The sequence below is a fragment of the Accipiter gentilis genome, chromosome 34, assembly GCF_929443795.1.
Source record: "Accipiter gentilis chromosome 34, bAccGen1.1, whole genome shotgun sequence".
NCBI classification, from domain to species: Eukaryota; Metazoa; Chordata; class Aves; order Accipitriformes; family Accipitridae; genus Astur; species Astur gentilis.
Window position 1 is genome coordinate 6,205,418 of NC_064913.1, and position 1,040,231 is coordinate 7,245,648.

Sequence of the window (1,040,231 nt, forward strand, 5' to 3'; positions counted from 1 at the left end):
CTTTGTATTTTCCCTGCCTAGGCTTCAGGGCTGACATTCACTCTCTAATTGCATCATCCTACTGCAGGCTCATGTTCAGCTAATTATCTACCAAGACCCTGACTTCTTTTCATGTTGCATCATTTTGAAATACTTTGTCCAATCCTATCTGTATAAACTATGCTCTTTGTTCCTTAGATGTATGATTGCAAACTTATCTGTATTAAAACAGGATATTCAAATCAGCCCACCCTACCAAAGGATTCAGATCGTTCTCTACAATCAGCACCTAATTTACCGCTCCACCAGCTTCCCTGACCTCCAAAAGCTGCTAACCATCAGCTTACTTTGTCTTTCAGTTTGTAGGTAAAGGTAGTAAGCAATGTTTTGTCAAGAACAGACCCCTGTTGAATCCTGCTAGGACCCTCCATGAAGATTAGTTTTACAGCTACATTATTGGGTCACTTATGTCATGGGTATATTTGTATTGCAGTTAACACAGGTACGAGTATCGGAATGTCATACAAAACCATATGTGTATAATATTATAGGAAATATATGATGAGTTACATGGCTTCTCCACCACTGTAGGTCTCCAAGGATGGATTAGATTAGTTTCTGTTGAAAATTACATATGTAGAGCTGATCTTGCACAGAAAGGGGAATAGCCTAGATGACTTTAGCGATCTCAGTGCAGCTTTCCTATAATTCAGTGCTGCAGCCTTTGCACATTATCCAGCTGCCGTTACTTAAGGGAAAAGATATGAAATTTAATTGTCAAACTCATTCTGTGTCTACTGTCTCAGCATATCTACCTGTTAGCCTTCATCTGGAGACCTGCCTGGTGAATGCCCAGGTTCCCAGGACAGGAACGGGAATGGGAACGGGATAGTGCAGCCTCTGAAAGGAAAATGGTTTTGGCAAAGTACTTGAGACGTTGCTCTTGCTTACAAGAACTCATTTTTTATGCTATCATTAAATAGCCACTGTGTTTCTCAGCAGGCACTACTTTTTCTTGATAACTGAATAATGTCACGCAAATTAAATGCTACCACTAAGTTTGGCAGTGCAAGAGCTACAGATGCACTATCATGGGAGAAACGTATTGCCAGGTAATAATACTAGCAGCAGAAAATAGAATCTGTCATGAAAGATAAATTAAGTAAGACCCGGGCCATGTGACCTTGCCTTTCTACACTAAATTGCATTTACTGGTCTTTGTTCAATTGCAACCTTAAACAAACATTGATAAATAGCAATGAGTGAGCACACTGAATGAAGTAAAGTCCTGGGTTTAGTAACAAATTTCATAAATGAAATAATATTTTGCATTTGTCACTGTATTTACTTGTTTTGCAAGCAGTTTTCATTAAATCAGATCACATAATTTAGGAAACTAAAATGCATCTTGACAATTCAATGCCAAAGCTGAAAGAAAAGGCACCTGGCAACTGCTGTGTAACAAAGAAAGCATTTACATGTGATGCATAACCAGCACTAATGATTTTATCATGCCATAAATGGATGGCTCTGAAAGAACAAAGGAGCAGACAAAATACATATTACCTGTATGACCAAACCCCAAGGACTTAGCAAAGTCATTTGAACTAGTGAACTCTGGTTTAGCGCTGATAATTCAATGCCCCTTAAATATGTGCAGCTAATCCCGTGTTCTGCACTCTACAAGTGCAATGAAAAGACATATGCAGACTGAAAAAAAGACTCTTCAGTGCAACTGTTGATGCAGGGTAGCTGTTCTATCATGTAGGCTATATACTTTAAAAAGATATGGCTTCTGTACAGCAGTCCCTGAGCTACCAGAAATAATTGGGTGGCCGAATGAATAATTTAGCTCCATCATTACCACACTCTTCCTATAACTATAATGATCTTTAGTGTAGCCTGTCCCTGCTTATCCGGGTCAAGCTAATGGCACTGTATTGGATGAGTGATACTGAGTCTTCATTGTGGCTGGGGAAAGTCACGCTGGAGGCAAAATCTTACATCTTAACTGAACTAACATTACAGAGCAAATGTATTTTTCATCTAGAGGAAATAAGAAATCTAAAAGCTACGTAAGAAAACTTTATTGTCTTGTCAGTCATTGCTGTGATTAATCTCATTATTACTTAATGTCTTTGTATTCCTGTTTTTGTAGTGCAAATGTGTCTCAAATACTTTATATATAGTTTTCTTGTAAAAACAAATTATCTTTCCAAGTGTAAATTATACTGCTTGATTGAGAGCTGGTTAATACCTTGTTTTGGACTATCAGCCTATTTAACAAACTACATCCACACACAGTAAATTTCACCTCTATCTTAAGGGTCTCTGATATTAAAGAACACATTTAGTCTTACTGTGTGTTCCAAGTAAGTGATATTCTTTAATTTCTGTCCTGAATATAGTGTTAAGCATGTGAAGTGCTTCCCTAATTTAGACTATAGTGCCTGCAACTCATTCTTCCAAAACCAGCTCTCTTTAGAGGATAAGATGGTCAACTAACTGCTGCAAGATTCAGCTGAACGTTGTTTGTAGAGACTATGCAGAATATTACACTCAAGAATAATAATTTAATTGCATGCTTAGACACAGCATTCAGCAGGATGCCATATTGCCTGTTGTAATGTTCTCTGAAGTTGAATAAGACCTTCAGACTATGAGGGGACACCTCCTCCTTTTCTGGAGTGAAGCAGCTGCTAGCAATAAAACCTTAGTGCCTATTTGTAGCTGCAGAAAAATAGAGAGGTTTCTTCACCTAGAGGAAGATAGATAAGCTATAGCATATGGTACAGGGCATACTGGAAGAAATCTGCTGTACTGGAAAAATATCAGTATCATTTAGGTGTTAACCATCCCTTGCTGTATATCGGAATCAGGTAACTTTTGCAATTAGTCATAACATTATCTTAGGAGGTGTGAAGATATTGGTGGGTTTTCTGAACTATGGAGTAATCAAAATATAAAATATAGGACTGAAATTCAGTTTGAACCTTAGAACAAATATCCATGCTTTAAAGGCCATTTTATACTGAAACTCTCTGCCTAATGATCAGGGATATACTGTGATGAGTGGAAATTACACCTATATCCACAGAAAGCTCCGTGCTTGCTCAAAAAGGCCGAGTGCCATTCTTGTCCTTCCTCTGGGGGAGCACGATAAAGAGAAAAAGGGGTTTCTGGGTTTTTTTGCCTGTTCACATTCACAAAAAATCCCCTTGCTGCTGATTCTCTCCCCCCGGTTTTGTTAGCAGACCTGCTGAATATCAAACCACAGCTGGTCAGGAAGTTTCCAACTAACAAGGCTGCCCTTTGAAGCCAAAATGATGCACCAGAGAATATCAGAGTAAATAAACTCTGGACATACCACAAGCAGAGGATATTTTTGGCCTTGTTTCCTGCCAGCTTACCAGGCAGCTGCTTCAGAACCGGAATTACAAAAGTCCGCAGCTCTGGTGAAGTTTTGTTCAGGACTTACAGCATGAAGCTTCTTGCTGCAGGGCCAAGGATGCTCGTTGCAGGGTTTCAGCTCCCCTGGCAGCCCTGAACGCTCCTGCTGCAACCGGAGCGCGTAGGGTCTCCTGGCATCCCTCTGATGCCGGGGAAACACCCACGCTACCATCAACTCCAAAGGAGGATCACCTCCTAAAGATGAAGACATACTAAAAACTGTTAGGATGTAAGGCAGGCGCAAGGAACAAAGCAGATAGTTGCCCTGATCCGGTCCAGACGATACGAGCAAAACCGCTTACGCTTTCTGGAATGAAAGCATGGAGCATTTCTTTCTAGTGGAACTTTTTAGATATGCGTTTACAGAAATTATTCCAAACACACACAGGCACGCACAGAGAGGAATTTCCTCTAAAGGTCATTTCTATATGAAACCAGCATTTTGTTGTTAATGCAAGTTCCTTAACAGTTCATTTAGGCCACAGTGGCAACGTTAGCTGCAGAGAGGGGTTGGATTTGCTTTGCTGAGGCAGACATTGCAGCTTCTCTGGGAACTGCCATTCCCAAAGCAGGGAAGGCACCTGCTCAGACAACTCCAAGCACTTGGGTTTTAGCCTTTTTTTCTCTCTCTCTCGGATTCTTTTTTTAGATAAGAAAATAGCTCCTGGCACCACCACAGGTCTTTTCTCTGCCTCCGTGTTTTGCCCTCTCCCCTCTCTGCCCTTCTGTCATTTAGGACATCCCTTTTTCCTCTTTGCCTTTCTTGTACATGTTCCTCTTCCCACTGCTGTTCCCATTGACCCTTGGTTTGGGTCCCCTCCTCTCCCTGGCACGTTGCACTTGTCCATCTCCTCTCTCACCCCCCAGAAGGCCGCTTGCTGCTCAGAGCGTGCAAGGACAGCATCATGTCCCTTCCCGGCGCTGGACGCCGAGCATGTGCTCTCACAGCTGAGCAGTTGTGCGGCGAGAGCGATCCAGCCACCGACATCCCCTCGCGGTCGCTGGCTGTTCTGCCAGCACCGTGGTAAGACCCAGGGCAGCAGCAGAAGAGGACAGCCGGCTCCGGGAAGAAGCCCCGTACCTTACCCTTGGCAATATGGTTGCAGTTAAATAGTTGAATGAGTTGCAAGGTGATGGCTCCTCGGTGCTCCTGTCCATTTCTGTATGCCACCCTCTCTGCTGACCGAGAAGTATCAAGTTAAAAAACAACCTTTCGCTGTTTTTTAGTACTCTGCCAAAACAAAGGAGTTCATATTTTGTAGCCCAGAGGAAGACGCTGTGGGACACATGCAGTCAGCTAGGATATAGGAAAGTGGGTGCAGAGGCTCCAAAACTCTTCTTCAGCTCTCAGACTGAGTATTTTCAAAGGAGGTTTATTCTCTTTATTGCTTGCCAGAGGAAAAGAAAGGCATGCGCTGCCACTTCTGTGACCAAGAAAGGTGAATTTTCACTGTAAAAAAAAAAAAAGTGGGATTTTGATTCAGTTTCAGAAAGTACAAGCAGCAACATCTCATCTTGAAAGTGAACCAAAGTCTCATTGGCAATTTGGAAGAAAATTAGAAATAGTCATGTTACTATAGTGATATTTGTTAAGTAGTCATTAGCTCTGGGCAAACACAGAAAACATTTTTCCATCGCTGTCACTGCAGTTACAATAATCAGATAATATTATTTAGTACTTGCTTAGTGCTTCTGAAGCATCATCTCAGAGTACTTTACAAAGGTCAGGATGAGCATTATTGGTAAGGAATGAATGGGGGAAAAAAATCTCATTAATGGCAGCGGGGTGCAGATGGCAATACAGCACAGCTTCATGCATAGACCTGTATCTCAAGAAGCTGCTAATGAAGAAAGCCCTAGAATTGATTGACATTCCTATTATCTATCATCCCTTATTTAGGAGGGGGATGTATATAATATGTAGCTTCAGAGCATTTTTTGAACTGTTATCATGTAAGACACTGCTTAAAATAACTGAAAAAAATAAGATGCTAGGAAAACCCTTTAGACCCACATAATTGCTCCTAGAAAATATGAAACATTTTGTTGTCTGTGAGAACATATGCAATCATATGTTCACATATGGAGAAAGAGAGGGGGAAAAAAAATCATTGGATTTGGGGATTTTAGAAAAGCGGATTTCACGGGGCCGTTGATGTTACCCAAGTGATGAAGGAGCCTGAATTCCATTTCCATAATGACTTAAGACTACTTGAGTAGACTTCATATTATCCCTTGATAGTCTTTAATTTTATGGTAGTTTGTGACAGTTTTCCTCAAAATCTCTATGCTTAGGGTTAAAAGTGACAAGGGTAAGCATTTCAGCTTAGAGTCCCAGCAGTATTTATGTCTCTGAATTCCAAATTTCAGCTCTCCCAGTTAGCTGCTCTTGGAGGCCTCCGTGGCTTGGTAGAGCAGGGATTTCCTGTGTGCCTTTGGGAAGCAGAGAAGATTAATCACCTCATATATTGTGATCTAATGTTATGTCTGCAAATGAGATTTCCAGGCAACTGCTAGACATATGTTTTTGGATCCTGTATTTTTAGATTAATAACAGTAATCTTAGATATAACTCATTTACAGACTAGTCTAGTCCAGCCAAAAGACTCCGTTTTATCAGGACACGGTTAGGCAGACGTTCTGGCAGCAGCAGCTTCTGTAACTCTTTTAAACACGCTCAGCCTACCTTTTCTCAGGAGGTGGCAGCAGAAGCATTCCTGAGATGGCTGCAATAAGTTCCACTTACTTTGAGGGGCATGAGGTGCAAAGCAATAGTTGGGTGGGAAACAACTCCTCCTTCCCCCTGAAAAATCCTCCCTGCAGCCACACCGAGTGTTACGCTTAGAAATACAGACCTGTAGGTGTTTCTTGCTATGTGAGTGATGGTTGAAGTGGAACAGCTGAAGAAATATTAGAGTTAGCTAGACCTTACCCGAACCTTTCATAGGAAACCCCAAAAAAAGTGTTTCCTTTTGAGTCAACCGAACAAAGGCGCTTTAAGCGATGCTGTGGCAGGGCAGCACCATTGCACGTCACTGCTACCAACTTGCCTACAAATGTCCCTTCTGTAGACGCAGCAGAGGGCTGAAGAAGAAAGGTGAGAGCCGGCTGACAGTGTTTGTGCTGGGTGGTAAGCAGGATTTCACTTTGCCATGGGAGATGCAGGGGAGGTGAGGGAGCAAAGAGCAGAGGGGCAATAATAGGGCAGAAGCAGGCAGGGAGTAGAGAAGGCTATCTTATGTTTTAAACTATATGTTTTTCTGGCACTATATTGAGAGCACCTGAGCACTTATGTATAATGATAAACACCTGTTAGAAAGACATGGACCTGTTGGAGCGAGTCCAGAGGATGGCTACAAAGATGATCAGGGGGCTGAGCACCTCTCCTATGAGGACAGGCTGAGAGCGTTGGGGTTGTTCAGCCTGGAGAGGAGAAGGCTCCGGGGAGACCTTAGAGCAGCCTGCCAGTACCTAAAGGGGGCTACAGGAAAGATGGGGAGGGACTTTTTACAAGGGCATGTAGTGATAGGACAAGGGGTAATGGCTTTAAACTGAAAGAGGGTAGATTTAAATTAGATATTAGGAAGAAATTCTTTACTGTGAGGGCGGTGAGACACTGGAAGAGGTTGCCCAGAAAGGTTGTGGCTGCCCCATCCCTGGCAGTGTTCAAGGCCAGGCTGGATGGGGCTTGGAGCAACCTGGTCTAGTGGAAGGTGTCCCTGCCCATGGCAGGAGGTGGGAACTAGATGGTCTTTAAGGTCCCTTCCAGCCCAAACCAGTCTATCATTCTATGATTCCATATTATGTCCTGGTTGCACTGTAATCCTTCCCCCATGAGGAAGAGCAGGGGCAGAAGAACATTTTGTTTTCTGAAGGCGTTTTCATTTGTCTTGCTTTAAATACATGTGCTGCTGTGAGACCGAAGGGGTCGGGGTGGATCTTTGGCAGCAGCAGGTGAGGAGCTCCATCACACTGTGAGGCTCCCACGGGAGATTGCGTGGGCAGGACCCACCCTGCTCACAGAGGTCCTGGACACCAAATGCACACGGATGTCGAGGACTGTCTTTCTCTCAGATATACAGAGTGGTTCGGTTACTAGATCTTGGACACAGCTTCTCGAGCAGATTATATCCATGTGTTTAGCTTTCTTCTAACTGCTATGGAAAGCCTATATGGGGCTCAGAGAGGGTTTTGCTACGTATGCAGCATCCTGGCTTGCTGACAAAGGTAGCTGTCGTACTCCACGTTACCTGGGGTTTTCTAGGGCTTCATGCTCAGATATATCACAGGGCCTTTGTCCAGCTGACAGGTGACAAAAGCAAGAATAACCACCGCCCTGCTCTTACCCTCCACTCTTCTTGCCAATTGTAATTTGTGTTCCATTTCAGCCTGCCAATCACTTGATCACATCCAAGTATGAGATGGTACTGGGGCAATGATATAATTACCTGTGACAAAAGATGATCTATATGTGTCGTTTACATATGGTTGCACATGAGTCCAGACCATCAGCTTATTGTTCTTGGAGAGGAAAAAAAACCAACAAAAGGGTCTCTGATCACAAAAAAACCAACCAAACAAAGAAAAACACTAAACAGGAAAGACAATAATGCTGTGCTTTTTTCCTACTCAGTTCATCTACCTCGGTAGGAATCCCACCTAGTGAAACAAGTTTTTCTACACAAAGATGATAACTTGTCTTGGATCCATAGCCAGTCTCTCCCATCCATTTCTGCTGTCTTGAGTAGGCTGTAGGTTGACCAGAGCCAAGAGCGGTGCCCAGATACTGAGCAACCTTTGGGGCTACTTGAGTGCATCAGCCAGGATTAGATATTTAACGCAAGTTGTTGTCATTGTGTCCTCTTACCCATCCAAGAAGGCTAGCACATCCCAAGGGTGGCTACACAGCCCTCTTCTGACTAATGCTTACAGAGAGCAGAAAGGGGCAGGTTTTGTGTAAGCCCCAGCAGGAAACCTGTAGATTTTAAGTACACCTGTGACCTTACAGGAAAAAAAAAAGTAGGGGGGAGGAGACAGGAACTGCAGATAAACCACACCTGCTACCACACCTGCTTCAATTGTGGAGAAACTTGAACAGTGTCTGAGTTACTCATCCACGTGCTTGGGATGCCAAGTAGTTGAATAAGGAAGAAAAAGTGTGTTCCTTCGGAGAAGGGCTTCTCCCTTTCTTCCCAGTGTTCCTAAAAGAGACAGCTTCTTGGAAGGTCAAGGTAGGTGACTTTTGAGGGTATAACATAAATCTGTTTTCTAAAATGATATATTTTACCCCTGTTTAGAGCAAGCATGTCAAGGGCTAGACTTGACACCATGATGTTTATGTGACAGCTGAAGAACTATCATTTAAGAAGGCCAGAGACAGGACTCTGATAGCATTTATCTGTACGGCAGAGGGAACAGGAGAGCCTACAGCAGCAGAGGTAGTGTGTGGGAGCAGCGGTGCTTGTCTAAAAACCGGGGAGTGTTTCTGTATGGCCTTTCCCATCACACCCTTCTGATTTCAGGTGGTTAATGGTGTGGAGAAGCGAGTGGCCTCTGCTTTGTTGTTTCCAGGTGGCACAGCTGGAACCTGTCTGGATCTAGTTCTCTCAGGGCAGCTGAGAAACAGAGGTTATTAGTAGTAGAGGAAGGGTTTTGGGAGGATAGTTTAGAGAAGTCTGAAGTATTTGCTATTACAGAGCTGCTTTCAATTGTCAGGATATTTTTCATTCTCCTCTGTCTTTAGAAGTAAAAACTGAGCAAGAGAACAAAATTTTCATGTGTCCTCTTCCCACCTAAACTGGTAAATTGTAGGATGAGGAAGCTGGGTAGGATCAAAATGAGGGTGGTGAAACACTGGAAGAGCTTGCCAAGAGATGTCATGGGATTTCCATTCTTGGAGATGTTCAAAACTTGAAAGGATGTGACCGCAAGCAACCTGCTCCAACTGCTAAGTTAGACCTGCTTTGGGCAAGGGGTCAGATGATGTAACCTTCAGAAGTCAATGCCAACCTTAGTTATTCTGTGATTCTAGAAAAGAAGGATCAGAAGAGAAACCGAGGAACCAAGTCTGGCTCTGTAAAAAGTGCCTTTAGTTTAGTAAAATGAAACACTGTGGTTAGGTGCAGCAAACTGAAATTCCGCTCTAAAGAGAACAAGTGGGAGCAGCAACAACTCCTGTGTATGCTGCTTTTCAGTATCTCTTCACTACAGTCCAGTAAGAAGAAATCCCAGATAATTTTCCCATCTTCTGAACAAAAGCATCTGCTCTTTGCTGTAATCCACCATCTGCAGCTCAGGCGTGCTCTATTTCTTTACCAAATTTTCAGCTTTAATGCAACACGTACTGATTGCTCCCCATGGTCAAAGCTGTTGATACTCCTTGATTATTTAAAGGTGTGTGAGATGGATGAGTGAACCTCTAATGGAAATGTTCAACATTTACAGTTAAATTTACTGACTGATAGACAAAACCCTGGCAGCTTTATAGACTCATGTGCTCTAGTAACATTCTGCATCTAGGAGGGGCAGCATCAAGGAGCATCACTATTTATTATGATTATTAATGACTTGGAAACAGGTTGAACTTTGAGATGTCAATAGTTGCAGGTAATAGCATTACTTGGATTGCAATGTCTGGAGGTGATCCCCTCCAGACTATGGAGGTGATAAAATCTTCAGAGGGTTTAAAAAAAAAAATTAAAAAAAAAAAAAAAGAAAGAAAGAAAGGGCACATAATGGCAAATGAAAAATGCATTAGCAAATGTAAGTAATTCAGCTTTTAATAAGCACATGGAATTATTTATACACTTGCTAGGTTCTCAATTAATTGTAAACACTTGGCCATCTGTGAAAAACCTCTGCGTACTTCACAGTGGTGATTCAAAAGGCATGTGGATTGTTGAGAGGTCTGAAGAATGGAATTGAAAATAAGACTCGGGATATTATATGAATAGATACTTTGCATTCAGCTGGTATGATGATGTTCCCAATTCAAGAAAAGTAGTGGAAGAAGAAATGATTAACAGCTTGTGACTGGAGGTGAGATAGCCAGGGAATTCTCAGAGAAGGAAAGATCAGTAAAAAGGACATAGGCGTATCATAAGCCATGAACAATAATAGAGAACAAAAAATTAACACTTTTAATTTCCTGTTTCTGTGCTACAAGTGGGGAAGAAGGAGGACAACCAGTGAATCAAGTTATCAGTTAACAACCTGATGCTGTTGATTGATAGGCAAGCTTCATTACACCAACACGACTGGGAAAAGGATCTCAGCCACGAGTGTCCAAGGGTCAGGATAAAGAAACAACAACGTGTCTGAAAAAAGGAGCTTCCCAGTTGCAGTAGGCCCATGTACAGTGATTATGATGTGAACTGCTGAATCCCCATGGTCACAGTCCCCACACCACGAACACCAGCACCAGACATTTAGCTGAGTATTGGCCTCTATGTCCTTTTACTGGTTCTGACTGAAAATGACTGGCATACCCATGGCAAGAAAGGGCAAAGCTAGAAATGGAAACTGTGGGTTTTACTGTTATTCTGGAAAGCTATATAAGCATGGCAAAGCGCAGCTCTTATCCAGCCCTGGGATGCTGCCTGGCATATTAAGGAAGGCAAAGCCTGCGTTCATCTCCGTCTGCTGCTCCTGGACCACGTGCCCTGTGGGAGAACTGGTGCCCCAGTGGAGATGGAGATGGTCTCCTCCCCTCTTCATCCCTGCCATACAGCTCACCAGAAGATAGATGGCTAAAGATGATCAAATCTCCTCTTGCTGTGACATGAGACTTTTGTGGCATGGTTTGATTTAAAGGGAAAAAAAATTTAAAAGCGAGTCCAACACTGATAACACAAAGGCAGCCAGGACTCGCACCACCTGTTTTCCCCTGGTGCTTTTGTGTAGTGCTTGACTGAGTAGACTTTGGCAGCAGAAATGCACGTTCCTTGACACAGCAGGTGGTTTTAGCCACAGTCTTCAACTTTGCTTAGCTGTTGTCACAGAAAATCAGATTTGCTATGACTTTCTGCATGTAATATTACAGCAGTTCGCCTTAATTAGACACAGAAACTAACTTTGGAATCCCTGTTGTCCTTCTGGATAGCAAGATCAGCCAAAAGTCTTGTGTCCGTGCTAAGTATTTGAGAGTTTATTCTGTTAGTTTGTTTAGTGTGGGCATGAAGACGTGCTGCAAGCAGTACTGACTGCTTGCTGACTCTGGCTTGTTACAAGTTTCACAGATAAGGGATAATGACAAAATTGTGGTGGGCCTTTACTTGTGCTCATGACTTTAAAGAACAATTATCAGTCACTGGACCTATTTAGGCATTCTGCCCACTCTGCAGAAGAGCTTTCACTTCTCAAAAGTCTCTTTCTCAAGCATGTACTGAAACTGTGACTACGCCATCTCTTATCTTGCTCATTGAATAAATTCCCAGAATCTTTTTCAAGAACTGTTTTTTTTACTCCTTTAAACAACCTCATGGTTCCTCTCTGACCCACTTCTGGTTTACAAGCCTCCATCATGAAGTCTGATCTTTGGAAATGGACAATCTATTCTAGGCAGTGGCTTAAATGCCATCGTCTAAATCCATACAATTTAGCTTGGTCGGTATTACCTTGTGTGTGCAACTCTTCTTCATACATTTTTAAACATGTCACTGCTCATCTGAGGCTGAGGTCCTATAGAAGGGTCTGGAGTTATTCAGTTTGTCCCATTTATTTCTTTTAAAGTTAAAAAAATTTCTCAAGTAGTCTAAGCTTGCTAAGAATTGCTGTGACCAGTGTTCACACAACTCTTTCAAAAAAATCTTGCATACAGGAATTCCGTTTTGTAAATTGCTCCTATTGAATCCCTGCTGTTTAACAAAATCCTAAATTACTCCAGGAGAGAAAGTATTTCTATCATCATATGACATAATTATGCTTTTTGTCATCTTTTCCTACTGCAGATAAATGTACTTCTATGTTCTGCCTTGTATCTATGATTATTGACAGTACTATCATTTCTGTTAATTCTTAGATATTTTTTTTTGTTGTTCGCACTCTGCTTTACGAACTTACAATTAACTCAGACTTTCCTGCAATGGGCTGCTTCTCCCTTTGCCTTCCTTCTCAGTGTTCCTCCATCCCTCCCTTCTGATTCATATCAGTCAAAACATCAGAAAGGTCTTATCTTGTGAATATGTCTATAATATACATACCAGAAGACAAATATTTCTGATTTATATATAGACATAGACGTATGTATACACACAGACACATAAATAATGGTTTTATATGAATTTTATTTGCATATTTTATGACTTTGTCTCTTAACCAATTCTGTTCTGCCACTGTTGTTTTCATCTAAGTAGAGGGGTTACAGTTTTTGGTGTTGATTTTAAGTTTCCAGGCATGTTCACATAGTTCTGTCAAATTACTTTTTCCGAATGATTCATTTCCTCTACTTTGTTTTCAGTTTCAAGAACACTGAATTCATTATCAATAATACTTTTATTTCTCATTCTGTTTGCACAAAGCCAACAAAAAAAGTCGTGATTACATCTGTACTGTGTGATCACATCCACATGATCACATAGATCACAGCGAGGCCCTTTCTGTGATGCCAACGCATCACATGTTATTGCTAGTTTCTGGCTCTGTGATCCAAATCCTAATTATCTGTCAAAATGAGGCCTATTACAAAGTTCCTTTGTGTTGGACAAACACATCTGACTCGAGACATGAACATACGCAGATCGGTTAGTACCTGCCATGTCATGCAGAACAAAAGCCCTCGTGATAATGCAGTACTCCCTCATGACTCTAAGTTATCAGTAGATGTGTAAGATGGTGCATATCCTGTTCTCTAGTCTGTTTTGTTATGATCAGAAGTGAACACCAATTACAGCTCTAAATCTTGGAATAGTTGATACCTCAGAATCCAAGACATTGTGTTTCCCAGATATGAGACCAGTAATTTTTGACCCTGTCAAACTTCTGCCCTTCAGCCCACTTAATTTGCCTCAGATTGGATCTACCCAACAGCCCTAACGTGCTGGCCATGCAAATGTTCCCACGATATCTCAGTAATACTTGCTAGGTGAAATGTATGTCCTTTAATGAGCAATTCTGATTCCTTTTGTTCATAAATCAGGTCCCTGATATTGCTCTGTAGGCATTTAGAGATACTTTTTATTTTCTCCTCGTGCTTTGATGTCTTGATTAATTCTGTTCACAAACCTTATTTTGGCCCCCAGTTCCTCTTTTCATCTTTTCCCTTTTTTGTTAAATACCTTTCAATTTGTTCAGCTGGGCTGCCTCCTCAAAGTTTTCATTACATTAACATAGATTCCAGTCAAATCATACAACCCCTTTACCTTGTGGAACGTTAACCAAATGCAGTAGCAGAAGAGAGACCATCAGTCCTGTAACAATTACCTAGGCAAAAACCAAGCAGAGAAAAAAAACAACCAACCAACAACAACAAAAAAACCCAACAGTCTCTCTCTTCAGGAGATAGTGAAAGACAAATGAATTCCAGGAGGCCACCTGCCTGTGCTCCTCCTTCAGCCCACTTCTGAGTTTCTCTAAAACAGTCTATAGACCATGAAGATGCTATAGTGCAGCATCATTAGGCCGCTGTCTTCGGTGTATCTTCATTACTGATTTCACAAGCCTATTGAATCTCAAAATACAGTAGAGGCTACACTATAATGTAGAGGTACCCAGCCAGCCTTAAATGAACTCGCTTGATATTGCAGTCTGCAATGGCCCTAGCCCTAGCAGTGTAACTTACTGGAGAAAGAGGAGACAATTAGCTTGCTTTGATTTCTTTGTTGCTTGCTTTCCTGTTGCCAAGACTCAAGCAAGCCTGACCTTTTTTTTTTTTTTTTTTCCTTCTTCTTTTTTTGTATCAGTTCTGAAAACCAGTTCTGATACTGCAATACCTCACTGAAGACCTGCCAGTAGCTGTACTTACTTAGAGAGTGGCACCTTGTGTGTCTGCCTCAGGGAGACAGCACACCATCTGCTGTCTCCTTGTCCTTTACAGGATGTTCTCTCAATTCCATTTGGGGGAGAAGGCATCACACCAAACTACATTCCGCTCTGCAAACTTGTTTGAAACATTGCATCCCTGAACCAGAAATTAATCCAAACTATTATTTGAAATCTTTGTTTTAACCGAACACTGTCAAAGTGACTATTCTTTCTGGAATCCTGATTGATTTTTGGAAAGTCTATTGAACTTGACCTTGAAACTTAAAAAAAGCCAATGAAACCAAAAAAAAAAAATCCCCAAACCAAAACCATAAATATTCTATCACAGCCATGTTCAAACCAGGCTGAAATGTTTTGGACAAGGCTGTCTGACTTGTTTGGATAGATGGGGCTCTCTTTTATGGGTGTATTTGGTTTTCTTATAGCTGAGAATTGTGTGGATGTGTCGTACTTCCCCATTTCTTTACAGTAGCTTTCCTTCCTTCTTGGCCAACTGGCACCTACGATATCAGCTGCAGTTATCATGTCAATGACCTAATGATCTAATATGTGAAATTCTTCTATTTTCCTCTTTGTTGACCAAAGCGCAACCATTCTTCTCTACCTCCCTATCCTGGTCTTCTCATTGCCATTGGTTATGTGTAACAAATCTCTCCCTCCCATTCCTCTGTGGCCAGCTCTCTCTCCTTGGAAACTTTGTCTTATCTTAAGCTATATCTTATCTCTACTTTTCAGTCTAATTTATTAGTCTTCTGGACAGCCATCATTTTGCATTTTTATGTACAGGAAGTTTCTCCTGGGTTGTGGTAGGAAAAAACCCGCAGCTCATCTGTTATCAGAAATAACCACTGTGGTTGATGATTTCTGAACTCCCTAGTAAATCTAGCTGCTAACCACATTTTTAAAGGAAATATTTGAAAAGATATAATAAAACTGCACACTTTTGCATATAAATCAAGGACCCACCTGGTGTTATGAAGAATCACCTCCTTTGGTTGTTCTGTTTTTATAATTCATCAGATGCAGTATCTAAAATTAGCCAGTGGCCACATGTAGAGGAAAAAATACTGGGTTAGATAATATCATTGAATTGTAGTGTAAGGAAATTTCTAAGAAGTGCTGTGTGAAATTCCATAAGCTTGACAAGTCATTATACCCCAAAATATTTTGAAGGGGTTTCCAAATGAGTTGAAGAGCAAGCATGTATTACGACTGATATTTTTTCAGTCTCCCTGTCTACAACAGTAACAAGTAATGGTAACTGTGGAAAACATTTTAATGATATAGACAGCTGGATAGAAGTCATCAGCTAATTTCATGTTGTCATAAATGTTTTTACATTATCTCTACTTTACATCAGTTTATTAATTCCAAGTTTTAATAGAATAATAAGCAGATGAAAGAGAAAAGACTTCTTAATAAGTATATATTTGATAGGATAAGAATAAATCCTTGAAGACAAGAAAAAAACATTGTAAAGATATTTATGTAAGAATGTAACACAGTTAAGCATTCAAATCAGTAGAACTACAGGAAGAATAAGGTGAGGTAAGTAAATAGCAGCCAGGATTTAAACTCCATGTTGCACCTCTTTATATTGCAAAAGCATGATAGCACTGATGTGGAACAGGACTGCCCAGGCTTACTATCTCTGAGGATCCACCACTCATAAAATTTTAATAACCTTTATAACATGTAGCTTTTCAGAAAGAAAGAGCCTGGCTGTAGAATTACAAACAGTCTTTGTGGAGTAAAGGCTAAAAATGCAGAATAACATCTGGACTAAGATGAGCTAGGAGAAAATACACGTGCTCACTCCAGAATTAATCAGGAGAGACTGTAAAAATCCTGGCTTTCAATATATATTAATTGGGTGAGGAGAGGCCGTTGGGTTTTGGTTCATGACACTCTTCACAAAACCTGATTCCTGCCAGGACCCCATCTGAAGTACAGAGGTGTTGCTATTAAAGCCATAGTCCTATTTTAGTACTCCAAACCAGCTTCTGCTTCAATTATTCATATGTATTCCATATAAATTGTACTTGAAGGACTTGGAGTCTTGAAAACAGAAGCTCTTCAGGATAATTTCTTAGCTCTGCTCTTCATGATATATATATATGTATATTCGTAGTTCTTTAGGGTAATATTTTAGCCCAGTCCTTTGTGATACATACATCTGCATAGCTTTAATTCAGAAGTCGGATATTAGAAAACCAGTCATAGCCGTGAGGACAGTGATGAGGAAAAGGTGCTTTTTGACAGAGAGAGAGAGTTCCCTAGGCCGAGTGGAGGTAACGCAGGAGACAACGTTGAAGGGGAAGACGGAGGAAAAGAACCAGAAGAATCAAGTCAGAAAGAAGCAGGGACACTGGTGAGGAAATTGGGAAGGACAAAGCAGCTGATAAGCACAGATCTTCACCAAAGACGGGAGCAATCAAATGCCAGGGGAAATGTGGTCCCACCAAGAACACGCCTGCCAGCAGTGAAGCTGGAAGGGAAAGGAGGAACGAAGCTGGTGTCTGGGAGGACGGCCTTTGCCGGAGGCTCACGACTGAATAAGACTGTTGGCAGACAGCAAGTCTGCGTCGGTGCTAGAAAAGGTCAGCCAAGTGGTAAACCCTTGGGTTTGGTACCAATTCTTTGCCTTTCTAAGAGGGCCTGCCCCTCTCTTTATGTCCTGCAGCTTTCAGCATCCTGAAGCTATATGTACTGCTCTTCATATAAAAGCATTATGTAAAAACCATATTTTTTTTTTCCCTGTGCAGTCTCCTACAGCGTGCCAGGTGGCATGGAAGGCAGAACAGTTGCACAAAATGCCCTTTTTATATCGGGCAGCATTTAAATCGTGCTGTTCGTTGAGCGTGGCCCCGTTCCCACTGAAGTCAGTGGGTGCTATTGAGCAAAGCTACCACGATGAGATTAGGCCTTATGCTTTTGAGGCACTGCCCCGTTATAGTCCACACCTCAAATAGCATCTTTCCTCTAACAAACAAGCAGGGATGGATGGGAGCAAGCTGCTTCCCTGGCTGTTTCCTGCAGCACTATTTTATACCCACCTTCTGCCCACCCATCTGTTCAATCCCTGTTACGAAAACTGAAAACATTCCTGCTTTTTAAATGGGTGAAAAATGCCTCAAAAGAGGAATAGGTTCTGTGCGATCTCCATGAAATGACTGCCACGCGTTTCCCAATTAAATGAGTCAAACCCAGGAAATTAGGAATATTTTTATTTGTTCAAGGATATGGTCTTTTCTGAGCATTTGGTGGAAGTGGCATATTTTGTCAAGGATTTATGAAAAAGCCAGCGATCAGCTCTGGTGTCACTCAGTCTACATTTACAGACTGCTAGGCTAATCTTGAAGTATTTAGTGAAGCAAAGCTGCTGGCTGATGCTTCTGGGAGCCTTTGCCTGTAGAGTGAGCTGCAGAGCTCAAACATGAGTTCGCAGAGCAGCCACAAGTTTGGGGAAGCCACCAGCCCTGGGGAGCACTTCCCAGCCAAGCTCCATGCGATGGCACCATTAGTCATAGGGTAGCTCTGGCCCTCCACAGACCTGGCTTTAGCCACTGGTAAAGCTTTGGAATTTGTGACCAGGTCCTGGCTCACAGCTGCCTTGAGGGTGGCAGGCTGGTCTTCTCTTCACTTGGGAAACAAGAAGGAGGCAGAGCTCAACGGGGTCAATGAATGAGGGACAGACAGGGAGAGCTGCTGCCATGGAGGACCCTTCCCGGACTCCTGGGCCCCTGTAGAGGCAAGTCCCAGCGGGGAGAGGTTGGGCTTGGTGACCCGAGGTGAAGTTTGCTTTGCTGCGTTATCAGGGGCTGCCTTCCTTAAGAGGGGAACCACTCCTTGCAATGACTGGGGCCAGTGCCGTAGAAAGGCATCTTCAGAAAAGTCAGTAGATGACGGCAAGGATCCCCTCCCAGTGAGACTGTGGTCCTTCTGTAAGCTGAGAAAGGCTTTCGGGTCAGAAAGCAGGAAAGGGATTTTCTACAGCAGCCAGATAAGGAGGTCCATTAGGAAGCTCCTCGAAATGATGGGGTAGGGCTACTTGGTGTTGTGCCACGGTTTGGAGAGGCGTATGGAGTCGGAAAAGACTCAGCAATACTCCTCGAGCAGGGAGGGAATTTACTTGCTTTCAATTCAGTCATAAGGATCACCTTTAAATAATCCAGACTGCTAACTTGGAGTCTTACTGCTGGCTTTGCAAGTAGCTGGGGAATAATATTTGCAACAACTGCAAAGAGAAAACTGTAGCAGGAACTAGGTCTGGCTATGCATGGGGAGTGGCTCATTGTGTTGGCCCCTAATTTTTGCTCTTCTGGTAATTAAATCAGATTATTCATCAGCTGTTCAGGAAGGGGAAAAAAAAAGGTAGGCTGAAGACCCTCCCTGTGACAAGAGGGGACACTGCTGCTGGGGCCACCTTGGCTCGTAGACAGATGAAGGTCGGTGGAGACAAAGAAGTGCTTGTGTGAAAACTGACCCAGCTGGAAAACAGCCTCTAGAAATCGCGTAGTTCAGAGCTGTATTTGCCTTATTATAAAAGTAGCCAATTTCAAGAAACATCTATCTCATATGGCATCTTTATAGAGTGATCTAGTCTTAGATGGGGACCTGCTACTAGTCACAACTGTTCATTTTCATTTAAGAAAAAAAGAAAAAAGATACTTGTTGTTTGCCAGAGTGGGCTTGTGCTGAACTTCATCTTTTCCTGACTTTTTGTAGGCCAAGGCAGCTCAGCACACTGGCTGTTTTTCATGCCATGACTAATGCCAGCTAGTTTCACTGAAATCAAGGTTTATGAAAGAGTCTCTTCAAATGTTCCTGTTTGAAGCTTATGGCTTAGGCTCTTATCTGAGGAAAAGGAGTCATACACAACACAGAAATGAATTTTAGCTTGAATTACTGAATGCGGATTCAGATTCCAATAAAAACTAAGTCACTGGGATTTGTGATATTTTTAAATATGAGTTTCAAATCAAACTGCTTTCCTTCTGCTGATGATCTTTTCCACACAGAGAGCATCTTGCTGTATTAAAGAAGAGGCTTATCAGCAAAAAATATGTTGCAACAAAGACTTAGTCTTTTCCACTAGGCTTGTCTCCAATTAGAAAAATAAATATTAGAAATTGCTGAGCAGCTGCATTGAGCAGGAAAAGATTTAGGCAAGTTTCTAGCTGAGAGAATATTGTCTCCTGTAAAATTTGGGGTGGAAGAAGGTTGAATACTGCCTCTGGTACAAATGGTGCTAATATTCATCTTAAAAGATTAATCCAACAACAATTACTCTCATTTTGTGCCATTTATAGACTACAAGTCCCACTCTGCAGTGCTTCACAGTGCTGCAGGGCAGAAGGCAGCTTGCAAGATGTGAAGTTGAACATTGGGAGCTGTAGTCTGTGCACAGTGCAGCTCCATATTAAAGGTTATTACGAACGACCTGTTTTCTGCAGGCAGACTGCAATATTTCTGACAGTTTCTAACCTTCAGTTTGCCTAATATTACAGTCTTCTGATGCTTAGTTAAAAAGGAACACTCTTCTGCAATTTGAGCAGAAAGTATTTCACAAAAACAGGTGAAATAATCGAGTGTTTCTTAGGTGATGTGAGAACTTATTTTTATAAAATTAATTTCTCATCAGGGAAGCAAAAAGAGATGGAATAAGACAGACTACTCTTAAATTCTGTGTAAGGAGCTTGTGGAATACATGGCTCAGTCAAATGTATTTATTATTTTCTAAACTCATATACCCTTGCAATTGTGTCTGAGCCTACAGAAAGTATAGCTGGCCCCAAGGTGCTCCAAATACTAGAACAGAGGAAAAAAAAGAGTGGGGATTTGGGGGATCGGAGCCTGCTTTGCTGTTTCTGATTCGTATTTGGCCCCTGAAGTCGGGGTGTCCTCGGTACGCCCGTGCCGGGAGGTTGGGCTGGTGCGTGCCAGCCGGAGCGGGACCCTGGCTCCCCGGTGCTGCCCCTGCTCTCCCCACACCAGCGGGAAGAAGTAAAAACTACTTCTTATATCCGAGTCCCACATGGCTCGTGTAATCTCTGGATATTGGAGCTCAGCAGTCATTACAGACCCGTTTCGGGAGTTTCGGTCCCAGGCTCTGGGGTGCATTATGGGCTAAATGAGATCTTGCGCTCTGTGGCTAAGACTGTAATTGCCATTGTCAGCACTGTAGGGCTGCAGCTACCATCCGTCTCCGGTAGATATAAATATATGTGCAGAAGGTAGTAAAGAAAGTCTTAATGTGCAAAGAGGGAAAAAAAAAAAAAAAAAAGCTGGAAGTCTTTAAAGAAAGAAGATGTGTATTAAGACAGAAGTTCCCGACTCCCACAGCAAATAACAGGTTTTCAAGAGGGTTTTCTTTTCTCCTGTGTTGGCAGCCACTTCGTTAGATAATTGCTGTGTTCCAGCCAAATGATACTGCTGCACAGTTTCTGGAGAATGTCTGGTGCTTATTAGGGCAGGGAGATTGTCCATTTTATAAGGGTCACAGACAAAATAATAGGAAATTTTCAGCATTCTGTCTTTACTGCTGTGCATGCTATTGGGAGTTAGAAATTTGTTTTCCTGAGATGTCTTTTTTCTAGTATCTAGCACAAGCAGTTGTGCTAGAGATGTACTTACCTTCTTCTGGAAGAGAAGGGTTCATTAATTTGTGTTTGTTATTAAGATGGGATTTCTCTATTAAGAATGCAGGGAAGGGAAGAAGTAGAGAAGTAGTTTTCTTCTAGACTTGGGGACTATGCAAGCAAGTAAGGAACTAAAGTGGTTTTTCTTCTTCTCTTTGGTCTGCTGCTACTTATAATTGCGATGGAGGAGTACGGTCTACCGTCTTCCCCCAGACTCTCTGAGTGGTTTTATAGGAAGCATGTAGTGTGGAGGAGGACAGGCCATACGGTGTGTTTGCCAAGTTGAGACATGAAATTAAAAAACAAAAAAACTTGCAGCTCTTCCTTTGCAACAGCAAATAACTCCTCGACACAGTGGAGAGGGGCAGTCCAGTATCTCTTGTAAGACTATTTTAATCAGCTGGTCCAAATGCCAGAGTAAATCTCTACCAGTTTGCCAACAAGCTTGTCTAAATGCAAGCAGTGCTTAGTCTGCTGAGCAGAACAATTTAGAAGACCACAGAGTGAGGCAAAATTGTCACTTTTTGCAGTTATGACAGAGTCTGGTACTGTAACTTGGTACCCTGACAGGATGGTGAGGGTGCCAGGTCTTACTGGGCTCCTGATCCATCCCTGAAAGTGCATTAGGGCAGCACTGCCTTCACCGCAGCAAAGCGCTGGGACCACAGTCTGGATTCAGCTGGTCAGGCTATACCTGAGGTTTTTGTCCTCTTGACTCAAGGTCAAATCCCGAGTCCTCATATAATGCATACCAGCTTGATCTTCCCTGGTCTGGTTACATAAGGTCGCCTGAGAACCCTTTTTATAAAATGACATGTGGTAGATCACAGTCAGTGGCTTCTTAGCGTAGTTTGTAGACTAAAGAGTTAGGGATTTAGTAGGGCAAAGGATCTCACCTTTGTCTTTGAGTATATTTTTCTGAAAATGGAAGGCACTTGCTTCATCCTAATGTAGAAAACCAGCCAAAGTAACTTTCTTTCAATGATAGGTCATAAAAGTTCTGATATCTAACATTAAGCTAGCTACTGTTGGCTCATTTTATAGAAACAGGTTTTTCTAGAGAGCGATTCATCTCATCCAAAGAAAGACATCTAATGTAGGTCAAATGAATCGCTCTTTGGAACATCTATTTTTCTTCCTTGACTGGCAAGGGAGCTTGGGATGAGTAACTCAGGTGCCTGAAAGTGAAATATCTAAGCCAGGAGGAGACAAATCTCACTTGGAACAGTGAGCCAGAGAAAGCTCCATGGCAAGGAATTGTGATAAACCTCACCAGGAGACAGACCTCGCCAGTGTAAATGCTCAGTGTCTATACAATTAATATTTGTTTTATGGTATTATTTGAGACGCTAGTAACTCCTTAATACTAAGTTCCTGTCTCTCTGGCTTTAGGGTGCCTGTATATCTTCTCTCCGCATCCTTGGATTATGTCTTCCTTTCCTGTCTAACAATTATTGGTTTTCCCTCTCCCTTGTTCTTCCTTCATTAGGTTTCTCCCGACCAACTCTTTCCCTTGACCTCTTTTGCAGACAAGGAGCGAGAGGAACCCTATAGGTGTCTAATGCAGAACTTCATGAGCTCACAGTTCATCCCATGCTGAAGAGCTTTAAGGAGTTGTAGTTGCACGAAGGAGGATCTGAGGGTTGTCCTTGGCATTGCCAGCAGTGCTCCTGCATGAAAGACTGGCTTCTTTCATTCCTTGTCTGACTTCGGGTTTCGTACCCTATTTTTCTGTCAAAGGGAACTCTGCCAGCTTCCCGCTTCCGCAGCTGGAAGCGGCTGCCTTGGGAAATGGGCAAAGCCCGCTCTGAACTGGGGAGAAGCCAAGCCTGTTCAGCGGGGACTGCTGCAGGCACGTGGTTTTCAGGCCAGGGACTCTTTAAGCAAGCCACTGCTCAGGGGCAGGTATTTCTCTTTTACTATAACAGCCTCTTTGGAAGAGTGTTAGTGGAACTGTTTATAATTTCACTTGCAAGTTGACTGTACCTACTGGAATGCCCATTCCATATGGATAACGGGTTCTGCACATTCATGGCACAGACCCCGGGAACATCTTCCTCAAGGTCATCCCTCTTATTTTTCAAGTAATCTCTTCTAATAACCTGAGTGACTAATGGTATTCTAGTTGATATTCTTTGTCTTAACCTATTTGTCACCCCTACCAGAGTCCCATATTTGGAACAAACCAGAAAGCAGCATTTTCCCCCTAGAACAGCAGGAAAAAAGTGAACGAGAGACAAAAGGTCTTATTATGTTCCCTACATTTGTAGAAGTGTTCTGTATAAGTCCTTCGAGAGATTAAATGGATAATAGTTGTATTAAGTTTTAATTGATGCTGCCTCCTAAGAGATAATGCAGTCGTGACAGAGCCAGATCCTTCTGGTGTGTAAATTGCAATGATTTCGTTGACCACCACTGAGCTTCACGAACTCACACAGCCTGAGTATCGGGTCTATGAGGTCTCACTGAATCTTCAGAGTTCACTGTAAATGGATCCTGCTGTATTTAACACTGGCATTAACGAGCTCCAAGTCATTTGTTGTAGTGGGAGCAACCTTTTTATCATTTTCAACTTTTGCTTTCTCTGTTATTCCCTAGTCCGTTAGTTTATTTTTTTCTTGTCTTTGTCTTTGTTCAGTGGCATTAATTTTGCTTATTAGTAAAACTTGTACTGGAAGATGTTGAAATAGAGGGAAGCATCTCATGCATAACAAAATTTTATTATTTGCTACAAATGAAAAACAGTCTCTTATTGCTTATTTGCACCACATTAGCTCTTACAACCTTAACTAGGTCAGGGCCCCACTGTACTGGAGGGATATGCCATAAAAGAGAGTCCCTGAAGCGAAGGACCTAAAACTGTAGAGATAAGAAACAGCAAATGAAGGAAACAAAAGAACAGGGAGGACATGAAAAGGTCTAGATAGGCATGAAAAACAGACGCTAATTTCTATCTGCACAATTCCTGGGTGTATTAAGCTGATCAGTAGTAATGATAGCACCTCTGTTATTTGCCTTTCTAGTAAGGCTAGGCTGAACAGAATTTAAATTTCAGAGCGCTGCATATTAGTTATGTTTTTATTACCCACTTGCCTTTTTTTCCTGGTTTTTGAATGCTTTAACACAGAGCTTGTATTAATGAAAGCTTTTGGCTGAATGGGATTGTTTGGCCAGGACAGACTGGACTTAAAAGATCAGCGTCTTTCACAGCATCAAGGAAGTCAAGGCCAATTGCTTGGATAATGACCTGCAGAGGAAAGTCCTCCCACCGTTATGGTACGCAAGTCGATCATTTGCCCTTCTGACAGGCATTAATGAATCAACAGCAGCCAGTCTAAAGCCATCATAACCTCAAAGGCACTTTCCATGACTGGTATGTCACTAAAATAGAGTTGCTCCTTCTGCCATGAGATACATAGTGCTCCATGGTTTTAGCGAATGCAGGTAGCATACCTTTAAAAACAGTATAATAATGAAGTGATAGGGAGGACACCACATTTGGCAGATTGTTTAATTTCATAAAGCTTACTGGGGGACAGGGCAGAATTAGACTGTACATAATTAACCTCGGTTTAACATTTAGGAAGATTTGTGCAGAATCTCTTCTCATTTTCACTGATGACACCTGCTACCTCCATTATTTATTTCAATAACCGACATACATACTTCACATATAGTCATCCTTCCCGCCACCCATCTTCCTCATCATTAACCTCACAGACTTCTACTCTGCATGTTTCTAGTAGAAAAATTATTGAGGTCCTGGGCTTAAGACGTTACTATCTAGTCCAGCAATGTTCCGAAAGAAATAAGATAACAAGCAAGTATAAGAATTAGCATCGCAAATCCTCTTTGCTATTATCTATTTGATGAACCAGAAGGTCGCAAAGAAAATGTGGTACCTAGTATATATGAGAACACCGAGATCAAAGTAGTTTTAAGGTGACAAAGAAGCATGAGTGAACTAACTTTATCTCCATGATTTTGCAACTCAGCTAGCAGCCACGACCAACATGATCTTGCTGCTGTACTCTGTGACGTTTTCAGAAGTCCACACTGCCCTTCTTCCTTACAATGTTACCCCAGTCTGGTTTGCAGATAGATTACCTTCTTACACCAACACATTCAAAACTGAACTGTGTTTCAGGGGACAATATGCTGGCAATAAACTAGCTCTTTTATTTGCAAAATATGGTTCTGCAGAATCTTTGTGTCTTTTCTATCATTTCAGCTTTTTAACATGTCTGTATATAAATGCCTATGGCTCTCATCAGTACCTTTGGTAGCTGGCAGTTCTTTATGGAATTTGTATTTGCCAGGATGTATCATCTACTGATGTAGTGCTTCAGAGGAAAGGTAGGTTTCTTGGCTGAAGAGCAAGCATCTTAATTTGTAGTTTTGACACAGCTGGAGATGCATAGCAGCAAGAAAGTGAAGGAAGGATGTTGTTTGTGCATAAATAACTGAATCACCCAGACAGATATCTTCATAACTGGAGTTTGCTGCAAGACCAAATTTTTATTGGTTTTTTTTTTTTCCTTTGTCTATAAATCAATACTTATTGTATCTGATTCTGCAGAATTCAGTAGTCACACATTTCCAGCTTGAAAAAGCTCCAGAAACCAAACTGATTCCTTTTCTGAGCTTTACAGAAGAAGGTTTGTTTCCTTCTTAGATATTTTTAGGAATGTAAGGTCATACATACTTCTTGACTGAAATTAATTGTCCTGCTTCAAGATATGTGAAGTGTTCACTTCTAGAAATTTAGTATGACTATACAGCTGTATGTTTAAGCATTTGAAAATGTGACTTTTTTCTCTAGCAATAGGCCAATATTCCATTTACATTGAGTAACTCTTCTTTCCTCTGAGGTTTCTTCAGTTGCTAAGGATATCTAGAAATATCAGCAAATTCCTACCTAATGAATGTGTTTTGAAATATCATACCACAGGAAAGAGATAAATAAAAAATAAACCCCCATGCAACCCTAAAATCAAATGGTCAGATCTTGAGTTTCCTTAGAGTGGATACATTTTTCTTCTTAAAGGAAGGAAAAATTTGCTGTCTTCTGGGAATTGTGGTACCTCTTCCCCTCACATTTGATCTAGGTCTAGTACCTTACAGCAGTAAGTCCTAATCCACGTGCAAAACGGGAAGAGGAAGGAAGTCTGTTTGGGCACAGACTTGGTGAAATATGCTAAGAAAAGTCTTGTGGATAAAGAATTACTTTGATTACTCTGAGATTTCCAAAGTCATTCCAATTCCATTCCCAGTTTCAACTATAAAGGAGTTGGGAAAATCTTTTATAGTTCTTGTACTCTTGCAGGCAGTCTAAAATACCCGTAGGAGGATCAAATCTCTATTTCAGAAGTAATTCACCAAGATAGATACTTTTCCATTTATTTAGTTATTTTCCAGGTCATTCAAATGTGCAACATCAGTATTATCAAATCTGTGTGGACATAAAAGCTTTGAATTCATACTTGGATGGTAACTATAGGCATTAACGTGCCATGTTATTTGGCTGCAACAGTGGGATTATACCAAAAATCACTGGTAGAGTGATGTTAGGGCAGACTTTACTACTGGAAGAATTGGGAATAGAGTAGTTAGTGGATGCTTTCAATAATGATAATAATAAAAAATCATCCCCTCAAAAGTTCTGTGCTACTTTCTTCAGTGTCAGTGTGTTTCTCAGATAGCTTGTGGATGACTGTTTCAAAGGGTGCTTTCTGTATGGAAAAATAGACCAATTTGTCTACTAAACCTTTTGTGCAGCAATTCTCCTTCCATTTAGATGCTATAAATTCTGAAATTGTTCACAGGAGTCTACACAGTGCCGATTCATCAGACATTTGTGAGATAGGCAATGCACATACTTAGAAATATCCTGGGCTGCATGTTAGTCTAGCAACTGGTGAGTTGTACTGGTTCTGCTTCCAAAATACACAGTTGGGCACAGAAGGGTTTGATCAACAAGCAAGTGAAGATGACATACGCTTATCAAAAGGCAAACATCATTTGGTGTCGTCAGAGCAAATTCCATCTTGGTTAGATTTTCTCTTTTCTTTCTGATTCTGGCCTTTTATCAGCCCATCACAGCGTGAAAATAATGCCTCTGGTCTTTCAGGCTTTATTATTTAGCAAAGGCTTAAGAGGAAATTAGAAGCTGGCCTCATGTTTGGAGAATGATCAAGACAGGACTTACTTCATTCTCACCTAGTTAAGGCCTCTTTGAGAGCATTTTGTCTCAGTATTCAGGAGATTTACATCAGTCAATATACAGACAAATGAAAGAGCAGGAGATTTCAATAACTTTTCCGTGACCTTCAAAAACAGATGGGTTCTTCTGCAAGGCTTTAGAATATCCAGTTGTCCCCATGAAGTCAGATGAAGGCTCAAGGACAACCAAAGGTTGTGTCTTAGCACAACCACAGGTATATGTGTTGAGACTAAGCCACTGTTGTCTCAGTGATACAAACATTAAAGCCCATATGAAAGAAAAAAAACTGTATTAAAAAGAAAAAAAGTTGAGATAGACTTCTGGACTGATGAAATGATAAACTTTGTCTACAGACAACTGAATTCTTAACTATTGATTTTTGCAGGGACAAAAATTTCCAGAGATTATGTTTCCTTTAGATAGTTACAAGCATATACCTGCCTTTCAGCCCTTTGTGAAAGAAGGCTTGTGAGCTATAAGGCAGCTTCCCTAGGGAGAGACCGGCTTCTCTCTCTCCAGGACCTCTGCGTAATACAGGTATTTGTCTTCCTCTGGGGAGAGAATACCATCACTCCGGTAGAAGTGAAGTCAAACAAATGACACAGCCTTGGCATTTTAAAACGTGAGTAATGCTCATGGCAAAGGTTGCCACATTTGGGCTGTTACTAACATTTCCTGAGGCAATAACCCTACTGGATATGGGAAATTTTCTACAAGTATGTTCTCCCCCTTTCATTGTAAAACAAGCAGTGAATGAGATGCTGTGTACTGGAATTGTAGGAACTGTGCTGTTAAATCATAAAAATCTTAAATCTTACTTTAGGCGGGGAACAGGGTGCAGTCGTGTGCTGCTGGAGAGCTGAACTGGTGGTGGATGAGGCTGCTGGTGGGTCCTAGGAGCTGGACCTGTAGGAGCTCTGCCTTAAGGTTTTGTTCCGAAGTGTGCGGGTCTTGGCTGTGCTTTGCTGGACCCTCTTCTGTAATGGCAATTTTAAAGTCACATCAGGGATGAATAAACAAGTAGTCCTAACAGCGTGAAGTCTTGCCATTACTTTACTTAATGAGGGAGTCTGCATGTGAAGTACCTGCTTGTGTCTAACCAGTAAATCTTTTTTTCCTTCTCCTTGGAGGGAAGCTCAGCTCTGGAGCAGGGGAAGCAATGCAAGTTGTGGCATCCAACCCCTATTTGCTTCCTCTTCTCTTTTTTCTTTTTTTCCTTTTTTGTCTCTTTTTCTCTTTTTTTTTCTTTAGGCCAAGGAACGGCTAAATGGCACGTACCTTAAACACAGCGCATTTATAGAACAGTGACCTTAAGAGCTTTAAATGACTACATTGTTTAATGTGAAGGAAAAGAATACCACAGATCAGTGGAAATGTCAGCAGTATTTTTAATGAATCAAGTTTGTTTTAATCGATATCCAAGTCTTCTTTCCGTTGCCCTGAGATTGTCGTGCTTTGCAAAGAGATAATAGTAAATGTCATGCTCTGAAAAAGCAGTGGCTTTGTTGCTATAAATCAATGGAAGCATTGTTCTACTAGATGTGACACGTGAATGACAGAAATGCCGTCTTTCCAAGAAATCACTATTTCCATACCCCATTTAGAAAGGGGTTCTGGGGATTATGGCGTAGAGCCTCAGCACTCTGCTCTCAGACGGACTCCGCAACAACCGAGAGAAACGTGGGAAAACCCATGCAGGACACCAGAGACTCAATCTGAGCGGAGAACTACCTGAACCACTCCAGCAGACACACAGTTCTTTCTGTTGGTAGCTCTGTACTGTCAGTTTTGCAGTCCAGTGGAGAGTTTAGCTCACATGAGAGCTGAGAAATAAGCTCGCTGCTTTTCTACATTGAGGTGAAATCTGAAACTGCAGAGCCATACCACAGGGTTTTCCTGCGTAGGCAGCTGAAGCTTATCTCTAAGGGAAAGTCTCTTTGCCTTTTCAGGTTTTCATTTCCTCCCCCCCCCAGCCTTTACAAGAATGGCTATAACTTGTTTGTTTTGTTTTATAGGTCATTCTGTCGTGTTTTTCTGGGGTATAGTTAGGAATAAGAGCCTCTAAATTTAATAGCCAAGCATACAGATGTCCGGCTTCATAAACTCAGTCCAGCACCAGCCCTGCCAGTGAAGTGAGAGAGAGAAGTGGCCTGTCACCTAGTTCAACACAACATCCAGTGACAAGAATTCATTACTTTAATGCCCAAAGCAGGCAAAATTATGCTAAGGTATAAACTAAAATATATTACATTTATTCTAGACCTTGACACTCAGGGAATTTTGATTTTACATTTACTTTCTCAACCTTAACTTTATACCTTTGCAATTTAGGCAGTAGTGTGGAATTTGAACAGGCAGCACGTGTCTAGGTTTGTGCTCCAGAAGCTTTATCAGCTTTATGAGCCCTCGGAACGAGCTCCTCTCAATTTCATAACCATGTCCTTTGATTAAAGCCCTACAGGCGTGTTGCTGTGTACCACCGGACTGTTCAGGAGGTAGCAAACCAGTTGCTGCTGGCCGCCTCTCTCTGCTCCTGCTAGTGGTAACAGCTCTTCTTCCATCTTCTCCTTGTGCTTAGGACACTGCCCCAGCAGAATTACCCCTTACATACCTCTCTCTTGCCTGAGGCCTTTCTGAGAGCCCTTTACCTCACGTCTCACTGCCATGTATTTGTGAAACCCGCATCGCCTCTGCTTGGCAACTTGACTCTTTGCCCCTGAATTTACACCAGTGCTATTCATGCCAAAAAAAAAAAAAAAAAAAAAAAAAAATCCCATCAGGAGTCAAAACTTACAGACAGATGGAAAAGCTCAGAGCACAGTAATGCAAAATAGCGTCTGTATGCACCAGACTGCTGCTATTCCTTAGGAAACAGGCCAGCTGTTTGGACTTCTTGACAGCTTCTTCTAATTTCTCTGCCTGTGCCTGTATTTATCTGCGATGGTCTGTACTGACACCAGTACCAAAAGCCCTGGCGTAAGGAGGACGCTGGGACTGAGAGAGGTCACCTGCGAGTCAGCTTCTTGTCTGTGCTGTACCAAGTTCTGTAATGTTAGCTTTTAAATTTAGATCTATTGGAACAGAATTTTCTGTCATCTTTTTTTATCTTTTGAAGATAGCTTCTGTTTCACTGCAGCAGAAGGATAATAGGGACCCCAGGCGATGCAGCTCTTGCTGACCTATTGCTTTAAGTAGGACTGGCATCAGTTCTGGGATGGGATGGGAAAACATTCCTCTAAAATTCTGCTGAAAACACCCATGCTCCACCACAGACTGCATGTTTTGCATCCTTGTTTGCTAGCAGGCAGATATGACTGACACAGTTGGTACCTACCAAAAGAAAACGTTGTAAATGTGGTTTTCTGATTTGTAAGTATTGTAATAAATAGGATGAGTTTGGGAGCTCATTACGTGGATGAATTTATAAGATTCTAGGCAGGAAAAAAAGCAGAATCATATGACTACATTGCAAGACTGAAAAGCTTAATTCCTACATTTTGTACAGAGGTCGCAGAATTTGAAGAGACAAAACTTCAATAGTTTGAATCTCACTGGAAAATGTACAGAATCTCCTGATTGAATGAGTGGAGCTTTTTTATTTGGATTACGAATATTATAATATATTATTACAGCATTACGAAGGCTAAGAGGCACCTTTGATCTATGACCCTACCAAACTGTAGGCCAAATCCTGACCTCTCCTCCTGCCTTGCTTCGGATGTCCTGATTGAACAAGCACTCTGGGGTGGTACCTAAGGCTTGGTTCTTTGGGGGATGGGGGTGAAGCATTCCTGTTCATAGACCTAAGAGTCTTCGTAACCCCGAACTGGCTTATAGACACCTTTTCCTGCCAGCTCCATCACTTGGGAGAGCCAGGCTTATGCTGTCATACTTCAGTTCAGATGTGGCTGGATTCTGCTATATTCTTGGAGACCTGTTGTTCTGATGCATACTAATGCCATGTGTCCAGGGGAATTGCTAATAAAGTATTTAAAACTTCCTTGATTAGCTTGTTCCAGTGGTGAGAGCAAAACCATGTTTATGGTAGAATAAGCATGACTGGCCTGCATTTTACGCTGTAAGTAGAGTATAAATAGCACCTTTTATGTCTGTAAGTTTTTCTGGTGGACCCATACATAGCCTCTGACAAATGACTGAAATGAAGGTTTTTATGAAAGGCTATGTCTAATATTTTTTTAATGTATATTAGTGTAAATTATATATGCTACATAATAGAAATCTGTTTTGTCCTTGTACGCTTGCAAAGAACCGTTAGACTACTGAAGTAAGAAAAAACAAATCACTAGCACTCCATGAAAGGATAAACACGCTGAGGTGCTCTCTGTGATGCAATTCCTTTTGGATGTGTTAGATGTTTTCCTGCATGCATTTGCTCTGAGCGTGCCCTCTGAATAGCTTTTTCTGTCAGCAAGTCCCATCATGTTTATAGGAAGCTCTATTAAGGGTTCTGGGAAAGCTAAGAAATGTATTTGCCTCAAGCATAATGCAAGGGGACTTGTTAAAGCAAAGTAATTCCCTTCCTGCTACAGTATGCAAAACTGGACCACAAGACTACAATTGCATTAACATCCTGAAACAAAATAGTTGACCGAGGAAGAGAAAATGCAGCTTTTTGAACACTAGTAAACCGGCAAATTTAATGAAAGATAGGAGGGGCAGGTAACATTCACAGTCAGCGTGGTAGGAAGGGAGCTACTTTCCTCAGGCAGTTGTATACTCGTCTACGTCAGTGCCTTGCTATCCAGCCCAAGATGATCAGTTCAGACTCAGATCAGGCAAAACAGTGATTTGCTAGATATTAAGCACTATATAAAAAGGAGTTTTCTGGGATGCTTTCCAGCTGACCACCAGGAGCTAAATGAGGTTTCTAGAGGAGACAGGCTGCTGTTGCCAGCCCACAGGGAAGGCTGGCAAAGCCTTATCAGTAGCCTTGCCTCAGTTTCCCCCCATCTAAGAAACCATGCTGGCCCATTCTGCAATCAGCAGCTTTCGTAGTTTGTCCTAATCATTCGTGACCGAGTCTTGCGCTCTTCACGTAGCTGCAGAGGCTCCCTACCTCCTTCCACAACTTCTTGCAACTCTGCTTCATACAAGCTTCAGAGGATTATTCACAAAGCAGCTCTGTGTTAAGAGAAGGGAAGGAATATGCTGAAATAAAGTAGAGTCTGGCTTAAAAAGACGTAAAAATCGCCCCTCAAAAAAAAAAAACCCTCCCCACTTTTAAGCATATTTGTGTGCTTGTAAACTTGCAGATACATACCAGGTCTCAAGAAAGCAGGGTAGGAAAGTCAGAATACCCACAGAGGTGGGGTTAGCATTGCATCTGGCTTCGAGATATGGATTCTACTGATTGACAGGGCAATCGCTGACATTTGGATTGTGATGGCTGAACAAAGCGGGCTGCAGAAGAAGCATTTTGCCTACACACCAATGTGGATACAGCTCCTGGCAACTGTTGTAAGGTGAAACTGAGACAGTGGAACAGTTTAACGTTGTCAGTACTGCTTAAAGCTGTTGAAAGAGTCGGCTTTTGCTACTGCTTGGTTTCTTTTATACCATTGGATTGTGATTGTGTCACTGGGTGTGTTCACAAGAATGCAAGATGCAATCATACAGCAGATGGTGGTAAAATAAAGGACCCTTTACATGGAGCAGATATAGTAAACTGTAAAAAAATGTATACAAAATAAACTGTAAAACCATATGCAGAGATATTTAGGAACATAGTCATATTTAAATCATCCAAATTCCATCAAATAATACTTGAGCTTAGCCCTTGACATAAGCCAGAAAATGCTTTTGAGGCAAGCTTCTAGTTTGCTCTCACAACAATGTCATTATTTATCACCCCTGTCTTACCCTGTGTGTCTCGGATGCCGTAGGCTCCGTATACGGGTCAATTAAATGTGCCCAGGAACATTCATGGAGATGAAGTGAGCCTGCTGCCTGTGGGGCTGTTCCCTGGGGCGTACAACATCCAAGCCAGGCTTGGGAATGGCTGCAGGTAGTGCTAATTGTTACAGGCCAAAACAGCGCAAGGAAGAATGGTAACAGTCTATTAACGTAACCAACTGATATTCCCAAATATTTGGATTTACTAGTATACCTTCAGCTGCGTTTTACTCTGAGGCTTAACTTTGCTTTTCACACATCGTAAATATATTTTATAATCTTTAGCAGAGGCAGTTGGATGCCATCTAGTATATGAAAACACCGCTCACTTCTTCACGTTAATTCAGCAATTCACCTCAAATTTAGAGATAATGTCTTGAATTTGCCAAACTCATTATCATGTTTATTACCTTTTCAGTTATATGTCATGTTTAATGATAGAAAAAATTAAGAACCAAATGTTTTCTTCTCCACTACTCGTCTTCAATATAGAAAAATCTGTGTTGCCTGAGGAAGAGCTTGTCTGTCCCTTTTCTGATAGAGAGATTGAGGCTTATGTGTACACAAATATACCTGTTTCACTCTGCTTAGAAAACCACTAAGCTATTTACAATAATCACAAGTAGGAGTTTGAAGTAAGACCAAAGGGGATAAAATCAGCCAGTTAATCCTGTTAGCTGATGCTGTGACACCAGATCATGATGTACTTGCTCAAGTTCATTATCCCACTGATGGTACCCTGACAGAGAATCTCATATTCATTTTCCTCTTTGGCAAATGGCTAATCACAAAAATTTGTTTTATGGCATACGGACTGCGTTGTTGTGGTGCCTCTCAAAATGGTGGTATGATTCTACATGCTGCATGGGGGGCAGGGAAAGCAAAGAAAAACTACGATTTTGTTATAGGGGACACCAGTAGAGCGGACCTGCTCGTGTCAGAGCTAGCTGGCTTCCGTGCTCCCAGCGGTGCTCCAGTGACCGCCTGCCCTCGGAGACCTCGCAGGGACCTTTGCTGTGCTTCAGCCTGGGTGTCAGCACTGCTGATGGTAATCCTCTGCGAAGCTGAGGATGTATTTGCTTGTATTGATCAAGAATAAAGCTCCTATGCTCTTATTATACATAAATATATTTTAAGAGCTCAATCAGAAGTGCAAAGTTGCACCAAAACTGTGATTTTGGAGAGTCTATCTGTCCATCTGCTTGCCAGAGGTGTTGTCATCTCTGATTTACTGTACCTGGGGCTTAGAGGACTGAATCTGGGCAACAACAAGGAATTCAGTAAGACCCACACCTCCTTCCCCTCTGCTATACCGTGAAAGTTAGGAAGAAAAAAAATCCCCACCAAAATAATAAAACCAAGCACTTTCACAGCATGAGGATATCCTGATACAACCATAAACCCATCCCTTTCCAAGCATAATTGCTACCTTAAATAAGTGTTCTATACTAAATGTGGTACACTTAGTACGACAGCATTCAGGAAGGGAAAGGGTTATATGTGCTGGAGATCTATCATATTTCCATCGGTCACAGAACCATCATTCCATATGAACAGAGCCTGATCTCTGGTGTAGATTTACAGAATTTTATAGCACTATGGTACACGTTAATTAAATATCCAGTACAGTATTTGTACTCAAAAAAACCACTAATTTTGTGGGGAGGAGAACCTACTATATTTCTGATATTTCACCCTTCATAAGAGTGCCTTTTGAAAGAATTAAAAAGCCCCATCTCCCCGAAAATGAAATACACTGAAAAGCAGCAGGGTGTTTTCCAAGTAACCTAAATACTACAGCAATATAATCAAATTTCTAAAACACATGATCCATAATGATGGGCAACAACTGTTTCATGCTGTCATGGCAACAGGAAATCTTAGGGTTGCAAATCCATAATTTAAAAAGATTATCTAGAGAGTGCAGAGGGGTTTTATACTGCAGCTGCAGTCATAGTATACACAATATACAGTTGTTGGTTACTTCACAACCTGTATATATCTTTTTTTTTTAAGTTTGTCCTCTTTTTCATGGTTTTTTTAAGCCTCATTCATGCACGTGATGTTCTTTTCTTTAAGGATTTTTTTGTCTTTCATTTCACCATGAAGTTTTTCTTACTCTGATTTCATGCTAATTTACAATATGCTTTTATGAGATGTCTGGGGGTTTGGCCACCTATTTATTTCATAATAGCAAATTCAGCTCTTCTTTTAAGAAGTATGTTGTTTTGTGTCAAGACTATTTTTTGGATTTAATGTTGTCACTGAATATTATCTTAGAATTATGTGTATCTAGACATCGTTCCCTTGAGTGTAATATCCTTTACCCCAAGCACTGCTGAGTGCTGTATAGCTATGGGTGGGTTTCTTTTTTCTTTTAGCCCCAAAGCTTGGTAAGAAGTAAGCAATGAATAACAAGAAGTAACAAGGAGTAGAAAGGTTTTCATGTTTTTTCTCCAACAGTCACCGCTGTGATTTCAGGAGGTTGACTTTTCCAGTGTTTGCCTTTATTTAATGTTGAATAGCCATAGCATCAGCCATACAATAGGTGGATTGTAACATATAAAAATACAGTTGCCTTTTACTGCGACCAGTGACAAAATTCCGATAATGTTCTGGGGAAGCCAAGATTTTAAAGTATAAGGATGTTCTGTTCTCAGCAAAGGAGGCATGAACAAATTATGTAATGTTCTCTCTTGATCTAAGATGCAAGATTGCTTTGCTAGTCACATGGAAGAGAATGTCTCCCCATCCTAAATTTATCCTTAGATAGCAATCATGGAGGAGGAACATTGTCTGAGTAGCTCTGTCCTGTTAACACATTTCATAAGACTGAAGGGAACTCCTGGATACATGCCATCACCAGAAATTGTGTCATAAAGTTAATAAAGCTTTATCTGAAAGCTGCGCAAGTTGTTTGCATCTTCATTAGTCATACTGAAAGGCCATTCCTGTAAATATTCCTCTAACTTCCAGCCTAAACTGAGTCATAGCACATATCCATTTGTTCTTGTGTTAGTGTTGTTCTTCAGCTTTAATAGGCCTTCTCTCTTCCTGCTGTCACCCTCTAATGTACTTAGAGAGAAAAATCGTATCTTCTCTCAACCTCCATGTTGAGAGCTGAGCTCCTAGACTTTAGAGCCTACCTTCTCTTCATTGATCTAGTGGCTCTTTTCTGCATTTCTTCCCATTTGAATTCAGCTGTCCTGAACAAGGGGGAAGGCAGATCAATGCATCTCACAGGGTAACCGGTGCCCAATTGGGTCCACATGACAGAACTTGCATAAAATCCATAGCTCTAGATCCACTCTGTTCCCAAATATGCTTTTGTTGTATGCATCACAAAGTGGAATTAACTTCTTATGTGGTTATATCTTCACTGCCTCTTAGGACTTTGTTTCTTACATTATAGTGTCACTATGTGTAGAAATAAAAGCAAATAAATATTACCAAGAACAAAATTCCTGATACTTGTCAACAGAAGCTGTGGTCCCATTTTAGTCAATAGGTACTAATGAGCAAATCCTTATAGAGTCTATGCAGTGCGTCATATGAGGTGTCAATAATACGAAATGTTCAGTCCCCTTGAAATGCAGTATGGCATAGTATAGACATTAAGCTGAAAGTTAGGTTTGTTGGATGACTATTCTGATGTGGCTGGCTGAAAAATAAACCTCTAAATACTTCTGGACTATAGGTCATTCAAAATATGAATAGAATTCATATTCTATTCATATTTTGGCTCTGTTCAAACTGGACCTGAAGAGCTCATATCTCACAGAATCATGGCATCTCAGAGAACTGTGTATATTATGAAATACTGATTTTGCATTTTATAAAGCTAAGACTGAGTTAGAAGGCTATAGCTGGGTTTGCAAACCTAGAAGTCTTAGCAATGACTCACAGTAAAACTCTGAAATAATAAATATTGCCATAAGATCATTACTGACTAGAGGATAGATAGGGCTTTATCTTTTTAAGTTCTTATCTAGAATAGCACATACAGAATACAGAATAGACACAAGCCTGAGTTTATCTTACACGTATTATTTCCCAGTGCTGTGAAAAGTTATAAATCATCTCTTGAGACTTCAGGGCTTTTCCAGAGCAAGCTGAGATTTGCATTAGGGCATACCTCCTGAGGCTTTGCTCCCTTAGCGTAGTTCAGTCGTAAGATCCACACAGAGTCACAGACTCATCTGGGCTGAAAAGGATGCTGGAGGTCTCTTAGCCAAACTTTCTGGGTGAAGTGGGGTCAGCACTGAATTCAGAGCAGGATGCCTAGGGCTTTTTCCACAACCCCCAGGGAAACTTATTCCAATGCTTAGTTTTCCTTTTTGAGATTTTTATTTTCCTATATTTCAAGTCAGAAACTCCCATTTTAATTTATGACCACTGTTGTCATTCTGTCATCGTGCACCTCCATAAAGTGTTCGGTACCGTCTTCCTGGTAACCACCTCTTAGGTACCGGGGGGTACTATCGGGCCCCCCACAGCCATCTTTTCTCCGGCCTGAACAAGCCCACTTTCTTCAGCTGCCCCTTCACAGGACAAGTCCTCCAGTCCCCAACCACCCTGGTACCCCTGATGATTAGATGAAAAGATTGGTTAAAAATTGCTTTACTTCTGCATGGGAACTACAGAGTGACTGTGTGATCTTGATTGCTGAGGAACTTGGTATTGCCTAGTGGTTAAAAATACTGATGTGTCCTGAATGCCAAACTGATGCTGGGATGAAGGGGATTTCACTTTGGAGCCCACATTGACTTCAGTGGACTGAACAACACTGGCAAATTAGTTAAGAAAAAAAAGTGGTCCATTGGTAACTCACTTCTGAGTCCTGTTTAGGAAAAAAACCCACACGTGCAGCAGTGCCTAAGATGCTTGTCTCTGGCTAAGCATCCTACCTGTCACAGGGGATGCCTGGCCAGTCCCCTCTCTCTGAAAGCCTTGTGCAAGCTCTAAGAGCAACTGGACCAAGGATCCCGGCACCGGACCAAGAGCCCAGCTCTGGATCTCACTCCCTGAAGGAAAACAGGGGACTTCTTTATAATGGGTGTTGGTAATGCTGGTGCTGACGTCAGGTTTGAGTTTCCCCTTTGCCTGTCCTTTCTTCCTGCTCAGCGTTTCGAGGCTGCGTGAACTCAGCTGCTTGTCTCTTCTCTTTCTTCAAAGCCCTGCTCCTGTGGCTGCTCAGTTCTGTGCACGGAAAAAAAAAAAAAGCTTTGAAATCGATGCTGTGTGACCACAGCATTCAAGTAATGACTATTTAAAAAGAAGATATGTGAGCACTGGAGAAAAGGAGGAGAGGGTGGGCTGAGGGAAATGCTCATCTGTTTAAAATGTCAAGGCTTAAAATACTGCTCCCCAGGGATTTCAGGGAGCTTTGAGCCCAGCCAGGAGCTGCCTGCTTGTCCCGCTTCAGGCATTTTGTCTTCAGAGAACTGTGGCCTGTTTAGAGTAGGGACATTTTGCCTATCGTTCCGGTTTTGCATGCTCCTTAACGCTGCTTGTTTTGAAATTCTGATTTATTTCTTTTAAATCATGAAAAGATTAATACACTAGTATACACTCCTGAGTGTATATTTGTCAAGTTGAACCTAAACTTACACAGTCTCTTGAAGGCATGAGGTGTTTACGTATCTGACGGGTACACATAGACATTAAGCCATTGAATAACTGTATTCCCACTGGCTACAGCACAGCCTTGATGCTCCCTCCACCCCCTCGCCCCCCCAATTTACTGATGAATGCATTGTGTATTATTCCTTATGGTTTGTAATGTTCATATTACTGCAATTTAATTAAAACAATTAATATTCATGTAGTAATAAATGGTAGCAGCGATTTTGTGCACAAAATGGTTTTGAAAGTCCCCTATGTGCATACAAATGGTTTCATTTAAATAGATATTATAATTAACATCTTTCTTATAACATAAATCAGGAAATGCTTACAGAGCTCTGTGTTGTGTAGCACTTTTGAAAGACAAAGCTCCCAGCATCTGCAAACGTGCAAAGAAACAAGGGTGAGGGGAAGAACAATACAGCCACTGTACTGTTTTCTACCATTTAATCTTCCAAGGTACATATAATCATATAATAAAAAGCAAGACACAGGATCAAACGAAAGGAAGGTAAAGACGGGAAACTGAAAGACAGAAATCACACTGCTGTGACAAAAAAGATTAAACTGAAATTACCGTGAGGAGGTGCTGAGTTCGAATCCTCTCACTTGTCACCATTTCATTGCATTATTTTTAGTGGGAAGCTCAATATGAAGCCTTTGCTGGATGACAAAAGTCACTGTCGTCCTGCAGATCTATAATTCTAAGCTATCAGGTGTGGAAAAACAACTGACATGAACAAGGACGTCCTGTCACTGCGTCAAGGTGGGAGAGCACTTCAATTAGTGCTGTGCCCTGGCTTCCCCATAAATTTCTTGTTGGCAACATCAGAATTATTCTCAGCTAACTAAAGCTCTGTCTATGTTGCTTTGTTGTTTGAGAGCACTCTTCTGCATTGGAAATATTAGGAAGTAGTGCTGGGACCTGGGAGGAAGGGGTGAACCTTTTTCTGGAGCTTTCCCTCCCGCTTGCTTTTATTAACAAGGCTTTCTGTTGATCTGATTTCTCGTCTGAGCAAAGGCAGTCTGCGGAGAGGATTCTCTTTGCTTTGTGCTGGTTTCCACTAGAGTAAAAGGACTCTGTTCCATGTGTGGGAAGGATTTATTATTTTTTTTAACACCCCTCAAGATGGCCTTTCCAATTGTCACCTGTTCTCTTTCTTTCCTCCTTCTTCCCTCCCTGCCCATTTGCTTATTTCCCCACCTCTCACACATTACACCTAGACTTTCAGAGAGAGCTGTATGGGACCCCCCCCACCCCATATGTCTGCACTGTTTCTCCAGGAATATTTAGGCACCATACCAAATAAAGAAGGAATACCTGCTTTTTTTCTAAGTAGATATTTCAGCTATATCAGAATAATTCCTGAAAGGTCAGAGCTGAAGGTACATACTTAGTAAATACTGTTATACTGCATGGATCTAGAAGAGATCCCTTTTTCCTAGGAATCTGAAACACCTCTACCCTCCCCAAATCCTGACCATCCCCAGCTGCTTGTCCATAGTAGCAGAGCAGCTCAGACATAGGGAATTTTCTCTTACTGTTGTGTACATTCTTCTATGGCCAGAGGCTGCAGAGGACTGGGATAGAGAAATTCTCTTCCTCCCATGGTGGAACCCATACTGGGGTTGTGCTACTCTTCAACCAAGCGTGGAAATTTTAAGATTTGAGATAAAAGCAATTAAAATCCAATCTAATCTGCAGCCTAACAGTGAGGATGTTCATATTGGAACAGGCTAGGATTCTGCTCCTTCCTCCCTGGCCTTTATCTAAGACAAAACGGATATGTTTGTTAGCTAGAAGACAGAAGCCCTGACTACCTCACAGCGTCTGTGTCATTTGAGAAGAGGTAGCAATTATATCTGAGTTTTCTGTAACTGAGCAAACCAAGGTAGACTGATAGTGATATGCTCAGAATTTTACATAAAGTTAGCTACTCATCAGTCTGAGAGATGGAATTTCAAGAAGCTGATATTTTGCTGAAAGGGTCATTGCGTTGAAAATGGCTGTATCCTTATTCAGGTTCATTATTATTATTATTTAGACTGAAAACCTGTTTTCCTGCTTGGGAAGTGGATATTTACAAATTATGCAACAAGAAAATAGTCCGTGTTCCTTGCAGACTGTAGGTGATCCCTTCCTGCAGATAAGGGATTGTAGAAGAGATACCTCCATAACAGTACATAGATTAAACAAAAAGGCATCTAAATAAATTTTGTCTTATTACACAATATATCTGATACACTAGTTATTCATCTTTCAGGGAGGTTTATTTACTTAGGGTCTGGTTTGGAGTTATTACTGTTATTTTCTGTTTAACTTGTTGTCTACTGGTTCTACGCCTTGTTAAGAAACAGTTCTTGCCTTGTAAAAAACTTTCCGGTTTTCAAGCTAGTACCCTTGTACAATGACAAAGGTATTGTCAGGCCTGGGGATTACGAGGGCAGTACTTTAGAGAGTTGGAGTACAGGCACAGAAGCAGAGACATTATGGAAGAATGCTGTGGTAGACAGAAGAAACCTTTGGAGTTAGCACAGAAAGGATGTTGGATGGGATTCTTTTCCCAAGAAGCCTCTCATCGGGAAGCCTGTGTGTTTTTAACGCTTGAACTGTTGTGAAGCAATTTGTAGGTTGTGGTTCTTCCCTCAAGGCAAGGCTTATGTTTAAACCATCAGTGTGATATTATGAATAGATTTCATTTAGAAGGAAGGCCAAATAAAAACATCATGTCTGTTTCTTTCAGGAAATTCTGATGCATCTCTTCATTTATATCTTGTCTCATCAGGAAATTTATTGGCCCAAGGAGAACTGCCAAGGTTTCATTTGGGTGAATTCTTCATTTTTTTCTTCAGTAAAATGGCTTAGCAAAAACTAGTAAATTGCTACCTAATTTTGTTTCTTTAGCCCTCTGCAGTTTGCAGTTTTCAGTTATATTTCTGGAAAGTGTTACTTCAGGGTAGCAATAGATTCCTGTCGAGGTTGTGATTCAGGTTTAACTTGAAGCACATTGCTGCTTCAGTACCGAAGGGACCTCCATTAATGATCTTGTAACTGTCTAAAAGGAGTTTGGCAAGAGAAAGCAAGCAATTTCTACGATCACCATACAAAAGTGTTGCTGAGGATGCCCTGGAAAACCGTTTTGGCTGTATACCAAATCATTAGTCATCTGCATGACTGCTCGGACTTCTGTACCCCAGTAAACTGTACCATCTACCTCAAAGCAGTTGCTTGATTTTTGTCCACTCTAGCAGAGAAATACGTCACTAAATCTGCAAATCTGCTGTATACAAATCAAAGTGGAGGAGCGCATAGCCCTGTGATAAGGGAATCAGACAGCTAATGGGCAGCTTATTTGAAACACTTCTCTTGCAGACTGGATGCAAGAGACAAATTAAAAATTAAGCCGAACACATTGGCTTAATTTTTAAGAATTTAGAGCAGCACAGGAAGGTAAAACCCAACCAAAAGCGTCTGAGCGAAAAAGAGGGATGAGCACTTCAGCACCGTCCTTGGAGAGGACAGTCAATGGTACTATTTGAGAAGACATTAACCAAAGAGGAGGAAACAGGCTACACAGCTATAACACCTACAGACAAAATCAATTAGATGCTCTCCACAGATCAGATAAGCCAAGTTTATCCCATTAGCCCTCTTTTTATGTAGTAGTAGCAGTGAGTGCCCTAGCAGTGAGAATAAAGGTTAACATTTCCATAAAGGTATAGCACTGAACTTCTTCCTCCCCAGAAAAAGGGGCTTAATGTGGCCTGGTGCAATCTTGTTACCCTCTGAGACCCAGTATAATTTATTCTAGGTGCTTGTCTCAGCTACAGCAATCAACTTTGTGGTACCTATGGCCCAACGCGCTGCTCAGGGCGGTTGCAGCAGTGCCTGCTCTTTGTCCTAGCAAGTCCCTTGAAGTGGTCCCCTCACTCCCTTCCCCACCACTAGTCTCAAGGGCAAATTTACCAGGGACTTGGAGGCTGAGGGACTCCTCCAGCTCCCACCGGCATCAACAGTTTCTTAAACCCCTTCTTCACTCACCAACTATGTAATGTTGTCTACTACACCAGGTCCACTGACGTTTTCCTCTACGGTCTGCTTATCAACCCTTCAGGAGTTCTTTCCTGGCTCTCGGGCTTTCTTCCAGCCACTTTCTGCTGCATGAAGGAAGGGCTGAAAAGGGGAAGGCCAGCCGGTGTTTTGTGTAAAACCTAGCCATCTCATCTGCTGTTCTGTTCTGCGTCTTGCAGTGCTTCTGTTTTAAAGTCTTTCTCTTTTCTGCCTGCCTTTCACACTCGGTAAGTAGCACCGGGTTTTGAGTTTGCCTGTTCTTAAATATTGTTTTGTGTAGGAGTCCTTTAGTTCCCTGAAGATCACGATGACTATGTCATGCTTCTCTCAAGAAAGGGTGGAAAGCTCCATTAATATTTCCTGATTTTCTTAATTACAGGATTTTCCATTTGCTCGAGACTCGGTTTTATTTATTGATGACAGATAACAACTGTTGCATCGGTGGTTCCACTGATATATTGGCAAAAATGGTCTAGTGAACATTGAGATTAGAATACATTTAGCAGGTAATAACAAAAGTTGTTGAAGCACTTAAACTAAGCACTATGAAAGCAATATAGACATTATGGATAAAGTGATTGTTTTCCTTGTTATGATATTTTGTTAGGCTCTATACTCTTCATTCTCTAATATGCCTCCTAGGATTTGATGGAGCTTGTTCAAAGCCTCATCTTACATAGTTACCAGCTTTTTGCATCAAGCAGCATAAATAGATTCTCAACATAGTTTAAAATAGTTTAAAAGGGTATTGCAGTTATATATAATGTGCTATATAATGCAAACAATTACTTGAATGTGCAGAACAAGATAAGACAATTGGCTTTCTCAAGACAATTAGAGACATTGACTGGATTTCAGTGGTACTTAAGCATATAATTTTTGTTTGAAATCAACAATGCTCTATTAGTCCTTGAGGGACTCTACACTTATAGAGGAGCTAAAAAACCCATTTATTTTAGAGGGTAGAGAATATATCAATTTGCAGTGTCTCTCAGAGGTTTGCACGTTATGCCCAGGTGTGTCTGCTGCCTCGCTAAGGAAAGTCTCCATATTGTCCTAGGACTGCTGTTATGTGAAGAGAAGGTTGCATGAAACTGCCTGGGCATATCAGAAGATTTCTCCTACAGCTGCTTTCCTACAACAGGTGTTTCATACTTGAAAACTAGCAACAAAGCAGGGGATGAGGGAGGGCATCTAGAAATGGGTTAATGTCTTGTGTGTGTGTGTGTGTGTGTGTGTGTGTTTGCACAAGGTAATAGCTGTGTCAGTAGAGTTAAGTATAAACTACTTAAGGCAAACGCCTGCCTGGTTTTCTCCTAGTAATATGGGACACCAGTCCCTCTGAGCAGTAAGAGCAAGTAAGACTTTTTTTGTTACCATAAGGTTCCCTGTGGCATCCCATGCCGTGATTCATAAAGGGAAAGGGAGGGACAAAGGGGGACCTTGATTCTTATTTATCACTTATCCAGGGACAATGATCCCTACAACAATGCAATGATTCCACACATCTTGAAAGTAAATTCTATCCCTTCTTCATCAAACGATGTAATTTATCTCCCCTTGGAACACTGTGTTACTATCCAGGAAATACTAAGCAAATAAAACCATTGGATCTTTCATAGACGCTCTTTAGATCTCTATCTTTGGTGTCACATATACCAATTGTAAGCTTTAGCAAAAGAAAAGATAAGAGAGATAGGTGACTATTAGCATGACATTTGCATTTTAATTAGTGTCCTTTCATGTTCCTATTATTGTAATTTAGAAAATAACTTACAGGTGATAATTAAAGAAAATGTTTTTATTCAATCTTTATCTAGGACTCTAGAAAAAAATCAAAGGGATTTTTATATCAAAAAGTGAACTAGAAGGAATCTTTCATATTGAGTTTATTCTCCTCTCATCACTGCCTTGTTCAATTCCATTCGTTAAACAATAACTCTTAAGCTCTGTCTTAAACACTAGTTAAAATTCTGACCTCTTTTTTTCTTATTATAAAGCTACTTCACTCCTGTGATGGTTAGAAACCTTTTTTCATTTCCAGCCTAAATATATTCGTGACTGCTTTATACTCATTTATTTTAGTGCCAGTACTGCCTTTGAGTTTAAAAAGTTCTTGTGTCTCTGCATTTATTCTTTCTTCCTCCTCCCTATGTATTAATAGATAGGAGTCTTATCCACCCTCATCCTTCATATAGTTTAGCCTAACAAGCCAAGTTCTGCTAGTCTCTTCCAATAGCTCAAGGTTTTGATGCCTCTGCCAGTCTAGGAACAGTGTACTGCATCTGCTCGATCTGCACCATTTCCATTGTGAGTGAGGTATCTTGAACATACAGAAATAAAAATGTCTGTCTTGCAGATGAGGTCCTGCTAGGAAAATGTATGTGAAGCATACAGAAAAGTGAAAATGTACAACATAACTCTGTCCTGCTGGTTTTTCACCACGGTATCTTCTGCAATGGGTGTCTGTGTCTGTGTAAATTACAGGTTATCATTTTCCGACCTCATTGTGAAAGATTTATTGTAATAGGGAGTTTTTCTCTGTCCATTGTTATCTATTCATTTCATCACAATTTTAATATCATTGGTTCTTCACTTCATAAATACAGAACATAAATACAGAACCAGCAGTGAGTGCTACCAAGGCCAAAACTCTTGTTCTTTGGTTCTAGAGATGCTGGAGCACTCCTTGAGGACCAGCACACCGTTTTGTTGATGTGAGATCTTGGGTCATGTTTGTCTTTTTTGCCTTGTTTGCAACTTATCATTGCAGAACGATTGATTCAGGTACTTTGTTTCTACCTCAGATCTGATGCTTTCACTTCCATGCCCTCCAGATCTCCCTCTAGGAGTCTGTAACAGTTTCTCCTACGAAAAAACCTGCCTCGGTACAGGCTGCTTACTATCATTCCCTGAAGCTGTCATGACAAACAAAAATCTGTTTTGTCTACGTTATTCTTTCTTTTACCTCATGTGTCATTACATCATTAATGCAGGTTATATGAGCACCTGCACCTCAATTTCTTTATTTACTAGAGAGAGTGCATTATTTAGCATACGTCTTTCTCTTCCACCAGGTTTTATTTATCTCTGCAACGTCAAGTTTTACATTCCAAATCAGCGGCTAGAGTTGCTCCTTGCAATAGTATCCTAGGAGCCCTCCCAGACCCAGTTTCCTTGAAGGATTAGATGTAGCAGTTTAATTTACACCACTGTCTATCTGGCTACTGCTCTCACCCATATGGGTACCTTCTGCTCTTTTCAGCAGGTTTCTGTTCTTCTCTCATTAGAAGCCTGAATCAAAACCCAGAACTCCTCCTTTCCTAGCTGAAGGGAGTGATAACAACAGTGACATAAAATGAGAACTAGATACAAGCACAGATGGAAATTTTCTGTTAGAATAACAATTGCGATTAATCTTCATTTCAAAATTTGTGTCCCTCTGTCCCCTGTCATTTCCCCCACCCCGTGACAAAGTCACCAGGAGGTTGCTACAGCTCCATGCTACTGTTTTACTGTTTTACGCCTTTAAACTATGGTAATAAAAAGGGTGATCAATAACTCAGTTACAGAAGAGTTTGGAGGGGAGGAGAGGGTTTGCCTGCTTGCGAGCCAGACAGCTCATCTCATGCAATGAGGCTGAACAACTTCTGTTTGATGATCGTCACGGTTGGGTGAAGTGGAGCAGGGAGGGAATAAATGTCTTTCCAATTAGATTGCAAAACTACAAGGGAAAATGCTGCCTTGAATTTTTAACCAACCACAGACCTGGTTAACTAGAATTACGTCTTTATTTAATTTGATAGCTACTTTTCTAATTTAGGCTTAAATTATTGCAGTCCAGCCCTTTTCAAGAGGGGTCTGTTCAGAGGCTGGTTTTGCCTGCCCAGCCCTCGATGAAGACCACTAAGGGCAGCTTTACCCACCCTCTCTGCCTCTCCCAGCCCTCGGCGAGCGCAGTTATCTCCGCGCAGGCTCCGAGGGAGCCTCTGGCAACGTCAGAAGTCAGTTCATGGCATCCGAGGCCACCTAAGCCCGAGATGCTCTCAGGAACCTGGGGTGTCAGATGCTTCAACGGGGGCAAATTCAGAGTCAGGACAGACTGCACCTCATCCTGAGAGGCAAGCGGAGGGGGCCCTCAAAGGCCAGGGTAGACGTAACCACTGAATTTTAATGGAAAGGCTGCCTTACTGGGTTACGGATCAGCAGCCCAAAGGCTTTACAGGAGTTCTGTTTGCTTTAGAGAAGTCTAAAAATGCACTTGAATTCATTGTTGAACTAGGACCTCTCAGATTCAGACAATAAAACTGAATAAGCAGAATACGAGGTGAATCTTATATGAACTTTGCTTCCAACTAAAATGCTTCTATCCTATTTCTCAGATGGTAGCAGTCAGTTAATTTGCCTCTGTTGCTGTTCTATCAGATGAATTACAAATGTGTTTGCTTTTCTCGGTAACTTTGGGTTATGCTGGATACATCACGTTCGCTTTTGATTGAGCAAAGCGGATGCCATGTTGCCAGTCATTCTGTTTACACGAAGCTTTTCATCATCAAAATTTATACTGTGCTCTCGATTGGCAATGGTTTACAGGAGCGATACGTGGAAATACATGATAGAGGTCAGGCATTTCTTCAGAGTGGCAGCGAAACCCTTTCCTTAGAAGCTGAGGTGAAATTGTGACTGCGCTGATTTACACCATTTAACAAGCTGGCCCTCCACTATTAGCCCAGGGGGACAATAAATCTCTTTGGAATAGCTGTAATTCAGCAGCAATGTTCCTATCTTCCTGCTGCTACCCTCCAAAGGAGAGTGATTGACTTCTATTTGTTGTGGTTTCTCCGTCAGGGAAAAAAACCCCAACAGGTAAATGGGGCTGCCTCTGCCATCAGGGAGAGGTGTCAGGACCAGCGTAATGGAACGATGGAGAACCTGTTATGACACTCCCGGGGACCTGGAGGAAATCAGTTCAGCTCCAACCACTGGAGAGAGATTTAGGGTAAAAGACTCAATTTGCCCCACACAACTTAGGCTTCAGAATAATAAAGCTGTCCTTTCCGAGTCCCTAGCTGATTGTAGGGGACAGGAGAAATGAGGTGTCACTGATCCTCTTGCTGCTTTCGCTGGCCATTTGCAGGGCACAGATCTCTTTGTGAAGACCTCCCGTAGGCAGCTCTGTCGCAGGTGAGTCCGTCTGCGGTGACGGTCGGGCTCTGCAGTGGTACCCACGTCAAGAGGTGGAGTTGTACGCTTCAGGGTCTGGAGAAGGCCAGGTTTTAGAAAGAAAGCATCCTTCCAGTTTCAGGGTAAAAGTCTCTAAATGCCCTGTTTAGTTGGGTTAGGGCTTAAATTTTTTTAAATGGGACCGGTCTGCTTACTTAATCAACAAAAAAGAGGAGGCCAATCCAGTGGGGGACTAAATGCTTTTTCTGAGACTCCATTTGCTTCAAGTTTCAGCTTTGCTGTAGCCAGAACAATTAGCACTAGATTTGGTAATGGGACCATGAATTTTATTCCTCCTTTCTTCCACTGCTTTTGTAAACTTCACCGTCTAAGGAAGGCTTAATCCTTAGCTTATGATTTGCAGCCTTGTGTGCTGGATTATTTTTTGTTGCTGTTGTTTGGGCAAAATGCCACGATGCAACAGAAAATTACTAGGACACTTTTACAAACAGTAATTATAGCATGGGCATCTGCGAGATCCCTCGCTGTTCAGAGCGGCTGGGATGAACTGTCCTGGCTGTGCACCAGGGATGATGGGCGTCCCTGCGTGCAGGGTCTGTGCCCTGCCTCCTGCCTTGCCTCACCTTCACCAGAAAGCTGTCTTTAAGAGGTATCCCGTTTGGACTTATTTCTGCTGGTCCAGCCACAAAACGATTGAGCCGCTGGGAGCAGGAGGTGGAGGGATGATGTGCGTAGGAGCAGGGCTGAACTCTGCCGAGACGGCATCCGGCTCGTGGAAAAAGGCATTTTAACAAAGCTAGGCCAGTTCTTTCCTGCAGGCTCCCACCGTGGAGCAAGTTCATGACCCTTGTTCTTTCTCAAGCAGACATATTTTCAATTAAAGCTGCCTCTTTAACAAAAAAGGGTATATATTAGAAAGGGCAGGCTGGGGCATGCGATGGCTCCTCCAGGCTCCACACCTGCAGTGTGACTAGAGGAATGGCCTCTGGCGAGGCTGCGTATGAGAAAGGGAAAAAAGTTTCTCTTGCTGCCTTTCAAGATAAGGCAAAGGTGGAGAATTTTTTTTCCTCTGTGAATTGGGTTTTTTTCTCTATATAACTATCCCCTGTTACAGTTCAGGCAGCATTAGTGTGTACATTATAAACCCGGTTGTGTGAAACATCCCATCTGTTTTATATGGTATCTTAAGAGAAAATAACATACAATTTATAAATGCGTGGATGAGAAAACTTTTCTTTGGGGGAAAAAAAACCCCAACCCAACCCAAACCAAAACAAACAAACAAAAAAATCCCCACAAAACCAAAGAAGCTGTAACATTTCCTTCCACCTGGTGTCCCACTGATACCAGCTGCATGTCCCCTACTGACCAGGTTACTGGGTCACCACTGTCCTGGCCTCATCAGCTCTTGAGTCTTGCTTGCTCTGAATACTCTGCAGGGCTGGCTCCTTTCACGGCCCCACTGTCATACTTCCTTAGGTAGATCTGAGGGTAATCCTCAATAAATCTTTTCTAAGAAAGCACTTGCAAATGAGTTTCCTTGTTTCTCAGGAACCACCCCTCCGTTCCATATTTTGAATAAGTCCAATATTACTCAGACCACTGACCTCTCTGAATTCTTTAAAGACCTGCCAAGGTGGAAGTAAATAGATGCATAGACTCATCCTCTTTGCTCTCAGTAACTAGTACAAATATGCAGATCTTGGCACAACAGTAAATGACAAAAGAGCAGCTGTAGAGGGTCAGGCCAAAGGCCCATCAAACCCCACATTCCGACCCTGACAGTTGCCAGATGCTGATACTTCTGTAGAGACTCTGCTGCTCTCCACCCTCCATCCTTTTCCTCACCACTCTTGGGACAGAGCTAAAGTCCGGCTACCTTCCTCTCTCACTTCTCCTTCAGGTGGCTCCTTCTCTGGAGGCTCTTTTGCTGCTCCGTGATACTTTCTGCTTCTCTTTATGAAGGTCCTTTACTGCAGTTGTGTAAATTTGGCAGTGCTTTAAACCTAGCTCCTGTGACAGTTCTTTACGGGTGCAGCTGTTTATAGCTGTGACTTGGTTTCACTACTTCCACTGAGAGTTTTGAGCCTATCCCACAACCGTTCGGCTTTCTCAGGAAGGGTACGCCATGAGCCGGCCACTCCATTTAACTCTGCAGAAGCACCCTGCACATACCCCTTTTATATTTTCCCAATAAAGGATTCAATATTGTGTGTAACGCAGGTGAAACACTGCACCCCACCTGTGCTTTGCCACCTTCACTGGTCCCTCATTTTCAGAGCAAAGGCAACTCCCAGCAAGAAGATGTCGCTTCAGAGATCCTGGGAAACACTGTGTCTTACAACACGCCGTCTGCCAAGGCTGGGACTCAGATGCAAAAGGAGCAGAGTGTGTGGAGGGTGAACAGAACTAGTAGCTTACAAATGCTTTGGCCCACAAGTCAAAACAGAAGTTTTCTGAAACAAAATGCGTAAATTTTCTTTCAAATAGATAGCTTCCTCCGGCTGTGATTTTTGAGAGTCCCGCAATATCCTGTAATATGGAGCAAAGAAGACAAGAGAACAGATTCTCTGCTATAAAACGATAGGAAGTAGACATCTAACAAATCCTTGAGACATAACTTATTTTTTTATAGCTGTTATAAGGAAGCAACAGTTGTATGGGCTATGAATAACACAACCCCTGGTGCCCCCGGAGTTTGTTCCTGGTCTCCTGCAGGAAATGCCCTTCCACCCTGCGAAACTGCAGCGTCTCAAGAGCTGTGCTGTCACCGACTGTCTGCAAGCTTTTATTCCAGTTAAAGGGCCAGAATGTTGTCAAATGAAAATGAATGCTGTCACAAGCAAATTTAATGTCTGTGTTTACAGCAAGCAGTTCTTCCAGTGCTGATTAGGCCATGGCTTCATCTGTCTCTGGTTGGTCACTCCACCATATTTTGTGGAAGGCCTGTGTAATTTAAAGGAAAACCTAGATTTTAAAGCAAGCTCTTAATTCCTCCTTCCCCAGCTTTTTCTTTGTCTATTCCTTTTGATTCCCTGCTTCCCACAAAGCAGAGAACATGAGGCTGTTTTATTTTACTGAATAGGTAGTTGATGCATCCACTTTAAAATGATCTAAGGTGGTTTGGTTGTAGGGGTTTTTTTTTATTTATTTCTTCTCCTCAGCTGTTAAAATCCTTCAAACACATTGGCTTGTAGTCCATCCTGAAGTGATTCCAGTGTGGAGCTTTCACAATAAGTTGTACTTACTGGGTTAAAACAATAACTGAACTTAAAAGTGTCAATGGAAAAAAAAAAAAAAAAAAATCTCTTTCTGTTCTGGTTCCCCTCAGTAGATAATGATGGTTAGACTGGTTTTAAAGTATGAATATAAACCCCAGACATAATTCAGCCATTTCCATAGGTGCTACTGCAGTAGCAAAATAACTTCAGCAGACAGGAAGGAATTGGCTTAGAGGGATGTAACAGGACACAAGAAAACTAAAAACTGTAAGGATTTGTATGCCCATGTTCTTAGGTTTTTGCTTAATGTAGAACAGGTGATATTGAACTATGTACCCATGCACCTGTATTTTATTTTGTAAATCCACTAATGCTAATTGTTCTCGTGCACAGCACTGTTTTCTTTGTGAAGCTCTTCACAGCAGCTCCTAACTCCCAGTTCTGTGCTTTAATAACAATACCATCTGGCTGAGGTTTTCAGACTTGCCTCTGGGGGTTGAAAGCCCATTTTTCCATTATAATTAATGAGATTTGGGTGTCCAGAACCCCTGGGCAGCTTTGAATACATCACCTGCATCTTCTCGGGTTCGTAAGTGCTTTGAGACTTTCAGAAGAAAAAGCCATTAAGCTGACCTGAGATGATAGGATGTTATGCAGTCTTAATGCTCGACACTAGTTTCTGTGTAAGGCGGCCAAAGCTTGCTTTACTGTACCTGAAAAGGAATGTTGCTGGCTTGGTTAAGAATGAACAAACCTCCTGAGGACCTTATTAAGTACATTTAATTTTTATTCCTAAAATGGTTGACTAGAAGGCCAGAATTGTCTTTTTTCTTGTTCGGTATAAATGCAACATCTTTAATGTCTTACATTAGAGCAAAATTTGCTACTCATAAAAGTACAGAAAATTCTGGCAGCCATCCGTAGCAGCAGTTATCTGTGGTATGACAAATATGCAATGATTTGCTTCAAGATGCTATGGACCAGGGGTGGCCAGCCTTAACGTGAGGTTCCCAAATCTTCACATGATCCCAATCAACCCAACCCCTTCCATATTTACAGAAGAAATGAGAAAAGAGGGCAGGCAGCTGCTCCCAGTCATCTTGCAGGCTGGATTTCTGCTGCGAGGGCAGACCTTAGCTGGCCCTCCTGTGTCTTATCTCCCGGCAGCTGAGGGTTTGGAGGCTTCCACAGCTGGAACAGCTGGACCCAGCTGTGCTGGGGAGTCACACTTGGATTGCACATGGCTCAAGAGCCACCCTCTGGTCACTTTGTTCTTAAGCAAACTGCTGAATAGCTCAAGAGCAGAAACGCTGCACCAAAGCATTTCTATCCTGCGGGGCGGTAACGCCTGTCTGATGGCAGATGTATTTCATGAACATCTGCACAAGAGGGTCTTCAGCATTTATTATGAAGCTTTGCTCCATGAAAATTGTGTAAAAATGGAGGTTTGTAAGACAGAATTAAAAATGCTTTCTATCTACTGCAGGAGAATCCTTTCAGCAGAGGTAGGCTATATGGGCTCACTAAAATAGTAAATGATATAAAAAGAAAGTGGCTTCATGCAGAGGACAGTCATTTGCAGTTAAATGGCAAATAAAAAATAAGTAGTGAGTCAGTTCAAATAATATTATTTGGGGTAATCCATTTGGGTGTGCTTATATAATCTATTTATATAAGAATCTACATTAAAATCTCTGCACTCAGTCTTAAAAGTCTTGTTTAGTTTTACACTGTTTTGGACTTATAAGAAAGGTTCCTTCTGTATGATTTACACAAAAAAAAAAAAAAGGGTTTGTTCTTTCAGAAAACTTCTGGGCTACCAGAATTTTTATGCAATAATCTTCTGGACTTAAATATGCTACCTCATATGTGACTGAATGATTAGATTTGTAAACTGCATATGGGAGGATGTGGTTTCATGCTCAGTGTAAGCGGATACATGTCTTGTACCACCTCTTAAAATAGCAATTTTAACTGCAGGATCTCAGTTCTCCCTTGTGCCCGTGTTATTAGGGAGCCGATATGGCTGAAGCCTAACCTGCATTTGGGAAGATAAAAAAAAACCACCACCAACAACAACAAAAAACCCACAAAGTTTTCAGCAAGGTCAATTTGCTTTGCTGAGCCAACACAGTGAAAGGATGGAAGCACAAGGGTAAGGGCAGAGCGGGAATGGGAATCACGTTTCTGGCCTCCGTCTGGTCTCAGGTCGGTTTTACACTCCTTGTGCCATCGCACTCTTGTGTCGGTACGAACACGCCTATGCAGGAAACATACAGGTGATTTAGGACATCAGAAGCAGCTGGCTACATGCCAGCGTATCATAATTGTTGATAAATCACATTGCTGACTCTTGGGTTTGGGTATTTTGCGTGGGTTTGAGGTTGTGGGGTAGTTTTTTAGACTGCTAATTCCATATTCTACACGGACTTTAAGCTAAATCAAAGCAATAATTAGCTATGTAAGTACGCGCAGCAATTTCTCTATTAGTGAAAGAGAAGGAAATCCTGACAGACCTAGATGAGAGGGAAGAAAGGACAGCAGTTTTCCCAGGAATAAGACACATGTTTCAGAATAAATACTGTGTGTAAAGCATAGGGCAGTATGCTCAGTAAGATGTCAAAAGATATGTGTATGGTAATGTCTGCATTATTATTTGTAACAAATTTCGAAGACTGCAGACTGGCCTCTGGAACAGTTTATTAGCTGGGCTCAGCAAATCACTTCTGCCCTTGTTTACTGGTATAAGTGAGCAAAAAGGGAATAATACTGTAATTCAAGGAATTACAGGGAATTCATTACTGAGTGTTTGCACCATGTAGCCAGTTGTTAAGTGATATAAACATTAAAATGGCAAGACCCCACTTATGCTTCTGGAAGGGTAGAACCTTTGTATTAAAGTGAAAAATAATATTACCCAATTTGAGAGCAATAATCCAATAGGGGATTGTTGATTCATGTATACCATAAGAAAATCATTGTGAGCTACTGCAGGCTTCTATTTATTTTTCCATGTTTCCACCATCACCGCCCCCCCCCCAACAGGGTAGCTGAACTGTGACTGAAATAACTGAAATACTGGTTTTCCATCCCCCAGATGGCAGTGCTGTCTTCCAAGATAATAACACTCAGTAGCTCTGGGAGAGAAATGCGTGCCGGTCTCTGGCTGCCTTATGTGCCATGTTTCTTTGTTTCAGGGGAAATATGCTACAAATTCTCACGTAACAAGACTAGGGTAATCAGGACGGGCTTGCTGGTCCAAGTCTGACGCAGCAGCCGTCTTCCGTTAGAGGCACCAACCAGATCACAGCCCATTCATAAGAAAGGACGTCTGCGAATGAGAGTTGGAATTTCTACTGAACTTTACTTTAAACGCGCAGTTTCTAATATCTTCCAGGTGGACTAGAGAAGAAATAAGTGAGATGGCCAAACTGGCTCTTAAAGGAGCTGCAAAAGAAGACCAAGAGTGCTAATCTTGGTCCGCCAGCCTTTGGCATTGGGCCTAATCCTGCTTCCATTTTCCTTACCAGCACAACCCTTGCGGCTCTCAGCAGGTTGGGCGCTGAGCGGCGATGTAGGTACTTCATTAGGCTCTTAAATCTCACACTGGGGCGAGACACCCCCTCGATCCCCCTGTGCCTTACTCTTCTCATTTACATGGTCCCTTCAGATACCTGAGCAAGAACCGAGCTCCGTTATCCCACCCTGGGCTGCCCCCGCCGAGGCAGAATAATACACCTTTAGTGGGCAATCTTTAATGCTAATGAATTAATCCTAGACAGAAAATAACGGAATAAAAGAAACCTGGAGCGTGAGGATGGCTCTGCCAGCTCCAGTGGCACACTGAAGAGGGAACAAGGAGCTCTCAGCCCCTCGAGAGGACCCGGGAGAGTCAGCCCAGTTGTCATGGAAAGTGAAGGATTTTAGCGGTTGAAAATCCAACTGAACGGTCTAGCGTGTTCCCTTGTGTTTTGGAAATGATGAGAAAGGTCCTTCCAGGTTGGGAGGGTATGAACTTTTTCAAGGATCTTCACTCCCATTGCAGCTTTTTTTCTGTGGCTGGCAGGCAAGAAGCAGAAAAGGGACTTTGTGACAGTGTTTGCATCTTGTTCCTTTCCTTCCCTGGAAATATTTGCGTGTGTTGAGCCCTCTCCAGAAATTTCTGCTACTTCTTGAAGATCCAAAATCACAGGTGGCAGAAGAATGCTCTTAAAGATAATCCCCTGAGCCTCTCCCCTGCCCCCCCCCAGTTTTGTGGTTTACAATTCAGCCAGGAGATGCTTTTTTCCACCTTTCCTCTCCACATGGTGACAGAGCCGGTGCGGAAAGGATAAATGCGAGCAGAGCTGGGATGTGCGTTGCCCTTCCCCTGCCAAGCACGGGGGGTGTGAGGGCCCACGGCAGAGGAGGACACGGGGGCTCCCCGGGTCATGGGTGGGCAGGGAGGAAGGTGGGCAGGGGAGCAGGAACCGTCGCGAGCGTCTGCGGCAAAGCCTTCATCCCCAGTCTCGTCTGGAGGAGGTGCTGCTCTTTAATTGGAGCAGGCGGTAAATATAACCTGCCCTTCCTAGTTAATAGGATAAGAGAAATGCAGATTTAGTCCGGAGAAGCTACTGTGTTGCTAATGGTGCTTGGGTCACAGCTTCCATCCTAAAGCCCTCCTTTATCCTCTTCTATTCCTTCTGCTTTTCTACCTGAAGAAAAAAAATAAAAAATAAAAAATCCCTTTTTCAGGATGTTTATTCTCCCTTTTCAGGTTTCTCTAATTCCCCGTCTCCTCACTCCAAATACCTGTCATGTCCAGACTCATGATATCCCGTCCCTTACCTTCACGACCACCTCTTCCACTGACCTCAGCGATTACTAACCCACCCTACCTAAAATGAAGAGTTATCAAACATAAATTGTGCATTCTCAGCTCTGCCACAGCTAGAATTTCTCTTCTCTTCTCTGCTAGCTGTAGAGAAGCTTGTGGAAAAATCTGAAAAACTTAAAACTAAAAAACTCAAAATCAAACACATAAGCAATATTTATTTTTTTTCCTAGTGGGAGCATTCAGCCCTCTAGCCTACTGACAAGTCCAGGACCTCCTTATCAGTTCAACACACACATAGTCCAACAAATAAACTTATTTGTAAATAAAAAGCAATAGAGATGGTATTTGAAAGAGAGGGGAAGAAGCTGTCCTTCAAAATGGGGTCTGGATTTTATACTGTTTTCTCAATCAAAAGCCCTTTCCTTCTCAAACACATTAGCGAAGATGAAAAAGACAGTTTGGTTTAAAAGCCGTATTATCAAAACCCTAAAATATCTTCTTATTTTTTTTTCCCGTAAATCTGCATATACAGAGAAGAGGGAGGAGGAACTCAGACATCTCAGCCATTTAAAGACACATCTGCTCATCCCCAGAATTTGATTTCAGCTGTCACCAACTCACCTGAAATGATTATATGGGAAACGAAGCTTATCAACTCCAGTTTCCCATTTCCAGTGATTACAGCACTTTGCAATTCTGATATTTTTTTCCTGCAGAATATGGCAGGCTGAAATATAATCTTGGTGTATTTTTTAAATAAACAGATTGCTCAGTTCAAAAGAAAACCAACACAAAATAAAATAAAAAAAAAAAAATCTGCTGTTTCAGAATAAAGAGTCTTCCACCTTTTAGAATAAGTTTGCTGACAAACTGATGATTTTTGCATGACTAGAACATATTTTTCATTTAGAAGTGAAATATATAAAGTTTACTGAAAACGGAGATATTTTATCTGAAATTAAAAAACCCAGAACAACCTTTTTCCCTCTAAATAGAAGAGAAAGTTTGTAACTGTTTTTTATTATCTCCTCTATATGTGTACTGAAAAATTATGTTTGACACAACTTGGAAATCAAATCTCTCTCTTATTACCAATGTATTAAATTGGAAGGCAGTAGCAAAACTTGTTGCTATGGTTGGATTAAATCACCCTGACATGAATATTACACATCCATCATTATTAATAGAGAATGTAAAAAAAAAAAATAATAAAAAAAAAAAACAAAACCAAAACCCAACAGTTTGCTATCTTCTACTCAAAACTGAGGTGGTACAACACCTTCTGGGATAGTTGCAGGGCACATATAGATAAAGGGATATGGTTAAAGATTTCTCCTTTTGTAGGAAAATGCATGTATTTCTCTGCCTCTGTGGAAAAAAGGCAGGAGTAACATTAGAGAGTCTAAGAAAAAGAAGTAGTTAGAAGAAAACTAAAGACTAAGTTTTTCAGGAGTGAGGACTAAATAAAAATGGGCTGTGAACTTCCTCATGCCCAAGTTTTATTCTTATTTTGGCATGGGAACCTTAGTCGGAAGTACAGAGGTTGCATAGGAGAGATGTCTGTCTCGGGTCTTCATTCGAACCAAAACCCTCTGTCTAACTGCTTGGGTCACAAAGGGCAGCCGTGTGCTACAGCTTAGCCAGCAGAACTTGGTTAAATGCCTGTCTCCTGACAAATCAGTATTTTTGAAAACAGAGGTGACTCAGAGACACGTGAGGCAGGAAGGCTGTGCACCTCAACAGCTGGCAGCTGCTTCACTCTCCAAATCCTCCCAGCGAAGGTAAACTTATAAGGAGCATTTCTTTTGATTCAGTGGCATGTATTGTAAATATGCGTACTGTTAGGACGAAGGGCGATAGCAGATGTCCCTCATCCCATTTTCCTGGTTTGAGTAAGTGGGAATTTGTGGCAGGTCCTCTCCCATAGCTGGGAATAACTGGGAGCCCCCCCCCCTGCTCCTGGTTTTGTCTTTCTGCCATCGACTACTATGCAGCTGGAGGATAAGGTTTATTCCAGCCATTTTAACTGCAGTGATCTTCAAGACTGCTAATAAACACGAACCACTGCAGTAGCACTTTGTGTTTCAGAAAGATCTCGCTCTGCCTTGCACAGTGACAGATTTTATTTTCTTTACTCATGTGAAAAATGTCTGATTCAGCCAGTGAGCAACTGCAGTGATTTTGCCGGGCGAGCTGGAGGGGGCCAGCCCTCAGCACTCGCAAGGACGAACCAGCCTCCCCCCCCCCCCCCCCCCCCGTGATCCCTACCAGGGAGCAGAATTGCACTTGGATCCAGCCAGATATTTTCAATTCCCATTAATTTTCATTTTTTATTTATTTATGCACAATTACTATCCAGAAAATTCAACCTGGACTAGATTCTGACATTTTGAAGGCCTAATTACTAGTCTAACAGGGAAGCCTACATTAATTGTCAGTAAGATAGTGTGACCATTATCAAAGTAACTGCTGGCAACATACCCAAATGCCTGTTATCAGCAAGGGAGAAAGTCTGCCAAGTTCATGCTAAAGAGAGTTTTTACTCAGAGTCAGTTTTTGACTCTGGAAGTTCAATTAAAATGCAGAGGGTATTTCCAAAAAGAAATATTATGAAGGGATACTGAAAAGTAAGGTGAAGCAGGGAGAATGAGAAAGAAAAAGCTGCATAGGAAATTTTTCCCTGGATGCATAATTTGGTTGGTAGAGAACACAGAAGAGGAGAAGTTGTCTTTTCTTTTGATGCACTGGAGACTGGAGACAGGTTGTTGGGAGTGGTACAGGAGTACTCCTACTGCTTCTAAAATTTCTCAGGGGCTTGATTAGTGTAACTTGCTCAGGTTTAAAGAGACCGACTCATTTGTGGGAAGGAAAGAATATTTCCATAGGGCAGATATTTGAGACCTGTTTTGTTTCTATTTTTCCTGCCCAATTTCATGGGGCATTACCATAGATGGTCCAGGAATTTAGCTTCACAAATTTCTTCCTATTGCAGAGACCCTTGATCTCTTCTGCTCTGTTTCTGTGACTCACTGTAATAATGTGCTTTTACTGTTTAACAGTACACTGAGGGTACCCAGGGGTATTTGGTATAAATGTTTAAGTAGTCCCATAGACCTTTCTGAACTAAATTTTTATTGTGTTTACCTATGTCAGTGAGGGAGATTAAACCTGTTGGAGGAAAGAACCACTTAATGGCACCTAACGCCATCACACATAGAAAAGTTTGCCATGAAATCACATGCCAGCTTATAGCCTGCTCCCTGCGGAGCACTGGATGTGCCCTCAGGCAGAACTCCCACCCCCAGGGCTTTGTGTCATACAACCACAGTAAGAATTTATCTCATTTTTTTAAGTTCTAGATGAAAGTAAATAGGCTTAACCAGTCCCCATCCAATGCACTTACTTCATTAAGAGTTAATGTTCAACCATTATTTCTCGGAGTGATCTAGTCCAAAGGGAAAGAACCCCAGGATAACTCGAAAGATGATCACAGTTTGGTACTGACTACCAAATTTTCTGTTGGGCTATGAATTACATGATAGCTGCTCCTCAGAAATGAACTAATAAGCCACCACTAAACAATATGGAAAAGTAAAATATGTAGATTGTGCTGGTAAGTAATCAGGTAGCTCATTTCTGTTATCTTTGCAACGCTTCTGTCTGGAGTAGGTGCTGGAGGGATCTCTGCGGCACTGGATATTTCCACTCGCTGAGGCCAGCTCGGTTGTTTGAAGACGCTTACTCCACTGGGAAATTTCTTTTGATGTACACTCTGTGATGCTGTATCCCATTCTGGTAAGAAGATCTTAGGATAGACTTGGTAGGAGATAGTAAAAATACTTTCCAGAGGAAGTGGTAAAACTTCTTTTTAGAAACCCATGCTTTTTGCCCATCTTGGGAAAGTTTTTAAAATATAGACAGCATTTAGCAAATCCAATCGAAAAAACAATTTATAGTTCAGCTTCATGAGAGCAGCTGCAACGGGATGGAAGTGCTGAGCTTGGCTTAAAGGTATTGACCGTGCAAGATGACAGTATTGATGTTGAATTGAAGTGCTTTTTCTCGGGATTTTCTGTGTGGGAATCTATATGACCCTAGCTTTGAAACTCTAGTCACACCACCAGGAATTCCTCAGTAACCACCCTTTTTTTCTTATAGAAACAAGATCATCTCATCCTCTTAGTATTTTGCCTGTAACGAAGGATCTAATTGTCTTTTTCCTCATTATTCAGAGTCTTGCCTGTTAAAAACTCAAGAGCTAGTAGAACTCCATTCTGTTTCCTTAAGTGTTACAGCTTGAGTTTCCCAAAGGTAGCTTTAACTTTCTTGATTGCCTTCCCTGCTGTACAATCTGACACTGAAGTATGATTGCAACTATCTGTTGACCCACTTCTGTGCTCCTAATCTGAAAAATAATCCTAATTTAATTTATAAAAGAATGTTTACTAATTTTTCTTGGCACTGGAGATTTGGATTGAGTTAAGGTTTTTCTGGTGTTGAAATTCACAGTATTTTTTCAGCTATACTTTGTAATACGTTCCTTCATTTTCCCATAATGACTCAGTTAAATACAAACAGTTTATTGTGGCAAAGTGAAAGCACAGTTTCTAGAACATTTTCTTTTTCTGTGTCTGCTGGGGCAGCTTTGTTAATGCTCATCACGGGCCCATACCAAACCCTAACAAAGTAAAAGGAAACATTCCCCCTGGAGGAATCTGACTTTGCATCAGGCCCCCAAATAACATCAAACTCCATTCTGGGTTTAAACAGCTTCTCCTTCCCCAACCGTCCCACATCTTTGCAATGCATTGAGGGAAGGAGAAAAGCTAACACTTGTGTAATATTCTTTGCTCATTTAAAAGCAATGCTTTTAGAAGGAAATAAATATGATATTGTGTACCCACTTATAATAGCCACGGGTAAAATTATGCTGCGGTGGTTATTGTTCTTTATATATAATACCAATTGAAAAAGAAATGAAATTTGAATTAATGGACCCATTTGTACAAACATGACTGTTAATATTAATATGCAGGGTAAGTCAGTTAGCAAGAGCAGAAATAAATTAGTGGGTCTCTCGAACACAGTATTTCACTGGAGACTAACTGCACAGATGCTGAAAATACAATCCTGTAGTTAAACCAGTGTGCGGGGAGATTTCTCTTAGACTTCAGGGGAAATCTCGAAGTGCAGATTCCCCACAGTACGCCCTGATTGTCCAAAAGTCTACAGGCACTGCCAGGAGATTATTAGTGTTTACTGAGAAAAAGCACTCTGCGAAGGAAGGAGCGGGTGGAAGTAACAACCTTCCCCATTTTCTTCCACAGCTGCCAGGCTCACGTTGCAGCTGCAGGATATTTTGATGGATTTTTCAGTTGAAACTACAGCCACGGGGAGTTTGTTTTTTTGTAGGCTCAGGCAGAATTGTTAAAACCCGGTTCTTGAACTCTGCCTGTCTGGGTAGCACTCAGGCTGACTTCCACGTGCCTCTGCTGTGAGGGCAGACATTGCAAGCAGAAAGACTGCAGGTACATTTATTGCCCTCAGAAGTGCAAGTCTGCAGGACGAAACCCTGTCCCTAGCTAAGAGGTAAAGCTTTGGAGAGCTTGCCTGGAATCTTGTTAGCAGATTACAAGTTTTGCTACAGATTATTCATGTTTCTAAACTATTCCTCTAATGACATTCAACTCATAATCTTTCATTATGATGCTGAAAGCCACACTTTTGTGCATCACATCCAAATTTCTCTGAATTATCAATTATTTTCCAGGAAATGTGCTTTTTGGGAAAAGGAAAGCCACCGACCATAAGTACATGTCCTTGTTTGTAATCTCCTTCATTATCTCTGATTCTTTCCAAAAGAAGTACGGTAGTTCTGTTGGCTCATTTCAGAGCCAATTTTAAATTACCTTACTGAGACAAAGCTGTCAATCTCTTAACCTGAAGAAATTTTGCAGATCAATCAAAAGCTCTCTTTTCATAATAAGGAAGGGCAACTTTTCCCAAAATCAAAGAATCCGCTTGGAAATGGGTTTTCTTTGTTTCTCTGAAACTTTCTTTCATTTTATCCATTCATCAAGCTTTTCAAATGTAACAGTGGAATAACAAAGAAAAAAAAAAACAGGACAACCACTAAAATGTTATATTCTGCATCTGAATGATAAGAATCCCATTAAAACTCAACATTAAAGCATTGTTTGCTGGAAGAAAAAATGATCGTGGCTTTGATAAAGAAAAACAAAAACAACCTTGGCTTTTCCAGCTTTAATCAAGTAATTTGTGACCCAGTAAGAGCTCTGTACTGCTGAGTTATTTTCGGAGCATTTATCACAGGTGTTTCACATGTGTTCAGCACATCCTGATTCTAATCCTCTTAATACGCTTAACAATAGTAGGGCAGCTTTTGAGAACAAGCAAACTGGCTCTCCTGGTTATTTTGGACTGTGTTCTTACACAAGCATCATTTTGGGGGGATTTGAATCCCTTTTCCAGCACTCATTTAATCTAAAAACCAACTCCATCTGTGTAGGGGGGCTTCTTATACTGCATCACTAAGCAGAACAATTCCTGCTGTATGAAGACAAAGACATTCATGGACAAATCTGAGACTATTCGTTCAGTGTTCAGTGTGCTGGACACCAACCATTTGAAAGAACTTTCCTCTTCTGGGTGTCCACCATTTGGGGTCTTCTCGTCCAGTTGACTGGCACCCAGGTCGTATTGTGGGCTTAAATCATGACGCCTTGCAAACAGGAACAGGAATAACCCAGAGTTCTCTAATTAGCCTCATTAATTCATTACTTGTGAGAGCTCCTAGCTTCACTGGTCCTATGATACATTACAGCAAACGCGAGGGCATGCAAGAGAGCAATGTCCATGAGATGATCTTCAGATCCAGCAGCAAATATTTCTGTTTAAGTATTTAATATTTTTTTTTAAGTACTCCAGATCATTTTTCTTTGAACGATTATGCTTTTACTGTGTGATAAATAAGACTCTGCCTGAAGATACCAGAGGGCATGTGGCACCAGAATAATATCTCTGCAACATATTTCGAGTGGTGATAACACCATTTCTAGCTCACCATATGGCTCAGTGCAGATGTCCTAGCATTAAAATGACCTTCTTCATTACATAAAGGTCACAGATGCAGAATTTAACATTTTGTAACCCTTGGCAGGGGTACAGGCTATGCAGGGAGTACACCTGTTGCCTTGCCCGCAGTTCAGAACACTGTCACCCAATAATTGACTGAAATACAGGGACCGAAATTTAGCTTGTACTGCTGTTGCTAACATCAGTTATCAAACGTAGATGTTATTAAACAGCTCAGTGTGCTGAGATTAACAAATAAAAATGCTAACATACTAGAATCAATTTCTAAATAGGTTTTACTTCGGTAGCCCTAGTAACAAGAAGAATCACATCCTTCTTTTCTGAATCTCTGTCAATGGTAGTTTTCTCTCTTTAAAAGAAAAAGTAGAAAGCAGGTTAAGGCAATGATCAGGGGATTCTGTACATAAAATAGTTAAATTTTACTCCACTGAAAAAAGACTTCTTCTGCATCTTAATGTGGATGGACTGCCCAGCTTTAACCCCTTCCCGCTGCCTTGTCCTGCAGAAGCTGCTCTGGTACTGAAGGGCTGAGGTGGGTTTCCCTGTCCTTCTCCCCAGACTTTGCACTGTCTTCTGTTTCTCTGGCAGAAAAACCTTGGGGTGTTCCTTGATGGGTTTCTTCTGCTGTACTGCGCTGCTTCAGTCAGGTAGCATGTTAAACAAGAAGGAGCACCTGGCCTCCTGATTTAATCAGGACTGTGAAGGTCAATAAAGGGCAGAGATAACCACTGAAACACACTTCTTCTTTCATAGGAATGTTCAACAGTATTGTCTTTTGCTGGTTATCACTAGAAAAAGATGTAGTCTACATGCAGCTCTGAAGAATTTCTATATAGGATGTTTTAAACAGCATATTCTAAAGTTAGAATAGAACAGAACAGAACTATTTCAGTTGGAAGGGACCTACAATGACCATCCAGTCCAACTGCCTGACCACTTTAGGACTGACCAACAGATAAAGCATGCTATTAAGGGCATTGGCCAAATGCTTCTTAAACACTGACAGGCTTGGGGCATCAACCACCTCTCTAGGAAGCCTGTTCCAGGGTTTGACCACCCTCTCGGTAAAGAAATGTTTCCTGAGTTGTGCTTGACATCGTTCATTCCAGCTGACGATCCAAAAGTACTTTCACACAGCCACTGCAAATTCAGTAGTCCTTTTGGAGGGATTTCACCAGTACATTCAGGAACATCTCAAAATCACGTTCCCTCAGCCAGTCTCAGAGCACCCTATCACACATACTCTTTCTGCCTGCTGTGTGCATCTTCCTTAGCAGTGAGCTTTCATGAAAGCTACTGATTCTGTTTGTTTAGAATATAACCACAACATGCTCCCTGACAACCTAACTGAACTGGGATCACCTGATGTGGGAGCACTTCATTAAAAAGGGATACCAACCAGTGATCTGGGATGTGACCTTTCTTTTTATTTTTAATAAAAAAATCCTAAGGCATATGAAAAGTTGACCAAAAAAACCAAAGCAAACCAAACCAAAACCCAGACTGTATTTTATTCCCATACGTAAAGGGACAAAAAGAAGTGAAAAGACACAGAAGGTAAGGTACATGAAGCTCAGTGAGATTGGCACAGCATTATGAAGCATCTAATTTCAGCTGCCAAAAGGGCTCATATTGATTTTTTTTTTTTTTTTCATTCTCTGTGTGTGCTTTTATAGAGATTCAAAATAGAGTCTCCATTTTGCTCTTACAAAAAACACGTTTCTTGGAGGGCAATGTGGGAGAGCGAAAAGAATAGTTCTTTCTGCTTGGAAAAAATAGCAGCCTACTTAGCACTTACCAGAGGATTATATACCCTAATGTTCTGAGAGGCGCCTGTTCAGGTACATAGAGGTGAGCTGGATGCCTTAGGAATATTTAGAACAGTGATTTAAATCCATGCAGGCTGCGGTGTGTTCTCCCATTTGTGCATTGTGAGAGAGAGAGAGATCCAGATTCCAGACATCCCTTTTGGAGCTATAAAACTTAAACTAAGGGCAAAGAACACAGAACAATTCAGAAATACCTCAATTTGTAGATCGTAATTGAAGTTATTGAAAAGGTTGTTACATGAAAATACTCTTTCTTCAGGGCTGCCCCAGCCTCTACAGTCTGACTCCTTGATGTTCAGATAGGGAATATGGAAAAACTCCAGTCATGGTCCAGGTCTGAGTGGTTGAAAAATCAACTTTTTATACAGCCAATCATTTCTGACAGTCAAGAAAATTCTACATCTTTGCAGGATCACCAGAAGACTTCTTAGCAGCACAAATACCTGAATTTGTTCCTTTTTTTAGAGAGTTGTTATCCTTCAGTAAAAGATGCAAAAGGTCTAAGGGGTCCATAACGCTTCTTAACAAATACATTTTACTGCAGCGTGAGGAGAGGAGAGAGCTCACCTTTCCTTACTTTTCCCTAGTTGGTTGTTTTGGCGAGGCTTTCACCAGAGCCCCTCCAAACCTAGGTCTCCACAAAGCCTTTCTAGCAGCTGGAGAAGTGTCCAGCTTTCTGCAGTCACGCACCTGTGTGTTTGCAGTTCTTCCCTACACTGTGGCTCGGAGCTTTAAAATGGCCAGAGGCCACAGCAGATGTACGACTTGCACTGGAACCCTGACGCAGGAGACTTGTTCCATTGCTTTTTAGGACAACAGTTAAAAAAAAAAAAAATAAAAAAAAATCTGTTAGAATTCCAGCAGAGGAAAAGTAAAAATATTGTAAGGAGTCTGAATCTATTGCTGCAAATGTTAGCTGCCTCTCTCTGTTTGGCACTGTAACAGACCAAAATTTGAGCCATCCAAATGACATTTTTAGAGATGGGGGAAGGGAGGGAGGACAACAAAAAAATTTCATGACTCAAACATCTTTCCTTTTTCCCCCCACGTTATCTGGCAGAATTAAAAACCCAGCAGGAAATTAAACATATACACCTGACAAAGAACTGCTTAGAAGATGTGATGTGTGATTATAGATGACTCATTCTCATTCTGGAAGACTGGTCTCCTTTAAAGATTCTAGCAAGCTCTGTTCTCTTTATTTATTTTTTTTTTTTCCAAAAGGCATTTTCCAACTCTTTTTTCTAAATATGATTTATAGTTATTGTTTATTGCATACAAAATAGGAAATGTAACAAGCTTCTTTTAATGTTGATTTCTAGCTAGTCAAATTATTATGAATTTATATGCCAGGTTAACAAATGAAAATATTTTAGCACCCTGTTTTCCCAGCCCATGGAAAGAATTCCTTCCTAGGTGCCTGTGAACTGTATTTTTAAACTAGTGTGGAGCTAGCTGGATGCTCTACCAAAAAAAAAAGCAATGTAATAATAACATTGCAGCAATGCAATAATACTTAACACTTACATGGCACCTCTTACATAAAAGTCTGCAGTGCCTTCACAATGACCGAAATATTTATTTTTCATAACACCCCTAAGATGCGGAGAACAGGTATGTAATGAGTAGTTGGTAAAGGACGGAAACACCAGAGGTGATTACCTCTGGTGTAGAGGACAACCACTTCTTAAAGTCTTCATCAATAATAAACAGTTTAAATAGTAACTTGGTTTCTACCGCTGAAACTCTCTGGGGATTTGAGTTTTTGGCATGTTGTTCCTGAGCTGGAATTTGTCCAAGATATCCAGGTTAAGAGGTAAACTGTGGCTTTCAGAAAAATCGCTATGAGTGTTAAATGATCAAAAAGAGTTCACATCCCAACAGTGGGTCCCATCAAAGGATTAGACCTGCATCATCAGGGTGCTCTTTAATAAACCCCAGTTGGAGTATTGGCTCAGTACAGACTTAAAAGGAAGACTGCAGTCTAGTGAATCACCAGTACTGTTCAGTGCAGACTGAGTGCAATGTCACTTAACTTGAAGGATTTGACATGATGAGAACACAAAGTGGTGAGATGTACAGCCTACAACCATCGAGAACTTGTGCTTTCGGAAAACGCATTTGAAATATTTACAAGGACTATATTCAACTCCCACCTATACCAGGCTATCATTATCACTGAAAGAGGTGCACCTATAGGACTAAGAAGGCCCTGCACGCTGCACTGTGTGATCCCGTTATTAACAGCCTATAACATTTAACAACGTGAATGGTTCAGAATAGTGTTTTTCCTGCTCAGGTGCATCATTTATTTGTTTGTGAAAGTTTAAGGTGTTTCCAGAACTGAGGTTACTAAGAAAAGAATGCTTTTCCCATGTTAAAAAGGTAAAATACTCGCAGCTGTTTGACTAAGAAACTATTTTTTCCAAGCCTTGGAGCTGGAAATTGTAACTTCACAGGGTATTGTATTGTTTTGAAGGAGAGATTGTCTTGCTATTTTTGTAAAAATCAATTACAGCTGGCCCAAAGTCCACGTGTTTATGTTCAGTAGTAACTTACAAATCTGGTAGCAAAATTCTCACATGTTCCTGACCTGTTCCTGCCAATAGCCTGGACTCGACACCCTATCTCCTTGTCCAAGGAACATCTCTCATCTACTGGCCCCTGAAAAGCTCTAAGGTATGCTAGAAAACATCTTTTTTCTCTTCAGTGGGAAGAGGTTGGACCAAAACACAGAGGGTGAGGAACTAGGGGTAGGAGACGTGTAGAGGAGAAGACAAAGCAGAGGACGATGTTGAGCGCTAGAACCAGGAACAATTAATTTGAAACAGAACATCTGGAAGGGAATGAAAACAAGAGAGTGGGAAGTTACTTGAAGGGAAGAGGCATTAAGGAGAAAAAAATGAGCAAGCTTCCATTCAGTGGGAAGAGAGAATGGGAGGCATCTTTAGGAGTGATGACAGAGGTAGGCACTGGAGAGAAAGAAAGAATGGAGGTGGGCAAGGTTCAAGAACTGGGGAGATGAATATAAGTATAACGGAACAGATAAAGGAGAGACCATTTCTGTATCCCATGTCCATGAGACTGAAAAAGGGCTAAGTAACAAGCTGTGAACTCTCCCAGGAAACTCTGTTTTCCCAACTTCCTTAAATGACAGCTCTTGATACAGCTCAGTAGAAATTCACCCCTTGGTTTTTAAGGGTTTTTTCTCCCCCTCAAACTTGCATAAGTAAAACTTTGTTAAAAGCTTGGTAAGACAGCTAAGCTATGAACTCAGATTTTAGGAAATGACAGAATTAACACTGACTATTTCTGTTAGCTTTTGCCTGGTTTGGGGTTGGGAGGGTTTTTGGTGTTGCAGTGAACGGCTTTTATTAAATCTAGGTAGCTTTTTGGGGGGAGAGAAGGAAATATATAGCTATTTAGAAAAACAAAACAAAACAAAACAAAACAAAACAAAACAGAAAAAAAACCACCCAGAAGCTGAAATAGAAAGAGCAGAGGAGGGGGAGAGCAATCAGAATGGGTGCAAGATTTTGGGACCTTTTCTGAACCATATTGTTGTTCATAATTGAGGCCAGGCCAGTAAAGACTGAAAGTGATAGTCATCTGCTGGCCTACGAAAAGCTATAAGTTTTGCTAGAAAGCAAAGCTTATTTTTCTTACTGACAGGAAACAGCACTCTGAAATGAAGCTGTATGGGTACGGAATATCACCTTGTTTTGCCAAAGGACAGCTGGGACATTGTGAATTCCATATGATGAGAGCAGAAGCATAGACACCACATGTAGTTTTGGCAAGCGAGGCACACCTTCGAGGGGAAAAATGATGTTGATTTCCAGTGACCCTTTTCTGGAAGGCTCCAGACCACTTCCCTGGCTCTCCATATTAGAGCTGGACCCGACACCACTGTAGGATAACTACAAACCCCGTGCATGCACTACTCAGAACTTACTGAAGTAGGGGCCTTGGTTTAATTCTTTTACCAAATAAAAGGCATAAACTAGTTTGCTTTCCTAAAGCCTTTCTTAAACTTGCAGTAGCTTTGCTTGCAGACAACTGAGATTTACAGATGTGTAAAAAACCAATATCTGACAGCAAACTCCTCCCTCTTGTACCATCACCCATTGCTGGGATGCCTTTCAGCATCCTTAGGGATCATGTGTCTTTCCAGTCCTTCACTTGCTCAGCTCAGCTCTCTGATGTGTTTGGTGATTCGTCTCTTTTTGTTCTTCTTGAAGAGCCTGTCTCTTTGATGACAGTCTTTGATGTTCCTGTTTCAGATTCAGAGATACTGCCTTTTTCTACCATAAAAAAGAAAGTTTTAAAGCAAACCAAAGGTCATAGTAATAAATAGAGTTCATAAAATCAAACAAAATTAATTAAGATTGCATAGACAGATTCCTCACAGTCCCTAGTGCAGTGGAAAATCACTGATAGTTTAGGGATTTTTCTGTGTGTTTTTTGAATGTAGGGTTGAGATTTTTTTTTGGCTACTACTATATGTTTACACAGTTTAGCTAAAATTTAAATTATTGCAGTTTCTATGAATCATTTCAGATGGTATTCACTGCTTTATTACAGTCATTATGACCATAGTTTATTCGCTGACTGATGTAACTTACCTTATTGAAAGACATAATTACTGCTGTCGAGAGTACTAGTTTAGAGGGAGGAGAGGTCTCCTAATAATGTCCCCCAACTTTTTTCTCCTTAGGAAATCCTCCAAATCATTTCTCTCTGGTGCCTGGAGGATTTACCCAAACTCTGCACTGGCACAATAGTGACAAAATGAATGCTGATCATAAGAAGGCACCCCCAGAACATGTCATTTCTTTTATTGGGCAGATACTGTCAGTTATGGACAAGAAAAAGTCTTCTCCTTCTAAATTTTCAGCCGTGACAGTAGTTTCAGCTGTGGGAAGTTACAGTGCTCAGGGTTGACACTGGGCTTTGTGCAGAGCAGTGTGTCATTCACCGCCTTGGCTGCTGGGCTTATTCCCCCTCCGTTGTTCTTAAATGGTGTCATCTATTGTCCCTCTTGAATTTTAAAGCAATGAAAGATGCCATTAAATAATAGACTCCTTGACTTTCTTGAGTTTGAATGATCAGAAAATTCATTCCCCAGTAGGGATTTTTAAACCGTAATGAAGCATTAAAAAACCTAGCTGCATGTCGAGGAACCTGCCAGATTTTCCTAAGCTCTTTCAGCTATAAGGTAGGAAAGGGCAAGAGAGTCCAGCTGTTAATGGAAGTAGTAGAGGAGAGCTAGAGCATTGCTCAATAGAACTATCTGGGCTCCACACAGGCCAGCAAGCTGGAAACAAGAAAACAAAATGCATACTTGGAGAAGACTATACATTCATTATGTCACTGTAGATGTTTTCCACAGAAAGCACCAAATTAAGATTTCAACATTCTGATCAGTATTACGACATTTTAGAGAATGAGCTAGGGGAGGATGCTGGTGCAATTTCCAGAACAATATGGTTGTCTATAGAAAGTTTATGGTTAGAGTGACTAACAGTAAATTTGGGCTTGTACTTTCTATAGCAAAGAAAACCCAGCTCTTCCAAAAGTAGAAATTTTATCCCTGAGAAGTCTGACACAATTGTGTGGGGTGTTGAGAACATATTAGCTATTAGCCGTACTTCTATTCAGAGCCTCACTCTATAAATGATATTGCAACAGCTTTGTTCAGGAGAAAAGAGAGTGAAGCTTCATAATTCCTACTGTAGGATTCACTGAAGAGAGAGAGACTTAACGATCAAGCCTCAGCTTGCCTTTTGCTTGGGGAAATGAAGTATCCATTTAAGCCAAATGCTTTGAGGGATGTGAATGCTAAAGTTCAGACTAGTTCTCTAATATGGATTGCAGTATGTATAAACAACTGTGATATTCACCCTCATGAGACTGTTATCCCAGCGATGCCTCTGCTTGCCATCCTTCAGTATCTTTGAGGATTCAGGCTGCAATTCCAACCACGGAGGCTCTGAGACAAGACCTGTACCTTCCCCGGCGCAACAAGATTGTAAGAGTTGTCTGAGGCCTTCTAGATCATCAGGGTAGATAAAGGGGACCACGGAGATTCTACGGAGTACAGGGAATAAACCTCTTTACCCGTTCACCAGGTAAAGCAGGAGATAGGGAAGGTGGGAAATGGGGTTAACTGAGATCTGAGGAAGTGTCAAGGGCATATGGTGGAAAAGGCAGAGATGGACATGTGCCTGTTCCTCTACCTGGGCCTTGACCGGTGATGAGGAGTGCGGCTACCACCACCCACAGCCCTGCGCCACCGCCCATGGGGTGAGCCCAAACCAGCGGCCCTTGGAAAGTGGCTTTAGATGAGCCATAATCCCAAACTCCCAGCTGGTAACAGTCAGTTGCGTACAGCTTCTTCTACCGGTGTCAATAGTCGAGACAAATGCTCTCTGCGACATGACGCGGGCATATAAATGAACAAAGAAGGTGGTCTTGGGGAGCCACCTGGAGATGGAGACAGCAGGCTAGAGATGGAGCTGGGGAGAGAGGGCTGGGAGAGGAAAGAGGGAAAGAGACAGGCGGACTGGGCTGATGCCTGTGGCTTCCCAAACGCCTCACCTCTCCCTCTTGCCTTTACTGCTTGCACACGCAGCATGACAGACTCTCTAGTTAAACTGTCAGTGCTATTTTCCTCTAACTTTTTCATGCTTTACTTTGCAGCCTGAATAGGTACTTTTACAATGGTCTCTGCAACACCGAGAGAAATTGTGTGAGACAAGCTGCAAAGGCCCTGGGTGAACACCCACAGGCATGCAGGCAGTTAATTTCCTAGTTATCTCAGATGCGGGTTTAAAGAGTGAGAATAATAAAGCAGAATGGGTGAAGGCTCATCAAATAAAAGAAAAGCAAACAAATCCGTAAGTAGAGCTTCCTGGCAGCTTAGAAATACAGCTTTTAAGGTGGTACAATAATTAAAGCATATTTTCTCCTTGACTGTATTTATGTTATTTTTGTGCCAAATTCTGCAATTTTTCTGGCATTAATACAAAAAGGGAACACCTGCTTTGAATGCAAAAACCCTGTAAATTCTTATCTTAAAAAAAAACCTTCTGAGAGTAAGGCGTTTTTCTATCATGTCTTGTCTCCCTTTATCAGTTTACAACCTGAATCAGGAAAGGATTTTTTAGCAATGTTATGTTTAAATTTTACAGTATTTTCCTCCCATTTCCTTTTTTTGTTGTTGTTGGGTTTGTTTTTTGTTTGTTTGGTGGGGTTTTTTGTTTTTTCTCAGGGGCTTTTAGAACTTGAAAGTAGGAAATCCTTAGGTAGGGATATATTTTATTCTTGGCCAATGAAGTTGCATTCAGTTTTGGCTGAAGTGAGAATTATTTAAAATAACTAATTGCCTTCAGTAATGTGTGTTGATTGGGAAGATTCTGCAGTGTGTTAAAATTAATGAATGTCTAGAAATCTTTTGCAGAGGCTGGCTCACTAGCTTGATCAGAGTCTCTAGCACCAGCTGCATCACCAACGCCTGGGTGCTTCTTGCAGAAGTGACTATTATGGAAGGGATTATGAGAGAAATAAACTTACTGTGTCTTCACATCTCTCTGGACTCAAAACGCCACTATCATCTCATCTTGTCTGGGTTACCCCTTGCATTCCCTCATGTTCTGGTGGGTGCAGAAAAATGTAGAGAGCTCTCTGGAGTTACAGTCTCACTCTTGTGGTGAGACGATGGTGAAAGTCATCACGGGGAGGTTTTCACGTTCCTCACTTCTTCTCCATGTATGGGCGTTAAGTGTAGGAGAAGCCCCAAATAACTATTTGTTGGACTTGATTCTTCCGCACCATCCCTTGGAGCAACAGCCTTCTCCTTTATCAGCTGCTTATGAGCAAGTATGCTGCGAGATGTCTGTTCTGGAGGTGTGTAGCTCAAACTCTCCTGATAGGAAATGCTGGGTTCATTGTAGAAAGGTATTCCATACTTAAGTTGAAAGGCCAAACTTCTGAAATACAGGATGTTCCAGTAATTAGGCTGTCTGTGTAATCTTAACTTGCATACAAATTTGCATGGACAGCTACAGTTCATAACGCTTTCACCACAGGAGCCAGGTCTTGGTAATATATATATTCTGCATGCAAAGGAGACAGAGCTAAGGATTCCCAGACAACCATGGAAAAGGTATTTTCCAAGCTATTAATCTTCAAATTCTGTGGAGCAGCCAGAATTCATGGTGTAGATTCAGAAATCCCTAGTCAGTGTAGAGTAATGGAAGGCAAACATAAAACTGCTCATCACAGAAGGTTTTCAAAAAGACCTTTGGAGGTCATTTAGTCCAACTTGTCCCCCAAAAAGGCAGGACTGTTGCCAGCACTGGGTCAGGTCAGCAGTGGCTTTGTGTAACTGTGTCTTGAAACCCTCCAAAGATGGAGATTTCAGAGTTTACCTGCAGAGCTAGACACAGGGCTACACTGCAGTTTTTCCACCTCATGAAAAGTTTTTCCTAATGACCACCATGCATATCCAACCTAGAGTCCATCACTATTCTTCTTTTCAGCAGGATTGCTACTCATCCTTCAATCATGTGTTTGCTTACACTGTCCCAAGAGCAGAAGTTGGCTTTTCTCCTTGTTGGACATCATGAGTTTTCTGTTGGCCCAGTTCTCAAGTTCATAAAACTCCCTGTGGATTCAAGTTCTGCCATTCATTGTGCAAGTGTCTCCCTCTAATTTGCATTATCACTGATAAATTTGTAGGTAGCACATCCTAGGTCATCACCTAGGTCATTGATTAAGACATCAAACAATACAAGCAAGATTTCAGCCCTTGGCATACTCTGCTCATTGCCGGCCACAAAGCAGATGCTGAACTACTCATTGCCACTCTTTGAACCCAGAGGTACAGGCAATTTTCAGACAGTCTAACCCTCATTTTTTCCAGTCCACAATTCCTCAGCTGCCAAATGAAAATGCTGTGGGGTATGGAGTCAAAAGCTTTCGTAAAGCTGAGGTATATCACATCCACTGGTCTCCCCTTGCCATTTTGTTGTAGGAGGCACTCAGGTTTGCTGAACATCATTTGTCCCTGGTAAATCCACGCTGATTACAACTTTAAAGTTTTTTGTTCTTCACTTGTTTGGGAATGCAGCCCAAAAAGACAGGCTGTGTGATCTTTCCAGGGACTGAGGTGAGGCTGGCTGGCCTATAAGTCCCTGGACCCTTCCTCTTGGCTTCTTTAGAGATGGCACCCAGTGCCACTATGCAAACCACCCAGAGAAAGCAGGTGGGAGCCAGGGAAATGTGTGTTTTCTCCCTGAAGGGCAGGGTATCCTGGAACGGGTTTGCCCTGACAGAAGGGTCTGAGTCTGGGAAAGCGTCATGGCCCTGGCAACATCCAGCGAGCTCGTGCTGGTCCTTGAAAATCTGGAGGAGATAGTGTAAATCTCATGCCAGGTCATGCCCATATGTGCACAGGTATTTATCCCAGCTGACTGTGTCATTTGTGTGCAGTCATGCTCGCCTTAGGCTTCTCACTCAGACATCTGAATTAACAGGACAGGTCACTATATAAATAATAATTCACCCAGTAAATAATCCAGAACTCACAGTTCAGCAAATCAGCATTTTAGCTCAACTTCAGTGTTTTGCCCTCTTGGGGAAATACTGGTTATAAAGGAATCTGACTCAGTCCCCTGAGTTAAGGAATCACTGCCTTGGGCAGTGTGACTTGTCCTATTGAGTTCAACTGGAAATTTATTTTGTTGCATAAAGCAGCAAAATATGATTCATATACTGATAATACTCAGCTGCATGTTTGCAATTTGAGTGCTTAATGAATTTCAGTTCAAGAAATTAATTGCCAGTTTAGCCTGAACAGGTTTCAGAGATCCTTGGAAATAAGAAAGAACACAATTGAGTTCCCTCGTCTGTGTGGAGCAGCTCATGACCTCTGCAGCTAAGGCCGTCTTAAGAAAAAATGTTTTGTCTATTTAGAACAGCAATCACCAAGCCAGCAAAGCCGTTCTGCAGGTGAGGTCACACGCTAAGGATGCTTTTGCTAATTATTGCTGGGCATTAATGCAAAGAAGATAATTCAAATTTCAGCCAAAGCAATCGACTCTCTACTTAGAACCGGTCACAGAGCCGTACAGTTTTGAAACTGCAAGAGCCTTTTAAAAGAGTTTTTAGGAAAATATTTGGAGATTGTTTTGTTGAGAGGTAGTTGTATTTGGAAGCGCCTCAGCGGTTGCGGTGTTTAGTTTTGCAGCTAGTACTCTCTGAAAAACTTCTGGCCCACCAGAGGCTTCCTGCAGCGCAGGCACTGAACTGCTCATCCTTGATCCTTTGGCTTCAGTGGATATTCTGCGGGGAATATCCACGCAGAGAGCAGGCTGGGTTGTGAAAAAGCTACATTTCAAGCCTGCGAACGTTGACAGAACAAACACAAGAATCCCCCCCAGATTTAGTTGTTTCTAAACAGCAACCTTAAGAACTTCCTTCTGTCTTTTGGACAATATTGCTACAAGGGATAACAAACACGAAATGCTAATAGAGATTTTTTAGAAAGTGTCACCAAAAGGCCAAATGAAAGCAGTGGGGGAAGCATTGCGCGGCTTTGTACATCCCAAGTTTGTAACTCTGGATCGTGTTAAGAGAAGTTCAGGAAGAAATCCATCCTAGCATGGATGCCACCGGAACGGTGTTAATTGAGGGCATGGATCATGAAAAATATTGCCAGCTCTGTCACTTGTTACAAGTTGTTGATTTATATGGGAAATGAGAACTACAAAGGTGTGTTTGCGGATAAGCATTCATGTTTCTCTCTTGGTGTAAAGGGCTGAGAACAGAGGTGAAGAGCCAAGGAGTGAGAAGAATACAAAAGATACCCACACATCTAGTGAATATTATCTTGTTCAGTAAGTGACATGCTAATTTCCTCTTTGAGCATTACATACTGTGCCCCTGCTAAAGTTTATTATCAAGTAAATTAAACTGAAACTTGCAACCTCTGGCATATCAGTCAGTCCAGGGAATAAATGCATTTCATTATTTATTTAAAAAAAAAACAACAACAAAAAAACAGAATGGAAATTTGACTTTATTTTCAAAGAAATAGTCAAGTGGAGTGATGTATGCTGTCTATGCTGTATTTTAGGTGCTTTATCGTGTCTCTACATGAGGTTGCTTAGAAGTTGAACCAAATTAGCAAAAAGATAATAAAAAATTCCGATTTCTTAAAAGCTTCTCACTTTCATTGTACATGAACTGGCTCTTTAAATAAAGTGAAGTGGTGGATGCAGGAGGAATTATGTTAACTTTGCCCCTTGTCTCTGGGCTACTCCTGAAGATAAAGTTCTGCTTTACTTACTGTGCTAATTTCAAAGGCATACAGCAATGTGTTCCCAAAACCGTGATCTAAGCCTTTAGCTTTTATGTATGAGACTTCAGTAGAGAGTAAGAAAGTATGCATCTCCAATTCTAAAAGAAAATGGTTTGGTCACTGAGAGCTCATGGTCTTTCTGCAGTAGAGTTTCATATATGTCCTATAGTTAGAAAACTAAAAGACCTAGACAAGAGTTTTCAAACCGGCAATTATAGTCGTTCCCTTTTCTGCAGTCTGGCTGCAAGTCATGTGCTGTTGTCTGGGTAATTTATATCTATATTTCTCAGACTTCCTCCAGTAATTACATTTTTACGAATTTATTTGGATTTCATTGGAGGTAGGTAGGGTAACGTGTACTAGGGAAGGCAGTAAAGTGTTTGGCATAGAGGAGATGCCAGTTACCTACTTGTTGTGATATTCAGTCTCCCTTATCCTGTATAAATCTGTCATCAGCAGATTATAATGAATTTGATTCCCTAAAATCTGTAAAGACTCAGTAATTCCTTAAAATCAAATTGTTTTGCAGACTCTCAGAATGTTTCCTTTCTGCTCAATAGGCTATGCAAGAGAATTTCTCTCCAAAATGAATTTAAATAGTCCTTGAAAATACAACACTGAACAATTAAGCCTGTGTCAGGAAGTGGGTTTGGGTTTTGAGGTGGGGGGGGTCAAAAATATAATAATTCATGAGAAATAAAGAAATTGCTCGCTGCTTCCATTGCTGAAGCCACTGATGGCTCTGTGTGGGTGTTCTTTATTGTGGTTATGCAAAAGAAATCACGAGTCACAGGCGAGTGCAGGAAGGCAGTTATTGTAGGCACTGCCGCCAAACCAGGGAATGGCAGAGTGCTGCAGGCGGGGGGGAGAGCAGCAGCTCCCTGACGTTTTGGTTCCTCGCTTTTCCTGCAGTCTTGCATTTGACATGTCATTTAAATGGTGAAGAGAACGGCTGCAAATTATAAAGAGGAGCTGGGACTGAACTAGGAGAAAATAAATAAAATAAGATGGATTAGGTAAAATGAAGAAACAGAAACCGAGGGGCATGCTGATAATAAGAGAATTATAGGGATATTTGATTAGGGACCAGTTTAGAACAACCCCTAAACCTGGTGTATGACTTGCCCACCTGTAGCAGCTGTGATGAAGGATAATGTTTTCCCACCTCCTTTTCATTCAAGTGTGACAAACAGGATCAGCAGCAAAGCTGTCTTTGGAACAAGTTTCTCATTCCACTAATCCATCAGCGTTATCTCCTGAGCTGCTTGCCCCTCCTGTGAGCCTGCAGCAGACGTAGTTACGTTGCAAAAAAGCACAGAAATCACTTTGCAAGTCATTTCTATCAGTACCATCAGCTCACTTAAGAAATACAGCCCTGACCACTTGCACTGAGTCTGAGGCCGCGTCTCCCTCCATCCTAACTCACGGGCAGTGAGGTATCAGCAATGACAGGTGTCAACACAAGACAGACAAAAATTGCCAAAACCCCAGGACGAATTAAAAAAAATGAGCAGGCAGCTGGATGCTATCAAAATAAAAGGCAATAGGGTTAACACAGGAAACGGGAGCACATGAATTTTGTGGTCATAGAGATGTGGGGGGGGGGGTGGAAATCAGTGACCAAGGAAGTAATTAGTATGGTCCCTGCTGTTGAATGAATATAGAAAATAAATAAATAAACAAACAGGAGGTTGGACAGCGCTACAACTTTGATGAGGCATTTAACTAATGCAAATGCGGCTATCCTAGGAAGTGCGAAGATCCCGGGCATTACGAAAGGATGTGGCTGTGTCGGTCCTGTGTTTCCCAGCTAATACACCAAGGAACTGTTCTGTCCTTCAACCCGAGTTTACTGCAACATTTCTGACCTTGCTATGGAATAAAAGGTAATGATTACAGTGTGGCTGGGTTGCTCGGTTCCAGGCCTGGGTACCAGGGATCCAGAAATCTAACAGAAGCAATGACATTGATTCATTACGGTACCTTAAAGAAATCAGTCATTTTCTGGATGCTGGTTTTTATCTCTGCTTGTTGTGAGGATTCATCAACAGTTATGTTTATGTCTGCGCAAATCATCTGATAGCATTGACTGGGAATGGTGATGCTACCTGTTATTACTAATAAATATGAAGGTGTCATTTTTTTTTGTCATTGCAAGAAATACAAGTTCCCTTGGATAGAATTATATCAGGTTTTGTTTTCAACCTCTTCATGGGCTTTTCATTTATTACAAAAGCTGCACTGGCAGATCTATATAACAAAAGTTTAGTTAAGAAATAGAGAAGGAAAAACCCCAACTTTTGGTGCAAACATGATTTGAATACAGCGCTGTGGCAAATAATCCCAAGACTAAGCTCTTCCCTCTGCGCTGCTTGTGGCTAGCTCCTGCTCCAGGCAGTAACTAATAGCTTGCAGTTTGGCCTTGACTTTCTGGGATAGTGGAACAGTGCTTAAAGCACATTTGAAGTAGAAGGAAGAGGCATTAAGACATTGATGCATATCCCTGAATCTCAGGTAAAAAATGCCAGCCTGTGTCTGTGGAACACATTAAAGTAGCTTCAGGGCTGCTGTCGCTCATGCTGTCTGCCTGCTCCAAAAGTGCCATTAGGGCTGTTGGGGAGAAGATGAATGGAGTGACTCTTCAGCAATTTCTGGTGGCTTAGCGTTGGAGTGGAGACGTGGCATAGGAGTAAGCGTGGCTGTTTTATGCCACGGTGACAATTTGGTTACTTATTAAGCTGGTAAAAACTGGAAACAGAGGCTTGTCATCTGGCTGTCAGGGTTTGAATGTGCTCACTGGGTTTTAATTTAACAAAAGGGCCAGTGTCCACAAACTTTCACAATTTGAATATTCCCGAAAAACAAAGCGCCTGCTTTTCCCTTATCCTTCAATGAAATGACAGCATGGCTGCCAAATTTAACTCTCTTTTGTGATGAAATAATTGCCGCCAACATTCAGTCTGTCACTGTAATCTTCAGATTTGTTAATCAATGCCCCTCGGGGCAGTTAGGTGAGGGGCTGGCGGTCAGAGTCTGAATTCTTTCCACAACGCTTTGTTCAGAGGGGGACTCATGGAGATAAACCTGTGTCCTGGGTAATATTCTCCAAGAGCAACATGCAGTTCAAAATACATTAGTCTTACCATTTTCTGACAGCACTTTTCTTTATGAAATTATCCTCCTAATTGCTGCCAAAAGCAGAGGTCTGCTATTAACAGAAGGCTGGTGCAGAGCCCAGAAGGCAGGGTACTCTGCACGCTTTGGGCAGCCTCACTTTCTATTCTGCAATGTTTCCTTTAATCCTCCATGCCTGTGCAAAGCCAGGTTTTCTCTTTTACTGCAAATGGAATGTATATACACCATTTTGAGATAAATATGTGCTAGAAAAATTGAAACACTTTAATGCCCACATCCACCAGACTAATTTTTATGGCATGGCAATGTTTGACAGATAGAAAAGTTGGGGGTTTTGTTAAGAACTTGAGAAAGGAAAGGAAATAAGCTTACAATAAACCTTGTCTCTGAAACTGCAGGCTGCTCGTGAGACTGACAACACAGAAAGTGCTCTATGCTGAAAGACTGTAAATTCTGGGAAAACAGGTATGTGAAACTCAGTACGGAAGGAATAGAGGCAAAACTAATGCAGTGTTTCAGGCTATTTTTTCAGTCCATAAATGTTCCCATTTATGTTCTCATTTATGTAGGTGGCGATCTCCTATAGCTTTCACAAATTGACGCACAACATATTGCTATGCAGATGGGACAAATAACCACGGTAAGTAGCAACAGAAGTGAATAAGCCTTAAACATCACAGGGCAAAGAATATTTCCTCCGCCCTTGCATATACCTGGGCACTACATATATATATATACACACACATGCTGTTAGCAAAGATAATCATGTGATAACCCCCAGCCCTATATGACAATTTTTATAGCTATGCGATTTCTGTATGCAAGTTTTGCCACACAGCTTGCACTATGACTTGTTTCTACATCTCCTTAGGCTGTGTTTCCATCTTTCCAAATGTGTAGTAGCAGGTAGAGTCCCAGTCTGCCAGGTTTTTCTTTTTCTTTTCTCTCTCTGTGAATTAACATTCCAGGCAAGTGTCTTTGTCACAAAGAGAAAATGGAAGGAAAGGTAACCTGCCTGTGGGGAAGTCCAATTCTATTCTCATGGTTAAAAAGAAAAAAAGAAGTTTTTTACTTTTCCTTACTATTTCTCAACCATATTTAAAAAGCAGAGTGATAATCCATCCGTGATGAATTGCAATGTGTCTCTGTTCCCAGATTTATAAATAGGAATTTGTAATGGAAATGTTGCTATAAAGTATAGTTATCTCAGACACATGGTCCTAATCAACAATGCATTAATTAGCAGTACTGAAAAATACATCAGAAGAGATATCTTTATTTTTTCACAAGATTTTACTCTTGATGTCCCTGAAGTCACTCAACAGCATCAGCAGCAAAGCGGACATTAACCCAAATTTCACGGACGTGTGATCCATAGCGGCTATTTTTTTCTGAAAAATAATGAATTAAGTATTACATAAGCCATTCGTTTTCAGGGAAGGGGGGTTGTTTCTCATTAAAAAGGGCTTAAAAATCTCATATTTCCTTCTTGAGAATGTAATCCTAAAGCTATTAGTTGCTAGAAAGAGTGGGGCATGGAGGCCAAACGTGCCTGGTGAGCAGCTCTGTACAGACCACATCCGAAGCATCTATCCTCTCCGGGGAGCTGCTGTGCTGTCTGAACAGTACCCTTCTGCTTGAAAGGTTGGGTTTTGACATAATAAATGGGGCTCATTTTTGCAGCCACCATCTTTCAGTCTCCAGAGTTAACAACAAGCCCTTCCAGGCATATTTGTAGGAAAGCAGGGCATTCAGAGCCAGGCTTTGTTCATTTGAAAATGAAATGAATTAGGCAATGTGCTCTAGATGTTTGTCCCAAAGGCTAGTATTATTGCTATTTAACCAATGGCTGTCATTTACTGAAATACCAAACCACATATTTAATTTTAATGTTACTGTCACATCTGAATTGATAAGTTAGGTATGTAAATTTGATTTCAAATGAGAAATTAAATGGCTAATCAGCTGATCATTACATTCATAGTATGTCATTAGCATTTTAGGTCTTACATTATTATTTTTCTTTGACTACTGCGTAGTTTTACTCTCACAGCTTGTTATTTAACCCAATTGCTATTTTTCTTGTTAAATTTAATTAAAACTTGTGAAAAAAACATATACAAGGGAAACAACCAAAATTGCTATTTTAAAATAGCCTGGTGTATTCCTTACAGAGGTAGAAAAATGCTAGATAAACATGTCCGTGGATGTAAGATATCACACATACTGCCTTCTGCACATGGTTCATTCTATTCAAGTAGAACTTTCATATCTGCCATCGTTGTGTGCTAAATTTACATGAATGGGGTAAAGCAAATCAAAAATCATGACCTGATTTTTACTTTTCCAGTGTTTGCGCTTTGGATTGGTTTCCATTTTTTTGAGTGTTCATCATACTCCCATGCTACTGCCTGGTCTGTTAAAAAGATAAGAGGTTACTCCTGCAGCATATTAGGGGAGGATTTTTCTTATACCCAGTTCTCTGGTTTGATCTTCAAGTTTCAGTCTTCAGATGATTGCTCTTTGTGGGAGGCATTAACAGATTGTTGGGTTTTTTTTTTCCCTTTAACATTTTTTCTATTAGATGAGTTTGGTAGAATGCTGAGAAGAATGTTTAAGGCTCTAATAAACCAATAACTTCTCTTTTTTCAAGAAGGAGATCAGCATAGATGAAGTTTGGACAGAATATACATTATCAGAACTATCTTTTTGCTTAGAAACTCCAGCAGTTCCTGGCTTGGAGTCGGATTTGGCATTTAATGAGGAGTAACTTCTTTATACGTGAAAACCCCCACACACTTGATAAGTCAATGTAGGCAGCTCACACGTCTTGAAATTCCAGCATATAAATGCCCTGAAAGTGTCATTTTCTCTGAATGTGGAGCGGAGCAAGATTTCTTCCTGCCATTGCAGCTCTGGGCTGCTGTGATTGTGCATGGTCTACACACCCACGCTGGATGGGTTGCGTGTTTCTCCAAGTTCTCCTCCTGCCCCTTGATCCGGCGGTTTGCAAGACGAAGCTCACCAGTTCAGATGCGCAGGTGGCAAGGCAGAGCTGAGGCAGAGACATGGGAAAGGTGGGTGGCAAACGGAGTGAAGAACTTGCTTAGACTGTGAGTTGCACTGGGGAGCAAGATCGGGAGTTTGGCGTGGATCTCCTGCAGAGACACTTAAGTGTCTTTGGGCAAGACCAGGAACCCCTAAGAGCGGTCGGTGTTCTTGGTCTTCCGAGCAGCTTGGAGGGTGATCTAGGAACTGGTGAAACTGGAAAAAAGGAGAAATAGGTCTGAAAAGAAGCTTCAGTGCCAGCGGGAGAGCAGCAGCTGCTCAGGCAGCGAGAGTGGGGAGCGAGGCTGAAGGAGATAACTGGAACAGACACAGAGTTTGGGAGACAACTGGAAACCTAGGGTGGAAGAAAAGGAAAATACAGTCGAGCTACCAGAAAGGGAAAATGAGACTAGTTAACAAGACAACTGGATGAGGGAGAAGCAGATGTGGCAGTGGGCAGCAGTGCAGAAGAGTAGAGGAGGGTTAGCTATGCAAAAGGACCAGGAGTAGGATGAGAAATTAGAGCACTTCTGGGACTAGTGAAGTGAGCAGATGTGTCTTAGGAGCAACCAGGCAAAGGGCAGAGGCAGGCTGAGGATGATGGGCACGCTGAATGGAGCTCGGAGCAGGTGGGGAACAAAGCATCGAAGTCTTTTCCCGTTAAAGCACGCTCTTCTATAGAGCCTGGCGCTGGACACGAGATCCCAGGCCCTCTTGCTGTATTATTGGTTCCAGTGATGGCCAGGTGTACCTGTGTTCGCAGCGTATGCTACCCATGCCAGTTTGCTGTATTTAGACTGGGTAATAGTAAGGATGTGGCGGTATGATCTCCTTTAGGTGTGATTGCACCTAATCAGAGACCCAGGAAGGGCCCGATTCACGCTAAGACCTCTGACACCAGACATGCATTAGGGTTAAATTAATGCACACATGTTACAACATATTACAGTGCATAAATACGCTATGGTGGTGTTCCACACCGATAGCTGGTTGATACACACTGCTTTCGCTATCTGTCAGAGACAGTTCCTGTTCTCAGGCCAAAAATGGTCATATCTCCATCAGAAGCCAAAAGTTTGGTCCCGTTCTGATCCAGATGAAAGCTCTCACATACCCAGTTGGGATCGTTAGAGAAACTTGATTCCAAGAAAACCGGGAGCAGCAACACAAAGACACGCGCAAAAATAAATTGCTTACAATAAAGCATTAACAGAGTGTTGTGCAGTAGGTCTAAATGTGGTGGGACAGGCTACTGTCAACCTCAGCATTGTATTGAACTTTGCCTCTTTTCCACACCTTTAGTGGGGGACTTGAATGGGGGACCTCACACTTAGTCCCCAGATACCTGTGTCTGTGCCAGTAATTTTCCTACTCTAGCTAAGTCTCGTAAGACTTGACAGCGCTGAATAACTACCTATCTATCTTACAACTAAATGTTGTCAAGATTCACAAATTGCCATTCTTTTGCCTGTCTTTTTTGATTAGATATCTGTTTCAGAGCCTACCTATTAGATTAAGCCTTGCGCAACGCAGGGTGCCACTGCCAAAGGCACCGCCACCAGTATTTTTCCAGAATTCCAGTCTCTAGAACATGCATTTAGGTTTGGGAAACTTGGCTTAAATTATTTAACCAATCACTGTACTATAATGACTTTAACAAATGGCGTTCCTTGGCTGAAAAAGCTCAGTGGTTTCTGCTGAATTTGCTCCCTTCTGAGTAAAAGAGTTAAACCATTCACCTGAAGGAGGATCAGAACTCAGCTCCCTTTGTTTCACACCCATTACCCGTAAGTGCATGTCCATGAATGCCCATCTGTTAAGTCTGAAGCTTTTTCTGTTCCTCAAGTTCGGCAAATGTGTATTTATTTTATCCAATGGGAAATAGGTTCCACTGAGGGTTTGTGAATCAGCAAGTCTGTGAATCTTGCTCTTAGATATTGCACAGGGAGCATGAGGCTGTAGAAGCCTGTAAATGGAGTGGGGCTAGTCTGTGGAGCCTGGGGTGTTGGTCTATCCAGCATTAAACCAGCACTTTGCACTGATTCTCATTGCTTTCATCCCTTGGTTTCTAGAGCCTGACCTGGGACATGGGCTTTGATTTCCAGGAGTACTACAGACAATTCACTGTAACTGATGCAGTAGCAGCTACACTTGGGGTGGATACGGTAGTGCCTAAGTCCGAGTATTTTGAACATTTAGGCTCTGGGGGTTCAGACTGAGCACCCAAATATTAGCAGGGCTCCCCGCCTGGGCTCTTTGGCTGTCAGATGGAATTAACACCTCTCCTGGCAGCTCCCAAGGTTGCCCTGAGCATAGTGTGTGTGAAACATCCAAATGGTATTGTGAAGAGCACCAGAGAAAAGCCTTTAAGGAGATTAATCTTCAGAAGAGTTTGCTTTATGTGTAGTGCCTGAATCCAAAGCCTGAAAAATAAGGAGAAGGCAAAACAGTCACAGTCAACTCATTAAATGAGCTCTGTCCATTCTGAATGAGGCAGGGTCAGGTAGGAAAAAAAAAAAAAAAAAAAAGAATATATAATTGTTTAACTGGAGAATATAACATCATCATGTAGATGTGCATAAGGTTGAGTACTCTAGCATTAATTTCTACATTTCTAAAATTTGGAGTGTTATACTCCATGACCTTTTAATGTAGTTTTGTATGTAATTTTTTATATATGACTTTTAAAATCTGACAGATGGCAAGCTTTTGCAATCATTACCCCTTTATTTCCTCAGAATGAGACCTAGTATATTGTAGAATAAATTCCTAAGGGAAATGTTGGTTGTTTCAGTGGTTGTGCAAGTTAAAACTGTAGTGTACAATATACTGTAAAGGACAATTCTACAGTGATAAGTCAGAGGACTATATGACTTCATAGAGCTTTTTCTATTTGTGCTTTGTGTGGTTCTGGGAAGGGGAGTTAGCTTGTCTCTGTATTATCCTGCTGCTCTGCCTCAGGGACAGACTGGACTTGGGCAGGATAAATTAATTTTCATTTGGACTGTGTCTCTCTCCCTTTCTCCTGGCATCACATTTGAAGTTCCTGTGTTGTGTGATCAAAAGACATGCGATGCAGAGAGTCAGTCAGCTCTGCTACCATCAGCGTGACTTTGTACAACACAGACGGTACTAGGGATTATGGAGATACTATCTGACTAGTAAAGAGAAGAAAAGCATCCAGTCTTTAATAAAATGGTTGTATCAGTGGGAGTGGAGGAACATTTGATCAGTGTAGACAAGGTAACACTTAGTAAAAAGCTTAAGGATTAACTTTAAAGCTCTAGCTGATGTGGAGAAAGGAAAATGTTTATCTTCTGAAATCAAATGCATTTCCCTCCCAGGGCACTGAAGGTTGCCATACAGTAAAATCTTCATTTGGCTAATATGCATTGCCTTACTCTAGAAATACTGCCCTAAAACAGGTCAGCCAGAAGAATCAGGCTTCCCAAAATTTGTCCCTGCCTATTCATTGTCTTTGGAGCTAAGCAATGAAATTGAGAGCATCTGTTATATGATTGGACTTTCTCCCTTCTCCTTCCTTCCCTTCCCACTCCTATTCTCTCTTTCTCTCTCTGTGTCTTTCTCCCTCTTCAGGTACAATCCTGCCCTTCGGTTCCAGTCTCTAGCAGCTCCCTGGACCCTTTTTTCCCTTACACACCCAGGTTTCGGTCCAGCTGGCAATACTGCTGGCACGTGAACGACTCTCAGTCCTCCTGATGTGCCTGGAGTTGCCCGAAGGAAGAAAGTGTTGCTGTCTGAACGGGGTAAGTAGCAAGGGATAATCTTGGCAAATATAATTGCTACTAGCATTGTGAAATTTGACATGATTTCTTCGATTACCTGTTCCAGAAATAATGTATTTCCGAACTGCAGCGATGTGTGTAATGCCTACTACTGTTTGCAAAACACTTATCATTCTGATGTTGTTTTCAGGTGCTTGTAGCTTTATTTAAGCATTCAAATTTCATTCTTCAACTTTGTCGGAAAACTGCCCTACCCAATATTTTTTCCCCCAAAGGTAAAAATGGAACAAAATTGAATTATGTAAGTTTTAACAACATATCACTTCCAACACCTGATGGGTTTTCATTGTCATCCCAGTTAAACATTCTGGCTAAGTGATAAATTCCTCCCATGCCACAGAAAATTATTTATTTTCCCCTTTATAATTCTGTCAGGAAAAGGTTTATTTTGCATAATAAAATAGAGACGCTCTTCAATGTCAGCCTGTACAGTACTGTTGTTGCAGCCTTTCTATGAGCTGATAGACTTTCTGAAAAGGATGCTTACTCCAGAGCTGTCTGGTGTTTTACAGGGGGTGAGGAGAGAAGAAGTTCCTAGGGAGAAAGTGAAATTTGATAACTTATTTTTAATGTAATGGCCATAGACTGTTTACTCTTGTCCTATTCCCTATTGAAAAAGAAATACCCTGCATACAGTTAGGACTAGGTACTTAGCTAATGACAGCTAAAGAGTTTCACAATGTCTTCTGCTGATGATCATCCAGAAGGATTCGGTACTGTGGGAAAAAGAGTGTTCAAGGACTTGTTCAGCAAAGCTGGAGCTGGAAATTTGATAGCTTTTATTTAATTTAATGTGCATAGTCTATTTATTCTTGTCCTTTTCTCTGTTAAAGAAGAAATATCCTAGATGCAGTTAGGACTAGGTGTCAACTACTCTAGCTGATGACAGATCATGGGTCTAATTGTCCTAACCACATCTCCACTGCTGTGTTCTGTCCTCTTATGACAGTGTAAAACTTGTCTACACAAAGGTGGTTTTAAGAAGATGAAGCTAACGTGCAATAATATCTTTTGCTATTCTAGAAGGTTCCCACAGTCTTCACCAAAAGCTGATTTATGGGATTTCACTGTTCCTTCGTCCCAAGGCACACAGATGTCTATCCTTTACCTCCACACGCCTCTCTGCCATGTGGATGAATACATACATCTGCTCTGTCTTGTCTTCTTCAGCTTCCTGAAGCTGGAAGGGAGGAGAGGAAAAAGTTTCCCCCGATCGCACCAGCAGAAAATGTGTTTACAAAAGGTGATACCATGCAGTTCTGCAGGCCTCAACACTGTTTGGTAATGGTTTTGTAAAATCATGTTTTTCAGGGAATTCGGCCAACAGCCAGCTCTGAGAACTCATTTTGAAATTGTCTATTGTGTGGCCTTGAACTGCTCACTTCTTGTTTTCAGTCTAGAAGAAACATTTCTATAAACCCTCTGCATACTTAGTTTAGTATTTCAGCTAAAAATAAGAGTAACATTTTCTGCCTAATAAAGAAATTTATGCAAGAGAGAAACACGCTTCTGCAATTGTTCCAAAACTGTATTCTATTTGGCAATCTGGTTCAGGCTTTGCTCTGTACCAAGTTATTTTGGAGGCTACCTGGTCTAACAAAACCAGAGGCTGTCACTTGGTTCTTAAATGCTGCGCAGTTGTTTAACAAGCTCTGCCCTTGGCCAAGGGAAGAAGAAGCTTCTCCCACACAACGTAACATGAAATGAAGTTGAAAAATGATCTGCCACTTGTGTGAGTGGGACAAATTTATGAGAGCTTTGTCATGGTCAGCAGGGAAGATTAATGGAAGCTGGGACTTGAGTCAATCAGTGTTGAAACAAACCAAACCAATTAATTAAATGGAAACACTTAGCAGAGCCTGTATCAATAAATACAGATGAATATTGATGCAGATCTGTAAGATTTGAGGGGGGGGGGGAATGAAACAATGTAGAGAATAGAAAATGTTTAAAGGGGAAGAGTTTCACTATGTTTCTGCTGCTGATCGTCCAGAAGGATTTGGCACTGAAGGGAAAACTGCGCTAGGACTTATACAGAAAAGCTGGAGCTGTGTTATTTTTCTGTCATAGATCTGCTCTGTAGCTCTCTCACAGTTTTCAGCTGTAGTCTTCAGATATATTTTGCTCTTTTTGTTTTTGTATTGTTTATGTTATTTACTCATATTATAGAATACCCATGAATTTATTATGTTTCATTATATGACTAAGGCAAAGTCCATGATTTGGAATTAAAAAATGTACAGCCCCAAAACACCATGGGATAGTTAATATATACAGAAATTGCATTTTCACCAGGTCAGTTATTCAAATGGTAGCAGTTCCTTATAATTGTGTACAGTAAGACCATCTTTGTGACCAGGGAAGTTTCTCTAGAGCAGCTCACCTTCCCAATTTCTCCAGAGTGCCTTCTCCAGAGAAGAGGAGGTTATTGATGATGTTAGGAGTCTTAGGACTGCAATTAGGCAGGTCTTAAGAGATGTTTAGGATTAACTAATGGTGTAGATGTATGTTTTATGAGCAGAAAAAAAATACCAGGCAGTGTTTGGGGGGGGGTCTGACTGAGACCATAAGGAATACAGTGGTGAAATACAAATAGAGAGGATTACTAAGTGGTATACAAAGATCTTAAAATTCTTACGTCAAAAAAAGTGGTACTCAAAACCAAATTGTAGAGTCTGGTGTGGGGTAAGAAAGAGTATCTTATTCAAATTACAGAGTTTGCAGAACTTGGGAAAAAATTAACTGATAATAAAAATCATGGGGTATTTTTTCTCTTTCAAATGGCTGAAAAGGGGAATACATATTCAGACAAAGAAATTGAATCATTTGTGTCTTTCTCCCCCACTTCCTGGCCACAGCATTAGTAACTGAGACATATACACACAAAAAAAATTCTGAAAAAAATATTAAATTGTCTGAATAACTTGATTTCTGCATGGCAATCAGTTATCTTTGAGGTGCAGCCTTCCTTCATAAAGGAACACTGCTGGGAGGGCTATATACAAGGTTCCTAGTATAGAATCCAAATCGAATTAAAGTGTTCTTCTGAGCCAGGATCTGTCCTGAAAGACAGAAGAAACAGAATAGAATAACATCATGCAGTTAAATTCATCTTGCTGTATCTCAGCTCCAGGATGTTGGTGGATGGTACGTCCTCAGAGAGGTTCATCTCACTGCTAAGGGGAATTGTTAGCTGAGTGAGAGCAGCCAGAAAAAAAACCCAAACCAACCACCACAAGCAACAACAACACAACAACAATTGCTGCTTCTTATTCCAGACTGAGCTGGAAAGGATCAAAATTGACTCTCTGGGCCTGATGCAGTTGCTAATAAAATTCTATATTCTAGAACTAACACAATTGGGAGCAGGTTCAAATTTCATTTATCTTTTTTATTTTTAAGAGGCCCCTTTTTATTGCTTTATAATGACACGAACATCAAAAATGCTCAATATTTTTAGAAGTTAAGTAGGAAAATAAGCTTCCTTGCTGCCTTTCCTACTTTCCCAGCAGGGCAATGGAGCTGCTGCATGTAAGTAAGAACACAGTTTTGACCAGCATTGTCAAAAATGAGGGGGAAACATCCATAGCTTAGCAAAGAAATGGGTTAAAAAATTCCAATCTAGTATGGTGGCAACAAGAAAACTGAATATGCCAAAAAGATTGCTACAAATGCAGCCACGCTGTCTGTCAAATTTTCATCCTCTATTTCATCCTTAGGACTCTTCAGTCAACTACTGTAGTCCAACAACACCACAAAAATGGGACATACTGATGCTTTTGGTTTCAGATACCCTATAGTTTTCAGGCTTGGTAAGTTTTATCAAATCAACCATTTTGGTAGGTTTATATATATGTACATAAGCCTGTTGTGAAAAGTCACAGTGCAGAGGTGTGCTGGTATCAAGTTCTTTATACCATTCTTGCTGTGCTTCACAGAGCTGACGTGACACAATATTGGCATGAACACTTGTATAACTGCATCTTCGCTAGGGGAATACTGACATTTCAACTTTTCTGACATATTTAAAACAGGCAAAATATTCTTTAAATGGACAAGACAGTAAAAAAATCTCTTTTTACTCTCTCTCCTTTGCCACATTAGGGTTTTTTTGTTTAACTTGCGTGAGTAGCCATCTGTGTGAATGGTCACCTTGAAAGGAGAAAAAGGATAGAAAGATCACCTATGCAACCTCTGAGACTAGGGAATGGTACAGCAGAAGCCCCTTCTCAGCCACCCTCAGTCCTGTGCCTTCCCTGCCGTCTCATACTTCCCATCAGAGAAGAGCCCACTTAAAATAAAAGGCTCTAATAATCTCTTGAGAGTTTTCCCACGGGTTGCATCCCTGTGTAAGAATAGGAGGACTTTATAGGTAATACTTTATGCTTTATAACAGATTAAGAATGGATGGGAATCTCAACGGTTTCTTGTGAATTTACCCCCTCCGCCAAAGCCTCATTTGTCTATACAGAGAATTGCTCAGAAAGTGAAAGTGAACTAGTGAGAGTATGACTGCAAAATGCTATAGTTTTTCTTTACTAATTCCCCACTGTAGATTAATATAAACTCTGTAAATCTTAGTGCATTATTAGAGTGTCTAGATGGTGAAGGGTGGCTTGTAGCAAGTGAGACTCGTCAGCATTATCAGTTTCTTTGCATACTGAATTGTTTGCTTTAAAGGAAGAAGAAGAGAAAATCCCATGTTATCCCTACCTGAGAGCATAGAACTAGTGAGGATGTTTTTTCTGCTGCAGCTGAAAAGAACTTCTGCCTGGGTGCTGTTGGGAATAACGGAGTTTTGGCTGCTCACCATGGTGTGTCTCCACTTGAGACGCCGGGCTGGGATTTTCACCAAGTTTATTATTAGAACGTCTGTCTTCCCTACATCTCAAACAAAAGCTAAGCCAAACCAGTGAGAACCTGCATAACTCACGGACACATTAATAGTCAAGAATTTTTCATTTTAGAGCAGTGGTAAGTATGCCACTCACCACCTGAAACATATTTTTAAATGTTTTGTGTTTGCTCACAGACAACTGGGCTGACAAAGTAAGGTTCTTACTAGTTAAGCTTTGTAACAGCTCAAGCATGCGATCAGGATGGGAGAGGAGTTTCTTCAAAGAGCCAGTGTCCTGATCCCCAGTCCCATGTCCTGCAGAAGAGAGCTACCGCAGTGGCTTCCTACAGCAAGTGACACTAAATGATGCTTCTGTTGATTACCATATAAAATGGGAGAGTGTTTTATGCTCCTATGCAGAAACACTTTGCTAGAGTGTTCAGCATAATTAGTTAAAAACATAGTACTTTATCTTTAGCAGAACATAGCTGATTAATTTTCTAGGTTAGAAGACACAGGTGTGTGAGGATAAAAGCCTTGTTTGTTTGAATAAACAGAAATTGTCTCATAGCTTTGCAAATCATTTCCTTTAAAGTAATCTAGGTAAATGAAGACAGAAATACCTGTTCGGTATTTATTCATTGAAAAGCAGAGAGGTTTCTGTTATGTTTTGTTTTTGAAACAATGTTAAAAGCTGTCCTAGTTTAACTCTATTGAGCCTAATGAATTGTCACTGGAGATGAATTTGGTCCTGCTATCTCTGTTTTCACCTGCCAGGAAAAAAATGTTTTTCATCTGACTTTACATATTAATCACTCAGAGGCAAGGAGACAAGTCCTGGAACAACTCTGTCTTCTTTATATGGACTTTCTAATTCAGTTTGTTTTCTAATGAGGTGAGAAGGAAGTCAAGATCACTCCATTCTTGTAACGGCTTTGAGTCAGCTCCACAGATTTCATCACGTTTACCCCCAAACTCAAGAATTAATTAATCATTGCCTGAGAAGGGGCATAACTTGAAAAGTGTATTTGGAGAACGGAAAAAGTAAAAACACTGGACATTTTGTTAGCTGACTCGTGTACAAAACGTTGCTTTGGAAGAAGCCGAGCTAACGTTCGGACACCTTGAACACTCTAACCTTCAGATTGGTGGGAAACGTGCCGCATTCGTGCTCTGCCTAGACCGGCAAGGTACACCTCCGCCCGCACCGAGCGAGCGGTCCCGCGGTGTCTGGGCGAAGTCCCGGGGTCCCTGCGCCGGCAGCAGGCGCGGAGGGCTCCGGAGGGAAGGCTGTGCCTCCTCCTGCCTCCCCTCCCACCGCACCTCTGGCCACTTGCACCCGGATTAGGGGGAAATGGGTCGTATTTAAAAAGCCGCCGTCTTCCGTCTGTAGCTACCCGGATTTTCTTTGCCTTAGATTTTCTTTGGAAAATATGTAACTTTCACAGTCTCGTGGCTTCCAAATTCAATGCCGATAGCATGCGGCTCCTGGAGAGCTTTAATTTAAAACTAATTCTGCCAGGCATCCTATCTTGGAAATTGGCTTAAAGAGATCGTTCTTAATCAGTAGAACTTTTCTCATTAAACAAAACTTGTCTCTATCAGATGCATTGACTTGAAGATCTAGTTGAAATTACTTGTTGTTTTGGTTTGTTCCAAAACCACCACAGTATGTAATGTAGATTCGAAGATGCTGCGATTTCAAGAGTGACGTATTTCAGTGACTGATTTCTCTTTAAAAACAAAGGTTGGTTTCTCTTCCCTCACCGCAATGGAATTATTGGTGGGCGAGTGTGAATGAGTCGTGAGCTGAATACATCAGGGCCACTTGAGTCAAGTTAAAGTCCTTCAAACCTCAGTTTGTAATTAAAAATGAGAGTATAGGCACGGTTCTTCAACCCTGATTAGAAGTCACTTAAAATAATTACAGAAGCAATGAATGCAATTCGAATTATTCTCACCCTGCTAGGCTGCAGCTAATCCTAGTTGGTAAGCAGAAATCTCCATAAAATATTCTTGAAAGTGATAATGTAAAATTTCAGATTATGTGTTTAAAAAAAATCATTACTCAGATAGATATACAAAAGTAGCCCGGAGTATACAGAGCCAAATCTCAGCAGCATGTTAACAGCCATACAATGTATACCATTATGTATTATGTTCGCTATTATACTAATACTACATTGTATTTAATAATTTATATATTACTTTGATAAATCAGCTATATTTTGGCGTAACTGCTCTGACTTCATTATCATTCATGAAGTTCACTTGCAAAACACCCATGTGATTTCATTAGTGAGTTTATTTGGACCCTCATCTCCTTAGATCTTAACCTGCATTTTTCCTCATGTATGTAATTATTTCCTCCTTTTATTCCTTATGTTTTGATTTCTGTTTTTGTGAGGCTCTGACTGAGAATCACAGATGTTCGGTAATGAGGTTAGAAATATCTGCCTGTGCTCGCTGTAAAGTTTGGGGATTTGTTTTTAAAGACTCCTTGCATTCCCCCAAAATCTTCTGAACAGCGATACACACATTATGGAGTACAGTTGTCTCAAGGCTGCCTTCCATAAAGTATTGACCATTAGTGCACTATCTGTTCTACCGCATCATTCACATGATTCATCAAGAGCCGGGAAGGAACAGTTTGCTTTTTCTGGCTAGTACACAATCATCCTTAATGTATTTTCTGAGATTTAAATTCAATGCCGAGTATTGCAAGGATTTCAGACAATGCAATACCATTAAAAGCTTTTGTACTGCCAGTGTCTTCATCAAGAGCTATAGTTTAAGCCATATGTATCTTACAGCTTCCTATTAAGATTTTTTTTTGTTTATTCCCACCCCTTCTTGCTTAGAATCCACTTTGCCTTGGGAATAGCTTTGCAGCTTTGTCCTGTTCTTGTCACTGTGTAGGTGGGCAGAGCAGTACTGCAACCATATTTTGCTTTCATAGTAAACCAGTTTTCACTTCTTCTCCAAGTCTGTGAGCTATTCATGATTTGCAATGGAAAAAAAAAATAATTAAGTAACCCTTTCTCTTCCTGTCAATAGAAATGAAAGCAGCAACTTGTATTTATGTTCCTACTGATTTTTTTTTTTTTTTTTTTTTTACTAAATTTAGGTAGGACAGGATGAGAGGAGTGCTTCTTCTGGAAAGCTCTAAAGAGTTACATCCATCTCTAGTGGAGGTTCATGCTCCTTTCCAGGAGGACTATGTCCGTCCAGTGGGTCCACATGCACCCCCGTTCGTCCCAGCTGTTGCTTGTTGTGGTTTGTGCTGGTTTTGCTTCACGTTGCAGCAGACTAGCAAGGCTTGGGCAGCACTGTGTTCAGAGTTCCTTAAACATGTGGAAGGATTTGAAAATATGTGGATTTTGCTGACCCAAGAACCAAACTGACCCTGAGAAATCTGCAGTCTAAGGATGTCAGAGCACAGTTTTGCATCGTCCTCTTTGGGGCGTATGCCAGTCCACTGAGGGTGACTGCAAAAGGCTGTGGCCAGGACACTGGTGGCACTCCTGGTGGCGTGAGAAGGAGCCTTTCGGGTCACATCAGTTACCTCTGGAGAGCTGTAGGTCACTCCAGTGAAGGAGCACACAAGAAGAAACTGTTAATACTTTACTTTGGGCTTGTTTAAGGTTAGATAGGTTTATTACCATTTTTGTAATGAAATCAAAGTGAAAGGGACAGAAAAAAATGCCCATTTCAAGACATTCAAGGCTTGGGGAAGAGTGGCTGGAAAGCTGCCTGGCAGAAAAGGACCTGGGGGTGCTGGTCAACAGCCGGCTGAATGTGAGCCAGCAGTGTGCCCAGGTGGCCAAGAAGGCCAACGGCATCCTGGCCTGTGTCAGAACTAGTGTGGCCAGCAGGAGCAGGGCAGTGATCGTAGCCCTGTACTCCGCACTGGCGAGGCTGCACCTTGAGTCCTGTGTTCAGTTTTGGGCCCCTCACTACAAGAAGGACATTGAAGTGCTGGAGCGTGACCAGAGAAGGGCAACGGAGCTGGTGAAGGGTCTGGAGCACAAGTCTGATGAGAGCGGCTGAGGGACCTGGGGTTGTTTAACCTGGAGAAAAGGAGGCCGAGGGGAGACCTTATCGCTCTCTACAACTACCTGAAAGGAGGTTGTAGTGAGGTGGGTGCTGGTCTCTTCTATCAGGTGGCTGGAGATAGGATGAGAGGAAATGGCCTCAAGCTGTGGCAGGGGAGGCTTAGGTTGGATATTAGGAAAAATTTCTTTACTGAAAGGGTTGTCAGGTATTGGAACAGGCTGCCCAGGGAAGTGATTGAGTCACCATCCCTGGAGGTATTCAAAAAGTGCGTAGGCAAGGCACTTCAGGACGTGATTTAGTGGGCATGGTTGATGGTTGGACTTGATGATCTTGAATGTCTTTTCCAACCTAAATGATTCTATAATTCTATGATTTCACATATGCTAGTTTGTATTCACGTCTCTGGTTGACCTCAATAGAGAAAAATGTACTGCAAATTGCCTTGACTGAATCAGGTAAGGTTACTTTTTAGATGTACTAAGTAGAAATATGTGTTTAGTGGTAGACAATGCTAGCTTTATGTTTATGGATCTTTATATCACTTAAGTGCTTCTCCTGTCCTTGAAAATATATGTGCTCGAAAGTTCTTTGTAAACCATGTCATAAAAGGAAGCGGTCAAACAGGAGAGGTATGCCGGTGCTGAAGCTCTTAACAATATTTATCTTATCTTTAATAAAACAGATTTATTTTACAGTTAATATCTAACTTTTTTTTTCTTTTGAGATGACTGAAAAAATAGTGATGTGGAAAGATAACCTACTTCGATTTATGACTTTCTTTTTTAAATAAGGTAGATATATTCTAGTATTCTGTGAATGTGTCAGAATATTTTGAACACTTGTGTTGCTTGCTATCTTAGTTTGAAAATCTTGGGACAAAATGTCTATTTTCCTTTGCTGTCTGAGGCTGTCTACTTCTAGGAATTGATGCTGAGGTCCCATAAGGGCTGTTTCATAACAAACTTATATTTACTTAGTCAATGAATTTCTGATGCATGATATAATTGAAAGTATTTTCATTCTTGATTTGTTACAGAAACAAGCTTTGAATGAATTAGTTAAAGACTGATAATAAGCACACATAAAAATGTGCTGCATTCAGATGAAATATTGAGATTGAATTGTGAGCTTGATTTTTTCTTTCCCTTAACTTAATGGGTTTAGTAAGTACTAAGGGGATCCATCATAGAGCACAACACCTCAATTTAATAGGCATACAGCATAAGATCAGCTTTGGAAAACTGTCATTCTTGTATTGCATCTTTGCCAAAACATTGCTATTGAATTTTAGAAACACTAATTTAGAGTTTTAAATGGAGGATGACAGGAATATATCAGAGAAATGCTGGGATTTTTGTTGATGATGCTTTTATATAAGATCTATTATAGCAGAGAGTCACAGACTCTCGAACACCACTTTTCTTGCTGAGTCAGCTTTTAAACTAAAGCCCATGGTGCCGGCCGCGCTATGCAACTCCCAGCAGAGCAATAACAAGACGCAGGGGAAAAAAATCCCCGCTCTACTCTGTCCAGCTGCTCCTTCCGACCTCTCAGTTAGTGACTCACATCAGATGCTCCCGGCTGATCCATCTCTCTAAATACTTCCTTCCAAGCGTCTCCACAAATACATCATTTTCTGCAAAAGGCTTCAGACTTATTGCCTCCACTGTAGCATCCTAACACCAAGTCACACCTTTCCCTCCCCACGAATGGGACATGACTGGGTAGCTTCAGTTGTTGCTGCCAGCCGGGAGGACACCATCGGAGTGCGGCCGGCGCGTCCCCCCGCAAAACGCACCCAACGTCTGCACAAACCCTCGCCTCCGGTCTGGGAACGGGGACGGTGATACAGTGAGACGTGTGGTACAAGGAGACACGTAATCCCTTCTGATAGCTACTGCCACGGGGGAATTTATTCTTTCTAACAGAAGCTGCTGCCGCTTTCCAAGGCACTTCTGGAGCTTTTCCCACGGCCACGGGAAAGTAGAGCTGCTCCGCTGAGCTGCTCGGGTATGAACCAACCCAACCCACGGCTGAGGCCACCTCAGCAGCCACAACCGGTTGTTTCTGAGGTCCTTCTTTTGGGGCAGGTGAGAATATGACCCGCTCGTGTCAGGCTGGAGCAGCAAAGAGAGCTCCGGCTGTCCCCTTGGGGTGTCTGGCCTCGGGTCTGGTGCTGCTTCTTGGGTCTTCGTCTCTGTCCCCTCATCCTTTTTTCCACCCTGCGCCCTCCAAAGGACCTTGCACAAGTGTTGTTTTTTGGGGTTTTGGGTTGGTTTTTTTTGTGTGAGGTCTGTGTAGGTACATTTCTAGGAATGTTTCTCTCTCCATTTTTGAGTCCTGAGACCCTAATCCATGCCCATGTCATTTCATTACTGACTTATTTTAAAATATGGTCTGTACTTGTTGGCAGAAATGTAAGTTTTCATCCACAGCAAAGGGGTAACAAATTTTGTGTGTTGTGTACTACCAGCAGAGATCACAAGATATGAACAGTAGTGCTTCACAATTAAAGATGTTTTCGTAGTGCAGCCCTCATGACATTACATGCTCTAATAGACGAAAGCTATAAATAAATAAAAAATTACTGAGCAGTTGAAAAATCCTATTCACTATGCACAAAGTTAACATTTAAAATATGCTCAGATGTCTATGAAAATTAATGAAATGTCAGTTTGAGAGCTGGAAACGTATTGTTAGATTATATTTTAATATGAACAGGTGAAGATGAAGTACATTCCATGTAGTGAAATAAATAGAAAAGTCTGCAGCACTTACTTGCCAAGCATACTTGCAAATAATTGTATTTTAGTTGAAGGGGTACAGTATTTAGGCTAACTGAAAATTAATACCATGTTTAGCAGGATGCAGTGGAAAATGGATATACTGCTTCACCTGGGAGATGCATTCTTATTTCCATATGAGCCAGAATTATGAGGAATTACTGTCAGAGATTTCAGCACCTTCTGTTAGGTACAGCCTGATGATAAAGTGTGCTAATGGAAATCAAACAGTATGAGGAGAAAGTAGCTGTAATCTTCATGCCCATTAACAGCTCTATAATCAGTGACATTAACTGTAATAGCATTTGGCCAGGACAGAGTTTAAGCCATTGGTGGGCGGATGGAGGGAAGGGGAGTTAAATCACATTTTCTTTCAAAAATTGTATGTATGTGATTTGTGCTTTGTCTTCCATGCCTACTCTCCCACTAAAAAGAAATCTCAGCCTTTTTTCTTTTTTTTTTCTATTGGCCAGTTTCAATCACATTTGGCAGAAAACTAAAAGTCTCAGGGCTAATTAACTTTGTCAAGTCTTATGCAGCCATGACACCTTTGCAGTAGCCCCAGTAAAGAAAAGGCTGGTGTTAACTCACCAAGCAATGGCGAATTTGCACTGGAGAAATGTCTTCTAAATGTCCTCCGCATGCTTTGGCGTGTCTTGTACCTTCTAACACACCAAAGACAATCAACCACAGGACATTGACTTGTAGGAAGCCAGACCATTGGTTTTGTGGTTGCTGACCTAGTTTTTTAGTTCACAGGGGATGTTACTCAAAAATTTAATCCTAAACTATCAATAGAATGTTGCATTTTCAGTATATCTTGTAAAATGGCTGACTGCTGATTTTATTTTTAAGTTAACATTATAATCTTAAGTGCCTCTGGTTGAACAATATGCACTTTTGTCCCTTCCTAACAAAGGAAAGCAAGTTGCCACCTATTTCTTTTCTATCTGAAGCCGTAATGCTGGTTATGTGGTCATAATTCCATCTCAAATACTGATATACAGAACTATTTCCATGAAATTCAGCATCAGGCGTGGCAGAGAAAGAAATGAGGAAGAATGTGAGATGTTAAGCAAAATTGTTGCTAAGTAGGGTGGCTCCTTAACAGTCTCCAAAAGCTGGTAGATGAACTTTGAAGGTTGTGTAAGCTTCAGCAGGCAGAAGCTATGCTTCAGCAAACCTGAGACTAAGTGACGATAAAGTTAAATGCATATTGCCCGCTTCTGTAAAAAGAGCAGTGGGGGAAAAAAACCCTCAAAATCATGCTTGCCTAAGGAATTAGGAAAAAAGGTGACTTGTGGGTGGATGAAATTTAAGCATCATATAAATAAGCTAAGTGTTCTGAGGCAACTTGAATCTCTTCAAGAAACGGAATTGACACAGAGGAATCAACGATTATAGCAAAGCTTATAGACATTCTTCTGGAATAAGTAATGAAAAAAGATCATTTCCAACTTGGCAATTGAATGTTATATGCAGTCTTAAAGACAACAAGGGAACAGCAATGCTATATCTCATTTATAAGGTATTGTGGCCTTGTGATATATGTTTATTTTTAGGGAATTTCTGCCTGAGTGCTCAGGTACTTTAATGTCAATTACCTGAATGGAATTTTCTCTTTTATGTCTTACAGAAATTGCTCCACAATGATACTTAAATATATTTATTTAAGGCAATAATATAGGTAAAAATGGAATGATGTTCAAGATATATTAAATATTACACAGATTTTAATAATGCATTTAACAACATATGAACCTTATTTGCTATAAAGTATAAGAAAATCTTCAGATACAGCATGCAGGATTCTTGACATTATTAGGCAATCATAGCTGTAAATTAACTTTCTTTCCTTCTCAGCATTCTTTTCAAGAAGCACTTTTCAAGAGATGCTGCTTTGATATTTATTTAAGCAGTTAGAAAATAAAGCCTCAGGTTGTGGAAACATATGCATGTCAGTAGCTTATGCTTCAAACTGACAACCGGTGCGTCTTTTCAACAAGCCTCAGATGGTTTGTAGTTAGCTGGCCACATTAAAGATTTAAACTCTCGGGGTTAGCGTTTGCCCTTTTCAAGGGAAGGTAGTTTGCTACATCTCGCTCTCCTGCAGACTCTCAGTGCATCCTTTCTCCTGACAAATGGAGCTGATGCCGTACTAAGGTTTCAGCCCCGCTGTCCATCACGTTGCTTTCTCATAAACAGGAGCAATTTACCCAGTGACCAGAAGCCGTACACTGTTCAGCTTTGTCAAAAGGAAGGTATGACAGTCAAAAGCATTTCAGTGGCTGGAGAAGTGTACGCTACCCTTGGCCATGCGAATTCACGGACCTTCTTTCCTTGCATGCTTTTTTAGTAAGTTGAGTACAATTCCAACCTTGTTGCTGCTGTGGGACCACAAGACTATTCCTATCGTGTTTAGCTGACAGCTCTCTGTTAGCAATTCACTTACAGTTTCTGTTAGTTAGTTAGCATCTTTCTTTCAAGTCTACACTTCTGGAAAGCCTGAGGCATAGGCCTAAGGCAAAATAACCGTGTTAGTATGGCTGAAAGTGAGCATCTCCCAAGTGAAGATAGTTTCCCTTCCCTTCCTTTTTGTCATCTTTAAATTTTGTTCTTTTGCCCAGTGTAAAACCAAATAGGTAAACTGAGGCACATAACTATTTGGGGGGAAAAAAACTCTTTTGCATTGTTTATTCTATTCTTGGATTTTGTTTCTTCCTTTAAATCTTCCTTAAGAGGCTTTCAAAAATCCGGTTAGCTTGACTCAGTTTGAAATATAAATAGCAAGCAGATCACTGTCCCAAATATCATGTGTGTGACTCTCTTTAGCACTTAAACAGCATCCGGTAAGTGCCTGGCACATGCACAGAGAAACGAGTCTCTGCAGACTAAAGCTGATTTAAACTCACGTCATGAGACTGACGTGTCAGTAATTGCCAGTTTACACACTGAAACTCCTGGCTGACCTAAGAGCTCTTAACTGGTAGTGAAGGAGGAAAATTAGTGATAAATTGTCATGGAGTTTTACTGTAGATCATGAATATTTTTACCATATTGCAAGTTAACTCCTTAATGGATCCTGCAGTAACACGTTCTTCTGGCTGTACACAAAGATCAGTATTTCCCTGGAGGAGAGGTCTGTATCGCTGTTAAGGCAGCCTTGTTATCTACCAGACCTTTTATGTAAAGATTTTTAAGCAGCAGAAAACAGAGTAATTTAATTCCTCTGGGTTTAGCACACTTCACCCTTGTTTCTGTGCTATGACTTGTCCTAACTTACCAAAAATACTATCTGGAGGATAACCTGTGGACTCTCACCTCACTTATGCCTCTGCATGGTTCAAGACGAGGTCACCACCTGCCTTGGAAGTATAAATCCTGGCCTGAAAACATGCAGGTTCAACCTATATATGTCAGCATCTTGTTCTTCTATGCAGATATATGAAAAGCTTATATGTAGGACTGATAGGATTCAGGAGGTATTTTTATCAAAAATCAGTGGCTGGAAATATCACTGTCAAATTTTACTACCAGGTACAATTTCCACCAACTTTATATTTTAGCAAGAGATATAAATTAACAAAAATCTATAGCGATGTTTTCCAACAGTGCCCTAGACTGCTTTATTTAATGATTAAATTATAATGCATGATCTATACAATAAAATCACATTCAGAAAAAGTTTTACATTGTTTTATATGTTTGAGTAGGAGCATATATTTTTGTATTGTGCTTCCAAGGAAAACCACCTGTCTTTAAGTCCAGGTTTTGAACTTGTAAATCATTAGTATGGTTTGATTCTTGACTCAGTGATTAAACTTCAGAATAAAGAAGGAAAAAAAATTACGTGTTTCAAAAGAGGTAGTTGTTTATGAATCTCCGTATCTCTCTTAGAACCGGTATTGCACAAGAGTCATTGGTTTTGTGGCAAGCATTGTTTTTCCATTCCCTTGTAATATACGCAAGCCACATTCAACTGCCTGAAACAGTTTGCAAGAGTCAAGTTTGAGTTTTGTCCTCAGCTGTCCGGAATAAACAGAATGAAGATCCAGCACTGCAGGCAGGGTGAGACGGGACCTGTAGGCACGACGTTCAGAAACTGGCAGTTGTTCACTTTTCCAATAGCTTAGTCCAGTTAGCTCTTCATTTTGCAGTATAGCAGATACATTTACTCTCAATTTTCTGATGGTCACACTAAAGGACTTGCATGAAGATTTATTATGTTGGTAAAAAAATGTGACTTTTTTCCAAAATAGATCCAGTGGTGAAACAAAAGCTGACTTCTTCATTTTCTTTCATTGTGTCACATTTTGTCCTCAGAGTTCTGAAGCTGCTTTTTATGTAGCATTTTATCTCTCTTGAAAGATGTTATCTTTAAGTGTGCCTTATCATTCCAGTGCCTATAGGTTTAGCAAGAGGCGTAAAGAAGACATAGTGCATCAACACCTTTGAGTTTTAGAAGTATAGTCTGCTACAGCTCACTTGGGAAAATGAAGAAAGTGTACTATCTACTAGAAGCCATTTCGATTATGGAACTTTATTAACAGTGTTCTTTCTTCTGATCATGATCCACTGCATCATGAACATAGTTTTTTATCAGTATTAATGTTTGTTGCAAGCAGGTGAGACAAGAAAATATATAAATAATGAGGCATAAAGTAGGATTAAATGGAATCACTCCTCAAGGATTATCACAGAGCCTTGTATCTCACAGAGCCTTATATCATCATATCATGTGGAAACAGCTTCTCTTTTATGAGATTTTTTTAAAATTCCTAACCTTTGCCCTCCCTCATTTCTACAGACATATTTTGCTTGATGTTAGTAGGAATGCTTAAACCACTCTGCATTTAGCCTTACCAGGCATTTCAACTTCATACAATGTTTAAATATAATTTAACTATTAACATGTACACCACTGTTTAAGTAATATTTTCCATTTTCTTGACCATCCACGTAAACTAGTAAAGCTTTTTTAACATGATACAGTCATTTTTTGGTTATTGCACTGATGTCTATTACAGGGTTTTTTAGTAGCAAGTTGTTGCAGTTTGTCCTGCATATACAAGACTAGAAATTCAAGAAGATACTTAGAAGATCATCTGAAAGAAGTGTTAAGTATCAAATATTTGTCAATGCATATATCATTTTTGATGACAGAATTTTGGGGCAAGATGAATGATTCTTCCATTGTTTTATTGGTCTCTAAGCGGAAGAATACCAAGCCCATTTATATGTGTGTGCTTGCGACACTAAAAACCAGTTGTGATTCCTATGGAAGTGTTGAGATACAGCTGAGAAACTGAGCTGGTTGAGCAGAGGCCAGTGAGGTAACCATCTGCCCAGCATGGTAGAGAACTCTCAAACTGCAAAGATGATGTAAATCTTAGTTTATTCTAGACCGATTGTGGCTTAATTCTACATACAACACAAGTGCTGTATGCAATACGGCATAATGCTTTGTCTGTGTACTCAATTGTCTAATATCCATTTAGCTGATATTTGGAAAATTAGTCTGTACTTCTCCAAGCCATGTCAGTATTCTGAGTTCAAAGTGCTCCTTCCTGATGGAAGGTTCATGATCCTTGAAGATACATCCATCCGTCCAAAGTTAAGATCAGCTGCATATAGTATGTAATTTCTAAAAATCTCCAATGCTGACAGCCCCTAAGCAATCTCTTTCATTGCTTACCTCTTCCTATAGGTAGTTTCCACCACCCCCACCCCAGCCTAAGGCCTTGCTTCACACTTAGGAGATTTTTTTTTCCTACTACATCTTCTCAGAGCAGTACAAAAGGACAAGGTATGAGGACCTCCTAGATCGACGTGTTCAACAATTCTAATCACAGCTATTAGCATTAGGAAGCCTCCACCAGTTCAGGCTCTGCACAGCTAGAATAAACAATGACAATTACAGTGTCAGTGTTTTCTAAATAGGCACTTTTGCAGAAAATGGTTTTTCTTTTATTTAATAAAAGTGCGCTTGAATGTAATTTTGTTCTTTTAAGTAAACTGTTCTCTAAAAGAGATACAATTACAAAACCACAACTCAATCTGTAAAGAGGCAATGTTCAACAGCTTCCAAGAAGTAGACCCTAGATTATCTTTTGGGTTCTTCAAAGCACGCTTTCAAGTGACACTGCTTAATAACAACTGAGAGTTGCATTCTTTGTACATAAATTTAGTCCTTTAAGAGTTGCTTCGGTGCAGCATGAGATAGTCATCTCGTCTTCCTTTGTTGTCAGCAGAAAAAAGTAGATGGAGTGAATTGCTTTGTGGCTGCTCCTGTCTCTCCACTGACTATAGATAAAACCTAGACAACGATCTCTGACTGGCCCGTACGTTTTTTATCTTTCACTAAAGGAAGTTTTGTAAGATCAATCCTATTTCTCAAGTTACCAGCCTCTGGTGAATCTTGAGAGGATTCCAGCTGTTCCTCCAATCCCTACAAAACTCCAGAGCCTCTCCAGCTGATTTGTTTCTTTATTGAAAGAAGACCTATGTCAAATCCTGTTGTGTTCATACCCGCTTCTCTCTCCTTGTCCCTACTCAGCTCATATGACTCTTTACTCAAGGTCTACACAACTCACTGCCAAATCAATGACAAGTGTCTCTCCAATTTCACAAGGCTCTGAAGTAAGCCTTCTGCTTGCACTGTGACCCTATAGGATTTTCCCAGTCTTCCCTCCTTTCTAGCCAACGCTCTAAACTTGATGATCAGCTTCTGGTTCAAACAGCTGTCAAATGCCCTGCTGGGCACTAACTGCTGCTAATTTTGCATTGCATACATAATGAAGCCTGGCGCACGTGCCCGACGGCACGTGAGATTCAAACTCAGCTTTCTAAAGTATACTAAATGAAGCGAGACATTCACTGTAAATTCAGTTTCTTTTCTTTGATTGCAGAGTAGATAGAGCTTAAAGCCATCACAAATCCTTCCTGTTTATCTTTTTGGTGCACGCTCGGTTTCTCCCATATTCCATTAACAATAAGAGCAGCTGAGCGTGTTACCGTTGCTCACAAACACGCTCTCTGCGCCAAAATACTTTTTTACCCTCGTATCGGCATTTTTGTTAATGGGACCGTAGGAGAGCGTGGGGAGAAGCAGCACCGCGAGGCAGAGGCTCTGCCTTCGCTAGCAAGAGCCGATCCGGGGTCTGGTACAACAAGTGCGGAGAATCGCCTGCAACAACTTCTCGCTCGCTGTGCTGCCTGCTGGTTTAGCTCCTCGAGAGCCCAGATCTGTTTTGTGCGATGGCTCTGCCCGTCATTTCTCAGGAGGCTACAACAGGGAGCTGTCGCCTCCCTGGTGAAGCTCCCGGTCGCTCCGCCGTGGAGCCGGTGCCAATGTTTCCCGAATGAGCCTGGGCTGCTATTCCAACGCTCCTCTCTGCTGCCTTCGTGACAGATGGTGCGCAGCTCTGCAGCGGCCACAGCTGAAAGTAACTCGTGGAGGTGTGATTCCACTGTAAAGATTTTCCAGCGCTGCCGCTCAGAAAAACTCCAGTGACAGGAAGTAACAGTTTCAAATTCTATTATGTACATAAAAGCATTTATTCACCCCTCATTGCACACAGGGCTGGAGGGTACCACTGCGCTTATTAGTTGCAATTTGCATTACCCGAGTATCATGAAGTTCTGCTGCACCAAGACTAACCCCTTGCATCCTGATTGCCAAGCTGGTATGAGGAATTTTTCAATGGATTTGACCGGTTCGGGTGCTGGGGGGGGGGGGGGGGTGAAGGGGCTCTTTAACAGTCGTGGGCATTGGAACCACACGTGTCTGAGAAGCTGCTTAGTCAGCACGTGGGCTCTTCCCCCAGGGCCACCGCACATTGCCAACCTTCCACACAAAGCGGTTGCAGCGAAGAAAAGGCCAAGAGCAGTGCTGCTGGGTGGGCGACCCTGGGGGCAACACCCCACGGGCACGCTCACCCGGCCCTCGCACCGCTCACGCCTGGCTCACAGCCGACTGGGGGCACGTGCGTGAGCATCGCGTGGAAAAAAGTGGAAGAGCTTTGTCTGATATTCAGTGTGCAGAAAGCTCAGATTTTAGGCACTCTTAAGAGAAGCCAAGCTGGTGTAGTCCAGAGATGAAAATTATTATCTGAGTTCTTGGGAGACATAAAGAAAACTCTGTAGGGGAGCAGCCCGCTAACTGAAGCAGAAGAAATTTTGGTTTCAATAGGCTACCTATTCCCCAAGAAAGCTAAGACCGCAGATACTTTTACTGGGGCCCTATGAAGGGGGAAGATTTTTTTTAGCACACACTTCTTTCAAAATAACACAAAAATATAATTTTTGGAGAAAAAATTAATGTGCATCTTACATCAGTCACCTTACAGTCATACTGCCATTAGAAAGTTTTGTCTACAGAGGCACATTTTTGCCTCTTTGGATACTGTAAACCTTCAGGCTCCTCAGTAACAGGGGCCATACTGACAGTTACCTGTACAGATACGCTACAAGAACGTAGGCTAGTGATCTATGGCATTTGCACTAGAGCATCCCTACAGCTGAAGGCAATGTTGAATTTTTGGTTAAGAGGGTTATAAATCAGCTCGGGTTCTCCTCCTTCCCCTCCCCGGGCTCTACCTGGCCTCACTTCTCCCCTGGTTTTCTTCACCGCTATGATTTCTCAGTCTGAGGCAGTATGATTGCTTGTTGTCAACGAGCGTACTTTATAAGGTGTCTGCCTCTAAATTGCTTTCAAGCTGGTAAGTCTTTCTAATAAGCTGCGAGACAGTGCTCTGCATTTTTAATGTTTATATTATTTTTCTCCAGAACTAAAACCCTTGCCAATATTTTTTTTTTCTTGTTTAAATCTTTTTACCCCTCAATCAGCTGGAAGAGAGAGAGGACTTAGGCTACAGGTGCACAATTCTGAGCACAGCTGTCTCTCCTGCCTGTTCATGAAGGCTTGTCATAGAAAACAAAACCACGGCCAACCTAGCTACTAACAGAAAAATATGTATTCACTGATTATTATTTTTGTTTGGGGTTTATTCCTCTGTAAAATAAAAATGCAGATGTAGAGCTCTACATACTGTTTGTTGCCAGTGGTGCCCTGTAGGTCTCGTCACAGAAAATTTAAAAAAATAGATATTTGCTAATTTCTCATTATAAAAAATAAAAAAAATAAAAAGATTAAAACAAGGCATCAAAGTGACAGTCCCTTCATAAGTCTGGCAACAACAGGGGAAAATAACTTCACAGCCTGATGTTGCTGCAGTTTGGCAGCCAAATGGGTTTGTGTAGGCTGTTCTTGGCAGCAGTTTTCATTAGCTTAGGGCCTCCTCTCCGGAAAGAGAGAATCGAGCTGTCAGACACGGACGTCCAGTCTGTGCAAGCAGGGCTCACTCGTCCGCTGTCCTGCTGAGCAGCCCTCCTGGGCTGCTCCCATCTGCCCGCCTCTAAGTGCCATTCCCTTATCATTATGACATCCCCTTTAGAACTTTTAAGGATATTACCTAGCAAATACCTTCATTTCTGTCTAATTCCTTTATGTCTAATTTCCCGTCTCACAAAGGGGTATAATTTGCTATTTTCCCCCTTTCGGGCTACGCAGATCTCTGAAGCGAGCGCTCCCTTTCCTGTAAGTCCTTATATATGAGCCAGTAACAAGTTTCTGTGGAGGCTTTGGATAAAATATTTTGCGGTCTTAAATTTTAGCTCGTTGTATCCTCAAGCAAAGAGAGAAAATTCTTACCTTACTTAAATATTTGGGCTTTAATTTCTATGTTTGCTTGAAGCTAAATTTCCTATTATATTATAGGAAGCATTAAAAATCATGGCAGGACTTCTCAGCAAGGAGAACTGAGTCACATTCCTGTATACTTCAAATAAATGCCACTGCCACTGCAACCTGCTGTTTGGACTTGGGCATTGTTTGAATTATTATTCATAATTATGTTTTCGTATAGTAAGCTCAATAAATAAAACTAATCTAGGATCAATGTAATGTTCACTGAGTATCTTTGGTAGATCCCTCAAAATAGAGAGCACTTGCAGAAAAAGAAATTACCATTACCGATCAGATTATTGTTATCCTTCTGGAGCATCTGGTCCCATGACTGTTCCCTGACTGAATAAGATCAGAAGGATTTAGCTCTTCTTCTTTCTGACTGCTTGAATAGAAGTATGAAATCATGAATTCTTCCTAGACTAATAGCATAGAAGGAATTCATCATGTCCTCATGGCAATAGGATTCTTTTCAAGTAATGGCAACTACTAGAAAACACTTCAAAACTTCATTTAGAAAACATTTTAATGTTTAGAAACATTTTAAAACCTCTTTTGTTGCTCCTGTACTGAATTATTTGAGCAAACACTTCATATACGACAAAGTTTTGAAAATTATACCTTTCCAGAATTCTGGAGATGAATCTGGAGAAGAATCTCTCAGGATCCAGAAAGGCTCCTAGTTAAATCATGCATAGGGAATAGTGTGTAGCTCTACTGTCTCCCTATTAGAAAACTTTTCTGAGTATCTCTGTACTAAGCGGAAATTTTTCAGTGTGGATAACGTTTGGGCTGGAAAAACAGACTTTTGGACATGAAGGGATAAACTTTCAGTGACATTTGCTCTATGTTACTACCATATGTCCCAAGGATGTGATTTTTTTCTTCTGTGGTGCAAACTTCCAATATGCAGAGTCCAACTCTCTACACAAGAGTTTGAGGGCTCTCCAGAAAATAAGAACAAACTTCTTATTTTCTAGTCAGTCCTTCCCGAGAGGGGACCTTTATTCAGCCAATGGCAGACAGAATCACTACCATATCTTGACCATGCTCATTACTTACAGCAATGTATTAAAGACAATAACTACAGCAAAAACTTAGGTGCTAGAAGTTCATTTGTGTGAGCGAGAAATTGCACCCATTGTGCAGCTAGGTAGGTGTACCTTGGCAGTTCTTTATTTTTCTTGGGTTGTGGTGGTTTTTTTGAAGGATGGAGCTCATTGATTGGTTAGGTCGGAGTGCATTTTTTTGTAGCTGTATCTACGCCTCGTTGTGGCAGACCCAGATTAGTACAGACCAGTATTTTGAGCGAGACAGCTGAGGAGTTTTTCCTGGTGTTGTCCTAAATCTTTCTTTTGTAGCTATGAACTCAGTGAAATCTCATTATATCAAGGTTAAGACCAGCCAAACAAAACCCACCTATCTCCATCTCCTCTGTCTGCATTATTCAAATAGCAGTGGAATTCTGTTTCCATTTACTTACTCTTTGGCTTAACTGCTATGTATTTAGCCCACCTAATATTTCCATAAGTCTGTCTTGCGAGTGAATTATCACTTGTGTTTTGCTACTCTGGATTTCCTCCAATCTGTCACTGTCTCCCTGTAATGAGATGTCCAGAGCTGCTGCAAGTGTAGTTGTATTTATTGTCCTACATAGATGAAATATCCTCTGCAGATTGAATGCTATTAAAAAAGCTATGGACTTTATGCTGCCAAACTGCATTGCAAAAGCATTTCTTGATTGCTTCAACACTACAACCAGGTCTCTTTCCGTGTGTTCAAGGGTGAGATACTAACTTTGATTTATTTATTTTTTAATTAATTGAAATAACTGAAGAAGCCTAACCTTTTCACTTCCATACAAGTGTGAGACAGCTAAGTTGATTAGGCACCTCCCTTTTACTTGGCGTAGGTTAAGTAAGACGTGCCCTGCGTGAAATAGTTTGTAAAAAGTAATTGTTACAGCCTAAGTGACATGAAAGTGCAATGAAAAGAAGGTACACACGATTCTGTGAAAGAAAGACAGTTCCGTCCATGCTCACATCTTCTGAGACGTATATAAATGACAAATGCAACTCCTTCTTGATTGACTCATTATGTAGAAGAAGGCAGAACTAATGCATAGCTAACTCGTATATTAGGCATGCCCTGCATAAGGCAAGCGGAGGCATCTCTGTGACTTTTAAAAGTGCACACTAAGAGATGTGAAGGAGTGGCGGTCAAAAATTGCAGTCACAAATGTTGTTTTTCTCTCAGAGAATATAGCATCTTTAAAATTCAGCAGTTCCCTTGATGTCTGTCAATGTGTCTGTTTGTTTTGGGGAAGAAAAAGATGAAATGCTGCTTTTTGGTAAGGTCAAAACCTTTCCTTTTCAAGCATACCTGCAACGTTTTGCTTGTTTCAAGATTCACATCCTTACTTTACAAGAACAAAAAAATGTAGATCCCTATGCTTTAAAATAGAAAGTATGTTCAGATTTATCTTTTAGCTTAATAGACTAATGAAAAGAAAACTATATAGGTTTGTCAAAACTGCATAGTTTAGTTGATGGTGTTGTCCCTATAACTCAAAAAAAAAAAAAAAAAGGCATTAGAAACTTTTTATTTCTCTTTACCATTAGAACATCATTTTTATGGGACAGAAATTGCCATGTTGAATCAGATACTGAGCTAGCTTTGAAACACTGAATGTAGTGTGCAAGGTCAACATAGCAAAAGGCTAGGTTAGATCATGCACAGATGCAAGGACACAATCCCAGATACCAGTATGAGTATACAAGCTGGGCTCAGCTGTTTTATTTCAAACACCAGTTCAAATAAGTCAGCTTAATGGAGACATATTTTATAGTAACTCTATTCCAAATCACCCTCTTTTATTGGAATCTTCCTGCAGAGCTAGTAGCATAAGTAAAATCAAAGCTTCACTGAAGAGTGAAGCTCTGCCTATGACTTTACCCTATGTCTCTGTCAGTACCTTGTACAAGAGCAAATGCGTCAGCAACCTCCTGTTCTCTGTGGGAAGGTTCTAATACAGGAGATTTCAAGAATTTTCCTCTAAGGAGGTTCATTTTCGTCTAATGAGAACATATGGTTTTGGCAGCACCAATCTTTAAGAAATGCAGTCAGCCTCTTTTTTTTAATTTTTTCTCCTTTGGAAAGTATCAGCATAAGTACTGAGCTCACTTACCAGTAAATCACCAAGTAGAATGAAGTATTCCAAATGTAATCATAACTATCCTCACTTGAAAAAGGCTTGGACTGATGTGAATCATAACTGCACTTCATAACAAAGATAATATTGTGTAAATGTTCCCATCCAGAAGCAATGAGTCATGCTACAATGACCGTCACTTAATCATTCTGACTAAACGGAGGATCAACATTTGCAACTGAACGTGTTAACTTTGGAAATCTTTTGGAGAGAGAGGAATATGGCAAAGTATAAAAACTTATAAAAGCTACCACTGTATTTTAATTCATATAACCTAACAGCTACTAGTTTTGCTTGTAAAATAGATGGTCAGTGAGGTGTGAAAGGTAGTTATGATTTTAATGAACATGCTTCCGAAAAAGTAGAGTGGGGAACACTTTTTTCAGTATCAGGAGGAATAATCCACTTGACCCTTTAACATGCAGTCTATGTGCCTTTTACAGGAGATGAATGTAATGATAAATGCCTAGTATAGTCGAGCATAAAAACAGCATAGGCGGTCACAAATGGGGGATTTTGCTTTTCTCCTTGATGTAACTGGTTTTCTATACTTTAACTGTTGATAAAAACCTATTATGGAGTGGCAGTTTGCTATCAAATGGCCCTTTAAAGGACTGGTTTATAACCCCATAGATAATGACCTTGGATTCCTCTTGGTCTGGTACAGATTTAATAGCTTTCCTTTACAAACTCCTTAACAAAATAAAGCTTTTCGAAAATAAAATCAAGTTTAAAAGTAAAACTCTTAAACGCTACTTTTTTTTCCATACTGCCAAACATGAGCCAGCAATGTGCCCTTGATGGAAAGGCGGTTAGTGGTGTCCTGGGCTGCATTAGGAGGAGCGTTGCCAGTGGGTCGAGGGAGATGATCCTTCTCCTCTACTCCGCACTGGTGAAGCTGCACCTGGAGTGCTGTGTCCAGTGCTGGGCTCCCCAGTACAAGTGAGACATGGACATACTGTAGAGTCCAGTGCATCACCACAAAGATGATTAATGGACTGGGACTGGAACATCTCTCATATGAGGAAAATCTGAGAGACCCCGGACTGTTCCGGCTGGAGGAGAAGAGGCTCAGGGGGATTTTGTCAATGTATGCAAATACCTGAAGGGAGGGTGTGCAGAAGATGGAGCCAGGCTCTTTTCAGTGGTGCCCAGTGTCAAGACAAGAGGCAATGGGCACAAACTGAAACACAGGAGGTTCCCTCTGAACATCAGGAAACACTTTTTTAATGTGAGGGTGACCAAGCACTGGCGCAGGTTTCCCAGAGAGGTTGTAGAGTCCCCATCCTCGGAGATATTCAAAGGCCATCTGGACATGGTCTTGGCAAAGGGCTCTTGGTGACCCTGCTTGAGCAGGGATGTTGGACCAGATCTCCTCCAGAGGTCCTTCAAACCTCAACTAGTCTGCGCTTCTGTGATCTCCTATAATTGAGTATCCCAGTATTGACGAAGATCAGAAATGCTAGCATTTGAGTAAAACAAGAAGTGCTGAACTCCATTCTGAATTTATATTGGATCTCTACTAAGCTTCATAAAGGGTATCTTTGCTCTGACTTTTTTCTGGACCCTGCTTTTCCTGTTCATCTGGCACAACTTCTGCCCGTACACCACTTTCAAGCCTCTGGCTTAACCCATGCATTCCTTTCCCCTTCCACTTTGGAGATGTTCTGCATAACCATTTCTAATTTATTCTCCTCCTCCAAGTTCTTGTACTGACACGACATCCATCTGGTGCTGTTGTGCTGATATCATCATGTCTCCCGCTGAACAATATTTTCTTGTTTCTTTGTAGTATCCTGCCTGCACCCATCCTTTGAAGCAGGGAACATCTGGGGTTTACACACTGATTAACCTAGAATGGAGACTCCAGGGCTCTCAGGTAATACAAGTAGGTGATGAGGATAGCAATATGATGTGAGACTCCAGCCTAGCATATTGATTTCACCTACATAGGAATATCAAGTTTTGGAATAAAATCTGATGCGTCAAAACCAGTTTTAAAACTGTTACAAAGGATTTCCTTGGAACCAGGACATCATCTTTGCTTTCCTAGCTAATCCAAAATTGACACTTTGAATAATTTCATGTTCAGCTAGTACTGTAAGTTATACCTACTGGATCCAGTTAAAGAATATTTTCTATAGGGAAGTGAAGCACATAAATATTTTCGTAGATTAGGAAAGGTTTGTAAACATATAAATGATATACCAACTGGAGCACAGAAAGCCTGGAGGCTTTTGTCTTTTTCTTTTTTTTTCTGAAGGAAAAGAAAAAAGAACAAAGACTTTGTTATTACACAGAGATGCCATCAAAACCATTCTAAAGAATTGCAGCCCTTCTATCCTTGAGCAAAATAAGGTGGAATGCAACCAGTAAAAGAATCAAAGTTAAAAACATCAAGAAAGTAATCAGGCTTTTTAAGAACAAAGGGGGTCATGTGCTTTTGGAGAAGCACAGTTCTAAATGCTGAGGTTACAACATACTCTTAATCATTATTTTTCTCGCTGATGTCGGTGGGCCTTTCTTACTCATGATGTAACAAACTTTAGATCCCTAGTGAAAGAAAATGAAAGAACTAGGATGATGGTAAAGGTGAACTTGGAAAAAAAAGATCACAGTTGTATAAATCCTCTCCTTTAGTGTTAATTCAGCCAAACAGTAGGTATTATCTTTTTAGAGACAGTTTAAGCACAGCATGGTGCATTCGCTTTCTAGAAGGAGGACTAGATCATTGTCTGTGTAGTAGGACTTTAACAGGCAGGTTGGAAACTCGCTTTCTTAACTTCAATCTTAGCGAGGCCCTCTATTCAAACTTCACATTTGCACAACCACTCGCTATCAGGGAAAAATGAGTAGAGGAGAGCAGAGGGTTCATAAATGGTGTTGAAGAGCCGGCACCGCTGCTGGTTGCTACTTTTACACTGCACAAGGAAACGGGTGCTGGTTATGTCCTCTCATCGAATCCCTTCTGCTCCAGGTCACGGCCAGGTCCTGCAGCCGGCACACTCGCACGCGTTCCACCAGCACGTTGGAAAAACGTTGGCAATGTGCCCTGCTGGGGGTGGGCTCCCCAGCACGCGGAAAAGCCAGGACTCCTTTTGGAAAAACACCAGGCTGGAAACCAGTCCCCTTCTCTTCTCCACTGCAACAGGCACGGGACGTACTCGGGTAGCCCAGCTGGATGGAAGGAGCGCGCTGGCTCCCCGTCAGAGTTGGTCCAGCCTGCTGTGGGTGCAAGGGTGGAAGGTCTGCCTCGGAGGAGTGGCTGCTGACGGCGGAGGGAGTCTGCCTCGAAGGTGGGTAAGAGCTTTTGACGTTAACAGTGGGGCAGGCATCGGACGGGTCCTGCAGGTGCCGTGGGGCAGAGTCTCCCGCAGGTGGGGAGACCTGAGCGTCTCCCACCCCTCCTGGCGGACCGAGTCCTGGCTGAGAGCAAGAGAGCCAGAGGCAGCCTGCGAGGAGAGCGGGAACACCATCAGTAACTGTGATAGCAAGGTTAGACGATGGCGACTGGCACCCAAAGCGAAGGGAAAATAGGTGCAAACCAGCCCAGTCAAATGAGCGTCATTCCATGTTCCCTGCCCTCTCTGACGTGGTGGCTGTGGTTGTAGCTGCCACCTCCAACGTGTTTTCCTTCATGTACAAGATCAGTAACAGTAAATTCAAACATCTCTATAGGCAGGAAAAAAATTGAGAGTGATAAGTCAGCAAGACAGGTGATATTTTCTGAAAGTAATATAGTGTTCTGCTTTATTTACAGCTGGTCATAATAGCAAAAGAGCAGCATGTAAATCTTGAAAAGGGAGTCAAAGGTGGAAAGATGACTGCAGGAGAAAATACATGCCAAAAGAAAGGAGACCATTGGAGGCTTTGTAATTATTTTTAGTTTATTTATCTATCTATATACTAGATATATCATTAATTAAAATGGTACAATGAGTGCGATGGTAGATCTTTTGTTCTGCAGTTGAGTTGTGAGGAAATGGAAAGTCTGAATCTTTTTGGTGTAGACAAGCTGTAGCAAAATTTAAGTGAAAAAAAAAGCATTCTGCAGAAAAGAGTCAGTATGGATCACAAAGTTCAGTGGATCATGACCTAAATTCAAACTAATTTTAAGTGTTTGTATCGCTGCCTTTGCTCTGGATCTCTGATGAATATAAGCTGGGTTGTACAATAGAGATGGAAATCCCCCTTAAAAGTCAATCACACTCTTCAGTACATAAGTTACATATTGAAAATAGATTTAATAAAATGTCCATGAACACATCCTATCTCTCCTTCACCTAATCACAGAAACAATGACTCATTTTTATTACACAGAAGATATTGATACATCAATAAACTATCACTTCTGGTTGTTCATTCTGGTTCTTAATCCAATTAATTTCTTTTTTTAAAAAAAAAGTTATACATCCTATTCATGGTTACCGTGGCGAATAAAAGAACACAGTGTAACCTCAGCTCTGACTCTATTAATATGAAATTATCAGTTTGGTTATGTTTCAGCTATTTTACCAACAGTAACCATCGCAAATGAAAAAGAAGAGAACCAGTATGTTTATATCACCATGATGTGCTATTTACTGCTGAATGCTATAGTAGCCATGTGATTTCTTAGCATTTATTAGGACATTCTGTCACTATCATAGAGAGTTAATAACCAAAAAATGCAAAAAACCTATGTGTATTCAGAACACTCTCATCCCCTGTGTTAATATATTTTTTCTAACCCTGTTTGTACCACGCCTTTGCTCTGCCAAGACACTGCCTTGCTGCAAAAGAATTGTTTCACTGACAAGTGGATCCAAACTTTTCAGCCTTCACAGTGCTCAAAAACTGCTATTACTTGAAATGAGAGGATCCCTCCCATTTATATCGTATCAAGGAAGTTTGTCAAGTTGTGTCAGGTGACTTGTCTCTGAATTTCCCCTGTCTTTTAATGACCAAATAGCTGCTGATGGGCGCTTATAATTCTGAGCTACAGCTGCAGGTGAACATTTAGACACTAAACAGAATACTTATAGGCAAAGACATTTCTTGGTTTTAGTCTTGAAAAATGTACATTTACATTCCATCAGGTTAATTCAGAATTTGCTGAAGTGATTGTCTTCTGCTTTTGCAAATCCATTTTTAAGAGGATAGGTTTGGAAAGTTTGGAAATACAAGCAATTAAATGAGTAAAGGAAATTAAACTCTTGCAAAGAGGAAATGGAAAAGCTTATCAAGTACCTGTCAATTTCTGAATAACGGACTCTTTTATGAACAGCCATGAAGAAGTTACAAACAACTGAAAGAGTCACTGATAGCTGTTTATATTTATATAGAGAACTATGGGGAATGTAATAGTACTGAGTATACTCTGAACTGGTTCTTTTCAATCTGCAACCTGATGCATATTCCAGGACTTCCTACTCCAAGAAGCAACTTATCCATAGGGAAAACAGAATATCCTTCACAATGTGAAGTTGTAGTCATGGTGGATCGTGGTTTCCTCCCTTTCCCTTTTAGATAGGAATACCCTTCAGAAAGCAGTTAGGTAGGGCTGATGTGATTTCACACGGGAAAGTATTTCACATGAGTGGCAAGATAACCATTCCTACTGCTAGGACTCATGAAGTGAGATCAAAGGACTCAGAGGATCTCTTGCATTCTGCTTTGAATATACATATTTCTTATCTGTTTTTAATTTACAATTTTGGTAATTTAAAAGAAGAGTTTGGGTCAAGTAATATTTCTCTTTATCCTTCCCTTATGAGGAAAAGAAGTGGCTACCCTAACATTATTTCTACATCTCTGGCTTTGTTTTTAACATCATGTTATTTTTACATTTTTAATATCATATTCTTTTTAAATTCACTTGAATACAAATACGTCTTCTGACCTTCACAGCTTTTAGATGACAAAATCACTTTACATTTTCTGTATGTGACAGAATTAAACCTCATCCTCTTAAGCAGCAGGAGTGAAAGTGTTCAAAGCAAAAAGAGTTGAATCTTGCTAAAAATGAAAATAGATTGTATAATGTGTTGCAAAATTGCATGATTTTCTAAGTCATTGTGGGCCTCCTTAACATTTTATACAGGCAGACAGACAGGGTAGAAAGTCAGGGGATGAGTGGAAGGATTCAGTAAAATACAAAAGGGAAATTGTTTAGATGTAAATAAGTGTGTTCACAAGAAAAGAGGAGACATGTCACATCAGACAGTTCTTTATTTCTTAATAGACTTTGGAGTAATGTCTTCTTTCCTAAAGAAGCACCAAAAAATCAGATTTTTTTTTAAATGGCTTAGCAGTAATTTGTGAGAAGTATTGCACACAACTCCACTTGTTTGGGGGATAAAATGTGTGACTCTAAGTTAATTGATATGCGTGAGTGTCCATAGTATTCTACTAACTTGACTGGACATTAGATGAAGTCCAGAAGGTAGACAGTATTCATAAAAACTAAAATAACAATCTGAAAACTTCCAGCTCTGGACAAGAAAAGAAAGAAAAAAAAAAAAAAAAAAAAAAAAAGGTGGGGAAAAGCCCATGTGCTTAATTAATTCCCACATACATAAGTAAAGGTCAGTTTGAGGGCACATTAAAAATCTTCCTGAAACTCTTTTCCATCCCAGTACTCATATGTTGGTAGAATGAGCAGTCTGATTTGCTTCTCCCAGGTTAAACAAAACAAATAAATCAAAACAAAACAAACCACCAAAATCCCAGGTGAAGAAGAAAAAATCTCCAAACCAGTGAAAGTCAAGCAGGAAAAATTTAATTGTTGCTTCTTGCTCCAGATTGCCCTTGCAGTATCAGCAGCTTCAAAACATTTCTGTAGTATTGTGCGAGCAGCTTTCATATGAAATTAGTGGTAGAAAGCATTTGTGAAAACTACTGCATAACTGAATTTCTGCTACTGCATGGGTTACAAAATCAAATATGCATAACCTTCTGTCATCCTAAGGTGAAATAAACCTAAGAAGTGCTCTAATAGTCTCAGTTCTTGACCAATCTTTAAAATCAAAGGCAATGTTTGCACTTAAATATAAACAAGGGCAAGCCATACAGGAATGCCTAAAACTACTTTGGTGTTTCTCAGCTTTGGGATTTTGACTCAAATATTACTAGGACTTTAACTGCTGACAATTAGGTCTTTTTTAATGTAAAGTAAAAATCCCAGTCCTACATAGTTCGTCTTAGTTTATGAATTGACTATTGCCTTTGTAGCCTTAATCAGTAAATGTTACCAATCTTTTTGCTATAGCGCTTGCAGGAGTTAAAATTGAAGGGTAGCTAAACACATTGTTTTACACCACTTTATTTGTGTTTCCGTATGCTTCATATGCTTCCATACAGCTTCACAGCATTCATCTATTTCCCGTCTCCTTATCTGAAAAGCAGAAGGATCAAAAATACCAATACATTCCAGACATACAAATCATTATTACTGGCTTTGTCTGGCAGTCTTAAAATGGTAACATTCAGGTGCATACAAATCATCTATTGCTTGTACAGAGAAGTAAACTCTTGCCAAACAAGATTTTTGAAGCTTTTTTCAGAACCAAGCCTTCACGAAGTTTCACTAGACCTTTTGGCATGAGTGCTGGATTGTGTAATGCCTGCTGGACACTGGGAAGTCCCAGTTCTCCCTCTGATATAATACAGAAAATTGCTTTCTCCACACACAGAAATTAAAAGAGCTATTTAAAATGTAAGTTTTATCAGTTAAAAGGAAACAGCCCAAATGACTTAAAATGTATCACACCTAGTAACAATTAGAAAAACTGATTCAAACAACAGAGAATTGGTAGAGTGCACATACAGCTGAATTCTACCATTAGCCTTCAGTGCTGTGGTTTTTATTTCATGGCACCAAAGAAACCTCAAAGCCAAAGCAAAAAAACATATTAGTCTTGAGCTAGGGGAAACTCTTTGCTGAATATAAGAGAGGTTACTGAAAAATATCTCACAACTTACATGGTCTGTAGACATCCAAAATTTTTTGAGAATTATCTGATGGCTAGTGCTAACTCCATCTGATAGTGCTTGGAGTTGACAGAAAGGAGAGATATTAAAAAAAATCAAAACATGTTTATGCTTATATTAATTATAGGCTGCTTTCTCTCGGAGACAGGAGTAAGTTAGAAAACTGAGTTCAAATAGGAACATTTTTCCTCCAAAGAATGACACCTATTTGACATTGGGGGAAAAAAACCCTCCAGTCTGAGTCCTTACCTTACTGAGATGCTGGCTGTCAGATTCATTCATTCTTCAATCATGGGTTTATATGGAATACTGCTATCTATAAATTGACTAGGTATTTGAAAGCACCCGAATCTTCTAAATCTATCTAGCTTCCTTGGGAGTCCAATAATTTCACACTTAGGCAAGAAAATATGTGATATTTTTTCCTCTCTCGGAATTTAAATTTACATAAGGCCAAAGAACACTTTTAAAACGATCCTTCTTCTGGGTTCATCCTTCTCATTTCCCCCTCGCTGTGGGCTGAGGCATTCAGTCCTGCCTTCTCGAAACTGAAACTAAGTGTCTTGTATTGACTGAATTAAAGGCTCTGTAAAGGTACAGGGGGAAATCTACTGAGATTTAGAATGTTTGTTGTGAATATTATTTCAGAAATTACAGCATATCCCAGGCTGGAAGAAAAGATCATTATTTGGGAGTGTCTTTACAGCAAAGCAAAATGAAACAAAAACCAGCTTATTGCCTTCTCTCTTCTCCCTTTCCCCCTGCAAACACAAGAAGTTCGACGAGGAAATATCAGCACAGAGAATAGAAAGAAGATTTCTTTATGTAGGTATATTGACAGGTCTCACTCTATTCCCCCTCTTCGTGTCTTGTTATCAAATCAGCCACGCTTGGAAAGCATTTTAGATTGTCTCTTGATGCAGGGACCTTCAAAATGTTTCAACTTCAGGTTTATTTGAGAAGAGCGTGCTGGAATCAGACCTGTATCTCTCTCTGTTCTTTAGTTAAGCAGAGTCTGTCTTCCCACCTTCACAAATGAAAAAGTTCTGGTTTGACCCAGAAGGCTCAAGGTGTTTAATGCTTTAATTTTACATTGCAACACCATCCTGAAATCCTGCACAGGTTTGGGGCACACATCTCTGAAGTGATGTACTAAGAGCACTGTCATTCTTTCATTTTTTTTTTTTTTTTTTTTTTTTTCAAAACAAAACCCAAACAAGATCAATTTAGAAAACAGAATGTCTCTGATTTTTGAAAGAAATACATATGTCTAAGCAGTATTTTTGATTTATTTTGTTCAAATACTTTTTGGAGAGCTCTCAGAGTGAAAGAAAGGCAAAGTCTGCTGAAATTAGCATGGGTGTATTTAGCTCAGCTTTATCTCTGGACTGGCAGCTAACTGCCTGTCAAAAGGTTTTAAGTAAAGTTCTTGATTGGAGGTCAGTCCTCAGTGGATAAATCACAGAAACAGCCAGAGATAAGGCACATGATTGGCTATTCTCCTGCTGAGAAGAGACTGCATTAAGGTAGACTAATGAATACTGAATCATTTTCTCACCCTCAGGGTGGACGCCCCTGTCAGGGCTGAGTCACTGTGAAAGCAGTATGCTGAAGTGATTTAAAATGCAGCAGCCTTTAGTGCTGGTGACAGATGGATATAACTTGGGTATCATACATACTCATTTTTAGGCCTTCACAAGCCATGAGTACAAATATACAAGAAAACGAAAGATAAACTGTGATACAAGTCTCCTGGTCGTGCATACTTCAGGAAAGTGTAAAGTGGAGACCTTTTCATAGCCATTTTAAATGACCGGGGGGGACTGTCTTCTAGGGTAGTCAAAGGTGGATATTTTATTCCAAAGTTTCTTCGTTGCTTTTCTTTTTTTTCCAGAAGACTGCAGAACTTCCTGGAATAAGCAGTGTGTTACCTCTGCATAATGAAACTGCATCTTTTACATTTTCTGCTGAAAATTTGTTCTGATGTGATCGTCAGTTTACCTAGTCAGCTGGAGGTGTTACAGCATCAGAACTGCAGATACGAAAAGCTTGAGGTACATTTTTATTTTGTCAGTTGCATTTTAAATAGAAATACGTGGTCTTGTTTGAGAGAGAAAAGATAAAAGGGTAACTTTAGAAGGAAAGGATTGATTACACAAATGCTATTCAAGTCTGGGTGAGAAATTATGCAATGGTTTCCAACTCAGTTGAAAGATATGTCTTGTGGGCTTGACTCTGCCCTGGATTATGATTTCTGTTTGTATAATCCTGGCATTTGGCATCAGCAGCTGCTCACAAGCCTTATGAGCAGAGGCGCGTGATGAGCTCCCAGGGGCCTCCCGTGACGGTCGGTGACCAGCTTGGGACCAGCCCAGGAGAAGTGCTAGTTCATACTGCTGCCAGCAGGACTTCCATGAAGGTCCAACTGCTTGCCATCAAAAGTTGCCTCCTCCTGAGCCTTCAAAAAGAGATGTGACTTTGCGCAACCCTGCGATCCCTCTGTGGTGAACCCTCATTAGTCGAGAAGTGCAAAAAATGCTGTCTGGGCGCAGTGCAGCCACAGAACATATCCTATAAGGAATGCTATTAATAAAAAAAAAAAGGGGTAATGAAACTTCATAACGTACATGCGTGAATTCTTCTAGCTACTCAGTCAAACCGTATTCTATGGAAACCTAAATTGGAAAGCTGCTTGGGAAAGGAATCACGTGCCAAAGGGTGGCTATGAATAGTCACTAGCAGAATAGCTTTATGAAAACAATATCTCTAATGCTTGCATGCTGTTCTATGTCATTTAAAGCATTGCTGTTCATTGTAGAAAATGGGACTTTTAAGCTGACCTTCTGTTTTACCTTTGGGGAAGCTAATGCAAGGGGGAAACTGGTTGGTTGGTTTTTAATATGGTATGTGCCACAAATGAGAATGTCAGGAAGGTCAGAAATTTCATCTCATCCAAATCTATTAGTGTTAATGTTCTTTTCATTATGATTTCATGAGGATTAATTAACGGAATCTGTGAATAATATGCTGCACATATTTGATATGCAAAACCAAATCAACTGTACAATTTATGTTTCCTTACAGCTGGAGCTTCACATGGTGACAATCAGGAGTATAGACTACATGCGTTAGTCTCCACCAGCTGTCTGTGACCAGCAGCTCGCCTTCCAGAGCCATGAGGTGCCCTGGATGACAGTGAAGCCCGGTGCCAGCGGCCAGCCCTGCTGGAGTCAGAGCTTCTGCAGCGGACAGCCAGCCCAGAAAGCAAGAGCTGCATTTTCTTACAAGCTCAGGAGGTTCGACGCGTGCTTAGATTATGCTGGTATAAATGTGTCTCGACTATTGGTATAAATGTGTCTCGACTATTGCATTTAGAAATAGTTTGGGGTAGATTTATGGCATGTCCAATATTTGTTTTCAACGACTTGTCCAGTGGTCACTCTGAGCACCCTATAAATTGCCTTACTGGCATGATTCATCAGTACGTAGACACAGTAGATACAGGAGTGAGCTGCTTATAATTCTCAGAAAAGCGCTTATGTTCAGCAGAAAGAAATTTCTCTTGATAGCAATGGTAGTGTCCAATGAACCCCTCTCTACATAAATATCTGATGTTTTACAGAAGCTATTTTTTAAGTCTTTTTTTTTTCTTTTTCTATTTTCTATTTTTTCTATTTTGTTGGCAGATCACAGGATAAAGATTTGAGGTCCTTTGTACCTTTTTTAAGACATGACAAACCATCTTTATGGGCAACAAGATCTTGATGTATTGTTGTATTTTGAGGAACAGAACCAAATTAGTGCAAATCTGTTTTCTGATTTCACTGGGCTTAGCACTGGTGCCTGGATATTTACATCTTAATTTCTTCCACTCAGATGTGGGATTTAGTTTGAGTGTTTGTGAAAGCTACCCATCTGACAGTCCTGCAGACCAAAGCCTTCCATTTAGTCACCCGTTAAGTACAAAGTTCAAGTTTCCCTTCCAATTAAAGTGCCTCTGCCCATGCTGGCCAGACCACCTCGAGGGAGGAATAATTTAGATTCCAACCACACACCTTCCCCTGCCTTGCTCTTGCGAATGCCAGCAAGAAGCCGATTCATGCCAGCTGTTGCATATTTCTAATGGGCACACTTGTCTATAGGGAATAAAGTGATCAGATAACTTCTAGAAGATAACAATTTCAGGTTACTACCAGTCTGGGCTGGATTCAAACTGATACCCCAGAAGGAAATTACTCTCTCCCATTACCAGTCCAGATACACTTTGGAGTTTCTGTGGGGCTCTAAGAAGTATCTTAATGGAAGTGGATCTATTTTTAAAATATATCCGTTAACAATTAAGTGGATTATCCAAATTTCAGGCTGTATTAACTGGACTGAGATGTGGTTTATACTTAATAGGTAAGGGAAGTAGCTCATATTATAAATGCAGTACATGTATATTGTACCTGGTGCACATTTATCGAAACAGTGTCAGGTTTTGAAACAGCTTACATTAACTCTGCATCTGTGCTGTGAATCCAGAAAGAAGTTGAGGTTTGCTCGGCTAAATCCTTTTTCATGGTGTTGGCAGCTGAGAGGGAGTTTGTCACTGATATGCTTACTTCCCCCCCCCCCCCCCCCCCCCCCCCCCGTTTCATATTTCTGGAAAGGACATAAATGAGAATAGATTGATTCTAAAGTAACAGAAGGAGCAACGCAGAGACAATAATGATGAGCATGTTCCAGTTGGATGGATTATGGGAGAAGTCCAAAACCTCCAGGTTCTCATTTTCCCACAAGACAGCCAATACTGACACTTTAATATATAGGCATGGATGTGTCAGAGGGGGAGCAAGGAGGCATTTTTTTCCTATCTGTTGTTGCAGCTCAATGGCTTTGGTACCGCACACGCTACTGGCACCGTGCTGCAGCAGCTGAATGAAGAGCCTCACTGTTTCGGGGAGAAGGTAGAGAGGGATCTGGTGTATTCCCTGGAAGTTGTGTTGAGCCTCCCATCTATGCTGCTGCCACTGGTTTCGGATGGAAAGGAGCTTTGGTAGGACTTCAGCATGCTGTATGGGGCACACTTGGTCCTTGGTGTGTGACCCACAGAGGGGGCTGAGCCTCACCAGCTTTTGTTACAGAGGCATATGTTTCTGAATTGGACTACTGATTTCTCTGGTGGAACAAGAGACCTTATCCTATTGAATCTGAACCGTGAACCTGGAAAAGAACTCACGGTCAATGAGACAGAAAAGCAAAATGCCTGTATGCCTTTCCCTGCTCCAGTCTCCTACCTTCCTCAGCTGTTTGGGGTGGGTTTTATTTGCTTCTTGTGGTGTGTTTTGAAAGGACTGGTCAAAATCCTCCAATTTTTACTTTGGTGATTTTTTTTTTTCTTCCACATCTTGTTCCTTTTCTGTCATTTCGCCTGTCTAAAATAACCAGCCTTAAGCCCTTGAAAAAATAAATTCCAGCTCCTCTTGACAAACAGCCCCCTGTTCTGCTTTGCCAGGTGACTGATTGATTAGTTACCGGTACCCTTGGCCAGGCTGACTCTTCTGCAGAGCTGCCAGTTACTTCATCCAGTGGTGCTTCCACGTGAATGAGTGATCACCAGGGACTCGCAGCCTTCTCCTGAGCCCTGTATCACTTTCTACTTCTACATAGATGAAGATACCCAGATAGACAAAACCTTCAATCAATTTACTGTTTGGAGTCTGACACACACAATGAGAGCCTGCAGTATTAAAGAGAACTCACAAGAGTTGAAACGGATTTCTCAGATCATTACAGGACTAGTTATTTGCACTTGGCTAGCACATACCAAGTTGTTCTTATATCCAAGTCTCTCAGCTGGAATCCATCTATTTTCTTCTCATGTTAAGACCTCTGGGTTTATTATAGTGGTATTTTAGCCTACTAGTAGACAGAAAGCAGTATGAGACACATTCATCACACGCAGGAGGGAAATTCTGTACATTGTAAGGATGATGCCAGCTTTTTTCTTCCTAACAGGCAGGAAGAACTAGACTCACCAATTCCCTGGTCTGCGGTGATTTTCTGAGAATTTTGAATTTTAAACTTCAAACTTTAGACTAACAGCTCAGGTCAAAAAACTGACTAATTCCCAGCTGTATCCCAAGAGTGGTCTTTGATATGTGGGAGGGAAATTTTCACTGTGGAAATCTTTTTTCCTCTGTTTCGTTAGGTAGTTGCACTCTGGGCTAGACAGAGAAAAAACAGGGCCTTTTGCTCCTTGCCCTTTCCTGGGAGGTGCATTGGGAAGTTCAGGCAACTATTTAAATCAAGTGAATTTTGCTTGAAAGCCTAGTCCCAGATGAGTTGCTCCCACACAAGAAGGGAAAAGAGACAAGAAATAAAAAGAACCTGGCTCTGAAGAATTTCTAGTCCCTACCCCACTTCCATAGACAGAGTTTGCCAGGAGGGCAACATACAAGATGAAGCCCAGACAAGAACTCAGCTATATCTTGTGCCAGGGACTGTACCTCTGAGCGGTGCTTTGACACTCTTTCCATTTATCTTTCCTTTTTTAACCTGGAAGAACCCTACAGATCAAGGCAAATATCTTAGACGGAGAAACAGACCAATCTGTAGCATGCAGATCCACAGGAAATATCCCAGAAAACATTATGAGGTTATGTTTAGGATATTTGCACTAGACTAGACAACCTGTTAATAGACTAAGAGGGTGTTGTTTGGGGCAGGCATTTCCAAACATGCTTAGAAGATTGAGAAGCTTTGGGTGGTCATCCTAAATCATTTCGTGGACTATTACATCCCATTGACCAGCTTAGCATTTCTGGCTTCTGTCACAGTGCCATTTATATCCACTTACATCCACCGTGACCCACAAAGCAGGTGGCGACTCACTAAAAAAAATCAGCGGGCAGTATGGGACCCTTTGGTTTATGATTTATACATTTCCAGCTCAGCTTCTAATTTTGCGAAAGAAGGCTTCTCAGCATGCATCTGTAAGAGATTATTCATGTATGCCTCTCAAAAATAACTGTTCATAGTTTTCCTTGTTTGTCAGGAATTCTCCTTTTATTCTCAGCAAGGAGCCTTCTGTTACGTGGATGATGTGCAGATGGTCATTCTTTCACCTTTAGACCCTATGGTGGACAGAGTTGGTAAGCGGTGGTCTTCTCAACCTGCAAAGCACTCTGCCAAAGGCATTCATTTCTTGAAAGAAATTAATAACACAGTGACTCTATTTACATAAATGTTTTACTTAGTTTTACTGTCCCCAACCGTCTCAGGGTTACAACAGAGAAACCTAATGGAAAATGAAAGCTGCGCAGAGTCATTAGAAAAGCGAGCTTAAATCTTGATTCCTGCCAGACATATGCAACCGAAGGTCAGGTACTGCAATTTTTAATTTTACAACTATAAACACTGAGTTTGGAAAAGGATAACTCATTTATTTTTCTTTTGTTAAATCATGGATACATATATTCATGACACTAAACCACTTGCATTATTAAAGCATTTGAATGAACTTGAATAAATTGCTAACCTGAAAAGGCTATAATTATTTTTGCCCGGGCATGAATAAATAACTTTTTTTGCAGAATCTGTAAGCTTAGATGGTCCATTTGCCCTTGTGTACTTATAAACTCATATACCAGTTGAGTCACCTGGATCAAAGCCATGTATTAATAAGACATAGAAGAAACAAAGTATATTTGCTGTCTGCTTTCTCAACAGGAACTACAAAAATAATCGTAATGGATTTTACTTCTTTGGAAAAAAAAAAAAAAAAAAAAAAGCTGACCCTTCATTTGCTTGGACATACCAAAATGGTTGTTAACCATCTTCAGTGACCTTTCTCTTAGCTGTCAGTTGGTTTGTGACACATGAAGCTGAGTAATCAGCTGACTATGGTAAAAACCAAAGCCATGTACCTGATGCAGTCTGGTTTTGAACCAGGTGGTATTTGTGATATATGTGGATTTGTTATGAAAGCTTCAGCATTTTTAATATTTTTGTCTTTCTGTCTAGACATTGAAAAATTGTTCAAGCTTGTTTCTTCACAGGAAATGTATATTTCATTTTTTAATTTACAGAGCTGGATTTAATACCATTCTTGTTTCCTATTTTCCTATAAACTTTTCTTTTCCCTGGTAGCTTTGGGAATTCCAAATATCTCCAGTGTTAAACATTTCCCTTAGAATGAGTAGTAGCAGACTAACATTTGAAGGAACTGACATGAAAAAAGTCTGACTTTCATCTGAGATGGTGTCTTTGTTGCTGAAACAGAGAGAGACAAGAAACATCAGTTGAAACATGGGAAATTATGGTTAGATGCTAGGAACAAAAAATTCATAGCAAGGGTGATCAAACACTGGAACAGCTGGTCCAGAGATGTTACATGATCTCCACCCTTGGAGATATTCAGAACTCAACAGCGCATGGCCCTGAGTATGTTGATGTAAGTTGTCCCTGCTTTTGGAGCGGTAGCAGGAGCTGAACCAGGTGACCTCTAGAAGTCCCTTCCAACTTGAGTTACTCTATAATTCAGAGCCTGCCATATGAAAGATGACAGCAAAGTATTGTCTACGATCATTGTTGGTTCTCAGATTTTAGATTCAAAAAACAATTATCTTTGCTGTGATATAGATTGTCTTGAATTCTATAGCAAAAAGATTCTGAATATTCACGCCATCACTTCTATGTCACAGGCCTACAACCATGTGTTCCTTGCAAAACTGTTCTTCATTGAGCAGGTTCTTTTTCTAGCAGGAACAATTCTGACTAAGTTTGTGAGTTTTGTCTTGGTGGAATATTTGGATTAGATTGCATTTGTAAACAGAATAGAGAGGTGAAATATTCGCCCTTAAGTTTCTTCTGAATGCTTAATCAGAAGTATATTTCATATAAAATGTATGAAATTCAATTACTGTTAGTTACTGTTAACTAATTTGAAAATTAGGGGGGCTTTGGAAATTAAAGCAATGGTAACGGATGACTGTTCATGCCTTCCTGTGACACACAGTGAAAGAATCGAAAGTGGTCTGGGGGAGTTCAGATGTGCTTACATCTTATGCAGCTGGTGGGTGATGCCTACTGCAGGCAATAGTGAAAATGCCTCAGAAATTGAACAAGCAAGCATAGATAAAAATCTCATTTGAAGCATACGTTCTTTTCTTTTTATGTTTTTTCCTTCTCTGCTGTCTTTTAAAGTTGTTGTGCTTAGCATGTTGGAAACATTCAATTTGGTTTTACCTTACTTGGATAAGGAAATCATTAAGGATGGTACGGGATGGAGGAATGAGAAACATACCCATCAATATTTAGCTGCTCTCCCAGTTTTACTTGGTTAACAAAGTTCCCTTTAGAACAGGCAGAATGAAGAAAAAGCATGAACTCTGTGTGACTGTATTGGCAAAGAGTTGTTTTTGCTATAATCTGCCTTCCTCTCCAACCATATATTCTATTAAGCAAAAAGTTATAGATAAGACAGTAACTGGAGGCCTCCTGATCCATGGTTTAATGGTACTAAAGATAAAGACTTCCCACCTTCCCACACATTGTTTAAAAGAAGACATGGAGTTTCGGGAGCTTCTGAGAAAAGAAGAAAATAAAAGAATTTCAGGTTCTGAGCAGCAGCACCACACATACTGTTACTAGTTTAACCAGTTTCAGGAATGCCTACAGAGAATGGATTAGTAGACCAAATCTACATGATAACCAATGACTGCTGTCATTCTTTCATGAGAGTCAGCACTATCACAGACAAATCAAAGAGAACTAGACCTAATGCGTGGAAATCCTTCACAGGAAGAAGAAATCCAGCTTGCTAGGACTGTCGTATTTCCAATAGGCAAAAGTGGTGGAGTGGAAAGGACAGGACATGGTAGTTCTGTGCAGTGGCAAGCTATGATTCTTGTCTCCCATTTATGCTTGCTGAGATCTTTCCCATTCAGGGATGAGATGCAGGAGCCTGCTATAGCAAAGACACTTGTCCCCACCTTATCCATACAGCATAACATGGAAGAAAAAGAGAATTTTAGGCAGCCTGGATCATCAGAAAACCATGCCTTTCCTGGGGGCAAGCCAATAATCTGTGAGTTACCCCTGCATCCAGATTTGACTGTTAGTGAGAAAGAGATGACGTGGCAGAATAACATTTTCTACACTACTTATCACATAAATCAAATTCTGTCCAATGATTATCTAAACCAATGACTAACTAACATTGGCCATCACAACAATCGGTTGATTGGAGAAGAGTAGCATTGTACTATGCCTTATTGTCTCCAACTTCTTGCCTTCCTCCTTTCTTTTGTAACCGGACTGCTACTTCTCAGCTCTTTCCCATGGTGCAAACAAAGAGTAGGATTTGCTTGTTAGCTCAGACTTGCACTTCTTTCATCTGACATGTGCCTTATCAGTGAGATCTGTCACAGTGGCTGGGAAGGACCAAACTAATGAAAAATTAAAAAATAAGGATATAGGTATTATAATTTGTCTTGGATAGCTGTAGTTCTTCCACCAGGTGAGTGTGCTGCAATGCCACTGAAAGCATGTAAAGATGATGCAGCATAAAGATGATTTGCTCCTACATGTCTGAGAACTTCCAAGTCTTCTCTGGTCATCTTCCAATCTTTTTAACTCCGTCTGGAAGGTGCTGGAAATGTTGGAAGATGCTGAAGATCAGGACCTGGCCATTTCCACTCATATTTCTTCTTAGCAACGGAAAGACTATGCAAAAGTATCACTGTGATGTGACGATGCAAAATGAGGCACAGAGCAAGTATCCCACATATCACAACAGTGCCAGTATATAACCCATTACTAGTCTAGTTTGAAAACAACTCCTGACTTTTTCCTATTGTAGACTTAACAGAGTTCCTAATTTAAGAAATTTGACTTAAATTATGCTGGTAATAGAAGCTATTTTATTTAGGGACAAAATCAAGAGATGAGCTAGCAGGCTCCTGCAGCTCCTGGGCTAACATCTCTGGTTCTGTCTGCAGTTTTGATAGCAAGCTAAAATACCGACTGCAGTGGATCTGTGAACCTTGTTATTCAAAAGTGAATATGAATACATTTTCCAGTTTCGTTACCTTTTAGTTTTTTAAAATTTTGTATATGCTCAAGGTTAAGTTTACTCTATACTGTTTAATACTAGCAATAGTTTACTGTTTGTAATTTATAAAAAAATGCAATTCCTTGTTTATTTTTTCTGACTCTCATCTATCTTCCGGCTGAGCTCCCGCGTTTCTTGCTTTTCATTATATGACTCAGTCTTCCAAAGGCAATTGTTCCACTAGGAAGATAAGGTGAAAAGGCAACTGAAATAATACAATGTGTCATCAAAATAAAATGGGGTACAATTTTAGTTTATTGTTACTGAGGGAATTCCATTTCAGTATCTTCCCCTCTGTGCCCAAAAGTAAGATAAACTAGTGAGCATTGATACTTCTGGTGAGAAATTTTCAGTTATATAACATACTGGCATATACGTGTTGTTTATCCAAGACAAAAGCAAAATTTACTCCCTATAGACAAAAGACCATTAGCCTTAAAACTTTCATTACTTTTAGATTCATGATATCCTGAAGATAAAAACTTGTATTCTTTACCAAGAAAAAAAGCCTTGAATCTCTAGCAAAAGATGCACAGCTTCCTCACAGTGCTGAAATTTAAAAAATTGCCTCAAGGCTTTAATATGCTTTTGGTCCCGCTACGTAGCACTCAGTGTATTTCTGAAAGCTTTGTAATGGTCAATTAACTTGGTTGATAAACTTAGAAAATACCAGCGTTTTGTGGAAGTGGCACTCAGTAGTAGCTACTTCCATTACTACAGCTCTATTCTGCACACCTGCCCGAGACCACAGCCAGGGTTTGAGGGGCTGTTCCTTTGGACTGTAAAGTTACAGGGCAGATTAGCAGTCTTTCTGCCAAGAACTCAATACCTGAGCTGAGATAAGCTGAATTAGTAACTGTAAGAAGTCATGGGAAACAGAAGAAGAGCGCGAGGCAAACCAAGGCGATTTCTTCTATCAACTCTTTGACAACTTCTCAGACTTTCCACAAAATGACTACAAAGCCAAAAGATAAAAGCAAATTAATAGGACTCAAGTCCAGAAAGTATACTGTGCTTTCTGCAATAAGAAACGTTTTTTCAAGACTCAGTAATGGCTCCCCAGTTTTCTGGAGTCAAGCAGCAACAATTCCTCACTTTCTGGGTTTTTTTTTACTGATTATTGTTTAAACTAGGAGTTTTATAGAAACACAAACTGATGGGAAAACATAATTTCATGAAACACTACTCACTGGATGGAGAGCTGGATCTTGAAAGACTTAACAGATGTTGCATCAGATGAGAATGGAGAGAAAGAATTTTTGTCTAAGCAAAATAATCAAAAGGCAAAATAAAAATTATGTAGCAATCAGAGAAAAAATACTTTATTGGTCATTATTTTCACAGAGGCCATTTCAGTCAATCACCATAAAGCTTTTTCAGTACTGAATGCTATGTTGGCAGGTTAAAGCACTGCAAACCCTGGATAAATCCCTATGCAGGTCTAACTTCCATGCTCATTACGCACTTAAGTGTCATGACAGAGATAAGACATGGGCCCAGTTCTGTTACATTCAGATCAGCATAAATTTGGAATAGTTCAGTTGAAGGCAAAGAAGTTATTTTAAATTGATACCAAAGTAATTCAGAGCAAGCCCTGATTCATAATGGGAGGGTCAGATAATGTCATGTATTGAATACAGACATAAATGCAGGGCTGCAATGAGCAGTGAATAAAAATAAGTATTTAATAGATTGGTTAACTAACAATTAATTAGATTTGTTTAATGTTCTATCCGTTGATAAATAACATTTGCCTTGACAGCAACTGTACTCCTTGGCGTCTTGCTCTGTGCTGCTGTGATAATTATTATTTCAAAGCAAAGGTCAGTCTCTGTCCCTCATTCAAGAGATACCGTCCACCATATGGGTTGTAGATTTTTATCTAAAGCGTACCAAAGTCCATTGGAAAAACTCCTGTGGCGTTCAGTGGGCTTTAGATCAGTTTCTGAACAGGTCAGGGTTCTCGTGGAAAATAATAGTGTGAGACCTTGTAATTATGTCTGAATATATAATGCCTGTGCATAGGAGGTATATTTGAAGGAATCACAAAATCTCAGAGAGGCTCAAGTTGGAAGAGACCTCTGGAGATCAACTAGTCCAACCCCCCTGCTCAGAGAAGGGTCAATTAGAGCATGTTTCCCTAGGGCCATGCTGGAACATAACTCTAACTTTATTTCTTTAGTTTTAAATGACTGACTTTCCCAATTTAATGCTCTCTTACATAAAACTCTGTACTACATTTTAGTCTGTGATTATGGGATCATTTGCCAATCGTTTGTGGCCTCTTACCAAGAGAGTGGAATCCTGTTGTGCATTTTACATTTAGTATTATAATTTTTTTTCACTGAACAGGGCATCAGGATTTGGAGTTTTAATGCAATCTTGGAAATTATTGTAATGTGCTAAACTAATTTTGACCTTTTTAAGGTTCTATGTTTTGATTGCAAAGCACTCCACTTCTTTAACATGATTCAGTGAGACTGCAATCAATGGATAAAAGAATTAAACAGAACTAATGTAAAATGGATATCTTTTGGAAGGGTAGGTAGATACCTTCAAAAATTGTCAACAGACCTACTGGAAATGTAGCGCTCTGAGCTGCCTTGCTGTCAGACGTCACTGTTGAGCCTCAGCAAATGTGGGACACTAAGTACTCACGTAGGTTTCTACACAGATAATGCTCAATTCTTGTCCCACCAATTTTAATGGAGTTGTTCCCACAAATTGTTTTGTCCTTAAGCATTTGCAAAACTGCTCCACTGAATCTTTTCACCATTTCCCTGGATGTTTATTAGTTGGCATCCTTCAACATCCATGTTCTTGTGAATCTGCTTATTTTTTTAGGGAGCTGTGTGGCAATTAGCTGAGAATAAGACCAATTATAAGCGATTGACTGATGTTGCCTGCATGTACCTGATACTGATTGTCGAGGAGAGTTACATTTTAATTAAAATTACAGCTTTTCTTAGTACATATTACTAGTTGAATCTGAATTAGAGTAGCCTTCATGCTGTTACTTCTTCTGGCCACTGCAAAGCCAGAAATACATGAAGCATGGGGCTGGAAAGAGAGCAAATCTCCAGGGTTACTGCCATTTAATGAGGGTGTTTTCCCTGGATCAGGGAAATGGGGGGTACAAATCAAACTAGGATTTTAAAGTCAGTCCTAATCTTAATCCTCATCTCCCATTTCCTTATAAAGAGTTAGAATGATATTTGTTCCATAGTGGTATTTTCTTTCTTCTATTCCTTTATTCTGATGAGGTCCCAAATTTGAGCACATTGTCAATTTTCACAAACTTTGAAGTGACTGCAATGTTTTCTATGAGTAAAGTATATTCTCATACGCTAGAATTAAAAATTCATATTACTTTTTTGGTGTCTATTACGTATTTTATTGAATTAAAAATTAATGTATGTTTTCAAAAAGTAAAATCTGATTTAAATTCTAAGGACCAGAACATATCAGTCTGAACCGTGTAAAATGAAAAACTATCTACATTTTAGAAAGAGAGCTCATGAAACTGTTTTCCAGTTCCAGGTGATTTGGGTCTTGTACATTACTGAAACATTTCTGAATCTCTTAGATTACTGAAATTCTTGTAGTAGGAAGAACAAATACACCAGCAAAGAACAGTGACTGACAGTGACCTGAAAGCAGTGAGGGACAAAGTCTGTCTGATCTTATTTGAAATGGTATTTCAGACTTCATAGCTTACACTGAGAAGGCTCTGTTATCAATCAGTGATCTCGTTAGCAATCTCAGTGGGCAGACTAATTAATGATGATGCTTTGCATAGATTTGGGGGATGAGTAGGAAATAGATATAACATAATTAAACTATTGTAAAGTCTCAGTTTTGAACTATTACTTCTAAAAAAGTTGGCGGATGTGCGAGTTTAATCAAAGCTAATAAATATGCATGGATTTACCTTGCATCAGTTAATTTTTGGAGCACAATCCCAAATACAGCGCTCTGTTGGATGCTGCTTTTGGATGTACGTGCTGTGAATTAAGCGGTGAGCAGCATTTCCTACAGCCTTTAACTTACAGGGCAGGATGGGAACAAACTTGCCTAGCTAGGATTTCCCAGTCTGTATTTCTCTGGGTGCCACCACAGTGGTTTCAGCCCTCCGCATCCATGCAAGTGTGAAATACAAAGCTGTAGGCCATCCCCTCGACGGGGACACGGGGGTAGGAATACGTCCTACTGCTGTCAGGAGGATCAGAATGACTCGGGGTGTTGTTGCTTAGAAGTAATTTGTCAGCGAGTCAATATTCGTACCTTAGCAGACACAATGGTATGTTTAGCTGACTTGCTCTGACTGTTTGTTTTCAAGTTTTCACATGTGGTATGTTGGGCTGCAGGATTAAACTAATTATACTGAGTAGAAGATTACAAAATGCCTTGCATGTTTCAAAAGCATATAGGCTTTGCAGATTGCACATCCACAAAATGGAAGCTATATCCGTTTCTAGGAAAAATAATGTGCATTTAAAAGAAATATTATCTCCAAACATGTAAATTAAAATAGCACCTGCCCAAGGTGCAGCAAGGAGGGCAGCATAGACCGCGTCGGTGTTCCTGTTCCAAATCACTGGCTTCGGGGGCTTCATTATATTATGCCAAACATTGAGTTTATGAGTGTGATGGTATCTTGCCTGATGGCATAGGGATAATTAACTGAGGGTTTTTTTAAGGGAGAAGAGTAAGGAGAAAATGAAAAAGGAAAAAAAGAATTAAAAGATTAAGCTCCTTAGCGAGGGAGGCACTGTTAACTGGCCAATATCCCTACCTGGCTCCTTCTAAGCTAGAGAGGTTTAATCTTTGCAGTCCTAAGGCTAGGATCAAGGATTCTGAACCACTGACCTAGAAAACACCAAGGAAGCTGAAGCAGTAGTTTGCAATTGCTTAAAGGGAATCTCAGGCTTACAAACAGCCAGAAAGCGCTGCAAGAAGGCCACTCTCTTATCCCCTGAGTCCCTGGGGTGAATGAAACTCATCAAAGCTTGCAAAGGAGGATGAAAATTCAGGCAAAAGATGATAAAGCTGGCCTGTAGCTCCTGCATGAGCAAATAATACGTGTTTTTATCTAAATAGATGGGAAAGTCACAAATTGTGTCCACCAAAGAACACAATAGAGGTAACACTAAAAGTCACTTATGGTAGTAACCATAGTGCCTACCTTTTTGATTAACCCAGTGCCTTTTGAAGTTCGAAGATGAATATAGTAGCTAGTTCTTTCACAGGCACTTGATTGTTCTAGCCGCTCTGCAATCTAGTCCCTTTAAGCTTTTCCATTATGTTGTGTGGACTGTATTTTGTGCAGCAGAGCTCTCAGACAAAAATACTGGCTTCAGAGCAATTCATGGATGAGGCAAGTGGTACACACGGCCGAAATGTGCTTATAAAAATCTGCCCGTATTTCACCACAAATTTGGGACATACTGTGCCCAAACAGTTTTCCAACCTGTAGTCAGTCTTAGAAATGTTAGCTATATTGGACAAAGGGATTATGATACAACTCCAATAAATTCCACGTGCCTCCGATGTTTTATAATGATTTTTATCAAGTAATCTGGAGCTGTAGGCAGCCCATCAAGAAACCAACAATGTGACAAGCCTAGAGGTGACTCCAGAGCTGCCAGAGGAACCTACCAAGGAGCCAGATGTCACCAGGAATGTTTCTGTCACTACTTAGCTGCTGGGTCCCGTGGCTGCCACAACGAAGAGGAGGCATGGGATAATATACTCTCTTACTTCTCTGAGGCTAGCAGCCTTCACATCAGTCATTTGAAGTAAATATTTCTATGTCTTTGCAATATTTCCCAAGCTAAACACGTATATGTGTGTAAGGGAGTGAAGCTTCTAGAGTTTAAAAAATAAAATTATTGTTTATTATTGACGCTACTGCTGTATGTTCTTATCTTTCCGTGTCATAGTTTGAAAGTGGAAGTGTTCAAGGCCAGGCTGGATGGGGCTTTGAGCAACCTGATCTAGAGGAACAGGAGGCTGGAACTAGATGATCTTTAAGGTCCCTTCCAAGCCAAACCATTCTATCATTCTATGATTCTATGAAATGAAACTTTCTAGTTTGGATATGTTCAGATCTCATGGCTTAGTAACTCTCTGGTTGTCCCTGAGGATGAAATAAGTAGACCTTGGAGCCTTTGTGGAGTTAAGGCTCTCCTACAACTTTTTGGCACTCAGAAACGTCCAAAATCACAGTGTTGGTGTCCAAAGAAGGTCTGCTTCATTCACTGTCTGCGTTTTAATCAGTTACAAGGCAACACAAGCAAATTCTGGAAGACATTGAACTCTTTTTGATCAATGATGCTTCATTCCCACACAGTAATATTCATTCCTTGGCCAGTAATATTCTGTTTATCCTTGTATTTTTAATGGTTACCCTTCAGTCTGGTACTGTAGATAGGTGTAACTCAAATTTCATTCACCTGGAAAGCAGGCCAGTCCTAAACACTAGTTCAGAGAAAGGCCTAGGCTGATATATTGATATACTGCTTAATCTCTGGGGCTTGTCTTTCGACCTCAGAAAGCTTTTGTGCTTCTGATGCATGGCATGGGTTAGACTCAGTGGATGGTGCAACAGAGATTTCTACACTATCAGTTAAACACACGCCTGAGCACATTCTGAACCTGAGATATTTTTCTACCTCCCCACATGGTTTCCTTCAGAGGTCCAGTTCAGGATCGGGCTGAGGGCTGCCATGCTCTGTAAGGTGAGAAGCCAGGGGTACTGGGTGAGGTGGCGCAGCTTCTGAGCGGGACTAGGCTGCTTGCTAGATAAAAAGAGCTTCTCAGGACATAATGAGTCCTTTCTGTCTCCATCTCTCTCACTAACGTGCTGTTCTGTTGCTCCATATGTAGTTTAACACTCTGAGAGATATGTAAATAAATGTCTTCAAAAGTGGACACTCAATTTTCTCTCTTCTGCCACTTGAAATATTATTATGGTGTGGTTTTCCTCCTCGCCACATGCAGGTTTTGCCTAATCATAGTCCAATATTTACCATGCAAGATGCACTTTGTACTTCCTCAACTACGGATTTAGCTAAAGCTAACGAAGAAACTGCAAACACTAAGTCAACTGTATTTCACTAAACTGCCAAACAGAACAGAAGCAACCTTTTCGTTACTGTTACTTGCACTTCTGTGCAGTAAATGAGAAGTGGGTTTGGCCATTTTGTTTTGGTTTTATACCTACAGCACAAAAGGAAAGGGTAAGATTAGAGAGAAGTTGGGACAAATAGAATATTTGTGGGCCTGAGTTTTTATTTCTAATCTATTGACAGATCCTGCCCATTTGAATTGAGTGTCTTACAACCCACCCAGTGGAAGATGGCCTGTTATTAGGAACCACCCTATGGTACTAGATCACCAGTCTCTGGCTTCCCGAGTCCCTAGCTAGAAACAGAAAATGAGATATTTCCAAAAGGCAAATGGGCTCTTAGATTGGGCTCTTAGATTCCCAGGTCATGAAGACCAAGTGGATTAAAACTAGGCCTTTGAGCTTAGGTTGATTACAGAAAATGACCAAGCCCTTGGGATGCCCCAGGAACTCTCCCTTCCCCTTCAGGGAGAGAATACCTCCTTCCCAGCATGGATCTGTAAATTTGTCTTGTTTCTTTGAGGGATTTCTACTTTCAGTATTTTCATCAAGAAGGAAATGAGGGAGTGACCAGCAAAGGTGCAGGCCAGTGGTGTGAATATGCAAAGAAAATGAGACCGAAATTAGCATTTCATGTAGGACTACAAGGAGTTCTCATATTAGATGAGAGCCTGTCCAGCATCCCTGGGCACTTCACAGCTCACCTGAAACATCGCTCTCCTCTTGTCTTTCAGATCTGCGTGGTGATTTTTAAAAAGCTGGTACATTGGTAACTTTTGTTGTGAAAAATTATAGTTTGTCACTTGTGAACACAAGTTGCTGGAGAAACAAACCCAGGTCATCAGTCTTCTCCTTTCCTACACCTTTCCTCTAAACCCCTTTTTTCCATCACTGGGATCCAGTCACTTGTCTTGATCAGTGCTGGAGTCTGAGAAAATGCACTCCACTCTATTCCTGAGGCTGTTTCATGTTTCTCTGCTTCAAATGCAAGTTACCAGTCCTGTGGGTTTTTTCTCTTTCTGCTGCCTACCGCCACTAAAATACAAAGTGACTAAATTTGAAAGGCCATGATGCTTAAAAGGTGAGGAAAAAATTTTTAGTGGCCAGAGAGCTGTTTTTTCTACCTCTACAGCATCTGCTGTCAGCCTTTAAGGTTTTCAGTACTGTGGTTATCAGGGACTGAGGCATCAGCATCTGTAGCTCCTTTCCTCCCTCTTTCTGTTCTCTGTTGAAGAAAACATGGAGATTTATTTATGCTGGCTTAGCAAGAATATCCTTTCAAATTTAAAGGAAAGAAATCCAAGATCCGTGTGAGCTTTAGCTGAGAGGTAACACAGAATAGAATATGGCCTTAATATTTTTTCTTTCAAAGTAAACACAGATATTTTCAAATAAAGGAATAAAGCCAGTAATTCTGACTCATCTTTTTTCTTAAACGGATGTAATTTCAGTTGGCCTCATATGGAGGGAAAGAATAAGGGAAAATAAGTGGGATAAACATAGATGCAGCAACAGAAATTCATAATTTCATTTACCATAAATATTCCTTATCAAGTTTTTCATGTTCTTTGTTTCAAGGTTCATGTGGCCATATTTCATATTTCACGTCCCTCATTTCAATGATTTTGGAGTCTTTTTTTTTTTTTCCTTAGAGATGCTATCACTTTTCTATATGCTATTAAACATATGTTGTTTAATACTTACTAGAATATTTTTGGACCAGCTAAGCATCAGTCAAATCCTTTTATCACAAAAGTCTATTCGGGAAAGATCACCTTATTCTAAGGTTACTAAAATGAAAGCAAGGGCCCTTGCACATCAGACTCTTTTTTTCCAGAAGATTTCCATTTTCTTCTCCAGACCTGCCACTTTACTTGCTAGTTGTATTATGAAAAGCTGTGCTTATAGCAGACCTATTGTAGAATGAAAAGAGAAAATGCTTTGCTACAAGGCAGTAGCTAATTCACTATTCTTCAGGGACTGATATTCATCTATCCTTCAATAAAAGCTAATGGTTAAATAGACCCAATGCACTCAGCTAATCTAGGAAGAAGCTGATGGCTGGGGGTTGGGATTCAAAGTTCGTGCTGAAGTGCTATTCCTGAAGACAAAGATATTCTTACATTTGCCTTAGAAAAAGATGACAATGCTACAAAAAAAATATCAGACGGCTTTCATTCTCGAATACATGGTTTTATGAAAAAGTACCTACTGCATCTGAAAAAGTTATATTTTATTAATTTTTAAACATGCATTACTTTTATAAATTTTTCTTTTTAAGGGATGTGAATATTTAAACAAAGGGATTACATTTTAAATAACCTTCTGTCTAGTCTTTTGCTACTTGAATTCCAACACCCTTAAGAAGATACATTGATTTTTTTTACATGAAAAGCAATTTTTGCAAAGCACTCCCAGAAGGAGGGGAGATGACACCACCATGTTTCCCTCTGTATAACTACCATTCCAGTTAAAGGTACTGCTGTGCTGTGCATATCAACCAGTCCAGTGCAAGATGGAAAGCTCACCTGAGAAATCAAAAACAAAAACCAAAAGCTCACAACCAACACAACAGACTCCACAAGGGCAGAGCATATTTTCATAAGCAAGGTTATAACTTAAAATACACTATATAGCAAATCGCATGGCTTCTGGACAGTTGCTGCAGCTGCGTATGAGTGCAGATATGTCACTGATTCTTTTAATAGATAACCTAAAAGTATTTTGTCTGTGCTGCAGGACATTTAGCTTAGCCACACTGTGAATAAGCCTGAAAACAAAATGACCTGAATATATAGATGTATTATTTAACTGCAGGACTTTTGGTCACAGGAGGTCTAATTCTGGTCCCCCCCAAAACAGTGGGAAAGCTCTCCCTGACTTCACCAGAAACAGGATGGAATAGTAATTGGGAGCGCAGCTGAAACTGGTGGCTTGCGTCCTTATTTTGGTACCCTCTCATTGTGCAGGTGACAAAACTGCATATACTGTAACAAAACCTCTGCACACTAGCTGATCGCTGGCAGATCAGCTGTGTTTCCTCAGAAACACGGGCCAAGATGGGATACGTGCCTTCTGAGGGGGCTTGAAGATTTGTGTCTTCCCACAAACTCAATACTGCCAATATTTTCTCTCTTCCTGCATCTTTCTCCTCATTTATCAGTTAGAGAAATATACGTACGTATGCATATTTTTTATTTCACAGGATTTTGTGCACTTTTTCAGTGCTGATACGTTGATCCCTCTTCTAAGGGATATTTGCTGATAAGGCGTCATCCCTCTATCTGAGACCAGACTGTATCCCTCCCGGTCCAGTGCTGTGACAGCAGCTCTTCTTTCCCTCCAGCATGCATCAGCGGGGAAGTCTGGGGGCAAATACAGTCTTGCAATAATCTGAAAAGCATCTGTTTGCCTCAGAAAGCTGAGGAAAGGGGAAACCCTGTGAACTGCATATTGGCACCAAGTGGATTGAGCTGTTCATGGGTTTAGGGACGGGATACAGGCACTCACTTAACAGATCTCCCATATAATTTTTGTACAGGTCTCTCAGTGCTTGTTACTGTAGAATTGGTACCGTAGTAGTTCAGCAGCGCAAAGTACTGTGGAGTCCAAGTAGTTAGTGTTGGGAGACATACCTGAGAGAATGCATCAAACTGATGGAAGCATTAGAGATGGTTAAAGGACAGCAATTTTAATGAGCTGTCCAACAGCTTTCAGGTTATAAAGTGGCAGCTGCATCATATATGAAAACAGAACTGTGTTTTGTTATCTGAGCTAAATTTGCTATATATTGCTGCTTTCATCTCAAAGGTATCTCAACACCTCTTTATAATAGGGTCAAGGTCTGTTAACACAATAATTTGGGAGATATTTATTTTACATTCCCAGTTAAATAGGAAAGGCACATATTTTACACTCAAAAGTAGGTCAAACATAGTTTTGGACAATCTAAAACTGGTCCAGAAAAAAATTTTCCCATTATATATTTGTAATACGGTAGGCTAGTTTTTGTTCATAGCTAGTGAAGTTTGATAAAATTAGCCTTGGCTGAGCAGGTCCCAAAGAGCCGGGTACCTCGGGGATTAAGGGCTACCACGACAGGCGCTCACTAGCCAGTGTCGTCCCGTTACACTACTGCCTGCAGTATGGATGAGACCTGGCTGCTTCTATTGCCATCTCTTGAAAAATAAGTCAGAGCAGGTAGAGTAAGAGTCAGAGTGGTGGTCGTGGCACCTGGACCCTGTCAGTGCCGGCTGTGTAAGATGTGGACTTATTCTTCGACTGCATTTACATTCTCGATGCTCTCAGCTCTGGCAGGATGATAAATCAGGAAATTAAGATTGTGAATTCATTACATCCCCGTCCCTCGTACTGCCAGTGCAGGCACACTGACACACGTTTCTAACCCTATCATTGAAAAGCTCATTCACTTCTTTCTTTCTCATTGCACACTACTTTTCAATTAGCTGTTGAGTACACGATAATCTTCCATTCGGTTGCAGCTTTCTTAGGGAGTGTTGTTCCGACAAAGACCGTAGTAGGAGGTACTGGTGCACCCAGCATGGGCAATATGGAGAACCTAGCTTTCTGCTTCAACCTGCTAAAAAAGACTTGTCTTTCAATCTTTCCAAGAAGACAGTTTTCAAAGTTGTTAGAATCGAAAGATCTTCCCCTTCTGTTTGTTAACATTCAGCAAGTCAATTCCTTTGAATCTGCTTGTGAGACAGACTTGTTTGAAGAGTAATCACCGAGGGCTGTGATTGATCTGTATCACACAGTTAGCAATTTATGAGTACGTGCCATTTCATTTTCTCAGGGTGTCATTTTTTTGCTAAATTTAAGTGACGCTGAAGAATTAAAATATTTGGAGGGTTCTCTGACTTGTATCTTCTCAATCAATTATACTGAGTGATTACAAGTGGAAAGGCCTGGGCCATTCAAATGTACTGTTTTCCACCAAGGAAACACTACAAAATGCAGATGAGGCATTTGATATAAGACAAAGGGGTCACAGTCGTCATGAAAAACAGAACCAAGAGTACAAAACAGTCAACATATGAGGAGGATACATGGTGGAAAAACTATTTCTCTCCATAAATACATATTACATTTCTTTTTGCCTCTTCTGTTTTTGTAGAAACTGCCTCCTCTGCTTTTTAAATGTCATCCATATTTATCAGACTGCATGGTTCTTGACATTTAGGAATATTTTTTCATCAAACTGTAACTGAAGCTTTGACAAAGGGTACTAATTATCAGGGGACTGGATTTTTTTTCTATTTCCCCCCCCCCCCCCCCCTTTTTAAGGAGTAGCAGGCTATAGAGAAAGTGTGAATTATCAGCTACTTCTAATGTTCCTGTAGCAGTGTCTCTTTCCTTATTGTTGCAGCATAGTTAGAAATAAGAAATTAAATGTTTGCTGAAGCATGTACAAAATACAGTAGGAGTTGAATATCTGGATTTTAAATGACAGAGAAGTCATTGGGTTACTTAATCAAGTAAAAGGAGTTACCACCTGTTAGAGCTACATACAATCCCTATTGAAGGAAATTTTATGAATATTTTAAAATGTAAATGCTGATCACTCACCATTGATGATTTCATTGGCTATGGGATGCATAGCCTGTATAATGTCACAATACGGGGACTAAAAAATTACAGCATGAAAATTTGAGAAAACGCTCTGTTACTAAACAGAATGCTGCATTTTTTTAAAAAGTCCATGTACACTGTGGTGTTTATCAACAAAAGTTGTTCATGTTGGAAATAATCCATTTTCTTGTCCTTATTGGCAGTAAGGACATATTGGACCCTGATCAGAAATAAAATGATTGTTTTTCACAAATCCCTTTCATGATCCTCCAAATGAAGCCTAATGTAAGTGTATAGATATACATCTGAAATCTATTATTCATCCATTTTCAGTTGCCTAGCAATGGCACAACTGCAAAGGAAAGAACAGTATGTGGTGTGTAATACATTTTTTTTTTAATTGTTATCAATACACTCCTGTCCATATAGTTCTTCATTATGATCTTGCCTGCCATCACATATAAATGATTTGATTTCCTTGACTTGTCAGACCCAAGCCACTTAGCTTGAAGTGAGATTTTTAACTAAGGAAGAAATACAAGATATTCCCATTACAAAATCAATTTTAATTCAGTTACAATATCAAAGTCTGCTTTGAATACATGCTCCATGAATTCAGCTGTGCTAATAGCAATGCTTGGGTCAGACTATCTGAACCAATTTTATAAAAATTCAAGGCTAAACACAACTTTTATGTCTGACTCAGCCTTTTTTTAATGTCATTAATTGCAAATTGACAGACTGTCTTTACCTGCTGTTCATCTAACCATAGTTTCTAAGTAAAGAATGAGCCCAGTCCTACTAAACCCTCAGGGGAGACCAGTGCCAAGTAGTTACCTGTGACAGCAGAAAAGAAATATAGACCTAGGTATTCCTAAGACTCAGCACTTTCTATACAGTGAGCTTTACTTCTTGTCACTCCTTTTTATCCTACACATAATCCTTATTAATGTTTTCATGTTACAGTTTTTAAATCATCATATATTTATGAAATAGAAAGGAAAGGAAATAAGTCTAGCACTGTCCCTGTGAAGAATGTAAAACAGACCACCCCAGCCTGGCTCTGCATATGAATTTACAACTTCTTTTTTCCTCCCTGAGAAACAATGCATCATCATGCTGACCTAAAGCAAATAAACAAAAACCAGAAACAAAACTTTCCTCTCCTCCTTTTTTTTCATAGGCTACTGAAAACTAAAACATTCTTGGCTATAGCATCTCTCTATATTATAGACTGTTGTCTCCAAAAAGCACTGAAGCATTGATTTATGTCACACAGCTCCACATAAATTTGGTGCTCTTTTCCTCTTCTTGGTTTATACCCCTCAGCATCAAGTCATAGGAACTCTCCGGACTTCAGTGGATCAAGCTGAAACAAAATCCTTAAAGGATGCAGAGGGACGCAGTAGTTTGAAGGACATGCTTCTGCTGGGCTCTGTCCTTTCCAGGTTGTGGGTATAAAGCACTGCAGGATGTATGGCAAAATAAATCATGGTTCAGTACAGAATGAATAGCTCACCAATACGGCACTTTGCCATTTTCCCCATGGGGTGCTGGTAAGGATGATCTGGTCCTTCTTCCCTCACAGAAAATGTCATCATCCCTCTTGAAGGTTTCTAGTAACTAAGAAATTGCCCTTTCTCCTTTTAACAATTTTAGTACTCCAGTATATAGCTGTTAGAAATATTTTCATGACAGTCATAATATTTAAGGAACTACTGAAGTTTTGCACTCTTGTATCAAGTCCTGAAGACGTGCAAATTTCAACAGGATTTGGCTCGCTTGTGTTGTGCATATGTGTAAAGGTAGATAATTCATTAGCAGACCAAAATGGAAGTGAGACTGTTGAAGTTAGAAAGATAAAGGGGTTTACCTGCTTGCCTGTACGGAGGACAGTTCTTGAAGGTTTCAAGAGGAAAGTTCTCAGTGTATCCTGTTCCACAGGCTCTCTCCACCTGTGTTTGGGTTTCCAGTCTCTTTCAGTGCTGGGCAGAGAGGCTTTTTTCTCCATGGCTTATGTGGTTGTTAAAAGTTCACTACTTCAGTAGGACCCTATTTCATTCAGAACAGGTGTTAAAGGTAAAATATTGCCTGTGAGCTGAGGAATAATCAGCTATTTATCCTGGTTATGAGAAATCTATATTGTTCTTATTCTGTGGTAGGAGTCCCACATAAGGTCAATTTACCTGACCTGGCATAAATGCCGTAGCCACCACGTGTGCCAGCTAAGACAGGCATCCCTTTCGGTTTCTGCATTCACCTACTTTTGAATATTTTTGTCCGGCAGACAGTGCACAGAAATTTCATGATGGAGGATAAACAGCCTTAAGCAAATACCACATTTGAAGGATGGTGTAAATAGGAGAAAAGAGAGAAGTAAGTAGGATTAAAAAGTAGCAGACCCCCTGAGAGAAATTATTGCCTGGCAATTTAGAGTCATTTCCATTTTTAAGTAGTCCTTGTGAGGAAGAGCAAGAATCACTTTCAGTCTAGCACGTGAACATTGAACTAATGGAGAAATGGCAAACTTTGCAGTAGCTTTGGCAGAGACCCAATTATTTTTTCCAGAGAGACCTTTTTCTGCTCCATATCTAAACTACATTTGTCTTAGAACTCCTTGAGTCTATTTTAAGGTAAACTAAGATCTCATTTAGCCTTGTGATATTTTCAAGCTTCACCAAGAAGCAGTGACAGTATGAAGAGATCAAAATCATTACACTCTAGCGAACAACAGCTCTGGGGAAAAGGACTTGGGTAAATAGATGCATGACATTAAAGCCAGTGCTTTAGTAACGCATGTACCTCTGGCACTTTGGCCTACGTGTCACTTTAGAGTGCCCCTAAATCTCCTACACGAAGCACCCGAGTATGCCCAAGGAAGGTGCGGAGGGGCTGAGGGAATCATCTGCTGTAAACGGGCTGTCTGGGAAAAGCCAGGGGCGATCTATGTCCCTGTGCCTCTGAGGAACCTCCTCGAGAGTCGGCCGCTTGCTCCCGCACTGCAGGCAACTCGGCCCAGGCCTCCTCCAGTACCCTGACTGCAATCCCAAGGCATATGTCTGTAGCTATATATATCTGCGTCTTTCGCTTCGAAGTGTCTGAAAAGAAGTGGCCCACAGAGCGGAGTATTTATAGGCCGACAGCGGGCGTTCATGTTGCGTGCTCTGAGGCCTGCCATGAGGTTGAGGGAAGGACAGTACTTGACGGGGCAAGGTTTGGGGTAGTTTGCAGATCTCTGGAGGGTGAAGGTGCCACATCTGGCAGAACGTCATCCTCGCTGCCTTTGAGGAATAAGGCCGGTAACAAGCTGTCGGAGCCACATTCAGCCTTCGTCTCGTGGATTCACTCCAAGGAGATCCCAGGAGGCCGGAGGACCCCTTCTTCAGCAATGTGGATGATCGGGACCCAGCAGCAAACCGGGAGCCTAGGTTACATGACAGCGTAAATATATTCCAAAATGGGTCACACAACTCGCTGAAGGCGCCCTCCTACTGGTTGAACAGAAAGGTCTCTAAATTTTTTACCTCTGAAATTGAGTGGGTCTTCCATGCTTTGGGGTGATACACATAGTAATACTATGCTTCCATTATAGGCACAGATTGTAGACTTAGGGAAAATAAGGATAAGCTTGAAAAATTTATTTGAGGGCTTTATTCCTATGGAATTCTGCTAGAAAAAAAATCTGTGACCGGAGTAGCATGCTCATAGTCACACAGGAGTCGGTGGCAGAGGAGGGGAAGAATATGTGACTTATGAATGCCAAGATAATATCCCTACCACTTGGCTAACAGCTGTAAAAGCTATAACAGAACCTGGTCACTAATATAGGCGCCCCAGAATGGAGTTGCAGCACCTATTTAGTCAAACGAGTCAATCATCAGCTCATTTCTCTCCTTCTTCTGAACCCTTTAGGTTAATAATTTTGTTTAATAAAACTGCTGTGTCTCTTCTTACTTGTAGGACGTGGAAATTGCTTATATTTTTAGAGGCATCAGTTTTTAAAGAACACGGAAAAATTAAAAGGACCTTGTAATTTTTACATGTGAAAGACAGCTTGAGAATTTGGATTTTATTTGGAAATTATATTTTAAAACTTGATTTAATCCAGGCAATGACAATGCACAAGCTGTTTAGTGTGGGGCCAATGCATGGCCAAGCAGTAGTTTTGTGAAGTTTGGCACAAAAGGAGGTAAAAAGCAGCTTTTCTGGAGATTGCCAGCATCTCCAAGTCCATTTTAAAACATAACGAAATAGCTTCTTGTTCTATTCCTACTCTTTCAGTTAAAAGGAAAACCGTTTTTTTTGCATACAATGGGAGCTACTGTACCTATTTTGATCACAATGGATGGGAATGTAGGGCAGTCTTAGTGTTGCAGTCAGTGGATGTAAAATCATGTTTCTGTGGCAGGACTACACCACACACAAAAAACAGGGCAGGGATGCCCAACCCAGCACAAGCTGAGCTGCTCAGTTTAGCCTGGCAATGCATGTTTATTGAGCCGGTAAGAAGCTACAGCAGATCTAGAGAAGGGCAACTAAAATGATTAAAGAGATGGAGCAGGTGCCTACATAAAGAGATGAAAAAGGCTATAACTTCTGAGTTTGGAGAGGAAAAACTGAAGGGTTTTATGGTGAAAACATGTGGGTGCTGCTGAGTAAGATGAATGCAGACTACCATTCAACACACCCTGCAGTACGAGAACTAGATGGTATTCAGTGAAACTAGCAGAAAATCAGTAGAAGCATATAGCATCATCAGGTTCGTGAAGGGATTCAATAAATTAATGGTCAAAAATCCATAAACAGATACTAAAGGGGGATAGTCATGATGTATCCTCTAGCAACATCTATCCAGTGGTTGTGAATGCTGGGAGACAACCAAGAGAAATGGCCAGGGTTGCATGCTCTTCCTAAATAACTTTTCCCAGTGCCAGAAAGAATAGAGGGCTAGAGGGACCACCGGTCTGATGCACTGAGTGTTTCTTACGTTCATACTGCTGGACATACATGCTCTGGTGTAGCTGAAGTGTACCTAAAATGTTCTGTCATGTGGTACAGACATATGGGTTTTTATCTAGCAACAGAAAGTGCAACTGTGAACTAGATTTAAAAGATGTTTGTAAGGGAGCTCTGTGTACCAGCTAAAGAGCAGAATTAAAGCACTGACATTTTACAGAGTGCAAGCCAAAATATAGCTTGATGGACCTCCCCACTGTCTAGGTAAGCCTCAATTGACCTGGCTTCAAAGAGACTGGCCATTCACAATAAGCCATGGTAAGATTGATTTTTGCCCTAAGGAAACTAAACCCAAACTGTAAATTGATCTTGTCTTTATACATACAAAGGGCACATTGCCGATTCCACTGGTTGCTATCTGCTGAATCACTGCCATGTGTAAATCTTGAGGTAAAAATTGCAATAGAGCTTTCTAGTGCCACTGCTGCTGCCTATGTGTGACTGTGAGCAAGACACTTGCATTTTAAGGGTGCATCTTCAGGAGCTCTGGATCTGGCTCCATTAGTATGGGATTATTTAACTCTTCTGTAATTTTATTGGGAATTGTGGCTATTCTGTAATACCATAAATGAAGCAATACTTTCTAAGATTGATCTAAGTGGCAATGCTGAGAGTTTAGACCATAACTTTTTCTATTCCTCACTTTCTCCTATCTCTAAAATGGAGACTCCATGGCTTGCAGAACTTCTAATGTTATTAATGTTTGTACAGTGCTCAGACAAAAGACACCATACAAAGATAAGAACTTATTGCTTTAATAAAACTTCAAGGACTTGCTTTTTTTTTTTTTTTTATTTGACCTTTGAAAGGGGTGAAACCTGAACTTCCTACTGTTCCTAAATATCATTTCAGGTCTTATGATTTAAAACCTTTTATCTCTTTGCTTTAGTGTTAGTCACCATTAATGGCCAAAGCAAATACATCCTATCTGATGCTTTGAAATTGAGAATTAGACAGTTTAAAAATAGTAATAGCTAGGAAATAGCCATACTTTAGCATTAACATTATTGGACCACAAGCTTAACATAACTGGATTTTAAAATAGTAATTCCAGTGAACTGCTATGGTATTTAGTAATTCAAGAGCAACATTTTCCTACCTTGCCATTTCTTGTGCTCACCCTCTCTCTTCTCGAGTAACCAGGAGAATCATGCCACAAAAGCAATGTAGTTAGGTAGGAAGCCTTGGATATGGAGGTAGGTGTATGCAGTACCTGTACACTCTCATAGCTCAACAAAGACACAGCAGTTCCCAAATGAGAAAGTATCATTCCAGAAGACACAGTTCTAATAAAATACGGTGTATTCTGTGGGCTGCAGCTTCAGTAGATGCAATTATTAATAACTGCAACCTGTTCAATTTTTAGAATACTACGGTGCTTGAAGATAAGTGGTTATCTGGCAGTGCAGAAGTTTGGTTCTCAATCAGGAGTTAGATAAGCAGAATGTTTAAGCCTGTCAGATCTCTTTTAAAAAGTAACGGGGTGATGACAGAAGGAACTTTTCTTTTGGGTTGCAAAGAGACTAGCACAAACAGTTCTGATACCACAAGACAACTTCAATAAAGTTAGGTACATCAGCATGACCATTTTTAATAGACTGTTTAACATGACCATTTTTAATATGAGTAAAATGTGGATTTCAGGAGTGTAATGCTGGCTGTGTAAATCTTTAATGGTCTGTAAAATCATATTCAGCCATATAAAATATGTTTAAATTTGTATACAGAGAACTAAATTTGGAAAATGTTTACATAATATATTTAAAGAACCACTTTTTTGACAGCAAAACGTGGATATTATTTTTAGAAGAACTGATGGGTCTTATTATATTGCCCATTGTAGGAAAAATGCAAGGTGACATTGTCTTTTGAAAGAATCTTTAACATAAAGGATACTCTTCAAACTTATAGTCAATATACAGGAGAAGTTGTTTCTTCAGGAGACTTCACCTGCATAAAAGTCACTGTATCTTGCCATTAGAACTCACTGACAAATGTGTTTAATTTATGTTCAGTGTAATTGAACTACTCTGTCATTCCTTCCTGTTTGGACAGTTATGGCCACTTAGGAGTTTTACATCACTTTTAACCTTGGATGATACTGATTTTTCCTTTAGATCGTCCCTGGACAAAGAAACTATAACGTGGTTGTGCTCTCAGCAGTTTGTCTTTAGTGCCTTTCTTCTTCTTGGTTCATTTATCTATTTCCCAGTGTTTGTTGAATATAAGCTCCTTTAATCAAGGAAATAGAAAATCTCCATGCTCTTAATGACACCTCCTTTTAATTTTTTAAATATCTTTAAATTTCCCTATCATTTTTTCCATTCTGACATCTTCATTTGTCAGTGCTAACTAGCACATCATATTTGCCCATATAGTCTCATATTTGGCCTCTATCTTTTCATATCCATTGAGAATACAAATGCATCATACAGCTTCCATTCATTACCGTATATCACCTCTCTTATATGTAAGCTTTTAGGCTTTTCCAGTTATTGGCATCTTAGGGTGTTCTTTTTCCTACAGACTGGTGACATCTTTCTGAAGGAGGAAAACATATATGAGGAATACAGTCCTGGATGGACAACCTCAGGCATCACCCTAATGAGGCTCAGGGAGTAACTAAAGGTGCTGAGCTCTCATCAGGTCTTAAAGGGGTGAGATAATAATAAACCAGACTAGACCTTACAGAAGGGAGAAAACTTCAGTGGTTTCAGAGATATGTGTATGTACGTAAATATTCAGTTTTATGTGCTCTTCCAGCCTGACCGAATTTTTGAGAATTATCTGTAATACAGATGTAATACTTATATCTGAAAGCAATTTGACTCATATTTTGTACAATTTGAAAGAAGAAATGAAGAGGCCAGATGTCCAAGGAGGAAGTACTTCCTATCAAAGGGATTTCCCCATTTCTTGCTCCAATTCCATACAAAAGAAACTATAGAATGTTTCTGAACTTCTGCTGCTTAACAAAAAAAAAAAAAAAAAAAAAACAAGCCAAAAAATCAATTAAGAGATATTTTAATGAAAGGACTGACCATAAACAGGAATTTTTGTGTTAATAGGGTTTTTTTTAACATTCAGCTAGCAGAAAAGAAAAAAGAAAAAGAGGAAAAGAAAAAGACAAAAAGAAAGAGAAAAAAGAAAAAAATAAAAGAAAAAGAAAAAGAAAAGGAAGAAAAGAAAGGGGAAAGGGGGGAGGAAGGAAAGCCACTTAAAGAGGAAGAAGCTTTTGTGATGAAAATAAAATTGCTAGCTATTGTTTGGCAGACACAGCCTGGGGAAGATGACTACTCACTAGCATTCTAACGCTGCTGTTTAGTCATTTGTCCAGGACTGCTCATTAGCATTCCCAAGCATGCATCAATTTGAAAATGTCTTTCTTTTAACTCATCAATATGGAAGCCCCATAGCGCACTTTATTTGCGTAATAGGTTCCTTCAAGATGTTCAAAATCAGTTGTGGCTCTTCTGGTTATATTCAAGTGACATCCACTCAAAGAAAAAAAAAAAGTTTCTTTTTGCTAAATAATAAAAGCAGAAAGTGCAAAGAAATAATGTGTTCTGGACTGATTGCTTTAAGCAGTGACAAGAAACACGTGGCATTCTCAGACGATACATAGAGCAGTACTGTCACCTTAAGAGCACAACATCCTTGTTCTTATTTAATCTGATACCCAGATTCACCAGATATCCCCAAGAGAAGCACACCTGTATAAAACATTATTTTGCTTGCTAAGAATATGTTTTTAAATGCTCAGTAAGTTTATCAGCTAAACACACAATCAGTCCAGAGGCTGATGAGTCCAGTTTTATTCAGAGCACAAAAATTTTCCTCCGCATTACTCATTTTATTGATTTTGGGGTTTTTTTTCTGCTCTACCAGGAGCTGTAAAAAGCCCCCTTCCTTCTCCCACTCCCCTAGTAAACATTACCAGTGTAAAAGAATAGTGCTTTGGGAGGAGAAAATTCAATATATGTTTTGATACACCTATATTTGTACCTCACTTGCTCTGTTGTGTTGTGTTCAGATGCTATATGTTTTCTTTCATCTTGCATCATATGCTTCTCAGGAGAGACTGGATACCTATTTACCAGCAAGTCAGAGAGTTTCTTATAAGAGGATAAATCTCCTCCCTTTGGTATGAGAATTGATAACAACCCAACAGTTAGCAGGTTTCCAGAGCATATCTCATCATGTGTTCTGAGAAAAAACAGTTTGTGCCTGTGAAATTTAACAAAATTGTAAAGCATTGGCTAAAACAGTAAGTATGAGGGTTCTGTAGCAGGTAAACGGGAACTGTAATCAGCAGGGGCATAAGCTGTACTTGATAAGGCACAGTCACAGCATATTACTGCCTCATTTGCCTTCACTCAACTGGTTAAAGGCATTTTTTATAGCACAGCAGAATTTGTCCCCTTCCATCCCAGATTCCTGTAAAACAGAGCGGCAATATTTATGTACCTTCCAGGGCTGCAGCAAGGATTCACTAATTAGGTATAGATTGGTTTTCAAACGAGGTGACTCAACCACTTCGCTATCTCTCCACGCCTGCCCTGGCAGGGTCAGGACCTCGGGATCCTCCTTCCCCAGATTCTCTCTTCAGGGCTTCGGTGAAACGGTGAAGCAGGACATTCAGAGAATTTGCTTTGCTGTATGCTGCAAAGTAATTCAGGTGAATTACTAGATTATTTAGCAATAGTATAACAATAGAGAAAAGCAGGGAACATGCTTAGAGCTGGCGTCATAGCTGTCTATAGAACACACATTGCATGAGGCCAAAGATCTGAAAAGGTCTACAGATAAGAGGAGCCTCCTTGTAGCTTTCTCAGAGTTCAGGATGTGCTTTTCATCCAACCCTGCACTTCCATGCTGTCGTCTAGCCTCCTGGAGCATTCTCTTGACTCCTTCTGATGCATATTGCAACAGCTTTTCAAGGGGAATGTGTAGCTACACAGAAGACCCCCTATACATGTAAAGCGTAAGAAGAAGGAAAAAAAGGACTGTGGAACCTCCATCACTTGGAAGTCAGCAAAGGGAATCTCAGCAAGGGAACCCATTGCGGGCAAGTTTAAAATGCATGGTCCGAGCCATTTCCAGCAAATTTGTTCTTATGTATCTCAATGATTCATTGCAAAGTAAGTTTAATTGAACATAGGGTAATACTTTCCTGTCTTAGAGAGGGGGAAAACCCAGTTATTTCCACACTTCAGCCATATGCAAAGCTATTTCTTCGCAAAGGTTGACACAAGAGGAAATAATTCCTACAGTTTCAGAATTGCACATTTGTACCGTTGTGAATCATTCCTGCCTTTAACATTTGACAGCATGTAAAGTAGATGGACTGTTTTTTGCTCATATTCACTACATATCTGCTTCCTCCTGACAATACAATTTTGGCTTCATAATAAATCCATGCTGCAAATCATCTTAAGAATTCTTGTCCCATAATTCACCCAAAGCTTTTTGACCTTGTTAACTGTGGATTTCAGAGCAGGTGTTTGAAATAAATGTCAGTCTCGCTGATGCGGCCTTCTTGTTTTCTCCCAAGAAGATAGCTTAATATGTTTAGGCCTCTGGAAGTGACAATCCTTCACAAATTTCAAGAGCCATCATTAATTTATTTTAATAATGAAAAGCGAAACAATGTGTGACAACTTTTGTCCTGTATGCTAATGAAGCTCCCAGATCTGTAATGAAACATGGTTAAGTATGAAAGGAGGAACCAGAAGAAAACTACGTTACTAGTAATTTGGTATCTGTTAGCTTGTCATTGCTGAGGTTGGTCTTAAAAAACCCCAGTGTACTGACCTCGTAACAATGAAGGGAAGTTATGCTTTTTACTTCATTGCTGCCAAACTTTAAAAAATGCAGTGTGTACCTAGAAAAGTTACTTCATCGAAGTCCTGCTTTTGTCCTGCTGAAGTCAATAGGCAAATTGCTATTATCAATAAGAGCAAGAAGGTGCTATAGTAAAGGCTTCATAGCAATTGGACTTAAATGACAATAGATAAGGGGTCAAATATGAACTCAGTCCTTTCGATTATTTTCTTTCCTGTATGCATTAGCAGAACAAAATATTACAGGGGCAGATATTTTTCTTATTTCTACATCCTTTTTTCTTTGATGAAATAGAGGATGTAAGGAGAAAAGCTGCAGTCTTGGAAGGACTTGTAGGTACCTGGTACCTTCAGTACTGAAATGTCCTACAAGCATCATCAGCTATACTGTCCTACCTGTAGGCCACACTTGCAGAACAGTCACAACCATAAAAGAATGCTGTGTACGATTTTGCTGATGATAAATAAGATTGTAAGCACTAGGGACACCTGCAGAAGGATAGTGCTAAACAAATTTTTTTAAAAAAAATCCAACTATATAATCATGATACAAACCTGTTGACTGCATCAGAAACCTCTATAAAAAATCCGTAAGGTTGTGGCTGCCTATTGTAGGGTGTAAGATGATGGATAAAAAAAGTCATGTTTTTAGGAGCTTGTGGGTGGCTTTGATATACAGTGAATGCTGGAAGCGGTACACCTGAAGTAAAGGAAGCAAGATGTCGTCACTTTGTGCTGTATGAGAACTGCCAAGAACCCTCTTTGGTCTTCTCACACTCATACCAACCTCTGGACATGATGCTAAGCAGAACATCTGAGATATCAGTGGTTTTTCTGAAGGATTTAAGCAATTCTCAATGAGTTAATATGTGCCAAGGTGTCTCGCTCCTTTTTGGAAGCAATTTCATGCGATTCTAAGCTGTGTCACTTTTTAAGTGAAAGTGATTCATGATGCATTGAAATGGAAATCTGAAATAAATTGTTTCTGAATTTAATGCTCATGAGAGCAAATGACCTTAAGCGAGGCATGATGCAAACAGGAGCAAGGCCGAGCAAACTGTCCCGGTAAGTTCTGGCTATCATCCCTCTCCTTGAAAAACAAACTTCTATAGAGTTAGCCTTAGGTTTCTCTTGAATGAATCCAGACTATCTGCATTTGCCCAGGCTACACAGAAAAGAGTTATACTCAGTCTTTATGTTCAGTCTCTTTAATCAGCTTAAACCTGTTTTTTTTCCTGTTAGATTTGCGTCAGTGAATTCAGAGGCACTGAGTTAACAGAATTGATTTTAAAACAGATTTCAATTAAACCATGTAATTTATGACTTTAGAAGAGGCCTACTTGGCTCTATACGTAAAGGCAGGCACAGTAAGTGCACTGACACACAGCTTTTTTTTTTTCAGACATATGACAGGCATCTTAAACATCTAACGTGAAGGTGCGAACACTCGCTCAGCTTTTCTGACAGTAACTTTCCAGAGATAGAGCTGCAGTAGCACCATTTGATCCCATATAATTCTTGAAGTTCACTTTACCCTTTCATGGTGGTTTGGGGTAGGTTTGTGGTGCTTGAATGGACTCTTCCCTCATGGCACAGAGAACTGTGATTCTGTATCCCAGGTCCTGTATAAGAGCAGGCATGTTCTGTCTGATCCAGGCAGGATCGCTCGGATGGTCACAAGGAAATAAAAGATTATGATGGTGGTTCAGCATTTCAGATTCTTCCTTGGAGCTTACAGTGTAGCTTTATTTTATTTGGAATTACACAGTGTTTGTATGTGGCTCTTTTCTTTGAATTTGCTGCTACACTGAGCATGGAGAAACACAAGTTTCCTCCTGTGTAAAATAAATGGTGACAACCTGTAATTTTCTTCTTTGCAGCCCTTGCTATAATTTCCTTCCTTTCAAGCAATAGAGTAGTCATTTTGATAAAACCTTCTCCATTAGTCTTGTCACTATCTTGTTACTTGCGTGCAACTGTTGTATGACTGAACATCCTAATTGTTTGGAGAGGTACAGTTCACAGGTGGTTTGTACACAAAGTAAATATTTCCCACGAACATGTTATGGAAATAATCCACTGAAGCACTTCAGTTTCAGTGATCAAAAATAATATCCCCGCTGAAAATGTACTCAGCGTTCAATTCAAACATTACTACACACTTGGATTCCTTTCGGCAAATGAAGCCTTCTTTCCTAATTAACAGTGCTAACAAGAATATATATAGTTTTGTTTCACATATTACTGTTTCTATTATACTGGTAAAACATGACCTCCTTCTCAGGGATAACTATGGCTTCAGGACAGGCTATTTCAGTTACGAAGCTGGAAGAAGTGAAGAATGAACATCTTCGGGCGGGCAGCTGCAGTATCAGCAGCACTGGCCCAGGACGGTCAGCCATGGGGACAGAGCGGAGAAACCAGAGGTGGAGACAAGGAGCTGGAGAAGGTATTCTGGCCAAGCGTGGGAGCTTTCCTGGAGACCAAGTGATGCCAGGAAAGGATCTCCAGAGTTTAGCTTGGGACCCACCTGGAACCTTAGTCCTTTCTTCCCTACTTCACGAAACCACACTTTACCTTTAAAAATAAGCCCAAGCTTTCTGCTCCCTTCAAGTCTCCAGATGCTTTGACCCCCTCACCAGGCTTGTTTGTACCCCTCCCCACCCCCTGCTTTAGCTCTGTGCTCTCTCTGATGCTTTTGGCCAGCAAACTACAATTACTGCTGGTTTACAGAGGTATCTTAAAGGTATTGCCTCTCCTGGTCCCAGCCGCCAAATCAGGAGGCAGCAGGTTCGAATTTTAGCAGGTTTTACAGAGGACAACTCTGCTATTTTGAACACTGAGTTGAACTAGGCAGGGGGTTTTTTGTTGCTATGGTGTTTTTCCATCATTCCCCCTTATCCTGTCTCTGGTGCCTCCCTCTCTTCTTGTCTTCCTTTTTCTTAGCATCTTCACCTTTCCTCGTTTTTATCAAACCACTTGGTATCATTTAACCACACTTGTCATTCCTAACAGGCTGCTATACAGCATCATATCTTCATGATGTAACAGTGGGACACTGCAGTGGCCAATAAAAATACACTGGAGTAAATGACCCTTGTTGAGATAATATTCCTTTGCTGTCAAGAGAAGCAGGCAAGCACTATTGCTTCCTTCATGCGAAAGGATAGGAGTCTTCAGCCTAAAGAAAATGGATTGATAGAAGGAAATTGGGCTGATTTATTCTTGCTTAGTCAGAGGCTGTCTTGCTTTCAGTCCTCCTGCAATAACAAAACAGCCTTACAAATTGGAAGGGTGCACAACAAATTTTTCTAACCAGAAAAGCAACTCATTTGGTTTAAAAACATGTGACAATACTTTAAATACTCAAGAAAAACGTCAAGTAATTTCCCCAAGTTGTTTACTAATTTTAAAAAGAATTATATGGATAGTTACTAATTATGCCCTTTGAAAAATGTGAGCTTTTATTTTTTCTTCTTGAAATTCCAATGGCACCTGAAACAATTTTTTTCCCCTCTTTGTTTACTGGAACCTATGTGATTCAAGTGCACTGCAGATAAATTTTCTCCCTGGACTTCTATTCTAGCCCTGGTGTGGAAGGGTACAAAAATATTTAATTTCATGCTGCTGCTACATGATCATTAGCTAGCTTGGGCAACCCCATAATTATCAGTGGGGGATGTTAATTCAGAGCCCTACAGGCATTTCCCAGAGCATTAAGGTTCTTTTCAAAATATGGCTGGGACTTCAGTGTACTGAGAGCATATCTTCAAGACTGCATACCACTAAAGTTTTTCTCTTAAAAGTCCACATCTAATTAAAGAGTACTGGTTGTTAGAGAAATGCATATAGTCACTGTTGCTTTTAACAATAAAGCACGGCAGGTCACATTTGGGGACAGGAAGGGGGAGACATCTCTAGCCTTCAAAGAGATAAGGGAAAAAAATTGTTCTACACAGTGTTCACTTAGATGAACTCTGAAAAGAAACAGAAATGAAACTGGAAATTGTTAAATGCAAAACCAGTCAATAGCAAGATAATGGCAGAAGTCAGTGAAAAAAGATTGATTTTTGTCCGTCCCTCATGCTGAGACTTAAATTTACAATTTGCTAACATAGCGATTAGACAACAGGTGGAATCCAACAAGTATGATTCACACTAAAGCAGTGTTTTGATGGAAAAACACTATATAATTTAGATTATGGTGTAAACATCCAGTCTTTCTGCATGAATCCACCCATGGATCCAGCCACAACAGAAATTATGACTGCAAATAAAGAACAACTCTGTCCCAGCCATAATCAGTCCCTTAGAAAACACAAAATCCCCTCCCTTCTCATATCCCAATTTGAAATGCTATGAACTATATCAAATTGAGAACAGAGGTGGTAATCCTCAAAGTTCAATTACAGAGTTCCCACTTCAGTAGTCTTGCTGGAACAATAAAGTAGCTTGAATGCAAGCTTCTTCATTAAAGTCAAGCTTGCCTCATCCTGAGATATCTTTGACTGCTAATAGTTCTCTCACTGAAAAATGCGTGAGGGCTCTGCTTAGAAATCACCAAGCTTATGATCAGCAGCCACACATTTTGAGACCAATAATTTGTTGTTTTCAAATTACTTACTTTATTGCATTAGGGGCTATAAATAAATGTGGTCGCATTTGCTAGACAGATTATAAATGAGATGAAACTACAGCTGTGCCCGTCTCTTCTCTAGCAACCAACAGACAGCTCCGCCTTCCCCCCAAAATACTCTACTTCTCTCAAACTGACCATAATCACAAGAAGCAAAATCCATTATACCAGCAAGCTCCAGCTGGCAGCCTGGGGGCTGGATGCAATGTCAGTGCGGAGATGACCACCTCTTGTTCTGGTTCGTCACTGGAGTAAAAGCAAGCTGAAATTTTTCGAACGATCAAGAAAACCTTTGCAAAGCAACATCGGGGAATGCAATTGTTGATTAAAATTTCTTCCCGGTGTAAAATTCATCCTGGGGAAACCTATGCATTTAGCAAAAGCTAACCACAAAAGCTTAAAAGTGATTATTCTTTTATGTTATCCGAAGATTGAACTAAATTTAAAACCTGGAACACAAAGCATTCCCGTAGCTTCATTTGGAAGACTTTGCTTCTTGTTCGTGATTCACAGGGGAATTAGTATTTCTTATTGGCTGTGTACTATGTGCAAGTGAGAGCTTTGAAAAACAGTAATAAGCCATTTTCTTCTGGCACACCCTGAAGTTTATAAGTAGGGATCATACCAGGACTCTTTGCGAATTTTAATCCAGTTTGCATCCTATAAAAATAGCAGTACTTCATCCCTTACGAGCCTTTGCTGTATTATACTGCTCGTATAGACTGAGCTGTTGAGGCGAGTGTTTAAGGAGAACCATTTAGTGCAGCTGGAAAGGGAAATGTGTTTTCTCTGAATTGAGAACATGAACAACTTGAAGACAGAAGAATATAGTCAGAAAAGGCAAAGAACTGAGAGTGGCTAAGACAATTACAAATATTCGCTCCCCAAAGAGACTGCAAAATCCGGAAGTATCTTTACATATCATTATTTTCACATTATTGTGGTATTTACTATTAAAGGAGCTCATTTCTCCTATGAACTGTGAACAGAAATTACTTTGCCTGCCACTGAAAAGACATATTTAGTTGAAAGCATTGTCCACCTGATAATTTTTAAGACAGAAGAAGGTTGTATAACTAATAATAAAAATGTGAGAAAATTTAACTTTGACAGCACAGCTGCTGATGCTGATTAATATTAAGGGAAGCTACGTTTATAAATGAGTGAAAAATAAATACTTACAGCTGATGCTCAGCTCATATACCGAATATACAGCAAAGCATGCTTTAGAGAACATGTTATATAATATATTTGTTACATGATATTCAAAATTATAAAGCTTCTCAGTCATTTTTCTTTATAAGTTGATGGACCTCAGGAGGCAGATACCTCCTTGAATATACAGAAATCTTGGGTGAGTCCTCAGAAGAGAGTTCCTTCTCCACCTGGCACCTGGAAAGGTCTTTCTGCCATTAGAACTTTAGAACTAGCATGTGTGTTTCCCTGTGCAACTATGTGTTCTCCAAGGGTGCCATAAACCAGAAAAGAGATGAATGCTTGCAGTGAACCAGTGTTAATTACACATTTTCACAATCTGCTTCTTATGACATGCTCTTCTACAGTCATTGGTACTTATGCCGTCATGCAGTCAGTGACATAACAAATTAATGGCAAAGTAATGAGTTAATGAGAACTTCTAGTTAAAGAAGCACTAGGATAAAGCAGCCCAGTCAGTGGAGGGCCACCGCGATAGTCAGGGGGCTGGAGCACATGATGTACAAGGGGAGGTTGAGGGAGCTGGGTCTGTTCAGCCTGGAGAAGGCGGCTGTGGTAAGACAGTAAGACTGCACACAACTACCTAATGGGAGGGGGTAGATAAGACCGAGGCAGACATTTTTTGGAGCTACACGATGGAAGGGAGAGAAGGAATGCATACAAATTGCAGCAAGTGAAATTGTGGTTAGATATAAGGAAAAAACTTTCCACAGTAAGAGCAGTCCAATGCTGAGAAACTGCCCACAGAGACTATAGAATCTGCATCCTTGGAGATGTTCAAACTCAGCTGGGACAAGGGCCAGATTAACCTAATTTAATTTTAAAGTTGGCCTTCTTTGACTGCGACATTGGACAAGACAGCCTCCAGAAGTCCTTTCCACCCTAAACTATTTTACAGTTGTATGACTCCATAAATTCCTCACGGGTTGAAACCTGAGAAGACGTGAGATGCAAATATTTTTGTCTGAAGAATATTGCATCCCAAGAGATTCAATGGTACAGGTATACGTGGTTCGTAAGTGTATGATGTTCAGTCTTCAAACTGTATCTTCAAATTCTAAAGCATGTTGACTTTATCATATTCATTTCTATTTCAAATGTGCTGGAAAAAACCACTTTCCTTGTGGAAACAGACTTGAACATACAGCAAAAAGTTGTTAAATATTGAATCATTTATAGCCAAGTAACAAACTGCAATAAATTTCAGTTGTACATGCACAAGAATTTTATGAACTGAGCTAGAAAAACAAAAGATGTATTGAATTGCATTGAAATTGATAATTAGAGTTTCCAACAACAACAAAAAACTTTGGACAATCGTATTACAGTAGAAATACACAGCTGAGAGAAAGCTGCATAATATGCTAACTGAAATGTTATTTTTCCTAAAATTTCTCTTAAACTAAAATACTTTTTCATTCTTCTCATGCAACTGATCTGTGACTACTAAAAAACAGCCACTCAGGTTTGACATCACTGCCGTCACTCTTTTACCAGAGCTGTTTAATACATTATGGTACCTCTTAACTCTGAGTAAATGACGAATATACATACCTGCCAGGAAATCTAGTCTAAAAGCAAAATAGGACCATCAAATGCCAATGAATAGTGGTAATGTGCTCTCCTGCGTAATATAGTTCAGAGCTGCAGTAGCTCAAAATGAATTCCTTGGGTCAGCCCAAGGACTGAAAATAAAACATTTTAATTTATGAATACCCAAATATTTTATTTCAATTGTAAATATTTTTTAGTCTTTTTCAGTTACTGGGCATTCAGTCTTGGTATAAGATACATCCGAAAACTATACACAGTAATATTCAGGATTTTAGGCTGTAACAGAAGCAGTCACTCTGATGATCAGCACTTGGTCAAACAAACAACATTTATATCCTGGACAAGAAAAATTGCAGATCAGCATCCCAGTTGAGAACAAGCAATCTCCTACACTGAAATCATGTAAGTAAAGTGCAGGAGGACTGCTTCCCTCTAAACCCCAAATCTCTATCCCAAAATAAAGGTATTTTTGAGGGTTTCTTTTCTGTAACTGCCATCTAAAAAAAATTGAAAGTAACATAATAATGAGTCCATTTCTATGGAAATGGTCTTGTTATTATTTAATCAGGCCAGCATCTAAGTGATTCATGAACTGCAGGTTGAAATTCAATAAGCAGTTCATGAATCTCTGAGTTGAGAAAATTTGAAGGAAAGAAAAAGGAGAAAAAATCCCTTCCCCAAAGGACTTAGTAAACACTCTGTCAATGACGAATGCTACCTAATTTACTTTAAAGCAGTTAAAAGCTACTCAGTACCTTAGCTTATTCAGCGTTCACTTATAGAAAGAGCTGGGCACCAGTGATGCATTATGCTAAGCACTGTATAAATCCATAGCAAAAGGAGAGATAACTAGTAGCTTAGAGAAATTAACTGCACAAAGCAGTTGTGAAGGGAGTTAATTGAAATTTGGGAGTATTCTAAAAAAGCCAGAAATTTTCTTCCACAAAAAGACAGGGATCAATGCATCGGAATAAAGATGCCTCATGCTCCAGGAGCCTTTATATTCATGCCAAAGATGTTTATTTTGGTCATCCTTAAGTTCCTGACCCCAAGGCCAGGAAAAGTGCCCTTTATTGCTTTCCTTGCGAGACGTCCGTCAGGTTGTGTAGTTAGATAGGCATTCACACGTGTGCACACACACACACAAACATATGCTCGTGTGTGCATTATGGCCACTTGCATAGCATTTGAGATTCCGCATTCACCTTAAAAATACCTTGTAGTCACGATTCTAAGAAAAAGACTATTATTCTAACGTTTCCTCAGGGTGATCTTAGTAAGACTATTAAACAGTTGTAATTAGCTGGAGCTTAAAATAAGCAAATGGAGGAAGAAAATTTGCACTGCAGTTTAGTTCAACGTGCAGAATGAGCTCAGACAGCTGCAGCATCTTGATTTGTAGACGAGTGATACTGATTTCCCAGGGAAAAAAAATGCTGTGCCCACCTTTCTTCACTGCCTTTTATTGCCTATTCTCCCACCCAGTCAAGTAAAATGGAAAAGGAAGATGGATGAAGAGGGTAGGTGGAAAGAATGCTGCTGGAGCAAATGGTGCAGCTCAAATTCTCCTCATTTTCTATCCCTGCCTTTTGATTGGAGATGTGCATGGCTTTTTTTAAATAAAAAAAGTCATCTTTTTAGAGTACCTGATTGCTTTGCTCTTAAGTTACATCAATTTTTTTTCTTCCTGCTTTCACCTACCTTTCTTATATCAAACATAAATGTGATTCCATCACTTTATCAGGCACAGAGAGCTCCTAGTGATACTTTACCAAGACAAAAACCCCTATAAAAGCCAAAACACATTTTCCATATTATTATTGTAACCTCAATAACAGCAAAAGTACAATATTGTTAGACAAAATTTCAAGACAAATGAGATTTTTTTCCAGATCATTCTATAACTATTCTTGCTGCAGGGGCATGGGAAACTTTGGAACATGTGTTTTGCTGAATAAGGATGCTAACAGTGCTGCTAGTACTGATGTGATTCTAAAAGGTGGTGACAGTGTTGCTAGTGAATAAAAAATAGACAGGATAAAAGAAGCCATGTAACAGGGCCTTGTATAAAATGAAAAATAAATATCATGTGGAAAATCATTGGGTTTCCTTCAGTTTCTTCCTTCTTTAAGATAAAATCATGCTGACAAATGACAGAAGTCAGCAAATGCTCACTGTATACTTGTGGTTTAATAGAAGATAGAGATGATCCGATGTGATCTTCCCCCATTTTGTAAAATCATTGAGTTCCCTTACTGATCATCAGTATATGTAAGTGCATTAGCTACTAATAATTAGAAGCACTTCCAAGGCTCTTTTTTATATCTCCAAGGCCCTGTAGCTGGTCATTGACTGGGAGGCCGATAAGAGGCCAGTATAGAATATAGTCTGCAGCCATCACCATGGGGAATAGCAGCATTATTCTAAGTGAAGGTGGGTATTACGGGTATCTTCTGCTGTGGGTCAGAGAGAATCACAAACCAGCTGGGAAACAGAGAGAGGAAAATTCAGGGAGGCCATGAGAACGGCCCATCTAGAAAGGCCCAGGACTGGAAATGTGAAGGATCTCAAAGGAAGCTCTGACTCAACTCTTTGGTCTGAAGGTGCGAGTAAATGGGAATTAATGTCGAGCAAAACATGAAGAACTGGAGAGAATTTTTCTTCTACCAAGAATGTCTTTACTGCAGAAAGCAAAGGTCAGACATCTTCATGGCTGGACTGAGAACTGCACTTAGAGACAGAGCGCTAACCAGGTAAAGATTCTGATTTTTGTGAGTGGACCTGTGTGCCTGTTTTACAGTTCCACTGAATTCATTGGTCTGAACTGAAGGATCAGAACTGAAATTTGACAAAATAAAAAAAAAAAGAAAAGAGGTATAGCAGGAAAACTAGCAAATTCAATAAATCATTTCAGTAGTACTTATCTTACTAGTCTGAGATTATTAGCAACATGACCACCATGGTAGAAGGTAGCAAATTAGAAAGAAGGACTGACTGGGGCTCAAGAGATGGGAAGCTCTGCCTGAGCACTGTTGGCTGAGAGTTCATGTAGTAACAGGGGAAACAAGATGTGCACGAGCGGTGCTGTTCAGAACCTTAAAAGTGATGATGGAATGAATGTCAATCACTTACACGAAAAGCTATAACCCATTTTCCTTATCATATTCACACACAAAAAAAGTGGAAACTTCATATTTTGCAATCTCCATGTCCAACCTTATTATACAGGGACTGTCACACTGAATAAATCAGAACTGTTTAAAACCCTGTAGGCTGTTCGCACAACTCAAGGCCACCTGTTCTTGGTTCTGGTGCCTTTCTGTGACTTGCTGCAAACACAGCATTCCCAAGGTCAGCAGCTGTAAGACTCGGTGGCACGGCTGCCCTCAGTTACATGCAGTCGTAGTCAGATTACATTACTGCTCACACAGTGGCCTTGCAGGCCCTCAATGAATAAATGTTCCCTGCAGATAGCAGCTCTACATTCCGGGACGCTGCATTTATAAAGCAGTCACTTACTCCACGCTTACTTCTGTGTATGAATATATAATCAAGGAGAGAAAGAAGAACAGCGATGCAGTTTAAAAGCTACAGTAAGAGAATCTGTGCCACGGGCAGCAGCAAGGCAGCCTTTCCATCGAGGTTTCCGAAGGCTTCACTGTAATCTTACAACCTAGCGGAGAGATGGAGCATGTCTGTTAAATGCACTGCCCATAAGTAGGGCAGAATCCACTTAGCCCTTAGCAAGTGAATTCCTATCCCTGAAATAACTCTGCAGCAAAGGTAAGACTTTTAGGCCATGTTTTCACTGAGGAGCTGACACGAGAGAGCGCTCACACCACTGACTACACCTCCAGCAGAACACAACGACTGCGCAATGATTTCCTGAAGTGCAACCAACTCATGTTAAACACCCCATCGTGCTTAAGGAAAATGTTTTTATATGCAATTCTACTCGGACCTGAGTTCACTCCTAAACTAACTCTCAACCTGGAGCAAAAAAGAAGCAAGGACCAAGCCTACACTAACCCTTCTGTTTGCAGATCATCGGATTTCACTCGTTTGTGCTGGCTGGTATAACGTGAGCTGAATATGGACTCCACCAACTCTTTGTGCTGCTCCCAAGACAGAGGGCACCAGCTAGAAGATCCTGGTATTATATGCAAGATCCCTTCTTACTTTCGTGATGAGCAGCTGAGCTCATACCTCACCTGAAACAGCCAGCTGAAACTCTCTGCACAGATAAGTCCGAAGCCATCAAAAAGAGATCTCATAGGTGTGCTAAATGAAGCGGCCTTTTCCAGCTGAACAGTTTAGCATCTAGGAGACCTAAAGAGGATGGTTCTATTAGTTAAAGAGTTATAACATGTAAAGTTTGGTAATGTGGAAGTAAAAAAACAGGGAGTACATTTATACCTAGCCTAAGAATTCCACAGTAAATGTTAAATATTAAGTACTGTTGGCATATGCTCCATCAATGCCCTTATTGCCTCGCCAAAACACCTAACCAATCTTTTTCTTGTTCAGCCTGATCTGGTATGAGCGCTGGGTCCCAGTGCATATGTTACGGGCTTTACTGGCACTGCAAAGCTGGCAAACGGATCCACTCAGATTCATAAGCACTATCTTTCTGACTCCAGAGCATCTGTATACTGTGGGCAGACTGTTCAAAGAACATGTAAACTACTTATGCATCCAAACGGGAAGCAAGATCCATGCCAGTTTAGCATGTGGTTTGTGAAATGCAAATTAAAATAAAAGGTTGAAGACGGGCTCCTGGTTCTGAAGCATCCTGGTGAATGCAAAGATATCTGAAAGGGACGTCTGTCATGAGATCCAAACGCTGCCATTATAGCAATCATTTCATCTAGTCCCGAAGGGTGCATAGAGCTCAGTCTTCCTGGGAAGGTCTTTTTAGATCCTTGCTAGTCTACTCCTCATCGGTTTGGCTTTTTTTATCACCAGAAAATTTTAACCTATTGCTGGTGCCACTCATTTATGAAGTTATCAGAGAAAATCAGACCTTTAGGAATACTGCTAATAAACTTCCTCCAGCCTACTGCTGTTCTTCATCACTACTCATGCCTATCTGCCTTGGATAGACCTTTTTATTTATTCACTTTTAGTTTACCTTCCGATGGCTGGCCTCTCCGACTTCACTGACAGTTTTACATTAGACTCAGTTATCCAGTGCTTCACATATTACTGTAGTTAAGATCTCCTGTGTTGAATTCATCTAGAAAATGCATTATCAGACTACTCTGGCAAAATCTACTTTTGGTCATTTCTTGTCATATTTCACTACTTTTCTCTTACCCCCAATGTCTTTAATGAGCTTTCCTTCACCATTTGCTCTAGTATCTTATATGCAGACAAAATAGCAGTTTGCACTTGCCTGAATCGCATTTATTCCCTATTGAAAATATCACTACTACTTTTTCTGTTCTCCAACCATATAGTAACAGTTCTTACTGAAAAGATTTGTTAAAAATACACACTATCGAATTTGTAAGCTCGTATGGCATTTCTATCAAAAATGGTGGAAAATATCTATACCCATTTTCTTTGCACTACCCTCTAGCTTTGCCCTGCTAGTTTATATCACAGCCCTGTTTTGAAAAGTAAAAAATTCTTTGTGCTACCAAAGGCATCATGCCAAAGCTCTTATTTTCTTCCTACTGTTTGGAACCCTGGGTATTTCTGTTCTCCTTTTACTTGTATTGCTGGAGAACCTTTTATCATTTTAATATATTTCTCAAATCCTTTCTCGTCCCTGCACTTTTTGACCTCCTAAACAAGTATTTCTTTGCTAATCAGTCCTTATTCCTTTCTGAATATGCTTTCTGCTTGTTCTGAAGTGCACTTCGTGAAGCAGTCAGCCAGCCAGCAGATCTATAGCCTGCAGGTTTTTTAACCCCTGTGTTGTTTGGAATATAAATTCTAGACAGTTTTACATCCATTGACTGGAAGGAATTTAAACCTTCCTTCACATGTGAGTCCTGGTCCCCTCTGCCTGATTGTTAATACTGAGTGATTTTTTCACTTTAACAAAGTTGGTCCAAGTTTGTCCTTTTGAAAAAGAATGCATTTTTTAGTAAAATTTTCTTTCTCTTTCCATGCATTTTTTTCATCTATAAATACAAAACGAATCATGTATTTATCATACAACCCCAGAGTATTTTCCACGGCCAGCTTTTCTATGACAGCCTTGTGCTTACCAGTGCCAGCTCTCAAAACACCTCCTCTTGATTCACGGACAGCTTGACCAACAAATTTAAGGAATATTTAATAAGCGACCACCTTTGTTCTGAAAGATTTGGCATTGCGAATCATTGGCTTCCAGGTAGGTCAGCAGCATGCTTTAATGCTGAGGGGAACCATGAAGTAAGAGGAATGACTCAGCTGTCAGATTTAGGAACTCCTCTATTTTCTAGGCCATTTGCTGGAGCTTTTTATTTCTAATAGTGTACCACAGATCAGGCATTTTGTTGTCAGAAACAGAATGCATAAGGTGGTGTTTTTTTCCATTTGCACTGATTTCAATGCTGAAAATTAGTGGTTTGAAAGCTTTATAACCATTTCAGCTTTTCAACACCCAAAATGGAATCTTTCCCCTCTTTGTGAGAGCCATAAATTTAATTAAAATTCATTAATTTATTTTTTATTATTATTTGTGACTTGGCTGGATAAAATCTTTCTAAAATACTGTTGAAATTCTTAATTTGATAAAAGCACCCTGTTAGTTACAAATGGCTCAAAGTAGTGATTTAGAACATTGACAAAAACTTTATACTTTGTTTGTGTTTGCAAACTTTTATGAGAATATCACAAATCTACAAAATTTCAATTAACCTTAGTTCATATACCTGCACCCACGAGTTTGTTTCTAAAGCCATGAATACGCATGGTAAACAAGGGGCAAGGAAACACCAAATATTTCCTCAGAGGTCAGTTTCAATTAAAAATAAAATGAGCTCCTCAGATGGCCATCTCCGAGAATCTTAGTGAGACAAATTTAAAATATCTTTTAACTCTTTGATGATGTTTAACTCTTCAGTGATGTTTAACTTCACTAGCTGGTACTCATTAAAACGTTATCTACCTACTCTTCCCTCTATAAACCAGGATGCATAGGTAAGTTATGAACTAATTGTTTATAGTATGAGTTAATTTTACAGAAATGAAACCAATTTTCTTTCCCTACTGAAAAAAGGCCTCTATAAACTGCGTGTAAAAGGCTACTGAGGTCTGGTTCTTCACTGCTTTCCTTGGTGTAGCTGTTCAAACCAGGTCTAAAGCATGAAAGCAGCATGATAACATTTAGTACTCCCTTCACATTCTCTGTGTGCAGCTGATCTCCCAAGATGCAAGGATTTGGATAATTTGAGTTGTAGGAGATAGGGATGAGTTAAAAAGGTATCTTTTTCTCTGAGGAGAGTGAACATAAGGGAGAGCCTGTAAGTTAAAAACCAAAGACTTCTTTACAGAGATTGGTGGTCGATAGCTGCCAAATAGTATCATACATATTTCACATGCATTTTTGGCAACTGGGTTGTAACTAACTCTATAAAGCAAAATGAAAATGAAAATGGAAAGTTAAAAAAAAAATCTTTATCGAACATCAGATAATCTGCTGCTTGAAGGAAAGGTCTATTAATGTGAGCATCAACCCTGCTTTCTCCCTGCTCTTTGCATCAGGAAGAAATCCCAGCCGGTGTCAGGCTACCTGTGATCGATCTACCATCGCAGTCCTCCTCCCGTTCCCTTACGACCATGCCTGTTGTGCAGTACTGGAGCTGAAGGTAATCAGTTTAGCACATGAATAAGATTTGATTATTTTTGTTTTACATAGGCTATAAACCTGTCCAATCTATTTTAAAAATCCTTTCAGTGTTCAATTCGCTTAGCTTTCACTGAATTGAATTCCCTGCCTGAAATATATTAAGCAACTGGGGTTAGAACAGGGGAGTCATTTTTATTTCTTCACTTTTAAACGCAAAGCTTTCTTACTTTCTTGGAATAATTCTTCATTAGAAATACGAGGATTTTGGTACAGAGTTTCCCCTCAGCGTTGTCCCTGAGATTTTTAATCACGTATCAACCTAATATTCCTTCAGTGGCTTGTGTATGATATTGTCCGTTGCAGTTCGGTCATGGTCTCTTGCTGGCTGGCACTGGTGGGCGGGTTACAGGCAGCAGCTGCTGGTTTGGCAGCCAGTTCTGTTCAAGGAGACGGTAACTGTAGGGCAATGCACGCCCAATAAAACAAGCTAAAATCATCAGGGGATCCCTAAACAAGAGCCTGCTATATTGAAAAAGAGGCAGTCTCTAAATAAACTCTAAAAGGTTTCTAGCAGCCAGGATGCAAGTGGAAGCTGTCTTCCTCTGGAAGTTTACATAATCATTTAATTTAATCCTTCCTGCGGTGTTTCCCAGCCACTGCTTCAGTTCTTTGATCATAATATGCTAGGACAAATGTCAGGAAATATGAGTCTACAAAGTGATGTAAATCTTGTTCCCTATTGGAGATGTGACTATGAGCATTATCTTCATGATATTTTCTTTCTCATGTATTTATTTCTGCTCTGGTTTTTTCCAGTCTGTGATGACAGAGAAAAGCAATCGCTTTCAAGCTAAAAAAAAAAAATAATTATCTAGTATTCTGACCCTGCTTAAGAGAGCACTTTAGCTTGCATTTCAAGGTGAGGAAATGCCATACTAGCCTGGATGTTATCTGTAAGGTATGTCCTAGTGTGGTATTTGTAATAAGTCATGGCTTTTGGCTTTCATATTGTTTTGCACTTGCTTCAGCTCCATGTGTGATGAGACCTACTTGTATGTTTCTGTCTCATAGCAGTCAAACAATATCAGTCAAATATGGCCATTTCTTGCCTTTCAGTAGCTTTATGGCCTTATAGGATTTATGAATTAGACTGAATGAAAAAAAAAAAGTCTTGAAAGTGATACACTTATGTCAACAAATACACAGAAATTAGCATCAAATAAAACCTGGACATAAAGACTTTTTTTTGGTCTTTAAACTTTGCTAATTAATTTAAAAATAAAAATAAGAAGGGGAAAGAAACTAAGAAGCATTCTATCACTGTGATAGCATTCATTTTGTATCCATTTGGCATTTCATGTGATTACATAGCACAGTTGAGGCCATTACACTAAAGGGAAAATAATGGTGGAATGTAGAAGACAGTAAACCAAAGAAGAAAATGTTTTGATACTGCTAATATTTTGGTGTCTATTAGGCAAGGAGTTTTTCGTTTGTCAGTGAACTCCTAGCTTGCTTTTAATTAATGTTGCATTACTCTTTTTAATAACAGCCTCTATTTAAGATATTGTTAATAACAACATCTATTTAAGACATTAAGCCTGTAGCATTAATTTAATGGAAGCATTCCAACAGCATCTATTATATGTTCCCAGTTAAATTAGCATGATGGTCTTTTAATGGACATTTTAATAGACGTTATTAACCAGAATATTATAAAATTAAAACGGAACTCAATGGGTTGAGTTCCTGTTGTAATATTCTGTGAAGTCACTGATTCTGAAAAATAACAGCCTATATATTTTTTAATTTAATTCAACAGCATTTGGCAAGAGCCAAAACATGAACATGCATTTATATGGCAGGAGTAAAGACAAATATTTACTGAATTAAGATGTGGCTGATCTAAAAGCTATCTTACATTTTGATCCTCTGGGTCAAATTCTTTAAGAAGAGGTTCTTTATAAACATTTGTGTACCAACAGCCATGGCCATGCTTTTTCTTCCCCACTGATGCATATGATGTGTTGAATTTCCTGAAATCAGCCCTGAAAATAATTGGGAGCCCATTTCTTCACAGAAAGAAACATTCTTTTTATAAACTACCGTTTCCCATATTTTTCAAAAAACTCATTTTCTCCTGTTAGTTTGTGAAACTACACAGTTGGTGTGCATAGTAAGTCTTCATTCCAGCTGGGCTACTTCTACACCAGATTCAAACCGCAAAGTATTGTAAAACTCAACAGATCGCAGATCTGCCTATTAAGCTCTTAATTTTGGTCAGCAAACTTAATACACAGGCAGCAGAATTTTAACTTTCTCCTTCTTGATTTTCCACTTGTGAACCACATTCCAGAAAGTACGTATTTTATCCATGGAAAACATTATTGTTCTCATCAATGAAGGCTGTTGGTCATCATGTCGTTTCACACAACAGACAAAGCTGGCAGACCTAATATGAATTTCCCATTGGACTTGTTTGAGAGTATGAATCCAACCTTCACTGAAGAAGGACTAAGCAAATCCCTTCCCATCTCCCAGAAAGACTTGTCAGAAAGTGCAAATGGAAATCTCTACTTTTCACATAGCTCTCTTGCTACCTGCCTATATTCATGTGGCACTTCGTGGTAAGGTCATGCCCATATGTGAACAAACAGCGTTTGCAGGTTGATCTGTGCGCTTTTAGAAAATATATGCAATAAGTAAATGAGCAACAAAATGATGAAGTTATAGCCTGGAAGTGACAAAGCAAACATAGACATCGAGAAGACAAAGGGTTTTGTTGTGCTTTTTAAACAGTCAACCTTTTAAAGGTATGTCTTAAACCAATGTGCCTAAAATAATTCTTTGATAAGTGGGAGGAACATTTTGCCTATAATAGTGAACTTTACACTACACTGCATTCTCTAATGTTGTGCAGAGAAGCTTTTGTTGAAAGAACCTGCCGGGAGGTTCTTTCATAAAAGAAGATGCTTTTATTTATAATCTCCAGAATTCCCAAAATGCAACAGGGTACAAACACACTTGAAAGCAGACTTCATAATAATATGGGAAAAAGATGCAAATGCCCGCTGTGCTGAGCTGGTTTGATTATACCGTAAAGCCCTTAAAAACTGGGTTTAACATGTCTTTTGGGAGATAAAGGAAAGTTAAAATAAGCCTTAATAGGCCTATATGAGATAGGAAGAAGCTGGTTACCACACGTGTCAGTTTGCCTGGGCTCTTTATTTTAGTTTGGATGAAAATAGCTCACCCCTGTAAATCCAGGGAGAGAATGAAGTAAACACAAGAGTTCAATATTTCAAATAGATGACGAACTTCTAAATTTCCATTTACCAGCCTCTCCCCTTAAGAAAAGAAAAACTGCTGCGGGCAAGTTCTGCTGCCCCTGTTATCTGGGGAGAAGTCCCTCCTCCGTTTTCCAGCCCTGGACCTGGGAAGGGAAGGCAGGGCTGTGCTTAGGGTCGGCATCACGGGGGAGTGGGGAGCCTGCACCTCCTCGGTTCCCTCTCCATGTTTTCTGGCTCCATCTCTGGGACCAGACAGAGCATCTCTGCAGTGCCAGGGTGAGTGATGGCCCACAGCTTCACAGAAGTGCCAGCTGGAGTATAAAAATCCTGTTTAGCAAGGCTTTTGATGTTATTCACTTACTAGAAAGGAATGGGTCTAGTGAGACTAGATGATCGTCAACCAAGGGCTTGGAACTAGATGATCTTTAAGGTCCCTTCCAACCCAAACCATTCTAGGATTCCATGAAACTGTGAGTCTGTTCCTGGAACTGCCACACGGCGTGGGACAGGCAGAGGAGCATGGCGGGGCTGGGTACCAGTGCCTCCTCCGCACAGCACGGAAGACGCTGAATCCTTCCCGTTCAAGATTTGTTTAAATGAAAAGTGTTTGTTGGATATGGGATGCTGACTTCTTGGCTTGCTGAGCCGGATGCTTGCCTGAAATGCAGATGACCCAGATCCAATTTTCAGTTCCAATTCCAGTTCCAAATTGGATGGAACAGGGACTTGAACTTGCAGCCTCAATTCCCAAGCGAGCGCCCCTAACTTAAAACCTAGTAGCTAGAAGAGCTCCCGGGATTTTTTAATTTTAGTTTTGTTACAGGGATTCCAAATTGGAGCCCATAATTGCTTTCAGCTGTAGTTTCATTGAAACAAATACATTCCTATAGAATTTGATTTAAAACAGATCGGCATTTTCTGCCAACATCAATGAATCAAGAATATTTTGGGGAGCTACACTAAAGAAAGATGATTTAAAAGAAGACAAATAGGAAGGTTAAAAGAAGAGAATGGCAGGGGATCAGAGAAAAAGGTAGGTAAGCCAAAATAAAGTCCTATTTGGAAGGGTAACAAAAACTTGTCTTCCCTTTTAAAAATATCTCCAAAGCATTCCTGGTTGGATGTCTGTCCTGCTTACAGTTACAAGGCCAACAGACTTTCTGCTCACCAGTGAGCACCAGATCAGAGAAAGAGCTGTTTATTAATTCACTGAGTTATCAAAGTCAGTTTTGAATCCAGAAAGCTGCATTTATAGCTGGAAAACCATCAGAGCCCTGTTTAGGATCAAGACTCTTAATGCCTATTGTAGCCCACAAAGCTTTCTCTTCTGCCTTTTTCTTCACCTTTTTCCTTTTACACTTTCTGAAGTAAAGTTTATTTATGTAAGTGCCCTTTTGTTTTCTATACTGCCCTCAGGCAGAGCAGGATTCTTTTTTATTGCACTGACATTGCTTTGTCCAGAAGTTTTAAAATTATTCATCAAGGAGACAAACCTCCTGCTTTGTTCCTTTGAGCAGATGTGCTGATGCGTTTGTTTTCCTCAGAAAAACAGATTTAATATCTTGAGCAAATCACCTGATCTGAGAGAAGGAATCTGCATTCCAGTAGTCTCCAAGCTAAAGAGGCTAAATTTGTTAACCATGACGTTAGAGCCAAGAAGGTCAATACCGAAAGGTATTAGAGCTTTTTTCATCTCTCCCACTTTATTCAGATACAAAATAGTTCAAATGTCTAATCTTGCCTGTCTTGCAGCTCTGAGATTCATGGGTTTGGTGTCAAACTGGCTTCTTGTAAAGTCTGCAGTACTGGAGCCATGTCCCACTTCAACTGCAAATAGTGACATGATCTAAGTGACCCTTGTAGAACAAGCGTGAGGGATCCTTCTATCCCTAGGAGGTGGGCAGGGTCCAGTTCAACTCCCAGATAACTTGGGGCAAAGTGAAACGATTGCACAGGAACCACAAAGGCCAAGAGGTTAAGAACTGTTATGCATATATGCAAACCCAAGGATATGAAAACACCTATGGTCTTGTCAATTGTTTTTTACAGATCCTGTGCACACTCCTTAGGAGTGTACGGATTCTAGATGATGATAACGCAAATAGTTAGAGGCATAGGAACAGGTCATTGAACCGGTGAAAAAAATCTTAAACCAGGAAAATCTCTGGAGTTCTAAACCACCAGAAAGCAGACACATTTACTGAGATGTTACAGGAAAGGTATAGAAGAAAATCTTACGTGAAAGCAGTTGACAGAAACACAAAAATGGGCCTTCTGCTGTCAACTGAGTTGAAAAATTTATCTTTTCGTATAAAGCAATCCCACCAGTTCAGCATATGCCAGAATGTGCGGCATGTTCGTGCCAAACTACTGAATTACACAAAGAAGCTGCTGCACCTAAGCAAATCCAGTGCATGTTCGTGAGATGATGATGCTGCCACAGAGGACAAGGTGTCCCCTGGGAAGGCCTCCTGGGAAATTTCCAGAATATACATAGTCATCCTGATGATTATTAGATGAAATCCTCTTAGTTGATTTTCGGCAGGAATTCAGTCTGATGTACCTGTTCTGTACTATTAGTTTTACCTGTACAGGAAAGTATTTTGGCAAGAGCGAAACAGTTTTCTGACTGTTCAGGGAAGATGCTACTGTTGCTAGTATTTTCCAGTAGTCCCTCTGTTTGTTTAGAAGCTGCTGTAGCTTTTGCTAAGGATGAGAGAATACTGGTTGTTCAGTGTTTACCTTACGTTAATGAATATGATGGCAGGATAAAGGTATTCTGTGTCTTTGGAGTAGCCATATAAGGTCAAATGACCTTTTGTTCCATCTTTTCTTTCCTTTCTAATAATTACTTGTTAATAGTTCAGTCAGTAAATGTAAATTCCTGTGTATTGGCATTGTGACTGGATTGCAGAGGATTTGAGGATCTTTAGTATTGCCAACTGCAACTATTCAAACAAAAGATATCAAACCCTAAATCCCAAAAGATTGGCTTGAAAATGAAATAAATAAAAAAATACACAAATTTCTGGATTATACTTGCTCCTGTCTTATTTGACTGTTTTTTTTCAAGCTTTACTGCATAATGTTTTTAAGCTAGCCACAAATGTAAAACAAGTAAAAAATAAATCTGAAATGTTCATGAAATCCTGAGGCTCAGAGGGGAGCTGGAAAGAGTGCTCAGTGTCAAGAGAAATGGAGTCAACTGAAGCAGAATTTTTATTTCCATTCAGTGTTTTACTATGGGAAAATTGCAATACCAACGCATACCATTTTTTAAAAAAACTGTGCATTTGAAATGTAACAGATAAATGAAATGTGGTATATTAATTTTCCTTTGGAATGCAGTTTAAACTGCATGACTCATGTCATGTTGCATCATTCCACATAACTTCTTTACAAAACAACTTGTTTTCTGCAGTGATAGTAGGCATATTTTGGGGGACAGTCATCATTAAACTGGCTTGCGAATTTTGACTGTGAAAAACAGAGCATGTGAATTCTCTAAGTATATATCTAATTATCTAAATCCCAGCTACCTTACACTGATTCTGCTGTTTCTTCTTCTGATTTGAAGGAGAAGGATCTGCTTTAAAAGATAAGCAGACTGACTTTCAAACCACAAGCTATGAATTATTAAAAAACAAAAATGGTAGAAGACTGAAATCACGGTGGAATCGGAGAGAGGGATATGCAGAACAAACATCAGAAACATATGGATGCCAATGCAAAACAGTTATGCTAAACATGTTCTAGTGATATATGATGACTGGCATTTTCATAACGGAAGACATCTGAGAGTTAGTATATGAGCAGGATGTTAGGTGGTTCTAGCCCAACCCAGGAGCTACTGATAGCTGCTGGTAGAGGCTTCATGAAAATCGGTTTTTAAGACTGAACCTTTTCTGATTGTATTCGTGTTCTATCTGTTATGGCAGATACTGTTCGAGGAGGGCACAGCCCTGATGTGAATGTGATCTCCAAGCCTCTTACCCAAGGCACTGGGTGATGGAGTGGGGTTAGGCTTACTCTCCCGAGCCCTGCCTGCACCCTCCAAACCCAACCTCGACAAAACTGTGCCAGTCGGGGCATCCTGGCACAGACACAGCTAGAGCATGGAAACCCGAACCTAAGTGTCTTCAGTGCCCTCCGCCACCTCCCGACCATCTTGTATTTCCAGTACAGTTCCGCTGGGAATCTGCCATTTTCAGATCCGCTACCTTTCTTCAATTAATTAGAGACTGAGCAGCAATAAGAGCACTGTGGATCTCTGTTCTTAGGTAAATTTGACCCTGTGTAAAACTGTGGCTCTGTTTCCCACTGCATGATGACCTTTCTCTAAGCACACATCTCTGTTTGGAACACAGGTTCCAGCTCTTCCTTAGTTTTAACAGCAAATTGGTTCTGCCAAGATAACAGCCAACCTGAATCCTTGAGATGTGAAAACAAGTGAAACCATTTTTAGAAACATAGAGCTTTTTGCTGCTACAAGCAGTGGTTTTGTGCCTATCTACCTTTGAGCTTCTTTGGATTTTAAGAAAAAGCAGTCAATTTGCTTTAAAGAAAATTATAATAATACAGATGCAAAATTTATTATATTTTTAATATAAGCATTGGTCTAAAGGTGAATGATGCGTTAACAGGTATCTGTCAAGGGGATACCAAAAATTATAAAGGCAATTTCTAGAAAGGTACCTGAGATTCAGCAGTCTCTGAGTAGCCATATAGGCTGATATTAAACAAGGCTGCTAGAATAGGATGTTCAAGTGAAGGACCAGTATTCTTGGGGTCAATGCCATCGAGTGAATATATAAAGAACCAGAAGCCAATTAAGGCATTTAACTAAAAGGTTTGAATTTGAGAAGTTAGGATAGTCAAAGATCAAACTAGCTTCACACTCCCAAATCAGTTCTAATTAGAGAAGGGTAGGCTCTATTAAATGCGCCTTGAGACTGTTAAAATGTCCAAACGGAAAACAATAAGGACATGTCCCAAAACTGTCAGTCATCTTGTAATCAATGCATTTTTCAGTTTAGTAATGGAAAATCTAGGCTAAATAATGCAATGTGTATAGAGTGATTCACATACAGGAAGTCTAGTTCAAATGCAATTTAAATATTACTTGTGGCGTTAGGGAAGGAAAATGGAAGAACTTTAGAGAACTGGGAGTAAAATGATACAGTTAAATACAAGCAACATATGGAAATGAAATATAAAAAGTACCCAAACCAAACAAAAACTCTGTACTCCCACAGCCAAACATATCTCTTACATTATGAAGAACAAAGGCCAGAAAATATCTGAATTACCTTCATTTAAATGATAATATCCCCATTTACATACCAATTAAAAATAGATACAGGTTCAGTTATGAAGAACTGGAAAGAGAGCTAGTCATAAGCATCCACAGACTTCAGATTACCTGGGTTCTTTCACCAAGAGCTCCATTTTACAAATTCTAAGTCACAGAAGTCCCAGATTCCTGTGATATCTGTGGAGAGATCTTGGTACACCATTATCAGCAGTTGCATGTCAGTGCAATTGATTACATGATTTAAATCAGAATGTACTTCTGGAAACCATCCCAGAAGTTTACATTAGTGGATTCTCACTCTTCTACTTTAGGACTACACCATTATACAATGCATTAGAGGCTGAAGGCACAGAGCAAAGAAAAGGTTTAATTACAGTTCCTGTGTGGAACATTATAAATACTATGGCAAGGATAAAGAAGTCAAGATAAGAAACCAAAAATGAAGAAAAAATACTGATGAGAAAATCACCTTAGAAATGACATCCTGAGGCAGAGGATATTGATGATGAATAGTAATAATACTGGATCTCAGATAGTGCCGATGGTTCCAGCAACAGCTGCAGAGATTATGTTTATCATTATATCACTTCTCTGTGGCTTATTAGGAGAATTCTACTTCAGCCAACTCTCCAACTCTGGCTAAAGCGGTATGATCTGAAGGCAAAGATTACTCTGCTCTACTTTCTGTCACAAAAGAATGCATTTGATATATTTTTTAACTAGAAAAACAAACATACACAATTTTCTGGAGGAAAAGTAGTATAGAAGGAACTGTTATTGAAATTGTATCAAAAACGTAGTTGTACAAAGTGAAAGACTCTTGCAGATTTTAAGGTTGCTTCAGGGTGTTCCAGCAACCCCCTAAAGTTAAAAAGAATGATATTGGAAAGAGCCTTTTTCTTTTTTTTTCCAGACAGCACAAACCCCAATTCCAAAACAAACTTTAAACCCACCCCATGTTCTCCATGCCAAGAGGAGAGTCTCTTCATTGCTATACTAGCTTTACTAGTAGCTTTACTACTGCTGTACTAGCCTTATTATTTAATTTACTTTATACTATACTGCTACAGTATACTTTATACTGTACTATTACTGCTATACTATCTTTGCTACTTTATTTACTATTTTATTTTACTTTATACATGATTTCTGTTTTATTTTACAAAATATATTAATTTAATTTACTTTTATATTAATTTACTATTTTATTTTTACTACTGCTATACTAGCTTTACTACTCTATATTAGCTTTACTACTACTATACTAGCTTTCCTACTGCTGTAGTAGAGGTAAGCATATCACACAGCATAGACAGCATAACACTTCATTGTGGAAAATATAGGTAACATCCTCCCATCTCAGTATGAATCTGTGCATGACAGCTTGAAAAGGAGGTTTCCAATGTGTGATGAGAAGGTAGAAAGAGCAAGCAAGGCAAAGGTGCTGAGATATCTGTTCCAAGGTTGGATTATATGAATGAACATGAAAAGCCTAAGTATAAAACTAGAACTACATCAAGAGTTGTATATATACATATATATATATATATATACACACACACTATATATATATTTTTTTTCAGAGGTGATTCATGGACTACACCAAGAGTTGCACATATATACTATATATACTTTGAAAAGGTGATTCATAGACTAAGTCTGTCCCGTCTCTGGGAGCAGCACCTTGCGGCACACTGAAGTTTCCATCCAAGGTGCGCGCGCCAGCTGCACCCACGTTGCTGCAATCTGTGCAATGCATCAAGGAGGCACATTCTGTCCCACATTGTTTTCCCCTCACTACAAAATCTTGACAGTTATAGATCATTATAGACCATTATTTTGCATTTATTGACGACATTCAATATCTGTTTCAAACCCGCGCTGTAATTGTCCCAAACACAGGGGTGCTCTCTGCTTCCCAAAGCCCTCAGTGCATCACAGGCTCTCTGAATCCGCCCTGCAGACATCCTGCCTTTCCGTGGCCATTCATTTCCACCGTCTCCACCAGGAGAACCAGGACGGAATCTGTTAAGCAAGTCCTAACCTCCTACCGGGGCAGACTGGGTCACAGCTACATCTGAGCACAGTCTACCCTTTGCTGTCCGGCAACTTTGAACAAATGAAATTAATTCCAGCTAGTGGAACAACATCCCTTTCCAGGTGTGGAACAGCTGAAAGCAGATGTTCAGGACGACGGTGAATTTCAGGACAAGAATCATCACATTTGCCTAGCGTTTGGCATACTCCTCTGAAGCTCCTGATCTAAGAAGGAAGCCATTACCCCTTCAAGCTTAGTCATTCTTGATCACTAGTTTGAGCTAGGAGAATCTTCTGTCAAGATCATAGAGATGCACACAGACCTCATGTATATCATCCACGACTGAATCGTTTCAGAGGAATCCCTATACTCCTCCAGCGCCAGGCATTGCACAGCTTCCCCAACTTTCCAGAGCCATAAATGGTGTTCCAGCTGACCACCACCCTAGGAGATACAGCTCTGTAACAGAAGGGATGGTTGTGGCCCCTCAAGAGGTTGGCTCGTAGCCTCCTGCCACCGATTTCATGAAGCAGGTGTGGGAAGCTGCCCCGTTTTTGGCTGGTTCTGATCAAGGAGGGGCATGCACATGCACAGCCTTTCGGTTCTTCAATTTTTAGCTGTGACTCTGAATCATGAACACGAATCATGCAACACGTGTCGTTGCAGCAAAGGCGGCCAACTACATCCTTGGCTGGATCAGCAAGAGAAAAGCCAGGAGGTCAAGGGAAGAAATCTTTCCCTTCTATCCAGTACTTGTAAGACCACATCTGGAGCGCTACATCAGTTGTGGGCACTGCAGTACAAGAAAGACACTGACACCCTGGGGTGAGGCCAGTGGAGGGCCACCTGGATGGTTATGGAACCTTCATCCTTCAGCACACTCAGAACTTGACTGAACAAAGCCCTAAGGAACCTGTTCTATCTGGGTCTGCCTTGAGACTGTGGTTGCAGCAGATGACCCCTACAGGTCTCTCCAAACCAAAGTTACTTTATAAATCCATGACTACATGTCATTAGCAGCAAACCTCCATGACGACAAAATTTAGCACCTGGATGCATCAAATCTTTCTTTTCACATAGCTCTCTAACCAGCACCAGAAATAGGAACAGAACCTCGAATGCATCCGCTGTATATTACAAAGACAGCTCTTTGTAGTATGGCAGTGAGGTCCTTCCATAAGGGTACCTAGGTTGCTGGGATCCTTTTGGAGGACTATAAGCTGGCCAGACATAGTACGATAGCACCCATGGCGAAGAGAGCCAAAACATGCCAAAAGCATCAGCTAGTCTCTGTACTCATGCTATGAGAAGCCTTTTCTCGGACAGCCCCTGAATGCATTCACCAACATATAGGCAGTACAGAAACTCAGTGGACTATGAGTCAGTGGCAAAAACGGGGAGTGCAAAATCCCCAACGATAATGAAATACCCACAATACATTTGGTCAGAACATTTTTCGTGTTCTGACCCTCACCAGAGGGTCGGCGTGGTTTTTTAGGGCAGGTCTGTTGACAACAGCGTGGGGCTGCCCAGCTCCAGACACAGGTGAATCTATTGCCATCGTGACTCCCATAATCTATCGCAGCTCAGCCTACGGAGTAGAGTCTGTCACAGTAAACGAGACATTAGATTGTAATTAAACTGGCAATTAACCTGTAAATAACTTCAGCAAATAACCTTTTTTTCCGCAACGAAAACTGTCAAGGTTTTTTTTACAAGAAGTGACTGCAGGAAAAATCAAACAAGTTCTATTTAAATTAGAGTACAAGGGAAGGCAAACTAATATAAATCTTTTGGAAAAAGTCAACCGTGGACATTTTTATGAGCCCCTGTAAGACAAAAAATGGCATGACCAGTTTCCTTAAAAAAAAATCAATTTGGTCAGAGATAAAGCTTAATAACTTTCAGAGGGAAAGCCAGACTGAAGAGTTAGTTAATAAAAAACCTTAGCATTGAACAGGCCTTTTTAAACTTAGGAGGAATGACTGTTGCTCTAATAAATCCCTGAGGTTATTCTGCAGGTACCTGCGTATTTATGAAGGAATAATGATGATAATGCCTTTCTGTGATTATGGTGGGGAAAGTGTGGGTCAGATTCCAGCTGAAGGAAGAAAGTTAAGGCATGAAGGAGTCCACTGTAAGTCTCTGAATAACTTAATCTAGGCTCTCATCTTTAGAAAGAACATTTTAATTTAGAGTTCCAACATCAAAGACCATATGAAATCACCATTTCTTTGAAAATCCACACTTAAGGACAAGAAGACACTGGCCCAAATCCTTAAACTAATTAGTACCAAACACTCCTCTGGGCTGAACTTGTCCCTAGGATCAAATTACTGAGCTTAACCTAGCAAGCTCTTAGTCTGATTTCAGTGTGGGTAAGGATGAGCTTCTAGTGATGAGAATCTTTATGCTTTATTATCTCCATCCTAAATTGCTTTTTAGTCTGTTTTTATTCTTTTCATTTTCCACTTTTTAGTTCTGTCCATTAAATAATGTTCCTGACTAGCTACCTCTGTTCACATACAAACAAGAATTAAAAACAAACCAACAATTTAGTGATTTTTCCATTCCTCAGCAGGGAACAATCTGTTATGGTACTTCATCATCAGTCACAATTCTGACTGCAGACTTTACCTCCATCCCTAAGAGAAAAGGACCAATCCTGATTCTTGCAGAAACAGGTCTAATGTCAAGGCTGAAAAGGACGACTGTGATTGTCCAGATCATTTCTCACTTAGGACTGGCAATGTTATCACAAAATATATTCCCAGATGAACGGGAAGGACAGAGAAGAAGGAAGGTAAGAGGACTGGCATCTGAAGAGGTCAAAAGCAAAAAACTAGGAAGGTGATAGGGGATTCTCATTCACAGATTTATGAGCAGCTGGGGAAGATGAACTTGCTCCAGGCTAAGTAAAAACTATTGAGTAAGGAAGAAACTACGTCCCCAGTGTGCAACTGGAGTCTCTGTTCCCTTAAAACTTCATATTTAAACTCAGGACTTGAATTAAAATTCTGCATTGCTACATTAACTTCTTTGGGTCTCTAAAATAGCTTGATTTATAGAAGATAGCAGTCACGGGACCTGTGCTTTTAAGACAGCAGATCTTACTACAGATTTATACCTGTGTAACTGTGAGGAGAATTAGGTTTACTGGGTAGGATTTATTTCTTCTACGCCTAAGTTTTTAAAAAACAAGAAAGGCCTTTTTTACATTAACATATTGTCATGAGTAAAAATTCAGCTTTGACTTGGATAAATATCTATCAAGGTTTGCAGAAGAGACACTACCATTGACCTTATCATCTTAACAACACTGTTACAGTCAGAAAGCTCTATTCCCTTCTTATACTCATGTAATCTGAAGGCTATGGCATATGCTATAGAAAAAGCAATATGGGGAACAAAACAAGCCTTTTAGTTTGCAAACAAAATGGTGCTGCTGACAGACAGAATTGCCAGAGGTAACTAGTTCACTGTATTGCATGCTGGCTAAAACATAGCTGTGAAGAAATCGAAATTAAAAATTCTTTTCTCCTAATTACATTAATGATATATAATTTCTAGTTCATTTAGCCATGTGTTTTGCAAGCTTTTAAGCCCAACAGTAGTCTAAACATCAGAATTGTACAGTGACTGCATTTCTGTAACAGAAGTAAATACATTTTAAAAAAAAGGACAGAAAATATTATGAAATGGTGACAACTGCAAAAAAAAAAAATCCTGACACTTTTATGGTTTGGCATTTTAAATATAAACAGTACAGTAATTTCACTGTGCCTTTGGATGAGGTGATGGTGTGAGCTAAATGCAAACAAACTCCCTTGAGAATTATTTATCAGACTACTGGTGTTCAAAAGTATCTTCTGAAATTTAAAATACATTAACTAGTTTTTTACCCTAGTAACTCTATCCCATTTTTTCTTGACGCAGATGTTCCTGGCCTACTCCGCATAGTTAGATGGTAGAACTTGCCATGCTTCATGGCTGGGCTGGCTTTCTGGGGGATCCTTGGTATACGTCTGCTGCATGGTGAAGGTTTTGTGGAGATCTCAAATTAGAGACATGACATTCAGGAAGCCTTGAAGCCATAAGGTTTTACCTACATTTCAGGGCTATATTCTGATAGGTGTATTATTCACCCTCATTCCACTCTACGGTTGGTGTAAATACAAGCACGTTTTGCACTTAATAGGCAATTCACTGGAGTCTCTCCAACCAGACTTATCCCCATTTTGTATCGGAGACAACGGAATGTCCCCTCTTAGGCACATTGTGACAATCATGCGTGTCCATTTGAAAAGACCTTGCTTAAGTTTCAACCCTCTCCTCAGAGGTAACACTGCCTGCCGTTACACAGCTCTTCTTCACGCTTTGTGAAGGTCAGCTCCACAAAATTAAACTAGAAATCCCACGACCCGTTCTTTTTATTACACAGTCATCCATATGATGCATATGCTCACCAGTGATAAGAAATTTTACACGGGGGAAGCCATAATGTCTACCACCATAAGGTAAGATTGGAGATTGATAACATCTGGGCACTCGGGAAGCTAACAGTTCAGTCGTTTGTCATTTTATATAGTAGATTCTGCCTGAAAAGAAAAGCAGGACTTCAGTCCAGTTCGTCCTGCCCGCACCGAAAATGCATTATTTCTGGAGTACCACCCTGAGCACCACTTTGGCGAAAACTGATTTTCAAAGCGGGGAGGAGGATTAGGGAGGCAGTGCTGTCAACCCAAAAGAGGATCCCTGAACTAGGGGCACCATCTACAGGGGAACAGACTGACACTGACTCAGATCTGTCCTTGCATTACAGCTGACATCTGTGCAAAGCCTACGCAGGTTGGTTCGACCACACTTGAACACTCCCTCGTAAAAGAGTATTTCCTATTTCATTTTCATTTATGCTGCCACAGTGTCCAGGAGCCCTGGGCACAGAGCAGGAGCTCTCTGCGTCAGCGGCTGCACAAATGCAGATTGAGAGACCACCTCTGCCTAAACAACTCAGAAGCAGCAGCAGATGTGTACGGATCAAACACAAGAAAACAATGAAATCAAATGACACATTGAGACAAACATCAGTCAGCGGACTAACAAGTTCTTTGATTTTGCCCTTTGATTTTTAGCTAGAATTAAAACCAAAACAAAAGCCCAACACTTGTTCTCCACTCCCTCTATCCAACTCACAATCTCACACATTGCTCCAAAAAATCACCTTCAAAGGCTTACTACATATGATGCTTTTGTTAGTTGTGTACAGCTGAATAGTTACTCCAGTACGTATTCATTTTACTGAAGGTTAATTCTCACTTTTGGGACTTAGCTCTCTCACTTTGCTTTCATGTTTTTCATGTTCTCCTGACGCAGGCTTGGCTTCCTGACTCCGAAAGAACGTGCCTTCTAAATACATCATCATCACATGGTATATACTGTGAAAACTTCACTGAAATCAAGGGTGGGATGACAGTGCCCTAAAATGGGATTCTGAGTTTTTAATTTTCAGCTGTACATACCAGCCCTTGGATTCCTAGTCAACTGGGGGAAAAAAAAACTAATCGAGAGCGGGTGTTTCATTTGCTAAAAGAAGTTTCAGAAACGTGTGCTTGAACTCATGCAGTCAGAACTTCATTTCTCCCATCCTCCTAAGCAAAAGCCAATTCCTTTATCTTCAGGCAAACAAACTACTCTCAAAATGAAAAACTTGATAGAAAGAAAAGACCAAAACAGAGGAAAAATGGGAATAAAACAACATGACAATGAAGAACAAAGTAGAGGATTCTTTCTGTTAAAAATAGGTACCTGTGATCTTGTGCAACGCAAGGTCAGTGAATAATTTCATCATGAGAGCCACAGTTCAATCCCTGTTCGAATACAGTTCTAAAGTCTGCCTGGTGAGTAAATGAACATGCCACCAGTGTCATTGACTCATTCACCTGCCGCCGATTTGCCCTCATGATGTGCCTGACTTCCCCTCTTGATACTTCTAATTGGGGCGGTTGTGATATTTGGCCACACAAAGGCTGACGTACAAAAGAAAACCGATGGCAGCTTGGGCCCCAAGCCAGGGCCTTGATTGCTGTTTTTGATGTGCTACAAATGCTGTTGCTCCTGAATTTGCTCAGTTCAGTGACTGTCATTCTCGTATCTGCTCTTTATATGCCATAAAACTTGCCAGGACGGGCCTGAGAATATTTTGGTTTCATTGGCTTTGGCCCAGGCTTTCTCCTTCTTTATGGAGCAAGCAGGAGTCTTTTACTTTCAAAACCTAGTTTTTATGGCTCATATTTGCTTTCTAATCTTGAAGGTTTTACCTTGAAGTCATAGTATACAGAGAGTAAGAAAAAAAAATGGCATGGACAAACATTGCACCATTTCTGGTCTTGCTTTTTTACGCAGATTCTTCCAAGATGCTCCTCTAACTCTGGCTCAAAGTCTAAATTAAAAACAAGGGATATGAAGGACATAACAGCGTCTAGTTCTTCGTTTGTACTTAGTAAGATTCCTGATGGAACTTCTGAATGGTAAAGACTATTTAAAATTCTCTTTTGATACAGTACTGCACATTAAAAAACCCCCAAACAAAATAGGTCTTGGGTTTAGAACATCATTCCTTCTGGCTTTGCATGTTCCTTCTTTTTTTCTCATGATAGGTTACCTTCTTCTTCCCTGAACACAACTGCGGAAGACATAACAACAACAATAATAATAATAATAATAAATAGAATGATTTGTGTTTTGTGAGTTTAGTGGCTAGCGTTTGGCTAACACTCCAAGCATTCATCAAAGGGCTCCTGGGCTCTTCTAGAACATCGTTGTCCATTCAGGACACATATGGCATCCCTTAAGTTTCACAGCTTCCTTTGGTTTCATCAACATCATGACTGGACAGTAACTACCCGTTTCCTTGAGGATGCACTAGTGAAATAAAACTTGCTCACAGGACTGGAGACCTCTTTCTGTCTCAGCAAGCCTTTAGGCCCAAAAGGAACTGAAGGAAGTACGTGTGCTAGTAGGAATGCAACTTTTGCAGCAATTTCTCCATTGCAAACTACCAAGCTCAGAAAAGATGAGGTGAAATCTCTCCCACCACCCTCCCAGCCCCTACCACACCTGCCCTTTTCTTTTACTTATTTTTTTTAATCTAGCAGAATAATCACGTACGGACTACCACAGTCAGAGAGTGAGAAAGCGATGGTGTACGCTTCAGGGCTACTGGCAGACAGCGTTTCTGTTCCTTACTGTCTGTAGGCTAAGAGAGGGCCATTGGGCTTAAATGATGTTTCTTGTCTTTGCTCAGACGCTAGGACAGGGTATGATGTGTCATGCCTTGCAAATGCCAGACTCCCACAGACTTCTGGCTGTGTGGCTGTTAGGAACACAGCACCACGTCCCCATAATTATTAGCACTGAAATGTGTGGGGTTTTTAACTGACCAGATAAATGATCCTAGAGAAAACAGTCCTTGATCTCTATCGTGCCGGGAGAGAGAAAACAGCTGTATTTTTAAATCACACAGGGGAATCTGGGCACAGGTGATCACTTTTGCATATGCAGTTTAAATTATGGCGGCTCCTCCTTTCTGTAGCTCAGCAAGAGCCGGTATTCGCCTTCCTCTTCCCTTTATCCCTCTCACGACCTAACGCGGCCATAGAAGAAAAACTCATATTGTGACTTACAGACCTAAGAACTGACGCGATCAGAAAATGTGTATTTGAATTGAACTGAACTGGAAAAGGGCTGTGATTTTGAGAGGCAAATCCCACCACAAAAGTATGGGTGGGGAATGGCAGGACGACGTTCCGTTCAAGGCGCAGTCACTTCTGGGGGGTGCCTGGGAGCTTCTTGACTTTCTCGGTTACCTGCTAACGACGGCGTAGGGGCTCCTCTCTTTGCCAGCATTTGCTATTTATCATATAAAGACGTAATTTAGATAACTTTCACTCTCGTGTACTAAGTGAAACCAACTAAATGGTCGTGGAACACATAACTATTTCAAGTTTTCTTGCGACATCTGTAATTCAGCAGGATCCTGTAATACCGTGCATCAAGCCTGGGGTAGAACCTGTCTGTTCGGTACCCTGCGACCAATTAAAGGGAAACTCTTACGTAAGTACCACACGATTGTTTGTACAGTTTTGCAGATAAAATACTGTTTTCCTCCTGTGCCTTCGAGGGTATAGATGCCACAATAATATATGCTGAGGAACAAAGAACTTTAGTCCGTCGTGTTTTTAAAAGCTAAGCTTACATCTGAATCTATTTCCATTTCCCTCTGGAACCTGAGCAGCTTTTTATGTTATATTAAACATTAGACAAATAGGGTAGATCTAATTAAAAGTTGAAGAAATGTGCTTCCCTTAATTGAATTTGTTACAGTTACATTTTGCAGACCAATGTTAATCAAAGCTCCCGTTCGGAGTGGATGGATCGAGGGAATTAAGTTAACCCTTGCGCGTCCTTGCCTGAACACGCGATACGCTCTGCTCTCCCCTAAGCCGCGGACGCCTGTTACGACTCACCGCTCAGTCGCGACTGCCCGGGGCCGGGCTGCCCGAGGGCCCGCCGCAGCGGGAGGGCCGCGCACCGCAGGTTCGCTAAAAGTACCGAGTACCGGGGAAGGGGGAGACGGGGGGGGGGGGGGAAACGGCAGCGCCTGGCGGGGGTCGCCGCCGCTTCCCGACGGCCCGGGGCACCCCGGACACCCGACGGCCGCTGCGTCCGTGGGCACAGCGCCTCGTGCCAGCCCTGGCCGCCATGCGCGGGGATGCCCTCCTCCTCCTCACCCTCCTCTTCCTCACCCTCCTCTTCCTCACCCTCCTCCTCCTCCCACCACCACAGTCTGCCACACCGCCCGGCCCGGCCCGGCCCGGCCCCGCCCCGCCCCGCCCCGCCCGACGGGGCGGACAGGGACCGCGCGGCCGCGGGATGGGCGAGGCCGGAGCGGCGGTTCCACCCATGCTGGGAGCCGGACGATTGGCTTAGAGGAACCCGTCTCCCCGCCCCCCAGCCAATGAGGGCGGCGGGCCGGGGGTGATGGGCTGCCTCTCACGGGAGGGATTCCTAGAGACGCTGCAGTGTGGCGGCGCTCCCGGCGCCGCGCAGCCCCCGTGCCGCCTCCGCCTCCCCTCGCCGTGCCCTGCCCTGCCCGCCGCCGAAACTTAACGCCCCGGCGTGCCGCTCAGCCCCGCCGAGGGCAGGGCGTTGGGGCAGCCCGCTCGCTTGCTTGCTTGCTTGCCTGCCTGCCTGCCGGGCGCGGGGGCGGTCCGCCGCTCTCCCCGCCGTTACACCGCAGCTTCGCCCCGGGAGGGGCCCGGCCGCGTGTGGTGCCGCCGCGGGAAGAGGCTGAAGGACGAACCGGCTGCGCCCGCCCCGGTTGCCAGGTAAAGGCAGCGCTCCGGGGCCGCCGGGCGGTGTCGCCTCGGGCGGGGGCGGGCGGGCTGTGTGTGTGTGGTGTGCGTGTGTGTGTGTGTGAGGCGGAGGGGGGGGTGCACACATGCTCCGGGGGCGGCCGCCGCCTGCTCGGCGGCTCCCCCCGCAGCTGCCGGGGGGCGGGGGCCCGCCCCCGGGGCGCTCCCGGTGGGGAGGGGAGGGGGGGAGGCGGTTACTGGGGAGGGAGGGGGGGGGGGGCGCCGCCTCAGACAAAGGGGGCGCCCCCCCGGCTGCGGGAGCGGGGCGCCGTCCGCCCGCCCGCCCGCCTTCCCGCCCTCTTCTTCCCTCCCCGGAGCCGGCGCTGAGGCGACCGCCGGCGCTGAGGCGACCGCCGCCGCGCCAACTTGTTTCCCCGGGTTTCACCTGCCCTGCTGCCCCCCGACCTCGGCCGGGGGGGTGGGGGGGGGGGAGGGTGTCTGTCCCGACGGCCGGGGTCGGTGGGACACGCCGGTATGGCTCCCCCCGGCCCTCCCCTCCTGCCCGCAGGGCAGCAGCGCATCGTTGGTGTATGAATTTCCACAGAGCCTTTTCCTCCATTGCTTCGAAAGGCTGTCGAGCGAACGTGTCTTCTTTCCACGCAATTTCATTTTGCGTCCTCGGACGTTGTTGCCTTCATCTTCTTGAAGACCGCTCGCCTCGCTTGGGGTTGGGGTGCGTTGGGGTCCGGTTCGTAGGCGCACACGGTACGGATGGGGCGTCAGCGCTCTGCTTAAAAGTTAATTTCGCCTATCGAACTCTGCTAGGTAGGGAGTAGTAAGAAAGTGGCAAAGAATGTTAACATTTCTTTTGTTTCCAGTCTTCTGAAATAAAGATATCAAACGACTACCAGCTTCTGGTAGTCAGTATAGTAAGTAAATTAAGTGTAGTCATTGGAATGAGCCTTTATGGCACTTTCCACAATCTGTAATTCAATCATCTCCAATACAAGCTGCTTTTTGCTATTATTCATCAGACCCAGCTGAGTGGTTTCTGTCAGATGGGAAGTGGTAGAGAGAAATCTCTAGGTAAATGTAACTGGAAAGCTTTCCAAGTGGAGTCCTAAATGAGCACAGAAAAGCACTTGGCCACAATCTTGAGACAGATGTTAGCATCCAAATAAATCATTTCTTTTGATTGTCCCGGGGATGTCAAGTCTTATTTTCCTTATTTAATAGCCATTTGCAGGTGAAGAAGAGGGAGCTCTGGGTTTATTACCTCGTAAACTCCATGCGAAATGCTGTAGTGCAATAATATTTCACTGTCTCTGAAATAATATTTTCTGTACAAAGGTCACTAGAGTAATCTTAGATGCACATACATGTTGTAGACCACAAGTAGACTACTAATCAGCAATGGCGATATCGATCCTCCGAGCGGCTATGCAGCGTGCCATCCGTGTTGTGCGTTAATCTGTTAGGCGCTGTTTAAACTGCTTCGTTGTCGGAGAGAGTTACTTCATCCTATGAAACGGAGGACGACAGTTGTAGACCCGAGAGGAGACTCCTTTCCCTGGTGGGTCAACATCTAGAGTTACCGATGAGCAATTGTTTTAGGAGTGACCCTGAAAAGCAGAGGGGGAGCTTCTGGGTACAAGGACAAGTAGGCAGCAAACTAATTTGCTTTGCAAGGATATGAAATGACATCTCCTGCCATGCTTAAATAAACCTGCTCAGGAAAAGTGTAAGGAGATTCCACGTGTGTCTAAAATAGTATTTTCTTGTCTGTCTTGGCAACAAATGACCTGATTTTTATGTCTTGAGTCAAATATGTATCTTTTTTTTTCTTCCAAGCTTTTTGGAATTGTAGTTCTATTAGTAGTGTCTGTGGGGAATATACTTTAATGTGGTCTATTACTTGGCTTGTGGTATAGTTGCTTAAAATTTGCATGCATGCAATTCATAAATTGAAACTATATAGCTTAAAAACATAGTGTAGGCAGCTTGAGTGAGAAGAGATAATTTAAAAAAGAACCACAGGGCAGAAGATAATGACATACTGTAGGAAATAATCATACCCCTGCACTTGCAAAAGCATGAAATGTTCCAGTGTAGCCATTTCATACAAGCCCAATTTTCCTTCACATTAAGATTGCCTAAGTGAGCCTTATTAATGTTTGATGCAAAAGATGCTAAATCCATTTTAAGGATTGATACTGGAATTTAAAGAGGTAGCTCACAGTCTAACAGTGCAGTTCTAACACTTTCCCAGAATAAATGTGAAAAATAATCATTTACCACATGTGTCATAGCAGCACAAGTGGGATATAGCCTTCTCTGTAACAGACAGGCAAGAAGCCCTTTAAAACCATAGATACAAAACAGTGTTTGATTTAACAATCTGAAATGTTCTCTTACTTTAATCATAACTTAAATCAGATATAAGAGCCCACAATATGTTCAGTGTTGGTTAGCATGGTAGTTGAGAAGGTGTGAGATAAGGGAAGGTTCTGTTTGTCAGAAGCCTAGAGAGGGTGGGTGGGGGGGAAAATCTATACTTTTCCAGCTAGCATAGAGAGACCGGAAACATAAAATCAATTTTTATGGTCTTTTGGCAGGGTTGGCTGTAATAAGTAAAAAGAAGGAGCAGCTTAGGGTCTTGGCAGAAGTTTTTAAGCCACTCAGCCGTACAGAACTCGGTTAATTGATGTTTCCTCGCATGAAGATGAAGCTCTTATTTAGTATATCGCAGTCCTTATTCTTGCCCATTCAGCAGTCTGATTACAATTTTAAAAATACTTATGTGTGAATGTGTGTGGTTTTATATTTATGTACACATTTAAACACACAGATAAATTCTTGCTGGGAACCGCGTTCTGAATAAAGGGTGCGCGCAACCTCGTATTACCTGCTGTGGAGGAGACATCAAAGTTTGCAGTACAATTGAAAAGGACAAGAAAATGTTTCTGCATATCCAGAAGGAAAGCATGGAGGAATTATTACGCATGGATACCATGATCTCCTTCCCTCTGTTGGTGATGCCTATATAAATATGCAGTTTCACAAAGAGAAATACTTCATCGTTTGATTTACTTTGATTCTCTATAGAATGTTTGTTTTAAACATTACTCGGTATCTAGGAAGAAGCTTAATTAGAAATACACATAAGGGAGGCTTGTTAGCCAACTATGAATTTGTATTTATTGCTGACATTTACTAAAGATACTTGAGGTTAAAATAAAAGCATTTGCCAGACTAAATAAACAAAGCATTATGTTAACAAATATTTTCAGGATTGTTATGTACAAATGTCATCTTTGCTAGAGTAGGCTTTGCTACTTCCTAATACACCTCTAACAGGGGGGATTAGGAAATGCTGGTATTATACTGTTAACATCTTTTTACAGAAATATCAGATACCAAAGCAGAATGCATTAGGAGGGGGACAACTGACAAGGGCTCTTCATGATTTCTTCTGGTGAGAGGATAAGAGCAGGCTACAGGCAATCTCTTTCAGGGACTACAAGGAGTAGCAAAGTGATTTGTACAAGCAGCGCGTGGAAAAAGTTGGCTGGTTTAAATAAAAAAAAAAAAAGAAATATTTTGTTTCCTGAGGCATGTAATGACCAAAAGCTAGATAGGAGCCATAACAAAAAAGTCTCCTTAAGTATTACTTCTGATAAAAGTCTAATCAGAATGTTTTTGAGGCTGGCTTTTCTTCTCTATTGTTTTTTTTTCCCCAGTGACTTAATGAGTAACACTTCATGGATCTTCCGTTTGCTGTAAATGCTTATAAGAGAGTTGATTACTTTTCTTAACCTGTTTTCTTATCGCTACTAGTCTGGAGGTATTTCCCCGGAACAGCAGGCACTGAATGCTTCTCCTTCTCCATCCTAGAGGGAGTGATGTTGTCATCTTTTTAAGTTCTCAGAGGTTTGCTAACTCAGGATGCCGCTTCTCTTTTCTAGCCATCCCTAAAGATGCTGGGAGAAATATGTTGGAACACAAAATAAATCTAGAATGTCTGCTGTGTGGCACTCTTTGGTCTTCAGTCTTCTTCTAAATGGAAGACCATACAAATTTTAAAAAGTGTCACCAGGAACTATCCAAACAAACTATTTATTATTCATCAACTCAGAATAATTTTATTAATATAATATTTCAGGTATATAGAATTTTATTTAGAAGTAGCTAAAACCAGTTTGGTTACTTTAAGGATGCTGTCTAAGTTTCCTGGGCATTATTCAGGATTTATGGTAGTAGCCAAATGTACTGTAGTAGTTTTAATAATGTAGCCATGGTTGTAGTGACTAGGTAGTACAGCGCCTCAAGTACATGAGGATACGTGCCTCAAAGCTGCGCAGTGATGATTTAATGAAGTTGATTAAAAACCCATTTATGGGTTCTGTTTTGTACCTTTATCTTAGGGGTATTGTTTTCCTACGTGTGGGTGAAAATCAGTGGAGCAGTTGCAATATGGGAAAGCTGGCAACCGTTATCCAGCTTGGCTCAGAGACAAGATTGCCTGCAAACTCCCTCGTCTTCATGTGTTTGAATAACCATGTAGATATGGCAGTTGAAAATAATTGGAGTGCTTTTGTAGAAGGAAATAAACCACTCGTCAAGGAACCTTTATCTAGTTCAGGACCCTGTCTCTAACAGTAATACTTTTTCTAGAAAATGTGTACACATCATTGAAAGGTGGGCATTAGACCTCACTCTTCTTATTTAGAACACTTAGTATGTAGTTTTAATTAACTCTTTTACTTCTTTCCAAAGCTATGGAGAGTATTTCTTTATAATAATCTATTTCTTTTTGATTTCTATGATCAAATCTTAGAGTTAGGAGGAATTCTTAGAAGAATGTGACAATTACCATTACAGTGGGTTTTTTTGTTTTTTTAAATTTTATTTTAAAGGCTAAATGTGGTAACTTAAGGAAAGATTAGTGGCATGGTGTTCTGACAGAAGACACAATCTATTGGCAAATAGTTGAGGGTTAAAGATTGACAGTGTAATACATCCCAAGCAAAATAGCTCTGAAAGTGGTGGGTTTTTTTTTAATTAAAAAAAGAACTGTTTCTGTTTCTTGTTGAAACTGTAAGCTTTGTGTTTTGACTTCAGTAAGTCATTTGATTTAGCTTAGGGTGATGTTCTGACTGAAAGAAGTAGTACTGTAGAAGGGCATCATTGTCCATGTGAACAGACTAAAATTTTTTTATTTAATGGATTGCAGAAGAGATAGCGTATGGGGAATCGCCATCTCCATTATTCCAACTCTGTTCATTACCTTTAACAGTGATCTGGAATAAAATACAAAATCCATATTCATGAGAATATTTATTAAAATTGGCACAAAAAAAATCAGAAGTAAAGTTGGAAAAAGTGTTATTATAGACTGATTTCATTTGGTTTCTCATCCTACTACATCTGAATTGGTGTTTTAGCAAAGTGAACTGTAATAATTTTGCCTACTTCCAGTAGAAAAAAAATTGTGATTTCCCCTTGAAGAGTGGCTCTGAGAAAAGACTTGGGGATTACATCGAGGGAACATCATCTGTCATTGTTTCAAAGAGCAGAGAAGCCATATGCAGCTGTAAACACTGAAGTGCTGAGAGTAGGAAAGGTGCCCAACTTCAAAAAGGATGCTGGATGACTAAAATTAGTCTAGAGAAGGGACCCAAGAGTTGCTTCATTTGAGATATGCCAAATCTGCTTCTTGAGACTCCTAAAAGCTTATCATTCCCTTTGGAAAGCTGTGTATGCCAAGAGCTTTCTTGATTCCCACACAATGAAAATACTGGTATTAAATTGTGCTCTAGTACGTAAAAGTTCACGCTGCAGCCTGGTCAGGCATGCAAGCTACATGAGCTCATATGGGAAATAAGGTATCAATTTTTTTGTCTATCAGAGTAGCAAGTGTATGGGCCAGCTTATTGAGGAGATGGCACCTTTCTACTTGAAGTCTCTGGATCAGCATTTCCTTTCAGCTGAAGCAGGTACAACATCTAGTTTTGATGTAGAAACTCCTGGATTTCTGATTTGTGTTAATCCATGAGAACGGAGTAGATAATCAGCTGTCCTTCTGGCCTTAAAATCACCAACCCCTTGAACTTGCTGCCATTAACTCCTATAGTGTCTCTTGGATTAAACCATATTTTTTGTAAAAGGTGTTGTGATGTTATTTGTGTAGTGTGAAGAGGTTCTGTCTGAACTTCTCTTAAGCTGCCCTTGTATGTTATAATCCTATTTTGTCCCACCTTACTGACAAGAAATTCCTGCTTGTTTATCTAACTGGTGTTAATCTTTGAGACCTGATTTAAAGCCCATAAAAACTGATAACTGTTCCTTCCATTTATTTTGTTCCTCCGATGTGCCCTAAAACTATAAATTGTGCTTATTAATATGAATTCTGTTTAAGAAGAGATTGCCTGTTACTCTTTCAGATGTGGGAGGATCAATATCATGTGCCCCATCAGTCTGGCCTGGGCTTGTGTAAATAGGCCTTAATTAGTTTGCAGGTGCCCATCAGTCAGGTACTGTGTTCTGCCAAACCCCTTCTGGAGCTGGCCTGGCAGGTGGCAATGGTTGCACCTAGCATCTGAGCCGGGGAACCCTGTCCTGAACCTGCTTTGCACCAGGATAAACTTGCTTTGGTGAGAATCTTCCGTGTCCTCTTTCCGTGTGTCGAGCCGTGGATGGTTAATTGGCGGTGTCTCTTATGAGAGGGATACAGCTCTGCTGAAGTGGCAAGTAAGAGTTGTCTTTGAGAGTGTCCTCCCACTGAATTGCTAAAGAGATGCCCTTGAGTAGTGCAGGCAAGGGTGGAAGGCAAACACGTCTTTGACAGTAAGTAGAGAGAGAGTAGAGAGATGGTTGAATTGCAGGATTTCTGGACCCTGAAATTAAAGTTTACCTCTCTGCTAACAGCCCAAGTGTTTAATTAAAGATGTATCTGTTAAACTGTTGCATTTGATAACTGTATCTGGGACACTAACATTTCCTCAGGAAAAGTCTGACAGTAGATGCCTTTTTATCTTTTCTGTAGTTTTAATTTCATCGTAGTTTTTCATATACTAATAACAAGAAGTTGTCTTGCACTTGCTCTTCAGATTCAGCTTGCTTGCTTGCAGCTTTGTTAGCTTACTCAGCTGCTAGTTAGAGCAGAGAAGCATGAGGATATATCCATGTGACCTTGACAGAGGTCAGTTGCTTCTTCATGATATGCTGTAGCTGTACAAGGCCTTTGCTACTCTTCTCTTGTATATTTGTTTTATTTTTGTAAATCCTACATAATAGGATTGAAAGGTTTGTTTTCTGTATTAATGTGTATTTAGCACTCTTTTAGCTTGCTGAGAAAATGCTAAAAGTGAAAACTTCAAGTAAAATCATCTGGGACAAACCCACCTGAAATCACGTGCCATAGCTCTTCCTTGCATTTGTCATTTTCAAAAATATATGTCCACTTTTAATAATGACATAGACCTACTTTAATATTTGATATGCAAATATTAGCTTTACAAATCGTACACTGGCTAATAATTGTGAGCTGTTTACTCTAGAATAAATTATTCTTTATAAATATTGATGGAAGTTCTGTGTTGTTATAGGTATGCAAGTCATAAAACCTGCTATGAAAATCAGTATTTTAGAAGAAGAATCATAGTAATAAATATTTTATCTCAATATCAAGGAACTAGAACTCAGACTTCTGAACTGAGTACCGTTTATCCATGTAGTGTCAATTAGCTTCTAAAGCAACAGCTGGCCAAATGTCCATTAAAGGTGACAAACCAGTCTTCTGCAGGCATAGTAGAGACTGTCTACACTGTTACTGAAGGGTTCAAATGTATCCCTAAAGCCAAAACCTTTTTCTGCCTTTCCAGATAGCTCTTTGATATCTGTACCCATCAACAGGATTCCAAAATGTACGCGTTGCATATAGGTGAAAGGAAAAATAATTGGCACAATTTCAATGGAACTTGTCAATACTATGCTAGTTACAGTTTTTTTCTGAATTTCCTTTTAGTATTAACATGAAAGTAGGAGCATTTAATTTGCTTTGGGTTGAATTTTGGCTCTTAGAATGGCTCTGCTCTTCAGCTACTTTTAAAACAATTTACGAGTTCAATGGTGTTAACTGATTTCACAGAATAAAGATAAATTATTTGCTGAAAGGGGTTATCACCTGCATTGCCTTAGTCTGTGGTGTTATTGCCTTCTCCCACTCAGTTCTGTGACCTTTTTTGTGATGAAGAAAAGTAATCTCTTCTGGGGAGGTGAAAACCCAACCTCTTAGCATAGTTGGCAGTGTTGGCTTTGTTGTTTTAATAGGTGAATGTGTTAAGTTTGAAAGGATGAACACAAGGGTGGACAGAAGGTCATAGGTAGGTGTAGTGAATACTGAGCCTAGTTGAAGGTAAACTCAGATTGTTAAAAAATTATTCAAGGTTTTTTCTTCCATTAGGCCAAATATTGGCAATTTCATGGGTCCTGTTGGGATAAATGTATTGATGATTCTGAATAGCTCAAGAGTTGTGCTGATAAGGTAATACAAGAATTTATCTTTAAACTGTGAAAAATACTAGTTCAGCCTGTCGTGCTTCCAGCCATAGTGCTGGTAAGATACTTAAAGGTAGTTGCTTCAATCAGGCTTAGAGATAATTGTATTGAATGAATTCTAAGTACGAAGTCTGAGGTGTATTGTAAATAACGTAGAACTGTGCTTAGTGTTCATCTCATGCTGTAGTACTTGTAAAAAAAGAGTAGGGGAATGTACTGAAACTTTCCCACTCTTAAAGACCATCAGCAAGTTTATTGATTGTGATTCATCAAGTTTATTGTAATTTATAGCTGTTGCCCCATTATTACGGGATGTATGAGTTTTCTGTATGTTTGTGAAATTGTAGTAGGACTGGGAGGAACTAAAGGTAAAGGGCTTAGCAGTGACGTGTGCAAGTGGAGGGGCTGTATGTTGCTCAGTGACAGTCAAAAATTCTGTCTGTGTTGGTGCAGAGATAAAGATGATGACCTATATAACACTGCATAGCAGAGATTGAACCAATGTTAGCTGGTTAGTTGCAGCAAGTTAGTCTCCAGGACTAACGTGCAATAAGCATATTCACCATAGTGGCCAGTATCCTTGCAAATGTAGATACAGTCACAACATGTACAATAGCTATTGGTTTTAAAAGTATAAATACATGGGTTTTTTCCTAGATAAGGCACACAGAGTGAGCCTGGACCAGACGTGTGCTGAAATTTTGTTTTCTGTTACAAAGCAACTGCTTCAGGCCACGTTGTTTTTTCCATTGGACTTTGCCTACTATTGTATATCCAATTCAGGCTCACTTAGACCGGAATTTTTGTTAATATATTTCTCAGTGAATCATATTTCCTTTTATTAGATGAGCTGAATTAGATCCCAGAAATTTAGATTTATTTTTTTTTCCTTCAAAGCACCTATAGATGACTTGGAAGGCTACATAAAAAGTCATTTATTGTCACCGTCACTTAGAATAGCTAGTTAGACTTTTAAACCTATTTTGTTTTTCTAGGCTGCTTGCTTGCCTGGACACATGGGAAAAATCAAAAGCAGTATTTTATTTTTTTGGTGAACATCCTAATGTGTGATGGGCAAGTTTCTAATTTTTTTTTTTATGGAATAAAGGAAAAGATACTGGGCAGGGTGGGGTGTCTGTGATGGCTCACCTCTCCACATCCTCCATTAACATGGTGAATTCCAAATGTGGGTTGTAACTGGTGACAGCTGCTTCATCAAGAGCTACTTCATGTTTGTCAAAAGCAGTGTTTGCTCTGCAGTCTCTTTAGAACAGGGCCTGACATATCTTGTAATGTGTTTATACTGTACCTAACATAATAGGATCCAGATCTTTGACTGGGGATGTGGACTGTTGTGCAAAACAAATAATAATTAGCCCAAATGTTGAAAAAGTGCCATTATTTTATGCCCCCAGAGATCAATAAACAATTCATTGCTGTAACCATATCAACCTTCTCCTTCAAAGGGATTTTAATTGTATCATGGAAACTTCATACTTGAAAATGTGAATGCTTGTCTGTTAGGGACTCTGCTAGATATAAGTGTATTTTGCTGGTCATTAAGGCTGTACTGGTCATACTAGGGGATTTGGACACTCAGTTTAGAGCTCTAATTAGAAACTATGCTGAGTTACTCTTTACAACCTCTTTACCTTCATCCTGGTACAACTTAGGAATTTATCAGTTTTAAATAGAGAAAGAGTTTCCAGTTTCCCAGTAATCTGATTTGCCACTTTCCAGTTGAAAACTGGGTAAACTGTTTGGCTTGCTACTGAAGAAAGCTATTTTATGCATAATGCCATGCTCACAACTGGGATTTGAATGATTTACAGGTGGGATGTACAAAGGGGCTAGATTTTAGCCTGATGTAGACAGGAGGGAATTTATCTGGCATAAAGGAGATAAACTAGTTCCAGCTCCAGCACTACTTAAGCGACTAGCTACTTCATGCCAGAAAGCAATGTCTAAAGGTCTCTACGATAGAGTAATTAGCAAAGTTCTGCTACATCAGCTTCCCCAGTACAGGAGCCAGTTTATCTGTCTGGAGGTTGATGTAATTATTGGAGATTTCTGCTCCCCCTTTCAATGAGAAGTTGATACAGGAGAACATCTAGTCCTACTCTGATACATGGTAGCATAAATGGGCAAAACAAATTGAAAGCCGAAACTGTAATTGCCCAGGTAGCCTGTCTTGAAGGTAGACCTGCAGATTTCAGGTGAAGATTTTAGGATTAGCTTTTTGTGAAGTGTGCAAATCTGTACACATCAGGTGGTCATTTATATTATGTAGGACCCAATCAAAGTAGTGTCCTATTGTTGTGGTGAAACATAGAGCCCATATGACAGGGGGATGGGATCAATGGCAGGGGGAGGTTAAGGATGGGATTCATCTCATTTAACTTTAAATGCCCTCAGAAGGTGATTCATTTGACCTACCTTAGGCATCTGTCTTGGTGTGAGACTGACTGCTCTCTGGAGGTATCTGTTCCTTTCCAGTGACTGTAAAAATCACTGGGATCACTAGGTGAGACTCAATCAGTCTAATTTTAGACACCTGGCATGGGACACCAAGTAATGTGCCTAAGGCCTTTCTGGGGACCCTGTGGCTAAGGCTGAAAACTGAACCCAGGTTTTCAGAATCCAAATTAACAGTGCTAATTACAATACTGTCTTTTCTATGAAGAGGAGAATTAGATCTATGTCTAGAACTAGTGTGTGGTGACTGATTAAAATTGCTTTTAACAGTTGCAAATAAAAAAAAGTAATTGGTCCAAAGGGGGGTAGTGGTATATTTGGAAGTACCCAGTTAAGATCCAGCTCAAATTATTTTACTGTATTTGATTCATGGGACTATGTCAACCTCAGTAGTGCAGTAACTGTGCAAGAGTCTAGGTTTAAAAAGAGTATTTGGAGATAAATGTTTTGCTGTATAGAATAGCAAATTTGTCTGTCTGCAGAATCTGTGCAGTGCTGTTGGGAAGGAATAAACGTTATATCCTAAAGTACAGTTCTTAATAGTAATGAAAACTTTACTATCAGCTCCACAGAAAGATGGACATCTTGTCAGTAAAACTGTAGATAAAGGTCTGTTGTATTGGGGGTGACAATATTGTATTCGTGGTTATGGGCAGTTCATTGAAGTCAGTCCTGTCCAGTCTGTGCTGATGAAAGTGGGCTTGCACAAAAGCAGACACCTTACATTACTGTGAATCACAACAGTTAAGAGGTACAGTGTTTTCTGCAATGTGAATACTAAAGCTGTTACGGAGAGTGCTATGGGCTTTGCCAGGCTTTGGATCTTGCCTGAAGTGTACAGGGAACCAAGGAGGTCTGCACAAATGGTAGTGATGGAAATAGTCGTGCTTGGCAAAGGACAGGAAGGCTTGTTGTATTGCCTCTCCTCTGGTCAGCAAAGCTCTTGGAGGAGAGAAGAAAAGCAGCAGCTCAGGTGTTGCTAGAGTGTGTGTTTTCCCCCTCTGGACTGCAGTGAGTTTTGCACCTGAGCAGGCACAGTGCTTTTGGGGGTTAGCTTGGTTCTTCCTTGCCTCCCTGCACATGCCTGCACCTTCTTCCACCTTAATGTACTTTAAGGCTATAGTTTTGGTGTGGTTTGTGACTGAGATGAAATCCTGTTTTCTGAGCTGTAGTGCAGAAACTGTTTAAATAGCTTTGTGTAATTTGTACATAGAAATCCGCTCACATGATCCTGGTAATATGTGACCTCCTTAAATTCACGGCATCACATCTCTACATGGGAATACACTGTGATGTTAAAGCTTCAGGGTGTAAAATATATTTTTCAATGAAGTGCTGTGGAAAAAAAACAGGGAAAAATTATGCTATATTAAGATAAAACAGAAGCTGGTAGTGTGGAGAATAAAATAGGATGTATATTTTAAGCTGATGCAATTTCTCCCTCTAAAAACTGGGAAATGGCTATTTGTTTCACAGTACTGTGTATAGTAGGAACTATATCTTCAGGTTAGTTGTAAAGTAAAGTTAAATTAGAATGGTCTAGAAATAATTTTTCAGAATACTGGATTTTTCTATCACAGTAAAATGGTCGTCTTGATACCTTTGGTCAGGAGAATTTCTCATTTGTTTCTAGCCTCCTTTGAGTCAGCAGCTAAACATGTTTTTATACCTAAATGAACCTTTATAAGCTAGACATCAACTATATATAAATGCAGAACAGTACATCTAAAATCTGTCACACTGTCGGAGTGCAACTGTTTTCTCTACAAATATGGAAATTGTCACTTATCTGCATTCTCTCCCTGCCCTACTTTCCCCCCCATATGTTGATATTCACCCATGTGAAAGAGGCCAATTATACTTTGGCCGTTGTATAAATAATGCAGAGGTTGTCAGTAGCAGAGGAAAATTTATGTTAGAAAACTGAGGGAGTGAATAAGGAAATAAAAGCACCTTCTAAAGAGGGCAGTGATCTCTGTTTCTATATCACTTCATGTTAAAAAAAGGTATTAAAAAAAAAGCTTTTTAGCAGTTATAATTCTTCATCTGAGGACTCGCTTTAATAATAAAATCCCAGGTCAATCGTCCATCAGACTATTTTCCCTTTTGATTTTCCCCAGGCCCTCCTGGGAGCAGGCACTGGGTCTTTCCCCTTGGCCGGGAGAGGTTCTGCGCTGGAGGGATGCCCTGGGATCGTGGCAGGGCTCAAAGGAAGCGTGCATCTCTTCCCTCTGGCTTTATGGAGAACATTTGGGAAAAACAATGCAATCTGGAGTCAGACTACCTTGAAAGTAAATTAATTGGGCTCAGTAAAGGTGGACTGGTGAACTTCAGAGCAGCTGGGGTTGGCTCTGGGTAGCTGTTGTCAGAGCGAGGGCCCGGGCGCTTGCTGGGGCACAGGCTGACTTGGAGTTGCAGGGAAGTTGGCCAAGCGAAGTAGCACCTTGTTAGTGCGGCTTATCGATGGCCACCTCTTCGGGGAGGTGGTCAAAATGTGATCCCAGATGATGTACAGAATTTGTTTTAACTTCGTCTCCCTCATCCAGCTGCTGTTTCTCTTGAGTATTATTCTGAGAGAGAGAGGATGCCGTGGCCTTGAATTTGATTGTATATAGCAAGCCCTCGGAGGGTCTTGCTGACCGGACAGCAGTCTTCAGCAAAACTTGCTAGGCTGCATGTCAGCTGGGTCTGCGATGCCTCTGACTAGGGCATCAACAGCAGATGAACGATGCACTCGCCCTTGCCTTTCATCACTGACTCTGTTTTCCAGTGGTGATGCTCTTATGTAGCTGTTAAACAGGATACTTACAGAAGGAGGTAAAGAAAAGCCTGCATCCTTGGTGAGGCTTAAAACAGGAGTCATAAGGAGATGAGTGAGTATCTCCTATGCTTCTGACTGGGGAGCTGAAATTTTCCTTGTTATCTTTACTTTTTCATGATTGAGCTGTTTGTTTCCAGATGGCTCCCATGCTCATGAGGATGGGGACACGCATGGCCCAATCTGTTCAGCTGCAGGCCTCTCATCAAACACAGCCCAAGGTGCTGGGCACGCTGGCCTGTTCAGAGCAGTTTGGCGCCCCATCCTGTAGCAATTACTCTACTGCTTTCATTTCCAGATACGAAGGCTTTGAAACAGCATCCTTTTGTAGGAAAAAGAGATTTCAAGGTTCAGAAACTGCAATGCAAAACTGCAGCCACCTATCACCTTTCTAATGAAACTGAATTTATCAGTGTTTCTAAATGTGTCCACAGTAGCAAAACATTTTGAACATTTTTGTTCCAGGAGTTGGTTTCGGTAAACTATTTTTTTTCCATTCTGCAATAGCAGAGTTCTTAGTGTAGCATTGGGTATGTCAGGTGTAATATGTAAATAGTTATGATTTTTTTTCCACTTCTGTCGGAACTCCTCACCAGAGAAGAGAGATGGTATGTAAAAATACAAAGTCAGCGCCATGTGTTTAAGGCTAGTGTCACTCTTGGAGAGACCTTGAACAACACTTGATCTTTTTTTTTTTTTTTTTTGGAACACCCAAGTATGATTCTTGGATTGCTTTTACCTATGGCTGTGTTAGGATTTGAACTGACTAGACCTTTTTCCCATACTTTTCTTCCCTTACACATTCCCTTTTTTCCCATACCTTTTTAAAAACTGAGGGGAGAAGGATGGGATATATAATTAAACACAGGTATCTGCAAAAAGCTCCGGTTAGAAGGTAAATAGCATGCAACATACTGGAAAGGCTAAAGAGGTGTCACATATATAATAAAAAAACCCCCATCGTTAATACAGTAGACAAGATGATTGGGTATCACCCTATTGACCCTATGTTTATCACTGATTCAGTGTGTTAATCAACTGTTCTTCAGTGATTAAAATCTGGATTTCTGGGTGCTCCGTTTCCATTCTCCTGGGAAGTATGGCAAGTATGGCAGTACTGGGTGGGTAAACCTTGAAGTCCCTGTGCTAAGGCACTCATCCTATATAGTGCTCTGTGCATATGAGTCTCTGAGCATCTGGAAATACCTCTGAAGTTAAAGTAATCTGTACAAGTGAAATTGTATTTAAAAAGAAACAACAAACTAACAAACTTCTGAAATAAAAGCATGAGAGGCTGCTATCAAATGGCTACTGTGTGTAGACTTACTTTTGCTGGGAGGAGATCTTGGGAAACCTTTCACCATATCAGATTGTTTTTTAAGAGAAACATGGCATATCTCAGCTGAGAATCTCTTCAGAGAACACATTATTGATATGTCTGCTTGTGAAGGTATACCAGAGAGATTAAGAGAAGTCTATGAAATATTTCAAATAGCTTATAAAAAGGGAATAACTTTCTGTTTTGTTTTTCCAATAACTTTCAAACTCGTGTTACAGTTTAAGAGACACTTACTGTTCCATTCTAAGCAATACTGTTGAACCCTAGCACGCTTCATTATAGTTTATTAGGAAATGGGTAGTCTTCTGAAACCTTAGCCACCTGGTCATTATTGCAGCAAGATTTTGTCTCGAGTTCTGTGTGGTTTAAATTTTCTGAAATTTGTTTAGAAACTTTCACTTGGAAATCAAAGCTGTTTCTACCTCTGCTGTATTACAGTAGTGTTTAAAAATAACTGTAAGTGTGTAAGTTCAGATGGCTATCACATCAAATAGCTGCAAAAGGATGTAGGAGTCCCATATGGAAAACATTATCATTGGTCACATGACTGAAACACTTCAGAGAATGCCGAATTTTTTTTTGGACCCATTAATACGGAATACTAGTAAAATAAAGCATTTAGAAATAAATTTGTTGCTTAAGTAGCTTTAGTTTCTGTTCAACAGCAGAAAACCAGTCATTACTCATATCACTTGGTGACATTGAACACTAGACATAGCAGTCTTTGTCAAAATGAGAAGTCATTTTTAATTCTGCACGTTGTAAAAAAGAATATAACCCTCTAAATCGTTCTTGTCCATACTTGTGATGAACAGCATTATACAAACTAGAGTTCATTAAAACTTCAAAATTCCAATTATGCAAGTAATTGGGCCTAAAGATTACTATCCTTATTGTGGAGCGGAATGTCTTAATGCTTTCTGTTGACAACTGAAGAAAAACTAAGTGTGCTGAAAGTATAAGTAGTTCATACTTTAAAAATGTCGATAGGTGTTTTTTTTTCCCTGCCCCCCCCCCCTTTTTTTTTTTTATTTTGACTTTCTGAGCCGATTTCATTGGCACTTCTGTAGATATAGGCAATTGGTAGGGCTGCAGGGGGGACAGGTTTAAGCTGCAGGAGAAACTTGCAGTAATACAGAAACCTGACACAAAATAATATCTCCACTTTTTACATGGAAACTTTTCACTACTGTTTCAGTTTTCAGTAGATTATGTTTTTGGAAGAAAAAAATCAATTATGCTGACAATAGCAATAATGACGTTGCATGTAAGGCCTTCAAAGTTTACTTTCCACAAAGACTAGAAGAAAAAACTGCACAGGAGTTCCCTTCCATGGTAGAAGATAGTGACATATTATTCCATTCAATTTTAGGTTGTGCTTCATTGCTTTTGAAATAGATCTACTTGGGACATATGCCCAAACTCAAGATGTGGTCAATGTGCTACTACGATTATTTCGTCATTGAAGAGCTCTTTTTGCCAGAGAAAGAATTATCTAAGGCAGATGCTACTGTGACAAACAGCTTGATACTCACTTCAATAGATGCTGAAAAGTTTAATATGGTAAGAATTGTAACAGTGTCAAGATCATAAATGCTTAACAATCTTGTCCATCTTAAGCATATATGGAATATTTGACAGAAGATCTCCCCAAGTTTTTGGGGTGAAGGGCAAAACTGAATAGCTAAATTACTGTTTATGCAGGTCAGGATTTGTAAATGACTGGTTCTATCAGCAGTGCCCAGCTTGAAGCACATTTGGAAGTGCCTTGTTTTCAGCATGTGCTGGGCATGCATCCTGCTAAAATCAGGCTTTATCCACGCTTGACCCGAAGGCAAGTTTTATTCATGTGTTAGAGGAACTATGAGATAGGGACACTTTGAGCACAGACTGGTAGGACTATAGAGAAAGTTGCCTGATCCTGTGTTATAGGTCTGTCTTCCCCATCCAGGATGTCCTGGGTACTGGTCCTATGCATCTCATATCTCATTGAGAGAGCATAACTGTACTGTGTAACGTGTGATTAATAGGTAAAACACACTTTGTTAGAGCAGTACAATGGCTTTTAGGAGTTCTTTCAGGTTGGCACCAAGCTCTTCATCTTCTCAGTACCCACTGAGTAGATGCATATGGAAGTATTACTATAAATTTTGGTATGTCCTCAGTGTCACCTGACTTAACCATCTTAAAGATAGCTGGCTAGTCCAAGCTGTGAAGGGTGACTTTCTGTCATTAAAAAACAGAGAAGAAGGGATTCTTCATTGTCCCCATTTTAGATAGCCATTTTAGGATGAGGAATCATCCTTTAATGCTGGAATTCTTTCACTGTTGCCTACAGTGGGGGCCAAACTAGCTACCATTGGTCTAGAAGGATGTGATGTCTGCAACAAAGATTCATTAATTCCCACCATTTTAGGGGGGAAAAAGCTAAATGGAATTTTTAAAATGCTCATTTAGGTAAACACTTTTCAAGAATTTTTCTAATACTCTATCTGAGAAAACAAGTAGAGGGTATCGACTTCTGTTAAGCAAGAAGTGTTACTTGGGGTAATTTTTCTGATAAAAGGCTTTGTGGAGAGTAGTACTGAAAGTGTAAATGGGTAGAGAAATGAAAGCAATAAGGTACTTTTACCTAATTTATGTTTTGATGCTGGGTTTTTATCATATGAATATTGCTTTTTTTTATGCCTCTTGCACTTTAGGTATAGCATCTGAAAGCATGATACTGCTTATATGGCTTAGAATATTGAATAAGGAAGCAGTCAAAATAATCAGTTTTAATCAGTACTAGTTGTACTATGACCATTCTACTGTATCTGATATTTTTTCTAATCTGATCAATCTTCCTGTCTTGTTTGTTTTACTTTGCTTTGTCTAATCATAGCTTGGAAACTTCTTTATGCACAGCAGTCTACAAAGTGGACTAAGCATGTTTCCACTCACTATCACAGAACACTATTGAATAAAGATGAAAACCATGTCCATAATACTTATTTTGTGATCAGGATGCATATGTCTTGTGTCCATGTAACTTTGTCTGTATTCTTACTTGTAGCTGATACGAACTTCAGTTAGTATTCAGGTGCAGATTCTGTCATATATGACATTTCGGTTCTGCAAACCTGAATGAATTTTGAAGTCTCCTAAGGAACAAATAAAATACAACCTGCATGGTGACATAAAATGTCGCTAAGAGGTTTCCGTTGAGTACCTTTCAGTGCCCTGCTGTTTACATGATCACTTAATGGGATCCAGAGAGACCAGCCATTAAGCACTTTTTCTTAAGCATTTTTTCTTAAGGTCTTGGAAGCAGCATACCTACTGGTGCACCAAAACAGATTTCTGAAAATTGTATAAAATCTCAGCAGAATTCTCTTGCTCACGCTTCTCTTTCTCTGACTGCATATATGGTACTGTGAATCTCACATATTTAAATAATAATGTTACTACTTTAGCTGAGTTGAATGTGCACACATGACTTTATAGATTGATGTACAGTATACATTGGCATTGCACAATTTGCATGTGTCTGCCAATAATAATGCTTTTAGCCTGGCATGGTTCGTTTTTTTGGTTTTTTTTTTGTTTTGGGTTTGTTTTTCGTTTTTTTTGGTTTTTTTTTTTCTGTCCCTGGGCATGTCTTTGCTATTCTTAGGAGACTGTGTCTTCCCTCCTATTCTCTGTCATTCTATATTTGTGGGAGAGAACTCAGAGATGCTAAGTGAGTGTCATTTAGCCCATATACTTCAGGAATGTCCTTGAAGTATTGTCTTGGGTAGCCACACTTTAAAGCATTATGTGTGCCAACAGCCTTTCCAGTTCATCAGAGCTGAGCCTTTGATGATGAAGTTTTTATGGCTGTACAGACTTGAAGGTGAGTATAGAAATATGTATATGTAAATATGTGTGCAAATACTGGCTATTTTGTATCTTTAAGGATAGTGTGAAGATGTGTAATTGTTCTGTTCAAACTACCTGTATTAGCTGTCCATCAGTTAAATTAGAACAAAAAGGCTAGAATAACTAATGCTTTAGAGCTGCTAAATTAATTTTTATGCAAATGTTCTTTTAAGAAAAGAACAATAAAATGACATGTAAAGAAGCAACTACAAACCCTACAGATTGGTGCATGACACTGGCATTAGTCATCAAAAAAACCTGAAGATGCCTATGAAGAGTTATCTCCTGTCACTTGCTAATTCTTTCCCAAACAGGGATTGCCAAGCTCTTTTCCCCATCAACAAGCGCTGAAACCTTGTTTTGAAAATTCTGCTGGTCGAGCTTTCAGGGAGGAGGGTCAGATCTCAGGTGTGAGATTACCATAAAATTCCAAGAAATAACTATGCAACAAACTTTCATTCCTCACATGTTCCCTAAACAAAGATAAGTCCCTAGGCTTTTGTTTCTAGTGGTAGCAAGCATGCTTCAGAAAATAGTTCCCAAGATTTAAGTGATAACTTAGTCTTCCACTATTACTGGAAGTTACTGCCTCATAAGAATCGAAGAAAACATTAAAAAAACCCCACAAACAGACAAACAGCTTTTTTCTTCTTCTTTTTTTGACCTGCCTCTGACAGGACCCTGGTCCCTAACAACATAGCGATGCTAGTAAAGGACATTGATTTTAAGCAATCAAATAGTAAAATGTTTGAACAATTGATGGCTGGGGTGGTGGTTGGTGGTTTAATCTTGTGCTTGGGTTAGTTAGTCCTGTGTCCTCAAAGAATCTTAAACACTCTGATGCTGAAAAATCATAATTATCTTGCCATTAGGCACTTGTCACCTAACATGGAATTTAGAAACTTAGCATGGGAACTTCAACTCCATATACAATGAGTTGGGCATCTCAGAACAGATTTTCCAAAGGCTGGAATGGTAATTCTCAATGCTGCAAAATGCTGTAAAGACACTTCTGTCTTGGTGCTACCACCTGGCTCCTATCTTTGGACTGCCTGCAGGTGTCCTCGATGACTTGGGTTTCAGTAGCCTTGAGTCCTCTTCTGGAAATAAGTGCGCATGTATCATTTCCATGGAGATACCTTTGTCTGCTTTCCTTAAGGAATAAAAAGATAGTAGTGAATATTCCTCATGCAGTGATCTGTTCCTTCAAATGAGTCCTCTCCCAGAAGGAGTTCAGAATGAAGCTATTTGGCCTTCCAGCCTTGTTCTTAGGATTGGTTTTTTATTTTTCATGTTTTTAAGACCCTGGATAAAATACTTAAGTGGTCACTATTTCTTTGGTTATTAATTAAGATGGGAGATAGTCAGATGAGGAAGAGGAATCTGTGTTTTTGGATTAAAAATATTGCCTACAGGTGAGCACTGCAGATGCTCAAAGCCTACCCTTAGCATACCCTCAGGAGATAGACAGGTAAACGAATGCTTCATGTAGGTGTCCCAAGAGGGTAGGAATGCCAGAAGACAAACGTTGGTAAACAGAAGCAGTTTTGATATACTCAGAAACTTTGATATGTATAGACCTTAACTGAAAGATGTAGATGCCAAACACTTTGGTAAGGAGATCGTGAATTGATGACAGATCAGGAACACAATTCCCAAAGTGGTCATATGCAACATTAGAAATTCTCTGTGGCCTTAAGGATATTTTAATGAAGAAACCAAAGGACATTAGTCTAGCAGAGCAAGCAAGCAAAAAAGATCTGTTGTGCATGTCTGTTCCTGTAAAGAATAGATCTCAGTAGAAGTTAAGTGTCTCAGACTTGGCAGTTCCAGCATGTAGACCAAAGAAGAGAGCTGTCAGAAACTTATTGAAGAAGCCTGAAGTAAATTGAACTGGGATTTAAGATGAACTTTTGGAACTGCAATGTGAATAAGAAAGGATTGAGTTAAATATATTCCCTGTCTTCTCTTCAGAAAGAAGTGCATTACAGGTCTGCATTTATTTCAATAAAGCTTGGAAGCTTTAGCCAATATAAGTCTATCAAATGGTATGCAAAAAACCAAGTGGTTAAAACTGTGGAAAATCATAATTTAGCAGTCAGTAGTTCTGGTGACATATGTTGTTTCTTGTCGTGTTGCTCATAATTTGAGATGTTAGATATCTAGCTTTGCTGTCTTGTTTTTATGATCTACTTAAACCCTACAGATTTAATGAATCTCTCTAGACCATGCACTAGAAAGAAGCCTTTTTTAATGTGCCTGAGACTTATGTAATATGAAAGAAGTTGAAAAATTGTTTAGATCAGTCAGATTAGAATGTAAGTTCACAAATTTAACTTTACAAAAGCAGAATATATTATTGGTGTACAACTATTACTTTCTAAAAGGTTCAGTTTAACAAATATGTGATTTCAACTTCCTCAATTTCTTGCTATTATGAATTTGCTCTGTGCAGCTTCTTTCCAGGAAAATTTCACAAAATCAGGTGAATATAGGGAATAGAGTTAGTGTGGGTATTTCAGGGAGTTAACATTGGCTAAATGCTGTAGTAGGAAGGGAAACTAAAAATGGTGGTAGGACACAAACCTGAAACACTCTAAGAGGGAGGAATGAAGATACTTAAGTATCTTATTAGTTCACAGCACTGTTTAAAAGGATGTTACAGTTTTCAAGTTGAGTAAAAACCAGTATTACATGTGAAGAGATAAATAAAGGACCCACAAACCCGAGGAGCACAAGTTTAAAGTACAGGTATTCCAGAGTGGTGTCTGAACCAGCACTGAGGCTGCTCACGACTATGGGACACGTGGGCCTTGAACGGGATGCAACGGGTGTGCTACGTATGTGATGGGTGAGGAAATCGGCATGTGATACCTGACAGCCAGGAGCGCAGCGTTCCCTATGGGTACCTACCAGTCAGCAGGGGTGTAAAAGCTGCAGTGCTGTAAGCCTTATTATGCAGCAATGTAGGTGAAGTGATAAAGTTAATACTGAAACAGTTTTTTGTTTGGTTTTTTTTCCCTGTGTGAATACCTATCTCCATTATGAAAGATCCTGATACAGCCTTAAATTATGGGTTACTTTTGTGATGTGGGGAAAAATAATAAAGAGATCTGAAACTTTAAAATTTTATGTTTATCTTTGGGAAGAACAGTTTTAACTGACTAACCCAAACAGAATTAGTAGTTTTACTGGGACTTTGAGGAGTAGTTTAAACAAGTTTAGAAAATTGATAACACTCTCTTATGACAAGTATAGAAATATACCTATGTTCGTGGCACTTTTTAATCCTTGATCAATAATGATGTATTCCTCATTGTTTCCAGAAGTTAGTTGTGTGTAGGAGCATGTGTTGAACACCATGGGGAAACTTGAGCTGATTTTTCATGAGTTCCTTAACTACTTTAAGAATATTTATCATGGATATTCAAAAATCATGAATTGGACCTAAAATATGAAACTGGCAGAAAATTTTGTTTTACAAATTACTCTAAATGTTTATCTGCTTTTTTATTTGGGGACTAGAAACCCTATTACATGGTGAAAAGTTATGAAGTCACGATTCATGGAGTTGAAGTGTTTCAGAGGAAAAAGACCCCCAACTAAGTATTATAATTACCATGCTGTGGTTTGAACATGAAACATAAGTAGAATAGGATCATTTGGAAATGTTGGAATAGAGCTATACTATATGCTTTTGCTGATCCAAAATCTGAGTGTAAGGAATAAAAACAAATTGATTTTTCAGACTAGCCAGCTGCTATTCCTGCCCGCTACCACTACTCTAGTGGCATATAACTCAGAGGTATATGACCAGAATATGTCACATGAGAGTTTCGGCTAAACCGAGTTCAACTAATAGGAGTCACTGTGTATGCTGTTCACTCCCACAATTGCATATTGATCTGTTTGTGATTCTAATGCTCAGTAATGACTTCATGCTTCTGTCATTGCCACCTGTACCCTGGCAAACTTCAGTGTTGCATCTGGGCACATAAAAAAGGCTGCTACCTGATTTCTTTTTCTTGATGTGATAAGTTCAAATTGAATATCAACTCCTAAAAGCTGAATATATTACTAGTGGTAATTATTTAAGTAAAATCTGTATCCAGTTGTTCTGGTGGGGTTGTGTGTAAAACTGACACTGGGCTGTAGCTACTTCTCAGCGTTTATTGATTCAGAAGCCTTTGCTGTGATCTGTCAATGAATAAAAGTTGAAATAGTTATTGTAATGTGAATAAATTCATTAAAATAATTTAGTGTTAGTAATAATTTGGAAGCATCTCTAATGAACGTGTCCAGCAACGGTTCCTTCTCTCCGTGAACTCAATGGCAAAGCAACGAGAACATGCCTAGAGTCTGGGAGCTATGTCCTGCCAAAATAGGGACAAAATCTGTCTTCATATGTTAGTTATCTCGGGATCTGATGGTAACTTGTCACAACAGTTCTTCTTGACTGGTGAGCCCTGGGTATGGAAACTGCATATCCTACTTCTGCTGAGCTTGTGCTTTCCCTGCAGCCACCTGGCCGGTGTGCAGAAGGACCTGCTCCCCCTTGTTCATCTTCAGCTGATGGCACCAACCCGGAGGCAAATGCCATTCCTGGAGATGGGAAGTTGTAGGGAAGAGGTGGAATGCCTGGTAAAAGGTGTTACAACTTGGAGGCTGCCAATGTTAGGGCCTGAGTTGGGGAAATAGGAAGGAAAATGGGAATGGATCTGGGAGTGAGTGATGGAAAGGAAGGGATGGAGGCACTCATTTGCTTCATTTACTACACAGTTTCCTATTACTGCAGCAAATGAAGCTGGAATTCTACTGACAGTTTCCTTCACTATATAACCCAAATTAATCCCCAGAGCATCCTGTGTGCTAAATGAAGCAGGATCCTGTGGAGAAAAATAGTAGAGCCTTTAAAAAAACCAAACCCTAAAGACTGTGTTACATTAGGGGCCTGAATTAACTTTGCACTAGCAATCTCACTTAGGGCTTTTCTTAACTTCAGAGTATTTATCTTGGCAACCATAGCATTATTTTGATCTAAGTTTGGGGGACAAGAGGCTTGTGATAAATACAGACAAATTATATGCACAACGGGAGTATGCAGGAAACATTCAACCTGCTATATTCCCATGGAAGTACAGTTCTTCCTGACCTCATTGTGTCAATGAGTTGAGGAGACAATTTGCCTACTACTTAATCAATTTTACTTTCAAAATACTATGAAAAGAAAAGGCTCACAGACAGTAGTCTAGGAAAGGGATTTCTTGAAGGGAACTGTGGAAGGGAGATACTTGGAAAATAGCTGTTACAGTTACTGTGAATGGTAATGATTTATAAATCCTAGTGTACCTCTTCAGTGGTTTGATTCTGTATTATGTAAATAGCTATTGATTCCAGGTGTGTTGACCCACCTAGCAGTCTGAAAGTGAGTGTTCTTTGTGAATTATTTAATAGTTAGATTACAGATTTTAATCATAAAAGGGACTGAAGCATTTTCTTAGAACACTTTTTGGATCTGGAGCTTTGTTTGCAGGTCTCTTCACGCAACCTGGGACTGTAACAAATAGGTGCGCATGAAGAAAACTGTTTCTCTCTGCAGCCTTTTCTGCCCACATCTTTAGGGTTGCCAGAAATCCTATCTGTCAGCTAAAATGATGTTAAAGTTCTACACTGCTCTAATCCGAATATGACAGAGAATAGGATTAGCGGAAGCTGTTCAAATGTGATAAAATAAATGAATAAAAATGAGTTGAAGAAGAAAGCATGATATTAGTGGGACATGACCCAATTATATATGTAAAAATATACTCAACAAAATAGGTCAGAAATACTTGACTAGATGCATTTACATATTGTTTTGAATATGGAGTCTCTGTGTAGCCATAATAGTATTATATAAGATTTTTATATCTCTGCGTATTTATCTATAATGAATTACCATAAATATATGTAATTGAAGTGAGATACTGCAGTCTGAGTCTTTTCTAGAATATGAAACTATGTAAACCAGTACGTCAAGTTCTTGAATTGATGCAGTCTTCATTTTGCTGCTTCTTTCTCTTCAACAACTCTGACAATAACATTTCAGTAGGTGATTTATATAAATTGAGAAAATAAATCTGTTAGTCTTGAAAGATCTGGGGTGCAACCAAAAGAAAAATGAAGTTAATTCTTCCAATAATGAATTTCCCCAGAACCAAGCTTTAATAGTGCTTCCAGATTAATAACACAATCTAAAAGGTAGGCATGGCTTCCTAAACAGTAGCTGAATGTAACTCTTAACTCTCAAATTATATTGTGAATTTTTTTAAACTGAAAAAATGTTAAATTAATCTGCTAATTTAAAGAGGCAACAGGCACAGCTTACAATTTGAATTTCTTTTCCAGTTCTCCTGGCAATATTAAGATACATTACACTCTGCTGCTCTCTTTCTCTAATAATAATAAAGAAGATATCTGACGTGGACTGAAAAAGAGAAATTATGTTTAGATCAGATGTAACTATTTATTTTTGGTTCCCTTACTTTCTCATCATTTGAATGACCCATCTCTGTATGTTGATTAGAAGAGTCTAATTTTTATACTCTTAAAATACCTTGAAATATTTTTAGGTAACCAAAACTACTAACTTTAATTGAAGAACACGGTAAATTAGAAATTTATAGGGCATTTGCAGGGATTTGTTTTAAAATCTGGGCTTATTTTCTTTGTTCTATAAATAAAAGTAGTCTGAAGATCAGTGTCTTTAAAATAGCCGTTGAACTTAAAGTCAGAATTGGTTGAACAAGCAAGTGACCTTTTAGTGTGTTATGAAGCTAGTTGAAAGTGGTGTTTAAATCCTGCTTTATCTTTCTTTAGCTAAAGAAAGCTCACAATTAGAAGCTGGGTTAACTCTTTCCTCAAGAAAGGAGAGAGGAAACAAGACAGCAATGAACACAAGAGAACAGCAGAAGGGAGAAGGAAATTTATTCTGTCAATCTGCTAAAAACTGAGCAACATGGATTGCTTTTATAGATAAGACTTCTTATAATGCAAGGAGTCTTTAAATTATTAGTACTAGTAAATTCCTGTTTCCTGTATTAAAATTTCTTTTTGAAACATTCAAAAGAAGAATATACTTACTGTTTTATAGATGACTATTTAGAATAACTAGCTACACCTAAGTAAGCTGACATATTTTAAACAAGTTTTTTATAGCTTCATTCTCACTTGGTGTCATTGGAAATACTTCACCAATCTGTGGAAATTTATAGGAATTCATTCTTATCTGCATTTCCTGTGGATATTAATAATGATTGCTCTCTTTCTGGTGTGAATTTAGCCAACTGTAAATAATTACAGTAGGCAAAGGTCATTTGGTTTGACTGAATAGACATCACACCAGCTGTGTAAAATGTATGTTTTAGAAGTAACTTCCCCTAGTTGTACCAGGATTGCTATATACTTGTCCAGTGGCAAGATTTGTCTCCCCATATGTAATATGCTGTATAGTATATTACAGTCTTCTTGTGATGTGGTATCTGGAAGGAGACATCCCCCACCAGAGTAGGAGGAGTGCTAACCTACAGTAGCTCAGCTTGGACTGCCGTCAAACCTTCCTCCTCCCTTTCTCCCCTGACTTAGTGGTCCTGCCCACTCTTATGCTGTTTCTTGCTCTTGTATGACCAGATGGTAAGTCAGCTCAAGGAACTGAGCCAACAGAAAGTGGATCCAGGAGAGGAAAAATAGTAATTATTTTGGCTGGCTCAAATCACTGGACTTGCTCATAATGTGCTCATTTGACCGTGAGTGCCAGTGCAAAGGAAGAGGCATGACTGCATGGCCAAGGGCAGGGAGAAGAGCAGGAGCCTGGAAGTCTTCGTTGAGATGCTGCTTTGGCACTGTACAATAAGTAGTAACTTTGTAGGCGAGTTGAGGGGCTAACAGGGGTCATGATTGATTGTCCTTGTTATGTGGTTGTGGAGGGGAGACAATTGTTTCTCCTTGTTGCAAATCTACATTTAACCGTTTCTAATAGAGCAGAATACACTTAGTCTCTTACTGCTAAATCCTGTCTGTTAAAAGGGTTGATTTGGCACTTATCTTGAAGGAAGTACCTCACATTACATCTGGGATATCATGCTTTCCCAGTTCGGCATTCCCGAATGTCTTCCCCGCATTACTGCATCTGTAAAAGATCTTGACTTTTTTTTTTTGATAGTCATTCTTCCCAGTGCAATACATAGGGAGGCTAATAACTTATAAATGGCTGCATCAGTACATTCATGCATAGAAGTAAAACAAATCTAGTATTCCATTCTGTAATGTATCCTGACTACGTTATCGATCCAGGCATTAGTGTAGGGCACTAGGCAACTCAGCACTAGCTGGTGCAACTCAGCACTAGCTGGTGCAACTCAGCACTAGCTGGTGCAACTCAGCACTAGCTGGTGCAAAATGCTAATTTCAGGGGAGTTTCAGATTGTATGCCTTGATATAGTTCCTTGTAACCCCAAATACACACTCAAAGGTGGAAGAAAACATGAAGATCTTGCCTGTACACTGCCAAATGTCACTTCATAAAAATGCTGATTTCAGAAGCCCATAATGAGTGTGCTCATGCAGTATAAGTGGCCAAAGTCACTTCTGTCCACTGATCTTTCATTTGCTTCAGTAGGTAGCAGCTGAGAACTGGGGTTCTTGGCTTTGGACCAGTGTACAACAGAAGAAACAGGATGGATAAATAAATAGCTTTTTATCAACAAATTTCCAGTTTCCAGTCTTTGTTCTCAGAAGAAACTTGTATGGGCCATTCACTTATATCTATATATCTATTTTTTTTTTTACCTTGTGCAAATATTAGATGTTTACTCTGCTGGGAATATCAACAACTTCTACTGACCTTCTTGTCAGAAGCTCTACTGTGTCCATGTTTTAGTTGGACTTGCGATCTGGCTCATGAGTAATCGGTAGTGGAGAGGCTTAAAATCAGTGGGAGTTGTGTTTCTAAAAAACATTTGCATCGGAGCCTTGGAGTTTAGCAGTTAATACTTTTTTTATCATTGCATTCGTACTGCATGTGCCCCTTACCAGTACGATCAAGACTTCCTTTTCAGTTGGACCTCTGTGTTTTGTTGTTTTATTGTTTGGGGTGTTGGAAAAATTGCATTTCCCGCGATACTAATGAATAACCCCATCTTTCTGGGACTTGGCATTAGAGAGAAGAAACAAGGTAACTGAGAAGCAGAGGGCACAGAAAGTAGACCTGAGCAGGGATCCATGGGAATGAGTAATCCTAAATTACTTTGGAAGGCTGCTTTTTGCCTTGGACAGGGGGAATCTAGAAATTAATTTTCTTTAGGTTTAACGTGATGACATTAAAAAGTCATTACTTTGAAACTACTGAACTGCATCATCATACCTGCTGTTGCTTCACCTGGGGAAAACTGTAATTTAGAGATCTCTTGTCACAGATATCTCAAAATAACGGAGTATTCTTTATAATAATGCTCTGAACTTACAGCTTTATTTGAGTTTTATTACATCTGAGAGCCTGACAAACACTGAAGGCTAATGCCGCAACTTGAAGGCGTGATCTCTTCACTCCATCCAAGTCATGAGACGTCAGCTTGTGCAAGAGTCAGATCCAGTGGTGTATCTTGGTTCCGCACTCAAATGCAGAAGTCTCTCGCTACTTATTTAATCTTAGTTTAACTGGCTTTTTGAAGGCTGTCTGCTGAATTCCTTGCAGGGTTGGGAACGGACGCCACATCTGAGTCCAGTTTCAAAGACCGTTCCACTTAGGCTTATCTTGGGGTTGAAGCATTTAACAAATACAGTGACATAAGCCTTGCAAATACCTATCAGAGCAAGCAAGTACTTTTATCCCTGGTTTAACCGATGGCTAATCTCAGAATATGTCCTTGTTTCCTCTTTATTTGTACCACAGACGGCTTTGCCAGTGTTGAGTAACTCCTGTCTGGTAAGACTGAGGATGGGGTTCACATCTTCAGCTGCTGTTCTTCTGAAGCTAAAGTTTAAGTAACTGTGGAATAACTTCTCTCCTGTGTTCAGCTGTCTAACACCTATACTGAAATTAAAGTGAGATGCTTCACTATTCAACAAATTTAAAAACAAACAAACAAAAAAACCTAACCCAAACTACTGAATAAAAACTACTGTAGTTTTTCTGCAGTGATTTTTATATATATTTTTTTAGATCTTCTTGTAACTTTTAAAACCTGACAGACCTGAAGAAAGTATCTATGTCTTAAAATATTGTCTCCCAGTACAGTAATTTATTAAGCTAAGCTGTAGCCTATTGCATCTAGGCAAGCACCTTGTCCTTCCTAAAATAAACTTTGATAACGTTACCTATCAAAAGCCCCAACAGAGCTACTGGCTGCCTGCAGTGAAAGAGCTAGGTCTAATAAAATAGTTATAACAAAAATAACAGGAAAATAGGAAAAGGAGCATCTCTTCTAAGGGCCATTTGAGGTATGCCACAGTCTTGCTTATTTCTGTTACGTGCTTTTTTTGTGTTGTTTTAATAAAGCTGGCGGTACTGATTTAGGCTGAAAGAGCCGGAAAGAGGGGAAAGCAGGAATGTGCCTTGAGTGTGTGTGTGGTGTGGGTTTTTTTGGGTTTTGTTTTTCTTTTGTGTGTTAAACGCCCATCCTCAAGTATTTTGATGCTGAGTGTTTTTTCTATGGAGGAAATACAGAAACTTGGAGGGGTGGGGGGAAAAAAAAAAAAAAAAAAGGTAATTGGGCTTTGAGAAGCTAAAAAGCAACTGTGTGATGTTATGTAGGCCAGGGCATGAGAGATGGTTGAAAACTGCCTGTGGTTTTGCTTTGTCTGTATAGCTTTTGGTGTTTTGCTGTTATTATAGTGCCTTTTATCTCATAGACCATTTGACTGAGTGCTTGCATTGAGAGTGGTTCTTAATGGAAGACAGTGAACGTTTATCTTGCTCTGTTTGGACAGCAAGTCTCAGAAAACGGATGAGAACAATACACTGGTGGCAGTGATCAATTTAAGACTTAGGATCCTTCCTTATTTTTTTATTTTTGGAGAACAAGAAGTGTTGACATTATTGAAGTTTTCCTCCCATAGACAAGGGAGGAAACAGGCACTGTAAATCCAAGCTGAAGCGTGGGCTGTGCTTGTGCAAGAACTCAGTGTTTTGTGCAGCAGTGAAATGACCGTGAGGTGTGGGTCAGGACGGACACCTCCTCATCATACCGACTGACCTGTTGGTGAGTGCCTCTGTGTGAAGCTGCTTCATCTTCACCTTGAGGGTGAAATGTGGAGAGCCAGCAGAAAATTGTCATCCAAGTACTGCATAAATGCTATTCCAAGGATTTATGCCTTGAGCTTAGTGATATATTTAAAATGCTTTTTTTATTTCACTAATGTTTTAAAATTGATGATAGGTTTTTAAGAACAGGCTAGTATGCAGAAATTACTAAAACTAAAACCTTGTTCCCTGTCTATAGCCTATTAGTCCTTTTACTCACTTTTGCAGCAGTACCAGGCTGACAGACTACACTTTAAAATTTGGAAGTATACATGGGATTTGGAAACAGCATAATTCTTTCATATACTGTTCTTTATACCATTCCTCTCTTCATTATGTCATTTCTATCTTTTCATCAGTAAAATGAGGTTGTTAAAGCATTGTTAATAATGATGTTGTTAATGCTGCTTGTTAAAACATTTTGTTCCGCTCACAAGGAGCCAAAGCGAGTTGTAGGATGAGATAGTAACTAGAAACATCTAATTATCATTGATACTTATGTTTTCTGTCACAAGGAAGATGGAGATCAAGCCAAAATATAATACTACCTTCTCTGCTTCTGAAGTCCTAGGAGGTCTGGTTCCACTGAAGAGATGGATAGTGTTATACGTGGTATCAATTATTAGCTCTTTTAACACGTAAAACTTGACTGAAAGCTCATTTGTGGACACTGATAGTTGGTTTCAGATAGTGGATTTTAGCTCAAGGAATAATGATTAAAATCTTAATAGGCCAGTGTTTTTATTGACGTGGCCTGCTAGTGGCATTTACTCGCAGCGACTGTAACATTTTATGCAAAGTGTTGTTTAAGTGTGAGTCTATTTGTGATTTGAAATACAAAGAATTAGCACCGTAGCTGCTGATGTCTGTAGCTCCGCTGGAAACTTTTGGGACTTTTTATAAACAGGGGAAATTGCTCAAATTTGGATCAAAGAGAAGAGGGTTCTTTAACAACAAAGGTTAAAAGGAAAAGCAGCTTTCCTCAAAAGCCAACTTCTCTTTGAATGAAGAAAATACTAGAGTGTCATATTGCCATTACCGTACAAATAGGGAATGGTTGAGCCCCGGAGCAGGTACCAGAAACCATAGCTCTGACAGAAGGAAAATGGTAGACAGACCCTAGTCTTCAGACAGCCGTGACCAGGCTCAACGTGGCTGCTATCCTTTGCAATGCTGCTGCCCCCTTCAATGTGAAAATCGTTAAAATACGCCGACTACTGTTTGAAATACAAGACAGCTTGCAAAGAGATTGTCAGTACTGTATCTAAGACTGTAGTTTCAGTCTCTCAGGTTTACAGTGCAGCCTTGAAGAACAAAGGAATGGGTATAGTTTATTAGTTCATAAATCCTCATTTGAGGCTGCATGGGCTTTTGAACTACACTTGAGACTGTTCTATTTATTTTAAGTTCATTTATTTCCATCACATCCACCTTTCATCCAAACATCCTCTGACAACTTTATTTCAGCTAAGACTGCATATTGTAATTTGGGCTGCTGGCTTGCTGATGAATGTTTGGATTTATAAAATAATACTTTTATCCAGATCTAATTTCAGCCCATTTAAAGTCTATGTCTCAAGAAAACTCAACATCTTCTTTCCAATCAGTAAATCTGTCACTTGTGTTGATCTGACTTATCCTGCAGAAATCTTAGCTTTCTTTGTAGGGAAGAAAAATAAGTATATATATAATTTTGTGTGTTTAGACATAAAATATGTATAAAATAACAGTAAAAGCCCTTAAATGCCAAGTGGAAAGTTTTTGTGTTGTAGCAGTTGAGATAGAGTTTAACTCCATCTTGAAGTCATACAAGGCATAGCAGTTCTGGGATATGTTTGAAGCACATTGCATATCGTGCCCATGAATGGAAAAAGAAAAATATGTCATGACATGGTCTCCTCTCAGGTAGTCTCTGAGATAGTAATGTGAGTGGTAAGAAGGGAGGGAACTGTGAAATTTTATAAAAAAGCACTTTTAAATTAAAATTGTCTATCAGCAAGGTCTTGATGATCACTCAAGCTTTGATTTAACAAAGAGCAACTTCCAATTGAAATACTTTGTAATTACACATTTTTATGGAAGACTGATTTATCTGAGGAAAAGGATAAAATTTTTTATGGCAACTTAAATTAGCTTTTCTTAGCTAAATTTGAGTTCTTTGACATGATTTACAGAGTCGGCTAAAATAACTGTGTAACTTACTGGTTAAGTATTATATCAACATTTAGGAAACATAAGTGTGAGCTTTGGTACAAAACTTATATGCTGCTACTGCTAGGTTTTAGTAAGGTAATTAAAATGATCAAAATAGGAATTAATTTAGGCCATGTGTAAAATCATCAAAAGTATATGCTTGTTTCTTTAGAAAAAGTAACACATGGAGTGTTACTTTATTTGTCAGCGTCTTCACAGAGCTTTTTCTCTTTACCCAGGATAGCTGACATGTTTTAGGATTCATCATCTTTTATAATTTTAATTTTCTATTTGAAATGTTGCATATTTTACAAAGTTGCTGATCAGAATAACTTTTTGACAATATTGATTCATCTTGGTTTCAATTCTAGGTAGGAGTTTGAAAATGGCAACCAATTTGTTTAAATTAAAAAACAAACAAACAAAAACAACAAAGAAAACAAAACCCAAAACCCAAACCAAAAACCCAAACAAAAAAAACCCCAAACCCAAAGAAGACCCTTGAAAATCACAGGGACCAGCAGGATATTAATATCTGTGGATGATTAGCAATCAACTTGGAGAAGTAACAAATGCATCACAGAGCTCATTAATGGGATGGGGGGGAGAAAGCCCTGCAACAAAACACTTGATATGCACACCCCACAATGCTACCCAAAATGTGTTGGGATATAAACACCTTTTCTAATCTTTCTGCCCAAGGCTTATGTTCGTTTGGAAAGTGTAATAAAGTAGTAGAATAATTAAAACTTACAGTACAAAAGATGGAGCAACGTGGGATTCTAGATTAGTTCCAGTTGTTCCAATTTCAACATCAATAACCTGAAATAGTATCTAACTGTTCTGAAGATGAAGTATACCCCCTGAAAATAATAACAGAATTATCCAACCAGAAAGACATTAAGCTAGAGATAATTCTGGTTGCTATGTTTCACAAGGGTTCAGAATGCTAATGCTTTGGTTTGTAATAGGATGCCGGAGCAGGTATAGTGATGCTGAGGGGGCTGTTAAGCTGCTTGCATGTGCAGTCACGTTTTTTTCCTTGTTAGACAAAAACTTTTATTCGTGTATTTATACTACTCAAGAAATGCATTTTAAAGCAATTATGCCATCTACAGAATTGTTTGTAATTATGAAGTGCATTAACAGTTCTGATCTGATTAGTAATTTTTAATCATAAGCAAAGAAGAAAACACAGATGTATTGTAAATTAATTGAACTCCATACTCTGGGTTGTGTTCAAATGTATGCAAAGAGACAGTCAGTATGGCCTAAACCAGTTGATCAGATATGTGAGAGCACATTGGTTTGCCCAGGTTTTAAATGACCCAGGCATATAAGGATGGCTCTCAATTAACCATCCCTCCATGCTGCTTTGTTATTGTCCAGTCTTCCACCTTGTATGGTCAGTGCTGAAATAACCTCCTTCGGTGCAGCCTGAATGTGTACGAGCATGTTTCTTGCTTTGGTGGGTTTGCTGTTTTTCTAATAAAAGCTCAAACTGCCTTAAAAAAACCCCAAACCAAAACAAACCCCAAACAACAAAACCCCAAACCAAACCCCAAATCTCATCTTGTCTGGTTGACACACCCAGTTTGAGTCATCTTGGTCTCTACTGCACTTGGTTTCTCCCCCTTTGGGGTAAGGCTGCCTTCTCTGAGCTGGGGGCTTTTTGATACGTTGGTGGAGATGGTGGACTTGGCCAAAAAGTGTACAGAGAGAATAATTTTATTTACTTTTTGTTAAAATAACCACTTTTCTTTGTTTTCTTGCTTCCTCATACATTTCCTTAATCATCACCCATGCACTGGGAGGGAGCTATAAGTAAAAGATGGTATATTGGCTATCTATTTTAATACTTAGCTATAGTACTGCTAAATATTTAGCTTTATTTTACATTTATGCTTTTTCTTAGGAAGCATTTGAAGACAGAATTTACCCTAATCCAATGCATGTAATTTTTCTGACAGAGAATGACTTGGTAATGTCATCACATTAATAAACAGTGATCAAAACCAGCCATTAGAATTCACATATCTAATGAAGATATATTTGTTTTATTTCTCTGATTATTTTAATGAATTTTGTGCTGCTTTCTGAACTGACAGTAAGTATCTATTTGGCTATTACTAAATACCATTCTAGAAGTTAAGTGATGTTAAGATCTAGTCAAGGCAATAATTAAAAAGAAGTATTTTTGCCCAGAATGAGGCTTTTGGGATGATATCTTTGGGATATCATTCTTCTATTACAGTTCTAAGATTTCCTTTGCCACAGTCTGGAAGATTATCAATGAATTTGACTTGCTGTTTGGGTGACGTTAAAGAGATCTTCTCTCTCCTAAAAAAACCGTCGTTTTCTCCTAGAAGCATTGCTGTGTTTGATAAATCTTTCACTCCCAGGGACTGTCAGGTGCTGTGTTACGGTGCTGGTATGGTTTCACCTGCTTTCACATTGCTCTGACTAGGTAAACTGCTGTTCTCAAGCAGCACTTCTGTAGTCACAGACAGTCTAAATCAAATGCTCAGCCACTCTTGAGATCCAGCCACATAATTGTGTGGGTAAAGAAGAATGTGTCTCTCCTCCTGACAGCTCCCCTGTGTTCACTTGCACTGCTGTTTCACAGTTGTAAAATAACATAGTGAAGGCTTCATCTAATCCCTTATGCAGACAGTGACATTCACCAAATTCAGCACAAGTAGGGAAACAGAATCCAGGTCTTGACCAAAAGAAGTGTCACAATGCTTATAGGTAAGAAAATGCCAAAATTCTGAACAAATTTTGGTCGCAATCTATCCATATGATGTGTTTTGAAATATCAAAGGGCAAATTTGGTAACTGCTTCCTCAGATCGTCCCCTTGACTAAGTTTAGACAAAAGGGAGTATGAATGGTCAGTAGTATGAAAATGCCTCAATACCCGTGTCCTTAATTTTCCTACTATGAAATAAGCGTAGTAATAATCTCAGATGTGTAGTTTTGATTGGGCATAAAAATGGAAGAAAGGATGTTTCCTTCTTAAACTGATGTATTAAGGTGTAACTCGAATCTTCTTTTCCCCTCAGTCTTTTATATAAACACTATTTCCTCAGCACTTCGTGTAGTGCTTTTCAGGTTCAAAGCCCTTTGCACGAATTATTTTAATGAGTTTTCACATCTCCTCTGAGAGACGTAAGTAAATATCATTATCCTCATTTTTACAGACAGGGACTCTCAGCTGGAGTGGTTAAGTAACTTGCCCAAGGCCACAAGGGGGAATATTGTCATAGCTAGTCCTGGAAACTCAAGAGCTGTTACATCCTCAGTCCTTTACTTTGTTTGTTAGGTGGCAACTTGAGTTGTTAATGGTTATTCCTGTGTTAGAGGAATAACGTTCTGTCATTTTTACCTCTTGGGCCTTCGCAGTAGTTTAAGCAAGGAAGAAATCAGATTTTCTTTACTCAGATTATAGTTTAGTAACACAGTCTTCTTCAACAGAAATGTCAAGTTACTTTCCTGCTATGTCTGTAATTAAGTAGACAAGGTGGCAGGCAATGCCCGTTACAGTTTTTCCATGGGATACTGCCCAGTTCAGGTCACGTTGGTCCCTTGGTCTAGTGGAAGGTGTCCCTGCCCGTGGCAGGGGGGTTGGAACTAGATGATCTTTAAGGTCCCTTCCAACCCAAACCATTCTATGATTCTATGTTATGCCTGCAGCTCTGGTTTATGTGAGATGCAGAAAATGCAACCTATGGAGATTTTTCCAAGCAGTGTGTGTGTTGGACCTCAGAAAAATGCAAATACTGTGTGCGCTTCTGTAGAGAACTTTTCTTACGTAAGGAAGATACAGAAGCAGGGATCTGTGATTTTGTACTTAAGTAATTCAAAATACCACACTGCTTTTGTTATTGTGGCTTGGAGGCTCTTGTATTGCATGTTCTGTCTCTTGGTCTCATCCTCAACTAGAGGATGTTAAAGGAACTGAATTTGCTGATTTGAATCCTCTGTTTCTTGAACTTTAAGAGAAGGTTAGTCACAGTGTAAAGAATTCAAGGGACTCGGAAGACTAGTCAATATTGTATTTTTGAAAGGATAACAGGTGGAGAAGAATGGGAAGGAACCTTGATACTTTAGAAATGTATTGCATGTGTCTAACAGCTATACCATAAAAACATGGAAATATAGCAAAGAGCTATCTTGCGTATATAATGTTACTACAACAGTAGTAACCCTTATTCTCAGCAGAGAGCCACTTGCTGTTAGACTGTGTGAACATCAGCAGCGTGTTGCAGTGCTGGATGCTGAGGCTTGAGTTACCATTAAATGGGGAGGTGGGTGAACACTCGCAGGTGTCCAGTCAGACAAAGAAGTGATGGAGGGTAAATGGGAAGGGGAAGCCCTTTTAAGGAAGCCTCTCTGAGCAGCAGTTGTAATGATTAGGACAAGAGCTCCAACTTAGCAGAGAGCTCACACCCTCTCTTCTCTGAACAGACAGACCTTTGCTAACTGAAGCTTGAATTACTGTGAGATTTTTTTCTGTCATCTTTTCCTTGTTTCACAAGAAGAGATGCTGAACTTGAGCTATTTACCTGCACGGAGGCACTTGCTTCTTTCTGAGATTCCTCAGATGTTGTGAGGTTTCTCCATGGGGCTGCTGGGTGCTATGCAAGGGCTATTAGAAATGTGCACCCCGCTGCAGCGCTTGGGGGGCTTCTGGGAGATGCTGGGGGGCTTCTGGGAGATGCTGTGTGTACCCAAGGGTATGCCAGCTGGCACCACGTGCCTCTCCGGGACCTCTCTTCTGTGTTTTCCAAGTCCTGTAAAACACCCAACAGGTTATAAACCTCTTTCTCAGTCACCTTGCACAGACATTTACACCGGAATGGAAAGATGAAAAAGTGGAAGGAGCCCAGGCAAGACAGTGACATAACATGCTTTATAAATCCAAGTGAAGGAAAAAATACTGAGTGTTTTGCCAGACGTTCTGGAAGCGATGTGCTCAGCATATGTGTGGCAAGAGAGATTTGATCAACTACCAACGGGGTGGCAAAATTAGTCATCGGTGGAAGGGTTAGGTAATTTTTCATGATAATGATTACACTAACTAGAGTCTTTACGGATAGCTAGTATGTAAAGCTTGAAAAATTAAATTGTCATTGGCTAGCATGCTATCCCCCCTTCTTTCCAAAGACACATACTCCTTTTATATTGACCTATGGATTATTTTGCCTGTAAATTCAAATAAAATTTGTCCAGGAAGAATCAAATCACATATAATTGCTCATAATAATGTGTTATCAAAAGCGTCTTCTCCTGAACAGTGTCTTACTCTTTCGTTTTAAAAGATAGGCATTTATTTAACTATGATTTGCAAGGGTCTTATTCTATTACCTATACTGAAAACTTTGATCCTTTTCATTTTTTTCACAGTATGAATACAATTAATGAGTAAAGATTATCTTAAACTATTTGTGGGACCCAACAGTAAACAGTCTCTCTATCATTGGATTTTACCAGTTACAGGAATTACCTATACAAATTAATTATTAAAATTTCCCCATTTCCCAACCCGAAGTCCCCCAGGTTTTGTTGCTTCTAAAACATCATCTGGAAATTTTGTTAGTAAAATTTTAATGATACATAATTAATTTCTGTAAGTATGAACTAAGGATATCTTTCACTTTCCTTTGCCATAGTGGCTATCATAGCTTTCTATGTGAGATCACTGCAAGCAGTCAGAGACTTCAATTTACTTTTTTCTTTTGCAAACTCTATTTGGCAGTATTTAGATGGTGAATATGCCTCAGTTAGCAAAAGGCTGAAGATTTGTGTGTTAGTGGTGAAGAGGTCAGAGTGATTTCATGTTTTCTGACTTCTGACCCTCCTTTTCTGGCTCCATGTCGTCACTGGCAGCAGAACCAGTGTTGTCAGCCTCGTGTGTCCTGCAGTCATGATACTTTAACTGCTCAAAATCTGTGAAGCTAATTTTGTTTAAATTTTGAAATTTTAAATCTGGCTACCTGTGTTAGTCCTAGCTGAGCAAAAAAACTCAATACTGATTATATCAAGATCAGGAGTCCTTGGTAACGGATCCACAGGTTAGATCAGAGCAAGAGATAAGCTAAGATGTCAGATACCTGCAACAGGAGCAAAAACTGGAATCAAAGGAAGGACCAGGGCGATGAACTCATTCTGCTGCTCAGAGGTCTTCATGTGGCTCCCTGCTGACTCCTTGGGGTAGGGCCACTTCTTGCAGGAGAAGTCACAGCTATGACACCTGATTCGCCCCAAACAGAAATGATTTATTTTTGTCCATGTGTGACAGGGTCTTTTAAAAGTCATGATATCAGAAGAAATTATTGCAGGATTGCAGAAGATAACAATTTCCATGCAAAACCAATTTCTGCGCTACTGCACAAAATTCTGAACAAATGCTTAGAAACAAAATATGTTTTCAAGTGTTGTTCTTTCTAAAGCAAATAGTATCGTAGGACAAATAACCAGGGAGGGTAACAGGACAACAATAGCGTTGCTGTTTTCAGTACTGTATTCACTTCTCACTGAAGCATTACATTCATGTGATGTTCAGCACTGCAGTTATCTAAAGACTCCTCAGGAAGTCTTATTTAAATCTGTGATGTTGCTTTGTTTTGCTAGCTTGAGTAATAGCAAAAATCTGGCTTTGAAGTTTAATAGATGGTAAGTTACACAAAGAGTAATTTTAATCAGTTTTTAGTGATTAGGTATTCTTGTCATGCTAAATGATTGCATCCTTCCAGGTGACGTTTTCTTGGATGGTAATACTTGAACAAAAGGTAAAGTAAACTAACCTGACTCTCTAGTTACTGGAATCTTTGTCCCTTTTATTAAGCTCACTTGGTTTTAGTGTGACTGTTACTGTTCATCTCAGATTAGGTGCAGGAAGACATATTCCTTCTATTGCCTTACTTCAGAGGTAAAAATATCCCAAAATCTATTTATATGCATATACAAGAATGATGGACCAGGCAGTCACTTCTTAGACCTTAAGGACCAATCCAAATATTTGTATAGATGGTTTGAATCTTTCCCTTGTTTTTAATGAGATGGATCAAACTTCAAATGAATCATTTCTGAGAGAAGAACAAAACAACTGAAAAAGGCAGATATTATGCAATATATACTAAACTTAAAAAAATGAATCATATAGCAACAAAAGTGGGAGCTATGATTACAAGCTTTGGCATGGAAATTGCTGTTGGCAGGAAGAGTCCAATTACTTGAACTGCTCTAATACATAAGCATAAATCTTCTTTTCCCCTTTTTGTAATAGGATGGGGAAGTGAGGTTTCAACTTGGAGCTAGAGCATAAGTAATCTTTTAAGTAATCCCCTTCAGTTTTCTTAGATAAAAACTTAATTTAGTGTGCATTATGGATAAAGCCTTACCTGCTACAGGAATGATATCCTATGTTAATATTGAATGATAATTACACTACTGATGACTTTAAAGAGTTTACCATTTGAGATAGCCCTGGCTGGTAAAACTACATCTTGTAACATGTGCTAAATTAAGGTTTTATATGCATAGGGAAAGGGAGAGACAGTTTTTGCAGTGCTTTCTTTTATAGCCTTTTGCTTCAACATAACAATCTTAATTTTTACATGACAGTGCATTTTGTTTAATGTGAAATGCACAAGTTTAAATTCAGCTTCATTTATGTAGCTAAATGCTGATAAGCAATTTTGAAAACCTGGTTATATGATATATCTGTAAGCTGAACTCAATGTCTCCTATTAAAATGAGCAAGTATTTTTTTTTTTCTTTGCAAGTAAAATTTGGGGGGTTTTAGCAGAAAAGGACAACGTGGAACAGCAGACCACTTTATTTGAATATAAGTGAAAATACAGTCTTCAAACAGCTGGGCTCTAGACTTAAAGTACAGTTCACCTTTTACTGTGGTAAGTAAGCTAGGTACCGTTTTGCAGAATAGGGATACAAGCCTATGTTGATCTTGGGTGGTTCTTCTCACAGTTTAGCATGCATATATACAGGATAAAATTACAGAGAAGATTAATGTTAAAGCTGTGAAGTCAAGCACTAAAACGTAGGCAGTGCTGACCATAATGTTGCCCAGGCAACTTTATTTCAATTGTCTTCATATGTTTCCCCATGTCACACAGGAATGGAAAAAACAAATTTTTGTTTGTTGATCTCCAAATATTATTCTCAGTCTTCTTGAAGTCCTCAGTATTGTTCACTGCCCATCTCATTGTCCAGCTGAGATGGAGGACTGAAAGCTGAATATATAATTAAAAGACCCACAAGAAGGCTAAATTAAGGTTGTACCTTGCTCTATATGGTACCAGTAAAATGCAAAACATTGACATGCATATTGGAGGAAATGGCTGTAGAGTTCATGTTGTCATTAGTTTTATGCCAGCTTTCTCTAGCAAGAATAACAGGTCAGATTTAGGATCAGCCACAGCTAGCAATTTTTAACAGCTTCAGCCTGACCAAATTTGCATGTATTTTCATGGGTCAGTGCTTTTGACTCCTTTCCTGTATCCCCTCCTATTTTAAATAAAACAAGTGGACTGGAAAGAGTGTGGTGAAGGTGGAGAAGGGAGGTGAGAGAATGCTAGCACTTAGAAAATTGCATATTTATTCCTCAGCTTAGTTTTTTGAAAACCAGTATTTCAATCTAAAAGCCTGTCATGTCTTTCCCACCCTCTCCCCTGAAGACTGGCAGAGTAGGAGATGAAACATAGATTATTTTAGCCCCATTGTTCAGTCTGCCAAAGCTATAAGCAACTAAACAATGACTGTCTAATTAAAAAACATGAGTTAAGTATAATGTGGGTGTTATAAGCTCTGTATTATCAATGATAAAATAAGATTAACTACATTTTAATATGATTAATTAACTAGATAAGAGTTGAAGGACCTATTTCTTCTAAGAATGAATGTCAAAAGGAGAACACTATAGATCCATTTAAGCCAATACTAAAATAATATTGCTTAAGGAGAAAAAAGGAAATTAAATGCCATGTATGGTTATTTTGGAAGAAGTCATAGAAAATTGTTTATATGACCTTACAAGCCATTTAATAATCAACGAGACTAGAGAACAGTAAATGTGTTTATTGATCGAACATTAGTAATTTAGTTTCAATGTACCATGTTTAGGGTCTGATTCATTGTGCACTAAAGTGGAAACTTTTCAATAACATGTATGGAACCATCTGTAATAGTTGAGGAATACTTAATTTTGGTGTAGCCATTGCAGTGTTATTTCTTAAAGGAATAGATTAGTTTAACTCCATTGTGTATCTTGTTCAGATGAAAAAGGGAGAATGGTTTTAGATAGCTGGTTCTTAGTCAGATGCAGCTGAATTTTATGACACCAGATTAGCAAAACAGCAAATGCTGAAAACTTGTGAAGAGGCAGTGCCAGGACCATTAACACTGACAAGTCCTATTTTCTTGTTTCTGGCCAATCTGCAAATCTAACCTGACAAAGAAAGGCATAAATCATACTTGAAGGTCCAGAGCAGTTCTGCCAGGTTTAAAAAGTATGCATGAGGCAAAAAGAGAAGAGCAGGGAACATTGGCAAGTGTTGAAGAAGGCAGGCCTTACTCTGGCATCTTAATGGGATGGAGAATGCACAGTTGAATGAAAATAAAGAAATACACAGTTTAAAAAAAACAACACCAAAACCCAAATAAACCAGACATTCTCTATGGATTTGCTGTTGGTTTTAAGTAAAACTGTTTTTCCAGAGGAATGCTGTTGGTGATGATTTGAGAGCCAGGCTCTCAAAAAAGAGACTAGCTGAACCTTTGGCTCCCTCTTACAGCGGTGGAAATACAGAGGTCACTTTGCCTAGATTATTTCTAAATTTGGAAAGCTGTGAAATTTCCTACTAAAACACTAGTCCAAAACCACTAAGTTTATCTGACACCCCCCTGAAACCCACAACCCAAACCAGTCAGAAAACACTGGTGGGAGCAGCAGTGCAGGTCGTCCTACCATTGTGATAAGCCCCTAGAGTCTCAGGAGCTTGGACCAGCCTTGAAATTATTATGTCCAGCTAGGCAAAATTAAGCTAACTTAATTGAATTTAGACCATAACATCTAATCACAAGGTATCTGAACTTTGGAAAAGCTGGTCTCCAGGTAAGAAATTAAGACTTTAGTATGTTTCAGTGGCATATAGAGCAGATGAAATTGGTCGTGGTCTGTAGCTGGTGCTTCAAAGAGCTGTTCTCAAACTATTTCTAGACAACACAATCCACCTGACTATGAAATGCAATAGCAGCTGTGATTTCTAATAATAATACTTTTTTCTATACACTAGAACACATTTGTGTTGACATTTAAGTATTGCTCAGATAAGATGTTTCACAGCTTGAGGGAGAGGAAATTTTTTTCTTCCTCAGCATATCATGATTCGGTTTTGAGTGACTAACTTCAACAGTAGGGAAGGGGAAAGGAGTGAGCAGCAGCAGAAGGGTCGCTGAAGGATCTCCATTCCAGTACAGCCTTCCCGCTGGTGTGCCATTTTCTGTTTGAGTTCTGCAGCTGCTCTGTTCTTTCTTAATAATTAGCCCCAGTGCCCCATCAGGATCCCTTTCTGTGAGAACTCTTCCCACCATCCTACCTTTTTGATGAAAGGCTGGTGCCAGCGGTCAGAGCACTTTACCCAGATACTGGATGCCATTGCCAAGAGAGGCTGGTGACTCCAGGCAAGGAGAGAAAATGGTGTAAGACCTCAATAAATCTGCCCACCACAGCACCGCTGGCTGTCTCCGTCTGGCACAGTGCTCCTCCCTGTCTCTGGGCTCCAGAAGGTGTTTGGAAGGTCCAAATTGTGGCCGGTGACCTTTCTGCACCCATGTGACCTTGCAGAAATACTTATTCAGAAGTACTCACCATAAAATCTGTTGTTAGGCTTTTTCCCTGTCTCTTTTGTTTATGGTCAACACATGCCACAAAATTTTGACTCTGTAATTGATAGTGTTTGCCAATATCTGATTTCCTCAATGTATCCAATGGAATATAGTGCTTTTATGTCCTTCGATAAAGAGATTTTTAACCTGGGCATAATACATTTCACTCTGAGAATGCAGTATTAAAATAGCCTCACTTACTAGCTGGGGCGTTTTAGGCTGACATCAAATATGATCAATAGGCTGTACGCACCGGCAGGATGGTGCCCCTCTGAACTGCTGCTCAAGGAAGGAACAGCAGCAAAATGAGTTCATGTCATTTCTCGTACAGCTCGGAGTGGGTTACATAGACTGATCGTTACTGTGAGTTACCGCATTTTTAAGCCCTTTTTAAAGTTGCGGTAACAGCTCATAGTGGCATCTGGAACTCCTCTTGGTTTCCTCGGTGCAGTCATATGAAATCTGTAGAGATTAACCCGTAGCACCATTCTGTTATGTCCATTGAACTTGATCTGGGTTTTTTCCAAGCTAGCACTTAGTGTTGTGGGAACATCCCCAGGGCAGTGTCTGTTCGAGTTATTAGTGAAATTACATCTTTTTTTTTTTTTTTTAAACTGAGAGGATGTTTTTCAAATCTATAGCAAGCAGGAAGGACAAGGAATACTTGTTAGTCCCTTGTGTGTGTGGTCAGAAAGTTTTTGTCTCCTCCTTGTGACAAAAGCCTCACAAAAGCTGGTGAAAGAAATTGGTATCACTGAGGCCTCACTCAGCTGAACTAATGGTAGTCTGAGATCTGATTAACTCGCACAGCATTTGTCAGTGACATAATTTACACCAAGGCTACACTTTCTGGAGAGCCCTCAGCAACCGTCTTTTCACACGTGCAGAGTAAATAACTGTTTTGCTTTTTTTTATGTTGTGTTTGTTTGTTGTGCATGCGTCCTGTGGACTCTTACGTGGTGTAATATAAAATACTGTGACACAAATCTCGAATCTGTCACGGAGAGATTCAGTTAATCCAGACCTCCCTCCCCTCGCTACAGCACAGCTACGGTGTTGTGCCTTCCCAGCTGAACGGCACAGGTTTTCGCGGAAGGATGTGCGTGCTTTTCCGTGAGCGATTTCTGGAAAAAGCGGCTAGGTCGAGTTAGTGCGATGAAAGCTATATTGACTTTTTTATTTAAATATCCCACTTCTGTCTCAAGTATTTTCATTGTCTTGTAACTCTTCACCTCCCTAGCAGGCAGTGACAGTAACACATCGCAGTTGTCAGCCTATTTGTTTTCAAATATGTTCAAGTATATATGTATAGGTCTGAATTAAGATGTCTTATAAAGCTTTGAGGATTTGACAGTTTAATGTTGAGAGTAATGAGTAGACAGTCTCAGGAAACTTGAGTGAGTTTTGGAAAATAGCAGCTCTGCTGTTCTTACAGATGGATTCACCAAAGTTATTTAGTAAATTGATGCAAAATTTTGAGGAACAACATGGCAAAGTGCATAGGTGAGATCTGTATTTCTAATCTTCTACCATCTTCTCTCATTTGGAAGAAGCCATGAAGTTTTTTCTTTTTTTACTGTTTGAAAGTGTGGAATAAACAGGTGAAGCCTAACAGTATGATATTTGTCTGTATTAGATCCCCCCCCCCCCCCCCCCCCCCCATTTTTTATTTTGCTAATCTCCCTGATTTTATGATTCATTGTCAGCCCCCTTTGATTTAGATACCTACATGAATAGTTTACTTAAAAAAAAAAATTTAAAAGCATTTCAGAACTTTAGAATTATATATACACTATCAATGTATGGGGAGGCCATTTTATAAATGCTAAATTTGCAATTGTCCTTTTTTTCAGTTGGCAAATAAAACCTGGAATGGTAAGAGCTTTGGGGAAAGAAAACAACTATTTTTTTACCATGAGCTGGAAAAAAACCCACAATAATTTCCCAATTAAAAAACATTTTGTGTAAAATTGGGTAAAACTGAGCCTCTGCCACCTTTGCAAAGCAAACCCTCTTATCATGTTTTTCTTCCTCTGTATTGCAAAATATTTTTCTCTTATCTCTGGTTGTCAACATCATCTGTATGATGAATTTAAAACTTTGCCGAAGTTGTCACATGTGACTCTTGTTCAAACTTTATATCCAGTATTTTCTTTACGGGAAAGCTGTAGGAGGTCGAGTCCAGGCCTGAGGAGATAAACTTTCTGTGACCCTTGTTTCCAGCTGGAACAGGCAAAGACCTTACGATACCTGGGTGAGAGGTCTAAATGACTTATACCAAGCTAATTCTTAAGTATGTTGCGGGGCAGAAAATCCTTTGAATCTTGTTTGGAAATCTTGAATTCTCCAAGCCGTGACAAGGAACAGACTTGAGCTCTTTGCCCTAGTCCACGTTGTACTGTGGAAAGAACTAGGAGGAGTAATAGGACAAAGAGGGCCACGGCTTAAGGATTGTTTCCAGGTAGTTGGCGTGAGTTTGTAAGAGTTAAACGGGGAGGTAAGGCTACCGTGTGTTCTAACGCGCCCTGTTGTGTCTAGGTAAGACAGCACATATGGCCTTCTCTCAGGAGCTGTGGGAACAGTGGGAGAGCGTAGGTGCCATATGTTCTGCTATACCTAGTCGCTTGCAGGAAGTTAAGGACGATGTGGCAGCTTTAACTTATAATTTCCTTTTATTGGTGTGTGTCTCAACTCTAATGTCCTCATTTGCATAAGTTAAAATAACTATGTAAATTATAGCTTTGAAACTGACATATGGTATTTTATGTGCACATCTATCCTCTAATGTATACTTAAGGAATACAACACTTTGACTAATAGAGCCCAAATGCTGCACTAGAGACATGTTGCCTGCTTCTAGCGTTCCTACATTTTATGCCTGAAAGAAAGAAAGAAAGAAAAAAACCTCCTTTTATTCCAGGACAGTTACATTATGTAGGAGGCTGTTGAGTCTATCTGGAATTCAAACTGAACACAGTATAACATAAACAGTATGTCACTCTACTGAGACTAATGGGTCTGTATAAATGTATGTCACACATGAGACTAATGGTTTTAAGAAGTCTAATTATTTAGATTTTTTCAAAGCCCAGGTGAAACTAAAATTTCCAGTGCCTGAACTTTTGAGGCGGTTATTGATGTAAAATAATTATTTCGGCGCTCTTAACAAATCCTTAGTTAGTCATCTTTTTTTCACACTTATGAAATTACAGTAGAAACCAGTACTAATTTCTGCTATAATGCTGCATACAGTTTCTACTGTGCAAAGACAAACCGTAGTAAGGTGGATTCCATGATTTTTAGTTGATGCAACTGCCTTTATTCTTTTTAAAATGGCAATTTACTATATTTAGGGTCTACAGGACAGTTTGTGCTTATTAAATGGGATGTATTAACATCATCCAGTTGCCTTTTGGTTTTTGTTACGTGCAACCAATAGCATGAATAGCTTACAAATAGGAAGCAAATACATACAACAGTTATATTCTGATGTTATAGCATTTAATGTTTTTGCACGTATTGCGCTATTATTCGGTTTGCTATTTCATCTTCTAACAGTGCAGCTTCTGAGTAACTTCTTCTGCAATCAGAGGAATGATGCAGAGGACTCTTAGAGCTGACACTGTTGCTGGGGTCACAGTTCACAAAGTCTTGGTCTGCGTTGCTACTGCTGATCCAGTGTAGGCTGTGACACTCTTCAAGCTGCATCCCTTTACTATGCTATCCAGTCACTTGCAAAACCATAAAAGGTTTTTGGTGGGACCCTGCAGGACATACAGAAGTTAGCGTGTGGAAAATTCCCTTGGGACTTTCACAGGTGTGGCATGCTGCATTGCCAGGGAGCTCTGCAGTGTATCACCATTACTGCACCAACAGTTCTTCTGGACCAAATGGATACCGATTCTCCACATACCCTTCGCAGCATGTATGTGGGCATGGTGCTTATCCTTTGGCTACTTGTGGACTAGGAGCTGGACATCTGGGTGTGAAATGCTTGTAAGGTGTCTATAAAATATTTATAAAAGATACAAAAGAAGAAATGAAAGGTAGCTGATGCTAGGTCTGTTCGTTAACTAAAATTATATTGGAAAGCTCCCTCTCCTTCTCTCCCCTCCTTCTCCCACTGCCCCCTTCATCCAGTAGACTTTCTGTGTATTTCTGAGGTTCTTAGCTGGCCAGGAATTTGGTATTTCTGTAACCCCTGATTGCATCCATCTTTCTGATTAATTTCCTTCTTGAAATCCTTCAGGAGATCAATACAGATTGATATTTTCTCCTAAAGCTTGTCTTTCTCTTTAATCAGTATATTTCTTAACTACAATAAAGATCCTTCTGTTCCTTCAGAGGCATAAATGTCTGTTTGTTAGACACAGCGTTACTTTCTGTATTGATTAAACGGTTAACAATTCATCAACAGAATGAGAGATAATAGTCTCCCCGTATCTCCTCTTGAAGACTGAGGGCAGGATTCCAGACACTTCATTGCAAGCAACAGGAGATGTTTCTGTTCATCTTCTCTGCTTTCTCTTTCTTCCCTGTTCCCAGTGCCTAACTTGGGATGGGCATGGTACTGACCAAGAACTGGTTCAGTCTGCTTAATTAGTAAGTTTACTTAATGCAGTAATAAATGCATGTGGTTTCTCATTGAGAGAGGGTGTGATGATAATTAAGTGCTTTGGGGTGACACTGCATTTAGAATGACTGACACCCTACATCTTCATTCGCAGGATACCAGGGCAGTGGGATAAAGGCAAATAAAGGAGCAAGTGAAATATTCTGTGTTCTTCCTTATATTAGCTGTAATGTTGTTTGCTAAGCAGGTCCAGAATTTGCTGCTTGAAAATCTAGAGTGGAAGAAATGCCTACTTGTGACTTCTATGAATGAACAGTGCCACTTTGCCCATGGCTGATGTGCTGTTAAATTCCATCACAGTCCCAGTAACAGGGAAGGATATGCAACAACCAGTAAGTCAAAGAAAGGCCCTATTAAAGCGTTGCACTTAAATCTGCTTGTAAGATAAGAATTTTGTTTTCAAGTAACTATGGTTATTTAATTTGGTAAATGTAGCTGTATTTTTCTTCATCTACATAAAAAAGCTTTAAATATACTTCGAATTTCCCAGAATATGGGTGGCAATACAGTATTTATATGTGATATTTAATCTGACCTGTATTTGTTGTAGCAGACTGCCCACTTTCTATAATATACTTCGACTATATTGTAAGAAGGGGACTAGGAAAAGAGGGGTTGGATGGTAAGTTTTACAAGAAAAGTATTGATGTGTTGCCTCATGTCAGCAAGGCAACTTGTGAGCATAGACATCGAGCATCACAACAGTAGCATTTTCTTCAATTTCATACTATTTTAGCTGAAAATAAAGATTGACCTAGCCTTGTTTTATTTTCCAAAGTCTGTCAAGTAATAACATGAATATATTTGCTGAAAAAACGAATGTGAATTCAGGTAGCCCCCAAGGATCTTCAGCTGGGTTTTTTGTTTTGTTTTAAAAAGATGATGGCAGTCTCGTATTTTTAATTTAAGTGGAAGTGAGATGTCTTAGCTGATATAAGAACTTTTATACCTAGAAATTGCAATAAACTAGAATTCTTCCTAGAGGCTACTGTCAATTGTGTTTTAAGTAAGAATCCATATTTGAGTGTTTAAAATCCAGACTATAGCCATAGTATTGAGTCAATCATAAATGATTGTTGTTCTGTTACATCTTTAGGTATCGTAACATGATTCATCATGTATATTCAATGTGTATGTAACTTTCAGATGTTATATGATAAAAGAACACTTGGTGCTTGTTTTGATCTAGTTTTATGATCTGTTAGTGTACCAGCCTGGTACTCGGGAGACTTGAGTTACAGTCCCAGTGGCCTCTGGTGACCCTGAGCAAATTATTCACCATCTCCATCTGGGCTCTTGGGAAAGTGGTGCTGTTCTCCCTGGTACAATACTTTGAGTTTGACTGATAAGTGCCACTGGAGGGTGAGTTGCTGCTACTTACGAGCCAACACACATGTTCCTGCCTTTTAGGATTAGCAGGTAGCGTAGCAAAGGGGTTACCTCAAAAATATACCTGTTCAGATTTTTATTCTATTTTGACTTCAACATTGCAGAGTCAGCGACATGACACTGGCATTAAGATGGATGAACAAAGATTAGTAGGTTAAGCCTGTACTCGTCTAAATTACGATCAAAGTGGTGCATTGCTCTGTATTATGCATCATCTAGGTCATGCCTTCTCTCTTCTTGCCCACCATCGTTAAATGAGCATTTACTTTCCTTGTTGCATTAGTAAGAGGGAGGTAGCAAAAAGGCTCAGATTCACTTTATTCACAGTAATAACAATATTCCTTTGATGAGGACTGAATGATCCCTTGCCAGTTAGGAGAGGAAACATAGAGAAGTTTCCTCACCCTACCTCGATGGGCACAGTCTGTTGTACTGTCATTGCCCATGAGCAGGAATGGCAGCTGCTGGGTAGATGTATAAGTAGTACAGAAATGTGGATTCATGCATTCCTCCACGTCCCTGACGTACTTGAGCAACTTCCCTGGAATGTAAGTAGCGGGGCTGTTGACGAGCCAATGCTTTTTCATCCTTCTGATGCTGTGGTTATCCACATTGGTTCCTTGCGTGGTATATGATGTACCTGGGCAGATGTTACCTAGGTCATAGCTACTACCCTGCAGTGTAGCCTGTTCTTTGTTAATTTTGGTATTTTTTACAGCTATGTTTAAAATGAGCAGAACACACTTTGATTAGGAACACGCTTGATTAGCTCTGCCCATTATGGAGCAATCAAATGCTTTTAATTACTTCCATGACTATATGTTTGTTTGATAATATTCTTTCAAACTGAGGCTTTTAATTGCTTCTTTAGTGGTTCATTTCTCTAGAAATGTCAGTTGCAAGAATCTCTCCGCTTCCTAATCTCCTTGTGCTTGTATATAAATTTCTGAAGTGTGACTTCGCTATCTATGACTTGTATGTATGCCGAAGTCAGTATTTTTTTCATAGCACCAGCTTCTCCTATTATCTTTCCTTGACAATGATTATGGAAGTACACACTGTAAAAACCATCTGTGTGACTGCAGCTAGCTTCTTTGTATCAGCTGTCCATTGAAGGTCCCTTGTCCAGCATATGCTGCTGCCAAAGCTCTGTCTCGTGATTTTTTCCTTTCTGTTGTCCAGGGAAAACTCCCCTATGGAGCAACCCTCCTTTCTACTTTGGAAGCCAATGACGGGCTTGTAAACATGACAGTCCTTGTGAGTATTGCTAGGAAAAACCCCCCCAACCCAACATCATCTCCCAAAAAGTCCTACAATTTATCAGATGGTGTGAGACTGTGACCTCAGCTTCCTATTATTCCTGCCTTGGGGTCAACACAAAAGGTGCCACCAGGAAATGAGAACCTGACTGGCTGATTCCCACTGGTTTTTCACAGTGCTCGGTCAAGATCACTTGTCATGTCACCATTTCGAAGGGACTGAGAACACAAATTCACCCAGTCAAGAACTGCACAAAAGAGATCAAACTTCTCCAGTTTTTTTAAGCAGTCTTTCAGCGAGACAAGTGTCTAATGATGCACAATTGCTCCAGGTCTTGGAGTTAGATACCTCAGAAAGGGAAATTAGAATCACTCTGTGTCCAGGGTAGGTGTATCTTGAATGCTCAGCCAGTTTTGTGTAGTAAGTAGTATTAAATATAAAAGCCTCCCTGCTTTTTAGGAGAAATGTACTGAAAATATGTGTTTCTTTTTTTTCAGATTTTATTTTTTTACACAACAGTCTAGTCTACTTGGGATAGACTCCCATTTTTTAACACAGGTACACTCTCTCTATATGCATAACTGTGCATCTTAAATAGCTGGGCATGAGCTAGATTGACGTCTCTATCCTGGGTGCACTGTTGGTGTTCACCTTTCTGAGAAGAGGTCCAAGATCTGCTATGTCCTTGCTATGTATTTGAGCATGGCCAGTAAGATTCAGCCATGTTCTGTTTCTCCCAGTAACAGCAGAGAAGTATTCCCATTCTCTCTGGTTTCCCTGCAGCGTACCTGTACAACATTTATACTTAATGAGAGCGTGTTTTACTCTGATTATTTTTTTTTAAGCAATAAAATGTGCTTTTGTGTATTCTTGTAGATACTTGACTAAGAACTTAAATGAAAGATGGAAAAACCTATTTACAAGATCTCAAATATTAGTGCAAAGTCTTTCAGGCTTCACCTTAATCCCCTTTCAGGTTTGACCTATCAAGACTTAATGAAATGTGCACTGTTTGGAATTACTCTAACACATTTGCAGTTTCCATTATTCTCTGTAGATGCAGAAAGTTTCTACTGGAATTTCTCTTCGTGCTTGTTTTAGTCTACTGATGGAGTGACAAATAATACTTAATTTCTTTAAAATAGGAGTATAACTACCGGTGTTTGCCTAAAATGGATCCAGATTAGTTGTTAGAGTTTATTTTAAGTCATTCAGTCTCATCTGGGACTAATTCTGACCATGATACAGGAAAATTTCTGCTGTCAGTTGGTTGCACACTGATCCCATTTTGGATGTAACAGCACAAATGCCAGGAGAAGGACCATTAAGTGTTCCTTCCGCTACCATCAGGGATATACAGAAAACCAACCATAGCTAATGTTAAAGGGGCAGGGGGAAATGAACACTTCATTCCTATAGTGATACACACCGTATAAAAATTCCGAATGGAAGGATACAGGCAAGACACGCAACAGCTACAAAATTCAATTAATACAAGTGTTAAAAGGAAATCTGAGATAGCTAATACATTCATTTTCTACATCTGTTGAAGGCACTCAAGCTATTTTAGAAACTGAAGAGTTTGAGGTGCCAGATTGAATTATAGAAGTATAAAGTACCAAAAAATATTATCTTGGCAGTATCTCTCTCCTTTGCAAGGCGTAACACCAGTATAGGTTAGTAATTCAATAAAAAAAAAATCATAGCTGCGTGGTTTAAGTATCCAGTCTCAGTCACAAAAAGCATATGTAATTTGTGCATAATCTATAGGGTATCATCGTACTGTTGTGCTTAACAATATTCCCTGAAAAGTGTGATTAGTTCCAGAATACTTAGGGGTTTTTTTTATTGTCATTTTTTACCAAGAGCTTCAGTTAGCTGTAATAGTGGTAGTAGCGTAAGAAATATGTGTAGAGATGATGTCAAACATGAGTGCTGGAAAAAGAAGGGAGTAAAAAAGTAAAGCAGCAAGAAATATCTCTGTGTGGTGGAAGGATGGAAAGAGAAAAGAGGGAGAAAACAAGGATGGTTAAGGAGGATGGGTGGGATACTGTTGAGGATCAGCTCACTGTTAAAGCAAAAGAGAGCAGTCAATTTCTTCTAGATTGGACAAAAATGGAATGCAAAACTGCCCTGAAAAACACTACTAAGCAGACAGCAAAGCTTTTTTTTGGGGGGGGGGGGGGGAGGGAGAACACTGCTTTTTACAAATTTCTCAGATAAAATAGAATTTTTTTTGAATTTGCAGAACTTTTCTACTTCGATTTTTGCAGTTAAACGTGACGTGTTTTGATAGAAGGTAAGAATAGTGAATGTATTTTGTTTATGAAAATTTATTGGCACGGAGGAAATAAAGACAAAATAGTGCCTCTCGTGGCCGTAAGTAAGGACTTTCAGTGCTCTTGGAGCTAATTGAGTGTAAGCTCACTGACGCAAGGAGACTTGATGGCTTCCTTGAGACTGAGAGACACGGAGCGAGTATTAATGGTGGATAAGCGCTCTCCGAACTGTGCCTTGCCTAGGCTGCATCGGTGATGGAGCTGGGAGAGGGAGGAAAAAGGCAGGTAAAATGCTGGCAGCAGCAAAACTGGCAATGAACACAAGGTATTAAATCATTACTGGGACTTGGAATATGATTAGGGAAAGTTAATGGAAAACTAAGCCACTGTGCCAAATGACTGTTGCTGGGTTAAAGGAGGCTAATTTGCAACACCGTAATGAAATTAGGCTTGCTGCCTTCGTGTCTGACACTGAACAGCGTTACAAAAAAAAAACCCACACCAAAACCCAAACCAAAGCTGTATGTGTTGTGCATTTGTGGACCCTCAACTTCTCTGCTGGATTTGAAAGCTGGAATGGTGCTGCCAAGGTTGAGTAACAGTGATTTCTGATGGGCTTTGGAAAGTAACTGGTGACAGACAGGTCTGTAAGATGGACACTGAGCCCATCAGCCAAGGAGCTCTCTTATGGTGGAGGGATTATAAAGACATTTTCTTGTCTGTCCCCTACCTTTTAAACAGAAATAATTCCCAAGGGATATCAACGCTTTTAGCAAAATTCGAAGGGGTGGACATTTCACAGCCTTCTTATGGAGTCTGTTTAGGCTTAGACAGTAATTAGCTGACCATTAGAAAGTTTGTCCTAATGGGAGGTCTAAATCTGCCTGGCTGTTATTTAAGCCCACAGCTGGATGTTCTGTCTGGAGTGAAGGGGGAAGACGTTTTCTCTTTCTCCTTTTTGCAGGAAATGGTGTAATCTTATTGCACCTAAGTCTCTTGTTCTTTAAACTAAGTGCTCCTTATCAATAAGATTTTTTGAAATATCTTGGGGACAGAGGGGGTGTTGTGTTTTGGGGTGGGGTTTTTGCTATCATCTGGAAACAGTGGGTGGATTCAACTTAACTTTTGGATGTCTACAGTTACAACCATCTGACTGTGATCTAGCATCTATTTTTATAGTCAGAGGAGAGAAACAGTCACTTCTAAAGTCAGTTGCTCTTAACGTAAAGCAGATACCTGAACTAAGCTGAAAGAACCAACCTCTGAATTTTACTCCTTTCTGACTTTAAAGGGAGCCTGAAGTGCAAATGTTGACATTGTTCGTTTGTTGATTCCCTGCTCTTTACCACCCTTCAGTCCTGGTTACAAAACTCCCGAGGAGTATTTTAGCTCTTTTTTTTTTATAGCATTCATTAAATGAATAATATTTTATATTGATTTTCCACTTTATATAATACTCTTCACAGAAATAGCAGAAGTGGCAAAAGCCATCCTTTTCAACATGGGTCACTGGACTGTGAAGAATGTAGTATTAATACAGAATATAGTTTGTTGAAATACAATTAGTTTTTGAATTCGTCATATGTTTGTGTGTCTGTTAAGACTTGCTGTAACTAAAATTAGGTAATGGTCAGTGTATATAATTTTGTCTTATTACTGAGCTTGACCTAGTAGATAATCTTCCTCAGATTTAAAGCTGCTGCTCTTAACTATAATTTCCCCATCGTAAATAATAATGAAATGGCCAGTGTTTGAAACAGTGTAAATATTTCATTAAACTTGAGTGATTATTTCAGGGGAGTAACAGAGGTACTTGTTGAAGTAGAATAACTCTTTTGCAGCTTCCCCAAAAGGCAAATCCCTTGACCCAATGCACAGTTTCTCTAACAAGTGAGTAATGTTTGTCTAAAACATTTCATCTTGTTAGTATATGCGGATGCTCCTGGCTGGTGCTGTGTCAGGTGAGTTGTTTGCCTGCTGGGTTATACGGCAAATGGGCGTGAGTCTCTACGCGGAGACAGATTCAAGCTAACCAGATTTTGGGATGGGAGTTACAGTTCGGCTAATGTTTGGTTATTGTTGCATCTTTCATTAAGAAAGTTCAGAAAGCAGGTGTGAGTTTTGCATGGCACTGTGCTTTTTCAGAGAAATGTGGGTGAGATTTGCATGGTATGAGACATACAGAACATGTTTTTTCAGTCTCTGTGCAAAATGGGTATCGGAGCAAGAATGACAGCCAGACCAGACTACAGCTCAACAGGAACAGTGCGAGAAACTCGGTAAACTTCACGCAACTCCGTAATTTATCATACTTTTCAGCCTTTTCCAGGGAGGCTTTTTAGTTCTAACTGTGTCTTTACCCTACAGGCTATTGCCTAGGCAACATTCCTACTCAGAATTTAGCACAAAAGATTACTTTGTGTCACAAGCATACCCTTTGCCTAATTTTATTTATATTCTCACTCAAATAGAATGTATTTTAGACTTTACGTATATCTCTCACACCGAAGGTGGCATAGTATCATGTGCTATAGGGGGCTGATTCTCTCCTTCATTATATCAGCTCGCATAAACAGAAAAAATTGTGATTTTGGTCTCATACAGAGCCACTTAAGGCTTTCTAGTATGTACATGCAAATGGTATTTCCTGCCTAAAGATGAAGGGCTGGCCTGCACCCTCGTGCTGACAAGGGACAGGAGGGTGGGGAGGAAGGAGGAGAGCGGCGAACATCTGGCGAGGGTCCCTTCCAGCTGCCGGGGAGGTGGGAGGAGGGAGCTGCTCCATCTGTCCCCCCATGCCTTCCCACTTCATCACCTGAGGCCTCCCAGGGGAGGCAGGATGGCTTTCCAGGCAGAGGAAGCATTTTCCGACCAGGGTCGGCTCTCGGAGCACTGGCGTGGTGGGTTGCCTCCCGTAAGGGGGGCTGTTACCAGTAAGAAAGGCCATTACCAGTAAGAAGGGTTGGCCGAGCAAGGCCATCCTGGCTCTGCCTAAGGATGCCGGAGGAGACTGTCAGCTGGAACGTCGAGTGCGCCGTGCTAGCCATGCGCAATTACAGCCTTCTCACGTGTAATTACTCTAGAAATAGATATTTAAGTACAGGTTTGCTATACATAATGTAATGCTAAATGCTAGCAATTAGCATAACTGCTTTCTATTTGTGATATCTGGGGATACAGAATTGTATAGGTGACTGATTTTTTTTGTTTGTTTGTTTTCCTGGGTACAAAATATTCCTTTTAACATTCTCAAGTCTGTCTTGTCTCAGTGAAACAGGTTATTTTAATTTATAATACACTGCAATTATCAATAGCAGCAATTATGTAGGTAACACTAAGTTTACTTCATTAAATTAAAAATGCATGTGGATTCAAGTCCTACAGTGAATTTCTATTGTGATTTAACCCGACATTTCACTATTCAGTATCTTGCTTTCTACTTATGTATATTTAATATATATATAATTTTGACGATTACTGCTATCAAATAAACTGAATTAGGAAAAGACTACGTACTGTTCAAATAACTTTGCTTGATGACTAGGTTAAAACCTGCAGAAAATACAGTGGAAATGCTTAAATTATCATTAAAATCTGTGTAATTTCTGTTTTACTTATTGTTTTACACATTAGTACAAACTAAAGCCATTATTAGGTAATTTCTTGGGCAATTTTCACAGTGGCAACGTGGTTATCTATCTTTTATTCTAGAGACACTTCACTGTAAACCATACTTTATAAAAAGCTTCTTTATAAATAAAACCAGAAGTATTAATTTTAAGCCCAGTTGAAGTACTAAGCAAAAGAGTCAGAAGGTATCCAAGTAAATAGTATCTCTCCAGTAAAAAATTGCTATTCACATGAACACTGTTCTCATCTTCCACATTAGTTTTTTCAAATGGAGGATTATATGTCTTCCTTGGGAATTGAATAGCTGTATGAATGTTTCATTTCTTGAGTAGTAGAGGTTTGGAGCAAGATACCTCAAATTAACCCATATGGCCGCATCTTGTTCTGTCACGGAGCTCTGCCGATGCAAGGGGTCTTCACTGGAGCAAGGCACAAAAAGGCAAGTTTCTTTCTTGGGAAGGAGCAAGCTATTTTATTTGAAAAACCCTGGGAATACTTCTTAAAGTATTGAACCTTCCTTTGAAGTCTTGTAGGGTCTTGTATTTTAGCATGCTCAGCTGGTGGTACTTTAAAGCAGCAGCACACCAACAACTTCCATTTAGAACCTACCTTTATATCCATCTCTGTTTGAGCACTTTCATCTAATCCTAATTCTCCCCCCCCCCCTCTTTTTTTAAAAACAAAATTTAAAATACTGAGGAAATCAGATTTAATAGATACTGCTTATTTAAAAACTGTTGAAGTGTGTTAAGTTATAATGAGATGAAGGAGTATCAACCTAGATGTTCCATTTTAATTTTGAATTGTCATGTTTTTCTGTCCATTCCTTAATAAGCCTGTACCTTTTGACTCATGGTTTAGAAAACACTATTTTTGCTTACCTTGGTGGATATATGTGTCTTAGGTATTACATATAATTTTGTTAAATACATTCAGTTACGGAATGTTTCGATGCTTATATTAGCATGAAAATCACAAAATACTAAAGTAACCTCTGCTGCAAAAGACATAGACTATTTTAAAAAATAAATGTATTTCATTTTTTTTAAAGCAACCTCTATGTCTCTGGATTATACTCTTACTAAAGTAAAATCTTTGGAAAACGTTGTGGGTTTTCATCAGGTTAACACCTGTATTAAAGAAAATGCTGATAGGAATTCAGTTGCTCGTGCCATAGGGCGAGAGTCATCCCGGAGAAGAAGCGTTTGGGGTGCAGGGAGGCCTCAGTGTGCATTGGCAGCCACTTCTGGGTAGTGCCTCTAACTGCATTTGCCCAGGGAGCTGCACGTTTGCAACAGCCAGGGAACAGCTGCTCTCTTTGTGTGCTTTTGCAGCTCCCTTAACAAATGGCTGATTAGAAATTGAGCAAAAAAAAGGGTATTCAGCACAAAACAGGAAGGTGTCTTGCGCTTCTGAAGTGCGCACATGATGTGGTGAGAGGAAGAGGAGATGCAATAGGAAGAAACGTCGTCTCCCTAAAGAGATGTGGCTTTTCAGAGCCGTGGAAAATCAGTTGCTTGTGTCATGGAAAGTCAGGCACTGCAACCCATCAGCAGCTTTTTCTTTCTTTTTTGTGGGGGTGGGGATCAAATCAAGATCTGTAATTGCATGGCTGAGACAATGTTTTAGGGCCCACAGCTGTGAATTGCTATAATTAATACAAGTGTTCCTTACAAATGTTAAATTCCTTCTGTTATGTGAAGATGCTCTTCGAGAGGAGCACCGGTAGTTCAACTTGGAGGTTTCTTGTGAGTTGCAGTGTAAACAACGCACATCAAATTAATTACGAGAGAGCTAACCTTGATCTTGTGGGTTGTTTCCAGCCTTTGTCCTAGGTACTCATAGTGTTCAGCTAAATTTCAGGGAAGCCACGGTGGCAGATGCCTCCGGTTGGTGGTGAACAGCAACCAGTTTGCATTTACAGGGAATAGGAGCTGATGGGGTCAGTGGAACAGCTGCTTTTGGCATAGGGCTTCTCCCCATTAATCCACCCGGGCAACTGATTGATATGTCGTTTGGCAAGAGGAATAGCAGAAGATACATCCTGGTTGAACAGAGAGGTGTGAAGAAAAGCACCCTTGCTTATAAATACTAGGAACCGCTCTCATACATTATCTGGTAACCTCACACCATCACCTTTTCCTGTCAATCTCCCGTGGAAATGGCAACAATACTTGCCTTATCATGGAGATGCTGTGATGACTGCATTAAAAAGACAATTTAGAGTTGTTTATAAATCTTTGGTGACCCTCAGGCCACAGGCCTGCAATTAATGGAAGAGATTTTTTTTCTTTGAAAACTGTTTTAATTATTGGTACTTCTGCTGTCATGCATAATCAATGGGGCCCCATTTGTGTTTCAGCTGGAGCTGCCTCTTGAGGGGCAAGTAAACAGCACCTTTTATTATATGGAATAAATTGTTGGCACCCGATGCTAATTCTGAATTAGCATTATTTAAAAATCCCTGGTGCTGTAATCCTGACTGCGACTGCTCAGACTACTCTTGTGGCACAAAAGATGTTGTAAGAAAGCAGAGCAAGTGTGGAGGAGGGTTTTGCAGCCCCTCTCTCCTGGCACCCCTTCTGCATAGGTGAAGTCCTTCCTCAAAAGCCAGACCTCAGTAGGAACATAGTCCAGGCTGTTTACAATGAGAGAAAACCTCAATTCAAACAGCTGTCAGGGAGCAGGTATTAATCATGCCAATATTCAGCAAGCCATGTCCGAGAGCTTTCTTGTTCCTTTGAGCTTAATATGGATAAAGCCAGTAGAGAAAGAGAAATTGGAAAAGGTGGCTTCACTGATAAGAAAACCTACCATAAACTTTGAATTAGTGACAGTGTATACCAGATTTGCCTCTGGAGTGTTTCATTAGTATTGTGTACTGCCTTTGCTGCATGCTAGCTTTCTGCTGACATGTCACCTGAGATAACAACATCATCTATTTAATGGGCCTGGGAAAGAAACAAATTACTTTCCCAGTGTCCCAAGAAAAATGTGGATGCTCAACACATGAGTGTTTCCACGCTCACTGGAAATTGTTCTACTTTTATGATTTACATGTTTTTCTTAGTAAATAAAAACTATTATCTTTTCCTTTTTCCCCCAAATCATATGACAGCTTGGATCAGGGAGATAAATCTCATTCAGGAGGTGAAGCAATGTACAATAACATTATGGGACCAGCTGTTCTCTCTGTGTAGTTTGCTACGTAGACTGCTTTTGCAGAGCCCCACAAAGACAAAACGAATTAGCTGATTAGGAAGTGCCAGAAATAAGAGAACACTTCAGTAACAACAGAGGTAAATGTAGTTCTCCACTCGTTTTGCTCAGCAATACCAATCTAAGCATTTCTAGGGAAATCACTGAGCAGTATATTGTGCCTAAGATTATGTTTATCCAACACCTTTTTTTTTTTTAAGCTTATTTAAGAGATCTTGATGAAACTGCAATACTAAACAAGTACAAATTTTGCAGATGAAATGGCAGATTTTAATAAATGGAACAGCTGAGCATTGATCAAAGTTAATACTCAAGAGCTACATAAAAGAAGGCAAGGTCTAAAACTGAACATTTTAATAGTTTTAGAGTAACATGAGATAGTTATTTTCTTTCAAGTAATATCTCATTTAAATGTAAATTTGGGGTTCAGTTATCAAAGTCATTTTTTAATCATTCTACATTTCTAGGGATCCAGGATCAAAGTCATATATTGCATTTGCAAGCCAGCTATTCAAGATGGCTGGTGGTGAGAGTGAATTACCTTGAAGGTAGCGTTCAGAACAAATACTAAAAAAATGAATGAATGGAAAGTGGATTCTGGAGGGCTCCGTGTTTTAAAAATACAATCTGTACTTTCCAGCTCGCTCTTGAAAGCTATAATTTATCAGGTTCTGTCTAGACTGATGCAGAAAAGCCCAAGGGCGGGAGAAAAATTGGGAGTGATGGTAGGTTTTGCACTTAGATGGTGCAAAAGCACAGCAGCACATCCCGTGACACCACTTATGTCAATGGGCATGGAGCAGACCATATCTTGGGCAGGAGAAATGAAGCCAACTGAATGTAAACAGAAACATTTACAGCTCTGCCTTTGCAGGCAGCGCGGTGACCGCAGCGTAGCTGTCAGTTAATACATGTTCTTGAACCTTGCTACAGCAGAATGTCTTTCATTAAACTCGGCACACTCATCCTATATGAAGCTCTTCAGGATGGATGTCTCTGAAAGCCAAGTCCAAATGGTTTTTGCAAGTTTTGTGATAAAAGAGGGCGAACAACATTTTATTCAGAGCAGCTTGAGTTGAAGGCACTGAGCTGTATTCTTTTATCCCTTAACACACATAAATCCTGTGTAACTTCACTGCAGTCAGGAAGTATTGGAAAATAACTGTCATACTAAAAATAGACGCACAAGTTTGAACACCTGTTTGTTGCAAGGCAGTATTGGAGACAGTATACTTGTGTATAGTCAACCAGATAATTATTTTTTGAATGAAGTTGTTTGTATGTAGTTGTTTATTCTTTCTTTTGTATTTGTGTACAAATAGTGGATCTCTGATGTTGCTATTAATGTTGCCTTTCCTCATTTACATTATGCTAGGGTCAAAACAAGCTCTACCTATCACTACTGGTAATGGTATATTTTCTCACCATCTATTTGGTTTGTGATATAGGTGATCTATTATGGATTTATTTAAAATAAAGTTTAAATAACTTATAAATAAAAGAAGCAACTATCGCAATAGGCAGCTGAATCTAAGGCGTGGGCTTGTTCTGGGAAGTGTACAGTTGACTTAAAAGAACGATGTCTAGTGATAGTATGTGAATTTGCAAACTAATTTTGGGAGCCGTTTACAGCCCTCTCAGGTGCCTGGAGCTGTGAGCAGCATGAGCTGGTAAAGACTCCAACAATATGGAAATGCAAACTGTACAGGATGGGAAAGTCCACTTCTGTACCGGCCCAGACGCTGAGCTGGGGACGATTAGCCAGGGTGCTGTTCAATCAACAGCTGTATTAGTAACTTAGCTTTGAAAACACCTTTTCAAGCATCTCCTACAATGGCTTTCTCAGCCAGTTCTTGGCTCTTCACTTGGTCCAATAAAAAATCCTGACCTTATCATAAAAGAAAGGGCTGCCAAGGTCTTACTGACACTTATTCCTCCTTGCTCCTCAGTCATTTCTGTTCAGACAAATGAAAAGGTTACTGCTCTTTAAATATCCCTTCGTAAGGGTCTATGATAATTGAACTGTCTAAATTCATGTATCTAGTTAGATTAGACTCTTTCTTTACAAAAAGTAAATACTTGACTTTTGTCAGTTCTTACTTCCTTAGGAATAAATTGCACGTGTGAGCCTGTTCTGGAAAGTGGCTGTTAATGAAAGAGCGGCACAGATATGCAGTGGTGTTACAAAAGCTCTTTTTCCCCTCTATTCATTCAGGCTGCATCAGCTAAGTGCATCTTTTATACTATGTCTGAATAGTTATGTAAAAAAAAACAAAGCAAAATTATTATGCCTGCAAAATTATTAAGTTTCTAAACAAGTAGAGGTGTATATATATTGAGAAGAGGATAAGTTATAGATTCGTGATCTGAGAAATTGAATTCTTCATGGCTGGTGCTGGATAGTCTTTTTCATATGTACTTCGCTTTACTTAAGGCAGAGTTGGTATTCAAGTATATGAAAATGTCACTTAACAGTTCAGTAATAAAATGTAGTTGAAGTGGAAAGATCACAAATGTCTCAGGGGCACGCAGTAGTGAATTCCCGAAAAAGTTAAATACGTTGTTTTAATTAGTACGTTTAGTCTATAGAAAAACAGTGTATGATTCTGTAAACACGTACAGCTACTCCTGAAAAATGCTAGTTGCTGTTTAAGGAACTTTGGAAGTGTAAGATGGGTAGGGATTTCTTCGGTTGCCAGCTCCAGCTCCTTACTGTTTCAAGTAGCACTTCATACTGGTCCACCTCATGAGCTTGTAGAGCACGGTGCAGCTAGCTGTTAGTCTAGCGAGCGGATGGGAGCTGCATCCATTTCTTCTGCTCCAAGGCTGTTCCAGGTTCTCATTGTTCTAATGTTTAGACTTTTTTTATTTTTTAATTTACAGCCTAACTTTATTCATGGCCATCTTATATTCATTCTTGTGCCAGCTGTGGCCCCTAGACTGAATAATTTTTTTTTTTTTCCTCCTTCACTGTTCAGTTCCCTGGCATATTTTCTCGCAGCTTGCATTTCACCAGACCAGATATACTTAAGAACTTTTTGTCTCTTTTTGTCAGATAGCTTTTCCATTTCTCTGATCATGTTGGCACCTCTTTTCTGCACCTCTTCCAATTTAAGCTTATCATTCTTTAACATGAATGAACAGGATTCTATTGCGTATTAGAGATGCCGATGATTAGATTTCCCCCACATCTTGTACAATAGCATCAGTATTTCCTTCTCTGAAAAATCTTGTTTGATGCAGCTTAGAGTTGCTTTGTCCATATAATGCTAACAACTCGTACTTAAATCCTATGACTGATCCTTTTCCACCTCAGTCATCTTCAACTGATGAACTTTTGGCTTATAGAAGAAATGTTTTTATTAGTCCTTAGGGGGATGGCCTTGCCTTATGCATGATAGATTTTCATTTTGTTTATACTTTTTGTGTTCTCAAGGTTATAAAATTCTTTGCATATGGCTATCCTAATGTTCCTCAGTATCAGTTATCTCCCCCAAAATGAATTATCATAAGATTTCACCAGTGTAGTACTGATACTTTGGCCAAGGTCATTATGAAAATAACAAGATTTCTCCCAAGACTGATCATTGAGGAACTCCCTTAATAGCTTCCCTCTAGCCTGAAACTTTTCAACATTAAGCACTTTCATTTTCCCTTCAGTTAGTTTCTTATTGACCTAATATTTCTGATATTAATCCTAATTTTCTGTAGACTGAGTAATGATTTCCCATGTGGCACCATATGAAAAATGCTTTTCTGAACCTCAGATATGTGAGGTCTCTCACATTCCCAATGTCTTATAAACCCAGAAGTTCAAAGAAAGCTATTGCATTGATGTGGTGTGATCTACCTTCTCATCCTCCCTTGACCTGCATGTCTTTATACTTTCTCTGAAAACTTCCTCTAAAACCATAGGCATTATTGAAAAGTGTATTGAAATCAGGCTTACTGACCATCTGTTGCTCAGATTGCTTTCTCCTCTCCTTTTTTTGCTGCTCTTTGCTGTTCTACTCTTTCCTATGCCTATAGGACAAGATACCAGTCTTGCTACGTATGAAATACCCTGTTCCTGTTCTTTCAGAATTTGGGCTGGAGGCTGTCCTGTCACCCTCAGCTTAATCTTCTTGAGCTTTTCTTCTGAGTTGTATAATTAACATAACTGATAATGGCTAATTTTTACTCCTGTTATCCATCTTCATTCCTGCATTCCATATTTTCAGCATAATCTTAAATTCTGTCCCATCTTTACTCTATTGTGATACCTCATTTTTCTTGTTTGTATTTTATTCATATAAGTGAAAAATCTTTTACTATTTGTACTTAAGTACAGATTTTTTTATCTTCACTTTTTATCATCATCTACTTCAAACACCATGGGAACAAGAGTAGTGTATTTATTGCTAATTCCACCCTGTGTGTATATATGTGTGTATATGAAGAACAAATATTTTGGACTAATAAATAACATTTAAATCAAACGGCAGGACCCTCTAGATTTTTGTCTTAATATCCATACACAAAACTTTGAAGTAACTTTTTACTTATAATACACTTTATATAGACAGGGTTAGGCAGATATTCAAAGGAGCAACATAATTTATTTGCTCGGTTTTTAACCTAGCCTAACCTGTGCAAATAAAATGAAAGAATAGCTTTAAAACTTCATCTATATTAAAAGATACCACTGGCTTCTCTTTTGTGTGTTAAGTCAAGTTAGTGTTGAGATTAAGGGGAGTTTAGGGAGACTGGGAGGAGGAAATGGAAAATGCCAGTCAGATGGTGATTGGGAGACTGTTTCCCAAAGACCGGTCGAATGTCTGAAATTAGTAAGGAAGAAATTAAGCACTCCGGAATGAAAACTTAAAAGTTGAATACAGAGAGCAGAAGTGAATGCAAGAGGAGAAGAGAGGAAAAGAAAAGAGCGATGAGGAAGGCCATCACCAGGCAGGCACAGACAGTGCCAAGGAAGTGAGAGCCAGGCAGGTCATGGGGCTTACGTATTTCAGTGGGCGAGAACTTAGTTCTCTGCGACGGGAAGAGAGGTGACTGAAATTTTCCACTTGAAGCAATGTGAAAAGACAAGGAAAGAAAAGGAAGAGGAAAAAGATTTTGAGCCTGGAAGACACAGATGTGTGTTCGCTGGAGGCAACCACAGCTTCAGTGATACAGTGAAATAGAAGACTAATATAAAGTAATACAGTGTACTAATACATTGTAATAATTTGTTCAACTGAGAGCAGAAAGTGTCAGTGTATGATTCGGGCCATGTTTGGGTTAAGTAAAAAAGGTTGAAAGGAAAAAAAATAAGTGAGAGATCAAAGTTTAATTTTTATTTAGTTTTTTTATTTGTTTACCCACTAAAAATGTTAGGGTAACTTCCGCTAACTTTCTTGATCTCCTTTGTACAATGGGATTATTAGTGGGGGTCTTTTTTGCCTTTTGGAAGGAGTACAGTATTTTTCAAGCTTATGAATAATTCAGGTACACCATAATGTGTTGCATTACTTGCCAGATGCTGGGTCACTAATGTAATTCAGCTTGCTGTTTCAAAAAAGACTAGTTTAATTCTGACAGAATTCAGTACTAAGAAAAATTCCAGCTCCTTTTGCATGGATTTTGATAATAGATGCTGTAATCATAGTGCTAGAACTCTTCCGTATATTAATTTAGTAGTACAGAGCAAAGCTCAGAACTGCTTATCTCAAGAGATCATAGGGTTTCTTTTGAGGTTTCCTTTATTATTTTTTTTAATGACTTATTTTCTATTAATTATTTAATGGTATGTAAAGCAACATGGTCTTGATCTATTTGCAACCCGGTGTCAGAACTGAGATATTGATGATACCAATAACAATATACCAAACTCTGGGGATCAGTGTTGTTTAATTACATCTGCCTGGCCAAGAAAGGGATCATGAAAGTGTCATGTGTCATTTGGGTTGCTGAGGGCTTGTGTGCATGAGTGTGTGTTTGTGCGTGCATTTGCCAAATTTCTGTTGAGTAACATCTAATAGAAGAGGGCAGGATACGGGCATATGTTTTGGAGCAGTGGTGGCCAAGCTTTCACAAAGCTCTGCTGGCTCCTCGTTGTGGCTGGAAATCTGGTGTAACTTAGAACAGTCCTTAACTTGCTCAGGACTGCAATCCATCGCTGTGCCTCTTCATCCCCATGGAAGTGCCAGCTCATTCCTCCAAGCAAAAGGGAAGGAGCTGTGATAGACGTACAGCTACGGGGCAGTTACTGAGATGAGACACTTCCATGCCTTCTTGAGTGGTAGAAAAGAGTTCAGTAAGTTTTAATGAAACTGGGAGCCTAATCTTACAGATGGTGCCAAACGTCCTATGTTTTGGGAAATAAATGGATGAAAACTTTAAAACAGAAGCTTAACTCATGTGCTTTGTTGGAGCACCTGGTGAAGCTCCCACCAACTTCTACTACGGGACTGCTCTAATACCTAGTCAAGAAATGTAGATCCATCATGTGTGGTGTTCAGTGTACGTAATGATAAAGACACCACCGGCACAGGAGTGCGGTTTAAGACAAGAGTCAGCAGATGGATATAACAGTGAAAGGGTGTACAAGTCCCAGAAAGTAGATTTTAAAGAATGGATAACTATTAGGTCAGTTTTGATCATAGCCAGAGTTAAACCACTCATTTCTGCAGCCTTTGTGCTTAATAGGGTTTAGGCAGGTTAGTAGTGCTACTGACTGCTTTAATAAGTGCTATTCTCTGCAGACACTATGGGCTGAGGCTCTAAAACTAGAGACAGGATCCACTGTTTTGCTTTTTGAAATTTTAGTGGCCTCTGAGCTATTGGGAGGACTCAGGAGATGTGGCTCCCAAGGGAACTTATGGGTCTACATGGGACTCTTACGCAAATCTGTTCTCTCATAAATCCATGGAGATACTGGATTTAGGTGAAAGGGAAGAAGATGCTCAGCTGACTAGATTTTCAACTGTATCAGTAGCTAAATCAGTGCTAAGGAATTATATAGATATTTAAGTGATTTAAAGGAATAGGATAAAAATACTCTGTTATCTCAATGGCATGCTAGTTTAATGAGCAATATTAAGAATGGTTATAAAGAAACAGCATCTAACGAAATAAATTCTCTTCACACAGCTTTAACAATGTAATTAAAACATAAATGCTATTTATGGAAAAAACGGTTGTTAAAAAACAATTACAATAGCTTGTTTGATTATGTTCTTTCATTGAAAGACAATAAAGGCTGGTATTTAATTTTCCTACTTTCAACTAAAACACTATTGAACTTTCATAGATGGTCATTTTGCTCTTTTTCTTCTACTATCTATATATTTCACCTTTAAACCAAAAGCTTTTTTTTTTTTTTTTGAAATAAATGGGTCCTTTTTAATTACTGTCAGCAGTTTGTTAGTCGGAGTAAAGCTTACTCTAGTTTCAGTCACAGCTCCACGGAAGCTTCCAGTATTACCTGCTGCAAAAAGCTTTTGTGGCAGCACACTGCCCTCTTCTCCAGCACAGCTCGTTGGACATCCATGTCCTCTGCCACGTAAATGAAGGTGGAACATCCTGCCCCAAGATGTTCGATTCTTGTAATATTAGTTCTGTTCTGAGCATGGGTTTCCAAGAGTACACAAACCCATGGAGAAATAGTGATGGATATAAGTATATTCAAGACGACAGATGGACCTTAAGTTATAAATTCTTATTTTCATGAGTTGAATGGTATATATTAGAATAGCCGTAACAGAAGGTTCGATATTTTCAAACGGATACATTTAAAAATAAGCTCTGCACAAACATGACATTGTGACTAGATAATATGTCACTGCTACGCTGTTTTGTTTGTTTGTTTTTCTACTGCCTCAGTAATTACTGTGGTGAGATGATCTCCTTATTTACTGGCATTCTGTAGGATCACACCAGTAATTCACCTAAAATGACTGTCTACAGTCTTACAGGGTCTTACTTCTGAGGTTGTTTGAATGCTAATGTAGGTCATAATTAATCAATAGTGATTGTGGAAAACATAAAGCATTTATATGATCTTCATAACTGACACGTAAATTCTCCACAAGAGACGGCCTGAAATAGTAGCAGAGCTTGGCCTCGCATCTCTTTGTTCTAGGCTCATCCCATTTGATGTGCTAGCATGCATGCCTTAAAATAGCCTCTGAGGTGAGTTGTTCGGATGTGTCATTTGAACTGAATATAGTTTTGCATGCTCCTGTAGTGTAAAAAAGAATAGAACACCAAAAGCAATTCTAAGTGGCACAGAGCAAAAATTGAAATATTACTCTTTTCTGCTAATCTTCCAGAAACAGAATTTTAATGTATCAATGAATATTATTTCTTGAAATACCATTTTGAGGAGTTAATTAGGAAAAAGCTGTATGTGCTTATTGAAAGACTCATGTTTTGCTTCCTTTCCAGGTATGATAGTCTTTTTCTTAAGCTTCTCCCAAGGTTAAGAATGAGTGCATTTTTTTCTCAGCTGTTCTTTATGTTTTGTCTTTACACCTTCATTCAGATAGTAGTTTATAGCTTACACTCTCTGTTCTAACGTTCTTACTGAACTGTCTTTGCTGGATAGTGATTATAGTAGTTTTTCCAGCAGAAATGGGACTTCTACTTATATGTGGCAATTTCCAATAGTAACTGGGTACTATGTCCTGACTCTTCAATGCCAATATGTCAGTAGCATGCTTAAACTCTTTGGTTTATTGCTATAATGTTTTTCTTTCTTTTGACTGCATATTTGCACAGTTCCCAACACACTGAGACTCTGATCTTCACTGAACCTTGGGATTCCGCTGAAAGAGGAATGAGTATTAATTACCTGGGGAAAATGTGGCAGAGAAGGATCTGGGATCCCGTAAATACACATAAGATGAAGTAACCAATTCCTTCCTCACTCTCCTCCTTCTCCCCAAAATCAACCCACCGGCAATTAGAGGAATGGTTAAAAAAGATTCATTTAGGTCCTTAATTCCTTAAATGAACATGCAAAATCAGGTGGTTAGCAAGTTCATTAGTGTCGTTTTATGTCAGCAATGACATAAATCTACAATACTGTGACTACAAAAGATGATCTTCTACATGGTTCATTTGTAACTCTTAATTAAGAATGAGCCAAATCCTGAAATCACATGAAGATGAGGGAAAAACTTGGTACTTCATAAACATTATATAGTAATATATTGCATAAAGGTAGTATTCTAAAACTGTATATATGCCAGGAAGAGTAACCTTGCAATTACAGAACCTGGTGATTCTGGTGATTCTGCTGATTCTGTTACCTGAGATGTTACTTTTGCCAAAATATAGAGCTAATAGATTTTTTTAATACTCTGATTTTAAGGTTTTCTATATTGCTTTGGATGTTACATTTTGTTGGTTACCTTTTGGAAAAAGAGATTTCTGATTGACATTCTTTAGGATATTGTTAAGAAGTATTTGGAGGTGACCAAAGGTAAAGGGAAACACGTAGTAGGTTTTACTGAAGTGACTAAGCATAATAGGTGGCTGACTCCCATGAAGGTCCATGGAAATAAGGTGCTTACTCATTTACATGCTTTTATAAAGTCCATTAGGTGCTTTTGTGCATCTTTAGGCATCTAAATACCTCATGCACTGCTCTAAACAAAGAAGTGCATGCACCAGCAACATTTACAGTGATGGAAGTCAGGTATGCTTTGACTCAAATCAGTCGTCTCTGTTCATTTATGCCTCAGTTTGAAAATATTCTAGCTGTAATCTGTTTGGTTGCCAGCTGACCAAAAAAAAATTCAACTGAAAAATTGCATTTCAAGAGGACTAATAAATGTATTTTGAAGATGGGGAGACAAAAAGTAAAATTACTTCCATATGACACAAAGCTATTAGAGGTCTGATAAATCTGGATTAGTTTCATCTATAACAATGGCTGATATTAAATCCTTAGCCAAAAAATAGATAATTGGAATCACACAATACACAGCTTTTCAGTTTGGCATCAAGTTCATAATACAATAAAACTTACCATTTGTAAGCTTGTCTGGTTTTCCGAAAAAGACCGAGAACAATCTGATCTGTCCTGATACATCAGACAATATGGTGCAGGTGGTTTAAAAACAAAACAGTTAATCAAGCAAAATTTTACTTAAACTACCTGATGATTCATCATCCAGTCTATGCACACTGTCAATTGTGCCTCTCCGAGCAATTATTTATAGAATATTTAAATAGCCTGGACAGCATGTGCAACTGCTGAGAATGCTATTGTATTATGAATTACTTCTTCAATTTGTTTCAGTTCAATATAGACTGACAACATTGCAGTGAGTCAGCCTTCTGTTTTCTTGAATGCAATGCAATATACGATTTATACTGGAAATTAAGTTTTGCCTCAAATATTATTTTGGCCACGTTATAATATTCCTGAAGTAAACTTTGAAATGGTATGAAAATCAGAATTATTTATTTAGTCCACTTTCCACTTTGTATTATCACAAAATTTAGAAGTTGTATTTATATCAATAAGGGCCACCATTAAGCTCTTACCTGCATGACTCCCATTCAAGCACAAATGTTCAGAAACACCAACAGAGAATATGACACAGTAGTTCCTTACTGGGCTGGATGCTAGTTGGATTTTTTAGAGAAATTGAAGAAATGTATAGAGTAGAAGGAACCTGAGAGATGTCAAATACACCAAGAATGAGATTGTCAAGAACTGGACAAGCTTTGACAGGCTGTAAATTAAGGGAAAGGAATTGGAGAAAGCAGAAAGACAAAAAAAAAAAAAACAAAAGAGGGAGAAGGTTGGTGATACAGTTATGGACATGAGGTGTTTATAGAGCTTATACCACCCTGGAGCAGAGACAGTTAAGTAATTTTTCTTGTGCTGGAATTTGGAGAGAGGAACATCAAGGGGATGGAAATGAGACTGGTGGCAGTGGAGGTTACATCTAGTTTGAGGACCGTGACCTCAATAACCACATCTAGACTGCATGACTAGTGCTTTCGGGGATCCCGGTTGCCTGTTCATCAGTGTGCCTGCAAACGAGGGTGGAAATGATAGGAGAAGGAAAACGGGGAGAGTGTGCAGCTAGATCTCCTCCTGGCAAACCGAGACATGAACTGTGACGCTTATCTGTATCGGGTCTGCCTGGGACAGAACGAACTCTCTTCTTCACAACTCGTATGGTGCTGATTTGGGGTAGTGACTAAGACGGTGTTGATGACACACCAGTGTTTTAGCTGTTGCTGAACAGTGCTCGTACAGCATCAAGGCCTTCTCTTACGCTGACCCCAGCAAGTAGGCTGGGGGTGGGCAAGCGGCTGGGAGGGGACACAGCCAGGACAGCTGACCCAAATCGACCGCAGGGGTATTCTGTACCTTATAATGCCATATGCCCCGCAATAAAAACTGGGGGGTAGTCTTTCCAAAGTAGTTGTCGCTTGGAGGCTGCGTGAGCCTTGGGCTGGTGGTGGGAGGTAGGGAGTGATTGCCTTCGCTTCACTTGTGTATGCTTTCTCCCTTTATCTCAACCCATGAATTTTTCTTGATTTTGTGCTTCAAATTCTCTCCTCCCTGCAGGGAAGTGGAGTGAGTGGCTGGTAGGTGCTTAGTTTTTAGCCAGGGTCGGCCCACCACATATCTGAAACTTGAGAGTCCTTCTGAGTCCCACTGTTTAGAGATAGGCAAAAAGTTGCCAGCTAGAAATGAAGTGGTGATGTTGGTTTATCTGTAGCTAAAATAAAAATCTTTGATTGAAAATTTGAAAACAAAGAAAGTAATATTGATACAAATGTTGTCTAATAAACTGATTATGTCAATGGCCATTTGGGGTTTTTTTGAAGTTTTTGTGGCACTGTGTTATTACTTCTCTGATAAGATCTTCTGCATCAATATTCTGTTGGAGGTTCTCAGAAAACACTTGCTTTTATGACACATTACTTCACACCTTTTAAGTCTGATCACCTAATATTGACAAACCTCCTCAGGACATCCTTAGAAAACTAAGGAGACTTTTCATGTGTTTTTAACGGATTTTTTTTGAGTGGTATTGTTGAAGTAACGGCTTGAAGGCTTATGGAGTCATTGGTCATGATATTTTGCTTATCACATGGGCACTATATCAATGAGTATGAACTTACTTTTGGTACTCAACTAATCAAGGAATAGTAACTTTGTATCTGGTTATTTTCTTCACTTTCTATTTTGAGTCTTGAGAAAAATAAAAGTATCTACAATAAGGTCATGGTGTCTTTCAGAATGTCTAGTTAAGGTGAACACTAAAACACTATAAAAATGCATTTCACCTACACGCACACAGAGGCAATACAGACTAGTTTCCTCTCCTGTTAGGTGTTTTATAGTCATTTCCTTATGGTTAAGAAAGTGGTACTTCAAAGACAAATGAAAAGAATTAAAAATGGTGTCTTTACCACATCCTGGCTAGTCTGGAATTATAAATTGGATATTAATACATTAATGTTAATTAATCTATATGCATGTAATGTATGTGAAAGTTAAAAATAGAAGATGCAGATTGAAAAAAATATGTGGGCCTTTCACTCTTTCCTCTGCCAAGGCAGAATTAACTGTGCTGTTATTTGTTTGTCTGAACTTATTTTAAAATCTCATGTGTGTTGAAATTTATATAATTCCTGTTGAAAACCTGGTTTCACTGTTTTAAGTTGGTTGTGTTGTTCCCATGTTTTCCTGTTTCCAAATAAGTGCAACTGTAAAAACTAGTGATCTAAGCTGTGTTGCCCGATTGGGCAATAGGAACTCCAAGCTTAAAATGCAAAGCACTCCCACTCTTAAACGACTCTTTATTGTAACTTACTGTGAATTGACTGCTTTATGTGTGCACCTATTCGTTGCTTGAGTGTAGAGCTTTAGAATAAGTTCTGACAAGGAAGCTTCCTGGATAGTGGATGAAAAAGAAGTGATGATGAACTTTTCGTTCGTTCTAAATGTGAACACCAATTTTCAAGGGAGCTAATTAAAATCTTTATCTGATCCCTAGCTGTGAGAGAGCTCTGCCTGGATGCACGCGATATGTTCATGCCTTTTGAGATTTCTAATGTGATTGTTTTTTTTCTTTTTTCCTGGTTTTATGGCCACAGCATTTTTTTTTATGTTCGCAAGTCTTTGCCAAAGGAAATGGCAACCTTCCCTTTAAATTTTGCAGTTGGGAAGCAATGCTTTGCGAGTGGATTTTTTTTTTTTCTTTCCTTTGTGTATGTGATAAGAATGGTAACTCAACTCATCAAAGCTGTTTGTAGGGGAAAACGCTTCTTTCCAACCTAATTGGCTAATAAACTGTTTTGAAGAGAGTCCAACCTGAGATAACATACAGGATCTCAGTAAACTGTGAGCTCCTGTTGCCAAAGCTTTGTGAAGATCGTTTTGTCATCTTAAAAAGGATATGCTGAGTTTTCTAGGTACAGAGTGGCACGTTGTACATCAGCTGGATGTTGGCAAAGAACATTAAACTCTTAATTTGGCATTACAATTTGTCAGCTGGTCACATCAATTGACTTTAATAATTACTAATTGAGCAAATGCACACATCTGGAAGACAATCTCAAAAAATTACCCTTTCTTTGTCAGCTTGTTAGTTTTATGTGTTTGGGTTATTTTCACTTGTAGCATGGAAAAAAAAAAAAGTTTAGTTTCCCTCTGCAGTAAGTTCTATACCATCAGATTGATCTTGTGTTTGATGTCTTTCATAAATTGAAGGTCACTCTCATAGTTTAAGCTTGAAATTGTGCCTTAGTAGCAAGTAAATGAGTTGATCAGTATGGAATTGGGTTGGTAAGAGAGGTCAGAATGAGAGTTTGAGGATAGGACTTGGCACAATATAAGGAAATCATATAAAATTGATGTGTTCACTCTGTAGTGAACTATTGATTCTTACTTTTTATTGCATGCTTCAGCGTTCATGTGGAGGAAAAAAGTTTACAGCGAAGTAAGATATCTGTCACAGTCTGCTTTTGCTATAGGAGAAAAATTAATGATCCGAGATGTAGCTAAAGCAAAAAAATGTTACTAAGTTACACTTCACCTAAGTGAAGTGGATGTAGGAGGGTCATAGTTATATATAATTTTTCACAAAGACCAGTAAGATAAGAGTGGTATTAGAAATAGGGGTTTTAGCTTCTGTCCATTAAGTGACAAGACCAAGAGTGATACTTTTGCCAGTGCAAACTAAAGTGTGTATTTGCATATATTTATTGCTTGCTGCTTTTGATTAGGAAGTAGAGAAAGGGACCAGAATTTCCTTCCTTAAATGTGTGTAACTTTAATAGATGAACGGAAATTTCAGTTCAAATTCTCCTGGGGAAAAATATCCCCAAAGGGAAAGTGAAAAAATACCCTACTGAGACCAGAGAGACTAGAAAATACATATGAACTTGAGTAGTGACATGTGAGGACAGGCAAATCTTCTTGAAGGGTTACAACTCAAAGATGTTGGCCATATGTCACCAAAGTCAGTTTTTTAATAAATATCTAGCTACGTGCTACCTTATGGATACCTAAAAAAATACACAGGGAAAGAACAAATTTGTCTCCATTGCAATTACAAGATTAGATGGTTATAAGTCTCTGTGTTCACATGACTCTGTACTGCAGTCACTTTATGTTCTGCACTTGCTTTTCCAGGTAAGATGAAGCGTAGTTCCTCCTAGTTTTTAGACCATCCTGTTGGATTCTGTGTTTACATTTCTCTGCCTTATACTAGCATATGGTATGTAAGGATAGAAAATTGATCTAAAATTTATTATTATTACCTTTTTCTTTCACCATTCTGAGTAACAGGAAACCTAGGCATGTTGAAATGGTCTTGCAGATTTTAATCCCAAAGTGCTTACAGAATAACTGTTGGGAAGGTTCAAATACATTTCGCTTGTAGTATATGTGAAACTTTCCCATACATGTTTTTTGAATTATGTATTTTTCTAGATGACTAGGTACTTGTACTCTAGGTGCAGTTGCACTACTACTAATGTAACGATGATCATGGACATACTAAGTTTAAGCCATACAAATTTGTTCAGTAGAAATGGACTCACATGCAATACTAAGGATCAGTGGGTGCTGCAGGTATGTCATGTTTTTTGACTAATTCCTGGGCTACAAAGGCATCTGTTTCCTTGCCTTTGCTTAGGCAAAAGTATAGGTCAAATTCAGAGCATCTCTGGTTAGAATGGAAGAATGGCCCCAAGAATTCAGACCAGGGATTCTTACAGCCTGGGACCGACAGAGTCGAGCGTCCTGTCTCCCACAAGCCCTAGCAGATTTCCAGAGAAGACAGGAATTGAGTGAGAATATATCACACATTTCTCAAAAGTTCTCAACCTCTGACTGGTTTCAGCTCAAGGGATTTCCTAAACCTGGTGTGGTTTCTCTAACTCTCAGTGAATCTCTCTTCCAGGTTCTTGTTCAGTTTCCCCATGCAACTTCTTAAAAATTCTCTTGTACCCCCTAATGCTTTTCTGGAAGTTTCATAGATCTTCCGCCTTTTGGACAAAGAACCACCTTCTTTTGTTTATTTTGCACTTTGCTTCTACCAGCTTCCTTTACGGTTGCTAGTTCTCCTATATACAACAATATACCAAACCTAAAATGATATAGAAGTACAGTTTGAGCCCTCTGATTTGATACAAATTATTGCAGAAGATTACAGAAACTCAGCTTTACAACTGAATTTATTTACAAACAGCTTTACAGAAGGAGAATACAATTTTTACAGCAGTAACAAGATAAGAATTGTCAGTTGATACTTTTTCTCACAAAACTCTATTGCATACTTGGTCTGTATGGGCATTGTATGATAAAATGCACTGAGATCAATAACCCCACGTTTTTGTTAGTATGGTTATAGGTACACTTATTTAACACAAGTTATGTTAGAAAGCTACAAGAATAGTGGTATAAGCTGGATTTGGGGGATAGTTTGAGTAGTGGCCAAGGTTTAAAATGGGCAGTCAGAGGGAGACCTGATACAAGTATTATAGGCTGGAATGATGTCTGTGTATTGCAGTTTTCATTTAAGGTAATTTATCGTGTAACAAACATTTTATGACATTTCTTGACTTAAGGCTGACTGGAAGTTCTTGCTGGTCTACAGATGCCGGGTTTTTAGAGACTCCTGTAGTTGTTACAGAGTGGAGATAACTTTAATATGCTTCAAAATGAAAGGATTGTTTTTTTGTTTAGTATGGGAGATAAAAATACAGTCAGAAGTCAGTGAAAAAGTAGTAAAGCAATATCCTTACTGTCTTCCAGAACTAAAAGAAGTATTGTGTTTTGGTGGTTTTTGTTCTTTTTTTGCTGAATAGTGATGCTCCACGAAATTATTCAGTATCTTTCTGTGATTCTAAAAATTCTGAACTTTAAAAAAGGGAAACCAATGCACATAGTGTAGAGATACATTCTGAAAACTAGCTGAAGGGGTCAAAGAATGTCTGAATCTTGGACCTCTACTGTTTGTGTTGGTAATAAAAATATTCTGCACTACTGAATTGCACTGTGAGCACTAAGTAATAGGAGTATGTAATAGTCAAAGATGTGGTAGGTGGGTTACAGCTGTAGCATTAGCATCAACAGTAGACTAGACTATTATACTTACAAACAGGTGCAGATAAATTAATTAAAGTTTTCTAACACTTGTTAGAATTACTTTGTTGACAAGATGTCCTTATATTGCAATCACAGGTAGTGTCTCTGCATTCTTTCAGAAACATAAAAGAAAGTTTTCCAGTGAAAAAAAAATATCTTAGCTGTCAGAAAATACACATTCGAAGGCATTTTATCCCAATCATTTGTGGTAGAGAAGGCAGCAGGATGACATTGTAAAATTGCTTAGATTGATACTTTTTCTTTCTGGATCTGCTTGTTCTTTATAACACAACTGTGGGCAATCCCCTTAAGTTTGCAGATGTAAATAGCCACTGTGAGTATGTGTTGTATGCAGAGCAGAATTATACCTTCAGCCAAGAAATACCTCTCGAGGAGAAGCTGCCTGGTAAACCCCTCATTTTAGCTCAAATTATAGAAATGAACAGCTAATCTTTCCTATGGACACAATTTTATTATTTTTTTTTTTTCCCAGAAAGCAATGAGAACAAACTGATTTTATCTTCATCTTACTGTGTTTCTGGTAGCATCCTTCATAAGTTGGTCATTGACCTTTCTTGGTAAGAAAACCTTTTCCTATCATCTTTTAATACCTGCTGCCTTCTTTCTCTCTGTCCTTCTGTGTTTTCGCCCAAGTGTTCATACTGCTGGGGAGGTCTCTGAGAACCAGACTCTTGGTAGAGAAAGACTAGTTAATTAAAAATATACCACTAGATTAAGTATCTTTTTATGTAATTAAAACATCAAGAGAGACAATGCAAAATGAAACATACACACACACACACACACCATTTTGTTTGCATTTTGCATCTCTATGGAAGACACATAAAGGTTTTCCACAGACACTATCAGTATTCTGGCAAGCTCTCACTTGTGATCCACAAACCATCAAAGTGCTGACAGATGCAGTGTTATACAGAAATGCAAAGATGATATTTGTGTTTCTGTATGTATCCTGCAAAACCCCAAAACACTCAGATCTTTCCTTGCTACTCTGTTCCAGCACGCTCAAGCCATCTGCTTGTTTTTTTTCCTGCTGCATTTGGTCTCGTTAGTCATGTTCACATGCATTTCAGGCTGCTTAATTTCATTACGCAAAGTATCATGCACTGTTCGTCCAATAAGTGAGAGAGGTTCATTGTGCTCCCCAAGGGACTTGTAAAAAGAAGTTTTAAATCTCTAAGAAAACCTGAAAATTCTTGTTGAAACATGGATCACGTTTCACTGTTACCTTTATTAACATACTAAAACTTACTTTATTGATTGAGTTATCCATCTTTTCCTGACTCCCAAAGGCTAACTGCTGCCTCCTTGGAAATATTTGCTTCTAACTAGGATTTTTTTAACACAATTAAGCTCTCGACACAAAACTAAGTGTCATAGTTGAAAGTTTCCTGCCTACTAGTTTTTCTGCCTACTAGTGAGTTTGCCAGTTCTGAACAGAATGTGCTTGTGGCCATCCCTGTGAATATCTACGAGAATCAGCAAAATCATAAGCCTTTTTAAAAGCATCAGAATTCACAGAGGAAAGAGAGATCTGTTAATGCCAAAGATGTAAAATCCCCATTTGAGGTCACTGCTGAGTGTGCTCAAGCTTCTCAAAACTCATAAGGTAGACTGTAATAAACTCGCGGCATTCCCATGGAGTGACTCAGTGTTCTCATGTTGCAAGACAAAAATGATAAAAAAAGAGTTTCTGTGATGTCTGTTGATAACTCCTCTGTGTGATGGGAAGGAACCAGCCCCAGCAATGAGAGCTGGGACACTGTCAGGACCCCAGTGGACAGAAGGGTGACAGTATGGGAGAAAAAAGGCCAGCGTTGGGCTGAGGAGGGAGTGACCGAGGCTTGATGGGCAAAGGCAATGGATTAACAGTCAACCTGGAGAGTGGGAAGGGACATAAAAATTGGACAAGGAGTGGGAAGCTGGGACTGACCAGACAAAGAGTGAGAATTGGCAGGGAGCTCTAGGGAGGACAGATTTAATAAGGAATTGCATATCCGGGCAGCAGATGTAGAGCTGCCAGCACAACTGCCATTAGCATCAGCCAGTAATCCTAGCTGGAGAGAATTGGGAATGGTTGAGAAATGAGCCAGGAAGGCAGGAAAATGGAATTCAGTGGAAACTGTGCTTGGGTGTATAGGAACACGCAGTATATACTACATGCTTTAATGAAAAAAAAGAGGGGGGAAAAATGAGGATCAATTATTGGGTGTAAAAAAATCAGTGGGTTTCTTTATCTTGAAAATGTCACCATGAAAATCATAATTTTATTTTAAGAATGTACTCTGTATGGTACATAAATTATAGAGCATTCACAGAATAGGGGGCTGGGCCCTTTAATTTCCTTTAAAAAAGCCAACCTAGACACTGGATAAGCATGGCTCCCCACAAAAAATATGTGACTTGGAGTCTGTCATAAAGCCTCAGAAAGAGGCTTGATATCGCAGTGATGTTCTTTTATTAATGTTGTGGTTTGCATCTAATGAGTTTAATTTTACTTTGTTGTTTTGATAAATAAATATATTCTATCCAGACAGCCACAAGGTACAAAATAATTGTTGACTGTGAAAGCCGGAACATTTTTAACCAGCTTTTCCTGATGTTTATTTCATTAAAACCCTAGGTCCTGGAGTCATTTAAAGGATTTAGCCTTTCTTTTCTTTTCTGATGGAAAAGGCATATTGTGTGGTGGTGTAAATTCTTGTTGCCTTATGACTTTGGTGACTGTAAATTCAATGCAATGCTCCTTGCTGATATGAGCTTTATTCCCTAAAAAATTAGAAGGCAAATTATAGGTATCCACATTTACAGAAAATTCCATCGCTTTTACTGTTGTAGTTATCAATATTGATTTCTTAGTACTCTAGTGAAAAATGAGAGCTTCCAAACTATTTAAAATACTTTTAATGAACTTTTGAATTATGCAATGCCTTTGTTGTTTAAAAAAATAATCTTTATTTCTAAGACTTTTTGCTGGTTTTGCTGGCCGGCAAAATGAAATAATGGTATTTCTTTACTAAGGAAAATAATCAAAAGTGCTACGTGCAAGATATGGGGACTGAGAACAGCTTTTATGGTGTATGACTAAGGTATTGGGCAAGGATTCAAGACATTTAAGGCTGAGAAGGTTCCTTAAACCAGACTCCTTGTGTGACATTCAGCATATTGTTTAATTTTGTGTACCTCAGCTTCCATCTGTACAAAAAATATGTTGATACAGCTTTACTCCTATCCTTTGCGTGTCTCGGGGATTTGATTTATAAAAATCTTAAAGATCTCTAACACTCTTGTTCAAACAACTTCCAGCACAGTAAGCATGCAGTCTTCACTGGAGCTTATAGTTATAGCTGTGGGGAAAAAGTGACATGAATTCTCTTAATTTACCAGAATAGGAGACTCTATAGAAGTATAATAGAAGAGCTGAGAAGTTAAAAAAAAAATAAAATAAAAAATCTATAGTATAATCTGAATAGTTCTATGAAGTTGTTCGAGTCTAAAGATTTAATTATGTCACTTTTTCTCCTTAACGCAAACTGTTCTGAAATTGTCTGGTTGTTTATAGAAGTTAAAAAATGTGCAAGTATAAATCCATGGGTTTTTTTGTATCAGATGAGTTCACTGAGCATGCTAAGTTAAGGAATCTTATGGGATACGACAGTAGGAAAACATGATATGTGTGAGATGGCTCCAGTTCACTGTACTTCGCTCACTGATGAGATCTACAGAAATATGTAATATTGGAGCACACTAAGAAAACAGTCCAAATGAGTCCATGGTGAAGAAAACTTGTTCATGTATTGTTTGTCCATGTATCTTAACAATCTGATTAACTACCATCATAATCAACTTCTAACAATCAGCAGGTGAAGGGCACTGAACAAACCAAGTATAATTAAAGCAGTTTTTAAGCAGCATTTGTTTGTGGGCAAAGATGGAAAATACAGCTGCATAGGTACTGTCAAGTGTTTACATGCAATGTCTTTCTCTTAAAGGGAGAAAAGGGATTTTTTCTGAGCTCTGAAGAAACTACAAACCGATTGATAAAGCCTTCATTCAAGATTTCCCTGTGAAAAGAAAACTGCGTTGATGCCAATCATATAAGGTATTTTAAACAAACATGGATTCTGTTATATTCCATACCCTGTTAAATGCTTTAATGCGTGGTCCTTTCCAAGAAATAAAATGGAGGTAGTAAATAATGTAAACAAATAGCTTTTTCTGATGTAAAGTCTATTAGTGAACATGCAATTTTGTGGTAATACATCATATTTCATACTGACATTAAAAGTGGAAAAAACCCCAGTTTATATGCATTTGTTGGCTGTTCCGATAGTAGTTGTGTTCCCTGCCTTCTCTCACCATCAACTTGCGTTTTATCAAATCCTAAGCTGTCATGGTTCATCATCCATAGATGATCTTGAGCATCCTTGCATCATAAAAAAATATGTTGTGGCATCTGCCATTGTGCACCACTGTACAGATCACTTCTGAGCAAGGTTTGTCTTTGATTTATACATTCAGTAGTGTGTGTTCTTATATTTTTGCCTGTGAATATCTTAAGCAATGGAAGCTGCATATACTAAGTTACTGTGATTTTTCAGGTTGTAGATGTAATGTTTGCTGTGGCTTTTCTGCTAATGAGTTCCATTTGAGATAATGCTTGTATGCCTTAATCTCTACCAGGCAGTCACATTGCTTCTGTAGTCATTTCATAAACTCCTGTACCAGTGATGTAGACAGCACATTGAAATTAGGAGCTGTGATTATAGTATCAGTGTTGCATTCTAGATCCTATATTTTGACTTTTCTGATTTTAAGAGCCAGAAATGAAATTTATGTCACAACTGTTAACAGAGAACAATAATATCCAGATATAAATATATTTACTAAGGAGGTCTTTATTTCCTGTAAGCTAATTATATTGGTAAGAGACTACTATTCTTTTTTGAAAGACAATTAGTAAAAATGCACAGTGCTTATGGATATTAGTAAATAAAAGTCCTCTTCATACCTCTAATTTACATCTCTGTTTAACTATTGTTGCAAGGGGAAAAGGAACATATATTATTAGGGTTGTTCTAAGGTCATTTCACTGCTATTCTGGTTTGGTGATTAAAACATTTGAAAATTAATTTATTGTACTGCTACTGTTACTGCTTCATCTGAAAATATTTGTTTCAGCAATCAACAGTGAAAATTTATTACTACCCATTTTAGCTTGCTTTCAGTACTTCTTGATGACTATTTGAAATTAATCAAAGCAGCTGTTTTGGGGAAATTGCATGGATACTTTTCTGAATATGTTAAATCTAAGTAGCATAGCTTGCTACAGCCTAGATAGGCTGCCTTCACCCAGTCGCTTTGATGTTTTCTCCAGGGATAAGGAGAATAAGAGAAACAATCTTGTTCACTTAAGATTCTTTATAATTGCTAGGCTTCATGCAATTTCAGTGCAACATTACGCTAAAACCACTACTTTTAATAGAGGAAAAGAGTTTCTGTATAGTCTGAAGATATTTACAGGATGGCTGTTTGCATGTCACTGTTCCTGTACCAATTAATTGTTTAAACTTGCAAGGGCTTCAAGGCTTCATTTGGTTTAGAGCTTTTTCTGTTTGTGCAGATGGTTTTGCAGAGAGCTTTTGGAAGTGGAGATCATTCACAGGTCAAATGAGAAGCAACAACATATAAAGACAATGAAATGTCAGGGCACTTTTCAATGAAACATCACAAAACAAGTGAAGAGCCATGTGAAAATTCAAAACAATATGTCCTCAAAGCAAATTGTCCCCAAAGAAAATAACTCTCCTGGAAAGAATAATACTATTTGTTTGTATTGTAGAGCAGATTGTTGTAAGACTAACTCTCAATGTGTGACTTTAGCAGTGGCTGTCATTTTGCCAAAAGCCTACCTTTTATTTTCAGTGATAAAACACAGTATAGCTCTGTGCTGTATGTGGAAAAAGGGGGGAGAGAGAGATTGAAAAAATATTTTATTTTCTAATTCCCCTGCATCTGTTCCTGTTCCACCAAAACTTGCAAATGAATTTTGATTGAAGTAGCAGTGTGTTCATCACAGTGATAAAATCAATTTCCATTTCTGTTCACTATCATGCATGTCTCAGTTACAGACAGTTTCTTCTGAGAATATGAAATATTGTCTATGAATGTGTCTGGGAGTAAGTCACCAATGCTATAACTCAAACTAATTTAAATGAAGGCAAATGTTTTTGGATCTGAAAGTTGAATTTCCATTTGAACAATAGCTTCAAGGACTTGCATGCACATTTGACTGTCTTGCGCCGTGAGGTGGATTGCTACTAAAGAGATTATCCACATATACCCATGAGCTACAATAAGGTTCACAGGAATGTGAGGTAATGTCTGTGAGGTAAATATGAAGTGAAAAAGCAAATTAAAGCAAAAATAGAGTAAGAATGAATCCGTCAGAATTTAAAAAAATCTACACTGGGAACTTAAGGATACAACAAAACCTGAGGATCTGATGCACAAATCTGAACTAGAAGTGCTTCTTAATCTGTCACCCAAGTCATAAAATTTGTTTGGTAGGTCAGTGCTGTTGACGTCTATATAATACGTTACACACTGGGTTAAAGGGTATGCTGTAATTAACAGAGTCAGTAGGAAATATCTTCTGAGACTTTTTGAGTATTAGGAAGTGCTTACTCAAACACAATTGCAGATGGTTAAGTGTTACAAGGAGTCTTCCTATCTAAAAAATCCATTAAATTGGTAAAAATACTCCTTTAAGTGTTTTAAATGCAATTTATCTTGAATACTACCTTCCATTTAGAAATATTTATGGTGTGTTGATTTTAGTGTTATTTTTTGCTTGTATTTGATGATAGTAACAAGGACGAGAAAGGAGTTCTCGTATTACAGGAACTATTACTTCCACTGTAGTTGCTTTGGACGTTCTAGAAATGCAGAGCGGTGCTCAGGTCAGCACTGAGGGAATCTCCACAGAGCACAGAGGAAAGCTATAAATAGTACAGGTCCAGAATCAGGAGGCCCCAGACTAACCAGTCTCAGTGGTCTGACCCCATTTAATTCAAGAAACCATGCCAGCTGACAGCAAAACTCTCATGAGTTCTTTCACCTTTTCTTGCCTTATCAGTATTTTGTTTCTAGCCCATTTATGAAAACAAGAAGAAATCCTGGAATCCCCATTTCATTCTCATGCTTGTAAAACTCCATTAACTGTGATGGAGCATGTAGGACTACAGATAAATTCCATTTCAGTCAGTGAGTTTGGCTGGTGGAGAAAACCAGTGATTAATTTTAGGGCTTATACTCAGCGTTCCTCAGTAAAAGAAAGTATCTTACAAACCAATGTTAAATATCTCCCCATAAGGTAAAGGTTGTTACCTATGTGTTCTCTAAATTGGTTGAGAAAAATTATGCTTTCTGAACTTCTTCCAGTTTTGTTTTGTTTTTTTTTGTCTTTTAAATAACTTTAGTATGTTTCTATATTCTCTGGTCAGCAAAGTCCTACCTCCTGGAAAGACGTTCACATATTATCACGGGACTGTTCAAGAATCAAGGACTAAGGCGTTGTTGCAATGAACACCAAAATTACAGGTGAACAGTTTTGTCACAGTTTGCAGACTTGTCTCAGAGCAAAGGTTGATAGACTGTAAACCTGTCTCTGAAAATGTAAATTTTTGCAGGATTTCTTTTTTTTTTCCTTCCTGTATTTTTTGACCTCCTTTGTTCTGAACTGACACTTCACTTCATTCCTCTTTTGGGCACCAACATTCCACTGATAAATTAAAATCCCTAGGCTGTAGATGGGTAGATCTTGCCTTCTTTAATCATTTCCATCTTAAAGGTAAACCATTAAGCAACAGTGAAAATTGAATTTTACATAGATCTGTGGTACATGCATCCATTAAAAAATAGGGAGAACAATAAATGCAAAAATTACTTTAATTTGTTGAAATTTATTAAACTGTGTATAACCTCCTTTAAACTCCATTAAACTGTGTATAAGCTGAAAGTAACTTCATCTATCTTATACTGGCAACATAGGCTGCAATGAGATTTCTGGGGTTTTTGTGATTGAGGATGAATGAGACATAACAAATGCTTTTTTGGGGCAAATATAATTTCACAAAGTAATACAGTCAAGTGCAGGTCTTACTCTCTCTATAAGAAAGATAATAAAATTGCTGGTGCAAAAAAGGCTTCTTTCTTCCCACAGTGCTGCATTTATTGTGTTACAGTCTAAACCAGCAGCAATTATACATAAGCTGTTAACCAAAATGAGAACAATCAAACAGTCAGCTCACTGAGCCAGAGGTGGTACTTGGAGGCCTTGCTGTTTTCTCCCAGTCAATCTCAGCATCAGTGATGGTCAGAAAATAGATGCTCATTCTCCTGCATATGTTTATGTGGTGGGGGGGACATGACTTTTCTTTCCTTTTTGGCAGGCAAAAAAGAAACTAAAACCACTTTGGAAAAAACTAGATTTACAGGGAAAATATGCACCTACAAGTACACAACATACCTGGGAAGAGTATTGTGGTTTTTAACTGGCTGGGTAAAAGGCCCACCAGATTTACTACAGGATGAAGCCAAGAAGCTGGCAAAATTCAAAACACTTTTGAATTTATATGGCAGTGAGAATTGTAACAGTAAATTCTTGCAAGATTTTAGTGGGAAGAAAAAAACCCCACATGCAGAGCAAAATAAATGGACAAGTGGGTAGGATATTCTTTCATGGAATGAAATACGTTCCAGATAACTACTGCAGGAAGTCACGCATATTTTTTAAAAATAATTGATGTTCTCATTTGTCAGAAAGAGGATACAAGATTAGGTAGACCATAAATGTAGTTTGGTTTAGAAAGTCCTCTGGTGCTATCACAGGTCTGGTCAGGTGATGTAGAAAAAAAATTGTGACAAATTGGCTCAAAAAAACCCCAACAGGGTATTTCTGACCATCTTTACATCAGAATAAATCAGGATGGACATTTTAAGAAACACCACTGTAAATTTAGGGGAAGAGATGTGATCCAAGTCTAATAAAGATAGTTATTTTCTGAGGTACATTGGAATCATGAGCCTGAAACAGTCCAGTGGTGTAGTTTCCTGAGAACATAAACCCACATTTTTTCTCGAAGTGATGATCTTATGCTCCCTTTATGTTCCAGCACTAAAAGTTAACGGAGAAGTTTTCAGCCAGATAAGCCTTATTGCTGCCACACAAGGAACAGTGCAGTGATGTGCATGGGGGAAGTAGGGCAGGATCTCTTCTCTTCTGGCAGCAGCGAAGCCTTAAATCAGTTTAAGCAGCTTCTGAAACCACTCAGAACTTTGAGCCTTCACAGAAGGTGGCTGGGGGCAGTGGGTGCTGACACCACCATTTGCTTTCCATGTAGCAAGTACACTATTATTAAGTGTACTTAGCATTGTAATGAGGAATGAACTTAGTCACTTTTGTGTAATTGGACCACCCAAATTAGTAGGCCCCCCACCCAGCTGCTCTCTCACTCCCCCTGCTCAACAGCACAGGGGAAGAAACAGGGCTCAACTTCTCTCCTTCATTCCCAGCTCCTGTGCCTCCCTGCACTGAGCAGCGCAGAGGGGTGAGGGATGAGGGTTGTGGTCAGTTCATAACAGTGGTCCTCTGTCATTCCCTTCTCCTCACACTTTTCCCCTTCTCCAGCGTGGGCTCTCCATGGGCTGCAGCTCTTTCAGGGCATACCCACCTGCAAGTGGCATGGGGTCCTCCACAGGCTGCAGGGGATAACCTGCGTCACCACGGTCTCCTTCATGGGTTGCAAGGAAATCTCTGCTCCAGCCCCTGGAGCACCTGTTCCCACAGTGGAAGTGGGCATGGTGGTGTTGGGTTGACGGTTGGACTTGATGATCTAAAAGGTCTTTTCCAACCTAAACGATTCTATGATTCCCCCTCCTTCTTCTCTCACCCTGGTGCTTACGGGACTGTTTCTCAAACTTTTTTCCCTCACGGCTCACTGCTGGGCAGTGTTTTTGCCCCATCTTAAATAGTTTCCCAGAGGTGCCGCCATCTTGTGCGCGGGGCTCAGCCATCTTGTCTCAGTGGCTCAACCGTGCCCTGCGGGGGATCGGTTGGAGCTGGCTGGAACCGGCTGTGTCCGGCACGGGGCAGCCCCTGCTGCTCCTCACAGAAGCCCCTGCAGCTCCCTCATCGCCAACACCTGGGCACCTGTGTCCCACACACCAAGTTGCCTCTCAAACAGTTAAGCAGCCAGTGAAAGCTAAGGTCATTTCCTCAGGATAGTCTTGAAAACTTGAGGGTTTTTCTCCTAACCTGATCCCTCAGGCACCTGTTTTCCAGTAGCAGACCAATACTGATTGCACGAGAGCTCTTCCTTATAAATGCCTCTGTAAGTATAAACAGAAAAAATCCCATTATGTATTTTAAGGATTTTTTTTTTTTTTTCAGTGGGGCCGTGTTTATGGTAGATACAAAGATGTTTCCTATGTTATGTTTTTGTATTTATCCGTTACTGATATTAAGTACGGCTGAAAATTTGTGCTAGAAATGCAAACTAGTAGGGGAGGTGGTTTGCCACACTACAATTCGGAGCCCATCTGTCGTGCATCGCAGCAAGTTCATTGTGCAGATTGTGGTGTGGTAGAATTTTGCCTGTAAGCTTTCATACATGGCATTAAGAAAAAAAGTAAAATTACTTTCCTTCTTCTAAAATAGTAAAAAATATTTGCCTTCCGTATCACTTCAAATCCAAAATTTTTATGTCCTGGATGTGTAAAACATGGAAAAGAGAGAAATGGGTGCCAGAGAACAGGTAAGCCCGGGACTCTGGCAGGCTCTCATTTGGCGGGTGGGAGGTAGACGGCCAGGTCTCCAGTTTGAGTCAGGCAGATCTGCTGTATCCCTTCTGGTGCCCCCCTCTGCTTTTGGGGCTGCCTGTTCTCTGGACCATTGGTTAGGACACTCTGCTGAGATAAATTAATCCTCTGCTGTTCTCCCACTATTTCTTTTGTAAACTGGGTGAATACCAATTCCTGCGGTGTTATTTATAACTTCTGTCTCTCAGTGTCAGAAAGGTGGTGGCCCAGCCAGAGTGATACATTGTCCTTTATAGCATGACAAACTGGTTGGAACTTTTGGCACAAACAACTGGTTTATTTTGTTCTCACATTAAAAAAAGATGTGATATGAAACCTTGTATATTTTTAAAATACAAATTCTTATCTGTGTCTGACAGATCTCATCACTATGAGAGGTCCAAAATTTGTAGTTCTCTCTAAAATTTAATTATCTGGCACTTTCTAACAGCAGCTTGTCTACCACTGACATGTAGAATTTCATTTTGTTCAAACATCTTTTGTGTGTATGTCTCCTTGATATTGATAACAGTGGCTCATGGTAATGCTTATCTCCTTTTGATTCTGAAAATGTAATAAAGAAGGAAAATACAAAGTAATAGCTACATGCATTAGTTAGGCAGACATCCATCAAGTCTTTGCATCAGACTTAGCTTTTCAGATATCTTAAGAAACAGAGATCATAAAAGCAGCTTTAGCATGGCAAACATGCCCACAAAACCAAATAAATCATTGTCCAAACAAGGAATGAACCAAGACGGATCTTTCTTGTTCACTCCTGAGTTTCTTTGTTCCCTTTTCCAGCTAGTTTTCTGAACAAATTGTTAATTACTAATTGCCATGATTGTCTCTCTTCATAGCTACCATAATTGGACTCTTCAAAGTATGTGGGGCTTGGGTCCATTTCCCCTAATTCTGGGGGATGTGGTGGGGATAGGAAGTCAATGCAAAGAGGGAAAATAGTCTTAATAATCTGTTGTTTACAGATAAGAGTAGTAAGCTGGAAAAAAGTGTAGAATTGCAAACATGTAGAACTTGATGTCATCTGTAAAAGAAATCTGTCATTAAAGAACTAGGGATATAAATACAAGCAACTGTAAACATAACTCTTGCTTTGTAGGTTCCAATTTAAATGACTGAAAATACTGGATATTTATATGTAGAGCATGTTTATATACATGACTTTGGTCTGTACTTGTGGATAATGGACAATAAGTACATCCTGGTGTACTTACATCTACATATTGGGGTAAGATGTAAGTATATCATGGAACAATAGGAAATTTTGATGTTTTTTTATGTTCCAATATATGCAGAATTTTATTTGTACAATGTTTGTTTGTGAGACACAATATTTTTTTTTTTTTAACATCTATTTCTTGATTTTACAGTGCTGTATGTGCACAATGATCCTGTTATGGGGTTTGACTTTGTAACTCTTGGTCTGTACAGCTGGATTCAGTGCTGACTGAAGATTGCATGGAGAAACCTGTATGTTTCATTGGCAGGGTATCTGATTTGATGATAACAGTGGCAATCTGCTTTATATTGTGGGAAAACCAAAAGTATTTTTGGCTTTTTGATAGGCTGTCAATAGGCTTTGATAGAAGCAGTAAACAAGTTTAAGCTATGCTGTGTACCACAGAAGAGTCTGCACGGTGTGGCCTGCTTCTCAGGAGAAGCAGAGATAGAAAACAGGGTTTCCTGAGCTCATCATATGATTGTTTAAAAGCTTGTATGAAAGAAAAAGCAAGGTGGGTACAGCTGTGTGAAAACCATACCCCTGATGATCGGAGCACAGGTGAGGAAGATGTATACTCACTGATCGGGGGATTATATATTTTCCCTAGGCAGAGGAAGCTCATGTTGAGTAGCTAAGGCTGTTCACATTTCAGTTCCCAGACCAGGTCCTGCTTGTGTGGTGCTTTCCAAGTTGGTTATTATGGCATCGTCAACAGGGAACCTCCTGACCAAAGCACACAAGGCTGTGCAGCTAGAACTAAAGTAAAAAGCTCCAAAACAAACAACTTTTGCTCCTCACATACCCTGGACAATGTCCAAGAGAGGATGTCATGCACACTGCCTAGTGCCTTTTTTATGTATGTGTGTTTAAGAGAGGATGGACAGGAGGATTAGTTATGGCAAACGTCAGCACAGCCAGCAGGTGGGACAATCAAAGACATCTGGTATATTGGCTTTTGTAAGTAAGGTTTAAAGTGTACTGGAATAGTACTGAAAAAAGTTACAGAGGGAGCAGGTGGAGACAGGAGAGAGAGCTTCCATCTTGTCACGGCATTCCATCTCTGTGTTAGGAACAGATGGCTGCAGCAAAATGGGATTCCTTTCCATTCTGTAACCCTGAATCCCATTTAAAAGAAAAAAAAACGGTAGTTTTTGTGGAGAAATTATGCACATAGAGGTAGAGAATACAGCTCTACTTTTCTGGGACACAAGAAGAGATACGTGGCAGCACGTGGACATCCTTAGAATATGTGATTGGTTTTGGCAAGGAAGATGCAAGCTAGCTTTAGTGTATTTTGTGAAAGACAGCTGTTACTACTTTTATTTGACAGCAGAAGTCTAACCTGCATCAGTTAGAATTTCCTTGTACTGCAGCAAATGACAGTTAAATAAGATTGACAAATTGTTTCAGCACAAACTAGTTATATGTGAAGGGTGTTGGCTGCAAAATTTCATTCCACTGCTGCAAAACTGTTTGTAATTCATCTATGAGGGTAGGCCTGACGTATTTGTAAGCTCAAACTCATTTTGTAAATAAACAATTTTTTACAACACAGTAATGTACAGATTAAAAAAAAAAATCTTTTCAATCTCTCTCTCTAGTACTCTACGTTCTGCTCCTTTTTCCACTAGCAACCACATGGTTATTTCTAGATTAATCCATTCCCTGTATGTGCTGCTGAAAGAGAGAGAGATTCAGATCGTGCTACAGTGAACAGCGTTTTAAAATGTGCACTGTATTGTCGTTTATAAACAACATGGAAGGTAACCAACCTTGCAAGTCTTTGTCCTGTGTTCTTATGTGGAGAATGTTATATAATAGATGTGAGAAACATATTCTTGCATGCAGCTGTATGTGTATAATGCAGGCTCATGCTTATGGCTGCTCAGGCATGTTTGTTCTTGAGCACCACAAGAAAGTCGGATAGATAATGCTAACCTGCCAGTTATTCAGTCAGTTTAGTGTCTGTGAGTCAGCTACTTCCATTATAAATCAATACATTCTTAGTAAATAGGAAGGACCTGATAGACATAATTGTGAGTTGGGTAACTTTTACATTAACTTTCCCATCCTACTCTTCTGCATGTCTGTATAAGACTTCACTTACTATTGTGTATTAGCAACCTGCAATTTGATGACACCATTTGAAAACCTCTTTTCATGTTGTTTTGTTGACAGTGACATAGGATCTATTATTAATCCAGCTTTTGGAAAAAAAAAATAAGTTGTTCAGATCAAAGTTAACAGTGGCAAGGTAACAGTGGCACTGTGAATAAACTGGTTTGAATAAAGTGAAAGCTAATTCAAACTCTTTGTCCATGGAAAATTTGAAAAAGTAAAATGTTCAAGCATAGAGGCATGTAAGCATTAAGGCCACGTTCTGCCACTTCTCAAAGGATCACTTCCTCCTGGTTGGGTGGTGGCAGCAGAAGTCAGCAGCCCTTCCTGGCCTTTAATACCACATTTCGAGAGGTACAGGTGCATGCTGAGGGATTTTCTACATAACTTGTGTCTACATAACTTGAATCTGTAAATTCCCTGATCGGATATTTCTTGGATTAAAAACTTTTTACAGGGAGGGAGGATATTTTACTCATGTGTAAGTAATTTCCAGTGAAATGCATGAGTTCCTTTCTCTTTTCAAATACAGGTTAGCAGTGGTTGAATTGTGTTTTACAGAGGCAACACAGCTAGCTCTTCTGATCTACCCTGAGGTTTACAGATGAGGTTATGTCTACAAATTTGTAGCATAAAAGCATCCAAAATAAGTTTTTTTCATGAAATTCAAGTGTCGTTTACAGATCTTGTGAAAAGATGACAACTTGAAATACACATTGTATCCCACCTGAGAATTGTTGAGCCAACTTTTGCATGTTTGGTTATGTTGATTTTTGTGGAACAATTTGTGGGTTAAGATGCTAGCCAAACACACTAGTCACTGTCAGCAACTAATGAACTCAGTGCTCGGCTAGGACTGGAGATAAATCTGAATCTAGTTAAAATTACAACATGATGTTCATTAGCTTCAGCAAGGGTAATTTCTGAGATAAAGTGTTGCTATCGCCCAACGTGTTAAATAAGCAGCTGGACTAAGCAGGTGGTGGGCAGAGATCAATGACTTTCCATTAAACAATAGGTAGTTTCTCAGTAGGAAATTACTCACATTCCCAAAAAGGGTCGCATACCAAATTTCTTATGCTGGTTTATAGTTCTAAGAAATCTGCTGGTCAAGTATGTGTGCTCTAGAAACATGAAGAGGCAGAAAATCTTACAGACGTTTTGAAGTGTGATCTTACTTATTCTGGTACACCTCAAGGCTTCATTGTGCTTGACGCTGCATGCACATAAGGTCTCAGCTTTACACTGAAGTTCATCACTAACTTATTCGTATGATGAACGTTTCCCAGTATTACAGCAAAACTGTACTGTTCTCAAATACCACCCTTACCTACGATATTAATTCTATAGAAGATTGACTTCTTCATATACTTATGCTTGTTTACATAGGATTTTGTGGGAAAAAAGTATAACGGATAAGGATGAGATACGGATACGTTACTCAGCCTTTTTGATTGCATCTTGTATAAAACCCTTTATATAATTTGAGGAAAAAAAATCCATTATTTTTGCTTTTCACTTAGCCACATCATGGCCTATTTCAGTTTGAAAGCAGAAGTGTCAATGTTGGGAGTTGTCTTCCAAATTAGTTGTTTCAAGTTTTACACGCTGCAGTTTTTTGTTATGTATCTCAAGCATAATTCAGCAGCTCCTGAAGTTGTTTTTCCACTACTATGCAACATAACAGTGGATTAAGGTGAGATGACTTGAGGACGGATGGGTTGGTGTCTTGACCCTTCTGATAGGTGGCATCTTCCCTGAGAATGTCATGTCCAACCTGCTCATTTGACTTAGCCTGTCTTTGGTTTACCACAGTGCACTGGTGTTAAAAACTCTCAGCATTTCAGGAGCTGGCCCTTTGGGCACATCAGTTGTCCTTGCCTGGAGGGTAGGAAAAACTATTTGAAGAGCAGGGCAGAGGGCTGGAGGTGATTATACTGTCTGCCATTCAGTTTTTCTGTCTAGCCATCACAAGTACATGGAACTGGATAAGACTTTCTGAATTTTTAAACACAAATGGTTGTTTATGTCTGTAAACATTCCTGTCTTGATTTGATAGTATTTGCACTTACCCAACATGATAATTTACAGAAGACAGCAAAAACAGTATGACATAATGGGATATGAATGAGGGGTAGGAAAAAAAAGATAATTATAATAGATAAATAATAGATCATTATTCTTTCCTGAGGTTTTTACAGATATATATGGTAGATATAGGTGGGTTTGGATGGAGCTTTTACATGTTGACACTGCTTTTTGTCAACCAATTTTTAGTCTGCTTCACATGTAGATACTAATGAAAAAAAAATATAATTGTGAATTGCTATGGGAGTGGTTTTTAATATTAAAAAGGAAACAATTTTTAACCATGTTAAGATGACAATATAATTTTTTTCTTTCATGATGTGAAGCTTACTTTATCAATTTTTTTTTATTTTTTAAATGTTTTAGGGTTTTGGGTTTTTAACCAAACTGTGGTGGTTTTTTTTTTTGTTGGGGGGGAGACTTCTATTTCATTTAAAAAATGTAAGAATGTTTATTTTGCATGGATTAAGATGAATGGTAGGGTTAACCAACAGGTTTGCATTAGGAAATGTCAAGGTTTTTTAATTTTTCTTAAAGTAAATCTTCTCCTTTAATGATCTACATAATAAAAGAACTTACATTTTTAGGATGCAGGGCACAGCAGAAAATTTCCAATTTATTATTTTATAAATCTAGTATATGTTGTATCTATGGTGTATGCTACAAAAATGCTTAATTAAAACCACTTTAAAATAATTTCAGTCTAGATGCAAATTCTGGAAAAAAAATTATGGAGTCAGTTTCATAAGGGAATAAAACATTTCAGAGCAGTGTCCCAATAGGTTGGTTAGAGTAGTAAATTAAAGTTCATCATGCCATATGCTTTCTACTCATTGTCATAATTTACTTTTATGAATAACTTTGTCTTATAGGTGTAGTTTTGCAGACAAACAGAAATACATTTCTAGCTTCAAGATGAAAGATTGAGTATGCTGCATCTAACCCTCAAAGGCTAATTTCTGTCTTTGCCTATTTGTGAAAGTACGCTTAGAATAATTTTGTTTTTCAGTAACTTCTTTGTTTGCTGATCTTCAAGCTATTTGGCTCTGGATCATCAACTTCAAAATTCAGGTGATTATACTGTAAACAACCTGATTCTGTTTTTATTGAGTTGCCCTGAACTCTTGCCTCCGGCTGATTCAATTTATATTCCATGTCAACATTAGCAGTTCATGTAGTATAGCCTTGCTAAACACTGTGTTTATTTGATGATTGCATTGTCTTTGCTGCTAAATTCTTATAGGAGACTCAGAAGAATGTCTTGTCCTTTGCCTATCCTTAGAAACCTGAGGAAAGGAGTAACAGTAATTAAAGTTCTTTCTAAATCATTAGTTTGTTCATTAAGATTGTGCTTGTCTCTCTGTGTGTATATACATTGAATACTTCTATAGTTGCAGGTTTTTTTCTGTTAGCAGAAAAGGGGTGTGTGCGTGTAAATATATACACACAGAGATGATTCCATTCGTTCATGTATGTATGGGTATATATATGTATGTAGGCATGTGGCAATCTTTAGTAGTCTGTTGATTATGTAGGGATAAATTTGATTTACAAGATTGCAGAGATCATTCCTGAGATTATATTAGAACTTTTCTATATTGCAACCACAGCCATAATATATCTCGCACCATATTTGTAGAGTCAATAATACAGAAAACAAGTAGTTCTTAATTTTTGTGGTAGATTTCAAATCAAGTTCAGCAACTGGAGTATCCACTTCAGTGTGAAATAGGAATACATCATTTTACAGGAGCTCACTTTTCTCTTGGATAGGCTTCACAACATTAAATAGATAGTGGTAGGCTATCTAATATGATGCTAGCTTTCAACATACATTGAATTTTAGACTGTGTAAAGATTAAACTTATCTTTTTAAGTTTGAAGTGAAGAGGTGCCTGCATCCAATCTGGCTATTAAGCAGTCCCTCAATTTACATTTAACAAAAAAGTAAATATGAAATATGAATCCAGTAATGTGTAACTAATTAAGATGTCTATGAAGTAAAAAATATCTCATCTGTTTTTTTGTCTAACGTTGTCATTTTGTTTGCGGTGGAATGAGAATTGTTCACAAGTTTATGAGCAGAAGCCTCAGTAATATTTTCAGTGAGTGGGGAGCAAGAAAGAGCCAGTATTGTCTTGTATCTACTGAGAGTTCCAGCCTTTAAAAATATTTTATAGGTAGGGATAACTTTTTATATAGTGAATGGGGCCATTCATAATGTTTTGGCAGAAGACTACAACCCAGTATGAAATAAGAATAGTGGACAAAATATATGAAAAGGGTTGTGGATACAGAAGTATCAGGCAGTGTTAACTAATGCACAGATAACAACAGATGCCTGGTATTATCAACTGTTGCAGTTGTACCTCACTTTTAGAAATTTTTTCTTAATTTCTGTCTCTAGCAGATGATATTTCTTACTAGCAGTGCTTCTCATAGAATGTATTTCTAATCTGATTTTTTTTCTTCTCATTTATATTAATAATCTTACTTAATGATCTAAACTTAAAACCGAGTTTGTTTTTCTTCACTCTTCCTCTTGTGTGTTCTTTTCCTTTTACTTTCACTGATCGTAGTTAATTTTTAATTTGAGCTACCAACACCTCTGTCTTTGTGAATGTCTGGCAGCTTTTGTTGTGAGTGTTATTAAAGATAAAAATGTGTCTGAAGAGAAGGGGTTTCAAATCCCCTACAAGCTTTTTGCCTGTAGAGACAAAATTTCTATCTGGCTTTTTTGTTTGTATGGTAAACTCTTACTCACCTTCCTTACCTCTGAGTATTTGTGAAGTACTAAATATACTCCAGAACAAGCAGGTGTAAAAATGTCCATGAATTATTTCAGGCTAGTGTTAGAAGGTTGCTTGCTATTAGTACAATTGGAATAGTCTTCTAATAAAGGCAAAAAGGTGTATGTTGGAGCATCATTAACTTACAATTGGAATTTCAAATTGATAATGCATGGAGCCTGGGCTCCAATTGCATCAGCCCAGTTGGTGCCTTCCAGATACCATGTATTTATATTCACGCGGGATACAAATTAAACCAGTCTCTGGTTTAGGGTCTTGCAGCCAAACAAGATGCACTTAGAAGTCTGTGGGAAATGCTTTTATTACAAAATTACCTGATTTGTTTCATTACTATGTGGTATTGAGGTAGAGAGATTAATTTAGCTAATGTGAGTTAGAGTTTGTGATTCCATGACATGCCTTTTTTTAGAAATTATATGAATATGGTTATGTTGGGACTAATAAAGATCACAATCGGAGCAACTTGAAAGAAGTTACAAAATGAAGCACAGAAAGAGAAACGATGATTTTGATAAGACTGTTTGTTGAATGTATAAGAAACAAGATCTGAGGAGTATATCAGGAGAGGCTTATGACAGGTGAGCGAGAGTTGAGAAGGCGGCAAGATTATGATTAGCAAGAAAGAAAGAAGTTAGACTATGGACAGTATTTTTCACTTTTAAGAGAAAAAGTGCTGTTTGTTTGTTTTGATGTAAGTGAAGAGCAGGAGTTAATAAATGTCCCTGAGGCACAGCAGAAACTTCCCATTAATGAGGCTAAGCACTGTAGAATAGACGAGCCAGGATATGGGTGAAGGACTTGGAGAAGTCAATGTTGTTCTGGGCTAGCCATAGTAAGTTTGAGCTGCTAACAGGCCATTTAGAGTAATGCATTGGAAAGGAAGTCAAACATGCGGAATGGAACTGTCTGGTTGTGAAAAACAGATGAGTCATTGACTCACAAATTGTAGCTGAATCCACATAATATTCACCAGAGATAAGATTAAAAGGTAGGATAGTCCAGTACAGTAGAGAAAAAAACTATAAGGCAAAAGTTAGATGAGTGAAAACTAAACTACAGGATCACAGAGTCTAAAATAGATGTTAAGAAAAGGAGTGTAAACAGTAATACGAAAGGCTGTAGAGGTGTTAGGATGGCAGGATTTAAGACTTGGCTAAGAATTGATCAGTGTAGTAGAAAACACCTATGAGGAAAGAGCAGGACACACGTTTTATAAGGAGGCTGTAAAACTCTGCTTAAAAAATGCTTCAGAAAGGTGAGGGATGAACATAAGGCTGTGAGGTGAACAGTAAAATGGCAGATGGAGTTGAAGATCCCTTAGTTTAGAATGTATATGGACCAGTAAGCAGAATCAGAGATTATTGATAAACTGGGTGGAGTAGGAGCAATGGATGGAGTCAGTGTAAGTATGGTAGTGTGATAAGCAACAAGTAGTAAGGCAAGCGGAAGATGCTTTAGTCAGTAGACACAAAAAGAAGTGAAAGAAAAGGCAAAGGAGGGAAGAAATAAGCCTAAATCTAATTTTCTTTCAATTAAAAGCCTGAGATTCTGAACAGATTACAAGAAGATATGGTATGGTAATAGGTCCTGCTTTTCAGTGTTCAGCCAAGAAAAGAAAGTTTTGAAATACCAGATAACTATTGTGTGATTAAAGATTCAGGCATGTAATATTCTGCTGAACCAACCAACCAACCAACCCCCAGTCGCTCTGACTACATTTTAGCACATGTGGAAGTTGAGGAACAATACAAATTCACCAACTCCATCCAGTTGCCTTTGGACAGATGCAAACAGTGTACCAGCTAGCAAACAGTGATACTGAATATTTAAGCAGCCATGAATTCTCTTACCAGTCTTTTCGCTGCCTTCATATATTCCATTGCTTCTTGTGCAACATAAAGAAGTATCATCTCCCTTTCCTCTGGTATATCACTTCCTTGTCCATCTTCCTATCCTTATGTTTCATTCTGGTGCATTTATAATCTGTACAGTACTATTTCAAGTTCACTGGTACCTCCTGTCATCATTTTATTCTTCTGTCAAATACTGAACAGATTCAGAACTCTTGAAGCCTTTAATCATAAAATAACCTTTTAATCTCCAGATAAGCTCTCTGGGTCCTCCCTGTTAAAGAATTTGAATGTCCTTGACTTTAGTGTCCTGAACTGCTAATGACATTTCAAGACTGGTGTATAAGATATGTCTATAGCTTGCATTTTGGAGTTGTTTAGCCTTTTTTTTTTTTTTTTTTTTTTTTAATTACCAGCTCTTCTCTAAAAATACAAATTCCACCATCCCATTTTAGATTCTGGTCACCAGCTATTTCTATTTTCTTTGCCTCAACAGCAGTGTTTTCTGACTAACTCAAGTAGCAAAATCAACTAGTCAAAGTCATCCATTTCTACTGATGGGTAGAACATTCTGACAGCTGACGGGGCAAAAGCTAGCAAAAACTAACTAGGTCGTGCTTACAGCATGAGCTTAAACATCAATTACTGAAAATTTTAATACTCAAATTTATTATTATCTGCTAAATTAATATGCCTTCTGGAAAAGTTTGACTTCAGAGAAAGAAATGTGTTGAGCACGGAGAAAAGTAGCCTGTATGTCAACGGCTGAACAGTTCAATTTGTCAAAAGATGTTTCTTTTGCAATATAAGTATTTATTTTTTTAAAAGATACTGGCCCAAAACTTTCTGACAGAAATTTTGGTTGTGAGTTCATCAGATTTCCCTTTAATAAATGCTGTTATACCTTTCTCTCTTGTAGTTATTTCAACTCACACATTCCTTCTCCTTGCAGAATAAGCAAGTTTCTTCCATTAAGTTTGATCCTTTCTTGAATCTTGTCTATTAGAAGATTGCCTTGGTCACATTTTTTCCCATTGAAAAGGTAAATGGCTAAGTCATTTTTATCTGCTTTGTGTTAAGGAAAGCTTGAGCTCAGAGACTAAGCCTTTAAAATCATATATACAGGTATTGCAAAGATTAAAACCCAGGGAAGTTAGATATAGCCTCTGACACGAGGATTTTTTTTAATGGAACCATTATTTCTCTTGCTTTATAAATAATCCCCTTGCTTATGCACCCTAAGGCCATAGTAGCCTTTTCAAACAGCTGTTACGCATGACTCTGTCCAGAAGACCACTACTGCTTTTTGCCATGTTACCTGAAATGTGTTATACAGGTCTATGTTGGTCCTGGTTTACTTTCAGCAAATGTGCAACAGTTCCTATCTTAAATTTCATGCTACTATCATCTCTCCATATTCCTATTCTGCTTAGTCTTCCTCATTCTGGCAATGTTTGCTTTATTACACTCTTTTTATTTACAAATCGTATTCACAAAGTTTATCTAATGAATTTTAGCCAATTTTTAATGTATTAATGTGAATGATGAATAAAAATGTTACATTACATTAAAGTATTATAAACCCAAGTCTGTGCTAAGGAAGGGGTTTTATCAGCTGATAACTATGTGGTTTATGGGAAATTAATCTGAACAAGAGGAGAATAGCAGCATTTTCAATTTTTTTTTCCCATTTTTTAATACTTAGGATATTTTATTGAAAGCACATAAATAAAATCAGGAAATGTCAAGTTCTTCCTTCAACATATTAGCTACTCTTCAAGTATTGTTGTTCCTGTTACTGTACAAGTTTGATGGCAGTGTCAAACTAATGTAGTGCATACCATGAAGCACCTCTGTACAAGCTCTGTGCTACTATCTGTGATGATAATCCTGTATGTTACTGATACTAAGGGAGACTTGTAATGGGATTAAAAGTGTGGTGTTGGGTTTTGGGTTTAGATGTCTTTGGGTTTTGTTTGGTTTGTTTTGCCTTTTTTTTGTTTGTTTCACAAAACATATGGCTGTCCTTTAAATAGCTCTGTCCATGTTTAAACAGCTGTGATCTTCAGCTGACTATCTTTTACACTGTTTATAATTATAATGCTGTACAAAATGGCTGTCCTATTGAATATAATTTGTGAGATATGAGGGTAACTTCTACAGTAAATATGCGGGTTTTTCAAAATCAGAATCAATTTAAATATTAGCCAACAACAGCAGCGACGGAAACATGGGCCTGTAACTGAGGCATATATTTAAAGTAGAAAATACATTTCTAAAATTAATGAGTATTTGAGTAGATGCCAAATATTTGGCTAATAGCTTTCTTTTACTTTTTTACTAATTCCACTGAGGAAAACCAAAACCACTGAATGACTTTCCTTTCTCAGAAATATAAAATGTAAAAAACCCCCCTATGCAACCTCTCCCTTACTCTGTTCAGAAAATTTCCTTCCCCTTTGTAATACGTCTCTGCCTTTCCATTTGTCTCTGCTCTCCTCCACAATTTAGTGTCATGCTTCTATTATCTTCTAAATTCCTGAGCTAAACTGTTTCTTCCGGCTCCCCTAAATAGCTTTCACTTGTTCCTTTGCATTTTGGCTTTTTGTCCTTCTGTTCATAAACTAATCTTACGGCCCTAGAGAAGAACTTCATTTGTTCTTTGAAATGCTCCTCAAATTTGATTGAAATACAGTCTATTAAAATTGCCCTTTTGCTGCTTCCTTCTCATGCAAGAATTGGAAGCTCACCAAACTCGGTCAGTATTCCCAGCCAAAGTTTGACTGCACTGTGGTTGCAGTCAAGTACCCTAATACATACAGCAGTTTTAAAGTGTTTGATGAATGTCAGTTCTATATAAAATCAGATTTAATGTCAAAGACACGCTTTTTCCCAGTGTCCTGTTTTTTTAAGTACTGGTATTCTGCTCTAGAACCAAAAAAGACCCAGCACAGGCAGAATGCTGTGGTTGAAGTCAAAGTCAAAGTATTTTGAATTAGCCGGTTTCATTGAACTTTATTCAGGTTCATTCAGGTATTTCCGATATTCATGGAATTCTTGGAACTGATTTGGTAAAATAAAATCATTCAAATTTACCCTAAAATTAAAATCTGATGTAGAGCTTGTAGACATCTTGAAAGCAAAATTTTGAATTTTCTGTATACTTAGAGTCTCACAATATATATATATGAACTTTTTTTAAAAAGTTTTGGGTATCCATAATAAAAATGTTTCTTTTGTAGCTCAAACTAAACTGAATTTCCCTCCATTTTGAAAAACTATTTTTTTTTCCAGTTTTGCTAGAAATTTCCATGGTAGTAGTATCCTTTTTAAGAGCTTTTGTGGTAGGCTTTTGTGATTTGAAACATCCACTCTGAAACAGAAGAGCTGCATAGAAATACAGTGAGAGTACATTGAAACTGCCCAGGAGCTGCTGAAGCAGTCCAGTCAAGTAGATTCCCCATGGTTTCTTTCCTCCTATCTGCTTAGTGTCCACTGCATGACTTCTGTAAAACCGTGCTTTTCTTCTCCTCTCTCCCATCATCTAGTGGATCTTCCAGGTGGACACAGAATTCTGCCTGAGCTCCTCTCAGCTGGAATACCAGCTTTCATCTCTCAGCTGGGTAACTACAGCTCACAGCAGCAGTTCAAGTGTATATGAAAAAAATCTCCCCTGCAGGTTTTGAACAGTTCAAACTCTTCTTGTGATACATATTTATTTGCCTTCTTTAAAAAAAAAAAAAAATTGAGAATGACTTTTTATGAACTGCTTTAACCACTCAGACATATCCTCCAAAACGTTCATGTTCTTCATTGTGGATATGAATTTCTGATGCCATATTAATAATTCAGTGTGACAGATGGATTAACTGGGGGGCAAAACATTTCTAGGGGACTAAGCAGGGGGTACAACATTCCTAAACTTTAATCTGCTTGACTTTGCAGCTTTGACAAAACCGTTGCTGAACATTTGTGTAATCTGTACATACGAGTCTGTAAACAATTCTGCATGTTGTTCGAGTAACCTATATGTTAGAATAAGAGCTTCCTATGGCTTCTCTATAAAATGTAATCTCCTTAAGGTAACTAATAAATGTCTGTAGTTGAACAAATAGCTAACTTAAGTCCAGTAGTTCATTAGATGGATAAGTAAAATTGTTACTGGAGCCTGCAGTAACATAGGTCGTCAGCATAAACATTATAAATCAAAGCATGTTACCAGTGTCTGACAGAGCGCTGTATCTGCATTAAACAACTTGATGAATACTTACAGAATGCTGTAGTGCTGTCTCCAAGTCTACCTCCAACAGCTTTCCTTAAGCAACTTTTTCCTTGCATTGCAGGAGACATAGAATGTGGGAAAGAATACAGAAAGGTTATTTGACTCTTTATTTGTATAAAATATTTTCCTTTCTTATACCTCCTTTTACTAGCAGCTATTCCACGTTAGCATAAATAGAATAATCTTTTCTACCAATAATCTTACAAATTGCTTTAGAATGCCACACTTCACTGTGTAGTGACACTTGTACTCTGAGCTGCTGCAAAATCTCATTTTATGAAACAAAACCCATGTCAGTTTACATGGCAAGAGAGTGAATACTACATTCACAGCTCATATAGAATCTGACAGTTCAAAACTAAAACAAATTATTTGGAAGGTCAACTCTCTTCTTCATTGACCTTGATATTAATAATGTTTGTGCCCTGGAATGTAAATGACACACATTACCAAGTTCCTTCTCCATCAAAATAAATTAACAGCTTTTTAATTTACCTATCTATGAACTCTGTTTATTTTCCAACATGTAATTTAAATCTACCTAAATCAATTTAACCAGGAACAAGGCTAGGATGTGACTCCTTTGCTTCATGCCAGTGGGTAGCACTATGCTGCTAAAGGAAGAAATTCTGACTGATTTGTGTGCCTGAGAACTTTCTTGGCTGTTTCCAGTGGACAAAATTTCCACAGCAGCTAATGTCCAAGTGTGGGATCCAGTGTGTGAAAAATATCTCATCTGAGGGAGATGTACACATTATTCATGCTCAGAGCTATTGGGACAATTCCTTCCAATAATTCTTCCTTTAACTCCAAGAGATTCTTTATTTCTGATGTAGCTCTGCTTTGTAACGACAAGAGGAACCCAAATTATGAAATGTAGGTAATTGTAGAAATAAAAGATGGCAATATAAAGAACTGTTCCTCAACTGCCAACAGATTAAGAAATGCAATTACATGAAGTTAGTACAGAGTCAAACTATGATATCTGTTCTCACTGCTTGGCTCTACAGAGAGCAAGTTGAAAGGGATTCAGTAATTCTGAGATGGAAGGCAGTCAGCACTTCTTGTAAAGAGCTTTCAGGCTTTCAATTAGGAAAATTATTCTTGTCTTTACCTTGCTCTGTCTCTTCTTTCATGGCAGTCAGCTGGAATCCTGGCCTGAAAAAAATTACCATTTGTGTGTTTGGCATCATAAGTCAAGCTTTCCGTATGTACATTACAGTATGCAGGTAACAGCAAAATAGTAGCTAGGGCTGAAATGTAACTGCTATAAGGTGCAAAAATACCTAGCAAAACATCACTTTTAATTTTTTGTAATCCAGTATTGCCAAAATCAGAGGTTATGTATTACAAGATCTGTGTTCTTAACTGTATGCTCAAGTGAACAGTTTCTTCTTGTGTCCACTACTTTTTCAATACAACGTGCATCGCTTTTTACAAGCTTGGAAATGGAAATCAGTATGGTCATATTTGAAAGGATAGGCTAGACCATTAGGAAAAGCTATTTTATTTACGTGTTTTGAATAGAGTTTTGATTCATGTGCTTTTATTAAGCAAATTCTTGAGAAAGAATACTATAAGGCTCCTAGATGGGAAGCAAGAACAAATATGAATGCAAGTGCTCTTGAACTCAAGCAAAGAAAACTGAGTGATACTTTGGGTTGGCTTGTGGCTAATTAATATGAACTGCACTTGATTTTAAGACATATGTGATGATATGATTGCACCATGAGTCTCAATGAAAGACTGGTTAATGTGCAGCCTGGGTTGGGTTGTTCACTTTTCATTTTGAAGGTCCAGAGGCAAAATGTAGTTATATATCTTGGTGCGTTTGATTCTGTTCCCCACCATGTGCTACGTATCACAAAAAAGAGAGAAATGTTTGTATTGTCATTGTTATACAGGGTCAGTTTAATGTGAACATGACCTCTAACTAGAGAAGTATGTCTGCAGACTTAAAAATGCTCCACAGCGTTAGTTCTGCCTCTCATATCCCCTTGTAGTGTGCCTTTACAGCCTGTTGGCCTGCTCTGGTCACTCAAAATTGCAGGTTGCTTATAATCTTTACATCTAAGATAGATACTAGTTACATGGAGCTAACAGCATCAGTCTTGAAGTACTATGTCTGCTAAAGGAATTTTGTGTTTTCAGATAGTTGTGCTATCAGGGTGATAAATACTTGTTACCCATACTAAAATCTATTGCTTGATTAAAAAAAAAAAACAAACCCATATATTACTGTATATCTGCTGTGATTTTCAGAAGGTCTAGTGGTTCACGATGATGTTCTTTTTCATGTCCAGATATAAACCAGCATTTTTTTCTGCTGGAAAAGGGTGCTTAATACTCTGAAGTCAGGCATTTTTCAATAATTTAAGAATATAAAACCAAACTGTGAGAAATGCAAAATCATTTGTCATCACTTGTGGTTACTGTATGGAGAACTGAACCACTGGCAGTGATAAAACTAAGTATGAACTACAAACATTTCTGGTTTTGTAGATTGATGTTGCTGACCAGAAGTCTCGCAATTATGAACTAGGATTTTGAAGCATCCACGCTTTTACATTGCAGTAGCTGAGACATAGTCTCAGTAATATAATCACAGAGAAGAAGTACTGGAACTAGAAATTGCCTCATTTTTGCCTAGAATTTGAAAACAATGAGTCAGAAAACCAGAAGAGATCAGGAGGTCAAAGAACAGGGGTAAAAATAACAGGAGAATTAAGTTGAAGGAAATAATTGGGCGAGGGTTTGGAAACTGGACAGAAGATTCAAAAAGAACAGCGGCATTTCACAGCATTGCAAGGGGCTGAAAATTAGAGACCAAGTGATATGGAATAGATTAAGGAATAAGAGTTTAAGAAGGATTTGACTTGCGAGCAGGAGAAAGGAAGGCAAATGGAAGAAGAAGAGTCAAGAGAAGGTGGGAAGGAGATAGAAAAGACCAAAAGAGAAGGATGACTCCTGTTGAAGTGATTGAAGAAGTTGATATATCACATGACAGCAGAAGAGGTGGAGGTGAAGTGAAAACTATATGTAAGTAGAAGGTGTGATATTCATTAGGCCCAGAAAATAATTGCTTCTTGGTCAGGAGAGGAACTGAGCTGAAAGAGGACAGAACAGATTTGTAGTAAAAGAAATTGATTTGGTCCCAGCTTTTCACCCAAGGGCATTCAGACTGAACAGAAATAGGAAATGGAATTTGGAGGTTGTAGGTCAGAAGACGAATGGAGGAGGAAGAGGGATTGCAAAATATATGTTCATTGAGCTGAAAATAGCTCTATATTGTTTTAAAAGGAATCTCATATTTCATGAAATCCATCAGCTTTGTCCTGACCTCGAAACATAAATCTCTTGTAAAAACTGACCTTGCAGAGAACTAACGAACGATTTACTTTATGCAAACTACAAGATGTCCTTTCAGTCCTTGAGCAGTGTTGTCAGTGCTATTAACACATTTATCTAAAAGCGTTCATTTTCAACAAAATCAAAATAGAAATCACTTTCCAAGCTTCCTTTAAAAAAAAAATCAACCAAATTAGCTAATTAAGAATATTTTTTTTCTATCATAATGTATACAAACTTCCGTTTCTTAAAAATCAAGAAAATTAATAGCTAAAGAGAGCATAAATCTTTCGTTTTTACATCATGAAACTGTGTAATGTGCAAGGCTAAGTATCCAAAGAAAATGGAATGTCTTTGGGCAATCGATAGCCAATGAGGAGGAGGATCATCTAACAGAATGCATTCTTGCTATGGCAGTGACTAAGACTCTGCATTATGAACCAACCTTGCTTGTACGAGGAGAACGTGCAAACCCAAACGAAAAGGACAATCCTTACCTCCAACAACTTTTCAGGTAATAGGTTAAATGTGAAGTGTTCCTCAGGCTTTAAGATTTATAGTATTTCTTATATAGTAGGTAGCTAGAGAATGAAAACACGAGATTGTCTAAAGCGATGTCTGCTTTCAAATAACAATAAATTTTTTAAATGTTCCATTTAAAAAAATTCTCATGGAATCAGTGTCAGCATTACAAATACACTTTCATGGTATAGGAAAAGACATGCTGAAAGAACTGAATGGAGGAGCCATTTTATATTAAATAAATTTTTTTTTCTTAAACTTAATAAATGTTCTAGTTGTTAATGCAGTAATTTTTAAATCATTAAAGATTACATTTTTTCACTACCAGTTTGCACAGCTCAGCAAAATACCCCATCAAAATTAGTTACTTGAAATGCTTTTCATGTATTTGAATATTTACAGTTTTCATTACAGAATGTCCTTTTTTACTTAGAAAGGAATGAGAAATGACCTGATAGCAAAGGCAGCCTAACTTTTGTGTTTTTTTTTTCCTGAAAGAACTGACTTGCCAAATCTGATCTGCTAAGGTTGAAATGAGTTTTAATGAATTTTAATATTCTCATTGGCTTCCCTCGTATAGGGCGAGTTTCTTTCACATTTGGAATCTCTGCTTCCTTCTTAATTCTAGAATAGAAGAACCATTTTAACTTCTTTTCGTCTCTTCCCCAAATCATCAAGACAAATGTAAAGCAGTAGCATTTGAGAAATAAAAGGTATTTACTAGCAATGCAGTTTTATAGGGTTTCTTCAGATTTGGTTACTAGTCTAGAGTTAAGAGTTCATCTATAGATGAAGAAAGGATTGACAGGTAGGTTTATTTCCTTGAAGATTCAAATTGAAATGTAAGATGATGTAAGATAGAAGATGTAAGATAGAATCAAGGAATCGTAGAATGGTTTGGGCTGGAAGGGACCTTAAAGACCATCTAGTTCCCACCCCCCTGCCATGGGCAGGGACACCTTCCACTAGACCAGGTTGCTCGAAGCCCCATCCAGCCTGGCCTTGAACAATTCCAGGGATGGGGTAGCCTCAACCTCTCTGGGCAACCTGTTCCAGTGTCTCACCACCCTCATGGTAAAGAATTTCTTCCTTACATCTAATCTAAATCTACCCTCTTTCAGTTTAAATCCATTACCCCTTGACCTGTCACTACAAATCCTTGTAAAAAGTCCCTCTCCAGGTTTCCTGCAGGCCCCCTTTAGGTACTGGCAGGCTGCTCTAAGGTCTCCCCAGAGCCTTCTCTTGTCCAGGCTGAACAACCCCAACTCTCTCAGCCTGTCTTCATAGGCGAGGTGCTCCAGCCCCCAATCATCTTCGTGGCCATCCTCTGGACTCGCTCCAGCAGGTCCATGGCTTTATTACACTGGGGCCCCAGAGGTGATCACAGTACTCCAGGCAGATAGGTAAGAAGATTCAAACATAAGTGTAACACCTGTATTATTTACTTGTCTTTTATAACTCAAGTACTTTCCTATTAATACATCAGATACTTTTCTTTTGCTGATGTTAATTTCAAGTGTAAGAAGTGTATGAAGATGTAAGATGTATCTTGTATAAGAAGATGTAAGATAGAATCAAGGAATCATAGAATGGTTTGGGCTGGAAGGAACCTTAAAGATCATTGTTAATTTCAATGACAAAGAACTATGGATAGTTCTCAAGGTAATATATCATGGATGGAGATAATTTAGAGGTGAAGGATCACACAAAGCCATTGAGGATATTGGAATCTGTTCTGTAATATTTGTTTTATTTTTAAAAATATACCTAAATTTAATTATAATTGGCTTGAGAAAGTGGAAGACAAAGACTTTTTAAGGAAAGCCCAGTTAAGTTTTTTTCTTTCAAAAGATACTATTGTTTCTTTGAAATAGCAAGATTAATTGTTCCAGAACATTTTAAAACTTAACTTTTGACAATATGGGATCATTTTTAGTTTTGGAGTTAGATGCTAGTTGAGATGCATGTCTGCTTACAATTTTAACAACATTTTTAAAAGAGAGAGTAATCTCTAAAGTAATCTAAAAGCACTTATTTTTATCTATATAAATATCTGTATATCTATCTATATCTGTATATATTTCATTAGAGACCAATAGCAAGACATTTTATTCAGTCTGAGATATCAAGGAGTGTAGCCAAAAGTAAACAATGAAACTGTATGGTAAACCTAAGAGGTACATAAACAGTACTGACAAGGTGAACAATAAGGTGTTCACAGTCTCGTTAAGGAAGATCCAGGAGATGATCCGGCCTCTGCTGCACAGTAGTGTTATAGGAATTTTGGCGTTTGTTTTTTCGCCTCTTACTGACATACTGGGAATGGAATTAATTTCAAGATGAGACAAAAGCATGCAGAAACTAATGTGTTTGTCTCGTGTGAAAACTATGTCTGGTGGTGCAAGATAATAATACTTGAGATAGATTACCTGTCTCAGGGCATGCTTGGTCCACGTACAGAATTAAATTAACATGCAGCCATCAAAAATCAAACTGTAATCATCTCTAAGTAGAACAACAAAGCATAATTAGAATGCTGTAATTGTATGGTTGATGTATTGTCAGAAAGCATCTGGGTCTTTTTCACCAAATTTTACCACTATGACTCTCTTCTAGCCTGACTGTGAGTGCTGTTCATTGATTCAGTTATACAAACATACGTTTAACTTTAAGTACAGAAGTAGTCTCAGAGGTTTTCGGACTACTAAAAGTAGTTGAGTGTGTGCTTAAGTGTCTTGCTAAGTGTCTTTACCTCTCCACAAGCTATAGCTATTGTTTAGGGAATTTGGCATCTCACAGGAAAACGCCTTCTGATCATATTAAACTGACTAAATATACAGCAAATAGCTGTTTCTTGGTCTGGGGGGAAGCATATATGTTTAGAACTGAGCAGTGAATGAAGTTAACCTGCTAAATGTAAAGCCAACAAGCAAAATATTTAGTTCACTAGCTCCTTATAAAAATTATGAGGAATATTACCTAGGGAAAGGAACAAAGAGAGGTAGTGCAAGGCACAAAGGAAGCTTTGGGATGCAGTGTTATGCCGTATGAAAACTGCACTGACTAGTTTTACTGACCCATGGTAGAATCCGGTGAAGCGACACAGGCTCTCTAATTTCCACTGATCTGAATAAAAACTCACAAAAGCTTGCGCGATCGCTGTAGAAGGGCAAAGCTAATACAAACAGGTCCGTTTTCCCTTCCACCCCGCAAATAGTAGAAAAATACAGTAGAAGAAGTAGAAAGGTCTTGCCCTGCCATGCTACCCTCTGGGTATTTTCACCTAACAAATTCTTTTGTTATTGCAAAGCCTTATGACATTTGGGTGTTCTTGAGCTCTCCTAAATCCTTCCAGTGGCTTAGAGATTTATGTAGCTTTTGGCTCCTCCCATGAAAAGTGTCAAGGTGTGTAGGAGCAGTAGGGTGTGTTCTGCAACTTGTTGTCTTGGCAATGTGCAGACTGTTCAAGGCCATTCTAACCTAAGGTTTTTTCCAAGGTTGTCTGTGATTGCAGAGGGCTGCGCTTGGTAACCAGAGCAATCCCTTCCATGCTCTTGGGTGGTTCATTTCCTTGTTCTGATAGACTTCCTTGATAAGTATTGGAAGTCTGGGACTTTCTCATTTCATTCTTTGTCATTTCAAAGCAGTACTGCTATCTTGGAGTTGGTTATGTAGCAAATTGTAAAATCACACAGAATTGTCTGGCTTTGCTTTAAACAAGGTAGGTTGAACTAAGCAGGAAGATGAATTAGGCTGTCCCAGCCAAAAAATGTCAGATCCTGTACTTTTTGTAGTAATCCTGCTACTTTGATTCTCAGAGAGTAGGTTTTTTCCATGCTCTACCAAAAATTTCAGACCAGGTCAGTCTTCAGTACTAAGGACCAGCTAAGGCCAGCAGCCTGGCCAGCTCAGTGCTATCCCTGGAGGCCACAGAGGCTGAAATCCTTCCTGCAAGGTTCTTGACCCAGCTGAACTTGACTCTGTTTTGTCTTGCCTTTTTAATCTTAAGACAGCATGTGCCCTTTGCCGCCCTCCTTCAAGGGGGAATCCCAACATCTTTGATAGGTTTAGCGGGACTGCCAACTCCAATGCAGGGCTATCTATTACCTTCGCAGAAAACCATGCCATATGGTATCCAAGTTTGAGTAGATCCAACTCATGTTTCTCTGCATAGTATTCCCTCATGGATATACTCTCTTGATGCACAGGCAATAACTGACAGCTGATAATTTAATTTGTTTCTGGCTCCTTCATTATTTGAAATGAGTTAGCCACTTCATTCTGGGTACTGTAATGGAAAAAAATAGGAAGCTATTATTTGTATTTATCAGGTTAAATCAGAAAATTCAGACATGAAGTTTTCTATTGATGTTTGGAAGACTTGTTTAAGTAAAGTTCTGTTTTTAATAAACAGCCTTGTGGTACAGAATATGCCAAATCTATATATTTAGTGGACTTCCAAAAGAGATGTTCCCATACTCCTGCGGCACAACGTTTTGCCTCCTGCCAAGGTAATTATCACTATCAATAACAATATCTTTCAGTCTCTATTTTAGTTACATTGCTTAAGACTTCAGAAGGCATCCAGGCAGAATAAAGACCTAGAACCCTGTTAAAGAATGTCTCTCAGTCTCTGCATACCATATCCATGCTGGAGCATACCGTCTTCTTTCATTATTCTTGTGCCATAAATTGTATAGTGTTTGTTACAGTTGTTATTTCAGAATGGTACACTGACCTAACTGAAGGTTAGGGTGTCAAAGGCCTCACTGGTTTTGCACAGGGATATAAATCTCTAACTGCTACCATGGAGGCATCTCAATTGGGATCATCTCTCCTCTTCCCTTTTGTAATTCAAGACTCTGTAGCCAGTATCTTAGATATGGGTGATCCTTTGATAATATATATTTTGTGATGTACTGTCACATGACATTGTATTGTAAAGACTATACCTTACTATATATTCAGAAGTGACAACAATTAGATTTTTAATGTGTTGTTTATTCACACATTCAGTTTTATATCCATACTGGTGTGACTGCACTGTGTTATCCATAGAAAATATTCCTGCCTCAATCTTTTAATCATATACAGAATATAATTTATGTCTGTCATAAGCATATGTATAGACTTTATCCAGTTATTGTTTGGTGCACTTTAATTTGTAACCAAAAATCCCCAAATAAATCCAGAACAGCTATATGCAACAGAGTTGGAGCTTGGTTTTCTGGGGGCACTGGCTAAGGAAAGGGGGGATGTATGTGTGAGTGGATACAGCCTGACAAAGGCATACATGCCTGCAAATACAGATACATGCCTATACATCATGATTTCATTTAGGGCTACTGAACATAAAAATTCCTTATCTTAGTATTTTAATTATGTAACAGAGTAAGTGCAACTAGCAAAAAAAAAAAAAAAAATTAAAAAAATTCTTTGTGAGAGTGAAATATGGAACAGTGAACAATTTAGAATTGTTACTGAATTCACTTTATTATGTTTAAGCAATCCAGCAAGTTTCTGTGAACTGACAGAAAATACTGTTAACAGTCTTGCAGTCCTTTGGCCCTGTACTACTGCTTCATCTTTGTTTAAACCACTTCATTTAAGAATACATTTACTTTTTGGTTGAATAATTCCTATGCTGTTGAAGCGATATTACTCTGGGATTTAGTAGGATAAATGTAGTATTAGTAGTAGAGGCAGGTGAACCACATTAAATATATTATCAAACGTTGTTTTGTTGTAATACAGCCTCGCCCAGGCAGTCAAATGTGATGAGCCCTCTACAGATGAATAGTGAGAGGCACTTGTGGCTTCAAAGATGCTGAAAAAAATGAAGAGAGGGATAAAAATTCTTCTGTTTATAATGCCCTATAAAAGCAATTCTAAGGCATTAGGGCCAAAAGAGAATATAGACTGTCCTGTAATTTAATTCTGGAAATCAAACAAAGTCCTAGAGGTGCAAACATTCAGTACCCCTGGCAAACAGATTAGTAATGCATAGGTGAGATTTTTAAAAACATTCAGGGTTGCCTTGGTTCTCTCCTACTGAAGTCAGCATTTTTGTAGACAAAAGCTAAGACCCAGTCCTATAGTCTGATCCTTATAAGTACTGCAGGAAACTTAAAAGTGGCAGTGTTTATTCAAAATAGTACAGACTTTAATCCTCCAAGCTCCTTCATGAGTTGGATATTATTGTCTCTGCATTATTACTAGGGAAACTGAACAATGACGTAAACATGGTATCAGAGCAAGTCAGAGACCAATCCAGGATTACGGCTCTAGAGTTCTTGACTTCTAACCCTGTATTAGCTCCAGTAATTCCACTCACCTCCACAATAGTAGCTTAGTATTCACTGAGGGGAAAGGTGAAAACAGTAAAAAAAGTATTTAGTTCAACTAGTCCTCAGTTCAACTAATGTAAAATGATTTCAGCTACCTACTTTATTGTGCTTTTCCTAGTCCAGTTTTAAATTTCACGCATAGCTGAACTTTACTATTTCCCTTAAAATACTTAGGGCAAAAGAAGAGGGTTTTTGGTATACAGTCAGTGCTTTCTTTCTCTGTTCTATGCTGTTATTCTTGCTTATAGTGCTGGTTGTATGCCAAATACTCTCCAAACTTCAATCTTGCAGATACTTAGATACTTTCTACTCTCTTTTCAGACTTTTTTTTTTTTTTTTAACACTACCTGCCTGCCTCATTTCTTCAAAATCTACCATCTGAGGGTCTGCTTTGCTTTCTTAACTTTTTCAGTGATCTGTTCAAATGGTTTAATATTCCCATTTGCAAAGCAAAAAAATGAAAGCAGATATATTTTTTTCAACAGGCCAAGATGAGAGTATTATCTGTAATATGTGTGGAAGATAGCAGCTGAAAGACCAAAAATCACATTGGTCTCTTGTTACATCTCATTGCAAACTCATATTTATGAGAGAACACTGGGTAAATTACAAGACAGTAGATCTGGATTTCGTGTCAAGCAAGAATTGCTTTGCAGTTAGAGTAACTTAACCTCTCTGCTCCTTTTTTACCTATTCTTGGGGGTGTTGCAAGGTTCAGTAGAAAAGTACTTTAAAGAAGTTTCTTACTGTATGCTCAAAGGAACTGTTCAGGTGCAGAGAAAGGCAAGTATTAACTATGTTTGGTGCCTATTTTACTTTAAGGAGAAGGTGGAGAAGAAGGAGAGACAGCACATCAGGAAGGAGCAAATGAAACCAGGGCCAGGGGAGGAGACATTTATTTTCTTTGGTATTTTACCTTCTCTCTGACTCTTACTGGTTTCTTATATTATACAGACTCACTGTCTTGAATTTTCCAATATATGGACTGAGCTTTAAGAAAATAGTTAACAGAGGTACTAGATTTATTGATTTATATCCATGTACCTGAATGCACCCCTAATGTTCCTGTTTTAAGCTGTCAGGTTGTTCTGTTCATAAAGCAACATTTCACATTGCATTCTAAAATCTCCATGTATCACAGAGCTTTGCTGAAAACTGACGCTGCTGTGGATTGTGTTATTGTATTCTAGGGAATTAATTTTGCCTAAGAGCCCACACTTCAGTTATTCTTGAGACAGGACTGTAACCTTATAGGCAAAATGTCCTTTTTGTCAAAAGGAAAAGAAACTGACAGTCAGCTTTGCCAGAGTATGTTGAACATGCATATTTAATGTCACTGCAAAGCATAGATTAGAAAATCGTCTGCATACTTCATAAGTGATAGTAGAAATTGATTAAAGCAATTGATTGTACCCTGTGCAAGGAAATATTTACGGTCATTACATTAATGCCAAAAAGCACCTGTCAGCTTCAGAAAGGGCATCTGCTGATTTGTTGACAGGCAATTTCAAGTTCTCTTTTCACAGAAACTTATATTAAGGGCTTCCTTGAACTAGATGATCTTTAACAGATACTTCCTTTTTGCCAGATGCTGGAATGCAATTTTAGATACATCATGTGGTGTTTTCTTGATTTGTTTCAAATCCATGCTGAGAGATGCTGAAGCAATCATTCTGTGTAGCAATGTCTGTTTTGCTGTCCCTTCCTATCCAAAAATGCAGTTATGCTCTCATCTGATTGTTTACCCAAGCTATATTTACATGTACCTTCCTACTCACAACGTATTCCCTTACAACTGCTTTTTTTAAAAAAAACCCAAACAACAAAACAAACAAAAAACTTAAAGCGTGTTTAGTGGGACCTGCTAAAATCTTCATTGAAGCAGAGAACTTAAGCGTTTCAGTGTTAAGCAGCTTCCCTCTTTTGGGATTGGTGTGAGGTCTGTGGCATTATAGCAGTTTGATATAGAAGGAAGAAGGGGAGATAAATCCCCCTCGAGAGCTAAGCTGACTACAGAACTGAGGATGGAACTAGAAGAAGTCGTCTCATAACCTAACTGCAGTGCTGCTCCCCTGAATTAGTCTAGCATAAGTTTGCCTTCTCTAGGCCCCTCCTTAAATGTCTAATACAGCCTGTTTTAAGAATATATTGCAGTATTAGGTGTTCAGTGGCCAGGCTTGCTTTGTCAGTTAGAAAAATAGATGAGGCACATTTTGGATAATTATGTTCTGTGTTGAGGTAGAGTATGTCCCTGCCTCAAGATGATTCAGACATTTGTTATGTTTTCTAACTTTCTGCTTCTGCCTCTTCTGGGCCATGGGTAGTACAGATTGCTTTTGTTTTATAGTCTTAGCTAATGTGTTTGCAAATTGCAATGAAAGAATCTCACAAAATTACGCTATACATCAGCTGAGACAGAACACATGGTTTTTCCCTTCAAACTGTTCCAGTGTGCTATTTGAGTGCAAATCAGTAGTTTTTATGAAGTGGCTAAAGTTTGGTCTGAACAAGCGTTATTTCAGAGAATCTAATAATCAAAAATTAAACAGGTTTCCTCAAGATTGATAGGAAGATTAAATTAAAGGGCGGTTTATGTTAACATTTGGCTCTACGAAGTGGGAGAAGTATTGCTATGTGGAATACTTAGCTTCATTAGCAAAAGTAGCCCAATTAAAATATTTGCCATATGGGTTTTTTAGGGATTTCAAATAGACCTTTCTTGAATTTTCCTTGATTCAGAGATGCTAACATTAAATGTGACACATGAGATGGTAATTACAAGGTAATTATTTGATTTTCACTAAATAGACATTGCCATTAGATTCCTTCTGGCAATATCTAGCTGAGGAAGTTCATTTTATAGCCAAATACAATATCAACATGTCTTTTCTTTACTCAACTATGTAAGGAACAATAATGATAACTACTTCTTCTAATGTTCCTAGCCATCTGTACCTCGACACTCTTCAATGTCTGATGTGCTACTTTTTGATTAGGCTACCAGATTTGCTGAATGTGGACTTGATGCTTCCTTTTTTTCTTTATGGAGACTTGCAAAACCACCACTTGTCTTTTATCCTGCTTTTTGTAATAGTATCTTTGCATGTAATCTGCAAGGATTGGCTGTTAAGCTCTTCTGTCACAGCCCAGGGTGACACCTGTGATTAAAAGGTCTGCCAGAATTCCCCCATCTCTAGGTTTTTGCTTGTAGTTTCAAGATGAAAAAAATCATGATGCTTCAAAGTTTCATCTCTAGGACTGCAAAATCAGATGCATTTGTCAGGAGTATGTACATAGTGTGTAAAGAAATGTTTTAAGGTACTGAAATAGTATCTCTAGATGATGTTATACAATTATGAATTTAGACCCAAATCCCAGTAGGAATAGGCTAGTTAAAACTTTTACTGTGCTTCCCATAAGTGTGGAGATGAAATTTACTTTAGATCCCAGCCCAACCCAATTTGTTGACCAGGGAAGGAGGCCAAGGTTGCCAGGTATTATGTTAACTGTGTGCCACTAATTATGGAAAGTAGCATGACTTAGTCACACTACATCATCACCTGTGCTTGGTTAAGAGCTCTGATGAGTATATTCTCTCCCTTGCACAGCTAGCCAGGCTGATGACCATTTACCTCAGGAGTATGAGATATTTCTACTGAACTGTGCAGCTACTGCTGAGTTGGCTTTGCAGCTTCTGAGAATCAAGGTAGCATTTGCAACCATGGCCCCTTACATACCCACCCAGTACTTTTCACAGGCTGTTGTCATTTGTCACTCAAGTTTCACTCTTGTCATTTAAGTTAGATGTTTCTTCAGCAAGTTGTAGCCTGACTGTAAACTCCAGTTTGCATTGCTCTTGGCATTCATGTATTTTATACCCAGACACTGCTTCTGTCTACTATTTTTTTGTTTGGTTTGGTTTATTTGTTGGTGTCTGTGTGATTGCTCCTCTGTGTTTAGGTAAAAGGAAAAAAACCACTGAAGAACCAGAAAGATCTGCTGAGTGGTCATCTGTCATGGTTTAACCCCAGCCAGCAACTAAGCACCACGCAGCCGCTCACTCACTCCCCCCCATCCAGTGGGATGGGGGAGAAAATCGGGAAAAAAGAAGTAAAACTCCTGGGTTGAGATAAGAACGGTTTAATAGAACAGAAAAGAAGAAACTATTAATGATACTGATAACACTAATAAACTGACAACAGTAGTAAGAAAAGGATTGGAATGTACAAATGATGCGCAGGGCAATAGCTCACCACCCGCCGACCGACACCCAGCTAGTCCCTGAGAAGCGATTCCCTGCCCCCACCTCCCAGTTCCTAAACTAGATGTGATGTCCCATGGTATGGAATACACCGTTGGCCAGTTTGGGTCAGGTGCCTTGGTTGTGTCCTGTGCCAACTTCTTGTGCCCTGGCTGGGCATGAGAAGCTGAAGAATCCTTGACTATAGTCTAAACACTACTGAGCAACAACTGAAAACATCAGTGTTACCAATGTTCTTGGCATGCTGAACTCAAAACATACCAGCTACTAGGAAGACAGTTAACTCTATCCCAGCTGAAACCAGGACATCATCTCCTTACTTGTGTTTGAGGACCAGTGATACTGATCAGCACATCTCTTTTTTACTTCTGTAATGGTGCTATAAGCTGCCCCTTCCAGGAGACACTGCTGTCTGCTACAATGACAGTCACTGAAAAAATGAAATTCTGGACAGTACTAAATAAGAAAGACACTTGACAGTGTCAGGAGTAGACTGTGACAGATGTGACGAATGTGGCAAATGTGAATATAACAGTTTTACAAAACCTGGTCTGTTCAGTTCTCTAATTTTTCAGCAGCATCTCAACAAATCCTGTTATTTTCATGCTAATCCATTTAAATTTTTGTTTCTTTAGATCTTTGCACTATAGAACTGTAACTTATCAAAATGCGATTTTTAACAGTTGCTTAAGGGTTTTTTTTACTAACTGTAAGGAGGGCTAATATTCTAATACGCTGAGGAAGACAAATAACATGGTACAAGATGGATTCGTATTTTCCAACAGACTGTGATGTTTATACGACAGACTTATAATAGTAATCCATTCTTGTGACAAATGTATCAGACAGAAATACCACAGTTAGTTTTTTAACATAAATAATTAGAAGGCTGCAAACATTTTGGGATTTTTAACTAATTGCTCATGATTTTGACATCCTAATTGTCTAGCCATAAGGTTGTAAAGTATTTCCACCAATGATGGCATAACTGCTTGCTGTTTCTTATGATAAAGTTAATTTAATGCTAAACCATAATAGAGTGATTAGAAATATTTTTTTTGGTAAATGAATTAATAAAGTATTATATGTTGTAACTGGAAAGAAACCTTTAAAATCTTCAAGTATGGTTACTTTATTTAGTGATCCTGTTATTAATAAATTCTAGTACCACTACAAAAGATCAGTGCTTTCCAGTTTGGTCATTAATTTTGAGCTTTTCATTCTTTGCTGCTGCTGACCACAGAAAGGTACAATGTATCATCTCTTCTTGTAAAGAAAAATCTTCATTTAAGTTGATGACATTTAATTCTCTTATTAGTTTAAAATGTGGTTCAACAAAAAAGAAAAGCCTACTGTGACCATGAGAGTAGTGAAATTTCACATGAAGGTTCAAAACAATGCTCTTGGTATATGAAGTCCCCAGATAGTTAGAGAAAGGTGTAGGGGAACAGCGAGCAGTTGGTGTACACAAAGATACTGCATGGTGGGTGCAGAGCAAGCAACATTAAAATGAATGAGATCATGGATAGCTGCTTCAGAAATTGATGTACCTGGTTTTATAGGATTTCTTTGGAGGCTTACCAGAAATCTGAGCGGTATGTAGGCTTTTACTTCTTGGATTAGTAAAGGAAGGGGTAGGCAGTAACTTGGTTTTCTCTCTATTTAGACTTGGTAGACTTTCATATTTCTTTTTAATAATTTTCTTTAGGAGAACTAAAACAACAACATGAATAAAACTTACAATATATTAGAGAAAATGTGGGCTAACATTATACCAGTGGTGAATTGCCATCTTTTAGTGTACATATCCAGGTGAACCTCAGAATAAGTCTGTTTAGGATTTTCTCTTACTTTAAAAAGTTATCTTTGAAGGGATGCATTTAAATGGCCAGCAAATATTGAAGTTGTTGCCACTGTAAGTCTCTTTAATTTAGAAAGGTTATTAGAACAACTCATCCATAGATTACACTGCTTAATCTGCTGAGGTGCTGGTACTCAGTATCAGGTTTTATGGGTGAAGTGCTTGCCCATGTTAGTGCATTTTTGTAAAGCAAAATTGAGAAATAAATTTAAAAAACCTCACGCCAAACTTCCAGAACAAAAAGATCAGCAGCGTTATGTAAAGTATAATCACTTCCTGCAGTGGATATTGCAGGAGGTTCTTTGGTCCTGTGATAAAAGCAATTAGATTTTGAATCTCCAAGCACTGGAATGCAGCTGAGTGTGTATTGAAAGTCCTGAAGTTCTTCAAAGTGTTTACAGTTAGATGGCGTGTGTTAGTTCCATAAAATACACTAGCTATTGATGTAAAGATCTATGTTATCTTTCTAGGAAGTATTTGGGAGACTGATTAAAAACCTTCACTGTGCTTCTAGATAAATCTTGGTCTGTAGCTGTAACAAGCAACCTAAATATGACTTCTAAAACCAGTTTTGCTAGGAACTGTTTTCTTACCATTTCATATAATCCAAGAAATCTAGTCTAAATAGTGTTGTAAAGGAACTTATGGAGAACTGTATTTCATATTTCTAAAATGGCTCAGAAAATAATAGTAGCTCTTTATCTTTTGGTCTAGGAAAGCCTGAAAATATTTGGAATTAAATTTGCTGAAATGCCACGTCAGGAGTGCTGGTTGTTTCAGCAGAAGCCTTGAAAACTTTCACATAGGAAAGTGAAGTTACACTCTGATGTATAAAGTTTTTAGAGCTTTTTATTACTAATAAATGTCTGCAGTATCCTCATGTGTTCGTATTGACAAACGGAAAAATGTGGGCTTCATGTAAAGTTTGAAAATTCTACTGTTTTCTAAGAAAATGGCTGAGACATACCCAGCAATCACAAAGCAGGAATGGCAAGCTATGCACTGTGAAGATTCTTCCTGGAGTAGCTCCACAGTTGCTAGATGGCAGATGCAGCAAAGTGGTTGAAGTGTCCCTATATGGTGTGAACACATGCAACTTGTCTACTTTAATGGTCTGTCATATGCAAAGATTTCCTGGGAGTCTGTGCCACATTTGGTGTACATCCACATCTCTGGCACATCTGACATCCCATTTATACAGCAGGATTACAGTAGTTTCACTGTGAAATGGCTGTTAGTAGAGGAAAAGCCATATATTTTCCTGGACAGATACTGGGGGGAATGCTAGCACTGCCCAAAATTCTGATAATCCTTTGGCATTCGTGTGTATGGCCAAGAGTTGTCATAAGAACCTAAGTTCATTCAGGTACCCATTTGTGACTGTATTGTCACTGGCTGTATTATCACCGTTAATAGGTTTTCTTTCATGAAAGGAGAATCTTTTAGTGCCCACTGATTCATATGATTGTTTATTGATCAGGAAGTTAGGATGCTGACCTAAGTGTGGTTGATTGAAATATCAGAGTGGATGTCTCTTTTAGCATCAAGCCAAGTGTGAGGATAAAGCAGAACCTGGAAAAGGATGTTGATGAGCAACAGGAGATCTGAATCCACCAGGACTGAGAACCAAGGAGGACAGCAAGGCATATTCCGGGAAGTGCTAGTAGGAGAAACAGAAGCTGAGAATGTGAGAAGCATCACATAGCTGGGAGAGAGGTGCAGGGGCATGTGAGGAGCAGCTACCACTTACTGAGGGTTAGTTGCTACTGTTTAGCCTGTGAATGAGTTGTGTGTAGGAGAAACACAGTATGTCAGATGGAGGTGTGGAGTATAAGCAAGAAAAGACTAGCCAGTTTCCTATGGAAAAAGGAGCACAGAGCCTCCATGGAGTTGAAACCCTTGGATCTTTAATCTGCTAAGAACTCAAATTTTGAGGAAGACACAGGTGAGCAGCATCTTTGAACATTAGGCAGCAGGTAACTAAATACAAGTGAAGGGGCCAAAAAAGGCAGCTTCATTGCAAATATTGTAAAAAGTACTCCCAGAGACAAATTCTGCTATAAACAGAGTCCTTCACTGAGCAGAGAAAACCCTGAAGCTGAAAACCGTGTTCTACTTTAACCACATGGCTCATAGGGTGGGGATGGCTGAGCCATAGACTGAATAGGCAGAGGAAGCAGGGTCTAAACACTGTTTTTACCACTAGTGGCCACAAGTGACAGTGCATATGTACTCTGCTAAATTGTAGGCTGAAATATTTAAATGTTGTATGTCAAGACCTAAAAAATCTTGCAATCTAGTTAATATCTGTAAACTTAAATGGCTGTCCAAATGGCAGCTCCCTTATATAGGTATTCTGTCTTTACATACTGTGCTAAATAAATGCTGAAGTGTATGAATGAGGATGGGAGAATTTCTCCTGCCCCACCAGGAAGTATGTGGTACAACCAGCGTCATTTTTTTAATTCTGTTGCTCTAAAATTCTCTCTTGTCTTAAAAAATGGCTCCTTGTCTTTGTTTATCTTTTCTCTTTCACTTCCTGTTTCAACAGTTGTTTCCTTTCCCTCAGGAAAACCCACAGCATGCATCCATGTGTATCCATTTCCACAAACTTACTCCCTGTCCTGTTTTCTTCTCCTAGTTCTGAGAGGACAGAGGATCTGGTAACAAGCTCTTAGAGGCAGAAGCTTGACATATCGCTTCTCTGTATGCTGACACCTAATGGAAGGCACACATCTGAGAATATATATATTATTTTTTTAAAGCCTTAAGTTGTTTTAAAACCCTCTGGACTGTTGCAGTCCAAAATGTGAGAGCCGGTGGGTGTATTTTTGTGTGGCACTCACTGTGTTATTTGCATTCCATATACAGTCTGAGAGGCTTTCCAGGAAGGGGGGTCCATAGAAGTGCTTAGCTTTCCCACCAATATTTATTCCCTTATCAGACTTTTCATGAAATTTGCAATAAAGATGACAATAAGTACTTTTTTCCTGGTTTGCTTATTTGCTAGAGAACTTTTTATTCTGGATTTCGATTTACAGAATATCAGACTACTGAGCCTCCTTTCATTCATTATTCTGCAACTCACTTGTTTGTGCACAATCACCTCTACCATGATATGTGTACCTCTTTATCAAATAATATGTGTATTGCTTTATACTATTCTGTACTGTTCTCCATCATTTCTTACTGGCAAGGAGACGGGGTGATAGGTGTGAGGGGAAGAGTGCTGTCGTCTAATATGTGGTAACTTAGAGGAGTGCTCTTCAGGGTTTTTTTTTGGTGGAGGTGTATTTAAAATTAGTTTCTCTTTTGTTATATTACAGGCATGAATTCAGGCAGTAATGACCTCAATAGTGCCTGTTTTAATGTAATCCCTGCTTGCTGACTGCTGTTCCAAGAATAAAAATTTAAGCCAAAAGATTTAATGAAATCCTTTGGGATTAGTGCTCACTGGGCTGGGGAAATTGCATATCAACCTTTTCTCTGTACTCGAACCATACGGTTTGGTATTTGAATAGGAGGGTGTCCAAGAGAGACAACTCTGAGTTCATCAATAATTTACATTTTTGTTAGTTACAAACCTGGTATTTGGGATTCTGTTGCCATAGCAATCCATCTGGGCCTGAACGGATAGTGTTTTAAGTGGTGGTTGTATAGGGATTCACAGTGTGTGCTTTAAATCCCTTCTAAACTAATCCTCAGATCTGTTCTGTGACTTATTTGAGGCTTCAACAAAATCAATGTTACTCACAGTAAAAAGTTTATGTTGAGCAAATTAAGCCCATAAAATATTAGAATATGCATATGATTAAGGACTGTAAAGTTCATAATGTATGACAATTTCTGTTTCAATATGTGAAGCAATTAATAAATGGCCACAACTCCATTTTTTTCAAAATACATTTAATTTGTTGTACATTATGCAACTAGAAATTATCTAGACTCTGTACTGGTTATTAGCTAATTTAAACTTCATAATCGAATGCTAGCCTCATTTTCCCAGATGTCAGTTTTGTGTTTTACAGAATGTCAGTCTATTCATAATACTGTATAACTTCCACTTTCAATTAATCTGATTTTCTCTCTTATAAATAATTCTAAAGCAGAGAATAAAATTTGAAATTCCTATTCTCATTTCTAACACTCCTGGAGTGGAGTTTTGGGGCTGCACTGCTAAATTCAGTAAGCTAAACATCACCTGCTTTTTGTTTGAAGTTTGGTTTATATTTTGCCACCTAAAATTTCAAAATGGTTTATTCAAAATCTCCCGGATATGCCACATAAAGGGATGCCCTCAGCTTTGAAAGATGATCAATAAACTCCTCAGCAAACCTGGGCTAAGTTTCAGCTCTGTCAAAACCAAAACCCTCCTGAAACTGATTTCCAGAGCTTTTAGTTTTTCATAACAAAAATGTTGTCCAGTTGTGCTCTCAAACTGTCACTAAACCATCATGACAATGTATTAGCAGCTCTTGATTAGTCCAGAGTATAGAGATTCAGTTTGCAAAATTATTCATCAGTGTTTGAAAGAAGAGAGAGAAAAATAGTCAAACAGCAGCCATATGCTCTACTAATGAGTGTTTAGCTCATAATCCTAACCAGACAAAAATTGTTTCTTCATGGAGTTTGTAAAAGATCACACGATGCTTCCTGGCTTTAAAAATAGTAATAGAATAAAGAAACTGCAGATGGCCTAAAAGTTCTTGGGAAACCTTTAATTACCATGCAACTTCCCTTTCATCTGTTATATTATGTTCACAATGAATAGTGAAGCATGTAATAGAAGGGGCTTATTTTTGCCATGATTCTGTGATTCTAAAAATGTTCTTTGTCACCTGTAATGAATGTAAATCTGCTCTGTTTCTGTATGAGTTAAAGAAGAGTTTCCTGGGAAAAACTGCAAAGAATCCCCTCCTTGCAGGGGAATAGGGCTTCATTTCATGAGCAAAGATAAGCATGTATATTCTTAAATTCAGTGTGGCAGACTGTACGTTGTTTATTTTAGAGGTCCAGTTCTTCTACCCCAGCTTAATGGGACTGTTTCCATCATTGGTTACCACTAAAGGTAACTGGGAACAGAGAGCTTAGAATTAACTAAAAAAGGCTTTGTTTTGATTGCTTATGCATATCCTCATGACTAACTGAAGTAAAAGTTGCAGACCATTTACATGATTACTTACCCTAAAATTACATGCCCTAAAGTATCTTCTGGAGATACCATTTGTTAAATATAGATTACGCTTCAAAGAGATATTACAAGATGTATTCAGGCATATCAAAATGTGTTTCTGTTGATATTTCCAATGGTTTCATTAGGAAAAGTCTTCCCTTGAAAATACTATTGAAATGAAAACGGAGCCTTGGAAGATACTAGCGGTATGACAGATGCTGTTTGTAGCTCTGGAAATATAGTTGTCACTGCAGGGGATCTCCTGCATTGAAGACCCACAGGAGGCCATAACCAAGGGTGAATGAATTAATCTTCCAGCATATCTCATAAAAAATAGCCTGTGTTTAATATTAAGTGATAGAAACACAGTTGAATTTCACTGGTAATTTTTTTTGATCTTTCTCTAGAAATGCAAACATTTCCTGTTTATTTCTCTATATATATTTTAGCTCTGCGAATCTTTGCAAAGAGTGCTGGTATTTAGTCTCCTTGATAGTTGTTGATTGTTATTGATTAGTTTTTACTTATTTATTCCAGATCTTCGTTATGTTTTTCATATGTTTCGGAAACTCCGTTTGTCAACTTTAAGGGAGCAGGCGGGCTGTCTCTGTTTGCACTTAATGAAGCACCACACTTACTCATGGTTTCGCTTAAATTTGCTGTTCTAGCACATAACCTGTGTTTTTGTTCAGTTATTTCCAATTAATATTCAAGTAAATCTGTCTTTCCTTTCCATTTTCTGTCTTTGCAGCAGAAGGAAATAGTTAATCTTCTGAAAGGCTCAGTAATAATATGACACAGCTTGACACAGACAGCTTAGAGAAACAGGGGAGGATTGAGACGGTGTACTGCAGAGCAGGTGTGACTCTGCGTGTTAATTTGTCCAAGGCACTTGCAGCTACCTCTACTCAAATGCAAGATGTACACAGACACCTGAACCAAAACCCTGGCTCTGAACCCCTGGAGGAGGTTGGGATTAGAGCTTTTAATTGAAACCTGTCTCTGAGTGTGTCTGAGTTTGAGATCCCTCAGTTTGGGAGGGCTTGAATGACAGGGAGAGGCAAAGTTTTGGTTGAACCTGTTCAAGAGGTATTTAAGTACAGTAGTTCAGATTAGGTCTGTCATGGCCTGTACCAGGACATTTTATACAGCTGATAAGGAGCACCAAGCAATGTGAGGCCTGCTAAGACTATTGTCACATGTATTACAAGCTCTGGGAAAGAAATTAGTTGATCACACAGCTGTGTTTTACACCAGCATCTGAATTATTCAAAACCCTTTGGAGTAAGGGTTTCATATCATTGTCCAGCTAGCTTTGCATTGTTCGAGTGCTCCACAGCTCCTCACTGATGTCTGGGATATAATGAAATAGGCTGTTAGATTGAAGAACTAATCCCTACAGTTCAAAAAAGTTTAAAACTTAGTAGCAACATAGTATCATATGCTTCAGGCTCATGGACTGTACAGAACTCGGCTCCAAACAGCCTTGTTGCCTAACAGGTTTTTTCAGTAGACTGCCATGCAGGTGAGTGGTATCTGGGATATCATAGGTATTGACAGAACTATACAGAAGGCAATATTAATTCTTTACTAAAAAAGAAAGGGAAAATTACATTTTTTTAATCACTTATGTTCTGAATCTTTTATTGAGTCATGAAAGATGGTAGCCCGGTTAATTTAGTGTGAGATGCTGGATGGAATCATGATTTGCCTTTTTTAAAGAAAGACCAGAGTAAGGGTTGATGTGGTATAGTTTGACAATTTTAGATAACAGCCGTATCATTTTCCTCTGATAAAGTTGATGTAAAATTAAAAATATATTTACCTATCTTGGTGACTGTGCATTTGGCTCCCTTTTTTAACTGCATAAAATTGGTCATCTTCGCCTGTAAGTGCCTTCACAGCTTGATCCTGCCTGCTCTTTCACATCAATGTTGCCCTTATTGCAACCCTTACTGCCCATCAGTCCCAATTTTCTCCCTTCCCTCAGGCAACCTTTAGTCATGAAAATTGTTAATGGTAAAAATCTGCAAAGCCAGTAGGCTGTGTTCCTTCAAATCCTGCCTTAAAACTCACCTCTGTTGTGATGCCTGTAAGCTGCCCAAGAAAGGCCAGGCAGCTGGTGTGCTGTGATCAGTGCTCATTATGCTAATTGTCTGCATGAAACAGTGGGAGTGAGGCATCAAACACCCCTCTGCAGCGGGTCCTACTCTCCTCCAGGAGCGGTGGGGGACGCTGTGGCTGTCGTTGGAGGTACACGTTGTTTCTTCCTTGACTCCTCAGTCTAACGGGGTAATCCAGCCAAGATGTAATAGAGCATGAGAATTTAATTTTGACCAAAGGATTGCCAGCCTCACAGGTGTGGAAGCCTGTTCACCTTTCCTGAATTGGGGAGAGCTGCAGGTGCCCAGATGCAATTCATATGCTCAGAATTTGGTATGAAGTTTCAAAAGAGATTTGTCCCCTGGGCCTGTGGGTTTCCCATCTCTGCTGCTATTGTAGTACTTAAAACTGGAAATGTTGCTTTTTAAGAAAAAGGAGCAATTTGAACTTTCTCTTCTGGATGCTTCACAAAAACCCAAGGCTTTAAATCTTGGAGTAAGCTAAAACTAAATAGGAAAATGGCAAACTTCTGTGGCACAAATGAAACTAGGTAATTAATTTTATGTAGATGGTAAATGCATGTATTTGTTTTTCTTACAGAAACGTGGAGTCCTGAATAGAGAGAAGAGAGTTAAGCACACAGTCTGTATTGTGAACAGTAAGTGACCAGATTACGTACTCGGAAGCTGAACACTATTTGTACTTCCTTTTTTTAGTTATTTTTTTATTTTTTCTTATTTGCAGCTCTTTTAACAAGTGTAAGAAATTAGTGCAGTGAGCATTTCTGCCTTTTATCCAACTCAGTTTCATTTCACAGGGGTAGACTTTTATTAATCCTGTAATCATTTTGGGTAAGAGGCCCAGTTAATCCACACAATGTGTCTTCATCACTGCCCATACTGAAAATATTGCCACCGCCTTCTCAGTAAAAGTGAATTGTAATAGTAGAAGGTACCAAGCTAAAAATAGTATTACACTAGCATTTGCTTACACCTCCAATTTTGCAGAAAAATACTTAGATTTATCAGCGTAGTCAGATCCCGTTGAGTCGGGACATGAGTAAGAGAGTTTTATGGGTTTGTGTTAACCACTTAATCACTGACTAATTGTTCTGAACTGTGGTCAGAGCTGTGTTGTTCACTGCACAGTATGACCAATCACAATGTATGGCTGCACTGGCCTTTGATAACTACAGCTTTATAAAACATCAAGTAATTAAGACTACTCACTGAGACAAGAAAATGAGCCATGGTTGTCTTGTGAATTATATTATTGATGTTGTCCTTTGAAAAAAATCTCAGGCTGCTGGTGAAGTACCAGTCATGATACAGTAGAGAACAGGCACTGCTTTTATTGCAATCCTAACTAATATGCCCTGGGAAATGTAGCTGGTTATATGGGTGTACTGCATTACTGCGTATTAAAAGGTGGCAATACCCTTTGAGAACCAAAGTGGGTGAATGTGTGTTAAGGCATTTCTATTAACAGTTCCTCTATGCTAGGTGCTAATAGAGCCTGCCTTTTTGTGGTAGAAGATTGTGGACAGTAAGTAATGTACAGAGAATATGTGTTCTTCAGCACCATTCTGCTTATAGAATATACATTTGAGAGTATATCATGCAGTAGAATTGAAGGAATTTTATTGTTATATATGAAATCTCTATTCATTTAGCCAAACTGGCATGTAAAATAGACTAGTTTTGGATAGAAATAAATGTTGAATGTTTTTTGGCAAGCAGTAAAAATAAAACTCTTTGGTGGAAAAGAATATGTATAAACTTCAACAGCCAAAAAATGCCCAGTATCTCTCTGGGCAACCAAGTTCAGTGATGGGTTTTAACATAACGTTTAATCACACAACATGAAAGGAAACGTGTGACACTTCACTGAAGCTGAGGGCGACATAATGCTTGTTTGAAAATCTGTATAGTTATTTATACAATGTACTAAACTGTGCTACCAGTAGGCATTTTTTAGACATATAACGAATCATACATATGTTCCAGAAGATCATTAGAAAAAAAATTGGTTTTAAAAAAACTTATCAAAACTCTTATCTTTTTTATCTATTCCTCTTAAATTTCTGTTGCTGCTTCTGTCAGTCATACTTTCCTTCCATTTTCTCTTCTTTCCCACCATGACTCTTGTGGTTATATTCCCTATGTGCTATCACACCTCTGTTCACCCTTTATCTTTCCAGTCTTTTCCCTACACAGCTAATCTGCTCCAACTTCATAGTTTCTCCTCACATCTCCCACACAGGGTCATCTCCTCTTCCTCTTGGCAGATCTGCATTGCAGAATGTTCCTGATCTTTGGCAAATTTTGAGCTTGCTATTTCTAGTGTCAAATAGATACTCTGCAGACCAAGAACATTATTGATATTGTCAGGTAATAATGCACAAAACATTGCCATATACCTATATCAAAGGAATTTGCAAAGGGTTGCAACATAGCGTAATATGGGTCAGCTCTTGCAATTTTTATTTGACATGCAGAAAGATGTGGTGAAACTTTTGGGAGTTGTTATTTAACACATGGAATACCTTCAACCAAATCAATTATGTGTTTCCCCCAGATCTTAAGTTTTGGCAGCAGGTGACTGATAGTTACATGCATAAATATTAGCAATTCCAAGCAATTTGTATAATTCAACTGATGTACGTATACAAAAAATCCAGGAGTTGTTATAGACCTGTTTGTAGAAATAAAATTTCCCTACTGCAGATACTTGAAGGTTTTCTCCTCGCTTGTATTCCTGTGTCAAGAGGCCAGAACTCACAAGCAGCTGTTTCAGAATAGCATGGATTTATTTGTGTATAGTGAGAAAAAATTAATCAACTATTATTGATACTCCGTCACATACAAATTCCCTCTCTCCTGCTGGCAGAATAGGTTGACAGAACCTTTTCATAGTATCCATCAGTTAATTTTATCAGTCATGGTATTATGATTATAAACTACAAATGATCTAACAATGATATATAATTACAGAAATGAAACTGTACAATGGGTATTTAACATTTGTAATGTGTAATTTATTTAACGCTCTCTTTGGAATATACATGGGAAATTAGAATAATAAAACAGAAATAAAATTACATTTATCTCTCATCCATCATCAGTGAGGAGCAATGTTACCAGCTTGATCAGGCTATACATTCAGCCATGTAGGGAAGTCCCTGTATGCTACCTTTGGGCATGCTTAAAACACCCTTGTGAACTGTATGTTGTTCATATGGTAAGCAACAAGTCATTCTTCTGACACTGGTATTGATAAACTGTGGATCTTTTTTTAAAAATACTTTTTTTTCCTCAACCTGAATTAAAACCTAAAATTTAAAATATCAAGTGCTGAGAGGCAAAAATATTGGATTCCAGATATAGGAAGAAGATAAAATTAATATTGTTCTTATTAAGAAAAGGATAAAATAAAAGTTGTAATATATGCTATACTTTGTGGGGGTTTGTCTTTGTTTTAAATGCAAGGGCCTTTGTCATTTGGCTTTGATATGGCAAAAGATCGCAGTCGTCCTTTGTGGATGAGGGAAAAAATCTTGCAATATGTGTTCCAGAAAAGGTGTCCATTATCCTCACATAGTCAGCAGCAATCAAATTTCATCTGCCACATACTTTGGTTTATAATTGACATCTTTGGTGGTTGCTAGTTAATAACAATTTTTTTCATTATTCATGTTTAATAAAGGCAAGTTCAGGTAATATGACATAAATTAGGAGACTGCACAAATGAAGTGCTATATACAGGAGGAGGATGGCCAAACCATGCTCTGCTGCGAGCAGATGAGAGGAGGCTTGCCCTGCTGAAAATTATTGTACAGGCAATTTGACTCCATTATATGTAGAACTAAATTCATGTTAGACTTACTGTTAGCTCATGAGCACACAATGTTATTGTTGTATACCTTAATACCTATTTTGAAAACTACCATGTTTTATATTTTACCATTTACCATATTATATCTAGAGGTATGTAATGTACCAGAGATGAAGTAGCTAAATGAAGTGTTCCTTGGTTTTGGAAGGGTCAGTTTTGTAAAAGTTGAATTTATGAGCCTTCAAAAAGAAATGAGCCTGTGGTTTCTGAATGTTCTCTACTAATCACAATAATCTTCCCCTACATTACAATTTCAATCTTTCATTGCAATATAGTAATCTAGAAGCAGCATGGAAGTGCCCTCATTCCCTGTGCTCCCAGGTTTTGTCATTGCCTATTAAAATTCATGTGCATATACTGCAGGCTTGGATAAAATAGTTCATTTGAGTGTTCACACTACCTGAATTCTTTAATGAGGTCTTCCCCTAAATTAGTGTCACTCTTTTATTTTTCTTTTTTTTTTTTTCCTTTTTTTTTCCAATCCTCCCACAGTAGAACTATAAACTTCTGGTAAATTATATAGTAACATTTGCATAGTGTAAAGGTTTTTTATTTTGTCTCTATTTTGGTTATCATCTTAAGACTATTCAGAGTAGTATATTCTCTGTGACTCATATGCTTACAAAATTCTGTGCCTCAAGACCTCATTTTTCTTTTTTTTTATCCATCTTGTATTACAGACACAACATTGCATTTTTTAATGTGAGATCTCTGACACGGATTTAGATTCTGTACTGCTTTGAGGTATGCTAGTTATGCAACCTAATTTTGCAAAATGGCTCTGTGTTTGTACTTCCCTGGGGCTTCAGTTTAGTTGTCATCTATCATTTTAGCACCGTGATTGATTACTCTCTACTATTTAATTTATCTGCTGCAGCTTCTCAGCTTTTTCTTCAATTGGTAAACACATACTTTTCTAGAAACATTTTCAAATGATGTGTTTTCCAAGTGCCCCAGAAGTCATGTTATCTTATTTTTCTCAGCTAGGAATTTAGCCATGTAAGCAATTCAATGGTTTAAATAAACTATTGGCTGATATTTTGCTACTGCTTGGAAGTTTTCCACTGGAAATCTGTGTTGTACTTTCCATTTTTCAATGTTATTTTATATATTGTCCTGGTTTCAGCTGGGATAGAGTTAACTGTCTTCCTAGTAGCTGGTACAGTGCTGTGTTTTGAGTTCAGCATGCGAAGAATGTTGATAACACTGATGTTTTCAGTTGTTGCTCAGTAGTGTTTAGACTATAGTCAAGGATTTTTCAGCTTCTCATGCCCAGCCAGGGCACAAGAAGTTGGCACAGGACACAACCAAGGCACCTGACCCAAACTGGCCAACGGTGTATTCCATACCATGGCACATCACATCTAGTTTGGGACCTGGGAGGTGGGGGCAGGGAATCGCCACTCGGGGACTAGCTGGGTGTCGGTCGGCAGGTGGTGAGCTATTGCCCTGCGCATCATTTGTATGTTCCAATCCTTTTCTTACTACTGTTGTCAGTTTATTAGTGTTATCAGTATCATTAATAGTTTCTTCTTTTCTGTTCTATTAAACCGTTCTTATCTCAACCCAGGAGTTTTACTTTTTTTTCCCCCGATTTCCTCCCCCATCCCACTGGATGGGGGGGAGTGAGTGAGCGGCTGCGTGGTGCTTAGTTGCTGGCTGGGGTTAAACCATGACATGTATTTATTCTGAAATGCAAGTGCACTTACCAACTGCTTCTTTGTCCACCAAAACCCAGTAAAATAAATGAGAACCTTTTTTAAGTGTAGGAGCCAAATGCATGGACTGATGCTGCTGCAATAGACTTCAACCACCTTTGCACATTAGGTTTCAAAAGCAAAATATTTATTAGCTTAATTTGCTCATTGGAATGTCACAAGCCAGCTTCACTCAGTAGGGTTACCATGTGCTTGTTTTCTTGTCTTGTATACTATGTTCCTGTACTGTAATTTGTTATTTTTAAACATTACATTGAATATCAACTTGGCTATGATTTTAAATCAGGCTCTTTCAGAGCAACATGAAGTTTTCATTTGAAAAAGGTTTTTTTTTTGCATTAAGTCATGTTGTGTATACACATGGCAGCAGTTTTACACAATTACTGAGGCAACTTCCAAGAAGCTACTATAATGAACTCCTCCTATGATCCACATATCAAAGAAGTTTTAACGTCAATTCTTTTTTCTTCTGCAGTTTTTATTACAGCTCTATGTTATCTGTGTTTTTTGAATGGGGAGGTTGATACTTTGTTTTGATTTTTTTTTACTCTTTAGCTACTGACTGTATTTAATACTTGTGATTAAAAGCTCTCCATAAGAAGAATTATACTGTGTCATCATAATACAGCTTTGCTGACGCTAGTAACTGCTATTGTAGTCCTGTCTCTAAATACAATCAAACAAAATGTGTTGACATCTGCAGTGTTGCGTGCTTTTTGGGGGCGGTTTGTTGTTCTTTTTTTGTGAGAGCGTGCTTTAATCAGTACTTACCTTTTGTTTTTAATTCTTAATCTCTTTGCACAATCCTCTTTTAAAGACTACCAGGTTAGCTTTGGATATGTATCTTAGTAATTCCTGGTAGGTGAATTCCAGCCCACATTTCATTAGAGAATTGGAGATAGCCTGTTCTGTCACTGTTCTTGTAGTGACTTACACTTTAATTAGGAACTAAAAGTCTAGACTTCTTGTCAACTCTGATATTTTGCATTTATGGTCCATGAAGGTTAACTCAAAAATTAACTAATATGATACAAGTGATTACACACAGGTTAAGGTGACTCCCTGGTATGGAGTTGGTGATAGCTAAGGAACATTATTTGGCAGTTTTGGATCCTCTCCAAGTATGCGTTTGTTCTTCAATGATTTTTCTTCGTTTACTTCTTTGAAAGTTTGGCACTATAAATCTTGTTTTGAAGACATATAGCCATCATAAACATCACATTTTGACAGCTCTTCTTGTATGAATGAAACTCGTTCAAAATAAGTTCATTCAGAAATGAGAAAAGATGCATCTTATACCTGTTCACAGTCCTATCTTTAACTTACTAGTATATTGACATTTATCTCTGAAAATGCAAAGAAAATAGGAAATTCAGTTAATCACTTTACTATGTAACCAAAAATGTTTTGCAAAGCCATTACCAAAGATAGCACATAAAAATATATTTTATGATGTTAATCTGCTGGGTTTATATTGATATCTAAACTGAGCAAAAATGGGCACTGTAAAATTTTTCTTGCAATAAATAATTTTGAAAATACAAAAGTAAAAATTAAGTATATTTGGAAAAACATGATTCCTTGGATTAGGATTTTTGGGCGGGGGCGATATACTTTAGAACAGCTAGAAATGAGCAGTGATTAGGAGTGCTCTGGAATATATCAAATATATTAGCTGTGTGTCTGTAGTGTGCTTCTGCTGCTATACCTTCAGTTTTGTACTGCAAGCTAAAGAGGCAAGACGTGGTTTTGCTGTGAGCGGAGCTTTAAAGCAATGTTGATTGATGTATTTCATACTTGAGACTCTTGTAGCTATGCTAACAAATGCAACAACAGTGATTTGAGCTGAAAGCAAAAGTTTTTGAACGTGGTGGTCATAAAGCACATAATATATAGGCAATGTTTCCAGTCTCACCAATTAAAAAGCTTTAGGTAAGCCATTAAAGATATTATTCTGTTTTTCCCATTAGCTGTGTATTTGGGAGTTTTTCTCATTACTGCCTGATTTCCATGACTGCTTCAGTCCCTCCAAAATCTCAAGGTTTAGAAGTGTATTTTATTATTGAAAGGTGAGATTTTCATGCAGTCACATGGATCCAGGAGCTGGAGCTTCCAAAGATAACTCCCAAACATTTATTGCAAAGTCTGGCAATACTGTGTAAAATGCATGATAGCCTGGAGGTCTCTGCTAGTACTGTACAGCAGTACACTTTGATCTTTCACATAATAGGTCTCCCAATACCTTTTCATTTCTAACAGAAATAGTGCCCAGGCTGCTTTTATACTATAAGCCTATTTCACTCATTCTTGTAAGTTGTGATGCCAAGTGAGAACATTGTTTTAGGAAGAAGGATAAGAAAAAAGGAGTAAGATGTCATTTAGACTGTGAAACCTTAACCATTTTTGATGGGATTTTGCTTTTAGAAGCGTGTCTCAGTGTTTGAATCTTTAGTTTAAATGAAATGCTTAACACCAACAGAGTTTATTTAAAGATCTAATTTTACTTCAGGGATAATAATTTTAATAAATTTAAACCACATTAAATCATTAGTTAATAAACTACTAGCTATTAAACTGTTAATAGTTTATCCTGCAGATAACAGTGGTTTGTCTATTTGCAGCCTCGGTGTATGGAGCTATGACCTATTGGTGCAGACACTCCAGCTGCACTGTGGAAAACTAGTCCATGTCCCAATCCTTGTGGACTTTTTCCATATCCATGTAAAAAGAATGAAAGAATTTGAAACTTTTAAAGACTGTTTCCTCCAGAAGTAACAATTGTTATTTATATTAATAATCTCCTGAGTAGGCTCATTATGTTAAATCACAGCTAGAATTCTACTTAGACTAATTGCCTTTGAAGCAGAACCAGTGATTTTAAGCATATGGAAAGCAGTGTGATGCTATCCAACCCCATCATGGATCATATACAATGGCTTTCACAGCTTTCTGGCATTCACGAGAGTGTGACAGCTGTACTTACCTATTCGTATGTGGGCTGTCCTTTGTGTCTGGTCAATGGCGAGATTTCATTTCCTCCAGTCTCTTTGTCGCAGTACTAGTAGGGATCACATCGTTAAGCTCTATCCTGAAGTGGAGGGAAGCATTTCTTGTACTTGGTCAAGCATTTTTGGTGTGATTGTTAGAAGTTCTTTTTTCATTAATGTGTATCTTGTGTCACATTTTCACTGTGCTATTCCAAAATGAACTTCAATTAACAAACATTACTTTTAATTAATTTGGGGATCCTTCTTCCTGTTAAATTTTGCTTCACAGCTTGAGGAGTGCGTATGTAGACACCTCCTCCCTTCCCCCCCCCCGCCCCAGAAAAAGAAAAAAAAAAGGAAACAAAAAATTAAAAAATAGAGGGAAAAAAAGGAAAATGCGTAGAAGAAATCCAAGGATTTCTGAAATTTTCCAAGGATATGTTAGTGGACATAAGCACCTTACTTAAACCCTCTTGAGTAGCTTTCCTTTTAAAAATGGATATGGTGGTACATAACAACTTTTCCTGGGGTTTTGGAATTCACTCCTGTCGTGAAATTGATAGTATTGTTGCTGGCATGAAAAAAATGAGCTGATACAATCCCAGTCTTGCAGAGACCTTGAAGAACTACAGAACTGTGTACTGCTATTACTTAATCATTATTCTTTCAGACTAAGAGACTGTTCTGAATATTGATTTGTCCAGCAGTGCATACTTCTTAGAAGGTGCCAGTGTGTTGGTCTGTTTGATAAATGTGTTCATTACTACCTAATTATTTTTGATGTTTGTTAAAAGAAACTGAGATTACATCTGTTGTCAAGTTACTATGGGTTTTAAAAAAAAAAAAAATTGGCTTACTTGGTGTTTCCTAATCTTGAAAATACCTATATAAGACTGTGAACAAATCCTATGAACATCGGAGTTTCTTGTTGCCTATTTTGCCAATATAAACACTCCCTGCCTCTCCTATACATTCTCCTGGGAAAAAACATCAGACTTTACAAGCCTGAATAATGAGATGGGGATAGGGAAGAGGAAAGCTCAGGTATAATTATCCTAATCTGCTACATATTACTGTGACATCTAGCCCCATATTGTTTCTGATTCTCCTTTCTCTGTTTATTTTTTGTTTCTATTCCCATGTTTCTCCCTTTGCTACTGTCTTATTGGCAGCTCTACCTAAACCTTAGTTTCCCTTGTAGAGCTACCTTAACCATACTCCTCTGTAAGAGATTCCCTCATTCCCCAGTGTCACCTAATTTGTTTTGTTGTAGTTTCCATAGTCTCTGATGTTCTTCATAGCAGTGCTTTCAAAAGGATAACAATGGGGATAAAATTCACATCTGCTGGAGTGCTGTAACTAGGTTGTAACTGACCTTGCAAAGAGGTACTCAAGCTGGGATGGTACCCATTTATGTGATCAGCAATGTATCTAGACACAGAGAAAGTACTTGTTTTTATATGTACCTTCCTTCCTCCCCATGCCCAGGTATCTTACTGTCATATTATAGAACAGCGAGGGAATGGGTGGTGTGTACCTATTCCCTCTGTAAGTGTTTGTTTCCTTGACATAAGCTCAGAGCTCTTTGGGCATCTCTTTATCCCACTCAGCAAACTGTCTTTGTAGCTTTGCTTCTACTTTTTCTTCCTTTTATATGTACTATGGGGATGGGGCTATAAGGTTGCATTGCTTCAGATAGAACTCACTAAATTTTCTGACAGATGATACATGAATGCATTATCTCTGTGCCTTTTTGTTGGTTGTTAAACCCTTAGCTTTAACATATAGTGCTTTCTCCAAATTATCTGCCTATAGCACGCTATGTCTGATCTGTTTTAAGAGCTTCTGTTTTCTGCTGATTAGATGTTTTACAAAGAGCTCCAAAAAACTCCCATGTTTGTGCTTCTTCCTTTTCTTCTTGCATGCGTGTGTGCTCTCTCACTTTTGCTCTCTGTGTCTCTGTTGCTTTTTTGGTCTGTTTTGCTGGAACATTATGTCCTCAGTTGTCAAATATCTTCCTCTCAGCTGAAATTCCAATGCTGAATTGAAAGAAATCAACCAGAAGCTCTGGAAAATGATTCATTTTTACAGTGAAACTGAATTTTATGAGTCTTAAATGAAGAAAAGTGTATTATTAAAAATACAGTATTAGGCTTGTGAAAAGGAATCTCTAAGATTTAGCATATAAACCCAGAAATGTTATGATAAAACTATGAAACCTTGAGGGGTTATTTAAATGATCCACTTGTTTCTACAGACTAAATAAAGCTCTGTTTTATTAATCCTAATTGTCCTTTTATTCGTTGCAATATAATGTATCAGGTTTACGGCGTCTCTTCAACATTAGCTTCCCAGGAGCAATGCCACCAAAGTGCGACTATCAGTCAGCTGAGTGATACAGATACAATGCCGAAAATAAATATGGATGATTAAGCAAGTTGTTACTTTTCAGAAACAGCATATCCATTTCTGTGCAGTATCAATAGGAGATTTTAAAAAATGTGTACGGGGTTCAATAAACTGTTGAACAATCTGTGTTTACCGACTAATAAACTGGTTTTGTGAGTTAATGATATGTGGGTTTTTCCTCCCTGGTTGTTTTGGCATATTTTTTTTCTGTTTATTTATGCTTGATATTGGTGTTATGCATCTTACTATGCATGTTCTTTACATTTAGTGTTGTATTGTGTGTTTCTTTATTGCATTCGGCTGTGCAGGTGGCTAGTAAGTATTTGTTAGTGTCTATATTGTCTAACCTTCTGAGCCTTGAAACATGAGACCTTGAAAATACCTTCAAGAATTTTTCTTGGTCATCATATGTGCCAGGATACCCTGTATTTTAAGAAAGTTGGCTTTCCATTTCTCAGTCACCACTCTAAGATGGGCAGTTGCCAAAGCTGTCACATCCAGAGCAGGAAGTCAGATAACATGTTGTAGTCTACTTGTGTTTAGTTGTGCACTCTTCTCCCGCTTACGCCATTTGTCTTTATGCCTGGTTGTGGAAACTCAGTGTTTTCTCTAGTGCTTACAGTGAATAATACTTGCCATCAGGACAAGCAATCAGGTTCACCTCCAGGTTACAGTAATGTTACTTTTTAAACTAGCAGCTGAGTGTTACTGATGGAGAGCCCATTAGATGGCCCTTCCTGAGAGACTGAGCCTATCCGATTCAAAGCACCATGTGATGCCTTTGAAATATAATTACTAAAATGCCACACATTAATTCCAGTAGAGTTGTCAAAATACACAGGTAAATTTTTAGCTTTTCAATTAAAGATGCATATCTGAGGTAACCTAGCAAAAGGAGTTTGCCTAATTAACTGCCTGTAGTTCACCATTCTGTCAGTTGCTGGCGATTAGTAAATATTTGGTTTCTTTAAGCCTGATTTCTGTAGGTGGGTGATTTAGATATTTATAATTATGGAAGAAGAGATCAGTTAATTTCCATGTCTTTTACCATGATACTTACTTGGACTTTCCAGGTCACAGTGCAGCTTAAACAAAAATATTGAAGGAGTACAGAGCAGTTCACACATGGATATGGGAAACTTTGAATTTTGTCCCAAGATTATGTTTTAGCTACTGACTGAGAATCAAAAAAATTACCTTTCCATACAAAATAGTTAAATTCTGTAGTCTTCTGCAAGTGACACTTGAAAAGGTGTGGTTTTATTTTGTAAACTTATGACTGTGTTTTTAAAAGTCTATTTACTGTAGGGCATGTTCATGGTCTCTTGAAACTTCCGTACATAAAAGGGAGTGAATAATGATCTTTTATAGAATTGGGAATAGTATGTAATAGCCCTATATCAAAAGTCACTATATAGTGCAGTTGTTTTCTGGACTGTGTATAATTGTCCCAATTTCAGTGGGGGTAACAGTCATTGTGAAAATGATCAATTCTTACTGCCTACACTGTTATTTTCTGTTCCACAATAAAAGTTAAATTCATTCTTTCTACTTAAATTAATATTTTATGTCAAAGCTTGAGGAACAAAGAAAGGGCTTTGGGGGGGGGGAAGAGATAAAGTTTATATGTATAATAGAAAGCTGCACTGAAAAAATGCCAGTTTCTATGGTTACTTGCAAATAATTATGCAGTTTTAAAAACACAAAACTTTTTTTGCAGTCTTACTTCCAGGCAGATAAGTGTCCAGCAGTTAGTTATAATTAGCTATGTAAGAAGTAAATTAACAGCCTTGATCTTTGAAATTCATCTTAGCCTACATATTTTACACCTGTGCATACTGCGTTTTTATTGGCTTCACTAAGATTAGATTTCCAGGTTAGGCAATTCCATCTGACTTGAATAATCTTATCAGGTCACTATCATAGTATATTCTTACCTCCACAAGCTTTATGGTAGGTGATGAAAGCCTTTAGAGAAACAGTTATCGTTTTCTAAAACAGCACCTATTTTACATTTAAGAGTTTTGCTCTTTTCTCTTAGGGCCTTTTTTTATTGTATACCTAATTATATTAAAACCATTCTGATCATGGAAATCACAATGATGAAAATACAGCCTGCCGTGAAGGTTGGTCATAAGAGACCGCTGTTCTTTTGTGCTTCATTAATAACAAATGTAACTTTATCTTATTAATAATAGTAGTAATACAATTATTATCTTTGTAATACCATACTAGCATGAAAAATGAACAGATTAGATTCAACTGCCCAGGTTTTTCTAAATTAAACAAAACTCTGCTACTGTTTTGTTTGCATAGCTGCCCTACGCTGCCTGCCTTGGAACTGCACAGTACATGTCATTGCAGAATTAGGGAAGCGCAACAGATAGCTTAAAACTTAATGTTGATCACAATTCTGAACTTCTAAACTGGAAAGATTTCGATGCTTCTGTATGAAGCATTTTCAGACAGTTCTTTCTGTTCAGATATGTGTGAATTTTTTCATGTTTGTGTCATTATTTTTATGATTTGTCAGAAATAGGCATAACAAGGTATGTCTTTTCTTATCAGTCCTCCTGGTTTCCTGTTTGTCTTTCTTGCATTTTTTCAGCAAGGCATTTGGGTATTGGAACAATAAATCACTATTTTTGTAATTAATACCTGTGATAAAATATTCTATTTAAGCATTTTATGTAATTTTATTTTTAAAGTATGATAAGCACAGAGATCTGGAATACAGTAATTCTTCACATAGCACTTTGATTATTTTATTTTCTGATTCAAATTCTTAGTATTCAACTTTACCATGAGTTGTGATGTTTTTAGGATGTGGATAAACTGTAAAACAATGAGGATGAAGATATACTACTTGGTCACAATACTTGTTCCTCATTGAGAGGGGAGCTGGTACCAGCAGGTATCTCCAGCAAAGGAAGCAAGAGAAACAATTTGATTGAAACTGTAGAATAGCATAATCATTCTGGTTGGAAGGGACCTTGAGAGGTCTCCCAGCCTGGCCTCCTGCTCAGAACAGGATCAGCACTTGAGTTTAGACCAGGTTGCTCAGCACTTTCTCCAGGCAAATCTTGAAAACCTCTAAGGGTGGAGTTTCTGCAGCCTCTCTGGGCAACCTGTACCAATGCTTAATTGTCCTTCTGTGGAAATGGTTTTCCTCACATTCAGTTAGAACTTCCAAGTTTCAATTTATGATCATTGTCTCCTGTTCTCCCACAGAGTACTTCATGTACAAATAAAAATCATTGTGATCCATAAATACAACTTAAATTAGTATTACATGCAATAAGAATAACAACATAGGCATGTCATATTTTGACCTGAATTTATATGCAAAATGTATAAATTGAAGTGTGTAATGTATAACATTAAAAACAGCTTTTAAGACAGAATCCAGAAATTTTCTCAATATAAAACTTTCAAGAATGATAATTTTAAATTTTCCTTATTTAATTTTCAAATCTCTTTTTTTTTTTTTCTTTTTTTTAGGGAAGTTTTTTCAAGGTCAATATAATTTCACAAACACATGCTTTTTTCCTTTCCAGTGGAAGAGTTCCCTCACTAAAATGTGCACAAACAGATTCTCAGAAAGATGCTCTTCTTACAGCTTCTCAGAGCTGCTGCTTTATGAGAGCACAACATCTGGACTGTGTTATGAAAAATATATTTGGAATTGCCATTCAAGCAAAATGAAGGTTCTTTATCATCAATAGATCCTTTATCAGTCTGGAAAGCTTCCATTCTGAAACACTGGAAAAACAGGTGTAAAGCGTGTCTGGATTTTAGTCATATTAATGAACTTGAAAGGGGATTATAAGCTTTGCTATCTTGTCAGCTCTTCAAGTAGGGGATAATAAAAGTGACCACACAGCTATGTAGAGTCAGTTCCAGGGGGGAATGTGTCATCCTTTCTCTGTCGAAAGTCATCAGTCTTCTTATGTTTTTGTTACTAGAAGTAGCTAGATTCTTAATAAGACTTAAATACAAAAAGCTGGATAAGGCAGCTTCCTTTAAAAAAAAAAATAAATTCACTTTCCATATTCTGCCTTTGTTTTTCTACATCATTCTGCTCCTCTTCACACCAAATTTCCATTAAGGAATCTTTTTATCCCCTTTTAAGTATTCACTTAATGGTCTCCCATTTTTCCTTTAATTTACTTTCATCCTACTTCTATGCTCAGTATTTTCTCCTTCCATCCTGTCTTGGTTCCAGTTTCTTCCCCTTCTCCAGTCACATTTCAGCTAAAACCTGAGCATAGGGGCTTACCCATTTTGCCCCTAAAGATGTTGAGAGCTTTTGTTTCTGAGCAGAAGAGCGAGCTTGCAGACTTCCACAGTCCTGACTCAGAAAAATCTTGTTGGCTGGAAGGCTGGAACAACCAGACCCAGTTTGGGTATATGAAATTCCATGATACACTACAATGGGCAACAGAACTGTACTGCAGAATCCTCTGTGCATTGATTGACAGCTACTTGTCAAACCTAAGGCTGAAATGAAATTCAGCTTGCCACCTCAGTTCCTTTGTAAATGCTACTGCATGTTTAAAGCACAGGCTTTGTTCAGCTAACCAGTGGCTCTATTGTAAATGCTCGTTGTCCATTCTGTATGTAATTTGTTCCTGGTTTTGCCTTGGAAAGAAGAGTATCTCACTGGTTGGTTTCCCTTAGGTTTTTCAATGGAGTGTAACTCTTGCTTCTTTGCATCTATCAGGAAAGCCCAAGCAAGGTGGAAACTGTCTTTTTCAACTACTACTTCAACACAAGTCAAGGCATTCAAAATTTGCAGACTAAGGCCAGTTCAGTTTCAAAAGACTCTTGAAGAAATGGAATATTCTTTGATTAAGTGTCCATGATTTGATTTGGAGTTGTTTGGATTGAAATCATACTTGGAGCAATTAAATGTTTAAAATGAGCTAATCGGTTACAAATCAGTACATTTTTAATGGCTTGAAAAACCTAGCCTTCAGCTTATTATTCATGTGTCTGAATAAATGAAATAATAATCTGATGCAATGACTGCAGCAGGTGAGAAAACACATGAAACAGTCTTCAAAAAAATCTGAATACATGATTTCAGTATTGTCTAAAAATAATGCAAGTGAATCCTGTGCTATCATAATAGCACACATAATAAACAAATCCTGTGCTTATTTAATTATGAATTAGTGCTATTCTTCATATATGACTAGCAACAAAGTAGGACGGAAGGTTAGTGAACATAAAATGAGTATGAAAAGGCCACCAGTACAGGTAAGAAACTAATATTTTTCCAAAATACTCTTTGTGTTGCTGGATTTTTAAATATCTATCCTGAATTCTGCAGTGATATTAGAAACAGAAGACCCTGCGCCTGGGTCTAACATGTCATAACAGACTGCATTATCAAGTAATGTTCTATAGATGATTCAAAGTGTTATCATAAATAATGCTTTCATCATATTATAATGTTTCATTATTCATTATGTATCCAACAAGTATTCAATTAAAAGGACAATGGTGTTTTTAACATAGGAAGCAAAACACATTTTCAGTCCTGTGCAAAAAAAATTCAGTGTTCAGATACTTATCCTTGGAAAAAGATTAAATTTGGATTGTCGTCGTGGTTGTCAACCAAACGTACTCTTCTTTCCCACTGAGATATGTTCATATAAAATTGTGGCTGAAGTGTGTGTGTGTGTGGGGGGGGGAGAGACAGGGAGAGGAGTTACTGCACATTTATTTTTCTGTTTATGAGAATATGTATGTGTATATTAAATTATGCATATGTTTCTTTACATTTGTGGATATTGATATGTGTAGGTTCATGTCCATAAGAATGAATGCTTTCTCTCTTTTTGACATTAAAACTCCAAAATAATAAGCCATATCTATGCAGTGGTGACAATACTAAAAGAAGAAGCAGTTCTTAATATTTAATGGCCACAAGCCAAAGTCTGGAATGGAAATAATTTATCATGAAAAAGCTTCCAACAAATTTTTCATGTATTTTTCATACAGTTAATTCAATCTCATCATAATGTAGTATAACTGTAGATACCCTCACACATGGCTAGACTAAAAACTACAGTTGTTAAATGAAATATTGGAAAATAGGAATTGCTAGTAATAAACAAGCCTTTCCATTGGCTTCAGCAGATGCAATTTAGTTGCATGATCGTATCCTAAAGTAACTGAGGCAGAGGATTCCAGAATATAAGCAAAATGCAGACTGCTCAGGCAAACAGTGGATATGTAGACTTCTCTTTCATCCTTGTTGTTTAGTGTGATATTTTCATGTGCTATTCACATCTTTCTCTGAAGATGGGATTATTACTTTTTTCTGTGGGCTTTTCTGTGATGCTTAACATTATTATCTAGTAAAGGTAATAGCACAGTACTTGGAGACTAAGAATCTTGCAGCACCCATGTGAAAAAAGGAAGAAGTTTTAGTTCCATTTTATAAATGGGTCAGGCACTTAATACACAGGAGCGTCCATTCATTTTGTGTGTCCAGTGAGCACAAGACCTTTAGCATCTTGATTCTTTCAGAATGCTACATTTTTTGTAGCATATAATGCATTAAAAGCCTCCTTTGGAGTGACTTAAAACTGGAAGGAGGCAAGACACACTGTTAGCAGATTTCACAGTTACTTGTGGAGAGCAGAAGAGTACTGAGGAACTGCGTTCAAAGCCAGATACTGGTGAGGGAGTACTTCTCTATGGCATTGCTCTTTCCTTCTATTTCCACAACAGCTGATGCTTTTCTCTGGATTTCTTCTACCTATAATAGTTCTTGTCTTCTCCACACCCGGAGTCTTCACTGAACTCTTCATGCAAACTTGCCACGTGTGTGTGTTCTCTTCTGGTCTCTATCTGCCTGTCTGCTCCTTTGTGCTTCTGTCCCAGTCTCTTCGTGCCTTCTGTCTCTTCTCTCCCTTCTCTGGCTCACCGTCCTCCCTGGGCTGTTGGGCTGACCACGTCCATTCTCACAGCCTCCAGTTTCCATCCCTTCTCCCTATCCAGTGTTGGTCCCAGGGCATACAAACATATACACTCTGACCAGCCAGCCCCTTAGAAGGGGATTCTTCATCTATTCCTTTCTTTCTGACTGAAAGCCAATCAAGTCTTTGTCTTTCATGCTTTTTTCATACTGTCTGGTTGCCTGTAAGGTTTCATATAGGAAAAAAGGTCCTTGTATTCTGAGTTCCTGTATGTAGCACTGTGGCAATATTTCTAAAATTCTCCCCTGCTCTACAGCAGAAATCCTTGGTCCTTCCAGTTCTTAGCTGGAACAAGTTGATTGCAGATGGAAATTTGATGATAGGGATGTGGCTGCTGATCTTTAGTCTTTACTGCAAATAGACAAACTGAGGATTTTTGTTTTCTGAAGGCTCATTGATTAGATGGATTTAGACACTTCACAGAAATCAACACATTTCCAGTGCCAGGGTGAACCTTGTGCCAGACTGGAAACAGGTGGGAAAGTAAAACTTCTTTTTGAAAGATTTGTGAGATTCCGCCCCCCCCCCCCCCCCCCCCCCCCCCCGTATTATATTTTTAATCAATTTGAGGAAGATATGCAGTGCAGGAATTTCAATGGACAACAGATTTGGCACAGTAAATAGACTCACATAATCAGAAGTACTGACAGCTCTTAAGAAACGGCCTGAGGTTGTTGCCTATCACATTGTGTTTAAAATAGTTTCTTGTCTGTTTCTCCATATGACAAAATTCATAAACCGTGGATTGAAGATAGACATCTTTTACAGTAAACTGCTGAATTTACTTCTTTATTAAAATCAGTTTATAAATCATACTCATTAAGCTGGAGGATAAAACAAGAAAAAATTCAATTATAGGATCTAATAGAGCATTGTGTTGAGATTTAAATGACTGCCATGAAAGGATAAATGAAGTATTTGTTAGACTTCCAGTAAGTGACAGTTTACTTCTATTGAAGAGCTAAGCCTATTTTCATAAACTCATTTAATATTGTGCCATCTTCCTTTCTCAAGAAATCTGGTTAGTACATGTTTACAGCAAGCTGTTTTGCTGTTTTGATTGTCAGAACCTTGGAAAATATCAAGGTCAAAAACAGAATTGCAAATTAATGCAAAAATACATTTAATATACTGATAGATGATCTACTCAAATGTTCCTATTTTTACACTTTTAATTTTTTAATTGTAAAAAGGGGGAGTGAATTTAATGAGCTGAAAATGATAGCTTAGCATTATTAGTTAGAGTTGGAACACTTTGGTGACATGCAGGTTTGCTCACAGAACTCTGCCAATATAATTCAGTTCAGGACTGGAAAAAAAATTACCAAACAAACTAATGTTTAACACTCCTAGTCCAGTATTGGCTCAACAGACGATACCGTTCACTGAACATCATAGGAGTATTGTAGGAAAGGAAGAGAACAAGTGAATAGTAATTTAACATAGGTCATAACACTGACTAGTGGGTATTTTGATAAGACCGAAGTTAGAAATTTTTTTTCAAATGGTAGATACTAGGTCTAACAACTGTCTTTATCCTACAAAAAACCCTTCTTTTTCCTCTTCATTTTCCAAATCACCTCTTGAAAATTCGACATTCTGTAGAAGTGTGTCATAGAAGACACTGTGTTGACTTCTTACACATTCAGTGTATTTTAAGGCATCTTTTGGCTAAGAATGTCTTTTGTATTGAGGTATGTTGCGAAATGGTGTGGTTTGGATTGCTTAAAGAATCGCTGTCAAGGGTATTAGGAAAAATGTTTTAATAGGAATAATATAATAGCGTGAGTTCACAGAATTCAATGGCAAGGTTCGCTCTGTTACTTAATACATGGATAAAACTTACACAGGAAAATTAAGTTAGAGTCAAACTAAAATTATGTATACAGAAACCATCGATGCAAAAGGTTAAGACAGAAACATACAAAGGAAGATTGGGTTACAATTGATTTATCATGATTGGTACAGAGATTGGGAATGTAAAAAGGTAGGGGAGACCCTCCCGTTGAGTCATAATGTTCAGAGAAGACACCTTTGCTTTCTAAACTCCTGGTGGAGTCTAGGTGCGGCTGGATCAACTCTAGTCCCAGACTTGGTCAACAGTTTATATCTAAAGGGATTATGAGTCTAATAGCAGCCGGAGATCATTCACAGTTGTTTGCGTCCATGTCTGCGAGTTTCTCTCCTTTCCATATTTGAAGATACAAATCAAATAAAATGTGCAGTTAATTATTTGGTGTCTCAAGGAGATCTTCTTATGGTGTCTTTCTATATAAAAATTGTAAATTATGAATCTATGATAGTAACAAGCTATTTTCCTTTGTTAATTTTTAAACATAAAACCACAATATTAATTAGAAAGTAACTTCAAACATGTCTTCTACAGTGGCAATTGTGTTGAAGGCTTGGACAATATGATGTCAAAGGAGGTGTATAAGTAAATGTAAACAGACGTAGCTTGGGACTGATTTAGCAAAAATTCTTTTTGGAACGTACTGACTTAAGTCCTTCCAGCAGTACAAAGGCTGGATGTAGGATAGTGGGAAGTGACAAAACTGCTGATCCACGTATTACAGAACAGTGGGAGGTTAGAAGTTAAGAGACTCGATATCAGACTTTGAACAAAGCTGACAACATTTTGCTCCTTGTATTAGCCCCTGCTGCTCTCTTTTGTACTCTAATTCCTGGAGGGAAAAAAAATAATGTTGTGAGCTGTTTGACTTGTCAAAAGAATTGTCATAAATGGAAACCTACAACTCTGGTTTAGCAATTTGCCATGGTGATCTTCGATCATCTTTGATTATGGGTGCTCTAACTAAGGAAGATGAACAGCTCCACAAAAATCCAAACAGTTAATCAGTGCAGCGCTTTCATTTTCACCTCATCTTTTCATTTAAACCGTATATCCCGTTTGCCATATGTGACAGTGAAGCTGGGAGGGAGGACTGTGTGAGAGCGTCCTCGTAATGACTGTCTGAAAGTACGGACTGTCCCCAGCCAGCAGACAGAATGAGGCTGGGCTGTCAGTCAGGATACAATTTTAAGTTAGAAGCAGGATAATTGCAGACAAAATGGAGAACAAAATCACTTGGGCACAGGTTAGATGTCTTTTTCTGCTTCCCCCCCCCTGAAAAAACCACATGATTTCAGTTTCCGGACACAGCTTGTAGTCTCATCCCTCTCCTTCTCTCCTTCCTGCTACTCCCTTCTCCCACACAGCCGTTCATGCCATTTCAATAGGGGATGATGCACAACAGAAATAGTCTTATCCTGCCATGAACTTAAACAACTGTAGAGGACACACCTAGTCAGTCTGTGCTTCACTGTAGCTGGACGAATTTTACCGAAAGACCTGTCTCCAGAAATACTGTGAGCCTCTGGCCTCTGTCATCAGCCAGCGTAGTCAGCAAAACCCCAAAGGTAATTCTTTTGGACTGTTTCTCGTCTTGGTTAAGCCGGTTAGATCTCGAGGGAAGAAGTTAGGCCCAAATTTCTGCAGTCCCGCTTCTCATGCAGGATTCAGCCTTCCTAGAATGAGAGCTCCACTTGCATGAAAATGATGCAATCTAAGTGAGTGTTAAATTTTTGTGATTTTGTAATAGTATTAACAACCTGATGCCATTTTGATAATAAGTAAATATAATTAATTTTAAGTTCCCAGGGGCAATTTGAAAGGATACAGTGTGGTGGCTTAATGCTGATTATTAGTTATTAGAACACAGGTTTGAAGGGGCCACATATAGTACAACGCTGTTTTGTGTCCATGCGTGAAGGAGCGAAGATGAGCAGGAAGGAAGAGGGAGATCAAATCTGAAATATAGCTGAGCCCTCTTTAGCTCCACATGTATTAACCAGATCTAGCACAAGAGGAGAGGTTTCTTTCAGCCTGGTTGCATTTGGGAGCCACCATTACTCTCCAGAGTTGCAGGATGGGAGCAGCAGAATAGGATTCCCAGGGAGGTGGAACAGAAGAGTTGGGAAGAAGCTGTATTGTGGTCTGTCACTACATCGATAAAAAAGGTTTGCTCTTTTCTCTCTCGTCCCTCACCCTTCAGGAGGACACTAGCTACTGCTGAGGCGAGAAAGGGCAACAGAGAACAGAGGTGAGAAAGGATTGATTTACAGGATATTTAGAAATAAGTTGTACTTTCTGAACAGTGAGAGCCTCAAATGCTGCATGAACTTGGTGGGTCATGGTGGGCTGCGTGGTGGAACAGTTTACACCAGATACAGGCTTTTGAATCCTCTACTTTTCCAGCTGAATGGTTAGTTACTTAAGCATTGCCATTGGTTTCAGTTGTCAGGGTCATGAAAAGCTGCATGTGAGCTGCATGTGAATTCTTGGAGCTTGACTGCTATTTAAGTCTGGGCTATTGAAAGCTAAAGCTCAAGCCAGAGGGCTCCCATGCCATGCCTGGCGCTGCATGGCAGTGCTCCTGTGCAGTTGAAGAAAGGCTTGTGAGTGTTGAGACTTTCCCAGGCTATGATTGTGGAGGTGAGACTAAAGACGGGTAAAGATTCTGGAAAGAAATCATCGGTACTGAAAACAGTTTAAGTCTGTCTCTCTTTGATTTGCTCTGAAGTGGTATAGGAGAGCTTATACATCGTTGTTTCTAAAGTTCACCCATTTTTTCTCAAAGGACCTCAGAAGCTTCTGCAGCTCTTTGTTGATGTGCTGGTTCAGAAGGAGCTCAGTCTCTGCCCAGAGCAGCAGGGCTGTGGTCTCCTTCTGACTTGCCTTTCCCAGCTAGGCTAAATGATGTTTAATGGCTCAGACCAGACAGTTTGCCGTGGGGAAGGGTGGTGCCTCTGGACGGAAGCACTGGTCAAACATCCACTGTCTCCATGCTTCTCCATTGACTCCAGAAGAAAGAAAATGTGAAACAACGTACGGAAACCAAACTGTACTGTTGCTGTAGCCCAAGAAAAGAAGTACTTTTGTTGAAAAGAAATCAAAGTGATTTGTTGTTGTGGCTGTGGAAGGAGACTGGCCCTTCTTCCGCATACATGATTCTCGTAATGCATATTCATTCCTACCAATGGTTAGGAAAACGCAGCTACCAAACTCAGTGCTTTGAGATGTGTCTACTTTTGATTGTCCAATGTAAGACATTCAAACCTCTGTCCAGATGCAGGAACTGTACTAAGTAGTTGCTGTGGGAGGAAGAAAAAAAGTGCATTGGAAGCACTGTTGAAGAAAAATAAGTGCTTACTGGACATTAAAATTGAATGTCAAGCTAACTGCTGCTAATTTTGTTTTCAAATTATGTCTTTCTGATGACCCAAGGCTAGTAGATTTCTCTTTTCCCCCTTCTTGTTATTTCACCAGTTCAAACCTGAAATGTGAAGTATGGTTATTAGGAAACTAGTGTGGTCATTGCTTTGAGAGGATGATGCTGACAGTGTAGCTGCTTATAAACTATTGGTGTGTTGCTTTGCCTGAAATTTGGACAAGCTAGCCACTGAAGCAGAAAAAGCACAGCCAGTGTTGTCAAATATTATTGGTGCAATGTGCCTTTATATGTGCCTGGCTGAGCAGCATCAAATGGCATTTGACATGATTCTTTCCCAAGGCCATAGCTTGCTGTATACAGCAGACTCTCAGTTAAATAATTTTTATATTTTATGTTTATACACATACGTACATCTTGTTTGTAATCTATCAGGGTGATTTGCATGAATTTGTAAAATATTCCTCTACCTACCCTACTTAATTTTTTCATTTTGTATTAATAAGCCACTTTGAAAAACTCATGGCATCTTTCCCAAAATAGTGTCCTTGAGTTAAATAAGCCTCAGTGCATCTAACTATGACATACAGCAGTCACAAATACATTTTCTGAAGTAGTAAAAAAAGGCCTCAAATTAGTGACTTAGCAGATGTTAAATTATACAGATGGGGCTTTTTCCTCAATTATTTCTCGGATGAAGACTTTCAGACCTGTAAGTTTGTTTTTTTATGAAGCACTGAACTCTTTCTGTTAGCTATAGTTATGAGGAAATATAAACAGCATTTGTTGTCTCTGCCCTCAATGCAAATAGAAATCCAGCTCCGTTATGTAACATGTTGTACACAGAAATCATAGGCAAATGCCACAGTGTATTTAAGTAGCATTATTTTTGAACAAGTTGATGCTTTAACAGCATTTTTTTTAAATACTACTTTCCTTTCTTGTTAGGATTCTTCTGTTGAATATTCGTTTCACAATTCATAAAAATATTATTTCAGAGGCATAACAACTTTGATGCCCTAGATGTGGAAATTTAAAATGAAATAGATGTTTGCTTCTCATATTTTACTTTTCGTGCAAGTGTCCTATCCCAATAAATGATGCAAAGAATAAATGTCGGCAATGAGAACAGACATCTGGAATAGGTGTGAAGAATTCACCATGTATTTCTATTGTAGCTGAATTTGGACTAATCTAGACCAAATAATAGTGGCATCTTTTCTGCATGCTGTTTTTATTTTTCTCTTCACTTTAGACTGAGATGAAAAACACCTGCCAATCCATACTGAAACGTTTGTGTTTCATTGATTGCTACCTGCAGGGACTATCCCAGTAATGACTGTGCAACAACTTGGGGGTGAAAATGATCTCTCTGTCTAGTCTTGTGTGAGATAACTCCCTATGGAGAAGGACAAAATGGTCAAAGCCTCGCTGCTACTTTGCCCTAGACTTGTGTTTCAGTAAGATTTTGTTCACCATACCTCCTGCTTGCTGCTGGCAGCAAACATGGGTTTTTTAGCCCTGGCTTATGAAATTACGTTTTTTTTTAAAGCCTGTGCAGTATGTTGTTAACTTGGTAAGAAAAATCTCTGCACTAACTTTTAACTCAGTTAATAGCCTAGCCTGTTTTGTTTTAATTCTTCCAAAATCAAATTCTGAGGAAAGAAATATGTAATGGATTTTTTTACAAGCTAGAAATTAAATTTACTGGGGACATCGTATCAGACTATTTAGGGTTTATCATCTTGTCACCTGTTAGCTCAACTGAATTACAAGTTGGTAATCATAAGTGCACTGTTAGTATATTATATGTTGCCAATTTAATGATTTGTATTTTAAAGTAGTTTCAAGAACACCGCTGCTACTTGAGTTTTCCTTCTAATTTAGCCAAAATAATTCATTGTTGCAGTGTTCCTTTTCTTCTCTTGAAGAGTGAAACAGGTAAGGGAAGGGGAGAGGAGGGAAGAGGAGGAAATGGGAAAGAGTATATGGCAGAGAAATTATTAATCAGCTGTTGTCAAATGCACAGAATAAACCAGCTGGATCAGAAGCAAGAGAAGAAACCTATAATATTTTCCAGTTATAGCAGTATTGGAACATTAGTCCTAGAGTTAGTTAAAAATATTTCAGACCCGAACTTAGTGTTCTCTTGAAAACCTTGTACATCCTGATAAGTATTGAAACAGAAGTAATTAGTCTGTAGTTTGAACTTACTGTGGTTTGATATTGTTTAAATGGAGCACATACAAACAGTGCCACTGCTGAAGGTTTATATATAGTGTTTGCCTAAAGAAGAGGCGGTGCGTTACCCCTTCCAGAATGTATCACAATTTCCAGGCAAGCTTTATTCTAAGGTTGATGGCTGTTTTCAACTTTTATTTTAAGAGAAAATCATGCTTTCTAAATACATCCTCTTAATAGAAGTTACTTTTTTTCCCCTAGGTCATACATGTTTTATTTTCATAATTTAACCTTTCTGACTTCTAAAATTGACTGATTAATGTTGAATTCAAGCTTAAAAATTCTACTTCTTTTCTTCGGGCTTACAAAATAGTAAACATGTCTCCATTGGACATATTCTGTACTGTTTTTGTAAGTGGCCACTTATGCATAAGAATGGTCATATTTTTTTATAAACTACCATTGTTTCCATTAGTCCTGTGAGACTGTATTTTCAAAGAAGAATGGTATTATTTTATTTGTTTTAAATTTCTCTCCCTACTCCATTCTTCCCTTCATCTGCCTGCCTTCAGACCATTATGGCTGGGTCTCTACCAAGAGATGATTTCATTCTCTTTGTTTTCTAATCACTTAAGGGTTAGGAGTGCTTGCCAAGATGTTCAGAAAACGTAGTGATTTGTGAGTATCCTTCTTGTGAGGGTTTAAAGGAGCATGATTGTCAGTTCACACTGAACATTAGTTCTATGAAAAATAACAACTCTTTAACATGAGCTAAATGGTGCCAACAGTCATCAGTTCAGAAAGTCGTGGATCTAGCCCATTTGTTATCGTCCAGGTGGAGAACTACATCTTGTCACTTGTGGCTTCTTAATGATTCTGTAATTGTGTTGAGTTCTTCTGTTCTTTTCTGAGCTAATACACATTTTCCTAAGATGGATCTGCTTCAAGAAAAACAAGACTCTTTGTGATCTCAAAATTGATGGCTTGCCACATATGATTGGACAGTATGTGAGCAGCACACTAAACAAAATATTCTGGAGAACAATTTTGAATTGGTCCACTATATTAGTATTGATTTTTTTTTTTTTGTCCTTTCAGGCTTCCCTGACATAAACGTGTAAATAACTGCATGAAGCACAAACTAGAAGCCACTGTCTGTGTAACTGCACTACTTAACGGTGGTCTGCTTATGTTTAATGCTTGTTTGATATCAAGACAGCAGTAAGATTAAATCAGGGCTAGTATTCAGTCCAGCTCAAAGCAGAGTCATCAGCAAATTCAGTTGATTTCAGGCTGTCAAATATAACCAGAGTATTGAAAACTGCCTGCTTTAACAGTGTAAACGTTTTTTCTTTCATTTCATGAAAACAGGTTACCCTAGACAACAGGTAATGGGAAATTTTCAACTACTGCATTCAAATATTGCCTCCCATCCAAATCCTCAAATGTGCATTAAACTGAAAATTGAAAGTAATTTGCAAAAACCCCCAACATTTTTGCAAATACGCTATTTTGAGAATAAAAAAATATTTGGAGTTAATGATTTTTTTCGTTCTATAGTAGGAACAAAAGCTTGAAGTGTGTAACTACCAGGTCTGGAAACCCCTTATAGACTTGCCCTTGTAAGTGCATAGAAATCTTAAGTAATTATTCATCCAAGAATGCATTTTGGGGGAATAAATATATTCATTATAGTAAATAATTTCTTGTGTTTGAACAATAAGTTTGGAGTGACTTTTTTTCTCTAATTTAATTTCAGTCATCAAATTTGCTGTGATTCTAGAATATCTTTTATGAAATACATTAGAGAAATAAATCAGAAATGTAGAAATACATTAGAGAGGAATGAATGTCTATGATTAAATTCCGGGTTTAATAACTTAGACCAAACAAAATGGGGTAAAGTAAATATCGTTCTTTTTATATCACCACAGAATTAATTTTAGTATTTGTGAAATTTGAAAATGCATAATTCTTCTCCATTACATCTGAATATTGCAAAGCTTTTCTGTCTCTGCATGGATCAACCAAGCTTAAACTTCCCTTTTATACATTGCTCCGAAACAGAAGGTAAAAACACAAGAATGTAACTACCTGAAATACTTCTGTGGTAATATTTAGTGTTTGCTGCTTTTGAAATACATATATGAGTGTGGAAAGACTGTAAAAACCAGTCAATAAGGACATGCAATTCTTTTTGGAAGGAAGTTAGAATACCTTGTTTGTTCTTTCCATTCAGGACTGACTTGGGTGCTGGACAGGCCACTGAGTTTTCTGCAGTTGCATTGCTTCAGGTCTACGACCATGGGCAGGTGGAAGACTTAGAGGACTTGAGATGCATTTCACGTGTACATTGGGGCACCTTCATATTCCTCAAGATTTTTTATTCCTAAAAAGGGTGCATCAGACAATTGAATATCAATTAGCCTTAGAGATCTGAGCGTGCTTCTATATATTTTGTAAATCATATTAATATTTGTAAATCTTAAAAACAAAAAGGAAAAGATCACTGTAACTAAATAAGATTAGCTAGCTTATAAGGCCTTCACTTGTGTAAAGCTTTTTGTTTGACCACGACTTAGAAGTGCTCTGAGACAAAAAACACTGGCTAGTGATCTCCTTTCAAATAATTACATTTGTTTTCTCTAGTGATTAACAGATGATCCTGTCACTCTTATTTGTGAGTTCCTAATCCTCTTCATGTGTTTTGAGATTGTGTTGGGTGTCTGCAAGTACCAAGGAACTATCCTTGTGACAGGAAATTGTTCTGGACTAAGTGGATCCAGAATGTTATGTTCTGGAAGTAAATCTGGTTTGTTACCTGTCTCATAATCAACACTGCATCCAGTAATGGATTAAAAAGAGGAACCAGCATTGACAACAGTAAGAAGAGACGACAAGTGAAAGGGTTAAAGGCAGTCAGACCTTGTAGAGCTAATTCTGTTTGGTCTGGAAATCTTTTATACTGTGCCTAGTACTTCTTGTGTGAGAATTAGACTTAAATGTTTCTTGAGGAAAAAAATGAGCAGCCTGAAGAGCAAATAGCCCCACAGCATATTGAAATTTTACTGTACGGACAGTAGGTGGATTTGTAAAGAGACTAAGAGCAAGTTGACTCATAAAATCCTCTATCAATTAATCATTTAAAAATATTTGAATCCCGAAACATGTATAAACACTAAATTGCAGCATCTTATCCAAATTATTAATTTAGCAACTTTTCTTAGGTTAAGCCTGGTTTTGATGAACTGATTTAATATTTCAGTACATGTATTTATTGCAGTATTACTCAGGTATCCCCTTCAGATTTAAAATAAATATTTCAAGATGTTTTGCAGACTAAAAATCAAGTACTAATGGAGCTGTCCATACAGTTATTATAGAAACACTAGATAACTAACTGATAAAGGATTTGGGGTGTGTGTGTGTGTGTGTGTGTATATATTAAAGAGTGAGACACTCTTTAATTGAATTGAAGTATATGAAACTGCTTTGATTTAAATTGCTCAGGATAGAATTTTTTTGGTACTTTTATTTTCTGGGGATATTGCATACCATTAAATATCACTTAAAATAAACTGTATTTAAACAGTATAGAAGAGAGTGATGAAAGGAGTTTGAAATATTTCTGACGGAAGAAAAAAATCTACCCTTCATGTAAAGCAAATGCAAAGTTGGCAAAAAATGATGTCTGAATGACCCATAGCCATTTTAAGCATGTGATGATATTCACCGTTGCTACTATTGTAATTCCATTTCACAGTAAGAGGAAGGTGGAGGTCTAAGGCTGCAACTTCTAGTATTCCGAAAGAAAATTATGTTGGTTTAAGTCCAAAAGTTCAGATGAATTACATTATACCAAAATTAGAATTCTGAAGAGAACTGAGTTTATCAGAGCTATGTAGAACTGCTCCTCTGTCCTCCATCCCTCATTATGCAAGGGCAATAGTTGGACTGTTCATGAGTTTCTACTGTTAGATTTGAAAAAGATACTAGGTACGGTGGAAAATGTGCTTTCTAATAAACTGCTGTAATCCACAATACTGTGGCAGTCACCTGTAACTGATGTTTAGAGTGCTCTGTGTGTATCTTTCAGGTGGCAAAGTCTGTTTGGAATATGGGATCTTTCTCTCTTGTCTGTCCTTGTGCTTTCCTTTTGGAGTGATACTGAGCTCTCATTAAACATGATGCTCCTTTATTTACTTGGAACCCCCACTACAAAGAGGTGGAAGCCACACACATCAAGCTAGTTTTTCAAGTTTGCACTTTGGTGTGTTGATAACTAAATAACAGATCACCTGATGGGAGACTTTGATTGCCTGTCAAGGCCAATCAGAAGTCACTGGCAGAGAAGACACTTATTCCAGCAAAGTATTCCGAGTGTAGACATTGTCAAGTAATCACAAAGACCCTCTGAGATGAAAACAGCTTCCATGCAGGGTACTGTAGTTGTTCCCAGCTAGCTTTAAAGGAATAGGCATGGAGAGAATACTTTTGCTATGACTCATCTGCTATTCTGGGACTGCCTTCCTAAAAGGCTGAAGATGGACCTTCATCTTATTCTTGGTCTTACTCAGTTGAAGGCAGGGCAAAAAATGCAGTTTTATATCGTTTGCCAAGAAAGATAGTGGTGACAATTGTAATGAATTATCAGAGGAAAGTAAACATCTGTCTTTCATTGTAAGCAAAGCAGAAGGGTCATGGACAGAGTGAACAAGGAAGTTACTGCTGACGATTTTCTTCAATCAGCATTAAAGAACAAAGTCACCTCTGAGTGGAGAACATTTGCATTTTGGATCTCCAACCAAGGCTCCAAGTCAGAGGCCTGGCATTTCATACATTTATTACTCCAGAGTCGCAGGAGTACCAAATTCTCTTCTTTGTTACGTATGAATACATAAGTTTTCTCCTGAATGAAAAGCATTTCACTGTGATCTTTGTTCTTTACTGAAATTTAAAGTAAAAGCTGATTTAGGGTTCTTGCGATGATGCTGTGCTTTCTTTTTGTTCTGAGCCTGTTGTAAAACCAGCATAAATGGCTTTCAGCAGAAATTCAGTAGTTGGGCTGAATTTCATCTCTGCTACTGCTTAATGGAATTTGATTACTGTTGTGATAATAAGCAAAGCACTCATTATAGATCAAGAACTAACTTGTTCAAATACTATAGAAACTTGAAACAAAAAATGCTGTCCCTATGGGAAAGAATTTGATGCTGAAGTACACGTGTTACAGACAAACGCTGTATTACATCTTGCAGGAGGGTGTAGGGAGGCAGTGAACGCATTCCTCTGTGATGGTTCCCAGATCACAGGTACCACTATGGAAGGGAGGATGACTTCAGTTCTGCCAAGTTGCTGCAACACTTTGTAAAGTCATGGGCAGATAAAATGGACACTGTATGGATCAAGCCTGGCTCGCCGGCACTTTTGGCAGCCGGCACTACAGTGCTAGCGTGGATTTGTAATGTCATGATCTAGACCCATACAAATAACATGTAACAGAATTTGGTTCCTTTGTTGCCAGTCTGTCTTTAGGATCTTGTTATTTTATTGTTATTTTAGGGCACAGATAATCAATCAAAGCTTAGTTACAGTAGGCTGCTGCCCTATCTGAAAGTTAGTTATGTATGATTACTGAAATCTACCTACTTGTATTAAAAGAGAAGCAAGTGCAGGAAAGCCACAGCATGCTATTGCCTTTAGCAATTATTTGTTTGAACTGTCCAGGTGGAAAATTGCCTAGAGACTTCATGGTCATTTTGCACGTTATGGCAGCCTAAAGGTGAAAGTGTGAGGTGGAACGTCTTAGACTTTGACACTGTTCCAGTGCCTGTTTGCTACTGAAGACAGTTTCTTTCTTGGTGAGAAGATAGATGAAGTGGAAAAATCCATGAAGTATTCTCTATGACAACATGAATTCTCATCAAGGGCGGGGGCGGGGGGGAAGCTAACCATTCTTGAGTGTATAGACACTGCACTGCAAGTCCTGTTAGAACGTGAGAGGAATAATATGTTTATGCAGTGGATTCCAAAAAGTTCTTCCAGATTAGTTATTTTTCTCTGGCTTCTGTATTAGTTTCAGAACTGCTTGCATAATGTGGTTTTGTCTGCCTGGATGAATAGATACAAGCATTAACTTTAAATTACTTTTGTGGTAAAAGTAAAATCTGGTAAATTATAAGAACCATATAAAGAAGGAAAACAGAGTTGGGAAAAGTGTAAATGGGGAGATAGACAACTTGGACTAGAAGAAAGTTATCTATTGTGAAAAGTGAATGAGATACTTCGCATTTAGGTCAGTCTGTTTTAACTTAAACCTTGTGTCAAAATTCAACCAGCTTTCACCCGCTGTAATAAAATTTTGGAGTTGACTGTTCTGAGCTAGAGAAACATTTTTGGTTACATGGATAGAAGAACATTTGTGAAAAATACTATATAGAGATTTAGAATAACAGACTGTCCCTTATTCCAATTCTGTTATGTAATTTAGTAGATAACAACCTCAACTGATGACAACTGAAATTCTCTCTCTATTACCTGCAGAACAATTTCACTATAAACAGTATTAATACAAGCTTCTGCTGATTGCTGTAGCAATATACTTCATCTTTGCTCTTTAGGTTCCGCTCTTGATGTGAAAATAGGTCAGATTTTGTTCTCTGCTATCTATCAGCATGTGTGTCAATCAAGCAGGTGATGCACATACGCCCGTTAGGGGTTATATTTAAGATCATCAACTCATTTCATGTAGGTTTCTAAACAGATGGTTTCTCTTGGTCCCCAGAAACATTATATGGATTAGAACCACTGATAGGAGTGTGAAAGAATCTGTTTATATTCACCAATCTCCTCAGTCTAGCTTCCATCTATTAAAATTTTAAAGGCACAGATTTTATTCTGCATGAACAAAGCATATGAAAAATCACGGTACTGGATTAATAAGTAATTAGTGGAATTTCCTTCAATTAAAACTGAATACACAAGCCTGCAGCCTTGCATATTGAGTACATTCTTTAAACCAAAGCAGGCACCAGTATAACTTGAGACAGAGCTGTGATATGAAATTTTCCAGCATATATTAGTCTGATAAATTTTGAAGGTGGTTTGCTTTTTCTGCCTTTCTTTTCCTGATGGTTCTTTTTAAGCTTTTCTAGGTTATGTTTTCCACTTGATTTTATTAAGCTTCTCAACCATTTGGCAAATAAGGAAATAGCATTACACTCAGAACAGAAATATGCTGCCTAAATTATTTCTGGTAATGCAAATAAAATATCAAAGTCATCTCATGGATTTTGCTGTGAATGAGAAACCTCTTCTTTTGATTATGAATATTCCTACCATCCAATTACAGATTTAAGTTACACACTGTGGTCCACATTTTTTGTTTCCTGATTTTATTTTATTTTTTGCTTCTCTCTCCACTAGTAATGCAATACTCTTGAATCTTATTACTACTGTTTGATTTGCTGTACCTCTTAAAAGCCATGGTCAGGATCAACATGCATAGTTAGTCTATGTTGCTGGATGCGGTGTAATATAAAGACACCAGAGCTAGATTTAAATGAGTTATTGAGGGTACCAGGAACAGTCTATCAAGAGAAGCATGGGTCTTAATCTGCAGTTATTTATTCCCCTTAGCTTGATACAGACATGCTATCAATACAAGACAATTCCTGTGAGACAACCTTTTGGTTTACTGTTATGTGCAATACACGTACGTGAATGCAAAATTGCTTCTAAATTGTATATGCTACATGTATTTATTTCATTGTATGTTTATTGTAATATAAATTATTGTAATATAACAGCATCTTGAATGTTTGTGTAAGATTTATTCTATCTAAACATCAGCCCTGAATATCAACATTTCTCAAGCATTCAAAGTAGCAGAGGCTACTAATGGAAATCAAATCTTCTGGTGGAAAGTAGTTAGTAATGACCACAAAATCATTATGAAAGTGTGCATATACTTGGAACCATGGGAAGGAGAAATTCAGTTAAAATGCATGCTCCTAACGTTAGCACTTATTTAGACAGCCCTTCTTTGTGCATAGTGTTGGTATGTGTCGAAGTAAAAGTGATTACGTCTGGGTACATAAATGAGGGATTGATACATGACTATATTCAGAATTAAATCTGCAGAGTGTTCTAGGTTGATTCTCGCAAGCAAAAGAAGAAGAGCTTTCTCTGTTGATAAGCAAATGTTTGGGATGCTCACAAAAAAAAGCACTTGCATGTAGAGCAAGTAAAATTACAGTCTTAAAATTAAATTTATATAGGGTTTTGTTTGTTTCTTTACTGAAATATATGTTTTGGTGTTCAAAAAAATTTTCCCCTGAATCTAGGATTTGGGGTGGGTTTTTTTGCTTTACTTAGCTAAATGAGGTTTAAATACTGAAAAAAACCCAACCCATTTCTCCAAATAGTGTATTGAATTAACCTTACTTTTGCAATTAGGACTTTAGTTAACACAGGAGAGCAAGATAAAAGTGGTTCTCAATCACAGGTAAGTGGAGAGGTTATTCTTTCTTACCAAATGCAGAGGAACTTAAAATAGTCATTCATTGCAGTGACCAAGCATCTGTGTTTCATTATAAAGTTCTCAATATTTGGGATGAGAATGTTTTTAAAGCCTCACCTCTTGGAATTAAATTGCTTGCATGAGAATCACTTCTCTCTTCACAGTTATTTTCTAGTTCTTTCTGGGAAAAAAAGGAGACAAAACTTTTAGTCTGTTATTTTACAACTCAAACACCTTATATGTAGAAAGTGATCACATAGTTACCCTCAAAAAAAAAAAAAAAAAAAAGAGTTTCATTATTCCAGTTTCATGATTTTGGGATTCCTTAAATGTAGCTTCTGAATGCAAGGGGATAACAGTACAGTGTAGTTTTTCTTTTCAATCCAGGAGGTTCCTAGAATGCATTGATGATAACTTCCTTCTCCAAGTGACAAAGGAGCCAACAAGGAGAGGTGCTATGCTGGACCTTGTTCTCACCAACAAGGAGGGGCCGGTGGGGAACGTGAAGCTCAAGAGCAGCCTTGGCTGCAGTGACCATGAAGCAGTGGAGTTCAAGATCCTTAGGGCAGCAAGGAGGGTGCACAGCAAGCTTACTACCCTGGGCTTCAGGAGAACAGACTCTGGCTTCTTCAGGGATCTGCTTGGTAGAGTACCATGGGATACAGCCCTGGAGGGAAGAGGGGCCCAAGAAAACTGGTTAATATTCAAGGATCACCTCCTCCAAGCTCAGGAGCCATGCATCCCAGCAAAGAGGAAGTCAGGCAAAAATGCCAGGAGGCCCGCGTGGATGAACAAGGAGCTGTTGGACAAACTCAAACACAAAAAAGAAGCCTACAGAAGGTGGAAGCAAGGACAGTTAGCCTGGGAGGAATACAGAGAAATTGTCCGAGCAGCCAGGGATCAGGTTAGGAAAGCTAAAGCCCTGATAGAATGAAATCTGGCCGGGGACGTCAAGGGCAACAAGAAAAGCTTCTATAGGTATGTTGGTGATAAAAGGAAGACTAGGGAAAATGTGGGCCCTCTCTAGAAGGAGATGGGAGACCTGGTTACCCTGGACATGGAAAAAGCTGAGGCACTCCACAACTTTCTTTGCCTCAGTCTTCACTGGCAAGTGCTCCAGCCACACCGCCCACGTCACAGAAGGCAAAGGCAGGGACAGGGAGAATGAAGAACCGCCTACCATAGGACAAGATGAGGTTCAAGACCATCTAAGGAACGTGAAGGCACACTAGTCCATGTGATCTGATGAGATGCATCCACGGGTCCTGAGGGAACTGGAAGATGAAGTAGCTAAGGCACTATCTATAGAAGCCGTGGCAGTCCCGGGAAGTTCCCACTGACTGGAAAAGGGGAAACATAACCCCCATTTTTTTAAAAAGGGGGAAAAAGGAAGACCTGAGGTATATTTCTTGTGTTTATGTATATTGCTGTAACTTCATAGTCCTAACTCACTTCTAGCCAAGTTTGCTTCGTCCTTGGCTTGTCTTGACTTGATGCTGCTTGAGTAACATAATGCTGTTACGCTATGTCCAGCACTGATTTGCTTTTAAAATCTTGCTTCTACCTCATCAGAAGTGGGCATGTTTTGGAAATGGGCAAGTGTCAGGAAGATAATGTTGAAATAATTAGCATATTTGGAGCATACCTCTTCATCTTTAGCGAAGATGAGAAAAAGTTCTTTTCTTTCATTGCAAAGCATAAAGCATTGATTCTCTTTAGTCACTCCCAGAAAACATATTTCTTATGGTGATCACCTCCTTTCTTTCCTCTACATCTGGCTCTACTTTTCTCATTTTTTCTTCCTTTCCCAGAAGAAATCTACAGTTTAAGGGCTTTGGGCTACAGATGTTCAGCTGTTATTTTTGAAACACCACGCAAAGTAACTTTGGTCTTACAGGCTAGGCTCAGTTGTCCAGTTTTTGCTGTGAGTTATCTTAAGGTTCACATTACTAAGACACAATTTTTGTCTCAGGATGGAAGGAAGCAGGAGCTGCTGCCTCCTTAGTTAACCTAGAATTTAAATGGTGACATATTAAGGTGCTAATGCCTTTTGAGTATCAGTCTAGCTAGTATCACTCGTCAGAGTGGTAAATGGAATAATATGCTGCTGCCTCTTGAGTAATACAAGTAACTGAGCTCACCTCCAAACTGAACATTACTGGTTGTCTTTGTTTTGAATTTCTCCATATGTCACTCAATATTGTTAAGCACACTTGATTCTTCAGGACGCTACAAGAAGCAGGTACTGCTTATGTCAATAATTGTATAGCACTGACAATTGTAGTAGAGGAAGTCTTTAAGCTATTTATCTTTTTAAGAAATGCATTCTGTTTGGTAATCTAGTTCATTCCCATAAAAGACATGTTCTAGAATTGAGAGTCTTTCCATTAATGAGTTTTCCAGGCTGTACAGAATAGCTGTTAAGATGAAAAAACTGTGATTTAGTGACGTTAAATTAGATTTGTTACTACTCACCACTGAGTTCCCTTAAGGTAGCTGAAGTGAGCTTCTAAAGCAGATGAAAAAAAAAGAGCATTTTTCATTGTTATTGCAGGTGACGTATCTAAACTGGCAGTATGCAGGCACAGGAAGAGCATATAAATTAGACCAAAAGAATTTATTCAGATTTTTTCAAAAGCATCAACAGAAGTGAAAAAAGGAGTGAACTTTGGTGGGATGTGTGAATGAACATCTTAATCATCTTTACCTAGCTATCTTTCAATGCCAAAAGAAAAATAACGTACTGGAGAGAAAAGTAGTTTTGGACCTTTGTTCTGCAGTAAGAGAAAAACCAAATATGACGTTCAAGGAAAATCTGTACTAACTTGCCTTAGTTACTAATATTATGTGCATATTAAAGTCATTTTTCATTTTGAAAAGAATGAGATTACCAATGACCAATTCAAGGAAAACATTTTTCATAGTGGGCTGGATCTTTCTGTTCCAGGGGTATTACTAAAAAACTGTGAATTTCCTGCCACTTTAAGTTTCAGTAATATTAGATCAGAAGTAAAGTTTTTGGGGTGCTAAGAACTACTACTTTCTGCCATTGCAAGATAGACTCACTTGGCACCTTTGGGGATAATGTTTGATGGTCACAGTAGAGGACTACCGGCAAAACTGGGCAATGGCTATTTAGGTACTGTCAGTGGTGTTTCACTCTTTCCTTAAAGTACCCAATTGTAACTGAAATGAGGCGTCTGCGGCACAAACGCCTCTACAGTACTTGATACAAATGTGTAATTAGAGCACAAATAAATTTGTACAAACTAGACAATGACTTTTTGTGGAGTAAATGAAGAAAAGGATTTTTCCTCACCTTGTTAACTTGTATTAGGTCAGGCACATGCTCTTCATGTGCTGAACTAGTACAGTAGCCACATTTTCAAGGACCCTTCTGTCCTAATTACCTTTTCTCTATCCTGCAAGAGGTTCTAAAGGAATTTATCATATATAGTTACACTTTTTACCAGAGCATATTCTCAGTATATATGGAAGCAATGTCCCTAACCTCGCTGGTTAACCCACTGCTAGTTTCTGAAAAGATTTTACTTTTCAGTATATCAGACCTAGACAAGGAAGAAATTGTGTCCAAGAAAGTAGGAAAGTGCCCCCATTGCAAGTGTGAAACTGGAAATACTTTATCACAGGCTTGAAGCCATTCTCTTCATTTCTTCAGCATTGTCCTTTCCCCCCTTTCTCAAATGCAAGTATTTTTTCCAAACAAAAGGGGAAATATCTGTCTTTGTTCCGTTACTGTCATGGTGGTACTTGAAAATGATAGCGTTTGGATTGTAACTACTCCCGATAAAGGACAAGATGATAAATTTGTCACAGGTGAACATGAAAGTTTCACAATAATAGTAGTAGGGTGAGAAATACGAGACCTTGCCTTGGGTAGCCTGCCCTCACAATGTCACAGGGCAGCTGCAGCTGCTGGCCATCCCCGCCACTGCCGCACAGGGCACTCCTGGACCTGGCACAGGGACATCGGTTTCCAGCTTTCGATCACCTTCAGCACCTTCCACCCCCACACCGTACACCTGATGTTGTCGTGGTGTACTGTGTGGGTGAGGCCATGGCAGTAACAGGCATGCTCGTGCTTAATTGGAGTATTTCTTTTATTAACTAATATCAATAAGACAACGATATCTAAAAGTAGTAAAGCATTAATACTGAAAGAAACTCTACTGAAGCAATGATTACAAATAATAACACTTACTACACACACAAACATACGCCCCTAACTCACAACCTGCTAGAGTTGCGTGCTACCTCTAGCCCACACCCCAGCTATACCAGGGAAGCCATGGACCATGCACCTATCTCAACAGGTAAGGCTCTGTGCTTCCTCCTGGGAGGCCGTGCCTCCACACAGTTGTCATGCCTATAGGAGGCTGTTGCTTTGGGGTCTTCGGATGATCTTCCTCAAATACCTCATGGTCTCATGAACATACTGATTGCTTTACCATGCTGTGTTTGTATCGCCAGCCTCCTGGTCTAAGCAAGTCATCATTTGCTGAATCAAGTATCCAATCGTTACCCCTTTCATCTCTGCTGCCAGTTTTTTCCTCATGTTAACTCTTAAGTAGTGATGTCCAGGCAGAGTTCACTTCTTCCTGTAACTCTCTAGTCTCGAGGCAAAGGTGAGCTACTTCTTCCTGCCAGCTGCACGCCAGGTCAGACTTAGTTCTCCCTTCTTACAACTCAGCACTGCCAAGGTGAGTGCACTCGCCTCTGTGCAGAGCCCTCCACACGCAGCACTGGAGGAGCTTGTCGGGGGGGACCCGTGCCCCAGGCTATAGGGGATTCTGGGGGTGGAGCATTGGGAGTGAGGTAAGGGGTGTATTTATTGAACACACAGTCTTACTGCCTTTCCTAGAAGGATGGGAAGTTGAAAAGGTGGATGAAATGGTTCAAAAGTGGGTTTGTTGCCACTTTACAACCTAATGTCAATGGAAGAGGTCTTAGCAATTAACCTTACTGGGAGAATTCCAATCCATCAGTCAGTTTTTAGCCTCAACCTTGTACCTCATGTACTCAGAAGACAGTATAGCTTCAAAGAACTAGCCAAAGTTTCTGTGAAGTACTGCAACTTGAAATTGACGTGGTGGTTAGGTCTTGTTCTGACTTACTCTATTAGTACAACTTATTTAAAAAAGTAATCCATCAGCCCATTTAATTCCATAGTTGTAGCATCAAATTATAGTCCTCGTGTTCTCATCTGCTGTTTCATCAATACAAAAGTAAAACAGCCTGATAAGATTAAATATCACTCTACTAAGGGACTACTGCTTCCCTAGAAGAATGGAGTAAAAAAAATTGGCAGTTGCATCAGTTTTGCTGGAGTGAAGAACTTTTAAACTTGCACTGAAATGCATTATAAGCAGCTTTTTTCCCCTGCCAAATACTTGCAGCATAGTGGCAGATTGGCTGTTGATTTACAAAATATTTTTACCCAGTTTATTTTAAAATAGAACCATAATTCTTTTCCTGTTGAGTGGCACTAAAGCAATTACATGATGTAAGCAATTAAAAATAATTGCAAAGGCTTGAAAGCTAAATGCTAACATGTAAAGGCCAAATTCTAAAGTTTTTGCTTCACTTTCCTTAGACAGATTTCCTACTCGTTTCACTGCAGTTTTCACCTTGCATTTCCTGATTTAAAGCACACACAGGACCAGATGAATAAAACAGATAATTGTGCTTTGTCTGCCAAATCTGCATCTTTCGTCGCATGGGGTTATCAGTGCCCCAGATGAGTTTTTTGTGTAAAATAGCTAAGTGTGAGCATACAGTGTTGATGTGTGACTCTGAATTTTGTATTCTCAATTTACTTTGCCTGGATGCAGTGTCAACTCACCTCAAAAATTCTCACCCAGTACGATTAAGTTCTTTTACGAACAGTATTAGTTACTAGTTTGTATTTCTGATAGATCTGAAACTTACTTTGTCAGTGCAGTATTTTACTAGAATGTTCTGTCCCTTCTCCAACAGCATCACTTTCTAGAACATTTATACATCTTTGCAATGCTTTTGCAACATATTTTCAGCCATTTTGTTTCCATAGGTTGGCTTCAGTTGCACCTCACCATGCTTCTGGAGCTTGCCAACATCAGAGCATGGATGGAAGCAGATAGCAGTGCTGGCTTGACGTATTTTAACATATGAAGCGTGAAGGTGAAAGCTGCAGTCAGCAGTGCCAGTCAAATGGATTAATACTGTTGCTGAAACTGGAAAAAAAAAAAAAGACTAGGGCAGGGTAAACCGATCATTTGCAGTAAAATTGTTAAAATTATTATGCTCTCTCATCTTAATTTTAATGATTTGAGAGCTAAGGACTAGGATTCATTTTGTCCAGTTGTAGATACCTATAAGTCGGGTGTGTAAGTTTACAGTACTGACCTCATCTGGTTTTACAGCCAGTGGAAGGGCAATTCATCCTATTTTATTTCAACCTCTGTTATAGGATGGGATGACTCATCTTCTAAGGGAGCTGTTTCTCACCATTGACTATGAAGGAACACAGTGTCTGTCAGCTAAATTAGGGCAGATGAACTTGCCATGCAGCTTGCTGTGTCCACCTCCTGGAAATATAAATCATATCTGAAACTCCAAATACTTAAGGGAAATGCACAATTAGTTCACAGAAGTGGAAACAGCAGATGTTTTGATGGAGTTGTATGTGCATTGGTAGTGAATTGAAACTTCAGGTTAATATTTATAGTTAAAGATTTTATTTTTTATGGTTATCTGTTTTTCCACAAGAAACAATGTATAGTTTTTATATCAGGAGCAAAGGAAGATAAGATACTTTCATACAGTTAAGCAGATGGTTCAATGAATGGGTCAGACATGCTTTTGCCCTATGGATGTATGGTATTCTGAAAAAAGATAGGGGAGAATGTCTGAGAAGTGTAAAATGATTTTGCATGATGCTGACATATATGATGCCCTCATCTAGTGTAAACATTAACTACTACTTTTTTTTGCTAAGCCAAGTGGAGGTGTTACTTTAAGAAAATAAGTCTTAGAAGCAAAAATCCTTAAAAAATTTTATCAGGTGTTTGATAAAGTTTAATATTTAGATCACAGTGATCAATTTCCTAAAGAGTGGTGCCCAATAATTTCTTAAAATCATATCCATTTTATGTTTTTTGTAGTGGAAATTTCAAATAAAGACAATTAAAAATATTTTTAAAAATGTTACTATACAGATTAGGTATCCACAAGAAATCTGGTTCCACGGTATGTGAAAGATGACCTTAGTCTTGTTTTTTCATGGGAAGTGATTGTACTGGTTACTGCAAAGCTGTGAGCCTGACTGGATGGCTTTATATTTATATTAGATCAATATCATAATTAGAGAAAAAATCTTCTACAATCTGACATATCTTAAATTAACCTTTCAAAGTATTTTGTGGGCAGTCAGGGTTCACAAATCATTTGGTTTCTCAATTATTTCTTCTCTGTGGAATTTTGATATGGAACGTTCATTAAATAATAAAAAAAAACTATTAGGAATTGTGTATGATGTATGATAGTAGAAATAAAGACAGCCAATGTTGCTAGCTCTCTATTTATGAAATCAATCATACTTATAATTTGATTTTTTTTTCTCATGCCTTCTCAGAATCATTTTACAGTCTCTTTAATTTTACTTGCTCTTATCCCTTTGTTTTGTTATCACTGGACATTTTTCTCCTGCCCCGTTTCTGCCTTCTCTTTTCAATTTCCTAAACAGATTATGAATCCAGTTAGAATCAAGGTGAACTTTCGAACTTAGTGTTCTTCGGCTGATTAGAAAATGGGCATAATAGGGAATCTCATTTTTAACAATGATTTCATAAGAGTAATTGAATAGCATCTTTCAGCTGGAGATCCCAAAGTGCTTTGTAAACGTGAGGCAGTATTATTATTGTTCAACTAATAATGGAGAAAGTGGGCCAGATAAATTTAGGCATGCATTTAAAAAATACTTACCTTTGAAGTAGGGTTCTGAACCCTTTAGGAACTCAAATTCTAGGTTTAGCTTTACCAAGGTAACTACCTCAAAGCTCCCTCTGAACCTGCTGAGAGCTGTGGGAACTCAGTATGCCTAAAAATCAGGAAAAAAAGGATGAGGAGAGAACATTTATGGAATGAACTAATGAACTCAATACACAGGAAGTCTTCATCTTCCTGTTGCATACATTTTCACAGTACCATAATCCTCAGATACTTAACTGTGACATTAGAATGATATTTCAGGCACTTATATTTTAAGGACTTCACCAAAGTGGTTTTCCTCAGGTACCAGAGACCTTGGGCATGCAGGAATTTTGCATCTCTACTTTTCTTTAGACGCATAAGGTACAAAGCATCTTGTAGAGTTTGATGGGTGAAAGAAAGAATATGGTTTATAACTGAGCCATAAACATTTTGCTTTACAAGAAAGAGAGTTTGCTAATTTAATTAAACAATTAGATAATGCTGTTATCTGTATTGGAGCTGTGATGATGCAATGGATTTGGGGTCCTGTAAAAACTGGAAGTTATGCCTCCACCCATTCAGTTCAGCTTCTGTCGGCATCATTCAGAGATTATTATGGATTCAGTTGGGCCAGAAACAAAGGCAATTTTAGTATTATTTTGTTTTGTATTGCTACATAAAGTACAGTATGATTTTACAGTGCAAAGTATTTATAGCAACAATAATGATGTCTCTCACTTTATGTTCAGAGCACTCAGCCAGTTGCAATGCTCCAGTTCCTATAAATCTACCATTTATCATGTCGTAACTTACAAAATACATTTACATTCTTCCCAGAGCAGATGTGTGTGTATAAAGAACTAGGGCATGCACATCCAAAACCTTTGCGGAAAGGTTTATCTTCTGTGTAAGAAAGGAAATTTTGAAGTGATGGACAAACTAGTCTTTTTTGTATGAAAAGTTATTTAAATATTTTTATTATTAAAGAACTCCTTGCACTTGAGGAAAGAGAGAATTTACAAAGGTAGTGGACAAGCTGAATTATTCAGTAATGACATCTTCTCTTTCAGTATAATGCCTGTTGTTTTATATGTTTATTCATCATTTTTAGGTGACTTGTCCCATGTGAAAAACCTTTCATTAACTGTTGTTGCTTCCCTTGTCCCTAGCTAACATCTAGTAGCAAGCAATTACTTTTATTTCCAGATCATGAGAGGAAACAACCCCCCTCATTTAAGCAGTGTTTGGCTTTGAAGGTGTTAATGATTAGAGAATACTTTTTAAAACATGAGATGCTAAACAGGGAGTCTGACCAATGTTCAATCCCGTGTCATGAGGCTGTCACAAAAAGGACTTTTTTCTTGAAGAATAGTATTGCAGATACTATTAAAAATTCTTTGTGAATATTTGCATGTTGTACCCTTGAATTCATCAGGACATTTGCCATTGACTTCAGCAGGATCAATGTTCCTCAAATAGTATATGTGTGGTGTAAGGAATTTACATAGATTTCTTCTGTGTGGCGTGTGCGGCAAAATTTAAGAAATAGATTTGATTTTCCCCAGCCATATCTTGCCCTGCTTTGCTTACTATTTTATTTTTATGTGCTTACTCATGCTTCCAATACCTGGCAGTGAAACTTAGCTCAACTACTACAAAGGATGTGTTTTAAGATTTAATCTACATACAAAAATAATCCTATCAAAGAGTCAAGTGTGACTTGAAAATGTATAACCCGCTCATCTGATTCAGAATGAAAACAAATTTCACCTGATTAAAACACAGATTCAGAGTGGAATATTCCCCCATCTGTTCTGGTTTGGTTTCAACTGCTGCTAGCTGTGGCAGCTTCTGAGAGTGTTTGTGTTTGGGAACATCTTTCTGTAGAACATGCCTTCAAAGGAACGATATGTTACTCGAAGCCAAGTGCATGCAGGTGCACCTTAGAAGAAGGTGTTTACCGATGTGTCTGCCTCATCACTCACAGTTGACGCTCGCATTGTGAGATTAAAAGGTTAGCAGCTTAAAGCTCAAAAATAACGCATCATCAGATGAATAGACTGGGAACTGGAATAGTGTTGCGGCGGATCCACAGGGGAAATCACACACAGACCAATGTGATCAAGTGAAGTCCATTTACTACAACTTTTAGCACAGTTATATACCTTATGTGCTTGCGCACGCGCCTTATACAATACTCTAATTGGTACAATACCCTGGTTCACGCGACACTATCTTATCCTCTATTGGCTGTGCAAGCTTCTTCACGAGGTGTCCAGCAGTTACTTATCTCATTCTTCGGCATCCAGGAGTTGCTTGTCAGGCTCTTCTTATCTTCCTTTTCCCCAGCGTACAAGGGCACAGCGTCCTTGTCTGCTCCAGCACTTTGTAAACTTATGCTTCGTTCCCACCTAACGGCTGGATTGCTCACGTGCCCTCGCCCAGCCAAGAAATCCTCAACAGAATAGTTCTCTAGATCTTTATATTCTTATTGTTTGTGATGATTATATTAGCAAGTTTGCTGTTGATAGCAGTTTGTTACTAGGTAATACCTGAGGGGGCAAAATTTAAAGGCAGGCAGTATCATGTCTTAATATTGCCAGAACTGCAACTAGTAAAGAAATTGTTAATTCGAGCAGCTGAAATCTTTTTGTATTAAAATGAAATAGTATCATGCAAAAGGTTAGAAAATAACATCAGTGAATATGACTAAGGTTATATGTAGAGTTTGCACATGCTCTATCTTTGATTTCCAGGAAATACTGAGGTAGGGTGCTTGAAAATATCTGTAGCAGAATAATGCTCTGTTCTTAAAAATATAACTTTGCACTTGCATGCATGGCTCTAATTCTGCAACCTGGGGTAGGAATCTCTTCTGCTGACACTTTCAGTGAAAACTGAGGGATTTCAGGATCCATTAAAAAGGTTTTTGAACATCATGGAATCAGCCTATTACAGCTAATTTTTCTGTGGAACAATTGTTTATTTTTCTACCATTTTTAATAAATTCTTTACTATTTGTATATATAAAAAAAGAAATATATAGTTGACAAACTTGCCATTCTTGCTGTACATCCTGGACCCAATTATTAGTCCAATGATCTGCCTATTAAACATCCCTACTGCTTGTGCATGTCACCAATTCTGTAAAAAGGTAGTTATTTCCATGGTACTATGTCTCTGTTATAAAAGCTTTACCCTGACCGTGCATTTTGAATTTACAGACAGGAAAGGCGTATGGATTATTATTTAAAGAGTTATCTTTTTTAACACATTCTCTCCAGCTGTGTATTGTCAGGAGTTTCTTGAGTTTTGAAGTGCTTTCTATGCCTCTGGGACCCTTTTACTTCGCGTTTCTCAATGTTAAAGGTCCAGCATGAGATATTATTTTGAACCTTCTATGAAATTCACTTATTTGGCTGTAACTTTGCAATAAATTTACTGCTATTCTGCTAGGTAGAATCTTGAAGTATTTGCTCTTTTTGCTTTTGTAGATAATTAGGCAGGAGTTTAGTTCTTGGGAAAGACGAGTGTAATATTTTGCAAAAGCAAAGAATGATCATAGAACTGTCTGGCCTTCAGAGCTCTTCAGGAAAAACTTCTTGGATACTGATTTTTGTCATGATGAGTCTTCTCATCAGAGTCTTTCTTCTCCCTTAAAAATGTCTTTAATTATGGTTTTCTGTGGCTAACTCCTGCCACTTGTATGTTATCACATACACATAGATGTTAAGAGTTTACTAAGTTTGATCTACTTTGATCCCATTTATGAAGGGTGCTAAACAATAATAATTTAGCCAGCTTTATAAAATTGATGGCTCTGATTGAATGAATAAAGAGTCTGTAGCAGACAAAGAGGAGCTAAAGCCAGGAGTGTTCATAAATATTTCTGTTCTGTATGTGAGGATAAGCAGGTTGCCATATTCATACTGTATTGTGATTATGAAATTCTTTCTACTCCAACAGTCACTAAGGCTACTAATGCTGGAAATCTTAAGTCAGTACGTTGGGGTAACTTCTATCTAAATATTTTTAAAGGATTGGCAGAAGAACTCTGGACTTTTAATATCGATTTTCATTATAGCTTGGAGTACTGGGGATGTTCCAAAAGCCTGTGGGAGTTAAGGTCCTGCTAACATTTTTTTTTTAAATGGGTGAGAGAGCCTAAGTAATTATAAGCCTGTCAGTCTGACATCAGTCTCAGGCAAAATGATGGAAATGCAGGTGTGGGACTTGAATAATAAAGGATTGAACTCTGCTGAGGCAAACAATATGTTTTATAAGCACAACTGTCAAGGTACAACAAAGGCAGCTCAAGTTACAGAACGGGGGGTGCTACCCAGGAAAAGCATTTAGGTGCTGTAATGGGTAATAGTAATAGTAATAATAATAATAATAATGGCTAGAGCTTAAGTTGTTCATCCAGAACAGTAGTCAACAAGAGCTAATGTAATCACTGAACGTATAAAGAGGACAATATAGAATAAAACTAAGGAGATAATTTTATCTCTTCTGCTCTATGGAGCTAGAGAATACAAAACCTAATCCTATTTCTCACTGTTCAGCAGCTATGTTGGAAACCTGAAGAATGCTTGAAGAGCCACAAGACTCCTTAGAAAATGTTCTGCGTAGTGATACATTATCTTGAGGAGTTTATTCAATTCACTTAGCAAACAAAATCATTAAGGGAAGACTTGATATTAGTCTATAACTGTACACATGGAGAACAGAAAACTGAAAACAGAAAGCTTAAAACCTAGCAGACAAACTTGTAAACAGATTAGCAATTGAAAGTAGATGAATTCATACCATAAATAAAGAACCATGGTGACACCTCTGAAAATAATGATGGTAAATTCTTTAGACGGGTAGTTTATAAATCAAAGTCGTGATTTTCTAAGGCAGAATCTCTGCTACAAATAGAAATTTCTTCTGGGAATTCCCAAGCCCTTTGTAATACTGCAGGTCAGACTGCATGATAACAATAGTCCCTTCTGGCTTTCTAATCTGCCTTGTGTCAGCAAAGCAGGTGTGGCTTTGAGTTGCACTGACAGTAATGTGTGGCTGTAATCGAGTCTCAGAGCACATGGTGGTGTCCCAGAAGAGGCCTCTATACATACCCACTGGCCTATGGGGTGATACCCTGCAACTGGCTTTTGATCACAAAAATAATACTGAAAAATCATGCTGTTGTAGCATTGACGATAAAGACAGTATTTTAATTTCAGCAATTTACTTTCAGAGCCAAGAATAAGAGAAATAAGAAATCTAAATATAAGTAATGATGTGAGAAGGTCTGCTTACTCTTGAAGAAGGTTTTGCAAGTATCAGTGCCACCTTGCAGAACACCTGTTCCATTTAGCTTAGTGTAGTTTAGTTTGCTATGGGTGAGTATCTCTACAACTTTGCAGGTGACCCCCCTGTGAAACCTTTCCATGTAGTGTGTACGCAATACTTACAAGGTCATTTTACAAGACCCATTTGATATTAGCCTCCACTGTACAGTTACCAGGCTGTGGCATTAGAATATGACATTTTCAGTCTTTTCTACTTACATCACTTCCAGTAAATTATTTAAAAGTTATTATGAGTTCTTATTGATTACAGTATAAAATTACATGTCAGAAGTGTTACACAGAGCCACACCGAACACATTTTACTTGTCTCAAAGCAATATTTTAGATCATCAGAATAAGCATAGGATATTTCAGTTGAAATATTCTAATGTTTTTCATTTCTAGCCTAATATTATAATGCTTTTTTCTTTACAAAGGAGTTTTAAATAGTACCATTGCAAGTGTCTGCATAGATCTCAGAAAATATGTGTGTAAACACAGAAAGATAAAGAACTTGCAGCAGCATTAAGAACAAACTACGTTTTATCGTTCATGGTACAGAGATTTGCAACCATTTGCTTTAAACTACAGGCTTCAAATATAGAGTGTATATATCTCCTCCGTTTAAAAAAATACTCTTTTACTCTAATGTTTATTTTGTTTAATTTACCGTATGATAAAAACAGATATGCACAATGCTTTAGTTGATTGTGCCCATGTGTTTATATTGCAGTACCTTCTAAATGAATCAGAATACATTCCAAGGTATGAGTTAGTATTTTTAGGAACTTTCTTTTGCCCTGTCCTATTTTAGATCTTTTTAAGAATTCTGCAAGTGGTTAAGTGAGGATGATCTCAAAAAGACTGTGGTAAGTAAATGTGCTGAAGTGAGAAAATATTCAAGAATGTTTCAAGATTTGTATGGACTTTATTTTTCCACTCATTTTCTGGGCTCTTAAGTAAGAAAGAGTAGTTAAATGACTTGTAGTATTAACAGGTCATACTAATTAAAAGGTGTTTGAGCACTCAGCAGATTAGTGTTGGCCTTGAGGCAAGAAAATCCACCGGGTGAGCACTCTTGATTGTCATTAATAGAAATTTACTTTTTTATTATCTGAGTTAACTTTTCTGTGTAAAAACCTGCCGCAATTAGAACTTCGCTCTAGTCATGTCACTGGTGTAATGACAGCACTCCGGCTCTGGGGGCAGATCGAGGCCATGCTGCAGCTGAGCGTAGGTCTGACCGTAAGGGGGACTGTATTAATTTATGCCACCTGGCCCTAATGCCATCACATATGTGCAAGCTGGTGTGAGGTTTGCTCTGGCTTCTCTGCTGGTATCAACAGGTGGGCGCTATATGAGAGTGAGAAATGGGAAGGGAATTCACACTTGCCCACATCTGGTTGCTCTTCAGCTTTTTTATACTGCTCAGGCAGATGGACCTTATGCTTGGGTAGTTGCTGCATCAATTATAAAAATGACTTATGATCATGTGTGAGACCACTGGCATCTTTATCTACTTTGTGTACTCTGTTTACCAGACAAGAACTTAAGGTAGAATGAGCACTGAATGAAAAAAAGAGAACCTGAAAAAGAAGACAAGATAAGATAATGCTTAAGAAGAAATAATTCTGCAATTTCTTGGGTTTTTTATTTTCGTTATTATTACTGAATATTCACTCCTTGATTTCAGGTTTTGCAGAAGACATATGTATAGTTGCACATTTCAAGCAGTGATCTCTGACTGGTAAAAAAAGAAGAACCCAAATCACTATAAAAATATCTGTAGCATAATAAAAAACCTGACCCATTCACCTAACCTAATCTCTAAGTAGCTAACATTCTCTGACAAACTTAACCTGTATCAGCACCACAGGAAAAGTCCTTCTCTGCAGCTCTCTGAATCACCCCATTTTGCTGAAAAGCCATGGAGGGACAGGTTCAATTGTGGCTTTTCTTGTTATGGGATGAATGTGCACAAGTGACCTCATCACCAGTCTTCTCTACTTCTCTATCTGTAGAAGATAACAGACTGACTTCCTGACTCCCCACAGTATATGTTTTATTTATAAATACATGGTATAGAGACTGCTTTGTTCACTTGAACTGCAGCATGCTTCACAAAAGACTTTTGTGATATCTATTCTATGCAAATAATTAAGATGTTCTTAATCATGGCACTTCATTGTATTAATTAATTTTAGAGAGTAATTACTGTAGTAAGTGGCTCCTTACTTAAGTATTATTAAAAATGAGAACATTTGTGAGAAAAGGCTAACTGAAAATAATAAAACGGAGGAAGCAGAATGCAACATAGTGAAGGCAAAAAACAGTAAGAACAGGAAAGTTTGAACACTGCAAATTACGATCTGAGTTATTTACAATACATCTTTGATTCGCAGTGGCGGGTGTTTTTCTTGAGTGATAAGGAAAGTATTGGGACTGTGTAGATTGATATAAAGTTTCCACCATGGCGTGAAAGTAGTGTACGTCACAGGTGTGAGAATAAACACACAGCTTTCCTTTCAAACGAAGCGGATAATTTACAGCTGTACTAATAGGCAGAATTATTTCATATCAGGGGCCACTGAACAACAAGGAGAGTGGAGTTTGTTGGGCTACATAGCCAGGAACAGGCAAGGGAATAAGGAGGAATGAAGGCAAGACCTCCCCCTTTTTCAGTATCAATAAGCCCTTAAATCAGGGCAGTTCCTTACAGCTCCCCATTTTGATCTTATATATCCAAAATCACATCCTTTCCTCTGTTATCTGAGTTTGTCTCATGAAAGCTATATCCTCTCAATGCAGTGTTTGCCTCTCCTTCCATTTACTTAAACCAGAGCCACGGCTTTGGTACTACCCCCTTAAACAGTAGAGGTCAAGACAGGCACCACAGCAGAGTCAACATATTTCCTTCTAGCAATAATTAATTTCTTCTGCATTCATAACCAGATGACTGGAAAATAATAAAATCATTAAGAAGACGGAGCTGTAGTTTTTACCAGGCAAAAATAACTGTTCCTTGTTCTGGTGTCAGCTATGAGATTGCTAGTTAGAGAGTACATTTTTTAGGTTTGACCACAGGGTGAGCGCTTTGCATGCAAATGACCTGTGCTGCATCACTGAAGGAACAGGCTCAGTTTCCACAAGTTCTCTATCAAGTCCTTACATTGCTCTGTACTTTTCTACCCTTGTCTTGCATGATTTGCTAGTCCTACAGCTTACAGTTTTTATCCCTACATATAGGAGTGTGTAGTTTCGTGAAGAAAATAATAAATCAATTTTTTCCCCTTGTAACGTACCTTATTTTACTGTTTCTTGTGTTTGTGCATATTCATACCACTGCAAGAGTGTTGAATAAATGTTAAACACAGGTGAGCTTATATATGAAACAGAGGCAAGCTCCGGAAGAGAATAAAACCAGCAAAAATAGGCTGATGCATTACCCCAATATAAATAACTGAAGAAGTATGAATTTGCTGCAAGACTGTAGTAAAATTTTTAGACTAATGTGGGGGTTTTGTGTCTTTCTGATATTAAAATGGTAAACTCTGTAAGTTTTATAACTTAAACAGAAGTTGTGCGTAAGAAATGAGTGCACTAAAAGCAGATCTGTACTAATTTTATAGTAAATCTATAGTACAGCTTTGTACTCTTCAACACAATTTTACGTATTCATCAAGAAATATAATTTGCATATGTGTATGTGTGTCTAATACGTGTGATACTGTAATAATGTATTACCTTGCCAGTATAGTTCATTATGTTATACAGTCTGTATCATCAATTTTAGTTCCCTTTTTTGGTGTATTTGGATGTGCACCAGGAGCCAGCTTAGCTAGAGATATGGAATTAGCATATTGTTTCTTGGGGAATGCCCTTGAATGTGCTTGAGTAGCTGTCTTGTGTGAGACGTGAGCAGCATTGCTTGCGGAAAGGGTGGAAGTTTGTTTCAAGCAGTATGCAGTAATCCCGTGGTGCTGTGCCTACTTTAAAACCTCAGGAAAGCTCTTCAGACTGTCAGGATCATTGTTCAGTGAGGAGCAAGCAGCAGTGATGGGCAGGTTTGTCACCTGGAAAGTCAGTGCTAGGGCACTTCACAAAGCATTTTGGTAGAGCTTCAAACAGGGTCCACATGGGAGGCCAGGTAAGAATCTAATCTCACTTTGTGGCCTGAAGATATCACCAAGGAATGAAAACCTAACCTAAGGCTTTTCTCTTGCTTCTGTATGGAGGGTGAGGGCAGGGTGTGATGTGCTGGGGGAGACATGCAATGTGAATTATCTCTATTTGGCTTTTTTCCATAGATGTATTTATTTTCAGAAGTCTGTTTCAAATTTAAATAGGGATGTGACTGACAATCTAACTGAATGTTAAATGCTACCAAAAATCAACCTTGGTGTGACCAACCAAGAGAGACAGGCAACATGACTTTTTATTAATATCACATGCCAAGGAACATTGTGTCACTTGCTGTGATGAATGGAACAAAATGTTGCTTTCTGGCACAAAGCTTAGAAATGGAGAAAATTGCAATCAATCAAATACAGCAACATTAGTGAAACTTGGGTGACAAATCTGGTAGAAACCAAGGAACATAACTGTGTAACTGTCTCCCATTATTGCTCATTCAGCTCATGTGCAATCACATTGTGAGATTTAAGTTTTATTCTCATCACACTTTTAATCAAGACTTTATTGTGATAAGTAGAATTCCATTGAAATGTCCATGAACTGTTGCTTGAGGGCTTTTTTTTTTTTTTTTCAATGTTTTTTCTATCATTTAAATTTGAGAATGTCTGCATGTGCATAAAGTGTAGCATATTTTAATATAATTATTTATGGTAGTCACGTTAGACATAGAAGGAAGTATAAAATTTTTCTTTGAGCTTGGTAATAAAAGACCACATGCTGCAAAGTTCCAAAGAACACTGGTCCATATCACCAAATGCTGTTTTACACCTAAGGTAAACCCAGCCAATGACAACAGATTTACAACAGAATTAGGGATACAAAAAGTGAATCATAGAATTTGTTTATATACTTACTTCTCAGTTGATGAGATCTTTTATTGTTGTGTAATTATTTGAAATACATCTTGCTGTATCTACACATATATATAGCATCCTAAACAAGTTTGGCTCCATAAGTTTTAGTGAATAATACTTCCAGGAGCGCTTTATTTCCCACGTAAGGAGCAGCAGCTGTGTGTGCACGTATGCCTTTCTGTGTGTTAACTTGAATGGCCATTTTTTGTTACATATTACACTGTCTCGTATGCTGTGTTTTCAGTATTTCTTCCTGTTTAAAAGTTGGCATCACACCTGGGAGGGAAAGAAGAGCTGATTTTATTTTTATTTTTCCTTCTTACTTTAATACAGTAACTGTTTACAAGTCACAGATTTTACTTTTCTTAATGAAGAAAACTTCTCTGCCATTCTCATCTACTTGTGGTCAATAGCCTTGGACAGAAATCAAAGCCATTGTCACTATTGAAACTGCAGCCACCATTTAGGCCTTTTTGTCTTGAAAATCAAGAGGACTAAACATCACTTAGCTTTATCTTTGTCCATAAAAAAGTAAGAACAAGAATTGCAAGAGCTGGGAAAACTGAAATTAAACTGATGAGAGAAAACACATTAAGGCTTAGACTCACAAGGTATTTCTAAGTCTAGATTCAGTAGATTTTAATAATTTCTAAATGCCTTTGTGAATATGGGTCATAATGCTCTAGGAGCAAAAAGTCACATTTCTAGTAAAAGACATTTTGACAATTGCTGTGGGACAAATGCTGGTCTCTATGACACCAGAAGAATCCAAGATTACCATCTTGAATTAATTGTTGTTTACTTGGGTGTTTTTTTCTTAGGGTGAATACAGACAGCTTCTGATCTTACACTAGTAAGTGTTATTGCATTGATTACTGATTTTAATTACTCCTTAAAACCAATGCAATGTTACAGAAAGTCATTCATGTACAGATGGAGTTCTGACTCTCCATCAGACAATATGTAGTATACTGGGATAGATTTTGCTCTGAGTTATGTAAGTATAAATCTGGATTGGCTCTATTGAAATCAATGTCAGTTTTTCAGTTCATGTGTTCTAGCGGTATTTCTGAGAATGGTATGTGGCCTGCATGATTTTAGATAAAAAATGGAAAAGGAGACTCTAGAAGTAGCATCTAATATTTACTCCCTCATAATCTCACTTGGTTAAATTAAGTAAAGAAACAGTTGGGGTTTATTTCCTTTAAGTATCTACTTTCATTTCTGTTAAGCTGGTTTTACAAGCACTGAGACCCAATAAAAGTGCTTGTTTACTTCTTTCTGTATTGTACCGAATTCTACAGAAGGACTTCCTTTTTTGTCCTACAGAATATTTCTCCCATTTGAAAGCTTATTTTTTATTTCGCTGCTCATTGTGTTTGCCTGTTCATCATTGCGAATAACTCGGAGAAGTCTTTCACTTATACCTGTGTGGCATATATCTCCTAGCCTCTACCTCCATATCAAGGTGTTTCCATTAATTTCCATCACTGTTTTGTTCATTCTGTCATGAAACAGCGGGAATCCTTGCTTATGGGAATAACTTTTATTTTATCTGATATTTATTCTTCCCCATCCACTTCCATACAAATTCTAGTTCACTTTGGTCATATACTGTTGTTTTCTTATATACTTCGGTTATAAGCTGTGTATGAAGTGGGTGTATATGTATAGAAGTTTAGCGTTGCGTCCAGTGATTTCCACTACCTCACCAATGGAACATCAAGTTTTGAGCTGTGTCACTCTGACCAAGTAAAATAGGTCCCTCCATGAAAGTTTAGGGAGAACTTTTATTCCTTGTTTACAACATCATTAGTAAACACCGATTTTATTAGATGTATTCTGAGATTTAATTAGATATATTCAGTGTTATCATGTTTTAACCACAGCCAGCTACTAAGCACCATGCAGCTGCTCACTCACAACTGTAAAATAAATAAACATACATACATATATACACATACATGCATATATACATTTTATTTTATTTATATATATTTATGATTTTTTTTTTAATAGATACATTCCTTTGCCTTCACATAAGAGTTTTCCAGCCACAGTTCCATTTAGCCTTCCCAGAAGTCCATGTGTAGCTGAAATATTGTGAGGTAGTAGACTCAGTGATGTGAACACTGTGGTAACAAAAATTTGAAGTATTTTAGCCACGTATCACCGGTCTGCAAGAAATTCTGAGTATTGCTGTATTTATTACTTTATTGTCTGTCTCAATTACCCCCCTAATGATTATGTATAGTTTATTTTTCTCACTTTAAACACCATTAAGTCTGAAACAAATCTATTTTGCATTTTGTAATAGATCATATTGTTTTATATTGCAAGATAAATTTGTAGAAAAGTATAGCAATAAAATTTATACTTGAAACAATATTTAATCTTTTGATATGTATAAGCTGTAATAAATAACACTATTATTAAAGGTCAAGTATTGGAACAGAGAGGGAAATTGGAGGAAAACAGTAAATATTAAAGTAAAATACATTGGTCTGGTCTTTTTTTATAAAGGGCTAGATGACTGAATTCTGAAATTCTTAATTTGGAAAGGCGACAGATGAGAGGGTTTTAAAATCTCTTTTGAAAGATCATTTGTTGGTTAAACTGAATTATAAGAGCTTATATTTAAATTTTTTTGTAGATCAGAGGTAAGGAACTCAAAAACATTTAGACAAATGATGGAGAACCTCTCTGTGGCTGGTACTATTTTATGTTGAAGAAGAGCAACACAATTGTTATTCAAAATATGACATTCTGTCTAGTGAGGTAATGAGAAGCAATGGAATATATGCTAAACTTTATCATCTCAATTTTTTTTCTCATACATCAAAATTTTTTGGGAAAAAAAAAAGGATGTGAGGTTCACCTGTAAAGTAAGGCAGTCCCACTTAGCAAAAGCAATGCAAGGTATCAGCATTCTGTGCATGCGGTGGGAAGGACAAAAAAGAAAAGTTCTTCCTGTGGAAAGATCTGTATGAAAATCTTTTTGGTGATAAAGGAGGAGGAGGAGGAGGAGGAAAAATTAACATCAATATTAAAGTGCAGTTGGGTTGGATCAGAAGTTTTGATGGTGCATCTGGGAGCAGAATAATGTAAATCACTGCAGGTATAATTATGAAGGTAATTGCAATGCAGTATAAGTAGTACCAAAAAATGAAATTAAAAAATTGCAAAGCAAATAAAATCACGAGCAGCCAAAAGACAAAAAGTTTGTGATAAATGGTTCATTTAGACCTGCAGTGCTGTGTGGGCAAAATTGGATTGCAATCATAGCCATTTCAAAAATGAAAACATTAAGAGAAAAGGAAATTGGACAGAAATGGCATGGAAATTACAGCCTTTGATCCGTTTTTGAAGAACCTTTTATGAGACATCATCGTGAGTGGGCAGCAAATTCTTTCCAATCTCCTCTTAAAGCACTTGTGAAAGCTTGGAGACCATGAGACTGAAATAAATGTTTTAGCATGGATTGTGGTAGCGTATCTCTCTCTGCTGACCTTTTTTAGCTTTTATAAGCAGCACAAAATTTCACTGAATGTTTAGTGCAATAATATAGAATGTATATAATACATGCAATTATATAGAACATGTCTTAGCACAATGATATAGAAAGGAAACTATTTTCTGTAGTAGCACTAGCCTTTCATTAATTTTCTGTAAAAATCAGGAACTGTAGGTGGGGATAGGCTGCATGTTGGTTTTAGAGATGTGTTAGATAGAAGTGCAGATGGGTTTTGCAGCTTATGATTTTGAGGGCTCACTTAGTCTGGGCTCAGTAAATCTCTGTCTAAACTTGCTACAAGTTGTATTTCTGAGGAAGGCTGTGTCTTTTTCTTCTCAATAATGCATCATTTTGCACCTTCTGGGTTATCCTGCTGTCTTGAGGGAATTGCGATGTCTCAGTGTGGAAATTCAGAGAAAAGAGGTAAATTGTTAACATGAATAATATACTGTAATTGCCAAAGCATGGCCCAGCTCTGCACTAGCTAAAATTAGATTAAGCTCTGAGGCTATAAAACAAAGATGATCATAGACTTGTTCAATCACTATTAAAATATCTGTAATTCTGTTGTAAAACATTAATGTATGGATGTATTTGGCAGTGTTCCTTATTAAATACCAGTAATTAAAATCAAAATACATTGGGTTAGCTGTCCCATTCTGTAAAGTCTGAGTAATTAGCTTTCAGGTAATTGGTCAGATTAGTAACTGTACATAAAATTATTATTGTTAATGAGAAGAAATATGTTACATCCTGATTTGAAGGATCATGAATGCTGTCACATAAAAGAATAAGCACACTATTTTACATTTCAGTAAACAACAGCTGGATTCTTCCAAGAGTGCTGCTTAAATCAGATTCAAGCTGCCTGAAGCAAAATCCCTGTTTATTTTTTGTATTTTATTTGACTTGACTGGGTTCTGTTTTCATTAACATTTTCTATCTGAACTTTTAAATTAGAGAACCTTTTCATTCTGCAGAAAAAGTCAAGTTTTCTTTGAATTTGTGAAATTTAAGGTCTCTTTAACTTTCTGTAGCATTATTAAAGTGGAAAATATTCTCCATTATATCCAAATAAAGATTATAGGAAAAAATAATATAAAAATTGCAAAAATGTTTACTCATTTGTTGACTATTTGATTTTTTGATTTTGGATTATTGGATTATTAAATGGGAGGTGGAGACAGAGCTGTATTTTGCCATTGTGCTGCTGCTGTTATCATTATTAATAATTTATATCGTTTATGTGTAGCTGCTGTTCACATCTTAGGCAAATAAAAAATGTCATCCATGCCCTGAAGTGTTTGCAATCTAAAATTAGACAAAAGAGCAACAAAAGACATAACAGATGATAGCGGTTGGCTGTAGGAGTGGGAGGTTTGGAAGAATATCTTATTGTTTACCTGCTGTCCTCTTACCACTTTCTGTTTGAAATGCTTGCTTTTATCAGACTGCAGACTTGCTGAGAGTACACTGCCCTATCATCCAGACCATTAATGAAGATGTTAAACAGAACTGGACCCACTATTGACTCCTGGGGTACAACTGCTAGTTACTGGCCTCCAACTAGACAGTGTACCACTGATCACCACCTTCTGTGCCCAGTGGCGAAGCCTGTTTTCCATCTAACTCCCTGCCTGCTCATCTAGCTCAGACTTCATCAGCTTCTCTATGAGGATCTTACAGGAGACGGTGTCGAAAGCCTTCCCGAAGTCAAAGTTGACAATAGCCACTGCCCTGTCCTCATCTACGAAGCCAGGCATTTCATCGTAGAAGGTTGTCGGGTTGGTTAAGCATGACTTCCCCATACTGACTACTCCCAGTCACCTTCTTGTGCTGCATATGCCTGAAAATGGTTTCTGGGATTATCTGCTCCATCACCTTCCCAGGGGTGGAGGTGAGGCTGACTAGCATGTAGCTCCCTGGGTCCTCCTTCCTGCCTTTCTTGAAGTTTGAAGTGACATTTGCTTTCCTCCAGTCTTTGGATACTTCTCCCAGTTGCCGCAGTCATTCAAAGATTATCAAGAGTAGCCTCGTAATGGCAGCAGGCAGCTCCCTCACCACTTGCGGGTGCATCCCGTCAGGGCCCATGGTCCTTTTGCTTACGTATTCCCTGATCTGATCCTCTTCCACCAAGGTTGCATCATCTTCCTTGCTCCACACTTTCCCTTTGGTCTCCAGGGCCTTTTCTATGTCCCGTGTTACCAGGTCCCCTGCCACATTCAGCAGTGGGCTCATACTTTCCCTAGTCTTCCTTTTGTCACTTGTGTACTTGGAAGCTCTTCTTGTTTTGAACATCCCTTGCCAGGTTTGATTCCAGGTAGGCTTCGGCTTTCCTCACTGCACCTCTGCATTCTCAGCCACTATCTCTGTATTCCTCCCAGGTTGCCTCTCCCTGTTTCCACCTTCTGCACGCTTCATTTTTTGTGTCTTGAGTTTTGCTGGGAGCTCTTTGTTCATCCATGCAAGCCTCCCGGCATTTTTGTCTGGCTTCCCGCTCATTGGGATGGAGCAGTTGCAGCTCTTGCAGACAACAGTCCCAGCTCTCACAGCATCTCCTCGTATGACAGATGCTCCAGTCCCTTAATGATCTTTGGGACTCTTCTCTGGGCACGTTCCAGTATGTCGATGTCTCTCTTGAACTGGGGAGCACAGAACTGGACACAGCACTCTAGATGTGGTCTCACCAGTGCTTTTTTTACAGATGGTCATAGCAAGGGTTTTAAGTAATGGGTGTGGCAAGAGGAGATTAAGGTGATTAATGTGTCAGTAGCACTTTCATAAGGGTAGGAGGAGTAAAGCTTGCAAGAAAGAAAAGGGAATGGAAAAAAGCAGTCTGAAGAGTCAACAGAAGAAAGTCAGTGGGGTAGAAAGCACAACTAATTGGAAGCAGCAAAATAGAGCAGAAGGATGAGATACATATGTTGGGGAAGGTGAGTGGGAGGGTGAGGATAAGAGGAAGTAGCTAGAGCTTGATAAAAAGTTAATTGAAGGCAATGGGAATCTTTTATGTTTATTTCAGCAAATTCTGGGTAGAGAACAGGTTGTACAAGTGGCAGGTTGTTAGAAATAAGATACACCCTGTCTAGACTTCAGATTTCCTAATGTTCAGCCATAACAAGTGCCCCTGAGGCTTTGAACCTGCTTTCTTGGGTTGGTGGCTGATGATTGCTTTGGTACCTCAGTGGGATGTGCTTGGACAAGGGACTGAGTCTAATGACAGCTGTTTCAGAAGGACATTGTAATTTACAGATGTGGTTCTTTCAGCAGAAGAAACCTCTGCCTGGTTATGGCTGAAGTAGATTACACAGATGTTCCAAAGAGTGAGTATATTAGTATATCTCTTCAGAACATAGAAAAGCTGCAATAAATGAAAACAGGGCCAAAGGGATATTTTAAATTGCCAAGTCCTCACAGGGAAGATAAAAGCCAAACTTTGATTTACTGCCTAAATTATATGGATTTTTATACTGAGCCACTGAACTGTTGAGAAACTTAAATGGTCCCAATAAGGGTAGCATGAGATTTGAGCAGGTTTACTGTGCAAGAACAGCATCATGTATTTTGTATATCTGTGAGCCCTAAACCCTGGTAGGACCACCCTTTAGTCCTACTTTCTGTGGGATTGTTTGTTTGTTTGTATTTTTAAGTATTTCCATGTTTTTTTTTGTTACTGTTAGTGCTAATGTGCAAAACACATGCCCGTTACTTATTTCTGGGGCTGTAAGCTTCTTCAACCCGAAATCTCCAAAAAGTGTTTAGATTTCCTATTGAAATCTCCTTGTTAAGGAGTCTTACTGCTATGGTCATCTCCAGGTAGCAAATGACTAACTTAATAAAATGTCCAATGCTAGCACATCTGTGTTTGGTCTTCGTGAAATGCTGTGATAAATACCCATTTTGTTTAATTTATAGAATCCAGCAACTTCTGCATAATCTTTGGTTTCCAGATCATGGAAAGCGTATTCAACATCAAAAGTTTCTCAAAGTTCTCAGTTTCCAAATGCTACATGCAAGAGTTTTGTGTAATGTGTCCGAACAATTGGCAAGTCAGGTCCCCTGTAAACTGGAGAGGAGAGGAGAATAAATTCCAAAGGCTAAGAACAAATAAAATAATTGCCAGTAGTCCCTTGGCTTCCTTTCCTTCAAATCAAGAGAGTTGTTATACCATTTTTTCTGAATCATAATTACAATCCTGTAAGTACAGACATGCACACTATCTCCAGTGTAAAATACTTTATTCTAGAACACAAGTATATTAGATGTAATAGGTATTAACGTATCTGTCTTCTGCTGGCAAGTAATAGGTAAGTAGAAAAGGATTCACAGATGACAGGTTGATAACTAAGGCAATACTGTTCAACCAAGGATTTCATATACTTGCATAGGATTATGTGGCAATAGGGAATGAGGTAGATTTCTTAGCCATTTCTCAGTTTCTCATATCTGGGGCTATATGAAAGCATTACAGCTTTTGAATACAAAATGGGGAATTGCTTTAGTGGTAGCCAAAAATTCACAGTATTTTATTTGTTTTGTTTTGTGGAGGTGATGGAAGACTGGGGTCAAATCCTTTTTTCCCCATTCTTACTAAAGTATTGGTTTATGTTAAGGGTTCTTATCTTCTTTTCAAACTTCAAGAAGAAAATATGAAAAATAGCTTTTATTACCATTCTATGGTATTTGTAAGGATGGTGAAGGAATATCTGATAAAAAGATATTTCTCAAGTTTTAACATACTGACTTTTTCATTACCATAGCAGGTGGTCATTTTCATATAAATGAAACTTGTAAATAGCAACCCACCTTTTCACATGGATTCAATTACAGTGAATGCTTCCAAAAGCCAAATGCATGGAAAAAAACCTTCCTTTTCATTCTCTCTCTAACCAAATAAAATGAATCTTTAAATCTTTTTTTTTATATACATACTGGTCATGGTCTAGATGCAGTGATATATAAAATAATAAACTCTTTATATTTTTTAGGTGTTTTTTTCTTCTTTCCAGTTTTCTTCCTCTTAGTTGATAGTAAAGCTGTGCATAAAATAATTTAAGCCAACGTGAAATTTACTTTTCTGTTTATATGTTCGTAAAATAGCTTTCAGGTTTCTCGCAGACTCATATTGACCTGTGCCATGCTTTTCTCCTTTCCTCACTTAATATTCTCATAAAACTCACCATCTTCTTTTGGGGCAATCATTATTTCCCAGGCTGCTGTCTTCCGGAAAAAAAAGCACAGTGCAATGCCTGGAGCCTCATAAATTTGCCTAGAGTTGGATTCATCTTACCTGATTTTAGATCTATAAAAGTTAGACATCATAAAAATACATTTGAAAAGTCAGATAAAATTGTATAAACTTTCTTCTGTAGGTGTTTCTTTCTGCTGTTAGCTCAGACTTAGTATCTAAAGTCAAGTGAGGCAAATCCCACTCTTAAAGTCCTCTATGCCCTAAGAGGTCCACTTAAAATACTAATCTATGTAAGGATTATTGAAGTAACAAGAAGAAGAGGCAACGCACAGTACTGATTACTAATGATGTAACTATCATGTGTTTTAAATGTATTGCAAAAGTTCATAGTATTTTGTGTGGTCCATAAAAGTTTAAATAAAATGTTTCCAAGTAAATTGAAATGCATCTTGGAAAACCATTGTAAGGTGGCTGAGCAAAATTTTCAATAACAATTCTTAAGCACAGCTTAGGGGACAAGAAGTACACCTTATCTTAGAAGTACAGCTTCTAACCTGCACGCCACTAACACCAACAATGAAAATAAATACTGTTTCTGGTGGGATTCTCTAGCTGAAGGGCATTTAAAGAAATTACTCCCTCAGATGAATTTCCAAAGACATTATTTGTCTAGGCAAGTGGAAGCAGTGTCTTGGCACAGTGCTATAGCTACTATCTTCAACTCATTAGGTTCTGCTGTAGAAAAACAGATAAAATACCATGAAGAGTTTGCACAAAATTGGTCAGTTTAACTGGGGGTCCTTACAACTCTTACATCTGTGTTTGTGTCCAGCAACCTGCTGGCAGACAAAGGCAGCAATTTAAATCCTTGGCATTTCAGATCCTTTTAATCATGACTGATGCAGACTTCCTCCATAAATGTCTGCTCTGTTGTATTTATTGTGGTGAAGAAGGATTCTAAAGAAGTATGTGTCTGTTGTACTTTGGCAGAGGTGATTCCCAAGATGGCCAATATATGCAGTAATTAGATTTCAGTTTCCCTGTCAAAAGCATTGTGATTTAAATTGCTATGCTAAAAACGACTGAATTCTATCCTAAGCATACTTGCAAGGGTACGAATGTTGGCATGCATAAAAAAAGAGTTCATGATGGCTTAGTGATTACTTTGACATGCAGTTTGTATATTTTTAAATGACTGTTACTAAGCTCAACTGCTGATGGAAAATATGTATGCATAAATTAGTACAAGGACTGATAAGCATATTAAATCAGGCACATTATTTTTTGCATATAAATTATGATATTATGGAAGAAAGGTTGTTAAGCTGGACATAAAAGTGCTAATAGTGATTTGTAAAACAATTTTTATAATGAAAATATATTGAAGTTGATGATAAAAGGGAGTGTCAGAAAAAAGGCATTTAGCTTTAAAGAACTAAAGAACTTGCTTCTTTCTTCACCCTAAACCATTCTTATTCTACAGCACTCCCCCTTTTTTGCAGCTACTCTCTTTGTACTATTATAAGCATAAGAGATTGCATCTGGGTCCTCCCCATTGGCTCTAAATAAAGATTCCGCAGCTTCATTCCAGATATTTTTGGGGTACAGATTTCTTGTCTTCAGAGGCATGAATGAGCTTGTTTGAGTGCCTGTGATAGGGAGGGTCAATAATATTCTATTTTGCAGTTTCTCACTACAGACAGAACATGTAAATCTATTGTTCTTTCCAGTTAAATAACCCATAAACTTATACTTGAACCACAGAGATAACTGTAAGTTTCTTATTCTTCTCTTTCTCTTCTTTACTGAAAACTAAGCCATAGGCAGTTTTTAATATTACATTAACTCCATTTCACATAATTCTTAACTAACATCTTTCAAACCTTTCTATAGAAGTGTAAAACAACATTGGCTTGTCACTAAAGAACAATATCAATGATTTATATGAAGTGGTTTATGAGTGGACATGGTTATATTAAAACTAATAGCCAAAGATGTCTATTTGTATTGTTTAGATGTATATACAATTTTCAATTCAAACCACATCTAGAGCATTTCACAAGCAGCATGTTACTGCTTACTTCATGGAAATTATGTCTGTGTAAGAATTGCTGATTCATGCTCTCTATACTCATCACGTGTGACTTAAATAAAGACACCTTTTCTAAGTTCTTAAAGCTAAGCACACAGAAGCTACCCAAATGAGAAACCTGCTTTGAAGTCATGGTGAGAACTCAAAGCCTCCGTTCGTCTCAGAGCTCTGTGTGTGCAGCAACTCTGAATATTATGTTGTTTACTTAAGTCCTTGTTCTTTGGCAGGCCATTTGAAAATTAAACTGTTTTTAAGATACCAGTTTACCCTTGTGTTTCATAACCATGTCTCCTTAGTAAACACCGTGAAATGACAAACTGGGGAATCAGTTCAGCTGAGACATGAAACGCTGTAGTCTAGAAATTCCACATCTGAGGATCACCTCCATATTTCTACCTGACAGAAGGATTGTATAAAGAGAAATACTAATTCCCCAGAAAAGCCAGATTAAAGACTAGCTATTTTGTATTTTCTGCTTCTTTGTTATTTTAAAATCCATTTTAATAAGAAAAATAGAATAATTGAAATACATATTTGTTTTTAAATAATCTGAATAATGAGCGTTGATAATTGCTATAAGTTTTCAGGAATTATAACATATTTGGGTATTTTTTGTTTTCTTTTTGATTTATCATATCTATTTTCACTTCCTATTGCCTGTGGTTTTTCAAAAACTGTAAATAATTTAGAGATGTCCTAGATTTAGAAAATTATGTTTTAAAAATGTATGATTTGAAGTGTGCCTGGAAAAGGCACTTTATTATATACGAAAATTGTTTTCTTGCTTTCATGTTAAAAGATGATTCGGGCAATGTTAGACCATTAGTCTGACCTCAGTAATATACAAGGATTTAGAAGATATTTTAATAAAACAGTAATTAGGGGCATGGAGGTAATGGAAGCCCACATGGAATTCCTAAATACAGAGCATGCTAGACTAAACTGACCATGTTCTTTGATGAAATAGATGTTTTTTCTTGAGAAAGGAAGCTCAGTAAATTTTATCTATATGGACTTTCTAGCATTTGATATGGAAACACATTTTTAAAAAGGTCTTATTTATGTTGTAGATACATAAAAAAGCTATAAAGCAATTAACAAACTGTCAGAAGGGGTAAACGATGATGGGCTGTATTTAAAGTTACTGGATAGGAAGGAGGTTATTGGCACGATTCTTAAAGGAACATTGGTCTTGAATCAGTATTATTCTGTTAACAACTGACCCCAGAAAGTCAGAAAACTTAAAAAATTTGCTTCTCATACATATTGGAAAGTTTTGGCAGCTTGTAGAAGGAATGATATCTCTAAGGAAAGGGTTGAGATTGAGGAGAGGATCATTAGAAATAGACAATATGTATAAGTACAAAATGAAAGGTGAGAGTGATAAAAAATTTCTACCCTTATCTGTCTGGGTTCTCATCCCTTGAAAACAACAAAGAAGGAGGAAAAAAAAAAAAAAAATCAGTTCATGGGTGACTAGAGATACCACCATGGAAAACTGAAAGATTTCTGGGAGTTACTGGGCAAGATACTCAAGAAAAATGGAGATGTGTTAATTTAGAAAGGCACAGGTGAAATTACGCTTGGAATGCTGTATACGGTTCTGGGCATCACCCTTCCAGGGAGATAAATCCATATTAGAGCAGACAAAGAGAAGGGTTATTAAAATGATCGGGGGAAGAGGGAAACTCATTGCATAAGCAAAATCAGTTAATGATTAGATGTTGGTCACAGTTGTCTTGATAGCCAAGGGTTGGACAGGAACCCTGGAGGTCAGCACAGGCTGGAAAATGAATTCCCATAGATCTCAAATGGAAAAGATAACTTTCATGTAGTGTTTGAATCCCTGTGCTATGTTTTCTATGTTCCTTAGCATTCCATATAAGAAATTATGTGATGCCAGCTTTGGCAATTTCTTAATCTTAGCTTTGTGCCAATTTTTCATAAACCCTACGATAAACTTTGTACGTGCGTGTGCGTCGTTAAGCAGTTATCTTCACAGTCTGTCATTTTAGTAGCTCGCAACAATGAACAGATATCTTCAGACTGTGGTGCACCAAGATACTCGGCATCTACTAAAACATACTTAGGAAGTCAATCCTTTAGTGACCCATCGAGTTCATATTAGTTCTCAGTGATAGATCATTTCTGTGACAGAACTGAATCCAAAGTTCAAGGCTAGCATTTTCACTGCTGGATGATTTGTTTTCTGAATGCATTTATGCAACTTCATTAGTGCAAAGGTAGCAGTAGAAAATCCCTGGGAGTTCAGTCTTATCCTTTCTAAATGTCATATTGCCTAACAGTATTATTTCAATATTTTTTAAGGGTCTGGTCAGTACAACACTTACCTAAGTGATAAAGGGAAAAGCTGTGTTATGATTTCATGGAAAAATACCCTCTCTACTAAATAATTACATTGCAGAATAATATTAGGCTAGTCTTACATCTGGGGCCAGATTTTGGAGTAAGGTGTAGTCCAGTAATTTATTTATTTAGGTATTTACATTGAGCTGGGCCTCCTACATGCTATTTGTTGTTCAAGATTGCTCTAGGACTACAGATTTTGTATGAATCACATTATGAAGCTCTGGAAATGCCAGGTATGAGTCAGTATTTGTGGTGTTTATCTGTACAACTCAAGCCAAGTCTTATTCCAGAATGGCAAATACTTGTGAAAAAAGATTGAAATTCAGTTGGCATAAAAGCTTATATCAGACTGAACCGCTTAGGCCTGGCCTTGCTGGGGAGATGCAGCTGGATGAAGGATAAGGAAACCCAGAAAACTAAATAATTTCACACAGGTAATTAACCTTATTGCCCCACTGCTGTATAGGAAAGGGTCTGTGCTTTCTTAAATGCTTGCCTTCATCTGGTAATTTGAGTTTGTTTCACAAGTCTTGGAAAGTGGTATTAGATGGGGAGCTTCCCCAGTGTTAAGTGCGTTAAGGTAGGTCTACAAAGTTGTACGCAATAGCCTAGTAATGCTAATGTGCACATCATGTGAAATAATCAGGGTGTTCAGACATGGCACTAAATTTTCAGCAGCTGTTTAAGTCGTTGAAAATTGCAAGTTTGGAAATGACTGCCAATTTAAAAAAAAAAACTTGCATCTATTATAATGACTGTCATTTCATGTTTGAAGAGTTGCCGGAGGGCTTTTTTCTGTTTTGAAAAGACTCAGGATACTTCTTTTATCTAATCATCTCTTCTCTCGTCCTAATGTGTGTGGAGGTTTTATTGTCATTGCATTGTTCAGGGAATGAAGTACAGATGGATGATTATCTGTCTTCATCTAGACATGTTTTGGTATCTGAGATGGCTTGATATTTTCCTGCTTGACTTGAAATTTTGTTCCTTCCAATTTTCCTTCTAAAATATTAAATACAAGTTTCACCCCTGAAAAAATATTTCTAGAACGATCACTGTTGTGAGTCTTTCTAAATTAATTTCCCTTCAGAACTGGGTCTCTTTGTTTGTTCTTTCTGTCCTGTGAGTTCCCAGGCAAAGTTATTTTATTGAGCTTTCAGTGTCATTGAATTTAAGAACAACAGCTCAGGCCTTCTGCCAAGACAGTGTTTTGGGACCAAAATTGTCATTGTTTTTCTTTGTTGTTGAAAAAAATATGATGTTCAAACTTGAAGCCAAAGTCCTTTTTTGCAGAATAAATAATTATCCTGACATAATTTGCCATTTGTACATGTGGCATAAATTTTGTGAGAACAGAGCAAGATGGGTTACAGTCCTAAAGAATCCCGGTTCTGTTTTCTTAGTTTATTTCAGCGATAATTTCTTCTGGTCTTTAACTGAGAATTCCTTGTGGGGAACAACGTTTGTATGTTATGAACTTGCTAGTCTGATGCCATATTTACACTCGCAAGAAGCCTTATGCTTCCAGTGCTGGATGTTTTAATGGCTGGAAGCAAAATCTTTCACCCTTTATGAAATGGTATCCTGGGTCTCTGTATATATAAGGACTTCTTATCCTCATTTTTCTCCATTTCACGTTACTATCTGGAGGATTGACTATGGAAAAAGCAGCATCACACCCTTGAGTTCTAGCTAGCTGGCTGTATATTAATTTCCCATTTAAACATTAAACCCATGTTTACCTCCAAGTTAAGAAGATGTGCTACACCGCTCGTCATTATAGAAAACTGAAACATCAGAGATGCAGAAATGTGAAGCAGAGGAAATGTGCTCGCTAGGAAGGTGCATCAGGCAGCATTTTAAGATTTATCTGTTTCACTGTGCTGTTGATTTTGCTTATTTGTTTTTATGTTCTGAATTTATCTTTCAGTATAACATTTTTGTTTTATACTGGCACTTAGAGAGAGCTATGGATGGATTTGCAATATTTTGATGTAACAATACTGGAATGGGAAATTTGGGAATAAGCTTTTCCATAATACTGTGTACAAGCCTGATAAAATCCTTTACTTTTTTTGTGCTTCAGTTACCCACATACAAAACTGAGATAGTATTTCCCTGCTGCCAACCATACTATTCTTCCACTCCCCCTACAGCAAGAGAATACTCTGAATAGTTAGGTAAGGGAACTCAAAACCTTTAAATTTAGAGGGTTGGGAGAGGGTAATCCCGCTAATCTAGGCATTGAAGAGAAGGGAGCATTTGTTACTTGTTTATAACTGATTTGTTGCAGTTACATGCAGTGCCAGTTTGAAAAAACTTTAGGTTGGTTTGGCTTGGCATTTGTGTGGATATATCACCGTATGAAATAATGAGGGCAAGTTTAGATGAGTCTCTAATTGTGTGTAGCTGGACTAAAGCTACTGATGCAGTCCCTTCTTGATTTGCCTGAGCATATACCATTTGACTAGATAAGGATTCGCCTGTCACAGATATCAATAATCAGACTTGGCAAGTAAGATAGAAGAAAGAGCTGTACTTTTGACAGAAAACTATGTTTGCTGTAAAATTGAAAACATATAATATGCATATTCAATGTGGATTAAAAATATACGTTCCTCAGAAAAATCATTACATTTGTTATTGAAAGTTTGCTCTAGTTCTGATACACAACCAGAATAAACACCTCAAATTTCAAGAGGAAACACTAACTGCAAATGAGATACCTATTATGAGCTGTTGCCTTGAAAATGCAGGTGAGACAAATCAAGGAAGCCTTGTAAGAAAATCAAATATCAAATGGAAAATATTGTTTTCAGTGTTTCCTATAACACAGTGAAAGCCAGGTATAGAGTCTACGCCTTTTCCCATCCCCATGCCCTCCAAAAAACCAACCCCTTCCCACAGAATACAACCATCTTTTCAGTTCTGTGACTAGCACCTGCAGATTGAAAACAATCAGCAGGAATGTATTCACTGGTTTGAGAGGACTGAGGAAGAAACAGAGTTTTCCAGACTGCAGAGTAGCCGCAGCGTACGCAGGGGTGTGGGAAACCCACTGACACGTCTTTCAGCTTCTTGCACCTCCCTGTTGCATGTTCTAATCATTGGCTGTGGGAGCAGGGAGTGGAAGTATTTCAGACTTTGCCGACAAGGGCTTTGAAGTTTGTCAAATTCATCTCGGTATGGAAGGGGGAAAAAAATCTGCTTGAATTATTTTTACATGAGGAGAGAATTGCTTCCTGCTCAGCGCTAAGCAATTTTAGATTGTGGGTCTCAAACACGTACAAACACACTTTCATGGTGTTTAACTGCAGGGTTTGGGTTGGAACCACTTCAGAGGAATATTTGAACATTCCCATTGGATATTTGAATAATACAGGATTAAGATTTTGTCTATGGTTTATATGTGTTTGTATTTTTACAGCCTAAGTTTTGTCATAAAGATAACTGGAAAACAACCTTTTTAAGAACTCCCAGATGTAAAAAATCTGCAAAATATAAATCGTGCTTATCAATTTATGTCTAGCTCTGACATCTAACGTGTCCCTCTCTTCATTAATAGAAACAGCTGGGAGTAGTCAGTTAGAGCAGAAGGGTCAGAAGAGGGTTAGAGCTGTGTTAGCTGTCTTTCCTCTCACGGCTTTGAACAGTTTTGCTGTCCTCGCTGCCTCAGTGCCAACCCCCTGTAATCCTGAGCAATACCTACAGCAGAAGGATTTTCTGTCTGGACACAAACGCCTGTGCTAGCCTACCTACTTCTTACACCATTGTCTGAAGATGCGTACCTGCTGTTGGATCTGTTCCTTATTGTCTAATTATATTGTCCAGCAAAACAACTAAAATATGGCAAGAGTAATTAACAAAAGAAAACAAAATCTTCTTTTTTTTTTTTCCTCAGCCTGCTGGGAACATACACACAGCCACAGGCTGTAGCTGACCCACTTCTTGATAAATCGCACAGCAAAAATGACACTGAGGCAGCTAATGCCATCTACTGACTAAAATAACACTACCACCAGGATAGCCTCAGAAGAAGCTTGCAGGGCTGGTAGCATTAAAAATAATCAGAACATTATGTACACCTCTTCGATTAAATATAAACTGAGCTTGAGAAGTTAAACCAGATGCTTCAGAAATCAGGATTCATTTGCCTTAAGCTTGTTCTGCAGCAAGAAGGCTAAAATAATCTGTTGTTAGAAAAGCCTTTCAATAACCTGATTTTCAAAATTGCTGAGTACCTTCTCTTCCATTGTCTTCAGTGAGATTTGTGTCTTCTCAGAATCTCTGAAAATCCATGCTGATACTGGTTTTCTAAAGATACTTCATATGCTGGAACTCATTTAAAACAGAAAAAGAATTGCCCTTTCTGATCCCCATTCATTGTTGCAATGAGTTGTACCCAAGTGTATTATAAAAATGATTGTTTTCACTTCAGAGGTGAGACCAGGCTTTTTATTTTTGATACCTCAATATGAAGACATAATCAGTGTTAGGTATGTCTCTGCTTTATGATATCTGCAAATAACCACTTAATTGAAAATATCTTTTCCTGTGTTTATATTAACAAATATATTGCTTCGATGCAATATGCAGAGAAATTTGCATTTGAAATAAGAGCCACGTTTCCTGCTAAAAATCATTCACAGAGCAAGGTGGATTACATATAAGATATCAGCATCCTCCAGCTTAATAACAGAGAACATTCCCTCTAATAATGAATAATCACCTCTACACAGTAAAGCAAATCAGTGTGCTCAGCTCTTTTCTTAGACAATTAAATTATAAATCATAGTCTCATTAAAGCAGACGAGGTGCTTCAGTATGTTTTTCAGTGGGGTGGTGTCACTTTAACTGGTGTCACTTTTCTGCATGCTGAAATATTAACGCTTCTGAGGCAAAATCCTACTGGTTGTATGGAGCTTGGTAGCTTCATAGAAAGAGGTGCTGCCTCTAGCTAGTCAAAGAGTATCTGCGCTAGCCACCTTTCACCCAACAAAATCCTGACTGGATTAAAGCACTGGATCACTGGATCACTCTTTATTTAGTATTCCCGGGCTTTTTTTGTACACAAAATATCCAAAGGTGACCTCTGGGACAGCAACAACTTTGCAGCAACTTTGTACATTCCCTCCTATTCCACAATGGACCTGCTTCATTTATTCAGGGCCTCTGGAGTGCTGCTTCACCCTGTAGCTTTAATACAGAGGCAGTTTAAAGTATTATGGAACTTCGCACAATTTATCCACTTTCCCACTTTTTCAGGTGAAAAGGACCTTTGGTCATTTTGAGGAAACAAGGTCTTCAGTGATGAAGGAGGTGTCATAACATAATAGGATACGGACTAGTATACAGGATCCAATATTTGTATTTGATGTTATTCAAGTCATCTTCTCTAGGTAGTATAGTTCAAAGAATAAATGCAATTAATAGAATGCATTCACGATTTCCACTTTCACATAATTTTACCTTCCTGTGCCAGAATTGTTTTCATTCCACTATATTAAATCGGTATGACATTCTACCAAGTAGTTTTCATTCCTGACTTTAAGTAGCATTTGCCAAGCTACCTATTACATCAGATCAGAATAATTCTTAGTTTGACCAAAATCCGTCCATGGCCTAATTAACTACTTTTTAAATTTTTTTCTATCTAATACCTATAATAATTAATCCAAGTTTGAAGTCATTATATAATCTTTAACATTTTTAAAGGTATCTTCCACTAATTCCATGTGATTTTTTCGCTTAAGTCTGTTGTATAGTCGGTATTTAAAGACTCGTAGAATCTCTTTACAATTCTCAATTTTATTACAGATTTTTTTTATTCTGTTTGTTTTTTATTTACACAGTCACTGTAGATGAGAACAAGTTGAAAGGATATGTAAATTTGTATTAAAACATTCTGTACTCATTGTTAAGATGTTCTTCACCCCTCAAGATTTGACTTTTAAAATTTAAAATACATGTTGTGGACAGTACATCTCAGCAGTAGGTGTGCTGAATAGCAGAATAATAGCAATCAGTTCCACTTTTCTGTTTATAGCTTTCAGACCGTCTCTGTATAATGGAGGTGTGTTTTGTTTTCAAAATGTCATGGACTGTACTGTTTCACAGGTGTTTACAAAATGGCAGCTCGGATAGTCTTGCATTAGTTTTCACTTTGTATGAGCAGTCAACTTCTGTTGATCTTGGATTAAGATCTCCAGGGCCTGTGAATACGTAAGGTTTACCTAAGGCTGGCTAGGACAATTACAACACTACTGCAGTTTGCCTAGAATATCCTATTAAAGTGATAAGTTAATTTTTTTCTGTATAAATTTTAAATCATTCAAATGGTCATGTAATTTATTATTACATTATATCTATGGTGGTTCTGAAACTCTGTACTTACAGTCTTAAGGAGGGGATTTTTTGTTTTCAGTCATATTCCATGGACCCGAAGAGCAATTTCTGTAGAATGTACTACTCATTTCATTCCTTTTATGTTTGATTGGACCTTTTCTTTTAGAGATTGAAGATGCCTTTATTTTGAAGCTTGGCAAAGAAATGTATCTATCTACATATATAAATCATAATTATATCTATTTTTACCAAGATACTGTACTATATGGGAGTTTTACTAAGCAGAAGGCATTTTTTGAGACAAATGTACATTATTTTTGTTGCTTTTGTGTGAAGTTAAAATGTTGTCTAGTGTTTGAGATGGTTAACATGAAGTTTTGGATTTCTGGCACAGATGAGATTTGTTCCACATGGGTTTAGTAGTTCAAAACAATAGTATGGGGACAGGGGGAGAGGTTCTTTGTTGAACTGGTTATATTGTTGTTTTCTTTGTTTTATAAAGTCATTTAGATTCTCTAGTCAAGTTATTTTTATTCAGAACATTTTCTGGTACTCACAGAGGGCATATAGGAGAAAATATTGACGGTCTCATGGCAGCAGTATGTGCGATAGACAACTCACTGTTGTTTGCTGTATCCAGGAATTTTTAAACAGCTCCATTACAAACTGTGCAACATGTACTAGCATGGGTATTTCATTTAGCTGTTATAAACTGGGGTACTGGTTCCTGAAAAAAAACTGCTTAATGTCATGTGAGAATGGCTGACTATGAAGGATGAAGATTATGCAAAAAGCATTCATAAAGAAGTTGTATTTATAAATAGAATATGAAAGCCCATTTAAAATTGCTTCATAAAATTTGATGGCTTTAAACGAACCTTTGTGCCAAACAAGCCAGTTGTCTTGTTTTCTAGAGGCATGGATTAGAGCAGGATTACTCAGCGGGTAGGAGGCGCAGAGCAGAAGTGGGTCACAAGGATCATGCCAGCTAATGGGCAGAATCCGTCAAAAATCCCCCGATCTCTGTGACGGAGCAGGAGCCTTGAATGGGGGTGAAAAAGCTACCCATCCCTCACAGCTGTCCTGCTCTTGCTGCTTCTACTGCTGCTTCTGCTGCAAGCCGGCACCTACGTGGTGCTTTCTTTGCCTAACCTGCTACGTGTGGGGCCTGTTTCTGCCAGTTTTCATCCATGCTGAGATGATTTCCGAAAACTGCCTCCTGTAGCCACTTCAGGTTATCATGCAAACTGGAGAGCGTGTGAGCCAGAGCCATGGCAGACCGAGGTGAGAACCCAGGAGACCACTGTGGGCTTGAGCCCTTTACCCTCGCTGTTACTGCGTGGTGCTCCTGAATCCTGCCTTCTTGCCGGCTGCCTACTGCGATTTCTTCAGTGATTTGTGGAAAGAAACAAGAGAGTGTTATCCTTTTTTGTCTTTCTAATTAATAGTGCTCCCTGGGAACCAGGTGTTAGTGCTGGACCTGAAATTCCTTTGAAGTCAGTCCACTGCTGGGGTGCCTGTGACCACCTCATTCCTAAGTTTGTATAGCTGCCTGCAAGAAAAGGGAGTCAGAGGGAGACAAGGCTCCTTACCCAAGCTTGTGGAAGACCGTTCACCCTGCCTAATAGTCTGTCAGTGGAAATGGAGAGGTGCTCCATCTCAGGAAGATTCAAAGGTGCCCCTGGAGGAGTCCGTTGCTGTCCTTTGAATGCCTCGTGTAGACACCTTGTACATGGCATTAGACAGCAGGGAGCATGCCTTCTCCTCGCCTCTCCCTCTTTCTGGCCCTGTTGCTTTTCCAAGAGGAAATCTGCCTCCTGGCACCCCAGGAGGGGAGAGGTGCTCACCGAGAGGCCGTGCTGTGGTACGCACAGTGACTTCACGCAGTTTTAAGGTGCCCAGTCCAAGGTTCTTACCTTTGCCAGAAGGTGGAAAAAAGTAAAAATAAATTATGATTTCTCTTTCTCCTTCTTTCACTATTTAAATATGTAAGCCGGCATATTCAACAGTATTGTGCAATAGGAGAGATCAAAACAAGACTTTGCACTTTTTAAACTGAAAGATCTGTAGAATGTGTTCCAAGGATGGTGATTAAAATACACGGACCACATGAGACTGCCTCAGCATTGTGTAATTTTTATTTATTCATTCCTTGCACTTTTTACTTTCCTTCTTGTGACCTTTCTTAGGACTCGTGACTCATTCTCTTGTTGCATTGTTTTCCCCTCTTCCGTATTTCACCTTTTCTCTTAGAATGTTCTTTCACTTAGTTCTTCTCCTTTTGTTTTTCTGTTCTCTCCTGAATTGCACTCAACAATCACACCTCCCTGTCTGTCACCATCTTCCATGACTATTTTACTACCTCTAGCACTTCTTAAGTGCTTTATCCTTCAGTTTTATCCCTTGATACTTGCCCCTTGCAGGATTTCCTTTTCCTTCCCGTCATAGGCGGGTTTAGGTTAGCATTTTCCCTGAAGATTTGTCTGCTCCCCACTGGCAGTAGTACTGAATTCCCTCTGCAGCAGGAGGAGTGGGAGCGGGCGGCTGCTAATTCTGTCCTGAGGTAGCATCACCTGTAAAGAGGAGAAGGAAACCCGCATCGCAATTCAGCTCCTGAATTTTCTTTCTCCTGTTGGTACTGCTGGTGTCAGGGGAAGGAGCTGACTTCAGAAGACTGAAATGCCAGTCTGAAACATCAATTAAGGTCAAAGAGGAACACAGCACTAGTCCTTTGAAATGCTTACTGAGTTTAAATGTTAATATTGAGCTTTGTGAGATATGGGGTTGGGGGATTTATAGCCTCACAGGTTTTTGATTCCATGCCCATTACTATTTAATTAGTTGTTTCTTTTACGAGAAGTTGAGTTCTGCTTTTGGTTTTTCTAGCATTTGATCACTACGCTGCATAATCTTCTTATCCAATGTCTCTTAGTAAATATTACATAACAGAAGATGATGGAAGAAGTTTTGTTCTAGTGGGGTGCACTGACTATTGGCATATTGCATTAGGTTCCACTGCTTAGCCATTATTTAGTCAAGTCTTCATTGATTTTGTATATATTATCTGAATTTTTGTGTACCTCTCCTTCTCCGGTGGAGGAAGGGAACAGTGGATCAAAATCTCTCTGCCTAATCAGAGCAGACAGGGCTGAAAAGGCGTTATTAGGGAACACCACTTCTGAATTCTAGCAGCCCTCACATGCAGTTGTCCAGATGCATCCATCTCCATGTACAAACCTAAACAGACCACTAGTTTTGTTTTGGTTTTTTTTGTTGTTTTTTTTTAATAAATAAAGTTTGTCATCAAAGGGCAGGCTATGTTTAGGTCAGAAAAATATTTAGCTTCAGGCAATGAAATTATTCTTCAGCTTTTAATGGTTATTTTCTATTCTCTCTCTCTTCAGTGCCTTAGAAACGCTTTGCAGAGCCAGGCTCCTGAGGTGCCAGGAGCAGGCACTGGGAAGGAGTTCAGCAAGCAGGGCCTAAAATAACACTTAAATGTAGGTGCATAATGAAGAGGGGATAAAGATGATCATAGGTAGCAGCTGCACAAGGCAAAACTACATTTCACAGTAATTGTAGTGGCCTACTTGTGTCATCATAGGTTCAGTGCCATCCATACTCTCTACTTGAATCTGAGGCTCTGTTTCTCTATCAATCTTTTGGCAATGACAGCAGATACTCTTTGGACTAGTATAGTGTGTCCAGATTAAGAAGAGAATGCTGAAAAATAGGAAAATCCCTAATAAGATCACCAGGGGGCTGGATAACCTGAATTTTACAAAAAGAACAAGCTTGTTCACTCTACCAAGAAGACAACTAAGGAATACTGAAAAATATTGAGGATATAAATACTAGCAGGGGAAAAATACTATTTCAGTTAAAAGACAACTCTGGCCATGAATAAAGTTATACTGGAAATTAAAGGAAACTTTCCAGCCATAATAATAATGCGATTCAGGAACAATATTCCTGTAAATATAGGAAGAGAAAGATCCTGAGCTGAATTTAAGAGGATTTTGAAAAATTTCATATATGACACTGTCAAGTACTGGAATCTCACTTTAATTGACTTATCTCCCAGCTAACTTCCACTTTGGACTACATTCTTCAAAAATTGAAGAGCTTTTAGTGTTTTTAAAATTTTTTGTTTGAGAGCATTTTTCTAAAATGCTTGTTTACACACATATGCATCATCTCTTAAAAAAAGATCTCCTGGGAAGCACTTTTTGTAAAAGTCTGTCTATGAAAGCATCCATTTAACCCATTTCATGTCCTCTGAGCTGTTTTCACATGTTTTTTTTTTAGTTTTTCTTATGGATATGTGGGAGGTGCTCTGTTCTACCAGTTGGAATTATTTCAGAGCCTGGACAAAAGTTGACAACTTTTTCTAAAAATAAAAAAAAAAATATTTGCTCATTCATAGGATCTTACCCATCTGACACAATTAGACTGAGTTCTTTTAACATGGGAACAGTGAACTAAGCTTGCACAACTCTGTGAATCAGTCATTCTCAATAATAGCAGTTTTCAGAAGCCTTATTCTTTCCCCTTTACTTGTTTTTTTCAGTGTAATTGGGATGAGCATTGTTTAAGCTTATCCACACACTCCAGTAAGATGTTATGTTCCAGAAAATGAATACTTCACTTTTAGACTGTACCTCTAACAGTCTCCAGTCTGTATCTCCAGTGCATGACCCTATTTTGTCTGCCATTGTCACTGGGTTGCCCTTAATTGTATTGATATATTCAAAGACTTCCCATATGTAAAAGACTAAAATGCTGCATCATATTTTGCTACTGTGTTTTTCCTTCCATTTACATTTCTTAAAATGCCTTGGAATTTTGTCACAGTACCTTCATACATATGCATGACATGCCACTGCAGAAGACAGAACTCTTTATTTTTAGAACTTATGAAAAATGCATCCAAACTTCAAAGATGAATTAGAAATCAAGATTTCTGATTAGATATTTTGGGATTCAAATCATATGAGACCACTAGAATGTAGACAATAGAAAGGGTGCTATTAATGTGTCTTTAGAGAGAGGAAATATCTTGCATAAGTCCCAAGCAGTCTTCTAAGCTTTTGGGAGACAGGAAATACAAAACATAAGCTACAATGACAATTTTGCTGCCCACATTTTGTAGCTTGCAATAGTTTTAATATGATTGCATATTGTTTCTTTCCTGCTACATTACTAAAGATGTGAAGTGTCCTGGAATAATCTGCGTTCTATGTATCAGAATTCACTGAAACACAAAGAGAAACAAAACATGATGTAGTGTCATGTTTTAAAATTTCTGTAAGCATTATGTGCTGACATAATTACATTTTAAGATTGAACTGCTTTATTAATACATTTATAACAAATGTGACAACAATATCTACCCTTTGCTGGAAGTACTTGTTTTGTTAGCAGGTGAAAATCCACTAGCAGTTTTTGTAAAGTTGGAAGTTTTTTCTTAATTTTCAACTCTCACAGATGTCCAAAGTCTTTACAAATTAATTACTTTAATTAAGAATTTAAAATGTAGATCAAATAGCACAGCCCATTGCTAATCAGTGCTTACTATATTTTGCAGAATTTTGTATTACAAATATTTTGTCTCACTGCTGAAAAAAAAAAAAATTAACAGATTCTATTATGAAACCTATTATGCTTATATGTTTATTTAACTGAAATAATGGGCTACCTGGAGCTAGTAGTATAAACCAAAAAATTACTGACTAGAAATCATGCTAAATTTTGAAACATAAGCATCTTGAGATGAACAACTAGAAATGTCAGAACAGCATACGCAAAGGTAGAATTTGCAAACAAACATGAACACTTTTAGTCTTATTCTTGGTACCTCTAGGTCTTATATTTTCTTTTCTTCTTTTCAAGGGAAAAATCCAAGGTTGTTAAATTTGTGAAGGTTGTAAGATCTTTGAACTATGTCCAATGCTTACAGCTTGTGGAATTCATAAGCTTCACCATTTGAAAGTGATTCACCAGTTTGCTCTTTCAATGATTATGTAGTATGCCAGAGAAAGTCTCTCTTCTGTGCTTAGAAACTGAACCCACCAAAAACACCCTGCTGTGCAGTTTACAAGCTGTGCAGCAGAACAAAGATGTCAAAACATTATCTGCTTCCTTTTTTTACCAAAAAAAGTTTTCTTGGCTCAAAACTGTCCTCTCCTTGGGGCCAGTTCATTAGCAGATAATCTTTGCCTGCCCACACCAGGCAAATCTGCATGTTAACTATAGTATTTACTTAGTTCTCACTCACAGTTCTCATAGCTCCTCCCAAGACAAGGAAGGTGGTTACTGCATACAAGAAGAATCCCATTTTAACTACTTATGGTTTATTCTCTTTAAACAGCAAAACATTTTGATCAGATCTACCCGAAACACAACAAATTTGCTACAATTTGCAGTTTGAGATGTGCTCAGAAATTGTTGTCTTCAGGCATTCAAAACAAGAACTGTGATTGTTATTGAGTGGCTAATGCGAAGAGATTCTTTTCAGACATTAACTATTCCTTTTTCCTCTGCTTTGTATCCCTGCCTTAATAAAAAGAAAGCAAAACAAAGAAACAAAAAATTCCACACCAGGCAATAAGAACGGAAAGTTTCATTGAAAGGAAGAGATGATAGGCAAGAACATACAAAAACCTCCTGTAGCTGGCCTTGAATATACCAGGCACTAGGTGTTGACAATTAAAATGACTTCAAGGCAATATGCAATACATTACTGTAGGATGGAAGAAGCAGTTATTCTAACATCAGAAGTGAATTGGGTTGTTTAACTTCTCAGCTTCTTGAACATTATAGCCATTTTAGTATAATTAAATGAAGATGAGTTGGATGACTATTACTTTCCCATATTTACAGGGCCTAACCGTGATTCATACTTTGTGTATAAAGTATGCAACAGAAATGGAGTGGATCTTGGAATATGGCCAAGCACTGTTCCATGTTTATGAGTATACGGAAATATAGAGATTTACTATACTAGATTAAACCTATATTCCATCTAGTTTAATATAGGTTAGTGCCCATCCAATACCATATATAATGTCTGGCAGTATTTGGAATCAGATGCTTCAAATAGGCATGCAAGAAATCCTAAACCAGCTTGTTGTGGATTAATCTGTCATACAGGAAATTACTCCTAACCCTTTTACTGCTGACAGTTTGATAAGTGCACAACGGAATGAGACTTTGTAGCTTTCCAAGGGTAGCGAAGGTAGTTTCAGAAGAGAGTGTGGGAGAAGACTGTTGAGGTCACATTGCAATTCACTTCCCAAAGGGTACATCTGACATCTGTTTACACAAAAAACTTTTTTTTCCCTCTCTCTCATGTCTCAGGAGAGGGAGGTTTTTGGTTGCATATGCCTAGAACATAATCAAAGAAACTTGTTAAAATATAAGGCCAAAAGAATTTACAGAGATTGATATTAACATAAGTTAAAAATTGTTCCTGATAGGCTCCCAAGGTGCAATTTCCTTTTACATTTTCAGTACTAGTTTCCATTACAAGTGGAAGTGGTGGGCTCAAAATATAGCCAATTAAATTTTGTACAGCATCATTAGGCTGCAAGACACAATAAGATCAACAGGTGTGCTAAAAAGCAGTCCTTTATAATCTGTGCTATTATAATGAATTTCCTTACACAAGTCTTTTAACAGTCCTGTGTTCTAATGAGACAGCCATTTTAAATTAAAATTTCTATCACTCTTAAACAGTTGTGACTTATGAAAAAGACCTGAAAAGAATTGGTTATTATTCACTCCAGCTGTGCTAAATGAATAGATTTATTTGCTTTTGCTGAAGTGTTGAGCAGTTGAAGTTATATTCTGCAAACTGAACCACTTCCTTAGCCCATTAGATAGATGCAGAGTATCAGGATCTATAAATACATTCTATCAAATATTTATTTTGCATCGTAATTAGCATTCTTTGTTGCCTTTTTTTTGTTGTTGTTCTGAAAGGACAGTCTCTGCATGAAGGACTGTCTGAAGTCTTGTCTTCTCTAACTGCGCTGACCCATTCCCTTATCTGTAGGTAGAACAAGTGCTGAAGAGGAGGCATGTTTGCTGGTGAAGTTACACTGTCTTCTGAAATTGGGTAACGCAGGCTGACAAAAGCTCTTTCCATTAGGATAATGGCATACCTTTAAAGTTTTGCTGACATGTGTGCAGGGCAGAGATCTGCTGGCATAGCTATGGCCTCAGTTAGATAAGCAAAACGAAATAAAGAGAACAGAGGAAGGAAAGGATGGTTGATGAGAAGAAGGGGAGTTAAAAATAAGAAAGGGTTTTGCTGCATAGCAAGAGAATTACGAAGGTGGAGGAGGAGATTTTCCAAAGGCATGAATGATAGCTAAGTGTCTAAATTTCACTTTCTGCTTCTGAAAATCTCTTATTAATATTACACAGAGACTGAGGTGAGAGAGAGGGGAAGAACAGAGAACAGGAGAGAGAATGTCTGGAGGAGAGATCTAAAGAGATAGGCTGAAGGTGGTTAATGAAGCAGAGAAATGTGATTCTTGGGGTAGCATGAGCCACACACGAGGATAAGGAGAAGGAGAATGGAACAACAGCCATGAGCAAAGAGAACAGATGAGGCTAAAACCACCAAGTAAGTAGAAGAAGAAACTTAGCCTTCAAAAAAGGTACAAGTACTTTATTTAAAAAGAAACAGACGTTAATGCAGGTTGTGCTGGGATATCAGGTGATGACAAGGAGAGTGTATGTGTCGTAGATGCTGCTGCAATGCACCACAGGGTGCTGGTTCTGATTATCCAAACTGAAGGCCTGTTACAACACGTCATGGCTTCCACTGAGGTTACACATGTAGATGTTGGGTGTAAATGCAGCCCTAAATGCCTTTTAGGCTAGTATATATATTTCAACATAATTCACAACCTTTATTATTGACCAGATTCTCATTTCACAGCAGGTATCGCTTGCCCATTTTGTCACAAGGGCTTGTCACAAGAAGTGTGAGTAGGCTTCAACAGAAAGAAGCAAACTTCACCTACTCTACCACCGTTGCCTGTCAGATAGAATTAAATAGAGAAATAAATGTACCCAACTGTCATGTTTCTAACCACTGCTCTGAATGCTAGGCAATAATCACCCTTGGTAAGCAGAATATGGATACCTAAGACCCCAGTATCCATTATTTCCCTGCTGTCTTACAACTGGTTTTGTAACAAGGCAAAGCGTGTGCTGTTCTCTTCCCGTGTAGACTAGATTCGGAAACTACTGCTGCTAGTACTAAACTGAGCTGTAAAGTGGCTGTACTGTAGATCTAAAAGTTCTTGATTTAAGCATTGCAAAGGACCCAGTGTAATATGTAATGATCATATAACTAGAGGTTCTTGTTAGGCTAGGTAGAAAAGTAGACATATAAAGGCTTCAGGAGAATCTTGAGTTTGAGATGATAACTTCAGTGTTCTTGTGGCGCAGCCGTAGGTAAGTTCCCGCTGAAGTGAGCTCTGACCAGAAGAATTAATGCTGTAGGGCAGTTATCGTCAGCTGCAGTGTCTCACCTCATAGGTCCCCACTTTGAATCCGATCCACTCTGTCAGCAGAAAAAGCTGGTGTTGAGCTATTCCCATGTCACAGGCAACATGCATTTCTTGAAGTGTTGTGCCATCACAGCTTGATTGGTGAAATTGCACTGAGGGGCTACATCACCTCCCTGAGTTTTATTCCTTAAACTGTCCCCTGCTAATGATAAACTCATGGGACTGAAATGTGGGATAAATAAATAATGAGTGAAGCAATCACTGAGCTTTAGTCGGGAATCTGCAAACACAAAGACTAAGAAATGTTTGAGCGAGAGAGGTAAAGAATACTTGTTGAATCCAAAGCGAAAAAGCATCTTTACGATACACATTTTGACTAAAGTTTTGCCTTGTGTGCAGGCAAAGGCATCCCAGTGCTTCAGCCCTTGTGATTCTTTCCTTCTCCTTCTACCAAAGTTACAGCCTCCACTTTGTTCCCATTAGCAACATACACTGTCAGCCAGTGCCTGGCTGATATTGCAGTTTTTTGCTCTTTAGCATTTCTTCTACAAGAGCTGACAGTGTTTCAGAGAGATGACACTCTCCCTCTTTGGAGACGGCCAGCTGCCACTATGTTTTCTTCTCTCCCAGTGGTGTATTTTGGCAGTAGATTTCCTTTGCAGCTGTGACTACAATTTGCATTTGGAGAGTATTGGTTTAGAAAGAGAAGGTATTTAACAGAGCTAACAATTATTGTTTTCAAATGGTTGGAAAGGTGATGAAAATTCCAGTCAGTGCTTGTGCTTGTGGATTAAAAACAAATATCACTCGTTGCCATAAATGCTGCTTCTCTCTCCGACTGTGACAGCTGATAATGGCTGAAACACAGATGCCACAGTAGCCCAGGTTTCAATAGGAAGAGACTTTTGGTGGGGACTTAATTCTGAACCTGGTTCCGGGTTTGTTAATCTCTTCAAGGAAAGCCGGACTGCGTGTGGGTAGGATATGGGAGCTGCACTTGTTCCTAACTTCTAAGAAGATGCCTTGGCTTTTTGTTCTTTAGGTGCTCTGTGAACTTAAAAGTGTTGGTTTTGTAAAGGACAGACGACAAGACAAAAGTGCTACTTAGTGTGTGTTAAAAGAACTAGCTAATACACTTTTATATTTACAGAAAAAGTGGGGTTTTTTTGTCTAGGTTTAAACAATTTTAAATTATCCTGTTTGGGTTTTGGCAGTAAAAATACGAACAGAATGAAGTTCAAAACTATGTTGTTTCAAGCTTTTATCTATATTTTTGCTAGCAATTAATAATAAACAAACAAGAATTACAGGCTTATAATGTAGAAGTTTAGTAGTTGCTGCTTGGTTTAAAATGACCTTGAAGTGGTATTCTTCTTTTCATCTTTCTTTTCTCTTTGCTAATGTACATTTCAGCTGGGCTAATTCCCCTTTTTTTCTCCAAGGGCTTTGTTGAGGTGAAGGCAAAACTTTGACTTTCTTCTCTTCATATTTATGATAATCTTGTCACATTCTTAACATTTTACTGCATCCACTTTGATTCCATTGTGAATGTCCCTTGTGCTCGAAGTCCAATTTTCTGCTTTTACCTCACAGTGCTTAAACTATCCATTCTATTCTGCTCTGTTTTCATCAAGAACCAGCCCTTAGCAACTAGATAACAGCCTGATAGTGAAGATTTCTTCTTTTCACACACTATAATACAGCTTTTCTCTTCCAAAGAGATTTCTGGAGCTCATCAAATGCCCGTGCTACAGAACAATGCATCCGTGTGCTTTCTCTCAAATATCTTTTCTCTTCACAGAACTTTGAAATGCTAACTTATTTATTACTGTCTTCTAAAGAGAAAGCAAACAGTTTCATCAATAATGTTGAATGGTTTTGTGCTCCCTTTTTATAATGTAGGTATAATCTCTGGAAAGCTCTTGGCTGCAAGTTTTTTAGAGCAAGCAAAGGATTTCTTTAATAATTGGTGGTACGTTAATTACAGAGGACCAAGCTCTTGAAGTAGTGCTGGCATTATTATTTGATTCCAGTCCTGTGTTTACATGCTTTCATGAAGACAAAATGCCCATGCCCCAGAGCAGAAACACATGCACCAAAAGGGTCTTAAAGGTTATGCTAATCTCCCTACATCCTGCTTCTGTTTTGGCTCAGTATCCTCATCCTTTTCCAGAGCAATACGCTTTGATTTACAGATTGCAGAGGGCAAAAAACCAGCTACCAGAGGCTGGAAATGAAGTTAAAATTATCACTTCTCTGTCCTGGCCACTTCTTCCTCTTGAGCACATAGAGCAGCAGAGAGCATGAACCTCTGCCTTATGTCATCCTCCTTGTAGGCCAAGTTTAGCAGGCAAGCAGTGGTAGCACGCGGCCATGGAGGATGGGTATCTTTAGTGCTGAAGCTCCCCGACTGCAAGTCTGCTACGCCACACAGTGCTCAGCAGGCCACAGATCACAGAATAGTAAAATTATCCTTTTTTCAGCTAGAAGTTTGAGGAAGAGGCATAGTTGTACAGCAGCTATGGTGACCTAAAAAAGTGGGAACTGAATGCATAAGTAGTTGTCTTTGTTCTGTGCTCTGTGACAATAGGTAATCTTAATTTCCTATGCACATATGATCAGTAAGTTTTTTGGTTTAGTTTTTAAATGGATCATGGTTATAGGTTAGGGTTTGTGACCATTAAATGTATATAGAGCTTTGCAATAGACAAAATAGGGGAGAAAAAAGAAAACTGAACAAACAAAAAAAGCGTTCTCACATTGAAGCACTCAATTAGAGAACATGATCAGCAAAGAAAATAAGATCTGAAACAGAACAGATTTTTTTAAAATTATATCAATATCTATACAAAGTAAACACTAAGCTTCTCTCATGTTGATTTGCTCACTTAAAATTGTTGTTTTTCTGCATGAATGTTAACCGTATAGCACTTCATGTACACGCAGCCCTTCTTCTGATGTCCCAGTTGGACAATTAGCTCAATCAGCTAAAATTACAGGAAAACTTAGTGTATGTGACAATGTGCACTAAGGTGTTTAACTGCTAGAGATGTAACTGCAATAGCAGTCAGTACCTGCTGCACTGGGCTAAAAAAAAATAATAAAAAAAATACAATCTGTAACCATCCTGTAGCCAATGAGGTGTTCAGGGCAGTCCAAGTTTAATTACCGGTAGGTTACGTAAAATTTGCTCAAGTTTCCATGCACAGATTTGAAAAACTGAATTATCCTTCTTACAGGCTTTTGATGAACAGCACTTTCCCCCAACAAGCACTGAGTCAATGGTTTAAAACAAAGAGCACTGTACTGGGCAGAAGGAAGAAGTGCTCAGAACAAAATTGGGAAAGCCAGCAATAGCAATAAATCAGCCATGCCTATTAAGCAGGATTTCTGTCTCCCCAGGTTGTTTTGGCAAAAGCGCTAACCTTAGTTGCCCTCCTGCAGCAGTAAGTGGCTAATGAGGCAGAATGATCTATCAATCACTGCCTCAGTCAGAATGCTACTGCAGACTGTTGTCCAAATTTAGGGTAGATCCCTCCCTCAGTCTAAAAGGGCATGATGCTCTGGGACTTTACCTGCCGTCCTAGATGAGGCACTCGGGACTGCTTTCAGAATTCAGCCCAGGCATCTCAGTTGGCCTCAGTCCACCAAGTTTCTTTCAAAGCTGTGCTGAACTTCCAGATGGAAGTGGGGAATATTCATGACCCAGAGGGGTCATACCATCAGATAGAGACACCAGACCGCTTTTGTCATCCTATTTATACAAGCAGAGCAAATCCAAGTTGTGGATTTGATTAGAGGATCCCTGACGCTGTGCATATAAACACCCCTACTCTGTACAACCTTGGGCTGTATCATTGCTTTAGACCAAGCTTCCCTATATATCCGGAAGATGTGAGTACCTCAAAACGGGTTCCTCAGCAGCCGGCGTGATGAGTGAGAATCTGCCTAATCAGCAGGGTATGCAAAAAACAAGAGTGACTCAAATCCTGCTCCTCCTCCGAACTGTCTCCAGCACCTTCCTCCAGGTGATGTTTGTGTCCTCTCCTGAAGGTGGGCATGCCAGTCTTTTTTTTCAAAAGCTGAACAGTGATGACTCTTCCCTTTCAGAGAAGCACAAATTAATGGAGGCCACAACATTGTTGTATGCAAAACTCGGTGACGGGAGAACTCACTCAATGAAGGTGACCTTAGGCTAAGGTCTGTGATCTATCCAAAGGAATTCAAAGCCGTGTCATGTGAGCTTTCTCTGGTCTAGAGAAGAGATGGGAACATGGCCACACCAAGCATTTCTATGTGCAGAAAACCTGAAAGTTTTAGATTTATGAAAATCCCTAAATTACCATTCAGTCCTTGACTTTATTTAAACAAAAAATATCCAAGTATTTTTCTTTTTTCCTTTGGTTTTGTTACTTCCTCATCATTATTCTGGCGTTGTTTTCTGTAGTATTGCTCATGTGTGAGTTCGATACAACATTCTTGTGAATGGGATCCTTGCTAAATTGTTCGTCTGCAGAAATAATTGCGGAACAAGAAATAGTTGTACTAACAGCAGAAAGTAGTGCTTATAGTAATACTTTATAACTGCCTAATTTTACAGTTATCAGTTGTTAAAATAGTTTCAGATACATGTAAGGGCATCTTTTAAAAAGATGGCTTTCTAAAACACTGTAGGGAATGCATGATTATTAATCTCAAATTAGGATCTATTTTTTTTCCTTTCAGTAGAAAAATGTTACAAGTTAGGAATTAATTGTCATGTAATTGATTGATAATTTTCCTTCCTGCTGTGTGTGGAAAGCTATTGGATGATGGCATATCATTCTCAACAGGAGGAAAAAGTATCAGTCATTGTGGGACAATTAGTTCCAATTTCCACGATTTTTCTTCCATGTGCTGATAAGATTGCCTTCATAGTGTAAGTACAATAATTAACCATAAATATCAAATAATTTTTTTAATTTTTATTTTTAACTTAAACAAATCTAAATGCAGATGCTGCCTGCACCCCCATGCTCTTCTTTCCTGGACTGGTGACATTCATGAAACGGTAATTTTCACGTAGCTGCAATTAACAGAACCTGTCACAGTCAGTCAGCTTACGTTCATGGTTTTGCAGCGTGGTTCCTGATTTCAGTGCTGATATGATGTGGCTGAAGAAAACCCTGAAAAATCTTTTTATCAACATTACAATTTATGAAAATTGTGTATTTCCCCACAAACCCACCGTTTACAAGAAAATTCTTGGACTTAAACTGTCATTTTTTGCTTTATTGACAGTGAAATCATAATACTTGGTTAGTCACCTTATAGCAAGCATAGTAGCATATCATAAATGCACACGTGGGAGGAATATACTTATGATGTATATATACAGAGATGTATAACAGTGTACACGCAGGTACTTCACGTGTATCCGATTGATATCTGAGTGATGAACTACTGAGATTTTTTAAAACTAGAAGGTATCCACCTGAAAAGTCTGAATCTTTTATCGCACAGAATTTGCAAAGCTTGATGTACAAAATTCACTCACATGTGAGTATTTTTCCCATTAGTATACTTGGGTGATGCATCTTAAAGCTTTAATGCCAAATACCAACTGTTTACATTTTTCTAAATGCCAGCCATGTAATTTTATCATAGGATCTGAAAAAACTAGCTGAGCTGTTTCCTTCTCCCTCCTACCACCAGGTAATGCAGCCCAAATTTCATGTGATTGGCTACAAGGATATAATCCCATGCCTTCAGCTGTAACTGTGGAATCTGCAGTAGGTTCTCAAAGGTATAATCAACTGGTCTTTGAAATTTTAGTTTATAACTGCATTCATGATGCAGAGGAGGGATACAACCTTACTGTGTTCTTGTTTTCTCCGCTTTTTGGTACTGCAGATGTAACAGGGAAAAAAACACTCCATGGTGAAGTTGGAATGTGGTACTCATTAAATTCAGCATATATGACTGAATATACATAGAGAGCAGATCTTTTTCAGAAAGAAGGTGCCATTTTTATATAGTCACTTGTCAGAGTAGAATCACACTCTGAGGTGCCAATTATTTCACAACCTAAGTCCAAGACTTAACTAATCTGTGAGGTAGCAGTGAATTGCACATCCCAGCTCCCCATATTTGGTTCCTTAGTGCATGTACTATCCTGCTAGTTCCTAATTAATTTTACTAACCCCATGGTTACTGAGTGCAGAAATTGGGACACATAGGAAATCTCAATAGAAGGAAAATTCAAAGGGGAAATAGTGAATTTAGAGCTCTGACCTACAGATACCAAAACAAGAATATTAATAGCGTTTCTCCATATTATTATACAATTTCTGTTGTGTTGCTCCTTATGAATTTTACCACATCATAGTTAATCTCTATGGCACTTTGCTAGTTCATAGGCATCATAGGCATTGATTGGACAGGAGCCAAATATGTGAATATAAATTGATTTTATGCAATGTACACAACAAGGAACTTATTGATACAAAAGGCTTCATTATTTGTAGGATTACTCTAAAATGATTTTGGAACAGCAAGAATCCTCTGTGGACTGTATTAGAATTTCATGCTTAAATGCAGTTGAACACTAATTTTTATCTGAATTCTTTTGTCTTACACTGCTGTATAAAGGAAGTCTGGAAGTAAGTATCAGGGGAGTAGAAATGCAGATTACAGCTTCAGGAAACAAAATGCAAGCATGAAAGATGACAGAATGGTCATGTGGGAGGAAATTACTGTAGTTTCTTTCTTTCTCTTATTCCTATTCATAACTAGCTATTATCAAGGACCTCAGTCATTTTGAAGCAGCATTTGCGGTAGTAGAGGAAGACAGAGGGGTTAAATTCTACGTATTCTGATGCTTTGACAGGTTTGGTAACCTCACTGCTGCTGCAACATGACAACAATGTCAACATCCAGAGAGACAGGGCTGTCTCTAGCCTGGATACCTCTAAAAATCAAAAGAAATACATGACTAAGAAATATTGTATACTTAGGGGAAAATAAGAGTTTCAGAACATGGTCAGGGAAACAGGCATTTATATAGTGAATCTATGCAAGGGACTCACCACTTTTGACTTACTGCAGTGCTCTTTGCTCTTGATTTTTATGTTTCTCTGTAAGCTGCTGTGACTCCTCTGGCTCCTGTATGCTCTTCTGCATTGCAGGAGCAGAAGTTTGAAGAACAGTCAAAAAATTATGGCTTTTAGCTGGTAAGAAAATAGTGTTGGCCTCACTTCTCATTTAAATTAACAGCAGTCATATCAACAGCTTAAGGAGTGAGTCTGAAAATATCATTTTGCATAGCTTGGTACTGCAAAATATAGAGTGATTAGCTGTTCATAGATGACATATCAGACTGAAGTTCTTTCTGAAAATGCAAGCCAAAGTTTCTCTTGCACAGACTCTGCAGCATAAGATATTTCGGAGCCCCATATGTTGGATAGTTCTGCCGTGTTTAATAATGGGTGACCAGGAAGCTGAAAGATAAACATATAGATTGTGCCATGTGGTGAGGAATTTGTCTTTCTCCAATGTTCACAGGGGCCATATCCCTTCCAAAATAGTCAGATGGTTTGCTGTCCACTGAGAAGATCGTTTTCTGGACATTATATGGGTAGCTTTGAAACATGCTTAGAGATTAGATTGTATGTTATAATGATTTCAATTACATAAAGTATGTTTATTGTGACAGAGAACTGTGAACTATTCTATGCTTATTCTACGTATATTCTATGTCTATTAGCTATACAGTGAATTAAAAAAGTGAAATAGGTTAAAAAGAGCACACAAAGATTTGGATATGATTTGGATATGGTTTGGATATAACTCATACTCAGATAATAGGTGTCCACTGTGACTATTAGACTGGAAATCTTACAATATTTCATTTTCTCATGACGATGAATTTGGATTTGGCCATCAAGTTAGTGTCTTTCAGTTGTTCTCCTAAAAATATTTGTTAGTATTTTAAGCAAATTCTGGAGACTGATACTGAGCTAATGTCTAATAATGGGAAGATTTATTGCCTGGTCCAGGACTGTGCTGTAGATAACTCAGTCTAACTAGCTGTTGGTTCCCAAACCTAACAGTTTTTACTAACTGTCAAAAAATATTTCTGCCAAGCTCTCCTCCTCTCTGCTACCTTAGAGTTGCAGCACTTCTGCCTGACTTGGTACGTGACTGCTGTCCTGCCCCCACCCTTGCTTAAACTTGGGGTCAGAGATGCCACCCTCTCTGTATGTGAGGTCCTCATCCCTACTGACTCACTGCCCTTTGGTCCTCTTCCTATCTGCAACAGCGTGTTCCTCTATCCTGATCCAGCACCAGCAATACTCCTTTGACAGGACACACTGGCATAGTAATTTTTAAACCTGAGCAATAAAGTAGCTGTGGGCTTTGGGGGAGAGATTTAGGTGTTTTATCTTGTTCATTCAGTCAAGCCGATGAAACTATTGGCTTGGTATTAGTAGCAAGCATTGGAAAACAGTTTTAAAAGAGTTAATGTACAGCTGGCATCTAGAAAGCATCAATTGATATTTCACATATGGCAGCAGGAGAAATGTCTCTCCTCCACTAAAAGAGGTGCAGGGGTGATTCTGTGGGGGTTTGCTGGGACATTTCTTGTGCATCAGTAGCAGCACAGACAGGACACCTGAATTCCCCCACCAAGGTTCTTCATCAGAACGTTTTTCCCCATGAAATGTTGAGCCTTTCATGTACCTTCTCTAAAGCAGTATTCAATCTGGATTGCATTGTAAGCCTTTGTGGTAATGGTGAAAAGGCTGTTTTGATATGACATCTTTACTGTGACCTTCCATTCTTCTGAAAATGTAGTTACAGGCCCATCTTTATAAAAAGCCAAGAAAGTCTCTTTTTCTGAGCTTGTCTTTTAAAATAAATGTCCATTACTGAAGCTAGAAAGATAGTGTATTTCATTAATAGGAAGATGAATGAGTAAAAAATGTATTATTAACATCCCAGAATACTTAGGTCTAGGAAGAGATCATGTATTGTAGATATCTTTAGACATTCTGGTAATGTTCCCATCTTCTTAATGATGAATTAATTTCATCAAAAACAGTATAATGGAATAGGGTAAATTTTCAGTGTGGTGTCAAACCTTTCTCTGGTAACTCTGCATACTTGCCCTGGCCATATCAGCACTGAAAGCTAATATTTTCTTTCTCTTTCAGTGCCCAGGACCTGTAAATAAAAATGACAGAGGAACACAACTGATGTTAACGTGATTTTTTTTTCTTTCTTGGATAAGTTTTGTGATTACATTCCAAGCCAGATGTAATTGCTGAGGTGAACATGTTTGGGATACTGAAAAGATAAGCTGTCCAGGAAATAGCATTTAAGAGCATAGCTCCCAATTTACAACTTTGCAGGCTTATTGAGGTACAGTGACCAGCTCCACTACAGTTACAGCATTAAACATTGAAAGAATGGTGACGCGTACTTCTGAACACTTAGACAGTTACCCATAGTAACACTATATTTGTATGTTTTGAATAATTCCATTAATTTTAATTTTTAATATGGAAGAAAAAATTGAGAAAGGTAAAAGGACACCTTCCAGAAAACTTCTCATTGGGAGGGAATGATTTGGTCAGCATGGGATGACCTGCTTGCTGTCTCACTCCACGCAGTTTGTATTCATCAGATAAGCAGAGGAATGAGCAAAATTAAATTGTCTGAAATCCACCATGCAGAAGGAATGTCACTGATTTTATTTCCATGACATTAAGTATTTACTAAGTCCTTTAGTAGCTGCTATGGTATACCTGCTGTAATTCTGTAATTTAACCACATAGAAACCATAAAAATTTGCTTTGCTGCCCTTTGGGTTTGTTTTTTGTTTTTTTGTGGGTTTTTTTGTGGTTTTTTTTTTGTAAGTCTATCATAAATCTCCCCATGATTTGCCATAAGATGATACACTACTCTGAGTTTTGCTCGCATTCCAAATCCTGAAAATCCCCCTTTCATGTGAATCACTGTGAACGTGCCACAGTGTTCTCATTAATTTTCTGAGTATTAAGTTTATTTTTTAAAAAACCATTAAAAGCAAGTAAAAATTTCCCATGGTATTAGTTCCCCCAAGTTGTCCATGTCTTACTTTGGATATACCAGAATGTTTGCAAAGAGAGGGTGTTGCCCTTGGAACACATTCTTTCAGCTCTGATTTCCAGAGTCTATTCCATGCTCTGTAATCACCCATATCAGAAGTCTTACTCCTCTTCTTTACTCCTCTCTTAAGAGTCTTTGCCACTTTACTACTCCTTTAAGAGGTGCTCTCCAATGGGACTCTCACCATCAGGATCCATACCAGCATACTAAGGCAGTCAGCCAATACTTTGTACCTCCATACGGAAATCTCTTGCTTCTTACCAATCTCCAGAGCGCATTTGTGTATTACTCAGATGCTTCATTTTCAGATGAAATTGTGTAGAAATTTTGTAGAATTTTGAGCTGATACTCATTTTTGTCAGATTTTGTCTTTCATAGGGAACAGTAAGGTTTTTAAACCCTTGACCTCCTCAAGGGTTCAAATCATCACCTCTGGATTTTCACTGAACACTTGCCTACTTTTGTATAGAGACAAAAAGCATTACTTCAAAGTATTATGTGTATTTGTTCATTGTTTTGTTTTACATGTCTTACAATGATTATATGGCAGTAGTATGGACGGGCAGTGGTATACGAAAGAATTGGCATGCTCGGGGAATATCGTCTATGCTGTGTTTTATAGAAGCCTGTAAATGAAATTGTACTTTTATTTATGACTTACAAATGTACTCTTATTTATGACTGCATGTTGCACATGAAACATGTAGCGCTTCATACCTAGTACTATAATCATTTTAGTGAACACTGAACTGGAAATCATAATTGAATTCTATGACATTTCATTTTTTAACCTGTAAGAAATTTTTGCTTGCAACTACCATTTCATAAATGGCAGAGAATCTGCTAGTATTTTGTAGATCTTTACCTTCAGTGATGCACTACAGCATTAAAGTAACCTTTTTTTGTGAAAGGCCAATTTAAATCTAATTATTCAATACTCACAGTCTCTAATAATACCACAGTGTTTATACCATTATTGTGGAGAGCTGCAGCATTACAATAATAGAAGCCATCAGATGTTATCTCTGTAAGTGGGCATGTGCTCTTCAGAAAATTCTTTACTGCAGAAAGCTTTTTCTGAGACAAGATTCTTTTTCAGCCCCTTCACACCTATTTAAAATATCAAGATAGTGTCATTGGCATGTAAAGGTCGAAGGCTCTGTAGCAAGTCTCAAAGCATTTGTGCATGCCTCATTAGATGCAGTGACCTCCAACTGCACTAGGACTCTACCGAGGATTCTTCCTGGAGTTCAGAGGAATACTCTGTTTTGTTATTTTTCCCTTCTTTTAAATAAATGCAAGTGTAACGCTTCAGATTTGTTCTCCTAATACAGTTTCAAAATATAGCTCCAAAACTGGAAGCAAATAAATTACATTTGCCTTAATTTTTAATTAGCTGAAAGTCATCACTGCAAATTGTGTCTTCCATTACAAAATAAAATAGTCAACTGCCAGGCCTGAAATAATTAAGCAATATATTATAATTAAGCAATTTAATTTTGATTTAATTATGATATATCATACAACTTTTCTTCTGATTTAACTGACATTCATTGACAAAATGCTATAATATAGAACAGCACTAATGTTTACAGCTGATGTCTCTGCATGTTTTGCTTCATAGTATTTGGCATTCATCAGAGCATATGGAGAAAGTCTTCTAGTCTGGAATAGCTGGCATGTTATTTCATACTACCCGAATTATGCACTGCGTGTTTTTCCCGATTATTATTTTGGGATGCAAGTGGGGAAATCTTCACAGACATCGGACTTGAGCCAAAGTTCATGGATATTAACTGGAATCTTTCCATCGGCTGCGGTCTGCTTTAGACAGTGAACTGCTTCCATGTTGTTGTAGGCAAATAGATAAGACTGCATGCTTATGAAATATTTATGGAGCTGTATCATCTATATATTCTGTGTCAACATCAACATGATTTTATATTAGGCTAGAGACTGTGAGGGCAAAGGCAGAAGCGACGGGCAGGCAGGGAATACTACTTCGTTCAGCGCTGCGTTGATAAAATTGCTGCAGAGTACCCACCAAATTGCTTCTTCAGAACAAGGCTATCCCCCTATTTAGTTAAAATCTTTTTCATCGCCTGACAGTGTTGGAGAACGGCTTCTATTCCAGACCACACTTGTGTGCAAACCCCTGTTTAATGACAAGTATGGCGAGGGTGATCTCAAAAGGTTCATTCTGCCTGCAGGCAGGTCTGCGCCTGCAGGTCTTCATGGCTGTGGGCTCGTAGAAGAAAAGTTGAAGGACGCAAAGCCAATTCTCTTCTTGATTTAGTGATTTGAGCACTCTCGGCAACATCCATGAAAACAGTCACGTAAGGCAGGGAAGCTCATGATTCATCGTATTGCATGCAGTCAGATGCTCTTATACCCCTTTAATTTTGATGTGTTGCCTTTTTTCCTGTGGTGATGTTTAAATTTCTCAGCAAAAGGTCAAAGGCCAAATGTCTTTTGGGGCTGAGAGCAATCGTACACTCAGAGCAATAATGAATGTTTGTTCTCTCTCAAACCCTTTCTCCCTCTAGTTTTCTGAAGAAGAACAGAATAATTATTCAGATCAGTGATATTTAGAATGTGGCAGAAAATCAGAACAATGTGTTCAAAACCAATAGCAACATTTCAGCCAGCCTTCCTGTGATATCGAAATTGCTTTGTGCATGTCATCTCACCTTCACCCCACTGGCCCAAAATTCTTTGCTTTGTAATGTACGCTCAAGTAAAGGTTTTGCCAAATGCCCGTTAAACAACATGAAATTAAAAATATGCTGATGTGGGATTATGTTTGTGACAGCCTCTCAGATATTTCAGTATGGCTGCATTTAGATACCCTATGGGTGTTGTAGCTTCATGAATACACCAGTGAGACATCTGAATAATTTAAGAGAATATTGTCAGTAGCAAATGTCACACAAAATAACTGGAAGTATAATTACCTTCAATAAGTGAAGATAAAAATGGATGTAAATCAATTTCTGTTTAATATATACAACTTGCTTAAGTAGGAAACAATAGTTTATTACTTCGACAAGAAATCTTGAAGTGTTTTTATTATATCCTTATCGCTTCATTTATTTTATACAGAAACTTTGGCTATGATCCACACCTCTGTAACTCTCACAGAAAAATAGTTCTGTAAATACACTGTGAAATTTGCACATGGGGAGCAGTTATTACCCAATTTGCTTATACTTTCAAAATTGAAGAGCAAAACGTAAATCTGCATGAGAGTTTTACAGGAATTTTGAGGTTTCAAATTCAGCAGTTCAAAATGCAACATGGTTGGAGAAGAACTCTAAGCAATAAAATGATTCTGGCTGAAATTAACCCTGCAAAAGACTTTTCTCTCTTGTCTAATAAGTATTTTATGAAGAGCATGAAGCAATATGCTGATGCAGTCATATTTACCCAGTAAGCGTGAGCACCAAGTGATATTGTGCCTATTTCGTCTTTTATCGATGAGAGACCCATTTCAATGATTTAAACATTATCTTTTGGGTTTTTTTATTCCAACAGCTTACCCAGGGGTTAAAATGGTGAGTGAAAGTCATCATGAGGCCCTGGCAGCACCGCCAGCTACCACAGTAGCAGCAGCCCCTCCAAGTAATGTCACCGAGCCAGCCAGTCCCGGAGGAGGGGGAGGAAAAGAAGATGCATTTTCTAAGTTAAAAGAGAAGTTCATGAATGAACTGAACAAAATTCCATGTAAGTAAAACTTGATTGATTACAAAGCTTCTTTTGGCAGATAAGATTTAACTTGACATTTTCTTCTTTGTCATTTCTTTAGACAGCACGCTAAATGCTTTCTAGTCAAAACGAGAACAATCAGAAGATAAACCTGGTTTAGTAAGCTTCTCAAAATTAATTGGAGTAGAAAAAACAGGGCCGAACTCATGCAATTTGAGTCTATTCTTGATATGACAGATTGTCTTGGTATTTTTTACTGATGAATTATTGCTGAATCATCAAAACTGGAATGGCAGAACTTCACGGTGGCCATGGGACCAATAAGCAAAATATTTCCTACCAGTAACAGTTAGGGTTTCATGTTTATGACAAATGTGTGTGGGCATACTACTTTAAAGCAGAATTTGGCCAAAACTCATAAATATTCAGAAAATAAGGAAACTGTGTATCTTTGGGGATTAGAAAATATAGAAAAAAATGGGAAAACAGCTTTTTAAAAAGAAAATAGCTGTAATACGTCAGTAATGTGTGAAGATAGCCTTGCTTTTCCCACTCAGTAATTCTGTTAGATCAGCCATTGAACATTGTTTGTGGTGAGTTCCTGTACCTATGCGGAATACATTAAAAGTACCAATGTATATTTCTGTGAAGTCAGCAGCGTTGAAGTCAGCAGGGTTCTTCTGGTCTGTGCTAGAAAGTGTTGACTCAAAGTTGAGGCCTCAATTTGTTCACATTTGTAAAAAAAATAAAAGCATTGGCTTTTTGCTGTTGTTTATCATAATGCTAGGGTTCTTGAACCTGTTTGGCATGTTTTAGTATGCATACACTGGTATTAAATATACAACAAATTCAACAGTGTCAAAGTTGTTTCATATAATAAAGAAAAAATCCTTTTTGTTACTGACAGAAAAATTACCTGATGATACAAACAGATAGTTTTGGCACTTTTGTAGACATGAAGGTGAAGTCTGTGTGTGTATGAGTGTTTTAATAGCAGGCATTACAAAGTCATTCAGTGTTTAATAATTTTTACTTTGGAAGAATGAGTAAATGTAAAATATTTTCAGGGAAGTATTTTAACATGTGTAAGAGTTTTCATTTTTAGAAGGTTATCATTTGTGTAAAGAAATGTTGTGTGACTGATAAAGACAGATAACAAATTAGAATATTAATCGATTTTTTATCTCTGAAATAGATCTTGGCAATCTGGCAGATGCGGTTTTTGAAAAATTGATAGCAAACAGCTTTGCTCTGTCACTCGAAATTCTCACTTGCAAGAATAGAGGTGTTACAGTGGTAAGAAGTCCGTATGTCATTAGTTTGGTAATCTGCACAGTCCAGTGCAGACCATACTGAAATTAAATCGCCTGATGATATCATGGGAAAAACAAAACTACAAGAAGAAAAAAAAGAGAGGAAAAAAGAAAAGACAAGACATTGAAGGAGTAACAGTCAGAATTTGAAGCATTTGTCTTTTAATTTTTATCTCACCACGCTAGGTAAATGAGGTAGATGACACTTTTATGTAGATATTCTTTTATTTTTAAACTTTGATTTTAGCATAGCAGAGGCGTGAATGGTTTCCAAGATGAGGAGCTCTGTAATTGGTAGGTCTAAGGAAAGCTCTGTAGATAGAGAGGAACTTTGAATGCACTGCTGCATACTTTTTTAAAACAAGTCCAATCTGGACAATCCTTCCAGGTAGGACTGAATGAAAAATTAAAAAGTACCTACTATTACATGGTGAAAATGCTTACTGAGAAAAGCGTACTAGGCCGTAAGACAGGTCTTAGTTATTATGAAACACATTAGAGTATCCATAAAATACGGTATCTTGTGCTGATAGTGAGACCAGAACATGTTGCCCCCATTTTAGAGATCTGGACTCTTATCCAAGATCATGCAGTAATTTTGTGGTGGAGTGGAGAAATGAACCTGGGATAGTCACAGATCCCATGCCAATTGTGTGCTCTGCTTCTAGAGGCTGCAGATGTGATTGGATCTTCCCAGCATCTCCATCAAATACTGGGACTGTTTAACATTACATTCTGCTGTGTTTATTTAGGCTTTTTTAATTTTGCCATTTCAAGAAGAAAGTTGAATGTACATTATGCTACAAAGGGCTTGGTTGTGTGGGGTTTTTTAAAAAAATTAAATATGGAATAGTCCTATTGACATGTTGGAGCATTTTATATCCCAGATAACTTTTGTTTTTCCCATTTTCCCCAATAACAAATCCTACGTGAATGGACTGTAATTGACAGGTCTGTATGCATTCAGTTTATGTCCATAGGGAGTTGTCAGCGAGGTGGTGTTAGCCTATTTCAAAGGTGAGGGTTTAATTGTGGTAGAAAAGTTGTCAGACCTTACCTCTTACAGCTGGCTGCAAATTTTTTGAGAATCACTCTTAAAACAGAGCAGAATGTAAATTTGTTCCAACCAAATCATTTTTATAGTGCCTTTCTGGGAATTTCTTGCTGTGCAAGAGAGAATGTATATGGTGAATGGGCCCTATGGGGACAGCACAGATACTTGGGTCTAAGAACACTTCCAAGACCATGGACCAGGTTTTTCCTCTGGTAGATTCAAACTGAAGACCTGACCCTTAGTCTTAACACATGGCAGAGTCATGCAAAGCTCAGTAGTTTGAAAGTCATTTGAAAACTTTCAGGCATTTGAAAGCTCAGTAATTACTGCGAGAGGATATTTTTTTTCCAGTGCTCTGTAGTCTATGTGCAAGAGAGAAATAATTAAATGGTTTAGTTGCCTGTGCCTAAGATGTCTGCAGATGGAAAATAAGCCATCATGATTTAATGGATGTATAATAGGATAGAATATACCCATATTGTGAAAAAGTTCACCTGCAACCAACTTGGTTTGAGTGATAAAAAAGCTGAGCTGTAGTAGGGGCTAATTTATATATAGTCTTCTCTTTCTGGTTTTCCATAGAAATTACATAATATCAAGCCATGCTTATATAAAAAAACCCAACATTCAAATAGTGGAATACGTGATGACAAAAATAAAGGTACAGCAAACTACATCCAGCTGAATAAATACTGTTCCTTCCATATGGCTTATAATAGAACAGTCACCTTTTTAAAAGAATATGTTTTGTAGAATACATAGAAGCCACAAGTTAAATAGTCTAGACATACTTAACTAACTAAAAATATCAGGATTCCCATTAAGATTTCACTTTGCAGAACTGCAAGATAGGGTCTGTGCAATTTAAATTATACTGATGTTTCCTCCTGTAATATATGCACCAGAGAAGTCTTATTTTGTCAAAAATGGATGAATTTAATAGAATGAGGATATAAAAGTTCCAAGAAGAAGGGAGGTCCCATTTGTATTAATATACATTTATTTCAAGAGCAGTGATGCAGTATGTAAACCCAGTTAAAGTTTTGATCGATACAAGCAGAAATTCTGGTTTTTTCATGGATTTTTATCTCTTTAAAGTAGAACATACTCCACGTTTTGTGGCAGGAGAGTGTAGGCTTCCAAAAGCACACAAATCATTCAGAATGGTGATGTCTTAACATATATTTCACTCTGCATAAAGCAAGTGGGATCATTTTATTACAATGAGTCATACAATTAAAGTGCAAGAATCCTGTAAGGTTACTGAGGCATAACTGTGAAGAATTTTTTTCTCCGTTATGTAAATGCCTGCATTTTGGTTGTGAGTGGCTGATTTGCATAATCACAGTACAGTTGTTTTTCCATAACTGCACTGTGTATAAAAGTCACTCTGTCTTAATTGGTTCTTATACTTTCTATCCCAATTTATCTTTAATCTGCAGAATTTTTAAGCTGTTTACCAGAAGGGGAAAAAAGGTACCATCTCTGCTTTTACACTTTGCATTTTAAATGTAGGAATTCCAACACTGAAGAAGGGGATAAAACAAAGCAGATAAAATGGCACATACACTTCTGAAAACAAAATTGCATTAGAGGACTTGATAAGACATACTGATTCTTTCCTTCCTCCCTCTCGCTGCTCTTCCATCTGGGCCTTTGTCTACAGGCTAGGAAAATATCTGCCATGCATTTACAGTAAGCGAGTTCTAGCAAAACTATGGAATTGCAAGACAGCAACAGCTTTTGGGCGGAGGCTTTACATGTCAAGATACTGATACTAACCCATACAGCATTAGTTTACTTAATAAGCACCTTTGTAAAAGGAAAGTGATTTTGATGTGTTTCCTAAGAGCACATTCCTATATGAACAGAAGATCTCATTCTGCCAACAAGGTAAATAAAACGGCACAAATCCAATAACACTCCAGCATACATCTGACTGAATAATGATACGCTGTTAATGCTTCTGGTGTAATCTTGAAAAGCTGTAATAGCTGAATGCATTGAATCCAGGATACTATCATTACCTCTTTAATGGGAAGTTATTGCATATTTCTAATGCTTTTTGCTGTCTTACATTGTAATTGGATAAAAAGTTACATTTCTATACCAACCTTATTCTGAAATGTTCAGCTGGCTTGCAACTCCCATTTAGCCGCAGTAGCTGGTGCTCAAACCCCCTAAATTTGATTCATTGTGTACAACTGACTGATAATCCCTCAAACCAGGAGCTCAAAACTGTGTGATGATTCAGGCTAAAACCCTATGTTCTCTGCAGACTTGTTTCACAGTCTGTTTGCACATATTCAGAGAAAGGTTTTTTTCCCTCTCCTTGGCTTAGTGAATAACTGTCAAAACAAAATGGGACTGGAGGCTGCAGAGGAAACTGTAATAAAAAATGTAAAAATAACTGTAAGACCCAGGTCAGTTTTAATTCTAAATAATAGCTTAGAAGCTGAAGTACAGAGTTATAGCTATATTTGGGTAAATTAGCAAATAAAATATTTCTGGATTTATGTGTTTAGCCATTTAAGTTAAAGTTTCAGCATTTAGCAGTCATCCTAGACACACATCATAATTTCTTTCTCCCTGCTGGTCTCTGCTGTTCTGTCCTTCTGCCTTTCTTGACTGACCAGCTGAGGTTGTATTAAGAGTTCTTATTACCCTCTATAACTGGCAGTAGAGTTCATTTCTTAATTTTTCATTCTTATTTGGCATGAAGATTATCAAGGAGATATTACTGAATTTTGTCTATTATTAGAAAATTGGAGATTTTGTGCATGGGGTCTTTCTGAAACTTAATTTATATGGAGCTGCCAGCTTGATCATTTGCAGAAAATAAATTCAGGCTGTTCATTTCACTGCTTCTCCTAATGGTTCCTGGAGTACAGGTGTCGCTGGCACAAGGAAGAGAGGGCACATTCTTTTCTAAGTTCATAAAAAGGAAGCAAAATGCTGATAATAGAACGATTTCAGATTTCAAAACTGCATTAATAGAGACAGATAAATACCGTAAAATCACAATAAAAGTGATTAAAAAAAAATAATTCTCAGCAATAGCTATTATTTATATTTCTATGGCACATACCCATGTTAGTCATTGCCTAAGATCTTCTTAGGTTAGCCAGAAAAAAATTTAGTCTCTGCTTCAGTGACCTTCCTGTCTAAATATAAGGCAATAGCTGCCTGCCTGCAGAAAATGAGGACTATGTGTATGTATGTTCGTGTATATATATTAACACGCATGTTATTTGTCAATACAATAATCAGTGATCTCAGCTTAGGAGCAGTCTGACATTGGCAAACTCTATTTAGGTATCCTGGCAAACAGGACTTGTAAGGAGAGATTTAGAGGAGAGTAAAGAAAGAAATTTCCTGATGTTCGGGAAAGTCCGAAGAACAGTGGTGGAGGAAGTGGGAAGGCATAAATTGAAGTCTTCTTGTTTCCCTTCCTGTCATTGAATCATTGGCAGTTGCTCATGCCAAACAAATACATGCAGCTTCACATTGGGGAAGAAACAGGAGAAATCAGAAATAAAGATTTATTTTGGAACATAGAACAAGTACAAGAAAGAGCTATTACAGTACAATAATAGAGGAGGGAAAATCATTATTTCTAAATATAGCAATTTAAATGCAAATTTCAGATTACTTTTTTTCTCCATGAACCCCGCAGTCCCAGAGTTCAGTGATTACATGAGAACTTCAGGATTTTTTTTTTTTTTCATTAAATAAAAGTTTCTAGATCACCTGCTAGTAGGGAAGTCTTGAAAATACTGCCCAGTCACATCCAGAAGACATAAAAATCGTGAGACAAAGAAAAACAATTCAACTGTTATTCTATAAACTTATAATATGAAAATACCTTCATTATCTTTAGGGGTCCAGCATATTTTGAATGCTTGAAATTAGGAGTCCTGAAAATACAGCTTTTAAATCCAAAGTATCTAAATAGATACTGAGGGGTGAAAGAATGGAAGTGAAAATTCATGAAGCAGAAGATGGATGAAAATCCTTGTCTGGAAGGAATAGCATGTGGTCTGAGATCCTACTGAATTACACTCTGTTGATATTTTAATGATTGATTCTGTCATTAAGAGAATTTTTACAATCCAAGAGTTATTTTCATATGCCTTCTGATAGGCTCCCCTCAACACGTCCTGCACTTAAACGTTTGGATCCGTGAGAGCTGCCAGTTTGATCCTCATACAGGACTGAGCTAGGAACCTCAGGCTGCTCGAAGTACGAGCTGCTCTGGCATGACCCAAATGTGCTGCTGCAGACCGTAGCTGGATCCAGCACCGGCAAGCACACACGCTTCCAGGAGGTTACGCGTCTCCTCCGATCGAAGCAAGCTCAACCCGTGCGTTTGACACAGTTAGGTCTGAGCGAGGACTCTGTTCCTATGCTGGCCATTATTTTGGCTCCTTGGACAAGCCGAGGAGGAAAAGAGAAATCAGAAGAGCAGACTCCTACAACTTGAACCAGAGCACCAGCTGCAGCACCCTCCATCCCCAGCGCAGGGGAAGCCTGTCACATGCTGAACTCATGTCCTCTTCTGCGGCACCTGGAGAACGTACCGTCCCGTCCGGAAGGAAATACTGTCTCTTTGCCAGAAGCACACTGGGAGTGTAACCTCAGTGTCAAACAGAATTATACATTATGGGTTACATGTGTCTGAAACATCGTTTTCAGAAACAGCAGTTGGTTTTGAGTTGTATAATCTGAAAGAAGGGGAAGGAGAAGCAAGTTATTCTGTAAAATACATGATGCTCGAACATTTCAGCAAAATATATGAAAACAAAAAAAAACCCATTCAGATTAACTTTTACAGCAATGGGGATGAAATTCATCTTAGCAGAAACAGGGCTGAGCACCTACCTTTGGTTTGGTGACAGGGTTTTAACAAGGGGTGCCAGAGTACCCCCAAGGGTGTCCTCTAGCACATCACTGTGATTATTATTTTATATGTTACAACAACTCTGGTAGGTATTTTATTGAACTATAGATATGTCAAGTTGTGCCAGTGCCTTATAAATTGAGTAGAGAATTCAATTTACAAGCAGAAAACTGAACATAGTTGCTGGCTTCCTTTCAGTACTGGGAATGTATCTTAAAATTTCATTACTTTGTGTGAGGGAAAGTGCACTAAAATTATGTTTACATGCATAAACTAAACACAGTCTTTGCTAGTCTTTTTCAACTTACCTGCAGCTGAAGTATCTACAGAAATTACCCATTATCTGTTATAATTCAGTTTGTAATCTTGCTCTGAAAATGAGACTTCATGGAACGATTGTTCTGAACTTAAAATTGAGAATACATTTAAAGATTGATTCTCAGCAGCATACTGCATAAAAGAAAAGAAAGCACTTGGGACTATGGTTAATAGATTTGCTTTTAAAAAGTGTAGTATAAATGGGCAATGGAAAACATAGGAATTACTGTTAAGATTGATATTACATCCCTAGCTCAGCTACTTGTGCCTAGGCACTGTGGCAATCTAGAAGATATTCTCTTGCATTTTTATAAAAACCAAGAGTAGATAATGAAGCCTCTGTTATTCTGAGGCACTGTTGTAAATTGGCACAGCTGAAGAACAGAATGTCATTCTTTGTTGTTATTGTTAACTATTCTGCTTAGGACTGGGTAAGTTTGCTGCTGAGAATTATCCAAACTAAAGTCTTCCCTGAGGGGTTATAAATACATAATACCTTCTTTATTTTGGTTGACATATGTTTTTTAAAGTATTTAAACTTTTTTAAAGAGACAAGAATTCCTTTATCGATATATGAAGCGTTTAAGATACCTGGTCATCAATGCCAGATTGCCAAGGTGGCTGAAATACTAAGCCACTGACCACCAACAGGAGCTTTCAGGAATGCTGTAGGTCCTACGGCATCCTTTCTTGCATTCCTTTTATCTTTTTAGTCTTGGCTTGTATTTCAAGCGAGATCTTGAACTGGTCTAGACCTGAAAATCTCAACTGCTTCCAGAACACACAGCCAGTCTGCAAGAGCTGTGGAGGTGGCCTCAAATCTTCAGAAGGATCTTGGTACGGGTAGACTTTGCTCTGACTCCACAGAAGGAAGCTGTGCTGAACTTGAACGACTGCCTCGTGAAGGCGGAGTTCCAGCTGGCAGCTGAGCGAGCCATCTGCCTACCCCTGTGCAGGTTTCTGAATCTGAATCTAATCTTAATTATCAACTTCAGCAAGAGCTCCCTAATTTGCTCACAGCCCCTATATCATCTGGGGGGCATGTTTCAGTACTGTAGCTGGCACTCTTTCCCTATTGCAGTGGGAGCCGCCAAAATGAAAGATGAGGTTTGTCCTTTCAGATGGGAAAGACATTTCAGCCCACATCTAAAAGGGAGCTCTAGAAGTGCTCAGGGTTTCTACGCTTAGCTTTTAGGAACGAGGCTCTGGGAGTCAAATTCACAAATTGGAGTGAAATGCTTCGGTTGTCTTCAGAATGACACGGAACAGGAGGCCCGGGTTTATGCAGAAGGAAAAACTGGAGGGAGAAGTGTCTGAAATGGTACCGGTCTCACAGCCGGTGATATCTAGGAAGAGCCCTAGGTTAGGCCCTTACAACAGAGAGATTCACAGTCTGCAAACACTTTCCCTGGACTTCGAGACCTGATTTCTCTCACTTTGACAGCGATTGTTTCACTCTCTTCTGTCAATGGACAATCTGATGAGGAGCAAGGGAGCTCACTGGACCGGAGAGCTGACTGAAGGACAGCATATGCGCTTTGCTGTGAAATGCCATTGTACAAAATAAGCAAATATCACTGGCTATTTACAGCTCCTTACTCTTAGTAAACAAATGTCCCACACTGGGCTACAGAGTATGACCCCATGAATCCTGCATTTCTTTGCTAGCTTTTCCTGCAGGAAAGGCCGATCCAAGTTAGTTTTCCAGCTTGATCCCTTGATTTCCTTTAGTCTCAGGAAGACCAGGAACTCAGGTATTTTAGGCTGCAGCCTGGATGATATTCCTCAACCTTTGGCATGGCAGCTCCCATGTTGTCAGTTTGAAGCAGCCCCACAAACCCTTCGTTTGACTCAGTGGAGTAGGGATGGCAGTTCCTTGAAGAGGAAGGGAGAAGGAGCATCCGAAAGCTGGTGAGCTGCCAACAGGATTGAAAGTCATTTCCACGTGAGCAGCTTTCTCCACCTAGAGCTGTGTCAGGACCGTCCCCTATATGGCTCTACCCCAATGGGGAGGAAACCTCCAGGGCTAGGACAGGCATCAGATTATTTTTTTTTTTAATGAAAACAGTTTATAGAGAGGTAATACATTCTTCACGTAGTCAACAATGTTGATAATAATTTTTATACCTTTCTTACAGATATTTTTATGATCCTTCCTTACCAGAGTTCACTGAATTTTCTACTTTCCTTCTGTGTTATTTCATTTATGTATTTATTAACACTTTTCTTCTAGCCAGAACTCGCAGGAAAAAAATTGGCACAAGCAGTATAGTTGCTAACCTAACATTCAGACTTGTTTCTTCTTTAGTTTTCAAAGCTCACTCCTCCTCCAAAGCCAGCTATTTTATCATATTTTCTAAGACCTCAGTACCCAATTTTCAGCAAACACGTGCTTTAGGCTGGAATATAGCATTTCAGGTCTCAGCCCTGGAGTCAGTTATTTGTTTGTAATATGCCATGGGTGCAGATTTACTTGCAGCACGGGCAAGGGAAGGAGGACAGAGGAAGATAAGGCAAGCTTACTATTCATAAATTTCAGTCTAGCATAGCATTTTAGATTACAACTCAGTGATGGTAATCACTTTATAGGAAACTGTTCCAGAATACCAATTTCTAAACTCTCTTGCCTCATGAAATATTTATTGATGAGTTTCAAGTCCTAGGACAGCAAGGTAGCCAAGATGACAGAAAATAGTGTGGGGGCTGGACAAAGAAGAAAGTTTAATGTTACCTGAACTCAGGGCATAACGTTAATGAAGATAACATAGCATGAAAAGATGTCAAAATCTGACTATTCTGAAACAGTCATGCATTTATAACAGTGATTGTAAGGTACAAAAATACTTATGCACACTGCTTTTCTTGATATAAATGTAGGTATGTAGGAAGAGGTAAAATGGAAGAGGGAAACTGTTTACAAAAATCTTTTTTTCTGTTCAGTTAATGCATTAACTGAAGTGTTTAAACTGTGCAACATCGTTGATTTGCAACAGCTCTTTTGTTAGGAACCTACTGACAGCTGGACTTTGATTCTGCAAAGTGCATGCATCTGTCCAACATCGCTACTGCTTCTCACTGCCATGTAGAATAAGAAAACTAGCTATAATTTTGTAATGATAATGACAAGAAGCATTTTTGTTCTGTTGAACTGAATATTTATCCTGGTAATTCCTGGTAGAAAAGGAACAGAAAATATATCCTCTTTAAAAACAACCAACCAATCCCCTAAATTGTGTCCACATTAGGTAAAATAATTTGTGATACCAGATCTCTGATGGCATAGTGACACTAGCTGAACCCTGCAGTGCAGGATGAGTGCAAATTGGTGAACAAGTTTTTTCTTGTTTTCCAGTCCTTTTCTTAACTGACCTACACCACTCTTGTAAATAACCTAAAAGGCAATAAAAGTACTTTCTTACTTGATATAGCCATGCAAGTATAACATGGGTATGCAGGTACTGAAATGATACACAGCAGATTTTAGAATTTCAAGAGGTTTAATCCAGTAAGGTATTTAAATGTGTACTAACCTTTAAGCTCCTGAATAGTGCATCAAATTAAATTTGTTACACACAAGTGGTTTGGAGGATCAAGACTGTAAACACTTACATTTCTAATACATGCTGCGATTTACCTGATGAACTGCTACATTAATTCATATTTTAATGTAAATTAATTTTACTTTAGCTATGGTTATTTTAAAATTTTGTAACTCTACAAGTGATATAATTTGAGAGACATGTACCACACACACATATAGTGGCAGTAGCAAATTTCTTTTCAGACCTTCATAAATATCAGTGTAATTTTTTTACCTTCCATTTCATTTTAGTAGGCTGCTTGCTGAGAGCTGTACCCTCTTTTGTCACATGGCTTATTATCGCAACACACATTTTCATCACTGTTGTCAAAAAAAGACTGCATTTAGGGCAGTTGTTAAGTTTAAATGATCAGTAGAGTGCTACTTCGAGATCATTTGGGATGGGGGGGACTGAAATTTTCCAATGGAAGCCATTGGAAGAATGTAATTACTTCACTTGGGATTTGGGCCAACCCTGCAAACATCCAATTTCACAGAAGTGATTGAGGTTCTTTCCATTTAGTTTAATGAGAGTCGGATGGGGCTGTAAGGCATTACAATCCTTTTGGGAAAGTCCCAGGGGATCTTTCATCACCACAGAAGCTGAGGACATTGGTTTTATGCTTCCTCCAAAGTACAGCAGCCCTTGCATCAGTGTGTCTCCACTGCTGTTCCCCAGCATTACTGGCTCAGGGGGAAGCGGCCACCACAGTGCCGCTTTCTGTGCCTGAGAGGGATCCAGGATACTGGCAGATGATGTTGTTTAGCTTTCTTCTGGGTTTAGGTTATCCATGAGCTTTAGCGAGTTGTTCGGGTCTTTGGTGGGTGTACTGGAGTGCTGTAGCAATGAGCAGGGAGCAGATGCGATGCCTCACTAATTCCTCCCTCCTTTCAGCTTCGGCACTGAGAAGCATCTGAAAGTCAGCATCGGACTATCACAGGGTTCAAGACTTTCTCGATGGCTGGACCCCAGCAGTACTTTAATCCTTGCAGACAAAATTAGAGGATCGCCTCCAATGCTACTGATAGTTCTCTGGGCAGACTTCTTTAATCTTTCCCCTGGTATCAGGGGGAATTATAAAGTGCTAGGAGCATACATTAAATCAGTCATGTATGCTAAGATGGATCACTTTTAATAGATTAGCAAATTCTGTAATGCTATAATTTTCCTTTGGTTTGGTTTTTGCAAGAGGAAAAGACAAGCTGTAACACACATCAACATAGGACTAAAATAAATTATGTCCATGGTTATAGTTGTTGGGGAGTGTACTTACCGTCCAGTTCCCAAACTTAATGAGACTGTACCCAAATGCTGGGGATGTTGAATTGCAGCAGTTTGTTACTCATTCAGCATTGTCAGAATGAGGGTTGGGAGCCATTAGGAGACTGGAGTGTCAGTGAGGATTCTTGATGTAGCAAAGCAATGCTGATATTCCCTGCTTTCCTACAATATTTTATGGGGCAAGGAAAATAAAGGGGTTTTGCATCAGTATTGTGGTTGTACTGACATTTGGGGAGTGGAGAACTGAGAGCTGTAAAATATCTGTGTTCCTGTCCTGATGCTAGGGGAACTTAAAATTGCCTTTTCTAAGGTAAAAAAAAAAAAAAAAAATAATCAGTGATTCTTTCTCCAAGAAGGTGCAACTTTGCTACCACCAGAGAGATGACCATTAATGACAGTATATGTCTTCACAGTCTCTGTGTCAATAGGTCTGATGATCTGAGAATAACTATTACAGACTATGTTGGTGAGATGTATAGCTTGTAAGCCTTAGAGGTCACATCTGTGATCTGAAAGTAAACGATAACCAATTTGTGACTTACACCTCCAGTTCTTCTCACCATCTTTCATCTATTGCCTCTTTTCCTTGCTTTTTCCTGGTTGCCTCATCACACAGCACCTTCTCCTCTCATTTACACTTCCTGCCTCTCCAGAAAAAAAAAACAAACAGTTTTGCTGTGCTAAGACTTTCATGGAGAATACAGTTACAGGAGGAAAGAGGAAAGTTAAAGCCTACGAAATTTTTTGACATATGGCTGAGAGAGGCATAAGGCTCCCTGCCAGTGCTAGTCTCTGCTCCATTCTCCAGGCTGTGTGTCTGCCATAGGATACTTCTGATGAAAAAGAATAAACATAAAACAATATTTCTCTACTTTTCCCTCTACTTCACACAAAGCTTGCTAAGAAGGAGTGAAAAGCGTTCAGCTAACATTTTAGCAAAGCAAACTGAATACTGATGTTTAATTTTTAGTAACTTCAAGACTAATGTACTGTAAAATGTACCATTTTTTCTTGTCGCAGTGGCAGAAGTCATGAGGGTAGGACTAGCTGGCTTTTTGCTCAAGACAACAGGGCTCCTGTCAGTGGTTGTTCTTTACCCCATAAATATGTTGAATGTTCCTGCACTGAACCATGAACAGGAAACCTCATATTCCTGCTCAAGTGTTTTCTAACTGCTACTAACTATACTACTAGTTGGACAAGAAACATTTTTGGAAGGAGAGTCAGAAGAGAAAAGTGTATGACCCTGCAATGTCAATGGCAGTCTGTAAAATTGTGTGTGACCTCAGATAAGGATCAACAACTGAGACAAGCCAGGATAAATCACAGCATTGCCAAGTTTAGAGAGCAGCCAAAGGAAAATTGGTTACAGTGCTGGCTTACAGAAGGTTGTTTCCTGGCATGAGCTGGCTCAACTTGAAGGCATGTGAGGCCAATTAAATTAGTACTAGCCACTTGCAAGGGGTATGCCTGTCAGAAACTGCTTCTGTAAAGGGATAAAAGGGCTATCAATCAAAATACAGTCTACATGTTGGCCATAATTAAAATACTTTGACTAGAGAGCTGTTTAATATGGTTTATTTGAGGGTGGTATTTTTAGTTCTTCCATGGTTGACTCTGTGGAAGCCACTGCAGAGATATTGCATCTCTTCGCCATCAGCAGCGAGGTAAATGGCGTTTAGTTTTGCTCCAGGAAAGGATTTCTTCTTTCATCAAGTGTCACCTCTACTGTGATGGGCCTGAATAAATATAACTAGCTTCACTTACTTTAGTGGAGTCTCCGGGGACAACACTGCCAACATAAGTTATTTATGATTTGGGATGGGTTGCATGCTAGTCACAGCACAGAAATATTACTTTGCAAGCTTACTGCATATTGCAGGCAATGGAGACAAAAACTTTATCCTTATTAAAGGACTGTTTCACCATAACAATAAAATTTATTGGCCCATTTTTATCTCTGCCAACTGCACTTCTCATACACTATAGTGTTCCTGTATGTAGCCATAACCTTGGCTCTGAAGCTCCATTGAAAAGGATTATTGATGAGGTTTTCCTTTTCCTCACCTCAAGGACAGGCTCGTCACCACCTAGCAGCTCCAGGAGTTTGTGACAAGTTTGTTTAGAAACACCCAAACTGTCATCTCAAAATAAGCAGAAGTTATCTACTAGTTTCTGAAACTCTTTTTGAGATTTCACCAAATAAATCCTGATATTGCTGTACTGCAGAGTAATATACTAGTATCAGTGATCAGAAATTAAGGCAAATATTTGCAGATTTATTTCTGAGATTATTTGGCCAAATCAATATTACTTTGCTGCATTCCTTGGTTATTGAAAATATAGCAAAGGCAGCACAGGGTTAAGATTCAAATTTTATTAAGAGTTGTGCTCACCGATATAGTCAACTTTTAAGTCTAGAAGAAGTTAAAAACTTTGTATCCAATGTCCTCTGTTGTTTTTAAAAATAATTTCTATCTTGCCTGTTTTTTACCATATATAAATTACCATTGTATATTTATAGTGGCTTAAAACTCTGTGCTGATTTAAAGACAATTCACAGATGGCTGAGCCATAATAAGGCCTTCAGGCATTATAAAAGCAGTTTGTGGTTGAGTACTATATATTGAGCGAACGTGGAAGAAACGTGTGATCAGAATAATACAAGAGTAATAGTAAAGATGATAAATAAAAATATGCAAACAATAAACAAATAATGACTAACTATTTAGGCTCTTTAGGAAAGACAGGCAGGGGAGACCAGGAGGGGATGTTGCCCTCTATGTCAGTGACCAGCTGGAGTGCAGGGAGCTCCGCCTGGGGATGGATGAGGAGCTGGCCAAGAGCTTATGGGTCAGGATTGAAGGGAGGGCAGGGACAGGCGACATTATAGTGGGGGGTCTCTAAATTGGAGAGACATGGATTTGATGGATGGACCACTCAGTGGATAAGGAATTGGCTGGATGGTTGCACTCAAAGAGTTGCGGTCAACAGCTCAATGTCTGAGTGGAGACCAGTGACGACTGACGTTCCTCAGGGGTCAGTATTGGGACCAGCGCTGTTTAACATCTTTGTCAGTGCCATGGACAGTAGGATTGAGCGCACCCTCAGCAAGTTTGCCGTTGACACCAAGCTGTGTGGTGCGGTCGACACGCTGGAGGGAAGGGATGCCATCCAGAGGGACCTGGACAGGCTTGAGAGGTAGGCCCGTGCGAACATCATGAAGTTCAACAAGGCCAAGTGCAAGGTCCTGCACAAGGTCCTGTCCTCCCCCTGTCAGGGCAATCCCAAGCACCAATACAGGCTGGGCAGAGAATGGATTGAGAGCAGCCCTGAGGAGAAGGACTTGGGGGTTTTGGTTGATGAGAAGCTCAACATGACCCAGCAGTGTACGTTTGCATCCCAGAAAGCCAACCATATCCTGAGCTGCATCAAAAGAAGCATGACCCGCAGGTTGAGGGAGGGGATTCTGTCCCTCTAATCCACTCTTGTGAGACCCCACGTGCAGTATTGCATTCGGCTCTGGGGCCCTCAACATAGGAAGGACATGGACCTGCTCGAGCGGGTCCAGAGGAAGGCCATGAACATGGTCAGAGGGCTGGAGCACCTCTCCTGTGAAGACAGGCTGAGAGCGTTGGGGTTGTTCAGCCTGGAGAAGAGAAGGCTCTGGGGAGACCTTATAGCAGCCTGCCAGTACCTAAAGGGGGGCTACCGGAAAGATGGGGAGGGACTTTTTACAAGGGCCTGTAGTGACAGGTCAAGGGGCTTTAAACTGAAAGAAGGTAGATTTAGACTAGATGTAAGGAAGAAATTCTTCACTGTGAGGGCTGTGAGACGCTGGAAGAGGTTGCCCAGAGAGGTTGTGGCTACCCCATCCCTGGCAGTGTTCAAGGCCAGGCTGGATGGGGCTTGGAGCAACCTGGTCTAGTGGAAGGTGTCCCTGCTCATGGCAGGGGGGTGGGAACTAGATGGTCTTTAAGGTCCCTTCCAGCCCAAACCATTCTATGATTCTGTGATTCTATGAATTAGTAAATGAAATAAAAAAGAGTAAAAGAAGTAAATGCAATGTCCTTAATGCAATGTATATACAGCCATATATTTGTACCACACTCTAAAAGCTCCAAATTGCACTGAAAGCAAAATATGATGTAAAAATAACAACGTATTTGACAGTCCCCTTTTCATTCCTTAGGAGGTGTATGACACCATGATAAAATACAACATCAAGAAAATCGGGATCTGAATAAAAATTCCCTTGTATAAAGTTAAATGCTTTTCATTTTAAACTTTTCTTCATGTTACATATTTAGGAGAAACAAAACACAATTTTTCTGAAGTCTTTGTTACCCTAAGGCTTTTTAGTGTAGTGCACAGTACTGTTAGCCATCGGTGCACATATTCACAAAGGGGGATATTCATTCTGCTTCGTGGGCCTCTGTGACAGCCTGTGCAGCACATAAACCTCACCTTAATATAGGTTTTGAATTATGAAAGATGCCTTTTGCAAGCTTCTACAATGGAGTAAATTTCATACCAGCATATAGAAAAATGACCATGAAAATGACTATTTGATTAGCAATTTCAGACTGACATTTCATTTGAAAATTAGTTACGCCTTACCAAAATATCCCTCTTATATGAATCACCACACTTACCTTTCCTAGGTTAAAGGAATGCTACCAAAAACATGCAATGCTTTTTTCCTGTGTATTAGTAAGTTCACCTCAAGACATAATCCTACAAACATTATTCAGCATAGTTTTGCTGAAATTAATGGAACTATTTACAACTGAAGGGACTCAAATTGGAGCTCTACTTGTCTAGAAACATCAGACAGCTAAGAAAATTACTTTAATGGGACAATTTGGGGAATTTTCATCACTTATGATTTCTTTTTGATAACAGAGCTCTCTATGTACGTTTTTTTCAAACAGCAGATCCACTTTTCACTATGAGTTTTATCTGTCTTGGCTATTGCTCTTTTGCCTGGAGGTTGTGTTTTCATTCTTGGAACTCGTGGGACTACAGTGAGGCTAAAGAAGGAAAGGGAAATGCTGATAGTGTTGTCACCGATTTTATTTTGTAATAAGGATAGTTGCTAAGGCGCTTTCATGAGAGGAGTAAGAACATGGCTTGCACGTTACTCAGCCTGAACAAGTTTAAATCCAGGTATCTCAGCCCAAAGAGAAGAGAGAGAGCCTATGGGCTATAGGTTAGACTGCACGGAGAATGCATTACTCATCCCTCTCACTGAGGCTGATACAGAAATCCTCCGTGGGAGACCCAGGGACTCGGGAACGTTGTTCTGTGGGAGAAGTGGCTTAGCTTCTGGCTTATGTGGGGTTAATAGCTCACTGGTTAGGGTAATAACTAAGAAAAGGGAAGTCTCCAGAGCTCTACTGTCAAGCCTATTTCAATTTTTTATACAGTGAACATTTCATGTAAAACGGTAGGAAGAGTCAATTTGCTGGCCTTCTAGGAGAGTGTCATATCTACAGTATACTTCTTGCGTGCTCTCATTCCATGAATCTGCTCTAACACAAAGTGTGGCCTGATGTAGAGAATATCCCAGGAATATAGAGCCATGCCTGTCCCACAGAGTCAGGGACGTATTGGAATTCAACATTTTAGCAATCTGGATATTACTACATTCAACATTTTAGCAATCTGGTTAGGCTTAAGAAAAGGGAGAAAGAAGAAAAACAATGAGATCTGGAGAGCCTCTTTACCCTGCATGGACTCAGACTCCTGCCAAGCACTGGACCTTTGTATCTTTGGCTTTCTATAAACAATTATTTTATGTTGCAAGTGTATCAAGACAGTTCAGACTATAGACAGTTTTCTAACATAAAGTTTCTTACCTGAATTTTTGAAAGGGAAAGAAAAAAGATAAAACACTGGAATTTATTCTTTTACATTAGTCTCATGACCTGTAGACTGTTTGCCGGGTAGATTATTATACACATTACTTTATTACCTTGTGGCCATTTCAGTTCTTAGGGCTAGAATAGCTTATGACAGAATTTCAACTGAGGGCAATAAGTTTTCATACTGAACACAATGTCTGTGGAATGTTTATTTGCCATGAAAAAAAAAAAAGGGAATCTGTAATATTTTAAAAGAAATCCCTCGACAAGACAAGGTTTTGATCATGCCTGATTTTGCTGTGGACACCTCACGTCAAGTAACGTAACACATCTGCAAAAGTGAGTTCTACCTCAGTAAGCGAGGTTGAAGGATGACTTACGGCTTCAAGCTTTTTTCTTTTTTCCAAGTGTATCATTGTGCCTAATGAAATGACATTACCTCCCCCAGTCGATGTGGCCTCCATCGCTGTTGTAATGTATCTGTGGATACATTATCACTGCTTCTGCTTCTGTGAATGAACAATTCCAAAGCAGCTACAGTGGATTTATTTGCTGATTACTCACCTGCTATTAAAGTGGTTCCAAATAAAGTGGCATGGCAGACACACTGGCTCTTGGAAGCTCTTTCCAACTATAAAAGGAATTCTGTGTGTTCTCTGCAGCGCCCAAGCTGCTTTACAGATGCACCATATTTAATTAGATTAGTTTTAATTAGACTGCAGATGCAAAGTTGCATCTGTGTATCACTGTTAGTCTGTTTTGAGGCACTTTCAGCCAATAACAAAGCACTATCTCATTTGCATTCATTTAAATGTGTTAACCTTTTGCTTGCTGGAATAATCACTGTGGAAGACCATATATATCTTAGAAATGAATGTGTTGTTATTGTCATGTGGCAGCATATGCAGAAAGTGAAGTAGCCTAAGAGACAATCATGCAAGGGAAGAAAAAAGGAAATTGCGCAGAAGAATTAATTCAGTCTTACATAAATCTTTCTGAGAATTCCATTTATACGTATTTAAATTCCTTCAGAGTACTTATTTTCCAAGACAAACGTTGCAAGCTTTGGACTTTATTGATTGCTCTTCTACCCTTAATGTTTGTTTTCTTTATGATCTTTTCATTTTTATTTCTTCATGCTTCACAGAGCCCATTTTCTTTTGCTGCCTCTCCCTTTCTGTTCTGAGCTTAAGTCGGTTTTGAGGAGATGGAGGATTAATTGTTCATTACTGGTGATGTTGCAGGTTTGAAAGAATTGTTGATTAGCTATTGCAGAGTTCTTGTTAGGAGAGAGCACAGCTGCTTCTTTAGTTAATGGCAGAGTATTTGCAAGAGGAATTGGGAACCTGGGACAGAAATCTCACTGGACAGAAGTCAGCAGGACCATGGCCATTGATTTCAGCAGACTGACTTCTAACTCCAGAAGTGATTATTTTTCCTATGCTTAGTTAGAGCGTTCCCTTTTAATTTTTATTTCTCTATTCTGGCCAAACCTGGGGTTAATCACTTCAAATTTGATTGTATTTATATAGAGACAGAAGCAAGAACTCTGCTGTGTACTTTTAATTTTAAGATTTGATCATTTTTTCAGCCTTTTCGATCAGTAGCAATGAAGTTAATCCAATGAGAAGAATGGGGTTTAATTAAATGATTTTACTAAGTGGGATGCACTTTTAAGCAATGAGGGGATGCAGTTTATAATAACAATAAGAAAATGTGTCCATGTAGAGCAGCTGCTAAGGTTGGCTGTAAATACTGGAGCAAAATATTACCAGAGTGGAAATAGGCCAGTCTCCGGAGAGAAGCATACGTGGGGTATGGGGTTAGACTGACCACTCTGAAGTTTTAGTGACATTCTTTGTGATCCTGAAAGCAAGTCACAGGTCATCCTCTCCTGGCTTTCCTTCTTCAAAAGGAAAATAATACTTTTCTCTGGCTTCGCCAATTAGCAAAGCATCGTTCAGAAAGCAATTCAAAGATAAAGAGCAATGAACATGAAGTGGTGTCAACCAGAGGACTGTAGATCCAAGTCTAGTACAGAACTTTTGAGTCAGACCCTGATGACTATTTACTGCAGCAAAGTCAAACAAGAATGTCTAATGATTGATTTTCAGAGCTGGCACAAGGTTCCGTTTCCTATTCTGTTCCCAATGAATAGAAGCCGGTAACATTTCAGCACTGGGTTTGCAGTATGCCCTTACAGGAATGCTTCACTTAGTGGAGAAAGTCTGGCCTGGACGTGCCTGTAGGATCAATCTGTGCTGAGCGCACTCAGTGTCAATAGGACACTACAGAAGGAGATGGAGGAAAAGGATGCGCTGTCTGTGAATTGAGCTCGTACAGTTAGATCCCATAAGGGATGTAAGTGCCTAGAATGTGTCTTTTTCATTTGGGCAGCATAAGGCAAAACTGACACCTACTGCAGGTAATCAAAGGTGGACTCTGGTACTGAGAGAGGGGATTTATTACTTTCTGTCATATCCAGGAAAAATGACTGACACAATTTGGGAAAAGCTTGCAGCCTGCATTCAGTGTTACGGAGCTGGACTTCACACTCAGCACAGGTGGGAGTGAAGGGGTCTCAGAAGGATGAAAAACCTCCCAGGCTGGCTGTCCAGCAGAAAGCCAGATACAGGAGTTTGAAATGGAGGGTTTTCATCTGAAACCCTTAGCACGTATCTCAGAGCAGCAGACTGGTCCACCTGTCTGCTTAACACTGGGGAATTAAAATTCCCCTTCAAGGGACAGATGCCTACAGCCCTTCTTTTGGGGGAATGGGGATAGGAGTAGAACAAGGCTGGGTCTTCTGATACTACACTGGTAACACAGCTTGCCACTTCTTATATATTAATCCGAAAGTTGGAGTGCTTCTCCAGGAAATGGAGAGACTTAAATTCCTTCATCAAGCCAGAAGCTGTAATGTATGACAGCACTTCTAACTCATGCTGAAGTCATGGCATTGTGTAGGAAATAACTCAAACTATAGGCCAAAATGAGAGGGGAGAACAGATTTCTGGTTCCCATTCTCAATGTTGCTAAATTTCAGAATAAGCAACAATCACCAAATAAAATACAGAAGTTAATGAAAAGAGTCTTCTTTTTCATGTTTTCTCCTCTGTCCCAAAGCTTGCAGAGTCATACTTCACCTCTACTTTATGTCAGGTTTAAAAAAAAAGGGAGATAAAAGTACTAGATGAGATTTTTAGGGAGAGTTGCTGTCTTAAGAGACAAACTGATAGTAGTTGCTTTTGCTGATAGGCAATAAGATTAACAGGACACAGAAAACATTGGGACAAACTGCCTGTATTAATCCACACCGTACAAGAACATTTTGTGCTGTCCTTCAGGGTGATATGTGTGCTTTTAAAACAGTCCTTTCCAGGCTCCTTTCAGATCCACATCATCCCCTAAACTAAAACTATCAACTTTGGGTTACAGCTGTAACACACACTCGTGGCCCAGCTGAATATAGGGCCTGACTAGAGCTCATGTAAATTAATTATTCAGGCTAATTAGCAGAAGACTGAAGCACAACATGAGAGAAAACATGTTCCAGGCATGCTAAATTAATAATTACCTTCTAACATTGCTAGTTAGGCAAAGTAAGAAGCACAACAACAGGGAGGAGTGTGTTATACTTGTACCTTAGAGAAGTAAAGATGAAGGAAACAAACAATTTGCAGGAAGCAGGTAGGAAATGTGGATTAAGAGATCAAATGCAGTCTGCAGCTTTTTCATTCCACAGACCTGAAGAGCTATATCTGTACATCAACCATATAATTTTGATGTAAATTTCAACATACTAACATGAAGTTCCAGGCATGTATACGCAAAGGTTGTGTTCTTGGTTCCTTCAGCAAACTGGTCACTTTTCCAAGAAACACACCTTCCCTGGTCTTGTATGGGCAGCTTTTAATGCCACCTAGGAGCATTTTTAACTTCTTCCAGACTGAACAAGAAGTAAGGAAAACTTGAGTGCCTAGCATTTGCACAAAGCATTTTGGAGAGAATTGACCTTACCACAGTGGAACAAAATTTCAACTTTTATATTTATGGAGACCAGAAAAAAGCCTCTGAGTTCTTGTCCTAAAAAGGATAGTCTTCCTTCTTAGGGAACATAACTCCAGATTTGATTAGATCTATTAATGAGGTCAAATGATGCTTTTAGGCTGGTAGCTAATGTAAACCAAATCTATTTATCACTTTGGCAGTGGTTCCTGCAACAAAGTTAATGACCATTACAGCACTTACATTTAGCCAATCAGGAATGGTGCTTTTTGTGCAAAAAGGCAGAAGTTAGTAATTAATCATCATCCTCATCATAATAGTGCTGCTAAATGAGCTTCTGAAAAAGAAGAGCAACATTGCTATTAACCTTAACCATACCTTGAAAATAGATTTCTTCCTACAAAGGCCACTACTGATATGTGGGTTGCAGCCTTGATAGCTTCTTGGAGAATAAAGGAGGTTGAAATACGAGGCAAGGGCACAACCTGTATTTAGATTCTTTGCTTCAGTCTTTTAAAATAAAAGTGAACGCTTAAAATGAGAAAGGTCAAAGCCTGCTATTTTTTTTAAATAGCAGATGAAAACAACATTTTGTTCAAGGGATTTGAGTTGTATACAGTCAGTGAATAATCAAATTAAATGTCTTTTTTCTGTTTTACCAGTGTAAGTGTCTAATAACATACAGATTCCACAAAACTGTATCTTTATAATATCTTCTGATACACATCTTCATATTGACAGCTGTGTGCTGGCAGAGCAGAGCAGAATTCTGCAAAAGCTGTTGTGCACATTCACGCCAGTGGTGCTTTCTTGGGAAGTTTGTCTTGGCAGGGAAGAAGTGAGGGGTGTTATCTTTTGTGGTGCTTGTTGAGGCAGGGGTAAGGCGTGCGCCATGGGAACGGCTCTCTTTCCGTCCCAGCACTGGGATGAGGCTTGGGATAGCTGGGCTGTTGGTACCTGCTCCCTTGAAATTTGCAAAGCTGGTATAAATATCCTGACCAGCACCTCTGCTCAACAGATAGAGGTCATGGAAACGTTTCAGTCTGAATGCCTGGGGCAAGCTTGGGACCATTCAGTCCTTCAGCACACACTCCCCCCAGGCAGTCTGGCAGACTACACACTGCAGAACAGCTCGCCTAGCTGCCCTGGCCTGCCAGGCATGCATCATATACCAGTGCAGCAGAGCCCACGCCATTATGCCCCCAATCCCATGAACTAGTGTCACCCATACAACATTCTCAAAACACCTGCGGCACGGACGGTTTACTCTCTGCCCTTCCCTGAGCTGAGCAGAGTGCCACATCAAGGAGCGAGGTGCCTGCCAGGAATGCTCTCCCGCATACCCCTGCACAACTGAATCAATACACAATTTGAGGTCCCTTGGAAAAAAGCATACATACAGCCACAGCCAGCCTCGCTGAGTCCCACCGAGGTGAGCAGAGCCAGCCAGGGGTGGAATAGCACCGTCTCAACGCCTGCACCCTGCTCTGCTGCACTCTACAACGGACACATGGAATGAGCCCTTGCCTGTGCACGGTGCACCCGGTCAGGCATTGCTGGCCACGCACCAAGACCAGGATTACCTAGCAATCCTAGCATCCACTTGCATCCAGATTTGCGAGGACACCGGACCAACAAAGTTTATCTTACTGACAATCTCTGTGAATGTGCGTGTGGCTCATGCTGGTTGTGCCTGCCAGCAGCTGCACATAAGTATTATAGGGCCATTCTTGGCGTTACAGACACCCTAGAAACAAAGGTGACAGACCGTGTGGGATGTTTCAGTCGTGGTGACTAGGGATAGGGAATATCATCTCACGCTGAGGGTTCAGCATGAAAGTGCTTGCCATACAACCATTTATGCAAAAAATAGACAAGACTGTGTGGCCTGAAGAATTTTTGAATGTACCAAATTTTTATTTGGGGTGTTCCTATTAAAAGCTGTCACGTGGAAGACCAGAGCGAGCCATGGCTGAAATCTGGTTTGTCTGGGCGTAACTGCTATTGCCTGAATGACGCAGTCAGCTCAGGCACTACTTTTGGAGGGTCCCGGACAAAAAAGAGTCTCTTGGTTTTCTGCGTTCTTTGTTTCAGGGCCCAGTCTTGGCCATAACCTTGGCCACTGGTGAGGTTTGGAGGTGTCAGGCTGGCTGGCTGGGCTCCGTGTACAAAGAGGGCATTCATGTCCTAGGTGGGCAGAATCCTAAGAGGATCTCGTTGAGGTGATAGGAGGGGTATTTAGCAAGGGTTATACACAAGGGAGAGGTAGGGATGTGCTGGAACAGACTGGATCTGGTAGTGTACAAGCCTGGTGCATTCTCGTAGGCTGATGGTTGGACAAGGGCGCAGCTCTTGTGAGCAGTCAGTTAGACCAAAATGGGCACGTACCCACCACCCAGGCTTGGGACCTTACGCTGTAAAGCCTCTCAGGCGAGACCGTCTTTTTATTTCATCTGTGTGCAATGTCTAATCTGGTGAGGCATTTCTTCTGAGTCGGTGCCTTTAGGCACTACCCACACACAAATGAGTGTCTATTAATAATGATAATATTTAATGAAAGAATCTTGTTCAAAGTTGTATCTGTACACTTAAAATAACAGATCAAGAAATGCAGATACTCAGTTGATTTCACTGAGTATACACTATTGCCCAGCAAGAAGAAATGTGCTTTTACAGATACATTCCTGTCACAAAAAGAAATATGGCTTCTCATGTGAGCAATTACTGCCTACGTGCTGCAATTGGCCTAACGTACCATAAAAATCTAAACGCAAAGCTTTAATTCTAGCTGGAAGAAGGAGATTGTTTTTGGTTTGCTCCTTCATTGTTTTTATAATTGATTTATCACTACTACAGCTATACAATTAATTTATTTTTTTAAATCATTCTGGGCATTGAAGATATGAAAAAGTTCCCAAACCTATTAGAAATTAGCCTTTCTCACTGCTCACCGTACTTAAGTATGCGAATGCTTTCCTGTTGAAGCGATTAAAAATAATGAAAAACACCAACAAAGGCTTTAATGTCTGAAAGTATCAATCAGTTTTAGAAATTAACTATTCCCACAGTTCTTAACTGTGGAATACATCTCTTTCTTTAGTAAGAGGATGGCAGATAGTCTTTTAAACTGTCTTTATCTTACCTATCAGAGGGGGAAAAAACAGGTTCATCCCAGGCCTTTTCAAGGGCTAGATAAAAGCAGATATATGAACCTGCTTAGTATCTGGTCAAAGTGAGTAATATGGCTCTACTGGGCTGTGTAATGGATAGAGGCAAAAGATCAAGTCCTAGGGGAAATGGTGTCATTCTTTTTACAAACAGAAAGAATTTGATTATTTACAAGGTAGAAATAGTTTACATTTTTACATTTGGCTTTATTTCACATGGAGAGACAGTAAATTTCTCTGAGAATTTTACCAAATTTTTTAATAAGGTGGGAAATGAAAATCTAAAGTGGCAACAAACCTCAGGAACAGCAGGACTGTTTCAATGGGTAGCTTCATCCGTTTGGTATGTATGAGGAATAAATTCTATTTACTCTGTTCTATCCCATACTTCAGTGCTTTGTCTGAGTATATGGATTCTGGTTACAATATTGCTGGCTGGATAATAAAATGGCAGGAGTCAGGAGGGAAAAAAATATCATTTTTAAAGCTTTAAATTTAAAGAAGTGAAAAATCATTATCGAAGTAGCTGTATTAGGTTTGTGTGGCAAGGTTTTGGTGGCGGGGGGCCTACAGGGGTGGCTTCTGTGAGAAGCTGCTGGAAGCTTCCCCCATGTCTGATAGCGCCAATGCCAGCCGGCTCCAAGACGGACCCGCCGCTGGGCAAGGCCGATCCCATCAGCAACGGTGGTAGTGCCTCTGGGAGAACAGATTTAAGAAGGGGAAAAAAGTTGCTGTGGCCCAGAACCTGCAGCTGGAGAGCGGAGTGAGAACATGTAAGAGAAACAGCCCTGCAGACCCCCAGGTCAGTGCAGAAGGAGGGGGAGGACGTGCTCCAGGCGCCGGAGCAGAGATGCCCCTGCAGCCCGTGGGGAAGACCACGGTAGAGCAGGCTGTCCCCCTGCAGCCCAGGGAGGTCCACGGGGGAGCAGGTTTTCTGGCAGGACTTGTGACCCTGCGGGGTTCCCACGCTGGAGCAGTCTGTGCCTGAAGGACTGCAGCCCGGGGAAGGGACCCACGCTGGGGCAGTTCATGAAGAACTGCAGCCCACGGGAAGGACTCACGCTGGAGAAGTTCATGGAGGACTGTCTCCCGTGAGAGGGACCCCACGCTGGAGCTGGGGAAGAGTGGTGAGTCCTCCCCCTGAGGAGGAAGAAGCGGCAGAGACAACGTGCGATGAACTGACCCCAACCCCCATTCCCCGTCCCCCTGCACTGCTGCGGGGGAGGAGGGAGAGAAAATTGGGAGTGAAGTTGAGCCTGGGAAGAAGGGAGGGCTGGGAGGAAGGTGTTTTAAGATTTGGTTTTATTTCTCATGATCCTGCTCTGATTTGACTGGTAGTGAATTAAACTAATTTCCCCAAGGTGAGTCTGTTTTGCCCATGACGGTAGTTGGTGAGTGATCTCTCCCTGTCTGTATCTCGACCCAGGAGCTTTTCGTTATATTTTCTCTCCCCTGTCCAGCTGAGGAGGGAAGAGACAGAGCGGCTTGGGTGGGCACCTGGCATCCAGGCAGGGTCAACCCACCATGGTAGCACATCATGACAAATGAAACTTAAGTCTCTTTGTTTATGCTACAGATCTATAGTGATAAACAAAATTAAGTTTTATGGTCCCAAACACTCTGCAAGCCTGGAACATTTTCAGAGCACGGCATGTCATTACGCTCTCCGTGGGACAGTAATTACCCTGCTGACAGTAACTGTTCCGCACCAGGGTAGGAAGTGCCGTGTTTCAGTCCTTCTTTTCAGCAGCATGACTGTTTTGTATGAAACGGCCATGCAGAAAATCTGGAAGCGGTCCTCTGACTCGCTGCTTGGGAAGAAGCAGAGTGAAGGAGGTGCCCTAAGGGCTGAGCGAGGGTCCTGGTGCTGCAGTAGCTGAGGTGCCAGTGAGATGTGTCGGAAAGATTACGGCCTGGCACCCAGGGCACCTCGGACGGGCGCTCGGCTCTGGTGTCGCACCGGGCGCTCGATGCTAGTGAATTAGTGTGCTGCAGAGGTTCCTTCTGGGTGTGAGTTTGTGTTGCCTCTATAGTACCCAGAGCCACGCAGCGTGCACGCACCCCAGGGTGGTGCTTGAGGTGGTTCTTCTAGTGGGACCTGAGGTGGACAGTACGCTCCATCTGGTGCACCTGCTTGCAACATGCACGTGGCATCCTCTAGCACTTAGCTCCCTACACCTGCGGGGAGCGTGCCTGCGACCCGCAGCTGACGTGAACTTTGCTACTGGCAAAGACGTAGCAGGGACTCGTGGTCCTGGAAACGTGCTCGCGGTGAATGAAGCCCCTGTTGAGTCCTGTGCACCGCACCAGGCAGTAATGTAGACCAATGGTCCCACGGTGTCTTCTATATGATGCTAGCCAAAGTCATTTTATTCTGTATGTATTAATGTCTGCATCCCTGCAGTTCAGATATTATTACCTACCTCCTTTATAAGACACGTTGTGACCTACTGATGAAAGTGCTATACATGAGCCATTTTTATTTGAGGCCTTCTAAATGAATATTAAATCTCAGTAAGGAATAAAACTGGTTATTACTTTCAGTGGGAACTTAGTGTATTAGTCCAATGGTTGTTAATTCTTTTAATAGTAGCTGTTCTCCTTTAAACCCCAAGCCATCGTGTAATAGCATCCTGTGTTAAGTTTATGTATGTTAACAGACGATTGGCTTACAGACAGATATAGTTTCTTTAAGTCCATCTTGTCAGAAATCACAAATGAGTTCCTTTTTTTAAAGGACTTTGCCCCTGCATAATATCTTATTAAAAAAATGTGCCAAATTAACTTTTCCTTCCTTGACAATGGAGTTTTTACCTAGTTTTAGAACTTACAACATTCAACATGTGCTATGCATGACCAATTCTGATATGCAAGAAATGTGGTTACTGTTTTGAAAATTGAAATACAACGCTGGCCCTCATATTTGCAGGGCAAACCTTGAAAATGTGACACAAATAACATTTCCAAGTGTTCAAAAACTGAGAAGGAAGATTAAAAAAAAACAGTGTTCGTTGCATACAATGAATTAAATCAGCTAAGAAAATCAAATATATATGTGTAGGCATAATTAATTTTGTTTCCCATCAATTTCATTACTTTTGAGTCTTACTCTCTTGATTTCTGAGTCCTGGGATTGATACGACTGGAGTATTTTGTTCCTTTGAAACCTCCAGTTCTGAGTCAGAGAGAGTTGCACAACTTTTTTTTTAACTGTTTTTTTTTTTTTCCCCTTCAGACTATCAATCCAAGTTTGAAGTGTAACATATTGTATATGTCACAGGAAAAGTGAAATGTATTTTAACCACAAAATACAGTGGTCCACATGATGGAAAACAGTCATCTCAAGCTTCTACAGATTTGTTTGTCAGAGTCGAATATTAGCCCCATGGGTTGTTTTGTCCCTTCTCAGGAAAGTATTTGGCCTCAGCTGGTGTTGGTACATACAGTTTTTTGGAAAGCCTTCAGCAAACCTGTCTGGCTTCCAGGTCTGGTTGGAGGCTCCAGCTTTCTTCATCTTCCCCAGCTGCTCAGTGTGCCCAGTGCTTTCTCTGGCAATTATCTAGAGCCTGAATTCATTTATTTTATTTTAAAAGCTTTATGGCAGCAGATATATGAACTGATAGGAGGCACCAGTCTAAAAATATTACCTGCCTGATTAGAAAGCATCTTCCACTGTAGTAAGAGACCCAGAGGTTTTGCCGGAAAGGGGAGGCTGTTTTATCTGTCACGCTAGCCAGCGTTGCGGTCCTTCACAAGAGACACGCTGTGCGGCAGGGAGCTGGGCGGCTGGTTCCTCCTCCGGGCCGCTGCATGCCAAACGGAGGAATATCATGCTTTCATAGCGGGCGGTGGAAGAAATGGCTGTATTTGCTGGAGGAAGGGGGAGGCAGGAGCAGGCAGGAGGGCTGGCAGCTGTGAGAGGGCGAGAGGAGAGCCGGCAGCCCTGCAGAAGCACGGCGCCGCTGGGAAGGGCAGCCAGCTGCCGGAGACCACAGGAGGGACTTTCCCAAGGAGCCCCGTGGCCACCAAGGAGGCTGCGCAACAGTGGCTGAGCTGAAAACGAGCCCGAGAGAGCAGCCCCGACCGACAGTGACACAGCCGGCAGAGAGGAGATCTCTGTTAACTCTCTTTTGCTCATCTTCTGTTTCATTTTGATTCAGCGAGAATGGGCTGGTTAACAGAGGAGCTGTTTTCCTTTTAGTATTTATGTGGATGAAACCTGACTTTTGAGCTTGAAGGCTTTTGTGATCTCTCTGAGGTACTTCCTTCAACAAGGAGACATCTCGGCAGCTTCGCTTCCTCACTCTGGCCACCTCACCATCCCATCTCACCTGGAAACTCCCCTGCCTTGCTTTGTCCCCCCATGTGTCTCGAGAGACGAGGGGCAGAGGAGCCAATGAGACTGAGCAGGAGCAAAACATATTGAAAAGGAGAGGGAGAGAGAGCAACAGAGACAGAAATAGTTCTGCTCTGCAGAAAGAAGATATATATGCTGTTGGATAGATGTGTTTTAGCATGACAGAGAACCTATCACATGCCCTAAAAGGTGAACTAATACCAGCAACAATAAACATAAATGACCTGCAAATTCCAGTAGCAGGTGCGAGTTTGCCTTCAGGTAAATATTTTAGTCATTTTCTGCATTTTGACTTGGAGCTTTGGGAGCATACAATCTGGTAGGTACACCAGATTCTGAAGCAGCCCAATCACCTTGGCTAAATTTGTAGCCATACCTAGGATTACCACTAAATTCAATGTCAGTCTATTTGCAAAGACTGGAATGTTCAGTCATAGGAATTTTGCATAATTTTGCATGATAATGTCTAACAAAGAAGCTATAGGCAGGAGTATATTCAGTGAGTGAAACCCATCTGATCAGTGCACTTTGACAGACTGTTTTGCATGCGGGGAACTTTCACTGTCAAAACACACAGCTCTTAGCTCAGTTAAAGCTTCAGTAACTTTCATAAAGTATTCATAGAGATGGTCTTATGCAACTGCACATGCTCAAAAAATAGAGAAGGGGTGGGAAATGTCAGCAGGAGAGCATTTGTTAAGGTATTTAGTAATGGTTCTTTCTAGTGATGAGTCAAAGGTAGCATCATTAACTTGAACCACATAAAAAATCTGCGGTAAATGTAAGAAGGTGAAAATAATATTTTGCAAACATGCTATTAAAGCAAGAGATTATGCATAAGAGTGTTTGGGGTGGAAACATAGCTGTATAAGCCTGAAGGCTAGTATTTAAATCATCAGTATTTGTAAGTATGTATTTGCAGTTTTTATCTTCCTCTTTTACAAGTCATTTTACCATGTATCAGTATTTGCTTTTCTTTGCATTGCTCACCTTTGTATTCCTTCTGCTGTGAGTAGTGGTATCTATTACCTGGGTCCTTGCTGTCAGTGCATTTTCTTTTTAAGTTACTTCTAATGAAAGTCAAATAGACTCCCAGAACTTGGCCCCTGGGGAGTTTCTATACAGAAAGTCTGAATATCGCTATATATGGGGTTTGCTTCCTGATTAGAAGCTGTAAGTGCAAAAAGCTAAGATAAAACTATGGTTTAGTAAATGAAAACTGCCAGTATCTCATGTTCAGGCTACCAGGGCTTTAGATTAATGCAGTGTGCTTCACATATAACTATTTGGCGGTTGCAGCTTCCTGTTGAATATCGTGGCCCCTCTGAAACATGGATTATTAATATTTATCAATCCTGACATGCCATGGGCCTCCTTTGCAGAATAATATGGAAGCTGCCATCATCTGATAGTCCTCTGCTGTCAGAGTTTAAATGGGGCTGCTTAATTGCTTAATTGGGAGTTGTTGTTGTACAGCAATTTTGGTATGGAAGTCTTCACTTTTTAATTCAGCTCCTCTCTTCACTTCCTCCTTGACCTTCCCTCTCTTTGGGTTCTAAGTTAATACAGTTTCCTCTGACATTGCACACAGAAAGGGAAGAAGATTATTAGGATGAAGGATTTTTTTCTCTTTTACAGAGTGTAGCACTTCGATGCTGTTACACGTTTTGTGACTTCCCACTTACTGTCTTTCCTCTGGAGTCAAATGTCCTCCAAGGCATTTGATAATTTTAGATCGTCTAATGGGAATGTCAGTTTTAGACCCAAGGCCTGTACCTCTCCAAGCATTTTGTGTAAGGCCAAGTAAGGATATCTTTATATAAAGGACATAATTTGTAGCTCGTAAATTGAATAACTCAGTAATACACCCTTTGCTTTGAATCTAGCATATTCAGTGGAACAACATTAAAGGACGGGTTGGGACACAAGCTATATTTAGTGCAGCGCAGTAGAAGCAAATCAATGGAGTAAAGCAATCGGTCCTGAGGACCCAGCCACACACTGCAAACTTTGTGGGGGTAATGCTTCAATTTAGGTTTGCTCCCATGAGGCAAGTGCCTTTTGTACTGGAAGCACCGTTAGGTGAACTCTGGGAGCGAATATTCCCATTCGGTCCATCGTATCCTCCCAGACCACCGCATAACGTGAGTCCAAGCATGGTCTATGGGAGGTGCGCCTCAGAAATGCACTCCTAAGCCCAAACTAGAATGATAAGTGCATCACAGCTGCTGTATTTGTGAAATGCTACAAATGCATCAAATGACCCACAACGTGCACACAACCCTGGTTGGCATTAGTGGAAGGAAGCAACGGAGAGGGGTGAAAGAGCTCACAACTCCATTAGCTGCATCCGTGGCTGACTGATGTTCAACATGAGCAAAGGATGCCAAATCAGTACCCAAAATGCCTCGATTACCAACGCAATCCTAGAGCTTACTCTTTTCAGTGCCCTGCTATTACTCAGGAGAAAGCCATGTGCTTCATTTTCTCTACACTCTCCTTTTACAGATAGGCTTCATTCCCGCATTTCTGAGTGGAGTCCTAGAGCATATACCCTGTTTGGATTGGATCAATAAGACTCATTCAAGGCCTTATTTACTAACTATGCTAATCAGCAGATCCCCTCCTATAGATTTGTCTTTAAGAGCCTCGTAGAATCACCAAATCATGTAGCGATTCATGACAGGTTCTTCAAAATGAGTATTCTGTATTTTCCCAAAGGAGCAGAACCAAGAAAATAGCACTGAAATACCAGAAAGTTTACACACATATTAATTATCCTTAAACCAATAGCTTTTCCTTGATCGCATAGGTAAGTATTGCTTGTTTCAAAGCACCCCCTTGTGCAGGCACTGGGTAAGGCAAGTTGTACAAGAAGCTTCTGGCTCCCTGACACCTCAGTCACTTGGTCAGGATCTGCGTTTTTCATGTCACCCATGCTGCTTCATCTGCCACAGAGGTCTTTTGCTCAATGGATCCTGTCCAAAGACCTCCCGAGGTTTCAAACTGTGCTACTGAACCTGATCAAACTTGTTTAATGTAGATGGAGGTGGTCTTCATACTGTAGATTCCCTTTGTTGTCCATTTAAATGCTGGAAAAATGAAATTCTGTGAAAAATTTGCCTAACTGTGGGCAAAGTCCAACTGGAATTAATCAGTGTAAATCTCCAAAGTGAGCCACTGTGCAAAACCAAGGAAGTTCTATACTGTGGGCAGGGTTTTTATAGATATTATTCACAGATGGTAAAAAGGCTGAAAAATTAAAGGCTATAGACTTGAGTCTTCTGAAGCAACTAGTGACTTCAGTCGTTTCATTCTGGCCTGTCCACCTTGAGATGACTTTATAGAAAACTAATTTTTAAAAAATTATCTTTTTCTGGAATTCAAGCTCCTCTGGCAGCATCATGAATTGGAGAGCAAAGACATGGAAACTCTCAAAGTCTTTAGCAATTTTGGAAAATCTTGTCCATATTATGTAAAATGATTAACATTTAAAATTATTGAAATAATGCTTTTGAAAGGAAATAATCACTGCTTCAAAGCTAGTGATAACTGTATGTTTCGCTTGTCTTAAATCTAACATTTACATCCACCGGGTGGGCAATCTCTGTCAATGGCAGCGTTCAGGTGAGCCATCTCGTTGACAGAGATAGTATACTTTTATTGGGAAAAAAAAATCCATTCCTTTTTGTTTTTTCAGACTTGAATGTTGAAGTTGGTTTGGAAATGTCCAGGTTTTGGGTTACCCCAAATTTTTTCCTTTATTGCTTATGCTTTGTTTAATAAAAAAGGAAGTATATTCTCTTTGAAGAGATAAATAAGGAATTCTGCATAATTCTTGGAGTCTCAGATATTAATTTGATGATCATTTAATTGCATCACAAGAGCTATTGGGTGAAATTAAATTACAAACAGATGAGAGCAGACAATGCATTATAAAAAAGAAGCTGAGGTATCTGCAAGTGCTTCAAATGCTCCCCAAGGCACCCTACATTGTTCATGCTCCAGAGATCGGAGGCAGCAGTGCCAGAATACCACTTCACACAACAGTTTCAGCGCAAAGGCACCTGACTTCGCTACCTACACAAGCTTTTTCATCTCTAGGATGCATATGTATATAGCCTGTTAACACCCACATTCCCTGTCTCCTCGATGCCTTGGTTCTCCCAGCTTACCCACATTTGATGTGTTCTCTTCTCTTCTCTCTCCTCCCACGGTGCCATCCTGCTGGCAGAACCCCATCCCATATTCTTGCTGCTCCCCGTATTTGCTGGCATCATGCTCCAAGCACTGCTGACAAGGCAGCACAACAAATAGCTGATAAGTTTGGGCACAGCATTCATTTCATATTGACATAAGTCCTGTAGATTAGCTTAGATCTAAAGCATAGTGTTATGTAAATACCATTTCAAATGCTAAGTGTCTAACAGACTAAGTACACATGTGAAGTTTAGAATTTGAGAAGAGCGCACATTGCCTATGAAAGGTGATGGGTTTACATTTATGGGTGCTGTCCTGTCCACCTTGAGATGACTTTATAGAAAACTAATTTTTAAAAAATTATCTTTTTCTGGAATTCAAGCTCCTCTGGCAGCATCATGAATTGGAGAGCAAAGACATGGAAACTCTCAAAGTCTTTAGCAATTTTGGAAAATCTTGTCCATATTATGTAAAATGATTAACATTTAAAATTATTGAAATAATGCTTTTGAAAGGAAATAATCACCTTTGAAAGGAAAAATTATGGGCGAGTCAGTTGTGCTACAAAGTGTTACCACACCAGATTTGAAGGCAAAACGAAATCATTAATGCATGAAATAAAGATTTTAAGTTGCGATAAGTGCAGATCTAATGCAACCTTAACTGCAGAATTCCTGTTGCTGACTCCATAAAATACATCCCATAAACAGCTGTTAATCTGTTCACTGTTTATCTTTTAACATTCATTTGTTTAGTAATCAGTTCTCATTTGTTCTACATACGGTACAGTTTCCCTCTTATAGCAGCTGCATTTAATGAACATTTGGAGGCACAAAAGTATTACAGAAATTCTTGTTTAACTATTCTTCTGCATTATTTTTGTATCTGTCACCAAGGACATATGAATAAAAGTTAGAAAAAATGGTCATTAAATTTAGAGTAAGGAAGGTGTAGGTGCTCTGTCCTCTTCCTGAACTGGTAATTTGTAGTGGAAGTTCCTGTGACCATGCTTCACACTCTGCTTAGCTCCTTTAAGCAATTAATTTTCTCTATTTATACTGTCCATTCCCTTTTGTGATTCACTGACGTCAACATGTCAAATTTAATTCACTCTTCAGTTTTGCTCTGTATCGTATTAGAGACCGTTAGGTAATGCACTGAGAGAGTATCTTGCAGACCTGATAGGCTGAATGCATTTTGAGATTTTCAGAAAATGACAGTTTACAAGATTTAAAGTTTTGTCAGGCGTTCTGGTTAAATGTGGGGATCAGTGGTCATTAAAGCTGATTTGTATGAAGATAATTCCCTTCCGGAGTACTTGTGTTTAAGTGTCATCTTAATTCCTTTTTTCCAAAAGTTCTGATCTTTAACAAGACCATTTTATCATAGTAAGCGTTCTCTGTTATTTATTCATGCTTCAGCCATGTCCAGCATCCTGGACTGAATGAATAAATGGATCATACGCTTTTCTTTATAGGAAGGTATAGGTGAGAATATAGCTGTGTACTGAAACTTTGCTAGTGTTAAGGCACAGTGACAAATAGGGCAGATGCCGTTGGATTGGGCAGTCCTCTGTCCTTGGTCAGTCTGTACTGGTGACCTTGACCTGCATCTGTTGCAAGGAGTCTGTGAGTCCGTCAAGTGCAGCAGCGGGCAGAGAAGGGCCGTTCATTAAAACTGACTGCGTGGATCAGATGCCGTTCCAGAAAAGGGAAATTCCCAGTCGGTTCCACCCGATTCAGCCACAATGCCAGGTGGGTTGGGGAAGTGATTAAAGAAAGAAGCAAGTAATTGCCTAAATGTGCCGAGCATTTTACAGATTTGCAATTTGCAACTGTAAATGTTTTGGACATACTGTTTTCAGATGTTAGATAAATCAAAATAGCCGCAGATGAGTTTGATATGTGTCACCAGGCATGTAAGCAGATAGATGCGTTAAATTGGCATTGCGTGTGTAAATGCTCAGTTGAGAGAAATATACAAGTGATGACAGGATATTTTAGAAAGGTATTTCTGCAAGGCATTTTTGTTGAAAAGGGCTTAGCTGTGAGAGAAATGTGTTTTAACCCTACTAACGGATTACCACCTTCTTTTTGTGTGTTTCTTTTTCTCTTCCAGTGCCACCTTGGGCCTTAATAGCCATAGCCATAGTTGCAGTCCTATTAATCCTTACCTGCTGCTTTTGTCTCTGTAAGAAATGCTTGTTCAAAAAGAAGAACAAGAAGAAGGGAAAGGAGAAGGGAGGGAAGAATGCTATTAACATGAAAGATGTTAAAGATTTAGGGAAAACCATGAAAGACCAGGTAAAGTACCTCTCCTTTTCTTGAACTCTTGAGTTGTATTTGAAGGTTTCTGCTTGTTGCCTCAGTAGTGGCTCTGTGAAGAGGGGACTGATTGGCAGCATCTTCTCGGTTGTATCACAAAAGATGAATCTGGGTGTGGCATTACTGATAAAGCGGTCAGCCAATTTCCCTGCTCTGCTAAAAAAAAATGAGCAGGCATATAATGACTCATCTGGAAGGGTCAAGTTTATTGAGAGAATCGGTTGTCCCAAAAATGAAGCAAATGTGCCCAATTTTCACTGTCCTTTTTCAAGACTTTGACCAGGACCTAGTACAATGTTTTTGTGTCTTTCCAGCAGTATTTCTGACCTTACATGATACACAAAAGTAACTCTGAATGCTAAATCTCTTTTTACACAAAAGCAAAAGTTCAGCAGAGAAACAACAGTATAGAAGAAGAAAAATGAGAAGCATAGAAACAAGGGAAAAAAACCAAAAAGGAAGAGCACACGGGCATTCAATACAATGATGTTGGGAGAATTCATTTTGTACTAGAGAGGAGGACGTTAAAGATAAAAGGCCATACTTGCAGCTGTAAGTCAGCTGAGTAACTTGGAGGAAAAGATTAGCATAATGCCCTTTGAGCAGCATCATTTTCATAAGGGCAGAAAAACTTGTCCTTCAGATCTGCTTCATGCAAGAGAAGCAGAAGGTTGCAGGACCTAATCCTCTGGGCCATAGAATTGGCTAATATGTTCCTGAAAGAAAATAAAGCTTTTTTAAACAGGGTTTTAGTATTGTCCTTCCTGGAGCAAATTGTTGAGAATAAGCAGAAGAATGGGGAAACAAATGTGAAGTATCCATGTGTCCTCACTGCATTGCCCAGTTTCCTAAGCTAAGAAGACAATGGGCTATATTTTTCAAACAGTAAGTGCTGAAAAAATTTAGAGAATTGCTTTGCAAAACCTCTTCAGTAGGAGCAATAGCTGTAAAGATAAAGACTGTAAGTCTGTGCTCCCAAGACCACTGGTGAGGTTGAGCCAGGGCAGTCCAGGACCACTTATCCAGCCAAAGAGAGAGGATAAAAGCATGGTCAGGAATGAGCGGTTCCTTCCGCAAGTTGGGATCTAGTGTAGAAGAAAGCTGGGCTGAAGGCAGGTTTGATTAGAAGTACAAGCCAAAGCTGGGAACTGCAGGGCTAGGGCCAGCTGATTGGGAACAAGATCCAAGAAGAGAAGCTTAGGGCACAGTAGCTATGAGGCCCATGGAGCAGTCCAGAACAAGTGGTGAGATGCCACTGTACAGTGAGGAACAGTGTGGCTCGTCAGCCAGTCTTAAGAGTGCTGGAGCAGGTTACCATGCTTCTCCAGGCACATAAGATGTGATAGGGGAAGAGCAAAATCAGGAGAGTGCGTGAGGAAGCCTTACAAGTCTGATGACTAGCTGCAACTGGATCACACGAGTGGAGTCTGAAAGGAGCTTGCATAATGGGAGGAAAATAATGGATAAGATTCAAAGGTACAGAGCTATCGGAGCTATTTCTAGTTTCCATTATCAGACAACAGGACAGTTTTTGTTGTTCTTGCTCAGTAGACAGTGTGGAAAGAAAATAACTGAAGATCCAGTTGTTTTATTCCTGTTCATTCTACTCAACTGCAGTAGCCACTACTAGAATGTTGATTCATTAGACAGTAAACTTTTCTAGTCTATCCGCTACACCAATAAAGTAAACTTTGTCAAAATTCATTACTTTCAAGCTGGATGAATCAACATTTTATAGTGACCACCTGTGCTCAATCTGTTCTGGTTCTCAGACCATAAGTACACATTGCATGCTTACAGCTAATGAAGTTGCCCATCTAAGGTGTACTCGTGTACATGCTAGAAGGCAGTACAAAGCAGATATCTTTACAGCCATCTTAGATTGCCTTACTGCAACTAACAGAGTCCTCCACAGGCACAAAGAGCGAACGGCTGGCGATCCTTGCATCCACATTGCAAATAGAGGACTTTAGATAGTGTCCTGGTGTGCAACTTCGACCTTGGTTCCACCTGGAGAGAAGGTGCTTCATGTGCCACACTGGTGTACTGGAGTGCATGACACCAACGCAAGACAAATTCACACCTGAAAACAACCTCCTCAGTACACAGAATCACTAAAATAGATGCAGCTGTTCCAAGGGTAGGAAGATTAGACTAGAGGCCGAGCTCCAAAAACAACAGAGCAAAAATTTTGAGTTCTACCTTGAAAAATATTCTATGCTGATTTTGCTTTCTTCATATGATGAATGTGAAACAAACGCCTTTTCTTTAAGCACTTTGACTTGGCATTCATAGATTCCCTGTACTTGATTTATAGACTTTATTCTGTGCTATTAATATTAAGTAACTGTGAGATATTTCCCCCTCAGCAATACATGGAAAATCAGATCATCAATTGTTGGGTTACCCTGGGCTACTGTTAGCCAGCTCTTCCCATTGAACCAAGAATAATTCGGAAGAACTGTTTGATTATGCTTGTGGAAAAATTTCCTTGAGATATTTGTTATGTTTGACCAATTATAACAAACCTAATACTTTGTTGTAGGACAAATAATGTGCAATTTGTTGACTGATATTTATGTGGAATTTGTTCCGTATCATGTAAGGCCATTGTTGTATTTACAATATAAAATTAAGTGTTTTTAATTATATTCATTAGGACCTGGATAAATGACCATGGATTCTTGGAAAATAAGTATTTTAAATGCAAAATTACATTATCTAATTAATATTGAGTTTCATTTCTATCTTTTTCATGGGAAAATTTGATAAAAAGCTGAATCATGCGGCTCTTGTCTACAAAGAGAGCTCAAATTTTGAAATGTTGCACAGATAGGTATCTTAAGATGATACCACTCAAAATATTCTGTACAGTTATTTAAACATACTTTTGCCCAAACATTTGGGGATTTAACTAATATGTTTTGTTTTGCACACTTAAACCTAAGGAGGGTAGATTCTCAGATGATGTAAATGTCAGACCTTTAATAAGTGGATGGATCACCAACTGTCCAGCCAAGCTTCCTCTTCACTGTCTGGGATTTCAAAAACAAGCTACTTAAAATAGCCCCTTAAATTCATACCTATCAGTCTGATAGTGGACAGATTTTTAAGTCCTTGGCATTCAATAACTTTTACCAACTAAATTCCTAATTTGTGAAATTTTAGCTGTCTTTTTTTTTTTTTTGTGTGTGACTGATTGTTTATTCTAACAGTTTAATCTTGAATTATCAGTGCAAATTTTAATATACCTAGCTGAACTCAGTGCAATGCTAAATGTAGAATATTCCAGTTAAGAGAACTGAATCACTTTAGAGGTTCTGGTGTAAAATAGAACAGTGGATAACAAGAATGCCTTTTACTCTTTAAAGAAGCAAATTTTAATGTTAAAAAAAAAGTAATTGGAGATCACGATGTAAATCTAATGCCATTATAAAGGGCAACATACAGTACCAAAGATCTGAAATGTGTTCAAAAAAACCAAAAAGCTTAGCTCAGTCATTGTTAGGCCTGAACCTGCAAGTGCTAATTACCTTCTGCCTTCAGCTGAGAGTGCATAATAGGAGTTGATAGGCACTTGGCATCTTGCAAGATCCTAGTTCCCTAGGCACACAAAACTTGAAAGGGTAAGGTTAACATTTGGTAAATTGAAAGTATCGGCTTCTGGAAATATAATTTCCATCTTAGTCTGGTTTTGTTTGTCAAAGAGAACTTCTGACCTACATGTACTCATGCTGACCCGCACATCTGTGCCAAATCATTATAGAGCCATATAGCTTGACATAGTTAAAGATCCTTTTGGCATAGAGACTCAGTCAGCTCAACAGTCACACGTGATAGCTAGATATTACAGAAAGTAGAATAAAACTTTGTCTCTGTTAGAATATTTGTGCTTCAAAATTTCCACTTTCCTGAACACCACTTCAAACGAGAAACTGTTTATGAAATAATATAGATTATGAGCAAATGTAGTTGAGGTAAAGTGGAAGATGAGTTGAAAATAAAATTAGGTTTTAAGTCTTGAGATCCGTTTCCATTGCAGGCAATCCTTACTTTTTCAAGTAGGGTATGCAACTCCACCAAGGGCCACTGGGAGGATTAGATTACTTCTAGGGGAGGCAAATTGTTAATGAATGTACTACTGTAAAAAGGTCATTTCTCCATGGTTTTTACTAATGTTTGTGTGTGGATGTTTTAATTTTTATTTCTTCCTTCTATGTCCTCCTTGTCTATGTTGTGTCTCATGACTGTTCTGGATTGTCACTTGCGGTAGGTTTATTTTGCTATTTGGATGCACCTAGTCTAAAGCTCTGATACATATAGTCCTCTGACAGCTCTGGCTCCTCAGCTGAGATTTATATGTAGTAGCTTTGATACACACATCAAGAGGCTGAACTAAATTGATTGGGTATTTTTTTGGTTGGGTGTATATTTGGGGGGAGGCTAGAGGAGGGTGAAAGAAAAGAGGTTGTCATTCTTTCTGTAGATAAAATATTAAGTCAAACTGTACTAGAAAGCTGAAGTTTAAAATTGACAGGCACATAAAAATAACTTGCTAATTTTATTTCCTTTTTGTATAAATGTCACCATATCAAAAGTAGACGAAAGCAGTGTGTGTTTTTAATGTCTTAGTTTCTAAGTGTTGCTAAAATGATTGGTACCTCATGAAACTTGCTGTGGGCTCTCGCATCATCTCAGTACAGTACCCATGCTTAAAGTTCTTAGTGCTCCATACCAAACTCTTTTATGTGGTCTTACTCCAGATTTCTGTTGGTGCAACTGAATGACAACTAGCACCAGTGTTTTTATGAGTCCTTCCCATCACAGTTTTCATCTTTATAACTTTTCAGTCTCTGCTAATGCCCCTGCTTGCTGCCACTACTTTTTTCTTTAGGAAAAAAAAAAAAAAAGCCCACAAACACCCAGCTCCAGAGACTCTATAATAGCTGCTGATTTATTGGGTCTGAATTTAATGCACTGGTACAGCAAAATTCTTGGTTAAGCACAGCCTGTGGACTGAGGAAAGGAATAGACGTAATCATTTCAGTCATGAACAGTGGCACTGAAAAATTACTAAAATCTAGCCCTGTTGCTTGGAGAATAATTGTTGTGGTGGTCCGAACATTTTATTAGGTCACAAAGCATTTGTGGCGAAGGAGATTTAATAGCTCATTCCTTTCTCATTGTGTCAGGCTAAAACACTGTCACTAGTGAAAGATTTTTGGCTTACAATGAATGTGTCTGTTAGGTGAAATAGGAGATTTGGGATCAGGTATATGTACTACACCCTGGAGTATGAGGAATATATTCTTGGCTCTGCTGCTGACTTACTGTGGCCTTCAGTCAGCCACCTGACTTCTCTGTATGTTTGTTCTTTCTTTACTAAGGCCTTCCTTCTACATCAAGGTTATGTACTGACTTAATCAGAATATTATGATTAATGTTTATGTATTAATACTGGTGAAACATGAGGGCGTTATAAAGTAACATGATGTTGAGAGCTGCAATTACACCTAACTGAACTTCAATTTATAATGGTTTTCTTAGACTGTTTCACCTTATGATTTTGGCTGTTGCACAGTAAACACCCTTGTCCTCATGGAGACAAAATATTGAAGGAACAATCTTTTTAATATTAGGTGCCCTGAAGTATTTCAAAGTAGTGTGTGTTGACCTGGCAGCGTGAAGACGATAGGCAAAATGAAGTCAGTAAAATCCACACTGACGTCCAGAGAGCCTGGATTTCACTGGAAGGAACCCAAGCCTTTATTGCCAGAAATAATCCAAGAGGATCTCTTTGAGGGACAGGAGCTGTGTTGCTGGCAGTGGTCTTCTCTTCTGCAGTGTTTGCTCCTGTGCTTGTTTTCACAGTTGAATGCCTAGAGAATAGTGAGTGTATTTATGCCACAGTGCCACCTGTCTTGGTCTCAGCATGCCAATTCCCACTCGTTGGCATCTTCAACCCATGGTGACATTAATGCTCACCGTGGCTTATCCACAATGCAATAAGACATCCTAATTCACACTCAGAAGACAGCATGTGCTGCGGAGCCATGACAGTGTAGAAAATTAGTCAGAAACAATGGGGACAAGTCTTCTTAGAACACAAGCCCAATAAGTATACTGTGGCAGTCAAAATGGATTGACTGAGTCCCATTTATACATTAATTCAACCTCAGGTTTTACCAATCGTCCTGCTTTTTTCACCGGCCTCAGAAGGCGACTGTGCAGGGTGCATAAAACTTCCTGGAAAATGTGAAAATAACATGTTTATGAAGATATGATGTTACAGATGAGTGTTTGTGTTCTGCAGGCTTTTCCACAAAACTCTTTTGTAACTTAGATTTATATTAGACTTCAAAACCCTGAAAATATGGAAGTAACAGCTGTGAGCCACAAGGCTGGGCTTATTTGCATTCCTGTCTCTTCCTCTCAGTCACTCCCAAGAAGACATAGGAGCTTGCTTTGCATGCTTTGTGAGCTTTGTTTTCCTCCTTCTTAAAAAATATTTCCCCTGTAAAATAATTCACTTATTACTTTTATTATAACCTATTGTACTGTTAGGATGATATGAAGATACAGTTCCTACTCATTTTCTTACATGTCTTCTTTTCTATACTGAAGGTCTTGCCACTGGAAGCTTCCATTGTCAAGGACGTTTCTTTCTTGCATTTTCTTGATTAACAGACCAAATTATTAATTCTTTATTCAAGACCAGAGTCTGTAGGTTCCTAATGAGTGGTGTCTAGGAGATCTACAATTATTCCCAAAATTAAGTGATTTGAGTCACACTTTCAAGACATTTACCTGTATCCACTGATCACGTGGAAAGCTAAACTCTTGCACTAAGTGCCTGAAGTTAGTGGGTATGAATAAACTGCAACAGGAACAGCAGTTGATATCAATGAGGTATACATTTCAGACCCCACTGGGAATATTTAATTGTTTACTTTTTAAGCCGAGGCATTTATTCTTTACAAAATGATGAATAATAAATACGAATAGCAAAATAACCTTCAAGCATGAGAATATCAGATACTTGATAAAGTCCTACTTAGAGGATGGTCAGAGAATGATCTTATCTCTTTTTAAGCAACTGAGCCAGAAGAACAGGTCTTTGCCAACTTTTTCTCCATAGATCAATGTGGCACCCCATAAATCATGTCTGGCTATATTTAGGTTAATTTTCACTGTTAAATAGATGTAGTCCTAATTATATAGTATGACAAATTTTTCAAGCAGAATAAATGTAGTACTCGGAGAGGTCCTCCTCCCATGTCGAGGACCCAGCTCTGTCCCAAAGGATGCTTCCGCCTGGCCCGCTGCCATTCGTTTGGGAAGGATGAAGAACAACTGATTGAGCAGCACGCACTGGCCAAGCAGCCTGAAGCTGCCTCCTACTCACAGCCTGCTGCTTAGCGCAACCACGCGCTGCCATATGGGAGGTGGGGGCAGAGCACGCCAGCCTGCTTGCGGGAGTGCTTACTTCTTTTAGTTCACGCACACGGGCCCTGCGGTCAAAGCAGAGCTCTGACCCACAGGGTGAACTTCTGAAATAGCCTCCCAGGCTGAGATCAGCTGCAACTTTTTTCAGGAAATAAACACTGGCTACAAGGAAAACGGGTTGATTTGGGGGCTTACCAGCTCCAGCTTCAATGTATGTATTCATACTTTACGTTGAACACCTCCAGCATTTGCTGTATTCTTCCATTGCACCAGAATCAGTTGGCTTTTTAGTACCCAAACGATTCAGTGAGCTCTTAAGCTGAACACGATGACCTCATGTCATAGAACTCCAAAGCAAGCAAGCCTTTTGAATAACCCAACAGACCATTTAAAACCTGGATAACAAGCAAGGAAGTAATGTCAAGGCATCGCATGCTGAACACAGCAGGGTCTTGCTCGTTCTCTGCATCGCTGTGGCCCACTGCTGGCGTGTGAGGCCAACGCTCTTGCAGCAGTGAGGGCAAAGTAGATTTCACAATGACCAAAGCCTGGCTCAGCCACTGGAAACCCATGCGCAACATGCTCTCTAAATTAATTCATGGAGAGAAAGCAGCTGCTGAATGAATGAAATGTTGCCTTTCCTTCTCAGGGACTCTGACAGAGAATGTGTTAGAATTGCAGGCTTTTCTGCTTTGTGATAGGGAATCAACCAGGAATTTTTAAAGGCTTTTGTTTTCCCCTGGGATAAAAATTGGCCATGTCAGAATGGTGGTGTTCTTGAATGTGAAAGAAATTGATAAGAGGTTCACCACCATTAGTGGAAATGCAGCCATTCCTAAGTGTGGAGGAAAAATTGCCTTTCTGACAAATTCATTGTTGGACATGGCACAGAACATTCTCGCTACAAAATCATATTGTTTTCTTCCATTCAGCTCAGCAGGCATCGCACAAGCCTGAGGACTGGGCGTCATTCACACGTTAAAAAAATATCCCCTTCACCCTGTGAACAAAAGGAATGATTGATGAGGCAGGCGAAGATGGAACTCAGGACGGCAGCATGCACTGTGCAGCAAATAAACTTACAGGCTGCAGTCAGCATTGCTTTCCTGCCTAACGTCTCTCCTTCTTGCTTACTGGTGACTTGTTTCCTTAAAAGTGAGGCCATAGGCCACTCCAGGAATGGAAGGAACCCTAAGAACTCTGTTAATTAAAGTGTTTCTTTACATACGACAGTGAAAGACACTTTGCTTGCGGTCTGAAGTAGCTTGTGACATGAACTAGGCATTAACAATGAGACGTGAAGATAACTGAGACCGGAATCAAAGTGCAAATTATACCTTCATGGGTCTTTGCATCCTCCTGGTGATTCAGACAGGGTTGTGGCTTCTGCCTCACTGTACCAGAGGCAAGGAAGTAACACTTGCTCCCCCAGCAGCTTTGTTACCCGAGTCTCGTATCAGTTTGCTTTCCTGGAGCTTCTGCACACGTGGAATCTGGAGGCAACCGGCAGACAGCTGTGCCAAATCCCTTGCAGACCCTCTCGATTTCTACACATGGTTCTGGGAGGGATTAAATGAAAGTGTACATAAAGCTGGTTTAATCCCCAAAACCTTTCTTGTGGTTTGTGGTGGGTAGTAGTGGGTTAAACCCAGTGCCAGGGTGCAGGGCTTTTGGTGGAACTGAGCTGGAAGCAAGGGATGTTCGCAGGATCAGGAGGCAGCGTCGGTGGAGAGAGGCTTTTGTCAGCTAGGGGAATGAGAGGGGAAGGAAGCCCAGGAAATGTAAAAACCCACTCCGAGGTGTGGAGTTTGCAGAACTGCAATTACAAGCAGGGGTGGTTTTTTTCCTTGCTTTTTAATGCGGAAGATGCAACTACCAAAAAAAAAGTGAAAGTTAAGCATTTTCTTTAACAACCCAGAAGAAAAGGGGAGACTGTAAAACCACTCTTAATTATGTTGCGGAAGTGAAAAAAACAACCAGCAGATTGAAATGTGGATCCCAGATTGCTGTAATTTAGCCATGGTTGTTGTAGGAACCACTACAGAGTAGATAAGCTTGAAAACAATTAACTAAACATGGCACGGAAAAGAAAATCCTAATGCCATATGTAGGTTGATGTCTGCACCCTTGGTTAGAACTAGTTACAGAGCTCATTCAAGTATGGATTAAATGACAGGTTGCTCAAAAATTCATTTTGTCTTCCAGGTCTAAGAAAACATATATTGTGTATTGCGTGGCTCTGTTAAGGTCCCTGGCACAAACTTGCTGATTTCCTTAGATGTGGATGTATCGCCTTGTAATGGTTGTATTGGATTAACACTTTTTTTTTGTATGTTCCTACGCCGGCTTACACATAAGCCTATGTTTTTCGGATACTTACACAGATGTAAGAGGATGAAGAGGTTTGTTGTGTGTTTCTGCATATGTTATGTAGAAACCACTTGAATGAAATTCACAGTCATCCCAAATTAGAAAAGATAAATCTGGTCTCCTGCACAATGTAATAATGCATTTCTGTGTTGCATATTTCACCAAAAAAGCATTTAAAATGTCATGGAATTAAAAGAAATATTAGGAATGGAAAGGCTTATATTCCTCTGCATCTAAATCCAGGCTTTCTGATTACAGTTGTGTCAGCTAAAGAGGCTTGAGGAAAAAGCTGGTTTGTAATTAAAAATATTTTATTGTTTCTAAACTCAATAAAATATAGCTGCTTATTTTAATTGATTGTAGCAATACAACAATAAGATCCAATATAGTGTGATACAGTGTGCTATAAATTGAGGGTTGCAGTACTATTCCATTAAATATTGATCTTTCAGAGAATCTCAATACAAAATGAAAATCCCTACGGGGTGTTTCAAGTACTTTGAAGCAATCCAATTCTTCTTCCTCTTTGGAACTCAGCAGCTGCATCACATGAGAAACTTCTGTGCTTCCTTTTTCTTCTTGAAGCATTGGCCTCTAGTTTGAAAGCAAATTCATCTCTTGATGGTAAAAACTATTATGTACAGACTGCTGTAGAGATAATAATTTGTCATTTCTTGCCTCCCCCCACACCATGACCTTGGCCAAATCCAAACACCATCTCATTCTTAGTGTTTCTTACTGCTGCAGTGTTTCTGAGTCAAGGTCAAGAAGAATCATATACCTCCTCAGCCGATGTGAGTAATGTGCAATGTTTTCCATCCCCCCTGGGAAATAGCTTTCACCTTCCAATAGGCCTCTCATAACCTGTGGAGAAGAGCTTCCCAACTATGAATGTTTTCTGTCTGCGCTTCAAAACTCCCTTGCAAGAGGGACGTTAGCCTCCCGTTATCTTTTCCATAGTCACAGTAAGAACTTTTTCACGTTGAGTTACCCACAGCTCTGGCATCTCCCCAGTTGATCAGCTATGCAGAAAGTATATCATTTTGCTAGGGAGAGTGTGGATAAGTAACTGTTGCCTTGATGCAGTAGTTACAAATTCCTCATACCTAGAAATTAGCATATAAAGGTTTTTTTGCATTCTCCCCTTTATCCCTGAGCAACGGCTGTAGGATATTTCCTCTCAAACAAAATCCAGGTCAAAAGTAGATGGAACAGCAGTAAGTCCAGTACTTATCCCAGAAGCAGTGATATAGTGGAGCTCTTTATCACCCTTCTATCATGGAGTCCTCTATTAGGGCAGTACTGGGATGATTCAGAGCAGCGGGTCTTGGAGTTAACATCCCACTCTGAGTTATTGCTTCCTGTTGTCTCCAGGCTCAGATAAATGTGGTTGCTTCAGTTGGATTGAGTCACATTTTATTTTTTTTTTCATGATCACAAAACCTCAAGCTTATTTTTATTACCAATGAAAGCAAGGGGTTTGGCATAATCACATCACCCCATATCCTGAATGTCCCACGTGTGGTCCCGCAGGGGCTGTGCCTCTTGCCATAGAGCCTGTCAAGTTTTGAAGTGTCATGCTTGTTGTTGTACTAACAAAAATGTTGTGCTACAGCGAGGGAACTCACTGGCAGCCCAGCGATTAAAATGTCTCAAAATAATTTTCATTTCAGGCAGTTCAGCCCTTCCAAATAGAAATGGTTTAGTTCAAAAAGTATTACTCTTCTAACAGCACAGGTGATTCTCACCCACTCCCGACCTTTCCCAGCAGTCTCATCCAGGTACACGGTAATTTATGTTCCTTGTAAAGAGTCCATCATTCACCAACATTCAGATATTTAACTCAAACCCAGCTCCTCAGCTTGCATAAATCAATGTTGTTGCATTGATTTCAGTTGAGCTATGCCAGCTGAATTTCTATCTTATTTCAAAAAGTAGAGAAATAATTGCTTAATACTGTACAGTTTTGAGTCTGACCTTTTGAATTTAGATGTGGCTTCTGAAAAATAACATTTTCTACTTCAGGGATCAATCTTTCTTCTTACCGCACCCACGCAACTCTTGTGTGGCCCCTGCTGCGTGCATGGCTGAGGGAGAATGTTAATGCTTTCACATTTCTTCTTTCACCAACCACCATCAACCGTGGATATAGCTACTTTCCAGCCTTGCTATCTCTTCAGATAGAGAACTCCAGCTGCAACCTATTGTTTATAAATGCTGTAGGTTTCTTCAGACCACCTCACATCATGAAAAAAGGAACATAACAAATCTTATTCTTGCACTTAATAATCTGTTTGTGCAAGCAGAAGCTCCATATAGAAGGAACTTTTGATTCAGAGAGGGCTCTTACAGATAAGCATACTGTTTACTGTAACATGCAAATAACAATTCTGGATGAATGCTCAGTATTGATTCCTTGTTTTCCCACTCTCAACATTTATTTTCACATTTTCCACAATTTTTCACTATTTGTCTCGTCACTTTTGCCCATTTTTCAGTTCTTACTCAGGTAAGAATCTGCTGGATTAAGATCTACATAGTTCCATGTGGTTCATATGGCTTAATAATTGTATGAATTCCCTTTTCCACAGTACAAATACTTCTGCTTTCTGGTACAGAAAAAAAAAAAAAAATTACGTCATTTAGTATTTTAATTATGTATAAAATCTAAGATAACTGCTGTGTCCTTTAAAAATAGCAGGTTCGATACAATGTGTTTCTTTATTTTTGTGTTTCTTTCTAAGCAAACGAAAATCAACTTGCAATCAATTTGGTTCAGCCAAGCTGTATAGCGAGAATGAATAAAAAGGAAATTGGTCTCGGGAGGGAGGGAAAAGGAGAAACATGCATTTGCTAATGGCATGGTGAAAACTTTGCTTCCATATTCATTCTAAATAAACATGAAAAATGTTTGGCATATGATTGTAGGAAGAACTCATCCACAGCACATGCTCTTTATCATAGTAATCCTACAGAAACGTGTTGCCAATTGCAAACAATTCACAGCATGCACAACCAGGTTTGACATTGCCGAGATATTCTTAAGTTGAATGAATGTCTGACTTTGCTTATTTAATAGCATGTTTGCCTCCTTGTGCCTTTTTAAGAGCCAGTGTGAGCCCAGAAGGATTTTTTTATATCAAGTTGGTATTTTGTTTCTACTTTCAGGTTTTACAACAATTGTTGCTTGTAATAGTCCAGGAAGTTTTCTTCCTACTTCCATTGCTTGCTTGCTGATTTATAACATCTTCTTGAGCAACCTAAATAGTATAAATATATATGTAAACTGCATATTTGGATTTCTGCTGTCATGCTTGCTTTTAATGGCTTTAAAATAGATTTGAGGACCAGGTCTATTTAAAACTGGTAGTTAAGAGTTTGCCTTATTTATGAATATTACATTCCTTCTTTCTAGGCTCTTAAGGATGATGATGCTGAGACTGGGCTGACTGATGGAGAAGAGAAGGAAGAACCCAAAGAAGTGGAGAAACTAGGGAAAATCCAATATTCTTTGGATTATGACTTCCAGAACAATCAGGTTTGAAACAACCAACCTGTAACATTTCATTTCTCTGTGTGCAAGGGGAGAATGAAGTAATACATTTAGTTGCAGTAGATATTTCTGAAATCCTTACTGCTTGCACGGAGTAAAGGGAGAAAGCAAGACTGAAGATTCGTGACAGAGGTGCTACTAAATTGGTATTCGATGTACTCAGAGTTTATATTACACTTTTAATCAAAATTGAAGACACAGTTTTATCTAATGGTTATTAATAACTTATATTAAGGCGTCACCAATCAATGTCATCCCACATTATATTATGGAGTCTGCATGCAGACAGTAAAAGATAGCTTCAGCCTTCAAGTATTTAAAATGTGAGCAAACAAAAGATGGGAGGAGAAGGAGAGGGACATGAAAGTAAGTTGATTCATTGTTAGTCTTTTAGCAAGTTGATAAGATTGCCAGGAGTAGCTCGCTCTCACTTCATCAAGTGTGCACTTTGCCTTATTAACTAGCTGCATCAGGTTCTGTTGCTCTCCGTGAAAGTACACCTACTAGCCAAGAAAATTTTAGTTTGGAACAAAAGTTCAAATAAAAAGGTCTGTCCCCAAAAAACAGGAAAGTTGGACAAGAAGAATGTCTCCAGTCAAGGACTGATACTCCTTCAGTACCCTACTCTGAAGCTGGTAAGACCAAACTTCGGCATACTTACCCAAGTTTTCAGTAGGAATAGACACCATAATGTGATGTAGACCTAGAAGAAAATTACTTAACAGATTTGGCCACATCCTGAACTACCTCATATTTAATTACCCCCCCGGCCTCTTGCTGTGGTTGGGATAGCTTTTTGTCAGTTATGCCAATTCACAGCCTCACATTAAAACTCACCGCGCTTAACTTTGGACAGAAGTAAACCAACACATCTGACTTCTTCACTTCTACCACATGTCTTTCAGTGAACTTGAGAATACATATCCTGCATTTCATTTTTTGACAACTTCAGTCAAAACCACATCATTCTTCTCTATTTAGGGAAAGAAACGACTACTGAACCTAAATCCCTGTTAATTCCTATTCTTCACCTGAACTGACTTCCATGTGTACTTGTGATTTATTTCCACATTTAGGTTCTTTATTTGATGCTGTTCATGGGTTGCAGTACACTTACTTGTTGCAAAATGAAGAAAATAAGAGAAATTAAGAAAAATCCCTGTGTCAGCAGCAGGGTATTTACACACAGCTACGACCTGGCATAATACATAGTACTTCCCTGTCTTTTCAACTGTCTTCTCGCTATCAATGCTTGTTTTTCCATGCAAGAGCCAGAAAGAATTCTGAAGCCTTTCAAGAACCTCTGGTTAAAGGAGCTTTTCCTTGACTCCCAGAGCAAATTCCCTGGCCATGTGATGAGTCACACTGATCCCCCTTGAAATCAGTATGAAATCAGTATGAAGTGTTAGACCCTTCAGAAGCAGAAGATCTAAAGAGGGGGAAGGGAAAAGCTGCAAATGTGTTCTGACAAATGGATTTCACTTTCCTTAGAATATGAAAACAAGCTTTCTGGGTGAATTTTATTAAAGGAAATGTTGATTTTGTGAGCTATATTTTACAAAGCAAAATAGGATGGTAGAGCAACAAATCTGTAAAAGTGTGTAGTATTTAATTAAGGTAATAAATTGTTTGAGTTATGTATTCCTATTTTATTTTGCTGCTTTAAACTGTGTTGCAGCTTGGAATTTGTCAGAGAATAGATGATGTAGAAGAGTAGAAGAGGGAATGCAGTTAGGTTAGTATAGCACGGTGGCATGAAACTGCAGACCAGAAATCTGGCTAATATATTGCATAGGGTTAAGAATGGAGACAAGATGACCAATATACTCTCCAGAGCACGATGCCTCAGTTTTAGAGAGAGAAATTTTAAAAGGGAATTGAATTGCTTTTCCACTCTGTTAACTAAAAGTCATAGACTTGTTTTTTACTCTTTGATGTGAAAGACTTGATGTAGATCCTGAGCCTATCCCTGTATTTATGAACTGTTATGCATCTAGAATAAGAATGAGGCAGAAAAGGAGAAGTGTTTCTTACAGCTAAAGGAAAATGTTTCATGGAGCTCAAGAGTCCTATAGGTGGGAAGGCATGCAGGCCATACTGTGGAAACTCGCAGAAGCCAGAGGCTTCTTTCCTAGATTGACTACTATATTGTTCTGTATTCCAGTTGCTAGAGCTTCTGTTTCCAATTTTAAACAATTCATCCATGAGAAAAGCAAATATATTGTGACTGAAGCACTGATTTAGAAGAAAATATCCTCAGATTTCATTCCCAGTTCTTAATATCTTGTCTCCAGATTGACCTTGAAGAGTCACTTGAATGTTTACTTTAGTTCTGTGTCTATGAAGCAAGATAAAACGTATTTTCTTTCTTTCAACTCCATTTGGCTGAGGCCTAATACAGGCTGGGATGTCTAGATAACATAGCATAGCATAGCGTGGCATAGTATAGCATAGCATAGCATAACATAACATAAGCTTTCATTTATAGCACTTAAAAAATGGCCAAGGCATTTACAAGTTTCAAGTGTGCTTCAGTCTTATTTTTAAATGTGTATAAGAGATTTAAGAAACTAATTTTTCTGTTTTGCAATGAGATTATGAATTGTTATTAGGATTTAGTTACCAAAGGTTAGTTTTCATTGGGTATTTTTTTGAAAATGCTGACCTTAGTTTACTACCTTAACCCATTTGTATACATAGCAGGAGAAGTTAAATATAAGGAAGACTGGAAGATCCATTTGTTTTTCAATAAAGCTCTTCCTGAGGATTTGCATTTGATGTATCACCTTTTTGTGTTTGGTTGGGGGAAGGTTACATGTTGGGGCTTTAGAATACAAATTTTGTAGTCAAAATTAGACATTCTTGATTGTTTAATAATGTGATTTCTATTCAGGGTGCCCAGCATAGAAAAATAATGCACAAGAGGAGAGAGCAATTGAAAGTTATTTGATTGCGGTCTTTAAAAAGATGAAGTCTGTATTTATCTGTAATCAGCTGCCCTTTGAAAACCTCTTTTCTGCTTAAAAACAGCCTTTGTACAGTCTGCATCTGCCATAATTGGTTTTCTAAAGTCTATAGATAGCGTTGCTTCATTTGCCTTCCTTGAAGTGGCGGGGGGGGCGAATAGTTTTTCATAGACCAAAAATAGAGTCTGCATGTGTATTTCTCTTACGGTTTTTTTATAAGTATCTCTTTGAAATTTCATTCTGCTCTTTTCCTCTTTTTTTCAGCTTCTGGTTGGGATTATTCAAGCAGCTGAGCTGCCTGCATTAGATATGGGTGGTACATCTGATCCCTATGTGAAAGTTTTCCTGCTGCCTGATAAGAAGAAGAAATATGAGACAAAAGTCCACAGAAAGACCCTTAACCCTGTTTTCAATGAGCAATTTACATTCAAGGTATTTTTTCGATAATTTTTGAAACTTTTTTATTTAAGCAGTATGTATCTCATGATTGGCTACAAAGTGAGACGTCTTAGTTAATTGGTAAATACAGCATAGTGATTTTTCAGGTTGTAGAAACCTGTGATATTCAATCTTATGATGAAAATGATACGACACAGGGTCAGACCTCAGTAGGTGTAAAAGGCACAGTGATTTTAGGCCCTTCGGTTATGCTGATGTATGACAATCTGATCCATATTTTATGGCTGGATAAAAATTTACAAGAAAGTCAGAAAACAGTGACACTTTGACAAGTGTTAGGTAAATTTCACTAGACCAGCATTTTCTTTAAATATCTTTGTAGTCTGATTTATGAATTTCAGTATACCATTTCTTTTCCCCTCAAAAATAAATTAAAACTCAAGGAAGGTAAATGGATGAAGGACAATAGGGCAGATTAATCTTGCTAGACTTTGTCATAGCAATTCGTTGCCATGCTACTTTACATATGAAAAGAAATCATGTCTCAGGTTTAATAACATATGAATTAAATAAATGTAGCTAAGGCTTACGTTGCAATATTTAAGTCATTCCAATAGTATCTATCAATAAGTGTTTTTCTGAAACTGTAGCCATACCTAAACCCCAGTTAAATACAATAAAGGAATACTATACTGCACGTTTCATAGCGCTTCTCCTAATATACATTCCTCTGCTGTTACTTTAGGCCTTTCTCTCGATGCCCAATCTTATAATGACAGCTACAGATTGAAAACAGGAACAGTGAAAGACTCAGGCTATGTAATCATTCAATGAGAAAGATATCCCTGGAGGCCAGAACTACTACTGCATGTATAAGCTTATTTTTTCCCTTGAAGATGTTCATAAAAATAATCTTTTGTGGGAAGTTATTTTTTTCTTGAGCTTTCCTGAGAGAGTATTTAAAAGAAAACAGAGTTATAAATTACAGATTCCCCTGCAGCTCACAAAAGAAAAGAGAGGACCAATAATGCTGTCATCTAAGATGAAGGCACAAATTATAAATCAGATCATCCATGGGATATAATGTCCACTTGTTTTAAGTCACATCTTTAATATTCAAATGTTATGCTCCAGAAGGAAGTTTGCTTTCCACACAAGACCTGACAGAGTGTTTAAGTGCATCCCAATATGGTACTAATCATCCCCTGGATACTGTAGTCTGTACTCAAGAGAGAACCAACAGGGCATGCCAAGTACTATCATTGCTCTGGGGTCTACAGTGGAAAAGACAAGTGACCATTAAACTACTGCTGCAACCGTAATAAATGAGTTCTGTGGGAACTACTGACGATATCTCGTTTACTTGGGCAGAGCCTTACTTCTGTGACCCGCTTCAGGTGGTGCACAGCTTCTCTTGGCACCCTTCCCATCTCTGTCTTCGGCAGAGCTGCCCACCAGGCAGCCCAGACCCGTTTTGTTACCTTCTCCTCGGGCACAGCCATGAGCTGCCTGCCTTCCTCCCAAAGAAGGGCTAATGAGGATGAGATGGGTTACGTTTCTGCTGTCCTGCATCTTGAGCCCTGGACCTCATTCCTTCTCTTCTTTGGGTGGTTCCCTGTGTTAGTCCCCTTTCCATTTCTGTTTTCCCGACATCCACGGTGCCGTTCCAGGGTGCAGGTGTTGGTCAGGCTCCAGCTGTCCGAGTCGTATACCTGCAGCGCACTGCACTGCACCGCCAAAAGGAAACTGAGAAATCCTAGCTGGACCACGCCAGTCTGGCAGAGGGAGGTGTTCCTCCTCCTCAGGCCCAACGTGGGAAGAGGGTTCGTGTCTGGAGCAGTGGCGTGTCTGTGCCAGAAGAACGCTCCTATACGTGTCCTTCTGCCAAGGTCTCACCTGCATTAAGTCAAGAGGCTGAGTGTCTCTGAGCAGAGCAGAAAGCAGGGAGAGGGAGCGATCCTTCGCAAGAGCTGAGGACATCCTTGGTGGTCCTGAACAAAGCTGGAGGCTGGAGCTACTTTAGAGGTAGTGAATGGAGGAAGCGCTGCCACTAGATCTTCTTGAAAAAGGAAGGTAGCTAAAATAAGCTTTATTGAGGTCAAGTTATTGATAAAAAAATAAATAATGATAAATGTAGTCTTTTCATGCATTCCAAATGACCAGGATCCATTAAGCGGTATTGTAAACTGATAGAGAAAGAAACTTTAAAACATTTCTCTTCTCCTGTTTTTGAGGCTGTGTAAAAATAAAAGCGAAATTATTTAGAATTTTGCCTTCCACATCTATTTGCCTTCTATAGCTTTTTAGAATCTACAAATAATTTACAGAATCAAAATAGATTTTGCTATAGTATTTACTACAATACACAGCCCTGTACCCACTGAAACTATTGTACTCAGGAATGGAAGCTGGAGCTGGGTCTCAACTTGAAAAGATTCTTTTAAACATTATATAACATGTTATGAAAAGGAAAACTACTCATGTTATTAAATAAGTATTTTTAAAAGTGAGTTGAAACCAAACAGTAACAAAAGGCAACAGTCCTAGGGTTTAAACAGACTAGAACAGACAGAGGTTAACGTGACCAATGATAATGCCACACTTTCATTTCTCTTTCTATATAGACAGTTAATAGAAAAATGTTTACTGAAGCCCACGGAAAGCATTTATACTTGCAGAATATATTCACATTGACAAAGTGTTCAATGTAAGTCCAAACAATTCCTAAATCGGACCTCTCCAGAAAGCCACTCGAGTGTAGCTTACCTGAACTGCGTATCTTCATCTGAATATTAAAAATGTGACTCATAAGCATCCTAACCCACAGCATCTGTCTGAAACACATCAGAACAGCTGGAGAATTAGTCAGAACTTGGCCTTCTGCCACCACAATTTCTAGCTGTACGCTGTGACTTAGAAAGCACCTTAGTGTTTACCGTGTGAAAGGTATAATAATGAAAAATATGCTTTGGTAAATGATAGGTAGTGGTACTGTAAGAGAACTATTTAGTGTCTAATTACTTTGTGCCAGATACAGTAAGCCAGTTCTGTTTTTTTCATAAGTCTGGGAGCTACCCATTTCTGAGTGATGACAGTTGATTTATTGAGGAAAAGATACCATTGTGTGAAAAGTTCATGTGTCTTCAGTGCAAATAATTGGGCTTCCTGTTTCAGTTTCATCACCCACAAAATGACTTGAAGTAGAATGAGAAAAACCCGGGGAGTGATGAGTGAGCTGCCACATTGTTCTATCGAGTGCCAGAGCCTGGTCTCAAAAAATACTGCATCTGGTGACTCTGAAACAAATACACCTCATAATTTTCTCTGCAGTTCAATTTACCTGAGATGACAGCTGATAAACCAAAGAAATAGATTTGCATCGTAGTGGACTGATCTTTATTGTCTCAGATACGGAGTTTGTCATTTTCTCTTCTTTCCAGGTGCCATACTCCGAGCTGGGTGGAAAAACTTTAGTGATGGCAGTTTATGACTTTGATCGTTTCTCCAAACATGATATCATTGGGGAATATAAGGTTGCGATGAACACGGTGGACTTCGGTCATGTCACTGAGGAGTGGAGGGACTTGCAAAGTGCAGAGAAGGAAGAGGTAAGAAAAATCAGACTTTTTTTTCCCCCAGGACACTTTTATCCTCAGCTAGAGAAACAGTCAAACGAGCAACATTTTTTTTGCCGAGACAGCTCCCATCTGTTATCAGCATTTCTCAGACTTACTTCACCTGATAAGTTTTTGATAAGCATCTTCTCCAATACTCATTGAATGGTACGTTCTCCTTTGCTAATCCTATTTTCAATCTTTTTGATACTTCATGCAACATATTAAGAAAGTTTTCATGAGTTTGGCTTTTTCTTGAATTGATGCAGTTTGGGTATATAGAATTTGCATTTGAATATGAGAGCAGCGTGCATTTAGGCTTCTTTGTGGTCCTAATCTTTCTAAATGTTTGCATCTCAAGGCATCTTATTGTACATGAAGGTAATGGCAGGTTTTCATTGAAGTACCTTACAGTTTTATTGAGCTGCTATGCAATCCATTGATTAGAATTATGCATTTGGCAAAGACCTTGGAATGGCATCTCACTCAACTACTAATCACCTTTTTTATTTTCGTCTCTGTGCCAACATCCTGTGGGTTCATTGTTTAGTAGGTATAGTATTACACATACCCAAGACACTTTTTGGAAATATTTCATCACTAAATTGTTGTTCCTGTGAGGTTGTTCATACTGGCACATCCACCTTTTTGCTTACTATAAGACCATTTTGTACTCAGTTTTACATTAGTTTTCCTTTTGATTGCTAGATAATATCTGCCCACTCATAATAGCATGCACAGCGTGCTTCAGTTCTCTGGTGGGAGAAGAAGGAATCTGAGTCTCAGGTCCTCGTTGTCTAATTTAGCTAATAAGCTGCTTTGGATTCAAACCTTAGTTTCTGTAATTAAAGAGACAATCTCTACATGAAATCCTTCCTTAATACAAGTGACAAAATCCTGAATACTGGATTTAGACTACAAGTTGTGAAAAATTCAGTGGATGCTGAGCCATGCAGCCTCCTCAGATTTTCAAAACTGGTGGACTTCAGTCTTGCCTTTTTGAGCGTTTGTTTTTAAAGACTGTATTTTCAGATGTCTTTCTTCTAGTGCTTATTGATTTGAAAGCCACTGCTACATTGAGACTATTCTGCCTGGCATTGTTTCATAGTGACAGCGTTTGCAGGGCTCTCTTATTGCATTGACATTGGTATCCATGCTACGTGGGGCATGTTTCTTCCGCTCTTAGAGCTAAAGATGAAAACGAAAAGAAAAAAAAAAGGAAGTTTGCAGTTCAAGGGCCCTGTTCCTTTAAAGCCTCAGCATACCGGAAAGCTAGAAATGTGAAATCAGAGTGTATTAATCCTTCTAAACTTTATGAAGTATCAAACTGGACTTTTATTGCACTATTGTGTGTGATATCAGTCTGTTTCATGTTTTTCTGTTGCAAAACACATAAAGGAGCCACATACTACACGAAGAGGAATTGAACCTTCACCTTTTTAGTAAAACTTCAAGCTTATAGAACATAAACAATGATATCCCCTTGTGCAGGTGACAGATAACATGGCATAGATTAGTGCAGGGTTTCATCTGTCTTGTGGCATAGAACATTGCCCCTTGAGTTTTCTAGCTCATGGCCGCAGCAAGACCTGACTCAGTCCCTTGGTTGCTTCATAAAGTTCATGTCCTGCTAATACAAAACAATGTTAAAAGTTGCTTGAAATAGAGTGTGAGCTACTTCCAAAAATGCATTCTGACTTGGAAAGAACTTTTTATTAAAATCAAAGAAGGTAACCAGCAGAAATAATTCTTAAATTATTTGGATATTAGAAGAGTATTACAAGAACTTTGAATAGTTTGCAGTAGGGACGAAACCTAGGTTGTACCTTATTTGTGCTTTCAGAGCCCAAGTGAACTGACAGATGTGTATTTTTACATGCATTTGTCTATGCAAATATATTTTCAGGAGAGTCATGTTAACTAGAAGAAACTAGCTTTCCTTAGTTCCTGTCTGAATCTCTGCTCTCAGCTTTCCTCAAATTTCAGGTACTATGTATACAGAAAAAAACACTGTAATTTTTGAGAAGTTTTTTGATAGGGCCTTTTTGAAGCTGCTATTGATGCGTGGCTTTTTTATTTATAAGAAGCTAGGCAATATCAACCTGTGAAAACATCCTGAAAAGCTGCTTGCACCAACTCCCTAAATATTTTTTCATAATACAGGAGGTCTTCTGTTCCATTTTGCATCTCTATGCTCACAAGCATGCAATGTATCCAATAAATATGGAAAAATATTATAACTTACATTAGTTGGATACTTTGTTAATCTTAGTTTTCTATATATTGTAGCTTTCCTACAACAGCTCCTGAGCTTACTTCACAAATAAAATTGACCCCATAGAAACCAGTTACTTAAGATGTAGGTCAGTCAAGTATATTTAAACCAAAAGGTCTTCACTTATTTTTGCTCTGTAATGGAACCTCTGTTTCTGTCATATATGTGTTGGGCCTGATTCAAATAATTGCTTAGCCCGGTCTGGAAAAGAACCAAGAGAGTTACATCTGTCAGTGGTTCGGGAGCTGTGTTTCCCGGGAAATGTCATTCATATTTCCATATTTGACTACTGCCAAGTACCTCACCATCTTCGATATTCCAGCCTCTGCTCAGGAGCAAAGATGCCGTACAAATTCTAGTAGATTTTAAGAGATAATAAGTAAGGGACAAAGAGGAGTGGGAGAGGTCCTGTCACCATAAACCTGTTATCAGCTGACACAGCAGACATTGCAGAATTCACAGCAGATACAGCTGTGACCAAGAAGTACTCTGGCTTCACAATTAGCAAATACAGTACTGCACATACAAAGGTTAACATGATTTACCTATGCCACGTGTAACAACAGACATGTGCTTGTCTGTTAGTAGTGATCATGAACATGACATGGCGGTCTGGCTTACTGATTGTAAGAAAACATGATAAAAACCAAATTAAAACCTAAGCAACTGGATTTCATCCAAAAATGTATGACAACTGTAATTCTATTACTACCAACACATCTTTTGTAGACTATTCCACATGTTATAATTGCATAATGAATTTGTCCTTTAAAAGCACATCTGTATCTGGTCTGCAATATTTGAAGAATGACATGGTTTATTTCCAGTTTTGCTCTTACAGCAGTTAGGTACGTTTGTCAGTTCTTAACAACCTAGTGCTAACTAGAATTCTGAAGACGTTTGCAACTAAGTATCAGACGCCAAACTATCCTTAATGTTTTAATTATGACCCCTAAACAAGATCTATACCAAAGCACATAAGTGGCAATTGTCACCAGTCACTTTGAAAGAACCATCTAGGTGGTACCAGTCAAACTGAGTATAAAAATCTTATTTTTATCTCACTTTATGTCACATTCAGTTGATGCGCATCACAGAATATACAATCTAATTATCAATGCAATCATAGAGGGCAGAATAGTTTTACTAGCAGGTATTCTTCTTTTTGCTCATGAAGTTCCTTTGTGCTTTCCATCCTTTTTTCTAAATGGGCTTGAAATTGATGGCAGAGGACGAAGGTTTAATGAAATATGTGAAGCTCTACCTCTCACAGCCCAACCATTTGAATGGCATCTCTGTGACAATGCATTCTCTTCTGGGAAAGGTCTTACTAATATATTTATGTCGGTGAAGCATTTTGAAGGTACAAGGCTTTATGTAAGCGTTTGTTAGGACTGTGAGAGGGCTTTGGGAATGTACGAGTCTGTACAATGACTGCTAAATATTGGGGAGGCCACTACTAATGAGCTGCATACCTTGAATTGTTTTTCCTTGGCTGCTTTTAGCTCTGCTGTCCTTGTGAATATACAGAGGTGATTTATGTAGTAGTCCTTCAGTCTCATATGACTGAGAGCATGGGAGGGAAGAGTGGTAGATACTGAAAGGTTATTCACTTTTACCAAGTCTGACATATAATGGTTTGGGCACAGAGTGTTAAAAAACAGATGATAGGAGTTTGTTCCTCTGTGTCATCTACCAGATGTCACTGCCATTAACTTTATCTGAGTACATACTGCATCCAATATCCGTTATCACTCCAGTACAGAAGGCTAGACAGACCTCTTCTTTGCTCACAGCAGTGTGAATCATACTGAGAGTCATCTTCTGAATACTTCAGCTGATTTCCCTCCAGACATTTTGTTACATTGGCACTTAAATTGAAAACCTGTTGTAGCAAACATTCCAAGAAATTTTAGGTAATATAAGGAAGAGCAGAAACCATTCTTTCCCTTGAAAGCAGTGGAGAATCAGAGCCTTGTTCCATGAGGAGAAGGATCTTTGACCTGCCAGTGTCCACCACCAAGAGTTCTGCTCACCTCTTATGTCTGCCATCGCGTAAGACTTTATGCATTATCTGATCAGGCATCCACCATGTATAGGTTACATGATGGATGCATGCTCGTATCACAGTGGGATGTGATGGGTATATTTTCTACATGGCTTCTGAGCTGGAATTCTGGAAAACACCAGCAAGGTGCACAACAGGTTCTCTCCTACATGATGTACAATCCCAAGCAGCAGAGATGGGTGCTACGGTACTGCCTTGCAAAGGGGTGAGATGCAGGCAGTCTGCAGCTGAAAGACCAGTTCTGTGAAGCTTGACATGCACTGTTCATGAGGATTGTTCTTCCCTTCCTCATCAAAAAATAAAAGTCAAAGGAAGGAGATGGAAAAGTGGGCCTGAAATGGGTATATTTAATACCTCGGTATGCTTCATAGCAGTTGGAGACTGACAAAGTTAGTAAGCCGTCTAGCTTATTGAATCCTCAGCACTGAAACTTGCAGAGAGTTAAGAGGAAAGGACGGTTTTACAAATGTCACTGTCAAATCACAGCAGCAAATCACTGTCATTTTCTGTTATATCAGAGATGGACAGATGATCTAATAGACCTTTCCCATCTCTAATAATAACACTTAGTTCTTATACAGCTTTGCAGACAGCACAGTGCGTTGCAAAAGAAAGTATCATTATCCCTATGGAGATGCTGTCAGAGTGTCAGACAAATTTTAAAATGTGAGGTCTCCTTTATTTAGCTGCATATTATATTGGATCACTATGTCTTCTGCATGGTGTTCAACTTTTCTCAAGTTTACTTCTTCTTACAACCAATTAAAACTTGAAAATGTTAAATCTAAGGGGGTTTTAATTTTCAGGTTTTGTGGCAGAGTTACATGCAGTAAATGCACAATGTTAAATGCATGTTCAACATTGTAAGTGCAGCATCTGTCCTGCAAAGGAACTGAATTTGATGGTGAGGGAACAAGAGGGAGGTTCTCAAGTTTTAGAATAAGCAAGCCTGATGTGAAATTCTTTAGCATTTAATTAGTTGTTTTTCATCTTGAAATTGAAGGTGTTGAAATGTTGTGATTTTAAAGGTAAAACCATATGACTCAAGCAGAGCAGTTACAGTACTGTTTCAGGCTATTAGAATTATGCATTTCTTTTTTTACCTTTCATACTCAAACTGCTGACAATCCCACTATATACCTTTGTTGAGTATTCTCTTTCTTAACTCCCTCTCTGGAAGAGACACCTACCTTAGGAGGTCAGAGGCATTCTTGTGTTATAACAAAAAGAATGTAATTGGCTTACTTGAAATCAAAAGGGAACTTGTCTTGATTCATCTCAGACTTCCTGGCTTTACAGATATTACATTCAAATACAGAGGACAGTAGGCAAGAAGAAGTTAAGTGATAGTGTAAAATTCAGGCTCTGCTGGGGCCCTTCTGTTTCTGGACAGTATTCATTCTGAGAAAAACTTGTATTGCTTATTTGACAAAAACATACTTATTACCATTTGACTTTCAAGTGTGGAAGGGCATCTTGAGGTTAAACTGTGCTGACAAAGTAGATCATACACTTGGTGCTAAGCATCTAATGATCCATACACAAAATAATAATAATTGTATTAATGTTGATTCTAGACAAGGCATATTCCTAAAGACCTTGTAGAAAGTTACAAGGCCAAAGGAAGGAATTGTGGACAATTCCCCACCTCTGCCTCTTAATTTTATTGTGTGGTTTTTTTATCGCTCAAGTATAGGATATTTTAAAATGCTTAATAGAGGAGGGAGGCCAGACCAGCCAAGGACTTCAAAAGCACTGGACTTAGATGTTAACCATACAGTGGCATTTTGAAAGCGATGTTCTGAATGGTGTTTTTATAGGCTTTTGAGAAAGATGCTGAGAGGGATCAAAATCATCTCAGAGTCCTTCTTCAAAAGGCTTAAGCAGAATTTATATCACTTAGATGCTGGAAGAATTTTTCATGTATCTGCAAGCAATTCATTCAGAAAGCTGATGTATCAGTCATTTGCATGTGTTGAAGTATATTCCAAGTGGAAGGTGCTAAAGCTACAGTATGAAAAGATGTTTTGGATGGAAGCTGCAGAAGGAATTCCAGGGAATTCAGCCATAATCGTGGAGTACTCCCAGTTATAAAGCTCTGTAATCTGCGAGGGATTGCAAATGCATCTGTAGAATCAGCTGATTGGTGTGAAAGGGCCACAGAACATGCTATATATGCAATTTTCCTGCATTTTTCTCCACCTGGACTTTTATGTACTTACTTATTTTTCTGATTACCAGCATCAGTGAATGCATTATCCAGAGGCAGAAACTGCATTTCTCACTGGGACTCTAGGCAGAAGCTTTGCAGTAGTCCAGGGTAATACCTTATTTCCCTTTCTCCCCTCCCTTCACAAACAAAGAGTGACAAAAATCATTATGATTGCTGTTACAAACCAGGATCAGGAGCTAAGGGAAGCTGTGACATAGCTGTATCAAAATACTCTATCACAGGTGTCATGAGAAGGGCCTTCAGAACAGAGACCAGCACTTTAACAGTCACAAGGAAAGAGCAGCTCCCACAAAGAAGACGACAGCTTTTCCACTAAAAGCTTGAGGCATAGTGTGCCACTCTGGTCTCCTCCCTTTGTTGTGCCCACTCCACATAGAACTAAAAGATCTTGGTTTCCAGAAGCCTCAGAGAAAGATGTATTTCTGAAAAGGTTAAAAGACAAAGATTTAGGAACAGTCATCCAAGAAAGAAAAGGATTAGCCATTTTCTTCATTTTTTCCCTCTGTCAGCTCTTAAACACCAATTTAGACCATGTCAGGGATTACCATAGTAACCATTTAACCTCTTTTCAGAACCTGTTGTGTTTCAGTTTAGTTCAACAATGAGCTTAACCGGCATTTGAAGCACTTTGCATTGTACCTGTGACGGGAATTAGCACCAAATGCCCTTACTTTAGAGAAGTCACAGTTAGAATCTACAACATAATACTGTAGTTTTAGTTCGGTGGTATTAGGCTTTTATTGCTTTTATGCTAATATTTTAAGAGGTAGAGTATATGATTTTAGGATGCATTACCAAGTCTTATTTCTAAGCTAAATGGATGACAGACAGCGATAACTCGTTCCTAGTTACCTGTTTGATTGTGTCATGAAACTTGGCCTTCCACCAAACTTGGCCTTCCACCAAAGGCCAAAGAAATTCTTCACATTGGCTGATGTGTTGTTGCTGTGTGACAGGTGATGCAGCTGGGTGGTTTTGGTGCAATCAACCCTGTACTTTTTTCCTCTTTCTTTTCCGTGGCCTTCTGGAGCTTAGTGTGTGATTGTTATCAACGTAACTAGAGGAATACTCAGGACATGATGATTTAAATTGGATTCTAAAAACCTTTGGAATAACATAGCCTTTTTTTCTTGTTCATGTCTAATTCAGTCTGGGCAGGATGCTGTTGTACAAAATAATAACTTTCAGAAAAAAACCTTTTTCATAGAATATCTCTATTTCTGCATTTTATGCATTCTTCCCTTGTAGGTTAATGGAGAACTGACATTTCCAGTTTTTAAGATCTTGCGGTCTACAACATACACACAGTTCTTTTTGAAGGACTGATGATAAGTAGTCTTTCACTTTCAATCACACAGATCAAAGCAAGTAATATTATTATTCTTGGATATTCATAGGTAACTATGTCATACATAAAATTTAAAGAGATTAATAAGATAGATGTAAATGCTTTTCTGTACCTTATCTGAGCATGAACATTTATAATGTTGGTGCTGTACAATTTGAATTTGTGTAACCTCTGTCTTCTAGAATTCCAATAGTGAGGAATTTTACTCCAAGAATGATGCCACTGTCTAAAGATCAAACCATCTCTCCTCTCTCTCTCTGTATCTCCAAACTTTCATGCCACTGGCCACAGGAAGGGAGAAAATCATACAATGCTGACTGATCTCTCAGTTTCTTATTCTTACAGGGGTTTTTTTTCTTTTTTTTTAACTTCTACCATCATTCTATACACCTGAGTGAGTCAGTTAATTATTAAGTTGCACGATTTAGCCTCCGGTCTAGAGTTGCTGTTGCTTTTTACTATCTATGTTGACCAGAGGTCAAACTTCTGTGAATCACTCCACCTCCTCACTTCTCAGCATATTCTCACTCTGTGTGTATGTGTGTATATGAGATGTAGACCTGATTATGGAGCAGAAATACATCTTTCTTTTATTATTCATCTTCTGCGATGGAAGCTTTTGTGCAGACTTTAATAGTTTTGTGAGCAGCCTTTAATTGCATTAGCTGGGACTTTTTGTTTCAGATGGCTGCCTGGCTGGCTAGGTGGATGGAGTGGCACTGTAGTTGTTCTGTCCTCTCCACTGGCAGAGTTTCCTGAGTAGGATGTTTTTTTTCTGTGGAGGGTTTGAGTATGGTCACTGCCGCAGAATTACTACTCTTGCTCTCTCCTTAGAGCAGCACACAACTCCCTTTGAGATACAATCACCATCGCGTAGATAAAATTCGTTTCTAATCTTTCGGACCCAGATATTGTCTGTATGTGCTTCTTTCTGGCCAAGGACTAGATGAAAAGAAATACCTGGCACTGAATCCAGTGACATGGAGGCCAAGACCTTTTCCTTGAACATTATGTCTGCAATTACAATTACAGAAATAGTGCCAAAGGTAGGAGTTTCCAAACTAGCAGTGAGAAAGAGAATTCAAACAGTGGTATGTTATTGCTGCTTGATCGACTGGATGCATTCTCCTACAACACAACAGAATTAGGAGTTATTGCTACTTCCACTGTCACTGATAATGGCAACTAAATTTGGGAACCCTTCTCTAGTGCATTTTTCCACTTGTGGCTGACCTTGAGTTCAAACCTCTTCTTCTTAGATAGAGACCTTGCCATAAAATTCTAACCTAAGTCATTCCCTAGACGATTACTATTATGTGGGGTTTATAACTTGCTTTTGATGCCACCGGCATAGAACATGGCACTGCAGCTTCTCAATGGTATGGATGGCAGCGGGCAGACAGCGCCCGAGCTTCCCATTAGATCCTTAGCCAGTTTTAAGTGCTGCTTAAATTACTTCTGGTAATCTTCAGAACTACTTGGTTGTCTGGAATCCAGTTATTTTATCTTTGTTTTTCCACATCTTCTTCAGTAACTGTGAAAATTAACAGGAGGATCTCTGTTGATGAGTGAAGCTCAGGCTTCGAAACTGGCAGCAACTGATATTCGTGAGTGCCCTGGGGTCTGCAGCTGACAGCCCCTGTTTGTTAATGCCCAGCCCAGAATTAGATAGCAGCAGATTATGCTGAAAGTGTTTTTACTCATTCAGACTTCCACGTTAATCATTCAGGCTGAACATTAATTTTCTGTGATGTTTTAGAGCATGCAAGTTTTCCAGGAGATGTGGGACATTTGAATTACTTTTGATTACTCTAATTTTTTTGCTTGTACTTTTTATACAGAAAATAGGTACAACTATTACAAGTCTGTGACACAAAATAAGAGCTGCAGTTCTTCCACAGCACTTCTCTGTAACCCATGATTTCTTTCTTGTCATAGTAGATATTCATCCCTACATTTTCTTTTTCTGTCACTCTTAAATGTTAACTTGTATATGACAATACGTCAAAGCCCTCCAGAAAAACCCACCTCTAACTTCGAATGCCATCCCAATATGCGCGTGCTTACCCATCCTCTGTTTTTTAGAATGAGGACCAATTTCTCTCATTGCAATTTGATACAACAAGTGATGATGTTTCTCTAGATATAGAATCATACTTCTCTACATACCCTTTAAATCATTAAATCATTTAAAATCTCTTTGAAAGACATGATAATTTCTTCAGAATGTCTGTCTGTCATACTAAACTATTAGTTGCTTTCTTAATGGAGAACTGTATGCTTTTAGTTTCATCCATCAGCCTAAAGGAAATATATGCACATTTAGTGTATTGAAAGTTACAACTTTTATGATTAAAAACATAAAATCCCAAAATTAGTATTTTCTGATATATGATAACTGTAAATGAGAACAGATTTTAATTAAACTCTACTAGATTTGCTGCAGCAATCTTTTGTTCCAGAATGACTTGAGAATATTGGCTTCCTGCTTGGATTTCGGCTGTAGAGTTCTACACTTGGCCTAAGTTCTTGCAAGCACAAACACCGGTCACATTATATAGGGATTTAAGGCTGTGAAACTTTCCTGTTTATATGTTCCCTATCATGAAAACTAGCTGTTACTCAGCCTTCGAGCACAATCACTACATATAAAGCTGTGAATATCTTGTGTATAAACCCTGGGACATGTTCCTTAGACTTTTTAGCCCACCTGTTTGTTGATTCCTTGGGTTTCTTGCCAGAAGGTACCACTGTATGAGCTCTTACAACTCACTGAGGATGACAAGTCTTTAAATCTGATTTATTTTATTTGCATTGAGCCTAGACTAGCTAACATTAACATTTTCTTTCTGAAAAAAAAAAAAAAAAAATCCCATTTCAAAACCTTTGTTTTGTTTAGAAATACTACTATTTCCTATCAAATTGGCTAGTTTTCTAAATGAGGTGAGGTTGTCTGCCCTAAACCTGGAGGACTCCTAGATCTTCAAGGAACATTTTAAAGAGCCTCCTATAATCAAACAATCTAGGAAACAGGCAGGATCCAGGAGGTAGTAGTGTTCCCCCTGTGCCAAGCTGGGAGGAAGGTGGCACAAGGAAACCCCCTTACAAGCTGGAAAGTTAGACCTTGCTTGGTTTTGGAGCAAGGAGCTAGAAACCCTTTGATTCTCAGCCCATGGCGTTTTGTCCTGGCTGCATGGCCATAGACTGCAAATTCCAAAAGCTCAAATTTCCTCATGGTATCCTGACTTTCAGCATTATCCTACATGTTTTTAGTGGAATTTCAGCAAAACCAAGTCTCCCATGACACATTGTATTATCATCTAATCAGAATTTTGTGGAAATTCCACTGGAAAATTCTGTGTGAGAACTTACTGACAAAGGATACAAAGAGAAGACTGCTGACATCAGACCAGCATTCGTTATAGGCAGCTTTGCACCTCCGCTGGAAAATGCATAGAGGGTCTTCAAACCCAAAGAGTTTGCAAGTTACTGATTTTAAGACATCAGTAGAGGGAGGAAATAACACATCCCTTATAGCTTCAGCAGTTACTCTCTCTCTGTGTTAAAAATGTGTACTTTATTTGTTATTTGGATGTTACTAGATTCTACTCCAAGTCATCGATTCTTGTTATGCCCTTCTTCAGTAGATTCAAGCCATTTAATACATGATGCTTCCTCTTCTCTACAGTACTTATGCACTGTAATCAAGTCACTTCCAATCCTCTTTTCAGAAAGCTGCAGAAATTCATCTTTTATGTTTTTCACAATCAGGCTTTTTCTCCGGTTTTCCAATAAGAGTTGTGACTTTTTGAAGACTACCTTCTTTGTCATTTTCAGCATCTTAAAAAAAAAAATATGTACACAAGAACAGTGTGCAGTATACTTTATGTCTTTGCCAAAGAGCAAAGTCACCAGCTACTTCTGCTCGCTCCTACTATTGAATGTTTTGCACAGCATTACACTAGCAGTTCATGGTCTGTTGCTTATGATCCTAAATCCTCAGCAGGAGGCACTGCCTTCTAAGATATCTTTCCTGATTCAGTAGATACTTAGATATAGTCTTGAGTTCTTTGTCTTAGAATGTAGAATTTTTGCTTTTGGCTGTATGAAAATGTATTCTGTGTGACTGGTTACAGCTAAGTGATTTAGCACTTTCTCTCTGACCAACCTGTTGCATTATTATTTACCGTTATGGTATTTTTGGTATCACCTGCTTATTTTATCAGCAGAAATGTCTTCCACGTCTATAAAAACATCAGTAGACCTTGAACAGAACAAAAAAATATTTTGCATGTTTCCTTCATCAACCAAATTTACAATCTTATCAAAGAGTGAATCTGGTTTTAGTTGAAAAGGCCTATTTTCCATAAAACCATGTGACTTCACATTCAGTATATTTCATATCCTTTAAATCAACGTTAATACAAATGTTTATGACTTCTTTGTTTCATTGGGGTTTGATAAAAGGCAGATGGCTGATAGGTACAGCCTTCATCCCATTTGACTTCTTTTAAGTAAGATGGGCATAACATTAGCACTGTTCCAATCTTCTGGAATTTCCCTTATGGCCTAAGATTTATTAAAAATGAACATCACTGAGCCAGAAATCTCATGATAAGTGCAGTCATCTTTCCTAGATTTTTATAGATGACTGCGGTGACCTCTTTCTTTTTACTGAACAGATTAATGAAATTCAGTGTGTGGTACTGATTGCTATGATGACCTTTGATGAGCTGTCTTGTCTTCCTAAAGAATGTGTTAAGAGAGTTTTTCAAAGTGAAATAGCCAGGGGAAGTGGAGTAATAAAAGAAGTTTTTTGCCAGTATGTATTTATCCAAACACTTGAATATCTTTTAGTAGTTTCATAGAAATGTATTTTTGCATGCTTAGTTTCAGAAGTGGATACAAGCCTGGTAAGTGTAAGTCAGTAGATTTGAATACATAGCACAAGTTAGGAACTGAGCACAAATATTTAACGAGCTGAACTTAAAACTTACAATGCAAGGCGTTGTAGAAGGAGGCATGTATTTGTTTCTTCATTTCAACTGGAACCAAAGACAAAAATATTGAAATTATCTGAGAGAGTATTTTACATATTTCTGACCTCCCTGAAACTAGGAAGCACTAGAACAAGAGTGGCTCTGAGCTTTTCTGAGGGTTTTCAGCTTGCCTCTTTTCCAGCTGCATATCCTTTACCCCATCTCATATTTTTAGGCAGTTTTGATGCTCTGGAAAAATCTTCAGTAAAAAAATCAGTAAAAGAGGACAATGTAAGAAAACCTTCCAAATGACAAGCAATGATACAGAAAGGGATTTCAAATCCTGCCTGTGCTTGTAGCGCAGAAGCTATGGATAGAAATAAAAGATGCCATTAACTTGGGTGAAATTATACATGAAAGAAAGTCATCTTCATCTTGATAAATTACAGGTGGAGAACTGCCTTGTTATAAGACTTCACCTATCAGCTGTTAACTTACAGCAGCTGTCTGTGATTTTCCCATTAGCAAATGCAGTTCCTTTCAGCTTGCTGTGCGATCCCCTGGTCTGCAGCCCTTTCCAGGTCACTGCTGTGGCTGCAGTGTAGTGAGGACTGGGATCTGCCTGTATGGCTGAGTTCTCTTCTTGTGAAGATAAAGGCTGGAAGCTGGGGAGCATGGTAAGAAGGTTCCTGTAAGTTTAATGGAAAGCAATGCCTTAAAGAGGGTAGATTCTTGCCCTGTTCAGGGAAACCCTTGAGCACATGCCAGGTCCTCACGTGTTCTGTTTGGCCTGCCTCTAGCTGACCAGCAAGTTTCTAGTTATAGAACGATGATATCGTGTGCTGCCTCTTGCCCAATGGCCAATTTAGGAGATTTTGGAGGAGGCCGCTGTATTGTGTGGGGTTTGTGACTGGGGTCATGGAAGGGAGCTGGAGGTAGTGCTGGGGGATATTATGGAGGAACATGAAAGCTGAACTGGTGTTACAGCAGGCACGAGATGAGAGAAAGGAGGACATCTATCTGCAGGAGTCTGAACCAGGCTGTGCTGGTGTCACTGCAAAAAGGAATCATTTACTTATAATGTAGCTGGGACTGGTATGAGGTGCACAGTCTTTTTGTCTTGGTAGTTTGTTACAGAGGAAAGGGAAGAAGATAGCTGGCTACAAAGTTAATCCACAAATTCCACTGAATTTCTCTTTGTGGTTCTTGCAGAACAAATAGGAATATACTGTACGCCTTCAGTAGTGGAGGTACTGAATTCACCTGATAGTCTTTCCCCGGGGCTGTTGAATTTCAGCAGGATTTACCAGCAGCTATAGATGATTATTCATTCCATCATGCCAATTGTTCCCGCCTACGGGTTTGTTTAATCTGTTTGGTTTTTCTTTCATTAATCGATAATGCATGGTCATCGTAGCAAGGACTCTGTTCATGCCAGGTTTTTAATACAGTACCACATCCAGTGGTACACCTTACAAGTAAGGAATTAGTAATTGATTTGATTCTTAATTACAGTTATCTGCTGTTTACTGATCCTGTATATTTTTGGATGTATGCTGTAATTCCAATCCATAATCAAAAGCTTTGGAGACAATTCCTTTTGGAAACCAAGACACACTTAGTAGTAGGAACTACATTAACTGAGCATTAAGGTACCCATACTTACTACAAGAGATGTTTTCGAATCTAGTGAGGGTACTGTACCGTGGTTTTCTGTACCCTGTCACAGGAGGACAAGGACTTTCTGTAGAGTGACTGTAATGCACATAAAATATTCTAATAATTATGGAAAAGCTTTGTGACTTGACTTCTCGCAGTGTCTGATAAGCCAAAAAAAAAAAAAAAAATCTTTCAAATGTATTACATTTCCTTTCAACACTGTACTTAGGCTACTCACTAGAAGACTAGCCTTGTGACATGCTATAGTTAATAAGTTTTCCATGCTGTCAAAAGTAATAATATTAATGTGCCATTCAGTTAAATTAATTTTGTTTTGTGCACTGGCCTGCATAAACGTGAGTGACATTTAGAAATATGATCAGGCAGGAGCTGAGGAGAAGCCAAGTGGCAAAATAGAGTGAGATGCAATCATTAAAGCAGAGCAGCCAGCTGCAAGCATTTGTGGGTAGGCAAAGAGTTACAGAAAACCAGGCTGTGATGTTCGGGTGTATATGTTTCTTCCAATTCATTCTTCCCTTTCTCATTTATTTAATAAATTAATTTTCTTCTTGTTTAATTAAGAACTCGGTATGTTTTGTAGCATGGTCTCTTGTCTGGAAATCAAAGAGTGTGTTTCTGCTAATCTTTGATTTCAAGTGCCTTCAGCCACAGTGTTTCTCATTTTGCAAGAGGCAGCTGATTGTAATGCTTTTAAACTGATGACCGTGAAGTGTCATTTTCTGCTAATAACAATGTTTTCTCTTTCCATTTCCTCTGCTTTTTAGAAAGCAGTAATAGAAGTGCTTTCTCTAAACAGTTAAAAATGCAATGAAGAGGACTAAAAGGAGGAAGCCGACAAAACCTGACTTGTTAATTTTTTTAATAACATTGGCTGGTTCAAGTTATTGCCCCACTTGCTTTCAAGTCCGATTTACTGTTGTGTTGGAGAATATTACCTAATTAGGACAGTTAAAAGAAAGGCCATCTACTACCTTTCTATATATATTGCAATAAGAAGACAGAGATTTGTGAAGAATTTCTATGTCAAGTAGTGCTGTTCAGAGGGGAAGAAAAAAAAAAGTAGATTTTTCTTTCCACAGAAAGATCCTGCTAGGTCTGTTCCCTTTAAGCAAAGGTAAAAAGTAGTGCTGGCATACAGAAGTTGTATGACAAAGGAGTCAGAGTAGAACTGTAGTAGGGAAATCAGTCAAAAGGAATATGCAATTAAACCATTTCTTTTGGCTCTTCCTCACTCCTACTTTATACCGTGACTGTATCCCTACAGATACCACCTCCTGATACCTTTAATGAATTCCCTTCATTCAAAAGATTGTTCCCTGTCTGCCCTAAAACTTCTCCCTTTTAAAGCTTACCTCATAGACCTTTGCTTCTATTTCTGTTCTCTGTTCACCTAGCATCAGTCTCCTTTCCATCACTTCTTTAGCCTGTTGTCGCTGCCAGTTCCTTTTTTACAGCATCCAAAATGAGCCCTCTGGATCTTTGCCTCAAGAACCCTCTGTTTCTTCCGAGATCTCCTGCTGTAACCTATTTCACTTTGCTTTGCTTCTTAATTTACTTGTTATATGCCTTGTAACTGAACACTTCACATTAACAGGAGCCTCCTTTTATGGCCAAGTTTGCACATTTGAAGAAGGTGAAACCTATGAAGATGCTTCTGAAATAATGTTAGTAAAAGCAAACAGGAGAAACTTTTGATCACAAACACTCTGTACTTCCATTTTGTAAGACAAGTGGGTTATTCCTGCAAATAAAGACTAATCCTTGAATAAGGAAACCTGCAGTAGGGCACTTGTCTGTTCATATTTTATTGTTTTAAAATATTATCTTAAAAGTGCAGTAGGTACAGTTGTCATGAAGATTCTTCCTTCTCTCCAGAGGCATTTAGCACCTATTTACTGCTAGCTGTATAACAGCGTGGCTGCTCCGTTCATGGGCATGAAATTCTTTTAGACAGCAAAGGAATTATTCTGCTTGTCAGATTAATGGTTTAGTTGTTAAAGTCCTTAGGTTTATGTTGACTGGGTTTATAGTTAGCATTTTGCAGGTCTGAAATAGCTACTTCTGTAATCAACCTTTTGATTGAAAAGGCTGGGGAGAGCTCTGCCTCTTATTCGCCCTCAGTACTTTATCTCATAGACTTTGGGGTACAGTGGTACTTGGTATGCATACATATTCATGTGATAGTCTCCAAAAGTGCTATAATAATGGGCTGACACATTAGCTCCAGCTTTTCTTTCTCTTTCCAGTTCTTTATCTTTCCCTGCTGCACCATCTATTTCTAGCCTATTTATGCAAGCTGAGTTTTAAGAGCTTCTTGCTCGCTTCCCACTCCTTTGCCTAATTGTGGCAGAATTGTCTTCATATTGTGGGGTCGTGTGGTCCCTGATTTGCAAGTGTAAGAGAAAAAAAGATTTTCTGTCTTTCTTGATTATACCTATTGCAGGTTTGAAATTTCTGCTTTGTTCTTTAACTACGTATATATATAAAGTGCAATGTCTTTGGAGCTGTTAGTGTTAAAGACAGCTGTTGTGACAATAAAATTTCAGGTTTAAAGAAAAAAAGGAAGCCCAACAAACCAGTACTTCCTTTTCTCAGTGTGATCTCTATTTGTCCTAGGGGTTGTGGAGGAGTGATACTTTCCCAGTTGTAGATCCCAGCTATGTGTATGGGTTGCTAATTCTGCCCACTTGCTATGGTGGCTTAATTGAAGTTGTGGCCAGTCCATGTCATCTATTTCTGCATCCATGTGATTCTATTACTAGTATTACTGTGACACCTTTGCGGCTTAGTGTATTCATGGTTTATGTGCCAAGAAAATGAATTTGTCAGATTTGAGATCTCCATGTGTAGACAGAATATGATGGCCTCAAAACTGTCTGAAGCCCATGGCTGTGGGAATTGGGATTAGAGATTCTGTCATTACAGTTTACCTGGGTTTCCTGAATTTGAAAGACTCTAGTTTAGCTTATAACCCACCTTTATGCTGTCCCTGTTTCCTCTGCAGAGTTTTAAAACATTTTGGTTGGTATGAAAACTATACAGTGAGCATTATGAGCTTCCATTGTAAATATTGATCGGTGGAAGATTGTATTTTGGGTCTTCACCCGTAAACCATGTCCTACTGTGTTTCTCTCAGGCTTAGGTAAATATCCACAATCAAAACCAGGTATTGAAGTCGGAAACCCACCTCACTGTGTTGATATCCTTCCTCCCTCTACTGACTATTTTGGAGTCTTAGATCCAATTAGGAAAAAGCATATGGTGCCGTGGCTCATTATTTTGGTATTGTTTTACCAAGAGAGCTGCGAGCATCAGCTTTCTTGTAATATCCTCCACAAAAATATGGAGAATGTTTATATTAAGAAGATAGATATCTCTGCTAGAGATTTGCAGTGTGAATGAGAGTAATCTGCATAAATAGCATTTTTCTCTGTGTCTCATTAGGAGAGTGTGCTGTCAATGCAAAAATGACTACTGACAAATATGAGAAGAAACATGAGACAGGCAGGAGCCTCTTAGAGTCGTCTCTAAAAAGTGCAGGTTCTCAACAGGACTTCAAGTAGCTTCTTCCAAGCTGAAGAAGTGTTAGCAGCACTGTCTGTGTCACTTGTGTTCTGCTCCATTGCATCCTCTTTAAATGTAATGAAGTTATGAAGTTGCCTGGTGGGGAGAGTCTTTTGATTGGTGTTTAGGTATTATACATGAATAAGTTAATGTCTATGAACCTCCCACTTGGAAGGAAGTTTCTAACACTAACTTACAGTTTCCATCAGAGATCAAAGTAATTTACTAACATAAATTATTTATACATAGGGCTGAAAGAAATTCATAATAACAATAAGGCACCTCCATGAGATAATCACCATACCAGAAGCACTCATCTGTACCTTGTAGCCCTGCAGGGGTTTGTAATTATCTTCTGCAAACCACACCTCTGGTGATTGCTTTTTGTTGCTTCATTGCAGTGCTGCCACTTGCAGTATTTTGCCTGACAGATATTTTTAAAATTAAAAAAAAAACAAACAACCCCCAAAAACACCACACCAAAACCAAAAAACAGCTTAGGAATAGAAAACTTGTGGCAGTCATGCAAAGAGAAAATGTTAAAACTACAAGAAATACTAAAGAAATGCAGTTAATACAGATTTTAATAGCAACAAAAAAGTATCAAACATGATTATGTAGGCATTTAAAGAGGTACCTATGCTATTTTTTCAAGTTGCTCACTGGAATGAGCTCGTCATCTGCTGCCTTTTCCCATGGCTTGCTAGTGATCTGTGGAAGACTGGATGTTTACATGATGCTGGCTTCTCTGTGCTTCCTGCAGCTAAAATTACATTAAAAGAGGCTAAAAATGCATTAAATGCTCCCATAAAATTACTCTTCTGTGTAGACAATTGCAGTATTTGTGCAGAAGCATAACATGATTACAGATGGAGAAAGGCTAGTGAGAGGTGATGGTCTCCGTGGCAATAACTGTGTTTGTAAAGGACCTCCTCCAGCCTCTGCTGAAGCACTTGGATCAGAAACAATCCTAACACCTTCTTGTGCTTACTAAGCATGCTCTAGTCTCAACGCAAGTACCACCCCCACCCCCCACCCCCAAAAAAAAAACCCAAACCCCCAAAAAACCCCAATCAAACAAAAACAAAAATCCACTCAAAGGAACAATTAGAAGCATGGTATTGATTTAAAAGTACCTTCTAAAATAGATGTTTAGATATTCTGTCAATGAGGTGCATTTCTGAGGAATACAAGGGAATGCAAGTTCCCATGCTGCTACAACCAAAACTCTGCCTAGTGAATCTAGAGGTGAGGGCAGAGCCCTTAAATGTCAGGAGACAGGTGAGTACAAAAGTCTCCGAGACAGGGGACTAAAATGAGCTTTCAAACATACCCTGTTTCAGTCTTATTCAGAGCCAACATGAATCAACCAGGCTAATTTAAACCAAGTCTACCATGTAATAGAACAGTGACCGCGGAGAACGCTGGGCGGCTGGGTGAGCTGTGATCATGATAACACAAATCAATAAGCAATTGATTTCTTCCATTCTGAACAAGCTGCAAGTGATAGATCAACTTCACCATTAGCCTAGCCAATATGGACTTCCAAAACCGAATGGCAGGGGAACAGGAGCGTGTTTTGCTGTCACTGTGCTGTTTCAGGCTCAGTTAGAGCCGAGCACGAGCTATGCAGATTGCACGGCTGAAATCCATATTTCTGTGATCTGAATCTATGCTGGGATTTATAACAGTATGTGCAGACATGAAGGGGTAGTAAGTCCTTCCACAGCAGTGCGGTCCATGCTGTGAAAGGCTTCTTAGGTTATTCTAGCTATGAGTTGAAAATGGAAATTTTCTGATATTAGGATCTGTTCTTTTGAGCAAGGTCATAACATCATTATAGCCCTCCTGGGTCAGATAGAGGTCTCTAAGATACTGCTCCCCAACTACCCCCTTTGCAGCCTGAAGAGCCCTAATCTACTTAAGCTATTCCTTCTGCAGAAGCTGTGTCATATCTTTGATCATTCCTGCTGCTTTTCTTGGAATCTTTCCCAATTCTACCATATCCTTTTTGAGGTGGGGAGGACACCATAAGTTTTCAAGATACAGGCACATGTGCATTCTGACAGTGTTTTTGTACATGATACACACATTTAACATCATGAGCTATTTTGTGTTCTCTCTGAGCATTTCCTACCTTTGCATAACTGTGTTTGTTCTGTATGTTTCCTGACCAGTGGTGATCACTGAGCTGATGTTTTGTGGGGAACTATCTATTACAACCCCTGGCTCCTGTTCCTAACTTGTAATAATAATTTCAGTGTCTGTCACTTTATAGGTATGGCATCGTTGTTGCAGTTTCTAAGTTGTTGGGGGTTTTTTGTTTTGTTTTGTTTTATTAAAAGGAACAATAACTACATAATACTGCTTTTAATATATACAGCTCTGGTTCATTGTTTGGAACAACAAAGAATTCTGCATCCCCAAGGAAGTCTTCTGACACAAGCCCATGTGCCTCTTGATAAGGGAGGAAGGTGTAAATTCTGAACTATAGCTGAGTATCTGGCATAGAATTGTTTAGGTTGGAAAAGACCTTTAAGATCGTTGAGTCCAACCATCAACCCAACACCACCATGTCCACTAAAGCAAGATATCTTGTATTGTTCGTTTGAATGTTTTGTTTAACAGTAGGAGTTTGAGATGTAATCCTGTTACTTTTCTGCGGGGCTTTCAAAAGGTACAAAAAATGATTAAAATGTAACATCATGTCTTGTTTGCTTTCACAGCAAGAAAAACTGGGTGATATCTGCTTCTCCCTCCGTTATGTGCCTACTGCTGGCAAACTGACTGTCGTCATTTTAGAGGCAAAGAACCTGAAGAAGATGGATGTCGGTGGACTATCAGGTATGTGCACAAAAATCTGCTTGTAGATTTTTGCAGGCTTGTAAAGGCAGAAAATCAACTCATTTTCTACTGGAGGTCTCTTGGTTGAGAAGGTAAGGGCTCTTGTTCACTGTCAGAAAAATGCGGTTTGTGTTTTCTGAAAGTTAGGGCATGACTGAGTATATCAGAACTCATTCTAGCTTAAAAAAAGGAATTTTGTTACACATTGCATTCCACTCCAAGACAAGGTCTGAAGAGTTAAAGAGTCAGATGACAAGCTCTCTGTACTTTCCTTCTCTCCTGTTGCCTGGAGATAAATAAAGACTATTCAGGCAAGAGGAAAAAAATCTGACTACAACTCCTATTGTCTGTTTAATCTCACAAAACGTGATCATTTCCCTACAATGTTACTGATAATATGTAATAGAGGAACTCGCCACAGGTCACCATGCTGACTGCTGGTTGAGGAGCTAGGATAATTGTTTCTACATCTGAAGGGCTCGGGTGTGATTGCTTCCATGCACAGAGCTGGGAGTGCTCTGCGTTCGCATGTACACCGGCAATCCAAATGACAGTCTCGCACTTGTGGTAGTCACTGAGGTTGGTACCTCCACCGTGCTCAGTACCTACAAGTAGTCCTCGCAGCCTTTCCCCGTAGCGAGGCTCTACACACCGTGAGCGAGGTGATGGATGCCATCTCTAAGGGAGGCCGCAGCCGGCACGCGTGACGTCAGGCCTGGGTCTCTCCGGTAGGGCTGTGTCCCACAGACCTGGTGGAGCTCCAGGTAAGCTGCTGTTCTCTGCTGCGTCTGGAATTTGGACACGAATTCCCGTCTAAATTGCCAGTTAGCTGACACCAAATTAAATAACAACATGCTTTATAAGGAGAGGTCTTTCCAGGAGAATTTGATTTTATATACTTTCTGTTTAAAAGAGGCAGTTTCTACTGACCACTGAGAATGAGGATATTTCCAGCGCAGCTCTAGAACTGAAAACTTTTACAGCTGTCATTAACACACAGATGATGCAATTGCCAATTTTGAATTGGCAAGCAGCAATAAAAAGTGTTTTACTTTTATTTTCTTATAATCTTAGCACAAGGTAAGAATTATATCCAAAATACGCAGAGAAATGGGAAACTGATAAAAGCAAGCCTGAAGGTTTTATTTACCACTTCTGATGAACAATAACAGGAGGACCTTCACAAAGTGAGGGGAAACAAAGTCTCTTACCATTAACCAGTTATCTTTTTTTATTTTACTTGCTTCTAAAGTCTTCCGCTGCACAGCAACAGACATAATAAAAGACATCAAAATATTGTTGTCATTACCTCAATTCAAGTCTAAAATGGACACTGGATTAGGACACACCACTAATAGTTTCCCTAATGTTCATACTGAACAAATTGCAAATTAATGTTCTTAAGCACATTTACTTCCTAATTGTTTTCTAATGAAAGATTAGATTCTTATAATGAGGAAATGTGGGGGTTTTTGACTGAAGTGTATCTCTAAGAGCCAGAGCATCTATATTCTTTTCCAAGCTTTGCAAGAAATGTGATGGATAATAGGTACTCGGCTCATAAGAAAAGAAAGGGGCAGGGGAAGCACTAATGAACTGAAGACCTTCTACAAACTTCAGATGGAAAATATAATGCATTGTGTTGGAAATAACGACGAGGAAATGAATGGGCTTACTCTCCTCTGTGCTGAAGCACACAGAGGGACATTTAAATATATTTCTAGGGGACAACAGGTTTTGTTCTCCTTTTTTAGGGCATTGCCAAACTAGAAACATCATGTTCTCTCGGAGACAAACAAACCCAATGGGATACCATGGTTGTAGCTGGAATTCAAAAGTCACTGACAGTGATAAATGGCAGTTAGTACGGTATTCCTGAGGCAGTAATTATAGATGAAATAATGTTGGTTTAAAGTGGATCCAGTATCTTTCATTAGGGAATTTATCTTTTGAATAAATTATGCAGAAATAACTTTTGAAATCAAGCTGAGATTCTGTTGTCATTATTCACACTAAATAATACCTACTCTCCAAGTATTCACACTAAATAATACCTACTCTCAAAGTATAGTACTGCTAAGAGGTAATGAAGCTGACGGGATTTTATCTCGATTAGCAAATGCTTTCCCCGCTAGTTTTGTTATTTTGTCTAGATACTAAAATGGCTTATTGTTTTGCAAAACTGCAAGTTTTGCGTTGCAGTGGAGGTGGAAAAATGTTAACAATCAAACGTGATCTCAAACTGAATGTTACCTATATACCTCAACAGCACTTACTGTTACCAAGGGAAAGCCATTAGCAAGATGTGAAAATTATGTAGTTGACACGGGGAGGGGGGGGATTAATCATAGAAGTTTGTCAAAAATAGGCAAAAAGTATCTTGGTTTTGAGTTTAGTGTACGTCTTTTTGTTATTCTCTCCTATTTTGGAGAAGATGGTGGAAAAGCAGAAGACAGACATTTGGAAAGGGCTCTGCTTTCTCCTGCATCCAGCCTTTATGCCTCTCCGTGGAGTTTATCTGCCTTGCAGAAAGGAGGAGCGAGCCCTGGCTGCTGCAGGAGGTCTGACATAGTGCTGCCAAGCAGTCGCAGCACAGCGGCAGACGACCTTGCAGTTTCCTTCTGGCTGCTGCTCTCCACGTCGTGGCTATTACTGCTGCTAGTAAATATCTGCTATACCTTTGCACCTCAACGATGTGGAAAGCTTTAGAACGTTTATGTTGTCTTTAGTCCCGCTACAAAGAACCAGTCACTGTGGCTCAGTAGTCTTCTGAGCTTCTATTTAGAAATTTATTAAATCCATAATTGTGCTCAATTGGACTTAAATACACGCTTGATTTTTAACAAGTATATTTATTTATTTATGTTGTGCAGCTAGAGAGCCCAGTTACAAAAGTACCTCTCAAAAGCAAGAGATCAGTCAAAGTAGATTGAGAGTACTACCTTTCCTAGCTTTTCTACAGGGCTTGTAGTGGTGAAACCTTAATCCTGCTAGTCAGTGTATATACCCTATTTAAAGGTTACTACAGTTGCAAAACAAAAAAAACGAAAAAAAAAACCCAAAACAAAAAAAAGCCTTTATCTGCAGCATTTTGAACTTTTCCATAAATTTTATTAGCACTCAAAAGCCAAGCACGAATTACTTCGGAAACAGTCAATAAAAGACAACAGACTAATCATCAAATTCATTAGGCTCCTTGTAACAAAACCAGATCACCCATCTGAGCAATAAACTCCCAGGTCTTAAACTTAATTGCAACATCAGGCTGTGACTAAAGCAAACCTTGGCTCAAACACTGGAACTGTTCAGCCTGAGCTCATCAAGTCACCACAACAAGTGGAAATTATTACTTCTGGTGAGCAAGGGCCTCTGGCAAACAATTATGCATGTTTTAAAATGGCATTTTAATTATTTAAATGATATTCAAATGCATTTTTAATGAATCTGACATCTGGCAGGTGATATGTAGGAATGTAAGCTATAAAGAGATTATTTTTATTTGTCTGAATTTGGTAAACTCGAGTTACATGGTTTTATAGGTATCCTTCACCCAAAATGTCTATGAGACTTAGAAGCTTAGGTCTTACAGCAAATCAAGGGAACTTAGACTCCCAAGTCACTGTGGTGTTTGGGGTTTTTTAATTTCATTTAGATGATTTGCAAAATTGGAAGATTTCAGAACTAATTTGCAGTTTAATCTCTCCAAACAGGCCTTAGAGACGTAGCCTGACTAATTCCTCGATAAGCGCACAATGCAGCTCAGCTATGCCGGTCGGTTCACAAGGGTTGTCTATGAATTATGATACTTCATTCAGGTTTATGATTACGTCTGCTCCAGAAAGAGGGCAGGAATTATCTGCAGCTCCCCTATGAGATATTCATTTAAATCAAACTGGTAGTGATTTCATATACAGATTTAAATGAGTATGAAACTTCATCTAAATTAATTTTAATCTTGTTTTCAATTTGTAGTTTTTACTTATTTTCTAAAGAAAAATGGTGGTTTAACCCTCAGCACATCTGACTAGCAGCTAAATATGGTCTGTGTAATAAATACAGTGCTTTTTATTACATAGGAAAATTCCCAATATTAACACACATTAATGCAGGCAGTTCTATAGATTTCCATGTGTTTAGTCATACTTTCCGTTTGTATTCATTTTTGTTCCTAACATGAAATAAAAGCTTTCATTTCAACTTTGAACAGCTTTCCCTGCTTTGACCAAGCCAATCATTGAAATCAATTATCTTCTTATATTATTATATAATAATATATATTATTATAAATACCACCTCCGCTGCAATGCAAAAATTACATTGAAAAGATTTTGCCTCTGAACCTTCAGAAGGAGCTGGGGCTGGCACCTGGACAGGCTGCTGGGCCCTTTGGCTTAAATGCCTTTTTTTGTTTTGTTTTGTATCAAGAAGTCATCTCTTAGTAGCTGACAATAAGTGTAAGCCTTAACATAGCTTATCATCTTTTCAGGATTAATTTCAGTATGGTCTTTGCCTTCTAAAAATCTTTGAAAGCTAAAATGTGGTTTTGTTCTCCGTGTATTATTTTAGTGGGCTTAGCTTTTAGTGAATGTAATTACCAGGAATGTATCCTAGTAGCAAGCAGTATACCCTCCCCGTATCTCCTCAGCACTGCTGCCTCTCACCACTCCCCCCCTTATCAGACTGAGAGTTCCAGTGGGGAGGAGACGCCCTAGCTGGCATGGGCTCAGGTATTGCCTTAGGAACTGTTGCCAAGTAGCAAATACTATAGCAGACCCTAAACTGTACCTATTTGTGCCAAATTAATGGCTAGGAAGAACTGCAAGGAGAGGATTGTCACTGGATCCGTGTGCTCTTCCTTCTGCAGAAAGCTGCAGATACAGCCATGAAGAGAAAGCGGCCCATAAGCCAGTCCATTATGTCTGAAAGCTAATCTCAATATTTATGAGTTATAAATAGAAAATACACAGCACCTCTTTGTATCTGCCAAGCAAATACTATAAATCAGAACCATCTCTGGGGACCAAATGGTACTATGGTAGAAACAAAGCTAGTTTTCTACAATTAGACTTTTATTTTAAATACTGCATTCAAATTCAAAAAGCTTGGTTGGATGTCTCAGAAAAGAATTGAAAAATTAAAAATTGTTTAGAGACCGGCTCTTTGAAGACAGTGAATGCTCATGAATTATGCAGTCAGAGCATTCACTTTAATAACTTCATTAAAACATAAGAAACCTTAAAAGCTAGCTAACATGAATGCAATATTATGGGAAGAGAAATACACCATTAGTGCCATGGCCTTGCTATAAGCCATATTGTAAGCATAACTCAGTGAATATTAAGGGAAAAGAAAACAGCCTTATTAAAAGACAAAAGTAAAAATAAACAACAACCACCACCACCACAACAGTTGCATTTGCAACTAGCGTAATCCTAAAGAATCCAACAGAGATCAGTAGCAACAAATATTTTAAGATCTCTACTTACTGTGAGGATTTCTATAACATCTAATATCTCAGTATCTCTACTGTAATACACTGGGAGAACTTCCAACAGTAGATGGCTGCAGCAATATATCTCTAACTCTTGCAAAGCAGCCTCACGGCATCACAGTAAATTCGCTGTAGGCTCCTACAGTGGTGATGGAATTGGTCACCAAATCTCCATCATGCTAACATCCTTTTTTTCCTGCCTGAAAGAACGTTCCTGTTGGTGACATCTTCCCAAAGATTGGGCAGTAGGGTGGGGGGTTTTGTCTGAAATGCTCCTCTTTCAATGGGTAAATAAGGTCTTAGGGAGTTGTTTCTTCTAATCCCAGCTCAAGCCTTCCACAACAATCCACCTTCTTCCTCAAGTTAAAAACTGAAGAAGGGAATTCCAACATCAAAATATACTCCAAATTACAATGTATTCATTGTAGAATCCACGTTAAAGGATACATAGAGTCTCGTATTCCAGACCATTTTGGAGAGTCTTATGAGGAAGCTGTCAGGTAATTGTCCATTTTGGAGTGAGTACACAACTTCCACGGAATCATATGCTGCAGGGTATTACACGCAATAATATATTGTATAAGATGAACCATCAAATGTGGTGATTCCTACAAAGAAGCGGAGTCAAATTGTTCTGCTCTTCTTTCTCCTTCTATGCTTAAAATAAGGCAACAGAGATTGTGCCTGCTGATCACCAGTGAAGTTGTACAAAACCTGTAGGAATTGCTCTCAAAACCTTTAGGACAAACACTGGAAAAAGCTCCTGGGCTCGGGAGGTGTTTGAACAGCTTCTTGATTTGAGAAAGGAAAGAAAGCTTATTGTACGTGTACATTTCCTTAATCATACACGCTGACCAAAGGTACAGGAGGTCAGCACCCAGCTGTGTGGACTCTGCCAGCCGACAGCCATAGTTTTCTGGCATTGCTGTTGATTCCTCCCCACCCTCCCTTCCCCAAAACAGAGCTGGAAGACTTCTTATTCTTTGATTTGAATCGCCGCATCTACATAATGCATTTTGTGGTGTTTGCACGCGTGCTTCCTTCTGATTCGATTACAGTCTGGTTTTATTTGGTTATTCAGTCCCAAAGCAAGTGTGAAGATGTGCGGTGGTGTGGTTTAACCCCAGCCGGCAGCTCAGCCCCACACAGCTGCTCGTTCGTTCCCCCTGGGTGGGATGGGGAGAGAATCGGAAGGGTGAAAGTGAGAAAACTCGTGGGGTGAGATAAAGACTGTTTAATGGGTAAAGCAAAACCTGCTCACGCAAGCAAAGCAAAATGAGGAATTCATTCCCCACCTCCCACGGGCAGGCGGGTGTTCAGCCATCTCCAGGACAGCAGGGCTCCAGCACGCCTAACGGTGAGTTGGGAAGACAAACGCCATCACTCCCAACGTCCTCCCCATCCTTCTTCTTCCCCCAGCTTTATGTGCTGAGCATGACGTCCTATGGGCTGGAATGTTCCTTGGGTCAGTCGGGGTCAGCCGTCCCAGCTCTGTCCCCTCCCAAATCCTTGTGCTCCCCCCCAGCCTGCTCGCTGGTGGGGTGGGGGGAGAAGCAGAAAAGGCCTTGGCTCTGTGCGAGCACTGCCCAGCAGTAGCTAAAACATCCCTGTGTTATCAACGCTGTTTTCAGCACAAATCCAAAACACAGCCCCATACTAGCTGCTGTGAAGAAAATGATCCCAGCTAAAATCAGCACAATGTGTTAATTACTCATATGAAAATGAGATGGTTAATACTTTAGGTTTTCAAGCTCTACCAGAATTTCATAGCAATGTGAGTGGCTGTAAAATGGATGTGGAAATACTGTAGATAGATTCTGGAGTCCTTAGGGAAATTAGTCAGTTCTCTTACAAGTAAGTTTAATTTATTTTTTTACTCTCTGAAAACTGCAGCCTATGTCTTTCCTTTTAATGGGTTTGAAGAAAAAAATTAAAAGATGAACTCAAAAAGAAAATGTCTTTTTTCATCTCTATAAATACAGTTTAGATCAGTGCTTAAATGGTCACAAAAAGTGAGGAAAGTATAATTGAGGGTATTTCCTTTACAGGACTGTGTAAAGTCATACAGGTTTTTAAGATAGCATGGGGAGCATTTTATTAGCACCGTTACACAGTTGAAGTTTGATAACGTTTATAGGACTTTCAGATAGAAACAGCTTTAAATTCAAGTTTATATGTTAGTTTAAATCCCACATGCCTTTTTTGTTTGTTTAATCCCATGTGGGCAAGAAAGATGATTAGTTTCTGCTAGATCCTTATGTGGTTACTTCTTACAGGCCTCCTGACTGTTTCCAACATGTAACTCCTTTGTGTGCACATCTCAATGGAAAGAAACATTTCACAAATTAGACCCTTGGTCCTGATCTTGAATTATCCCTGAAGGGGACCGGGGTTGTGTGCTGAGAAGGGAACTGCACGTCTCCTCTAGTACACCGTGCTGAAAATACGTCTGTGACAACAGAGAAAGTATATACTTCAGTGGAAGGAAAGAGATAGGAAAACAGGTGCTTCTAGTTCTTTGTCAGTATCACTACTTTACGTATAGTCTTTATGGGTGGTAGTTGTTCAAGTCTGTTCACACATTTGGCCAGTGAAGCTCTCCGCTGGCAGCTACAAGGTGCTTGCTTATCATTCAACAAAAATGGAAAGGAAGTTTTCCCATTGCCAATTCCAAAACTTATTTTCCAAAACCTTTCTAACTGAAGGTGGAAATCAAGTCCTGCCCTTTCTAATATTGATGCAGTTCCCCAGAAAGGTCCCATTACCCTTCTCGAGGTAACAGAAGAGAAATATAATCTTGTTGCTGATTGAGACTGAGGTGCCAACATTCAGTTATTCTCAGGGTGCCTTTTGTGTGTCTCAGGAGAGTGATATGAGTCTCAGTGGGATTCTTTTTCCAACTATTTTATCCCTCACTTTACTTCCATGGTGCTGTGGGTGAGGTAGAAAAGCCAGCATTTGGGCCCTGTTTCTTCCCACCAGCACAGGCCACCCTGCCTTAGAGCCACCTTGTTCTAGTTGAGTGAGTCACGGGGGTTTGATTAACTGCAGATTACCTGCCAACAAGGTGGAAAAGTGAAGCCCAGAAATGCCACTTTTCCCTTGTAAAGAAGTTCCTGTGTGGTGGAGGTGAGAATTTATCTGCCTTTAATTCCTAACTCCTGTTTCTTGTGCTTTTATTGGCTGTGAAAGTCAACGCTGCAGTTGTCCTGTCTTCATGAGGGTCTTCTGTATCATCATTAAGGTGTCTCTACATCTTCTTTGTAATAAACTGAATAACTGAGCTCTTCAGGCATAGCTTTCTGTGAAACTTTCAGATATGTTGAAGGGGAAGACAAGTCCGGGTATGAATGAAGTACCTACACAAGCAACACCTTTATTTAGATGTTTAGTTTATCTAGGACACCTAAGGTGCTAGGCAATTGTTTTACAAAGCTAAAGATAAGAGAGCAATCTGGTCTTTTTTTTTTTTTTTTTTTTTCTCCCTTAGCAGTATGATTGGTTTTAAACTAAAAACTGTGGGTTTTTTTCCTCCATTATACTAGTCTTGTTGATAAGATGGTGCCAGATGTGTTTCTCTCAACTGATGCATCTATCACCAACATAATGCAATAGTAAAATAGGTAATATGGAGGGAGCATCTCCTGACATTTTATGGTAGTTAGTGCAGTGACTCTAGTCCATAGAAATTAAGTTTTTCTTCCTCTTGTGTTTATTAAGCTATCTTTTTTCTGTCTTGTTGATGAATATGCTATTGCTCATTCCCCAGGAGTTCCTTTTGTTTCTGCTGAGCTGTCTTCAAGTTTACAAATAGCAACATTTTTTACTCTCTTTAAATCAAAGTAATTTATGTGTAGGGCTTTCTTGCTGCATCCCATCACGTTAGATATTAATGTAATAATTATTGAATGGTAAAATATATAACTCTCATTAAGGAAAGACACAAATAAATCACAGATCACATAGCATCTGTCCAGTATGCATGCCACCAGACATAAACTTCTTTATTTGACTGCAAAATTCAAATGTTATGTAACACAGTTGACCAATGTGCAATGGGTAACATTTAGAGGTTTTCTTGCAAAACATGCCTAAAAGGAAATCTGTCATAAAGCATCCCGCCCACTGCAAAGCTCAGCTGTTTTCTACTTTTTTTGTGAAGGCAGAAAGGAGGATTTGTAAGCTCTGTATTGTGAGCTTTGTCACAACATAATAATCTCTCTCAGATTTGAGTTTGTTGAAAACAAAGTAAAGATACAATTATACGTTATAAAACTGTGCAATAGTAGGCAGAACCAAATTTTAATTCCTGTCCTGTAAGTAATGACACATCAGGATTTCGGGATCTAAATGTAATCTCTGCAGCTCAGCAGCATCTCTGTAGGGATTGCTTCAGGTCAGAGAAGTAAAGGGTTCTGTTTAATCTCAGCTATCAAGCCCAATTCATGGGACCTCGTTTTCTTCAGATTGCCAGTGGTGTCACAGAACATTTTACATATACAGGTCTGCAGGTTAAATCCACCTTTCCAGTGAGAAGAATATGATAATGCCCTGATTGAGCCCTAGTGAGAAAGCATCTTAAAATCTGTCTGAGCCTCCCCGGAAATCTTTGCAGTACTGCTGGCTCCAGGGCCGGTCTCATTACAACATTGTTGTGAGGGGATGCGTTCCTGCAGCAAGTTCCAGGAAGCTGAGTTGAAGTACTCAGCTATATTGGTTTCTTCCCATCAGCAAACCATCACATGCTTGTCAGCATTTGAGGGGTGCTAAAAGTAGTGATTTTGAAAGCAGGCAACATAACGGGTTTTTTAAGTTCAGGAGCCCTGGCTATGTGGGACGTGAAGAAATGCTTATGTAAGGATGTGACAGCATCAGCAAGTCTTGTGCTGCAAATTGTTTCAGCTGGTTGGCAGCTAAGTTAATCTAGTCTGCTCCCTCATGGATAAAAAAATAGAGGGGGGAATGTTTAATTAAAAAGAAGTGCATGCTACTTTACAAATAAGGTATTTGGGATCTGAATCTGGAAAGTTGTGGGAGCAAAGGTGTTTCTGGGAGAGGTTTCTGCTGTTGTCATTCAAAGTCACTTTCACTGGGGCTAAGCAAGCTTAAAGGGTATCGGACCAAACTCCTTCGTGGATGGTGGAAGTCAGGGACTGGCTTAGCCATTCCTGGAGACGATCCAGCACTCCCCATTGCTGAGGAATGTCTACTTCAGGAAGTTACTGTCTGTCTTGTGGTCCGGAAACCAGCACTTGACAAGAACAACCTTTCCATCTGCTGCTCTGCTCCGTCTTTGTGTCTGGTAGTCCCTATGGGAGAGCAAGGGAGTGACTTCCTAAATTGATTGAGTTCTTTGACCTGGATTAGTCAAGGAATAGACCTAAGTATGAGACAGATGCTGCTTTTGTCTAATCTGGGCGTGGATTGCATCTTTTTGATCAAGGTTTGAAAATGGAGTAGTATAAGAGAATCCACACCAAGGCACAGACAATCGTTTGTTCGTAAATGAAATTATTCACATCTTCCATATACACCAATGCACACTTTCCTTTGTGTAACTAATATGTCTACGATATTACGAAATATCAATTGCTGTAGTGTCTAGGTATTATGGTCCTCAGCTTCAGGTTCCATGAGGTAGCAGGGGATATAGACCTGATAGCTTTTCAGCCGTTAGGTAGGTTTTGCACTGATGAAATGTTCCATTGCATTAAGAATTGGCAAAAGCCCAAGGCCAACAGTAGTCCTCCGATAGTTTAAAATATAGTCTGTGAGCAGTGGAATTATAAGGCATGATTTCCTTTAAATTTTGGAGTGTCACTGGGTATTCTGATGTCTAATAAAATACGTGCTTCAATTGAAACTTTTTTCCCACAGTTTGAACATCCATAATATCTCTTTTGCACATGTATTTTCTGGTGTGTAATGAGAGGTGAGACCATGTTGCAGCTTTCACCTCATATAGGGATACTTAGTAGGCTCTCTCTATTCCATCTGGCTGCCTACTTTCACAAAGCTTGTAGGAATTTAATATTCTTGAGAGGCCTGTGATCCTGTCAAGTTTGATTGACACTGGCCATTATACTAAAAAGGTATGGAAAGGGGGCAGTCAGTCACCAGGCTGGTACTTGCACACAAAGGAGACAGAATGATTACCTACACCGTGTTTCCTTGGGAACCCAAACAAAAAGAAATGTACTTTGTTTCATTGAAAATCCAGTGACAAACATCTTTGATGATTCATATTTAAATCTATTGTCATTTTCTTGCCATGTGGTGTTTTTCTTCTTTCTGATCTCTGGATAAAGCAAATGAATACTTTTTTAAATCTAGATAGCTGCTCCAAATCATTCCATTACTTCCTCTCTAGTTTTAATTGCTTTCCATGCATAGGAGACCCTGAATCTGAATAACCTAAGCCATACCCTGATGTTAGAAAACAAATTTTGGCTCTGTTGGCTGTTGGCATCATACTTCAGCAAAGAGCACGGTCCCCAAGCATTCCATTGCTGTGCATTTGCAGACAGGTCTGTTTTCTGCAGAGCAGTCACAGGATAAGCACTTTGGCTTTTCTTGTTTACATGCTGTTTGCTGTATTTTCTCTTTGTTTACAATTCCAGCATATTTGAATCCTGATAGGTTAAATGGAAGGGAAGACTGGCATGAGCCAGAGTGCTGCTGCCTGACCTACCCAGCACACACATCTTGCTTTTAGAACAGCCCAGTCATTTTTCACCAGCACTTTGAGGTACATTCAAATCTGCTTTGGCATCTGTCCAGCCCTGCACAGTATCAAGCAGGGGACATCCTGTCTGAGAGAACAGATTGTTAGTTCAATTATATTCCCGAAATTGAGTTAAATTTCCATGAAATCTGCTTTAAATGTGAAGAACCCTGGGGGAATGGGGTTTTTTTTTGTTTGTTTGACTTATGTTATAGCAATCAGGCATACTAAATGAGATGCATTGTATAAGCGCATCTTCCGTGCGCTGTTTATGACTGTTTATATCATGTGTTGGATAACAGGGTGAAGTAAATTGATAGTGCTGCCATCTATAGACAAAATAAAGTTATTGTACTCAGCTTGATGAGAAAGGTGGAGGAGCTTGGATTTCTTGTCTAAAATTTTGATAATAATGTTATATTGTAACCAAAGAGAAGAGAGCTCTAAGCTGCTTCTGAATATGATTAATGACAATTCCTCATTATTGGTGATCAAATTTTATGTCACTGGCCTGTGTTTCCGAAGTATGACACAGTAATTAAACAGTCCTTCAAGTATCTTTGGGTCAGACTTGGTTACAAGCGCTGTCTTGGGACCATTGCTAATCTTACTGGACTGAGAAGTGTGTTTTGCTAGTCAGGGTCATGTCTGGTATATTGAAAAGAATGGTAGCCTTCCTGTAACACATAGCATGTCAGTCCATTTTTTGGTAAAAGGACAGATGGTGCAATTTTTCTGGCAGAGATCCAAGCATCCATATGGTACAGTATTGTTCTGTATTAATTCCGGTGTCGTTTCATTGAAAGATAACGTTCTGGTCAAATGCAAAATGTTCATGCTCAGTTTTATATTTTTACCTTTGTTTTTCTCTGTTAATTTTTATTTATCCTCAGAAGCGTAAAAGCCATCTTCTCCATCTGCCAGTTTTATCTTTCCATGCACACTGAATGTTTATTTTCCTCCTTGTCTTTCAAATTGCATGCATATATTAAGAAGTGAAAACTGTCTGTAACACCCAGAGTTAGATTCTGACATTCCACAACATACCAAGAAGACATATTTGCAGATTGTCCCACTGACTGCCATCAGGCGAAGCTTCTATTTTATCACGTAAAGGGTGATAGAACTCAGATTTTGGATTTTTTAATGCTGTTTCATGTAAACATCTACATAGCCCTAGAATTAGTAAAGGCTTTAGCTATTGCAGGAGTACTCTGTGTCGACTGGATGTTTGTTCTGCTTGAGCATAAATGAATGCCACCTTTTTTGCCTCTAGGAAACAAGGAACATTGCCTATCATTGTCTGTTCTTTATTTCTTGTCAACAATTTCTGTGTGAATTTTATATGGAGATAATAAAATAGGCTGAATAGCACATATTCCTAAATGATCTGCAAGCCATATTAAAGAGAAAAAGCGCAGCAATTAGGGAGTGTCTCACAAACTAATCAGAATGACAGAAGTAAGGCATATAAAAAACAGTAAATCACTTAATGACTTAATCAGGTTAGAATGATAAATAAAGATACTCAGCAAGATGGAAAAAAAACCCTAAATAATTACAGTGAAATGTATTTGATAGAAATTGAATGCAAACTGCCAGGAAGGCAAAAATTTTGCATTTGTAAAAGGCACAGAGAGTTGCCATCTATGCATCATGGAAGACCAGGCAAGCTAACGCAGTCAGATCACGGTTTTGGCAATGGTCATAAAACACAAACCACTGTAGAACAGCACGAGATTTTCAATAGCCACACTAAATCCACATAAAGCTTGCCTTTTCCTCTTCAAAGTCCTGGTAAGCTGAAGCATTAAAATTGGTTCAAATGTGTATTTTCAAACTTTACATCAACAGATTTGACAGCAGCAGACCTCCAGTTCTTCTCTGTTACTGGCATGAAGCTCAATAGATAACATACTAATAAATCAAATGCAGTGAAGGGCAAGACAAGCCTTACTAAAATGATCAGGAACTTCTGCTAGCATTTTTATTTCAAATAAGGAAAATTCATGAATTCGAACTCCAGTGGTTGACAGGAGTTTTGGATTTCTTTCTTTTCCAGGCATGAGTAGACTATTGGTACATCTTTATTTGTCCTCTTGCATATGCAAAAAAGTGGCATTCAATTATTCTTATGAGGCAGATGATTTTTAATAGACAAAACGAATAACCATACACAAACAATTTTGCGCTTAACTGTGGAAGAAAATTTCTAAGTAAAATAGTGAATTTTACAGTGATTTTTAAAAACAGAAGTGTAGAAATTTGGCCTTATTTTTAAAGTCATTTATGTGTCTTGAGAAACAGAATTAGAAGTGAGATGGGATCTTCAGTAGTTCTCTGAAAGGTGCTTAGCTATGTACTTTTGAAAATTCCATCCATACTTAGGCTTTTAAATACATTGTAAACTGTACTTTTACCAACTTTTCCTGATTCAGTCGGTCACAGAGACCAAATTTTCACTGAATCAGCAGTTCTAGGGTCAAGCCGTGATGAACTGAAAAGCAAAAGGCTGATGTCTCAGTTACATCAAAACTCTTTTACACAGCTCTGACAGCACAGAGAAGCAGCTTGTTTTTTCAATAAATTAGAGGACTTTAAAAATACTTTCTAATACTCGGGGCTTCATAGATATTTTAGGGCTTAAGGTAATGCTTACCTTAGTCTCTTAGATGTACAATCAATAGGGAAATGACAGAGTGCATACGAATTTAACCATCTATCAGGTGACTTGGATAGCCAAATTTGAAAAGGAGCACTCAGAAGAAAAATGTGCATATTGCTCATTCCCTTGAGCTCTTTTGTCCAAAAGCTGATTCCTGGATGTCAGTGAACCATATAGTGCTAGGTGATAAAAATATTTAAAGGAGAGCTTAGGCTAGTAAGTACTCTTGACTTTCTAAGGCATCAAAACAAAACCAAAAGAGAAAAAGTTCAACTGTATTTGTCTGAGACGTACCTCTCGCATTTCTCAGGGGGTCTCTAAACATTAGTATTCCAAACGGCTCTGCAAATGCAGTTGATGAGGCAGTGGAGATATGGGTGGCATGGGAACGTGACTAATTTACTAGTAGCTTCTGCTCTGAACCTCCGGAGAAATCTTACTTTCTGGTTCCCACTTCAGTGCATGCTTTGTGGGTGGGCTTTAACTCATAACTTCCTAATGTAAAATGTTTGTGTGATCCCAGCAAAGTAAAATCTCATAAACGAGAGTCCTTCATCTCTCCTCATCCACCTAAGTGTCCTAACTTGTGGTTTGGAAAGTCAAGATGTTTCCTGCCGGATGTCCTTCTTGTCCCAGGAGCCTTTCCTCCTCATTTACTTGTGTCCAGATTTGAGAAAAAGGGTTTAATTTCCTAACCACCAGCCAAGACTGTAACCTGGTGAATAGGAAATGCTCAGAGGAGGTGGGGGATTAAACTCCCTCACGTTAAGTAGGAACAGGACCGGCGTTCCTGCTTGCCTGCTGCGTGTTCTGCTCCTGACAACCTAGTCCTCAGAACCACCTTCTCTCTTTCCAGGGTCAGCTGCGTTTTTACCGAGCATGCAAAGGCTGTGCCTTGTGCAGAGCTCTGCCACAATCTCTCAGTCCCTCTGTGCTAAGCATGAGCTGAGCTAACCAAAGTGCATCCTAGAAGGATCTGAAGTGTGCGATTTTCCATATCCCTAAATGTTTAGGAGAGTGAGGGCATCTCCACGTGTTGGATGACCAAATGAGCGTGTTCTGTGGGAGGTGCAGTGGTGTAATGTTGGACACTTAGAAAAACACGTTTTTCCGGAAAACACTGACAGCTATGTCCTCTCACATGCATGTGTAAGGTCTTCTTACATTTACTTTTTTTGGTACCCAGCATGTGCCAATGTTGTTCTGTATGCACTTAAATGCTACTTTGAGCCTTAAGGTTAACTCCTCTCAGATTTGCTAGTAACTTGTTGTTTGACCATACGTAAAGGTATTTGGCCAAGTTTGACCTTGGAGAGCATTTCTTTATGCCTTTGTTTGCCCTCATATCATCCCCAGTGTGGGACAGGACTGCCTCTTATCGTGTAGAGCCAATGTCCAACTCAAAGGGTTGGAGTGCTTCTGGGCAGCAGTAATAGTAAGTCAGTCTTGAATTTCCTCGTTTTTCTCTCCTCCTTCCATCTGTGCTCAGATCCCTTTCTTCCCTGAGACTGTTGTTATTATTTGTGTCATGACTGTACTTAATTAAGATCTCCAGTCAGTTTGATCATGCTCATGCCCTGAAAAACATTAGCCCAAAAGCCACATAGCAGAATTTTAAATATTATTCTTCCTTGCCATCACCTCAGCATGAATCAGGAATATAATGGATGAACAGGAAATGGTAAGCACTTCTTATGAAATGCATAGAGTTGGGTATTTTCTCAGGGGGGTTAACTTGTTTACAGTCACTGCTTGTGGTACGCAAGCCTGAGAACCATTAGTCCAACACAGTTTAAAAACTCACAGCTGAAAATGTACTCTGCAGTTCTTTATATTCACAGAAATTGAGGTACATACTTCTGCAGTTCAAATTTGTAACAGATTTCTTTTCAACTTACCTACATACTCGGTCTCACTGACTGAATGGAGGAGCATCGGTAGATTTCACAGCAAATTTTGGTACTTCTGTAGCTGAAACTGTCTCAAGTTCCTATTGAATCAGATAATTCTTATCAGATATCCTTGAAGACGATAAGAGGATCAATGCTGTCAGCAAGTGCGAAGCAGCACAAAATACAGTTTGGTGAAAAGCAGCTTCATTGTAATGCAAAAAACATCTCTGCACCCCAGCCATTCTGAGAGTGCGCGTTTAAGAGTTTGAGTGATTTGAATACAGGATTCCTGATACAATAATTTCTGCCACGCATGAGACCCAAAATGATTACTTGTCCCTGTAGGGTAAATGGACCTGCTCATCATGCAGGTCTTTGTAGAGATAATGTATACACCTGTTTGGAAGATTTAATAGTTGTGGTTGAAATACCAGGTCTGAAGCTCAAGGGTTAGGAGGGATGGTTAAGCTTTAAAATCACTTGGAAGCAGCTGATTTTAAGTTGCCATGGCAAAGGATTTTCAGACAATGGGAAGCTTTTACATTAATATCTTTGTAAGCCTTGTTGTGATAGAATTGTCTCTGTGAAGAGCAGTCTCTTTCTTGCTCCTGCTGACACACACACAGATAAAATCATAAAGTAATTATATAGTGCTATAATGATTTGGGGGTTTCTTCTCGGAGGGTTTTACCACTGGTTTGGAGATTCCATCTCTGATAGATTTTATAATAGGAAACCGTGCTATCAAAAAATTATCAAGATAACCCCCTATGTTTGCAAAAAATACCAATGTATGGAAATGACAGTGATATTCAATTGTGTTAGTCTATTAATTTTGAGCAATAACTGAATAAAACCTATCTGCTCTTTACTTTTCTTTGCTTGATTGCTTTTTTTATTTTTGCTTTTCTTTTTTTTACTTTGTGGCTGTCATGGCTTGAGATTTTTTGCAGCATATATTTTGCAAATAGGTTCTGCGATCTTCCTCAGTAGCCAAAATATAGGTCTGAAAAAGGGTGTCTCATCTAAGACTAGGCTGAGATAAGAGAAGAACCTTATTGGTAGGGGGAAATTTGTGAAGAATTTTGCAGGGATTTATTCTGTTTCTCTTTGGGGAGGAGAGAGTGTAGCGTCCACTCTTCTCAAGACAGTTTGGAGTTGTCGTGGTTGTTGCTGGTTGAATTTAAGGTTGTTCTCCTTTCAGTCAGGAGCAGAACCAGGGCCGGGTTGGGTGGCTAGGCGGCTACGGGTGGTCGCTCGTGTGTACCTTGAATCTCAAGGCAGAGAGGACTGCAGGCCAGTACTATTACTGCCCTTTATCTTTGCCAGCTGCCCAGAAGCTGAGAGCTGGTGCAAATGGTTCTGGTAGCGCATTCTGTACGTGGGGAGCTGGGAACGAGTAATACCCGCGTCTGTTCGCTGCCACCTCCCAGAGGCTAGCTGCAGTCTTGGGTATTTTGGAGATAAGGTTTCCGACATGCCACTTTTCCTGCTGGCCGCAGAGGCAGTCAGGATGCAAAAGGGGAAGTTTACAGGCCAAAAAATGGGCTTTGGGGAGAGCAGCACTGAATCTCTAGCAGCACTGACTCTCTGACATTCATGCCCAGTGGCACTTTGTCATACTGAAATTTAATGGGCTTCAGGACATAAAGTGAGGTGTATTTGTTCTGACACACTTTTAATTAAGGTTTTTATCAAATTCTTTTAATTTAATTTTTGCTTGACATTGACCATTCCTTGTTTGGGATTCTGCAGCTCTGGAAAGCTTTCAGATAGGGCTTTAATTGGAGGCTTTTCGATGTAATTACTAGTTGTGTATTACATGGGAATGAAGTAGATTCTTTTAAGTTAGCACAGTATGAGCGCTTCATACACTCAGCTGCTATGCTAATGCACAGGACTGGGATCTGCATTACAATACATCGTGTCCACTCTGTACTGCAACACAGAAGGGCTATTTACTCAGTTTAGTGACAGCAGCAGCACACAAATAATTGGGGCCTGACAACTCTCTGTGGGTATCATTAATTTAGCGCTAGATTTTAGTCATAGGAGGTACCCAAATGCCATAACAACATAAAAACATATTTAAACAAAAATGGATTGATTGGATTACATAAATAGATCGACTGGATTAACCTCAAATCATTTTTAGGCATGTATTACTAGTTATGTGGAAGCATGGAGCCGACGGATGCACACGTATGGGAAAGAATACGCTGTACAACAGTATAAGTTGTTAGTTGTTAACTCTTTGAAATCAGCCAAAGCATTTAAGCTGAGTAAAATGAATAATATGGGAAAGCTTTAGAGAGAACTGAAATCATTCACAAGATTGACGATGTATGTGAAGGTCCCCAAAATAAAATAGCCCAAAGTTACAAAAAAGGCAAAACTATGTTGAGAGAAGATTTAGTAAACAGTGGGGAAAAAAAACCAGATATGAAATTAAAGATGCTGAATAGTGGGTGGGGATAAGCTCATTTTATGTAACAGGATAATTTAGAAAGTGAAATACAGAAATAGACGGGAAACTAAGAAATAACTGCATTGCAGCTTTCGCATATTCACAGCTTTTCCAAAAAGCTTGAAGTCTATAATTTAAAGCAAGAATGAGGAACTATTCACCTGGTACGGGAGCACAGTAGGGCTTCAATTCTCCTACCTTTCTCCCTTCATGCAACTGAAAATACGCTCACCACATGACCAAAGAGCTGGTATCCCTTCCTATCTGTTCACATGCTGTGGCCAGAAAACGTTGCAGCCATACAGCGAATGTGCTTGTGGTTCGGCGATAAGAGGAGCTCTGTAAGCCCGCAGGAAAACGAGTAAGGAGAAGGACGGCATGCGGTTCCTGCAGCCCTCGCCCCGCTCCCTTCCCTCCCGCAGGGCAGGTAGAGAAGACCTTGCAGTCCGGGCTGCTGAGCCGCGGATTTCCTGGAGGCTTCAATCCAGACACTCCCCAAACTGCAGAATGGCTTTCTAGCTTTCCAGTTGATTTTTATTTTGCAAAGCCACAGTGCTGTCTAAAGACCTTGACTGGTTTGAGCTGGAAGCATTGGAGCTGCTAGTGATCGGTGTATGCAAGATGGCCATTTATTTGGGGGAGGGAGTCCTTTGCCTTACAGTAGGTTTAGATTTAAAGTAACTATATCCTTTTAAGAGTAGATAGTGCCACTACTTTTTGAAATTGTGTCAATTGGATTTGCATTTTCCAGAGAAATCGGTTGCAATCCTATCTCTTTGATACAGACAAGCAACAGCAATTTCTGCTGAATTGATTCTCAGAGGTAGAAAGCTATGAATCACCCAGTAGCAGTAAAGGGCATCAGCCAAACAGGCACCTAGCCAAATGACTAGAAAATATTTTTCAAAAACTTTTCAGTTGGCCAAATGTCACTGAATCACACTAGATATATCTAAGGAAATTTGCGCTGCCGGGACAGTGTTTTGTTCTTTCATGGGTACCTGAGAATATATACAACTTCATGTAGGTAATAGGAACAGTACTGTGAAAGGATTAATCATGTAATGTGTACAATTTTTTGGAATAGGTATATAGCAACGTACCTGTTGTAATAATAATGAAAGTGAACATAAAAGGGTTAGTAGAAAAATAATGCTAGAAGAACTGCAACAGGAATTTGTAGTTATGACAAATAGAGCTGTGAGCAGAGATGTGGGTTCCAGTTTGTTACACTCAGTGCTTTGGTCAATAATCTATAGCGTACAGCTATTTATGCAGTAAATAAAAACCTGCAAATACTGCTTTTCTATTACTATGCAAATCCCTTGTGTGGGAGTAATGCTCCTGCAGGAGTGGTACCGAACAGGTGTCATCCTCCCTCACTCCCACACCGTTTCCAAATCAGAATAATCTGTCGTTCTTATAACCGAGACACCTCAGAAGAAATGAATAAACATTCCCCCTGTACGGTATTAAATTAGCATTCTACATCATTGTTAGGGATGCACGACTAACCAAAGTTTTGTTTCCTGCTGGCAGGAGGGGGGGGGGGGGGGTACTGCCACAATCATATACGGCCAATCCTACCAGGTATATGCGTGTGTATGGGAGCGGTATATGTATACATTGAATTAATAAACATGAATGCAGAATTTTTTCTTAAGTGACGATCTTTTAGTTTGTCAAGTATTGACGGTATTTCAACAGAACAACTGGAAATTTCTGATTTAGGATAAAAAAATTAAGACTGTGACTATATTACCAGAGGACAATAAGATTTATGTGAGATTTGCGTCATACTTGATAGTAATGCTTAGAAATCCAAAGTATGTCACTGGTCCATGGATGCTTGGGGCTCATGAGTTGGAAGCAAACAGTACCAAAAATCGCATCTATACCCATGTACTTGGTATCATACTGTACCATTATCCAACATTAACAAAATGGTTCCACATGGTTGCCCCTTCTGTTATAAACAACAAGATTGGGCGGGAATAGCTCAGGGAATTGCCCTATAGCTCAGTGTATTATTAGGTTTATACTGGTAACCTACTACTTCTCTGAGCAACGGGAACTTGCATCTGGTAGAAACTTGCACTGTGGCTGACTTCAGGTATTTATAGGCATACTAAGAAAACCATTGCCTATTGCCAGAAGCTGCAAATGCTTTCTCATCTATTTTGGCTAGGTGGCATGCTTTATGAAAATTTGTGCAAGCCATCTTTGTAATGCTTTTTGCATGTTTTCCTCCTTTTCTCATTTTTATGGCTTCTCCAGTAATGATGCCGGTTTATACACAATTCAGTTATTTTGGATGAATCCTATTTTTATCACTTTACAAATTACCTTGTGAATGAAAGAATAAAACAAATTTTTTTCATAAAAATACTTTTATTTTGAAGGACTTTAGATCCACCTTTTATAGTGCTAGTTTAATATACCCCACTGTACAGTACCATCACAGAATTGAAAGAATGACAAATCATGTTTATCCTGTTTTCATGGCATGTATGAAAGAAATGTGTTACTCTTTATCTGATACACTTAAATGACTTTCTCCTGACTTATGCAGACAATATTTTTATTATTTTGTTTGTATAAAGAGAGTTTAATACCAAAATTCTGAAATATTGTTCGGCTGTTCTCCTTTTACAACCGATTCTTATCCTCAGAAAGTGATTTATGGACAGTTTGAAATACGGATATTGCATGCCCAGCTTGGATTAAGCTAAGCATAACTCTGAGAGCTGCTAATGAATGTTTTTGTTCAAGAATGCAAAATAAAAACATCTTGTCTTCCTTATACAAAAAAACCAAAATCTGCAATGCAACAGTAGTCAACATTATCCTGGCAGTTTAGCCTATAATTCTTCAGTACAGCAATCATGTTGTTACTGTTTATTTGTGCACAGTAGTCTTCGTCATGATCAGGCTCCAACTCAGTTAGACTGTGTAAAGAGTTTATGATGGTAAACTAGCAGTGTTGTGAATACTAGCCTCCAGCTGTGAGTAAATTCTGACTTTTATTTTATGTAAATATTGCTGTGCTAGTACAAGTATCAATCAGACGAAAAAAGGCAGTATGAATTTTCATGTTTGGTTTAAAGAGGAGGATTGCTTACCTCAAATTTGTCCTTTCTACCTACCTGTTTCATTTGTCATAGAGTGCTGCTAATTACTAGATTGTATTTATTCCACCACTGAAGAAGAAATTGCGTATTGTTGAATATTGTCAGAGAAATGATCTAAACTGATATTCTGATTGTAGCTTGTGTGATGGAGGAGAAATGGTACCTATACAAAACATTCATAGTCTTAGGCTGTATTTGTATTGCTGGCTGTTTGGGGCAGGGAGTATCTCTTATTCTGTTTGTATGTGCATAGAAAATGAAACGTATTGAAAGAAACGTAATGAAAAAGATATTTCTGTATATGAATGACTGATGCTAAAATATATGCAATCCCTTTCTAGAATTCTGTCGGTCTCAAAATGAGCCTCCAGGCAAATTTCTGAGCATCAGTTTGAACAGAGCATTGTTCCAGCTAATCATATGCTGCAAAAGAAGAACCTTGAAAAGAAAGGAAAAACATTTTTTCTAGTTCTATGTAAGGAAAACTTGAGAGCTTGGTGCTAGTAATTTGAAAAGGAAAAAAAAAAAAAAGAAAAAGACAAAATCCACAGGTCATTAGTTCTAATGTATATCAAAAAGGTGGCTCGAATGCACTCTTCATTATTTTCTATACACGGGTAAGATTTCCAAGAGAAGAGAAAGACTTCCTCTTTTAAAATTATCGCAATCTTTACTTAACCTCCGAGTATAGAGAATAAGAATTCCATATCACTTCATGACTAAGAGAAATGAAATTAGGAAATAGCTGAAGATTCTTTTTGTTCAGGCTGCTCTGCCTGTTGTGCTGAGCAGATCCGAGACTGTCCACCTGGGAGTGCAAAATACGTTAGAAAATGCAAGGCAACAACCTGAGTCTCCGTACGGCCGGTAGCTGAGGCTAGCAGGGTAATAGAGCACAAGAGCAGCTGAGATGACAACACTCTGTGGATTAATGCGTTCTGGCATTGAGAACCCTCATGAACTAACGAGTATTTTAACCATTCCAAAAGTATTATCGTACTCTGCCCCACTTAAGTATTTTAAATGGTTATGAAAATGCTCATTTTGCTGTAACCAAATGTTCCGCTGTATTGCAGAAGGGTAGAAAACAACCACTAATATTTTTTTCTTGTTTCTGCTAAAGACAAGGGCTCTTTCGAATATTATGATAAAGTTCAGTTTCAACATCCTCGAATTGAAGAGAAATGAAACAATATTCATAGAACATTTTATTAATTTAGCATTTTATGATCATAGTTGTATGAGCATTATTTCTGATAATGTGCTAAGAAAACTAGGACTGTATGAAATACACTCAGTAATATATTAGCAGATTCCCTTGCAAAGACAAGATGCTATAAAATTTCAGAAAAATGCCTACAACAGTGAACTGAGGCAGAGTGCCTTTCTCTATGCATAGTGTGCATTTGCAGCGTATCTTACGTACTGAAGGAGATATATATCCATAGATTGTATCCTTTTGGAAATCGGTACTGACTTTAGACCTAAGCAGCCTTCTTATGGACATGAAGCTGATGCTGTGAGGGTCCAAAATGTGTATGCAGCATCTATCATGCTTAATATTCATAAGCAGTAGATTGCAAAAAAAGAGGTTACAGTCTCAACAGTAAATGACTTCCCTGGTGCAAGATAAGGTAGGGTTTTTAGATGCCAGAAGAGGACATGGACTACGCTCCTCGAGAGAGAAAGAAAGAAGGAACAAGTAAAAAGTTATTCACATATAAATGAAGACAGTATATTCCTAACATATATCGTGTTGATGTTTAGATCTGAACAAGACAAATTCTCATGAGGGAGAATACAGTTTTCATCTCTCCCCAGTCCTTAAATTGAACTCCAGATTGCAAGATGGAAAAATCATTATTAGGGAATTGGTCTGGGGATGAGCATGAACCTGATTTTCTAGTTCAACAAAAGGCTTGTTCAATCATGTAGCTGTGTGTGAAAGATGATGTAGAGTGCTACCAGACTGTAAAGGCATGCCTCTATACTCATTCAGCACAGATGTAAATAATTTAGCGAGATGCAAAGCAGTGAGACCAGATCTAAAAAAAAGTAATCCCATTATTTTGAACAACCAAGTATGTCATGTCACTTGTTCAAGGAGCATTCCTGATTTTTTAGATGTTGGATGGTATATTTAGGGTCGACTTCTCAAGTTTCAACAACTAAGCCTTTTCACTCGCTGGTCTGGACATGTCTAGTGGACCTGACTATTGATCTGAATTGAAAGAGGCAGACTGATTCAAAAATAAATTGAGATGTCACTAAGGCTTTTATCAAAGAGGAAAATATTATCATTGCTTTTGCTTAGATTAGGAAGCTGAGAGCAGAGAAAGAGGGAACAAAAAAAAAAATTATAGGAAAAAAGACAAAGCATGTCAGAATTATCCTAATGCAGCAGGTAGTTGTTCTGGTCTGGTGGATATACTGTGCTACAATATCTGAAGCAGTGCCCCTGTTGTGATTCATTATCACTATATAGCACTATTGGAATTAATAATAATGAAAGGCAATCATAAACTGATGATAGAAATTGTGGTGTTCCTACATGGTTTTATAACTAAGTGGCTAAGTAACTGTTTTTGTGGATATAATTCCATTATAAAGAAAACAAAAGTAACCTTTACAGATAAGTAGTTGCATAATTTAGTCTGGTAGGGCATTATTGGCCTAATTCTCTGCTTATCTGAACAGATAAAATTTCACCAAGGATGACGGTGATGTGCCCATTTATTCTAGCAGGGAGCTGTGCGCAGTTTTAAATTATCTGATGTTGTCTGAAGTGCCTCCTTGCCTTTGCTTTGTTAGAATCAGTTTCTCACTGGGGTTACTCCAAAGGCAGCCTTGGGCAGCACAATTGGGTTTTGTGGCACGGGGACCGAGCCTGGGATTGGGACCTAGCAGGGTGCTGGCTAACACCTAAATGTGTAACACAGTGTGGTCCTTTTTCTTCTTTCGCGGGGGAGCGCCACATAATTTTCACTGATCAGCGGTCTTTGTCTATTGAGCACTAGCTGGGGAATTGTGTTTCCGTGACCATAAATGCTATAATTGTGCCTGCCTTTACTTTATGTGTGTCACGCAGAGCTGTTAGTCAAACAAAAATCCCACTGACTCACCTCTTGCTCGCTGCCGGCATGCTTGTTCTGCCATAACTCAGCAGCCTGCAGCAGACTTGGCCATTTCTTATTTCTCAGTTTATCTAGGTTTTTGTATGCAGCATTTTTAATCGCCTGTAAATCCCAATATGGGATGCCTTGTTTGTGCAAAACACAGTTACTTATCATGCCAGAGGAGGACTGTCAAACACTGCCTGTGGAAAGGAAGTTTTTATTTCCATTATAAGAGAGAATGGCATGAAAATAACAATGTTTACAGAAGTGTTTAGGAAATCAACAGTTTAGAAAAAGGGCTAGTTTTAGGTTCCTCCAAGTTCCTCAAAACTAGACAGTACCAAGATTTCTACTCCTGAGAATGAATGCAGCCAGGAGGTTTTCAAACTTGGCATTTGGAGAGGGTAAACTCCATTTAGAGTGGGGAACCAGATCTCCTTCTTCTCAGGGGAGTCCTTTCTACACTAGGTTATTAGCTACTAGCGTGTTACCATGCCCAAATGTGTCCACTCTTACAAATAACTAAGTATTCATTGGATGAGGGACTTCAACCCTGTTCACCCACCTTTCAGGTAAACTTCTTAACCATTAGATTCAATAGTCTTTCCCTGCCTCTTCTTTCTGTCTCTCTCACTCTGTTTTTTGGTAAGAAAAGGCCAAACAGGCTGTGGCACCCAACTCCATGGCCCCTTTAAATGATTAAAAAAAATTCTCGGGGGAATGATGGTGCAAAGACTAGCTAGCTGGCCTCTTGCACTTCTTAAGAAATGTCACATTTGAAACCAGTCAACTGGTTTTATTGACTCTGAGCCTGGATATGAATGGGTTGCTGTTCTTCCAATTGTATTTGATTAGTTCTGCCAGGACTTAGATCATGTTTTCATCTAATCCTTTGGAAGACCTATAGAGCAGTTCTTCTCCTAATTATTATTTTTAAAAAGTTACTGCAACCAACAGATAAAAGAGAGAAGTTAACCTTCTTTAAACAAAGCTGAATATATTCAGTACTGTTGTGGTGGATTGCCCCTGGCTGGATGCCAGGTGCCCACCAAAGCCGCTTGATCACTTCACCTTCTCAACTGGACAGGGGGAGGACTCCTCACTCGTCCCCTGCTCCAGCGTGGGGTCCCTCCCACGGCAGACAGTCCTCCATGAACTGCTCCAACGTGGGTCTTTCCCACAGGCTGCAGTTCTTTACAAACTGCTCCAGCGTGGGTCCCTTCCCCGGGCTGCAGTCCTTCAGGCACAGCCTGCTCCAGTGTGGGTCCCCCGCGGGATCACAAGTCCTGCCAGAAAACCTGCTCCGGCGTGGGCTCCTCTCTCCACAGGGCCACAGGTCCTGCCAGGAGCCTGCTCCAGGGCAGGCTTTCCATGGGGTCACAGCCTCCATTGGGCATCTCCCTGCTCCGGCGTGGGGTCCTCCCCGGGCTGCAGGTGGAGATCTGCTCCCCCGTGGACCTCCCTGGGCTGCAGGGGGACAGCCTGCCTCACCGTGGTCTTCATCACCACGGGCTGCAGGGGAATCTCTGCTCTGGCGCCTGGAGCATCTCTTCCCCTCCTTCTGCACTGACCTGGGGGCTGCAGGGCTGGGGCTCTCCCGCATTCTCACTCCACTCTCAGGCTGCTGTTACCCAGCAGTTTTTTTCCCCTTCTTAAATCTGTTCTCCCAGAGGCACTACCACCATCGCTGATGGGCTCAGCCTTGCCCAGCAGCGGGTCCGTCTTGGAGCCGGCTGGCATGGGCTCTGTCGGACATGGGGGAAGCTTCCAGCAGCTTCTCACAGCAGCCACCCCTGTAGCCCCCCCGCCACCAAAACCTTGCCATGCAGACCCGATACAACTGCCGTTGTACCGAGCTGAATCTGTGGTGACATGAGTAGCTTCTAATAGCTGTGAATACTTCTGTAAGGTGTTAGTTTATGTAATGCAGTTCAACTATATAATTGTTCTCAGCTACTAAATCAAATTTGTGTATTCTGCAATAGTGTTACTGTGCTATTTTCAATTCTTAACATGAAATGGTGAAAAACAAGTCATTAGCGAATGCTACTACATAAGCTAAAACTTCCAGAATCGATACATGAGGAAAGAAAAGACTATATTGGTTTCAGAGATACTCATAGATATGAAGAGGTTTTTGAGTTTGCTGGATTTCTTTAAATTCTATCAAAGCACCTCAGAACAATGAGGATGGTTGATTAAGTAATAAGAGAGTCATCCTATGAGGTTTCGTGTGAAACCAGCTTTAAGACAGAGAATATGAGCTAACAGAGCAGCCTGAAGTCTGTAAATCTGGTTTGGTGTCTTTCTAAAAGATCATCTTTACCTTGGCCAAAAGATAGTATCTTGATGAAGTAATCATTTGGTGAAATAGTGCACACGTATGCTAAAGATCAGATTGACTGGTCACAGCGTTCCTGCTTTCCTTTTACAAGTACCAATAAAATTCAATGAAAAATAAACAACAAGGGAGCATGTCCACTGAATTCTGGAAGGAAATGTCTTGATTCACGTTGCAGTCAAGGGCAACCATCCATGGAAGTCAGATGTCCTGTGCTATGAATCGAGGCAATAAAATGGTGACCTGGATATTTACCACTCCCTCAAAGTCTCTTTAAGAGGTGGATCCAATTTTATAGGGCATGATATAAACAGATATGAGAGAGTTACCTTCTACAGCCAGGACATAAAGAGAAAGCAGGAGAAATGTGGTTACGGTGATCCAAGTCTTTAATCCACGTTAACAAACTGGGGCAAGAAACCCGGTGTTTGTAATTGCACGTGATAAAATGCAGAGGTCCCCTGAGTGCCGCACATCAGGATGAGGGACACCAGACTAGTCAAGAATCTTTAGGATAATAGTTAAACTGTAGACAGAGGCCCTTTTTCCCGCTTATCTCCCTTTCTAAGCAGCAGAGGAGGACAGATTCTTTCCGAGTGATTCGGAGGAAGAGCAGGACTCGGGTGCTGCTCTCCTCAGGACTGTGACACCAGCTGCCTGAAGAGCCACCGGTCATGCACCGTGAGTCGGTGCTCTCTTGTAGCCGTTCCTCTTGCTTGCCGCCCTTCTTTCATGCTTGCCAGAGCTTAAAGTTTGATTTTTGACAAAAACAAAGCAAAATAAACAGGCACCATCTGAGAATCATGTGGCACAGCTATTTTGCTGTCGAAACTGCAGGGAGGGATTTTGTGTCAGCACTTCAAAACCCTACTTTTGTCTGATTAGTCTTCTAAATTGCTTTATTTTCTCCCCAGGAGAAAACCTAAATAATAATTGCAAAATAAGCTTTCTATCACACTTAAAGCTGGAAGAGGGCTATAGGAAATTTAGTGATAAATCTTCTCCCAACAGTAAAAACAGTGTAACACAGACTGCAGTAGTTAGAAAAATATTTAGCAAAATGGTGAGAACACCTATGTGGGTGAGTTCATGCTGACCTGATAGAGAACCATCCAGTACAGTTCTGGTTGTTTTCCAGGTCTGTTTTGTTTTTTTACTCAGTTCAGTATGTTAGTGATGCCACCATCCTAGCTCCGAGGCGGAGACCAACAAGAATTTTCTGAAGACTTGACTTTGACTGATTTTGACTTCACTCAGTTCTGAAAATTTCCTGGGAGAAATGTCAGGCAAAACTACAAGTAAAAGGCCTTCCTGATGATGCTTTTAAAGCTTTTATCACTGCATGTTGACAATGGTGGAAATGGGCACTAAGACAGAGAAGACGTAAGAGAAAAGGATGCAGGTGGCTCAGTTTTAGAGCATGCTGTTGGTGGTAGGTAGAGGAGGGTAGTGATATTGCCAAACCCAGGTTCCCAAATTTTTGGTCTTGGCTTAAAAATATTACATTTTAAGTAGTAATAAATAAATTACTCCTGATTTCAAGCTTTGGATTCTGTGCTTTCAGACTTTTCTTTCTAGCCATGAGGGTTAGAGAAAGCTATTTTCAATTTGAAATGCAAGCTGAGAATCTCTCGTGATAACATAATGCTGAGAAACTAAGGCTTTGAGAAATATACTCAAAATCTCAGGGACTGTGATAAAATCACAGGAATTGGCAGCGGTGAATATTCTTAAAGTTTGCATACAGTCGATTTTGCAGTCTCGCTTCTCTAATGATACAGTACTTACAGGAGCTGGTTGCTGGCTTGAATATCAATGCCAGAGTTCTTTAGTGGGTTGTCTCTGGTCAGTAAATAGACTGATGCCTTAGAGCGAGGTCCAGATTCTGATCCATACTGAAAGAGAAGACAGATGCAAAAGCAAACCTAACCCCAGGAATCATAAGCAAGTTGAAAGATTTTAAAATTTTTAATATTTTTACATTTATATATATATAAGTTAAAAAAATTATATATAAAAGTATAGCATTTTATCTAATTGTTTTGTAGAGTTCTCGGCACCTAGTTTGGGGCAGTACTCCGGTGTTTAATATCAGCCTTTACTTCAGACTTTCTAGTTTGTGAATGCCACACTTCACTGGCAGTTGCAAGAGGCTGTCACGAGAAAAGGATTCTGCCTACATTTTGCTAGAAACCCATAACATTAAGATCAGCTGCCTCTTGAATAAAGAGCCTCAGGACAAAACACTAACTTTCACTCTCATTGAAGCAATGATTTTTTAAATTGCCTTTGCCTTCTGATCCATATTTTTTTAAATAAAAGACCTTATCATTGAAGGCAGCTAAAACTCTCCCAAAGCAACTTTCATGCTGGTGTATAAAGTGATTTAGAACATCCAAAAACTTTTGGACTACTGTAGCAATGTAGTAGAAAATAGGTTGTTATTTAAAGTGCCCCCAACAAATTTTCCCTAAAATGTGTTAGGTTTCTGGATAATAAAAACAACCTTTTTGAAGTTAGACTGCTTGCTTTCCTTCACTTAAGGGATCACCCATTTTTCAAAGCAAAGAAGTTTTAGCTAAAATTTTCTAAGGTACCTAATACTGTATTCTGGCCCAGTCGATAACTGCAAATGATAAAAGGTTTTCTCTCAGCCTTTGTGCTCTCTGGCTGCATTAGAAACTGAACGAAGATATATGAGATGACACAGCAGGCTTTTTAATCCCTTAGAAATGGTTGGCAAAGTCACCTTTTTACTTACAAAAAGTAAAACGTATGAAGTTGGGGCATATGGGTATCTTTTTAAATAAATGTTAAATCTTTTTGTAATCTCCTGTATTTTCACAGTCTGGGGTTGGGTGAAGGACAATACTTTAACATACCGAGACATGTTTATGGCAAGTTCAAAAGTTTATGAAACAAAGGCGCCTGATAATTCCAGGAGAAGCAGGAAAATACAGAGCCTTTGAAAAGCTTCTGTGGGTTTTGCTTACAGTCCTGTCTGGAATTTGCTGTGGTTAGAATGAGAGGGGTGCATGACGTGTTGTAGGCAAATTTATATAACACAGGTCACTTTAAAGGTACTTTAAGCCTTTATTTTGTGAAAATCTGATCAAGATACCAAACGTGTGCCAGTAAGACTCAGAGTTTATATTTTACCTGATTTGAGGAAAAGTAAATTGACAGAAAATTGCAGCTGTATGAAAGCTATATTTTTTACATCTTTTCACTGTTTATCTTTGCAATCTGCAACTTTTGCTGCAAACATTGTGTTACTTCTCAGACACTAACTCTTAATTGAACAATACTTCTCTATCGGTGAGCAATATCTATGACAAAATACACAGTAACCGTCTTGAAAAGGAAAACATAGTGAACTTAATGCGAAGTTGGGTCTTCTGTAAATGCTCTGCCCTGCTTGTCTCTTTTCAGCCAATAGTATACATACAAGTCCCATAACCTGGAATGGAAGGGAACAGGGCTTCAAACCCCACCGTTCCCTACACCCCTTAAATTCCCACCCAGCACACCAGCTTTTCTTATCAGCCACAAACATAACTGAGAAAGCAGGATGCAACCTCCTTGTTGACTCCAGCTGAAAAAGAAAAAGGAACTCAAATTAGCAGCAAGGTGGTTATAGGCTGAGTTATCCAGTTGCATCCTCTGCGTGCCATCACATTGCCTTTCAGAGTGAATTAGTCTGAATTTAGCTTTAACCAGAGGGCTCTCCCAGGCTGGAGTCCAGTTTCCAGGCTCCCACTGGTGATGAGTGCGTAATGGTGTGACACCCAACAAAAGTATGTTTCTGATCTTCCACCACTGGTTGGTGTCACAGTCTGTGAGCTTCAGTTCTTCCTTCGATTTCGGGGTTGGATAGGAGTATCTTGATGTAACTTCAACTGTATTACACGCAGTTTTTATTTGCTAATTTTCATATAGTTTGTGGATATGTGAATAGTTAAGTCTGGCTTTCAGAAAATCAACATGCTGGGAGCTGACAACAGCACGCAACTACAACGCCTTAGCAAGAAAGGAGAAAAGATAACAATGAGATCAGTATGCTAGAGGGTGAGCACTATATAATTAGGAAACTGCAGCTTTATTCTTGTCTCAGAAGCTATAGAAAGCCATGATTGCCATCCTATTTCTGCATTCCCTCAGCCATTGCTTATTTTTATACCGAGACAGCATGCTGGTTGACAGAATCTCCCGACTGATTTTCTTCCCCTGAACAAATACGAGACATACATACAATCTTCTTTTTTATTGTTAGTCTACCACCTTCCACAAACCACCTCTCCTCTCAGAAGAGGTAGCAATATTTCCATGGGCAAAATAGGATTTCTGCCCGTATCTTTACAACCCTTTGAATTCAGTTCTGTGGGGAACCCACCCCATTCATTTTGGTTGTGTGGGACAAGGTTTGCCACAGGAGCTGAGGGTTAGAAAAATGCGTGGATATGACAGTTCCCTACCTTTTTCAACCAAAGGCAACCATCACAAGTGACGTGCAAGGTTATGAAGGCTGAAGTACTGTTGTTGCTCAACAATGTATCCGTCTCCCTATTTTTACTTACCCTCCAGACTGTTTTCTTTCTGTGAAATAACAAATGCTAAAAGCAAAGCTCATCTGGATTTCAGAATAGAAGCCCAAACCTCACCTACGCCTTGATTTTGTTAAGCATGCTGACGTGCAGCGGGGCGCGTACTTGTGCGACGTGAGAGGAGGTGGGATGGTCGCGCTGTGGGGGCTGAGGAGCAGGACGCGATGTGGCACGTTGCCGTACGTGTGGGGCTGGTGCGGGGGTCCAGGCGTCGAACCCAGCGGTCCCTCCTCTCTGTCGGGATGCAGGCACCTGCATCTTGTGAGCACCCACCATCTCACAGCATCTGCAGTGCTGAGAGTAGAGCGGGAGAGCTTTCACGTGACGGTTCGTTACGCTGCGTTTGGACTCCCAGGTGCCAGACCATAGGAGCAAGACTTTCCCACGTTTTACAGGTTACGCACTGACATGCCTTGCAGATCTGGCCCTCCTTCATGCGCAGCAGAAACAAAATCTATAGATTTCAATCACATCTACATGGCATTGCATCCTTTCACCGGTGGCATAACGAATTAGTTACCTTACAGATCCTTTCCAATAAAGATTGCTCAAAATACATCCATGCAGATACACGGAAGTGTCATAGCCAGTCCTGTGTTCTGCTCCCACACACGAAGAGCTGAATCATTAGCAAAGGTTGTACTTCAGGTGAGATTTCCTATGGACTACAAGGCTGATCAACAGTGAAAGAGTGACTACATCCATGATTAGGGGAACTCTTGGTGGAAGGGCCAGACCGGCTGTAAACTGAAATTTGTGTCAATAGAGTGAGAGCAATTTACACTGGCTCCAGTGTAGTATAATGATGCCTTTCCAGCCAAAAAGGATGTGTTAAAAGCATTTGAAGCTGATCATTGATATGTATCTTGGGATTATTTCACTCCACAGCAAAAAAAGAAATGTAAGGAGCAGGGTTTGCTCATATCTACTTTCGAGCTACACTTCAGTAGGAAGCATGATAAAAGCAAAAACAGATAAAGAAGCAGTCAGTCCTACCACTTAGGATTTGTTTTTTTAATTATTATTTATTTTGTTTCCTCAATCACTTTGCTTTACTCATTTGGCTGGAAGGCAAACGTGTTCCCTGTTGATTTATCTCCGCTCAGCCAGGGGCTTTTGCTACTCGGTTTGATTCCTAATATGGTAGCGACAGCAGATTTTGTCTGACTTCCAGAGGGCTCCTCTCAGCTCCTGGAATGCAGCAGGGAAAGAGTCCTGCAGAGACCAATAAAGACAGTTGTTGCACTAAGACTAATAAAGACCAGAAAATGGATTTCCCCACATGTGCTGAAATTCCTGCTTTCACTACTCTCTAAATCACTGCTTTTGTCTTACTTTACGGTAAGGCTACAAATTGTTTCCCATTACCCAGCTGAATGGTCTGTCTTGATCACATCAGAAAACATATTTTTCAATAAGTTTGAAAAACACCTACTCCATCACAATAAAGTTTTTATTATACTAGCGTATGGCTTGAAAGCATGCTGTCACAGTATCAGTGGATTAATTATAGCACAGAGGAATAATGTTATGGGAATTGAAAAAAAACTTAGAATTTCCCCTTTTATTTTGTTTTTCTTACCTACTTGATTCAACACACTCAAATTTTCAGTGCTCTGAAATATCTGCTGTCCATTATGGAAGGAAACTGATTTTCTTTTTTTTTTTTTTTTTTTTCTTCTTTTAATTAAGTGTTCTTCAGGTAATAGGCTGTCAAACTCACCAAATCTAGAAATGGCCTTTGCTGGTGACATCCTCCACCAAGCAGGGTCTCTAAAAGGTTAATATGGAGTTGGAAATTAATTTCATTCCAAATACAGAACAATAGTGTGCAGTGACATGACTTTGTGATAAGCATTTGTTAAAGCTAAATCCTCCCTAAGCCCTGCAATTGTTTTCCTTTGTGCTAATGGCAAGCTAACCAGGGCCCGTTCCCTCTCTCTCTCTCTCCCTGTCTCTCTCTCTCCTGAGGGTATCGGAAAGGCAAGTTTATTGTTTGCTAAATCTGGCTTTTTTTTTTTTTAATTAAAACCTCAGTTCTCCATAGGTCATTCTTTTTAACGTTTGTGATCTTCATTTCTGACAAGAGAATTTTTTGTCTTTGTAATATCCACAAATTTAAGGTTATTGCTTGCTGATTGGCACTACTGGCATGTACATTAAACAAAAAGAATTTGAATTATTTCTTACTGCTGTTGAGTGACTGTCTTGACTTTCATTGTTCACAGGCAAAAAAAAGGAGGCCTATTGTCACCTAGGTACTGACTAACGCAGAAAAATGTTCAGTAGCAGTTTCCAGAGGAAAGCTGAAGCCTGGGACTCTGGGGGAATTGATTGCTTCATGTTCTTAGCAGTGATTTTTAACAGTAGATAGGTGCCTTTGAAAATGGACTTATCTACAACTCCAAATACTTATTACCTTTGAAAATCTATTCTAAATTTGGGGAACATTGCTTGAAAATAGTATTGCTTTTCGAGCTTAGGTTCACTGAAATTATTTATATTCTCTATTATACAGAACAAGTATTGCCTTGGCTTGGAGGCCGTGTCAGTCCACCTTTCCTTTACTATGTTTTCAATCTATTGATTCCAAATAAAAACACTTATCAGTTTCATTCCTCTGTCATCCTCTTCCTTCTCCTCCTCATCTAATAACCACAAACACTCAGGCTTGTCTTTTCAAATATTCCTACTTTCAATTCTGAAGAGCCAAAGGGTTTCTGAAATTCCTATGCGCTTTTAGGATTCCTGGGTTATGTGATTTTATTACAGATCGTGATCCCTTGACTAGACTACATCAAGATCTTGTTTCAGTGGAGTAGCACGCAGAAATATGCTGAGCTGCCCAGATTCAATCTGGTTTGTCAGTGAAGCACAAGATCAGATTGCTCTACCACTTTTGTACCAAATTGGATATCTGCTGTATAAATTTGTAGCGGGTATCCAAGCTGAAAACTATCATGAACCTTTGGATTTCTGATACGTTGTGTCGTGTTTGACTGCCTTTTAAGCTTAAGTGGTGTACAGTCAGTGGTGAACCTGTCAGTCAAATACCCATTTGTGCCATTAAACAGCTGGGACAATTTGAAGAAGAATTTGGGCACCTTAGGGCATGAGCTATTGGTCGTGTTATCAGAAATACTTCCATCTTTCACCTAATGATGCCATTTGTCAAGTTGTCTGTCCTCTTGTCTTATAGCGGGACTAACGTTCTCGGCAGCAAAGCGTTCTTACTGCAGATGCTGTTGGCCTTGAACACTTATTCTTTAGTCTGCCTTGAACGTTAGCCCTTAGATACCTCCTGGCCCTGTTCTTTTTTATAACTTGTCTGGGGTAAACAAACAAGGTAAATTGTTTGTTCTACCAAGGACTTCAGCGCTCCCATAACTCTTCTGTGGGAATAATCTAGATGTTACTCTTGTCCAAGGAAAAATTTGCCTTAAGTTTCAGGTCACTGCTTCTCATTATGTGGAATCAACAGGAATGCGAGCAGGCACGCAGCCTCCCAGCCCTTCCTCTGCAAGTACCCGAGTTAAAAATCTGACCCTCAGGCTTTTCAAAACTTTTTTTTTTTTTTTTTGGTGATACTGCAAAATAGGTTTTCAGTCAGCTGTCATTCCTGAAAAACAGATATAACAGCTGAAGTCAGTTGAAACTGCTGATCAGTTTAGCCTATGTTGTAAGTTCTCGTGCCGAGACTGAGATAAAGATGTTGCCCGTCCCAAGAAAATCTGCTTTTGATCTTCTTTTCCTTATTGTGGTTTAACTTAATCCAAAACAAAGCCAGTCTTGCCAACAAAATTGGGAAACGCCACCCAGATGGCCCCTTCCACTCCCTGAGCCGATGCAGTCCTTGCCTCGCAGAGGTCCAGGACTCTTCTCAGCACCAGGAACGCGTCGGCTGGGCTTGTCCGTAGCCTTTGCTCTGAGCAGAGACTAGGGAAAGGTTTCATGTGGCCTCTGTGGCTAAACACACACAAACAAACAACTGTATCGTGGGCTGCTTTAGGTTTCATCTATGGGATTGCCGGTGTATGTGTTGAGGCGATAGAGACTTTCACCTTCTGAATCACACTAAAATTAAGTGCCCAAATAGCCTAAATGAATACCCAAAATACTTCCCAAAATCCTGCTTAACAGACACTGGATGTGTCGGGAAGCAGGAGAGAGGGGGAGAAAGAGAGCTGTTACGTATTTTCTCCAAGTAATTCTGAATGCACGTTTTGTAGGCTAAAAGCAAGACTGCACTCATGTAGCTCCCTCCTTCCATTTACATTTTTTCCTTAAAGCTCAAATCTAACAGAAAAATAATGAAAACAGAACGAGAACTGATATTTGTATAAACTTCTTATGCAGAAAAAGTACTAGGAATATTATTTCAAATTGAGACTGAAAACCAGATGCTGATGGACTCCCTTTACATGCAGCACTGATGAATGAAATGTAGTTTGAAAGTCTTGATGTGCTCTTAAAGTAAGTCTCAACCTTGATAAAGCATAACTAGGGTTGGTTTCTCAGCTGTGAAGAGCTGGGATCAGGCAGCTTTACTGGTAGTCACTGATGTTGTCAGACTATTTTTTTTATTCTTTCTGTACTGCAGCATTCCTGCAGTATTAACTCTCAGTGCTATTTCTAGTTTAATCGTCTGAATCAAAAAACGTGTCTCTCTCACATTGTCTAAGACTGAAAGCTTACCTGAATGCGAAACGCAGTTTATAAAGTAGAAGCAATAGGTTTTTATTAAAAACACCAGAATTATTTCGCAGTATATTGGTTTGCATTTTTCCGGTGACTCATTTATATGAGCTAAGGTAATTGGGTGTTTCCTACCCTTTCTGTCGTATGTAGATAAACATCCTGCTGCCTTGCTTTTCTATTTTTGCTATCCTCTGCTTCTCCTCCCAACTCACCTAACGTTATTTTGGACTGCGAGGGTATGGAATATACGGTCATAACTGGGTTTGCTGCATTCGAAAAAAACTCACTTGTAAACAATATGATAGTTCAGTGTTTTTGATGCGGGGCAGCCTTTATCGCTGCCTTTGTCTTCTTTTGAGTGTGTTGCTTCTAACCCTCTGTGGGAGAGGCTGCAGATTGCCCTCAAGCAGGGTATATTAGCTCTTTTCCATGTAAAGACAATCACAACACAGTATTACCATGCCGATGTGCAGTCAAGCTATAAAACCTGACCGTGGCAATGTTGACGTGAAGAGTCTGCAGCACAAAATGTATGTTCTTGCTACAGTAAATTGCTAATACGCTAGTTAGACCAGTTTTTGTTTTCACAGGGTTGAGTAATTCCTTTGAATGAATACTGCTGTTCACTCCGATGTGGTTTTCTTTATTATCCAGTAATACTGGAACTCCTATCTATCCTCAGTGCAGTTTGAGATTAGGACTTATTTTGCCTCACAGCTGCCAGGTTTGGGTTTGGGGGTTTTTGTGATGGGGGGGTGTAACCAAAACAGGAATATTTTTGTTATCAGTCAGCAGTTTATGAAGGGGAAAAAAAAAAATGTGTCAACTGTTTTCAGAGAAAGAAAATGGACATGGAAGGTTAATCCCTACCACACTGCAGCCTCCATAACATTTGTCCTAAGTAAAGGTTCTCAGTGTTTGGACATGGCAAAATATTCTTTTTGAATACGTATCATCTATACTTCTTTCTGACTGGCATTACTTCCTTTCAGTCAGTTCTTTCTATGAGCACAGCCTTTCACTATATGAAAGAAATCCCCCCCCCCCCTTTTTTTTTTCTTTCTTCCAGTTGTTTTTGGGTGTCTCTCCTCACCCTTGTCTCTGAGTGGCCCAGTAACTTTCCTTGGGACAGTAATCCCAACTAGTTAAGCCTGGAAGCACAGGAGAAACATCACCATGCAAATAGAAATTCTTGACTAAACAAAATTTGTAAATCCCCCAGGTTTCTTTCAGTCAAGTCCCCTAAAAATCTTGATAGTCACACCACCAGCCAGCAACATCACCTACTGGGAATACTAAACTAGGTGCCTTTCCACCAGCATCCAGGATGCAGGCAAGCAGCTCTATGCATTAAATATCCAGAGGAGCAGAGGCCCAAAGATGATGATCCCACAGGCAAGGTGGGGGAGAGCACACAAAGAAAGGAGACCTGGCACCAGCCCTCACTCCACTGAGTAAGAGAAAGGAGCACAAAAAAGTACATTCTTCTCAGCAGAGCAGACCGAGAACCTGTTCCTCATATCTTATAGCCTTGTCTCACTCTCTCGGGAGGTGGGAAACGTAGGTTCAGATCCTTTCAGCCAATGGAGAGGTCTGAAGAACATTTCCTAAATCAGCAATGAGCAGTTTAACCTCGTGGTAATCAGCAAAAGAGGGGTGGAGACAAGAAGCCGGTGTTTAATTGCTTTATTTTGTAAAACAAAATAGATAAAGCTAAAACCCCCTAAGCTGGTACAGCTGTAGGAAAACAGTGGAGACTTGAAAAGGTGAAGCTTAATTCCTCTCCATCGCACTTTTTCCTGGTGTGCTAGGGCAGCTCTCCACCCAGGTGTCTGGCCCTTCCAAACCCCACCTGATGTTCCTCATGTGCTCCCATTTTCAGCCTGATTTTTGAATTGTGGCCTCCACTTGGCAGCCTGTGCCTCAGGGTGAGGTAGGGTGGTTCTGTCCCCTCTCCAGAGAGTGATACCCCTCTCTGCATGGCCTTGTTACATAGCCAGCCCGGATCTGGAAAACTTCAAGGTACTCACTAATAGTACGCTGTTATACGTACTAATTATATGTACTCACTAATATACGCCATTATATACCCAGCTCCTGGCGTTTGGGGCTAAGACATCCTGCTTGGTCTGCTCTCTAACCTTGGGTTGTTTGGGTTTTTCTATAGTATGTGCTTCTGCTTCTCTCCCCACTCTTCTGCCTGTCATTATTCCTCAGTCTATGTGTATTCCCACCTCCCTCCTCCCCAATTCACTTGAGGATGGTATTTTGAATCTCTCTAAGCCTCTATGTATTATCTTCTGGTATTTTCTGTACCACCACCACCCATTTTAATAAATATAAATTTAATTAATTTTTTCTCTATATCATCAAAAGGCATTACATAAAGTCAAATTCAGCAGTCTGCCAGAATTTGCTGCCTGAAGTATTGCTAGTTTGCTTTGGTTTCTGTTTGAGTTCCTGTACTCTGGAAAAGTCTGCCTGTATCAGCAGCCCCAATTAATACCTTTCCACCATTTGATGTTAATGCCACCCTCATCTTAGTTGCTATTGTATTCTTTCTATTTGTATGTGAATGCGACATATTACAATATGCTTTTTTATTTCTTTATTCATTATCTAAGATTGCAGGTACCCTTCTCCAGTACATTAAGGTTTTAAAATGCCACGCTGTCTTCCCCCCCCCCCCCCCAACTACATTCAAGCTTCACGAGCAGTCAGTTCTTCCCCTTTTGGTGCAAATACAGGGGAGCAAGGTTTACTGCTTTGATGCTCATAGTTTCCATGTAATCACATTTACGAAGTGCTTGGTTGAGTTGCTTTGCTTTTCCACAAGAGTATTCTGTGTTTACCCACAGCCAAAACTCAAGGTGCGTTTTCCTGTTGGTTCAACCCACGTTTGCTGCGCTTTATAATTTGCCTGTGTATAACTATGCTGAAATGAACTGCTTGGATGCAAGAGAGACAGATCAGCTGCCCTTGCTCTGGCAGTAAACTTAATCGTAAGCTCATAAGCACTAATTTGTGCTGTTTTTAAATAAGAGTTTTGGCTGCTTCTTTTTTTTTTTCAGTTTTCTGCTACTTTCCCCATCTGGCGCTGTAATGTTTGTTGTTATGTTCCAGTTGGAAGCGCTGTGGGTGGAATTGCAGACTCGAGTGCTGGCTGAATAGCCCTTAGGCCGCTGTGAACGTTGCTGTTCCACTGTCGGCTCGATGTGTTCAGCAATCTCAGTTTGGGATTCTCGGGTGAGGGAATTGTTGGCTCGCTGTCGGTTTTACAGCACCTCCTCCTTCCCAAGGCTCCCTGGTTCTCTGAATTCAGCATTTTAATAGCAACTTGATGTTCATTTAACTGCACAACAGTGAAGAGTTGTTATTTTGAGGCTGCTTTGCTACACTCGCGTTTTACTTTTTCTGTTATAGGCAGGCTATCATTAGTTCTTATAAATACCAACCCCTTCTTCCCCACTATAAATGGATTATTGGACTCCATTATTCCTATGAGAATCTGTCTAATGTTATCGAACATGAAGTTACGAATGTTTTCATCTATAAATTACCCAGTCTTACAGCATCCTCTTTTAAAGGTGCTGTTGGAAATATGTAATCCAAAGTCACCTAACCTGTTACAGTCTGACTATGAGCAAGAAAGGGCCTGAAGGGCCGTGTCCTCTGTGTGCACGCGCGCTGCATCTGGAGCAGTCCACCCGTGGGGCATGGACTGATGTCAGCAAGCCTAGTGTTAGTCTTTTTAACTGAACTGTTTGTGGCTATCAGGGCTGCTTTGGCAGCCCACCTGGGCTGCTTGTAATTTCTCAGCTCCATTCGTGGCCAGTATGCTACTGGGTGGTGTTGGGAGAATCTCCCAGGCACACCGCTCAATCCTCAGCCCGCTTATTAAAGTGATTTTAAAGTGTTTTGCCAGGGTCAGGACTGGCATAGACACTACGCAGGGATCTACAGCAAATACTTTTGCTACCCACCTTTCCCTGGTGTATTGATCAAGTACAGGCTACAGCTAAAGGTTTGGCCCATAACATCAAGTAATCCCAGTGGGGTTATGGGAACTGTGATCAGGTCCTAGGTATGAGCTAAATATGAACATTAGCTGAGTACTGGACATTATGTAGCAAATAAACTTTTTAAAAAAAAAATCAACAATCCTGTTTTCAAGGAAATGCGTTAAGAATAAACCCACAAACCCTGTATCTTATGCCAAGAGAATTGTTTCTAATGAGAATGTTTTCCAATATTTCCCTTGAGACATCAGCTGCTCCTTAAAAATAATGTTCCAACTTTAATTTGCTCATTTGTGGAGGAAGGTAGAAGGCCCAACAGCTTGTGTCAATGAATATAAACTATAACTTTTATGCAATCTAGAATGTACCATAACATTTGTACTCCTTCTTAGTAATTGTACCTTATATTGTTTCTTTCCCAGATAACACATTTTCCCCCTCTGGCTTTCCTTCCCATTCGACGCTTTCCATTCATCTGAGAAATACTAGTTTAGACAATCCAGCCACAATATCACTCTAAACTCATTATTTCAGAGACTTTAATTATCCCCTCTCATCCATACATGAATAAACAGAAGAAAAAAAAGTCAGGGCAAATTACCCATGGCCTGGACGCCACAGGCATCGTGTGAATCATCCCTCTCTCGGGAGAGAAGGGTTTATATGCCCACAGAGGGAGCATGTCCCATGATCCTTGGGAAAAATCAGCAAATCTGTGGGAACTCCCAGGAAAGTTCATCCTGTTTTGCTCTGCTCTCGGAGCCCTGCTGCTTTCCATAGCACAGCTCTGGCAGCCGCTGCCGTTGCTTTCCGAAGGCAGAAGCAAGCATGCAGGTATTGCTGATGCTGTCGCCCGTCACCCCTGGCACGGTCTCTATAGAAAATAAAGTTGTTTGCTGTCTAGAATTGCTGTTCTCCCTGCTGCCTGCTCCCACAAGCCAAAAAAGCTTCATCTGAAGGGTGTTTGCACAGGTTAAGGGTGTAATATTGAATTTTGCACTGCTCCAGCTCTGGTCTGAGGCTCTGGCTTGGCCTTCCCTCTGCTTTCCACCCCGCTGGGCTGCTGCAGGATGAGAGTGATTATGGCTCTTTAGCATGGAACTAACGATCCACCCTGCAAGTCACCTCTGTCCTAACCGCGTTTTCAGAGCCATTTATAAGGCTGCATTTCCAAACCTGATTTTCTTTACTTCTCGGATCAATTTCCAAGCCCTTCAGGAATTCATTTTGCTTCCTGGAATGGAAACTCTACTGTCTGCTGACACCTTTGCTCTAAATGTCAGTGATGTGTGCTTTGGCATGGGTTTGGCATAAGTTTTCTTCTGATGGGGAAAAACGTGCTAATTAGCACCCAGTTATCCCAAACGTTTTGAAGACAAAAATACAGCTGGAGGCAATTCTGGCACCGTATTTCTTCTTGGTTTCTACATTTTAGTTGAGAACGTCTTATTAGAGTGTTTTGTCATACGAAACTTTATTCAGCTGTATCTATGACTAGTTTGTTCTGGCTCAACTTTTTTCCTATTAATCGTGTTAGGCTTACTCGAGGCTCGTAGAGGGTTTTCTACGATCCCCCCTGCACAGAGCTCTGTGGGATTTTTTCTTTAAACTGTTAGGCTCCCCTCCGCACGCAGGCTCAGGACTGTAACTGCATACCCGATCAATTCCAGTGTTATCCCTGTAGCATTTTTCAAATTTGTCAACCTTCTAGGTGCTTTCTTTTTATGTTTTGATTAGATTACAGAAGGCTTAAAAATATTTAAGATGGGCACCATCCTTATGTTTGCATTCAGAATAAACCCTTGTAATAAAACCATCCCAAGCTGAGTACATTGTTGACACTTTTCTGCTGAAGATCCATACAACTGGAAATTTGTGTGCTGAATTCTCTCCTACCTAGCTGGAAAATGGTTTTTCATTAACTACTGATTCCTGTAACAAATTTTTCATCTTAAAATGCACCGACAAGCAGTCATTCTCAAGTTCTACCTTTTCCTCAGATAGTCGTTAGCCACAATTTTCTTCTTTGAGTTGTAGGGGGTTTTTTTCTGCTCTAAAGTTTGCTTTTGTAAAACCTCTAATAATGAAGTGCATCTTGTTAATCATCATCATGTTGTAGACTAGTCATTATTTGAAGAGACCTGTAATTGTATATATATGCCTCATGGTCCAAATGACTGCAGAAGTCTTCACCTGATATTACATGCCATTTCAATTACCTTTTAAATAATGTATTGGCATCTTACTGCAAACTTAAGGAAAATAAAATGTGTCAGCTGGTCCCCCAGTGCTTTAGAAGCTGTTCAGCCAGCCTCCCTTGAGATGTTGTTGTAAAATCTACAATGCGCAATTAGTTATGAATTTTACATCTTTTTAGCATTCATGGGTATACTGTTAATGAGGGAATAAATAGCAGAATTTTATTTAATCCTACACATTGCTTAACACGAATTATTAAGCAAGGGACACACAGCCGTTCTGTCCCTTTGGCAGAGGGGCATCTGTAGCGCTCTGGATGCAACATCCCTTCTTCCAGATAGATGGGTAAGGTCCACCCACAGATACCTGTGGATGTCATGGGGATCTAAATACCTGTTTCTTGAAAGGAATAAAACCAGAGGAAAAACCAGAGCGATGTTCACCTCTTCTAACCTGAAATTTCTTCAGTGTAACTGTTTACATGAAGGCGAATAGGCTGTCTTGTATCAGTGGAGAGAAATAAATATTTTGGGGTGCAATTTATTTGACTAAAGACAGATATTTACTCTGGAATGAAATAACTATCCAGAGTACATAAAGAAAAACGCTTATTTATTTTCATTGGTGTCATATGTAGACATTTCTACTTGGTGAAAAGAATTCTGCCCTTTATGGCCAGGCTATGCACTTAACAGATAATTTATCATTGCTGGGCTGTAATATCAGTTCTGTCATCCTTACTAGTCTCACTTATTCAGTGAGACTATTTACATATTAAAGTATTACTCAGCATGAGTAATGGTGCCAGCACTGAGGTTATGTTGCAAATAGAGAGAGGAGATGTTTCTATTAGCACTAAACCTTATCTCAGGAAAATCACTGGAGACTGGCACTTCCCAGAGGTTCCGCTTTCTTTTGATTATCCTCCCTCCTTCCAATAATTGACTCCAAGCAGTTCAGTTTCTGTTATTTGGTGGAAGAGAATCTGTCTTTTTCTGAGATTTATTCATGAAGTTGTAAGAAAGACTGAGCTTAGGTGTCAGGTTGTCCGTGCAGATCGCAAGCAAATAGATTATTGGAGAGTTGAGGGAGTTAGGGATAATGTCGTGGGAGATGGGAGAGAGTAACTGGAGATAATGCAGTGGTGGGGAGGGGCTCATATGAGACACAGAAGAATGACGAGAGGGGAGAACTAGGTAAGACCGGGATACTTTAAGAAATAGGAAGTGGTTGTACAATCTAATGAGAAACTCAGTTAAAAATCTCTAATGGCCCATCCACTTGAGCTGGACACCCTGTTCTGATTTGAAATGTTTATGTGATGAGTAAACTTATTTAATACTTTCCTCTGAAGCTAGAAGAGAAGGAACATGATTTCAGTTAGGTGACTTTCGATTTGTATTTGGATTAGCATGACAATTTTGCCCTCGGATGAAAAAAAATGAGGATCTTGCATCACTTGTTATGCCCCCTTCTGTGCCCCATTTGGGACCTCTGCCGCTGACAGTTCTGTGCTACAGTGGCAATCTGCCACCACTTGGATCTTTCCTACTAAACAGCTGGCATTTGACTGAGCCTAAGTCAAATCCCCAGACAGACAAACAGAAGCAGCTGATTAGGACACGAAAAAGAAACCACAGAAACCTAGCTTTTGGGCCTTGTCCCATGGCCGTGAGTTATCTGGGGTCAGATTTTGCTCTAATAGTAGGATGAAGATAGAAAATCTAGAAAGTCAATAGAAGCAAATCATTTAATATGGATGTACATGTAGACCCTGAGCATTCACATACTCTTGAATTCTCGGTTAAAAATATTTTTCTCCAAAATACAGAATGTTTATCAAGATAGCAGTATATCTGCATTGCTATTTAAATCATTACTGTACAGTTCCTTATGGGCATATGAATAATCATCAAATCTGTGTATATTGTCCATGCACAAGCACAGGTCAGTAATGGATTGGCTTATATCGGCTGCATTTATTCTAATAGAATTCTTCAGTTCTAATCCCCTTAATAATGATGTATTACTGTGCTCTTTAGCCTCCCAGTTCACTGTAGTTACTCAAATTACAATTTAACATATTTTTATCTCATTTCCATGTCTTAACACTCTACCATTGGCTCCTTGACTACTGAAATTTCTTACTATATATTAGCTATACCTAAGATGTCATTTTCATGTTAAAACAATTGTGCATTCACCATGGAACCTCAGCGAACGTAATGAGGTAGATCAGCTTTTCTCAAGTATCAACTAATGTTGAACGCGTCCAGATTTGCCTGTTTTCTACCTTCAAAACAGTGTATGCAGTGATGCGGAACTCGGTATTCAAAAAGATATAGACCTCTGTTGGCTTTTTGCTAGCATTTCTGCTCTTCACATGATACTCCTTAATTCATACATTGTGCAGCCAAAAGGAACCCTTGCAATCCCCTGTCTAGCCTCGAGCGTAAACCTACCCAGATTTAATTTCTATTTGAACTTGAGTCTTTTGAGGGAGAAGGAATCTTAACCCTCTGTAATAGAGAGTTCACCACAAACACTGAGAAGCTATTCCAGCTGTTTTACTACTAAAGTACATGCCTGTTTCTAAGTTAGAATTTATCTAGTTTCTTCTCACAGCCATTGGATCTTATTATACCCTTGCCTGCTGGCTTGAAGCATCTACTACCAAAATTATGCTCCCTTCAGAGGTACTGTAGACCGTGATCAAGTCACTCCAGTAACTTAACTGTCCCTAATGCCTAGGTCTTCCACACGAAGGCATATTTTGACTGTAGCAGAATGCAATTACTCTTCTAAGACATTCTGAACATTCTGAATTTCATTGCAGAGTCATAAAGCGTGGTTTGCTCGTAGTGATAATATTTAATTTCAGTGTTCATTCTTCTTCTGTAGCACCACCCTTTTCTCAGGAGAGAAAGGAGAAGCCCTTTCCTTTGATAGTTTGCATTCAGGCTCTCTTAATTTATGCCACAGATGACTTGTGGCTGGCTGGCACTTTCTATAGCTGCTGCCAGCTCACTAGAGGGAAGGCTTGCCTTGACCTGCATCACAGTTCAGCTGCCTAAAGCCAAGAGAGGTACCTACCCGAATTTTAGTGACAGTACCATATAGGTTGTTGAAAAGGATGAGCTTGAGAAACTTCAAATGGTGCTTCATGGTAGGTCTAAAAAGAAAAATAACTGAGGTCGGTGAAGGTACTGCTAGTTAACACCACCGTGGAAGAACTGCCTAGTTCATTCTCTAAATGGGAACGTGGCTCTTGTGACAGGTTAAGGACTGACAATGCTGTTCTTTTAAGCAGGCAAAATTTCCATTGAAAGTGTAACCACTGAGATACCGCTTCACGGCAGTAACATCCATGAGAGTTTTGCTTGCGCGAGGAATGCCTGATTAGGTGCCAAATCATTTCTGTTACTTCACCACCAGAAGTCGTACAAAATAACAATGGGAATTCAGCAGAGAGTGGCAAAACCAATTCATAATTTATACCGATACTGTGGCCTGCACTGTACTCTGGCTGCACGTAGCACTTAAGTAGAGGACTGGTATTTAAGGAGCAAAGTCTCTCCCTGCCATGCCGCCTTGGCCGTACACCAGACCCACGGATGCCGCGCTGCGGCAGTCGCAGCCCACCGGGGAGGTCGGAGGACAGAAAAACCGCGGTGCCGCTCCTGCCCAAGGAAAAGGAACGATGTCAAGAGTTGCCGGGCGGTTGCAGAGCAGCCGGCCACCCGAGTCCCGTGCCGCCGTGGCGTGCGTTTGGCAGTGCCCTGGCTCTTGGGAAAACCATCCCATAGCCCTGTTGCTAAGAAATGTTTGCAGTAAATAAATAACGTTAAAGAAAAAACATCTCCAGGTTGATTAATGAGCTACGGAACACAGTTAGGTGGGAATTTAGCCCTCCTTCATGATGTGAAGGAGATAATGTAAAAATGTTTTGTACCTTTTTCCATCAGCAACACTTTGCAATTGTATGGGAGTTTTTCTATAGTGGAAATTAGGACTTTGTTTAAATACAAGCTGTTTGTTGCTAAAGGTTTTTCTTTTTTTTTTTTTTTTCATCACCTCTTAAATGTGTGGGATTAAAATCTGTAGAAAACACACTGATCTGCCCTTTTTAGCTCTACTTCTTCTCTTGGTTACTTAGATCCCTATGTGAAGATCCATCTGATGCAGAACGGTAAGAGGCTGAAGAAGAAAAAGACTACGATTAAAAAGAACACTCTGAATCCCTACTACAACGAGTCTTTCAGCTTTGAAGTACCATTCGAGCAAATTCAGGTAATGTCAAACAGTGTTTTGTCTTCCCTCTGCATTCCATCTCTCAGCCCTTATAAATATTTAACAGGAATCTTGTTAATTATCACATGTGCGTGCCTTCATTAGCACCTAGGTGCCAGCCCTGTGCCACATTAGATGAGTGTGACTGCTTCAAGAGGGAAATGATAAAAAGCACAGTACTTATGAAGCTTTGATTCATCAGTGAGAAATGGATAACTGACATTTTCTGTTAACAGAAATGGATTCTGGAAAAAAAAAAAAAAAAGTAGTCCACAGGGAGATAGCAAAGGAACGTGCCAGCAAAAAAAGTATAGGGATAAAAGAAAAGGCATATATAGCAATTTTCTCCAAATTATTTGAAATAATAAATTGGCATCATCAGTTAAATTTGTGTTCCCTATGCATTTATCAGTCCTGTTTGTTAAAAGCACTGCAGCATCCCTCTTAAGTAAAACGCAAAATTCAATCACAACTTTTTTTCAGTCATTAACCACACCATGAAAACTTTTTGAGTGATTCCTACATCCCTTAGAAAAAAAGATATTTGAGAATCTCAAGGGTCAGTACTGCAGTACCTGTTCTCTTGGCACCTCAGGGGGGCTCCAGCGGTTGTTCAGGTGCTGCTACTGGAGAGTTCAGTGCCTAAAATTAGGGGCCTCAGAAGTCAGCACAGCGAGCTGGAAGTCACCTGCTTTAGCAGTGGGAAATACCAGGACAAGGCATCGGGTCGTTCTTTTCAGGGGCTCAGTTACCTGCCTTGGGGCTACTGGGAGGCAAATAATTTCTCGCTCATGAGAGTGGGATTTAACTACTTCTGTTCTCACAAGAGGTAGGCTCTTCTTAACCATCTCAGGAGGCGTGTGGGAAACCTGCATCCAATTCACTCTCCTGTCCAAGTGAATTTAAACTTGCATCTTCACTGTTGTAAGCAAGTACTCATCACCTGTGCCCATGCCTTGTGCTGGGAGCGCAACACTCATTTCTGCATAAATAAGTATATGGTTGGCCGCAGATGGTGGATCATGTGTTAGTTGGGTGGTTCACTTGGAGAGACTTTGGTCTCTGGTCTCATCTAGGTAATCTAAACCACATAAAGGTCAGTCGGGACAAGCCTCCTCCATTTTTTTAAAGCCTTAACCATTAGTGTTAAACTATTTCATTGTTTTGCTCACTTGTTAGAGCGTTCGTTGGCAGGGAAGATGTATTGGTTTAAATATCCTCAGAAGAGAAAAGAACTGCATGCTGGCTTCCCAGCCACCCGTGGAGCCCGCGGAATGTGGAGGTGTTAAGCAAGACAACAGCTTTTCTGGGTGGAGCTGAGCACAGAAAGTGTACTTTCAGGGGACTCCCGGTTTGAATGACCATAATTAAGATAGTCTGGGAATACATCCTTTTGTGGCTTGCGCGAGAGGTCTAGGTATGAGTTAGGTGCCGTGCTACATGTAGTTTAAATGGGTTTAAATGGCCTGGGCCAAACTGGGAGCCCCCTCTTGATGAGACGAGAGCATGCTGTGGGTTTTGAGACTCTATCATGGATTTTGATCGCAGCTGTACTGGAGAGAAGCCCAGGAGCCAAGGCCTCTACGTTTCAACTAAAGCTGTGTGCTTGGTTTTTATTGACTTGGTACTGATAAAGATGATGAAACTAGACAAGGTGAGGCAGTAGGAACAGTGACTTGGATGCACGACTAGCCTGTTTAGAGTTTCTTCGTGTCCCACAGCATGTACAGGTGTCTATGGACTGTAGGAATCAAAAAGTGGGAAATCCAGTGGGACCCAATTCCTGTTGATTTTAATGAAAGCTGGTCTGCGTGCTTGTGAACAATCTCATAACAAGCATCGAAGACCCAGAGGCAAAAAAAGATTAATCAAATTGAGCCTCTCTGGCAATTTAGGCAACAAATGTCTTGATTTCCAAATAGGGGCAGGACCGTGGAACTGGAATGGGCACCTCCAAGTTATCAGATCTGAGTTTTGGCACGGTTAGCTGCATTCTGTAGGTACCTGGCCATTTTGCCTTCTAATCCTAAGTCAGTTTTGTAAGGTGGATATAGGGACTTTAAAAAGCACTGTAGTTTAGATGTTTAAATTTTTGAATTTTTGCCTCCCCCCCCCCTTTTTTTTTGGGGGGGGGGGGGGGGGGGTAAGTTCATAAGAATGACTTTATAGCTATTTACTTCAGTATATAGCCTCAATTTAAAATCTGTAATTATGGACTTTGGTCATATGCCAATGTATTTTAGAGTTGGTTACAAAGGACTATATTTAGAACTTATTTCATTATGGCTACTGAAGTGATTTCATCATTAGAAAAACACATTTTAAATGTTATTTAGACTTAATATGGTAAGAATCACTGTGACTTTTGGGTAATTCATGTAAAAGTCATTAAGCAAACTTTCACAGTCAAATAGAAAATAATGGTTATACAAGTTTCTTGATTGTTGGAGAGTGAAGACAAGAGAGCTTGTGGAGGGAAGGCAGCTCGATAGCAGTACAGCTACGGAATTTAAAATGGGCCAAACATTAACATTTTCAACCGTTTAGTAGTGACTGTGGATTCTGGCTCTGAAGGGAAAGTAAGTGATGTCTTCAAGGGTAATGGCAGAGCCCCAGGGGGAAGTCAAATCCTGTAGCTGCAGGCAGATCGAGCACGTTTTGCCACGTGCAAGACCGACTGCCTCCGTAGGTAGCAAGATCTCCAGGCCCTTGCAGTCCAAAGAACGCCTCATCACGCCCAGGAAACTGCTAATCCAGGTGTTTATTAGCAGAGGTGGTGCCTTCTACTAGCACCTCCCGGGTTTTGCAGTGCAGCTGTTCCTTTAATACATGGTACAAACGCAAAGAGATGCTCACATTTGTCTGTAGGTTTAAGCCAGAGACCACGAGGTGAAAATCATCTCGGAGTTAATCATCTCGGCTAGCTGTGCTTGCATCTTTATAGAGCAAGGAAAAGGGGCTTTTGTCTACAGTGCTCGCTGTTGTCTTATGATTAATAATAATTAAAAAATCAATAGTAACTAGCCCCCAAGCTTCTAGATAGAGCAGGCAACTTTTTTTTGTACTGTAAAATAATAGTCTCGTGCTTGCTTTTTAGACCTGTGATTGTACCATACATCTAAAATAGAAATGTTCATTTGGGGAGGTACCATCAGCATTAGAAGTGAGTGTATTGCAAACAGCAACACTGAAACATCATTTTGGCATCTAGAAATACTTGCTTCAGGATATTGCCTTTTATTGTGAGTGCTCTGGGGAGATGATGTACACTTTTGTCATCAGCAACTATATAAATACTTTAGTGCCTGTTGGAATCATCTCTTTCTCTGGCTCAGTGAATTGTACAATCTTGTAGGGGAATGGACTCTATAAAATAGACCTCATGAGCCTGGTCTTGCAGATATGCTTGAAAGAGTCAGTTACTTTTAAAAGATAATCTTATTACTAGCACTGAAATTAATCATTCTAGTAAGAAAGCCAGATCGTACATATATTTAAAGCCTTAAATTTTAAAACCTGGTGCTTGAGAATAAAAGATTTTTCTGGAAGAATTTTGTTTCAGGGAATTTCTTCCTCCAACTCGGGAAACTCAGACTGTAATAAGGAGCTGTGTCTAGTTATCATGGGAAAGAAAGGAATCGGGAAAAGAACTGTATGTTCATCTTTGGAAAGAAAGGAATCAGGAAAAGAACTGTATGTTCATCTTTAAAAATAAAGCTCCCCAAGAAGAAGTGTTTACAATTTGTTAACGGCCTTGGGCCGATTTTGCTATCTTAGGTGCTACTGGGGAAGAACACCACTCGACTGAAGGAATAGCTGTTTGTGCTCTTTCAACAAATATTAATGACCTGAAGGAGAGGAATGCGTGCATGTGCACGCAAATGCATACACAAATGCCTGGCTTGAACATCGCCTCCCAATGTGCCCCAGTCTAAGTGAATGGAAAATTGTCTATGAGCTGTGACAGATGGGCTTGCACAGATTTTGTGGGAATAGTTTAACCCCGTTTGCCAGAGGTCACTGTTCCTACGGCCGAAGTGGCACTCCAACGCCCCTGCGTCAGAGCCCCGAGACCGCGGGATTTATACTTCTTTCCAACCCCCCGAGCATGCAGCTTGTTTTCTTAGACTCCCTTTATAAATACGTAGAATTTACGCAGTATACACACATGCTTACACGTGTGCACATGCACACGCAGAGCTGAGTACGTGTGTGTTTCTATGCCTATAGTAATCATAAGGGCTATCTTCTGAACTTATCTGAAAATAACTGATTAGCATGCAGGATGGATGGGTAAGAGTTGTTTAGAAGCAGAAAAGCGATTAAGAGAATAGAGTATGACATTGCAAATGTTAACTTGGGGTAGAGCCGTTTCTGAATTTTAACTGCTAACATATTTACTTAAGCTAATTTAAAAGTAGTGCAATTTAACACATCATTATTGTTTAAGATCTCCCTTTTAGCCCTACAGCCTTCCAGCAGTCTAAGTCTTCAATAACAACAACCAAAAAATCCATATGTTGTTAATCTGTTAAAGGAAAAAAATCAACCTCAATTCCCATGTGAAGCTCTTTGATGCAAGGGGGCAAGTTTCAAGTTAACAGGGAGGCTGTGAACTTAATTGTATTTGGGGATCTCACAGGAATCAAAGAAAGACAACAGTTTGAATTTGGTGCTCGCTGGGGAAACCTGCTCCGGCTGTCACCGACTTATGCCCTTCACGGAGTGTCCGTTGTTGTGGTCTGTCCCAAGATTCATCCCTGCCCGCCTTCCCCTCGCGGTCACGCTCACTGGTCTTTCTCTCTCTCTTTGTAGAAAGTGCAAGTTGTTGTGACTGTTTTGGACTATGACAAGATTGGCAAGAACGATGCCATCGGGAAAGTCTTTGTGGGCTACAACAGCACCGGAGCGGAGCTGCGGCATTGGTCAGACATGTTGGCCAACCCTCGGCGGCCCATTGCACAGTGGCACACCTTACAGCCCGAGGAGGAGGTAGATGCCATGCTGGCAGTCAAGAAGTAAAATAAATTAAATTAAATTATGAAGAAGAAAAAAAGAAGAAGCCTTTCTGCATTTGCCCACATAGTGCTCTTTAGCCAGTATCTGTAAATACCTCAGTAATATGGGTCCTTTCATTTCCAGCCATGTGGTCCTGACACAGATCAGCTGTACTTTTAAATTCCTGTTTTAATTTGCACAAATTTAAATGTAGAGAGCCCTCTAAAGGCGCTTCATTTCACCACTGCCCCCCCAGATCTACTCTTCTTTTAAGCAATATGATGTGTAGATAGAGCATGACAGAAATTATTTATTGTATCACACAGTTGTATATATACACCAGTATGCTGAGAATTTATTTCTAGTTTGTGTATTTGTATGTTGTAAGCGTTTCCTAATCTGTGTATATCTAGATGTTTTTAATAAGATGTTCTATTTTAAATTATGTAAATTGACTGAGATATAGGAGAGCTGATAATATATTATAGGGTAACTATTGTACCGTCTGCATTCCAGAAAAAAAATTCCAACTTGTAAGGCACTAGTAGTGTTACACTGACATCTTAAAGGACAACTTAAATCTGAGCTTTCAACTGGACCATCCTAATAGCACGCTACACGTCCACAGTGAATCTTGGAGGGGCAAATCCAATTGGGTAGACTTCTTTCACAGGCAACTTAGCATGATCTGAGCAGCTCCGTGGCTGACCTCAAGGAGATGTAGCCAGAAGCCAGGACATGATTTTTTTGTATATATTCCAAAGCAAACACGTAACAGACTGAAATGGCTTTAGATTGAAAGTTGAGGAAGCAGTTCCATAGGAGGCAACGATTTCATCGAACATACCAAGAAAGACCATTGCAGAGGTTGTGCAGGGAGGGGGGGCGGGGAGGGGGGAGACGCAGCAGTAGGGAAATGCTGCCACAAAAACAAGAGTAGCTCTCCGTTATCACCTTTATACAAAATTTGCATACTGTGAATTCCATCCACGATTTCACATTATAATGAGTTTGCACATTAGACTTTGTAACAAAATATTTTATTATACTAACTCAGATTAGAAGGAATGCAGAATATTTTTTAGACACAGCCGTGTGAGTTTATTATACGAAATAGTTTCATGGTAAACAGACAGTATTGTAATCCCATCAGAAGATGACAAAATTTAGCCATAGTTCTAAATGCACTTCAAAGTAAGCCAAAAGAGAACAGCTAGTGACCTTTTATATACTATTTATACTTAAGTTTTAATTTGTCCTTTAAAAAAAAGTGAAAACAAAGAACAAGTTCTAGAAAACTGAAGCAACCTCTTCTGTATACTAGATGCTCGTTTCAGGAGGAGTTTTTAAATGTTTTCAATGTTATTATGTAGTAAATGGCACTATTATGAAGCTACTAGTCATTCCATAAGAGTCTTGAAAGACTGCTCTGTGTATCACTGTGACTGCCGTGTGTGCTTAGAAATGTAGTTTTCTCAGTGGATAGCAATCAATTTATTCCGTAGTGATATTGTAATAATACTGCCATTCCCTTCTACTGCACTGCCGAAGGAACGCATAGCACAAGCAGTTCTAGTTATTACGGACCAATTTAGAACTGGAGAGCTATGCAGGGGACAAGGATGCTCTATTGAATGGGTTGACCACGCAGCATTTTGTCAAGCCCTGTGCAATACTCTACATTTCCAACCTCCCTCGCCCCCCGCCGCTTTACTGTAGATAGTCATCTTACAGCTAGCCAGCATGTCATCTCCGCTTGTACCATCTCATCAAGTCAGTTAGGGCATCACTTCTATCTCGTGTACTGTCCTTTGAGGCCCCTCGCTTATCTTTCCAAGCTGTGAATATATTTATAATGCTTCAAAGAGTTCATTATTTTCAGCAATGCAAACTACCCCAAAAATGTGGAAACGCTACACCTTTTGGAGGGAGGCATGAGAATTAACCATTAACGTTCTTACTAATTGTATCTTAACAGAAGTTACAAAGACGAATGTAATCAGGCAGCTGTGTACTGAAAACTGAATTCCACAGCTCCCTCGAGGCTCTGCTGCTGGCAGAGGCGTGACAGCCTGAGAGGTCGGTGCCATGATGGCCCAGCACCAATGTTTTCAGTACACGGAGGGTAAAAGAAGCAGCAAAGAAGTGGAAGGAGAATAAAAGGCTGGATCTCTTCCCCCCCCTCCAAAAGTGAGACTAGTAAGACCCATTTTCTTTGGTTTTTACATGAAACACGGAAAAAACACAAGCGAGACATTTTCTGATAGAAACAGGCGCATACATGCAAAGCATCAAGCTGGAATACTTTAAAATCTTAACCTTAAGGACCAAACCCCACCAAAGAAGTAGACAGTCAGCTTTCCAGCGTAAGAGCTTCATGGTCTCCAACTTTCAGTTGTTCATTCAGGATAGCCGCAGGTTCAAACTGCCAGGACTGACTCATTGTGTTAAGGTATTCTTAATGCTTTCTCTTCCTACACTGCCAGACTAAACACGTCACCATAGAACTGGTTTGTAAGGTACGATGATTCTCAAGAGACTGAACCTGCCGTGTGACCAAGATGACATTTTCATCCTCAAAGAAGCCACATGTACCTTTCTGACAAAGCTGTGTGAAGTATTAGAATCTGATGCTGTAGAAAGATCCTAGTTGCCTTTGTGTATATTTACTGCCTGCTTGAGTGTTTCTCTGTGTGGGTTTTCTCTGTATCTTGTAGAAATGTTTGGGGTGTTTTATCCTGCCATATCGCTCGTGGCCCGCGAGCTGACAACTTTAGCCGTATTTTACCTTCATTTTTGATGAGGTGGTTTATATTTTGTTTCACTTTGTGTAGTGACTTCCCACAGTAGAGTTTTCCAATTGTCGTTAAAATAACATACATATTACACAGATATTCAATAAAAATGTTTTATTTCCTGTTGATGTTCTAGCGTTTCTCTTTTGATCTAAAATTTTGAAAAGACATTTCAGTCTAGGACTTCAGCACAATCATAAACTCTGAAGTATCATCGCAAGTGTAATAGCTCAGCACTTTTCAAGGGGCTGCGAAAAGCTGCTTTCATCAGTGTGATCTGCTTTAAGGTGGTCACAGCCAGCAGCGCTCCAGTACAGGAATTCTCCACCTCTATTGCAGAGTAAGAACTATTACCTTGTTTCCCCAAGAGCCTGATTTTTCACCTCCAAAAACATCACTCTCTATCAAAACATGGACTAGTTTCTATACCACGACAAAAACTGCAAGTAGTTACCTACACACCAGTACTCTTCAAGCCAATTGTGTTAGAGCCATGATTGAAGTTTTCTTCTGGAGGGAGATGGTGTATTTTAACCTACATTCAAGAACTACTTCTAAGCTGGCCATAAAAATCAAGCCTCATGTGAACTAAATCATTAAACAAAAGCTTAAACTGTATAAGAGGCAGAGGGAGGAGGTATGGGAAGAAGTGAATCCACAAACAAAAAATGATTTAAAACATTGTGCTATGAAACATTTTAAGTTCCTGAGCCTATGAAGACAAACATGTTGTCTTAAAAGCTTAAAAAAACAAAAACACAAAAAAACAAACAAACAAAAAAGGCAAAAAAAAAAAACCAGAAACACAAAAACACCAAAAAACTCGTCCAAAAACCCAAACCGGTAGCCATGTTTGTTTTATGTGACCATTTTCCACAGCAGCGCGCGCACACACACACACACACACACACCGCCTTGCTTTTTGCCCAGTCTCAAGAGAAATATGCCCATTCCTTTCAGGAACCACATTGATACGCACCAGTTTAACCACAGCCATTGTTAAAAGAGGCCTTACTACTAATTAGAGCTCATTGTAAATATTTTCAGGGTTGACCCTTTTCCCTATTCCCACTGCTCAGAAAGCGCCCTATTCCTTCCCCCCCCCCCCCCCCCCCCCCCCCCATCGTCTAGTGTCAATGAGCACCAAATGGACTGATGCCACTCTCAGCGAGCAAGAGCAGGCCGACATCTCCTGGCGATTTGGAGAGCAGTTAGTTACTCTTCCAAAACTGTGACTGAGTAGAGTCTGTGTCTGCAGCTTTACCGATCTGCTGTGAGGCGATGCCTGCTTGGCGTGCGGGAGCTGAGGTAACACTCCATGGTGCAGTGTGGTTCCCCATAAAGGCAGGTGCCACATCACGGCGGTATGAGATGCTGCTGCTCCCTTTGCCATCTAAGATGTTGCATCATCAGACCAAGCACATACTTCCCTCAGAGAAGCAGTTTGCTTCAGAGCAGACCCAAATCTATCAAAGTCAATAAATAAAAATACTTTGATCCAGGTTCTACATGCTCCGGCCATTTTTGCAGATCTTGAGCATACCAAAATGACATCTTTGTCAATATCAAAAAAAGTTCTTCCAACAAGGATAATCAGTTAAAGCCAGTCATTACAACTAATGTTAGGAAAAATGCTTCACATAATAGCTGTTATACTAAGTGGGAAAAGCAGCAAAAATTACCGATTTTATTCAGCTCATGTAACCTCTAATCAACTGTCAAGAAAAACATTCTTCCCAACTGACAGACTGTTACCAAAGCAAAGGATCTACATCTCTCGATCACTTTTCACATCATGAGTCAATGAAAGTTAATTGCCTGTTAGTTATGCAAAGCAAGAATTAGAACATTATATTTCCTGATTACTCTAACACTCAATTCCCTTATTTATTTATGCATTAGCATTTTACTCCAGGCTGCCAGTTCAGTTTCTTATATAGATACTGACCTGCTTTTCAGAACATAACATCTGCCAAATTCACACAGCCCCTATTTTCAGTGTCAGTTCAGACACTTGTTCATCCAGGCATTAAAGAAAGTCTAGAAAAGAGTTTTTCTATACATACCACAAGAACTTTTACCCAGTCTTAGTTACATTTACCTTACATACAGTAAATCTTTTTCTATTCAATATAGCAAATACTTTTAACATTGCACCAGAAAGCAGTTCCAAAAGCATGTGACAAACCAGAACAGGGAAGACTTTATGTAATACTTTGTGACTGACGCCTGCAGCAATGTTTTCAGACACAAGAACCGTACTAAGAGAGTTATTTCAAGATTATGCTGTATTCAACATGAAAAAATAAAGTTCTACAAACAAATGATCTAGACGTCCTTAATGGAGCTTATTAAGACGCCAAATAAGTTGGGGAAGTGAAGACAGTTCTTCCAGGCTTTTGGGGTAAAGATGGAGAGAGGAGGTAGTACAGTCCTTTTGTTCAATGCCGGCACTGTGCAGTAACATACTGAGATTTTGAACAACCATTTAGACCAAAAAAGCCCAAACCAACAGTTTCATCTTCTGACAGAACCAGTCCTATCAGTTTGACAGCTCACATTTAATTTCAGTCAACCATTTCATATCCTTGTACGCTCTTATTACTTACAACAAGGAAAGCACACAGTAGGCGATGCACTGATGTTACACACCAAATAGAGCCGACATCCATTTTTCTCCTAAACAAAAGACCAATGCACAGAAGAGGCAAAATATCCTCTGCTCCGCTAATCAAGATTATTCCACAACCCTACACAAACCTCCCTAATTTTGCTCACATCCTCCCAGAGCCCAGGAAATCTCCTCTGCTTGTATTTATTGTATTCACATACGTGTACCTTAGTCTAGAAGATTTCATGACTCTTTTCTAAGAAGCAGCAGCACCCGCTGGCACCAAGAGGTGGTTCCAAAACCCTGACATGGATCTGTCATTGAGGAGTTCCAGATTAGGCTCAGGCTGTATTTGTCTTCTCCCTCAGACCATCCATCACAAGGAGGAGGATTTCTGGCTGTAAATCCTGATTGAAAGCCTGACAGGTTGGAACCTGGAATACAACACTGAAGTCAGTTATATCACACTTAGTCAGAAACATTATCATCCACTCGTTCTGGTGAAAGATAGACTCTGAGGCTCAGTAATTTGCATCCCGCTCAAGATGGTTTTTTTCTTCATGAAATTGGCAATATTATTAAACCAATTTTTTTCTGAGATGTAGTTTCTGTGACATTCACAGAGTCAAAGCAGTTTTCATATATTTTTTTTTCTTTCAAATACGAGGTTGCTTCTATTGTTTAACTCAGTTAAGAATTTGTAAGCCAACTCTTCAAAGTTAATAAGTGGCTAAATTATTTAATTGGCTTGAACTCCTTGCTTCATCAAACTTAAGAGTTTCACTCACTCCTGTCCAACCATACACCTTGATCTGACACTGATTGATACACAAAAGCCCTGAGAGAAGGCTATCAAGGAAATTAAGTAATCAGAGTGACTGATAGTCTTTTTCATGGAGTAAATGAAGATTAAATGGTCAAATTTCAGCATAGTGCAAGATTAAGGGTGGGGTGCTAAGAGGTCCATTGCTGCAGATGAATATTTATTAATGATCTAGAAAACAGATGAGTTGACAAAATTTAATATGTGGCGTAAAATTGTTTCAGCTGGAGCAGACCTAAATTAAGAGGACATCTCTAATTTTGTATATTGAGAAACAAGTACCCAGACAGGCACTTCAACTCAAATGTTTTTGATCACCCAAATATTCTTTCTTCTGTGAACAGTAGTACAAAAATGTCTGTAAAGATGATCTCAAATAAGAAGAGAAGGTAGGAGAGCTGCTCAAGCCATTAAGGCAAATAAAGGCAGAACCACTCTTTTTTGTACAGGAATTGCTGACAGAAAAATAGATTTGTCTTCTCAGTAGTCTCTAAGAACATAATGAAAGCTTATTATGAAGCCAGAATACACAAACGATGTTCAAATTACTGTTCTCATGTACATACTTAGACTTCATATTGTCGTGGTTTAACTCCAGCCAGCAACTAAGTACCACGCAGCCGCTCACTCACTTCCCCCATCCAGTGGGATGGGGGAGGAACTCAGGGAAAAAAGGTAAAACTTCTGGGTTGAGAGAAGAACGATTTAATAGAGCAGAAAAGAAGAAATTATAATGATAATGATAACACTAATAAAATGACAACAGTAGTAATAAAAGGACTGGAATGTACAAATGATGCACAGGGCAATAGCTCACCACCCGCCGACCGACACCCCGCCAGTCCCCGAGCAGCGATTCCCTGCCCCCCCCCCACTTCCCAGTTCCTAAACTAGATGGGACGTCCCATGGTATGGAATACACCGTTGGCCAGTTTGGGTCAGGTGCCTTGGTTGTGTCCTGTGCCAACTTCTTGTGCCCTGGCTGGGCATGAGAAGCTGAAAAATCCTTGACTATAGTCTAAACACTACTGAGCAACAACTGAAAACATCAGTGTTATCAACATTCTTCGCATGCTGAACTCAAAACACAGCACTGTACCAGCTACTAGGAAGACAGTTAGCTCTATCCCAGCTGAAACCAGGACACATATATGTTATTTGGAGTGTTTCGTTGTAGACATGCTTCACACACCCACAGAACATGCCTACGTGTCCCAGCAGAGCACTGCGTACAGACCCCAGGATGCTTCTTGACTTCGGTAAGGACATTTCTCCCTTACAGTGACTACTGCCACTGAGACAGAGCTCCCTCTATGCAAATATCTCAAAGCGCTTATCAAAGATCAAATGAAGCCTTGAAAAATACCTATTGGAAAACTGGAAAATACTATCCCATTAAAAGCTGTCATATGATCTGGTATAGAGGAAAAAGCTCTCCATGGCAGCTGAATCAGATATGCTCAAACAACGGGTATAAAAAAGAATCGAGCGAGTCTTTGGCAGAAAGAAGTTGTAAAAAGTAAATCTAAAAAGAGCCAATCTTGAAGCAAATGTAACACATTTATGAAGATTATATAAATGGACAGAAAAATAAACGTGGGGCAAATGAATAAATATATACCCTAGCTACGGACTTCTACCATACTAGAGAAGAAGTATCTAGCTACAGATTTGTACCAGAGAAAAGACAATTCCTACCTAGGCCACATACTGTCCTGTGTTTGAGCCTTCCAGGTCTCCAGAATAAAAACCCGCGGAGACTCAGGTTATCACTGTTGCTTTGCTCCATGCTTCTGAAAAGAGTCTTTTTTTCCACACATAAAGAATTACATCTCTCACTCCAACCCAGTCATGAGGAGAATTGGTTAATGCTCTCACTCCTTGGATTTAACACAAACAAATAGCTGCCTGAAAGGTTTGAGCACCGTGACCATAATTAAATCTGCAGTAATTAGTAATGCAACAACAGCAAGCAAGAAAAGCAAGCAAGCTTCTCCAGCTGACATTTTTTAAAGTACAGATAACACAGAGGAATAAATTGGGAAAAAAATGCAGGAAGAAAAAGAAATCACTTGCAGATCAGGGGGCCAAATCTTTGTTTCTTGCCATATATAGCCCCAGGCCACACGATCTTGTTTTTGTCTTTCCCCAAGTCACTGCCCATGACTTGACTTTCCCCATGTCAACAGAGCCACAAGATCTCTTCCAACTAAACTTTTGATCCCATGTTTGCTACTGTTTATGTTGTCATTACTGTGCTCCCTAATCCAGCTGAGCACAAGCTGTTCTGTTGTTGATTCTTCTCAGGCTTCCGTTGCTCCACTTCTGCTTAGCCAACTTTCCTTTCCTTTCTAAAGTTTATTCAACCACTTTGTGACAACTGGTGCCTAACAATCTCTTAGGAACATGGGTTCAGGGAAAAACACTGAGTTGCAAAAGCCTTTGCAACCAGTTATTACTTGTTTCAGAGTATAAATCAGAAAGGTGCTACAGTGTTTAATGTCTTGCCACAATATAATACCTTTCTCTACATATGCAGTCAAAAGCATACTTTTTTCATGATCTTATTCTATAACTTATTAGCAATGATGAGTCATACCAGCACTTCAAAGAAGCATAGCAGCACTTTTGATGGAGAAGAAATGTGATGGACTGGGTGACACCAAGGGCTTTTTTTTCCTCCCCTGCACCAGAAATTCTAAATCAGTTCCCACCACGACTTTCATCATCTCAAGTGCCTTCATCAAATCTCCAGTAACCCTTTCCCTAAGAGAGAGCGAACACTCTCTTTGCCTAGGGCCGTAATGCAAGCCCATTTCATTATAACCGAGGTAGCTGAACAATCAGCATGAACTGCACGTTGGCCTCAGCCAGTCTCCTCCCAACCTTGTTTGAAGTTGGTAGCACAAGTACTTCTCCTCTGATCACAGGCTAAGAGGACTATCTCTACTCAAGCTGACTTGAGGCCGGCGTGACTCGCATTCTCTCTTTAAGACATCTCACGGGGAGCAAACTTTTGGTCACACCACTATCTCCTACCTACTTGCAGTTATCTGAAAAGGCAAAATTTACATGATACAGAGTAGACAGCAAACATTAAATAAAATGTCAATACAGGTGAAATAAAAGCAAAGTTCACTGGAATCTAGGTTTTAAAATGCATTGAAAGAATAAGCAAATTAAAAGCATTAACTATCAGGGAACTCTTTCGTTTTCTTGCTAGCCAGGCTAACGATTTTATAGCATCTTCACTTTCCTTTGTACGTGTGTGCATTCGTTATCTCCTGGGTGACAGCTCCATAAATCCTCTCACCCTCTTGATATGTTCAAGGATAGATGAGAAGCTCCTTCATGACAGAATATTTCATGTCCCTGCACAATTACACAGCATGTTCCTTGACTAGCAGCTCTTAAATACAAATATGCACCGGCACACTGTATTCCTCAGCACCTCGAAACGAGTAGGTATCCTTCACATGTAAGCAGCAGCGCACCATTCCTTGCTGACCTCATGACATGGCATATACCACACCTTCCCACTTCATTCACACTCACTTTGTTGCCATGTTCAACTTCTTTTCCTATTGTTTGCAGCACCCAGACTTCTGATCCACAGTTTGGGCACCTGGGCATTACTATACTGCAAATGCTAGCCGTATGCATTCCAGAGCCACAGCAAAAGGCTTCAAGATCCCTACCTTTTATCATTGCAAATCTGAAGTTACCCTTGACACAATCTGCTAAACAATCATATTATCATCAGCCAAGTTATCTTACTCAAAACTGTCTGGATTTTCAATGTCCTTAAAGGTTGTTGTACTCTTCCTTAGAGTGAAAAAGAGAAAAAATTAAAAGAGAGAGAGAGAAGATTAATGCCATTTCCTGATCATCTCATTAATATATTTATACATGGTAGTGTAGAACAGCCACTTACTGTGACACAGGTTTGCAGAGCTAGGTCAGTTTTCAAAATCCTGCAAGAATTGTATCCTTTTCATCTGAACTACTTAGAACATATGAAAACATTTGATCCTGTTAATACCTAAAACAGCTATCTGTGAAGTGTATTTGGTCTTACTTAGCAGCAACATGGTCTCTTCCTTGCCATGCAACACGATTCAACACAAGCCTGGTCACACAGCCACAGGGTACTACTCATCAGGGGGAAGAAAAATCCCAGCACTTTGGAAATTACTGATCTGGATAATACCATGAAATAACTGATTGCACATCCAAAGAAGGGCAACAAAGCTGGTGAAGGGCCTGGAGCACAAGTCTGATGAGGAGCAGCTGAGGGACCTGGGGTTGTTTAGCCTGGAGAAAAGGAGGCGGAGGGGAGACCTGATCCCTCTCTACAACTACCTGAAAGGAGGTTGGAGCCAGGTGAGGGTCGGTCTTTTCTCCCAAGTAACAAGCTATAGAACAAGGGGAAATGGCCTCAAGTTGTGCCAGGGGAGGTTTAAGTTGGATATTAGGAAAAATTTCTTCACCAAAAGTGTTGTCAAGCATTGGAACAGGCTGCCCAGCAAAATGGTGGCGTCACCATCCCTGGAGGTGTTTAAAAGACGTGTAGATGTGGCACTTAGGGACATGGTTTAGTGGTGGACTTGGCAGCGTTAGGTTAATGGTTGGTCTCTGTGATCTTAAAGGTCTTTTCCAACCTAAACAATTCTGTGATTCCTAACGCATGGCTCCTGCAGACTGCCTGGAGATACAGTTCAATGTCAGCCCGAGGTGCAATAACCAAAACCAAGGAGTTAGTAAGGAGCAGCGTGCTATTTGCTTAGTTTACACATACAGGCAGGCAGTTTTCCCATGGTTAATAAACGCAGTGTGTGTAGCAAAGACTTAGGGTCAGGTCTTTCCCTTCACCAGAACTGCAGGGTGAAATGAGGAAGAGCCTGCCGAGGGGCAGCTAACGTCTTCAGCTTGGGCAGAACTGGATTTTGCACCAGCCCCTTTTGCTTCCCCTTGCTCCCTACTTGGCATAAAAGGCATACAAGGAAGTTGGTAGGTTTACTGGTAAACCTAAGAGCAAGGAGCCAGCATAGCCGTACCTCAGGGATGTCCAGCATCAGTCCCATCAGTCCCATGACCCCATCAGCCACCACCTCTCACCCGCCAGCTGCACCAGTGTTGGCTTAACCTCCTCAGGCTTCTCACCTCCACATCAGTGAGCATCAGTTCTTGCACAGGCGTGGCTGATCCATCTTCTGTGCTGATCCTGTCACTAAAACCAGGGCGAAACACTGCCTTTATATGTACCCCATGGCTAGACGTACCCTGTATTTTCTGCTCTACAGTCCAGGGCTGCATTTCCCAAACCTTATCTAATCCCAACCACCGCTGTAGCTGTTTTTTTCTTGGGCTTATCATCCTAGTTAATTGAACTTCCAGTGTACTTAGGAGCTAATTAAGTAATCGCTGGCCTGACTGGCAGAATGCTATCTAGTGATGATCAGGTTTTACTCCTGACCGACTTTTTTTCAGGGAATCTTATGTAATCTACTTCACATTTCTGCTACCTCTGTTTCCACATATGTAACTAGGAAACAAGAATCTTTATCTCTTTAAGAATTTGAGGAAGAGAGTTTTGTAGGAAGTATGTAACAGAGTTGTATATTAACAATATCACTAGTTCCATAATTAGGAACTTCTATCACTCTTTTTCAACATGCTGTATAAACCTTGCCCATCATATCTAAATAATTATTTCAGTAATGAGTTAGTAAGCATTATTACTCTTCTTCTGTAGACAGAAACTGAAAGCCACTTATCTGACCTCAGGTTGGCAATACGCCACACAGGGCTGCAGCACTGATTGAAGTTTTGGTTCTGACACAGCTCAAACCTCAAGAGTATCTGGATGCTCTCACTCAGCCGTAAAGCATCACCTAAGAGTTCTTAAAGATTTCACAAAGCAGCTTGTGAAGTATCACGTGAGGAGTCACAGTAGACACTAGTCACTGCTACTCAGTGGTGCCATACATGCCACCATGCATTTCTACCTGTAAATTAAACCACTATTTTGAAAACCAACCATTGTCTTCCACAAGAAACACATCCTACCACCCCCAGTAGGAGTTGTGCCAAGGTAAAGAAAGGGTATGCCATGTGCAAGCAGTACACACACTTCATTGCTCACTCAAGATGGATTAAGATGAGAAGCCTCTATGATTTCTGGATCTAGAGCATTGCAAAGCTAAATTGATGAATTACCTCTCCTTCACTTTCAGCTGTCAAGCTCGAACTTTTTTTCAGAGCAGAACATTATTTCCTTATGCTTCAATCGTTTTTCCACATTCTTTTCACTCAGTGCAGCTGTAGCTCCACTTTGTGGAAGAAGAAGAAAGCAGAGAGTGACCCAGGTGTGTTATCTGCAGGATTGTGCAGGTTCTGAACCTGGCAGGCATATAGAAGATGTGGGTCTTCAGAATCGGCCAACAACGATTAGCAAGGACTAAGGCCATTTCTCATTCTTTTTCAACTTGAAAGGCACTCAAATCATAACCTTGCTGTATTTCTTCCTCCTACTTAGTTGTAAATATACAAAAATTAACAGTAAAATACAGCATGCAAAAAACCTGAAAGGAAATGTATTTCCTATATAACTACATACGCAACCATGGAAACTGCCTGACCACAGATTCATTTTTCATAAAGGAGGAGGAAGATTTTTTCAACCTGTTCAGTACCCTGTTGAATATTCTGATAGAAATTAATGTATTCCATCTACCAAGAAATTCTCCAGTTCTAGGGTTAATGCTGGAGATGAACTGGCATGGTTTTGAGTGTCCAGAGGCTACAGTTATAAAAGCTTTTAAAGGTATTAAATAATTAAGCAGAATACTTTAATTATATTTACAAATTCTTTTTAAAATCTGTTTTCTATACAATGGAAGAGGACTGCATTTCTGACAGGCTACCTACTGACTGCACAGAACTGAAATGATTTTTCAAGGAAGGTGATGTGGAATAGACTTTCTTTAAAAAATGCTGGTACTTCTGGATGCTGCAAAATGAAAATCACTTTGTAACAAGGGTGGGGATCTGGCTTAAGACCTCTGACTACAGGTATCCACATATAGGTGTCTACAAGTGTACCTGATGCTCCATTCCAAGTACAGACAGCAGAGATTTGGTCAATGAAATGGCAACTTCAGACACAAAGCAGCGGGTGCGCACATTAGGGAGCGACATCGCTCTCTGAGCTCCAGCGACTACACCGGGAGTTCAGGCACCCGGTGCTCACGCACAGACCTGGAAGTGGCACCTCAGTTTAATGCCAATTTCAAAATAAATCTCTCCCAAACCATCCAAAGTTGCCCTCTGACAAATTGGCCCTACACAGGACAAAGCATTATTCTGGCACTTAGCTCTGAAGAGATCGTGAAATGGTTTAGGAACCCCTCTCAGTGCCAGCCCTGTCCTGTGCTTCAGCAGAGCATGCTCTCTTAATTTCAAGTTCATGTCATGTCAGACTGTGGCAAGAGCTGTAAAGCCTCACTAAGTGCCGGTCACGTCAATTTGATCAAAACCATGTCAGAATAATAGGAAGAGAGAGGAGCTGGATTATCCTTTTAGTAGGTGAGGGCATTATCTCAGCTTTAGATTTTAGGGCCAATGCTTTTAATGTTTTGTAGGCTGTACTCAAACCAAAGCCAGCACAGAAAAGCAGAAGCAGCTAAGGTGCTCTGAAATGCTCACCCATGACTGTTGTCTCAGTAGTTTCATTTCAGGGATGATCTTGTCTGAGGAGAAAGCCCCAGGTCTCTGGGAGGAGCAGGAGATAGACATGTTCTGAACAATCTTCACAAGGCATTTGAGGACTTTTCAGGAAGCCAAACAGCAAGGGGGAAAAGTAACAAGATTTTTGACATAACGTGGAAAGTCCCGAGAAGGGTACTTCAACTTACATGGAGCTCTGAAGACTACACGTAGCATTGAGGGATGGAGGCCTTGCAGCAGCGTAACATACAGCTTTGTCCTCTCAGGCTCACGCATGCAGGGAGAGCACCGAAAAATCCGTGGTGGCCCAAAGGAAGAACGTGAGAAAGCTAGATGCCTCACATATATACATACAGTCCTGAAGGATGGTGCAAGCAGGCCTGAAGCCTTCTGGCTGAGGGCCATACAGCAGGACAGCGTTGGTGCTGATGGAAACAGAGGGAACCACACAAAGCTCTGGCTGGGACTGCCTGCTCAAGAAGCCAGAGATGGGAGGAGAAAGTGTCTGAAAATATTTTGTTTACTTGAAAGAAATTCAAGGAACAAACACAGCTAGTAAGTGGCTACGGCATGTCCCAGGCCCAAGGACGCCATATCCTCAGCGATGTTAAGAAGCAAGCAGGCATCTGGAGCACGAGCAGCAGCCCTCGTTTCAGGACTGCTGCCAAACACCCCGCGCTGATGCTGACAGTTTCAGGCTTTGAATTCCCACCAGCTCTCCACACAGACCATTCCTCTGGGGGGAGTTTGCCAAGCAGACCTCTTTGGAGAAACCGTCTTTCTTTCCAGGGTTTAATGTAACGCCAGGGAAGCGGACCGTGTAAACAGTCTGAGCCTCTGAATGAAAGGAATGTAGAAAGGAATGGATATGGAGGACTAGACTGTAATTCCTGTAAACAAAACCATCAGCTTCTTTTAAATTAAACACATACCTATCTTCCTACCGCTTTGTATATATATGCATAGCAGCTCAGTAAATTCCTGGGAAATATGAGAGGCAGTGGTCTAGCATCCAAAAAAACATTGCTTTAAGCTTTACTTAAGGAAATGAAATTTATGAGAATCTAAAGCCTGTACTGTTATGAGGCTTTGCTGTTACGTGACAGTAGTCCCAAAGCTGCAAGTTAGATGCCAAATGCATTTTAAAAATTCATTAGACTTCACAATACAGTTAAAATGCATCTTATCTGTTTGACACCTGTTTACAAAAAATGCCCGCCCCCCCCCCCCCCGCCCTTTTTTTAAATGACATCAAAATCAAGAAGTCTGCAAAGGAAACCTAGAGGAATAACTGCAAATACAGAATTTGTGTGAGATTTTGCATATGTAAATAAGGTGATGAAGCAGAAGACAACAACAATAATTCTGAGGATTATGAAACCTTAGTATGACAATTTCACCAAAGCAGTTATTCTTTTTTTTCTTAAGCTCTAGGGCCCTATAATGTTCTTTATTAACTGCCATAGAGGCCCCTGTGTAGTATGGAAATGCCACCAGAAGATGTCAGGCACGGACCGTGAACGGGGTGGGGGGTGGCAGGAGAGATGCCTGAACAAGCCAAGCCCACAGAAATAAATCTTCAGCTGAAAAACACTTGACAGGCACATATGTCATTGCTTCACACTTAAGGAAAATGCCAATTTGGGAAAAAGAGAAAACAAAGTTTCTGACGTTGTTATATCTTGAAATTAAAAGTAAAAATATCTATCTTTCTGATCTACTCTCACTAGCTCTTTTAATACTTCAGAAGAGCAATTCCAGTAAGACCTCAATCTTGGTTTAAACCAACCTACCTGCATACATGCCTGTGTATACCCACGCACACACGCACAAACCCCCACACAACTCTGGGATCAAGCATGACATGTTTGATATGTGCTACAACAACTTCCTGAAAATTTGTGTACTAGACCTTACAAAGTCCATAATGACTAAATAGGTTTTAATGCAATCCATTAGAACAGTTTTATCCAAGAAACACAGAGCAAATTGTGTTTGACTGTTGCACTTTTTATGTCTGCAGATTCCCTTTCAGGGTACTCAAGAGAAGATATTGATCACTAAGATCAGAACTGAGTTCAGTATATTGCAGACCTAAAGGTTTATGACATTTAAGATTACAGTGCTTATCTACTCTTCGGCTTTTGCTTTCACTACAAAAGAGTATGCTCTGGTAGGTTTTTATGACTTCTTTTCTATTTCCTTATACCCATCCATAATCTTTACTGAGTACTGGGATGACAAATGGAGCATTAACAACCTGCTCACGTGGATTAATTTCTGCCCAGTGGCTAGCGCTAGGCAGGCAGCAACCAGTCATCTGTCCGAAGACATTCTGAACAGATGTAGTCTGCCAATTTTCAGGTACCAGATTACAAATCATATTTTTTTTCAATTTCAAACCCTAAGTGGTCCAGCAGAAACAGCGAGTCCTGTACGAGGTTTAGCACCCTATGGATTTGAGAACATGTGATGGGATGGACTGTTACCTTCCAGCTGGCAATCCCCAAATTGTTCAGATTAATTTAAAACCAAGAAACAGAACAGTCTGGATTTCAAATGAAGAGACAGCGTCCTTTTTCAGTTCCCCAGGACAGAAGGGTTTTGCTGTCCCAGCCTTCAGCAAAAGGCAGGGTGGGGAGAACAGATTTTTGGTTCAACTGTTGTAGAACTGAACAGTTCTATCTCCAGCATTACAAAATTATTAAAGCCACATTTACAATAAGAAAGTACTGTCTTTAAAGTATTCACAGCCTTAGAAATAAGCAACAGTTACTGTTTAGCAATGAATTATGAAAATTACTTACAAATGTATACTAATTCAATTATCTTGGAAATTACTGTTCACTTTAAGGTCAAGAACAGATGCAGCTCCAATACTGCAACTTCATTAATGTTTTAGTTTCCCATAACCATAACTTTGCCACTTACTGTCCATACCTCATAGAAGTTGATTACGATTATATCAGGATGTTTTTCCTTGTCATTTTGTTTCACTTCAGTTGAGTAAAATCAAGATAAACCACACCTAACTTGAGTCTGATTCAATCACGCACCCCTATCTACCCCACGCCAAACCAGCCTGGAATTACTTAAAACCTTTACTCCACCTACTGACCTGCAGTACTGGAATTTGTAATGGAGTTCGTAAACTAACACTGCAGGTCAAGAGAAGAATCTTGAAAATGGGAGAGACAGTAAACAGACCAGCCAAGAGGCGCGACTTCATCCAAACTCACTCCTGAAGAATTCGGAGGCTGGGAGAGCAGCACGTGGTGTCCTCACACACCTTCAGGGCTCCGCTTCTAAGGACTAGGTAGAACTGTTCAATTTGATTTTATAAAATATATTCTGTGAAATGAAGTTACATTAAAATGTTGTCCGTATAGGAGGACAGACAGATGAATTTTTATTCCACTTTGAATTAAATGGGCACACAAGTCATCCGGGCAAAACAACGTGAGCCCCACCTCTTCTGAGACAAACTTGCAAAGTCCCTCGATTAAAAAGCAGTCTGCTAACTTTTAATTAAGATAGCACTAGGCTCCTTCAGGTTTGGGGGTTTCTGTTGGTTTTGGTTTGCTATTTTTTCCTTCTTACATAGCTCTAGTAGTTCTATATATCTGATGTTAAAATTAGAATAGCTCTTATGCCTACAAAAATAGAGACGAAATACAACAAATGATCCTCAACAGCAATTCCAAGACACACTGCAATATATGTAACATACGAGAAAGTAACTTTCCAACACCTAGTGCCACCACATACAAGTTTTCATTCAGGATATTTCGGTCTCTTCAGGACTTGTGAAATGGCCTGGCCTCCAGTGAAAGAAGTCTTTCTTTCTCATTTCAGAAAGAGAATACAAATGGAAACCTTCACTACAAAGAGAGGTGGACATCTGGACCTCACCAGGTGCCTCGGTCTCTCACCGTGTCAAGGCAAGCAAGCTTTTTGCACTCAATACACAGCTCCCCTTTTACCTCACCGCGTATCAAGGGCAGTCACAAGGGTTGCCCGTTGGATCCCTTTTCCCTTCCCTAGGGACAGGGCTGTTCACACCACCGTCCCATTTAGCTATGTCCCTTTCAGCCCAGCGGGGGAAGAAGACAGTGTGGGACCTCATGTGCAGGCAGCGGTTTTCTACCAGGTTTTCTTCTCTTTCCTTGCCCAGGGCTCTGCTCTGGCTCCCTCGGAAAGCTCTCAGACGGCTCGTTCGCTTTCTGAAAAAATGGATCGCTGAACTGGCTTCTGATTCCATTCCCCAGCTGGCTGCTTCCCACACTACAATTCTTTGATCCTAGCCTTTCCATGAGATTATCGGCATGTGCTGCCCAGCTGTATTTCCACCTTGAGGAAGGCTCAGAGAGCCCAAGCAGCTCGAGCCCGCTCTCGACCCAGCCCAGCCCGTACGGGGAAGAGCATACAGGCAAGGTCTCCGATAAGCAGCTGCCTCTAGACAGCAGCTGACTGAAAGATCTTGACTGAGGTATCTAAACATCTCTATCTAAAGAGTAACCAGGCTACTGAAAACAAAACTGCTGGTTTCGGATGGAGTTCATATCACCTGTTGTATATAGTCTATCATGTGTATAATCCAGTAATAAACTGGATAGAGATCCTGCTTCCTCAGCAGCAAGTCAGAAAGCAGGGCAGAGAGTTATCGGAAAGAGACTATTTTGTCCGGAGAGGTCAGTGTTTCAACCAGAACTTGAGTGATTTAAGCAGCCTGTAGTCATGTGGGCTATGGGATTTCTCTCTCCTCCGCTCTTTAGCACTCCATCCAGCCGGGTCCCTCCTGAGGGCTGACATCCTTCTCTAGTCATTATGCTACTGAAGTAGATTTCAAAAACGACTTAATACCAGTGGTTTCCCAAGTATGGGCCACAAATCACATGCCCTGGATCTACAGAAAGCTGGCTAGCTCTGTCAAGCTGACTCCGCTCATTTCACTTAGGAAGAGAAACAACAAATGAGAAAAAAAATGTACTGAAGAGAAAAATGGATTATACAGTTGTATCTGTATTAAATTAACAGAAGAGGAAAGAAAACCTTATAGAGAGACAAGCTAAGAAACACAGATGCTTTCCTACTGTTGCTTTTCCATGTAGGCATTTTCTGTAATTGCTACAGAAGCAGTTATGCAATCCTGAACAGATCCTCTATTTAACATGGTTATATTTGGGAGGAAACTTGGGAATTAGTTTTTGTTCTTGTACAATGAAATTACTTGTGGTGAGACTGCCCTCTTCCTGGCTTTCTGGCATACAGCTCTCACAGGAGGACTGCATGGTGACAAGGGAAAGTACATGGAGACTAATTAATCTTGTGTTGCATCTGTTTTTAATTCCTAATTTAGAAATACATTACAAACAGATTCTAGAACGGCCACCCAAAGTTCTGAACATCTTTTCCAAAATATCCAGCTCTCCAGTAACATTAAAACCCATTAAACCACAGTCTTAGCAATGATCATCAAATCCACCCCTCCCCTTCTAAGAAATAACTATTTCAAATACTTTCCCTACATTTTACCCTAATTGAAAGAAAGGAGAAGGAATGATAAGTGTTTACAGTATCTAGATAGCTAAAACATTAGTTCTCTTGAATACTAAACATGAGTTATAAAACAGAGAAAATTTCAGAGCTGAGGAGTTCTTGTGAAAAATCTTAGACTAGCAGATCTATCCCCTTTACAGAAAAAAAAAGGTCCCTCAAATAAAATCAGAATCCTTCTACAGCAGATCAGAGATGAGAAAGGTAAGCTCCACTTCCTTCAGATGCACCAGGCACTATGAATGACATAATGGCATTTCTCCTTCCGTTTAAAGGATCCTTTCAAAGGACTAGATGCTGCCCAGGTATTGTTTGTGGTGTTGTTTTTTTTTAAACACAGAGCACAGAAACCACTCCACACTAAGATCATCACATGCCATTCTTTAGCTTCTCTCAGAAACAGACATTACTCTTTATTTTGCCGTGATTCAAAGGAACAGGTTATTGCTGCTAGTGACACTGGGCCGTAGAGTTTGGAGTGCTCTGTCCTTAAGACTGCTGCTCATAGTCAAATTCCTCCTTTCCTCAGTGAAGAAAGTCCCATCACAGCCACTCTGTTATCTCTTCATGAACTGTTTTTTAAATTCTGCCTGGTTCTTGCAGAGCTTGCAAACTCCCAGATTTCTCTGCAGCTCCACCAAACCAACCTTGCTGTCAGCCAGTATCAGACTCAGCCACACGGTAATTCAAGGAAAGACGTAACAGAGTACAGAGCAGCACGCAAACACACTCACAGCTGTTGCTCAGAATTTGCTACTGCTTCTGCTGAGCCGAATTCATTGCCTGCGGATACTTTCTCATTTCTCTTTTTATTGCATATCACTGAGACAATTTAAAAAACTACATGTGCCAAATACACTTTCAAAATACACCTGAAAATATGTAATAAGTTTTAAGCCTTGTAACTGTGATGTTTATCAAAGATCATATAGGCTTAATAACAGCATATAGGTCTTTTTATCAGCTGAAAACTGACAAAAGCAGTAGCCTTTATAAGCTTATCTGCCTGAAAAGGAAGAATCTCCGGGCTCTCACCTTTCACAGCCCCTAGTCTGGATGCCTTTCTAAGTTGACTGGATGCCTTTCTGGTTGACTGCTGTTATTTTGCTGAGTGCTGGGACAGGCTGTCTGCTGGCAAGAGGACTCCAGCCACCCTCCTCTCGCATTTGACTTACTGTGCCCGTTTTGTTTTAAAGCCTTTTTGCAACGTCCTGTTCTTTCACACTCTGACCCCTCTTCTGTCCCTTTCTACTTCCTCTGTACCCCCTAGCTATTACTCTCTATTGCACTAAAGAAATAAAAGGAAAAACAGAATCAGTATGCATGAGGACTTATTTTTAAGTAATGGTATTTTCCACAGGTTCAGTACAGCCTAGCTACTGTGATAAGTATTTCCATGCCAACATATCAACCAAAGAGCATTGTCTTTTCCCCTCCCAAGCCAAACATCATCGTCTCATACAAATATACTCCTTGCAGGCATACTTACCAGCGCCTCGATCCCTACCTGCCATCCAGCCTGACCTTTGCTCGCGTTCCCGTCTGTCGACGACACACCCTGAATTCTCACTGTGACACACAAACAAAAAATACTGTAGCAGACCTGCAATGAAGTCAAGCATCATAAAAAGCATAATTAGAGGAATAAGAAAAGGCTGTATAACACACCCAGCCTTTTCCCTGTATGACACTGAATTTGAGGCTTGCTTTCCCTGGCCTTGCAGCTTCCCATCTTAGGCTTGGAATCCTAGAGCCACATTAGCAAGAACTGTAGCAGTACACGTGTATTTGGTCTTTGCAATTCACCAGGCAGAACATGACTCACTCAGACCTTGTGCTAAATTAAAGTGTTTCCTTTTCTATTTTGGAAAAAGGCCTAATATTTAGCCAAATTCTGTGCTCACTGAGAAATTATTTTATAGAGATCTGACTTCTTAAGCACCATAAGAAATATTCTTCAAAATGCCATTTTATCTCTTCTTGGAAGTGCCAAGAATGCTTAATAAGCTAAATAATGTAATGTTATGCAGGGGACAAAACAGGAGGGAAAAGTTCTACCCATGATTTCAAATTTAGATGCTTTATTCAAAGTGATTTAATTATTGCTTTTCTTAAGAGGTGATTAAAGTTCATTAAAATCCAAAGTAATGCTTGCCAAGATCTCAAAACAGTTTACTATTTTAATTCTTGCATAATGACGATAAAAAATATGTTTTGTTTCAGTCTCTTTGGTGAGAAGATATGGTATTTTGCCAGATTACAAGGAGGAAAATTCTCCTTGGTGCCAACGCCTAGTAAACTGCATCCTGTGTCTCACTGCCTCGGTGCTGAATGAGGCAGCTGACAAATCAATAGCTGACTTGCTTTAAAACCTTCCTGTTTCTGGGCATTGGGACATGCTGTTATTTGCAAGAGAGCAGTGGGAAAGACAGGTAAAAATTTCATAGAGGAAGAACACAGGAGGAACATGACATTCAGCCAATTTGAAAATAAATGGAAGCTGATTCATCCTGTCCAGTGGGTTTTCATATCAGCACTCAGTTAATGACACTACCCTGAAATATGTTGGTTTAGCTGCCTAGCTGCAGCAGCTTAGCGGACAGCACAGTGTATCTAGAGCATGGCCTGAGAGAGGAAAAAACCAAACAGAAAGTGCTTACCTATAACTCTTGCTCCCCACATAGGTACTTCAGTTGTTTACTTTCTGTAATCACACAGCTCTGACTACAGCACGGGGCCAGAAAAGACTGCTAATAAATTCAAATATTGAGCATTTGGCAGCATCGATACAGGCATTTCCTGAAGCCTTAACTGGTTTTGCATACACGGCATTAAAAATGAGTAAAATGCACAGAACACTTCAATTGCAGAGGTAAATAGTAATCTGCTGGGATAACCTTCCTTAGATTTAGAACGTAAGCTGAACTATATTTCAGCTTAAGCACTGAAAATCTCAAGAGGTATCAATAAGGCAAAAGATAACAGAAGAAAATGAAACCAAGAAAAAGGACAATTACACTCGTCTACTGTAGAATCCTCAAGTAGCCAAATGAGATCTACTTGTCTTTAAGTGCCATAAAAAATAATTCAGTGCTGTTGAAGGAAAAAAAGGATAGTGAAGTGAGAGACCTGGAAAGCTTGAGTCTTTAGTTACCTATAGATTAGAAGCACCACAGCAAAAGACCTGAGAAGTCTGCATCTTCACTGACCTACAGAATAGACAGACCAAAGACATCAGCTTAATCCATCCATTTCAGTAACACTTTCAGATGTAAGAGTTTAGTTTCTACTTTGAATACTTCTTTGACCTCTCATCTGAGCTAACATCCAATTTACAACCTTACTGTGGATCTCTTTAACAAAATTCAGTATGGCACATTGCTCTCCATTACAGAGGTAGCCCTGTGAACACCTGCTGGTCACTACTGCCTTTGAATCGGCAAACACTTCCACTTCTTACAAATCCCAAATAGCAATCCACTTTCTTCAACTGGTGGAGTAAGCTACGCTGTTATTGCCAGGAACAGTTTCCAAATATTGAAATATGCTCCCACAGAAGGAAGCCAGTACAATTCTTTCTGCTCTCAACTGCCTCAGCTACAATATTAACAGCATTCAAAAAGCAACATAAACTCAACGGACAGGTTGCCAAATAAAAAGGATGCGATTCCTTTCTCAGTGGAGACTCCTGACAGCTGCTTAAAAGAAATCTGAAAGAAGAGCATACTTATAGAGCTGCACAAGCTGTGTTACTCAAAATAAGAAGCACCTTTCTGGCGATCCTTATCCAGTTCTGGGCTTTTACAACCGAGTGCACCCAGAAGAGTATCTTTCTCCTGCTGCTATGCAGATCAACCAGAAATACACATGTGAAATCTCACTGAAACAGAAAAAGTTAAGAAAGTGAGTAATGAATGCTACTGAATACTAAAGAAAGTAGGAAAATGTAAATAATGTTTTCTTTTACCTATTTTTTTAGTCTTAGGTACTACTTAAAAAACAGTTAATAATCACGGCAGTTCTTACAGGAACATGACTTTCAAGCAATCAATTTTTTGGATTAAAATTTTTAGTATTAAAAAATGACAGCCCATTACACCAGCAAAAAATCGCTAATTCTAGTTAGCATTTCCTATAACAGAACAGTTAATTTTTCAAACAAGTACAGCTATTTAAATGGACGTGAGGGAAGCACCTGAATAGAGAGTCAGTTACATTAAAAAAACAAAATCATTCTAACCTTGTAAACATAAACATATGATACATATATTTGTAATTATTCTAAGCATTTTTTAAAAACTTATACAAGCACCACCACTTTAGACAGGCACAGTGAATTACATTAAAGTGTACTAAATGACTTCACTCGGTGACATTATATTCAGTGTGCTTTTTAAAAGACTTTTCAAATTATTTTGTTCTATAGCACTTGCATATACCTATCTGGTATACTGCAAAAGTAGTTGTCTATTTTTTTTTTTTCTTCCCCACCCATAAATCTGTCAGCAGCTGTTGAAGAAGACTTTGTAATACTTAAATCTGCAGGATGCAGCAAAAGGGTGGTCAGATGCAAGCAGATCAGAAGTCCTCCATACGGTCCCAGTGCTTTAGCAAGGGGCTCCCACCATATCCTGAGAATCAGCTCTATCACATTTCTGCTAGAGATCTAAATGCCTGGGGCCAGCCCTACACACTCCCCAAAACACCAAACGTACTAACCAATATTACTGCAGTAGTACCACAAACTACATAATATTTGAAAAGTAATGTCCAAAATTTCTGCCTACTCATCTACAGCCTAGCATGGTCTAGGAAAAATATGACCAAAGCTCTGATTTTAGATAGCAATTTGCATATCTTGGAGAGTGGAAAGTGATATTCTTTTCCTTTTTAAGTAAGTATCTGTGCAAAGGTGAACAAATGAAAAGCTGGAGGTCATATTTTTCTCATAAAAACACTAACTGCAGTGATAACTGGAACCACCTTTAGATCTTTATAAAATATCCCGTTTGTTGGCCTTTCCTTGTTGAAAACTATGTGAAAAAAATGGAGAAAACCCAGATTTTCTTCACCCTTACACACCTACTCCTCTCCCTAATATTCAATCCTGCACAGTCTCAAGCCATACATTTTTTCCTTATTTTCTCCCTGCTAAACTATCTTTATAAATCCTAGAATCTGACAGAGAAAATTGGAAGCGGCCAGTCTTTTTTTAAACGTCACTTCTCATACAAAGCCAGAGCAACACAATTACAGGGTTTTTTAAGTGACATTTTACTACAACCTATAGTGAACAGAAGCAGTTAAATGGGAAGAGCGATTCAGTTGGGAACAATTAGCATTTTCTATCTAATTGCCTCACAGAGAAATATGAGAGTTATTTCTAGAGAGTCTCAACTTGCAAAGCTTCAGTGGTTTTATTGTCCCCACCCATTAAATATATTTGGTAGCTGGCTGTAACCACACTTACACTGTTGCAATCAAAATTTTAAACTCCAAAATGCATCACTGTTGTAACGAGCCTCCAGGCAAAAGCAGAGATTAACATTTCTGAGAGACAGAAAAACAAAGATTTCATTCCACAGGCTCTCAGTCTACAAAATCTGATTTCCAGAGATAAATACTAATGGAGAATGTGTCAAGATGCCAATTATCAAGCTGCAGTTTTCTCAAATATAATCTTGTGCAACAAAACCCCACTGTTTTTCTTTTAAATTATGCTTTGGGTTCTTAGAAAATACCCTGGTACAAAGAAAGGACAAGAGTTAATGCTGCTTCATTGCATGAGATTACACAATAGCTTGTTGAATGAGTCTGTAATACCTAAATATCTTCAGGTCATTTCATCAAGGGAAACCCATAAAATTGCTTGAGCTCCCACCCTCAAAGACTAAGCAGAGATTAAGTTCTCATTTTTGCTGTCACCACATTTTAAGTGCATCCTTTTGCTATTTCAGAAAGCATGGATTTTATTAGCTGTAACATCTAAAGAAGTCAACAATTAGAAGATCAATTACAAAACGTGTTCTTCTTCAACAGCATTTGTATACCCAAAAAAAAGGCAAAGCATTAGCACCAAATATGCCTGCATTTTCATTATCTCCCTTATTAAAGAAATTCCAGATCTCAAAACAAAGTCTGATACCCATCTTATTTAATATTCTTAAAAGTTTACAGCACATTGATTAAAAATCAACATAGACTTGGATTATTATCTCAGCAGTGTAGATAAGGCTTTTACCTTTTGTTATGTTTAACAGAGCTTTACTACGTAACCAATATCTACAAGTCAACGGCATTAATTAAAGATATCAAAGCTGGCACCTCTTACCTCAAAGATTCTAAAACTTACACAATTATTGCCAAAGTTTACTGTTTAATCTCTCAGCAATTAACACCACAGACACATTTCTTGAAGAAAGCCTAAAATATTATTAACAAATTAAAAAGTAAGATAATCTCACTTTTCCTACCCCTTCATCAGCAACATCCACTACAATTCCATCACTAATTACAAACAATGTTTTGTGTGGTTTGGTCCAAACTAGTAGAAAATGCCAAGTCAGATACTTCTAGAACTCTGCTGTTATTCTTTGCTATGTTAAGGTACTTGCAGGACTTCAGTCTACAGAAACAATTGTATTCCCTAGAAGCCCATCAATGACTACCAAGGTAGTCACGCAAAAACACTGCTGGGTTTTGTCTTTTTAGCCAGATTTTCTTCAATGAAGAAGACAAGGACTTACAGATTTCTTTTGATCTTCAAGTGCTTAACCCTCAAATGTGCTCCTAGAACTTTTCCAAAGATTTAACTTCTAGTGATTGTTAAAAGAAGGCTTGGAGGTTTTGGGTTTGTTGAGGTAAGCACGCTCATCAAGAGTATAAAATGAGCTCAATTTAAACATGTTAAGATTAAAAAAGTCTTCTCTGAAGGCAACAACCTTTACTTCCAAGAAAAGGCCTAGGGGACTTGACATTGCCTAAGAAAAATGAAGCGCTGTCTTTTTATGTGGTATAGAAGACTCCAGCCATTTCCTAATCAAATATTAAAATATGCCAAATGCTTGATATTACTTCAAATGCCTTGAGTGAATCCAGAAGTTGCCAGTCAATTTTTTCTTAAACAGAAATCCCTACTGAGGTATTAGCAAGAGAGACTATGGGTATTGGCTGTGTAAATGGACCTTCCTGCTCAAGGAATGCCAAGTGAAATGTAAGCATCAGTTTCCACACGCAAAGGGTTGTCAGCTGCTAGACCAGAAGCTCTCGGCGGCAAACCTGTAGACAGATGTAGGTGGAAACCCATTAGACTTCCATAGAGCATTGTGCTATTTGGGACCACTAGATACACATCAGAAATATATCCCTGTTGTTGACTCCTGCCCAAATGCTTTCCATACGTCAACATCATTCTTACATGTGATATTCCTACAAGGTTTCCTTTTCATTTTTAAGAATTGGAGACTAACAGAACTTTTTATGGTATAACTAGAGCACTGGATCTTCTTAATATCCACATCAATATTCAATCCCTCTCAAAACCTTGGTAAGTTCTGGGTGTCCCAGAGCAACTTCCAGCAGCAGTACGTTCCACAGTGTAATTATCCACCAAATGAGAAATTCTCACACAAATGTTTGAGGTCTGTTTAAAAAAGGAAAAAAAAACCCAGCAAAGAATAGTTCTACGGACATGGTTACACTTCATAGATACCACTTGAAGGATCTAGCAGAACAAGGGAAAGAAGAAGATACCAACATTACAGAAGAGAATAAAATTACAAAAGAGAAAGGAAGAGATGGGCTGGAGAAAAATTAGAACATCCACAGGAAAACATACCAAGTGCTAAGATCAGGTAGATATCGTATGGCAAATCCAGTGACTAAAGGAGGAACACAGAACAGGCACATGTGTACATGAAGCCAAAATATCCCAGCAAGACTGAAGAACCTACAATGCCAAACGCAAAAACTGAGGAAGAACATACTTTCATATTTTAAAACAAAATCCAAAGACCACTGGGTTTTCATAAACCAAGTTAATTGTAGGAGAAATGATCCTAAACCAAATTCACCCAACATTTTAAAAATTAAGTGCAAATGCTCATAATGTCTTATCCATAAAGTAGCCATAGTGTTGAATGCATGGTTTCTTTATTTGTTTCAAGTTGGTTTTTTATAACAACATTACAAACTTTATGACAAACTGTGATATAGTTACTATCTCCCCAGTGTTTACTGATGATCCACTTGTTCTTCTTATGTGTAGTCTCCAGCAATGAATGAAAAGGAGGTTGTCTTTAATGATTCTGCCTGTGCGGGAGCAGAGACCATGTATTCATATAGAAACTTCAGAAATTAAATCTATTGTGAAGTCAACTCACTTCATTTGTGTAGAAGTAGCACTGTAACATCCTTCATTATCTTTTCCTGGGAAGGGTTATACTTCAACTTTGAAGTACAGGAAAAGGTCATTTCCATCTAACTGATGGAAAGATACTCACTACATTCCTGAAGCAGAAAATCAGTATAGTGGAAATATGCAGATTTCTCTCTTGTGTGCATGCAAACACATGCACACTTGAAGAAGTGAATCTGAACATAAAAATAATTCTAGCAGCTAAGGTTGGGAGCTTCCCAGTATGGGTGATAAATCCAGCTACAATTTTAGTCAGACATTATTAATTCTCCTTTAAAAACAATAAGTAGTCAGCCTGGATTAAAAAGAATTTTGTTTTATTTGGACAAAAGGCACACAGTCTTTATTGTTAGATTAAACACGTATCTTTTACCTGCAATAGCAAGAATCTCAACATAATTTTTAATCTGATATCACAAATAATATCACAACTAGTCAATGTTCAAAACTAAAATGGATATTTAGTTATTTATAGCTTAATGATGCTGTAACTTTTTAAATGCATATAATGGGTATTTTTAAAAAATGACTCTGCATTATGATTATGAGACTATTTTCAGAGAAAAACTCAACTATCACAAATTTCCAGACCAGAAAGATCACAACTAGCCCTGAAGAAGAATGATTACTACCCGAAATAAAAGCAAAAGGATTAAATTAACAAGGTAATGTACATCTGCTACAGTACAAGGAGAAATGGTAGATGGAGATTTGCTACAGTAAGTCAACGTACTTGGAAGATCATGAATGCTACTAAAATACGTATCAAAGTCCTTTTTGTCCTGGATATATTTAAGTAGTCCTAAAGAAACGCTTAATAACAGAAGTAGAAATGCTTCTAGAAATGCTGGTGTCAATACCTTTTACAGGTATCAACACCAGAATGGCCAGCATGGAACAGATCTATAGTGAACTTCTGTATCATTAATTTACAAGATCCAGAATTCATTTGTTTCATTTTTAACAAAACTTTTAAGTATAATCCTTGGCCTCTTAGTCTTAGCAGCTACAAGTACCAGCATGAATTTTTTTTATTGTACTGTTTTTAAGTCATGGCTTGCAATGGTAATTTCTCCAACTAAAACAGTTGCTTCTTACTAAACGTCAGATGTTTATGATCATTAATACTGATGCAAATGGACCAACTCAACTGACATACTCATAAAGGGTCTGAGCCCAAGAAATACTGACACTCAGTCATATGTTAATGGTATCCATAGTTATTACTCACGTATTTGTTTCCCAATAATTACCTCTCCGCCTGGCTACTAATACTGATTTGTTTCAATTCAAGCTGGAAATAGCCACGAAGAACTTACAGAAAACCATAAAAAAGCTGGAGTCAGTGTAACTCTGCTCTCCTAGCAAAATCTTAACAGGTAATTTGATCTCCAGTATTCCTTTTGGTCTCTCTTATGGTAGCAAGCTTCCAAGCTGTAATGATAGCAGACAAGTTGAAAAGAGCTTTGATGTAGGTTAATCAGTTGTTTCCAACATACTAAAACCCCTGTATTTTTTGTACTACTTATGCCAATCATAAATCTCTCCACAGCTAATTCTCAGTACAGCTGAATTTAAAAAAAAAAAAAATTATTACGTTATACTTCCTACTTTGGAAGTCATTGATTTATTTCTTGTTACCCTCTTTTCTCACTCTACCTCTCAAATTCAGAGCCAATCTAACACAGAAATAATTAATCTCTGAATGTGTAAATACAAATCTGGTAATTAACCAAGAAAAATTTTGCTTTAAAGACAGAAAAACCCACTCATTTGCAAATACAGACTGTACTCTTTCAGTTAATACACACATCAAGTAACACTGAACTATCAACATGGCCACTTAATTATTTAAAAAATTGGAAAATGAGCTACTTCGAATTTCCTTGTAAAAATCACCAGCTTTTATATATGGTTGAACCTCTTCTTTAGGGAATAAATCCCAGAAACATTAGTGCATATTATCAATGATAAAAATACTTCTGCACAATTTTAACCTTCAGTTCTGGATGTAGTAGATGTTTTCTATATGTGACCATAACAGGAGTATCATTGTGCATTATCAAACCAGGAATTATGTGCTGTTCAATACTGAAGTATCTCCCCAAAAAATTTTCTTAGTTGCTTTAGTCAATGGGAGTACTTTTCTGTCTACATTTCCTAGATGACCCAAGTCACCCAGAAACACAGATGCTAGACCTAAGCAGTTTGGTATGAATTTTAAAACATGAAAATTCAGAAATCTCCAAGAGACTTACCCATACAATTAATATTGCATATTAATGTGTCCCCCGCCCCACCCCACACCCCAACTCCTCCCCCAAAAAAAGCCCTAGTAAATTAATTTAGTTTAGGTACGTTAATAACCAGATTCACTCAGGAATCCCACAGCCTTCCCAAGTGAGGTGGGTTCCACTTACAGTGCTTTCTCTGCTTTTAAATCACACAACTGAAAACAATCAAGGTGTTGGACTGGAAAGGATATGGACATGGGTTAGTGAATTGCTGGTAAGGTAGCTAATTTAAAACCTTCAAATCACCTAGGAAAAAAACTTCCTCTATGTTTAAGCTTGACTATAAGGTTACCCTACTGAAATAAAAAGATAATGACAAGAAATGAATAGCCAATTATTAATATTCTACGCAATACATCATTTTTCCTAGAATCTACTAAACTTCACCCAACAGTCTGATAATGTAAGCAATAATGAATTGTTACCGACGTAGTTTTTTCCAAAACATCATCTAAATCTTCCAAACTGTCAGCAGAGTGTTATGCTTCAAGACACAATTTGCGGGAATTTTTAAAACCATGAAGAGCTTTATATTGTTATAACAAACAACAATGATAACGTCCTCAGGTACTTTGATCTGTGAGTACCCGACAGCTCCTTTGTTCACATGTTCTGGCTGAAGCATTACTGGTTTCAAATGTTTGGAAACTTTCCTTGCCAGTACCTCTTCAAGGTAGGGTATCAGAAGTACTTCTACCAAATATTCCTGTCAGCTAGATGACCAAGTTAACAGGGGGGGGGGGAAAAAAAAAAAAAAAAAAAAAAAAAAGTTCTAATTTCGGCATTACTACTGCTAAGTTTTAGTCAATACACATGCAAACCAAGAAGAGGTAATATGAAGACAAGTGATACTTGTTTATGTTCTCTGTTGTTACTGTTCTTTGGTTCAAAATGTATGTGAAATACAGTTTATGAAATACCTCATTAACAACTTCGTATTAGTATCTGTGTTCTGCATTAACTCCTTAATGATGCTTCAATGTTTGACATCCCATGCCATAAATCCATATGTATATTTCCTACCTAGCACACAGAGAAGGAAATCAGATGTTCTTCCAGAGAAAGTTTCACATTTATTCAGAAGACATACATCTCAACTGATTTTTTTATTACTTTAGATTTTTAATTTCATAAAACTGATAAATTAAGGGACTTTGTACTGTATGAATAATATTGAAAGCAATATTCACTGGTGTATATCGTAGTTCAGAGGGCCTATACAACCCCCCCATACCATGTAAACCCCTGAGTAAAGGTTTTAAATGGTGTCTAATTGGGATCTCATCCACTGTGAAAGAAAACACTAAGGCATCCTGGAATATAAGTGTTTTGAAAAATACTTTAAAGCTTTGAAAAGTTCCTCCTCATTAGAATATACAAATGCAAAATAACCTATCCTATATCCAAAACAATCCAAGGTGTAACAATATTACCTGGATTTGAACTTTAAGAAACTCTTACAGTCATTAAATACACATTATGAAAACAATTGGCAAATCTGAAAAGGTCATCGTTATTACATCTTAAAGTTGCCTTTAAGTTTTAAGGTAACAAAAACTATATGCATGCAACCTTCTGACACCAAACTTCAAAATCATCAAGAAAAAGCCTGGACTCTTCAAAATGTTTTCATTTCTAGTGTCCTGACTCAAACAACATATACATTTATTCTGATCAGGAATGAAAAATGTGCCATATTAAGATGAAATAAAGTACATAAAATTCTCGTTAAGCTGAAATTTGAAGAGAATTGTTAACTGAGGTCTGTGGTTAACATCAAGTGAAAATTTTGTCTACTCTCATGTTATAGAAGAATCAGCATGAAGCCATAAGTGGATTGTAACATCTAAATAGGCACTTTTTAAACACCTTGTTAGTTTAAATCAAGGATAAAAGGGTTTTTTAAACCATTTGATGTTTCAAAAGGGCATGAATCACTCATATACCCCTCTACTTTGTTATGTACAAAAATCTTCACCCAGCTTAAAAAATGAAAACATCGAAAAACTTATATTGGCTATGATCACTACAAACTTTAAGATGACAGCTTTAAGTAGAAGAGTATTGAAAAAGTGTCTTTGCTAAAATGAAAGCTCCAGGCTTTGTTTGAATCTCAACACAGCAAACAAACTTACTGTCTGATAGCAAACTTGCATTTCATCGCTAAAGCAAAAGCTTTAAAATAAACTGCAGTGCACAACTTCAATATGATTCTAGGAACTCATTAATGCTGATACCACAGGTGACTTAGTGGTTTTTTGGTGGGTTTGTGTTTGTTGTTTTTTTTTAATAAAACCTCTCTCTCCTGCCAGAATACTGTTATACAGAAAAAAAAAATTGCTACTCTCTAATATTGTCAGTCTTTCAGATACAGTAAAAAAACCTCAACATACAAGAGTTTTAGAGCAAGTAATCAATCTGCAAAATGTTATACATCAGCAATAAGGCATCCACTTTACAGCTGTTTAAACACAAAAGGAAATACTTCCCAAAATATATATTTTGGATCTGTGTAAACAAAGCTTCTATGTATTGCCTCCATTCATTTCAAAAATATACACCCACATGGACTGAAAGTGATCTTGGTGCTATGAATTTTAAATTACTGTAATTTATCCAGATGCAATCTGAAGATACAAAACCTGAATATTTTTGAATTTAATATTTTGAAATATGTCAAAAATGTTAATCATTCTTACATGAAAAGAAAGCTAAAAATATACCGCAAATTTGATGCCATTTCATTGAATGAAGAAGAAAGTACTATGAAAATAAACATTCATCTGGTTTCCTAACAATAAATATAAAGACAGTTATTATAACATACTGCAACACAGGAAGTATTACTATATTGACCTTAACGTTCAATCAGTAGTTTCTTAAATCTTTCCTCACTGAGGCTTGAATCTTCTACCTTGTTAGCTGTCCAACAACTTTTAAGAGGGTTTTATTTTCTTGCTTCAATTGTTCATTTTCATCCTCTATATCATCTAGGTCCTGTGAAAGGAAAAAGAAATACAAACATTTCTCAGGACATAAATACAAACTTTCACTTAGTTGCAGCAGGAATTTAGCATCTTAGCTCTGAAATGAACAAGTTGGGGTTGGGAAGAATTAGTGCCACAGTAGCTACACTTAAATCTGTTAAACTGGCCTTTATCCAAGTGTTACTGTAATTACAAAACATTAATATCATATTCCCATGTAGAAGCACCTGTAAATGGAAACCCATAATCAAAACCAAAGCTACAGCAGAAATTAATGCATCAAGAAACCAAAATAGGATGGGCGCGACAATTTTATTGGCATATACAGAGAGTGTATTACTCAGCTATTGCCTCTGCTCCCCAGACTGTGCTTGTCTGCAACTATCCTGCTCACATATACACATTACTGGTTATTACTGCAAGGTGACCTGCTTTGTGTTTTAAATTAAGTATCAAAATTTTCACAAACTGCCTGTCTGTGTAAACTGCTACTGAAAGAACAGACAACACACACAGTAATAATGGATGCTTAAAACAGATTGCTCCTACCCCAAATGTTCATCCTTCTTCCACCAATTACCATATTTACCCAGTTCCCATTTCACTTCTTCACTTCCTACCAAGTCTTTTCAAGCCTTTGGAGTGAAAACCAGTGAAATTGGCTGTTTAATGTAAACATTACTTCAGTAAAAATAATTTTGCTGCACAAAAAAAGCATAGAAGAAAACAGAATGAGAACAAAAAATGAAGAAACAGAAGAGTGACCTCAAGGTCAACACTTTAAGGAGGAAAATGAAAGCCAAACAAAGGAGGAAGAACCAGGATTCTCATTAGAGATCTTAGATGCCTTTTGATTGAAGTCTGAAAAACCCTACTGTTGCCATGCTAAATTAAACATAAAACAGTAGTACAGATTTTCTCTCTCTTGTTCCTTTAAGTTGATAAGCAGTATTTGATATACAGAGACTATTTTCTTATTTGTTTTTAGTGGGGTCATTCCAGAAGCGCATACTAGAGATGTTGTGTTTAATTGATATTATGGTTTTTAAAAGCCTCTTCAGTTTGCCAAGCCAAAATCCGTATTGCAATACCTTCGCAATTACATTATTGTTTTTGTAATGTGGAATCAAGAAATCACTAGCAGAAATTCCTCTTTGCCTCACAAAAGTAATGCTGCATCACAGTATGAACAACTTCCAGGAAAAGCATTTGACCACACTGATGCAACCGATACAAGTGACTTAAACACCCAAGCATGGAAAGTTTTGATGGATAGCTACTATAAATACAGTTTACTATGTAATTGTAAGAAATACACTTTTTCTCTCGTGCATTTCAAATCAATAGCCAGATGGAAGGGACAACGCTTTTTCAATAAAATGATTTTTTTTTTCTTTCAGTATACATACTACCGTTTGAACTTCTTGTTAACCTAGCCATCAGATGCCTCAATTAAAGCTTACCTAAAAACCTTCTGTGGTCGATACGTGTAGTTTACTCAAAATAAAATATTAGAAGTTTTTTAAATGTTTATGCTGTAAAAATAACATTCCAAAGATTACTACAAGTAGGAGTTTCTTGAATATGAGCCAGGAAAAATAACTATTGCAGTTTAAATATCTACAGAAACAATGGACTGAGAGACGCAGGTGGGTTTTGCTACTCTGAAATTTAAGGTTTCTTATTCAAAATTCAAAACTACAACACTAATTTATGCTTATTAGTGAAAAAAATGCAGTAACAGGAAAGCTTGGACTTCACATACCAAGGAACAAGTAACTACACAACTAATTCTAATTTCTAGTCAGCCACTCGATGGATTTAATTTAGGACATCGTACTTCAAATATAGCAGAAAAAAATAACATTGTTTCTGGAACAGCAAACCTCACAAACAGTCAAGGTCCTTAACCACAGGCTTTCAGTCATTTACATGCTTTTGATTTGTTCTTTCTGACCTCTGAGTCAGGAAGTCAGGTGTGACCAGCAGTATTAAGTAGCTTTGCCATCCATTATGTAGGAGGAATGAACACTTGCCTTGACTGCAATTAGGTCATCAGCTTAGATGTGACAGATTCTTTGCAGAATGGAAGAACGACATGAAGATCAATTCCTCAATTAAAACAGGAATCTCTCCAAAACAGGCAACACTTCATTTATGCTACATATTAACTCCCAACTTTCTTCATAAAAGAATAAAAGATATCTCTTCCAGAATAACCTCATCTCCTTTCTTTCTCTAGATTAGTTTGCAAACTTGTAAACGTTGTCCTCCTTTGCTACAAATGAAGAGCGCAAAATGAAAGTTTGCCACTACACACATAGAGTTATTGCCTCCCTTCACTGCTAGATTGACCAAAGCCAGCTCTGAAAGTTTTTTCTGAATTTTTATAGGCATGTCTGCACTGGACTAGTAGAGGCATATATACCTAGTACATCCAGGATCTGCACCTCAGCCAGAAAGTGCAAGATGAAGGTCACTAATCCACTCTATGAAAGAGTTCCAGTCTGTCCTTAAAACCAGGACTTGTTAAAACCTCTGTCTTCTATCAACTTGAAAACTTCTCAACCTGTCCCATTCCCAAGTATGTCTGACTCTTCTACCCTCTCTTCTCCTGCCTACACACCTTGCCCAAGCGATACTAGCCCAAGTCTCCTGCCCCATGTGTTGTTCTGCTTTTACTTGGGAATCAACAATAAAGAGTATGAGAATATGTGTAGGAATATAAAGCACTTACTCCCAAATATTTCTAAGATCATCTAAACTATTATTAGTATTTAAAAGCTGACTAAAATGATATTAAATTTATAATTACTTTGTCTAACAAAAGTCCTGGGTAAAAATTTACTGAGAAAACTGTCAAAACCCCAACTTAATTATTTCCTGGTATGCTACGTACTGAATGTGGAAAGAAGAGGCAGTAAAGAACTCTTCCTTTTATAACCTTGTTCTACGAACATTTACAGCAACAAGAAATACAGGTACTCCAATAACACACAACTTACGGAAGTTAACCATGACAAACAGAAGTCACCTGGAAAAAATATAACTTATTGACATGCGTCTTGAGAAGTTACACAAATAAGAAAAAAACACCACACTTAATTCTCTTCTGAACTTGCCCAATGGATGCAGGTGCCTCAAAAAGAGCACATAAAATACAGAGACTTTTATCCCCTCTTTACATAGCAGCATATAAGAAAGTATGTGCTTACTCTGTTTAATAAATCAATTTCTTCCTTCAGCTTTCCAATTAGTTCCTCTTTGTCCTGTGTCATCTTCATTAATCTCGCATTTTCCTGTCTCTCCTTTGCAAGTTCCTAAAACCAGAATATGCAATGAAGTTTGAAATGTAATTTGGGGCTTTAAGAGAGAGTTTTAAGTTATTACCATTTAAAACAAAGAAGAAAAACCCACACACACTTACCTGTAATTCCTTTTCTACAGCAAGTCAAACCCACATCTTCAAGCCCTTACATTTCAAGGAGCTAAAAAATCATGTCTAAGAAAATATTTTACCCACAGCAAACCTGTGTGATACTTCTGATTCCAGAGATTATTTAATTAATATTTAACTTAAGCATGAACCCAAATTGGATAGGGGCCCAAACCAGAAATAAATCTGAAGTATCAGCTTCCAAATTTGTTACATTGGCAGAGTTAGTCCTCCTTTTTTGTTTGTTTGTTGTTGGGGTTTTTTTGGGTTTTTGGTGGTTGTTTTTTATACTACCATTAACAAGGAATGAAGACTCACTGTTAGATCTGTGGGTCTGAATGCGAGAAAAAAAATGAAAACGTCCATTAGGAATTCAGTAGATCAGGGTTCAGGATACTGAAAGAAAGCCCTTAAATGTTCCTCTATTTTCTGTGGCACTGGCAATTAAATTATTTCAGAAGTAAGCTGATTTGGTAGGGAGGATTAAGGTGTACTTGGCTCAAATCAGGCTTCCCGAAGTCTTTTTAAAAAAAAATAATTAATTTCTACAAAATATGTTTTATTTTCATCCTTTCCAAAAAAGATCTATTCAAATTGTGTTTACTCAGTAACTTTCATCCATACAAATTCAAGACTATTTGGCAAGTTACCCACAAAAATCCACTTCAGAGGAAGACAGAGAAGCCAGTAATAGATTACACAGATGACATTATTTAGTAAAATACTGGTTTAGGTGAAAAACACAGCTTTAACATTATTACATTTTCCCAAAATTGTTTGTATGAAGGATGTCTGAAGAAATGAAAACTTTGTTTAAAATATGTATTTTAAATGTTTAAAACTTTAACAAACAACTGGATAGAAATTAAATTTTATAATATTTCAGTACATTAAAAAAGTCCAAAATAAGAAATAGATCAAAACCAGGCTTGCTAGTTTTCTGAACAGCCAGTGAGCCCCTCCTTCCCTCAAGTTATTGACCCTGTGATGGTGTGTCACAAGGTATACAAGAAATACACAGAGCACTGCTGGCTCTCTAAGTGTATTATCTTCACCTCAACTATTTCTCACTTATACACCAAATGAAAACTAAACATCTGTGATTAGAAAGTTCACATTCTTCTTAGTCAGTCTGACTCTTTCTACATTTTTATAGACATAACTATCTGTACGTCAAGCATTTAGCATCGCTTCTGTGTATTTTACTGGTAAGATTTCCCCACGGAGTTTCAAAGGTACTTTAATTCAGATATATGCCATGCAGATATTAGTTGGTACTTACCCTTTCAAGTTCCTCAATCCTCTTTTCCAAAGCATTACTTGGTACAGAACTGCCAGAAGGATTTGCATCCCTGCTGTATCTGCTGTAAGTTGTCCTGTCTGTTCGGGAGTATCTATTGGGAGCATCGTCTTCTGGTGCATTAGCTGTGCTACAAAGGCAAAGAGCAAAGCAGACACCTATTTATATATTTAACAAAATGGAAATGGTAGAAGTAACAAGAAGTGCTTTCTAAAGCACTCAATAGGTCAGTCTAATAAACTGCAGAGAACTTATTTCACAGCTCTTATGATGCTAAGAACTCACAAAATTCACTGCCTCAGGGAGTCAAAAACTTGGATAATGCAGCTCTCATCACATACGTAATCAACTTTAAACACATACTTACACTTACCCTATCTTACTTTTAAAGTTTTATGAACTGTGCACATTAAAACCCAAGCTAAACAACTTTATTTTAAAAAGTAAAGTACCACTATGGAATTTAAACCAAGCACCTTTTTAAGTAGATGAAAACATACAAGGATGAAAAACAAGTTCATGTCCAAAATGTAAGAAACTTATACCTATCAACTGACTTTTCAGGAACTATGGATACGGCCTGTAAGGAACTGGAAAGCAAACCAAAGTGAGAAAGTGATGTGGCCCAACACATTAATTTTATGCCATTTCCAAGTATTTTACTTCAGAACTTGGATACACACCAGTTTGTCATAGGTCAGTTGGTAGGCACTCACTCATTAACTGGTGGTACGTTTTTTGTTTTCGATCATGTGTCTATTCCTTAAAAATCACTGCCATGGAATCTTAACAGATAAGCATTGCAAATGCACATAGGCTAGTTTTAAAAAAAGCTTACAGGTTCTCCGTTATGATTGCTATGTACAAAAACAGTGCTAATTTAAAAATACATATGAGAAGTCAATCATTTTCAAAGTCACAAGTTTAACACTGTGCTTCCCATAGCTATTTACTTCCTAATAGCAATGTTATTTACCTTCAATGTAGAATATAATGAGTAATTAAGAGCAGCAGAACAGAATGCCCTGGGACCAGGCAGAGATATACAGATCTTTTCCTTCTCAATCCATGAAAACCGTATACTTCTCAGACTTTGAAAATATACAGCTAAACAGCAAAAGAGAAAAGTGGAAAAAAAACCCACACAGAAAGAAAGGAGGGGGGGGAACACCCAATTTGTTCAGTCTTCAGCAGGAGAGCTAGAATGGAGGTACTCAAAAGCCATCTGGACATGATCCTGGGCAACCAGCTTTAGGTGGCCCTGCTTGAGCAGGGGGGTTGGACCAGATTCCTTCCAGAGGTCCTTGCCAACCTCAACAAGTCCATGATTCTGTGAAATCACACAGCTGAAATATGTATACAATGGTTTTCTAGAGCACTTAGGGAAAGAATGAAAAGCACTACGAGTATCCCTACAACATTTCCTTTAAAACATAGAAGAGTATATGATTAATGTGTTCATTTAACAGTTTTGCATTTCATAACTCTAGAAAACCCCTACTGACAATGTGCAAATCTAGATGGATACAGTGCAAATCAAAAGCAGGAGCGTCTGGCAAAAGGCTGTCTTTTCATGGATATAAATACTGTTTTGCTCCAGTATGTGTGAAGTTTCCAAGGCACACTGACACAATTGTAAGGAATTTTGTAGCTTAATGTTATTACCATATTTAGCACTGTTTATTCTTCATCTAGAAGATTTTTTTAAAAAACATTTCTAGGACCGGATACGCATGTTGCAACACAAAATAAGAGAAATATTTTAGCTTAACTCTATAAATTCTAGATTATTTAGCTTTCTGAGAGATGTGCTGTTTCATGCTGCTAACGTCTCAAGGATAGACCACACGAAAAAGGCTCAATTTTTCATCACTCAGAAAATGAACCCTTTTGCCAATATACTGGAGTATCTCAACTCAGCTCCAGCGAGTGATAGTGGCAGATGCTCCTACAGGAAAGTTAGAGGAAAGAATACCTAGATAGGACGGGTTTCATTAGTACTGAAAATTAAGACATTTTCAGTATTTTCCCCAAAACTCACTCAAAAATTTCCTCACCTATTCCACTGGGGAGCAGACCCTACTGAATACATTCCTTTTCAGTATCAGCAAGTACAAAGGACATATCATGAAGACTTCTAGGAAACAGGATTTTAAAAAAACATTTAAGGAGGCATTAGTATATAACCTAACACAAGGAATGTGCCAGATACAAAGTTGGTTATAACAGCCAAAATAACAAGTGTCCAGTACACAGCAACAGCAAAAAAGGTACCATATGAGACACAGTAGACATATCTTTTGCAAAGAATGAAATTTTAGTCTTCATATACAATGTCACTTTGTGAGCCTTAAATAAAAAGGAAAACTAATCTAGAATAACAGTATCACTGAAATTGGTGTCTATACTTTACTAAGAGAAAATACCTATCCATCAGCCCCAACAAAGATATCTCTATGGAAATAAACCTTTGTGTGTGTGTGTGTGTGTGTGTGTGTGTATATATACACATATAAAATCTAGTTTATATTTATAAACATGCAACAACCATACTAATACTACTAATAATAATCTGTCCAAACTGAAGAGCCTTGTATACTACTAAGAAAACAAACTGGGTTTATGCCTTCTTTTGGGGGAGAGGAGAAAAGTATATGCATGTGACAGCAGAACCCGTTTAGTTTGAGACTGCAGCTGAAACCTTGCTTCCTCTGCTTCCCAACTGAAGAAAGGTTTACAAATACTTGCAACTTGGAAGTTGCTGGAATCTCACAAAAGGTATGAAAGAAAAGAAAGCCTACTGTCAGTAGATGTACATTGGGTAAAAGATGTCATTAGAACCAGATGAAAATGATAAGAGTTCTGCAAGTTGAAAAAATTTAGAGTCACTGCTCAAGAATGCAGTTCAAAACGTATTCCACTTTTTAGCATTCAAATAACTTATGCACATATGACTGTTTTAACACTTGCAGTTGAAACATCTAGCCACAGGCTATGGCTGCAGAAAACAGTATTTTTTAAATTATTTTTCAAGAAGAATATCTGAGATTGTATTTGTAGACACATGTACACTGGATCAGAGTGCCCACTCAGAGAGCAGCAAATGAGAACGCATCTGGATAAAAACATCCCTCACTACTGCTTCAGAAGGGCATGTTTGACAAGATGTTTAACAAAATTCAACTTGTTGTTCCATCAGCTTACTTCCAATTAGCCGCTATCAAAAGCTCATTTTAAACATGTATTCCTGTACTAGAATGCTGAAAAAAGCAAACACTTTTGCAACTTAGTAAGATTTGCTTTTCCAACCTTTTTTTGTCTGTACTTAAATAAAAATCATATAGCAAAATCAACCCACATCACAGTTTGACTCTTACACAGAAACAAAAGGTGTTTTTCAGAATTATGTTCTAGTTATTTCCATTAATATAAAATAAAATTATTTATTCACACAGGGTCAGGTTTAACAGCAATATTACAGAAATGTGGAGTAAATCTTGCTCCTTCCAATGTCTTCCCAAAGTACTGCCCAAATTACAATTTCATCCAATTAAAGTCACCTAGTCAAAAGCAGATTTCATTGATTTCAACTCCAACACTTTTTTTTTTTTTTATTGTCAGAATCTTGTAACTATTGTAACTATACTTGATTTGGAAACTCTTAATTAAATTATGTCACTGAAATCCAGCCGGTTGCTGACAGCTTCTTTGGAAGAATGAGCAAAAGACAGTATTTCTAAATAGGCCACCTTGGACTTCTGTTACTTCAGACTGCTTAAACCAAGTCCACGGCTTTCAGAGCTGAGCTGAGGAAAGGCAGTCTTGTCTTCTCTACGGCGGCACGTTCCCAGCCTCCTCCACTTTTCCTGGCTCTGGCCTTCAGGTGACTGAGTAGGAAACCATTCAAAGAGCTGATGCAGCAATCCAGCAGCCCAGCAAAGGAAGCCATCGACTTTCAGACACAGTGGCTCCCTGAAGCATCACCCTGTCCAGCTGCACGAGCACTGACAACAAGGGACAGCGAGGGACTGCAGCCGACTCAACTTAGACCATCAAAAACTTCTGCAGAAATAAACACTACATGTTTCTGCCTTCTCGTAACATCAGCATTGGCTGAAAAGGGGATACAAAAGTCAAGAAAAGCACCTCGAGTGACCTCCATCTATTTGAAGTGTTCATACCTGCACAGCAGAGGTCCTGACGTAACAAGCGAGATGAGACAATGCTTCAACAGCCAACCCTCGCTGCAGAACTCCCAAACACAGGCAAGCAGGCAAGTCTGGGCATAGTGTTATGAAATGGTACTTTGCAGCTGTATTATTTTTTTTTTAATTAGTGAGACCAAGATTAGTATGATGGAATGTAAATTGTTGTACTTTAAAATTTGTAGTAATCTAAAAACACTGAGCAAGACAATTTCAGCAGCACTCTAACATTTCCTTCAGAGCACCTCTAATCAGTGCTCTGAAGCACTAGCTTCTTCTCTTCTTGTGATCTCTTCATCCTCATCGATTTTTCAACTCTTGCATTAATGTTAAACTTGAGTACAATGTAGTCTTTTAGAAGCAGTGGGCAAGGGTCTCTACCTGTTGGGTTCCATGTTAGTGTGCCATACCACCCTAAAAGAGGGGGAACAAACCCCAAAAAACCCCAAACCCAACTCTCTGACATTTTGCCTGGAAGCCATGAAGCCATACCATATTGTATTCATTTCAACTAATAAACAAACATGTAAGGGGAACACACCCCTGAACCACTAAGAGATTTTAATCTAACTCTTTCTGTAAACTGATCCAGCCTGATCTGTCTGATCCATGAACCATGCAAAAATCTTCTGAGTTATTTTAAATCCTGATTTGCAAGGTTTTCTTTTCAATTTAAGACCATTCTAAAAAAGACACTAAATTGGTTCAAAAGCTAGTAGACAGTCTTAAAAATAAGCTGCTGAAACAAATTCTCTGTGCTTATAAAAATATTCCTATGTTCACATACATATCTTGCTCTACTATTATTAGCAAGCAAACTTTTTAGTTCACAGAACACCAAGAGAAACCTAATTCACGTTTACATGTAGATTACGCTCATATATTTCAATAAACAGAATACATTTTGTCATTCTCTTGAGAAATCAGTGATGACACCAACTATGCTGACAGCATCAGACCAGAATGAGAAAACCATTCTTGCTAATGGCAATGTTGCTTTAAAATAACTACTCACAAAGCAGTGCAAAAACTGGTAGACCCAGTTACAATAATAGTGGCTTGGAATGGCCAAGATGAGGCGTATCACATTAAGAAAAGCCTACAGAAAAATGAAAGATGAGGAAGTTGATATAGGCTATTACAACTGAAGGATACCTACACATTTTAATCACATGAAGCTCACAGTCAGATCAGATGGCTGATCACAGTTCCCAAATACTCTCACGAACATGTCCTGTGGCCTTCATGTCAGCATGACCTTGAAGATCCTGGTCACGCTTTTAATAGATCTTACAGTACCACTCCAGATCACAACAGAACCATCACTTCCTTTTGAAAATATTTTATGCCGTTGATCATGCAACTACAAAGGAACCCCTCCACAAACTTTTGGGGTGCAAGTGAGGGAATTTTGGAAGTAAATTCAGAAGGCGGACTACGATTATAGACCAAGATCCTCATCCCAAACTTTTACTTTGCTGCATAAGGAGACAGGCTCAGTTTGTCCAAGTCAGCCAGAACAGAAGTAGAATAACACATCAGAAGCCAGCAGGGTTCATTTGTAAACATGTCTACCAGTCAATGGACACTCAGTGAAACGGGTTTCTTAGCAATGTCATATAAATGTTTAACCATGGATTGCTGCATCCATATAAGGCAAAGTAGCCAGTGTTTCTGATTAAATAGGTAGTAAAATCTGTGCAATTCCTTTGAGCCCCGGAACATATTGAGAGAACAGCGATTCCATGAAAACACACAGCACAGATCCTCCTCTGCTCTTAAGCCTCTCTCGTCTTGTTAGGTTCAGGAGTCTGGGTATCTCAACGTAGACAAGAGAATAGCTATATGGGAAGGGAAAGAGAAGGTACTGGAAGCCCGGGATGGTATCAGCAACCCAGGACTAGAAGTCAGAAGAGGACAGAGGGAAGGGGCAAACAAGCCAAACATTGTCCAAACAGAAGAGAACTCTGGTCCTGACTCCTCTAGCACTCACACCAGAAAGCAAAGCCACTGGGAGACATACTTTGTTCAAGTACTCTTACCTGAAAAATTACTTCAGGGGAAATAGAAATTTTCAAATATAGGGGGAAACCAATAGATACTGTTAACTCTAATCACAGTGGGCATTGTACACCTCATGGAAATACAGTTAGAATAAAACCCACTTAGTATTTGTGAGCACTGGGCGCTGTGCTGACTTCACAGGAAAAATAATCCCTTCTTTTCAACATGAGGTTTGAAGACTGCACAATGACTAAGATAGATGGCAACATATGTAACAAAATGTTGAACAGCAGCTCACAGCAAGTCAGATTCCTCCTGAACGCGATGCCAGTCCTGAGGGGGAAAGTTGACAAACAAAGAACCTACATCCCACACATAACTAAAGCTGACTGAACAAACACTGCACAAACAAGTCTTATTTTAGCATTTTCTAGCTTTGGAGTCTCCTATTTTTGCAATGCTAATGCAAAGCATTAGTTTATTTTCAAATAAGCTATGAATGTGGCTGTGCAAACTTCTATTTATTACCACCACGCACACAACCAAGTTTTTGCAAGTGAGTATATACAGCATGTGAACAGAGTAAAGATAAGGGTTATGAAAACCACAAATCCCTATGACACACACGGCTAAGTATTCAGGAGTTACAAATAGCACAGAAAATCTGCACAGAGACTGAAGAGGAAGTGGAGACTGAATTAAAATGTGTTTGATTAATAAGAAAGTAATCATGAAATTATATAGTCATTAAGGTTGTGACAGTAAGTCCACCCATTCCGCAGTGACAAAGTGATTAAAAAAAACAACCCTACAGCAATAAAAAGCATCACTCAATTAGGTTTATGAAAACCCAGGAATATAAATATAAAAGACAGCACCACACTAAGAAACCTAAAGCATAACAGGATAGGTTATTATTTTTTTACAACGAGGGTGGTGAGGCACTGGAACAAGTTGCCCAAAGAGGTTTTGGATGCCCCATCCCTGGAGGTGTTCAAAGTCAGGTTGGATGGGGCTTTGAGCAACCTAATTTAGCAAAAGATGTCCCTGCCCATGGCAGGGGGGTTGAACTTTGATCTTTGAAGGCCCCTTCCAACCCAAACCATTCTATGATTCTATAAGTGAACAAGTCTGAGGGGTGGAAAATACACCAGTGAAGGCTAGATAATTGTAGGTGCTCTTTGCGCTTACTTCTACAGCCAGGATGTACATACACAGATGAATTAACCACCTACACATTTTACCTGAGTAAAGAGTATCTAAAAGAGACTACATTCATGTGTCAAATAAAACTATGTTTACACAAATGCCTTGCTTCGGTTGATGTTATTTTAGACCCCATGCTACCATGACATTTTCCTAATAATTGTGATAGCTGTGTCAATATTAATTCCACATGGGCAAAAATTGCACACATTGGTCAGGTGCGTCAAGAGCTTCTGAAATATTTTCCTGATTTAAGAACTTGAGTAATGCCCAGGGTAACACTTGGCTCAAAGACAAACAAACAGGACATGCTACATGTGGGCAGCATCCCCTACAAATGAGACAGTAGTATGACAAAAGCATAGAAATTTCTTTTGATATTACTGTGGAGAGCAACAAAATTATCTTCCTGTATTAAACTTCAGAAGACGGTGGTTCATAAATTAACTGTGAAACCGCTAGCTCCTAGGTAACATGTAGTCAAGTTAGATATTTGCTTGGGAAACGTCTGCAATAGTAAACCCAGCAGAATAACAGCTGAATTTATTTTAAAATAGTAACATAATAGAGAGGTTTGGATAAGTTTACTGCATCTCTCAGGTCCTTACCCCAAAATCAGGCTATGTATCTACAGTAGCAGTATGATGGCCTCTACTACAACCACCCATTTTAATCAGTTTTATTTCTAGCAGAACTATGTATGTAAAGAAACGTGTTGTGTACAAAGATAGCATACCTTTTATACCTGCTTGAAACCATCCTGGAGGAGTCCTAAAAGAAACAGAAAGGAAAAACTAATTAACATTTTCCTTGTATTTGTACTTCCAAAATACTTTATCACTCCATCGAAAATGAAGCCTGCAGTTAAGAGCAGGAGGCCAATGCCTCAAACAGCTGCTGTGCAACTCAGTTTTGCACTATTTTGCTGTCAGGAATAAAGAGAACACCAGTATTGTTGTCACCATGTTACTGCTTCTGAACACCAGCTCACAACCCTTAAATGACAGCTTCTGGTTACGTCTTAAAACTGGATGCACGTACTCCATCCCCCAGCATCCAGAACATGCAGCTACCAAAACTGCATACACCCTGCCACCAGTATACCATCACTACCACTACTAATACAGGAACGCTTGTGCAGTTTGATAGCTGTTCATCTAATTGTCCAAGAGCAGCAGAGCAAAACTGTTGGCACCATGGCTGTCCTTCTGGACTGAAAAAAAAAAAAAAGAACTGAAGCCAGCCAGTAGTCAGGGTTGAGACCCAAACCAATTTATTACATATAAGATGGGTCACAGTAACTACAGGTATGCTCTTCGCCATGCTAACTCAGGTGTTGCAACCTGGGTTACCTCAGTTTCTTTCAGGCTAACTGAAGTGGTCTTCTCCTGGCCTTTGCTGTTAAGCAGCTAGGCTAGAAGTCTGTACTCGGATGTTTCACGCACTCAAATGTCAGTGACTTGTCAAGCTACATTAAGAGAATTTTCAGATCGTTGCTTTCTAAGCACCTGCAAATGCTTAATGTATTCTGACTACAAACTTAAAGAATACTCTGCTTCTCCTTTGACTGCTATTTGGCAATTATTTTAACAACTGAAATAGCAAGAGAGAACACATTTTAAACTTGAGTACAGATTTTACATATGAGTTCGATGGTGCAAGAGCTGTGCATCTGGCCCTTTAAAGACACATATATGGATTACTTGCAGATTACAAGTCTTATTGTATTTTTTTCTAGCTTAAGGTAAAGAATTTCATTACTTTTCAGATTCCCACAATGCAGTAAGATGTTTTCAGTAAGATTACATTTTGTTTGGGGTTGGGGGGTGGTGTTTGTTTTGTTTTTTTCATTTGAAAAAGAAAAAATCCATTACACTGTTATTCTGGCTCTGCAAAGATGGAAACAAAAAGAGCAGTGGGGAAAAGGGCTAATTTATTGTTACACAATCCCTGAAAAAACATTGATGCATTACATACAAATGAGAAAACCTGAAAGAATATATGTGCATCAGTAATGCTATACTTGTAGCTTCCCAATACCAGTGTGATCACATAGAAAAAATTAAGACATGTTTCAACTGGTTAATGATGGCTCAGATTAGATAGAGTAAGCCCACAAATACTTTTTAGGATGTTGTAAGAAGAATATGAACCAATTATTTTATTAGTCATAGAAAAAACTCCCAACAGCATCAGCAAACACTAGGTAAAAAGTCAGGAGAGCATATTTAAGGAATTAATGAACTGAACAATTGCCTTTACTGGAAAAAAATAATGGCAAAGCATGAAATTCTGTCTATTTATGACACGAACTGCAAACAACAGAATAAATGAGCTCTCAAAACAAGATGCAAGAGAAATTCCATCCCCTCCAAAAATCCTACAAAACATTACACTACCACCTTCACTGATCAGTGCATTAATCTTTGTAAGTAAATAAACAAGCTAAAAAATAGGATAAAAAGAATATTCTTTTATTATGTAAAATGAAGTTGACCAAAATATTTGTATTCAGAAACAAAACTTGATCTTAAAGTGCATTTTATTTTATGAACCATTTTCAACTTCTGCAATATGAGCTATACTTTCCCTAATATAAGCAGAAGAACAATATTCAACAAAGTTACATCATGGGAATTACTTAAGGAAACCCACAAAGTGGTGTAAAATTGCTGGTTTAACACTGGTAACTATTTTATCATTGATGACAGCATCTGAAAAGTAGCAATTCACAGCTATGAAACACCAACTGAAATTCACGTCTAAAAGGGCAAGGAAAGAAAATTTTTAAAATTAAAACAGTACCAATGCTATTTTTAAAGTTTACTAGAAGTTTGTTATCTTGAAAGGTCATGGCAGTAGGGGGAGGTTTCTGAGGACTGGAAGGTAGTAAATGGCACTAGATCTAGGGAACTAGAGGCCAGTCCTTACCTCAGTCCCCGAGTAGGTGATGGAACAAATCCTGAAGGACAAGAAGGTGAAATCAGCATGGACATATGAAGGAGAAATCATGCATGACTGACCTGACAGCCGCCTACAACAAGCTGACTGGCTCAGTGGATGAAGGGAGAGCAGATGATGTTTATCTCTATTTTAGCAAGGCTTTCAACACCTTTCCACATAACATATGTATAGGCAAACTGCTGAAATATGGACCAGGTAAGCAGACTGTGAGGTACAATGAGAAGCGCCCAAAGGGCTATGAACAGCAGCACAAAGTCCAGGTGGACGCCAGTCACTTAGCAGGTTGACAGAGGGGCCAGTACTGTTTAACATCTTCATTAACAATCCGAATGATAGGACAAAGTGCACCCTCAGCAAGTTCGCAGACTACACAAAACTTGGATAGGTGGTTAATAATATATCAGAGGGCTGCGCTGCCATGCAGAGGGACACTGACAGGCTGGAAAACGGGCTAACAGAGACCTCGTGAACTTCAAAAAAGGGGAAATGCAAAGTCTTGCACCTGGGGAAGAATAATCCCCAGCACCAGTACACGCTGTGGACCGGTTGGAAAGCTGCTGCACAGAAAAGGCCCCGGGGGTCCTGGTGGACAGCAAGTTGAACATGAGCCAGCAATGCGCCCTTGCAGCAAAGAAGGTCAAGGGCATCCTCAGGATGCACTGCCAGCAGGTCAAGGGAGGTGATCCTTCCCCTCTGCTCAGCTCTGGTGAGAGCAGTGCTAGAGTGCTGGGTCCAGTTCTGGGCTTCTCGGTACAAGACAGACATACTGGAGAGATTCCAGTAAAGGGCCACACAGATGGTGAAAGGTTTGGAACATCTGACACATGAGGAGAAGCTGAGAGTGCTGAGAACATCCAGCCTGGAGAAGAGAATGCTCATGAGGTAACTTGCCATATGTACAAACAGCTGATGGGGTAAAGAAGATGGAGCCATACTCCATTGTGCCAGAGAAAGGATGAGAAGCAAAGGACAGAAGCCAAAATACAGGAAATTCAACTCAAACATAAGAAAAATATTTTCTTACTGTGAGATTAAACACTGGAGCAGGTTGCCCGGAGAGATTATGGAGTTTCTCTCCAGGGAGATAATAAAAACCCATTGGCCACAGTCCTGAGCAATCTGCTATAGTTGACCCTGCTTTGTCTGCAAGGGTTGGACTAGAGACTTCCTGAGATCCCTTCCAGCCTTAATGATTCTGTGCTGCTGCTCTGCTCGTCCGAGTGTTCCATCTGCATTCTTCTCTCAACTTAGTGAGTTTAAGTGAACACATACCTAACATCTGGCAGCTTCAGAGGATTTCATTCTGTCCTGTAATATTGTTGTCTAGGGGCTTGCCCATCTGAACTCTTACAGCCCTCTGTATGTAACGGCCTGGGTTTTAGCTTTAAGACAGTCAGCAACGACTGACAAGGTGATTTGACTCTGATGTATGTGAAGAGATTCAAGTAGTTTCATCTAATATGTTAAGATACAGGTTAACTGTATATGAAAACTGAAATGCCCTATCAGTAATACCAGTCACAGCTCTTGGTGGTGATGGTCTCGGAAACATCCTGGTTGTCCCATTAGCCATAGACAGGTGGTTCAACTCTCTTTTTAAGCTTGGATGGAGAAAGAGAAACATGTAAGTGACCGAGTCCAAATTTTGCCTAACTGTATGTCGACAATTCTTGCCAATAAGGTAGGAACTCTGGGCTCAAAGCTTCCTCGTTTCATATTTTTTAAACAGCTTCTTTTTCAGGAAAATGCTGAAGCCTTGAGGTTACGGCCATGCTTCCTGGTGAACATAAGCCTCTGCTTACAGTGAAAGGCAGAATTCACAAGAAAGGGAGAATTTGCATACGACACTGCAATCTAGTGAAGCACACGTACCCTTGTACAAAGAAATCTCTGGATCTCGGATGCTTGTTTTCTACTCTAGACACCAAAGGGATGCAGCGTATGCATCATACACCCTCAAATTTGCCAAGTCTTTTTCATATAGTAAATGCAAATATAAGGTGTAAAGCAATTCATATACATAGACTTGTACATTTACCTGAACAGAAGACTTCTAAAAGTTTGCCAGTACTATTCAGAAAAGCTAGTTCTTCAGAAGAAGAAAGCTGGGAAAGCAAACAAATGCTCAAGGACAAAGTACACTGCAAATACTCTCATTTGCTACAAATGACAGCTGTTAAAACTAAAATAAAATTTTAAAAAAAAACAACCTAGCCTTTTGTAACAGGTGTTTCTACAGCAAGTATTAGTGGATTTTATTTTTGTAGTTTATGAACAAAAAAGTTAGAAAATACACATCTGATGCATAAAAACAAATTTCCTTTGATAACCAAATTAATACTGCAGATTTGGTAAATTGTGACTTTTATTATTTTGGAATCTCTAATGTAAACGCAAACCAATCATTCTCTAAGGTGATGATGCAAGCACCAGGGAAATATATTATTTATCTCTGTTCTCATGTTATGCAATTTATTTTGTGATGATCCAAGCACCAGGGAAATATATTATTTATCTCTGTTCTCATGTTATGAAATTTATTTTGTGTGTGTTATTTATTCAAAAGTTGCTGGGAACAGGAATATATGTAGTTATACTATGAACAGCATTATGCGTCTATTTATCAAAAATGAATCTAAGCTTTCAGACTATTCAAAAGCTCTTAAAATGAGGCAAACATGTCTTATAATTTAATATCTTGTCTCCTCCACCACTTCTGGAGAAAATAAGGTTGGCAGAAAATGAAGGGGAAGGAGAAAAGAGGGACACCCCTGTTCTGCAAAGAATTAACCTAAAACCAGATGATTAGCCATGTGTATAAATACTAATTTACAAATCTTGCTTATATTCTTTAGTATTTTTAAACTTTGAGTTTCAACCCACGTTTAAAATATCTAGTCATTACTATGAAAATGATTTATTTGTCAAAATAATTGTTTATGAGCAATGAAGAGATCAGTTTATTTGAACGTCTCCCTTTAAGAAATACTCTTTACTGCCTGTGGAAATCCTGAACGGAAAAGCAATCAGTAAAGAAGTAACTCATAAAAAATTATGCTAATGATTTCCTTCATACTGGTGAAAAAACATTGCTGCCAAATGCATCTAACAACATCAGTTCTTCGTCCAGGGTTGAAAACACTTGTTTCAATACAGTATTCAAACAAAGCTTTAAAATTACTTTTACTTCTTGCATATGATCTCTGGCAGCTTGCATTACCTTTTAACAGTATATACTACTGCTAATAAATTATATAATCAAGTAGTCTTGCTCTTCCTCCATCTCAAATGGGAGTTCAGGAACACTGCAGACTGACAATATGTCAGCATTGCTCTAAAAACTGGTCATGCTCCCTTTTTGTCATGTCTTCAAAAGTGTTTGTTCAGCCACGTATTAATGCACAACAGGGTGTGAGCTAAGTGAAAATAACCAACGAAAAAGCAAAGATTTGTCTCATTCCACATGAGTTCCTTCGTCTGATTCACCACACAGCCTAACACACACACGCTTGCTGCACAAGAGAAAGAGAATGTGTAAGGGCAGAAAAGGCAGCTGAGACCATTTCCATTAACGAAACCATTTACTGACAGTTATATTTTTGTCAAACTAGGATGTAAGCAACTTTGCTAACTCCCCTCTCTGCTCCTGGCTCATCTTGGTATTTCATCTGGCCAACACAGAGATTACACAAACAATCTGGTCATCAGGCTTTAAATAAATAGAGTTGTCTGTGTTTACAAGTGTCTGACAAAGATTTCCAGATGTTAAACCAACCCTACCATTACAAATCCACTAGTTAAAATGTACTAACAAACATTGTTTTTAAACATGTACAAACTCTGGAGTCAGCTGGACTATGAAAACGGTTCACTAGGAAACCGTGAAAGACTACTTAAAAGTTTTGCAAACAATTAAAGCAAATTGCCCGGATCAAACCAGCCTGCTAAGCTACACTGGTATATATACTGCCATGTAGAATACCTGCAGTGTTTCAATTTGACTATATACTAGTGTAAATTATGACTACATAATAATATTCCTGCAACATACAAAGTTAAATTTTGACTGAAATTAGGCCATCAAACCAATTTATTTTTTCATATGCAATCCAAATACAGGCTTCCTACAAAGTTTCCTATACGTTCTTCAAGATGTGAGTAAATACGACTTCACTGCATGGAAGAAGGAGGTCTGCTGCGGTTTTCTGCCTTTTTACATATCAAGGAACAGGTAGATTCTATCTCCATTCAGTCAATCAAGTTAACTCCAATCTCCTTTGTGAGTCACACCTTGATTCAACTACATCTATTTTTTTCTTACATTCAGTACAACTTTACATTGCCATTTCCTTGGAAATGGCAGTTACATATCTTCTGAAGTGCAGACAAAGTTTCATTCAGAGATTAAAGTGAGATAACATCTGAATGCATGACAACTAAAAGGCAATCTGATCCTACTACAAACCAGGAATAACTCCAGGTGTGAAAAACAGGAGAGAGAAAGATGAAATATACTTCTTGCCCCTCCCCATCAAAATTCTCCAAAAGCAAGCATCTCTCAGGAGCAATAGAGTCATAGAGATACCATTTACCTTCCATTCCCGATTCTAAACACCTTGAAAATTTCTAGAGATGTTTTTCATGGAATGCAACACAAATTCAACTTTAAATGGACATGCTTTCACCACCCGGGGCGGGGGAAAAACCTCCACTCATTATTTCCACAGAAACCGTTCTTTCCAGAAGCACTCCAAGGTGCTTTCAGTAAGCTTAAAGCAGCAATTATATCACTCAACTATTTGCACCCCTTGTAGCTGTGCACTTTCTAGATCTCTACTTGGACAGAATACTTGTACGTACAAAACCATCCCAGGCTCCTTCTCCTCCCCCCTTATTCTCCTAGCTGCCAAGATTTTAAGTCTATTTCTGAGATTCATTACATTTTATTTTTTCCTGGTGTGGATTTCCTAGAGAAGACTTTAAACACTCTTTGCTCACCCAATAAATCTCTTTTATAAGCTGTCATTCTAAATATGAGCTTTTATTTCTAAAACTGTTAGGAAAGTATGAAGATATCACCACCTATTAATCAGTTACAAAATAAACTGAAACAGGAACCTGGTAAGATTAAACAAAAACAAAAGCTGACCCACTGTTATTAAATAGCCTGACAAAATTTTTCGTATTTTGATCTTCCTTTGATTTGTACTCTGTCAAGTTGGAACCAATACATTTTAGGACAGCCTTGTTTAATTTATATCCAACTGATCTTTTTAAAACATGCCATAATGAATAACACACAACAGAATAAATCTTTGAGAAGGAAAAAGATATTCCTATATTCTGGAGATTAAAATTCAATTGCCAGAACTATTTTGATATTGCGGCACCCAGACACTTAATTCCAGATCAGCAATACAGAACAACCTCTTCCATGCGGAGCAGTTGATGTAGACAAGCAAGACCCCCTCTTAGGGGAAAAGGAAGATACAGTTTCTTTACCTGTGCTAAAGCGAGGAAATTTAAGGTTAATATACCCTCTGGTCACATATTTCTGAAATACCGAGTGATTGATTCAGGTTAGCATTTATAAAAGTGGAAAGACAATGGCATTACAGTCTATAGAAGAATGATGCTTTCTTTAGGAAGGAAGCAATAAGAGAAAATATAAAGGTAAATTCAGTAAGTAAATTAATCTGTCAGAGTGGCTGCCTATATTGGGGGTAGGCAGGCGCAAATGGAAGATCCAAAGTGAAGACACTTCTCCAGATGTAGAGTAACTTAAAAATAAATTAGGGCGGCAGCACCACAAGTTACCAGTTCCCTAGACTGACTTTGAATTTCCCAGGCCCTTTCACTGCAGCCCATTATGAAATCCACGCATCCCATCAAAAAGGTTTCAGGCAGTCTCTTCTATCCCTTGACTATGCAACCCTTTGGGAAGAAAAGCTATTCCAATTCTTTTTTCAGAAGCAAAATCTGAAAACATGTCATTCTCTGTGATGTGTGCGCATTTCTGGACGGTGGATGAATGATGTCCTAGGTGAAAACACCGCAGCTCTTTACCTGACAGAGCAGAGCCTCAGTGAAGTACCATGCGCAGAGCCCGCTCCTGTGCGGGTTTTGCTTTTCTAGAAATCAGCAGCAATGAAGACACCCATGCGAAGAACACCTCTTCCCCAAACCTGCCAGTATCCAAGAGTACCTGTGAGCTCTGGCTCAGCACTGGCCTCGTCTGGCTCCTGCAGAGCGACTCAAACGCTCTTACACTCAGCCTGCCCGGGCACCACAGCCCGCAGACACTGCGGGGCATGCCCCTTCCCGCGCCCAGCCGAGTGGGAAGCGTGTTCAAAGGCACTGGAGGGCCTCGAAGAACCGGCCAGGCTGCGGCACGGGCAGCAACGTGGAACTCCACTGCAAGGACCTTCATCCTATCCCGACCTACTGAAATATATTTGCAGCATGTTCCCAAAAGTATTCTGTAGTACACACATTTTCTGTCTCTAATTACTTCACGGGATAAATTCCAGCTATTCCAACTATTAACTACCTGTCCAACTGTGAAGAAAAAAATCAAATATATTAGTATACCAATTATTAAACTGTGGCATAATTTTAGGTCAGACTTATTTCGTATCATGTTAATATAATCTAAAAATCTTAACATAAGGGGTTTTTATCTGTTCTTACACAGTTGCAAAGGTATCAATGTTTTGTATGTAGAAAAACTCAATAGAATATGTAAGTTCATGGTGGTTCTCTGCCTAAAAAACAGTATTAACCAAATCTAATGCTTAACTTTTTGGTTTACTTCTTGGCCAATACGGTTTACACACCTATTTGTATTTTTACACAAATAAATGGAGGATTTTAAAGTTTATTACTTCTTATACTTCACCAGGATCTCTTAATCAGCTTTAAAATAGACATTAATAACACAGAATCAGAGAATGGTTAAGGTTGGAAGGGATGTGATATTACATATACTACATATTTACATATAAGTATTTTTATATATCTTCTCTTGTTAGATTGTAGCATATTGTTTTCATGCTGAGTGATAAACATAGTCATGTGATTTAAGACTATAGTATGTTTACAGTGTCCTAGAGGTTTCAAAATTATTACCTATAACTTGTAAAGCAAATTAAACCAAATTATTAACGATGAAAATTTGCTCAGAAAAAAGAGACACCAAAGTGAGAAAATGAAAGAAATACAGTGCTGAAAGAAATATGGTGTAAATATTACTTCCACCTAATGATCAGCCTGTGTAGTGAGCTAAACCACAAAGGAGTGGGGAAAGAGAGAAAAAGAAAAAAAAAACAAAACAGATTGGAGAAACAAATTTCAGTCAGGAAAAAGTTAGATGTCCTCAATTCTGTTCACTTACTTAAGTGAACCTTTACATTATTTTTTTACAGCCTCATCTACTACCTTTAATTAAGATGTAATTAATAAGGACTTCAAACAAGAACTAACATAGACATCCTAAAATGTCTGTGTGCAAGTGATACATATTATTCCTACAAAGTTATGACTCATCTCCCTGTTTACATAGAGCCAGGAAGCTACAGAGAAACACGGCAAGAACATCTAGGGAATCAAATCAGACGTCTAGCACGAAGGTAAGTATCCTCAATTCCTACCTATGAAGAAATCTATCAAGGACATTAGGTAAGAGGAAAAAATTAAAGAAGTACCTGCAGGTAAAACAAGTAACTCCCAGGGAAGACAAGTGTCTTCAAGAAGAAAACAGCACCCAAAAATAAGGAAACCAGAAATACTAAAATATATGAACAGAAGGTGACTCACTGACAGAGCAGAGCTGGAAAAATAATTAGAAAGACAGTGATTATATATAACATATGACCTTCATAGATCAGTGTTGAATATTCATAAACTGAAAAGGTAGGCTTCCTAAAATTCCCTGAGAAGAAAGAGAACTTGGAAATACTTGCACAAAGCTCCAAAATTCAATCTATCAGTCAGTCAAAAAAAATAATCAATACGTTTCCAGAAACCTGAGGAATACCTCCAACATGTAAGCAAAAAGCACAGGATCTAAAACACATAACTTGACACTGAAATAGGAGAGCATTTTAAAAAAAAGATATAATTCAGATGGACATAAACCTTTACAGCTCAGAGAAATTAAGAGAGTATTCTTAGTTCTTAAGGGTCTTTTGCAATCTAAATGATTATATGATTCTAGGATCTTGAGTCACAGAAGAGCTAAGTCACGATATGAAACCCACAGCAGAGATGACAGTGAAAACACAAAAAGAATTTGCTGAAGTACTTTATAGCAAGCGTAAATATAAAATCCTGCATGGAGCTTTGTGCATAGACCCTTCACACCACACTACCCTTTGTCCAGACATACAAACAGACAAAATACAATTTCTCAAAATTATTTTTGATAGAATTTGTCTCACATTTTACAGAGCTTCATAACTTTTTCAACCACACCTTAGAGTGCCAAGCTGCTTGTTGACTTGTCTACACAATGGTTTGCACACTATGTACTAGAAACACAACTAGCGATAAAAACAGCTTCTTCAGTGGAACCAGTTTAAAACAACGAACCCTCATGCCCACATCTACTCAGTGCTGGTTCCAAAGAAAAGAGAAGAGGCCCTTGGCGGTGAGTTTACCAGCAGAATGGGCCTGACAGCTTCTACTAACAAAAGAGTAAATGGAGGCAGACAACCCAGAGACTACTCTATGGCTCCAAAGCCAAGTGACGTAAGAGCCGACACATCTATACTCCAAAGCACTTGACCGTGGATCTCCTCCATGTCCCATGTGGTGTCCCTAAGAAATCATAATCTGTAGGTTCCCCCCCAGTCAAAAGCATCTCAAATACTGAGAGGGCTGAACTACAGCACAAGGCGGTGTTTTCATAGAATGAAACCTAGGTCTGTCTTGCACACGCTAGCATGTTGATTAAGGGCATGCCTTCTGAACTAGCAAAGGCTAGTAATGTCCTCGCAGCACTACACAGGCAGCCAAACCTGGTGCTGTGATGTTCATACTACATGCAAGGACTGGTTCCTGGCACATTATTCCTCAAACAGTCCCTAGGTATGATATAGGAGAGCCCTAGGTAGCATGAGCCAAAACCACGCCAGAAAACCTTGCTAATAATTAAGCTATAGGCTTTATCAGCAGTGCAGCAGTCGAGCTCACACCCAGGTCTTGCTGTTTTTAGCAGCATAAACTTAGTCAGACTGTCTCCACCAAACAACCCTGAATTCCAGATTCCTCCTCCCTCCTGAACCATCACATTAATTACACCAGACTACAAGGATGTAGAGAAGCAGGCTCCCCTCCCATCCTCACACCACTGCGGAACTGGAACGTGCAGCTTCTAAACGCACAAGCACATATGCACCACTACTACCACTATGATATTCTCTAAGTTAGTATGAATAACACGAATGTATGATCCGTGTTATAAAAATTTTTGACAACTACTGCTATGTCTAATTCTGCAGAGCTGTATAAATATCTGCTCATCTTTCTGCAATAGTGAGCAAGTTGTCTCCCTTCTCCACCTTGCACAAAAGACATTCACAGCACGGATCCCCTTGGTCCACGTAGGTTCTTGCAGAAGAGCATCCTCCCGCTCTGTACATACCCCACAAGTACTTAAAACTTTGTTACCTAGGCTTCAGACTTGTTCCTGGCATGAAAGCAGTATTAATGAAAAATATCTCTCTAGAATAGAATAGCAGAAAAGTGCAGGAATCAGGAGTATTACCACACCTTACAGAAGCTTTTGGTATCAGTCAGGCTGTGTCATCTATTTGTACAAGCAGACATGGCAGGAAGTCCTTCCTTTTTCAATAAATTTGCATTTACCCGAGGACTCTTCTCACAGGAACCTCAGCTAAAGTGTACCATTATACTCTATGGGATCACATTCCCCCCCTCCGCCAAGAAATTTTAAGAGAAGACTGGGCAGAGATATCAACTTAGACATCATCATTTTTGACAGCTAACTAGAATTTCCATATTGACTCTTTCAGAGCTAAAACAATCTTCTCAAAACAGCATTCAGTTAGCCGAGTTAAAAAGTGATGCCAGTCCAGAAAAGAAAGCACGTGGGAAAGAAAAATTAATTCCTTCACATGAGGCCCCTGCTGACTGCTCAAAACATTAGCTGGGAATTTGAGAAACTGCTTCCTATTCTTTATGGCTCTATGAAGGCTCCAAACCAGTGTAACGCCAGCTAATGCACCAGCTTATGCAATTCTGGGGCATAGCTTCATGAACTCAACAGTGAAAGAAACCAACAGTGCAACACCAAAACAAACACTTGCTCATACAGGCTGAGTACTAGATAAGAAAGAAAAAAAAAAAAAGAGAGAGAAAAGTAAACAAAGCCCCCCCCCCCCAAAAAAAAAAAAAAAAAAAAATCTTTATGGAAGGATCACAGCCGAACTGGAGAGAAACTACAAGGAAGAAATCATAACTCACACATTTTGCTTCCCACTTGGTCTGCACAAGGATTTAGAAAGTACCTGAAGAGCAAGCTGTGCTGAAACCACTGCAGTTCCTAGGCACAACAGTGAACCTACAGCAGGAGTAAGAAGCCTCCACACCACCTTGCCTTCACAGATACCGGCTTGATTCAGTTCTAGTTTTCATGCAGGTCCTGTCATGAATAGTTGTCCATGTGCATAGGCACACAGAACCAAGTATTCAATTGTAAGAGACTTCATGGGTACATTTTAACTTTATTTACCGGGAGTGAAATGCATTCCTGAAACAAAATTTTAAAGCTTAAACCACTTATCCACTAAATTAAATTTTAAGGAACACAGATGTTAAAAATGTTCATCATTTTGTATTTCTTCCTAGGAAAAGCAAGGTTTGCTTGTCAAAGGTAATCAAATTTATGCTGACAATGATCAGGCACTGAACACGAATCATGCCTTCCACAAACAAACGGAACGATTCCTCTTTTTGATCAGTCGTTATGAGGACAAATGTTGGTAACTATGTCCTAGTATTTCCCTACAGGAGCGGAGGTCAGATGACTCAAAGTAGGGATGCCCAACCTGCATCCCCAAGGCTACGCATCACCAGCCAAACAACTTCATCTGGCTGGTAGCCAGTTTACAGCCACCCGCTTTCCCTTCGGTCTCACATTAGTAACTGCTAGCTCTCAGCTTCCTCATTTCTTAGGGGCAAAGGGGACTGTGGTTTCACTTGTAAGCACTTTCTGAAAGCAGTGGTATTAGATAGTGCACGCGCAATATAGTTGAATCAGATTTGCTGAGCAAGTGCAGATCCTTTGGGAACGTAAAACCCACTGAACATGAATGGATCAGCAGCGCTACACATAGGCATACATATAGTAAATTTGCTCACATGAGAGGAGAGGAGGATGATTTTGGCAGAGAAACCTGTGCTGCTACAACAATGTCTATTACATAGCCCATTCAGCTGAGAAATCCAGACTCCACTGTTTCAAAATTCAGTTTCTACTAAAACACACACAATTTAACTAAAAACTAGCAATCTCATTTTTGCAAAACAATTCATTCAGTGTCTTTAAATACTTCAGTTATACCAGACAAGACCACCATGAAACACTATTACTCCTAAATTCAGAGGAGTTACCTTGCAGATTAATTAAAAAGTTACTACTCGGGGTGGGTTTTTTTCCAGTCTCGTAGTAATACAGACAAAAAGCATTTAAAGAAAATTAAGACTGCAAAGTCAACCAATTCAGTACAGGTCAGAAAGATGCTGACTTACGCAACCTTCATTCAAATTCTTACAACTACATGCATCATGATACTGTCTTTCCTGACATCACCACACGATGTATTTTTCCACAAGATCTCTTAGGTGGAAACAAAGAAGAGTACTCAGTGAGTAGTGTTCAGTATTTTGCATTTGCCTGTTTTTCACAAAGTGACCACCAGGCCTTATTTACTGCTATTAACATACTCAAACTGCTCTGAGAATACACGCCCATATTGCTAGAAACGACTTGAGTGATGGCCTGATCATACGTAATCATGGAAAGATGAAATTCCTGTGTTCCTGTTTTCCTTATACAGATCACAGGAGTATTTGGGGTCTCCCAAGCCGTACCAACCCATGGCAGTTAAACATCAGTTCATTTCATGAACTGTACAGGACAGCAAATTCCCTGCAACCAGTGTCACTTACCTTGAAAACACTGCACACACAGGATTGACTTTAGATGCAAATATATTTTTAAAATTAAGTGATCTTTTAATACTTAAACAACATTGAATTTGAATACTTTTTAACCCATTTTTATGGGAACATTTTTAGACATACAATAAGATTTCCTCACGAGTCTTTCTATTGCATTTACTATTATTAAGTGCTCTGCAAATACTAAGGACTGTTTTCATACCTTCTCTGTGAGGTGGATCACATTCTTAATCTGCAAATAAAACCCCCAAGATTAATATTATCTGGTAATTAATTGTCAAATATTAGAGTCCCACAACCTGATTTGGCAGAATTACATACAACTTCATGTACACAAACACAGATCCTTCTACATTACATACTTCTGTATTTTAATCACATTTTATTTACTCACTTTTTTAAACAATACCAATATTATAATCACATTGTTATGTAAAATAATCTTTGGCCTAACATCTGAAGAAATATAACACAGAAAATAAAACACATGCCTTAATACATTTGGGCATGCCCTGTAGCACAACTGCATTTCTACAGACAGAAATTAACACCAAGTAACATCAGGACAATATACTTATAAAAGATTAATTATTACTCTTGAATGCATTCATGCAGTTCTCCTTTGCAAGAGTTACATGAAACGTAGATGCAAAGCATCTTTGAAAGCTGTGGTCAGGTATGAATAGATACGAATATCATTACCATATACTTTGGATAATAAGACTAATTGCAAAATGACGCTGTATGACATTAAACTGCTGTGCAAAATAAAAAGCCAGGAAATGCAAAATAGACAGGTATAAACTGCAATGCCAGTTGAGAAGCTTATTTGGCAGCATATTCTTGTCAAAAGATTCAAGTACAAAACTCTGGGGAAGCTTGTGTCAAGCAGGTTTTCAGCTGTGTTTCCTAACAGAGATGCACGTAATACTTCAGTTCCCTGCACGCCTCACAGTTTGTCACACAGCTAAGAAGTCACTAGAGACTTTTATTCCCTAACTTTATTTTTACTTACTGCTTTCAGCATAGCTTATAAGGTACCTCTATTAAAAATTTACATAAATATTTCTAACACTGGCGTAAATCACTGCTTCAGAAAATTTTAACGTGTTGCGTCCCACCTGAAGTAAAGGATGATACTTAAGCAATCAGAACTGCACCAGAGCACTTTTGTGGGAATACCTTTAGACCACATTCCTCTTAGAAACTGCCTACAATGTTCTGGTGAAATGTAAAGCTTTTTTAGAACAAAAGGTTAAAAAAAGATCAGATGTGGTTTTCCTTCCATTTTCATAGGCTCTTGGATGACTTACGACTAAACACACAAGTCATGGTCATCTAAACGGTCATGCTACTAAATCAAGTTTAGATGACTTCACCGGCCATCTAACCCATTCACTACTGAAGTTAACTATGAGGGACCCAACCTGCTGTGGCACGATTTTATAAATATACCATTAGGTGAATGCTGATTATGTAGACATTTCATCCCATCCTCCAGTCAACATGGATTCTTTCAAAGGCGCTGGGTAATTTCTACACTGAACAGAATGAATATCCAAGCATCTATCACAAGCTAATCTCTTGCAGAGAACAAAAACCTACATTGCTGCTACAGAGAGGAGTGAGAGCAACCCAAGACATGGCAATACTACTGTGTATGCAAGTCAGTGTTGCGGAGCTGAAAACTAGAGCAACTTCTCCTTTTGCTGCCTTGGATTAACAGCTCCACAAGAATTCAGTGTTAGGGTCAAGGTTTAGCCTGTCTACTAATGCACATAATTTGAATTTATTTCAAGAATATGGTAAAACCGAGTATAAAGACAAGGTTCAGTGCTACAGATGAAGTGACACTTTTTGTCTAGCAAATCTGTCTAGCATTGTTGACTGTGATGCATCTTACAAAGTTGTATCTTGTATAAAATAATTTGGTAAGATTCAAGACCTTCATTTCTTGAATTTCTTGTTGCTGCACAATCTAAGAGCAATACAGGTACTCCAAGAAATGCACGTTACAATTGCATACTCAAAACAAATTAATGGTTGGAACAAAATGATCACAATTTCTAACTAGAGGGCCAAGGGTCTTGAATGAGGTCCTGGGCTTTGCAGCACTATATAATATGCAATCAGGTACAGCAAAACAGTTGGTGTGCCTTAAAAAGAGTAAGTCACGCCTCCCACTGGGGTCCCAGGCTTCAGAACACTTGATAAGCAAAATTCCCCTACTAGTTTTGTGCCAGCAATACAAATTCAGAAGCAGGTTTCTAGCAGATGACATTAGAGAGCTCTTTGGCAGTCAATCCAGACACAAAAGGTATTGTTAACTGTGACAGTGATGATCTGCAGTTTCTTAACTTGGAACTAAGAAAGACACTGGACAAATTTTGCTACTGTGTAGCAATAATAAAGATCAGCATTCCCTTTTTACAGCAGGATACTCTAAATTATTCTCGTTTTTATAAATCGTTACCTTTCACTTGAAGGATTCAGGGTATTTATTTCACAAAGGTTGAACCTCATTATCTAAGGGACTCAGAGCTTCCTCTTTTCATGCCCACAGGCACAAAAATTGGTATCTCTCTCTCTCTAATTGATCCCTATTTCCAAGTTAAGTTAGCAGGGGGAGGGGAAGGGGAATCATTCTGACATGCTTGGTCCAAGTTTGCCAGGAAGAGGAAAGGCTTCAGCCAATCTAATTTTAGATGCCTACATTTGATCTAGTGAGACCCCTTTTGTCATCAGTGGGGAGAAAAACACACACCTAGAACACAGTAAACCCTATCTCCATGCCAATTTCAAAAATAACCCTGAAGATCTCAAATACCTTGTTGTTTCTTTGTGCTTTTGCCAATAAGTATTTACTCAACTATTTCCTTATCTTGCCTTACATGTCAAACTGTTCACAGCTGATGAAATTTTTTGCAGTGTGTTCATACAGTGCACAGCACAACAACTAGCATTCACAGACACTACAACATTTGAAATAAAACGTGAGCAGAAAGGAACTAAAGATAACATGAAGCAAAGGATTTCAAACTCCTTCCAAGGTATTGAGAATGACAGTTCTGTGTGAGTATGGCATAATTTCCAGGAAAAAAAAAGCTAGCTGTGAACTGAAGATTTTAAGGGATGGGGGACCTACACATGTGCCTCCCACTGCAAGGCTTTATGTTGACTTTGGATTAATCTTCTCAGCCTTCCCAATTTGCTCCCCAATTTTCCAAGAACACCATAAAGTAATACAGACACCACAACATGTTATCACACTCAGGTATCTCTTCTATAATGACATGGAAGTTATGTTAACCCTACTGCCACAGGATTACACCAAGAAGGGTGCATATTTATGCATCTAGTCTCCTAAAATATTCTCCAAACAACTGAATTCCAGGAGGCAGGTGACCATGGTATCAGCACAACCTGAATGCCTTGATGTAAAGTTTAAGGCCTTGCGTATGGTGGGTTTTGGTGGGGGTTTTTTGAGCATTAGCACAATATTAGCATTTGTCCACATTCTGGAACTCAGCAAGTCCTCCAAAAGACTTAAAAAAAAAAATCATCAGTAAACCAATTATTTTTCCAGCCAAATTTTGTAAGTTCTTTGATGCAAGTTTTCTTTACATGGCATATATACTAACACCTTCTTCAATTAAGGAGAAGATGTTCATTACCCTGAACACAGTATCATTTCTGTCCAGCTGCAAGAAAGACATAGCTGTCAAAATAGTTTCACAACATTTTCAATTATACTGTCTCTGCTAAGCAAGAGCTAGTTTTATATAATTGCCAAACTCCACTGATTCCTAGTTAAAGTAGTAACTTTAACTATGCTTGGCCTTAGCATTACAAATTTTTAGCTAATTTGTAAGAGTTCTAAGCTTCATTACATGTAACTTATCACTCTCAGTCTACATCCCCATACACATCAATGAGTAGTCTACAGCACTGTGACTCAAGCTGAGAACCACTGAATTGCAGCATTAAAAATAGGAGGAAAATAAAGCAAGGAAGTCAGAGCCAGATGTAACGCTTGTGTTTGGGAGCAGATCTAGTGTTGATTCACCTGGTGAGGTGTGGCTTTCCACACTGTCTTTTGCTAAAGTAAAGTAATAGTTCTGATTATTTTTTCAGTGTTTGTAATGTTGCCATATTTCCAATATAAAATAATTGAGAAGCTGATTTCTGCTTAGTTCTGCTTCAGGGAAAATACTCTCAGGCCTGGTATATTTTTAGACCTATTCTTAAACAAATCTCCTACCTCTGTGCTTTGGATCAAGGACTTCAAATTCAGCCAGAGTTTTCAAAAAAATGTGTATTTTGCCCATGAGAAGGAGAACAGCAACTTCTGAAAATGCTACAGTAGAACTGAAAGATCAGGTTAAGGATTGGAAATAAAACCTTATTAGCAATGTATTTGCCCATCTAACTTGAAGTCAATAACTGTCTTGTTCACCATAGTCACAGTAATTATACATTTACAGATTTGTTAAAATGGTAATAAATGGACAAATCAGTGAAAACATCTGTAACTACAGAAATGTATTTATTCTGCTTAGTAGATAGAACTAGAAGAAATAGATAGAACTAGAATAAATATTGGTCAATGGCAACTAGAACTGACTGAATTCTTAATCCAAAACATGAACTCTACTTTTAAGAACAGAATTAGGCTTAACTTGCATAGAGTAGAATCAAAAGGAAACCAAGTCATCAAATAACACCAAAAGAACACTCTCAAATTCTGTTCAAATTGGGCAAGTTGCAATTCTTCTAATAAAAAGCGAGTTGACACGAGTCAGTAATAAACTGATTAAGTCTTAGCAGCTACAACTTTCTAAGGTTCCATCTGTTCTGTACATGTGCCACCCTGGGTCTTTGCCAGATCTGAGGCCTGGGACCTTCTTCTGTATTGTCAGTGACAGGACACCCCTGCTGTGCTCTGTCAACAAAGTAGTGCCTGTTTGAATACAGAGGTGACAAACTTGGAACCATGTGGGATACAATTAATACAGACAGCCTGGTAAATAGAAACTGAGATTGTTGGTCAAGAAGAATAGAAAATATGGATGAAAAAAACAGGGCATGGGAATACAGCCAAAGCACTAAGTAATAATACCACTAGGGGAAACTAAAAGTGACAACTTTTGGAATATTTGCTGAAGAAGTTAAACCAGAGTGAATACAATAAGGAAGAGTCTAACAAACAACTTAGAAAAAGCATAAGAACATTTCAGAACAAGGAATCCTGCCAAAGAATCTGCAAAGACAATAGGTAAGTTGTAAGAGGCACAAGCAGAGGAGACAGTTTCTCTGCAGAAATATTTTTGTTGCTGTTCACCATGGAAAAGCATGGTAAGGGTCTCACATCAGAGCACTTCTTCATGGAAGGCTCAAAGGGTCTGTTTCAAACAGAAACACTGGGAGAACTTAGAAACAAATTAACAAAATGGAAAAAGCAAGCTAGTTGCCAGAATGAGAAGGTACTGACTCCTTGAGCTTTGAAGAAACTATTGATGTTACTGAAAAATGTAATAGCTAAACTACTCAAGATCATATACAATCTGTCACTTAAAACTGCCCTAGTATCAGTGGTTCACATAACCACCATCTTTAAGAAGATTTTGAAGCAGACCAGAGAACTACAGACTAGTAAACTTGATATTTATACTGAATAAAGCAGTGCTAGTAAGTCTAAAACAGTTAGGGAATAAGTGAATAAATACGATACACTGTGGGAAGAGTCACCAGGGCACTTGTAAAATAGCTACACTTAACAAATCTAATACAGCTTTTTTAAGTAAAAAAAAATGTCCAGAAGAGAAAGTTGGTTGACAGCCTACTAAATTTCAAAAAGGCATTCCCCAAAGCCTCTTAAAGAAATTAAGCTACACTAGAATAAGAGCCAACAACCTTTTGTGAATAAGTCACTGGTGAAAAGACAGGAAACAATAGTGGACCCTACTGGTCAGCTCTCGCAGTGGATGGGAGTACCCAGAAGAGTTCTTCAGGAACCTGGTCAGGGACCTGTGCTTTTCAGTATATTTGGGGCAGAGATGTCCACAGACGCTATTCAGAACAGAAAAGATAAGGGTCAACTGTGAAAACATGCAGGATTTCTCTACTGGGAGTAGCTAGGAGGAGAAACAGGAGATGAAATTTGGTGTACATAAGCACAAAGCGAGGAAAAAAAGGTAAAAATGCTTCTTACTTTGCATACGCATCAGCCTCTGAGCTTGTTATTATCACTCACAGATAACTCCAAAATGTTAGAGTAGACACACAAAAATGGTAAACTCGGTGCTCAGCAGACAAACAGGCAGGTATCAGGAATTGTCAGGAAAGAAACAGAGAACAAAACAAAAACCACTATTAAACCACTCTACAACTGCATGCTATACTGAATGAACTCTTCAGTTCTGTTTTCTGATCCCAAATAAAATATAGTCAAACCAGAAAAACTACAGGATGTTATTGAATATCTCCTGTACAAGGAACAACTAAATAAAATAGAATTCTTCAGCCTAGAGAAAAGGCAGCTGAGAGGGGCCAAGCTCTTTCTGTGGCACTGAGGCACATAGAGGAAGCAGTTGTTCCCCATGTCTTCCACTGGGACACCTTGGTAAAATCACATGGAAACAGATGGCAAATGACAGGTTCAACTTAAACAAAAAGGAGGCTGTTCTTCACATTCCAGGTAATTAAGCTGTAGACTTCTTTGCCATAGGCTCTTCTGAATGTTAAACACTAACATGAGCATATGAAAGACTGGGCAAAATTTTAGAAGGAAAGCGCATCCAGACCCACTAAATTCCGTGATGCCCCCTCTGGTTATGGGTGGTTTGAAAACTATGACCGCGAACTTACTCTTACCGTATATTTTCCTCCCTATGCATGTGCTATTGCCTCTGTTAACAGAGTCAAGAGGCAGAGCTGGATAGCCGCAGTGTGTACAGCTGGGTTTGCGCATGCTGATAGGTAACAGAAAGGGAGGAGAAACAAGACAGGCTAAAGAGACTAAGGGCACAAATGGAAAGAGGCAGAACATTTGCCACAGGTAGTATAGTACGCAGGAGAGGTGTACTGGGCATAATTGGCAATGTTTTGATGGTGGGGGGGGGGGGGGCAGCAGGACTGAGTGTAACCTTTGGCGAGGGGATTGGAGAACAAAGAAAAAGAAGAGATTTCACAGAGGGAAGGGGTGTCTTCCCTAAGAGCGTGCGTGTTTGTTTCAATCCCAGAATCAGTAATTAGAAGTTTGTTAACTGACAATAAATTAAATTAGGAAATTGGGTCTTAATCTGAAAAGTCTACCTCCAATTAATTGAATATTCTAAACCCATGAGTATTTTTCACTTGAACCTCCAGGTTTCTCTTCCTCTCATTAAATAGTAGGTTCTATGGTGAACATCAACACCATTACCTTCAAAGTCCCTACAGAAAGAGAGGATTCTGTTGTCAGAACCGGTTTTCAGTAGTGTTGAGTTTGGGGAATGGAACCTCACACCCTGTTTTTTAGTAACGTGACAACTCCTGAACTTCATGTTTGTTTCCATATAGGGTATAATTTACTGTTAAATAGGAATACAAAGAAGGCAGCAGTACGAGTTTTAAAACCGAGTAAAATATCAAAATGAACAAGTGTTAAGATCTCACCTGTAATAAGTATGAGCCAGGGGTATCTCCACTGGAAGTCTCATTTTGTATCGTATTCTGTTGGGTAATAGCATCCTCCTTCTTCCGCTCCTTCTGCCCTGCTTCATCATCTTCATACTCATCAAGGCTCTAAAACCAGAAATATCAGTTATAAAATAGTTTTTCTATGTTGCTTCACATGGTTCTCATGTTTCATAAAATTCATGCATCAGTGAATATTTTCAAAGAGTAATTTCATATTTCAGAAAAGTTTAATTAATGTTTAAATGCTTTTCTTTCCGTGGATATTGATATCTCCAATACAAGAATAAAGTTTGACAACTAACTGCTTTTTCTTAATCACAAAAATAAGAAATCATCAAATCAAGATCCAACTTGATGAAGCTTTAAGCAACATTGTCCGAGCTCAGTGCTAATCCTGCTGTGAGCAGGAGCTTGGACTATACCCGAGGTCCCTTCTATTTGAAGGACTCTACAATCCCGCTTGTCATAAGCAATAATTTTACCACTACATAAGAGATTTTGAGGAAGTACAGAAAAGGAAAAAAAGTTAATTATACTCATCAGCTGATCTTTTTTTGACACAGTGGCATCTACTGAGATTGAAGTGTCAGTCTCACCCATCTTAATTTTGCTCTCCTTGGTTTTGGTTTTATCTTTGAAAACTTACCATTGAAAATTACTCATTTTTAAATTAGTTGGACAGCCATTAATTACTAACCATTAACACATATATAACATTTTGGCTCTTCAACACAAATGTTTTGTACTAGATTTGCTGAAATACTTGATTCAAAAGGATTAAGTTTCTACAGCACTCACTGTTGCCAGGTGAGAGACGAGAAAAGTAAATAAATAAATAAATATTGGTAACACTGCCTCTGCTCTAACTCAAAGCCACACTGAGGCCAATGGAGAAATGTGAGGACTCAACCAGCTTTGGACCAGGTTAGCTATGGCTAGTTTTTTTATTTTAATGTACACAAATTTACAGAAAGAAAAAAACCACAATCTCACATTTGGAAGACCAGCTTGAAGCAGACAGGAAGCTCCCAAAAAATTTGACCACAACATCACAAGCTATTTGCCAGCATTCTGCATTAAAACAAGAGGTGTGTGAGACCTAGTTACAAAAACAGGGAACTAACCATTCTAATACCTCAGAAAAAGCTTCTAGATTAATGTGCAATTGCTTGGGAAACAGAGAACAGGGCTACAAGAGAACAAAGATGAATGTCAAATTACTTCAATGGAAGTTTCTAATGCACAAAAACCAAAATCACTACTCTGAGGCTTAGATACTGACGACCTCTGATATCTTATCCAAGGGATACAAAACTAATCAAAAGCATATAATGAGAATGTTGGATGCAGTATTTTTTATTTTTTAAAAAAACAAAACCAGTGTTATTTACTAGCTGAAAATAGCATTAGCGTATAAAAAACTAACTTTAGCTGCTCCAAAGCAAACACTATGGTGATAGAAGTGCTAGAAAACTGACAAACGAGAAACTTACATGTTTCCAAAAGTGAACATAATAAAAAGAACGTAAGTGAACCTGAATAAAGGCCATTTAAATTCTCTACAGCACTCATGGCAGAATACTAATGCAATTTCACCAGTCTACTTCTAACCAACATTTTAACGCAACTGGTGTGTACTTCTATCACTAGAAACAGGCATATTTGAAAGATTATTACAGCTGAATCATTATACATTCAAAAAAAAACTTTCAGTAAGTGGTCTTTTCAAATAAAATAATTATAAGTAAGTATTTAATTTGGTTCTTTCAGGTCCATTTTTAACAAAGCCTTTAAAAAACACTGTCATGGCACATTCTAGAAGATCATCTTTAAATCAAGATCCTCTATCTTTTATCAACTGTAAGGCTTAAAATTTTGGTTACATAAGCTTAAGTCTATATCCTAATTTATCTCATTATCCTAATAATCCATTCTGAAGTGACAAAATAAGAAATAATGAGCCGCTACTGTGACAAGAAATGGAGTAATCTTCAGCTCTTACAAAACCAGTCTTGTTCCAAAAGAACTATGAGGCTCACAGAAGGTAGCACGTAAGACTAATATCATGCAGATGAAGAATGATACCATGTTAGAAAAACAGGAAAACTTCTGGATTGTTCTTCTGGTCTTTTAGTTGTTCATGTAAGAGAATGGAGATCCCAGATAAACTCAAAGGAAAGAGATGGCTTGACATGAGTTTGAAATAGCAGCCTCTAACAAGCGTAGGAGAAAAACGACTGGAGACAGAAGAGACCAGTAATCTTCACGCAACTCAAAAAAGCTTTGCATTTTCAGGGAACAACATTCTTTAAGGAGAAGCATAAAGCTCAAATTACAATACCGTAGGTTTAAAAAAAAAAAAAAAAAAAAAGTCTTTGTGGCGACTAAGTAGACAAGTGCTCCTTTCTTCACAAATTCTCTCCTTCAGATACATGCTTCTCACAAGCTTTCCAGAGACCATCAGCATTCCACAGAAATATTTTTCTCTGAATACAATTACATCTGTGAGGAAGAATGTTCTTCTTTCTTTCGATATAAGATCACCTGCTACTAACTACTCTCTTAGCAGTTTTGGACAGGAACAACATGCCATCATTCAATACGAAACTTCCAGCCACAAAATTTTAAACTAAGCATTTCAGTTAGGATTTGCCAGCGATGTCCATTCCCACCCTTTCCCTTCTTCTCAGGAAGGTCAAAGATCACAAAAGACTGCTAATCTATACCATCAAAAGGTATTCAACCCCCCCAGATAATTTGTATTTCCAAAGTTAAAGGCTTTCTTCCCAAGCAGTGACCAGTTAGATAAGCAGTTTATGTAAATCTAATTTGGAGCATATAACCTCTGCTTTAAAGGCTCCTGGGGCTTGCTCCCACTCGTTTCCCCTCACTGGAGCAGGCACCAAGCCAGCTGGGTCCAACACAAGTTTGAGTGGTGAGAACCACAGAAGCAGCGGGTTTTTATTACTTGTTACAGATGAGGTAGAAGAGTCATGGACAGGTTGATCCTCACCATTTGCAGCCCATGTGGCACATTTGGCTAGGGTTGCCAATGCCTTCCTGCCCTAAAGCAGATTCCTAGTCACTGTCAAGGACCTTCTGTGGTTTCCCAAACACAAAGGTTATGCTCCCCTTCCAAACATACAGACAGGCACATACCCACACACTAATGTAAACCACGTCCATGAAATGCCTGCTGAGCACAAGTCAACATGATAACTATGGAATTTTAACATTTTACTGCTTTTTACTGAAGTTCTTAAGTTTTGTTTCAATAACCATTAGCCTTAATAAGGAAATCCATTTCTTTCGTCTCATGATGAAATAGGCTTTCTTACACAAAACACTACTTTACATTCAATATCCTGCTTATGCACGTCTCCATCAGCTTCAGTTAGATTGCTAATCTTAACGCTATTTATATTCTAAGCTAACTTTTAGAGTAATAAAAATCAATAAAAGCCAAGTTTCCGTTTCTAGATTAATTATTATTGAAAAATTAAAAATGTCCAAAGTGGTGTTACACACTTTAAAACCCATTTTTGTTCAAACTGCCCTGCAGCTGAAACTGCCTCAGCCCACAGGACATTTCAGACAGATGGATTACCGTGTCGCTCGCATTGCAGGCTTCTCTCAACTGCTACACTTTGCTTTAGAAACTAGTTTCACATCATTGAAAAAGACATAAATGCAGTAATTACTTTCTCTGTCAGCACAGCAGAGAAATGGACTTGTAACCACCGAGGTATAATTCTGACCCATTATATAATTCTCTCTGTCCATTCCCTTCCCCCTGCTTTTTTATTTTGCTGCTAGGCACATACCATTTCAGATTCTTATTTTCCATTAAAATCATCTGAGTTTTGTACAGCAGATATTCAATGTGACATTCCCACATCTGATCTTAATATAAGGAATCCACAGAAATTCTTTAGGTTTTCTAGCATTTCAGTAAATGTTTGAAGCTGTAGTATAAACATTTTTCTGTAAACCTCCAGTATGGAAAATACAAGCAGAATAAGATGCTTTCAAAAGAATCAGACTGATGAAAGAAACAGCCACAAAGATATCCCCACATTCCAGCGCACCACCAGCCTGCAGTTTAAGGAGACGTTGTACAAAGAACATTTCTAATGATTCACTGCTTTGCTTCCTATAAACATTTGTGCATTGCTAAGAACAAACAAAAATTGGGGAGGGGCTGTCTTTTCCATGAAAACAAGCAGTACTCCTACATGCAAAAGCACACACAAGCTGCTCTTGTCACAAGAAATGGTGCTGAGTCAAAATGTCACTATCCCCATCCCCCTTCCTGCACCAACTTGCTTTTTGCCTTGCACTTCTGCTGGCCAAGCACATATCTAAGAACTTCCCAGTTCATTTCATGAAAGGTCAGTCAGGTTAGTTTCAGCAGTTTTAATTACCCCAGCTGATTTTGCCTGAACCAGATACGAGCCCCTTCAAACTATTTATTTCGCAAAACTCCAGGAATGGTTGCGCTACATCAGCTTTTTAAAAATGATGAGCACTTGAGATAATATATTTAACCAGTGTAGCAAGATGTGCAAGCAGATACTGTCAGTAAAACCCTGTGTTCAACTTCACATTCCGCAATAAATAGAATCCCTACAGCACAAGCACCATCAGTTATCTTGACTTTTTTTTAGCTTCTTAACCGTGCTAACAATCTAGGAGAGGAAACAAATCTAAGCTTCTTCCCACTGCCCCAAAACGATTTTGAACAATTAAAAATTTTTTTTTTATAATCAATTTTACCGCAAGGACATTTTCCATGTTTAGTAAGAGCTCAAAATGCACTATCGCAAGTTCACATCAAGATGCTGGGTAAGTGCAAAGGTTTCCATTAAATGTAAATATTTCCTAAAACCTTCGACCATAGAAATACAAGACAAGATACAAGAACTGGTTTTAACTCTGAAAAAAATGTAACTAGGCAATTAACTACAATAAAATACATTTTGGGAATCGAAACTCTTTTTCCCTCAGCTGATCATTCAGAAAAGCCTGCAAAAGTTAACAGCAAACAAAAGATTACTACTTTACACATCATTTCTTTATAATCACTCTTCTTACTGCAGCACTGAGAACCAAATGCTTCTTTGCTTTACCATGCACAGCTCTGATATCTGTTAAATACCATCTTCCTACCTCTTTGCACAGTATCAAACATTTCTGTCATCACCTCCCAAAATACACAGCAAAACAAGCAAAAATCTCAAACCTCAATGATGAGATTATAGTACATTTCCCCTTCAGAAACACTATTTTTAATCATACTTTTTAAGCACACTTTTATTACAGTGTCCAGACAATACCCAAAATATTTAAGTAAAACCGCTTTACAGTAATATATTCTTTTATTAGAACAACGGGATAATTGGAAAAATTGCATCTTTTTCCCTAGGTTTTCATCAGGTTTAGCTTGCCTAAGTGCTTTTAATTTACAAGTTAGAGGTGAAAATAGCCAATGTTATTCATAGGAACTATCTAAAATCTACAAACAGTTTTATGGGTATAGACTACCCAGTAAAAGATTTTATATTTTTAAGAATACTTGACCTTAATTCTCACATTCAGAGAGTCCAAAAAAGGGTACTGAACTCCAACACCTTATCTGAACGATCTTTGTGCACTTCTGAAAGTCTACATATCCAAATAGAGCAGCCCAATATCAACAATGAGCATGATCACAAGCATGGATTTTTAACCCTGAAAAAGAGTAAAGGCAGGAATCTTTGGTATCTGAGATCAAAAGAGACCTGAATGCAGCAATGGGTCAGTGACCAGCAGGTGGGCCAGAGCACAGCTGACTGCAGCCATAGGATGCGCTCATCCTTGACAGCGCTGCCAACAATGCAATCCAAAAAGATGAGCATCACTTAGAGGTCAGCGAGATGCACGTCTTGCTCTACAAAACTCATAGCATTCACGATTATAAGTCACATTTACATTTTGGTTGAACTCTATCCTCTTCTCACCCATAATGAGAATTTACAAGTGCATACTTTGTATACTCATTTGTATTTCAGAGTAAATACAAATTTGCATTCTTAAAATCCACTTAGAAATGTTTCTGGGGGAAAAAAACCCAACATATTTGTCTGTATTAGAGCAAAACAACAAAGTACTTTGAATTCTTTTAAAGCTTTAAGTAAAACATCAACTACGTCAACACCAGAATGTCAATTATCCTTCATTATAATAACAAAAAGCAGCTATGTTTGCAGTTTGTTATTCAGCAAAATACACTGTTTGGCCACCACTGTCTTCAAACATACCACAAGAATGAGTTCAAAAGTCAAATGTTTAACTTAAACTAATAGCCAAAAAATCCTTTATCGCAAGGCTTGTCACGAATGATTGGTGGAAATGCTCAATTTAACTACTTAGTACGTGATATTAATATTAAAGTCACAGAGTAGAATGCCAGGGATACAAGAGAAACTGCAAAGGACAAGCTATCTAGCATTATTAAAATCCTTCTAGAAAAAATGAAATTAAAAATATGGACTGGCAAGCTATCGGAATTAAGCACCAAACTATTTAATACTACAATCAAAGTTAGCATCTTAGAGCCTTTTCTGATTGATCACCATCTAAGAATGGAAGTACTGAGCAGCAGAATTGACTGAAGATCATTATGCAAAGAAGTCAAACTGGTGACACCTGTTCCATGGCGAAATTATTATACAAACATAATGACGACTCATCCAAAAGCACCACCAGTGCCTTGCTCTTAAAAAGAAAAAAAAAAAACAACAATAGCAAATAAGGAGGCTAAGAGAAAAGCAGCCAAATCCTCTTCTTGCTGTCAGTATACTCCACAGGCAGTTCCAGCCCATCGGACTTGCAGAACTACAGGGCCCACGCTTCAGATACAGCGCAGCCCCATGGGCCAGAAGAGTGAAACTAAACATCCCGCTCCTCTTTGAAATTCCGCACACTGCTCTTACCTCTATGCTCTAATCAAGTTTTGCTAGTGACAAGACATCTTTTCCTTTCTCTGCTGATAGTTTACATCTGGTATAGCGTTAATGAGCACTACATTCTGTACACAGAAATCACTAATAGCACTAAACATACAAACCAAATCTAAAAGTTACAGAAATGCTCCCCAAAATCACACACACAAAAATTTGCTCCAAAGTGGAGTCAGTCACCAAACCCATCTCCTTAGCCTCCTAATTAACGTTCTGAAATGATGCATCCTACCTAAAACGAAGGTTGCAAACCAATGGCTGAGCAGAAAAAACCTGGCAAAGAAAAGTTTTTCAGCCAGGAGGAAAAAAAAAGACAATTGTTGAGGATATTTGCACTGTTCACAGAAGAAATAGTTCTCAGTTTGCATCATGCCATACACGTTAGGAAACAACAATCACAGATTGCAAGAACAGAAAAGAGAATTCATCCTGGATGTACAGAAAACAAGCTCTAGTTTACAGACTTGATGCCTGCCTACACTATCTTTCTTGTAAAAATTGCTCCTGTATTAAATAGGATTCTGGGAGATACTGGTATTAGAGAGCATGTAAACTATCTGAAAGTTTACCCACCGGGAACAATGGCTGAACAAAAGCCATTCAAAGAACAGTTAGAAAATGGAGTTAAAATGCCTGTAACCACCATCATTTTGACTTCCATTGCCATGTACTTCTGCCAAAACTAAGCAAATAGAAACAATGCTCCAAAAGGGAGAAAGATGTATTGTCATGTAGATAAAGACCATACAGATTGAGCACCCTTCTCTTTAAAGTCGAAAGAACAGCAGAGAAATAAATCTTGGAGAAGATTAGCACACTATTTTCAAAACATAAGTATTCCTTTTAACATGACCATGTAACATTACATAGAAGGCATCTAATTCCTGTTTTCTTCCCTAGCACATCTATGGTATTTCTAAAAAGAAATAAAGATGAGATCAGTATTTGAGGAATGTTCTGAAAGGAGATCAAACAGGTTAATCAGTGTACTATATTTCTAACTATCCTATCCTCTGAAGCATGCAGTTTGTAGCAATTTATATTGTCTGAATATCAGGTTGCATTTAAAGTGGTTTTTTTTTAAAAAAAATGCAGTACAGTGCCTTCATAGGTTTCTGCTCTCTTGCTTAACAGGCTAATTGTTAATTTTTCTTTTTCTACCCAACTGAATCTCATTCAGTGTTTACACACAGTGGGTGTGGGATTGGTCAAACTAAACAAAGCCAAAGAGGCTGCTGACAGCCAAGCGAGCACGGACAAGCCACGACAATAGACTCCGAACCAATTCCAAGGGAAAAAGAAAACTTCAGCACAATGCCTTTCTGAGACTTGTACTGCATTTCTCATTTGGGAGCGGGATCTTCTGAATCCGTAGAAAAGCTGATAAAAATATCAACCAGCTTCTCTGCTCTCCCAGTTGTTTCTTTTTAGTCCTCATACAAATAGCTGTTCTATCCGGACAGATATGAGGACTCTACACTCAGCCATGGGGTAGAAAGGGAGAGGAAGTACTGAAAAAGCACCTTAACCAGGATAGGCATATATCTGGATAAAAACTGTTGAATTTGACTTTCAAGGCAATAAATAAGGACTTTTAAATCCCTCAGCACTGATGTCAGGAATAGACCGTACTGATCAAAGCCATACAGGCAGACAAAGCATATCTGTAGTACTGAAGCCTGCTAGGATGGCAATACACAGATAAGATCAAAAAAGTTTAAAGCTGCTGCTGCGGTCAATATTGTAAGTATTTCTTGGGAGAACACCTTATACCTACAAATTATTCCTAGAGACAATGCTGTGAAGCTGTTTCCCAACCTAGACTTCCAAGATCATTCTTTAGCTCTGCATTTGGAAGGAAGACCTCTTCCTCAGGGGCTCTGCCAACACTTTTGGTTTTTTTGTTGTTTTTTTTTTTTATAAATGCTCATATCAATGTCTAAGGCTCCTGACAGAAATCCAGTCCAGGTTCTCATAGTGCAATCCTATGCCCTAACAGCATGAAAGTCTTCTGTCACCAGCATTTGTACCCCTGTTTCTTATGGAAACTGTGCTCAGAAATCACAGCTCTCTCGTACCCATTTTTTTTTTAAATTCACTAGTGATGTGGGGACGAGGTGGGGGGTGGTAGTGCATTCCAGGCAGTAATAAATAATATTTAATAATAGATTACTATCTTCAAGTTATTAAAGTTGCACGGGGGGTAGGGGGGTATTCAAGTTTGCTAAAAGTGAAAGATGCAGATTAGCTGCCACAGTAATTCAAGGGCCAGACAAAGCAGGCAGTTACCCTTCCACCTGAGCAGTCAGCACTGTACACAGCCCCGAACCAGCTCAGCAGGTGTTTGACTCTTCCCATTCAAAGGCTCCGTGAGGAACTGAGGGAACTATAGCATTGACTTAGGAGTCAGGGGGAGAAAGCGTGGGAGACAGAAAGAGCTGTGGGAAAGGATGATAAAAAGAACATGTAGCTGATGCCTGGTGAGAGGGAGCTATTCAAGTAAACAGATTACAGTAGCAAAAATAAGGAAGCAAGCAAAGGACAAAGCTGTTTCAATCGGTCTGAGAAGCAAAATTACACATTATACTTTTTTGTGGTCTTTCTGTCACTGTCAGAGTGATCCGCCTAACTTCCCCTGCAGCACTCACCCAAAATCTTCACATTTTGATTACCAGGTCTAAGACAGAGCTGGACATACTCCGCTGCCGGAAGATAAGGAAAACTAAGACATCGGGATGGGAACATGCAGATAGACAAGACTTAACCGCTCAAGAGCATTTCATGTGCATGCTTTAAGCCCACAAAGCAGTACCAGCAGGTTCAAGTACCTCAGTGCAAAAGTAGCATTTGAATATGGTGACCTCAGAACAGAGAAGAACATGCATAGACACAAAAACAAATCAATCTAGGTGTGAGGAAATGTAGGATAGAATCATAATGGGAGGAATGAGTCACGTCATACCTTTGGTTCAAAACAACTGCACTCACTGCAACCTTACACTAGTGTAACTCATTGCGTAAGAGAGCGATTGTGTATCTACAGCAAATCAAACCAGAATAAAGCAGGAATAAATAAAGCAAGGTAAATGCTGTATAAACAAAAGCTTGTATTCACAAGTGCAGAAAAAGTTTGCACAAAAAAAGGCATTTTTCCATTAGTATTTTTGATAGAGTTTGGGGTTTTTTTAGCTGTACAGTTACTTGCATGCAATAGAGCATAAGTCTTGGCCAGGTCTTCAGCAACCAAGAAGTTCTTTGCATGCAAATCATTAAGATTTCGTCTTATACAGCATTTGTTATCTTGATTCATAACATGAACTATAACATGCATTCCTCAACTGTAAAATAGGAATAAAGGGTAAAGTCCTCTTTTCTAAAGTACTCAGAAATCTACCCATTAAAGGTGCTCGGTAAACTTCGTTAACATGCTGACATGGATCTGCTCTGTGCTCCAGACCCAAGGCATTGGGATGGGTCTCCCTTGCAGAGGAGAACATGAATAAAAGGGCTTTGACAGCCCTTTTTTGAATAAAAAGGCTATGACAGCCCTCCCCCCATTTTCTATTGAGTGTAAAGAGAGCCTGAGGTTAAGGTTAAGACTGATACACAAATTAACATGCATCGTCTTCTCCATGGTAACTGTTCACATGCGTTGTTTTCTGTAGACCAAACTGTGGTAAACACAAGGTAATTCAAGCTGTACCATCCCCCAGTGCAAGGTAAACAATTTTACATATCCCGTAGGTAGCAGAGGGCAGGAGCATTCACACCGTTACCATGGAGCAGCCCTGAGCCATTCATGTGTCCAGCCCCACAGCCTTTCACTCTGACCAAAGGGGACAAGGAGAGGAATTAGCATGAGCTGACAACACTGGAGATGGAATTCAGAGCTCAATTCATCTCGTGCAATAACCTAGCACAGCCAAATGATACTTTAAATCAAGAAAAAAAAAATCTGTTATTAAGAATCTTAATGACAAAAAAAACTTTCAAGGATAAAACGATGCTCCAGTACAGTAGGGGTCTTCATGTTGTAAACGGGGCTGGAGGGGAACCAAACAAAACCAAAAACCAGCAGCAACAACAAAATAAATCCCCCAGCCATTGCTACACTGGCACTCCAATGCAAGCCAGGGAACGCAAGTGAGGAAGTATCCGAGGAGGAGTCAGGACTGAGGATTCTGTTCACGTTATTAAAACGTGCTTTTAATTTCTCAGACTACAAGCTAAAGCCTGTAATAATGTCACTTGGAAAACAGAAGGCTGAGTGAGCATCTGAGGGTGAAAAGGAATGTTTTCACAGGCGCAGTTAGTAAATACCACTGGCTCCTGCAGACATTCTTCCTTAAATGGAAATTAACGTTGCTTTAGGTTAGAAACAAAATCTCTTGATACAATAGGAGTGATAGGCGAGCTATTAACCTTTTAGCACCTGCACTAAAAGATACAAAAATTAGCAGAAAGCTATATATATATATACAAAAAATAACTTTTTGTTCAATAAATATTTAAAACCCTTCCCCTCCCCTACCACATGATTCTTGTCTGTAGATTTGGAAGAGTAAGGAATCCAAAAGTCTCTTAAACACTATTAAAACAATGTGGAAATAAAAAGTCTCTCTGCATATCTATGACTAACTGTATGAGGGCACTAGACAATTTAAAGAAAGGAAACTACGCCAGATAGAATCAGAACTGAACCTTCACCCTAAAGTTGAGCCAAACTTTATTTGGACACTGAAATAAATCTGCATTGCTTTGATTTTATTTTTACTTCCTATTTTTTCTTTTCACATGCCCCCCTGCAATTGCTTTTTCCAGCCAAGAAAACAAGACTTCTCCCTCCCCCAAGATTCCTAACAAATTTAACAACATGATGGACAAGGGCTGAGGCTCCACAACTGCTTAAATGAGCCCGTGGCCATTTAAAGATACTCCAACTCTCCCCCTTTCCCCCTCCTGCCCATGGGCATCTACCAGCCCTCTGCATCACCTCCCCTAACACCGGCAAAATTCGTCAGGGTAATTTATTTACTAGCAGAAAAAGTGAATAGTCTTTTGTACACCTTGGTCTAACTAACTACAGGATCAAATGAGTCCCAGGGTCAGCACAGGTAAGAGCAAGGAGCCAAAGCAGCCTGGACATAGAAAAGGTTAAAACTCTCATAAAATTAAAACCTCAGCAATTCAAACCAGAGAAATATTGAAGTATTCATGTAAAAGTACATACTAATGTGGAACATTATTAACTATTTAGGGATATAAATAGTGTTCCTGATAATAGTAAGCACCATCTGTTTCTAAGGGGAAACAAACTATTGATTCAGATTTCAGAACTCTGACACATGGCCAAGGTGACTTCTTTAACCTGCAGGTTTTATGGGCTACAGAACAGTTTTCCCCTTGTAACCTGCACAGCTACTAATACTCCAAGTAGCAACAAGAAGACTACTACAGAGCTGCAGAGCTCAGCCAGCCAGCCACTGGAAGTTTCACCACCATGCCATGCAATAGCATAGCCTCATGTTATGATTCTCAAGGTAAAAAAGCCCATCAGGAGTCAAGGACAGTGGATTAACATACTCCTCCTTACAGCTTGGCTCCACACACAGCTAAGCCCTTGTAACTGAAAGAAAACTGCAACATAAATATAAATGAGCCGAATGGAGAGACGAGACAGGCTGGACTGCTTAACCTGGCTTTTCCACCACAAATGGCACGAACTTAGAAATACCTACAAAATACCTACAGACTGGCCGAACGGCCCAGCCTCATCTTCATCTCATCCTGGAGCCTGCACTGCCCATTCTTCTGTCCTGGCACAATGTTTACCCATATGGGAACTGATCCCACTGTAAATTAATTCATCAAAACACAAAACTGTTATTTTCAGACCTGCCACTTCCCCTATTATAAAAACAGGTGTCCCCACAGAACAAAAGGGATATAGCATAAGGACAGGAACCGCTAGACCTGGCCTAACGCCTTGTGAAATTTGTATCGAATTACCCCCTCTCTTGGCACAGATATGTAAAAATGTCATTAAAATATGTATACCTTGTATACATAGCGTTCATGTTAGTAACTTCTCCTGCTAACATATGTGAGTAATTTTAGGAAGAAATATCCATTGAAATCAAGACCACAAACATTGTAACACAGCTATTACACTACGCCCTGTGTACTACTGGTATTCTCTTATTACTGCTTTAAGTAAAATTTTCCACATTTTTTTAAATGGAACTCCTTTTTCTTAAAACAATTAGAGCTCTATTCACACTTCCAGGATTTTTTTTTCTTGTAATTCTGACATGGATTTGTAATAAGATAAAAAGAAGGTATTGTTAATTAAGCTGTAGTAGTTTATGCCTGAAATAGAAGTCTGGCCTAGAATCTTTTCTGGCTGTGAATCTGAAAATGTGAAACAGCTAGGTTAACTTTTGACTATCTTTATTTATATATAAAGGGGTACCTTATTAACTGGATTTGGGGTAATAAAAGGCTTTGGCTCTCTTCTGTAGCTGCTTTTCAATTAATGGTTTGTGTTTGAAGACTGTTTTTAGAATGTGTGAGAAGGAAGACAGAAGTGCATCTATGCATTGTCATAATTAAACACCCACAAAGGCTTTCACAGTCATTCACCACTGATAAGAAATGCTGCAAGAAAAGATTTCTCCCAGAAGTCCAGTTAACATTATAAACAACCTATTGGGTCGGTGACAGCAAAAAATCACCTTGCAAATAGGATGCTAACTGATTCACTTACGCATCTCATTTAACTTAATAAGATTTTGTTGCAAAAACAACAAATACATTACATAGAAAAACCACAAACAAAAAACACAAAAAAAGGGCATAGAGCAGTCTGCCTAGAAAAGCAATCTTCATCAGTGGCGATCTTAAAGAACACATCAGTGTCAGATAAATGTCAGGGATAACACAGGTACAAGGATCCTGTTGGGACAAGATGACAAACCAGATGATTCAAGGTCCCCTGCAGCCTTATTTTCTAGGATTTTATAACAGTACACTCTTTGCAGGAAAAGTTGCAGTAGCAACACATATAACAAGTAAGGATAACAAATTGCACCAAGAATGTATTTCTCCCCGCCAACCTTCATGCATATATCCCACATAAATCAACTGAAGTTGCACAGCGAACTGGGAGAAGCAAGCGTAAGAAGCAGCAGGGGAATTCTGCAATTGCACCATCCAGCATGTACGGGACTGCAGCACTTCGGCTCTTCATCACAAGACATGGGCATACACATCAAGAACTCCCTAAGCAGAATATTGCTCTCATCTGGGAAGGTAACAGTATAAAAAAGGAACAAAAAGTTTGTTTTACACCTGCTTTGATCTCAAACACATTCCCACTCATCCCTGCGAAGAAAGGATGCTGCGATCATTGGAGTGTTTCCCTGAATGAAGACAACTGCTCTTATGTAATTTTGATGTACACACTTTTTTTTTTTTTAAAGCCCAGAATATAAGTTCTTAAATTGTGTTTTTCCCCTCCTGACCTTATCCAATTGTCTGCACCACAGTAGTAACTTCAATTACTACTAGTCTGTTGTATCTACCGAAGAAACTGTGATCCATATCCATTTTCCCTGCTTGTTCAGTCAAAATTACTACCAACCTCTGCCTTCCTATTAACGCAAGCTAGTCACAAGATGACTACAACAGACTTCTATGGCTAGCATCTGCTGATCTAGATTTATGCTCCTGGATTTGCTTTTTTAACTGTAATAATAATTTTATACGCAAATTCTCTGAAAACTCATCCAGTATTCCAGGGTTTCTTAGAAATCAGTATTACTGGACCAGAGACTACTTTAGTCAATTGTTTTGAGTGCAAGTTATCTGGACATGCTTATTTCCAAATGTTTGTCTTTACTGGAGATGAACTGATTCCCTGGAAAATCCTCTTTTGACATGAATAGTTATTCCCGTTTCCACCAGGCAGAAAACAGAAATATTTCTTGAACATGTGCTCCTAATGGCAAGCACTCAATGTAGCATAATAATACCAATCTAACCAGAAAGACAAAACAACATGACTTAGATTATGACCAAATAATTGTTTAAGGAAAAATGGCACATTTAAGTGAGACAGGATCCTCCAAATGAAACGTAGCTCTTGGCCAAGGCTATGCTAACAGACCTCTGAACTGAAAGGATTCATTTAAAGTATCCAAACCGACTGTTTGAAACAAACCCCTTATTTTGCATTGTCATGGGCTAACAGCACACCCACCATCAGTAACTCTACTTTAAGTGAGCAAGGCAAGCAAGAGGCACAAAACTAACACCATCATAGCTGATGGCTGACCATAACCCCAAGTCTAAAGCAGATCTCTCTGGCAGATGAACGCAGCTTCTACTGGAAGCAGGACAGGTCCGACCCACTCCATAGTGGTCACAGTTCTCAGTAACAGATGCTGCTTCTAGAAGAAATATCTGAAAGCCACTGATTGAACCGTCGATCTGTGTATGTGGTGCCAAGTGCTGGAAACATTGGTGATTTACCTGACTGCACTGGCTTTGATACATTAGACTTATGTATAATCTTTTAAAAGAGAGACAACAAATGTAATTTTTTTTGTTTTTCTTTTTAATCAATCCAACAGTTTGTTTTATTTATTACAGTCTTACAGTGCTTTAATTTGTGGTTTTCTTCAAATGCCACCCTCCACTCAGCTGCACCACTGGCAAAGCTAACCATGCTGAGCTTTTAGTTATTCAACAGTGCAGACTAAACATTTACCTCTATTTGCCACAAAGCACATGCACTATTATAGTCTATTCTTAAAGACAAAATCTTAATTGAAGTATTTGTAAAGAATGCTTATTTTGAAACACAGCTTTCAACTGCTCTGTGAAACCCTTTGGCAAGGATACTGTGCATTCCTAGGAGGATTTAAATTAGTTTGCTGCAGACCAAAACCTGGGTTACGGATAGTAACTTGGATACAGTCACACAGACACACACACACAGAAGGGAACATTCTCATTTCTCCTGATCTTTTTCCTCGAAAAACACAACCATCAACATGCAATGTACGTTTTAATAAGATAATGTGAGGGGGTTTTTGGTAAGTGAAACTTACTTACTGCAATACTCTTTCTAAACCACATTAAACCTGTTTGTACTTCTGAACACTACTAGGGAATCTAACTTTGCAAAATCCTATGATATTTGAAGTTGAAGCTGCTAGTTTTAAACTGACATTGGAAATGATAATTTTACGTTGAGGACTGGAATTGTACATCTCTATTTCAAATGCAATTCCTGATTTTTTTTTAATAGGATTTGAGACATGCTTGTCTTAAAATAATTTATTTGTTCACTCCAATCTGATTTTTCCCCTCAGCCTATCAGTAGGGCATCAGAATAAAAACAGGCCTTAACATAAAAAAGAAACTTAAAACAGTCTCATTAAATCACATCATCTCAGCATTCAGTTCCCATCTTCTAGAGAATCTTCATATACATGATAATTAGTTTTCTGAAAGGCTAAGGCTTAAATGTCATTTCTTTGTGGTGTAAATTCTAAGTATTCGTAGTAAATAAATTAGTGATACTCTTTTATTGCTTAAAGCAATGCAGAAGCTTGAAGCAATCATACAACTGGCAAAAATTAGGAGTTCCCAAAAAAGGAAGTAAAACTTCATTCTTCACATTCCAGTAGACTTAAAAAGGGCTCCATTAACACTAACAGGGAAAGGGCCAGTGACCTAGAACTTTACTCATGGTCCGAAACTATTAATGAAGTCTGAAGAATAAAGAGTAATGGGTATTCAAAATCCAACTCCTGTGATGTAGCAAGAGAATGAATAAGCTGTGCTCTAATTTACTCTGACGTGCAGCACATCATGGCTGCAGCAGCAGTATGTTAGAACAGACCATCTTTCAGGAGTCACATTCTTGGGAAATGGCTGATTCCTGGGGATTCTCACACAGCCTTTAGTTTAACAGCAAAATAGTTTAAAAAAAAAAAAAAATCAAACAACTTCTCTTACACAGAAGTCATAAAGAAAGAAAAAGAGTTGGGGCGGAGAATATCTTATTTAGCCTTATTTGAGAAGGAGACCATAAAATCAAATGGATTTTATGAATACTCTAGCATTATTATTGAACACTATTGAGCCTTATCCCATCCACAAATTTTACATTATGGATGTCACATTTACTCACTACTGGAAGACAGAGCCAATCGGAGTATGCCCCTTGAGAAACTCCCTCAAACTGTCAAAGAAAAAGACTTTTGGGCATCTCAGTTGCCACCTCTTGTTACCTAACTAGCACATGCTTTATTGATAAGTAAAAATAGAACACTGGCAAGTATTAGGATAACAAAATTACTTTGAACTTTCCCCAAATTCTTTTTGGGCTCCACAACTAGACCAAGCACTTTATTCATGAACAAGCCATTCCACACCATTCTGATTAACAAAGCAAGTGCAGACTTCATTTTTGTATTGCCCAAGTATAAGTTTAATATCAGCATGACTAAAGAGTCAAATCAAAATCAAAGAATGGACCTTACTTTTAACCCAGGAACAAATATGCCACCAGAAACCACATATTTGAAGATTCATAGTGTCCATTAAGCAAAGCTAAAAAAAAAAAAAAAAAAATTTCTTTGGACACACAATTTAGAATTTGGCTTTCTGAAAGGAAACCAAGGAAATAAAACACTATTCTTGAAAACAACAAGCTAAGTGATGCTTCACAAACACTAGCATCATTCAACTTCCAAAACCATCCTGTAAGAAAATAAAAAATAAAACAAAAAACAAAAACAAAACAAAACAAACAAACAAAACAAACTAAAAAAAAAAAAAACACCAAAAAACCCAAACCACCACACACTCTGCGGTCCATTCTATTCTAAACATTTCTTAAAACTTTTAAGAAAGAACAAATACTCTTGTTAAAATACTAGAGTAAGTATTTTTTCTTATCAGCACAAAGGCAGCAAATAACTTTATCAAAATAAACACTACCAGAATGATTAAGATATTGGGATGGACTTGAAAAGTTATGATATTTTTCTACTGGTCAGAATAAACATTTAATGCTGTTTTCACATTCAAATTTAAACCTCAACTATCTATAAATGGAGAACAGATACATTTGTATGTGCATTCCATAATTTACCAAGATTATGAGTCTCCTAGATGGCTCCTACAAGCAATAGCAGAATTCTTTAAAATACTAGAAATACATGAGTACATATCTATCCAAATAAACACTGACTATTTTTGTTACTAGAAATACTTCTGGTTCTGTTAGCAATTAAAATGCTTCAGTTTAAAGAATGAGGAACAACCTAAAAAAATATTTCCTACTTAGAATTACTCTATTGGACATATCCTTTCTGGATCCATCTTGATTCCACCGTTGAAAGAACAGTTGAGTTAGTTAAGCTCCTTAGGCCCCTGAAACATCTGGAAAGAAAAGGATCTGAGAAAAATGTAAACTTTAACTGGCTTCTGAGAAAGAATTATCTGTGTCTCAATGTAGTTTTCATTGTTTCTTTTGCCTTAAAAAAAACACCTGAATGGCACTCTCTGATATGCTTCTGATGACCAGAAACTCCAGTAAGGAGAACCAGTAAAAAGAAACTTTTCTCAGATATGCTTCTGCTCACCAACAAGGGCAAGGAGAACCCACAAAAATAATAAACAATGCCTTATACTCTCCTTGCTTGTATTAAAACATGATTAAAGTACAAAATCAGAGGCATTTCTGAAATGAAGGAACCAAGTGAACAGGAGGAAAAGAAACTATAGAGGGTCTAGAGCAAGAGCACATAAAGCAGGGCTTGTTTAGTCTGCTGAAGCGGAAGTCAAGGAGCAATTTAATAGCAACCTAGAACTATTTGAAGGTTGGTTACAAAGATGATGGAGACAGGCTCCTTTCAGAAGCAGCAGATGATATACCAAAGGGTACAAAATGCATCAACTGGACACTAGGCACATTTCAGCGAGAGGGCAGCACAGCACTGGGTCAGGCTACTCAGAGAGAGAGTGGAAACTCCATCCTTAAGAGGTTTTCAAGCTCCAGCAAGACAAAGCCATGGCTGACCCAATCAAGGGCTGCAAGAAGTACTGCTCTAAGACTTCCAAAGGCCCCCTTCAACCAACATTTTATGCGTTTACAGAACCAGTGAGGTGGTTTGATTTCTTTTTCATGCCCTGTCCCCCACTCCCCCCTAAACTGGAAATCTCAGGGTCCACTTGGCTTTTATTTTTCTCACATTTGAGCAACAGCTGAGATTAATACTTCCTTCCTAAGATGATTCAGGCAAAACATTCTGTGATTCAAAGCTTTGTGCAAAAAAAGGGATTCAGGCACAAATCCAAAGATGCATCAAAAAAAAAACATGCAGAAGGACACAATTTGGGGAAAAAAAAAAATCCAAGCAAACAAGCAATCAGATGCATTTGTTAAGAAGAACGTGTAGAAAAGTCTTCCTAAAATATGCAAAGGAAAAGCTTTTAAATGCCAAAGTTTCTGGTTTGAAACAGCCAACTGAGATCCTATTATTCATTAGGAGAACGGAGAAAGAGTGACTGTTTAAAATGCACACTGATAGATGTATACTTCTTCCTGTAACATTTTCTTAACAGGTTACCCACCTCCAAGAAGTGAGCTGCGCTATCCAAAGGTGTCTTTACCGCTTTACTGTTCCAACTCTTTCTCTACTGGCTACATACATAATAAACACACATATGTATACAGTCAAGTGACAACTCGTATCACACCCCATGATAAAGACCATATATTAAGCAAAGAGTTCTGAATGCACCAAATCCAATGAAGGTCAGGTTCCAATGGATTTGTGATCTGATGGTTCACTCAAATCAAAGTTGAGAAACTCAGAAATCTCTCTCCTTTGCATGAATTATTTTCTGCTATGTTCCAGCAATGCATTCACTTTCCTTCTGTTGCATATTAATTGACTCTCTTCTTTTATTGGCCTTCCATTATGGAATATGTAAGAGCTTTATTACTACCGAGAGGGGCAACTTTCTCAGATTTAAGGAAAAAAGAAATCGGACTCATGGGTTAAAAGCTGTAGAGGAAAAACAACCACAAAAGATTACTTTTACCACTACTTTCCCAATAAAGAAAGAAGTTATCAACCCATATACAGGGCAGCCCTGCTCATCTTCTAAAGATAAGAGACAATATGCATGCTTTTCACAGATAACTCTACAGATCCTATTCCATTGCATACAGCTGCATGATCTTAGTGAGAAGCCACAGAATACACGAGTGCAGGCTTTAGCTATTCATTTTGCATGGCACTGAAATAAGTGCAATGAAGGCCATTTGAAAAGGTATATTGGATGTAGGAGTCCAATTGTCTTTCCAGTACACATGAATAGAATAAGACCTAGCTCTGTAATTGAACAACCTACAGGAATAATGACTTCATACCCATTTTTCCCCTCTGATTTTTATTTTTCACAATGATTTGGTGTACAACAAGGCACATTAGGCCAACTGTATTTTCACGATAAAGTCACTTCTTGTCCTGGTTTCGGGTGGGAAACCACAACACTTCTCAAGATTTTCCCAAATGTCCCACTTAGGAACAGGCTGTTTGATGAAAACAGATAGACCTGCAGTCAGTAACTACAGTAAGCAGTGGGTGTACTGACAAAGGCAGATCTATGCCAGAAATTAACTGACAGTAAGTATTTTACCAAAATTAGTAACCAAAGACAAAAATAATGAAAATCTTTGGCCAAATCATAGCAGCACAAAATAAAGTCGGTAAAGCCTGTCTTGGGAATAAAGGCTGCCTTCAAACTAAGCTCCAGTAAAAAAAACACACAGCTCAGTATATTTTAATTTTATTTGGTTCTCAAAACAAACTGCACTTAACGTTCCTAGCAGAACATCTGGAAGTAACACACGCATTTTCTGTTACAGTACTCTACCAGCAGGTACAGCACTGTGATTTCCAGTATGTAGGCTTCACAACACCTTTCCCCCTTGCTATTTACTATCAAGGGATGACTATCAAGGGACTTTCTATGGGGACTAACTAGGCAGCTGCCAAATGTCTGAAACAAGTAAACGGCCTGTGACAATTCCTTCTGCATCATTACAAGCATATTGAAGTATCTTGTAGCATGAACTAAACCTTAAAAAAAAAAAAAAGTAAAATTAAAAAAAAGTCTCCACTTTGCTTCCTAGTTCTCCTTCCAAGTACTTTAAGAGTTGAGTGGGAATTGTTCCTCCTTGTTATCTTTTGTCCAGGTTTAGGTGCTGTTATTGATGACATACCAACAACGTAAGTCACTCCAACAGAGAAGCAAGTTTAAATGGAACATGACTGCATGGACTGAAACCCTGACAAGTTCTTGTTGGATCAGCTGACAGCAGCAGTAGACATCTAGCCATAGTTCAGCAAGAACCGACTCAGCCATAGTGCTGAGCTGGACATCTTCAAACCCAATATTCCCTAAAAATCAAAGGATTCAATCCAACTGCTGTGTATAAAACTTTCTGACCAATAGACGAAATCTTCAGAGGACAGGATTATGTTCTGAACAATAAAAAGAGCCTTCTGGAGATAAATGGCTTTTTATAAAGCTCTTAGAAATAAATCCACCTTTCAATGACAGTTCCATCTTTTGAAGAGGATTGGTCTTGAAAGTAAAAAGCATTCATCTATAAACTCATTAAAATTATAAGCAGCAAATGCATTTAAGCAGAAAATAAGCACATTCTTGAAAAGCTTCCCAACTAAAAAAAAAAAAACCCAAACACTAAACATCTATGATTACACTTCCACCTATTTATATTGCAGGCTTCCAAAGGTGTTAAAACATTTGAGCAAAAATAAGAGCAACAAGAAAAACCCAAACAACAGCAAATGCTTATTTTGTTCAAAACCAAACAATTTCACAACTAATAAACTGATTTTTAATTTAAAAGCAAAATCCATGAACACTTTTTCCATCCCAACACTACCAGTTCTGTGATCCCTTGTAACACGTTGTCTGTTCTGGGTGAAGTGCATTTAAATATCTCCAAAATATCCCCCTCCCTCTTGCCACATTCCCTTCTCCCCCCCTCACATTTTCAACTAATACTTTGACATTACTGGCCTCACTAAACTCAATCCCACAAATTCCTGACATTCATGTCTTCTTAATCTGAAACGTAACTTGAGGAGGTGGTTAACATTTGACCTTTGCTCTACCTCAGACATACCTGGAGACAAAAAAAAGTCCAAGGCATGCAATATGCATTCACAGTCTGAGAGGATGTTTTATTTTAAAGGCCCCAAGCACAGAGTTTTTAAAAAAAAACAACCCATTAAAACTTCAAAAGGTTAATTTAATAAAAATTCCCCTACAAGCATAGTTTTGCATAAACATTGCAAATCCATACTAAGAATGATGATCTAAAGCAATAAATAAGAAATAAATCCCTAGAAGCATACACCCAAGAGTCATGGTGAATTTAAGAATAAAATGGCTACCATACTAATGAAAACAGTCTCATTTATTTAAATTGGATGCTATGGCAGAGAATGAACAACTACAAATCATACATTCATTACAGCAGTAGACACAGTACCTAACAGGCTATTAAAAAAATTAGTCAGAAACAAATTACTAAGACAAATGGAGGCTCAAGTTAGGAGACAAATCAGAAATAAAAAAACTAGCTACTTCTGCAAAGTAAGAAAATCTACCTACTTGCTCTAAATCAAGCCAAGCAAGGACTCAAATACAGTTCCCTCTGCCCTTTTCTTTCCCCTTTAAAAAATAAGTTTTAAAACTGAATCTTAAAGATTATTCTAGCTTTTTATCCACCCTCCTACCTTCCTTCATTACACACACACAAAAAGAATAAGGACTTTAGAAGCTTGCTAGCTGCACTTCAAATGGGTTACTCTTTGTTCCCCTCAGTAAGTGGGTTTTTTTGTTGTTGTTCTATTTTGGGAAAAAGATTTACTACTAATTAAATCCTCTCAATGATCAATGAGAAATGTTGTACTGATATCACATATTTTAACCTCAAATGAACTTGTTTGGGCATATAGGCTTCACATCCTTTCTCCTCTTAATTACTAGTGCATACTACTGCCAGTATCTGGCAGTGCCAGAATTTTGAGGGAAGAAAGAAAAGAAAGGGTTGGAATACCAGGGATGAACATGATTGTTTAATGAGCCAGTGTCTCTTTGCTAGGAGATAGTCCCCATTTGCTGTTATCTCTGTCGGCTGCAGGCATTTTGTTTGCCATACAGTTAAGGCATGACTGCACATGCCGTTTTGAGATTGTTCTTGTTAAATAAAACCTGCAGCTACAACTGATTAAGGGAATGTCCTCTTACAGACATGATGTATGACACCAAAAATTTTAATCAAGTACTTAAAGTAAAAAAGTGAAAAACAAGGTGAATAATTTTGTTTTCAATACATTTTCACTTTCACTTACAATTGCACTTTTCAAATCAACCTGTACCAGCAGCTGCTGACTCATGAAAACACTAACTAGAAAATTTGTAATTTTCTCAGAGCAAAATATTTTAAGGAACTGATTTCCATAATTACAAGCCAAGTAAACTGTAAAACCTTTGTTTTCAAACAAGCTTCCTCTGTATGTAAAAAAAGGAGCAGACAGAACATATTATTTGAAGTCTTCTTTGGAAGGGCTGCCTATCACACAGAAAACATGCCCTTCCTTGTACCTGTAGCTGATTCAAAGCCCAGGCCCTCCAATTCAAATCAGCTGCACTTATTTTGGTTCAAGCCTAGATACAGGGCTGATTTCACATCAGGTGGCTATCTCCACGCACAAACATCTGCGACCTACCGCTGAATTCTTTAAGCTTCTTTGTCTGGACAGGCTGCTTCCTACCTCACCCAGTCCACTCTTGCACATCCCGTTCAGCATATTCGGTTCCCCACGCCAGTACCATTCCCTCTGAGCTCACTTCTTACACTCCATCATCTATGAAGTTCATAGCATGCTGGTTTACAAAGAGTTTGTACACATGAATGGAGCTAGAATACTATGGTCAGGCTAAATTCCTGATATAAGGCAGCATCTTTTATAAACATCCTTGATGGCAACCTCTTTACAGTGGCACACAAGCTCCCACTTCTATGCAATTTCTATAGCCCTGTCCTGATGCAAAATTAGCCTTTCCTTCAGCATCATCCAAATGAAATTGACCAACCAACAGGTATTTTGAGCTTTGATCAACTAAAAGATCCCCGTATGACATCCGAGTACTGATTTTAATTTAAAGAGGAGAAGCAGCAGTCTTTACTATGAATGCAAGGCTAATGAGCAAATGCATTTCATTATTCCCCTGTCAGATACTCCTCTCATATTTCATTAGTCTGTCTGCTTTTGTGTTGGTAACTAAAAACTACCTTTTTTTTAAGAATATTTTTATAATGTTAATGTTCTAAGTTTATTATTTTAATACTAGTATCAGCAACATCTAAGCTGCACTTAGAAACACATGAAAAATATTTTCATTTATTTCTCAGGCTCTTCTTTAAACGCAAATCCTAATGGTAAAAAGGTGTAGTCCCCCTACCCCACTATACTGTGATATTTTAGGGGATTCATTGATTATTTATTAGTGCAGCTTCCTCATAAAACAGTGTCCAAGTGGAAGAACCATCCCTGCACAACAGAGAGAAAAATCTGAGTTCTGAAAGTTGGATAAAAGCAGGTAATGGAAAAAAATCCACTTAGAACTGTGGAAAAATACGTTACAGGCCCTACTTCCCTTTTGCTAATCAGTAACTCTTGATATTGACAAAATACTAGTCCAACAACAGATCCTGGTTCATAGGGTCCCTCTGAACTTCAGCCGAAGTCCTGCTACGCAAAACCAATGACTGTGGCAAACCAACTGAAAAAAAAGCCTCTTTGGCTTTTGTTTCAGATTGAGATCACTACACTAAACTATTAATTACATAAATACTACCAGTTCAATTTCTCAAATTCATGTGGGAATAAAGAGGTGTAAATTGTACATTCCAAATACTGGCTCATATAAACGTGACCAAGGTAATTTTCACATTTTAGCTTGGATTCATATACATTTATATGAACTAAAATTTTGGTCACCTGTGTTTTAAGAATGACTGTAACATGCTTTCCATTTCAGAACCTATAATTAAAAAACTGGAACACACTTTTCTTTCTCCTTTCTCACACTGAAATTATGCCCCTCTACTTTCTCTTTGCCACATGCTCACCACTGTTTTTCCAGTACAAGTTTTTTCTGACACACTCATTTTGGAAGTGTTTTGGAATATTAAGGGAGAATCCAGTTATCTAGTCATTGCAGTTTTAAAGCAGTTAACGTTTACAGCAACCCTGCCTGGTGGTTTTCCAAGATTCTTCCAAAAAGTTTATCTCAGTCTCAGAATTATGAAGAAACCCCAAAGGCTCTATAAACGCAATCCCATATGCAAGTATGAGCGCTGGATACATCATGCATTCAACAGACAAAAAAGAGCAAAAGAAAATGAAGATAAAACAATGGATGACACAAAAGAAGATAATATAGGAAGCATTACCAAAAACTAACAGTTTTCTTCATCTTAGGTTATTGACTGAAGTTCTGATGTTCTAGCAGCAAAGGGAATTTAATCTGTTCTAAAATTCCATTTCTTCACTTTAGTTACTATGGTAAATAAAGTATAATTATCAATGATGGCAGTAATGAAGCCGAAGACATGAACTTGGGCACTTGAACATTTAGTAGCTTTTAGTTTGCTTGTTAATAAAACCCATCACAACTGAGGATGACATTACTCAGATAAATAATCCATCCTTATACCTCTGTTTAGTGAACTGCTTATTATTATTTATCCTGTTCATCAATTCTCTACAGATAGTGCGACCTGTAGCCCTAACCAAGAAGAAAATCCACAAAACTCTCTTCTAAATGATATCTATAGTTAGCTATCATTCCTTATCATCTGCTTTTTTAAATATCATGACATTTGTGATCTCTGTCAAAGTTTTGTAACATATTAAGGGATAGCCACATCTTGAATTTATCCTTCAGTTTTGCCTTTTTTGTTATATATTACAACTGCAATAAATCCACAGTCCACTTTTTTTTTAATTAAAAAAAACTAAACACATTTAAAGAAGATTTTTACAAGCGTATTTTAAAGGGACAGAAACACATTTTTCAGATACATCTTTACCATTCCATTCTGCCAAAGTGGTATAAAAGCTATTCTTTGTAATATCGTCACTTCCAAACTAAGGTCTGTGACACACAGACCTCAGGCACATGAATCAATGTAAAATCTGCACTGATTTAAAAACATGGCTGTACTTAAGCAACGTAGTGGCAAGTCCACTAAATGCTCTTGGAAGTGGGAAGCAACACTGACATTCAAAGGTGTGAGTCAGCTTGAACATCACTGCATCACATTTGCATACCCACATTTCCCAGTACCTCTAGACGGAGCTAGGTTAGGTCAGCATGATTTATTAACCACAAGTTCAGCACCATCATGGTGCTCCCAGACTGACCCCAGTGGGATCTCAAAGCAGAACAACAATTCTCAACCTATACCAGTAAACTGTACAGCTTATAAAAAGCTGTAGGGAAGTCTACACTCATCATAATGGAATAAATGATTACTGATAGCTTACAATGTAGAGAATTCAGGCTTCAGATCTCCATTTCCAGTCTCTCTGAGCCAGCTAGCAGTAAGTGCTGAAAGCTTTAGAACATGAACATGTGAACAACCTCCAAATCTTTCTAAATAAACAGAACACAAAAAATGTATGAGGAATCAAAAAGGGAAGCAGAATGGTAGCTGGAAATATTTCATGCGTGCATAAATACATTAATGTACCCATTTTTACTTTCTTGATTTGATTCTCAAACATTCTTGCATCTTATAAAAAATGTAACATGCTATGAGAAGTGGTTTCTAGTGTTGAGCTGCTTAGCAACACCTGCGTTCAAATAGCCTCCGGGTAAGTTTGACAAAAACCGATCTGACATCTGATGAGCCCAATTTTTTTTTTTAATTGAAAGAAGCAGCAAACCCACAAAATGGGATTATATTAAAACGCCCATTTATGTTTTACAGTAAAGATGACTGTCAGATAATGGGATGCTCCTCCGTTTCTGCCTCAGGCTAAAAATAACTCCTACATTTTGCTGTAAAACTCAACTGCCCGAGGTGTCTTTATTTCATGCAAGATAATTACAATGCACATCAACAGCATACGAGATATCTTTATGTGCACTCACTGTACAACTTTTCTTAATTATTAGTTTATTTTCCTTTTCACAAAGAATTACATTTAGGGTTTCAATGACTTTCTAGCCATAGGAGTTCATTAAGAAGTATTAAGGACTCTGTCCTTTTTCAATTTTTTTGATTACTAACAAATCAGAAGAGTAGAGAAATAGGCTGAACAGGAAATTCTTTCACAGATGTGTTAGGACCAACTAACCTCTAGCTATGCCATTATTCAGAAATGTCTGAATGCAGGCCCCTAAATATTTGTTTGTCAAGTGCAGGCCCCTAATTTAATTGTTAAGTATGCTCAAAGTGCCCAATACCAATATACTTCACTGGAATGCTTTATTAGAGTAATTAGCACACCAAATATATGCTACTTACTTAAACATTTAGCTGTAGATTTCCAAATCTGAGAAAATTATCACATTTCTGAGTTTACTAGAGTACTTAATACCTTTGTGAAAGAAATGTGACTTCTTTGTGAAAGAAGTGCTTCATTAACATAACATCCTTATGGTCAGACTTCCAGGAATGCTTTTGCCATTGCCCACTGTACTACAAATTTCCCTAACACCCAGTTCTGTAACATCCTTTAGAGTACGATTGCATGCTCCTCCCGTCTCATTTTTTTTCTCCCCAAAGCAGAAGCCTACAATTTGGTATGCTCAAGTGTCATGAATAAAAATAAGTAATCTGTAAACTAATAATGTAAGCCCCAAACATATCCTTTAACCTCTTTCAGCATACTATAGCAGAAATGAACATAATTTAAAAAAAAAAAAAATCTGGCATCAATTACTAATGTAGAGCCTCTCAGTTCACCACATCTTCACCTTTTTTTCTTAAAGGACAAACCCAAAGGACTGCTCTCCAAAATTTTCTCTGTACATTCATTTTTAAATCATCCAGCATGTCTCAGCATTTTATAGATGTTTGCAGCTTTTGTCTAATTCAAATGACAGAGACATACAATCATCCTTTGAGACACAACTTTATGCACACAAAAAACTAAATCTTTGATCTTCGAGTTAGTACATCAAATTAAATAGCACTTTTTCACATAAGGATCTGAGAGCTTTTACAGGAAGGAAGAAAATGGTAACACTAAACACAGCTATGTAACAGACAGAAGTTAAGCACTCATTTAGTACAGTTCTAGAACAGAATCTGCTACAGGACCAAGCACTTCCAGGTTCCACTCCACCTCCTACATTCCAAAATACCCAGATCTCTACTCGAAACAGACTTCACAGAAAACTTTCAATACAAGTACATAAGAAGTTACATGGCTATTTACATAAAAGCCTACGATACTCCTGGGAAAAAAAAGAAAAAAAAAAAAAAAACGAGAAAGATAAGCTGACTTTTTGTTCTGGAGGCAACTCAGTAGCTACCAGCTTCAGGAAAAACTACAAACCATTAAAAGGTACCTCTGAAAAGATAACAGTTACGTAAACCAGCATGAAGAACAGAGCAGACATGCAGGGAATTTCCTGGGTTCCAGGTTACATGTGCTGAAATTGCGTTTTTATATTCTAAAGAATGAGTGCCATATAACATAGTATGAGGAGAGCTAATCGATTAACTAAGGTATTAGTAGGGTATTGCTAAGTACTGTTGTCTGACCAGTGATCAATATGACTTTTGATATTTGGCTTGTTGAAAACATGAAGATTGAAGTCATGATACTATTTCAGATTGGATTTAGTCTACAAAAATTAATGAGCCACATCAGCACAAGTAAAAAATACACTCTACACCTCAATTTCTAATTAACAGTCTGGGACACAGACTGCAAGCATAGCTGCTGCCAAAATTAAGGCTAATAAGGCACTGGCATAGTTCTAGCTTGGCAAAGGATTGCTTAATTGATGAATAATAATAATGAATAATTCCTAGTTTATGTGCAAACACATAAAAGTGGTTTTATGGAAAAAATTGAGATTATACTTAAATCATTGACTAGTCTGTTCATTGCACCTTTGAAGAATTATTCATATCAAGTTAGTTCTAAGAGCTCTGACAGAAGACTAAGAGTTCTTAGAGCTCCTTCTAAATGGCTACTCACAGTATATTGTTGTTTTAAGAGCTTTTTTTGAACTTAGGTTTTTTCAATAATCTGCTTCAGGGTACCAGAACATTAATTAGCTGCTAAACTTTGCAGTAAAGGTCATCTTTCATAAGCTCAAAAGACCTTGAAGAATATATTTATTTTTCAAATTCAGAAAAAAACATATCAAATTGAAAAGCTTCATATTCCCAGCCAGAAAAACAAAAGTTCTTTTTTTTTTTTTTTAAAAAAGGGGGGGGGGGGGGGGGGGGGGGGGGAGGGAGGGAAGAAAAGCTGTTTTAAAAAAAATTTCATTTAGCATAACAGTTTTCTGCTCTTTTATTTTTAAAAAAGACACTAGTATGCAAATATGTACCTATACACTGAAGAGGATTAAAAAAACCCCAAACCTGCAAATAATTCACTCTCATTTGCTACCATCTAATTTAGCATTCAGTATTAAAAACTTCTCTAGCCTTTCCAATTATAAAAGATGTAGGTCAGCTTAATTTCCTTTAGTGCTGCTGGCTTGAGAGAGGAGGTAAAACAAGACAAAAAAGCACTATGTTAACAATTAAGAAACTATTTTAAATCAATGACCCATTCAAGAATGAATATTGCATTTGTTTATTTTGCCACCACTTCAGTCATTAGGAGCTAGCTTCTTATGTAGCCTTTATCCACATACAGTTCATAAACACAGGAGCCACAGCCTCTACACTTAGGAATTTTTACATACAAGCAAAAAAATTTCAACAGCTACCAGCAACGCTCAAGTAATTTTCCCCCTTCTCTCCCCAGAACAAAATATAGAAATGAAAAGATAAAATATACAAAAAAACCAAATGTCAACATGTTTAACCTCAAGCCAACAGTTTATCTGGTAGGGCCTGGATACTTCTAGATGTTATAGCACACAGGTTTCTTATCTCAATTACTAAACAAGTAGGAGATTGGCTTTTGGTAACTAAAGAGGACATTACAGAAGAGCAGGTTTAATGAAATAACTTGCTGTTTTGTACTGAACAACCACATGTGGTTGGTCAGATAATAAGACATTCATGTTTCCACTTTAAAGGTCTTTAACAAGATACTTATTTCAGAAGTCTGCCCTTATTACAAATTCTGATAAACTAAAAGGAGCTGGTTAGTGGGGTCACCTGAACTTGGCCGCACAATGATTTATATGATGAGGATCCAGAACTTCTCAAAGTGGTACAACAGTCAGGGCCTGTATGTCAAACAAAACAGAAGAGCACGCAAAAAATTTCTAAACCTATCTGGATGAATAACCTACTTCCAAAAGCAAAGGTCTGCAAGGGAGCATGTGGTGGATGTGAACAGATCAGCAAAAACACCCTCATCTTCAGGTATGGTTCCAGTGGCTTAAGCCAAGGTTTACATCAGATGAACCATCTTCCTCAACAGCTGAGCCACAAAAATCTGACAGTTCAAGTGCTTGCACAGAATGAGGAAAAGTACTACAGCCACCCCTACGACAGCCTTGCTCTAGAATAACTAGTGAACAGGGATCATGACATGAGGCTAACAGATACCATGTTGGGTTTTTGGAGGGAAGAGGAGGAAATAATAATCATAATAAGGTGGCTCATCATATATAAGGGTTCTTACAAATGTGGACCTCATTGCCCAATAATTTTTTTGTATACTAACAGTTTCCACAGGTTCAAGGGGAGACAGAACAAGTACTCAGCAGATAGGAATTAAAATTAATTTATCTATTTAGTAACCTTCATCTGATGCTGCAAGCCTTCAAGATGAAAACTGCCAAGAGGCTAGAAAACTAATCCACAGGAAATACCTGATAAGACTTCTACATTCTACATTCTTTTTCCTTGCTATGTATCTGTTTATCCTTAGTCAGACCCACTATAATCAGTCTTATTTTCTTACAGTGTACAGAGAGGAAAAATTAAGCTAGAGCTTTACAAAGCAATTAAATGCACCTTGTGTGCATACAGTGGGAAGAGATTGGTCCAGATGACAGCAGGTTTCAGTTGAAATCCCATGTTCCTACAAACATTAAACTGCATATTGCATGGAAAATAATTCACAAAATACGTACCAGTAACTACAGCAGACAAGCAGGACATGCGCAGGTTCCCTTTGACCCATCAAAAGAATTAGTAAGGTCAGAAAGTGCTGAGAGGAAGAACGGTGAAAGGGGAAATCCCAATTGCTGCTTGCTTGGCTTCTGCCTACCACTCTCGTCTCTGGTCATTGATGTATTTGGTTTAGACACCATATATACAAACAGCAGTTACTCCACAACGCTTTTTCCACATCCAAGTGCTGTATGCATTCTGCCCAGCACTCCTGCCTCTGTGCCTCAAATCTCATTATAGCATCTCTTCTTTCTGCTAAAGAAAGCATGCCTAGGTTGTTGCTCTGCCAAAAAAACAAAACTATCTTTCTTCCAGTTGTCCCAGGCAGCCACCGAGTACAGAGCTAGGCTCTTTGTAGCAGTGCATGGCAGGAGACAATGGATGTAAATTTGAAGGAGAGAAGTTCTGATCAAAAGGGAAAACACTTTCATCGTAAGGACAGTCAAGCACTGGAAGGGTTGCCCAAAGAGACTGTGCTGTCTTCACCCTTGGAGGTTTTCAAGACCTGACTGGGTAAAGCCTTGAGCAACCAGGTTGGATCAAAGACCTCCTGAGGTTCCTTCCAACCTTAATTTCACTTAGATTCAACGTCTACACACAGAAAGCACTCACTGCTGCCCCAGACCATGCTTCTACAAGTTTCTCACCTACTAAAAAGTCTCTTAGAGGTTCAAACTATTACCTACCTACATAGGCTTTAGATCAAGAAAATTAATGCTATCTTGTTGTTAATGAAGTACTGTGTAACACACTGTGCGAAGCCCATGCCTAGCACGTATTTTTGTTTCATATTTTTGTTTGAGGGTGGGTGAGAGTTGAGAGTTAAGATGGGTAAAATTTGCAGTCAACAGTGTTATTTTTTTTCTCTGAGGGTTTTTTGTTTGTTTGGTATATTTTGGGGGTTTTTTTAAGCTTACCTTCACCCAGGATGATGTTCTCATATTAGGCACCAATCCTGGCTACATCTAAGATGACATATTACATGGTAAGACTATATGAAAGAGTTGAATATGACATTTGCAGGCCTGGAATAACAGACTTAAATGTTCCATCCAGTCCTTCCTAGCAACATACAAGCAGATCTAATGCAGTAAAATCCTGAAATAAAACATCAGGGTTGTGGTTTTTGTTTTAATTTCCCATGACCTTGTGAAGCACGGGAAATAGTCATCCACCTACGGTCTTCCAATTGGAAAGTCTTTAAATACACAACTTCAACTTAAAAAGTAGCAGAGAAAAACATACATGAGTTTGCATATATGTAATGAATATAAACCAGATAAAGATAGTTTTAAGAAATCAGTACAAACTTGTGTGGAAATGAACACTTAAGAGTGACCTTTCCAAAACTCCCCTGAACACTTTGAACTACAGGAGGATTTAGAAAACAACTATGCTCCAGAGATGCAATCAAGAAAGAAGTATGAGAAGTTCATGCCAATAAATATTTTGCTTATCAATTCGTACTATGATATTTAATTTAGAGTTGGGGTGGGATTTGTTTTAACCTTTCCTGTGAAAAAAGGAATCTATCTCCTACCAGCTCTCACTGGAATATACAGAAACTACATTTTTGACACAGGATTTTTTTTTTTTTTTTCAAGTGGCAGAGAAAGATCTGCTTAAAGTCAGTTGCCCTCAGAGATGCATGAATATTCAAGTTGCATAAAGCAAAACTGAAATAAGGGTAAGGTGTAGTCAATGGATGGTTTTGAGAGGGATGGTTTCTTCCCTCTCTCACACAGGAGGTGGAGAGTTACTTATTTGGGGAGGCTTTATGGGTTTGGTTTTGGGGTGGGTTTTTTTTAGCTTGGTTCTTTTGAAAGTAACACATCTGGGATATAGTACATTCAAAGCACAAACAGGCTGCTGTAAAGTTATAATGCAAGTCTGGAGACATTATCAAATAATTCACAAGGCTGGTGGTCTATGAACAACTGCAGAAATCTATCCATCTGTGGTTTTTACTCTCCTGTACCCTCAGAGAAAGTTACATCTGTGGAACTCAGTGGAGAAGGGTTGTATTTTTCACTTTTTTCCATGTTTTTTAATTAATAATTTCTGAAAGTACTTCTCATAAATAAAAAAACTGTTATAAAGACATAAATCACAAATACATCACACACTCCAGTCTAGACAGAAATGTCTCACTCTTTTAATAAAAGTGCTCTCCTCTCCCTTCTTTGAGGAAGTATTCTTCAGCCTACTGAACGTACAGCAGAAAAATAAAAAATTAATTATAGACTAATTTAGCTTTGGAAATTAAGAACTCAAATGAGCAGTTTCACTAGAAATAGTCAAACAGAAGTCAAAATGAGGAAGTCTAAAATGCATGTGGTCTATAATTTGTTCCTTCTAGTACAGAAATAAACACAAAAGTCTAATTTTATCTTAAAACATATTTTGTATTATATTATTTATTCCAATCATCTCCTTCCTATTGTGTTCAATAAATGAGTCTCAGTAATTAGTTTTGAATATTCACGTTTGGGATGAATCAGCATCCCCAAATTCATGAAGGCATTTGGAAGTCATGACAATTCCAAACGCTGAGGTTTTAGAAGCAGCAGCTTTGGAGTGCTCCTCAATTTATCCTTGCATTTTTTTCAACCTTCAGACTTTACTCTTTATTTCCTCCACAGCTATGAATATATTAGAACTTTCTTTTGAAAACACTATTACAAATACCCGAGACTGCTATTTAATCCCATTACCTTCAGAACACAGTTCTAAGTAAGTGTTACAAGAGATGAGACAGCAAATGTGGATCCAACTGGAGAATGAAACCAAAGCACCACTCATTATTCATCCTTCAGGGTAGTTTCATTTATAATATTATAAAGTTTTAGGGGTTTGTAATATTGTTTAAATATTAAATATCCAAATACCACAAGTTTTCCACAGAAAAACTATTGTAGTATTACTCTTCCAAAGTATTAATAGCTTCACCTACCAGAGACAACACAACAGAGCAACAAGATGGACTGACCTCTTGCTGTCTTTCAAACTACTTATTCTTTTGTCCTGCTGCCTTGGAAAAAGCAAAACTTTTCCAGCACTTCCACTACCAAAAAGGAACTAGAAAACCCTACACAATTTCTCTCACACAGACAACTTTAACAATTCAGCTGTATTACTGTACACAGCTCTCATATTAGGGTTTTCTGCACCAGCAATTCCAGAAACTCTGAAAGTTTCCTTCAAGGGTGAAGAAGGGCCTTTGCCTTGGTCTCCCTGCAGTATCCTTAAAGCCAGAGTTGTTAAATATGGCCCACAGAAGCGTACTATCAGGTGGTGGAATAGTGGCTGCATCTTCAGGCTCAAAAGGTTGAAACCATTATAAACTTCCACTGGCAACCAGGTAAGCGGCATCCCTCGGGGGCTGGCATTAGTGCCAATAACGTGCAACACCTTCATTAACAACCTGAACAATGGGATAGAAGGTTTGTGGCTGACACCAAACTGGTAGGGACTGGTTAAGAGGCTGGAAGGCAGAGCTGCTATTTATACCAGCCTCAACAGGCTGAATATATTCAAAACTTTACAATGCAAGACCCTAAGCAACCTGATCAAAAGTGGCCCCAGTTTGAGCAGGAGATCAGACCAGACAATTTTTTCGGAGTTCCCTTCCAATCTGTATTACTGTTACTATTCCGTGCCTGTTACAGTGTAATGTATTATACACCAATGCTGAAAAATCTTTAGTACCCAGCTTTAAACACGTAATCAGACCCAAGGCAGGTTGTCCATACCTGTCTCTTGTGATGAAGTTTCAGCTACACTATAACCTCACAATATTATTATTCATATTTAGGATATGAGTTTAAATCTCTTGAAATTACCTGGAGTTATTATTTTCACATTTGTATGCCCAAGACACTAGTTTCAAATAACCAAAGCAGAAGTTTCTTTTTGGTTTGTAGGAAACCATCAGTCTATTATTTAAGAAAAGCATTTTGAATTTGAGGATCAGACTAAGGCATTTTTAAAGAACAACAACAATTAAATTCAGAGCAATTACTTGTTACAGTGATGCTACGTACAAATTTCGGAAAAAATTGTCAGGTAAGTCATTTTTAGCAATACTTAGCGGTGTGTTCACTTCAGTGAAGTAACTTGTCATATCAACACTTCCCTCCCCATGCTTTTCAATGAGACTGAAGTCACCTCAATTCCACTGGAAAGCAAGAAGATTCATATGTTTATTTCAGTGTAAAAGTAAACAAATGTACAGCTGACAGGCTGTTTCTACTCCTCACCCTACAAGATTTTTTCTTCCAGATTATCTTGTCTTTTGAGTAGGCTTTAGGAACAACCAGCAACCGGACAGTGTTTCAGTCTTAAGTACTAGAGAAGTAGCCTAGAAAGTACACACACAAAAAAATTATCTTCAGCCAACCAACATCTACATTTATTTAGGGTTATTGGCTACATGACAGACTGGCAAGAAAAGGCAGTAACTGGCAAGGCTGAACATTAACAAGCTTTCAACCACCAATTACAACCTAAATTAAATACTTCACTTACTTGCTCTAGAATTTAGTACTCAACATGAGAGGAAATATTTTACTTACATTGCATTTATTTTCCACCTACTAACTGTATCATTTCAGATGATTCACCCCAAAAACAGGAGAGTGAAAAGAACCAACCATACAAAAATGTTTTCCAATTATACCTAACTATTAAAAGATCATTTTAAAAACCAGCCTTCCCAAAACTGCACTTAGATATAAATGCAAAGTCAAAAGAATTAGAGGGGAAATTAACGGCTTCTGATACTTTTCCATCACAGTCCTTCCCATTCCAGTAGGAACGGGTGCTGAAATTAAGAACTAAGTATGTAAAAGAATCAGTACTTTCTGGTAGAGTCCTGTGAATACCAACTGTAGATACTGGTCTACAATCTGCTTCTCTATGAAAACAGTCTTATTAAATTCAACAAGTTATCCATATCACCTCTTTAAGAGAAATTACATGACTTCCATGTATCTTTTCCAATGGAAAACTACTGCATTGCCCAGCCTTATTCCAAAGCAGCATTATCATAGAGCATAGAGACCCCAGGTTCAGAAGGTCCACGTGCAGTTATTTAGAAGGTGCTACACAGATTCGGAATTGAGGACTTTCCAGACTTCTGAGTTCATGATGTGATTTATTTGACCAAATAACCTCCCTTCCCTAGCTAAGTGTCAGGATATTAAAGCAGACTCTTAAACAAAACAACCCAAAAAAGGCGGGGAGGAGGGGGGAATATAAGCTTACCACATACTAAAAAAAAGACAGAAAGAAAACAAAAAAAGAATATGCCCTTTGAACAGGTACTGCCCAAGGGATTGGTTAAAATCAGAATTCACAAAGGCTTCAACAGCAAAACAGACTGGATGTAAACAATCTCAACACAGTCCTTTTATCAGAATCTGAAAAGGCTTGTATTGCTTCTTTCACCCTGCCACATCTAAAGAAGAACCATAAATGGAACCATAATAAAATGAATGCATTCACTAGACAAAGCAAGCAGGAGGATGGCCTAACATATCATGAATGGTCACCCAGGTCAAATAAACATATTTCAGACTTCCACCACAACACTAATACCTTTGCATGGATGGTAAGGGTATCAATAGCCAGAAATAGGGGGGGGGGGGTCCCAGTACTTCAAACACACACTCTTTTTCCCGCAACATATGCAAAAAGCAAGTAAGCTGTTTTACAAAAAAATGCACAAAGATGTTAGACAATGCAAAGACACTACCTCATTAATATGAAGAGATGGCTAGAATGGCTCTTTCATTTAACTTAATCCTTAGGTAGAGAATCACTAAGAAATATACTGCTGAAGGCAATCTTCTGGTCAAAAGAACGCAACCACTAGTACAGGATTCCACTCCTCTCTCTAGTTTCCAGCCATTCACAGAAGGGTTTCAGTTCCTTTACAATGTACCCAGTAATTGTTATGCTTGGCACATTTGGCATTTAAATTTTCCTCAAGTTTTTTCCAACTGGAACACAGCAACTTTCTGTCAGTCTACACAACTCAGGACGCTGGACTACCCTAGTAGCAGGAACTCCTTCCTTCCCCACAGAAAATGCTCATTGCTCTCCGCTTGCTTACAACGCTGGCGTTTGGTGTGAGACCTACCAAGCACCACATATGCAGCGCCTTCTAAAAAGGCAGGCAGACTCCCCGCAGCAAGCCAACAGTGCAGTTTCAAGAAGTCATACCCTTATTGCTGTTAGTAGGAAGGTAAGAGATGAACATGGGCTGGCTAAACATCCTATGCAGATTCCACATTTGAATCACTTCTACCTACTTTTACTCTATTGGTATCTCCAGTATTTCCCACAAACGGCTCAGGAGGCTGTTGTATCTCAAATCTGCCAGCTTCACGTGCAAAATACACAGATCCAAGTTCTTTACACCTTTTTAAATCATTCATCACCCTGTTATTAACAGCAGAACACTTCTGAATTTAGATGACTTCCATCTGGTTAGGTAAAAATGTAAACTTTGTCTATAAGCACACATTAAATAAAACCCAGCTATCTAACTGTCCTTCCTAGACAGACCAAGATTTTAATTGTATATACACCTTTTTTTAAAAAGGTAACTACAAAAATAGTTTTTATTCTCCTGGTTGGGGTTCAGGAAAAAAAAAAAAAACAAAACAACCTACCCACACAGCTATGCCAGCAGAATCCTCCAGTGTAAACAGTTACAAAAGTAAAGCTGCACTTTCACCAGTGCAGCTTGTTTTGCTTGGAGCAGGACAGAAGAATTTACTACAACAATACAAAACATAACTCTCATCCTATATGTGGGTACCTCACAAAGCACTGTCAGTGTAGCATAACAGGAACTCTATGTGTTTCTTGGATAGATACTAGCACAGCTGTAAATGAGAAAAATGTTACAAGTAAACTTAACACCTGCAGCAAGTGAATACCTACAAACGGAGAAACACTTTCTAACACAGCTAAAAATGGTTATAAAGCTCAATATTTAGAAAAGGAAACTTACATAGTAATGAGAATTACATACAATTTAGTTACCTTTCACAACCTGAAGAACTGCTACTAGGCAACAAAACCCAAATCCCACAGCACTTAATATTCAGAGTGAAATCAACTTTCAAGATTCAACAAGCTATCAAGAAACTACTTTACAACCACTGAAAGGTAAAAAAGCTGCAAGTATTTCAAAGCCATTTTCAAAAGCCATCATTATTTAGATAAGCACTAGTGCTGAGAAGATAAAAATCCGGCCTTTACTTCTATCACAATGGCCTCTAAATACAAAGTGTCGCCACTACTCCCAACCTGTCACCATCTGTTTTCACAGCTTCCCCTATGGCTTCTGTCTTCCACTGACTTCAATACAAAATACATTTAAGACACAGAACTGTTTAAGACTTAGCTCTGTTACCTTCCTATTGAACAGGAGAGAAATTAATCATTAATGAATAACAATCTGCTAACATTTTTCATGCCTATTTCAAGATAACTGACACAACACAAACTTTTACTTTCCTTATTCCACCACCTTTCATACCATTAAATTTTCCAGCTGCATTGCAACTGAAATTAAACCCTACTTCTTTGGGGTAAAAACTGGTTTTGTATTCTGTTTTGAACAGAGAAGCTTGTAGGCACTATGTATCTTCCGTAAGTGCACTTTGTCAAGAGTTACCCTTTTTAATTTGAGATTATCAGAATTTCCTCTTATCATCCTTCTCCACCACAGTGGCATGCTGATCATAAAAGGGAGATGTTTAGCATAAAATGGCTACTCCATTCTAGAGAAAGTCTATTTTCTTGAAAAATAAGACAATAAGACACCCAGTAAAGCTCTAAAAGAACATGTCCTGAAAAGTAACATTAAAACATACACCACGCAGAGCTACGAGTGTTAAGTGGTTAAATTCAGTGTGTACTACTACCAAGTCACTACGTACAGCACGGTAAACCTACGCCTAGCATCTAATGAGAAAGACAGCAAGAAACTGGAGTGTTGTAGCTTATTCCAACAAGTCATCATCCACATCGCGGCCTTCTTTTGTCAGAGAACTTCAGCTGACAGTGTTGAATCATTGCTGTAAAATATTTTCTCATGAATAAATAGATATATGAAAGACAGTACAAGTAAATACATTGCAAAACATTCATTGGTAAGTAGTTACCTATATTTGACGCTGGAGACAGTTTTTGAAGCTGTCGACCATAAGCAATGACCTGGTGTTCCCTAGTTAAATAATTCTTAGGAGTGCAGGTGGTAACAATTAAAACCATTTAAAATACCGCAAACAGATAGCTTTGCTTAAGTATATGCCAGTCAAAAATGCAACACTTACTACTAGCATGTTTCCCCAATAATACCTTGTACAACAGCCATCTATCTACATTATTAAAATTTGACCCCAAAAATGTGATGGACTGCTCAATCACTAGTTATAGAAGTAATTAGTATAAAGATACAAGAAGTTTCCAAAAAGTGCCAATACATGGTGACAGGCAGCAAAGTTATTAGGCCCTCACAAATACGAGAAACGGGCAAGAACTTGCTTCTCAACGCCTAAATATGTTGTTAACCTTAATAAATAAACCACTCTTAGCAATGCAGTGTAAACTACAGTAGCAAATTCACACATAAGATTCACACATAATGGCTGCTGAGCAAGGAATGTATTTTCCTGGAAAGCAAAGCGTATTTTGAGCAATACTTAAACAAAACAAACAAACAAAAACCCCAACCACCACCAAACCCACCAAACTAGCAAACCCCAAACCACACCACCCAAAAACTACCGTAGGAACACTAGTTCAGAAAACTCATTCAAAGAACTAGGACGCAAGTCTCAAAGCATGAAAAGAAACCCACCACCCAAAACCGAACAAAAAGACCATGACTGTGGACGGGGTACACAGCAGAGGCCCCCAAAATATGATGTTGTACAATGCTTGCTGCAATGCACAAAACAATTATCAACTGGGCTAGGACCGGTTTACTTAGGGAAGTATAGATACAGCATTTTAAGAGTTCCTATAGAAGCACAGGGGTCAGGTATTTAGGAGACTTTGTGTAAAACAAACAAACCACAGTCTAGGAAGCTTGCACGCTCCGAGGGCAGAGAATTAAAGAACTCGCATTCCTCACTTTCTGAAGCAAGAATATTGAAGACTTATGCCAAAACACGTCACCTCAAACTGAAGACTATGCAAGTAGTTATTCTGAAAAACACACAATTATAAAAATTTCTACTGTTCCTAAAATTCATTCCTCGGCTTCTCTCATGAAAGTGTCTGCTGTGAAAGTGCCCAGGACGTCACAAAAAAAGGATCAGTGACTTCAGGTATGGAGAACATGATTTCATCTTCTCCTGCTGCTTCAGAAACAAAGATGTTGCTTTTTAGCATTATTTAATAATCTATAACGTTAACCAAAAGAAGAGCTGCAAGTTTTTTCAACAGTGACGGTGGTCATCCTATTAGTGCAAAACTGCCGACTAAAATCCAGCTTTGTTCAGTTTCCTGTGGCCTTTCTTATTACGTGCAAAAAAAGCTGAAGACTTAGTTATCATTCTTCTGAATTCCTCTAGGAGTATTATAAATCAATGCCAGATTTTTATACTAGTAGCAAACCACAGAGGACAGTGGTGTTGGCTGATAAAAATATCTTCCTCTGCCTTCAAAAAAATGCTCTTTAAACCACTACATTTTTTCCAGTGCAGGAAATTCTTTTGGGTTCCAAACTGAATAATATTTACACCTGAACACCCATTCAGAGCCGATAAATCAAGTTTTCTTTCATTACTCTTGTTTTGACCGTACTTTAACGGGCAGGTGTCTCGGCCGGGTCTTCCAGAAGCCCTAGAACTTACCGTCTGCCGACAAGAGGACGTTCAAGAAGTGTCGTGGGCCGTGACAGGTCTCGTTTATTCAGATTAAACGGCACCTCGTCCGCCGGGATGCCGCATCCCCACGCCCGCGGCATGCCCCTCCGACCGCGTGCAGGCCTTCACGCTGCTCCACGCGGCGCGGGGAGGGAGCTTCACCGCCGCAGCCAGCCCACGCCAGAAGCCCGCCCGTGGGCGAGGAGCGCTCAGCACCACAGCACCGGTGCGCAGGGCCCCGCGGGACGACCACCCTTCACCACCCCCCCACACGCCCAGCACCGGGCGCTCCCCCCCCGCCGGCGGCGGCTCAGCTGCGGCGGCGGCGGCGGCCGCCCCCCTCCCCTCCCGTTCCGCTCCCCGCGGGCTCACCTCAGCGGCCGGGATGTTCACCACACCTGTCGACCTCCTCTTCTCCCTCAGCTTTCTCTTCTCGATCTGCCCCTTCCCCTTCCTGGCGCTGGGGCCCGAGCTCTTTCCCTTGGCGGCCAGCTTCTCCTCACCCTCGGGGGAGCCCGGCGCGGCAGAGGCAGAGGCGGCGGCGGCGGCGGCGGGAGGGGGCTTGGCGGCAGGCTCTGCCCCGCGGCCCCCGGCGAGGGCCGGCGGCGGCGGCTCCTTGCCGGGGGCGGCCCGGCCCAAGGCGGCGGCGGCGAGGCTGACGCAGTTGACGGCCCCGCCGGCGGGGGGCGCCGGGCGGTCCGGGGGGGCGGCCGGGCCGCCGGGGGGCAGGTTGTTGTTCAGCTCGGCGGAGCAGGCGCCCCCCGCGGGCCGGGACTCCCCCCCGGCGGCCGCCCCCGGGGCCGTCGGCGCCTGCTTCGCCCGCATCTTCTCCCGCTTGGCTTTCCACTCCTCCAGAAAGTCCGTGGTGCTGCCCCCGGCGCTGCGGTAGCCGCCGGTCGCCATGTTCCCGGCGGGCTGGACGGCGAGAGAGTCCCACCAGCACCTCTGCCGCCGCCCGCCCTGAGGCGGCTCTGCTGCCGCCCGGCGAGGAGAGGTCCCGGCGGGGCGGGCGGGAGAGAGACGGGGGCGGGGAGAGAGACTCGGAGAAGCACAAACACCCTGGAGAGAAACAAAAGGGGGGGGGGACGTGAACCGTCCCGCAGCGCTGCCCGCCCGCGTCCCGCCGCCTCCCCGGGAAGCCCCCGGGGACGGGTCTCCATCAGCGCCCGCCCTCGCCCCCGCCGGGATCCCGCGGCTCAGCCCGCCGGGGCTCCCCTCACCCCTCACGCCCGGAGGTGCCCGCCTCCCCCGACGCCCCGTCCCTCGCCCCCCGCGGCAGGAGCGTATGCCATTCCCCCACACACACGCACACACCCCCGACGCCCGCTTGCCTGCCGAGGGGGGGGGGGGAACCGCGTTCCCGCGCGGGGCGGAGCGGAGGCGGCCGGAGCTCACCTCCCGCCCGGCGGGGCCGCGGCTCGGGCGCTCCCCAGCGCCGGCGGCACCAGGTGAGCGGCACCGCCTCCCGCCGTCCCGGAAGGAGCGGCGCGGCCCCGAGGCTTCCCGAGCTTTCCCCCCCCCCCCCCCCCTCCCCTCCCTCTCTCCCTCCCTCTCTCCCTCCCTCCGCCTTTCCCCATCGCGGCGCGGACAGAGCCGAAGCCAGGGCGGAAACTGCCGAGATGGCCTCAACAATGGGGTAAGGGCGGGGAGGCCCCGCCCGGCCCGGCCCGGTGCCGCTGCGAGTCGCGACCTGAGCCCCGCCGGCTTTGTCGGCCCGCCACCTGCCCCGGGGGCAGCGCCGGTACGGGGGGTGGGGTGGGGGAGGACGAAGAACACGAACCCCGGCGCTCTCGACGAGAGGGGGCGAGGGGCGCCGCGGCCGCCTGAGGAGAGGAGGGGAGCGGGACAGACGCCGCCAACCGCCGCCTCAGGCCGCGCTCCCGCCCGCCTCAGGCCGGGCTCCCGCTTCACCGGCAGCTTGAAGGGGCGGTGGGCGGGGGGGGGGGGGGGGCTGCCGGAGCCCGGCCATGAGGGGCCGGAGGAGGCGGTCTGGGGTCTTTTCCCTCACACACGTACACCCCGGGCCGCGGCCACAGCCGCCCCGCACCTGCCGGAGAGGCTGCGGTGAGGGGGGCGGAGGAGCCCGCCGCGCCCTGCCGCCATCCCCGGCGTGGGGCCGCCTCAGCGCCGGGCAGGTGGCCGGGGGTCGGCTGTCAGCCGAGAAGCTGGGTGTAAAGCCCGGCTCGGTCAAGCCTTTGGCTTCGGGTGTCATTAGGGAAACGCCGGTTGGGCCTGAAGAAGGCGGTGAGCGCCGCGGCTGTTGCTCCGTCCTCTAATGGGGTGGAGGGGAAGAGCCTGAAGTTAATTGCTCCTGCAGTATAATAACTTGCTCTCGTCTGCGGCTCTGGTGGACAGACCGAATTTATTCAGTGGAGTTCACTCCCGCAGGAGGAAGGTTGGGACGGAGCCTGCCTTTTCGCGGTGTTACAAGGATTCAAGGGGTTTCTGCCGGTCACGCTGCGAAGGCTTGAGAGATGTCTCGTTCGTAGATAATACAGCCTTCAGTGGGGAAACCGAGCTGGGTTAAATATTAGGAAAAAGGCACGTGCAGGGAACGTGGTGGGAGCACGCGGTACCCGCCAAACAGTCTGTGTAGGTGATCAAATGGCTAAACCTGCACAGAAAACTCAGCTTTTTTGGTTTGGCTGAATTCGCTATGGCTTAATAGCACCCTGAAAATTGATCGTGGTGCTTCTGGAAATCATGGCTTTCGATAGATTTATGGCTCGCTTAAGCCTGCTTTTTTATAAGCGGTATGCTGAGGAAAGTGAAGGAGTGCATCGGTGCTGCCTTTCCAGCGGGCTCGGGACAAGATACAAGCTTGTGTCAGAGACAGAGGAAATCCATATAGCCTGGGCTTGCGTAGCTGGGAGCACGTTCTCACCTTTTCATCACCTTTTTTCTCTCTTTCAGTCCTGAATGTGTCCCCCTGGTTAATAAAATTCATTAGGAGTTCAGAATAGAAATTTTGCAAAAGTTTTTGGTTTCTTTTTACAGAAAAACAACCCTATAGATACTACAGATATAGATAAAACATATCTAGCAAAATGGGGCCCCAAGTATCTGGCACTGGGCTCTGTGTGCCCTACAGTGTAAATTACAGGCTTAGTCCATGAAACCGCTTTCACTTTAGGTATTTCTCTACCCCACATTGGTATTTCTCTTCCACAGCAGTGGGCACTGTCTCACCCTACCAAACTTCTCTGCCCTTCTGGTGATCATTCATTTCCTTGGACTTTTCACTTAACTCATATCTGATTTCTGCTCTGGTTTGGGTTAAGGGGTCTTTTTTGGTGCAGCGGTTGTTTTTGAAAGGGTGTTTAAATGTTTGTATGTATGAAAGTTAAGGTATCAGGATCCTCAGTGCAGACAAAACCTCTTTTCCTTCAGGCTGAGGGAAAATTCCAAAACAAAACAGGCTAGTTGTTCTCTGTTGCGCTGGAAAGCTGTAAATGGGCAGAAGAGTAGATGGTGAAAACACAGTTCTGTACTAGCTCCACTCTTTAATACTCAGCAATACAAAATTAGTAAATTTGGTCATATCTCTATTTGCAGATCAAGTGCTTAACAAAAAGTTGACCTAACAAAAGTTTTGACTAAGCACTCTTCTGAAAAAAAAAATTCTTACCTCAACTCTTATCTGTAGAGGTTTTAAGTTAGAAAACTACTTGGTTGTATTTTTAGAAAACACAATTTAGAAAAAGGATCCTTCGTGTGAATTCTTGTCTGTCTTTCCCATTCTGTCATTTTTTTTCCTTTTATACGCTGAAGAGCTTTTCTTGAGAGAATTGTGTAACTGTGACAATACCAGTATTTTGCCCCTCACTATTATGCCCCGTGAGTAGCACATCTTGCAAAAAATGAGTAAAAAGAGTCAGATTAGAAAGTTGTTGCTTATAGCATGTTGTGTATATGGAAAAATATAGCAATGTATTTTAGTTCTTAGGATACCCTCAGTTTTCTGTTACCCCAGGTCTCTCCAGTTGCTGCCTGGGCCCCTCTCTTTTAGCTAGCAAGGCTCAGACATGCTCGCCCCACTTCGTGTATTATCTGTCCACCTTTCTTATGTGTAGGAGGTGCTGTTGCCGGGCTTTAGCTACATCTACCATTGCTGTTGAATTTATTTTTTTTTTCTCTAATCTTCCATAAAAGACATTGTGGGGTTTTTTTAGTGCCAAAAGGCTTTGTGTTCCTTACAGTCTGTTATATATTAACAGAAGTTATGTTGTGGTGAGTGAGGTTGGGTTTAAGTGCCCAATACAAAAAACGCTGACTGTCAGATGTTTGCATCTCAATAAGGTTGTCTGTGCTGGAGAGCTTTCAGGGATAAAGTCCCAAATAGTTCAAGTATCACGCTGCATGTTTTCCTCTACCACAATGGAGAACAGCTTAATGGCTTGCAAACGTTTTTAGAACAGCACTTTTTTCTTACCAAAAAAATCTTCAGGATATTCTTAAGGCCTAGAAATACAATTCATTTTATTAACTACGTTTTAAGCTGGCATAATGACAGGGGTCCCTAAGCCTTAAGATACTGGGTTTTATATATTCAGTATTATGGAATGAGACTCTCCCCTAGAGGTAAAATTACCGCCAGGTTGGGTAGGATGATCTTGATCATCTTTGCCAGGCAAAACTCAAACACTTCATTTTTCAATTTAGAATAAAACCCAGCATTTATTCTTAAAATCTTGAGGAAATGAAGTTCCTTTTGGGGTTGGGCACTTCAAAGTTCGTTCCTTTGTAAAGGGTTGCAAGCTGTTAAAGATTTTTGTTATTTCTTCTACAGATTCAACCAAATTATCCAACCTTACTAAGGTTCTGCGTACAAATTTATCTGAGAGTCTTTTTTGAAGTGGCAATTTGCAAGGGCTGGAAAATAAAATAGCAAACACAGTAACATATTACTGGCTGAGGAAATTAAGGACAACATTCAAATTCCTGCTCAATGTCTGTTTGCTTGTTACCATCGTGCTCTGAGCTTAGTGAACATTTGTTACAGCCACTGATGCCCCTATGCTCTCCACTGAAACACTCCCTCCCTCTCACCCTCTTCAGCATCTCTGGAAGCTCTCCCCAAAGCCTCTCTTGAGATGACTGTATTTGCCTGCCTGTCTCTCAAATATGTACACTCTTCCTTCTGCTCCAGACTTCACCCCACCTCTGCCTGCCTGTCTTCCCTGAACTACCATGAAACTCCAGTCACTTAGTACACCTATCTATCGCTTCCCATATCTGATCCCCTTTGAAGTCCATTCAGTCAGCGTTCTTCACATTTCTTCTCCCAATACAAACTTTTTCAGTCACATACTAGTTCTACCTGCTTTATCACTCATGCTTTTTTAAACTAGGTTTATTAAGTTCGCCCTGGTGCTGTCCCTTTAAATCTTCTCTCTCTGGGGCTTTAAATTCCACCTGCTGGATAATCCTCACACCCATCGCTGTACCCCAGCTAACCTATCTACCTACTTAATTCTGCACTATCCTTCCATAAATGCTGTTGCTTAAAATTGCTATAACTCGGTGAAATCTTACTGCCGTCTTTCATAGAAATATCTGTTCCTTTTTTTATCCATAAAATTTCAAAAACCTCTCTTTAAACCTTTCACATTTAATCTCTTACCATAACTTCCCTTTAACCTTCCTGTAAAATCCCTGCTTATGACATTTCTAATGTCAAATCTCCCCCTAAAAGTAAAATAATCCTCAAACATAGTACCACTATCCCTCTTGACTCTTCCTTTTAACCTTTTCTTACTAATGCTTTCCAAGCCACTACTGTGCTGTCCTGCAGCAGTAATTCCCTCCTCTTTCCAACCGCTCATGCTGCCTTAGCCCATATGCCTAGGATGAGACAAAATCTAGGGAAACATACTTTGCAAGTGTCTTCCTCCTTGCATGCTTTTTTTATCCCCAGTTATATCGCTAACAGAACATTTAATATCTCTGTCAGAGATGGTCAAAAGAGTTTAAAAAATTAGGTGGTGCTCCATAGTCTTGACCATTGGCCTCCTTCCCATCACTTCAGAAGATTCCTTTGTAGCGGATCCCAGTGAAGACGTGAGGCTGTGAAGGGTAACGTGGAGATGCTGGTAGTCTCATTTCTGGACAGTGAAGTGATTGCATATTTTCTCTCTAACCAACTTCCTTTGAGTATGTAGAGGGAGCTTTTATTTCTGTTTACATCTGTACTGTTTGCTTTTCAAATTCTCTCTTAATCTTTGGTTTATCTCTTCTTACCTACCAAATTCTGTTACCGCTTCGTCTTGGTTGTTTTTGCATTGTTGTCTAAACGCAGATAAACTGCTATCCTTTGCAATTTAATACCACTTTCTGCTACTTCTGAGCTATGCACACTATCTAAATCGGAGAGGCTTAGCCTATCATCGTGGATTCTTATTTCCTCAACTTTTCTTCCAGAAATTAATTAAATTATTAATTTTTTCCCCTCACTGGAGCTTGGTGTCACAGCGCTAACCTTCTGGCAAGGTTTTCCTTTGTAAGGTTCTAACAATTAATTATGTTCTAGTCACTGTAGTCAGTGGTTTAACTGGATTATTTTCTTATGACTTGCGCCTGCAAACTCATACAAATCTGACAATCCTACTTTTACTGAAATACCAGTTTTATCCTATTTGCTGTACTACTGAATGGGATGCTTAAAACTTTTTTTTTCAAGTGCTAGGGCCTGATTTGAAATCTTGCATGTAAATACAACAGAGCTTTGTGAAATAGCTGGATTTATCAGGAGGTATTAGCATTCAAGATCAATCCTAGAGTCCATCTTTTAGTTTGGTTTCTCTGTGCGTTTTATGATTCTTGAACTCTGCTATCATTTCACCAAAAATAACTACCTAGTTTCTTTGAACAAGTTTGGTTTAACAGACAAATTAGTATTGTTTCTTGCAGGAAAGTTCATTCATCTAGCTGATGGAGGAGTGCACTGTAAAAAGGCAAAAAATACAAACTTGCAGAAATAAGTTTGCTTGATTTTTCAAGTATCTTCATCAGAGATTGCCATCTGTCTCCAGCTGGCAGATAAGAATAACAGTGGGGATGGGAATGGATTCAGTATCTGTGCAGACGACTTCAAAGGCGTGATGAGACCGTTTTCTGCCACAATTCACAATCTCACTCTGTAAGTTTGTCTGTTGCTGCTTCTCGCGTTCTGCACCGTATGAGGGCACAGAGCGATGACTCCGCTTATCTCAGTACTCCTTGCGATTTGTGATGAAGTTCAGTCAGCATAGCTTTGAAACAGTTTATTGAGCAACCATGCTACCTCTTTTTCTGTCCAAATAGGTACTCTCTAGGGCCAGATTTGAACAGTGAACCGGTTGAGTATGCCATAGAGCAATTTGTTGAGGAGTAGGGATGAAAAACAGAGGTGGAGTCAAAATGTTACACAGTGAGGTGTAAGAAGGTAGAGAAAAACTGATGCTGACAAGTCTCACAGCGCTTGTGAAAGAAGGGAGGAAAGGGCGGATGCTTTAAGGCAGGCTATAAATATGCCTGAGGGCCAGTTCGCAAAAGGCATAGAAGCAAATCCCCTGATGGTGAATTAGTAGGGCCAGGATATGATCGCCATACGAAAGAAGCACTTGGAGGAGACAGTTTTTCCATTATGCTCCCTACTTTTGTCTTCACTGTGAAGGAACCTAGGGAGCGTCTCGCAGCAGAGCTCTTCATTATGGAGGATCCATCAAAATCAAAGTGTTGGAAAGAAACACAACAAACTGAGAAAGTGAAAAATAACATTGCCAAACTGAGTGGCAGTGATAAAGTAGCAGATGGAATTCAGTGTAGATAAATGTAAAGTGACTTATGTTGGGAAAAATTTTCTAAGGTAAGATAGCAGCTAGACATAATGGAGAAGCGCTGAGTCTGCCAAACAAAAATGCTCCCACAGAATGCCCATGCTTCCTTGCAATAAGAATAGCAGGGAGCGTAACGCAGAGGCATTGGATTTAGCCATATGCTGGTTTATGAGTCCAGCTCCACAGTTGCTGTTTTGTGAACAAACTGCTTTCAAAATAGAGGTGCTCTGCTCTCCTTGCATTCCTCCACGAGAGAGAGAGAGTGAGCTCATGTAGTCTTAGGCACATAAGCTAGCCTTGGGTGTTTTCTGGGGCCTGTCTTTGTGTCACATTGTCTTCTAGACTCCTGAGTTCTCGGGGATACGCTATGTGGGCAGCTGGGCTCCCACCATCTTAGCTAGTGGAGGAGCAGCCAGGTTACCAAGCTGTTGTGCCATCTTAAGGTACTGTCTGTCACCGTGGTAGTGAAGAAGTAGCTGACTGTACCTATCCATGTGACAGAAATAATATCATAGGCTTAAGTTACGCTTATAAGATAACCTTAAGTTATCTGAATAACACCACCTTTGTCACTTTTTATTATAAGTTTCTAGCACCCAAGGAGCCTATTCATTCTTCTTAAAGACAGCATCCTCTGACGATACGCCTGGACAACACTCTCAGTCATACAGTTTAGTTTTAGGTTGTCTGCAAGGAGCAGATGATCCTTATGGGTCCCTTCCAACTTGAGATATTACATGATTCTGTGACCCCTATACAGCTTTCATAATAAGTTTAAAACATTTTTAAACAGATTTTAGTCCACACCAAAGACAATTTGGTTCCTGTCTTCCTGTTTCTCCAAATGTAAGCACGCAAATGAATAATTAGAAACCAAATCCAGTGGTTACCGGCTTACTGTCAGTCTGTCTTGTTGGTACTGGTTACAATTCATAACCCTTCAGGGCTGTGGTGTTGTGGTGGGGTTTTTTTAATTAACAGCCCTCTAGCTCTTAAAAAATTATTTTGATTTTTTGAAGAAACAATACAAAGTCAGTGAAAATTAATTAGGTCTCTCAATTCTTACTGTGTACCTCTCGATTAAACTGTTAGACTGCATCCTTTTGATCTAACCTCACGCAGGTTATGAGCTGTGTGCAATAGAAAAGTGCAGCGGGCAAAAAACTATGTCCAAAAGAATCAGAGCTAGGGCCGATGGATCTCCTCAGAGAGCTGACTAAGAAACTTGGCCTTCACTGAAATGCAGTAGATGATGCATGCAGAATTTAGTGTGATGGCTTTTTACAATGCTTTGTTTGAGCTATCCGTTCATTTGGCGATTATTTTTCTCCTGCACCACAGTATTTCTAGGGCCTACTGTGTTTCATATGACGGACTGTAATGAAGTTGCCTTGTAGAAGGAATCAGGCAGATATTTCAGGAATTTAGTACTGGTTATTAGTAGCAATCATCTGGAAGTGTCCAAAACAAACACAAACAGCAATCAATCAATGGCTGTGACATATCGGTGAGTGTAAGCAGAGGAGGGGGAAGCACTGAGAAGAGTTCAGAGTCCATGTGTATGAAACCAGACAGACTACAAAGGGAGAGGATCGCTTAAAGAACATAAAAAATAAAATTTACTTCCTATTTTTAAAATTATGTTGATATTTTATATTATGAAACTTATTTCAATGATATATGGCTGTGCTCTAAACATCTAGGATAAAAGCTTGGGACTGAATTTTTGAACAATTGGAACTTACCTTGTAATGATTTTATATAAACAAGTGTGGACAATGCATAAAAACAAATTCTGTGTTTTGCTCATAATATCCATTATTTGCTGTTTCAAGGTAAAAACTGCCAAGGTATTTGACAAGGTTTAAATACATATTAAAAAGATTGTTTAAGTTTAAAAGTTACCTGGAATAGGACAAGCTGCATACTTTGTCCAGTGCTCAGTTTATGCTATTTATTCCCAAATTAAGCATTAGGACCCAACAGGTATCCCCTTAGTGTTTGCTTTATCGTCGGACACTCAAAAAGGGATGAAAGGAAACTGATGAAGAAATAGTGAATGGCTGTTTGCCTGCAAACACCTCGATGGGTTGAAAACAAGGGAAGAAGTCTAAGACCTTCCGCTGCTTTCACCCTGCAACTATCAGGGGTATGGAGGAGAAAAATAGGAAAGGAGCCAATGAAAAATAGTGCTGATTCCTGAGGAGGGTATAACTGGATTAAGTGGGAACAGGTGACTGGTAGAGGGTGCTTAGTTTATGGTAAAACCATCCCCTTGGATTAGAGAGAACCAAGAGCAGGTGGGAACTAAATGGCTGGGTAGAGACATTCCTAGTGCGTGAAGATTAGATTATCAGTGAAAAAAAGATCCAGCGGTCAGGAAAAGATTAACGGGGTCTGTGAAACCATTCGGGATGTGTGCTTCTGAGGAGCTCGGGATAAGGCGGTGCGAGGAAAGGGGAAGCGGACCTCCCGCTTCCCCTTTCCTCGCACCGCCTTATCCCGAGGAGGAGGGAGAGCACGGATGCTGGTGTTGCGGGGAGAGGAATTGTGGACAGTAGAGGAGTCGAAAGAGGATACAAGTGCAGAGCAGTTAGCTCAGGAAGAAGAGACCAGTGACTAGGTCTGAAGGGGGGGTGAAACAGGAGAGAGAAGCAGCAAATGAGTAGAAAATGCAAGAAGCAAGCAGAAGGATGGGAGGTGGCGTAAGGGGGCAGAAAGAGGCAGCAGGTACCAGCAGGACTGAATGAGAAGTGCTGGGAACTGACTGTCCAAGGAGGGTCTTGGTGATCTGGGTGGCACGCAGGAGTGACTGGGAAGACTGACAGCGGAGTAGAAGACGGGGGAGAGCCTGTTCTCTCCAGCAGCTGTGGCACGTTGGTAGGCTTGTAGTGACTTGTCAGTAAAATATGAAGGGAGTTCTTGCACTCAGTGTCTGCATGTAGCAATTCTGAGTGCTGCTCCCCACCGGGGAAATTCAGAGCGCTCAAGGTCGCAGGGGAAGCGGCTCCTGGGGTCTTTTGGTTATTGTGGCTACCGCCAGGGATAACAGGGAACGTAATTAGACCTCAAAGCCCTCTGTCGCACAGAAAATAATTATATATGGTGGCTTGGAAATAGGGGCAGAACCCTATCCATGCACAGCAGAGGATAAAAGGTTGAGGAGGCTGGAGAAGGATGCGAGTGCCCGTGGTGTGATGCACATGCTCGCAAGGCAATGAACAGGGAGGAGAGAGTGAAGGGGGCAGAGGGATGACTACGGGGACCTTGGAGCGAACAGACTGCTCTGGTTACAAAGCGAAGCAACACACATCACGATCCTATTGAACGGGGCTTGAGCAAGAAGGAGTTAACCAGCGTTTTGGCGTGTCAGCCAAGTGCAGTGCTGCGATGTACTGCTGGCTTGACAGCTTTTGATAGGGAGGATTATTTTTTTGCTGTTCCTCTCTCTCGGCTGTAGCAGAGCCGTCCAGTGGTGCTCGGTGAGGGTCTACTCCCAGCCTGCAAGTCTCCTGACGCAGTTCGGGAGCGCTCAGCGAGGGACCCGTTCCCCCAGAGCCACCAGCCAGCCCTCCCTGGGCTGCAGTTTCTGCCGAGCTGCAGCCAGGCCAAGAGCTCTCTCTGCCATCCCCAGGGTCTCAAATCTCCTTTGGGTAGAGAGGGACCAAAACCCACTCCTGCCCGCGTTCAGGCTGGCTCCGCGCATCCCTCGTGTCCAGTTCCTTGGAGGTTGCTTCGTCTGTCCCGCTAGGACGGGCCGGGCTCGGGGCAGAGGCAGAATTTCTCGAGTCGCCGTCGTTTGAGCCATTCCTACGTACGGCTGGGGGGAGAAAGCCGCGGAAACCGGGCAGCCCCCCCGGGCGACCCCCGGCCGGTGTCGGAGCGGCGGCAGCCGGCCCGGCCGAGCCGCCCCGGGGACCGAAGCCGCCTGGTGCCACCTCCCGGCCCGGGGCTCCTCCGCCGGCTGGCTGGCTGTCCTCGGCTCCCGGCCGAAACGGGGCGAGGAACGCGGGCCCTCAGTCCCGCAGGGGCATTAGAGGCGCTCGCCTCCCCCCCAGCCCTTCTAACTTCGGAGTTGCTCTTTTTTTTTTTATGCAGGGGACTGAGGAAGGATGAGGAAAGCTCGCCTGTTTTCCTAGAGCACTGGCATTCTATACAGGAGGAGTAACCAGGCAATTTACTTCACGCAGCACCAATAGCCCTGAATTAAGCGGGAGGGGAGAGCTGAGTGAGATTCGCTGCTTTTCATACAGCTAGAACTAGAGGGGTGAGCTGGTAACAGTCAGGGAATCGTCGCCGTGGTATCAGCAGTTGATGTAAATGAGGATTTTTAAACTCACTTTTTCATTAAATCTTTCTGGGCAGCGACTAGACTGCGTCGCTAGATGTGTATTTTGTGTAAATGTGTATTTCGTGCCAGCTGATGTAATGAAGCCATGCTCTTTCTTTGGAAGACTTGGGGTGCAGGTCCAGGTAACCCCTCAGAGAGCAGCAGCTTTATTTTAGTTAGCTGTAACCTAGCAGCTCCATCAGATCAGGCCTGTCCTTTTTTTGAGGTAGGGACATATTAAAACAGGGGGACATAACTTAGACACAAATGAGGGCAACAGGGCTATTTTCTGGTTTCTTTCAGGGGGAGATGAAGGGCAGGGGGATGCGCAGGAGGCAGAGGGGACGCACAGGACAGCGGGATGTGCAGCAGCTTCTCCCTGCACTGGTTTGCTGGAGAGTTCAGCCCGGTGAGTCTCTGCTCAAAGGACCCCGTAGTAGAACAGGTGGAGCGCAGAAAGACCATACCAAGGAAATAAATAGGTTCTTCTCACACACACCCCACGGTTTTGGTTTTTTTTCTCCAGCAAATCAAACAAAGGGAAAAGACCACACTAGAAGATGAATTGTGCTGTCTTGGCTAACTACTTCTCCTAAGCTTTAATAGGTTCCCAAAACAGACATGTAGAACCCAGGTAAGAAGGGTGAAATAATTAAGAGTTGGAATGTGGGCGCTTTTGTCTCTGCTGTAATTATCTGTGTGCCAGATCAGAAACGTTAGACATCCAGCAGGTGATGATGTTTTTAGAGGAGAAGGGAACAGTTCCTCCTTTCTTTAAAGGCTACATACTTTTCCTATCTAATCAGTAATACAAAATGGGGAGGTGCTGACACAAGCAGGAATAGCCGATGACTTCATCAGTGTGGCAGCAGCTCTCCCTTTAAAGTGTGAGCAATTCGTTGTGGGTTTGGGAGGTTTTGTTTTCTTTTTTTTTTTTTTAAAGTCTCTTTTATGCAGGAACCTGCAGTCACCTTTAGGACTGTTCTAGTCTTACTTCAAATCTCTGCTAAGGCAGAGCACAAGACTACTTGTTATTCCTTGCTAACAAACCCTGACTGCTGCTCTTGCAATCAAAACAAAGGTAAAGCAACTAATTCTAGTCACCAGCATTTTTTACCCTTGTTATTAGTGGCTTTGACCTAAGAACTCGAGGAAGCTGCATCACCATAGCTAAGTATTAACATTGTGTACGTAACCGTGAACTGCGAGAACTTCTTCTGAAAAACTTCAGCAAATACTTTCTTCTGTCCCCCAATAGACAGAGTGGCTATTCCTGCGTGGGGAAAAAGACCTGTAGTTTCACAGAGGTGCCCAGCAGAGCTGCCCAGCAGAGCTGCAACAAAACTATTCTAAGATTTGAAGCAGGTGGGAAAGCAACACTCAACAATGCAGTTACAATTGCTTCTCCACCCTCTAAAAATAGGTTCCACAAAAATTCTGTCATGTTTCTATGGCTGTGGAGTTTTTCTTTTTTAAACCATACGTTACGTAGTGAGCTCGTGTTGTGTTTTGCTGTGGCAGTCCTTCAGATTGTAGCTGGAAATTAAATTTTATCTATAAAACGTATTAACCTCTCAGTTACACAGAGTCAAAAATTGTCTACTGCCCACACTGCATCATGTCAAGCTAGAGAAGCCAAAGCTACCACTAAAAGAGGAAGAGTGACTTTCAGTGTAACTAAGAACGTGGCTGCCCACACCTTCCATCCTGGACAGGCTCGAGGCCACCGCTGCCACCCTCGCTCCGGGACCCACGGCTGCCCTGCATCGCAGCGTGGCAGACTTGGCCACCTCCGTTGATGCTTCTGCTGCAAGACCACAAGGAACACGACAGAAACAAAAGTGGGGGTGTGCGCCTTTCCGGAGGAGCTGGTGTGCTGCACAGGTGGATAAGACCTCAAGAGGCCCATAAAGGAACTGTGAAGTGCCAGCTGTGGAGAGTCAGGCCACTTCCAGGATCACCCAGATGAAGTTCAAGTCAGTGTAACGATTCTCTTCATAATCACTTCATTTAAAAAGAAATTAATACCTCCTCTGAGCAGCATTACAAGCCAGCAGCAAGACATAATTCACAGTGTTGCTAGCTTTGGACAATTTTTTCTCCCTGAACAGGAGTTCGGATGTGATGGGCCCCTGAACTCTGACTTCGGAACAGTTTTTTTCTGGTGTCCCCCCTGCCTTTCTCCACGTGAACTGTTCATTTTCTGACATGGTGTTGCCTTTCCGCATCTGGCATCGTGGCATACTTCCTCCTCGCCACCTGCTTCTTTGTGTAGATTTCCTGCCTACCAACATGCAGATGTTTTTGGCATTATGTGGTGCCCTCACTCTTGGCTATAAACCTCATGGTTAAGTCAAGTCAGATGGCAGGGGCAGGAGCCATCTCATATAGAGCCCATTTCTGTATGATAAAGGTGAAGGAAATTATTAAAATTTCTCCCTTGATGCACATCTCCTAAAGCAGGTATCTTCAGCTACCCAAAAGCATGCTTTTTTTCTCTTCTAGAAGATGATGCGTAAATAGTTCCTCTTTCTTTTTTTAGAAACGAGGACATTTCTTCTATGACAACACATTTGCTCTTAAAAGACCACCAAATGGACAGTGGCCAGGAATACTGAACAGGTAAGATTAACACCCATTGGTTTAATGTTCATCTGAGCACAAACCAAAGTTTAGTACGGAAGGTATTTCTGAAGGAGGGTATACCGAGGGTCGCGTTTTGTACTTGGCACTGAGCAAACAAATGCACCAACCTACACAACATGAATTATACCTGCTCCTTTTGGAATCTGGCAAGGAAATAGCAAAAGTCTGAAAGCGGTATGCGGTAGGAACTAGGGAGGTCCAAAGGGAATTGTTTACGATGAGGGAGACAAGGTGGGCAAAAAATGAAGTTCCAGCTCCCGAGTCTTTTCTTCTCGGTAACTGCTACCATTTGGAGCCACTAAGGTGAGGCAGTCCTCGCGCAGCCGCGCTGCCTCCACCCTCCCTGCGCTCTGCTGCTCCGGCTGCTTCCCCAGCTGCGGTCACTCCTGCCCGGGTTACGGCTTCCTTCATGGCTGGGGCTGGGCATGCCCTTCGCCTCTTAACTCGCCAGCACCAGCTACTTCCATGCCTCCATGTGTATTTGATGTTAATTCCAGGACATAGAGATCCCTTTCCCCATGGTGACAACTCCCCTGAAAATCTAAGCTGCTGTTCTGAATTACCACTTAAGCCATTAGTCACTTAAGGAAGCTTACCAGAGTCAGCAGCCAGCAATAACACATCTTGTATGCAAACAGTCTCCTAAATAATAAAAGTGTCTCCTCCACTGCCCATTATCTCTCTGTGGTAGCTAGATTTTCTGGGGATGCGTTTGATCTGCAATACAATCAGTACAATAAGACGGTGACACGAGTTTAGCCATTGCTTTGTGAGACTCGGCTAACATCACGTAAAAAATGGTTCTCAGATTCTGCACACAGACAGGTTTATGTAAAATGTATAAACATTTCTCCAAGTTGTTACAGATTGCATAAATATGGCATTTTTACTGTTGCATTTACAGATGTGCATGTACAATGATGTGCAAATAATCACAATTTGATTACAATCTTTTAAAGGTACTTGAACCTTGCATCCAAGTAACGCCATGAATGAAAAATGCCCACCAAAGAATTTAAATAGCAAACTTATAACATGGTTTAAATTCATAACAAATTTCAACGTCTTCTCAGTAAAACTTTCACACATTTAAAATAGTTTGTATTCATTTTATTTGTATATGTCAAAATACAATTTTTTTTTTCCAAAATAGTGGGTTTTGCAACTAGTTTCATGCAGATACAAGGTCTGCTCAGTACTACCAATAAAATCAATATAGCACAGTAGCCATTCATTTTTTAGATATAAAGAATAAATAACCTAAATATAAAACACTAAAATATTAGAAACACGTATTTATTCATTCACAGGCACCCAAACTTTACCAAATATAATCCAGAATATGCCTAACTGTCTTGTAACAGAACTCAATGCGTTGCAGCCATTCAATTCTGTATTTTATGTTAGCGTAAGACAATGGAAGTCCCTATGGTTCAGACCCACCTCTCATACAGATCAATTACAATAAGATATCTCATACTATCCGTGTACCTTTAAAATCAAGAATCCTGAGCGTGGTAGTAAGAGCATAACCTTACATCTTCAAAAAACCAATCAACAGAGAGAGGACATCATGTCTTCCTTACCAAAACATACCCCACCCCCGTAAAACTAACCCCCACCCCCCAAGTAGGCAGTAGAACACAATGACCTTTTTAAATGAAGGGGTACAAATTCACATTTAATATAGTATACAATATATCAATAATACAATAGCTACTACAAGCTTTACAATGTACAATTTGTTTTAATGGCTGATCCGTTCAGTGGTTTTAGGCAATAAACTATGTGCCAATAGGATGTCGTATTTTGAATGGTTTAGTGAAAATATAAAAGCTGTTTCTAACAAAAGCGATCTTCACTTAAGTACTTTTTTTGTTTTTAAAGGCCACTGAAATGTATAAAATGGTCTGACATGATGGTGTTATCAAATTGGATGCCTTCTCACATGGCAACAACAGTGCATATAAACATTAATGTGAGTGTAATGGGTTATGTTTTTCAAATGATTTAGTACATTACTTTGGCTAGCACAACAGTTTTGGACAGCACTCAGATAAATACAGGTATGTGAAATGTAGTGAAGCAGTTATATTTATGCAACTTTTTATTATGGTGAACACTATCAAATGAAAAAAAATGGGAGGAAAAGATAATAAAGTATTTTTATATAGTTTAGACCTTTTGTAAAGATAGGGCTCCATACAATGTACAATGTCTAAATTCTTTATACCATAAAAATTAATGAACTTTGTTAAACACACTATTCTGGAGTAGCCTAATTTGCATTAACAGACATTTGCAATAGGGAAATATATTCAAGCATGCCACGTGGTGGTCTGAAAAATCAAACCAGTACACATTTATATATACAGCATCACTCAGTACCTGCTCAAATGAATGTGACGATTACAGGATCTAACATCTTTCACTACAAACTTCTTTTTTTTTTTTTTTTTTTAAAGTGACCAATAAAGGCAGAAAACAGGACTCTTAAAATATTTCTAGTTTCAACTGACTTTTAAAGCATTTTGTATAGGAAATAAATGCATATTGCACAAACAGTGAAAGCAAATGTTCCACCAAACATCTCTGTTCCAGGTGGTTGGACAATACAACTCTAGGTAGCTACACAAATATGTAATTTAAAAGGGTGTGTGGTCTCTGCAAATGGTAAAGCTGTGAAAACACTGTACAAGAAAATCTGGTACATGAATAATTAGAAGGGAAAAAAAAATCCAAACTTAAGATTTAAAGAAAAACTGAGTATAGAAAAAACTGGGAATTGTGGCACAACAAAAACATCATTGAGTAACTGTCTTCTGTGAGAGCTGAAAGCTTTTGTTGATGTAAAAGTGTTTATGTACAACTAAGGCTTACTGGTTAAATATCTGAGGCGTATCTGGCCTTGAACACTTTCCTTATTATGCTGTAGCTGTAAACAAGATTTCTCAGTCATTTTATCTTCTCAGCAGCTGCATTTTAACAGAAACAATGATCTTGATACAAAAAAACACACAGGTAAGAGGGCGTTTGGCAGGATATCTGAAAATGACAGTCTCCAAGGGATCTTCCCACACTTCCAGTGACTGCCATACTATGGTCCACTGGAGTTACTAGTGATGTGCAATACCGTTATTTGCTGCTGTAGTAAACCCTTTATTTGGAAAGTTTGCTTATAACTCTGATCAAGGCCCCATTTTCATCTTTTAGCCTCTGGTTGTCTGCCTTCAGGTCTGGTAGCATCTATGAAAAATGAAACATGATGGTTATTTGCTATTACAACCCAAGTAAAAGCAGCAAGACTAAACAAGCACTGGGGAGAAAAATCTTTGTTCAGCTTAAGCATCTTGGCAGTTCTCCCCCTTCATATCAGCAGTTCAGAAAAATCTCACCTTTTAGCACGATACAGTTAAAGAGTTATAGATTAGGAGTTTTCACTTGCTTGGACTAGATGCACTAAAACTCAGTGGTGCAGATGACAAGCCTCTAACAAAAGCATTTATAGTAGTGTGAGGAAAGTAATTAAATGCTTCAAATTTCAGTGCAAACCAAAAAAATGTTAATTACCAACAATTTAAAGAGGCTTGCCCACACTGCACTTGCACACTTTCAGAAAAACATGCTGTGGCTAAGCATATCTACCACTGTGCTCTTGGATGATTTCAATCTGATCAGATACAGTGTGATTCAGCTCGTTAGCTCATAGCATTAATCTTCCAACCACTTCCAAACTCATGTTGAAGCACACATCCTATAATTTGCGATCATATCCCTGAATAGCAGAGTTCACACAAGATCAGATCATCGAAAGTGATCACCGAAACACCAGGCTGCATACTCAGGCACACAAGTTAGGAGTTGGCAAGTTAAGGTTGCCACAGGAGACGGGTGACACGCAAGCACAAAAGCTGGAAGGCAGAAGCCAAGTGAGGTGAGAGTTGGACAGGATCAGACAGGAAAGGAGGACAAGTCAGTGCACAGAGGTTCCTACTGGGAGAATTTAACTTGTCAGAGAAACCAGAAGTAATCTCGGCAGTTCTCCGTATCTACATTCACACACTGACAGCAAACCAACTATAATACTCATGGCTAAATTACGTGTATGGTTTCCAGCAGCAGGTTTACACAGGAGGTAACAGCCTATTCCCGCACAGCGGATATTCAGTAACCTCCAGTGCAAGTGCATGCAAGAGGTCTAAGTCCAGCTAGCGACCTATGTAACAACTGCTACACAATTTTTCATGATGAAATTTCCTTGCTGCTAGTTTTGTTTTCATTTTATTCAAGCAAAATCACACTTTCAACCCGATTATATTCAGAGCATTATTAGGGAACAGAAAGAACTGAAAAGTTTAAAAATGCAGGGTTAATTAACTGTGCATTAGACAACAGGCTTCATTTACACATCTCCTCCGAAGGATTCCTGTCCACACTCAGTTCACCGAACAGCAGACACCCTCACAGAGTGAAACACGATGGTGCACTGAGGATGACTGAGGTTATAGGATCTCTAGTTCATTTACCTGCAAATACCAAAGTATGTGAAAGCAAGACGGCAGGAGATCATAAGAGGAAAAAAGGTGATCTCTACAATTAGAATAAGTAAAAATCATTCTGCTAACCTGGATTCCAGCTCTGCTCCACGGTGAAGCTTAGGGCAAGCCACCTAAACTGAGCTCTTCACAGAGTCAGAGGGAAGCTTCCATTATAGTCAAGTGAGAGCTGTGCTCTGAACAAAAAGTGCTGTAAAATGCTGATTACTTTCAAAAACCGTGTCGAGGTGTTTGAAATTGGGCAACACAAGTAGTCATTTGGCAATTTTCAAGTATTACCTGTATTAAGTTTTCTAGGCTGTAAAAAAACCTGCTGTTTGTTGTCTGAGACGGACGTGGTGGGGGTCATATCCAGATAACGGGCACGTGTACCGTGCTTTTGTGTATGCACCTGTAATACTAGGATAGACCTAGGGTTGTTCTATGACATGTATCTGCAAACAACGAAACAGCCATTTGTTCAGGCAAAATAACTAAAACCTTTCCTTCCTCCTTTTCATTCGGTTACGGACTTCATACCGAAGATCCTGGGTGAAACCACAACAGCCTTCATCTAGCCGTGAAAAGAAGCAAGGGAGTCTGGGTTTGTTCTGGTAAACGGGTATCTCGACAAGTGTTGTCGCGTACGCTACCCAATGAAACCTCGAAATGGCTCCAGGAACGTCACAGTCCTCTTTCAACTTACTGCCTAGGGAGATGGAGCCCATCACGCTTAATTACATACAGGCAGACCCACAGAGTGGTGTATTTTCTGGTGAACTGTTTTAACAAAAAAGCTGCTGTTCAAATTTAGAGCTTTAACATAATCATTACCATTATATGTCTGCAAATCTTTGTAGATAGATTTTAATCCTGATTAAACTAATAAGTAGAATAGGTATTAAGGAAATATTTTCTCTTTTATTGTGAGTCTGCTAAAGAATAGGGGAAGACTGGTGGGAGACAAAAGCAGTTATGAGTAATAGGAGATTGATCAGGAAGGATAAGCTCAAGTAACCTAAAATACTTGTGCTTCTCATCTATACTAATCCCCACATACTTTAAACCTAGCCAAAGACATTTATACAGTTTTCTCAGAGCAGTGCATTCCTATGGTACTCAAACTTCTCATGAGGTGACACCACACACCTTTAATGTGCAGAGGCAGGGAAAAAACGCTTTGCAGCAAATTCAGTAAAATTACAGTTACATACTGTACTTAAAACTTTGAATTCCAACTTGCTTCTCACTAAAACAGCAAAGTATCTTCCTGTGATGAGATTCCTGAGTAAGATTACAATTGCACTATTTTGCCTATCTGTATTATATGACTAGCTAGTAACTCTGCAGTGCTGTCACTGAGCAAATAATTATTCAGTAATCACCTGACATATGTGGAGCCAACTCAGATCTGTACAGTAATAATAATGTCTGTGTTTGCTGGAGGATTTAGCAGTTTTTAGATACGAAACAGCTTTGTAAATTAAGATTACAAAAAGCTCACGAACAGTTAAGGTACCTGTTCAGATTAATCAGGCTATGGTTAAGCTACCATCACAATGTCAAGCCTCCCTGCTGTGTTTTTATTGCTTTTATTTTGCTAGCCAGGCTCCTCAAGCTCTACAATGATCTGCCATTGAAAACTCCTCCTACAAAAAGGAATACTGAATAGTTTTCTGTGGGTTAACACCCTGAACTGGTTTACCATGGTTAAAGGAATGCCAGTGCTAGCAAAAAAAGATGGTATGGATGTGTGGCTGTGGATGGCAGTCATTAGATTAGCTCAGCTGCATTGAAAAACCACACTGCTAGCTGAAGCTGATGTGAAACGGGCTGCCCTGAAGGGACAGCTCTCCCTCCTCCTGCAGCAGTACGCGCCTGCTGCTGTCTGCGTGTTAGTTTAGCGATTCAACAACGCTGGGGTGAGATGGATCAAGTAATATAACGAATAAAGGGATTTGCTTTCAGCCAGGTCAGTGAGCTGACTTGACTCACGCAGCAAGGGCTAAGACAAAGGAACATTGAGGAATGCAGGGCCTGGACCAGGAACAACCTCTCTACCCATGTCCTATTGTTAGGCCAGCGCCAGGAAGACACGAAGCCAAAGGATAAACCTTCCTCTTTATTCCGTGCCTCTTAGTGGGGAAAACCTGAGATCGGACTCTGAGCAGGATGAGAAAATGTACACTCATCGCCTTGCTTCTAAAGTGGGAAGGGGAGTAGGCGAGGGAAAGCAGTTTAGCAAGAGTCACTGTGCAGAAGGAATTTTTTTTTTTTTTTTTTCAACCTACACATCCTAAAGCTCACTGAAACCTCCATCCTATGCAGTTGTTATGTAAGAGGAAGAAAGGCATATAGATGTGGTGTGGAATGAAACCACATTTTGTTCCTCATAGAAGTTTTGAGCCTTCAGTGGGTTTCTGAAACAGCCCTGCAAGAACACCAAGGACAACAAACTGACATTTTTTTTCCAAGATGAAACTCAAAACAGCCCATACCTTTAACAGAAAGGGACTGAACCAGATGGCCGACTAAGTATGACCCAATCTGACACACTAGGCAGGTTTTTTTGTGTCTGTGTTTGCACAGCCCATGCATTATGGGATTCTGGTCCACGACTGGAATGCCTGCATATGTAGCATTATACATCAATAACCGTAACTTAGTGCTAAAACTGGGTATTTTAAGCATGGGAAGTTAATATGTGAAAATACTAATCGACTTGAAATTCCAACAGATTTCTGAAAGAAAAGACTTTGGTCCCCTCTAAACACTAAAACACACAAATGTAAGAAATAAAGTTGCTAATGCAACTGTTCAGGAATGCACAGTACTGAAATCAGTTCTCAAATATTCTTTAGTTGAGACCAGATTTGTATCAGTTCTATGCAGTTCAATTATACTGCTGTAAGAAAGCTCAATTCCTAATTTCAATTTGTTAGAAAACTAGAAGCAAATCTATTTGAGCATTTACTCAAACATCAAAACAAGGGAGTGACTCCAGTGTATCCTAACGCGAACTCAAATCCTTTCAGTTGTTGCCCAGGTTTTAACACGTCAAAGGTCTCCTGGATCATTGCCAATTTATCTTCAAGTAAGCAAGGACAAACTTCGGTGCTAGTAAGGACAATACCACACCATACCGACGCATCTGTGACACCTCTGGTTGGTACACCAGACACCATGCTTTAGCCACACTTCCATAACCGAGCAGCGGTAAGTCAGTTTCTGACACACAAGTGTTAATAGTAAAATTCTACCCAAGCGCAAACTGAACGTCAACACCTGCCTGGCTACACAAAGGAGAAGGAAGAAATTACAAGTCCACAGAGCGCAGTTGCCTACAGGACCCTGATAGCTTGGCAACAACTCGGGTCAAGGCCCTATTCTCAGTCACCAGTCGCTCATTTATGTGTCTCAAAGATTGAATCTGCTTTATTTGTTGCAGGTTCTGCAGGAATCAAAGAAATAGGAGTGAAAATGAGAAAAAAACCACATGTATATTATGTTGATAAGAACTAGAGATGAGCAAAATTGAAAGAAAACTTAGAAGAGACAGTCCTGTTTGAAGTAGATAAGTCGCTGTGAAAGGAAAGTATCAAAGAGTGGCACATTCTTGAAAAGCAATCTAAGAACCAGCAGTGATTAGTCACAGCTTTCCAAAACAGTTCAGGATACATTAACAATGAGAGCTATTCCTGGAATTCTTTACTTAACATCCTAATTGCACAAACTAAATCTCCTATTCAAAAGTCTGTAAATAATGACACATTTAACATATACTTTTACATGGCAGTGTAACAAATGATAGGAAGATTATTTAATCTTTCATTTAAAACCTTCACATACTGCTTATTGAAAGTAAGCTTTTGAAAAAAGGCATTATATTTGCATTCTCTGTTTTTCTTGGAAGCTCAGCCTTCCCTGACAGGAATTTACAGGTTGATGATAGAAGCTCACATCCTGTCTTCCACTCTTAGACAGAATTATTTTCCTATACCATAGTTTGCTTTCTACATATTTCACTTCTAAAGACCCCTCAAGGAACCACAGACATTGTGTCCTCCCTTACAGCAAACTATCTTGGTCCGAATCCAAGGGAGCTGGCGGCATCGTGGTTGCCTTCTGCCTACATCTGCCTGTCAGCTTCAATTATTTCAACAAAACTTCGTGCATGTATTTTAACTGAATGTATTTGGAAGTTAATGCCATTTCCAAGCACCAGAGGGAGCTCAAAAATGAGCTTGAAAGGAAAGTTTTTATTAACCAATGACAAGTATCAAATGTCAAAACAGTGGTACTTCTTTAAAATTTTGGAGTGCAAAAATGTTTTCTATTTCATCATGTTCCACAAGTTTTCTAGTCATACTTTAATTCTACCAGTTTGGTTTGCCCTGTCCAATATTACATCCAAGGACATCATAGAAAACAAACTTGCCATATTCCTCACCCTTCTTATTAATTCTATCAGTTTGGTTCACCCTGTCCAATATTATATCCAAGGTCATATAATACAAAACAGACCTGCCAAATTCCTCACCCTTCTTAATCATATCAGAGGATGTAACACTGATAAACCAGGAAATGAGAAAAGTCATACCATGACTGGCTAAAAAAAAAAAAAAAGGCCAGAAATGTATTTAAAAAGTATTTTTCTTCTGGGATTCAGTTTATACATAGTTGAAAAAAACCGGAAATCTGCGCATGTGGTAAATGTTACTTATTTGTCAACGGCTGAAATCTATCTACTGCTTTTTGTTAACTAAAACCTGATTATTATTCACTCTATAAAAATGAAAGTTTTCCTTTCAATATTGGTAACATGCTGTCTAATACATAATTTAGAGAGCATGAGGTAACAGTTGAAGCACCATTTAATGCTTAACTACCTATGGAATTATATGCTACCATTATTTTTGAGTTAATAAAATATAGGGTATCGCATCAAAATCATAGATTGTGATTCCATCTTGATTAGATCAAGATATGTTTCACTCCAGCCATCTCGGATGTTTCTTGTTAGCCAGTATGTTACAGAAGCCTAAGCCTCAGAACCTTTTTAGAAGTCGTACATGTATGACTGCTTATGCCACTGTAACAGCTTCACTACAAGCTCTATGACACGAGTGATTTTGAAATGCAGCTGTAACTTAGTTATTTTCTAATGAAATTACAGAGACCGGTAATACTGCGAGACTACATGTTGCACTGACATAGTCATACACTTTGTTATTCAGTTTAATGTGTAACAGTTTACTTACTTTCAGTTCCTCTTCCATTTCAGATATCCTTCTTTCTAGAGCTCTTCTTTCCTAAATCAAAAGATGTGTGTTAACATTGAACAATACCATTTTTAAAAAATTACCGCTTGTAAATACTGTGGTAACAGTGAAATACTTCAAGTTTCAAAGATCATACAACCAAAAGCATAGTGTGGATAGGAAACTTGTGATGGCAGTGATATACAGAAATTTTGTCACCCCTTCCTTCACACGAATTTAGACAGGCTGTTAAGTACCATTTGTTTGGATTTATTTTTCATTAGCTAGGCTTCTGTAATAGCTTAATATACAAGAAATGCAGAAAATTATCAGAAACAAACAAGAGCATTAAAAGAAACAAGCACAAAAGCATAAGCTTTCATAGACAAGCAAATGTAGCTGAAACGTCTGTCTCAGCTCAGTGGGATCTGTCCACACTATAAACTGCAACGTAGTGTAGATACACCCAAATTTACATTAAAGGACTTCAGCTGAGTACCGAAGAAATCTAGCTACGTAAGACCACCTGCTTCTTGAGTAAATGTTTCCGGAATATTTTCTGCGTTTCTAGTATAGTTTTTTTTTCCTCTTTTCCTTTTTACCTGAGAAGCAGGAGAAATTATCCTTTGGAGAGAACTTCAGGTTGTTCTGATTACAGTACCCAAGCTAGCTTATTGAAAGTTAGCTGAGGGTTTTCTGTACTATGCTGCAGTCTGCAATGCAGACACTCTACCATATTTCTACATGACGTTCTTTCGTTTAAACCTCATTTTCAACGCATCTGACATACGAATAGCTAATGCAATAGACTTCAGGGGTTTATAGCTTGATTGCTTGCCCTCCTGTGTCAGACAATGCAGTGTGCCTCATTTAAAAGCAGCTGCGGTTATCAGTACTCTACATTCAGATTCTTCCAAAGTGTGAAAGGCAAAAGCAAGAGATTATTGCGAAGTGGACATATGCATCTGCATACAACGGTGTTACGCAAACAGCAAGCAGCATTGACTGAGGTGTGTAAAACTTTGGTTAGATCATACCGCCCAGTAGATACTGACTCTTGCCGGTCACCTTTCAGATATAAATCATTTGAATTTAGTTTCATCATAGTGCAGTTATACCCCAACATTTTCCCATTTTAGCAAACAACTTTAAAGGTTGATCAAAGTAATAGATTACTGCAGTTGTTAGTACTTAATGTACTTAACTCCTTCGAGTTAAGACCTTTCCCATAATGATACTGACTGATAGTAATGGGCATAGTAAGTACCAGCAAGTTAACTGCAGTAAGCAAGTGACTAACTGAAAACCCACACCATCTTACGTTACTTAGAATTGTATCAGTTACCTACTAGGTTTGAAGAATAACGTATATTACCGGTGTTCTTATATTAAGCAGTATTTGACAATTCCTGCAATTACCGAGGGATGAATGATCAAATAGATCTCAAAATTTCAGATGGTTAGAATTTGTTAGTCCTTTTGAGGCATTTGCTTGACTAGCATGTTGAGCTTGTCTAAGAACAACTATTAGCAATAAAAGCCAATTAAATAAAATCTGTATTTCATTAACTTTGTATACTTGACATTATATAAAAGAAACATTTAAATGGACTGGCCTAGATACAAGATTTTTTTAAAAACGTATTGTTTTGATTAGATGAAGCTATGCTTCTCTTTTTCCTGAACTGCTTACTCCTTTAGGAAGTGGCTTGAGGAATGCCAACAAAATAACACATTGCAGTTTCACTGGGAAGAGTTGCCAGTACTATTTGATTAGTCCCTGGACTCAAAGAAAAGGCTTGAAATTTATGCAGTCTAAAATTTTATTATATGCTTCAACAACTCTATAAGGTACGCCAAGGAACTTTTGTAACCCTCAAAATGAAAAAATACATGCTAGTCTGTCAGCTTATAAAATACAATAGCTCATTTGTATTTATCAAAGCAACTAGGAACCACAGGCTTGGTGCAGTGAGATTGAGGTATGGGAGTATACATAGGTGAAAAATTGAACCCAGAGTTACAAAATTATTAAGAAGTAAAACCAGATGTATATACCTACATATATTTGTATAGTCAGTAATAGCAAAAAAAAAATACCTCTCTACAACCCAAATTCCCAGCTCATGAATTCTAAATTTGGGGGAAACTGGTTAAAGGTACCTACAATTCTGAATTCTAATCCAGAATGAAACCTGGCAGTTTGAGTTTTATTATCAAATCATATGAAGTTCTGCAAAGGACTTTTAGCTTACTTTTCAGAGTGACAGGTCATTAATGAAACCCTTATTTTTGCCTATTTATTGTGAGGGCCTTGCATCTGTGGTCCAATTCCCCCCCCATCTCCATGGAAATAGCCCCTTTCTGGTAAACAGTTGTCAAATGAACAATATCGACAATCACAAATCACATCATGGCAACCCACTTCTGAAGGCTGAGTTCAAATAAAATTCGAAGCCAGTATTTTCTACATTTGATTACTGTGCAATTCTAGGTTTAATAAATGTTCCCATCTTTTTTACTGAAAAGATATGTTTGAGCTTGAAAATGTCATAGTTCAAAGATGCCTTCGCGTTTTTCTCTGCCAGCCTTTTATTTCTTCCAATTTATTCTCACCACTTTACTTCTTACCTCCCCTTTTTTCTAATTTATATAGACATCTTCAGGTTTCCATTTTGTTTTAGTGAAGTTATATACTTGGAAAAGTATACCTAGAAAAGTTCTACAATTTGTTTCTATGTTTTACATTTATGTTGTTACATTACACATTAAAAAGATGTCTTTAAAATTATTCTTAAATTCTGAATTCGGTAAGCTTATTTCTAGAGACCAGTTGTTGATGACTAGCAGCTGAGAGACTGCTTCAGTCACTTTCAAAGCAAAAGTAACTCCAGATTTTAACAAGGGAAATACTATCACAAAGAAATTCCTGTTTTAAATTCTCATCTGAGAAGAAGTTTAAAATTATAAAATACAAGGAACATCTCCTAAATCTTACGTAAATCACATTTCAGCCATACAGCATTATCACTAACTTTATGTTTTTACCTGCTAGCTTTAATACCAATACATTTAGGAAGAGTAACATTTCTGAAAGACATTTTGCTGTTGAACTAAATGTCTTTACAAAAAAAGGTGCAAGAATTTCCAATATAGCCAATTGTTTTAATGCAATGGCCTATTCTGGGAAAATGCAAAGCAGCAATTTAAAGCTGAAATAATGTTTAGCTATGCAGTACTGAATGCTCTGCAGTATGGAACCTATATAGTAATGGACGCAGCTCATCTATGAAATAATTTAAATGTCCACTTGTGTGGCCATGACAGCAAGCATGAAACCAATTAAAGCTGCTGCTGAAACTTTTTTACTGATGAAATCACGGCCTGCAGCAGGATGCCAAAAAATCAAGGAGAAATAGGTGCTAAAAGGCTGCTGCAATTATCTGGAGAGATTATTAAGATAAAGATAATGGAACTTCAGAAAGTGCCTGAGAGAATTTCTACACCTCCATGGGCCCTATAAAATCTACCAAGTGTTTGTTTATACACCAGACAGGTTTGTAGAACTAAAAATTGTGTTCTAAACCTCAAATAGTGGAAGGTAAACATAGAAGGCTAGTGAATGTGAAGTTTACCAGAGACAAATAAATGTATAACTTATTACTGTCAAAGTCCATTTAGTTTTCTTCCCATTTAAGTGTCTAATGTGTCACTCCAGGATCAGGGGAGGAGAAAGGAACACGTGGCCAGGGTCATGCAGGAAGCCAGGACCACAACAAAACCGACATAGTTTGCTTTACATTGCTGTGGAACTAAACTTTTCTAGGGATGGATTTTAAACTCGCATGAAACTACAGCCCAGAATTATCATATGTCCAACTTCTGAAATAATTCCTGTAGTCTATCTCACATATGGATTTATTATATGACTCCTTTCCTATTCAATTTAGGGTTGTCTCTGACCCTGATGCCTCTTCCCACACTGCTTATTCGTTCTTCCTCCAACCTCAGTATCATATTCCCTCTGGAAAAAGTTACAGTACAGGGAAAGAGACAGATTATGATTAATTTTATATCATTGGCAGGTTTAAGGTCTCACGTCTGCGAGGGAGAAACAGCTACTTCATTACCAACAATAACTGGTAAAACAACATGCATGCCTCTGGAAAGCTCTGAGGAAATTAAAGTCTCTGAATCTTGGAAATGCATTAGAAGATGAGGCACTCTGAATCTGCTTAACCCTCTGGAGTGCCAACATTGTTTTGGATGCGATGGATCAAGCGGCAGATCTCTGGAGGACAGTGGGGTTTAGAACCTGGTTATCACAAACTAACAGGCAACCTGAAGGCAATTCTTAAGAGTAATTCCATCTCACAGCATCTCACATTCATTGCCACTTTGAAACCTAAAACCCCCAAATCTTCTAAAAAATGCAAGTTATAAGAAAGGCTTCTGTTCCCACTAAAATATATCCAGGCTAGGGGTTGCAAAACAAACTAAAACAAAGCCTGAATTGGAGTACTTAAGAGATCTTTGGCAGAAACTCACCCTTTTCTCCATTTCCAAGAGTGATCTGTCAGCAAATCTCTCTTGTCTCTGAAACACAAAATTAATAAACACATTGATACTTGTTCTTAAACAACATAAAACTGAGGAAAAACAATTCGATTGGACATTTTATTATTCTGTCCCAAGTATGTCTTCAAAAGCATTTTAAAGTGTGTTCAGGGAAGTAACACTGAAACAAAGAACGAAGAAGAATGAACTGGATTTATCACGCACTTCCTCTGTGACCATCCCTAAGTAATTTGATCACTACATAGCTTTTGGCAAATAGGAGTAACATAGTATTTCTACTAAAAGCATTACAAAACGAACATCTTTTTAATGGACATCACTAATGCTTACGGGGTACACATGGAAGACACAAGTACAGGTAAATTGTGGCAAATATGATCCAAGAATAGAAAACTCTTCCTACAGCAATTTATGACTAATGTAACTTTTGTGTACATATTTGGCATTACTGCATGCAGCACTGTTATCTGACAGCAGTTATCTGTAACTGGAATGCACTATTTGCTCTTCAGTTCTAAGATAAAGCTATCTAATCAGCCAGGAAGAACTGGCAGGTTATGCCAATCTGCCAGCAGGTTTATGAATTAATCAATCAATCCCGACCAACAGTCTGAATATAAACTTAACAGTGCAGAAAGCGTTTATCTCTACCCTGCAAAGAGTTCCAGATACACGCTGGCAAGAACCACTACTACTTAAATAGGCAGGAGGCAGTCTCACGCATTTTGTTCACAGCTGAAGACCAGAATCCTGCGCTGTTTTCTCTTTAGAAACAGAGATGTACTCTCCTCCACTCCCATCTTTGGATAAGAAACAAAGCTGATGCCTAGTAAAGAGCAGCCCATAGCCTGGGGTGCTTCTAGTTTGTCAGCTAAGTACATGCTTTTTTGTTTTATACAAACCTGAGTGGTCTTCTCCAACTGTAGCTTAAGATCTGTAAGTTCCATGTTGGTATCATGTAACTGTGCTTTCAGTTTTTCATTTTCAGCTAGAATCTGTTCATAAAGCTGAGAGAAAATATTAATTTAAAAAATACTGAGTAATAATTCAGTGAGGTTAGCTGAAAAATTCAAAAACCATGATTAAGCTGCATGTAAAATGAACAAATACCCATTGATAGTCTAAGAACTAAAAATCAGTTATAGATTTTAAAGGTGTTTAGAATTAGCAAGCACTTTAAAGAACTGTTACCAAGTATTCCTAGAAACAAGCAACTTTGCATAGGGAGCACATAACTTACCTTACACATATTACAAAAATACTTGCCACTTTTTTTGCTTCAGACTTCACAGATTAGACACCACAGTAAACTTTCTGAAACACTCCTCTATTTTAAAGCAAGATCTAAACAATTTACAGTATATGTATGTGAGCTAGCAAACACATAAAATAAAAGGCTTCACATATGTATAAAGCAGTTTCAATGATACAATCAACCAAAAAAATAGTATGATAGTATTTGTCATAAAAAATGGATCTTGGCTCCTCTGAATTTCTTCCTTGCCTCGAAAAGTGCAAAAGCCAGAAGCTGTTTTGTAATGTGCGTTCTCCCCCACTGTAGTGGTTGCTCTGCTCCTCCATTCAGCTGAGTTGCTTTAAACTGCATTTGTTATGCAATGTGAGATTATTTCCAGACAATTTATGAAAAACAGTAATAAAATTCTATTTTTGCACCAAAATTACTGAATCAGATACCTTCTTAAAATCAGTGCTATCTTCTTTTTCTAGTCTACTGCAGTATGGTTTCCGATCTTCAAGGTAACTCTGTGACCCCGATCGCCCCTGCGCTGAATCATAACGATCACCTGAAGACATGCTGAGGGATCCAGTATCATATCTGTAAAAGAAAAGTTCTTATTTTTCTTTGCCTTTGTGTTTAAAGTGAGACCATTCACTGTATCAAACGTTGTGAGTTTGCCATTACCAGGCTGAAAAGACCCAAATGCAATCATGTATTTTAGTTAAACCACTGTCTTCTAATTTGATGCAAATTTAATTTTTACATTCCCTCAGTACTTGAAAATTCTGTGTGAAAATGTTTTCAAATTGCTCAGTCTGCCAAGTGCCTACCTTGTGCGCAGGAATCTTTTAAATTAAATTATTTAATTCAAGCAAATATTTACATGTTTTAAAGGACTTTATGTTAGCTTAGATACTTTAATTCTTCTTTATTTATAAAAAAGACCTATTTTTTAAAAATGCATTACTTTAGTTGAAGGGTTTTAAAAAAGTAATCTCTAAAATATCAGTTTAGATAAATTCTCCAAGTTTTATTAGAGAAACCAAGGAGATTTCAAAACTATTTGTTGTGAATTCTAGTATTTCAACAGAAGCAGCTTATGAAACAACTCTTCAGCAAAGTCTTTATCCTATTAATCACTAAATTACAGTATTTAAATAAAGTTTAGAATAATTTCACTGTTCACTCTTCTCTGATCGTGTGCCGCAGTAGTTCTATTTAACAGATCTTCAGCACAGACGGGACAGAATAAAATCCAATAATTAATTCTAAAGGTCTGAAAAAAATGAAACTTTTTAAAAATTCTTGATATTTCTGAATTTCCTTTTTAACAAATCTTAAGGAAATCTGATTTTCAGAGGCTCTAGTACTTTTCTTGAGATTCCTTAGAAAATTTTCAGAAGGGTATTCTAAAAGAGGGACAACAAGAACCTCTTGTCTTTTTTGTAAAAGCTGACTTCATCCTGAAAGATTTGTAGGGAATGGTACTGTATCCACTGTGTTCTACAAAATGCCCAGCCTGCCTTCAGTGCACTACAAATACAGAGTCCAATATATTCCCCAGAATGCAGTATCCCGCCCACACGTGGAAAAAACCATTCAGTACTGTAGCTTTACAACTGTCTTTCATACAAATGTCAAATATCATTAATGCCTTTTAAAGCTCAACCCAGCTGACTGCTGGGGTTAAAGTGAATTTTTACATAAAGAACTTAAAACGAGAATAAGTGAACAAAAAGTGTAATGATCTTAAATTAATTTGTTTAAATTATACATACCTTGAAAGGCTATCACTCTGAGGTGGGAAGGGGTAAAAAAGAGAGAAAAAGAATAGATCAAGTCAATAATTCAATTAAGTAAAATATATAACAGTCTGTGAATAACTATAGCTAAACAGTTAGTTATGTTAAATGCACATGTTATCCAACAGCATGTATTATCTGAACATTGTCAAGCTTCAATTCTGTTATGTCTGGAACCGAAAAGAAATATGTGCTAGAATGTACTTGCCAAAATATGATTTAGAAGGACATTAACATTACACTCTAAGTCTGGACTGTCCTAAACATTGGAGTCATTTCAGCAGTCGGTGCCTTCTGCAATTTGCCTGCCTGTTATCAAAGGCATCAGAACTGTGTTCCCTCAATTCTCTATTCCTTCTTCTTCTTCTCTAACATTAGCAATGTTTTGAAAGGTCAACATAATAATGACTTCAGCTCAAGATAATAATATAAACCAAGCCACAAGATCATAATTTCAACATAGCTCGATGGGAAACAAGCTACTATACCAACAACATAAGGAAGTACTTATTAGACTTAATTTAAATGACATAATTTCATGGTTTATATTACTTTCATTCATTCATTAATTCCACGTGAATCCACAGGCACAAAGTTCACTCACTTTACTTGAGAAGCGAAATTTAATTAGAAGTGATGACTTAAGAGTGAGGGAGTGCCCTCTAAGCATTACATCAGTCATACAAACCTTCTTCCCCTCTGGGCGGTCAATACAGATTCATCATTTATTCCAATTATAATAACAATCTTGAGTGAAGACATTTCAGTCAGGAAACTCTACTGATGCATCACCACCTGGACATCCTCCAAGGTTATTCACCTAGCAGTGGCTGAAGCCTTCCCCTTAGGTGGGTTTTTTAGGGGGTGGGGTGGTTTGGTTTCCTTCTTTAGAAGGAAACTGTATTTTTTCAACGTGCATAGAGGAAAAGAGCCACATTCTCCACAATACACTCAGTTTCCCCTTTGACGCCTTGAAGTGCATTTATTATGCATAGGATATCAAAAGTACGTGCTGTAGCCTAACCACTCCTACTAAAACATTGTTATTTTCTGTCAAGAGCATGAATAACGCTAAGAACTTAAGAGATTCTGTAGAAAATGTCACAGTTCGGTGGCACACACCTATATGTGGATAGTTTTTAAGCTACTGGCCACAACAAGATTAACTTCCAGGTAAGTATTAGTCTTATCTTACGTTATTGTATACTTAAGTAAGATCAGTGTGAGATTACAGAATTCCACCATGTAATCAACAACCTAAGAAAATCCCTTTTCCACCGCTTCCTTCTCACCTCAACAAAACAAAGGAAGTTTTGTCCATAAAGACTTTAGGTTTTCTCTTTTTACCTTGAAGGAATGCCATATGCAGAAAGATGCTAAGCTGGTCCTTTTAACCTTTACCTACAATCTAGGACAGCCACCACAAGGAAGTAAACCATTCCTACATTATTTCTTAACAAATACGCTTTCTAAAGGCTGTTTTTCTTTGCTTCTAGTGGACTCCCCATGGTGCCGTGGGAACGTGAAAACCCCCCAGATCTGCATTCCCCTGCTGCACTACAGCTTCCCGAACGGAAAGGCAGGTTATTAAGTCACACACAGACCATCTTAGAAACAAAATTTTGCAGCTACACAGGGGTACAACAAATGAACTGGTGAGGTAAGAGAGCACTAATTACTAGAGGCAGGAAAGCACAGGCGCAGCCCATTCCTGTTCTCCTGGCTGAGGCTGGGAACCTGAGAAGCCGGACAGGGACTCCGTGATCTCCAAAAAAGTGTACACCAGCGTTTTCCGTCCCCCGAGAGCCGTGAAGCCCTGCTCCTGCTGCTCAAGCACCATCCAGCCTCCACACCCCACTAAAGGAGCAGCACATTTCTCAAGCACATGCCTCTTCTTGCTCCTCTCACTTCTCACAAACCACGTTTGGGTTTGGGGTTTGTTTTTTTTTAGCACAGCCTTAGCTGTTTTCTTTCTTTATTTTCCCCCTCAATTTCTGTCAGCTCAGCTCAGTCACAGTTTTTGACATTTGACCAAAAAAACTGTGAAAAGGTGTAAGTCTACAAACTTGCATAACGCTTGAGAAGAAATGATGCCAACCCAGATATCCCCGTGCATCCAAATCACTCCAGATGGATGTTCTTCGTTCAGTCGCAGAACCGAGCAGCCACACACAGTTCCACTGGCAGCACGCAAGCAGTAACGCAAAATTAAAACATACGTATCCTTATCTACGCAACCTGAAATACTACTTACTTCTAAACCTATGCCACCAGTCTATACAGACCAAAAGGGTGCCCCTAAAAGAAACTGTATTTGAAAATGTACACTAAGCTCCTAGAGAGGCACATCACATTTCAGTGAGGTTGGGATAGTTACTGGTAATGGAAATAAAATATCAAAGTCAGGTGGAATTTTCTGTACAGTTATAAATGAGTGTTTCTGTAAAACTGCCACAGCAGTGAAACTGAGAAACAAAATCTGAGTACAGCATTTAAGCGACACTATTAATGCCAGTTTCTCATGTTTACTCCCACAGAATTAGAAGACCTAATGACATTTATTATCCTAATATTGCTAGTTTTCACCTTTCACAAGTCACATATCTGATATCTGGCTAAAATAAAATTTCAGTCCATTTAATTATTCATCTGAGATGAATAAGAACATATTTTTTCTGGGTCCTCAAATATTTCAGGCTAGAAATTATTTTGTCTAAGGTCCTTTGATTTTCTTTGTAACATGCATCCATGTGCAAGGCTTGTTCTTGACCTCCTCTCTCTAGTTTAAATTCTTGAGTTACCACCAAAGCCTTTGGAAGGTTATAGTTATCATCTTCTACCTCTCACTTGTAGTTTCACCAAGCAAAAAAAACCCAGCAGCAGCACCACATAAGGGAGTAACAGAGAATTTCAGTATTTCCAAAGCTTCTGTCTTCTGAATAGCAGTACATGAAATAAACAGCAGAATTGAAAAAGCATAACTATTTTCTGAATGTCTTTCATTGTAATTCTAATTTATTCCTCTCTTTCCTTTTCTCTTCCTAGAACTGAAAAGGATTTATGAGCAAAAAATGAATTTCTACAATAAAGCATGCAAGATTTGTGTCAAAGTGAAAGTAGATTTAGCAAAAAGGCAAGTGCAACTTCTTTAGGTATTTAAAAAATAAAAATAACACTGTTAACGATACAGTGGGAGGAAAGGAAACAGGGCTATGCATTTATGTTAACGTGACACAGAAATAAAAAATACAGCAAAACAAAATGGCACAGAATTAATCTCTTTAGTAAAGTATTTAAAGAATGTGTAACGGAAGCTTTTACAAAAAGGAGAGAAACATCACTTGAGTTTCATTCCTCAGTAATGAACCTGTTTCTGTAGTGTGTTACTCCAGGGTTTAGGTCAAAATAAATACATTCTGCTATACCATTTTATAGTACGGCTTAAGTTACTACTTCCCTTTTAACCCCTCTTCATCCCATTGTCACACCCCATTCAGTTTATAAGGATTTTTCCATCAAATCAAGCCTATTATACTGTTTTCCACTGACTTTTTAACAAGACTAATAATACCGAATTAGGATGCTCAGAAATCCATTTTCTTCAGTGGAGAAATGAGGCACATTGTGCTCTTCAACTTTCTATGCTTCCTTATATTAACTTCTCATATTATTTGTTAATTACATTATTGACAGCACTGGGTTTAATTTTAAAATGTTCTAATTAGTGTGCATAAGTCACTGGACATCACTTATCTGAAAATAACAGAGCAGATGGAACAAAGATTTTTGCAATGTAGAAACTGAAAGCTCCCTCCAGGAATTTGCCGCAACATGTCCCTGACCTATGTGTCAGAAATTTCACTTACATTTTCTGGATGCTAATTCTACATAATCAGAATGGAAGAGAAAAACATCAGGTTTGGCCATTGTTAATATGTTAAAAATTGTTATTAAAGCCTGCAAAGGAAATGGCACTGAACCACAGCCACAAATTATGAATCAGAAAGCATTTGTAAGAACTCTACCATATATACTCTTTTAACTGAATCCAACTGCAACAGAAATTTTATGATCAAAACTTATCTGTGAGAAAGTTAATAAGCTAATTATCTTTTTTAAATTACCTGAGTTTCTTTCTTATTTGTTCCTTCTTCTGAATCGGACTGGTGTTCCTGTTCATTTTCATCACTCTGGTGAAGAGGTGGGAGAGGAAAAATAATTAAACTGTTGAAAGCTTACTGAGATTTTAAGGCATTCTAGATTTTTAATATGAAAGCTAAGAGCAGTAGAATTATACCTAACTAAAATGTATAGAGAATATATAGAATATATGATTAAAATTCTCAAACAAGTACACTTTTTCAGTACCAGAAGGAAAGAAAACAGAACTTTGCATTTGGCACATGAAAATCTTGCTTTTACAAAATTACATATTGATCCCATGACAAAGAAAAGGGAATCAGCTGAAACATCAACTATAACCCTTATAATCTGACAACAGTTCTTTCAGTTTTAAGTACATGGCTGCTTGTAATGTGCCAGATAATGAGTCTCATTCTTATAGCTTTGGTATGCATGCAATAGAAAAGAATTGTTCAATTATTACTTTTTTCCTTAGATTATGATTAATTCCTATTATGGTTATTACAGTATTCTAGAATTCTTTTTAGCATTATCAACATAACTTAGACTTCATTTTGATTTTGCTCCTGAAAGCTTCAAAACAGAGAATACGTAACTTGAACAAGCATCAGTTTTTCCAGAACAGTTAGTTATATACTGTATTACTCTAAACTATTCTCTGTTTGAAGAATACACTATACACATCCCATATTGCTACAAGCTAATAAATCAACAGTAGCAGTCGTTCACTTACATCTTGAGTCCAAAAAGAAACTCCTGTAGATCGTCGTTTTTCTCTTGGTCGTCGCCTTTCCCTTATAGACTTAGGCTGTGACTTATCTTCTTCCTTTTCTTCCTCTTTTTTGCCCCCTTCTGTTAATAACAACTTGCTTATTCATTTAAATATGACACAATCTAATTTTCTGAAAATTTTCTGAAAATTTTCTGAAATAATTGTCAGTCTTTAAAATGCTTACAATTACTTTTTTTACCTGAAATAAATTCACTAAAGAGCTTCTTGCCACATACAGGGTTTGCTGTAATATATATTCCTCAGAATATAGTTCTAAAATACTGTAAATATTGTTCCAATTCTTGAACAGCAACTGCAAAATACTAATTCCATCTCAGCCACCTAAACAAAACGTTACAATGTAACAATAGTACGCTACAAATTGAACTTAAGATTCAATTTTCAAAACTGTCACATAATAATTCAAACATCTGTGTCAGTAGAGGTATGAAAGTAGAAAATAAGAGAAGATAATTCTTCATCAAACAAGGTTTTTTTGCTTACATCAAGAATTTGATATTAAAAAAACCCAAAACCTTTATAAGTCTGTTAATTCTTCCTTAGAGTCCCCCTTTTCATCACAGTCCTCTCCATTTTTGCTCTAAGGAAGAATAAAGTGGAATCTCCTAGATTAGATTAATACTGTATTATGGACCTCCTTTTTCTTTAAAAGAAATGCAATCGCAGTTCAAAACTGACAGAATACCTCAGGACTGTGTTTGTTCCCCTATGTCTTTACAAGTAATCTGTACCAAAAAAAAAAAAAAAAAACCAAACCAAAAAACTTGCCCAAACCAAAGTTATTTACCTATTATCATGCAGTCTATTCAGTCTGAAGTTCTTTTATTAAAGAATGAAACCACAGATTTGAGTTCAGATACAAGCATCACTAATAACTTTACCATCACTAGTCTTCAGAGGTAAATAACCATTTTAGTGTGAAGCAAGAATTAAACAGAAAAGAACAAAATACAAATATACATGGTGAACATATACCTTTCCTAATTAAATAAATTATGATTTTACCTCTGGGTTTTCAGATGGTAATGTATTTTTCCTCCTAAAGTCATAATTTGAAAAAAAACCTGCATGCATTCCTGAAGAATCTTAATCTAAATTTCAGTTCATGTTAGGACAGAGGGGAAAAAAAACAAGAAAGCATATCCCTGAAGCTTAGCCCCAATAACTTCCTCAGAAAATACCAATCTAGGGAATATGGCAATACTGCTATATAGTTCATGAAGGTTTGATCAATGGATCATTTAATCTGATCCGCCGTATAACAAAATTATCAATTTCAATCAGTAATTCTATTCAAGTTACTGATCAGTAACTTGAATTAAAGTATTTCTCCCAAATCAACTGTGGCATGCCTCCGACAGAGAACAGGAGATCACACGCTGTGTCAACAGTCTCCTCCTTTGACAGGTGTATTGGTTTTGCGTGGCAAGGTTTTGGTAGGGGGCTGGTTACAGGGGTGGCTTCTGTAAGAAGCTGCTGGAACCTTCCCCTGTGTTCGAGAGAGAGCGAGCCCATACCAGCCGGCTCTAAGACGGACCCGCCGCCGGCCAAGGCCGAGCCCATCAGTGATAGTGGTAACGCCTCCGTGATAACATTTTTAAGAAGGAAAAAAAAGTTGGGACGGAGAGAAACGGCCGCCGGAGTGAGGAGTGAGAACATGTAAGAGAAACAAGCCTGCGGACACCAAGGTCAGTGAAGAAGGAGGGGGAGGAGATGCTCCAGGCGCCGGAGCGAAGATTCCCCTGCAGCCCGTGGTGAAGACCCTGGTGAGGCAGGCTGTCCCCCTGCAGCCCAGGGAGGTCCACGGTGCAGCAGATCTCCACCTGCAGCCCGTGCAGGACCCCACGCCGGAGCAGGTGGGTTCCTGAAGGAGGCTGTGACCCCGTACTGGAGCAGGTTCCTGGCAGGACCTGCGGATCTGTGGAGAGAGGAGCCCACGGAGCAGGTTTTCTGGCAGGACTTGTGACCCCGTGGGGGACTCACGCTGGAGCAGTGTGCTCCTGAAGGACTGCACACCGTGGAATGGACCCATGCTGGAGCAGTTCGTGAAGAACTGCAGCCCGTGGGAATGGCCCACGTTGGAGGAGTTCGTGGAAGACTGTCTCCCGTGGGTGGGACCCCACGCTGGAGCAGGGGAAGAGTGTGATGAGCCCTCGTCCTGAGGAGGTGAAGCGGCAGAAAATAACGTCTGATGACCATAAACCCCATCCTGTCCCCCTGTGCCGCTGGGGGCTTGGTGGTGAAATCCGGGAGTGAAGTTGTGCCCGGGAAGAAGGGAAGGGTGGTGGGAAGGTGTTCTGAGATTTCGTTTTATTTCTCATTACCTTGCTCTGGTTGATTTGTAATAAATTGAGTTAACTTTCCCAAATTGAGTCTGTTTTGCCTGTGATGGTAATTAGCGAATGATCTCTCCTGTCCTTATCTCGACCCGCAAGCTTTTGTTATAATTTTCTCTCTCCCCTGTCCAGCTGAGGATGGGGGAGTGATAGAACGGCTTTGGTGGGCACCTGGTGTTCAGCCAGGGTCAACCCATCATAACAGGCTACTAGTCAGGCACAACATCTCTGCGAATTACAGCAAGTGATTCACAGTTGAAATGAGGGCAAAAACTCTGTGACATCAGAGAAAAGCTTTTTTCTGACCTCTGAATCACGCATCTGATCCTCAGCTTACAATTACATAAACGAGTTAAGTATTTAGAGTTACGGTTCCATTAAATGTTCTGAGCTACCACTGGAATATCCCCTTCCCTTTGTTTTCAGCTGCTCATGAAACCCTGAGAGGTCCTTAAAGCATTAAAGCATCCTTCCAATCCCTCAGGGTGGAAGGACTGAAACAAAACCCCACTAATTTAGCAATTATTTCATCCAGTAAAATTCCTCCTCAATACCTGTAGTATTTTATTACAGTTGCTGTGTTAAAGGAGACATGAAAGCATTATGTGGATACTGATGGCAGCATATTTGATACTTCTATGACCCACCGATGAAAAACACAGATTCACATGCTAAATGGCTGCAAAACACCAAGTACAGAAAACCTTTTTTTCCTCTCTACGTGCAAGTTTTGGAATATCTTACAGAAGATGGGAGTAAGATACGTCCAAGGTGGTCTTATGTATCGCACCCCATTTTGAACCACCTTTAGAAACAGAAGCTGCCTTTTGTCAACTCAAACAAACAAACAAACAAAAAAAAACCCTTCACAAACAGTACTCCTACCTCTCTCACTTTCCTTTGTTCCACTCCGAGAATAGGCAGAAGTTATACCTATAAGGCTGTTTGGTCTGTTTAGTTGACTTGAAGTTGAAAGAGAGCTAGTGGAGGTGGAGAGTGAAGAGGTGGATGATGAAGAAGTTGAAGTTGAAGTTGGTCTATAGCGATGATACGGCTATTCAGCAGAAAAATGTCAAAATTAATTTACCAACATTAAACAAATATAAAACACAGGATATTAAAACATTTAAATATATAAATAATTCTTAGAGTAGTACCAAAATTAAAATAATATAGGTGGAGTTAAGATTCGTATAATTTATCTACCTAAAGAGACCCATCATGAAAATACCTCTTCAACAGTTCGGGAATATCTTTGTCTATAATCATCATCTTTAGTTTCAGATTCTTTCTTTTCTTCTTGTTTTTCTTTGTCTTGCTTTTCTTTCTCTTCTTTTTCTTTTTCTTCATTTTCCTGTTCTCTGGTTCGCGTGGGACGACTTCTTCCTATAGTTTTTTCAGCTTCTTGAAGATCTGTCAGCGTTACACCCTGTGAAAACAGCAGCCAGAAAACAACGTTTTGTATATCACTCATATTAATGTAGATGATCGTATTATGTAAACACCTATTTTAAAGATAAAATTCAGCTTAAGAAAATTAATTCTATCTATGAAGAAATAAATTTTACCTAGATATTCTACCTATAAGCTTTTCTCTCGAATCTTGGAACCAAACATCCCTCTCTGATTAGTGGCAAGTGTTTGCTGTAACGTGATCTAGCACAGATTCTCCAGCAACACAATTTTTAGTTGAACTACTGTATACAGATCACGTAGAAAATCATACAGAAATCATTTAAGAACCCCCTAGGTCTTTCCAATATCATCGTAAGCATACTTAATATTTTTGAGGGAACACTAAAAATACAATACTTATAAAATTTACAGAAATGTTGATACTTTACAAATTCACTCACTGCAACTGGATTTTCAGATCAACAACACATAAAAAACGGCATTGACAGCACCGGAGAAAGTTGCAACTCATTTCTTATTTCCTTGTTATTCTGACACCAAAAACTAGTTTTGAAATAAGCTCAGAAAGCAAACAATTTTTTGAAGACAGCTTTTCTCTGCTGCACTTTTCAGCTGATACATCTTACTGAGATACTGCTCAAAACGTTTTGTAACCAATTCTTCAAAGCCAACTTTGCAGCTTATCAGTTATTTAATTGCTTTTGTGTTGATAATGTTTTAATACAGTAATTCCTGGTAGCTTCTTCACTGTAAAGATTCAACAACAATTGGTCTGTAGTTGACCATCTCTCAGGGCTCTGAATTAGTATCAAGAGGTAAAAAAGAACTCCAGTAACATAGAGTTGTATCAAGCAGTGTGGATCTCTCAATAACCAGAAATATTTGAGGTGTTTAAAACTGCAAAGATTTGACAGTAACATCAGTAAACAACGTAGATGTAGACTTGGCCTTATTTCTTTGTGCTGTTTTATCAAGGAACTATTTGCTGATTATTCTCAGTTTTCAGCAGACACGGGAAGAGATGGGTAGACGCACTCCGGAGGATAGTGGTTGGAAATTGCTCCAGTGCCCAAAGAGTGTTCAAGTACCACTTAGAGATAACCTATTTTGGTACTGTCACATCCTTCCCTAGGTTAGGACTGCACTGGTTGCAATTCAGTATGAGGTAGTTCTGACAGAAATTGGGAAGAACCACCAAATATATCGGTATGCAAACTAAGAGAGAAATGCTGAAAGGAGACATGCAGTTAGATTCTAGATTATTAGCAACTAACAAAAAACTCTTCCTTAATACTCTTCTGTGCCCACAGAAACTAGGTTGCGTCTATTTTTTTTCTATGCCATGGATCTTATTAGCTAAATGTTGGTCAGCTCAATCACATTATCTTCAATAGTCCATGCACAGAAAAAGACATAGAAATGGAAGTAAATATAGTACGCTATGCCTATTTCTCAAGTATTAAGTCTTCAGCCAGAAGCGTAGAGCTGTTAGTTCTTGAAGAATTCAAAAGTCTTAGATTTAAACATCTACATAACATCAGATACAATTACTTGAGTAAGCCATTTTACCATAATGCAATCAAAAATTTCCTTTCAGTGGATGAGTCTGTGCTTTCAAATTTGTATTAAGTCACTCTTCAGTGATTAGAAAAAGCAACTTTCAGTACACAATGAAGGGTCCTAAAGCTTTCAGGGAAGAAAGGGAAAAAAAAAAAGAAGCTTTATTTCATCAGGTACAAGTTGTTTTATACCAGGAAGACCCACCAGTTTATTTGGAGCTTTACTGGGAAATTAAAACTTCACTGTACTCAGAGAGCTACATGGGTATGTTTCCATAAATGTAGAAGTTTTAATAAAACTATACCTGCGTAGATCTTCTAGACTGTCTTGCTTGCCTGGATCTAGCTTTTCTTTGGGACTCTGACTCTTCATCCCGTACTGGAGTGAGGTATGATCTAAAGAGTTAATTACAAACAAAATTGGCAAACGATAATTTTTGTACAAATATATTAAATGGCCAGAGAAAAAAAATCCCACAGCACAGTATGATTGAAAACCAAAGCAATTAGAAGAAAATCTTTAACTGTATAAGACTGATTACATTGTAGACATTTCATCCATATCATAATGATCTGTTCATCCAGATAGCGGCTTTAGAACTCAATTAAAATACAGTGTTTTCCTACTTAATTTAAATTTTTTTCCCATTTTCTCTAAATATAAATTAAGCTTTTTTTGGTATTTCACTAGTCTATAACATAGGGATAGAAGACCTCAGAGATTCAGCCAGTTACACATTTATACATAAAATTTGTGTGTGTGTGTGTGTGTGTGTGTGTGTGTATCAACTTTTAACATAACTTGTAGGCTTTTAGAAAAAAAGCTAAGTGTACTGCTAATGCAGAAAAGCTGATTATACCATCTATTGTACCAGAGATTAAAAATCCATGGGGAGGTGGTTACTGTATTTTCACATGAATCATCCATGCTTTGAGTAATCCAACTCCCTTTGAAAAAACTGTACTTAAAAATAAATCCTTATGAAACCCACAAAAATCCTGTAGAATAATCAGGTAATTGAAACCAAAGCCAAAAGGCTACTAGAGTAGACGTACAAGGTCTGAACTCTTTAAAGAAATTCTCCAATCCAGGTAACTGGGGCAAAAAAACAACAACAAAAAAAGAGATACATATACATACATAAATGTATCTATTTTGTAAGTACGCAACACGTATATATATGTACATATGTAAAACCATCATTAAAGAACTTAAAAGTTTGGAATGTATTTATTGATTTTCTATTACACAATATTCTGAGAATGCTGTTATAATTTAACATTTTAAAAAACCCCTTAGATTAGCTAAAAATTAGAAAATCTTGAAAAAGCAAAATCAGAAGGTTGCGAAAAGGTTGCTTAAAACACAAAACCTCTCTGTGCTTCTTTATACCCTAAAATTAGCTACATTAAAAACAGTAGAGTCAGATTCTGTAATATTTTCTGATTGTCTATGTTTTTAAATGTCATTCGTTAAGAATAACTGGCTAATGATTCAATAATTGGCTAGTGGTTATGTTTTAAAAGCCATCACCTATTAACGCTTAAATCATTTACCTATGGAAAGAGCAGTTCTTTGGTCACCTGATTATATATTTGTTAGCCTTAGCACATACCAAAAACAGTTCTAGAACAACTCTAAGTTTTAAAAATAAACTTCATTTACACAGACTTATGGATTACTGCCCATGTTCTTTCTCTGTTAAACGAATTACCCCCAAGCAGGAAAATATTTCTAATTAGCTGCTATGCTTGCAAATGTAGAAACATCTCCTATCTTACGACGCATCTTCAAAATCTCCCACTATATTAATTTGATTTCCCTATCCTGTTCTCTTGCAAACAGCATTTTTGAAAGACTTTCCATTTTCCTAGAACCCTAGGCCCTATCTTTATTAGGAAATGGGTGCCTGTTAGCTGCTTTAGCTAACATGACCTGAAATATTACCTGCCTAGGAGGTACTGATTGCAGAGCAGGTGTAATTTTTAGGGCTAGAAAATTGCTACAAATTAGTCCATATAACGTGCTCTTTAGTAACTGGTGTACATACACCTACCCTCCAATAAATCTGAAATACTTTAAGCCTCACTGAAGGAAAATGAAAACTCTCAACTTGCCAGGCACACGCTACAGCTACTGTCCGAGTAGTACGTGCCCTTCCCTAGTATCCCCTGTGTATGCCACCCTGGTGACCTACGCAGTATTATTCATGATACAAAGATTTAAAGTTTGCCATTCTCTTCCCGGTTTCTCTAAACCAATCCTAAACATTTAGATAAAGAATATAGCTTCTTCAGCTATTCCAAAAGGAGGCACCATTACATGCTTCATTACTAAACGTAGCTTAGAAAGTCTTTACTTTTCAAATATTCTTTGAAATACTATTTCAAACATACTTTCTAAATACACACTTTCAGTCCATAAACACGTATTAACCAACTTATTTCTTAAGAAAATATTTAGCATATGTTTCATATACAGACAAGTTTTTCGTGTGCATATAAACATACATAGATACACGCACATATATATATGTATCTGTATATATACAGATAGATATGCATGTGCTGATACTGAAAGCGCTAGCTTCTCACATGCACACAGTAATTATTCCAGTTTTGCCGATTTCCAAGAATTAATGGATATTTTAATATGCCATCAAGAAAGCATCTGCAACAGTATATTATACAATCGGCCCAGGGCCAGACAAAAACAAGGAATTTCAGGCCAATTGCAGGTATCTAAAACGTATGTAGTATATGCGCATTAGTATACACACACTAGTGAGAGCAAACAAGACAGCAAAAGCCTTAATTCTAAATTTCCTTGCTTTACTAGCTCATATGAGACTGAAATAGCATTTGCATTTAAAAACTGGAACTACTTTTGAAAAAAAGATGCATTTTGTAGGTTTTGCTTTTGATTTGTCAGGTTCAGTTAAATTTCACTACGGAAAATGCAGGTTCCGACTACGGCTGTTACTGAAATGGATTGTAAGCACGTGTGGGCAGCTCCTGAATCATGGTGGGGAATTAAAAAAATAATCCCCATTTCACAGAAGTTCTTTCATCTCAGTTTTGCGTATGAAAGGAAGACTATGGAAAACAGACTATCCTAAATAGGCTTAAAGCTATGAGGAACCTTTAAATGTTGTTGCTGCCTTAAGTGAATCAAAAGAACGCAGGTTTCTTCCGTAAGAACGAACAGCTTCATTACCTCCGTGAACATACAGAGATACACACATCTGGCACTGATACAGGAGATGCAGTTTCAAAACTACTGCAGGAACAACACAGAAATCTGAACTTGCATTTCAGCGGAAGTGTTAAAGGGTAAACATTTATAAATATCCAGAAGAACAACTCAGGGAAAGCTAACAACCTTGTGAAATCTTATTTTTGCTTCCATAAATAGCAGGTAACAACTCTTTACGGAAACATTAATATGCATGAATCTTAATTCACCCTCCACGTAACTGTAACAGAAAAAACACCATATTCTTAAAATAAGATTTACATCAGCTTCTTAGTCATTCTTCATACTGAATAGCTCTTAAACCATTGCATTTACAACTGTATATTCTGTTTCAAGTAGAAGAGACCCTAAGTGATGCAATGAAATAAACAGAATGTGTTGGGTTCAATACTCTTTCCTCAGTAGTGCCAGGCACACAAGACGACCAAAAAAATGCTACGTAGTAACTTATCAGCATACTGCCAGTGGCACAGTAGCTCAATCAGCAGCAATGTACTGGTAGTAAGTAATTAATGATTGATTTTCTTATTTTTAATTCAGTGTTTTTACATAGTTCCATTATGGGTATTTTAAAGAGGACTCATTTAATCTATTAACAGAAATAGAAATATGAAAATATCACATACCAAATGAGAACCCAAGGCCAGTCAAAAATACACAATATCAAGGTTTAAATTTCATGAATGGTCTCTACCATTCTTGAATGGTACTAAGCTCTCAGATAAACTGAGGCACGTTGCTAGTTGCTTCAACACGCAGCAAGCAAACAACACTGCTTTACATACTGCACTACCCGAATTTGTGGTAACCAACACATTCCTTTAAATAAGAAAAAAATATAACTTTTGTATAAGAGCAACATTACTCTTAGGACCTTTACACACCTCCGTCTCTCCCTGACCTCTGATGTTGAGGACACAGTGCCAGAAGTAGCTGTAGTCATGGCTGTGGTAGTGGCTGTAGCATTTACAACTGATGGTGCAACAGGAACGGTCACTGCTGTAGGAACATTGTCCTTTTCTTTCTCAGTACTATCCTCAGCCCACAAACGATTTGAGGTACTACAGCATAACAAGCAGCAACACAAAAAAAAAGAGAAAAGGAAACAGCTAAACAATGAAAGCACTTTACTAAACAACTAGTAACATGTAAATTGAGGGATGGATTTTTTTTAAAAAGCAAACTGAGAAATGTCTCTACTATGAAAGCTCAACTTGAGCTATTAAATTGAATAAATTAAGAATTGAGCAGTTCACAATAATCGAATTTTTATTCTTCATACCCTTCTAACATTGGATTTATTCTTTTATACCAACACAGCTGTCACTTTACAGTGCAAAGCCGTTCACAATTTTCAAGCCAAATTGTACAAAATCAAAACAAATTTAACAGGAAAGTGAAAAAATCCAGAGCCCCAGGATCTACTAAACAAGAACGCATGCACATACATAAGCACACAGTAGACCTGACAAAAAGAAAAAAAGAAATGTGCTGGTGCCATTACCTGCTTTGTACACCTGCTGAAGTAGAACCCGTTGTACTCTTTGTAGTAGTGTTGGCGCTGGCAGGCAGTGTTTTCTGAAGACCAGCAGAAGAGGTAACTGTTGATGCAGTACTTGGAACATTAGAACTAATCAAATCATCTTGTCTTCTACCAAAGGAGCCACTGAAGGAGAGACATGTGCAATGGATGCATTTGTATTACTTATCTTTGCTCATTCAAATAACACAAAGCTGTGAATGATCCATTAAATTCCCGCCCATGTATTCTGTGTCTCAGTTGAGTCTCAGAAAATTCTGGGGCAAAAGAAGCATTCTCTTCACTATTTCCTTGACTAGGACTTTTAATTTACGACTTCAGAGGGCAGCAGAAGTGTCCCTTAGTCCTGACCATTTCTCCACAAGAAAAGGAGATAAAGAATGAAATCTCACTGGTTTATGTATGACTGTCTTGATTGCATCTACTGAAGTATTCATACAGGGCCCCCAAAGTCCCATTTTTAAACTGCTGTTTCACCCACACTGAATACCTCATAAAATGCAGAATTTTACTCCACAGCTTGTCAGAAAAGAAAATGTCATCAATATCACTCCTCTTACAATTTTCAACCAATTAAATGTACTGCTTTTAAAAAAAAAACAACCTTTAATCATTCCCAGAAAGATTAACCTCCCACTCAGGCTTTTCCCTTGCTCTTCAAGTTGTAAAGAAGATCCAGTGGTTTCCACATTTTTATCCATTGGTTCTGGCTGAATAAATTTGGCATTACCAAGTCAGGATGTCTGCCCATGACTAAACCTCAGAATCCAGAGTTAGGACAGACAGAGTATCCTATTACTAACTGCAAAAGATTTAAGAAAATATGCTGCTTTGTCATTCTCCAATTGATCATTTTTTTCTATTACTATCAATTCTGCAATGACAAAGAAAAAATAACTGTACAAGAATGACTAAGGAAATACACCATTAAAGCACCACATGCAATTTAAAAGTGATTAATACATTTTCTTTGAAGATTGGAGTGTAAATAGTGGTAAAAGCTAATATGCAAAGATTATTCTAACATATCAAGTGCTGATATTTTTCCATCCAGAACAGGAAATCTGTGCAACATCTTTCCTAAACCTAAAGTTAGGAAAATTGAGTTTTCTTTTTAAGGAAGGAGGTTAATAAAGATGTAAGATGTATTATGCTGTATGAAGCAGCCTGACTACATGCCACTGACAACATCAACGTCAAGACTACAGAACAGGTTAAGTACCCATCACCATGTATATCAGCAGCACATATCAACACGCAGTTTAGCTATCCGAATCTTTTATTTTGATCTATTCATTTTAGATATTTGTTGCTCCACTGATTCCAGTGAAGAACTTTACTCAAATAACTACATTGAAACTACACAATGGAGTAAAGTAGATCATGTATATATTTGCAGGATATCATTCCAAGAAAATCCTGCAAGATAGTAACCACGCACACCTGAAAATTATTTTCACATTCCTCATCATTTACTCTGCATTCAAGTTAGTTTTACATATGCATTCTATGATGCTGATACTCAATGTAGGTATGGCCATAATCTACTATTATGGAGAGCAGCTCAAGGCCCCTGATATTGTCATGCAAAACCCAAAATTCAACAGAGACAATATTTTCCCCCTTTTCTTTTCAGATACCAAGCAGAATTATTTCTATTCCAACACTTAAAATAGCTATCTTTGGCTGCTGAACTAATCCAGAAAGAGTCAAGTGAACCTCATACTTAAATAAACAACAGAAGAAAGAAAGCATATAATTTTAATTATATAGCAGCTGCTGCAACACTCCAAGCTAGTAAAAATGGAGTAGCTTTAAAATCAGCACGAGCATTGCATCAGCATAAGTACATACTTTGCAATTATTATGAACATTTCAGCATGTCACCATTCAACTGTCCTTACAACGTGATTCAGTACTTAATTTGTTTCTTTTAATTTGTAAGCTTATTTTGATTAAAAAAAAAGATAAGAGAAAATCCCACACCTTCTTTGATAGCTTGTGTTTAATGATGTAGGACCTTCATTCAAACTGTTTTTCTTGACATCCTCCTCCCATTTTCTCCTGGTGTAGGAACTGCCACCACGTATTGAGCTAGCAGACAAGTCCCTGTAAAAAAGATTTTGGTTTAGTTTAACTCGTATTAAAGGTTGTTCTTGATGTAAGCTGAAAAGCAGTTTCAAATTAAAGATTAAAACCCTGGATAACACACTTAAAATAAACATAACTGCACAGAACAGGAATAAAATTACCCTTACGGACAATCATTTTCAATGATTAGTTAAATACTGGAAAAATACTACATTCATACTAACACTGTCAGAAATATAATAGAAAAGTAGCATCAAAAGAAAACTGCTAAAGGGGTTTTAATCAACATGAAATCAATCATCAGCTTTTCTCTGTGCCCACTGCTGGCTTTGTTTTTCTCAAAAAAGGAACAAGAGTTTTTCCTATTTGCTCCTGAGATGATCCAGTGCCATACAGGGAAAACTACTCGGGTTTTTGAGAAATTGATTTAATGTGATTTTTCATTCTTGGATGTTGTAAGAATAATTTCGAAAGCTGACTAGCCTTTAGAACTCATCATACTGTAGACTAGTATAAACAGGCCTGCAGTAGCCATTCCTAAGTGGCCTGCCACATATCACTAGCTGACATTACTTTAGTCATAAGGAATTTCCAGCCTGTTGTTGCAGTTTATAGCAGCAAGAAATAACCTTGCAAAAATCTACTTAGAAAAACTACCCTGACAACTGATACCAAGATGCAAAAACCTAAATTTCTAATAAAAATGTCAGCTCAAGATTTGAAGTAAATTCAGATAGAAGGAAGAAAAAAAAAAAGTCTTTCACAAAAGTATACATAAAAGGCAACCAGCTGTGCGAGGGAAAATAAAATTTTGTAAAGGTACATTTTAATGTTCAGATACCTTTGGCCTTCAGAATGTACCTCTTTTCGCAAAAAAAATTTATGCTAGCACTTCCGTGGTGAGAAACAACTTTAGAAATCAAACACTGGCCAATGCAGTGTTATTTCTTACCACCAAAGAGAAACACAAATTCTGAGATACCATCTACCACAGAAAGGTCCCGATGCATGCCAAATTTTTCATAATTACTGAAGGTTTCACATTGCCAAGACACTACAGACTTCAGCACTTTCGTTGTAGCATTGGCTACTCAGCTGAGGCTGGACGTCTGGTGGCATTGGCTACTCGACTGAAGCTGGATGTCCGAGATTTGTTACACCTAAAAGCCCAGCTGGGATTCATCTTGAAGTCTTTTCCATTACTCACAGTAGGATGTTAGCTGGATTACACTACAGCATCGAGAACCTAGACGAGCAGGTGTTCAGCAAGGCAACAAGAACCCAGCATTAAGCTAAGCAACAAGCACAAAGATCTGGGACAAAGGCAGAAATCTTAATAATTTATTAAGGTACCTGTAGGACAGATGGTTAAATTCTACACGTAAAGAAGGTCAGACTAAATGTCCAAAATCTCTTATGGCTTTCAGTAAGCTGGGTTGTCTGCCACATCATACACTAGGCAAAGTACTGGTGCCTAAATAGGCTGGCCTAAAAGCAGTCTTCATGTCTGGTACACCAAGGAATACAGAAATTTCTCATCTTAGTTGTTTGGTCAGCACTGGGACTAGCAAGACTGATGACCCCAGCTCACCCAATGCACATGAGGAAAAATATTCCCCACTTTGGGAACTGTGTCTGTGAATAAGCTGTGATGGTTAAGCCTGGCATGTCAAGGACACAAATAAACCTCAACACTGAAGCAAAATTTAATCCCTTTGTTATAAGCAATAACAGTCTCCAAGAAATAAAATTGCAATGAAATATTTATCCCAATCTTGACATACCATCTAGTTTAGACACTTTTGGAGAACAAGAGTTTTTGAGAAGATCTCAAATGATTAAAAATTGAAATAATAATAATAATAATCTCTCTTATAAACAAATCAAAACTGACAAACTCAGCTTCATACAATATAGCACTCCAGAAAAAGATAAGCACAAACAGAAACTCCAAGCTGCCCTGTTACAGAAATACAGATTAAAAGAATCTGGCCAAGTAAGATGAGAAATGCTAACAAACTAAGCTGAACTTTAGGGGAGCACGAGAGCTGGAATATTCCTGTTTTGAAACAGAATTTGTCACCCAGAGACTAAACTTCGGCAACAGTATTCTGCAAGCATAAGAAAAGTCAGTATTTATCTTGTGTTTGCACTGAAATGAACCATTCTCAAGAGCAGCAACAAAGAAGCTCCTCTTCAGACATAAGGAGATTTATCAGTCTTGCAGGCAATGATTATAACAGCATATTTTGAGCAACGAGAGGAGTTTCAGTTCAGGTCATCCAACATTCAGCTATCTAGATACGATCCAACAAAACCAAAACATTAGGGAGACTTCTAAGTTTTGTACTATGCATTTTATATTAACTCAGGAAACTGTCTGAGTAGAACCTCAAGAAATGAGAGAAGTGAAAAATGGGAAGGTTCTGACAACGTAAATATGCCACAAAAGTACCCCTATCCTAACAGTTAACAAGCCTATGCACCTAAACATTTTGTTTCTTTTATACTGAAAGCTACAGAAGAAATATCAGCAAAGAAAGTAAAAATCTCCAAAAGAAGATGAAAGGTCAACACGTAAACAAGAAAAATAGAAGAATTGCTTTTGTAACTTAACTATGATTTTTGTAAATCATTGCTGCTGCATGATATGGTTTTAAGCAAAGGCAGCAGAGAAACACAGCATTTTATTATTATCAAAAGTAATAATGGAGCCCAGTAGAAGCACTCCATGGCTCAAGACAAAGCAGTAAAATGCTTTTAGCACCCTTCAGTAGATTAAAGTTCACAACTTCGTATTTTGGATTTTATTTATTTTCTCCCCCAAGAAGACAAAACTTATTGCCCAGTTCTGCTCTTGTCATATAATAATTTGGATTTTAGAAAGGGTCATCATAATTTACAAGATCAAAACCTTCATGAATTGGATTACCCTACAGATTAGCATCATCTATAGAGCTATAAATTAGCATTATCTTAAGATCTCTAAGTTTGTCAGCCATTCTAAAATCAAGTAATTTTATATTTAACAGAAACTATAACTTCAGAGTCACCTGTTTTCTTTTTCATCAATGTCAGAGGTACTGGCCAGTCGTCTTGGTATTGTAGGTGCAACATATGCAAGTCGGGTTCCTTTTCCATCTTTCTCCTGAAAGACATATGTATTTTTTTTATTAAGTGTAACTATTATTGATTTTACTGCTATTGGATGGAAAATCATCATTATGACAACTTCAGCCGTATTTGTTGTAACTCAATTATACTAAAGAGTTTTAAGCTTTAGTTATATATCACAAGGACAACAACAGGAAAGTGTTTATGTTTTCGTTCTAGTGATGCAAATGACTTGATTTCTCTTTTTTCTGCTTTGCTGCAGTACAATTCCAACACTGATTACTAAAAGCAATTCTTTTAGTATTTTTAGATAGTATAGTATTATTCTTAAGCCTGAAAACATTTAAATATTTCTATTTGAAACAGAACCACAAGTTCTATGCTGCTCAGTTACCTGTTCCAAATTAGTCCTTCATTTGGTTCAGCGTATTCATGTTTAATTACAGAACTAAATTTTTGTAAATAAAAAGTGACTATGGAATACAAAGACAGACTCCTTTTTTACAAGATTCTTTGAACATCACTCTCCAAGTGATGCCGAAATGATCAAACCTCTGATCTCCCTTAACCGTAAAAACTACTACTAGCTTTGCAAGTCCCCAAAAGGGAAAAGCCCCAGACCTATGTACCAGGTCACCAGACAATGAAGGTGCATACTACACTTTTAAAGAGACTTCACAGAAGCTGCATAATTTAACTTCTCGGAATTCTGGTAAAGAACAGATGTGTAGTACAGTCTTACTTCTACAATACATCATAAACATCTCTGTAAGTAAGGTAAATCAGTTCCTCAAAATGTTGTTTCACACTGAAAACGATTACCTTTTCTTTGTTGTCCAATGAAGAGGAAAGTCTAGGACTTGAAGCAGAACGCATAACACCTGCAGAGTCCTTTTCTTTCTGAGCTTCTTTGGAAGCAGTAATCTCTGCAAGCGCACCGTAACTACCAGTTTTTCTAAGACCTAACCTCCACGAAGCAGGAGATTCATCTTTCCTCTCTTCCTCTTTGGGAGAAACCTTGGTTGTAGATGTTGGAAACTATAAAACACATGTAAGTGAATTTACATTATTAATTTATATTACTTGTGGTAATCCATGCTCCTTGCAGAGATTTAAGAACACAACTGGTTTTAATAATCATAGAAGCGTTGAATTCGTAGGGGAGTTGTGATGAGACACAACCTACACACTCTTCTCTTAAAATTAGTTAATGAGATAAGAAATGTAAGACTGGTCAAGGTATACTACTCCTCTAAAAGTTAGCTTAGAAAAACCCACACTTTGTAATACACACTGTGATCGTGAGATGCAAACTTAGAAACATGCAAATCCAGTATCAACATTTTGATTAAATATGTTATTTTGCAACCTGTACACAAACCTGTGCACACCAGAACCTCACCAGAGATTTTTCACCCTTATTGGGCACAAGAACAATGCCAGTTTTGCGCAAGCCCTGCCTCCATGATGCAGGATCTACTGACTCCACGACAGGCATGATAGGAGGAATGAAATCATACTAAAGCCAATTAAGACAAGACAAAGATGAAGATTGAAAGAATGGAAAATAGAAACAAAAGGTTGTTTTAAAACCACATAGTTTGTTCCTACGTTTACGTTATGTAGCTCTTCATTACAGCACAAAATACCAAAAAGCAGTAAGAGACTTATAACCTTAGTAACAAATTCTTATTAAACACAGCACAGCATGTTTAGCTAATTCAGAGACGGAATTACAGTTTGCGTAGAAGAGGACAGCAAAGCCTGCTGACCTAACAAGGTCCATGGCCTAAATCCTCATATGGTTGAGAATACTGGAAGATTCACCTTAACATACCTCTGATCTTATTTCATTCATATCCCTTAATCACACCCCATGCTAGCACAGCTATCAAACCCATACCTTCACTCCCAAACTCGCCCTACTTCAGTGCCCTCAGAGAGAAAGCAGCATTACTGAATGACATATAGACTGAAGAAAACCCAAATTCAAGCTTAGTACACTGCATCTGCACCACTCGTGAGCAACATATAGTTTGGCCATCTATGGTGTAAAAGCAGAAGAGCAGCTGCAGTAGCACAGATAGTCCAAACCTGAAAAGGTAGGTGCAAGATCACACATAAAGTGCAGTTTTACCTTCATTAGTAAAAACAGTTTAAAGGCTTTTTGTTCATTGATATGAGCTGCAACTGCTTCTCTAGATCACACATATGTGCTATGTTACAAGATGATCAGTCTTGATATAAATGTGCCTTTATTTTGTAGCTACAGAAGGCCCTGAGTTTTTCACATATAGTATTACTTTTAACCTCCACCTTTTACCTTTAAGACCCAACGATAAGCCATTAATTACTGCATAATAAAATCAGAACAAACTAAATGCCAGTGTATGAATGATTTATAAAAGGTTATCATTCAGCTTAAAATCTTATTTCTTCTTCTTATAAAAAAGTTTTTTCCCTTCCATACATCATCATTTAATCACATACCAAAAAATTATGTCTATTTGCTCATTCAACTCTGGAATATCAAGCCACACCCCAGCTAGCAACGATTTGGTAACGTCCTATTGCTGAAGGTCATATAGTTTAGAAGGCTTTTGCACAATACGAAATAAATTGATGGGAAGAGACAAGCTAGGAAGCTTTGACTTCAAGATGAAGTTCAGACAATCACAAGAAAAATTAAGTGCTTGAAGTGTTAGATATCTTAAGAATCTCCAGCGTGCAAAGGTAGTTAAGTGTAGTAAAAAAACTTGGTGGAGAGCACATCAGTTAATCATATCGTACCATAACAAGTAATCAACTGTCACAAATGCTTGTATTATTGAAGTGATTTCAAAAAATAAACTATATAAAGTAGGCCTATTTCCTTGCAGTAAAAGTCACACTATATATTTGAATTAATTCCAGTTAGGCACGGTTAGCAAACCAGCAATTACTTGCAGTGTCTTCCCTCCCTCACGCATTTGCTGTGGTTTGTGTGGAAAACTTGTGGCTCTTGAGTTCTGCACAGCTCCTGAGCAGTGCAAATGCAGTTCCCATGACAGAACCGTAATTCCCTATTGAGCCAGCAGGAACTGTTTCGATTAAGGTCACAAAATCACCCTGGAATCTAGCTGTCTGCCCAGCCACAAAGATCAGTGAGGGGAAACAGTAGTCATTCCTGCTGGTAAGCCGTGCCCACAATTCACCTTTTGGTCTCATGGATTTTTGAGATAAATCTCGTGGACGTCAGTCACAATGATTTTTGTAAAGCAGCACTTGGGATCAGGGAGGTTGTACAGTATCCTGTACTCCTGTTGTACAGTATCACATAATATGATGCAGTTGGGCAATATATTCCCTGCATCTGCTACATTAAAGTATACTTTGTATGATGAATTGACATTAGGTTCTATTGCGAATATGAAAGTATAACTCCAATAAGCTGCTGGGAACTAAATACAATACATACTATTCACCCAGCAGCATGTCTTCTCTCTCTACTGTGGCTTCAGTATATCATGGCTACCATTTCTCCTGAAGACACTTTTCAGAAGCATCAGTAGATGGTTATGCTTTGATTGTGATTTGTATAGAAGAGTTGTAATGCTTGACACATGAAGCCTTTCTGGCTTGATAGGCTATCCAGTTTGCTTTGATATTCTAAAAGTTTCACTTGTACACCACCTTCTGACTATGCAGTATCTACTGTAATTTTTTTCCCCAGGCATACATATCTTCCCTTTGACAAGCAAAACTAAATTAATTCCAATTAACTTTTCACATCAAGCTGTAAAAAGTTTCTTGCATGCAATATGGCTTTGCTAGGTGTGGTTTTGAGTGGGTGCATTGAGTAAGTCATGTGTCCCAACTCTCTAGCTCTTCCTTAAGGTCCTAACCATACTGAAATGAGGGTTGAGATCTACAGCACTTTCTACTTGTTATTCCAGGTACCATTTTCAACTTCTGCACCTAAGCACTAGCTGAATGCTTCTGAAGACTCCTGAAAGTACCTTAGTCACACCTGCCTCCCTTGCCTTTGTGCATCACAAATATAGGCACAGAGAAACACTAGAACTGTAGTTTCTAAAAATTTTGGAGCAGTCTGGCATAGAAAAGACTTTCAAAGGATGAAGTTTAGCTTCAGAAGAACAAGAACTCCATTCACTGTGCAAAAGATTCTTGCTTTTTTAATAGGATCTTATGTCCGGCTCTTTTGTAGTTCTGCATTTTAAATCACTTGTTTAGAATCAAAACCTTCAAAACTTAAAAAAATTGAACACAGTTTCTGCAGAAAAACAAATTATTCTAGGAGTCTGTGCATATTTTCATCAATCCACTGGATAACCCAATCCAATTCTCATACAAGAATCAAAAAAAAGTATGCTTACACAGAAGATCAGAAATCTAAAATCACAAGAAAGGTATTTTATTTTACCTTCTTAACAGGTGATGTAGGTGCCCCTTGGCCACCAGCTACTGAAGGCGCTGTCACAGCTACCGATGCTGATTGTGTACTTGTGGTATTTGCATTATTAGTTACAGCTGCCAAGGTTTTAGTTTTATCTGCAAAATATTTACAAGGTTTTAATTTTCATTTTTCATTCACAATTTCTTCACTTCTACAACACAGAGTTGAATTTCTTTTGAAGAAATTTGACAGTCAACTTTCTGAACAGCATCTTATTATTTATTCCTTAGTGGTTTCCCCCTCCCTCCCAACCTGTATCTTAGTTAGGTCCACCTTTTTTCCATAATGGTCATGCATCTAACTTTTTTCCCTGTTATTTAGCAAGTGTTAAAACATTCAGAGACGCAGAGACAGAACCACAGAACCATTCAGGTTGAAAGTGACCTCAGGAGATCACCTAATTCAACCTCCTGCTCAAAGAGCATCAATATTGCTTACAGACAAGGTTGCTTGGGGCTTTGATGAGTCAGCGCCTGAAAACCTCTAGAGACAGAGATTCCACAGCCTTCCCAGACAGCCTATATTTTAGGAGATGGCTAACGACCACAAAAATGTAACGGCAGGAGGTATGCTGGCATCTAATACTCAATCTGAACTACAGAAGATGCTAATTCAAAGTAAAACCTTTATTCTCGGATAACTGTGTATGTTAGGTGCAAAGAAATAATTAAGTGCACAGAGAACCCAGCCAGGGATCCTGGCCACTAGACGGAGCTGAGGCAGGGACTTGCCTTCCAGAGCTCTGACTTTCCATTTGCTTCATTCTTTCTCTGTCTCCTCATTTTTCCTACCTAAGTTTCACTGTCTACCTACTCTACCCACCTCTGCTTTGTCCTCCCTGCCCACATTTCTTCCTGTGTCCTTTGTCTGTGTACCTTAATCCCTCTGACACAAACATAAAGAAAATGTCATGGTTGTGATACAACAACTGTTGTCACTGCGCTTGGTTGAGCTTCATAATCTTACACCTCCCTTCTGTTTCACTTATTCAAATTGCACATTCTTTGAAGTGGGATGCTACATCCTACCTGTGCAGTATGGAGCAACATGGGGTTCAATCCCCGCTGGTTTTGGCCCTACTATAAACACACCTTTATGTCTACACTACCCATACAGCATAGGAGCAGTTACTTCAGAAAGTATGCAATGTTTTCATACAGTGTTCTCTCATCTAACATTCAAATTCCACAAAGTACCAATCCATGATTGGAAATCGTGTAATTAATGGCATTGCTGTTACACACCTGTTTTAGTTGTGGACCTAGATGAACAGATGTTTTAAATAATTACTTATGCAGTAATACAAATACAAATATAAAAAAGTCAGCTTACATGACTAACTGTGCACTTAATGGAAAGCTCTTTTTAAACACAAGTGAAAATAAATCGTGGTAAACTTCTAGGTCATGGTGATAAAAAGTTCAATAAGGCAATGAGGACTGACAGTGCGATTTGAGATGATGCACAGGCAGCTCTGCTGGAAATTTGCAAATGGGTAATACAGCTTTAATATATACAGAAAAAGTTATCAGGAGTGAAAACATGGAAGGAGAAAAATGAATTTTTCACAACTGTATTCTGAAATTATTTCAAGGACAGTGAGAACATAGTTGTATGCACGATTGGGCTAATATTGACTAACTTTCAAAAAACGTGAAACTACCTCAAACCACGTAAGTTAAAAAACCTAAACTGCTGAAAAATTCCTTTTTCAGCTTGTTTCCCTGTCCTTTAGGAGATGCTAGCTTCATATTTGTGTTTCCCTTCTTGGTCTTACAGACAGAAATGTATTTATTTTTAAACTGTATTCTCATACAGTCAATGAAACAGGATGTAAGTTTTAGGAAAACATTTCATATATCCCAACAGATTAGAAATCACAGTTTCCAGTACTTCAGAATATTGAACACTATTAAAGTATTTTACAACCAGAATGCTGCCTATAATCTTAAGATTTTTCACTAGAAAACTACCTTAAGCTGAATAATGGGAAAAAGGGAAAGTACAAGCTTGGAATTTAGAGATGCAGCTCTACAGGGAAAAGCTTAAAGTCTAGCTTGCCAAATAAAGTATGATAAAGCCTTGTTGATATTAAAAAACCCAAAGTTTACATAAATTAATTCTTGTGTCATAGTCAAATTTTCCTGGCACAAACTATCTACTGGTAACGAAGAGAACACAGTTACCAGAGTCATAAAGTTCAGGAGACATTACAGTTGGCTCAGTGACTGAGAAATTACTACGTTACATATTACAAGTGGTTTGAGTTTATCAAAGCTCAGTCTCTGTACATAAGGGATGCAAGTATACTAAGCTGAAAGACTAATTACAAAGTTTGACAGACGGTTTTTCCAGCTTAACACTGAAATGCTGGTTTATTTCAAAATAAGAAAATTATTAAACCATAGTAGACAGTTTGGTTTCGCAACTCATTTTTATTTCTGCCTATGTTAAATATTTATGATATATCGGTTAGCTCTAAAAATCCCTTCTCAGTCTTACCTTTTCAGGTGAAGAAATCAGAAAGAATGTTTTAAAATGAGAACTGACAGCTCACTAAAAGGGGTTACTTATTTTAAAATAAGTATAAAAAATATTAACAAGATATTTCTAATGACATCTGTGTCTATGTATTGTATTGCTGCACTGTAATTCTAAAATTCTTTATTTGGATTGAACATACATACATCTTTAAACACTGATTGTCAGCCATTTTCTGATTTGAAAGAAGAAGATGCTATGCTGTTCTTACATCACTACTTGCTTTAAGGCTCTGATAACTGTTCCAAGAAAAAAAAATTCCACTGAAGAGAGAAGTATGGAATAACATGTTTCTCTGCATAGAATTCCAAACTTTTCAAAGAACATTCCTTTTGAAATGAAGTTGTACATGAAGTAACTGTTAACATTAAAATAGTACCTTTAAAAGTTTATTTTAGTACACACTGCAAACATATGCACCATTACTTTATGACTACCTGAGCCAAGATTCCCTGATTAATTGGCAATTACTTCAGGATGGCAAGAACAAATGAGTATGTTTGCACTTCTGCTATTCCAATCTCTCTACCAGTTCTACATACAAACACTGCTATGAAGCCTTAATTTCTGATTTGATCTTCTAACTTCTTCAATGTTTTCTGACACACTACTTAAGGCTTATTATTATTCCAACTAATAAATTAAAAGTATCAATCGTTTAGTAGCCAATCAAATAAGTAATTTAATAGCTTTAACCTAAATAGCACCAGTAATGACATCTGTTTGATATCTCTTGTTATGACTTGACTTCAGACATATATAAACTTGCTTTAAAATGATTGGAAGCTTAGTGAAATGCAGAAGAATAAGTGAAACTTAAGATACTTAACTCTGTATCATGTGATATTTAGTAAGTAAATTTATAAAGCAAAAGCTTAAAGAAAGACAATACTCCAAATAACACACCTGTCTCTGCTTCAGATTCTGAGTCGTCATCCTCTTCCTCTTCACTAGAACAACTGGATTCATCCTTCTTTCCCTCTTCTTCTTCATCTGCTTTTTCTTGCTCCAGAGACTCTATACTAGATGCATTCTTTTCTTGCTCCATAATCAATGTCTCCTTGCTAAGTTTGAAAAGAAAAATACTTACTAAGTCCAGAAAAATTTACTAAAGCCTATCAAGTAGGACTTTATGACAGCTTGTAAAGTTATCTTTTTTATTAAGAGCTTATCATTTTTCCTAGTTTACTTACTTTTTGAATGTTTTCTGTGTCTGATTATTATCCATGTTGGCTGTGGATTCAATCAAAGGAGATTTCTTTTCCCGTTTTTCACTATGAAGCTTCAAAACATATAGAATGATGCAGTTAAATTGATAGAACGGTATCAGTGTGGTAAAATTATAAATGGAGGGAAATATTCACTAACTGCTACAAACACTAGAATATGTATAAGCTTTCAAAGTGTTAAAAGTTCAAAATTCTAAAATCTCAGAAACTGTTATTCCAAGTAAGTTGCTCATTGTTGATGCTTCAGATCATAAAATGCCAACTGGACAAGGCAAGTAGAAGAGCACCTTCTTTCTTCCAAGGCTTTTTGGTCACCATAATTGACCAAGTAAGGGCATAAAAGACCTTTTGAGATGACTGTGGCATTACCTGAATTGAAGTTCCAAATCAAACCTTTGTTTTTAATCTATATGCTGCTCTGATCTGTATACCATAATCATTTGCACAATACAGTATAACATATACCTATATCTATATATCTCTTTATATGCAAAAGGCCTACCAGATTCTGCTTCTTTTGTAATTCTTCTAAATATCCTAGAATATCTTCATCTGCCACATCAAACGCTGTCTGCCCCTGGAGAAGGGGAAGAAGTAAAACACTGTAATTGTAGAGCAGAATTTAAATATAATGAATTATGATGCCTTGTCACATGATGATACAGGTAAGGAGCACATTCAGAGAGAGAAATTAGAAAGTATAAGCCAAGCTCTATTACAAACTGTTAGTCTGTCAGTAGCTGAAAAGAATTTTGCAATATTACTTCTTTGGGGTAATTGAAACAGAAACATCTATACCTGATGAGTAAACATGTTTTTTAAGAGACAAAAACAAGACTTCAATAAAATTTTGCTGTCCTTTGAAGGAAAAAAAACACTATCAAGGAAAAGCAGATTGAAAGAATATGATTTTCACAATATTAGTTCCAAACAACTATTCCAATGGCAGTTGTATGGATGGATCCTGAGCAGTTCAGTATCCAGTCCATCTTAGCTTGATTTTTTAAAGTTTAAATTATTTAAGCAAGCTATACCAAATTTAAGTAGTCATGCTTTCACATTTTTATAGTAAAACTGAAATTACATTTTACGTTTCATTTTAGAAAAGATCTGCTACAACCATTTGTTTGTAACCCCCCTCAGTGCATGATTTCCATGGGACATGTACAGATCATCATGTGATTCATTATCACAGAGTAATGCTGTCAGCTGGAATTTCTTCAGCTTGCCACATCTTACATCTACATAGTCACTGCAATTCTCGACTAGACCAGATGCCCACAGGACGTGAGATTCTATCTTTAAGGCCTGAATTGATGAAGATTTAAAAAATTCCCTTTCTTCGTCTCTATTGAAGATGGGAAGGGCTGAAGCTCACAGTTTCACAAAGAAAGCCTAACTTACTTTGATACTGCAAGACAATGTTTTCTATTTGGAAGTTTGCATTCAAATACAAGAAGGCTGGAATCTAGGCAAAGTCCTAGATCCACTGGTATAAACGCAGCTGGCTGCATCAACACACTGGGCGGACATACTGAAATGTTGGGAGGATCATGACAAGATCAGTCATGTAAGTACTTCTGTACGATACCCAGCAACAAAGACAGAGCTGTCATTTAAAAGTGGTCACAGCAGCTTATAAAGATAATTAAATCATATTTGTGTCTGCTTATTTCAGTTTCTCGAAATGTTAACTAAGGCAAACATATTCCTAATTACGCTGTGAAGGCTATCTTAACTGGTTAGAAAGGATGGACCTTCAAATCACTAATTTTCACATCCATAAAACTTCTGACCGTACAGCAGAAGCATGTGCACCTTTCAACAAGCATTACCCAAAAGAGCTTGAGGTCCTCTGACATTTGAACTATTCCACTTAGTATTACACAGCACTAACCTGGAAACTAAACAAAAAAATTATCTCAAGTTTGTATTTGCATTATGACTACATTTTTTAATCTGGCCTTCTATTTTTAGGTAGCTATGAAGTGGGTTTATTTCCAAAAAATATGAGTTAGACCTACTTTGACAACAAAAAATCACTTTGCAAAAAACTGTTATAGTTGGAAGGTTATATCCAAATCCAATCCGTAAAAGTTAATACCTAAAGTCAAGTGCTGAAATAATAATGGCCGAGTTCTCCAAGAGACTAAGTACCTACAACTGAAACCAAATCCAGAGGTGTTTTCAATCTTCTTATCTCCAAAAGCAAAAACACTTACTAGCTTACTTAAGAACACAACAGGCAAAACTTCCCCAGCTTGCACAGACAAGCCCATCCACCAAATAAAACAGCTTGTGTCTCCCTGTACCTCCTTTATTCTTACTCTTGCCCAAGATGAGTTGAACATACTTTCATGAGAGTGATCTCTGAAATACCACCCTCCATATTTTCACAACACCAGTAAAAAGTCTAACAGGCAACTTGATAAACTGGCTTCAATTAATTGCATCAGTTTTTGACTGCCTGATATAAAATGCAGTTATACAGCTGATACTTGGAAGTTCTCTAAGCGTTATAGAGAAACAGTGTTGAAGCCATTTCAAATTTAATTCCAGTTTTCATTGATTTTATTACAAGCCACCTCATTTTCTAAGGAAGAAAAAGCCAACAAAGACTAAACACGTTAAGCAGCAGTAGTTTTGCCCTTATGTGGAGTATATACTTGCTAGTTTGTGATCTATATCTGCATATTGTCCTAATTTATTTTAACAACTTTATGAAAAAATTCAATGAAGAATCCATCTCAAAAGTTGGGCAGGTAATTTACATATATAGTATTGACAGAAATTGGAAGCAGATCAGAATCTATCTGTAAAACATACTGCAGAGAGAAGAAAGAGAGCTTCAGCACTTACACAGTTGAATGAAAAGTTTTGGATCCTTGTGATGCCTATGTGAATCATGAATATATTTATAACTGTTGGGAGCAAGATCTTGCAAAGCCAGCAAGCGATGCAGGCCTCTGTGTCAAAATTGAGGAAATATAGCTTAGGAAGCATTCAAGTTATGTCTAGGGAGTCCAGAGATGCCTACAAGTTTCTTCCAGCACACCCAAGCCAGCATACAGTGATAACTCTTTAGTATGCCAACACAAGCTGAATTTCAGAGTTAAAACACTAACCAAAGGCATAATCACTGTATTCAGTGATCAAATGAAACCTGTATACAATCCCTCAAGTCACTAATTTTGTACCTCTGAAATGTTAATAAACTCATTCTATTTTGAATTTCTGTGTCAAAGATTATATGGATCATTTAATGTAGAACTAAGCACAAAGTGGGCCTAGAAATTAATTTAGACAATCAGAGTATTTAGTTTTGAACACAAACATGCCGTTTTGACAAAACATGCATTATATAAAGCTCCACGTACAGTAAACAGCAGTTTATCATCACTTTTCTTACCCTGGCTTCTAAAGTCACTTTAGAGACCAGAACTTTGTATCTTGACAAGGATTACATAAAAATCCTACCACTTTGTTGACAGCCTCCATATCACATAGGTTTTCCACTAAAATGCGACATGCTTCTTCTTTACCCCAGTGAGCAGCAGCATGAAGTGGTGTCCAGCCATCATAATCTTTAATATTTACATCGTAGCGAGCCTGTATTAAAAGCCTGAAGAAATTAAAAGAATTAGATCTTGACACTGCTGACAGGGATAAATAAATTGTCGTAAAACTATAAAATTACAATAATATCCTCCTTCTTTTTGATCATACGTATTTTAGTTGGGCTTTTGTCAATTGATTAATTTTCTTTCCTCACAGAACATTTGCCTTTTCATTTTTCAGTAGGTATATATATATTTTTAATGAAAATTCAAGAAAAATAGCCTTTTCCATTTTCTTCTTTATTCACTTCCTCTTCATTCAAAGTCCACTGTTTCTATACAGTCAGATATTTTTCTCTACATGTGAAGTAACAGAGAAAAGCCTTTTTAAGGAAAGGAGAGCTGTAAAATGTCAAAAATTGTTACAGTGTTCTTATCTAGTAAATTATTAAAACCTCCTCCTATTCTAATATTAGTTGCTTGAAACTTGCACCTCCTCCTGTCATTAACATTTGATGTTGTAACAATCTAGCGTTCACATGCTTCAACTGCTGTCTGAGCAGGTCCTGAAACAGAGGACCTGCTTTCCAGCCTGCATTCAACACTCAAATTCAGCATGGTTCTGATGTGAGTGTCAAAGTGACAACGGACACTTAACCTGACAAACAGTTTTGTGGAAAGGGCTATCAGCTCTCTGAAACACTCTCCGTAATTATTAAAAATCACAGAACGGTGAAGTATTCTTCTCAAAAAATTCTCTCCCGTTTCTCAAGATCCAATAAATGTATAGTAATATCCTCCAATGAGTCAACTTTCACAAATGCTCAGCTGCAAAGTCTTGCAGTCTTGCATCCTACACAGAGCACACATTTTTGATAATTTGAAGCCATCATGAAAATTGCCTGCGCATATATTTTTCCCCTCCTAGGAAAAGTACATGGACTGGAATACAGAAAAGATACCAACTGAGACAGCTCGAAAAGCCCCAGTTATAGATAAAACTCCTTTACAGACACATGCTCTTTCAAAACAAAAATTATTCTTTTCCAGCAGAATAATTTTTCTTCATCATGTTGAAGCATCAGGGGTTTTTGAAGCAGAACTCCTATTCAGTACATTGTATGTAACGGTTATAATGATTAGAAAAGCTCTGTCATTCAACTTCTGTGTTGAAAAAGCATTACAAGGCTCTGCAGACATTAAAGGTAGCAATACTTACACAGTCAGGGTATGCGCTCGTTTTCATTCATGTTACAATATGTAAGTGTTCCTTGAACTGCTAAAGCAGTCAAATACATTTATAATCACAGTAAAGCAATGTATTATTAAGTATGCTTTACTTCAATAAAAGCAGAGCTCTGGTTAAGAACAAATTAAACCTCTGTTACGGTATATACTTGTACTGTATTAATGAAAAGCTACCTGTGAATTAGCAGCCACCAAAAAGCATGAAGCTTTCCAGGAAAGATTTCAAGAGTCATGATTTTCAACAACAATATCAAAAACACAAAATTAAATTCTCCGTTCTTTAGTCTGGATTACTAGACTCTGGACTACTAGAAGCATAAACTCTGCTTTATGTATGCAAATAAATATGGTCTCTTGAAAATATGCATCAACCAGAATGCTAACTGGCATTATAAAAAAGCATTAAGCTTGTTTACACAGTTGGCTTCAGAAACAGGGCGAGTTTTTTGTCAACTTTCTTCTTTAAATAAGTATTCAGGCTCAATACGTACACTGTGTTCATATTTTGAATGACTTCACGTAGAAAGCTAACAGCATCATGATTTACGAGTGTTTGAAAATATAAAATCAAGCTTTGAGGAAAAGACAGTTCCAGAGATTGTCATTTCCCAAGATACAAGCCCTACAAGTCAGAAGTGTCCAATCCTATCCATTCCAAGCAGCATGACATCAAGACGATCAAATATGAAAAACATCCATTTAAACCACACTTACTTTAAGACTTCTGTATAGCCCTTAGCAGCAGCTACATGAAGTGCTGTACCACCAGATTTTGCATGCCTGACATCATTGATATGGCCACTGTTGAGCCACTGTCTTGCATCTCTTAGCATTATTCGTTCTTCTTCTTTTCGAGCTGCCTCTATATCAACCCCTAATTCAGACAGGGAGAGAGGACACAAAATATTTTAGTTCAAATACTTCAATTATGTAACAAATGTGTATATTATGTATAGCATGTTTATGTGATACAATAAAATACTAGCTAAACAATATGAATGATGTTCACGGTTAGATATAAATATCTTTTTGAAGAGGAATGCCAAGAGGTTATGGAAACATCCATTATTCCATGACACTTTGCATCCATAATGCATTTTTTCCCCCAAAAAGAGGGGGGGGGGGGGGGGGGGGGGGGGGGTGGTGGGTGTAAGATACTAAAACTGGCTCCTCAATTTTAAGAATGTCTACCAATACAGTAATAAACCCTGAAATAACCTGTTAAAAAAAAGAGAAAAATTATATTTTAACTTCTCAGCACCGAAATACAAGTCTTGTTTGATATAGTGTAGAAAGTACAAAACAGCTACAATTTTTTTACAAGGAGATATCTATGGGAAGAGGAACAGCCTAGCTTCTCAACACTGATGATAAGAAAGAAGGAGCTATATTTTTTTATACTTTCTAAAGAATCTCTGCTTTGTCTTCTATCACTCTGAAACACAAAGCTTATACTCAAATAGCCAAGCCTTTCAAAATCTCCCTCCATATCTCAGGAAAAAAAAAAAAAAAACAACGCAAAAACACGGAAAACTTTTTATAGTACATCTCACACAAAATTATCATTCACTGATGAAAAGGGAGGAACACTATATAACATTTACAAGTATACACAGCAAGTTAAAGAGACTGAAAAAACCCCAGACCCTGAACGGGCAAAGCAAAGCATGTATTTGCAAGAATTTTTTAATTAGTACCACATGGAGCGATCTAAAGAACATAGCAGGAAAGGGGTCTTGAAGAGAACTATACATAAGCATTGCTCTACCTATGCTGACCTAACAGTGACAACTTTGTGAGGAAAAGAGACTCAGGAATTGTACCCATGAAGAGCACAAACTGTATCTGGGTTGACCTCTAAGAGAAAATCAGTGGGCCAACCTTCAAGCAAAATTATTTTATGTATATGATTTGTCTACTCTTAGACAGTGGTATGCAGAGACTTGGGAAATACATGTTGTTCTGCCACCTTCTGAATTTTTAATTTCTCATGGAGCAAAGCATTAACTCGGACATAATAAAACCAAGTGAAATCTAGAAAGAGGTACTGATTTACTAGATAAAACCACAAACCTCAACAGCCTTATAGCCTATAAAACAGAAGTTAAGATGATTTTTAAAACACTTGATAGGTGCTCCTTGACTCACACCTAACTCTGCCTTCTTTCAGTACGTCCTGCTGAAGCTTCATCTGTCTCCAAACCGTTTTTCTCCAGCAACCTTGCTTCTATCACTTAACTCTCCTAACTGTCCAACTAATCAAAGCACAACAATAGAAAGCAGACCGCAAACAAGACTATGCAAAGCTAGGACATCTCTTTTCAAAACTACTCTACATAATTAATTAATTTTCATTAATTTTCAAGTCTTTATAATGAACAGCAATTTGAGGCTCTAATGTCTTCAAAGAAACTGTGAGCTATTAATCCTTTACGGGGTGAATGAATTCCCAGAATATGGAAATCAAATGAAATACAACTTGACTGTTGCCCATTTAGACACGCAGCAGAAACTGAGCTAAGGGATGAAGTGGCCTTCATTAAAGACATTATTAACATCATGAAATGAAAAGACATAGATAACATGGAGATGATCATACGTAGTGCAATGCATCATTCTACTGTGTAAAATGTGATAAAACAGATTATAATAAAACAAATTCATCAAGCTCCTATCAATCCACTGGCAACTAGAAAGCCAGAGCAACAAACTGGCACAATGAAAGCAATTTTACTGGCACTGCTGAAATACCCTTAAGGCAGTGGAGAGCAGACTGATATATCTATTACGTTACTTATGAATTAGTATTTCACAGATGCTGCAATTCCCCAATTATAGAGCAAGAAAACCCTTGAAAATGACAAGCCCAAATCAAAATTTCCTGAAATGCAGAAAGAAGGAATGTAATTATTACATGCTTTTGGAAACATAACATGCCATTTGTTTGGTTTGCGGTAGCATATGACAGTGCTACAACAGAGTTCACTTCTTTGTTATTATTCTTCTGTCAATTCACACCATAACGGATATTCCCTGTCTACAAATACAGCAGGTTATACATTAAGTGTTCTAAGCAGTTGACCTAACTCCTAGGGTCATCCACTTAATCAATTAAAACAACCATTTTGGTCTTGGCAATTTAATAGAAATTAATAGGATTTCATTTAATCAGAAACTGATGAAAACCCATAATCTGGAGGCTAAGTCTGCAAGATCAGGAAGATACAAAAGATTGTTGAAGGAAAGGAAGCAGAGGAAAAAGCTAAAATGTGCTTGTTTGAAAGAAACTGTTGTAAAAATTAAACACATGGAAACCTCTAAAACTGTCTTGCTCAAGACAACCCACGACTAAATAAATCTGAACAGAGATTAAATTTTACATATCTAATAATCTTTATAACTCTGACAGATATGAAGAATGAAAACCAGGAACTCTGAATCAATCATGTATTGATAATCACATATTCCCATTCCTCCAGAAGGCTCCTACATAGTGATGGGTGAACTACCGCAAACTGTAACTTCCTCAGGCCTTGGCATCTGCTTGCCTTTCAGAAGAACACAGCAGTGCAGATCAGCAGATCCTGGGAAAATAATTCTCTAGAGTACAGTCATTTACATGTCAGTGTTGTCTGCAAAACACTACTATGGAAATAAATAGTTTACATATCATCTGTTAGTCACATTTATGTCGATCCTCTTCTTGCACGCCCAAGGTCTAACTGTGAATCCTTATCAGCATGAGTAACCTTCTCCACCTGAAGAATCCGATGTATATTCCTGTCAGTGTAAAACTGTTCATATGCGTGGCTGGGTTTTTTGAGGCACTTTTGTACAAAGCAAGAATAGAGAAAAAGTTCCTTCCAAACCCTGACCTTGAACGTCTAACGGTTAATGTCTAAGCATACTTGCCAGGTATGCCTGAATTATGATAGAATAGCAATGCTTTTGCAGAAAAAGTAACTAATACTGAATATAGACTTCTATGAATATCACAAACGATTGCATTTCTGAAGCCCAAACAAGGTATAATGGCTGCAGAGGACTAACGGCTGCATCAGTACATTATTTTACAAGACAGTAAATTTCTGATCATACTTCAACAGAAGAAAGTACAAGAACCTTGCCAATCTAAACAAAACATCCCCCATTAATACCTGGCACAAGAACGGGAATTACACTTTGTGTCACAGAAAAAAAGCCGCTCTCTGAGGTAAGCTAAATACAATTCCCATTATTAACTACAGAAAGCGGAACGCAAACAGCCTCTATTATACCTTGTAGGGACCTTTCTCCTTGCTTTTGTTTTCCAGACTCTGTGAAAGCGTCGGGGAAGAAGAAAACGCTGTCATGGGCTTCAGAGACTTTCCTCAAGCGGCCCATAGATGGCAATGCGCTGCCTCCCAGCTCAGCTCCAGCCCCAGAGCTCCTTCCCTCACACCACCAGGACACTTACCCTCTCTGGCAGCCCAACAGCTTCCTAAATCATTAACAATTTAGTGCTAAATGCTTTCATTTTTTCCTGATCAACAAGCGTTCTCCAGCAGTTCCAGACAGGTCTGAAAAGAGGGTGTCGTTCAGTGAGCATTTAATGAAATTCAGCGTAAATTTAAATGCCGAATCTTGTTTCAGGACTCCTCGGCCATATAAAGGCATGTTTTATAGATACTGCATGGAAGATCAACCCAGTTTTTACTTCATGTAGTGAATGTTTATATACAAATGTAATAGTTCGCATTTTATCCACATAAACAAAGCTGAGTTAAGCAATACATCTGAGAGTCTCATTACATTTACCTATAATTAAGAATGAGGAACATTTGCTTCTCCTTGGAAAAGAAGAAGTGATCTCTCCGGTAGTTACTCAATAGCTACCACGCTGTATCATTAACTCCTGATTCACCTCACGTCACCTCTCCCCACTAACTCACCTCCTGAGAATGTTTCCTATAATTCAAAATAACTGCTTAAGCAGTTAAAAATAATTTTAAGAGGACGTCTGATGATAAACAGCTAAAAAAATCGCTTCAAACCATTACACTTAACCACTTAACCCTAGTCGAGACCTGAAAAGAGGCAACATTTAAAACTGGCCAGGGCTAGCTGGGACTAAAGCCACATCTCTCTCAAGTCCACTAGTTTTCACCAGTGCAAATGAAAACTTTACACTACTGGCAAAACACAACTTCCACAACTATGGGATGTTGAAACACTGCAGAGTGGAAACACAAGGGATCATACCAAGAAACTGTACATAATAATATTTTTAATGGAGATAAAGAATTACGTGGATTGCAGTGGCACCTATATACATGGGATTGGCCCATAAGGAGAAACAACAGAACAGGTCCTAAGAGAAGGGTTTTTTGTATAACACACAAAACAGTTAAAACACATGGCATGCAAAAAGAATAGTTGTTCAGCACTATTTTGGAATAATTTCCATAAAACACCTAGTTTTGCTATTTGTGAAGTGTTCGTAACCGTGTCAAAAAATCTTTATACCTTACCTGAGTGCGTAATTTACCTTCTCACAAAGAGAGATATAAAAATATAGTTACAAAACTGAACTAGGTTTTAAGCTTTAAAAATAATTAAGTCAATAATTCCCCTTTGACGATTAGGGTAGAAAAATGTTTTCCTTACTATCAGAGTGCTATGGCTTCACCTACAGGACAGCTAGCCCATTCCTTCAGAATTACTGCATAGTCCGTTAGATCAGCAGGGACCCACTATGGTCAGCAGAACACTGGTGGCCTTGACTGGGGATCTGTGGCCCACACAAGGGGACACATGAAAAGATGCTTGAACCAAGGGTCACAATTTAGAAGCGTTGCATATGGAGATCAGAATAACTGACAAAGATAGACATCGGATAATAATACTATACAAGCTCTCTTCTTTCATGTGCAACGCTCCTTATGACAGAACTTGTAAATCAAGAAGATTAATTTGGATCACCAACCATCTCCTCTCCAATTTAGCACTGGAGTCTGAATGCTAAAATAGGATGAGCCAACACTGCAAATCCTTCTTTCTATTAAGCCTGTAATGTCACATAGAGCTGAACTTTGTTGTATTCTGCAATGTGTCTCCAGAGGCTCCCATTTTTTGTCCTATAGTTAGACATGTCCTCAAACTATAATTTGATACCTGTAAAAACTGGGCATAATTACAAACTGATGATCTGTGGAAAGCTGAATGGTTGCACAAGTGGAAGGCTCTGTCTGAACTTCTACAAAGACTGCAGGTCTACAAAAGCAGCAAAAAGGGTGAACTAATATGGTGATTCTCCTCAGATTTCTACAGGAACAAACATCAAATGTCATCACTTAAACATCTGAAATCACCATGAACCTGACTGATCCTTCCAGGCAATCTCTTGCCACCAAACGACTCTGGCTGCTGCTGTCAGTATGTAGGAAGCCATACTCACAGCCTTAACTGACCAACACAAAAATGAAACTATAATGAACGCAGGAATAAATACACATGGAAAGGCTGCAAGGCAAGAATGTTACAGAAAACGTCTACTCAATTTTCACACTGCATGTTTTACCTACACAGAGGTAAGATTGTTTGGCACCCAGGTTTGTTTATTTTCAAAATAAATAGTCTGATCTTCTACCACCAGTAACACTGAGACAGGGCTGATCATTCCACAGACCCCACAGTCAGCTTGCATTATCAAAACTGCGGCACTGCTTTATTTTATATGAGAAGCAATGCTAAAGCTGGAGGGATAATTGCAGTTGGCCACATGTATAATCAAAGATGAAACTGTCACAATGCATCAGTGTTAATTCCACATTAAGATAAACAATTAAGTTCCTATTTTAGAGCTATTAACTTCTCTAGCCACAACATACACAGAATTAGGCAATTTCCAAGTTATCACGATGACTAAATAATTATTCTGTATATAATACTAACTTTACATGCAAGTTAAGGATGCCATCAAAAGCACATGATTAAAACCTTATTCCTGAGACAACTGCCTTGTGATCTAGTAAGACATACACTACAAGTTCACATCCAGATTCATACCCTTTCTATTCCATTCTCATCCACAATCATTAAATATGATTTCATCCCTGCAGGTAAAAGCACCTTCAGACAAAAATTCAGAAGGAGGGATGACGCATGCTTTCTTTTTCTTCCCTGCTTCTGTGAAACTGAAACTCCTAAGCGGTCTAACAGTAAAACAAGCTAGGTAGAATAAATATATATAAATGCATTCATATATATGTGTGTGTGTGTGTGTGTGTAAACTTATATAAAATAATATATATATAGGAGATATATATAGATATATATATATAACCATAGGCTTTAGTGTCCTGTTAAGACCAGTAAGGCAGGAATGCTGTACAGGGATGTTCACAGTGTGGTCACTCTTCAGGACAGCATCCAGTTCCTGTTCTCCACAGAGGGAGGTCAAACCACTCTGAAGCACAGCCCTAGCAAGTTGTTTCTCATCTGACATGGTGCCTCATTCCACCAATATATTTTTCAAATAATCTGTGAAGACCAATCTTCTGAAAATCCTTTAGCTAGTAGGCAAGCCAACTGACATAAAAATGTAAGAGGAATGCTTGGAAAACAGGTTTTCCATAGCAAGTGAAATTTAGTATTTTAAAACAACTTGAATTATCCCTTTAGAAGCTAACAGCTACAGTGTGGGAACATCTACATTCTTCTCAGACTTACAAAGACAGTACCATAGACAGCTTATTGTAAGCTGTAAATATGAAATATGTAAACCACACTGAAATTTTCAGTGAATTGTGGCATTTAGTTTAGGTTGCCAATGCTAATTTTACAATTGGGCTGTTCCAAATAATTAAACTTGCAAAAGAATAAAAATTAGCATGTAATGTTGAATCTCTGCATTGTAAAAATGTACATAAAAACCCCATGTAACAAATAATAATTTTTTTAAAAAAGCAGTAACATATAAATAAGAGATTTTGGAAGAGTTCTCTCAAATAATGACAGTTTTACAAAGAACTACTACAGGCAATTAGTATATCCCATCAGTAAAGTCAAACATTTCAAAAACAACCTTAAAGAATTTAGGCTGAGGCACATTCCAGAAACAACTCTCCAGCAAAGATTGACAGTACTGTTAGAAAAGAGAACAACAACTGTATTTTTTCCAAACTAATTAAAATAGACAAATGGTAGTAGAGACAAAAAAAAATATTCACAACTATCTAATCTGATGGTCTCTGTGTGTTAACTATAAGAACTGTTAATCAAAATTCCGTTAACACTATCAAATAATTGAATCAAAGCCTTTGTCAAATCTACAGTCTACTTCTGTGTATCAGTAGGTATCTCTTGCTTTCCTGCATATCGTGTCACCCACTCTCTTTTTACACTTTGCTTTGGGCACTAAATGGGTTTAATCATACAAATTACATCAGGGCAAAGGCTGAAGCAATTACTAGTTTACTGTTACGGAATGTCATCTTCCTTCAACGTATATAATGTAACTCAGACCACACCACCCCAGTTCTTGTACTGGGAGTTCTGGGATAGCAGTTCATTTCTGTTGGCTCAAGGTGGTCAGTCAACAACAACTGAATATTCTTTCCTCTGTTCAATCGAAAACCCAGAAACTTTCAAATACCTTTCACTGGAAAACCCACCTGAGGACCTGAACATAGAAAACAGCAGTGTAAGGAGGGGGAAAAATAAATCAATACACTTTTTCAAAGGCCATTTTCTCTTGCAAAGACACCCCCTGCCAGTACTAGCAATTTTCTAGGAGCAAGGTGCATAAATTTAGGGTATACGTTCTTAAATGATACTGTCCAAACTTGATACCTATCCATTAACTATTACATGAATGCTCACCTATATTGTGTTCTCAGAAGAGTACACAAAACTGTGAGGAACTTAAAGGTTCATAATAGGTTCTCAGGCCTAAAACAAGTGCAATCTAAGACTACTTCTCCCAAGGAGTATTTTCAGACATTTGGCATTGTAGAAGGGCATTCAAAAGGTCAGAACTAGACACAAAGGGTGATTTATGGGATACAGTATATTTGCTTACTCTTGTTTTAGTTATTCTAGGCTTTCTTGTAGTCAACAAAAAGAAACAGTTACCGTAGGGCTTAATTCACCTCATCCTAAAACTGACATCTGAGTCACCCTAAAAGTGCCTATTTCATTCCTCTCTAAGGCAGGAATCTCTTTAGACATGGTCTAAAGCTGGGATGTGGAAGTCTATATCCCAGATGCACTGAACACCATCCATAGTATCTGAATACCATCTCAATTCTGTTGAGTTAAGTGAATGCCGGAATCCAACCCAACACCTGGGTGCGATACTTTCCGACTTCCTTCTTCACAAGAGGCTGGGCTGAGTAAAAACACCTAGAAGACAGCTCCAACACTGCACGTTGTATTGACAATTCTCTTTAGAAAATAAATTGACTTTAAAATTCCCAATTTAGCATAAGTTTTCAAATATGTCTTTAGTGTCCAATAAACACCACCACCCTTCCATATTCAAAATTACCTTGTCTATTTACTTCATTCTGAAGCAGCTCTTCCATTGCCTCTTCTTCAGCAATATCTAATGGAGTGTCTCCTTCACTATTTACAGCTCCTACATGTGCTCCTTGACTAATTAAATACCTGCCAAAAGAAAAACAAACTGTAAGCAACTTAATAAAGCTGATGCAAAAAAAAGCAGCCACTAGGATATCATACGCAATGGGTATATACATGCACTCATACAATTAATAAAAACAACTGTATTATGTACAAGTAAAAAAACCTCATGACTGTTTACAATCCCTGAATACCTCCGCCTTTTCCACATAACACCCATTAATACAAATAGCCCTCTGTTTGCTCTTCAGTTTGCCACAAAGACTCCTGACATGTTTAAATACATCCTTGCAAGAACCGAAAGAAGAAAATGGTTATATGATGAACAAAAGCAAGCACAAGGTGAACAGGGGTTAAACCACCCGATACCCATGAGCCCCTCATATTAAGCCACTCTTCCTAGAACTTCCAAATTCAGTGGCACATTATGTTTCTGTACTTTGTCAGAATGATGACTCTTGCTCTCTGAGGCAGCTTCATAAAGTTAAAAAAACCAGAATCACCTCTGCTCCTAAGTGTGCATAAGGTCAGCTTTCGGTGGGGAAAGAGGCAAGGGGGAGAAAGGAAGCAGTACTTTATTCGAACCCCACTAAGTGTTTTCTTACTTAAAGTCCTGCTGTCTTAGGAGTCAACAAACCAGACTCAGTGGAATTTGTTTCTGAATTTCCAACTAAGTCAAATGGATCAATTCCAATAATAAGTCACAAAAGGGTAAGTTATTTCACTGTATTAAACCATAAGCTTATAAAGTTATCAAGAATCTACAGCTTAATACATAGTCTGTTTCTAAGTAGGCAATGAACAATAATTAAAACATCAATACAGATCAGTCTTACGTCTTCTGATCATAACAGTTCCACTTCCCTAACAAATTCAACAGTTTCAGCACGAGAGGACTCAACACAAGCAATAAATTGCAAACGTACCTCCTCCCTTGCAGAGCTTAATTTACACTTCCCATATATTTGCCAAAAAAAAAAAAAAAAAAAAAAAAAAAAATCAGGAAAAACTCAGACCTGAAGAACTAGTTATCCATTCGGTAACAGGTGTATGACATCAAAAACTCCCTCAGCCTATTCTCACAGGGGAAGTGCTCCAGCCCTCTGATCATCCATCTTTGTGGCCTTCGTTTGGACGCGCTAGAGCAGGTTGGTGTCTTTCCCGCGCTGAGGACCCCAGAGCTGGATGCAGTACTGCTGGGGGGGTCTCACCAGAGGGGAGCAGAGGGGCAGAATCCCCTCCTCGACCTGCCGGTCACGCTCCTTTTGATGCAGCCCAGGATACGGTTGGCTTTCTGGGCTGCAAACGCACGCTGCTGGCTCATATTTAGTTTTTCACCCACTAATACCCCCACGTCCTTCTCCTCAGGGCTGCTCTCAACCCACTCATCGCCCAGCCTGAGTTTGTGCTTGGGATCGCCCTGACCCACGCGCAGGACCCGGCACTTGGGCTTTTGAACTTCGTGATGTTTGCACAGGCCCACCTCTCAAGCCTTTAGCATCAAGTACTCTCATACGTTTCTATATTTCAATGTATGATTTAAATAGCACTTGTTATTAAACCCCTGTAATTACATCAAGAAGAGGTAAGAACTGACAGATCACAAAATGGACATTAATTCCCAGAAGTGTAACCATATCTCCTGGGATATGCATCACCCGTTGCCACCACTAACTTTGATGCTGGTATGCGGTGCTGTTTTTATACTGTTCCTCTTAAGAGAGTGCTGCTGTGACTCTTATCTCTCTCCAGTTAAAAGATTTAACTTCTGTGGGAATGAAAAATTAATACAAACTAACAACATTTCTCAACAATACCAGTTGTACTGTTTTAACAGCGACAAAGTCTTCCTTCCATGTTACAGATCAGATAATTGCTTTGCGGCGTGTCTGCTAAACAGGCAAAAACAGCAGTGGGGAAACTAACTTTCTTACAAAGTCAAAATGTTGATTCCAAACCAAAGTCTACCACTGACAAAAATATCTTTATAAAAAAAATCCCAAGTCAACATTCATTTTCTTTCAACCTGTTTTTTTCTAATATAGACATGAAAAAAGTGATGCTTAAAAAAACCTGAGTTTTACCTGTTTCCACATAATACCTACAGGGAAAAATTAAGCTACTTTTATAAGGAAAATACATAACTCATTGAGGTGGTTGTATTTGGTCAACTGGTCAACAACTTACAGACATGATAAGATGAGCAATGCATAAGAAAGTGTAAGGAATGGACAAAGGCTACAGTAGCATTTCAGAAAGTTATTATTTAGATATATGAACAAGTTCATGATCAAATGATCCTTTTAAAGTAGACTCCAAAAATGAAGCTGCTTACAGACCAAAATCAGATCAGCAGAGCTGGGGGGATTAGTAAGGGCTGGAGAAGTGGAGTTATCCGAGTTGCCCTTTGCACGTGCTTACAGGGCTTTGGTTTTCCTGGGTCAGCGAAGGAAGGATGGGTGAACCTGCCCTGAGTTCACAGGATTTAAAGGGATGGGAGAAACACAAGAAAGATGAAAGGCAGCAGGCTCCTCTCCAGGGAAGTGAGAACAGTCCTTTCCCAACCTTCTTTCAGCCACTCTAACTAGGCCTCCCCTCTGCTATTCCCACCGAAAAATTCATAGTGATCCCCTCGAGTAAATTAACAGTGAAAGAGCAACACTCAGTAGAAAACAAATTACTCATAATCCAACTATTTCAAAGACACCTTTTAAGCCCGCTAATGAAATCCATGTTTGTTCAGTTCTCCACATCATTCAGTAACAGATGACCATGTCCTGAAAAAGTTTATGCATTTGTTTATCTTCATTTACAGTAAAAATAGTTTCAGCAAAGCAATGACAGGGTTCAGATGGTGCACGAAGTCACCCTGGTGCTTACAGGATTATAGCTTTTATTAGGAAACCTAGCGCTACCAAGGGAAAGGACAGCAATCATTTTAGACGTGTAAGTAACTTGACTCTGCATCACATACAGAAAGGGAACAGATTTGGTAAACAAGACCAAGAGAATGATGCTCTGAGTTTGTAAGGCATAGCTGAGCAGAAGCCAGTACCAGAATAACCCTAGAAATCAGAAGGTTTGTTGTTTCTTTTAAAAATTACTTTCCAAACAAACTGTACTTCAACCTAAATGTTAATTAAAACTTACAGTATGACTTCAAATATGGGGGTATTTGACATTTCAGTTATTCTGGTACCATATACTAAAATCTTCACATGCAACAGCATATTACTGTGTGTAGGTATGAATGTGTATTTTAAAAGTCATCCATGTTTTGGGAAAAAAACCAAAAACCAACCTGCAAATAATTGCTTGTATTTTACTTTATTAAGTAGATGTTACCTTCATCTTGAAATTTCATCTTTCTAAAGCAAGTAAACATAATATAGCTTTCATTTCATCAGCTGACATTTAACTGATACAGCTACACATGTGCAGTGAAAAAGAAATTGGAACTGTGTAATAAAAAGTCCAGAACCATGCCCTTTGATAACATGCCTTGAAAAAGGTGCTTTTTGCAAACATGGATGCAGTGGAAAAGTAAAAACATATAGGACTCCCACCATCACCTACTTAGAAAGCTTTTTGGTATAGCACTTAAATTTGTGTCTTTTGTAATTCACTTGCTGTGACATGGCCATGTCACAGAAGAGTAATACAGAAAATCGGATGATAATTTATATAATATTCTGGTAGGTGCTAATTCAAAATGTAAATAAATGAGAAGGAAACAGTAGTTTGATCCATAACATGCTTGTTTTTGGAGCTAAAACTTTCAAGTATTGATATTGAGCTAAAGGTACCTCTTTTAGACACTCTTGTGGTCTAAGTATAGAGAATTGCAAGTATCCCAGGAATACTAGGAAAGACAACAGCAGGAAAATAAAATAAAATCATTCCCAATACTTTTGCCCTGATGTTTCCAAGACAAGCATTACGCAGTCTGGGTAAGACTGGAAGAACAAGTTTGCTTTGTGATACCACTGTTTTATAAAGGCAAAAATACTTCTATTGGAAATTTGTCTGTTGGGAATCACTGCTGTATGTTCCTCAGTAGCTATTATAGACTGAAATTAACAACCTTGAAAAAACCAAGAAACATTTATTTTCTATAATTATTACGAAACCCATATTCTTTCCCATCATTTTATGAAAAATACATTTCAATACCTTTCATAAAGGGTTGGAATCTCAGTATCTCTGCAACAACAAATAACAACCCTCTCAGATTACTGTACAAAAGCCAAACAGTCCACACCAAAACCAAGCTCAGGAACTGGAAGTTAAAGATTTTAACTAGCAACTTGGCTCACACTCTGAATTAAAAAGCAAACCAACAAAAAACCCTTACAGCTAACTTTTTGTGTGTGTGCAAGTCTATTAACAAAATGCATGTAGACACACAAAGTAAATGGAGAAGACGACACCTCTCTCTGAAGACAGTTATATACAAACTGGAGTCTTATTTTTTAATTTAGAACTGAAGAATCTGGAAGACACTCGAACTTTGGCTTCACTAAACTTTGTCAGCTGCAGACAAGATCTGCTGCAGATAACATTTTAATATTATTTATCTCGGCAACAGAAAGAGGGGCATATGTTTACATTCGAACCTTGCCCCAGTTCACAGTATCTGGAAACAAGTTTGCGAAGTCATTAGGGATATAATTAACTTTAAGTACTTGTTGAACCTGAAGGTCACCAGAAGGGTGGCAAGCACAAGGCAGGGCAGAGAAGTGGCCACTGAATTGGTTCAGTTTATTAAAATCACTTACTGAGGTCACTGGAGACTCACTAATGAAAACGAGGTCCCTTCAACTTGTTAGAGGACTGGACAGCAGCCTCCAACTCCTAAAATGTGAGGAGAGAGACCCTCCTAAAAAATCTGTTACTGAATAGAGGTTCAACATACATATACATTTAAAATAAACATGTTCAGTGTGGCCTTCCAGGGAAAACATGGCTTAATTGCTAGTGGGGGCACCAACCAACAGCACAACCCACCTCCCAACAGCTGAAATTGGCAATTTCAGCTAAACGCAGCTGGTTTTTTCTAAATACATAGATGGTGGCATTCAAATTAATTCCACGAGTGTCTTAAACGAATGATAATAAGGAGCCAAAGACAGAAAAAGTGTCACGGTGTTCAGGCAGCTGTGCAAGCCATCATTTGAAGAAACAAACAATGACAAAAAAATCTGCCCCGCAGTCCACGGGACGTAAAGACAAATTAAAAACTTACACATCTTTGGAATGTGTGTTTTAATTGCCTTCTTTTAAATGCCTTTCAGACTTATTTAACTGATTTTTTTTAAATATAAAGTATCAATACACTTTTAAAAGCACGTATTTGTAAATTATTCAATTTACTAATGAAAAAGACATCCATAATAAATCTGGCCAAACAATTAGACCTTCAAGAGACATTTAACAAATAAAAAATAGAAAATTTTAACATTGCTGTTTCCAATTTTATTTTTTTTTTTAAGTTCAAGTACACTAAAACTGTAACACCTGATCCTTTTCAGACCTTCTGTTGGCTTGAGTGTCTTGGAATATTTCGTTGAATATTTTCATAGAATCATAGAATGATAGACTGGTTTGGGTTGGAAGGGACCTTAAAGATCATCTAGTTCCCACCCTCCTGCCATGGGCAGGGACACCTTAGACTGGGTTGCTCCAAGCTCCATCCAACCTGGCCTTGAACACTTCTCACTGCAGAAGAGTTTCACTTCAAATTTAAATTCTTAACAATGTTGATATTAACCCAGAAGTAGAAATGCTACCTCAAGCTCCCTAGCCCTTCTCAAAAGTGGTTTTGGTTTGGGTCAGGGTTTGGGGGGGGGGGGTTCCCCCCTTTAAATTTGCAGCAAAAATAATACTTAAAGGCCAGGCAAGCAAAGGCATACCTACTGGCATATACAATGTATCAAGAGACAAAATTACAGCTTCTTTGTAATTCTTGGATTTTTAAGGTGCATTTCTCAAAATAACATATTAAGAAAGGCCTGGCCCTTTTTTTTTTTTTTTTTCTTAAAAAAATCTTAAGTAATACAAATTTGAAGCAAATACAACAGCATTAGAATAACATTGTGCTAAATTCTGTTGTGGTACATAGTACGCATATGTCCTGTGTCAGTGGGCAAGTTTCAAGGAAAAATGTACCGTCGGTTGAATACGAGTGAACAGCCAGTACCCAAAATACTCAAATACTCACTCAAATACTCTCTCATGCACCCTCACGCCGTCACACTTGCTTTTAAACACATTATTCAAAAGCCATATAAATGTAACGATAAAAGCCACAATTTCACTGTTTTTGAAATATGCATCGTAACCCTTGTAAGCATTTGGCGGAGATGCACAACGCAGCATCTCCTCGCCCTCTTTAGCAACAACCTACACATAATTTCCCTCGTCCTCCTTTCCCCACAGCTGAGATACCCCTGCAGTTGTCTCTTCTCCTGAATCTATGATTTACAGAAGAAAATGAAGGCTCCATGTTCAATACTGGAACCAAAGCTGTACAAATTCAATTGGGCCAACAATACTTTCTCCTGCACGATTTTAAGACCAATGTAGAATAAATCAAACGACTTGAAAAACAATTAAGTCAAACTCATAGGGATCTTTTATTCAGGCACTCTGCAAAACGCCATCCCACGCTCTCAGTTGCTGCTGTGCCTCAACCTTCTGCTTCTAAACTTTTAGAACTGAATAGAGACTGACACAGGAAGACAGGCTTCTGTGTTGGCATTTAAATTAAAATCACATCATGATAAAATTCAGGCACTTTTAAGGTTATGTTTCTTTGCAAATTCCAGAAGATTCTCACTCAAATCTCTCTTGGAAAAAAAATGCTGCAGGACTTCTAAACAGGAATGCTCCTCCTATGAGCAGTATTATCAGCCAGCAGCTACACAAACACCAAGTTAAATAAGGCCAATTAGGATTATTTGGCAAAACTAGATATTACTTCTCCTGAAATACGTGAGTGATGATTTTAAGACAGTTGATATCAACAAGAGATCTGAGGTAAATTTATGACTTCCTCTTGCAGAACACAAAAGCTGAGAATTTCAGATAGCTAGACGTGTTTAAAAAAAACAAACCAACAATAAAAAAACCCAGTTGAGAAACAAATGGCCAAATGATTTTAAGCAAATGGGAAGGTACACTTTTTTTTCAATTTTCACCACTCTAATCCGATTTTCAGCATATGTGGTTTTCTAAATTATGGACCAGTTTGAAAAGACTTTTTTATATCCTTCAATATGCAAGAGCTCCTTCAGACAGCACCAAATCCAGCTTCTGATTCTTCCTCATAAAGCTGTTATGAAAGGCATCTTGCACAGACACACACCCTCGCTTCAAAATTGTCAAATAGTCCCAAAGCTATCAAAGTAGTATGCCACAGAGATGAGAAAAATTCTGCCTACGCGAACAGCACTTTCTGTCAATTCTAAATACTGTACCTATATGAAAAACGTATTTATGTTTATGAAGCAAACACTCCACAACGTACACCACGCCACTGAGCTCTGCACATAGCTGGCTGTCCCTAACCTCCACTGCAACTTGCACACCCCAGGAAGCACAGTAAATAGAATCACATCTGTTTTCCTTCTAGGTATGCCGGAGCATAGAAGAAACAGTGTAGATAACAGTATCTGGTTAGTCTTAGTCCTCCTGTGTTCCAAGAAACCTCTGAAAAAAGCCAGCAATAAGATCTAGAAATATGCGTACATAGGCAGCCACCTTAACATTAACAGTGCAAAGATGGAAGAGGAATAATTCCTACTTGCGGCCTACGAAAAGCAACTAACCCTTCATATTTTACTGTATCCATATAGAGGAAAGACATACGAGAGGTGGCAGAGCAATGTTTAGGTGAAAGTAAACAGTGACTGAGAAGAGGAAAGTAGGAAACATGAAGAAAGCTATATAGGGAAACATATGCTATAACCTATTTACAAAAAAGAAAAAAACCCAAAGATCTGGAGCCTGGTCATGTCGGGATGGAATACAGGGCAAAAACTTCAGCAGGAAAGAAATAAAGCGAAACAAAACATATTTTTAAAGTGTATATCAAATGTTAATTTCACTATGCACTTTGTGAACAAGTGTTTCTCTCCTTTGCTTTGAAGTCTGCACGCCTTAGCGCAAAAATGAAGGTTAAGTTTGAAAAATATCTTGTTGCAGCTGCAGAAGAGTACATACAGCAACTCCAGCTCACGACACTCCCTGTGCTCAGGATGCTTCCCTGCAGCAAGTCTCCAAGCGTTTGTGGTGATTTACAGAAGCGGCATCAAGGTCAGCATTTGGGATTGAGTAGCACTGGTTGAAAAGAAGAGGTGACAACACCATGGAGGCAGAAAAGGGGGAAGAAGGAAAACCGTGCTGCTGCCTGCCTACCTCAGGTAATTCCTCACCAGCAAAAGGTGATCACACCACTAGCTCACTGTCCCTCCTGCCTTATGCCAAGAGTAGCATTGCTATATTTGGATATAGTAGCACCACAAATTCTGATTTTTAACTGCTGGTTTGTATTTCAGTGGTAGTCATGCGTGTGGACCTAATAATTAACAAGGATATTTTCCTCCAAGAGCCACATGTTGGCATTTATATCAGAAAAATTTAAACCAAGATCAATTCTGTTCTTGTGCTTAAACACATATTAGCACAGATATAATCAGTACATCACAGAACTTATCTGGTTTGTAATTATATTATGCAATAACATAGTGACCAAATCTCTCTACAAAGCAACATTACTATCACAGTGCAGCTTTTAGTATCACCGGGTAGTACTGAACTTGGTCTGAGTTGCAATCTGCAATTCAGAGCAGTTGTTTACCTGTCCAGTCCTCTTTGAACCTCCTTGAAAACACATTTCTTCCAAAAGAAACTCTATTTATTCAAATTTGATAAGCAGTATTTCATCTGTAATCAAGAGGTTTCAATTAATTCCTTTTTTATAATTTTTTCCTGTCATACCTGCTGTGTATAAAAAACCCTACATTTTTATGCCTTAATATCTGAATTGTATCCCAATAACTCTCTCTCAATGCACAGCAGCCTTACGTCTCTAGAGATACCACACTAGATTTACACGGATTCCAGAAGAATTCAAGCAGCTTTTATCCTGCCTCAAGTCAGGGATAAGACTAGAAAAATACACACAGATTAGGATCGTCTGCACCGAAATGACGTAGTTTAGGATATCCAACAAAAGACACAGCTGTAAGAAAGGGTAAGTAGGTCATAAGTTGCTTTAGTGTCATTAGAAAGTCTACTGTATGTGGCAGAATAGGGTCAAACTCCCAACAGAGAAAAACGCTCAAGTAAAAGCTGAAAGAAAATAAAAACTGAGATGCACAGAAGTGCCAGTCTACATCACACCCATGTTTTCTCCTACAAAACAACTCTCAAAACCAACTTTACTGCGAATTAAATATTGAGTATAGTGTTTATTCAGTTACCTGATATAAAAATGATTTAATGGCACTGACAATTCCACAGATTCTACAATCTAAGAAGAACCCATCGGCACCTCTCTCTAAAACAGCAATTTTGAATTAGTTGATGAGGCCCTCACAAGTGACAGTGTGCCATACTTATCAAGCACTTGGTCAATTCAAATCCTGGTTGCTCACATGTCTAGAGCTGCTCTCCCATGTTCCAGTCACCCCTAGAAAACAGGAGTCGATCGGTGGCAATGGGCAGTTAGAAGCCATCATCCAGGGAGGACCTGATGTGTTACGTTTCTGAGGAGTCTACCCAAGCTCCCAAGCTTCCATATGTATCACTCTTCCATATGTTCTTCTCTTCCATATGTATCACATTCAACTTCAGAATTCACAGGTGAGATATCTACCCTACATTGTTCTCAGGATACCAATAAAACCAATGCTCTGTGATAAACAAGTAAGATCTTTCCTATGCACATCACTTCTCAAAGCAGGATGGCTTTTTTAGACATGTGCTGCACTTTCAAATTCTTTTTTCAGCCAAAAATTAGAGTGCTCTGAACTTTACATTGGGCATCAGTCCCTTGACTTTTCATTAGATGCAATGAACTGCTAAAATATATTAAAAGAAAAAAAGATACATTCCACTAAATCATATGCCCCTGAAGAAGGTATCTTTGAACTTAAAGGTCTAGTAGATTTACCTTTAGAAGAACAGAAACCCCATATACTTACTAACAAATATTTAGGGTCACAAGTGGAGATGCACACAGTAATCCCATCTGAAGAAGGCAGCTATAGAACACTGTCTTTGTGCATCCTAGTGACCAGCTCTCCTAGACTGCCTCTGTTGAACAAACAGGTATCAAATCAGTTAGGTCCTATGATTTCCTCTAACCCATCAACCATCTTACTGCGTATTTCTGCCAGCTGTTTTTTACCCAAACATCAAAACACAACTACACAGTAGAAAAGATTAAACTCTACCACATAATCGCATGATTTTAAAAAGGGAATTTCACCATCAACCTAAACAACTTAATTAGTGTTTCATTATTCTTAGGACATACAGAATATGCAGCAAAAACATGTTGAAAACAGTCTACTGCCACAGTACATCTTTGTAAAAGAAAATGCCAACTGATACTAGCTCACTGATCTTCTCCAAGTTTCTCCATTATTTTCTCTAATGGAATTTAGCTTTATCCTTGCAGATATCTAATACAGTTTGGAGGAGGAGGAACTTTCATGTTGCTGATAAAGAACGAGCATCACACATTGTTTAGGGGGGGAAGAGACTACCATACTAACATATTTTTCTCTCCCATTAGTGTTTTTTCCCAGTCTGTTCTTCCAGAAAGAAACAAGGCACCAAATAGAATTAACTGAAACAATCTCCCAAAGCCTGCAGTGACCTTTTCGCAGCTCTCAAAACAAACACTGCATCTTTACCAGTGTCAACTTGTAAGAAGTCAGTCATTCTTCTAGAAGAGCTGTTCTTCTTTGGCTGAGAATAAATCTCTTTCCCTGCTTTTATTTTGTCACATGGCTTGTTTTATAATATATCCTTCTGAAGTTCTCTTCTCATTTAACGAGTGTGTTATATCAAGTTTCATCTTTGGTGCTTCTTCCTTTTAATTCTACTCCTCCAGCTAACGTTTCCTTGTGTCATATAAAGTAACATCTGGAATCCTGACAAAAACGTCCGTTCACCTTGTAGCATCTCTATCAGACCAAACCCTGTATCAGTTTGCATAATCAGTCTCCATGTGGTCTACATCAGACCACCAACTTCACCTTATAATTCACAAATCCAAACTTCTGATTATCCTCCCAAGATCCATTTCTGAATGTATCACTAATAACGTCACTTCATACTTAGTTAAAACCATAACTGGGAAAAAGCTAAAGGAGATGGGAGCCATCCCTGACATTTTTATCAGTCTGCTTTGCCTAAATAATGTCTTGCTCTTCTAGGATTATAATGGGTTATGGCAAAAGAGTTCAGATTAAAAACACGCCAGCAAGTAATAGCTCTCGATGATCAAGTTATTAAAACTTCGAAAGAAATGGATTAGAAGCAACTGCTTTGAAACATACTTTGTGGCACCACCACCCTCTGATATCGTGGAAGAACAGTCAACAGTACCAGCTGGTTGAGACTCATGGGGTAGGAGATGAAGGAGAGGACTCCACCTCAGCACAGGCAGCTCTCCACAGCCAGGCTTCTGATCAGAGGTACAAGCCCTGTCTCAAAAGCAGCACAGAATTTTTTTTTTTTTCCTGCCTATCTATGCCAACTGCTGCTGGCAAGCCAGACCAGCTCACTGATCCAAAAGCGAGCAAACCCTCCAAACCCCCTGAAGGCTAGTCTTACACTAAGAGTTCCCACATGGTTGTGTGATCAGTAGATAATGCAAGAGAGGGGGTAAGAGCCTGTGGAGGAGGGAAAACCAAGGAGAGAAGGGAATGACTGCCTATTTCTGCAGTAGTCTCAAGTTAGATCACGTTAAGCATATTGTGAAACGGCACTGAATCCCCTTCACTAGCTGCTGCCAGAGGAGCACCGGTCCTGTCCTTGTACCACGGGCAGGAATCACTACCACCCAGCACCCACAGCAGTCCCCGCAAGGCAATTAGAGCTGCAAGTAAACCACCTACCATGAAACACCTATGTGTTCAACTACAGGTTTGCAGGACTGTCTCTCACTCCTCCATATACCAGACAATCATCACTCATTTAGTCTTAATGGACTGTTACTAAAATAGATCCTGGGACAATGGCTTGCTGAGGCTTCAGCAAACTAGTTTGGCTGGGTTCACCTTCAGGTGTCTGGAGTCTGGAAAAACAGATGGGCGTCAGCAGCAAGGCAGTGGTTACACACAAGCCTTTTAAAGTCTGCTGTAAGTATTAGGGGAAGGAGGGGACACGACATAGGAAACTTTGGGCAGGAAGGAAAGCGGGCGAGCTGGGTTTTAGAGCGGCAGAGTTGGTCAAGCTGCTGTTCTCTTCCTAAATGAACTGAGTGAGGAGGTCTGAAATTACCAAGTTACTCTCTTCCTAACTGTAATCATGTGTTTCAGCCTTTAAAACCTGTACAATAAAGGTGTATTTTGAAACTGTGTTAAGTCTTATGGTCTGTGTCTGTAACTACGTGTACCAAACACACCTCCCAAACATAAAAGCAACCATACTGAGTTAAAACAAACACCCATTTAACATCTAGCCTGTCTCCAAAAGTGAGCACATCTTCAAGGAGGGTAAAAATGGGGCAAACACATGCTACTTTTCCTGTAATAAATTTCCAGTCTCCAACTACTTTCATGGATTTCCTGGACCAGATCCCATTTGTACGTATGTATGCTGTGTTTGTATTTTTTTATGTATCTACCCTCAGTGGATTTCTCGTCCTTTGAACCCATGAGAAATTTTAGAATCTACAGCAACATTTGGCAAACTGTTACTCAGATGTAGTACCCACTCCATGAAGGTTTAAAAACCCTATTCTTCCCTCAGGAGACGTCCCCCTCCCCCTTGGTTTTTTTTGCACAGAAGTGTAACTGCCACTGACTTCTAAGGTTTTTTTGAAAAACACTTTTCTTACACTTGCTGGAAGATGGACCTTCATTCATTCTGGGGAAAATGAAAAAGCATTTGTATTTAAGTAGTAAACTATATTATAGCCTTTAAATACTTGCAAACTAGCTTCAAAATACATGAACTACACACTCACAACTAGGCATGGTATAAAGCCCACAAGAAAATAAATTTTTAAGACATACTTTAATTCCTGAACAGAAAAGAAATTTCTACCATTTCAGACTTATTTTACATTAATCTGGTACAATACAAAGCAGAGAGAAATAAAAAAGTATGCATTTTAAAATTCTATTTCTTAAATGCCACTTTGCACTATTTTTCTTCCTCTATTACATTTTTTGCATTCTAAAAATTTATTCCCTGATACTGAAATAATATACAAACTTTTAAACTGTACAAGAGATCTATCAGATAAAAAAATTCATTATATACACCCAAATATTTTTAAAAGAGTTTTACAGAGGTAAATTTAAGGGTCCTACCCATTAAATACCATCTTTAAGAATGCCCACACAATTTCTGTTGAAGTCCTCCTGCATTAAAGTTTGCTTCCACATAACTGTAATTTTTCATAGCATTTGATGCTGACTTTTTAATTCATACTAACACATTGGAGACTTTGTATAAAGCTTTCTTTATATGAAAAAATTGGAAAAGAATAGAAAAAGAGAACGTGCTACACAAAATCCACCTGTTTTGGCGATTTTGAAGAATTTTAATTCAAAATATTCATATTACAATTATTTGTAAGCTAATTCACATGATCATAAACTAGATGAACGCTAACTTAAGTAGGCTATTCTAAAATTAAAGTATTCAAAGAATTTCCAGTAAGCTGAAGCACTCCCAGCATTTACAGTTCTCAGAAACAACAACGGAAACAAAAGGAGCAGTTGCTCTCCATGGCAGAGTTTTTGCTTTTACAGCACAACTCTCCATCTGCAACCAGCTGACGCTTTATTTCACACTGAACTGTGTTCTCTTGCTGTACTGCACCTGAAGTGGGCTTCTACAAGACTAACATTTCTTAAACTAGAAGATGCATTATTTAAAGGAGACGGGAAGCATATTCAAGAGAAGGCGGCTGTTCCAAAGGAGCAGAAAACTGAAATTGGATGGGAGATACTGCTGGAGAAGATGCCATAGGACTGGTGAACCCAGTGGAGGATGATGGGGACAGGGAATACACCCACAGTGGGAAGCCCATTGGCCAGACGGCGCACGTACCAAGAGCAAAATAAAAACCCCAACGAGTGCGGGCCATGCCACAGATTCACTCAGCCCATTAGCAATTAGCATGGGACCGGCACCAAACTCGGCTGAAGTGGTGGCTCCCTGAGATGTCCAGAGGTTTTTTCGGAGAAGCTCCCTACCACCTACATACGCTGTTCTTCTCCCAGTTCTCCAGCACACGGGTGCACTCTCTCAGGAACAGCTGAGTAGCAGCAGGTGGTACTTAAGAAGAACGTGGACATTACAGAGCAAGAGAAAGAGAGAGAAAGAATCAGGCGTTCAGTGAAAGCACAGCAAAAATGGGAAGGTTCCTGCATTGATCAAATAGGCAGGCACCATTCTGTATTAACCCGGAGTGACTCCCAGTCATTCCTATTTACTGTACGTAATAGGAAATGGGTGTTAGTAGCAAATGGATGGAATACATAGAAAGAATAGCTGAACTGTGAGATTGTTTGTGTATGGATTCACATTTAAAAGCAGTCTGAACAGAGGCCTTTCTTACTCTATAACAAAGTACATTAACCACCCCAAACATAATCCTACGGAAGTCAAATGAGCATCAGAAGAAAAACTATGATAAAGATTGTACTATAGAGGTTTGTAATGATTAAACTATTTTTTTTTCATTTTGAAAGCAAAACCAAGGTTTCATATCCTATTAACAGATCTGTAAACTCCAACATACCCCATCTCAGTTATATTTCATAGACTTTAATCCTAGTGATGAATCACGCAAGAGTTATCATGCGATGTTAACAGAACTTCTGCTTTCTTTCCCCCTCTTTTAAGCCTAGAAAGTGATGTACAGGCATACATGAAGAATGTTAAGGTTGAAAGGTGAACATAGTCAACATACAGAGGACACGCTTAGTGCTAGAAAGTCCCTAACTTACATTATAAACATAGAAATGCATTTCCATCTCCTAGCTCTGTTGCTTTCTTAGACATAATTTTAGATTTTGAAACATGAAAGCCTGAAATAATGAAAGTATGCTATCATGCCATGTTTTCTTATGAATTGTAAAAATATAAGCATTGTAAACAAAAGCAATACATTAACTAAATTTGCATATTTGGAGGATTTTACAGATTGTGCTATTTCAAGATAAATAAATTCCAGCTATTTACATCTGAAGGAAACCCTAAGAAGACTTAAGATGGCAGCAGAGGAAGCAGAAATAGATTGCTGAGTCTCCAACTGGAGAAGCCCCTACAAAGCTGTGCAACAGGCAGTTCCACAGGAGGAGGAGAAAGCGAAGCACAGGTCAGACTCTCTGCAGCCCTTCATTAACAAAGTTAGAAAACACCAGAACGCATTGCCTGACTCTCTTCTCTCTTGCACCTTGCAAGAAAACAGGAAATGAAAAGAAGATGCCATAGTCCATATCATATAGGACAGAAAGATGACAAGCTATTAGCTGTAATCTTTTCAGAACTATAGCTGTAAGTTCCATAATTTGCCCAAATTAAAAGCTTCCTTCCATGAAGCAGAAAATTTAGTGCTAAAAATGAAACATATCGGATTCAGCCACAGACACACAGAAACACACATTCTCATGCTTCCCAGGAAAGATGCATCCTCACTAAAGCAGATGCTGGACCCAGAGCATACCACAGGCCAAATAAAAATCAAATTTCTAACCTCTGGTAAATTATCGTATTGTCCTTTCATCTTCCCCCAGTTTTGCTTCAGCTGCAAATTCTGCTGTGAGTTTTGTAAATTATTTGAAGCTGAGCTCCTGGAGAAGCAGTCTGAAGAAAATCTGAACTCTATGGGCCTCATCAGATATAAATATTGCTCCATTCAGGTCAGGTTACCCTTCTCAGCTGTATGTGGAAATTTGTTTCAACAGCTTATCTTCAAAACTCCTTGCACCTTAAAAACACTGCTCTTCCAACAGCTTAGATGTCCCACATCCAACACGATTATACTCCAATAATCTCGTTTCTTTAAAGGATATCTATAGAAAATATGCAGACAGGTCCTGTCCTAGTCTGAGAGAATAAAAAACAGATGACAGTCTTCAGCAATATTAAAGATTTCAGATACTCAAGTTAATAGTGAAAAACTGTCTTGTGGACGAGGGACATTGCTCGCTCTTCCCTGAATATCTGCCTAGGTTAGGCTGCAATGCCAAACCAAGAACATTTATCCAACTTTTTCCTATTGTGGGAAAAGGCAGGTGTTTTACCTCCACTAAAGTGAAGAAAGGCTTATATTATCTCAGCTTGTAGGGAAATTCTTGTCATAGTATAGCCAACAAGTAAACACTTCTAGCATGCATGCAAGGGAGATTACAGCATCAAACATCTGCACAGTGTAGAAAGGCAGATTACAGAACTTAGCAGTCACACCGTGTCCCAGTTAGAAAAAGGATATACAAAGCACTTCACTCTATGAACACCAAAAAAAAAAATTTTTCCCAGTGAAGATGATATACAAGAGTCTCCAGAATTTTTCCTTTTCCCTTAAGATTCAAACAATTAAACCTCTCAAACTCACAGAACAGAACATCAATAAACAATCCCCTAAACTTACAATTTCCATCTATCGCCACTGTAATTAGTACAGTAACCTAGTTACATGATAAGATGCTACTTTGTATTTTATCCAAGTCTTACACGGGATGAGACATCACACTGACTTTAGCAGAAGTAATGAAGTTTGTGTTTACCCAAAGGGTCTTTAGTCTACACTATTACCTTCTTTACTGCAAGAATAACATGCTGAACAACATATGCCACACATTTTCTCAAATCAATCATTACTTCAGGTTACAACAGACAACCTTTGGAAAAATTTGATTTTAGCATATCTTCAGTGGCCCTCAACAGGCTTCAAGAATAACAACAAAACCACTCCTGGAATTTAGTACTGAGTAAGCTTTAACTAGTACCATAACAGGCATCTAACTTCAACTGTAAGATTTTGCTCCATAGCCAAAATAATTAGCAGAAGTCACCACTTTATACCACACCTGAAAAACAAGTTTCGAGACCGCAAACACAATTGCAAAATTAGTCTCCTACACATAGACTTATCCCGGGATAATGTTAGAGACTACTAATAAAATGTAAATTTGAACTTTCTCCCTGTGCCTCTCCCTGTAACAACCTTTCTACAGAAGAAAATAATTAAAAAAAATAATTTGACAGTCATGAACAATCTTAAATGTTTACATCTTACAGCTACCTAAGATACAATGTAAGAAAGCTAGAAAGAGAAAATGCAATGCACAGTTATGCAGAGAGCACACTTCATAACCAACACACAATATAAAAGCATTCTCTCTCACTACACGTCCCAGAGGCAACTATAAAGACAATTTATGAATGCCATCTGTTTCTAGTGCCCCTCTAACAATGTATTAGCAAAATACATGTATTACAAAAATAGAGGAAAAAGTCTTACTCTGCTATATCAAGATATCCACAGGAAGCAGCTGCATGTAGAGGTATCCAGCCTTCATTATCTGGTTGATTAATATTTGCTCCATTTTCCACCAGAAATTTCACCATATCTACGTTATCATCTATACAAGCCTATAAAGAAAGAAACATTTAAGAAATAAGTTCATATGAAAGCTGTTCTACAATACCATGCATCTTTAAGCAACATCTTCAGGAAAAAAGGTAAGTATTTTCAGGTCTGATGAGGGAGTAGGGTTTATTTGTTGGGGTTTGACAGCAAGACAGGAAGAACTTGAGAGAAAAGCAGCAGGTGTTACAGATTTGTAAAAAAATCCTTAAATAAATTAATTAAAGCAGAGCTTAACAAAACCAACAAATATGATTTCCTCAGATAGATTTGTTCCTGTTTTCTGAGAAGCCGTTTACAATCCCCACTGCAACCTTGTTCTCCAGTACAAAGTGGTTCCCTCCATAAAGCCCCCAGGCCCTCGCTCCATCCCAGGCCCAGCTCAGTCACTTGAGTGGATATTACAATTGAATAAACAGCTACACCACGACGTAGAATTGTTGTGACCAAGAGATGGGGAGCAGTTTGGAAAACAATACCGTAACATGGTTTTAATTATAATGCAGTTGCGACCAAGGAGTATGGAAGGGGATGCTACATTGCATTTCAACACCCTCCTGCTATTTTCTACTGCAGCGTATTCTATACCGCCATACATCTTTTAACAGTCTATTAATCACTGCTGTTTATAAACTTACTTGAGTATCAGTTTGGGACACTGCAAAAATACCATTTGTGTACATCTCTTAATGACCAAGCAAACAGTGTTGCCCAGATGCAGAACTACTGCCGTTCTCCAGATCTCCATCTTGACTGGCTCCTATTTTGCCTTTCTTCTCTGCGTTTGAGTATTTTTCTCACAGGGTGCTCAGTGAGTTTTCTTGCCAACTTCCATACTGCTGCCCTTAAAAGGGCAGAGCAACAGAGAGAAAAGTCCCTCTGCATTTCAGGACAGCAAGGACTCAAAACAGCTAGACCCCACAAGACTGGTATTAATTTTTTAGCTTAATAAATCAACAATACTACATAACCAGAGGGCTGAAATGAGAACTTCTACTGCTGGGCTCCTAAATCCTTCTAGAGAATTACGCCTCTAATTAAATGTAATTAAGGTATAAATTTTACTTTTCAGAATGCTTCTACAGCAATAAAGACTGAAAATTATATACTGCTTTATTATGGCAAAACCCCCTCAGATCTCCTTATTTAAGCAATTGTGCCTTCCAAGATGAATCCCAAAGCTTTCCTCCATTAGTGCTGAGGCACCAGCTACACTGTGAGGGAGATATGTTGCTGCCCCATTTAACCCGCCAAACAAAACCAGCAACAAATTATCCCTCACAACAAATTATCCCAGCAAACATCTCTTTGACCCCATTTGCTTTAGTTAGGTACAAACTTAAGGCTTTGTTTAGAATGTAACAGAACTGTTTTAACAACAAGTCTCATCTGGACTTGTTCATCCATAAACGTGCAGCTAGACTGCAGTACACTGCTTGCATTATTTGTCTTTCAATTAAATAAAAAACACATTCTTGATTGAAACATTCATAAACCTTCTTACATTTTCAGGTACTCTTGAAAACTGCCTTCCTAAAGGATTTTTTTAATTATCTTTTTAGTCATATCCATTCCTAAAATCAGCAATTCTTTTAACAAAATAATTTATGAACATACTCCAACAATAATGACTACAAATTACTCAAGCATATTGTCTTCAATTTCTTCCACTTGTCATCAGTGTACAATGCTTATATGCTAGTAACAAGCTCTGAAAGGAAAGAATCACCTCTTTTTGCAAGGCATTTTGTTACTTAAATGAAAAGGAACTAAATGCAAGACATCATAACTCAGTTGAGGAGGAAAACAAATTCAAGAAACACAGATGTTAACACTTAACAGAAACATTAACCTAGCCACATTTCACATATGCCATATATCCAGTTTTTCTGGATATCCAATTTGCCTGACCACTGATATCCTATGTATATCATAATATTCACCAGTTTATTATATGGAAAATAAATTTGTATCAGAAAACTTTGGAATTGCCTAAGCATTTTTACATAGAGATCTTTTAATATTACATTTCAATATGCTGCATACTCATATATCTTAAAATCCTCTAAAATTCATAATCTGTGAAAAAAGGGCACCTTAAAATTGATTAGCACTATTTAAAAAAAAAAAAAAAAAAAAAAAGCCAGACCATCTGGTTGTGACACAACCCAACACCGAACAATCCTTGCCCATTTTTCAAGTATACATAAGAAAAACTGGCAAGACATGCTCATAAAAATACTGTTGCTAAGTGAATCAAAAGCTTACATATGCAGCACATTAAAAGACATATGACTAAGTGGCTAAAAATATTTGACCAAATTTGGGCAGTTTATTGTGCCATACATGGCAAGGATCAGGAGAGCTCAAATACACTTCTCGTGTATTATCAGAGATGGCACATTCATGACAAGCCAAGATAAACAATCTGTGAGATTATATATATTAGGATGATAGAAGAGTAACTATTAAGATAATGAAAGAATTTACTTGCATATGCAAATGGGGGAGTACTGGCATTACTAGTAATCACATTTGTGAGGTTTAAATAATGTTCCTTATAACTGACTATACAATCTGAACAACTGTTCTACCAATTTTATTATGGAACAACAGGAGCCACAGAAGCTGAAGTTGATGAAATGGAAGACAGTTGTGTAATTTAAAAAATACGACTTTTGAGCTTCCTTCAACAAAGATTACTTAAAAACGAGCCTTGTACCTGAATTTTATAGAAAACCCACTGTGGCCTCCAAAAAGGTTATTACCTATCTTAAGGTGAAGAAAAGCAAATGCCATTGAGCCTATCACTGAAGAACGCTTATATAATACATTCTATTTCTCCATGTGCCCTTTTTCCCCTGAAGAGCAGCGCAGGCAGGTGTTTGACGGACCCTATCCGTCTCAGCCCTTTCCATATGAAAGACACCTCTGACTATCAGCAGGTACATTAAGTCAGAAAGCGAAGAAGCAAATGTTATAAAAGAAATTTTATCTCCATGTTTTTCCATTTCTACTCCGCTGGTCATTGCGCTATCTTTGTAGTCACTTCTAAAAGCAGTATTTATCAAGTGCCAAAAGCGCCTCTGCTGTTAAAGACTGACATCTCAACCCCAAAAGGAAAGCTTGTCACAACAGCATGATAAACTTAAAGCAACAGCCTCCGAAAAGTCTGCCCTTCTAGACCTCAGCCCGAAAGTTACTACAAAGGAAAAAGCAACGCACGTGCAAGATGTAAATAGCAAGAGTCCCGCTGATGCTACAGTGACTCCAAAAGATAAATTCCCGCGATGACTTCTGTCCCAGTCTCTGCACAGAGGACAGACAGCCACAGACCTTCCTCTCCCACGTCTGCTACAACCTTCCAGGATTAACGTCAGTTCTTGCTGTTCGTCTCCCCATCCCCAGTCTCTCCCTTCACGGTCCTCGGTTCCCACCTAGAGCCTCAGTTACCACTTGGTGAAACAACAGGTCGTCCCAAAGCTCTTTCCGAGCGCTTGCTCATCACCGCATCTGTGGAGCGCACGCGCCAGCCCGCTCCTGGGGCACGCAGAAGAGGATGGGAGCTCACGCTCAAGATCCCCTTCATCCTATGCACTGGTTCTGTCTCTCAAGCCCGTTCCCAGCCTCCACAAACGGGTAGAAAGGCAGCGTTTCCACACAAAGCGCTCGCTACCCTGCCAAATTTGATGGAAGTCAGCCAACGGGCGCCAAACAGAACAACAGCTGGACAGTGCAATCATATAAACCTCGTTTCCTTTGGGAACTAATTTGGAAACTAGGCTAATTAGTCATAAAGGCAGCAAAACAAAGCAAAGTTGATAATACAAAGTCTGGTTACTTTTTCTGATAAGAACAGAGATGAAATCTCAAAGGAAGTATATTAAGGGCCAGGAAAGAAAACCGCTTTCTAGTTGGACAACAACCTGAAACCTGGACTGCAAAGACCAGCGAAGATCAACAGCGCCCGGCTCCCACACGGAGCAGCCCCGGGGCGGGGGGGGGGGGCAACCTGTCCTGGAAACAGCGTGCCTACGCTAAGTGAAACAACATTTTAAACTTCTCCCAGAAATGCCTTCTGATCACTCCGAAGGGGATAACCTGCTGAACATGCTAGATTTTAACTGTATTCACCATGACTCTGTCTCCCAGTGCAAGTGGCATGGGACCTAGCTGGCTCTCCTTACTATCAGGTGTTAAGTACATAGGTGAAGGGTAGACCTAAGTTAGTAAGTAACCTTAAAAATAGATAGCTTTAAAAGAGATATCTAGAGCACTGGGTCCCTCAGTGAGTAACCACCCAAAGAATTCAGCAGACAGTACTCCTCCCCAAATGACAGGAAAAACAAGTCTGTATTTTCTCTTTTTTTTTTTTTTTTTTTTAAATCAGAAATCTTGCAGGGAAAAAGGCAATCAATCAGAGTACTGTCCCAGATACATGCAACAAACCTATACAGTATGTACCTTACGTTGGACTACAATTTTTATTGTTTTCCATCAATTATGAGATCTAATAAGGTAATGCCACCTAAAGAGGCTTAGATGTTCCATTTTCTACCAGTATTTTCTAGAGAGAGATTAAAACCTACCTTTTACTGTTACCTGATCAGTGTCCTAATCTATTCCACAAATTAAGATATTTTGCCTCTAACAGCAGAAAATAAACATTGTATAATTAAACTCTGTCATTACATTTCATTTTTCCTTATTTGCTCTTAGTACAGAAAGGAGCCAAAAATATGAACACAGAATAATACACTAGACTTAAAGGGATAAAACAAGCCAAACAACCATTTTCAGTTCCTGTGGGACTGCTGGAAACAGAAGAAAGACCTCACACAGTGGCCTGGAGAATAGTTTATCCCTTCCTTTGATTTAGCTAGTGAACCAAGCCCAGTGAGTCCAATGGAAGTAAGCAGGACATTAACATCTCTGTTAATGTACCCAAGAATCAAATTAAGCGAGGGCATCTACACCTAGCAGCAGAGCTGGTTAAAAGCGGCTCCTATTCTCTTCATCCTGGATTGCTTTTTCCGTCTGCAATCACATACTAAACACCCTTATAACTATGCTGACATACTTTGATGAACTGGATCTAAAGTGGATCAGGAAAGCAATTTGAATTTAAAATTAAATAAAATAATAAAAGGACAGCAATACATTATTATCTTTATCTGATTAAAGCAGAATTATTTGCTTTGATCATATTGAAATGCTTTTTATATTCCGAGAAGCCGCCTTGTTCTGAAATTCATCTTCATGTCCCAATTCCACTATCAGAGAAACAAAATTTTGTTTTACTGTGAAATTTCACCCGTTACAAACCTTGTGTTAAACACATTTCTACATCTGCAACCAATTCTACCACTCTCACTTTTAAATTTACAAAACATTTTAGCCTACTTTCTCGTTTGTACAGACTTCCTAATGAAATCACATTACTCACTCTGTCTACCTGGCTGTCCTCCCTCCCACAGCAATTTCAACTGAAATTGAGACAGGAATAGAGGTTGAAGAGAATTAAATTCACTGCTTGTCATGAAAAGGTGGTTAAAGGATGAGGCCTCTGAAATAACGCTGCCACAGAGCAGTCCACAGCGTGAACTCAACAATTACCACTTCTACCTGGGTCCTCTCGCTGGCCCTCCAGGGAACTCGGCACCATCAAATAATCCCCAGTTTGAATATTAGTCTGACTCCGCACTGATTTCTGCCCTCATGAGGGAAGGTTTTGTTACGACAGAGGACATTACAGTTCACTAGTCACACTCTTTATGAACATCTTCTGTTCACCTTCACTCTCCTTGGGGAAAAAAAAAGAACAAGCTTACGTATTGCAATTCTTAATTTATTTTTTTTTCTTTCAATAAACCACTAACTGAGAAGTTATAAAAAGGAAATTGGTCAAAAGATCCAAAGCCAGCTTGAGCAACACTTTCCACTTTTGGTAGGTCACATATTTATGCTGCATATTAATTAAGAATGCAGCACAAACAACTGAAGTGGCAATAAGGTGTATGAAATGAAAACATAAGCCTTATCTAAGTTCCAAGCTACAGATTTGAGGAAACCTGGCAGTTACAGCCACTAGAACAAAGGAGGAATATTTTTTCGTGCCTTAAATTTGATCATAGGTCGTTAATTCAATGTTTTCGTACAAAGTATAACATCTGAGGGTCTAATATTAGTAATGACAATGTCCTAAGACTCAGTGAATATTTGGGAACACTTCCAGGATAAAGGGTAATAAGAATGGCAAACAAATTAGGTCACAAAATATTAGTGATTATTACACTTATTTACTATTTAAGGAATCACTATAAAAGCATGTGTTTTACATTTGCTGAGTATTCTTTTTAATGTAGTACATACAGGGTGGAAAGCCTGCTGTTGATGTTCACGATGACAGTAAGAAACAGGACAGTTTTGGTGTTGTAACAGAACTTCAGGCACTAATCTAGTATTACAGATGACAAATGTTGCTCAATTATGAAATTAAGTATAATCTTTCCAGCATTCATTTAGCCAACCCACAAGTCACAGCTTCTATTTTTCAGTGAGCCGAAATAATACCAGTGAGCTGGTAATAGCAGATGTCTCAGCATACTGACAAAATCTAGTTTTAGGGTTCAATATTTTACTTTTTTACTTTTTTAAAGCATGCTTACTAGTAAAAATGCAAGTTTACCTTGCAAATATTCTTGATGAACTAGTAATATTACCCTTTTGCTACACTAGTGTTATTTTAACTTGTTCGTAAGCATTGTGCATATGATGCATGCATGTGTATTTTCAATTACGAATGGCCAACTATTTAAAATCCTGGAGAGCTGGTCCATACATAATCGTTAAAATGATAGTTGCCATACCCAGTAACTCAAATTAACAAATCATTTCAAGAGCATCTCATTGCTTCTGCAAGTTCCGGCAGTTTCAAGTTTATTGTTTTTATTTCTCACCCCAGAATATGAGTCAATCTTGGCATAAATTTCAATGTCAAACCCTTTCCCCCACTGCAGGGCAGCAAACTTTTCTCTAGAGAAATTTCTTGGAAACGTTTCACTTCTAAGTGTAGCAAATAAAAATCCTTTCAGACACCTGCAAAACGCAGGTGGGCAAGACACTTTCTCCTAAGGAGAAAACACTACTTGAGGCTGATGCAACGTTTCATGTCCGTTCAAGCCTCATGGGGAAGGCATGCAGAGACTATTGAAACCAAGCACCCATTAACCATCATTACTTAATTCGAATGCCGCAGAGCTGTCAAATATTGACAAAAATAGACAAATCACTCCAGAACTCAAACTTCTCTAGCTATTAATTCCACTTCATGTAAACACCTTGTCATATGCATGAGTATATCTCAATAGAAGTTCATTAGATTTTACTTCAGCTCCTAGAGGTGGATAAAACGAGGAGCTACAGGAAATTGATAACTGTTTAGCTCAAATATTCAGTAAGAACGTAATGTAATTTCTAAACTACAATTTTGCATTGTTTTCTCTGTTATACTGAATTACTAAATTAATTACACGCCTTTAAGCTTTGCTAGTTTGTAATTTATAGTTAAACCTATAAATTTAATTAAGGGCACAATTCATGAAAAACACTAAAATCTATCACTGTTGAGACTGATATAATCTATGTGCTATAAAACTGATTTCATACGGACCTTCCCACTATTGAAACCCTAATGAATACTTAATCACAGCTCTTAATCAGGACTGTAATAGAATACATATATTTAAGTGGTTTTAGTGTGTTTCAAGTAGAGATAGAATTATTCTTGTCCTCTAACCTCCTGCCAAGAAAAATACAGGGAAGAGGAGAGCTGGCCATAACATGTTATTTATTATAACCAGAGATGCTACCATTCCTTTTAGCAATCCCAAGTAATGGATCAAGACTCACCCTGACAGACGCTGTATGGACAAAACAACCAGTCTAATGCCTGCTTTTTGCTGATAAAAACCCCAACTATTCCAGGCTACCTAGTATTATATGTAAATCTACTTTCAAGTAAATATTTGTTTTCTTTTTTAGCTGCGTGCAAATCTATTTTCAGGAACACTTGAAATTCCCACACTAAAAGTTATCTCTTAATTAAAAGTACCATACTAGAATTTTAGTACTAAACTTTAATGGTATTCCTGTATTTCAACTCAAAGCAAAATCTCAAGACAATCTGCCAGAAACATACCGGGAAAAAGCCTGCCAAAAAAACCCAAACAATCACAGAACAATGAGATGTCTTGGAAAAAAATGCTAGCTTTTACAAAATTATTTTAGAAGAGATCAAACCTAACAGCATTCAAAGATTAAATCACTGATACTAGAGCAGATCTATTTGCCCGAATGCCCTTTTTTCTTCTGGCTCAATATATTGACATGAAGTTGATGAAGATACTGGACACAAAGGGCTCTATGAAGCGACCTTTGGCTAAACTTCACACAAATGAGGCTCTCCCTTAAACTCGCGGTATTAAGCATCTGAGAAACAACTTCTGCTGTTCCTTCCGGTTTCTTTCCATTTAAAAACAAAATTAGTACATTCTGTGGAACAACAGAACTTGCTTTTAAATGTACGTTCAGGTTCCTTAGTCAACTTTATAACCACACTGCAGGCGACAGCATGAGTTTACCAGGAGAAAGGGAGAAATGGAAGATCTGACAGCATGATATTACAGCTAGCACGATGTACAAATTCACAAGCTGTCTTGAACCCCGGAGGCTTAGGCAGGTAGGTATGTACAAATGATGTACGACAGATTCTCATTTCAGCTACACGTTGTTGAAACCTACACCATTTGTCTAGCAGCACCAAATCAGTGAATTTGAGAGTTAAATCCAGAACCAAATTTCAGGCTCATTCATTTCACAAATGGCTTTCTCACTCCTCTGGCGTGTGCCTTTGGAGTTTGCTTTCTGAGGGAATTTCAGCAGTTGTGGCTGATGCACCATGCTACGGAGGACACAGACATACAACCCTCCACATCTACCTCCTGGCAGGTACAGAGGCAGTCTTTATTCATTGAAAAGAAATGGGGTTTAGGAGTAAACAAAATTTTCACACTGTAAAAATACAGCGCCATTATGCAGCTATGCTTTCATTAGGTATTTATCGTTATAATTTTGGCAGATAGTGATTAGTTTTCATGGTCACACAACGTGTAAATATTAAATTTGAGAAGAAGGCAGTGTCATATAGTATACATATTTCTGTCCCAGTCAATTTTAAAAATATACCAATTCTATTCCAAACACTTAAATTTTTTTCATGCGTAAACATAATCTGCTTTTAGTATATGGGCAACTAAACAAGTTCATGCGCCAAAGCAGCTTTTCAATTTAAAATACCTAACATACTGATACCCTCTAATACACGTTCTTAACCAAATTAATCATCTAGCAAAACAAAAAGGCATCAAGAAAACTTACTAGAAGAATCTGTTTACATAAAAAGGCATCAAGAAAACTTACTAGAAGAATCTGTTTACATAAACAAACAGGTTTGTTCACTTTTATGTCTCTTGGATTAAATTTAAACCATGTGTGCCAAGTTTCCCTTTTTTCCTCTGCTTCTGACTATCACCGTTACATGGCTCCAAGTTCTTTGGAGAGGAAAACTGCACTGCCTTGCAAGAAAGCAAACCTGACCACATCTATCAGCGCTCCACTGTGAACTCTTACGGGCTGCATTAGCAATCTAGTCGTCAACTGACATTTAATCTTCTGCTTTAGCAGGATCTAGGGGAAGTTTTCATTACTTTCTAATTTTAGCCAAGTGAAGTGGCAAAGCTGAGTAGAGTAAAAGTAATAACACTGAATTTAATAAAAACAATGATAACACTTCAGCCCACCAAGGAGAAAAAAATATACGTTGATAGAGCATACTAAACTAACCAAGACATAATTTCTGTGCACTTACTTTCCTCCTATACATAACTGTTGACAGTAAAAAGGACCTTTAACAGAAGAAACCAAGACTACAGGTCCAAAAAGGCAGTAAGACACTCAAATTTGCGACTACACACCTATGAATGCTTCATTCAATTAGCAATTGCCATGTGTGGTTTTATCCTCATCATTATACAATATATTAGAAGTAAAAGCATATTTTTAGAAAGCTGATAAGGCTGGTATCGTTCAGGGCTTTTTTCCTCCCTACGTAGGGGAATCTGCGTAAATAAACAACTAATTTGTATAATTCGATTTAACAGAATAAAAAAGTACATGTGAAATATGAATGCCAGTTAGATTTATGTATATTTTGTATGTAAAAAATTAATATAATCATGTCATACCTGGATGGAAACAAGAACTACATTCGAAGTAAAATTGGCATTTTGAATTGCTTAAACATTAATCAAATTATCTTAAATGTGGTAAACATAGTAGTTTATCAAAACTCCATTTTGTACACAAAACCAATTACACAAAGGTAGTACTACATATAAACAGGAAACTTAACTGTTTCTCATAATTTTCCAATTTTAAGGAAAGAAAATATTGCTACTTCTACTTTCTGTTCCTAGACTGGGAAAAGAAAAGCTACCCTTCTCTAACATAAATCCCAGCACATTTTTCAATTTACGATCAAACTTATGATTCATTGAATAGAACAGATAAATTGGAAAGAACTTTCAGCTCTTCAAAAATGCAATTAAGTCTTGAAGCTGACATACGTTGCAAATCAGCAGGTTCAGGATGAAAGCGGAATATTCTGACAGTCTCACTAAAATTTTAGCAGAAAACCAAGGATTGTCTAAAACCCAATTAAATAAAGTTTTAGTGAAATTATCCAAAAAGCAAATTAGCCAAACGTGTACCAGCAAATATCAAACAGATGCTCTTTCTTAAAACTGTAATTTTTAATACAGATTTTGTCTATTCAGACAGTAACAAGGTGAGAAATCTGCAGCTTCCAGTCCCCGCAACCCTGCAGGTGTCAGACAGCACCTTTGCCAGGTGTACCAGAACTAACACCTCAGTGCTCCTCAGGGCAGCCCCAGCTCCAAAGCAGGGCAACACAGACATGTTGATAAACCTCCAGGATAATCCTGTTAGCATTTTAAACACCTAGAGACAGGACAGCGTGGTTTAGGCTCATCAGTAATGTATATGCATTTTAACTTCACTTTTCAACAGAAAAAACAAGCAGCAGCTCTCCAATTTTCCTTTTTAGAAAAGACTGGCTATGGTACACACATATGTACATAACTAAATTTTTAAATATCTCATTTTATTTCTGACTTCGGAAATATATTCAGCAGAAAACCTAAAGAAACTGGGACCTGGTTTGCTTTCCGATCTGCTGAAAGTTTGAAGGAATTACTCAGGGAAGCATATAAGCTATAGACAATGCCAAAAAATTCACTGTCAGGTAATTTCCATATACATTTTCATATTCCACATTGTAGGTAAACACACAGCATCACTTGAACAACCTGTCTGAAGCCTTTTTTCTCATTTAATCTGCAAAAAGCAATGTCACTGTGATCCCCAAAAGGTAAGGTACTTGCAAAAGACAAAGGTCACCGAGACTCAAGTAAATCCTCTGCAAGGATAAGATCAACACAGAATATACCTAAAGCCAAAATTCAAGTCAGACTAGACACTTCAGGAATTCCTGCAAAGTTAAATAAGGGTGTGCTCATGCTGTGCCTTTGCTAAATTTGCTAAACAATCTTCTAAATTAACTTACATGAAATACATTGCCATGTTTTAGTATAGTTAACAAAACTCTTTGTACAAACAAATGAGATGATAAGCAAATGCACTACAATCCTCTGTCAAGTACAAAGAATAAAAAAAGTGTTCGACACCAAACTCCCTCTCTCAAAGGCTAGCTATGCAGCTGTTCATCTACACAGATATGGTTTGCAACTTCTAAAAAAGGCATTTTTGCCACAGTGTAACTTAATACTCTATTTTCAATAGGCTAGCCACATCGTGAACTTGCTGAGCAAACCCTCACTGGCTGGAATGAAGAAGAAACTTGCGCTCACTTGTGTGAGCTTCCTCTGCCCCGGCTGCAATCCCAGTCCCTCCTCCAACTATCTTTCGACCGTATCCAAATTTTTCACCCACACAAGAAAACAGCCATGAGTACTTCTTAACAGAGACATCTAACAATTTATCTCCAGCCAGAAACATAAAAGCAACATCCACTTTGTGAACTTTCTCTCTCCCAAAAGAGCACAAGTGAGGTACCAGCTTCGAGGTCGGACTCCCTCTGTCCTATCTAAACAAGAAATACTTTGGTACGGTTGTCCCATTAGAAACTCATTATGACAGATTAACGAAGAAACTCCAAGTAATCACAAGTTCCTAGGAAACCACTTAATCCCAATTACATTGCAAAAATGGACAGGAAGACAACGGTCAACAAGTAAAATAATCTAAGTTTATATAGACTCATCTACAATGGTATATACCACTACATATACACAATACATGGCATTTTAAAAGGGCCAGTTTTCAATTTGGTTTGGGTTTTTTTTTTCTGAATGGGTATCACACGGACCAGTAGCCATTATTCTCCAAAGCAATTTGATTAGTAAGTTACAGTAGTACAGAGATAAAGCAAAGGAATGGCAACAATTAGAAATAAAATGTTTAACAAATAAAATGGTGAAAATCAATATAAAACCAGAATTTAAAAAATGGGTATAAATAGTATAAACTTAAAGTAACAGAGTGTAGAAATTTGGAAAGGAAAGCTATGAACATCAGTGAAAAAACACAGCCAGCAGGGTCAGGAATACTACAGCACTTAAATATATTAAGAATAGTAAAAAAACTAGCAATGATATAAAGCGTATATATAAATGATATAGGAGTGAGAAAATTTGTCACCAAATACCTCACTTTGTGTTTTGAAAGAAGTAGAAGGTTTCATTTGTCTTGCATAATGAGGATTATGTAGCTTCTAGTCTACTAGTAATATAGAAAAATGCTAAAACCCCACAGATCACTATTTAACTCAGATCTTAGTAATACAAATCACAAGTATTCTTAGGCAGATCTCTAGCCACTATTCAAGAACTTAATGCAGCTTCAAGTTTGCCAGTATTTGTTTTCTAAACAGATCTTGAAATACCTGGGAAACAGCAGAGGACTCTTAACACTGTACCAGCGCTGCAAAGCAGTAACACAGATGCCTTTAGCTTGTCAGCCATAGTGGGCAAAATCAACAGAAAAACACACACAAAAAAATCCATGTGACAGATAACCATCAAGATAACTGAGGTTCATTAGGCTTCTTAGCAGGAAGGCAATACCATGCCAACACAGTTATACTGCTTCAAAGGCTTGCTTAGCCTCACCAGCAGCACTGCTGCTTTTTTTGCACCATGGAGTCAGACCTGATCAACACTGAAGGACCTCACCTGACACACACTCCCAAGACCTGGGGGACCAGCAAACACAGTTTTGAACCAACATGGTTCCAACGAGGCTTTTTAAGCTTGCAGCCTTGCCAAATGAAAGTTGACTCCACCCAATGTTCATGAAAGCTTATGAGCAAAGACACCTTAGGTGCAGAAGCTGAACAGCCTTCCTCATCAGAAGACGTCTCCCCAAATCTGAGTTAAACAGATTTCTCCTTTTTTGGCCACAGTAGCCCCTCATCACATCAAGTATCAAAGACTAACTCCATCATTTTGGCACACAATGCATGAAAAGCCAGCAGAAATTGAGTATTTTTGAGAAGCAATTCTCTAGATTGCATCTGCAACCAGCATCATCTTTCTCCTCGTGGCATGAAAGGGAAAAGCAAACCAGACTCCTCGGCTCCATATTTACTCTGATGCAGGAGGAAAGGAAGATACATGCTGACTTTTGAAGAGAGTCAGTATACTAAGAATGCTACACCTTTGATCAGTGTATTATGAAAGCTGCTTCTTGTTCTTCAAACTGCTGCATGTGCTCCACTACTGACTATGTCTCCAGCCTCATTCTGGCATATTTGTTTGTATACTATGGTTCATGCTATACCACCTTCACCGCTGCCACCAAACACTAGACAGTAAATCTGCAGCATCTCACGTGGCAGGACTTAAGGACTCTCCAAGTCACAACTGTGCTCACTGCCTACTCTGTGTGGCACGACCTGCACTGCCTCAAGAGGTCACCCCTGCCATCTCCTAATTCTCTGCAAATGTCTAGGGCTGAGCTTACCAAAAGGGCAAGGATACGGCTGTGTTTTCCCCGTCCTCTACAGAGCCTTTGGTCCTCACAAACCCACTTATCCCTGTGTGCAAAGGTAAACCTGCAGTCTAGTAAACTCTAAATTTTCCACTTCTCACTAACCTTCTCAAGAGCATTTTTATCCAAGCAAGCAAGCAACAAGAAAATACTGTACGTAGATGAGCAATTGTAACCCATAGCATACATGCCAAAACCAGCATGGCACTCGTCTCATCTGCTCTTTTGCCAAAGGACAAGGAATTCTTGCATTCTTACACACACTGCAGCAGTTCATCTCTAGCTTGTCAGTCCTGCATGCCAGATTTTGAAGGCTCATCCATGAGTTTCAAGGAGAAAACGCACTAAAGAAACTTGCCAGAAAACCAAAATATTTCTTAAAAAAGGTTAAAGTACTTATGCTCACTACTTCATCAACAGTGTCACTTTGCAGGAAGCTTTCACTGGAGTCAAAGTAAGACACTGACGCATTTCTTCCACTGTCTTTAGCAGCACATAATACCACTTTCAATAACTTAGCAGAAGATACCTTTGGTAAAAGTTTTGGTAGTCTTAATGTTGATAAAAACACATGCTAAGAAAGTATTCTAATTGAGCTTATAGGATCATCTTCTCCTGCTATGCTTGATTGTAGACAGTTATATGAAAATGATATCCCAGTTGATAATAATCAGACCCTCACCTGAATATTCTGCATTAGAATCTCTGTCATTCAGGAGATGACAATGTTTGCAAAGTACTCATAAATACCATCCCTATTGGGTAATTTGTATTTCTATGTTTCAAAATGAGTTCTAAGCAATGTTCTGTTCCCTGCAGGAGGTAGTGTTATAAAACCAGCAAACCCTAAGCCCTTTGAGCTAACATACCCTATTCACCCAGGGCATGATTCTACACGAGCTCACTGCTGACAAACAGGGAGGTCCCAGACTCCCTCCTCATTCTCAACTGCACACTCCCAAAAGCATCTGTCAGACTCTCCATTAGCCACTTCAATTCACCAGCAAGGCAGAAACAACCCTTTCTCCCTCCCCACCCACTGAAATAAATAAATAAAAAACAGGAGGGGAAGAAAACAGCGTGGTGGGAGGAAGAAGCAAGAGCACGCTCTTTCAAGGCAGCACAGCGCAGTATTGCCTTAGTCGCACCTGGAGCTGCAGCCACTTCTGACTTTCCTTCTCAGAAAGGATTCTGGAGAAAGGCTAAAAGACTACATTTCATTATGTAGTGACTTCCAAGTTTTGAGAGACTGCTGATGTCTTTGAATTGCACCAGGACAGAAAACGTGCTGGCCTTCTCTTTACCAGGACTGTGTCAGCTTGAGAGCAGTAACAAGAACCCAGAAATCTATTGCTTACCTGACTGTAGCAGTATGCATACCATCATGAAATTAATCATGAATGTTTTAAAGTCTGCTTCTCGTACATCAGACTGCTAGTTAAAGATGATTATTACCAAAGAGCACAAAAATGAAAGCCTGGTTGAAAAGCTTCAAGGTCAGTCATAGCAATGCGACTGACTTTACTGACTGCTTTTCCCCCACAAATACGTAAGAACAAGTGCTAAAGTAGACAGGTGGAAAAACACAGAAAGTGAAACAGATTTGATTATATGGAAAAAGCATACACCCTGCCTGAGCACGGGGAAAGTCTAAGCGCTGCAGAGTTTTGGCAGGTAACCATTCAGTGGCCCTGGCAGGGACAGAGCAGCGGCAAGGGCAGGGGTAGGGTTTGACGGGGAAGACTTCCAAGTTTCCTCATTTCAGGCAAACGGACAAAGGCCCATCTGGCTTTCTCTACTATTCAATCATCCATCGTTCATGCTGCAAACTGAAAGCTCCTGCAACACAGACTGTTTTTAAAACTGGTTCTCAATGTCTTCTCATGAAAGATCTATTCATCTGGCTGGGGGCTATGCTCCAAATACCTCAGAGTGCACGGTGAGAAACTGCCTTCATGTTAAACCCACTCCCTGACACGCCAGAAGACTACCTTTGCTGCCTTGAGCTTGCTTTTTTCTCCTCTATGGTGCACACCTCTACAAGAATTCCTGGAGGGGAAAGCTGTTCTGCCAGCTTAATTTACACTATTAAATTAACCAAAACGTGCTTAAGCTTTATGCTTCTCTAAGGACTCTACTTTTACATTAAATATTCATTTATGCACAGACCTAGGTATAAGCAATAGGAAGGCCAAACAGCCAAATATTCCAGGACTAGGAAATGCTTTAATTAACGCTGCCTAAGCCAAAGCAACTGGCCCCGCAAACATATGACCTGTATACAGTCCTACATGATCTCTATTTCCCTGTGGCCAAAGGAACTTGTTTCACTCAAAATCTATGAGATGATCAGTGCTTTCATAACCTGCAGCTATTCAAACTTATGGATTTTTCTTCACTGTTTAGTGTTTGGCCTGTATTACTCAAACCTTGTTCCAAACAGAACTCATTTTCTCATGGGCTCTTCCCCCATCAGTGCTTACCACCATTTAGGTATGCAAGCAGGATTTTCATAAAACCTCCACCACAAGAGCTGTCATTTTACAGATGGTAAATAGACAAAAAGGTCATCATAAGCCATATCCCCTGATTTAACCATACAATTTGAAATACCATGGAACTGAGGTTTTAAAATATACACCATTTCATATGCCCTTTCATTACACTTACAGCCACAAGTGCATAATGTTTCTGCAGATCTCCCTGCAGTCTCCTACCCCATATACCATTCTCTTCTTTCCTCCCCCCCCCCCGATAATGCATAAGTGCCATGAGCAACAGCATCTTTTATCAGATGTCCTGACCTATCCCAAGAACAAATCCTCTATACAGGCCCTATAATCTAGGTATGATGACATAATAGAGTATTAAAAGGTTAATGCCTGTTAAGTCCAAGTACAGATTTCACAGGCAACATTAATTACCTGATATACAATACACCAACAGTCGAGTTTCAGTATTTCAGTATTCCCAGTACCAGCCTTTCCTTCCCACTTCCTTTTCCATACCGCCATTTAATTTTCCTAACTCTCAGTTTCATCCTGACAGCCCGCCCATATCTGACAGCTTGCCTTTGCCTCCACTCTTCTGACTCACTCCTACATCCCTATTCTATTTTTGCATCTTACAGCTTCCTTCTCTGTGCTAGTGGAGGCAAAGAGGTCACAGCACAGATAGTACTAGCATATCTCTAAATGAATTTTAGAAGTCCACAGCTACCTGACATCTGTACTGCTTCCATGCTCTGAATTATCATCTTCAAAATTAACTTAGACATATCACTGTACAGTACTGCATTTTTTCTTTAGGACTTGGTAAATTCTGTTGGATACCAGCTTTTCTCTGAAGCGCTCTTCTCTTCTGGTGAATCTGAAAATGTTTGAAAAAAGGAGTTGTTCTGAAAAATCCTAGCACCCTCCAAAATGTCAGAGTATTAAAAACACAGATCCATCCAAGAAGACTCTTTGCTACTCCCAATCTGATTAGGTATAAAAAAAAATCCATCCTCCTTTACAGCTCTCAGCTGAAAATAGTAAGAGAACAGGCTTTGCAGAGATTCATGTTTTTAATCAAAGGTATGGACACTCTCTTCCAGAAAAAGAAGAACTCAATAGGCCAGAACTCTTCAGCCTAGAACAAAACTACATTGATGACCACATAATAAATGACTACAAAATCATGAATAATAGAGAAAGTAAATAGGAATCAGCTGCTCACCCTTTCTGTGAGTACAAGGAGTTGAAGTCATTACATGAAGCTAGTAAGAGCTGAAACCAAAAGACGTAAAGAAACAAAAGCTGCTTTTCTGAAAGCTGATTGGAATGCCCCATATCAGCAGAAGCAGAGATGACTTATTACTGAGCTCAGAAGATTGGCCTTTCCTTTTCACACAATCAGGCACTGGAGCTATATGATTAACTGAAAGAGACCTAAAGGCCTTAGGCAGCCCCGATATAGAAAAAAAACCTCTTCACTACAAGTCAAATGACTACTATAGCATTTGTACTGCATACTACTCTCAACACAGTAGCTAAGTGACAAAGAGCTCTGGGTTTTTTCTGCAACAGAAAATATGTTGTGTTTTTCATTAGTATTCCAAATAAAGGTACTGACATTCTTGTATTCTCAATTTATCGTACTTCTTGTAAAACAGGATTCTGCATATCTGAATAAAGAGATATGACTAAGTTTAACAGTCTAGCCTCTCATTCAGGAGGGTTTTTTAAAGTATAGGTATATAAGTTACCACAAGGAGAATTACAGTAAAGCTTATGTGCATCCTAATACTTGAGAGTAAATACAGGGTAGCTTACCTCACTGCAAACATAGTCATTTTCAATGACTGGTGCTACCATACTCAGATGCTCTTTCCAGAGGAACCTGAACCAGATCTCTCTGAAGTAATCCCTTAATATGCAAGCCTCAACAGGCGCTTATTTAAACTGTTAGCATCTATTCAAGCAGTTAACGAACAGGTCAAACACACAGAAAAAAAGCACGCTGGATTCTGTCGACTAAACTACGTTTATGACAGCTACAGGAATTATCACTAATTTACAAGCTTGGGTAAAGGCACAAGAGTTTATCTGATGGCAAAAGTTCATTATGCAATAAAGCTGTATTATCAATGTGCTACTATTCTTTTTTAAATTAGCATTAAATCTTTAGTATACAGTCACCACCACAAAAGGAATTTCTTCTACTAGCTACATAGGCTCTTGCCACATTTTTAGTTTTAATAATTAGCTACTGTGCTACTGAAGGAGGCCAAGAAAGAGGGTATTATAGACAAAGCTAAAGCCAGCTGGGCTGGTTTTTTTCGTGTTGTTGGATGGCTGCCTTCATTTCACTGAAACACTACAAAGCAAGTTGACCATATAAGGCACTGGGATTCCCATGGAAAATGCTTACACAAATCAGATCCATCCAGTCTTTTTAGTTTATATATCTTATAGTTAATACGAACATTTGCAGTACATTTTTAAAAGACACTTCAGAATTAGATCTTACAGATATAGCATTACTTTTGCCTTAACTGAGTTCATGTAAGTAGCCTTCCAGAAGAATCTAGAGCTTAACATTCAACTGAATACATTTCTTTCGGTAATATTAGACCAGATCAATTTCCAAACTGCAGGCAGCATACATAAACACAGCGTCCTTGATTTTGGTGCAAATGAAAAGTACCAGAAAAGCCTAATTCACAATTCAGGGGTCTGACAGCACATGAATCTCCCTGCCAGCCGCTGGCCGCAGCCTGCATTTATCAGACGCAGCAACTTGCTGCATGGAAAGATTATTTGTAGCCTAGATTCCAACAAGAATAACTCTAACGAGCAAGGGCTTATAAGGAGATGGTAATACACAGTCTACAGAGAAAGGACAGGGAGAACTGGAGAAAGCACTATTCTTGAACAGGCGGGGGTGTGAAATAAAGAGGACTGCAGGGCTTCCACTTCAGAAAGGCAGGGGAGCTTTCGAGACGTTGGAAGTCTCAAAGAAGGGGCAAGAAATAAATATATGCAGCCTTTAGCGTTAGACAGACAAATACAGGAATACAAAAAGCCTCGGTTAGAGGTATGTGCCAGCATGACGACAACATCTTCCTACCTCTAGGATTTATTTTTCAGAAGGAATCAAGCACTTAAATGTTGGAATCAACACTTCTAACACAGTATCAAAACTACTAGAGAACTCTGCAATTCCTTTTACATCCTACCTTCACTTAGTATTTGCATTTATTAAAAGGTTAATTAATTAATTAAATTAATATCTTTTTAGGTATGAATTTCACAACACAGATCAATGCTTTATGAGAACAGGATTTTGCCAATACATTGTACAGTTCGGTCAACACAGGGTTTCCTTTTCAAACAGATATCCAAACCTCACAGTATTCTGTATGCCAGACTACCTGATCTGTTGAACTAACTAGGACATTTGAACCTACTTTAGCTGGGACTAGAACATAATTCTTCCATGAAGACATACTCTATTGATTCATAAGGACAAAAAATGTGCCTGTAGCTTAATACAACCTGAACAGAACTATTCCTTCCAATAACTTCCAGCTGCTGACAGATCTAGCTGCCTTCTTGCACCTCAGAGAATATACTCCAACTAACATAGACACTAACTTCTGTATAATATTAAAAATACTCAGCAATTTTTGAAAGCATCCCTACTTCTTGATTACTATATGCACTTGATACCAACTGCCAGTATGACACAGGCTCACGGAGCACGATGCTGGAAGTTATTATATTCGATACAGAATTCTCCACCTAAAAATTTCCTTCCCCTAACAGAGAAGTGAAATTTTAGATTGTTGCTATCCCATCTACCACAGGAGTAAGACATGTTTAGTGAAACAATGTGCAGTAATAACAAATAGTAATTAGTATCAGTCACCAACAATTCTATCCATTAAATACTCCAAATTTAAATGCTTCCTCCATTGCATATGGCTTATGCTATTCATCTTTAATAGCTGTTTTGGGGTTCTCTCTGCCACAACCCAACTGCTTACAAACTGAATGACACCGTCACCAATCTATTAGCTACCATTCCAATCACTCACATAAAAGATGATGGCTACCACTTTAAGTCAGAACAGAACTATCTGTTACGAGACAATTTTCTATTTAACTATATAAATATATATATGGCTCTGAAGATGCCTCTTCTATTCCAGTTGAGGTGTGAGTTACTGGCAAAAGTCTCAAAAATCATAAGTCCAGATGTTCCAGGAATAATCTTTCAGTTAGTTTTCCCCCACACGCCGATGGACTTGGAAGATTTTGCTCATAACTAAAGAGGACTTAACCATATAGCATGGTTTCACACTTACTAAGTTTAATATGGAAGTTCAACATCAAAATCTAATTATCAGAAAACAAAGATCACTTTGGACCAATAAAGACAGAAAAATGAACCTAGAGAAAATTTTCTGGGCCAGATCTCTACAAACTTTATGTCTCAACTTTGCCTCATATATATATATATAAAATAAAAATTAAAAAAAGTGTGATGTTTAAGATAGTCTTAAATCTCACAGTCACTAAGATTTATATGATGAATAGTATAGGCAATTACACCAGTTTAAAAAAAAAAAAAAATAGAAAAAGCAGCAGTGTGTAGCCAAACAGGACCCATAATCAGTTTTATTACAGAAATTAAGTACATATGTGACCACAGTATAAATACACCCACAAAGAGGAGAGATGACAACTACATTTGTGTGTAAGATGAAATTTTGGTCTGTTCTTAAATTCGCTCCCAACGCTAACCACCTTCGAAATCTATGTGCCACACTGGGAATCAGAGCCATTTCTATTCAAGTTCATTTGGCTAGCACTCCCCCAAATTAAAAAGATCCCTTAAGGAGCTGTAAAGCATTTAGATTTATACGATTCTATCCACAGAGGAGAGCTAAAACTCCAGCTCACAAGATCTTATTATTGGGTTGTCCTAAGCAGTAATTTAATGGACTGCTCCATTAGTTCTTACACCAATATTTTAGAAGTTACTGCACTCCAACTGCAAGCTCATCTACCATGTGACTTGCCAAGTGGACAAATTAAACTTCTCTACACAAGAGTGAACGAGCATGGGAATATACAAGAGCTGTCAACGAGTAAGTACTGTGTTTAAGTAGGCATTTAGTCTACAATAATGACAGCACTATAGTTCAGAGTATCTACATCCCTAGCTATCTAAAGTAAACGCACACTTAGTTCAGAAAAAAGCATCATTATACCAAGCTACTTCAGATAACTTTCTAGCAGCTACAACTATATTTCTGGTCTGCAGGTTATCAATTTGCTAAAAGCACATTTTACGTGGCCTTGGACTCAAAAAGCCACATATATGGGCTCTTCTTAGAAGAAACATCTAAGGAAGTGTACTCATCCAATTCCTATGGGCATCCCAGACATTGCCTCTGTGGCAGCTGGGATGGCGAGCTTTCATTTGGAAGGAGTATATTCAATACTGAGACGCTTCTAGGATCCAACAAAGTTATTCTCTAACAGTCTTGCACTAAGTATATCACATCAGGTTAACAGTGAAGCAATATAGCATTAATATACTGCTGGCCTTTGGAATAGCACAGAAATTACCTACTGCTCTGCTGAGGACTTGCTCTTGTCGGACTAAATTAGGTTAGGTAAAAAACGCAGCACAACGTAGCATGCTGCAGACATATGAATACCACGAGCATGTCAAAGTCCTCTGCAATGTGGTAGTAGGCAAGAGGGAGAGGGAAATGAGATGGCAGGTGAGATTTTGCCTTTCCAAGTTAGTCTGGCCTACAGATTTCTTTCTTCCCATGGAAATAACTAACCTCTGAGACAGAACAGGTTGCTAAAACAACTGAGTACTTTGCACTTAAATATCCTAAGATGCAGTGTGCAAGGAGTGGGCTTCTATACAGACAACAGCTGATGGATGCTGCACGGTCACTCTGGACCTTCTTGTCCAGTCACTAGGAGTCACTAGCTTAAAATTTTAGAATCAGTTCGTATCATTCCCCTTCTTCATTCCCCTCCTGCTGCTTAGGAACTGTGAGAGGAGAGGGTAACTGATTACCAAGAAAATTCAGCCCAGCAGCCTTTATGATCATTTAGGAAAAGAATGGAAATTCAGGTCAAGGCAAAACAAAAGCATACACCTTTCTTAGTTTAATGAGTGACAATTTAGAAGCCTCGTAAGGTCACAAAGAATAACAAGCACTCTTCTTTCAAAAACTTACAAACAGCTGACCTTGATCACATACTGGGGCAGTGCTCATCCTCATTCTCATTCTTATCACAAAGATGCATCTCACAAGCGTAGAAGACAGTTGTGAAAGAAGATGACGTTGCAGAACGCAACCGTCGCTTTCTGAGGTCAAAGTGAAGAAAAGTTCAGATCCAGACTAGTTGAATCCAAATCCAACTCAGTCACTTTCTGGCCAAGAACCTTCCAGTAACTTTGCAGGTGTTCTTTGTGTGTTCATACAACGCCATATTGTTGATATATTACTCAGTAAAATAGCATGAGTATATATTTGCATTAAAATCAATGTAGATGTTGAGTTTCAGAAGAAAAGGCTTTGTTTTAAGATGGTTATGAGACTCAATTCTCTCAGCCCTAATGAAAAGTAACAGGACATCAGGGACAGCAGCAGCCGCACACGTATGAATGGATGAAGTTACCATCCAAGTAAAAGTAAAAGCTGGGTTGCATCAAACTCAAAGTTCCTTCACAAGAAGGCAGCAAGCAAAAACAGTGGTGAGACAGAAGATACTCGCACCACCTTGCTGCTCTAGAGGTTTGCGTTTAACCACACTATTCCAAAAGCAGAGTATATAATTATCCAGCAGACCAAAAAAAAAGTACTTTGATACTGTCTGCAGTAAAACAGGTTTAGGTATTACCATAGATGATTCCTTTCGGTAAGCAATTTATTTAGTTGAAACGGATGCAAACTGTGTGCTTAGGTAAGAGTTGTTTATTGTTCTAAAGATGGGGAAAACAATGCCTTTGCAAACTGGAAAGCTACGTTAAAGTTATAGCTATAGTTTTAGAGAATCTAGCAGATATGATTTTAAACATGAGAACTGAAAAAGGATGCTCCAAGTATACCAAGAGACAGCTGTGGAGTTTGGCCCCACCTGGGCAAGCCTTATAGATAATTCTACTAAAGCTGTGGCATTTACAGGAGTTTAAGTGTTTCCAGGTGTAGAAGCACCATCCAGTTCTTGAGTCTGTGCTCACTACTATCTACAGTAGAACCCTATGAAGACTTGTAATTAAATTAACCACTGTTTCTTAGACAAGCATTGATAACTGCGGTTTTCAGATGAAGGTGTCAGACATGGATTAACAGTGTTCTTCGAAGAATGATTAGTACCATTTGGTTAAGTAGTTGTCAAGTGTAACTCGATTCAGTTTTATCCCAAATAAGACAATAAAAAAGGATGAATTGTATTTCTTTTCCTGGTGGTTTAAATCACTGTGTTTAGGTGATTGTAGAGTCTAACAATGAGACTAGAAAACGTTGATGGACTCAAACGTGGCCAATGCCTACAAAGGTAATCCAAAGCCCTTGCTTCAGAACTTCCTCGTTCTTATTTGGAAAGTTGATGCTATCTAGGGAAGAAGTCTATGCATGCTTGTGCCTTAAGCCACCTACATAACAGAGACATCATTCATGGAGGAGCCAACATCATCAGAGATTAGATGTGGGAAGGTAAAAGGAGTGTAAAACTGAGAATTATCACCTTGAAAAAAGCGAATAAGAAGTTTAAGAGTAAGTTGTCTTTAATTTTCACTTCCTCTTGGGAAACCAGGTGATAAGCCAGTTTTCTGTAATTTAGAGCTCATCTGGATATCATAAAAACAGGAGTTCGGTCCTCCCATGTTATAAGCATGTTTAGGGAGCACTGAGGTAACAAAAGAAGTGTCTATAAAATAAACGTCTACCCAATTGCAACATGTATTACAACACAAGTTCCAGGTATTGTTTTGGTAGGTACCTGCTACGTGTCTAGCAATGCAGAGTATAACATCACAGAATATGACTAGGTAATTTAAGCAGAATATTCTAGTTATTAGTTTTAGTTTGGGCAAAGGTACAGTTAGAAGAGCTTGAATTAAGACAGGAATCCAAGGAAAGAAGCACCTTATTGTTAATTTGATTAATACCATTCTTTATATGAGACATCTATGAACTATCCTCACTCATAACTATGAAGTAATGACTCCCTAATTACAGCAATCTTCCCTATTAATGCTTAATATTTAAAATTAGCCTGTACTTAAGGTCTTGAACTGAAGATACGAGGTCTAAATAAAGGTTAAATGTGGAACTGCAATACATGATTTGTCTTGCTCATAAGGAAATGGCTAATTTCTTTCATTCGAGATTTATTTGATCCTTATCTCAGAACTCTGGTGTGTAGACACAGAACTGGAAAAGCTAAAGAGTTGATAGCCTTCGTGTCACCACCAACCTCCTCATTACTCCAAAGTACTATGCACTTATTGGCACAACCAGCAGCAGATGAGCAAAGTGGCACAATCCTTATTCTTCAGGTGACATTCTAAGACAGCATGAGTTTCCTCAGTTAAACTGTACCTTAATCTCAGAAGACTGCACTTGCGTTGGGTTATTGTTCTTGAAATAAGGTAGTAACTGACCAACCCTAGAATACTAAAGTGTGAAATCCATTTGGCAAAACTGGGAAATTTTAGTAAAAACGATACATGAACACTGTGACTGAAGTGCTTGTGTAACTGGAAAACCAGCAGAATAGACTGATCTTCAACCTAGTTTACAAAGTGCTTAAACTCAGCTTCTGTTTTAAGGATTACTGTTTGCCTTTTAGCTAATTTCTGTTCTCAACTTGTACTGAGTCATTTTTTCCATTACTGCAAGCTACTTTGTTTTTATTGGATGCTTTCAGTCTAAGCATGTTCAGAACATCACAACTTCAGGACTATGGTTAAAGCAAGATAAAATTTGCTGAAATTAACAATTAAAATGAGCTCGAAGCAAGAGTTACTGCCCATCTACTTAAAAAAAAAAAGTTCTATAGGATACTTAAATACCAAAGTACAAAATTTAACCCATTCCTTCGTCATCAAGTAACACATAGTAATGGTTTTATCACCTTTTGGATGGATTTTAGGGACCAAACATCTAGATTTTTATTTTTTTTTATCACCAGGGATCTTAACTTATACCATTACAGCTGCTAGAAGGTAATCAACTGTGCAGTTTAAATTTATCACTTTAGGATCTTGGCTTGATAGAAATGAAAACTTAACAAAAACTACAGGCTGTTGAAAGACCCTCTGCTTTGTCGCATTACGAATAAAGTGTCTGAACAGCAAGATTGCGTATTTGTTTCTTTAATAGGTATTGAATTAAATACATGCATACACTATTACAAAAAAACCTTACAGTTTACAGGATCAGATAATTTTACACATGTGACAGCATTCCAGTTTTCAAAGAAAAAAAACATGTTTAGAAGTTTGAGTAAAATTGCCCTAAAGAAATTCTGTATAATTATTCCTACCCAACTACTCTAATTAAATTCATCAGGTAAGGAAAAAAAACACCACAAACCAAAAACCAAACAGCATAGGAACAGCAGACAATTTTTTTTTTGCCCCCAGTATTACGATAGTGCCTCTTGATTCGCAGGTACAGATACAAATGAAGTACAACCTACCTCTGACAGAATGGTATAATAAGTAAAAAATTTATTTTTCTTCAACAAGAAGCTGACATTAAAATGCAAGCCAGCATAATTTTATGTACTTGATTGTATTCTTCCTCCCCAACCTTCATATGTATCTTCCAATATGATGCATTGTAAAGCACGAATGACATCTTCAGAGGTCGGTACAGAGCCTAGCAAAAGCAAAGCCACTGCTTCATTAAGAATTTCTGCTGGGTCTGTATGTAAGGCAGATCATGGGAGAAAATCTACTGAATGCAACAGTTACCACATAACTCCCTGTATTATTGTAACACCTAGGAGCTCTAGGCACAGGCCAGGATCTCCAGAAGAATCTATATCCAGATTTGTGCAGCAATTCAGTTTTTCTGGAAAAGGTTTCTGCTTCAATAGCCAAAAGTTTGCCCAAGTGTAGCAAAAAAACAGGACAGTCTCCAAAAATGAGAGGGGAAAAAAAAAAAGATAGATAAGAAAAAAAAACAACAAAGAAAAGATGAACATTAGTTAGCATGCCACCAAAAGTCCTGAACTCCACAAACAATACTGCTGAAGAACTACCCTGGGCATCTAAATTCTGTATCCAATTCTAAGAATGATTATTCAAAGCAGACAATCAACGCCATACTTCCATTAAAAAAAAACCCTTCTCTTCAAACTCATTTCTCATCAAGCCACTGCCACTCATCTCTTCGCTTTCTCACCTATTTGCACATCACTTTTTTTTTTTTTTTTTTTTAAATCAAAATCTAATCTAAGGCACAGATTGCTGCAAACTCTAGAAAGGTAATGCAAGATAACCTACATACTAAATAACTTTAGTGCTGTACAGGTAAGAGAATATTTAAGAACTGCATTTTACATTGCTGCTTTGTGGAAGAAAGAACACTTAGCTGTAACAAAACTTGTCACTCTCTTTTCACATCAAATTTTTTCTGTTCAGTGTGCTGTTGCCATTCCTCCTCTCCACTAGTTTCTCTGCTTCCTACATTATGCTTTTCAGGAACTAAGAACACTTAAAACAAGCACACCTCCTGTCCAGACTAACTTTGCAGTAGGTGGGAAGATGATAACACACACCTACCTACCTGTCAAAGAAATAAGCTCTTTGGTCCGGGTATAGGTTGAGCAAAGACATACCCTCTCTCCGCAGACTGAAGCTTGCATACTTGCATTTACACTGGAGAGAAACTCCTTGCTTGGACTCACTGAAACAGGTAAGACCACGCCACAAGCTATTGAGGTCGATGTAATACCAAACAGCATTCTAAAACTGTCTGCTAAATGTACATAGTTAAAAGAAGAGCAGAGCAACGATCATCTTGCTCCTTCTGGTAACTTTGGGAAAATAAAAATGAAGGCCAACCAGAATATAGCAGGAAACAGAAGGTGGTACCCAACTGCAGCAAATACCCAGTCTCCATGTATTTATTTGCCTTCCATGGCCAAGGGATTGAGGAAGTCAGAATTCCTTAGACCCTATAAATCAAAGCCACATAAATAAGACTGGGGGGATGGAGAGGAAGTCTCTAAAGTAGAAGACAGCCCTCCCATTATTATTTCACCTAGAAGTACTTGAGACAAAGGTTCAGCTAGTATCTTCCAGATACTTCAGTGGCAGAAGTAGTACAGCCCTCCACTAGGCACTAAACAGCCAGCATCTAAAGGTACTTTATATACAGTCCACCTCATAACAGAAAGTAGTACCACGTTCACAGTGTCTTGTCCTTGAGAGCTGAATCAGGAAGGTTGTTAAACCCATGCAACAGCAGCTTCTTGTCTTTGATGACCAGTAGAAGATTTTTTTAAAAAATATTTTTTAGCAAACCTCAGCTCTACTTTGTCTTTCACCTTCTTAATGGTCCTCCAAATCAGCACTTCCCACCAAAAAGAATTCCTAGTCTGACCTGGCTATTGAGAAAGGATCCTAACCATTCTGCATATGTATGCCGTTGTAATAGTTTTTTTGCAGCCCTAGGGCATAACTACAAGAGCCTTCCTTCTTTAAAGGCAAGGTCTGAATATGGCTACCAGGACTGCAGTTTAAGAAGGCTGCATCATTTCTCTTCCAGTTTATGTAGGACCCCTGGGAACATGTTAGCAGGACTGTTTGGTACTTTGCCTGCATATATTTCCAGCTCTGCTTTCGCTTACACATCAGACTTTTGTCAAAAACAAAACCTGAAGTAGTGCTAGTTGCAAGCCTCCATCAAAACCTGAAATACACAGCAAGCTTTCACACAAGACTGAAAATTTCTACATCAGTCCGATAATTGTTCTGTACGTTTAAATAAGTAGTCCCCTGGGAACAGCACAGAACACTAGTAATAAAAGTAGTGTCTTTGTCTTTAATTTCCAAATTAAAGTTTTTGTCTTTAATTTCCAAATCTAAACCAAGGATAGAACAGTAAACCTCCCATATAGGCAAGAACATTTATACTGAGCTACAGAGGAGCACAGATTCATGGAAGTGTCATATATAAGCATGTAGTTTCTGACATACTTTTAATAGCCATTTTAGTTCAGCAATTCCACACCGACCTCTCAGACCACAGGTAATCACAGTCATTGCTGCATGCATAGGAAAATGTGCACACAAAGTTGTCAAACTATCCTAGTTTCCTGCCATTCAGTCTGTAAGAGCTTATCAAACCCAAATTAACAGTAAGTCCCTGAAACAGCAGCCACAGAAGTGAACACTGGGAGGATAGCGAGAGCTTGTTGTTTTAAGGGGAAGAAGCAAGGATTATGAAGAAAAGACTTATTAAAAAAAAAGACAACTTTGGATATTAAGCAGTGTCCTCATGCAAACACTTGCTGGCTTTATGGAAAAGATCTTTGAATCACAGATTGAAAGCAAATGGCAAATACTGGAATCAACTCTTATTTGGTTGTTGAACAGAGGAGCAAAGTTATGAATTTGTCTCAATATTTGCCTCCTGGAATTCTCAGCTGCTTGGCTCCAATTTCCATCTGCAAAATAAGTAATTTCCATTTTAGGAGACCAACTTGCAGGAGGTCAGAGCAATCTGGCTATCCTTGATTACATATCATGGTTGGTTACAAGCTGAAGGATCTGCTTGTGCCAGTACATGCACAAATTACAATCTAAGTTCATCAAAGCAAGTGTACAAGAACTTCATCAGCTGAGGCAGAAGTTGCACTGAACTTTACTACTGAGATTCAGCTACTACTAGAGAATTCAACATCTGCTTCTAGCAGTTTTAGTTCAAGTGTTGGATGAAATTACAAGCTCAATAATCCCATATCACAGTAATGGTGGGTAAGGATTTTGGCTTCATGCATGCAAAGACTTCTCCTCTATCTTCAAATTCAGTGGCATGTACAACTCAACACACGTTTGCCCATTAGCAAGTGCAGAACATCCATCTTTCTCCTTCCCCGCAGTCCTTCAAAAGAACTCAGGAAAAAAAAGGATTATTGGTTTATGGCACTTAGTGGAAGTACAAAGTGTTACAACTACTGGCATAATATAGAAAAGAATTACGACAATAGAGAAAATTCGCAATTCTTTCATTGTATGTGGTACGTATATTGAAGTCACAGGTCAAACCCAATGCAAACATGAATTAGAGAGGACAAAGTTAAAGCTTGCCAATTTGAACGTTCTTCTAAAAATAAAGTTAGTGCTGACATATCCGCTTGAATTCCCAAGCTCAAAAAGAATGCTGTAAAAGTTTATTGCATCAAAGATTCAGAGACATAAATTAAAGCCAAAATTTTAACTATTTGTTTTATGGCTGAAGAGTACTGTCAACCAGCTAACCACCTGTACTGTTCGTTAATCAAGGCTGCCAAAACTCTAGTAAAAGAAGAATGAAAACCTAATAACAGCACAGAGGTATTACAGGTTAATTACATCACTACTATACACCTGAAGGTTCTAGAGCACACCTGCCTATTCAACCCTGAGCTCAAGGGATGCCATGAGAGTCAATAAACTATAAGGCATGGAAACATCTCCTCCTAATAGCTGCAAAGAACAGCGACTCAGAATGTTAAGAATTATTAACCATAAATGTAGTTTACACTTGAAGCGGAAGGGTAGGAAAATATATACACTTACACCATAACCATCACAACATCCTGTTTTAAAAACATACTACTACTCTTTGGGCTAGAGACTAAAAGTTCTTTAAGTGGAACAGACAGATCAGAAAGTCAAATGCCTCCAAATACTTTTAAAAACTAGACAAACAATCAAAAACACTGAGTTTGCTCTTACCTATAACCTCCTGATACTTGCTGATAAAGGATATATATTTCTGTTGCAAAAATCTTTTCTTCTCCACAGTTGCTTAGAACTACAGCATCTTCTGCACAAGTTTTTCAGTGAGCTTTACTTCATACTGCAACTCCTACACAGCCTTTACCATAACCAGTCCAATCTGACATTTTGCACTCACTCATTCAGCAAGATGCAGCACTTCCCTTTGATTCTGTCTTTTGTGGGCACTAGCTGTGACAGAGCCAAAGGGATAGAACTGATGACAATTCAAAAGCCTCAGGTTAAAGAGGCCTCAGAATACACATTCAAATGGGAGACAGCAAAGTAGCAAGAACTACTGGCTCAACTGCAGAAACGCACACCTTACTGGCTAAAGAAAGCATTCTCTTAGCATGATGGACCAGTCCATTTAGCCAGTAACTTGCTGCCTAACTCTATTTTTTGGTTTAGACGTTGTGTCAACCTGAAGGTGTAATTTTATAAATTAAGTGCTCTTCTCATCCCCTCCACCTCCACAAAGCAGATGGGGCAGACAAATTACCTTTCCCTCATTATTCCAGCTGGCCACCAACAATCTGCTACTCACCCTTCATGTATCAGCATAACCTTGTAAACAGTAACTTCCCTTCATTCAGCATCCTCTTCTAAATTGGCAACAGTATTATTGTTGTATGACTAAAGTGTTTTGGAGGAGGGCATCATACTTTCCTCCAAGACACTGACAACTTTTTGCAATATTCACTGGAGTGGTTAATAACTTTTTTCCAAGCATTGTATTACCATAGAGTCAGGTTCCACCAACTGATAAAACTCAGTCACTGAAGTATCTGGAACTTTAAGTCTTACATTCAGAAGTCGAGAAAATTGCAGGAAACCCAGATACCACACTGTGCCTAAAGCAGGCAAATTATCTGCATCTTAACTTAAGAATTTAAGAAAGATTCTTATATGCAACTTCTAAAGTCAGAACATTACTAAAATTGGACTTCACCCAAGAAATATTTGAGATTAAGAAGGTAAATAGCCTAATGGAGTCATCAATATTCTCAGTGAATCAAGACTCACTAGAAATGCCAGAAGTGCCAGAAGCATTTCACAATCTACACGCTGACAAAAGCAAGAGTTCACAGAAATCTTTGGTTCATACAGTTGGCTTTACAGGAACAACTCCTCACATTCTGCTATTCCTTGCATTAAGCAGAATTAAAATATTCCAGAGAGAGAGATTTATAGTGCAATCATGGGTTTGGGGGGATGGGGTGTCATCTTAAGTATCCCCACAAAGTCAAGAGGAGCAGACACATAAATCCTGTGTCTCAGTGGTTGCTGATACTACCAAAGAAAGGAAGCAAACCTGTGACAGACCTTTCTTGGAGGAAGAAATCAAAGTAAGGCACATGCTGGGTTTCCATAAGCATCAGCACCTTGTTTAACTCTCTACGGATGCAGACTTGAATTCAGAGCCTGGTTTTGTAACTCTAATAACTCTAATAACCATAACTATATTAATTATAACAAATAACTAACCAGTGCTGCTTATTTATTAGAAGTTACAAGGCAGAAGAATTCCATTGCCAAGATCCAGTTTCTCTAACAAAAGTAGAGCAAGGAGAAAGGACTACAGAAAAAGGGGCAATTCACCTGGATTAAAAATATTCCTACCTCTGTTATTGTTCTATCTTATGATCAGGGGAATATTTTCTACCCTGTCTTTCCCTGTGCCCACCTTTGTCTAGGTCGAAGAACTTCTTCAAAGAGCAATTTATGCAACTGTACAATGTAATACGGGTCTCATGAATCAGACGGCTGCCAAAGATAAGTACAGAAGTGTACTGATAGAAGTTGGTGATGTCATTCCTAGTTAAGTGACACTCCTTGGTTTTACAGCCTATCACATGAGCTCAACTACTATTTGAAGCCAGATTTTAAACCATCTTTGTTTTAAAAATTTAAGGTTCTGCCTTAAGGTTTAAATGGTTTTAATACCCAAGTAATATTTGTAGTTTAAGCTGCAATAAAGCAGTCCAAATCAGTTGACTTAGGCTGTTATTTGCTTAAATTTTGCATAAACACCTTCCAAGTTTTAATAAAATGCAAACCATTTTATCAAATACATGATTAGCAGTGAAACATGACAAAGCAAAAACAGGAAAAACACACCAAGAAAATTCTCCCATATTGAAGTCATTTAACTTGGCTATAGAAAATAATATGAGATAATTATAAAGAAATGAAAAGTGCTCAAAAACCTAGAAGAAAGAAATTAAGACAGCAAAGCCTTCCAAATGCAGTCACAAGAGTTTCTGTCTTGAAAAGACTAAGAACTTGTTACTATATATGCAGGTAAGCAAATAGCTGCCAAGATACAAAGTCCCTGGAGGATCTCCAAAAAGGGGGAAATTACACATCAGCTCTTCAAGCAAAGACTTGAGTCATATCTGCGTAGCTGCTGATAAACTATGTCACTGAAGAATCTATGGCTCTTATGCCAACAAAGCTTCTTCATAGAAAGATACTTTTAACTGCTGCTTGGTCTTTTATTGGAATACCCATAGTCCGCATGCCTTCAACTTTTACTGATGCTTTTTATTTATATGCCATATTTTGAAAAGAAACTTAAATGGAAAAAAGATATCTTCAATAAGACTATTATCATCTAAGTTTTTCCATGCCAGAATTTTTTTGTTTTCATGTTTTAATCCAGCATATACACCAGATATGACAAATCACTTACTCTAAAAAAGAATGCCATACAAGTAATAGCATCAAGAGCTTTTAAAATCCACTGTCTTATTAATCAAGTATTTTGTTTTAGTAGGCTTTTCTGGCTTTTGTAAAGTTTTTATAAGTCAAACTGAAGTTGACACCCACCAGCCGACCTTCCCTCAGGAACTGCTCCATACACATCCAGAAAAACTCCCCTATTTCCATGTTCCTTGTGCCAGAGAACCTACTAATGATTAGGCTCCAGAACACAGGTACAGCAATTCCCATATGGGTAGGCTTCTTGCAGCAAAAACAGATGACAGCTCCAGACACATTTCAGTTGATTTTAATCCCTCACAAACGTGTCATCCAGTCAATCCATCTGCCACATCAAAATACAAAACTTCACCCAATGCAGTGTGCCCTCCTCATTTTGAGCTGTGTGTAAATTTTTTCTTTCCTCTGTTGCACCGAACATGGAGATGAGCATCTTCTTGGGTTACTGTACCATTCCTGCCTTGGTGACAGGATGGACAATTATGCTAGAATCAAGAGAAAAATTCAAGTCACCAAATTGTTCAGTAGGCTTATTTGAATTTCAATAGGATATCCGTAATCCTAGGCAGAAATTGGGAGGTTCTGAAAAGAACATTAGTTAATGGCACTTTGCGTCAGGAACTGGCAGTTACTACAGCATTCTGGACACTGCACAATTCTCAAACTGGACAAACTGAGTTCATATGTATAAATCTCAACTAGTAGATACAAAATAAGGCAAATACTAAAGTGACTGGCTAATCAGTTATAGGCCTCCAATCATCTCACCAAACATAACCAGGTACTGAATGTTGTAGCAGCTACTTAGGTATCATGTTTACTTTACGTGATCTTTCTGAATTGTGAACTGAAAATGCTGATTAAGAAAAAACTCAGAACTTCAATAGTCATTTTACTGAAGACTGTATTCAGCTGTACTCAAAACCATATTAAATATTTGTACTAGTCTTTAATAAAGCTTGTTCAGGGTGGTAGTTTTTCTTGAAGGGAGAAGGGAAATTGCATGTTTGAGCATGAAGTTCTCACTGAAGGCAATGTAACATTAAAATACTTTGGGGAAACCTCTAGCCTTAAACAAGACCAAAACCAAGAAACTAAACCTGAATACTAGCTAACCTGTAACTAGCAAGAAGATAAATCAAACACTCCTCAGACATGCTAACACAGTACCACAGAATCATCTAGCACTTCAAGCCTACGACGCGTGTTTCTCCAAACAGCACTTCCATCATCTGTGGTATACTCATACCTACCGATATAGTATAGCTTTGCTTTTCTAGGGACTCTGGGGAAAAGTACTGTTTAAGAATTTAGATATACTGAATGGACTCTAGTGATTAAGACTTTTTTTAAAATATAAAAAGCAGTATCTCAAGCTGCCACAAAACTGAATGATAAAAAAGGCAAAGGAACAGCTAAATAGAAATGGGCTTTTCCTCCCAGTGAGATAAATACATTCTCCTGCACATTCCCCTTAATGAAAATGGAAGGGTTACCTCTGACATACGGGTACTACCAAAGAGGCGGAAGTGATCTACCACACCATCACGTAAACTGAGCATCTGACACTAAGTATTTTTTCCCAATTAATAGTAGTCAACTAGCTACAATTATCACTATATAAAGCTCAGTCTCCTCTATGGGGAGAAAAATGAAAAAATGCCTACTCTGTACTTAGCTTTTTTAAAGTAACCCCATCATAAGACAGCATTGTCTTTAACATTGCTTAGACACTAGAACAGCACATGGATTCCAAACTCGACATCCTTATGAAATTAGATTATCATTGCTATTCATTAGTGCAAAGCTAGCCCATTAGCACAGAATTAGTCAGGAATTAGGGATGTCACTGAGAGACTACCAAACCCGTACAGTCCACCAACTTACCCGCTGCCATTGTTTCACGAGGGCACCAGTGATACAGCCAGGAGCAGTCTGAGGAGTATCAAGAAGGATTACAGAGTCCCGGGAGCAGCAGTAAGGGACTCTGGAGCGCAGGTAGAGTTTTTTTAACAACCCTCCCAGTCAAAGGGCAGGGGTTTGAAAGGGCCAGTTGAATCTGGTGAATCAACAAACGCTTACAGGACTGGTGCCACAGTCAGGGGTTTGGCCACTCACTCTGAGAAACCTGGTCTACTGGGGGCTGACAGGGTCCATCTGTCAGAGAAGGGGACGAGCATCTTCGGTCATAGGCTTGCCAAGCTGGTGAAGAGGGCGTTACAATAAAGTTGCTGGGGAAGGGGAACCTCCACCCATCTCACTCCTACCAGGTTGATGCCAGTGCCAGCAATAGATGCCCAGAGCCTGCAGAAGGACCACAGGTCAGCAGGAGAGCAACTGAAGAGCAGCACTAAGGAATTCCAGCCAGTAAGTCAGCTTCACCGAGGGTCCAACTTGAATGCCTCTATGCAAACGCACGTAGCATGGGGAATAAACAAGAGGAGTTAGAGACGTGCGCACGACGGCAGGGCTATGATGTTACTGGCATCTCGGAGACATGGTGGGATGGCTCCTACAACTGGAGCGTTGGAATGGAAGGACAGAGGCTCTTTAGGAAGGACAGGCAGGGGAGACCAGGAGGGGATGTTGCCCTCTATGTCAGTGACCAGCTGGAGTGCAGGGAGCTCCGCCTGGGGATGGATGAGGAGCTGGCCAAGAGCTTATGGGTCAGGATTGAAGGGAGGGCAGGGACAGGTGACATTATAGTGGGGGCCTGCTACAGGCCCTCTGACCAGGAAGACCGAGAGGATGAGGCCTGCTATAGACAGATAGGAGCAGCCTCACGTTCACAAGCCCTGGTCCTCATGGGGGACTTCAACTACCCCAACATTTGTTGGAGTAACAACACAGCAGGGCATAAGCAATCCAGGAAGTTCCTGGAATGCGTTCGTGATAACTTCCTTCTCCAAGTGACAGAGGAGCCAACAAGGAGAGGTGCTATGCTGGACCTTGTTCTCACCAACAAGGAGGGGCCGGTGGGGAATGTGAAGCTCAAGAGCAGCCTTGGCTGCAGTGACCATGAAGCAGTGGAGTTCAAGATCCTTAGGGCAGCGAGGAGGGTGCACAGCAAGCTCACTACCCTGGGCTTCAGGAGAACAGACTGCGGCTTCTTCAGGGATCTGCTTGGTAGAGTACCATGGGATACAGCCCTGGAGGGAAGAGGGGCCCAAGAAAGCTGGTTAATATTCAAGGATCACCTCCTCCAAGCTCAGGAGCCATGCATCCCAGCAAAGAGGAAGTCAGGCAAAAATGCCAGGAGGCCTGCATGGACGAACAAGGAGCCCCTGGACAAACCCAAACACAAAAAAGAAGCCTAGAGAGGGTGGAAGCAAGGACAGTTAGCCTGGGAGGAATACAGAGAAATTGTCCAAGCAGCCAGGGATCAGGTTAGGAAAGCTAAAGCCCTGATAGCATGAAATCTGGCCAGCGACGTCAAGGGCAACAAGAAAAGCTTCTACAGGTACATCGGTGATAAAAGGAAGACTAGGGAAAATGTGGGCCCTCTCTAGAAGGAGATGGGAGACCTGGTTACCCTGGACATGGAAAAAGCTGAGGTACTCCACAACTTTCTTTGCCTCAGTCTTCACTGGCAAGTGCTCCAGCCACACCGCCCACGTCACAGAAGGCAAAGGCAGGGACAGGGAGAATGAAGAACCACCTGCCGTAGGACAAGATGAGGTTCAAGACCATCTAATGAACCTGAAGGCACACTAGTCCATGTGATCTGATGAGATGCATCCACGGGTCCTGAGGGAACTGGCAGATGAAGTAGCTAAGGCACTATCCATCATATTTGAGAAGCCGTGGCAGTCCCAGGAAGTTCCCACTGACTGGAAAAGGTGAAACATAACCCCCATTTTTAAAAAGGGAAAAAAGGGAGACCTGGGGAACTAGAGGCTGGTCAGTCTCACCTCTGTGCCCAGCAAGATCATGGAGTGGATCCTCCTGGAAACTATGCTAGGGCACATGGAAAATAAGGAGGTGATTAGTGACAGCCAACATGGCTTCACTAAGGGCAAATTACACCTGACAAATTTGGTGGCCTTCTACAATGGGGTAACAGCACTGTGGTGTATAAGGGAAGAGCAACTGACATCATCTACCTAGACTTGTGCAGAGCATTTGACACTGGCCCACACAACATCTAAAAATTGGAGAGACGTGGAATTGATGGATAGACCACTTGGTGGATAAGGAATTGGCCAGATGGTTGCACTCAAAGAGTTGTGGTCAACAGCTCAATGTCTGAGTGGAGACCAGTGACGAGCGGTGTTCCTCAGGGGTCAGTATTGGGACCGGCGCTGTTTAACATCTTTGTCAGTGCCATGGACAGTGGGATTGAGTGCACCCACAGCAAGGTTGCTGACAACACCAAGCTGTGTGGTGCGGTCAACACGCTGGAGGGAAGGGATGCCATCCAGAGGGACCCTGACAGGCTTGAGGTGGGCCTGTGCGAACATCATGAAGTTCAACAAGGCCAAGTGCAAGGTCCTGCACATGCATCAGGGCAATCGCAAGCACAAGTACAGGCTGGGCAATGAGTGGATTGAGAGCAGCTCTGAGGAAAAGGACTTAGGAGTACTGGTGGATGAAGAACTAAATGACCCAGCAATGCGCACTCACAGCCAGAAAGCCAGTCGCATCCTGGGCTGCATCAAAAGGAGCATGACCAGCAGGTCGAGGGAGCTGATTCTGCCCCTCTGCTCCACTCTCATGAAACCCCACCTGCAGTACTGCGTTCAGCTCTGGGGCCCACAACATAAGAAGGACATGGACCTGTTGGAGCGAGTCCAGAGGAGAGCCACAAAGATGATCAGGGGGCTGGAGCACCTCTCCTATGAGGACAGGCTGAGAGAGTTGGGGTTGTTCAGCCTGGGAAAGAGAATGCTCCAGGGAGACCTTAGAGAAGCCTTCCAGCACTTAAAGGGGGGCTACAGGAAAGATGGGGAGGGACTTTTTACAAGGGCCTGTAGTGACAGGACGAGGGGCTTTAAACTGAAAGAGGGTAGATTTAGATTAGCTATTAGGAAGAAATTCTTTACTGTGAGGGTGGTGAGGCACTGGAAGAGGTTGCCCAGTGAGGTTGTGGCTGCCCCATCCCTGGCAGTGTTCCAGGCCAGGCTGGATGGGGCTATGAGCAACCTGGTCTAGTGGAAGGTGTCCCTGCCCATGGCAGGGGGGTGGGAACTAGATGATCTTTAAGATCCCTTCCAACCCAAAACCATTCTATGATTCATTCTACAAAATGGGCACAGGTTTTGTACGGAAAGAAGATGAGACTGAAAAGGATCTTTTGGGCTACAGTCAAGGAGAAAAGAATGCTTACTAGTACTTAAACTATTTTTTTTCTCCATTTAAAAAAACCCTCTGTTGCTTATTAAATATTTGAAAAATCAGTTGAGTTGCCTCATTTCCTGAATCCCATTTGTGCAAGGCATCTATGATTCTATGAATTACTAGTTTTAAGTGAAGGATAACTTACATATAGAGGTTAGCACTAGGATAATCTAACTCTAACTCTCTAGAGGAAATTAGGAAAAGGATAAAATCCCCCCCACACACCTCTCATCCTACTTTCAGAGAAGCAAGTAATACCTCTTTTAAACAAGAATACCTATATACAGCAGCCAGAGGTTGCCTGTGTTTCCATTCTTCACATCAGTATCCACAGCAGCATCCAGCACTGGTCTATTTTTCCAAAGCGTAAGTTTCTCAAGACAGCCCCTTCATGGATACCAACTACAGCTCCTCTAACTTCGGTCTTCCTTTTCCTAAGCTATTACGATCTATAAATTAATTTAGATCCTGCCCAGTTTTACATTCATGATATTTATACCTGGAGCTATTTGTGTACCAAAATGAAAAGCAGCAAGCAGCAAGTGCAACATTTCTAGTAGTATTTATTTGCAGCAGTCAAATCTTTTAACAAACAGTAGAGACAGTATTCTAAAAATCCAAACACCACTTAAGCTTGCAAACACAGCACTATAATTACAATCAACACTTTATTATATTATGGAGTACAGCATCCTCTTAAATTGCTGGGAAAACAATTGGAAAAGAGCTCCCCCACTCCCACGTCTTCTTACACAGGTCAGTAACTGATAAAACACTTTACAAAATATGCAATGTATCTTCCAGCATTCACACTAAGTTGTTCTGTATTTTCCTTTGAAATGGTAGTTTTTAAATCACCACTGCTATATTTGCCTACAGCTATAGGTAAAACCTGTTTATACAATAACTTCATGAACTTTCTTTGAAGTCACATTTGACAGATCAGGCCAAAGCCAGGTAGACTGTTGATAAGATATGACATTGCAAATTGCAGGTAAAAATATGAAGAAGTTATTTCACATAAAACCAAGTTTGAGGGCAACTCAGCTAAAACACAGGGCAATCATATACTCGTCAGTGGCATTCTTCAGTATTTTTTAAGTATATTACAAGTGTTAAGCACAAGAGCCACTAGATCTGTTGTTACTCCTTTACAGAGATAGGGGAAAGTTGTTTCTCTTCCTAAGCATCAAATACCCAATAAGCACTGTGACTTACAAGTATGAGCATTCAATATTACACACATACAAGTGTAGCTATACAGAAACAAATGCCAAGCATTTGGCTAGGTTGTCTGCAAGCACAAAATGAAGGACCAGAAAGCCATGTCCAGAAAAATTCACAAACAAAAACCCAAGGACAGCCACAGTGTTAGCACAGCCCACCCTCTCCACTCTGCTATACTCAGAAGCCAAGAAACTGACATTACACAAAAATTCTTCTTTCAGAGATAAAGTGTTAAACTTTTATCTTCCACTGAGTAGGAAACAACATGCAGACTCCTTGTGAATAAAATCCTTATCATTAGGACCTATAATAATGCAAGTTGCAGTAGTTGAACAAAGTAAAAGTGGTAGCAAATTGCGAAGTTCGGCAAGCTTTCTAAAAACTTTGTTTTATATGGTTTGATAGAAGTGATATTATTACTTAACAACAGGAGTCCCTATTTGGCCCACAGGCACAATGCTGTCACCCCAGTCTTCACTTTTCACTTCAATTAAAACCTAAGGCAATTCATTTTTGCCCAAGTTTGCAGCAAGTTCAGCATGCAAAGCACCAGGCTGGATTGATTTGAAAACATTTCCAAAGAACAGGTTAGTAAAACAAGTCTAAGAGTTGTTGACTTTTTTTAACTAGATAAAAAAAATAACTTACTGCTGCAACGACCCAAGCAGGGTTACTTTTAATTTTGACTACCTTCTGTGTATTCTATAAAATATGACTGATCTAGGAGATAATATCAATAACTTTGAATTGTTTCATCTCTGGGATGGGGGGCACACTTTTGATTTCTTTAAGATTACTTAATTAAGCCTACTGATTCAAGTATAATTGCATACATTCGTGAGCATACTGCAAGAACCAACACTTTTGTTAAAACTTGGAACAACATGCTTTGCAGCTTTAAAATAACAAATTTTCCACTTCAGTAACGGAATCATAGGTTTTCAATCAAGAATGCTAAAGCAAATTTCAGGACATTAGTAAGCCAAAACTTTCAAAGCCAGAAGTCAGAGATGGTATTTTAGTTTCAAAAGGGGCCCACAAGGATCCTGGATTTGACAGAGGAATGCAGCTTCTCAGTGAAAGTTTCATCCAAGTTAAGTGTTTTAGAAGGTAGCACTGACCACACACATACATCAGTGTACACACTTGTCAGCTGTGCTCACCTTTGTTACCAGATGAAGACAGTGTTATTTTGCCTTAGACAAATAATTCACATGTGAAATTTTAAGAAAAATACTGTTAGGTAAGCTCATTCTGCAAGTTTGAAGCAGAACTATTAACAAACAGGTTTCATGTTGCTAACATGCATCTTAGTCATTCTGTGTAAGAACCAAAAAATTAATAGGAAAATTAAATTCACATGAGAAATGGCATATATGCACTTCAGATCCACAACACAAGGCCAAGACTTGCATGTAAATCCCCTGATGCACAAGAAAACCCAGATACTCAATATCTATATAGAAGATGCTTTGGTTACTCTTCTAGCTTCACTATCAGGGTAGTAAAACAGCAACAACAAAACTAAATAAACACCCCAGAACAAAAACTTTTGTAGTAGTCACCACTGGCTGGCTAACTGATCACATCAAAGCAAGCTGTCACAATGTGAACTCAAGACCCTGAATTACAATCACAACATGGGAAAATAAATCAAAGGATATTTCAGACTGATTTTTAAAAAAATAATTAAAAAAACAACAGTGAGACTTGGCCTCTGACGGAATGTTTTAGAGCTGGAAACATTTCCAAAAAGCATAGCTTACAGATATTTTAGTATCAAAATAGACGGCTATGTGCTAGTTATAGACCAAATGTAAAACTGAAGTATTCAGGAGTTACAGTAGTATAGAACTATTTACTTGCAGCCTTGAAGACAAACCCACGTCTGTATGTAGGCCCAAAATAAGGCTGCATTTGCTGGTCAAGTTTTTTTGGGGGGTTTCACCCCCTTAAAGTGAACTCCACTCTTGACTCTGTTTAACAGCCCTTTAGAAGCCATTAGTGTAAGAAATATATTGTTAATGGGGTAAGTGCTAGCACCACTCAGGCATAAATGGGAAACAGTCTTCTTCAAAGACTTCATCATATTGCTCTAATTTTGGTTTTGTGAATGAGTTGTCAAAGAATCAGCGTTTCCAGGATAAGCACAGTGGCTGATTCAGTGTTCTCAAAAAAACAACAAAAAAGCTGGGTACCAGGTCTTGTCAAAACAAAGCATTTAAAAAAAAAATACCCAGAAATGCTTCCTCCCTATCCCCAAATACCCTGATCATCTTTCACCTTCTTGTTCTATCCTTACAGTCTTGAAATTACTAGAAAGGAAACAGCTGAGGAATGCTGCCACTCTTATGCCATGCTTTCCATTGACTGTCATTTCAGGAATGCATATAGGAAAGTAAAGCAGCTTGGAATGTCTCCACCCATCCAGCAGCATCAGAAGCTGCCCAGCTTACTGACAGCTCCACTGCTTTGCAGCTGCATTCCAGTTTGCATTTTTACGGTTGCCCAGATCAATGAAGAAAGACACATTGTTAAGCACTGATATAACACTTGTTAGGAAAATGTCCTCATAGGTTGCACTTCCTATACGCATACACTCTATATTGATAGTGCAGTGTGGCAGTAACAAAGCATAATTCACAATTTCTTGGTTGCAAGAGTCCCAGAAGGGTGTACTCATGCTATAGTTGTCCAAAACTACCACCACGTGGCTTTCAAAGCATATTAGTTTGTTCAAGTCTAACCTGTCTGAATATATTCTTGGATAAAAAAATTTAAGTATTTGCTAGAACACATGCATGTTCCTCGATTCCACATCCTATCAGCACAGCCTCAGGAGTCACAATTACACAGAGAGGCAAGCAATATGGTGGGTTCTCAATTTTTCAGAGGATTGCAATAAGTGTCTTACTAGCCCAAGTAACAACTTTGAGAAAGAGAGCAAGTGAGAGTATGAGCAAAGGGATAAACAAGAACTGGCCAAGAGCCTGTCAAACCATCTGTTCCAACTAAAATTTAGCATATACCCTTAAGCCTGCAATACAGATCCTCAGTTAGAAGACCCAAGTTGTATCTTTACTAATGATTTATACTGATTGCTTCTGTCTCCTAGCCCCAGATTTAGCTAACAAATTGAAATGTAGTAATTTCATTAAAAAAACCACACTTGCTACTACAATGCCAAGATCAAAAAGGCCTCAAATCCAGCGTGTTCACTTCAGTTTTATTCATACATGCAAGAGCACATCTCATCTAGTCTTACAAGGTGATTTTGATGATTTATCATGGAAAAAGTGTTCTAACAATACCAAGAATATGCCAGAATACATAAAAAAACATCGATAAAGCTTTACTGTAAAAGCAGCATTAATGCTACAGTGAAATTCATGGCTATAGACCAGCAGAAATCATCCCTGAACATTAGCTTCGGTAAATACTAAAGCCCGACCAGCTGAATTCATCCTTACATTGAACGTAGAACTCATCTTACATGACTACGTAAGTTTAAGAAATCCATCAGTTACACTAACATGGAAGCTTGCTTTAAATACTTAAAATAATTACTATATGCTAGAATTCACTTGTGTTGTTCTATTTGTGCACTAGAAATATCCATAGCAATGAAAAATGCTATGTAACTACACATAGAAATCCCAGGTGCAAACTTGACAGACCATGAGGAGGCCAAGAGACACTTGGAGATCATAAACCTAAAAAAGTGGAAAGATTGTTACTTGTTTCTTTTATAAAACACCAAGCAGAACAATTCTTTTGAACACAGCATTTAAATTTCTACTATTATACTTAAAGTATATTATGAAGAATCACATCTTTTTTCATCTTCTTACCTCCATTTCAAAGGGTAAAGAAAAAAAATCTTAGATGATGAGATCAGTAGGAAGTTAACAAGTACTTACTGTAGAATCTGAACCTAGCTACTGTAACTATGGAAAGATCCATGGCCCACACAAGAACCAACTCCTGTTACAAAGGGGATTTTAAACAAATATGCCTCTGTAGTCTAATCACTGAGTGAAGTCAACTTTACACTTACATTGGGACTCATTTTCTCTGTGCTTTGTTGTACAGATAGAGAATTAAAAAAAATAAATAAATCAGGATAACATAATACAGACAGAGCAAATTACTTCAAAATTCTCAGCTGTGTTATCATCTACAATGAGAGCATAAGGGCATTCAGTGGGTAGGAGGTTGTTTCCCCTCCCAACAGTGAGATTTAGGCATCAGGTTCCTAACAGAGTATGAACCTTTCTGTACAAAAGTAAGTTCTCTTACTTGTTAATATTTCAAGACTACCAAGTTTACCATACACACCAGTATTTTCACTCTCCAAAAGAGGCAGTGCAGAAGTCATAGCGAGGAGGTTACTGAGATGGCTTTGAGCTATTTCTATACCTTCCTTACCCTTGGTTGTCAGGTGCTGCTGCTACGATGCAAACACCCTAGAGATTTAAGACTGTAGGAACCTGTTCTTTGCTCTTATGACTTGACATGCTCTGCATGCTGTGGCCCCAGCTCAAATACATGACCTCTGTTATCATTTGTCAAAAAGGATCCCAACAGTGCAGCCTTAATGCCCTCTATCAAGTTCTAAGGCAAAGGGATCCAGCACTGGTAGATTTTAGGTCCCTTTTTCGTCACTCCTTGCTGTTTGAAAGGATGTCGTAACAAGGACGACAGTTGATGCCAATCGTAACAATACCCTTTACCGTATCAGGTCCCAGAGGCATGCCACCAGGAGTCCTGATAGACTTTTTCACATAAACTATTGCAGAAACTCCTGCAAAGGAAGGTACTTCTTACCCAAGAAATAAATCCCATAGAACCCACAGGAAATATTAAGACAGCAATAACAGTCCTTAATCGGTTAGAAAGAAAGTGTTCAGTGAAACACACTTGTGAAGAGTTTCTCAGCATCTTAAATACTACTGAGGGATCAACACAGCAGAGTCCTACAGCACTGGCATCAAATCAAAATTTCTGTTTAACAATGCATATTGCTGTGCCTGCAAACTAATACATAACTATAATGTCAGTAAAACAGTCTCAGCTTCATATTCAATTTAGTACTTGAAGAGTTGCAGAAAAACACAGATATTTGCAACAGAGACATAGCCTTCGGGGAACTTCGCTTAATTAAACTGTAGTTGTCCTGGACAAAAAAAGAGCATATGAATCCTTCATTAAGGATCAGAAGCCTCTCTTGCTATTCAGCCTTCACCAGTGACAACACCTACAGTATTCAATGAAGTCCACGCACAAACAGCCAGGGCAATTTCCCTTATCTTGTTACCTCCGAAGCTGTACCCTCCCCAGGAAGAAACAAGATCAAGACAGCAGGACACGCTCCTTTCACGCTATGTGGTCGAATTAGGCCGCAGCACCCACCCTCCTCACCCAGAGAGAATGAGGCCAAAAACCAGGTTACCACCTCCTAAATCTGAACAGCCTCAAAGAAAAAGGGCAGCCAAAAAGCAGTCTGCATAATTTGTCGTACCTAACCGCAGCCTAATCTCAGCCTCCTCCTTTATCAGGAGCGTGCAGGTGCTCCGCAGTGCACGCCCCGTGCTCCCAGGGGAGCAGCGTGCGCAGGAAATCCAGAATCCAGCCTTCCAGGAAACTGGTCACATCACAGTCCCTCCCCACCACATGCAGCCTTCCCGTGGTGCTGCCCAGAGAGGCTGGGCTCCTCTTTCCCGTACAAAGCTCTACGTAACTTTTAGACAAACTACTTTCAGTCACTTCAGCAATAAATTCCAATCAGAGCTTGTGAACGAAGTCCTCTTTCGTGGAAGAGAAGGAAAGAGAAGAAGAGGGAGTCCTAACTCTGAGGAAGGACAGGCGCTAAGCTTTCAGGATCATAGAACCGAATCCCACTCTGAATAAGCATGTCTGCCCTAGAAGGGACCAGGTTTTACTGAAAACAGTATACAGTCTCTTGTTAACATTATGTCAGAATGTGCCACTTTTCCCCCCGCCTCTGCAGAAACTATTAATCTACAAGGTCACAGCTCACCTTTGGGCTTTTTTTCTTTCAAGTTCTCCTTATATTCAGCTGTTAAGGCAGATTAGAAATGCTGCTCTATCTGTAAGTTAGATCTCATCCAGTGTGACAACTGTCTGGGAATGCAATGTTTAAAAACAATCAACTTCAGCCTCCACTAAATTAACAGAACAGACATCTGATTGTAAATTCAAGGTCTAATTTAATAGTAAGTGTTCTCATCTTACAGACATATATGCACACAATATATCTGTAATGCAGTACATTGCAGCAGAATACATACTACCCTGCTGCAATATCCTACGTTGCATATATCTCCCATAGATAAAAAAAACGGTATACCCAGTTTTGTCCTTTGTGCTGAAGGCCTAACCTGAACTTACACCAAAAAAGGTTCTTAAAGAGAATGACATTTGAACCCAACATTACATACACAAATAATAATCATCATCTAATGACAAATTTCTCCCCTTCTGCAAGATCTTTAACTCCAAGAAATTTACCTGACCTGTCCTCAGATAATGATGCGCTCAAGTCCACTCATTTATGCGCATGCAAATATAAAACAAAATCACTCAGTGCCAAGAGATTAAGAAAGTACATGCACATATACTCTCCCCCTTCCTCCTCTGAGCTGCCAAGCCAATTGCAATTTTTCCTTTCCCATATGCATTAAGAGAAACGATTCTACATAAAGCTTTCTGACAGTGATGGCATTCTACCCCACTGATGTAGGAAAAGTTTAGCTAATGGCTTTAGTAATAAAGCTTGATGCTCCATTAAAGACCAGATCTGAACTTCACCAGAATTTCGGGATTAATGGTACTTTCCCCTCAGCACTTTCAACCACCTGGGCTGTGGAAAAGAAAACACAGCTTAAGTCTCTTCCGGTAACTGTCATATCTAGCAGGAAAAACAAAGGCTGAATAGTATATTAAATATTTAATTCTATGGCTATTTCAGACACATGCATTTGTTCTCAGTAACTGCAAAAATAGTTCGATGCAGGACAAAAAGGACACAACCCAAAAAAGCTAAGAGTCACTTTATGTTTGCTGATATTATTATTTGTTCCTGTGAAGCAGTAAAGTCCACATGCGATCTGACAGACAACACAAAAAACCCCACCAAAAACCAAAAAACCAACCACACAAATCAAACAAACAAAAAAACCAAAACACAAAGCAACAGCAAACCATGGCAGTCAAACACAACAATGTGGACTTTGACATAATTGACATCAGTCAGTCAAAACTCTGTCAAGAAGAATGACAAGTTTTTGAAGAGTTTCCTTTGGGAACAGATACAGCTTTGTTCCATGCCACAGCCAAATCTGATTAAATGAATTCATGTTAGAGACTGCATACTGCATGATTCGCACCTTTTATATGACATTAGAGGCAAATAAGATTTATTGATAATAATGAAGTGAAACCATTCAGAGTTGGTCACAGGCAGGGATTTGTTATATACCTTTTTTTTATAGCAACAGGCAACATTTGAGGATTCTAACTTCAAAATTGATCATCTTATTTGATTTAAACATCATAAAATAACAACAGGCTCTTTGGTATCACTGCGGGGGGGGGGGGGGGGGGGGGGAGATGAGAGCAAGCAAAGAGTTTTAGGAGTGATACAAATCTTTACCTCTGTTCCCTTAGACTTTGCCCTTTCAAACTGCAAGCTCACTACAGGTAAAAAAGAAGGGGAGAAGCAGCTCAGAATGATCTTTTTGAAAGCTCTGTTGTATGTAGTATCAAAGACATTGTGAAAATGCCATCTGGACTTCATGAAGAGAGATAACACCATTCATCTCTTATTCTAACAATAGAGTTAAACGAAACGTCATCCTTTCCTACCAATCACTGGACTACAGTAACTTGTAGACCCAACGATCTAACCAGTTAAGGTATGACTTCTAATACATAGCTCCCTGGAAGCACGAAGCAATCATAACTTGGTTAGAGAAGGACAAATACATAAAACCTTGGTATAAAGTGACAGGCTAGCCTGAAGTCAGGTAACCATGCCGCAGTAACATGCTGACAGGCTTAACCGCAACGCACATTCATTCTTCCAGTTCAGTTCACAACTGAAAGTAAACCAATACCCTTTACAGGGGAACAAGTGACAACTTATACACAGGAAATAGAGCAAAGCGTAGTAGAATTCTCTATCTTATGTTCAGGAGGGGATCCTATCCAGTACTATGGGGCAACTTATGTATTTGCAGAGCCTCACATCCTTGAAAAAAAATCTGTATGGGATGGATTAAATACATTAAAGAAAAATGAGGTGGTGAATTTAAGAAAAGCGCTGCGTAACAACGTCCTGTTTACCTCACCTAACCATTTGGGGAATATTTCTACTTGATCAACCTACATCTCATAATCATTAAGGTGGTTTTTTTTTTTCTTTTTAAACTACTGAACAACTCGCAAACTTAAGAATAGGAAGCTAGCCTGTCAAAGATCATTTTTTGCTGTTTGGATATCCAGTGAATCTAATACAGCGTGGAAGCTTTTGGCCTTCTAGAGAAACAAAAACTATTCAGGCAAACCCGCATTATCTCCGGATTGCCACAGCCTTTCCTTATTTGGCTAACGTTTTGAGATTCCAATCAGACTGCTATGAAGTTCAACATGCACAAAGCATCCATTTTGAGGAAACTTCACAGCCAGTTTCCCTTCCATTCCCCCCCCTGCCCCAAGTGAAAGTTATCTCCCTCAGCACCAACCCCCCCTCCCACATACCCACACCAGAACAAAGCAATATGGATTCGCTTTTTTTGACTGCTCTCCAACGCAGGGAAGAAAACCCGTGAAGAGCCCCGCTCCCCTTAAAGTCCAGCTTTCACACTGCGGCAGAAGCCATCGCGACAGAAAGCGGGCAGCCTGTTATCGATACACGTTCCCGTATCAGGAACGGTTTCTAAGGGGAACCGGCGATTCGGAGAGAAATAAGAGGCTCCGTCCCTCCGCCCGCCCGCACACACACACACGAGCGGCGATCCACCGGCTCGACGCCTGCGAAACCGGGGAGACGGCGGGGGGGGGGGGGGGGGGGGGGGGGGGGAGCAGGAAAACTGCTGCCGGGATCCCGGGCGACAAGCGGCCGCCCGGGGCGAGCCCGCCTCCCTCACCTGCCGGCCACCACCCCTCCGCCGGGGGCAACCTGTCCCCGTGTGTCCCTGTGTGTGTCCGTGTGTGTGTGTGTCCCCCCCCCAGCCCCGACAACGCGGGGCAGGGCCAGTCCGCCGTCCGCCCCCCCCCCCCCCCCCCCCGAAGGTAGGCGGCTGCCCAAACGGGGGAAGCGAGGCGAGCCGGGGGAAAGCGAAAGAGGGTCACCGGCACCTCCTCCCCGCCGAAGCCAAGGGGAGAGGCCCAACCGCCCCCTTCCCACGTCCGGCCTGCGGGGAGCGAGGCGGGGGCCGCAGCCTCTCGCCCCTCCAGCCCGCCCGCCCGCCCGCCCCCGAGCCTGACCCCGGTCGCCGCCGCCGCCGCCTCCCGCCCCGCTCCGCCGGCCCCTCCCCGCCCCGACACCCCCCAGCGGAGGGGAGAGCAGCCGCCTCCGGCCCCTTCCTCCTCCGCCGCCTCACGGGCCGGGAGCGGAGGGGAGGCGGAGGGGAGGCGGAGGGGGGGGGCCCCTTCCCCGCCTGTCCCGCCGCCGAGCTCGGCCAAGGCTTTCCCCTCACACCCCCGCAGCCCCCGCCGCGGGCGGCGGGAACGTCTCCGCACCGACCTGGTGGAGCGCGGTGAGCCCGTCCACATTGGCGTAGTTGATGTCGGCGCCCCGCTCCAGCAGCCGCAGCACCTCCTCGGTGTCCCCGCTGGAGCAGGCGGCCAGAAAAACGGCGCCGTCGTCGAACTTCACCTTGGTCTTTTTGCGCTTGACCACGGGCGGCTCCAGGTCGGTCTCGGAGCCGATCCAACGCTTCAGCTGCTCGTTCCGCTTCTGCTTGGCGTCCGCCATCTTCATACCCCGCTCCTGCCTGGCCCCCTTAGCTAACGCCGCACCGAGGATAGACTATATACCGCCAGTATCCCACAGCGCACCGCGGCCCGCGCCCGCACTCGCCCTCGCTCGCTCGCTCGCTCACCCACCCACCCAGGCGGAGGGCGCAGGGCGGGAGGGGCGGGGCGGCGGCCTCCTTAGCATAATCCCGCGAGATTTACCGGCGGCGGGGAGGCGGGGCTGAGAGGAGCCGGGGCGGGGCGGGGCGTGACACGATCGGACGCGAGAGGGCGGGGGACGGGCGCGGCGGGGTGGTGTCACGGGCGGGGAGGGGGCGGGGCCGGCGGGAGGAGGGGGCGGGGCGTCCTCGGGGGGGCGGGGCGGGGGAGCGCCGGCTGTGTCGTGAGTGGGGCGGGCCCGGCGGGCCCGGTTCGCCTCATGGCGGGCCCGTGAGTTCAAGAGTTCAGCCGAAGGGGGTCACCGGCTTCCCCTGCCCTCCGCCGCCGCGGAGGGAAGAGCCGGCCGAGAGGCGGCCGGCGGGAGCGGACCCCGCTGCCGCTCTGCTCCCGGGGCCTCGCCTCAGGGGGCGGCCGGGGAACCGGCCTTCGCCCGCGCTGCGGCCTTGGTCTGCCGTCAGGGCCGAAGGAAGGCGGTCGAAGAGCGACGAGGGCCTCGCCGGGAAAAGGGCCGTCACCGGGGACGGACTTCTCCGGGACGCAGTGTGCGCGGAGAGGGAGCGGTGCCGTTTATTGGGGCGCCCGGTGCGGGCCTTCGACCCCGAAACCGTAGGCGGGTGCTTAGCGCCGCGCTCCCCCACCTCAGCCGGGCAGCCGAGGTCAAGGTGCCGCCTGTCCCCGCCGGCCACCGCCACCTCACACGCGACAACGTCTCCACAACGGGGCAAATGCAGCCGCTGGGGGAAAGAAGGAAAGAAACGGGGCGACTCGCTGAGGATCCTTCGTTTTGGGGGGGTGAGGCGTGACGGCGTTGGGGCAGCTTGCTGTACAAGAGCACCGCCGTCTCCCATTTGCCCTGAGGCTTCCGCGTGACGGTGGACAAATCCCTGTGCTTGTTGTCCGTTTTACTTAAAGTTCGCTTCCGTTATCGGAAAACCTGGGGTAGCCCAACCATCTTTTCTGTTGCGAGAAAACAAGTCGTTCAAAAGCATACAGCATTTGAAGATGCAAAGACTGAAATGTGTTCGTTCGGAGCTGCCACTTCTAGGAACCGAGCTATTACATGTAGTAAATTTTCTTCCATGCATAGCATGTTCTCTTTAGCTAAGAGTAATACATATTTTGTTTTAAATTGAATCATCCCCGGGGGGGGGGTGGGGGGGGGTGGGGGAATGTGGTTTTAAACTTCCTGGAAAGAAAGTTTTATTTTCAATTAATTATAGGAAACAAAGTATAGTTTAAGAGGGTCGTCAAAACTCGTACACTTCGAATTTTGCATGGTTTGTTCTTCTCTAATTATAATGTCTCCTTACAGTGGGCAGTCTCACAGCCTACTCAGGCTTCCTATTTCCATTTTTATTGATAAAAATGTCAGCGGCACGTCGCAAGAAGTAGTAGTTGTAAGGTACCTGCAGCAATGCGTTGTTCTTAATGTCTTTCAGAACAAATTTTCATCTGGAGATATTTGCGTAGTAGCCATCAGATTTACTCATATAGCAATGCATGAGGTACGGTGCGCTGACAATTTGCAGGCGCAACGCGATTGTGAACGAAAGGCGACATCTTGTAGTCAAGATGGAGGATTTGCCAGGGGAAGATTTGCAGTCTGAGTAGGTGGATGAACCATTACCTGGCACCTAATTTATACCTTCCCATTGACTGTAGCCTGTGTGACTATCCAGAGGTACAGTTTAGGCCCTTGGGTTTGAAAGCATGGCTGACTCTGCATGATGCACTTCAGAAGCAGTCTTTGCAATGTTTATTACTCACGCGGGTGACTGAGTTGTGCTTTGGCATAGCACTGGTACCATCGGCCCGGTATGGGCAGTTACCAGCTGGGAGCTTCGTTTCATCGACAGACTCGCGTCTAAGGAGGGGATTTGTGCGGGCTCCAGCCACCTGCTGTGGTCCTGTCCTCGTGGGCAAACTTCCCTGGGGAGAGGCTCTCAATCCAGTGCCATTTCCCAAGGAGCTGAAAACTATAACCCAGAAAAAGCTAACACAAGATAAAAGCTGAGTCCTTCTTCCCCAGATGTCTCTGATATTTTACATGTACCCTCCCCAACATGCTGCTGCTTCTCTTTCTCTCTCTCAGTTGGCTGCCTGAAAATTTGACTCTTCAAAGAAACCACATAGCTGAAGAATGTAGCATACTGATTTCAGCAAGCAATATGTAAATCAAGTGCTTTACTAACAGCAAAGTAATTCTAGGCAAATTGATAGGCACTTATTCAAAATGCACTCTCTTAGGAATTTCATTGTCATGGAGCATGTTTTTAGGTTTCCATCAGAGCTCCAGTCCCCTCTGCTTGACTTCATTCCTCCAGCTAAGCTTTTTCTTTTTGGTCATGGATCCTCCTTCAATACCTTCAGCTCACTCTCCTCGGCTCGTTAGCGAAATGCAGAGGTTCTAGAGCTCAGAAAGCACCTTTTCTGTTCTTAAGTATCACACAGTCTGCTTTTAAAGACCAGATCTAGAACTTTCCTTTTGTTTCTTTCTCCAGGGCATTTTTTCACTGATTCAGCTCCAGCTTTTCAGAGAACTTCAGCAAATACCTTTCCTTACACTGCAGCAATTTGTATGTTCTACGTTCTTGACTTTATTTTTCCTCGACTTTCTCATTTTTTTGGGTTCCACCTCATTTGGGAGTTATGTTACGTTTGAGGCTTTTTGCAGACTCCACAGGCAACATATAATTCATTTGTGCAACCAGCTGAAATTCAGATATTCCATATATATGGAGTATATATGCCCTTCCCAGATAGCTGTTTGCTCTGCAGTAAATTATATGTGGTCCTTGAATGTGATCTAGCAAAGCATATGGTCTTCCTTAAGCAAAAAAGTGGAGCTGTCATTCATGTAAACTGTTGAATCTCTGCAATTGTTCACATTTTCTGTATTCGACAAAATTCAGAACAAGAAGGGAATAATGATAAAACTAATAAAAAGAATATATTTTTTAAAAAAACTTGGTTTTAATTTCTGTATTTTTCCTATCTCATATCTCACATAAACGTTTAGAACTTCAACAGCAAAGGCATACCAGCCCATATTCTTTACCCCATCCTACCAGTTTGATGTCATTCAAGTTCATTGTAAAAGCAGTGTAGCTGAGCGGAGATGAGACCGTCTACAGCTTCTAATTCAGTACTAATTGAGATAAGCATATACAATTACCAATAGTATTTGCTGCTGAAATCTGATACTCTTTTCCAGTTATCTACCTAAGCACGGAGGGTGAAATTCATCTGTGCAGAGGGTTAGACCAAACCCTATATATTAAGCCTCTCTTTGAAGACCGCATTGAAGGTGAGTATAAAATTTGTCCTAAGCCACTCGTTGCTGCAAGACAGTATCACAAGATTGAATTTGGTAATTACGTAAGTGTGCATGTGTGTTTACAATAACAATAGTGTGCTAACAAGAGAGACTTACCATTTTAGGTACCTGGTGTGTGCAACTTAAGGACACACTGAGTAGACCTAGTTCTGTCAGGCTATTTTGACATATCTCTGCCAGACTACCCAACACAATAGATGTGTTGTGAAATCCTTTATTTTTGTGTATATACATAGCATTAAAGGTGATTGAATGTGTAATTTTCCACATGCAAATACTAGCACTGATTTCTGTAGGGCTACTTTTCTCTAGAGGTAACCATGTAAAAATTTGCAGAGATAGCATCTATGTGTGTATATATTTTCAGTTAATTTAATGGCAGGGTTCAAGTGATCAGTAAAATGATTTAGCAATGAGATTGTTATCGGTGTGCTTTCTGGTTTTCCATTTTTTCTTAAAAGCATTACAACCATCGTTCAAAGCTATTTCACACAGGCTTCTGGACCACAGAAGTACACAGATGAAGCTTTTGCACTACCCAAAATAGTCAGCTTCGGGGATGTAGAATTTTTTTTCTGACCTCCTAAGGATAATTGTTGTCTTGTCCTTCATCTTGAACAACAACAGACATAGTGTGGCTTCCAAAAATTTTGTCCTAACATTTTTCTCTCCCCAGTGAAGAAAACTAATATATCAAAGTTAATTTTATCAACTCCAGCTCTGGGAAAAATGGGTAATTTGAAGAGATAGTGACAAATACTGTATATATTGGCACAAAGCTTTCTACTACATCTTGCAGATTTTTATAAAGAATCACGGTTTGTAAAAGGAGAGATGGGATAAAAAAATATAAAAGCCTTTTTCAACATGAAAAGGCCGTGACAGAGATACTTATCATAAGAATAAGGCTTTTCTTTCATTTTTTTATTTGATAGTCATAGTCCTTCCTATTTTTAAATCTGGTGTATTTTCTACTCTGATTGTGTGACAAACCCATACAAGTGACAGTGAAAACTCTGGTACATTCCTTATCCAGCAAAAAAAAGAGATAAGAAGACTATGCACAAAGTGCTATCAAAATCTTAAAGTAAATTATGTAAGAAGCAGACCTCTCGAAACCCCACATATCAAGGTGGGTTACTTTTTGATGCTGCATAATCCTGAGTCACCGAAACCAAAACTAAAACTACCATAGCAACCAGGGCACATATTTATAAACTGTGCAGTTCTGAATCAGATTTGCAATGATGTATTCTCCCAGCATCTTTCATGAGCTTTACACAGATTGCTGCCTCCGTATTCTTGGATGGCAATGCAAGCTAACATTTAAACTCGATTCACACAGAGATGCTCTCACGTACTTCTGCGTGTACCCATCTGTTAAAACAGCATTCGGTCTACTGACAATTTCAACAGTGCATGGGTTAAGCTAAAAATAGTTGCCTTGGCTAGTAAGAAGTAACACCATGTCCTTTAGAAATAGGGAAATACACTTATTTATAAAATTGACTTTATAAAACCAGTCTTACTTTCAATTAAGTTTTGCCTAGTCACTTCTGAAAAAACAGAACCGAGCCGTATGTTGTGTAACAGGCATCCAGGCGCTCTGTTTCTGTTCAGTCTCTGCAGTCCTGGGAATGCTGCATGTATGGGGATGTAGACACGGTGTTAGACGCTCTGCCTGACAGTTGTCCATTTTGGCCTCTTGCTGTTGAGAACAAGTCTCTTTGGTTTATTCTGATGTCCAAAAGGCCACGTAATCTTATGAACCCTGTTCAGCATTTCTGCAGGTGAAGTGTTTCTTTTCCACTGCCGCGTGTGGCTCAAGTCAAGGAGCGTACGATTGAAATGTGCGATTTAAATACCGAGGGGGAAGGGAATGACCTGTCCCTCCGAAATGCATGCGAGATGTTCCCTCTGAGCTGCACTCTGAACGTATCACAGCTGAGAAACATACTCCCAGGGCTGCGGGAGGGCAATTTGGGCAAAAAGAAATGAAAGACATCCTGTTCCAGCTTCTCACTCACAATGCAAATATCCATACACTCGAGGGTTATTGACAGCTGTGACACTTAGATTTCTGCCTTTCTGCTACCAGGAGGTGTATCAATTTCCTTTTGAAACATTTGCTTTGGTATATGAAAGTGTCCTTTCTTGAACTTGGGGTTTGAAAATGCTGAAATCTCTGTGTGGCTGAACAATTGGCTTGGCTTGGATTTTGGGCATCTAGGAGTATGCCCTGCTGCTCACGGTGCCTACAGGCTCTATTTTTATGAGCCAGCCGAGCATATGACATAACTGTGCGCTCACGTCATGTTTAGCCTTAGCAATGTAGTAACATAAGTAACACACCTATATCAGTGACAAAAATAATGTTGTCCTTTAGCCTATTCAGACAGCCGTTAGAAGGAAAACCAAGTGGTTTTTTTAAAAAGAGAACTGCCTGATAGAGTATAGCGATGCTTATTTATAAGAATATTCATAAAGACCTGTTTCCCTGAATACAACAGAAACAAGCAACTGAAAGCAGTTTCCCTGCTCAGAAATCACTTTTTCTAGTAGTTCGTTGTCCTAATAAATGCTTCCACTACTGTTTTTCTGTCCCCTGTATTGGTTACTAGCCCTGTTTTTGCTACGGAAAGTTACTTCTTCTGTAGGTAACTCCTCAGGCTACAGCTTAACTGATCAGCTGTCATCCCAAACCATCAAGTGACTCCTTTGGTGGCCTCCTATTGTTCCTTAGCACAAGGCCATAAAGAAATTGAATTGCTTCATCGTGTCAATTCAAAAGAAGAGTGACTTAATTGAGACAATTAATCTGAGGCAACATGAGTCTGCAGCAACCACTAATGTAACGTTAAGGCACTCCGGAAGCTCTAACGTCTCTGTCATGAATCCACACAGACGTACACTTCAGAATCTTCTTAACTGGCCTCTGGTTTGACAAGCTGATGACTTTCAACCCTCATCTGCTGAAATCACATTTCCTAACCATTCCTAAATTGGCTCGCTGGCCTGCAACTCCCCCGTTCAGTCATCACGATAACTCAAAAGGCCCCATTGAGAAGGGACCCGTAAAAATCCTTTTCCTTTAGCAGATGCTTAAAGTAACTCAAAAGCAGCTTCTTCCCACCAGAGCTTTATTGTCTGCTGATCTAGCAAACTGAGCAGACTCATCAAAGGGTGACAGGAGGCTTCCAAAAGAGACGGGAGTGCGTGGCCAGGCCTCGGGAAGGACAGACTCACTCTCCTTAGGAGCAGGGAGACATTACGTAGGCTCAACCATCACATGAAATCTCACCTGTAGTTCCAGCTGTGCCCATTAAGTCATTATTTTTCCTCTCCCAGAAGGTTTCTTTAATGGTTTGGTGTCCTTTGGACCAGGATTCTGGCTTGTGGAAAATCAATCTGCTAACTAGAGTAAGGCAAGGGAGCACTGCCAAGTTAATTCCCCACACTCCCTTACCCACCAGTTTGTCTTCTCCATGGAGGTAATGCATCTGTCTTCATTTCACTCTGTTTGTTTCCACGCGGCAGCTAGCAAATTGGACTCTCTGCAAACACGATAGTGAGTGGAGGGCTAGATCATTGTCATATTAAATAATAAGAATAGCTTTCTCCTTCTTGGCAGTCTTCGTTTTCAAAATGAAGCCCTGGGAGTACAGCAACAGCAGCGTGAAGCAAGCCAGGACCCCAACTGAAACTCACCCCCCAGCCACAACCGGGCAGCGCACCCGGCAAATTCACCCCCCGTGTCCGTCTGTCCCTTCCTCCCGGGCACGTCTGGGTCCTGGTCACTGCCCCGCGAGCAACGCTGGTACAGCTACTTCGTTATGATTACGAAACAGTCATAGTATATTTTTACTTCAAGCACTGAGATCTGAAACGCTGATTTTGTTGAGATCAGACACTTGGCTCCAGGTTGCATTAAGCATTCCTTGATTTCTATTTTTATTTATGTGCATTTTGTGGCTCTTTCCTTCCGATGGAACTGGCTCAAGAAAGTAAAGGCTGCTCCTAGAAAAGTTCTACATTGCACTTATTTTAAGACAAATGAGTGGCTAGATAGATAGATGTGAAATGACAGTATTTCAACTAGATTAATAACAGTAAAATTAACTTTCTACTTGTATATATAATTATAGCTTAAGGATACGATTTTTAAATTGAATTGTTTTGATTATTTTGTTTATTAACATTTTGATTACTTATTTAGGACTGTGGGCTGATAAATAGAATAACTAATAGGAAGTTGGAACATTTCTGGCTCTGCACCTGAATCTTGATTTTACATGGGATAAATAACTCAAAGTTCTTAATTTTGCATTTCTGACCTCGATTTGTATTTAAACCTCACGAGCTGAATAAAGAATTTTGATCACATTAATTAGAATCTTTCCACTCCCAGTGTTCACAATGTAAGATTTAAAAGATTTAAATTAAAGCCTTAATAAAGATAGAAAAGTCTGCTGGAGATAAAGCACCCAGTGCTGCAGCTTCTTTTGCAGTAGGAATTTTGATTGAGCAACGAGTGCTCTGAAAAAAACACAAACACACTTGTGTGTTAGAAAACACTAAAGTGATTTCTGTGCTAAAATGTCTGTGTTACAGTCCTGTGGGCCCCTATATTTAAAAAACTTAGGTTTTGCATCTTTTTGAAATTGTGCATAATATTAAATCTTACGATCTTGATAAAATCACAGTGTTACTCCCAGGAAAATAAATGGCAAACAATTACTTCAAAAGGAGAACGATCTGGCCCTACTTTCTCATCATTTTGCCTTTAGATAAAATTGGAGAAGAGGCTAACTGCTATAGAAAATGAAACAGTGTAAAAAATTAATAGCTTAAAGTACCATTCCAATGTCTTCTTTCTGTAAAAAATAGCTAATCCATACTTAAAATTCAAAATCCATGTATGTCGCTGCTTTTCTGCATTGTATATTTAGAAGACCCTTACTTTCAAAGAGACACCAGGCGGTTCCCCACACAAAACAGGAATGTCCTGCAACCGTATCCTGCATACAGTCACTGTCATATAACACTCACACTTCTCTGCAGTAACAGTAAGCACAAAGGGAAACACATTTCTTAATATTTTCTACCCAAAATATATGCAGTAGTTTTAATGTCAGTTTCTTCTAGAAGTAGAATAATTGTACAGGTGATACATACATAGGTCACATTAGAGAATGTCTCGATGCATTAATTAAGTTTTATTTAAAACAGTCAAGGCTCGATTTAGGAACTCCTACTTGTTTTAGTGAGTTTGTATTAGCTCCCACTAATATCCCACTGAATCCCACTGGAGTTATTTACACAAGTAAATGATTTCCAATATAAGTTCCAAAATGTGAAATTTAATTGTATGTGGACTTATGATGGGGTTATACAAGACACAATTTCCAGCCCGATTATTTATTCAGGATAAACATATTATAGCAGATCTGGAATCGCATTCCCCTGTTATATAACATTCCCACAGATTCACACTTCAGCTTTAGGGTCGGGCCTCGAAGAAGCAATTACCCCACGTGGCCCTCATACGTAGAGAGATAAAGCTAAATATAACATAAAGCATGCCATTTGCCCATACAGTGTTAAATGAGCTCCATACCATAATCAGAACACAGTTAAACAAAACCAGGCAGTTACCTAGAAACAAAAGCACAAAAATCTCTGTCTCTCTCACATGCCTGAAAGCGTTTGTGGTCAGATCCTGCCACTGTTGTTCACATTGTACAGCATTTATGAGTGGTCCCATTGAGGTACTAGGGTATTAGAAACAATTTATAAGTTAATAAATGCTTCAGCTGCTTTTAAAACTGCCATAAAATAGGCACCATTTAGAGTCAATATTTGCTTTAATGATTCCAGTGTACAGTGGCTTCGTTAGGTTTGTGTTGCCCAGCTTGGGTACAAGCTATGCAAGCACAGAGCTCAGCCTAAGCTGCAAAATTCTGGTAGTCCAACTCAAATCTAGCCTAACTTCGTTTACACTTGAGCTTTATGCAACTCTGGGTACACTACTACCAGTAGCCAAGCTAGTCAGTTTTAAGGTAGCTCAAGCACATCTTTCTGGCATCTTCTGTATCTGTTGATGTTGCATCTGCTGGCTTGGAAGTTACAGAGGATCACATCATCAGCTGGTATAAATTTACTGCAACTACACTGCATAAAGGTCTGAACTTCAAATTTTAGTACTTTAGGTATAAGATCTGGGTTTCACTTGTAGAAATACATATTCTGAGAAAGTCCAGACTAACTCTACTGAAACAGAGATACCCAATTCACAGAAGTGGGCTTGAGACTAGAATTTGGTCGATACCCAAATGTAATGAAATACAGTTGCTATGCTTCACCCGAGCGTCATGGTGGACATAGATCATGTTCTCAGGTAAGCTAAAACCAGCTTTTAGAAAGTTTAGTAGAAATCTTTCTGCCTTGGTCCCCTCTGACCCACACGGTAGATTTCTGTCTACCTGTGTGTCACGAGGGATGCTGCTCAATATCTGGGCAAACATCGGAGACATCCACGCAGTCTGTCTCTTTTCAGTGTTTAAATTTCCTCGGTACCCTGAAAGTTAGTATAGGTTTACACAGTATGTCTAACTGAGCAAGCATAGACGGAGATGGATTTGGTTTGTCTGCGCTCCCAGCTGCTGTGTGTCTTGTCTGGAAATAAAAGAGCTCTTCCTTTCAGGTAATGTAGGCGTACGGCTCCTAGACCAAAGGTAGCCTTTTTCTGCCCAGCTTGGAGCACCAGCGAAACAAGCTGCCGTCTGTCTGCACCTGTCCGCGTAGACTGTTATGACGGGACATGGGTGTTGCAAGCCTCGTAGTGAGGCCCCGGGCTGGAGTCTGGGTGGAGGCAGAAGCCAGGTGATGTAATTAAGGCAATCTGAAATCAAGAACCAGAGACATAAAATACTCATTAGCCTAACAGAGGAAGGCGAGCATACGGTTGGAGGTAGGGTTTGGCACCCAGAAGCCGGGGAGCTTGCACGCACCTTGACAAGAGGTTGGACTTTATGGTTGGACTCGATGATCTTGAAGGTCTTTTCCAACCCAAATGATTCTATGATTCTAAGAGCGTAGCTAAACTTCTGCTGGAGCCAGGAAACCATGGAGTCCAATTGATGAGGTGGGACCAGGAGAAGGAGCAGAGGGAGCAGCAGCAAGGAGAGATGGCTCGGGCCAGAACTACGACAGAACCGGCGGCAGAGGCGAGCTGGATCCTGACGGTGCAACCAAAAAGACAACAGCAGAGACCGGGCCTAGAGGCAAGGCAGAGAACGGAGCTCCAGCCAGTGCACTTGTTCCCAGGACATCTTTTGTCCATGCCCCATCTACCGAGGTCTAATGACATCCGTCTGCTGGCTGTAATGCCTGTTCTGGAAGCCGGGTCCCCTTCCCGAGGACACAGCACCCCAATGACCGGCTGCGTGAGGAAAGTCGTCTTCCTCGGCTAGCCATGGCATAGTCATACCTAGAAGGGACCGCATTCGTTAATTTTAATGAAGTTAGAGCAGGACTGTAAAGAAATCTGTGGAACCTTTGTTTCCACACAATATTAATCAATGCAATGAGGTGCAATCACGTAATCGGTCCCATTGAAACCTATAAGGCCTAGTAGGTATGCATATGCTTACATGGGCCCTTACGAAGAAAGCGTACACTTACTCGGGCCTCTACCTCAGTATAAGCAGGAGCCTTAATTTTTCAGGGGATGAAAGGATGTAACAAACAGTGGGACTGGGCATTTCAGTACCCGTAGGGCTGAAGGTGGTGCAAGAAGACGGGTTAGCTTTCTGGCATGTGTCAGTCATTATAATAAAACATTTTGCTGCAGAGGTGTGTCCATCTTCGCGCAGCGCCTGTGAAATGACTGCCAGGAGATTAATTACGCTGTTTATACTAATCTAACCAAAGACATCTAACAACAGTTATGTCTGTAGCACCCGCTGCTCTCGTGCGGTGCAACAGAACTGGATGCGAGTCTTTTTCCCCGTGGTGCGTCTGCTTCTAGCTGGAAAGCCGTGAAGCTTCCAAACCAAAAAGCTTTTGGCCTTTGCCATTTAGGCAGTGCACCAGTTCATCCCCAGCTTATCTTTAGACTTATAAACTATTTGTAAGACTAATTACTGTCAGCAGTGAGATGGGTTTTTCAGGATGGGATGTTCTTACATAACTATAAATGTACATGAGAAAGCGTAAGTAAAGGGAATTAGCCTGCATGCTGAACTATCCACATTCAGACAGAATTTTCTTCTTCCAGTGACACACGTAAGATTGTAAAATGAACTCACAGTAACTTATCTTCTGGATTTGTTGACAGTGATCTTTGTTAATCCTGGGAAGGGGGGAAAGGGAGCAACAATTTCAAATAATTTTCATATTTCTTCCACGTTAAATAAGGAAATGAAAAAGGTAGTGTCGTATGTTACATTATGTTCAGGATATGTATCCAAAGCAAATGTGAGGATTCCAGTGCTTTGTTTTTTTTAAGATGACTTTATCATGTCCCAGTAAACAGATTGTAATCATGTATTATCCTTGCTCTAGCTGGGAGCTTTGGCAGGTCTTTTCTTTTTGAAGCAGGTGCTCTCCTGTCTGCTGTTTAGCAAGTAGTTTAAAAAGGAAAACTTTTAAAGTTCTAGGATTATTTTCCTCTGGTTCTACAACCTAAAATTCTATTGCATCAGATTTAAGAATCACATGGGTTTCTCATTAAATAACCATGTTTATTTTCAATTCCATGCTGTACAAAAATCATTGATTTTCCATAATTTGCAATGCATTAAAATGCATTAATTCACTATTTTAATGCACTGTTACATTATAGAGGTCCTAATTATATTGACAGTAGGCTTGATTCTCTGTTGCTATGTGTTAGAGAGTGTTTCCACTGTCTGAGTTCAGCCATCGAAGTTAGGTGATCAGAGTTGCCCTCCGGAAAGGTCTTTCACTTTCCAGTGACTATAAAGTCCAAGGAGACTGCTCTCCTAAGATAGGTGCCTGACGTCAGGCAGCATTAATATCACTTCACACTCATTTAAACCAACAAAATGCAAGTGCAAAGTGGAATGAAAGGACTGGGCTTCTGGTGGGCTAATTTTAAACATTCCCGTTAGATTTTCTTTGCACGCCTGTAAATGGCTGGAGAGCAAATCAAGCTCACTCAGTCACACCTCAGCCTGCAAAGAGTCTCATTGACTATATACAACTGACAGGCGCAAAGGAGGCAGAATCCAAAGACTCGCCTTGCAGAGAACCACCTGAAAGAAGTAATCCTTATTCACAACTTTAGCTACAGCCCTTGGATTTCCACAGCTTTCACTGTTGATCCCACGCTCTGTAGATCTGTTTGGGAGATGTGTGTCGTTACAGAACCTGACTCCCCGTTCAATACTCGGTAGTCAGCTGCACGCTACCGCATGTTAGCACCATGGGCACATCTACATCAACGAGTAATTCGATGCAATAGGAGCAGATCAGCAGCTGGAAATGGCTGGTACCGAGTCCTACATTTACATTCTGTATGTATGGGCATCTTACCTTAAATCAGATTTACTGTGATGCTTGAACTACTTCGAGGTTTATATTGCGGGTTGTGCCTACCATACATGTGGTTCAAAATCCTCCTGCCCTAATTAAGCTTGGAGCGCAGTAGATAAACTTTTGGAGTGAAAGTTGCAGTTTCATTTCCCCAGGGAGATAACTTTTGTATGCACCAAACCCACTCTGCAAACCAAACCATCACGCAGTGAGTGGGGATGATCAGAGGATTCACTCCGAAACCTCACTACTATTCTGAACAAAAACCCTGCTGGAGGTGCAGCTTCTAGGTACTGAAGACTGCTCACTGACGCTGGTCCTGCTCCGCTGTAAATCGATGGCCAAATCCTCAGCAGGATCAGGACCGCTGCCCTTAATTAAAATGCACGTAATATTACTGCACATCTGGGCGATGAACTATATCACTCTGCTATTTCCGCACTGCTAAAGCTTGTATTTAGAACAATGGAAACCAATTTGAGAATTGCAGTTTTTTGCTTTATTTTGCTATGTGACATTTATTTGTGTAGAGAGGATATAAACCCGCTCTCCTGGGTCTTACATGCAGGAAGAATTCACTTTTCTTTTAAAGAACTGAAGATAGATCCTTGTTTTCACTTTTTAGAAGCGATAAGACATTACAGAAGTTACTGTGAATATGTGACTCATAATAATCTAAAAACCTGTATTTCATTAAATATGCTTTTAATAAATCACCCTTAGTCTTCTTACATTTGTAGTGTTTCAGAACAATTTGCTGTTGTCCCAAGGCATGAACTTTTTGGTCTGACAATGAGAGCATTTAATCTCCAGCTCACTTTAAATAGATTCTTCCAGCTCAGAACAGAGAGGTCTGGCAACAAATGTTATGTGTTAACACCATAGTGATGGATGATTTAAAAGAGGTTATTTAACTTGGCTACTAACAAAAGTTATTTTCCTGTAACTTTAAAATTTTAATGTAAATAATAAAAACACCTGGTCCTTGTGCAGCCTCTGTAACATTTGATAACTGCTTTACGAAAGCTATCGTGTCTATTAAATCCTTGGGAGGAAGCTCAAAAAAAACAGGTTAGAAATCTATTATCTCAAAAGCTCTGGTTTTACCAAAAAAATTGAACTTACTGAGGACTTCTAAAGAAGAGTAACAAAAGTAAAATCAAAGACACACAAAAGAAGGTTAATTTTTATATAATTCGAGTTAGTAGTATAGAACATGTAAAATTTCTGAGGTTTTAGAAAATCAGGTGTAAACTAAGATAACCCAGACTGGTAAAGTTTATTTAGAAACAGCATCCATATAATGAGTATAATTTGAGGAGTGTTCAGAAGCACTGGGGGTGCTGTAAAATGAATCACAGTCTAGTTTTCTCTACCACATTTTCCTTAGATAATATATATGAGGTGTTCAAGGGAGGTGTGATAAGAGTAATACCCCTTTTTGCTGGTAGTTAGTGTCCTAAATCTGTTAAAATATTAATACTATAGTAACTGGCCGTAGAGGAAGATCCTGCTTTAGACTGTAGTGCATGGAGGTGCTTGCTCACTGCAGGGATTTGATGTTTCTCTTTAGAAAGAGCTAGAGAAGTATTTTTGGTGTCTTTGGTGTAACAAAGACTTTCCAGCGTTCCAAAGACAAGTTGTATTTCAGAGGAGTCTGTTAAGGAAAAAGTCTTTGGGTGAAAAACAATTACTTAAAAAGAAACTACTGCTGAGGAGGTATTGTATATGCCTTTAGTGCAGAGAAGCCTCAATTGCTTCCATGGAGTTATGGCGGTAGTGACCCAAAATGATTCAGCAATTGCTGTTCCATAACAAACAGATGAAGAATAATTTAAAAAAAAACCCAACAACAAAGCGCCATTATTTGAGCTGTCTTCCACAGATTTAAATTTTAGCAAGCATTCCAGATGGGTTTGTGGGTTAAGTCTGTCTTTATTGAATGATGAAGACTCAAATTAGAGAAGGTTGCAAGAATTTCTATTATGTTGGTATGTCTTTGCTGATAATTGGTGTGGACTTTGTATTTGCCCTGAAAGCCAGACATAATCACTCTTCCAGCTCAGCCCTCTGTTGCCTTCCAGCCTGGCCACTGTTGAACTGGGACATGAGATATACTCTGCCTTTCCTTGTATCATAAGCCAGCCCTTTGGCACCCAGGCATTCAGGAACCTGGAGAAAGGCAGGCACCGTTGAAGGAGATGCTTAGAGCTGATCCTGAGCAGTGGCTATATAAACTGAGATATGGAGATAGGTTTCCTGACAGATGGAATTAATGTACCAGAATCCGTAGGCTGTAGACTGCAAACAGCAGAAGCAGAAAGATATCTTGTCAATTTGATTGTCAGCAGCCTGTTTGCATGCATAACTATAGATTCTATGGTATTGTGATGAGTAAAGATTGGCAAATTTTACAAGATGTTGTCAGAATAATGATGAAGACTGCTAAGTTAACAAATCTGATGTGGCTATTGTTAAACATAGGTAGGCAAGGTCTAGCCACCATCATTTTACTGAACTGATTTTACCATGATTGCTGAACTGTCCTGAATGAGCCATCTAAAGCAAATTAAATACTTCTAAGAATATCCTTATGGAAAACTTTAAGGAGTTTTCTCATTTACGGTTTTCTCCTTGCTCATCAGATACTCCTCAGTGGCCATCCTGCACTATACTTGAAAAGCAAGTATGTAAACTTAACCAGAAGAAAGAAAAAATAGGAAAAAGGAAGACATGATCTCTAACTTGGTCAAGAGCGTGTGGAAGCTAAGAAGTGAAGGGGGTATCTTTTCAAGAGAGGACAGAAGAACCAGAAGTTGGTTCAGGAAGCATATGAGATGTTTGCAGCCCTTCAAATACCAAAAGAATGTCTTACAAAGCATTAGGATGCAGAAGAACCTAAACCTTACTTGCCAAGAGCTACCGTACTGTATGGATGGTTTTGCGATCTAGGTTACAGCCGTCTTCTGCCACAGGAGAACATATTATGGCCAAACCAGGTCTTTTCACTTGATGCCATTGTACACGAAAGGGAGTGATACTCTAATCTGTGATTCCTGTAAGAATGGTCAGTACCTTGAATCTTCTTTGCTCGTGGCTTAAATCTTCATAGAAATGTCTCTGTTTGCTATGATTTCTTATGTAGATGATGATTTACTTTGGCTTTCAAAACTGACATATTCATTTAAAATCAGCAGTTCATTTAAAGTCTATATACAAGACAACTACAATGACACAAATTAGCACAAAGCAGATATTCCTCTGATTCTGACATACCGCCAAAGCATGCCCTTAAGGCCTCCTTTGGGTAAGCATCTCCACAGTCTGCTCTGATAATTGCCTTTGTGTCTGGCAGTTCAAAATCAGCAGAGGTATTTCTGTCCCTACCCCCTTTTCTGGTAACATTTTCCTTTTTGTTTTACAAGTATTTTGTAAAACACAACGTTCAACTATCATAACAAAAATATTTTGGCTTACTTAGACGCAGTCTAATTATGAGGCGTTTCCAGCAAATACACAAATACACATTAAACAGTCTCTTTGCATGGCAATGCAAAACGTACAAGCTATGCTCACATCTGCCTTTGCATCCCAGTGGCTCCAGGATGAATAGGAAAAATAGGTGGTTCCTCAGGAAGCTGTTAGTCTGGCAGCAATGCCAATGTGAATGTGCCAGTTGAGAAAGATGTCGCCCCTTAGGACTTTCAAAAAGCTGAAAAAAAATCCTTTCATTCTGAAGACTTATCATGGATGTCCCCAACCAGCTGTGTTCACAGCAATGATTAGTCCCCAATGATCCAATAACATTTTCACAACCCTAGCAAATTAGCTCTTTTTCTTTCATTGGTAAAGTAGAGAGGAGGCTGTGGGTGGCAAAGTCGTGGTATCACTTCCCTCAAAGCACAGTTTGGGAGGCAAATTTCATTGTGTTCCGCTGTTACTTCCCCTACATTGCCCACGGTCACAATACCGTGCAGACTCGGTAGCTTTGCGGTCTTAGATAAAATGTCTTAGATCTTCCAGCTGCCACATAGTCGCTGAAAAACCGAATCATAGTCTTCAGCAGTGTAAGTAAGTGCCATCTCTTTCCTCTACCAAAGCTCTCGTCATTTAGTGGATGCCAAGTTGGCGGGCTGGGGCTGAACTCTCCGAGAGAGTTGTTTTCCATAGCCTCTCTTCTCCTGGTGATCGTCAAGGTTTATACGACGGTTCGGCCTCACTTCTCTTTAGTTGTTTTGCAATCCCTGTAGCTTTACTTTACCAAGTGTAGGTGTTACTTAAATGCCAGTAACATTCAAGAAGTAATTTGATGTCCACTCCAGTTATTCTCACTGCTTTACAACCAGTCATTTGAGTAGTTGTTGAAATTCTGCAAATAAGAAAAAAACAAACTAGAAGAAAACCCCCTAATGTTATATGTCTGTAATAACACCAACACATCTAGTGACCTGCCTACCACCAAATTAATTAAGAGAATGAACCATGACAGGAAAAAGAATATGGGTGTTAGAGAGGAAATGCAAAATAAGAGAAGATTCTAGGAAGTGCAGGCTGGTATGTAAGAACTTTTCCCCATAAGTCCCATCACAATCCTCAGAAAGGGATTTTGGACTCACAGCACAGCACTCGCGCCCGCGGGGGCCCATCACCCCGCAGGGTTCCCCGGGGAGGGCCACCACGGGCGAAAGCACTGGGCCTTCACCCGGTCTATCCAAACTGCGGTGCTGGCACCTGCGTGCCAGAACTATCCCCGGCGGGTAAACGTCCTCCTGCCGACCTGACCCCGGGTATTTGAAAATCAGCAACTCTATACGTAGCGCCTGTTCGCTCTGCCTGAGAAGCTGAGCTCCCCGTAGCAAAGAGAAGGTGTTATAGCAAGGACTTTACTACAATAATCCTATGGTTCCTCTCCAAGGTGCATCTGCACTGCAGCTTGCTGGTACACGCCGCGTTGGCCTCGTAGGCCCCAGGGCAGAGTTAAGGCTGCATTTCAGAAGTGGATTTATTTCACCTCTGTACTTCCTACATTTTAGGAGCACAGGTTTCTGCCATTTTAATGATTCATTTCCTACTTTTGAGAGACTTAATTCCTACAAGAACAAGGCTGGTAGGTAGCTCAGGTAGTGTTCTTTTCCCCAGCCAGGAGCTGTACAGCTGCTGCTGACTGCCCCAAATGGCTACCACAGTCCAACTTCACCACTCGGAAAAGTGAATTTTTATGTGGCTTAGAAAAAATTTTTATCGTGACGTTTGCTTCTAATGCAGTTTCTCTGTGTGCTAGGTCCGAAGTATACGTGATCAGCATGGGAACTGTCTGAGCCACAGTCTGAGCTCCTATGTGCTTAAGAACATGTTAGCAAAACCAGTGATTTTCTAAACACATATTTTGGGGGAAAGTATCATTCTGAAAATCAAACTAAACTTGGCTACTTATGCTTCTCCAGCATTAGCTACATCAAATTTCAAGAGCAGCAGGAACAAGAGCAGCTTTCTATTTCACTCAAAATTGCCATCTTTGAACAATAAGTGCCATTCTGTCTTTACAGAGATTATCAGAGCAGCAGTGTTGAGTTTGAAGAGAATAAGTTCAGGCCAGAGACTGTTGTCTTTAAGAGGAATGGAAATCTTCTGAAAGTATTTAAGTGACATCAATGTCAAATTGGCAGCGAAAACATATTCATTGTTTCTATCTTAGCCATCTCTAAAGCCATATCATCCACCTATGTGTATAATTTTTTCCACGTTGATGTGAACAGAAAGTGAAAAGATTGTTCAATCTATGCATGTATTTATCTTATGAAAGGGAAAATATAGAGACAGGTAGAATTGGTGGATGGGTGGATGGATGGATGGATGGATGGATGGATGGAGGGCTAGATACCCACACACATGCATACACACACAAGCACCCTGCAAGAATAACTGAAGAAGAGTCAATGGCAGAGCTGAAGCTGGACGTGTCAGTAGGCCTTAGGATACACTTAGTATATACTTTGACAGATTTCAAAAATATGAGTTGGAATTGTGAGACAGAACATCCGTGATAGAAAATCCTTTTAAACTCTTAGGTTTGCGTGTAGGGGCAAATGTTTTCCCTGGGGCAAAATCTGAACAAACAGAAGATGTGCAGGTGCCAGGGTGGGGCTACAATAATAATCCCCGAGGGCCACTGCATGTCTGTTCCACAAATACTATGTTTTTAGGATTAAAGCTGGTTTAAAAACTTCCATCAAGATAAATTCCCTCCAAGAGAAAATGCCCCTATGATAAGGGACTTCTGTGAGAATGATCCATTTTTATTGATTTTTTTTTTCTTTTTTTTTTTTTCAAAAGGTGGTTTCAAAGGTAGTTTCAGCTAAAAACCATTTCCTGACCATCTTGACTGAGGAATTCACATCGCTGCAGGCTGCCTGTGCAAGGCAGCGTGACCTTTCGAGCGGCGTAGTCCCAGACTGGGCTGTTTCCCACCCCCTTCTGCTACACAAAGCCCTGGCTAAGACAGTGACAGTGCAAATCTGGTTTAGTTCTGCTTCCCACCTGGAGTTGAGATCTGTGGAAAATGCCGTTTTGGACTCGAGCTATTATCCAGAGTTAGACCCCAACTTACCTTGTTCGTCTTGCTGTGTTAACCTGTTAGTTAAGTGAGCTTAGCTGTTAACACGGCACTTCTTTTTCCCCTGTAGACATGCAGTAAACAGAGAGTAGCAAGTTACCCTCTCAGCGACTGCACGATACTGTTACAGTCATGCAATTGCTTTCAAGGGAAATTAATTTTAGGAAAGCACTTAATGTATTTACATGCATCTTGTAGTACAGTTTTGACATGGAAACAAGGAGGAGCCAACATCTTATAGCCAGCTCTTTGCTGACATACATAAACCACTAAAATATTGGCTTCTTAAATAAACTTCTGTTGGAAACACACAGCAATATTTTCTTTGTTGCACAGTTGGTACAGAGGTTTCCTCCTGATGGAAGTTTCCTCCTACCTGTAACCCTCTTTCCTGAAGGACATCCAAGTGGACCTTCCACCATGAAGTTTACCTGAACAGCAGATGAAGGGGGGAGCTAACTCTGCTGAAAAAAGCTATAGGGTTATTCAACAAGGTGGTCTAAGTAGTAGTTAAAATACTATGAGGAAAGTTAAGTAACAGCCATCAAGAAACCAGACTCACATTTTCCTGTAGCACTACTGAGGTCAATGGATTTGCCTCAGATTTAGGCTTATATTAAAGCAGACTTCTTTCACTTAAAATGACAGTCATATCCCTGATAAATATATATGAACAAAGATGTTTTATAATAAAGATCTCATGTAGGTAGCCCTGCCTTTTATGTGAGAGCACAGATCTTAACTGAAGATGCAGAGGAATGCACAGTCTTGCTTGCAGTGTTATAGGACATCCTAGAGCAAGGTCAGACTCACAGTTATGCATTAGTATGATTTGTTATGAAAAGTGGCATTTAAATATTTAAATGTACCAGGTCCTATGTGTTTAATTTCATTGTTTAATCATTGCATAGTTTCCCAATCAAGTAGTAGCTGGCACAGAGTGGTGGGTTGCTCTTTATTTATGTGCTGCTGCAGCTTTCCAAAGCCTTTCGGTGTTGGTAAGGCATTTCAGCTATACATTATTCCTTTTTTGCTCTTGAAACTATACATGAAGATATGCAGGATATTAGCAAACTTTTCTTCCCAGGAACATGGTTAAAAAAAAAAAGATATCCCAGTATAGATTCGGCAGTACCTATACAAAAATCCTTGCTCTTTTAGAGTGCAGCTATAAATCCGTAGTTAATGTATCATGCCAAGAGTGAAGCACACAGTAGATGTATATCCCACTGATAATAACAGGAGCTGCATATATATAAATGCCTTGCACCATGCTAAAGATGCACTTTGAGGCATTTAATCAACATTTTTCAGGTTGTAGCTACTGTATAAGATAATCGGCTACAGCAAAAACTATAGATGGCATCTTAGCTGTCTCGTTGTATACGCTAATAAACCTTTCTAATATCATATGTGTTATACAAATAGGCATCCTCGCTGGAGGACTGGGATTGCCTGCTAAGGATTGCAACCATGCTGATGTCCAATTTAAACACACAGAAGATTAAACAATTGAGATTAAAATGTAAAACCAGAAATTTTTATATTAGTATTGCTGAGCAACAAAAGCATAATAAAGTGAAGTCATGGATGCTCCCACGTTTACATTTACTACGATGTTTAAAAAAACCCAATAAAACAGCCCAGTTACAATGGAGGCAGAGGGGAAAGGCAGAACATGATTCAAGACAGAGATGAGAAAAGAAAGTGAAACATCGTAATGCAAACAAGTAACAAGCATTTGGAAGTAAGCTCCTTGAAAATCAGTGCTAAGCAGTGGGGCTTCAAATATTTATTCAAATATTTGTTTCTGTTCCTGCTTCCCCTACATGCCCAGTGAAAAGACTGTTCAACAGGCTGCCTTCTGCTAGAGCTGGACATAATGGCACTGAGGCAATGTAGGGTATATGTATCTCCGTGTTTGCAGGTGTAGGTTTGTGTATGTTTACTGCTTACCCTGGAAAAAGCTCCTAAGCAAGCCCTCTTTTTTCCCAGGAGGATTACTCTAGTTTTCCAGAGGAAAATCTGAAACAAAACCGCAACCAACCAACCCACCCTGAAATCCACCCCTCCTTGTGCTTTGTGTTTTGGATAACTGTTTATTAGCGTAGTGGTGGATGCTAAATTTACTCTTGGAGTATTGGCCTTTGCTCCTCTTAGGACTGTTGCCTGCATTTGGCTAATAAAAGGAATATTTTAAAAAATCAATTAATTAATAATTTCAAATGTGCTCCTAAAACTTACATAAATTTATGTCGTAAATCTGTCTCCAACATTCCCTCGGTTTATGTCACCACAAAAGCCCCCAGGAAGAATTAAAAGCATCTTATGCACAGTTCACATAAGGACAAGTCCTTTTCTTCCCTCCCAAAAAATCCTTGATTGCACTGTAACGAATGCAGCCTGCTGCATGGTTCTCTATAAACTCCATGCACAGGCACAAGAGTCGGGTAGGGCCAGGGCTTGTTTTCCCACAAAAGTTGTGGGTTTGTTAGCTGATACAAGCCAGATTAAAGTAGGGGTTAGACTGTCCACAGATATGTCAATTAAGAAAACATCTTGAGTACAATTTGTTGTTAAACCGGTACATATCTTGACTGAACTGGCCTCCAGCTTTGGCTTTGCAAGAGAGTGTTTATGCAGATGGAGAGCTCTTTGCAAAGCCATGCACACAGGCTTGTCCATCCATATTCAAGGCATAAACAAACTCAGAAGGAATGAAATTTATTTTCATCTGGGAAGATGGAGCTGCCTGGTGAGCACACAGCAACACAGTTCCAGCTGCATCAGGCACATGTGCTGGTGGTAGTAATGGGGAGCCACTCCCCCCCATCTCCATTGAAAATGAACCATTGGAATGTATACCTAATAAATTTACTGATATTTGCTACCACATGGATAACATAAATAGCATAAAGTCTTTCAAAACAAAAAACCAAACAGGCTGTTACTAAACATCTCACAAACTCTGCCCGAAACGGGTGTAATCAGCTGCAGTGAAGACAACCTTTGCTTTGGCACTGGCCTCTTCTCTGCCTAAACAATACGAAGAATTAAAAGTATATGGTCATAGAAAACAATGTCAGTAAAAGGATGTTTCATTATTATCCATGTCTTCTTCAAAACCAGAATAAAAAGTATTACTAAAACCCCAGCTGTCCAGCCCCTGGTGACCTAGCAGTCCCTATATCCTGCAAAGATTGTCCCCAGAAACATTCTTTCAAAGGAGAGTTCTGCTTTAGATTAGATTGCCTAGTCCTGGAGCTCACAACAGCCCTACTGAAAACAATTAAGTAATTTATACTTAGAAGCAACTGTGACCTTACCCAGACAAATACCTTCCCATTATTAGGGCAAAAGAGACAGTATGTTATTTTACTTTCTCTAATATTATCTGTTATAGTGGTATTTTTTAAATTTGGGAAATCAACTAAAAAATAATATGTTGTCTAGCAACAAAGAAAACAGACACAAACAAAAGAGAAACAGAGTGACAATTCTGCTTTTGATATTGTATATTTCTACCTTCGGGTAAGCTCAGTAAAACTGAAACAACAAACAAGTTAAAATGAACTGGCAAATCAACCTCCCAACAGTGAATAGATACCAGGGCTCTGGGTCAGCCCAAATGTCGGGGTTTGAGTTGTTTTTTTTTTTTAATTTCAAAAGCATCTGAGATTCATTAAGTTCGTCTAAGGATGTTTAACTTTATAATTCAATCTTTTAAATTTAATCATTAACTTGCAGAACAAACATCCATTACTTTCCCCTTCAGCCAATTTTTTGCTCTTGAATGAAAAGGCTTTAACTTTTCAATTTTATTGAAGCTGCACAATGAAAAATGGTCAATTCAGAATCAGGGATATCCTGAGTTATGTGGTTTTCTGCAAAACTTAGTATTTGTACAGAAATATGTAATTTATGTCATGATAATATGCTAAATGGCATAGCCAAGCTATTAAAAATGGTGATACAAACAAGTTCCGCATTTAACTTTGCAAGATATGAATAGAAAAAATGATAGTGAAAGAAAGGAGAAAATAACTGTGTTGAAAAATACAGAATCAGTGAAGATCCGCTGAAGTCATTGGAGGTTACAGCCACAGTATTAAAAGGAAAGTGTTAAGGCTGAGCTCAAAGGCTGAGCATAGTGACCGCTCCACACTGCTCACCCACCGGCGTGCTCCTGGAGATACCCATATATTACGTTTGAAGGAAACCATCAGCCATGCCCCGTGCTTTAAATTATACTCCAGCATGTTCTTTTCTGCAGCACAGGGAAGCTCTACTCGTGCTTGGCTCTGCCACCTCCAAGCCCCCGCCTGCCCTCACAGCAGTCACTACTGGTCGGAAGGGATGGTCAAGGTGGACGACCAGCGTGGTCCCAACGTGCCGACTGCTGCAGCATCAGGTGGGATTGCTCGGCACGACAACCTCGGGGCTCTGAGGACGGCGTGAACACACAGAGCCGGATCCTGGGCATCTCTGAATTGCCGAAAGCTCCTGAGACAACGTAGAGACGGTGTAAAAATATGTATGTGTTGTCCTCGGTGAGGGGTGGATTTGAGACACGGAACTCTTTGGGGCAAGGAAGAGTAGAGCCACTTTGATCTGTTTTGGTGACCTCAGAAAACGTGGTGGTTTTGAAGGTGCTGTGAAGTCAGGAAGCACACGTACAACCTCCTTCCCCCTCCCCTGCTCCCACGCACACTTACGTGTACATGTGCAGAAAACAAGAAAAATATTCAGAAAAGCAACGAGGAAAGACTCTTCTTCGCGTTTGCACCGCGGCTTCAATAGGGGTGGAGTGAGTTCCTACAAAACGAGCACTGGAGAGACCCGGTCTTGCTGTGTTCGGTTCTGGAGCACGCCCAGCACGCAGGGCGAGCAGCACTTGTTCCTGCAGCTTTTTTACAGAACTATACCCCAGTGAGACCATTCAGACTGAGGAGAATGTTCCGTGCTCATACAAAACCCCTCTAACTCGCTGAATTTGGACTTAGCCAAGACATTGAGCAGCACTTCAAGTTTTGGGAAAAAAAAGTGGCAAGGGATGTTAATCACCTCAACTCATTATTTTTTGCAGGAGCACCTTGGAATTTCTCTCATGGAGCTAGTCTTAGGAATGCATTATGCTTAAATAAATGAATGACATAAAATGAAATCATATTTTCACCTATGATTTCATTTGTTTCACCTATAAGTTGTCAAGCCATATACTCAGCTACAGCATATAGAGCTGGTGAAAATGTGTCAAGAAAGCTGCACAGATATTTAACTAGAGATTTGGAGAATTAAAAAATTATTCAAAAATTTTAAATAAACTCTCATTGACCATGACTTCTTTTAAATTCCTTGTCAATCAAGGTGGTGTTAGAAGCTGTGTAATCACCATATTAAAAGAAACAAAATTAGCAAATTGTACCCAGCCATTTAAGAATGTTACTGATGCCTTACCTAAAACAGCAGTAAAAGATGTTTAATAATCCTGTCATTTTCTGAATAACAGTAAATAGGAGGACTTTGAAGACCTAACATTAACTTGGAATGAGAAATGTATTTGAGCTATGGAAGTGACTGAGTTGCAAGAAGGCCATGTCAGAAGTAACTGATGAATGGAGTAATTTGTTGTATCATTGGTACTTGTGGTGTTGGGATTTGGCATCCTCATACAACACCCTTCAGTCAGAACTAAATCCGTGACTGTTGTACTGTTTACCCTACGTCTTGAGATTCCCAATTTGCCTATTCTGCAACTGCTAAGCACAGTTGCTGAAAGCAATATTTTTCAGTGCTGCAACTGAACTGTGAAATGGAGGTCAAAGGATGGATTAAAGGATGCTGTAGCAATGTTAGTAACTTCCTTTCGCTACCGAAGCAAATGACACAGTCCGCTCTGGTACATCATGATCAAAGACACTGTTCACATTGCTTTTCAGCTATATTATTTATGTTCCAATGTAACTCAAACACCATCATTTTCAGATAGGCAACTACATGCTAAGGCCTCATATCTATCTTTACTGAATTTAGCAACTACTGAAGCAATAATTTAGCACTTGTTATCTAGAGGCTAAATAAGAATTATTGCAAAGAAAAGTCTGCTGGCTTGAAAATGAAAATTAGAGGGAGTATAGAATAGTCCATATTGCTGTAACCTACATCTCTGAAGCAAAATTTAATTTGATTTTGCCATAGGAAAAAATGAGGTTTTGACAAAAGCAAGCCCAAATAAGAGGTATCTCAGTCTGTCTCTGTGCATCCTGAGAGGATAACAAAGCAAGGAGTAAGGGGTAGCAGCCCCCGAGGAACTGTCAAGAATAATTTGTCTACCTAATTTCCCTCATAACAAGGTAATGGGCCCTGCAGACTGAAGATTGAATCAATGAAGCAGAAAATAAATTCATCAGAAGAACATAAGAGAAGAGGAATAACAAGGTTGGGTCAGACCAAAGAGTCCACATAGCCCAATATCCTGCCTCCGACAATGGCCAAAGCAGTTGTTTATAGAGGAATATAAACCAGGGTAAACACATAATGATGCGTCCTTGGTGTATTCTTGTACTGGGTTTGTGTGGCAAGGTCTTGGTAGTGGGGGGGCTACGGGGCTGGCTTCTGAGAGAAGCTGCTGGAAGCTTCCCCTGTGTCCAACAGAGCCCAAGCCAGCCGGCTCCAAGACGGACCTGGGGCTGGCCAAGGCCGAGCCCATCAGTGATGGTGGTAGCGCCTCTGGGAAAGCAGATTTAAGAAGGGGAAAAAAACCCCAAACTTGAACTCACTCTTTGAGACACTACCACACTCACTTCAGTAGCTGACTCTTTGCTGTCAAACTAGGATGGGACCTATTGCTGCGTATGTACAGTATTATGGAACTCTGCATCAGCTAAGTTATCTAGTGTCATTAAAAGCTTGTATGTATTCAAGAAAGGACCTGGAAAATAAGCCATAAAAATTATTTTGTTCCCAGAAAAACAGAACAATCCAGGCAATCCAGCGGAGAAAATCTCCCAGTGAGATTATTCAAATACATTTTGAAAAAGACCGAAATGGAAATGTTGCAGGCTGAATATGCCTAAAGTTCCCAGAGAACAGTTTAGCCCCACAAGTCATACTCTGCACTTCTGAGTCTTAGGACCATGCCAGAAGAAGATGCAATTTGTTGGTCTCACTGAGCATCATTTTAGGAGTGGGAAGTGGTATGAGTAGAACGTGCAAAAAATACTTTTTACAAGTTCCTCCAGGGACCATAAGAAACCAAACAATGTTTCCTGCTTTACTAGAGTATGTTCCTTGCACAGGAAAGGTCCTATTATTATGGCACGTTGTTTATCATCCATATATATCGAATGAGAAAGTTAAAGGTTTCATTTTTTCTCTCCAGCCGTATAATCCTAGAAACAATACAAGTCATTAAGCCAGTCTTATTCTCTCCCTCCTGAAGAGTGGCCTTATGGCACCTGCTGAGAGCCGTTAGATTTCAGCACTGATTCAGAGCCCGCCGCTGCCCCTGCCCACGGTGATGGAGAACTCGCTGCTGTAAATGGATTCAGCAGTGCAAAGATCATGGGAAGCTGTATCCCTTTGTTTTTAATTTCCCCCCTAAGGGCAACTTGTTCCAATTAGCTAGCAATTATTGCTGCACAGTGCTCTGACTTATTTCTGTCTCAACCAGCTGACTCAAAATCAGAGAATCTCACTTGTGACGTAATATATACCCTGCCCTGGTGCCCTTGCCATAAAGAAGATCCCTTGCCTGGGCTCATGGCAGAGCTTTCGGGAAAAGGCCTTTCCTCACCATCAGACTTGGTTCTCCCTTCCACCGATACACGGGAATCATTTTAAACAATAGCCTTCCTTTGCTGCAAGGGTATTTGTACCTCATGCATATGAACAAACCGACCCAGCACAAACGTGTATGAATGATTTTGTTGTTGTTACTGGTTTTTCTGGCCTGGGTGCTGACCCCTCGTCCCAGATGGGTGTCTCGCCAGCTCCAGCAGCCGGCACTCCTGGGAGGGAGCGCGGTACCGCGCGGCACACGGGTGTGAGAGTCTCTCTCGCGGCATGTACCGGCTCCTCTTGTTTTGTCCTGTTTTCCTAGGTAAGGACAAACCCGCCCCAGAGAGTTACGTAATAGCTGGTTTTGTCACATATTTAAAAATCAAGATACATCAGTACAGACAGCTAACTATTTCACCCCAAAAGCTTTATCTGAACAGAAAATTTCAAGGATGTAATGGAGAAAGTCTTGCCAGGACTTTATTTGATGTGTTTCACTTTTCTGACGTAAACAGTTTATTTAAAGAAAGACGCCGTGTGCTGATGGAGAGCTAATCATGGTTAGTAATCTATTTTCCATACAAATAATCATGAAAAAAATAGATTACATAAATGCAGCTGCTCATCTTCCATTATCGTCTGAAACTATGCAATACGGCAAAATTTGATTTCCCAAAGGTACATTTGCCTATAATTTCTTAGGCTACTAGATTGTGCAAAATATCTTTCAACGTTATCAAGCAATGGCCCATTATCTGAATTACAGTGTATTCATGTTCCTACCATCCTCATAAATACTTGCTAAGAAAAGTTATTAAAGAAGACACAGCTGACTGAATCTTAAAGCTTTCATTTATGAAAAGGTAAACGGTATTCCCTTAATGCTCTATACAACCCCCCTTTTTTAGGGCGTCCATGCTAGGATTAATTCTTTTTTTCCTTTCCAGAGAAGTTAGTCTCTTGAGGTGAGCTGCGGGCAAGCATGCGCTTACTCCCTACAGGCTTATTAACAAACAAGTCTCCAAATGCAAAGTGCAGTCCAGAACTCCCTGAGATCAGTGGAGGGACTGGCATTAAATTCAACGGGCTTCCAACCAATTAATCCAAAGAATAAGGTACATTATGCTGGCTACACTAGGATAGATTCGGATCTGGATTCCTCAGTCTATGTTTTGATTGGAAACACCATAGGCTTCAACTAAACAAATGGCTTCCACCAGCATAAAATTCAACAGCAGCAGAGGGTTCCTGTGATCCGTTTCCAGGGGACTAGAGAGTCGTAAAGCTTAAGTTTTATACTGGTATGATCACAAGTGATCATATAACACATAAAGGATATGGCAAGTTTCATGGAATTCCTGATAATTGCTGTTAGATGGGATAAGACTGCCTGATCCCGTGTTCTCTCCATGATTATATCTGCATCTACATCTTTGAAGACTTCACAGTGCCTACAGTCATAGTTAAAGCAGTACACTTCCTAATTAGGCATCACTTTGCTCTCCCAGTTCTGGGATAATATCTGGCAAGTGGTTAACAGGCTGCACAAAAATTTAGAGTAAGAAATACACAGCAGGCCCATTAGAAGAGACAGAACCTCGAACTGCACGCTGCCTCCTAGCAACTGGCCGGGGAATGTGTTTTATAATGCGTTAGAAGGAAGGGTCCAATATACACTGACTCTGCTTTCTGCAGCGCTGTATATTTTTCTTGGAGGATTACTAGTCAAGTACAGGCTTAGTTCCACCTGGCTCAGCCTGGGAACTGCGAAGGTGGCACAGGCCATTATGGTATCAATTTAGGATAAATTTGTGAAAATATAATATCTTTGTGTGCTGTTTACCTCAGTGGAATGACAACACTACTGACACTATATATCTCCGCCTTGACTAAAACCAACAACTGATAGAACATATTCTTACTCTGTTACTTTAATAGGGTCAGTGGATTGTAGGAGACAATTAACGATAGATATTAAGCCAAGTGATAGTTTAGAAAGAAAAAGATTTCTAAAAGTAGTTGCTATTATATACTAAAAGTCAAAGGTTTTCATCGAGACAGCATTGTTTTCAATGCTTTTCGTACACAGAAGATACCGAATGGGTATGGCCTAGACTTTTAAGCAACGTTTCCTGCATCTCTTTCATGTGCTTGCATTTGGATCAAATTTTATACATATCACTAGAATTTTAGATAGATAGGTGCCATAACAGCATTTAAATAGGGAGGTGATGAGTCCCATCAGCAGCTCTTTTCACTGCATAAAGAATCAATACTACTACATACTATAAATATCATCAAATAGAAAACTTTAAAATACGATAATAAATACTGTTAATATTTTAAAAATGTGTATATGCCTTGTACCAGTGATAAAGCAAGAATTATGTGCTGCATTGGAACCTCATTTACCATTCTAGATTTTTTATAGACCCAAATCTAAAAATTGGTAGCTTTATTGAAGAGTACTTGGGAGATCTGTGGAATACAGTCCCATCTTCAAATCCACAGTACAACTGGAAATTTTCATTTGACTTTCCCTGTCTTTTCACCCCAAAGCAACTGCAATGATTCTCCTTTGATCAGAGTCTTCTTAGCAGCTGAGAAGACAAGAGCTGGACTATGTAAGGGTTTCCATATTGCAAGTATGTCAGTCACTTCAGTGAGACTATTTGTGGAGTAATACAGTTCGTGTGGTATGTAGATTGATATGGCCCTCTATTAATTTCTAAAAATGAACCAATCAAATGGATAATAGGACTTTAATATACAACCCTCTCAACATTTTCCTACTAGCAAGAAATTATGAAGTTTGATATGCAGTTTTCTGGTCCCAAGGGAGGCACCACACCAACTAAGCTATCTCAGAAGAAATTACATTGTTATCATATAGCTTGTTTGTTGTGGCAAGCAAGCAGATGTTAGTCAACTACCAGAATAATAAGGCTTTGATATAATTATCTGATCTAAAACTGCAATAAACATAAGGAATGCTGTAAAGGTGGTTTACCACAGATTCAGTCCAGGTATTCATAGAGAAAGCTGAGATTAGTGATCTGGAGCTCTAGTACATTCATTGCTCACCATGCATTTGTAATTATTTAGGCTTACATGACTTATGTTAGGAGTGACTGTACATATTTTAGCATTTAATATCATCTCTCATACTGAAAATATTTCATAGCAACTGTTTTAACAATATATTACTGTTAACCTTGTAGGACTCTGGTGGCTTAGTTTCTAGCCAGTCTGTTTCTCTAATGTTTCACCTGAGTTTCTTTTAAGTGATACCATCATTTGAATTTGAAGTCCCTTGAGGCTTCTTGATAAAGAGAAACTTGGAAGCTAAGATGGAGTTTTTGCACTCCCCAGAAGAGGCTGATTCTTATGACTAGCCAGCAGTTGTAGCCTGATCCCTAGCCCACATCTGGCCAGAGAAACATGCTGCATCTGCTCTAAGTAAATTCTTACGGTTTTCCAAAGCAGATTGCTCCTGACTAAGACGTTAAACCATCTCACAAGTATTAACTCTTTTTTACATGTAGTTTCTGATCTAGGGCAGACCAACGGTGGTTTTATCACTTTGAGTGAAATCATCTACTTGAACCAAGGGAGGAGACAGGGATCTGCTGAAGAGATGATGTCTCTTAGCTGCTCTCTGATGCCCTAGGCGGACGGTGTTGGGGGACACAGTAAAGCTGCCCAGGTTGATGGCTCGGTGACCTGTGCCAGGCACAGTGGCACTGCTGAGACCTGATGACACCTTTAAAGAAGGTTGATGACACCTTTAAAGAAAAGTTCTGCTGCTAAATGCTGGGAAAAGGCAAGTCTGTAACAGGTAGGCAGAGTATAGAGGGGGTTCCTTGTCTTTTGTGATTGTCCTAGCCAGATGAAAAGCATTTCTAGCCTGGAAATGCCCTCTACAGTGATATCCTAAATCAGGGCCCTCCACTTAGATTACAGGGAACCTAAAAATAGGGTTTCAGCATGGCTAATGGAAATGCCAAAAGGTAGATTTACCTACACTGTCCCTGCCATTGCACTCCTGCCTTCTGAAATGGGCATTAGCTTTTCGGTGTCTGCTAGGACAAATCTTGAACAAAGGGAAGAGGACCTTATTGAAGATGTAAGTTCTTGAGCCAGTGTCAGAGGCGGGTTTAGTGACAGCACACTCAGGTCAGAGCAATGAGGTCTTGAGTTTGGTTCTGATTCATAGTAGGAAACTTACAGCTGGTCTAATCATGCGGGGATTAAACCTAGCTCTTAGTCCTCTGCTGGTTAATGAATAAATGGCACGAGGGCACAAGACTCCCAAAATACAAGGGAACATCGGTACCACATTGTACATCAGTAAGTTCCTGCAGTTGCTGTGTTTGTACAGGACATTTTTAAAGTGTATAGAGGTCAGAGAATATTCAAGTCAGATACTATTCCCAAAGTTGCACTTTAAGTCTCTGGGAAGTTGGTGATTACAAGCAATGCTCTGAGGAGATATGACTCTCTGCAGCTTCATTAAGTGAGCAGGTTCATAGCTCATAGCTGAAGTTTAACCCTGACTAGCAGAAGGAGATGTAAATGAGAATTGATTGTTAATCTGTTTCGTTCCCTAGCAGTACAGCTCTTCTGATCACCTGGCTGAAAGTGAGAGAAGGATCTCACACACAAAAATCTGAAATTAGTCCATCAATTCCTGGAAGAAATTAGTATAGAAAGAGATTGGAGCAAACTTTACCTTAAAACTATTTGGTACTACTCTAAAGAAGTGATACACCTTAAAGTAGCTCCTTATGATTCTCCATTAACTTTCTGAAAGTTGAAAAGTTGGAAAAATATTAAAAAATTAACCCAAATTATGCATATAATTTTCTTCAAAGAGGGCAGTGCTGTTCAAAATCAAGCAGCCTGGCACCACTCTTCACAGATGAAAAAACATATCCTATTTGGAGCATGGGTCCCTGAGGACTGTCAGGTATCATGTATTCCTGCAACCCTCTGGGCTCATTTGTTTACTTATTTGGGTAGTTCGGCTTACAGCCATGCAGCAAAAGCACTAAATAAAAAGCAACTTATGTAGTCTATTATATACAACATTAAAATCAAACAGATGTATACCAAATAGAGAACTTAAACATATATAATCATCTTTACCAAACACAACAAATAACAGGAGATACAAATCCAAGCTACAATTATCTGGCTCAGTTAAATTATATATTATAGCAGCTTCAAATTTCTTTAAACTAATTACAAAGGTGATGATATAATATGCCTGCGATGCTGCTGTCACTGAAGATTGCTCTTGCAATAATTCAATTCTTACTTTTTCCTCTCTTTCATTTTGTAAATGTCAAGTAGGCAGGAGTAAATAATTTCTCTAAGTAACACAGAGTCTGTGGAAAAAGTTGGGCTACTTCTCTGATGTCATCATAACATACTAACAAGGAAGTGTGATTATGCAAAGTAAGTCGCTTAATGCCTAGATGCTTCTCCAAGAGAACCATATTCTGCTTAAATGACAGAAATATTACCTATGCTATTTCTTCTATAACGTATGCAATAATATAAAAGGTTTTGGTTTGACAGTGTGATAACAAGACAAAAATACTTGGTGAAGAAGTAAAAAACATACCTGTGAATACTGGTAAATGTCTGAATGGGAAAGCATTTTAGAGCTCTGAATGCTTTAGACTAGGGACACTCTTCCTTAGTTTTACACTGGTGACTGCTTTGTGACTGCACAACAATCGCATTTAATGCCTATGAAGGTAAACAGAATTGCCTTGATTTGTATATCACCAAGCTAGTCTGTCTAGACTGTAAAAACTGCACGAATCTAACTACATTTAAGATGTTTACCTAGTTACAAATGTAAAACCCTTAATGAACATGTGTTCAGAAGGCAGAAACCATGCAAAAGCTGGTTATGCTTGTATCAATACATAACCACATTAAAGTAAACTAAGTTTTGGGTTGGTTGGTTGTACCATCATATCCACTCCAATAACAGAGAAATTAAGAAAATTACCCTCCCTCACCGAAGAGGTGATCCCTAACTGTGTGTGTATTCCTTGGACAGAGTAAATCACTAACGATTTGTTTAAACAAATGCATTTTGCTTTGCATTGAAATGGATCAGGAATATATAGTTTCAACTCTCCTCACGCAGACGTGGCCTAAATAATAAAAACCCTCTAAACCATATTAAGCAGTCACAATCTTTGCATGAATTCTGCAGTGTTTGTCATTTGGAAACATGGCCTAAGATGCAAAGCTGCTACCCAGATAGGTCTGCGCCAGCTCACATCTAAGTTTTGGTTTTGTCCTCTAAAGACAGAGGGAGATTACAGAGTTCTCACTGGGATATGAAGTTTCCAAAACACAAGGCTGCCCATGTATGCCATCAGTGTTCAAACCCACAGTACCATTTAATTTACCATCAGGAACAAAGAACATTCCATGAGGTGGTAAACTGAATCTCACTTCTCGTTGTGCAAGCTGCTGACAGTTCGGAGGAAATCCAGATGCATTTGCATGGAGTAAACTTCTGTAAACATGTTCTGCACTCCAGCAAAGAAATAAATGTCAAGGTAAGCTTGGCAAGGGACAAAAAAGGATGAGTCATATTTCTCCAGTTTCATTCCAAAGATGCTATCTTTCACCTTCCTCAGTACTGTAGTCACAAGACTGACAATGTTTCTGCTCCTTTATGGGAAACAGGATTCAAACATTGTGGGTAAATGATTTAGTGGAGCGTCACAGTCATTTTTCACACATACTTTGTTTTCATTACCAAAATCTGGAAGGAATAAGTTTCCATATGCAGCAATCAATGTGCAATTGCCTATCTATCTAAAGTGTTTATAAGTCACTTCTCATCCATGCTTTTAGCTGATAAATTTACATTAAAATGTACAGGATGAAGTCATTTTATGAAAGGCTTCCTGTTGAGTAATTAATGGAAAATGTTCTGTCCATTTTGCAAAAGAAGAAACTGAGGCATCATCACTAAGACCGCATTTCCAAGCAATCACTAGCTTTGAGTTGTCTAACTTCTGATTAACCAAATGGACACATCTTGGAAACTCATTTTCAAGACCGCTATGCACTTGTTGTTTCAATGAAAGTTAACAGGATTTGTATGCACCTCACAGGTCTGAAATTCAGGCCAACTACTCAGAAATCAAGGAATTAGGAATCAAAGGCCACTTTTGAAACATTTGCACAAGATTACATGTGATGTCTGGGACACAGCCCAGAACCAAACTCAGTCCCCTAGCTCTCCGTCCCAAGAATTAATAGAGTAATTATAATTCCTGCTAACGCTACTGATTAGTATTAGTATTTTCCTGAAAGAAGCACAGAAAGTACTTCTGTCTAGCTCATCCCTATTCCCTACTGGTTTGTTAATCTGACTGCACCTAATGAATATTTTTTCTCTGGAATGATTAATTATTCTCACTTTAGTAAACAAAGGTCAGTACATGATACAAATATTGTGATATTAAATGGAGAACCAAGCCTTTTATAAAAGGTTTTCAGCTGAGTTCATCATTGGTTTGTGCTAATCAGATCTCTCAGGTAAAACTTTGTGTGTGATGTATTCCTTTCCTCTCATGACCTAAGGTGTTGCCATTTCTGTTTTCAATTAAATTTTCAAAAACCTGAAATACATAGGAGAATTTAATGTTTAGAGAAGCAATTCAGTTTAAATATTTACATGCCTAATATCCCAGGATTGTGACTTTTTCATACTGTCGAGGCAAGGTTTTCAGATAAAGAGATTCCAGATTGCTGTTTATTAAAAATTACATTTATTCTTGGCCCTATTCTCCCTCCATTCTTCATGCAAAAACTAATCCTTGAAAACGCAGGGGAAATGTACTAATGACATGGTGTTATTCTGCATGATTAGCATTGCAGAATACAGCTAGCTTCATTTTTTTGGTGGTAAATTTCTACCTAATCCAGATGATATAATCCAGATTATATCTTGATTATAAAAGCATTTGTGGTCTGTTGAATTCACCAGCAGGCTGGAGATTTCTAAGCATGTCAATTTAAGACAATATAAGTAAAAATAAAGCTCATCATTTACAAAGGAGATGGAAGCTATGCTTTAATGTGTTCTTGATTATTGCTTATGTACATCAATATGCATGCTGATACACAGAGAAGACATTTATTTCCATGCCAATGAAAAACACTAAAACCTATTTTGAAAAAGCAAAGTCACCACATTTTCATTCAGTTCTGCCTGCTGTCTGTCATAGCTAAGTGCAAGAAAGAGAAGTATCCTGAAAGTCCATTTGGAAACCTTATGGCAAGCCTCTCCAAGGCAGCAACAGAAACATTTTCAAGACATGCATCTTGGTGTTATTGCTTTAGAAATTTCCTCAAATCGAATTTCTATATGTGGGAGCAATTTCTGGTTCCTCTTGGTTATGAAGAAATCAAAGTTTTCTTATAGCACTGGTCCTGGGAGCTTCAGTTTTACCATTCTCAGGCTCCGTAAGTAAGTAGAGATGTGCAAGAGAGAAATGCTAAAAGCGAGAGTTGCAATTTTGGTTCAGAGGTGCTCTGATCTTGCCTGCATGGATTCATTCAATTTTACATTATTCACACTTAGCAATTTGATTCCCTCAGCTATGCCTGTCCACATCCATTGAAGTGACTGGGGTGACAAGACCCCAGGAAACTATCAGCCCCTGTATGATAACAGCCAAATAAGATCTTCCCTTACACCTTCTGTCCCTCATCACCTTCTCTCCCAGCCTACCCCTCATATATGTCTTCCTTTCCATTCCCATATGTCGGTTGCTATCCGTTCCCTGCTTCCTGCCGCTCTCTCTCATATTATCTTTATCTTTGATTTTTAAACATTGGAAGAAACAGGTAAGTGAATGAGACCTGTCAAATCCATGCATATTGCGTAGTCATGCCCTGTAACCATGCGATGTGTTTACTGTGTCCTCCCTCTGCACCTTTTCCCCAGTGACTCAGTCTCAAATCAGACTTTTGGGGGGTCCTGACTTCAGACATGAACCTTTGAGCCAGCCTCCCGTGGTTCTGCCTTATAGCGGAAAGAAGTAGGTGATTGGAGACATGTTCATCATCTCATGCATTTTAGATGCCTACCTTTGGATGAAACTACTTGAATCTTGGAAGACCCTCTTTCCTTCCACTGACTAGAAGGGTAGCCCAGATAACTAGCTCAACAGCTGATAGCCCCATTTGAGATACTTACATTTGGTCAGATGGGTCTTTAATTGTCCTACCCCATGTCGACTGGAGGAAGCCAAAAGTAGTTTGAAAGAGGGAGACAGATGAAAACCACAATTCCAGCTCTAATCAGAAAAAAAACCCCAACAATTTAGAGTTGGCAGTACCAAACAAATATCTACTGTTGCATGTTTTTCATGCAACTGACCTTTTTAAGTTGGCAATTTGTATGTGATACATAAAACAAAGTTTCAACAAAATCCAAATCAACAGAGACTGTAATCCCCAGAATGATCTGGTAGAAAAAACTTTTGCACTACAGGTTTGGCTTGATGCTTTAGATGTTAGAGCTGCCACTCTTCATTCAATTTCTGAAGACTGGATTTATGGCCTTACAAGTGTGGAGGTGAGGAATCATAAGAAAAATGAGCATGCTGATTCACATGAAAAGTTTGTGCCAAATAAAGCCTTAAATCATTTTATGCAGCTTGTCATTCAGACATATTTGACTGTCATCCAAGTTGTTGGAATCGTCTTTCATACAGAAAAAAAATCTGTTTACATTTAGGGTAATTGGAAAAGGAACAGATTATCTTCAAATTAATGAATAGGTCAAATTGCTTTTATAAGCTTAATAATATTTTCCATTGTCCCTCCCTCTTTAACACCTATTTTTGTTGCCTAATCATTCACACACTTTATTTTTTTGCGTTCGGGTGAGTCACTAAGTGCACATTAGGATGATAAATGTATCATCTCTGCTTCCTCTTGGTGTTAACTCAGAGGTGTGATTCACACCATAAACCTATTTTACTAATTCTATCCTTTGTCCTTCATAACCTTGACTCTGTTAACATCAACAGTACTGCTGTAATTGCATGTTTTTACTTATAAGCTAACATAAAGGTTCTGTCCGCTTTACGTTTTATAAATTCAGTCTGGCACATTTTTTTCTATTACACCAGTTATTCACATGAAATCACAAGTGTTATTGTAGTGCAAGCTGAAGAAACTCTCCTTATATATGAAGGTGATATTTCCCTTCTATGATGCTATTTAACTAATCTATTTGAGGTAATTCAATATTGTCAAAGGTACTTAAGAAGCTCTTTCTTTCCTTTACAGCTTAGGCCACAATTTCCAGTGCCATGTTAGAAAACTGATGCACCCTTTGTGTGTGTGTCCCAAACAGAATCACCCTTGGAGCTTTCTTGCCTGATCCCAAAGGCTATACCTATATTCACACGATCCCTGAAACCCAGAGTACGTACTTTGTTTCTCTGATTTCATGTGAGTAACAAAAGAATTTGTAATAGTTGTGAGACTGTAGTGGTCGATGATCCTGACTGAGAGCAATTATGTGTGTGTCATAAAAGCAACGTGTAGCTGAGACGTAATATTCTAAAGATAGTAATACATCATTATGTGTGCTTGTGACTCAATAGTACGGGAACATAAGATCTATTATAACATAACTTTCCAATAACATAAGTTACTGGAAAGTTAAACATAAAAGCGTCACAATATGAGTTGTTTTCTATGCAATCCTTTCAGAAACAGGAGGCTCCATCTTGAAATTAAATCACTGATTTAGCATGTTTGTGAGCTCAGAGGAAGACAGAGTGATCAGAAGTCACTGGTTAATGATGAGGCGGAGGGAAAATGGTGAGATCTTTTAGAATTGAACACAAAAGCTCACATGCATGCTGTGGGAATCTCTGAAAGCAGAAAGATAACCTTTTTCAGCTTCCAGCCTTAGAAAAAAACAAGCAAGTGCAGAGACTGTTTCTTGTAGCTACAGAGGGTGCTTTTTTTTCTGAAAACAAATAATTTCAAATAAAATATTTTGTCCAGTGATAACCAATAACCGGTGGCCTGCCTTTCCATCCAGGGCTGAATACGTGCCAGATTTATTTGGAAGGGGCTTTGCAGGGAAGTGATGTGGGAGTATGTGCCATGAAGTTGTTAAGAGGTGGGGGAGCAAGGAGGGGCAGGTGGGGAGCAGTGGGGTAGGAGACTGGGAACCTTCCTAAACTGGCTTCTCCCTGGTAAATCTTTATCTGTTGCTCCAGTGGGACAAGACCTACTGAATGCAAATCTGCTAAGGTAACCAGACTGAATAGCCCTAGACCTGTTCTCGGTCCAGCACTAGACCAGGAAATTGCACGGCAAATTAAGTGATGTCTTTTTTACTCATGCAAATGGCAATCTTACTGTTAACTTCAATGAGTGAAGACATGTCCATTAATCAAAGCACCTACTGGGACTTGCTCTTTAAATGTCTGATTTGACCACGAATCTTTGAACATCTTTGGTAGCCATTTCATTCACGATGTCTAAACAGCAATAAAAAACAATTTTCCATTTTCATTCAAGGATGGAAGTTGGAGTAATTTTTGATGTAATTCAAATTTCTATGACCAACTTTAACATTAGGATTAAACAAGGAAGTGGGGTACTACTTGAAAAGCTCTTTTCCTTGGAAAACTGATTTATAGCATGACGTCGAAGAAAGAGACCAGGACTATCTAAACACTCGCTGTCCTGTTTACTACGGTTATCAGCTGAGAACTAGTGTACGCTCATTACAGAACGGTTAGCTGTTCTGGTAGGGCTCACCTATCTGGAGCGTTCTTTTTTTTTCTTTCAGGATGACCACTTGCCTGCGTAGCCTGGCTTCAGAGGAGCACAGCATGCAAAAGTAGCTATTCCCATACCCACGAGCTCACCGGCCCCTGCGCCGCCTCGCCGCCCCGTCCCACTCCCACCCTTCCCACGGCGGGCTGTGCCCTCCCTCCCTCCTCAGGTGGGGACCCGTCCTTTTCCCGCACACCGCCCCGGCTCCTCCAGCACTCGCCCTCGGCTCTGCAGCAGGTCCGACTGGATCGGACGTCTGCCAGAGGCTGCCCTTCAGGAGCCGGGCCTGAGGAGGTAGGTGCAGTGACCGAGAAAGGCTTCTCCCAAGCAAAATGTGACTTATTCCTAGAAACAGAGCACCCGGGGAGAAAAATGTTAATGTGAGACAAGAGAATGTCTCACTCAAGAGGTGGGCAGCCCTAGCTCTTCCTTGGACCCCCCCTTCCTGGATGGAAATGCCTCTGAAGAACTTAACTTTTCTTAGCTTCAGAGCACATCTCCTTTTTATAATCAAGCAGCTCCTCTGTTTTCTGTGTCCACAAGCCACTCTTGCCAAGCTCATCTGGTGAAGAAACTAATGGACGCTGGAAACATTCCTCTGACTGCCCTGCTTCGCTTACTGCGTGCTGCACACCAGCACGAGAGGACTCCCTGTTTCTAAAATTGAACTGTCTCTTTATTAACAGCCTCATTTACTGGGACACTGAACTAGCAAATCAGATGCACACGACTTGCCTGGCTGTGCTGCCTCCAAGTTCTGCCTTCCTGCGACTTGTGCTCTCCCCTCCGAGTTCACCGCAGGTAATTTCATCTGTAAGTACTGGTAGGTGGCTGGCTATCTCCTTTTATGCTGCTTATTGCACTGGGAATCTGGGGAAAACTCCTGAAGTGATTTGTCTCCTTGCTGCTTTGACAGACCGTGCCATAAGAAAGGCACATGTAATATTCAAAAAGATAATGAAGTGTCTCCCGAAGTCTCTATAGTCCATTTTAAAACTGCTTGGAAATCTTCTTGGTTTGTGTTTCTTTTAATTATTAGTTGGCAACAGATCAATTATTCTACAATTAGTACTCAAAGAATAATCTGTAAAGTCTTCATACATGCAGATGAATCTTTTTAAGTAGTGTGTATATATATAATGAACAAAATCAAAACTACTTAATTTTGTGTGTTTTAAAATTCTGCACATTAAATATGAATGGCATTATCTGAAGAGATAATCTAAGGATTTATTCTTCTTAAAAGCAGTAACTATTATCTTGGTTCAGGAAGTAAATTAAATACTTCAGAATATAGACTATCTTTCTGAATATAAAAAAATTGGGTGGGACAAATTTTTGCTGCATCTTATATTACTTGTAGGGAGTAGTTGCTTTCCTGGTGTCATTGCAAATGATATAAACATGTTATTACTTGCTTGTTGGCACACAGGCTAGAAATAAACGTATTATCTATTTAATATATGCCCTTCCTGCTGGATCTCAGGTTTCTGTCCAATGAATTCAAGAGTTACTCTCAGCTTTCAGGCTGTGAGTTAAATCTCAGCCCCACAAATGTCAGGGGGAGGTTTGCCATTACATTAATTGGGACCAGGATTTCACTCAATGAGTATTTCTTGGAGAAGATCTTAAATACTGTGTTAAAAATCAAATGAGAGAAATCTCAACTTACAAGTATGTAAGGCATTCATTTCTATCCTAATGTAAAATGACATGGTCAATACCCAGAGGCAGTTAAATTAAGCCTGGTTAGAGCTTTTACTTGCAGCTAAAAATTCAGCAACTCACATCTAGAATAGATTTTGTTTGTACTAAGAGAGAAACAGACTCCAGATATTTAGCTTGTGACATAGCTATGATTTATTTTAGACCATGCATCAGTCTAGAGTGGATGGCTTAAGCTGCCAATGTCAAAGGCTAGTTATCTTAGAAGCCCTTCTAATTGTGCTAGAAGGTTACGCATCAAGTTACGCGTAATTGTGCACAAGGTTCTGTGGATGGCCCCGCACACAAGCATTTTTCCTGAAAAAAAAACCCAGATTAATACGTCAGCCAACGATTTCTGTCTTAAAAAGCAATGTGTTGCCTCAGTGACAGTTGATCAGTAGGGCTCTTTAGCTAAAGAAATTCAGCTGCCACTTGACAGCATGAAGCCTAGTAACTTCTTAATACACCCAACAACAGCATCTAGAATTTGGAGCTTACGTCACTAATACCATAGCCTATGTGTACTACACAATAATACATAACATTTCACAGATACTATCCCCCTTACCATTAGGCTTTCAGTTGGAGCAGGAAGAAAAAAATACAAGCTCACTACATAAAAATACAGCCTCACTCTTTCTGTGTAAACTTTCCAACACAAAAGCAAGCTCAGATCATCGGAGTGGTGAAGAGAGTGTTCAGGGCAGCACCCAGGCTGTGCAAAACCGGCTTTAAGCCAACTTTATTTTCTCCTGGTTGTGGAACCCTGTTGGGGCTGTTGTATAGCAGAGAATTTAAAGGCTAGCATAGATGCCAGCAGTCTCAAAAGGGCTATTTTAGCAGCCAGGATTATTGGGGCATAAAGGAACCACAAAGCCCTTGCTCTCCGACTGCCTTGTGCCAATAGCACGCAGCGAGGGAGTGACAGAAGACGCTTATAGCAGATGAGGTTTTTGCTGTTCTCGGGGAATATCTTTGTGACCAACTCCTCTGGGATCCCAAAGACACGCAGATCTGCCCCGGTTTACCAGTGCACTGGTGTTATAGTTTTGGGGAGACAGCTGAAGTGCTGCAGATTACATTTTAAAGACGTGATGCTGACAAATTAAGTTCAAAGTCTTAGCAGGGCCGTTCCAAGTGGCAGCTCTCCAGGGCTGGACAGTTATAGCAGTAACTTCTATAAATCTTTTCAGAAGCTCCTTGGGCTTCAGATACTTCCAACATTTCGTCATTCCCTTTAAACAGGGAAAATTGCCCAATCCCTTTTTGGAGGCCAGCATAATTATACTCTTGGAAAATAATAATAAAAAAGTTTAAACACCAGAACACCACAGTTCACACCACATGATAGAATTAGTTAATTCTCACAGTAAATACTGGCAAAAATGTTAATACAATGGCTTTCTTGGATGCACTCCTGTAAACTTATGTTGATGCAAAGAAGTGCAAAAAGAGCTTTTAAGAGATTTGTTTGGGACTCTTCTTTGTAGCTGGGGAGTAGTTTCATTTTAGCTATAAAACCTCTGCCAAGCTGTGTACATGTCTTCCTGTCCAGTGTGCATTTCTTTATTTAAACATGTCCCAAACAAAACCAACCACAAAATGTTTGTGTTGCTTTACATCTGCTGCTTTTTCCTCCATCACATTTGTTTGCTACTGCTATCCCTGTTAATTAGCGTTCTAGAATATTTTGGAGGAAAGAAATGTGAACAGAAGTGTCAAAGAAGTCTCTTCTATCTACAGCAATAAAACTGGTCACATTATCATGGCCAGAAGCTCACAGGACAGTTCACAAGACAGTATGAGCTATATGCTCATGTAGCTGGATACCTCAATGAATGATTCAAATAAAGTATCACTTGTTTAAAAGGAAAACTCTCTGGTGAATGCAGACTTTACAGTAAAGAGTCCAATGAAGGTGTGCTGTTTTTCTGTTGTGACTAAAGTTCTCGTGATAAAATTTAGCATCCATCCTCAGTATGTATAACAAAACAAAACAAAACAAAACAAATCAGATAGAACCTGGGACAGACAACTTCACATGGATTCAGAGGAAGAAGAGACTCAAACTGGTGAAGATTCAAAAAGAAAATGAAAGGAAATACCAGTCCGGCAAATTCAACAATGCGATGCACTGCGTTTGGACCCTGTTACATTTCAGACTCTCAGAATACCTTCACTTGGCAAGGCACTACACTGCCTATCACTCATAATTTATAAGATTTTGGTGTTCCCACAATGTCTTAATTGAATTAATTCATCTGACACAAAGTCCTCTCTGTTTCTTACAAGGGTAAAAAGAAACAGATTTAGTGCCACTTATACCACCTTAATTGAATACTCATATAAATGTGCTGCTGGATTTATACCAAGTTTTCAGTAAGGTGAAAATCACAAAAAGAGGCGATCCAAAGGACTACTGGATGTGAGAAACTTTTTCTAAAGCATAAATTGTTGCAAATTCAGCATTGCAGTTTAAGGAACATCTTTTGTTTTCTACCTATAGGTGTGGTCTAAAAGAGAAACTTTGTGATTACTAAAAAGAGAACCATGCTAGCTGGGAGAAAAGAGGTTGTAACTGGAAGAAGCCCAGAGGTGTGGCTGCGGTGCTGGTGTGGTTGCCATTTCAGGGCTGATGAAGCCACAAGGCCAGTGCTGGGGAGGCCCCTGCAGAGGATGGAGCTGGTGGGGGGAGACCTCTGTGAAGCAAAGAGTGGCTGGTGGCTTTGCAGGGAGAAGAGCAGCTCTAGCAAAGAGCAGGGCCAAACCAGAAGAGATCAAATTGCCTCAATTTTAATAAGCAATTAATTATGTATGGGGGCTTTTTTCTGGGTGAAGAAATTGTATATGCTCCTATAAACTCAAAAATGCACGTTTAACAGAGTCTCAGCGTGGCTTGCACAGCACCTTGAAAAACAAAGCCCGTGTTTACAAGAGGAATGCTCAGAGAGCCAAGGTGTAAGGCCTGTGAGGAGAAAGGAGCTTTGCCTGCTACAGTACTTAAATACTGAATCATTTCCAGTATTCTGTGCCAGATAATCACTCTGGTGCATGTAAGTTGTACCAGTATGATCTGATACGTCAAGAGGCAAGCAGGTTACATCAGTTGTCTTGATCTTATCAGAACACAAAACCCGTGTCTCTTTTTTGTGTTCAATGCATCATTTCCCAAACCATTTTTCTTGTGTACCCTTCCCAGATGAACTTTTCCATTCATTGCCTGCTAATTCCTCGATGCAATCTGCATGTCCCAGCACAATTCCTTTAGTTTGTGATCTGCTGCCTGAGCATAACCCCAGAATTTGTTTAGCTGTCATTCCAGTAGCCTGAAGGCTATTTCAGTCACAAAGAGAGCAATTCAGTTGCCTAACTTGGGTACCTGATGCTATTTGAGAAGCTCTGGGGTATCTAAGCCACCCATCAGAGCTGATAACACAAAATCCGTGGGAGACCTACACCCTTGTCAAGTGGCAGGTAGAGACGAGGGCGGATGACCTTTGGTTCGTGTGAAGTTACACAAGATGCCTACATTTGGGTAACTGGCTCGATCCTCAACAGCTTAAATATAAACCAGTATTTTCATGCCTGCTGCTGTACATCTCTTCTTGCAGCCTGTTTTCTGAAAAGCAATTAACAAGTAATTATGTTCCACCTCATCTCAAGCTCATGTAAAGAAAACTCAAGTACAGGAAGCTAGAATAGCGGTCAGAAGTAAACTGTTATTTACACTTTTACACATTTGCCATGTTAAACATATGCATCATTCAGTTTCTAAGCTTGGTTTTCAGTAGCCATAGAAACTGAAGAAGACTAAAAAAGCCAACATTTATTTCCTTTTTCATTTACTGATCTTGAAAAGAATTCCTGAACCTGCAGTGCTGTACTATATTTCATGCACAATTGCTTCCAATCTAATTTTATGCCAGGTACCTCATATTTTAGCATTTGGTATTAAAACTGCAGAAATGGTTTAGTGTGGTACTATTATTTTGTTTCATTGCACTAAAACCAAAAATTGCTTTCCTTGGTGACTGTCCACCCTAGGAGTAGATGTTTTCATGTACTGTGTTCCTACTTTAAGGTGCTACCATTTTTCATTGCTTGCTACACACCCTCCTTGGCTGCTGCTGAGAATGATGTCTGCAGGAGGAAATCGATGGTAAAGTACTGATGCTAGAAAAATACTTAGCGCCGCAAAGCTGTTCCTATGGCAACTGGGGCCTACAGAAGTACTAGAACATATATGAAACCTTATGTAGTTTTCAAGCATGGTGGTTTTGCAAATGCCCATCATTATAAAACACCTTATTATACCATTTTTTTCTGTTAAACTTCCTAGACATACATGAAAATGTGTTCAATATTTTTAGGAACAGAATTCTTTTGATATCATGACTAAGTCATTCCTTATGCTTTTGGGATGTCATATCCCATTACTACTGGATTTACAAAATTAAATCATTTTAATTTAAAAAAAGGAGATAGTAGTCATACATATTCAAGTATGTTATCTTGAATAACTTAAGTTTTCTAATGAAATGTGGATGTAAGTCTCTAGGATTAAAAACCTCCTTTATTTTTCATAACTAGATTAATAAATATATAAATCTAGTTAAAAAATTAACCTTGTATCTATTTTCCTGTGTGAGTTGCCTCCACTTTCTGAAACAGTCATTGGAATACATTAGGAAGTCCTGGACCCTGATGTAAAACTCGAGGTTTGCCACTTATGCCTGGCGTACGTGCGGCCGAGCTCCCCGCCTCTGCCCGGGGCTGGTTTTGAGGTGCTGCACAGCCTGATACCAGGGTGAAGCCTCCTCCTGCTTGGGGGTCCTACCCGGCGCAGAGGGGACAAAGCGGCGAGAGCAGGGCAATCAGCAGTTCTCTTTGCTACCAGGTAACGTCTTCCTTCACCAACACACCTCCTTGCATACACAGCACTTAAATACACAGAAAAATAAGCATATGACAAAGCGTAGGGCTGATCCAGGCTGAGGGTGATGAGTCTTTGCTCCAGTGGTAGCTGGCGTGGTAGCAGCGGCAACTGTGGTAGCACCCATCTGCAGCTGGCTTTCCCGTAGATGCATCCCTGGTGCCTGCGTGCTAGCCCGCAAGTTTGAGCCTGTTCCAACTAACTCGTCTGTGGACAAGGGTGTGAGAGTATGGTCCCATCATCCAGCCGTACCACCAGCTGTCCAGATCCCAGAAGCAGGGAATACTCCAGAAGCGTATTTCCCTCTGTGCTCCTGCGAGATTTGCTGTTTTCCAGCACAGAAGGTCTTTGCTCTGCATCTTTAGCTTTTCTGCGTACCAAGCCTTTAGAATTTATGCAAATTAAAAAAAAAAAAAAAAAAGTATCTCTCATGCTGAAGTTGATCCCTTGTCCCAGGCTGTTTCCACCTCAACAGCCAACTACTAAAATTTAACATTCAAATTCTTCCTGGGAAATACAGGCAAGAGTCTTGTCAGCAAAAATGAATATCCATGCAAAGAGCTTTATGATACAATGATTTCAAGGCAATAATTCCTTGCTAGTGTTCTTCTTTCTCAGCTACTGAAGAATTCACCATCAACAGGGTCTTTCAGGCTTTCTCCTAGGACTGTCTTTTATTAATGTAATTAAAGGAACAGAACAATCCATCATCTTGCAACACTGGGATCCTTAAAATGATATTTCAGGCTGTGTTTCTGTCTGGCCTCCTACTTGATCCTGAGTGGGGGCCTACAGTCGCCTCCAATGTGATTAAAGAGGCCATGTACATACCATTCTTCACCGAACACCCCACATGAAGGGACCCGGATTAAGGTCTCTCCCAGAACCTTCCCTGCTTTGGGGTATTTTTCTTACAAGCTGTTTTACCCCTATTGTCCTCAGTTACCACGATACGACACAGAGGAATGGGTAATCCTCAGAGAGATTTGTCTGGAAATCAAGAAGCAGAAGACACCACAAGCCATCCTCTACCATCACAAGCACTGCATTAGAAATGTATCTGTATGTAAAAAGCAAAGGACCTTAAAAAGCTAAGTTTTGTTTTATAAGTTTAAAGCAAAAGTGACATCCAGTGGCCTGCAAATCCAGACAGATTGTTGCAGTTGGTATTACAAAAGCCCTGCAGAATTTTTTCAAAGGCAATTTCATCTTCTTTGCTGACTTCCATGAATTTGCTCTTCAGTAACCTCTTTTATAAAGTCACAACGCGACTTAAAAAATAAAACCATTGCGCTAGAGTGGTGAACAAATTTGGTTTGAACACATAAGTTTCTCAATAACACCACAGTGAATAAGAAAACATTTAAAGATTGCATATAAGGTCAAGAAGGAGAAAGGTTAACTTCACAAGGATTTGAATACTTCATTCTTGACACTGAACCTAAGGAATGCTCTATATTTGCTTTCTAAAATGAGATCAATGGGAGTGTAGACATTTTACAGGCAATTTTATAAATGTGAGTAAACAATGAGCTTGATAAGATGTGCCTTCTGGCTAAACATTTTCCAGATCACTCTGCAAAGATGTCCTGATTCCACAATGTGCTAATCATCTCCTAGGACACGATAAAGCCCCCTGGGAGGCAAGGTCCTTTTGCAAGTGAACCATGCAGCAAAGCAACAGTTGTGAGCAAAATTGGAAGAGCCGCTCAAATGCAAACCCAGTGATAGGAGGAACCTAAACCCCCATGGAAAGGCGTGAAGACCATCCGCACCTTGAAACCAGGACAGGCAGGGAAGCACTAGGCTATGACATTTTGCAAACCCAAACTGTTTTGCAATGTGCTCTTGTTTTGCCTTCTCAAATGAGACTGATTTCTGATGTGGATAAACCTGCCCATATAACTCTGCTAATACACCTCTGTCCAGAACTGCTCACAGGGTTTTTTTTTCTATGAAGAGATCAGACATAAGCAGTTTTCAATTGCTGGACCTCTGCCTGCTGGTACTAAAGGCTATCAATACACACAGTAAATCCCAGAAATAAATGGGAGAAGACAAAGAAGAAAAATACAACCAAAAGATGGTTGCACACACAAGGAAATGAACAGTAAGAGATGATAATCAAAAAGACAGGAGCAAGAGGCTTTGTAAAGGAGGAAAGCCTACACAGTTGCTTTGTCATCTTTCCTGGAGCAACCACTAGTAAGAGGAAGACTATACAAATACCACCGCAGAGTCACCTTTTTCTCTTAGTAAACCAAGACCTGAGGTAGTCAGTTTTTCTCACATGCACTCTCTCCCTCCCTTAGAGTTGTCTAGTCATCATATTGGAGACAGTTTCAAAGGCAAAACTGTCACATCAATTTTCACTTGGGATTCAAATTTACCTAAATAAGAAGGCCTGTCTGTATTCAATAACTTTTAAAAACAGTTGGAGAAACGTTAGTAAACCACTAACTTTTCTGAGTTATTTCAAGGGCAAGAGGCTCTAGAATAGGCACATTTTGAGCAGTGGCGATCTGGATCCGGAAAGACTGCCAGTCAAAAATCACATGAAAGGAGCGTGGTAAAGAAGTGAGAGAAGTCCCTTCAGAACAGCTAAAGAAATATAAATATCCTCGATCCTGCCAGCTTGCGCCTCTTTAGCAGAAACACTCAGCCGCAGACTCAGAGGCCTTGGGAAGCAGCTGAATGGGTGCTAGTGGCTCCTTTCCTGACTCAGGGGGATAACAAGAGACGGAGATTGCAATGGTTCTTCTGCAGTCACATCTGCTGAACAAGAAGTGCATTTGATGAGGAATGGGTACCTTTCCATTAAAAAATAAAATAAAATCACAGTTCCCTCTCTGTTGACACAGCAGTAGGGCACCTCTGTAATCAACCTTTCCACCAATGGACAGTCTTGTTCGGGTATCTTTCATTGGCAATACAAAGCTAAAAGAGGAAAGAGAGTTTAACTAGGACACAGCCACCAAGTCTGGCAGTGTTCCCTTTGAATATTTTTCTAAGGACTTTGTCCATATGAGTTCTGAGCACAAATGCCAAATGACATTCAGAAGAAAAAGATTAAGCTGATAAAACTGTGCAGCAGGTTTTTTCTACTATTTTGGCTGCCTGTGGTACACAAATTACATTACATTTTTTGCTTGATTAAAATGAAAGGAAGTAAAAGTAGGTACTAGCCTTCCTTTTTAATTAAACTGATTAAAAAGGATCATCTGCGTGTTTGTCCTTTCATATTTCACTAGCTAAATGGGTTCTCAAAAGAGCTGCGCTGCAAGATAGGATATCTCTAATGGGGTAGCAATTTTTTTTGCAGGTATCTACTCACTTTATCTTGATGCCTCATTGTTAATAGTCTCCCCTGCCCAGGCAGCTGTGCCTATGACAGCAGAACAACATGTTCCCTCCAGTACAGCATGTGGAGTTATTTCATGTCCAACCAGAGATAAAACATAAGCTACTCAAAGGGAACTTCCAAATCACCCTGTAAAAGAAAACTGCAGAGAGACAAGTTGCTGGCAAGAAGAGAGATGAAAGGGTTATGTTAAGGACTTATTGACCATATTTCTCTTTCATCGGGCTGGATTATGCAATCTGCCAGGTGCAGAATACTTGCAGTTTCTAAGAGCTGAGCAAGCATTACAGATATGTGCGGAGCAAATACCTTCATTTAAATGACATGCTGGGAAAACAAAGTCATTTTGCATGGAGGTCAGGATGTGGAGGGAACAGGTGGCAGACGCAGATATTTTGGAATGGTTCTTCCACACTTTGGAGCATGCGAGGGAAAAGATTTAATCTGCATTGTTACAGGGGTCGGTGGATATTTCCCTTCCTTATTTAGACATATTTACTGAAAAGGGAGTGAGACCACCTGGTAATATATTTTTGAGCTTAAGTACTCCTGCAGGGCAGGGCTGTGGGGAGCTGGAGACCGGCCCTGCTGCAGCGTCACTGGAGCAGGGACTGACGGTCCCAGGGGGCTGAAATGGGGTCCTGGGCTATAGGCAGGGTGGGGCGAGCCCCGGGGAGGGGTCAGGGACCCCTAAAATAAAGAAATAGTTTGCACTGGATGCCAAACTTTCAGTTGGCTACATTTCAATGAGGTTAATCCCCTATAGCAGATCTAGGCTTACCCTGTCTAATGCTTCAGGAGGAATTTTATCAGGCGATGTTCTCACTAGCTGATTTGGGAATCTTAAACTTACTTAAGTGCTTGTGTTTTCTTTACCCTAGCCCTTTGTCACTTGGGTGATTTGTGCCAGCCATCTGGTAGCAGATGTCCTTTGCAGAGAGCTGTGCAGCAAAAAGGCATTAAACACTTTAGTCTTCTCAGCATCATCTGTTTAGATCTTTCCTCCCCTCGGCGTAGCCGACCAAAGCTTTCTCGCCTTCCTCCTCCTATTAGTGCAATTACAAAAGGATTTCCTGTTACTTCTTACAGTCACAGCCTTTCTGCTTTTTTCTCTCCCTAATTGTGTGTTGCTCTCTTACTGTTGCAGCCATGCTGGGGGTTTTAGGGCTCTTCTTCTGCCCCCAGGTGGGTAAAATTGCCTTCCACAGTGGTGGCTTGCTCTCCCATCCTCTGGTCTCCTGGTTTATTTGTTTCCCTCCGACTTTACATATCACCCTCTGAGGTTGGTTGAAATCTGCTTATTTTGAGTATCTATTGCCTCATAGTCTTCCTCTTTTCAGAAAATAGGGAACTCCGCAACTTCAAAACAGCCCAGGCTGTCCCCATCATGATCTCTAAACTCGTTGCACAATTAATCCTGGTGTATTATTTTTCTAAGTACTTAAAGCACTTCATCACCACTCCTGTCCTTTGGATGTAGAATTGTAAAAGCACTCAGAAATCAAAATAAACAGCATGTCTCTTGCTTTTGTGTGCTGAAACAGTTGTTCACTGATGTGTTAGCATATGAAGAGGACAGAAAAATGTCTTTTATTTTTAAAAAAATGTAAGTCACCCTTGGTACGATAGACTCACGGTTCAAAGATAAAGATAAATACAACTCTCAGGTCTTGCATTCTAATTGAGCAATCTGTTGGAAACATGAAAGCTGCAGACAGCTTTTAAAGAAGTTGTTTGTACTTTCACTTTGGTTCTCTTCAAAACTGCACAATAATGGAAATCTAAAGGATCTCACCCACATTCTAATGAAACCAATGGAGAATTTCTTGTGCTCATTGGTAGATTTTTGCTACAACTGAAAGTATGGAGCAAAATAAGGTGTTCAATATTTTAAGTTAAATCTCAGTAATCAAAATTGGGAGGGATAATTTTATTGTTTGTTTAGAGCCATAATATTATTATGTTTATAATTACTATCTCTTGTTTCGTTGGCTTTAGAAGAAGCAGAGTGTTCTTAAAAAAATACCATTATTAATGATCGTGTGCAGGGGGGTTGTAAAATGTAGACTGTCTAAAATACCCGTCTAAACCACAAATAATAGTGTTTCAGCATTAGCTTTAGCTTTACTGTCTTTCTGAGTAATTCATACTGCTTTAAAAGCTTAACAAACAAATTAAAAAATTATGATAAACAACAAATTACCAAACTATTGGTGCAATTCTGTACAAGCATAGTTCAGAGCTAGGAAAAGAGGAAAAACAATGGAGGAGGTACAGGACTACTATGTCTTATTAATTTTCCTCTCTTCATAGGCAAGATGGAAGAACACAAAAGATGTTTAGAAGGGAAGACAAAGCAATATTTTTTATCTCCTGCTCTTCATTTTCTCAGTCAAAAAAGAATTACAAGCAAAATGTGGACTGACATCCCCAAAACTCTGAGCAAAATTTGGGTGAATATTTCTAAGTGCAAAAGCATGCTTTTCAAAATCAATGTTTTGAAGAAAATTAAATTGTACCAGTATTTTAATGAAAAGATCTTTGAAATTAAAATAATGACCTGAAGCAAAAATTATTTCTAATATGCCATAAACTGTTTGCATCTGCGGTTGTGCAATGGCAGCATTAAGTATTTCTGGATTTTTGCTTGTTTGTTTTGGGGAATACTTTGCAAATGAAACTTTTACCATTCTGGGCAAAGATGAGGCAAAGTATGGTCCTGAGATGCCCCACAAAACTGTTTTGTCCATCATTGGAGAGAGACGCAGCATTTATAAAAGGCTAAGTAACAGGTTGATAAGGATTTTGCCCAGAAACCAGAGAATGATGAAGCGAGTGAGAGGTGTGCTTATTTCAGCAGATCTTGATTTAAAGCAGAGGTAAGCTGGTGGCTGAGCAGTCTGGCACCTATTCCCAACGGCAGCGAGAGGAGCTGTGTGCCGCGGCAGTGCCGTGTGTTGGCATTCCAGCTCCTGATCCCAGACAAAAGGAGCTTTCATTTAAACTGAGAGGTATTGAGTAACAAGCCTCCGCACAACACAACAAACTGAACACAACTGTCTCAAGCGAGGCTCTATTAAAGTATGGGAGATTTGCCATGGCCCCACAATTTATCATTTTAATTGGAATAAGACAGATTCCATCAATGATTACGGAGCAGAGCAGCAAGAAATGTATGTTTTTCTTTAGCAGCTGTTATTATGCAGGAGAGACAAAGAGCTAAGGTAGGAGAAAAACCCCTTTTCAGTGTAAACAGATATCCATCTAATCTGTAGAAGACGTGCAGGAGAAGAAGGGAAACAGGATCTTTCAGATACAATCAATACTGAAGAAGCAAAATCATACCTTTTCCACAGCCCTATATAGCTACAGCCATCCTTCCTTACCTCTTTCAAATCCTGTGCTAGTGCTACAGTAACTTCCCTCCACTTCTTGTTGGCATATTTGAACAAGAGATTTCAAAGAGTGGTTCTTTGACCTTCCCAGGTGCTGCTCATTTAGAGTTTCTTTTTATAGGCAGTAAGTTAAGTAGGGATCAATGAGGACCACCACCAAGCAGGAAAAAAACAGAATGCAGCTTAGTACACCGTGTTATAGATCTGGTATTTTCACTATGGTAAATTAAGGATTTTAATATTATGCCTCCATGCTGATATAAAAGACCATAATAATTAAGTTTAAGGTTATAATTTTAATTAATAAATATCATAGCCTACTGGCTATTTTTTCCAGTGTCTCATAGCCTTTGCGGAAATGACACATTATTGAGCAGAGGAGCAAAAGACTTGAAGCAGGTTAATTTTTCATGCAAATCAGTTTTCTGCTGTCAAAAAGATCTCTAATGATCCACTGTTTCCTAAACTGAATATCACGATTCCATCCTCTGAATACATACTGATCTCAGAGCAGACAATGTAAGATTAGGGACCTGGCCATCAGAATGCAATACAAAACCATGTCTGCAACATAGGCTTCCATGTTAGGATACAGGGAGATACATGTATCTCTAAAGGTATCTAAAAAGTACCTAGCAGATATTCAGCTAGAAATGCCCACAATGGTCAGCAATGGTCAAAAGCCAAATAAAATAAAAAAAGATGACTGTGCCACCGCGATCCAAATGTGAATACTGTGATCAGTTTTGGGAAGCAGTGGTAGAAACCTCTTAGAGGTGAGCAACAGATACTGGCCAGCTCCCATGCGAGAACACCGTAGAGATCAAATTTTTCACCTTGGGAAAGGTGTGTGTGAAAAAGACATGCTGGGGACCCAAAAAACCATGGCTGAGATCAAGAAGGTGAATAGAATTACGACTCATTATTCCTTATGATAAGGGGCAGTGAATGACAGCAAACTGAAAACAAATTGGTTTGTTGTTTGTTTTTTTTGGGTTTTTTGTTTTTTTTTTTTACTTAATGCAGAAGTAACTGAGCTGCAGAATTTGCACTTCAAAGTACAAATGAGTTAAGAAAAATAGGTGAGAGAAATTCATGGAGTGTAGGTCCAAAGCAACCTATTAAACAGGATAATCAATGTGCAGTTTATATTGAAGGAAGAGCTAATTGCTAGCTATTCACTGCATGGGTCAGGAAAGGGGAGGAAATTTGTTGGTTCATGCCTTTTCGTCCAACTTCTATTGTTTCTCAAGCAACCGCTGTTGGAAATACGATTCTGAGCTGTTTCACTAGCTATACATGAGTTGAAAATAAAAAGTTAAAGATGTGGATTTAAACCACTACAGAAAAAGCACATTTGTATTTTCATTAGTTAAAAGTGCTCACACAGCTCAGCTGACATGAGCTGTCATTTTTGAGTGATGAACCACGTCTACTTTTGATCGTCATCCCATATCCTTCACTGTTGTAGCGCAAGAAAGAATCAATTTTAGTTCTCAAAGCTAAACTTGCTGCCTAGTCCGCGCTAATAGTAAAAACATAATCAAGACTAATTCAATGAAACAAATGGGTTTTGATTAAATAATGTCATGCAGAAACACCAGACAAATCGAAACACCATTTCCCAGAGTTATGTTCCCCTCTAGTCCTGGTAGAGATTGAATCTGAGTGTGTAATATATCATAATTATATCCATTTCTGTTAATCATTTCATCAAAAATACTCAGTCAGTGGTAAATAGTAGGCTAAAGGGTAGGACGCTGACAGTTGCTGTCATGGGTTTGCTAAGTAGGAAAGCAGGAAATCGCCAGACCTCCCCTCTTTCACATCTCTCCCATGCACAGGGGACAGAGAAGAGGTATCTTTTTCCCATGGAAAAAAAAACCAACTTAAATTCTAAATTACCTCCTACACTTTCCTGTGAGTTAAAACTCCAGTTGCATCCTAACCAGCTCTTGGCTCCTCACAGTTACTCTCCGTCAACTCAGAAATCTGCAGCACATTAAGAAAGCACAAGTTGAGGACAGCCCAAAGTAAAGTGAATTAGAATTATGACAAATATCACAAGGAATATAATTTTAATTCAGTAAAGCCATTCCCTTTTTATTCAGTGCATTAGCAGAGTTTCCATTTGGAGATGCCAGAGAAACAGAAAAAAAATGGAAAAGCCATGCAGAGCTTCTGTTAAAATACAGTGCAGCTTGATTTGAGCATTTATGTATGGTCTTGCCTTCAAAACCTAAGTCTGCAAACAGCATGTGAGTGTAACGTGTGGTTTGAGAAAAAAGTCGAATAAAAATAAAAATATATCACATCAGTCAATCTCCATTTCAGGAAGTGATGCAAGCAAAGTCCGCAGCAAAATGTGCCTCCCAGAAATACTCTGCCACCCACAGCATTGTGTAACTTTCCTTTAGCATGAAACATGCTTGGGCTTAGCTACTGTTACCACCAGTTAATTGCACCCCATGCAACCTTGCTGAAAGTTAAAAAAACAACAAACAGATGATGTTATTTCCCTCCCTCTGCAAAAGTGGGTCTGATTAAAATCCTGTTACAAAGCCCTGCAACAGCAGGAATGAGTCCTGCAGTCTCTGATAGGAAAACTGCCTGCTCCACATCCCACCAAAGTGAATGCAAAGGCTGGTTTGCTCGAGAGCTGTTTGTGTTTCGGATCTTGCCTCTTTTGCACCCCTGCTGCTTCTTTAATTTCAACTTTATTGTTTTGGTTTCGTTTCTCTTATTTTCTCTCCCATCACCTACTTTTGTTTTTGTTCCTTTCTAGTCACAGTTTCCAAAACTGCATAAACAAGGAAAAGTATGGTCAGGTGACAAAACTCAACACCTGACAGTTACTTCTAGGCAACACTGATGCAACAATTGCAGCTGAGAAATGACTGTATTACATCATTTTTAATTCGGCTGCCACCATAGTAAGTTTTGCATATAGAGCATCCCACTGCATCACCCCAAACCCGATACTTTCTGTGCATATCTATGCGGACTATTTCCTGGTAAAGCAACGGCTGTCTTACAACTATTGCACAAGCCAAGTGGAACTAGAAGACAGCACATTATTTGACACTACTTATCCTGCTCTCAGAATACTTGGATGTGTTTTTCAGTTGCCCTACTCCTGTGAGGCCACAGCTTCCCATCGCCGCTGCAGAAACGGTTCATCTGCTATTGCTTGCTTGCTTTCTGAGCAGGGCTGGTGGCAGGAAGCCACAATTGCTCCCTGTGTTTATCTCTCCCCATCTCACAGCCCTGACACAGCGAGTCTATTTGGATAGCAAGAAGCTGTGGTAACTAAGCAGCCACAAAATCGAAAAGGGACATTTCCCAGCTACTTGCACTGCTAAGAGTAAGTGCAAAACAAGTTCTTTGTAACAGAACAAGTATATTTTTTGATGTGAATGGAGCGAGAAAAAGGAATAGCAGGTTTTGTGTGGGTGCTTTACTTACATAATCTTAAACTAAATATTCCTGCTTTAGAATAAAAACTGTTCTTTTTCCTAGAGACGGTTTTCACTGACAAGGATATTAGCAATAACTTCATATTCCAGTTACAATCTCTACATAATTCATCTTGAGCCTTTCTGCGGGTAGTTCAGAATCATGCACAGCCCATGTCCCTTCCTTCTCCAGAAAGTAGCTCCCATTTCCTTAGGGAATAACAAAATGCCTGCCTTTATGAAACAGCCAGACCCACTTAACCCCTTCCTGCCATATTTAACACCTCGCCTCCGGAAGAGACATTTCAAGAAAATACTACCAGATAGTTAGAGAAAACATTTAAAGGGTTCAGTTTAAAATGCAAGCTTCAAACCCAGACCTCAGCTTTCCCAAAGGAGGTAGTGCTCAGACCTACAACTTCGGTTCAAGGCCACCCAGGGGGGTCAGGAGCAGACTCAGAGCGCAGACCGGGACCAGCATTGCTCCCGGACCTGCCTCCTGTGCTCAGATCACTTCTGTTATTTTCATTTTTTAAACAAACAATGCTAGTGACCGCAACGGTCTCCAAGAAAGACTAACAAAATGGTGATGACCCTGCTAGCAGTAAAGTTATTCTTCTATTTCCAGATGGGTTACTGGAAGCAAAACCAAAATTTTACATCAGTGGTGATCCCGAAAAGTAAGATTTGATTCTAAAAACATTACCACAGATTTCAGGAGGGTTTCTGCTCACACACAGACTAAGGGTTTGACAAGATCAGGGTCCAGTTTCTATGCCCCAAGCATCATTATCTTCAGTGGACTTGCATTATAAACAATGAAAAGTACATTTTAAAGAAGAAGGGGCTATGCATGTATTCCTGCAAAGGTAAACTCTGCCTAAACTCTGCGTATGCCTGTCCTCCGGACATCCAGTGGCCAGCATGGCCCAGCTGAGCCAGAGACGATGCTCAGCTTCTCTGCACAGGCCTGGGGAGGTGTTTGTGTATCTCGCACTGATGGGCGAGATTTCCTGGTGCATTCCGTCTGCCTTTTACCGCTTCAGGGATGCCGAGCAGTCATAAAATTTAATTGCCCAATTAAGCAGGCTTTACAGTTCCTTTGCGTTGCTGGATTGCCACAAAGCAGATTGAACAGACTAGTGAATTTGGCCTTCTTTTTTGTCAGAAAACCATGAAATACATGGGCTAAAGTAATGTAAATACAGAGCTGGATATAGCTTGTATGGGAAGGCATGTGTTTCAGTGTTGTGGAACGAGTTACAAGCGAGAACCCTAATCCCTTCTGTTCTCTTTACAAGATGGCAGAGGGAGCCCCGGCTGCGCAAGTAAAGCTGGCCCAGCCAGGGCTCTGTCAGGGCTCTGAGATGGAAACACTCTCCTGGGGCAGCAGAAACAACCTTTTGAGAATGAATCATGGGAAAAGGGGGAAAAAAAAGCATATAAGCATCAATGACAACTTGCAAGTGGAAGAGTCTATACTTCGATGGGGAGTAGAGTTCAGTGAAAGCAGGAGCAGGTGAGGGCTCAGACCGGCTGAGCCCACCGCTCTGCCTCTCACCGCCTGCTCGTCCTTTACCAGGTCCCTTTGGCAGCCCCACAGCTTTTCTCCCCACCCACTGTTGGTGGGTTCCTGTTTATTTTCAAGCCTCTTGGTTGTGCGGTGATGCCGGATGCACGTGCCTAAAGAGAGAACAGCAAACGCTTTAGGGTGGTGGAGGCCTCTAGAGACAACTTCACTACAAATAAATACTATGGTTATCTAAACACCAGCAGGCATCTCAGTAAAAGTGGCTTCATGTTCAAGAAAGCTGCCTGATCACTTCCAGGTTAATATTTTTTTTTTATTTAACAAAGCAGTTTGCTGACAATGTAAACTATTAGCTAGAGCAGTGCTTCTCAAACTGCCAGCTGCAGCTACCAGAGAAGCCATGGGAGAGTTCAAAAGGACCAAAGCTCACAAAAAGTTAATGAATTCACAATATTTTTATACTAAAACACCAACAATTTAAGGCAGTAAGTATTTTTCTTGATAAGTAGGTGGTATCCAGGGCTTGCAGGATTTTCATGGAAACAGACAAATCAAAGAGAAAGCCATGCTTGCACAAACAAAATAATAAAAAATTGTGAAACGGACCCCATTACCAGCCCCCAGCTCAGCCCCGGTGGGATGGTGTCCCTTTGCTAAGACAGTGCCTGCACTGGGCTCACCCTCAGCTCCCAGCTCATCCCCTCAAGGAGCAGCCCCGCTCCTCTTGCTCCCTGACAAAATCAGCCTGAAAAGCATTGTTTTTTAGATCCGCATCAAAGTTCATTACAACATTTTTTCTAGCATTATTTCTGAGTTAGTGAAACTAATGTATATCAGCTGATTTCTAGTCATTCTTTAGTAGGGATTAGTAGTGACAAAGTTGAGTTAGTACAAACACACTTCACTTTAGCTTATGCGCTATGTAATGATGGGGTTTGAGGTGCTGTTCTCGCTCAGTGGTGATGGAAAAGCTTAGGGAGCTTTAGTATTCACCCCCATGGCAGCCGGCAGCAATGCCGACCCGCTGTGATCCCCCCTTCCACGTCCCAAGGGCACTCACAGTTATTACGCAGGGCTGTGTGCTAGCCCAGCTTCGCCCTCCCCGTCCCCTACCACCCACACGCACTTAGATCAGCACTGAGTCTGTTCCAGGCTTGTCACAATCCTCTGACGAAGTAAAGAGAGACAAAGGGATAAAGGATAAGGAGTGAATTAGCAAGGAGGGGAGAGGTGGAAGGAATACATATGTGGAGTGGGAAAGGGATGAATAGATCACGGGCTGAAAAAACATCCTACCACAGTTTTCAGTTGTGTTTGGGACAGCATTCAGTAAGAAGCACTTCTACAGGACCCCAAACAGATGACCGAAGTTGCAAAGGTCACTTTAAGTGAACTGATTTCAAATCTAGCTCAAATTAGAAGGGCTGGAGGTCTGATCACTAGATAGTTATGCAACAGTCACATGTGAAATCATCAGTTGGTCCTTATAGTGTAGTTCGAGTGGTATGAGCTGGCACTGTAAAAGATGTAAACCCTCTGTTTGACCTAAACTCTCTGCCCAGTCTTCTCTCTGGAGAGTTAATGCAGGAAAAGCAGAAAGAAAGTGCATTTCTAGATTACTTTCTCATTCTCAGAACAGCCCATAAAGTGGATGTTTGGGAAAAAATAACTACATATATTCTTTAGAGCAGAGTTACATCGTTTGGACCAGAGCTACCAATTGAACAGCCATCACATCGTTACTTAGGGACACATGCCAACAAAATTTGAAATCAGAACATGCAAACATTAACAGGAACCTAGAGACTTTAGATAAAATGTGCATTGCAAACTCTAAGCAGAGAAGTTAGCACTGACACTGCTTTATATAAAGCAACATTCCAGTTGCTACGGTTTCCAAATGGCCACATTTTGCAAGCAATCAATAAATGCACTGAATTAAAATTAGATCAGGAAGACTGACAGGGCCTGTGCAGCTTCTGATGCTGAAGGCAAGGGCTCTGTGCATGTTCAGTCAGAACTATTGGTTAGTTTGTTTAAGTCTGCATTCAGAGGATTTGATAATTGCATAGAGAAAATTCATGCATGCACAGGCTGAGATCACACAGAGACAAGATGGTCTTTTTTTTAATTTTTTCCACAGATGATGGTTTGACTCTTTGTGCTGTTGAAAGGCAAGTATCCTGTCAAGCTCATATGATATACAACTAACTGCAAAAAATTACGTCAAAATCATAAATCACTATATTGCATTTTAATATTTTATTGAAGCATGATTTAAATTATTTCTATTACACGTGAACTGTATGAACGATGTTATAAAAATTAATACAATATAGAAAATCTCAAGTGTTCTATTATTTCAATTAAAAAAGTATAAACACCAAATATATTAAAATCAAACTCCAATAGATTTGAAACCTGATGCTTTCTATGGATAAAAAAAAATATTTATATCAGCTCCACATGATGTGGCAAAAATACATAATTATTGTTGAACTGATTTTGGGATGATGGAAGATTGTGAAAAGTTATGTTGATGGCTTACCTACCTAAAACGTCACTGACCATGGAATGGAAATAAACGGTAGAGATTATATGGGACTCTTTTGTCAAAATACTTTAACTCTTAAAAGGACTAGCAACTGAGTCCAGAATGCACAATAAACAGACTTTTAACTCCAATCTTAAAAAAAAAAAGGAAAAGAAAAAGTTTTTATATAACAACAGTTCTGAGCATCTTTAAATCCAATGGAATACATTATTTCAGTCCTTAATACTCTGCTGCATTTGTCCCAAGCACAACCCTGGCCTGTGAGATACTGTTTGCTTTCAGCCCCTACCAAATAATGGACTTGCTAGAACAGACAGGGCTACTCCCCTTGATACAGAGAGCATGCTAGATGGAAAATAAAAGTTCCAAAGGCTTCCAGTGATAATGAACAGAAGTCCTATTTTCAAAAGTTCCAGGTACTTTTAAAAGTCTAATTTAATTAACTTTCAATTATATACAGACTGTGAATCTATGTCATTCTGCAAACAGAACTCAGGGTCCTAAGTTACTTAGAGGCAGAGGTTTTATATTCCTTTGGGAGTTAGGCACCTAAATGCCACATACATTTTAAACATTTTTGAAACCTGGGGTTCATTTCCCATCTAACTACTGATTTCTGTGTGGTATGAAATCACTAGAGTTTGTATTTCTCTACTTATATTAGTCTCCGGACTCCTTCATTTAACAAGACTTTGCAAGCTTGCATCAACAGTATCTTCCACTGTGTAAAACTGCAGGCAGTGATGATAGAATCATAGAATCATTTACACTGGAAAAGACCCTTAAGATCATCAAGTCCAACCGTTAACCTAGCACTGCCAAGTCCACCACTAAACCATGTCCCTAAGTGCTACATCTATACATCTTTTAAATACCTCCAGGGATGGTGACTCAACCACTATCCTGGGCAGCCTGTTCCAGTGCTTGATAACCCTTTCAGTGAAGAAATTTTTCCTACTATCAAATCTAAATCTCTCCTGGCACAACTTGAGGCCATTTCCTCTTGTCCTAACCCTTGTTGCTTGGGAGAAGACACTGACACTCACCTCACTACAACCCCCTTTCAGGTAGTTGTAGAGAGCGATAAAGTCTCCCCTCAGCCTCCTTTTCTCCAGGCTAAACAACCCGTTCCCTCAGCCGCTCCTCATCAGACTTGTGCTCCAGACCCTTCACCAGCTCCGTTGCCCTTCTCTGGACACGCTCCAGCACCTCAATGTCTTTCTTGTCGTGACGGGCCCAAAACTGAACACAGTATTTGAGGCGCAACTATGATCACTGTGGAGAGGTTATTGCTCACTGTTCTGAGTAAGATCTTTGTCTGATGCTATATGGTTGATACACAATATTTTTATTCCTCATGAAGAAAACATGCCAAATTTGGGGATTCCCATGGAGCCCAGAGCAGCATCTGACCTACAGAAGTGAAACATCCAAGCTGCCTGTTAGAGCATGAAGGGTCATGTACAAAGCATGCATATCTCACACTGTGAGAGGTGTCTTGCTTTGGCAAGGTATTATTATTTCTCTAGTGTCTATTCAATGTCTGTATTCAATAAATAGAGGAAATTTTTACTTCATTTCTTCTACAGTTTGAAATGCATATGGGTCTTCTATTCTGTAGGGAAACTATAATTTCTGTGCTGATGTGCTCAGTGGTTTGTTTTTGGGTTTTTTTTCCCAGCTCAGTTTTTTCTCATATTGAGATATTGTACTTTTTCCTCTATTTTGATTGCCATAAAATTAAATAAGTTACTTAGATTTTTAAAAATACATATTTTCCTTTTGTTGCAGTTCATAGATGCAATACTAGTACCATCATTTCTATGATATTTATTTTGGAAAGATAATACATTAAAAAAAAAATCATGAGGTGGTCTTTCTAACATTTAGATCAGTCATAATCCTTAAAGGACACTTTTATAAAACCAATAGCTGAAGAAGAATATGGATAAGATGAAATTTTCAGCAAAGCTGAAATTTGAATGGAATATAAATAGGAAGAAAGTGCAGAACTGATCTCTGTTGAAGAGGTGTTTACAATTTAGGTGTGATTCTTTGTAAGGAATGGATGATAAAAGCTCATGCATCTGGTTTTTTTTAAACTACATTAAGAAAGTCACCAAAGCAATTTCTTTTGCTTCTTAATCTGCTAATCACAATATATGTGTCACTACACCACACCTACGTTAATATTGTGGAAATACACTTTCCAGAAATACTTTTTTCTAAGATCAGCAAGAAGCTATAGGTAGCACCATCAGAAAAAAAAAAATTTAAAAAACCTGGGTCAAAAGCTCCTGTAAAATGATGATATAAACACTTAAAAAAGAGTTGTGTTAAGACACTATAGATGATAAGCTGCTATGACTGCTGCATTGCTGGAGGCTACTGCCTGAGCAGCAGAGCTGGTGTAAGGTTTTTAGCCTAAGATGTTGACTTTGCATTGAAATAAACTGGAATCCACCTATTGTTTGCCATTCTGTCAGAGAACTGACCCCCACCAGACAGGGCAACAGTTTCTTGGAGCGTCCGAAGCACAGCTGAACGAAGACAGATGACAATTCACAAAACAGGACATTTCAAGGGACCTTGAGATTTTAACAGCTTTTGATCAAGCAGCTTTTAAAAGAGAAGGAAAAGTTGGTATGCATATACTTAACAGTTAAGACAAATGTGTTTTCTGGGTTTGCAGTAAAACTAAAACCAAAGGACTAGAAGGTCAGCGTGGTTAACTTCATAGATCCTGAAAAGCAGAGTTAGTTCCTAGTTGAAACCCACCAGTAACAGTCTATAGTCTCTCTCTTACTTTCCTCTCTTACTTTCCTCTTTCCTCCATTTCCTTCCATGTACAAGAGCAGCCAACGAGTACCCCAATGATGTAATTATGATGGTATTTCTATCGAAAGGACAATGGACTACTTGATGAGACTTACATTTGTATGAATGTTCCAGTCCATCATCATAGGACATGTATACAATCTTTTACTTTGTGTGCAAAACCTTCTCTAGAAGAACAAAGTACCTCACTAAATGTGAACTTTGTCTGCATAAATAAAACCATCTGGTTTGATGTCTAACCATCTGGTTTGTCTAAAGTTTATAGTCTCCTGAGTGTTATTCACAGGCCCACATATGATCAAGCCTCCACCGACATTTTTATTTGGCAAAAGCTTTCCCACAGCACTTTATTTTTTCTATCTGTTTTTGATCTTGTAAAAAAAAGTCATTTTAATACATGTGTTGTAATACTGTGTGTGTTTGTGTTTCTGTGAACTGTGTGTAGATCTCCTAGTGGGTGGATATTATGGGCTAGATTCTCTTGGGAACAGTGGAGGAAAGAACTACAAAAGAGCCATTTGGAGATACCAGACCCCACTACTTCTTCACCACTGTCCCTGAACAAAGGGCTAGGTGAGGGTGGACAGATTACTTTAAAATGCATCAGCTATTAACATATAATAAGGCATTGAGAACTGACCTCTGTCTCAGTTCAAGAGCTACAGCTGGTAACAGGTAACAACCACTTTGTCAGTCCTACACCAGATGGGGACTCTGCTGGGTTTGACAGTTCCATGATTCCTGGCAGCATGCAGTGTCCAGATAAGCTAGCTGTATTCAGCCCTGTATGAATAAAATGTATAATTATTTTCACTTAACACTACAAGCTAGACAGTCACTACATTTCTGCTCGCTCTCTCTGCTTCATAAACACAAGATTTTCCATCCAGAGCCCTTACAAAGCCTTGCCAAAAGGGTTCATTCTCCTTCAGAGTTCAACTGCTCCAGTTTCTGGAGAAAATGTCTCAGTTCCCTGGTAGGTCAGTAAGTACACAACAGTTCACGAGCTCTGATACTTCTGCCTTATCTGCCCTCTTACCACAGGCAATGGAAAATGTTTCACTTGAAACAACAAACAGATTCAAAATCAGAAATAGAAATGACCTCAGTAGAGATTAATATTAACTTCACAGAAACCTACATGTTTCTGCTCTAAACCACGATTGATGTTTCAGCAAATTAAACACATGCATAATTAATAGTCTATTTCTGCAGTCAGCAACAATAATCACATCTTTTCATCTACCTAGAAGATAGCAACTTTCTGTATGCATTACATCAAAAGTGAGATTTAAAGACAAACATAAACTTACAGATCATGGAGTGCGATACCGTATTTGTAATCTGAGCATAACTAAACCAACTGGGGCAAAAATCCTGTATTTTAAAGATGTGCAAAATAGGTGCCCATTTTAATGGTCACTCTTTCCCAAATTTCTTTAACACAGAAAAGTAGAAAGGATCCCAACAGGCCTGTGGAAGCTAAGACCCAGGACAACTTTCTCTGCGGAAGAGTTGAGAGAGGGCAGCTGGATCCCACTGGACCCTGCTGTGTTTAGTTTCTAAAAAAGGGAACTAAACCGAGCAGCAGCCTCCAGGGGCAGCAAAATACAGCAGGAAGCTTGGAGATGCTGTTCTGTTCTAAAAAAATAATTGTTTCATGTACGTGATTCTATTTACTTGTTAGCTTATTTGTCTATGTCGGGGTACTGCGTTGTTGCCTGGTCAGCTTCTTACAGCTTTGATTCCTGTTGACATATGTAAGTGTGAGTGTATGAGCTCACGCACACATACTTAAGAGCAGCTTCTGTGGATGTACAGAAGAGTTTTCAGTAATTCTAATTTACTGTTAATAAATTTCACTAAAGCGTTGTATACTGCAACAGAGGTCAAACAAAGATGAAGTCATATTCCAAATCTAAGTCCTAGACTTCTAGATTTTATCCTTTAATATATGGACAGATTCTAAAATGAGCAGTTAATACACTATCACTTTCCAGCTAAACTATGTTAACTGATAATATGAATTTCCAGCCATTGTAAATAGGATGCACGTTGTACATTTAAGTCACATTTTTCAGATTCTAGCAGCAAGTCAGGTAACAGAGCTAAACCAATGAGCCTTAATGTCTGTCTATATATTCAGATCCAAGATGGGCTTTGTATTTCTTTTGTTTATTGTACTGAAAGAAGTATCCCATTCATTCAAAACTAAAGTCAAGACAATCATTAATTGTGATTTTTTCCCAAGTACCAATGCTAAAAGTGGGTCCTGAGTAACCTATAGTATTGCTAATTATTTATGTGTAATGAATTTTAGTGTGAATATGCCTATCACTGTCTCAATTTCTACATTATAAATTGGCTTGTGTTTTCAATCTCAATGTGACATTAACATTTATAATCTGCAAATGGGAGTCCGTATTCACACCAGTCACAATAATCCATAACCTTATGTTCCAGAGCCTATGCTATAGAGTTTCCTTAAAGAAGGATAATTAAATAAAAAAATTTTGCTTTAAATTTTAAATATTTTCTTAGGAAAAAATATTTATTATTATGAAAATCTTGTGTGATCCTTATTTGTTTTCAGAACATATTTCCAAGAGCTGGGAATATTTGTTTTCTGGCATGCATCAAACATTTTTCCATTGGTCACAGCATTCTTGCACTAATTGAGTTTAGAATACTCTTCAGCTGCTGCCTGAATGAATACGATCTGTGAAAAGCAAGCATCAGAAATAATGGGATCCATTAGCTAATTACACTTTATCATCAAACATGCATCAGTTGCAAAATGTAATATGAGAACTATATTCTGGTATCCCAGCTCTTTCAAATTGTAAGAGCTGTCATGAAAAAAAGCATGTCCATATCTTCTTTCCTGAAATACTGCATACTTCTCAGTGAAGGAACCCACTGATTTTCAAAAGGTATAAAACTGTACAAGACAGAAGCCTTCTGAAGCGTATAAAGATGACTTTGCTGTCTGAAGTAAAAACTTCAGGGAATATGCTTTGTTTATCATGCATGAAATATGAACAAAACTTTGCCCTGGTTAAAATTATCCACTCTGCTAAAAAAATCCTACAATGTATAATCCAATGGTAAATTGGGACATTTAGGTACAAGGCGTGGATTATTTTTTTTTAATGTTATTATAGACTAGGTAGAAGAAATGTATCTTCATACTTCCCCAAGCGCCCTTTACTTTTACGATGATTTTTTTTTTTTTTTATTTTCTATGACAACATACATAGAAGTAACTGACCATAACTTGCCATAGCTTTCACCTTTCTCTTAATGCTTCAAATAATACAGAAGGAAGATAATCTCACTTATTCTCACACTACTTTTCCATGGAGAGCATTTTCTCTCCTTTAAATAGGAAGAAATTTAGAGTCACATTACAGCTGGCCTTGTTAACATATTGACCTTGACTCTTTGTTGCCTTACACTCTCGCTAGCTACATACTTCTGTGTTAAGTGGAAGCTAAAATGCCATCCTCTTGGAATGTTTACCTTTTGAACTTACATGTGAATTTGATTTGAAAGATGACAAGGTCCAAGTGGAGAATGAAGATCATGATTTCACATGGAAGTCCAGTCACTTGCTACTCTAAATTCCAAACTACCTAAAATTCCAGAAAAAAACCCCCACACAAACACATAAATAGCAAAAAACTTCAATAGATCAGACTCCTGAATAGGGTTGCCAAATAAAATCTCTGTTAGCACTCAGGTAACAAATAAGTATACATTTAAAATTCACTGGTTGCACTACATCAGGCTGACAGTATTGGTGGGCAGTTGAGTGACACCCAGGTTTTCTACTGCAGTTTTCCATATGCTCCACACTGGCAAATTTCCAGATGAACAGATAGGACGCTGCTCTGCTCAGCCCAGCTCACTGACTCTGCTTAGTCCACCTTTGCCCATCTCCTGCCATTCCCTTTCTGCCCCCCTCCCCATGGAGCCATGTTACCTACACAACATTTGTGCTCCTGTCACAAAATGAGGAAACAATTGGAGACATCGTCGGAGACATTCCCCTACAGTGCTGTGCCCTGCTGCCATACCCTAGCTGTTTCCAGCAAACTGACAGAGCAGCAGTGCATGTGCCTGGTCTGTGGGAGAAGAGTAGGTCACAGCAGCATCTTACACCACAGCATGCAATGAAGTCAAAGCAGCTCCAGTGGAAGAGGTCAGGCAGTGAGAGACTCTCAATCCCTTAAAGCCTCACTAAATGCCATGTAAAAGACTTAGTAGTTGTAAGATACTTGCTGGTACAAAGATACACAAGAGATCATCTGTTAGTACAGTACAGAATTGCTGTGAAATCAAGGACTTAAACTTGAGCTACATCTACCTATTTTTCCTCCTACTAGGAAATAATAAAAACACCCCATCAAGATGGGTTCAAACCTGTCAGCTTTCTTTTGAAATGCTCTTTCTGGTAAGAGTGGTTTACCAGAAAATATGCCTTAATTTCTCTGGGCCCGATTATTCACTGTTTTGCATGCCATATAACTCTTCACACTGGTGCAAAGTAAGGTTAAAAAAAAAAAAAAAGGCTGCCAAACAAGTGCCTTGCATTCCACAGGTGCAATTATTTTACAAATAAAAAGGAAGCGAAGACAAGAGTTTGTAGGTGGTGCTTGGAGATTCTTACTATGTTATTCTTTTTGAAATCAGAAATATGTTACCATTTTAAAGTATTCTGTGCTCAGTAAAACTAAGTAGGGATATTGTTGGACCTTTTTCTTAAAAGTATAGTATCTTACCTGAGAGTTTTTTTCCATTCTGGTATCTTTCTTTTTGTTTCTTTTGTATATGGTGGTATTTATGATCCAATTCTCTCGTCCCATGTTACAGCCTAATTTCTGTGGTAGGTGGTTTCTAAATGCCTTTTAGCTCCTATTCCCATTTTTATGCTAGAAAGCAAAGGAAACAAGCAGTACAAAGCCTTTAACCTTATCTTCCAGGCAAAGATATCAATATTTGTTGATTATCTTCTTATTTTGCTAACAGAAAGATAAAAGTGTGTAGGCATATCACTGGTTTTATTCCTCCTTCTAGGACGAACGTTTTCAGTTCCAGGAAGAGCATGCGGCAGATGAACACCCAAATGAGGATGAATTTTGAAGGACGTAAGAAAGCATGCTCCCAAAATGTAAGCTTTATACAAGCAGACTTTTGAAAACCCCCTATTTAATAGTGTACTTGGTATTAAAACACAGGTCTTCATTAGTAGACCTCAGATAATGTCCACAAAAGGAACAGATTTATACTTGCTTTCTTTTCCTTTCAAAGTGCCCTGAACACCCAACAAAACTCAGTTACTAATGGCTCACCTTTGGGTTGATCGTCTTAGTTGAACCTTTTTGTCTAACTGGGTTAATTAGGTATTATGTTTTCTCTTTTTCACCTAAATAAAGGTTTTGTAATGTCTAATATTTCAGCTCGTGTAGCTGCTTTCATTGTGCAAGTAAAAGATTTCTCTTATACAGAGCAACCTATTTTCACCAAATCTGTACAAGCTAAATTGGTTTTGAAAATTTCACTCTTCTGTGAAAACTAACTGAAATTGGCCAACAAGCTGGCAACCATTCCCCTTCCCTGGTGATGGGGAAAGAGTGGATGATAGACACGTGTGACTGCATAAACACTGTTCCTTAGGAAACAGCTTTTAAAAAAAAAAAAAAAAATCACTTTCCAGGTCACATGTTAAAGCTTTGTACAATTGGGGGTTTGAGATGTGCTAAATCTTACACGTTCTGCACAGTACTATTCACTTGAATAGAACTAATCACTCAAATTGCATAAAGCTAAGTGCTTGTTTAAATCCTCACATGACTGATGACTAATGTTCAGTATTGAAAATCCTGTCCAAAGACAAAGGAACTGATTGTTTCATTTGAGCAGTCAACTTTCTAATTAATCATAGTAATTTAAATCTCTATCGTTTAAAACTTCTGAGAACCGTGACCTTGCTTCATCAATAGATTCTACTTTTGTCCTGGAAATGTTTGCACACTGAATACCAAGCCTTAGAAGTAAAATATTTTCAGTCTGAAAGCGACTTAAATTCCATGTTGTATGACAGATGTTAAGGAAAACAGAGATAAAAGCTCAAATTGATGGTGCTCCATGGACACCCTGAATCTAGAGAACTCCTCGACTTGCTCTTACACATAATGGCTACTGACTATTCAAGTGGGTATAAACAATTGCCTGAATATGTCTCATCATACAGTGATAGAATAGAATACAGAGTTTAATGCTTCAACCTCTCCAGCAGTTTACCAAACTTTAAAACTAAAAAAGCTTTGTAGTTTGTATTGCTGCATCTCAATATTCACAGAATGACTGTAAGCCTCTTGAGGAAGGCATCGTTTTGTTCTCTTTATACCAGAAGCCCAGCTGGGTTCTGCTTGTCACTGGGATACCTGACAGAAGGTCCGCTACGGTGTCAACACTGGATGTGTCACAAGTAACGGATGAAGAAGCCTCTCGCGGGCTGTGCATCCTCGCTCTCCCTCTCAAGAAGTCCTTCAAGCTGCTGTAATCCATGCCAGAGCTCGGGCAGCGAGTGACCCCCCTCTCCAGCCCCGCTCTAACCTCACCCGTTTGAGCCGGGGCTGCCCTTCTCATCCCGGGGGCAGGCAGCCGCGGCGGGACATCCCCAACCTGCCAGGTGGAAAAGGGGCAGCATTAAGCCTGCGTGCAAGCTTCAAGGGACAGAAGCTGGTTTCTGGAAGGGGGACAAGGCCTACCCAGCGCTTATGGAGTCTGAGGAGACTGCGGCCCTTCACACCAGAAGGAAAACGTGAGGTAATTCTGTGTGAGGCCAAAGTTACTTTAAAAAAAAAAACCACAAAACAAACAAACACCACAGAGCGAAGCGGGAAAATACGGAGTGACCCCACACCGCCGTGCCGAGCCTTACAGAAGCCCCGGTCGGGTCCACCCCATTTAACCCTGCTCAGCGCCCACCAAGCCGCTCCGGCCGGCCTGCCGCAGGGCCCAAGGGCCGCGCCTCCCGGCCGGCGAAGAGGCAGCAAGCACGGCCCCTCCAGAAAGACCCGGAGAGGCAGAGACAGAGGCGCGGCCCCATCGCCCGGCCTCGCCATCGTCCCTCCGGCCCCAGGGACGGCGGTTAACGGAAGGCGGTCGCCCGGCGCTGCCGCAAAGCGCGGCCGGACGGAGGAGAGGGGCGGGCGGCGCATGCTCTCTGTCGCACTGCCGGAAGACGGCATTGCGCTTTGCGGCGCGGGCGCCCCTGAGAAGAGGTTGGGAAACCCCGTTCGGCCTTTTCCCGGTGCCGCCGCTGAGGGGAGGGTGGGTGTCCGGCGGGCTCCGGTCTCGCCCGCCCCGTTCGCCCCCTGCTCCCCCCCCCCCGCCCTGCTCCCCCGGCAGCGCTAACGCCGCCTCCCTTTCTCTTGCAGGAGACAGTCATGCCGGCCAAGGGTCCCCTGCAGAGCGTCCAGGTCTTCGGGCGGAAGGTGAGGCCGGGGCGCAAGGCCCGCTCCGTTCTCCTCCTGCCTCTCGGGCTGGGCCGCGCCTTGTGGCCTTACGCGCTCGGGGTCCCTCGGCCCCAGCTCGGGAGCGGCGGCGGTTCCTCGCCGGGGCCGTGTTGGGGGGAGGCTGCGGTGGCGAGGCCTGCGCGGCAGCTCCACGTGTCCCGGTCCGTAGGCGGCGGAGCGCGCCGTGTGCTCGGCGGACGCGGGGGGGTGGGGGGGAAGGATTTGGTCTCGTTGGGAGCGGGCCCGGGCCTTCTGGGTCGGAGATCTGCCCGGCTCGCTCGGTAGTGGCCGCCGCTGTCGTCTCCAGGCCACTGGGGCCCGGCTCGTCGTTGCCGGTGTCCGACAGCCGTGTTAATGAGGTCGTGGGGAAGATGAAACTCGTGCTGCGGGCATCCAGTGGCTCGAGTTAATTCTAAGGGAAGAGGACGTTTGTGCTGAGGGGATCCAGTGGCTCGAGTTAATTCTAAGGGAAGAGGACGTTTGTGCTGAGGGGATCCAGTGGCTCGAGTTAATTCTAAGTAACAGGCTGTTGTGAGGAAATGAGCTGCAAAAATACCGTGTTGCAGAATGGAGAGGGCACCTTTCCCTCATTTATAACTAAATCTTACGCGTGACTATATGGTATTTTTAACTATAAATTAAATATAATTTTATTAAGATGGTGCCTTTATATATACTTCGAGTGAATGCCTGGGAACATAAGGAGTGGTACTGTTTTGTGTAGTGTGAGACAGTAATCTCGGGCATAGAACTACAATTTTTAGGTTGTTAAATAGAAATTCACTTCACACCACTAGTGCAAAAGTGAAATGCTGCACTAATACACGTTTGGATTTTTAGAAAACAGCAACTGCTGTTGCCCACTGCAAGAGAGGAAATGGCCTCATTAAGGTGAATGGAAGACCTCTGGAAATGATTGAGCCCAGAACTCTGCAGTATAAAGTAAGCATCCACCCAGCCTCCCCCCGCCCCCACCTTATGTTTTAGAAAACCTTTATATGCATAATTGATTGGGGATGGAGAAGAGTTGCTTGCCTTACTGACAGTACTGAATTTTTGGTTGTGTGTTACCTGATGACCTAAAATGTAGACACTGTTACAAAAATTCCGAAAACTGTCCTTCTGTGATTGCCTTATTGGGAACGCTGAGCTTTTTGCTTAACTGGATTCATGTGTGTTAGTGTAATTATGTGAAGTATTTTCAGCACTTCACATTCACTTTCTAAATCAAAATGGATCACTTAAACCCCTTCTTTTTAAAAGTTGTTTAGGACTTAATAAAATAGCTGTTTGAACACTACTGAGAGAATCTAAAACTGACTAGAGAACTAAAAAGTATAATACATACTGGACAAAACCACCTACAAATTACTTCAGGACTTGAATTTAATAAACTTGATTTATTTTTCTGATGTAGTTATGGCATTGTACTTAGAACTATTGCCTTGCTCTTAACTCCTGGGTGCATATGCTTTGCTATTAAGATTTCTGAAACTTAAAAAAAAATAATTCAAGACTTCAGTAAATCTATTTTATAACAGCAGTAGTAAATGTTAAAGAGCTCTGCAAGAGATGTAGTTAATTTGGGCGTGCGCTTGTAAAATCAAGGCTCCATTTTTCAGAACGTTTAATAACTTTGCTTTTGATAAACCTACTACAAGCTCTAATCTTTGTAGTTTCTGATCACAAATGAATTTTCTTTCTATGTTTTGTTTTCCAGCTGCTTGAACCTGTCCTCCTCCTGGGGAAGGAACGGTTTGCTGGTGTTGACATCAGAGTCCGTGTAAAGGGCGGTGGCCATGTAGCACAAATCTACGGTATGATTTTTGGTGGGATCTCTGGCGTGGGCTAGAACAGGTCAAGCTGCATATTTTAAGAGGCTTGAGTTTAGAATAGTAACTTGTGCATCTTGATGTTCTGTTTCTTTTTCCACTGCGCAAATGCAGTTTTTCCTAAGCCTTGTTGGTTATATTTTATATGCAAAGCTGTAACATGTGGAGTGAGTTGCGTGAAGTAAACTGATAAAATTTTGAGGAAAAGTGAGGAAATTATCTGTGTGTCTTGCAGTGTGACAGGATAGTTCCAGTGCAGCTGGGCACAAAGATTTTGGGAGGGGAAAAGGGAAGTTATCACTAGAAGTTATATGTTTAGTTGTAAATTTCCATGTTGTTCAGAAGCATCTTTCAGCTGACCTGCAAAGCTAGGCAGTTCTTTTCCCTTGCAGAGAAGATGAGAACGTACTTGCATTAGTTGTTGATAGGGTTGCTCTTTACAAATGATAGGTTTGTTCTGCTGTTTCAGTTTGGGTATAGGTTAATGAAGCAGAGCTGAAGCTGCATAAAGAGCAGAGACATGTTTCAGTCTCAAAGTTGATTGCATTAATTTTTCAGAAAATTCAGATTTTCATCAAAATCCTGATCTTGATGTTCTGGCAGATAACATGCTAACAACATCTTTACATTTACTCCCATACTCCTGGTTTGAATTCTGATTACTGTGTTGTTATGCCACAGGCTTGTTTTATTGAGGTGTGCCAGAAGAATTGCTCATACTGTCCTATTGTCCCCTTTGCCTCCTTAGTCTTTGAACACACTGATCAGTTTTGTCCATGTTGAAAAGTACAGACGTTTCAGAGGATTGTGTTTCTAAGGATTTTGAAAGTTGACTGCTCGGTAGAGGATGAACCTGTGTTAGTACTCGGGAGAGAAGATGATCAGACTGCCCTCATACAATTCCTTGGCTAGCTGGCAGTTGTCAAATCAACACATGAACTGTGGGTGGCCTCTTGGCATGGATTTGTTCAGATTTGCCAAAGTAAAGGTCATGTGGGGTATGTGGGAGGGGAGATTAAGGAGGGAAAGGACAATTTGGCAAAAACCAAGACAGCAAGTGTCTCAGGTAACTGGCACTTTGTGTTTAAGTTTTAAATACGTTTGCAATCCTTACTGATCCATTATCTTTTTTTTAACAGCTATCCGTCAAGCTATTTCCAAAGCATTGGTGGCTTACTATCAAAAATGTGAGTTTTGATTATTCTATTAGCCTTAAGTGGAAATGTATGGCTTCTGGTAGTTTTGGTGCAAAAAATGTTAATATGGATTTGTTGCATGTGAAACTTCTTAAACTGAAGTTTTGGTTTTTTTAAACAGATGTTGATGAAGCTTCTAAGAAAGAGATCAAGGATATTCTCATCCAGTACGATAGGACTCTGCTGGTTGCAGATCCTCGCCGTTGTGAATCCAAGAAATTTGGAGGACCTGGTGCTCGTGCGCGCTACCAGAAGTCTTACCGTTAAAATACTTCTACGGTCATGTGACAGTCAATAAACACAAAGAGAATTTGATAAATTTCATGTTTCTAAATTGCATTTTTCTGTGTGGGTAAATAGATTTTTCACTGTGTTAACCTAAGATTGATACACAGGTTGATTGGTATTAAAGTAAAATCAGAGGGCTCTGGGCAGTTCTCTTTCATCCCTTCTAGTAAGTAAGTCTAGATAGATATGGTCTTGGGAATAAAGAAAAGCTTTCTCCTGTTGATAAGTGTGTGGTTATCAGAACATAAAGAAGGCTTACATCCTATTTTTTTTGCGGGTACATGCAACAGTGTAGCAGTTCATTAAAGCAGAGTTCAATCTGTGCCTTTCTGGTAAATCTAAACAAATGTGGACCTTTTCCAGTACCTGGATGGCCACTCTTCCTGGTGTTGTGAACCAACGTGAGTAGCCTGTGTTCTTCCCATGTGAAAATGTCTGAGCCTGGTTACAGATTTAGTCCGTAATGCCTATGAGCGTGGATCTGATTCCTAGCTGGTAATTTCTGTATTGTGTGTTATGTGACTTGCTTTAGTACACCGCCCTAGCGTAATGCAGCGCATTAAGCATCTTTCTGCATACACTTCTGTGCTGGCAGTTCATTTTCTTGTGAAGGACTTCTGTTTTCCTTGTATGTTTATCTGAAATACCACACTGAGAGTGAAGTTCCGACACCACTATGGAGTATTATATGGTAATGAGTATTGTCCCATCTGCATGAACTGCTTTTGTTTGTGCTTGCATAGTGGTTAGTGGCAAGGAGTTTATCCCCTTGAGGGTAACTCCCTCAATGTAGTGCTCAAGTGGGTATTCAGGTGGCTATTCTAATGTTTGTATTTAAAGTTTATGTCAAAACCAAAGTAATTATGGGGGTGGGGGAGGGAGGTTTATTGAACTCTTGCCATACCAGATAATACAGAGGCAGAGTTCTTTACTAGTATGTCTAAATGTAGGGAACTTCTTTTTTAAATAACAAACCCCATATGTTCTGTTTCAAAATAGTATTTTGTAAATTTAAAACATAAGGATTTTGTGTAACAAATAAGATTGGGTCTAAATGATTCATCCTTCAACCACAAGTTCATGCAGTACACACACAGAGGGATGTAGACCTGGAGAACAACATTAAATTATTTAATAAAAAAGGAAAAATCCCTTTGGAAGCCAGATGGTTGCTTATGTCATGAGCTAGGTGAGGCAATTTGAAGGCCTTAGGGAAGTAAGTGGGAAAAACCCGGACCTGAAAATACTACAGTAATTTTCAAAGATCTAGCTAGGGTGTGTGTGCATTAAACCTGAAAAGAAATGTTGGAGAAGTTCCAGTTTCTCATCCATTGAAACTGAAGATTTTTGTTCTGGAAGTGATCTCCCGGGGACAAAGAGGAAGAGTAAAGTTCTGAGTAAGGCATGGGGTGTGCCAACAAAAGGCTATTGGAAAGGCTGGTTCTGTCCCTTGGATGAGTTGGGAGTAATTGAGTGAGGCTTGGATATGAGCTGACCCAAGAGGCATGGGCACAGCCCTGACTGTTCCCTATGTTTGAAAAGCAGTTTGGAGAGGAACTGGAGGAAACGTTGGAGACTAAGCAACTGAGAGCCTTGCTTCTGATGTAGTGCTCTCTAAGCGTGGTATTTTTGTGTCTGTCGTATGCCAATACTGAAATGGTTAGAAGGAGCACGTTGATACTTGAGATTTTTGTTGGGCTTTCTATTGATGTGGTGTTTGTTCTGTCACTTTTTTAATGGTAGGTCATTTCAGTGTGCTCGGTCAACATGAAGTTAAACCAGCTTCCTTTGCGAGTTGGGTTGGAGAATTGCAAAGAATAGTACAGTTTTGCCCTTTCGCTCTAGTTAAGGGGAACAGGTGCTCATGGCTTTTTATAGATGTTAATATTTGTTTTGGTCTCTGCTTCAGTAGAAAGGCATTTAAGGCATCTTCACTGAAGTGTAGTTATTCAAGAGTTAAATGCGTAACTTGAACGAATTCCTTCTGAAAAGGAATTCATACATCCCTCTCCCATTTTAGCTGTTGTGCTACAAAATCCTGCATTATATGACCTGAATAGAAGTAGAACGCTCTTATTCAAACCCCTCACGCTCCCACTGAAGTGGAGGGGACTGTTGTATATTCTATCACCAAATTATATACCAGGATTTTTTGTCTAAGTGAATGAGTTACTCTATTCCAGAAACTTGCTGTCTCTTTGGAAAGATGCATGGTTTGTGTTCCTCACTCCCCCTCTTCTGCAGCCTCAGATCTGACCCGTTTCTTGTCCAGCGAGTTCCTCCGAGTTTCTACCTTGCAGTAGAGTTGCTCACTAATTATTCTAGCTCTTAGGCTGGTGAAAACTGCGATGTTCTGCCTTCTAGCCTGGCTTTCTAAGGAAAAGATGCTATGCAGGGCTGACTTCAACTTGATAGATGTTAATTAGCTTCAGCTGAGGAAAAATAAGCCTTTTAGTTGTTTGGTGACTGAAAAGCAATGGCTCACTCATTGCTTAGAAAATGTGTACTGGTTTGCCAGTTGGCACATATGTACCCTATGGTGTGGCTTGTCCAGAACTGATTCTCACCTAGTTGTTAGAGCAGTCGGATGCAGGGAAAAAGGAAGGACACAAAGTTACTGTGGTGTGAAACTCAGGGAGGCAGGGGGAGACACAATTCATGATGCCAGTAAATTTAGGAGTAGATTTCACAGTTATGGGGAAATATGATGTATTAATTTTTCTGCCCACAGAACAGCTTGTAACAATTGGGGATTTTTGTTTTGCTGTTCTTTTATAGAAAGGCTGAAAATAAAACCCGCATTGCTACTAATGTATCCAGAGATGATATCTGCATGTCATTTTTTCAACCAAAAGGCCCTTAGCATAATAAAAATGCTTGAACTGAACTCTGATCCTATAAAAATGCCCCATTAATCCTGTAAAGTGATGTCATCCCCACAGACTTGCTTTCTAAATGAGAAATGTTCATGGTATCGGGCTGGTGTCTGCCTGGGTGGCGGTTTTATTCTAAATGGTTTCTTACTGATCACCCACTAGAGGGCTTAACTTCATTGGGGAAGTGTAACTACTATGAACTTTGAAGGTGTAAGGAGAAAACCTGTTCATAAAAATGTTTCCTTTCCTGATGTCCTGATTCTGCAGCGATGGCAATCGAGCTCTTGTTGTTAAGCATCCGCCCTGGCCAGAGAAACATTTCGGCAGAGAAATAGTAGCAGTTTGATCTTCAAGCCCCTAGTGAGGTTCTTGAGGAGCTGTGGAGGTGGTTCCTGGAAAAGAAGAAATGCCCCTAACCTCGTATTGTCCAGCTTTTTCATTAGTTTCACTGATGCTAAACCTTAGGAAGGTCAGGTCCACACATCAAAATGTGGTCTCACTTGAATTCTTTGTTGAAAATACCCATTCAATGAAGGCTGGAGTGTGAGCTCTAAAAAGTGTCGTGTTTTGTGACCGATGACAGCAGATCCAATTCCAAACCAAGGCAAGCTTGTACCCATGGCTCTGAAGGTGGTTATTTTCTCACCCGTTGTTTATAATCCTGGTCAACTGTGTAACCTGTATATAAAATTAAGTCCTCTCAAATGTTATGTTGGAAAACTTGGGGCAAATTAATTTTGACTATAATATACAAATATATTAACATTGAAATGTTTAAATTTTATTTTAAAAGAAAAATCTGTAACTTAAAAATGTAACACTAGCATTTTTTGTGTGGACCAGTGTGTTCTGTATTGTGTTTTTCTTACAAAAGTGATTATTTTCTAATGCATTTGTTCTGTTCAAATTTTTCAGGAGTCCCAATCTGTGAGTGTTCTACTACTTGTGTAGATAATGTGTTATTGCCTCGATATAATTTGATTCAAGTTTTTTTTATCTCTTTCTTAATATAGTCCTCTGAGTTACAGTTCAATGTACTTGGCTGAGTAATTCTTTTTCCTTATTAGCTAACATCCTTCGTGTGCTTGGAACTGTGCTGTTTCTTACCCTTCCTTGAGCAGAGTTATCCAGACCTAATGAAGCCTATTGCTCTAACTCTTACAAAGTCCTTTTGCAGCTGATGAGGCTTGGCCCGCTTTTTAAATATTAGAAGTTAAACAACTGTGAAATACTAGCGTGTACCAAATATTCCCTCAACTTTGCTATAGAAAAATTGTAAAAAACCCACACAAACCTCTCTTTTTGATAGTTTCTGTTAAACCAAAAGAGTTCACTTCTATTAATGGAAAGATTTGTGAAGCTACATGTGAAGCATGGTGTGAAGTACGGTCTTGAGGAAGGGAAGAATCCCACGTTAGATTTCTCAGAAGAGTTTGAAACAGTTTCTAAACCAGACTGAGCTTCAAAGTAAGATAACATGAAGACTGGTAACGGAATTTGGAAGCTCTAATGCTTGGGTTCATCTGAGCTTGAGAGCAACCTAAGGCATCGCCCCCTAAGAGCAGGTTTGTGAGAGGGTGACATGTTGAGTAGCCTCTGTCACTTTCTGTGACGTAGGTGCCCACGTAAGAGTTCACAGTCTGAGTATGACTACATCAGTGTGTTAATTAGGATCAGGAACTCACTTCTTTTGCTTCTGCTTGCAGTCTGGAATGGTTTTGGACCACATGGAGCAGATGAAACTAAGCTGGGAGATGCATTTCGGCTGCAGATAAGCAGCGAGTCCATGGGACAAGCCCATATCTGGTCAGAAGTAAAAATGGAGGAAAAAGCCTCTTAAAATGTGAATTAGGCGAATGTCAGCTTCTCAGATCCAACAGTAATAAAGATAATTCTTAAGAAATACTCCAAACACAGTGTAGTGTTATAACATATATCAGTTTGCTGTAAGTATCCTTGGACCGCCAGTGATCCTGAACCTGTGTGAGTCCTGCTGGCTGCTGTGTGGGCACAGGGTTTTGTCTTTGTCTGTGGTTGGAGAGGTTGAGTGTTTTCCTTTGCCTTTTCTTCTAGTCCAGCTGGGGAGCAGGGAAGAGAAAGGGCTAGAAGAAATGATGGGAGACGTCTTCACCTGAGAGAGGCCATCAACTTCTAAATTTTATTTTGGTGCAAACCCAGCTTCTGTAGCACGCTCAGAGGGTCTCACAAAGCACATCCTAGAAGAGTGGAGGGTTAGGCAAAAGATAGGCTTCGAAAAATAAAATGAATAGTATCGGTTTCAATTAGCATTATATGTGTCTTTAAAACTGTGCTTTTTAATGATTCTGTTAGCGTAAAGCAGGTACGATTTTTCTGTTTTAAAATATGATCATTTTTAGTTTTGGTGAAATTATATTTTTGTATTTTAATGAAAATTAGAAACAAACCACATTGGTCCTGTTGATTTCTTTCTTCTTTTTGCTAATGTGAAATTTTCATAACGTGTTTTGTGAAAAATGAAATATAATTCTCCTCTGGGAAGCCTTCTTTTGTGATAAAAGCAAACTATACACAAAAATATATCTAAAATATTCTTAAAAATCCAGGTGTAGTATTTAATGGAAGTTCACGTCTCAGCTTTTAGAACAGATAAAGAACATTAATATTTTAATCTCTAAACCTGTCTGGTTACAGTTTATACAGTAGCATCATTGCAGGGTCTGCAAAAAATATTTCACTGTGATAAGCAGTAAAGGGCAGCACTCAGCGCAAGCCTCAAAGCACACAAAGGTGTGTGTGACAACTGAAGGAACTCTCAAACCATCATGACATGGCAACGTTTCTATGTCATTGTCTGCTATGTTATAAAGGGCCAATTCAGTTCAACAGAGGAGTAATACGGGTCTAGTGAAAGTGTAACTAATACAGACTCTGCTGAGGAGTTACCATGCATTACTAATGAGAGACATGCAGCCAGAAAGTTGTATGCAACACTTCTAAAGCTCCTGAAGCTGTATGTAGCTACCAAGCTTGATGTCTCCTTTTCTTTTCCTTTTTTGTGTTGCATTATATTAAATAATGCATTCAACTATCTAACTTTTTAAAGGATTTAAACACACTGTAGAAATACATAGTTCTAAGATGCCATCGTAATCAAAGCCATTAATTTGGATAAATTTCCTATTGCTAAGTTATACTGAAATGAACATTGTGGGAAAGCTCAATTTAATGATACCGTGGAGTATATTCTTGCTTCATTCACTGCTGTCCTCTCTGCAAGGTAAGAGCTTTATTACTTTTTTGCAGTAATGCTAATTTTAAAAAAGATTTTTCTAAATATTTTAATAATATGGCTACTTTTTCTGTCATTATGAAGCAACTTTTGTTACCCTTGCTGGAATTCATAAATTAAAAAAATAATTAACACAGGTTAAAAAACTATATAGCACCATTCTCTCTAAAATACAGCTTTTATTTTTTTAAAAAAGATACATTTTTATGTCTGAATTTGTTACCAAATAATTATTTAGGAGTGTAAATTAAGTTTCTTGGCTTTCTTGCCGTTACTGCCAGATGAGTAAGCAGATAATGTTTTTCAATAGGATATGATTTTGTTTGATCAGACTGCACCTGCAGTTTGTTTAAGGATTTTTAGAATGCTAGGGTAAATCATCACTCTTCTGGTTATAGAAACAATCTTATTTTCTGTGTGGTGCAAATGGATCTCGTAGATAGTTCTCTTGCAACAATTACAAAGATTTCTAAGGCAATATGAGAAAGGAGGGTTGGGGTTTTTGGTTTTTGTTTGGTTTTGTTTTTTAAAGCATGATATATAGAACATTTTAAATGGCTTACAACTCAGTTTTACAAGTATCATTCAGAAAATTATTATAGTTAACCGCCCTAGAGGTTTGATTCTGGAAAGCTCTGAGCACCTCTTGTATTTTATCAGTTTTGGTCTGAGTCTCTGAAGAACAATGAAGCCTTTGCTCTTTTTGATGGCAGCATGTACCAGAGCTGAGACCATGAAAACTTGCAGGTGATGAGCACTTGAAAGAATCAAACTCTCAGGAAGGAAGGCATGTACTGCTACATCCCTTGGGAAGAGAAGTGTGTAAAGATGCTCTGGAAAACTTTGAACAAAATTAACAAATTGTTGTTTACCAAACACAGAGTGAGGCTGTAAAAAACCCATTTAACTTGATGACTTTTTATCTACAGGATCTTATTGCAAGCTTTCTCTTTTGAGAAGAAATTCCAGGTAAGTTTTTATTCCTTATTTGTCATGCCCTACAAACATAACAAGAATGAATAAGTGTGAAGCAGTGCAAGTTAGAAAGTAAAATATAGCCTTGAATTTGACATGTAAAATGTCATGTACATGTACGTTGGATGTAAAACATGCTTTCAGACTGTTTACAACTCTTTTCAAAGAATTTACATAAAGGGCATGGGTCATCTCTTTGAAAAATGGAGGTCCTTATGAAAAATGATGCTTCTGTGGTCTCAAGAAAGTTTAGAGGAATAATGGAACGAAACCAGGATGAGATCATGATTTCATGACTGGAAAAATACATTAAATGAATATCCTTCTGCAGTTTTAATTGCATGATAAAATCCTAGCTGCTATTTGAAGCACAGAAAAGTAAGTGCTATACAGCCTTAAAATAAATATTTTCAATACAAGTTTTCATGTAGAAGCTGAAATCCAAACAAAACCCAAACTAGGCAATGTTCCTGATCCCATTGAATTAAATGGGAACTATGCCATTACTTTCAATGGAAGCATCCAGTCGGACGTAGCTTCGGATGTCTGATGACCTCTAGCACATCTAGTGAACACATATGCACGTCAAATGATATGCCATCTTGCACTGTTGATAAAACTAAGTATGTTTTATAGTTGGATGCCCTTGTTTCTAAACTGGATCACAAATTTAAGTCAGCCGCAGCTGGAGAGTCATTTCTTGCTATTAAAAGAACCATCACAGTATATTCAAAGAACACTTGGGGGAACTTGCAGCCACTCACATGCAGAGTCAAGTAAATACGAAGTCACTTTACATTTTTGTATCCTGTCACGTAAGCCTATTTTGCCTATTTACATCTCTCCCACAAGCCCCAGGTACCTCCCTGTCCAAGCAGAGATCGGAGTGCTGCCCAATTCTGTAAAATGAGACCACAAAAAGAAAAAAAAGGGGGAAAAAAATCACCTTTTTAAATGTTAACCCAAGAAAGACCTCTTTGATAAAGTGATGGTAATCAGAGAGAAACACTTCTCTCCAGGGAGCTGCTTATTCAGGTTGCTCCAGGGACCTTTGATTATACAAGATCCTTTTTGTTTTCTTCCAGAAATGAGTTTAATGCAACTCGACAGAAAAGAGATCTCGTAACAGCCGAGGTAGGTTATACCTCCAAAAGCAGGAGGGAGGGGAAGGCCTCCCCCCTTTTCTGCTCCGGGCCTTTGCCGTCCTTACAAAGGAGCCTTTGTGGGGAGCAGGGCGGCTGTAACAGGAGGACATTGAGGAGGAGCGGCTGTGCCCTACCTGCCTGTCCCCTGCCTCAGCCTGTGGCCTCGTGCCTTCAGTCACTCTCAGCAAAGCGCCTGGTGGGCGACCCACCCTGACGAGCCGACAGACGCGTACCGCCATGGGAAACGAAACCGCCGTGCCTCTGTCTTTTGTGAGGGCGAACGGAGAGCCCCGGAACGCTGTTGGTGTTCGGTGAGAGGCAAAATGGCGGCGACGCCGGCAAGGCTCCCTCCCGTGCTTGGTGTGGCGGCGGCTCCCTCCCGGCCCTGGTTCCCACTGCCTTGGCCCACCGCTGCCCCAATGCTGCATCCTGGCAATGTTGCACTGAAATTTAATACTAAACGGGGGAATCTCTTTCCCTCGCTGGTACACGTCTCGGGCTATGGAGCCTGAGGGTTATAACCCCATTTTGATGGGGGCAGGCGGGAAGCCCAAGGCAGTCCCTCCTCACAGTCTTGTGGGGAACCTGCAGTCGAACCACGGATGATTTTCTCCGAGTCAGAAGGTATCTGGTGTGAAATGCTGTGGTAAGGTGAATCGAGCCTGTGAGGGAAACGGGCCCTCGGGACTGATGGTGTCCCAGGAGGGCCTTCAGAAGGAAAGTGCTGTGGCAGCAAGGACGCTCTACCTCCCTGAAATAACGCAAAGGCCAAAAGCCACTTTCATGGGGAGGACGGCTCAGTAACCATCAGGGGAAACGGGTTTTGTGCAGGGGGGGGAAGGACGCTCTCCGTCTAGCCATGGGGAGCAGGAAGAGTTTTGGTGCAGCGGCCTTCCAGGTGGTGGTTTGATGAAGGCCATTTTGGGTTGATTTTAGACAGACTGTGCTGCTTGGATGCATCCCACAAAGTATTTCCAGCTGGGAAAAGGAAGTTTTTATGTCAGTGTATGAGGCATTAGTGAGACTTAACCTAACCTGTTACTTGTGCAGTGCTGTTCACTTTGAGATCCATTGGGTCAAACTCCAGACATGGTTAATGACTGGTGGCAGGAGGGAAGAGAGAAGTCAGCTTACAAGTGGAAACTTAAACAATTTGTTTTGCTTAGTTGTGCGGCTGAAGGCTGGCATATACGTCTGTGGGGAGCATGGAAGGTTAACTGTTTTCTTATAGAACATCAGAGAGGGAATAAATAAAAAACACAGGGAAGAGAAGCTATTTAAGTAAAAGGGCCAAGCTTTATAAAGCAAAAGGATTTAAACTGGCCATGAATAAATGTAAGAGGGAAATATTTAACTACCAAGCACTTCACCGTGGTAAACTTTCCAATCAGACTAGTGGGGGCAAAAACCCCTGAGCGCTTTCAGCCTGGAATGGGATCAGTTCTTAGAAGGGACGATGCGACGTGACAAGCTGCAGTAGCAGAGTGCTGGGTCAGATCCAGGGCTTGCTTATAGTCCAATGCTCCTTGGTTCCTAAACAAGACAGGAAGCAGACCAGGCAGATCCACTGCCTCTTTTGTTTGGGATGCACCGAAATGCAATTCTGAAGGATCTCAAGGAGGACATGAAAACCATCGCGGCCAGAGTGGCCACAGTGGGATGATTGGAGTGCAGCACAGAGCATGAGTTAGGGGAGAGGGTGAAATGGAGGGGTATCACATTTTGGAGCTCTCCAACTATTGGTATTTGACTAAAGTGAAAAGGGCAGGAGTGCTCTCTGTTCCCTCACTTTTCCTTCCAAACATAACTGCAAAACTTCCCTGGTGGAGGCCAACCGGTTCATTGGCACTCGAGGGCATGGAGAGGAGGCCAGCAGTGATGCCACAGCGCAGCTGTATCCTTCCCTGTCCCCCCCAAAGCCGTGCTTCGCTACCCCACGGTGCTGGTTGCTGCAGTCACTGCCTTCCACACTGGCCCAGGCTGCCGATCCCTCCTGCAGTGCCTGCGGCTGTGCCGTGTGCCGTCTAAGCTGCAAATTACTCTCTGTATTAGAAGTCCCAACCCAACGTTAGGCTGCAAGGCCTCAGGCTCGGATCAGCTCGTTTGTAAAGCACAAACACCCTGATAGTACTTTTTTACGTTTCTCTGACAGATTCAAGCTGCCTCTCCTCGGTTGCACCTTCATGGAGCCTTGACGAGGAGCCCGCCAGGAGGTCAGTGCCGTGCTCCTCACCTGTGCGAGGAGAGATAGTCCTGAAAATGCTGCCTTCCTACCAGCTTTCCTGTGTTACCATGGCTTGTGGAAGCCCTGCTCATTATGTCCCCTGCAAAACCCTGCTCTGTGTCATTTTCTCATTTTATCCATGTTAAATCATGGAAAATTCCTGTTAAAATTGTACTTTCAAAATACTGCCTTACAACCAAATCTGAACAGCTAAGTAAGCCAAAACTTTGATTTTTTTTATTTTTTTTTTTTTTTTTAAAGTTTAGTTCTACTGCACTTTTTCTTTTCTGCCACTTTTTCCAGCCTTGGCAGAGGATGTAAGTATGTCTGAGAGGCATGTAACTGGTTATATGAAGGGACAGGGGTGCTCAGGCAATGAGCACGCAGCTGCTCATGGAAGGTTTTAAGCATTGTACAAACATGTAAAGCAGGTCCAAGTTGTTTTGCGGAAAAGTTCATTGTATGCAACCAAACTTTGGAAAATACGTATCCCTGGGTTGTGTTTTCCTACATAAGTTAATATATGTAGTTTTGCAGCTCACAATTCTAACAACAACAAAGAAGATTTCCATATTAGTGCTGTTCTATAAACAGTATTTTCTGCTTTGTCAGTATTTTCAGAGTATCTGTGTATATTTGGAAAGCAATTCTTAAATGGAAAAAATTCAAAACTAAGCATGGAAAGGAGTATTCACAGTGAAGGCTGATGTTCTTAGTCATTGGTAATTTCTGTGTGTGCTTTACTGTAAAAGTCCCATTTTCTTCCCATTTAATGTCACTAGCAGCTTTACCATGGCTTCATTGGGTGTGGAAAGGCCTGTTTATTTCATTGACTTCTTGCTTTTTGCACTGCTTTTTTAATCTCCATTAGCAAGATTGTAAGTGTTTATATCTAGTGTTTGAATCCTCCCCCAAGAAGGAAAGCAACTATCTGCAAAACCTGATGAAATTTTGTTTTGGGACTACCTTTCTTCTCCACTTTGGGGAATTATGATTTAGAACCACCTCAGCGAATGGCTAGTAGATGACAGTGAGGTCTTAGCTTCCGAACAGACTATAAAACCCTTTAGTGAAACTGCTTTTGGAAACAATTACTAATTATAACGCAAAACAAGCCATTTCCATGGAAGCTTAAGTCTCTGACTCCATTCACCTCTTAAGCAGAAAGAACCTTTTAACTGAGTTTTTTTTAACATGGGGACAAGGTTATTTATAATTGGTTTTGACTCTGTAAATTACATATTCTGGACTGTTCATAAGCTGAATGTACCCTTTGCTGTAATGCTGAGGAGGGAGGAGCTTAACATATGTATAAATTGTGCTGCATTTAGTCAATTAGAATAATCTGTGTCCTGTGTATTTCGAGATCAGCAGGGCTGGGATTTGGTTTTTTTACATGGGAACTTGACCTTTTGTTTGCTGGGAGGAGGCTGACCTTTTGCTCCTTTGTTAGTTTACAAGTCTCAAAACAAATGAAAGAGAACCTTGCTTCTCTTTTAACCAAGGAACACAAAGGATAAAATTAAGTAAATGTTAAAAACTGGAGATTGTTGTTGGTTAATTTTCTTAGCTAATATAGCTGCTTATGATTTAACAATAAATAGATTGAATGTGGATCTCAGCCTGTTTGCAAAATACTGTATCTACTAAAAGGCTGCTATGCTTGCTTACAGGTTCATGTCCTCAGGAGTGCCTTAATGGAGCAGTCTGCACAGAGGCAGGTGACTGTGACTGTGAGTTATTTCAGGCTCAAGGAAGCAGGTGCCAAATTGGTAAGTTTTGGGTCAAAACAGTCAAGTTTCAGCTTCAAGTGAGATTTAAGGTGCACGTGTTTAAAACAATACTGTTAACAGCATATTTGTGATTCCTCTGTAGTAGGACTGTCATTCCACTAGTAGCTAAGAGGATTAAAATGATATCTGTTAGGGATATATGGAAAGCAACATCAGGAATGTCTACATTTTAGCACTTGGGCTATAATAGATACCATAACAGATAGATCACTGTCTAGTACATCAGTAGCTAGCCAGATTTTTATAGTTAGCTGAACAGCCAAAAAGTCACTGCATTTTTCTAACAGTGACTTACTACAGATAAAATTACCAACTATTTCAATCCACTGGTTTCTGGAATCTGCTGTGTGTGGGATCAACAAGAATTGTCTGCCAGGATCTGCAGTAGATCTAAATCCCTTGCCTCTACTTATAATTAAAATGTCTCCACTGAAGCAAATAAAACTTACAATGATCGCATGTGACTAAAACTGCATCATAAAGATTAAAAAAAAAAGTACTGACTTTAAATAAAGTTGAAGAAATGAGGTTATCTTTTGCCTTTGCTATGTATCTCCTTTATAAGCTCTTATTTCCTTTCTGAGCTCTTACTGTTATAGAAGCCTGTGACACCTGTCAATTTTTGATTACCATGCTTGTTGTAAACTCAGTGTGTTCTTTCCAGTACCTAACACTGGTAAGGACCGAGATGGGATTTGCAAATCGTGGGGACAGTATCATTTTGAAACATTTGATGGCATCTACTACTACTTCCCAGGAAATTGCTCCTATATTTTTGCAAAAGACTGCGGTAGTCCAGAACCCCAGTACACTGTTTGGGTAAGTATGTGAGCATACTCTAGAAATAACACACTTGTGTATTTCTGTATTACAGGACTTATTTTTAATCGTAAGTAAAATAAGTAGAGAGACAATAGATGGATCAAACTGTTGCATTGCATACTTAGATATAAAATGATGCTGCTGGAAAATGTCTAAGCCTATGTGCAGTAACCTCAAAACACTGATGAAATGATAATCATCAGAGTCAGTATATTAAAAATAGTATTTCTTACACCCCTTATCCTAAAAAGGATTTCTGATCTCTCCTTTCTGGGATCAAAAGTAGGTCTTAAAGCAGACCTTGGAGACTTCAACAAACTTTAGCTGTCAGATTGTAAAAAAAATATAAATAAATTGAGCTGCTGAGTGAAGTGCAAACAGCTATCACCTGCCTGATAGCTGAACACCCAAGCGTACTGGGCCCTGATTCCCAGCCATGAGCATGCTATGGCGAGCTGCCTCCCTGGCCCACGGAAAACTCTGTCCCCTCTGGGGATTTGCATTCTAATTTTGGATTACCTCTACGTCATGCAGAGAAGATTAACAGCTCAAAAGCCTTCATCTTGACCTATGTATGGAAGGCACTCTTTTTAGTAATTTCCTCAAATTGCTGGCTATCCATGGTTAATGACTTTGGGTCAGGGAGAGTTCAAATGTATACCCTCTTTGAAGGAAGATACCCTGTTTATCAGGCTGCTGGTTACTGTGGAGAGAAGATATGGGCTCATTATGTTACTTTTTACACAATGGTTGAGATTTGGTGCTGATGGGGCAGAGGAGACGGGACAAGAGGGGTCCTAATTCTGAGTCCTGGTGGTCACAGTGCTTGGAGGGGCAAAGGCAGACCTAGATGCTGATTTCTGCTCCAAGGACTAGTTTTCATTTATAAACACATGACCTCTTCTCCCCCCAGATAATAGCATCTAATAAAGATAAATCTGCCATTAAAACTGCCATTTCTATTCACTCGGGTTATAGACGGATGCTGTTACATCTGCCTTCCGCAATGTCATTTTAAATCTTTGGATTGTGTGCAGCTATGATCTTTTAGACATTTTCAAAAAATGCTGTAGAAAACCCCAAGATTATATTAAAATCTAGAATCAATATTTCAGTGGATTCCAGTTGCTCTGGAAAGAGAGAAACTTGCATTAAATTGCTGGAACAAAAGTCATGTTTTGCTAAAGTTTGAAAATGTTTACTCAGAAAAGTCATAAGTAATGTGATAAAAAGCACTGCAGTCACCACAGGCTGGGCAATGGAGAGCCAAGAACCTTGCCAAATCCTCACATTATGGCCCTTCTGGCTTTAATAATCCACCTCTCTAGAGGAGAAGACGACATAAGAATTATTTTGATTTTCCTTGATTGTGTTTCTGTCTTGGGCCAGGTTTACACAGAAACCATCTGTCAATAATAGTAACATTTATGATGTCTTTAATTATGATTATCTTTATACGTGTAAAAGCTTTAATGATTTTCCTGGTTTGGTTTATTTCACTCAGAGAAACAGTAACTGGGGTTTACTTCCAGGATTAAGTGTCAGTTTAGGAAGATTAATTCAATTATGTGTTAGCACGGTATGTGTTTATCCACAGATCTTTTCTACAAAAACAATAGCTCTAGTTATTTTTACAGCCTCCATTATTACGTTGGCAAAATGTTTCCCAGTTCTTCATCTATTTAGCTTCACAGCACTGTCAAGTAAACTGGTAATGCAACTCCCATCCTTCTCAGAGAACGGTGACACACACAGTCATAGGAGTCATATTTGAGCTATCTAAACTTTGTCTACATTTTAATTTAGGTAATCATTGGTATCTAAGATTCACAACACAATCCCCTGTCTCCTCAGTGGTGTCTAAAATCAGCTCACAGGCTTTTGAAGCACCGTAGTCTAGGGCATCCTACAGGTTTGGGTGGCTCAGCCCCACTGAGATTAATGAAAGTTGTTGAAGTTCTGCCTGAGCCCTTGGAGTAGGTATGTGGTTAAAACTCACTTAGACTATGTGAGTGTAATTCAAACCTGTGTAGTAGTTAATTGATTAGAGCATATGCACAGAATGTTGGAGACCTATATACCTATCATCAGAGTAAATCTGAACCCACAGTTTTCAAGTCCTGAGAGCACACCCTGGCCAGCGAAAGCTGTGTGGTGTCTGGGGACAAGGACCTTCTTGCAGGAGTCATGCTCTGCTATCCCAAAGGCTGGGAATGCAAAGGAAGTCTGACTTCAGGGGTAGCCTCCTTTTTGCCCAACTACAAAAAGGAAGAGTGCTGGCTTATCATGCCTATTCTGAGGTCTGATGATACATTTTTTTATGCAAGATCTCCTTCACTGCCATAAAGCTATAGACATGCTGAAATGGGAGTTGCATGGTTTTCATTTCTGGAAGCATGGATCTGAGATCTGTTTAACACCTCTCTCTAGCACTGGGCGGTCATGGAAGTCACACATTGCCAATACCTGAGATGCACAGTTTTGCAAATCTTTCTCTGGCTGACCGAAACTTGCATTTCCATTGCTGTGTTCAAATTAGAGAATCTGATACGTGATTCAAACCAATACTCTGGCTCATTATGCTATATATGTATAATGGGGAGAGGCAGACTTCAGAAAAGCCTGCCCTTCTCCATTAGCAGGGCTGGAAAGCCAGTGTGAAATGGGTTTTAACTGATCCATGTAAGTTAGGTGCCTGCAGTAGTCTGTGGGAGCACTCGAAGATCTCAACAAATCTCAAGTGGTTCAGGAAGGCATGTTGTAGTTCAGCCAGTGCCAGTCTCAGCTGGCATGTAGAATGCTGGTATTATGCTGAAGTTTTGTATTGGTTTGTAGTTCCCTCTTATAGGTCAGACCTCTACAAACAGAGCAATGGGAGTGTCTCCTCAGTACAAACAACAAGCTCCTACGTTGGCAGTTATAAGCTAGCTCACTACATTGTCTCTGAAGTTCATCTACGTAAAATACCCAAGTATTTAATCCAGTATTTAAACCACTGTCTTGTGATGCTTTGTGCTATTAAACAGTTGCTGTATTTCTCAGTAGTATCAGGTAGCATGAACTTCTAGTTTTGCATATCTTTGTAACTGTGACTTTTTAATATTCTAAGTATTTATTTGTAAAGCTGTTTCAGTGATTGGTGCATAGAAGTGTAAAATATCATATATGAGTTTATGAAAAGTTGCATGAAATTATTGAAGAACAAACATTTATTGTGTGTATATTTTTCCCCTCTAAGGTTCATAACAGTCCTCACTGTTATGGTTCAGTATATACTTGTCAGAGGTCTGTCAGCTTATTTTTTTCAAACCATGAAGAAATAATTATTTCAGGACATGAAGTAAGAAAAGATGGAATCAAGTAAGTGTTCTAATGGTGGGGTTTAACATTTTATTGCAAAAAGATAGTGTGGAGTTTGGGATATTGATGCTTTTTACACCAGCCAGAGAAAATAATTTGATATATATCTTTATTGATTCCCCGCTGTTCTGTATTGGGGCTGATAGAGCTCTAGTGTGAGCAGATGTAATGGTGCTAATGTAATACCTGAGTGGGGACAGCATACACTCCTGCATGAACCTTGTGTCCAACTTCTCAGCTGTAACCTAACGATTACTTATCCTTACTTTGTATAAACAAAGTCTGCATCAGACAGTTCTAGCTAATCCTCATCCTGATATCATGTTGAACAAGGCAGTCATTATTTATTCTTGGTAGCTATATGTAATGTAAGACATAATATTTTTCTAGACAAGTCTGAATTGGTTGAATTAAAGATCTTAAGTCCCTTCTGTCCTTTTGGGGAAACTCCACAAAACATCTCTGAGGTATATCAAACCCCCAGATTTACCAGGTTTTTTTAATAAGTAAAAAAGATGAGTGCAAGACTATCATAAGTACGTTACTGATTGATAAAGTATGGAGAATTTCAAAGAGTTGTTAAGGTGTTCTTGCCATCCTCTTTGATGTAATGCTACAGCTATTAGCATCTGAGACCGATAGCTACAGTGATACTGCTCATCCCAACAGAAGCAACTTTGGAAGGTTAGGATTAGATACATGCTGCAATTTTATTGTCCAGTGGTCTTTGGCCAAAGGAGGAAGATATATTGTACCTGTTAAGTATTTTGGTCAACAGTATTTTCTGTATTGTAAGTTCATCCATTTGCAGACACCTAACGCAGTGATGACTCTCTGCCTGGAAGGGCTGCTGGTGGTCATAGTGTCACGTAGCTCCTCGTGCAATGCAGCATGCTCATGAAGTCATGTATTCCTCAACATGCCCATGCTGGGCTTTGAAAATGAAGATTCATTATTCTTTCAGGCTTATAATTCATACAACTGGTAGGTGTATATAGCAGAAAAGCATTCATTTTTGACGGTCCATATAGAGAAGTACACAGAAGAAAAGATAGTGAAAATTATGACGAAGAATTGAATGGAAGTGACTGTATAGACCTGGGAAAAAGGGCTTAGTGAGTTACAAGGTGATGTTTTATGTGGTATTTTTCTAACACCTACCTCCTCTCATCTGAGATCTTTGAAACAGGCTGTTTCTTTTTCCAGATTAATGTTGCCTCAGACAGTTGGAAATGCTTTCCTTGAGAGACTGGCTGACTATATTCTGGTGAAGACTACCTTTGGTTTTTCTCTTGCTTGGGATGGAAACTCTGGCATTTATATTAAGCTAACAGAAGATCATAAGGGAAAACCTTGTGGCCTCTGTGGAAATTTTAATGGCAATAAAGATGATGACCTGATACTACAAAATAGTAAGTAAATAGCTTAGAAATACACCCTTACCTTGTGTGAACAGCTTCCATGTTCACTTTAAATATAATACTATAAAAAGGCAGAGTCCTGTTTCAGTTATTTCAGTAGAAAACAGAATATCTGCTCTACTCTTCCTCATCATTAAAGATGCTAAGGGAAATGGTCCTGATTCAAGAAGTTATATGTATGTTTAAGCCTTTTCTTGCTCAGCAAAGCATTTGGGGTGTGTTTATCTCAGCTGATGAAAGTGCCTTCAAATAATAAATAAATAAACGAATGCTTGTGATTTTCTCTACATTTAAAGATGGAGGGAGAAGGAGACAAGAGCCAAAATATTAATATTTGGGAAAAAGCACCATCTCAAGTAATTTGTTTATATAAGCATCATAAAAATGCTAGTTGAAATATGTAAATTTCAAAGCTGTTGCCAAGGAGTTCCTTGTATCACTTTGTTGGTATGGTCTATTATGGGCCTCCAAATACCCTGTAGGATGAGAGTTGCCCAATGTTGCGTCTGAGGCAGAGATGACTTGCTAAACTGGTAGAATATTCTGTAGTCTGTGTAGGGAATACTCTATAGGGACTTTTGTCCTACTTGCAACTAACGTGCAAAAAAAAAAAAAGAAAAAAAAAAAGAACAAGCTTGAGAATATGAGTAATGTTTTTCTCAGTCTCTGATAAAAACAAAGATAGGACTGTTTTACTGTTACCATTAACTGCTGAGAGAATCTAGTCCCACGGCCCTGCATATTCTTAAGTCACAAAAGTTATCTCACTGTAACTTTTTTCCCTGCCTCTGTTTTTCCCCATTTTTTATGGTTGATAGCGGAGCTTTTTGACTTTCTAAGTGAAGGAAGACACAGTGTACTTATCTTTGTATGGTCCTAAAAATCTGCCCAATATAAATTTCTCATACCCCTTCTGCCATGAGAGCAGCAAGTTCCTTGTTTCATGTATTAACTTCTGCACACCAGAGTATAGTATGTTTAACAACTAGTTAAAACCGGTGATCTCTAATAATGGAGAAAAATGGAATTTGAAGGAAATAATGAATTCACACAATCTCTAAAAAATAGTAATTTCAGTGCCTTTAAATGTTTTATCTGTTATGCAAGACTTCCAGGTCTTAACTTTATCTCCAGAGCTACATTTCTTCACCATCATAATTTCTTTTAGAATTTTTCTTTATCAGAAATGATAGTATCATTGTAGTGTACAATGGAGAGCACTATGAATCATTTTAACCTTGAACTAGTTGTACAACATGGTGCCTTGACTCTGTGCAAATAGAAAGCATGAAGTTCTGATACCTTCACGAGAACAGACTGCTAATTCAAATTACTTCTAAGACACAACATTTTTCTAAGTGTTTCCAAATCTTGTAAATCATTTGGCATGATGATTTATTTCCCCCAGCTAAACTACTTACCGCAGTAGCATAAGCAAAGCTCTTAGATCTATCTTGAGTCTTCCAGAGTCTGAATGCTCTCTATTTGCAATACTCCAAATAAATAAGTTGCTGAGAAGCATGTAATAATCAATTTCAAAGCACTGTTTGAAAACAAACTCCTTTTCTGTTTCCTTACCTTCATCTTTAATGGCATCTTTATACTGCTTTAATATACAAGGCTGTATCTGTGTATAGAACTGGTTCAAGGAAAATTATTTTATTTTGTGGCATTTTTTAAGGACTTAGAAATTTTTTTCAAGCCATATTGAAATGTAAATAAAATATTTTTAATGTTTTTGTAGAAGCAGAGTTATGTCAACAGGTTTACCTCTAGATGAAAACCCTTTTTTTTTATGTTTGGGAAGGGGTTTCTGTGTAAAGAACTGTTCTCTCAGAGAGGGAGAAATGTTTTAAGTCTCCCTGGCTCTTAAGTAAAATAGACTGGTGGTTAGGATCTTATCTTTGTTTATTTGTGGAGACCCAAGTACAAATATCTGATTAGTGTGCTTTGGGGCTTTCCACATTGCAGAGTGTCAGACTTTGTACATCTTGTGCTAGAAGAAGTTAGATTAAGCTTTGGATAGTACAGCTCTGTGAAAAAAACCTGTAGCTGATTTCATTTCAGTACCCTATCTCCTAACCATGCATAGATATAGATAACTGTAGCATAGATACCAATTACCGTAAGGTTCTTCAAGGTGGAGGCAATATACCCTTTTTAACATACTTAAGAACATAGAGAAAAGTTAATATTTAGTTCTTGCTGCAAAAATATGGAAAGTTTGGGTCTGTTTCTTTACTGCCAACCTTGTTGTATGTTCATGTATCTTCCTCAGCCTGTTGCCATGACTTCCAGTCACGCATCTCGTTCATGAATTCTCCCATGGTCATGCTGTGAGGAGAGCTGGGCATGTTGTGCTGTGTTTGTTGTAGGGCTTTTCTGCAGCAAGGGAAAAGGATGGAGATAATAGTGCTAACTGACCTTTGTGGAACATGATGAAAGCCTTAAATTGTTTTAAAGAAATGTATTTTTTTCTGAAGTATTCAATGCATTATGCTTGTCCTTATTTGTGTATTTGTAGTAAAATTTTCAGTGATTGCACTTAGAAAAACTCCAACCAACACCTTGTCATACTTTTTTTATTCTTTTCATTTAAATGTAGTATAAAATACTACCTAGAATTAAAAAAGAAAAATATTTTTCAGCACTACCTGTACTCTGAGCATATCTGTATCTGAGATAATGAACACATTGAAACACTACTAGAAATTTCCAAGGTGTCGTTTGTGTTGAAATATTTTTTTGCCTGGATGCTCTTCCAATGTTTTCATACAGTAGGTGAATATACAGAAGACATTGCTGAATTTGCAAATAGCTGGGCTGTGCAAACCTCAGATGACATAGCTTGTGTACCTACTGCCTCAGATTTTTCCAGTCCTTGCCCAGCTGATGCAGAATTCACTGAGGTAAATCAATCATGTTATATGTATATTCTTAATCTTCGCTGCCTCGTGATGGTACGAGAATCTAGCAATATACACCATGTTGAAAAAAGCCTTAAATCCATTCAGGCTTTGAGAAAGGGAAGAGTCAGATCAAGACTGTTGCTAGTGAATGTCTGAAGGTCCTCAGATGTTTAGCTTAAAAGTACAAAGGCTCAGATAGGATGTGCCAAGTGGCACAGGTCTGCTGGCAGAGCTCTTCATTGCTGCATTAAACTTGACTTCAGCTTCCAGTCCTGGCATCTTACACCTTGTTATTTTGGAAATTGTGAAATACTTTAGAAGTAACATGCTCAGCTCCTGCATTGACACAAAATGCTTTTTTTGTCATTTCACACTCTTTCATCCCCGCTGGTTTAGGAGCAGTATGCAATCAAGCCAGCTTAGGCAGAGAGGAAAAACTTTAGGAAGAATAAAAAGGAGACATAATAATGAATTGAGACTGTGAGATTCTCAAATTTTAATGGGGTTATAAAGGAACTTAGATTAGGGAAGGAAAGCTAAAAAGAATTATGCTTGTTCAGAAAGTATTTGCTAACTGTTGTTTACTGATTCTCCTTAATGTGCAGGACGTATTCTTCAAGTGCCAAATATTCCTACAGTTTCCTTTTCTCAGCTGTCATGAAAGCATAGATCCATATTCTTATATTTCTAGCTGTATGAATGATCTTTGCAGGTAAGACTGGAGTTCTTGTGTATTTATTTTTGACACATGAAATGAATGCTCACTATTTTGTTTGAGACCAGAACTGAGCAGTATTGAGGGAAGTTAGAAGGAACCGATTTCAAAGTGAAAGAGATGATGTTTCTCAGTGGGTGATTTAGTGTGGAAACAAAGGGCACAGAACCAGCCTGCCAAGGGATATTTTGATTGCTAAAGGTTTACATGGATTCAAGGAAATACTAATACAAATACATGGAAGAGAAATCCATGGAGAATCACTAATGACAAAAGAGGAGTGGCTAAAAAACCCCAAAAACCTGAAATATGCATCTGGATGTCCTGAATCAAAAATACACGGAGATGATACTAGGGGGAAATATCAGTGATACTGGAGGAGCTGGACCATTTGTCTGACACAGTCGGACTGTTTTTATGAGCAATCACTATGGTTCAAATCAGTAGAATTTTTCAAAATTGTTTTATTTATGTAAATTCAGAGTTGTCAAAAGAAATTCAACTCTCATTGGTTTTGGTGGGAGTTACAGCCCCTCAGCTGCTGGCTTTATATGCAACCTGGTATTTTTCCCTTAGTTCTCCAGATTCCTCTTTAGTTCTTGTCATTCAAATTAAACTGGTGCTCCAGAGTGTAATTGAATAGATGACTGAGCAGCGTACCACTTCCTTTTTAGTATGGTTTTAAATTAAGAAGTAATTGTCATAAACAGCAGGATTTTTACCAGACAGTATTATGGCCTTCTCAGAGTGTCATCAATTTAATCAAAAACATACAGAAAGGATCACAAGACTAAAAGTAAGAATCACTTGGTATAATCCATTATAACTTGTTAGTTAATTTTTGATTAATTTTTAGTTTTCTGCTTTACCATAAAGTCAGGATGGAAGAATTTGTGTTTGTGGGCAAATCTCCAAAGTGTGCTTCCTGAAGTTTATGGTCTGTACATTGATTTTGCTCAGAGAAGAGATAAGTTGCATCTGTATGGTCTCTTTGTAACTCAGGAATCTATTGTGACTTTTTTTCTTAGCAAAAGAAGAATAATGAAAAGCAAATTTTCAAATGTGATATTGAATCAGTGTCATGGTGTTAAGGCAGATTTGATTTTTGTCAACAGGCATATGTGCATTGATGTGAATTGTGTGAACATTAAAAACCTTGAAGGAAGTTTTTGTGTCTCGGAATCTCATTAAGTTAGGCTTATTTTGTTTATAAAAGAGACCTCTCTTCTCGTGGCTTAGTGTCAGTTTATGAAGTTTTTTGTGGGGCCACAGCATATGCCAAGTATTCTTTCTATTAAAACCCACTTAATTGGATTAGATAAGGAGAGCTGGAGAGACTCTGATCACTGTAACAAAGAGTATAGTGGTGTTGGATTTGATAACAGATGTGTTGAAAGCAGAATACAAACACAATGTAATATATTCTTAAGACCATTAATTTTGGAAGCATGATCTTCTGTGCTGAAAGACAAACTCAGCTGATCTGTCACAGTCATGTTTATAATAGAAATGTTGTGTTATGACTAGTTCATTTTGGCATCAAGTCCTCCACAGGGAGTGATGAGAGTTGTTGGACTTTCACAATAACAAAAGGTTGGTGGTATCTTACCTTATGTGACTTATATCTGAATAAAATTTGAGCTTACCTGAACACTGATGAATGTTTTTTTACTTGATCCTGGCAAAAGTGCAATGTACAACTTCTTCTGTATAGATTAAGGCAGAGATAATGACTTTACCCAAGGTCATGCTGTAAATCCCTGTGCCTGTCTACAGTATTCACGGGATAATGCTTCTGGTGCCGAGCACTTCAGCACAAGTTCAGGAGTCCAACAACAGGGTTGTTCTTGCCCAAGTTCAAGGACTGACAGGCAATTGGAAACTTGAACTTGTTACTTGGACCAGAATGTCTTTTATCAGTGTAGGTCAGAGTTTCCACATCATGCAGGAATCAGAGGGCCTGAGACGTGGATCTTGAGACTGTTGAGTTGTCCGTTGTCTTCAAGACAAGGTCATGTTTCCCTTTCACCATAAGCAGCATTTATCTTTTTTGTAATAAATTAGTGGTATTGTTCATTGTGGTAATATTAAAATGAAATAACTTCTTGTGACATCAAATGATAAAAACACAACAGTGTATTCAGTATAGCTCGTTCCTTTTCCTAGTATTTTCACTGTGTGCTGTTATGACTAAGTGGTGTCAGCTATGTGTGAAGTGTCCTGTGGCAGAGATTTGTAGAAGGGATTTGAGTTCCTTGATTAGTCTCTTGTTTTATCATTTCAGAGTGGATGATGATGAAACATACTGCAGGGCAGTGACAGAGTACGCTAGAGCATGCTCGCACGCTGGGTCCCCGGTGCGGGACTGGAGGGATGACTTTCCTGCCTGTAGTAAGACTCTTTAATAAAGCATACTATGTGACCTTTGAGATACCCCATATATTCATTTCAAATACTTCCATCTTGACAACATTTGTCACTATAGGACTCAAACGTGATACTGAAGTAGATCAGCCAGCTTCACTATTGCTGGCAAACAATGAAGTCAATGACTGGCTAGAGGAATAGTTTAATTGCACTGTGATCTGATCTAGATCCATACAAAATTCATGTTTCCACAGATTGCTTGAAACTTCATGTGTGCTGATCATATTCTGTGGAGGTCTGATGTTGCCTCTCTTCCCAGATGACCTTGCAGCCTCTACTGGCCCTATAAACAGAATTAATACAGTTAATCCAGCTCTTCTAGTCATCACCACCCCCCATCAATTGCAGTTCAGTCTCGTGCACAAGACTTTGAACTAACTGAGATCTGAGCACATGTTCCCCTGCCACAGAAACTGTAGCTTCTTTTGGAGGGGTGATGTAAGAATTTGGTAAAGAAAGACTTAAATAATGATGAGAGATTCACCACAGTTCATCAGTTAAAACCTCTCCAAACAATCCATTTTACTTGACCCGAGTAATTACCTATGCTAGAAGCACTGCAAAACTGTTTATTTGAGAGAGAGGGTTCTCCAGTATGGAAAGAGAAATTGCACTAATGTTCAATCTACCATGTATTTTTTCTAGCTGAGAAGTGTGAAGACAGCTTTGTACACCGTGACTGTATCAGTTGTTGTCCACCAACCTGCACGTTTGAAAAAGATTGTCTTGGCAGCAACCTACACTGCTTAGATGGCTGTTACTGTCCAGATGGTAAGTACTGTTAATCTTATGTAAAAAAATATGTGTAAAGCTAACATCATACTGAAGTTGCCTAAATAGACTGTGCTTAAAGGTAAAGCCTGAAAATATGAATATTGTAAATTCTGCTCTCGCTGTTGTTATTCTCACTGTGATTCTTTCTTTTATTGTGTTCTAAACATTTGTCTAGAATACAAAGGTGGCTCAGAATGAAATACCACTTAAAAACTGGAGCCATCACTAATGCTTGCTACAATAAGATATTGCATATATTTAATCCACTTTATTTGAATTATTCCAAAATCTATTGAGGTTTTGTTTAAACAGAATGTGTCTTATGCTCTGTACAAGAAAACAAACTTCCTGAGACCTGTACTCAATAAAAATTAAGAATTGGACTACGAACCGTCCTGTTCTAGAAGGACTAAAGATTATGTGATCTCAGAATCTTTTAATTTTTGAGTCCGTACGGTTTTACATGCTTAAGGCAGACATTTTTCATAAAGCAACTATTCAGAGTGACAATTGCTTTGAGAGAGCTTCACTGTTCATCACTCTGAGCTCTCTGCACTCGCTGGGTGACTCTTTTTGCTGGTTCCTGGTGAGATCACCTTCTGGCAGATTTGAATGTTTGAGTCAGATGGGAGAAGAGCAGTGATCCGGAGTTCGCTAATTTGTTTTTTATCTCATTTATTAACTTCCCTCCAATAGGTCTCATTATGGAAAATGGAACTTGTATCTCTGTGTCGAATTGTCCTTGTATTTATCATGGAACTGCCTTCCCTGTAGGCTCAAAAATTGAACAAGAATGTAGCAACTGGTATGTGAAAGCCTCACGTCTGTGTTTCCTCTCTCTGTGACTGCTGCCCATAGTTAGTTTAACATCATAGTCACACTTACATTTTAAGGAATAGTTAGTATCTATGTTTTACAGTCTGGGCCCTGTGTATCACTAAAATATGCAGGCTATTCTATGGAAAGGGTGAATTCAAGACGTATTAATCAGCTCAAAGCTGCTCTTTTTGCTAAAGATCAGAACACTGAACTTCTGTGTTTTGTGATTTTTCTTTTTAGTATTTGTATCGGTGGCATTTGGAACTGCACTGATCATGATTGCCCAGGTATCTGTGTTTCATTATTCTTTTCAGTCCTCAGTGAACATAAGAGATAAACTTTTCAGAACACAAGAGAACCAAAGGCTTGGGATGCTAATTTAAGAAGAAAGATTAAGCCAGAGGGATGTTGAGAGTAGCAGTGGGCCAGCTGGGGTGAAGCTGTTAACTGCCTGACCATACTCATCTTACCTTTTCCCATTTGTTTCCCTGGCTCAGTGTGTTACATCCACCTCTTGTTTCTATCTCCTGCTTACAGTCTATGTTCTTTGGGGTAGACAGCTTATTTCTACTTCCTGTGCAGTACCTAGGCCAGGTATAAGGATCTCCTCACTTCTAGGTGCAATTGTAATGAAAACAATAAGAAAAACGTCATTCTGATGCTCAGTGTGCTGTAGTTCCTCCTTTGTAACAGCAGTTCATGTTTGGATAATGATTCTTATCTTTAAAGATTACATGTCTCTGTAATGAGTTACTCAGCGGAACATGCAGTAGTTGGGTAGTGAAATTTCCCTGACAAGATTATACTGTGAAACTTGTGAAAGAGACAATTTTTTACAAATTAAGGAGCCCCCTCTGAATGAGGTAATAAACAAGCCTTAAGGGCTACTAAGCAAGGCTGGACAGGGTGGACCTGTAGTGTAAAACAGTTGACACTGAGAAACACTTGTGTGTTGTGTGTGCATGTAGGGGGTTAACTATGACTAGTCTGGTCCGAAGGACTAAATGCCTGTTAGTGGGAGCAGGTTAGATGTGCTCCCACAGAGCACCTCCTGCAGTAATCACAGACAAAATAAATCTAGTTCATGTGTTCTGGCACTGCCCTATGGTGTGAATGAAAGTGCGGTAAGTGGGGATGCGCTGGAAACTTGCTTCAACAGTGAGCTCCTGGTCTGAACTGAAAAATGAATTTAGTACCTAGGAGGAAGGAGAAAGAAGCTTGTCCTCTTTCACACTCAGTCATGCGAAAAGACAATGAGAAGAAGATTCTAAGAAACTTCAGAGTTGTAATACAGAGAAAACTTGTTTGTATTTTAGAGAACTCATGACTCAAAGGCATATCATCTTGATAGAACCAAAGGGTGCTGCACATCGGTGTGTGCAATATGAGATGGTATCTGATGGAAATAGATGTATGTACCTAGCTATTTTATTATAGCTAGGTAGATTAACATTAGCCTGGATTATGTGCTTAGAAATTAGGAGAAGGTTTCTTATTTATCTCTCTTCCATCGTTTGCAGAATAATGACACATTCTTATGCAAGTGAACATTCTTGCTTATCCTTTTTCTCTCAAGCTGAGTGCTCCATCACAGGTAGTTCTCATTTCACGACATTTGATGGACGTCATTTTACCTTTCTTGGGATTTGCCAGTACATTTTGGTAAAAGGCACTGGGAAAAACAAATTCACAATCACTTTACAGAAAGCACCTTGTGGACAGGTAAGTCACGTTTTTGTTGAACATTCACAACAAACTTGTCCATTCATATTTCAGGCAATTTTGTACAGGTTCTACTGTAAACTACCAGGTTATGTTTAACAGAAAATATAAATTGAAACCATTTTACATGTTCTTTGTAAGTGGTGGTATTGCTACATATTGTATTGCCCTTTGTAAAATCAATTGCATCTTTAGAGGGATAAAGTCTACAGAGTTATTCATTTATGCACATTAAACAAGCATATATGTCTTTGGTTATGGTACACACAGATGTCTTAGGCTTTAGAAAAGCTCTTGCTAGCAGCACTGAACAGGTTTAATACACTGCTAGTTAGGCAAGATGTTTTTGTTTGGTAGCTTTAGCTTTTTTACTTGAATGTTATAGCATATTTAATTTGTTGGAACAATGCCTTTTAGAAAAATATTGAAGAGACTAGCCACCACACATATTTGTTTAAAAATATTTTGGCAGGTATCCAACAACAGGCTTTACGAATAGAGGTGCTTATAAAAAGTACTTATCTGTGAGACTGGATTTAATGATGTTATTAGTCACCTAGGCTCTTAGGAGAAGGGTCTCTGAGACTATGACTCGCAGCTGCCCACGTGCTGAAGGCTGGGATGCCTAAACTCATCAGCAGGGAGTGATGCACTGAAGCTGCACAACTATGGGACTGTCTCTCATGTCCCTTCAAAAGCTAGACTATTAGCTGGTGCCTCTGCTTTTTTTGTAAGCACCTCCTTCTGCATAGATGTTGAGGTTTTTCTGCATTTCAGGTGGCCTCAAGCATGAAATGGTTGGTTAGGTAGCCACTGAGAGACAAGGATGCTACTGGAAATGACCTTAGCATGACTCTAGGCACGTTGGAAAGTTTCTGGGTGAAAACATAGGGGCCCTGGGGAGCATAAGATGCTTGGTTTAAGCTGGTTATGTGTCACCTTTTGTTGTGTACCTAGGTTCATAAATTCTGCCCGGATAGCGCTCTAAAATGATGGGTGTGAGTTAGTTTATAACTCACCATTTTTTGATAGTCAGATATTTATGAATTATTGTAGTATAATTCAGGAGAAATTATATCCTTTTGGTCTGTAGTCATCATGATTACATTTCAAGGCAAGATGCACCTTCATGTGTGCAATAGTTTCTTTCTCCCGCATTGCTGCATTTGGGCTCTGGTTACACCAGCTTTCCATAGACGGGGTCAGACTCTTGCTCAAACACTGGTTAACACAGCAATGAGGAATACCCAGGGTGGCCATGCAAGTATGGCCTTTCGAATGCAGTATCAGTACTTGGGGATCTCTGCCCACTTACTACTAGACTGCCATAATAGCTAAAAGGCACTCTCCTTGCTCTTATATGCATATGCAATGTTTTATTATGTTCTACATAGAATGTTGGGTGCTCTGTTTAATGCTTTGAGTGATAGTTTACAACTGATTTACCTGAAGACAGTTCTGGTATTTCCTTTCTATACAACTGGTTTTTTCCCCTGTTTGTTTGTTTTTGCTTTCCATGGTAATATTAATGTCTTTGCCTTTTTCTGATGGTGAAACTTGTTTCTACTTAGAACTTTGACCACGCCTGCATTGAGTCTATAACACTAGTTCTTGAAGATGATGTGAGCAAACAATTAACACTCACGAGATATGGTCAAGTCCAAACTGGCCCTAACCAAGTTTTTAACCTTAATGGTAAGAAGTGCATGGAGTAGAATTTTAGCAGGGTTCACATTCTTTCTTTTTTATGCTCCAAAGCTTTTTCATAATAACTGTCTATGAAAAAGGAATTTCTTCAAACCACTTATGAAATGTACAATCACTTCTTATGACCTTAGTAATAGTTCTAGAAATGTACTTTTTCAGCCTGTGAAATAAACTCCTTCATTATGCCCTCATTTCTTTGCATTTCTTATCTTGCAGAGTACCTAGAATTCCACTCATTTTGTTTGTATTTAGGGGGGAGGAGGTAAGAAAAAGAAGGGAGGTGAAGAGAGGTTGGAAATCATCTTGATGTTGATGTTAGGGTCTAGCTTGATTAAAGCTTTTTGGAATACATGGCATGGAATAGAATCCATGTGCTCTATGGGATCTACATTGCTTTCAGTGCTGACTTATGTTGTGATTTCAGGCAGGTTAATTCACCCTTTTGGAAAGGATAGTAAAATAAATGAGCCTTAAAAGGATGTTACAAAATTAAGCATTGAAAGTGGAAATGATATTGCTAAATTTTGTATCTTACAGTGATCATAGTAAATTCTTACCGGATTTTTAGTCTCTTTCTGAAAGAGTAAAGTGGGAGTTCCCCTTTCCTTTCCCAGCCTCTGGCAAAACAGCTTTTAGGGAGTTCTGTGCTGGTGGTTGAAGCTATGTCTTTTCTTCATTGAATTTTTCCAGTCACAGTTCTGCTTTTGGCATTCACAGCTTCCTATGGCAATGAGTTTCATAGCTCAGTTGTACTTTCAGTTATGTTGACAGTTCTGCTTCATAATTTCATTGATAATTTCATTTTATGTCTTTTGAATCAGTCCCTATTCACTTTCTTCTCTCTTTTCATAGTCTGCGACAAATATAATCTATGACAAATATTTTGGTGTCACGTTCTTGATAGCTGGGTGTATCTAGTAAGGCTTATCAGCCAAGACCATCTTTAAGATCACATAAGCATTTTATCAGCCTCTTCTCAGTTTATGCACCTGAGTGTGTCTGTGTGTGCGCACACAAGTAGGGGCTGCTGGTGAAGGTAGATCTGCTTTAAGCCTGCAGCTGCAAGTAGCCCAACAATGTGTAGCAAATGAATGCTGTGACTGTGAAATTTCCATTTCCTCACATAATGGATTTGCTGGGAAGGAAAGCTGGGAATTTGATAGGGCCTTAGTTCACATACAGTCTAAGGAAGGAGCTATACTGATGTCATATCAATAGCAGTAAGAGAGAACCTTCTATCTAAAGATTGCAATACGCTTTACAGACATCTGTTAATTAATCTCATAAGATCCCTGGAGACTAAGAAACAAGTGGTTTCTTGTCTTGTCTTCTCATTGCCAGAGGCATGCTGTTGCATTGCTTTTCTCTAAGAAAAATGAAATGTGAGAGTAATTTCTGGATAACTCACAGGTACAGAAAAGTGAGAGATTTTTTACTATCGACAGTAGCTGCAATTCCTGATTTGTGTTGCTAATGAAAAAGATATGTAGTCTCATAAATTCGGATAGGTAATGGGTGAGGTTATTTGGCTGCAGGTGGGGTTGTGCATAGTATCTCGCTTTATTTCTGAGTTTTCAAAATCTATTTTGTTTAAGGGGTAAACCAATACAACCTGGAAATTGGATTTCAGTGACTTTGTTTTTATTTTGCTATATGCAGGTGCTATTGAAATTCAGAATATATCTTCTTTCTTTGTTCAACTGAAAACTAGTTTTGGTTTGAAGATACTGTTTGCTAAAGATGGAGAGAGGATCTATGTTCAAGTTGATGTTGGCTGGAAGAGAAGAACCTTAGGACTATGTGGAACTTACAATGGGAATTTAAGAGATGATTTTCTGTAAGTTGCATATTGTACATTTAGACTGTGCTTAATAACAAGTCAAAAGTTTTGTTGAATGTAATCATCTGATCATTTCATCAACATGCTCATACTTTGTTAAACTAACCAATACAAAATCTCTTAATTAACATGAAAATGTTAGTCACTTTTTAAAATATGAAACTCATAAATTTAGCTAAGTCATTCTAAACTGTTTAGCTAAGTAATTCTAGAAAACTACCATATTATTTATAGAAGTTCTGGACGATGATATTGCTTGAATGCAGGTTTTTTCCTCCCTGCTGCTCCCCTATCATCAGAACAAATACATGAGCACTGACAAAAAGAGTGGATGATAGTACTAGTATCATCCTTACCTGATTAACACTTACTACTGCTTCATTCCGCCCCCCCCCCCCCCCATCAAGTTTTAGTGGGGAAAAATCTAATTCTGAACCCCAGGAATGGTTTAATTACAAGGGCACACTTTCCTTCTTCTTTTACTTCCTTTCCTCCAATGTTCCTCAAGCTATAATATCATAAAACTTTTCTAGGAATAACAAATGCTTTTGAAATCCTTGGTGAAAAACAGCACCAAATGCAAACAGCCCCCCTCTAGAACACTGAAATTAGCTAACAGGTCAAATTTTTGACATTTCACTGGATGAATGTACTCCAATAAGGCCAAATTTTCCTCTCATTAATGTCTCCTCCATCTGATTTTAGAGTACTTGAATTAAGCGTGAGGGCAGACTTTGAGTGTAAGAATATTTTTGCATGAGTAAAATATTGAGGAAAAAGCTTCACGTGTCTCTTCTTGTAGAACTCAGGTGGAAATTCTTTTGACACATTGAATGTTCAATGTGACTGTGCACCTAAGGCTTTCTGATGTTCTTGTGTCCTCACAGATGTAATCCATAAGGTCAGCAGGACACTTACAGTGTTGATCTTTTCCTTTTCAGTTCTCCAGCAGGGATGATAGAAGGGACCCCACAACTTCATGCCAATGCATGGAAGGTTTCCTCAGCTTGTTCTGTGCCTATCAATATTCCTGTGGTTGATCCCTGCAATGTTAATCAGCAAAATGGTATGTTTTCACACAGGAGTCTGGAATTAGCTGTATCTTATTATTATGGGACATTTTTTGTTTTCTCCCTGAATGAGTTGCACATATATGTATTTCAACTTCAGTTTTAGATGTGCACTCTTCCTTTCCTTTTTCTTTTTTGGCAAAGACAATTCTTTCCGTACATGTAGCATGTAAAATGAAGTAAGTCCTTTGTAAATACAAGCTTAGAGGATCATTTAATGCTGGGTGTACTGGGCGTGAGTCCTAAATTCTGCTGTCTAAGATATATGCAGAGTGCTAGGCAGAAAATCATCTGCAGTCCTGTGTATTATGCCAGTCAAGAGGAATGATGGGATGCACATTTGTAGACTGACAAAGAAAGTACAGGAGACAGTGCCTTGCCAAGGATCAAAAGTCCTATCTCTGGCTTCTCTATGCTTGTTGTATTAAAAGTTTCCTTATCCTCCACCTATGCTCTCTGACACAAACTGATGCAAACAACCCGAGATCCATGGATTTGTTCAAATTCCTGAGTAAAGATTTAGTTTTGGCTGGTTGATGTGCCTATATTTTGCGTTGAACTTTCACTGTCTCCTCCTTTCTTTTCAATTAATGAAGACAATGGGCAGACAGTAGTTGCCAATTCTGTCAGAATTTAGATTAATGTTTTTAATGTTTCAGACATAAGGCCTCACTAAGGATGTGGGATTTGGCCATATTTAGAGCCTGTGGGAGCAAGCCTAGAATAACCATAAACTTTTAAGAATCTGGGGCATTCTAAGACTTTTTATGTCCTTTAGCATTGGCTGTCTTCTAAAGCAGTGCATTTTAGCCAAGTTAGCTCTCTCCAAGATACTTCATGCCTCCACTGTACTTCCTCAGTGAAGGTGGAGTTTGACATAAATGTAAGCTGCTTAGAGCAGGAGGGTGGACTACATGAGCTTCTGAGGTCCCTTCCAGCCTGAATTTTCCTGTGATCCTCTAATCATCACTGGAAAAAGCAGCCCCTGAGTAAGTGGTCCTGCCCCATGCTACCACCCGAGCTAAGCCAGCACAAGCATTTTTCCAGGTCTGTGATGATCTTAATCTGATGAAACTAAAAAATAAATGATTGTTTGTTTGTTTACTTATTTTGTCAGGTTACTTTTCAACCAAGTCAAGTTCACTCTTTGAACCTGAGAGACTCCAGAAATCCTTGTGTCAGTGTGTGTATGTGGGAATGAACAGGGAGGGTGAAGGGTAGGGACACCCTTTTAGCAGCAAAATTGGCTTAAATGTGACGCACACTATGGTGTTCCTGAGATATTCCACCACGTGTGGTGGTAGTATGCTTCAGTGGTAGGAGGAGGGTCTGTTGGTGCTAGAAGGGCAGCTTGGGATATGGCCAGCTTGGGACCTGCATGTGCTCGAGCTCCAGTTTGCAGTGCTTCCTGGGTCCACATGCCAAGAAGTATATGACCATTGCTGATTTCAAAGCTAAATGAAACATCAAGTAGGAAAAAACGTATTCTAAGCTTTGGAGGACTCTTCTAACTAACTCTTTTGAAATATTATTTTGCCGTTTGAGTTTCCTGCGCTACTAGAGGAAGGTGTAACTGGTTTTATATAGTTATTTTTATCTTAAGTGGAGTATATTATTGAGGGAGTTGCTTACAATACCAATTTTAAACTATAGAACTTTGCAGAAAGGCATTGTGTACAAGTTTTTGTGGCACAACTGGCTATGTTTGGTTTTAATATTCTGTGCTATTCATTTGACTGTTATATTAAAATGGATCTGGCTAAAACAAGGTCACCTTCTTTTAGCTGGGTATGCATCTCACTGTGATATCATCAATCAAGAAGTTTTTGCTCCCTGCCATGCCTACATCAGTCCAGGATTATACTACCAGCTATGCCGCTTCGATGCGTGCAAATGCGGAAGCAGCTGTTTGTGTAATGCTTTGGCACACTATGCTTACGTCTGTAGCAAGCACGGGGTCATCGTTGACTTCAGATCTCATATTTCTTACTGTGGTGAGTAACATTTGCAGAATGGAGTATCTTTTAGAAATGTGTAAAGTTCTACAAGTACCCTTTGCTCCACAAAATGCAGGGATTGACCTTTTTTTGCTGGAAACTAGAATTGTGCCATGAGCTAATGGTATACTCAGGGGTGAATGCTAATAGCCTTTATGTTGGGCATCTGAGTTGGGGAACCTGAGCTGCCTCACAGGGGTGCCTGTACCTTTCCTTTGCCTACAGAGAGAATTTAAATTTCTGTCTTTGAACTCGTAAGTCATATGCAAGCCTCTATTAGGCTAAAGTAGTCAGGGAGTGGCAGGAGCAGGGCTGTACCCTAAGGGAAGGCAAGCCAGGGTGGCAGGGGCTCCCCAGGGCCACCAGGACAGGGTGGGCAGTGATTTGCCAAGTAGGATGTAGCAGTGATTTAAAACAAGGCATTTCTAAACTGTAGAGTAATGCCCTAACCTTAACTGGATCATTCTTCCTCTCTTAGAAGCCTGAGTTACTAGGCAGACACACCTACCACACACACTTAACATATATAAAGAATAGACACCTACTGCTTACAAAATAGACAATTCCAGCCAAGGAATTGCCCAACATAAACCCACCCGAATCTAAACAATTCTAACTTAATAAATCAGTAAAATAGCATATTTTTGTCATGCATTTTAACTCACCCCAGTGCAGCAAGAGACCATTTTGCTTTGCTGTTTTGCACTCCCGTAATATACTGCTTTTTTTCCTATTTTTCACATTTGAAGAGTATGTTGTTCTCCCTTCTCTCTCCCTCTCTCTCCTCCAGCTGTGATGTGTCACAGTGGTATGCTTTATCATCAGTGCTCTTCTTTTTGTAAACACTCCTGTGCTTCACTTTCTATGGCAAATATCTGTGGTGATGACTGTGCAGAAGGATGTAATTGTCCTGATGGGAAGTATTTTGAAGAGTCGGTCAACTTTTGTGTATCAATGTAAGTCATAAGAAAATAGAACATACGTGTAGGCACATTTTCCTCTTTCCAGCAAGATTTAAAGTAGTTTTTCTGCTGTTTCCATCAAGATGTAGACTGCCTAAACAGGATAGCAAGCAATATGTGAAGATTTCATATTTTGTACCGATAAATAGTGGGGCCTCATCTGGTATTGTGTGTACAGCCATCTACTGCACTTGAGAGAAGATATGTCACACTGCTTTAGAGAAGGGTGCTGAAACTTTTTTAATTCATGGGAAAGCATTTTCACGTGAAAACCTTGCTTTTAACACTTAAGAAAAAATGAGAAGGAATCTACATAGTAGCAGTCCATAAAGTCAGGGATAGTATGGAGAGAGTGGCTAGGAGTGTCTTTTTTTTCTGTCTCACAATACAAACCCCTTCAGTTATATGGAAGGAAATGGTCAATTAAAGGAAATAGTTTTTGTACATTGTGTACCAAAATTTTACAGCTTACTGCCATAGGGGGTTACTGAGTGCAGGTACTGAATTAAAAACTGGAATGAGTATTTATGTAAATTTCAAGATTATACAGAGATATTGCTGTTCATTGCGACATGTACTTTGGAAAGATCAGTAAAGTTCATACTGTAGGGATAAAGGCTGTTTTAAACTATTAAAGAGTTTGAGGTAACTTGGTATTCTCATATTTTTGCATGGTTTCTAGGGAATTCTATTGCTATTTCCATCCCATCTGCCTCTTACCACAGACAGGGTTAATGGATTTTGCTATCGTAATTCCTCTGTCCCATGATTTTGACAATACTTTGAATGGGAACTACATGTTGCCTTACTACTGCTGTAACTGGGAAGAAAAACTCTTTTCTATAAGACTAATGCACAGAAACAGCAAATAAATAATAAGGAGATTGAGGAAAACCCTGGTTTTGTTGAAGATGGCAGGAATTTTGCCACTGACTTCAATAGTCAGAGCATCATCCTTTAGTTTTTGCCTTTAGAAGTATATTTTAAATATAAAGATTGAGTTAATGAATTATAAGGCCTGCTTATCGTAATAGCTTGAAAAATGGATTGCCCTGAAATCCCATTTTCTCTTGCTTTTGTATCTACATGCATAAATATTCTTTTAACAGATCTGCCTGTCATTGTCATTACAAGGGGAAAGCTCTCCAGCCTGGAGAAGTCCTCCCTACGCCAACAGGCTCCTGGTAGGTTTGAGCACCAAGAGTTTTATCTTTCATGTATCACAGTTTGGATGCTACTCAAGAGCCTTGAATCTTTTTTCACATAGAATGAATGTCTATTGTATCAAGATTTTATTTTTGTTACACACTAAGTAAAAGGGAGTCTAATATAAATTGGATTATGTACTTGCTTATTTTAACGACAGGATACCTGGAAAATTCTGTAAGCCAGGGACTAAAGAGTATGTCAAAACACACACATAGAGGTTGCAGTCCTGTTCCTAGACCTGGGGGCATTATGATAGCAATATGAGGTTAGTTTCGGAAGAATAAACAATGTGATTCTATTTTGGGAAGTTTTTCAAACAAAGGCTTGCAGGGAGCTATGCTTGTGTCATTTTGTATTATTAATTCACGATGGAATCCTGACTTCACTGAAACAAGTGAGGAAACCTCCCAGGTTTAATGGTCAAACTTGTTCATTTTATAAGAAATGCACTCAACCTGCTGATTTAAAATCATGTCTGTGACTTGAGTATCAGGGTTGATTCTTGCTGAGGTCTTACATATTATAGTTGTTATAACTAAAGCTTGGTAATCATGTAGTTCGAGAGGTGAGAGAAGGGGCTTCATTTTTCTGCCACTGCTATGCCTCTGCAAAGCTTTGGGTTTTTCACAATATTTTTTACAATGAAAATGAAAAAATGAGGACTAGGTTTATTGTCAAATGTGGTTTTTTTGTAATTCTGTATTTTATTATAAAAAGAATCAAGCTGTGTATCTTAACATCTGTGCAACAGGAAATTTGTATACTGTATCCTTCCATATTCACAATGGCAGATAAGGTTTTGTGTTACACTGCCAGGATCCTGAATCACCTGGCCCTACATTCCCCCAGAGGCTGACATACTCAGCTTCTTTTTTATTTCGGTGAACGTTAGACAATTAAATAGTACATAAACTGTAGACATTCGTCTGATCACCCCGTGGGACTCGGCACAGGGTCCACCATACCCTGGGCCACAGAGCACTGACACCAATATGAGGATGCTGCAAATGGCGTTTATTCAACTGCGTCACGCCCTTATATACTGTCTGTCGGTCATCCCGCCTCCTTTAACCCTTCTCTTTCCGTACATCGCGAGATCTTCCGAGCGCCAATCCCTACAATAAACACCTTTGTGAGTCTGGGCCCTCATTACAGATCAGCGGTTAGAAAACACCAACAAAATATTGGTCAGAACTCATGCTTTTGGTTTTTAATCCTCCTTCTCCTGATTTCTGTTGTTTAAATTGGGTTAAGTTGTATTGTCTTTTTTAACATGGTGGCTACAAAACATTTTCCCCTTAGAATAGAGATGGGTGTGCTTTTCTTTTCCAGTCAGTGTTTCAATGGAACAGTGAAATGTATTGAAGCCACTACAGAAAATACAGGTAATTTACAGTCTTTTTTTCATATTACAGTTGCACAGAGGAAGTTTCTGACATTGAATAGTAATTTGTTTTTCTCCTCCTATGTATTTTCATTATGAGATATTTAATATCATAATACATTTGAAATAGGAGCTTAGGAGCACTCATTGTCTTGTTTTTTTCTTTTTCCTTTTTCTGTAGCACAAATTGTACTAAGTCACTTGGGAAATTAAAAAAAAAAAATAATTACATGTGAGGTGTAGATCAGTATGTTCTCATGGGAATACCTAAAATTAGGCTCACTATCCCTGTTTAGGAAGCCTTAAGATCTTGACTTCTAGTAAGTAAATTTCTAATTAATTTCTAATGGATTTAGAAGAGATTTCAGTACACTGAAAATTATGCCACTTCTAAAGATTCTGTCTACCTAAGGCATAATTACTCCACCTTTAAGAATTGGCTGTGTGTCAGATCCAGATGCTTAATATTAAGTTTTCATCTTTTTTACATTAAAACATATATTAATTTTATATTGCTGTAATATAAATGAAATTACAGACTTTTATTCAGATTATATTCTTATGTGTACTGTAATGTAAGCTAACTGTGCATTAAAATAAATAGATTGCGAACAAAAACAAATAGAAAACCTGCAGTGTAAAAGAGCAGTTGATCTCATTTAACTTGCATTTTGCATTTGAAGTTCACATATGCCCTGAAGGAAAAATCTACTATGACTGCAGATCTCCTGTGCCTGGATTACCAGCAGCGGGTGTGAATTGTGGGATCTCTTGTGCAAACCTTGCCATGAACTTCTCCTGTGTCCCCTCACCACCCTGTGCAAGTGGCTGTATTTGCCCCCCTGGGTAAGTTTTGGCAGGACAACCTGGAGCACAAGTCATATACCTATTTTTCACAGTTTAACTCTGCACATTTTTTTTTCTTTTTAAAGTCCACTGGTATCACACCTCTGATTTTGAAGCTACTGTTCTATAAATTTTTGCAGATGTAGAGTCACAGTTGAAAGGCCAAGTTTTTTTTTTGTCTCTGAGAGCCCTTTTCTCCTTCCTGCTGGTGTGAGGCTCCATGATATAATGATTTGTCAGTTGGAGTCCTACAGTTTCTCCATCCTGAGACCATGATTCCACTATCCCATGAGATACCCATCTTGCTACCATTCTGATTGGCTGGTATTTGGGACTCTCTGGGGAGGAGATGACTCCCACCACTTGCACTGTATATTTTATTTGAGTGTAGAAGCAAACATGACAAAAAATCATAATGTAAACCATCTGTGTTCCTTCTCACTGCCCAAATAATTGTCTCACCTAGACTTCTACTCAGGCTTACAGTATTGATGCCCAACCTGGGGCAGGGAGTGGGGAGGTGGCGGGCTGGATCCTGCCCACTTCCCCATCATTCTCTCTGTCCTTCTAAACTCAACCAAAGTTTTTGTTTTCTCAACTCATGAATTTGGATTTGGTGCCCAGAAACAGTCTGCTGAGCTTTGCAGGGGTCATATCAAAGTACAAGAGCTAAAAGCATTTGTTGTGAAGTTTCTGTCAGGATCACTCACTACTTCCTCCATCTGTTTCCATTCCCCCCCCTGATACCTGCTGCATGCACTTTCAGATTTGAAGAGGCAAATATGCTGTGCAAATTGCTGCAATTTGACCTCAGGTGGAGTGCTCCCTGTTCTTTCTCAACATTCGATTTTATTTCACTGTGTGTATCCAGTGGTCCCCTGACAGTATATCAGTTGTACACAGATCAGAGTGTAATGAGACTGCCAGAATTCCCCTTCCAGCAACTTGTGATGTTCACGGATCACTAAGTACTGGTGAAGGACAGATTTCAGGCACAGCTATTTAAGATTTCACTGGTTTTTCTTGCCTGGTATTCTGTAGTCCTCTACAACCTCTGCCTCAGCTGAGGAGTTAGCTTTCAAGACCATTAGTGTTACAGGAATAAACAATTATTTTTAACACAAAAATGCCTGAATCTGTACAAGGGATCATATAAAAATAGTAAATTTTTTACTGAAACATCACCATGATATTTGCGTGAACTTAAACTAGCAGCACAGTCATGAAAGTTCATTTCAGAATTTGAAATAATCAAAACATAAGTTGAAAAGCAGAGCTAAAGCCCTGCTCTCACAGTCAAGAAGTATTATATCTTTTCAGATTGAATGTTACTTATTTTCTGAATTATAAACTATAAAAGGGGTACAGACAGGCCAAATCCCAAGTTTCTGTCAAATAATGGAGTAAAACACAAGAATTATTTTGTTAAGTAAGAGAATAAACACTTATTTTGCTATTAGACAGAAAAGTATATGTGTAACATTTAAGCAGTTAGGACCATCATCGGTGTTAAATTTTATTTCTGAAGCCATTATGCCTTTCAGACTCATGGTTCCGAGAAGTGAGTATGGCTTTTAGCTAGGAAGGGCCCAGCAGGGTTATCTTAAATATTGCATTCAGAGTTCTCTTTTTTTAATACAAGTAAATGTTAAGCGTATACCTCATGAAATTAAATCTGTATGGACAAGTCATAAAAGCCTTGTTATGAGAAGTTTTACTTTTATGTCATTTTTTAATTCTCTTAAGATGCTGTTCTTCTCTTTGTTTCTCCTTTCCCACCTTATTTCTACGACTACCCATTGTTTGACCCAATGACCTAAGTTTTTGGGTTGGAATCTTGAATTTTCCTGGAGACTGGCACCTTATTCTAGCATCCCAGGTATTTATGGTGCTCACAAAGTAAACCAGCTTGTGCATGGTATTGAAACTCTTTCCTTTGGAAACCCATGACAGGATGAACTCTAAGTATGCAAAAAGTGGTCCTTTTAAAGTAAAAATGTTTTACATTTTCTATTGTTAAAATTCTTGCACAACAGCTTGTGGTTCTTTTAGTCAGTAGTTAAAGAGGTGACAGAATAAGAAACACTGAAAGTCTCTGTTATGCTATTAAAAATTGAAAGAATAGCTCAAAATTTCATGAGGAAATGAGCTGAGAATGACAGTAAATTCATCATCCAAAGATACACTGAAAGTCACCCTAACACTGAGCTGGAGATATAAAAGAATAAGTTGAATTACAGAAGTACAAAAGAGTAGTATGGAAAGGGACCGCATGGGGCTGAGTTATTCTCCTGCCCTTAGGTAGCATCAGCAATATCTGTTATTCTTGGCAGGTATTTAACTTCCATTGACAGAGACTCTAAACGACCTTCCCAAGCCATCTGTTCTAGTGCTTTCCTATCTTTAACCATATTTCTGAACACTTGACTCTTTTACTTAAAACCAATTAATCTTTAATGAACTGGTAATTATGGGGAGAAGAAAACTCTAATCTGTGTGTTCCTTTTAACTGCAAGTGAAGCAATCTCAAGATCATACTTTGAAAATACACCTCTCTATACTCTGAAACATGTGTTGCAATGGCAACTGTGGGAATGGCTGCCCTAAACAGCAGCATTGGGAGTGTCAGTAACATTTTTTTTTAAAAGTTAATGTGGCTAAGCAGATGGAAATGAGGACATAGCAAAAAGCGTTTAACCACATCTCAGGGTCACTTATTCATGATCTAATTCATTTGCTGCTTTTTGCATTAAATGCTCCTGTTTTGTCTTAACCTTGTTAGTTGTTTCCACTTCTCCAGGGTAGGCAGGTAACCTCCACCACCGCCCTTCGTAAACTGTGTTTCTTTTGTGCTGCTAACTCTGCAACAGGTACCATAGCCCAGGTCACTATCCTGTGCTCAGAAGCTCAGAACGGCTGCTTCCCTGGGACAGGAGGACAAGGGAGCAGCAGAGAGGGAAAGGCAGCCCGGCTGCAACCTCAGCAGCGTGCGTAACACACAGATGCTCCATAGTTTGCAGGGAAGAGCACCTAAACTACCTGCGCTCTTGCATAGGAGCTGCTGCCCCACACCAACATACCCCTTTGGAGGTAGAAGGAGAGCTGCAGCTTTGAGCTTTGCGAGGTCTCCAGCTGTGCTCAGTGGAGATCATTTGATTTGGACAGATTTTATTGCTGAAACAATTGTCCTTGGCTCGGATGGAAGACAGGTTGCCTGTGGCAGGGTTTAGACAATACACTCCACATTCTGTTATGTTGATCTACTTGTGAATTTACACTTTCATCTTAATTCTTTTATTTTGAAGGATGGCTGAACATAGAGGGAAATGTTATATTCCTGATAGTTGTCCATGCACCTGGAAAGACAGGGAATTTCTGTCAGGAGAAGTGATAGCTACACCATGTTACACCTGGTGAGTGACATGCATTTTGCATACTTCCAAATCACCTGGGTCTAGCCACAAAGTGAAGTTGATACAGAAAATGTGTTGAGTACATTGAAAATCAAAAATGTACATGCTTGTTTATAGACAGTTACAGTATATATCTTTTATTATGCTCACTAATAGACTTGGAAGAGTACGCAGACTTTTAGATGAATGCTTCTTCAGGTCTGAAAAAGAAGCAGAAGATACCAGAGTTAAAAAGCAGTCAAGAACAAATGCCTGATTCCACATGTATCAGTTAATCTCTGAAAGAAAAGGCATTTGGCATTTTGGAGAACAGAATATCATGAAAGACAACTAAGGAGAAAAAAAGAGAAATTAAATGTGTGACAGTGGTAAATAGCCTGCTCCTTTGGGAACTGGACTGTGCAGCGTGAGTTACCAGTCAGCATGAGCGACTGTATAGGAAGAAGATGGGCAATAAAAAAAAACTTTAAAAAGCATTAGAATTGGAAAATGAGCTAGCACCCAGCATCTTTTTTTAAGGAGTCTTACCTGACTCATATTAATGCAAAACAGTTCTTCATCCATTGTAATCTGCTAGCCAAAATATATATCTTCAGTTAAGTATATATTTAATAATAATAAAAAAGTTTGGCATGGCAGCTTTTAATCATTTAAAAACTTCATTGGCAAATCAACTGAGCTTATACACTTACACAAGCAAAACTAGGGGCTGTCAGTACTACCTTCATGCAAATTCATGTAAGTCACTGAATGTAGCCGACAGGAAAAGTAATCCTGCAAAATACCAACATTTATTTCTTAAACTCATTCCATACTTGTCTGATACCCTGAAATCTTACAGGTAGCCACTGGAGGTCTTTTGCATTGCATATGTGCAGATTTTTATCAGAATTTCTTGAGAAAAAATATAACATTGATGTTTTATGAATGAGCATGTTGTGGCATTGGTGTCTTATTTAAACTGGAGGCAGTGATGGAAATATTTGCAGTAGCCATAAAATTTTTAAGATTTTACATTCATTTCTTATGCATTTTTATTGTACATATGTGCTGATGGCAAAATGCTCAACACTCTTCTGCCATGGCATCACTAATAACTTCAGAAGCAATCTACAGACTAGCTCTGTGTTTCAAGGTCTGAGAATTTTCTTCCTTTCATGAATTTCTTTATGACTTGAAATAAAGAACCCAAGAAAGCTTTTTCTTGAAAATAAAAAGTAATTGACCCTTCTAGTGAGAAGATACTGATTGTTAATTTTCCTTACAGTGTTTGTCGGAGAGGGATATTCAATTGCACTAGTTACCCCTGTCCTGCTGTATGCACTATTTATGGAGATCGACATTATTATACTTTTGATGGATTGGAGTATGATTATGTCAGTGACTGCCAAGCTTACCTGCTAAAGGTAGGAAGATTGTTCATGTATTTTCATGTAACCAAGTGAAAGTTTCTGTAAGAGGGCAAGTATTTTGAAGATTGGGAGATGATCTATAGAAACAAACATTAAATAAAACAGGTGCAGAACAGATGTGTCTGAAAGGAAGAATCTGTAAATGACATTTCGTGCTCAGCCATTTCAAAATGATACATGGGTGTGTCCTTACGTATCTATGTAGTCTAGAGAAAAATAGAAAACAATGTTTTCTGTTCTACCTTAAGCATGCTTTCATCACAATGAGCAAAGAATAACACTACAGAAACTGTTCTAGGATGAGGTATAATCTATAGATTTATTTAATAGTTTTCTCTAAACTCTGCTTGGCAGAGGGTTAAGGATGACCTCTGAGGATGCTTGGAATCCTTCTTGAATGTGATCTGCATCTGATCTGGAGTGTATGTGTGTAATAATATCAAACACAATGATTTCATAACTCAACAATGAAATCCTTCATTGAGATTGTCTGGCAGCTACGTGCTGATGTTCCTCATAGCACACATTTACAGTACATTGCTAGCTTTTTTTGTTTAAAAATACCATTACTGACATTTAGAAATATATTCTATTACTAACAACACTATTGTTTATTATCATTGTTGCTATTATTAAGGCTAAGAGTCTGTCTTCTGAGTTACAGTAATGTGTTTAGAAGAATACTTATTTTCTGTCAACCCTGACCGTCTAACCTTAAGAAAAAGCATGGTTTCTCAACAAGGACTACTGCAAATAGTTTATTTCATGTATGCTTTAGTAGAGTATTTACAGCTGTGAAATAAAATAGATCGGTTCCAGATTTTTTTCTACGTTGAAAAAAAAAAGAGACGTTTGGTAACGATAATAAGAATACCTCATAGCAAACTCCTGGCATGTATCATATTGTCTCATAAAAGAGCTCTTACTCTTAGAGGTATATGAACCTTTGCACAAACCTTCCTCCTTTAAGATGCAAAAAAATAGGGGTTACTTTACCTGTAAATCATCTTGCCTGTATGATGAGGTGGAAAGGTGGGTTGTCATTTCTTAATTCTTATGCCATCCAGCCAGAGAGGTGTGTAAGACAAATCTATGCTGCTTTTTTAAAATTTAGTATGATACTGGGATGTTTTGCTTTTACAATCAAATGTCACCTGCCACTCTACGGCATAAGAAAGTACCTATCTATCTGGAAACAAACCATGGGGAGCATTTAGAGTCCAAGAATAAAGTTGGCAGCCACATAATTAAGGCATGTGGCATGCTGCCAACAGGCCTTTCTTCAGGTGAATGTGATGACACAAATGATGAAAATGCTGCCTATGTAGATCTGCTTTTCAGACTCTTCAAACTTTTTTCAGCTTTTCAAACTGTTTTTTCCCCAAACTTAGCTAATGTGAGAAAGTATGGCCTAATTTGTTCATCGTTTTTGTTTACTCTTTCGTATATGGAAAACTTTCATGATCTATATTAAAGGACTGTTTATTACAAATTAGGCACTGCTTAATTATGTCTGGAACAAACATTTTTGACTGTGAAATGTTTGGAGAAGTTGGGGGGGGGGGGGGGGGCAGGGGAGAAACAAAGGATGGGATCATATGGCAGATGCCCAAGAGTTTTGAGGGACTAAAAGACAGAACCGATGAACTATGTGATGTGTGATCCTGGAATCAGAGGAATGGAAGATAGCAGTATATTTTAAAAGGACTCCATGGCTGAATTTGGCAGGAACAGACCAATATGTCTGATTTACATATGAAGGAAATTAATAGAAATTCCAATAAAGAGAATTTACAATTGGGGAAGAGTTGAACTCTTTTTTTTTTTTTTTGGTGAAAGAAATTTATGCTTGATGAATCTTCTGAGTTATTCCATGAAGTCAATAAACATATGGATGAGGATGATCAGGTCAATATGTGTGTATTTTAGCTTAAAGTCCTTTTGGAGACAGATTTCAACAAATATTTTTTAGAGATTTGTGTCTCATAGGATGAGAGTGAAGATTCTTTGAGACACGAATTAAAAGTTAGAAGTTAAAAGATAGGAATAAATGGACTTTTTGTAGAATGGAGGAATCCTGGTGATATCCCACAGGGATCCATGCTGAGTCCTGTGTTCAGCATCTTGAGAAACAATTTTGAAAAGGTGGTGTGAGGATTGAGGTGGAGTATGCTGATGGTAAAGAATCAGCCTGAACAGCTGAAACAAAGACAGATCACCAAAAGGTTCAGAAGGTCTTATGGCAGAAAACACTGCATGATAAAATGGAGGATGAAATTCAACAATGAAATATGCAAATCAGTGAACAGAAAAAATAACTGTAACTATGCTACCATGAAGATAGGCACTAAATTAGCTACTACTATGCAGGAATAGAATTTTATGTGAGAAAAATATATGAAACAGATGTAACTGGCATCTTCCTAGTGGCAGCCTGAGTGATAATCCAAAGTGTCATCCATCCTCCAATTTCATATATGCTTTTATTTGCAAGTACAGAGTTACACCACAGTTGTACCACGTACATCTATGCAGTTGTACCACATACTGATGTGGCTAAACTACATTATATGTGCAGACCTGACATTATGATGAGGCTGCTCCTTTTTTGAAATACACTTTGTTGTTCCTAGAGCAGAGGTTTCCATGGCTGTTTCTTCATAATCATCCTCCTTTACATTGTGGCCATGTGCAGTGACATTTTTTTAATAGTGGTATCAGAGCAATATAATGAGTCTCCCTTGAGCTACTCTTTGTTCAGAAGGTATGCAAGAGAGCCCTGTCTCTTATAGCCTGTTATCCAAATAAACAAGCCAGATGAAAGGTGGGAAAGTATAGGTAGTTGCGAAAGTTTAAATGCCTTGCCTAACACCTTGGCAAGGAATAGCTGTCCGGGGCAGTCTTGCCACCTAAACCATGCTACCTGTTCTACAAACCAACATGTTTTTGTTTTGTTTTGTTTGTTGGGTTTTTTTTAACTTAAGTCATAGAATGGTTTGGGTTGGAAGGGACCTTTAAAGATCATCTAGTGCACCCCCCTGCCATGGTGTGTAGGTGCTGTGTGCTTCATGTTCCCCACCTGGAAGTTATTACAGAACATCATAGACTTGATAGTTGCTAGTACACAATCCATTGACTTAATGGTAGTTCGTGGTGCTGTTACAAGGTTGATTTTTATGGATGACATGTAAAGGGCTCACCAAACACCTGAAATTGAAACAGCTGGAGTGGTTGTAGTATTGTATATACGACACTGTAATAACTTTGTCCTTTCCCTTTTACTAATCTTTTTCCTATGAGAAGTGGACCGCTTTGTCTTCTGTTATCTTATATACTCTAAACAAAGGTGTTGTAGTGTGCAATAAGGAAAATGACAACTACAATAAATTTGTTGGCATACTAGTTCCTCCCAGATGTAGAACTGAGTCCAAGAATTATGATCTGAATCCCATGTCCCCAGTGGCATGATAATGCACTGTTCCTATCCACGTTACCAACCCTCACTGTTTCATTTGGCTGTTAACCTCCCTAAATGTGATCTGTTTGAACAGCTCTTTAATTTGTCCCTGTATTGTGCTGTAACAAACAAAGAAGTCATCGTTACCTTTTACTATGTTTTTAATAAGGAGCTCTTGTGCTCTTATGGGCAAAAAATCAAGTATCAGCTTTCAGCCAATTATAAAACTTCAAACTTTGTTTTCAACACCGGTATCATCTGTCAGGCCTTTTTGTTTAAGGTGACAGTAAGTGTATGAAAAAGCCCTTTATAACTAGTTCAACAGATATATCTATCGGTCAGAAAATGACCAAAAAATATTTAATGCAGCAGTTAAGAAAATTAGGGCAGTAGTGGCTCATTAAATGATAACTTCATCTTTTTCAAGGAATTAGGAGTTACATTACACACTGAGAAGTAAAGTCCCTGTATGAATAAATGACAGTCACAGGGAAGACATCAATATTTGCTTCTAACATTTTAAAACTTCAGTAATTTCAAAGGAAAAAAAGAAAAAAAAATAGCAGACCAATTCATTTAAGTTTTATCAGTGTAGATCATGTAAACACTTCATTTTAGCTAATCGGAATACTGATGAATTTAAGCCAACCAATTTCTTAATTTAAAAGATTTAAATAGCTTACTTCCATTTTCTTGTGCATTTTGTCTTTGATGATGCTACATTCTTTCCTTAACAAAATGTGTTTTTTTCCTAGCAAACTTTTACTGTGTGTTATTTGTACTTGCAGTCTATTTCTTCCCATTGCCTGTTCCATAGACTTCTGCTTTTATAGTAAAATTGCTGTCTTTCTATCATGTGTTACCCTTTTTCTAGCTTTGTGGTGGTTTTCAGTCCTGCAGTTCAGTGCGTTTATTAAGGCTTGCAGGGTCAGTGTCCTTGGAGCCCCTCAGACTTGTTCTCTTCTGAGAAGCAGAATTACATTTTCCCTGACTTGGGGAAGTCTCCAAGCAAGAGTTTAGAGGGATAGTCTACCTGTCAGAATATCCTTGAATGATAGGGAGCTCTGTTGTAATGCTTATCTGCCTTTTAAAAGAAAACCCAAAGCAACCCACTGAAGTCTTTCCATTAACTTTGTCAATAAGGTTGCCAATAAGGTCCTAAAGCCAAGAAAAAGGACTGTGTGACTCCTATATCCTGAAAGATGGAGGTCAGAAGAACTAAGCCCTCATCCTCAAGTATTCACACTTTATGGATTAGTCCCAACTTTAAAGTATGCAGTAAAAATATTTGCACTTCTTTTCATCTGACATTGGGGGTTTGGCCATTTTAGTCACCTTTTAAATCTTTTTGATGTAACCACGAAGGCTCTTTTAAAGCCAAAGTTATCTCCAGATTTAGTGTGTTGGAGGGTTATGAAAGCAATGACCAGACATTTGATCAAATAATTGAACTGTTATGCTGATTAGAAGTGCAGAGGTAACTCTTTTGGGCCAGAAGACACCACATGAGAGCCCATTTGTTAAGGCAGAGGTTCATTTAACATTAACTGTAGAACCAGTACTACAGTTTCCCAAATGATTATCCTATTGATGAGCAATGCCCAGTGTTAGATACCTGGTCTGCCCTGGGGAATGCAGCAAGGGAGTTCTTTTCTTGCATACCCCATCTTTTGTAACTTGAGGCAAGCTCAAAGCTTTTAGTTTATGATGCTTTTATTAGAGTGCTTAATACAGAAGTTGGTTGATGCACTGATAATCTTTTACCCGTTACTCACTGATGTATTTATCTTGAATGGTAAATTTCTTAAATGAAACTGAGCATAAGCTGGAGCAATCACACACAAAGCAACAATTCTTAAATTACTGATTTGTCACATCTCAGGAGGCAGAGTAGCCTTTATCCCGGTTTCCCTTAATTGAATGTCTGTAATTTTTTGTGCAGCTTGTTCCAACATAATTTGTGCCAGGTAACCAGTCTGTAGATCCATGAAGCTGGCAAACCTATAGAATGAAATAGTATTTTGCATGGTCTGTCTTGTAGCCTGTTTGTAAAATTAATACATTCTACTTGCTGTTAGTCACTGTATGGAGGACTAAAGCTGCAGGTTCATGGTTAACCAATGTTGTCAACTGACTGTTCACTGTTAAGAGAAATATTTTCTTTTAATAGACTCTGAAGATTTTAATGGGAAAATAAATAATGTTGAATTTGAAATTACAAATGTTTTAAATTGGAAACCTGACTCTGAAAGTAATTTTCATCTATTCAGGGAATAAAATTGTAACATGGGGTTCCAGTCAGAATGCCTTTAATTTTTTAACATATCTAATCCTCAAAGCCACATTCCAGCAAACAGTTTCATGAGTGACGTGCCAAAATATGTTCACCTAAACCACTTGTGAAATAATTTAGAGCAACAGTAACTGTGTAGAAATAATGATGTTTCTTGACAATTTGTGTGCAAATTTGTGTTCAAACAGAGAGACTACATTTCAGTGAAAATATTGTTTACGGTGAATAGTTTGCCCTGCTCTAGTTGCAAAGAATACCAACAGTTTGCTTTTCATCAGTCCCATGGTTTCGGAGGAAACCTTTCTGGACACCCTCTTTTTTTCTGGGTGTCTGGAAGTCCTGTAAGGGTCAGTAGTGAGCTCCCTGTGGGAGACATCCCCTTCCATCCTTGCCTTCAGCTGAGAAGCACAGTGCTCAGATAATGTTGACTTGTACCTGTTTTTCCATTTGTTCTACCCTTTCTGTGAGCAAAAGATTGGATTACAGTTGGCAATGGATTTATGCTCTAGTTCCATTTTCTCCAGATCAATGATTTCAGACTCAATTACCTCTACATGCCTTTCCGTCTCCACCACCTGATTCTCCAGACCATTAAATTATGCAGTGAATGAATCACTTTTCTTCTCCAACAAAGGAAAGATTTCTTTCAATTTGTGCAGATTAGCATGGAGGGCTTCCAGGAAAGGCTTGGGGAAAAGTTTCTTGCCATGAGAATGGCAGTTTGGAGGCGGTGTGTGCATAGTGTGACTCAGAAGTTGGATCCTCTTTCTGAGGAGATTGGCATTTAGCGACCACACAGCTTGAAGAAAGTGACCTTTTCACCTTGAATTTCTGGTTTTTGGTTAATGTTCAGCATCTAACAGCCCTTTGACTATACTGCCTCTAAAATGTTATAATTTGATGGCTGTCTGAAAAGGCAGTTCACTGTAAGAATGACTGACCAAGTTGGATTGCTTGTGGTGGGTACAGCTTTGTGGACTGCTGATGCCCATCTTCTGCTGATAAAGCAGTAAAAGATCGGCAAAAACCAGCACCACGTGCTGCTGTTTCAGGAAGCTGTATGGTATGTTGGCAGCTGTAAAATGAAAGCCTTTTGCTGTGTTTGAAGTGGGAGGATGCTCGGGCTAGTCACCTGTGGATGCTGCTTAGCAGTTGATGGCCTCCGACTCTGGGTCTTGTGAGTGAGCTACGACAACTGTGAATTAAATTTACTCAGGTTTAGGTCAGGATATGAGTATTTTTGTTTCTGAATGCATAGAAACTAAACCTCAGCAGTGTAAATGAACACACTTAACGTTCATTATATTTTTAAAAATAAAAGCTTTGTGCAAGTTCCATCTTTCTAGCTCCTGCCATCATTTGTGGGAGCTCAGAAAAGGCAAATTTATCACCACTGTCTTGTCCTTTTTTTCCTGTTATGTTGTGCTTTATTACTACAACCAACAATGATAAAATACTGACATTTATCATGCACTTATTAATAAAACAATACTAATAGGTCTCATGTAAATACCAATTTAGATATTTAAAACTAAGACCACCAACTGTGCTGCTGATTTGTGATTCAGAATAGTTTGTGTTGCAGAAGGTGTCACTTGGAAACAAATATTTGGATGTTTCCAAATCCTTAATATTCAGAATATCTCATTTTTAATTAGAAAGGGATTGCAGTAATGTGACCTGTGCAAAAGACAAATCTGATATACAAGCAGCCACAGCTAAGTGAAAGAAAAGAAAAACCGTTCTAAATGGTCTTTTCTCAAACCTTTTAATATAGTTCTCAAAATATAAAAAAGAAAACCAAAACCTTTCCAGAGATCGCTGATTAATCAACTTTTTCAAAGTTAAGAAAAGTTAACTTAGAACAAGGTTTTGAAGTATATCAAGTAAAATATTCCCTGCCATGTACTTTTCATTATTAGCAATAGATTTTTAAAATTATTTGGATTTTAAAAATACTCTTGACAAAACCTCAGAACACCCAACAACTCTATATTGCCATAAAATCTACTACAAAAACCTGATGTATAATAAAGGAAATATGATATAATGATTTATTTTTCTATTGCTTGTATACATACACACAGTTACTGTAATGCATCTTTCTCAAGAGTTGTTGAGAGTTTATTCTGCCTGAGGTGCATCCTTTTGGGAAGTCACTCTGAAAGAAACAGGAGAGTTATCATGGAAGCATTAGCAGACATCTGGAAGCTGTTTGAGGGTGAGTCAGTAGCCGGAATAATCTCACTCCCTTTGAATTTGCATCAGTGAAATCTGCTCAATCATGTTGCTCTCTTCCATTTCTACTCAACTATGCTACAATGCTGGAAATATGTCATACCTTACAGGTGTATTGCAAGTTTCTTTGCCATATTCCAAGTGAAAATAATCACATAATTTGCAGCTCTGTAGAAGATGCTGGGGACAAGAGCATGTGTGTGTGCATGAGCAGTTTAGCTCTTAGGTTCTTAGATCCTAGATGTGGGGGGGGTTTAATACTTGTACAGAAATACATAACATTAGTGGAAAAATAAGTATGATTACTATTCCTTTTCTCTCTTCTGTAAGAGGATCACTTACTATCTTTCTTATAGCATTGTTTCCCAAATTTCACGTGGATTTCTTCCCAAACTGAGACAGTGTGTATCAGTGCCATCTGCTGACTCCAAGCAATATTGCGCCAATGTTTGAATAGCTATGGGGAAAAGCATTTGACCATACAAATTTGTACAGGATGCAAAAGCAGGCATTAAATAAAGTTACACAGAATGTATAGATATAATTTTGAAATGGTACAGAAAAAATTATCACACCAGCAAAACGAAAGAAGCCTCCCACTAGGAGATGCTTCGTGGTGTAAATTGTGAATGAGTTTTGCATAATTAATGTATTTTCACTGATTAGCTGGAGATCACACACACACACACACACACACCCAAATGGCACAAGAAACTAACAGAGCAAGGTCATGTCAGATGCCAAGGCATTTGTCTGCTCTCCAAAAACACTTAAATATTTATGCCTAAATGCTCCCTAAATCTGAGCTAAGATGCTTTACTTCTCCTAGGATCAAGCTCACTAGAAGTAATAGTTTCAATTGTCAAGTTCCTTCAGAAGAAACTCAGAGCCCAATAAACAACCTCCAAGCTAATTTTGAGTTTCCATAAAATTTCCTGAAAGGTTAAGTATGAACAGAGCTAATGGTATCTCTGTGAAAATATGTAGGAAGAAGAAAGCAAATTCTACTTTTTAAACTACTGTATATTTTTTTTCAGTATCTTTAGAGTTTTTGGATTTGTGTGTGTGGCTATATATGAAAACCTCTAAAGAGTCATTAAAACAAAAGGAAAATAGGACTAATTATGTCTATGCAGTTCCCAGTATGTCCCTAGATGCTTTTATGGCTGCCCTAGTTTGCAAGTTAGCATATTGTAGGGGAAAAAAAAAAAGGGTGGGGGGGGAAATCGGGGTATTAAGAATGGAAAAGAATGTGTCTTCACACTGAACAGTTAGAGAGATTTTAATGAAACTTTCAAAGAGGATAAATGCAGCTACTTTTAAGTTGTCTTCTCCCAGGCTGACTATGTAAGCACACTGCACAGTCTTTTTATTGGTTGATAGCAATAGAAAATTTCTAACGGGTTATTGAAATAGAAAGTTTCTAACAAAAATAAACCCTAGCATTCCCAAGCACTACAAAAAAAAAAAAAAAAGGAAAGCACTGCTTTGCTTTTTCAGCTAGGAAGAAATATGGAAAAAAAGTGCAGTGAAGTCTAGAAAAAGAATGTCCTGAGAAGCAGGACTGACAATGAGCTTTTGACTGACTGCCCAGAGCTGTGACTCTGTCTTCCCTGTTGCTTGGCAACTCCATGTTATCACAAAGAAACTGATATTAAGTTGGAACAGACTGGATATGGTAATTTACGTGGGAAGATACTCTTGCAGTGGGAAAACCATTTTATTTCTAGTTTCTGTCAGTGTAAGTAGGTTTCACATGATGAACTGTAGTACATCCCCTGTTGGGTGCATTTTACCTAAAAAGGTAAAGAGCAACTCTGCCTTGGAAAGAGACTGTGCAGAAAAAAAAAGAAAACCAACAAAACCCCCCACCTTGTTATTCATTAGACCTGCTCCTAGTGTCTACTCAGACATTTCTTCTAGTGGTAATGACAAAAGCTTCATACCTGTGTGGATCCAGTGTGGATTAGAGAGATGGAACTCGATCATTGTCATTTATACTATCACAGTCCCTAAGAGCTGTTGAGATTTGCCCAAGACATCACCATTTTATACAAACATTAAAAGATGATCCTCGCTTTATCTAAACAGTCACTATTCTTTCTTCTGCGTTGGCAATAGTTAAGTGCCAATTTTCAAATGCACTTTATTTCTTCCCTGCTGAAAGAAGAAGCTGCACATGTAGCAGTTACAGAATAATTTGAAGACCATGATAGAAACTGTCATTCAACTTTGAATTTGGCTGGTACTGTATGGCTGGGAAAGGAATCAATTTTTATTGAGGTGCATGGAGAGGATGGCAAGGGTATGTATGTAAAGAAAATCTTATTGTGAAAACTTTGAGCCACAAGAGATAAGTAATCCATAATGGCATTTTTATATTTGGGTTTAGATCTAAGACTTAATTAGAAAGAGAGAAAGCACAGAAGACTCAGGATTTAATGCAAAGCCCTTTTTCTTAAATGTCTAGTTTACTCATAGCTCAACTGAACCACCGCCACTGTCTCTCTGCTTTTCCATCATGCATCATTTCTAGTAATTTAACACCAACATGCAGTCCTACAAGTAAGGAAATACTTCACATGTCTTCAGGACTCCCTGTTCTGGCTTTGGTCAGCAAAACACTCCCTGTCTCCAGGCTTCTCTCTACTGCAGAGTTAACTTGAAATATAACTCAACTTTTGCCCTTGGCTCAAATCCCAACCATACACAAAAACTTCTGACTTGAGTATGTTGATGCTGTTCAGCTGAAGGGATTGGCCTGGACTGTCAGAAGGCACCGGCAGCAGCTTCAATTAGCATAGCTAATACAGCTACCCGCTGCTGCTCCGCGAACTTGTCTCCATTGCCAAAAAAGGTGTATTTTTACTGTGGGATAATTAGCCTCAATTAACTCTCCTTATTTAAAATAAAGCACTCAATCTCTTTTTTTTACAGTGAAGACATTGCTTCCCTATTAACTCAGAGTGTCCCCTTTTGCTGAGGCTAAGCTAACTGAAGAGGAATGAACTCTGCGATGAAAACAGCCCACAACGTCCCAGGCATCAAATAGACCCACAGACTGCAAGCAAAGTCCTTTTCTGAACGGACTTATGGTGGGGAGGTAGTTTCCTTGCTCGCTTTTCATTTGGCCAGCACAGAATGTATCAGCTTGCATCCTATTTACCACACTAATGAGTTTGTGTCCTTTTTAAGTTACCACATCACCTCCAATAAATCCAAAAAAGCTCTGGGCTGTTATCTGTCTTGGAGGGGAATAATTATGGGACTGACTCCAGCAGCAAGCCTGGCTTAATTAATACACAATGCATTTCCCAAAAAGGTAGTGACCAATTTTTTTCTGAGTGCAACCTAAACCAACTTACAACAGAATGGAACAGATGAACTTTGCTTTACCCTGCAGCTTTCAGTACTTTTAAACTGAGTTCCCCTGCTAAATCATGAAGAGCTGATTTCCTACACCCCTGTACCACTAGCAGCTAGTGGCTAACTTTACCCACCTGAACCATTGTCTAACCAAGCTAATTGCTAACACATACCACCTGTTTCTCAAGCCCTGGCATCAGGGTAACATAAAGGTTGCAGGCAGTCTCCCATACCTTATGTTCCTTGCATTTGCTCACACTAGCTGTAGAGTGTTTCCTACGCCAAGTAGCAGCATCCTCTGGCTTGTGGGCCATGCTAGATAGACTAAGGGCAGCAAAGCTGTAGCACCTCCTCTGTGTGGCAGCAAAAATACCTCTATGCTTCCCATCACATAGGGTTGGGTTGTTTAGGGTTTTTTTTTTTTTTTGGTTTTTTTTTGTTTGTTTGTTTTAGGTTGAAAGTGCTCTTTAAACTGTTTGGTCACAGTGACTTTTAAGGAGAAGCAAAAAGCTGCTTCCTGTAGCACCCATATTTTCTGTATGCAGTGTTTCTCACTGGCGAGGAAAAATTGCTGATATGGTTTTTTTATTCTTGAATTCTGATGAGCACAGAACAAATAAGGGTACAAAAGTGAGACAGGCAAGGAGTAGTTAGGAGTACGTACCCAGCACCTTTCAGAGCTACACTGGCCAAGGGATGGAGCAAAGTTCTGGGGAGAGATGCTGTGGGCACAAACCAAGGCAAGGGATTCCTCCTGTTGTGGCCAAGTGGAGCTTTCCAAGAGCATTATTGGGAGACAAGAGGAGTTCCCAGGACCGGGGAACTGCTGGAAGCCACGGTTCCCATCTATTCCCACTGTGCCCATTATCACCTGCAAGTAGTTTCAGCTAGTCATAATCTAGAGAGTGTTTAAAGGAGGGTGGGAGTAAGAAGAGAAGTTTAAACATCTTTTTGTTTCCAGCAGTACCCAAGTGTCTCTCATAAGACTGGATGACTCAGCGGGTAAGATATATAGCTCGCCACCTCCAAGATTTTTATTTCATATCTGTCTCAGGTTTGTAATGACTGTAGGACTGAATTAGGTCAAATATTAAACTGGATTCAGAAGCAATGTTATTGGCTTATATTAATGTTATGAAGTAACACTCTCAAATCTTTTCTATAGTTATGGCTTCTTGTTGACTTTTAAGGGTTCATACAGAAATTAATTGAAAGGTAAATTAAAATAAGAAATAATACGAGTAACTCAACTTTATTTTTGCTTGTGGTAGTGTTATCAACTCTGAAAATACAGCTCACCTCCTTTGTTCCAGTGTAATGGGGAATTACAAGGTGCATGTGTGTTTCCCTCAGGGTACAGAAGAACCACAGAAGCTGTAGATAAATAAACAGACATGTTGAGCCAAGGTGCAAAAGTGATTTTATGTGCCTAGAATCTATTAATTTACAGGCTGGAGCGCCAACAGATATGGGATTGGGAAGGCAGTGAATTCAAATTTGGGGTGCTAGAACACCAACAAAGCAAAAGACAACAGACTAGACAAATCTTCTAGATGTTAAAGAAAAAAACACAAATATATCAGCAGAAACATTTGTCCCCTCTAATAACATTGATGCTTTGTGAATTTTGATGGGTGGTAGTACAAAAATTGTTCTATCTACTACTGACAGATGGTAGGTTTCTTGGTTCTAAAAATATGAAAACAGCTTGATCTCATGTACCTTGGTTTAAAAATAAAGCTCTTTTTATAACATGTCTCAATTTTGACAACCATACGGTGCAGTAAATATTGAATTCCATGTATGAGGACATTTTAAAAGCCTAAACCAGACTCTTATTTTAGGGGTAGGCTGATCCTCTGACTTTGTGAAGTCCCCAGAAAGAGGACTCACAGCTGAACGTAATAGCTCTTTGTGTTTAACTCCAAAGTTTGAGTTGCTTAGGGGTTCAGCTTTGAATTTAAAAATGCATTTCCTTGTTTGGTAGCTTTCTTTAATTTCAAAGATGTGTAAATACTAAGTTATCCATCCTTTTGTGATGGTAAGCCTGGTATAAGTCTGCAGGAGTGAAATGCAATTGAATCTATAAGTAAAATGATTTCTTCCTCATATTGCAGAGCACAGATAACTCAAATATATCTATAATTGCTCAGAACAAAAAGTGCTTTGACAATGATATTGTTTGCTCGAAGAATGTTTTCATCACTGTTGGAGACACCGAGATTTATTTTAGTGAACCTTCCGAGAAGCAGGTTAGTTATTTTCTTTCCTTTTCGGGTTGCCCTTTAAGATAAGCATTGTAAAGTTACAACTCTAAAGGAGCATGTTTTTGGAAAACATCTCGCAGTCTAACAGTACAAGTGCCTAGGCCTGGATAAAGTAGCAAGTCCCAGGAAAACCCTTATTTTTTCACTGGTGTTTTCAAGTTCTATTTGTCTTACAAAGAAGACTGCTCAAAAGCCTCAAGCAGTCAAAACATATTGGAATTTATTTGTTTCTTTCTGCTTGGTTTTGAAAGGGAAACCAAAGTACAAAACCAAAGCAATCTGGAATGATTGAAAAGACAAAATATCAAAATATTAAACAACATTTCTGGTAATATTATTGATCCAGCTATATCCTAAAGATAAAGTATTCTTCAGTATACACTTTGTTATTAACTGGCGGTATATGTTGGTAGAATTACTTTATTAGATCTTAATAAATATTCATTTCTGTCAGAAGACCTTGAGGGGACAGGAAAACAAATCTAACTATCAACTTTGGAAGGCTGGATATTATACTGTGATACACTTTCCAGAACAGGACATCACAATTCTGTGGGATAAGAAGACAATGATTCATGTTAAAGTTGGACCTCGATGGAAGGTGAGCCAAAATAAAAGCCTGAGATTTTGTGTAGCTCTCTGTGTTGCTAATGTGATCTCTTATTGAATAACTGTGATTGTCTTTTCTTCATGACTAACTTTCCCACTGATATAGCTGTTTAGCATGGTGTTCAGCTGCTAGCATTTCCCAGGTTAAGAAGAGATGGAGAATGTGATTTAATGGCTGGACTCCTGAAGAGAAGGGATAGTTCCTACATGCACGTTTACTCTGCTGCTCCACACATTGCAACCTTGCAGATATGCAGTGATTCAGCCCTGACTCAAAGTTACTTCAGGGGCGGGAAGAGAGGGTTAGTTTTGAGTTACCCAGTTTACTGCGTGTTTTCATAATTGCTGAAGCCAATGGAAAAGAAGCTTCCATACCTAGCGACATGGAAGATGGCAGGTTTGTAGCACCGATTGGATTAGGCTGAGGATGGAACTGCACCCTGAGATGTAGTAGAGGCTGCTGAGATGAACAGATGGAGTCATATCTTGGGTTTAAATTGAGAAGACAAGATACAGGAAAGGATCTAGACAAAACCTGACATTTAAACCTAATAAGTATACTGTGACAGGGTTCAGCCATGATGCAGGGAAGAGTATGAGGCTCCTTCTCTTGCCAGTTGCTCTTCTCTGTTACATTGCTACATCATCATCTGCCTTGGTGTCTCCGCAACTCAGTCTTTGGGTCTTGGCAGAGTAACTGTATCTGCACATTCAATAATTACATTCCTGCTTCATCTCAACCATGAACACACATATTGATAGGGCTCTTTCCAGTAAAAGAAAAGAAAGCACTCCATGGTAGAATACAGTATCAGATTTTTTGAAGCGTTAAAGTTACAATGACCATCTAATCTTCTTTTAAAACAACATTACTATAGGCTTTTGTTCCAGTAGCCATAAAATGCTTACTTCACATACAAGCTGATTTATCAGCCATCAATACACATAGTGAAAAAAAAATTCTTCTGCTTTTGAGTAAGCTAGCAGGCAGCTGAGTTCTAGTTCTGCAAGTTACATGCAGGGACACAAATACTTCAAGCTCCTTCTGTTTCCAATGACTGTTTCTTCCAGAGGCTCCAGTTCAGTAAGATAATGTCTACAGCAGACCTTAAGGAAAAAGAATTAATTGAAGTGAGCCACAGCACCCTAGAAATCCAACTTTACATTCTACTGCTGTGCAGAAATATCTTTTGTCTATGTATGTACACATGTATGCACATATATATACTTTTTCCATCAGCAGCACATGGCCCAACACAAGAAAGTTGCAGCTGTCTCTTTTGTAACTGTTATTACAAATGTTCTTGCTATTGTGAGCTAAAATTAGAGGCAGCAAGTTTTAATGACAACAACTAGTCGGGCTTCAAAATCATGAGGTAATTCACCTGAACTTTTGACTTTTGGACTAGATGCACTCTTAAGCTTTCAGAAAAAAATATGACTAGATTCCAGTCCTTTTTCACAGGCAGACGGTAAAAACAGGTTCTGTAAAACAGGAAGAAGAAATGAAAACATAAATTTCTATTAAAAGTTATTTGCAATATGGACCTGTAAGCATAGCAGAGTGTCAGATATTTTCAAAGTATAAATCAGAGTTGCATTCACCTTTTTCCATTTAAGAATGCTTTATTCCACATATATCATTAGTACTGATTATTGACTGTCAGTATATGTAAAAAAAAAAAAAAAATAAAAAAATTCTTTTTCTCTTTTAGGGTAAACTGGCAGGTTTGTGTGGAAATTTTGACAAATATACTTCAAATGATCTGACCACATCAAACAACATGGAGGTGAGAAATGCACAGGTGTTTGGAGACAGCTGGGTATTAGGACAGGTAAGTCCCATGTCCGGTAAAAATTTGGAAAAAAAGGATCATAATTTATAAATGAACACATTATAAGCACATGATGTACAGTGATTTTCTAAAATCATGGTGGGTGTATAAGAGGACATTTTAACTTTTATGTCTGTAGATGTGAAATGTATTAATAATGTCTCATGTCATAGGAAACATACTGAATTTAAATGAAACCAAACAATCTCTTTAGAGAAGAATATATTTTCCCCTATATAAGATAATTATCATAGCTGTCTGGATTTCAGTTTCCTACAAAGTTAGATACATTGCTTCTGATATTTTGGATTCAGCTGAATTTTAAAAACAATTCTAATTTCGTTGGTGTTGGAGGCATCAGGATATGAAAGTAAATAGAATCTGAGAGTTGGAAAAAAAGGTCTGGAAAAAAGACTCTTTCTGAACACCAAAAAAAAAAGTTGGTGATTCTTTTAAGTTGCATTTTATAAACAGAGAACAAACTGATGAAGCAGCAGTGGTAAAGGGGTGAGACAGAAAAGGCTCAGAACAGCAACAGGCAAAATTGAGTATGGAAACTTGGTTTCTGAGGAGAAGGAAAGAGGCTGTAGAGAGTGGATGACTGCAACTGTGTTTTATAACACAGGAGAATAGGTATTTTATTAATTTGTGCTGAGAAGTTGTAAGGTTTTATAGCCTTGTGAACCTTCTGAAAAATCAGTATTTATAAAGCACTCCCTTAAGATGTCTGTGAGAACCAGTTTTTAATCTGTTCTCTCCTTGACTCACAGCAGGAAATTGAACCAAAATCTCTTACCTCATGAAAGAATATGATGCCTACTCTGCTTTGGAGTAAAGATTTTGAGGCTTCTCTCCCTCAATATCTCCCTTTGTATCTATTCTACTCTACAAAAAATGTTAAAATTTTGTGAGCAAGCAAGGCAAATGTGTAGTGCTGGTGGTTATACTGCTCATCTAGAAGGTGGTACGTAAAGGAATGTGTAAATGTTTTGTATGGAGTGTATGAATTTTTCTTTTCCAATTTAGCAGTTCAGTGGCTGCTTTAATAAAGTGTATAATGTTTGCATAGCACATTAACTTCCAGGATGCTACAACCTTTGCTTATGCAGCACAAACTTGCACTTGCATTTTTGTGGCCATATATATATTTATTTTTTTTATTTTATTTTTTTAAATCTCATGTAATCTTCCAATCTCTGTGGCTGCCAGAGCACTCAGGATCTGAGTTCAATAATGGCCTTGCAGGCAGCCTGCGCTCAGCCAGACTTGACACTTCATCTGCTCTGCAGTAGGCGTTAGGGTTTTTTTCAGAAAGGACCTTTGGCCTTCGTAGACATGTATCCTGGCCATGTCTTCGGCAAAATCTAAATACTATAAAGAAGTATTTGATAGCTGGAGGCCTAGAACCCAACTCTGCTACTGGCAAACATGCTTGCATTGGCACCAGGAAGCGTGGGATGCTTCCAGGGTTTCTCCCTTCTGGGAATGGCAGCATGTCCCCCCACAGTGGCATCTGAGCATCCACACAGGAGGGCAGCATAGGTGGACAATGCCTTGCAGCAGAGGCTGCATCGGGACACACCAATACTGCCTACGGATCCATCATTACCCCCTCCTGAGCTTCCCTGCTGCACCAAGAGAGTATGGGTTTGGATGAACTCATGTTTTCTGAGCTGAGTGTCGTTTTGTTACATTTTTCTGTTCATTTGTTTTTCTTCTTGAAGAGAGACTTTAAGAGAGGGAGTTGTATCTCAGCCATTTTTGAGTTATCATGATGATCTTTGACTCTATTTTTTTTTTTTTATGGGTTGCTCTCTTCCTACCGCTCCTTCTTTATTTGAACTTACAGGGCTAAAGCCATCTGTAGTGTGACTCCATTTAAAGTCAGTGCAAAACCACCAGGGATGGATTTGGACCATGTATTTGTTTGTGATGTTACAGTTGGTTGCTCTGGTAATGATTATAATGTGTCACAAAGAAAACATCTTGTCTTTATGCGCTGAGCAGACAGCAGGAACATTTTAGTACTTCAGAACAAAACACAAAGATTCTTTTTTGTGCAAATGTTTTCAATTATAACAACAAATCAGGGAAAGGAGAAGATGAAGAAGATGGCATTTAAACTTTATTTTTGTTTTCTGAGTATGCAGGTATTGAATTACATGATACTATAGTGTACCTGAGTCCATGGTAAACACACCTTTATATACAATGTTTGTGGTGTTTTTGCTTGTTTTTAAGTGCAAGAGCCCAAATGAAACACTAAGACCATGTGAGGTACATCAGAGCAAGTTCCCTTATGCCAAAAAGGAATGCTCAATTTTATACAGTGATGTTTTTGCACCTTGTCGCAATGTGGTAAGTTTATTAAATATCCAAGATGTGCTCTCATGTAGGAAAATATTGAAATTCCAGTAATTAATTTCTTCTTGCCATTCCTCTCAGTCTGAGTGCCGTGGAGGATGCAAAGTAGAGCCCTGCAAGTATCTCTGTGTGGGTGGGCTATGTTTGTGCAGAGCTCTTTGTTCCTGTCAAGGCTGGAGCCTAAACATAATAGCGATAACTGGGAGCCATGAGTTAATAAACTGGATAATCGAAGTTCTGTTCTCTTTAGGTTTTATTATAGCTTTTATTTATATAGGTAACAAAATTTTTAAGGCTTTTGTATATATTGCAGGATTCTAAAATAAGCATTTGTGTAATTTGTAAGCATATGTGCCTACAGCTTATCTCAAATGGTTTTATTTTGTTAACTGTCCTGCTCAATATAGAAAGGAATACGAGAGAATGAGATTTCAGCTTCAGAGCTATCAGTGCTTTTAAATGGCTGACAGCTTATCATCTGCTTTTTATCAAAACTGTGAGGTTTGGTGTCCTTGTTTTCCCAATACCTTGCTGAGCCTGGGACTTGAGTTACAAGAATGTCCTTAAGTTCAGTCTAGACAAGACGGGGACAACAATAACTTGTGTGGGAATCTTTTATTCTATTTTGGTCCACACTTTATCAACGCAAGGCATGCTTTATACATTTTTCCCTAATTCTGATTTTAGCCCCCCAAAGGTATTTAATTATAGAAAGTGCTTCTTTACACCTGGGCAAGCAAGAGCCACTACAACATTTCGTCTCAGTCTCTTATTTTCTTTATGACTATTAATACTAAATGAGATCATTAGATGTCCCAGATGAACCTCCTGACTTTCAGGACTGAAGTTTGATATCAACATGGTTAGGAATTTGCCTGAGGAGGAGGTTGCAGTAGCTTAACCCGAGAGATTTATTAATGTTGACTTTAGTTACTATGTAAAGAATTTTTTGAGCTTGTGCCTGAGAACATAGTGATGAGTGTGTTTTCAAAGTGGAAAGTAATAAATAAAAATGGAACTTTTGGGAGTTTTCAAGGACCTGTATTATTGTAACTCACAAAGAAAGATGTTTTCTCTTGAACATTAATTTTCTATATCTAATCCCTGCTGTGACTAAAATTTGCAAACATTATGCCAAAATTTAGCATACTTATGTTAAAAAATGCGTGTCAGGTGCAAAACATGTTATTTAATTAGTAGTCAAGTATTTTCACATGCACGTGTCCATCTTGTATGGGACAGCTTGTATAGCAAACATCTTTCAGGTGGTTTTGCAACCTATTCATCAGCGTGTGAAAATACAGCTCTTACAAATGTAACGTAAAGTGAGCTCCTATCAAGGATATCTGCAGCTGACTGCAGGCTGCATGGCTGGGGAACTGGGTGCCATGGGAAAAAGCCCAAGCAGAGACTGGCACTGGGGGCACAGAAGGAACAGAAAAGCGTAGGTGGGGGTTTGAGGACGTGCTTGGAGCACAGCGCTGTTACAGTCGCTCCTGCCGTGCAGGTGGTGGAGGATCCTGCTGTGCGCGGAGGCGAGCGCCTGCCCATGGGACAGGCGGACGCAGAGTTCAGCTGAGGCTGGAAAACCCCATTTTCGGGGAGACAAAATCTTGCATCTCTGGCTGTCAGTGACTGATGGATTGCAGTTGCCCAGCTAAGCGCTGAACTCAGCAGGGGCTGAGGAGCCTCAGCACTCACAAAAAAAACGTCTTCCTCATAACTCCTGAACTCAGCACGAGCTTTGACACGAGGCTGTTGTTTGCCACACCAGCAGGATGTTGCTGACCCATGGGGAGATGCTGTCCTGCAGACATGAGACAGGTTGAGCTCTTTGGAGCTAATCTGCTGTCTGGTGGTTCCTGCAAAGATACTTCAGCCATTTTCAAGGTAGCTAATGCTCATGCCCACGCCCCAGTGGTATCCCTGTTTTCAAAATAAGAAAAAGAATGAAAACAAAATGGCATCTCTCTCCACTGAAGACAGAAAAACAGTCTTCATATCCCTGCCAACTTCTAACAACTGCCAGCTGAGAAGCTGTCTTCATGTTAGATAAGTGCTGCTTTATTACCGTGACAGTATTTCTGTAATCTGACATGTGCCATTTGAGTGCTCTACAACTGAGCTAGACCAGAGCCTAAACCAAAGAAAAGCATTGCTTTAAACATTCCGTGTGTTGAGTAAGAACATTGTTTTGGAAACGTTGCTCAACATTACAAAAAACATAATTAAAACTCACACCAAATCAGGTGGGTTTCTGATCTAATAAAGGTTTGAAGGCAAAGTATATTAAAATCTTGATAAGTGCAGAAATATTTTCCTGCAAAATGTCACCAGTATGCTCAAGCTTTCTTTCTCTGACCAGAACCCTCTCTACAAATTATTTCTTTAATTACTTGATAATCAGACCTGCAGCTTTGACTTTGTTCTTGTCCATGCAAAACTGACAGGATGACTATAGATGGCAGTATTTGCCTTATAAAAACAGAACTGCCAGCTTCAATACACTGGCCAAAATCAATGAACAGCAAGTGTGTGGACAGCCATACTTATTAATAGTCACTGACTGAAATTTTCTCTTGGCCTGTGATGTAGGTACAAGCTGTCCATTCGAAGTGTACTTTTTGTATAGGAATGTACCCAAACCTTAGAAAATACCTTATTTTTGTGTTAAATTCTTTCAGTCAATCCAGAGGTAGCACTCCTGCTGAAAATGGTGCAACAGGAATTTGTACAGCTCGTGCAACTAAATCACCAGCCTTCTTTTCTTTTTTTTCCCCCCCTCAGATTGATGTGACTTCTTTTGTCAAAAACTGTCACACAGATACGTGCAACTGCAATCTTGGTGGGGACTGTGAGTGCTTGTGTACCAGTATTGCAGCTTATGCCCACAAGTGCTGCCAGCAAGGAGCAGCAATTCACTGGCGATCTCCTTCACTCTGTGGTATGTACCTGGGCTGGCCTTGCACTGCAGGTCATCTTTGAGGCATCTTTGGCCTTTTGCTGCCTAGTAATACAAATACGACAGAAGCAGGTGGATAATGAATGTACTCCTTCACTTTTTTCATGCTGTCTGTGTGTCAGCTGTTAGTCTTATACACCCAAATTTGCTGTTTTACTGAAGAGGACTGGCTGTGCTTAGGGTGTGCCAGTGTGGAAACTGTTGGAAAGGCACCGGTATACCAGATCTGGGGTACGTCCAGTGTTCTGTGTAGGGCTGCAAAGAGATTCAGTCCATTTTACTTTTCATTGACAGCGAGAAGGGTTCTCGGCTGTAGAATAATTTATGCTTCAGGTCTGCTGCCCTGGCACACCTATTTAAGTACAGCTGTATGTCACTGAGTAAAAGCCTAAGGAAATAAAGTCACTGACTGAAATACATTACGGGAAATGAAACTTCTTCTGATGGAAGTGAATTTTACATTTTTAGGATGCAGATATGCATAGATTCTGTTGTTACTTTGTAGTAATAACGTGCTTGTTTTCTTTTTCTTTTAGCTTATGACTGTGAATATTACAATCAAGGTATGTAGTATTTAATATTACTGTCTTTGATTCAACCTCATATTCATATACCTTGCTGAATACACTTACTCTTCGTGTTTTCTAGCGTACCAGCTAGCTATGTGCTAGAAACAAATCTGTACTCCCTGGTTCCAAAATGGAATCCATTTTTATAAAGCATTTAGTTGCAGATAATTCCCCACATCAACAACTTTACAATACAGAAGGCATCTTCGAGGTACCATTCTATCATCTTTCTTTCTGTATGATGTTATTTTGAGATATTGATCTCTCCCCCACTCAATTATTTTGTTTCTCTTTTAAAAACAAATACCACAGCGACACTTTTCTTCTATCAGTTCACTCAGACTAACCCTGGAAGAAAATATAGTTTGGTAATTTCTCTCTTTCACAGGTTAGAATGATATTCCCCCACCCCCACCCCCCCACCCCGATACGGGTAAGTGAGTTTAATGAGCTCAGCAAGTCAGCAAAGCAAGTCCCCATGGGCCTTTCTGCTCTATGTCCAGGGACAGCGGTGGCATGGAAACAAACATCGTAGTTGTAAGCAAAACAACACATCTGGCATCTCAGATGAAACACGATACAGTGCACACTGCAAATAAACCCCTTTGTAGCTTGTGCTGAGAAGAATCTCTGTCAGCTGCAGCAGTGTTGGAGGTTATCTCTTTTCCGTTCTCCCCGTTCCCTAGGGTAGGATTGCATAGTCACAATCCCTTGAGCTCACTGGACCTTCAAATCCTTTAGAAAGGAGCGGTGACTTGTATGAGCAGCCTGGAGTACTGTATGTCGTTTTGCAACATATTCCTTGTCTATTTAATATCATTATGTCATTATACTGACTTTTTCTTCCCTCCTGTTCTGCTATGGATATCTAAAATACTGTTTTGCTGTGCAATATCACTGAATTAATTGGCTTTGGCACATGGAAATTCAAATCCTTTTCTCCAAAAATGAATGGCGTAGATATAATACATCTCTGATGATACTAAGTTCAGATTAATCAGAATAATAATTAATTTGGTATGACTTTCGGAAATAAAAAAAGCCTCATAAATTTTATGAACATTTGTCACACTATGCAATTATCTTCTAGGTTTTCATTCTGAAGTGGCTTGCTTTGTTTTATTTTTCCTTCTTTCATTGACATATAAAAGATTGCTCTGGTTCAATTAAAAACTCAATTGAATTAATTGATAGGCTTTTTCTTGACTTGGTGCATGTAGTTTTAACATTGCTTCTATTTTTAATGGGTGAAGGTCAGTGGCCCAGCTGTGTTGAATGATCTTGGTAATCCCTAATGTCTCAATTAATAACCTCATCATATTCAATGTGGGGGTGGCTTAATGCACCATGCAGCATATCTTGGCAGTCAGGGAGAAGCTCTAGAAGGATGTTAGTTTGTGCTTGTGCTGTAAATCTCAGAACTGGGACCTATTATATTTTGAAATTGATAGGTTACAGGATTTTATGCACAAGTCTCGCAAGTAATGCACTGTAAAGAACAGTTCCTTAGAACCAGAGTGGTATTCATTTAACAAATTTAATTCTTGTGGCATCCTTTCTTATATTTGGATCCTGTGCATGTACTTTGTCGGGAGCAAGATACTGAAAAGGAAGAGAAACTTGACTAAAAGCAATGATATAAATGTGACTTTTGATACATCTTTTTTACCAGCTTGCATCCTTTAATGAACATCATATAGTAGATTATTTTTTTTCTCCTCCAAAGAGTCTGGCCCAGTACAGTAGCAGCATGTAGATCTTGTTTGGTATAGCTGACTTTCCATAATTTCTTTGCAATAGGGAATTTTGTCTTATTTAAAAAGTAGTAAGGTGTCCAGGTTTTGGCTTGGGTAGAGTTAATTTTCTTCATATAGTTAGTACGGTGATATATTTTGGTTTTGTGATAAAGACAGTGTTGATAACACACCTGTGTTTTAGCTACTGCTTATACAGCATCAAGACTGTTCCTGGTTCTCACGCTGTCCCACCAGCGAGCAGGCTGGGGGGGCACAAGGAGTCAGGAGGGGACACAGCCGGGACAGCTGACCCCAGCTGACCCAAGGGATATTCCAGCCCATAGGATGTCATGCTCAGCAATAAAAGCCAGGGGGGGAGTTTGCTGGGGCTGCCATTGCTCAGGGTCCAGCTGGGCATCGGTCTGCTGGTGGTGAGCAATTGGGGTTTTTTGCATCACTTTTCTTGGTTTTGTTTTCCTTTGTTTCTTTTTTTTCCCCTTTCCCCCCCTTTTTTTTCTTCTCTCTCTCTCTCTCTCTCTTTTAAAACTTATTAAACTGTCTTTATCTCAACCCATGAGTTTTTTCAGTTCTTCCCCTCCACTTCTTTTCAGGGGAGAGTGAGAGAGTAGCTGTGTGGTGTTTAGCTGCCTACCAGGATTAAATCAAGGATGGCGTTATGCACGTTTCCACCACCAAGTGCCAGCAAAACAGCTTTTGGGACTAGGATGGCTCCTCCTCTCATTCTTTTTTGTTCTACATGATGTCAGACTGCTGAATCTTTATGGAAATAGTTACAGCTCACTCCTGCTTTTGCTCAAGTCATAGGCAAAATGTCTGTTATAACGTAGGGATAAACATTCAGTCATTTAGAGCAAAGAGTCTTTTTAAGATAAATTGTCTCACCACTTCTTTAAAAGCAGCCATTTTGTAGCAAGCTTGTGGGCTTCATGTGCATATGAGCTACAATATTGTTTCCATATAAAACCAGTAGTTATTTTCATGCATTTTTCTTCAGAAAATGGTGTTTAACTTCTAGCTGAGATAAATCTCATTATTATGAGAATTCCTTCCCTCTTGAAAAAGTCATATCTGAAAGGAGCATTCTTAGGCTAGGAAGGGGTTCAGTCTTTTCACTGAAAGGATTAAAAGCTTTCACAAAACTTACATGTTTTGTTTAATACTCCTAAGGTGGGGTTTTAGAAGTATGCTGCTCTTGGTTCTTTCAGTGGGATACAGTGACAAGGACGGATGCTGTTGTATCTGGATGTATCCCCGTGAGCCTTTCTAGTCCAGCAGAAATAGCTCCAGGGGTTTACTGTGGGGCATGGTTAGACCAGCACCATTTTGGCAGTGGTACCAGCTGAAGCTGTTGTCACTGTTATATTGGCATGAGCTTTTGAATGACGATGTGGTGAACAAGACTGGAAAAATTGGTTGGTTGTTTTTCAGCTGGACCACTTCACTGCTGAAGCATTTAGGATGGCATGATAAATGGGGCAGTAGGGAGGAAGAAGCAAGTGGTTTGTGGGCGAGGATGAACTAGACAACTGCTTAAGCAATACTGCTGCCAAAAGTTGAATTACAGCCTTATAATTTGGAATCTGGGGGTTTGGGGGAGAATTGCATTGTAGATCTTAGAGTAGTTTCAGTGTCTGTTTGGGGAATAATATTAAAGTTGCTCTGCTGCTCTTTCAAAGTATAGAAAGAAGGACATTTAAAAGGCTAAAAAGCAGCCCAGATTGCTTTCTTGTACAGGTCATTTTGTAAGGATAAGTACCCACACTTTTTTGTGCTCACTTTGTATCTGTTCTATCGTGAGCAGAAAGCAAAGAATAAGAGAGTACATTGAACCGATAGATATAGACTTATACCAGCATAATACCTTGAGGCATTAAGCTGTAGTTCCAAACTTATTTGATTCCAGGTATGGTGAAATATTTAAGGTAATATATTATGTCAGCTAAGATTTAAGTTTTGTATGTTATGCAAGGAAGATTTTTCTTTTTCTATTTGATTTTTCTTCCCTTAGGTCTTGGTGAAGGACCCTATATTTTGGCAAGCTATGGAGAGAATGACACAATTATAGGAGCTAATGTATCCAGTAGAAGAATATTTCCTCTGCCTAGAACCGGAGCACATGGAAATGTATTTTTCAGTTTCATGATAACTCCAGGTCTTTTCAAAGATAAAGATTTATGTAAGTTTTCTCAACGGTTTTGCTAAAGGCAATACATATTTTTCAAATTGCACAAATGATTTTTGCTACATCTTCTACATCTCCTAAAATAGTCTAGATATTTTTAGTTATTGGAATAAGTGAGGATGAAGCAGCCAATTTCAAAACTGAGGTGGAATACTGATTTTTTAAAATATATTTTTTTTAAATATTGGAAAACCTTGCTGCCAGCTTTAAAGCTGACTTTTCAAAGATTGTTTTAGAAATATTGCAAAATACAAGTGAATAGAATTCCTCTGTGAAAAAAAAAATAGTTTGTATAACTGGAAACTGGAAAATTTTGCACATGTATCTAGCAAGTGTCAACACTGAAGGTGATTGCAGGTTATTTTTGTCTCTAGTCATATCACTTCTACTTTATCTTTTCTTCTTTTTTTATGACTTTCAGTGGATTATAAAATGTGCAATTTAGAAAAACCAGTCCTGCATTGTTAGTGAGCAGCAACTGCACACAAAGTAGAAGGAAGTTTTTTAGGTGATCAGCTATTCCTAAGCTCTATTTTTCACTTATGAGACTAATCCAAACTACACAATCAAAAATAAGTATGTTTAAATATTTTTCCTTCTGCATATATTTTCCTTTCTTCACACGTATTGGGTTTGTGTCAATTAAGTCAATACAGATTTTGTCATTGTTTTCTCACAGAATTTAATTGAAAAAAAATCCCAAACCCTCAAAATTCAACATAGAGAAGGACTGTTGTCACAATAAAATTTGAAACTATACCCACAAACAGTTGACAGTTTTGCAGTGGAGAAATTAGGTTTTTAGATATGATTTTGAAATGAGAAAGTACATGAAACAGAAGCATTAATTCAGCCTTGTCAATGCTCCAACCAATGTAAAGTGGAAGTAAAACATTCATTATAGCTGTGCAGTACACAGGTAGTCTTTGTATCTATGAGGAATGAGATAGTATTCATCTAGATTAAAGACAGTTCAAGACTTTATTCAAGTTGAAAACCAAATATGAAGTTAGTCTTCTTCTAAGTTCTTAAATTTTTGAGAATTTTCTTCACTTTTCATTTCTGGCATGGGTAGAGCAAATAGAGGGTCGAGTGTTTTATTTGGCCACAGGTTTTCTGACTGTACTGCTGGATATGACTGTGTGTAAAGAAAGCCTGACCTCAAGGTGAAGTCAAGCATGTTCTTACAATATTTGCGTAATGTTATTTAGTAATAAAATTTTGGTACAGATGAACTGTCGGGCATTTGTCTGATTTTGAGAAAAACTCCCAGTGTGAGCAATTCCCAATTTGAGACTGCTTATGAATCATTTCAAAGGTTGGCAGCAGTAGGCCAAATGTAGTTTTGATCTAACTGATTAGCTCTCTGGTGGCTCTGGATTATTTGATCAATTGAAATCTGCTTTAGACCCTGCATTTCTAACCTTATTTTTGTGTTACATGAAACCAAAATATTTTTTTATGAGAAGTAGTTGTTTAAAAGGAGCCACTGAACAGCCAATATATACATTTTAATCTCACTTTTAAGCTGTTTTCTGTGAAAATCTTGCTATTGTTATTTATTTTTTTTTTCTTCTGTGGCAGCGCTCTCTCTCGTTTCCCTTGAATCTGCTGAAAGACCAAACTACTTTCTGTATGTACACGACAATGAAACTGTTGGGTTGGAACAGTGGCAGGCAAGTGCCTCCTTTCGGAGACGAGCCACCTTCTTCCATCACCAGGGCCTCTGGACTCCAGGGCTCAGCGCCTTTGAACTGCACAGTAAAAAGGGCTTTTTCATCATTCTCACCTCATCCGGTGTTAAAGTGGCAAAGTACGATGATTCAGAAGAATTCAAACGTTTGAGTACCTTTAATATTGAAGGTAAATTTTGCATAATGCCCAGTGAAAAGTATGGTTTCTTCTCCTTGCCTTTAGAGCACTTTCATCAGCAATAGTAACAAATATTTTTTATCCTATTTTTTAATTACTATTATTTTCTTCCACCCCACCTCTAAATGTTACTATTTTCTAATTTTTGGAGAGGTGATGATCACTTTATCTTTGGACTACATTTTCATTGTTTTACTCTTTCAAAGTGGACGTGGCATGTCACAAAAAGATGTGTGTTAATGTCTTGCTAGTGAGCTATAGATACCTATTCTTTTAAATGAATGGGTAACTGTATTGCTTCTGCAACCAACAGTACTTTCACAATGGTTAATTGATTTTTAAGGTTTTTAAACGGGATATGTTGTGAAAGCAAGTGCCTGTTTGTATCTTTGAAGCTTCAGTGTCTTTTGGCTTGATTGAATTTAAAATACTTGAAATTGAAAATGAAATAAATCTCACCTATTGAAAGTTCCCAAGAATTTCTTTACTTGATTTTCAGTTTTTCTGAAAATCCCGATGTACATTATAGAAAAGACTATAAATTTATAGTTTATTGATTACACAATCAATAAATAAAACCTTTTCCTTCTTTCTCAGAACTTGGTGCGTCAGTGCCTTATAGACGGCTATGTGAATGGCGATATGAATCTTGTGCTAATCCTTGTGTTAAAACATGTAGTGATCCTGAAGGAATAGCATGTAAATTTCTTCCTCCGTAAGTCAAATTAAGCTCAGTATTGCTACTGTATTGTGGTTTTTGTACCATAGGCTTTCTGAAAATTACTGGAGCTGCAATATCCATTCATTTTTACTTATCTAGATTTCAGCATCACTCTTGTGAACAGCTCTCACAAGTCGTGTGAAAACGTTTGTTACAAGCCTCTCATTTCCCACATATTCCTGTTTACATGGGATCTTTCAACACAAGAATGAGAGGGTTTTTATTTAGCTCAGGGGATTAGCTTCTGGTAGTGATTAGGGAGAAACCTATTAAATTTAATGAAGGTTGTTCCCTTCTATGGTTTTATATTCACATCCTAAACTAGCATCCCATGATGCTGTAAATGACTACTTCTTTATGGTGTTTATGTGACAGGGACCAAAAACTGGAGGAATTTAAGGGTGGACTACGCCCTCTCCTGTAAGAGGAAGGAACTTTATAGTAAGAGATGCTCACGGGCTTGACGCAAGGGATTTCACACTGCTGGTGTTATATTGTTCCTTAGTAAAAAGATTTCCTGTCTCCATGGATCTTCCCTGGCACCTATGGAACCACAGTGTTTTAAGCAAACTAAAAAGAAAGATTTCTAAAACCTCAAGGCATAAATTCTGGTGGGAAAGAAATTATATTTCGAATTGCAGACTATCTCCCTAGGCATGTGCAGTTTATGATTAGGAATATTGCTAATATTGCTGATTTTCTCTGTTGGTATTCTTATCTTTTTTTCACATGGGCACACTGGTTGTTAATTTAATAATCAAAATTAAAAGGTAAGGGGATATATGGACTTGTCTGCACTTTCCTACTCTGAAAGTGCACAAGAATGAGACTTTCTATAGAATCCATTTAAATATTTTAATGTCTCAAATGAACATATCTGGGTAAAACAGTGGTCTTGTAATGAAGTTCTTTGTCCTGTGGGAAACCTTTCTGCTTAGGGATCTGAACTTCCATCTGGTTGTGGAAGCAGAATGGTCCAAAGCCATCATGTTCATCAGCCCATGCAAAGAATGGATTATTAACAATTTAGAAACAGTACTGTGCTGTTCAATGTCTTATTGACCTTAAAATGCCTCAAAATGCTGTGTTCACCATTACACTGGAAAGTTCTCAGAATGCTGATGAGGAATACATTCAAATGTTTCATGTTGCCAAAGTGAAATAATTTAAAGTTAATTTATATTTCTACTGTGGCTTTAGAATTAACTATACAATATTTTAAAGGGTTGAAGGATGCTTGCCATACTGTCCCAAAAACATGATCCTTGATGAGGTCACCCTTAAATGTGTTTATCCGGAAGACTGTAAGTATATTTTATTATATTTTAATCTTATAAATCACTCTAGAGATCCCAGGAAAGGTTTTAATCAAATGTACATTGTTGTTTTTTATTAAATGCTTTACCAGAAGAAGAATGTCTCTCTGGGACATAGACTCCATTCCCAGTCATCCAAAATACATCTCCTACATCCAAACAAGTCATAGCTAAAGTTGAATTCTTTCATTTCTCTAATAGGGTGTTAAATTTAACCTTTTATGATGGCGTTATACTCATCACAACTATATTTGATTATATACTGCTAGTATATCTTATGTATGTAAGCGAAAGATCCCAAAAGGAAGAAATACTGCTGTGGTGAAAAGTTTGGACTTTTCAACTGATGAGCCACCACTAACAAATTCAGTGCATCAATTTCATAACTTCTGCTGTGTGAAGTTACCACATTATTTGCGGGATACGGTATTCTTTTAACATAAATTATATTTTAATAGTATCTCTTATTTTATTTCACAAGTTTTGACTTAAATACATTATGTTTGATATTTGCTAGTACAAAGATATCTCATGTCACATACTACCTTCCAAAGATATAAAAGAAGGTAACATATTCTATAATATATTTATTCCAAATATTTTACTATTTTGGATTTACTGAATTTTCCATGGAATTCCCTTGTTGCTTCAAAACTGCTCTGCACAATCAAGGTTTTCACTAATTAAAAACCCCTAGCAACTCCATTTGCAAAGAAAATTAGAAAACTTCTTGAGTCAGCTGAGTTCCTCAAAGTCATCAGGCAACCTGGAACCACTGGCAAATCATCTTAGCAAAATGATGCTCCGATTTGCTAATATTTAAATTGAACTTGAGTAGAGATAGATGTTGCTATTTTGCTTTACCAATAATTCCTAAAAGACAGTGAAACATGCATTTTTCCTTTTAGGCATACCTGTGACACCTACGGAATCAGCAATTGGTACAAAACCTTCACTGTTAATCTCTCACACGGGTGCTACCACAGAGAGATTTCCTCAGACACCTTTATTTGTTACTTCAGGGACTGAGTCAACTCACACCAGTGTGACAGCCAAAATAACCATGAAGGCAAACACCACTTTAATGGGAATGAATATGTCGGCACAGTCCCTTACAGACTTTCATTCACTGGAAGCATCTAATGCAGCCACCTATTCAACGTTTTCGTTACCAAGTACAGTGGAGCCTTCTGATGTACTTCACAGCACAGCCAGCCCTACTGTCCTTTCCAAACTCATCTCTTCAACAGATTTTCCAACTGCTCTTCAAGCCTCAGCAGTCACATCACGTACTGTCAGTTCTACTGCATCTATAACTTTACCCATTACAATAGCAACTCCAACAATCCTGCTCAGTCCTGCAAGTCCTATTCCAACACGTTCTGCGTTATTAACACCCACTTCCCTACTGGTAGTTCCCTTTCCACTTGAAACATCAATCACTCAGCTAGGAACCGTTCCCCCTACCTCAGCAGTAAAAGCTTTAACCTTCAAGCCATCTTTTGTCACTTCTGAGCTGCCTGCAGGGATTGGGAAGAGTAGGAGTCCTCCAGTAAGTCATTCTAAGGGAGCAACAGTATCCTCCAAAGTGTCTTTGTCTGCTTTCCTGGCTGGCAGAGCAACTTTCACAAGACCTGTATTTCTTCTAGGTTCACGGTTGACACTAAGCACATCTACTTCTCCTATATCTACTTTGTCTGTTAGAACTAGGTCTGGCAATGGTCAAACTGCAGTTCACCCAGCACCCATTTCTGCACTGACTTTAACTGCTCCTCAAATTCCTATGACCAATAGATTTGCTAGCTTTGAGACAAGTTTTCCTCAATTAAACACAGCTTCATATTTTGAAACAGCAAAACCCTTGTCTAAAACTTCTCTGATATCTTTAAATGCAAGTTCTTTAGCTAGTTTTTCTCCAAAGCCATTTTTATCTTCAGTGGAAATTTCAGTGACTGTTCCCAAGCAGACATCTCCATTAATAAAAGGCAGTATTTCTGCTGCTCTGCCCATAACTGTATCTTCACCTCAAGCTGCTTCTCAAATCCCTATAAACACTTCTTCAAGCCCTTCTGTAACACACACACTATCTGTACCACTGCATTCTCCGATTACCTCCCTGAAGCTCAAAGCTATAGCAGATGTCACTGTTACTTCCAAAAGTCTTTATAAAATTCCTTCCACTGCTTCCGTTCTTCTAGTCAATCCAACAGTCTCTGATATGTCTATAGCAAGTAAAGCCTCAACAGAAAATAAATACATAATGGACACTGATTCCTTTTCAGTGTCATCCATTTCTAAAAAGCCAAGGAAATCCGTTAGTTCTACAGTCTTCCCTCTTAGGACACTGCTATTACCTCCAAATACTACATTAATAACCACTTCAGAAATTACAGAGTACCCAAGCAGTTCATGTACAGAATTGAAAACTGACCCTGTAGCACAAAGTTCAGGCACTTTCATTCCTAAAGATCCTTCTCTTACAAGGTCATCATCTTTATTTGCAATCTTGTTATCAACATCAGTACCATCTTCTGTGACATCTCTTCCTACAAGTTCTTCATTGGTTCCCATAGTCAGTAGGACATCACCTTTAACCCAAAATATAACTGCTACCCAAACACCAGTTTCATCTCTAGATACAGAGGGAACCTCAGAAAGTCCAGCTATAGACTTCGCAAATTCTTCTGTAGATTTTTCTACATTCACTTTAAACATAAGCCCTTCTACCAGTCTTTCAGCGGTGCGAAAAACATCCATTAGAATGCCCTCCTCACTAATGCCTACAATTCCTGAAGCCACTTTAGAAAACCAGCCCAGTAGGGTCCCTATGTCTTCACCTTCTCCTAAGACCACTCGTATCTCTACTGTTTCTTTAGGAAAACAGAGTTCTTCAGTAAGTTCTTCAGAAGAAGATGGAACAATATCAGCCACATCAGCTGGAATCATCACTCAATCCACTACACCAGTGATCACGAACACAACAGTGAATGCTACATCCTTAAAAGCACCTTATATTTTTGCAAAAATACCACCTAGCTCTTCAGCCAGTTTATTAGTTGCTTCTGGCACTACCGTAGCCTCTAGGATTACTACAAAAACCACTGATTCTTTTGTTGCCGATTTGGAGTTTTATATGGCTTCAGCTTCAGTTCCTACCACCACAGAAACACTCATGCATGTGTCACACAAATCTTTATTTACGTCTGCAGCATCTCAAACTTCACAGAGCGCTACAGAAACTCCACAAATGATGATCATGAAAACAACTGGTACTACAAGTCCATTATCACAGATGAAGAGCACCTCATTTACAGCTTCGGAAGTTAAATACGCAACCTCATTTGAAAGAACTGTGGCTATTTTAGAAAGTGGTCAGACTTCACATGAGCAAAGAAATGTTACCAAGATAAAGTCAACCACAACTGAGAAATCTTCCCTGCCTTATTTGACAGTAACTGCAGTTCAGAGTTCACCTTTTTCAAGAAATACAACCTCAGAAAAAAATCTCTTTTTTTCTGGAGTCCCAGACATCATAACATCAGATTGGTCCAAAATCTCAACACAGAAAACCATTAAACCTTATTTCAGTTTAACAGAGCCCACAGAGCTGCAGACCAGAACTATAACAGATTTATCTCATTCTAGTGGTGGAATAGCTCTGCCTTCCTCTTCAGAGCCTGTGGAAACACAGACTTCTCTGGCAAGCACAGGAACAATGACAGCTATAGCTGACAAGGCTTCCTTTGGTACAATGATGCATACGCTGATGTCTACATCTTTCGAATGTGTGGTATGTTCAGTTTTACTTGCCCTTGTGTGTTAAAATATATATTGCTTTTCAGTCCCTTCTGTTATGTTATGGATGCAATACCAGAGATTTTAAATATCTCCTATTTTTGTTTTTATTTGTATGTTTTAAAATACGCAATTATTCTTAGAGGATTGTTGTATTGCTGCTCTTACACTGCCCTGGTATGTTCTGAAACTTGGATGTATTGCTCTAGAAAAAAATGGCTTTTAAAACTATGTGCTGATTCTAGATAGCAAAATATATGTCTGATGTGCAGAAAAAGCCATAATCCATGGAATCCTGAGGTTTCCGCATAATCTCACTCTGTCTTTCTTTTTTTCCATTTGTTTCTTTGTTATAGAGTTTAAAATGATGGGAATGCATGATTCTGTATTTCTTAAAATGCTTCAGATTATTACTGAACATAACATGTAGCCTCAATGCATAATGCTTTAAACAGAGTATTCCACCAAAGCTAGATGGAACAAGAATGAATGGACATGCACCACTGTCACCTGTTACAACCACATAAAAGCAATTAATTCCAAAACAACTGATGAGCGGTCAGGTAGATAACACCGATTCTGTCTCAGAGCAGGGTGATGAATAAGGGATCACTTGGACTTCATAAGGGCAATGAATATAAAGTTGATTCTGGTTGTTTTTTTCCTTATATGACAGCCAAGATACCTTGAACCTGTTGACAAATGTAGCCAATATGTATGTCTTAATGCGGGCTGGATGTTATACAACCTTTCAAGGAACTGCCCTAAGGATGTGCAGAAGCCAGACTGTGGTTTTCGAGGAATGCCAGTTCAAGTTAACGCTGATAGTTGTTGCCCAGAATGGGAATGTCCCTGTAAGTCATTGTTTTATTTTTAAATACAACATAGAGCCTTGATCTGTAAATTTCAAGTAATAAATTAAGGGTTTATTACAGTAGGAATGTGAGGTTGAATATTGGAATGAATTTGAAAGAGCTGTTCATCAGCAAACCAGAATGAAATATACTGAATATTTTGGTATCTTTGAATTAACATTCAAGAGAGTAAAAATATTTTGTTTTCAATGAAAGCATTGAAATGAAATCTGCAACATGAACATCAATATTTTCCAGCTGGGACTTTTCAGAATTTCTATCAGTAGAAAAGTTGAGATTTCAACATTTTGTGAAGAAAACAAATTAAATACTGGCATTTTCTGAAAGACAGAACCCCCAAATTTCAGTTAGCTCTAACTGTAGTTTTTACTCGTACTTAGAAAGTGAAGACACTGGCAGATGACTGTCTGTCAAGGGAACAAAAAGGCCGAAGAGAAGTCATATCAAAAGCCTTGTAGCATTATGGAAAGCAATATCGCACTTTTAAATATTTGTCTCAAGATAGGACAGATCAGTCTCCTGTTATCAGTATCTCAAAAATATGTATTTTTTTAATGCATATATTTTATCTCACAACATACAGATTCATTTGCCTTGCCTGTAAAACATTGACTTAAGTGAAAATTTTCACCAATTTAAACTTTCTCCCCTTCCCTGTGCACATAGCAGTAGGGTAAAGTATTTCCATTGAGTAACGTAAGATAATTGCTTCTGCTTATGGCTCAGTATGCTGTCTGCAGAACAAGGTCATCAATATATACATGAATGTACATATGAAAGCAAATATTGCTAAAACTGACAGTTTTTAGAAATACCCTGTATTCAGTTTTGTGGTAACCTCATTAAATGACAGTTCTTTTTTAGGTCAATGTTCTGTACTGTCTGAACTGAGTGTTATTACGTTTGATGGAAACAACATAGCCCTCTGTAATATGGCTTCCTACATTTTAGTCAAGTTACCAGGAGAAACTATTGTTGCTCATATTGAAAAATGTCCTGCTAATCAGGTAAGATTCTTGCATTTCGGCAAAAATTGTAATAGTTTCTTGAATTTTTGTGTTATAGGTATGAAATTCTGCAAAAAAGTATCACCTAAAACTTTCAGATAAAAGCCATGCCCATTGAAAAATGGCAAGTTATTTAATTTTTGAGGAGCATGCTTAATCATGCTGTCTAGATAAAAGAAGAATGTTATCTCAGGTTAAATAGTAATTGTTGAATTATGTTATAAGGAAATTCAAATGTAGTTTCCTTTTAAATTATAAGGGTTGACATAACTTCTGAACCTGCATGTCTCCTTTCAGGCTCTCCACTCAAATCTTGAGGCCTTGAATTTATAATTTACAATATGGTCAAAACGCTAAAATATTTTGAATAGCCACAAAAATCTTTTGTAGTTATTTTGGGAAAGTATTTATGAGTTTGAGATTAGTGTCATGAGTTGTTCTTTGTAGTTGTCTAACTCTCTGCCTTGCCTACAGAGGGCATCCAGCCGCTATATTTTTAGACTGCCTTTAGGTCAGGTCAGTCTTATCCTTCCAGTCTGTACATACATTTCCTTTGCATTGTCCATAGTCCAAATTTATGCAGCCCTTGAACTACTGGCTTGTATTCCCGTCTTTGGTTTGTGGATAAACACGTTCCTGACGAGGGGAAATGCTGGGAAATGTATATTTTTCATATTTATAAGGAATATATTAGATTAGTTTAATTATGAAGCTGATTGATTGTAGAACTTCAAACACAAAGTCAACTTATTTTTGCCAAATAAGAATGCTGCTGATTATCATTGCACTTCTAATCTATTTTTAATGTTTTCCAGAGTGCAAATTCAATAAGAAAACTAGTGAGTACTTTTTGCTTTTACTAATTATAAAATACATTAATATTACACATATTGAAAAAATTCCCTATAGCACTGGTACAAAATTAGAAAAAAAATTAGTAACTAAACTTGTTTGTCCCTTTTCTTTCAAGGTTCCCCCTGCAAGCACTTCAGGGCTCTGTTTTAAGAAATTAAACGTAACAACACGCACATATAAATTACTTATCAATCGTTTAGCAAGAAAAGTAAGTATATATCACCAGTATATAGCATATGTACACTTAAAAGACAGCTGGAGAGCTATTCTATTATGGAATGCAATAGATCAGACTTACAATGAATATACTACAGGATTAGGATTACTTTTGCAGTTCAGGTAATTCATGATATGCTAGAAGCAAAAACTACACTTTTCTGATACTATGCTTCACTTGTATGTCATTTACCCAAAATGACACTTCAAAGTTCTTTTGAGATTTCAAAGTAGCTGCAAAAGCATTTATACTTCATATTTCCAGAAAACCTAGAACCGAATGGAAATGTTCCAAGACCTGATAAATACTTAAGCTGCCTTTCCTGCTAGTCAATAACAGGACAGAACAGAGAACTTTGAATAATTGGGATGAGGTTTGGTTTTGTTTTGTTTTATCATACGTTATGTGATAAATAAGATTTATTCCTTCCTTAATTAGAAAAGATTTCCGTATCATTATTTTTTCTCATGCCTACTTCATTTGCAGTTATAGGAAGTGGCACTGATGGGAAGCTCTGTGATTTAAGCACCGTGACTGTTATAGTATCTGGCAGAGGTTGTAAAAAATATCTTATGCTATAAAATGTAGAGACACATAAGATATATCTTCGCAATCTGTTTTGTTCCCTAAAATGTATTTGATTTATTTTAGGTAGTAGTGGATTCTGTAATCCAATCATTACCATTTTCAAAAGAAGGACTGAGTATTCAGGATACTGGTGCAATGTATGTCATTAATACCCCAGCTGGTATTAGCATCAAGTGGGCTCATGTTACAGGCATTATAGATATACAGTATGGATTACATTCTAACACATCGATGAAGACAGAAGGACTTTGTGGTGAGGCTACGGTGGCATTTTTTTTCTTATTTAATAATTTCCCATTTAAAATTTACACCTGCTTTTTGTGTTTGTGACCTGCTGCCCGGTAGCAGTACTTGTGACCCCCATTAAGTACACTGACAATCCTGTTTGAGGTGGGGTTGTGAAAGTCTATTAATTAACAATAAAAATTCAATAATTCTGTTTCAAAGCACTCCTTGCTAATAAAGTATTTTGCAGAGCAAGTAATGATCAGTACGTTGTATCTAATTAACTTTTAAAAAATGTACTTATCTCTGTGTTTAAGAATATTGTTGAAGTCAAGTAAAGAAAAGGGAAAAATTTTCAATAGAGAAGTGGCTGCTGAAGCAGTTCAGGTAGTGACAGTATATTTCAGTGATTATGAGAGAAAAGAATAACTGTCAGATATTACCAGTGGCAGCTTATCACTATGCAAATACTGATAAAAGTCATATCTTGGGCAGGGTCCAAGTCCCCTGAGGATACTGAATCCAAATTCAGACCTCTTCAGGTTGGATCTAGGGTCCGAAAGTGTGCTGAGGTGCCTCAGGCTTAAATTACAATGACAGTAAATTTAGTATGGTTCAGGCTTCCCTGATAGCCTTTTTATAACTCTGCCAGTATGAATTATATGGAAAAGCGTAAGCAGGTATTTTAGAGTTCCCTTAATTCTATCAGAAATGTTCATTTTCTGGTGCACTGTAATTTTACAGAATCTACCCCATATTGAACAGGAAAATGAACTTTTTATAAACTTTTAAACTGTTTTAGTTTTAAAAACAAACAAAACTATTCAGACACAGTTTAAATATACATGTAAAAAATAAAGTGTTTAAAATCAATTGCTATATTCTGCTTGAACAAAAGGAAATGTCTCCTAGATCTAGTCAGAGAAGGCAAATGCTGGCCCTGGCACGTACTGCATCTTTTCCCAGTATCCTGTCATCTTCTCTGTGCACGCTGAAAAAGATTGGGATGTAGGACGGATTATAGAATAGTTACTCTTTGCGCCATGAAAAGACAGAAAGAGGAAGACTATGTAGACAGATCCAATACCAACTGTAAAGTGTTGTTCCACCTGCTATTTTGCAGTTTTAAAGCTGTATTGATTCTGCAATTCTGTACCATGGCCCTCCAAATTCTAATGCCAGCACAGTTTGTGGGATGGCATTAGGACAGCAGCAAGAAGCAGAAGTGTTAAGAATACTGGAAAGCGGTGCTACTGTCAAATGCTTCTTATCATGCAAATACCATCTTCTGTGTTTCTCCATGCTGTCGGAGAGAATAACAGCCCATCCCACCAGGCTAGCCCAGTTCTAACAAGGGACCCTGGAGAGTATCGGGATGCAGGGCTGGAAGCATGAAGGCAAGGACGTCAGGTGTGGTTAGAAATGCAGAAGGAAAGTGGAAAAAGGATATAGGAACTTCGGTTGATCAGTCCCTGAGATGTAAAACACTATTAAGAAGATTACAGTTTTGGCATTAATGACTTGTTATATGCTTATAGGAAGTATATGTTTGCATTGATGAATTAACTGAATACATGCAATAATGAATTCAGGTAGCCAATGGATGTCAGGGTTTTGGGTAGAGTATCTTTTTCAGTGGTTTTGCATTAATAAATTGAGTAAGAAAAAGATTTTCTCTAGAGAAAGCAATTTGTTCCTCAAAAGATTCCTTTCGTAACTTCTTGCCTTTAGAATGTTCAATTAAGTTTCAGTGTCAAGTCATCAGTGACATGCAGTTAATTTGAAAGTCACCTACATTTACTCCCATGGAGCTGATTGTTATTCAGTAGAATGAGATTAGAATCTGGTGCCATGTCAGTAAATTTGCTACACTTTAACAGCGTATTTTGGTAGCAGTTTTTCTCAAAAGTTTTTTCGTTATTGGGAAAAGTATCATTACTTGTATTGTATGATCTGCTTCTTTTGCTAAGCCATTGAGCTGACAACTAAAACCACAAGTAGCATGTTGGAACTACAGTGGACATAGAGCTGCTTTCATTTATAAATTCACCTGACTAAGTCTCACAGGCGAGCCTGATGCAATGTTAATCTTACCTTATCAAGTACACTTCTTTTCCCCTAAGGAAGTAACTATCGCATGTTTGTTTATGCTTTGAATGTGATGCTCTGTCTCCAGGGGTGTGCAATGGAGACCCTGCTGACGACCTGAAAATGCAAAACAGGACCATAATTACAAATATGGAGGAAATTGAAGTGTTCATTAAGAGTTGGGAAATTGAGAAATCACTTGATGTAACAACCAGGAGGCCAGTACGAAACTGTACTGAAGATAACTGCACATACTGTATGGAACTGTTAAACAGAAGCATTTTCATCCCTTGTCACAAAAAAGTGAGTACAAAGATCAGATAAATTCCAGGTGAAATTAAATAAAAGATACGTAGGTAAGAAAAGAGACAGATATACACATTTTTTATGTTTTGCTTATTTTCATGAGTTGACAGCTGGATGGGTAGCTTTAATACCTCTGTCATGTTGGTTTTCATACTTTTGTCATGTTGTCAATTGTAAACATGCATCTATATGGATCCCTGTGCTATTATGCTGTTTCTTAAATCATTTAGTAGGCAAAGCTCAAAGGAGAAACACCAGATCATCATCTCAACACAAACGCATTCCAAATGAGTTATTTTTAATAAATGCTTGACAGGGGTTACTAGAACAGAAAGCCTCATGCTTCTGCTGCATACAACAGCAACTCATGCAGTCTGAGACTCATCGAAGTAAAGAAATTTCCAGTTCAACAAATTTTGATGTAGGCACTATTACATTGACCATTTGGTAGCATTTCTTACAGAAATCAATATCATTTGTTTCTGGACACTGTACTTTCCAATGGGGATATAGCTGTGGCATTCAGACTACCACTGGAGCTGGGCAGTGCAGCACAGCTGCTTCCCGGAACGGGAAATCAAGAAGCCCCAAATCTCTGAGGTCTTACTTACCTTTCCCACTTAGTTCAAAGTAAAAAGGATTAATTACTCAAGTGGCCCTTTCTTTCTCAGGGATAGTTATGTCCAGATTCCTGATTCACTTCTTGCTGTTCTGCGTTTCCACCCTTTGTTTGTGTTGTGTTACTCTTCAGTTTTCATCACAGACAAATGCTGTTAAAGATATTGCAGGCAGCTGAGCCCCTTCCTTCAAACTCCCAAGACCTCTCCTCACTTTCCCCAGGTAGAAAAAAATGGAGGGAGTTCTGAAAGAAAGGGTTTAAAGAGTTGTTTTTTTGTTTTTTTTGTTAAAGATTAATAGATTTTTTCCCACAGCAGCTTAATGGGAGGGAACACTGGTTATCAGTTTGGAATCAAGAATGGAGAGTAGCACCAGTGGGTAGCAGGATGCTTTTCATAATTGTTTTAGCATATCTCATTTAAAAATAATTAAAGGGAATCTGACTAGTCAGAAATCCTACTTCATGTGTTTCCAGGAGAACTCTCATAGCCTCAGATACAATGCAATTGCATCTTTTCCTGGTTTATAACAAAACCTGACATAGCATCAAAATTGCCAAGCCTTTGGTTCATCCATTACGAAATTTGTTTTCTTTCATATACATGATGGTGGCAGAGCTAGAGTGGATGGAGTGTATTGTGCGCTTCACAGGCATGAAGGAACTGGACAAGGATAGGTAAGAGAGTAATTAGCGTAATGAACTTTATGGCAGACGTGAGAAACTGAAGATTTGCTAAAACCACAGGGAGAGCTGGGCTGCAGCATAGCAGTAAATAGCCAGAATGAAACAAAATCTGACTTTTTCCACCTTGTTATAAGCTTATGCAAATAAAACCAACAGAAATAAGACAGGTTGCACCACCTGCATTTAGACCCAGTAACATAGGTCATCAGGTCCTATAGAGACAGAAGCAGAGCACTCAGTAATAATTCATTCACAGCAGGAATTTATGGAAGGTATAGGAGCAACATTTAGCTGAGATTTTTGACTTTGAGCTGACAGGGCTATACTTCAAAAGTTGTTGTAAGTAGTGTGACAATCTCATTAGGACTGTGTTCTGTGCCTACTAATGAGCATAAAAAATTCTGGAAGTTTAAGTTTTGCAGAATCAGTATTTTTTACTGTAGACACTGCTTGTGATTTTTTCTCTTGAAGCTGTTTTATTTCTTGTAATTAATGATTTATTTTAGTTACAGAAAGCTCTTCTTGTTAATTCTTAATTACAATATGTTCCTAGGTGTCACCACAGGAGTTTTGTGAGAAGATGTGGCTCAACAGTACTTATTTTTGGAATTATGAGTGTGATGCACTTTCTGCATATGTGGCTTTATGTAACAAGCACAACATCTGCATTAAATGGAGGACACCTGATTACTGTTGTAAGCAGATAATCATGTTCTACACCCCAATGTGGCTTCATACTGCTGCAGTGTTTAGTGATGAGTTAAAAATATATTTCTTTCTATTGTTATTGTAAGTGCCACCTCATTCTACCACAGCATTAGTAAATCAGGGTGCAAGTTCTTAACATGTATTGTTTTAGTCAAGGTGTCATGAATCAGTTTTAATCTTGATTGAATGAGTTGCTTACCTGAAGTACCGATAAAAATATAAATGCATACTTTCTACAATACATTTGTTCTTACTGTTTATCCATTTAAATGCTGGAAGAATAATAGCACTCAACATCCTATTTTTCTGACTTGCAGCATTGAGTTGTCCTGAGGGCAAGGAATACCAGCCTTGTGTGCAACCCTGTGAAGCCAAGACCTGCTTGAATAAATGGTTCTATGAAGATTCTCCCTGTTCCTATTTAAGGGAAGACTGTGTGTGTAAAAACGGCACTATTCTGCATAGAACGGACTCTGACCTCTGTATACCAGAAGAAAAATGTAGTAAGTGCAGCAGGACAGAGCGATTTTGCAGATATGCTAATATTAACTGCAGCTCAGTGTAAGTGATGTTTAAGTTCTGCGTCAGTCCTCAGTAAGTGTGAATCTGGTACAGCTCCCTTCAGCAGAGCCTCGCTGTATCTCAAGCTACAGCGGTCTGTGCTTTCAGCTCACTTGGATTCAAGACCCAGTGCTGATGTACTTCTGCTGGGGAAAAATTATGCTCCTGGAGTAGCATGTGCAGGTTCTCTCCCTTGCACTCAGTATTTATTTTCAACCATAGCGAAGCTTTTGTTCATTTGGGGTTTTAAGGTCATCATCTTTTCTTGGATTCCTTGATCACAATGCTCCACAGCACTCTTATTTTATGCAATATTTTATGCAATTCATAGTTGCTTGCAGGAAATCTGCACTCTCCACTTGTTGAAGGGATATAATGTTTTTTGTCTCAGCATGTACAGATAACAAAGGACAACCCCGCTCTGCTGGGGAGATTTGGAATGGGTCCATGAGAGGCTGTTGCATGTACAACTGTTTAGAAAATGGAAGCATTGTTGCTGTAGAACCTGAATGCAACGAGGATCCTCCACCAGTCTGTGAAAGGGAAGGGGAAGTTATCATACATGTCATCGAAGAGAGAGCTTGCTGTCCAAAGAAAGTTTGTGGTACGTACCACACCTGTTTTCAGTAAGAGAAGTATAAGGTACGTGCTTGACACTCACTGGCAGATGACAATCTTTAGACAGGGTTCAAGGTAACATTTTTCAGAAGTGATTTTCAGGTACTTGTGGCTGGTTGGGCCAGCAAAGCAGGCTGCTTTTCTTTGTAAGAACTGACTCACTGGATTTTTTTTTTTTTTCTTAGAAGTCCACTAGTGAAACAAAACTTCTGTTAAAAATGAATTTTTAAGCTCTTGGGTGGAATGTCAAAAGAAATTGATAAATACTCGATGATAAAAATACCTTGGTAATGGGGGCTGTCATCAGAGCCTGCTTGCTATTCTTATTAGTGCTTTTGTGTCAAGAGCAGTATCCTCTGACCTACTGCTTTTTCCCAGAAGCAGTATTCTGTGAGCTGATCACTGAATACTAATATTCTGTCCAGCCATGGTTGTTAAAAAAAAAAGAATAAATGTATTGTTTCTCTATCTTGAGCTATAGGACTTGCACTTTTATCTGTTCAAATATGTCAAAATTGATTGTTTTTTATTCCACAGAATGTAACATGTCATTGTGCGATGCCATTATTCCAACATGCAAACCCAATGAAAAATTAGTGGTAGGCTACCACCCCCTGTCCTGCTGTCCACAGTACCGATGTGGTAAGGGAAATACAGAAACACAGCTACTGGGCCATTTTCCACACTTATATTATGTGTTGTAAGAAAATTTGCCTTACAAGTTGGTTTGATTGTTAGCAGAATGGGACATTGTAAATAGCACCAGGCAATGATGTATTTTTTCCCACACCCTCCAATATTTTTTTGTTTGCGTTTTGTGTCACTTTTGATTTACAGTCAATTTGGGGTATTTTGTTTTACTTAGTAGATGAAGAATATCTTTTCTTTATCTTTTCAGTATTGTTTCTGTGACTCTTTTAAAAATGCTGTTTATTTCACATCCTACAGAATGTGATCCTTCAGTTTGTTTCAATGCTTCCCAGCTGGACTGCAGAGAAGATCAATTTATTGTTGAAGCAAAACAGGAAGATCCTTGTTGTTTCTCTTATCTCTGCGGTAAGAAGCCTCTAAAATTTTTATGGGTAACTAAGGAATAGTTAAGTATTTACAAAAGCAGTCCATAGTTCTAAACCTAATAACTTAAGCCAGGAATTCTTGGAGAGGTCAGTGAGACTTCACACAGGTCAGGCTGACTGGAGCATGAATTAGTCTTGGGGTTTGGGATCTTTTACTTCCAACATCATTTTGAACATCATACTTGAACTTTGTTACGTTTTTATATTTCAGTGTCAATCCATAAAAGCTGTTACCCAAGTAACAAACATTAGATGACTTGTTATATAGTCTATTAAATAGAATTCACATGTGCTAACTATTGAGTATTTAAAACTTTATAAATGTCTAATTCTTTTTAATTTAGTTTGTGAATCCTGCATTGAGCCTGTTCCCTTGTGTAATGAAGGGGAAATTCTCACTGTAGACCTTAATACCATACATTACTGTTGTCCTCATTACTACTGCGGTGAGTATGCTGGCAGTTCAATATGTTACCAAATTTAGTAAAAATGACAGTGTGTGTGTGTGAAGATTTTTTTGATTCAGCACTTAGGGTGGGCTTCAGATAGAGATTAAGAGATCTAAATGAGGGTGTCTGCACTTGAGATGGGTTCAAAGTTCTTGGTATATTCAGTGGTGGTCTAACTCAATGGAGTCTGGAGAGGTTATTTAGTTCACCAGACAGCATATAGCTACTTTCAGGGTGATCTAAACACCGATACCTTAATGTGGAACTGAATCCCATCCTTGGAATATAAATAGACAATTGTTTACATTTTAAAATACCTGAAATAAAACAGCTTCCATCTTGTTCCCCTGTTGTACCATTCATTAGTGTTTAGGCAGCTTCTTTGCACTTTTGGCTTTTAGGGAAAGGATTAGGCCAAGGGTTTCAAGTACTGCTGGGCTGACTACTGTGCAAAAAATGAGGAGCTGTAAGAAAAATATTTGCAGTGTGATGTCTCTTTGGTAGCCTCATAAAACACAGAAGCTGTGCTATATGTTCTTAAGTAACGTCTACAAGTGTAACTGCTTAATTTAGATGTCCTGTTGCGGTCTTTGGGTAATTTCAATTAATTAAATTGTCTTCCAGTAAGTTTGGAGCTTAGTCATTTTTACTTCAGGTGGTTCCATGTTTCGGTCCTTTCCTTTTCCTAACACTTGCGCCCAGGTGAAAGTTTCCACAAAGGCATTTGGCACTGTTTTTGCCAAATTCTGGCAGGTAGATGTTAGATCTTAGTATGTGGTCTTCTTTCAGAGTCCCAGTAAGACACCTCCGATAAGACAGGCAGGTATTTTCTTATTGGATTCATCCCAGGAGGGCACTTGCTCCCTGTTGTCTCACAGAAATGCGCTTTACAGCACATTTGTAGCCGAGAGAAAAAACAACATGTTTTCCAAAAGCTGTGATTTTAGCTGTCTTTGGTACTAGTTATCAGCTTGAGTGACTCTGAAGTAGCAAGAATATTAAATGATTCCTGTGTGATGTTTTCTGAGAATTTAAACATGTTCTAAGGCAACTAAAACCACTTTTGAAAATCTTTGTTTATTTTTCAGTTCCAAATATAATTCAGATGCTTAAGAAACACAATAAAAATGCATTAAAAATGTCATTATTTTAATAATAGTTTATCAAGAGAAATATAAGCTGGAAAATTCAAACAAAATTTGAGTAAATTCTCATACATGTCTTTTCCCCCCATTTAGTTTGCGATGAAAATCTTTGTCCTGAGCCTCCTATGAATTGCCCAAATGACATGACACTTGTGAAGGAAAAAACACCTGGGCAGTGTTGTCCAGAATGGCATTGTGGTAATTATTGCTTTATTCCTTCGTCACTGCTGTTAACAAAAGCTAACGGTTAGCTAACTGACTAATACTGTTTTCTTGTTCTCTTCTCAGAATGTAGCTGTGAAAACGCCACTATGCTGACCTGTAAATTGGTGAGCACTGTCCTTTAGATATTTTTATTAATGGTGTTCAGCCCTCTTACTCCTCCCTTTCCATTCCTGGTTTCAATTAGTTGTAAAGGGTGATGAGGCTGAACAGGGACAGGCTGGGACTGCCTCCCAGTCTCCAGCCCAAGCATGTAACTCCATCAAGCATCTGCACAGTGTTGTCAACTATTCCTTGGGGAAATTTCACTTTGTGTGTTTTAAGATGTCAAAGAAGAAAAACAACTGTAACATTACTATGTTCAATGTTGACTCGAAACAATATGCTGGGAAGGTTTCCATGTAAATAATTCCCAGCCATTTTTTATAATTAATGAGGAATGAGCTTCATGATCATATGTATCATCTGGAGAAATGTGTTATTTTGTTAATCATTTATGCTTTTGATTAAAATAATTTAACATTATTGAATTTAGCTGATAGGAGAAGTCATAAATATTTTGCTCCTCACATACTTTCTTGTAATAGGATCTGGATCTGGAAAATCATTATGAGTGAATGTTCAAACTCCCATTATTACCATAGTGACAGGATATTTTCCCTATCAAATGTCTGTAGCTTATCCTTGTCTTCCCCTTATGTGAAGACTGCATGATGTAAAGTCTAAACAGGAGTTGCAAATTTGAATAGCTTTCACCTGTCTTTTGGAAGAAAATTCATAGAAGGCAGTCTTTTGCTAATATTTTTATCACTGAAATAACTTTGTATCTCAGAAAAAATTGCTGTTTAGCGACTCTGCTATTCATACACATTCCTAGAGAAAATGAAGTGCTTTGCTCCCGTTTAAAGAGATAAACACATTGAATAACTGAATGTGCTACTGTTTCTTGAGTACATTGCAATTTTTCTCTTTTATGAAAGCAGGGGTGGAAGTGATGAAAGTAATATTTTACATTTTTAGAGAAAAATTGTCTGCTAGCACTATATGTAATTGTGTATGACTTTGTAAACTTTTTTATCTTTTTATACTCAGGGAGAAGTTAAAAAAATAGTTAGTGTTTCCAGCGCTTGTGGATGCACTCACTACATTTGTGGTAACTTTTTCATATTCCTAGCTGGTTTGTTTTAGTTTTTAGTAAAAAGGGCATGCAGAGGAAGCAGAAGTAGGACCATAATAACCTTCTCAAATGTAAACGCTCTTTTATTTTGATTTTATGGGTGTCCACCTAGTTATGCAGTTATGCTCTCTTTTCTGAATATGACGCTTTGTCTGCTAACCCATCCATTTTGTGTCTGTTCTGGTGGGCTGTAGGAGTGTCGTAAAACTGTTCATGCTTTCAGAGTGAGGGACAGTCTCTCTGGCGAGAGGCAGATAGGAAGCAGGTTGTGAACTGTGTGTGTGTGAGCGTGAGCGGTGCGACTACTCCTAGTCCACTGTCGAGCACAAATGAGACAACATCTCACACCAGAGCAACAGACCTGTCCAGCCAGCATGAGGGTAGGTACCCAGTCTTAAGATCACACCTCTGCTTCCTTCTCGCACGCAGCTACACCATGTAGACTAGATTTCAGCTGTACTGTGCATGCGTGTGCTTGAGGTACGCTGCAATCCTGCCTGCAGCCCAGGCTAGACTGCCTCTGGGAGCAAAGCACACATTTACAGCACGGCTTGAGCATATTACTGTTCCACAGGTAATTGTAGACATATTAGTTTAATTGACAGAAACGCTACATTTTGTGGCGTGCAGAATAATTCATATAGTGTACTTAGCCCAATATTAAATATTAGAATGCTTTAAAAATAAGAACAACAGATTTTATTTTTTTTTTTACTTTTATGGTAGGAACACTATCAATTTTAGGCAGTTTCGCATTTTGTAGCGTTTTCTTAAGCTGAATTATACCTCCTCCTCCCCCCCCCCCCCCCTTGTTTGGTAATTAAAACCACAAACCAATCAAGTCTAAAAATTAGAATACTTTTGCAGAGCGTAGGACTTTGCCCTACTTTTGTCTTTACAGTGATTTCATTAATTTGCCTGATGATTTCCGCCCCCCCCCCCGGTAACATTTATTTCTTTTGGTGTTAGAGAAGGATGATGTGTGCATCTTCCAAGAGGTCACAGTACTGAATCCTGGACAGTCAGTGATTCAGTACTTGGATGGAGACCTTTGTTACACTGTACAGTGTTTACAAGAAAAAGATCAGAACACGGGATACAACGCCATGCATTTTACAATGGTGAACTGTTCCCAGCAATGTGAAGCTGTGAGTATTCTTAAAATACAGGAATGATGCAATTTGTGAGCACAGTGACACAATTAGGATAAAAGTCAAAGTGAAGACTTGCTAGTTCTGTTTGCTCAGCAAGAACTTGAGAACTTAACAGCGATGATGTGTATCGTGTGTCCCCAGGATTATTTTGAGAGGCAATTTCTAGCAGCATACGTAAACATATCCATCCATCCATCTGTATATTGTTTCTCTTGGTATTTTTAGTTTCAGAAATCAATGAATTTTCATATACTGTATGTTTAAAAAAATACTTGTTTTTTTCTCTTTTTGCTTTCCTTTCTTTCCAGCATCAAATATATATTCCTTCCTCCAGTCACCATACTTGTTGTGGTACCTGTCAAAACGTGTCCTGCTCTTTTCATACCGAGAATGGAACACTAATTGTGTATGAGGTAAGTGCCTCTAGACAGAGATAGAAAATAACTATAATAATATGATAAACAGGTGTCTGACAGTCACTTCTTAGTTAACTCATGCTGTGAGTCTTGTTTCATACCTCCTTACTGCTGGTTACATACTTATGGACTATTTATGGTATATAATAGGAAAAAAAGTGTGTTGATTTAAAGACCTGCCATTTCACACTAGGTGAATACCTTATTTCATTTTATCGGTTGTAATATTTTCAACAGACATGCGAATGTCATCATTTACTTAAGGCTGTGTACTCTCTAAGTGCAGGGTAGGGTGCAAATTGTAACTCTAAGTCATATACTGTGATTTGGATGTGTTGGGAGCTTCCAAGTCCACATGAGGACTCCTATGTCCCCCTCTTCCCAGGGCCACTCTTCTCCTCATTCTGGTTTCTACAGAAAGAAAGTGTGCAAACTGGTGCGTTCCAGCATCCACGTGCAAGGAAATTTAGATGTGGCCATGACTTGGTTCATGCTTCCCATTGCTTTTGGAGAAAAAAGAAACTATTGGACTTTTTTTCTGGCACTGAGCCCTTTCGTTCTGCACTAGGACACCCATGCTGAGCAGCATGCTGGGGAGTAGAGCCATGGCTCCAGGCAGGAGTAGCCACTGGCAGTTGGAGGATGGTTTTCCCTTTGCTGCTTGTGGGTGGTCTGCAATAAACTTTCCACTCCTGCAGGTACTACAGTGTGAGGGCACCACTTCTACAGACATTTGGGGTTGGAGATAAAGCTGAAATGTTTTGTCTGTCCTGACAATGGTTTCATTCTATGTATTCAGGAAGGAAGCGCTTGGAGCTCCAACTGCACCAACTACAAGTGTGCAAAGACTGCTGCGGGGGCTATGATACTGGGATCAAGTGTTGTCTGCCCCCCTTTTAATGACACTGAGTGTACAAAGGTTTGTACTTGGGGTGAGGTAAGTGACAATAACTGATCTGGAGTTTGGCTTACAGCTGACAGTGCATGCATACCTCATGCACTTTCTTTAAATTAAAAAAGTGGTAAGTAAAAACATGAAAGCAAGCAGTTTACTCGCTACCTTTACATTGTTTTCTATGTTCCTTCTTGCTTTTTGACTAACAAAATATCTGTGAGGAGTATGAAAGTTTGTTTGGGTCTTAATGATGACTGCTTTTAAACTATTGTGGAATTGGAATCATGCTTGACGTACCACTACATAAAGTTCTAATCACTATGTCTTACTTTGGTTTGGAATAACACTTTGCCAAGTTCGTAGTACACATACACTAAATAAATTGGACCACGCAATTCAGAAATGCTACATATAAAAGTGGGCTATATTAAAAATTCCTTAAGTTGTGCAAAGCTTAGAAAGATGACAGAGTAGATATAAACTTTATCTCTTAAACTAAACTTTGTATAACATAACAAAAAATATCTATCATACATGAAAGGGTATCTACCTACATCATATATCTAAAACTATAAATTTGGCTTACCCATATAAACTGGTTTGAAGAATGTGGATGCTTTACGTACATTACATATTTGTTTACAATTTCATTTCTAATTTAAGTCTTTATAATACTTGCCATAATTCTTGCACTTGCAGTACACCATATATTTAATATAAACTACAAATAATAATAAAATAAATATACATGTAGAGAGGGTAAGTACCATTGCTGCCTTGACTACAGATTATACATTTAGCACAAATTTAGCACGAGTCCTACTTATCCATTGCATTTGTTTAAAAAAGTCCTTATTTCTGCCAGTCCTGAAGAAGGCATTCAATCTAAATTTAACACCTGTTCTACTTTGACTTTATGGTCAAGTTTCTTTCTTGGAACCCTTCTGTCACCATATATTAGGATCTTTCCTTAGTAATAATGGCTAAGATTTTAAAGACTAGAGCCCTAAAATTAACTTCCTGAATCAGTCTGACCTGTTTTTTCAGAGATGCTGAGCATAGACTTGAACCACTAGCTGAGGAGAAAGCTCTTCTGACAGGCAGCTCAGGATAATTTATGAATATGGATTTAAGAGGCTGAGTTTAAGTGCTCATTTGAGAAGTTCTTGAACAACTTAGTAATTTTTCTGTAATGAGATAAAAAATGCATGCTAGCATGAAAAGATGGAAGCTTAAAGATATCTTTTGTCTGTTGTTATCGTAAAAGCGCTCTTTATGGTCAGTTGTCCGCTTGATATGCAGTTCTGGGCTATGCACTAAAATTGTGGGAACGTGTTTCTCGCACTGATTGTGACAGATTCTGACAGCCTCTCTGTCTCTCTCTCCCTCTCATGCTGTCTTTTAATTTCAAAAGGACATTTTCTTCTGTTTCATACATTTATACTTTCTAGCTAACAAGCAACTTTAGCGGAAATCAATAACAAAGACTATAATTGAGAAAAGGAATTGAGCACACCAATGGTTCTGAAATTCTGCAGTTAATGTTCTCTTTCAAAAGCATGTGTGTGTATATATATATATATTTAATGTTGTAAAAAGCTACTTATTAGGTATTCATTTTCTCCTTGGCATATGATCAATGTAAATCCTTTTACATCATCAGCAAAGTTGCACACATTAATTTTTTAAACCATCCTAGTAAATCTCAGTGGTCAGGAAAGATGGTAGTGGATGATATAAAAAGATACTTATCGAAACTAAGTGGCTTATTCAAAGGAGACTAGGTCAGCTCAGACAAGCAGTGGTAAGTTCATTTTCAATATCAAAGGCTGTAAAGAATTTGTGAACCAAACCTTCAGCTGATGCATACCTGTGTAATTCTCTTGATTTCAGTGATACTATTTTGTATTAGTTGGACATTGCTAAAGCCTGGAATATCTTGAGATACAATTCACCTTTGCAATGAGCACAGTCTTTTTTGATATATTCTCCTTTTTACTTTCCTAGAATGGAGGAATTGTGCAGACGTATAATGATGGCTGCTGCAAGACCTGTAAGTGATGAAGGCTGCAATATGTGCTAGTTTGGCTTTGGTTTTGGAGGGCTTGGTTTTTAACCTCAGTTGCTGGGACATCAAGAAGAAAAAAGCATGCAGTCCTCCCCCAAATCACATAAAATTGTTATAGTTACCTAACTACTCCTATTAAAAAGTCTTGCTTCATTTGGCTGCTGACTTGGTGATTTTTAACGTTATTGTTCTGGAGTATAACCAAATCTCTCCAAATATAACCTGTGGAAGATGAAAGTTATTTTGATTAAAATAACGAAAACACTCTCTTTATTGCTAAGCTGATGCCAAAATATTGTCTATATAATTTTCACCATAAAAGATAAGGATTTTCCCCCTAAAATTGATTCCTAATTTGATGACGTTTTGAAATACGTCTCCAAATTTACCAATTTATTCTGTATCACTAGTATGTATTTTCTAGGGCCAAAATACTGGAATAATTTTATTTTTTTTTAAATCCCAAATGAGGAAAATTAGAGTAATACTGGCATTAGCAACCCTTATATAAAATTTACTTTTTAATATCTGGGAATACATTCACATTTTCTGAGTGTGTAACTTTAAAACATGATGAATTGTGATGCAAGCTTATAGAAAGGCTTCATAATTTATGCAATTTTAAAAGTCAGTTGAGAACAAACTGATTTTCTCTGCAGTTTTGACTAGGAAAGGCTTTATTACCAAGGTATATAATTATGTATACATAAAAACTAAAACACTGTTGTGTAAAACTAATTGTGTAGAGCAAGAACTTGTTGAATGCCACAGAAAATTCCCCCCCTCTTTTTTGACCTTTTTTGTTTTCAACATTAGAGCTAAAATATATAAGCAAATTAGTCTCTGGAATTTTTTTAGACAAACCTTTACTTAATAATGTTGAATAGGAAGTCACAGACTTATAGCCACATATTGCACAGTTATTAAATAAAATTCAGAAGTGCAATGTATTGTAAATAATTCAGCAATATAAGGAGAAGTATTGATATTTATCAAATACAGAACAATACTCAAGTTTCCAAGTTATGCAAAGCTTTGAAAGTGAACTGCAAGTATTGTTGTTCTATTGTATCCAAAACATAGAAAATAAAAGCTATTTTAATACAACCGAATACTTTTTTTTTAAATGAGAATCAGCATAGATAAGTAACACACCAGAATTGTGCTAAAATCTTACTAATCAATATTCTTTCTCTAATGAGATAAACTATGTTGAAAAATAATTAACACACCCACCCAATTAGGTTGGCTTTATTTAGAAAATTAGTCTAAAGAATTAATGGCTACTGGTTTTCTGTTGACCAGGAAGATTTATAATTTTGGCCATATTCTGTGGCCTCAGAAAATGCATTGTTATACTTCAGAAATACTTGCTGAGGTGGCTGCTAAAAAACCAGATGTAATTCATGTAATGATATGCTATTTTATTTTTATTTTGTTTTATTTTTAACTAAAAGCATGTGCCCTGGATGAAACAGTTAAAAAGAGTACTTACAAATAGAGCTTGCAACACCTTGGGGGTTTAATGGGAACAAATAATCTTTCTGAAAGAGCTTGATTCAATGCATGCAAAGTGAGTGCATATATTTAATTCTTACCTTGCCACAGAGAGACTCATTGCAAAAGTTTGGTTTACAAGGAAGCATCATTCCAGTTTTGTGTTAACCAGAGGAGTAATAAAGTTTAGGGCATCTTTAGCGGGACTTGAAGCAGCTGCAGAGTTTCAAAATTTGGAAGACTAACAGGAAAGCTCACCATCTTTTGCTAAAAGAAAAATTGCAGTTGGCAGTGTAAGAATTAATGAAATGTCATTTATATAAAAATGTTTTTATTTCATGAGAAACTTACATTCCTAATGATTCTGCCAGGTTCTGGATTGGGTCTATTACCCTTTGCCATTAGTCCAGTAGTGCCTACTGATAGTATTAATTGTGAACCAGGTATTATTTTTAATAATGTATTTTCTTTTTTTAATAATAGTGTAAGCACTGCTTGATATACACATATAGCTGTCACCACCATTAAATGTTACCATGCAGTTAATGGTACTGGGCCTGATACTGAGAGATGCTGATCCCCTGTTGCCCTCCCAGATCAGTGGTTTTGTAAAGCTTTATTAGGGTTCACTGCTCAGCACCTGTCAGAATTAGCTTCATCCACTTACGGTATATGCTGCTGATGGTTCTTCCTCCTGTTCATTTCTGAAATTGGTTTTAATATATGAACTTACTGTACAGGGGAGTTGTCATAAGAAATGTTACTTTAAAAAATATCTTCATGCTGAATACTGTTACTAAGAGATTCTAAATCTGATCCCAGGGCTCTGAATTTAATGACTGAATTGTTTTTGCCTTAAAATAGAGCAAGAGTGTGCATTACTGTCTGGTCTCACCTTTGCAGATATGGATGTATGCTGTATTTCTTCTTTGTCACAAATAACATGTTTTACAAAGTCATGAAAATGTTGGGGAGGGGAGGGGGGAACGTACAATTACAATCACACGTTAATAAATACTCTTTACACCAGAAATAACAGAATGTTACAGAGCTGTTGCATTATGATCATAATTCTTTGCCTTTAAGGATAGGTAAGTCACAGAAACTCCTGCCTCAAATAAGGAGTGAATAAAAAAAAAGCACACCTGATACTGAATGCAGATCTTCTTGACAGCTGTAGGTGGGAGAGAGAAAAGTATACGAGCAGAGTTTTCATTGGACATCAGCACCTTATATGCTGAAATGTCATTTATTTCTCTCTAGGACTTATAGAAGTACAAAGATTGCATAGTCTACACGTATTCATGCTGGCAAGTGCTTTCTGATGGAAATATCAGAGGACTTCTTTTTCTTAAGTGTTGCTGAGGAAGGAAAACCAAGATGCTGTAGGCTAACAGCTTCCATCATTCAGCAATCGGCTAGTTCACTAACAGAACCTTGTTTGATCCTGCAATGTGCAGATTAAAATCTAGCTGTACTCTGCAGCCAGCCTAATTTTTAAATACCCACTGGAGCTGTGGCTGCCAAATATCTTGGTTGGTTAGAGCTCATTTATCTTATGAAAGCCCTCACAAGCTTCTGGGGAACAGAAAAGTTGTTCTTTTTCTGTACACACAATCATGAAGGCATGTGCTGAAGGTGGAGAAACTCTGCTGAGTATTGCCTATTATTTGATATGCTGGATGTACAGCATGGTTGCATAGCAAAACTAATAGGTGATTTTGATGGGTAGTGAAATAGGAGATCTAAATAACTGCCGTTACACAGATAGTAATAACAGTCTGATATGGAGTACAGCATGAAAGATTGTACGTTTAATTGTTTCACTATTATATTATGATTTGTATTATGTTAAAAATGATTTTGCACTTTACAGCTTTATTTTCCAAATGAAAGAAAAAAACTCCTATCAATATCTCCTAGAATGTACTTAAAAATGCAGTATTTCCCTAATCCTAGATCCGTATGCTGACTCAGTGCTACATGCTTCAGTTCTGGTGGTAAAAACTGCACCATATTTAGCAAATATATGCATCTCTCTCTTTCAAAGCTTCCTTGAAGGACATCTTTCTCAAAAATATATTAAATTCCAAATATTCACAATAGCATCAAGGTTGTACTCACAGCTTTACCTTCTCAAATGTTAAGTTCTGAAAAATTTCTAAAATGCAGAATCAAAATCTTATTTACATTCAATATTCTGATTAAAATAGAATTAATTCTAACACTATTCAAAATTACTTGAGACATCTTTTTTCTAATTGTTTATATTTATCTTGCCATATGTACAATTTAAAATCATATTAATATTTTAATATCTATAAAATCCGTATAGCTTAATGGGCCACTTGATGCCTCATACGAATCCAACTATAAAATCGATAGTTTTGCACAGGAAGTATTTATTAATATTTGAGATTTTTTTCTAAAAAATTATTTAATTATGGAAATAATAGTTTCAATGTGTACATTATTGAAAACAAAGTATAATTATTAAAATTATTGTAATAGTTTCACATTTTTAGTAGCAAATACAGTACAAAAAGTGTATTGATTAAATATGCATTTTCTGTATTTTATCAGGCAAAAAGGAAGAAAGGATTTGCCAGAAAATGACAATCAGGACAACCATAAGGAAAAATGACTGTATAAGTCAAAGCCCGGTAAGCATAAAAGACCTGTGTTTGGTGCTGGTCCTATGGCATAACAAATCAAGTATTAAGAAGTGGGTTATAGCTATCAACAAGCAACAAAAAATGCTGCTATCTTCTCAAAAGCAGACCTTTGACCCTAGGAATGTTATCCTACTTGTAAATGGAGTAAAATTAGCTGTTCCTATGGCTGAAAGACTGAGCCCTCCTACCTGAAAAAACATCTGGCTTCAAATGAAAAGTACACAGCAGAATTGCTTGTAACTAACAAAGGCATTGAACTCTTCACCATGAAATAGCATCCCACTCTAGAAGAGGAGTAGAAATGCTTCCACTGAGGATGTGATGGAAACACTGCTGCATTCCTCTTTGAAGACCTTTACTCTCTGGGTATCTTCTCCTCCACATAGCATATGTCTCCATATCATAAATTCATGATCCCATTTATTTATGGGCCTACTTAAGACATCTTATTTCTCAGCTTTGGTGTAGCCCCATCTACAAAACCCAGGACATGTCTGAGAGGCAAATGTGCTTCTCACGTAGCACTTAAAAGAGAAGCAACCCACACAATATCTCGAGAACTCCAAAAGGCCTCTGGTAAGAGTCTGTTGAAGAACCTAAACAGTCATAAGGGAAGAGGCAAAATATCATCACAGATTGAAAGCTGAGCAGTTTAATGTCCATCCTGATAGAAGGTCAACAGTGACACGCCCAAAATTTAATAGAAGTAAGAGTGTGTGGTGTATTTATTTCATTTTAGAAGAAGGGTTGGTAATGAGGGAGTATAAATATGCAGATGAAATTACAGTTTTTTGCCATAGTTAAGAGGAGAGAAGAGTGTGGAGAGCTTCACAGTTACTTCAACAGCCTAGGTTAAGGGACAGCAATATGACAAAATAAAGACATAGTATTGACTAAAGCAAAGAAAATAAAACAGAAAGATTTAGTCAAACCTGATAGGTTTTTCAGCTAGCTGAAAAGGACCTTGCCCTTGCATCCAGTTCTGTGAAAACCTCTGTTAAATGCTCTCCTGCGGACAGAAAGGCTAACTAAGAGTTATGACACTTAGGGAATAGGATGGGGCGTGGAAACAAACTCATTCTAGTGTCTCTTAGGAGTCAATGGTGCATTACTATTGAGGGTGCACTGTGCAGTTATGGTCCCTCTACATTGCTGCAGAACTAGAGAGGGTTCAGAGAGGAGCAAAGAGAATGTTGGCCAGGTCATTCCATGAAAGCCTTCCTTTTTATGACTTTCTACTGTAGATTCTTTATCTTTCCTTCCCCCTCTACCCACCTTCCAAACAGACCTACCCCCATCCCACCTCCATCCATATTACAACCCCCTTTACCCAGTACCTTCTTGTTCCCCATTTCCTTGATGGTTGCCAACCCTTCCCACAGTCCAGACTCCCTTCACCCAGAAGTACCTCCAGATTTTCATGTCCTCAAAATCTCTATTCATATCCTTAGCTCCACTTCCTTTCCTCTCCAGCTCCACCACTGCAAAACCCCTGGCAATCTATTTCAATCCCGTGATTTTGGTCCATCAAATGGCAGCATCTACTGTGGTTGGTTTGGAACCGCATACATGGTTTTGGGCCAGATTAATGCTGTCAAACTGTGGATAGGGCTGACTATGGTTACATTTAATTAATTAATAACTGAGATTATTAGTGCTTAGGACAAGGTCTTATTTCAGGAAAGCTGTACGAGTAACCTTTTGGTCCAATTTGTTTTGGATATGGCCCATTTGTTCACAGGCTGTTTGGAAGGGAGTGGATCACAGCATCTTTTATACTCCTCAGTTGCATAAGAAATCAGATTTAAAACTATCACAGAAGGAACTAGATCTAGTATGGCTGTTCTCAATTTCCCAGCATATCAACTCCATTTAAGTTTTAATTAAAAAGTATCAATTTCTTTTCTGTCAAGAGTATCAGCTAAAAAGACTCTTCACACAATGTAATAGTGAGAAAAAGCTTTGCTCTGCTGAAGTCTAGAGCACAAATAATTTTATAGCCAGTCTCTGCCCTTGCTGGTTTGTTACTGCATCTACTTTTTAGATATATTTGTTACAGTGATAACACAGCTAATATTGGTGTGCCCTCAGTCACAAGCAGTATGAATAAGAAAGGGAGAGGCTTTTGCACTGATATGCTTTTCCTCTTGAACCTTCAAGGAGAATGATAGACCTTTCTTTGTTTTGCTTAGAAGAATTTAACTTTTCAGCAGTGAACATGAAAAGAACATGAATTTAGCTGTGCTGTTTTGAAGTTATTAATTTGTAAACTAGGGATTCGATTTTGGTATCCACAGCACAACATTTTGCTCAAGGTTAAGACACAATACATGATTAAACAACCCAAAAAAGTTTAATTTTAAAAAAAAATTAAAATGTGTCTACACTTAGAATGAATGAATCTTAGGAGATCAAATAATTTTCAAGACTGGAGTCTTAACATTTTCTCTTACATTTTCAAATGTAAAAATGGGTTTTAATCACAAAGAAATTTGAAATGTAATATCTTTATAATGAAATATGAGATGTCTAATTTCAGTTCTTATTTTGCTCATAGATAAATGTGGCTTCTTGTGATGGAAAATGCCCATCTGCAACAATTTTCAATGTCAATATTGACAGCCATTTAAGATTCTGTAAATGTTGTCGAGAAAATGGAACACGTAACCTGACTGTGCCACTACGCTGCTCAGGAAATGGCACTGAAATTATGTACGTCATTCAAGAGCCTATAGACTGCTCATGCCAATGGAACTGAACATTACTGTGGATATGATTTAATCTGAAGAATTAAAATGAGTTTCCTTTCACCAGACTCTATTTTTTGACCTTGGATGGCTATAGTACTCTGCGGGGGGGGGGGGGGGGGGGGGGGGGGGCGGGGAAAGTCCTCAATTATGCTTTATAATGTAACTTTTCCCAAATTTGGTGAAGATGTTGTTGTTCATTGTTCTGCAAATTTTCTTTTTAAATATTGGCACGTGTAGAGAGAAAAACATAAATTCTTTTGAACAAGGTATAATTTAGCCATCATTTATTTCTACTCAGTGGCTTTCTGATGAGCTTTTGAAAGCTGGTTAATGTCTGTGCTTCCAGTGTTTTAAAATTTTGGATTGTGGCTACCTATCAAAGTTCAGAATTTAACAGTGGTTCTTTTCCTTTTACTTGGAAACTTCCAGTTGAGAACCATCACTGGTCCCATGTTTAAATGGGAAAGAAGCATACTGGGGTTTTGAGAGTGACTGAATTAACATATTAAAAAAATATTGGGTTCAACTGAAACATTTTTTGTCTTGCTGAAAAGTTTATCTTTTGTCCATTAAGCTGTTGCCAATGTCTGGACTCTGCTTACACTGTAAGTCACTGAGAAACACCACGACCATGGTCTGTAAGTAACTGTAGTAAATCTCCAGAGCATATAGTAAAATCATGATAATGTCTTTAAACCTTAAACATTTATTTAATTTTTATATATATTATAAATATGAAGCATGACTAAGCAAAGGCTGAAGAGTTCAAACGTTGTGCCTTTATTAAAAGTATCTAAAAGCTGTTTCTAATATGAAGGATTCTATTTTAAATCCAGTTTTCAGTTTTCACAACTAAGAAATTGGCTGTCTACTGTTAGCTGTAGTATAAGATATTATATGTGTATATATATATTTATTAAAAAACCAGGATACTGCACATTTTAACTATTCACATAGTGGGTTTCTTCCTTTGTTTTCCAGTTTGAAGATTTGTGTTCGGTGTATTTTTATGCAATACATAAAAATTGTTTGCTTTTTTTAAATATTGAGATTTGGACTATTGATTGAATTTAGGATGCATAATTTTTGAGTCCAGGAAAACAAAATCCAGGTAAAAGATACGTTTTAAAGGGCTTAGGTGAGCTATTCATGTTCAATCAGGCTGTGAATGTGCATGATTCAGCACCTTAAGCTGAATATACTCTCCCTTTTATTAAACATCCTACATAATCTTATCTTAAAATCTAAGAATAGGATTTTAGGCTTGTTTTTAGAAGATTACTTTGATTTACAAACTCACTGAATGAAACTTGTTTAAATGATGTCAGTATTTTCCTTATCATGGAAACTGTTTCAGAATTAAAATTCTTGTCTGAAAGTCTGAAAACATTTTGACACAGTTTTTATTTCAGGCTGTCATCATTTAATTACAAAAAGGTTGGATTATCACATTGGTTTATACAATGAAAAATAAGCAACATAAAATTAAAAAACCTTAAAATTCAAGGCTATTTTGCTACTTTGTGTGACAAATCCTTAAACATTTGCCGTATTCAGTTTGAAGGCTTGTAAAGAAAAATAGCATATACAGTGAAATCTGTCTTTACTAACAAGAATGTAGTCTACTCATCCATCTCCTTAAAAATAGTGACTTGGTTTAAAAATTAAAGAACAATCCAGTGTATTATTACTGAAATATTTAACCACTATAAAGAAATAGTGATCACCTAGCAATCAAAATAAAGTGCTGTTTTGAGAAAGCATATGCTTCATTTGCACGTTTTTATGATTTGTATGGCAGATATTTCAAGTCGTGTTATGTACTAGGGCCTAGAACCAAAATATTCTCTGATATTGCTGCCAGAATTTGTGTACAGAAACTTTTCATGCAGGCCAGAAATGGAAATTAAATCACAGGTAGAGCCGTAAAGTTTGTGTACTCACGCAGCAAATTAAAAGGACAACTTTTAAAAGAAAAATTCATCCTTAGGGCCTTTTGATTTATTAACATAGAGATAGGAATCCTATATTTGCATCAAGAGAGTTTGGCCCAAAACTTCTTAATGGATTTAGCATTTTGATAAATTACCCAAAGAAGCTCCTACAAGATAGCATTTTTCCATATAATGACAAACACTTGATGTGTTTTGATTGAACAGCTGTGCTTTTTATAAGCAATGTGCTTTCCAGAGATTTAGAACTGCATTTGTAATTAAAGAGAAATTAATAAACATTATTTTGCAGAATGATAATAAATCAGTGTTGATGCAATTAATTTACCTGTGCCACTAAAGATGAACAATAATGCAAAATCTTAGACAAACCTGGAAATTATAAAAGCAGTTATGCTTAAAATTAACTCCATGATAACCTGTAATAGGAAAAATGGTATTAAAAGATTTTTTTCCCACTCACCCAGCTTGGTTTTTTAAGTGCAACAATCAGTAGGAACTGTGTCGGGATCCTCCCTGAAGACTACAGCAAAATCTTACATCTTCGGTGGGGCTGGGTATGCTCTAAGATTGCCTTTCATTTGACAATTAAACTTCAAATTCAGGCTGCTTTGGCCTGGTCAGAAAGTGAACACCTATTAAAACTTGTGAACCATTTTCTGGACAGCCATCCCACCCCCATTACCTCCATGAAGGTGACATTGGCATAACGTGGTACGTTTTATACAGTGTGAACTAGCCCTTGCAGGCCTTGCAATGGATAGAAGGTTTGAATGAGCCTGCAGTGTGGCAGGACTGTTCTGCTCCAAATATTTCCTCCGTCTGTATCTTAAATATAAATGTAGATGGAGTCTGTGGTTCTGTCTCAGTTTCCTCATCTCTCTTCAACTGCATTCCTGCCTCAACCCCCAGCCTCAAATTGCATGTAACTCTATTTGCGCAGGCATCTTCTGAGCTGCTTTGGAAAGCTGATCCAACTCAAACCTAACTTAGTTAAATACCAAAATTAATTAGTTTGTTTATTATTGACTAAAAGAGCTTTAATACCCACAGAGTACCCTCCCCTGAAACCAAGACTCGAGTAATTTCTACTCCCCTAAAAGAAAGGCTGGGAATGCACGCCTCTCTCAAACTCCCACGCTGCCACTGGAAAATGCGAGGAACTGGGGAGAAGCTGCGTGCACGGCCGAGTGCAGGCCTTACGCTGCGATCCTGCCGTGCCCCGGCATCTCCCCCATTCATAGCTGGTTGCACTGGTCCTTTGCTCCTATGTTTCCGTTGCTCTGTTCTCCTCCTTGCACTTGCAAAAGGAATTCCACAATATAAAGGCTTACCCATAAAACAATGCAGATTTTTTTTTTTTTTTTAGGGATTAATCTAAATCTATCTCTATACTTAGAATCAGATTGTAACGGAACATGCCTCTATAAAATAGTAAGGCTTTGGCTGTGTTATTTATTTATAATATTTGACTTCTATAATTCCATTGCCTTATTACCAGGTCATTTGTTAAGACCAATTCTTGCCCCAATATGCAACTGGAATTTAAGGCATGGCTTTTAATAGTGGGTTTAAGCCACTTACTGTGTGTTTTCATTAATAAAATCCAAGACCTACAGTACAGCTATACAGGCAGTATATTCTCATTTTTAGCTAGCCAAATCTTTATACTAAAAATCAACAGTAAAACTTAATACATACATTTGCATGATTTATTACTTTCCACATTGTAGGCGGAGGTCTTCCAAAATACATGCACCTGTGTATTGGTGAAAAAGCTATTTGCACTGAGGTCTTCGTTACTAGTTTCTTTTGAGAACAGGATCAGGCCTGAAGTATGGTGTTTGAACGTAGTTACAAGCCACAAAATATACTCAAAGGTGGAGGTGTTTACAAGAACACACTCCAGGGTGACAAACGGTCACTGTGCTGTTCACCGTGCTTAAGCAGTCACAAATCCCACTTCAGACGTGGCTCCTGTCCAATATGTCCTCCCTTTCTTTTACACTCCGTTTTTCCTGACACAAATTCAATTTCTTTCTCTCAACCTTCTGCACTGCTGATGAACTCAGATTATAGAGCCTGGTTTTTTTTGGTTTTTTGGTTTTTTTTTTTGATTATGCATTGGTTCTGTATAGTTCTTTCTATCTTTTTTTCTTCCATCTCTCCTTTTATAAGAATTTACAGGACATCCAATTTAAATATTACAGAGGTTCACCTTTGTGTAAAAACTGACTGCCAAATAAATGTGTAGGTACCAATCAGGAATACTGTGGCAGTGGGAAACACCAACTTGAACCAATTTTTTCAAGTTCTGTCCCACCAAATCCTTTTCTAGAGGTTACCTTGAGGTTATGCTGCTGGTGTAATCATGTATGGGTGTATGTCCTATGGAAAAATCCCACAGGCATGTGTTCTAGTACAGGGGACAAAACATACATGAGTTGTCACACATAACTATATAGACCATAGGTCATCATACGCCTATTGAAATCAGTGGTAAAAGATTCTCAAAGATCAGAGATTTGATAATCTCACTCAAAGGAGATAGTCTGAAAAAAATATATCTGTAGGTGCTACTTTTACAAGTAGTTTTTGTATGAAGACTGGGGGAACTTGAAGAGCTTCTGTACTGATGTTGCATTCTGGAAAAGTGCAATTGTTAATGATGTTAAAAGTTAATCACTAGAAATGCTGAATAAAAGGAAACTGGTTATGTTTTGGGGAGTGTTCTTTTGATTAAGGTGGAATGTGCCATGCACACTTAATTTAATGAGGTTAAAAAAGAGAGGGCTCCTGCTGTTGTCTTGAAAATTGCCCCGTTAATAAAGCCTCCCTTAGAGCTTGGTGATTACAAAGTTCTCTGGAAAAAAAATTAGTATGTCTGCTTTGTAAAACAGCTGAATAGGCAGCAGCTTACTTTTGGCATTGATAGCTAAAATAGCATTCAGGCGACACCCCCACCTGTGCTCTCTATGTGTGTGTTTCTCAGAGAGAGACTGACTCAGTGTTCTGAGATCAGGTGTTTCATTGCAGCAGCTTTTGATTTGCTACATCTGCCTCTGAGCCTGGGTAACATAAAAGCTCCAAAATGGTATTTTTTTCTGGTGAGATTAAGCCTGCCTTGTTTACTAGAAGTTCTAAATAAAGGCCTAATTAAAAAATGTATTCCTTATTTCACGATTCAAAGTTCAGTTGGGTACAGATTTGGGGAAAAATGGGGAACAACCCACTGATCAACAAGATACTATCTCAAGACAGGAATAATATATTATGCGATGATAGCACCTAAGAAAATACACAGTAAATAATATGACTGTTGCTCATTTTTATGGTACATGTATACAGTGGCACTAATTTGTATTTATTCTAGAATTACTTTGTCTGGAAATAATTGGTAAACAATTTTTATCGGCTTACTAAACTGATTTAATTTCAAAGAGCACAGTGGAAAACTAATTTTCTATTAAAAAGGTTAATTTGGGGAAGGTTAGGGCACTGGGAATTTTATCAAGGTAAGTTTACCTCTGAATTCACCACTTCAGATCTGGCCAAAGGTAGACATCACCCAAAGTTTTTGTCTGAGCCGAGTTCTTGTTCAGTAGCCTTTGGGAAATAAATCAGCGGTCCTACTGTTACGTATTCTCGTCTGTTCTTTGTTTATAGATGCTTGCACTGGTAACTTTGTGTGGGACCTCTGTACAGAGACCAGCAGTTTGATAAGGAGAATCAGGAATTTTGCCCCAAGGAGAAAGATAAATGAGGATCTTTGCAGCGGCTCCAGCAGCAAGACAATGTCAGTGTCTGTTCCTCCTCTGGGGCTAACCTCCGTGTTTTACAGTAGGGATACTCACTGGTGAAGAAACTGGTGTCACACCGGGGAGCAGATTGACTTAATTTCTGAGACCAACCTTACTCCTAAGCGGTCTGATTTAACCCTCTTCATATAAAATCTAGAAGGAAAACATGCCTGTTAAGAATCTATCTAGCTAGTTAAAGGATAGAAGGCAGTACTTCATGCTAGTTGCTTTGATGGTATTTGTCACTCATTCTTCCCAGAGACGTGCTCTGAAACTCTACGATGCCTAAGTGGAAAGCAAGTTAAAGCCAGTACTCCTGCGAGCAGCTTTCATATTTTGCACACGTGGCCTTACATGTAAAAAGAGTTGAGGAACATCTGCTTGCAGTGAATTGACGACGGGTCCACACTCCAGTACAGCTGGATAACAGAACCCTAAAATGGGTTCTTGGAGCTGACCAGACCATCACAAAGCACGACAGCTCCTCACACAAATGACCAGCCTACAGCCCCTCAAGCACCCCGTTTACCTCCTAAGCGTTTCCCTTCAGCCCGCTAATCGCAGGAGCAGTTCGGCTGTGACTTTCCATACACGTATACACCTCTCTTAACATCCCAGCTATTTTTAATTTTGACAAAGTCTTTGCGGCGCTGGGCTCTCGCCGGCGGCCCGGCGCCGCCTCAGGGCGGGCGGGAAGGCGGCGGGCCGCGCTGCGCCACCGCCCGCCCCTTCACCTCAGGAGGGGTCCGCCTCAGGGAGCGGGAAATAGGCGGGAAGCTCCGTGTTTGGTGCCCCGCGACGGCTCCGCTGGGGATGAGGGGACCCGGGGGGCCGGCAGCCGGGACCCCGCCTCACGGCGCTGCTCGTTGCCCGCCTCGACCCGCCCGGCAGCAGGCGAAAAGTCCAGAACGCACGGCGGCGGGGCGCGCTGGGGACGGAGAAAGCGAGGAGGGGGAGAGGAAAGCGGCCGGAGCGGAGGCCCCGCCGGCCGCAGGTGGGTGCCCGTCCCCTCCGGGGAAGGGGAGCGTCGTCTCCCCTCACGGGGAGAGCCCGTGGGGCGAGGGTGGCGGCCGTCCCGCTCCCGCCTCCCCGGCTGTGGGCTCCGCGGGGCAGCGCTGCCGCCCGCCCTTCCCCTGTCAGGCTGCGGGCTCTGCCGCCATGCGGGAGGCGCCGGCGGCGGCCGTCCGGGGCTTCTTGGTGCTGGAGGGGTTTCTCCCGGGAATTGCGTGCTGTGGTTGCTAACTAGAAGTTTGAGAAGTCCTCCAACAAGTAGGTTGTGTGCGAGTAAGGAGACTCGCAGGCTCCGCTTTTCGACTGAGAAGCAGGATTTGGTGTTTTCTGTAAGGGGTTTTAGACTTGCTCGTGCGGTTCCTGGTGCTGTACCGGTGTGCACCTGTCTTTCCGTGAGCAAATTTAACGGCAATTATCATTAACTTACACTGGTTATTTCTGTCAGACACTCTAACAAGACGTGTCGGTGGGTTCTGCAGGTTTGCTTAGGGCTTCCACGTAAAAGTGCTTTAAGGCTTTTTTGGAACAGTGACAAAGGGGCTTCTTGCTAGAAATGTGTGCTGTGGAAACCAACCAGAGTCTCTTGAGGAAAGTGTCAGGGGTTACACTGATTTCAATGAATTTTGATCCAGTAATCACTAGTAAAACTTAGAAAACCCTGGCGTTTTTTACACTGAGGGGTTTTTAAATGATTAATTAACAACAGGCACATCCACAGTTCAGTGAAGTTAAAGGACGGCCTTCTGCTGATCTCAGAAAACCTTATATGAGGCCTGGGAAGGGGCAGGGCTAGAGCAAAGACACAAATCTCAGGTGCACCATTGGCTGCTGCTGTATCTATGTGAAGTGTAAATATGCGTGTTAGTTTTTCTCGTGTCTTAGATATTCTGACACCATTTTGTTTTGAAGCTGTTGTGCTTCAAACACATAAGGGACGGTGGGACTATAACATTTCTTTCTCTATGGATCAGGCAATTCTTCTCCTGCTTTTATTAAACTATTTATTTAAGGTAAGAAAAATATTCCCTTTTCTTGAAGGTGGATAGATACTCAAATTGAATGTTGAAAATTGATGATTTGTGATTTGGACTGTTTTTTTTGTCATTGTAGCAGTCACAGTGCTGCTCAGTTACTGCTACTGAGCATTCCCAGTCTTCCTTCTATTTAAGTGGTTGGAAGATCTTTTGAGATCCTTAATCTGCTTTATTGCCTGCTGCTTCTTGTTTAATGTTGTTCCACAGAAGAAGTGAGAGATCCCAGTATCTTTAAGTCCTAAGCTAGCTCATATTGCTGTGTAAGTTGTCACCTTTTGGACACTGCAGAGACATGTATGGGGAAGCTGGAAATTCAAGGTCATTCTGGGACCCAGGGGTGTACTCTGGCTGTGCCTTTAGGAAGTGTACTTGTGCAAGAAGTATTTTACTTTCTGATCCAAAACGGCTGTTTGTGGGTTAGCCCTTTGTGTTTAATTTGACTGTTATTGAAAGAACGACATACGTAGGAACCACATGTGTCTTTCTGCTTCATTTTCTAGTACACTTTGCAGTAGTATAGTCCATATTTACCTATATTTAGTTTTTGTATGTGTAGTCTTGATTTTACACTTAGCTTAACATGCTTTGCAGCAAAGGTGATTTCAAAGCTGGCAATTACTGGTACAAATACCACTCCATTCATTTGGAGAAGAGAGCTGTGTATTTGGAGTGGCGAAATGTTGCTGTGGTACCCAGCCTCCTGGTATATTCCTTGAGAATATCCAGATAGTGTCCAGTTGCACTGGCCCATTTTGAGTTTGAGAACAAGTGCTTTTTTGCTTTTTGTGGGAGCCATCATGCAGCAGTCTGTGATCTGCCTAGTCAGGGAATTTTCCTGTCAGTTGCAGAGTAGTAGTTGAGAGTGCCTGGCTCTTAAGGATGGGGTGAAATAAAAACTTCAGTGAGTTCAGTATCATACCTCTAGCAGTGGCAATAAGCAGATCCTTGCGGAGGACTTTATAATAGCATAATATGAGAATTACCTATACTGTGTTAGTTTCCCACCATTTGCAGCTTAAGGACTTCTTGAGATGGATGTAGTTGCAGTGCATTTTGTAAGCTTCAGTGTATGAACTTGTCTGGCCACCTCTGAAGCCCATTGAACCTTTTAATACTCGTTTTAAGCTTTGTCAGAGAAATATTTATTTTGTGAAGAACTGCCTCTTGTTGTTTGATTTCAATCTGGAGCATACCGGCTACACTTCATCCTTCACAGTTCCTGTACTTGAAAAGAAAATGAAAACTCTGTCTCTGCTCACTTCTTCTGTCTGCTTAAGATTTTGTAGACCTCTGTTGTATTTCCCCTCAAGTGCCTCTTTTTTAGACTGGGAAGCCTACTTAAGTCATATATTGAGAAGTCGTTGATATCAGAAGTCAGTGTTTATTTGAGGTCTCCTGGCTGGTGTGTAGCTAGCCTGAAGATAGATTTGAACCTTAGGTCTTTGTGGTCAATTTAATTTATTTTTTTTTAAATTGCTGCAGTCTTTGGGTAAAGGCCTAAAAAGTACCAACAGGGTGCTGGTGACAAAAAGGGACATTCTAAATACCTCTTGTCACATACAAGCATGGTAAAATTTCTGTGTACACTTGAAAATTTAGTTCTTGTTTTTATGTCTAGAAATATGTATTTATGTACAATAAAATGGCATACAATATTGCTGATGGTGGAAAATTATTAAACATGGTTAATTCAATTATTGGCAAATATACATTTTTTTATTATCTTTAAGAGCAGATTTTCCTACCCTTTAGATTTTCTGGACTAGACTGTTTTCAGGCAATACAAGGCAGCTATACACCCATCAATTAAAAGCCTGCTACTTTTCCTGGAAAAGTGTTCCTTTAAACACTTTCGTGTATGCCATCAATATCAGTGTAGTATGTCAATTCAGGGGCTTCCAAGATGTGGTATGTACTGTCTTACAAAGGGTTTATAGAGGTTAAAGGTTTTATAAACTTTATAAAGTTTGTACTTTAAAAACTGTGATCTAAACTCTGCACATTAAGATCTTGATAGATTTATAGTTATGTTAGTTTTTCATTAGTTAAAGGAAGTTATCTTAAACCAAACTGAGTTCCAGAGTATGTTGTATTAAAAAATAAAGAAGAGCCGAGTGTTCTTGCTTTTTATGGTGCATTTTTTTGTGTGGTAGATTGCTTTACAGGACAACACAAAGTAATATAATAATAAAAGCCTTAACTTTTATTTTAGTGTGCTAGGGTTCCTATTTTATTTTTGGTTTGGATTGGTTTTTTTAACTACATTTTGAGTTCTTTGCTAAATGATGGCATTTCCTTATCGTCCCAATTCATAAAGAAATTAAAAATGGAACTTAAAAGACAGAACTGCAGTCTTTTAACAAATGTGATGTGATGGGGATTGGCATTACATGCCCCGATTTCTCTGAATTTCATAGGTGTGATTCAGGTTTCAATCCTGTTAGATAGAAGCAACCTGTAAGTTTCTGGTTCCAAATGAAATTCAAACACAGAAGGAACCTGCTTCTCTAGAGAGCTAAGCCAAAGTCCTTCAAAGGCAGGTACAGATATTAAAAAGCTAGTGTCAAAAATACAGAAGACTAGTGTCTAGAATGAGTTCACCTCTGTAAGAAGTTGAAATGCTGAACCAAGTTTGTAATGCCATGTCTAAATTGGATTGGTAGGGAGTTGTATAATAAATTATTTCTTTACCTCTTGAACGTTGCTGTTTCTGAGATATTTGGAAGCTGGGAAAGTGATGCCGGTAAAGTCTTTACCATGTAATGTGGGAATAAGACAGAGACCTCCAACTCCTGGACAGACACCTCCAACCCTGACTGACCGCTAACTGTAATTGCAATATGTACACTGCAAGTTAAATCTCTGACCTTGTTTCTAAAATGAAGACAGATTTCTCTTTTCCTAGTAGGGCATATTTGGGTCAACTGACATGGTTTGTCCATCTCTGGAGAGAGAAAGAAAAATAGAATATGTACCTGCAGAACTTGTTAAAAAATTATGAAGCCCCTGTGTGTCACACAGTAGGGCTGGTGATACTGGTCCATATGAAAACTGTTGCTAGCTGACAAGGTCTAGGTAAAAGTTGTTAAAATTGACAGAATTTAGTTAGAGGTACATTTTCTACTAAGTTGCATTCATGTATGTTTCTGTTACAGGGTTCAGAGAGTCTAGACTGTGACCAAGTGAAAAAGCCTGCTAGAGTAGTTTTGATGGAGTGGACTGAATTGCCCAAAGGAGAGGATCCAGACTATTATATTGTAACATACCAGCAAGCAGATGCTTTCAGTCAAAAAGTAAATTTCATCAGTCTAAGTGATAAGTAATTCCATATGTATTTAAGCTGTAGATACTAGTAGTTAATACCATTGTGTGTTGTGTGTATGTGTTTGTTTAAAAAAGATAATGTAAAATAGCAAATAAAGAGAAAGTTTGGAAAACTTGTACTGAATTCTGCAATTCTTGTCATTTCTGTGCACTCTTACAGAGTCCTGTTGAAGCCAGTGGGACTTAAAAGACCATTGAGTATCCTGGTTGAATAAGTACAGATAGGCATATGTTCAAAGTTAAGAATATGCATGTTCTTCAAGGTACTGTGGTTTGAAGGAGGAGACTAACTTCTCCAGAAGAGGCACAGACACTACCCCCAGGTCTCTGTGGGAGGATGTTCTTATTTTGAGCACAGGATATTCTATAACTTAAAGAAAATATGGGGACTTTTATACAAAGGTGTTATTACCAGTTTGATTTCCAAAAGATCTTGTTTTAAATGCATTGGGTATTTTGCAGTTTAGCTGCAGCCTTAAGTTTGACATGCTGCAATATAAGCTACCCTTTTAAAAACTTCATAGATAATTTATGAATTTTATTTTTATTACTTTCACTATATCCAGATTTTTTTTTTAACTTGCAGAATGTAAGAAACATTTCTAAAGTTGAACAGAAACCTGTCAGTACTACAATTCTGCTTGAGGAAAATAAGAAGTATGACATTACAATACAATCTCTAAAAAATGGCCGAATCTTAACTGTAAAATCATTTAAGACACGTAAGTAGAGTAGCACAAAAATATTTTGGCATTGTTATAGTTGGTCTAATACTGAAGATTAAAGAAGTAGGGGCTGAAATCCGGAGCTTACTTGTGTATTTAGAAACTTCGCATCAATGTATGTTTTCAACCATGAAGAGTAGAAGGAACAATTTTATGTAACTAATTTGGTTAGTGTAACAATTCTGCAATATGGGACTGATGTAAAAGTTTGGGAGATATTTAAATGTTACGGGCTTTGCAACACTACATTAATTCTAGGAGAAGAGATTTATAAAAGAGGACAATGGAGAAAGTTACTTAAATCCTGGCAATTTCATATCAATGTAGGACTATGATTGTCATATAAATTAAAAATACTAAATATTTTTGTTTCCACTTTATGACAGTCCCTCTTTAAAAAGGGTTAATGAGTACCTTGAAGATCATAGTATTGTGACTAAGTGGGACAGACTTTTAGTATAAGAATTTGTGAGTCTAGGCACTGAACATATAAAAACATCATTTATAGCAGTACATATGTTCAGGACCACAAGTCCCACCAATTACTAGAATGAAAGGGCCTTTTAATCTTAATTTTGTTAACTGCTTTAAAATAGTTTATGGCATTACCTTTGTACACATTACAAGCTCATACTAGCTTTGCGATAGTCTAGGATCTGAATACAAACAACATCACTGGGAAAAATACATAGTAAGTTGAAAACATTGCAGCAGCCATTGACTCTGCTGAAAGTACATTCAGCAAGCTACAGGAAATAATTCATAACACATGCATGTGTTACTGCACTTGACATCTATTACGTAACTGGTATTCTAGCAAAGTATGTACTTTTACAGTTAAGCACTCCTTAAACTGTGCACTTTTATTTCTGGTTGCTTCACACATAAGTTTACATAGTATGACAATAAAGAAGAGCGTGATAATTTCTCAGTAAGACATTTTCTGGTTTGATACTACCTTTCTCTCCCTAATGTGTGTATCCCTCATCACTTCTTAAAAGAAAAAGAAAAATAATAATGATGCAATAAAACTTTGAGCTAATTATTCCCTTGTGGTAAAGACAGTATTTATTTTTTCTTGATCTACTAGGTGGAATTTCAGAAAATGACATCAGAACATTTGTGACAGCTACTACAGTGTCTTTTAATTGGAGTACAATGACCAAAGAATTTTCAGTTTCAGCTTCACTGAATGACACTTCTCAGTTTATAAAAAACCCCAGTGGATTCTTTGTATGGAGTAATTTGGCACCTGCCACCTTATATACATTTAAGTTTATATTTGAACAATTACATCTTGAATTTATAAATGTGTCTCAAGCACTGGATGTTCAAGCTGAAACGGGTATGTATTAGAGTTTGTTGTAGTCACAGTGAATGCAAAGAAGCACTGCATATTTTCTAGGCTTAAGAGTAAATTGTACAAAGCCTGTATTCCATTTTACAATTTTTAACAGGTGTGGATTATTTCTTTTCTAGAAAGCTGAAAAAATTTGAATGTTAATGACATAGAAAAGTTATTTCTAGTTAATATTTCCTAGTATTTTTAGGAGCAGGAATTCAAATTCGTGTGTGCAAATATTTTAAGCTAACTACATTTTTTTACAGTCTAAAACAGAGTCAAGTGAATGTTGAGGTTAAGCACTGTAATTACTTGAGTGTAAGGATCAAATTTGCTATACAGCTTTAGTGAAAAGGCAGGGAAAATCCTGAATTTGGCAAGGATATGGAATACTTTTGCCAGCGTTTGAAGTGATGGTTTTGTACTGCTGAGTGGCTAATCTAGCTACACCGTTTTGTTAGAAGTGCTGTGAAAGAGGTAGGATTCTGAGGATGTTACAGCTTGATTTTATAACTTCATTCCTTTAAATGTGCTACTCGGATAATGCAACTTAAAATCTTTAAATTTAGGAACACAAATGGAAGGATAATATAGGCTCAAATTCAAGGAAGTAATTATTTTCCTAAACTCAGGAAACTATTAAAAAGAAATGATTTGTTAATTTCAATTTTGAAATTTAAAAAATGAGCCATCAGAAACTAAGCTTAAAGAATGAGTTTTTTCCTAGAGTAGGATAAAAATTAATGGGTCTTTTTTTTTTTTTTTTTTTTTTTTTTTTTTTTGCTTCAGTAGGTTGTAGTTGATACTCCTTTAATTCAGTCAATCAGATTTTTTTAAGACACTCAGGATTTTGAAGGAGTGTTGATTCATAATTACTGAATTTTGGGGGGTTTGCAGTTGTGAATTAATTAAATGCTATTTTCATCAAAATGTCTGTGTAATTATAAAAATTCTTAAGCTGTACCACTGCCGTGAATGGTACAGAATATCTTTAAAATCCTGTCCTTGTTCACCTATAGGCACCTGTTCCCAAGGGTGGGTGGCATTCCAAAGCAGCTGCTATCGAATGGGTAAGGACAGCAAGCCGTGGAAGGTGGCGCAAGAAATCTGTGAAACGACTTCACAAGGGGCGCATCTTCTTGACATAGGGAGTGAAGAAGAACATGGTTTCATTGTGTCTTATCTCCAGACAATTAGTCAAATAATCATGTTATGGACAGGTCTTAATGACCTAAAGGTCAGTCTATTCTATCTTCTTTGCTATTACATATATGGAAGCAGGAGAATTTTGATATAGAGCCTGATTCTTTGGAATAAAAAATGCTACAGAGTAGATTGGTTATTTGTTTGTATAGTTATTAGTAGTTGGAAGAGGAATCACTATTTCTTCCTATTTAGAAATACTGAAAATATTTAGCAGGCCATAGCTGGGAAAAAGAGACTTATTTTTTACATAACCTGTTTAATTTTTCTTTTTTTGAGAGTACTTCACAGGGATATTGTTTTGCCTGTAGGTGGTGCTGCATTGCCAGATTTTAAGTCTTACTTTCTAAGTATGTTACTTACTATGGATATCAAAGCCTGGGGTTGGCTTTCTCAGTTTTGATGCAGGTCTAAAATGTTGAGTGTTGAGCTTAGCAAGGTCTGTCCAGTATGGCTGCTGGATAGGCCAGTGGAAGAATGAATGGGAGCAACGTATTTCTTGTAAGAAGTTTCCTGTTCCTTATATTTGGGATATGAAGGTTCTTAATGCCAGCTTTGCTATTGCTAAATGACTCGCTGTGGTGTGGTGTGTGATTTGGGAATAGCTACAGAGATAAATAAAAGTATTGGGGAAGCTCTCAGAAAGAAGGAGACCCTCTGCCAGAAATGTGGGATCCAGACTCCTGTGATTAGGCATAGTGAAACCTTCTTTTGTGGTAAGTATCAGAAGGTTGGGAGAAAGCCACTGATTTTTGGTTTGGAAAATTATGCTCTGAAATTTAATTTCAATATCATTTTGGTCAAATTAATTTTGAAAAGTGCTGTGAAAATCAGTAAAACCAAAGTAGACTTTATTTATAAAGGCAGGAAGTAAGTGGTAAACATGTCATACACAGAAAATTTCTTTTTTGCAGACTCTGTTAAAAAACTTAATGGGGCTACACAAACAAGTCAGAGTGGGATAACATGCAAACTGAGGAAACACAAACCTGTCTAGGTTTGTGGTTAGAGAAGCACTCTAACCTTCCTGGTTAGTAAAGCACCAGTAATATACGCATTTTACACGTAATGTTGTTTTATGCATGAGATTTTAGAATTGCTGTAGTTTTTACACCATGGTGATACTTGGTACACCATAGTAACCAACTTGGTATTTTGGAAACAAGGTAGTATTTGTAAGAGGCTGCCAGAAATAGATGTCCCATGAAAGCATAATTATTTTTGCATGTTGGAAAGAGTGCTAGAAAGGTGGGGTTTTTTTCTTTTTAAACTCTGATTACACAGAAAAGAGTTAATTGTCAGTTTGGAATTTGACTGTGAGTTAACTGTTTAATCATTACATGCATTTTTATGTTTGTGGGAGTCTAGTCAGTTAAATGAACTAGATGAGTACCTTGTTTTAAGAGTAGCAAGGGGTAATAATAAAATGCTTGTTTTTCAAGCACTTCATTCCTAAATATTTGTACTTAATTAGTGTGTTCAAGTACTGTATGAACATGTTGAAGTCCTTCTGAGTGTCATTGTTGTCATTGGCTCTCATCTTACAAGAACTCCAAATTGTCCTTACCCCAGGAGTTCAATGATCATGGGACATATGCTAGGAATTGCAGGACTTGTTTAAAATCTGAAATAAAAAATACGGATTCAATTATTTTTGCTTTCTCTTTCATATTTGAACCATTAGGGAGTTAAATTTCTGTTTTCAAGTTCTTTTCTCCCAGTACCCATGGGACTTGAAATGTTCTATGAGAAAATGTTGAGACCGTAACCTACTCAGAAGATTTCAGCAGCCTTAGGAAAACTGCCAAGCACTGTGACACTGATAAAAATTAGCAACATTGTGAGCAAAATTAGTTCTGTAGCATTTGCATTCTCACAGTTTCTCCTTCTTTAACCCTGTTTTGTTCTGTATCTGCATTCAAACCCTTCCTGACAAGGGTGAGCATTCCTGTGAAAGACAACAGGGACCCTGGAGATGTAGGTCAGTGAGCTGGGCAAGGATGAATGGAGCGCTTTGGTGATACCCACATGTCTGTCCTGACACTCTGTTAGGAAGTGGAAAAGGTAGCCAAAGACTATTTGCTGAGGTTTCTCTTACAAGCCCTGCTACAGAGGTTTGTATCATAGTAGTATATTGTGGCTTCCTGTGCTTGGAGTTAACTCTGCCCAGGAAGACCAGTGTAAGAAAAAGATAGGCATTGATTTACATAGTATTTTTGAAACAGCAGGCTAGACACAAGTCCTCCTGAAAGTCAAGCTGAATTATTTCATACCATTGAAAATCTTGTTCACTCTCTTGGGAGAATGAAAGACATCACAGAATTTTATTCGATTCTTTTCAATTCAATGGATGAATTGAAAAAAACAGGCTAGTCTCAACCAACGTGATTTTTTGTTTTCTCAAAGAAATGGAAAAAAATCTTTTTCCTCTTCCCCCTCCCTCCTTTTTAATATCTTTAACAAAATGGAAAAGCAATGCAAGTCTTAAAATTATGGTGGTACCTCAACTCTTTTCCATTACAATACTTAAAGCATTTATTTAGATTGTAGGACCACAGACTTGCTATGCCTGAAAACACTATGCTAGTATACCTCCTGAGAGTACTCCAATGATAATAAATGTGCATAAATGTGTTGGGTTTTTTATTAATCCCTGTAGATGTTAGTATATGTTAGTGCAGTGCAAACTGAAACCTGCCTCCCACTAGAGGGGTCTGCATTGCAGTGCTGTAAGCATATTCTACAAGCATCTTTCCTCCAAAATACCATGTTGCCCTGGTCTAGTATTTGTAGAGGTCTGCTGGAGAAACTGAAAGTACTTCAAAGGTTAGAAACTTGGAGTCAGGTGTGAGTGAGTGTCCTAACTGCCAAGCTATCAGCAAATAGGAGAAAGGGGAAAAGATAGCATTTCCTTATCTGATTGTGAATCCAGACCTGGATTTTTTTCAGCTAAACTATTTTTGCTTTCAGACAGAATTTATGTATATTCTTGACTGACTGAATTTTTTTAAAGTGATTAACTTTTTTTAGAAAATTATCAATTCATGATTATTAGATTATTTGATTAATAGTGATTTTTAAAGGTTTGTTTGTAATGATCAAACACTCTACATTAGCCTTATGTGGCTTATATGACATGATATGACATTACTACCTTGTAATCTTTTGTAATAGAAGGGATAGAATTTTACACTGAAATATTTACTTTATTCAGAATGTTCCTATACAATTAATTTGCATAAATGGAGTATGTAAATTTTAGATGTTTAGGAGGTATACTTGCAGTGAGGAAAGCCTTAATAATTCATAAATATAATGTAAAAATTCGTGGGGTTTTTATTTCTGTTTTTTCAATGTAGGAAGAAGGTCGGCTCTTGTGGACAGATGGATCTCCTTATCTTCTAAAGGCTGGTATCTCAACTTTGTCAATGATTCCAGAAAACGAAACGGACTGCTATGCCCTTCAGAGAGATCCCACTGGTCCAGACTATTTCTTCACAGGGTTTTTCTGCTATATACAGCTACCATATATTTGTGAATATGAATGTAACTATATTTTTTCCAGTCTTTTGCATTTATTTTTTAAAAGCCTTCCCCCAATTACCTTCATCTTTGAAGATACAAATATAAATAGAAAAAGGTTTTCATGATCTTCAATGGTTTTTTTCATTTTTGGTGTTCTTTTTCAGTACCTCTGGTACCAGAAAACTTCACGTTTAGTGTGCGTGATGTCAAGACAACTGAAGCTGTATTTATGTGGAGTGATATGGACATGCGGCTTAAGTCAGGCTTTGCACTTATAATTAAGTACTATTTTGATCAGTGGAAACCATACATTCTGAACTTGCCTGTGAATACAACTCAAGCAAAAATTGTGCAGTTGTCTCCTGGTCTTTGCTATAGTTTTTTATTAGCAGCAAGGAACCCAGAAGGGACACAGACTATCTTAAGTCCAATTCTGAAGGTAGAAACAAGTAAGTTACAAAAATAAATGGCATTAATAATCAGATAATCATACAGTTCTTATATTTTTCTTTTAATTACACTGTTCTTTGTGATGCTATTTTGTCTGAAAATAGAAATAATTCTGAACATGAATTCTGAATCCAGGTTTTACCAGTTTCCAGAGTGGATTCCAACATCTTCATTTTGCTTTTGTGCTACAATGCTTTATTGGGATTTATGAGGAAAAGCTCAGGAGTTTTCAGTTGCTGCAAGCAGAAAGCCAGCTACAAATTCTGTTTCTGTGACATATATTTTAAAAGCTCATTCTTACCATAATTTTACTCACAGAATTCCTACTGATGTCCAAAGGTAAAGCTGGATGTCAGAGTAGCAGTAAGGTATTTTTTGGCCATGCTGGTGAAATGCAGAAGCATACTTTCCAATCTGAAGTAAAAGATTTGTTGGAATAAGCGGAGGTATCCCTGTATATGTGCAGTTAAGATTAAGACAAGCTTTATGGTTTAAAAATACATTGTGTTTTGGCATGCTGCATGATGCAGTATGGCATAAGAGAAATTCATGAACAAATTAACTTGTGTTCTAGTAAAGTCTAGGTGAATGAGGCCAAATGAAACCTGCCAGTTGGTAGAGATGAAAAATACCTTTGCATCTAAAGGTGATCAAATGGAGATGTCCTCAAGGTAAAACTACTTCATGGACACAGTTTTAGGTGCAAATTTTCTTCATGTTCCTGTTTCTGTGGTACTGGGAAAATGTTCTGATTTTCAGAAGTTAAGGAAAACATACTGCCCTAACATTTTTACCAATTCTGGCAAGGCAGTCCAAATATGAGTCAGAGGTCCATTTTCTTAGTCAGAACAAAATACAGGTTTTAGTTTAGGGGAAAGAAGCTGTTCCTTTTCTCCAGCAAGTACATTTTATACAGTCCACTTCTTCATCTCCTGGGCTGCTTTAGTGCACTTGAAAGTCCTCTCATCTCCTGTGCCTACCAGCTTCTCTGCTTCCTAATCTGATGGTTTGTTTTCTGTATATAAGACCTTGTAATGCAAGTTGCCTCTATAATGAAGGAAAGATATTTCTGCTTTCTCCTAAGAGAATCAAATATGGGTTTTACCTCCGAAATCAGGTTTTCAGCTGCAACATTGCTAGCTACAGAAACATAATTGTCCAGGCAAGGAAAAATAACATGATTTACTAATTAGACTAGTGGCAGAATTGTTGGAAGAGGTGTAGGAGACATGAAGAACTGTTTTAAGATGATTGATAAAAACAGTGTGCATTGAACACTTAAACTTTTTGAAATTTAGTAGATTTTGCCATGGAATTCATTAGGACCAGGTTTTAACAACTTGGGTAATTCATACCATTTGTCTTGGGCAATGTTTCTGATCTGACTGAAATACAAGTGAGGACCTAAGTGGGGACTGAGCTTTACATAAAGAGCTAGGTGATTCAGAAAAAACTTAATTAGAGAGTAGGGGTATTGCTCTGTGTATCAATATTAGATACACTGTCAAAGTTGCATTGTTTGTTTTCCTCTGATATTATTTAACATGTATTTAAGTGTGTACTATTAGCTTTTCAGGCTGTATTAAAAAATAAAAAAGTTATTGGTAAAAGGCATCAGAAGCTATTATCCTATTTCTATTCCTAATCTTATTCAATAGGGCCATTGCACTCCCAGAAGTTAGAGGCTACGTATGTTTCATCTGCAGAAATACATTTGAAGTGGAAGCCTCCACAGCGTTCATCCAGTGCTTTTCATTACTACCTAGTCAACATTTTGGATACCGAAACCAACATCTGGAAACAGTTACCAGTTGAAAAAAACAAGACTTCAGTAGTAATAGGAAATGTAAAACCTTATCATCAGTATCAGGTATATTTACAGAACGTAGCAGAGAAAGGAACTCTCAGCTGCCATGAGAAGCCTATATTAATCACAACAGGTGATGTATCAATTTTCTGGTTGTTTTATTTCACTAGACAGAGTTTCAATTGAAAATACAAGGCACAAAAGTATTTTTAAGGCAACATACTGATTGCGGTTTGTTGGCGTGTATTGGGGGATAGTCGGGACAATTCTTTTCTATATTCTCTGTTTACTGGTTCTAACCTTCAGAACCTTCCAGAAGTGTGAATGTACCTATCCCTTTATTTATTTATTCACTTAATTAATTACAGCACATTAATATGTGCTAAAGAAGTGACATCCTATTTGATAAATATTTATGGTTAGCATATTTAATTTTAGCAAGGTAGAAACGTTACCATCATGTCTCAAATTATGTAGGTGAAGGCAGATTAATTTATTTTTCTGATCATAGATACTGTGACTCAGATGGTGTCATCTTTTGTTACTCTCTATATGTCCAATAGAATGGAATATGCTTGTAAAATAAGTCCCCAGTCGTTATGAGAAAACAGAAAGCAGAATCTGCCTGTAACAGGTAGTTGTCTACAAACTATTTTAAGAAATAATTAAATGAGTTAGTACTTTTAAAATCATGGAATTTTTAGAAGAAAAAATAAACCAAAAGGCATCATTGGGAAGTGATTGTAAATTGATAGTAAGTTTGATCTATGGTTTTATACTGACATCTTTTTCTTTGATCAAGCTGTCAGCCCACCTACAGCTGTTTATATTCACCCAGAGGATGTAGAAGAAGAGAGTGTAATCCTCCACTGGAAGCTGCCACAAGAGGGTCAGGAGTCCTACATTCAAGTGAAACCTAATGCAGACATAGGTGACACTATGAAGTTTTTAGTAAACAATACAGAAGAATTTAAGATTGATCTCCTAATTCCTGGAATGGATTATGAAATAGCGGTGGCAAGTGTGAATAATGGAAATATGAGTGAATTGAAGACCATTCAATGCACTTTAAGTAAGATATCTTTTAACAGTGGAATCTACATACTGTAATACTCTTAATATCAGTCTCATTATCATTACTATCACCTAACGGATTTGGTAGATCAAGTCGATTTTCTTAATAGCCAAGGATCAGGACTTGCACGTGAAGTGTACCGATCCAATCCTAATTGTTAACAGCAAAGCAGATGCTGTTAACTTTTAAAGAGGTGTAGCCTTGGGAAACACATTGGTACTACTGAATGTTGTTTAACTGTGGTGAGGACCATAGCAGGGAATCCTGGTCCCACTGACAGAAGAAATCGAGTGAATCCTTGATTTCCAGTGAAGTAACAAAATATTGGGATGGTTGAAATAGACTTTATTTTTGGAGATGCATTAAGTGTTTTGTGAATCGTGAGAGGGAAATTACCCTGCTATTGGTGAGAGGGTGCTGGGAAAAGATTTTAAGAGTTAGAAGTAGTAGTAGCTGAAAGGTAAAAGCTTTACATTGTGTATAGAAGGGTCTTTCCTGCTAGTTATAATTTACCAAGATGTTGTAATGCTTTTGGCACAGTATACATTTTTTGCATATGTGAAAGGAATGGGCAGGATTCACTTATACGTGTGATATATAAAGGCTGCAGCTGTCATGTTACAGATATACGAAATGCTGTAGTGTAATTTTTTCTAAATGATTACAGTATTTTGGAGGGTAGCAGGCTTAGTCTTTTTCAGAATTTTTTATATAGAATTAGATTTAATACCTCATTCAAGACATAGATGACAAAATTCTAGATGGGATTTTTCACAGCTGTCAGAGCCAGCTGTAAGGGAAGAAAACTAAACACACCAATATTGCATCCATCAAATGTATCTCATTCTCCATGCTCATCTCCCTGTCCACATGTACGTTTCTGTGTATTTTTCAGCTATCCTGACTTACCTTCTTGGTGCACTTGTGGTTGAAAAGGTAATTCATTGATACCTTTGGAAGCCTAACTTGCTTTGATTCATAAATCATTTGTCAAATGCTTCAGGATTCCAGTAATAAAAACTTAAAAAGATCAGGTTGTTTGTTGTTCCTGAGCAAGGACATGTTTTATTATAGTAGCCATTTGTTTGCACTGAGCAAGCATATTTTACAGGGCAGTTGCTTCAGATTTATTGTGTGGCTTTCATTGAATTTATTTTCAGCTGATTTAGCATGCGGCAATTTTTTTTTTCTTCTTCTTCTTTTAGAGCTCAAGCCTGTTCAAATTGTAGTTCCTTATGTGCTTTATAGCAATGCTGTGGTATTATTTGTTCGCATGCCTGATACTGGAGTATTTGATGGGATATATGTTACAAGTAAAAGAGGACCTAATGAGACATTCGTTTTTTAAAAGCGATGGTAAAATAACAATTGAAAACCTTACTGCAGGAACAGAATATGATTTTTTTTCCTTTTTTTCCTTTCAGAGCCCAAGCCTGTTCAAATTGTAGTTCCTTATGTGCTTTATAGCAATGCTGTGGTATTATTTGTTCGCATGCCTGATACTGGAGTATTTGATGGGATATATGTTACAAGTAAAAGAGGACCTAATGAGACATTCGTTTTTAAAAGCGATGGTAAAATAACAATTGAAAACCTTACTGCAGGAACAGAATATGATTTTTTTTCCTTTTTTTCCTTTCAGAGCCCAAGCCTGTTCAAATTGTAGTTCCTTATGTGCTTTATAGCAATGCTGTGGTATTATTTGTTCGCATGCCTGATACTGGAGTATTTGATGGGATATATGTTACAAGTAAAAGAGGACCTAATGAGACATTCGTTTTAAAAAGCGATGGTAAAATAACAATTGAAAACCTTACTGCAGGAACAGAATATGATTTCTGCATTTCTACAAAAAGTGGAAAAATGTTGAGCTCCTTTTACCATGTATCTGGTGTAAAAACATGTGAGTATTTTAAGTTTTTTCCTATAAAATTGCACCATATTAAATTTTGATTTGTAAACTTATTTTTATTTCAGTGCAGTAGAAGGACCGGCTTTTTAAAAATCACCTTGATATATCTGTGTAAGCAATTAAAATTATACTAACACTAGCTGTTTTTTAAACAAGGCTATAATCATCCCTTATAATTTCAAAACTTTCTAAAATGTGTTTCTTGTATCAAGTCCATAAAATGTCTAGCAAATATTTCAGGAATTTAGGCTGTATTAAAATGTTGCCCTAGTGGGAAACAATACAAATTTTGACCATTTATTTTAGCCAAGAAGATGAGTATCAATGGAGTTACTTCTTTGTCTTGAAATTAGTAAGTTTATTCCTCCTGTTGCATCTTTAAGCAAATAATAAAAGCATTGAGATTCCCATTTTACAAGATGAAAATTCAATAACAAAGACTTTTTTAAAAAGTATCATGGGAAGGGGAGTCCTTCTAGCAAGGCCTTTAAAAAAGGAATTTTAGTAAGAACTTTAAAAATGTTTAAAAATATATGCTGAAATTCTGTGTTTTCACTTTTCTGTTTTTTATTAATTACACTGCCAAAAGTTTTTCTTTTTCTTCTTTATCATTTTCCTTTGAAATTCTTTTCTGCTCTGGTTCTTTCAAAGTAGAAATGTTATAAAAGGAAAAATTAAGATAGGAAAGAAAGAAGGAGGGAAGAAAGGAGAGGAGAATGGGGGCAAGACAGAAAAATTCTTCCCCAAATAGTGAAAACCTTGAAAGCTGATTTTTCTTAAAATATAGTTTTAATAAAAACTTGGGCTTCGATTGTTCTTATGACAGCATTTCCTAAACTTAGTATGAAACTGCCTTAGACAACCTAGTTTTGGTCTGTCTCTCCTGGGGGCCCCAAAAACTTGGACGAAAAAAAAAAATACTGACCTCTCACATGTATACAGTTTTTCTTAGAGAAAGTGTAAATTTTGGTACATTCCAGCCAGAAACAGCTGTGGTGGGAGTGAAAGAGATGGAGAAAAGAGCGGAAGTTTCTCTGTAACGTGATCTGAATTGTATCATATAAGGCTATACTAATTAGGGATAAAATGTATTTGTCTTGCCTGGTCTACTTGGTTTTGCTGAGCTGTTTGACAAAATTTAGGTACATTCTGAGCACTATGGTGGTGGTATTGGAGGGATTAACATAATTTTGGAGGACTCTCCCGCCTAGGAGTGCCAGCTCTATCCTCAGGGAAAAATGCATGTTCAGCCCCATGTAGTTTTAAGATAAACAAGCAAGCAATTTTCTTTAAACAGTGGCACTGTTATCACTTTGTTCTTTTTCCATTTTTATATTTTGGAATACCTGTGTGTTTGCATGTCTGAGATCAGATTTTGCCCTCTATCTGTTTGAATCTGTTACCAATTGTCTTCACTTCTGTGTCTCCACAGGAGATATAATAAGTGTTGGATTGAACAAAGCTGGATTGAACAGTAACATGTTTTATGTCCTTTTGCAGGTTTGGCGGCTCCACTCAATGTACAAGAAGGTAACGTTACAGACACTTCAATACAGATTGCTTGGGACCGTGCTGATGGAGATTTTCAGCAATATGAAGTTACATGTACAAATTGTGAGAGTGCTTTCAGGGTATGTTTTTTAAAAAACCACTTGTGTATAGGCAATGCAGTTATTTTTCAAAGTCTTCTATTAAGTAATCAGAGGTTAAATTAAAAGCTATATCTCCCATTAAAATAGGTGGAGGTACCAGTTACATAAGATAAGCAAATTTTGCAAGCAGTTCTGTGAAAACTGTATTTGGATTTCTAGGTCCAGAAGGTCAAGCAAGAAACAGCAACGTTTTCCAACCTTACTCCTGGTAAGCTGTACAACTTTACAATTCGAACAGAAAAGGAAGGTTTCAGAGACAGTATTTTTGTGACAAAGGAAATAGAGACAGGTGAGACCACAATGTTGTCAAATTCAGCACTTGTTTTACTCCATCTATATGTCTTGCTTTTCTCTTGAATTTTATTTTTGTCTTAGAGAAAAGCATTTCAGTCATTTTCATAATTTTCTCATTGTCTTTCATTATTATTTTCCTTATTCTTTGACTGGTTGTGTCCTTTAAGAACTTGAATAGGGTTACAGCGTACAATGAACTACCAATGTTAACTTCATAACGACTCAAGCAGGTGTATGGTCCAGTAATTGACACTTGCACACTGTCTGGTGACCAACTTTACAGAAAACAAAATCTTTTTTTCTTAGACTTCTCTTTAATGTTTGATTTCTCACCTCAGTGCTGAGTTTGAACACACTTAGGTGTTCAGAACTGAATCAGTTTTATGATGTTCTCTCATTGGCCTCCCCTTACATCAGGACTAAATTTGAGGTTTTCTACATTTAGTTCTACTTTGGGTTAGGACATTTGATTCTCAGCAGTATAGTTCTGTTCTGTTCCAGTTCTCCTAGCTGCTAGTGGCTTCCTTACATTATACATTTAAAAAACATTCTTTGATTGTTACTTTTTTCCTTTGTAAATTAAGATCCCTTGAAGTCAGATTTTTCTGCTTCTTTTTCTCATTCTAGCAAGTATGTTCATTCTGAAGTGTTCTTTCATTTTTGGAAGGAAGTTTCTCCTCTCTGTCCATATCAGGCTTTGACTTGTAACACAATTATGTTTCTTCTTTTTGATGTCACTGTGAATAAGTCTATTCAGATATCACCAAAAAGTGAGTACTGTGGCTAGTAACCTTCACATACTATTTTGAGATAATAATTTCAGAGTTGTATCAGTTCACTGTTGCTTCTTCTTTCAGTAAGCATGATGTTCTTATTCCAGTGAAACTACATTAAAAGAGAGTTCAAAGTCTCTAAGCTGCTCTCTTTCTTCAGTAATGTACAGTGTCATAGATACTGTGATATCCTGCTCCAATGGAAAATGGTACCTTCATCTTGGGTATAGGAATTAATTGTGTGGAGAGAAAGGAGTTTTGATTTTTAGCTCTAGATAAAACCCGGACTAGACTAGCAGTGTCACTATTCTTGGCTAGCAGAGTAACTCAGCAGTGGTTCTGAGGCTGTCTTGACTCTAGGAATACATCCACTATTGCATTGCTTTTTGGTTGTGAAGTTATAGCTAATAATAAACTACATAGTATCTTATAGTTCAGAGGCAGAACAAGGAAGGATTTTACTAGTATAGGAAAAGTATGCCTCAAAAACATCTTTGGATTCTTTCAAGGAGTCATCAAACATGTGGTAAGGGAGATGCAATTGATGTATGCTTTGTGGATTTCCAAAAACCTGCCAGTGAGATTCCCTTAAATGGGAAGCCAGTCTTTTAAATTGACCTAACAACTGGAAATGGAAGATAAAAGTAGTTTTCACAGTAGAGGGAAGTTGTCAGATGATTTCTGGGACCTGTTCTGTCCAAAACATTCATACATGATCTAGAAAAGTGAGCAAACACAGACGTAACAGTTTGCTAATGTACAGTTAGTCAGGATAGTAAGGATGAGAACTAGCAAAGAGTAACTGTGGAAAAGACCATATGTGCCTCAGTGGCTGGATGTTAGTGTCAGATGCAATTCAGTTTAAATAAGCGTAAAGTGATACACAAGGCAAAAATAACCCAAACTTCATGCATATATGGTCAGCTCTGAGCTGACTGTTACATCTCTGGAGCAGTATCTTGAGAATATGATGGGTAGTTCCATGAAAAAATCGGCATGTAGCTCAGCAGCAAAGTAAAAAGCAGCTGGGATGTTAGAAGAGGTTATAGGACAAACCAGAAAATATCGCTGTATTATCTATAGGAGTCCAGGTACTCTTGCCTTTTGAATCAGCATGCAGTGATAACAGTTCACCTGCACACCCCCAAAGGAGCTCAGAGAGGCAACGGCAAGAAGGGGACCCGAAATAATACCCTGCCAGACTGTTCCCAGGCTCATCACAGGAGCCATTCAAAGGTCCATCTCCACAAGCCCAGAGGAACACAGTGGCAGGCGAGAACCCGAACTAGAGCCTCCCAAGGAGCAGACACCCCGTCCAGGTCCTTCCCAGGCTCTCAGGAGACCCTCAGCCCCTGTGTCCAGGCGCGGAGCCCATCAAGACAGTCATCGGGAGGAGCTCTCTGGATCACCTTTTGGACTAAGGCGGGGGGGTTACTGCCTAGGGGTGTAGGGCATGTTATGGGATGCCAGGAAAAGCAGTTTGGGATTGCACAGGACTTATGATGGGGTGCGTAAGGGAGGAACCAAAGGCAGGAAAAGGGAGGGCATTAGGTGATTTGGGGAAGAACAAATGTGGGAAAATAGAGGGCTAAGGGGATAAAAGCAACTCATCACATGTAAATGATTTGCTTGTCTGACTGTGCCCTGCACCTGATCAGCACAATCTGTCCTGTCTTATTAAACCCCTTTCTAACTCCTTCCTGTTCTCTGTGCGTGTGTGGGTACAGGACCGTGAGTGCAGCAACTGGAGCTGGCCCGTGAGTCAGAGGGCCCTTGTGTCTGCGATGCAGCACCTAGAGTGAGCACGGGTGTGTGGGTGAGTGCGTGACTGCTAGCGAGATCCAGCTGGGTGGGCTGGTGGGTAGGGCAAGTGGCCTGGGAGCAAGCGGGTAGGTGGGCCAGCTCTGGGTGTGGGAGCATCTGTGTGTCTCTAGGGGCGAGAGCACGGCGGCGGGGTGGGGGGGGGGGTGTCACCTGTTGGGACCTGGGAAGTCCTGGCCATCTCTGTGTGTGTGCCAGCAACTGGAGAGATGGGAATCCAGGGGCTCCTACTGGGCAGACTGAGTGTCTGAGCCCAGCTGCTGGGGAGATCCACCTTATACTTATGTATATAGGTATTCTCCCTAGTGGACCTCCATTCTCAGCAGGAGAGGGGAGCAGGATGAGGCCATTGGTCCTGTCTGTGTTCGTGTGAGTGCTCCGAGTGTTTGTCTGTGCTCTGTGTGGCCGGTATGCGTATATATGTGGTGTGTATGTGTGCTCTGTGTGTGTGCCTGCTGGGAATACAGCCTCAGCCTTGCTGCTGGTTGGAGCTGGGGACATGGCTTCTCAGGCTGTTGGATCTGGCATGTTATGTTTTCCTCTAATAGGTCCCTAATGTGAAAAAGTAAAGTATAGTAGATACAATCAACAAGGTTCATAGGAGAGCAGCAAGTGTGATCAAAGATATGTAATGTTTTGCATTTAAGGAACCACTGAGCTATAACTGATGCAGGAACAATGATGTAATGTAAAATCATTTGTGAGAAGATAAGTCATGGAGAGGTAATTATGGAGCGAGTAAGAAATTATAATTCACTGACATTTCCTTTACAAGAACTAAGGGCTTGAAACTAGAAGAAAGCAAGTAGAAAACAAGCAAAAGGAAATGGCTGTTTATTAAATTTGTAGATAAGCTGCAGAACTTCTGGCCACATGATATTTGCCGTGATGATTGTGGTCATGATTGTGGCCATAGCTTCAAGTGGAGACTGAACATGTGTAAAAGAGAAGTCTGCTGAGGTTTACTAAATTCACAGAAATCACCTTTGGCTCAGGAAATCCTTGGGCTGCAAACTGCAGTCTGGGAGATTACTGAAGGGGATTATCACTCTATGCAAGTCTTGCTTTTCCGTAGACACACTTTTGGCCACTGTTCAATACAAGATGCTGTGCTAGTGGGGACTTTGGTCTCAGCCCAGTATGCTACCTCTTATACTGACATTTCTTTTCTTAAGGAATTGTGCATTTTTGAGGAACTCTAAATCAGTGATGTCAGAACTGCACTAAGTAGCATTACAGAGCAGCAAGCAGCTTGGCTCTCCTTCTCGTGGATAACAGAAGTCCCTATACACATTACCACAGTGGTATTGGTCTGTGTGTCCTTGGATAAGCAAGGACATGACATAATTTTCATGGAGTTTTCATTGCATTCTGATGACATGAGTCCTGTCATAAAATAATGTATTTAAACTTTATTTTAAAAGTAATGCATTTTTTTTTAATTGTCACACAGTACCAAGCGCAGTTCAATATCTGAACTATAGCAGAGACTCTGAATCAATAACTGTTACCTGGCCACCAGCCCAAAATATGTTTGATGGATACGTTATTTCAATAAACAGTAAGGCCTTCAATGAGGAGAAAATGTTACCTTCCAGTGTAAGGTATGAGGATTACATTTAAAAAAATAACTGACATGAACTCAAAAAAGATGTTTCACTGTATTCATGTATTTAAAATAAGTAGCCTGCAGTGTTACTTGCATGTGATATGTATTTGATGTTTTAGTTGATATGCATTACTATACCCATGTGAAAAAAGATTATTTTAAGAATTGCATTTTTAAACAAATTACAAATTTTATATGATGTGTTTGTGCAAAGAAGAACAAACAAAATACTGCACTGGAGTGAGCACCAGTAGAACCTGTGTGTCATTCTGGATTTGATTTAATATAATCTTTTATGAGTTTCTAGTACCTGAACTTGCTGTGAACCATAGCGTGATGCATCCTATTTAAGATTTTATCATACTAAAATAGTTTTTAACTGACAATATTTATACATGTATACACACATCACCTGTAAATAATATCCACAACACTATAAAGAATTTACATATAAAGACACATAAATTTTAAAAATCCTAAAGAACACAATCTCTTTTTTTAATCTTTGTAGAATGTACAAGTTTGAGAGTCTTCTGCCAGGCACTGATTTCTTAATCAGTATTGTGACAACCAATGGATTAAAAAGAAGTCACCCCACCATCCTCAAGATTAGCACCTGTAGGTTCATGATTTATTAATAACTTTTCATGATTTCAGATAATTAGGGTTGTTACGTCTTAAGGTATTGTCTAAGAAAAGCTCTTTCTTATTAAATCAACGCATCTTAGCAGTGGCTGGATTAATGTATATATGTCTTTCTTTTCAATCTAAACATTCTTGAAAATTACTAAAACCACAAACAAGTTTCCTTTGTAGTTAATGGGATTCTGCCAGTAACTGAATCAGTAGTAATATTAGGATGACATAACTTTTCCATAAAAATTTACAAGCATTGATTTTTATTTTTGATTCTATTGCTAATATGTAGAGATTAATTTAATTTATTTTTTATTCTTTTTAAGTACAAAATTAAATCTCATTCTATACTGAACTATAAAATAATGAATTACAGCAATGACTTCAGTAGATGTTAATTTCCTTCAAATTAATATAGATTATTTTGATAGTATATTTTGCATCCACTCCTGTCTTTACCTCAGATCCTGATCCACCATCAGATTTACACGTGTTTGGGCAAGAAGAAAATACAGTCTATTTTTCTTGGAAACTACCAAGAGGAGGATTTGATATGTTTCAGGTGAGATAATAATGGGAAGAAACCAATGCAATTGTTTACCTTTTTTTTTTTTTTTTTTTGAATTTGTCAATGAAATTATCATTCTGTATGTACTGCAAACAATAAATATTTGTCTTTATAACCTACATAAGTATGGGAGGGAAATACTGCTATAGGAGAAGATCAGCTAAATCCATACTTCATAGTACATTACTATTTTTTAAAAGATTATAAAATTATGCTTTTAAAAGCTTTCAAAAACTTATTTTTCAGCTAGTGTGCATTAAAAAAGAAAATTACAGGTCAGGGGTTGAATGCAACTGCAATTAATCTTTTTTTTCTTAGCTTTCCAATCCAAATTTGTAATACTAAGTAGCTCCGGGATTTCCTGGGTGATAGGTTGAAACTGGACATACATAAGAAAAACAGTGACTTTTTTTCTGAATTTGTTTAATCCTGTATACTTTACAGTTTCATTATGCCCTGTTTGAAAGAGTACACTCTTTTTATTTTAAACCTGGTATTCTTAAGGTTCTTGTGGTATTAGAAATAGCTAGTACTTACCTATTCACCATACCCATATCTTTTGTAATTTTATAAGCTTTAATTTCTCAGTTGTCTTCTGTGCATTGGTCTTGTGTGGAAGCTGTTCTACAGCTCTTATTATTTTTTTTCTTTAATTTTTCTAAGCCTTTTTTATCCTTCTTGAGATTGGGTACATAACGGAATTATGAAAAGGTTAATAGTGTTTTCTGTTTTTCTTCCTGTTCCTTTCCTAGGCAATAACATGCTGTCTACCTTTCTGACTAATGTCAAGACTTTTTAAAAAACCTTTTTCTATGGGCATTTCAGTTAGAGACAGCTTGATTTGACTCACAATTCATAGTTCATTAATAATGATTCTGCTGTGGGACCATCCTTGACCACTGGAACAAATAATTCAATTACTATTTCTCATATGGGCTTGTCTATACTGAGTGCTCTCTTTGTACTTTGGTCAGCTGGTGGCCTCCCCAACACCCAGATAAGCTTATTGTGTGTTTAAATTATTGTTTTCATTAGTTGTTTTACCATTTTCAATTTGCTCTTTGGTCTCTTTTGGCCTGCTGACCAGTGTTTCTGCTCTGCCCCACTTCCCTGTGCTTCTTAAGTTAGCTTGCATGAATTAGACAAGTTTATAGTTTTAATTTTCTTGTTTTGACATGATCTCCAGTTTTTAAGGATATCTTTTCTTAAAGTAATCCTCTTTACTGTTCAAATATTTTTGCTATTTCTACATTCCCTCTACAAACTTTTTGAGTGGTGTGTTATGTATTAAAGTTGCATTTCAATGTTTTTCATACCATAAATATTTTTGTGTTGTCCTCATAATTTCCTTTTAACCTGCTTAATCATTTTTAAGTGTTTCTCCTTTTCTAATTAAATGTCACTGTGCTGGACTTTTTATTCTTGCAAAGAAGCTGAGTTCTAATATTTCATGGTTGGTATTACAGAGTGGCTGTTTAGCATTTGTATTTTGAACAATATCCTTTGCAACGCTTAGCACAAAATCTAGAGTTATTTCTGTTCTTTCAGTTCTCTGGTCAGAAACAATCCACTATGACATCTAAATACTTCATCTGTGGATCATGTTTCACTATGACATTCAACCAGTCTCTCTTTTGTACCCTGTCTTTTGCAGTCTGTGTTATCCTTTGCATTTTGCAGTCACTGTATAAACACGGTCATGCAGTCAATAAAACTTTGTGATAGCAAACTGTTCTTTAAACACGTCATTGGAATCAATAAAGTTTTCAAGGTATAGCCTTGCACGGTTAACTTACTTGACTAGGATATTCTTTAGCATGTAGCACTACCATGAGACAAAATACTTTGCTTTAGTGGTCTTACATAGTTTATACCCCAATATTACAGTGTCCAATACTTTTCCTCCCCCTTCCCCATGACTTCAATTATATCCTTACCTTAAACTTGAAATCTGAGTATTCTTAGTATAGTTTCTTGACATTTCTTCTTCATTAGTATACAGCTGCGTTGATCTGAATGAATAAGAGTAGCCAGTTGAGCTACCACAGCGCAATTTGGTGATGTAGACTGGAGTGGTTTTACAAATTTTAAAATTAAATTAAATTCTCTTGTTAATGCTTGGAACCAGTTCAGATATACTTTTGTATGTGGTCAGGTTATTTTTACCATCCTGTGGAAAGTAACTGTCATCTTGTAATTGTAATATTGATCATTATGGCACAGTATTATTGTTCAGCATCTCATAGAGCAAGCAGCCACATTAGACAGTGTTTTGTCTGAATAAATGAGCTTATCTTTAAATCTTTAATGAGAAAGGCTTCAGTAGACTGGTTGCTTAGTAAAGTGCACCTGCATAAAAGGGATCATTTTACTAATCATTTAAAATTAATTATCCCAGCTCCCAACTTTCTATGCAACATATTGTAGTTTGTAGAGCGAAGAGTGCACAAAAGGTACTTTCCTAACTTCTTTATACTAGATGTAAATCTTTAATCTATAGCTTTGCTTCTAGCATTTTGCAGTGCTGTAATTCTAATAAGGTGATGACAGTCTCCAAGATTTAGTATGTATTAACAGGTACTGTGCTGGTAAAATATACAGAGGGGAATTGGATCATTCCTCCCCAAATGAATTGCAGCTGAACCAAAGTGCTTTCAGGTCACTGCTGTGTGTAGAATATCCCTCTTCTGTTGGAGGAAATAACGCGTGGCAGGAGAGGACACACTGATGTAGGAGTTGTAAACCTTCTTGATCTCTTAGTACTAATTGCCACACGTGAGAAACCCATGTCTGTGTGCTGGAGATGCTTGTCTAGCCCTCCTCTGCAGGGCAGACGCTGTGTGCATCTTGCTTTTCACTAGTGCAGAAATGAAACAGTCTGCAGTGACAGTTTTCTAAGTCCAAAGAAAGGACTATCACAGGAATTTTTTTTCTCATCTTAGAGTTGTCTGGGAGGTCAGAAGTAATCCTCACAGCCTCTAGGAGTTAAGTGCCCAAATTTCAATTACGTGGTATCTCCAGCACTTTTATTCTCTGCAGTGGCTCTAAACAAGTGAGTTTTCAAGGTATACCAGTGAGCAGAGTTGAGTGGCTGATTCCTTGGGACTCTTTTCAGATTCTCAGCTCTGAACAGTGCATGGGTGTTTTTCGGTTGGTTTTGTTTGATTTTGTTTGGGGGTTTTTTTGCCAGAAAGGTACAGAGATCTCAGAAGTGTCTCCATTGTAGAATAAATAAAATGTATCTCATCCTGTTGATTAATCCTTAGGCTGCTCTTCTACCCCTTGGCTATTCTCATTCTATCTTGTAGTTAATTGTACAGCTCATCAGTACAGCTGTGTGACTGAGCAGTTGGAGTACACTCTATTATCCTTATTCCAAGAGCAAAAACATGTCACCTGTAAGCCATGACTTAACTTTGCTTCCTCCATCTACTTTTAAAGATTAAAGTCACTGCTTTCACCCTGGGCTAGTAAGCAATTTCAGAATAAGTGGTGGATCAGCCTTGTGGAACATAAGATAAAGCTTAAGCCATAGTCTTGACTTTTTTTTTTTTTTTTTTTGGTCTTAAAAATGTGGACAATACTGTAAATATTTTTCTATAAACAGGTAGTTGGAATCTCTGAACATTTTTTTTATGAAGTGAAATACTCCAATATAAGAAATTATTTTTCTTCCATAGCTTTCATATTGTCTAATGAATAATGAAAAGCAGCTTACCAGAACTGTTTATGACAGCAGAGCTGTAGTGAAAAACCTGGCCCCTGGGACAGAATACTTTTTTCAGTTAAGGACAGTTAAAGGCTTGGATTCCTCTGTGGCTGTGGAGAAAAAAGTCGTCACAAGTAAGGAAATACCTTATAACTTGTCTTTTTTTTTCTTTTTGAAAACCAGTAAATGTTCAGAGACATTTAAATCATTGTATGTAAGTGACTCAAAAGGGTCATACAGTTCAAAATGAAACTTTAAATTCGGGAGGCAAGTTCCTCTTGTGATAGTTGTTTAAACAGGAGCTTTGTATGTAACTTTCTGGGTTGAAGTTGAGCAGCCTAGACATAGTTGCAGATAACTGTTTGAAAAAAAGAGGTGGACTCACAAAATTCTTCTAGCTCTAGCAGAATAAGATCTTGCCAGAATAGCATCCTATACTTTAAGAATCACCTTGGTTTTTGTTTACAATTGTTTCTACACCTCTTAAATTCTTGCAAGCCCATGGTCCAAGATTGGAGGATTGCTCCTGTATGAGGCCACAGAATGCCTAAAAGAGTAAGAGGAATTGTGCTTCAGATAGCTTGACAAGGTCCAGAAAATTGACCTGTATCTTGCACTCATTTTCTGTCTCTGAGCAAACATGGATTTTCCAATGCTCCTGTGATACAGCATAAAAAGAGGAGAGTTTGTTTGTCTAGAGATTTGAAGGAGTAGATTTATATTGGATTCTGGACTGCCAAAGCAGATAAAGAGCGGCTAAGTGTAATCGGAAAATAAATCAACTCCCAGATTTATACACATGCATGTCATAGACCTCCTCCCTTCCTTGATGGATTTTCTGTGGTGTGTTTGGACTGTAACTCCTTAACCCAGTTAATAGTTAAGGAGGCTCAGCACTTAGTTATTCAAAGACGAGTGAATCTCTGAAAAAACCCCAGATCTAGTCCTGCAGATTCTTGTTAATGAAAAGTGCAGCAGAATAATCGTCATCATGGTCCTGAAGGTGCTTTTTATCCTCAAGCAAATATTTTCAAGAGTATTGTGGATGAGTCCAGTATATGGCTAGATTATGGAGAATTTACTCTATCATTTTAATGGCAAACATTTAGGATTTTTTTCATGCTGAATAATCCAGCCCTTAATGGGATTATGCTAATTAGTATTTTTCAGAAAGCTTCGAGCAAGATAAATCAATAATGTGGAAGACTCAATTTTTTAGGAGGAATGGCAGTATTTTTCTTTTCTAACTGCAGCTGTGCTGCACAGATTAATGGAGGTGCTATTTGTAAATAACTATCTGTGATTTGAGGAACCTGAATGTAACCAAAAGGAATATTTAGAAAGGAAAAAAGGGATAATAACTGAGACCATGTGATTTACTGTATCCCTAAGTGAACAGATGAATAGTTTTCTAAAATTATGTGGCTTATGGTATATTTTAGAAAACTTAACTGAATAAAATCTCTACTTCTGTTTACAAAGTTTTCCATTCTCATTCTGTTTCACCAGTGAGCAATGTTACTGATTTTACAGAAGATCTGATAAGTCTGGAATTTTCTTCCATAAATTACAGAGTGCACACAGCATGTACATTCCCACATTTTACCCTGTGCAGCATAATGGCTCTATTTACTATATATCCATACAAACATACTTCTCAAATTTTTATGTTTCATGATGCTGTGAACCCTCAAATCATTAAAATAAAAACCCACTTATTTTTAAAAGATAGTACTTATGTTTTCAGGGCTATGCATTAATTTTTTCTTTATTAATCTGAATAATTTTTACTGTAGAACCAGCTGGGATATGCGGTCTGGCATTAAAAATGGTAAATACTTCCTCTGCAACTTTAATGTGGAATCCAACCAAGACTAACTTCACTTATTATCAAGCATCTTTATCAAACAACACCTTTATTAAAAAGTTCAGGATTCCAGGAGCACTGACTGACTTCAGTGTTACAGACCTGACTGCTGGGGGCATTTATAATTTCACACTGCAGAGACTAAGGGGAAATATTGAAGGAGCTTCTGCTTTCATTGAAATCGTGACAGGTCTGTATGTTTTCTTGCTTTCTCTCCTTGTCACTGAATGGTAGCTGTCAGTAGCAGTGCACAGCTTTGTACATCTCACTTTGCACAATAATATTGGAATTTCAAGAGATCTTGCATGTGATAGTTTGCTGTGGTTGTGGACATATATTACTTATACCCTATTCAACCTGCATCTAGTGATACGGTACCAGAAACAAAATTTTTTCAGCTGTGCTGGATTTCTTTTGACCATTTTTAGTATTTTTGTTATTTTTCAGGTTTTATCCTGCAATGAGTTAGTTACACATGAGCTGAGTTTTACCTTCTCTGATTTCAGTAGTTTTTTTGCAGTGAGTGAAGTTAAACAGGTTTACAAATGTTTGTAGAGTTAAGGCTTTAGATTGTAAACTATTCCATTCAAGGACTGTTTCTTACTAGATCTGTGATTAAAACTTCGTGGGGTAAAATCTTAATTTTAACACGTGTCTGCAGTTTACTGTAATGTACTAATGTGAAATACAGATGAAATTTAAAGAGCAGAAAGATGCACCGGAACTACCTCAACCATTTTCTCTTACTACTTCCTTACACTACTTTTTGTAGGTTTTTTTGTGGCAGTGACATAGTTGTATGAGAGAGACCTGAGAAGTGTTGGAAGCTGTCATTGCATGACAACTTTGACCAAATGTCATGACATTTGTATGTCTGCTTTTGGGATCAGTGCTTGACAAACTGCTGGGTTTTCTGCCTTAGTCAGGGGGACTGAAGCAAGAGGTCAAAGAGAGCCTTTAAAATAAAGTGACCTAGGGGTGAAAATCCTTACATTTGTTTTGAGGTAATGTCTTGAGGGTAAAATTAATAAGAAAAAATATCTTGTATATCTTTTAAACTAGGACTGCAGTGCTATAATACTTCAATTGCAATTAATTTTTTTTTCTAACGCAAGGAAGATTTAAGTCAGTTTGGTTGACCTAATTGTGCTTCCTTTTACTTAAAGGCATTGAGATTACATTGTGATGCTGAGCCTGCTGGTATATAATGGTTAATTTTTTGAAAAATATGCATTCCGTATTCACTGATGTGTCTACTCAACCTCGACTAATTTTCAATCTAATCACTCCGAATATATATTGCAGATATTAAGGAGTATTTTTGCAGGTGAAATTGTGAAATTTATAGCAAATTGTTCTGACTATGCTTTACATAAATATACTGGCTATATACTTTATACAAATATGCTGACGACTGCTGGTAAGAATTGTGTGTGCATGTGTGTGAAACAGAGCAGGGAACTGTAGAAGAGCAGGTGCAGCGATGCTTGAGTGAACCACACGCACGTATACGTTCCCTGATAACATGGTTAAATCTGCAGAAAGGTAGAAGTGAGGCTTTTTTCAGCGTCAGTGGGAAGGGTAATTCTTAGTCATGGGCTAATACTCAAAAGAGCATTAGCTTCATGGCGCTAAATTTCTCTTTCCATGAGGACATTTTTATGCTCTCTTCTACTGCTGACTCAGAAGTAATTCAACTGAGGTAAAGAGAGGTCTTCAGTATTGTGATGATTGTACACTCGGAGATTAATCATGGGTCTGTATAAAAAGACCTCTATAAGCAAAAAATCCAGCTTTAAAGGAAGTTGAGATCCATGGAAATAATAGTACTGATGATAGTGGTAGGACTTAAAATTCATAAAAGTATACTAAAAGGAAGAAATTATGCTCTCAGTTACACTTGCACACCTCCATGTATATTTTTTGTTGTTGTTCTGTTAGTATTCAAGTAAAACAACAAGTTATAAATCATACATAGAAGGCAAATCCAGACTGAATATAAAATCTAAAGGTAATATTTGGATATATTAATATTTCAGATAGATTATTTGATGCAAAACTGGAGTAATCTGAAACTAATCTGCAATTTTGGATAGCCAGTGTAAAGAGTTCATGAAAGAGATATAATGTAAGCAGATTTACAGGAAATAAGAAAGGAGTGGAACTCTTTTCAAGATGGCAGTGATACGGTATTCAGACTGCACAGTATGATATTAGTGTATAAAGAGTACTAGACGATTTAGTCTGAAATCTGAAGATCCATGTTAGTAAGGCAGACAAAGGACTGAGTGCAAGGGTAGTGGTGAATCTGAAATGCGGTGAATAGCATCACTGACTGGGCTTGCCCTGGGAGATAAGCATAGGGAAAGCTGTTAGCTGTGTGTACATTCCAAAGTAGAAAGGAGATAGATGCACATGGCTATGGATTACACAGGTGGATAAATTATACAATATTATAGGTAGATAATGTTTTAACAACCTATTGAAGAGGCTAAAATCTGGTTCATTATTAGGCTTAGAGTGGATGATACAGATTTAAAGGTGCGTTTACAAGCAGAAGAAAGTGAGATGGTGTGACAGGAGTAGGTGGAAACTTGACTTTAAAAAAAGAGTAAAACATCTAAATTTTGGGGACTTGGCCAACTAGACTTCACGGAATTACTGGGATTCTAAATACACGGAAAGTATGAAAGAGTTAAGTAGCACTAGTTATGACAGTAGTAGTGCTAACTTTAAGGTTGAGGACAGCAGAATCACCAGGACTGTGCAGAGATTCTTTGTTGACTGAATACTGGGCAGAGATACTTGAGCTTGCTCTCTGTGAATGGGAATGTCTGCGCAGCATAGCTGGGAGATTATCAACCAAGTCTCGGTGGGAGTATAGCAACCATAGTACAATATACTGCTGTATCCAGGCTAATTAGCAATTATCCTTCAAGTAGCAGGTAAACTGTTCTTGGATGCTTTTATATTTAGTTGTAACTACTAATATATTTGTAAAGGGGGCTATTTAAGTTAATGTCTTATATTCCACAATTCTCTTTCAGAACCTGCGAAGCCAGAAGGACTTAAGTTCTTCAATGTTTCATCATATTCTTTTTCACTGTATTGGAGACTACCGTATGGACATGTAGACAGATTTCATGTGGATCTTATTCCTGATCATGGTTCTGTTGTTATCCTAGATCTTGGAGTTAGGGAGTATCAAGTATGTGCTTTTATTACACGACTTGCATGGCCAGCTTTTCCTTATGCACTGTGCTCATGAGGAATTCAAGCTTGACTCCTTAGCTATTTAATGCAAATATGAATGTGAAGGTATTAATGAAAAATTGGTGAGAGCAAATTTCAGCATCCAGAGTTTGGTAACTAACAACAGGTAGTGAATTTACTTTTTTTTTTTTTTTGAGTCTGCTAGAAGGATACAGCCAGTCGTCCAAGGGTTCATGAATAGTTTAACAAAGGAAGAGCAGAGCTATTGAGTAATACAGGCTCATTAATTGTGTACTTGCCAGGAAGATCTGTGCTTAAATCATTAATGCAGGCAACATTTCACTGCTAAGCCATCAAAAAGAAATAGGAGCACTTTTTGATTCTGCTGTCTGGAAAATATAATAATATTAACAGAAATAATGGTTATTCTGGTTGTTTTGGTTTTGTTTTTTATTGGAACTGCAAAGATACAGGTATGGTATATAAATGCTTGCTAAAAATTTGTTATGATTATTTCAAAAGATGGGCTAGCTTAAGCATCAAAAACTTGTAGGTTTTTCAGGCTGCTTTTGTGTTTATTCTTTCAAAAAGGAATTTTATAATGCTTCATTTTTACTTTGATAATGATGGTGATACAGAAAAACTTCATAGATACACTGTTAGGTGATTCTGTGATAAAATTAATAGTTAATTTTGTTGTTCTTTAATATTGAATGTTATACGAATCTTATGGAGGGTAGTTCAATAAGATGGCAAAATACTGTACTGGAGCTAACAGATGTAAACTGTAGTTTTACACTGTTGTATTTCTAAAAGCTTATTAACAGATCGCTTTTAGTAATGCAATGCTTAAACTTTTGGGTTTGGGGTTTTTTTTTCATTTCATTTTCATAATTCTTGGTGAAAGACTTAAATAAATCTATGTCCTATTTCAGGCTGATTTTTCTAATACTATTCCTGGAACAACGTACAATGTTACAGTTTCTTCAGTTTCTTCTTCACTCTACAGTTCACCTGCAAGTAGAACAGTGACAACAAATGTGACAAGTGAGTTAATAATGAGTGATGAAATTTTGTTAATTTTTTTAACTATGTTTTTTTGTATTTATTATGTGCACAGTAGAATCTGAGAAATTATAATCAGTTTTGAACATTCTTTTTTTTTTTTTTTTTTTTTTCCTCCATTTTCTTTAACCATAAAAAAATACACTGAGGTGTTCTATGAGAGCATGAGAGTTTCTGTATCAGATATTTTTAAGAAGCAGCCCTGGATAGGAGTTGTAATTGTATTCATCCATTAGCTTGGCTATTTTGAAAAAAAAAAAAAAAAAAAAAGGCAAAAAAAAAAAAAAAAAGGCATCAAGGAAAACAATTTATAAGCTTTTGAAAATATCCGTACCCCATGTATGTATAGTGGTAGACTTTGGAGACATTTAAAAAAATGTAGCCATATCAGACATGTTTTGTAAGAGAGTGCAGCTTGGTTTTGAATGGTTTTAGGGAAAGGAATTGAAATTAAGCGTATTAGAGTGTCTCAGATATTAAATTGGCATTAAACTCTGTTTTGTCCATGAAGATCTTGAGCATTACATTTTTTACATTCTTACAGAAGAATGTTCCTGGTGTTCCAAAATGTATTTAATTGTTTTTGTAACAGGACTCTAGCCAGGAAAAAAGCTTTTTATTCAACAGTGCATTAGTTTTCAGTAGTTTTACTGTTTTATGCTGGCAGATGATTTAATTTCTTTATAGAAGCTGCGAAAGTGACTCCATTATCTGGAAACTTAATTAAAAGCTGTTTTATATGTGTGTGTTTGTGTGTGTGTGTGTGTGTGTGTGTGTATACATGTATATTAAAAAAAAAATTTGGGTTTGGTTTTGTTTTGTTTTGTTTAGATCCTGGGCCTCCTGCGTTCCTTGCAGGTGAAAGAGTGGGCTCTGCTGGGATTCTGCTGTCGTGGAATACGCCACTGCATCCGAATGGGAGAATTGTCTCCTATATTGTTAAATATAAAGAGGTCTGCCCATGGATGCAAACAGCTTATACACAGGTCACAACAAAGCCAGATAGTTTGGAAGTTCTTCTTACCAGTCTTAACCCTGGAACAACTTATGAAATTATGGTAAAAGCTTTATGAATGCCTTTTAGCATTTTGAATTCTGAATTATTGTAAATTGTGTGAGTTTATGGTAGGTCCATATAGTGTTTTCTGAAAGACCTTGCTAATTACTGTTGCCATATAACAAAATATATTAGCCAGGTATATGTTTACAGTAGTCGTTTTTAAATCTACTTTAAATAATTTCCAACCAAAATTGTACTAAAATGTAGTTTCTTCTATTGATATTCTTATTGACATATGGCATTTGTGGTAAAAAGTAAGAAGCAAAGGGTAGAATTTTCAAGAATATCTAAACCCTTCTTCATCTTTGTTGAGATATAATCTTTCAAATCACTGGTGCACTTTGAATATTACACGTAGATTTCTAAATCATCTCAGCCAGATCCAGAAAAGCATGTAGGTACATACTTCTTTCTTCGATTGTAAAATTAATTAGTTTAAGAAGGAGTTTTCCTGCCTGAATATCTGTTTAGATGTAGCTTGTAAACATCTTAGCCTGCTTTCCCTAAGGCTGGGGGTTTTAGTTGGTGTTATCTCCTGAAATAAAAAAAGTCGTACTTTTCCATTCCCTTTCCATAGATTTTATTGCCTAGATATTCACAGTGAATATCTACTGCCAAATTCTCTATGTGGAATTTGTTGATGTTGAGATTAGGCACTCCTGATCAGAGTGGACAGAAATGAACTGCTGTCCTCTTGGCAATATCTGCCAAGCAGTTCTTCGCCTGTCTTACTCTTTCATAAGAACCTTGTAGACGTGCTTCTTTTCAATACCAAGAATGAAATTAAATTATGTGTTTGATTTGCTTCTTTCCATATCATGTATGTTCCTATAGCACAAAGCTATAAAAAAATATTGCAGTTGACCAGACTAGGAATAGGACTGTGCAGTGATTCTTTGTAAAGGTGGTATGTGTGTAAGAAAGTATGCGTGTAAGAAAGTAAAAATATAATTATGTCTGCCAGTGGGGGAAGGTTGCTCACTGTGAATCTAGTCGTGATGACCATACTGATAAAAGCCAGCATATCCACAGCTGGAGAAATGTTTATCCTTTGATCTCCTGCTGCCAGTCATCTGTTTAAAAAAACCCCAAAACAACAAAAAAACCCACAAAAAAAAGTTCAACTACTGTTTGAGAAAGGTATTATCACTTAGACTCTAAGCAAGTTAATCTCCTCAGACAAAAGTTATTAAGATAATTCAATTTGCAATTCTAAGTACCTCAGTAGCACTTGTGTGGGGTACAATATTAAAGGTTTTGCAAATTCCATTCTTTGCTCCATACATGAATCTTCCCTGGGAAAACTCTGGGACATTTTAAATCGTTTGTTTTCCTTAGCAATAATTTGCCCTTTGTTTATATATATGAGAGGCAATCCTTCCCATTGATGGTGCCTGAAACATTGATCTTGGAGCAGAATTTGACTCAGAAAAGTGACTTGTGACCCAACAACCTCTGTCTAGCAGGGACCACATGGCTTTTCTCATGAGTGAATAAAAGTCTGTTGGCAAGCTAAGAGTTGTTACATTACCTACTGCTTTTGTGGGCGCCCTGACCGCATGACCCACGAGCAACCTCATGGATTCAATAACGACTCGGGTGGAAACACTTTTTCTACCTCACAGATGTGGCCAAAAAGAAACATTACATGTTTTCCTTGAGGGATTTCTTGTGGTTCTTTGGTTAATTTTTGGAGTCTGTTGTGTCATTTAAAAGTAGCTCTTGATTTTTGCATGGGTGAACATTCTTTATTGTTTCAGGGTACCTGGCTTGGTCCTGTTGTGAAATTCTTTTTGGGAGATAATGTGACAGTACAGTTCAACAAAGCTTATCAGCTTTGAATATGGGTTTCCAATCTGTTTGTAACATCCCAGTCTTAATTTCTTTACACCTAATGAAAAAAACATTTTTAAAGAAATAGCAGTTAGAAGTGATAATTCGTAACTGTTGGAGAGCTATGGACAATTTTGAACATCTGATCATTGATAATTTTGTAAAAATATGCACTCAAGACTTTTTTCTAAACTTACATCATTTGTGGCAACATACTTCAAAGCATAAAAATTAATACTCCTTCCAAATGTGAACTGCAGCTACTTGAACTTTGGATAGTACTTTGTTATCTGCATAGTAAACTTGTCCTTTTTAAATGTTTGCAAGATTTTTTCTGTAATGGCTCTTTGTGGCAGTGATCTCTAGAAGCTAACAGTACATTGTGTAAGCATTTAATTCTGATTTCTCTTCAAAGCTAATTGGTGTGTGTAGCTGACACCTTTACCGTGCAAATTTTTGCATACTTATGTCATAGTGACTTTGAGTTCTCTTGAAACTACACATATGAAACAGGAGTTTCCATGTCTGTCTTAATGCTAGTTTTCCTTTCTGGACTCTTTCTACAATACCTACTTTGACTTGAGATAACCAAAAAATGAGGTTAGGACATACCTTTAGGTTTATTTTTATACTGTCAGAATTTTCTGATTGCCTGTCAACCCCCTGAAGATCTCCAGGTAATTTACTCAGCTGTTGCAATTATTGTAGAATTCATCAATGCTTAAAGATGTTTCAGGTCGTTCTCTCTGTGACACAGAAGTAGGTAGGACTGGCTGGAGTCATGAGGTGTGCATGCATGGGGAGAGGGTGTTTGTATGGCTTAGGAAGGAGCTGGCCAGTGATACAGGTTCTCCTTCAACAAGAAGAGCATGCACTGCTTTGGGAAGTGGTTGTAGGCATATGTGTCCCTTTACATCCTAGATTAAGTCTTCCATGTTGCCTCATATTTCTTTGCTGTAGTTTGTCTGCTGTGGCTTAATGCTTTTGTTGAAACAGCTATACAGTCTTCTGAAAGATGCACGGTTTATTCCTGAGACGTGATTAGAACAGTTTTTCTTCTGACCTCCTGGCTTCTTCCACTTTCTTTGCCCTTCATTATCCCCTGCATGCTGTTGCCACTTCTATGATCCACACGTAGTTTTGCACATCTGCCCCTTCTCACCCCACTTTCCCCACAGTCTGCACTGTCAGCTCCGTCAGCACCACTGCCATAACTTTGTTACCTGACACTGGCAGGAGGGAATGATTCTGCCAGCTTTAACCTTGCTGAAGAGCTTTTCGCTTTGCTGCCTCTTTCACACATCTCTTACCACCACTGGTGGAATTTTGCTCGTGTTTTACCTTTTGTTGTCTCTGTCACTTTTTTTCAAAATAAGGAGTCAGACTTAATTCATCTTTCTTTGTAAGTATTGCACGCCATAGCCTATCACTGATTTGAGTTGTCAGTAAGTCCTATATTACAGAGCACATAGCATTGTTGTTGTGTTTATCTTCATAAATTCTACCAAAGTCTCAATGTACTGCCCTTCTGCAGGAAGACTCTGCTATGATTGTGAGCATTGAAGCACATCCACCACAATGTGTATCCACAGTTCCCTGAGCTGTTTTCTTTCTGCCAAAAGACATGCTTTCCTTGGGTTTCTGCTCTGAGGGAGGTTGACCTGCTCTTGCTATCCTTCAGGAGTTCAAGAAATAAAAGAGAACCTATTTTCCCTTTTACTCTTTTAAGTTATAATACAAGTAAAATAGGAATGGGGAAGCTGGTTTAAGTGAGCTGTGGTAAGGAAAAGGAATGTTACTGATGTTATTCCTGCTGTTGACTTTAGCATAAAACAGGGACTCGGCACTTTTGAAGTGTGAATATTCACATGTGGTTTTCTCAATTTCTTACGCTGTTTCATAATTTTTCCATTTTATTTTTTCACATTTAGATGTTGAGTATAAATTAAACAATACAGCTATAAAGGCATGTTCATTTGTATATATATATATAGTTTAAAGCTAGAAGGTGAATCTCGGTGTATCCTTAAGATTTTCACAGTCCCTGAAACTATATATCCTATAGATTCTCCAATGTGGCTTTTTTTTTTTTCCTGTAGGTTGCTGCTGAGAACAGTGCTGGTGTTGGAATATTTAGCGATCCTTTTCTTTTTCAGACTGCAGAAAGTGGTAATTTTAATAAAGTTGCTAATTATTTTAATTAAAGCTGCTCTAATTTGTTCAAATAAAGTATCCATGGCACATTTTATACTTGAACAAATTCTGATGCATTTAGAATAAAATCCTAATTCTTTTCTTATTCTTTCACTCAGTGGAAAAGGTGTATTTTGTCCTATTTGCTAGTAACAGCATTTAGAGTGTGCACACATGGAGGTTTCTTATATGCAAAGTCTTTTTGTTTGGGTTTTCCTATGCCAATTTCTAGGTAGGCTGCTTCCAGAAAGCAAGGTCACAGGAGAGCAGAGCTACCTATTAAGTGGACACATCTGCTGTTGCCTGCAGCAGTCCTAGGAGACAGACTTTGTTGTGGGATCAGCTCTGGCATTGCCTACTTATGTCAAGCCATATTTGTTTAGTGCTGGAGTCAAGTGCCTTTTCTAAGAAGCCCAGCACAGACTGTATTTTACTAAGTTTTTACTTCTGAAGTAAAAAAAATTAAAAATAGTACATGGCTGAAATGAAAATTTGACTTGATGGTTTTGAAGATTAAAAAATTATAATTATATAGTCTGAATTTGCGTAATCTTTATTAATTTGGTGTTTGCAGTCTTTCTCGTGCTCCAGGAGCAGTTGTGCCTTAGCTGAAGAGCTGGCACCAGACCAGTTACGCTAGGGTGAACCAGTCTCAATGGAATATAGAGTTTGTGCTGCCATGGCGGTGACCGTCCCTCTGTGTTTAGGAATCCTGGCTGGTTTCTGTAGCTGTGCAAACTGCAGAGTGCCACATCTCAGTTAATGGCAGGAAATCATCACTCTGCATGAGATTTCTGAGATAATGCAATGACTCATGAAACCAAATATAAGAAGGACTAGTAAACTTGCCAGGTGGAGCTATGCAAAATCATTATTCTTTACTATTCTTTGTACATTATTGCTGGTAGAAAACCATATTTCCATGAGCTTTATTTATTCATGTTTGACAGAGGACAACACTAGCATTCCTCCATATGAGAACATTAGCTTTTTACTTTTTGATGCATTTCTGCTTACATTTTTATTAAAGCTAAAATCCCTTATTATAAATGTAATTGGAAGGTTTCTTCAAATTCTAGGTGAGAGTTAATATGTCGCTGATACTACATTTATACTTTTACCTTCTCAATTTTTTTTTTTTTTAAAATCTTGCTTGGATGGTTAAAGAAAGCCCAAAATCTTGATCAACATGAAGAGCTGCAGTTTAAAGCAGGAAAGTTAGCCAGAAGATATCATTATTTAAATATAAGGGCCGTAGTCTGGGAGGAGGGGGAAGGAGGTGAAAGATCTGCAAAAGATTCCGCAGTGCCTAAGCAAAAACTAAATCAGAAGCTTGGAGGAGCTGTCTCAATTCACCTGTGGAAGTTCTGTAATTGTGGACAGTTGTATATTTTTAAGGCAGCATAACCCTTTTCTCCTTAGTACTAAGGCTAGCTATTGCAGGAACCTGCTGCTGACCGTGCCGTGCAGACAGGACTAAGAGAAAGCCACAGTGCTCTGCTTCACAGGAAAGTTCAGATAGTATGTCAAGTCTCGTTTAGATGCTGCATCCCATTCCTTTGTGCTGTGATTAATACACATGCTCTGACAAAAGACCCTGGAAACTGTCACTGATACAAACACCATTTCTGCAGTAATAGTGAATATTCAAATTAAACTGAGCTATTTAAAGCTACCAAAAATCTATATCCAACTGAAAAGATGACACAGGTAAAGTGAAATAAAACACCCAGTGCCATCATATGCTCTTAAACAAACAAAAATAGGCAAAAATTTGCTACTTCTGGCACAGTAGATGTGTTGCTTCTAGGAAAGATATTTTTAAGTTGACCAAACCAATTACTATATTACTATGAGACTGAAATAATCATATTTCTCACTTAAACTAGATTGGAAAACAGCTGGTTGCATATCAGCTACTTTACATGTGTTTGTGAATGGTTGTTATTATTTGCTTCAGAGTTTGGAAGCTAGAAATGACATTACAAAAAAGAAATGGGTATTTGTTTTTTCCAGTGCTGAGAAGAAAAGTATGTCTCACTGCTTTTGTTTGTTTTGTTTTCAAGCTCCAGGTAAAGTAGTGAATCTCACAGTTGAAGCCTTAAATTATTCAGCTGTAAATCTGATCTGGTTTCTCCCTCGGCAACCAAATGGAAAGATAACTAGTTTCAAGATTAGTGTGAAACATGCGAGAAGTGGAATTGTAGTGAAAGATGTCTTGGTTAAAGTAGAGGACCTTCTGTCTGGGAGGTTACCAAAATGTAATGTAAGTGCTATAAACCTTTTAAATTAGAAATAGACTCAAGCCACAGAATATAATTTTACATTTTAATTTTGAGGCATAAAAGATTTGGAGGCTTGCTTTTCAGAACAGTCCCAAATACTTCACAAACTTAGGCTCAAGGCAGGATATAATGGTCGAAGAAAACCCTTTCTGTTCAAAATAGTTTAAATGGAATGCTTTTCCTTGAAAAGCTCAGTTTAATCAAAGTAAAATGTTAAAGGTTCAATTTGGCATCCTTTTAACAGAAAATAATGAAATAGATAATTTTGATTTTTTTTTCCAGCATTTAATTTTTTTTATTTTTGTTTTATACAGCAGTGAAGTAGAAAAAGCAAGAATTGGTGGTATTTTTTGATCAGTGCAGACATATAGTAATGTTAATATATTAATTTTATATGCAGTATGATAATGCTTTTGATACTTTAAATGTATGCTTTATTCTGTGTATTGCATTTCAACATTATTTAAGTACTTTTAATATAAAATTAAAAAGACCCATAATTAGCAGTGATTTTTAAAAAAACATTTCTAGTCTGAGTTGTTCTTAAAATAAGCATTCATTGAAAAGTTTCTGAATTTTGACTATTCATGCATTCAGACCTGTGACCAATGTATACCTTTCAGAATTTCTTGAAGAAGATTCTCTTTTCTAGTATTTATTCTCCTTTTCCTCTGTATTCTGCCCAGAGTATTGCGGTTACTCAGATGTCAAGTTGCCTAACTTTTTTTTCCTTTTTTATTTTTAATTTTTTTTCAGGATGCTAGGCTTAGTACTTTAATGAAAAGTGCCGTTTTAAATGACAAAAATGATCAGAACTTTGGTTTCATATTTTATTTAGAAGATCATCTTAGGCATTGTGAAGGTTCCCAACATCAGGCTGATTTAATTCAGCACTGAGAAGGGAGACTGCCACCTACTGAATCATAAGCATTGGTTACCCTAATGTCTAGCACTTTTTCAGAGGTCTCTCCTGACAGTATGGATTAGGAAACCCCTGTCTGGTCTTATCCGTGATATATGGATATATGTATGCTGTATATGTATATACACATACATACATATAATAGATACGTGATGTAGAAGGACCTCACTAGGGAACTTTTTTTTTTTTCCAGAGAGAGACTGAATGCTGAAAATGGAATCTGGGAATAATTAAATGAATCCTAGAGAGTTGCTTCTGTTCAGTCAGATTTGAGATCTTTTGGGATAAGTCAGAAAATTATAATACTGTCACTAATGGGATGTACTAGCAATGTCAACTAATAACCTAACTTTGGAGATTAAAGTATAAAAAGGAGAACCATTATATGGTAATTGTATTTCAAAGGTGGTCTGCCTTTTTTGATCTACATATGTTTACAATTATAGATTATAGATGCAGCTTATCATGTTTCATATTTTGTCTTTATAGGATAACAGTGAATCATTTTTGTGGAGTACTACCACTCCTTCAACTACTTTTGGCAAGTCCACAATTCCTTCACGGACTACAGTTACACCAAGTACAGAGGCACCAAGTCAAATGAGCTCTGTTTGGAATGAACCAATTAGTTTTGTTATAACTAACCTCAGGCCATATACCACCTATCTTTTTGAAGTCTCTGCAGTTACCACCGAAGCAGGCTACATTGACAGTGCAATTGTCCGGACACCAGAATCAGGTATATGCTGCTTTCAAATGAAAATAAAGTTCTCAGATGTATATGAAAACTTCAAAATATCAGTTTGAAGTTATGTTGCAAGATACTTCAGTCTAAATCTGTCTTTATCTGTATCATGCTCTTGTATTTACATGGTTACTTTCATTTTACCTGATCGAATCAACTGTAAGCGTATATAACTATTAATGTATCTAATAATGTACAGTGAGCTGGAGTTCAGTTATTATTAAAAGTCAAAGATACCAAAGTATGCTCAGTACAGATCAAATTTTATGAAAAACTGAGTATGATTTAAGAACTGCAATTAATGGCACAATGGAAGGAGAATTAAAAATACAGGTGAAGGAAAAAGCCACCAGGCAGAGTATTCGAAAGTATGTGTATTGTGCACATAGCAATGCGCTTAAAGCTTCTTTGCCTTTGTGGAAACATAAGCGGTGTAAAGAAAACTCCTGTCCCATGGTTCCTCAGTCTGGACCTATTGCAGAAAGTTTTTCAGTGCTGAAGAAATCTTTAAACACTAGGAAAGTTGATTTTGGATTACCTGCAATGCACTGAGAAGTTAGAATTGGAAATGAAGGTTGTCCAGGAGCAGGAGTTTTATAATGACTTAGATAGTGGGCAACATTATTATTAGAGCCATAGCAAAAAGGTGTTCTAGAGGAATGTTATTCTGGCTTTCTGTTTGCTAGTACATAATTCCTTTGCCTGACAAAGTTTGATGTTCCTGGGTTCCCCGTTCATACATCCAGAATTCATAGCACTGTTCAGATGAAAAGAAATTTAATTCCCTCCTAGCACTGTTCATTTGAATTGCTTTGCTAGAATTTAAATGTCTTTCGTTTGCTGTTCTGTCTATGGTTAATGAAGTTTTGGGTAGTGTCTGTTCTAATGATCTCAGGGCTGATTTCCAGTTTATTTTTCACCCTGTTGACATCCTAGGATAGGTACACTGGTAGTAAGAAAACCCTGGAAAGTGATGAAAAGCTTATGCAATGGGGTTTAGTTCTGCCAAATACATAGAAAGATGTCAGCTGTTTGAAAGACGAGATGTTCAGTCCTTGCGTACCCGGTGCCTGTACAGCCAGGGTTCACCTATTAAAGCATGGTCTGGGAAAAGGGAGGTTGGCTTACTGGTCAGTGTGGGTGGATGTGTGGTGTGCACAGGGCCACAGGCACTGTCAGCCCTCATGGCCCAAGCCTCACCAAGTCCTTCCTCTTAGCAGCACACTGCTACGCCCAAGCTTCTGGATCCACCTCTATTAGATCTTCACCTTGTGAGCGTTCAGGTGTTTCTTAAAGTGTTCCCCCGAGTCCTGCATGCCTGTGTGCCAAGGACTCTGTCCGGAGGCTGGCTGTAGAGTTGGCTGGTGATTTGTTAGGAAGGCATTACGAGTTAATAGACATTTTGCCTCATTATTTTTAATTTCTTACCTTTCATTTGCTTCAGTGGGAAAGATGTTTCTACATGCTAAAGTTTGTATTTATCCATATAGCCTATATAGTAAAATCATTATTTAGGTGTGTTGCTTTGTAATTATTCTAACAGGTTCACCTTCTAGTATCAAGCTCCATCATCCAGTCTCTGTAATTACTGAAATCCACTTCCCTTCTCAAAATGTCTTGGTTCTTACAAGAATCTCTTTAGCATCACACTAGCTACCCCCTCCAAGTTACCAGTTCCTCATATGACCAAATCCTCCACTGGAGTGTCTGAGATGAGGCTTGAGGGAGAGGAATTGATGGAGTATAGTTTGTCATAGCAGGTGGGAGGATGGAGAGTGCATTTATTTCAAATATTACTTTCCTGCTCACACAAGAGCATGACACAGAGTTGTCATGCCCATTTTGCCAGAGATGAAGGTGATACATGTCCTTACTGTATAGCTCATTGATGTTCCATTTTAAAATGCTAAAAATTATTTCTGTCCCCTCCAACCAGAATTTTCTGAGCCATCCTGAAGCTCTCCTGTGTTGCTGACAAAGATGATACTTTTCTTTATTTGATTTTTGAAAAAGAGGCTACTTATTTAAAGTATTTTAAAATGTTTCGTTATAAATATTTTTTGAAAACTCAGCATGCAGATATTTTCTTTGCTCGGGTAGCTGTCAAGGGGATACTCCTACAAAGAGAAAAAGATTTAAACCTTGGGAAAAAAGAAGTGGACTCTTAAGATGATACTTCAGAATTATGTGCAATAGTAGCTGATGCAATTTGCATACTAAGAATGATTAAGTAGTCACTACTGACTAACCTATAGCATATCTTTTAGGAATGACAGGATTTTTTATTTATTTCATTTGTACATTAGTTTTTACAAAAGGCGATAGTACCTTTTAAGAGTAGTATGTTAGTTAACTTGCATATTTGTTTACAGGATCAGTCTATATCTCCATATTGGCATAAATCTCACACATGACATATCAAGACCCGATTTTTGTAGAAATTTATATCAAGCAGTTCCCATAAATTTACTTGCATATGCAGCATTTTTGAAAATCAAGGGGTTTTTTACTCTCTATGGATGTAAAAAATTCCACCTCCTTTAGTTGTCTTTGGATTCAGATTTTAATCTCAGTAGTAATCTCTCATTAACTTATCAATGCAGTAAGGTACGCTTTGGAAAGGACTCAGATTCCATAATCACTTGAGTATTGAATTCATTTAATTTGTGTGAATAGTTTCATGAAAATAGAAAGTTACTCAAGTATGCAATGTTTTTGCAAGCTTAGTTCCAGGTTCCAGGTTTACCTTTGTGGATAGTAATGTGTATCATCAGTGCTGTCAGAAATCTGTAACATGAAGTGTTGGCTATATGAACAAAATATCTATTCAAGAAAAAAACCTCACATCTGATGTGAGAGCTCTGTATTGCTGAGCATCACAATCATATTTGAACATTTTCTGTATGTAATCTATATCCTGATCAAGTCCATGCTGAACTTGGTAGAATCCCTGCCACCCATGTCTTTTAAGGATTATTTGCATGCTACCAGCTCTCTTGATACCTTAAAAAAGAAATGAAATAAATATGTCATTGTACTGAGAAGAGCTTTTAATGCAGCTTCCCCTCAGAATATTTAATGTTTATGTTTGAAATGAATTGTCTGTTATGTGGTTCTTGGAAATCCTAATATAAATTATTTTATGTTCAAAGACTTTTTCCAATATTGTTTAAGTTCCAGAAGATCCACCACAAAATTTTGCCAAGAGCAACATTACAGCAAAGTCTTTCTCAGTGATGTGGGACCCACCAACCGTAGTAACAGGAAAGTTTAGTTACAGAGTTGAGCTGTATGGACCATCTGGTAAGTCTGAATTGATTTTTCTATTTCTTTTTTTTTTTATTATTTTTTGGGGGGGGGGGGGGGGGCGGGGTGTGATTATTTCCTTCTTAGTGTCCCTGCCAATCAAGAATGAATATTTGAAAGCAGTTCTATGTATCCTTTTTACTATTAGACTTTTTAATAGTTTTTAGATTACTTTTAAGGGAAAGTCTGTCCATGAGGAAGAGTGCGCAATTAAATTCATATTAGATATTCTTAAGAGTGGAGGAAACCAACCTTCCTCACTCTTTCAGAGACGACAAGCTAGGCTCGCAGCTGAATTAGGGTGCTTATATATCTAAATAATTCTCTGGTTTTTTACTCTTTCTGTTAAAGATATCTAGATGACTTTCATTCCTGTGTAGTATGCAATCAACTGTATGAGTCTGTTTTGATGTTTCTGTAATTTTTTTAACTTGGACATGTATATATAAAGAAGTTATCTAGCTGCTTGTAGTTAAGTAAAAAGTTAATGAGCTGCATGCTAATGTTTTTATGGGACCACACAGGAAAAGCAATAGAAATTAGGTTATAAACAAAATCCCTTCCTCTTGAAACCTGTACCTTCTTGAGGTGGTTTGTTTGTTTCCTAGACATTCAGTATTATTTCCAATGAAGTTGATGGCAAATGAGATTTTTCACAAAAAAAATTGTCTTTTCATCATTCATCATCCTGGAAAGTAGCTGTGGACTGTTTTTATTTTTGAGCTAGAATCTCTTTATTTTTCATTCCAGGTCATATTCTGGATAACAGCACAAAAGATCATAAGTTTGTATTTAGTAACCTTGTGCCGTTTACAACATATGATGTGTACGTCGGTGCTGAGACAAGTGCTGGAGTGGGGCCAAAGACTAACCTCACAGTTTTCACTCCTGCGGATGGTAAGTAAGCATAGAGAAGTGAAATAAATGGGCTGTACATGGTAACTGGTTTCAGTTTTCCCTGCAGAGCCTTTTAGGTACTTTGCAAAATAAATAATGGGTGTGTTTTAAGAGTGTTGCAAGAAAGCGATAAAAAGCTAATGAAAAAAATTAGCTGAAAATTTATTATGTCGATTTATTTCTCCATTTTTGTCGAGTTCATACACTGTCACTAAATTTACTTGCTATCAGAAGCCTTCAGAGATTATGAAAGAAAGGTGGTTTCTGCCTGAATGAAAGTAGTATTTTTAGATACGGTAATTAAGTTGCAGGTCCCGCCCTTACCCGTTAGATGGCAGCAAGTGGAAAAGAAAGAACAGCGCAGGATTCCCCACGGCTAGTTTGTTCAGCCCCAATGTTTCTTATTAAACCTCGTTTGACTAATTTTCACCAAATCTAAGGCCCCATACCAGTCTCTAATGGAGCCACCTTTACCAGGGTCCATAGCTCTGAGGCAGACCCAACGTGGAGATCTTGTCCTGGGGCAGTCAAGTGGTTGGTTCTGCCCCTGAGACATCTACTCTGTCCTTTGGGAGTTTTGGCTCCCAGTAGTCAACTCACCAGGTGGCTGTCCTTTGCTGTATAGAAATGCGGTTTTATCTTGCATGCATGTGAGATTGTGCAGGATTATTGGTCTGCATCTGAGGATGCAACCAGAAAAAATTGAGAATCAGTGTGTAATAGGCAGGCAGTTTCAAGATGGTTATTTGTGTTACATTTATGCCACACAGCACAAATTTAGAAAATATCTTAATCAGTGATTGCTGCAATGCTTGCCGTGAAGATGTAACTGCAGGAGGAACGCCTATTCTTATTTATCATATTCTTTCCTGGAGTATCTGCTTTTGTGCTCTCAGAGACAATTTCCAGAGATGGCCTGCCTCAGCGCAGTCATGCTCACCTCTTGTCTAAACTCACTGTCAAAAGCCAAAGGGGATTTCAGTGGTTTGGGTTTGTGTTTTTTTCTGAGAGTGACATAGAATGTCGCATTTTAATGTCAAATCTACAAATCTTCGTTATGCAGGTAATTTCAAGTTTTTCTTTTTCTAAGGTATATTAGGACAAAATTATTTTTCATATAAAATCTGAATATCATTCTACTGAATATAAATGTATCTGATATCTGGCAGTCCTGCATAAAGTACAGTATCATTATTACTGCATAGTTAAAGAAGAAATCGAACCAAAACCTGTTATAAAAGGGAAATGAACAAGATGTATCACATTCATTATTTTGCTTTCAGCTTTTTACTTCATTCTTGTATGGTTTTGATGAATTGAGAATTAAGCTTTCATTTTCAATATACTTAAGCAAAGGTCTGCTTGCTTCCAGTCACTGACTTCAGTGAAACTATCCTGATTTACATCATCTTAGGATCTGACCATATTCATACATAATGTCATATTTGTCAAAAAACTGTGTGCATGTTTTTAGAACTGTAACTTGTTTGCTAAGAAAACATGTGAAGTAACTCTGTACCTGCACAGGCGCAACTCAAAAGATAAGGATGTGAAATTTGATTGAATGCCTATGTACTTTGCACACAGTGCTGAAAAAGCTTGTAATAATCACAGATGTTTAATTAAAACAAGTTTCTTCTTGAATATTTAGTCCCAGGTGCTGTATCAGATTTACATCTGGCAGAAGTGGAAGCCACATATATAAAAATTGTTTGGAGGAAGCCACGACAACCAAATGGAATCATTACCCAGTACAGAGTGAAAGTACATGTGCAGGAAACAGAGGTGACTCTGGAAAACACTATTCTTGAAGGAAAAAATAAGGTATTTAGGTTGTTTTTTTTAATATGGATTTCTTTGCTAGATTAAATTTGCTTCTCTGCCTTATCTGATAGGTAGGGAATATGGAATTAGCCACCACAGATGACATGTCAATGCTTTTAAGGGCCACCTTCCTCACCCCACCCTCTTTCTCTGGCTGGGTTTTAAAGAGATTCCAATAATGCTGTTTCCACAACATGAGAACAATAAATAATTCTGGCAGAATGATCCAAACTGTCTTAGCTACTGAAGGCAGGAAGCCGTAGCCCACAGTCTTATCCTTTCTAGCCCTTGAGGTTTTTGGAGCATAGGGTGACCTAACAATAAGAGTACAGATTTAGCTGTACTCAGGCAAACTCCTAGAAGATATGGGTATGAATCCTATGGAGAAGTGAATTCAACAGAAGTCTCCCAAGGCTCGTTAAGTTATACTTTCTGCCCCCATTTGTATCCTTGAATTTACATGTCTGATACTACATGCTGAACTCCATGCTGTAGTTATATACTAAGGATATCTGTGCGTATCTACGGGATCAAATCTTTTAGGGGACTTATGCTGTCAGTCAGTCTAGCTTCTGGATTTTGGGTGCTGAGATGCTCTACGTGCTTAGGTGGGGCAGCTCTGAGCATGCAGCACAGAACTGTAGAGCCCTAGCAAACAATCAGCTCAGGATTGAGTGCTTTCTGAGGTAGGGCTTTTTGGTCTGAATTTTGAACATAGGTGCCCAAAGTTTGCATAATACCTTTTTTTAGACAATGATGTCTTTCTCTGATCTGACACAGAATCTAAGTTTTTGATGTAGAGCTCAATGAAGGAGTTTGCTTTCAAGTTGAATGGTATAGATTAAATAGAGCCCTGGAGCCAAACATTAAATAAGGAGTATGGGAAAAAAAAAATGATAAGGATCCATTCATTAAAACAGGCAAGCTTCCTTGGAAAATGAAAGTATATAACTATAATTAAAGATTGTATCGTAGTACAGACAGGGAAGAAATGAAAATTGTCTGCACAAACATGTTTTAATGATGGGATTTCCTGATTTTTGAGTTCCTAGTGTAGCATCATTGCTGCTTTATTATAGTTCTTTGAATGTAATTTTCTAATTAAAAACCAAACCAAATCATAATAAACATTGCTTTATTTAGAACCCCATTGACCCAAGCTTAGACCATCTACAAGACTTGAACTGGCAGATCCACAGTGCTAACGGTAGTCAATAACTAGTAGCAATAAAAAACTATTGTCTTATATGTGGAAAAGCCTCAGAAGCAAAAAGTATTTCCACGTGGGTTACTATTTTGCTATGAAATGTTGGTGAAGATGAGGCATGTATAGCTTTTACCTGTTGGTACTTAGGTGAGATTGATGCTGTATCTCTGCCTGTGGTTAATCCCCCCTAGCTGAAGCAGTAAAAAAGCTGCTTTGCCCTCTCTCCACCCAGAGTCTGTAGGGAGAGACTTAATGTGTATTAGTTACATCACTGTAAAAGCATCTCTTTCTGGCAGTGAAGTGGGCCATATGTGTGAGTGGGGAGTGTTCACAGATGACAGCAGAACAATTTAAAGACACTAGAGTCCTGGATTCGGTCCCAGATTCTGAAGGGGCATAAAGTGCTTACACACTATTTTGTACCTATGCTCTAGCCTCTCTGTCTTTTCTCTTCTGCTTTTGTTGTTCCTCTCTTTGTAGTTCTTGCTCCCCTTACATCTACTGCCAGCCCTTTCCAACATTTGTCTTTTGTGCCTTCTGTCCTATGGACCTCTGTATCACTTATCTCCCTTTCACTCTCCCTTTTCACATACATAATCCCTTATTTTCCCTCTTCCCTTTATTTCATTAGCTTCTGTTTTTCTCTCTCTCCCCTTATTCCCTCTCAGTGATCTATTCCTTTTCTTCAGGGCCTAGTTATTCCTTTTCTTCAGGGCCTAGTAGGGATATCTGAAGCCCTCTTATTTTCAGTGCCTGCAACCCCGTTTCAGAACATGCTTAGTACAAATGGAATCTCCCAGGCTCAAACATGTATCTATTCAATGTAACTCCAAGGATACAGCATTAATGTTAAAGGCCTTGCTCTAAAATGACCACTTTACTATAAAAAACATATTTTAAGAAATTAAAAAAAAGAATGTGGTGTTTAAAAAATAAAAATTAATAAAAGGTTGCAGGTTACTGGCAGCCGAGCTTTTTCATGAGAAATATTGTATTGTGCAAAGTGAATTATTGTTGTAATGAAAGATTATGTTTGTATGCCAACATTCATATAGTGTGTGTGTAGATATATGTGCACAAATATACAAGCACTATTTCTATATTATATATTAATTTAATTGAATAATTTAGTGATGATGAGGTCTGTGATTTATTTTTACATTTCTTATTTTTAGTATTTGATTGATTCTTTGGAACCGTATATGATAAATGAAAACATCAAACCTTCTCCTACTTGGAATTCAGTGGAAACAGCCAATGAATTATATGAAGGTTCAGCTGAAATGTTTTCCAGCATTCAGACAGCTTCCCCAGTAATATTTACAAGTGTATCTGGTGATGATTTACCTGCTATAAATGGAGCTGCAAAATTGCATTCTGCTTTGGGTAAGATATTTTAGGGTATTTATCTACTTGCTCCTTTGTTCTGAAGGACCTCCATCACTGTCCCAGATATGATCTTTAGCACATGGTTCAAGCAAATTATGAATGGGTCATTTGCTGGAGTCGGATTTTTTTACTACCAAATAACCTTCTGAAGCAAATGGGAATGCCACACAGGCAGGAACTAGCCCCTTGTCACCCAGCTGACCTTCTTCCTAGTGAAAGGAGCACCAGAAAGCCATCAGCCAAGCTGCATAGACAATCAGTTATTACAGTTGCCAAAGCAGGTGTGATTGTCAGGGATTAACATATCTCCAAGCCCTTCAGAGACCTTGATTTCTCTAAGCCTTTTGACTAATAGGTTTTCAAATGTCAGTGAAGGTAAATAGGTCAAAAAGTTACAAATTTGCTATATGGGTGACAAACAGGTGGAGATGACCCCATGACATGGTGATGTCATTAGTGTGTACACTTGTTCTGTATTATCAATGGACCAGTGTTTCTTTACCAAGTATGGATATTTACAAATCATTAAGCAGGCCTCAGTTGACAGGCAGGAACTTAAAATACCACTCTAGATTTTTACAGTGAGTTTTGAACTGTGGGGAGAAAGTCAAGTTTTTATTTTTTTATTAAAGTCACCAAATTCCTCCATGCACACCAGTATCTAAAATGAGAATTCAATCCATTAGTCTAAACTACAGTGGACCTGTTCTGTACTTTATTAATCCTGAAGAATCTTCTTCGTCATACAGAGAAAATGTACAGTGCTTTAAATGTGAATCTTCTTTTTACAGCATCATTCAGGTTGAGGTATTGAGTTGCTAAAAGATGTCTGTATTGCTGAAAAATTGATTTCAAACAGCATCTCTTATAATCTAGCATACAAGTATTATTTTATAGTAGTTATTATAGTAGTTAAAGCTGTTGACAGCCAAATTTTCAACAGGGTCTGCTGATTTTTAGATGCCTTCATTTTAATGCTGGTCTTGCAAAAACTCTGAGGCTAATACTTAGATATGTGAAGCACCCACACTTTTTCATGTTGCAGTGGCATAATGGCTGCTTTATAATGTGATTTTCTCTAGCACCGATGGATTGCAGCGGACTGAACTTTATTGCAGATGCACCAAAAACTTTTTGTGGGCATGCATGACTTCTTCAGTCTGCTGGCCACAACTCTTCTGCTAAAAATACCAGTGTGAAAGGATCTGTGAGGGCAGACAATTCAAGTACAGTTATAGCATCGTTGGGAGGGCAAGGAAGAGGGAATCTGTCTTTCTCAATTAAAAAACAAAATTTAAAACAAAACTAAAAGCTCCAACAACCTAGGATCCATGGTTCTGAAGTCATTGGAGATACTAGGCCATATACAAATATGCCTTTTCCTAGTTCCTAGGGGATTTCTCTCAAAATTTTTTGGAGATAACTGTCAGTATAAACCTCATGGTTTTAGTTCTTGCCTATTCATTCTTTCATCTAGCCAATCTATCTATTGTACGCATGAAAATGGACTTATAAAAGCCTCTTCTTGACTGAGTTAGGAGGTGGAGTGTAAACTTTTCTTTATATTTTTGTAATTGCCTAGAAAGTTAATTCTTTTGCAATAAAATAGTTCCAGGTCACTGTGTCAAGGTGAGTTTAGAATGCAAAAGAAAAAAATGAGTTTACGAGTAAGTAATTATTTCTCTCCATTTAATCACAGATAATCAGTATACCATTAACATTTTGGCTGAAGAACTGTCCTATGTTATAAAGGGCCTTGCACCTTTCACAGACTACATAATCAGTGTGTCTGCTTTCACTGCTGTTGGAGAAGGACCACCATCCGTTCTTACAGTCAGGACACATGAACAAGGTAAAATGTTGTAAGTCTGGTACTATCAAAGTTAGCATATGTGACTTCTTTCACTGAACATTTTAAATTCTGTTTTATCATTCATTAACCTATATTTTTCTGTTTTCATTTCAGTTCCAAGCTCAGTACAAAATATATCTTACAAGAATATTAGCTCCTCCTCTGTTTTGCTGTATTGGGATCCTCCAGCAAATCCCAATGGGAAGATCATTCATTATACTGTTTATGCCATGGAACTGGATACAAAACGAGCATTCCACACAACAACTTCAAACAACAGCTTACTTATGACAGGTACATTGTCATTTGATTAAAAAAAAGAAAATTGCAAATACGTTACAGAAAATTATTTTTTCCAACTTTATGTAATGTAGCCATTCATCAGGTAGGTGGACCAGATCTCCCCCATCCACACACATCCACACACACACACACCCCCCCCCCCCCAACAACTGCATGTGAAAGCAAAGTTGGGACACTACTGACAGACTTGTCTACTGTGGAGGGGGGTACAAAGGGAACGTAAGATGGGAGAAGAGGACTAGGTAAGACGAGCAGTAATTTGTGAAATGCGCCAAGTAGTAATTTGTGAAATGTACTGAGTAGTAATTTGTGAAATGGATTTCTCCTTGGAATTTTTTCCTTAGCCTCTGCCTTCCACATAGGAAAATACTCCTAAATTGTCAATTCTTTTTCAGACTTCAATTTTTTTCACAGTATTTGTCTGACTTTAGTAATAATTTTCTTCTTTTAAGGTTATAATTTTGATAGTAATTGAAGAAAATGTGTTCCTCCTGGGGTTTCAGGCATTTATTTACACTAATCAGTGTCCTGCTTTTGGCTGTGACAGAGTTAATTTTCTTTCTAGTAGCAGGTATAGTGTTATGTTTTGGGTTTATTATGAGCATAATGTTGATAACACACTGATGTTTTCAGTTGTTGCTAAGTAGAGTTTAGACTAAGTCAAGGATTTTTCAGCTTCTCATGCCCAGCCAGCAAGAAAGCTGGAGGGGCACAAGGAGTTGGGAGGGGACACAGCCAGGACAGCTGACCCCAACTGGCCAACGGGGTATTCCATACCATGTGTCTTCATGCCCAGTATATAAACTGGGGGGAGCTGGCCAGGGTTGGGGGGTGCAGATTGCTGCTTGGGAACTAACTGGGTATTGATCGACAAGTGGTGAGCAATTGTGATTCATTGTGCATCACTTGTTTTATATATCCAATTCTTTTATTACTATTATTGTAATTTTTTAATTGTTGTTGTTATTGTTTTTTTCTTTTCTGTCCTGTTAAACTGTCTTTATCTCAGCCCATGAGTTTTACTTTTTTTTCCTCGGTTGTCTCCCCCATCCCACTAGGTGTTGGGGGGAATGAGTGAATGGCTGCATGGTTCTTAGTTGCTGGCTGGGGTTAAACCATGACACAGAGTAATGCATATAGAATAAAAACGTATATTTGGATGTACACATACACATCTTCTGTCTTGACAGATAAATTCTTAAAGCTATTCACAGGGTTGAAGCTGGTTGACTTATTTCAAAATCTGTTGATTTGACTAAGTGCTTATTTGGGTCTCCCCAAATGAATGGTATTATACATATTATGCCTTTTAGGTAACAAATGTGTATCAAAACCTCTTAGAAAGGTAGCCTTCTTTATATTTTTATAAGTAGCTATGAGGAAAAAAATATGTTTAAGAAGTCAACAGTCAAGATTTTTTTTACTTAATCTTTTTAGGTTTAAAAAAGTACACAAATTATAAAATGAGAGTTGCAGCCTCTACGACAATTGGAGAAAGTGCTTTGTCTGAAGAGAATGATGTTTTCGTGAGAACCCCTGAAGATGGTAAATACATTCTTTGCAATAATGATTTGATTTCTGTATTTATGTTTGCACTTGTTCAGAATACTGGGCACATACACAAGGAGGGGAAGAAAGTGTATGAATAAAATCAATGTTTGTTGAAATTATTAGTCTTCTATCAGTCAGTGACTGCATTCAGCCCATTTTTATGTAAGTGCTAGAAATAAGCACGAAAGCTGCAGCATGACCAGCAATCAACTAATCTCAACTCTGTCAGACAAATGGGAAGAAAGCTGCAGAGCTGAGGTTCCTTCACTGAAAACAGTGTGTCCCTAGACCCCATCTAAACCATTAAACCATAATCAATTATCTTTGGGACTGCAGCTTATCCTTTTTTTTATGTTATCATATGGAAAATAGGTTGGTTTTGAAGCATCTGTAAATGGCAGCTTTCAACAATTCGGATGCCATATTGCTGTCTATAGGCAGAGCTGCTGATAAAGTGAGGGTTTTTTACACTGCATGGTATTATATGCAGTTGTTTTCGTACAGCTTTGGGGTTTTATTCATTTTAAGACTGATCAATAGTTTTAATGTAGGGTATAACACTACTTTATGAAGATTTCTGGATCTTGCTTTCTTGCTTGCAAGGCAGTCTCCAGCCATGAAGGCACAAGGGCAGTAGCTGGAGTTGCCATTGGCCTCTGCAAAGAGAATATGGGAATCTGATTTACAGAGCAGAGTCATGAGTATTAAACCTTAAGCTTTTCTCATTTGTATCAGGTTTATTTTCACTGGTTTCAGCAAAGTTATTTCCAGTTTTTACCGAAGTAATAAAGAAGGTAATTGTCCAGTTGTCATTTATCTCTCTCATTGCCAAATATGCTACAATACAGGAAACATAATTAAGTGAGAATAAAAGAGAGCAAAGGATTACAGGATTAAAAATCATGGTGATTTATGAAGCTTAGATGATTTGAATAATCAACCAAAATCTCAAATTAAACAGTGACATTTTAAGTGCTTGTAAATTTTTTTAAAGGTTGCGTGCTTCTATGCTGTTAGTTTTTTGCAGGGGAAAGGCATATCACTAGAACAGAAAATTACCTATCTAAATATCTTTTTCTCTGAAAGTTTACAATTCCTTGCCTTTGAGCATTACAGAAATTTGTTCAGAGTAGAGTTGCAGTCCAACAGTTGATCCATTGGTAAGAGATGCATGCAAGTCTTGAGGAAACTATTGAGAAGACCACCAATACTTCCTGCCTTTTCATAAGGCTATGTGTAATTACTCTTGTCATCTTCTTGTTGTTTAGTTTTCCTGAGGTAATTCAGGTTGAGATTCATGTCTCCTAACTTTAGCCAAGCTAGGAGTGACAACTAGTTTGACTCTTGAAAAGAGAGATACCTCCAAATAAAAGATTCACTACATCTATCTTAGATAACTTACATTATGATAGAAGGTACTAGGCTGTTGCATTTAAATATTTTACCATGCCAGATAAATTGCAAAATGTATTTCAATTTAAAATTAAGCTTCTTCACATGGGAAATATCCATGTGGGCAGTCTTGTCATCCAGAGTAGTGATCTGTTACAGTTAATACTTTTCATTCATGGGCTCAGAAATCAGGAATGAAAGTGGTTTGTGAGACCTTTAGGACAAAAGAATTCATCATAAACTCTGAAATGTCTGGACATAGGTATTTGTACACAAACTGAATCACATAATCCTGGGTTCTTAGTACATTTTTTTTAAAACTTTACAGGCAGGTTATTTCGGGGGTGAAGTGATGAAGCCTTTGGAGGAATCAGGGTTGACATTCAGAGCTGATTTTATTCATAAGTGCAGCCCACACTCCTTCAACACTTCCATGCATTATTAGCTCACTGGACTCACATGCACTCCTGTTGCCAGTAGATTTAGCCAACACACTGCCCTGGAGCTGGACTTGTTTTGTGCATGACCTTCACACCAGTGCATAGGAGATTTACACTGGGGTCTTCATGGTCATCAATTAGCAGCTGTATCAGTAAACTAAAGGGAATTTAGTTACAGTGCATACAGTCCTTTTCTTGGTCCAATGCTTGGTTGAGTGAAATAAGATGGGTGGCTATTTAAGAAGAAAACAATAAGAAGATGGCATTCAGCTAAATTTAAAGAACCTGAATTTGAGGAAGACAGTAAGAGGATTTGAAGGATCAGTCTGCATGAAAGCATTAGACAAAAGAGATTTTTTTCTTAATAAATGCAGTTTTGGATAGATTTATAAGTGGATGAGAAAAGAAACTCCAGAAAAGCTGAAGTGTCTGGGATTAAAAAGATGCCCGGTTTATGAATGGAGAAGAAGACATGCTGAAATTAACTAAGATAAAAAGTGGTAAGGCTTTGAGAAGGAGAGTGAGTGAGTGACTGACTACTGACTGTAGCCCTTTTGGTACAGTTAGCTAATTTAAATGTTAGGATCCAATAGGTTTATGAGATCGTTCCTATATTTAATTAATTGAAAGTCTCAGAGGGTTTTTTTTCTCTTTGATTTCTGTATTGCAGAACCAGACTCCCCACCCCAAAATGTAGAGTTAATAAATGTAACTGCAACAGAAATAAATCTGAGATGGTTACCACCTGAGCAGCCTAATGGTCTCATAACTCACTATGAAGTTCTGTACAGTGATTCCAATGATTTATTTATTAAAAATGCCTCATCTACAAGTATGTCACTAAGCAAAATGAAGCCATATACTCTCTATAACATCTCTGTAAGGGCATTCACCAGACTTGGCCATGGGAATCAGTCATCTTTCCCACTTCTGGTGAGAACTTCTGAAACTGGTGAGTATATAGATTTTTTAAAAAAATGTAAATTTTCCACAGCCTTTTATGTCCCAGAGATCAGTTTAATTAATTTTAAAAGTATGTGTTTGCTTTGCAAAGCAGTATGTTTGAACCCTGTTTTCTCTTTTATATACGAAACAAAAATAAGGAAATAGTAAGGAGGATTAAGAAGTACAGAAAAAAGAGAAGTTTTATGCCTGATGGGCTTCATATATTATACTATTTGTCCTTGAAGATTCCTTGTGCCTTGCAGGAAAATAATTTTTTGTATGAAAGGTGGGGTTTCAAAAAGTGAGTGCAATTTGGAATTCAAGTTATGAACTGAAATTTTATAAGAATTCAACCCTAATGGTTAAAAAAAAATAATCAGAATTCAGATAAGTGCTCTTTTGTAGCAGGCAAAGTTGTTTATGTTACTAGAAATATTCTGGAGAAGGTACAGATAAACAAAATCACAGACGGTTAGAGTAGATGCGGTTTTTCCAAGAAAGAAAAGTAAATTTACAAGTAAGGACTGGGAAGGATGAGCATTAAAGAGGTCTAACAAGGCATAGGAAAAGAATTGAAATAAATAAGTAGCTGTAAGGTAGTACAGGGTAGGGGAAGGAGTATAAAATATTGACAGAGGGTCATTAAACTTTCGATGGAGCTAAACAGGAGAGGCATTGGAGAAAAAACCTGAATGTAATGATTTATATGGAGGAATAGATGTTTGGGTTAAGCTGTAGACTCAGGAATGAAAGGTGGCTGGGGAGACAGATGTGAAGCTTAGTTTCCTTTAGGACTCAGCCATATCCAAGTAGCACTGGTATGATGATCATCCTTTTTGGGGGGCCTTTTGCCGTCTTCACCAATTTGCTACCTCAGACAAGTACCTACTTTATCTATACCTAGAGCTAGCCCTGGAACTAAGCATGCTCTATTTATCACATTTTTCTCAGTAAGGCAAGACATGCACGTACTGATGTCTCTCAGAAGGGGCAGGGAGATGCTTTGGCTCAGTTATTGTTAAGACACAGTGGAATCACTATGAGCTCCTTCTCCTCCTTGTTTCTGAAATGAACTTTTATTTTCCCCATGAAGTAGTTGTGGTCTAGGCCTGCCTAACAAGTCAAGCTCTTGAAGAACAGGGACACAAACACCTAGTTTTTAGACTAAATGAAACATTAGTCATAACAGAAGCACCAAACTAGCTCTGTCAAGACATTGTGCTACATTTGAGGATTTTTTTTGGTCAGATACCATAGATATGTATGCACCTGCCCAACTGATACAATGTCCTTAGATATAACCTTTTTTATTGCTCTCTTTAACAGACATCTATCTTTTGTCTAAGTTGTATTTTCAGGCAGTTCTTTCTCAGTGCCTAACTCCCCTGACACTCAGAACAAAAATTTGAATTCCAGCTGCCTGTGATAGAGATGAGAAGCTGCAGAAACACTATCTGAGATGAGAAGAATAAAACCAAGGGAGGATCTGGAGAATAGAGCATTTTGAGTGAACACAACCGATTAATGGGCTGGTGTGTTTGAAGAGCTCTTGGGAGTTCTCTGTTACCGTTCTGCCATGAAATTAGGCTGAATTGTGGGCTGATTTCACTGCCCCTCGTGGCACTTGTCCCCTTTCTGGATATTGCTTAAGCAGAAATAATTTGGTTTTTTGAATGCAGGGTTTCATCAAATGTCAGTACAGTTATAAGAATGTTTAGGACATCCTAAAAACATGTCCCTGCCTTACTTGACCTTTTGGGAAAATTTTCCTGTCATTGTATGATTATGATTTTCTGGAGTAACATATATTATGCTGTCAGTCCAGTTTTGGATCATGGAAAACATACTTGTGTATCTGTTTGGTGACAGACAGACACATGCACACAAAAACCTTCTAACAGAAGGAAGTTTAGTGTCATGCTCCAGATTTTTTCATCTGGCATGTTAAGATGATCTTTTAAAATTTATTTTATACAAAAAATAGGATAAAAATCCAAATGTTTATAATGCATTTCATTTAAACAAGTTTAAGAAAATGCTTAACAAATCAATGAAACTGATTGAAATCTTCTATGAGTCTAAATTTTGTCTTCTAGTTCCTGATTCTGCACCAGAAAACATAACCTATAGGAACATCTCATCCATGGAAATTGAACTATCATTTTTTCCACCATCCATTCCCAATGGAATCATACAGACTTACACAATATATGTCAAGAGGACTAATGGAACTGAGCAGAGAGTCATAAACACTACTCTTCTGACACTACGTATTACAGGCCAGTATATAATGTTTGGGAACTTATGTCAACTGTAAATTGTTCTGAGAAGGGATCAACAGACTGATGCAAATCAATTAGTTCACTGGTTGGACATGATCCTTCTTGTCCTTATATAAAGTTATAGGCTACCTGTCCTGAGAAATAGCCTGTTGTGTCCTGCCGTAATGTGGCGGAACAGGCCACAAATAGTATAGAGTCTAACATATATCTGGTTTTTATCATATTTTAGATGTTTATTATTATACTGTATTTTAGATGTTTAAAGTACAAGGAACTTCAATAGATTTCTTTGCATGTATATCGCTGTAACAAAGCAAATGCTCAAGTCACCTACATATCTTTCTGATCTTATTCTGGATAAAAAGAAATACTTCCCTTTCCACTCACCTTTGCATCTTTTGCTATATTCTGTCATTATTACTGAGGTATGACACAGCAGTCAATGCTGGGAGCTCAGTACCTAAACCAGTAAATTTTCAGAGTGCAGCTAAGGACAAACTGTAAAGCATTCTAGGAATATGAAGTATAAACAGGTAATTAGGGCTTTGCCCCTTCTTTTGTTCATGCAGAATACTTTGTGTTCAAGTTTTCCTAATGCTTATTTCAGTCTCTAAAGACACAGATCAGTGTAAGTGATGGGCTTATTCAGCACTTCAAACTACTTATGGTCCATTAAAAAACCTAATTTAGCCCAGTGAATGGTTGGTTTATTGAATTCTTCTTCTTTATGTAGATTTAATGAAATATACAGAATATACTGTAGAAGTGTCTGCTAGTACCACAATGGGGGAGGGCCTTCGTAGTTCACCTCTGCATATACTGACTGATGAAGATGGTAAGTCAGAAGTTGCAATGTATCATTGCCTGTAGTCTTCAACTAATCTTACACTTCCTGTCAGATATGTGTGGGGTTTATATACTTTTTTTGCAATTATATCTCTGTATTGATATCTGTATCTATCTACACACAAACATACTCATCTATCTGTTTGTCTCTCTTATCTTTCTCTCTATCTGTTACTTAATATATTTACCAGTACAAGCTATGTGAAATGACATGATTGCTGTGCATGGACATTTGGTCTTACCAATATCTTATGAATTTGAAGACTCTTAATTTACTAGTATTATTTTAATCTAATACACCACATGGTAGAATTAAATATTGTGTTTGGTTCTGCAGACATGTGAGAGTTGGAGAAAGAGAAAACCACCAAAAGACAGCTTGAATGGTCCAGGGACAGTTCTGGTTCGCTTGGAAATTTTTGATTCTTCTAAAGAGATGCATGTACAGATACACATATATAGGTGTAGAATTATTAATACTATGGAAATGCTCAAAGTCCATCTTCTGTAGTACTGCACTTCCAAATTGAGCAGGGGAGTGTTCTGCACTGTAGGCTGAGGGTAGAACACAGTTATTGCATCCGCTGCTAATTAGTACAGTAAGTCACAAATCAGCAGAGGAACTGCAAAATGGTATTTGTTCTTTCAGTACCCAATTTAGTTGTGGGAAATCATCATTGGTCCCCTCTGTAGTTTCTGGAGGGGGAATTCTGAAAAAAATTCAAAGCAGAATCTAAACTTAGGTGTTGTCACTCCCATTTTGGAGGAACCTGTGTCTGTCCATTGCTTAGGGAGGAAGTCTCTGCGAACCTAGACTAAAGCAGCATTGACACAAACATCCCACCGGTCTTTCTCAAATTAAGTCTTTTTTCATGTTTTAGGGAGCACTGACTTGCCTAAGATCCAGGTTTTGATAATATGGATCATTGCAAATCTCCAAGATGTTGTTGGGCTTACATTCATACTGTTAGTAATAAACCTTTGCTCAAGAGTACTGTTGCTGGAGCACACTGGGAACAGCTAATTTGGATAAATCCATCTTTTGCATAGAGTATTTTTATTTAAAGCAATGTAGATTCTATTCTTCAGCAAAAAATATCCTCTGAATAAGAACTGTAGAATGAACTACACATGCCAGAAAGACATGACATTCACAGTATGACAGATCTTTTATTATATAGCCACTGAGGATAATATAACAAGTAAAACACTAAATACAGCTGTCACCATTTTTCGCTAGTAAATACAGACATTCACTGAATGCAGTGAACCTTTGTTCATGAAAAATATTTTTTCTGAAACATACAGAGTTCTAAAACCTTTATGCCAACTTTTGAGGTAGTGAAAGAAGGAACAACAACTGAAAAACAACAATATTTATAATACACCACATGTTCTTTATTCACAGGAACACAGTGTTCCAAGGTTCAGACCAAATTTTTCATAGATTTGCTAATAGCTATGCTCATATTCTCAATTTTCATGCATGACTACAGCTATGACCTGAATTTTTAGTGCATGATGCTCTTTGGTTTAATTTGAGGAAAACAAAAGTAATTCTAATATTACTTCATAGTGAGACATATATCCATGAATCAAGATGAAGAAAAATATTTACTTCTCAAGAACATGCTAATACAAAGCAGTGTCACTTATGCATATAGGGGTATATTTTTCCTCAGCAATATTTATTTGAACTGTAGAATGAAATCAAACATGGTCTAGCATTTTCATTTACTTGCATTGTTTCCCTACACAGTTGTGGCATGGTGTCATGTAGAGTTCATCTTAAAATGAATTTTAAGGGTCTCACTCAAAGCCTATCTTTATATTTGCCCTTGTGACATGTTAAATGTATGAATGTGGTCCTTATTTGATGGAGTGAATACATTTTACCGCTGCCTAGTATACCATATTTTTATCATCTCTCAATGCCATGCTTATCCGTTTTTCTACCTTTTTGTGCTTTGTATCATTCTTTACAGCACCTCTTTTTCCTCAGGAGAACTATTTTACTATATTTTACATGTGTTCATACCTATAAAGATCTTGCTTTTATTAGAAGGGGAAAAAAAAAATTACAGCAATGTACTTGGACAGTAGGTGAATCACTGTGACCTACCCGTTGCTCTGTTTTCTCATGAAGTACTTTTTCCATTGAATCACAGAAACAGATGTTCTAACACCACCATGCAAAATCTTCTTTTATCATCTGTCAGAAAAAGGAAAAGAAGCTGCACTTTAACATTAGTTGATGGATACTGCACCGGTGTAGTACAAAGTTCACTTTCCATCACAAATAATTAAAAACCTATTTAAGGATGCTGCGTATCTCATCGATCTTAGCTGTTTAACAAGATGTTGTGTCCTGTTCTCTTATTTTATAGCTCCAAGTTCTCCTCCAGAGTCCCTCTCCGTAAAACAGTTGTCGGGTGTCACTGTGAAGTTGTCATGGAAACCTCCGCTGGAGCCAAACGGAATTATCCTCTATTACACAGTTTATGTCTGGTAAGATTTTCTGGAAGTAGTTCTGAGGACAAATATTAATCTGTAACCTATCAGGAATGTTAGGTTTTTCTTACACAATGTGTTGATTACACGTTTTTGGAGAATGAATATTCATCCAGCACTTAAAATACTAGCCTTTTGTATATACAAATTCAGATATAATGTAGTAGCTGAAAATTGGGGTATTAAATATTTTGTAACCATTTTCCACATTTTTCTAAAGGTTATGTTACCTTAAATGAATTGAAATTTAAATTAGAGCATGGTGACTATTTTCATTATATTGTGATTAGGCCTATTGCAAGGCAGGGCACAAGCCTATGCTAAATTGTCAAGGAGATTTAAAATAGGCTTAAAATAGAGAAATATTTCTTCCCTCTGTAGAAAGTGTGTGAGAGCAATGTTAAGAGTCTTTGTATGTGCTATCAGTTATGTCTACTGTTATATTTTGTATTTATTATATTCATAGCAAACGAGTATTTTTTAACAGATATTTTTCACTTAATGTACTTTTTTATTTTTCTATCTATCCTTTCTTTTTCCCTATTTTTTTTTTCTCTGCCATCCCTCCTGGGATCTTTTTTCACCTTTAAAAAGGAGGTTTGTCACTTAAAAACTTGCAGCTTCTATCCTATTCTCTGGATAACATAGTTTGGTCTAGTGATGTGACATCTCTTCAAAGATCTATGTGTAACTTCTGCTGGTAGTGAAAAGATTTTGTTATTGATTGTCTTTAATATATTGCATTTATGCTGTACCATTTTATTGCCACTACTAAGGTGCAGGAAGCAAATGCTAACATGCACCTTATGAGATGTGAACCAGATGTGCAAATCAGCAGTCATTATAAACACGCTACCATTGAGCTTACATTTATTATTTTAATGTTACTTGACAGTTTTGGGGTAGGGTTTGGCCTCAGATCCTATTGAATTTTTTTAAAATTATAGCATCTAGTTAAGTTGTTAATAAAGTGAACAGGAGTGAGCTCTTCTTTCCAGAAAAGTGAAGTTGGGCTTGTCTTGTTACTTCTACTGTATTGGCAAGGTCTGGTGCTCTTTAACCACAAAAAACATTAAATTAAAGACGATCCTCTAGCTAGGAAACAGTTACTTCATGATAAGGATTATGGTTTTGACATAGACTGTGCTCAAAGACTTGAGATTATACAACTTTTCATCCTTATATTGCCTTACTGCTTTTTGTTATTATGACAAATGAGTAAGAATTATTTTTTTTAAAACTGCTAATTGATCCATCTTTCTAAATATTTCAATTAAGCAACCACATAACTTTTTGCATTAAGCCTTGTCCTTTTTCCTTCCATATTCTCCTTGCTCTCTCTTATCTGTCCTTACTGTGTCATATCTAAAATTAGAGAGGCATTAGGTATCATCTTGAGGCAAGGACAGTGAAGAAAAACTCCCATTGCCTTCAAAGGGGACACAACTTCACTCCTTCCTTGGAGGGGTTTTTTTTTTGGGGGGTGAGGGGGTGGGGAGGAGGGGAATTTTAAGTATTTAAGAGAATTCTCTATACAATTTCATAAAATGCATTGCAGTGTGAGATTTGACAAGGCAAACTGCCATGCCATAGTTGCTGCTTTTGGGAGGTATTCAATATAATTTGGGGGAGATAGTTAATCCCAGAGCCTCTCAATAAAGCAGAAAGAAGAAGGTTAATACAGATGTTAAATAAATGTTCCTTCCCTTAAATATATTGCAACAGTTACAGAGAATTTGGTAACCTTTCTTTAATGGATTGGGAACAAGAATCCACAACTACTAGAATAGAAAGGGTAGTATCTGTAATGGTTTTTTTGTTATTATCTTTCATGGAATTTGTCGCAGGACAAGGTGGTTTTGGGCGCTAGCAGGTAGCAAAGCAACTTTCTGCGTGCCTTGAGTCTACAGACTCATATTCCTTGAGTCTGCAACTCTAGAGTGTCAAAGGCATGTTAACAAAGTTGCTGAACTTGTATATAGCTCTTGTCTTTTGGCATTATCCTGCTCAGCAAATTTTTGTGAGATAATTGCTGATTAGATCTACTTTGAGGTACCAATTTTTAAGAAAATATGGTACCTGTCTTAGTCAAGTGAAAGTATGCAATTTCTTAGAACCTCTTTTGTCGGGGTTTCTGAAAGGTATCATTCAAAACTTAATATTATTGTTCTTCATTAAAATTCCTTGGCTTAACTCATTCTGCTAGGTACTTTCTTTCTCATTGTCTGTGAAGACTGCGCTCCCTTTGATCAGTGTTTCCTTATTGTTTGGATTGCAATCTCAGTTGTTTCTAAATAGAAAATC

General features: G+C 39.1%; 7 protein-coding genes and 2 long non-coding RNA genes across 22 annotated transcripts in view; 6 read left to right on the top strand and 3 right to left on the bottom strand.

Moving 5' to 3' along the window:
* Positions 1 to 188,514: 188,514 nt before the first annotated feature.
* On the top strand, positions 188,515 to 542,368 carry SYT1 (synaptotagmin 1). The gene is given in 12 exon segments (XM_049792446.1): positions 188,515 to 188,703; positions 188,705 to 188,803; positions 188,805 to 188,900; positions 314,843 to 314,900; positions 409,235 to 409,423; positions 445,570 to 445,754; positions 459,007 to 459,129; positions 462,375 to 462,542; positions 465,950 to 466,117; positions 486,997 to 487,114; positions 534,618 to 534,751; positions 539,567 to 542,368. Coding segments are annotated over 12 exon segments (1,695 nt in total). The 5' UTR covers positions 188,515 to 188,553; the 3' UTR covers positions 539,774 to 542,368.
* Positions 542,369 to 570,776: 28,408 nt separating this feature from the next.
* Positions 570,777 to 650,374, bottom strand: PAWR (pro-apoptotic WT1 regulator). Its single transcript, XM_049792447.1, has 6 exons — positions 649,685 to 650,374; positions 607,935 to 608,063; positions 585,847 to 585,881; positions 577,678 to 577,825; positions 576,175 to 576,279; positions 570,777 to 572,969 (listed from the first exon to the last, which is right to left on the bottom strand). The coding sequence occupies exons 1-6, from the start codon at positions 650,213 to 650,215 to the stop codon at positions 572,883 to 572,885; spliced, it is 1,035 nt and encodes a 344-aa protein (XP_049648404.1). The 5' UTR covers positions 650,216 to 650,374; the 3' UTR covers positions 570,777 to 572,882.
* Positions 650,375 to 650,860: 486 nt separating this feature from the next.
* On the top strand, positions 650,861 to 664,085 carry LOC126034585 (uncharacterized). Its single transcript, XR_007504655.1, has 3 exons — positions 650,861 to 650,948; positions 661,763 to 661,868; positions 664,002 to 664,085. It is a non-coding gene; the product is annotated as an uncharacterized LOC126034585 (long non-coding RNA).
* Positions 664,086 to 665,193: 1,108 nt separating this feature from the next.
* On the bottom strand, positions 665,194 to 792,424 carry PPP1R12A (protein phosphatase 1 regulatory subunit 12A). 5 transcript variants are annotated; one of them, XM_049792442.1, is made up of 26 exons: positions 792,056 to 792,423; positions 742,147 to 742,277; positions 724,330 to 724,448; positions 715,515 to 715,674; positions 713,473 to 713,617; positions 710,498 to 710,572; positions 709,960 to 710,048; positions 709,673 to 709,830; positions 706,193 to 706,320; positions 702,592 to 702,807; positions 701,709 to 701,803; positions 698,551 to 698,673; positions 696,529 to 696,690; positions 695,909 to 696,085; positions 692,074 to 692,164; positions 690,025 to 690,222; positions 689,679 to 689,847; positions 686,398 to 686,516; positions 685,646 to 685,711; positions 681,498 to 681,514; positions 680,175 to 680,316; positions 679,382 to 679,486; positions 678,450 to 678,497; positions 674,939 to 674,969; positions 673,902 to 673,952; positions 665,194 to 667,351 (listed from the first exon to the last, which is right to left on the bottom strand). In XM_049792442.1, exons 1-25 carry the CDS (start codon positions 792,290 to 792,292, stop codon positions 673,921 to 673,923), a joined length of 3,033 nt encoding a protein of 1,010 aa, XP_049648399.1. In that variant the 5' UTR covers positions 792,293 to 792,423; the 3' UTR covers positions 665,194 to 667,351; positions 673,902 to 673,920. The 5 variants fall into 5 exon arrangements, with proteins under 5 accessions (XP_049648399.1, XP_049648398.1, XP_049648400.1 ...); XM_049792441.1 differs by lacking the exon at positions 674,939 to 674,969 and having other exon boundaries at positions 792,056 to 792,421; XM_049792445.1 differs by lacking the exons at positions 665,194 to 667,351; positions 674,939 to 674,969 and adding an exon at positions 671,856 to 672,091 and having other exon boundaries at positions 792,056 to 792,424.
* On the top strand, positions 668,145 to 678,017 carry LOC126034586 (uncharacterized). Its single transcript, XR_007504656.1, has 3 exons — positions 668,145 to 669,254; positions 671,687 to 671,856; positions 677,987 to 678,017. It is a non-coding gene; the product is annotated as an uncharacterized LOC126034586 (long non-coding RNA).
* A 67,636-nt stretch (positions 792,425 to 860,060) lies between the features above and the next one.
* On the bottom strand, positions 860,061 to 862,531 carry LOC126034492 (uncharacterized). 2 transcript variants are annotated; one of them, XM_049792274.1, is made up of 3 exons: positions 862,141 to 862,531; positions 861,814 to 862,054; positions 860,061 to 860,298 (listed from the first exon to the last, which is right to left on the bottom strand). In XM_049792274.1, exons 1-3 carry the CDS (start codon positions 862,495 to 862,497, stop codon positions 860,294 to 860,296), a joined length of 603 nt encoding a protein of 200 aa, XP_049648231.1. In that variant the 5' UTR covers positions 862,498 to 862,531; the 3' UTR covers positions 860,061 to 860,293. The 2 variants fall into 2 exon arrangements, with proteins under 2 accessions (XP_049648231.1, XP_049648230.1); XM_049792273.1 differs by lacking the exon at positions 860,061 to 860,298 and having other exon boundaries at positions 861,633 to 862,054.
* An 86-nt stretch (positions 862,532 to 862,617) lies between these two features.
* On the top strand, positions 862,618 to 866,237 carry RPS16 (ribosomal protein S16). Its single transcript, XM_049792299.1, has 6 exons — positions 862,618 to 862,705; positions 862,813 to 862,869; positions 863,731 to 863,832; positions 864,611 to 864,707; positions 865,862 to 865,909; positions 866,040 to 866,237. Exons 2-6 carry the CDS (start codon positions 862,822 to 862,824, stop codon positions 866,183 to 866,185), a joined length of 441 nt encoding a protein of 146 aa, XP_049648256.1. The 5' UTR covers positions 862,618 to 862,705; positions 862,813 to 862,821; the 3' UTR covers positions 866,186 to 866,237.
* Positions 866,238 to 871,968: 5,731 nt separating this feature from the next.
* On the top strand, positions 871,969 to 967,881 carry OTOGL (otogelin like). 9 transcript variants are annotated; one of them, XM_049791962.1, is made up of 59 exons: positions 871,969 to 872,074; positions 872,168 to 872,341; positions 873,283 to 873,322; positions 874,414 to 874,462; positions 876,626 to 876,686; positions 878,371 to 878,469; positions 879,155 to 879,309; positions 882,551 to 882,672; positions 883,879 to 884,084; positions 886,872 to 887,002; positions 887,608 to 887,714; positions 890,002 to 890,108; positions 890,790 to 890,915; positions 891,615 to 891,723; positions 891,978 to 892,024; positions 893,314 to 893,459; positions 895,031 to 895,154; positions 896,826 to 897,003; positions 897,948 to 898,072; positions 899,861 to 900,070; positions 900,864 to 901,029; positions 902,145 to 902,219; positions 903,577 to 903,629; positions 904,312 to 904,474; positions 907,780 to 907,887; positions 909,155 to 909,293; positions 922,771 to 922,905; positions 923,375 to 923,521; positions 925,245 to 925,364; positions 927,606 to 927,722; positions 930,516 to 930,672; positions 931,227 to 931,253; positions 935,025 to 935,192; positions 936,783 to 937,061; positions 937,668 to 937,785; positions 939,016 to 939,095; positions 940,016 to 942,897; positions 943,579 to 943,756; positions 944,642 to 944,784; positions 945,600 to 945,623; positions 945,755 to 945,847; positions 946,508 to 946,697; positions 948,846 to 949,060; positions 950,920 to 951,061; positions 951,392 to 951,577; positions 952,027 to 952,239; positions 952,791 to 952,895; positions 953,202 to 953,309; positions 953,674 to 953,775; positions 955,017 to 955,121; positions 955,212 to 955,252; positions 956,238 to 956,298; positions 957,292 to 957,470; positions 957,785 to 957,889; positions 958,692 to 958,811; positions 960,795 to 960,840; positions 962,724 to 962,795; positions 964,936 to 965,015; positions 967,585 to 967,881. In XM_049791962.1, the coding sequence occupies exons 2-59, from the start codon at positions 872,263 to 872,265 to the stop codon at positions 967,783 to 967,785; spliced, it is 9,864 nt and encodes a 3,287-aa protein (XP_049647919.1). In that variant the 5' UTR covers positions 871,969 to 872,074; positions 872,168 to 872,262; the 3' UTR covers positions 967,786 to 967,881. The 9 variants fall into 9 exon arrangements, with proteins under 9 accessions (XP_049647919.1, XP_049647924.1, XP_049647925.1 ...); XM_049791967.1 differs by having other exon boundaries at positions 871,975 to 872,341; positions 940,016 to 940,396; positions 941,984 to 942,897; XM_049791968.1 differs by having other exon boundaries at positions 871,975 to 872,341; positions 940,016 to 940,282; positions 941,984 to 942,897.
* Positions 967,882 to 1,007,486: 39,605 nt separating this feature from the next.
* PTPRQ (protein tyrosine phosphatase receptor type Q) overlaps positions 1,007,487 to 1,040,231 on the top strand; it is a 110,814-nt gene continuing 78,069 nt past the window's right edge. Inside the window, exons 1-17 of the mRNA XM_049791983.1 lie at positions 1,007,487 to 1,007,552; positions 1,008,015 to 1,008,126; positions 1,008,976 to 1,009,202; positions 1,013,137 to 1,013,206; positions 1,015,297 to 1,015,496; positions 1,016,927 to 1,017,176; positions 1,020,357 to 1,020,485; positions 1,021,239 to 1,021,385; positions 1,023,037 to 1,023,209; positions 1,025,592 to 1,025,802; positions 1,027,505 to 1,027,657; positions 1,027,772 to 1,027,951; positions 1,029,398 to 1,029,505; positions 1,032,014 to 1,032,295; positions 1,034,385 to 1,034,567; positions 1,035,304 to 1,035,405; positions 1,037,804 to 1,037,924. Of these exons, the coding sequence (XP_049647940.1) occupies positions 1,007,499 to 1,007,552; positions 1,008,015 to 1,008,126; positions 1,008,976 to 1,009,202; positions 1,013,137 to 1,013,206; positions 1,015,297 to 1,015,496; positions 1,016,927 to 1,017,176; positions 1,020,357 to 1,020,485; positions 1,021,239 to 1,021,385; positions 1,023,037 to 1,023,209; positions 1,025,592 to 1,025,802; positions 1,027,505 to 1,027,657; positions 1,027,772 to 1,027,951; positions 1,029,398 to 1,029,505; positions 1,032,014 to 1,032,295; positions 1,034,385 to 1,034,567; positions 1,035,304 to 1,035,405; positions 1,037,804 to 1,037,924 (2,702 nt within the window). The 5' untranslated portion in view covers positions 1,007,487 to 1,007,498. The remainder of the gene's footprint in view (positions 1,007,553 to 1,008,014; positions 1,008,127 to 1,008,975; positions 1,009,203 to 1,013,136; positions 1,013,207 to 1,015,296; positions 1,015,497 to 1,016,926; positions 1,017,177 to 1,020,356; positions 1,020,486 to 1,021,238; positions 1,021,386 to 1,023,036; positions 1,023,210 to 1,025,591; positions 1,025,803 to 1,027,504; positions 1,027,658 to 1,027,771; positions 1,027,952 to 1,029,397; positions 1,029,506 to 1,032,013; positions 1,032,296 to 1,034,384; positions 1,034,568 to 1,035,303; positions 1,035,406 to 1,037,803; positions 1,037,925 to 1,040,231) is intronic.

Coding starts and splice junctions, on each gene's coding strand:
- PAWR (XM_049792447.1), bottom strand. CDS start 650,215: ATGGCGACCGGCGGCTACCGCAGCGCCGGGGGCAGCACCACGGACTTT. Junction 608,064..649,684: donor TGAACATCCCGGCCGCTGAG/GTGAGCCCGCGG, acceptor TTCTGGTTTTAG/AGCCTTGATGAGTATGAAGA. Junction 572,970..576,174: donor AAATTGATTTATTAAACAGA/GTAAGCACATAC, acceptor TTCCTTTCACAG/GACCTAGATGATATAGAGGA.
- PPP1R12A (XM_049792445.1), bottom strand. CDS start 792,292: ATGAAGATGGCGGACGCCAAGCAGAAGCGGAACGAGCAGCTGAAGCGT. Junction 696,086..696,528: donor TCAGCAGGTGTACAAAGCAG/GTAATGGCACCA, acceptor GTTATGCTGTAG/TACCTCAAATCGTTTGTGGG. Junction 690,223..692,073: donor AGTCTAGAAGATCTACGCAG/GTATAGTTTTAT, acceptor CTGTTTTCACAG/GGTGTAACGCTGACAGATCT.
- LOC126034492 (XM_049792273.1), bottom strand. CDS start 862,497: ATGGCGAGGCCGGGCGATGGGGCCGCGCCTCTGTCTCTGCCTCTCCGG. Junction 862,055..862,140: donor TCAGACTCCATAAGCGCTGG/GTAGGCCTTGTC, acceptor TCCACCTGGCAG/GTTGGGGATGTCCCGCCGCG.
- RPS16 (XM_049792299.1), top strand. CDS start 862,822: ATGCCGGCCAAGGGTCCCCTGCAGAGCGTCCAGGTCTTCGGGCGGAAG. Junction 863,833..864,610: donor CCAGAACTCTGCAGTATAAA/GTAAGCATCCAC, acceptor TTTGTTTTCCAG/CTGCTTGAACCTGTCCTCCT. Junction 864,708..865,861: donor CCATGTAGCACAAATCTACG/GTATGATTTTTG, acceptor TTTTTTTAACAG/CTATCCGTCAAGCTATTTCC.
- OTOGL (XM_049791962.1), top strand. CDS start 872,263: ATGAACATTGTGGGAAAGCTCAATTTAATGATACCGTGGAGTATATTC. Junction 895,155..896,825: donor CCAAGTTTTTAACCTTAATG/GTAAGAAGTGCA, acceptor TGCTATATGCAG/GTGCTATTGAAATTCAGAAT. Junction 897,004..897,947: donor AATTTAAGAGATGATTTTCT/GTAAGTTGCATA, acceptor TTTCCTTTTCAG/TTCTCCAGCAGGGATGATAG.